This window comes from Leopardus geoffroyi, chromosome B2 (genome assembly GCF_018350155.1).
Source record: "Leopardus geoffroyi isolate Oge1 chromosome B2, O.geoffroyi_Oge1_pat1.0, whole genome shotgun sequence".
In the NCBI taxonomy this organism is placed as follows: domain Eukaryota; kingdom Metazoa; phylum Chordata; class Mammalia; order Carnivora; family Felidae; genus Leopardus; species Leopardus geoffroyi.
Window position 1 is genome coordinate 116,310,190 of NC_059332.1, and position 1,153,433 is coordinate 117,463,622.

The following is a 1,153,433-nucleotide window of genomic DNA, read 5'->3' on the forward strand; positions in this document are numbered from 1 at the left end:
TAAAAACTTACCCAAGATGAAACAGATAATCTGAACACTCCTTTAAATATTTGAGAAATTGATCTGCATTTTGAAATATTCTGTAAAATAAAGTTCCAGGTGGTTTCACTGGGGAATTCTACCATATACTTAAAGAAATTCTACAGGGGCGCCTGGGTGGCTCAGTCGGTTGAGCGTCCGACTTCAGCTCGGGTCATGATCTCACAGTCTGTGAGTTTGAGCCCTGCATCAGGCCCTGTGCTGACAGCTCAGAGCCCGGAGCCTGTTTCCGATTCTGTGTCTCCCTCTCTCTCTGACCCTCCCCCGTTCATGCTCTGTCCCTCTCTGTCTCAAAAATAAATAAACGTTAAAAAAAAAAAAAAAGAAATTCTACAGTTCTACACAATCTCTTCTAGAAAATAGAAAAGGAAGGAGCACTTTCTAACACTTTTTTGGGGGCTAGCATTACCCTAGTACCAAACCAGGTGAAGATTTTACAAAAAAGAAAACTAATTCCTCACGAAAATAGACACAAAAATCCTCAACAAAATATTCGTGAATTGAATCCAGAAGCGTATTGAAAAAAAGTATTCACAGTGATCAAGTAGATTTTATTCCAAATGCAAGGTTAGTTCAACTTTTCAAAATTCATTAATGTATCTATATGCTAAGAATCATAAAACCATTATGAAAGACATAAAGAAGATCTAAATAAATGGAGAGGGTAACTACGTTCATGGATTGGAAAGCTCAACGTAATCAAGATGTCGATTCTGCACAAAATGATCTATAGTTTAAACACAATTCCTGTCAAATTTTAAGCAATGTTTTTTTCTTATAAATATAGACAAATGCATCTTAAAATAAGTATGAAAAGGCAAAGGAACTGGAATAGCCCAAGCAGTTTGAAAAAGAAGACTAAACATAGAGGAATCATACTACCCAATTTTAATATAATGTGTTCTATATATATATATATATATATACACACACACACACACACACACACACACACACACATATATATATATATATATACATATATGTTTAATATGGTCAATCTTTCTATCTTTTGAATATATAAAAAACAATTATAATGATGAGTGTGTTTTCATGTTCTGTCTACTAATTCTAACATATGTTTCAGTTCTGGGTCAGTTACAATTGATTGCTTTTTCTCCAAACATAATTTCTTGCTTCTTTGGATACTTGTTGATTTTTTAAAAAAAATTGAATGACAAGAAATATAAATCTTACTTGGTTGGGTGCTATATACTTCTGCATTTCTAGAAATATCCTTGGCCTTTATTCTCAGTGCAGTTACTTGAAAAGAGTTTGATTCATTCTGGTCTCGTTTTTACAATTTGTTTTTCAGGACAAGAGCAGCATTTAGTCTAGGACTAATTTTACTCCATTACAGTTCTGAGTACTCTATACAATGTGCCTTGAGCTATGAGGGTTCTCTCTCTGGCTAGTGGGAACAGTCAGTATTTCTTGTCCTGGGTGAGCACCAGGGACTACTGTCTCTAACTATTTCAAGTGTTTTTTCCTCAGCGATGGTGGTCTCTTCTCATTCATGTACCAATGAGTGCTTGTCTGTATCCTGGAGGCAAACCCTTGGACAGTTCTAAGGGGTTCGTTCTCTGAAAGGCTATCTTCTCACTGGTGCTCTTTCCTTTGACTCTTGTCACCTTGGTCTTTCTGGATTTTCACTGCTGTTTTCTGTACCCGGTGAATCTGCCAGTCTCTTCCTGTGTAAACCCTCCTTGCACAGAAGCCTGGGCATCCTTTCCAGGCAGTAAGCTGGGGCAGTAGTAGAGTTAACCTCATTTGTGTCCTATCTCTCAGAGATGACTATCCTTCATCTGATGTATTTAAAATATTGTTTTGTATATTTTATTTGCTTTTTTTTTTTTTAATTTTTTTTTCAACGTTTATTTATTTTTGGGACAGAGAGAGACAGAGCATGAACGGGGGAGGGGCAGAGAGAGAGGGAGACACAGAATCGGAAACAGGCTCCAGGCTCTGAGCCATCAGCCCAGAGCCTGACGCGGGGCTCGAACTCACGGACCGCGAGATCATGACCTGGCTGAAGTCGGACGCCCAACTGACTGCACCACCCAGGCGCCCCTTTATTTGCTTTTTTTAGTTGTTTCAAGTAGGAGGGTAAATTCAGTGCTGTCGCTCCTTCTTGGCCAGATGTGAGAATCCTCCCATTCAAATTTAGTTCTCTTAAATTTTCTGGGCATTTTAATTTTCCTGACTTCTCTCCCTTCGTCCATTCTTTAAAATTTTAAAAAATGTTTATTTAGTTTTGAGAAAGAGAAAGAGAGCATGAGCCAGGGGAGGAGCAGAGTGAGAGGGAGACACAGAAGCAGGCTCCAGGCTCTGAGCTGTCAGCACAAAGCCCGATGAGGGGCTCAAACTCATGAACCATGAGATCATGACCCGAGCTGAAGTGGATGCTTAACTGACTGATCTACCCAGGCGCCACTCCCTTCTTCCATTCTAGTAACTTCCTTTTGCTACAACCAGAGTAATTCTTTTAAAATGCATAGTTGGGGGTGCCTGGGTGGTGCAGGTTAAGTCGGTTAAGCGTCTGTCAGCTCAGGTCATGATCTCACGCTCCTGAGTTCAAGCCCTGCATCAGGCTCTGCACTGACAGCTCAGAGCTTGGAGCCTGATTCAGATTCTGTACCTCCCTCTCTTTCTGCCCCCCCCCCCCGCCCCACTCACACTCTGTCTCTCTCTGTTTCTCTCCCTCTGTCTCTCAAAAATAAACATTAAAAAAATTTTTTAAATAAAATAAAATACATAGTTGATCAAATGTTGAAAAACTTCATGGCTTCTCAAAGCATTTAACATGAAGAATAAAATCTAATAAAAACTTAATAAAGTTTAGAGGCCTTCGGCCCAAATCTGGCCTTAAGCCCTCCAGGTCTAACATCTTCCAGTTCTTCCTTTCGGACCCTATATTCCATGCTCAATTTGGAGTTCTTCAAAAGTGTGGATAGTCTTGTATCTTTACATAGTCACACATCCTTGCACTTTTCTCCTAGCTGTTCTCTATTCATCCTTCACTTTTTCATTTAAAGTGTACTGTCTCTAGATTTAGCTCAGTGCCTAGCATATAACAGGCACATAATAAATACTTCCTTTAGTATATTGTTATCTGGGGTTGGTGTGGGGAAGATGGAGTTCAAAATAGAAACAGATCTAGGATATTTGTGACTTTTACAAAATTAAATGGATTCTAATAAAATTAAGTTACTAATGCTTGTATCTCAACATCTTTCTGTTTGTACTGAATAGTTACAAGTATGGCTGTTTTCAACAGCTCAAGTTTTGCAATGGACTTTATCCACCTGCTCCCTTTCCTCATCACTCCTACTGAGTCCTTTGGCCTTTCTCCAGGTCTCTCTTTAGTGCCAGATTTTACCCAATTCAAGGTTGGCATAATCATTCTATTTTATTCCAGGAAAGGCCCTTTTACTCCTTCCCCAGGCCAGCTGGCATCTTCTTAAAATCCTTTCCAATATTCGTGGCCTATCTCATGTTCCAGGTTCCTCTTGCCTTGGCTTTTTCTCATAACACACCAGATTCTCTAATGAGGCAAAGGCTATTTGTCTTGACTGGTGGTGGGCAGAGTTCCTAGTCTTATTATAAGTCACCAAGCAGAAATTATTTAACTAGAAAGAAAAGATGGCATTTAAAATTTTAAAAAAAATGATCAAAGGATAAAAATAAAGAACAAAATTTTTTTCTATACTTTAAGATACAGATCCTCAAAAGAATATTCTCACAAAAAACTACAATTTTAATTATTGACATCTAAAACTGTTCTTTGGAATGTATTTCAAAGGTATTTTTTAATTTGAATTACTTTAAAGTATATGTACAATGACAGTTTTGGAAAAATAATTATTTTTCTCTGCTTTTAATTATTGAGAACTTCTTGAATATAGACTAGGTTAATATTTGAGTTATATATTCACTGTTCATAAAATACTAAGTACAGGTAGTACAAAGCACAATGCTTGATTTGGGGACACATATGGATCAACAATGCACATGTGGTTTCTCCCTTCGAGTACCTATGTGTGAATATATCACTAGATGGCAAGTTATTTGTTCATAGCTGAACAAAAGTTTTAGAACATGTATAACATGTACATGTAGAACATGTATAACACCTAGTAATATTATATAACTATTATATATTTTTGTACTTTGCAGAATGGATATATAAATTAGAATGTGGCTTTCTTTTTATCCTGTTTGCATCCTGTTTTATCCTGTTTCCTTGTTTGCATCCCAGGGGCACAGAATTGGGCTAATATTTATCTTTATCACATACTCTCATTAGTGACTCTCGCATACCTTATTTATTAGTTTGTTTTTGTTTGCAAGCAATGATATGACAGATACCAGTTATCCTAATACCCTAGCAAAAACACCTAATGGTCTGATCCTTGCCATGTCTGCTCCCTACCTGTCCCCACCTTCTAGTTACTATTATCTTGGATTATATGTGGATATTATCTTACTTTTAAAAATATGTCTTAGTCATAGCTAAGTATCTTTACCAAGCAGATTGTTTTGTTTTACATTTTCAGCTTTATAAAAATGTATGATTTTAATTTTTTGGAATTACTTTTCCCACTTAAATTTAGATTGCCTACCTTCGTTAGTATTAGTGTCTGTAATGTTTATTCATTATTTGACATTATTATATTTTTATAATTTAGTCATCCATTTGCCTGTCAATATATTTTGACTATAAAGTTTTGCCCTTCCAAACATTACTGATGTAAACATTCTGCATATAAATCTGATTTACCTTTGCAAGAGGGTCTCTTTGATATAAAATTATCTGAGTTAACTGTAAATTTCCTAAAAGTTATGAGAAAAAATACGACATTTTTAGACTGAATTGTTATTATGTGAACTTATGTATCCCAGACAAATTATATTTATTGTGATGCACATGTGCACAGAAATGTAATAAAAGTAATATATATATATTTAAAGTATTAACTTTTTTGAAAGTTAATTTTGTTAGAAATTTCAAATTTGCTGACTAAGGATTAAATTCAATCTGCAAGTGTTTTTCTTTGTTGTATTATTTAAAAGACACATATACTCTTTTTCCTAATTAATATAAAAAAGCTAAATAATATGTTGTGTCTCACTTGTATATCAGTTAATGTGAACACAGCATCTATTTCTGCATGGGGTAATGATTTCTTGTGTTCAGCTAAAAAAAAGTAGGGTAAAAGTTTGGGCTACATTTGACAAATTGGGAAAAATCAGGAAGCATTGTCCAAATATCATTTTCTCATATGCTAGAACACAGAAGTTTAAACAAGCAATTTGGAATAAATGCATCCACTATATCTGTTCAGTGTTGATATCATTCAACATCACTTTGAATGGTCCGAAAAATGAGATTATCTTTCTGTCCTAAACATTATTATTTCAATCATTTCTCTTGTATCTCCTTTTTACAAAACAAAATTTCACCAAACTTTTTTCCATGACTACGTTAGACAATGGCTGATGCTTCCTGTAAGTACCAGGTGACTCAATCGTTTCCTTTAGGGGTGGCTTTATGTTCTGAATGTTTTAAGGTTGCATTTGTAACTTATTACTTTGCCACAAGGGTGCACTAAGAAGCCCTTATAAACACAAGAATCAGCTATTTAATTTGCTATAATGCATTCATCCAGAAAAGTAAAATGTTTCTATGGTGGATTCACGTGAAGCTGTTCATACTCAGAGACTGTCCTACATTGTTAGAGATACTGTGCAGAGGAACAAAAATGAATTCTCTTCACAAATAAAATACCAATAGATAAGAATTTCTTTATAATAATTTATTATCAGATCTTTAAAACTGTTTCATAAATTGTTTCAGGCATGAAAATGAATTTAGTTAGGGATTTTTTTATTTCTTTGACACTTAAAAATAGATTTATTTAAAAGTTCTAATTAGTAGAAATAGTGATAGGATTTTAGCATATATTCTAATTAACTGTTTTATATATTATATTAGAATTATACCAATTTTTCTTCATTACTTATATTAAATCAAATTGTTTATTATGTTTTTATGAGCCTTACATAAACCAAGAAACACTTTATATACTGCATATACGAACCTGGACTGCCAGAAGTTTTGTTTCATAAAACAAAACAATAAACAAAGAAAAAAAACAATAATAATGCTCCAAACCTAATTATGTCTATGTATTAAAAATGCATCCTATCACCTCTGTCATCTCATTGACAAAAAGTGGCAATCATTTCGCTTTTTTTTTTTTTCAACGTTTATTTATTTTTGGGACAAAGAGAGACAGAGCATGAACGGGGGAGGGGCAGAGAGAGAGGGAGACACAGAATTGGAAACAGGCTCCAGGCTCTGAGCCATCAGCCCAGAGCCTGATGCGGGGCTCGAACTCATGGACCGCGAGATTGTGACCTGGCTGAAGTCGGACGCTTAACCGACTGCGCCACCCAGGCGCCCCTCATTTCGCTTTTAGACACAGCTTTGCAACTGTTGACATATAGATATACCCCACCCTTTACTCTCCAGTGACATTATTAACTGTCTATTGTTTCTCAGGCACTGAGATAGATCTTGGAGAATTGAGGTTAATAATGATAGCAGATACAAAGGCTTCTTTAAGGCATGCTCTGTTTATCAGGATAGTGGTGGAAATGGAGTTATTAGAAAGGAATGTGAAGGGTCAAATCTTTCTTCATATTCTTTGGAGAGTTGGTATTAGCAGCAATCAGAATGAATTTATTTGAAAGGGACACTATCTTATATCATATTTTTAGGTTGGGTAGGAGAACAAGCACTAAGCTGGGAGGCAATTCTGGGTTTTAGCCTCAGCTCCCTCAGTAATACTTAGAGAACTTCAAAAGATCGTTTCCTCATTTGTAAAATACAAGAGTTAGAGTAAATGATCTTTCAATTTTCTTTGAGCTTTAACATATTGTGATTCTACTTATGTGACTGCATAATTAAGAGATTTGTTCTACTAAAATGCAAAAGAAACTAGATTGCAAACTGAACATTTTATAGTAACAGGACAATAAATATACTGTGGACTTTTGATTTTGAACATAAAGACATTATTCATTTTTTATTGTTTAGTTCAGCAGTAGGCATCTTGCCAATGTAATAGGCTCAAACGACCCCTACATACAAAATAATCCTTTGAATACAACATTCCAGTTCACTGCTTTTCATCACTGTAAATTTCTTAGTAGACTAATTGGCTGGATAATTGAAAATATGGAATATCATTCCAAGAAATTATATTTTATAATGAAGATTTAATACGTGGGATTTTACTGAAGAATTCCTTATTTTCTGTCATATATATCATCACCTTTAATTTACATTAGAAGTGTTTGTTTCTTGTGGAAAATATCAAATACATAAAAATGAGAGAATGATATAGTAATTCCCATGTATTCATCATATAGGGTTTTTTTTTTAGTATAGTTGACATACAATGTTACTTTAGTTTCAGGTCTACAACATAGTGTTTCAAGAACTCTATACCTTATGCTATGCTTATCACAAGTTTAGCTACCATCTATTACCATAGGAACGCTATTAAAATACCATTGATTACATTCCCTATGCTGTACATTTTTTTTTTATTTTTTTTTAACGTTTATTTATTTTTGAGACAGAGAGCATGAACGGGGGAGGGTCAGAGAGAGAGGGAGACACAGAATCTGAAGCAGGCTCCAGGCTCTGAACCATCAGCCCAGAGCCCCACGTGGGGCTCGAACTCACGGACCGCGAGATCGTGACCTGAGCTGAAGTCCGACACTTAACCGAGTGAGCCACCCAAGCGCCCCTATGCTGTACATTTTTCACATGACTTATTCATTCTATAATTGGAATCCTGTATCTCCCACTCTAACTCATAGGTCTGATTCTTTTTGTTTCTTTATTCATTTGTTTTGCTTTTCAGATTTCACATATAAGTGAAATCATACGGTATTTTTCTGACTTATTACACTTCGCATAATATACTCTGGATCCATCCATGTTGTTACAAATGGCAAGACCTGATCCTTTTTGTGGCTGAGTAATATTCTATTATGTGTGTGCATGTGTGTGTGTGTGTGTGTGTGTGTGTGTGCATGTGTGTATCACATCTTTTTTTAAAAGTTTTTATTTAAATTCTAGTTAATGTATAGTATAATATTGGTTTTAGGAGTAAAATTTAGTGCACATATATACAGCACCCAATGCTCATCACAGCAAGTGCCCTCCTTAATACTCATCATCCATTTAGCCCATCCTCCTTGCACCTCCCCTCTAGCAATCCTCAGTTCTTTGTAGTTAGGAGTCTCTTATGGTTTGCCTTACTCTCTTTTTTCCCCCTTCCCCTATGTTCATCTGTATTGTTTCTTAAACACCACATGTGAGTGAAACCATATGGTATCTGCCTTTTTCTAACTTATTTCACTTAGCATAATACACTATAGCTCCATCCATGTCATTGAAAGTGGCAAGATTTCATTCTTTTTCATGTCCAAGTAGTATTCCATTGTATAAATACACCACACTCTCTTTATCAATTCATCAGTCATTGGACATTTGGACTTTTCCCATAATTTGGCTATTGTTGATAATGCTGCTGTACACATCAGGGTGCATGTGTCCCATCAAATTGTGTTTTTGTATCCTTTGGGGAAATACCTCATAGTGAAATTGTTAGGTCATAGGGTAGTTCTATTTCTAACTTTTCAAGAAACCTCCTCCATACTGTCCTTCAGAGTGGTAGTAACCAGTTTGCATTCCCAAAACAATGTAAGAGAGTTCCCCTTTCTCCACAGCCTTGCCAACATCTGTTTCCTGTGTTGTTACTTTTAGCCATTCTGATAGGTGTGAGGTGGTATCTCATCATGGTTTTGACTTGTATTTCCCTGATGATGAGTGATGTTGAACATCTTTTCATGTGTCTGTTAGCCATCTGTAAGTCTTCTTTGGAAAAATGTCTATTCATGTGTTCTGCCCATTTCTCACTGGATTATTTGTGTTTTTGGTGTTGAGTTTGATAAGTTCTTTATAGATTTTAGATACTAATCATTTATCAGGCATGTCATTTGCAAATATCTTCTCCCATTCCATTGGTTGCCTTTTAGTTTTGTAGATGGTTTTCTTTGCTATGCAGATTTTTATCTTGATGAAGTCCTAATAGTTCATTTTTGCTTTTGTTTCCCTTGCATCCAGTGATGTGTCTAATAAGCAGTTGCTATGGCTGAGGTCAAAGATATTGATGCCTGTGTTTTCCTCTAGAATTTTGATGGTTTACTGTCTCACATTTAGGTCTTTTATCCATTTTGGATTTATTTTTGTGTATGGTGTAAGAAGCAGTCCAGTTTCATTCTTCTGAATGCTGCTATCTAGTGTTCACAACACCATTTGCTGAAGAGACTGCATATTCTTCCCTGTTTTGTCGAAGATTAGATGACCATATAGTTGTGGGTCCCTATCTGGCTTTTCTATTCTGTCCCATTGATCTGTGTGTCTATCTTGGTTCCAGCACCATACTGTCTTGATGACTACAGCTTTGTAATGTAGCTTGAAGGATTTGTGATACCTCCAGCTTTGCTTTTCTCTTTCAAGATTGCTATGGCTATTTGGGGCCTTTTGGGTTCTATACAAATTTTAGGATTGTTTGTTTTAGCTCTGTGAAAAAGGCTGTTGGTATTTTGATAGAGATTGCATTAAATATGTAGATTGTTTTGGGTAGTATAGACATTTTAACAATATTCTTCTAATCCATGAGCATGAAATGTTTTCTATTTCTTGGCATACTCTTCTATTTCTTTCTTAAGTGTCCTATAGTTTTAGACTACAGATCTTTTACCTCTTTGGTTAGGTTTATTCCTAGGTAATTTATGGATTTTGGTGCAATTGTAAATGATTGATTCCTTGATTTCTCTTTATGCCTTTTCATTATTGGTTTATAGAAATGTAACAGATTTGTGTACATTGGTTTTATATCCTGTGACTGCTGAATCCATGCATCAGTTCCAGCAATCTTTTGGTGGAGTTTTTTTGGGCATTCTGCATAGAGTATCATGTTGCCTATGAATAGTGGAAGTTTCACTTCCTCCTTGATGACTTAGATGCCTTTTATTTCTTCTTATTGTCTGATTGATGACGCTAGGACTTCCAGTACTATCTTAAATACTAATGGTGAGAGTGGATATCCCTGTCTTCTTCCAGACTTTAGAGGAAAAGTTCTGTTTTTCCCCATTGAGGTTGATATTAGCAGTGTGTCTTTCATATATGGCCTTTATAATGTTGAGGTATGTTCTCTTTGTCCCTACTTTGTTGAAGGTTTTTATCAAGAATGGATGCTGTTCTGTCAAATACTTTTTCTGCATCTTTTGAGAGGATCATATGGCTTTTATCCTTTCTTTTATTAATGTGGTGTATCATGTTGAATGATTTGCAAATATCGAATCACTATTGCACTCTAGTAATAAATCCCACTTAATCATGGGGAATAATTCCTTTAATGTTGGATTTGATTTGCTATTATCTTGTTGAGATGTTTATATCTGTGTTTAGCAGGGGTATTGGCCAGTAATTTTCCTTTTTAGTGGGGTCTTTGTCTGGTTTTGGAATCAAAGTAATGCTGGCCTTGTAGAATGAGTCTGGAAGTTTCCCTTCCACTTCTGTTTTTTTGGAACAGTTTGAGAAGACTAGGTATTAACTTTTCTTTAAATGTTTGGTAGAATTCCCTTGGGAAAACATCTAGCCTTGGACTAGCCCACTCACACTCTGTCTCATTTGAATTTTGGTAGTGTGTGAGTTTCTAGGAATTATCCATTTTCTCTAGATTGTACAGTTCGTTGTCATGTAATTTTTCATAATATTATTTTATGAAATTTGTATTTCTGTAGGGTTGGTTGTGATCTCTCCCCTTTCATTAGTGATTTTATTTATTTGGTTCCTTTCTCTTTTCTTTTTGACATGTATGGCTTGGGTTTATCAGTTGTATTAATTCTTTCAGAAAACCAGCTCCTAGTTTAACTGATATGTTCTACTGATCTTTATTTGTTTGTTTCTTTATCATTTATTTCTGTTCTAATCTTTTTTTATTTCCCTTCTTTGCTTGCTTTTGGCTTTATTTGCTGTTGCTTGTCTAGCTCCTTTAGGTGTAAGGTTAGTTCGTGTATTTGAGACTTTTTTTGTTTATTTTGATCTGTATTGCTATGTACTTCCCTCCTATGACCACTTTTCCTGCATCTCAAAGGTTTGGGGCTGTCATCTTTTCATTTTCATTTGCTTCCATTTGCTTTTTAAATTTCTTCTTTAATTTTCTAGTTACCTTATTCATTCTTTAGTAGGCTGATGTTCTTTTACCTCCATGTATTTGTAGTCTTTCCATATTTTTCTTTTGGTTGACTTGAAGTTTCATGGCATTGTTGTCTGAAATTATGCATGGCATGATCTTGATATTTTTGTACTTGTTGAGGACTGGTTTTTGTGACCAGCTATGTGATCTATTCTGAAGAATGTGCCATGTGTACTCGAAAAGAATGTGTATTCTGCTTTAGGATGGAATGTTCTGAATATATCTGTTAAGTCCATCTGGTCTAGTGTGTCATTCAAAGCCATTGTTTCCTTGTTGATTTTCTGCTTAGATGATATGTCTATTGTTGTAGGTGGGGTGCTAAAGTCCCCTACTATGATTGTATTGTTGTCAATACAACATACAATTTACAAAATATTTACAAAAATAAAGAGTTTCTTTATTTTTGTTATTAATTGACATATTTGGGTGCTCTAAACTTTGGTGGCATAAATATTTACAAATGTCATATCTTCTTGTTGGGTAGACCCCCTTTATTATGATATAGTGTCCTTCTTCATCTCTTATTTCAGTCTTTGGTTTAACAATCGAGTTTGTCTGATATAAGTATGGCTACTCCAGCTTTCTTTTGCTGTCCGTTAGCATGATAGATGTTTCTCTATCCCCTCACTTTCAATCTGAAGATGTCTATAGGTCTAAAATGAGTCTCTTGTAGGCAGCATATAGATGGGTCTTGTTTTGTTTTGTTTTTAAATCTATCTGATACCCTATGTCTTTTGATTGGAGTATTTAGTCCATTTAATCCATTTACATCCAAAGTGATTATTGATAGATATTAAATAGATAATGCTATTATATTACCTGTTAATTCAGTGTTTCTGGAGATTTTCTCTGTTCCTTTCTAGATTTTGTTGCTTTTACTCTTTCTTTTCCACGCAAAGGGTCTTCTTTAATATTTCTTGCAGGGATGGTTTACTGGCAATGAACTTTAGTTTTTGTTTGTCTGGAAAACTATTTATCTGTCCTTCCATACTGAATGACAGCCTTGCTGGAACAACTATTCTTGAATGCATATTTTTCCCATTTAGCATGTTGAACGCCAAATTTCTGTGGAGAGATCTGCTGCTAACCTTATTTGTCTTCCCTTGTGGGTTAGAAATTTCTTTTCCTTTGCTGCTTTCAAGATTTTTTTTTTACTTATCTCTGTATTTTGGAAATTTTAGTATGACATGTCTTAGTGTTGGACTGCTTTTGTTGATTTTGATGGGAGTTCTATGTGCTTCCTGGATTTGGATGTCTACTTCCTTCCCCAAATTAAGGAGGTTTTTAGCTATAATTTGCTCAAATAAACCTTTGCCTCCTTTTCCTCCCTTCTTCTTCTGGGACTCCTATGATACAAGTGTTATTACACTTTATGGAGTTGCTGATTTCCTTAAGTCTACAATAGTGATCTCATATTTTTCTTTCCTTCTTTTTTTCAGCTTCATTATTTTCCGTACTTTTATCTTCTATATCACTTATTCATTCCTCTGATTCTTCCATCCTTTGATCATTACATCTTGTTGGTTTTGTATCTTGATTATAGAATTTTTTTTTTTGGCCTGATTAGCTTTTAGATCTTTTATCTCTATGGTAGGGGACTCCCTGATGTCTTCTCTGGCTTTTCTGAAGCCCTGCTAATATCCTTATGATTGCTGTTTTAAATTCTGGTTCAAGCATATTCCTTACATCTGTTTTGATTAGATCCCTGGCTGTGACCTCTTCTTGTTCTGTCTTTCAGGATGAACTCCTCTATCTTGGCATTTTCTTTAGGTCTCTGTCTTTTCTGTATTAGGAAAGTCTGTTACATTTCCCGCTTCTGAGACTAATGGCTTTATTAAGAACAGGTCATATACTGTCCAGGGCTGGATCTTCAGGAAATGTGTCTCATGCATGCTGTGTGAACTCTGCTCTTGTATTTTGGCTGCTCTTTCCCTCAGGTCAGTCCTCTGCAGGGTTTCTCCTTGTCTGCAGTGGGGAGTGTTTGCACAAGTGCAGATCTTGTGTGGCAAGTTTTAACAAGGTGTGTCTTAGTCTGCTTGTTAAAAGAGGCTAGATCCTGGGTTGCCTGGGTGGCTCAGTCACTTGAGCATCTGACTTTGGCTCAGGTTATGATCTTGTGGTTCACGGGTTCAAGCCCAGCATCAGGCTCTGTGCTGACAGCTCAGAGCCTGGAGCCTGCCTCAGATTCTGTGTCTCCCTCTTTCTCTGCTCCTCCCTAGCTCACACTGTCTCTCTCTCAAAAATAAACATTAAAAAATGTTTTTAAGAGACTAGATCCTATTTTCTGTAGAACTGAAGCTTACAGCACTCTATGATCAGTATACTCTGTGTGTGTTGTGGGGGTTGGGGAGGTTTGTGTTGGTCTTCTGGTTTCTGCTGCTGCTCTGACTCTTAGGCACCCTTGCTTTAGTTCACAGCACCTGCAGAGTGAAGGGGGTGGGGTGTAAACAACTTAAGTCTCCATGGCGGGCACTGTGCTGCTCACTGATATCTGTCCGTGCTGATGGGTGGGAGTAAAAATGGCATCAGCCGGCTCTCTCATCCTTGGAGAGGGGAGTTCATGCCTGTTGCTGTTCAGGAAGCCCTCACAGAAGAGCAAAAATCTCCATTTATCCCAGGCATCCCTCAGATCCCTGCATTTACCTGTCTTTGTCTGAGCTCTCTGCCAGCATCATAGTGTTCCTGTGTTTTATCTCAGGTGTGCCAGCTGAGTTTCAAAATTTCAAATTTTTGGAGCACTGGACCAGGTGCTGCATGGACCCACACTGATCATCTGGGGGAGGGTCTCACCGCACTGTGGCTGGTGCCAGTTTGTCTCAGAATGGCAGTTGCATGAGCACGTAGGGCCTGGAGTTTATGGTAAAGTGCAGCAAAAAGCTGTTGGTAGGTAGGTTAGCTGCCTTTTGCAGCTGCTTCTTTTCCTATGCTAATGAAGGGCAGTGGTGCCTGCTGGCTCTTTTGTCCCTGGAGAGATAGTGCCACCTCTCCCATATGTACTCCAAGAAGAACTGTCTCTCCCAGGGTGACCCAGAGAATCCTCAGACCCCATTGCCTGCTCCCGGGCCCCTGCCTGCTTTCTCCAGAGGAGCACCACTATGCTCCCCAGCCTCTGTCTGGCCATGGCATGGAATTTTAAAACTTCAGACTTTCACCTCTGCTGCTTGGAAAAACTTGTGATAATCAGCCCTTCTCATCGTCTTCATCAGTGGTTTTGGGGAAAGTGTTTTTCTTGTGCAATGCCCTGCACTCTGTTCTTTTTCTCTTTCTTTCTTTCTCTCCTCTCTCCCTGATCAGGATTCCCTCTCCTCTGTAGCACCATTGATTCTTTTCTCCCCTAAATCACACCTCTGCACCCCCTAACTTCCTCAATGTGGCCTTTTTTCTTCCTCTAGTTGTACAGTTTGTTCTCTCAGTTCACCATTTTCTACTCCACCCCACACCCAGGATGCAATATTTTCTCTAACTTTCTATTTTATCTAGGAGGTGAGAAGGATGGGGAATAGAGTTTCTAAGTCTTCCTCTTGGTATTCTCTGTTATAATAGCTCTTATCCCAAAGACCAAGGAACCAATGCAAGGGTTACTCCATCTGCTAAAAATACCTATCCTAATTATATATTCAAGGATCATATGGGTCTGTGTGTCTAGTGAACCCATATAAACTAGATATTAGCCAGAATGCCATTTATTACCTACTGTTTCCCCACCTCATTTGCCCCCACCTCTAAACGAGGCCATAACGATTCTTTGTGTCTCTAGAGATCAATGCCAACTTAGATTCTGTATCTCATAGTCCTCACAATGTCTGGTTATTCTTAGTGTACAGAGGGTTTAGACTTGAGAAAATAGTCATAAATCCCTCTAAAGAATGACTGAGGAAGTCATTACCATATATATTTCCCATGGTATTACAGGGTCCTAACTCCTGGTGAATTCACTTGAGTCTTTTCATATATATTTGGTATTGCTTCCTAGCAACCAAATTGGTGGGTCAAATGGTAAGTATATACTATTTGCTAGATTGTTTTAAATTTCCTTCCATAAGAGTTGTATTATTTTCCTTTCCCACAGCAATATTTGAAAGCACCTATTTGCCTATAGCTTTCCCAGAAGTGTGTGCTATATTTGGAATTTTTGCTAATATGATAGGTGAAAAATATCTCAGTATGATTTTAGTTTGCATTTTTTATCATCAGTGAGATTGAGTATTTTTTCATATGGTTAAATGTTATTTGCAGTTCTTTTACTCTGTTAGTGATTCTAGGAAATTATTATCGAGTTTATGGATTTTTCCTTCATAATTTTAGAAACACTTTATATATTTGTGATATTAACTGTTTCTGTGATAAATGTTTGAGATATTTTCCCCACTTTGTCATTTGATTTTTTCTTGTGGCGTTTTTGGTCATGCATGTTTGATGTAATAAATATATCATTTTTTTTTTGTCCTTTAGGCTTTCAGTAGGTTACATTGCAATTTACCCATATTTTATTTATTTGTTTAATATTAATTAATTAATTACTATCTTTGATCTGTTTGGAATTTGCCATGGTATATGGTATGAAGAAATGGGCATAATGTTATTTTCCATTATCCAGTTTTCCCAATACCAATTATTAAGAAGTCTTAATTTTTTCTTAATTATTTCAGATACTATTGCCTTTGTTGTGCAATAATTTTCCATATGTAATTAAGCATACACTCAGACAAATGTATATGTATGTATGTTAAAATTCTGTGCCAGTGTTCTAGCTGCTTAATTTGCACATTAACACCTTAATTATAGAGACTATATAATATATTAATATATGGGAGGGCTAATCTGCTTTTCTAGATATTAATCTTTTTTCAGGGTTTCATGACTATTCTTACATGTTTATTCTTCTAAATCAACTTTATAATAATGTTATCTAGCTCAAGAAAAAACCCTTGATGATAGAGTTTACATTAAATGTATAAATTAACTTAAAGAGTACTGATGTCTTTATGGCACTTAAGTCTTTTTGTCTACATATACTTTTGTGTCTTTGGTGATTTCAGTGTGTAGCTTTTGTATATTTCTTGGTAAGTTTACCTCATTATATCTATATGTATATGCATGTGCACATATAAATTAATACATGTATGAATATAATTTGTCAATCTAAATATGCACATTTACTATTATAGATGGGGTTTTAACCAGGTTTTTGTATATATGAAAGCTGTTTCTTTTATATTGATTCCATAACCTATGTTATCAAATTGTCTAAACATTTATAGTAGCTTCTCCGTTATTTTTTTGTAATATTCAGAGATATAATTATTTGATTTGCAAATAAAAGAATTTACCTCCTTCAGTCTGAGTATTATGCCTTTAATTGCTTCCTTGTGTTTATTTGGCTACAATCTCCAACAAAAATGTTAAATAGTAATGGATATAATGGGTATTTTTGTCTCACTTTTAAATTTACAGGAACAGTTCTAATATTTTCCTATTAGATAAGATACTAGCTTTTGGACTGAGGTGGGTATATTTTTTTTTGAGTTAAAGAAGTATAAATTCTGTTTATTTTTTTAACAAGAGAATGTGTCAAATTTGTAATATATTATTTCTTTATATATGAAAATGACCTTTGTTTTTCTCCTGAGTTCAGAAAATATGGGGGTTATATAAAATGAAATAAACCTAATTTGCTTATGCTATATTATTTTTTAGTGTGTTACATATTTAAAAATTTTTTTGCTAATATTTGGGTGGTTTTGCTTCAGTATTTGTGGGTAAGTTTGAACCATAGTGTGTGTTGTTTGTAATCATTGCCAGGTTTGGGAATCAAAGTTATACTTAGCTCATAATATAATTTAGAAGTTTTCTTTCCTTTTGTATCCTCTAGATTAGCTGTATTGGAATAATCTGATTTTAAAGGGTTAGTAAATTCCTTGTAAAGGGTTAGTAAATTTCCTTCTTTTTTTTTTTTTTTTTTTTTTTTTGGTTGCTGTTTGTTTTTTAATGGTCCCAGGTGAACTCTAACAATTTTCTCTTTTTATTTTTGATGAATGGTATGTTTAATCTTTCTATTTCCACTGGAGTCAACTTTGTTAAGTTGCACTTTTTGGAGAAAATTATTCCTTTCATCTATATCAAATAACCTTTGCATAGACTTGTACAAAGTACTCTTCTTTTTAACATTCCTAGTTTTCATGGTATTTCTTGTCTTACGTATACATCATTTCTTCCACTTTTTTTCCTTTGACTATTTCAGCTCATGTATCTACCTTGTTAACAATTTCAAAGGTCTGGGCTTCTATTTTTCTGATTTCTCATTTATTTTTTCTTTATTAATTTATTTTTATTATTTCATTTCTTCTGCTAACTTTTGGTTTATTTTGTGGTTCTTTCTCTAACTTTTTAAGTTGGAAGTTGAAAATTCAGTTATTTTTATTGATTTAGGTACATAATACTATTAATTGTCCTATGTTCATTGTTTTAATTGTATTTCATATACTTTTATTCTGATTTATCCCAGGTTTGCTATTATTATTTTCAAAAATTTTTTTTTTATATTTCTTTTTGCTCAATGGAGTGTAGTTTTTTTTTTAATTATGACAAAGTAATGATGATTGTATTTCTACATTTTGGAATTCATCGAGATTTTTTGTGGCTTATATCATTCCATATTCTTTCTTATTTTTTCCACTTTATTTGTCTTGAATTGATAGAGGTACATTAAAATTTCTTCTTGGTAGTTTATTTCTATTTCTCCTTAAATCTGTGGTTGCTACTTCATGAAAGTTTTTGTTGTGCTATTGGTTTCATAAATATTAATAATTTGTACTTCTTTATTGTGAATGATAAACATCATAAACTACTTTGTCTCCTTTAGTGGTTTCTTGTTTTTTTGTTTGTTTGTTTGTTTTTGGCTTGAATTCTAACTTGTTAAAAATAAAGATTGAGATCCCATGAATTCTTATTTTCATTTTCCCAATGTAGCTTTGTCTTACTCCCCTCCCCCCTTTTTTTTAAACCTCTCTGAATCTCTTTGTTGTAGATATGACTCCAGACTGTAGCATAATGTTGGATTTTGTTTTGTTAGCAAATTTGAATACTATTCTTTAAATAGGGAAAGTATTTAAGCCCACTTACTTTTATCACTGCAATTAATATGACTGTCTTCAATTCTATAATGTAAGCTTTTGTTATTTTATTTATTTATGTTTTAGTCATTGTCTGTTGGTGTCTAATTATGAGTATTAATAAATTTAGTGTATTTGTTTCCTAGGGCTACTGTTACAAGTTATCATAAACATGGTAGCTTAAAACAACAGAAATTTATTCTCTCACATTTTTGAGACCTGAAGTCCAGATTTAGCAGGGTTATCCTCCCTCCTGGGGCTCCAAAAAAGATCTCTCTTTTTGCTTTTTCCAGATTTTGGTTGCAGTTTTCATTCCTTGGCATTCCTTTGCTGCATAACACTAATCTTGGCCTCCATGACTAATTACCTACAGATATTCTGTCTGTTCTCCTTTGTATGTCTCTTATAAAGTTCTCATCATTGGATTTAGGGCATTTCAGATAATCCAAGGCTATCTCATCTCAAGGTCCATAACTTAATTACATCTGCAGAAAACTTTATTCTAAGTAAGATATAACATTTACAGATTCCAGGGATGTGATGTGGATATATGTTGAGTGCCGTTTTTTTCTTTTACAATTTTTATACGAAAAACTGTCTAATCACCCAACCTGAACAACCATCAACTTTTTGACTTACTTGACTACTGATTATTTTTACTAAAGTATTTCAAAGTGAATCCCAAAGTCATGTCATTTCAACTCCTAAATGTCAATATGCATCTCACAAAACGGGGAGACATTTTCTTACATAACTGTAATCCCATTATCACATCTTGTGTAATTATAAATAATTTTTATTATGACCTAATACCTATTTCATATTCAAATTTCATCAATTATCTAAAAATATATTTTTTTGTAGTTAGCTTTAATTAGAATCCAAAGAAAGGTACTTTCCCTGTACTTGGTCATTATGTTTTTTAGATTATTTGTGATGTTGAGGGGTTTTCTCCTTTACTTTTTTATGTCATTGACTTCCTGAAGATACCAGGTCAGGTGTCCTGAGGAATTCTAGAATTCACACATTTTTTTTTCTTTTTTAAAAAATGTTCATCTACTTATTTTTATTTTATTTTTATTTTTTTTTTCAACGTTTATTATTTATTTTTGGGACAGAGAGAGACAGAGCATGAACGGGGGAGGGGCAGAGAGAGAGGGAGGCACAGAATCGGAAACAAGCTCCAGGCTCTGAGCCATCAGTCCAGAGCCCGACGCAGGGCTCGAACTCACGGACCGCGAGATAGTGACCTGGCTGAAGTCGGACGCTTAACCGACTGCGCCACCCAGGCGCCCCATCTACTTATTTTTAACAGAGAGAGAGAGAGAGAGAGAATCCCAAGCAGAATCCATGCTGTCAGCACAGAGCCTGACGAGGGGCTCAAACCCATGAACCATGAGATCCTGACTTGAGCAGAAATCAACAGTCAGATACCAAACCAACTGAATCACCCAGGTATCCTAGAATTTGCACATTTCTTTCTGTGGTATCATTTAACTTGTTTCTCTATCTGCAGTATTTCTTACGGACTGGAATTTAAATGTAGAAGTTTGTAATTAGGTTCGAAATGCTTTGGGGTGCCATTTTTGGACTACCTAATTGGGTATCTTTTCTTCCTTTCCAGATCCACTATAAAATAACTGTAGTGTATCTATCCTTTTATAGATTGTGACTTTACTTTTTTATTAATAACCATCATTTAGTTTTAGTTCCACAGGTAAATGTATAGTTAAGGGATCTTGCAGACATTATGCTGATGGCTTCTAATTTTTTTAGGTTGCCTGAAATTTGTTCTCTAATAGATACTTTCAGAAGTGCTTCTGTAAGCAATATTCTCTGGGTTCTTGATGTTTCTAATAGTTGGATGCTTTTTTGCTTATATATGCAGTATGTTTGTATGTATGAATGGTAGTTTGCCTGAATATAAAACTCTTTGGCTTTCATTTTCTTTTATTGTGTTTCTCAGATGTTTCTTCATTGTCTTCTGGCATAGAGTGCTGGCTGTCAATAAGTCTAACAGTAATCTGATTCCCTTTCCCTTTAGGTGTTTTGATGTTTTTGTCTAAATGCTTAACTCATCTCTCCCTCACCACTCCCCCCCTCCATCCCTTTTTCTTAAAATTTAATAGTTTGCCTATATGTGTCTGGGTGTTTCCTGTTGTGGATCATTTAGCCATATATACAGTGTACCTTACAGTATACACTTTCAACTTTTCTCTCTTTTTTTTTTTTTCAGGAAAATGTTTTGAATTGTGTTTTTAGTATTTGTTCTGTTTCAAGGTCTTGGTTTTCAAATGTTGGATCTTGCCTATCTGCCAGTGATACCTACCATTGTATTTTGAATCCCCATTTTTCTCCTTTATTTTAAGCATCAGTCCCTCTCCATCACATCTTTCAGATTATTATTCATGGTATGTGTGTACCTTCTAGTTTAGTCTTTATTTCCAAGGTGATTTATTTTCTTTTATTTATAATTCTTTCTGAGTTTTGTCAGCAAGCTTTCAAATAATATTTTTGTCCAGTAATCGCAGTTATAACTTTGTATAATTATTATTTAAGCTGTTAATTCATGGCTTGTAACAACTTCTTAATTTCTTTGGACTAATTTTTAGTGATTAGGTAAGTGTTTGTGGAAATATTTTTCTCATGCAACTTCATTGTCCATAGCAGCATAAACTTTCCCTTTTATCTCAGTTTCATCACAATATTTTTACCTGTTATTTGACTGCAATCATTTCCATTGTTCAAGATTGAGATTACTTTTCTTATATTATTAGGAAAGAAGAGTGGATAATATTATATTTCCTAGCTTTATGGTTCTAGACCTCCCTCTTCTGTTAGTTTAGTGAAGTGTTGAAAAATATGTCTTGATACTTTTTGAGATATTATGGCCTTTCCCCCTCTCCAACATTAGATGGACACTTCTTTTCCTTGCCTCTCCCTCTTCTTTCCCATGTCCTGCTCAATTTGGATTCTACTTCCAAGCAGGGTTTGGAGGCAGTTGTGATTGTTTTATTTGTTTCTTTTTTAAATAGAGTTCAAAGGACTCAGGCTACACCAACACCATATGACCTTACTATATTTTCCTACATGGTACCCACAAACTGGACCCTGTCAAATCTTTTGCCAAATCAGCTTCTGCTCCCACATTTGTTTTACAAGCCTTCCAGAGCTTGGTGATTTGGGGGTTATCTAGCTCTCAAAAGTCCCTCCAGTTTTCCCCTGCTTCCTCCTGCACAGTCATTCAGCAAGACTATTTGGGTTTTGTTCTTGAGGTATGCATTTTCACCTGTTAACATTTTTAGGTCTGAGGGGATAACTTTTCACCCAGTACTGATGTAGGGGTTTTCCATAGTTATTGGTTTTGCTGCTCAGAGTGCCCATCTACTTTAATGAGAACATGAGCAAAAATTCAAAACCTACATGTATTAGTTTCCTAAGCTGGCATAAGAAAGTGTCACAGACTGTGTGGTAGAGTTCTGCAGGCAGGAAGTTCTGAAAGTAAAATCAAAGGGTTAGAAGTGAGAGAATGTGCATGCCTGTCCAAATTGCCCAGATAAGACTGAGAGATTGTAGTAGATCTTGGGAAGTAACTGGGAAATGACTGAAAACTGAGGGTAAACAACGTTTTATAACCTTGAAAGTCAGGCAGAAGAGCTAGACCACCTGAAAAAAGAAATTGAAAGCTGATCAATGCTTTTAAGACATATTTTGTGTTTCAGGAATTTAAGGAGATTAGTCTATCTGCAATATGCTTGATGGATTCAAAATGAAGTTAAAATTGTGGACTAATTTACAGTTTGTAAAATATGTTTACATACATGTTCTTAATGCTGGTGGAAGATAAGAGATGATGATTATTTAGCTTGGATGAGGTTTGCAAAGCTCGAAGGAGGTTTGCACAAACATTACCTCATCTACTCCCTGCAAAAAACAGTTTGATGTATTTGCTGATGCTCATATTTTACAGATAAAGAAATTAAGCCCAGAGAGTTGAAGTGACTTCCTCAAGAACATATATTTCAAAATGTTATACTTAAGATTTGACTTGTGGTCTCCTTGATTTTGAAGTTCATGTCTCACAAGAGGTCACTATATTTTAGAATGTATAAGATATATATTAGAGACTTGGCAATGAGACTGCAGAGGAAGGGACAGGCATGAGAAATCTGGGGAAGGAGGATGAATTAGTGAATAATCATATATTTTTTTGAGGTCAGGGATTACATCTAGTCATTTTCCATCTCCTGAATTCAGCCCAATGTGGCAACATATTGGCCTGTTTTGAAATTTTTATCAGAACGCAGTGCTGAACCTTAGTATTATATAAGTGAAAATAGCATTCTGTAATTTTGTGTTTTCTTCACTAGAGTAAAAGTACAAGGTGAAAAAAAATGTAATAGTATGTAATTAATTGTCTATAGATTTGATTGTCTTATATACTAAAGCGAAACTTATCTCTTTGTCATTTTTCTTTAGTGGTCAGGTATCTTTCACTTTGAGTCTGAGAGAAGTTTAATTAATAGATGAAAGAAAGAAAATTAAAACAAGAAAAAGAGGAGGATTAGTTGCAAACTAAATCTTTCTTTTGAGGGAGATGGAATTTAGCTCACAGCCATTCAACAATGCTATTTTACCTCCACCTTCTCCCAGGTCTGATTTTGGTCTTTTATGTTTAGAGTGATTTTGAGACCTCTTTTAGTTAATCAAGTTATGGATAATGTAAGGGTATTCCTATATTATCTGCACAAAATAGCGAAGATAAATAAGGGATGCTAATGGCAATGAAAACATGGGCAGGGTAAGGAGTTTCTTGTGTATAATATTCCTAATTATGGTTTAAATGATGTTAACAATTAAGGATTTGTGTTAAAGAATTATGTTAAAATTTGTTAAATTATGTTATGTTAAAAATATGGGATCATGTTAAAAAATAAGGCATATGTGTTTTAGCCTCATTAATAGTATTGAATATTATTTTAAAATGCTTTTGATTTATTGTATTATAAAATTAAAAAATTCATAAAGCAAGCTTTAAAATTAGACACAAAATAATAAATGCATTACATTTATAATAATAAATAATAAATTCATAGGAATTATGGGGGGCTGCATTATAAAACTTTTTTTTTTTTTTTTACTGAAATAACATTGATTAGAGTTCCCATTCCAGTAATAGTAAGTTTTATCAAACTGACCCTCCTTTTGATAACAATTCTAACTCTGGATTTAAAAAAAATTTAAAGATATTAAAAGCAACTAAAAGCATCATAAACTGCATGAGACACAATTTTTAAAAGAAAAGAAGCCCACAAGATGATACTCTTATTTATTGGCTTCCTGCCCCCACCCGCTGAATATGCTTCCCAGTTCCTGAGATATGATATGCAGAGCAATAGAATTCAAATACAAATGTACAGCCTTATGAATTGAAAAGACAGAGGTTGAAAAAGACAGTAGTAGATAGATATTGAAGGGAAAAATCATTAAAAAGGAAGAAGCCTCAGAGAAGGGATGTCCACTCCCAAATTCTGCATGTATAGTTATGCATACATATTATCTTCTACTCTTCAGATGCTTCCTTAAATATGCATATGATAAGCAAGCTCCTAAGAACCAAGAGGAAAGCAGAAACTGAGAGGTCTAAGAAATGAGAAGAGATTTCAACAGCTGTCTGGTCAGGAATATGAATTTGCCATTTAAATGTTGCTAAATTCTAGCTTCCAGAACTCTGAGACAATAAATTTCTTTCTTTCTTTAAAAATTTTTTAAAAGTTTTATTTATTTATTTATTTATTTATTTATTTATTTATTTATAGAACACAAGCACAAGCAGGGGAGGGGCAGAGAGAAAGGGAGAGAGAGGATCCCAAGCAGAGTCCATGCTGCCAGTGCAGTGCTCTATGTGGGGCTCAGACTCACGAACCATGAGATCATGACCTGAGCTGAAATCAAGAGTCAGATGCTTAACCAACTGAGCCACCCAGGTGCCCCATAAATTTTTATTTTTTAAACCACTCAGTTTGTGTATTTTGTTATGGCAGTCCAGCAGTGAGGAAATTATATATAGCAATATAACAAAGGCAATAAATCTTGACCAGGTGCATTTTATTCCATAATGTAAGGGTTTAAAGGTTGTAAAGCAAACTTTGAAGTCACTCAACATAATTTCAACACATTAACAGAAAAAAAAAGTAGAAAAAAAATAAAATCACCAAAATTAAACACTGATTCATGATTTAAACAAACAAACAAACAAAAACTCCCAGAAAATGAGGATTATAGAAAGACATCCCCAACCTGATTGAGGACATCTATGGAAACCCTACAATTAACATCATATTTAATGATGAAAGACTAAAGAACTGTCTAAAATGGAGAAGGAGAGACTCTTATCACTTTTTTTTCACCTTTGAAATTTAAATTCTAAGTAGGAAAATAAAGTCAGAAGAAAAAAACCTGTACGATTAGAAAGAAAGAAAGAAAACTTACATTTGAGGATGACATGTTTTATACTTCACAAAAATTGTATGCATTTTACAAAGGAAAACAAAAACAAAGAACAAAACCTAGTAAAACCAGTAAGTAAATTTAGCATGGTTACACAAACTCTTCCAGAATATCGAAGAGCAAGGAATAGTTTCCAATGTACTTTTTGAGGCCAGCATTTTGTCTGATACCAAAACCAGAAAAATGCATTACAAGGAGAGGAAATTGTATACTAATACCCTTTCTGAGCACAGATGTAAATATTATTGACAAAATTTTAGTCAATCAAATATAATACAAATGATAAATATTATGCCCAACTGGAGTTTGTTCTAGTAATATAAATTTGATTTAACATTTGAAAATCAAAAATATGATTCACTACATGAACAAACTAACGTAGAAAAACTATGTAGTCATCTTAATACATGCAGAAAAAATATTTGATAAAATCCAAATTTCTGTTAGAAACACTCAGCCAATTAGGAATGGAATTGTATTAGTTTTCTCTAGAAAAGCAGAACCAATAAGATACCTAACGTATATCTATCTATCTATCTATCTAACATCTATCTATTATCCCTATTTATCTGAGTATGGGGAGGAAAATGAAAATGAGGGGAAGGGGGGGAAGGGAGGAAAAAGACATTTGTTTTAAAATTGGCTCATGTGATTTTAAGGACCGGCAAGTCTGAAATCTGCAGGACAGTCTGGCAGGCTGCAAACCTAAGGAAGAATTGATATTGCAGTCCTGAGTCTGAAGGCAGTTGGGAGGCAGAATTCCTTCTCTGAAGGACTTGTGTCTTTTCTCTTAAGGCCTTCAACTGATTAGATGAGACCCACCCATATTAAAGAAGGCAAAGTCTCTACTCTGATAGCGACGATGTCTACTGATTTAAATATGAGTCACACCTAAAAAATGTCTTCATAATAACTTCTAGGCTGGTGTTTGACCAAAAAACTGGCACCATAGCCACACATCAAATGAACGCATAGAAGGGAATATCCTCAACTTGATAAAAGTTTTCTACAAAAACCCTACAGTGAGCCTCATACTTGATGGTGAAAGACTACATGCTATCCTCAACAGAGAAAAAAAAAAGGAAGGATATTCTATTTAATCAGCATTGTATTTCAAGTTTTAGCCAGGACAATAAGACAAGCAGAAGAAATAAATTCTGATCAAAAAGAAAGTATTTTAGAATCACTAAATTCCACTCCTGAAACAAATACTACACTATATGTTAACTAGCTAGAATTTAAATAAAATATTGGAAAGAAAGAAAATGGAAGTAATTTTATTTGCATAAAATATAATCATCTTGGTAGAATATTGCATGGAACCCATAATAAAGCTATTATAACTAATAAGTGAGTATAGCAATGTTGCAGAATACAAGACCCATATCTAAAAACTGGTTATGTTTCTACATACAAGCAACACAAAACTATTAAATAAAATAATACTATCTATAATGGCATTTAAAATATGAACTAGGGATAAATCTGACAAAAAAGGACAAGATCAAAAAAGAGAAAAAACTAGGACAAATTGCTGATTGAAATGAGAGAACTAAATGCATGAAGAGAAACACTTGTGTTCATGGGTCAGGAGATTAAATATATTTAAGAAGTCCATTTACTACAAATTAATCTGTATATCCGATGAATCACATTGTCTCAGGTTGCTTAGGCTCTGCAATAGGTGAGATAAGAGACTGCATGCCCCCAAAGCCTAGAATATTTATTACCTGGCTCTTTACAGAAAGTTTGTTGACCTCTGTTCTATTCTGTTTTCACTCTGGCCCTGGATATTGTTTTGGCCCCATTTCTGTCACTTTCCATTCTGGTACTCCACCCATGATGAACTTCTTACAGATCATGTAGTATACCATGCCGTCTTTCATCTGTGGCTCTGTATATGTCATACTTGAAATATTTTTTAACCACCATACCTCCTATTTGACTGGGTTACCTCTTTTTTTTTTTTTTTAACCCTCCAAGCCCACATTTAAGACATTGCTTGCTTTAGGAAATACTCACTGAGTTCTGAAATCTTATGGAATTTCCCTCACCAAATCTTCCTATTGAGCTCTGTACATTTTCTAACGTAAGAGTTAACATGCTGTAAATAATTTCTTCTGTCCTCTTTAAAATGTTGTAAGCTGTGCAAAAGGAATTATGTCTACATTTTTTATTGGGAATGAGTACATAATATCTGCTGAGTAAATAATTATTGAATGAACTAATAAATAAATGACAACTTATGACCAAGATAGCTTTGGACCTGGATAGCATAATCAAAGAACGCTTTTATGAATATCACGACACTGATTATTGTTCTCTACCAGAAGAACTCCATGCCATTTTTACTGGCTAGTCTAAAATCTAATTTGAGACACAGGGTTATAGTTTGCTGACTCTAACATTTCAAAAAAAAAAAAAAAAGATCATGGAATCATATTACAAAGAGTTCTATAAACATTTGTGAAATTAACTTTAACTTTGGCATAGTGTTGATAGAATTCTGTCTGGGACATAACTGAAACTAGGCTCTTCCAGTATTATGATTTTATCTTAAGTGAAAATAAAAATTAGTCTATTGACTCATATGCTAACATAGAAGGCAAATTTCCTGGGCTCCTTTCTCAGACCAACCACTAGCTTATTTGTATAAAAAGTGAATACTTTTATTTGTAACCTAGCTCTTTCCTACTTCGAGTATGACAATTGTTTTCCCCGTAATTCCTTCATATGGTTGTTGAGGATTGCCTCCCTTTAACACTTTAAAATAAAATGTTAAGACAGTTTCTGAGAGTTGTTACATGGGGGAAGTAGCACAGCTGTACTTAGCCAGTGGAAATGGTAGGTCACAGCAGCTAGGTAAAGGAGAAGACCGAAAATTCTATTTCTATCATGTAGAAAAATACCATATTAATACTCAAGGTAAATAAATGAAGTGAAGTTGCTTGTAAGTAGAAATGAACTTTGAAACTAGTATGTGATGGAGACAACCTTATGGCATTGACAAATGAGATTCACTGGCCAATGTTTTACCAGTGAAAGTTACAAATGGAATCTCAAATGTAAATTAATAGCTTAAATAGCCAGTTACCAGTCTTAACAATTAGAGAATTTGATCCAGGACAGCTGCATTTTGACTGCATTTTCACTGGGAAAAGATGGCCCAAAGAGTAAATGTTTGGTAGTAAATACAGTGGGAACAATTCCAGGAAGCTAGAAGGTATAGAAAAATGTCTAAACAAGGAAGGGGTGATATTTGATATTTGAGAAGGAGATACAGGCTCTCGATTGAGATTTTAAAAAGTTAAAAAGGAGTGGTAGACAGAAGTGCTTATTAGTTAAGGATTTATGTCATACCCATATATAGAATATAAAGAAATAGTAAACATATATGACAATATAGAGATTGTAAGTTGACTACAAAGAATACAAAGTGACATCAGTTATGTTGTCCCAGAAAAGTAATGTCTTCAAATCTTTCTCTATGTTTTGCACAGTGCTTTTGGCCTCACCTGTGTGAGAGAATATGGGATGAGCAGAAGAAGCTGCTATCATCCCCACAGAACATTTTTAGTTCAGTAGCTGAAAGTGACAGCTTATAGAGAATTGGTGGAGATACAACTGGATAAATAAAAGTCGTTTTTTTCTTTCAGAAGCTAGGGTATGTAAACTAAGAAATAGAAGTTTGCAAAGCCTACATATCCAAACCTTGGAGGAGAGGTGGGCATCAACTGTTGACTTAGAATGAAAAATTAAAAAAAAAAAAAAGAAAGAAACAAGATAAAGAATGAACACATCATAGGATTACTGATGTTCTTTGTTCTCTTTGGGTCATTACCCAGTTTTCAGAGATGAACAGCGGTTGTGTTAGGAAGTAAGCAAAACAGCAACCACGAGTGAAAAACCACCACTAACACCCTCCTTCCAAATCTCCATATGAATATTTATGAAGAAAAACACTTGAGAGGGCGGGCAGAATTGAAGCTATAAAATATAAATTGACAACTCATTTAGCAAAAGGTTTATGATATTTACATAGTTTATACAATATTTTTAGAGGGAATGTCCTTAGAAGAAAAACAATAAGCTCTTTAGTGTTGGGTTTAGGGATTCAATTGTTTATCAATCAGACTTGTTTATCAGTTAAGTTTATACAATATCAAGAGCTGCTTTTCTAAAAAATGCTATCATAAATAGCAACAATAATAATGTTAAAAAGCCTTTTGACATGTGAAAAGGTCAATTTGTTAGGCATGCTTTCACCATCATTGACTGTCGATAGCACTGCCCTTGGGTGTTGAATAGCAGAACTGTGTTCCAGCACTTGGGTAGGCACTAGAGATTCTCAGGTGACAGTCACTGTTTTTAAGTTGCTTATAATATAGTGAGAAAGAGATATAGAAACAAAAAATAAGCCACCATGTACTTTTGGAGATGTGTGCATGGTACATACATGAAATATTGATGAAAGAGCTCTTATGTCTCAAATTCTCAGAATGGATACCCAATTTGGAGGATAGAGAGAGACCTTATGTTTTGTTCAACACTATATTTCCAGTTCCTAAAATAGCGATTGGCAGAGAATAATACTAAAACTTTTTTTAAAGAATGAAAAAAAAGTGCTTTGCAGTGTTCAGCTAAATTTCACGGTGAAGGTAACGCGTAAACTGATTCTTTAGAAAAGACAGGGAAACAGCATACCAATGTGCCCAACGGCACAGAAGGATAAAGCAGCTTGATTGTTTGGTCAGTAGCCAGTAGTGGCTGCCAGCCTTGTTGGAAGAGATGAATTCTCTGAAGGCTGAAGAGCCTGGAGAGATGGGCAGGAGTCATCGCTTTAGATGGATCAGAAATGAGAAGATTTGATATGGAAGTTTGCTGAGATAATAGAAGAGATTCACTTGCCTGAAATTTGCTTTCTGAAGGAAATGAGTTTCAACCCTTTTTAAAATCTGGTTTAGACAGGGTTTGAATGGGTGCCTCAATCAGGGCAGAGAAATATCTGAGCCTTGGAGATGCCAGGAGAGTTTCTAAGGGTGGGGTCTAGGTTGCCTCTGGACACGGGGACGCAGGCCAGGGCAAATAGCTCCTCGGGTTTGGGCTACTTGATATCATAGTATAAGTCACTTACTGTTCAAGAATTCTGTCCCATTATCACTCAGTCTTTAGTGAGAATCATGTCCAAAGTTGTAGCCTGGTCTTGACTGACTGGAATATTAAGATAATACTTTGGGATACTGTCATGGATATCTGGAGGACACTACAATAAAGCCATTGATGCCCAATGCAGTTGTATTTTGAATAAAGACATTTAGCACATTGCTCAGGCACACAAGTCATGCATAAAATTAGTTGCTTTTTTCTTCTCTGCCCTTTATTACTGAGTATTCATTTTTCTCTCACTGCTTTGTATCAGTGAGCCTTTCATTTCATGTTTATATTTTTCTCTTCCTCTGTAGAAAACATTTATTCCTCTCTTTCCTGTATCCTAAAATGTTTATCGCCATGCTCTCCAATAAGCCATATTTATCAATTCTATTAAAAATCGGAGGATTATCTTTAGCAAGATACCTAACGTCATCCTAACCCTATTTATTTCTTATGCTTGAAGTTGTTTTTCCTTTTGTCTCACAAAATCAAGGCCAACCCTTATGGCCCACCACAGACTCTACTTACTCCATAAGGATAACATCAGCCTAGTGAGTTTGTTTGAATTATAACTACTATTATTATCATTAGATTAGTGCCATTCACTAGGTCTTAATGTGTGGTACCAGCATGTTAGCTATGGTGTCATGGGTAGATTGTAAACTCCTTGATCCTCAGGCTTTTGTGTGTATTTGTATCTGATACAGTGCTAAACTCAAAGCCAAGCATATGATAGATATTTATTAAGACCTTGTGTTTGTTGACTTAAAGGCCACGTGTGTGTGGAGGATTCTTCAATATCTGGACAGTACTAATACTTGGACCTTTCTGAACAGTGAGTGGTGAGCTGATTATTCAGTGTGCCCTTCTACTTCCCTTTCATCAGATATCTTTATGACCTTCCATTTGTCATTCTATTTTTCTTCTGCCATCAAGGGTTTGTTGGCTATGCATCTATGGGGTCTTTATGATTAGAAAATGACATGAGGTAAGCATGGAAACAATTTGTTGCTTATCACTGAATAAGAGATGTTGCTCACCACTAGGTAATGTGATATGGCAAGCTCTTAATCACTGAAATGTTCTGGGTATATTACCGAACACAACAAAAATGGAACAGTTACACCATGCACATATGACTTTACAAATTTATTCTCAGAATCGGTGAAGCAGTAACCATAAATAGCTGCTTATATTTTGCTCTGTTATATATAAATGTAATAACTAAGTATAGACTTATCTCCAGTGTCTTGGTTAGTCAACTGGTTATCGGATATCTAAGGATTTTTGCTGTTACATAAATACAGAATGGAATAGTACTTGGTTGAACTTTCCCTTTTATGCTCTACAAAGGTAGAAAAAATAAGCAAAAACACTGGAACATTTATTAGTTCTATCAATATTGCACAAAAAGTCTGTATAATTAATTGGACTGTTATATAATTGTTATCCCTCTCAACATCCATTTTACACAGCTTTCTGAATACGTAATTTTCTAAGTTATTCTAAGCAGCAAAGGAGAGTCATGTACACAACTGACTGTAATGAACTGAAGTATGGTAGTATTTTTCCATTGAGTAACTTAGAATATTAGAAAGGCAAGATGATGTATTTTCTGTATTCGTTTTTCAGCTAGAACTCTGTTTTTGCTTCTAATAACCGTAACAAAAGTTTTCTTTCTGGGTTGTGATAGGGAAGGGGAGACACTCATTTTTCTTTAAGAATATCTGTGATTGTTACCTCCCAGAGAAATTGCCTAAAGGCCCTCTTCTCTATTAAATGCTTTCTCAAAGGCAAAACAAAACAAAACAAAACAAAAAACAACAGCGGCAACAAGACAATCTCTCAAAAACCACAGAGAGCTGTGAGCAAACAATGCCTTTCCCTTGGGCTCTGCCCAGTGCTTCAGGTCTATTGCTTCTGCTTGGGCTATACCCCCTCAATACCTTGCAACTGATTCTTACCTTGAAATTGAATAGAGTTAGAAATTGAAAATACTAGAAAGACTTTGGAACTACTTAGTGAGATCAATTTAAGAGTGACCAGTATGCATTCATATGCTTTCCAAATGCTGTTTAAGTTGCTTAAATCTGATAAAGGCAGGCAGAACTCTAAAAGGAAAAAGATTCCACATGACATATTCAGACATATATGCTACTGGTTTTGACCGTTGGTTTTTTACAACAGCACATGTGATGAAGTGAAACTTACGTGGATGCTTTTTGTATGATGCACTTATACATGCTTTGTAACTGTTAATGGTTAATTCTTTAATTAGCTATGGACCGATCCTCTTTTAGAAGAATTACAATCACATCATCTTTCACGGATGAATTCCCATTTGTGGATGTATTAAAAAAAATGGAAAAGTTCTTTTTGAAATGATGACACAGTCTGTGAGAAATATGTTGCTGCTAATAATTTATTATTGCTTCCTCTGCTTTAGTCTGTCCTCAGGAATTGTGTACTACACCAACCTTGAGGACAAGCCAAGTCTCCAGCAAGAGTAACAGAGGCATCAGAGTATCTAAGCCCCGACACAGCATTGTTTCAGGTCATTCAGCTGACTTATGTACTTACCTTTTGATTTACCCATTCTCTGAGAGTCCATGTAATCTTCTGCTGGGTGACTGTTTTTGCTACCACTGAGAAGTTCCCATAGGACTGTGAGTACATGTCCCCCGTATTTGCCTTTAGGATATTAATTGAAACTTGTTTTTATCGACAGTGTTCACTTTTTTTCCATATCTCCAAATACTACCACAGACAGCTGTAAGAGTTCACAGAGTTGGCAGAGATTTTCTTTTTTGATTTCAGCATGAGTAACCAACAATGTGTTATTTTATTTATCAGTAATTACTGCACTTAATTTTCATCTTTATAGACCTTTCACTGAGGGTACAAAGAAGAGGGGTAATCAAATCTATGAATTAAAAAAAAAAACAAAACTTCTTTTCCAAAATGTACCTTTGGAGGCCATGGAGGTGGGCTGTTTGAATCTCTCTCTCTTTCTCTTTTTTTTTTTTAATGTTTATTTATTTTTGAGAGAGAGAGAACAGGGGAGGGACAGAGAGGGGCGGGGGGAGACACAGAATCTGAAGCAGGCTCCAGGCTCTGAACTGTCAGCACAGAGCCTGATGCAGGGGTTAAACTCACAAACCATGAGATCATGACCTAAGCCAAAGTCAGACGCTTAACCAACTGAGCCACCCTAGTGCCCCTGTCTGAATCTTTCTTTAAGAGGAATTTATTCAACAGCAGTTAGCACAGTTAGCTGATAATCTATAGCTGGGAGGACCTTCAGTCTCTTTCAGCCTTTGAGCCAACTTCATGATATTCTCAGCCAGCTAAGAGACAGAGCTGAGCACAATATTGGTACTGGTCCTGGCATATCTGCCCAATATTCCACTAAGGGACATCTTTGCACCAGATCTCCCTATTGACTAGCTGATATTTTGTCAAATTTGTATGACTGCTAGAAGATCTCCCTGTCTGATACTTCTTATAGTTCCCTTTTCCTTCCATTGTGATCTCCACTTTTTCTCTGTGACATTCTGCTTCCTTCAGCTTTTATCTTTTATAGGCGTTGTTCCATAGAACTTTTCATCTCAGAGTCTGCTTGCCATGGCACCCAAATGACATAGTATTTTAAGTGGTCTGTTTAATGCTGAAAAAGAATATGCCATATTTTATAGTCTTATTTTCCTTTTACTCTGTTGATTTATTCCCAAAGAAGCATAGCTTGAGACAAGCTTATTTTGTTAAGTCATCCCAAGAAACAACAGTAGAAGAGCAGACAGAGTGAAACAGATGATCCAAGGATAGCTGCTATGATCACTATGAGTACCCCTGGGGCTAAGTTCCATTAAAGGCCTGTTGAGGAGTCTGTTCAAACCCTGAAGAATTGTCTCTTGGAGAAGGGAAGAAAAGGAGTAAATTTTCATCAGCTCTCTCCCTTGGGTTGGTTGGCCTTGGGTGTTAACTCCTTTGCATTGCTAGGTTCGCTTGTGTCACAGACTTGCTGAATGTATTCCCGCTGGCAACCCTGCAGTGGGATAGCAGAGAACCATACCCTAGATGGGAAGTAAGAGAGATGAGAAGCAACTGGGTCAGGATGTTGCCACCTACACCTGTGCACAGCTGGTAGCTGCAATAATGGCCACGATAAAAAGGTCAGTTAAATGGATGTGAGGTGTGGCAAAGAGGAGCCAAACACAACCCCTCCAGGAGTTCATTACAAAGTAAGGTAGGTTAAATTTCTCCCATCTTAAAGGCCTCTGGCAGTTTTTCAACCTTGAGCATCTATTTATTAGGGGAAATTCTGAAATTAATAGAGTTATAAGGATGGCATAATGGAACCCCATGTACCCAGCTTTGGCAACGGCCAATATTCTGCCACTCTTCTTTTATCAATCCCTTTCCTCACTTTTTATCCTGGTGTATTTTAAAGTAAATTCAAGGTAACATGTTAATTTCCATCCACAATAACTGCAGTATACATCTCTGCTAGATAAGAATTTGTAAACCTAATCATTATATCATTATTATATTTAGAAAATTAATACCCACTGTCCACTTTTACCTGACAGTTTCCAAATGTGTTCTACATTTGGCTTATTTGAATTGGAATCTTACCATTGCATTTGGTTGAATGACTCCTAAGTTTATCAAAATTTTTTGTGGATTGGGATTTTTTGAAGTAGCTAGATCATCTGGCCTGTGGAATTCTCCAAACTCTGCCTTTGACTGATAATAATTTCATGGTAGTGTATCATATTCTTCCACACCAGAGTTCTGAACCTGTGTGTCCCAGATCCATAGAATTCAGGATGTCTATGAACATGGGCTAGAAAAAAAGGTTGTCTTTATATTCCTAATGAGTATAACAGAAACTCAGCTTTTCCTTCATGTTGAATATAAGAAACATACCACAGATGTATTAGCACTAGTATATAGATATTTATTGCTATTTACCCTAAATAGAAATTTTTATGTCCGTTTAATATGTTTGTTACAGAGACCTTGAAATATTATTTTCCTTCATCATAACTTTTTTTTCCCACTGTGTCAGAGCTCCTGGGTGGTTGAGTTGGTTGAGTGTTGGACTCTTGATTTCGGCTCAGGTCGTGATCCCAGGGTTATGGGATTGAGCCCTACATTGGGCTGGGCACTGAGCATGGAGCCTGCTTAAGATTCTCTCTCTCCCTCTGCACTTCTCCCTTACCTGGACTCTCTCTCTCTTTCCAAAGTAAAAATAATGACAGAAGGGAAGAGGGAGGGAAGGAGAGGGGGAGGAAGGGAGAAAAGAAGGGAGGAAGAAAAGGAAATTATACTGTGGCTATGAGATATTCCTTCAAATTTCAAGTAATCACTGTCTTCTTGTCCACAAATCAGGCTGAACTACTAAGGGGAAAACTTGGGCCTAATAATTATCCAATGTCCACACAGTGACTTCATGTTACCTGGACAGGCTATATGAACATTCCAAATGCTCAGTTTGTGTTCTAAGAAATGGGTAGCCTTTTTGTAACACAAATGGAAGCATAGGCTATGATTATAGACCAAGCAAGTCGAAAACATCTTACCTTTGAGGAAAATACAGTATTTGCTATTTAATATAGTTTATTATGAGCACAAGCAGACTGTGTAGCAGATTGTTCATTGGTTCTAAGTTCTGTGAGTAACAAGATTCTTTTTTTCTTTTTTCTACTACCTTTTGAACACTGTCTATATTATGAAATACAAACATTCACATACTAAAAAATTGTAGTAAAACTTGATTTCAGGGAAGCTGTTTACATATGTGAAAGAATTCTTACAAGTGTTTGTGTTGAAGTGAATACTGATGTATTTCTTTTGACAAATCTAAATCAGTTAAATATCATTGCTCTCAGTCTCTGCCACTTGGAGATGAAGAAAATAAAGAACAATGAAAAAGTATTGCCTGTTAGAGATAATTCCTTTTTACTATTTTATTTGAAGTTTAGGAGGTTCTTAAATCTTTAAGAATGATTCATCAAATTATAGGTGACAAGTAAACATTAGGGGTTCACATGGAGTTTCTTTCTTTCCATGTAATTATTAGGTGAATAATATTGGATGAAGTAGGGCCCGAACTAATTTTTGACGAATGCAACTAATGGTACATTGTATAAATGCATTGTTACCTTATATATTTCTTGAAAAATCACCCTAAATATTTTTAATGTTACTTAAAAAGTAGGTTTTTGAAAAGTTATAATATATTAGTATATTATCAGTATTTAAATACTATAATCTTAATGAATTCCTGTTTACAAGATTGCAAGATTTAGAATCCAAATAATTAATGAAGCACTTTCCATTTTAACAAATATAGATTGTTATTACAATAGTATTTGGAGGAAATAATTCAATTTTTTCTGAGATGAGTAACTCTCCCTACGCACTTTTTCAAGTCATTCATTTCATGTTGAGACACTAGGATTTGTAGTCATGTAAACTAGTGTTTCTTGAACTTTACCCTATATCACAATCACCTGAAGACCTTTAACGTTCAGACTGCCAGGGCCCCAGGGTTCCTTATTCAATAAGTCTGGAGTTGGATTCAGAAATGTGCCTTTCTCAGAAATTCTTAGTTGATGTTGATGCTGATGGCCTAAGAACCAGACTTTAAGAACCATTACTATAAGACCTATGAATTTACTTAATCATCATTTCAACCATTCAATACAAATCTGAATACCAATGCCAAATCTGGAGATGAAAAAGTAGAGAAGCTACATTTTCTTTTGTTTTACATTTTTAATTAATGTATAGTCGGCATTCAGTATTATAGTAATTTCAAGTGCGCAACATAATGAACACAATTACATTATGAAATGTTCACTGTGATCAATGAAGTTACCATCTGTCACTATACAAAGTTATTATGGTATTATTGACTATATTCCTAATACTATACTTTCTATCCTCTGACTTATTTTATAACTGGAAGTTTGTAGTTCTTACTCCCCTTTGCCCATTTTGTCTATGTCCCCCACCCCCACCCCTCTGGCAACCACTAGTTTGTTCTCTGTATTTATGAGACTTTTTCTTTGTTATTATTTACTGTTCATTTGTTTTGTTTGGTAGATTCCACATATAAGTGAAATCATGTGGTATTTGTCTTTCTCTGTCTGGTTTATTTATTTTTTTTAGCATAATATCCCCTAGATATTCTCTTTTAGCAGCTGAGTAAGTTTCTGTTGTGTGTATATACCACAACTTCTTTATCCATTCATCTATTGAAGTACACTTAGATTGCTTCCATATTCGGGCTGCTGTAAGCAAAGCTGTTTTAAATACATGGCTGCATATATATATATTTGAATTAGTGCTTTCATTTTGTTCAGGTCATTATCCAGAAGTGGAATTACTGGATTGTATGCTACTTCTATTTTTAGTTTTTTGAGGAACCTCATTTGCGAAGGTTTTGAGGAAATCCTTTATTTTCCAGAGTAGCTGCACTAATTTACATTTCCACCAACAATTCGTGAGGGTTCCCTTTTTTCCACATCCTTGCCAACTCTCGTTATTTCTTGTCTTTTTGATATTAGCCATTCTGACTGGTGTAAGGTGGTATCTCATTGTGGTTTTGATTTGCATTTTCCTGATGATTAGTGACGTAGAGCACCTTTTCATGTGTCTCTTGGTCAGCTGTATATCTCTTTGGTAAAAAGTCTATTCATGTCCTTTGCCCATTTTTTTTTATCAGATATTTTTTTTTTTCTGGTGTTGAGTTGTATGGGTTCTTAATATACTTTGGATATCATGATATTCATGATATCCATGACTGATCAGATACATCATTTGCAAATATCTTCCCATTCATCTGGTTGCCTTTTTATTTTGTTAATGGTTTCCTTTGCTGTGCGAAACTTTTCAGTTTGGTGTAGTCTCAATTGTTTATTTTTGTTTTGTTTCCCTTTCTTGGGAGACATATCAAGAAAAATATTGACAAGTTTGATGTTCAAGAGATTATTGCCTATGTTCTCTTTTAGGAATTTCATGGTTTCAGGTTTTATACATTTAGGTCTTTAATCCATTTTGAATTTATTTTTGTGTATACTGTAAGAAAGTGGGCTAGTCTCATTCTTTTGCATGTAGCTGTCCAGTTTCCCAGAACAATTACTGAAGAAATTGTCTTTTCCCCATTGTATATCCTTGCCTCCTTTGTCATAGATTAATTGACCATATGAACATGGTTTATTTCTGGGCTTAGAGAAGCTACATTTTCTTCACTGGAGAAAATTATTCTAAGTCAGTGTCTAAGTTAATTTTACATCACAAAGTAATTGACAGTTTTAGCTTCTACTTGCAATTTCACGTTTCTACCTCAATTTTACATCACACATTCCCCCCCCCCCCGCTGGCCCCACAGGAAATGAATCAGTATTTTGTTTATCAAATTAAGATGATTAGACTTAAAATAAAATGTAGTGGATTCAATACAAAGCTACTTCACTAAGTCTGCAAAAGAGTAGGTCTGAAGACCCTATATTTATAAAGAGATTGAAGTATTATATTCATTTTCTCAGGCTGTCATAATAAAATACTACAGATTGGACAGCTTCAACGAAAACATTTGTCACAGTTTTGGAGGTTGGACATCCAAGGCCAAGGTGCTGGCAGGGTTGGTTTGTGGTAAGACCATTCTTTTTGGCTTACAGATGGCTGTCTTCTCACTGTGTCCTGACATGGCCTTTTCTCAGTGCTTGTGCATTCCTGGTGTCTTTTTCTTCTTATAAGGATACCAGTCATATTGGATTAAAGTCTCACCCTATCAGCCTTATTTTAACTAAATCACCTCTGTGAAGGCCTTATTTCCAAATACACTCATGTGAATTGGGGTCCATCCATCTGACCACATTTAACTTTAATTATCTTTTTAAAGGCTCTATCTTCAAATATGGTTACTTTCTGGGGTACTTGGATTTGGGATTTCAACATAGGAATTTTGGGTGAGCACATTTCATCCCACAACAGATATTCACAGATATGAGAAAACATACCTTTAAGGATCAACTTTAAAATTATCCCCTGACTTGTACTTGAAACATAATCTTTTCTTTTTCCTATAATCAGTCCTTCTATAACCATATATTAAGAGGCTACAACATTTTCAAGACTACTATAGGAACAGGGGGAGGAAGTTTATTATGCCTTCAATTTTGAACATTGTTTCCAAATGTTTATGTGTAAATATATCTATTTGGAAATTGTGATGTGTCCTTTGGAAAAAAGTATTTGGTTGAGAGTCAGTTTCCTAGAAGAACTAAAAAAGTCCATTTAATTTATAATGAGGTTAAACTACTATATAACTCAAACACAAACTAATCCAGTTCTAACTGGACTGAGTATAATTCAGATTTTCTTGATGCAAGTGGTAAAATGGAGACAATATTAATCACAGCAGTGAACATTTATTGGACACTTGCTTTGTGTTCAGGATACTGTCTGAGAGCTTAAAATACAGTATTGAGTAAGAAGGAAAAATCTTTGCTAGAATGGAGCTGATGGTCTAGGAGGTGATTGGGAAGTGAAGGTCTAACAACAGAAGGAAATCAAGGTGCCCACAGCAATAATGTGGAGAACAGTTTTGGTGACTAAATGATCCTGTCAGGAAACAGTTCAGCCCACATTACTCAAAGGAAGGTTCTTCCTTTGATGACTCATGGAAGATTCTTCTATGAAAGAACTAGTTAGGATGGTGTGGGGGCAATGTTGAGGAAATAAACAAGGTTATCTTGATTTCTCAGAGCCTAGCCATTATCTATGCATAGATCTGAAAGGCCAAAAGGAAGAATTCCTGGCAAGGGAGCCATTGAGAAATAGAATCATGGACGAAAAGACACACAATGTGAACTATGGGTGGTGGGTGCGTTGGCGGTGGGGGATACTACTTACAGAAACATAACCCAAAGTAAGGAAGCAGTGAAAATAAAACATCTCAATTTCTCTTTCCTTCTCACTATTCTCTTGATGGTGTCTTCCTTTGTCCAAATCCTAAAGCAAGCCAGAAGAAGAAGGAATTTGCAAAGGGTAATACACTGGGATTAGGAGAGAAGGAGAAGAGATGATGGGGGATGTCAAAGGGATAACAGCAAATCACTTGCACAGAGGCTGCTGTAGAGCTGAGATTATTGTTAGAACAGTCATTCAAATGTGTTATTTACATATAAGAACACTTGTATGTTAAGCACTGTTGATATGAAATGAAGTTTATATTTTTCTGATATCAAATCACAGAGAAGATTAAGTAACATATGCAAAAAAGTACAGAGCCATAAAGAATAGTAAACAGTCATGAGCTAAGTAATTTACCAAAAGTGGAGACTCAGGCAGAGAGAGAGAGATTAAGGCATGTGGGCTGTCACAAATATGTATTACAAAAAAACAACTTTGATCAACTGACCAATTTATTTAATGGTGGCCTTTTTTTTTTTTTTTTTTTAATCCTGTGCTCAGCCTCATGGTAATTCCATGGCTGATGTGAGATATTTTTTTTCCAATCTGTAAAATGGATATGCCCTACTGGAATCTGTTTCTTTGAGAAAGCTTTGTCAGTAAGGTCTTGGCAGTATGCCCAGGGTGACAAAGTCTTTCTATCTTTGGAAAGAGTTGTACAGTTTCTGAAACTGTTAAGGTAGCTGGGTGGTACTTGAATTCAATATAATTGGATAGTATTTTTAGGACATTGTGTGAGCATAAATATATGAAGTGATAAGGTAAATGAATCCTTTAAGAATTGTAGAAAATTACTATGTATCTATATGCATAAAACAGCAAAACTATAATGTTTTATAAAATCTTTTTATGTCACTTATCAAGATCATTGGAATAATTACAAATAAAAAATCTACCATCTGATCAATTTGTTCCCATCTCTGCATAGGTTCTTGGCTTTCTAAAATGTAACATTATGATTGACAAGAAAATTCATCTTTTAGTTTCTAAAACTTTATCTTTTCAAATATTTCTAAATTCAATGTATCTGAACATATAAACTCTGTAACTCATTATTTCCTATTATCAGTGGCACAGAATACACATCACTACTGAAAATAATTAGCTTGCTTAATTGCTGGATTTAATTCTATTCATTAATTGATTGTTTATCATCTGTCTCATACATTTGTAGTAATGAAAACATTTTTATTTTGGTAAATTTTAAATTGGAAAAGGTCTGATACTCTGGGAAAAATCATGCAATGATTAATCCCAAAGGCTTGAAGTTAGATTTCATAGATTTTAGCATTGGTTCTCTGCTAGCTGTTTCCTTGAGTAAGTTATTGAATGTCAATAAACCTGAGTTTCTTTATCTGGAAAATGAGGAATAATAGTGGTATCTACCTCCAAGAATTATTATGAAGAATATATTAAAAAGGGACTCCTGATTGGTCAGTAATTTCAAAATTTCAATTATTACTGTTATTAATATATATATATAGCTCATGTTGTAATTATTTAAAATATCTAAATAATGCTAATATTTAGTTTATAAGTATCTAACTTTTTTTTTTAAATTTAAAGCTTTTTTTGGGGGGCGCCTGGGTGGGGCAGTTGGTTAAGCGTCCAACTTCAGCCAGGTCACGATCTCGCGGTCTGTGAGTTCGAGCCCCGCGTCAGGCTCTGGGCTGATGGCTCAGAGCCTGGAGCCTGTTTCTGATTCTGTGTCTCTCTCTCTCTCTGCCCCTCCCCCGTTCATGCTCTGTCTCTCTCTGTCCCAAAAATAAATAAACGTTGGAAAAAAAATTAAAAAAAAAATAAATTTAAAGCTTTTTAAAAAAGGTTTATTTATTTATTTGTGGGGGGGCAGAGAGAGAGAGTAAGAGAGAGAATCCTTAGCAGGCTCCACACTGTCAGAGCATAGCCAGATGTGGGGCTCAAACTTACAAACCAGGAGATCATGGCCTGAGCCGAAATCAACAGTCGGACACTTAACTGACTGAGTTGCTCAGGTGCCCCTATATGTATAACACTTCTTGATGTTTATAGAACTTAATATTATCATCACAATACAATATACAACATTCTCATACTTTAGAATATGGCATGGTTACACAATTAAGTACATAACATCCCTAAGAATAATAGTAAATTAAATACTAAAATTTTTTCAATGTTTGTTTATTTTTGAGAGAGACAAAGCATGAGCTGGGAAGGGGCAGGGAGAGAGGGAGACACAGAATCCAAAGCAGGCTGCAGGCTCTGAACTGTCAGCACAGAACCCAATACAGGGCTTGAACTCGTGAACTGCAAGATCATGACCTGAGCTGAAGTCAGACACTTCTTCAACTGTGCCATCCAGGCACCCCAATAAATTAAATATTTTAAAGACTTATAATTTCTTTTTTTTAAAGAGAGAGACAGAGTGAGCAGGGGTAGTGGCACAGGGGGGGAGAGAGAGAGAACCCCAAACAAGCTCCACGTTCAGCACAGAACCTGATAAGGGCCTTGGTCTTACAACCTGATCACAACCTGATCATGACTTGAGGCAAATCAAGAGTTGGACACTTCGCCAACTGAGCCACCCAGCACCCCACAATTATTGATCTTCTAAAGTAATTTATTATTGATGACTCTGGATAAATAAGGTTTTTATATAAGTAGTCCATCTCTGTATCAAAACATATGATAATTTAATAATTTGAGTGAATTTTTTGAGAAAAAAATCCCTAAATGTGGAAGGAGTTGCTTCTAATAAAATTCTACTATAATTTAACATATTAACATCTCCATTTGTGCTTTCCATCATTCATGAAGCAAGTGGTATATGTAATCTCCAAGATAAAGCAAAAATCATGTGGCCTTTCAATAACTCTAATATGAATTGAAAAGAAACTATTACTATTTTTTATTTATAGAACTATTTCAAAAATGGAAGATAAATTATTACAGTAATTGATATTTTATTTTTTGTCACACAAAAATTTCAGAGAAGTAATACATTTGTACTTAATGTTATATTTTAAAAGTAGAACCTCCAGAACAAGAAATTTCTAGAGATCAGAAATCCATATTTGTAGTTAATGTGCCTTGGCTTATGTGCCACATTATACTGCATTTTTTATTCTTTATGTTATGTGTAAGAAAAAATTTTTTTTGGTGTAAGTGGCTTAAGGGCCCAGTTTATTTTTATTCTCCCTTCCATTGTCAAGTTTATTTTAGAGCTTTCCTCATAGTCACAAAATAGCTGCAGCGGTCCCAGTCTTTGAAACCACACATCATCCAGAAATAGCAGTATTTTTTTTTTCCTGAGGGTTTTAAGCAAAAGTCCTAAAATTTATTTTTTAAAATTTAACTTATGGCTGGATTGGCTAAGGTCACACCTTTTGAACCAGTCACTGTGCAAGAGAATGGAAATATACTCACTGGCTTAGGTCAATTGAATGCTACTTTCTCAAATTTAACTTTCCCCAGAGCACATGGGCTACATGGTGGAATGATAGATACCCAAATTGAAAGTAATGTCTTTATGGGGTGCCTGGGTGGCTCAGTCAGTTAAGCATCTGACATTGGCTCATGTCATGATCTCACGGTCTGTGGGTTCAAGCCCTACGTCAGGTTCTGTGCTGACAGCTCAGAGCCTGGAGCCTGCTTCGGAGTCTGTGTCTCTTTCTCTCTCTGCCCCTCCTCCACTTGCACTCTATCTCTCTCTCCCTCAAAAGTAAATAAACATAAAAAAAAAATTTAAAAAGAAAGAAAGTAATGTCTTTAGGAAAGATAAAGGAACAATGGACGCTGACCAGATGACTAACAAATCCACAACAGTCACTTTTATCAAAATCAGCAAAAAGAATCACAAACATCATAGAAACTAATCTTGGGGATTTTGTAAATATAATTGTACATCTTAAATTATGTTTAGAAATAAATAAAAACACATCCAAGGAACAAACCTACAGATACTATAGTAATTGCTTGACTTCTTTTCCTCCATGGAACCTCTAATCCCCAAAGGTTTTATCTACTCTTCTATGTAGATTTTCTTGAAGTTTATGGATCTGGAGATCTAAGAGTCTTTTTTTTTAAGCTTATTTATTTTGAGAGACAGAGGGAGAGAGTACATGAGTAGGGGAAGGGCAGAGAGAGAGGAGAAAGAGAATCCCAAGCAGGCTCCATGCTACCAGAGTAGAGCCCCACATGGGGCTCAAACCCCACAAACCGTGAGATCGTGACCTGAGCCGAAATCAAGAGTCAGACGCTTAACTGACTGAGCCACCCAGGTGCCCCAGGAGATCTAAGGTCTTAAATGACTCTGGTTGTGTGTATTGGGTAATGTGTCCCAAAGGAGAGCATAATCAGTTATAAGAATTAAACACTGGTTTCAAAAATATACCTCCTGATAACTTAGCTCTTAATGACATCTGGAAGACACTTGTCATGTGGTTCCACTATGCTCAGTTCAGACAAGTTTTCATCTGGAAGCACTAATGATATTATTGCATTTCTAGATCTGACTGAATACTGAATAATTTAAGTATGCCAGAGTATATAGTACATATCAAAGTTGTAGATGGTTTTTATCTCTCCCATTTCTCTGATGCCAGCAAATAACCACACCTCCCTCTTTTTCTTTCTTTCTTTCTTTCTTTCTTTCTTTCTTTCTTTCTTTCTTTCTTTCTTCTTTCTCTTTCTTTCTTTCTTTCTTTCTTTCTTTCTTTCTTTCTTTCTTCTTTGTTTTGATGTTTATTTATTTTTGAGAAAGAGAGAGCACAAGTGGGGGACAGACAGGGAGAAAGGAAGACACAGAAGCCAAAGTAGGCTCCAGGCTCTGAGCTGTCAGCCCAGAGCCTGATGAGGGCTCACCAAACCGTGAGATCATGACCTGAGCTGAAGTCAGATGCTTAACTGACTGAGCTGCCCAGGCTCAGGCACTACCACACCTCCTTCTTTCAAATTGACTTCTAGAACTGACAACTGTGTCTAAAGAGACAAAGAAGAGTTAACAATCCTCTTCTTTTGGTTTTAGCAAATCACCCTGGATGAGCTGAGGCAAAACTCCAGTTAGAATGAGCTTACGTGGCACCTGGGTGGCTCAGTCAGTTGAGCATCTAGCTTTTGATTTTGGTTCAGGTCACTGTCTCGGGTCATGGGATTGAGCGCCGTGTCAGACTCCACGCTGAGTGTGGATTCTCTCTCTCTCTCTCTCTCTCTTCCTCTGCCCTTCTCCCCTGCTTGCACTCGCTCTCTCTCTCAAATTAAAAAAAAATAAATTAAAAAAGAATAAATTTGAGAATAGTAAGCCAGTATTACAATACAAGTTCAGGATGGTTTGTGGTAAAATTCAACAGTTACTTTAAATCCTTCTTTAGGGACAGAAAAACAGCAATTCTGTTTATTGTTCAAATAAATGAAATATAAGAGCTTTCCCCAAAACTTTTAAGGTTTTAGAGCCAAAATTCTTCATTTTTTTTAATACACTTTTATCCACATGTAACAACTACACAGAGCAAATAAACATGGGTTTGTATATGAGTATCTTGGAGGAATAAGAAGAATTAGGAATGAGGAAACACTGTTTAGGTTAGAAAAGATTTCCAGGAAGGACACATCAATAGTGTGCATATATCTTCAGGCCAAACCATGCTTAAATTCTCCAGAAACATTATAGTTCTAATATTTCTTAAAATCCTCCAGAAGAGCAGGCTAAACCAACAATTTGATGGGTGAGATAGTGTATTTGTGGTAAAGGAGTTACTGCTTAGCCAGGCCATTCATGAATTTATTTGTACAAAGGAGAAGAGACTTAGGTGTGGTTTGTACTTGGTTGGAGTGGGAACTTGAAAAGGTGCAGAGACAGACCCGTGGACTCTCTGTAAAGTACTCCATGATCCAAAGGAGACTCCAGCAATGTTGATTCAATACTCTGGTTTGAAATGTGACAGAGAGAGAGAGAGAGAGAGAGAGAGAGAGAGAGAGAGAGAGAGATACACACATTCCACCTGGTTATTTTATCTGAGTAACACAGCATGACCCAGAAACAGTGAAAACTGAAGGATATTCAGTGTCATTTTGTTCTCTAATGGGTTGGTAGCTTTGTAAGCAACAAGAGAAGCTATCCTCATCCTGCAATAGCATTTTCATGGAGGGCACAGACAGCAGTGGCAGTGTGAGGGGCCATTTACAAAGTGCTTTGGTAGATAGCAAACTTCAGGGAAATGTTGAATTAAGGCCAGAAAATTATTTGTGAGCATATATGAAACAACAGGAGTAGGGTATTGGGTGGGGGTGGTGACTATTTTTCATAATGAGAGGGAATCATAATCCAGTAATATTTGAAGAATTGCTGTTATTAATAAGATTATTACATATTGGTAAGAGATGCAGACAATAGCCCAGTTATGAGCTCTATGATACTAAAAACTAAGCAAACAAAAAATGAAGAAAACAAAGATGGTTAATGAATCTCAGGGCAAAGAATGGTATATTCTAGTTATGCTCAGTATTTCAAGAGCTAATTCCCTACATGGTTTTCATGTTAATTTCTTCTAACTTCACTTGTGTAAATGATAGTAGGTTTCTTACTTTAAATTTAGAGATTAGTTTGATCACCTGGGATATGGAGACTTAAATGAGTAAAGAAAGACTCAGAGGTCTTTTTTCTATTGTGGGAGTCTAGCACTACATCTGGAAATCTTTAGAGAGTGATTTCTCAGATTGTTTAAAGTTAATAGATTTCAGAAATGTGTAGTTATGAGGAAAAAATGGGATGTCTTTGATGGCTGGCATGAGTGACTTCTCTGCCATTGCCCGAACTCTGATATTTTTTGATGATTTTAGGTAGCAAAATTTTTGTAAAGTAAATTCCAAGTGTGTAAGCTATACTAGAGCTTTTCACATGTTTCTTGTTCTGTTTATAATAAAAATGTTCGTTTCAGGTATTCAACCAAGAACTTCGTATGGAACAACAGATATAGAAGTAAAATAGATAATATTTTCTATGAAATTGCTAAAAAAACCACATGTAGATTTACCAGTATCATTTTAGGACTGAACTAGGTGTCAGGGTCGGGCTGATTCATCAGGCTCTGCAATTTTTTTTTTTCCTCTCATAATCATTGCCTCCATCAACTCTGTTCTAGAACTGCTTTAAACACAAGGGAAGGAAGAATAAGGATCACTTATGCAGTACATTGAAGCTCAGAATCATCACCATGAGCACTAATCCAGCTCCCACTTATTTTTTATTTCTAAAAACTGGGATTCTGGCTTGCTCCTGTTGGTAGGATGCATGGATTAATTAAATGAATTCATTATTTTTATGGATACTAACATGTTCTTTTTCAATTCCCTATTTTAATAATAGTACTCATATGGATTCAGAAAGTTTGTTATTGCCCTTAACTCTATCCTCTACTTTATGTTCTACATGTAGTTGTTTATCAAATTCTGTCCTTTCACTTCAAAAGCTGGTCTCATCTGTTTATCCCAACTCTTATTTTCCTACTTTGGGAATTCCATTGTCTTTTGTCTGCTCATTTGGTATCGTCTCTTATGGGTTTCCATTGCTTTTGGGTTTCCAATTATAATGTGTCTTTCAAAACACTCTAGACGTGTTGAAGTTAATATGTGCAATGGCAGTCATGACCCAGCCGTCAGCCTACCTGCATTAAAATTCTCTACCTTGTCAGACTAACCTTGGGTGAGTTGCTTAGCTACTCTGTGCTTCAGTTTTCTATTCTATAAAATGGGGACAGCAGTATCTAGTTGTGGGTAATAGGGACAGCACTATCTAGTTGTGAGTAATAGGAGAGAAAATATATGTAAGGCATTTAGAAAATAGCATTCTATAGTGCTGATGAACATAAAACATGATTCTGATCCGCACCCTGTGATGACTCTTCCTTAACCTGCTGAGTATATCTACACCATGACATACAGGAATTTTCACAATGATTCCAGGCTACCTTCCCAGGCTTGTTTCTATGGCCAATAAACATACTCTATCTGCTCTGAAATATATGCTACGTTATAGATGCACACTGTATGTTCCAACTACATATTTTCTCATTTTCTCTTGCTAGAATGATCTTGCATTACTTATTGCCCCCAAAACTTCCATTTGTCTTTCAAGACCATAGTCAAATTTGCCTCTGTTTGTAGCTTTTTCTGGCCCTTGCTTTTTTGTAGTGAACATCATTTATGTTTTGTATATATTCCCTTGGTTTGGGCATTTCTTTCCATGAACAATGACCTGATTTCCAATGATCATTTTTGTCTACTAGCAGCCTTTGGGCTATTGAACTCACTTTGTCATCCTGTTAGTGAATCTGCTTCACAAAATAAGAATTGGGAAAAAGAAATGAGGTATAGAGATGCCTGGGAATTAACATTCATTGGGAGCAGTGCCCAATTACTAAGTATCATACAATGCTATGTAGAGTGGGGATGTGTTTTGCTGGAATAATCTTGAGGTAGGTTTTAATGTTTTTCCTGGAGTTTCTTTTACAGTGATTGCTTAATAATGTACCCTTTGATGTGTTTCCTTCCTGAGAAAAACTGTTTGCATTCTGTTTCTTGGCTCAGGGTCTATTCTTAGAGGAGCTCACAATTATATACTCCTTCATATACTTTCCATTGCACTCTATACATATTCTGTTTCTTAGAGGATTTTATTATAAAACATTTATTAGTTTTTATCTGTTCTGCCACTTCCTCTGGATCATGGGATATTCTAGGGTCACATCACATTTATCTTTGTATTTCTACGATCTTAGGCTGGACTTGGCCCCTGATGGATCTTCAATAAATTATTCGCTATCAACATGAATTGGAATTATCCTTTGTGTTGTCAAAGTATTTTAATCACTCTTTTTATTCTCTGCCTGCTTTAGGCTTGTGGAGTGTTCGACCCTGCCTTGACCTTATGTGTCTCCTTCAGGGACTGAAATTTTGTCCCTAAAACCCAGACTAAGGGCTTTGCCTTCTAATCAATCACTGTTTTTTGTTTGTTTGCTTGTTTGTTTGTTTTCTGATTCTGCTTTCCTGGCTTGTCTTTCCTGAAGAAAAATAAAGGGAGAAAGAAATTAAGAAGGAAGAGGGAGGGAAGTGAGAGAGAGAAAGTAAAAAAAAAAGGGGGGGGAAGCACAGAGCAAAAATGAGAAGTGGGACAGGAGAGAGAGAGAGAAAGAGAGAGAAAAGAAAGAGGAGGGGAGGAAGAAGTAAAGAGAAGGGAAAAATTAAAATGGAGAGGAGTGTTTAAAGTTCGTATTAGGTCCTCTTTCTGTTTTCAGTAAAGTAGAAGAGGAAATCAACAGCTGATATCAAGAGACATGAAAACGTAGGTTTGAGTAGAATGGGAAGGGCTTCCTAGCCTGATGAGAAGCATCATGTAGATGGATAAACAGTGATGAGCCAAAGCACTGGATTTCTTCACTCAACAGACAATTACAGAGCACCGATCATGTACCATATCCCACACTAAGAGGATTGAGACCATTGTAACTGACAAATAGGGCAACTCTATTACCTTCTGTTGGTCCTTTTGTTCTGAATTCTTGGCCAAGCTACCTCAAAATGCATGTAAATAATACCATTGACCTAAAATACGAAAATACTCCTAAAAATTCTGTTAAATAAATTATTTAAGCCTTGAGAATAGCATTGCTTTATAAAATGTAGTTGTTATCAATGTCAGAATCTATCATTTTACTATTTTATGTCCAGTAAAGAGAAAAGTACCTCTGGCAATATCACTTGCTTTATTATCTTTGCTATCCTGAAAGTGGGATATTGAGTCATTGTCCCAAAGCAGAAACAAAAAATGTCTGCTTATTTCTACTCTGAGGTTTACGATATATTCTAAAGTAAAGTGTAATTTTATAACTATAGTCTTCTGACCCAATTTCACAATCCTAAGAAATTTTAGGCCTATGGCAAAAGTCTTAATCTAATGAGTCTGGTTTAAAATTCAATCATAATGTTACATTCTTCTTTCATTTGACATATCCTCAGCACTTTATCAGTTTTCTCAAAAAGATAAGCAATATTCAATGTCAAAATTACTATACACTCTGGACTTGTGAGAAGTTAATTATGCAACTATAAACAATGCCCATAATAGTAAGAGGATGGACTTGGTATCTGACAGACCTGAAATATAATTTTTTCTGCCACTTATTATCTGTGACCTCAGAGAATCTATTTAACCTCATTGTGTTTTAGTTACTTCTCCAAAACTGGGGAAAATATAATATAAGAATTTAATGAATTAAAAGATAGAAAGCTCATAAAACAATGCCTGACATTGACAGGAATTTGACGTTTATATTGAATTTATATTGAGTATTTGCCTTTCTGTTTGTTTGTTTAAGCTATCCATTATACAGACCATTGTCCTCTAAACAGGAAATTCCCTACCTAAAAGCCCTTGGGGGAACAGAGTTGACTTTCCTCTAAAGAAGTTTAAATGGCAGGTATCTGCGATGCCTGCATGTCTCGCCTCTTTTCCGTGCACTTAGGCTTGGAAACCAAATGCATGTAGCCTATACTTTGAGTTTTGGGATAATGATGCAAAGAAATATACAGAAAAGTCAATCTGTTTGGTGGAAGGCAGAGACAACTACAGGAGCAATAACCAGGAGAGGCAGCAGTAGCAGGAGCTTTGACAGTGACCTCCAGAATTGTTAGTGGTGCTTTCTGTGGCTTTGAACATCCAGGAGTGGCAATAGCAGTACAAGTGGCTAACTCGTAGGGTATGATTTGGCTGCTGTTCTGGTTTGTGTGGTCTCTGTCTGGTTCTCCAACCCCCACTGAAATACCTTTTGAAACATTCTTTTATCTTCAGTGTCATTTTGTTGCTTTCAGTGAAGATCCTTGACTAATATAAAATTAGGACCAGAAACTTTTGCAGTCAACAAGCCTAAAGGAAAATGGTCAGGGAGGGGAGGAGCACCTGAGCACAGGTATGTTACAAAGTCTGGGATTTGTTAACTGGCCTAAAGGCAGAAAAAAATCGAGCAAATATTAAAGGATAGAACCTTGGTAGCCAATGGCATGTGGTACTGAACCACTAATTAAATTATCCCCTGGAGTCATCTACCGTAAAGTAACAATTCAAAGCAAGGCTGTGAGAGACCAATGGCTGTTACAGTAGAGTATGAAGGGAATTTCAAGGAGTGTGAGAATTTTTTGTTTTCTAAATGCACGAATCTTAAATCTTAAAAATGGATGGTTTGCTCAAATTTCAAAATTCTTGGCTTAAGCCTGTAAATAAGAGATTTTCTATGTCCATGTTAAAATGAGAAAAAAAGTTATCTTTTGTTTCACAGAGCTTTGGGAGAGTGACAGGGTGTAATAAATATATAATATAAATTAGTCATTATTATTATTATTGCTTATATTGAAATCATCCAGTCTACATTCCTTGTTTTACTTGTTTGTCCATGGAAAATTTGGGTAACTAATTTATGAAACCACACACAAAAAAAAAAAAAGAAAGAAAGAAGGAAAAATGACTATGTCTAGAATAGTTTGAAGTAGAAATGCAAAAAGGAAAACAGATGGGCAATATCCAGAAAGAAAATTTTTCTCAGTATTGCCCATCTGCTACTCTTTGCTCGCATGCTTTGCAGTAATATAAATTTTCAAACAGCCAAGCAATATAATCCTCAATCTAGTTTAATTTATGTTTACAGCTCATTGGCTGCTGGCAAGGGGATGGTTAGATTCAGATTTGATGATAAAGCCATATAGTCCTCATGTTTATCCCATGAGAGGCAAAGCTGTACAAAAGATTAAAATTAGTAGGAGGCAATTATTCTCCTTATTAATCAATTCTAGACACACTTGGCAGCTTGTCTCCAGCAACAGAAGTGCAATTCAAATAAAGGTGGTAGAGACTCTTTTCAACAACGTTAGTTTAATTGAAAGCGTCAAGTTCTTTTTAGTAGGCTGTAACCTTCTTTGCCTAAGAAAATGTTAAGGTTAGTATTTTTCGTATGAAAATGACATAGTTTTCTAAAAGCACCATCAGTATTCATTCTCTTATTAATTTAAAGTATGCTTATTCACACTAAAAGTAAACAGAAGATTATATGATTCAGGAATGAAAAAATAATGTGTTTTTCTCCTAGTGGGGGAAAAGTTGGTACAATTTGGTTTTCTTTTAACAAATGGCCAGTCACCTAAATCCAGATCAGATATCAGATGATAGCTTTTGAAGACTAAAGGCAGGACTGATAAAATTTTCATAGTTAGTGAATAGTTAACAGTTTTTACAGAAATAAAGATGGTAAGGGATAAAGTCTACATATTACTAGAGCAGTGGATCATTTTTCTGTTTTAATCAGTCAATTCACACACTTAGGGATGCATTTTTAGAACGAGTGACTTTTACTTTTAATACAGAAGAGGAAAGTAGACCAAAGACATTTCCTTTCCTCTCTTTTGATGATTCTTGGTATTTGTAGGGATGGGCATGTTCTAACAGAGTCGATAACAACTTTAAACTCCCGAGGTCTTATAACAGCAAATGTTTATATCTCACTTCTACTACACGTCACTCTGAGCCCTAGGTCTATGAGTACTGGCTTATCTGGAACATTGCTGCTAGTCCTCATGACAGAGTGGGCGGAGAGCATGGTGAAGCAAGCAGGGTGACAGATACCCTCTTTCTTATCTCACTGACCAAAGCAAGTCACACAGCAAGCCTGAGCTTAACATAGCGAGGAGGTACAAACCCCCCACTGGCAGGGCCAGCGAATATCCTTTGCAGTGCTTATCACAAATATAACCAAAAGAAGCCTTGTGAAATCCCTGCAGGACCACACTGGAAATGTGCAAGGGGAAAAGAATTTTAGTTGTGTTAAGTTGGTAGTCTCTCTAGTGTGGGAAGCGGGAAAAATGATCAAATAAGAAATAAAAAAGTTAAAATTGATTTTTTAGACCAAGTATCATCTCTAGCTCTTCCCAAACTACTCTGGTTAAGATATTTTGAGGGTGTGTGTCCTGAAAAGAACAGAGGTGCTCGAATTTGGTAAGGGCATTTGTGTACTAACTTAAAATTACAAGAGTCCATCACATTTTGTTTCACGTTATCTTTTTTGATATAAGTGTTCTTTCAGTTGAAAATCTCTATAGTACTACACTAGTTATAATGAATCTGTAAGTACTCTGTCATTCTTTATGTATCCCTTTGTATAATGTTTGCCTGCATGTAGGTCATGGAAACATTTTGATCTCAAATTATGATAGGATATAAGGTAAAATAGGTTGGTGGGAAGTTTGGATTACAAAGGATATTATTTGACACTTAAGATATAAATTCCAACCCTATTTTTCTTCTTCAGAGGAGTACTGACTCAGGGAACATTCTATATTTTTAAAATGGAAGCCAAGGTTAATGGTGCATTTTACATTTCATATAAGGGTGTTAAGTTTATCTGCTGTAGCAGTTATATTTAAAAAAAAAGAAAAACAAAAAACAAAAAGTGAAAAGAACACATTTTCTCCAACATGGTAGAAATGGGGGGCACCTGGGTGGCTCAGTCAGTTAAGCATCTGACTTCGGCTCAGGTCATGATCCTGTGGTTCATGGGTTCAAGGCCTGCATCAGGCTCTGTGCTGACAGTACAGAGCCTGGAGCCTGCTTCAGATTCTGTGTCTCCCTCTTTCTCTGCCCCGTCCCCACTCATACTCTGTCTTTCTCAAAAATAAACATTAAAAAAAATTTTAATGGTAGAAATGGTTTTACAGTATGCTTTATAATTTATGTTATGTATAAATTGTGTGTATATGTACATATATATAAATGTGAATTGATTAGTCTTTGAAAATTTGTCATCTCTTCTGTGGTAGATTTCCCTTAATTATACATTTAAATATCCACTTTCTCTTGGACTCTCTGCAAGAAGGGGTAGACCCCCCCTTTCACTTGCCCTTTTTTAAAAATTTATTTATGTTGAGGGAGACAGAGCACATGCAAGGGAGGGACAAAGAGAGAGAGAGAAGGAGAGAGAGAGAGTCTCAAGAAGGCTCCAGGCCATCAGTGCAGAGCCCGATGCGGGGCTTGAACCCAAAACTGTAAGAGCATGACCTGAGCCTAAATCAAGAGTTGGACACTTAACTGATTGAGCCACCTAGGTGCCCCTCACTTGCCATCTTGTTCCCACATGAGGGACATGGATTACTAACACTCCTGCCACTTCCAGTCCTCACTCCCGCTCCTCCATGGAAGGAGGAGTGAATTATCTGATCGATGAAATGGGGAGAGGAAATCGGGCAACTGAAGCTAAGGCTTTTCTATTCTTGGTACTTGCCTGTCTGTTCAGATTGTTCACCTCATAAATAAATTTGACTTGGGTGGGCTCTGTAGGGCTGGGGGGTGCTTGTAGTTCCTGAGAGTTGACTGTAAGTGGGATAAGTGTCTAGCTCTGGGGTTGGTATTAAGAAGTTGTCACGGTTACATGATTAAGCAACGTTCTCAGCAATGGTGCTGTCATGTATACTGATTTTCCATTTCTCCTCTGACTTCCTTCATCGTTTAATTGATTCGGAACTCAGGCAAGGAAAGCATTTCTCTTCTTCACACCCTGACTGTCTACCCCCCCTTCTCACCACCCCCACACTTGGCTCACTGCTGCAGACTAACTGCTCTTCAACACCTTGTTATTCTATCCAGTCTTCATATTCCTCCTCTCCCTGTTGAAGTGGGGTTTCTGGGGGTGGGACTGTCATCTATATTTTCAGAAAACTACATGGAGTTTTTGGTGTGCTCCCAGGTTAATGAAGATACTGACTTATATCAGTTATATTTATTGCATATATCCTTCAAGTTTGCATTTATAGTTTTATTTTATTTATGAATTTTGCAATTTACTAATAAAGGCTATTCATCTTTTTAATCTTTTCCCATTTTACCTTCGTCTATCCTAAGAGCTGAAAACTATCTTGTTGATTTTAGTGTTTGAATTTTAAAGTATGTCATTTAAAAACCACTACAAAAATGATTGATGAATATTTGCATACTGTTTAAAAAAGTCTTCATTTGTACAGAAACATACATACTAAAACACGAACATTCTCCATTGTTAACTTTGCATCCTTTTATGTAATGATTGGGTTCAATATGGTACAGGTAGATATAAATTTATATTTCTCATTTGAATTTAAAAATACATGTTACATAGTAACTCTTCAAACTTAATACATCTTGGTGAAATTTTCATGTCCAAAGATCTCTTTTTGATAATGGCATAGGATTGTACAGAAAGGACTGATGACATTTTTCTAACCATTTTCTGATGGATAGACTTGAGGTTTCTGATTATGTATCACTGTGTATTAGTCGTGCAATGATCATCCTTGTATCCGTGTCTTGTTGCTAACTCGTGCAAGTATAGGCTTTCTTCTCTAAGACGATCTATGAGCTCCTAAAAAACCAGACGTTCTTTAAGATAGTGAGTGCAGTTAAGATACCAGGACATAAAATAGGGTTCTGGCAGGCCACTCAATAGTTATGCACCTTTGAAACCAGAATGCCAACAAAAACAAATTGCTACCTGGGGAGATTGTGTGGGCTTCCCAGCAGAGACATCTCTGTGTGCCTGGAGGCTGGTACCATGGATGTGAACATTTAAAAAAAAATTTTTTTTTTTACATTCATTTATTTTTGAGAGACAGAGCACAAGCTGGCCATGGGCAGAGGGAGAAGGAGACACAGAATCCAAAGCAGGCTCCAGGCTCTGAGCTGTCAGCACTACGCCCTACAGGGCTCAAACTCACAAACGGGAGATCATGACCTGAGACAAAGTTGGACGCTCAACCGACTGAGCCACCCCGGTGCCCCATGGATGTGAACATTTTTAAATATCATTAAATGGACACGCTGAAGGAACGAGAAGTGTGCGGATGAGGTGGCACTGTGAGCTGGGTGAGTGGCACGAGGGTGGGCTTGGGTTTCAGAACAGCCTGCCATAGGGTGAGTGACAGAGGACTGAGGGCAAACCATCAGGGGAGAGGTAAACCTGGGTGTAGGATGGTTTTTAATTTTCTAGAAATAGCGCTGAATGGAGTCCTGATACTACTGCATCTGTGCAGCTCTGGACTGTTTCTTTTTCTCCTTCAAGTTGTATTTCTACTCATGCTTTCCCTGGAAAAAATAATGTATAAACCTGCACAACTTCTGTGGGCTATTTGCATCTATTCCCTTATTTATGAATCGAGTATGAGTAATTCACATTCAAGAAACATGGGCTGAGGTAAAACAGACTGTGTTTATGAAACACATGTTTCTGCAAGTGGAATAATTGGGTCAAAGGCGATGCATGCTTTGTGCAGATTCTGTCAAATCGTTCCCCTAAAGGATGATAATAATTTACTACCACAGAGTATGTCAGTTTTTCTTGTATTATTTTGTATTTTCACAAGCACTAGGGATGGTTGACTTTAAAATGTATTTTCTTATTTTTTTCATTTTTTTATTAAAAATTTATTTTTATTTTTATTTTTTTTGACAGAGAGAGAGAGAGAGAGAGAGAGACAGAGCATGAGTGGGAGAGGGGCAGAAAGAGAGGGAGACACAGAATCCGAAGCAAGTTCCAGGCTCCGAGCTGTCAGCACAGAGCCTGATGCCAGGTTCCAATTCACGTTAATGAGATCATGACCTGCACTGAAGTCAGGCGCTCAACCGACTGAGCCACCCAGGCGCCCCTGCTTTAAAATTTTTTGATCACCTTTTTTACCCATCAGAATTGAAGCAGATTTCATTACTGCTTTCATTTAGATTTCTGAGATAACTAGTTTAACAATTTTTACATCATTTTTAAAGTTTGAATTTTTATTTTCGTGAATTATTTGTGCATCTTCTTCGCCTAGTTTTATACGGGGTTGTTTGCTTTCTTGTTAGTGGTTCACAGAAACTTTTTGAAAACAATGTATATAAACCATGTACCCATTAAACATTTTGAAAAAAATTTTCTCACAGTCTTTTGCAGATAATTCAACTTTACAAGTGGTTTCTTTCATACAAAAGTTTAACAATTTTCCGTGATCAACTTGGCTAATTTTTCTCTTGTGGTTCTAAGCCTTCTGACTTGTTCAGGAAGAACTTTCAAACCTCTGTACTCTTAACATATTCTCTCATATTTTTTATTTATACTTTTCAAGTGCTTTTGTTCAAGTGCTTTTTTCAAGTGCTTTACTAAAATTTGAATCCATATGGTACTTATTTTTATGTAAGGTATGCAGTACGAACCTAATTGTGTTTTTTTTTCTTAATTGATAGTCAATGGTCACAGTACCATTCTTTCTCCACTAATTCATGAATATAAATCTAAATATACACTATTCAATTGATTTATTTCCTCATTGCTGAAGTGTTAATATCTTTCCTGCTTGTGGTGGTGGTTGTGGTTGTTCTTCTTCATCTTCTTTTCCTCTCCCTTCCCCTTCCCCTTCTCTTTCTTCTTCTTTTCTCCAGTTTCCAAAAGTTTTTATTAAGATTTTATTATTTTTTATAAATTTTTAAAAACATTTATTGATTTATTTTTGAGAGAGAGAGACAGAGTGTGAGTGAGGGAGGGGCCGAGACAGTGGGAGACACAGACTCTGAAGCTGGTTCCAGGCTCTGAGCTGTCGACATGGGGCTTGAACCCACGAAATGTGAGATCGTGACCTGAGCCAAAGTCGTACACTTAACTGAGCCACCTAGGCGCCCCTAATATTTCATTTTCTTAAGTAATCTCTATACCCAACATGTGACTTGAACTCACAACCCTGATATCGAGACTTGCATGCCCCACCAACTGAGCCAGCTAGGAGCCCCCAGCTTCTAAAAGTTTTTAAAGTAAATATGGTTCAGAAAAGGATCATCGATCCTGTTGCCTTCAAGTTAGTGTAATGAAGAGCTGTATCCAGTGGCACATCATATTGTGCCCAAGGAGACAGCTGCTTTGTCTACCTCTTATTTATGGATCCCATCATAAGAACAAGACATGTAGTTGATCAATTCTTAAGGCTTAAACCATAGGCTGATTTCTTCTTCAGGACTTTTTACTGAGTCACTACCATGAATGATGTCCCTGACAACTTAAATACAGAATTTCCCTGACTGAGAATCTGCTACATTAGTCACCCAACTTCATTCCCAGGCCCACCACCACCACGGCCACAACCAAGCTTTAGTTCATGTACTTCACCAGCTCCAGGAAGAATGGGATCAATATAGTACTGCTTCAGATGTTCCTCAGAGACCAAAGGAAAATTATGTTCATGATATGGAATCTCTTTTGCATGAAGACGTTAATGATCTCTCTTATCAGGCCTTAGTGCATCCCGTCTGGCTTGCTTGTGATGAAGGTACATTGGGTGTTAGATAGGATATGAGAAGCTGGTGGAGGCTGGCTGAGAGGTGTGCTGCTGTGCCCGAGCGCAGTCCGAGCGCAGTCCTGGATCTTCTTTTTTTGTTTCAAATCAAATTTTGTTTTGGCTTCTCGTAAGCCATTTTTTTTTCTTCCTTCTGGAAGAATGTTAGAGTGTCAAACACACTTTCCTTGACCAAGATTTGGTCAGGCTCTTCTGAGCCCCCTTTTGGACTAGGCCTTGACCTTGGGCATCTTTCACCATCTCTGCAGAGTTGGGTTTTAGCAAGAATCCTGCTAAGTCAGTGTAGAGAGACCTCATATACTTAGTATCTGATCGCCTGGGATATCTGATCAAATTCTTCACCGCCACCCTTGTCTAACCTCAATATCTCAATCACCCTGGCCTTCAGAAAGAATCCTGTTAAGTCTGTTTAGCCAGAATCTGCCTTCTCTTGATATCTCCTCTTAGTAATTTTCCATCCATTGACTACCTTGCCCCTATAAATCCACTTGTTCTTACGGTATTCAGAGTTGAGACTGAGCTCTCTTAGCTGCTGCAAACCCACCATTACAGTAATCTCCCCTTTTAAAGAATTTTTTAAAAACAATTAACTTATTCTTGAGAGAGAGAATGAGAGAGCGTGTGAGCAGGGGATGGGCAGAAAGAATCCCAAGCAGGTTCTGCACTGTCAGCATGGAACCCAATGTAGGGCTTGAACTCATTAACTGTGAGATCATGATCTGAGCTAAAATCAAGAGTTGAACGCTTAATCGACTGAGCCACCTAGGTGCCCTGCAGTAATTCATCTTGAATAAAGTCTTAATTTCCATCCTTAACACGTGTCAGAATAAATTTTTTCTTTAATAAGACTCAGCTTTTAAGATTTCATAAATAATTCTAGGACTGGGGCACCTGGGTGGCTCAATTGGTTAAACCACCGACTCTTGGTTTCAGCTCAGGTCATGATCTCACTGTTTGTGAGTTCAAGCTTTGTGTCAGGACCTGTGCTGACAGCATAGAGGCTGCTTACAATTCTCTCTGACCCCCTTTCTTTCTGCCCCTCCCCTGCTTGCTCTCTCTGTCTCTCTTTCTCAAAATAAATAAATAAACTATAAACAAATAAATAATTCTAGGATTTTAACTGGCATTGATTAATTTTGAGAAGAATTGGTATATTTACTATTTGATTCTTTCTTCAAGAAACATGGTCTGTATGTCTATTTCAGTAGGTTCTGAGGACTTGCTTTTTCGTTTTTTAAACACCTGTTAGAAGTCTTATTTTCAGGGTCCTGGCTGACTCAGTTAGTAGAGCATGAGACTCTTGATCTAGGGGTGGTGAATTTGAGCCCCACATTGGGTATAGACATTACTTAAAAAATAAAATCTTTAAAAAAAGTCTTTTATTTTATCTATTATAGGTCTAGGATATATGCCTACGCACACATACACAGTTAAGTAGTTTTCTTTTGTTTTGTTTTTTAATATAATTTATTGTCAAGTTGGCCAACATACAGTGTATACAGTGTGCTCTTGGTTTTGGGGGCAGATTCCCATGATTCATCACTTACATACAACACCCAGTGCTCATCCCAAAAGTGCCCTCCTCAATGCCCATTACCCATTTCCACCCATCTCCCATCAACCCTCAGTTTGTTCTCTGTATTTAAGAGTCTCTTGTGGTTTGCCTCCCTCTCTGTTTGAAACTATTTTTTCCCCTTCCCTTCCCCCATGGTTTTCTGTTAAGTTTCTCAAGTTCTACACATGAGTGAAAATATATGATATCTGTCTTTCTCCAACTGACTTATTTCACTTACCATAATACCCTCCAGTTCCATCCATGGTGTTGCAAATGGCAGGATTTCATTCTTTCTCATTGTCACGTAGTATTCCATTGTATATATAAACTACATCTTCTTTATCCATTCATCAGTTGACATTTAGGCTCTTTCCATGACATTTAGGCTCTTTCCATGATTTGGGTATTGTAAGTGCTGCTATAAACATTGGGGTACATGTACCCTTATGAATCAGCACTCTTGTATCCTTTGGATAAATTCCCAGTAGTGCTATTGCTGGGTCATAGGGTGGTTTTCTTTTTAATTTTTTTAAGAAACCTCTACACTGTTTTCCAGAGCAACTGCACCAGTTTGCAGTCCCACCAACCGTGCAAGAAAGTTCCTGTTTCTCCACATCCTCACCAGCATGTGTTGTTTCCTGAGTTGTTAATTTTAGCCACTCTGACTGGTATGAGGTGGTATCCAAATGTGGTTTTGATTTGTATTTCCCTGATGATAAGTGATGTTGAGCATCTTTTCATGTGTCTGTTGGCCATCTGGATGTCTTCTTTGGAAAAGTGTCTATTCATGTCTTCTACCCATTTCTTTAGTGGATTATTTGTTTTTCTGATGTTGAGTTTGGTAAGTTCTTTATGGATTTTGGATATTAACCCTTTATCTGATATGTCATTTGCAAATATCTTCTCCCATTCCATCAGTTGCCTTTTAGTTTTGTTGACTGTTTCCTTTGCAGTGCAGAAGCTTTTTATCTTGATGAGGTCTCAATAGTTCATTTTTGCTTTTATTTCCCTTGCCTTTGGAGACATGTTGAGCAAGAAATTGCTGCAGTTGAGGTCAAAGAGGTTGTTGCCTGTTTTCTTCTAGGGTTTGATGGTTTCCTGTCTCACATTTAGGTCCTTCATCCATTGTGAGTTTATTTTTGTGTATTGTGTAAGAAAGTGGTCCAGTTTCATTCTTCTTCATGCTGCTGTCTAGTTCTCCCAGAACCATTTGCTAAAGAGACTGTCTTGTTTCCATTCGATACTCTTTCCTGTTTTGTCAAAGATTAGTTGGCCATACATTTGTGGGTCCAATTCTGGGTTCTCTTTTCTATTCCACGGGTCTATATGTCTGTTTTTGTGCCAATACCATACTGTCTTGATGATTACAACTTTGTGGAAGAGGCTAAAGTCTGTGACACTTCCCGCTTTGGTATTCTTTTTCAACGTTACTTTGGCTATTTGGGGTCCTTTGTGTTCCCATACAAATATTAGGATTGTTTGTTCTAGCTTTGAGAAGAATGCCGGTCCAATTTTGATTGGGATTGCATTGAATGTGTAGATTGCTTTGGGTAGTATTGACATTTTAACAATATTTGTTCTTCCAATCCATGAGCATGGGATGTTTTTCCATTTCTTTGTGACTTCTTTAATTTCTTTCATAAGTTTTCTATAGTTTTCAGCATACAGATCTTTTACATCTTGGGTTAGGTTTATTTCTAGGTATTTTATGGGTCTTGGTGCAGCTGTAAATGGGATTAATTTCTTGATTTCTCTTTCTGCTGCTACATTATTGGTGTATAGAAATGCAACTGATTTCTATACATTGATTTTGTATATAGGAAAGTAGTTTTAAGCTTTAGTAATATCAGAAGTATTACAAGTTTATAAAACACATCATTTAAAAGTTTAATTATTTGAATTTCTTTACATTTATTTTGTTTGAGAATTTTAATAATAAGTATTAAATTCTTTTTTGTCATTGTTTCCCATCTTTAATGAGAAAGACTAGAATAAAATTAAAAACTTATGATTCACAAAATTACATGCATATACTGTAAATGTAAGTAAATAAACTTTCAAATGTTTTTGGGGGGTAGATTTGTAGAATCTATATATCTGAAGTTATCAAATCTTAAAACTGCACCAAGACATTTGAACACTTTGTCTATGGATTTAGAATAATTTGTACTAAATGTCACGTCGTATAAATTCTTTACAAAACAGACAAGTGTCATTTAGATAGAAGGGAAAGGCATTTCTTGTCATTTTATCTTGAAAATAAGACTAAAATTTAAAAAAATGGAAATTTCTCTGATTTTTATCCAAAAAAGAAGTATCATTTTACCTGCTATTATTTTGGATCTACTAAAGAATGGATTGAGAGTGTTTTCCTATAAGCTTTTACTGACGAAATTATATAAAAACATGATATGAAATCAGTTATTTCACATTTGATTTTTGTAGCAGAGTCTGAAAGCAGAACACTTTTGCTCATGTATGCAATCTCTGTTTGCTAAACATTTTGATCTTAAAACCATTTTGTTTAAAGCCTTCATTTTGTTACTATGGTTCTTCATCTTCTCTTATTAAAAATTGCTAATTTTGAAAAGTCTGGTCTGTGACTTGTACAGTTCCCCAAATCACTTTAATGGACTTCATACAGTGTTACAAATTTTGTATGATTTTCATTTATATATTACAATTGATTTATATTGCATTTTTATTCTCTTATTTGAAGTAGTAGCTAATAATCAGTAAGACACTGACTGACAAATAATTTTGTTTGATATGCAAGGATAGATAGTTCACTTAAGTCCAGGAACTAATTTTTTTTTATTTGTTTAAATTTTAAATTAAACTAAATTATTAAATTAAATTAAATTAAATAATTTTTTAAAACATAATTTATTGTGAAATTGGCTTACATACAGCACCCAGTGCTCATCCCAACAGGTGCCCTCCTCAATGCCCATCATCCATTTTGCCTCTCCCCCAAACCCCCGTCCACCCTCAGTTTGTTCTCTGTATTTAAGAGTCTCTTGTGGTTTGCCTCCTTTCCTCTCTGTTTGTAACTATTTTTTCCCCTTGCCTTCCCCCATGATCTTCATTAAGTTTCTCAAGATCCACATATGAGTGAAAACATATTATATCTGTCCTTCTCTGACTGATTTATTTCACTCAGAATAATACCTTTCAGTTCCATCCACATTGCTGCGAATGGCATGATTTCATTCTTTCTCACTGCCAAGTAGTATTCCATTGTATATATAAACCACATTTTATCCTTTCATCAGTTTTTTTTAATTTTTTTTTCAACGTTTATTTATTTTTGGGACAGAGAGAGACAGAGCATGAATGGGGGAGGGGCAGAGAGAGAGGGAGACACAGAATCGGAAACAGGCTCCAGGCTCTGAGCCATCAGCCCAGAGCCTGACGCGGGGCTCGAACTCCCGGACTGCGAGATCGTGACCTGGCTGAAGTCGGACGCTTAACCGACTGTGCCACCCAGGCGCCCCAATCCTTTCATCAGTTGATGGACATTTAGGGCTCTTTCCATAATTTGGCTATTGTTGAAAGTGCTGCTATAAACATTGGGGTACATATGCTCCTATGCATTAGCACTTCTGTATCCCTTGGGTAAATTCCTAGTAGTGCTATTGCTTGGTCATAGGGTAGTTCTATCTTTAATTTTTTGAGGAACCTCCACACTTTTCCAGAGTGGCTGTACCAGTTTGCATTCCCACCAACAGTGCAAGAGAGTCTGGAACTAATTTTAAAATTGAGCTATTAAAATAGACTATTTTAGGGCACCTGGCTGGCTCAGTCAGTGGCAACTCTTAGTTTGGTTCCGGTCATGATCTCACAGTTTGTGTATTCAAGCCCCGTATCCGGTTCCATGCTGACAGTACAGAGACTGCTTGGGATTCTCTGTCTCCCTCTTTTCTCTCTCTCCCTCCTCCACTCATGCTGTCTGTCTCTCTCAAAATAAATAAATCAAATTAATTTAAAAAATAAAATAAAATAGACTATTTTAATGTCAGAGTTATCTAATAATGACTATATTAGGTAACTAGACCCTCATGGCTGTGGGGACATAGAAAACTTCTACTTAGATTATCATCACACCCTTTTATCATGCAAATGTCATCTTTTATATTTCTCAGTCAACTTCCTTTTTTGTTAAGTTATATATTAGATATATTTCTGTCAGGACATATGGATATATTTTATCCTTTTACTGGTGTATATACTACATGGGTTTATCTAGTCCTTTGTTGGTCACTTTTGTTAGTGAAATGAGAATATTTCCCTAAAATAAGTATCAAGTGGATTTTCTGGGGTGAGATGATAGCTATTTTATACTTTAATATATATTATCAATTTATGCTTCTCAACATATTGGTCAATGACATGCTTTCACGGACAGTGTATGAGCTCCCTATATCATACTTTGTTCAATTCTTGAATGTTTCAACTTCTTTTTTGCCAACCTGATGGAGGAAAACTGGCATGTAATTGTTGTTTCCATACAAGCCGACAAAGTTATATGCCTTTTTATAAGTGTATCCTTATTTGCATTTCCTGTTTTGCCAATATTCTCTGCATATTCTTTGCCTTTTTTTTCTGTTGCATTGTTCACCTTTCTCTTCTTGACTTCTAAATATTTTATAGATTTTAGGTACTAACCTTTTTTCTCATATACGTGAACATGTGTTTTCTACTTTTCTGTTGCTTATCTGTTCATTTTATTTATTTAATGTTGACATTGCTTATGGCTTTTGAATTTGGGGATGTTAAGAATGCTTCCCTACCTCTAACTATGGTTCCTTCTAATGTGTTTGTGACTTTATTTTGAACAGTTTTAACAGCTTCTTAATCCACTGGAAATTTAATTTTGTTAAAGTGTAAAGTGAGGAAACCCTGTGGGATCCATCTTTTAAAAAATTTTTTTTAATCTTTATTTATTTTTGAGAGAGAGAGAGAGAGAGAGAGAGAGAGAGAAAGCAGGGGAGCAACAGAGAGAGAAAGAGACACAGGATCCAAAGCAGGCTCCAGGCTCTGAGCTGTCAGTACAGAGCCTGATGTGGGGCTCGAACTCACGATCCCTGAGTTCATGATCTGAGTTGAAGTCGGACGCTCAACCAACTGAGCCACCCAGGTTCCTCCCTGTAGGCTCCATCTTTAAAATATGTACAGAATCTTTTATTTCTTTTCTCCTCTGCTACTCCTCTGGTTCAAGCCACCATCACAAATTCTGGATTTCTGCAGTGGCCTAAGTGATCACCTTGTACCTACATGTTCTCTTGACCATTTGTTTTCTTTCTTTTAAGTCTGTTTATGTATTTTTGAGAGAGAAGAGAAAGAGAGCATGAGCCTGGGAGGGGCAGAGAGAAAGGGAGAGAGAGAATCCCAAGCAGGCTCCATGCCATCAGTGCCGAGCCCAGATCATGGCCTGAGCTGCAATCAAGTCAGCGCTTAACCAGCTGAGCCACTAGGGTGCCCCTGACAGTCTGTTTTCAGCACAGCAACCAGAGTCATCTTTTAAAAATGTAATATAGCAATAGCTGCCCCTTTAACTCAAAGTGAAACCAATGTCTTAAAATGATCTGGCCCTATCATTACCAACCTGTCTCCTACCACTTTGCCCACCTCTTCTTCAGTCCCTTACCATCTTCAAGAGTTGGCATTGGCTTCCATTTATCCACCATGTTCAGATCACACACACGACCTGCTTTCTACCTATAGTAGTGGCTTGCTCTGCCTGTAGGCATGGAGCCAGTTGTTCTGTGGCAGTTGCTTTGCTTTAGATTGGTGTTCCCACTGTGCCTGCTACTTCTCATCCCTCTTTTTTTTTTAATGTTTATTTATTTTTGAGAGAAAGAGAGAGAGAGAGAGAGAGACAGAGCATGAGTGGGGAGGGGCAGAGAGGGAGACACAGAATCCAAAGCAGGCTCCAGGCTCTGAACTGTCAGCACAGAGCCTGACCTGGTTCGAACTCACGAATGATGAGATCGTGAGCAGAGCTGAAGTTGGACACTCAGTGGACTGAGCCACCCAAACACCCCTCCTCATCTCTCTTTAATGTACAGGTCTAACCTTCCTCTTGCCTCCTGTTTTGAGATTCCCTATTGTAGTTGACCTTCAAGACATTGGCAGTAGTTCTCCATTTTACTTGGCATTCACACATGTGCAACAAAGAAGTGTGAGGGGCTGGTTCCTAAATGATGAAGTTTGACATGACGGGGATGGGAGAGAGTGGACAAATTCTTCTCCCTTCTCCCTCATATTGATGCAGGGTAGTTTCATGTGATGTCTCTGAACATGTCTCATATAACTGAGCACTCATTGTGCCATAAAGCTGTGTCCAGCTCAATAATGCTCTGTCTTAGTTTGTCCTATCTCATCTTCTGTTTTACTCCATTTTCCCAGTGTTCCTTCTTCCCTGGGATTGTATTTCCCAATAAAATGCCAGCAAAAACATGTTTCCTTTACAGTCTGTTTTCTAGAGACATAAGACTAAGACAAATATCTCTTCACATGTCACATTTTCACTGAGGCCCACCCTAGGTGCTCATTCACAGCCCTAGCCCATCTCCTTGCTTTGCTGCATTTACTACCTAATGGATGATATACATAATCATCACGGTTAATATTTTTATCTGCTCTCCTTCCCCAGAATAACAGTCTTAAGGCTATAGAAAAACAAACACCTTAGTCTGTTTTGTTGACAACAGTACCTCCAGCACTTAGAACAATGTCTAACATATAGGAAGGCCCTCGATCAGTATCAGTTGAGTGAACTGAAAGAGTGAGTGCTGGCATTAATGCTATTGACCAAATGTGATGCCCCCATTGCCACCACAATGCATTTGAACTTGTCTTTGCTTCTTTCTATCATTACCTGGAGGTTGGAAGGCCTGATATGGTGGGAGCACCTGGGTGGCAATGCTTAACAGTCTTGCCCACATCAGTTTTCAGAAAGTTGTTTGTCTTCTGTATTGGGCAACAAGGCTCCTCCTACCAAGCATAAAATAATGGCTGGCATCCCCAAACACAAGTTAAAAAAGAGAGAGAGGGGAAAAAAGATAAACATTCCTTACAGAATGGCATTACATTTATAAATTAATTTGGAATGATTCTTTATAATGTTGAATATTCTTCTCCAAGGGCATGCTACGTGCCTGGGTGGTTCGCTGGTGGAATTCTCATCTGCCAAGAGACCAAGCTAAAACCCTTTTGTCTTCTTTTTAGGTTATTCTGAGTTTTGGAAATATTGTTTCACATATGAGTTGTATGCATTTCTTCTTACGTTGATTTCTAGATAGAATTTTTCACAATGAGTTTGAATATATTCTCATTTTCTGGCTGATTGTTTTTGGTATATAACACAACCATGTTTATTTCCACAGTACATTCATATATATCTTCCTTACTGTATCATTTGCCACTTTTTAAAATTGTCAATTTTTTTTACATTTAATCCTTAAATTCATTTGGGATTTTATGTATGGCGTTTAGTGAAGATCTAACTAAATGTTATTTTTTTTCCAAATGCTCAGCCCACTGTCTAGGCCTTATAGCTGAATACTCCTTTTGTCTTCTCATTAATTTATGGTGCAAACGAGCATGTAGTACATTATTTTGTATGCTTACACTTGCTTCTAGGCTATTTATGTCTTATTATTCCCTCCACACCCGTTCCTCAACTGCATGGAGAAATCTATTCCCTTGACCGTGTGGTCTCTACATGAGATAGCTGATGTGCCTTCAGAAGAACTAAAAATAACCAACTGGATATTTCCAAGGGCAATTACCTCAGCATATCTAACTCACACCTGGCGGTCTTCCTGTATCTCTTTTCTCAGTTATGAATACTGCCAGACAGCCAGTTGCTCCAACCTGAAACTCTAGAATAATCCTTAAATCCCCATATCCGGTTGGTTAGCAAGTTTTGCTAATTCACTCTCTCAAACATCTCCAAAACATTTTCTCTCCTCCCTACTGACACTGCATTCATTGGAGTCCTGTGTTCTGTCACATCTCAGCTTAAGTGTCACCTTCTCAGAGAGGGTTTGCTGACATCTATTTAAAGAAAACCTCACCTTGTAGTTACTGTTCTATCACCTTGTTTATTTTCTTCATGAGTGCTGTAACAATTTGTAATGACTCACTTCAAATTTTTTACTAATTTATTATTTGTTTCCCCACTGGAATGTAAGTGCTATGAGAGCAGGACCTTATCTTCGTGTTGTCTGTAGTAGCCAGAGTGTCTAGTTTCCAGCTTACAGCATGCTATCATGATTTATTGTAAGAATGAATAAATGAATGAATGAATGCATGAATGACACTGGTTATAAGGTTCGTTTGCTTCTACTTTCCATATTCATCATACTTACAGCAATCAACCATCCATGCTGATAGAACTGTTTATTAAAAACAGAGATCTGATCATGTTACTTTCCAGCTTAAGAACTTTCAGTGTCGGGGTGCCTGTGGGTGGCTCAGTCTGTTTAGAGACCTACTTCAGCTCAGGTCATGATCTCGCGGTCCCTGAGTTAAAGCCCTACTTTGAGCCCTGTGCTGACAGCTCAGGGCCTGGAGCCTGTTTCAGATTCTGTGTCTCCCTCTCTCTCTCTGCCCCTCCCCTGCTTGTGCTCTGTCTCTCTCCAAAATAAATATTAAAAAAAATTAAAAAAACCTTTCAGTGTCTTTTTTTTTTTTTAACATCTCTTCAGGAACTCTTTATTGTCTTTTTTTAAACTTTTTTTTAATGTTTATTTTTGAGAGAGAGACAGAGCACAAATGGGGGCGGGGCAGAGAGAGAGGGGAGACACAGAATCTGAAGCAGGCTCCAGGGTCTGAGCTGTCAGCACAGAGCGCAATGCGGGGCTCAAACTCACGGACCACGAGATCATGACCTGAGCTGAACTCAGACCCTTAACCGACTGAGCCACCCAGGCGCCCCTCAGTGTCTTCTTAAGTACAGATAGATATCAATTTTCTCAGCCTCTAAAGAGTGGTTGAACTACTTTTAATCTACTTTAAATGAGGTTTTGAGTAGAATTGAATGTCTAATATTAGGTCAAAATTTTAAAATTCATATTTGTTCTAAAATTCTGCATTTGAAAAATCTGATTCCCTGTAGAGTTTTAATTAAAAAAACATAAATTTATATGGATTATAGGAATCCTTTCTTCATAGATGTTTTTGACTTAATTTGTTCCTATATATTAAAAATTTTTTTCCATTTCAATGTTTTTCTATTTTTAAAATTTCAATTGTTATAATTTTTCTACATCTTAAAATCTTAACAACTAAACAATATCCTTTCCTAGGTAGAGCTATAGACATTCCACATAATAGAGTTGTATTTTTTGAGTAGCCCATGGGGTTGGTTTCTCTTATTCCATTCTCTTTTCCACAGATCACATGTTTGTGTGTGGCAATTATCCAGGAATTTACATTTTCATATCTTGTCCTTTTTAAATAGAAATCACTTAAAAATCATACATAATTCTCATTAAAATTATGTAGTCACCATGTAATTCATTTTTAATAGCTTATCTATATTATTTTGCTCCTATAATAGATTGAGAGTTTTTCAAAACTCTGAAGTTTACTTCCATATACTTTAGTGATCTGAATTAATTTTTTCTAAGGTGAACTATAAAACAGTATTTCTAAGTTTCTATCTCTTTTTAGAATAAGTATTAATAATGTTATCATGAATTATACTTTGTTCTTAACAGATCTATGCTGTTGTCACTTACACATTTCTTTTTAGGTCAGTTTTTTAAATTGTATACACAAGATACCCTTTCTTTGGTGGGGTAGGAAATTTTCTGCCTTGCTAATCAACTCTTTAATTTTCTGACCTTTAATACTGCTTTCTAGTATAAAATGCTCCCACATTTATTGCCAATCCAGTATTTTGTGATTACTTAGATAATGCATTTTGGTAAATTTGTCCCTAGTTTGTTCATAAATAGTGCTAGACTTACCCATTATTTGTAATGTCAATAATAAATAATTCAACATAATCTATAGTTTAATAAAAAGATTAATTGGATTAGCCACAATATGTTTTTTTTCTGGTTTTGATTTTGTCATATTTTCTAAAGTACAGCTTGTGAGGAGCTTTTAAAGTATAATTTGAAAAAAAAATTAAACACTGCGATGTATTTTAGTATATGTACTGCTGAAGTGAGTACACCGTGAGGTATTTTAATGGCCATATGATTAATACGAAAAGTAATAGAGTAGTCTCAGGCTGTAATTCTCAAAATTGTTCCAGTTCATTACATTCCTTAAGTCACTATGATGAATTATCATTATATATATGTCTAGTTTTTTTTTTATTATTATTTGAAATTACAACTTTGAGACTGGTACTGATAGCCACGATGGACTAATCCATACTAAACTTACCATATATAAACAACTAGAATGCTGGGGAAATACAAAAATGTTGTTTTAAGATATTAGATGATAGGTAGTATAAATCTATATGCTCTGAGAAAAGAGAACACTATAGATGGTTCCAGTGGTTGACCCAGCTTTCTCTCTGGAGACTGTATCTCAGACTATAGTACAGGGAGAGAAAAACCTAAACAAAGCACAGAAGTTTTATTGAACTGTTGAGACAGAGATCAGAGTTTAGGGAGGCAACTTAAATTTGTGAATCAGAGTGCTGGAGGATGGTAATTTTGAGAGATAAACCTCCAGGAATCTGTGTGGAGGTCCCACATAGACTAAAATGTTGAGGTCCCACATTTTTTACTAAATAGCAAACTTCTTATGCAAAGTTGAAAATCATAGAATTATGAAGGCGTTGAAGTTGAAAAAATATTATTTAATAGATTTATAATTCAGACTGCTAGAGGAGTCATATTTTACTTGGAGAGCTAAAATAAACCTACAGTAAAGGCTACGTTAGTGATTCCCTAACAAAGCTTTAAAAGTAGCACTTAAAAGATCATGCTAATCCAAAAAACACTTGATCTTAGCCACAAGGTTAAGAAGCAATTAATCCATAAAACAAAAATCATTATTATTCAAAGAAAGATAACAAAGTCCAGATACTCGACAGCATAAAATTCATACTTTATAATTTTAACAATTGGCCAAGACTTAGTGGACACACAAAGAAACAGAAAAATATGATCCATAATCAGAAAAAATATGATAACAGAAACAGAAGTGACAGTGATGTATGAATAAGCAGGTAAGAACTTCAAAACTCCCATTGTAAATATTTTCAAAGAGTTAAAATTGGACACATGAAGAAAAGGAAACCATAAAAATTTAAACTAATAGAATTTCTATATTGAAAAAATATATAAAACCTATACTGAATAGGTTTGAAAACAGATTAGATACTGCAGAAGAAAAGATAAATACACATAGTGTTATGGACTGAATGTTTATGTCCCCCCCAAATTTGTATGATGAAACCTAATCCCTAATGTGGTAATATTTGGAAGTGGTGCCTTTGGGAGGTGATTGGGTCATAAGGGTAGAGTCCTCATCAATGAGATTAGTGTCCTTGTAAAAGAGAGTCCAAAGAGCTTTCTTGCCTGTCTGCCATGTAGTCTATGAACCAGGAATTAGATTCTTACCACACACTGAGGCTGCCAGAATCTTGTTCTTAGACTTCTCAGACCCCAGAACTGTGAGAAATAATATGTTGTTTATAAGTCACCCCATCTATAGTAATTTGTTAAATAGAAAACAAATGGAAGAGAGAAAAAATAATTTTTAAAAAATAAATAGAATGAGAACTGATATGAAAAATAGAGGAGGGAAGACAAAAGATTGTTGAAGAAATTAAACTTTCCCCAATTTTAAGAAAACTCTAAGTTGACATGTCCAAGAAACTCAATGATCCTTAAAGCAAGATAAATATCAAAGAAATCTACACAAAAACACATAATAAAATTTATGCAAATGAGGGGTTACACAATAATTTGGGGGGATTTTAAAACATTTGATAAGAAGTCATGATCAAACAGAAATGATTTTATTTAAAAAATAATAAATTTACCTACCACACACAAGCAAGATAGCTGAAACCTTCAAAAATAAAATATGGCCTTGAAACTCCACATGCTTTCATTGCATTTGGGAATCATGAGTCACCTATCTGGGTGTGAACATCTCATGTTACAGTGGACCATCAGGTATGTTGTGGAGTGATTTAAGCTACCACCACTTAATGATTTTTAGGTCAGGGTCCCTTTTGCATATTCTGTTATGAAAAGCATTACACAATAATCTTAAATCAGCCAGAATAGAACTGGAGAAAGATAAGAAAAACTGCGGACTTCTTGTCAGAAATTATGCAATCCAGAAGACAATGAAATGTCTTTAAAATGCTACAGAACAAAACAACCTGGCAAGCTAGATTTCTATATTAAGAATAAAGGCTAAGTAAAAACTTTTAATCAAATAAAAGCTAGGATAATTTCTCACCAAAAGATAATTTATTATTATAGAAAATAAGAACTATTGTGGGGATTATAACATGAAGAAAAATAATATATAAACAATAACAGTAAAAGGGCAGAAGAGGAAAAATAAAACATATTTTAACATTCTTATGTAATATACAAAGTGATACAATGTGAAAGTATGATAATAAGTTAGTCTCATATTATATTCATATAAATACAATACATGTATGTGTATATCATTTATAATGATGTATACTGTGATTTGTTTTAATGTTTATTTTATTTTTGAGGGGGAGAGAGAGAGAGAGAGATACAAAGTGAATGGGAGAGGAGCAGAGAGAAAGAGAGAGGGAGACACAGAATCCAAAGCAGGCTCCAGACTCTGAGCTGTCAGCACAGAGCCTAATGCAGGGCTTGAACCCAAAGAATGTGAGATCCTGACCTGAGCTGAAGTCAGACATTTAACTGACTGAGTCACCCAGGCGCCCCTGTATGTTCTGATTATAATATGTTATTTATAACAATGTATATGTATACAATATATATATGTATACATATTATATATAATGTATGTGTACAATAGTGCAGATAAAAATAGAATACTAAACAGTAATTATTCAAAAATAAAGAAGAAAAAGAAAGAGAATAAAGAACAAATGGAACAAATAGAAAATATGTAAAAGAAGTAGACTTGACCCATTTATATCAATAATTATATTAAGTGTAAAGTGGCTAAACCAGAATTGTATGATAGATCTTTTAGTTACAAGAGAAATGTCCCTTGTCTACATAGAGTCTATATTGTCCACAAGTGGCTTTTGAACACTTGAACTGTGACTATCATGACTGAAGACCTGAATTTTTTATTTTATTTTAATTTATTTAAGTTTAAAAAGCTATATGTGGCTAGTAATTACTGCACTGGACAATGTATTTCTAAACACTCCAAAAAGAAGACAAAAATTATCAGTCTAGATGAAAAAGCAAGATTCGGTTACATGTTGGCTATAAGAGATATCCTGTATACATAAACATTCAGATTGAAAAGTAAAGAGTGGAAAATATTCAAACAAATCTTAATTATCAGACATATGGAATGGACATATGAACAATAGGAAACTGATTTTAGCAGAAAAAAACTTTAATAGAGATAAATAAACATTTAGTAGTGATAAAATATAAGATTTTTAAGAAGACGTAACAATACTAATGCATATATACTAATAGCAGAATTTTATATTACATGAAGAAAAATCTTAAAGAATTATGGTATTGTATGTGACTTATTAGAAATATATTTTGTCATCTCAATGACCAAATATATATTTCTTATATATATAGTTTGTCTTGTCCATGGTTCCTGGCTCACACCTCCTAAAACCCTTTGCATTTCCTATGATAAGGCCAATAAAGGTGTCTTGTTATTCATGAAGGTGACCTTTGGAGCCCACCTAAAGGTGGGGGCTGTTTGCCAGGAGGACCAACCATGTAATTAAATGGGTTGGAAATTTCAGTCCCATTCTCCCTACCTGCAACCTCTGGCTGGAGGTTGAATTAGTCAATAACCAATGACTTAGCCAATCATGACTATGTAATGAAGCCTCTATAAAAAGCCAAAAGGACTGCTTTTGGGTCCTTTTTCAAAGAACTTCCATGCTTGGGGAACCAGAACACCCACTCATGTCACATGTCACATGCTAGCCTGCCACCAAGCCATGCTCCAAGTTCCATGAGGATAGAAGATCTTTTGTTTGGGAACTTGCCCTATCTCTTTATCTGGCTGTGGATTCATATCCTTTATCATATCCTTTAATGAACTGATAAATGTGCATGTTTCCCTGAGTTCTGTGAGCTGCGTTAGCAAGTTAATTTGAAGAGTAGGTCCTTGGAAATTCATTTGTAGCTAGTCATTTAGAAGCACAAGTAACAGCTTGAGGTTTGCACCTGGAATCTGAAGGGTGGTGGGGATTTGAGAGGAAGTCTTGTAGGACTGAACCGTTAACCTCTGGATTCTCATGCTATCTTCATGTAGACAGTGTCAGAATTGAGTTGAATTTTTGCTTGGTGTTGTGCGTGAGGGATCCCCTGCTCACATTGGAATTGGGTCTATGAACTCTAAAAGAGATGGTTTTTAAAATATACCCCCACATTTTGGTATCTCATTTTCAAAAGATGGATACTAATTGTCCATCCTGTGAGTAAGATCTGTACTTATTAACCTGCTTCTAATGAACAAAATTTGTCAGAAGAGATGGTGTGTGACTTCTGCAACTAGGCTATAAATGGTAACGTACGTACCTCCTTATCTCTCTCTCTCTCTCTCTCTCCCTCAGACAACATACTTTAGGGTAAGCCAACTGCCAAATTATAAACAGCCCTATGGTGAAACACTTGAAGCCTGTTGGTAACCATTTTGGAAGTGGATCTTCCAGCCTATTACAGCCTGCAGTTAACGATAGCCTTGACTAATGTCCTGCTGGAAACCTCACAAGAGACCCACCCAAATGAAGAGAACCATCCAAATAAATGGTTCTGAATTCCTGATTCAAAGTAATAAAAGGATAATAAACGTTTAGTATTTTAAACTTCTAAATGTGGGGGTAATTTGTTATGAAGCAATAGAAAACTAATGCAAGATCTGAAACGTGAAACAAATATAAAAAACTATAGTTGAAGATTTCAACATTTATCTCTTAGTAATTGATAGAATAAACAGCTAATGAATAAGTATAAAGAACAATGCTGCTGTCAACCAATTCCATTTAATTTTTATAAAGTATTCTATCTAAGAAGAGCAGAATATCATTATTTCAATTGAATATGGAACTTTCACTAAGATAGATCATGTGATAGAATAAAAAGCAAGTCTCAGTACATTTAATAATATTGAAATAATACATTCTCTGACCCTAAGATAATTAAATTAGAAATTAATAACAATAAGAAACCTATTAAGATCTAAAAAAAATGGATATTAAAAACTATCGATCCATTTGGGCTGCGATAACAAAATAGCATAGAATGGGTGACTTATAGAAAACATAAATTTATATCTCACAGTTTTAGAGACTAACAAGTGCAAGATCAAGGCCCTGGCACATTTAGCAGCTGATGAGAACCCACTTCCTGGTTCACAGGGGTCCTATTTTTGCTGTGTCCTTACATAAAAGAACAGAAACTCTCTGGAGAGTCTCTCTGGAAGTCTCTCTGGAGACTCTCTTTTTTTTTAATTTTTTTTAATCTTTATTTATTTTTGAGAGAGAGAGAGACAGACAGAGACAGAGCATAAGCAGGAGAGGAACAGAGAGAGAAGGAGACACAGAATCCAAAGCAGGCTCCAGGCTCCAAGCTGTCAGCACAGAGCCCGACGCGGAGCTTGAGCCCACGAACTGTGAGATCATGACCTGAGCCGAAGTCAGACACTCAACCTACTGAGCCACCCAGGCGCCCCACTAGAGTCTCTTTTATAAAAGCACTAATTCCATTCATAAGACCCCATCCTCATAACCTAATCTCCTCCTAAAGGCCCCACCTTCTAATATCATCACTTTGGGCATTAGGATTTCATTCAACAAAGAATCTTGGGGAGACACAACCATTGAGACCATAGCAACAAAACACTTCAAAATAACACACAGGTCAAATAAGAAGTCATGCACAAAAGATTTTGAATTAAGTTAATATTTTTAAATTCCAAATTTGTGGGATGCTATAATAGTTACATAAATTATATAAGAAGAGATGTCTACAATCAATGATTTAAGCTTCCACAATTAGAAGCTAAAACAAAGAGTGAAGTAAACCTAAAATGAGTAGAAGGAAGGAAAACTTAAAGATATATGGATAAATCAATAAAAACAGAAAACAAACAATAGAAGAAAATCAATGAAACCGAAAGCTGATTCTTTGAAAGAATGAATATAATTAAAAAGCCTCTGTAAAAAATCCTGATATAAAAAATGGAGGAGACACAAAAACCTAATATTAGGGAAAAGTTGTCATCAGTGTCAATCCTACAGGCATTAAATGGAGAATAAAGAAATATTATGAATAACTATGCCAACAAATCTGACAACTTAGATAAATTCCTTAAAAGTTAAAAATTACCAAATAAAATTTATAACACTGATAAGATACTTATATAATACTGATAAAGGATAGAAAATCTGAATCATTCTATTTTATTCTTAAAAAAAAAAAAAAAACTCTCCCAAAAAGAAAACTATAGGCCCAGATGGTTTCACCAGTCTGTCAAATATTTAGGGAAGAAATTATGCAAATTCTACACACATTCTTTCAGAAGAACCATATTCCAACTGATTATATAAGACTAGCTTTATGAAACCAGATTTAAATATTATTAAAAAAATTACTATAGACTAATATCCCTCATGAGCAGACATAAAAATACTTAACTAAATATTAATAAACATAAACCAGAAATGTATAAAGGGATACATCATGACAAATTGGGGTTTATGCCAGGACTGTGAATTTGCTTAACATTTGAATATCAGTCACTATAATTCACCATATTAGCCAAATAAAGAAATAAATTATGTTTATCTAAATAGATACACAAAAAGCATTGCCCAAATTTAATATGCTTTTGTTACAAAAACTCTTAACAAAAGAAGGGAGCTTCCTGAAACTTCATAATAAGCACGTTTGAAACCTGTAGGCATCATGTTAATGGTCAATGAATGACTGCTTTTCCCTCTGATTGGAAACTAGGCCAAAATGTCTACTCTTACCACTGCTATTCAATTTTATATTGAAGTCATAGCCAGTGCAATATGGCAAGAAAAAATGTAAAAGGCACATAGACTAAAAAGGAAGAAGTAACACTGTATTTGAGGATAACATGATCCTATACATAGAATATACTAAGGAACCTACCTATGGGCTACTTGAAGTGATTTTAACAACTTTGCAGAATCCAGTGTATACAACCAAAATCAATAGTATTACTATTAGCATGAAAAATTAAATTTCAAAATATTGTTTATAATAGCAAAACACAAAACAATGAGAGATACATTTTAGGAAGTATGTTGAAGACATATATTGAAATCTACAGAGCACTGCTTAGAATATCAAAGATGTAAGTAAGTGAAGACATGCTATATTAATGGATTGGAAGGCTCAATATTGCTAAAATATCAATTCCTCCAAAATTTATATATTTCAACCAAACCTCCCTATGACATTATTTTTTAGGGGGTAGAAATTCATGAGCTACTTACAAAGTATATGGAAATGCAAAAGACCTAGAATAGTCAAGAGTTTCATTTTGCACAACAAAATTGTCAGATTTACACTACCTAACTTTACCTACCTAACTACCTAACTTTAAGGCTCCTATAAAGCTACAGTAATAAAACTGTGATATTGGCATATATATATATATATATATATATATACACACACACACACAAACATATATATACATATATATATATATATTTAGAGAATCTAAAAATAGACCTACATATGATCAACTTCTGAAAAAAGTGACAAGGTAATCAGATGCAGAAATTATTTCTTTCTGAACAAATGGTGCTAAAATGAATGGATATCTGCTCAGAAAAAAGAAAGTTCTTACCTTAAGTGTATTACTTCATAGCAAACACCAAAATTTATTGAAATAAATCATATATCCAAATGTAGTAGCTAAGATTACAAAATCTCAAGGAAAAAATAGAGAAGGTCATGTTCACAATTTTGAAGTAAGCTAAGATTTCTGAAAAGGGGCCCAAAAAGTATTAAGCATAAATGGAAAATCTTAATCAATTGGACTTAATCACAATTAAATAATTCTGTTCTTTGAAAGCGGTTGTTGGTTTGCAAACTGGCACCCATACAAAGAGGGCAAGGAGTGGGGCGCCTGGGTGGCACAGTTGGTTAAGCGTCCGACTTCAGCCAGGTCACGATCTCGCAGTCCGTGAGTTCAAGCCCCGCGTCGGGCTCTGGGCTGATGGCTCAGAGCCTGGAGCCTGTTTCTGATTCTGTGTCTCCCTCTCTCTCTGCCCCTCCCCCGTTCGTGCTCTGTCTCTCTATGTCCCAAAAATAAATAAACGTTGAAAAAAAAAATTAAAAAAAAAAAAAAGAGGGCAAGGAGTGACAGAAGAAAGGAAGAGTAATCCATGATCAGAAGGCAGTCAGTTTAATTAGCAAGGGAACTCACATATGAAGCTTGTCTTGGGCAGCCTTAAGTAGATCTCCACATCCACCTGTCAGAATCTTAAATTTGTATAGAGGCTTCACTAGACTCAGGCATGTATACTGTCCAGATGTTCTCAACAACACATTACTCTCTCTAGGCTGTGTCCTTGAGGCAGCTTTAGTGCTGGGAAGGCAGGCAGAATGCACATTGCAAGGACAGGGGAGGAGGTGAGGAGCCTCTGGTTGCGTGGGTCCAGCTCACAGGTCAACTAGCAGTCATGTCCTCTTGATGACCTCCTCCAACATTAGTCAAGAAATTGAAAAGTCAAGCTATGGACTGAGAATAGTAGGCACTGTATTAAGTGTATTAGACAAAGAACTTTTCTCCAGAATATATATTTAAATCTTACAACTTAACAGTAATGTAAAAAATAAAATAATTAGGATAAATGAACAAAAGATCTGATTAGACATTTCACAAAAAAGTAATATAAATGCCAAATAAGCCCATCAAAACATTTTCAGCGTCATCAGAGAAATGCAAATGATGATGTCTTTAAGATACCACTATGCAACCTCTAGAGAAGGTAAAATTAAATGCCATTAGGTGTTGGTACCCATGCAGAGCATCTGGAACTCTCATACATAATTGGGGGAGTTTAAAATGATACAACCGTATTGTAAACCGTTTCATACCCACAAGGAAGCCCAGTAATATCTCTCTTTGGAATTAAGAAATATAAATATATGTCCTTCTAAATGTACTCAAATATTCATAGCAGCTTTATTTTTAATAGCTAAAAACTGGAACAATCCAAATGTACTTCTGGTGAATGTGTAAACAAATTGTGATATATCCATGTAATAGTATTCAGCAATGAAAAGGAATTTATTACTGACATAAATGACAACATCGCTATACCTCCAAAATATTGTGCTAAGTGAAGAAAAGAATGATTTATTATTCCATTTCTATGAAATTTGTGATTAGCTAAAATAATCTATAGTGGCAGAAATCAGATCAGTGACTATCTCTTCTAGGGGTGGAGGTTAGGGAAATTACTGTGAGAGGAAGGAAACTTTGGGGGAGTGATGGACTATACGTTAATGGGGGTAATTGTCAAATGAGAGTTTAAATTTTTTAAACATATAGCATGGGTGCATTTATTTTGTGTAAATAGTACTCAATTAGGTTTCTTTTTTTTTTAATTTTTTTAATGTTTATTTATTTCTGAGACAGAGACAGAGCATGAGTGGGGGAGGGGCAGAGAGAGAGGGAGTCACAGAATCCAAAGCAGGCTCCAGGCTCTGGGCTGTCAGCACAGAGCCCGACTTGGGGCTTGAACTCACGTTCATGAGATCATGACCTGAGTCAAAGTCGGTTGCTCAACTGACTGAGCCACCCAGGCGCCCCTCAATTAGGTTTATTTCTAAAAAATTGCTCTGATAACCCTGGTTCTCTATCTTAATTTTGGTTAAATAATTTTGTATTTTTCCCCTGTGTTGAATCACACAAGGAGTTGACAGCAGAGATCATAGTCTTATTCTCAAGGCTTGGGCCAGACTCTATTTTGCAATTCCACAATAAAGAAAAAAAAAAAACTGTAGAGTTTTTTAGTACTAATATTAACAGAAAGAAGATGGAAAATATTGAGAGTTATCCATTTACTTGGGCACCATTTGGCCAGATGTTCTCAATCAATCCTGGTAGGAACAACACCTCCTTTATTTGATTGAAAGGAAATTCATAAATAATATCACTTAACTTCAACATAGTATTTAAAAAATCAATATAATGGCTTAAGTATAAAATAAAAAAGGAAAAAAGTAATCTATGTAAAAAAATGTACATTTCATTATGTAAATGCTTGGGTAAAACTACATTTAGTAGTTTGCCTAGATTTAGTAGGCAAAATGAAGGCAAAATAGAAGCCTGAACTATTCCCAGAGTCACCATCAATGTGACAGATATGTATTGGTATTGTCCTGGGGACACTACCATATCAGTGATGGGATTTTCTGAGATGGTAAACACATCTTGGTGACATTCAGAAACACAAAGTACATGAGTTCCTCACTTCGTGTAGTAGATGCATCCTGGAAGACAAAAACTGTGCAAAACATTTTATGTGCAGCATACTCTTAAATTAGGCATCAAACATAAGCCAAGGGTTTTCACCTGCATGAATGCCCAGTGGTCCTTCCAGAAGTCCCTGGTTAGCAGGACTGTCCCACCTGGGAGGGGACAAGTGGCACTGTGACCTCAGAGCACACTAATGTCAGCAGTACTCCCAGCCACTGAGTAAGCGGGAAGACATCGTGTGAGTCCCATAAAGACCCAATAAGGAGCTCTCAAACACTGTGAGAACCTCAGACCATAAAACACAGACAGACAGGAGACCAGGAAGGAGCTGTCGTTTGAATCTGGGGGTGGCAGAAAAACTTGCAGAAATTCTGGGTTAAAGAAAAGCAATAGGGACTGGAAGAGATGAAATTTGGAGCCTGAAAGGAAATGGTCCCTAAGGCCTTTATTCAATTTAAATAAATGTCCAGTGACTGAACTGAAAACCTTACTTTTAGCTTTTATATTGGTCATAAGCGTTGCAGTGGAGCAAGGGAGTTTCTTTTTGTCCCACCCCTGTTGCCCTGACAGTTGTCTATTAAGCAATAAGTAAGTCCTCTGGCCTGACCTGCTGAGGCCCAGGACCAACTTCACCCCATGGTAACTTCGCAGCCACCCGGGCCATCGGGAGGGTCCTGTGTCCATCGAGCGTTGGGTCACCTGGATACACGGCGCCCACACACAGCTTTGCCAGGCCTTTCTCTGGAGGTACATTGACTCAGCTTCGGCCAAGTTCCCAGCTGTGCAGATTTCCTCCCAATAATGCCTCCCATGTGTAGAGATTTTACAGATCACAAAGCGCTTTCATATCAATTACCTCCTCTAATTTAAAAGAAGTTCAGCGAACAGCTCAAGCTAAGGAACGGTCCCTCTCCGAGGGAAGGGCGGCTCTGGAAAGGTCTGTTTCACGGAGGACCCTTTAAGGGCCTGTGCCTGGACGGCTGTGGGACGAGGGCCCGGGAAAAGGGGAGGGAGGGGGAGTGTCCTCTTTCTCCCCCCACCCTCTGGCGGCGGCAGAGCCAAAGCCAGGAGGGGGGCTGTCTCCTCCTCTTCCCCAGCAGCTGCTGCTCCTTCAGCTCACAAGCCGGACCCGGGGACTGGGCGGCCGCGACTCCTCGGGCTCCTGAGAAGCGGATCCGCTCCCGGCCACTGCAATGCCCGGAGCCGCCGGGGTCCTCCTGGTCCTGCTGCTCAGCGGGGGCCTCGGGGGCGGCCAGGCCCAGAGGCCACAGCTGCAACAGCGGCCGCGGCAGCCACAGGCACATCAGCAAAGAGGTACAGTCGAGGAACGGGCTCTAGATTCCATCCTTTGCCGGGGCCGCGGCCCCTCACCGGTCCCTTCTTCCGACGACAGTCCGGGACAGGGACCGTTCTCTGGCTTGGCCCCTGGGGAGTGCGCTTTGGGGCGAGAGGGGCTAAGCTTGATGCAAACTCACTTTCAGCGTCCTGAGTACCCTGTCTGGGGGGTTGGGGGGGTTGCCTCCCTCCCCCCAAAGAACGTGAAGCCTTTCTCATTGTTCATTCGTTCTGAGAGAACTTGCTATCGCTTATACATAACTCCCAGCTGGGTTCCGAAGTCTTTCAAAGAGGCAAACTTTTAACCAATTGAACAATAAGTTTTTCCAAATCAGAGTCCATCCCTGCAGAGAAATGTTTCCCAAGCTGAGGTTCATTTTGGAACTTTATGGAGGGCAGCTGATACATCAGCTTTCTTTTTTCTTTTTTTTTTCCTTTTCTTTTCCTTCTTTTTTCTTTCTTTGTTTCTTTGTTTCTTTTCTTTCTTTCTTTTTTTTAAGGACTTTGTTTCTATGTTTGAACAGAGTTTGTAAAGTAGTTAAAGTCAAGTGGTTTTTTTCTTTCTGGCAATGGGACTTCCAGCCTCAATTTTTTCTGACCCACGTTCTATCTCAGGTATCCTTTTTATTATAGTGAAATTTCTTCTCTGGCTTAAATACAGTAAGGACTTCTATGTCATGTGTATGTGAATTAGGACCACAGTGACCACATATACACTTCAGGGGGCTTTGGAAAACAGTGGTATTTGATGTAATCCAAATGATTCTCCTCAGAGCGCTGTGATGTTTACATGCATATAATTTTCTGATACTCTTGGGAGTCTTTGAAGAGTTATTTTAATGTCATGAATTTTAAAAGAAGCACATGTACTGCGTTTTAAAACAGAATTTATAATGAATACATCATTTCAGCAACATTTTTGTGAGTTGGAAAACTTGTATTAAAGTAAAGAATATTTAAGATTTGATTTCAAATATCAAAATATTTACCGCAAGAGTACAAAATCTGGAGGTTAGCAACTTTTGAAAGTTTTGATGAGACCGAATCTGTCAAAGTTTTGAAATATACTTATTCCCTCTTTTAGTTAACTGGAATAAAGCTACATCTAACCATTCTGATAGTTTTTCTTCTTATAATCTAACATTTCTAGCAGTACTATTTTATCTTAAAAGGAGTAAGAAAATACTCTAATCTGCTTGCTACAATAATAGCTCCCCGATTAAAATTCCTAGAATAAAAACGACCTTAAGTTCACTATATAACCTTTTTTCTTCTATTTTTGCTTTTCCTTCTCTGCGAGGTAAAATGGGGTCAACATGGCTTAATTAATAGAATTTATGAGAGTGATTTTGAGAGTATATTTCTGGCAGCTGATTTTTAAAAATGCTACTTTAAAATATTAGCCTTGCTTAGTTATATGATATGTTTTAACAGTACATAGTACTTTAATAATGTCAAGCAGCTGGGAGTACAGAGAGACCAGAAACACCAGTGCTGTTCATTTGGAGTGGGGCAGAAGCTCAAAGCATGCAAAGTAGTCTCAAAGAAATTTCCTAGTGTGCTGCCCACCCTCCTCATTCTTTCTCCTCCCACCCCTCCCCTCCTTCACCCTCTCCTCCCCTTCTCCTCTCCTCCTCCTTCTTCTCCTCTTCCTCCTCCTTCCTCCTCCTCCTCCTCCTCCTTTTCTTCTTCTTCTTCTCCTTTCTCCTTTCTCCTCTCCTTCCTCTTTCCCTCCTCTCCTTTTCTCTTTCTGTCTATCTCTGTTTTATCTGAGATAAAACTGACTCCAATTTCTATGGTCCAGGCATAAAGTAAGGTCAATGCAAAAAGGGAAAGTTTATACTGCCATTCTGTTGAATGCTACACACAATAAGGAATTCTGTGCAAAATAGCTATAAGATGGTGTCTACCTATAGACCACTATTTTCCTTTTTTATTTTAATTTTTTAACTGTTTATTTCTTTTTGGGAGAGGGAGAGAGAGACCCAGAGTGTGAGCAGGAAGGTGCAGAGAGAGAGAGGGAGACACAGAATCCAAAGCAGGCTCCAAGCTCTGAGCTGTCGGCACAGAGCCCGAGGCAGGGCTCAAACTCACAGACCACTAGATCAAGACCTGAGTGGAAGTCAGCAGCCCAACCAACTGAGCCACCCAGGCGCCCCTAGGCTACTATTTTCTGCATTCTAGAATATATTGTGTATTATAGATCATTTGCAATACATTGAAAGATTGGCTCAGGGATAAATTGTTGGAACTTGTTAATATTAAAAGTATATATAAAATCTGTTTTATAATACCTTAAATTCATATATCATTTCATAATTAAATATGCCGTGTATATATATTAACTTATTTCACCTTCAGTTATTCTTACTGGACAAATTTAAAACTGAAGGCTTGGAGTAGTCATGACTTAAATTCATGCAACTGATAGTAACTTAATTTTTAACAACTAAAAACATTTCTAGTATTGTTTATGCTGAAGTTTCCTTTTTGTGATACTAAGATGTCTTTCCATTTATTCTGGGGCCATGTTTTCTTTTTAATGTTCTGTTAAAACATACTTTCAGTGAAGATCATTGGATATGAGTGCGACTGAAGAAGTTTTAGGCTATCATCAACTTCTCCTTTTTGATTATATTAGCATTGACCTTCTAAGCCAAACACTGACTAGAATGAATTCTGTGGTGCCTGGTTGGCTCAGTCAGTTAAGCATCTGACTTTGGCTCAGGTCATGATCTTGCAATTTGTGGGTTCAAACCCCATGTCATGCTCTATACTGACAGCTCAGAACCTGGAGCCTGCTTCAGAATCTGTTTCCCTCTTTCTCTCCCCTCCCCCGCTCATGCATACGCACATGCGTGCTCTTTCTCTCCCTCTCTCAAAAATAAAAAGCAATAAAAAAAATTTAGGAATGGTGTTTAATGGAAGAGAGAATAAAATGTCCTTTTTAAATCCTGAACTCAGATCCATAGAACAATATGACAAAGGGAAAGGTTTGAATTAAATAAGAAGAAACTTCCTCCTTTTCTCTGCTCCTCCTAGTTTAAGCTGTTCAGAAATTACTAGGTTGTGTTGGAGCAACTAGTTTCTGGAAATGTCCATTCATGATCAGATGTGCCACCTGTCAGGGATGATTTAGGATGAAATGCCTTTACAGAGGCACAGTGAGGATTCACCAAGTCTCCAGTTCTTTTCAAAGTCCAAGATTCTAGTATTACGTTCTTTTGTTTTTGGAGTGCATATTTGTATTTGAACTTTTTAATTCTTAAAAATGTCAAGACTATACTAAAGGTATATAAATGTGTTTTTAGATGTCTTATGGGATTTAAAATAAAAACATGTTTGAGATGATCCTCACTCATTTTTGGTATGAATACTTAAAAATTTCATATGAAATATTCACATCACCATCAATTGCACACTTCTAAAACATTCTGTGCTATAAAATATGAGAATGTTTCATAAATTACCTGAGATTTACTGCAGTCATAAAATTGGAATTAATTTTTTTTGTATCACTTTTGCTACATATGTAATTATGTACATATGTTGGCTTGATCACTACATACTGGCCTCACAGTTCAGTAAAAATGATTCATATCAGATAAAATGTAGGGCTGAGAATAAGAACATATTCAACATTGACTATTATAGATGTGGTAGGTTTTTCTAAAAAAAACATAAAATTTATATTTTTATCTTACATGTCAATGTATACAAATTGCTGATCATTCTTGTTCCCAAGAGTTTTCTCTCCTAGGCTATCATGCAGAATAATGATCAGAATCTCCTTCAAGAGTTGCCAGGGATGATGAAAAAAACCTCACGTGCTGTTAGTTCATACTTAATTCGCTCTGAAATATGGGGCACCTGTTCCCTCCACTGTAAAAATCATAGTTTTCACCTTCTTCAGGTATAATTATAAAGTCCAGTAGGTATCTTGAGAGTTAAACCAACTATGCTGTAAGAAAAACATGAGTGTATATTTTTATGGGAGAGGTTTAGTTAAATTAGAAGATTTTCTGAAATAGTAGGACTTAGAATTTTTACACCATTGAATTGTATTGCAGTAGCGATGACTCAAAAAAGTTGACTTTTAGTAGATTTCACATCTCGGTATTTTCTCAGTCCTCATTTATTTAAAGCAGATAATTGTCACAATTTCTTCTGTTCATACATTTAATAAATACAATGACAAAGACGTTTGTGCTTGACTTTTCAAATTGGACCTCTGAGATGGGATTATTTTTCCTTCTTTTAATCCAAACAGATTTAGCATTAAATGATAAAAAAAAAAATTCCCTGAAACTTTTTGTGACGTTTCACATCTTTCATAATCTGCTTTAGCATTATGGGGCCGCAGTTCTGCACCATGAGAAGAAGAAGAAATAGTAGAATAGGGACCGATAACCTCAACCCAGCCTATGCATGGCAAGATTAGTGGGGTGGCTAGTCGTTTAAATTAGAGGTCCAAAGAATGTGTCAAACGCATGCTTGATTCCAGTCAGTATAACTATTCAGTAGGATTCTACTGCATGGGAGGAGCATAGCTGGAAGTTTCCAAGCAGGGTAATAATAAATAATAACAATAACAATAACAATAGATAATAGCTGGAAGTTTTCAAGCAGGGGAAGAAGAAGAAGAAGTAGAAGGAGGAGGAGGAGGAGGAGGAAAGGAAGGAAGGAAGGAAGGAAGAAAAGAAAGTTCAGAGCACCTGACCATTGGGGTTCAGTCCACTGAACCTCCGATTTTGACTTTAGCTCAGGTCATGATCTCATGGTTCATGAGATTGAGCCTCACACTGGGCTCCACACTGACAGTGCAGAGCCTGCTCGGGATTCTCTCCCTTTCTCTCTGCCCATCCCCCACTCACATGCATGTACATGCATGTGTCTTCTCTCTCTCTCCTCTCTAAAAATAAGTAAACACTTAAAAAAATAATAAAGAATGATGACCCCAGGTCATCTCTCCAGTTTGCCGTACGTTCTTATTTAGCAACTGGAGACTGTGAAAAAGATCAGGAAGAAAGTATTGTTAGTGGTCAGACAAACTGTTTATGCTTCTAATATAGAAGATTGGGGTTTATAAGATTTGTGTACAGTCATAGCTTTGAACTGAGCTGATAGGCCGGAATTTAGGAAGAAGCCTAGTTGCAGTAACTGAGAAAACTAAGTAGAGGTTAGAGGAAGACAAAACTAGATTGGCACATGGTTTTCAAGACTCATGCCAGGCTCCGTGTATACCAGTCAGGTAGAAAGAAGACGAATTCTGGACTGTATGGTTGCTAAGACTGCATTCAAAGGCCAGAATTTGTGCAGGAAATTGGTGGTCATCAGACTATGTGTATTGGAATGTGGTTAATGAATGAATGTGTTCAGTAGGTAAAGACAGAAAAAAAATCCTGCCTTTATGGAGTTTGTATTCTACCTAGGGTGGAGAAGGCAGACAGGAATATGATGAATATATAGTGAATAAGTAACATACGGATACCTATATTTTATAGGTATTCATAAATTCATCAATGAGATTCCTGGACAAACAAATTGATGACATTCCTGGACAAACAGATATACCAGGGTAAGAGAAGTCATGAGTTCTAGGAGTGGAGAGAGTTTGGTTGCTATTTTAAATAGAGTGATAAAGGTTGACCTCATTGAGAAGGTCACATCTGAGAAAATCCTTGAAGGTGTTGGGGGAATGATTCACACAGATATCAGGTGAAAGAGTTAATATTCTTAGCACAGGGAAAGGCTTGTGAAGGTCTACAGTTAGATCACAGTGAGAAGGGTCAGGGAAGTAACGGGGAACTAGGATCATTGTAAAGAATTCTGCCTTTTAGTCTGAATGAGATGGGTGGTATTGGAGAGTTTTGAGCAGAGTTAAATGGATGAAAGAATAGGTAATATTTCTTTTCCCAGATAGGCTTTAATCCACTGGACTAGACCAATATGGTACTAATTGAGATCTGTTTCCTTCCCCATACTTCCCATTTTTAGAGCATATATAAGTGACTCCATTCCAGAGTATTCCACTTCAGCAGACTTATCATTGTGAAATTCAAGTGCATTTTTGTAAAATTTCTTTTTTTTTCCTTTTGGCATCTCAATCCTATTACACGATTAAAAGAATTGCAATACCTTAACACAACTGAAGTGCAGGGAACTTCTTCATATCCTTTTAATTTGCCCAGTGTCTTAGAAACATGCCATAGATTTCTTAGAGTAATTTTAATGAATGTTCATGTGAAAAATAAGTTGTTCACAACCCCACATAAATATATGTATACCTTGGAGTTCTCTCTCTTTCTCTTTATCATTCCTTTCAGTACCAGAGCTAAAGTTTAGCTACTGTTGTTAAAAATGACACAATGATGTATTGATCTGATGCCTTCTTTTATAAAATGAACTTTGAAATGTTACCTATTTTTACAATCAGAAGCTTATTCTATGTTCTGTTTCGATTTTTATAACTTCTTTAAGGATCACTGTAAGTCTTGCAGTAACCTTTGGAGTAAAGTAATGCAATTTCAGCCTGACTAAATTATATCATTTAGAAGAAGATTTAGGTGAAGAAAATTACATAACTTTTCTCTTTCCTGCCTTCCCTCCCTGCCTCCCTCCCTTCTGTCCTCTCTTCTTTCCTCTCCTCTCCTCTCCTGCTTGTGAATAAAGTGTGGTTTTCAAGGAGATAATTCTAACAAATGTAATTTTTAAGAAAATACATATGGCAGAACTTCACTTAAATCTTCCTGCTAAAAGCCACTAATAATTATGATCTAAATATAGTTTTGAGGCATAATCTAAGTTTACATGATGAGTTAAAGCTAGACATTTGCTTGTCAAAGATGTAGGGTATGGGTAATAAAGCTGTTTTTTTCCAGTCATCTTGAATGTGGATTTTAAAGTGGAAGCTTGTGCTATTTTGTTTTTATTTGGACATGTGACATTTAGAAAAAGATCATAGAGGTAGTCTGTTAGGGGTTATTGTTCATAACACTGGCTTTCTGTTCATGCCTAATCTAGTTCCAATGGAAAGTTAATCTATGCAAATAACGAATGATGAAGGCCTGAGGAACTATTTAGTGCCTGGCACTTAGGAAAGTCACTTTGCACAAGGTTAACGGAACTTCTCCATGTAAGGTCCTCTTAGTTGACCACCGAGCTGTGCTCCCCTGAAAGGCTCTTTGTAGAACTGCATCTTGAGTGCCAGATGCTTTAGATTGGTTTAATAGTATCTAGCATATTGTGAGCATTAATACATGTATATTCACAGCATCACTGTTTAGTAGGTTAATACAATCCTCCTCATTTTATAGAAGGAAGAGTCGATGCCTTGCAGCTTGTCAAGGATAAACAAATCCCAGTGCGAGTTTTAGGATTAGAAATTAGGATATGTTCCTGCTTCTGATTTTATAGATCCTACATTGCTATCTCTTTTGGACTTTGAGATCCTTAAACAAACAAACAAACAAACAAAAAAAAAACCTTGAAAAAATCCCATATCCATTTCTGAGTTATGTTAGTAGAGTAATTTAAAACAGAGAGTTACTAGGTATTATGAAGGAACAAGAAAATGTGCCATCTTTAAGGATTTTTTTCATTTAAACACACAAAACTATGCATAAATACATACACATTACTTAAAACTGTGCATAAAAGTAAAAATACTCATCAAATTTTAGCCTTTAAATTCTTAGAATTTGGATTACTGGACACTGGACTATAAGCTTGATTATTGGTTTTTCTTAAGTCACCTTACATAAATTACTTCAGTAGGCTAGAAACATACTGGTATTTATTATGTAATGAATTCTATGAAAAAATGGTCTATATATATATATATATATATATATATATATATATATGAATGAAAAGAGCTAGAACCAAACAGACATACCTGATTCAGAGAAGAGTTAATCTCAAAATTCCTTTTGAAAAAATGTAGAACACTGGCATTTCTATAAAAAGATTTATAGAGTTCAGTTTGAAATTGAACTTCTCTGTTAGAACAGGAAATTTTGCAAACCTCCTACATTTTGAGAGGGTGTGTATGTAGGACACCAATCAGTGTGCTGCAGGTAACATTTATAGTTCAGAACTCAGTACCCAATTAGTGTATTTAGTGTATTTATATTAGTGTATTTAATATACTAAGATATTGAGCTTTTGATTTGTTTTCTTAAATCAGAGTTTCAGTTTTATCAAAAAATCTAGAATAAGGGAGTCTAAACATTGAATTTGCAGAAAAGCCTAGTTGCCTTGACAAATGATTACGAGCCACAGAATAAATTGCAAGTGAGATCATTATATTTTTTAGTCCAGTAGCTGTACCATTAAAACTCTAAGGTGTAATAACTTTTAAGTTGCTTGCAACATACAAGGTACTATTCTAAAGGGGAAATGAGGTTAGTAGAGTTTGCCATATCAAATATATTTTTTTCTAAAGCCTGTATAGTCACCATAATTTTCTGGCTTATTGCCTGCTATGCCGTTTTCAATTACTGAATAAGGCTGAAAGTATGAAACAGAACAAGAAGTAGAACAATAGTCATTTCAGGGAGCTACTTTATCTCATTGGTTTGTTGTGAGGAGTATATAAAACAATGAATATAAAACATGGAGCATCTATTAGGACCTCAAAAAGTGTGAGTTTTCAAAATGCTTCAAGAAAACTGAATTAAGTTTAAAAACTGTCTTGGTGTCAGGAAATTCTGGCTTAAAACAGCACTTTTTCTCCAACACTGTGGTATACCAAACTCAGCTGAGGCCGTTTATGAAGGAATTTGCTTATATACTTGAAAACACGAATGTATGGATTCAGCTTTAATTGGAATTTATTTTATAGTGTTTTGCTATTCTGAACTTTATAGCTTAGCCTGCAAAAAATACCCATTAACATATACCTTTGAACCTTCAATTTCCGCATACATTCCCCTGCTTTGGAGAGAACTTTGACTAGTAGAAAAAGTGTCTTTGGGAGATGGTAAGAATGGAATTCATGGCCATGTTACCACTCTTTTATTGGGATCAAAAACCCAAGTCAACAGAATTTAAACTTCCTATTAGTAAAGTAAAATTAAATTAGATAGTACATGTGAAAATACTTGGCAGCTAATTAGTAAATATTTGCTCCTCTTTTTCTTTATTACTCAATCATAAAGTTCAAAAAGGATATTTGCAGTACATATGACATCACTTTTACTTAAGAAGAGCAAAACATTCTAAAAGTTTCTTTGAGTAGACCCTAGGAGATTATAGATGTCAAGCTACGTCATTGAAGAAAGATGGAAGAATTCTACCAAGGTCACACAACACCAAGCAGTAACAGAGATAGGAAGAAACCCAAGGTCCTATAATTAGCTAATAGTTATGTTGGTAGCTCAACGTGAGAAGTGATTGAGATACGTAACAGGATGGAAATTTTAGCAATACTTTGTGGCTATTTATATTTCAAAGATGATATAATAAGCTTTTTTTTTCTACAGATTTCTCATTTTTGGACATGTTTTTATTAGGGATTAATAAACTTTTTTAGAGAAGTCTTAATATATGTGTTAGGCTATAAAAATGCATGGAACATAATGAGTGCTCTATAAAGATTAGTTATCATTTTAGCGTATGAAGCACATGTTCTCACTGACATTTGAGGAGAGATGACAATTCAGTATATTTGACACACAGTGGAAGTTAATTTCAGGATGGTTGTCAGCGGAAAAGCTCTCAGCATAGACCCTCTTTTGGATTCTTTCTATACACTAAGGTTAAAAAAATGGTGTAATAATATATTCCAAGATATATTATTTAATACTATATATTATATATATTATTTAATATAATATATGATTGGAATATATTATTTAATACTAACCTAGATTGGGAACATTTTTAGTGTGTCTTCCTGTATATTAAAGCTAATGGTAAATTTCTACAAAACCAAAACCAAAACCAAAACCAAAACCAAAACCAAAATGTCACTCAGGAAATCCTATAGCCTCAACGGGTCTCTAGGGAGACCTGCTTTTTCTAATCTTGGGAATATCACATTTTGAAATAGTTTCAGACAAAAAACTTTCCATAGGCTCTTTTGCTCTTCAGAAAGTTTCAGTCATGTTTAACAGGTAGTGCAACCATTCAGTTTTTCACTCTGGTACATTAGAAAAATCACTGGATTTGAAGTCAGAACTCCAGGATACAAGTTTTGCCTCCAGCTCTTCCTGAGATGTCATCTTAAACAATACATAAGTCATTCACCTATTCTGAAATTAAATTTCCATTAAAAAAAAGAATATAATGTTCAAATTTGTGTTACTGAGGTGTTATAAAGGATTAATAAAATGTGTGATACAAATAATATTATTAATAATAATACTATTCGTTATTGTAATAAATGACAAGTTTGGCCAAAGGCACTGATGGTTCATGAAGTTCTGCTTCATCCCTTTTCTTTGATTTTTCCTCCCAATGGCTCTTAATGTACTTAGTTTGAGTTCTTCTGGATTGAGAATCATGACACATCTTCCTCCTTCCTTTTTTTTTTTTTCTGTATACCTCCCAGTAACATAGAAAAAGTTAATTCATATGGAAGGGAAGTATTTTAACATGCATATCCTATCTTATTTTGCACATAGCCATAGGTAAATTTATAGGTAGACAATGATACATTTAGAAATTCTTCAAAATATTTTTTCATTCTTTGTAATTATCTTCCTTAAGTTTGTACAAAATATTTTTTGTCAGTTTTTAAAAACTGACTTTATCCATAGGGTTTCTGGCATTGTGCTACCTAAGATGTGCTGAGAAAACAATGCTATCCTACAGTTCATTATTCATCTATGGTCTGACCTCTTTATATATATGTGTGTATATGTGTATGTATGTATATATGTATGATATATGTATGTTACATATGTACATAGGTATATATGCTACATATGTATATATGTGTGTGTTTACATATATGTATATATACATATACATATATATACGTGTGTGTGTGTGTGTATATATATATATATATATATATATATATATATATGTTTTTCTTTTTGTGGACAAAACATTGCCCTCTGAAACTATTTCCAGGTCTATTAAAAAAATTAACCCCTACTGTGTTTGGGCTACTTTGGATTAAGTAAAATGTGTTTCACATATGTAATGAATCTATCCTATTTATGATTTTCAATTATGTAATAAGTTGAAAGACCAATCATATTCAGACAAACTTCAAGAGCTATTGCTATTGCACAAACCTAGAAGGGCATTTCACCGGTTATTCTCTTTTAAGATTTTAAGCCATTTAACAGTTAGAAATTAATAACATAAGTTACACACCAATAGGACTATTTGTCTTTTATTTTTACCTACTTCCTCTATAGTCTCTGGTTTGGCATATGGTAGGCATTTAATTAAAAAAATTGTAAAACGAATGAAGAAGCCACTCTTTGGACAGACCCAAAGGGTGCCTTTTAAAAAATATTACATGTATTATTTTTCTTAATGCCTTTATAGTCTGAATCAATATTTTTATAAGAGATAAATTTCCACAAATACTGAAACACAGTGGCACAGATACAGCATATTGTTATCAATACCACTTAAGAGATAAATATAATATTTTAGAATACTGTATCTTGCTTTTGAGGTATATTTTTTTTCCTAAAGATATTCCAATAAGAGCTGAGCAATTTTTAAAGCTTTGGATGAGGAATGAATATTTCTTGGCTTAGAACTTTTCTATATATGAGGACTTTTTAGACAAGGATTGTAATGCATAAGGTTAAAATGCCTATTAAGATGAAAGTTCTACTTACTGGTCAGCTATGTGCAAAAGAATGAAACTGGAGTTAGTATACATTGAAATAAACTCATAGTGGATTAATGGCCTAAATGTGAGACCTTCTTAAACCTTAAAAATCCTAGAAGAGAATACAGGCGGTAACTTCTTAGACATTGGCTGTAGAGGCCTTTTTCTAGATGTGACTCCTGAGGCAGGGAAAATAAAAGCAAAAGTAAACTATTGGGACTACATCAAAATAACAATCTTCTGCACAGCAAAGAAAACATAAAAGGAAACCTACTGAATGGGAGAAGATATTTGCAAATGACTTGTCCAATAAAGAGTTAGTATCCAAAATATAACAAGAACTGATACAACTCAATGCCCAAAAAATACATGATCCAATTTAAAAATGGGCAGAAGACATGAACACATATTTCTTCAAAGAAGACATGCAGATGGTCAGCAGACACATGAAAAGATGCTCGTTATCACTTAAATCAGGGAAATGCAAATCAAAACTACAATGAGATGTCACCTCACACTTGTCAGAATGGCTAACATCAAAAACACAAGAAACAAAAAGTGTGAAGAGAATGTGGAGAAAATGGAACCCTTTGTACAATTGGGGGCAGGGAATGCAAACTGGTACAGCCACTGTGAAAAACAGTATGGAATTTCCTGAGAAAGTTAAAAATAGAACTACACTATGATTCAATAATTGCACTACTGAATATTTACTCAGAAAATAAAAAAAAAACACACTAATTCAAAGGGATACACATACCCCTATGTTTATAGCAGCATTATTTATAATAGCCAAGTTATGGAAGCAACCCAATTGTCCGTCAATAGATGAATGTGTAAAGAAGGTGTGACGTGTGTGTGTGTACATATACACACACATATGTACACATATACACATACAATGGAATATTATTCAGACATAAAGAATGAAATTTTGCCATTTGCAATGGCATTGACCTAATGAGACACTAAGGCACCCCTTTTATTTTTATTTATTTTTATTCTTATTTTTCTTATTTATTTTATTCTTATTTTTCTTGCTTGATTTATGTGCTTATGTCCTGAGAGTATGGGAGGAGTGGAATTTGTGTTGAAATTATGTTTTCTTCTTTTTAATAACAATTGAATCACCTAGGGATTGAATTCTATGTGAACTTACTAGGTCACAGGAACATTTTCAATTGGGAATTTACTTAAAGAGCATAGGATTTTGGCATGCCCTTTAATTTTTATTCTCTTGGTATGTATTCTTCATGGATAAAGAGACAGTAGGGACACCTGGGTGGTTCAGTTGGTTGAGTGTCCCAACTCTTGATTTCAACTCAGGTCATGATCCTAAGGTCGTAGGATTGAGCCCCGTGTCAGGCTCCATATATGGAACTGGCTTAGGTTCCCACCCCCCCCACCCCCCGCCGCCACCGCCGCCCTTTCCTACAGCCTCTCTCCCCAACTCACACACACACACACTCTCTCTCTCTCTCTCTCTCTCTCTCTCTCTCTCTCAAAAAATAAAGAGGCCGTAAGTGATTGAAAAGATAATACGAATCAAATAATGAAGACATTTTGCACTCAACTATAGAATTATTAGCATACTAGCAAATTTCGTTCAAGTTAAATATTCTGCCTAAACTGGGAATTAATATTAAACACATTTTGTGTTTGGTAATTAGCTAATATAACTTTCAGATAGAAGAGATCCTATAAAGTAAATGTCTAAATGTAAGTAACTGCATAACATAGTTATGGTTTCCACGGTGAGACAAAATCAAATTCTCTCTGATGGTCTTAATTAACAGTCTCCATTTCCACCATGCCACTATCATATGCTTTACATTTGTGTGGTATCTGATATCTAGAGTGTTTTCCTGTTTTACCATCATTTCTATGCCTCTTCTACACAAAGCTTTTGAGTATTGCATTGTATAAATGAATATACCCCGCAGTTAGAGGAAAGGAGAATCAATACTTGAAATGGATGCTTTAGCCTGAAAATATAAGAAAGGAGAAAAATAGAATCCCAGATTTTCTAAATCCCAAATATGAATATCATGTCTCTAATATGAACATAGTAATTTTTTTAAAAAAGGGATAAAGCTAATATGAAAATTGAAGCATTATAATAATATTTATGGATGGTAAGGATGTGATTTTTAAAAATTGAATATGCTATGACATGTTTTTTTTTTCACTTAGCCCAGAAATGATGTTTTCTCATGTTCTCCAGAGGGAAATATGCATTTATTTTATCTACGTATGTAAGATAATACTCCTTCCTCCAGTTAATTGAAGTGTTTAATTCATTTTTGCATTTTATTCATAAATATAACCAGACACAAATTAAAATATGTATATTATATTGTTTTCTTTTAACACACGTGTTTTCTGTCTTCCGTGGTAGCTTTGTGTATTGTTTCATATATTAGGGAATTATAAATTGAAGTTGTTATAATTTGCTTAGTAAAATATCGATGTTAAAATCTAATGTTATTTTGAATATCACGTTGAGGGATATGGGAGACTTACAGTGAAATCATCATTTCACCAAGATTTCTTTCTAATAAGACATCCACCATTACTGGAATTGTATTTTGTGCATTATATTCCATTGACGTAATTTTAGACTTCCATTCTACTTTGCTATAAATGGAATTTCATTATATCTGACTCCACAGTAAGTGGGTTACAGTATCGTTGACATTTAGTAGAATTACAGATCTAGTGTCTTTTTATATTCTGCATTAAAATGCATTGTGTGTGCTTTCAATTCTGTTTCAAAGAGACTACTATTGATTTACATAGTTGTTGTGTAGAAAAGTTCTGTGAAACTCCATTGCTCGATTTCATGGTAGCTTTTTTTTTTCCCTTGTGAAATCATTTGCAAATATTTTTTAATGTGTTTGTGACTATTGGATAAAAATGAGATAAAACTTAGGGATTATACATGTTTGAGTTTTCTGTATTTGCTCACTTCATGAAGACTTTTTGGATCTTAAGCTGTAGCTTTCTCTTGCAACTTTCTTTTATTTCATACTTAATTATGGAAGCTCTTGTAGAAAATTAAGTGTTTTACATAGTGCTTTTAAAGAGTGAAATGAAAATACTTATTTGGTCTCAAACTCAGGGGAAAAAGCATAGTGGGAATAAGCTGTTTTATCTGAAAACTTGTTCAGGGGATTTGATTGGCAGAGCTTGGTGCTGTGGATGTGGGGAAAGGGTTGATGGAGGAGGGCCTGGGTTGAAGAAAGTGACCAAGACAGTGGACTTCCAGTTCTGAGAGGGCACTTGCTGGGATCTCCTCCTCTTTCCCTGGATCTCAGATATAGGCATCAGCTACAGGTAATCTCTTTTTTGGCTCAGAGGGGCCCCTTTGGTTCAGAGGGGCATTTCAAGGGTCTGAGATCCAGGAATGAGCAATGCTTAGGCCACATCAACTCAGTCCACTTTGGTAGTAAGAACATATTAAATTCATCCAGGTCAAGATCACCCCCTAGGTCTGTCCTTGAACCTTACCACTGCTTTCCTTCTTTCCCTTTTCCTGCTCTTTCCTGTTCGGGGAGAAAAGGGTTGCAGAGTTAGTAACTACCTCAAGATACAGCTTTGTATTTCATCATTATGCCACCCACAGTTTTAGTTTTTCAGCTTGGTTTGGAGACATCCTGTTTGTAACATACAGTAACGGATTTGGAATAGAAATGCCCTTGACAACAGTCCTAATGAACATTTTTAATTCCACAATAAAGTAATTCAGAGAATTGTTTTCCTTTGTATCTATCCCCCAAGATAAGAGTATCTGGAGGCCAAATTTCCTGCTGAGTCCTTCAGTGTTATTGCCAGGTCAGAAACTAGGCATATTAACATGAAACATGTTGTTCTGCATCTGGAAGCCAGAATATAATAAGCATTGTTAATTTAGTTAAAGAAAAAGACAGCTGTTTAAGATTAGCCTTCTTGTATATGTGTGGGAGTTAACAGAATAATGTCTCTTTCTCAAGATGGGTATGTTTTTCTTTTGCTTATATGCAAATTTTAATGGATGAAGGAATTAAGGAACTTAATGAATAATAAGCCATTTTATAGTTTCAGTTGGAAATTGGTTGACCAATACTCATCTGAACGGCGATATAAAGTTCCAGTAACCAGATAACTTTGAAAGTCTTCTACACTACGCCTTATATTCTGGGTGATAGTTTCTTATAGTATAAACTACTAAACCAGATATAACAACTCTATTTCTAAAATACACCTTCATGGTAACTATTATTTAAACCCCTGGCCTACCTGATGCCTTGTAGTTAAACCACTGTTGTGTTCTGAAATATGGATTTTGATAATTAGCTAGGTTATGTACATTTATGTAGGTGTGTGTAATAAGAATTTGGGGGGAAATATAGTCTGTATTTGAGTTTAAACCTCTTATTTCCATATAGCTTTCATAAGCTTTAACCATTTTTCTGTTCTATCAAAGTAGTACTAATTTTATGTCAGGCATTTTATTTACTTTATTTCAACAATTCCTGAGATCCCTGAAGACTGGTATTATGCAGATATCATTCTAATAGCTGAGGAAATCAGACCTGTCTGGATTGTAAGATATTTACATTATGATATAATGTCACCTTTTTCTTTTAAAAAAAAAGACCAACTTTTTTGAGGTACAATTTACATACAATAAAATTCACACATAAGTATACAGATTGATAACTTTGACAAATGTATATGCCCATGTAACTACCCCTTTGATCAAGAAATAGAACATTTCCACTTTCTCAGAAACGCTTGCTCTTTGCAATCTCCTTCTATCCCCACAACCTCTTATCTGATTAGTTTCATCTGTTCTAGAAATTCCGTTACGTGAATCACCAACTATGTACTTTTTTGTGTTTGCTTCTTTCAGCCTAATGCCTGCAAAAAATCATATAATTTTTTGTTCATATATTTTGTTCTTTTAAATTGCCAAGAGTTTCTAATGTATGAATGTATCTCAAGTTTTAATTTAATACCTACTGATGACATTCAGCTTCCAGTTTTTATTTTTTTTATTTTATTTTATTAAAAAAAATTTTGTTTAACGTTTATTCACTTTTGAGAGACAGAGAGAGGCAGACCATGAGCGGGGAAGGGGCAGAGAGAGAGGGAGACACAGAATCCAAAGCAGGCTCCAGGCTCTGAGCTGTCAGCACAGAACCTGATGCGGGGCTTGTACTCAACGAACTGTGAGATCATGACCTGAGCCGAAGTCAGATGCTCAACTGACTGAGCCACCCAGGTGCCCCTTAGCTTCCAGTTTTTAGCTATTCTGAATGAGTCTGCTATATGCAAGTTGTGTACATGTCTTTCTATGAATATGTTTTCATTTCTTATATTTATCTAGGAGTGGAATTCATGAGTTGCATGGTACATATACATTTAATTAAAATTTTTTCTAATGTTTATTTATTTTTGAGACAGAGCACGAGCAGGGGAGGGGCAGAGAGAGAGGGAGACACAGAATCCAAAGCTGGCTGCAGGCTCTGAGCTGTCAGCACAAAGCCAGACATATGGCCCGAACTCATGAACCACGAGGTCATGACCTGAGCCAAAGTTGGACACTTAACTGACTGAGCCACTCAGGCGCCCTACATTTGATTTTATAAGTAACAGGAAAGTTGTTCTCCAAAGTAGTTATATTATCTTACTGTCTGAAAACAATGTCATGATCTTGATATAGTGATAACAAACCAAGCATAAATGTTGGGCAAGCTAACTTTGGGATGAGGGATGATACTATAATTGATCATTTTTCTTTCTACTCCTTTATTTCTCTTGTAGAGGCCTACAAAAAAAAAAAAAAAAAAACAAGGATTAAAAAGCTTGGTCTATATAGGAAAATTTTATTCTTTAAGAGACTTTCTGGAAGATTTAAGATTTCCAAAAATTTTTACATAGATATATGAGACAACAAATGTGCTTTGTTCAACTTTTAAAGCAGGATATTAGTTACTTGTTAGCTAATTGTTGTGCAGTATTATGATCATGGGTAAAGCAATAATAATAATTATGTGAAAAGAAAAATCCCAATTTATTCATTAGACAAGAATGTGTTGAACATGTACTATGAATAAGAAAAGGTTTTCTATACTGTACATATAGAGATGAGCAAAACATAATTTTTTCCTATAAGAATTGAGTATGTAGAGAAGAAAATAAATATATATGTACAGGGAGATTAATAAAGGCACTCTGTAGGTGGAAAAGGCCTTAATAAAGTTATTAAAATGTTTTTTAGAGTCTCGGGGAATTAGAAAGATTTCCATTTTATACGAGTAGAGACAATTTCATAGAAGTGGTGAATTTGGCTGAGCCTAACAGAAGGGAAGAATGTTTTCTAATTATGTTGTGTTATTTAATTTTATTTTTTATTGAAGTATAATTGACAAACAATATGTTACTTTCAGGTGTACAAAATAGTGATTTAACAATTCCATAAATTACACAGTGCTCACCGTGGTAAGTGTAGTTACCATCTGTCATCATGCATAGTTATTACAATATTACTGACTATATTCTCTATCCTGTACTTTTTACTCTCCATTACTTATTTATTTTATGCCTGTAAGTTTGTGCTTCTTAACCCCCTTCACCTATGTTGCCCTTCCTGTCACAACCTCCCTCTGGCAACCACCAATGTGTTCTTTGTTTATAGTCTGTTTCTGTGGATTTTTGTTTATTTGTTCATTTATTTGTTTTTTAGATTCCACAAATAGATGAAATGTTATGGTATTTGTCTGACCTATTTCACTTATTAGAATACCCTCTAGGTCCATCTATGTTGTTGAGAATGGCAAGATTTTGTTCTATTTTATGGCTGACTGGCATTTCGTTGCATGTGTATTCATTATATATATGCTACATTTTGTTTATTTACCTATTGATAGACATTTAGGTTGCTTTCTCTGGGCAAATGCCTATCAATGGAATTAGTGGATTATATTTTTTAAATTTTTTTGAGAACTACAATACTGTTAGCCGTAGTAGGTGCACCAATTTACATTCCCACCAATAGTGTACCAGGCTTCCCATATCCACACCAACACTTGTTATTTCTTACCTTTTTGATATTATCCATATTGATAAGCATGAGGTAATATCTCATTGCGGTTTTCATTTGCATCTCCCTGGTGATTCAATAATATTGAGCATCTTTTCATGTGTCGGTGGGCCTTGGTATATCTTCTTTGGAAAAATATCTGTTCAGATTCTTCTCCCACTTTTTAATGGATTTATTGTGTTTTTTGGTGTTGAGTCATGTAAGTTCATTATTTATTTTGGATTTTAATGCCTTATGGGATATATATTTGCACATATCTTTTTACATTTAGTAGGTTGGTTTTTGTATTGATGGTTTCATTCACTGTGGCAAAGCTTTTTATGTTGATGTAGTCCTACTAGTTTATTTTTGCTTCTGTTTCCCTTGCCTAAAGAGACATAGCCAAAAAAAAAAAAAAATATTGCTAAGGCTAATGTCCAAGAGATTACTTTCCTTTTAGGATTTTTATGGCTTCAAGTCTTACATTCAATTTTTAATCCACTTGAGTTTATTTTTGTGTATGGTGAGAAATCAGGCGAGTTCCATACTATTGAATATACATGTCCAGTTTTCCCAGCACCATTTATTGAAGAGACTGCCTTTTACCCATTGTATATCCTTGCCTCCTTTGTCATAGATTAATTGACCATATAGGCATGAGTTTATTTCTGGGCTCTAGATTGTATTCTATTGATCTGTGTGTCTCTTTTGAGCCACTACCATACTATTTTGATAACTTTGTTTTGTAGTATACCTTAAAATCTGGGATTGTATTACCTCTAGTTTTGTTCTTCTTTCTCAAGATTGCATTGACTATATGGGGTCATTTGTGGTTTATATAAATTTTTGGATTTTTTTTTCTATTTCTGTGAAAAGAGCCGTTGTTATTTTAATAGGGATTGCATTGAATCTGTAGATTGCTTTGGGTATTACGGAAATTCTAACAATATTAAATCTTCTAATCCTCTAGTATGTTTCCATTTGTTTGTATCGTCTTCAGTTTCTTTCATCAATGTCTTGCAGTTTTCAGTGCACAGGTCTTTCATGTTGGTTAAATTTATCCTTAGGTATTTTATTCTTTTTGATGAAACTGTAAATGGGATTTAAAAAAATTTGTTTTTCTGTTACTTCATTTTTAATGCACAGATATGCAACAGATTTATTAGTATTTTATATCCTGCTGCTTTACTGAATTGATTTATTGATTAGTTCTAACAATTTTTTGGCAGAGTTTTTAGGGTTTTCTATATATAGTATTATGTCATCTGCAGACAGTGATAGTTTTACCTTTTTTTTTAAATCAATTTGGATGCATTCTGTTTCTTTTTCTTGTCTGATTGCTATGGCTGGGACTTCCAGTACTATGTTGAATAAGAGTGGCAAGAATGGACACTGTTATCTTGTTTCTGATCATAGAGGAAAACATTTCAGTTTTTCACCATCGAGTGAGATCTTAGCTGTGGGTTTGTTATATGTGGCCTTTATTATGTTGCGGTGAGTTTCCTTAAACCCTCTTTTTTGAGTGGAGAAACAAATTTTGATGGGCAGACCTGGAAAAGAGCAGTCAGGAGAACATAGCATGGGCTGTAGGTATGACTGATCAGAGAGGCAGGTAAGTTAAAACAGAGTTGATGAACTGGGAAAAGAAAGAATTACATTTACACTTAACTATTAGTAAGGAAAGAGGTTATTTTATGAGGAGAGAATGGAAGCTCAAAATTAAATTTTGGAAATGTGTCCTCCTGGGGCACCGGAGTGGCTCAGTCTGTTAAGTGTCCAACTTCGGTACAGGTCATGATCCCACGGTTCGTGAGTTCGATCCCTGCACTAGGCTCTGTGCTGACAGCTCAGAGCCTAGAGCCTGTTTTGGATTGTGTGTCTCCCCTCTCTCTGCCCCTCTCCCACTCATGCTCTGTCTTTCTCTCTCTCTCTCAAAAATAAATAAACATTAAAAAATTAAAAAAAAATAAAAGGAAATGTGTCCTCCTGAGAGATTATGAAAACTGAAGCAGGGACGCCGCAAGGAAAGTTCTTGGCTCTGATGAACTTTGGAAGTTGTGAGAAAGGTCATCGCTGGGTTAGCATTTCTCAGTAGCTGGAAATTTCTTAACTTTCAAATTTCATATTTTCAGTAACTTTTCTAATTTGATTACTTCAGCCAAAGAATAAGACACTCTGACATTGATTTAACCAATTATTATAATGATTTATTTCACTCGTATATTTTTACCCCAAATAAGAAAAATTTCTGTGAAAAAAAGCATTAGCTTTCCTCCCCAGAATTCTTATGACTTTTCATATTGGATGAACACCCATATAAACTTAAGCTATCTCTTTACTTGTTTATTTAGATGACACTGATACTTTGGGTTCACTTATTATTAACTAGAGGTATCCTAATATAAAATCCCTGTTTTAAAAATTGATTACTTGTAGCTTACAGCAATATAGTGACTAAAACTACTACTCCCTTTGGAATCTGATTTGTGAGCATTGTCTACACTATATTTTATAACTGCAGTATTAAAGCAATCAGAGCCAAGCCCTCAGAGCAGATTAGAGGTGCTTATTAGCAATAAAATATACTCAAAATATACCAGGCATAACGTTTTTGTATGTAATGGAATTACCTCAGCACATTGTCAATCTAAATTAAATGAGTTTATAACTGAGGTTTGTGTGCAAGAAAAGGGAAATTTTATCTGCTATGTAGACTATCTGTTTTTAATATCGCAGACAATGAGACGCCTGGGTGGCTCAGTCAATTAAGCCTCTGACTTTGGCTCAGGTCATGATCTCCTGGTTCAGGAGTTTGAGTCCCATGTCGGGGTCTATGCTGACAGCTCAGAGCCTGGAGCCTGCTTCAGATTCTGTGTATCCCTCTCTCTCTGCCCCTCCCCAGCTTGTACTCTGTTTCTCTCTCTCTATCAAAAATAAATAAATACTAAAAAAAGTTTTTAATATCACAGGCAAAGTTTTGCATAACTTCTGAGAGTAAGTGTGAATGTCATTAAAGGCAACTGTCCTCTTTCTGTTGTAGGTATGAATATGGCAAACCTAGTCCAAAATTTAGAGAAATAAAAAAAGAGATTGTGGGGAAATGGAAGATAAAAAAATTAGAAGAGAAGAGGAAAGCTAACTTTCTCCTCCTTTTTTTCTCAAGGCTGTTAACCAGAATAATTTCCAACTTTAATAAGTTACAGAAAAATAGGAAATGATTTTATTTTATTTTTTTTATTTCTGAATGTTTATTTTTGAGAGAAAGAGAGAGATAGAGAGAGACAGAATGGGAGCAGGGGAGGGGCAGAGAAATAGGGAGACACAGAATCTGAAGCAGGCTCCAGGCTCTGTCATCACAGTGCCCAATGCGGGGCTTGAACCCATGGACTGTGAGATCATGACCTGAGCCGAAGTCAGACGCTCAACCAACTGAGCCACCCAGGTGCCCCAAGAAAGGATTTTATTTGTATTTAAAAAAAAAAAAAAGTTCTATATGTGTCAAGGTTTGCATCAGTTGTTTAACTATCATGACTCTTAAAAGCCACATGATTTGGGGATATTGTACTAAACTGACATTTCAAGTCAATGGTTTGTGCTCATTGGCTTCCTGGCATAAAAAGGGAGCTAAATACTGTGTGAATAGTTATTAGGCACATTTGATTTTGTACCTTAGAAAATATATACGTGTTTGTTAGAAAAGTGAAAGTTGAAATTAGCAAAAAACAAACAAACAAACATGAAGGGAACAACAAAGAAATACAACTTAGGATAAGAGCTGACCTCTATAATTTAACTGTGCAATACTCCATAAAAATGCCCATAATAGCTGCTTCAGTTCAGTACAGCTCCTGGCCCCAGTGCATCCCAACCCAATCTCCAGGATAGTTTTGACATAGTTGTGCTCACCTCAGAAGAAGAACTTGCTTTATTTCTAATTTACTTCTTTGTTTTAATTTAATTTGATTTAATTTTTTTAATTAGCAATAATCGCGCCTCGGATAAACCTCATTGGCTACGATACTGCCACTGCGCAAAGCTTGATTTAATTTTTTTAAATGTTTAGTTTTGAGAGAGAGAGAGAGAGAGAGAGAACACGAGTGAGGAAGGAACAGAGAAAGGGGGAGACAAAGAATCCAAAGCAGGCTCCAAGCTGTCCCAACATGGGTCTCAAACTCACAAACTATGAGATCATTACCTGAGTCAAAGTTGGACACTTAATTGATTGAGGCACCCAGGAGTCCCATATTTGTTTTAATTTGAAAGATTTTCTACCTAGGTGACAACAAAGTCAGAATTCCTGGACACCTCCATTTAGTTGACTCTTTAAAAAAAATTTTTTTTTCAATGTTTGTTTATTTTTGAGAGAGAGAGCGTGAGTGGGGGAGGGACAGAGAGAGAAGTTGACAGAATCAGAAGCAGGCTGCAGGCTCTCCACTGTCAGCACAGAGCCCAATGCACGGCTCAAACCCAATAATTGTGAGATCATGACCTGAGCCGAATTGGGCCCTTAACCGACTGGGTCACCCAGGAACCTCAATTTAGATGACCCTTAAGATAATTCGTTTGCTTAAGTGTTAAGGCAAAGACAGAAAATTCTCTAAAACAAACAGAATTGAACATGGGCTAGTCATTTCTGAGTTCATTACTACTGAATCTAAATATGTTTTCATTTATAGTGTCTAAAATGTGTTCTTAAGTTTGGCAGGATATTCATATTGTATAGTATTTTATAAATAAATTCCTAAATTCAATACAGTATTCGTAATATGTGGTAATTTTCAAATTAATTTTTTTTTTTTTTACAAACAAAAACATTTTCCCCAAATGTTCCTATACCCTGTGTAAATTACTGATTTTGAGTAAGGGAACACTTGAAACAATTAGACCCATTTATGAATAGCTCTACTTGTAGCAGTTTGTTGCTAGACCCTATTCTGTGATAAAGGTAAGGCTGAGATGGGAGAAGGTTGGTCTCATTTGAAACGTTTTGCTTCACATGGAACTTTGCCTGAATGCCATTGCGATACATTCAATATTTGGTCAAGTGCTGAAAATCAACATCTACTTGCCTTTGTCAAAACATTCTGTAACCATTCCACTCAGGCTCACATGAACAAGACAGAAAGAATAATGGAAAAAAAACACATTGCTTTTCTTAAAAAAATACATACAAAAACACATACGGTACATAACGTACATACGTATTTCCCTTTTTTAACTGCTCATCTGTTTTTTTAGATCAGTCTGTGGTTGACTTTGAAGACTCTATGGGAGTACAGCGTAAGAGCTAAGGAAGAAATTCTACCCAGAGAATTTCTGATTCTTTTAGTATTTTGTGGAACAGCATGAGTGATCTCTTCCAATTGTGTGGGATGAATATAGCCCACCGAACACTGCTTAACAGCAGTTTACCACAAGCCAGTTATAATGTCAGAAACATCGGAACCTTTTCTTTTCTTCTGCATTTGAATAATGATAAATGCCTTCATGCTGTGTGAGAACTATTGAAGTGTGTTTGTCTGTAGGCAAAATTGGCAGTGTCTCATATAACTCCACTCGATGGGAGTATTACTTCAACAGTGGGAAATACATCGTCTGACAAGAATCGTATCACCATTTGGAATGATGTTTATGCAAGTGGATAGTCTTCTAGTTATTTGTAGTTTAAAAAATGGACCTCGGAGGCCACGATAATAAAACCCAAGTCTTTATTTGGGTATTTGTAGTGAAAACTATAATTGTTCCTTGTGGGACAATAATGTAAGCTCAGTGGTTGGGCCATAGTCCGTCCAGTATGTGTGATGAGAGATAACTTCCTTGCTCTTTATTTCTAAAATAAAAGGTATTAAGTAATTGGTAAGTCACTGTTGTTTTCAGGTATCTAAATACAATTTTCATCAAAATTGAAATATTTAATTGCGTACATACCTAATGCCTGATTATCTGCCTTTGGCTGCTGTTATTTATTACCTAATTGCTGTGTCGTTCTTTGCTGCCAGTTTCTCACCATCACCATCTCTTTTGGTGATGATCGTCCTGCTTCTCATGGAAAAATCTCCGTAATGGTTTTTTGGTCCTAGCTGGGCAGCATGGTAGCCAGGTATCCAAAAAGCTTGTTTGGCTAGTGGGAATATGGGAATGGAGGCCAAATGTTTCAAAGTCCTGGGTAAAATTGCAGAAGAACTTAATTCTATTGATTCATATTCTCACTCATTCAGTTTCTAGGCACTTGAGAATAAATGTAATAATCAGAGAGAACACTAAATGGAGATACCAATTTTAGCAACTGAAAAAATTTGTGTTTGAATCACTGGGTTTCTTTTTTTTTTTTTTTTTTTTAATTTTTTTTCAACGTTTTTATTTATTTTTGGGACAGAGAGAGACAGAGCATGAACGGGGGAGGGGCAGAGAGAGAGGGAGACACAGAATCGGAAACAGGCTCCAGGCTCTGAGCCATCAGCCCAGAGCCCGACGCGGGGTTCGAACTCACGGACCGCGAGATCGTGACCTGGCTGAAGTCGGACGCTTAACCGACTGCGCCACCCAGGCGCCCCTGAATCACTGGGTTTCTGACACGTGTGTACTTCATTAGTTATGCGACTGCTTGTAAAATGGATTATGGAATGCTCTTATAACTGGGCATGGCAATTGAGTAAAATCTGAAAAATCTCACCACTCTGATCATGCTTCAGTAAAATAACTGATATTTCAAGTTTTTCTCACTTTGTGATTTCTTTTTTATCCAAAGTTTCCCTTTAAGTTAGAATCTGGTTGCATACAACCCTAAAATCTTTTCTTTATGGGGTGGAGTGTCTCCAGTTGTTTGGACATTGAGTCTAGGAGGTATCCCACTACTTTTCAAAGCTGCTGTGTCCTGTCTGCAGTGGCTATGGGGTCAGGCCATGACTAAGGGACAGGGGTAATTCATAGCTTTCCCACCCAACGTTTTTTCCATCTGAACAGTCAGGTAAAAATGGAAACCCATTTGTCCTCAAGCTGAACATTTTCTCTGTTTTAATAAGAATGATTTCAGTAAGTCACAGTGAAGATGGTAAGATTGGATCTGATGGGGTGGAGTTTTGGAAAGGAGACGTTTTTAAGCATTAGGTTTAAGAGGTGAGGAGTGTTCACCACTCTTCTGCCCTAATTGTCTTTATGTTTGTGTTTACTATTGCCCCTTCTCTACCTCCCCCCACCTGATTCTTGTTCTTTTTATTTCTTCCTTCCTCTTTCTTTCTTTCTTTCTTTCTTTCTTTCTTTCTTTCTTTCTTTCTTTCTTTCTTTCTTTCTTTCTTATTTCTTTCTCTTTCCTTTGGATTTGATTTCCTCTATTCCATGATGTCTCATTCTTTCTCCTTGCTGTTTTCCTTCCAAAAATAGAACATGAAATAAAGTCTTTTCTTTAAAAATAAGCACTGGTAATAGGATAATATATATTTATAACTTATGCAATTATATACTATAAATAAGAAAGAGAGAGAGAGAAAGAGAGTGAGAGATTTCCATCATTCCACCCCAGAAATTTGATCAAGTGATTTGAAGAATTGTAATTATATGGAGAGAAATATATTTTACCTTATATTTCTTAGTTAAGAATTTTTTCTATGTTCTCAATTTAAAAAATCATTTTTGGGGACACCTGGGTGGCTCGTCAGTTAAGCGTCCAATTTCAGCTTAGGTCATGATGTTGCAGTTTGTGAGTTCGAGCCCCGCATCAGACTCTGTGCTGACAGCTCAGAGCATGGAACCTGCTTGGGATTCTGTGTCTCCCTCTCTCTTTGCCCCTCCCCACTCATGCTCAAAAATAAATAAACATTACAATTTTTTTTTCATGAAAAATGTTTTAAGTCATTTTTTTAAATTTTGCCTTCTTCTGTACTCCTTTTCCATGCTGCGAAAGCTAAATTGTATTTTATTGCTTTATATATGGCCTACTAGCTTCTGCAGAGAAACTCCCCTTGCTAGCTTCAGGATTTATATATATTTATATTTGTTTCTGGAGGTAAGGAAAATGAGAGAAGCTTGACATCAACCCTGGTTCTTCCCCATGGAATTTTTATTCCACCACAACCTTTTTGCTGAATGTATACCATTTGGAGTATTATTTACATCTACATTTTTCTTTAGTTTACTCTGTATCTCTGTATCTGTCTCCCCCCTTTCTTTTTTAATTTCAATATCCCTCCTCTGTCCTTCTTAGTCCCTTTCCTTTAATGTCATTGTCACACCCAGTGTGACAGAAAGATTAGTTTTATTATTTTCCTGCATGAAAGCTTTGAAAATAAGCAAAAGTAATTTTTTTCCTCCAACTTGGTGATGTTTCCAAAACAAACTGGTATCATTGCTGTTAATTTTCTAAGCTTATAATTCAATTTGGTGAAGTAGGAATTTTCTACTTGATTCTAGAAATATTGGAAACCTATGCTTTAGGATCTAAGTAAAGTGCTAGAATGAATGTGTGTAAATACACACACACACACACACACACACACATTCCTGTAATAGTTCTGTTTGTCTGAAAATTTAATATATTTGTATAATAAAATAAACATTGGAGTTAATGAAAGACAGAATGTTGGAAGTCAGAATTTTCATGTTTACCATCTGTTCCTTTTCTAGCTCTCCTCTAATAAGCACAATCTAGAAAAGTACTGTTACCCAACCCTTGTTCAGCCAGAAACCTAGTAGTCATCCTAATCTTCATTTCCTTCATACTCTCCATCCCACCCAACATTCTCTTGTAACAGGTGTAATATTCACAGCGTCGTGCAAAAATAGGCAAATTTTGTATTTCTAGTATAGAATTCTAGCGACTCTGAGCCTCCAGTTTGCTTATGGTAAACAAATTAATTAAGAGTTTTCAGGTCATTTCAGTTCAATCTAGTAATTTGGGGGTCATTTTTCCATTGAAAGCTGAGAGTCATTTCAAGGTTCAGCCTCCTGATCTTTCTACTGATATGGAGTCTAAATGCGGAGAGGAACATGATGTGTAACATTGTGAGGTCAGGACAAGGAGGTGTGCGTTTTGGATCTTGATTAAATTGGATCTGCATAGACAGTATATTGTGATTGCTTCAACTAGAGGAGATTAGGAATCCCTCCTGCTAGGACAGATTCAGTTCCTCAGTGTTCCTTCAGTGTGTCAACCATATATGCCATCTGGCCCATGTTTTTCTCCTATGCTGCTCACTTTGCATTGCCTTCTGGGAATCTTTAGCGAATGGGCAGATTTGTACTTTTTTTCCTCATTAATGGACCCATAAGTATGTTGGGAGTCTTCTTCTGCCTCCCCTTTTGAGAAGCATAGAGCACCCATGGGGGTTATTATTCGTGTTGTTTCCCTGCTTTTGCCTACTTGTACATGAGCCATCTACAATAAACTGTTCCCTTGTCATGTGCAGGTAGCAACTGTGAGTATTCTAGGTTTTAAACTTCAATGTAAAACGATGTCAGTCAATCCTGATAATAATACTCGTGTTACTACTACTGTAATCAATTATATAGTGGTTGGTATTTGCCATGTACCATTAAAAGTGCTGGAAATATATTAACTTATTTAATTCTCAGGACAGTACAATGATGTGGATAATATTGTTCTTATTTTATAGACAAGGAACTGGGGCATAATGTTAACTGATTCACCCAGGGTTGTACTTATAAACTGGCAGAACTAGGTGATGTGGCATTAGAGTAGGCCAATCTAATCTCTGAGCTCTGCAGGGGACTCCCATATGCTTGACTTTCCTCTTCTCACCTCTGCTAATTCTTTTGTCCTTTGTGGTCCGGGGGCTGGTCTAGGGGAAGGTGCTGGTGGATTGTGGAGGAACTTGGTTCAGTGGAGAACATGTTCCTTCTGCTCTCAAATACCCCAGTGACTGTTACCCGAGTTCTGACCTCGGGTTCAGAAACCATAGATTTGGGATCTGTAGTTGTTCTCTTTCCTCCATTACCCCAGCCTCAGGCTTCCACAATAAAAGGACATCTTCATAGTCTATGATTCAGCCAGTATTAGTCACATGGGAAAAAAATAGGACACATTAATGTTTCAAATTGTTCATTGTCTACCACACACTTGCCAAATAAATCCGATCAGTCCCATTTCCTACAAATCTCTTAGTTGAGCCTTATGAAACTGCTACTTGTGTGGGTTAAAAAATGGCAAGTAGCAGCAATTTCATATGGTTCAACCCAGTGTTACTTCATCATTTCCTTACAGGCTCACCATCCTTACAACAGTCCAGGCCACCATCATCTCACAACTAGAAATGATCACAGAGTCTTTTAATGGATCTTCCCGCTACCCATTTCACCCTGTCCCATTTGTTTATTAGACTTCAGTGAGAGTGAGCTTTATAAAATACAATGGCTTTGAGCCACTCCTCTATATAAAATGTTATAATGGCATCTGATTGACCTGAGAATAAAATCCAAGCTCCATTAATGTGGCTTATAAGTCTTGTAGCCATCCGTCCCAGTTAGTCTCTGACAACCCTGGTTTATGCCTGCTGCCCCAGCCTAATTGGTGCCCCTTTTTATTCTCAGAAGTGGTCTGCCTGGGGTCATGAATTATACGATCACCTTATTTATAAGGTACCTCGTGATCTGGCTTCTGCTTTTGTGTCCAGCCTCATCTCTCACCACTTTTTAAAATCAGAATCTAAGCTGTAGCCATTCTGAACTCCTTTGATTTATGGAGCATGTCACGCTGTCTGTCTCAGTCTGAACATGGGCCCGTGATGATGTTGCTGTCTACAACGCTCTTCTATTAACCCCGCTAATTCATGCCAATTTATTACAATTGCATTTATAGACTTCATACAAGAAGCACTTCCTGATCTCTAGACCAGCTTGCATTTCCCTGTATATTTGGTGCTTTTATTTGCTCTGTACATCCCCAATCAAATCCTCCTTCCACTTAACCATGTTTGTATATAAATTCTGTGCTCCCTTTCAGAGTGTAAATGCTGGCAAGATAGGACTCTCAGTTTATTCACTACTGTACTCCCAGGGCTTACTAAGTGCTTATTGTTACATAAAATTACTAGGGGCACTGGGTGGCTCGGTCGGTTGAGTGTCAGACTTCGCTCCGGTCATGATCTCATGGTTTGTGAGTTCGAGTCCCGTATCTGGCTGACAGCTCAGAATGTCGAGCCTGCTTCAGGTTCTGTGTCTCCCTCTCTTTCTCTCTGTCCCCCCAGCCTTCCCCGCTTGTTCTGTTTCTCTCTCTCTCACAAAAATAAATAAAAACATTAAAAAATTTAAAAAAAAGAATTACTAAAAATATATATACATGCATTGAATGAGTTTATGAGAGAAAAATAATTTTAGGGCGACCTTGCACTTTGAAATCTGCTCTTGACTTTCTGTGTTAGGAGACAGATGTTGAGAAAGTGTGAAGTATTCTAATGAGGGAGGAGAGAAAGGGAGACCAAAAAATTACCAAGTCTTGAGTATCAAGAAAAGAACAAATGGAAAAACAACCTGAGAGGCTTTCAACTGACAATTTGGATGGACACCTACATTCCATTTCTAATCATGTGATCCTCTTTGCCGTACTTTTGTCACTTATCTTAGCAGGGGCACTTAAAAAGCCCGAAACCCAGGATCTTTCACCTTTAGTGTGAAGACTTCTTAGAATATCTTATATAGTAAAATAATTTTCAGTAAGTGCAAGAAGTAATTATGTTTGAACTTGAGGAAGTATTAGACCAAGAAAATTTCTTCTTTTAAAAGCTGGCAATAGTTATGTTAAACAAAAACCAAACAATTTATGAAATGGTGGCTAAAGGTAAAGTTATTTAAATCCAGTTTATAACATTCACTTGCAGAAAAAGAATGTGGGAAGCTGTTATAAGCTACTATTTGCAAGCTATTGTTGTGGATGCCTTGTGTCCTCCAGAAAGATGTGAAGTCCTAACCTCTAGTACTTATGAATGTGACCTTATTTGGAAGTAGGGTCTCTGCAGATGTAATTAAGTTAAGAGGAGATCATGCTGGGTTAGGGTCGGCCCTATCTAATATGACAGATATCTTTGTAAGCACAGGAGAGACAGATGGGTACAGGGAGAAAGCCATGTGAAGTTGGAAGTAGAGATAGGAGTGATGCATCTATAAGCCAAGCAATGCCAAGGATTACTGGCTGCCACCAGTAGCTAGGAGAGAGGTATGGAATAGATTCTCCCTCATAGCCTCTAGAAGAAACCAACTTTTCTGAGACCTTGACTTTGACCTCTAAGCCTCCAGAACTGTAAGAGAATAAATTTCTGTTGTTTTAAAAAAATGTTTATTTATTTTTTGAGGAGGAAAAGGGCAGAGAGAGAGAGAGAGAGAGAGAGGGAGACAGAGAATCTAAGCAGGTTCTGTGCCCACAACAGAGAGCCTGATGGCGGGGCTCAAACTCACATATGAGGAGATCATGACCTGAGCTGAAGTTGGACGCTAAACCGACTGAGCCACCCAGGTGCCCATAAATTTCTGTTATTCTAAACCACGTGGTTTGTGGTAATTTATATAGTACTAGGAAATGAAATAACTCTAGTTATTTTAGAAATATGGAATTATTACAGAAACTGCATAACTAGAGTTCTTTTAAAAGGAAAATGAAAGAATATCCAAAAATAAATGTATCCAATATATTTGCTATGGAAAGAATGGAGACAGAAATGGTAAAATGATTACAGGAGTAATTATTTAGGATTTAAATTATGTTCCCTGCTTTCTTACTGCTCTCAATCTCACGGCTGATTCTTTTAATAACACAATTACTGATCTGCTGTAGCAGTCTGATCAATGCCTGGCTATGCTGTAGAAGCACATAACTCCCCAAATCTCTTAATAGAGAGTTAAGTTACGGGAGTTAGTTCTCCATCATGCCGTGTCCAATGCGGGTCCATCTGGTGACTTAGGGTCCCCATTCTCTTCTAGTGATGTCTCCAACTCAGTAAATGGCTTTTCGCAGCAGAGAATGAGGGCTGGTGGAACTGTTCCTCTAGTGCTTTGGTGCTCCAGCGAGGAAGTCAGACACATCCCTCTCATTCACGTTTCATTGTCATGAGATAGACATAGGCCCCTCCTAACTACAAGGGGGCTGAGTAGTGTAGAGGACACAAGGAATATTTGGTGAGGACCATCTCTGCTTAATTGTAATGGCAAAAGAAAATATTCTTCACAGTCCACTAAAATCACATGATCTTCTCAATTCTGCCCATTCCTTTATGTCAGTTTCTTTTTATCCTAGTAATAGTCTTTTGAAAGCTTTTTTTTCCCACATATATACGGCTATCACACAAGTCCTGTGTCCACAGTGTTGTTTGTCTACACCAGAACTATTGACATTAATAAAATTCATTTCCATCCAACACCACCGCTTTTTTAAAGGTTATTTTTATTTATTTTGAGAAAGAGAGAGAGAGAGCGAGCAAGCAGGGGAGGGGCAGAGAGAGAGAATCCCAAGCAGAGGTCGAACCCATGAACTGTGAGATCATGATCTGAGGTGAAATCAAGAGTCGGACACTCACCTGAATGAGCCATCCAGGTGCCCCCCAAACAATTTCTTATTTAAATATTCATTAATGTTCAATTCTAACATGTGTGAACAACCTAGGGAGAAGGAAGAGGTAGAGGAGGAGATGAGAAGATGAGGAGAAAATGTGAAGGAAAAGTAGAAAAGGAGGAGAATGGAAAGTGGGAGGGGGAGGCATCCATTGAAGTTTTTAGAGTAAAAGAAACAGCCTGTCATTTTATCTATCAACTGAATTACCAGTTATCAGGATTCAGGAAAATATACCCCAGGAAAACAATTCCCCTTATATAACAGCCTAAAGGTTTACCCAACATTCTTCTTAGTCTCTTATATTAAAGTGTATACTCCTCTGTTAGGTATTTGTATGAGCTTAATGACAGGTGGGTTATTTCCCTGCATAGCGATGTTTATCTGGCTCCACTACAGGACAAGCACCCTTTCACATCAATCTGTTTACAATTGCTCTTTACAGGATTACATCTTTTATTAGAGAAGAAAATCATTTAACCACAGATAGCATCAAAAAGTCTTCTTACAGAATACACATGCTTAAGTCCCCCACATATTCTTAAGATATTTCTATGTGTTTGTGAAAGCAATATATGAATATATTTTGGTTTTAAAAAGGTCAAATGCAACTTAACATGTATTAGGGTGACTACCTTAAAAAAAGAAAGAAAATAAGGGTTGGTGAGGATGTGGAAAAATCAGAACCCTGTACACCGTTGATGGGAATATAAGACAGTGCAGCCGCTATGGCAAACAGTATGGCAGTTTCTCAGAAAATTAAAAAATAGAATTATTATATGATTCAGCAATTCCACTTGTGGATATATACCCCAAAGAACTAAAATCAGGATCTCAAAGAGATTTTGTGCACTCATATTTATAGCAACATCATTCATAATAAATAAAAGGCAGAAGTAATCCATGTGTCCAAGGACAGATGAGAAGATAAACAAAATGTGGCATATATATATAATGGAATATGATATAATTTTAAAAAGGAAGGCCATTCTGGAACATGCTATAACATGCATGGACCTTGAAATTATGCTGAATAAAATAAGCCAATTACAAAAACCAAATACTGCATAATTACACTTACATGAGGTACTTAAAGTAATCAAATGTACAGAGCTAGAAAATAGAATGGGTTGCCAGGGGAGGAGAAAGGGAGGAATAGGCAATTATTGTTTAATGGGTGTAGAATTTCAGTTTTTGAAGATACAAAGAGTTCTGGAGGCGGATAGTGGGGATAGTTGCACAACAATATGAATGTACTCAGTGCTCCTGAACTGTGCATTTCAAAATGGTTAGGATGGTAAATTTTATATTATGTGTGTTAATTTTTCAATGAAAAAAAAATTCAAACATAGCATCCTTACTCCTAGTGTTCCACTTAGAGAAAACCACTGTCTTTATTCTTCAGTTATAACGTCTTTTTAAAATGTTTTTACAGGGGTATCTGGTGGGGGGGCTCAGTTCATTGAGCTTCTGACTCTTGATTTTGGCTCCCGTCATGATGCCAGGGTCATGGGATTGAGCCCCCTGTTCAGCTCCATGCTGAGCTTGGAGCCTGCTTGGGATTCTCCCCCACCCATCTCTCTCTCTCTCCCCCCCTGCCCCTCCCCTCTCCCTTGTTTGTGTGTGCACTATTTCTCTAAAGTAAAAAAATAAATAAATGAAGCGTATTTACAAAAACACATATTGTCATATGGCAGTAAGTGGTTTGTTTCTTGATTACTTTTGTTTTTCACACAGCCCTGTCTTGTTCTGCATCTTGCTCTGGATGTCCAACAGTGTTTAAGTCCTATTATGAGAGCTGGACAGGGGAACTTGCTCAGGTGCAAACTGAAGAGACATCTTGTTCCCTTCTCTACTCTCTTTGTGGTCTTAATTCCTTTGGACTGAGACTCTGCATCAGTCCTTCATTACAGAGCCATTCTGGTGGACTTTTTCATGGTCGTACAGATCTAGAATTTCTACCTACTATTTCTACTATTTCTATATTGCTTATCCTACAATTCTTTTTTATACTGAAGACTGATTATCTATCTTTCTATGTACTGATATGATTGAGTGTTGGACTTCAAAGATAAAATTAGATCTTTTCACAGCTGTTCAGGTGCTTTAGCTTTGAGTCTGTTCTGAGTTTCTTTAAAAAACCTTTTTGGGGGGAATAGGATTGGAGTACAAATATTAGCTCTCTTTTAGGTGTCTAATCTGCAGATATGAGCAGTTTATGGTTTCAAGGATCAGAACATTTCATACCCAAAATTGATAATCCCCAGAGGTTACTCAAATATTTTTTTGTTGTTTATTTATTTATTTTGAGAGAGAAAGAGAGAGACAGAGGGAGAGGGAGAGGGAGAGAGAGAGAAGGGGGAGATGGGGAGGGGCAGAGAAAGAGAGGGAGAGAGAGAATCCCAAGCAGGTTCTGTGCTATAAGTGCAGTGCGTGATCTCATGAAGCATAGGATTGTGATATGAGCCAAAATCAAAAGCTCTTAATCAAGAGTTAAGCTGAAATCAATGCTTAACTGAATGAGCTGCCCAGGTGCCCCTCAAATATTTCTGTTATACTTTAATAATAATATGATTTGTTCTCAGTATTTAGAGTGAACCCAAGATGGCTTTAATAGGCCCCCAAATTCAATTTGACAAGATTCGACAACTCAAATCTTGTGTCTTTGTTCAAGATAAGGAAGCCCAGAATAAAGTGAAGATGCTCCATATCTAACCATTAATTAATACTAATATTGTGTCTTGATTAATAAAAGATATTATAGGCCACATTTTGAATACATATACTCCTTTTAAAAATCAGTAATCCTTTTCTGAGATAAATTCAGGAAGTCTGAACTTTCTTCTGAGTCCCTCCCCTTTTTTTTTTTTAAAAAATGTTTGTTTATTTATTTTGAAAGAGAGAGAGTAGGGGAAGGGCAGAGATAGGGAGAGAGGGTCCCAAACAGGCTCCACAAACTGTGAGGTCATGACCTGAGTCGAAATCAAGAGTCAGACACTCAACTTACTGAGCCACCCAGGCACCCCTGAGTCCCTCCTTTATTTTTTTTCAAGTCATTTAAGACGACTTTGCCAATGAGAAATATTTAGTATAGTAATAAGTTCAGAGTTGATAAACTGTTTTAGTATTCAACAGATATAATGTCAGTCTTAATGGTAAGACTGTGAAACAAATCCCAGTACACTTTAGCTCTGCTAACAAAGATGAAATGGAGAATTAAATATGTATATGCTGAATCTGATTAAGGTTGACATCTAGTTTTAATACATTCATTCTCTACGGTATAGTTTTGGGTATAAATCATCAACCAAGCCTAACATTGGTGAAGTTGAATGCAGTGGACACAAAGACCTGGTGGATTATTAGGGATTGGTAACGTTCTATGGGTACTGGAAATGTTTATACCTTGGTCAACACACCAATGTCCCCCCTCTCTACTTGACTCTTCATGAGAAGTTAGGCCTTTAAACTTTTTTTTTTGGTAAGAAATGGAATTAAATTGTAACTAGTTCTTTTTCTATAATGCATGCACACACACACACACTGATGAAAATGTTATGTCTTCAAACCATATTTATTATGTTCAATGCACACCAATGTTTCTACTCCGTATTCTTTAATTTTTAATACAATTAAATTTTAAATAAAATAATTTTTAATAAAATTATTAATAAAATAAAAAATAAAAGCAGTTTTAAACTGCTAAGTTGATTTCAGTATCCACTCACAGATGATAATAACAATTTGAAATATCCTCCCCAGTGCGTTTCATTTCACATATTTGACTTGGTTATAAGAATAATTGAATGTGTGTTGACTGAGTAATGGATCAGTTCATATTTACCTGCATAGACAAGTAAAATGTTTCTGTGAGCTGGAATCTTTGTTCAGGTTATGTGCCTGAAATCCCACCTAATAGATTCACCTCATAACTTCTTTACTAAAAGTTCATGTCTGTGTTAAGGCAAAGGGAAAGAGAGGCTCTCTTTTTAACAATCACAGGACTGATACAATGTCATACAGAGGATCATTTTTAAGTGTATGCTTATTAATTATCCTAGTGGAGATTCATAGTCCTCACTTTTATTTACATGGTGACCTTCTATGAATAAGATACAAAAGCTATAAGATTGTATTAAGTAAAGACTCCCGAAGGATTCAAATTCATAGCTATCACCAATTTAATAATTAAAATAGTATTATTCCTTCCTGAACAACTTTGCAAATTTTTGTCTGTATTATTTTTATCATCAGTAGTTTAGTTTCTTCCAGGAATAGGAAGCCAGTAAAATAAGGTCAACATTCTCTCTGATTCAGGAATGTGGTAGTCAACCTAATGATGCAAAATTTGTAGTCTTATCTAAGCCTGTAGATTTAGACATTACTTCCATATCAGTGACTCTAAAATCCTTATTCCTATGTCTGAACTCTTCTGTGAACTTCAGCTCCTAATTTTCTACTATCCTTTGGATATCCTCAATCATATATCCCTGCCAGGATTTATAACTTAAGGTAGTCATCACTGAAAAATTAAGCATTCTCTCTTTGAAGTTCCTCATTGTGAGTACATTTCCAGTTCTTTTCAGGAAGAAAATGGTCTTCTTTTACTTCCATATTATTGCAAATTCAATTGTGCAAGCCCTCACAAATATCTTAAAGTTGGATACATGAATGAAATTAAAATTACATTTGGTTTTAAAACTGCCACTTTGCTCTTTAGAAACCATGTGGGTATTGGCAACAACAATGAGACAAATAACACCAATTAATATTTCTTATGTTAAAAATGTAAACATCATAGTACTCATTTTCTTTTAAATGATCTTCTTAAAAATTATTTTTTTCTAAAATACACTTTGACTTTGACTCTTTTATCTGACTTATTTGACTTTCAAGCATTTTTCTGTGACTCCAGTTTATAAGCAATTTAAACAAATAAAAATTAGAGAACTGTATTTTCAAACTGTTACTGTCCAAGTTGTGCACTTGGACTGTTATCCTTACTCTTTTCATTTTAAATATATTACTGTGTGTAAAAAATAGCAATTGTTTATTATAATTTTTTCAAACTGCTTTAAATGCACCAGTAATTCTTTTTTGATTGTAATAGAAGGACTTGAGTTAATGAATAATCTTCTAAATTGTCCTAACTCTTATTATTAAGAGGAAAAAAAACCCTAAGCATTATGTTAGAAAATTATACTTAAATATGCCTCTGTCTTTTACTGTAAAAGTAACCTTCACAGAAGTAGCCAAAAGAACACGATTAGGTCATCCTTCATCACGTATTGTAGGAGTTTTGCCTCTTCTGAATGGGTCCTTGAGCAATATTCTCACAAGGGGAGCTCTGTGTCATTGACTGCATTGTTACTAATGTGACATATTCAGTGGGAGTGGCCAGCCCTTATGCAAATTTCTCTAGTTGTTGTTTCTTCCAGTAGTGATGCCTTGGAGCCCGAGAATCAATCACTCAAGTATTTACTGAGAGCTTACTGAGACTCAGGACTTGAGCTATTTATTACTGAAGAGAATACTAAGTATGGTATATAATCCTTGCCTCAAGAGCTTGCACTCAAGACTTACACCCATTACAGAAAAATGTAAGAATAAATGATTAAATTCTAAATTTCCCTGTACAACCAATGAGTGGAAACAATTGAGAAAAAGGAGAAAGCAGTATGGGACACGATGGTGGAGGAGAGTGGCCCTTAGGCAGGGTTGGAACCTGAGTACTTGGCAACAGCTTGTGGCATCAGGTGAGGATCTCCCGCATCCTCGTGGGAACATCAGAATCTCCTGGAATTAAGGTTTCTGTGTTCACAACCAGGTTGCCTATGTTCTAATTATGGCTTCAGCATTTGCAAGCTACCTGACTCTAGGCAAGCCACTAAAACTATGCCTCCATTCCCTGACCTATAAATATAGGGATGATGGTCATAATGATAATCATATGAGTACCTGTCCCATTGAGTTGTTATGAGGATCAAATGAAATTGTAGGAAGAAAGTAGTTAGAACAAGGTGTAGTATATGGTGTTTGTTGTTATTATTTTTAAAATTTATTTATTTATTTTGAGAGAGAGAGAGAGAGAGAGAAAGAGAGAGAGCGAGCCTGACCAGGGAGGGGCAGAGACAGAGGGAGAGAGAAAGAGAATCCCAAGCAGGCTCCAGGCTGTCAGTGCAGAGCCAGTTGTGGGGCTCAATCTCATGAACTGTGAGATCGTGACCTGAGCCGAGATCAAGAGTTGGACACTTAACTGACTGAGCCACCCAGGCGCCCCCCTGTTATGATTATTTTTAACTGATGTTTTATGAGGTCTTTATAGTGCTAGGAACTGTTTACATGGCATACTTTATTTAATCATCACCGTAATCTTACTAAGAGAGTTTTATTGTCCCATGGATTAAATAAAGAAACACTTAGGTCATGGAAGTTATCACCAGTTAGTACATGGAGGAGCTGGCATGCAGACGTAAGTCTTCTCTGTCCAGCAAAGAAAACTGAGCACTTCACCACCACATCTGCCTTCCCAGGTGTGTATGAATTCAGTGCTTGGATTCACTGGAAATAAAAGATCAAGGTGTTAGACATTAAAGTTTACAACTCAGCTCGTCAGAGTATGTCCTTCTTGGTATTCTTCATCCTACCTACTTGTGTTTTGTTTTCATTTTTTTTTTAAATTTTTTTTTCAACGTTTATTTATTTTTGGGACAGAGAGAGACAGAGCATGAACGGGGGAGGGGCAGAGAGAGAGGGAGACACAGAATCGGAAACAGGCTCCAGGCTCTGAGCCATCAGCCCAGAGCCTGATGCGGGGCTCGAACTCACGGACCGCGAGATCGTGACCTGGCTGAAGTCGGACGCTTAACCGACTGCGCCACCCAGGCGCCCCTGTTTTCATTTTTTGTTTGTGAAAATTACTTTTGGATTTTGTATGTATCACAGAGAAAGCAAGGGAGGTGCTGAGAGTCCCAACGTTTAAGTGTGAGCAAAAAATAGGAGCCAGAAGCAAAAAGAATAGAATTCCATGCTCTTGACTCTCAAACACATTCCACATCTGGCCGTCTTATTCTCGGTTAATGGCCCCTGGTACCTGATCCAGAAACCTCAGAATGATCCCACTCTTCTCTCTCCATCTGTACCATTTGTTACCTTGTCAGGGTCCAGACGTCAGTATTTTCCACATGTACTTTCACTACAGACTCTTGTCTTCTCGCTGCTTAGCCTCTTTTTATTTTAAGGAATCCTCCACTCTATACTACGTCTGGAATTATTTTTCAAAAAAACTAAAGTTTCTTCGACTTTTCATTTCTCTCTCCGCATCAGATTCTTCACATGCTCATTACACCGTCTAAAAAGGCTTTCCTCCACAATTTTGCTTAGTAAACTTTCTTTTGTCTGTTAAGTCTCCATAAAAATGCTGCTTTTCATGAAAATAGGCACTCTTATTAACAGTTTTCTTTTCTGTTCCTGTCTCTGTAATAGCCCTTATCATAATGGGTTACATTTTATCTTCCTCACTAGAGGAAAGTATCAGAAGATCAACCATTTTCTTTGTTTCACAGCTATACCCCTATGCTTAGTACATGAGAGCTATTTTATAAATATGCCTTGAGTGAAAGCATGCATTTACGTATAACATCCTCTTCTTCATAAGACTTTGAGTTCTATGAGGATTGCAACTGTTCCTAATTCATCCACTTTTTTGGTAATTAACAGAATATTTCATACCCAGGATAAAACTTAAACATATGAATAAACAAAAGGTGAAATACGTACATATTTTAAAGGGAGGCAGAAAAAAAAGATTTCAGTTTCCAGGAAGTCCGCCCATCGATAAGAAAGCAAATGGATATCAGGGTTATAGGTAAACCAGCAGAGTCCAAAGTGTGGGGATATCATCAAAAGCGGAGAGGAACAGGAAGATCAGTGAAAAAGGGATGACCAAGCAGGTTGAGTAGAGACTGAAGTACCCATCTCTCCATGATCTTATTGACCAAATCCTACTTCTGTTAAGATAATTACCTCAAGCATCACCTCCTCTGAGAAGCAAGTGTTTCTCCTACACAGATTGAGTTACCCTTCCTGTTTCTTCCTGTGTGCTCTGAGCAAGCCCCATCATTGCCTTCTGAGACTTCTCTTCCCATTCTTGCCCACCTTAATCTCTTCTTTTCATAACAGCCAGACATGTTTGTCACTCCCCTATTTTAAAATTTTTAGTGGTCTCCTATTCTCATAATAAACCCCCAAAGCCTCCACCATTCTGGCCCATGATGTGTTTGGCCACTATTTTTCAAGTGATGTTTTGTCTATACTGGGTTCCTTTGATTTCTTGAATATGTCCCATTCACTCCCCTGCTTTAAAAAGCCCTTAAAAGTGAGGCTTCCTACTGCTTTAGAAGATCACCCCCACCTAGCCTACTCATTTTCAAACTTTAGTTTAAATATCACTTTGAGAATTTTCATTAGACTAACACCTTCCCCCTAACTAGATCACACTTATCCCTTGTTTAGGGTGCTATTGTTTTGTATGCTTTTCCTTTTGAGCATTCATCATGGATTATACCTGTTGACTTTTTGAATGAGTTGATTAATGTTCCCTTTTTCTCTACTGTAAGCTTTAGAGGGCAAGCATATTTCTGTTTTCCTTACCATTTCTCTCTCTAATCCTTAGCACATTGTTTGGCACTGGTAGACACCCAAGAAGTGTTTGTTGGAACGAATGGATATTGAGCAAGGGAATAAATGGATAATGCATTCATAAATGAATAAAACATGTATCACAGTTTTGTGGTAAATGTTGTTTACCTCCATTGCTACAATTAAGAGTGTCCTATCCTGAAATATGACCTTGTAGCCATAGAATGAGAATATATTAGATATGCGGAATATTATATCTACAATATGTAAGTTTAAATATATAAATTATATATAAATATATCTGTACATACTTAAATTTTATACTATTATAAATATTCATGAGATATGTGTAACATTTACAGCAGCACAGAACCTCATATTCTATAAAGGCAGAAGTCAAGAGCAATGGCATGGAATTAGCATGGGGCTTTTAAGATAAGTTGCCTGACCAGAAGGTTTTCTTTGGATGATGCTGGAAAATAAGGCTCGCTGGAGTAGAGACAGGGAATGGAATGCCTTTGGAGTCAGAAGGGACAATTTAGATGAAATGAATGTATCTTAAACTTTCAACAAACACTGACTTAATGTCTCCTAGTTACCAATCATATAATATTAGGTCCTAGGGAAATTGAGGTAATGAGGTGGAAGAGATTTGTGAGCTCTTGAAAAGGAAAGTACATAATCAAAGTTTATGTTAGGAGGATTAATCTGAAAGCTTTTGAAAGTTGGGTCTAAGGAGGTTTGTTGAATGAGTGAATGAATGAATGAAATGAAATGAAAAAGTAACCATGCTTTTCATGAATATTCTGTGCATTCTTATTTAGTTTGGTTCTCTTGACTGTGAAACTTGACTTTATTTTTCACTAATTCTTTGGTTCTCTTAAATAATTTTTTAAAGTTTATTTATTTATTTTGAGATGGAGGGGCAGAGAGAGAGAGAGAGGGAGAGAGAGAATCCCAGGCAGGGTTCACACTGGCAGCTCAGAACCAGACGTGGGACTCGAACTCACAAACTGTGAGATCATCACCTGAGCTGAAGTCAAGAGTTTGACACTTAACTGACTGAGCCATCCAGGCGCCTCTCGTGTGTCTTTTTAAACAGAATTTTCAAATACAGTTTTCAAGATTCAGAAAGAAACAAAAAATAAATGACATGCTGAACAAATAGATGAGTTTAGAAAAACAAAGAAGGAGATGGTAAATATAAAAGTGAGAAACATAATGAGTTTCATTAACAAGATACACCATTAAATGCAAAGGTATCCTTATGTGGCAGATGGTAGTTTTATTCTGTGTGCCTGACATGCTATCATCTCCTGATGGTAATTTTCACATACACTATGCAGCTAGGGGCCAACACTTCATCCACATCTACCTCTGTCACTGAGAAGTGAGTTAGAAGATGAAGGGGGGCAATGTTGGTCTCTGTTAATCTTAGTTTGGAAAGAGCATCTCTAGAGAAAACTCCAAATGTAGCTATGTTTAAAGTGTTCCGCCACACAAGAGGAGCAAAACACAATCTCATTAAAACAAACCCAGAAAACAATTCTAAGGTATATGATTAAAAGCAAACCAAATAATTGAAGCACAAATGGTGTGACCTTCTCTTGACTCCTGCTTGGCTTTTCCAGCTCTATTTATTCAAGATCTGTTTTGGACATTAAGCTTTGCTCATAGCTATAACTTTTGTGGTTATTCACCCATCCCATCTATTATTTTTCTCTTCTATTTTTATTGAATTATCTTAGGAAAAACTTGAAAAAATCTTTATTAACAAAGGTTTTCACTCAGGTGCTTTTAAAACAATAGTATGTCTACAATAGCATTTAAAAGTATCTATACTGTTTTCATTTCAGTTACCGCTTATTGAAACTTCATTGAATTGAAGAAATCTTTTTCTTCAGTTCAGTTTAAAAGGAAAAGTAAAAAAAAATATGGACAGCAGTTAAAAACATTGAATAAATTATTTACCTTTTAACTTAGTTTTTAAAATTATGAATTGACTTATTTAAGTTGATTCTAAAGTTTTGTGTGTGTGTCTGAACACTGTTGGTATGGAGACTGCAATTTCTTTTTTAGTTGTGTATATTGGGAACGGCAGACTTCTTTAGTTGATGCTTTTGCAGAAGAAAAAAGTTAGTTTCTGTACAATTCTGTAGAATAAGTCCTTTAGATGATGCTTTTAAAGAATTAAAAAAAAACTTTAAAGAAGATGTGTCTTAATGGGGTTGTTAAAATTTAGTCCTTTTTTTTGGATGACGTTTAAAAAATCACTTATATTTTTTACCTGCATACTACAGAGCATATTGGGCAATTATATTTTACTAATTCTTTAGTTCTCTTATGGTTTTTTAAGATTCCATTATAACTGCCTTCAGTGTAGTTAAGCCCAGGTACTTACCAAAGGGAACTCATTGGGTGGCAGGGCATTGGGCTGAGGAAATGTCCTGGACACCTGTGGACAGCTGCTGGCTAGACTATACTTGATGAGGAAGAATGACATTTGTAGAAGCTTTCCTCAGATATGCTGTACGGGGCTCTCATTGTCATGCATTTCTATGTACTCTAATGCATATTTTCTTTTTTAAAACATAAACAGTTCATTTTTTAAGGCATCTATGTTTTATTACTGTGTGATCAGAGAATGTGTCTTGGGAAACTTCTGCTTTTTGGAAGTAACTATGATTTTCTTTGAGGGCTTTCATATAATTCATTTTTCCAAATGACCAGGAGACAGTGGAATTTCAAAAGTTTTTTCCTGTCACTAGCTGACCAGAAAAAAACTGGGAGAAATAATATTAAAAAAGAATCACCAAATATGACGTGCGAATGATGTAGAAGAAAACAGAGTGCTGTTTTATGGCATAGATGAAGACGAGAACGAGAAACATGTCTACCTTGTGAGAGCACTTACCATGCAGATGAGAAGCAGAGCTACTCAGCTAGGAGGCATCTTGGGAAGAAAGAGCCAGTGATATTAACAAGGCTTCAGGGAGACCACTTATAAATATATTTATGGTGGCAAACTCATTAGATACACTTATGATTGATGAAATCAAGATCTCAAAAGGTCTTCAAAGGTTAGAGTGATACATCTATTATGACGTAGTTTAGTAGTGATATGTCAAAGTTCTTGTAATTTGTTCCTCAGTACCTGATCACTTCATACTGCATAGGAACTGGCATATATATAATCTTGGGGGGTTCGGTGCGCAGGATGTTCGTTAGGTGTCAGTCTTGTGGTAGAATTACAAAAGAGCTAATGGAATCTTAGATGATTTTAATAGACATGGTTTCTCAAATAGTAGTCTCAAATAGTGGTCTATGGTTCATCCAGACCATCAAGTGTGTTCAATGTGCACATTCAAGAGACTCTACCTAGATTAAATGAAGTAATCACAATCTCTGGATTTGAGTATAGCAGTTTGAATTTTTACCAAAGTCCTTAATGCACCCCAAAATTTGCAAGCCATTGATCTAAAATAAGAAAGATGATAGCCCTGATTTATCTTCGGTTTGCTGAGTTAAATCTGGTAAACATAAACTTCAAGTTCAATACTTCTGAGGGATATGGGAAATCAGGTTACCTTTTAAGGAAAGAGTCGATGTGGTGATAGAGGTGCCTAACGTCATGTCATTTGAGGGATGGCTCGGGGGATGGCAAATATTTATTATGTATCAGAGCAGGCTCAAAAAAGAAGTATAAGTGGTCTTCAGATATCTGAGAGAATATCAGTATCAGAATACCAGATATCAGAATATCAGTTACATATATTCATAAATGTGTCTCAGTTGCCTAAAAGATTTGATTAAAAATGCATTTTAGTAGATTTAATTGTGCCTTTTCCTCTCATGACCATCTGTTAGAATTCTGAATACCCAGACCGATGAAAAGTTTATGTCAGTAAGATCCATGTGTTATAGCAAGCTTCTCACTTCTGGACTTTGTAATCAGCATCACTGCTATTAGCCTGACCAACTAGCTTGCCTGATAATCCATCTGATCCATGTCAACCAAATGCAGCTGCAAGTGGGGGACAGCTGCTGTTCTTACTTCATTCTCCTTCTATCCATCATAACATCCAGGTACCAATAACTGGGGATAGGCATTTAACCAAAAGCAGTTGTTATAAGAGTTTGAGCTTAAATCTCGACTCATTTTCCTCAAAACAAAGTTAAAATTGAGTGTCAATTTCAATGGCAGCACATAGATTAAATATTTAGGGTTGGTAATTTTTAATTGTGGTTGTTTTTTAAGTGACTCATCCGGATTCCTGAGGGCTTTTTGTATATACGATCATATTTGTGGGACAAGCCTGTGATTTAGCATGGTACGCAGGTTCTGAGATGGCCCCCAAGGATCCCAACCCCATGGACACATGTCCTGTATGCAGTTAACAGAGCACCAAGGTTAGAGATGCCTCTCCCAACCACAGTCCGAAATCCACATAAAACTTTCTATTCCTCAAAAACGTGACTACTAATAGCCTACTGTTGACCAACAGTCTTACCGATAACATAACCAATCGATTAATATATATTTTGTATGTTACATGTATTATATACTATATAATAACATAGTAAGCTAGAGCAAACAAACTGTTATTAAGAAAATCATAAGGAAGAGAAAATACATTAACAGTACTGTATATATTTATTGAAAAAAATAGCATATAGGCCAACTGGCCAGGGCAGAGGCTGCTTTAGCAGCAGTATTGGTGGTGGGGGCCTGGCCCTTGGATGGCTGTGTTCTGCAACCTGGTGGCCTTCACTCGGCAGTGGTAGCTTCTGTGCAGCCCATGAGTGGGGACAGCCTGCTGGAGGTGCAGTATAGCTTCCCCATCTACCTGGAGGTGAACAACTGGCCTGTGCCATCAGTAGCTTTGGTTACCTGTGAGTACATTGACCTTCAGGAAGCCATGGGGGCAGGATGCCACCACAGAGAGGGGTCCAGACCTGGCCTGGGAGGAGCAGGCCTGTGGCTATCCTTCTGCACAGGAGCCCAGTGCACAGAGGAATGGTGGGGGTGGGGTGGGGCAGGGGTAAATATGGGCACCTGGGGGCTCCCTGTACAGTGCTGTTTTCCTGGGCACCTTCTTGCACTTCAGCCTAGCTTCCTGCCCCCACTCCGACCTGCCCCCATTTTGACCTGACCACCCTGTTGTCACATGGGGTGACCTGAAGCCCTGTCTCCTTGAAGGGCCTCCAGGGGCTGCTGACCGCCTCGGTGGGCCTTCCTAGTACTCAGAGGGAATCAGGCATGACCTCTGAACTAGTAGCCTTGGATTTGGTCCATGGAGATTACCGTGGGCAGTTGTAAGTAAATGCATTATGGCCTTTGCTGTCAACTCTTAAAACAGAAAGCTTGTAAATGGACCCACGGAGTTCAAATCCGTGTTGTTCAAGGGTCAACTGTAATCACTTCGCCTTGAGTATGTGTGGGACCTTAGAATATGATGGGATATCAATCCTTGGATTAGGTTACACTTTATGAGAAAGTAGAAGGGAAATTTCAGATATAATTCATATCCCTAATTAGATTACTTTGAATTCAAAGGGAGATTATCCTGAGTGGGCCTGACCTAATCAAGTGATCTCTAAAAAGAGCATCTAGAGGTCAGAGGGATTCTCATGCTAGCTGCGAAGAAGCAAATAGCCATGTTGTGAGAGGGTCACATGCTAAGGCACTTTGGGGGCCTCCAGGAGCTGAGAGCAGCCAGCCCTGGCTGATAACCAGTGAGAAAGCATGGCTCGGCCAATGCCTGGATTGCAATCTGAGAGACCCTAAGCAGAGGACCGATCTAAACTATGCCAACGCCTGGCCCACAGAAACTGTAATAATAAATGCGTTTTGTTTTAAGTCACTGAGTTTGTGGTAGTTTGTTATGCAGTAAAAGAAACCAAATATATCGAGATTAAAAAGTAATATCACCACCAATAGCATGTTATTTAACACTGGATTTTTCCTCTCTAAATATATTCAGCTTCTATTTATAAAGTATGTAATTATGCGTTAAAAGAGGATTGGATGATAACAGCTGAAAAATTGGGATGATTATAGTTCTTTTCTTTTTTATTCTTTTTTTTTAACTTTCCCTCCAAAACAGCATACAGCATCTAGTTTGGACATTTGCCCACTTTATGTTTATTTATTTATTGTTTTTAATGTTTATTTTTGAGAGAGAGAGAGAGCAAGAGAGACAGAGTGCAAGTGGGGGAGGGGCAGAGAGACAGGTAGGGACACACAATCTGAAGCAGGCTCTAGGCACTGAGTTGTCAGCACAGAGCCCTACGTGGATCTTGAACCCACGAACCGTGAGATCATGACCCAAGCCAAAATCAAACACTTAACTGACTGAACCACAGGTGCCCCTGGACATTGCCCACTTTTGAGTCTCACATTGTAACTTGCTGAAAATTGAGACCCTCTTGTTGATAATTCTGCCAGCACTTAATAGGTATGTCTCTTTGGGTACCAAAAGTAAACTATTTAGAAGATTGAGAGACATACTTTTTAACAAAGGATAAAAAAGGAAAATAGAAAGATACTTATATTTTCTCCCTAATTTGTGGACATTAAATATTAATTTAATGGCCTGCACCTTCTGTGGCTTATTTAATTATTTGTCCTCTAGCTGGAAAAGTAAACTGTTCTATCATAAATAGCTTTTCTAATTGCAAGACCATCAGTTTGGTTTATTAATTCATTTACCAACTTTTATTAGGTATCCTGTGCCAAACAGAATGCTAGATATGGGAATACAAGATGTACAAGATTCCCGACCTATAGAACTTTTTAGTATAGTGTGGGGGAGAGAAACATTAAGCAATAATTTGACAAAGTATTTTAGCCACAGGGTTTGCATATTTTTTTCCTTATGCTTCATTTGGATTTTCTGGGCTTTCAGTGGTTCCCATTTTTAAAACTTAGCTTGAATTAACTCTTTCTTAATGAAAGAGTTTTATTTTAATAATAAATTTCTTCTCCTTTATGTCTCCATCTTCAAGAAAAGCATTAAGTAAACTAGAATCTAATGAGATAGTGATTTCAATATAATATTGAGTGAAAAAAAAAACTTGTATATTCACTGTGATCCCAATTCTGTACTTCCATACTCCATAGATGTGAAGACGACATATAAAAAAAAGTTCAAAGTAAATAAATTAATCCTGAAGTTAATGAGTTTTATCCCTAATTGTGGGTAATTAAAAATATATATATTTTCCTATACAATAAGCAGGTATTAATTTTATAATAAGAGTAAAAAAAATTTTCAGAAAAGGCGAGTGAAATTAAAGTGAGAAAATGAGACCACGTTTCTTATGTATTTTTCCGTGCAACTTGATTGTGAAGGAAATAAGAGCGAAATTGTGGGAGGTGGAAGATGATGAAGACCCGGCGAGCACTGTTGTGTTATGAAAGGGGAACCTTTAAATATCATTATAATTTGGGCAGAAAGAAGAAATTACAGACAGTGAGAGGCTAAAGTGCAAGGGAGAAAATAAATAGCACAGAAAGATTTTGGGGGAAGCAGGAATGACTCAGATTTGAAGAACAAGTGACAGGATTAGCCTTGAGAAGGAGAGAGAAAACCTTTGAGACTGTAGGAGAGGACGTGAGAGTTGATGTAGTTATAAAAACAGAGATGAGAGGGTAGGAAGTTAAGGGGTCCATGCGTGGAGCCTAAATTCTTGCTTTGGATTAGGAAGCCAGGTCATTAGCTAAAATAGAGAACAGGATGGGAGTGGTCTTGGAGAAATGAAGGCTGGGAAAATCTAGACAAAGTACATAACAGGAAAGGGGGTTGATGACCACCTGGTGACCAGATTTGTGGGAGAATCAGATAGTCACCATTTGGGCTACCATGATCTCATCTTGGGAACTCTATAGGAATACCAATTTCTCTTTCCAAAGGTAGAGATCATATTGGTCCTGTAAAGCTCCTTCGTCATTTTTATACCCTTCTGGGTTATCTTTCTAAAATCCAGATTTATTCAGTTTATTCCTTCACCTGACCCACTCTGCCTGTTTTCATTCCAAGACATGCCACAGCCACTTCTAAACCCTTTTCATACCCACAGTGTGTACGTACTATGCTTCAGTCATTCCAAATTGCATGCCTTTCTCTGAACATTAGTGTGAAATTATGAAATTAGGGAAATTAGATATTTGCTATTTCCTAGGACATTATACCCCAGATCATCCTCCAAATCTGGGATAAATGTAATAGGAATATCTTCATGGTTTTAAGAAGTAATCATTAATCTCATTTGGTATTCACAACAAACCCAGTGAGGTCTGTCTTATTTTAATATCATTAAAAAATGAAGACAGAGCCAAGAGGGGGTTACTTAATTTCTCAAGGTCACATAGTTCCTAGTGTTTTAGCTGGAACTTAAAACTTGGCTTAGGCCAAAGGGTCTTTTTTTTTTTTTTTTCTTCTTTTTCTTCTCTCACTTGTCTCATGGCCAACCTGTTGCTTTGTCAATTACAGTAAAGTGGAGGGAAGAGTGTTTCAAATTGCTTGATGAATTAACCCTGTGGGAGGTCAGAAAAATGCCAGATAACTCACAAGGGCAAAAAGCCACAAGTATCAAAATCAGAAAACATTTTTTGAAGAAGGGTGGAAGGGGAGGGAGGAATGAAGAGGCAGGGAAGAGGAGAAGGAAGGAAGAGAAATTTTTGATGAGCTTGTGAAGGATTTTTTTTTGCCACTGAATGTGTATATATTTAGATTCATTTACTTAAAAAAAATCAACCAGAGGGTCGCCTGGGTGGCTCAGTCAGTTGGGCGGCTGACTTTGGCTCAGGTCATGATCTCGCGGTCTGTGAGTTCGAGCCCTGCGTCAGGCTCTGTGCTGACAGCTCAGAGCCTGGAGCCTGTTTCAGATTCTGTGTCTCCCTCTCTCTGACCCTCCCCCGTTCATGCTCTGTCTCTCAAAAATAAATAAACGTTAAAAAATTAAAATAAATCAACCAGATACATTCAATTGCTGATCTAATTTAAAATAGGGTAATTATTTTTGCTTTCATTTTAAATGGCTCTTATCACTTAGAGTTTAAAAATTTTTGTAGATATAGGTAAAATGCTCAGTTTTCACTAAAACAATTACGTATTTAAATTTGGGGGCATCAATTTTATGTGACAACCTAACATTTACCCCTTAGTGTTGAAGATGAACCAATTTGGAGAAAATTGAAAAAATTCTTTTGATGGATTTAAGGGTTTTTAGGCTGCCAAAAAAATGTGAGTCTTTTTTATTTTTTTCTGTAATATTTTGATCCTAACAAATATATGTGAATGCTACATGGGGAATTTAGGGAATTAAAACTTGAACACAAATATTTCTTAAGTACTTATATCAGGTACTGTGTAGGATGCTAAGAGTACCAAGACATAATGATTGCTGGCCTCAAAGAACATATTTTTAGACAGATGGAAAAGTGAATATCAAAGTATAACATGCTATGAGCTTACTCCTCCAGTGAATGTAGGGTGCACAGAGAAAGGGGTAGGTTGGACTGCAGGAGGAGGGAAGCTCTGGGATTGGCACTCAGGAAGCAGACAGGCAAGGCAGAAGGGGCAAAGGGCAGTGATGGGTCAACAAAAGTTAATGCTTTGGAAGAGGGACACCAGTTTCAAAGCAACTCATCACAAAGGAACCAGGAAAGGAGAACATGTAAAAGCAAGATGGAAGACAGGTGAAGAGTGGGGCAGAGCAGTGCCTCAGTGGAGGCCCTAGGCTCACCTGATCATAATGTTTCTCCATCTATACTCATACTAGAAATACCATAAGTCTTATGGACATTTTGTTTAACTTTTACTGGAAGGTTCTTAGTTTTCCAGTCAGTGACATGTGAAGAACCATTGTTAAAAAGTGATTTAGGTGTGTTCCTGGAACCATATTACCTGGGGTTGAATCCCCATCTCTCACTTATTAGCTGTGTGACCTCAGGCAAGTGATGTAATCTCTCTGAGCCTTGTCTGTAATTTGGGGATCATAACAGAACGTTCCTCGTAGGAGTATTGTGAGGATTACATATGCATATACACAAAAATACATATATATTACTGTATTATATATAAGTGTATATTATTTGTATATGTGTACTATATATACACATAAACACACATGTAGATATGTAGATATATGCATGTGAAGTACTGAGCAGAGTCCCTTACACCAAATAAGCACTGAATAAATATCAGATATTATAATTTAATTTACCTGAACACTCAAGTGATATAGCATTAAGCACTAAGTGAAAATAACATAAACCTCATCTATTGACATTTTGTCAGACTTTCGGGTATCTATGATAAAGAAGGAAAAGAGGGATCTAGTAGGATATCATTTGAGACCCAGCAAACTATCTCCACCATAATGTGACTCTACCTGTATTTTTTTGCCTGTGTGAAGTTTCACTGATGGCCATTTTCATAGAGCCAGTAAAAAGCATTGACTGTGGAATCAGACAGGTATGAATTTGAATGGTACTTTTCTCCCATCTACTAGCTGTTTGACCTTGTGCAAATGCCTTCAACTCTCTCTATTTTTTAAATCTATAAAATAGGGATTCTTGCCTTGCAAGATTGTCAAGGGGATTCGATGTGATACCAGATACAAGTGGCCTAGTAGAGCGCCTGGCCCAGGGAAGTCTTCAATGAATGGTAGCTTTTATTAAAAGGAAGATATTACAGGAGTTATGGCACAGTTTCCAAATAAAAACCCTCGCTCAGTGTTGAGGGGAAAATCCTTGAAAAGGAATATCCTTCCAGCATGATGTCTAAAATTAAAAGTATTCATTTATAACGCATAATAAAGGAGTCATGAAGTTACCAACGTATCAAGCACATCCACTGAAGCGTAGCGTGAATCTGAGTCACAAAGTGATCTACTGTGGTTTGAGGGAGAGGTGCAAGCATCCAGGCAATGATTGTAGGATGAATTCTGCTTGCATTTTCAGTCTAAGGTCATCAAAGTTAGTTCTCCTTTGCAGACAGAAAAGTTTCATATTGTTCCCAAAGCTGAATTTACCATAGCATGCTACAGAAATGCTGTGTATCCATTTTGACTTCCCTGTTTTAAAAAATCCTTTATCCTTTTATTTTATAAACAATAACCAATCCTCAAACCTATTTTAAAAAACACTTCAATTTCTAACAACTATTATTTTCTGAATTGGAATATATAAGACTCTCTTTAAATATACAGAAAAGTAAATCCCTTTCTTATAGTGCATCATATTTTAATAGCTCTTGAAAATTCACCTAAGCGATCTAGTATTTGGAATAGAATAGCATAGGAATAAAAGATTAATTCCATACATTATCAACAACAAATAATTTTTGAGCATCTGCCTTAAATAAGGCACTGTATTAGATGCTCGAGATCTACATATGGGAAGGGATAATTTCAGCCCTTGAGGACCTCAGTTTACAGAGATGAAAGGGCATCATTACAAATAACTGTTGTTGAATTTAACACAATTAAATGCAGAGTATTCAGAGGTCAGTTCATATCTCTTATAAAACCAAGAGGATCACCACTTTGTATTAATGATTATTAACATTGTTGAATACCTTCCACGTACTGTCCTAGATACTTTATTTATGCCTGGAATTAAAACAAAGGTAGTTTTGCTTATGTTAGTCTTCAGTTGCAGGTGATAGAAATCCAAATGTAGCCTCTATTCACCCCACTGTTGATTTGCCCACAGAGTATAGAGAAGGCCAGACTTAGTTGGTGTTGACTAGGGGTTACAATTCCTTCTTCAGGACTCTGTGCTCTCTCTTCTCTTCTCTCCTTTTGTTGTCTTTATGTATTTATTTTTTATTGAAGTACAGTTAACATACAATGTTATATTAGTTTCAGGTATACAACATAGTGATTTAGAAATTCTATACGTTATGCTGCACTCACCACCATAAGTGTGGTTACCATCTGTCACTGTACAATGTTATTACAATATTATTGACTATATTCTCTGTGTTATACTCTTAATCCCCATGTCTCATTTATTTTATAATGAGAAGTTTGTACCTCTTAATTGCCTTCATCTATTTCACTCACCTCAACCCCCGACTCCTCTGGCAACCATCATTTTGTTCTGTATAGTTATGATCCCATTTCTGTTTTTATTCATTTGTTTTGTTTTTTAGATGCAACATATAAGTGAGATCATATGGCATGTGTCTTTCTCTGACTTATTTCACTTAGCATAATACCCTCTGGGTTGATCCATGTTGTCACAAATGGCAAGCTCTCATTGTTTTTCTTTTTTAAGGCTGAGTAATATTCCATTGTAGGTGTGTGTGTGTGTGTGTGTGTGTGTGTGTGTGTGTATACATATACATATACATATACATATACATATACATATACATAGATATATGTATACACACACACACACACACACACACACACACATATATATATATGTATACACACACACATCCACATACATACCACATCTTCTTTATCCATCTATCAACAGATACTTGGGTTGCTTCCGTATCTTAGCTATTTTAAATATTGCTGCTGCGATAAACATAGGGGTGCCTATGTTTTTTGAATTAGTATTTTTGTTTTCTTTGGGTAAATACCCAGTAGTGGAATTACTGGATCATAGAGTATTTCTGCTTTTAATTTTTTGAGGAACCTCCATGCTGTTTTCCACAATGGCTGCACACCTTTGCCTTCCCACCGTGTATGAGGGTTCCTTTTTCTCCACATCCTCCCTAACACTTGTTATTTCTTATCTTTTTGATTCTAGCCATTCTGACAGATGCAAAGTGACACCTCATTGTGGTTTTGACTTGCGTTTCCCTGACGATTAGTGATGTTGAGCACCTTTTCTTGTATCTGTTTGCCGTCTACATGTTTTGTGTGGAAAAAGGTCGATTCAGGTGCTCCGACCATTTTTAATGGAGTTATTTTGTTGTTGTTGAGTTACTGGGTTTTTTGTTGTTGTTTGTTTGTTTTGGTGTTGAGTTGTGTATTCTTTATATATTTTAGATTTTAACCCCTTATCAGATATGTCATTTGCAAATACCTTCTCACATTCAGTAGATTGCCTTTTTGTTTTGTTGATGGTTTTCTTCCTGTGTAAATTTGGGGTTTTGTTTGTTTGTTTGTTTGTTTTTATTTTGTTTTGTTGGTGTAGGCCCAGTAGTTTGTTTTTGCTTTTGTTTCCCTTGCCTTAGGAGACATATTCCAAAAAATGTTGCTAAGGCAGATGTCCAAGAGATTACTGCCTATGTTTTCTTTAAGCAGTTTTATGATTTCAGGTCTTTAATCCATTTGAATTTATTTTTGTTTGTAATATAAGAAAGCTACATTCTTTTGCATTTAGCTGTCCAGTTTTACCAGCACTATTTATTGAAGAGACTGCCTTTATCCCCTCGTATATTCTTACCTCCTTTATCATAAATTGTTGTTTATTTTTGTTAAGGATCTCTCCACAAGGTACCTATGTGGGCCATTAATAGTTACAGGGTTACATGGTCCTCAGCACTTTAAATTTCAGGAGAAAGACCCGGTACTTCTAAAAGGTCACCCTTAATCACTGAAGGCCTTGCACGTGTCATGTGTTCAACCATGTCCAACAGGGGCCAATGTACCTTGAACAGCTTAGGCCACGTTTCCCTATCAGATAGATTAAAATTGCCTGATAGGTGTTCCATAGCTAGTAAGTGACAATCGAGATTGGAATCTGTGCTCCTTCCAAATGATCATCCTTCTCCTTGAAGTACTTTTCAACTGAAACTGCTTCCTGGTTTGTTTCTTAAGTTTTCTGTGAAAACCCATTACCATTTGTAAGTAAAAGCAATTTAAAAAAAAAAAAAGGTCCTATAACATTTTCTTCTCACAAAGAAATTTGCGTAGAATGGATTTCATTAGTGGATTTAATCTTTAGGGAGGAAAAACATACTTTGTATAAAATGCTAGGATGTCCTTTATTATTTCATGTCACCTGGATTCTAACCTGTATGACAGCACTTCCAGCCTCCAGATAGGCCCCTTGTAAAAAACCACAACAAACCCGCGGCTATTGTGCATATGTTGCCACATATGAGTGTGTGTGCACACAGGTGTGTGTGTTTATGTGTGCCATCTGTATGTAAGTGTGGTGTGTGTGTGTGTGTGTGTGTGTGTGTGTGTGTGTGTGAAAGGCAAGGAGAAGAAAGAGAGGATATGATGTGAGCATATCGACATAGTATGATATCTTGTTGAATGTTTCTTTTTCCCTCTTCCCAAATGACACGTGCTTTTTTAAAGGAGATGAACTTTTTCTCTTTTCTGAGGGCAATTTTAAAAGGAGCTCCTCTCTTAGCTGTTTTTAGTCAAAATGACCACTCTCTGAAATACATTTGCATTATTCTAGGTATATTTTATTGGCAGTGTCCTTTAAATGTTTTTAATGTGTATTTATTTTTGAGAGCAAGAGGGACAGATTGAAAGCGGTGGAGGGGCAGGGAGAGAGAGACACACAGAATCTGAAGCCCGCATCGGGCTCGAACTCACCAACTGCGAGATCATGACCTGAGCTGAAGTCGGATGCTTAACCGACTGAGCCACCCGGGCACCCCTGACAGTATCCTTTAAATGCTGAATCTCAGCTGATTTTTCTTGACCTTCAGAAAGTTCAAGGACCCAATTAAATCCTGCAGATTTTGGTGTTATTGTTGTGATAAATTTCATGTTTCATCTCTTCAGCTTCACTTCTACAGGGATGTTAGAAATTGTTTGAAGGTAGAGTTGAATCTTGATGTTTATCTCCTTGACCAGTGTGTGATTTCTTAATTTAAAGCAATGTGGCATGTGCATTGGAGAAGATGCTTATTTTGAGTGTCAGTGTGTTGTCATTATTAGTAGGGGAACACGTCTTTCAAAGAGAGAAAATATGAGCCTCATAACAATGCCTTATAATATTACTCTCAAAGGTGGTTCTTATTTTAGCTGTTATAAAACAGGAAGGAACATCATGGGGCATTAAAATATAATATCTACAGTCACAGTAGCATACTGTTAAATAAAATGAATACATGAATATTTAAATTAGGATTTGTTTTTATACTATATTATTTCAGGAAGAAATTGCAAGCTCTGGAAATTCTTTGTGTCTTAGTGAAAGAAGATTCTGGTTTTTATAGCTCTTTTAAAGGAATATCCACATCAGCAGAAGATTGCCAACAGTCATCATATTTGGTTTTATTTAATATTTCTTAAGCACGTAGCAGTTGTTTTTATGAAGGAGGAGTCTTTTGGCATTTACATTACCGATTCCTTGGTTTTATTTTTACTCCCAGTGCTGACCTGTCATATGGGATAAATCTATACTACAGCAAAGCTCTGTTGTGAACAAATACACAGTCAGATATAACACATTTGAATGAAAAAGTTAACAAAATCATAGAAGGGGATCTATTTAAGAGCTTTTAACACAATCCTTTAGTTTAAGGAGGAGAAATATTCTACCACCAAATATAGATTGCATGAGATAAGTCTGTGAGCATTCCAACTTAATTTTCTTTATCATTCTAAGAACTCTCCACCTGAATTTAAATTTCAGCCATATTAATGTGCATTCTTCAGTGTGTCAGAGGAGGAAGATTATGATTTATGAGCTAGATAAACCTATAAGACACAGGTGGGAGCAAGGAAATTATTAAGAGTAAGAATCACTTCACAAGGAAATACTAAAAAATAAAATTATTATTGAAGAGCTTCACACACATTTCTTTCCCCACAGTAATAACTACTGTCTTGAAAAATAAAAAGTTCAATGCAATAATTATTGGAATTGTTCTACTTAGTGTAGTGATAAATCTTGTGTGTATTGTTCTATTTAAGAGCTGAGGGCTAGTAAAAGCAGAGGCTTACATAGTATATATTCTACACCAGGAAATATTCTGAACTCTGTACGTATAATTAATTAATGTTCTCACCGACTACTAGGAGATAAGAACTGTTGTTATCCCCAGTTTACACACAAAAAAACCAGAGACAGAGGTTAAGTAACACACTGAGCCCACACAGCTAGTAAGGGCAGAACCAGGACTTGGGCGCATAATAAAGCCTTAGAATATGGTTCCTTAACCACTAGCCTATATGGCTGCAGAAAGTGAGTTATAGTAAATGATACAGAGATGACAAATTCTGGTTTCATTAAAACCCCAAAACATGGGTCGACGGGGTGGCTCAGTCAGTTAAGCATCCGACTTGGGTTCAGGTCATGATCTCACAGTTCGTAGGTTCGAGCCCCGTGTCGGGCTCTGTTCTGACAGCTCAGAGCCTGGAGCCTGCTTTGGATTCTGTGTCTCCCTCTCTCTCTCTCTGCCCCACCCCTGCTGGCACTCTGTCTCTCGCTCTCTTTCAAAATAAATAAATATTTTTAAAAATTAAAAAAAAAAACTTCAAAAACAAAAGGTAAAACATATGGAAGTACTCAAAATTAGGAATACTTTTTTCAATAGAATAAAATTAATATAAAAAAACCACATTTAATAGTTTCATCCTTATGCTACTTTTACCACTCCAGTTCTGGGCATTTGGATTCAGTTTGGGTTTCCAGATATGGTTTTTATTAAAATAAATAAATTTATCATCTATTATATTTCTCTTTGGTAATTTTGTCAAATTTGAGGAACAAAAATAGAGCTGCCGATCAAAGACTAAAGAATTTAAAAGTTTTAGCACTGGGGCCCCTGGGTGGCTCAGTCTGTTGAGTGCCCAACTTCGGCACTCATGATCGCAACATGTGCATGGTCAACAGGTCATGATCTCACTGAGCATGAGTTTGAACCCCGTGTTGGGCTTGCTGCTGTCAGCATGGAGCCTGCTTTGGATTTTCTGCCCCCCTTTCTCCCTGCCCCTCCCTCTCCCTGCCCCGCCCTTGCTTGTGCTTTCTCTCTCAACAGTAAAAGTAAAACATTTAAAAATAAATAAATAAAAGTTTTAACATTAAAATGAGCCATTAATTAATTGTCACAGAAACATTTAAAAGGCCTCTGTTTCTTGGAGGAGAGCTGCATAATGAGGATGGGATGTAGGCAGGATGCTTGACCACCATATCTAAATATGTCCTAGTATGTAAAGGTTTCAGTAAAAATTTTAGGCAAAAACTAAAAGTAACAGCTGATCAAAACACATGCATTCATATGATTTGATATATTATAAATTTCACTATCACTTTTATAGAAAAAAATTTCACACAATTTGGAATGCAGGGAGCAACCGCTGTAAAAATACACAGTGATATACCCTGGTGGAAAAAAAGCCACAACAGGAACATGGCACGTCAGTTGTACTCAAGGGCAATTCTAAACACTGTATTTATATTAAATACACATATTATGCAGTAGAGTAAAGCTCGTTTGAATTTTTAAAAGATCCAGTCTGCTTCTTCAAAGAAATTTCAGAGTTGTGGCTGTTAAATTGGGGCTATGCCACTAGACCCCAGGGTATATTCATTTTATTCTTTTTGACCTTTAGGGAAGTTTTGAAAAAAAAAAAAAAGTTTGAGAAGCACTGAGATAATGCAACCCTCTGTAGTTGTTCTATTTGTAGACTGGTGGTAAGTTTTTGATACTTATTATGAGCCCAAGAGTGATGATGCTGGTTATTTTTATATACCTTATATGTACTAGTCTGTGTTAATCAAATAGGATAGATTGATTAATAGTCTGGTTAGTGAAAGAAAATAAAGAGTAATTAATATTAATAAACAAAATTAAAGGGACATGATACTTTACACAGCATAAGATTGAAAAGCATGAATGTCTAGTAAATTTTTTGATCTTGGCACTTATTACTTTCCTTATAGATTTTTGTTCTCTGTCTAAAGATAACACATGTTCTAATATTATCATTTGCTTCCATTTTTTTGTCATGTTACCAAAATTCATGTTCAGTTCCCAAGTAATGTTTCAGAAGGCCACAAAGAAGACTTTTTTTTTTTTTTTAAGGGAACACTGAAATTGAATGATGGCATGAATGGATTTTATGTGTGGCTGAGTGAGTGTGGCCTAAATCCTCTGTAAGATACACTGTATAGAAATATTTTAGCAATGCAACTCTTCTACAAGTTAAAAGTTACTCTTTCATTCTGTTTGTGGCCCCAGTATAATATTTTGGTGTAGACACAATTCCTTGGGCTGCTCTTCTGTTTTGATTATGGCACCAAAAGACCAACCAGTTAGAGAAATGATTTGCCTTCATGGTGTCAGTCTTATTAAATTTGGAATGTTTTTCCAAACATTCATTCAAATTATTGAGTGTTTATATTATGAATATTTATTATATGCAAGGCACAAGGCTAATTACTGGATGAATGTAAAGGTATTTAGCCCTAGTACAGTTCTTGAATAAAATTCTTTGTATTTACTCTGTGTCAATTGATAAACCATTAAATCCTATAGGTTTATTATACTTGGGATTCCTTTTTGTCTTAAATTTACTACACCAGGCTTTAAGGAGTTATTTCAAGTACTTAGCTGGGATTTGATACATTGTATCTGTTGTATTCATGTCATTCTATATATTTCAAATATATATTTCCATTGCATTTTTTCCCCAGGTTGCAATTTTTATCTTTTCAAATCTGTTCTATGGTGGCTTCTCCACTGTAATCATTGTTTTTTTCTGGACCTCCAATTAAAGTCAGTATCTTCTCAAAGATATAGTTATTATAGATGCGTGAGGGGCACTTTTTTTTTCCTCAACAAGCATAGAATAATACTTTTTCTCTTGTTTTTAATACTCTCCTCAATGATGCCCAATGTTTTATTGTTCATACTGACTGTCTCAGGTGGCTTAGATCTGTTGTCTTGAAAGAGTTGTTTACACAGTGTCCATAAGGTTCCTGAGAGCTCCTAGCTTAGTTTCCATTAAGTTCTTCATTCCAATTTTCTATGTTATTGAGTTTTTCCTGAAATGTATTTCTCTCTGTGTATTTGACTATCGAGGAGAGCTATGCCGTCTGCAAATTTGAGGTTTCACTTAAAATTTCTCTTAGCCCATGCAGGGGATAATTCATTTTATCTTGAGTTTTTCTTGTTTTGTTTTGTTTCATTTTTATCCCTTCCCTGTTTCCTTTTTCCAGTCCATTTATTGCTTTTTTCAAAGTTATCACCCATTCCTTTTTCTGATTGCAAAATGTAAAATACCCACATTATAATTTGGAAAATTCATAAGGGCAGAGATAAGGAATGTCACTAGTCAAGAACAATGTCCGCTAGTATTTAGCATATGCTATCTTTGTATTTGCATATATATATATATATATATATGTTTACCTACTTGTGATTGCCCTTTACCTACCATTTTAAGTATGTATTTCTTTCTTTATAGCTTTCAGTCTCCCATCTATATTATTTTATTATCTGAATGTGATATTTATTCCAAGATTATCAAGTGATCTTAAAATTACCAGGTAAATTTAAAAAAAAATCTTTCCAATACTTTATTCATGAACAGATCCCCTTCCAAAACTTCCGGTTTTTCTGATTGTGAAACAGCTGTCAGTAAGTTTCAAAGAGATCATGCTTTTGGATACTTTTGGCTTGGTTAGGTTATTTAATTATATTTGTAAGGAATTCAATTTATTCCAAACTTTAAAAATGCTTACTTGTTAAAAAAATCAATGCTTATTGACAAGGCAGTGTTACCTAATAATTACAGTTATTCATGTATTTTGGTTTTAGTTTTTCAGCATCTGGTCTTCTTGATCTGTATGTAGCACATATTTTTCTATGCCTTCTAAATGATACTGTCAAACTCTTTAGGCTTCTTAAGGCAAAATTCCTAAAACTATCATTTTTATGTTTAATATATTTTTATACACTTATTTTAGAAACAGAAAAAGAATAGATTCCTGGGTACCCATGGTGTTTATTATATTATTGACAAGTAAAATATTATGTGTACAGTTGAAGCCCATTGTGTACCCCCACAATCACATCCCTCCTCCTTCCTGCAGAGGAAACCAGTTTTAATTTATAATTTGTGGTCATGAGTTATTTCAAATAACTTTTATGGTATTTATGTTTATTCTGCATCTCCCCCCCCCCCATCATCATCATCCTTGCAATGGATTTTACTAACTGGAAATATTGATGTGCTTTGAGTTTTATCATTACCTGCCTCTTGCCCCAGCAAGCTCTAGGATGTATTTTATTCATTCATTCATTCATTCGAATATTCATCTTTGTTAATTTTTTTCACATTATTATTATTTTTTTAATTTGAGCATAGCATGGTTGACACATGATGTTGCATTGATTTCAGGTGGACTGGACAATATGGCGATTCAACAACTCGATATGTTTTACTATGATCACTATAAGTGTAAAAGGTTATATGCATTTTCATTCAGTTTAATTGTATCTAAGTATTGCCAGTTAGAACACTAAATAATACTAAAAAGCTCATGAGAAAAAGTTGCAATCCTTTTTCCCTTCCTTCACTCCAAGAGGCATGACTTATCTATCTTGGCTGGTTTTTCTACCATTTATCTCCAGATTTTTAAATAATATAACAGCTATATCTTGATGTTTAAATTTTAGATATTATATTTCTTTTCCTATTATGGAATAAAAAGATAGAGCTCTCTCATGTAGCCCACGTACACACTCCTTCCTTTATCTGCCAACATATATTTACATTTCAAAGTGTTTAATGTTAATTTCATTAAAGTTATATGAATATTACTCACAGCTGAGCTCTGTGGTGCACTACGCCTATGTTTTCTTTCTTGTACATTTTCCTCCCTAGCATGAAAAATTGCCATGTGTTTTTTTTATACTCTTAGTTTGCTATATACATATCTCTAATTCTCAACCATGATCTTTGACAGAATTGTAAAACTCCCATAAATATACTGAATCACATTTGGAAATGTATTAGTTGATTTTTTCTTTTTTTAAAAAATAACTATCATGGAACTCTTTACTCCCACATTTTTGTAGATAACACCTCCCAGTAGCTTCCCTGGAAAAAAATGAATGAAAAGTAAATTTATAACTCACGTGTCTGAAGATGTCTTAATTCTCCCCTCTTTTATTTTTTTCATTTTTATTTTTTAAGTTTATTTGAGAGACACAGATATAGGACAAGTAGGGGAGGGGCAGAGAAGGGGAGAGAGAGAGGATCCCAAGCAGGCTCCCTGCTGCTAGTGCAGAGCCCGATGTAGGGCTTGAACTCACAAATTACAAGATCATGACCTGAGCCGAAACCAAGAGTCAGACGCTTAACCGACTGAGCTACCCAGGTGCCCCGCTTCCCTCCTTTCTGAAATAACATCCAGCTCCAGAATTCTAGATTGAAGAGCATTTCTCCTAAAAATTTTGAAGGTATTGCTTCTAGGCTCCCACATCACTTCAGCCACCCTAGCATTTTTATTATACTTGAACATACAAATTTCAACTTAATTTTCTTTTCACTGACTGGTTTTCTGCCTGGTGTTCTCAATATATCTGCCCTAATAACATCCTTCCCCTCTTTAAAAACTGTAAAAATGTACCATTTTCAATGAGCTTCTCTTTATCCCTTTAATTAAATTTGCTGCTTCTCCTACTTTCTGGTGTTCTTGATTTCCTAAATAAGCTCTGATATCTCTTCTCTTTTTCTTATGATCTTCCAACACAATATTTGCCTAACTAACGTACTGTGTAAGCTTTTTTGTTGCTGGTTTCTGTATCCCCTCACCCTCTGACAAAACGTAGACTCTATGAGGGTATAGATTTTTATCCTACATTAAAAAAAAGAGACATATGTAAGGCAACCAGATATGTCCCTAAACACATGGAAAACATCTGACACATGGTAGGAATGAAAAAAAATTTGTTGAATGTTTTTCTGATTTCTTTAAAAAACATTTTTTTTTACATTTATTTCTGAGAGACAGAGAGAGACAGAGCACGAGCAGGGGAGGGGCAGAGAGAGAGGGAGACACAGAATCTGAAGCAGGCTCCAGGCTCCAAGCTGTCAGCACAGAGCCCAACGTGGGGCTCGAACTCACAGACTGTGAGATCATGACCTGAGCCGAAGTCAGACACTTAACCGACTGAGCCACCCAGGTGCCCCGGTTTTCTGATTTCTTATGTTGAAGCTGAGAAGTCTTGCCAATTTTTTGTATCCTATATTTGTGATTATAGTTTTGCCTCTATAAACTCATATAATCTTCTAATGATCCATAGTTTTCTGCAATTTCACGATGATATGCCTTGTGCAATGACTTTTTTGACTGGATACTCATACCTTTACCCATGGGTTTTAATTTTTATTACTAATTATTTAACAATGTATTATCTATCCATGGGTCTCTTCTTATTTGGATATGGGAGTGATCCTCTAAATTTTTATCTTTCCTCCAATATTTTGATTTCTCTTTTCTTTTTATCATATTTTTTCTACCTAGGAGACTTACCTTACTCTTACAACAATATTTTTGTTACTATAATTTTATTTCTAGTACCTTGGCTGTGCTTTGAATACCCTTTTACATTGATATATTGTCCTTCTCTTGTTACATGTACACCCCATATTTTCTTAGTTTTCTCATGGTGTAGAAGAGTTATTAAAGTTTTTATCTTACCTTTGTCTTTGTTCCCTCTGAGTTCCGTTCCACTTTCCTGATTTGTTTTCTGTCTTTCATGATAGATGTAAAATGTCTGGGGAAACTTGGCTGTCCAATTAGATTTACCTGAGACACTAAAATTGTTAGATCTGTGGGTGTCAGAAAATCTTGTTAGCCCACTCAAGTATGATCAAGTTGTCATTAAAATGAGAGACTTCCAAATAGCTTATGTATAAACTAGTTTTATGGATGTGAATTTTCTAATCTCTTGTCTACTAGGATTCCTATTTGGAATAGAGTAAGGGTTAAGAGAATGACCAGAATCACACTATTCAGTGCGTAGATGTTTGCTTTTCCGTTTTCAATATGGAACCCTACTTTCACCCCTATCTTTTACTGCCTGGAGAATGGAGACTTTCTGGTTCTGTTTCACTGAAGAATAAATATTCTGTCTCCTGCCAGGTCAACAATGGGGTAGCAGCTAGATTTTGGGGGGCTGGTGAGGGCATCCAGTGACCTATTTCATCCTTAAAGACAGATGTTGCAGCTTCAGTTCTTTCTCTTGCCTTATAAATTATTTGATGCCTCAAATTTCAGAGACTTTCTGGGGCTCAGCAGCTCAAACTATCTTTTTTGCTATGGTCTCCTCTTCCCCCTTACAAATATATCCTTGCCTCGGCTTTCTCTACTCTGGGCCAGTACCACCCACTCCATCCACTGTCTTTCCATTCTCTATGAATTAGTTAACATTTCTCTTCTGCTGTCGTTCTCTGTCCACTTATCTAGTGGCTACATATTTTTTTTTATCACTTTACTCTTACTTTAAAGGTTTGTTAATAAGTGGGATTTCAGTGTGTGGGTCTGTGGCCATCTCTAACCCAAGTTGCAGGAATTCACACTTTAATGGGAAGCACAAACTAGAATATATTACTTTTATCTCATTACTTTTGAGGGCCTATGAATCTGAGCCTTATGTTTTCAGGCAACTCACAGACAAATAGTGTTAAACTGTTTAATTCTGTGTGTATTACATTAATACAGAGAAGTATATATGGTGACTTAACAGATTTTTTTTTTTTTTAATTTTTTTTTAACGTTTATTTATTTTTGAGACAGAGAGAGACAGAGCATGAACGGGGGAGGGTCAGAGAGAGAGGGAGACACAGAATCTGAAACAGGCTCCAGGCTCTGAGCGGTCAGCACAGAGCCCGACGCGGGGCTCGAACTCATGGACCATGAGATCATGACCTGAGCCGAAGTCGGACGCTTAACCGACCAAGCCACCCAGGCGCCCCTTAACAGATTTTTCAATCGCATGGCTATTGTGAGGAAGATTCTTACGAGTTATTCTTTATAGAGATAAAGACAACAAAAAGTGGTCTAAGTACATTAGGAGTTTTGTTGGAAATTGAGTCATATTTTTAAAAATTATTTAACAATCAGGTAAAATTTCTCCTTAGCTTGTATGTATAAAGGCAAAAGGTCTTGAGTGATTTAGTCCAGGCCTTCAGATTTATGTGATGTGGACCTCTGGGTCCTGTAGAGGTCTATAAATCCGAATCATACCCAGAATAACTTCTAAAATATGTTGCATTTATTTAACTGATGATAGAGGTAGAATCAATTAAAGATTATTTCAAGGTCAGTGACTCTGTTTCCCTTTAGTTGAAAATGGAATATTCTGAAATGACAAAGAAAAAGCTTGTCATCTACCTCTCTTATTATTGAAAGGGCAACAAACAAATACCTATATTTCTCCTGCCTCCAATAAAATAAACAAATCATGAGAGATTACATTGATCACTTGTGTCTCTTTGTGGTCATTAAATTATTATTCCTTTCCTTGAAAAAAAAATGCATGGTTGTGTTGGGGGAAGATTATTGACCTGAGAAATAGATGGTCTTGTTCTGGTACAGTCCTTCCGCTAACTGGTGTTTTTAGTCTCTGAATTATGATCACAAATAAGTGATCATAAGTGACTAGATAGTTTTTAAAGCCCCCTTCTTCCTATTCTCCCTCTTTCTGTGTTTTTGCCTTTCTTCCCTTCTTGATACTAAGATGCAATTGTTACTTTTAACTGGTTCACATTCTAGGAGTGGAAATGTGGGTGCACATTGTCCACAAATATAAATAATATTGTTTGATCCTATTGCCACTGCTCTAAAAAGGTGTCTAGAAAACATTGAGGTCATGTGGGCTTTTTAATTTTTTATTTACTAAAAAAAAATTTTAATGTTTATTTTAGAGAGAGAAAGTGTGAGAGAGGGAGGGGCAGAGAGAGAGAGGAGAACAGAAGATCTGAAGCAGGCTCTGTGCTGACAGCAGTGAGTCTGATGTGGGGCTCAAACTCATAAACTGTGAGATCTTGGCCTGAGCTGAATCAGAAGCTTAACTGACTAAGCTGTTCATGTGCCCAATGTGGACCATTTTTAAAACAATTTTATTTCTTTTTTTTAAGTTTATTCATTTATTTTGAGAGACAGAGGGAGAGGGGGAGAGAGAGAGGGACACAGAATCCCAAGCAGGCCCTGTACTGTCAGCACAGAGCCTGACATGGGACTCAAAATCACAAACCATGAGATCATGACCTGAGCTGAAGTCAGATGCTCAACCGACAGAACCACCCAGGTGCCCCGAAAACAATTTTATTTCTTACCTAGTAGACACTTCAAATCACGGAAATGTAATTGTAATCGTGTCTCATGTGACTGAGATCCTTCACATCTGGTTATCTTTAGACCTTGTGTTGTGTAAAATTCACTGAGTATTTTCCACTGAGTGCTTTGTTTACTGTTATAAAATCTTAAAATGTTACATCAAAGGAAAACTTTCATCAAAAGAACCTCAGCAAAACCTCAAAACAACCAAATCTTTTCCTCATCTGTTTAATTCATTAGCAAAGACAGCACTGTTATCCCAGCTTATAAACTAACTAGACTCATCATTGTGGCCCTTTTACATATGCTTTTCCCATGGCCAAAATTCTGAAAATTAATAAACACTGGCAAAGAGAGGTTAAAAACAGGCAAGCCATTGCATATTAGCTGACAGAACATTTACAGAAATGCTATCTGTGTGAAGCACTGGGAAATTTATCATCTGAATAGTCTGAATTACAATCTATGAAGAACGTAACCCACTTGGGGGGCAATACCTTCACCATTCCTCTAGGTTAATTTAAACCAACATGCAGATGTTTTATATGCTCCTTGAATGGTATTCCACAAAGTTGTGTTTTTCCATTTGAGTTTTGAATATGCTGATCACCTTTCATAAGCAGTGCCATTCAATTCACTTGAAGAAAATAAACTTTTTCTTTTGAGTAAGTAGTGGGAAAGAGAAGTCAGTAAAGGCAGAGGAGTGTAGAATTGTTGATTGAAAGGGCATCAGGAGAGTTGAACCCCGTATTTTTAAAGTGGGAGTGATCTTTATTATCACTAAAAGAATCTGCAGGTGGTTCGATACCTGACATGGGAAAGGAATGTTTGATGAGTAGCCAATGATGTTGAACTTGTGGTGTTTTCCTACTGACCTGCTTTTCTTAGGAAGGCAGCATTTTTGTGAAATTGTGTTTGTTTTTTGTTTTTTTTTCTGATAGGTTCTAATTGAAGTTTGAAGGTTCATTACACAATTTCTGGGAATGTGTTGTCAAATATAATTCACGTCTCCCCTAGTGGATGTTGGCATCATTTTATAGGACAGGGGACTCCGGACTGCTCAGCTGTCATCAATATTTGGCTCCAATTTCATTCATCATGGACAGAATTTCTACCATGTTTTGAATCTACTTTCAAATGTCAGTCCAAGCAAATATGAAAGAATAGGTTTGAATCTAAGTGGATGAATGCTGGCAGTCAAACAACACATTTAGGCTAAATCTTAGTCTGTTTCAATTATGCAGTCATAAGTGTTTCATAGATGTATCACCTAAAACCCCAAAAACATGTTACTTCGTCAAAGTCATCCTTATTTAAGTTTAATCCAAAAAATTCACATCAGAAATGTTTGCTCTTATTACACACACACTTCTCATGGAGCAAGACGTTTCTGATTTTATTTGGGAAATTGAATATATGTCGGGTAGGTTTGGATTGCTCAGTAAATGACTCTGCTTCAGCATGAGTACTGTTTTTATTAACAGATTTTATAAACTGGCTTGGTAGTCTCTAGTTCTGTAGAAAGAACAATCTATCATAATAAACCTGTAACATAAATGTACAGGATACATTCTTGTTTCAAGAGTCTATAAGAGGAGTCCCCTCATGAACAATTTATATCAGAGGGTCATAAAATGAGCTATTGCAGTAGCACAGGCAGCTGGAGTGAATGGTGTGTTGTTAAGTTCCTTTAAATCATGAAAAAATATACTTTCAAAGATTTATTAATCTTACTCCAAATATATATATTTTGTAAATAACAATTGGAAGGCAGAGGTTATAGTTTTTAGAAGTACTGAGCTGACCATATATTAGAAAACCAGATAAAGGAGGGCAGTGATCTCCATTCCGAAGAAAGTATTTTGCTGTTAGACACTTGAGAGCAATGATGGCTGTACGGGTATCATTTTATTTTTCTCTTGTGCAAGTTTGAGAAAAGTCTTTAAATATTAATTTGCATTTTGGAAAACACAAACTCTTATATTGTATTGTATTTAGAAGAAAATTGCCCTGAAGATATGAATCAGATTTGGTAACATGGTCATCAACCGAACTATGCCTTTATTTAATTATTCAAAATAAGTGACACTGTGAAAGAAAATTGAGATTTGTCAATTTTTATTATACTCTCATCTTATTTCTTGTTTATTTGAATCCATTCACTTTATTCTTCTTTCAGCTCAGCAGGGCTAAGATCTGAAAAGGAAATGAGAGGTAATCTACAGGGTATGGGTTTCAGAGTGTGAGTGTCTGTAAACAAACAAGCATTTATCAATGGCATTAAATCAATTATAGCATTTAGAAATATATGTAAGCAGTTTAAAAATAATTCCTGGCGAGTTCCATTTATTTTAAAATGTTTGAAATGAGTCATTGAAATGTCTCCCACTATTATTCTACCTTTATATAGTAATATTTGAATCCATCTAAAGTCATTCTTCATTTTACGGGCGCCCGGTTGGTTCACTGGGTTAAGCGACCGACTTCGCCTCAGGTCATGATCTCACCGCTTGTGGGTTCAAACCCCACATCAGGCTCTGTGCTGACAGCTCAGAGCCTGGAGACTGCTTCAGATTGTGTGTCTTCCTCTCTCTCTGCCTCTCCCCCACTCATTCTCTCTCTCTGTCAACAACAAACATTAAAAATATTTTTAAAAATGTCATTCTTTATTCCAGTTTTTCCTTCAAGTGTAGGTAACAAATTAAAATTTTGTAAAAATTCTTATACTTCTAGACTCATAGTTCCTCTTTTCTGTTGAAATACAGCTAGCTGTTTTGAAGTTTAGATACACAAACCCATCTTTTTTTTTTAAATGTGTAGAACAACCTGACTATTCTAAAACACTTCTTAGTAGTATTAATCATCATTAAAGAACATTGAGATCCACAGCTAAATTTATAATGAATAGAAAGTTCATTTCAATAAATTTTTGATGTTAAATGGTAGAAATCAGATCTAGATTAAAAAAAAAAAAGGCTTGGGCGCCTGGGTGGCGCAGTCGGTTAAGCGTCCGACTTCAGCCAGGTCACGATCTCGCGGTCCGTGAGTTCGAGCCCCGCGTCGGGCTCTGGGTTGATGGCTCAGAGCCTGGAGCCTGTTTCCGATTCTGTGTCTCCCTCTCTCTCTGACCCTCCCCTGTTCATGCTCTGTCTCTCTCTGTCCCAAAAATAAATAAACATTGAAAAAAAAAATTAAAAAAAAAAAAAAAAAAAAAAAAAAAAAAAGGCTTTTCAATTAGTCGACTTCACATCCGGTTCCACCTGGTATCTGAAATTCAAATGTTTTGATTTACTTTTAGGCTAAGCAATGAATGGTCTAAGCAATTGACCACAGATTTAAAAATGTGACTGTCTTTATGTTCTGTGTTAGTAGAAGCTTCAAGGTTAGACTCTTGTTTAAGAGCAATTGAATATCTGACTTAAATTATTTTTAGAAAATACAAGTTTTGTGTGGACAATTTTTTGAGGTCTCCACTGTTGTTCTTGGTTAACACAGAGACCCCTCAACTTAAAAAAAAATAAGCTAAAACAATCCATAAAGACAAAGGCTAGAAACAAAAGAAAAATAATTTGAACTCCAGGGGTTTTCCTGAGCAAGGTCTTAAGAGTGTGCCAGCTCTTTTTAAGAAAAAATTATATATAAAGGCCACATTCATTTGTCTGAATAGATTGAAAATCCTTATTATTTTGATTGATGATTCGATGGTTATATCAATGCTAAATATTCATTAAAAAGGATCTATTCATTCACATTTTAAGATGAGGTAAATTGAGGGAAGAAGTAGGCCAATGTGCTGAGAAATGAGCTTTTCTTTAACAAATGGTTAATTCTGTATTCTTTAAAAAGACCAAAGATCAGCTTAGCAAATAAGGTACTTGGGATAATGAAAGTACCAGACACAGGAAAACTGACCTTTTGTTTTGAGTCTAGAATTGATTAATTAAATTTCCTTGTGGATGTATTGCATACAACACATTTCAAGGGCAAAATTCCTCCTCATTACATACCTAAGTGAAGGTCCAAATTTCAATGACTAACTCAAATAAGCGTAGGCGGGGAAACGTGTTCACGGACTTTACACACGTCGTTAGAGAAGTGTAGGTAACAAGATGGTTGTGAAAACAGACTAAAGATGTATTCAGGATATTCATTTCAATCCATTTTTGCTGCAACAAGCTTTCAGGCCTGGGCTCTGCACCAAGACACAAAGCAGCCTCAGGGAAGCTTGGTTACCATCTCTGCCCAGGGGGGTTTGTCTGACTGATTGCTCATTAACACATAGGTTCAAGCTCTTTACCATTCCCAAAGACATACAAAATCAAACACTGATAAAACGAGAATATTAATGAAATCAATTTTAAAAGCAAAAGAAAACAAAGAAATGTTTTTTTTTTTTTTCAGGTACAAAAGACAAGCACAAAGAACAGTCAGTATCAAGTGTTCCATTAAATATTCATTGAGTAAAATATCTGTGTGCACTGTTAGATTGACCTCATGTGCTTTCGCCTTGAGCGCCCGCTTGCTACATGTCGGGCTTAGAGGCACACTCCTGACCACTTTTCATGCGACTTATTCTAACTGTGTGATACTGTGCTGATGACACCACTGGAATCTGTACTGACCAAGACTTGATGAGTATATTTGCCTGACATTTTTGAACTCTTCCTGCACAAGAGTGTAGGGGAATCCCTGCCAATCCAGAGCACAAGGTTTGCATGGGCGCCCAGGAGGATGCACGTTTGAGTCTGAACTTTGCAACTCAGGGTATTTCTAAGTTACTCAGTCTCTAAAGACATTATATTCCCAGCCCCAGGTTCATCACTGCTCAAGGACAAGATCCCATCCCTTGTGCCTGCACCTTTTCTTTTCTTTTTTTTTTTTTTTTTGCCGAAACTGTGAGGACCAATTTTGCTACTTAAGGATTTGCATTGAAGATATCATTCATTCTAGTTTCATTCTAAATTTGATATGGGCTTATTGAATCAAACAAAAAGAACTCAGTATAAGACGACTATTTTTTTTAAAGTTTTAGTTTTGACACAGAGGGAGAGAGAGAGCGTGCGCATGAGTGGGGGAGGGGCAGAGAGAGACACAGAATCGGAAGCAGGCTCCAGGCTCTGAGCTGTCAGCACAGAGCCTGACGCGGGGCTCCAACTCACAAACCGCAAAATCGTGACCTGAGCCAAAGTCACGAGCTCAACCGACTGAGCCACCCAGGAGCCCCAATATGGGGCAACTATTAAGGAAAGGCTTTTCCTCCAGTGTGGTAACAAGTGCTGTGTGGCTGATCTGGAAGGTCTTTACAATGACTGAAATAAAGCTGTGGCAGCATTGATGTCTTAGATGTAATTGTCTGCCCTGGGCAAGTATACCTTAGTAGAAATAATAGGGCTTAAAACATATTCACATCGTTCATTCATTCTCTCATTCCTTCAACAAGTATTTCTGAGCTTCTTTTATGTGCCAGCCACTGTTCTAAGCAGTAGAAAAAAAAGAGGGGACAAATCTCTCTGTTCTTGTGATGTTTTCATTTTAGAAGGGATGGGGATAGGGGGATAGGAAACCATGAACAGGAAACAAATCAACAAAACAATTTCAAATAGTGATAAGGAGTGGGAAGAAAATGAAACAGGTATTTTTTTTAAATTTTTAAAAATATTTTTATTTTATTATTTGAGAGACAGAGACAGAGCACTACTTGGGGAGGGGCAGAGAGAGAGGGAAACACAGTATCTGAAGCAGGGTCCAGGCTCTGAGCTGTCATCACAGAGCCTGACGTGGGGCTTGAACCCACGAATGGTGAGATCATGACCTGAGCCAAAGTCGGACGCTTAACTGACTGAGCCACCCAAGCACCCCCGAAACAGGTGTTTCGATCGTTCACGAGGTGGGAGTCACTTGGGGTGGTGAGGGAAGGCCTTGCTGAAAGGGGGAATGTATTACCTAAAGCCCAGTTGGAGGACTTTCCAACTATAAGAGATCTGAGATGCTGGGGCTTCCAAATGGACAGAGAAATTCAGAAGTCCTAAGATGTGAATGAATGTCTCATGTGGGGTTAATCTTCTACTGGTTGAGGAAGAGAAACAAAGTCATGAAGGCTAATACTGTGTGCTAGCCTGTGAGGTAGTCTGAGGTAAAATCAGAAGACATGCAAGGGCCATACTGTGTAGGATCTTGTACATTGTGGGGCTATGTTTGAACTTTATTCTAAGTGCAGGGAAAACCAACAGATGATTTTGAATCTAATACTTTTCTTAATACTTTGTTATTCTGCTATTTGGAAAAGAACAGATTGCAGGAAGAGTTGGAAGCAGGCAATAATTCTAGTGAGACTCCACAAGAGGCTTTTCCCAATTTAGCTTCTATAATTCCCAAACTCTGAAGGAGGCTACCAAGGCTTCTTCCTCAGTTGTTTCTTCTCTGTTATGGGCCAAGACTCCTGATAAAATTTGGGACCAATTACTATCAATTCTGGCTGACACCTTGGCCAATTGAATAGGGTTACTATCACTATAGGACCAGATGACAGAGAGGAAACTATTTTTTTAACTACTTCTTTAGTCTCCACAGGATGACAATACCACTTGGTAAAAATCACATGTATGCAATTTAGCAGACATTTTGAAATCTTACATTACCACTGACATTCCAGTCTCTGAAGGCAATTCACATGAATTCCCAGTTCTTTGAGACTATATTTCAACTGTTACATTACAGCTTCCTGTGTAGTTTTAGACGTGGGTTAATATTTTCTTTATTTTAAAGCAAATTAATATTCTGTATACAGAAACCATAGCAGTGTTACTATTTATATAGAACAAGGAAAATTAAGAGTGCTCTACACACGGAAGACATCATATACTTTGGGAATGACTTTGGTGTTCTCATGGAGATGGGTTCCATGGTGGAATGATGATCAACACCAGAAACAATGATAGCTGATAGTTATTTTGAGTACTAGAAAGAGATAAGTATCTATACTAGAAAATGGAATATGGGTAGATATCAGTGAATAATTTTTATTTCAGTAGTAACTAGATTGAGTGAAATAAAGAATATTGCTATTAGTGAGGGAAATACGATGTTTTCTTCTTTACAATGTATAAATTACAAACTACAAATCACTAGCATTATTGTGATTGCAAATTATCAAGTTTCTTATTAAAATTAAAATAACCTTCTGAACCCCATATCATATTTAGCCACAAGACGTTTTGTTTCAAAACCAATTCTTGAAAGAAAATAAACTTATGATGACTTTTAATTATGCTACAATTAATTTTTAGAATTTCTGCCGGGATAAAATGTCACAGAGTCTGAGTTCAAGACATAAAGGCAGAAATCGAAGTGTGTGAAGATCCTTCATATACACTGTCACTTCTATTAATTCTCATCTATGTCACTTGACCTCCCAATGTTAAGAGTTTTTTCAGCTGCCTTTGAGTTTACCAACCCCTTGTGGGTACAGTTAAAAAGATGACTTATTTGGGGTTTTATAACTGAAATTGGGTAAGGTTCAATGTTTCAACAGATATAAAAACAGTTTAAATATATTTAAAAAATATTTTTAAAAAATTGCTCAATTTTGCTCTAAAACTTATTCCTGAATGTCAGCATATAAACTTGTATTACAGCATAGAAAATTCAGTTGTTGGGAAGTATATTGTATCTAATTCTATTAGTCTTGTTAATCTTGTCAGGATGCTTTTGCTTAAAACATGTTTTAGGATTAATGATAGAATTATTGTCACTAAGTTGATCCTTCCTCCGTTGGTTTGTCTACACAAGCTGTCTTTGGGGAAATGGATTAAGTTCTCATTTGGAATGACTGTAGCCTACAGCATGAACGTTGGTAGCTAAGTGTCTCTAGTGAGAGGTGCTAGGCTTCTTTGGCGTGTCTCTTGAAGCCAGATGCATGTGCATTAGGGCTGGTTTTATTGGTAGCTGTGTGGGAAGATAAGAGTAGGAGCCCAAGCCTCTCCTTTCTGCTCCGGACATGTGGTGTCCTCTTTTCCTTTCCTTTCAGAGGGTTTGTGTGGCTGCGGCTTTGACAGTCAGGAAGAACTCATCTCTTTTGCCTTCCGATGCCTGGCACCAAAAAGGCACAGTGAAGACTGAAGGCAATATGTTTATTTTCTTACATAGAGGAAGCATTTCAAGCGTTTTGTTACCAATGTTTATAATTTAACACGATAGTTATATACATAACAAAAGTTAGCATATTATTTTACGGGTGCAATGTGCTTAGTGTTGTCATAGGTATAAATGCAGTAGGGTGCTTGCCCTCAGGAAAGTATGTAGTCTTATTATGGATAGAATGGTTTCACAGAAAATAAAATTTAGTACTGATAGAGAGAACTTAGGTAAGTAGGGGATATGACAATATAGAAGAGAATGAAAATCATTGCTGGGTGAGTTAACACAGAGAGCATTCTAGGAGGAGTGGCATTTAGAGGACGTGTTGTGATTAGAGAGAAGGCAGCCAGGTCTTCCAGGTGGAGTGCCTAGAAGTAGAGCCTGTAGCAGAGGTTTTAGTGCCTGTGATTTCCTGAGGGGGGTGCGCTCAGGAGACACCTGTGGCAGTGAGGAAGCGGTAGAGGGTAGAGGAAAAAAACTGATAAAGATGTCATATCTTTGACACATGGTGTGGTCTAGAGAGAACAGGGGGATTTCCTCCTTAAGGATCTGGGTGCCAGGATCCGTCAGTCACTGGCTGTGGCCAGAGGTGTGGGGGTAGAATAAGAAATATAACTTGCTCGGTGTCCCAGGGCAATGTGGCTCTCACCCACAGAGGCGATTCTCAAGAGGGGATGGTGTGGCAGGAAGCCTGCTACAGCTGAGCGATGGGTGCTCAGGCCTGATAAAGGGGGCCAGGAATGGCACTAGCAGAATTTCCTCCACTGGGCAAATACACATTAGGTGTGAGAGATGAAACCATCTTGCTGGGAAGTATCCATTAATGCAGAGTTGTCAACACTTCTAGTTGGTTGTACCTTATTAACCATTAGACATTGCTCCTTTGTGTTTTATCAAGCAATGACATGGCTTTAAAAAAAAAACAAACCTCACTTTATAAAATACCCTATCATTCCTTTCCTTACAGATAGGACAGTTTATTCATTAAGAACACTAGGTTTTGAATCAGACAGATCTGGTCTTAGACCCTAGCTCTACCTTGGCTGTGTAATGGGTTTTTTGTGAGTTTCTGAATGTGTCTGAGTCTCAGATTGCATCTGTAGTCTATGAATAATCACGTATGCCTTATGATTGTTGTATTTTATGTAGTAATCCATGTGAGGCATTCATCATAGTGCCTGGCATATAGTAAATGTTCCATGAATGACATTTACTACTTCACTATAAGTAAAACTTTTAGTCTCTCAATACAGAGTATTTGAGGCCATTGTTGATTCTTTTCTGGGAGTATTGACAAGGATGGGATTGGTGTAAGGCAAGTGATATACACTGGGCACACTTGTATTTGTATCTGAGAGTAAGTGAGTTCTTAAATTTTGTGTCCCAGCACACCTGCCCCTCATCACCGCAAAGTAAATCTTCATGCTGAATTAGGAAAAAAAAATGATATTGGAAATGATGGCTTATAGATATATTAGAGCATCCATAAAATCCATTACAAAGGAAAATATATTCATAAGGAAATGGTTTTGGTAATACCTCGAGAATAGCTCTAATCCCCAGTGGTGTCCATGTCTATGCCTCTTGTAACATATTTTCAATATTCTCTGAAAAGTATTGGTGTTTTAGTTATGCTATTGGTTTAGCATAGTTACGCTATGAAAAAAAAATAGTTTCTGACACTAGTAATTCAACAATTACTTCCCTAATAGTTGAACTTATTTTTATGTGGGGAAATCCTAAATCAAAGTCATCATAAGATGCCTCAGACCTCTTATTGGTTTGGCTCACATGCTAATAAGCTCAGGACATTAGAGCTCATTTGAGAGCAGGATTCACAGTCCCTTTACTGTGAAGACTCCTACCTCTGGCTTTGGCTCAAAGACATGGGCACACAAAAAGGACACTGGTAACAGAGTTTGACATTCTTTATAATTTTTCCTCTGCCAGTATCACTTTGTAGTCCTCAAATCAAAAAGAACAAGGAAGGTATTTTAAAATTAGAAGCTTGATTAGAAATATACTATTTTCGGGGCGCCTGGGTGGCGCAGTCGGTTAAGCGTCCGACTTCAGCCAGGTCATGATCTCGCGGTCCGTGAGTTCGAGCCCCACGTCGGGCTCTGGGCTGATGGCTCAGAGCCTGGAGCCTGTTTCCGATTCTGTGTCTCCCTCTCTCTCTGCCCCTCCCCCGTTCATGCTCTGTCTCTCTCTGTCCCAAAAATAAATAAACGTTGAAAAAAAAAAAAGAAATATACTATTTTCTGCCTTTTTCTTTACATTATTTTCTTCAAAATACCTTTGAAAACTCCACTGATAATTAAAATATTGAAATTATAACAGTATTTATGGTATGGTTTGTAAATACTTCTTGTAACTATATACTTCTCTACCTACATGACTTAATATTTGGTTTAATTGCCCTTAGACAATGTTCTTTTTTAAGAGTTTGCAGGACTTCTTCATGGGAATTCGAGTTTGAAGGAAGGAGAAAAAATAGATGGGTAGATAACAATGAAAAACTGATTTTTTTACTGAAGGAGCTTCACAGAGCCCCTTCACATACAGGGAACCATTAAAGTATAGCATTAACCCTATTGTTTTACCTGTCTCCATAAATAAGATTACTCACTGCAGATGGTCAGCAACCATGGGAATGGATGGAGTCCTTGCTTTGTGGTGGAAATTCTGTGGGACCTTACGCTTGACGGTCCCTTCCAGAAGCAGTCCTAGGAATTGCCTTCCAGCACAAGTGCTGGCTCACATTTCAAGTGAATGCATTTTCCTCCTCAATTGCTTTTAAAGCTTTGCACATTAACACTGATCTCATGTACCATTTAAAAGGCCTAAATATATCCCACGGTAGCTAGTCCAGTCAAGGTAAGTAGTCAGACACCAGCATGCTGTGCACAGTATGTCAGCTGGCCTGTCCTGTAATTCAGGGCATTCTATTTATGCCCAGTCAACGAGGTGGCCTTCTAGTTGCTCTATCAAACATAGACTTGACGGTCAAGAAGGTCACAATAGAACAAAAACTATTCCTGCATCCTACTAAAATTGTTGCTTGAAGTCATAGAATATTTGCTGTTAGTTACTAACATCCAATTTCTACCAAAAGACATGTCTCATAACTTGTGAAAAAGTAAATTCTGAATGTACATAGAATCTTAAACTCCAGCATCCATACCTATTGAGGTATATACCAGCATGCCAGGAGATAGCCACAGTTGCAGGATAAACATGGTACCATCTTGTGGAATATAAATTCTACTTAAAGCTTTTGACGGAGCATGTAGTAAGAAAAATGCTGATTTGTATTAAAACATATTAAAAAAATTAATGAGATAGAATTGAAAGTTCACATGCACTTTTAAGATAAATCCACAAAAGTTAAAATATTTTCTGGGGGTACTAATTCATATTCTTTTGCCAGTAGTATTAATGCCTATGAAAAGTTTAAGGAGTACTTCTCTAGATGTCATTGATTTTCAGAGAAATATTTATGAAATAAATCTATTAGAGAAGAATCTATTAGAGAATAAATCTATTAGAGAATAAATCTATTAGAGAAGAAAGTAGAAATGAGCCTGTAGATTCACTGATCCATCCATCCATCCATCCATCCATCTGTCCATCCATCTGTCTGTCCATACAGTGTTTATCAAGTCATTCCTATGAATGAAATATTTTATTAACTTTGAATATCAAATAAGAATTGTATCTACCTTGTGATGCCTATAATCTACTGCAAACAATTTTAAAAGTAAATAACATATGGTGAACTAAGTACAACAATAAATTAAATAGGATATAGGAGCATATGACAGAAAAACAACAGATTCTTAGAAGAATTGGGGAAGACTTTCCAGAGAAAGTCACAACTAATATGAGATTTTTAAGGATGAGCAGAGTAATTAGAATTTGCAGTAGGGCTAGGAATGGGTGGATGGGGCAGAATATTTCAGGGAAATAATTTATTGCTTTAGCTTGTAGGGTAGTTCTAGGTGAGAAAGTGTATAAACTATTCTAGGAACTAAAAGAAATTTGGAATGTTTGGGATTTAAATATGAAGACAATTATGGAGGAGAAGGAGAAAGCAGGGATCAGGACTAAAGAGTGGAGAGGGAGAAGGTTGAGTGATAGGCCAGAATCTGATCATGAGCCACTTTGTAAGCCTTGTTAAAGAGTTTCAGGAAATCCCTCTGAAGACAAGGAAAATGAATTGGGGGTGGGGGGGCGGCACGGTCAGGACAAGAAAATTCACTGAGAGGCTGTTGAGGTAATTGAAGGGATTGATGATAATGACCTGAACTAGGATGGTGGCAGTGGAGATGGATGGGCATGAATGAACTAATGGACTTTTTTAGTAGTCCCACTCAAAAGGACTTGAAAATGGATTAGATGCAGAATGTAAGGAAGAAGGGGTGAGGCATGAAACTCCAATTTTTAAGTTGGTTAAAAGGAACACAGAAAGACCGATTTTGAGAGCAAACAAGAATTTCCACTTGGGTGTTTTTTTGTTTGTTTGTTTTCATTTCCATTGCCTGATAGAAACCCACATTCAGGTGTCTAAGCAGCAGTTGAATCTTTAGAGTCAAAGCTTAGGGGAGAACTCTAGCTGGTGATAATGATTTGGGAAATTTTAGCATAGAAGTAGTCATTGAATCCAAGGGAATAAGTGATACTTCCCAGAACAAGTTTGTAAAGAGGAAAAAAAAAAAAAAAGGTAGTAGGAACACTGTGAAAGCCATCAATAGAAGAGGAAGAGGGCATACCTGGCATTTTTATTTTTCTCTTTGAGAGGTAAATTTTCCCCATGTTTCAGGCTATTTTACAGTGGTGTCTTACTAATGAAGAGTACACAGTGTGAATACTGTTAACATGCATGAGGAATGTATATTGAGATCTTCAACCTATAAATACCATTTTAATACATATGAATCCCAAGAAATTCTGATAAGTTTAGGTTCATGGTTTTGTGTTGCAAGATATTCTTCAAATGCAGGACTTCTTAAACTGATCCATACAGCACTCTTATGACCCAATGGCAATATATGGACATAAATTCTTATTCTTATTCTCCAAACTGGGGTTCCCATATAATAGAGCTACAAAATCAAAGATATAATCCATAACTGACTATTTTCTGCTCTTTGTATATATTCACATATGCATTTATTTTGATGATATCTGTCACGAATATCCTTCCGGCTTATAACCTTTTTCTTTATGATAACCTTTGGTTAGAAAGAACGTCACATGGTCAACTTTTAGCCTCTCAAAAATTTTTTAAAAACAGATATTTAAACTAGGTGAGCTAAATCTTATATATGATAAATCCTGGTTCATTTGCTTCAATACTGTTCTCAGCCTCTGTTGCTTCAGAGGAATGATTATAAATACTTTACCTTTCATTTGAATTAGGTTTCTGTTGAGACAAGTATTTTCTGAATATGTCCTCAGTTCACAAAATTAATTTATTTTCAACCTTCTCTAATTTTACCACTGTTTTGATAGTTTTATAGCAGAGGAAAATGTATTGAAACAATTTCAAGACTCTTTAAAATTTTTCTTATTTGTAAGATATATGGTTGATTCATTCCCTCCCTAGATTGGAACTACTGCAAAATCAACATTTTACTTTTAAATGAATCCAAATGTATATATTCTGGTTAAATACCCTCAGCAGTATCAGTTGACTTTCCTTTAAATGGAACTTCTATTTCAAAAATAAACCATCAAAAATATTATATCCTGAGTTACTCTGTAAGAGGGGATAAGTATGAAGTAGCAAGCCAGCAATAAAATAAGTATTCTGGATGCCCACCAGATTCACTGACTAGCTAACTGACTCACACATTAACCAAACAATTTTGAGATTCAGAGCAGGGCCTGAGGAAAATTACCAATGGATATTTGTAATGAATTATTGGGGTTGCTTGTAAGTGTTTGAAACTTCAATTATTACAGCTGTGTATGCCAAGAATCCAATTATTCTTTCAGCCAATTTTTCCTGACCACCTACTCTGTGCCTTAGTCACAGACACTGAACAAACAATACACTTGTCCTTTCTTTATAGGCACTTTTGGTCTATGGGGGAAACCAATCAAGCAATCAAATGAACATAAGTATAATTTAACATGAGGTAAGGTAAGAAACAAGATTCTCTATAGTGTGTCACCAAAGTACATGGTCTTCAGGACAGACAACAGTCAGGAGTCACTTCTCTGACAAAGTGACTCTTGGAAGGATGAGTAGGAAGTAGGCAGGCAAAGTGGGGTGGGCAGAGGGCTGGGGAAGGTATTTATAGAGAGAGATCCACATAAACCATAGTCTTCTCCTCATGTACTCAGAGAAGGTATGGAGCCCTCAGAGATATAAAAATGTCATTGTGACCGTGGCATAAAGGTGAGGAAAAGAGAGTTTAAACTGAGGAAGGTGTCACATCATACAAGGCTTTAAAGGTTATACTGAGAATTTGGCACATTATGCAAATTAAGTAGTATTGACTATTTAGGTCAGGGTTTTACCAGCTTATTTTGTAAAGGGCCAGATAATAAACATATTTGTTGCAGCTATTCAACTCAACTGTTGTACAGAAGAAGCAACCATAGACAACATGCGTGTGAGTGGGTATGGCTGTGGTTCAATAAAGTTTTATTCAAAAAAACAGCATGGGCAGTACCTTGCATACTCCCTGTAGATAAATCCTAATTTCCAAGTTTCTCCGTTTGAACTGGTGCAAGGATATTTTGGGACTTTAACAGTGCCTAGTCAGCAAGCATCAGTGTACTTTATACATTGAAAACTGGGTTAAGAAAAAAAAATTGGACTCCTTTGATTTCCCTTTGAAGTCATGTCATAAGAAGAAAGCAGCAGGCTGGTTCATCTGCCAAGAGAAAGAGCATAAAAGACAAAATGAAATGCCAGAAACTGGATTACTGGAGGGAATGAGTGCTAAGAAAATGTTAAAAAGCTTTCTTGAAAAGCAAGGATCACTTGGGAAGTGAACTTGTTCAAAGCATGCATTAACTCACCTCTTGCAAGAACAAACTGTATTACAACACTCTGCTCCAGCTTGTCTGATATACAGCAGCACCTGTGGTCTCTGTAGACAACAGACTCTGTACTTGAAAAGGATTGAGTTTAGTGCTCATGCTGTAGAGAATGATGTACTGTCATAAAAGTGTTCAGATGAAATCTGGAAAGCTAAAAGGACTTTTACAAAGTGGATTTGGTTCCATCTTATAATCGTACTAATTTATTTGAGTAATTTCATAAAACTTTTTATGCTGCAGTGACCAGTTGATAAAATTCTTGTCAAAGTCAAATAAGTATATTTAAAAATCTTGGAGTTAAAATGCTGGACACAATTTGAAGAAGATAGTTATCACTCAGGATGGGCTAGGTTATGCTGCATTAACAAGCAACTCCCAAATCTCAGTGTCTGTAAACAACCAATATCTTTTTCCACTCATAATACATGTTCATTGTTGTCAGCAGGGGCCCTACTAATTTTATTCACTGATGGAGCAGTCATCAGTTCAGTGTTGCGGGGGGCCAATGATAGAAGGAAAGAGAGCAATTAAATGCTTGATCTAAAGTGACATATATTAGTTTTTCTCACAATGCATTGGTCAGAACTAGTCAAATAGCCTCCACTTACCTATAGTGGGCCAGGATGTTCAACCTTATCATCCACATGCCAGAAAGAAAAAGTTGGGAATATTTGGCAAACAGCGTTAAAGATTATTGCAGACACTTTTATTTTGTGTGTGTATTTATTTCATTGATGATTATCTTGTCAACCTGATGGAGGACCACATGAGAGAGGGAACTATGATGGTTCTTGTTAATTTTCCTCTACCCAGTGCCTGAAATAGTGCCTGACAGAATGAGAGGCTCAAAAAATATTCAAGCGGATAAAGTGGTCTATCCAATCCAGTTCTTTGAGGATATACTATACAAGGCAGTGTGTTCCTCGTGATCAAACTTGTCAAGAGAAATTATATCCCCCAAATCTCTTGTTAAAATGGACACAGTTTAAAAGGAGCTAGGGCTATTTTTTAAATGGTCACCTAGTTCCTTTTATAACAGAAGCCACTCTTCACATGCTGCATACTTGACCTTGGGGGTTTATTCTATTGGTTGATGCTAATCCAGATTGTCCTGTTGTAATAAACAACTACCCACATCTTGGTGGCCAAATACAACAGGGGTTTGTTTCTCACACCACTTGTCCGATTGGATTATCAGGGAGGTAGAAAAAAGGGCTCTGTTCCTTATAGCCACATAAGGACTGAAATTAATGACTGCTCCACTGTATGGAAAGCTCTTGATCACCTTGACTGAGGTAGGGACACCTGGAGGGTCCCATGAATTTCTTCTATGTTTTGGCCAATATGGCCTATGCCCCTTCTACCTAATGTGTGAAGGTCACTGGCCAGAACTTATCACTTGGCCTCACCTAATGCAAGGTATCTAAGTGATGTTGGAGAGTAGATGGATGTTTGAGGGTTCCACTTTTTCTACCACGGAGACAATATGGACAGAGGTAGTTAAAGGTCTAAATATTTATATGTAGATATGTAGAAGAGCCCCTTTGCAACTGTGGGGGTCTTATCCTGAATATGAAACTCACTAGAAAGCAAAAGGTGGGTTGAGTCAATCAGGCATGGAGTAGCTCATTCATAATATAAGTGATTTGATGATGAAATGATAGGAAGAATATATAGAAAAAAGAAACTGATTGGATTTTTAGAGTCATGTCAGAGCCCAGTAAGTGTAGGTTGTCACTGCTGTTATGGTACAGAACAATGAAGGGACTATCTGCTATTAGGAGCAATATTTAATGAATTGATGTCAACAATGACTTCTGATATCAAGTATTAGGACAATGCAGAAGAAAAATGTTTATTTTACTTTTCTGGATTGGTACTCAGATACACTAACATTTGGTGTATATTTAAAAATATTTTGCTGGTTGTCCTGTAAACACCTTGACTTTGTGTATTAATGCCACTTGAAATAACAATACTCCATACATATGCATAGGTTGCTGATACTAACTTAGCAGGTTCTAGACTTTCATACTAATGGGAAGAGGGTCTCTTCAGGATTTATTTTTCTTTGTGGAAAAAAAGCTCTTTTTTTTATTTGGAGGGACATTTCTCATGGAATAGTGGGTCATATTAGGTTACACTGAGGAAACTTTTGTTTATTGAGTTGTCCACATATCTGTTAAAGGAATTTCACATCTATAAATAAATAAGCTTATTTTTCCATGGTGCCAGAAAGATAATGAGAATTTTATATAAAAATATTTCTACCAGCTGAAATATCATGATTGTTATTCTAATATTCCACAAATACTTAGTGAACTATGTATCTGTTTTTGAATAATGGGGTAGGTGTTTTTAATTTTTTCATCTTGAGAACTACTTACAGCAACAATGGTAGACTTGATTTTAATATGTGTGTTTTCAGATGTCTTTTACCAATACTAACATTTAGACTAATACTAATAAAATGATCACAAATCTGGAACGCCAATCATTGGACAAATGTAGGATTTTAACTTAATTTAAACTTAAATCCGTGCAAGATAGTATTCAAAAAGTCTCAGTACTTCTCTTTCCTACAGTCACGAATGCCTCTTGCCCCAAACCAATCTACATACTACCCTTCTCCATATTTCCTGATGAGGCAAAGGGTGTCCTCATCATCCAGATGGCTAAATCAGAAGCCTGGAGCCATCGTTTCATTCTTTCTGTCCCTCATAGTCTCATGTAATTAGTCCTACAATTTTTAGTCCATAAAGACTTCCCGATTCCCTTCCCCCAGCTCTGTTGTTTGTTCATTATTTCAGGCTAACATTTTCAACCAGCCTATTGCAAGATCAAACTGTTCCATCTCCCTGTGGTGATCTTTCTATAATCTGCAGCTGGTAGTAGTCCCCTAATTAGAAGTCTGAAGTAGCCACCCCACCCCTCATCAGTCAGGATACAGTTCAGACTCCTAAGAGTTGGATCTCATTCCTCTCAGGATCTCACCCTTGCCTGCCTTTCTTATATACCATCTGAACCTGAGATGTTAAAAACAACTTCCGGTTCCTCTAAAATACCAAGTTCTGTCTCGCTGGCTTTCCTTTGTAAGTACTATTTTACTGCCTTCAACACAGAAATATAACCCCCAGCTCTCAGTTCATCAGCTTCTACTCATCTCTTAATTGCTAGTGACTCTTTTCAGAAGCCATTCGGCAGTTCCTGGTCAATGAAGCTGCTGACCTCTGCTCTCAGCACAGTGTAGTCGTGTAACATGGCATTAGTCACATATTACCAAAATTGTTACTTTACTTGTGTTCTTCACTGCCTTGCTCCATGAGGATACCAACTGTGTCTTCTTTGTTTATTCATTTTGTTACACTGAGAAAAATTTTAAATGCAGAAAAAAAATAAATGATAAAATAAATACCCACATTCCTATCTCCTAGAAATAACAACTTTTGGCATGTCGTTTTTTTTCTTACTAATAAATCATAAAGAGCTAACCTCTCTCTCTCTGTCCTAAATCCTAATCCTCTTCTGCCCCTCTTACAGGCAAACAGCATCATGGGTTTCTTGTCATTTTCCTTTCCATTAAAAATACTTGTATATACATATTATCTATCTATAGCCAATATTGTGTCCATTGAATGTTTTTCCAAATAAAATTTTGTTTTATACCTTTTTAAGCTACTGCTTGCAATTTTATTTTATTATTTTATTTTATTTTTTAATGTTTTTTATTTATTTTTGAGAGAGAGAGCGCAAAAGAGTGTGAATATGCCGGGAGAGAGAGGGAGACAGAATCTGAAGCAGGCTTCAGGCTCTGAGCTATCAGCGCAGACCCTGATGTAGGGCTTGAACTTGGGAACAGTGAGATCATGACCTGAGCTGAAGTCAGACAGTTAACTGATTGAGCCACCCAGGTGTCCCCTTACAATTTTATTTTAATATTTTCTTGGCATGGATAGATCTCACAAACATAATATTGAGTGAAAATTGTGTGAATATGCCAGGATGTTCTATCCAGTTTATCTCTGTCAATTTTGAGTGAAATTGATATCTCATTATTGCCTTCATTTGTCTTTGGATTAATGTGATCAAACTTTTTCCCATTGGCCAGTCAGATGTTCCTGACTGAATTTTCTTCAAACTCATCTTTTTCTCCAGAAAATGAAAGGGTGAATTTCCTTGGGCAAATTTCCACAGGTGGTGGGAATATTTTAGGATGTGTAGGCGGGAAACATGGTGAGTGTCCACTTTACTGTGAAAGAGTGGCAGAAGGAAAGGATAAGGAAGGAAGATGATGCTAAGAAGCTTGGAGTTTTTTCTCCAAGGATGGAGATTTATTGATGGGCTTTACTTAGGGGAACAACCGCTTCAGAGCTGTGTTTGAAACAATGAGCTTGTGAAGGATGCTTTGGAGGTCAGGGCCATAGGGATGAGAAGATCTGCAGCAGGAAAACAACTGTGAAAAATATTACAGTTGACCAGACAAGAAATGGAGATGGTCTGAAATGAGCAGAGGGAGTGGAGAGAAGTGGCTGCACTTGCCATTTATTTGGGAAATTGAATGTCAAGGATTTGGGTTGGATCAAGTATAAAGGTCAGTATTTCATACACATAGTGTAAATATGAATTATGATATGTATTTAAGATGTACTGCTGATATTATTTTTCCTTCATTAAACTGAAAAATAAGGCAATCAGATCCTATTAGACATTGTCCCGTGCTCACCATTGTATACCCAGTGCTAGCACATAAAAAGCAAACTATGCATAATAAATACAATGGCCACCTATACACGGCTGCCTGCATTATATGGAGTGTGGTTATTCTTGCAAACTCTACCCTTTCCATTTTTATCTGTCAGTCATCCTCATTTTACCATATCCAGGTGTGATTCAGCCACCATATCTTTTTGTTTTGTTTCCTGCTGTGATGCTGGGGCAATGCAGAGCTACTAACAAATTCTCATGTTTAGTTTGAGGTGATCTCTTCCTATTCATCAGGCACTCATGTTCTTATTTTGGTGTCATCACTAGGTATAACTATTTGATTAATGCCTCCTCTTTCATAGCAGATGTTTGAAAACTTACCTCTCCCCTTAAGGACCTATTCATATGTATTTAAACATGAAGATCATTAAAGGCAAGCATCCAGGTGTGAACTCCCTCTGCTACTCTCCCTTTCCCTAAATTTCTCATTTTTTCTGTTCAAAAGATTGTCATCTTTTAACTTTTTGGACACTTCTAAAGAAAAAAAAAAAACTGAACCTTACAAATTCTGCAGGATCAAATTGTAAGTTTCTCACAGTAAAAGGCAATTTTTCTAAGGAAGAAATGAAGTATCTTTGTAGAGATGAGAATTTAAATGGATTTTTTGCAATGGGAAAGGGAGAGGTTTTTCACCAGTCTTATGGGTTTCCATCTGAATTTTTCTGTAATTTAATCTTGATAGTCAGTTTTGATGGCGACAGATATAGTTTAGCTAAATTTTATTCCATTTCCTCAGTTTTCCTGGGAGAGTACCTATGGCTGAGTTTGTATTAGAAAATAACATACGTGGCCTGTATACACCTTGGGAATCACTTGACTGCATTGGATTAGGATAGAAAATAAAATAAAGATTCATGAATATTTCAAAGTTTACTGGTAACTATCACTTTCTTACTCATCTTTGTAGATCTACAAATTAATTAGCTGGTAGTTCTGAAATACATAGTTTTTATTATGCGTCCAAAGACTGCATTACTTTTTAGTCTCCTTTGATATAAATCATAATATAGTGTCTTGTAAGTACAGCTTTTAAAAAACCCTTGTTCATAGCCTGCCTCATTCTTTTTAGATTTATGTCCATGATGTGCATGGTCCTGAATGTGGAATGGGTCTCTGTGAAGAAAAGTGGGTCAGATGGTTGCTTGTGCAGATTGGGGAGAAACTGATAGCTTCCTAGGCTCTTTTGAAGGGCAAGGTTTTAAAATACGGATTAGTCAAGGTTTACAGTGCTGCGACCAGCCTGCACACTTCAAACCACTATGCAATTTTAAAGTAGTCACTGCTTATGGCAAAATTCTGGTCTTTTGATGTCAGCACAGGAATAGACATTTTGTTGCAAAGTGAGGCAAAAGTAGAGAAAAAGAAGAACATTGGATTTTTTTTTTTTTTTTTTGGAGAGGATTGACTTTCCTTTAATAAGATTTTTTTTCTCTGTTAAGATCTAGAAACATCAACAAAATGGCAAACAAAAACAACAAAACTTCAGATGAGAGCCCACTTAAGGATCTGATATTAACCCTGTAATGTTTAAAACAAAATTTTGTTTGGAAATTTTTCAAATAGAGAATATAGTATGAGGAACCCTCAAGTACACATTACTTACTTCAATAATTACCACTCATCACCTAGTTTGTTTTCATCTGCAACCTTACCAACTCCTTTTTTTCCACATTGGGTTCTTGGAAACAAATCTCAGATATTATATCACATAATCTGTAATCTGCTCATATGTAAGTATGCATCGCTAAAAGACCAGGATTTTTTTATAAAAACATGATTCCAATACCACTGTATTCCAATACACTAAAAAATGAACAATAACTATTTCATATCATCACATAGTGAAGATATAACATTCCTTTTTAATGTATTAACTGAAATACTTTCATGAAGAAGAGCTTTCCGTCATTAACCATTTTTTAGCCTCATGTAGAGTTCATGTAAGTAATTAGATCAATTACTTGATACTTGCTCTTCATTTTACAGGTCTTAGAAACAATGAATTAGTTCCTAGTATTCTTTAGTTGGTGATCAGTTTGCTTTTTGTATCTTTGTAAACTCTTGGATTTTTAGCATACGTGTTTTGATGTATTGCAGTTACTTTTCTTTTCAGTGTTCAAATTGCCCCATCTTTTTTGGTGGGAGAGTCTTCAGTTTGGTTTCTTAGTCTTTTCAAATCAATATTCCTTGATATTCACTGTACTTTCTGGTATATTAAGATATTGCAGGAATGTCTTGCCAATTTCCTGCCCTACTCTTAGAAATGGTCATTTCATTGAGGAACTCTGTTTTTTTTATAGTGGGAAACGATAGAGACTACATTTAGGCCTGTAGGGCTGTTTGCTTTTAATGTATCAGTAGTTTCTATGTATTTCAGGGGACCATATGAGAAATATATATTTTTAATAGAGAAAATCCATAATGAGCTCATGCTGATATAATAAGCCTTGTATTTAACTTCTTTAAATTTTATATTTTTATCTCTTATCCACTGAAAGTTTTTATTCCTAATAACTATTTTCTCTGTCATGCTCTGTGTATATATAGTTTCAGAATAATACCAATATTATCCTGTATAACATAGTTACTGAAATGATTTTAAAATATTTTTAGTTCTTATTTTGTGTTTCTGAAACATCCCACTGGGCACGTACAAATTACTTTTTAAAAAAAAACTTACCTTTAAAATTTTTAATTAATTAATTAATTAATTAATTTTAAGTAGGCTCCATGCCCAACATAGGGCTTGAACTCACGATGTTGAGATCAAGACTCTCATGCTTTTCCAACTGAGCCAGCCAGACGCCTCTGTTACCTTTAAAAAATTACCTTTAAAAAATTCACTTTACTTTACTTCACTTCACTTCACTTTACCTTTCTAAAATTTACTTTGACTTTAGTCAAATTACCTTTAAAACATTCACTTGAAAAAGTCATTCTGTGGTTAGATCACACACTTGAATTACAACTTCATTTCCTGTGATTTTTGCTTTTATATATTTTTTTAACGTTTATTTATTTATTTAGAGAGAGTGAGAGGGTGTGAGTAGGGGAGAAGGGCAGTGAGAGAGGAGAAAGAGAATCCCAAACAGGCTCTGTGCTGTCAATGGAGAGCCTAACACGGGGGCTCTATCTCACCAACCATGAGATTATGACCTGAGCCAAAATCAAGAGTTGGATGTGTAACCAACTGAGCCAGCCAGGGCACCCCTTTAAGATATTTTTAGATGTTCTGTTTTGTTATATAATAATATAAAACTTTTATATAGTTCCAAAGTCAAATCTACAGAATAGGGTATATTCAGAGAAAACTAGATTCCATTTCTGTCTATCCGTTCTGTTTTTTCTCCCTGATGTTTAGCCATTTAAAAAATATTTGGATTATCTTTTCATTTTTTAGGAATATATAAAAATAGTTTATTCAAACAATCCATTTAAGGATTTATTCCCCAAGTCTTCTACTGCTATAAGTATTCTTACAATCAATTGTTTTATGCATGTGTCTTTTATATATTTGTCAGTGTATCTTTAGGATAGATTCCTAAAAGTGTGATTCATCAGAGAAGGGTACACATGGATGTAAATTGGTTAAATATTGTCAAATTCCCTTTGATGTGAAGAGGTATTTTCTAGTTCTAAGATCAGTGTATGAGAGTGTATTTTTCCCCATAGATTCTCCAACAAGTCATGTGTCTAAACTTTATATTCTAAAGCTTCTTTGAGGGCATGTCTGGTAGTTATTGGGGAAGAGGAAAAGGGAAACAGTATGATGGGAAGAGTTCTGGATTGAAATGAAAGGCCCAGGTTCAATTCCTGGACTGTAATTAATACTTAGACAAGTTAGCCAACTTTCTTCATTTGCCCCCATAGATCTGTGATGAGGACTGAATGGAGATGACATTTATGAAATTTATGATAGAAGACCTTACCATACTAGTTACTCAGCATGTAGTTTTAAAAACGTAAACCGATAGAGATTTTAAAGTATTTGGAAATTTCTTTTTCTTTTTTTAATATAGTCATCTCTCTCTCTCTCTTTTTTTCTTTTAAGTTTATTTATTCCAAGTGAGAGAGAGAGAGAGACAGAGAGAAGGAGAGGGAAAATCCCAGGCAGGGTCTGGGCTAACAGCAGGGAGCCTGACGTGGGGCTCCATCTAATGAACCATGAGATCATGACCTGAGCTGAAATCAAGAGTCAGATACTTAACCGACTGAGCCACCCAGGCACCCCTCTTTTTCTTTTTTTTAAAGTCAAAGGCAATTAGTTTTATTTTCAACTTAAAAAAATCATAGAATTATTGTAGCAGGTTTCTCGGACAGAGAGTTGTAACACCCAGGCTTTTCTTTCCAGGAAGCAACTTTATTCATGCTGGCACCATTCAGTTGGGTTCGTACTCACATGGCATAGTTTTTATACATTTTCTGTTTATTTGTTTACCATATATGGTAACACACAAACATGCAGTCTGATTAAGTGGTCTCATGTTACATGGTCATAAGGGACGTTGCATATAGCTAGGTTGCCTTGAGGTCTTTTGTTTTTGTTTTGTTTTGTTTTCTTTCCTTAGGGAGGGGATCCTACCACATTATCAGTATTATTGATTGAATATTTTTGGAAATTTCTAAAAGTCCTTTGGTGAGAACAGATAAGGGGATATTTCTTACTGGCCAATGAGTACTCACTTATCACTTACTTGTATATTACTTCACCCTCTTGTTTCAAAGAAAAATGGAACTGACCAGAACTGGAAACTACCTTTTCAAATAATATAACTACATTTGTTTGTTAAAAGAAAAATCAAGGACCTGGGGCAAATGGTCTATCCACCTAAGTCCTGGGGTAAAGGATCCAGCCACCAAAGTCATTGCTTGGTTTTATTTTGTTTATTTTTATTATTATTATTATTATTTTTGATTTGTGCAAGTACTATTGAGCATTTGATCTGCTAATCAGCCCATGAGATTTTAGTCTATTTAGAGTGTACCTTGGAAGCACAAGTGAAGGGCTTTTAAGAGTGGGCATAACCAGTACAAATTTAATGGAGAAAATAAAAATGTCTGCTTGGTGTTAATAAAATAGTCTTACGAATGCCAAATAAGCACAGAGCCTATGGATATGTGATCTTGAGTAAAACATATTTAATTTTCTCTATAAAATATATTTTCAGTAAAAAATAAAATAAATTAAGTGAAAATATTTGTATGGGTAAATGTTTTATTAAGAGAGTTTTACTTTTTAAGCAAACCCTGCTAGGTCAGTATAAGACAAAGGCATCAGAATAATGTGTGGCCCAAATGCTACCATGCACATGAGAAGGGCTCAAAAGGTAGTGAACTTAACCCTATGTAAGCATAACCTGGACAATTAAATAGTCAGTTATTGGGGTTCTCGTGAGTTCTTAGGATTTAGACTGAATCAAGAACTTTTTTCCTTTTAGAAGTCATAGGATAGGGAAATTTTGTTCCTCACATTTGAGATGAGCCAAATAAATTAAAACTGAAACATTTGATGTAGAAAACTCAGAAATTTCTTCAGGTTAAAATTGTTCATTTCAACAAGTCTATTAGATTCAATTTAAATTAATAGGTTACTGAATAAAAATGAAATTATCATTTCCTAGGCAATTAAATGAAAAAGGGAACAGAATTATTTTATGAAGTAATATACATTGAGTTTCTAGAACAGTGAAGATTATTTGTCATCATGAAAACATTCTATAGAGTATGGTGCTGGTGGTGGTATCTGGATGCAGGTTGCTTAGAAATCATCATTATCTAGAAGATGTTTTGATTGTGTCTGAATGTGGCTTCTCTAATTCTGTAATATGTAGTTTAACATGTTTACGGATATTTCAAATTTAAACATTTAAAAATGACTGAAAATAGGGCTCCATCCTCCAAAGTTCTAACAAATGAAAGTGAAAAACATATATGTGAAACATTGTTAAATTTTAAAAATTATCAAAATCAATATAAAGTATAAGGATGTCGTAATACCTGAAAGAATCGTATGAGCTTTAGTTTTTTTTTTTGTTTTTATTTTTGTTTTTTTTTTTTGAGTAAGTGAAATCAGGCATGATGCTCATTTATGCTTAGTTTATGAAACATCAATTTACAAAATAACATTCAAATAGCCTGCATGAACTATGTAAGCATAAGCCTTTGGATTTGCACTGATATTCTTGAAGTACCTTTCCTAGCTGGGCTACTGGAAGGAAAGACATTTTCTTCTCATGCCTCAGGGGCTCTATCTATTTTTAAAAATTTTTAATGAATGATTATTTATTTTTGAGAAAGAAAAAGAGAGACGGAGCACGAGTGGAGGAGGGGCAGAGAGAGAGGAAGACGCAGAATCTGAAGCAGGCTCCAGGCTCTGAGCTGTCAGCACAGAGCCTGTTGCGGGGCTCGAACCCATGACCTAAGTGTGAGATCATGACCTGAACCGAAGTCTGACGCTTTACCAACAGAGCCACCCAGGTGCCCCTCAGATGCTCTATCTATTAAATCTCTGCCTTGAAAACTTGTCCTAAGGGTTAGAAATAATTTATACTAAGGACATACACATAGTGTAGTGCTTATAAACTGTAGCTATTTTTTACTTCACATCAGGCTTTGTTGATATTTATAAAAACCAGTTTTCTAGATAATTTGATGAATGGAACTAAGACTAGTTATAAATATATGTTATTTTAAAATGTTTTCTATTTATTATGGCGACTGTTAAAACCAAATACAAAGTTCTAGCACCAGCCAGGATATCTTATCTAACTTTGTTTCAGAGTTGTATTTATTAAGTTTCTGCAGCATATGATATGCGCTTAGCTTTTTCTGTTTTTCAGATCCTTGGCCTGTGCTATTTTAGAAAAAAAATATTATTCTCTTCTGTATTTCCTATTGGTTCCCTGAAGGGCGCAATTATTTTAATTATTGATCATTTATGGTTTAATAGGGGACCGTTTTATTCTAACTCCTAGGAATAAAACAACAACAAATGAGATGCATGTGAAATATCTCATAAATGTGTCTAACAAAGAAAACATACATCTTCAAATATGAATATGCATATAGAGCCTGGCTGGCTGCCCGAGCTTCTAACAAGTTGTCCTGTGCTTCAACTTCCTGTTGTAGTGGTTCCTGCAAATGGCAGCCCTTGGTCCATAGCTAGAGGTAATAGCACCCTGTAGAGTTTTGTGTCTAGGAAGAAGTGGACTTCTTTGTGCTACAGTGATTAAATATTTATCAGTTTGCCTTAAGCCTGGCACAAAGTAAGAGACTAGTTTGTATTTTTGTTTTGTTTTCAAGTAGGCCATTTCTACTCTTATTTATCTTGCCTTAATCAGAGAGTTCATTGTTGAAAAGCTTTAAATGGAAATACATCCATTGTGTGTATGCTTATGACCTAAAACAAATGAGGTAAAAATGTTTCTGAGCTGCAAGTGATAACTCGTCAGTATATTCATAAATCACACAATACAGTTTTGTATATATGAAGAGGATATTTCAATCCACATGCACTTGTACATTTAAAAGTTGAAGAAACGGGGCGCCTGGGTGGCGCAGTCGGTTAAGCGTCCGACTTCAGCCAGGTCATGATCTCGCGGTCCGTGAGTTCGAGCCCCGCGTCAGGCTCTGGGCTGATGGCTCAGAGCCTGGAGCCTGCTTCTGATTCTGTGTCTCCCTCTCTCTCTGACCCTCCCCTGTTCATGCTCTGTCTGTCTCTGTCCCAAAAATAAATAAACGTTGAAAAAAAAAATTAAAAAAAGTTGAAGAAACTACACAGAGCTAAGAATGTTGGTATTAATGTCTTTAGCATTATAAAGGAGACCATTCCATTGCCTTTTCTTTGGTGTTGGGCATAAGATTGTGATCCAATCAGTTTAAACAAGTATAAACATAGAGATGATCTTGTAGGTTGGATTTTGATTCAAAGAGTAAATTCTTGGGATTTGGGATATTGCACAATCTGTCCCATAAAAGAGAAAAAAATCCCCTTCTTGTGATTTTTATTATTTTTTCCCTGAGAGCAGCACCCTGCTGGGAAGCTTATTTTATTCTCTTAGATTCCCTTCCTTCTATTTTTTTCTTCCTGACAGTGATGACTGGTTTACAAATAGAAATTTCCATCAACGAACACAGTCCCTTTTCCTTCTACTATTGATCTCAAGATTGTTCTGTGGTCCTGAAATATGAAACACCATTTTTTTTGTGGTAAAACTTGTGCTCCCCCAAATGTAAATGGATGAAACTCCTACCATTTATTATGGAAGCAAAAACATTTTCTTATTTGCTTTACAGATTTTTCAAAGTAAAATACAGTCCTGTTTGTAGCATCACATAAAAACTCATTTTAGAATTCCTCACAATAAATTGAAGAAGATAAAACAATCTGCTTCTTATATTAAACAGTGAAGTAAAAAGCATGATTAAAAAAAACCTCTTCCACTTTTGTTAGGATATAAAAGTCTGTGATAGTTGCTAGCTTCTTTAAAAAATTCTTTAAGTGAAACTTATGGTTGGCTATGAAATTTATTAGAGAATAAAATGAAATGATATTGGAATTACATATCTAAATTAAATGATGAGCTATTTGGGCAAACTGACCAAGTTTTAATTTTTTAAGTATTTCCTATGGGCTCTTGATGTCCATACATGTGTTTAATTTCCAGTGAACTCAAAATCCTGGAATTAGGCTCATTTGAGTATTACCTTGGGAAATACATTCATAGTCTGTCTAGTAATTTCTTTTATGTCCACATTATTTTAAATCAGGGAATAGATTTGCCACTGTGTATTATGGCCAGAGTACATTTATTCAGGCATTTCCTATTCCTAGCTTTTTTTTTGTATATCAGAGCAAATAGCATCAGATAACTGATAGGGTCAACTATTAAAAAATTCCAATTCAGTGATAGAGCCTTGGCATTAATAGATTTAGCATTTATAGTTATATGTCTCTCAGTTTCAGACATTTGTGAGAAATCTCAAAGGTGTGTAATACAGTTTGAAATTTGTAAGGATGTAAATTTGTGCTCTGATTTCAGTCATTGGCAACCAGTAAGTGAGCCCAGCTGACTACCCATTACCAACATCTCAATGTTGCAAATTAGAAATAGTTTGCAATTGGAAAGGCATTCAAATAATTATCATTTTTTATAATTTTTTTTTTTTTATGTTTTGCAATTCTGGATATGTGAGTATGGGGCTCAGGAATTGGCATTTAGAGAGAACTACACACCCATACACAGACACACGTATCATGCTTTCATATTTAAATTTTGATAAAATGTCTGTGTTCTGTAGTATCTAATTACCTTACTGTGTAGGGGAGAAAATGAAGAGTTGAATTCCTGATTAGCTAGGTCAGAGTAGGAAGACACCAACTATGTGTTTATTTTGTGCGATGACATTTCAGTTTTCCCATATGGCTTTGTCCTTTCTGTTTTCACTTCTTATTGATGGTTTTATTGTAGATACTTCACATATGTCATTTCATTGAATATGCTATTATGAAGAAAAAAAACCTATAACTGAAGTTGTGTCCAATTCTCAGTTATGTACAGGGCTATCCAAAAGAAGAATGGAAATTTCATTTAAGATTGCTGAATTTTTTAAGGAAAAATATTTTGTGTATCATCTGCCGGATATATCACAGGTCCTGTTTAATTTCTCTACTTGTCAATGAGAACCGTCCCTGAGATACATCATGAAATCTTTCTGTGGAAGAAATCACTTAACCCCAGCAGTGAGTGCCACGGATTATTTATTTTAAAATCACAACAACCACATTTCTAATGCACATATATTGATCATGCTATAAACATTCTGACAAGAAAGCTGTAAAGAAAATAAAAAAAAAAAGCACTTTCTTTTCCATACGGAAACATGACTGACCAGTGGAAACTAGAAACCTATCCACTAAGAATTTAGATGTAATGTAGATAGGTTTGGACTTAACAATGAGTGAACAGTTATTTCTCACAAATTTCAGTAACATTGTCTTGACAGTGGTTCCTGGTGCCTCTGTGTTGCTAGGCAACTCAAAAGGGGATGGGGAATTTATACTCAAATTTACTTGTATATGTTAGGTTTTATACATATTATATTGAGAACATATTACACACATCATTACAGGCTGGTTGTACATTTGTATTCTGTCTTTTTTGTGGGCTTCTCAATAAATGCATGAAAGACACTCTACCTGCATCTTTTTTCACCCTTTTTTTGAAAATTAATGTAACCCTAATATATGTATTGGGTTTTTTTTTTGAATTTTTAATGTGTATTTATTTCTGAGACAGAGAGAGACAGAACATGAATGGAGGAGGGCCAGAGAGAGAGGGAGACACAGAATCTGAAGCAGGCTCCAGGCTCTGAGCTGTCAGCACAGAGCCCGATACAGGGCTCGAACTCACAAACCGTGAGATCATGACCTGAGCCAAAGTTGGTCACTCAACCGACTGAGCCACCGAGGTGCCCCCCTAATATATGTATTGTTATGCTTAACTGTTGTTGCTATGTGAAAGAAAATTTGTAGCCTTTAAAAAAAACTTTTTTAACAATTATTCATTTTGGAGAGACAGAGACAGATCCTGAGCGGGAGAGGGGCAGAGAGAAAGTGAGATACAGAATCTGAAGCAGGCTCCAGTCTCTGAGCTGTCAGCAGAGAGCCCGATATGGGGCTCGAACCCATGAACCATGAAATCATGACTTGAGCCAAAGTTGGGCGTTTGACAGACTGAGCCACCCAGGCACCCCCAAAGTTTGTGAACTTTTTTGATGGAGGAGGGATAGTTTTTCTTTAATATAAGCTTTACTGTGGGTGTGTATGCAAGAAAGAATGAGAGAGAGAGAGAGAGAGAGAGAGAGAGAGAGAGAGAGAGAGAGAGAAGCAGCGTTTCTAAAACAAGAAATCTATGAAAGAAAGGAATAGTCACTTAGTTCCACCTGATTCTTCTCCTTTAATTACAGTAATTAACAGATGCAGAAGAAAACTTCATAAACCCAGCGAATTAAAGGTCCAAACTGGGGATATTTGAACTAAAGACAAATCAACTTGGACTTTTTGAAAAATATGATGTCTAAGAAAATGGTGACATAATTTCAAGTGGGTCGGGGTATTATATTTGAAAAGGCGAGTGGTTTTGTGAAGCACATTTTAAGAGTTAATGTTATACCAATCCCACAAACCACAGAATGATATACCTATAACAAAAGAACTTTAAGGAATACTGCATAATGGATTGTGGTGGCTGAAACTGCTGAAAATTGATGGTCTATATCAAAAGGATGGATTAGGGATCTTTGTGTGATTACACATCTGTAATATTGTGGGAAGGACCAGTAAGTAGAGCAAGGAATACCAGGGACTTTTATTTCAAGGCAGACTCTGAGGATTTGGGGTATATATCATTTTATTAGCTTAGTCCATTTCCAACTAGACAAATGGTCCAAATTTTTGAATGAAGATAGTTTCAGTGTATCACACCAAGATTATGGAACCACTCCTGGACAGTAGGCCAGAGTTTATATTCTCCATGTTAAAGGAATGCTAGATAGAATTTGATACATTCAGAGTCCAATATACTTTCAGTTCCTTACAGTAATTTGGATCAGTATTTAATTGAGTGCTTTTTGTTTATTTGTTTGTATTATTCCCATTTGATTGAACCTATGTAGTTCATTGTTGAAACTGAAGATTAAACTAAATATGAGTTCTGTATACTTTATGAAGATTATTTGTTTAAATTGCATTTATACTAGGAATCTAATACAGTATCTCATACAATCTTCTCTGTAGAAATTTAGAAATAGTTAAAAAGCATCTTCATGGGTATAGTTTTTTGAGCAGAGAGAATGAAGCGCATGTAAAAGTTTTTCACACTGAATTATATATAGTCAAAAGAAATTATTTAGTGGGTAGGAATTTTCACTGATATCATATGTCAGATTACATATTGTTTAACGTAATTCTATTATACTTAGCATAATATATATGTACTTGGGTACTTAAGATTTCTGTAGGAAGAAGTTGAGAGATATTGATATTAAGTATATATATTAAGTATAGATATTAAGTATAGAAATTAAGTATAGAAGTCCCATGATTCCTCAGATTTGTCAATCTTCAGTGACACATTCAATTACTTAATGATCTGTGAAACCTAGAATTCATTATAATTGTATGGTGTTGCATATTTTTGTTATTTAATAATTTAAATTTGATTCTCTTTTAGATGAGGTTCTGGGCTTTATATTTTTCATGCTACTTTGAAGTTTTAAGTATTGAATGCAAATACCATTTTCCTTATTATATGCTTTTATCCTATTTTATTGTTTTTTTTCTTTTAATTACTCAATTTTATGTCAATTATGACCAGTTTTCACATAAAAAACATTTATATGGTTTAATTTCTCTATATCAAACAAAATAAGAGCACAGTTAATAGACTTGGTATATGGTAATTTTTTTTTGTATGTATGGCTAAATATGAGCTTTTTCTTTACTGGTTTTAGATTTTTGACAGGTATATAGTCAAATCTTGCTTTTCTCTTTTCATTTATTCATTCTATTCATTTGTATATGAATTCACACTTTGCTAATAATATAAAAGTGAACAAAGTAGATAAGGCATTTGTCTTTATGTAGCTTGTAACTCTAACAAAGTAGAGAGCCAGCAAATAATTAATAATTAATTATATATATGGTTAAGTTCTCTGAAGGAAATAAACAGGGCAGTGCAATAGAAGGTGTTGTGTCAGGTTGTTTTAGATGAAATGGTCAGAAAAGGCTGTGGAACTGACCATGCGACTGACACAAGAAGGATGAGGAAGAGACTGGCATGTCAAGAGTTGGGGAAATAAACTCATTGGGAAGAATAATAAACAAGTGGATAGGCACAATGGCAAGAAAGGGTTTGATGAATTCGAGAAATGCCCAGTGCAGCTTGAGTGAAGTAAGGGAGAGGAAAAATAATACGAGTCAAAGTTGAAACTTTAGACATGAGCTGACTCTCCAAGAGTTCATACCTGTGATAGAAAGTTCAGATTTTTCAATGTGTTTTAAGTAAATGAGCGAAGCAACTTTCTTAGAGAAAGAGCTTAAAGGGGTTAGTAAGACAGTGATTTCAGTAATGGCTGATGGAATCATTAAGCCAGGGAGGATGGAATGACAGCAGGGTGGAGGTGATGGAGGAGATCGAAAACCCTGATGTGTCATGGGGCGCAAGAGTGATTTAGCTGAAAAGTTGGGTGATGCAGATTCCAGGTCTAGGAAGGAGCTGTGATAGTTGGTGCCTGAGATAGACAGGCATAGAAGAAGTTGATGAAGAAGTCAACGACCTGAATGCTGGTTATGTCATAGGTATAGATTTTGCAGTTACGCAAGGAGAGGCAGGAAAGAAGCTGGTGAACCAGAAACCACGACTTTAATACATGACTGGAAGTGGTTTTATGAAAGTGTTGGGGGATATAGTAGGTGATATAGCCTGATGATAGAAGCTTCAAATTATCTGAGTTTTAGAAGGGGTGGGAACTTATTTGGTAGTAGCAGAAAAAAGAACAAGGTCAACATGTAACCTGTTGCACATTCTTGAAGGGTTTTAGAAAATTAAGCTTCCATTTCACACTTATGATGATAGTGGCCATTTTTTTGCAAATAAAAACATGTCTCAGCACTCAACTGACTCACACGCATGTGTATTTATGGGCCATTTAGCAAGAACATATTTCTGTGAGAGCAGGGATCATGTTTGTTTTATGGACTGTGGATTTAGCAGGGACTAACATTGTCTGCTCAGTAAGTATAGGTTTACTTAAGTAAATTGACTAAATTGTAAACTCAGTTTCTTATTTCTTGCTTTGATTTTAATTTGCAAATTAAGACCAACGTAATTTTCCTGTTTTCTGGCCTTATTTCTAATTCTTTTTCTTATATGCCATTATAGTATATGCTCATATTTTGAACACTTTCTAATTATTGCCAAGTTATAAATACTATTAATTAATATCCTGCTGATACTTCATAATATTCTATTAATTGGCATTTAACACATTTCTCACTAAACGTATTTCAGGACCTATTTATAGTTAGTGTTTTGTTGACACTATTTCATCCTGGTTTCAATTTGTATGATCTAAATTATCAAGAAAAAATTCATAGAATTATCAGATTTCTCACAAACATTCAAAATCTTTATAAAACATCTGAGTTTTCAGACATTTTTGTTTTGGAAAAAAATATACTGGAAAGAAAATTTTACTTTAGTTGTTTTAATAAAAACTTCTATAGGTTATGATTTTACTGTTCTTTTTATGTAAAAACTGCTAAGGTTTCTTTTCTAGAATTTATTCTCAGTTTTTATGTTGGACCCTGAGGTTAGATTTGTGTAAATTCTTTTTCTCTCCATCCCTTCTTCTGTTTTCCGTATGTCCCTCGCTCCCTTCCTCATTCCTCCCTCTTTCCCTCCTTCCTTCCTTCCTTTTTCTTTTCTATCTTTTCTTCTCCTTCCTTCCTTCCTTCCTTCCTTCCTTCCTTCCTTCCTTCCTTCCTTCCTTCCTTCCTTCCTTAATATATACATCTCACACATTTCATAAGAGAAAAGGTGGGTAATTATTATTACACTATTCTATCTAATCCTTAAAATTAAAAAAATGATTTATTAACATTATCTCTTGTGCTTGGTGTACTAAGATGGTATAAATAAAACTCATTTTGTGGAATTTTAATACTAATATTTTACCAAACTCATGAGTATTGGTGATTTTTTGATTTCTCATTAACTTTCAAATATTTTTAGTAATTTAATAGTAATTATACAATTTTAATCAAATTCCAGCTCCTATGCTAACTATATGGAGACTAACAAATTGTTGTTGAAGGAATAAATTACAGTATTTTTTTTTTGGAAAAGTTTTCCATTTACACTAAAGGTCTGTGTGTGTGTATATATATATATATATATATACACATACATATATATATATATACATGTATGTATATATATATATATGTATGTGTATATATATATGTATATATATATATTCTGTATCTCTGCCTTTTTATATATTTACTTATCTACCTATTAATTCTAGTATTATTTTTTGTTTGGGAAGATATTTTCAGATGTTCCCTCTTTTTATACTTCTTGTTCAGAACTCACTGTTTGACATTTATTGTATTTTTAAAGAAAATGTGTGTAAGTATGATACAATTATCCTAGTTTTGGCAATAAAAAACTTAGAACTCTAAGACTAGAAAGTTCCATCAGTGTCTCTGATGGCAAAGCCTACTGTTAGGCATTCATTGTAAGGGTTAGATCAGTATTAAATAAATCTACAATCAAATAAGTAACATTGGCAGCAAATAGGCTAGATAAGAACCAACTTATAAAATCTTTGAAATGGGATTTCAATTACTGAGAACTAGAAACATGTCATTTGTAGTTATTACCACATACAGGAAATGGGTGTTGTTCTCTGCATTACATTTAAGTAGAATTTTAATGTGATATTTTAAACTGCTTTCCAATAGAGTTTGGTATCTTTTTACCACTTATGTCAATAAATATTTTAAGGAAGAAATGAGTGATAATCTTAACTTTATTGACTTAGACATACTTGTCTGGATCTTAGAGGTCAAGCATTAGGCAGTGAGATCTCTCATGTCTCCTCTGTATTCCTGACCTCGGTGAGTAGTTGCTTTCACCCAGCTACCCACATCACAAGCCACTCCATGCTGTCCCCTTTCAGTTACCGTCCAGATCAGCCACCATGTCCTGTGGGTATTGCCTCTGACATCTTTATTTTTTTTTAATATTTTTATTTATTTTTGAGAGACAGAGAGAGACAGAGCGCGAGCAGCAGAGGCGAGGAGAGAGAGGGCAACACAAGGTCCGAAGCAGGCTCCAGGCTCTGAGCTGTCAGCACAGAGCCTGATGCGGGGCTTGAACTCAGGAACCTCGAGATCATGACTTGAGCCGAAGTCAGACGCCCAACCAACTGAGCCACCCAGGCGCCCCTCTGAACTCTTTTTTAAATCCATCTGCTTCTTTGTAGTCCTGCAGTCAGTACCTTCCTTCAGAATGCATGGCTTCTTCTGTTAGTCACCTGCCACCCTCTCCTTGCTCCTCCCTTTCTCCTATCACTCTTGCTTCATACCCTCCGAGGGATTGCAAGAACTCCAATCTAAAGTTTCTATGGAAACTTCTTTTTTTTTTTTTTTTTTTTCAACATTTATTTATTTTTGGGACAGAGAGAGACAAAGCATGAACGGGGGAGGGGCAGAGAGAGAGGGAGACACAGAATCGGAAACAGGCTCCAGGCTCTGAGCCATCAGCCCAGAGCCCGACGCGGGGCTCGAACTCCCGGACTGCGAGATCGTGACCTGGCTGAAGTCGGACGCTTAACCGACTGCGCCACCCAGGCGCCCCTCTATGGAAACTTCTGATAAGGCATCCCTTTATAATCTGGTGCTTGCTCATCAGGTCAATCTAAGCCTTGACACGTCTCCTGCTGACACCCTGTCCTGGCATGCTGAACTCTTTGCACTTATTGGGCGGTGAACTGGCCATGTGCTTTCTTTGCTGCCTCTCTTCTCCTAAACTTTCTGGTATTTGCTTGCAGAATGTGTCCTCACCTTTTATGAATTTCCTAAAAATTTTACTGAAATTTGAATCCCTCAACAGTCACTACTTTGGACTATAGAGGTCTTTGTATTTCTATCATTTACCACATGATATTGCCACTGAAGGCTTTATGTGTGTGTTTCCCATCATGGCCCTGAGTAGCTGTGCAGAGGGGCTTAGGGGAAGCAATCTGGTGAAAAGGGGCCAAGGAGACTTGTCTATAAGAGCAGGCCAATAATTTATTTTATTTATTTATTTATTTCTATTGGCAGACCAATATTTTACTTAGATTATATTTATTTCTTAGGGTTTTTAGGGAGGCTCAGAGAGATAACTGGGGAAAGGTGGAATATGAGGGATTCTAGGCCCCTCTTCGTACCACTGTTTCTGTTTCTTACACTGTGGAGTGAGCTCCTGGAAATAGGGACATTGTCTATCATCTGTATCCCCTGTGTACCTCGTTGTTTGGCAAATAGATTGTATGCTGGGTACATAGTAGGCTCTTAATAAATATTAACTGAATTGGGATTCTGGATGATATTCATGTACCCATGTTAAACGGCTTCCAAAAAGTGATTCTTCTGTGGCATTGAAATCTATTTAAAATGCAAAGGAAACATTTTCTTTTCCCAAAGGAAGCTTCTGATCCATGGGGTTTGATCGAGACGTGTGGGCTCAGATGGGATTAAACCAAACCATTGCCATGTACACGTAAATATCACAATGCTAGCTCATCTAGCATTCTATTCACTAATGGAGATTTAGTGAAAGGAACCTCTTTGGCCAGTGCTCTTCTGATGAAAGAATAAGTTAGAAATATTAAAAACATGCTTTCTCCATCTTAGGCTGCCATTTTTCCCTCGGAGCTGCTACACATCAGGCATACCTCAACTGCCTTTTTGAAATACGAGAATACAAACGTATTGTCAGTAAAATGGTCTGTGTTGATTAGTTTCTCTTTGGGGTGCAGTTGATTCATCAGCTGAAGGAGATGCTGCTGGTGTTTCATGCAACCTGCTATGGTATGCAGGCTTTATTGGCTTCCTGGCAGCGACTCTGACACGAACTGTCAGATTTTATGGGCGGTTTTAAACCTAGTGAAATACCTCCTCGAGAAACTTCCTTCACCATTTTAGTATCAGTACGGTGTGAATGAAGAGAACAAACATTCACAACACAGGATAGCTCAGGACTGAAATTTGGGAGATGATGACAATATGCTTATTTTGCTTTTGCACATAGTGTCATTAACTGCACCATGGGACACTGATGTTGCCTCAGAGGCTGGTATTAATCTTTGTGCCAAAGCTTGCAGAAACCCTGCATGCATTCACTGATGTAAGTGTTGCTGTCCATCTTTTTGATCTTAAGATTACTCCTTTGGGATGTAAGGTAATGGAAGGCTGCTGAACTTAAAAAAAAAACAAAATACTAAGGTTAGTAAAATTAAGAGATGTTCATTTTCTTCCAGTACTGAAAAGGAAGAGTACAAAGCCACACAGGAGACAAGAGTTCTATCACTGTCGGGTAATTTACATCCATTATCCAATTTAATCATAACCCTGGGAGAGTTGAAATATTGTCAGTCCTATTATACCAATGAAAGACTGAAAGGTTTGCTGGTATTTGATCCCACGTCTACAAGAATCCAAAGATACATCCTTAATTAGTGCTTTAAAGACTCGGCTGTCAAAGCTCTTGTTTTACTAAATTTTAATTCTTTGTTAAACCTAGATGCAAAGAAAACATGCAACAGAACAAAAAAATAACTAAACCCTATTTCCATAAGGAAAGAAATGTTGGCAAAAATGTATGTTGAAGAGTATAATCCTTTCATTTTTTTTTCTACCTCTTTAAATATTCCTGAAATGGTGATATAGTCAGCATCTGTGTATTGGCCAGGAACTTTGGCAGGATGGGAGATTACTTTTTGGATAGAATCACTTGTAGGAATTTTCCAAATGATTCACACAGAATCAACTTAATCTTCTGGAAAACATTTTAGGGACCACAAACACATATTGTACCCAGGATGTAGTGTGTTTATCATAGTGTGGTCTGTGATTTCTCTTTTAGCATGCAAAATCCAAAGACCTAGACAGAAAAGGCTGATTTTAGCACTTTCACTATAAAACAAATACTTTCCTACAAGAGAGTATCTTCATTCATATTAAACATACTAGTATCTGTACCAACTACAGTGAAAATAACATCAAGCCATTGGGGTCTCACTTGGTGGTGATGGGGAACTAATCCTCTACCTTCAGGGTCTTTGGAGAGGATAGATGGTAACTGTTTAGTCCAATAGAGACTCGCTAAGTATAAAAAAAATATTTATAAAATGCTTCAGCCACCTAGAAATGTTAACTATCTTCCCACCCAGACCACAGTGTCTTAAATATTCAGGAATTCTCTCTCTTTTTGTTCTTCCAAACGTTTTGGAATTAGGGCTCGGATTCTTTAAAATCTGACTATTGTGATTATTTTTTCAAAAACCTCAACATTTTGACAAATATTTCACATTTTCTTCTAATTAAACTAGTTATTTTAAAAAAGTGAAAATGTGCTTAAACCAAAAATCTGGGCTGAAAATAGACATTAGAATGAGTCTTCAGAAAATGAAGAAATAATTTTTTGGAAAAAGTGTGAAGTCATTAATTAAATATTTGACCTCTTGTGGCTTCTCAAATGTCCGTTTTCAAAAAGATAGAAGCAGTTAGAAGGAAAAGATATGAAAGTAGATTCAGGGCAAGAGGAGAAAAGTAATTTAAATTGCCTTGATAGATGTTCATAGATTGCAAATGAGCACTTCTTATAATTTAAACCCTTGAATATGATCTCTAGGCACAGAGTGACTCCTTATATATACAACACAATTCTTACTGGCTACCAGCTGTGTTCTTATTTCAGAAGATGCCCTTCCCTATAAGTTTTATATGGAACTCATAAAATGCACGGCTCTGGAGAACGATTATCATGACAGGGAGTGCGCTTTCTTGATTATACGGTGGGGTACTGTTTCCTACCTCTGTTTTTGAAGGATATTAAAGGTAAGATTAAAAAATGGTCCAGTTGTTCTGGTTGCCTGATTGTAACAGTGGAGGAGACAAAATTGATTCCAGCTTATGGCTCAGTGTTTCAGTCATTCAGCAGCACCTGTTGGCCGGCAGCTGTTGGAGATTATTGCAGGTTGCTTTTGTCAGAAACAGTGTGGCAACAATAACAAATCAGATTTAAACTGGTTACTGAAGGGGTTTGTTTAAAAGATTTTTTTAATAGCCAAAGACGTTAATTCTGAGTGGTGAGCCAGAATGAACCTGCATGTATCTTGGTACCAATTCATATTTTCTAAATCCGGGTACTGATCACATAGGCACTGAAGCCAGGACAGTTTTCTTCCAGAAATACAGCAACATTGAGAGCCTCCCTTACCAAACAGGCTTGAAAAGATCGGAAGGGTACAATATTTCTTTAGTTTTTTTTTTTTTTCCTCTCTCTCTGGTTCAGGTAAAATGGAGGCTATAATTCTGATAATTAGAATTTCATATGGCAAATGTTCACATACACAGTGGATTTGAGGAAATCAATTTTCACTAATCTAGAAAATTCTCTTCTCCAGAGAGAAGAGATTTAAAAACTTTCACGATCTATTTAAATTCAACGTGTCTTTCTCTTTTTTTGAATAGGGAAAAGTGACTCTAAGGTCATAATGTGGAATTGATTTCTTTCTGCCTAGTATATTATGATATTTCACATTAAAGCACACTAGATAGAAACATTCACGGGTGAATAGGGAGGAGGGAAATGCAGTTTTTTACTTTATTATTTTTCATGGTAATACATACTTTATACAGTCCATCCTTCCTGATTGTCTAAATATGTGTTTTCCCTGAGGTAAAATCTCAAAAAAATTCAGATGTTTTGGGGTTCTGTTGAGGAGGTGAATGATCTGGAATCAGAGCAAGCATTATGTGACTTTTATTTAATATATTTCTTTCCTGTACCTTTTACCTATACATACATATATATCTGTATCCCTATATATTCAAGTATTCATTTTTCATATTCATATTTTACTTCTGAGAAAAACAGATTTATTCTTAATCTTATTTATCTATGTGGAGAATGGCCCACCTTGCTCATGGTACTTTGTAAACCTCTTTGCTCTTCTTTTTAACTCCCTCTTATTCTTTCTTTTTATCCTTCACTTAATAGAGCCTTCAGCTATTAAGGCATATAGGTCTGCTTACTGAAGAGTAACTGAAATTAGCCACATACATAATTTTGGTGGCATCTTGGTAGGCACAGGTTATTTACAACATCAAGTTCCTGCTCTTATGGTAATGAGAGTAGGAAATGCTACACAAGCTTCTCACGAGAAGTCTCTATTTGGTAGCCTTGAACCAACCTCTATCCCCTTTACACATTTATGAAATTACTGTGACTTGTCTTTTATGTCTTCTCAAGTATTCAAACAATTAGATTAGATTCACCTAATGGAAAAGAGTTGCATTCTGTGCACAGGTGGCTTGTCCATCACTGAGTCTTTCCAAGCATCAAGGGTGTCACTAGTGTGGCTGACATCAAGACTGAGTAAAGAAAAGCCGTTCACAGAGATTATTACTAAAATTTCCTATTCTAAGAGCACCTGTGTCTCCTCGAGCTGCTTACTCTAGGACTTTCAGGGTCAGTAGAAATGCTTTTCAACAAATTCAGTTCCTTTTTAAAATAGGTTTTGGGGGGCACCTAGGTGGCTCAGTCAGTTGAGTGTCTGACTTCGGCTCAAGTCATGATCTTATGGATCGTGAGTTTGAGCCCTGCATTGGGCTCTGTGCTGACAGCTCAGAGCCTGGAGCCTGCTTCGGATTCTGCGTCTCCCTCTCTCTCTGCTCCTCCCCTGCTCGTGCTCTCCCCTCTCTCTCTCTTTCACTCTTTCTCTCTCTCAAAATAAATAAACATTAAATACAATTTTAAATATTTTTTTGGGATTTTTGTTACATGTGCCTGGTAATTTATTTTAAGTGGTAAAGGGAGAAGATGAGTAGATGGAATTCTAAGTGTGCTAAGACTCTTTTACCATTCCACTTTTTTTTCCATAAATTTTATCTGGTAATCTACAACAATTATAAAAACAATAGGTTTAACATTGTTGAATTCACACAATTTATTAAAAGGGGACAAATGAGGCACTAGATTCCTCTACCAATGCTTATATTCTTCACCCTTTGGCCTCTCCTGCCCAGAATCCACTTGTTAACTCTCAAGATTAATTTTAGTCATTTCATGGAATTACATACTGTACCTTGTCTTTCTGCAAAGCAAAGATAATATTGTAGTTCAAAAGCAAGCCTTCCACAGCCCTGAGGGAATATGTTTTTATTATTTTTCAGCAAGAACACTTAAAATTTGTTTAGCTATATTTTGCACTTCCTTGCATTCTTAAACACAGAATATAGATAATAATTTTACCATTTTTGTGACTCATTCACTATTATAGTTTTGATTTGAATACAATGATAACATTACACACCGTTAGTTTATTCAGAATGGTGTGCCTCTATCTACAAATAATCCCAACTCCTTTAGTGTCATCATCTTTGTTTCTTCAAAACTGCTTTAATTTGGAATTAAAACAATTAAAATTGCTGTAAATATGAAGGGAAAAAAAAGGATTCTCCTGTGGATAGATTACACATTTATTTTGGACATTAAGAAGACCCTTTGTTCGTTTGTTTTTGGAATACTTCCTGTTTCTTGACTATTTACTGGAAATAACCAGTTATCATTTGTACATGTCTCTGAGTTACTACAGTTTCATTAGAGATAATGGGTTTTTGTCCTAGTAGAAAGATAAAATGCAAATAATGTTTGCTGACAGAAGGACAAGAATATATTGTAGTGGTTTTGTTGTTATTGGTTATCAAGGTGATAGTTTGCAAAGAATAAGTAAATTTTCCATTGACAAAGTTATGTATTTTACATATTAAATGAATTAAACGACAATGAAAGAAAATCATTTTCAAGCCTGTTGTCCTTGGGCCTCACTATTTTTTTTTTTTTTTTTGCCTATGGAATATAGATTTGGAAAATTTATTTAGAATCAGTGCTACCTACACTATATATGATAAATTATAAAATGTTTCCCTTAAATAGGAAAGTGTTGTAATGTTCCTTTCCCCTTCAATGTAAGCATAGCACACTCATTCTTTAAAGACTGGCTGGGTGGCTGAGTGGCTTGGTCGGTTAAGCGTCCAACTTCAGCTCAGGTCATGATCTCAGGATCTGTGAGTTTGAGCCCCGCATCGGGCTCTGTGCTGTCAGTTCAGAGCCTGGAGCCTTCTTCAGATTCTCTGTCTCCCTCTCTCTCTCTCTCTCTGCCCCTCCCCAACTTACGCTCTCTCAAAATATGAATAAACATTAAAAATTTTTTTTAAAAGACTGGCAAATTCCCATTTCTTCTTGAAGTATTATCTATGGCCATCAAGCTATGGGATGAAATTCACTTTTAAAGATTAAAGCTAATATGGCCAAATGTTACTGGTCTCTCAACTTTTCTCTATGACTGACATTTAATTAAAAAAAAACTTTTAATAAATAGAAAAATATGATAGCAAATGACTAGGTAGCTATTAAGGTAGTCAGGAAAGATTCAGTAAAAGAGCCCAAAATTTCATGTTGTAAAAGCCAAAAGAATGCTGGTATGACAGGAGCATAGAAGGTATGGGTTAGAGAAATAGAATGTCCCTATTCTAGAAAACAAATTTTAAGAAATGTGGACAGGTGCTAGAGCATGTAGGGCTTTGTAAACCAGGAGAGACATTTGGATTTTATTCTAGATAAAGTTTTAAGTAGTGATATGGCATGCTTCTCACTTATATTTTAGAAAAATTTCTTTGACTGTCACATGGATAAGTTATTATTGGGGTACAGGATCGGAGTTAGGAAGAATAAGCTGTAGGAACCCAGGTGTGATGGTGGCTCACACAGAGTGGAATTCATGGAAATGAGAAAAAGCAGACATATATTGAATATTTTAGCAGGTGAAATCATAGCACTTACTGGTGAATTGAAGGGAAGTGATAAGGGAAAGAGGAGAAAGTTAAGGTAGTTAGGGAAGGAGAATTAAGGATAGTTCCTAGATTTTGGTCTTGAGCAGTTATGTGGATGGTGATGTCATTGAATATGCTAGAATAGATTGGGAGAAGAATAAGATTTTTAGGGAGAAAAGGCCAGGAAATGAAGAATTCTGCTTTAGCTATATTGAATTTGAGACAGCTTTTAGGCATCTAAATAGAGCAGAGTCCTTGAAAAGTTGGGAGAAATTGTGATATAGATTTTATAGACCACATGTGTAGAACTTGGCCTTTGATAAGAAGTAGATGGTTTCACCCCTGGAAACTGGAGGGAAAGTAGTGTCTGGGACAGATGCTTATAGGCTGGTCTATTGGTGCTGTGAACATGAGAGAATTTCTGTCTCATTGCTTCTAGTTTCCTGAAAGAGTATGAGGCAAGGCCAATGGAAGGAAGGTAGAGGAGAGGGATATCTTGTACATCTGAAGAAGAAGAAAATGTAGATACCTCCTTTATGTGTTGTCCAGTGGATACTGTGTACTTTGTACACTGGCCTGGACAACCCAGCAAAACCTGGGCTGTATTCATCCCCTGCACTTTACCATTTCGATGGGCAGGCCCAGTTCTAGGTTCGACCTTTTATGGTTCATTATTCGTTAATGCACAAATATTTGTTGAGTGTCAACTTACTGAGTACCAGAGACTCCACTTAATCATTCTGACCTTGAGTTTTTCATCACTCCATCATCCAGATCTCAGCTGCATCAGAAAATCCATATATAATCGCTACCTGCAGATAGCCCATTAGTAATACTGAGATTCTCTAAAGTTATGTTTTCTGAGTGTAAAGCAGAAGAAAAGTGCCCTTAGTCCTGGGCACACTTACTAGGTATTTGGTCACGGAGGAATTATTTAACCTCCCATCTTTAAAAAACAAAGAGCACAGGGGTTCGGTTGGTTAAGTGTCTGACTTCAGCTCAGGTCATGATCTCACGGTTTGTGAGTTTGAGCCCCGCATAGGGCTCTGTGCTGACAGCTCAGAGCCTGGACTCTGCTTTGAATTTTGTGTTTCCCTCTCTCTCTGCCCCACCCTTGCTCACAGTCTGTCTCTGTCTCTCTCAAAACTAAATAAACATTAAAAAATTTTTTTAATTAAAATAAAAAAAAACAAGGAACACAAAACTCTAGCTAATAATGTAGGTCACACAATTATGACAAAGTAAGGATGTAAGGCTTATGAAATAATAAGCATTCAGTATTGTCATTAGACTCTAACCAACCATGAGTTATTTATTATCAGTATTATATTCTGTTGGGGAGAATAATCAAGCCACAGTTGTTTGAAATATAACTCAGGAATCCATTCAAATAAGAAATTAAATAGAATTTACTCCAAAGTAACCAATTAACGCTTTTTACAATAACTGAGATCATCAATACTGAACTCCATATATATCATTTGTAAACATGTAAATATGTAAACATATTAACTAAAGGATACATTCATACATCCCAATTTAGAGTTTAAAAAATGTGTGGGTGATTACAAATCAAAAACACAGATGTTAAGGAGAAGTTACCTTGATCTTATCAAATCTTCAGGGATCCCACTCCCCCCATCCCCCGCCCCCCACCTGCTTAAAAACACATCAAAGTCATGTGCCCAATCTACTAAGAATAACTAGTGATAAATGGGAGCATCATAGGAGAGCCAGAAAAGGGACCTCATTTATGTATCCCCAAAAAAGGAAATAAACAGCACCTAAATTGATATTTGCTTCTTCCCACAGTTTATTTGCGTTCTAGATTGTTAATGTATTTTTAAAAATATATTGCTTAATGTAATAGTATCCAGAAGTATTTTACCATGAAAAGCATTAAACATTTTAAATATGTGGAGCACCTGGGTGGTTCATTTGGTAAGTGTCTGACTTCGACTCAGGTCATGATCTCACAGTTTGTGAGTTTGATGGCCGCGTCAGGCTCTGTGCTGACAGCTCAGAGCTTGGATCCTGCTTTGGATTCTAGGTCTCCCTCTCTCTTTGCCCCTCCCCCGCTCGTGCTCTGTCTTTCTTAAAAGTAAATATTTATTTGAAAAAATAGATACATAATGTTAAAAAACATTTTAAATATATAATATGAAACACATCGTCTTTGATAATTATTTTTATTGCTCATATTCTAGTCAACTCTAATTTTATTAAGAAATTTAATACTATAACATTCTGGAAGTTGAAACTTGTTCTTTATTTTTACATTTTTGGTATAGTTGTCAAAGGAAGGTATTACTTTTAATAAATCCAGTATTCCTTATTGTTTTTAACCAAAGCATTTATTTTAATGTAGTCTGTACAAAGAAATGGAAATAATGCCTAACAATACAGCTTTTTAACATGAAGGGTTGTTTATGCATCTTGGGTTTGCTTAGTTTTGCAATTGTGTGCTTTTAAAAATTGTCATCTGTGTTTCGGATTCTAGCTTTTGACTGCAGTGGAAATTTGCATTGGAGACAATGGGAACTGTGATGTGCAATATATTATAACCTTGCATCCAATGGAGCTGAGAAAACCCACCACTATTGTCTGTGCTGCAGTCAGCAGGACATCTTCTTTTAGTTTGTTTAGAAGAACCAGGTCCTATCATCTGCATGGCATATAGTATTGGACAGAAAAATTTTCTTTTGCTCATGGTAGCTTAAATGCTGAATGCCATGAAACTTTTGTCTAGCTGAAGAACAGTATAAAGTATCATCTATGACAATGGTAACAGCAAAACCAAATAAAATTTAAAATTATTATGCATAATAGGCGAAGAACCATTTTCTGAATACTAAATAGAGCCAAAAATGTCTCTATGATTAGATTACACATAAAAACACTTAAATAACACGTATATAGTATGAACCACTTTGGAAAACACTTTGGCATTATCTTCTGAAGTTAATATATGCATACTCTTTGATGCTGTAATTCAACTTGTAGGCATATACCCAAGACAGATGTATGCACCTGTACACCAAATGCACATCCAAGAATACTCCTAGCAGCACAATTGAATCTAAAGCATGGAACTAACCAATGGCATCAATATTAGCGTGATAAAATATTTTGAGATAAAGTCAGAAAAGGAATACCATAAAGCAGTAAAAATGAAAAACAGCTAGTACACCTGACACCATGAATAAATCCTCAAACATATTATTGAGCAAAAGAAATTTGACGAAAAAGAGTACATACTGCATGATTCTATTTGTAGAACATTAAAAAATAGATACAAGTTAACTATCATGTTAGAAGTCAGGATAATAGTTATCTTTGGGGAAGGTGGAAATAAGAATTGAGAGAGTGGATTCTTGAGTACGGGAAATATTTTCTCTTGACCTGGATAATGGTAATACACGTTTTTATTTATGATAGTACATTAATAACATGATAATATATTAATATTTTATTTGTGATAATTGAAATTATACAAAGATAAATGTATAATTTATTTCTCAGGAAATAAAAAATACTCCATTTCTTCTTCACTAGAGGTAAGTAAATCAATTATGTATGAGTCATGTATGGAGTATTTATGTATATGTTAAAATAAACTATGTTCCATTTAGACTTTGTTATGGATTACAAAACAGAACTTAATTACGTTTTATTTAGTCACTTTAGGAATTAAAATGGAAACTTCTCTTCCTGAAATGTCTTCAAGTGTATTAACTGTAGGCAATTTTAACATAATTTAACATTTATTTTAAGGATTCTATTACTCAGGTCTGTTGAATTTTCCTTTTTTTTTTCATTGAGTTCAACAATTCATTTCAATTTTAAGTTAAATCATTTTATTTTGCTCTTTCTCTGTGTGAGGCACTATGGTTTTTATATAATAAATGATTCTAATATGGCCTCCCAGGTAGAAAATTTTGTACATAAGAGTACGATTGATTGTAGTGAGTGAATACATAGGTAAATCTATAGATTACGTACCTAGCACTCAAAAAGTACATTATGGAAGGTAGAAGACTGGCACCTGGCAACTGAAGTTGGTAATATAAAGTCTAGGAAAATTTTAATATTCAAATATGTAATGCATTACTTTTTAAAGACTATTTTTCATAATTCCTTGGGACACGTTATTTAGGAGGATGATAAAGGTGATACTAATAGCTGCCATTTACTTGGAATATGCCATGTGCCAGCACCTGCTGCCACAGTTGATAATAAATTTGCTACCTATATTTCTAGAAAGAGTTGAAGAATTGTTTTCTGCCTTAAAATGGATGAAACCATTATTTCCCCGATTAAGGAGAAAATCAACCATTTTAGAACACTATCCTTTGATGGCTATTACGTGACATATTTAAAGATGCTCTTAAAAAGTTCACATCAAAGGGAGATGAAAGCAAATAAATACCTTAGATCTTGGAGATCTAAATATATACATGGAAATACCTAATATTCTGAAACTGTAAGTTTTGTTTCTCATGGAATCTCTTTCCATTATGTGATTTGAAAAATTTTAGGGGATTTTCCTGTCCACTTTGTACGGAGAAAAAATAGATTGGGAATATCTATTTGTCAAATCTAGTTACCTTAGAACATGAATGAAAAGGAGGAGATGTGTTGCACATTGTAAAATCTTGTTGCTATTTCAAGTTAGAATTGGTTGTGTAACAATAGTGTCTGAACAAGAGATTTTCTTTTAGGAAACAAAAATGAAGTATCTCAGAAAAGGAATTATTGAAAGCACATGATGATCTTTTACATTGCTTTAAGAAGCATAGGTAGTAACTCTAAGGGAGTTGAAACATGTCAGGAAATTAATCTTAAAATTAAATTAAACAAAAAAGTTAAACAGTATTAAAAAGCTTGAAATGAAATGAAATACATTTATCTACCTATCCTAATTCCCACCCAGTCATGTTCCTTTTAGGTGTGTAATGTTAATATGTTTTACTATTTCTTCTGATATTTTACTGATAGGCTTTTATTCACATTTCTCAATTTGTCAGTTTTAGATACCATCAAATGACACTCTGTTTTTATAAATTACAGTTTAGTTTTCTTACACCTGATCTTCCTTGACTACCCTCCTAATGTAGGTACATCACAATTGTATTTAAAATTGGTATTTACATCTTATGATATAAATATTGTTCAGTGTTAAAATATCTATTCTTGCTGTCTTGAGAGCTATCCATGTCCTAACTTGAGAGATTTTTTTTTTGAGAGATTATTTTTTATTTATATTTCTTGAGTTTCCAATTCTTCTTGTACTTCTTGTACTATTCATCATTGTCATATTGTTCCCCCCAAACATATTTCAGTATATTGGTTGTTCTAAATAGCCCTACTTTTTTTAGATCTCTCTGCCCAAAGTCCTTTGTGTTTTGCCTGAACTTGGAGTATTGTTGACTAGGCTTACTGTACTGTTTACTTACATTTAAATCACACCTTCCTCTTTTTTGGCTTATTTTTTCATTTTGTTGGAGCACATCCTCAAGTATTTTCTTAAGAAGTGTTGCATGGGCAATAAGCTTTCTGAATTTTGTTTTTTTTTTTAAGTTGAAATAATTATATAAAATGGTACTCACTTTTGGTCTATCTACTTATTCAAATTTAGGTAATTTTTCTATGTGTGTGTAGTTTTTAATATACATTCTTCTGTCTCCATTCTGTCTTTTGGAAGGTCCTCTTCATCCAATTTGGCCTTCATGTATTGATGATCTATGTCTTCTTTCCCCTTCTAATTTTAATCTGTTTTTCTTTTGTTTCTCTTTTATAGGCAATGTCTTCAACTCTGTCTTCCAAAAGTTGTATTAAAACTTTATTTCAGAAATATTTGTAATATTAATTTTTTATGTTACTCTATTCTTTTTCTCTTTTTGAATTTCCCCAAAAATAGTAATGAGAGGCTTCTTTCTTTTTTAAAAAAATGTTATTATCAGTCCTTTATATAATCTTTTGTCTTCCAGATTTTTTTCTCGTTTAATCTTGATTCTTCTTTTTTATGAGATACTCTTCACTAAAAAAAAAATCTGCATTGTTTATTCTCTATTCATATTTCACTGTGGGCCTCAAATAACTTGATTAAGGAGCTGGCTGAGATGATTGATGGCCCTGAGTGTGAGGCAGAGAAATAGGTTGACTGAGTAGACAGGCACTTGTTTTGCTAGGGAAGTGTCAAATACAAGAATTGTGGATTTTCCCCCTCTGGGATCATGTAGTTTCTCTAGAGAGGTAACTTCCATACTTTTCCCTCAGGGAGAGATGGTCACAAGTATTTGGGCCACAGCTGTTCTGGGCCACAAATAGAAGAAGTATTCACCTATGTAGAATTTTTTTAATTCTTTTTGTCAAATTATGTCTCTGAATAGAATCACATCTTATGAATAACTTAAAATTTGTTTTAATATTTATTTTTGAGAGAGACCAACAGAGTGCGAGCAGGGAAGGGACAGAGAGAGAGGGAGACACAGAATGTGAAGCAGGCTCCAGGCTCCCAGCTGTCAGCACAGAGCCCAATGTGGGGCTTGAGCCCACAAGCCATGAGATCATGACCTGAGCTGAAGCCAGATGCTTAACTGACTGAGCCACCCTCGGGCCTCATTTTATGAATAACTTTGATTTCACACAAGTGATCCATTGAAGAAAACTTCACAATTTTAATTTCCCAGTAACTCTCTGAGGTTTTGCCATTTGGATTTGCATTTCAATAGATAGTAGGCTTAAATCTCAGAGTTTGAGAAAAATCCCAGTTTTTGAATTATAGACCATGTGATTATGTGGAGTCCTGGTTGCTAAACGGCCATATTTCATAAATCGAACAAAATGTTGAATTGTTGAATGTAGCATGTTATATGACTTATAATTTCATCTATGAATCGACTACTCTTCTATGTTGACTTGCCTTTGTACAAAAGTCAGAACAGTTTTGGAAAGGCAAATTATTCAGATGCTGAAATCACGTTGTCATTGGTTTCAAGTAGATTATAGACTGGTAGAATTAGATATCAGCTTTACTTGACATAGCTTATTTCTTGAACTTATACAGAAAGCACACATAATTCTGGAAATAAATATGTTTGAGTGCTGAGAAACTCTCTTCTGTTATTTTTTTCTCCATTTGGTACAAACACACATATATGTGTATATATATAGTGTAGTTAGTTTTGTACCCACAAGAATTAGCAGCAGCTTTGGAAAGAAAAGGTAAGAGAGAATGCCCTGAGCATCCCTTTGAATAGCTCAGGCAAAAACAGGTGTTATTATCCCAGGAGGAAACTGTAGGTGACTTTTGTGTAATTGGAAGTGTGTCCTGTCCCGATAAGAACTTGTGGATAAGGAAACAAGAGACTAGTAAATAGCCAAAGGGAAGAAAGAAAAGCTTCCTGTGTTCCTCCACTTAAATATATGTCTTTTCTCTAGGGGACTGTAGGTTTTACAAAGAGATGAGGACTAATTTGGGATGCTACTTACCTCTGTTTCCAAAAGAAAAAGTTTCCTCTAGAATGTGGCTTTAAGTAGGCCATGGACCGAAAATAGGCCATAAGGCATGCCAGACAGCGTTATGAACTTCAAGGTTCTAGGAAATTTCATCCATTGGAGAGTTCCTTAGTGCTTTAAACAGTATTAGAAAGGAAACAGCAGTAAAAATTAAACATGCTAGTAAAAATCTCTCCTGCAAGTAATTACGGGGGGTTGAGCCTAAGTAGTTCTGCTATTGTTGTTTTGTTGGGTGGATGGTTTGCTCTGGCTATTTTCTTCTCGATGTTTAGGATATAAATAAAATTTTGTAACGCTGGCAAAGGAAAATAAAGTAAGCTTTCAGGAGGCTGTTAGATAACATCACACATTTTTGAGGTTTTTAAGGCTGAGATTCTATTTTGTTTTACTTAAAAGGAATGTTATAATGTTGCACATTTTTTTGCTTATTCTACATTTTGCTTATTCATGAAACTCAGAAGAAATTCTGTCCATTGACAAACTCTCATTGTGTATTCATCACCACACTAAACCCTCATTTACTCAAAAATTAAGTGTTCAATGATATGCATGTTATAAATTCATTCTCAGTTGCAAAATTTTCTGGGTGCCTAAGAAATTGTACTTTAATCACTTAGCCAGAGTTGAGCAAAAATAGTACTCTGACATACATTGTCAGCATGTTCTTAGATTTTGATAAATGTGGGCAAAATCAATAGCTAGATACATGAGGAGTGCCCAAATAAAATCATCATACTTCAGAAGCTTTTATTAACATAACTCACAGCTGTAGACTTCTCTGTTGAATAATAAGAGGAAATGGCTTTGATAACTGGAAAGCATCAACCCCACTTTCTATGCAACAAAGACTTCTTCGCAGGAAGCAAAATAAGAACTCAACAAAATAAATAGAATTACTAACTTTAAAATGCCATTGTGCCTAAAGGTAATGTGAGTACTAAAATTATTTAGTGTTTCTAGGTTAGACATTTGGGAACAACTGTTTGCATCTACATGCCAATATAGATTGACACTTTGAATTTGAATATTCCCCATAATTGGATCCCTCTCCACCTACTTTCTCCTTCTCTCTTAGTTATGCTTTTAACACAGCACCCTATCAGCTCTTTCCTTTCAGAATTTTTCTTTAATTCTTTCCCTTTTTGAAGATATAACAAAAAAAATGTATACACCACCCTCCTTTGCATCCATGTCCATACTTGCTGCCTCATATCCATTCAGTCCTCAACTAGTGACATTCTGCCTTCAGTTTCCATCTTTATAAAGCTATTCTTATTGGGGCGCCTGGGTGGCGCAGTCGGTTAAGCGTCCGACTTCAGCCAGGTCACGATCTCGCGGTCCGTGAGTTCGAGCCCCGCGTCGGGCTCTGGGCTGATGGCTCAGAGCCTGGAGCCTGTTTCCGATTCTGTGTCTTCCTCTCTCTCTGCCCCTCCCCCGTTCATGCTCTGTCTCTCTCTGTCCCAAAAATAAATAAACGTTGAAAAAAAAATTAAAAAAAAAAAATAAAGCTATTCTTATTAAGTTCACCAGTAGACCCTTAATTTCTGAATCCAGTGAGGATTTTTCTCTATCTTCATTGAATTTGTGGTGGCCTTTAACATGTCTGAGCACTCCCTCTTTTTTTGAGGACTCTTTCCCATTGACTTCTGAGAGGACATTTACTTTGAATTCTCTTCTGCCCTCTTAGGTTGATCACTTCTGGGTAACCTTTATAGGTCCCCCTGTGTAATTCATACATGCCTAGAGGTTCTTCTGAATTCCATACTTCTCGTTTTCAGTTCCCTGGACTTCCTCCGTGTATATGCAAACACTTCCTTGGCATCCGTTCTAAGTGTACATTGGAGATTCCCAGGTCTAGACCTTCAACCTGATCTGTGGCTCTTTCTGTATTCCGAACCTGAGTGCTAGCCAAGAAACCTGGGGATCATCCTTGAGTCTTCCTCATGTTTAGTGAATTACAAATCTCATTGATTTTACCCTCTCATATTTCTTAAATTGTTCCTCTTCTCTCTGTACCTATTGTCAGTACTCTCTAGCCATGGTTATATCTTGCTTGTATTGCTAGACTAGCACTCTGGTTTTATTCTCTTATCTCCAGATTTACCAACCTCACTCAGTCACATCTTTAATCTCCCTCCCTTTTAACATTTATCATATTGTTGTATTTGTATCAATTTGTATTAAATGTTTGATTATACTTACTTATAAGTCATGTACTTTGCTAGCTCATTGGGTACTAACTCTACATCAGTATTATTTTTGTCTTTGTCATTCACTCCATATCATAGTGCTTGATATAAATTCTTAATAGATATTTATTATTTTTTTGGTGAACTGGTACATGAAAAAATACAGTCTGACTGTTCCACAGCCAGATGATCATGACCAAATGAATAGTGGGGCATAGATGAGACCTACTTATTGAGATTGGAAGGGTCTATTAGCAGCTAATTTAGCAACAATCTGTGAGAAGTTCTTTATCTCTTCCTTGCATTTGCAAAGCTGATCTGTATTAAAAGCAGGGTAATTCAGAAATTTACTCTAGAACTAAATACAATCTCAGTGTTGGATCTACGCAAGTACTCTGTTATATAACAAGTACATCATATAAATAAGTTAAATGATGTGTGAAAAATATTTAAGAAGCATGGTAAAATTATTTCTGAATTTCTAGAGGAAATATAGTATGACTAAGGAATAGATTCAACTAAATTGTAGTATAGCTATAGATTTGTCTAACAATTCATACTGTGTCTTGATCGAAATAATATATCCAAATATCTTTCCATATTTTAATTAGGCAGAAATGTGCTTCAAGTCTGTGAAAATAGTCAAGTGCCATGAGAAATATTTTCTTTTGACTTCCGAAAATTTAAAAATTAATTTAGTGCTAAATGGTGTTGGTATTCACGATGTATAGAAATAAATATTGCAATAATGACCACTTCCCATTATACGTAGTAAGTGTCCATATCTGAGTGAACCTGTTGAGGAGTCTAGTTTGAATCATTCAGAAAAGAGAGAATTGACATATGATAAAATGTGAAAAAATAAATGAAATGTGCAACTCTATAAAATGGACCTTTCCCTTCCACTTTTAAAAGTCATTTTTTCCCTCACTCCTGGATTGCTTGTTTATCTGTATTAAGTAAATTTCTGAGAAAAGTGTGAATATTCATACACGTTGTCTTTACATTTGAAATGATATGTAATAGAAGCTTAAAGTATGAATTTTGTTTTTAAGGATTTCTTTTAAAAAACAGAGATCTGAAAACATTATTGTTCTTTCCTAAAGGTAGAGATACCACATTTTGCTATAATATAGCTACAATTACTCTTTTTTATTAATAGCTTTGTTAGTAGGTCAAGGAGAATTCATATCTAACAAGAAGGGTCTGTGGAGAAAAGAGTCTAACGGTATCAGAATTACAATTAAATTGAAAAAATTTAAATCAAGGAAACCGTTTTGCTTCTCTTTGGTATGATGTGCAAATTCATGCATTTTAAATGGGAAATGGGAGATTTCATAGCCACTGAGCAGCAGTGATGTGAGCTCTGTGGTCAGGGTGGGTGCAGGGTACATATGATACACCTGTGGCAGTTTTTGCTCATTTAAGAAAATTACATTTGAAGCCTTCTGACTACATTATAGAGCCACAAGAAAATTTACAGTGATTTCTTTCTAGTGGAACAAAGTACTTGCTCTTTTTCAGCTCCGAACCATTTTCCAATCTTGCTACGCTTCACAGGCAGTGCAGATTCAGTCGTAGAAATGTATTTGCTGTGCACATGCCTGCACACACACTCACACGTGCAAACTTTCACGAACCACCTGTGTATTTCTTTGTGTGTGTCAAACTTACTCATCAACTAGAATTGGTGCTTTAATTTGAATATTAATTTACCTTACTAAGACAATGCCCTGCACGTACTCTGTCTGTATATGTAGTCGGGATTTCATATTTAATGTGATACGGAATAGAATGATAGGTTATGTGAGATTGAAATTATGGTATCAATTATCTTTCTATGATGCAGAATGAAATAGGGGCTTTGAACAGGTAGAAAAAGTATCCACGGTGATTAAATACATTCGCACCGTATCAACTAAATTCGTTGAATATCTATTTCCCTGTTAAATTATATGTAACATTTTAATTAACACAAATACATTATCAAGTTGCAAATAGTACAATGGTAAAATATTTTGCATGAAGACAGTTGCATAAATGTGCACTGAAATTGAGTCTAACAGCAAGGATGAAAGTAGCAGCTACACATTTAGAAACAAACTCCAAGAATAGAGCTGTTTACAAGCAATTAGTATATGTGGCTTTGTTAGAGAAAGGAGAATTTATTGTGAGTGGGGATGCATTAACTCTTTCAGACATAAGGATTCTATTTCCCAAAAAACTCCATTCACATAGACAACACTTTAAGTCAGTTTTCAGCTTCCAGCTGTTTTCTGATATTGGAAAGTGAAACACTAGGGTTTGAAATCGTTCTGGGGACATGGCCTTTCCTGTCAGGGATTCTAGCAGATGCTGATATAATTTAATATTCGTGGAAGACAGAGCAAATATAGAATAGCATCAAATTGATTTTTCAGAGTTTTCAAGCCAGATGTCCCTTGGCATTTACATGGAAGAAGTCTACTCTGTACCACATTGCATATTTTTGTGTTCAAGTTCTCAGCCCATAGTATGTAGTCATTGGTGTTTTGACAGCCATCTGCTTAGGCCTTACTTTCTCTATTCAGCCATAGCTAAAATTGAACATTTTTCAAAGTGGAAAATTCCAGGTAATTTTGATTATAAAAGAAGAGAAAACTAGTACTCAGTATTAAAAATAAAAGTATTTATTTATAAATAAAATACGTATCTCTTGCTTAGTAATAACTCCTTTATTGAAAGAGAATGTCTCTGTAAATAGTTGTACAAAATAAATAAACACTTTAAAAACAGATACCCTAATTCTTTTTTAATGTTTATTTATTTATTTTTGAGAGAGACATAAAGAGAGAGAGATGAGGAGGGGGAGAAGGCAGAGAGAGGGAGAATCACAAGCAGGCTCCATGCTGCCAGCACAGTGGGCCTTGAACCCACAAATTGTGAGATCATGACCTGAGCTGAAACCAAGAGTCAGGTGTTTAACCAACTGAGCTACCCAGACACTCCCAGATACACTAGTTCTTATCAATTGAGTTTATTTTAATTTTGTGGAGGGCTTGAGCTAGACACTGACAGAGGAGTTACAGAAATGAGTAACTCCAGAGTGACCAGCTCAAGTCTGGTCTTATGTTGTACATAACAAGAACTCTATAAATATTTGCTGAATGAATGATAAATTAATATGTTAGAATCCATATGTAATAGTTTGTGAAAACTACAGCTGATAGGCTTTAATATGTGGAGGTGTGTGTGTGTGTGTGTGTGTGTGTGTGTGTGTGTGTGTGATATGTGTGTTTATACCGTGCAAGTGAAATGAAAGAGTTTGATGAGATGAGAACTTTTGAGTACTCACTATGCACTTCTGAATACCACACGATAGGCATTCTGGGTGTTCAAAACTAGCATGTAATATTTTGTTCTAATGTCAGGAGTATATCTATGTAAGACAAAGAATAGTTTTTGAAATGATAAATTATATGATATAGAAAAATTGATGAGTAAAGCAGGATGGGACATTTTTCTAATCAAGAGGATGGATTTTTAACTGATTTTGAAGGAAATATTAAATGAAGAACTATGGATAATAATTCAGATAGGGATATTAACATAAGCTAGGTGTAGTGGGTGATGAGATGGTTTTCTCCCCCAGTTTTATTGAGATATAATTGACATACGGTACTGTATAGGTTTCTGATGTATGGCATAATGATTTGACTTATGTATATTGTAAAGTGATTACCACAATAAGTTTAGCAGATTTTTCAAAAAAAAAAAAAAAAAAAGTAAAATATAGTCTTTTGCTCATGATGAGATGGTTAGGATTTACCCTCTTGGATTTACTCTCTTAACAGCTTTTATATACACCATACAACAGTGTTAACTATACTCATCATCCTCAGAACTAATTTGATCTTATAGAGGTAGTGTTTTCTGATTAAAATAATGAAATCATTTGACTATAGCATGGGATTTTAACTCATAATAATAAGAGATAAATTTAGAATAAAGTTAGGTAGGGAAGGGGATTAGAGTGAAATTATGGAATACTTGAGAATACCTAGGTGAAGCATTTATATTTAATCTAAGAGTCAATTTAGAGTTATCAGAGGATCTGGAGTGGGGCACAAACATAAAGAAAGTGGACTTATGTAGATCTGAATCTGACTATAATGCACAAGAATCTGACAAATAATGATAATTTCTGCTTTAAATAAAAATGGGGCTTGAAGCTACATAAGTACTGATTGAAGATAATGTGAAATTAGAATATAGTTTTGAAACACAAAGCTTAGACCTGATAATTAGAAGTTAAAAGAGAAGGGTTTATGTATGATAGCTCTAAAACAATATGTATACACACACACATACAAAATACCATACTTTACTCATATTTTAAATGATAAACTATTCCTATTGCTCCTTGCAGTGTAATTTTTTTCTGATTCATATTGAAAACCAGACTTTTATGTTGTATGCATACATTAGTTGATCTATTTATCTAATATTTCTTGAACACATTCTTGAGGTTAGCATTACATTAAGCCAGTATATTAATTAAATAAGCTTTCAATTTAGAGAAAGACAATTAACAAATCTTATTATAATGTGTCTAGAAATCCTAAGGCCCTAAATCCATCTATTATTTTCATAAGTGTGATTTACAAGTCTGCTTCATTACTGACAGGGTAGACAAAATATATATCTGTAAAGAATAACACTTTACTTGGCATTCTTGTAGTAGCCAAGAAAATACATAGTATTCTGAAAATGTTCAAATTTCTTGTTTCAACATGCCTGGGACCAGTTAATATTTATAGTTTTGTGAGTGAATAAATCCATATACTGAAAACATTTCATTCAGTAAGTTGACCTTCTTGAATAAATTTTGGAGTCTGAGGGAAAACAATATGGTCCTTAAATTTAATCTATGTGTGTCTAAACTTAAGCTTCTAATGTGATCAACTCTTTATTATTATTGTCATATTTTGAATAAAAGAATTACTTTTGGAATATTTTACTCTGACCTGTAACTTCTATAAACCAATCTGGCAGTTATTACGAGATTCAATATTAATAACAAAAAATGACCAACCTTTGGCTGTCTTGACATAACTGAATCCACCAAATATATATTTCACTTCTGAAATAATGCAGGATATATTATCTAGATATGATTTTAGATGATATAGTTTATTGTTAAATTTACCAGTAGTAAAAAAAAATAGATAAAATATTAGACACAAGGAGAGAACAGTAAGAGAAATGAGCAGACACAAATCAGAAGTTTCATCAGTACAACTGAAGAGCAATTTACTTTGAAAGCAAAAATCTCATGACACTAAAACAAGATGACGAAAAAATTACACTGTGTGCAAGTGTGTAGAAAAAATAGCTTGCGATACTGTAGTGATGTGAGAGCTCATTATACATCAGCAATGAAGAGTTCTAACTACTATGCAATTAACATACTAGAGAGTATAAATAAGAGTGTATCATGTGTGGTGGCATATAAAAACTCAGAAGTGGATGGAATTTTAGTAGAGTGATACTGTTGAAAAAGGAAACTGATTAGGCATATTTAATTAGAGAACAGTTACACAGCCACCTTCCATAACATCTTTTTAAGCAAGACTGTCTCATTTTGGATATCATACTTACAGTAAGACTGATACTCCAAAGACTAGTCAACCCCGGATGCTTACAGAGATGTTTTCCTTCATCCCTAATAATATATCCCGGAGCCTATCAACTTCCTTCTGTCCATTTTGACTGCCAATCAGGATTGGGAACTGAATTAGGTTTTAATGTAAACAACCAGTAACCAACTGCAAATTATAGAGTCATATTGATACCTCTCTTCTCTATTTGTGCCCCAAGCTCATGGATTCCAGTGAGGATAAAACACTTTTTAAAGATCTGGAAATAGTTGCAATGGTATTTATTCTGGGGGAATGCTAATGAAAACTAGAAAATTTAAAGATGACTGAAGTTATTAAAGAACATAAACTTGATGATGATGAGTTCTTTCCTTACTGCCCATTAATAATTGGGGAAAAGAAACATGCTTCCAAATACACAAGTTGTGAGAAAAACTGGGGCAAAAGACCCCATAAAATCAAGGAAATTTTTTGGAAATCTTTTTAGTGACCAGTAGTAAGTGATCTTTGGTCACATGTTGAAAGCAGTTTTTCAGAAATTTTTGAATTTTGAAAACCTAAGTTGATTTTTAGGAATGGCATGGTCACTTTATCCTCAGACCTCTAGGACAACCAACTGTAGATACTTCTTGTCATTACCTATTTTTTTTTTTAATGTTTGCTTTATTTTTTTGAGCGGAAGAGAGACAGAGAGCATGAGCAGGGGAGGGGCAGAGAGAGAGGGAGACACAGAATCTGAAGCAGGCTACAGGCTCTGAGCTGTCAGCATAGAGCCTGACAGAAGGCTCGAACTCATGAACCACAAGATCGTGACCTGAGCTAAAGTCAGATGCCTAACCCACTGAGCCACCCAGATGCCCCTTGTCTCTACCTGTTGATGCAGAGCTGCTTGCCCGCTAAAGTCTACCTCTGACTCTTGACTAGAATACAGAGTTTTTCTTTCTGCAAACAGTTGACTCAGAATCACATCATTTCTCCAGACACTTATCTTTAATTTCTTCATCTCCATATCTAGGTTCCAGGTCTTTGCCTAGGAATGCAAAGTGAAGATTAGTTTAATCTGGTGTCTCTGGACTTCTATCCACCATTATCTTAGCTTACTGTCTGGACTTGATGGCTGGCCACACTTAGTTTGAATATCTTTGAAATTTTCTCATTGCTACCTGCTGTCACCCCTACTTCTGGTCTTGTATTTACTGTATCCAATATGGAAATGTTTCTAATAAAATCTGTGCAGAAATTCTATTATATAATTCTCTTGCACTGGTTTTAAGCTCTGTGAAGAAAGGGGTCATGCCCGTGTTGTTTATTCTTATATAATTACTGCCTAGCTGAGTGCCTGGGCAGTTGGAGGAAAGGAATTCAATGAATATGTGTTACATATAGTTAACGAAGAGCTGGAATTGAGTTTGAAAAACCCAAGTTCCTTATTTAGAGAATTATCTCTCATTACTGATCTCCCATTGTTTTATCTATGAAATTGAGCTAATAATGCCTCCTTTATCTTTTTTTTGAGAATGAATTGATACATGAAAATATTTTGAAATGGTCAGTGCTACACATTTATTATGATCAATGAGTTGCATTGCTTCAACAAACATTAACAGTACATGCCCTGTGAGAAAGGCTCGTGGTTTTTGTTTTTGTTTTTGTTTGTTGTGTTAGATTAGAGGAACTAGAACAAATGTACTTACTCCATGCAGAGTTTTTAAAAAGAAGTTAGAATTGGTATGACTAAATCAATTCATTAATGAGATTCATTAATTTTATGAAAAATGCATGAGCACCCATTTGATGTCAGTGATTCTAGTTGTCTCAGAATAAAAAGATTAATAAATTACACTCTTTGTCTTCAAGGAACTTAGAGTTTGGTGGTCATAGAATGTTGGTAAAATAGCCAAAAAAAAAAAAATTGGCAAAAACCTCATTATATCTGAGAGTTTATATGTGCTCGGTAAATGAAAAGTATTATTAGCAACACTATGCTAAATGACTGTAAAATGCTGATTTTTCGCTTCAAGTATTTACAAGAGCAAACAGAATATTTGTGAGTTTTCCTGCATATTTATGTGTGTGTTCAAACAGCTGCTAGAGAACAAAGTGTTTTGCTATAAACACTGTCAAATCTCACTTCAAAAAAAAATTTGTCTATAAAACAAGTATTTCCGTAGATATACTGAAGCTGCATAGAATTTGCTTTTAAAGCATAAAACAGAATTAGATGCTTGAGTCAGCTGTGAAGTATTTTTTCATGCGACTCTTATTCTAATTCTTCACCCTATGGATCAGACTGAGACCTGGTGCAATTTGAAAGTGATAATGCAGTATAAAAGTTCCAGAAGCAAGCCATCAGTGGGCATAATTTTACATTATATTTATTAGAATCTTACATTTATCTCTTCCAAAATTGTGTGTGTGTGTGCGTGTGTGTGTGTGTGTGTGTGTGTGTTTGGTTTTGGTTTTGTTTTTCTGTGCGATGAGGGTGTTGGTGGGGGTGGGGGGGGTGGAGATAGCCTGGGGCTTTGGGAAATACATCAATCAATCAATCAATATAACTCCTAACCCCAAAATCTTATCAACTGAGCTAACCTAATCCCAGAGAGAATTCAAAGTGACTTACAACAGAACACAAAAGACAGTTTTTTGTTTATTTTCTAAGAATCTGAGAAACTACCGAGAGATAGGGATTTGAGTTTAGGAAGACAATTAACAAAATAAACTTTAAAGGAATATTCGTTTTAGCCCTTGATGCTAACATTACCTCTGTGTTGTCAAGTCACTAAAACAGTAAAATAACTGTATCTGTGTGGTTTTGTTTTGTTTTGTTGTACGTTGTTTGTTATGTTTTGCTTTTTTCATGATTTGTTCTTTTTATATTTTGATAAAAGGAAGTTATCTATTCATCAGAAGAGGCCCTAAATTCTAAGCTACATTTTTCCTTAGAGAGTATTTTTGAGCACCTTATGTGTCCATACCTGGAGAGGCTCTGAGGACGATGGTGAACAAAGTAAAAACAAAACAAAACAAAAAAAAAAAAAACATAGCTTCTTCTATTGGGGAGCTGCTGTTCAGGCAAGATAGATAGATTTTGGGTAAATAATCGTTTTATAAAATTACACATTGTAATCAGTGCGACAGAGGAAAAGTAAGGCATAATTAGGGATTGTAAAGGGGCACTGTTTGGAAAGGGTTAGGAAATATCTCAGAAGAAGAAGGATATCAGGAAGGAAGACTCGTGAAAGGTAGGAGGTATGAAGAGTAGAGGAAAATTAAGGAGCAGGGATTTCTAGACATGGTCCTGAGGAAGGAAAAAGCAGAGCCTTGTTCTGGAAATTGATTAAAGGCAGTCGGTTGAATGTAATGAGAGGGTATGATAAGCAGGGTAATAATTTTTAAACTTAACCTAAGGTATAATCCATTAAAAGATTTGAAGAGGAGTGACTTCATCAGATTTGCACCATAAGAAAATCCAGTTTACTAAAAGTGGATTGATAAAAAGGCAGAAGGTAAACAGGAGTCCATTTAAGAGGCTTTTGCAAAAGTCCAGATGTTAAAAATGCCATAATTTGGCTCCAAGTGTTGGTAGTGGCACTGGAGAAAAGCAAACGGATGTGAAATTAATTTTGGACTTAGAATAGTATTTAGTGGTGGAGTGGGAGCAAAATGACTCCTAGCTTTCTGTAGGAGACACTGGGTAGGAAAAGCAGAATGTGTTGAGCTAGAGAGAATCTAGGAGTAGCTAATTCAGGGTGTGGGGCGGGGGGGGGGGGGGGGGATGGTGGTAGTGCTGGAGCATAGGAAGTCGTGAGCTCTGCTTCCGGTAAACTTTGAGATGCTGGCGAGACATCTGAGTGGAGGAGGTGTTAACCCAGCATTTGGACCAGGAGGCCTGCACTTCAAAGAGATCTTTGGCCTGGAGATATAACTTGGGAGTTTTTGTACTATGCAGATGGTATGTGAATGGCTTTGGAGTGGATGAGATTATTTGGGGAGGAGAATAAACCAGGAAAAGGAGGGGCCCTGGGTGGCTCAGTCGGTTGAGCATCCAACTTCGGCTCAGGTCATGATCTCAGGGTTCATGAGTTTGATCCCCACATCGGGCTCTGTGCTCACAGCTCAGAGCCTGGAGCCTGCTTCGGATTCTGTGTCTCCCTCTCTCTGCCCCTTCCCAGCTCATGCTCTGTCTCTCAGAGATTAATAAAGGTTAAAAAAAAATAAAAAAAACAAACAAACAGGAAGAGGATATAGGATCAAGACCCGAGGAACTTGTATATTTATTAATACAAGCAAATGAAAAAGAAAAAGCAAATGAATGTAACTTTTCATTGTTTTCTTCTCCTCCTTTCACTGCTGCTGCTTCTTCCTCTTCTTCTTCTGTCTTTTAAACCAGAGGAAACATGGTGTAGAACAATGTTTTTTAATACATGTTTCATCATTAGAGATAAGAAATTGTCTAGCAGTCCTTAAAGAGCAGGGCCCATGGGGAACAGCATCTTTCCAGCTGCCATTGTGTGACTCAAAGCTTACATGAGCCCCTTCTGATATTTTTGTGTGAGGGATGTAAATGCAAGCTTATGCTCCTCACATAGCAATCAGCTTAGGGATTTATCATATTTTTATTTTTACATTTTGGATTGTTAACAGCAGATAGACACGAAGTTTTCAATTTGTGTTCTATATTACAAACACCTCTGGTGACGGGGTCATTGCCAATTTACGGCTCTCCATTTCATTTTCAGGGACTTAAAAATGTTTTGCCTTTCCTTTCCTTGCCTTTTTTGCTTCCCGTTTTGAGTTTGCGGGCAGACCTGCCAAAGAGACATCTAGTTTCTAGGCTTGGTTTTGTAAGCCAGGCAGAAGAGAGCAGATACCAAACATATGTTCTGCTGATATTGATGAAGTGAGGTTGGAAGAAGTTGGAAGCAGTCTATTTTCCCCCAACTGCCACCCCCTCAAGGAATATTTTGGGTACCCTTATGCTAGAACATTCTAAATAAGTACCCCAGCTATAATAATTACTTTTATCATATGATTCTGAAAACCTTTAGGATGAATCAGAACTGTTCTACAAGTAGAACATTAAAAAAAAACAAAACAAAACAAAACAAAGTAGTTTGTAGATTCTAATTTTAAATGGATAGAGGATACGATTTCCGTGGAAAGTGGAAGGATCAGAAATTTTGTGATCAGAGCAGTCCACTGAATACTCAACAAGTGGCAGAAGGGAGAGTAGCAGGGACCTGTATTTGGGGGAGGTAAATTTGAAGTTAGATAAAGAATCTATTCAATCTAGCCCTCCTGATGATAGTTTGCTAAATTGGGGGGTTTTGTTCTGCATTTCAAGGAATTTTTATTGATCAGAGGTAGTGTGTTCAACTTCAATTTACCAGGCATAGGATAGTTAGAGTTGGTTTCAAACATACTATTTGGAGGAGTTTGAAGAACTCTGCATACAAATGCCTTGCTTGAAGTCATTGTCATGGAGATGAATTGCCCTGCCCTTCCTGGTATATATCTGTCAGTGAGTATTCTTGCCAGATATCTGGGCTACAATGGCAGTTATTATCTTATGTATGTGTAAGCTTTAGGTCACTGTAAATTCATGATATAATCTTGTTTGAATAAGATAAATGATACCCTTTGTGAGGAATTTAATAAAATTCTATAGTGCTTGTCTGGGCCAAGTGGCTAGATGTCATTTCAGTTCATAATGGCTCTCTTAGTCCTCATTTTAGTAAGAATATCTGCTACATAGAATAGTATTGATATGCCACAAGCACAGCTTGCTTAGGCGCCATTGGAATACAAATGGTTGCATTTGGTTTATTTTGTCTCTGGTGAAAATGAAAATACTTAAATTTTCTTCTTAATCTGTTTGGAAGGAACAGAGTAAAGAATTAAAAAAAAATTTTTGTCATGTTTATTTGTTTTTGAGAGACCGAGAGACAGACTGCTAGCGGGAGAGGGGCAGAGAGAGAGGGAGACACAGAATCTGAAGCAGGCTCCAGGCTCCGAGCTGTCAGCACAGAACCTGATGTGGGGCTCGAACTCACCAACCGTGAGATCATGCCCCTAGCTGACGTCTGACATTTAACCGACTGAGCCACCCAGGTGCCCCAAGAATTTTTAAGATTAATTCCACAGGGAGACATGTACTATGTTTCCTTATGTAAAAAGAAGAAAGGAGACCAGACCAACTCAGAAGTCTCCAAAAATATCCTTTATTTTGGAAGCTGGAAAGGGCAGAACTTAGCAACAGTACAAGACAAATTTGAAAGGCCTATAAATGCGAGTTTGGACTAGAATACATGCTCTCCTTGTTTCTTTTTTTTTCTCCCTGAACAACTAGATTCAGCATTATTATTTTTTTTTTTTTCCAGCTTACAAGCATTGTTGTGTCTGGATGGCTATTAGTTCAAATTGGACTGATTTTCTAGTTCTATAAAACTCTTCATCTGCATCATGTATCAAGAGCATTGAGTTACTTCCTGCAGTGCACAGCTGGAAATCATTCTCTTTGGCAACATTTTGTTTCATCCCATTTTTGTTTTATACCAATGTGTTCCCCCACACCCACATAGCTCAGAATTTCAGCAGACAAGTATCTCCTTTTCTTCCTTGATGCATCTTAGAACATTTTAAATTGGCAGGTTTTCTTTTGTCTTTCAAATGCTGAAGCACTTGCAAACAGCTCTGTTTGCCAGCCTGAATATTTTTTAAAATGCTCCACAGACCTGAAAGACTTAAATGGAAAGTTAGAGACGTTCAAACAGTTTCCTCTTACTCTCTGAGAAGTGATAGGTGCTTGGCATAAACATGCAGGAGAAATATTAGGTACCAAGAGTAAGAGGAATAATTGGAGGTGGGGAGAGGGGAAAGAGACATCTGTGATGTATTGTAAACAATATGGGATGATTTTTTTTTAATTATTAAGAAATTGACTATATTGAAGAGAAGTCACTGACTGGGTGACTTTTCCATAGCAAATATCTATGTGCCATCTGTTATTATATTAGTGATGGTCTTTGGTAGGTTGACTGTAGATGTTAACAAGAACCATGATTTGAGAAATTAAAATATATGTATTGTGTGTACTGATATATGAACATATATATCAATATCTAAGTAGTAATAAAAATTGTATATGTTAGGCACAGGCAATGAAAAACAACTACTCCCACGATATTTACTTAGTTTAAACTGATGAAAACAAGAAATATATACTTAGATATTATTTTTGCCCGATTACATTAGAAAGATTTTCTTTAAAGACATGAGTTAGGTTATCATCATTTTAAAGTGATGGTTTACCAAACTTCACACATTTCAAGGTAATCAAAAAAGAACATAGTGAAGGGGAAAACAACCAAAAAACCTAGAAGGAAATTTTCACTGTGAAACAATTTTTGAAGTGGCCACTTCTTGGGGCATCTGGAGGGCTCAGTCGGCTAAGTGACTCTTGATTTTGGCTCAGGTCATGATCTCACGGTTCTCATGAGTTCGGCCCCATGATGGACTCTGCTGACAGTGCAGAGCCTGCTTGGGATTCTTTCTCTCCCTCTCTCTGCCCCTTCCCTGCTCGCTCTCTCTCTCTCAAAATGAATAAATAAACGTTAAAAGAAAGTGGCCATTTCTGATTGTGATCATTGTATAAGCATTGGGTCTTTGCGTAAATAATTGTGATTGTTGTCACTACTACTGTTCCTTCACATTTTATCTTAAAGATGCTTAAATGAAACAACTACATGTCTATTTATTTATTTTGTTATAATAAAATTACTCTCTTGATCTTTGTGTGTGTGTGCATGTGTGTGTGGGTGGGGAATGTATAAAGATAATGTAGGGTCTTTATATCCTTCTGGCTTCTTGATCAAAAGAAACAGAAGGCACCAATACTGTTTAACTTAAGCAGAAATGTACTTAAAGTTTATCACATAACTTGCAGAATTTTTGGAAAGTTTTGAGCACAAGGCATGGCGCATGGTGCTCATCAAGGGCATTCCCAGGTCTCACTGCTTGAATAGTCTAGTTAGAGTCTTTCTACAGACATTGCCCTTTACCCCTTCTTTTTCCCACCACCACTGATACTTTTATCTCTTTAGCGGTCATCTTTTTTTTCATTATTCCCTAGCCCTGTTCTTTAAGTGCTTAAGATTCACAACCCTAGGCTGACGTCATGGGCACATGCCCAAACTGTTAAAGGAAGGGGAGAGGAAAGATCTTTCCTACTTCTACTTCCCTAGCAGGGGGTGAGGAACTATGTACCCTTTGTACTAAATACAGTGCCAATTACCTAAGAGTAGAAATGGAGGCTGGAGCCAAGAAATGATAAAGGTCCGGCATAGTTTCACATAGCTTGGATTCTTTGAATTATTTCACTGAGCTAGAATGCCCAAACAGGGTTCTACGTTTCTACTAAATCAAGGGTGTGATCAGTTTACTGGCTTTGGTTTGCCAGATTTCTCTCTAGAAAGAATACACAAGTGCATCTATTTCTTCTCATTCAATAAATTTAAATTTGAGTGTTATAACAGGCTAGCTAGTGTTAACTCTATATTCAATGATGTTATAGAGTAGAAATCCACTGTAAAGGGTATTGAAGTTTCAGTGTGATGAGGGTTATAATAAAATATCAACTAAGTATTGTGTGGACACCAAGAAGGAAACAACAGGGACATCTGGGTGGATCAGTTGGTTAAGCATCTGGCTCCTGGTCTTGGCTCAGGTCATGATCTCGCCATTCATGGGCTCGAGCCACTCATCAGGCTCTGCACTGACAGTGTAGACAGGGATTCTGTCTCTCTGCCCCTCCCCCACTTGTGTGTGTGCTCTCTCTCTCTCTCTCTCTCAAAAATAAAGAAAGAAACTTTAAAAAATAAAAAGGAAGGATATAGCATTTTATGTGGCAAAGTCAGAAAATACTTTCACAGAGCTGGGGTATGGGAGCTGGGTCAGGTCATGAAAGGTGAGTAGATGACCACGCACAGAAAAAGAAAAATATTATAGAATGGATAAGATAATTGGCGAGGCAATGCCTGATGTAGAATTTTCAAAACACCTGGTATAGTTTTAAACAGTAAGATGTCAGTACATTTGATGTGTACAGATAACTTTAGAGAGGTAGATAAGGGCCTGATTATAAATGTCCAGGGGACCAAGGAGTGACTATTCTCCTATAGGCAACAGATAAGTCACAGAGGTTGTTAAAAAGAAGTGAAAAAAAAATGATGTGATCGGACTTAATTTTTAGGAAGATCATTTTCATGACACAGTGGCAGATGAACAGAAGTGGAGCCATGCAGAAAGACAAGTGACGGTGCGATTGCAGTAGAGGTAAGACAGGACAGGTTATCCTTATATAAAAGTATAGACAGACAGATAGATGAGGAGAGAGAGAAAGAGGATGTTAAGGTGGAGACAAAAAAAAATTGGAAGCAGAAATCTTAGAATGGTGAGAAGTCAGACGTATTTTTTCTCAAAGAACCATTTAACATTTTCTAGTTTCTGTGGAATAACAGGAAGGCTGGTTGATGTTCACCTATTAGGTGCGAATGGCAGAGATCTGGGGGATAAAGATGACTGACTCAGTAATGTTTTTGTGGATGGACTTCATGAGGTCAGTCAGTAATGGAAATGAGCATGTGTAAAGGGCGGATGATTTCAACTTTTAAAGAAGAATTTATGAGCCACGAGAGGAACTGTTTTGTAAGTAGCAGTTAAAAGCCAGTTAAAAGAAGCTACTTTTCCTTTCCCAGTGGTTCTAGGGATCCACTGGGGAGATCTACAGAGTGTCACTGTCAGAGGAAAGCAAGGATTCAGTTACAATAAGAAGGCTGAAGCAGTGCTTTCTTAAAATGGAGAAATTTGGAAACAGATTTCAAGACTTACAAAATTATGATGGAAATTGGCCTGTGAGTGTGTGTATGGAAGGGAAAAGGAGAACTGGATGGTGGAAAACTGAGGAATGGTGTAGCAGGTGGAAAGAATTTTCATTTAGAGCTGGGAGGGGAGTAAGGCCAGTGAGTCTTCAGTAATACTAACCCATTTGGGATCACAGTAACTGGGTTTGAAAACTAACAGTGCCACTTAGGTTTGGGGAATTATGTTCTTCATTCTTAAATTTCAGATTCTTTCTAGGCTTCTTTGAACTGAATTCTTTTTGCTACCAGAAAACAACCGTCTAGTTCGCCACCTAGAGAAACATCACCTAAAGCCTAAGAAACCAGTCTGAACTGTGCCACACAGCAGATCACTTACGAGGACATTGAATGCATTTCTCGATGACTCACTTGTACTTCTTCAAAAGACAGCACTTATGTATTAAATATGATTCTAAGTCAAAGTTCTTTATTTTTATGAAATCAAAGCTGGAAGGATTGGAAAGCTGTACGAGGAAAATAGAGTTACCTGCTGATTACTGGCCTGCTGGGGTCTTGGGGAGACTTTCATCTGTTTTGCTGATCTAGCACCTGCTTTTGCTTGTTTCCACTGATTCTGACAGAGATTGAAAAGACAGTTTTCCTCTGTAGTATCTAACAAACTGTTCCCCATTTGATTTAAGAAATGTCAATTTAAAGTTCTATTGTTACTTGCATTGACAATTTATAAAAACCAAGAAATGCAAGAAATAATATATATACATATGTATATGCATGTATGCACATGTACATCTACATATATGTGTATGTGGTTATATACACAGACATATACTTACACATATATATACATGTATAATATTTCTATAGATTCTTTGCCAAATTTTATTAAAATTTCCCCACATACAGAAAAATTGAAAGAATCATCCAGTAAACACTCATATACTCAGCATCTCTTGGAAACTTCATGCTTAAACTCTTCAATATGAATATTACTAACTAGAGTTCAATATTGGTTTACTTTCTTTTTTAAGGTAAAATTTACCTACAGTGAAATGCACACGTCCTCCCTGGGTGTAGCATGTGCTCATTGAGTGTGACAGTTAATAAGTTTTAAGAGATGTGCACACTTGTATAATATAAACTCCCATCAGGAATATTATCATTACCCCAGAAATTGTCTTACGACTCTTTCCGGTCAGTCTACCCCTCAAAGCAATCTTTTTTTTCTTTTTTTTCTATTTTCCCAATAGATTAGATTTGTCTGTTCTAAAAAGTCAAATAATAGAACATGCACTCTTTTTTTGTAAAGCTTCTTTAATTTGACATATTGCTTTTGGGAGTCATCTTGTTCTATACTGAATACATTTCCATTGTGTGAATAAATCACCGTTTCTGTATCAGTTCTCCCACTGATTAAAAACTTGAGCTATTTCCAGGTTGGGTTATTATAATAAGAGCTTCCATGTGCATTTTTGTATAGGTCTTTTCATAGACACATACTGTCATTTCTCTTGGGATTTTACCTATGGGTGGAATGTAGGGTCATGAAGTAGATCTAGGTTTAAATTTATTTAAAAAAAAATGCTTGACTTTTTTCTAATGCCGTTGTACTAATTTACACTCCCAACAGCAGTGGAGTAGAGTTCCAGTCCAGTTGCCCACAAACCTTCAAACATTTGGTGCTGTCAATATGTTTAATAATCTACCACTTACTGTAAAGCATAAGAACCTTGGAGATATGTAGGTCTATTTACCATGATCTCTCCACCCACCATTTCTTTCTTATAATTGTCATATGTGTTACATTAACATACACTGTAACCCTCCCTGCCCAACCCCCACCCCCAAAATATTATATATTTTTTCTTTAAACATTCAAATGTATTTAAAGAACTTAAGAGGGGCACCTGTGTGGCTCAGTTGGTTAAGAATCTGTTGATTTTGGCTCAGATCTTTTTTTCCTCAAAAAAAAGAACTTAGGAAAAAGTCTATCAGTTTTTTTTTTCAAGTTTACTTACACTTTTTTTCTCTCATCTCCAATTTTCTATTAATCCCATGCTGTTATTTTTTTTATATTCTAGATACTGCATTTTTCAGTTCTATAATTTATATTTGATATTTTTTGTAGTTTCTATTCATCTACTGAAACTTCTTATTTGTCTTTTCATTGTAAGCATTTTTTTGTGTGTGTCCTTGATTATGGGTATAAAAGCTGCTTAAAAATATTTGTATGCTAACTTCAGTATCTGGGTGATACCAGTGTTGATCTATGCACTGCTGTAAGCATGGGTAGCATTTTATTGTTTCTTCGTATGTTTAATAATTTTTTTAAAAAAGTGCATCCTGCATATTGTGAATGATACATTTATAGAAACTCAGGTTCTGTTATGTTTTTCTGAAGAATAGTCCTCCATTTTTTATTTCTGTGTTATATCAGTTGGTTAATGAATGTGGATTCAAACAGCAAACTGTAGTCTTTCCTGTGGAATGCAGCTACTGTAGATTTATGTGTTGTTCTTTTAGCCCCAGTTTGTATACTTGGCATCTGCCTGGGTCATATTCAGGTCTGGCATCAGTGAGAGATTTGGGAAGAGTTTATACACATACTTTGAGGCTCCTTTTACAGGTTTTTCCCAATATTTTTCCTTCACTTCGTAGCAGCTGTGGCTGTTCATAATTCCGGCCTCTGTTTTTTCAAGATAGTTTAGAAAAAGACAAACAGACAAGAGACACTGTGGAATTCTACTTGACTTTTAGCTACTGTGCCCTGTGCACTCTGAAACGCATCCTGTATCTTCCCCTTTCCAAGCACACACATCCCTCCCAGCTTACCTGTTTGGGGTTGTTCTCCATTGCTTTTAGGTATTTGGGATTTTTTAAAAATATATTTTGTTTAGAATTCATGCCTGTTATCTGTGAGAAGGTTGGTTCACTGGGAGCTACCCCACAATTATTAAGAGTAGAACTTGTATATGCAGGTTTTAAAAACGCTTCTGCTCTTTGAAACCAGAATGTGGAATTTTGAGGTTGCAAATCATCACAATAATGCAAACATCTACAAACATACCATAGTATTTGGATGAGCAAAGATAGTATAAAAACATCCAAATGAAAATTTGGTGAATTTTGTAAATATTAGTCATATTTTGAAAAATTGCTGTTTTTCAATTATAGACTATCCTTTTCTAGATTATTTATTAAATGTATAAATTATGTTATACCATACACAAAAATGAACTCAAAAATGGATGAAAGACCTAAATGTAAGACAGGAAGCCATCAAAATCCTCGAGGAGAAAGCAGGCAATAACCTCTTTGATATTGGCCACAGAAACTTCTTACTCAACGTGTCTCTGGAGGCAAGGGAAACAAAAGCACAATGAAATATCGGACCGTCTTCAAAATAAAAAGCTCTGCATGGCAAAGGAAACAATCAGCAAAACTAAAAGGCAACCAACGGAATGGGAGAAGATATTTGCAAATGACATATCAGATAAATAGTTAATTTCCAAAATCTATAAAGAACTTATCAAAGTCAACACCCAAAAAACAAATAATCCAGTGAAGAAGTGTGCAAAAGACATGAGTAGATACTTCTCCAAAGAAGACATCCAGATGGCCAACCAACACATGAAGAAGTGTTTAACATCTCTCATCATCAGGGAAATACAAATCAAAACTATAAGGAGATACCATCTCATGCCTGTCAGAATGGCTAACATGAACAACTTAGGCAACAAAAAATGTTAATGAGGATGCGGAGAAAGAGGATCTCTTTTGCACTGCTGGTGGGAATGCAAACTGGTGCAGCCACTCTGGAAAACAGTATGGAGGTTCCTCAAAAAACTAAAAATAGAACTACCCTATGACCCAGCAATTGCACCACTAGGTATTTATCCAAGGGATATATGCTGTTTTGAAGGGTCACATACACCCCCATGTTTATAGCAGCACAATCAACAATAGCCAAAGTATGGAAAGAGCCCAAATGTCCATCGATGGATGAATGGATAAAGAAGATGTGGTATGTATATACAACGGAATATTACTCAGCAGTCAAAAAGAATGAAATCTTGCCATTTGCAACTATGTGGATGGAACTAGAGGGTGTTATGCTAAGCAAAATTAGTCAGAGAAAGAAAAAATCATATGACTTCACTCCTATGAGGACTTTAAGAGACAAAACAGATGAACATAAGGGAAGGGAAACAAAAATAATATAAAAACAGGGAGGGGGACAAAACAGAAGAGACTCATAAATATGGAGAACAAACTGAGAGTTACTGGAGGGGATGTGGGGGGGGATGGGCTAAATGGGTAAGGGGCACTAAGGAATCTATTTCTGAAATCATTGTTGTACTGTATGCTAACTAACTTGGATGTAAACTAAAAAATAAATTTTAAAAAATGTATACATTATGTAACAGAATATATTGTTGTTTTCTTTATAGTAATCATATTCTAATCTCCAAAGAAAATATATAGGTAGAAAAAATTTTATCTGGTTTTTTGTTCAGATTTTGTTATCCCACAAATCCAGCTAAATTTATTTAGTCTGCATACTATTCAGAAAAAAAAAAAGTCAATCATAATTGTATGGGTAATGATGACTGGCTTTTATGTCATTAACATTACATGACCTCAAATTGAATTAAAAGGCTGTAAGTCAATACTCTATAAGGGTTCACCAGCTATTTGTAGTTTATTTATATTCACAATGTTTACATAATCTTAACCAAGCAACCCGTATTGAAAGTGGAAATAAATATTACCCTGCTGCTTTTGAATGGGAATAAATAGGTACAGTTTAATAGATTTAACATATAATGGAAGTGGGCTGCAATCTCTAAAACAACCTGCTGAAGATTCAATAAAAGCTCAGATATTGACTGACTCTTCAAACTGGTTGTTAGCAACTAATTGGAGACCTTCCCTGACCAATATAGTTTACTGATTTTTGTAAGAAATAAACAGTAAAATAGCTGATAAAATTTTAAAAGGCAACTGTTTCCTAACCACAAAGCAAGGCAATTAAATTGAAAAGGTTAATTTTGAGCACCTGATCAGTAAGTGTAACAGAAACAAATCAATGGAAAGAACTGAAAGATAATAAATGTAAATTTTATTAATTTCGTTGTTTATGGGTAGAAAACTCTATGAAACAACAAAAGACTGGCAACTGGATAAGTCCTATCCATTACAGTGGGTGTAAATGGATAAGCATTGCTGAGGACCAAATTTTGGCTCTTTTTTATGCCCTGATAGGTATCCAGCTTCGGCTCAGGTTATGACCTCATGGTTCTTGAGTTCAAGCCCCGCATAGGGCTCTGTGCTGACAGCTCAGAGCCTGGAGCCTGCTTCGGATTCTGTGTCTACCCTCTCTCTCTCTGCCCCTCCCCCACTCACACTCTGTCTCTCTCTCTCTCAAAAAATAAATAAACATTAAAAAAAATTAGAATACGTTTTCTTGGTTAAAAAGCTGAATTCAAATCTTAGTTATCAATCTTACTAATTCATAATTTTGTACATATTGCTTTTCTTCTCTGAGCTGCACTGTCTTCATTTGTAAAATGAGACTGATAAATTCTATACAATGGGGTGATGGGGGGATTAAGTCTTATTACTTAATGAATATGAAATAGCTTCTGAATCAGTGTTACTTTTCTACCTATAATTCTTTTATAGCCATGTCATGTCGTTCACATTTTATCCACTTAATTCTGTAGGGAAATTGGGGTGTAATTCAATTCTATGTTTTGGACCACACAATATACAGTAAAGTAGTTTTCGCCAGCCATCTTTCCTTTATGGACCCCTCCCATGATTACTCAGACCTGAGAAAGTGGAGGTTGAGCCTCCTCAAATCAGGTTCCACACAGGACTGCTCCAAAGCCGGGCATAGGGAGACTTACCCATACCTACAAAACAGACTCAAGGCCAGGGTCAAAATCAGAACTAGTCAGAGTTGAAGGAGGAGACAAAGATCACAGAGAAAAACCGACAGTGTCCTGGGGCAGTTTTAGACATGTTGGCCACTGCCTGAGATGCCTTTTGTGTAAGTGAGCTGGCTTTGTTTGGAAGGATAAGAACAGGCTTAACTACCTAAACTCCTACTACAGGCCAGCAAGATAAGAAGTAGAGTTTTGCCCTCCTGAAAACAGCGTTATCTCTTCCTTCTAATTACCAACTTTGTTCTATGCTATACACTAAAATTATAAAGACCTGGGGGAAAAAATCCCACTAAAACAAATCACTAACAGTGACAAGTAAGCAGCAGTTTGTGTTGATGTCTATGTGAACCATTAAGTATCCTCTGTGTGTAATCTATGTATCTAGATCTGTATCCATATCTATATCTATATATCTGTATCTGTATCCATGTCTGTATAATCATATAATCTAATGGGTTAGAATAATTCTAAAGTCAACTACTCAGTCACTCAACATTTGCTTAAGTTTTCCAGAAAAAGTCCATACTCATATGCTATTCCCTCTGCCTGGTGAATTTGTTTTTTTCCTTTTCTCTACCAGATAAACTTCTATTTCTCCTTTGAGATTTAGCTCAAGATCACTTCCACAATAAGCCTATCTCAATGGTATTTTATTCTCAAATCTTTTATGGTACCTGGCATAGTATGTGCTCAATGCATTACAGTTAAATGCAAAATGGGGATGAATGGCAGAAGAGAAAGATGGGCAGACATATCATATTTATTTAATCATGTATCATTTACAAATATAGAGAATAAAGTGTCTAAGGTGGAGAGATAATGTTTTGGGGATGATCAAATTATTTTAAAATTTATAATGTGGTTAACTTCACAAAACTGAGGTAGTTTCCAATAAGCCTGTATACAAGGAAGACTAAAAAAAAGTTAATAACCGTTGTACTTACAGTAATTTACCATTTAGAAAACACTCTATATTTCCTCATGAAATAAGTAACAATAGCTTTATGAATGGCTAATATTTTTCTGATCAACAATCATCTGTGCACGTCTTAACGATAGAATGTCTCATTTAGTGAGGGTCAGAGCAAATAGATGAGGGAAATGAGGGGTTTGGGGAAATAAACTTATCAGGAAGAATGAATGAGATAGTGGCTGCAATTGAGTAAAAAAGTAAGTTTTGACCTTCTGGCAAACAAGGCAAAATTGGAAACCTCAAGTAACTATTCGCTGGAGAAAAGCACAAGGCAGGAGGGCCAGCAGGCTCAGGCCTCGCTAGATTAGAGCATCAGAACTGAGGGATTTTAGAGGCTGGTGAATTATGGAGAGGGAGGGAAGAGAGAGAGAAATAGTCTGAAGGCAACTTTTTGGGAGACCCTGAGAGTGACTGATATGATAATTGTGGTGCTGGTCTTAGGAATTCGCTTACCTCTTCGAAATTGTTGAGAATGATTACAAAAGAGATTAAAATCATTTAAAAATCTTTCTCATTCACTGTACTGTTACTTCCTTCAGTGCAATTCTAAGGTCAACCAGGACCACAAATTAGCACTAGATTCAGGTAGGGTATCATTTGACATTGTAGAGAACAAGCACAAGAGTGATTAAAAGGATAGATTCTGGAACCAGATTCCGTGGTCTCAAATCATGGCTCTGCTATTTGCTATCTGTAATCCTAGGCAAGTTACTGAACGTCGTAATAAAATAAGGGCAATAGTAGCATGCTGCTCATGTGGGTGCCATTTGAAGCAAATTAGCCCATGAAGCCAGAACAATGCCTGGAACATTATAAACATTCAGTAAGGCTGGTGATGAGGATGAGGGTGAAGGTGAAGATGATGCAAAGAACATTTATGTGGCCAATCTTTGGAGTTCCTTCATTTTATAAATATACTGAGTGCTTACTCTGTACCTAGCACGTGCTAAGTTTGTAAGATAAGGAAGAAAACACCTATGAACTCAAAACTCTGGGGATCTCAGGAAAACGTTGGGACATAAGATTTAGTTAATAAAGGTCTTTCTAGCAGAGGTCTAATTAATGTAGACCTACTTGGCGTGTGTATAGAGCAGAGACCACCTAGATGGTTAGCACGTTCTGTATATAAATCGAGTCAAATCGTCAGGAATCGCAGATGTATTTTCTCTGAGACAAGTTTTTCAGTTAAAGAGTGGCTTCTGACAAATGGCTTTACCATATTGTCAGGAAATGAAGTCCATAAAATGCAAATACTAGCAATGTATGAGGCAAAATTGACATGAAGTTTTAGAAAAACCTGAGTTCATATGGAATGAAAGGCCTTCCCAACTATACACTGTCATGGGTCTCTGTGATTTTACCTGAATGAGCTTAAACATCTATTGTATCTAAGAAATAATTGCTGGTATATGATCGTGGACCACTATAACTACTTGTTTCTGATAACTCATTGCTATATAATATGGCTTTGTAGCACAGAAGGCAGTAAAGAATGGTTTTCCAAAATCTTTCATCATTTGCTATTTTCTCCAGTCTGAATAAAATGAATTATAACAACCACTTAATGCTACACAATAATTGGAGAGTAAAAATGGCCACAGAAATCATAAACACTTAGTTACACAAAATCTTTATATACGATTATAGTTTACTACTAAATACAAAAGAGCTGAAGTGGAAGATGGAAGATTCAGTAAGATCTTTTGCCAATGACATGAAGAGAAGATATTTTATAAGTTTATTTTTATTAATTTGGGGGGGGGCGGTGGGAGAGGGGCAGAGAGAGGGAGACAAAATCCCAAGCAAGTTTTGTGCTGTCAGCACAGAGCCAGATGTAGGGCACGAACCCATGCACTGTGAGTTCACAACCTGAGCCTAAATGAAGAGTTGGTCACTTAAGTGACTGCACCACCCAGGCACCCCTGAAGGTCTTTGTTTTTTAAGTGTGTTAGAGACACGGCTTTCTTCCTAATTAAATGTTAGAGGTTAAACATTAAGAAGATAGCTTTAGATTTTATATTTAAGACTGAAGAAGAAATGTTCATTTGAGAACACATGCTATTTATGTAGAGTAGTTAATTAAACCAGATATTCAATTATCACTGATTATTTAATTTTCAATTAATTTAATGCTCTGAAAAATATCCTATCTTAATTTCATCTTAAAATGCAGCAAAATCATACCATGTTGCTTCTGGCCCACACATCTTCATTTATCCTTCTTTTTCAGGTTTATTCCCTGCTGTCCTGAATCTTGCTTCCAATGCTCTCATCACCACAAATGCAACATGTGGAGAAAAAGGACCTGAAATGTATTGCAAATTGGTAGAGCATGTCCCTGGACAGCCTGTGAGGAACCCCCAATGTCGAATCTGCAATCAAAACAGCAGCAATCCAAATCGTATGTATTTTATTTTTTTTAAATATTTTTTAACGTGTATTTATTTTTGAGACAGAGAGAGACAGAGCATGAACAGGGGAGGATCAGAGAGAGAGGGAGACACAGAATCTGAAACAGGCTCCAGGCTCTGAGCGGTCAGCACAGAGCCCGACGCGGGGCTCGAACTCACGGACCGTGAGATCATGACCTGAGCCAAAGTTGGACACTTAACTGACTGAGCCACCCAGGCGCCCCCATATCGTATGTATTTTAATACATGTTTGCATGGCACTGGCTAAGATCTGTAGTTGAGAGACCTTTTTTTTTTTTTAATTTTTAACATTTATTCATTTTTGAGAGAGAGAGAGAGAGAGAAACAGAGCGTGAGTAGGGGAGGGGGAGAGAGAGAGGGAGACATAGAATCTGAAGCAGGCTCCGGGCTCTGAGCTGTCAGCACAGAGCCCGACATGTGGCTCGAACTCACAAACTGTGAAATCATGACCTGAGCCAAAGTCAGTCGCTTAACTGACTGAGCCATCCAGGCACTCCATGTAGTTGAGAGACTTTGAGGTGAAGTTGCATTCAAGTCAAAGGGTTTGTGGTCCCCAAATTCCTAGACCTTTTCTTCCATTGGGTGCTTCTTTATACCTCTTCTGTACCATCTGACAAACATTACTGGAGTTCTCTATGTGTACCAGGTATAGTGCTTGAGAAGAGTTTTCTAGCTGAACACCTGTGGCAGTCATTAGGTTCACTACCTCCAGAATCACATCTGAGGATGTGGTTATTAGTGCAGGCTTTAGTCATTTGTTGGTCACTTACGCGCCAGGTACTCCGGTGAAGATCAACAGGAATAAGGTATGGTCCCTCGCTGCGACCAGTGAAGAAATAGGCAAAAGGTACAAAGTAAAGAATGAGCATAGGGGTCTGAGGGAGAGAGAGGAGGGTTACAAATTAGTCTTGGTGCAAGTGAAGGCTTGCCAGAAGTGCCATCTAAGCTGAGACTCCAGGACAAGTATTAAATATGCAGGTAAAGAAGAGAGAGTGAGAAGAGACGAAGAAATGCCAGAAAGATCAGAATGAGATAGAAAACCTTACTTGCTCAGGGAACTACAAGTAGTTGGAATGGCTAGAACTAAAAGCATCAAAAAGCAGAATGTAGAGATGGGTCTTGTGCAGAGGCTGGAAGTGGATTATGAAGGTTCTTAAATACCACAAGAGGGGAGTTTTAAGGACAGGTGTCGTACAAAGCCCTCTTGCTGGCTTCTATGAACCACACTGACGTCTCAGATTCATATATGTGTTTATTCGGCAAGCATATGAACCCCTGCTGCTAGCAATGCATTGTACTGAAGTATAATGGTAACTCATACATAGTTCTTGACTTGAGCGACTTAGGGGGGGGAATAGGGGAAGCAGAAAAGTAAATTGAGTGTTAAGGGAACATGAGAGAGGCGATTTAACTATTTCTGGGAGAAAGTGACTCATGTACTGCAGAAAGAAGAGTAAGATGAAAAGTATTATAAAAGAAAAAGCATACACAAGTGTTGGAGTTATGGAACAGCGTGATACGTTCAGATAATGATAAGTAATTTGGTTTAATGGGTAAGGAATTTATATGGAGAAGGGGAGAATGGTGTGAGAGGATTCTAGAGATGGAGGTTGATTTAGAGATACACGTTGGGAAGTTATCAAATCTGTTGGGGAGGTTAATAATGTGAATACTTAATGTCAAAGAGGTGAGTTCTAATGGGGATAAAACTTCACAATTATAGCATTTTAAAATTTGCTTAGTTTCCTTCTCTTTTTAAGCTAAAAACCTATAAAATGAAAGAAGTTTTCTCTCACAATTTGCATTTTTTTTTACCTCAAAATAAAGTTGGAAGGCCTTGTGTGTTCTTTATTGGAACTAGTTAAAGGGTAGAATGCATGGTCCCCTCTCTATTATATAATTTAGAGATGCTAAAGACATTATGTTTGGAGAATTGGAACTTTTGTGATTAAAACCGGTGGTCTTGTGTATCACAGAATGTTTAAAAAATCTTAAGATGGCAACTACCAGAATCTTCCATGTCTTTAATGACTCTGATTATTTCTGTGATTCAGATTATTATGATATAGGTATGAGTGAGGAGTAATGGAACACATCTCACCTGTTGGCTTATTTTTTAGAACAATAAGGGCAGAGGACCTGGGTCAAAGCCCCGGGGAAGCATCAGAAGCTAAGGGAGGTAGATTTAGTGGAATCCAGGAAGGCAATAAAGAGAAACAGAATCCAAGGAAGGAAGGCAGAAGATTCAGGTACCATGCTTGTGAGGAAGGAAAGAATTTTCAGGAAGAATGAATAATCAACAATGTTAGCTACTTCAAGATATTGAGTAAGAAAAGTATAAAATAGATTTTCCTTGATTTTGACAATATGGACATCCATTGGTAAACTTGTCAAAGCAGTCAGTGGATGGATGAGGCAAAAGCCACATTCAAGAGTTAGTGAGTGGTAAAAAGGAAAGAAAGAAGTATAGGGGTGTTCTCTCAAATATCCTTGGTGTGAAAGAGAATGGTTGTGGTGTTTTGAAGGTTTTCAGAGATGGGGAATTAGAGCAAGTTTCAGTCGAAAGGAGAGGCCAGGAAACTTGAGGATAAAGTGACAATGGGGGTGTAGTTCTCTAGAGGTAAAAACAGATGAGTCACTGAGCACAGGTAAGAAGGCATCTTTTTAACTCATCAAATCAGAAAGAGGGAGGATGAGTAGAGGTAGATAGAAGGGAGTATTTGGGAGGAAATTCTTATTTAATGCTCTTAATTTTCTTATTAATATGTGTGTCTGGGTGTTCTGTTAAGGAAAGAAGTAAAATTTTGATTAGCCCCTTTAGGTAATAGGAGAATTGCTGAGCCATAGTGAGAATAAAGTGAGAATTCTATATGGGGTGTAATGGAAGAATCAAATGTTTGTGCTGATCCTCATGGAGTTTTACAGAGAAAGTAGAATGGAAGAATAAGGTGGCAAGAAAATTGAAGTCAAGTCTGGAAGATAAATGATGGACTATGAGCTTTAGGTTCATTAGGGAAGAAAATGAAGCCTGATGGGGAGAAACTGCCATTGGTTTAGACTGGTAGCCTTGATGATTTGATAAAGAATGTGAGAAAGGCTAGAGGCATGGAAATGGTGGGGAGGGGGTGGAGACGATGCACTGGGCAGAAAGGGGGAGTTAGGTAAAGTATGTAAAGTTGTGTGTGTGTGTGTGTGTGTGTATACATGCATATATGTGTTTATATATGTATGTATATAAATATAAATACATATATGTGTAGTTCCTGACTACAAGTACAAGGTTAGGATAAATAAGGCTTGAACATGGAAGGCAATTAAGCAAATATTCCAAACAGTAAACTCAGGGCTTATTATCTGGTACATATTATAAATGATGTAGAGTGGCGCCTGGGTGGCTCAGTCCATTAAGCATCTGACTCTTGATTTCAGCTCAGGTCATGATCTCACAGTTGGTGAGACTGAACCCTGCATCCAGCTCTGAGCTGACAGTGCAGAGCCTGCTTCGGATTCTCTCTCTCTCTCTCTCTGTCTCTCTCTCTCTCTCTCCCTTTCTCACTCCCCCCGCCCCATGCTCTCTTTTTCTCCCTCAATAAATAAATAAATAAACTTAAAAAATAAAAAGTGATGCAGGAGTACCTGGGTGGCTCAGTCGGTTGAATGTCTGGCTTCGGCTCAGGTCATGATCTCACAGTGCATGAGTTTGAGCCCCACGTCGGGGTCTGTGCTGACAGCTCAGAGCCTGGGGCCTGCGTCAGATTCTGTGTCTTCCTTCTCTCTGCTCCTCCCCTGCTCATGCTCTGTCTCTCTGTCTCTCTCTCTGTCTCTGTCTCTCTCAGAAAAAAATGAACATTAAAAAAATTTTTTTTTTAAATAAAAAATAAATAAATAAAAAGTGACGTAGAATTTCTGAGAAGGAAAACATTAGTGGGAACTGAAGTATCGAGAGGAAGTTCCAAGAGGCGGTCAGATTCAGCTGAGAATTAAAAAGCTGAATTGCCTGAGATTAGAAGGAAAGGTATTCCAGGAAAGGAGAAAAACAAAGAAATGTGTACAGTCACAAAGGAAGGAAGGAAGGAAGATGGAAAGCTTGGGGTGGAAAATAATTGAGGGGAGACCCTTTTTTAAAATTAAATATATATATATAATTTTATTATGTAAAATAGTATAAATATTTATGTATTATAAATAATAAACTTATTAAATAATTTATTTATTATAAATACTAAATACATAATCATATAATTATTTATTATCAATTATATATATGAATATTTAATTCTTGAGCGAGAAAGAGAGTCCATAAGTGGGGAGAAGCAGAAGGAGAGAATCCCAAGCAGCCTCTGCACTGTCAGCATGGAGCCCAATGCAGGACTTGAACCCACGAGCTCACAAGATCATGACCTGAGCTGAAATCAAGAGTGGAACACCTAACTAAGCGACCCAGGTGCTCCAAGTGGAGACTCTTGGTTGGAAAAATGAATGAGGTGCATTTGCTAAACTGAGTCCATGAGCGATCCTGTCATTTCCCCCTTCAGAGTTATATAGTCAGGGTCTCTTATGTCTCCATGGAAGACGTCCATATTTAAGCAAGCCTGTCCCATAGGTTTATATTGGGACAGAAGTGACAGATTGTTTTAGTAAAGCAAGATACACAGGAAGTATGTCTTATATTTCCTCATTCTTATTTACCTGAGTGTTTTTATTTTTAAACTTTTTTTTAATATTTATTTTTGAGAGAGAGAGAGACAGACAGACAGACAGACAGACAGAGTGTGAGCAGGGGAGGGGCAGAGAGAGAGGGGGAGACCCAGAATGCGAAGCAGGTTCCAGGCTCCGAGCTGTCAGCACAGAGCCTGATGCGGGGCTCAAACTCACCATGACCTGAGATCATGACCTGAGCTAAAGTTGGTTCAGAAGCTCAACCAACTGGGCCACCCAGCTGCCCCTGCCTGAAGTGTTTTTTAACCTATCATAATCTGGATTTACTTTGTGTGATTAATTTTAAGCTACCACCTTCATTACATTTCAAAGTCTTGTTTTGGAACTAGAGATAGGGAAAGAACATACCCCATAAGAATAAAAATCTAGCAATAAACTACATGAAAATGTTTTAGGAAAAGTTGGAGCACCAGATGATAAAATTTTACAAATGCATTGAACTGCTAGAACACATCAGGCAGGTCTGTGCGTAATCACCATGCAAAGAAAAGGAAGCTTGAACTTCCGGTTACTAGATTATGCTTTCCAATTATAAATTAGCAGTTTGAAAGATTTACTTCATCAACGATTCCCTGGCCAGTATTCTGATGCAGTTAGCCCTTGGATTTACTTGTGTAGCTATCCCTGTTGAGGATGTTATAAGTTTCTATCTCATTCTACATAAGGGAAGTATGCCAACAATTAATCAGTATTTGCAAATTAATTATGATTAAACTTTCATAATGGGGATTATGGTTAATTGTTGATTCATCTCCCAGTCCTCATTTTCGTGACTAATTCTCATATCAATTTGACCTGAGGTGGCAGATATAAAACTTTCCAATTAGAAAGCTTCTCCCAGAATTACCTGAGCCACAAATTTGATTTGGAAATATGGTTGTGGGTGTGTTTTTCTATCACATATTAAACCCACAATCTGTAAATAAGATTCCAGAGGATGTTTGGGGAATGTTTGTCGTGGTATTTATTTTCCTTCAGAAGCAATGCCAGTAATATTTCATTTATGGCTGATTCCTGACGTGTCAATTTCAACACGCATTGACACCACAAGGGCATTTGTTTGATATTTAGTTATGCTTATGGTATTTGCTGTCATTATAAAGACCTGACACCTTTGCTATAGCTTCAACAGAACAAGTTCACTAGTGCTAATTATTAAATACGTTCAGCAGTTTTACTTTTCATTAATGAGGTAGGATGCCTCATCTCAGTGGACTGCTAATGTGATAAGACTTGAGACAAAACAAAGTCCATCCAGTTGTTTAGTTGAATTAAATCATTTATCAGTAAAAATAGAACATTTTTGTTCTGTCCTATGCTCTCATGTTCCCATAAGTAAGTCAAGGACATAAACCTTTATGTTTTTAATTAAACAAGTGATAGCAGTCTACTTTAACAAAATTAATCTAAAAATATTCACAATCTAAAGATGGCAAACTTAATGAATATTCAGTTTTGAATAAAATTTTTCTTTTGAAGATGACTTGACGTTATTATCAAATTCCTATTGCATTGAGGACTTCATTTTTCTTTGTTTTGTGACTTTCACATTTTTTACGAAATGCAATTTGCTTGTAATTAAGATTCAGAACAGTATACATTTTGAACAGATGTATAATTTATTTTATATATATGCATAATAATGGTTAGACTATTAATAGCTGTAATGTTCCTCTGGTAACCCTGTAGGATTAGAGTTCTCATCCAGGATATGTTTACTGGCCCCTGGAAAAAAGAGAAACTGAGAAATTCCTAATTTTTTGTGAAAACAAAATGAGTGCATTTTAAAGAATGGTTCTTCATTTTGAAATTATGGTTCTTTAAAACTTTGCCTGATTCAAATGTTCATTACTTTATGAAATAACAGTGATGGTACATTAAATGACAGTAAAAGTTGACTGGAGGTTCCTATGTTTTACATAAATAAAGAGCTAGAACCCCTATATCAGTTCCACAAACCTCTCATACACTTTTTTTTTTACTTTACTTTTTTCTGAAACTTAATCTACTTTTTTCTGAAACTTAATCTGGGAACCACTGCTGTGAGTGGAGTTTTGTTAACCCTAGTTCAAGAATTGCGCACACGGTTTAAGTGAGTTGCCATTGTTGAATACCAAATGGTGGAGCCAGGTGGCATACAGGTGGACTATTTATCCCTCATACTCCCCCCTTCATATTCCAGATCTCATGCTTTTTTCATCACCATTATCATTAGAGTACATGGCTACATGCTACACCTTGTAGGCAAACGGAGGTCCATGATTGCTCCTTGTAGTGATGAGGTTTGTTCATTATTTGAAGTATTCCTTCCATTTACCAAAAAAGATTGTGTTCTAATCTAAAAGGTTACTCTTAGGCTATTTATTTGAAACATCTCCCTGGAGAAGTAGTGTTCAGAAGTTCTCAAGACTGATGCTCCAAAGCATATGTTATCCGTGATGTATAGAAGAGTAGCATGGAATCTAGCCTCCAGTTTATTTACATGTCTATGGGCAAATAGGCTGACTTTCAAGTGAGAATTTAGGAAGTTAAGTACCCTTAGTGCAGCCCTTGGAATAGAAATAGGAACCTCTTGGGGCGCCTGGGTGGCGCAGTCGGTTAGGCGTCCGACTTCAGCCAGGTCACGATCTCGCGGTCCGTGAGTTCGAGCCCCGCGTCGGGCTCTGGGCTGATGGCTCAGAGCCTGGAGCCTGTTTCCGATTCTGTGTCTCCCTCTCTCTCTGCCCCTCCCCCGTTCATGCTCTGTCTCTCTGTCCCAAAAATAAAAAATAAACGTTGAAAAAAAAAAAAAAAAAAAAAAAAGAAATAGGAACCTCTTGGGGCACCTGGGTGGGTTAATTGATTAAGCGTCCGACTTCGGCTCAGGTCATGATATCGAGGTTTGTGAGTTCGAGCCCCGCATCGGGCTCTGTGCTGACAGCTCAGAGCCTGGAGCCTGCTTCGGATTCTGTGTCTCCCTCTCTCTCTGCCCCTCCCCCATTTGCGCGCGCTCTCTCTCTCTCTCTCTTTCTCTCTCAAAAATAAACATTAAAAATTAAAGAAAAGAAGAAATAGGAACCTCTCCATCCACCTCCACTCCTGCCATTCTCACCTGTGAATGAGCTGGGCCTGCTGAGAACAGAACAGAACTTGTGTTACTTGGAAATGAGAACAGATTTCCAATGGCTAAGAACCAAAACAGAATGAGGGCTTTGGCACCTCAGGGGTAATGGCTGCTGTTGTGAGATGCATGGAGCTAAATTGGAGAAGAAATGTGAGGTTTGAGGGGTGTAAGGAGAAAAGGAATGGTAAGAAAGAACATTAGGGGTGGGGAGGGCTGGAGTGAATGTCCACCCCTCCCATCGTCTATCTCCAGTCTTCCTTTTATTTATTTTTAAATTATTTTAAAATTTTATTTATTCATTTTGATAAAGAGAAAGAGCAGGAGAGGGGGAAGGGCAGAGAGAGAGGGAGAGAAGGAGAGAGAGAGAGAGAAAGAGAGAGAGAGAGAGAGAGAGAGAGAATTCCACACAAGATCTAAGCAGTCAGCACAGAACCCGATGCAGGGCTTGAACTCACCCACTGAGAGATCATGGTCTGAACTGAAATCAAGGGTCGGATGCTTAACCAGCTGAGCTACCCAGGAGCCCCTCCAGTACAGAACAGTAGGTTCTGTTCTCACCTATAGGTAGTGAAGGAGAGGGAAGATCCATGTTTTGTTGGTAGGAGAGAGTTTTGTGTGCTGTTGTCTCCCTGCTTGCCATTATTGTGCAGACTCCTCCACTGAGTTAGTGATGATGGGGATGGACAATGCTAAATGAGAGGTTTGGAGTATCTTTCATTATATTTTTATTTTTTATTTTTATTTTTTAACTTTATTTATTTTTGAGAGAGAGCACAAGCAGGGGAGGGGCAGAGAGAAAGGCAGACAGAGGATCCAAAGCAGGCTCTGCACTGACAGCAGCAAGTGCTCAAACTCCACAAACCGAACCATGAGATCACGACCTGATCCAAAGTCTGACACTCAGTTGACTGAGCCACCCAGGCACCCTGCCCCTCATTATATTTGTAAAAACTGGTTGAAAGTTGGCAAGTTAAGGACTGACCATGAAAAGGCTCATAGGATGGATCCGACAGCATTTTGTATTAAGCCCAGGTAACTGGCACCAGGGTGGTACAGTCAATTAAGCATCTGACTCTCAGTTTCAGCTCAGGTGATGATCTCCTGGTCCATGGGTTTAAGCACTGCATTGGGCTCTGTGTTGATGGTGCAAAGCCTACTTGGGATTCTCTCTCTCCCTCTCTTTGCTCCTCCCTCACTCACACTGTCTCTGTCTCTCTCAAAAATAAATTTAAAAAAAAAAATCCCAGGTAACATATTGGGCTGCCCAAGTCTTGGTAATAATGAACATGTCAAAAGGGCAAATCTTCAAGTACCCTTCAACCACAATTCAGAATTTTATGGGTTTTTTCCCACAGTGTGGATGGCATACAAGAGCTGCCTCAAACATTAATTTTTGCATCTTGGAAGGACTGACGTGTTCATCAGATTTCAATATTATTTCTTCACACTTAATTTCTGTGGTAATCTTCAAAGTTGCCTATTTTAATTGATGGCCAGAGTGTTGAACAGCTTCTCCTATAGCCTAAGTATTTAAGCATTTCATATGCCATATAGAGTGGTCTGGAAAAGCTGGCATTAAATAAATTCTCTTGAAGATATGAATTGCTCTCTTTGTATTATTTTGCTGTTTGATATTCACATGATGATGGCTTCAACTTAGTTTTACTTTTTTTCTTTAAAGAAACAGCGATCAATTCATTATATGTTCTTCTTTTGTCCTTTCACCTGCTGCTGATTCAATAGAGAGACACCCGATTACAAATGCTATTGATGGAAAGAACACTTGGTGGCAGAGTCCCAGTATTAAGAATGGAATTGAATACCATTATGTGACGATTACACTGGATTTACAGCAGGTATAGTCCCTCTTTTTTTTTTATTTACCAATTTCTACGTTTAAAATTGTATTTTTGATTTACTATTTGTTTAGTTAGTAGTTCTTGGGTGAATTTTGCATTTATTTCTAAAGCACAATGAAAATGAATTCACATGAAGAGTTTAGAACTGAATTAGCAGCTGACTCTGTTTTGACTAATGAGAGTTAATGATGAAAATATAGATCAAGCACGTTTTACATAAAGAAAATATAATAGTGCCATTTTTTTTAACTTTTAAAATACTACAGCTCTCCCGTTCTGATCATGGTGTGTTCACTGAAAGGTTCTTGGATAACAGGGCTCTTGAGTAAATTGCCTCTCATTACTGAGAGTTGAACAAGCTGTGACAGTTGATTCTTAAATTAAACTTGGGCCGCTAAATGAGGTAACAAGCCTTGTAGTTGTACAAAATTGACGTTCAAGTTCAAGTTTGTGTGGCAGAGGCCCGGGTGCCTTCTACACTTAATCTCTTTCTTCTTTTCATTCACAATATTCAGGTCAGGCTGAAGTTATTACTCAAGGACCACCATCACCCCAAATTATTTAGGCTTGCAGATAGGATGGGATCTGGTAAAGTGTTTCCATATTTTGCCATTATTCCAAATATAAAAACTAATTTAATTGACTGAGCCTGAGACTGGGGGTGTTTTACATAGGTTGCTTCTGTAACTCAACCTCTTTCTGATTCCCTGTAATCTGTGAGGGAAAGGCTCTCAGCCATTCCTCCTGGGCTCAGTAGGGACAGAGAAGCAAAGCATTTTGGGGTTAGTGAAGGCAGAATGACCAAGATAGTTAGTGACAGATACTATATATACACTGTAGAGGTCATATTAACACAGGTAGTCATGGTGGAGGGAAGCACCAGCCAATGGGGATTGGTCACATTCTCAGAGGACCAGATAGATACCAGCCATTTCACATATGGATGCTGTGTATCATCAACAGGAGTACAACCTCCTCTATTCAGAGCTTGGGCCCATTTTTGGCCAGGGTATACACATTGGGGAACTCCAAATTGCTGGCTGGTGGGTCTCACAGGAGATCTTCTTTTTACCCATCTGGGACAATTCAGGACCTAAGCACCTGGGTGACAGCAAGGGCTCAGGGCTGCAACTAAATCACCAGGTGGCATGGATTTATATCCACCCATACTAACAGCTGAATGTCAGCCTTGAGTTAATGGTATTTCCCAGTAAGTCTCCAAGCACTATCAAGGAATGGCAGGGCAAACTATCGCACTGATCAATCATGCTTTAGGTCAATGATCTCTGGTGCGTGAATCCCCTGAGGATCCCACCTTCAAAGTGGACTTCATCCCTCTTCTGATAAAGACAGCTTAGTTCTTTATCAGTCACCGTGTTTCTCTCTCTTCATGTGGTGTTTGAAAGTTGGCCTTCCCAATCAGAAGTGATTTTGCTGTTACCTCGAGTCATTGTCGGGGATAGGGAGTTAATAAATAGTGATGGCTAATTTCTCTAGTTTACTCTCTGCTTATTCTTCAATTTGCACATGGGGCAACTTCAGAGTCAATTCTTTTTTTTTTTTTTAATGTTATTTATTTATGAGAGGCAAAGGGACAGAATGTGAGCAGGAGAGGGGCAGGTAGAGAGGGAGACACACAATTCAAAGCAGGCTCCAGGCTCTAAGCTTTCAGCACAGAGCCTCACTCAGGGCTCAAACTCATGGACCATGAGATCATGACCTGAGCTGAAGTGGGACACTTAACCATCTGAGCCACCCAGGCAGTCTACTCTTAATATAATTTACATAAATCACTTATATTACTCTTTGCTCTCAACCATAATAGTATATATTTAATAAGCATAGCAGCATTTTTCCCTTCCAGTTTAAAACTGGATGGTACTATTACAAGTTTTTATTAAATCATTTCTATCCAACATTCCTATCATTATTAATTCAACAGGTCAGAGTCCACCTGAAAGCCCATTTCTCAATGAAGACATTTCTTTTTTCCTAGGTTTGCTTTGTATCGCCACTCATCTATTCCCGCATGATATCTTAAGACTTATGTGGGTTGTTTTCCTGTTTAGTTTAATAGCCTTAAAATGAGTGAATACTCCAAGACATCTTTTATAGTTGAGTCTTCATAACAAGTTATAAAATTCTATTTATAAGACAGGTCTACCTAACTCCAAAGTCTGGAGTACGCCTAGTGGAAGCCGTACATGGGCCCCTATATTACAGGATGGCACCCACCCATGTCCTTACTTATTTTAACCCCATCCTACTGCCTGCAAATCAACCTATTGTGTGTTCAAGAGAAGGGCAGTGCAATTTGTAAAATGAAATAAATCTTTATTTCTATTTGACTCAAGGTTTTAACTTAGCCAGTGTTTTAGTGATGTAAAAAGTTAAGTAGGTTTTGTAATCTGTTTTTATGATGGAATTCCTCAGGCAAGAAGGGGCTTTAGCCCTCTCCTTTGGTCTTAGGCTTGGAGTAACAAATTCCTGTAACTTGTAACACATTCCTGGAACTTGTTTAGCTAAGGAACAAAGCTGCAGACAGGCATGTTTCAATGCATTGGCAACAGAGACAATGTGGACATCCTTAGAATTTATTTACTTTTCACAAAAATCTTAAAAGGGCAGCTGGAATTATTATCCTTATGTAATTAAAAAAAAAAAACAAAACACTGAGACTTCGAAAAGTCAAGTGACTTGGCCTTCTTTACAAAGCTAATTATGGACAGGGCTAGGATTTCAAGCTAGGTAGTCTGAATCCAGACCAGTATTTCCTAAACTGGGATCTGAAGGCTAGCTTAGGTTGCTCATGAGAAATTTTGGTATTTAATTTTAAGAGCTTCATTTATTGCTTGGATTCTAGAAGTACCACACTGATCTCCTGGCTTCTATGGGAGAATACAACCATCTGTCTTATTGTAAAACAAGAGACTAGATCTCTCATTTTTCTAGTACATTTTAGTATGCCTCTAACATAGCATAACTTCTGTCTTTTTTTAAACCTACATCATGAAGGATTAATAGGTTATTCAGCATAATATGAGCTATTATCCTACTGGGAACCAAGGACAGCAGTTTTATAATGAATAAGTAAATATCACTAAGTGTTTGTTTGTCATTGATTCAGCAAGAGCTTTGACCATTCCTTAGCTCTCCTTTTTATTTTGAGATGTAGGAATTTCAGCCAGTGCCAGTTTTACTTGCTGTTGTTGATATATACTTGGCTCCTCCGTGAAATACTTTTAATAAAATTACTATTTTAAACATAAACAGCCACCATTGAATTTCCTTGATTAAATCTTTATAGATTACACCAGAAAATTCCTTTTTACACTTTAACATTCTAGGTAAGTATGAAAAACAAAGCAATTTACTGAGAAGAGAGTGGCTCCTTATTTTATTAATAGATTGTTTTCAGATTTTTATTACTGAGGAATTATTAACTTTTCCCAATTCTGTTATTTACTCACAGCATATCTTGAGCAAATGACTTCATCATGCTGTGCCCCAATTTCTAGATTAGCATAATAAATATTACAATATCATGGTAAGAAATTTGAAGTGATGATAATAGCAAAATAGCAATTTTGGGTATTATAAGGTCCTGGTATCAGCATAAACTTGAAGAGAAACTTAACTGCACAATGCGTATACAGAAATCCAGTATGATGGCAAAGACAAATATACAGCAATTTAAAAGACAATAATGGGGACTTAAAAGTTAATAGGATATCCAAAATAGTCCCTTTTAACTCCTTTCCAACCAGATTTTTACTATAATATGGGTTATATCTGACCTCAAATCTGGCCATTTTCTCTCTCTTTGATTTATTTAGGAAGAAAGCCAACTGGAGGCAAGTGAGATAAAACATAGGGGGGCAGGCAGCTTTTTGATAGACTTTGTTAATATAAAGTGAGGTCATTTTCATTCCTGCATAATCCAGGTATGCCATGAAATTAGTTATACGCATGTGAAGGAATCTCCTTCATTTTGATAAACAATTCACTTCTCTTCCTGGTCTATCCCCCAAAACTAAAAATGCATTTGTAAAGAAAGATAGTCTTGAAGCTACTGAGATCTTGACCTAAATATTTTATTCATTCACCTTACAGAGACATATTTAGTGAGTTAGGTTAACAGTGTTAAATGAGGTTTGGAAGGAGGTTGAATTAGCATTACTGTGCAAATACTATGGTTTTAAAATCTATGTGAATAGCATGGAAACATTTTTCCTATATCCTTAAACTGTTAGTGAAATGATTGAACATTTTTGTAATAATAAAGTGTGAAATACATTAAAATATTTCAGTATGTTCAATTTTTCCTATATTCAATATTTTCTTGTTTAAACATAATAAGGATGGTCAAATTTTCAATCTCAAAGGAAGATTGTTATCCTTTCATTGCATATTCTTTTCTCACACTCCTCTTACTCATTCCTGTTAAACAAATCCATTGCCCTATAGCTTAGAGAACATTAGCTCCACCTATTAAAGAATGAAAAAGAGAGAGAGAGAGAGAATTTATAAGCATTCAAGAGGTTGGATGGAGTATAAATGATATACATTTAATTAATATCTCATTATCTAAGCAAAAGAGACATACACATGTAATATATTAAAAAGCCATACAAGATTTATTGATTTATTTATTTTTTAAACGTTTATTTATTTTTGAGACAGAGAGAGACAGAACATGAACGGGGGAGGGGCAGAGAGAGAGGGAGACACAGAATCGGAAGCAGGCTCCAGGCTCTGAGCCATCAGCCCAGAGCCTGACACGGGCTCGATCTCATGGACCGCGAGATCGTGACCTGAGCTGAAGTGGATGCTTAACCGACTGAGCCACCCAGGCGCCCCATGCCATACAAGATTTAACTAGTGTTGCTGAATATGCTTCTGTTCAATACAGTCTATTCGATGTAAGGGTTTTCTCCTGGAGACAGATCTCTACAAAGGCATTATTAGCCCATGGTGTGGTGATCAGATGTTTATTTCCCAATAGTCCCACTCTATTTTGAGTCCTTGAAGACAGAGGTTTCCGTTTATTCCATTGTGGAGCTCGGCATTTAGCAAGAACTCAGGAGATTTGATGAAAGAATAGCCCATGGCTGCTCTTCAAATCACTGAATTTTTTTCCTGGTAGTATTTGGGCCACTACTAAATTGATGAATACAAAATCATCAATAGAGGAAATTATGATCTACACATTCAAGATGTCCTACATGGATACATCTTGTTTAGTATAGCAGAATATGATTACAATCACTGTTCTTGCCTTAGTTTTTGTTGTTGTTGTTGTTGTTTGTTGTTCTTTTAAGATCATTGATTGAATGTCATAAGTCGAATCTATGGTTAATTAGAAAATATATTCTTCCTCTAAGTGAATTTATGCTGACCTCTTAATCATTAATGAAGGTGACAACCAGCTTTAGTGTCTACATTGTGTGGAACATTAGTTCTAATTGTCTCCCCTCAGGTCTACATTCAACATTGCAGTCACATGGATCCTATTAGTACAAAATCAGATTATATCACTCCTTCCACTAAAGTTCCCTAATGGCCTTCCATCTCACCCAGTTGGAAAAGCGCAATGACCCAGGAGGATTTACAGGATCTTTTTTCCGCCCCACCCCATCTCATTTCTGGACTCATCTCCCTGTTCATTTGCCCTTCTGGTGTCCTCTTCAGGTCTTAAAAGTCCTGCCTCAGGACCTTTGCACTTACTCTTCTCTGTCTGGAATCATTTCCCCCAATTTACATTTAAGCTGTTTCCTCACTTCCTCTGGGCTTTTATTCAAATGCCACCTTCTTAGAACATCTCTGATAATCCTATTTAAAATTACAAACTCCTCCCCACTTCCTAACCCACTTCCCAATATATTTTCTCCATAAAATATATTGCAACCTCGCTTACTATGCATATTTTACTATTTATGTTGTATGTTGCTTTTACCTCATTGTTCGAAATGCAATTTTCATGGGAGTTGAGATATTTTTCTTTTTTTTAATGTTTATTTTATTTGTGTGTGTGTGTGTGTGAGAGAGAGAGAGAGAGAGAGAGAGAGAGAGAGAGGAAGTAGGGGAGGGGAAGGGAGAGACAGAGAATCCAAAGCAGGCTCCAGGCTCCGAACTATCAGCACAAAGCCCGACACAGGGCTTAAATTCACAGACTGCAAGATCATGACCCAAGTCAAAATCAGATAGTTAACATAGTGAGCCACCCAGGTGCCTCTGTGTTTTTTTTTTTTTTTTAATCACCACATTATAAGCACTTGGACTAGTGACCAGCATATGAAGCACTCAATAAATTTATGCTGAATGAATAAATGATTAAATGAACAGTGCAAAACATTAATCTGTGAGGTAAGCATCTTACTAAAGTTGAGAATTAAACAAAAGATGAAGTAATCTCATTGTGATGTTATAATAAAATATGCTGTACGTTTTAAAATTTGTGACTTTTTCTTTAAGTCTCAGGCTGAATAACACAAAGTAAATTTATTCACTAATCCTCTTTCCAAACATATTCTAAACCTCAGTCATATTTGTCACCCTATATGACTTTACCATGTTTGTAGCTTTTAGGAAAAGCAGGTGTTAATTCATTTAACTCTTCTTTTGTCACAGAGAAGTAAGTAAGACTTTAATTTTTAAAATATATACATATATATTTTTTTAAATGTTTATTTAGTTTTAAGAGACAGAGCGTGAGCAGGGGAGGGGCAGAGAGAGGGAGAGGAATCAGAAGCGGGCTCCACACTGACAGCAGAGAGCCCAACGCGGGGCTTGAACTCACGACTGTGAGACCACGACCCAAGCCTAAGTTGGTCACTTAACTGACTGAGCCACCCAGGCACCCCAAGGCTGTAATTTTTTGAGTTTATATTTTATTATTTCTTAGTGAAAAAGGAAAAGTAGTTGTAAAAGGGGAGGAAAGCCTACCATGATGCTACGTAAATGAGAGTAGACACAGGATGTATGTATTTTGATATAAAATGCTGATAAATTATTGCAGCATCATGATAATGGGAGTGTTTGGAGATACAGATCGTATTTCAGGTGGTCTCAAGACGACTGTCCTGGAAAATGATTCTTGAAACCAGAGAATAAATTAGAGAATTGTTTATTTAAAAACAGAATAATACATAAGGAAGAGATCTGTTAAAAATCTGTGGGAAAGGATCTGTTAAAATTTTAAAATCGTACTGATTCTGTTATGGAAAGTCTGAACAGAACTGCCTAAAATAGACCGAATGTGGGCAGTTTTCACAGCTGTCTGACGACTTCCACACATAAAACACAACTGCATTTCATCATGCTGGTGTATATTGTGTCTTCTCCCATTTTATTCTTGGAGTCTTAAGTTTTATAACATATCCTATATGTTACATATATTATGTCTATGATTACATCTATAGATTACATGCACATCTATTTCTTTAGAGGCTGACTACGTATTTAAGTTATACGATAACATGTGTGTTTTAGTTCGTAGATAATACATGTTCTCATTATGACCCCGAGTCTCTAAAATACTGGCAAAAAAGGATGAGAATGAGGCTAAAAAGAAAGAAGTAAATAACCTTGTGCCCGAGCTCCAGTTCCTGACCTGTCACTTATCAGTTCATTTGCCTTTGGTAAATTGTCCCATTTTTACACCCCTCGATTTGGTCACATAGAGAATGGAGATAATAGTACCACTTCTTTCTGAAGACGATCGTTATAAGGATAAAGTGATGTAAGGTAGGCAAATAGCCTTGCACACTACTGCACATTACTTGATACTCAGTAAAAATTAGTTCCTGGCCTTCTACTGAAAGTAATGCTGAGCAGAGAACAATGGCAATGCTGTAAAAAAGCAAAGCCAAAGCTAGGTTAAGTTCAAAAACAGTTTAATTACTGAGATATTTAAGTAATATTTACAAGTTTCACTTGGCATATAACTTAAGAAAATTATTGTACTTAATAGACGGTAACTTATGAAAATTAATATTTATATAGAAAAAGTCTAAAAAGCGTCACTTTTACATTGAAACTCTTTTATAACACCATCTGTACTATTTTGCTGTGATTATATCCTCTCGGCTACTTAAATTTTTAATCATTAGGAAGTAATCCTATTCATTACTAGTATGCTCTTCAAAACTTTTCTTGCCTGGTATCATTTTACTTATATCAGCTTCATTTTGTTATCATTTATGAGATTTTCAAAAATCTTTTCATTAATTTCCATCTAGCTGCCACCTTCCATTTTATACATGGTTTCTTATAAATGGCATAGAGATGAGTTTTGACATTTTATCTAGTCTGACAATGTCTTTTATTATTTTTTTTAATTTTCTTTTTTTTTTAATGTTTATTTTTGAGAGAGAGAGAGAGAGAGAGAGAGCAAGCAGGGGAGGGGCAGAGAGAGAGGGAGACACAGAATCCGAAGCAGGCTCCAGGCTCTGAGCTGTCAGCACAGAGCCTGAAGCAGGGCTCAAATTCACAAACTGTGAGATCATGACCTGAGCCAAAGTCAGACGCCCAACCGACTGAGCCACTCAGGCGCCCAACAATGTCTTTTAAAAACATTTATTTTCCGTGTATCTTTACCTGTCTAAGGGGTTTATCAAAGTGAAGCATGTATACAAAAAAAAAAAAAAAAAAAAAAGATAAATCATAAGTGAAAAGCTTGGTGAATTTTCACAAAGTGAACCTACCTAAGTACCACCTAGATTAAGATGACCAGCATCTTAGAAACTACCCTCGTGCTTTCTCTAAATCTTTCTCTCCCCTCTTCCCCTAAAGATAACCAGTGTTCTAATTTCCATTCAGCAGTGAAGCCATTTAACCCTAGAAGTTTTCTCTGTGGATAGGATTTTAGGTACAGATCAATAGCTATAAGAAATGTAAGCCTCTTCAGAGTTTTTCTTATTTTCTCTGTTGAGTTGAGCTTTTTAGTGAATTCATCCATTTTCCCTGTATTTCCAAATGTACTGGCACAAAGTTGTGAATGATATACTGTTATTACCTTTTCAATGTATAAATGATTTGTAGTGATGCTCTTTTTTTTTTCATTCCAACATTGTTTTGCAAACTTTTTTGTCCTCAACAGCTTTAATAGGTTTTTATAATTTTGTTAGTCTTTTCAAATAGTTGATTTAAAAAAAAATTTTTTTTTAACGTTTATTTATTTTGAATACAGAGAGAGACAGAGCATGAACGGGGGAGGGTCAGAGAGAGGGAGGCACAGAATCTGAAACAGGCTCCAGGCTCTGAGCTGTCAGCACAGAGCCCGACGCGGGGCTCGAACTCACGGACCCCGAGATCATGACCTGAGCCGAAGTCGGCCGCTTAACCGACTGAGCCACCCAGGCGCCCGTCAAATAGTTGATTTTTGACTTGGCTGATTTTCTCTATTAGATTAAATATTGCATTGAATATTGCATTGAATTCCGCTTTATGTGTCTTTTTTTTTAACTTTTAATTATTTTAGATTTTAGATGACTTTTTTTATCTTCTTGAATAGGTTCCTAAATTATCAATATTTTAGCCTTTCTTTTTTTCACACATATTTTTAAGGGTACATATTTGCCCCCATACATGATTTTAGTTATATAAGATGGATTATGTTGCATTTTTCATTATTATTTATTGAAAAATATCTCTGGAGCACCTGAGTGGCTCAGGTGGGTAAGCATCTGACTCTTGATTTTGGCTCAGGTCATGATCTCATGGTTCGTGAGTTCGAGCCCCACATTGGGCTCTGCGCTGACAGTGTGGAACCTGCTTGGGATTCTCTCTCTCCCTGTCTCTCTGCTCCCCCTTGCCCCCTACTTGCACTCTCTCTCTCAAAATAAATAAACCAAAAAAAAAACTTAAAAATATTTTCAACGTCCCTCGTAATTTCTTTTGTGACTTATGAGTTACCCAGAAGTTAAGTGCTTCATTTCCCAACTATTGAATGTTTTCTCATCTTTTTGTTTCTGTTTTTTTCTCACTTAATTTTACCATGGTCATTCATGTTTTCAATTCTTTGAGACTCAGGTTTTTGAGCCTTGTTTTCATCTAGCATATGGTCAGTAGCATTTGCACACTCCGGAAGAATGTGGATTCTGTACTTGTTGGCTGCAGTGTTTTAAATACATCAGTGAGTTATGTATGTCTTTGTGAATATATATTGAAACTATTTTGTTAGGGGCATACAAACTTAAGATTGGAGCTGTATTAATCTTCTTTCCATACTTTTTCTAGCAATAATTCGGTCCTTAAGGTTTACTTTTGTAGCTTCACTAGCTTCTGTTTTGTTAGTGTTGCATGATACAGTATTTTCCATTCCTCTTGGTGTCCTTATATATAAGGAGTACCTTTTGTGAGCAGTATGTAGTTGAATTGAATTTAACCAGTTAAACAATCTTTGTCTTTAAATTGGATGTTTAATTTGCATTTAATATTACAACTGATATTTGGGTTCAAAGTGCCACATTCCCTTTGTTTTCTATTTGTCTTTTGTAATTTTTTTTTCTGCCTTCTTTTTTTTTTGATATTAAATATTTTCCCCATTTAATCATTTGATTTCTCCTTTCATTAACTTGTGTTCTGTGCAGTCTTTATTACCAATTACCATAAATATTATAGGACTCATCTTTGATTTCTCAAAACTTGCTATAAATTTGTATGTTTATCACTTCCAAGCCAGGCAAGACCTTAAAACACTTCACCACCATATTGTCCACTCACCCCATCCCTTACCCAGTCAGATTTTGTCTTGATGTGTTAATTCCATGTATATATTAAGCTCCATAAGAAGTAAATGTTACTGTCATAAACAGACAGTATTCATTTAATTTTGAACATGTTTAAGTTTTTCTGTTTCTCTGTTTATTCTTTGTGTACTTCCCTCTGAGGTCATTCCTCTCTTGCTTTTTTTTGTAATTTTTTTTTAATGTTTATTTATATTTGAGAGAGAGAAAGAGAGAGGATGAGAGGCAGGGAGAAAAGGAGACACAGAATCTGAAGTAGACTCCAGGTTCCAAGCTGTCAACACAGAGCCTGACATGGGGCTCAAACTCATGAGCAGTGAGATCATGACCTGAAATGAAGTTGGATGCTTAACTGACTGAGCCACCCAGCCACCCCTATTTTTTGTTTAATGGAAGAGTTTCTTGGTGACAAATTCTCTCAATTTTTTTTTCCTGAAAGCCTCTATTTTTCCTTTATTTTTGATTCATATTCTTCATTAGGAATAACATTTTGTTTAAGTTATTTTCTTCTAGCACTTTAAGATTTCATTCCATTATTGCCTGGCTTTCATAATTTTTGCTGAGAAGTCAGTTAATTTTTCTTTTCTTTTTTTTTTTTTTTTTGCTTCTCCTTTGAAGGAAAGGCAACTTTTTCCTTTGTCTCCTTTGAAGATTTTATTTCTTTGACTCTGATGTTCAGGAATTTACCACAGTGTCTAGGAATATGAATACTAGTTGGGATTCAAAACCTTTTGAACTCTGTGGATTGATGTCTTTCACTCATTTGGAAAAATTCCCAGCCAATATTTCCTCAAATGTTGTTACTGTCCACTTTCCCTCTTCTATTTCTGGGACTCCAATTACAAATATGCCAGGCTTTTTGTCAAGTCCATGATGTATTCTGTGCTTTACTTTTTTTTTTCCTTTTCTTCTGCCCTTCTTTTAACATTTTCTGGTGACCTTTTCTAGTATGCTCATCCTTTCTTCTGTTGGGTCTAATCTGTTAAACACTAAACACTAAATTTACTAAATTCTTACTTTCAGCAATTCTGTTTTTCAGTTCTTAAATTTCCATTTGATAGGTTTTAAAAATAGATTTCAAACTCCTTCATTTATTCATCACAAGACATTAATCACCGTTATTTTTAATTACATGTCTGATAACTACTTGTAAACCATCTGTGAGTTTGTTTTCATTGTCTTTTTCTTCTTGGTTTATTCATGGAAAACTTGCTAGTTTTATTATTATTAAATAATGTGCATTGTGTCTGAAAATCTGTAACAGTTCTCTTCAATGGATTTATTTTTATTATGGCAAGAGTTAGAATAGGGCCAGCTTGCCCTGATTCAATCAGCTATTAAGACGTTTTGTGCCTTTATCAGGGATTCTGAGGGCTGTTTCTGATTAGACCTTATTTCTAGAGGTGGCCATTCAGGGATCCCAGCAGACAGCATTTTATTCCCTTCTTGGCTGACTCTGTACTCCAAATTTTGTCTTCTCAGCTCTATGAGATTTCCAAAGATCTGCTTAGCATTTCACTACTTATGAGTTCATTTTTGCATGCTGTTTATCTTCTGGCTCCTTCACCACTTAATTGGTAGATCTGTTGAAGGCAAAAGCTGAACAGAAAGTAGGAATCACTTTCTACAGCTCATGACCCTTCACATGCTAGCTTCACATTTTTTCAATAGCTTGTGACTTCATAGCTGTGAACTTCAGTGTTCATCTTCTCATCCTGTGGGACTGATGAAAGCCCTAGAATGTAGCTTTGTCTTTGAACTTCAATTCAATTCACCTTTTAGTACACCAGTGAATACTCTGAGAGGAAAATGGCCAGCTCATCCTGATCTATATCCTTTTAATCACATCTGACTGCCTTCATTGCTCTCTGATGCCTTCAAACAACTGTTTTTGGTATTTTATTCAGCATTTATAGTGCGTCTCTTTGAGAGAAAGTAGAAAATATGTCTGTGCTAATTGTGGCTTTAAAAACAAAAATCCGAGTGTATTATTTTTTTTAAAAAATGTTTATTTATTTTGAGAGAGGGAGAGAGAGAGAGAGAGAGATCACAACGAGGGGAGGGGCAGAGATAGAAGGAGAGGGAGAGAATCCCAAGCAGACTCTGTGCTGACAGCACAGATGTGACGGCTTGAACTTACTCTGTGATCATGACCTGAGCCAAAATCAAGCTTCGGTGACTTACCTGATTGAACTATCCAGGCACCCCCAGAGTGTATTATCTAATGAGAATTCTTTCTGTGTGTGAATTTAAGGAGCAGTCTCAATTATTGCTTCAGTATTAAAATATACTAATTATTGGGAATTTTTTTGATGGATTATAAAGAAATAAGAAAGAATATTTAAGATTGGGATCATCCTGGAAAATCTGGGATGCATGAGTTTACCAACTAAAGTAGTCCTGAACAAAGTCGGTACAATCCTAAGTAAGAAGCCCTATGCCCTTCATGGTATCTGTCCTGAATAACATATAAATAAAATAACAAGGCTGCATTTGGAAGATATTAATTGAACAACTGCTACTTGACACTAACTGTTCTTAGCCTGAGCATCTGGCCATGAAGGAGACAGAAGTTCTGTTTTTTCAGGATTTTATATTCTAATTGTGGGGGGCTATGGTGGTTTTCTGGGGGTGAGAGAAGAAACATAGAAAATTAGGTAAATAATTACAGTAGTGAAAGTGTCATGGAAAAAAAAACCAGAACAGGATGATACAATAGAAAGTGATAAAAGTAGCTACTTTATTTATGTACTCTGTCTATGCATTTTTCAGAAAGTGATATTTGAACTAAGAATTGAATAACAGAAATTATCAGTCATGGAAAAAGCTGAGCAAAGTGTGTATCAGGCAGGAATACACTTGGTGTGGTGAGGAATGGAAAGAAGTCCCATGTGGCTGGAACATAGTGATCAAGAGCGAAAGTCATGAGATGATGTCCCCATGGAATCCAGATCTAGTTAGTTCCTGTAGGAAGTAGTCAGTCCTGATGAGGAGTTAGATTTAATTCTGAGTATAATAGGAGACATACATTGGGATTTAAGTCAGGAGTAATATGATTTCATTTATTTTGATAAAAATATTAGTCTGCCAGCTAAATGGAGAATGATAGCAGTGAAATAAGCAGGAAACTAACAATTGCAAAAGCAATGAGAAACTCTAATCAAGAGATGTGGGTGACTTGGACCATGGCAATGGTAGCAGAGATGGACAGAAGTAATAGGTTAAGATTAACTGTAGAGGCTGGTGTGACCAGAGTTGATAGTGGAATGGGGGTAGAGAGTGTGGCAGAGATGTTGACTCCTAGGATTTTGGCCTGAAGGAATATATTTTGTAGAGATTGTATGGGCTGAAGGAGGAGCAGGTTGGGGATGCTAAATAGTAGATAAGGACTCTGTTTAACATTCATTGTTTGAAATGTGCACTATCCCTCCAAGTGGAAACATTAAAGAGACAATTCAATTTACAAGTCTGGAGTTTAGTGGAGAAACCAGAGGTAGTGATGTGAATTTGGATATCACTGGCACAGCAATTTCATTTAACACAAAGGCCTCATTGAACATCACCTAGAAAGAAAGTGTAGAGTTAAAAGGATGTCCTAAAATTGAACTGTAGTCATTTCAGATTTAGAGGTGACTGCAGTAGGGAGGAGAGGAAGGCGAAATCAAAGAAGCCAAGTTAAAATCTATCAAAAAAGGAGTGATCAACCATGGTGGTGTAGCTGCTGAGAGGGAGGAGTGAAACCACTCAGCTGATGGAAATATCAGAATGTGGGGGAAAAACATTAAAGTTCAATTAATAACAATGTTTTAAGAGATCCTTAATAAAAGGTGATGGCTCCAAGCACTGAGACTTGATATGGAAACTCCCACCACAGCAATACCTACTAGTGTTCAGTTTATTTGCTTAAATGTACATATGTTCATATAGCCAAATTATGGAATGAGCCTAAATGTCCATCAACTGATGAATGGATAAAGATGTGGTTTATATATACAATGGAATACTACTTGGCAATGAGAAAGAATGAAATCTGGCCATTTGTAGCAATGTGGATGGAACTGGAGGGTATTATGCTAAGTGAAATAAGTCAGTCAGAGATAGACAGATACCATATGTTTTCACTCACATGTAGATCTGGAGAAACTTAAGAGAAGACCATGGGGGAAAGGAAGGGGAAAAAATGCTACAAACAGAGAGGGATGGAGGCAAACCATAAGCGACTCTTAAATACATAGAACAAACTGAGGGTTGTTGGGGGTGGGGGAGAGGGGAAAGTGGGTGATGGGCATTGAGGAGGGCATTTGTTGGGATGAGCACTGGGTGTTGTATGGAAACCAATTTGACAGAAATTATATTAAAAAATAAATGCACATATGTTGATAATTTTTTAACTAAGGTGCCAGCTAATAAAACTGTACAAAAAAAAATTGTAGCATCCTTTACTTATTAGCTAGGTTGTGTCTAAATATTAAAAGTAATCTATTTCCTGTCAAAATACCTCAGTTTTGTTTGCTTTTACAAATATTTTAATGTGGCTTTCCAGCCAAGTGTGCTGTCAGAAGGTTATGGTAGATTAATCTCAAATTAGCTGAAACAATAAAATCAACTAAAAGAAAAATCAGTCTCATAAAGTACTACAACCAAGGAAATCAGCCCAAAACACTAATGAGCAGTTGCCTCTCTGCATTGGGTCATTATGAATATATTAATTTAATAAGTCAGTTTGGGAAGCAGAGATGAATCATCTCCAAAATATAAAGACTTATTTTAGCTGTCTGCCTTCATAGATTTCACTTTCTCTGTCCTAAAATCTTATAGGAGTGGTATGCAATATGTGATTTTCTCTGTAATATGACTTAAATACAATTTTCAGTTTTGCTTCTTCATCAGCCTCGCTGCCACCTACGCTCAATTATTTCATTTCAAACGATAAGCTTTTCCATCCATCAATGTTGAGAATAATGTATTTAATCAATGATTCGGACATTATGGCACTATTTATAAAACGAGATAAAAAAATCAAGGAGTAAGAAAGTAAAAAGATATTGTCCACTGATTTTAGAATATGTTCAAGATCATTAAATCAGCCACAAAATAGGTTCTAATATAAGGCTACCATTTATTTTAATGTAGTATGAGTAAATGAGGCTTCACAGAAATTTTTTTCATGAAGAGCATAACGTGCTGATGTCATGATTAGCATGACTCCACCTGCCATTTGGGGATTTCAAGTGACCCTGCCACCATTTTATATACGTAACCAGATAAAAATGGGTATATACCAGGAAACAGAGGAGAATGTATTGAGTAGGTGTGCGTCTTAGTCCATTTGGACTGTGATAACAAAATATCACAGGTTGGGTTGCTTATAAACAACAGAACTTTATTTCTCACAGTGTTGGTGGCTGGAGGTTTGAGATTCTCATTGTAGCCTCACATGACAGAAGGACTAGGGAGCTCTGGGAAGCCTCTTTGAAATGGGGACGCATCTCAGTCATGTGAGCTCAGACTTCATGGCCTAAACACATCCAAAACCTCCACTTCATAAAGCCGTCACCTTTGGAATTAGGATTTCAGTGTATGAATTTGGTGGAGGGATACGGACACAGACTACAGCAGTGCTACTCTATGTGATGATGTGTTATAGGATACCGGATGTAATATATAGCACTCTATATATCTTTCTTCTAAGAGAACCTCCTAGGACTTCCTAATTCATCCCTGAAAAGTCCCCCCCCCCTTTTTTTTACATTACCTTTTGATATGAAATTGTTTTTTTTTATTTGCATCATTGTTCTCTCTGACAATCAACATAATATTTTTCACTTTCATTGAGAAGAGAGTCAATGCTCCTTAGTTATATTTCATTAAAGATCATCTTTAAAAAAAAACTTAAGCAATATTTAACACTTTGGACCATATTTTCACTTATGATAAACGACTCAGAGTATGCTATGATTCATTCTTTAAAAATTATAGTAAAATCCACATAACATGAAATTTACCATCTTGACCATTTTTAAGTTTATAGTTCAGTGGCATTAAGCTCCTTTACTCTGTTGTGCTAGCATCACCATGATTCACCACTTTTTTCGTCTTACATAACTGAAATTATGACCCAGTAAATGACTTCCCATTTGCCCTTCCTCCCAGCCCCTGGCATCCACTATCCTACTTTTCGTCTCTATGCATTTAACTACATTATGTCACATAAGTGGAATCATACAATATTCAGCTTTTTGTGACTGGCTTATTTCACAGAGCGTAACATTCTCAAATCCATTCATGTTGTAGCAGGTGTCAGAATTTCCTTCCTTTGGGGCTGAATAATATTTCCTTGTTGTATACACCATATATATTTTTTTACCCATTCATCAATCCATGGACACTTTACTTGGGTTGCTTCCATATTTTGACTATTGCAAATGACATTGTTCTGAACATAGGTGTACGAAATTCTATCTGAGCCTCTGCTTTTATTTCTTTAGGGGTATGTACCCAGAATTGGAATTGCTAGATCATACACTAATTTAATCTGTAATTTTTGGAGGAACTGCTATAGTTTTCCACAGCAGTTGCTCCTTTTTACGTGCCTGCCACTAGGGCATAAAGATTCTAATTTTTGCGCACCTTTACCAACACTTGTTATTTTCTGCCTTTTTTTTCTTTGACAGATGACTTCCTAATGGATATGGAGTAGTCATGGTTCAGATTTTATTTTACGGTAACTTTTAGACCATATGCTGTTGGAAAGAATAGCAGTGATGAGTGTCCATGTAAAGTCTGAGAATCTAGAAACATGAAAGTTACAGAAAGTACGTTAAAGGAAGTTAAATCCCGAATAATTTTGCTCAGCTTGCTGAAATGTCTCATCAACAAAAGGACAGTGATAATTCCAAGAGTCTAGAAGTGAACTATTTTATTATTGTTTCATAAATTATGGCTTTTATGATATAAATATATTATAAATAAAATACGTAGAACACTTGTGTCTAGAAGTACAATACAGGGGGTGCCTGGGTGGCTCAGTTGATTAAGCGTCTGACTTTGGCTCAGGTCATGATCTAATGGTTCATGAGTTCAAGTTCTCTGTTGGCCTCTGTGCTGACAGCTCAGAGCCTGGAGCCTGCTTCAGATTCTGTGTCTCACTCTCTCTCTCTGCCCCTCCCCACTCACCTCTGTCTCTCTCTCACTCTTTCAAAAATAAATAAACACTAAAATTTTTTTTAGAAATACAAAACAGGTACTCTTGTCTCTAGGGAGTTAACTACCAGTGCTTTGAGAAAATCTATTTTGTCCTGGGCACTGGGCAAAATGTTGTACATGAATCATCTTACAGAGTTTTTTTCAACTCTGTGAGAACGATACTATTACAGATGAGAGGGTTTTGCATCAAGGAGATTTAGCAACTTGATCTAGCAAGTAATAGAACCAGAGTCCAAATTCAGTTCTTCCTGATTTCAGAGCCTGCTGTCTATACTCCAAACAGACATTCATGCAACTTAACTCCTTACCCAAACCCTGGAGTAATTCAGAGCATCAGGACTTCTCTGTATGCAATATATATATTTTCATGTATCATGGCATGAGTACATGCCAATAATTGTGACAATCTTACTAAAAACAGGAATATATTAATATAAAAGAGGGTTAATTTTTTAAATTCTACCTTTAAATTAAATTTAGGATTTACCAAAAATACTACTATCCTCTGATATATATGCATAGATATAACTTGAAATATTTAGTTGACTATTTAAATGTCTGTATTTTTTTATATTTTCAAAATGTTTTATACAGAGTTACTGCATTATTAAATGTGATTTTTTGGTCAATAAGTACTTTTAATGATCATGCAGAATTTGTGGGTCTTTGACAAGAAAATTCTTTGGGTTAATTGCAATTGCAATAGACTAAACATTCCTCTAGAAGGTTTGAGAAAGGTCATCATTGATCCAATTTGATCAAAGTGATTTCCAGAAGTTTAAACTCTTATTTCTTGTTTTTAGTATGATTCATAGATTTTCCTAAGAAAGGGCTTTAAAATTTTTCTCTAGTAATCACAAAGCCTGCCTAAATGGTCCCATATCAACATAGCTTTTGAAGTCTTTATTACTTATGGACATTAAATAGAATTCTATAACCTAACTTTTACAAAACAAACATTTCTGAAGACATAAATAATAAATACAATATTTTAAATACAAGAAATTACAAATTTTTTATATTGTTCTCAAATGTAGAAAATGAAGATTAAGGTTCTAAAACAACTCGCTGGAAAAAATGATTTATTATAAACTTGTTTACTCTATACATCAAATACCTGGGGTTTTAACAAGTCCTATATTTCAATCCAAATATTCCTAATAACATAGAACTTTGACAAAATAATACCTTATAATTGAAATGAAATTTGTACTGGATGATTGGATTGAAACCCATAATTCCATATTATACTATTTAAGTGTATAAGTATGCAAGAGTTCTTGGTAATTCCTTTCTAAATTTTCATTACTTTTTGAGCACCTATGTGGTGACTGGGATACAATAGGTGCCCAATAAATAGCTGTTGAGTAGATGGACAGCTTTGCTGAATCTTTCTGTTTCTGAGCTTTCTTCTTTGTGTTATTAAAACATTACTTTCTTAATTATATTATTCCTTCCTCTTTAATAGGATCGTGTAAATTATTCCTGTCTCAGGAATAGCATAAATTGCTAAGCCAACCTCCTAGACTTAACTTTTCAGTAATCTAAATCTTATAAACATCCAAAAAACTTTGGATGTAATGCTTTACTTTTCCAGTAGGAGCCTATTTTCAAGTTTCTGAAAAGGTTTAGTTTCAACAAAAAACACTTGTATCTATTGATTACAAAATGTGGGGATTCTTTTTGAAGAATGCAGTTCCAGCAGATGCTATTGTAAATCATAAAAATAAGACTCTTATGTAAAGTCCTAAATTTGGCTATATTCTCAGTTCCCTGAGAATAGTCTTTATACCTGTTGGAATACTGCCTATATTGACTAGTTTTAATTCCTTTAAAATGTTCAGTTCCAAAATAATTTGTGAATAACTTGCTGCTATAAAGGTACAATTCATCGAACATCTTTATATCTTTTTCTTTATCTCCTTAAATCATTACATTTTACTCCTTCCAGTATGGTTTAAAATGACTACTTTTTAATTTAATTCTTGAAACATTTGGTTTTTCCGTTGGTACTTTGTTTTGTTTTCATACACATCATGGGATTTTTACCTAGGTATCATAGCAAGTATAGCTATATTTATCAATTCTTTTCTCATGAACTAACTTTTAGATAGAGACTTTGCTTTATTGTCTTACAAAAGTTTTCTAACAGTGTTAACATTTGGGTTTATTTCTTTCATTTCTCTTCTGTACATACACATGCCAACACCTAAGCACACCTACAAATATACATGCATTTTTTAAAAGTTTTTATTTAAATTCCAGTTAGTTAACATACAGTCTAATATTAGTTTCAGGTGTGCAATACACAGATTCAGCACTTCCGTATAACACCCGGTGCTCATCACAAGTTCACTACTTAATCCCCATCACCGATTTCACCCATCCCCCTACCCATCTCCATTCTGAGAACAATCAGTTTGTTCTCTGTTGTTGAGTCTGGTTTTTTTGGTTTGCCTCTCTCTCTCTCTCTCTCTCTCTCTCTCTCTCTCTGTCTCTGTCTTTCTCTCTCTCTCTCTCTCTCTCTCTCTGTCTCTCTCTCTCTCTCTCTCTCTGCTCATTTGTCTTATTAAATTTCACATATGAGTGAAAACATACGGTATTTGTCTTTCTCTTACTGACGTATTTCACTTAGCAGAATCCTCTCTAGCTCCATCCATGTCATTCCAAAGGGCAAGATTTCATTGTGCGCACGCGCACACACACACACATACACATACACATTCCACATCTTCTTTACCCATTCATTGGTTGATGGACACTTGGGTTGTTTCCATAATTTGTCTATTGTAGATAAAGCTGCTATAAACATCAGGGTGCATGTGTCCCTTTGAATTAGTATTTTTGTATTCTTTGGGTAAATATTTAGTAGTGTAATTGCTGCTTTGTAGCACAGTTCTATTTTTAACTTTTTGTGGAACCTCCATCCTCTTTCCACAGTGACTGCACCACCTTGCATTCACACCAACAGTGCAGGAGGGCTCCCCTTTCTCCACATCCTCACCAACACTGTTGTTTCTTGTGTTATTGATTTTAGCCATTTTACGGATGTGAGGTGATATCTCATTGTAGTTCTTATTTGTATTTCCTTGATGCTGAGTGACGTTGACTATCTTTTCATATGTCTGTTGGCCATCTATATGACTTCTTTGGAAAAGTGTCTATTCATATACTCTGCTTCCTTTTAAATTGGATTATTCAGGTTTTGGGTGTTGAGTTGTTGTTTTTTTTTAATCTTTATTTTTGAGAGAGAGACCAAGTGTGGGTGGGGGAGGAACACAGAGAGAGGGAGACACAGAATCAAAACAGGCTCTAGGCTCTGAGCTGTCAGCACAGAGTCTGATGAGGGGCTCAAACCCATGGACCATGAGATCCTGACCTGAGCTGAAGTCAGACACCCACTGACTGAGCCACCCAGGTGCCCGTGGGTGTTGAATTTTATAAATTCTTTATATATTTTGGATACTACACATGCATTTTAAATTGGTAGCATACTGTAGATAAAGTTGTATGTCCTTTTCAATTGTGTTTTGTTAACTGGATATTATGAACATCTTCATGTAAGTATATAGTCTTTGAAATTTAGTTATTTAAAAATTAAATCTCAAACATCTGGTCTCAGAGATCATGTTCCTGCTTCCAGACCTCCTTGAAGTTGTGGACTCTCTGAAATGCAAGGGTAATAAGTGAGACAGAACACCTAGCAGGATCTCAGGAAATACTATTGACTATATGGTACCTGCCAATATCATGGGAGCAAGCAATGTGATCTTTCAAAACGAGGAACAAATCAATAATTAAATAAACTTAAATATGCATTCTACTATTGCATTATTTGTGCTCCCTTTTCTTCATTATCTTTTCATTACAATAATCCAAACCAAACCAAAGAATCCAAAGTCAAATAAGCTGTTGGCTGGTGAATTATAATGATAGATTGGAGTTAGGACTCAAGTAGCCTTTACTCTCAATGAGAAGATATTTATCGTCTAATCTAATTGTTTTTGTCTGTCTCTCTCTTTCAGTCAAAACTTTCAAAATAGATTCTCTTGCCAACTTGGTAAGCAATATTCTTTCCCTTGAAAAGTAGCAACGTAGATCTTGTGTATCAGCTGGGAAATGGAGGAAAGTGTTGCTACTGATTATAATAACAAATATTTAATGAGTGCTTAACATGGGCTGGACATTTCTCTAGTTCTTCACAGATACTATGTTTTATATTCCTCACAACTTTGTGATGGAAGTGTATTGTTATTTCCATTGTCCAGATGGGGAAAACATGAGGCATAGAAAGGTTATGAAACTTTCCCAAATGGCAAGAGCCTGTTTATCCATATACTGAATCTGTCTCTCAATCAGCAACTCCACTTGAACATCTAATGAAGCATCACACATTTTATAGCTCAAAACAGCAGTCTTAATGATTTCCTACATGCACCTTCTCGGTAAAGCACCACTCTGAATCCAGTTATTGAAGTAAATAAATAAAAATAAACAAAAGCTGTGGGAGTTATCTTTGATTATTCTTTTCCCTTCATATCCCTTATTGAGGTTCCCTAAACTTGACCTACAAAATATATCTTGAACCTGACCACTTACTATCTGCACTTTTCCCACACCATTTATTCTTACCAGGACTGCTAGAATAGTCCCCTGAATAGTCTCTTTGCTTCCATATTCCCTCTTCGTAGCCTACTTACTAAACAGAAGCCACAATAATCTTTTCATTAAATTTTTTTTAAATATTTATTATTTTTGAGAGACAGAGACAGACAGAGACAGAGCATGGGCGGGGGAGGAGAAGAGAAAGAGGGAGACACAGAATCCGAACAGGCTCCAGGCTCCGAGCTGTCCGCACAGAGCCTGATGTGGGGCTCAAACTCATGAACCATGAGATCATGACCTGAACCGAAGTCGGATGTTTAACCAACTGAGCCACCCAGGCACCCTACACAATAATCTTTTAAAAATATACATTTTTAAATCTCTAAGCCTCTTTGCTCAAAATCCTTCAATGGCCTCCTGACATACATAGATGAACATCCATGCTCCTGGCCACTCCTGGCCCTTGTGTGCTTCTCCAACATCCTAGCTCACCACGGTCTCTTGCTCCTATTTTATTCTAGTCACATTGTCCTTCTTGAGATGAACCATGTTTATCTTTGCACCAGGCTCTTTATACTTGCTATTTCCTCTGCCTTAAATGCCCTTTCCCAAGATCTTAACATAGCTTCATCCCTCATGTCACTGAGATCTCGATGCAAATTTCATCTTCTCAGAACACCCTTCCCTGATCACCATCTATTGTAGAAACCGCTACCTAAAATTGTAATATTTATTCACTTACCTTGTTGTTACAATGGGGGACCTGGCAAATATTTAACAACTGCCTCTCGAGAAGATAAAAATAAAAAGCTATGATTTGTAGTCTCAGCCAATTTCCATGCTATAAAAACGTCCATCAGGACTGATTTAAAGCTACCAACATGATGTCATATTGAATCAGGAATTGGGAAGAAATCCATACAATTGGATTTTTTAAATTGAAATGTATTTGAAATGTAACATTGTGAAAATGTAAGGTATACAGCATGTTAATTTGACACATTTATATTTTGCAATATAATTGCCACTGTGGTGACAGGTAATGCCTCTATCACATTACATAATTATTTCTTTTTAGTGGCTAGAATAATTAAATTCTAGTCTCTTAGCAAGTTTGATAATTATAATATATTATTGTCTGAATTTACTGAACTATTCATTAGATCTCTAGGGTTTATTTACTACTCAGTTCAGGTTTGTACCTCAACACATTTGACCCACCATCATCCTCTGGTAACCATCATTTTACTCTCTGTTTTTAGGAGTTTGGCTTTTTTAGATTTTACATATAAGTGATATCATCACTTGTCTTCTCTTTGTCTGTATGACTTATTTCACTTAACATAATTGGTCAAGGTTCATCTGTGTTGTTGCAAATGACTGTATATCCTTATTTCTCATGGCTGAATAATATACAATTGTGTGTGTGTGTGTGTGTGTGTGTGTGTGTGTGTATACATTCATACATTTATGGGCACTTAGGTTGTTTCCATGTTGGCTGTTGTGAATAATCCTATACTGGTAATCCATTTATTTCCTTGATATCTTGTTTTCAATTCCTTTGGGTATATTCCCAGAAGTGGAGTTGCTGGGTCATATGGCAGATCTATTTTAATTTTCTGAGGAACCTCCATACTATTTTTCACTGTCGCTGAACAAATTTACATTCCCACCACTAGTGTCTAAGTGTTCCCTTTTCTCTATATCCTCACCAACAGTTGACTTTTGAAAGCCGATGCAAGCTGGATTCAGCACATCACTGGTGTACTGCCTGTTTTTCAGAATATAATCTCCATGAAAGAGCAATGTTGTTATCTTCACGTCTGTATTTGAACACTTAGTTTAAAGGTTGGCCCAATAAATAATGTGTTACTCAATAAGATATGAAGAATATATGAGTCGACAAACTAATTAGTATAACACTTTGTGGGCCTTTAAAATATGTACATAAGTGCAGAATTGTAGAATCTATAATAGGAGACTTGGGGGAAAAGGTGAGAGTGTTGCTAGTCAAAGCAAATTTGACTGCGGGTACAGCTGTCCTTCCCATCCTTCTTAATCAAGAAACCACCCCAATCCCTGTTTGAATATTGTCTTTCAAACCTTTCTAAAGAGATTACTGAGAATGTAGACATAAATGTATTCTGTTCATATTTAAATAACTTCATTTATGTTTAGTCTGCAAAAATTGATTTGAAGTTATTCCAGTATGTTGTGTACCTTAAGCATTTGATGCATGTCTAAAGTGTTCTTCACGTCAAGAATATCTACGATTCAAATTATGACCTTCTTTTGGTTTCTGTTATCATTTTAAAGTGACCTAGACACACAGAAAATCAGATTCAAGAATTTTCACTTCTCTGATGACACTTGATAGTATATTGTGCCGAGGAGAGCAAGCAATGGAAGAAGGGTCTCCTTCACACAAAACGTGTGTAAAGTTGTTTCCAAAAAGCATCTGTATTTACTACCTGCTGTTTATGGCTACTAATTGCACTACTGTTCTTATATTCAATGCAGTAAGGAAGAAGCCTCCATTCTTCATACCTCTTGTAATGCTTTCCTAATAGCTGCCGCTACTTGGCAACAATCCACAGCATGTTTAGGTTTAACAGAATCTTGGCTTCATAATGAAGCACATCATTAAACTGTTGTTTATAGTGTCTCTTTTTACAGTCATTCATCCGTATATATTTATGGTGTAATTGTATGGATGCTCTGCTGTCATCATTCCCTGCTGTGTAGATCGATTAAATTTATACTGTCAGATTGTACTACTGAAGACCTTGCAGCTTTACCAATTAATGTTGAGTAATGATAGTCAATCAAACTGCTCAAGAAGCCCTATGGGTTATGATGTATGTCTCGAGTGTCACACATGAGATAGAGCTTGATTCCATATTGGTGAAATACCATGTCTGTTTCCCACAGATGTCTTGCTCTTTACGATTCATTTCTAGACATTGTGATTAAATGTTCTATTGGATAGCGACTTTAAAATCAGAATACAATGACAACATTTTGTTATACTTTAAATGGAAGTGTGTGTGGGTTTTTTTCTAGTGGAGGATTTTTATAAATTAATCATGTTAAGAGCTAGTAGACTGTTCCCAGGAGGACATTGGTTCTATACAGTGTCCAAAATTATTTGTTCTTTTTCTGGGCAACTATAACCATGACTTTTTGTGATTTCCATAACCTGTTTAACTGGAAGTATTTCAGTGTTAAAAATTATCCTATGTCACTTCTTAAGTTTTTTGGTGTTGTTGTTTTTTTCCCTCCTATACTATGGGTCCTAATTTGACTAGCCTTGATTTTCTCTGGTGGTAAGGGCTTTTTTATTTTGTTTTGTTTTTCTAAAGAGCTTTTTATTTTGATGCAGCCAATTAACTAGTCCTACATGGAGAGCTTTGGAAAGTCCATAAGCAGTCAAACTTGACTACAGAGCAAAACACTTACTTGTGAAGGCAGCATAAGAGAAGACAGTAAAATTCTCCATGTGTCGTCTGTGTATGCTGTGGATCCTTTTGGAGCTTTAGAAATCCAGCTGTCAGCATTTCTTAAATCATTTTTGACTTGACATCATGAAAGTTATATTATGATTTGGTGTATTTCTAACTCAAAAAGAATCGGCAGAAATCTAGACAGAATAGAAAAAGTGAAGAATTTGCAGGATGGCTCTTGTAAGAACTTTATCATATGTCCTCTTAAAATGGTAGCCTTTCAGACATAGTTATCATAACTTTTTGGCACTCAGTCTTTAGAAAATGTCTGTATAGTTATATGAGTGTCATCTCCTACCCTTAGTTTTAAATCGCAGCCAGAATGACATCAGGCTCTGCAGCTTTCTCATTTTTCATTTCTTTAAACTTCTTCACACTTCACTGGCAAGTGAGGTAACCTCTTTAAAATTTGAGGTAAAGGCCAGCTTGACAAACTTTGGCAGAATCCTCTCTTTTCCAGATTCTCATTTCAGAGGGAGAATATGTGATTCAGACATATTTAAGATAGTTTTCTTGTCAATATCATCTTGTGACACCTCTCTGTAAATGAGGCGGGATGTGTCATCTTCACATACTAATGTCGCATGACAGTTGGGTAGGTTCACCGTGTAGAAATCACCTCCGGGTCTCTTGAATCATTTCAGAGGTGCAATTCTATTTTTGATCACCTATTCAATTGAATTAAAGGAAATTATTAAGAATCTACTACATGTAAGGCATTAAGAGACATTTATAAACTATTCTGTAGTTATTACTATTAGCAACTTGTAACTCAGTTTTAAAATATGGGCAAGGCTTCTTTACAAAGCAAAATTAAATTGTCATAAGAAATAATGAGTTATTTTGAAATATAAAATGGGACTTGAGAGTGTGGGTAGATTAGAAATTGAGATGTGGGAAATATCTATATAAATGAGTTAGTTGAAATATTCTTAGACTAGAAAGTATTATTTTGCAAAAAGCAAAATTAGGCAACCTGGATTTATAAACTTTATAATTTACTACTCATGTAAAGTGGAACAAGTTACTTAGTGTATTGGTTTTCCATTACTGCCATAACACAAAGTTAGTGTCTTAAAACAACACAAATTTATTATCTTACAGTTTAATGGGTTAGAAGTCTGAGATGATCCTTACTGAATTAAAATCTAGATGTTGGCAAGGTTGCATTCATTTCTGGATACTCCAGAGGAAAATCCATTTCCTTGATTTTTTCTAGCTCCCACGGGTCATCTGTATTCCTTGGCTCATGGCCCCTTCCTCCATCTTCAGAGCCAGAATTGGGTTGAGTCCTTCTCAAATCCCATCACTCTGCCTTTCTCTTTTGCTTTCCTTTTCTATTTTTAAGGACCCTTGTGATTACATTGGGCCCACATTGCCATCTCAAGGTCTTTAATTACATTCTATCTGCCATATTTTTTTTTCCATGTTAAGGATTAAAATGTGGACATCTTTGAGAGGCCATTATTCTTTCTACCACATCTGCCACATCTCTCATTTTAATTTTTAAAAATTTTATTTACCTAGGGAGACAGAGGGAGTGAGTGAGAGAGGGGCAAAGAGAGAGGGAGAGACAGAGAATCCCAGGCAGGCTTTGTGCTCTCAGCACAGTGCCCGATGCAGGGCTCAAACTCATGAACCATGAGATCATGACCTGAGCCAAAATCAAGAAATGAAGGATCGAATGCTTAACCAACTGAGCCACCCAGGCACCCCTCTCATTTTAATTTTCTAATTGGTTCCTACCCAGCTCACAGGGTTCTTGTTTGTGGAAACCAGCTTCCGCATGCCGAAGTGCCTGGCAAATGCTGTGCTTTAAATAAAATGTAACTTTCCCCAAGAAAAAGATTTTTCAGAAGTAGAACATTGGAACACCCTTTTGTTAAGGAAACTGGAATTAAAAAGAACCACAGCAGGTGTACCAATACAGGGTTTGGAGAGAAATTCAGGGCATGCTGTCTTCAGAACACACTTTCTGTCTTCATTCCCTCCTGTCCTATTGTTTACTTTCCATTTTAGGTGAAAAGCTGTTTCAGGAAAACATGGTTTTTTATAATCCCTAAATTATAAATAGTGTAAATACCTTTTCTTACCCCAAAGATAAAGAGAGTTTCCAAAAGGGGGGAGAACAGCATAGTCAAAAGCTGTAGAGACTGCAAAGAAGATGAGGATGAGGAAAAAAAATATATGAATTTTTCATCCAGGTTTCTGGTAACTCCTCTGAAAGTGATAAAAGTAGGTGGGATGTAAGGGGTTAAACAGAGAATGGGTGGTAAGGTTATAAACAACAGAGGGTACAGATTGCTCTTGAGAAAGTCCTTAGAGAAAAACAAGAAAGTGGGGCAGTATATAAACATGAAAACAGTTCTTTCTATTTTCATTTGTAATAGCTAAAATTGAATAAGTGTTAAGTGACTCTGATCTGTTGAAAGAATTCATGAACCAAGATCAGAAAGTTTTATTCTGTCTTTGATTTGTTATTCTACACTGTTAACGTTGTATTTCTGACTCTTCTCATCACTACAAATCTTTGCTATTATTCCCCAAATGCTTTGAACTAGTGTGATTCATTCATGTCTGCAATGTCATAAATTGGAGAATGCGTAGGTTCTTCTTACCCTGATAGCGATAGAAGCACAAAAACAAAGACAATGCTGGGTATTTCTCAAGGGTGAATAATTTTTAGAAGGCAAGCTTTAAACTGTCACATTTCTGATTGTCTGTGATTCACACCAATATTGTGCTCTGTGATGGCTTCATTGAAAGGACTGTCATGTTCTATGGGGGACTCAGCCTACCTGCTCTTTTACCAGTAGCTGGTGTGAAAGCCTTGCTGTGCCAATGGCTTGTTCACAGGAGGCAGGTCAATCTTTTGAAACCATAGATTGTTTCAGATAAGAGAAAAATATGTGAGGAGAGAAGCGATGTCAAGGGCAGTGCTGAAGAGCAAGAAAATGCTTGTCTGAGTTTTACCTGCAGCTAACATTGTTAACAATGATAGCAACTTAATGAAGCATGAAGTACTAACAGCATTAATAAGCTTGGGGAGGACCTTATTCATTCCAATTTGCATTCCATTCACTTGTGTTACTAGTTTTCTTAAGACTGAAGTAAAATTTTGATACCTTCTGGGCCACTAATGCCTTTTAAAATTGATAATTAAGCTGAAAGAATTATTAAGATCTACTTATTGAGCTCAGGATGCAGTGTATTCACAGAATGAAGCAGAGTTAACCATTTATCATGATAATAAAGCACATTAAACATTTGATCAGTAAGAGCAAGCACTACATTACCAGTAGTGGTAAGATCAGGATAGGTCCTGCCCTCCAGATCAATTAGAAGCAAATTCTAATCATATCATTTTCTCTGTATAAATATTTTAATATGTATCTCTGAAGGACACAATTCTTTTTTAATTTTTTTTTTTTTTTGCATTTTTATTTATTTTTGAGAGACAGAGCACAAGTGGGGGAGGGGCAGGGAGAGAATGAGACAAAGAATCCAAAGCAGGCTCCAGGCTCTGAGCTGTCAGCACAGAGTCCAATGCGGGGCTCGAACTCACAAACTGTGAGATCGTGACCTGGCCAAAGTCAGATGCTTAACCAACTGAGCCACCCAGGCGCCCCTGGACGCAATTCTTTTGTAAATAAAATCATTGTCACAACTAAAAATTAATACTATTACTACTACTTTAATACTAACAAATATCCAGTCAGTTCAAATTTATCACATTTGCCTCCAAGTTTCTTTTATCAGCTATTTGGTTGAATCAGGGTGCATCTGAAGTCGCATACTGCATTTGATACGTCTCTTAAGTCTCTGTTAATCTGTAACCTCATTATTTTTTATTTCCTTGCAATTTCTTTCTTCCTTTTAAAATTGAAGTGTAATTAACATACAGCGTTATGTTAGTTCCAGGTGTACAAAATAATGGATTCAGCAATTCTATACATTACTCAGTGCTCATCAAAATAAGTATACTCTTGATCACCGTTCTCTATTTCACTTCTACCCCACTCACCTCCCGTCTAGCAACTACCAGTTTGTTCTCTGTATTTAAGGGTCTGTTTCTTTTGTCTCATTTTCTTTGTTTGTCTATTTGTTTCTTAAATTCCACATGAGTGAAATCATATGGTACTTGTTTCTCTTTGACTTATTTCACTTAGCATTATACTTCTAATTCCATCCATGTTGTTGCAAATGGCAAGATCTCATTCTCTTTTGTGGCTGAATAACATTCCGTTGTGTGTGTGTGTGTGTGTGTGTGTGTGTGTGTGTGTGTGTGTGTGTAATCTTCTTTATCATCTTCTTTCATCTATGGATGGATACTTCAGTTGCTTCTATATCTTGGTTATTATAAACAAAGATCTAATAAACATAATGTTTTCATTTTTAAATTATGTTTTTGAATTAGTGTTTTCATTTTTCTTTGGGTAAATACATAGTAATGGTATTCCTGGATCATATAGTAATTTTTTTTTTAATTTTTGAGAAACTTCTATACTGTTTCCTACAGTGGCTGCACCAATTTGCGTTTTCACCAGAAGTGCACAAGGATTCATTTTTCTCTACAGTCTTGTTGACATTTATGATTTCCAATGTTGTTGATTTTAGTCATTCTGACAGATGTGAGGGGATATTTCATTGTGTTTTTGACTTGCATTTCTCTCATTATTAGTGATGTTGAGATCTTTTTCAGTATCAGTTAGCCATCTGTATGTCTGTCTTCTTTGGAAAAATGTCTACTCAGGTCTTCAGCCCATTTTAATTGTATTATTACTATTGTCATATTATTATTATTGGTGTTGAGTTATAGAAGTTCTTTATATTTTGGATACTAACTCCTTATCAGATATGTCATTTACAAATATCTTCTCCTACTCAGTAGGTTACTTTTTGTTTTGTTCACAGTTTCCTTTGCTGACCAAAAGCTTTTAATTTTGGTGAAATCACAATAGTTTAATTTTTCTTTTCCTTTCTTTTCTTTTTTCTTTTCTTTTCTTTTTTCTTTTCTTTTCTTTTCTTTTCTTCTCTTTTCTGTTTCCTTTCCTTTCCTTTCTTTTTCTTTTCTTGAGGAGATATATCTAGAAAAATGTTTCAACAGCTGAGGTCACAGAAATTACTACCTATGTTTTCTTCTAGGAGTTTTATCAGATCTCAGATTTAGGTTTTTAATCCAAATGGAATTTATTTTTGTGTGTGGTATAAGGAGGTTGTCCAGTTTCCCTCTTTTGCATGTAGTTGTTCAGTTTTCCCAAGACCATTTATTAAAGAGACTGTCTTTTCCCCATTGTATATTTTTGCTTCCTTTGTCCTAGACTATTTGACCAAATAGGTGTGGGTATATTTTTAGACTCTCTATTCTATTCTATTCTCTTGATCCATATGTCTATTTTTGTACCATTACCCTACTGTTTCAACTGCTACAGTTTTGTAGTATACCTTGAAATCTGGGATTATAATACCTTCAGTTTGGTTCTTTTTCAAGGTTGCTTTGCTTCTGGGTCTTTTGCGGTTCTGTGTAAATTTTAGGATTATTTATTCCAGTTCTGTGAAAAGTGCTGTTGACATTTTGATAGGGATTGCACTAAATATGTAGATTGCTTTGGGTGGTATGGGCATTTTAACAATATTTATTCTTCCATGGAATATCTTTGTTTTTGTTATCCCTTCATAGTAATAGTAGTAAATAGCAGTATCCTGTATAACTGCAGTTTTCTCCATGTTGCTTTTTTTATTTAACAATATATCCCTCCATTTATTGCTCTTCCATGTCAGGTTTCCTTGGCTATTATTGCTTGTTAATTCTTCCAAATCAACTTTATAATCAACTTGTCCATTTCTAGGAGGAAAAAAAAACAAAAAAAAAAAACAAAAAAAACAAAACAAACAAAACAACAACAAAACCCACACACAAATAAAAAAAAAAACCCTAATTTTTTAATGGCAAAATGGAATTTCTTTACATATATGTATTAACTTAGGAAGAGCTGAAAGGTAACTCTTGTTATTTTCCAGAACTAAACGTTGAGATTTTTCTTTTTGCAGAAAGAGGTAGAGAAGTCCTTCAAATACTTTCCCATGGACTGTTAAGCATTGATTAAAACCCTTTTAAAAAACAATTTCAGCATATAATTGAACATTTTATCTTCAAGGGATTACCATTAATCATTTGGCTAGATTATTATTTCTTAGAAATTTGGAGTGGTTGCATAATTCATTTTCTTTTTTTTTTTTTTTTTTTTTTTTTTTAAATTTTTTTTTTTTTTTCAACGTTTATTCATTTTTGGGACAAAGAGAGACAGAGCATGAACGGGGGAGGGGCAGAGAGAGAGGGAGACACAGAATCGGAAACAGGCTCCAGGCTCTGAGCCATCAGCCCAGAGCCTGATGCGGGGCTCGAACTCACGGACTGCGAGATCGTGACCTGGCTGAAGTCGGACGCTTAACCGACTGCGCCATCCAGGCGCCCCAAGCATAATTCATTTTCAAATGTATAAATTTCTCATGAGTTTAAGGTTAGTATAAAAAAGCCTGTTTTAGTTGAGGGTACAGTGTTTCTGTTTTTCTTACAACACACGAAGCACTTACCCTGAGTTGAAATCACACATTTTCTTACCTGTAACATATTACATTGACGCTCAGCTATTGTAGTATACACTTGGAGTGGGGCATGCCAAGTAGAATAAATGGGCTGCCTAGGACAACTAAGTGACAATTGCAAATCCTTTTAGAATGTAAATGATCATAAATGAACTTGCCTGAAAGGGAGTATAAGCAGACAAGGGGGCAATCCTTCTGGACTTCCTACCACGTTATTCTAGGTTTAGTGAAGTTTGTGCAAATTTATAGGAGACATAAAACCCAGAAAGTAACAATTGGAGGTATTTTTACTAACCTGCAAATAATTGGAGGTTAATTTTTTTTTTTAAGTTAGAGCATCATTTAAATGCTTTTACTGTTGGAATTTGTCTAGTAATAAATAGTATTATCAAAATCTGTAGAAAAATCTCTTCAGAGCATTTTCAAGATTATAATGAGCCACTTCTCTGTGATTGCCCAGAAATTTTTGCTGGAGAATAAGAACTTGGTTATATGTGGTTTGATGAGAGCGGGTCTTTGAGTGAATCTTATGTTGTACTCAGACTTCCGATGAATTCCCTGCATTTGGCCCCTCTTCTCACCCCTGCTTCTCATCTGACCAGCCTCTGTGAGGTCCTCCTGAGCTTCTTCAGGGCTACAGCCACTCTGAGTGCTTAAGGCCATGACCTCTGCTCTCCCTCATCAGCCAACTATCATGGACCTTCCAGATAAAAGATGAACTCTTCTTGGAGCACCTGGGTGGCTCAGTCGGTTAAGCGTCCAACTTCAGCTCAGGTCATGATCTGGTGGTTCATGGTTTCAAGCCCTGTGTCAGGCTCTGTGCTGACAACTCAGAGCCTGAAGTCTGCTTTGGATTCTGTGTCTCCCTCTCTCTCTGCCCCACCCCTGCTCATGCTCTATGTCTCTCTCTGTCTCTCTCCCTCTCAGAAATAAGTAAACAATAAAAAAAAAATAAAAAGAAAAGGTGAACTCTTCTTATCCATGTATTTTGGCTCTTATTGGGTTCTATTTTATTTCTTTTTCTCTCTTTTGAGGTCTCAGGTGAAAGAGCAGATGATCACGTGAACTGTACCCATCAGCTCAAACATATATATTATGTGCATATCTATACAGCTTCCCAGATTATTCCAGTGGATACTGAGCCTGGAAACACCTGGTTCCTAAAGCCCTTTCTGGTTCTCAAAATCTGTAATCTCATTGTTTTCTGAATGCTAATATACCTGTATGGATAAGTGAGAGAATTTGACAAACTTACTAGTAGAACTAAGAATACAGATGAGTTTTTAAAATGTATTAGAGTTGGCATCACACCATGTAGAAATTTTAACATCCATAACATTGGCAAGAGCGGGTGCTATAATAATGCAAAGCCTCCTCATAATTAAGCAGTTTTGCTATATGAACAACTGTTTGCTATAGGAAGTCCACAGACAGCAATGTTGGGAGGGAGGTAGAGCCCAACAGTGAGAAGAATTTAGATGACCACATGTTGTTCTCTTGAGAGATTAGGAAAGTAAAAATGGAAAAGAGTAATTTAAGTCAAGTCCTATGAGAAGGATGAAGTTTCATCTTCCATAGAGAGTAACCTTTGTTAATATTTTTATGGCTTTCATGTGGATCAGGTCTATCGGAAACTAAGGTTCTATGGCTTTGCTACATCATTAAGGAGCCATACTTTGACCTAGCTCTCTTAACTATGTGCCAGTGTCACTCAAAAGTCTCAGTGAAATCCACAAAATTCAGTACTCTTTGGTAGCATTTTCCTAGATCTGTGATGCTTCTGAACACAAAGAAACTGGAATACAGGATTCCTGAGAGTCATAGAAGAGAATAATTTTTAAAAATCCAGACCTAACAATTCATGTGTTAGAAATCTGTAGAATTGACATCTACAGATGTCAGACTTATCTATATAGGTTATAGGTGAGCTAAGATATTCAGCCCAGGGCACGAGCTAGAATAGTGAGGGTTACTAGGTTGCTCACTTTAGGCTGTGAGGTCTCCTCTTTTACCCCAGTACTGTTACAGTATTATCTTCTCTCAGCCATGATGGGCAAAACATCACTGCATATGTTCCTTGTTATTTTGGAACTGAAGGATTCTTCAGAAGATTCTGTTCACCAATTCCAATTCTCTAAATGAGATCAAGTTTTTAATACTATACACATTAAAGAAAGAACATCTAATTTAATGCTGCATCCGTGTAGTAATTACATGATATTTTCCTAGGTGATATCTGAATGGAATATGAAATAGAAAGTTGTCTTTGTTCCAGTAAAATATCCAACATTTGATGTTATTTCAAAAGTTATTTGGATTTTTTGCAAGCCATGAAGTTTGTAAAAAAATGCCCGTGACGGAAAAAAATTGCGGTATTGTGTCTCACTAAGGTTCATCGAAGCCTGGCTGTCACAGAGTTTTTGTACTTCCTCTAATGAGGTGTTTGCTTTCCTTGTTGCACACCACAGATTAGGGTTTTGTTCATCTTAAAAAAAAAAAAAGGTTTTATAATTACTGATTTTGACAAGTCTTTATACTGGAAAACAAGACATAGTTAATAAAAGTGGCATAGGTACATTAGAAAATTATTCTATTAGGGTCATTAAAATGTTGTACTTAGAACATCACTGTTAAAATTTCCACAGTCATTCTCTGATGCCTTCAAAGAATACTACTATTCATTGTGTTTTTCAATAATGCTGTCTACCACATTTTTAAAAGTTTATTCAAAATACTACATGCAAGCTAATTTAATTAATTTTGCATGAAATGTGAAAGAATCCATAGAAAGTAAATGAAAGAGGGATATTGTTTTGAAATGGGACTCCTCTAATGTTCTCTAAGGCAGTGGCTGCTTTTCCATGTCACTAAATGCTGGCTGTTATATTGAATTATAGAAAGAGTCTGTGGGGTTTCTAGTATAACTTTGTTTCATGGATTTCATCTACTATTCCAGAACCAATGCAGAAGCTCCTAAGTCATAAATTCACATTGTTGTGCTAGGAGAATTTGGACTCTTTCCATATTTGCTTGATGGTCTGCTTTCTAAACAAAATTCTTTATCTATAATTTCCATGTATATTTTTCTTATCGGGCACCTATGATCTCTAATTATGCTTTGCTATTCCTCTTTTTGTTTTCCATTTAAAAAAACACATGTGTGCAATTTTTTTTCCTGAATACTAATTTAAAATATTTACATAGATTCTTTTTCCAAAGAACATGCTGTGTTTTGTTTTCATCATTTCATTATGTCTTCCACGGTTTTGACTTTGGAAAATAAACATTGGGGAACAGAGGGTAAAAGAGTTGAAGCAATTTCCTTAGTTCATAGAGGCATAACATAATGAATACCCAAGTAACGTATGTCTTAGTTCTTGCAAGTGAAAAAATACTCTAGTGTTGACTGGGAATCAAGATCTAACAGAAAAAAAAAGTGTTAAGCTAGTAGAAGTAACATGGTAGCATGTTACGGTGACTCTGGTTATACAAATGAAAGTAATTAATATTGAATGCCCACTATTTCAAGAGTTATAAGGATTTTAGCATCTTTCAAGATATAAAAGCTATAGTCTCTGACCTTTCAGAGATCACAATTTAGTTATTTTAATTTTTTTCATCATTTTACAGACCTTGCCGTGAATAGTTTAGCGTTACGAGAAATAAAGATCAGTGCTTTATGCTTATAGTAGAAATAACTATCTCTGTATTATATCAGATTAATCAATTGGTATGTTCCTCAGTGAATTTATTTATAAAAAAATTCCATGTGCATGGATTGTTGAATACAGAATGTCTAAGAGAAATACTTCCTCATGAATAACACCAAAAACAATGCAGAAACCACAAATATCTTGGATAACAATTAATAGAGTATGTTTCTTCTTACTCCTACTCTTATTTTTGTTTTGATACTTTTTGATTAATTGTTCTTTATTTTAAAAATATCTATTAAAGGGGTGCCTGGGTGGCTCAGTTGGTTGGGCGTCCGACTGAATTCATGGGTTCATGAACGGTCCATGGGTTCCAGCCCCACATCGGGCTCTGTGCTGACAGCTCAGAGCCTGAAGCCTGCTTCGGATTCTGTGTCTCCCTCTCTCTCTCTGACCCTCCCCCATTCATGCTCTTTCTCTGTCTCAAAAATAAATAAACAGGGGCGCCTGGGTGGCGCAGTCGGTTAAGCGTCCGACTTCAGCCAGGTCACGATCTCGCGGTCCGTGAGTTCGAGCCCCGCGTCGGGCTCTGGGCTGATGGCTCAGAGCCTGGAGCCTGTTTCCGATTCTGTGTCTCCCTCTCTCTCTGCCCCTCCCCCGTTCATGCTCTGTCTCTCTCTGTCCCAAAAATAAATAAACGTTGAAAAAATAAATAAATAAATAAATAAATAAATAAATAAATAAATAAACATTAAAAAAGTTGAAAATATCTGTTAAAAACTAAGACATTTATGTTAATACAATTAATATAGCAAGATATTGGATGAATAGTAAAATCTCTTCTCCTTCTCGACTCCTTATCCTCAAACCCCAGAGGTGAATAGCTTTAACATGTATATGTATACCTTCCCCAAAATGTCAAAGCACATATGCACATACATGGATATGTGTCTATTTGCACTTATACTTACTTATATACCTTTGTAAATTTATATTTATAAGCTTATATTTATAAATTCATACTATTTATGAATTTATATTTACACATCCATAATATTTCCCACTTGGAGTGATAGTAAAGCAGAACTGCCAAAGCCCTGACCAATGAGAGCAGATGTCTTGGCTGTTCCTTGCTACACTGAGGTTAACGAGATGGTCTCAGGGGAGAGGAGGCATTTGGGAGGCTTGGGCAGCAGCGATTTACCAACCAGTACAGAAGTATTTCAGAATCTTAATAACTAGTTTTTCCACAACTGTGCCTAAAAGACCAATACCAGTCCTATTTTCAATCATTTGATGGCTTGTGTTTCCTCTCCGAGCACACCTGTGCCCATGTTCTCATAAACATCACAAAAGACCAGCATCAGCACTATTCGTGTTGTCCCCTTCTATTTTTAAAACTTTTCATATTTTTAGGTTCATCCCTTTAGAGTTGCCTATGGACATTGTACATGCATTCATGAAGGGCTCATGTCAAAACTATGAAGCAGACGAAGTTTATTTCTAGAACATTTCTTTCAGAATTTCCTCTGTGTTCCCTTTGTGGTCCAGTGGGCCCTTTAGTCACATTTTTGTGGGCCTGTCCCCCCACTTGTACCATTCCAGTGATTCTAATTCCTCAGAGCTTAGAGTTTTCAGTCTCCCCATATACCATAGCATTTAGTAAATAGAAACATATCATGTTGCTTTATTATTAGTATACTTTTTATGTGTCATTATTACAATATATTATCAACCCATGAATGGTAGGACTATAATTTAAACTAACTTATATCTTTCTACCCAGGGCATTGCATATAAATGTCACTCAATAATGTTTGTGCATTTTTCTTTTGGACTTCATTGGTTATGCACCTTCACAAAACATCTAGAATGCTTACTTTTATGCCTTCATACTTTATGTAGATTTCAAAATAAAGGTTTGCCACAATCCCCTCAATTGTCACCCTGTTGATATGTAGTAACTTCATGTCTTTCTTTATCTTCCTTTTTTAAAATACATGTTTACTTCTTGTTCAGAAAGTATAGTCACCCTTTATTTAATTTTATTTCAATCAGTTGTCTGCAGGTCCCAGAATTTCCTCTCCATTATTTTCTCTTTGGGTGTTGTAAAGTAATCGACATTTATTGAGTATTTACAAGTCCTTTTCCAGGTACTTTTTATACATTATCTCATTGAATCCACATTGTCTGTCAGTACTGTGCTTATTATTAACCCTAATTTGTAGGAAAGGAAGCTAAAAGTTGGGAAAGTAAAATCATCTGCCCAAGGTCACATAAATACTGAGAATACAATTTGAACACGTCTATGCCTCTGAAGCTCTTTGTTATTTTTGCTCATCATACTAATTCCACCTACATGGTACTTTTCTGAGGATTAGGTGATATAAGTAAGCATATTTTCTAAACAATCCAACACTTATCCACACATGGAGTTTTGGACTCACACTTTATATCCTCTAATACAGTTGGGTGAGTAAATTGGTGTTTAATGAATGCTTTAGGTGATCATGATTATAATGGAATTTAAAAAATCGGATGAAATGATGTCAATTATTTGTTAGAGAACTAAAATCTAATCTTAACCCATTTCTTTTAAAGTCATGGCTGTCAAGATGAAACACGGTATTTTAGAAAAAGGTATTAAACATGACCATGTAACAGTAAAATCATTTCAGAGAACATAATAGGGTTATAGAATAAAATCTGAAATAAAACTTACTGTAGCATTAAGCTCTATATTTGCAAAACAAATGGTGAGAATACTTTGGAATTCAAAGTTACGTGTTTTTGTGGTCACTCTTCTCCAGGTGTTCCAGATTGCTTATGTGATTGTGAAAGCAGCTAATTCCCCGCGGCCTGGAAACTGGATTTTGGAACGCTCACTTGATGATGTCGAATACAAGCCTTGGCAGTATCATGCTGTGACAGACACGGAGTGTCTAACACTTTACAATATTTATCCCCGCACTGGACCGCCATCATATGCCAAAGACGATGAGGTCATCTGCACTTCATTTTATTCCAAGATACACCCCTTAGAAAATGGAGAGGTAAGATGAGAAAACTCACCATAAGTACATTTCAGAGGGCAAAGCAGGCCTGTCAGAAAGATGTGAACATATCAGTAATTAATGTCAGGGAGATTTTAAAATAGGATGTAGCAGAAGTACATTTAAATGAGTTATTGAATAAAAAGAGAAAACCCAAGGTGATTAGAATTTTAACTACCTTCGTCCAGTGTGTGTGTCCCAACCTCAATAAAGATCAGAGAAGAAGAAAGGGTTTAAGTTGGAAAGTCAGTGATTAATTTTACATATTAAGAGACTTTCTTTTGACAATGAGATTGCTCATAATTGGAGAAAGATTGAGACCCTCAGGGAAGCCTTAGATCTGTGTATATTATGGTCTCAAGAAGGGGACAAAAGAGGGGTGCCTGGGTGGCTTAGTGGGTTAAGCGTCCGACTTTGGCTCAGGTCATGATCTCGCGGTCCGTGAGTTCAAGCCCCGCCTCGGGCTCTGTGCTGACAACTCAGAGCCTGGAGCCTGCTTCGGATTCTGTGTCTCCCTCTCTCCCTGCCCCTCCCCCATTCATGCTCTGTCTCTCTCTGTCTCAAAAATAAATAAACATTAAAAAAAAAAAAAGGGGACAAAAGACCTGAAATTTAGGAAGAAATATAGTTGATATGAAGGACCTAAATCAAAGGGAATTGTGTTGGTTTTTGCATGTTTTTCTGCTCTTGCCACATAGGGAGGGGTACGGTTGGGTTATTTGTGTGTTTTTGGTCAGGATTTGCTTATTTTATGCTTAATTGAAAAGTGTTCAGCTTCTCTGTAGCATCTTTTACCCTTAGTTAAGATTTTACATTTATTCAAATCATGGCTTCACCTGTTACCATCTGTATCATCTTGAGTCAGTGACTTAAGTTCTCTGTGCTTCAGTTTCATCTTCCATGAATTGGTAAAAATACTAATAGCCCTTATGTCATATAATCATTAAGCAGATTAAAAGAATCATTATATTTAAAGTTTTAGAACAGTGCTGACAGACCTGTATTAAGTGTTCTGTAAGCATGAACTATTTTTACTGTTGCTGCTGTAATAATAATAACTATTATTAGTAGTAGTCGTAGTATTGTAGTAGTTAATAGTAGCAGTCTCCTCTCAAATACCCAAACCTTGACTTAGTGATTCTCTTGCATTCTCTCATGGTATTTTCCTAATCTTTCTCTCTTCGGTATATGTGGCCGGGCTACTTTTGTCCTATCTGCTTACATGTATCTCAACTTATACTCATGTCTGATAGTCACTCCTCTCTAGTCCACACACCTGAAGGCAGTATCATTTTTTATAGTCACATTTTCACTGAACCCATATTCATATTCTTTCAGGCCAATCTCAGCCAGTTGAGGGTTATCTTTTGAAACACTTTTGGAGGAAGTTGTATTTTTGATATAAATTGGTCACACTCCCTTTTGGCACTATTATTCTATGAATGTATACTAAAGCCTCACTATATTTCAAATTCCATGTACGGAAATACCAGTTTCGGGCAAGAAAAATTCCAAATGGTGCTCTCAGCAGAGATCTCAATCTGCCAAATGACAAGGAGTCAAATGCAGTAAGTCAAACAGCTGTTCAACCTGCTTTGTGCCCAGAGGCATCCAATTCCTGGCCAGATTGGCCTGAGGATATAGGAGTAGGGAGTGTGTGCAGAGATAATGTATTTGAGTTGAATTTTTATTATTTTTCTCCTGGATCTAGTGCTTACCCAGAACTCATAATTATGTATTTATATTTATACTATTATAGAGCTATTTTTGTACCTGGAAAAAATGGTCCAATTCGGAAATTGGTTGAACAATATAAAAAGTGTCTTGGTAGATACATAACCTATAAGTTTACATGCATATCTTCAAAGCATGCTGTCCCTGCATTCATGGTGGTTCCCCATTATTTCAACCATGTCAGCCTGCCAACAAGGAACAAACAGATATGTTGTTTCTTTGTTTGTTTAACTGGCTATATTGTTTTCACTCCTAGACACTAAAAACTAGTCTTTGATGGTGACTATTAGAAACAACTTACTCAACTTTCTCTGTGGCATTTAGGTCTATTTCTTTCTTATAAGAAAGTGGATGAGGCTAGGAAAAGAAAGTAATTCAAAATATTTGAAATACAATGGTACTATCTAAGAGGAAAAATTAAACTTGGACCTCTCCTAAGATATCTGCTTCATTTTAAATAGCTTACTCTGTGAAACATGTTACTTTTTGGAATAAACTGGTCCAGGGGTGGTAGGTAATATGTATTCTCCAAAACTTCCAAGTCAGTAGTAACAAAACTGAGTTGAGAATGAAGGTCCCTTGACCTCCCAGATTGATGTTTTTTTTTTTTTTTTCCATCCTCTAGTAAAGAATGGAATTTGATTTTTCTTTTTTAAAGTTGGTAATTGATAAACTCAAGAGTTTAGAGGAGACAGAGATACTGGATCCAGTATAAGTAGAAAGAGTCCTAATTCTGGGGTATCACACTATAGAACAATATATAATATGAAGAATATAGAAGAATGTATTTCCCAGACCCATGACTGTGAAATAAATCTTAACTATCGTTAACTTTTAGTTTTGAAATTATACTTTTTGTGTACCACCTGAAATATAATCAGTGCTTATGTTCAAAACTTCCCAGAGAATTGACATAATACTCAAATTAGAGAAACAAATATACAAACCAGCAAATGCAAAAAAAAAAAAAAAAGTATAAAGGCAACAGTAGAAAGGTTTACAGAGACAAATTTCCCCAGCTGAGCCAAAGTAGCCGTATCAGAAGATGACTTCTCAGAATACAGGGAAATCAAAAACAACTCTTAGTATCTCAAAAGTTTTAAGGCCAATATGTAAATTCATCTCTAATATGGGCTATGGGTTAAGCTAGGCATATAACACAATTTACCTTCAATGCTGATGGATAATTTTATTAGGTATAGAATTATAGATTTGCATGTTTTTTTCTTTTGGCATATTTTGTTGTCTTCTGGTTTCCATTGTTTATGTAGAAAAGTTAGCTATTGAATAACTATCTATTGTCTATCTATTTTCTTTGATTTCCTTAAAGATGTTATCTTTGTTTTTGTTTTTCTATAGTTTTACTATGATTATCCAGATCTGTACTATGCAATATAATAATCACTAGCTATATGTGGTTATTTAATTTAGATTTCATTAATGCAAATAAAATTATAATTCAGGTCCTCAGTTGCACAACCACATATCAAGTAGTCAGTAGCCACATGTGACTAGCAGTTACCACTTTGAATTATAAAGAATAGAACATTTCAATCATTGTACAAAGTTCTGAGCAGTGCTGCTATAGATGATTCCTTTTTATTTTCTGTACTAAGATTTATTTGGTTTGTATATTTGCAGAATTATGCCTTTCATCAGTTCAGGGAATAATTTAGCCTATTAACTCTCCAAATACTGCTCCTTCCCATTCTGTCTCCTCTAGAAATATAACTAAAAATAATTTGGAACTTCTCACTATATACACCATGTATCTTACCCTCTTTTGTATATCATCCTTTTGGCCTTCTAGTCTTTATTTTAGATATTTTCTTCTGGCTTACTTCCAGTTCACTAATTCTTTAGCTATGTAAAATCTGCTATTGAAACTATTCATAGGATTCTTCATTTCATTAGTACATTTTTTAGTTCTAGAATTTATCTTTGGTTTATTTTCAAATAGTTTAGTATCTAGTTTTATCTGAAATTTTATATATTTATTTACATATTTAACAAAATTATATTTAATTTTTTAACATTATATCTTTATCTCCTTGAACATAAAGTAGCAATTATTTAAGAGTTTTTATTAGATAATTCAAATATCTGGCCTCTGTGGATACATGTTATCTGTTTCATCTGCTGATTCTTTTTTATGATGTCTTATATCCTCAACAATTCTGATTATTTTTGCATAAAAAAAGTTATATTTAAAAATGTATGTATAGAAACAGTTTGAGGCCTAAGATATTATCTTTACCTTGTGAGGATTTTCTGATGCTTCTGCCGGGCAATGGCAATATGGATCATCTTAATACAATTGTAGGAATTCAAATTTCTGGGTCTTAGATGACTCAAAGCTGTGTTGTAACACAGTCACAGTTGCATTAATTCTGGTTTACTTTAGGCTCCCTGTTTTTTGTTTTTTGTTTTTTGTTTTTTTTTTTTTTTTTTTAGTCTAAACCAAAGTATGCGGGATTTACCATAGTCCTGTCCATACAAGTTTTATGTCTTCCCAGAACATTAAGGCTATCAGAGCACTGCTCAGTCTCTCAACCGTGTCTTCTGGACAGGGAAATACCCATCAGACAAAAGCTGTCACAAAATACTAATTGCCTCTTTAGACATATTTCTTCTCCTTAATATTGAGAAGGTTATTTTTCACCTTTTTGATAACTCTCAGATGGCTTTAAGTAAATGTTTTTACATTTTTCTCCAGTTGCTGTAGTTATCATTGGTAGTATTGACACTAATTATATCAACTACCATAAAAAGAAGCATAGTCTCATACACGTGTTTAAAATTATTTTGGAATCATTTTAAATGCACATACATGTAAGAAGAGTACAGAGAATCCCCATTTCTTCTTTACCTGGCTCTTACTAATGTTAATATCTTACAAAGCCACCATGCATTTAGTAAAATGCAAGAAATTAACATTGTCAAAAACTAGTCAAAACTAAGAAATTAACATTGATACATTATTTTGATACATTGATACAAGATTTCATTCATATTATCATCAGTGTTTGTTTTGCTTTGTTTTCTGGGATCCAGTTTGGGATACTACATTGCATTTAGTCATTGTGTCTTCTTAGTGTCCTCTGATTTATGAAAATTTCCTAGTCTTCCCTTGTTTTTCATGACCCTGATCACTTTTAAGAGCACTGGTCAAGTGTTCTGTGTCATATTACTAATTTTGCCTTCTCTAATGTTTTCTCATTATTAGACTGGGCTTCTGGGTTTTGGGGAAGAGTACTAGGAGGTGAAACTGTTTTCTTACACATCATTTGTATTTCTTTTTATATGCACATCTCTCATCTATTTCCTCTTTTATTGGTTTATAAATCTTATTGTGCTTCTAGATAGATTTTTATTTTGGACAACAGTGTGTAAATATTCACTATGATTTGAAATATATTTTTTTGACTGAGCATTATGATCATTTTCTTCCAGAACTTCACAACAACCTTTAATATAAAGTCAAGTCAAAGAATAGAAGAAATAATAATAAAGTATTTTTTAGGCCCATCCATAAATTCAGGTATTATAAAATAAACATGTCTCAATTTAACCCACTAATTAAGCAATAATGTTTGTATTATAGGTATAGAATATTCATAGAAAATAGTCTTCTGTGACAAATATGAAATCAATTGAGTCTAAGGTTTATTACATTGTTACTTGTCTGGAGAATTTTGGGGACGTGTGTCAAAATGTTTAGAACATTCTAGAATATTATACTTCAGGTGAAAAGTTCATCTGTTTAGACCTGAAAGATATCTTAGGTAAATTCCTCATTGGTCTATTAAAATCCTTTAAAATATCCTTTAACATCATGGCCTCCAACTTCAGCTTCTTCTGTATCCAAATTTTAATACTGCATTTGTCCATATCATTATTAGAAACCATTTGGCTTTTCCTTCTGTTCTTTTGAATTTTAGTAGCATCATCTCTGCTTATATACTTTACTTTGGTTTTTCAGCCACCCCAATCTTTTCCCTACATTCTCTGGCTTGGCCCCTTATCTGACCTCCACCTCACATTTCCTGGAAGAGATCCACAAATATTGATCATGTGGATTCACCAATAGGATACTTTAAGCAGCACATCCAGTCCCCTAGATATCTAGATTTAGCTACTTCCCAGGAAGAGATTAGTCCTGTTGTTCAGCATCCTGGGCTTGTACCCAGAGGAAGAAGAGTTCTCTCTGAGCTATGAGATGATCAAGTCTCAGGGTCCAGCAAAAGAGAAATAATGGAGCATAATGGTGGTATAATACTATGACCCAGTATGTTGTTATCCAAGCTGTAAACAGAAGGAAGCTTTGAACAAAGGGCTTCAAGGATTTCCATTCTAGAAAAATTGTGTATCATCAATGCCATGAAAGGGCTTAGCAGGCAACATGTCTTGCCTTGTTTTGAGAGGATGATACTGAGCTCTGTCTGTAATAGGAGTTGTAGAGTGTGAAGCAACAGAGCACAGGAGTCCTCCCTTACTTTTGAGGCCAGTCAAAGAGAAAAGCTTTGATGGGAACAGCTACATAGGCATAAACCCTTCCAGCATTGCTTCAGGGAGCCAACTCTATCAGCTCAAGTACTGCCTCTGTTGGGAGCAGTTGCCCCAAGATGCTATTGAGAACTTCTAGTAAGAACCACCCCTTAGAGACCACTGAAAATCATGCTTGTAGCACTGGTTCCTCTCAAACTTGGTTTTATTTGGATATCATTGAGGGCATTTGAAAGAGCTATTTGTGGGTTCAGGGCTTATACTTCAGTAGATTTGGGAAGGGTTTAGGAAGTTCTGTGTATATTTAATTTTTTTTTTAATGTTTATTATTTTTGAGAGAGAGACAGAGACAGCAAGCAGGGGAGGGGCAGAGAGAGAGGGAGACACAGAATCGGAAGCAGGCTCCAGGCTCTGAGCTGCCAGCACAGAGCCTGATGCAGGGCTCTAACTCACAGACTGTGAGATCATGACCTGAGATGAATTCGGCTGCTTAACTGACTAAGCCACCCAGGCGCCCCATCTATGTATATTTTAAACAAGTACTCCTGGTAATTTTGATGTCCCTCCTCCTAACTTATAGTTTAGATATTTTCAGCCTTCCCAAACCCTGGAGAAGAACTGATCATCAGTTATTTAAGGAAAGGGGATCAGTCAGTCATTCTAGCCACAATACTTCTAACTAAAGAGACTAATGTTTTTCTGTCAGGAAACATGATTAGCTTTGGTGGACTGAATCTCTGGGTGGGTTTGAGATGAATAAATAAAATTTGAGCTATAACTAGGTTATCATTGGCTGAAGAGATGGCTGAGAGAGAAGAATCACATTCATACTATTGACAAATATGGGGCTGTATAGATGACACTACTTTAGGGGTCCTAGAATTAAAATCATCGTGAATGTTTTTCCCTTATATGAGATTCTCCCCTTTCTCTGGCTGGGATTATTCCTATTAATTTCTTTGGATTGTCACTAGACTGCTAACTAAATATGCATGGTTACCATAGCAATTTTTGCTTCAATTTCCTCATACAGAGGAAAAGATATTTACATATGATTTCCTTTCCTTACCACTCTTCTGGACCGCAACTCAAATGGAACTTAGATTCACTTTGATTCTGCTTTTGAAACATGGCAGGCTTGTATAAAAATCCCTGGAGAAACTACCATTAATTCTTGAAGACACTTTTTTTTCCTGTAAACTGTAAGTAGAGCTTTGATATAATTTTGATTTCCTATGTGACAGAATTTTATATACACAGACAGAATATTTTTTTCTTCCTCTTTTCATCACCTGACATTATGGTGATTTTTAGAACTGCGAATACTGGAGAATGAAGAGACAAACCCAACACTTTATTTAAAAATGTTTCTGAAGTCTTTCTTTGATGTAATATTGTTGAGGGTACAGCATGACTGCACGTGTGAATTTGCGTAGAAATGAGGGACTAGCCTTTTACAATTACCTTGGAGTTGTTCCTTGATGGAAAAGAAGCCAGGTATCACTAATTTGTACCAAGTATGAATAGAGATTTAAGGAAATAATTAGGGTTTCAGATCCTAAAGGAGGGTTAGAGACCTCCTTTCTCTAAAAATAATTTTTGCAGGAGCGCCTGGGTGGCTCAGTTGGTTGAGTGTCCAACTTCGGCTCAGGCCACGATCTCACGGTCCTTGAGGTTGAGCCCCACGTCGGGCTGTGTGCTGTCAGCTCAGAGCCTGGAGCCTGCTTCCGATTCTCCCCCTCTCTCTCTGCCCCTCCCCCACTCATGCTCTGTCTCTCTCTGTCTCAAAAATAAATAAACATTAAAAAAAATTTTTTTTAATAATTTTTGCATTGACAACATAGTGCCAGTTAATACCTTGAACAACAACATGAAAGTACCTCATCATGATAAGCATTACCTGGCATCCTCCAAAACAGCAAGTTTGAACTCAGTTGGAATACACAGAGCATTTGAACTATTTTGGAATTGCACACATAAAAAACATCCATAAGTCACCTAAGAAGCAGACCTTTGTAATGAAGATAACATTAAGAAGATTGTGTTCCTCCTCTCTTTTGATCAGTTTATAGATTCTTCCTAACAATGTTGTCCTCAGAAAATGTCACTAAATCCTTGTCAAATTAATACATTAGTATTGAAAAATCATGAAGACCACAGAAAGCAGATGAGAATGGCCTCTTGAGATGATAGCTTCCAAAGCTTAAGACCTGGTTATCTCAGTGTTGTGGACTAGGATCTATCAGGATCTACTAAAATCAAATAGAAACACAAGCTTCTGTTAAGCTAGGTAAGGAAATGCACGGTTGTAGTAGAAGGCACAAAAGCACAACCTGCTGTCTTTTAGGATGTACCCTAGATTTGGCTTTTAGATGTAGCTTTGCCATTGATTGACCATGGGGCTTGGATGGACAAGTAAACTATCCAACTATGTCCCGGCCAGTTCACCCAACTATAATGAAGATCACAGTAGGTCATTTATGGTACTCCCTCCTTAACTATATGATATGATCACAAATTCTCTAGGCCAATAGCTATCATTGGCTTAAACTCACCCCTAGTTGTGGTGTGACTGAACTGTCTTAGTCTGTGTTGAGACTGGGATGCATGAAAGTGCGCCTGCTGTGTACATTCAACACTAGGGGAGGCAGGAGTGACTGAACAGGATTGAAAGAATAAGCAAAGCAAAACACCATGAAATTCCTAAAGTGTCAAGGAACGGAAGGAATAGATGAAGGTCTCAAGTGCTGATATGGGTGAGTCCAGGGCCTGGAAGACTCTAATAATGTTAGCTAACATTTATCACACACTTGTTTTATGGCAGGAACTACAAGTAGGTTTTACAAGTAGAGACTCAGATGTACTAATACTTGTCTTTTTATAGTTGAGGGAAATGTGGTATAGAGAGGTCAAATAACTTACCCAGAGTTCCAAGCTAGTAACTTCCGAAGCTATGATTTGAATCCAGTGTGTCCTCTGTGCACCAGAAGGCACACGAACAAGTTTTCTTCTGTGTCTTGGGTTTTCTTGGAAAATGTGCTGGGCACTGAAGGTCCAAGAGGCCTCATCTCCTAGCAGACCCTGCTTCTCTCTGCATGAACTTGCACAGACCTGGGATCAGGCTGCTGCCTATTTTTTAGCTTACAGAGATTTTAATGTTCTATATTATGAAAAATTTCTTTACCCTCCTTTTTTAGTTTCTGATAGGTAACTAAACATATAGAGTGTCAAAAAATTATTTTAAAAAGGGGGTGCCTGGGTGTCTCAGTCAATTGAGCATCCGACTCTTGGTTTCAGCTCAGGTCATGATCCCCCAGTCATGGGTTAGAGCCCTGCTTTGGGGTCCATGCTGAACGTGGAAACTGCTTAAAGATTCTCTCTCTCCTTCTGCCCCTCTCCCCCACTTGCACAGTCTCTCTGTTCAATGAAAAAAATAGAGGGTAGCATTTATAAAAGTTTTGCATTCTTATTTTCGTAAACTTTTTATTTATCTTGCTTATTTTTGTTTCCCTTTCTAATGATTTTCTTATTTGTAGTTTTAAGAGTTTTACCTTGGTATATTTACATTTATCATATATTGCTTTTCCTTTTTAAACTTTATTCCAGTAAATGATTTAAATTTCTTTTATATTGTCTCATACACACACACACACACACACACACACACACACACACACACACCCCTGTAATTTTTGTTCTTAGAATTTGATGGTTTCCGATTGTATTATATACTTGTCAGAATTTTTTGTCTTAAAAAATATTTTTTTAATCTGGCTTTTACATCTCAAAGAACTTTTTCTTATAATTTCATCAACTTGGTTATAGTCTATATTTTAAAGTATTTTACATTATCTTCGATCATTTCGTTTTAAGCTGAGTTTGTACTTGTATTATTTAAATGCTATTCTGTATATCTTGTGTTTAGCTGTTTTGATTCATTATAATCATGGCCAACAGGAAATGCCAGTCATACAAACCACAGTAAGAGTAACCACACGAAGAGGGTTCTTATATCTTTTATCCTCCAGTTTAGATCATCAATATCCCTTTTAGCTGTTCTGGAAAGAGTTCCTTTAGAACTTATAGTTTGCCTTCAAAGCTGAATCTCAAAAAACTAATAGTAACACAGAGGATCCATTGACCAACAGATCTTCTCAAGATGATAATATCAATTTATACACACGACTGTGAAAATACTTTTTAAAGTTGTTTTTTTTTTAACTCTCCAGACTCTCAAGACAAGTTACTCTAAAATTTCACTGTACAAAATGGTTAAATAGTGAATGAATATTTTAAACACATAAGGAAGACAGTACAGGTTTTAGTAAGAGAAGAATCCTCGGAACACATACCTGGTTTGATTTTAAGAAGAATCACATTTCAGGAGATGCAATAGAAACTATATTAAGAGGGTTTTAGAAACAATTAATTGTAATTTGCATCCATTATGGCATTAGCTCTTCCATGTATCTTGCATCCAGACATGGTTATAGAATGAGTGTTCTAGTCTGTGGGTGTCCCAGAGACCTAGCCATATTAAAAAGGTCAGTGACAAACAGGATAACGTAAGGTTTCTCACTAGAGCCTCTTAGGGACATAATTCATTGATTCTATATGGGTGTCTTAGTCAGTTTGGGCTGCTATAACAAAAATATCACAGATCGGTTGGCTTAAACAGCAAATGTTTCTCGTAGGTCTGGGGATAAGAAGTTCAAGATCAAAGTGCCAGGATGGTTGGGTCTGGCTGAGGATTCATTTCTGATTTCCTCACATGGTAGAGAAGGCAGAGAAAGAAGCTTTTGTGTCTCTTCTTATAAGGGCACTATTCCCATTATGAGAGCTACACCCCATGACCTAATTACCCTCCAACGGCCCCATCTCCAAATGCCATCACACTAGGATTAAAGTTCTAACATCGAATTTGGGTCGGACACAAATATAGAGTCCACAACAGTGGGTTACTCCCCTAAACAACAACAGACTCCTATTGTATGAGTGTACTTAGAAATCCAGAAATTTTCAAGCAACATATAGTTGTTTAAGTTTTTTATCACATGCTTTAATGCCTCATCAAAAGTCCTCTGAATATAGGAAAATTTTACTTCTTTTTCCTTTTCCATGAGAAAGAACACAATGCTATGTTAGACAGGCTTGAGACCCATCATAATAACATAATTACTTTTTAAAATAAAATTCTCAAATACCCTAATCATAGTAATCCTTTTCTGAAGCCTTTAAAATTGGATCTTAATATCAATAATAAAATTATATTTTTTGAAAATAGTTACACATCTCATCCACATTATAAAAGAGGTAATAGAAAACAGGGTTTTAAATGACTTCAAAGAGATTCATTTCTCCAAAGGATAATTACATCAAATATTACATTTGGCAGGGATACAGTAATTCCCCATCTTATAGTTTAATTGTATTAAAAATATTAAGTAAAGGACCAGGTGAATGATTTTTTTTTGGCTTATCAAAACTTTTAAAATTTGTGTTTCTCTTTTATTTTGGCTCATGCTAATTCTTTAAAATTGTAACTTGTATTATCAATTAGGTAAAATCCTATCTGGGCTGAATTGACATTGTCTATCTCATTGTTAGAAAAGAGAGCCTCCTATACCCCTAAATTTACTAATCTCTTAGTCTTTTGGACATTTCTTTAAAACTTTGTCTGTTTTAATCTGAGTAAATTTCAGGCTTTATTTTTTAGACAAGTGTCTTTTTTTGTTTGAAGAATATTATTTTCACATACTCCACTTTTGGTCAGTGCTAAAACCACTATTATGTAAGGAAATTTGCAAAGGATAGAATAAGATTTAATATTACACAGAATTTTTTTAATTTTTTTTAACGTTTTTATTTATTTTTGAGACAGAGAGAGACAGAGCATGAACAGGGGAGGGGCAGAGAGAGGGAGACACAGAATCGGAAGCAGGCTCCAGGCTCTGAGCCATCAGCCCAGAGCCCGACACGGGGCTCGAACCCACGGACCGTGAGATAGTGACTTGAGCTGAAGTTGGACGCTTAACCAACTGAGCCACCCAGGCGCCCCTACATAGAATTTTTAACTTATATATCCAATAATTCTTTTCTTCCACACAAATATTATAGAGACATAAGTGCATAAGTATTTACTTATGCTAACACATTATAGAAGAATCTCAGAAAAGCTGGGTAAATGAAGTTCTACTTGTATTAATTGCAACTTGTCATAGAAAATGCCCATGTTAAAGTTCTCTGAACTGAGAATTATAAATTGTTGTCAGTTATTTGGGTCTCAATTCTAAAGCATATTGAGATTATAGAGTTATGAAGTAGGAATAATATTTTTTTGTATGCAGAAAGAGGAAAAATAATTATAAGAAGCATTTGAGACCATTGAAACTCATCTTGTGGCTTTTATTTTATATATATATATATATATATATATATATATATATATATATATATATATATTTTTAAATGTTTATTGTTGAGAGAGAGAGAAAAAAACATGAGTGGGGGAGAGGCAGAAGGAGAGGGGGAGACACAATCTGAAGTAGCCTCTGGGCTACTATAAGCACAGAGCCTGATGTGGGGCTCAAACCCATGAACTGGTGACATCATGACCTGAGCCAAAGTCAGATGCTTTAACAGATTGAGCCACCTGGGTGCTCCATTATCTTGTGGCTTTTAAAATCAAGAGTGAAGTCCTGAGCAAATATTCCATAATGGAATAGCAGGTCATTCTAGATTTGATGATGTCTTATTATTTTTTTCACATTACCAAATGGGGACTAAGCCTTTCAGTTAAAATGTTAACTCCATGGAAAGGAAGATGATTAGTGGGTTTACTATTGTTATCATTATCCACAATGTTGGCAGTAATATTTTTTTAAGTTTATTTGAGAGAGAGTGTGCAAGTGGAGGAGGGAAGAGGCAGGGGGAGAGAGAGAGAGAGAGAGAGAGAGAGAGAGAGAGAGAGAGAGAAAGAGAAAATATCCCAAGTAGGTTCCACACTGTCAGTGCAGAGCCTGATGCAGGGCTCAAACTCACAAACTGTGAGATCATGACCTGAGCCAAAGTTGGACACTTAACTGACTGAGCCACCCGGGTGCCCTGGCAGTAATAATTTTGCATATGGTACTTCATTGATTATAAAGCACTTGTCATGCATTGTGCCAAAGCCTTGAGGACACCTGAAACCAAAAGTTTTTTTTCTCCCTTTACAGATGGAAGTTAAATGTTTGTGGTAACATAGTGGTAAATGTTCAACACCAATCTCTAGTCTAGGTCCAGTTCAGATCTTCTTATGGTAAACCTCATAATTGTTTCACTTCATAAACTGAACCCTTAGGTCCAATAAGCCATCTTCTAACTATGTATTTGCCACTGGTCACAAGGGCTGTGTGACACTGTGTGGATAATTAAGTGACACCTTCTTTATCAGGAAGAACCTGAGGGTGTGTCAGAAAACCAGTCTCACGTGGGAAAGATAATGTATTATTATCTTTATTGCAGAAGTATACTTGAGAGTACAACAAAAGATCTTGAAGCTAATAGGATAAGCTTCTGATCCTTAGGGAAACTATTTCCACACTAGAGCCATCATCAAAAGTCCTTGAGACAAGTAACCTAGGAGTGGAATGGTTATGATTACACTTTACAAGCAAACTTAAAAAGATATCAGAAGCTGCTTTACCAGGTCCCCTGCTATGAAGTGAAAACTGGAGAAAAATCTACTACAAAGCGTGCTAGCCCGAGGATGTATACTATTTTGCACTGTGGCAGGCTGACTGTGCCCAAATATGTATTTTCATTGGAAATATGTAAATGAATAACTGCTGAATTCTGCTACCTGGCAATCACGTAAGACATACAATTTAAATTCTAGTCGTGGGTAGCAAAAGTCCTAGGATACTCATTTTGCAAAGGAGAATGGCAACCTTGGCAAGATTACACGTTAGAAAATTATATTCCCCTTGTGTAAATTTGCTCTTCAGCTTCATTCAGTAAGAATTATTTATTTTCTTATTCAAAAGATAAGTGCCTTTTAAAACCAAGCCTACAATTAGGTTGAGCCATATGGAATTGCCAATATTTGACTATTTCTAGTCAATAAATATGTAGTTTCATATGTTTAAACTAATATATGCCAAAGCATGCCTAGAAATATTTGCAGAAACTTAAATTGTCCTCCGCATAACCTCACCTGTACACATTATTGTAGCACAAGTATTAAAGGTAAATCAAGTCTTCTCACCAAAACTCTAGTTTATAAGTATAATAATTTATAGTAGTTATTTTGTGAAGGTTTTCCCTTAGTTAGTAATATGGAGAATATTAAGCTAAAAATGAGTCATACTGCATTTGTTTATTAATTTTTTTGTGGAGTGGAGGGTAACAAATAGCATTTTCATATGAATGATCAGGCATTACTTAGGAGCCATGGGTGTTGGTTGAGGGTATGTTCGTTACAAGTAATAAGTGGGGGAATGTGTTGTTTTGGCTCATAGAATATAAAGCATGTACGCATACAATTGTTTCTACACAAACACATTTCAGTACCTTTATTTGTGCAGCAGAACCCCATGGGCAGATAGATCTTAGTTGTATCAGGAGTGGTGGCAGTCACCTTCTTACAGGCTTTTCAAATATGTTGAAACCTGACCTCCAATTTATAGCAGTTATCCATTCTTTTCTTCAGGACGAACTACCTTATTGCAAGACCCTTGGTGAAAGTTTTTGAAAATTATGTTAAGGGGCAAAAACGTTTTGTTATTTTTTGAAGACAAAGGTCACAGTAATGATTTAATTTTGCTTTCTTTTCTTTGCATTTGTTCTTTTTCAGTGGATAAAAAACATCTTATTCTTCCTTCTTATAATTTGTTATGTTGCATCCATTTATCTTATAGCCAGATGAACCTTGGTGTTGAATTAGGTGTGATACAGCAGCTCACACATTAATCACTGCTAAGCAGATGCCTTACTGAAAAGATAGGACATCAAAACTATGGCTGGGATACAGTTTCAGTTCAACTACCAAATGATTTGCTATTACAAATACATTTTGTGACTTTACATAGCCAATAAGTAGTTCTCAGCTGTTTCTTTTGTTGTTGTTTTTTCCATTAACAAGTACTGAGCACTACCTATGTAGAAACTCTATCTTTGGTGCATTGGACAACAGGCATTATATTTGGAGGGTTAAGATAGATTAAAGAAGTCAGGGAAACATCTGGAAGTCTTGTACAATGTTGTAAAGGTATGCCTAGTACAGAAAAGCCTTGGCTACTGGGGGTGGAATTGGGGAGGGGAGAGAGAGAGGGACAGAGAGAGATGGAGAGAGACTGAGAGAGAGAAAGAAAGAAAATGGCAGGGACCTGGCTAAGGAACGGCACGGTTGCCACCCAGCAAATCTGGAAGGAGGTGATGGGAAATTCATTGTGTTCATAGCACTCGCTTGACTCACCATGATTATTTCAGCTACTGAATATCTGAATAAGTTAAGTAGAGAGGCTGTCTGTACTGAGCTATCAAACAGTTTCAGGATGAGAAAAAAATTGACTTTAAACTTACACTTAGGAAAAGACCCAAACACCTGCCTTGCAGAAACAGGTCACAGCAACAGCTTTTAGGGGAGAAGAACTCCTTTCCTGTATAATAATTATGGCTAAGTTCTTGTTAAAATAAAAGAATAACTAAATAAGGCTGTTTACCAGCATAAGGAGCGAACGCAGTTGGGGTTTTGGGTTTTTTTGTTTTGTTTTTGTTGTTGTTTTGTTTTGTTTTGTTTTGTTTTGCTTTTGTTTGTAAGATGTTTCCTGTTTGAAAATTCTTTTCCAGTAAGGTTCATGTAATGTGAGCTTCACTCTTTAGCGTGAGGGACCACTTACTGGAGTTGAAATGTTTAGTCACTCATTTTTCCCCAGTGTTTTCATCAGTCTTTCCATTGAGAGGTAGATTTGTGATAATTCCTCAAGACAAGACTGGGGTGATGTTTGTCTCTATGCTGCTGGCCCAGATGGAGCAATCTAGCTGGTAGAATGTTCCATGCAAAAGAAAGCACACACATTTTCCTTGGCGATGGCTGGATGAAAGCATCAGAGAATTGATAGAAGGGATAGATAGAAGGAAAGATAGAAAGGGTAGAGCTATAGAAAGAACAGCCCAAAGCAACATAACCCATTTTGTCAGCATTTACATTGTGTTGTCTTGGTGCCATGACAGAGTCTCAACTAGTCAATTCTATTATGTATCTGATGCTTGCTAACAAGGCTAACCTACTGATATGGATGATGTTAAAAATAGTCAGGCAACAAAGAAAAGCACCTCTCAGTGACCACAGAGTGTCTAAACTTGGACAGTGGATGGCAAATGATGTTCTTAGGAACCCAAATCATTAGGACAGTAGCAAAATGAGGGCAAATGGTGTCCTGGGCAACATAATGTGTGTAAACTCATCTTCTCACCCACAGAGCCACTCTGCTGAAATTTGCCAAGGCTCACTAGTGTCTTCCAGGCACCCTGGGGAGGGGACCCCTGGATAGCAATCACCCTCAGCCCTGCCCTGGTTAAGGCCCTATATTAGCACTGAGAAGAGAGATGGTTCAGGGCATTTTATCCCCAACTCTGGGAAAAATAGCACAGTTGGTGCCTGACTTTCATTTCTGAAAATGGCACAGGTAATTTTTCAGCCCAATGAAATTTTTATTAAAAGAGGAAACAAAGGTAGAATGTGGAGAGGAGCTGATGCCAGTGCCTCTGATGATACTAACATTTATTTCTTTTACAATAACAAATGAAACAGCATCACCCGGCACTTAAGGCTCCAAAATTGGAAGCATATCAAATAATGACAAATAAGATATTCATATATATGTGTGTGTGTGTGTGTGTGTGTGTGTGTGTGTGTGTGTGTGTGTAAAGGGAGAGGCTATAAAGCATAAGGTAAATGCAAATCAAGGTTGAAAAAATATAAAATAATCAGGTCAAGAGCAATCAGTAAAATCTACGCCAAACTAAATAATACTTTGATATTCTGTTCTGGGACAAGGATTTGGGGTTATTTTGAAAAATAACGTCACTACGACTCTGTCCAGAACTCACAGCTGCAGCAACAGAAGTAAACAAGTCATTGCATTGGAAGACTGCAAGGTTCAAGAACAACCAAAGGCGCAAAACTCAATGGCATTCTTGTTGGTTCCTAGTGACATGATTACAGCTCATGCAATTCCCTAAAGGAAAACTACAAAGGGAAGTTTCTAGAGAGAGGAAGACAAATACCATTTGCTTGTTTGTTTTCAACTGGGATAACAAGAACAAAGATTAGGTAAAAGAGGTTTTCTGTATTTGCTTTTAAAAAGGTATTTCTATAGAAATATACAGTCATTTAACATAAAATCTTTCCCACTGCATTTTCATAGATCACTGTGTGGCTGAAAGATGCTACTGTTTACTAGGCATTGAAAAAAGGCTATTGGGTTCATTGAGGGAGGGGGCCATGACTTTCTTTTCATTGCAGTTCCCTACTCCTCAGCTTCCATCACATAAACATATGTGTAAGATCTTCCACACCAACGGTCAGAATGGATCATTCTTGCCTGTGAGTAGAAAGTGGGGCTTACATTACCTAGTTTGATTATCCTGATGAATCAACCAGCTAGCTTTGTGACAGGTGTAGGTATTTTCATGTATCATTTGGTTATGCGCTGAAGCTACACCAAACTCCCAGGAACAATCAAAGACAAAAAAGCAATCAATGACTTTGGATTCAAATTTAAATGTCCACATATTTGTCCATCAACAGACAAAAAACATGTGTACCACAGTAATTTTGATGTTGTCTGTCTCATCGTTTGTAGTACCTAAGAGGTCCATACTTTCTCAGCTCAAAAATGACACATAAGTAAAATGCTACAGGGGCCACAGAATATTATCTTGAAGACTGTGCGTTAATTATTCACATCAGGAAACAATTTTGCAACCCTATTCCATCATTTAAGGGAGTGCATTCTTAAAATCAGAGAAATAACCAGTGTCCTGTAACAACGCACAAAACCAAATCGGCGTCTCCACTTTGATTTCTCTTTTGAAATTAATTTCCAGTTTGATTTTCTTTTGCCTCTGGTGTCCTAGATGATCATTTTGTAGCATCTGGATAATTTTATGTTAACATCTGGAATTGAGATTTTTTTTTTTATTTGTCTGATGCACATAGAATACTTCTGTAAGAAATGTATTTTCCCCAGCTGCTGTTTATTCATTTCAAAGAGACATGGTTAAGTGAGTGTAACAGCCTCTAAAATTCCTGAGGAAACACAAAGCATGTTTAATACAAAGTCCTGCCAGTCTATTTTCTCTCCTACCAGCTTTTCCCATGGCAGAGGTGGTTGAGATCTGCACAGAAAGAAGAGTTTTAAATGGTAACAGGTGGTGTCGTTGAGCGCATGGGCCTTTGAAATCAGGCCTGGTTTGGAATCTCACTCTCTCAGTCAATCGCTGTGTAACCTTGGGCAAAATCTAGTTTCCTTTTCTCAAGATGGAGAAGTAAAATTACATGTCTTCCAACATAGGTCATATGTAATGAGACAATTTATATAAAATATCTGGCTTAAGGTGGGGACTCAATAAATGGCGACTTTTATCATTTATTTCTATGTGTTACAGAATGAAATGTAGAATTGCTTCTTTTCCTGACCTCCTAGGGCTTTTATTATGTGCGTAACTGGCAGTTTGGCGATTTGTACAAGGTTTTTCAGAGCCGCAACTGAATCCTGTCTTTTAAAAACTTGCTTTGTGAGTGGAAGGAGACGAAGGAGTCAAGCTGGCTAAAGACATTGTACAGGAAGCCAGAGAATGCTTCCTTTCTGAGCTTCTGTAGCAAAGGTTATGAAGCGTGTGTGCAAAGTAACTTGGTGTAAGCAATCCTTCGGAATTCACAAACTAAAATAAAATCTAAGTTCTAGCTATTGTGGTGGCAGGTATAAAAGAGTTCATTACCATCAGTGAAGTGTCCTTCCAAATGTTTTGAAACTCTGCTCGGAGATTGCTATTGTTATCTTGATGACCTATTAACTAGTCTTGACTCTACATGACTTGTTTTCATCCCTTCTTCTCCCCAATTATTCACTTTCAAAGGTAAACTTTGTAATATTTAGTTAGTCAAAGCAATGTACTGAAGGTTCTGAATACAGCTGTGAACAGTTTCAAAATCTCTTAGGTGTGGTTGGGATATGTTTAGAACCAGTGCAATTAATGTAAAGGATTTTTCATTTACTTAGTTGTACAACTTTTGATGTCTTTGTTAAAAAATTAGGCTCATTTTACAGATTAAAAGGCATTTTTCAAGGGAACGCGAGTTAACAGTTTCAGAGAAATGATCTTAATAACATAGATTTCACATATTGAATCTGAAAACTCAATAATTTTCTTAAAGTATATACTTTCTTAAGTACATACTTTCCTGTGTTCTTATGCTACCTTTAAGAAATTGAGGGTTTGCAGATTGTCTAATTTTTCATTCTTTCCCCAATACTTAGCAGGGTTTGTTCTCAATAGTTCTAGATAATGCTAGATGAGTGAATGAATGAAGAGATGATAAAACAAATGAATTTATTGCCATTATTTATTAAAGAGATGCCCCCTTTTATACCTCCACTTATTCCCAAGGTAAGTATCCAGGTCGCATACAGAACAAAACATTTTAAAATGACAAAAATGAAAATTTAACTGAACAACAGCAAAAAAAAAAAATTAAAGAGAAACGCATATTTACTGCTCATCTGGAATGAGTTATTGCAGTTGAACTCAATTTGGAATTTTAAGATAATTAGGGCAAAAAAAGGAAAATGTCAAATTATGTAGTTTCCTTGTCTAACAAAAGAAGAGCATCCAAATTTGCAAGACAAACATTTCCTTGGCAATGCATTCTCAGAGAAAATTTTAACGTAGTCCTTATGTAAAGACTTCAGATAGCAAAAAGTACAAGATTTTCAAGCATAACTAGTACCGAGGATAATATACTTATTTATTTCTACCACATAAGAAAGCTAAGTATATAAACTTAAAATTTTCATTCAATAACGATATATGAGTCTCTGAGGAAGTAAGATAATATGACTTAATTCCATAATTTTTTGATAGTATATCTCAGCCCAGGAAGGAGCCTGGAGGATGAATGGGTAGTTTGTGCATCTGGATGTCCCCCTCAGATGCCAAATCTGCAGGATTGAATTAGTGACAGGGACTTAAATATCAATATTTCTTGTTGCTAGGTAGTCTTCTGGGTGATTAACATACATAGTAAAGGTCTAACCAAATGAAGAGCTAGCTCATCGCCATGTAGAAGTGCATTGTCAGGTGTCCTGTGATTGGAACCAATATATTTCCCCCAACATACATTGTGAGTGATAATAGATAACATTTATTGATCACTTGACACATGCCAGATACCATTCTAAGTGCTTTGATTCTCTTAACCCATGAAACTTTCATAATAAAAACATGTAAGAGACATGATCAGTGTTCTTGTTTTGTGAATGAGGAAACTGATGGAAAATATTACTTTGCCCAGGATTATATGGTAATAAATGGCAGAGCCAAAATTTTAACCCAGGCTGATGCTACAGTCTGAGTGCTTAGTCATAGTCAGGAACCTTCTTTCAACTTGCCTGTAAATGTGTATCAGTATGTGGGTTCTACACAATGGATGCTTTAGACTGATGTAATACAGAAAGACATGAATATTGATAACAGGAAGAGTAAAATCTGCTTGCCTTAACCACGAAAGATCATCAGTGTGACTTCCGGCCAAGTATCTGATTATGAAGAGAATTGCATTGTGATCAGCAGGCTAAGGTGAAGACACTAATGCAAACTCCAAAGTAGCTGAATGAATGGATTAACCTTTGCATGTAGCATAAGATTAGAAAACAGGGCTCATCTATGGAAGTGGTCTTCGGGAGATTGTTTGATTTGAAGTAAAATCAGGGTTTAATTCCAAATTCTACCTCTCATATTCTCTGTAACTTCCTAGCTTCTACTTTTCTGAGACCTTCGATGTGCCTTCTTGGAAGCTCAATTTTTTAACCTGTAAATTGGTTTAAAATTCTTGCTCTCTCTATGCCCCACCCCCAGCTTTGTCGTGATGCCAAATGAAATCCTGTAAGTGCATACCCTTGTGGATTCTAAAGCAATCTGCAGATGCCCAGTATTCACACATACTTGCTGTGGGTGAAAGGCATGCATCCAATTAATGTACAAGCTGTACCATGTTATTTTAGTTCAATTAAAAAGACAAGTAGCTTATCTATAGGCCAATTTCATGGCATTTTAAGCTAGAATTTTATCTGTTATAAATCTGTTCCTAACTACCCTGATTCAGTCTTTGAGGAAACTTTAATAGACTAGAATATATTCAAGAGTATATAGGGTCAGAATCTCTCTAAGAATCAAAAGCTAATGAGAAACCTTTGAAAGCCATGAGAAGTGCCTTATGTTTTTAACCACTTACCTCAAGAACGGAAGTAAAGCCAAGACCAGTAGTAGTGCTGACGGGTCATTGCTCTTTATGGGTAAATGCATAAGAGTGAATGACCCAGTCTGAAGTTTCTTAAGGGAACAAAAACTCCTATAGAATACTTGAAGTTTTGTTTTAATATTTTCAAATGCCAAATAAAAACAAATGGAATAAAATTATATAAAGTAGTTACATGAGGAGAACTGCACTGTGATCCATAGGCCAAGCCTCTTTCTCCTTCTGTTCTTTCCATTGCTGACAACCATTAATGGTTTAGTAGGTATCTTTTCTTCTAGATATCATTTTTAATGCAGGTATGAAAATGTGTATAAAAGTATATTATGTATTCTTATTTTTTCACAAATAGAATTATTCTCTACATAGTGTTTATGATTTGCTTTTTCACTTATGGTGTTGTGGCTTCTTACCCATGTCAGTATTGGTAGACTTAGATTGTTTTTATTTTAATTGTGATGCAGTTCTTCATGAAAATGTAGATTATCTTACAGTTTATTTCATCATATCTTCACTGATGATCCCTTAAGCTATTTCCAGCCTTTATGATTATAAGCAATGCTATAATGGACATCTTGTATAAATATATTTATGTTCTCTCATGAATATTACTGTAAATAAGTCTGTTAAGATGAATCAGTAGGTCAAAGGACACACACGTTTAAATTATAACTTCTAGTATCTATATACTAATGTCATATAGAAGTTCTATTTATAACCAGAAACTGTCACATTCACAAGAGAAACAAATATGTTGAGAACATTTTTAAAGTCAGAGCAGATTTCAGGATGTTCCAGCCTCAGTCCCTCAGCTACAAATTTTGGTGCATTCAAGAAAAAAAATCACAAGAATTTGTTAAATATCCAAAATTCCATTTGCTCCTCTGTATCCTCAAGAGTCTCTATGTAAGAGTCATGATTGACACAGTAAGGTTACATTGAAAATTGAGTTTTAGAATGTTTTGGGAGTCATGAACATAGTGAAGATCTATAATGCAATCATTTATAAAGTTTTAAAAGTTTACTATTCAAAAAAAGGAAAACAAGGGAAAGTCAAATTCAAATGAAAAAACAAATAAGCTTTGTTCCGTGGAACATTGCCATACATAAACATTGACATGATTGGACTAATGAATTTTTTAACCTGCCAGACTTTAGGAGAATCAAACTGAGTAAAAATGTGTAATTATTTTGTAAGTAAAAATGTATGGGGTTGTAGGTTTAAAAATCTAGAAAAGTGAAATAGCTTTACCGTGTTTTCTAGAAGATAATAATTAGCATATCAGAAAGCATCTGGACTTTGGTATGATTTAATGGGCTTAGAAATCACACCCTTCTTTGCAGGTGACTTCACTTTTGTCTTCAGGGCTATTTTGTTTAAGAGCTTATTTATCCTCCATCAAAGTGATCTTTCTAAAGCTTTTCAGCATGCCTCCTCCAATTTGGTTGGGAAATCTTCAAGGAAATTATTATCCTCCCAGGTCTACAAGGTCTTTTGCTATTGCATTTGCTATGACTTAGACAAAGGGAAAATATACAGGAAAATGTCGAAGTGAGCACTTTAGAATACAAAGGTGCCTAATATCTTCTCACACTACTTCTTTATTGCCCTTAATAAAAAATAGCTTTTAAAGTGCAAGGATATTTTTAAGCCGTATGAATCAGTATGCTCCTTCAGCTGGACTTTTCAAGGAGACTCTTTGAATACCGAAATGATTAACAATATCTCAAGCAAAATTGCACCAAGTGTGTGGTGTGGCAACAGTGGCTGGGGAAATGTGTCAGCCTAGAGGTCCCTGCTGAGTGCAAGACAAAGACCTCCTGCCCCATGGCGGTGGGCCTGGGCTGTATTTCCAGAAATAATTACTTACAGAGCCCCTATAAAAGCACATGAATCATCCTCTTACCCATGTTTGTTCCCTTTTGGGGGAAGTTTGTCTACTAGGCTGTTAAATTGGGAGATTTACCCAGTAAGTAAGAAACATATTTACTACTTCTTTGAAGACCTCGGAATCGTTGGCAAATTCACTTTCAGTTTTTATTACAAGTCCCCTTGACACTACTGTTTACCAGCATTTTTACTTAATTTGAAGTTTAATGTAGCATAAGTCACTGCTGTGGGTTAACAACTTTCTAGTCTGGTTTGATGTTCCAGAGAGTTTCCCTGAACTTTACACCTGAGAACCAGCAAAGCCTCATGATTCCCAGAGTGAAAGCTGGAAGCTCTGGGAGGAGGCACTAAGCCATAACTTCAAATCTGGAAGCGGTTCGCTTTAGAGAAAGTAAAATCATCTTGTTAGTGAAGTCCCAGATTAGATTAGATCCTCTAATAAATACCATTATACGTGGGGTTTAAGAAAATTATATTGGAGCCTCTGCAAACTTTGGAAAAGGCGGCGGATGAAAGAAATTATAAGGCAGTAGCAAATTGTAAATAATATATTTTGAAATTATAATTAAAATTAACCAGAGTCAATTTTCTGAGGCATTGAGCTATTAAAGATTTATGAGTTGCCTGAAATCTCCAATCTTTCCTGAGGTAATCGCTTCAGTAGACATAAAGGAAAGGTATCTTATTTGCTGCCTCACTGCTTAAACCAGCATGAAAAAATCAAATTTGTGATTATTACTCATTATGAGGGTGTTTATTGCAACATACATTTAGCCTTTAAAATTATGTGAGAAAAGATCACTAAATGTTGTTTTAGTCTTTCCTCAAAACTATAATCAGCAGAACTTACAAGTTCCCTAAACCAATTAATTTCTACCTCAACATGTAAGTCAATATCCTACAGGAACTTTAGGCTTAACTCTATGTAAATCTTTCATTGTATCAACTGATAATTTATAAATGATTAGCAGAATATCGAAAGACATCAAAATTTTTAGTGCCATTTCTGCAATCAACATTCAAAATATAGTGTTCGAAAAAAAAATTCTTGTACCAGAGTTTATTCCGTTTGTCAAATGTTCCTGCCTGCAGGGGCACTAAGGTAGACGTCTTAAGTTTCCAGGTTTCATTCTGGGAAGCTTCAGTGTGTGAATGTGCTCATTATCACAAACACGGCTTTATTCATTCTTGTGGAGCAAAGTGAAAATTCAGGAAAAGAGAACCCAGAATCCTTCAGACTATTCTTTGCTTCACGCCTTTGGAAATCTGTGGGAGGCTCGATGGCACTAGACTGAATATTGGGAAACAGAATTTTATATAAAGTTTACCATCAGAGTTTTTCCAAATGGTACTTATGTGAACATTTGTAACTTGTATTTTAAAATTTTTTTTTTCAACGTTTATTTATTTTTGGGACAGAGAGAGACAGAGCATGAACGGGGGAGGGGCAGAGAGAGAGGGAGACACAGAATCGGAAACAGGCTCCAGGCTCTGAGCCATCAGCCCAGAGCCCGACGCGGGGCTCGAACTCACGGACCGCGAGATCGTGACCTGGCTGAAGTCGGACGCTTAACCGACTGCGCCACCCAGGCGCCCCTTGTAACTTGTATTTTTATCAGGATTGAATGATCTCTGGGTCTGCTGGACAGGAGTTGTGCAGAGCAGTTGTCTGTGGCCGAGTACGTTCCCCTGGGTAGACGTGTGCCAGCATCCACATAGCTCTATCACACGTATTTATTGGCGGATTTGAATCGCAGGCTCTCTCACTTTCTACTCATTTGGTCTTGGGCAAGTTCATTAACTCTTTGAGCCTATTTCCTCATCTGCAAATAAGAAGATTAGTAATAGGTTCCTAATAATTATAATTAAATGGCATAAACCTAAGGACAAAATCAGCATGTCAGTGCCTATTGAAAAATCATTACAGCTTAAAGCCATCTCATCCATGTGGTGCTTCTTGAAATGGTCCTTATATTTTGGTTAATGGTAGAGACCCAAAAGCTTAGGCCTGAATTGTCAGGTGACAAATCTGACGTTGTCAGATGACAAACCTTGGCAAATGGGTTTATAGATTGTGAACCCAGAGGCACCGATCACCTTTGTTCTAGATTATCTTTTCAAGGCTGTTTATAGAGTGAACACACAGCCTTAGAAAGTAAAATTAGTGTCTCCCTGTGAATCAAAGGTCAGCTGTAAGCAAACAGCCTTAGAAGATATGGATAGTGTCCCCCTCTAGAGCAGGGGGGCAAGTATACTAACTGCCCAAAGTAAAAATTTGGTTTCTTTACACCGGGGGTTCCTCATCTGTAACACTACACACTGGAGTGTGCATATTAATGGATCCTCATTTTAGCTCTCTGTGGGAAGTGAGGTTCAGAGGCTGGCACCAAATATGCTAATGCCTCTTGTACTGTGAGTAAGACAGTCATTTGACCCTGTTGTAAGAGTCTCGTATGTTTTGCCAGTATCCATGAAATTACGTCAGGCTAAATTTTTATCTTGCAAATAAGGTAAACTTTCAGACACTTCACAATCTTGTTTTAAATAGTTTTATTAAAATATATTTCACATGGCACAAAAGTCAAAAATCTGACATGTACAGTTCAATAACATTTAATATATTCAGAGAGTTGTGCAGCCATCATTGCGATCTAATTTTAGAACCTTTTCAACACCCTCCAAAGAAACCCCTTATGCATTAGCAGTCATTTCCCATTCCTGTCCTCCCCTCCGTCTCCCAGCTGCCTTGGGCTGATGTTAGAGAGTAGGAGGGGTGGGTGGAAGCAGGAATGCAGTGAAGACGCCTTTGCAGCACTTAGGTGAGAGGTGTCTGAATAGAAGATATATTTTAGAAGTAGAGCCAACAGGATTTCCTGACCAATGGGATCTGCCAGAAGGATTTGCTGATGGATTTTCCGTGAGGTGTGAGCGAATGAGTAAAGGATGAGTTGGCCTTTTTTGGCCTCAGCAACTGGAAGGATTAAGTTGCCATTAAGTGAATTTGGGGAAGACTGTGGGTGTAGCAAGTTTTGACAGGGAGGAACAAGAGTTATTGCTTAAATTATATTAAGCTGGAAATGTCTGTTAGACATTGTAGCGAGGGTAAATAGACAGCATGTAGTATTCTAGAGTCCAGATGAGAAATACTGCTTTAAGATATGAATTTGGGAATGTAGTGCCATGAGAATGCATGAGATCACCCAGGAAGTACATGAAGAACGAGAAGAGAAACAGCCCTAGAACTGAGCCCTGAGGCATTTCAACCTGTAGAGGTCAGAGAGATGAGGTAAAACTACTAACATCAAAGAGCAAACACACAGTTTTGGACAGAGATTTCTTGCACGAACATTGCGAGTGTTACATATTCTCTCTGTTGCCGGCTGTGAAAACAATCTTTTGGGAAATGTGCACTCAGACCTCGGTGTGATTTATATAATAAGCAACTTACTATTTGCTAATTCCGTTTTGCTTCCTAATGAAAAGAAAAAAGAAATGGTTTCAGGAGAAACCCATAGAGAAGACCCATAGAGAAGAACTTGACCAGGGTTTTCCAGGCAGGGTGTAGGGAAGCCCAAGCCTTGGTATACATCAAGCAAAAGCAAACAAATTAGCGTATGCTCTTTTATGTCCTTCAAGATTCATATTCCAAATTGTCTTATCAGAATATATCACAATGGTATATTCTGGAAGTAAGATCTGAAGGATAAAGTCAGAACTTAGACACTTTCTCTGAAGACCATTTACAACATTGATTGTATAATTAGATGTTGATTCTGGCTTTTAGTTGTATTTATAAAACTTTGAAAGGCATTTATTTTTAAATAGTTTCATTTATGATATCCTAAAAGGCTTGCCAGTTGAATTTTACATAGTGAGAAGAAAATGAAGTACCCACCACTTCACTCATATTCACTCAAGAAATACTTTATTTTTATGTAAAACTAAGGTGGTGTCTTATGAGATGCCAAACATCTGGGTGAAACTGAAAAAAAATAGTCATCAATGTTTACTACTGTGTGGATATTTGATGTCACGGAAATGATAAATCATAATTAGCATTTCAATTTGTCGAACAGATGTTCATTGAAATACAAACCCAACCTATTCCACAAACTGGAAGGACATTTTAGATGACCCGTAATTGTTCTTCTGCTTCTCAAAGTTAAAGAGAAACACAATTTATTAGCATAATCCATTCAATGATGTGTAAGGACAGGGTATGCTACTTCATAAATTTGAGTGTTTACACTGAAATGGTAATGTGTTGAAATTGATTTCACCTGTTGCGTTTTAATGCTATTAATGGCTAAAAACAGCAGCAGGCAGAATTATAAATTAGACTTAAGTTTCAAGCATATTGCATATTTTCAGCAGGGCTTTTGTGTGTGTATGTGCGTGTGTGTTCCAACTCTAAGTCTTTTTGTATAAGTGACTGACCTAGTAAAATCCTTTCCATGGTGAGTGATTATTTGTCTTCAGTGGGCTGCAAGGATTTGATTTTATAATGAAGAAAAGATTTCTCAGGTAAACTATCTCTGGTTACCAGTTCCTTTTTCAAATTGTTAATATTTCCAAGTACTTCCCTGTGGTTGATTCCTAAGATATGCTGCAGCGAACAAAAGCTCTGGAATTATGGGTAGTGGAGGAAACATGCGGGCAGGCTCTGTGATCTGTGTCCTATTCTATCTCCAGCTTGCCTTTCTTTTTTAAATTTTTTTTTCAACATTTATTTATTTTTGGGACAGAGAGAGACAGAGCATGAACGGGGGAGGGGCAGAGAGAGAGGGAGGCACAGAATCGGAAACAGGCTCCAGGCTCTGAGCCATCAGCCCAGAGCCTGATGCGGGGCTCGAACTCACGGACCGCGAGATCGTGACCTGGCTGAAGTCGGACGCTTAACCGACTGCGCCACCCAGGCGCTCCTGCAGCTTGCCTTTCTATTTCTATTCTGGCTTTTAATATTTGTGACCTGTTTTCTTTTTCCTCATTAATCTCTGTTTTTGAAATAGACTTCCTCCTGCCACTTACAGGAAATTATCAGGACTAATGAAAAGCACAAGAAGTATTACAATGATGAGGGAAAAGGCAATATTGTTATAAGTAGTACACTTCAAAATAATTATTTGGAAAGGACAGCACTCATTTAGAGGTATAAATTCTGGGTTGCTTATTTTTGAGTTGCTCACTAGTGTGTTGACCTACGTATGTTTTACTTGAAGAAGAAACAAGATCGTTGGTGGTGGATGTGTGCTTCTCTACTGATTGTATAATTTGATATGAGGTTTAGGTCTTAAAAGAATGTTTATCGGTACCGTCATGTTGTTTGTTAAATATACCACGGGAAGCAAATAGGAATATATAAATGTCACGGAAGAGATCCAAGTATATACAATGTGTTGAATTGGAATTGAGAATAAGTTAAATATTTAATTTTTTTAAATAACATACTTTAGAGGCTCAGTAAAGGAATTTTAAAGAAACAGTGGTATAGATATAGCAGTTAAGAGGAAGGATTAATTCAGCTAAAGCACATTACCAGAGGATAGGAAGGTCAGGAGATGTATCTGTGAAAGAGCTTAATAATGATAGGGAAGAAAGGGTGAGAAACAGAAAAGGTGAATTATCAGAAATGAAGTTAAAGAGGGGGATGGATATTAATCAGATTTTCAGAAAAAAAACCACAAATACTGGCGTCCATACTGATGCCAGTCATGGGCCCAAGATTTTTCAAAACCAGGTTTTTAGGGATGTACTCTGGTACACTGTGAATAAAAGGGCTTTGCAGCATGGCCCTTGTGGTCTCTGACCCTACCCTGTGGAGTGAGATGATTAGAATTAGAAAAGTCTGTACATCGTCTTCCCGGGAGGTAATCAGCCTCTTGGGGATGCAAATAAATAGAAATTCAGAGAATCTTACTTGTATTTCCCAGAAGACCGCCATACCTAGACCTCATGTAAGGAATGGCATCTCCTATTAATGAGTCGAAGACTTTCGTTCATAGCTTATCGGACTTAGAGATGCTGAAGATGGTGATAGTGGTGGGATATGGGAGGACTAGGGAAAAGATACAGATCAGGGAAGGCTGACATGAACGAGAGAAGGTCGTTCTAGAAGTGGAGAGGTTGGAAGCATTGCATTCTGGCCCAGGAATACTCACTGGTCTTACACTGTACCTTTTTTTCAGGGAACCACATTCACAGCTATAACCACCACAAAGGCCACACAGATAGGCATGACCTACACTCATCTTTAAGTGTATGTGCGTTTTACAGGTGTAATTAGTATAAACTATCTCCAAAAGAGACTGTTAGCTTCTTATTTTGGAAATAAACACAGTGAGAGGGAAGAAGAAATAAAACCATCTTGTTACCATTTTTCATTGGAGCCAGTTTAGAATGAAAACAAACCCAAAACTCTTAAGCCCGGCAGCACTATTTATAACAATTTTGCTAATTTAACTCCTTTTCTTTTTGCTAAGGAGGAACAGTTGTATTTTTGTCATTAATAGAAAAGGGAACAGTGCCTAAACAGCCTATTATAAATTCTTCTGGGAAAGCATATTACAAATAATTGAAAACAAACCTGATTCTGCGAACTTGGCAGCCAATGTATAACAGAAAGCAATTCAGCCCTGGCCCCTGGATGATTGATTAAATGTTTTATTCCCTTTACCTTTCATTCACACTGTGTTTGTCAAGAGGAAAGAGAAAAGGGAATGTTGTGAAACAAAATCCACTTTAGATAAATAACTTAGAGTAATGATCAGTGACCTTGTACCAGCGGTTTCTTCATTTTTCTCAAGTTTTAATGTGTCTAATATTCACAAGTCTGCATGAATTCCTGCAGAAAATGAGGCCCCGAATTTCAGCATGTCCCCACCCCCTGCCAGCTAACCAACATCACGAGCTGTATCAGAGCTTCTTTGAGGGCATGGCCCCGCGGCTTCCTGTGGTCAGTTATTAGTGTGAATCCAGCAAAGGAACAAGAACACTGTGTACTCAGTCAATCTACAGAAAACTTCATCCTCTGGTTGTGTGGGAGGAGAGGTCCCTTGGTGCACTCTGTGTCTTTGAAGGGACTAGAGATCTGTTGGTGCTGTGCAGATGTCAGGGGTATGCAGAGCCAGCAGCCTACAAACCTAGTAAATAAATGATTATGATCCACCTCTGTTACAGAACAATGGGAGGAACCTGAATGTTGGATACTGTTGACATGGTTCGTGTTTGTTATTGCTGTTGTTCCATAAAGCAGGCAAAGTTCACACTAAACCTTCTCAACGAAGCCCTTTTTAAAAACTTTGATATTGCTGAATGCTCGGTGCACATCACGGTGCGTGCTGCAAACCTGGTGACTCCAATGAAATTTTCAGCATGAGGTCAGATGTGTAGAGTCCCTTCTCACATCACATCCGTTTCTTTATCATCTTTGTCTTCTCACCAACTCCTGCCCAGATGTCAGTCGTTGTACAGCCTCCTCTTCCTGCAACCCTAGTGTTGGCACTTGGTCACCTGCTGTGTCGTCAGCCCCGAAGGCCGGCATGTTGGCAGATGGAAATATAGGCCATCCCCAGAGCGACAGCCCAGCACAGAGCTGGAGGAGATTTGAGCCAGGAAGTCCCTCTGATCTTTCTTTGTCTTCGTTACTTGTGCAAAATCGGATATGAATAAGAAGGTAAAATGCAGGCACATGGCCTGCTCTTGATGCATCCGTCTCCCATGGATGTCCAACATTCTTGGCATTTCCAGAATCACCTTTCCATCGTGGGAGGGAACTTTGCCACTGCTATTTATGTTATCTGACGCCGTCCAGGTTGGTAGTAGGTAACTTCTGTAAAGGGTGCAGCATATCCTGCTTAGCAGAGAGACACAAAACCATTTGTATTATTTTTCTGACTTTCTCAAGAGTAACGACAACCACCACCTAATAGTTTTTTGTATGTGCTAGGCATTTTTCTGTTCGGGTATGAATTACCTCTTTTGATTCAGCAAACAGCACGATATGCAGGCATTTTACCTTTTACATGGGAAATTGAGACACGGAGATTAAGGCGCCCAAATTCATACCAGTAGTCAGTGGCCGAGCCAGAATCTGAACTCAAGCAGTCTGTCTCCAACACACATGGTCTTAAACTGTGATTAACTATCTGAAAATACACACAAACGCACATGCACACAATGACACAAAGCATCTGGCACAAGCTTAGCCTAGCCAAAATTAGAAAAGCATACATGTACAGGCATCCTTACCATCATACACACAGACTCATTGGTACTCACGTTTATAAACCCACTGGAATAAAACTCCCTCAGTTATGGAATGGAAAAGTTTTGTTCTGTAAAAAAAAAAAAAAAAACAACACCTTATTTTTTTTCTTGTTTATTATTTTACTCTTTGTGCAGTGAAAAATCTTAAGATTGGAAAGGGGAAACCTATAGTTTCAAAAAACTGGGCTAGAGGCCATAATTAGATAATAGAACATGTGATTTCACTTGAAAGCCTAGAAATTTGACCAACCATGTACAATTTCACCCTACAGATGACATGAAGCAAGATAAGAGTTTTAGAAAGAGAGAGAAAGAAGGATAGAAGAGAGAGAGGGAGAAGTAAAGATATGGATATGGAAACAACAATAAATTAAAAACGTAAACAAAAATAAGAGAGGAGAGGAAGGTGGCAAAGACAGGAACGTTCAGAGAGTGAGCCTGTCCCTACTTTGGTGAGAGCAGGGAGTGAACAGGCAAGGATTCAAGGATGAAGGCATGTGGGCAGTCACCATTTAGGGACACCAGTTAGCATGCAGATATGTTACAGATGTTAGAAATACAGAGGCAGCCCAGGGGGACATGCTCAATCCCGAGAAACATATGTCTGTGTACAAACTCTTCCCTAACCAGAAGTATCACTTCATAATTTAAAGTCTCTCATACCTTGTTTGAGGTAGAACCTTTCTGAACATGAACCTACATGAGAGCATCAACAGCACCCCCCCATGCTGCTTTTATATAAATGGGATAAAAATCAAATTAATGTATTTTTACAGTGTTTCATTTATATATTTACAACACACGAACACAATTGCTCTCTGGAGCCCTTGAGTCAGAGAATAAGAATGGAAGAGAGACTGAATTCTGAATTTCTTTTTCAAGCACTCATCTAGGTTTTGTTCCAATCTAATGACACAGGATCTGGCGCAGTATTTAGACTTCCTGCTCCAAGATTTTATTTTAATTTTAAACAAGTGTTCCCACATGAGGACGGAGAACAAAACAGGAAAATGTTGCTTAAGTTTTCCTTTGTGCTCTTATTGTACTGATTGTTCTGTCCTACCAATGTGGGTCACTTGTACTCTTGGTGGCTTTTTTTCTGTCTGGGACTTTCTCTAACAGCTCTCCACAGTAAGGAAAAGCATGTTAGTTTCACAGATATTTATGTTTGGTATTAGCATATTCTTTTCCCCTTCTTTCTATAATTTAAGGTTTTAGTACTTCCTACTTAGATTTTTCTGTAAGCTGTAAATTAATTCTTCTGCGCACCAGTGAATGCTTAATCCTTAAGTACTAAATGTGTCATAACCCATTTCATTACTGTGATGTTAGTAAGACCTTGGAGGTTGTTAGTTCTTTTCTGGATAACTGATGCTTTAGACTTCAACTCTTAGACATGTTCTGGTTCTGAGCTATGCATCTGTTTACCAGGAGGACCTCTACTGATAAGGATCAATGCCAGGAAGTGTGAATCAGGTCTGAGATTGTTCTTGGCTTAGTGATCCTTTGTCCTTTACTCAACTTCACCCCTGCCCCTTCTCGGGAGGCCGGCCTCCATCTGTTCTAGTGGTGGGTCCTGAGTGGTACCCTGGAGCATAGTAAGCAATCTCCCTCACAAAGTTTAAAGTGGATAAAACCAGTAGGATAAATCTGACTCAAATTAATGAAGAAAAGCCAAGAACTGGGGACATCAAACAATATAGATAATTCCAGAGGAGCAAGAGCAGGGTAATAAAGAGAAAGTGGAATTAAAATACTAGGGTCAGTCATGGATAGGATTGAAATGCAAGGAGGGCAAATGAAAGAATGGAGGGAAGGTGCATGGGAAAGGTTCTCCTCCCAGAGGCGAGCTTCTTGTTGCTAGAAGTCTGCAAATAGTGCCTCGATGACTGACTTTTATTTGTTCAACAAGCACTTATACAACTTCTAGTCTGTGAGGTAGTGTGGTGTCGGGCTGAGGAGCTCAACCAACGAAGTCAGAACTGGAACAAATCTTACCTATATGAACCTAGCCATATTGTTAAAATGCCAATATATGTTTTCTCTTGTTAAAAAAGGACATAACAGGGGTGCCTGGGTGGCTCAGTCAGTTAAGTGGCCAGCGCTTGATTTTGGCTCAGGTCATGATCTCATAGTTTGTGGGATTGAGACCTACTTCAGGCTCTAGGCTGACAGCCCGGAGCCTGCTTGAGATTTTCTCTCTCCCTCCCTGCCCCTCCCCCACTGTGTTCTCTCTCTCTCTCTCTCTCTCTCTCAATCTCAAATTAAATAAACTTAAAAAAGGACATAATAACAACACCAACCTCAAAGGATTGTCGAAAGCTTTAAATAAGTTAATACTCTATGAATTAGTATACACACATCACATGCAAGAAGGTCTGGTATCCAGTAAGTACACAATAGTAACTATTGTTTTTATGTTGCAAAGAAATTTCTGAACTAGCTGTGAAGTTGGAATAGATGACTAACAAAACTATTCTCTAAGTCTGTCTCTGGTGGAGGCACACCCAAAACAAAATTTGGCACAAAGCAAATGTTAGAGGAGAGTGAGAGAACTTTCCTTCTGGTGACTTTCCTTCATGTCCTGCGCTGAAGCAACTCCTCTCAGATTCTTTCCTGGCTATGAATTTCAGAAGATGTCTGGATCCCTATATAGTCTTAGCTTGACAGCACAAAGATTTAGTAATGCCATGTGCATTTGATAAAATTTAAATGAGAAGCTCCCAAAAGAGATCAAGAAAACCTATTTTGACAACTCTTCTTTTTTCCATGCAAATATTATATACTTTAGCTGGAAAAGGAAAAACACAAGTAATAAGGAATTTTTAACTTGGAGTACTCTTTAAAAATTCTTACTTGAGGGGTTTCTGGGTGACTCAATTGGTTAAGTGGCCAACTTCGGCTCAGGTCATAATCTTGCTTTCATGGGTTCGAGTCCCACATCAGGCTCTGTGCTAACAGCTCAGAACCTGGAGCCTGCTTCGGATTCTGCTCCTCTCTCTCTGACCCTCCCCCACTCACTCTCTGTCTCTCTCTCAAAAATAAATAAAAACATTAAAAAAAATAAAAATCATTATTTGAAAATAATCATAAATTTTAAAATAGAGGTACAATGAGCACCCGCCTGTCAAGATTCTTTTAGAGCACACATAAAAGGGTAGGGGGAATTATATTTGCACTTGGTAATAGTTTTCTCTTTTTGAAAATTTGAGGGATTTAGTTGTCATTGTTCCTTGTATACATCATGACCAGTGGGAATGATACTGAGATCTTCCATTCAGTTATGATGGATTATGGTTAACCCATCTGGGCATATTTCGGATGGAACTAACTTAAGCTTCTCTTGAACAAGTGGATTAGAAGTAAATGTTTTGCTGGTTTGGTTTGAGTTGTAGAAAGCAAGAAGACCACCAGAAGCTTTTGGAAAAAAGGACCATACCAGTTTTGAAATTTTGAGAAAATTGAAACTCCTAAACCATCTCAGACTTTGCTTCTATTTTTGATTTTTCTAAAAAATGTTGTCCTTTTGTGTATTGAGTAGTTCCACATGAGTTAGTGCTACCACACGAAATGTGCTGTTGGTAGAAAAAAGAAGTAACTGATATAAAATGAGAGAGAGATAGACAAGACAGAGAGGTGTTCTTTGACCAGTAGAGAAGCTATGCCAACCTTTGGAGTGCAATATTTTAACTAATTTAACTAGGAGAGAAGAAAAGTAAAAACATGACAAATACTCTTTGAAGAGAACTGGTTTTAGTATTATGCTACAATTTATTAATGACTACTATTTTAACAGTGAAGAATCTGTTTAAATAGTTCATGGAAGGTAAAGATTTCATCCAGAAATGAAAATGCAAGAATTATAATTATGAAAAAAAAGAAAAAAGGAAGAAGGAGAAAGAGAAGGAGAAAAACAAGAGAAAAGCAATTTAAATTTCAGGGGCAGTTGGAACCAAGTCAGTGTCAAAAGCAAAATATTGTCTTACAGGATAATGGAAGATCCATTAAGACTAGGCTTAAGGATAGAATAGTCAATGATACAGTCATATTTAAATGGTTCATTAAGACAATGTTTCCCGGTATTGAAATGTGTTAGTTAAGGAAGTTAAAGTCACACACAGTCCTTGACATTTTATATATTAAAATATTACTTTTCATGTAGCTCAGTAGTCACGAACCATGGAAGAGTAGTTTTGGTTAGGCTTGTAAACTTGTAATGATGGTGGGATATTTATTAAGGACCTTCCAAACGAAGTCAGTGCATTGTACTATGTATGAAAAAAATCTTTCTAGTTCTGTTAAGTAAGAATGTTGAGGCATCTGAAGGGAAGTACACCTTTCTACACATATACTCCATTATTTTTCTCTTCAGCAGTGGCTCAGCTTAAGTATTTTTTATTGTTGTTGATTTATCTAAATATTAGGGCTACAGAGATACTCCTATGTCTTTTTAGGAACTTGAACTGTTGCAGTTCTAGTGAGATTTATTCAATTATGGTAAGCGAAATTCATGCTAAAATTCTTGATGTACATCCAATAATTGGATTTAAAAATACAGGTAAAATATGTACAAAATCAATTTAATTTTAATTTAATTTTAATATAATTTATTGTCAAAGTGGTTTCCATACAACACCCAGTACTCATCCCGACAAGTGCCCTCCTCAATGCCCATCACCCACTTTCCCCTCTCCTCCAGCCCCATCAACCCTCAGTTTGTTCTCAGTATCCAAGCATCTCTTATGGTTTGCCTCCCTTCCTCTCTGTAACTTTTTTTTTCCCCTTCACCTTCCCCATGGTCTTCTGTTAAGTTTCTCCAGATACACATATGAGTGAAAACATATGGTATCTGTCTTTCTCTGACTGATTTATTTCACTTAGCATAATACCCTCCAGTTCCATCCGTGTTGCTGCAAATGGCCAGATTTCATTCTTTCTCATTGCCAAGTAGTATTCCATTGTATATATAAACCACATCTTCTTTATCCATTTGTCAGTTGATGGACATTTAGGCTCTTTCCATAATTTGACTATTGTTGAAAGTGCTGCTATAAACATTGGAGTACATATGCCCTTACGCATCACCACTGCTGTATCCCTTGGGTAAATTCCTAGCAGTGCTATTGCTGGGTCATAGGGTGATTCTATTTTTAATTTTACAAAATCAATTTTAAAATGGCATACATAATACATGATTTGTAAATGAGGAAAGGGTTAGCTGGTTGGAGGTTGTATCATAGTCTCTAATTTTGGGCACAGATATTGATTTATTCTTTCAGTAAATAATTATTGAGAATCTACTATGTACTACTCACTATGTTAAGCCCTGGGACTATATTGGAAATAAGACAAAGTTCCCATTCTCATTGAACTTATAGTCTATTAATAGATACAACACAAACAAGTAAGCAGGCTGTGATAATAGGGGAGAGTCACAGGAGCTCAGAGAATTCACAAGAGGAGCTCCTAGACAGGACAGAGAGGTGTTCATGGTAGAAAGAATTGGCATCAGCACTGAGACATGAATGATACATAAAGTATATCTGTACAAACGGGGAGCAGTGGGGCGACAGACAAGGTGTTTGGAAAAGGAGCCCAGAGATGAGATAGACCACGGCACAAAATGAGAAGTGAAAAATGACTCAGTGATTTGGAATATAGTAAGTAGCCAATAAATATTTTTGAATGAATGATTGGCTAAATGAATGAATGAGAAATATTGAAGTGTGAAGAGGTAGACCAGAGATAAAGCTTTGTAAGCATGTGTTTTAAGCCTTCATAGTACTTCATTTCCTGGATGCACAAATGAGCAATGATTGATTTAACAAAAATAATCATTAAAATGCCAGCTATTAGTTGGAACAAATAACAAAATATGGGGAAAAGGAAACTGGAATGAGGACTTCAATAAACTGCGTTTGATATAACTAGAAAAAACGGGCTGAAAAAAGGTTAAATTCATAGTATCGCATTTCCTCATTAAGGCCCTAAAGATTCTTGATAGGAAAATCTCCAATGAAATGTTTAGATATTTTATTAACTGGTGTTATAAATGATATATTATGTCACATTATTCTTTGTTTGGTGTATTTTTATTACCCAGGCCTTAGTTTTCATATATTCATAAATGTTCACATTTTTAAGTCTTTAAAAATAATGCATTGATTTGAAAGGGTTTAACAAATTGCATAAAAAATTTTTTTGATAAGGTAAGGAAGGTTATTGCTTAATAACTATTCAGTTACATCTAACAAAACTAAACAATCCATAAAGATGATTATATATTTTAGCAAAAAAACACTTCTTCTAGAAATAAGGCCCTATGTCACTGTCAATTAACCTTATTGATTGTTCTTGCAAGTCCATAGAGTTTAAGGAATCTGTTCTATAATTTTAATATAATTTATTGTTTTTTATGAACTCTTTTGTAAACAATAGTACTTCAAATTTATGGGTTGGACACTGAGATAGCCAGAATACAATTTGCAGAAAAAACTAACCAGGGACGTCTGGACGATTCAGTTGGTTAAGCCTCCGACTTCAGCTCAGGTCATGTTCTCACGGCGTGTCAGTTCAAGCCCCACCTTGGGCTCTGTGCTGACAGCTCAGAGCCTGGAGCCTGCTTCGGATTTTGTGTCACCCTCTCGCTCTGCCCCTGCCCCGCTTGTGCTCTACCTCTCTCTCTCAAGAATAAATACACATTTTTAAAAAAAAAAATTAAAAAAGAAAAGAAAAGAAAAATCTAAGCAATGGGAAAGGTCCACTTTGCTGACAACATACAGTTGAGTAGATCTTAAGTTCACATACATGTCTCATGACTCAGCAAACATATTTATTAGTTCTTCCCAGCTGAGAATAGCCTGTTAAGTGAAACCTTGGTATAAAAGAGAATAAAGTTAACTAATGTTTAACCAATAAAAATAAATGCAGTAGACTCTGATTTAAGAAAATCATGAATCAAAGCTGTTAATTTCCTAATTTTCTCAAAATCAACTTAACTCAAAATGCTTGGGTAGACCATGATACAGGGGATTACTGACTTTAATTTAATTTTGTGGAAATATTTGCACACTCAAAGATTTACTCATCTAATATTAAGAAAATTTCTTTATGAAATTGCTTTTGAGGTAGAAAGGTAGTTGAATTTGCTAAATACTTAGGATTTACTTAAGTAGCATTTATTCAGAAATTTATACTTAACACTTAAGTTTTGCTAGATGCTGTCCTACATGCTGGGGATTATTTCAGTTAAGTAAACAGATAAAAATTCCTGAACTCTTGGGATTTATGATCCAGAGAGGGGAGAGAAATAATCATTATGGTAAATAAGCAAATCATATTCATGTTATGGTAGAAGAAAAGTACTATGGACAACATTGAAGCAGGTAGCAAGAAGAGTAAATGCCAGGATGAAATTTGCACTGTAATTAGAGAGTCACCGAGAAGACCTCACCTAAGCAAGGTTGGAAAGAGATGAGAAAGTGAGCATTGCAGTATCTGGGAAGAGAACGTTCCAGGCAAGGGGACCCCAAGTACGAAGTTCCAAAGGCCAAATCCTATCTGGCATGTTCTAGCAAAGATGGCAGTCTAGCTGGAGTATTGTGAGTAGAGAAAGAGCAGGAAAGGAGTTCTTGAAGTTACTGTTTTCTTTGTCAGTGTTTGAGGTACAAATGGCATTGGGATCATTTGAGTTCATTGTAAAGATTTTGGCTTTTATTGATGGTGAAATAGAAAGGCATTGGAAGGTTTTAAGGAAAATAATGACAGGAGTGGAGCTATGTTTTCAAAGGAATTTTTAGAGAGCTCCCTGAAACAGATGCAGAGCTCAAGAGAATATTCAAGATAGTTGTTGAAGCGCCAAGCATAGAGGAGAGACTAAGAACTTTTGCTCCCATTCAGGAAATGACAATTTGGGTGCAGTCTGCTCACGATGAATATGATCATGGCACGGGGCTTGCACTGGGAATGGGCCTCTTTTGCTGTGGCTCACCCTCTTTCGGATAGTTGCTGGCCACTTTTCACTTCTTGCATATAATCTGTTGAAGAGGACTCTCTGCAGAAATTCCTGAAGATCATCTGGCCAACAGAAGTAAAGAAATCATGGACTAACATGCAGCATAGTGAGAGTAGGCTTTGGTGTACAGTATTTAAATTTTTTTAAACATTTATTTATTTTTGAGAGAGAGAGAGACAGAGCATGAGCAGGGGAGGGGCAGAGAGAGAGGGAGACACAGAATCCGAAACAGGCTCCAGGCTCCTATCTGTCAGCACAGAGCCCAACGGGAGTCGGACGCTCAACCAACCAAGCCACCCAGGCGCCCCTGGTGTACAGTATTTTAAATCATTAATATTAAACTTGCGATTTTTGTTTTCAGAAGATACAAAGAATAAGTTCATGGACACATTTACTAAAAACTTGAAACAACCATAACAAACAAATAAACAAATAGCTGCTCTGGTTGCAAATGCATTCTAGAGTGGTGAGATTGGTAGGAGATAGCACTGCTGGGAAGTTCCTGCGGTGCCTGAGGGGGAGTCTACACCAAGAGGGCTTTAGGGGAGGTGGTGAGAAGTGCTTGGGTGCTAGATAGATTTTGAGGGTAAAGCTAAGAAGATTGTAGACAAATTGGATGCCGGAACACAGAAAACAAAAGCAGTCAAGCGGGACTCCCAAGTTGTTGGTCCTGGGTAGCTGAAAAGCTGAAATTATTTAGTGAAGTTGGAAAGATTGAGGAATGAAGAGCAGGAGCTCAGTGTGAGATATAAGGTTGAGATACCTATTTGGGAGCCACATCAGTATATCCAGAAGGCAGTTGGATTCTGCATCCTGACCTTCAGAGGAGAGGTTAGGCCTGAAGATACAGGTGTGGGAGACATCAGTATAGATGGTATGTATGTACATATGCACGTGTGTATTTTTTGCCACGGGATGTGTTTTACTTTCATTAATCATACATATAATTATACATATACTATATAGAATTATTATATAATCCTATAATTAGAGATGGCATTTAAATTGGTGAGCTTTGATGGGATCATCACATGAGTAAGTGTGGTTAGAAGAACGGTGGCCAAAGACTGGGCACTGTACTACTCCAATATTAGAAAGTCGGGGAGAAGAGAAGGTAGGAAACGGTGAGGGAGATTGAGAAAGGTAGTGGGAGAAGTAGGAAGAATACCAGGACAGTGTGGTGTCCAAAACATGGGAGTCATCAGTTGTTTTAAAAGCTGCAAACGGATCAAGTATGGTGAGGACTGACGAGTGATCATTTGGGGGTTTCTATTGACCACCTGGAGCCAGAACCAGAGCCTTTGCTCTGTGCCAGAAACACAGTGACAAATTATTGCTATATCCCCTTTTCCTAAGCTTCCCACAGCTTACCCCCTTCCTCCAAATATATGCCTTTTTTTTTCCCTCACAGGACAAAGTTAAAGTGATTAGGCTCATTTTTCAAAGTTATTGAAATCTTATTCTCCCTCTCTAAATTATTATATTAAGCATGATTGGATTTAAGAGGTTCCCCCGAGTCTCAGCCACCCATTTATATACAGATTCTTTGACCACAGCTATAGATAGCTAATCTCATCCAGCACCTATGGATTTTATTGTTCTATCTCCTGGGATCACCTCACTCTCAAGTTGTTATACTTATATCATTGGCACACTTAAAGACTAGTAATAAAAATGGGATTTTAAGGGCACCTGGGTGGCACAGTCGGTTGAGTTTCCAACTCTTGATTTTGGCTCAGGTCATGATCCCAAGGTCATAGGATCAAGCCCTACATTGGGCTCTGTGTTGAGTGTGGAGCTTGCTTAAGATTCTCTCTCTCACCATATGCCCCCTCTCTCCTGCTTGCCCTCTCTCTCTCTCTCTCTCTCTCAAATAAAAAATACGAAAGAAAATGGGATTTTAAAATATATGAAGAGAGTACTACTCATTTCAAAGTTTCTGATAATTATTAATCATCTTTAACAATCATTCTCCCACCTATCCATTCAGTCAATAAACTTGCATCATTGGGGAACATATTAGGATTGTAGTTCTTCCAGAAATCTAAAACAACTGTAGTAATATAAATAGTAAAACATAATAATAAGGGACAAGTATCCATACTAGAATTGATTGATTGCTGCAAAAAACTATTTTTAAGTTATATTCTAATCATAAAGGCAAAAACACTATCAAAGCACAGAGGTCTTATCCATCTGCAAAGGAGATGTGATTTAAAGAGTATGCTTACACTAATAAGAACAGAATTAATTTAGATGGGTAGAGTATAATATTGATTTAGACATTTGGTCATAAACAAAGATATTTCTCATGGTTTTTTAAAAATTTTTATTTATCTGTGCAAACTAATTTCAAAGAAGAGTATAATTTTAAAATCTAGAAAGCCGGCTGTTAATCAGGCTGATATTTTCAGTTGGAATGAATTCCTCTGACAGCATGAACATACACTCTCCACCATGTCTGTAATGGAAATCATTTCAGAAGATACCAGACTGCCACAGGCTTCCCACGGCCTTGCAGCAAGACAGCGGTGGTCTTAAGGACTGACACTTTTCATCTTTTTGAAGATAGACACCCTCCAGTTGTCGCCCCACAGGAGATCAGGAAGTATGCTAAGCTTTCCAGTGGACTTGGAATTATACAGCAAAGTGCCAGTGGAAATATCCTATCTAATATTATGATTTATTTTGAAGGAGAGTGGGAAAAAAAATGATAGAAGGAAGCTGCACACAACATGGCCAAACAGCTGGCTGGTTTCATGTCCCAGAAACAGCTTGGGACTAACTATACTCACAAGATCTCTTGGCAGAGTGGCTTGATGAAAATACCGAAGCTGTGAGGAGAAATGTTCTTTTGCCGAATCCTTTATGTTGCTATCATATGGCTTATTAACCTAAATGAGAGCATGTGCACCATTTTTTAAAGTTCCTGTATGTTTAAATGAGGAACTGACTGATTCCATATACAGTACAAATATGGTTCCCATAGCATTAACACCAAATAAAATTTAATAATTTTAATCCTGGACATGTGGTGATTTTCTCTTTTATTTCAAGGAGCACTTTTAGAAGCAATAAAAAGAGTTTGATAAGATACAAATTTAAGCATGAATTCAAGGGCACTGGTGATTTTTTGGATGCCAAAATCTCTAAGGGTAACTAATTTTCATTGCTTCATGTGTCTATTTATTCATTCTTTACACTTAATTGATAACATTCATAAGTCACATAGACAACTTAATTTTAAACGTATTTCTGGCTCACCTGCTAGGTGCCAGGACTGTGGAATATACAAGACCTACTTAAATCTTTTAGAATTTCCTACATTAGAGGGAGAGTATTCAGTATTTTGAGATTCAGTGTTTTAGAAGATTTTGCATTCTATCAGCCTCAAATGTGTTGATTAAGTGAATTTATTCTCTACTAAGTATCGAAGGTAGACTCAAATAGCTAGGACATTTCATATTTTTCTCATGAGCCATTTTGAATTTATTCTTTGTGGCATCAGAATTAGTTTCTCATCCAGAGTTTGCTATATTTATTTTTCTAGTGATTCGGTAGTTTATTGGCAGTCAGTTTGTAAAAGCTCTCGGGGATTATCTAAATGCAGGATGTTAGGAATGGAAACATATCATTGCCTCTCCTGTCAAAAAACATAATTAACACACATGATTTATCATCTTGCAAAAGTGGATGAAAATTCCTGTGGGTGACCCCAAGTCACAGTTTCCCAGTGTATGTACAGACTGTTGTGTTCTGGGACAACCCTCAGACTAGCACAGACTCTTCTCACATCCCAGTCTTCTTAGCCTCCTGTGTATGTGTGTGTATGTGTGTGTGTGCGCGCGCGTGTGTGTGTGTGTGTGTGTGTTTTCTGTCCAAACCTATGAGCCAATTTCAAGTTTCTTGAATAATTTCTATTTGATTTATTGTATAGGGAATAATAATGCATTTACAAAGTACAGAAAACGTGAAGTACTGTACTTCTTGAGTATATTGAGAGTTTCTTCATTTCTTTGTATGGTGCACATAATTCATTATATAGATGTAGAACTTATTTAACCAGTCGTACATTATTGATGGTAATTAGATTGTTTGCAGTCTTTTGCTATTACAATAAAATGCCATATACATATATATAATATATGTAGGATATTTTCCCATAAGTGGAGTTTCTAGGTCAAAACTCTAGGCTTTTGTAGTGTTGATAGTTATTCCTGAATTCACCTTCATAGTGGTTTGTGCCATTTACACTCACACCTGTAAGTGTTTGAGAATGCCTGTATCTCTTTAGTCTTGCCATCAGAGAGTATTAAACGTATTTTTAGGTTTCAACAACATGAAAAAATGGGAAAAGTTTTTTGTTGTGTTTTAAATTAGCTGCTGTTATTATGAGTGAAGTTCATTGACTCATCGAAAGCTTAACAGCCAGTAATATTTCCTTTTCTTGGAATAGTCCCTTACATCTTTTGGGTTTTTATGTTAGTTGTTGATCTTTCTTTCTTGCTGATTTACAGAAGCTCTTCAGATATTAGGGAAATCATTTTTTTTTTAATCTGTAATAGGAGTACTTTTGGTTTTGTCAGTTTTCCCTCATTAGAATTCTCTATCCCGAGATCCCTGTGAGAGAATGTGAGCTTTGTGCACTTTAGAAGGTATTCTTTGCTAACTTCTCCAATTTTTATATGATTAGATTTTGTTTTTTCTGGTGTCAATTGTGCTAATTGTTTTCCTAAAAAATTTACTGTTCCATCCAGGTTTTAATGTATTTTCATAGAGTGTATTTTTCATAGACTATGTTAAATCTTTGGTAATTTTTTCTCTGTCTGATCTATCAATTTCTAAAAAAAAAATAACAAAAAAACAACCTATTGAAATCTCTCACTGTGACTGTAGATTTGTCTAGTTTCCTTGTAATGTGTCGATTTTCACTGTATATATTTTAAGGCTGTATAATTAGATAGTTTCAATTTTAGAATTACTTTAAGTTCCTGATGGGTTCCTGTTTTATCCAATATTTTGTAACTTTTTTAAATCAAGTTTTCTGGTTTCCTACTATATACCAGATTCTGAAATAATTTTAGCACATAATAAGTTTCAGAAAAAAATGATCGACTTAAGATTTTATGGAAATCCTAGGAAAATCAAGTAGATGCTATGCCTTGGAACAAAAGAAAATGGGGAATCACAGTATATAGAGAACACTTAAAATATAAACAAATGAATTGCTTATACAAGTATTAAAAGGTCCATAAACTTCCTCAATTACTTTACTAGATTCCAGGGAGTAAATATGAACCTGTGTCTGCCTAATTGAGAGAAGTGAAGCTTAATTTTATTCTTCCGAGAAAAATCAGAAAAAGCCAGATATTTTATTTTTGGTAACTTTCCTTGTTAAATCATTTCCCATATTGTGTAGATACACATCTCTTTGATCAATGGGAGACCAAGTGCCGATGACCCTTCTCCTGAACTGCTGGAATTCACCTCTGCTCGCTATATTCGCCTGAGATTTCAGAGAATCCGCACCCTGAATGCCGACTTGATGATGTTTGCTCACAAAGACCCAAGAGAAATTGACCCGATTGTCACACGAAGAGTAAGTTATGAGGAATCATATTGCAGCCTGTAAATGATATATTTTTACTGTTAATCAATTTTTTTTTAATTTTTTTTTCAACGTTTATTTTATTTTTGGGACAGAGAGAGACAGAGCATGAACGGGGGAGGGGCAGAGAGAGAGGGAGACACAGAATCGGAAACAGGCTCCAGGCTCTGAGCCATCAGCCCAGAGCCTGACGCGGGGCTCGAACTCACGGACCGCGAGATCGTGACCTGGCTGAAGTCGGACGCTTAACCGACTGCGCCACCCAGGCGCCCCTGTTAATCAATTTTTAAATAATTTAACAAGATATCTTTAATATTGATTTGTAGGAGTGGTTTGTTGCTAGACTAAAATTCAGCATAACCATCCTTGGTTCAAATCCAAACTCTGTCACTTACTAGATATGTAACATTTATCAAACTCTTAACATTTTTAACCTTTCATTTCCTCATTTGTAAAATGGAGATTATAATACCTAGTTCGTAATCTTATTTTCGAAGACTAAATTAGTTTTGTCACTTTAGGTATCTGTTCTACTATTATAATTGGCCCTGGGGAACTATTGTAGGAAGTGCAGTGGCTTTGAAACATTTTTGGCCACAACCCACACTAAGAATTAAATCTTATATCACAACTCAGTCCGCACACATGCACATGCACATACACATTACAATATATCTGACACATTAATGTGAATAGAATTAGCTGGTGGTATTATGGAAATGCAGATTCTGATTCAGTAGGTCTAGGGCAGAGTTGAGAAAGAATAATTCTAGCAAGTTCTTAGGTGATGTGAGTGTTGCTGTTCTGTGGACCATTTTGCCCATTCAAATAATTTAACTTTTTGTTTCATTGAGTCACAAGCTATAGTTTAAAAAAAACACTACTGTAGGGGAAAACAGATTGTTTACACTGTTTTATTTTCTTTTATAAACAGAACATCAGAAAAAAAACAACAACAGAAATGACGGCATCCCTTTTAATAGCTCTTTGAAAACAGGAGCTCACAGAAAGGCTGTTTTCCAGTGTTAAGCTGGAATGTGTGGATTATGACATACGTGATCAGTCCAGACACTATGAGTAATAATTGTGTTTCCTCCTACCTACTCCTCACCACATTCACTGGTTTATGTCGCACTCCTTATAGGCGGCTACACAACTAGGACATTATTACCAATTCAGCTCTAAGTCCATAAAGAAAATCCATGCTAACAGAATATCTACTATATGACTGGAGGTGAAGGTGGAAATAGGATTGTAGAGGGAAAGTAAGATGGTAAGACACAGCACTTAGTTCTAGAATGATGCACTTAGTTCTAAAAGGCCTGACTATTGCCACAAGTTACAAATTGCTGAACCAGCACACTAAATATTGAACGGCAGCACTTTTCACAGTTCATGAATACCGCTCATATATATTTTCTTCTCATTACTTAACTTACACCTCACCACTCCATCATCACAGAAATAACTTTTAAAGTTTGATTATCCCCATACAACACATGTTGGATGTTTTAGTGCCCTGTACTTTCCAAACCTGAAACAATTTTCCCTTGCATAATATTGCAGCATATTGTAAATTATCTTATGCAGAAGTAATCATTATTTTTCTGCAACGTGTAGATTCTTTGCTTGTTTAAAAAATCATGTTTAATTATAATTTTGGCACGACTTGAAAATATACAGTGAGGAAGACTGAGTAATTCTGAAGTGAAATTTAATCTTTTCCGACAGTATATCTAACAGAGAAAAAAAATCAATGTAAATAAATATGTTCCTTTTATCATCTTTTGCAGAAGGCAGAGTGGGGGTTGGGAGGCACATCTATTATTTATAACTTCATTGTGCAAGAGCCTTTAAAATAGTGCAGTAAAATGCAACATATAAATAAGTCCTTTGAAAGTACTCAAGTTCAGTAAACACTACGTATAAATTTAAATATATAAAAATAGGATATTGAATTTCAGCTCCTCTTCATGACTCAAAAGTGAAGCACTATGCTTTTATATTTAAAAACAGATTTCTTAGTTTTAAAAGCATCTACAAAAGTACTGTATCAGCTTTCTGAGCAAATATCCCTATTCATATCTGTATTATTAAGTGATGAAGTTAGTGAGAAGCAGACTTTTACATTACCTAAACTTCTAGCAAGTTTTATTTCAAGGTCAAGGTCTAGGTATATCAAGTAATAGAAGTAACAAAAATATAAAGGATACTCTATGTAAACAACAAAAACAAAGAGAAAAAGAAAAAAAGAAGTAAATGGAAAAACGGAATTTGTAGTTAGGGAACTCAGATTTGTGTTTACCTACATATCCTTGCTGGGTTCTTTTAATGTGAATGATTGGAATAATAGGACTATCTACCACTGAGATAGTTACCTAGATTCTATAAGATAATGTGAAATACTCTCACAATTATGAAATGTTATATGCATATTAGTTAAAAATTTTAAATAGCCTAGTACTATAGTTATAAATTATCTTTAAAAATAGCCAGGTAGAGGGGTGCCTGGGTGGCGCAGTCGGTTAAGCGTCCGACTTCAGCCAGGTCACTATCTCGCGGTCCGTGAGTTCGAGCCCCGCGTCAGGCTCTGGGCTGATGGCTCAGAGCCTGGAGCCTGTTTCCGATTCTGTGTCTCCCTCTCTCTCTGCCCCTCCCCCGTTCATGCTCTGTCTCTCTCTGTCCCAAAATAAATAAACGTTGAAAAAAAAATTTAAAAAAAAAAGCCAGGTAGATTAAAACAATTAAAAACATAGACCTATATTAATTTCAGATAAGAAAGTAATCACATGGACGTTTTAACATAATAATGAAAAAAGCAAATGTTGCACTCATGGAAATTACTCCTTAAAGTTTGTCAAATCAATCCTGTAGTTCATTACCTTCTATTTCATCTTAATGTGGTTAAGACATATTTTGTTCTGAGCATGATTTCCTCTAAGTATGTTGAGTTTCTTCAAATCCGTCAAGTAAAACAGTCCACATGTGACTAATGATCACTGAGTTTCCTATTATGGCAATAAAGGAGATTTTCTTTCACAAAACTACATAAACCCATTTTTATGAGGAATTATTGTACTTACCACCTCCCCCCCAACCCTGGCATAACAACTTGCTGTCAAATAATAAATACTCCAGCATAGACTTTGTACGTCTGTGGGAAAGAAATTTTAAAAATGGCCGCCAAACATAAATGAGAGGCATTCTTTCTCTGGGCTATGATAACAGTTACTTGATACCTTTTGTGAGCCCTCTGTCCTTCTCTCTTGCTTCCAATGAAAGATAAAAGCAGAAAGTCAAGTTTTTAAGTGAATGTTCCCTTTTGTTACTTACACCTTGCAGTCAGCTTAACAGGATTTCTCCCTGGATTGCTTTTTGCAGTATTACTACTCGGTCAAGGATATTTCGGTCGGAGGGATGTGCATCTGCTACGGTCATGCCAGGGCTTGTCCACTTGATCCAGTGACAAATGTATGTATATTTATAGGATGCTTAGCAAAATGAAACTCTCAACTGTAAAATGCTTCATGAGACACTTTGCCGATAGGGATGCTGTGAATGGGAGTCAGGTCCCCACTTAGGCGGTGTAACAGAGAGTCATGCCAGGGTGAAATAGAGCCGGCAGTTAGGATGATAGACTTTGAAGTCAGCCATCACAGTATCAAAAAACAGATTAGTTTTTTTTCCCAAAAAGTCTCCAAAACTGGTCTATCTATTTTGAAACCTCTCTAGCTATGACAGCCTGCTGTATGATTTAGGTTTAAAGAACGCCTGCCATCAATCAACCAGACCATTTCTTTTAAAGGTTTTCATCAAAAAAATTAATGCAAACATGAAAACTGTGCATGGAAGTAAATATGAATGGCTGTGGAACAGGGGGCTAAGGTGGGGCAGGAGCAATACAGAGAGGGATTGAAGAACGTATTCAAGAGTGTGATGGAACTGCCAGGTCAGAAAATGCTAGAATGCTCTTGGCTTGGATTTTTCATTAATGCCAATGTATTAAATACAACCTCAAAAGATGAGTGAACATCTAGTTTTTCTCAGTCATAAGCTGGCGAAGTGCAAAATCATCTATTATATATTATATGGAAGAAACATAGAGTAGTAAGATCAGTGAACATAGTTACCTATGTATAGTTTTTTTTTTTCTTCTAAAACTGTAATACAAATGGTATTTCTCTCAAAGCTGGTTTTCTACTGCATCATAGTGTTACTTGCTAGGGAAGGTTCAAATGCCCTGGCATATTTTTCTGGCAAGGTTGTGGTACGGCTTTTCTGCAGGTGTGGGTGTTGTCGATCATGTGAACTGATGGGCAGTGTCTCCCAAGCTGTGTGAGCCCACAAGGCAGCCTTACAAGACCAGTTCCAATGATGAATTGAGACTGTACTCAGAACACACACAGGAAGGAGATTCAGTCCTGGGACATTAGATTTCTATGATGCCCTTCGATGCCTATGAACCGATTCTCCTCTTCCCACACCCCCCAAATGTTAACAGTACTTTGCATCCCAAACCAGAAAACCTGTAGATCTCAGGAATCATAGAAGGGGTTTTAGTCTTCAAGACCATTCTCAATTGGGCCTCTCTGCTCTCTTCTAAACCTGAGCCCAGTGATTCCAGTACTAGCCTGAACTCCTTAGGCTGGTGTTGATCAAATATATCCACTCCCAAGTCTGGCACCTCTTTCCAGACTGACAGGAGTTTCACATTTTGGTACATGGTCTCAAAGTTTTCTTTTCTCTTCTTTCTTTTGGGAAAAACCCTTCATTTATGGCTCTCAAAATTATTAAAATTATGCTTTGCCCCCAATTTCTGACCAGAAATCCCGCTGTGAATGTGAGCATAATACATGTGGGGATAGCTGTGATCAGTGCTGTCCAGGATTCCATCAGAAACCTTGGAGAGCTGGCACTTTTCTGACTAAAACTGAATGCGAAGGTATGTTCCTGAGAATTCAGCAATTTATGTGGTTCTTCCTTTTCTGGTATGCAGGTAATATAAACATGTGGTGATTTTAGGTAAGTGCCTGTTTCCAGTTTAGATATTTTATCTAGGGCAATAGCTGGTGGGCTCCTTTACCCTGCTGTTTTAGTTCCTCAGTTTTTGTTTGTTTGTTTGTTTTTTTAATTTGACGAAACTTACCAAATGCTTATGACTTCACCACTGTGTGGACATAATGAGAAATAGATAAAAGCATAGTAAAAGCATAGTGTACACTTACCATCATCAGGATAGATCTCTAGCTTATCCACACACATATACACACCCCTCCATGATTGACCTTGAACAATGTGGAGGTTAGGAAGCTGACACCCCACACAACCAAAAATTTTTGTATAACTGAATCTCCAGAAACTTAATCATGAATAGCCTACTTGATCAGAAACCTTACCAATAACACAATTAACACATATTTGGTATGGTATATGTATTATATACTCCATTCTTACAATATTATCTAACCTGTTCTTAATTTTTTTTTGTATTTCTAGGCTATATGGCTCATTTGTGAATATTTTCAAATTGTCACAAATTTCCAAAAAAAAAAATCATTGATATATTTCACTGAAAAAAATACACATATAAGTAGACCTGTGCAGTTCAAATCCATATTGTTCAAGGGTCAACTATGTACAGACACACACACATACATACATACACACATACACATGCACACACACAAACACACACACACACACACACACACACACACTCCTCAAAATGCAAATAAGCATTCAGCAAAACCTACAGTCTATGGGGACTAGTTTTCTAAATGTGTTTATATGTTTACAAAATGATTCTGGAACCAGTATAGCTCCAGCTTTTTCTGCCTTCTTCCTTTGTAGCTCCCCGCCCTAGTAAATAGCTTTTGAATACCAATCATCTAGTAAATGGAGAAAAGCCAAAGGGGAGAGATTATACCTTACTGTTTAGACCTATATTATTACCTAAAAAAACAAAACAAAACAAACAAAACCACTCTGGTTCATTAGTTACACCTCTTAAAGGGTGATGTTTGGGTGCAGTAGCTGGGAAGAATATGAGAATAAAAGGTAACAGAGAAGACAAGGAAACAAATTCATAGAAATAGAATATTTATTTTAATAGTAATAATAAATATTTTAAATGTATGGTTTCTCATTACTAACAGTATAAAATACTAGAATTAGAAACGGCACCGGTGATAATCATTAGCATAAACTATGCTGTAGCAATTATGGGACAGTGACAACCAAGAAAAAAGCCAGTAATGAAAAATAGTAAAACTGGCTGTGCAAACATGTGTCAACAAATATTCATTAATACTTTAATAGTATCACTTTTGAAGGTAACCCATATGTCTAGGTTTTATTCAGAAGGGAAATACCCAAGAACTGTAACACATGACTTTTAGCCTAATACTGCCAACTGGCCCGTGACAGGGATGCTAGAGAAACCTGTGTTTCTGGAAATCTGCACAGGCCAAGATGGAACCTAAAAACAAAGACTTGTGCTGAGCTATAAATCTAAACCATCCATGAAGCCCAATTCAATTGAATTCAAATATTAATATCTTAGCCCTAACCACATGTTTTCAGTTCCATAGGTATACAACGCCCCCCAAACAGGCTTGGTAGACCTTTAAGCTAATACCAACTTTGTATTTTTATAGAAAAAAAAAACTTTACCATAATGTATCATGTATCAGACATAGTAGGTCCTTAAAACTATTGAATCATAGTAAACTTTAATCATAAAATCCCCTAACCATAAAATTTTAAGATTCTGCATATACTATCCGTGTCTTGAGTCCCTCCATTTTCTGTACTCGCCTTTTTTTGCATTTTGATTTGTGTTGCCCTGCTTGTGAAGATATTTTGGTTTAGAAATCACCCATCTTTACTGAATTATATCTGCAGAAATGTGCCACCACCACTCACTGTGGTAAAAGGGGCATCCTGTGGCCCAGCCATTGTTTACTTCATGTATCCCCTCCCCCATTCCTTGACAATCCCTCGGATTCTCCACATCTTCTCCCAATGAGAGCAGACATTCATCCCTAAGAGTGAATTTAAGTGAAATACCACTCATAGTCTCAAACTTCTTTAAATTTAATCATGTTCCTCTTCTGTTGGTGGAATAAAAGCAATCACAAGAAGGGGTAGCACGGGAGAGGGATTCTTCCTGTTGCCCCTGACATTCTCTTGCACAGTTATAACTACATAATGTTAGATGGTTCTGTAAAATCCTTTACTCCTCCCCACTTGTGTATATATGTTTAAACAAGAAAACAAAAAGTGTAGCTTAAATTTGGTAGCAGCAGGGATGGACAAAGCAACACAAAAGCAGATTGCCACTTGTTACATTTTTTAAATAGTGGCTGTCTGAAACAATAACCTTTTTCTTGTGGGACAGATGGGAGGTGGTATTTCCAAGCTTAAAAAAATGTTTCTCTTTTTTCCCCACAAATTAACAATAGGAGTCCAAATCACAAAACCTCGCATAGATACTGTGTTTTTGGTAAGTGTGCGTTCCTAAAAGCTGATATGAAAAATTTTCTTTTCCAAGTTGAACCGTGCTCCAATTACCTTAATATGCAGAAAAATCCTTCGGTAACATGACAAATCCTTCTAAAAGATGAATAATTACCTACTAATTCATTTGAGTTTGATTTGGATTTTCATCAATCTGGCTCATTTGAAGCAGGATGTATCTTTAGAGAGCAAAGAATATTGCTTCCATTGCTAAGCCTGAACTAAAGACTGTTTCCATCACGTGTCTTTGACGTTCTGTGAAATAGCAAACTGCTGATGGCAGAGTGAAAAATTGCTCTTTGTGAGTAGGTACTATCCGCATTCTCCGAGGCTATAAATGGGGAGCTGCGCCGGTGGGGGGCCATTTAAACAGCAACCAGGGCTGTAGGCAGAGGGCCCTTGCTGCATGGCAGGTGAAAAGCAGGACTCCCAAACATCAGTGTTTTACCTACACTGGCTCATGTTTATAAATGCTAAATCGAAATGAAGTGAGAATGGATTTACATTCCTCCATATCTCCCGCTACTTACACCGGAAGCAGAATCTTGACTGTTTCTTCCAATATATTGTTACAACAGGATTTGTAGGAATTCTTGTGTATTGTCTGAAAGATATAAAACTGCTTATAATGCCTAGTGATTTATATTTATGACTATAGTTTCCCTATAATAAAGTTTGAAAACTTTCCATTAGTATGGCAAGAAAACTCTGTTCTAAATCAAGAGTCAACAGACTGGGGAAGGTATTTGCTACAAATATGAAAAGGATATAATATTCTTACCATATTAAGACAGCTTCTATAGAATAAGAAAGAAGAAAATTCAATACAGCGGTTAAAAATGGGCAAAGATTAGAACAGGGATTCCTCAGGAAAAGAAAAGACTTATAACCCTACAGAGGTTATCCCACTTATTCATAATTAAAGAAGTACCAATTAAAACAATGAAAATACTCTTTTTAACTCATCAAAGTGTTCATTTATTCACTCAACAAATACTCAAATGTTTGCTATGTCCAGGAACTGACCTAAGAGGGTTGATTGTACGTAGTGTTGGTAAGGCTATGGTTAAACAGTTTATCATGTATGTTGAACAGAGAGTAATTTGGCAGCATTTTTGGAGGGACATTTTTCAAGTTAATTGAAGTTAAAATTGGCCTAGAAATGATACTTGTAGGCACTTAGTCTATAGATGTAGCCACTTTGCCATACAGAGAACATCATGATTCTGTCATTAGTACACAATTGCTACTGCTACTAACATTTATGCAGCTGAGTATTTCCTATGGCTCAGGCATTCCAACAGGTGTTTTGCTTTATCACAACAACCCTAAGAGGGAAGCACTAAAATAACACCAAGATTTCAATTTTCTCTTCAGTCACTCAACTGGCAAATGGGAAGCAGTCTGACACTAGAACCCCCCCCACTTCTCCTGACTTCTTTGTTCTCCCAGGATGTACTCAGTGTTACTTATCACAGAGAAATCTGGAAACAGTGTAACTGCCCATTAATAGGGATCTGATAAGCATCCCATTCAAGAAGTATCCTGTGCAGCCTTGGGGAAAACATGCTAATAGAGAAGGAGCTATGGTATTTAGTGTTAGTAAAATTTGGAAATAGTTCAGAACAGTATATAAATGTTTCCCGTGTGGAAAAAAAAATAAAGGATTGAGTTATGTGCCCCACACATGAGCCTGCATACACACATATACTGCCCCCCCCATCCCACCAAACACACATATATGTGGAAATCCATGCAGGAACACCAAAGAAATTCAGGATCTGAGGAAGGAGATTCTGCATAAGATATCTTTTTTCCCTAGTTCACATCCTAAAATAAATTTTACCCATCTTATAAAGCCTTACCCAGTCTTTCTGAGGGAGCGATTTTTTCACGTTTCTGAACTCCTATGTTGAAGATGAGGAGGATCAAAGGGAGGGGGGTGTGCATGAAAATCAATTAAGAACTTATTTACAAGGCATTATGCTAATGATTTGACAGGCATTTTCTCACTTAATGCTTTTAAATATCCCTGTCTGGTATTTACTATTGACCTCTCTGTGTTTATGGAAACTGAGCCATTGTGAAATTAAGAAGTTCCCTACATTACATGAGTACTAAGTACTAGAGATCCAAGACTGGTGCAAGACTGTGTGATCTCAGCCACTAAGCAAACCAGCTCACATTTAGTCCTGATTACTTGGCACTTATCATATATTTTATATCTCTTATCAGATATAAGAAAAGGATTTGTGCCAGTGGTTAGCCCTGTGAACTTGGAGCCTGACTTCAGAGTGGGGTTAACAGGACTGATTGGGTTACCTTTTTTTTTTTTTTTTTTTAAGATTTTATTTTTAAGTAATCTCCACACCCAATGCAGGGCTCAAACTCCCAACCTCTAGATCAAGAGTCACGTGGTCTACCAACTGAACCAGCCAGGCACCCCTGATTTGGTTACCTTTTATAATTATTTCACTTCTCTTTGTCTCAGTTCCTAATAAATGGAAAGTGGTTAATATAAGTCCCTAACTCATAAAGCTATTTTGAGAATTAAAATCAGTGGTAATAAATATAAGACACTTAGAACAGAACATAGCATATAAAACCCCCAAGTTTTAGTTATTATTAGAAGTACAAAAAAGGAACGATAGGAGTCCTAAGTGCCCTTTTTTTTTTTTTTTTCAATGTTTATTTATTTTTGGGACAGAGAGAGACAGAGCATGAACGGGGTAGGGGCAGAGAGAGAGGGAGACACAGAATCGGAAACAGGCTCCAGGCTCTGAGCTGCCAGCACAGGGCCCGACGCGGGGCTCGAACTCCCGGACCGCGAGATCGTGACCTGGCTGAAGTCGGACGCTTAACCGACTGCGCCACCCAGGCGCCCCCTAAGTGCCCTTTTTTACCCATAGGATCTAGCACCTGGAGATTCACATATAATAATTAACCAGTACAGATTACCTGGATATTAACAATTCACTACCACAATTCAATAATTCATTGTTTAACATAGTAGGAAATTGTGAGTTTAACCATATGAAATTTCAGTTTTGTAAGATAAAGTCAGTCAAATATTGGCAGTTTCATATGATTCAGCTTAATTTATATGTTTTAGTTATTTCATGTTCCATTAAAATGTGAATTTATTAATATATTCAGTAAATCCAAAAACTTTCTAGATACTTTTGTACTGATTATATATATATATATATATATATATACACACACAATATAATTTCTCATTGAGAATAAAAATCTATTATGTAACGGCAAATGATTTTTGAATACATCTGAAACCTGAAATTAATGTTTATAAATTTATTTTTCTCTAATGCAGCGTGCAATTGTCATGGGAAAGCTGAAGAATGCTATTATGATGAAAATGTTGCCAGAAGAAATCTGAGTTTAAATATACATGGAAAGTACATTGGAGGGGGTGTGTGCGTGAATTGTACCCAAAATACTGCTGGTATAAACTGTGAGACATGCGTTGATGGCTTCTTCAGACCCAAAGGGGTAAAGCATACTTTTTCTTTCATGAAGTGTTATTTCTGGCTTTTTCATACAGAGGGGTATCATACAGAAAAATAATTTTGAAAACTTCTTTGAACAGTTGGACTGCAAGTTCTAAGAGGTGACTAGGAATGTGTCAAAAGGGAAACCATGATATAAAACATTTCCATCTTTCTGGAAAGTTCCATGGTACCCCATTCCAGTCAATCCTCACTCCTTGGCAAACTCTGTTTTGATTTTTAAAACATAACTTAGTTTTGCCTTGTAGTGAATTTCATAATTTGAAATAAACTACATACTGTCTTGTGTTCCTTCTTTCCCTCAGTGTAACATTTAAAGACTTATCTGTAGTGTGTGTGCATCGATAGTTCTTTTTTAGAAAAAAATCACTGACTCTGATGAGTATTTTTTTGCATGAATGTACTGCAATTTTTAATCCATTCCGTTTGTGGCTGTTAGTGTCATTTTCAGTTTTTGACTAGCCCCTACAAAACACTGCTTATAGGAAATAAAACCTATTCACAAAAAGATATATTTTATGTAAGTCTTTTTTGGTCCTGTTTGATTTACCTTGCTTGCATAAACATTTAGAACTAGAATACTTGCTTTAGAGGATATTTTTATGTTTGATTTTGTCAGAAACTGCTAACATTTTACCAAATTAGTAACAGTATTTTACATGGTCACCAAAAATGTCTGTGAGCTCTAGTTATTCTATATCATCTCTAATATTTGATGTTGACTATCTTTATGAAGTAGCTATTCTAGTGGACACAGTGAGTGTGGCAAGTAGGTATTTGGCAATCGCTAAATCATTCCCATTGATGCTTTGTGCTACCACAGATCTTCTCTTATGAATTTACAGCAGATCCTATTTTGTATTTAATTTTCAGATAAAGTGCTTATTGGCTATTCCTTGATTTTCTGTTACGAAGTATTCCTTCAAGCCAAGATATGTTTGTTTTTGTTTTTGTTTTTTAATTCTAGAAACTTTACAATTTTAGCTTTTAGATCTATGGCCCATCTCAAGCAAATATTTGAGTGTGACATAAAATAATGATTGGGATCTACATGGTTAAACTGTTGTTTCAGAACCTTTATTTTTAAACTTCTTTTTCTCCTTTAAATTGCTTTGAGACATTTGTTGCAAATCATGTGGTTTGATCATGTGAATAAATTACTGTGGGTCAATTTCTAGAGCTCTAGTTCTGTCTCATGGATTTATATGTCCATCCTTGTGTTAATAGCACACTATCTCAATTACTTTAGCTTTAATGAATCTAGAAATCAGAAATGTACATACACCAACTTTATTCTTCCTTTTGAGGATTGTTTTGGACATAATAGTTTCTATATATTCCCGTAAAATTTTTTCCCCATACAATTTTAGAATGAACCTGTCAATACAGAAATGTTAGTTGGGATTGTTGTATAGAATGTAAATACAAATATGGAAGAACTAACAGTAACAATATTGAGTCTTATATTCAATGAATATAGTATATCTTTTGACTTGTTAAAATGTTTTTAAATTATTCACAGCAGTGTTTACAGTGTAGAGAACTTGGATGTATTTTGTTAAATCTCAGTATATTTATGTATTATTATAAAAATAATTATAAAATTATTGAATGTTATTAGCAAGATTTTCAAATATTGGTGTTATATCCTATATCTAAGTTCCTTTATTAGTCTGGTAGTTTAAATCAGATTATTTAAAAGTATACACATAAACAATCATGTTTATGTATATAAATCTCTTCCTTCTTTTGCAATCTTTATGTCAGTGTGTATATTGTGTCTTTAATTCTCTGATTTCAAGGCATTTTCTTTATATTCGCATTTTAGTAGTTAGTTCATGTATTGGCAAACTGTGGACCCTAGATTAAATTTGGCCCATGGCAAATTTTTCCATGTCCTACAAGCAAAGAATGTTTTTTACATTTAAAATGTTTGTTAAGGAGTGACTGGGTGGCTCAGTAGGTTAAGGATCTGGCTCTTAATTTCAGCTCAGGTCATGATCTCAAGGAGCGTGAGTTTGAGCCCCATGTTAGTCTCTACACTGACAGTAGAGAACCTGCTTAGGATTCTCTCTTTCCCTCTTTCTCTGCCCCTCCCCTGTTCGCACACACTCACTCTCTCAAATAAATAAACATTTTTATAAAATAAATGTTTGTTAAAAGAAGGGGAAGGTGGGGTGAAAAAAGGAAGAGAAGGAGAAGGAAAGAAGGGTTTTTGAAAAAGGAGAAGATGAAAAAGAACAAGATTAAGAAAAAGAATAACAAGAATAAGATGTGTAAGAACTAGAAGGAAGAAGGGAGAAGGAGGAGGCAGAGAAGGAGAATGAAAAGAAACAGAGACCTCCTATTTGAGCTCTACTATCTCTTTTCCTTTTGAAACTCCAACTATAACACACATCAGGTTCCCTGACTGTGCCCCATATGTTACTGAGGCTGTGCTAATGAAACAAACAAACAATTCCTTTCTTCATCCTTCAGATTGAATAATTTCTATTTATTTGTACTACTTTACCCCCTGACATCACTAATCTATTGTTAAGTAAACCTGGTTAATTTTTCATTGAGATATTTTACTTCTCAGCTTTCTATCATCTTATTTTTTTATAGTTTCCATTTCTCTGCTGAAATATTCCATGCTTCACTTATTTATAAACATTATTTCCTTTATGTTCTTGGCCATATATATAGTACCTATATAAGTCCTTCCAAACTAATTTCAATACCTCACAGTCTGCTTTTATTGACTGCTTTTTTTCTTGAAAAAACTTTCTTCTTTCTTCTCTTTCTTCTTATGTCTAGGGATTTATGATTTGTACAAGACATTTTGGATGATACAATGTAGAGACCTGATTCTATTATCTTCCTCTGAAGATTTCTGAATTTGGTTCTAATTGGTAGTAAACACACTGACTGATTGCTAAGAAATTGTAGAGACTTACTTTTACACCGTGATATGGCAGATGAACCGAAAGCTCAATGTGGTTATCTAATCTTCCTAACCTGGTTGACAACTCCAATGTCTGTTTCCTTTATGGTATGCAGACCTAAAAACTCATGCACATCATTGAGCTTTCCAGCGGTTACTTTCCACTGGACTTGTTGGAGTCTCTTGAATGGATGTATGATTAAGGGATCACTTAAGCCTTTGAGGAATGTTGGTATGCAGATTTTGCTCCCCATCTCTGAGCATAGATCTCAGCTAATATGTTTTTTTTTTCTTTCAAACCTCAAATTCTTCCAAGTTCTGCCTGCTTTTGATTAATTTCCCAGGACCTCAAATATTTTACTTTTACATTTTGTCCAGAATTAATATTTGTTATCTGAGAATACATTGGACCACACAAGACAGTCTGCCGTTATCAACTGTGGAAACCTCAAGGCTTTTGTTTTTGTTTTTGTTTTTTTAAATATGAAATATAATTTATTGTCAAATTGGTTTCCATACAACACCCAGAGCTCATCCCAGCAGGTGTCCTCCTTGGTGCCCATCACCCACTTTCCCCTCTCCCCCAGCTTCAAGTTTTTATTACAAGTCAGTTAAGTGAATCTGAGCTTAGATTATGGTATTTTAATACTTATAAAAATACTTATGCTACTGCATATGTTAAAAAATTCCATTCTCTAAAAAGCCTAATATTTGGGTAGAAGTCTATTTGTCTTTTATAAAGATATAGGACATAGATTTTTTTTTTTTTGCATGGGTTTTACAGCTAAATAACATCTCTACAATTTTTTTAAAAATTATTGTCCTAAAATCTCATTTAAGGTTTATTTACTAAATACACATATTTAATAGTTAAATATAATGTAATGTTTACTTTGAGAACTAATTAGTAATCTGAATTATTACTTTAATTAAATTAAAAATCACGTGTAAAGTAGATATATTTACAGAATCTCATATGTTGGTAGGATTCCTTGACAGCAATCTGATTCAGGCAGATTTCTCCAATTACCACAGAGGGATAATAAATTAGGAGTCTTTTATTTACTCAAGTTCATCATTAAAATCATAAACCACATTTATAACAGCCAAGATCTTTTTTTTTTTTTTTTTTTTTTTAATTTTTTTTCAACGTTTATTTATTTTTGGGACAGAGAGAGACAGAGCATGAACGGGGGAGGGGCAGAGAGAGAGGGAGACACAGAATCGGAAACAGGCTCCAGGCTCTGAGCCATCAGCCCAGAGCCCGACGCGGGGCTCGAACTCAGGGACCGCGAGATCGTGACCTGGCTGAAGTCAGACGCTTAACCGACTGCGCCACCCAGGCGCCCCCCAAATAACAGCCAAGATCTTATTCAAAAGAAATTTTTTGTCCACAGAGGGTTTTTGTTTTTGTTTTATATTTTGTTTTCATGTCTTAGTGTTTTGTTTTGTTTTGTTTTGTTTTCCTTGGGAAAAAGCCCTTCTCCCAAGTCTACTCTAGAATTTCTACTCATACTTCAAGCTTCAGTCTAAATGTCACTTCTGTGAAACATTGTTGACTTCTTTGTGTTATCGCTCCCTCCTCTTTTATGCCACAATGCTCTGTATGTCTATTTTATCACTTGGCACCTTGTATTTAATCAGTGTCTTCCAAGCCTGTTATTCTTGTAAGCTTGTTTAAGACAAAGACCTGGCCTTACCTGTCTGTGCTTTGCATAGTGCTTACTTCATAATGGGGAATAAATAAATGTGTCCTAAATGATTGATATTTTATCCAGCATGTAAATAACTCTCTAGTTATGACACTTTGATTTATATTAGTAAACAAGTTTACATTTATAAACGAAGCATAGATATATACATATGTAAATGCTATATTTTATGGGTGAAATATATATACCTATATGAATAGACCTATAATATATATAGTGAGACACATATACACAGAGTGCATGTGCACAGTATTTCAGTATATATACCATAGGCAAATAATTGTTATTTTTTTTCTTTATCCTATTGCATCTGGAGAATAAATGCTGTAATTAGAGCATATTATCACAGTCTAGGTTTGTTTAATTAAAATATTTTAGCATTAAAACTAGTTGTATTGAATATTTAACATATCTGAAGAATCTTATGAGATCCTTTATATGTTATTCTTTTTAATTTTAGTTTAATAACATCACTATAGTTGCTATTGTTATCCTCCTATCACAAGAAGTAAATAAGTTGCAAGAGGCCACATAGCCGGTAGAGCCACACTGAGATATGAACTCACATTTCTCAATTGTGGAGGAAAAGAAATTGTTTCCCTTGTGGCTATGCTGCCTCTCCGGGAAACCAAATGTTTAATTTGAGTACTTAATATTGTCCTTTTTGTCAACACCAAATATACATTTCTATTTAATCATATCATGGTCAACATGATAAAAGTTCCTAAAAAATAAATTTGGGGTGAAATTACTAATTATGAAGTATGTTGTAAGAAAAAAACCCACAAGGAAAAAACCCAGAACAAACAAACAAAAAAATCTATCAGAAGGATTTTATTGCAGAATGTATATTAGATACCATCAGTCAAATACTGTTATTTTTGTTTGTTATAATAATGATACTGGGATTGCAAAAGAGATGCAGACTGAAATCTATGGGAATTAAAAGACTGTCTGCAATTTTCTTTAAAAACTTCAGCAAAGAATGAAAACGAACTCCTATGGCAAAATCTCGATAATTGCTGAATTTAGGATATGGATGTTTATTGTACTTCTTTTTACTTTCGTGTATCCATTTAGAAAAAAGGGATTTTAAAAATTGCAAACATATATTAAAGATAATTTCTTATGTTATTTTCTCAATATAATTTATTACTATGTATTATTAAATTTATTTTGTCCTTAAAAATTTGCTGAATTGAAAATTATTGGTGTTTTTGTTACACATGATTAAGAGGCTTTTAATATTCTTCTTAGGTGTCTCCTAATTATCCACGACCATGCCAGCCATGCCATTGTGATCCAATTGGTTCCTTAAATGAAGTCTGTGTGAAGGATGAAAAACATGCTCGGCGAGGTGAGATAGATCTCAGAGGGCCATTTTGATAAAAGGGCAACCATAAGCCAGATATGATAATTTTTAGGGTAACATTTTGCAATAAATTTTATGTGCTTAATAATTTTGTTCTTGGGGCACTTAGGTGGCTCAGTTGGTTAAGTGTCTGACTCTTGATTTCATTTCAGTTCAGGTCATGATCTCATTATTTGTGAGTTCAAGCCTGTGTTGGGCTCTGCGCTGATAGCATGGAGCCTTCTTGGGATTCTCTGTTTCCCTCTTTCTCTGATGCACCCCCACTCACAATCTCTCTTTCTCTCTCTCTTTCTCAAAAATAAATAAACATTTAAAAAGTAATAATAATAATTTTATTCTCGTATCTATCAGTGTTCTCTCCAGGAAACATTTTTTTTTAATTTATCTCAATCATTCTTTTCCTATAAACTAATTATAATTAATTATAATGCTTTAAAAGAAAAAAGTTGAATAATTTATTTTGCATTATATACATATATATGCATTCATATATACATATTTACATGTCTAGGCATATATATCTTCTGGTCAATCAGAAATCTGTGATATATGTAATTTTTAAATGTTGTTTATTGAATTGGTCTGTAGTTTCCATGGTTTTTAGTGTGAAATGACAGCATTTGCTGAGGGATGTGTGTGCTGCAATGGGAGGAGAGAACAGACAGCACATCCTGAGATGTAGTCAATAGTATAGAAAGCAAAGCTAAATATAGGCAGTAGTCATGAGTTAAAGAAGGGAAAGAGGCTGACCCGAATTTAAGCCAAATGCTTTCGTTGAGGATTGAAATTCACGATTAACTCCAAACACTGAAGAATCAAATGTCAAAATAAGTCCTTAATGTGAAATGTTTAGGAGCTATTTCCAAGAGAGTTGTTTGCCAAAGTTTAGTAGAACATTAGGAAATATCTGAAACACTTTCTTTATATTCTTAAGAATGGATTCTTCTCTTCTTAGGAAAGACTGAAATAAATTATGGCTACAATATAGGTCCCCCCCCCCCCCCCGCCCCGCCGACATTGGGTTTCAAGTTCAAAGATTGTCAATGTTTCTTTGGCACAGTTTAGATTACCTGCTCTCTTTATAAAACTGTAGGATTATCAGTGTAAGCCCTACAGTCTTAAAAGATTAAAATACTGATTATTTAAAATCTCAAATGGTGAGCTATTGAGGTCATTTTTCATTTTATGGCCCCTTATCTTTTTGTAGTAACAGCTAAATTATGTTATTTTCAGTAATATCATTTAGCTTTTTTCTATACTTTTTAAAGAAGTATATTATTTGTGGAGAAGTGATAAAAATAGAAAAGTAGAAAAATAAGCGTATAATGCAGTGGTAATTCATCATAAATACTCTTATGAAAATGTTTGTGTTAACTTCACATAATGAGTTTTTCCCCAAACCACTGAGGATTTCTCTGAAATCTGGGTTAAGCACTCGAATAGTATACATCATTATCTTGATAACCATAATTTATTTACCCACTCAACTTTACATAGATATTAAGATTGTTTCTAATTTTGTTTATAGTAACCAATGCTTCAGTGAAGATTTTTGTGTATAAATATTTTTCAATTAGGGGTGCTTGAGTGGCTTAGTCAGTTAAACGTCTGACTCTTGATTTCCACTCACGTCATGATTTCACGGTTTGTGAGTTTGAGCCCTTCATCAGGCTCTGTGCTGATGGCTCAGAGCCTGTTTGGGATTCTCTCTTTCCTCCTTCCTCTCTGTCCCTCCCCTACTTGCACTTTCTCCCTGTCTCTCTCACAAAAATAAATAAACATTAAACAAAATTTTTTTCAATTATTATGAAAACAATACATAGTAAAAATGAGATTTTGATGATAGGGAAGAGAATAAAATAAATAGCAATAGCATCCTCTTCAATTTATTCATCCCCCATCTCGTTTACAAATTTAATCACACTGAGACATTTCTTCTACTAAGTTCTTCTGGAAGAACTTATCTTACAAACAATATCTAAATAATATTCTTAGCATTTTCATCACCATTAAATACTGCCTATTGACTCTCCATCTTAAAAGACAAATGTTTTGGGGCACCTGGTTGACTCAGTTAGTTAAGCGTCCGACTTCAGCTCAGGTCATGAGCTCATGGTTTGTGAAATTGAGCCCCTCATCGGGCTCTGTGCTGACAGCTCAGAGACTGAAGCCTGCTTCGCATTCTGTGTCTCCCTCTCTCTCAGTCCCTTCCGCACTCTCACTCTGTCTTTCTTCCTCTCAAAAATAAATAAACATTAAATTTTTTTTTAATTAAAAGAAAAGACAAATATTTCATTTATGCCACCTCCTTCCTTCTCTCCAGTATTCAGACATTTTTATTATGTATTTCATCTTTGGTATCTTTATCATATTACATAAAAGCTTAAATCACTATTTCATGATCCATTAAATTTAAACTAATCTATTTAATTGTTAGCTGTTATTATGTTTTTTTATGGTTATCTTTGCTAGATTTTGATACCAAGTTTTTACTAGCTTCATAGACTAAATTACATAGCTTTCCACATTTTTAAACTTTGAAAACACTCTGTTAAAACTAACTGGTACCATAACTTTTTGTGGTAATTCTTTGATCATTTGTCCTCTTTTGATATATTTAATTATCTTTAAGGTACTCTTTTTGCCTTATTTTCTTTTTTTTTATTTTTCAAATCTTCCTTCTTTCCTATAGTGGTCATATTGTTTTTTTCTTTTTTTATTATTACATTAATTAAATTTTAATTTGTGTACATTATTTTTCTAAGAATTTAAGTATGTAAGCTTAAAAGTTTAAGCAACTGTTTTTTCTATATCCCATAAACATTGTTAAATTTCTTTCTCACAGCTGTTATATTCTATTTAGAAAATTATTTAGTCTGCAATTGAAGTCTTGATTTTCTCTTTTACCCAAGAGTTATAAGGAGAAATATTTATTTATTAACTTTTAGAGTGATTGAATTTTGATTAAGATTCTATTAACATGTTGATGTTTAGAATTAACGTAATACTAATTTATTATGACATATGTTATGAATGTAGAAGTATTAATTTATGTTAAGAAAACGACTGATAATTTCTGCTTTGGGAAATTGAAATTTTCTATAGATTAATGATAAGCTACAATAGGTATTTATAACCATATAATGTGTAATTCAACAATAGATTATTCACATTTTTCTATGTCTTTTTTTTTTTTTTCTAATCCATCTGCAAATATTTGAAGTGGGTAGGTTAATATTCTTAGCCACTGATTTTTGGCCAGTTTCTTTTTGAGCCCCCAAATCTTCTGTTGTCTATATATTTTTGTACTTAAAATCAGTGCTTGTATGGTGTATAAATATAACTTAATGTGTTTTTTATTGCATCTTCATCAGTGTAAAATGAGAGCTTGTCCTAATGAATCTATTTTAATTGGATTCTACTTTGGCCATTACTAATACTACAACTGTTTTTACATTTCTGTATGCTTTCCTAATGTAGATTAACATTCTTTCACTTTTAATATTTCTTATCATTTTATGTATCCCTTCTGAACATTACACACACGTAGTTTTTATTTTAATTTTTTAACGTTTTTATTTTATTATTTTTGGGAGACACAGAGAGACAGAGCATGAGCAGGGGAGGGGCTGAGAGAGAAGGAGATACAGAATGTAAAGCAGGCTCCAGGCTCTGAGACATGAGCACAGAGCCCAAAGAGGGATTTAAACTCACAAACCGTGAGATTGTGACCTGAGCTGACATCGGCCACTTAACCAACAGAGCCATACAGGCGCCCCCATACACATAATTTTAATAGCAGCAGTAAGACCGTGAAATTTACACATGGTTGGCGTGTGGGTCTGACAGTCTTTCTGTCCTTCTGTGTGCTTTCACATTGTAACATTTCTTTGCTTGTTTTTCCCCTCCTTTCCTTTTTTGAGTGGGCTGTATTTTACTGATTTGCTCTTATATTTTTCCAGATTCTGAAAGTCAGAAACTTGTATTTACTCATCTGTATTTTTCTATTTTCTAATCAAAGACAAGAATAAAAATTGTCTTCTGCATTTCTCTGTTTAAAAAGAAAAAGTAAATTTAAACTGCTTTCATGTCCCTCCTTCCTTACCCTCAAAATGTCTATTCACATGAACCCTCAGTCTTTTTGTTGTTGTTATACTCAGTGATGTCATACTTAGATTATTGTTTTTTTTTAAATTTTTGGTTTAAGTATATTTTTGCTCCCCAGACAGTTTCCATCTCATGGTAGTCTGAGTTATGAACCAACAGGTATCACAAGTCACTGCTTATTCTTCATCGAGTGTCCTCAGTCAGTTATGGAAATTAGTCCTTGATCATTGTGACAGTTTTTCTGTGACATTAGTTTTGGTAGATGCTTTGAGATTTTATCTTTTTTTATTATTATTATTCTTAACATCTTCAATGATACCCCAAAATGCTGTGTTAGCGAATTGTAGCCAGCTTCTAAGTGAGCCTTATGCCTTTTGATTTTCTCTTTTCTTTACTGATATACACCAGTTTTCTAACGTTTGTGTCAAAATAGAATCTAAACGTTACTATAATTAAAACCTCAGGAACAAGATTATGTATTTGTTTTTGAAGTGTTTATATGTGCCTTATCTTCCCTTAGGTCTGGCACCTGGGTCTTGTCCTTGCAAACCTGGCTTCAGAGGCGTGAGTTGTGATCGATGTGCCAGGGGCTACACTGGCTACCCAGACTGCAAACCCTGTAACTGCAGTGGCGCAGGGAGCGCAAATGAGGACCCTTGTTTTGGACCCTGTAACTGCAAGGTGCGTTATACATTCTGGTAATGTCCACTGTCAAGACAGAAGGTCACTTTCCTTTGTTTCTCTGTTCTTCTGTGTCTGTTGGCATTAAGCAAATTGTAACAACTTCTCCTGTAAACCTCCACTACTTTATATTTGGCACTCGTGTGTCTTTACAACCAGGTTCACTGCTGCAAGGCACCTCCCATTTGTCTAAAAACCTACAAACACATGAAGGCCAGGTCACCTTAAGAATAGGTGACATTTTATAGCAAAACCACTTTTCTCCCATTACCCATCTAGTCTTTTGACTTAAAAATAGACAGCACAACAAATAGCAAGCCTGAAAAACTACTGTATATTCAAATATACCATAGCTTTGTATTTAATTTTGAAAATAATTCGTCCAAGGTTGTATTCCAGACTTTTGAGTAATCTTCTGAAGTTTAAACCCAGATTGTCAGCAAATACCATATTCAGATTCTTCTGTTTTATTAGCAAAAATGTAAGAAGCCATAGTGGAATTGATTAAAGCCTCAGTATTTCCTCCCAAGAGTACTTTCAGAAATATGACTTTATTTGTTGTACATACCCCCAGCCTAATAGCTCATCATGTTAATGCCAAGGGATACATTACAGCTACAGCTTATACACATAGAGGAAATGGAGACATGCACAAGTCTAAAATGATAGAATTGATTTCCTTTAGCTATAGCAATCAGTTCCAAAACACTGGAATTAAACAATGTTATCTACATTAGTTTAGAGAATGAAAAATCCATTGAAAACGTTAGAATGTCATACTGATATAAAAATGAATGTTACTCATTTTTTTTTGTTGTTCTCAATCATGGTTGGAACTTTATGAAGAATTTTTATTCATTCATTAGTCTTACCTAGGAAGCTATAAATTATATGCTTACGTTTGTTGTATGTGTGCATGTGCATGCAAACATTAAAGTATAACACAAGGGGTGCCTGGTTCGCTCAGCTGGTTAAGCATGTAACTTCGTTCAGGTGATGATCTCACAGTTCTTGGGTTCGAGCTCCACATTGGGCTCTGTGCTGACAGCTCGGAGCCTGGAGCCTGCTTCAGATTCTTTGCCTGCCTCTCTCTGTCCCTCTCCCGCTCGCACTCTGTCTCTTTCTCTCTCTCTCTTAAAAATAAACAAAAACATTAAAAAAAATGTAAAGTATAACACAAGAAGTAAATATTAATATTAATGTGACATGCATATTTATTGGGACAATAATGTTTGAAATAAGCTAAATATTATAATAGTTGCATAATTGGTATACATCATCGGTAATTTAGGTGCCTTTCTTGACTACTTAGACAGTAAAACTCCTGTCTGTGTAAATTGGTAGGAAGTCCATAATCTATGGTAAAAGTTGTCTTGTACTGGAACATAGTAAATTTTCTAGATACAGTACATTTTATTCCAGTATTATTTGAAATGACAAATTAGTATAGACCAATACCATGTAGCAGTCCATCAGCGATCCCTTGTTTAAGGATACCTCCCTTTTCATCCTGTGTGTCTTTATGGGCAAACCTAAGGGCTTAGTTCATTTTCTCTAACATTTACCAAAATTAAGAAATTTTATTTCTTTCACAAAACTCCACAAAGATCTCTAATTTTTATCACTTGTTCAAATGCAGGACAGGCAAAGCTGAGTTTAAAATGGGAGTGAAACCTCCTGAGTCTCTAGGATATAGGAAATCAAACTGGAAAAAGAGAAAGGGAATGCTTTCATACACCCACCCTGCATACACACACCATAGATGCCTGGTGTTTGCAAGGAGAGAGTAACGAGTGAGTGAGGGATGCAGAACTCCAGAGAGCCCCCGGAGCTGCTGGGGGCCCTCTGCCTGCCCTCTGCCTGCCCTCTGCCTGCCTGTCTTGTAGAGCGATTACAATCCTAGTTAAGAAAAATGCCTCCTACAGAGACACTGGAAGCTTTACACAGACATTAAAATACAACAATAGGAGCACCTGGGTGGCTCAGTCTGTTAATTGTCCTGACTTTGACTCAAGTCATGAACTCACAGTTTTTGAGTTCAAGCTCCGTATTGGGCTCTTCTGCTGTCAGCTCAGATCCCGCTGCAGATCCTCTGTCTCCCTAACTCTCTCTCTCTCCACCCCTCTCTACCCTCCCCTGTCCTCTCTATCTCTCTCTCTCAAAAAAAACAAAAAACAAAAAAAAACATTAAAAAAAAAAAACAACTACTGGGGCGCCTGGGTGGCTCAGTCGGTTAAGTGGCTGACTTCGGCTCAGGTCATGATCTCGCGGTATGGGAGTTCGAGCCCCACGTCGGGCTCTGTGCTGACAGCTGAGCCTGGAGCCTGTTTCAGATTCTGTGGCTCCCTCTCTCTGACCGTGTTCGTGCTCTGTCTCTCCCTGTCTCAAAAATAAATAAAACGTTAAAAAAGAAATTAAAAAAAAAAACCAACCACTATATATAGCAATTAAGAAAACATAAGCGAATGAACAATTAAGTGAATAGCATCATTACACGAGTTGCCTTTCAACTGTGTGGTACTTCAAATGGATGATTATAAGCTCTTATAAACTAAATTTTTTAGGGTAAAAACTTGCAAAAAACAGGTTTTAATAGGTATCTACATAATTAAAAAAATCACTAATTATACGCATATAGAAAATGAATCATATCATAATATGTATGCATGTAGTGTGCTATAATTAATTACCTATAGCCCCTTGTTTATAAAAATAATAAATACCCAGTGTTCCAATAAGATATACATATAATTTAAATAGTGAACAGATATTTGTTAATGTAGAAGGAAATGTGGTAGCTCGTTCTGTTTTACATAAAAATGATTTGATATAGGTGTGTCAGTTGATTAAAACAACATGGATCAATCAAAGTGGCATTTAACAAATAGTACTTTATTGAGCAGCTAAGATACTGGAGACTTAAATTCAAATAGAATTAGAAAGAGATCTATGTAAGGGCTCATTTCCAAAATGCATATTAACCAGTAAACATATGCACATTTATTCCGTTACACTATTACATGTAATAGTTTTTCATAATTTTTATTAGGAAAAAGTATCATACTTAGTGAAGTAGGTAGATCTTTTAAGAAAGCACTTTGTTATAAGGTCTTAAGTCTAAATATATTTCTATTATAACTTTTAAAACTTCTATTTTTTAAGTTTATTTATTTTTGAGAGAGACAGTGAGTGGGGGAGGGGCAGAGAGAAAGGGACAGAGAGAATCCCAAGCAGGCTCTGCACTGTCAGCACAGAGCCAGACACGGGGCTTGATCTCACAACTGTGAGATCATGACCTGAATCTTAATAGAGAGTCAGATGCTTAACTGACTAAGCCACCCAGGCTCCCCTATTTCTATTATAACTTTGAAATTGTTAGCACTCTGGTAAAATATCATACTGAGAAAAATGGGCACCACTTCTGGCACTTTAAATATAAGTATGTTGGATGAAACAAAGAAAATAAATTTGTAATCATGTTGATTCAGGAAAGAGAGGGAAAGCCCTTGATGTTAGGAATTCTAAGTTAAAGGGAGGGAAAGCTCCCCTTTTAAAGGGAAATCTAAGTTAAGCATAAACCCAAGCAAAGCTGAGCAAGGAAGGTCTTAATCCAAAAATGCGGGTTAAAGTTTGGAGTTTGAATGGCCTCTCTGGGAATTGACATTAGGATTTGGAATCACAGAGAGAAATTAAAACAGAATTCACTTAAGCTTGGACTCTGGAATTGTCCCCTGACAGTGAAATAGGCACTAGAAAATTCCACCTGCAAGCTGGAAGTGGCAATGGTCACTTTCTTTTTCCTTTGGGGCTCTAGGTAAAGAAAAATTAGTGTGCGGTGAGGAATCAAACACCTAAACCTGTGTCTTTCATGGGAACAGGGTCAGTTTTATTCTCCCTTTATTCTAAAAATTTTCAACAAGTCAGGTGAGTGGTATCCTCATAGGAAAGCGAGTATAGCCTCAGCTGATATTGAGCTCACCATAAAAGCGTGTACTGCACAAAAGGAAAATAACTACAAAATGAAATCAGAAGCCACAAAAGTTGGAATGTTTGTACACTAAGAACTAGAAAGAATCAGATAATCTGAAAGAATGTATAAACATAAGAATATATGAGCATATTTTTATGATTTTTATCATGATTTTTATCTGATAAAAATCATAAAAATATGTGGAAAATACATAATCATAAAAATATGATTCAAACATAAAACAATAAAAAAGAATAGGAAAAAAAACAATACAAAATAGGCCACTATATTAACATAAAAGAATAAGCAGCTTTGGAAAAGAAGTCAATATTTACTTCTAGAAATAAAAAAGTTGCATATTGTTGAAATTTAAAATTCAGTGAATGGGCTGAGCAAAGGTTTAGAAACTGCTTAATAAAGAATTAGAAATCCAGACCTGAGGAAAGTACCTATAAATTGACATAGAGAGGTAAAGAAATAAAAATATGAGATCCTAAGTGGCATGGCTAATGGAAGGATAAAATTCAACCTAAGTTTAGCAGCAATCACCACAGAAGAGATTATTAGATGAAATAGGGAGAAAGAACATCCAAGACATTATGGAGAGAAGAATTGTCAAGAGTTAAAGAAAATTATACATTTTCTGTTTGAAGAATATAAAAAAGAAATTCACCACCAAAGCTCCTAGTAAAAAACCTGCCCACTGGTCAAGATTGAGCAAAAAAGTGTTAAATATATTAGATATCCTATATTTTTATCATACATATCATATGTACTAGAGACAAATATGTATCTATCCTATATGCTAGAGACAAATATCAGATTATTGCTTGTGTTTACCATTCACAGCCCAGCTTCATTGGAAAAAACTGCTCAATGATGCATATACTATAGAAAGAAGAATATTCAACCCAGAAGAGAGTTCTACTGGCTTGCAGAATGCAAGAATCAACCTATAAAACACAATAGCATTTCTATATATCAGTGATAACTAAATATAAAATGTAATGAAAATATTTAGAAAAGCAGCAAAACCTATATGATACCTAGAAATACGTATTTAAAATGGAAATACTTTTTAAGGAGATTATCAAAGAACATAAGATTAAATCTTTATTTAATTTTTTTTAAGATAAAATTTTAAATGGGGAGGTAGCTAATACTATCCAATCCTGGTGAAAATCTGTAGAAATGGAAATGTTTACTACTGCTGTCATTTGGGGAAATTAGTACTACAACCTTAGGAAGGCAATAGGGCATCTAGTATTGTTAAGATAATGAAGTCCTGTCAGTCACCAACTCCACTGTAGACATTCATGCTAAAGAAACGTGTACAATTTGTAGAAAGAAGCAAATGAAAGATGTTCAACATATACCTCCTTGTTATAATAAAAATTATGGGGTGCCTGGGTGACTCAGTCAGTTAAGCATCCAACTTTGGCTCAGGTCATGATCTCACAGTTCGTGAGTTCAAGCCCTGCGTTGGGCTCTGTACTGACAGCTCAGAGCCTGGAGCCTGCTTCGGATTCTGTGTCTCCCTCTCTTTCTGCCCCTCCCCTGCTCACACTGTCTCACTCTCTCTCAAAAATAAATAAACATTTAATTTTTAAAAAATTTTTAAATAAGTAAAAAATGAATTTAATAAATAATAAATTTAATAAATACAAATAAAAATTAGAAAAAATCTAAATATCCACAAATTAGTAAGAAAAATGAAGTGTAATATATTCATAAAATCTGACACAAGAAACAGTTCAAGTGAGTGAAATAGGTTCACATGTCTAAACATTGATTAATTTCGGAAACTTCGGATAAAGTGAAGAAAACTAATATCATCATGTTATCATTTGTGTAAAGTTGTAAGACGTAAAACAATTTTATGTTGAGTGAAAACACACAAATATAAATTTCAGAAGAGTAGTTAACTCTAGAGAAAATGGAAAGGGAACAGGACAGAAATGAAGTGAGATTCAAATGTGCCTAAGTATTTCTTTAAAAATATATCTGAAGCATACATGAAAAAAATGTTAATATTTTTAACCTCTGGTTGTCATACATACTTTTCTGGTGCTTTAAAATAATTCATAATTTAAAATTTCTTTAAGCAAAAGAAAATAAAATCTAATTAGAAAAGAGGTAAATTAAAATTTTAATATATATCAACTACTATCAATTTTACACATAGATTTTCTGTTATATTCTTGCTTAGACAATGATATTAATGAATACCATCCTCATTATATTTCAAAATAGGAAAACAATGCTAGCTCAAGACATGAAAATAGCTACTAATTTTTATGCATTATTAAAATTTTTGAAATTTCTCTATCTTCTTGTGCATTAAAAGAGGCAAGCATTCTCAGATATATCAGTCACTTGAATGTAAATGCTCTTCGACTTTTGTATTTATTTTAAGTACCACAGGCTAGAAATTGGCTCTTTTGAAGTTTGGTGTCATGTTATCAAAGTCAGTTGGATTTCAGACTCTGATACATAATATAAACTGACCTTGATCTAGGTTGGAACATGTCCTTTTATTTTTATCAAAGTCTTATAATAGAAAGATAAGTAGTGAAGTAAAAGATTAGATATCAAAGTGTGTATTTCATTGTGCTTTGCTTTGGGTTTTTATTGCATTTTCAGTTAAGTCCTTACTGGCCCAAAAGCTTTTGTGATCTGACCTTGGGCTCTCTTCCCAGAATTTTCTTGAGCTTCAGTCACTGTCTCCCAGCCTTGCTTACATTCTTTGAGGCACCAAGCTCTTCCTAACTCTGGAATTTCAGAGTCTATTTAGATGGGTGGGAAAACCTCACACCTGGCCCATCCCTTGGCTTAACTAGGCAATTTTCAAGGCTCGCTTCCCTTTCTTAGCAAAGCTGGGACCCTAGATCTCCCATAGATATCATGCTTCTGCCACAATCACTTGTAACATCTTTGTCTTTCCTTTATGATATCTTCACAACTTGCAATCTATTTAATATCTCACATCTGTTATATATTTTCTTCATCATTCAATAAGCTGACAGTGACTCATACATAAAAAAGAAGGTAGAAAGGAAACTAAACAATTGTGAAGATTTGAAAATCACTTAAATTGGCTGATTCATATTTCTTAATCTAGAAAATGATGATATTAAATCCTTCTTACCTAGCTCTCAGTCGGTGAAATTATAGCAGTGAAGCCTTGTGCAAGTATAAGGGATCATCATAAATACCTACTCATTACTTTTTCTGTTTATTTGTATTTCTTTTTACAAGTAGAGGTAAGTTTTCATTCTTTTCCTCTAATTGGATTTTCGTGGTGTGTGCTAAGATTTTTAATGGTTTTGTATATTGCTTTTTTCCATTTCTATACAGAAATGATCACCTCATTAACTTGTTAGGCTTGAACCCTGGGCATTTCTACAAAAGGCTTTCAATTTATATATTTGATCCTGAATCTAAACTACAGATGTAAATTTTTTAGCATAAAAAGCTCATACAGAAATTTGTCTCTTACAACAGCCACAGTTAAAAAAAATTATGTTAATCAATTTTGTGATATTAAAAGCTGAACTTGTGAAAAGTGAGAATGATTTTTTTTCTTTTCTCTGTCTCCCTAACCTACCCACTATTTATTAGCCACAGAACAATGTACTTAAAGAGTAAGCACTCAACAAATAGTGCTGATTAGCTAATTATCCTTCTTTTGTTAACTTCTCTAAATACTAGGATGCATTAGAATGAAGGGCAAAACAGAGGAAAATCTGTAATTGACTACAAACACCCCCCCAAAACAAGCATGACTGCAACATTCCTGAAGCAATTATCACAAAACATAACTTAAATAGTCACTGGAGATCCTCTTGGTAACTTTGTCAATAGAATTCCCAGTTGACTAACAATCACAGTTAAACATGTACTGCTGAAGTTGTACCTAATTTATAAGAAGGTGGCTTCATGAGAATGGAGGCAGGGAAGCGATTGTGACTCCATTTCTCTAGAGAGACGCTGTGTTGAGGAAACTCTAGCAAAAAGAAAATTGGTGTCAACCCAACAGTATCTGACTTTAAGAAAAAAGAACCTTATAAGGTTTTACTAATTCAACTATGTTTTCAGAGGAAAAGAGTACCAAAGGAAAAAGGGCAGTTATTTATGAATATTTTGTAGGATGGCCACAACATATCTAATTATATACTCGGCTAAATATATTCTGTAGAAATATGTGTCTAAAGCACACTTTTCTCCCTAAAGCGATGAAAATTGGCTCTAAGAGGGGTTGAAGTACCATTTTCATTTTATGTATACGGCAAACATATTCATACAGTGTATTTGTACATAGAGTATATCTGTGGACTTAAGATTTCATGGTAGGGATGATTATGAAAAAAAAAAAAATAATGAAAGATGCTCCTTAGGGGCTTGATAATAAAATCTAGGTTGAGAACCACTGGTCTAAAGTGAAATTGCACTTTTTTTTTATTATCACCATATAAAGAGGATAAAACTATTATATGGATTAATTATTTATCATGGAAAAATAATTGACTATTATTAGTTGTTATTTAATTATTTTAATATAACCAATTAGAATAATGGTTTAGAAAGCAAGAAAGTAGAATATTTGGTTTTAAGACAATATGGTGATATAAGGGAACATTAATCTCTAGGATGGAAGTCTGGAGCATTCTGGAAATTAACTGTGTCATAGGTTTAGATGTAAAAATGATCAATAAATTTGACTCTAAATAAATAATATATTATACATTTACTGGATTGACAAGAGCTGTCCGTTTGAATGAATGCTGAGAAAGGATAGATTAGCCTCCCTTTTGTTTGAACAGAACAACCTTTAAAAATTTTATGAAATTATATGTTAACTCTTTTCGAAGTTGATTAGTACAAAGAAGTGATAGAATAATAGCTAAAGGGGAGAGAAATCTCATAATGACTAAAAGAGCATTTAGGCTGGAAGTTGCAAACTCACCATCATTAGATATTGAAGATCAATTTCTTTCACACCTGTCTCATTTTTACTTCAGAGGCATAGAGGACTGTAGTGATGAGTCCAGTGTCTGACTCAGGGCAAATACTCAGTAACCCTTTTAGGGAAGGGACTTCCTTCTACCTTGTAGTCAACATGTTTCCCCTTACTCTTACTTCCTTTGCTATAATTCTCCTGAAGGCATTTTTCTATTTCCTCTGGCTTCTCATATAATGCTTTATATGCACTAGCTCACCTATGATTTGATAATGAGTGAGTAATAATAGCAAATAAAGGAATAGTGAGAAATAATGGATAGAGGTTTTAATAATGTGACATTGACACCATAGTGAATTAAATTGCTCAAGGAATTTACCCATAAAGCAAATGACTCACTCTCAATCTGAGAATCAAAAATGTAAGTCCTGGACCATTCATATCAAAAGAATCTTCCAAAAATGAATCAAGACTACAATCAGGGCTGCTTCATGGATGGCATTGTTGATGAATAACAAAGAAGTTTTGAAAAAGCAATTATGTACCTGGGAACCCATAAAAAGAATTGAGACCCAAGCGGTCAAGACTGTATATGTTAGCACGCTACCAGAAGGCGGGGAACTTGTCTCTATGAAAGGTTCAATATAAGTCCTGTAACACTATACCTTTGTGTTGGAATTGTGCCCCTTTAAAATATATTAAATATCAAATTGTGATTTCTTCTAGTATCCACTGTTTTGAAGCTTATGTTGTTTTAAAGAAAACTTTGGAAACACAATCCTTAAATAAGACATTACTTAGATATACTCTCTCAAGGGAGATTGGAAGAGGAAAAAGGAAGTAGAACCTAATTAATTCTATACAAGTTGAGACATGACCTGAAAGCAGAGTTCTGATGATCTAAAAATATTTTGTCACCAATACTTCGTCTTCCTGCCAGCCTCAAAACGCCCTTTTAATTAGACCATGAGAACACATATATAAGTAGGTACTATATTCACCATATTTACTATTTCCTTTTGGCTTAATATTTATCTGTTGAAGAACCTGAGAACATTCAGAACCAAGCACTTTTCAATCGAATGAATCAAGCTCCATCTGAATAGGAGCTATCACTCACTAAAGAAAAAAATATGGTGTAGACTCAAGACTAAACAAGTAGGAGTCTAGAAACTTAAAGTTGTGGCAATAAGCTGACATGCTGTGCAATCGTAAAAAAGGTCTATTCAAATCTTATAGAAATGGATAATTACTTGTGAAGAGGGTTGAAGTGAGCATGAGGGTATAGAATAGGATTAGCTTGAGGGCCTGTAAAAAGGTCTAAAATATTTTGGCTTGAAGATTTGTCACAATAAACAAAAGAAACTATTACTTTGGGTAACGTGTTTTTACAGGTATAATCACCCTATTATTTTTTACCACAGTGTGTTGGGGCTTCCCAAGACCACACTCATTTTCAATGATTCACTAGAAGGACTCACAGGATTCTGAAAAGTTGTTACACTCGTGGTAATGGTTTTTTACAATAAAAGAATATTGATTAAAATCAGCAAGGACAAAGGAGTATAGGGAAGAGTCTAGAAGTCACCAAGTGCAAATTTCTAGTTATTCTTCCCAGTTGCATCATACAGAGAGTATTTCTCCCAGCAACAATGTACGACAACACTTAGGAAGTATTCCCAACCAAGGAAACTCACCCAAGTCTTCCTGTTCAGGGTTTTTATTGGGAGGTCAATTACACAGATAATGGAGCACTCATATGACTGACCAGTCTCCAGTACTCCTAGAGATACAGTGTAGCTCATGGCGTCTGGTGGACAAAACTAGGCATTCACCATAAATTGCATTGTGAGCTAATAAATGTGGTGCAGGGTTCCAGGCAAACAACAGAAGACATTCACCATGAATCAATTGTTAGCATAAATTATCTGGTGTGACCCCTGGTCCCGGGTATACAAAGCTATTTTTATCACACAGAATATTACAAGGGCTTATAGGTTGTCTCCCAGGAGCTGGTCAAGGGACAGTCTTTTCAGTTCAGTATCTTCAGGGTTTGAGCACTCCAAATGTGTTGAATTAACCCTTTACTGCACCATGAGAGAGTTCTTTGTACCAGTGTTTCCCATTTCATAGCCATTTTGCCGGTTCTTGCCAACTTAAGTGCCTCAGGTGTAGTTCTGGTAATTTACCTCCTGCTGAATAACTTAATTCCTAAGGGAAAAGATCCCTATCTCTTCAGGAGTAGCCTTAAAAGTTCATTATATGCAGGCAGGGACACTGGAAGCCAAGTCCCCAACCAGTGCTTTGCATCCAGAAATATTCAGTATTTTTTTATGTTTATTTTTGAGAGAGACAGAGTGCGAGTGGGGGAGGGGTAGAGAGGCAGAGACACAGAATCTGAAGTAGGCTCTAGGCTCTGAGCTGTGAGCACAAACAGAACCTGATGTGGGGCTTGATCTCAAGAATTGTGAAATCATGACCCGAGCCACAGTCAGAGGCTTAACCGACTGAACCACCCAGGCACCCCCAGTATGTTTGTTCTGAAAGCATAAATGATGAATGAAACTTCTACTCTTTGAATTATTTATTGTTTCCAATATCATTGCTAACATGGGTCTCTCATTTTATCTCCTCCAATAGGTTGAATTTTTAAACCATGCTTCAAAATTCAGGTCAAATTTCACTCCTGCCACAAAGCGTCCTCAAGCCTTCATAGCACAATTAGTCCCTCCTTCTGTGTTCCCATAATTTAATTGATTAATGAGTTGCATGATCCTATTCTGCCTTGCTTTCTGGTGGATTGTAAATGTATCATTTTACTCAGCTCTAGATGTTGGCCTTTAAAGACACATACATTGGGGAAAAAAAAAGAGAGAGGGCAGGAGCCAAACCATAAGAGACTCTTAAAAACTGAGAATAAACTGAGGGTTGATGGGGGGTGGGAGGGAGGGGAGGGTGGGTGATGGGCATTGAGGAGGGCACCTGTTGGAAGGAACACTGGGTGTTATATGGAAACCAGTTTGGCAATAAATTGCATATTAAAATAAATAAAGACAGATACCTTGACCTATCCATCTTTATAGTCTCTAGAATCCCTACTCTAATGTGTTGCTTCTGGTTATTCATAAATTAATATTGAAACTATTTAATCATATTTTTCAAGGTTATTTTACCAGGTTAAATAGAAATCAGGAATATGTAACTAATGTCTGAAAATTTCAAATTGTTGAACTCAGTCTGAATCTCAGAGAAGTAGTTGTACAAGCTTTCAAATTAGAGTAAACGAAAGTAGATTAGACCAAGTGCACGAGAACACAGTGCACAGAACAGCTGCACTGTGTCCTCAATGGGATAAGCTAAATTATAATTATAGTGATATTTCATCTTTCCTGCCTGTGTACTCTTCTGAAGAGTCTCCCAGCTTCAGGGCTTTGGGGACTTATTTGTCACCACAGGTCTGAAATTCGTTTGATTAGTTTTGCTGACATTTATTATCTCAAAATATCTGAAATCTACCTTAGTAGTAAAAACTGGAAAGAATGTCAGTAGCAATGATTTCAATTTGTGTATATATCAAGACGTTGAAATTTGACATGTAAACACAGGCCATGAGACACCCCTTTGTTTAGGTTCCCAGGAATATAGAAGTGATTGTGGTCCCAAGTGGGTCATAAAAATTAACAGTCAAAAAGTGACTTTCAAATGCATTGTTCTCTTGGATACAAGGAGAACCACTTTATTTGTTTATTCTTACAAAGTTCACTTTTTTCACACTCTTTCTTGTCCTCTCTTCTATTTTTTCTCCTATGTTTTCAGATTTTATCAACCCTATCTTCTGCCAAATTTGGGTTTATTCAAAAATAATTTTATTAAACATCTACTATATGCATAGCACCTTGTGTGAATGAAAAACACAACCACCAAGAGATTCATTTAAGTTTAATAAAATTTTATTTAGTTAGTGCTCCATGTTGTACCATTTTCTGATACTATAAAAATTAGTAGGATAAGGTTTCTACCTCTGAATAGATTATGGTATACAACTGAAGTGAACAATCCTGGAAGATATAGCTATGCTTTTTTGGTGGTTATCATAGAGCAGTGTATAAAGGGCTATGGGAACACAGTTGAGAGAGAAGACCTCTAAGGAGAAGAAGCTTCAGAATTAAGGTAATGAGGGAATTCAAGAAGAGGAAAGATATGGAGCCAATGCAGGTGTAAAGGATACTGAGAATTTGTTTCTTAGAAAGTAAGGAGCCTTTATTTAGAAGTTATTAGTCAAGATTAACTGTTCTTTTAATTGAGAAATTATAGCTTTCCCCGTTTTTCATCAGATAATCAGCTTTCTCTGGCCCGAGTCCACAGTAGAGAGGTCCATCTATACACAAAAAATTTTTCAGGATATTGGGACTAGAATTGATACCAATCTGAGCAGTCACTGAACGAGATTCATTTTTTCCCACAATATTACTATATGATTAACTGGCTACTCCAATGCATTAAGGGAAACACTGTGAAAATTAACCAAGCAAACCTTTCCTCTTTTTCTGCTTAGTCCCATCAAGGGAATCTATGGCCATTCACCCCAGTTTCTCTCCTTGCCAGGTTCTTATGCTTGCCTCAAATATATGAATTTTTACTATGTAACGTAGAAAGGGTTTTGCCATCTGTATAATATCAACAGTCTGTCATACATCCATTAGTTTAATTCTCTAATTTTATCATATATCATGTGTTCTAAGCAGAAGTAGTTCAACAACAGAGAATGGTGAACCAGACTGACTCCATTTTAGTCAGTATGGCTTGCTGTTTGTATTTATCGTGGTATTTACTCCACACTCTTGACATACGTGAAGAACAAAATTGGAGCTTTTACTACAACAGATTAGTATCCAGTATCCCTTCCCATCAGTGTGGTTTGAAAAGATATAGCTTAATAAGGAGCTTTTGAGTAGATTTTTTAAAATATCATTATACTTTAAATTCGGTTGAGAGGTAAAATGAAAAATACACAGTGTATCTTCCCTAAACGGAACTAAATAAAGACAGTCCTTAATCTTGAAGGGCACCTGTGTTTCTATTTATAGGAGAATGTTGAAGGTGGGGACTGCAGTCGCTGTAAATCCGGCTTCTTCAACTTGCAAGAGGATAATCATAAAGGTTGTGACGAGTGTTTCTGTTCAGGGGTTTCAAACAGATGTCAGAGCTCCTACTGGACCTATGGCCATGTAAGCAATAGCCTTTTCATTCTGTACACAGTTCCACAGCCCTCCTTGCTATTGTTCTTTTTGTAAGAAATTAAACAATTTTTTCTGGTAGTAAGTTCCTCTTACAGTTATCACGAAACAGTGATGGAATATTCTTTCAAATGCTATTTGCGTACCTTTGATCAAAGACTTTAAGGTTTTATTTGTAGCAGTGTGTGGCCTGGAATCTCTTAGAAATAACAAACATTAGCCTTTACAGTGTCCATGATTACTGTGTGAGGCAGTAATGGAATTAACGTTGTTATATAGCCCCAGGGGCAGATGATTCAATAGAGAGAAGGAATCAAATTGTGATATGAAGAATTATGTATTCCATTCACCAATATTTTTGATATACAAATTAAGAAAAATTGCTCCCCATTGCTTTTGCAACTCTTCACAGTGGTTTGTGTCTCTATAGAGGAGGTATGAGAGGAAAATGGGACCCCCAGGGAATTTCGAATAGCCTGTGTGGCAGCTCTTAAGACTGCAGAGTGACAGGAAACAAGCTACAAAGAGAGAAGCCTAGAGGAGATTGAGAAAGTCTACCACCTGGGGTTGAGAATGCAAAGCTGGATTCTTATACTTGGAGAGCCACTGGAGGATTTTTATCAGGGGAGTGATTTGACCAGAGTTGTGTTCTACAAAGATCGTTATTTCAAGGAACTACCTTTCAACCACTCCTTCTGCTGTAATATTTTGAATAGTTTCTGACTGTACTCTCATTTCTGAATTTGAATCCATACACCATCAAATATATTGCCTCCAGAGCAGATTGCACAGAACCAACAGCAAATAGACATCTCTAGCCCACTTCCTCCTCTGTTTGTAGAGTTTCACTCCACCCTTTAGACTGCTCCGTTAACGTATCAAAGTTGCGTGGTTAGCGGAAGAGCAGAAGTAGCACTCAGCCTTGGTGTTCAGCATCTAGGTCCACTGACATTTCCATTTCAGTCAGCTTTCTGGTAAGAACTTCCTCTGAATCTCACTGGTCTGTCCTAGAATGCCTGAAGGATGCTGTTGGAAAGGGGGAGAGAAGGAAGTAAGTAGCCTCTATCTGAAGATCTAACTAGCCAGTACGTTTTTATTTGGTCTTTCTCTTTGGACCATGACAGTTCCAGCAACTGCATGGCTTTGGGAGAATCAAATGACCTCTACATGAAAAAAAATTAAAAATACTTCATGCACATATCACCATCACTATTCGGCTCCCCATCACCCACAACACAAAGCCACTCACACACATCTAAGTAGGCCCCTGGTAGCCACAAAGCTCAGTATCTTGTGTTTTGTCCCAGCTAGGTAGGACAGTCTAAATTAGAATTGTAGCTGTATACCCACTCCTGGCCAGAGTCTAAAGATGGAAAAGCAAATCACCGTGTGTTTCCGATTTTTCCTTTAAGGCTCCTTCCTTATCTGGGACAAGGATCTAGGCTATGAGTTTCTGTAGTACTCTGACCCCATGGGAAGGACTAGGTATAGTATTTTGAGCTGTGGCCATAGCAACAGGCTGGTGGATTCAAATGTTCTCAAGCCTCAAAATCGAAATTTAATTAAGGGGAAGGTTGGAAATACTAAATGAAAAGCTACCTTTCATGCACTTGCATGTTGTATTTCTTTTCTTCCTCTGCTTTACAAATATATGTAATACCTTTTGAAATATTATTTTCCATAAGCAACAGGAAATTATTAGTGAAATGGAAAATATGAAATTGAGAATCCAATTGTCTGCTAATTTGTATAACATTATAATCATCATGTAACTTTGAATGAATTTCTATTTTTTAAGAAAGAAGTATTTGGAATCATAATTTCTTAAAAGCATTGGATCGGGACACCTTAGTGGCTCAGTTGGTTGAGCATCTGACCTCAGTTCAGGTCATGATCTCACTGCTTGTGGGTTTAAGCCCCGCGTCAGGCTCTGTGCTGACAGTTCAGACCCTGGAGCCTGCTTCAGTTTCTGTCTTTGCCTCTCTGCCCCTCCCCTGCTCGTGCTCTCTCTCTCTCAAATGTCAAGTAAAACATTTAAAAAAATGTTTTAAAGCATTGGATCAATAAAACTAGATTATTCCGTATTACTATTCAAACTCCTAGAACCATCGAGAAAATAATGAGAATCTATAATGAGTACATATGATAAATTTCATATTTTCCACAACTCTTATATTTTTCTAAACTTTTATAGTTTTAGGGTTTTTTTTTTTATTTCCAAAAAATTGACACTATACGGAATATGGAAGAGAAAGAAAAGGATATGACTTTTACTTTTGTTTTTCCTAAATAACGATGATTGTGTGTTTTCTTGAAGATACAAGACATGAGCGGCTGGTACCTAACTGACCTCTCTGGCCACATTCGAGTGGCTCCCCGGCAGGATGACTCAGAGCCAGCTCAGCAGATCAGCATCAGCAGTGTGGAAGCCCAGCGTTCCCTGCCACAGAGGTACTACTGGAGTGCACCCGCTCTGTATCTGGGAAACAAAGTAAGTCCAGACAGTGCTGGCTTCCTGCCACTTTGCTTTAGCTGATCAATAACGAGTTTCATTAAGTACTTTTTTTAAGAAAAGTCAAAACAAATTGATGGTGTGTTGTGTTGCCAGAAGCAACTAGATCAGTTTTAGTTGGGTATTTCTCCCAGGATCCATGGGAGAGTATGTATACCAAGAGTTAATGGGCTATGGCATCTGTAGGTCACAACTTTACATAGTTGGTGTTCTGTACTCACTTGTTTTTTTGGCAGTTTCCAACTCATTTTTATGCGAACTTTTTGAATGAAAGACTAAACTAATGAAGACTCTAGGATATTTTTGCAAAGCCTCTCAGATGATTTTGCAAAACCAATTATAAATATTGAAAGAAACTGTGTTGCATTTACTTGAAATAGCTGTTTTTCTAGAGTTGCCTATGGTGGGATGCTTACTGGAGTTTTCGTCATCTGTGTCTATTTTATTTCAAAACTGATATTCAAGAGAGCTAATTCTTCTATCTTGCATGAATGTTAATTGAAAATGAAATGTATTACATAACTAACTTAATGCTTGCCATGAAGTCTATGTAAACAACATATTTCCTGGAGCTCAGAGAGAAAACTACCCTAAAAGAAGTGCCAGGTTGAAAGCCCGTTTGTTTTAAAGCCCGCCACACGCATATAAAAACATACACAGATAAACAAATGTAGCAGTCTTGGAAATGCAGGTGTTTTTTTTTTTGTTGTTGTTGTTGTTCTGTTGTAGATTAACTCTATCTAGATAGGTGCCTTGGCTTTTACCATTTTATTTTGCCTAATAATTTGTTGGAAACCAATTTGGTACAGTAATTCTGTGAAAGTTAATACCTTATGGGCTGATGGTTACATCACTAATCATATCAGAAACTGCAGCAGTCACAGAAAAATCCCTTAGCAAATCGATGCTGTGTAAGCCTGTATGTTTTCACCTATAGGATTATTGTGTTACTTTGGAAGAAATTTTCTTTGATTAAACAAACAAAATATATTTACTGTTAGTGGTTTTCTTGCATGGCATGTGACTTATTGAGGAAGAAAAACTTAGTAGTTCACATGTTAGTGAACGCAAACTGGTTGGTGGTTTTAGCTAATTAAAAAAAAAATTAACTAGTGGCCAATTTCTTTCTTTTTTTTTTAAGGTTTTTAATGTTTATTTTTGAGAGAGGGAGACAGAGACAGTGTGAGCGGGGAAGGGGCAAAGAGAGAGGGAGACACAGAATCCAAAGCAGGCTCCAGGCTCTGAGCTGTCAGCACAGAGCCCAATGCGGGGCTTGAACTCAATGCCAGATCATGACCTGAGCCAAAGTCGGACACTTAACCGACTAAGCCACCCAGGTGCCACTCTTTTTTTTTTTTTTAAGTGCTTATTTATTTTTGAGAGAGAAAGTCAGAGTGCAAGCAGGGGAGGGGCAGAGAGAGAGAGGGAGATACAGAATCTGAAGCAGGCTCTAGGCTCTGAGCTGTCAGCACAGAGCCTGATGTAGAGCTGGAACATAAACTGCGAGATGATGACCTGCGCCGAAGTCAGATGCTTAACCCACTAAGGCATCCAGATGCCCCAACTAGTGGCCAGTTTCTTATTTTGAGCAGACTTCTAAATGCTATTATGAAAAATGTGTTAATGAATAAAACCCATTTTTCAATGAATATGTACTTTAAAATAGTGTATATTGCATAAAATTCTACAGCTATAATAAAAAATCCAGTTAAACTTATATTTGCAAGGTCTTTTACAACAAAAAGTCATTCTATCTTGTTCTATTTTGAAACCTCCTGTATTCCCAAAAAGAATAAAATAGCACATAAGTCTTGAATATCCACAGCTTAAAATTGCCAATAAATAAATAAATAAATAAATAAATAAATAAATAAATAAAACATAGATAAACGTCCAAATTTTTTCTGCTCTGAGGAGTTCAGAGAAGAGCCTTAGGTCAAAATTGGATGAGTTTCAAAGGTCTTATTTTTCTTACAATAGTGAAACTTATTTAAGAATAGCTTATCATAGAATATTCTTAACCACAGTTTCCATATTTTTTCTTGGGTCATATGCGTTTTCTTTCTGTTGGCTGAAAAACTGACATAAACATGGAAGCTAATGGGATATTAAATAACACCAGAGCAAAGAATTTGGACATCCTGTTCCTAGATGTTGGTGCCCAAAGATAACTTCCTTTATCCTGGCTGAACTGTTCCTTATAACCACCCACAACGAAGTCCTTCATATTCCTCCACAGATCATTTTCACTTCAAAACACTGTGCTTCCCTCCCTCTCTAACTTTTTTCCCCCTTCCCCTCCCCCATGGTCTTCTGTCAAGTTTCTCAGGATCCACATAAGAGTGAAAACATATGGTATCTGTCTTTCTCTGTATGACTTATTTCACTAACCATAAGAGACTCTTAAAGACAGAATAAACTGAGGGTTGATGGGGGGTGGGAGGGAGGGGAAAGTGGGTGATGGGAATGGAGGAGGGCACCTTTTGGGATGAGCACTGGGTGTTGTATGGAAACCAATTTGACAATAAATCTCATATTAAAAATAAAATAAACAGCCAGAAGGGGGGAAAAAAAACCACTGTGCTTGCCTCTGCTTCAATTTCCACTCAGTGAACAAAATAATGGTAACAGGGTGTGCAAATTGTTTGAATGCAGGAGACATTTTTTAATGTAATGTGGAAGCCCTTGGTGGTTTACTGTCAGATATCTCTGTATGAATGAAACAATTTGCCTTAATAACTGAACCATATAAATCTTTGATACTACAATAATACTGCAAGCTGTCACAAATTACCACTGTACATCTTAACTGCCACGTCACGTCACGTAAATTATAGTCATGGTGACATGCTTAGCTTGGTTGATTTAATATCTTGCTAAGGAAATGGAAAATTGTAGGGCCTTGTTTATAAATTCAATAAAGCCACTTCTCTAAATAGTTGAGGCTAAATTCTTTACCAGTAATTGCTGTTCAGATCAGAGCCATTGCCAGAATCTGACAGAAATAGTCTATCAGGAAACCAGTGCATCTGCTTAGATACTGAATTTCATTTACACCCATGACCAGGAGGCTGTGGGTATATCATCCCACCTCCGCTTTTTTAGTGTTAATTCCAAAGTCAAAAAAAATATTTATGAGATGCTATTAGCTTTGCTAAATATTTGTGTAACCAATTTTCAAACATATTCCAAAGCACTTGGTTAGAAGGCTACTTCTAACAGAAGGGATATGCTATGCTTATTCTGTTATAACGAAGATGCCACATGCCATTCTTCCTTTTTTTTTTCTTCAGGAACCTGACTCCAAATAATAAAACTGCTCTCACATGGGATACACTTTGCTGACTGAGAGGCCCACCTGATTGTGATAAAACTCAAGAACGCTAGCCAGTCTAGCAAAGGAGTATTTTTTATCCTAAGACACATTTTTATTGACTGCATACCCTCTTTGGAGTCATGAGGCACACATAACCAAATACGTGTGTGTGTGTGGGGGGAGGGGGTAGTCATGAGGCCTGGAAAATCTTAGCACATTTTTATACTGCCCGTTCCATTTAAATATTTTCACCATCTCCCTTATGAGTTAATTCTTCAATAGCAATCTTGAAAATGTTTTTTCTCACATGTGAGTGAATATCTAGCACAATTGGCACAATCAAGCGTTGGTTCCCCCTCACTCCTCATTTTAGAGAGTCAAGGAGGATTAAGTCAGCCACCTAGAGGGTTGTATGAGGCAGCATTTCATTTTCAAAATGCTTGGCAAATGTTAATGCTTGGTTGTAGGGCACTGGTTTACGCATGGGACTAGGCAGGAATGGAAAGATCTAGAGGGCAGAATCCTGCTGGTTTGCTACAGGCTACAGCTATTCAGAAACAGTTTGGGTATTTCAGAGTTGGAATAATTTACTGCTTTAGTAAACTAAGTGCTATTGGAACACTGAAATAGTCATTTACTTAAGGTTCCCCTAGTGGTCTGAAATAGTGCGACTTCCAAAAGCAATCCTCTCTGCATCTGTAAAGTTCCCTGAGAATCTGGCTTGGCCTGTCTACTCTTCCCGCATTACCATTCAGGTTTACAATTCTGTCTCTGAGCATTATTAAATTAATCTTATGTGATTTGTTCTTCACACAACAATGCTTGTTTTCTACAACATGATGTTGTCGTTTTCTGTTTCTAGCTCAGAGAAAGAAGCTTTTAAATTGTTTCCTCTAGTTGCCAACAGTACCAATAGGCAAGCTTAAGATGCACATTATAAGTCTGCTGACAAAATAGCATCTGGCTTCTAAAAGAAATCTCTGTACTTCCTTGTTGTGCTTGCTTGACTTTCAGTTCCATCTCTCAGATCTCAAATTGAACCTCTGGATTTGAAGGAGACTGATGTTTGAGATTTACAGGGTAGGGTCCTTCTTGTCACATAAAAGGAGCTCAACTAATACTTTGTGATTAATGCTACATACTTAATAACAACAACAGCAGGCTGTTGTTGTTTTTTTCCAAATAAAAGGATGGAGCTATTATTTATTTGTTTACTTATTTATTTATTTATTTATTTATTTGGGTTTTTTAAAGTATTTAAATTCCAATTAGTTAACATACAGTGTAATATTAGTTTCAGGTGTACAAGATAGTGATTCAATAGATCTATACCACACCCAGGGCTCATCACAAGTGCACCCCTTAATCCCCATCACCTATTTAACCCATCCCCCCATCCACCTCCCCTCTGGGACCCATCAGTTTGTTCTCTATAGTTGACAGTCTGTTTCTTGGTTTGCCTGGCTTTTTTTCCCCCGATGATCGTTTGTTTTGTTTCTTAAATTCCACATATGAGTGAAATCATGACTCTTGACTTAGGATTTATGTCAGGGTTGAAAAATGATTTCAAACATGGTTAAAAAAAATTAAAAACTAATAAACATGATCCAATCTCCTCTCAATTAAGGTATTGTGGGGCTCCTGGGTGGCTCAGTCGGTTAGGCGTCCGACTTCGGCTCAGGTCATGATCTCACAGCTTGTGAGTTCGAGCCCCGCGTTGGACTCTGTGCTGACAGCTCAGAGCCTGGAGCCTGCTTCTCATTCTGTGTCTCCCTCTCTCTCTGCCCCTCCCCTGCTTGTGCTCTGTCTCTCTCTGTCTCTCAAAAATGAATAAATGTAAAAAACAAATTAAAAAAAAAAAGAAGGTATGTGTATTTGGGAGAATGGCATGACCATAAAAGTAAATAGGACAAATCAACGGTGATTGAATTTTTATTCCATGAATCAAATCTCATTAACAATGATTTGATGGGGCGCCTGGGTCACTCAGTCGGTTAAGCGTCCAACTTCAGCTCAGGTCGTGATCTCACTGTTTGCGAGTTCCAGCCCCACATCAGGCTCTGTGCTGACAGCTCAGAGCCTGGAGCCTGCTTCAGATTCTGTGTCTCCCTTTCTCTCTCTCTCTCTCCCTCCCATGCTCATGCTCTGTCTCTCTCTGTCTCTCTCTGTCTCTCAATAATAAATAAATGTTAAAAAAATTACAAAAAAAAAAAGAGAATGATTTGGTAATAGAGTAGTACCAGGAAGATTTACTGCCTAGAACTAATCAAATGAATTGTTAGGGGTACATGAAGAAATATATTTATTAAAAACAAACAAAAAAGCCGAGCACTCACTTGTTGCCCATAGCTATAGTAAAGTCTACTATGCAACATTATTCTACCTACAAGGTCAAACATGCATATCTCCCAATCTTCCCTAACCTTATCATAAGGGTATCTTGATATTTTTTAAATTAACTGTATAAAGCACTAATTTTAGCATTGCAAATTATTACATAGAGGAGCATTTTAATATTCATATGCATCATTCTGTTTGTAGCACCTTATAATGAAGTACAATGAGAACAAAGATCACTGTTTCCAATTGAGCAACTAAACATGCACTCAATAGGAGAGCATTTAGTTTAACAGCAATTTGATGACAAAAATTAAGGAGTTTACTTAGCAGTAATATCAATCTCAGTTAACTTTAGGGTAGTTACCAAAAAGTAGCAAGTGAAACAATTCCTGGAACCAACACAGAGCTGGTAATAGTTCATTTTCCCACCACCTAAAATGAAACATCTTTATAATGGAGAGGACATCAGGTAAAGTACTCACAGAGTATTATCTTAGTAGAGGGGTTAAATTAGTCCTACACTACAGGCTACTCTAAATTCACCCTAACAAATATTAAAAGCAAACCTTAAAAGAAACCAACTTGCTCCAACTAAATTAGCTGCATGCCGGAACAAAGTCCAATACTACTTAATTACAACAAAATCCAACACCCAACACTATAAAATCAGCATGCCTGGCATCAAATCAAAAATGACCAGGCATGTAAACAAGCAGGGGCATATGAACCATAACCAGGAAGAAAATCAGTCAATGAAAACAGTCGCAAAAACGACAAGAAGATCATTCCAAGGCATATCTGAATTGAATTATTTAAAAAAAGAGAGAGAGACAAAGAGAAAATCATAAAAGCAGCCGGAGGGGGAAAAAAAGGCACATCATGTACAGAAGAACAGAGATAAGAAAGATAGAAGATTCTTGTCAGATATGATGCAAACCAGAATACAGTACACGCATCTTTTAAAGTATTGGGGAGGAAAGAAACAACAACATACAAAAAAGCAGTCCAGCATTCTTTAGCAGGCCAAAATATCCGTGAAAAAGGAAAGCAAACCAAGAGTTTTTCAGAGAAATAAAGGCTGAGCTACTTTTTCACCAACAAATTACACTAGGAAAAATGTAGAAAGTTTTTCTGGTGAAACGATTATGATGCCGGACGTTTGTCCCTACAAAAAGAAATTAAGAGTATCCAAAACAGTATAAAATAATGTTTTCTCCACGGATTGCACCTAACACAGGACCTCCGGCTAGTCATCTCTTTAGCCCTGGGGCTTACCACAGTGGTTACTGAATGAATAACAAAACACACAGACTTAAAGTAGAATTTCAAGTATTCTTTGTACACAACTTTTTTGAAACGATGCAAAGGAAGACTATGCCATACGAAGAACGTAAAAGTTTTTCCTTCTTCAACCCCTATCCCTCATCCCAAAACCAAAGAAAGGCAAAATCATCAATTAGAGAATTTCAATCAAATCTTAATGTAAAGCTACATTTTTTTCTATATCTTCTTAAATAAAACTTTATATCATGTTTTATGTGCAGCTCAGTGGAGAACCATAGGGAAGTGATGGATTGTTGCTTCTGGTACACTAGCCCTAGCTCTTGTGGGACAGACTCCCAGGATTCTTTAGTAGGTCAGTGTTATACCATTTTGGAACCTATCATAGCTAGAGTGTTCTTTATATACTGGGGTTTTTTCATCTATTTTTTTTTTTTTTTTTTTTTTTTTTTTGTTAATAGTGGAAAGGGAAAGTGTGAAGGGAAGGATGGGAGACGGATATGTGTAAGGGGAAGATGGCCTAAAGACAAAGAGAGAAGGTGGCCATCTATAAGCCAAGAGAGAAGTCTGGAACAGATTCTTCCTTCACAGCTCTTAGAAGAGACCAGTCCTGCTGACATCTTGATTGTGGACTAACAAACTCACACGTTATTTTCTTTCTTTCTTCGTTTTCGTGAGAATCGATTGAAAGGGATTAATTAAGTAAGGAGAAGTCATGGTCAGTTATTCTTAGCGTTTTCATCCCTATGCCTTTCACAGATCTGATTAAAATTCTGGATATCTACCTTAGTAGTTTTATGATCTTGGACATATCCCGTAATTTAGTTGAGTCTTCCATTATCTGCAAAATGAGAGTTCCAGCCTTAGAATTGTGCAAAGCCCTCTAAAACACCCTTAGCACGCAGAAGCTGTTCAATAAATGTCAGTTTCTTCATGAATTTCTATAGTTGTACACTGTAGGAATTTATATGTATCAGAGATAGTCTTTATATCAATTAAAGATGTTTGTTGCAGAACACTTTGACCCCTATTTATTGCCATCTGACAGAGCATCTGGTGGTGGTAAGGGACAAGATAACATTAAAGATAAAAATGGACAATCAGAGAGTTCATTTTAGCAAGCAAGTAGATTACATGACTTAAGCAGCAGCTTTGCAGATGTGAAAAAAAGAAGAGTTAGCTAGCTTTTTGAGAAACCTGCCGAGCATTTGCACTTTATCTTGAAAGTACCAAAATAAAGCCAACAATCAACAATCATCGCTTCGTGTCTTTCCAGGAAAATAACTTGATAAGTATCTTACCACTCCTGTTTCACTGAAGGCATAGTATATAAAGGAATTTGTAATTTCTACCCATCAGTAACTAATTAGACAAGTAAATTTTATAAGCATAATAAACACAGTCAACACCCTGTAGCTATAATGTCATTAAGGTAGTCATGTAGATAGATCCCAATTCAATACAACTGGTGTCCGTATAAAAAAGGAAAATGTAGAGACAGGGAGAATGTCAGTGGGACGATGAGGACAGCCAGCTACAAACCAGAGAAGGAGGATTAAAACACATCCTTCTCCCACAGCCTCAGAAGAAACCAGTCTTGCCAACATCTGTATTTAGGACTAGTAATCTCCAGAACTCTAAATAATGAATTTCTGTTATTGAAGAGACTCAGTTTGTCTTACTTTCTTATGGCAGCCCTAGCAAATAATACAAATAATACAAATAATAAAATATCAAATAATACAAATAATAAAATATCAATTCTTTTTAAAATCCCACACTTCTTATTGTTTTAATTTGTAGCAAACGGATGGCTAATCTAATATCTAAAGAGGTTATAGAAATTGATGAGAAAGGCCAATGGTCCAACAAAAAAATGGGCAATAGATATGAACAGTTTATAGAAAAGGAAATACTTGCTGTATGCCTTAAACTTATACAGTGACGTATGCCAATTATTTCTCAATGAAGGTGGAAAAATATAAAACAAAGTTCAACCTGAATCGATATGATAACTACATTGAGAAATCATTTGTCATCTATCTTAGGAAAGAGAACAAAATGGACAGTACCGATTACTGAGACTTTAAAAAGACAAAGATCCTTATATATTAGTAGTGGGAATATACATTTATGCAATCCAAGAAAATCAATTTAGAAATCTTGACCAAAGTTACAAATGCACATTTGTTTCTATATTTATCTTCTAAAAATTTACCCTACTGGCATGTATAAACATGAGAAATGCAAAGTCATTCATTCATAAATGTTTGTGATGACCACAAAAATGTGTATCACTGAGAGCTAATTAAATGAGTTTGGGTACATACATGGACTGAAACACTATCAAACTTTAAATAAATAAAGAAAGAAGTTCCTTGTATGCTACTATGGAATGATCCAAAGTACACGTTTCAGTAACTAAACCTGGAAGCAGAATAGTCTGTATGTATGTGTGTGTGTGTATATATGTATATACCACCATTTGTTCAAAAAATAGTGGAGAACAAGAATATATATTTATAACTATAAGGTTACTTATCTATTTAGAGTCCCAACTAGCATTTGAATTGAGGTGAGCTTGCCTCCAGAGACTGTCCATACCCTCTGTGAACAGAGTATTGTCAAAGATGTAAAATGTGATATTTTAACTACAACAGCCTTTCTTTTAATCTATTCTATTACAAACTATTGCTTCAGATTCTAGACTTTATTGTAAAATTTACTGCTTTAATGTGATCACTTAAATAAGTATTAAGTGCCCCAATCCTATAAGTTAAAAATTGGTCGGCATGCTTAATTAACCACGAGGATTTGAATAGCACTCTTCTCTTTCCAGATAGTTTCGGGGAATCCTATTGTTGTCAGCAGTGCCAACTGGAGAAGCATAAAGTTCACACATTTATTCCTGAGGTTTTCTCGTCACTTCCTGCAGTAGTAGTTGAGTTGAAGCAGGTGCTATCTTGCCTAACTTTTCCGGAAGTTATTCTTCCATTCCCTGGGTCTGAGATTCCAAGTAGTTGAAATCTAGCATTTGTCACATGGAAAAAGGGGCTATGTGATAAGACCCCAATCTGAAATGTGATGAATTATTAAACAAGTAGTTTGTTGGGTGATTGAAAATTACCTGCAAAAGAGTGCTTATCTCCTTGAGGCACGTCAAAAGCTAACGGAATTGAGCCAATTAGACTGACTGTCTCTTCAATGAGTTGTGACCTCTCGATGGTAATAGCTTATTATGATGATAAATGAACCCATCTCTCCAACTGAAGCCTGAGTACACACTTCAGCAGTTTCCTTGAATCATGAGGCCATTACCTTTCAACTTCAGATCGACAGCAGTGACAGCCACGGGAGCAGAGAGCATGCATGACTAGACACAGATGATTGTTTTACGCAGATGAATATATTTACAGCTATTTCCAAAGAAATGGGACCTCCTGTATGTTGTGTGTTCACACCTGAAATATTTACCATATGACGTTTCCTTTATTAGGAAGAAGAACTACTTTCTGGCTATATCATCATTCTGAGATAACCAGGTTTTGCTCCCCGCCCCGCCCCAGTTTTTATTTGCTGTTTTCAGTGTTTGAATTCCTTATTCTTGTTGGTCTCCTGTTGGAGTAAAAATTTCAGAATAAAAAGAATATTTTCTTATATGAAAGATACTTGTAATATACACATAAGCATATATGTTTTTTAACTTATGAGCATGTATCTTTAATTAATTAATTAAATTCCGTTAAATTCCACAGCTTATATTTCATGTGGGCTGGGGGAATTACTCGGACTCTTATTTGTGGAGAACTTTTGCCGAGATTGCTGGTTTAAGAATCATGCAAATGTAAATACTTTAATTCTTGTGTTTTTTTTTTTATTTTAAAGAGGTATCAAAAATTCTTTAAGTACTTGCTGAAGCTTGATATCAATGTTCTTATTCTGCTGTAGTGATATTTTGGTTTGAAGAGAATTAAAGTAGAAAGTGTTTTTATTGTATATATAACAAAATACAATCTTCTAATTCCTCATAAATATTAGACAGATGTCAGCTGCCAACTTCCCAAATATAGTCTTAAAAAACCTGTTGACGAAGCAAAATAAGCTTATGAAGTTACTGCAATAAGAGGAACACCAAACATCTTGACTGTGTTAGTAGTGTCACAGAAGGTAAAGATCTGGGGAGGATATTCACTGGTTTTAGGGAAAAGGTTGGGTGATTTCAAGGTGGTTTTTACACTGAAGGCATTTGGGCAGAGTTTATGATGCCATAGCCTTGGTTTTGTCAAAAGTGAGTGAGAGTGAGACCAGCATCTTGAATCAAGTGTTAAAGAGCATGTAATTAGTCTATAAGGAAGCCAGCTTAGATGGATCACAGTCCATGATCCAGGTTTTCTTGGAGCTTGTTTGGAAAAATAGTTTAAAAATAAGGCTTGGAGGGGCACCTGGGTGGCTCAGTTGGCTGAGTGCCCCACTCTTAATTTCAGCTCAGGTCATGATCTCAGGTTGTGGGATTGAACCCCACATTGAGCCCTATGCTGAGTGTGGAGCCTGATTAATATTCTCTCTTTCCCTCTGCCACTCCCCGCTGCTCATACATACTATCTCTCTGAAATAAAAAAAAAATGTGGCACAAAGAAGATAGATTATATGTTGTTTAAACTAAACATGTGAAACCCATTATCATGTGAAGCTCAATCATCATCATGTGATTCTTTTTTGGAGTGAGGACAGAAGTGCTGTTGACCAATGTAGTCTCATGCTCTCTCTTTCCTTCTAAAACAAAAAAGAAAAGAAAGGAGAATAGAACAAAATTAAATTAAATTAAATTATTAAATTACATTAAATTAGGTTGGAAATAATGCTTGTTCCCAACACTAACACAAGAAAGAGAACTGTGTTTAGTTCTCACAGAGTAGCTGTGTGATCATAGCATAGTTTTTCTGTGCCATTGTTTCCTCATGTATAAAGTGGAGATAGTAATACCCTCATCACAGAGTTATTCAAGACAATGCCTTACAACAAATAATAAGCACTCAGTATTAACTATTATTAACTCCAGCTGGGCCTAATTTGGGGTCAGACATTATTCCACTGAAAATTTAGAAGAGCTGTACACACATAGGAAGGAAGAGAAGGAAGGAAGAATGTAAATAAAGAAGAAAGGAAGAAAGGAGAGATGGAAAAAAATAAGGAAAGAAAGAAAGCAGGAAAGGGAAAAGGGTAGAAAGAATCTGTTCCCATTAATTTTTAGTGTATTTTGATTTAGATAGTCACTATTAAGACCTTTCTCTTTTAGTCCAAATTTGTCAAGAGGTGGTCTGGTCATCAAGTAAATGCCTTTTCTCCAGTGTCATCTGGGGCTGGATATGAAGTGATCATCAGCCTTGGTGTTCTAGAAATAAGTCCTTTATGATGAAATAGCACTGGAAATAGCCCACAAGCTAAAAGCTTTGTAGGCCATGGAAGGTCCCTGAGGCCATTTACTGCTTTAAGCTTATTTTTAGTCATCATCACAGGAAACGAAATAAGTAGGGCATTGTTCTTCTTATATGAAATAGTTTTAAATTAAGATGTGATGGTTTTGTATAAAAGTCAAAATGCTTTCCCTGGCTTTTATTTCCAAAACAAATATAGAGATAAAATTTGATTATGTTAATATCCAGCCATGATTGTGCTCGTGATCAGAAATTCCTTTGAAACTTTACACAGGAAGCAATAGAGGGATTTCACGATCTAGCAGATACTTGGAGGATGCTGGGTAGAATAAATGTTTGAAACAAGAAACAATTTTCTGTCATGCCAAATCCATGAACTTTGTGCTTGGTGAACGATGTCTAGGCCAAGGAAAGTACAAACAGTTCTGTGAATGAACCCTGTGCCAGGCCGATCCCGTAAGACTTGGGAGGGACTGGGTTTGATTCAATGTGCCCAACTCGCATAACGCAGTCTTTTGACTTAACGGAGGTACGTCAGGTTAATAGGTTCAGAAAAAACATTAGGTGAGCCTCTTCTTCTAAAATCTAGTTATGGCTACAACAGTATCTCAAGTAAGGTATTCAGGCCCCTGTGCATCAGAGTCACCTGGGGTCTTTATTGAAAGTGGATTACCGACCTCGTTCTGGATTCACTCAGTCAGAAGATCTGGGGGAAATGTGTGGAACTCTGCACGTCTAATAACTTCCTCAAGTGATTCTTTACCCATAAGATTTTGAACACCTCTTTATGATTCCTTTGAAAAATTAGTGATGCTCAATTAAGCATTTGTAGGTGATTCCAGAGACTTAAAACTCCCAACACTTAAAAACAAAAGAATCGTGTAGCATGCCTTAGTCTGAATTCAGAGGTTGACTTTCTTACTCAATAGTTTAGCCTGTGTAAAGAAACCCTAAAATAACCCTATCTTAGCCACCACAAAATACATAAATCCAAATCTATTAATCTCTTTACAAACAGAAACACACACACAATACACACAAATATACATATTCACATAGGAAAAAGTGAATCTTAGAAGCTGTTTTCTTCTGTAATAGGACATCTAAGATGTACTGCCATTAATATTTGGAATGAGGACACTTGGCAGGACCAGGATACAACATGAGGGTTAGGGACACTTTCAGATTCTAGAAGAGGTTCCAGCTCTCCCTGAATATGTGTTAACAGCTTTGTCATTTGAACTCTGCTAAGCCATTAGATAAGTACAAACACAGGCAAGACCCTCATTGGGCCTCAATTCCTCATTGGTGAAGTTGAGGGAGGGAGGGTTATAATATCTTAACAGCATAACTTGTTTTTCAAACGAAATCTAAATTAGAACATGCAGAAATAAGAAAAATGGTTCAGGTGGGTGACAGGCCAGTGCTGATTGCAGTGGGATATAAGAATCATGCCAATTTCAAAGGTTTTGCTGGGAGGACTGGTTCTGGTTGTAGTGAACAAGAGGGTGAGGAACTCTGTCTACATCAACTACATCCCTATGACCTCAACTGCGGTTTCCCCTAAAGAAACCTAGAATTTGGAGAAACGTGGTGTGAAAGCAGGCCAGATGAATTAGAAAGTCTCCTGCAGATTTAAAAGTTTATGATTCGAACACCAAATAGAATCATGCAATCAGCCGACTACTAACAATGAAATAGTAACTCTACAAAGTATAATAAAGTGACTACATGACATTAATTGAAAAGAAACAAATGTTTCTCAGCTGAGCTATCGTCCATATCCAGATGCATTGATGATACATAAGCCCAGCCATAGAAAATGTGAGATGTGTCAGAGCAAAGCAACTAAAATGATTCAAGACAGTGAACAGTCGGTGTTCAGCCTACATCATTTCTTACCTAGATTATAGAAAAAGCCATCGAACTTTCTTTCTACCTCCAGCTTCCCCAATCTAATACTTTACTCACATTCCTGATAGAGGAAGATCTTTATAAAACTCAGATTTGATTGCCTCAGCCCCCTGTTTAAAATCCTTCTCTCTTAAGGATACAGTGAAAACTCTGAGGCCATTCTGGACTTGCAGCTCAGGAAGAAACCTGTGGTACAGCTAATAAAATGTCCATATGTATCCCAGACTCTGTCATTCTTTCCTATTATACAGTTTTTCATTTTTGTCTGAAATTCCCTTCTTCCATTTTTCTGAGTGACTAACTTCTATTCATCCTTCAAAATGCAGTCCAAGCATTGACTTCTGTAAGAAACTTCTCTAACTACTGTTTCCCCCAGCATTGGCTGAATTAGGCCTCTCCTGTGCTCTTCCCCTGAGATCTCCTACCACCCAGCATGAGAAATACTCCTCCCTAAACCATGAGTTCCTAGGTGCAACTAGGTTCTGTTCACTTTTGTACCTGTAACACCCACCAGGTTTCTCTGGACAGTGTAGGAGCTTAGAACTTTTCTGTTGGGTGAATGAGTGAATGCTCTGTATGAATGGCAATTATTTCTGTATCTATAGAAGATGAACAAGAGGAAATGTAGGTAGAAATTGCCTAAATAAAAAAGAAACGAAACCTCAGGGAAAGTACTTGGTTGGATTTTTTTCAAAATTGCCTGTCTGGATTTTCTAACTATTTAACAAAATAATTCTGGGATCATGTAAGGCCACGTCCATTCAGAACCAGGCAGAGGGCCCAAATAGTCTGCCAAATTCTTTTCCAGCCCTCGAATTTTATGAGCCTGAGCAGCATTGTTTGGGTAAAAGTCTTGTTCTTTGTGGATTAGGAGGAAGATAAGATGTTTGGGATATTTACATAGAAACAAAGAATTTCAGAACTGGAAAGAACTTGAACGATATTCTATTAAGTGATTTTCACACTGTGTTCTGTGTGGTCCTTCTGTGCTAGGGCAGGAGGTATAAAAGAACAGATAAGGAGACCCTTTTCCTCTTGAACCAGACTGCCTTTATCTGTTTTGCATGTTGAAAGTACATGGAATGGAATGTGGAAACTGAGACCTTGAGAGATTAAGTCGCTTAGACAAAGACGTATAGCTTCTCCAGAGACCAGGCTGACTGAGTTTATGAACCCCTGACTTCTACTGTAGATTTTTTTTTTTCTTTCTTTCTTTCTTTCTTTCTTTCTTTCTTTCTTTCTTTCTTTTTTTTTTGTGCAAGGCATACAAAGAGTAGGCTATTTAATTTGTGGTCAAGGTGAGTGGAAATCATGACACTTGTTTTCAAATATCAGTTTAGAGTTCATGCCATCAAATTAAAGAAGTTTGTTAACTAAGTTTAATTTGCTTTCACTAGGGAAGTAGCTGCCTTTTAAGATAATAAAATAAACACATATGATAATATTTGGTCAGCTGTGGCTTTTAATTTAAATGTTTGACTTAGTGCAGTTTAGTATGCTGGATTCCAAAATATTCTCTGCAAGAGAAGTGTACAACATGTTAAAGCTTTTCAAATGTTTATTGTGATGTTGTAGGTCTGGCTGTCTTTCTATTGCTCTGTATCCCCTGAGAAGACATGACTCTGCTTTGGCAGCATGTATTTTCCAGTAGACTTGTTCCTTTCATAACCTAAAAACTTTTTAAAGAAATGAAAAACATGGGGCAGGCCACTTTCTTCTTCACTGTCTCCATAGTTTTGCCTTTTCCAGAATGTCATGTAGTTGGAAGCACATAGTATGTAGCCTTTTCAGATTGGTTTCTTTCACTTAGTAATACACAGTCAGGATTTCTTCATGTCTGTTTCATGGCTCAATAGCTCATTTCTTCGCAGAGCTGAATAACATTCTGTTTTCTGGATGTACTATGATGTATTCATGTATTTACCTACTGAAGAGCCTCTTGGTTGCTTCCAAGGTTGGGCGATGATACATATTTGTGTGCAGGTTTTTGTGTGAATGTATATTTTAGTGGGGACCTGAGTTTTCTTTTTTTTTTTTTTAACTTTTTTTTTTCAACGTTTATTTATTTTTGGGACAGAGAGAGACAGAGCATGAACGGGGGAGGGGCAGAGAGAGAGGGAGACACAGAATCGGAAACAGGCTCCAGGCTCTGAGCCATCAGCCCAGAGCCCGACGCGGGGCTCGAACTCACGGACCGCGAGATCGTGACCTGGCTGAAGTCGGACGCTTAACCGACTGCGCCACCCAGGCGCCCCGGGGACCTGAGTTTTCAATTCCTTTGAGTCATTTGGAAAGAGAACGTTTAATTATGTAAGAAACTGCCAAAGTGTCCTTCCAATATGGTAGTACCATTTTGCATTCTCACCAACGATGAAGAGAGTTCCTAATGCTCCATATCTTGACTGGTATTGGGTGTCAGTGTTTTGGACTTTGGCCATTCTTAGAGGGGTGTAGTAGTAATTCCTTGTTTTAAGTTGTGATTCCCTAATGATGTATGATGTTGAACATATTCTTATATGCTTATTTGCTATCTGCGTACAATCTTGGGGGAAGTGTCTATTCATATTTGACCCATTTTAAAAACTAGATTATTATTGTAGGGATTTAAGAGCTCTTTGTATATTTCAATTACAAGTTCTCTGTAAGATACATTTTTTTGCAAATATCCTCTCCCAAACTGTGGCACATTTTGTCATTCTCTTAACAGTTTATTTTGCAGAGAAAATTATTGTTAATTTTAACAAGGTATAACTCATCAAATTTACTTTCATGGATCATACCTTTGGTATTATATCTAAAAATCATCACCAAATCTAATGTCATCTCGATTTTCTCCTATGCTATGTTCCAGTATTTTCATAATTTTGAATTTTACATGATCCATTTTGGGGTCTATCATGTATTTTTAGTTAGGGTTTCTGAAGGGTGTAAGGTCTACATCTGGATTCTTTTATTTATTTATTTTTACATGTGAATGTCCAATTGGTCCAACTCCATTTGTTGAAAAGACTTTCCTTTATCCATTGAACTTTCTTTGCTTCTTCACTAAAAATCGAATGGCTTTATTTGTGCAGGTCTATTTCTGAGGTTTCTGTTTTCTTCTATTGATCTATTTGTCTCCTCTTTGGTTGGGACTACACTGCCTGCATTAATGTAGCTTTATAAAAAGTCTTGAAGATGGGTAATGTCAGCCCTTCATCTCTGTTGTCCTCCAATATTATATTGGCCTATTCTGGGTCTTTGACTCTCTATATGAGAGAGTCAAAAGATTCTCCATTTAGTTAATATGTTGATATGCACAAAATCACTTGCTGGGATTCTGATTTGGGGTTACATTGAAAATATAGATCAAATTAAGAACAGCTGTTATCATGATGATATTAAATATTTCTATGCATGAACATGGAATATCTTTTTTACTTAATTCTTTGATTTCTTTCATCAGAGTTGCATAGCTTTTCTTGTAAATCTTGTACATATTTTGTTACCTTTGTCCCTAAGCATTTTGAATTTTTGTGTGTGTGTTGATGTAAATGATAATGTGTTTTAAACTTCAAATTCAAATTTTCATTGCTAGTGCAGAAGAAAACAATTGACTTTTGTAACATTTTCTTCTTTAGACAGATGGGATCAAATGACTTAGAAATTAAATATGTTGCTCGAGATGTGATGAGTATCTTGAAAATTCTCTACATCCTACTGAGAAACATAACCTGCATATCTCAAGGTTATGAGTAAAATGCTGCCTATGAAATCCTTACAAGGGTTGCCATCTAAAAGACTGAATAGGGCCCCAAGAGATTATTCAAGTTAGTTTTTAACTCCCTGAATTCATAAAGGGTTATGGACAATGTGTTAGCTATAAATCTATTCTATCAAAACTTCAGACTTAGACAACTTCTCTACATCTAGAAGTTTTGTTTTCAAACCCAGTAAGAAGAAATTAGAAGTAATGTTTATACACTCCACGACACATGAATTTCAATGCTGAAGGATATATCTTCAGCCCAGCCCAAATATATTTCTGAGGGCTGTGTGGTATAATAGCAAAAATGATGGAGTCATTGTAGATAATGCTGCCATAAAATTAGGGTGCATGTATCCCTTTGAATTAGTGTTTTTGTATTACTTGGGTAAATACCTAGTAGTGCAATTGCTGCATCATAGAGTGATTCTATTTTTAACTTTTTGAGGAACCTCCATACTGTTTTCCACAGTGGCTCCCACTGTGGCTGCACATCCTCACCAACACCTGTTATTTCTTGTGTTGTTGCTTTGAGCCAACCTGACAGTATGAATATGGTAATATCTCACTGTAGTTTTGCCTTATATTTCCCTGATGATCAGTGATGTTGAGCATATTTTCATGTGTCTGTTAGCCATCTGCATGTCTCCTTTGAAAAAAATATCTCTTTATGTCTTCTGCCCATTTTATTTGGATTATTCATTCTTTGAGTGTTGAGTTTGATCAGTTCTTTATATATTTTGAGTACTAATCCTTTCCTGAGTGTGTCATTTGCAAGTAGCTTCTCCCATTCTGAAAGTTGTCTTAGTTTCATTGATTGTTTCCTTTGCTGTCTAAAAGCTTACATTTTGATGAAGTCCCAATAGCCAAATATGGAAACAGCACAAGTGTCCATTAACTGATGAATGGATAAAGAAGATATGCAACGTAGGGGCACCTGGGTGGCTCAGTCAGTTAAGCATCTGACTTCGACTTAGGTCATGATCTTGTGGTTTGTGAGTTCAAGCCCCGCGTCAGACTCTGTACTGACATCTTGGAGCCTGGAGCCTGCTTCGGATTCTGTGTCTCCTTCTCTCTCTGCCCCTCCCCCACTTGTGCTCTGTCTCTCTCTGATTTATATTTATCAAAAATTAATAAATGTATAAAAAATTAAAAAGAACAAAGAAGATATGCAATGGAATATTACTCAGCCATAAAAAAGAGTGGAATCCTGTCATTTGCTGTGCCATGGATGGAGCTAGAGAGTATTATGTTAAGTGAAATTTTTAGAATCTAACATTTTAGAACCTACCATTTGCTAGCTGTAAGATCTTAGAGAAATTCTTTCACCTTATATCCTTTGTCACTTTAGCAGTAAAACGGAGATTGTAAATGCTACTTCATAGAATTATCATGATGACTTCATTTAATAATACGCAAAATGTCTGGTATATAATAGGAGCTGGATAATTATTTACCTTCTTGTCTTCCCCTGATATTTCCAGAAAAAACAAATCATTTGATTCAGTACCCAAAATTATATAATAGATTTCAGTTGACTAAATCTAGAAGAAGTTTTGTCACTTTCCACTCTCCCCCTTTGAATTTTAAAAAGTACCCGTAGAAGAAATGGAACCAGCGACTATAAGCAAATTGCTGCCTACTGATTTAGTATGAACAAGGACAATGATAGTTGACTATGCACTGTGCATGGCAACAATGAACTCAGTGTATAACAGAAATCATGAATCAGAAAGCAAATTCTATTTTACAAATAATGAATAATCACAAAATAACTAGGAAACAGTTTCTGGTTAGACAACTAGTGTAATCTTCAGCTGCATTCTGTGGAATAAGCACCACTGATTGTAGAGATGGCAACTTTATTGTTTATATTTCATGAAATCTATTCTCCTTTGTTGTCATGTCAGTTTGAGGATAGAAGAATATCCTTGAGGGCAAAACATGCCTTTCATATATTAGGGTTGCCTAGAGCATATTCTGGCACATTATATAAATATTAAGTAATCCCCACAATTAAAGTGATGTTCCTTGGAAGGAGGATGGAGACACATGGTTATCTGAATAGCCTTAAGCTACTTTTGCAATAAGTACATTTTTACTTTTCTAGAATATGTAATGAAGAATGCTATGTTACAAGTAAGTATTAATTAATGGTTGAAATACAAAAGACATTTTGTGGGGATTATGTAATAATCTACATTACAACTAGAGGTATTTATCATGATAAATATTTCCTGGGGTTGAATCATGGAGGGATATATGAGGCTCGTTTATATTCTTAATGCATATTATTATGTTATTAATATAGTGAATATTAATTTAACAAAGAGAACACTAATATAAAGTGTAATTCTTAATATTTGATTTATGATGCCTGATTTTTGTTGAACAATTAGAAAATACTTTAAAGTTATTGAAAACTTGGAGGAGGTCGTAATTATCAGAAACACATAATACACCTAAACATGAATTAAGGCCTTTGTTTTAAAATTAGATTTTGGAGCAAGAAAATAAGCTAAATAATTATGTTCTTGAAATATAGGTAAGTACAAAAAGTGTGCCCTGAATACAAAATATATATTTTTAGAATCTTAAATCCATGAGTTACTTCTTTTCACATACAAATCCCAACATCTTGTTTCTGTAATCAGTTCATGTCTATTAGGTTCGTAGTTATGTCAATTGTGTGAATGCTCATGAACACCAAATCATTTGGTCAATCTTAGGAGTATTTTGGCACTTGTATGCTCTCTTTGGGGTTAAACACAGCCTCCTTTAAGTTAGAGAAGTAAATGCCAATTAACTACCTTCGGTAAGACTATCATAGTAATACAGGGAGCTGTACGTTACATTAACCAAGAATCTTTCTCCTGTAAAATGTGCCTACAGTGTTTTCCATGGAGATCATCTGTTACCAAGTTGTGAGTAAATTCAAACCTGTCCTCTTTTAAAATACTCCGTTCATATTAAAACATGAGATGTTTCCTCCTTTGAAGCCAGACTGTGAAAAGATCTGATTGAGACTCTTTCGAATGTTTTTCATAGAGAAAATTAAGACAAATTTAAACAAATGTCAGTTTCTGAGAAATTGCAGGGTGTAATCTATTCTAGAGTGTCATTCACGAACAAGACAGTTTCCTACTTACGGGTTTGGGCAGTTCAGCCTGTATAACTTACAGAGGTAAGTTCTGAAGTTCAGGCATAAATGGATCCTGTGAATTTTCACAAAATATTTCTGCAAGTCCCTTGAGAAAAATAAACTCCGGCTAGTAGCCAGCAGTTTGTGCTCCAGAAGACTCCATATAAACCTGGTATAGTCAAGAAGTGTCTTTCTTACTTTGCTTCTGAGAAGTATAAAAAAGGAGGAGATAATTGTCCCTCATAGGCCAACCAACACCATCCCAAAGCCAAATGTTCTTGGTTCATATCACCAGAATTGTAGTGGTTTTTTTTTTCAAAAATTAGAAATACCAAAATTTTAATCCAAGGGGTCATGATATTTTTTTTAAACATTTATTTATTTTTGAGAGAAAGAGACAGAGCATGAGTGGGAGAGGGACAGAGAGAGAGGGAGACACAGAATTGGAAGCAAGCTCTGGGCTCTGAGCTGCAGCACAGAGCCTGATGCGGGGCTTGAAGTCACAAGCAGTGAGATCATGACCTGAGCTAAAGTCAGACGCTTAACTGACTGAGCCACCCAGGCACCCCTGGGTCATGATATATTTTCATGTAAGTGCAGAAACTATGAGTAATGAATCAAGGCTTAAAGCACAGAAACATAAAGTGTAAACTAGATTAAGACAGATAATATTCCTAAATTCATTATTGCAGATGACATTAAGAACAGCCTTGCTGTTACCACAGATGGCATAGCAATTAACTCAGTGTATCAAAACACAGCTATACTCTTATAAGTAATGTAATAATGACATTTGAAATGTTTTCTTTTTCGTGAAAAAGATTCATTTGGGCAGTGTTTTCCTCCTCTCAACTTTAAACTTCTTGATGAGAAGAACAGTATTTCATTCATCTTGTGGTAAACCTCCCTTACTATGCTGCCTTAGACAATAGCTATTCACCCATATTTACTATATTCAGTTGAATTGTATAAATCTGAGTTTAAAATGTTTGATATATATTCAAACATTTCTATATTCAGCATACTAGTACAAATTATAAAGGCTTTCTTGAAAACTGGCTAAAGCATATTTAGCTGTTAAGATTCTAGGGGAAAATGGGATTAGATGTGAGCCTCCTCCACAATATAGAATAGCTATAGGCTCCAAGATAAAATAATGATTTTCTCATTTTACAGTACATTTATGAAATGCCTATTACAATTATGTACTTTCTGAAAATTGGTTATAATAAAGAGATCCTGGCCATTATAAAATTTTCACATAGTCATAGGCAAAATAAATGAGAGAATTACAGTGATTCAAATATAGAAAGCATTTAAATTGGAAAAAAGGGGAATTTGTACTTTTAAAACATCATAGTGTTCATTTCTCATATTCTGTGTGGAATAATATGGAAAGATAATATTTTCATTTGCAGATGCTTAAGTTTAGATACATGTTTAGGATTGTAATCATCTTTGTTAAGTACCAGTTAACATTTATTGTTGAATATTTATAGGTAACGCCACTAATTTATATATGCCTTAAGAGTAGTGATAAACTGTGTAGAGTAGTGATTTACCAATTATCCCTTCAAGAATTTCTGATAATTTGCTAGTTTTCACAAGTTTGGGTTAAGATACCCTAATGATGCCTTAAAATCTGTATGTCAAAATATATGGGTTAAAAATAAAAAAGCACCGTTAAGTCAGCAGTGTTCAGGAATCCAAGAAGTATGTAATCATGGAAGTGTTTGTAGTAAGAACATTAGGATTGCTATATACATATTTTATTTAATGTAAAAAAAAAAAGAAGAAAGAATAAAAGCATTTTAAATATTCAAGTGTAGGGGCGCCTGGGTGGCTCAGTCGATTGGGCGTCCGACTTCGGCTCAGGTCATGATCTTGCAGTTTGTGAGTTAGAGCCCCGCGTCAGGCCCTGTGTTGACAGCTCGGAGCCTGGCTCCTGCTTCAGACTCTGTGTCTCCGTCTCTCTCTGCCCCTCCCCCACTTGTGCTCTGTCTCTCTCTATCAAAAATAAATAAAATGTAAAAAAGAAAAAAATTTTAAATATTCAAGCATAGATTGTCACTAACCCCTTCACTTGGTGAGGTACCATTCTCCAGCTGCCCTGAGAGAATAAATTAGCATTTACAAGGTGGGAGGATTTATAGTAATAACCTCACTTGTTCATTAACTAACATATTATGAAATATTTTACTATAATTTTGCTCAGCTAAGCTGGTTTATGAGTTATATTTCCTATTTTTTAACTAATGAAGATTCACCAAACAAATACACGGGTTTAATATGCATCCCTCCAAGAAAACAACTATAGTGAAGATAGTGTTGACAATGAATGTATAAGCAAAAAACAAGAAAAAACCCAACGCTTACCATAACTGTATGTAAGAGCTGTTTCCACATTCACAGAATGAAGTGCAGGTAATGACAACATCAAACCTGACATAAGGTTGGTCAATGAGTGGGAAATCGTCTTGCAAAATCAGCTTTTATTATACAGAAACAATTTTGAAATCAATTGTTCCGAAAGCATCTATCATTTTGTGGCTCAAATTAATGTTAATTTATCAACCACAAATATACTTTTCTGCACTTTTGATCTAGAGAACAGAATTATCTAACCTATTTTTAAAGTCTGAATGCAGTGTCAGTGAGTTTTGAACCTTTTTGTTAAACATATTAAAATGCCACATTATTTCAAATAATTTTCAAGTACAACATAAGAACAATCATAAGAAATGTTATTATTCATATTTCAACCAGAACCTAAGATAATTGGTGGAGAGGATTGAAAATGAGTATCATTATCTAGTTTACTCCACGAATGATGTAAATCTTCCAATGGGAACCGTGTATTTTGTGTATGTGTTATATCTTTTTAAATTTTTTTTTATGTTTATTCATTTTTGAAGCACAGAGAGAGACAGAGCACAAGCAGGGGTGGGGCAGAGAGAGAAGGGGACACAGAATCCGAAGCTGTCAGCACAGAGCCCAACGCAGGGCTTGAACTCATGAACTGTGAGATCATGACCTGAGCCAAAGTCGGATGCTCAACAGACTGAGCCACCCAGGTGCCCCATGTTATATCTTTTTTAAGCTGTGAAAACCATTAATACTAAGTATTAAAATAAATGGGACCTAGAAATAGACCTTAATATTTCAATACTCAGTAATATCTCTAGTAAGCCAACATTTTTGAAAATATAAAGGCATATTAATTATGTTGCTCTTTCTAAAAAAGAGTATTACATTGTTGAGTAAAGAACAGTTTTATATAAATAATTAAATTTAAGTATCTAAAATAGTGTTTCATTTATTTCTCATACTTTTTTTTTAATTTTTTTTTAACGTTTATTTATTTTTGAGACAGAGACAGAGCGTGAATGGGGGAGGGTCAGAGAGAGAGGGAGACACAGAAGTGGAAACAGGCTCCAGGCTCTGAGCTGTCAGCACAGAGCCCGATGTGGGGCTCGAACTCACGGACCGCGAGATCATGACCTGAGCTGAAGTCAGACCCTTAACCGACTGAGCCACCCAGGCGCCCCTATTTCTCATACTTTTAGCTATCTTTGCTTTTAACAAATATCTGTTAATGTAATAGCACATTATGTAATATATAAATATATAGATATAAGTATAGATACGAGCATTTACTGTATATATGCACTCTCATATATAAAAATTTACTGATAAAATTGTAAAATCGGAAGTCTGGCAACCCCTGCTCTCGGTAACTGAGTGGTGCAGTAAAGCCAGCCCTAAGAAAAATCTATGAAATAGATGACGTTTCTCTTTCATGCATAATTAACATCATTCCAGCTGTGGCTCCTATTCTCCAGGTGGTTATCTAGGATTCTTCTAATTGCTCTTAATTATACCATTATATAGTCTTAAGTGCTCAAAATAGACACTTAAGGGAATTATCATTGTAAATTACCATTTCATGACTGATTTATGTATTCATTGACATCTACTATTTGTCAGGAACATTCTAGTCTGTGAGCAGTGAATACAACAGACAAAAACTCTGCCCTCCTAGAGCTTATATTCAAGTTAGAAAAGAGAAAAATTGATTAGGAAAGTACATGAAATGTAGTATGTTAGATGGTTATAAATGCTAAGGAGAAAAATAGAGCTTGGAGGGGAAAAGAAAGAGTGATGGCAAGTGGATGGTACTATAACTTTAGGTAAAATATTCTGAGAACTGAACATAATATAGGAACAAAGCATGTGGATATCTTGGGCAAAAGGGTTAGGGCAAGAAAAAACAGCTACAAATGTCCTAAAACATGAGGATGCCTAGTATGTCAAAGAAACATTCGGGATGGGATGTGTGAGGGGGAGAGTAGAAGGAGATGGGGAGGTCAAAGATACTGTAGAACTTTAGGCCACTGTAATTTCTTTGTATTTTTCCACAGTGAAATGGGAGGCCATTGGGGTGTTTTGAGCACAAAAGTATAATTATCTGACTTGTATTTTAGGAAGATGCTTGTGATCATTACATTGATCCCAGATTAGAAGGGGACAAGGGCAGAAATAAGGAGACCAAAGGCTTTGCGATCATTGGGTCAGCAGATAGATGGCTTAGACTAGAGTGGCAGAAGTGGAGGTAATGACAGGTGATTTGGTTCTGGATATATGTATACAAAAAGCCAAAAAATATGTGTTAGTAGGGGCACCTGGGTGGCTCAGTCGGTAAGCGTTTGACTTCAGCTCAGGTCATGATCTCACGGTTTGTGAGTTCAAGCCCCACGTCAGGCTCTGTGCTGACAGCTCAGAGCCTGGAGCCTGCTTCGGACTCTATGTCTCCCTCTCTCTGTGCCCTTCGCCCACTCACACTCTGTCTCTGTCTCTCAAAAAAAGATAAGCATTAATAAATAAATAAAATAAATAAATAAAAGATAAATATGTGTTGGTAGTTTGGCTGTGGAATATTAAAAAAAAAAAAAAAAAAAAAAAGGAGACCAAGGATAGCTTCCAAGTTATGGGCCTAAACAACTGAAAGAACAGTGTTACCATTTCCTTAGATGGAGAAGACTGAGAAGAGAAAATTTTGGATGAAGACCAAGAGTTCAGCCTTGCTGATTTATTAAGTTAAAAATGCCTTTTAGACATCCAAGGGATATTAAAATGATAATGCCACATGAGTCTGAGGTTCAGAAACTGGTGGGAGGGCGGCATCTGAACTGAAGTTTAAAAAAAATGTTGGGGCGCCTGGGTGGCTCAGTCGGTTGAGCGTCTGACTTCGGCTCAGGTCATGATCTTGCGGTTTGTGAGTTCGAGCCCCACATTGGGCTCTGTGCTGACAGCTCAGAACCTGGAGCCTGCTTCGGATTCTGTGTCTCCCTCTCTCTCTGCCCCTCCCCTGCTCACGCTCTGTCTCTCTCTGTCTCAAAAATAAATAAAACATTAAAAAAATTTAAAAAAAGTTTTAATTATGAATATAGATGTCATTTAAGCCACAAGAGTAGATATGATAATGAAGAAAATGCATAAAGAGAGAGAAGATAGAGGTCTGGGAATTAAGTCCTGTGGCCCTCCAACACTTACAGGTTAGGGTAGTGAGGAGGAATCAGAAAGCAGACTAAGAGGAACTGGCCAGAAAGATAGAAGGAAAACCAAGAGAGTGGTGTATTGAAAACCAATTAATTAAGAGGGCTCAACTTTGTCAAATACCGTAGATGGGTCAAATAAGGTAAGGAATGAGAACTGACCATTGCATCTAGCAATGAATGCAGTTGGTGAATTTTAAAAGTGTATTTTCAGGGCGCCTGGGTGGCGCAGTTGGTTAAGCTTCCGACTTCAGCCAGGTCACGATCTCGCGGTCCGTGAGTTCGAGCCCCGCGTCAGGCTATGGGCTGATGGCTCAGAGCCTGGAGCCTGTTTCCGATTCTGTGTCTCCCTCTCTCTCTGCCCCTCCCCCGTTCATGCTTTGTCTCTCTCTGTCCCAAAAATAAATAAACGTTGAAAAAAATTTTTTTTTAAAAGTGTATTTTCAGTAGAGGAGGGGGACAAAAAGTTGATTGGCGTGTTTTTATGAGAGAACAAGGAGAAAGATTTGGAGACAGCAAGCACAGAACCCTGTTTCTAGGGAGAAAATAAGGACAAATATGCTTGTAAATGAATTGAAGTGGTGCTAGAAAGCACTAAAGTTTTCTGTTGGCCTTTATATTCTTAAAAAAATATAGAAGAGAGTTGAACTTGAAGCTGTCAGAGGAGTTTTAGAGTTTAGAGAAGAAAAAAGAAAGTATGAAATAGCATCCAGGAACATAGGAGAGAAAATGGACCAAGGAGCATTTTTTTTCCAATATGTCCAGCTCAGCAGATGCAGGTACAAAGAAGGTGGAGAAATGGATTTAACAGGGGTGTGGATTCGCCAAGAGAGTACAATAAAACCGGAGAGGGGCAAGGGGGTTGAGACTGTACACAAAAGAGAGATTAAAATTATTAACCATGGACTTCAATGTGGTGATGGAAAAGCCTAGGACCATAACAATTTCCCATTTTTCCCTTCTTCCAAAATGCTGTTAACATTTTAGGTATTTGTTTAATGACACTATACAAGGTATTAGAAAATATTTGGTATCCTTCAGCTCCAGATCCTAAATATCAGTAGCACTTCACCAAAATTAAAGGAACTGGGTGTAACCTTTGACTGTTTTTTTAACTACATCATGTTTCCTTCTTCTTTGAAAGAGACTTTATTCTATATGCCACCCAAAGAAAAGCTACCTTATATAATTTTAAAATACTTATGCAAACACAAAAAACAGACCAATCGTATAATTACTTGCTATCTCCAGTACAAAATATGTGAGCAAGGGAAATATAGATTAATGTTTTGAAATTATACTTTATTGGACACAGAAGAATTCTTACCAGTCAATTAAATAGTTATCTTGTTTCTTAGGTGTATTAATAATAGTAATAACTGACCAACAATGAAATTGATTCAATATTCAAAAAACACCCAATGAACAAAAGTCCGAGACCAGATGGCTTCACAGGTGATTTCTACCAAATATTTGTTTAATTAAAAAAAAATTAATGTTTATTTATATGAGAGAGAGAGAGAGTGAGATCAGGGGAAGGGCAGAGAGACAGAGACAGAATCTGAAGCAGGCTCCAGACTCTGAGCTGCAAGCTGTCAACACAGAGCCTGACAGGGGCTTGAACTCATGAGCAGTGAGACCATGATCTGAGCTGATGTTGGACACTCAACCGACCGAGCTACCTAGGCACCCCCACATTTTTTCTTTTAAATTTATTTATTAAAATTCAAGTTAGTTAGCATACAGTGTAGTTTTGGCATCAGAAGTAGAACCCAGTGATTCATCACTTAACTTATAACACACAATGCTTATCCCAAAAAGTACCTTCCTTAATGTCCATCACCCATTTAGCCCATCTCCCCACCCACCTACCCTCTAGCAATCCCCAGCATAATCTCTGTATGTAAGAGTCTCTTATGGTTTGCTTCCCTCTCTGTTTTTATCTAATTTCCCTTCCCTTCCCATGTTCATCTGTTGTGTTTCTTAAATTCCACATATGAGTGAAATCATATATTTGACTTTCTCTCCCTGACTTACTTCGCTTAGCACGATACAGTCCAGTTCCATCCACATTATTGCAAATGACAAGATTTCATTATTTTTGATCGCTGAGTAGTAGTCCATTGTATAGATATTTCCTCTTCTTCTTTATCCATTCATCAGTCAATGGACATTTGGGCTTTTTTCCATAATTTGGCTATTGTTGATAGGGCTACTATAAACATTGGGGTGCACGTGTATGCCCCGTCAAATCAGCATTTTTGTATTCTTTGGATAAATACCTAGTAGTTCAATTGCTGGGTTGTTGGGTAGTTCTATTTTTAATTTTTTGAGGAACCTCCATATTATTTTCCAGAGTGGCTATACCAGTTTGCATTCCCACCAACAGTGCAAAGGGTTCCCATTTCTCTGCATCCTTGCCAACATCTGTTGTTTCCTAAGTTATTAATTTTACCCATTCTAACAAGTGTGAGGTGATATCTCATTGTGGTTTTGATTTGTATTTCCGTGATGATGAGTGGATGTTGAGCATTTTTTCATGTGTCTGTTAGTCATGCGGATGTCTTCTTTGGAAAACTCTTTTCATGTCTTCTGTGCATTTCTTCACTGGATTATTTGTTTTTTGGTTGTTGAGCTTGATAAGTTCCTTATATATTTTGGATACTAACCTTTCACCCAATATGTCATTTATAAATATCTTCTCCCACTATGTCAGTTGCCTTTTAGTTTTATTGATTGTTTCCTTTGCTGGGAAGAAGTTGTTTTTTTGTTTTTGTTTTTGTTTTGTTTTGTTTATCTTGATGAGGTCCCAATAGTTCACTTTTGCTTTTGTTTCGCTTGCCTCCAGAGACATGTCTAATAAGAAGTTGCTGTGGCTGAGGTCAAAGAGGTTGTTGCCTGTTTCTCCTGTAGGCTTTTGATGGTTTCCCGTCTCTCACACTTAGGTCTTTCATCCATTTTGAATTTATTTTTGTGTATGGTGTAAGAAAGTGGTTCAGTTTTATTCTTCTGTTCTGCATGTCACTGTCCAGTTTTCCCAGCACCATTTGCTAAAGAGACTGTCTTTTTTCTATTGGATACTCTTTCTTGCTTTGTCTACCAAACATTTAAAGAAGAGTTAATACCTATTCTACTCAAACTATTCCAAAGAATAGAAGAGGAAAAAAACCTTCCAATTTCACTCTAGGAGGTCAGCATTACCCTAATACCAAAAGCAGATCAAGACACACACACACACACACACACACACACACACACACACACGAAGAAATGCAGGCCAATATCTCTGATAAACATAGGCATAAAAATCCTCAACAAAACATTAGCAAACTGAATCCAACAACACATTAAAAAAAACATTCACCATGATCAAGTGGGATTTATTCCTGGGACGCAAAGGTGGTTGGATATTTGTAAATTAACCGATATATATCAATCCAAAAGGGAAAGGATAAAAACCATATGGTCACTTGAATAAACTCAAAAAAAGCATTTTACAAAGCACAACATACATTCATAATAAAAATTCTCAACAAAGTAGGTTTTGAGGGAGCATACCTCAACCTAATAAGGTCATATATGAAAACCCACCACTAACATCATAGTCAATGGTAAAAAACTGAGAACATTTCCCCTAAGGTCAGGAACAAGACAAGGGTGTCTACTCTCACCACTTATATTCAACATACTACTGGAAGTCCTAGCCACCACAGAGAAAAAAAAGAAATAAAAGGCATCCAAATTGGTAAGGAAGAAGCAAAATGTTTACTATTTGCCAATGATATGATACCATATATAGAAAACCCTAAAGACTCCACAAAGAAACTACTAGAACTGATAAATGAATTCAGGAAGGTAACAAGATGTAAAATCAGTAAACAGAAATCCATTGCATTCCTATACACTTATAATAAAATAGCAGAAAGAGAAATTAATAACCCCATTTACAATTGTACTAAAAATAATAAAGTACCTAGGAATAAACCTAACCAAGGAGGTGAAAGACCTGTGCTGTGAAAACTGTAAAATGTTGGTGAAAGAAATTGAAGACGACATGATCAAATGGAAAGCTATTCATGCCCATGGATTGGAAGAAGTATTTTGTTAACATGTGCATACTATCCAAAGCAATCTACAGATTTAATGCAATTCCTATCAAAATAGCATTTTTCACAGAAATAGAACAAATAATCCTAAAATTTTATGGAACCACAAATCTGAATAGCCAAAGCAATGTTGGAGGTATCCCAATCCCAGATTTCAAGATATACTACAAAACTGTAGTAATCCAAACAGTATGGTACTGGAACAAAAATAGACACATAGATCAATGGAACAGAATAGAAAGCCCAGAAATAAACCCATGCTTATATGGTAAACTGATCTTTGACAAAGAGGCAAGAATATCCAATGGGAAAAAGTCTCTTTGACAAATATGCTGGGAAAACTGGACAGCTACGTTCAAAAGAATAAAACTGGACCACTTGCTTAAACCACACACAAAAGTAAACTAAAAGTGAATTAAAGACATAAATGTGAGAACTGGAGCAATAAAAATTCTACAAGAGAACACAAGTAGTAATTTCTCTAAATTGGCTAAACATCATTTTCCTGAGGCAAGGGAAACAAAAGCCAAAACAAAAACAAAAACAAAAACAAAAACACCTTGAGACTCCATCAAAATAAAAATCTGTGCGACAAAGGAAACAATCAACAAAACTTAAAGTCAACCTACTGAATGCAGCAGATACTTGCAAATGACACACCCAATAAAGGGTTAGAATCCAAAATATATAAAGAGCTCATACAACTCAACACCAAAAAATTCCCAAATAATCCAATTGAAAAATGGGCAGAAGACATGAACAAACATTTCTCCAATGAAGATTTACAGACAGACAGCAGACACATGAAAAGATGTTCAACATCACTAATCATCAGGGAAATGCAAGTGAAAACCACAATGAGATATCACCACATACCTGCCAGATGGCTAAAATTAAAAACACAAGAACCAACAAGTGTTGGCAAGAATGTGGATAAAAAGGAACCCTTGTGCATGGTTGGTGGGAATGCAGACTGGTGCAGCCACTGTAGAAAACAATATGGAGGTTCCTCAAAATATTAAAAATAGAATTATCATGTGCTCCACTAATTCCACTACTGAGCATTTATTTACCCAAATAACATAAAATACTAATTTGAAATAATATATGGATTCTTATGTTTATTGCAGCATTCTCTACAATAGCCAAGATATGGCAGCAACTCAGATATCCATTGATAGATGAATGGATAAAGAAGATATGGTGTATGTGTACAATGGAATATTACTCAGCCCTAAAAAAGGATGGAATCTTGCCATTTGCAGCGACATAGAACTAGAGAGTATAATTCTAAATGAAATATGTCAGAGAAAAAAATACTACATGATTTCACTCAAATGTGGAATATAAGAAACAAAAGAGAAAAAAAGAGACAAACCAAGAAACAGACTTTAACTATGAAGAACAAACTGTCATCAGAGGGGACATCAGTAGGAGGATGGGTGAGATGGGGGAAGGGGGTTAAGAGTACGTTTATCACAATGAGCACAGAATAACGTATAGAATTTTTGAATTACAGTATTGTATACCCAAAACTAACATAACAGTATTAACTCTACTGGAATTAAAATAAAATTTAAAGTAAATAAAATGGTAAAATATTAATAATAGTAATAACTGAAGTGTATTGAGCATTGATATGTACATCTGGAATATATTAAGTATTCACATATATACCTGGAGCAGTGGTAATTGCTTTACTTGAACTATCTGATTTGATCTTCACACAGTGCTCTGAAGTATGTATTACCTTTATTCCTATTATATAGCAAAGTGCAAAAGTGTGCTTAGTAGTGGGAGAATGGAGGGATATTTTGCAGTATAATAGTATGGCTGTATACTTTTTATCTGTGTATGTTGACATTGAATACTTTCACGCTGCTAAGGCAACACTGTAGAACGCACCTTTTATTTCCAGGCATAAACACACTTTATTCCTTTGTCCCATAGTTCTTGAAACTGCTCATGCACTTCCTTCCTCTTTCCTTTTACACTGATGATTAAAAATGAGAGCTTAGACTTTTCCTTTTTGTTTTTTTAACAAAAAGCAAGCCAATGGAAGATATGCCCTCTAAAATGTTGTTTAGTGCATCTTACACATAAAATGATTCAGTTGGTTAAGGAATATTTTCAGATTCTGAAGTGCCATGTTATTAGGTATTAGCGACATTTACTTATATATGAATAGATACCATCTGCCTCTATTATAGTTACCATCGCTATATCAATACAATATATGTGGAGTTCCAAATACATTGTACAAAAATGATATAGAAGGAACAGTGGTCATCAAGATCCCCTTGATTGAAACTGCATCATACAACGTTCTTTCCTTTCAGCTCAATAACCTGAGAAATATAGCTGTCTATTTAAAGAAGACATTTTCTTGTTTGGCAGAATATTATGATCTCAGAGCATATGTACAATATGGTCTTAATTTGTGTCTATCTGTGCTAGGCTTAGAAAAGTCACTCTAAGTTTTACTTAATTTATTTTGGAGTTTAACTCTTACTTTTGACATGATTTATATTCTAAGGAGAGCTCAGCTTCTTCCTGCTTGAAATTCAGCAAAATGACACTGGATACGTAGACCAAGTATATGCTCCTATTATAGCTGTGTCTGCTATAGGGCCACAGTTCTTTTGTTTGAACTGCCAAAGTTTTCAGTGTAAGTCTTCCTTTTCTGGCTGTTATGATTTAATCCGCTAACTTCTATCACTCCATTAAAAACTGTGCAGTCATCCTGTATCTTAGAACAAAATCTGCAAGTTCCTTTTTCTTTTCCCCTACTTCCCCTAGCTGAAATATTTTGTTTTTATTATTTCAAAATTATTATCACAGCAACTGATTACAAATTGCAAATCTGGGTCTGTTTGCAGAGCGGGTAGGTAGTGACCCCTTAGGAATTCCTTTACATTGGCATATGTGGGAGGCTGAATACTGATACCTGTAAGTATGTCCACATCCTAATCTCCAGAACCTGTAAATAGTTGCTTTACATAGCAAAAAAGGACTTTGCAAATATAATTAGTTTTAAGGACATGGAGATGGGGAGAGTATCTTGGACTGTCCAGGTGGACCCAATCAAATCACATAAGGCCTTAAAAGGAGAAGAGGAAGGCAGAAAAGGGGATCAGAGTGATGTGACAGTGGAGGAAGAAGAAACTTGAAGCATGAGAGGGACTCTCTCCATCATCATTGTCTTTGAAGATGGAGAGGCCCATGAGCCAAGAAATGATGAGCTCTAGAATCTAGGAATGGGAATTGGCCAATAGCCAGCAAAGAAATGGGACCATCCGTTCTACACCTGTTAAGAACTGAATATGCCCACAATCTGAGAGAGCCAGGAAATGGATTCTCCCCTAGAGCCTCCAGAAACAAGTGTAGCCCTGCTGATACCAGGAATTTAGACATTGTACCCCAGTGAGGCCCGTGTTGGAGTCTCCCCCACAGAACTGTGAGATAATAATTTTGTGTTGCTTCCAGCTGCTAAGGGTGTTATGAAACCAATAAGAAACTAATACAGTATAGATGGATACTCGTATCTATGGACAGAAGGAAGTGGGAGTTATGTTTGACAAGAACAGGAGGAAATAATGGGATGAAAAAGATCAATAGAGAAGATGTCATGGGGTTTGTCCCCTTTCTCCTGTCGCTTTCTTGTAGGATCTTGAGAAACTCGTTTGAAGCCTTACTTCAATAGAGAAAAAGGTGGAGGGCTAGAAGTGAGGGAGATATTTTTATGAAAGACGTTATGAGACAGATTGTGGCACAGGGTGGAGGAAAGCCCACTCTCTCTCATCTGACTGAGGGCCAAAGGCAGCTTTGCATGAAGCTGGGTTCTCACTCTGGGTACTGGCAGTCAAGTAATGAAAAGATCAATAGCGATATCGATATATATGTATATTTTTTTAAAGAGAGAGAGAAAGTAGGGGAGGGGTGCAGGGAGAGGGAAAGAGAGACTCTTAAGCAGGCTCCATGCTCAGTGCAGAGCCGACGTGGGGCTCAACTTCATGATTGTGAGAACATGACCTGAGTCGAAATCAAGAGTCAGACGCTTAACTGACTGAGCCACCCAGGCACCCCTGAAGAGATGTATTAATGAAGGACTAAAACAGAATTGCTTTGGAGATGTAAAGGGGCCTAATAACTATCCTTATTGGACATCGGTGTCAGGGAGATTTCATTTCTATCCACAGACTTGTGAGGCCTGGGAGTATGTGCATGATGTTAAAAAGACTATCAATAGAATAGCCTCAAAATATGTCCAAATATTCAGCCATTTTGAATGATGTATACATAAGGCTACAAATAAAAACCCAAAAAGTGAATCATTCATCATAATAATTCTACCAGTCCAGCTATTTGTTATATAGAAGGCCCTTAGCGGACTCCTGGTCTTGCTGACTTTTATGAGTTTTTCATTTATATCACAGAGTCAGTATGTTCAAAGTATAACAAAAAGTAAGTTGAAAGAAGAATGTATAGTGGTATTTCTTCTTCATGCACACGTTATACAGATCTTCCTCGACTTAGGATGGGCATATATCCCAGAAACCCATTGTGAATTGAACATATCTTAGGTCAAATATGCACTGAATACTCCTAACCTATGGAATATGGTAGCTTAGCCTAGCCTCCATAAAACATGTTTAGAACACTTCCATTAGCCTACCGTTAGGCAAAATAATCTAACACAAAGCCTACTTTATACTGAAGTGTTGAATATGTTATGAAATTTACTGAATAAAAATGAAAGTGAAAACCAGAATGGCTGCATGAGTACAACATGGTTGTAAGTGTCTTGGTCGTTCACCCTTGTGATCATGTGGCTTACTGGGATCTGTGACTCACTGTTGTTGCCCAGCATCATGAGACGGGATCGTACCACATATCACTAGCCCAGAAAAAGATCGAAATTCGAACGGTGAAGTGCAGTTTCTACTGAATACATAGCCCTTTTGCATCATCATAAAGTCAAAAAACTGTTATGTCGAACCATCACAAATTGGAGAACATCTGTGCTGGAGCTATTTTTTGTAGTAGGCACTCCATTGACATGGATATAGTTTAAATTGGATAAGAAGACTTTAGTAAGGCAGCAAACTGTTTATTTAAGAGGGTAAATTTAGAAAAGAATTAGGAAATCAAAACTACATATTTAAAATTAAGCCATATTGGGGCACCTAGGTGGCTCAGTCAGTTAAGTGTCCAACTTCGGCTCAGGTCATGATCTCAATAGTTCATGGGTTCAAGTCCCGTGTCGGGCTCTGTGCTGGCAGCTCAGAACCTGGAGCCTGCTTCGGATTCTGTGCCTCCCTCTTTCTCTGCCCCTCCCCTGCTTGTGCTCTGTCTCTGTCTGTCAAAAATAGACATTAAAAATAAAAATAAAAATAAAAATAAAATAAGCCATATTGATGTGAATAAATCAAAATTCTTATGCTTATTGTTAATTGTATGTACTTTCATGGTATTTAAGAAACTCAATTGCATGGAATATATTTTACACATTCAATCATTAAACCATCTAGGTCGTATACTAGGAAGCATAAAACTAATCAGTGACTCTGAATCTTTATGAAACTATTCGCACATAGGAAAAAACTTGTCAATGGACTCAACTGAATTCATCTCAGTAGCATACTACAAATTGTGACCTATGTATTTGAGTTAATTAAATGCAGTAAATTAAGTGAGTCTTACCTTACTCTAGTTTATTTTAGGTATAAATGTATAATATGAAAGGACTGGAACGTAAAATCTTAAACGTATCTCTGAAATGTTAAAATGATAATTTCCTGATTTTTACCTTTACAAAAACTTATTAACTCACCTCAGAATGTTTTATAGTCACTATGGAATGCTCACATTGACATGAATGACAAGCAAGAAAATTCCAGGGACTGGGAAGTTTAGAACCAACTGAACTAGAATGAAACAATAGACGTTTCGGTGTATTGAGTTTGTCGACAAAAAGAATGGGTTCTTCCCAATTATTATGGTAGTAGTGCATTCATAGTTTTGGGCTGTTTCACTTTGCTTTTATCAAGCTCCAGTGAGGTAGGGGCCAATGAGCTTTAACCAGATGACTCGAAGATCCTTTGTGTTCTTGCTTTCTCCACTGACTTGCTGTGTATGTGAGCGCCTCTCCAAAAGAGCAAGCTTTGCTTCTTCTTCTTCTTTTTCATCTATTGACAAAGCTACCAGGCTTTACTATCTTCATCTTCAAAAAAAAAAAAAAAAGCATTTATATTTTTGTAATAGAAATACATGATTTTCTTTGCTATATCCTTAGATTTGTACCTGCTTTTAACAGGGCCAAGCTTGACACCAGGCCGTATATAAAAATATACTTATTGAATTACCTAATAATAAAATCATAACAGAATTTTATTTGGTCAAGAAAAATGATCACATTTTCTTGAATGTCAGATGTATAACAGTAAGATATTAGAAAAAGTTAATAAGTGATGAATGTGTTTGCCTGATGATTATGATACACATTAACATTTCTTCAATTCTCATTAGCTAAATATAATGTAATTCCAAAAATGTCTATTGTGGCATTAATTTGTTAAAAATTTATTAGGCAAATTACCTTGCAGAAAGAATACTTTCCTTGGATATTCTTCCTCATTTTAAACCTTTAATATATTTAAAATATATTGCCGGATTTGATCACTTTTTAGAAAAATAGTGAAACTCCTTGATTGTTTGGGTTAAGTATTTGATTCTTTTGAAAACTTACTTGATTCTTAATTTATTATTTTAAATAAGTACATCACATGATTAAACAGGGAGGGAATCTTATTAGTGTATTTTCTTAGAATTAGTTGCTAAGTAGAAAAGCTCCTAAATTTGTCTTATAGCTACAAAACTATTCATATCATTAGTTTTCCCCAGTGCTTCTTTGTTATAATTGAAAATTATGATAGTATATCATGAATTTCTTCTGGCATTTGAATATTTATATTACTTGTTACTTCTTTACTGATATGCAAGCAAGCAACTGTAGTAGTAATAGACTTTAATACATTACTCAATCTCTGAAATGTTAAGGAAAAAGCAGGTAAACATTTAACAAATAAATTGCACCAAAGATTAAAAAATAAATAATAGTACTCTCTTGATTTTATATTTATAAACAGGACCTATGCCAATGGAATAGTTTCAAAATTAGTGTCTTGAGAGGCCAGATATACACACTCAGGCACATACACACTTTTCAAAAATTCTAAAACCAGAAAATATTCAGTTTTCATTACGTGACCATGGTGTGCTCAGTTATAAATTAAAAATAATAAATTAAAAGAGCACTTAAAACCTTAACAACATGCTATAAAATAACTATTCTGGCCCCAAGAAATTAAAGTCACAATTTTAATTCTGAAAACAAAGTATCATAAAATAAACCTGATGTAAAGCAAAAGCAGTATTCAAGAGTAAATCTAAAGTCCTAAATGCTTTCATTATAAAGTGAAAAGAGGAGGAAAAGGAAAAATAAATTAAGTAGCAATATTCTGTCTCCCCCTACACCCTGCCTGAGGAAAATTATTTTATTCTATTCATCTCTAGATCTTTGAAATCTAACCATTTTTAGAATACGGATTATATATTCAATAAAGGTTTAGTGAACGAATGAATGAATGAATGAATGAAACCAAAAAAGAAATTTGACTCAGGAAAGCATAATGCAGATCGTTTGAGAAAAGCAAAGCTATAGAACAACATAGCCTTTGACTGGAAGTGGCTGAACTTATTAAACTAACCAAGGTATTTAACCCAATTGGAGAAAATTAAGATCTAAGAATTTTCTGGTTACCTATTGCTGAGTGACAGACCACCTCAAACTAAATAGTGTGTGTCAACTATTTTAATGCCTACCAATGTTGTGATAAGGAATTGGGACAGGGCACTGCAGGATAGGTACTCTTTACTCCATGATATCTTGGGGCCTAGCAGAGCACACTTGAGTAGTTGTGGGGAGTTGAATGACTGGAGGCTTCTTCATGTATGTGTTCAGTGCCTGGAATATAATAACCCAAAGGTTGGACTTCCCTGAGACAGACAACCAGTTTTCCCATGCATGAACAATACAAGTAGTTTGGGCTTCCTGTAAGCATGGTGGCCTCCGGGTATTTTGACTTCCATCAAGGCTGTATGGGACCCCACTAGAAAATGTACCTGGAAAACAAGGCAAAAGCTCAATCTTTTTTTATGACCTCACCTCAGAAGTTGCAGGTTAAAGCAGTCACAAACCTACCCAGATTTAAGAGAGGGGACAAAGACCCCAGATAATCTGTCACCTTGTTTTAAAACCATTATAACAAAATAAAATAGAACAGAAAACATGTTGTTCCAAACAATAGTATCCACAAACCTATGAAGAGACATGGGAGTGAAAGCCAACACTCAGAATCTCTGCCATTATTTGCAATTTGGGCTTGGGCAGATCGTAGGTATTCTCTGGCCCTATGTTTTCTTAATGATAAAATAAGTGCTTTGGGTCTAAAGGAAAGTTTAAGTCTTTTGACAAGTGAGGAAATAAATGAAGTTAGTAAGATTTTCTGTCCATTTCTTTATACATGACTGCTTTCAGAAATACTGCTGTAGATTCTAAAGTGATGGAAGGTTGTTTATATTATCGAACTACTGCTTATTTATTGAATAAATGACTACTCAACATCAGATGGTGATGCAGGTAGGTTTTTTATTACACACTTTTAGTGAATTTCTAAGAAATAGCTAATATTTGAAAACGTATCATTTCTAAGCATTACATGAGTAGCCTAAATGATTTGATTAAGGAGATAAAGGTCAATATTTTTATGTCTCAGCAGTTCGAGCATGGATTAACTCACAGAAATGGTTTTCTTCTGCCTCAGTGGAAGGAAAAGTTGCTGGTGTATGGACCCAAAAGCTTTTGAAGTTTTGCTATTGTCATTACAAAGTACACAAGCTACTACCCACTTAATTGGAAATATTTTACATTAGTTTAATAGCTGGAGATAGCCTTCTGTTTTAACTGATAACACAAGTTTTATGCTTTTCCACATACCAAGACATAAATGGCAGCTCAATGAGAAAAATTGATGAAGAGCTTGAAAATTAATGAGACATAAAGCTTTTGACTCTGACCTTGAGATGCAGTTTGGTATTTATGATGTTAAATTACTTGCCTTCTTCTTAAATAGAGAAACAGCTGGTTTGTGTGGGAGGGATGTTCAGTTATGACTGAGAAGAAAAAGAAACAGAAATCTAAAAACCTTCAGAAATAGTATATAAATTATATACGTACTACAAAATTCAATGCAATATGTTAAAGTTCACAGAATGCATAGATGTTGCCCCTCCCCTATCCCACCAAGAAGTATACAATTGTGTTGATGTAAAGTCCATGAAGAAAATAAGTGGCCAAAGCTGCATAAATATTTCACCCCCATGAGAGTGTGAGAAAGTGTGCATTTCATGTTGTGATTGATAGGATTGCTTTTATGCCCCTTTTTGAACTCTTAGCAGGAACTTTGGAGTGTCCTGAGGGTCTGTCTGCCTTTATATGGCAGGAACTCTGTTTTCTTAGAAAATAGTAAAGAATACTGTTTGTACTCCCTTTTTTAATAAAAGGGTACCTACAGTTTATGGGAATAGAGGAACTTAGTAGAAAAATTGCAAACTTTCTTATATAGATTATAAGAAATTCTCAGGTTTATTTTGAAATTTTCACCATTGGTTTTCTTTGACTTATAGTTTTATTTTCATTCTTTTTTTTTTTTTTTTTGCTTTTTAGTTTTATTGTTTTTAGTTAGGGAAACCATAATCTGACCTGCTTTTCATAACTGTCTGATGAAAGTTGTAGATGTTGGTGAGGATATTTTATTCTAATGATATATCTACTGAAAACAAAAAGGAGAAAAGGGAAGGCAAATCTAAAATACCATGTAATAAAATTACTTCAGCCTAATAATTTCTGTATATTAGAGAGTTTTCCAACTGAAGCAGGAAGTCTGGAACTTTTAGTTGAAATTGTATGATCTGACAGGCACCAGATTTCTATTGTCATTAAAGTTAAGGAATTTTAGAACTAAAGGTATCAGATAATAAAAGTGTGAGTATATGTAGTCTCCAAAATGTGTTAATAAATGTTACATTGTATAAATCTCAGAATAACACAGTAAAATAAGGAGGAAAATTTCCACAGTAGAGATGATGATTTTTAAAACTTAGATAAATATTTGCTCAAAGTCAGACTTCCATGAGATTTGCATGAACTGAGACATCATGTCAGCTCTCTTTACTTCCACATTCTATACTCTGGTTTTGGCTTCACTCTTAAGAAACAAATACTTTTAAAATTACACATGTGGTTTGTGCAAGGCGGGCTAGCACTCAGGTCTGACTCCCTTTTTCACTGTATTTTACCAATATCACTCATCCAGAGACCCCTAATAAATATATTTTAAAGCATTCTTCATAAAACACACTTTCTAATTGGTTACCAGAAACATTTTGCAGGTGCTTAAATCACAAATATTTTACTTCACTTGTATATTCCAGATAACAATGCAGATGCTATTAGTCATTCCATCTGATAAAATTGATTTAAGAATAAATACTATCAGGGCATCTGGACTGCTCAGTTGATTAAGCTTCTGAGTCTTGATTTCAGCTCAAGTCATGATCCCAGAGTGATGAACTCAACACCTGTATGGGTGGAGCCTGCTTAGAATCCTCTCTCTCTCTCTTTCTCTCTCTCTCTCTCTCTCCCCCTCTCTCTCTCTCTCCCCCTCTCCCTCTCCCTCTCCTTCTCCCTCCCCCCTTCATGTGCTCATATGCACCATCTCAAATAAAAAAAAATAATAAATAATATCAAAATCATAGCTATCATGTATTTTGGGGCTCTTATTTTCTCTATTTCTACATTTCTGTCTTAGTAGAATATATACACACACACATATGTATCTGACTCATTTTACACAAATGGTAGATACACAAATGGTAATGGATAAAGATTTTATTTAGGTGGGTGGGTGGGTGGGTATGGTGTAGGTTTGCTTTGTTTGATTGGTTGGTTAATTGTTTTGTGTTGAATGGATGCACCCAAGTTTGTTCAGGTGTCATAAAAGAGATTAAAGATTGACTTTGGTGCTAGACTTTGAGGTTCAAATTCTGGTTTCACTACTTAACAGCTTTACAACCCCACAAAAGTAATGAAATCACTCAATGCTTGAGTTTTTCAGCTTTAAAATTAATGTAATGATCATAATAATGTGTTACCCTTATTAATATGTCTGTTAGTAATCACTATTGATGAGCATTAGTCTATTTTTAATATTTCTCTACAACCACTGTTGCAGTGAATAATCATTTACCTACTATATCATATATGAGCAAGTTTGGCTGTTAGATAAATTTCCAGAGGTAAAATTGTTATATTGAAATGGATATGCATTTGTAATTTAAGTACACATTGCCAAACTGACCCCACAGATTTTGTACATACTACCATAAAGACATGAAAGTTCTTGTTTCCCTAATTCCCTCACTCATAGAGTATGTTATCAAACTTTTAGATATTTACAACTCTGATGAGGGAAAATAGTACTTCAGAAAAGTTTACTTTGTTTTATTATTATTAGTGAATAGAGTATGTTTTCATCTTTCAGGAACGATAGTATTCTCTTTTCTACACAAGTACTTAGACTCAAATTAGCAAACCTATTTTGAACTTGCTTCCAGAATAATTAGGAGGGAATATGAAATAATGTTTCAAGAAATTCTGAATGCCTGGTATAGAACCTGGAGAATAGGTTTTACATAGTTCCCCCCCTGAATTTTTTTATAAAAACCCTTCAAGGTAGGTATTTTCATTCTCTTTTGACATAATACAATGTAAACTTCAGAATTAAATTACTTTGTCCAAAGTCACACAGTAAATATATGGACTAAGATTAGAGAATAGGTCAGTCTTATTCTGAAGCACATGATCTTTGCATTCTAGAGAATGCACAATGAGAATGTGTGTATGTGTATGTGTATGTGTGTGTGTGTGTGTGTGTGTGTGTGTGCATGCGTGCATGTGTACATGTTTGAGAAACAGAAAGAGTCTTGAGGGGGAATATTTTAAAAATTAAACATAAATCAAGAATGAATCTTAATATCACTAAAGTGACAATGTGGTTGTGGGCAACTTAACCTCTTAGAGCCTCAGCTTCCTCATGTCTACAATATAATAACAATAATCATAAATCTACATGCTAAGATTTTTTGAGATTAAATAAAATGATGCAAGAAGTGCTATTTAAATTCTAAAGTTCCAGATAAATAGTAACTCAATTATGTATGGCTCAGTAACTGGATCCCCTTAATTTTTGAGATGTACCGTATTTATATATTATCTATATCTTGCTAAAAAAAAAGTGCAAATGTTTTTATTTTCAAATGTAAAAAATCCAGATCATACTGATGTGTCACCATAGTATGGTGGTAGTGGGAAAATCTTGCTCCGAATAGTTACAAAATTTTGGAGATTGTTTTCCATAATCATGACAATAACAAAACAATGATAGCAGCTAACCTTTATTAAGCATTTATAAAGTGTCGAGCGCTATTCTAGATTATTCACTTGAGCTCTCACAATGACCCTATGAGGCATTTATTGCTTCATCCTTTACATTTTCCAGATGCAGGCTTGATAAAAAGAGAGATTAAGTAATCTGCTATAGTTCACACAGCTAATAAGTAATAATATTCCCTGCTACCTCAAGAAGTCTAGTTCTAGAACCCATATACTCTTTTCCACTATGCCATTGCAAATCTCTAATGATGTCTATACAAGTAGTTTTCTCTTAATGAAATGTGTTGTTTGCCCTCTAAATGTATTATTTCTAAAATCACACAGAAAGGAGCTGGTGTATATAAAAGTAATTACTATTCTGATATTCTACAATACAAATTGAGAAGGGTTACCATGATATTTAATTAACCAACTGTTAGTAAATTAGCTGTAAAATTTCTCATGGTGGAATTGCAAATTGCCCATTGATATCAGATCTAGTCCAACCTCTTGGCAGATGTGGCCACTCCTTCTTTATCATCCCAGGCAGATGGACCTCTATTCATATGTCTTTAAGGATATGGACACTCTACAAAACTCATTCCATTTTCAACAGTTCTAGATATCAGAAGTTAATTTTTATGCTGGATCAAGAAATACCCCCTACTTCCTTTAGGTAGACTCCATTTTTATGCAACAAAGAGAGCAAAGTTTCTTTTTATTATACATGATAGACCTTTAGATATTTGAATAAAATAATCATGTTTTTCCTATGGCTTTTATTCTTTAAGGTTAAATATCCCCATTACCTTTCTGAACCTCTTGTTGTGCTTTTAGAGCCGTCAGCATCCTGGTCACACCTCCCCGCTGACCTCTAATTTGTTAACTCTTCTCTTAAATAGTGGTGTCAAGGATGTGCTCTGACTAGCGATGATTGCGGTGGGATCATTGCTCCCTTTAATCTGTATGCTACGTGTCTTTTTAACACAGAGAGTACATTGTTTGCCAATATATCAGAACATATTGAAAATGTATTTGTAACTTATAAAATATGTATTAGTGGCTGCTGGAATTTACACTATTATCTTAGCATATAGAATCTGGTGAAAAGCGATGACATATGGTTGCTTTATGTGTGTAAATGTCGAAATGACTTAAATATTGATTTTTCCTTTCAGCTGCAGATCAAACTTCCCACATGCTAAAGGGCCTTATTTTAAAATAAATGCACTTATAGTTTGCCAGTCAGCAGTACAGTAAGTTGTTGCAGTAAGCTCAAATCACCAAAAAACTCAAATAGACATATTTCCCTTGGTCTGTTTTTAGTACTGACAAAGATAAGAATAGAGAAACCAATAAAGGCCTATTCTAATAACAACTACAAGCTATCTCATGGGGGTAGTACAAATTTTTTGTACCAGTTTTTTATATCTTCTCCAACTATAATACATTGAAATGATATATGGTGTTGAATTTGATGAAAGTTCAGCACATATTTACACAATATCTACTATCTGTAAGATACTTATGCAAAGTACCATAGGGAAACATTAAAACATGGACAAGATCTGCCAACACTGTGGTCTCTTCCAGAAATGCTATGATTTTAAAGTGCATTTAGAATCATGAAATAAATATCATTATGGTTAAGTTTTTAGAGTGTAGTGTGTATGTATTAATTTGGAAGTTATTTTTATTAAAATAGTACAATTTACAACATTCATTGAATATATACTATGTGCTAGGTATCAACTGAAGACTTTTATAAATATTTACTCATTTCACCTTCATAACAAACTGCTGAAGTAGGTGTAATTCAGTGCATTTTAGTGAAAATTAATTGAGATTCTGCAAGCATAGATAACTTTCCCAAAGGCCGTACAACATTTAAAGGCAGAACCAGAATCCAAAACCAGGTCTGGAAAATCTCTGGGAATGAGCTTAATCTTTTGTGTGATTTATACATGGTTCCCATGTTAACAGACATGTCAGAAACTCATGCAAATCTTTATCTGTTCATTCTAGAAGGAGGCACTAGAATGTATTTTATTAGCCTGTTGGTCCTCCTCTGGGGTGTGACTTAGTTCCCACTGCATCTTTGGGAATCTTTTCTTCTAAAATTCATAACCAGCTTCTACTGCTATAATAAAGAATCACCTGCAGAGTTCATGAATAAGGGAAAAGAGAAAAAGGAAGAGAGGTAGATCAATTTTGAATCAAATCAAGATAGTATTCCAAGACTGGTGTTCTGGCATCTACCTTTGTGAGAAATAAGTTGTCTGATAGTTCAATATAACCTCTATTTAAATAATGTAGCCTGGAATTGATTGAGCTCATTTAAGCATACAGCCCTTCCAGCCATAGTTAGTGTTGTTGAGGCAAGAACATTGAAAATTACCTATAGGAAAGATAAGAATTCTGTTTATTATACTTTTATTCCTGCTTTTGTAATAAGAGGGGAAAGCTATAAAATAGCTATATACGATCCAGAGTAAAGAATATCCTTATAAGGCAAAACGCTTAAGCAGTAAAATGTTAGCTAAAATTCTTATTCAGATAGAAAAGAGCATTATTGATATCTCCTTTTTACAATGTTCTCCTAACTTTTTTTCAAGGATTTATGTATGCATAAATATATAAAAAATATATATTCATTTGTCAATTATATAAAAATAGTAAGCCTGTTTCTCTTTAACTTGATGGAACTTGGATTAAAATGTATGTTGTTATTTTAATCAACATCCATGTTGTATATCATGAGAATGCAGTTTTCTGTGTTCTTGGCAGAGAACTTGAAAAACGTTTAAGCCCTGGTCAATAAGAAAGTTATGTATACATAAAACCATAATTTACAGTTCATTTGATGAGATCAATGTTTAATTCTGTATTGCATGCACTTTTTTGTACTGAATATTTACACATAAATTAATCCAAACTACAACAAGGGTACCAATGGAGCATTCCATCCAAACCTAAGTAAGTAAACAGAAGACAAACAGCTGTTGCAAAGATCCTGTTTTTGAGTCAGGGCTTGATAACAAAAGGCAGTTTGGAGAATTTGGCTGCTACCATTTACTCACATCTGTGGAGACTGCATTATTTCAACCCAGTACTTGATCCGTGCAAGTCACAAAGTGATAAGTGGTTCTCTCAGTCACAACACTTAGAGGAAACACTAAATCTTAATTTATGTATGGGATATTGTACTTGTAAACACTTCATCATCTTATTATGATGTTTAGCAAATCTGTTTATGGGGTGTTTATATTTTTAAGTGTCCCCAAATGGATCTAAGTAAGTGTTTGTAGAAAATACGTGAAATGGTGTGGGAGGTGGTGAGTGGGAAATAACCTGTTGGTTGTATTTTAAAATTTGATGTGTTTTCTTCTGCACCTCTTGTTATATAAGAATCATTAATTGTCTGGTTTTCAGTTACAGCCAAAAACATTCTTACCTGATCGAAACTGCATAATTCCATTTGCTTTGAATCATAAGAGCGTATAGAGAAAGTACAATTGGGCTTACTTTGTTACACGAGAGACCTCATGCTGAAATAGGTTGGTGTTATTCAAGTGAATAAACCACTAATTTTATAGAAACTCATATAAGTTCATACTTAATTTCTCAATTAAGCAGTTGGATGACTGGACTCCAAGGACACTGATTGGTCAGTTGTTGTTTCACTGAGAGAGTATCTCTGAGGGGCTGCCAGAAGATTCTGTCCTTGGTTCGGTCGCTTTGTAATTTTCACCCCTACTTTGGATACTTATGAAATTCTGATGATACAAAATACAAAGGAATGCAACATTATCAGGTTGGAAGTGGCCATGTCTAAAGGATAAAAAATCAGAAGGAGAAGATGAAACTAGTGGGGGCAGGGAAGAGTAGAAGAGGTGGGGGAAGAGGGGGAAAGGAAGAAAAAAGGAGGAGATGGATAAAAGGAAGGAAAGAGGCAGAGCAGGTAGAGAGGAAGAAAAGAAGGGAAGAATGGAAGCAGGCATGCAAGAAAATCCTGAAGATTTTCCTCTTTGTATCTCCTGGACTACATAATGTAGCCTCTTGCCTTCCAGCCTAGTGTTTCCAGAATGTATTGTTTCTGTTTGATGATCACAACTCCTACTTCTTTTTCTCTGAGTTAAGGTGATGTAACTTTAAGACCTCCTCTGTAAATTCTGCCTGTTCTCTAATTCAACATCCCCTTAGACTTGTTCTATTCTAACTATCAAACTTGGAAGGAAGAGAAACATGTTCTTATCTCAATGTTATAAATGTACCAAAAAGCATGACAAAACGTGAAGTTCTGTTTCTATGTTAATATAGAGCTCCATGAATAGATGCATCAGTAAACACTTCTGTGAGAGGGATACTTTTTCACAGTTTAAGGCATTGGAGCTTCAAAATCTAGAAAGATGAACCACTCACCATGTTTGTGATGCTAAACTGAAATTAACATATATGTTTCATTTATCCTGCTCCATATTACACTTTTCTTCATTTGATTTTAGTACATCCCTTCTGAAATATTTGCTCTGGTAAGCAAAAGTCAATATTAGATTTTACACCCATTTAGTGGAAGAAGAGACACGATGTTCTGACATCAGACAACCAAATATTCCAGGCTTGTTTTATGAAAGAACTTCCCCCCGAGTGTATTGTCCCCCATAGATCATCCATCCTTCACCTTTCAATTCATTTTTCTTGAGATTGGGAGTGGGGAAGGCTAGAACACAAGTAGCCTAATACTAAATACTGTTGTAAAGCTTGGTTTTATGAATTACCTTTAGCCTTTTCCACTCATGAGGGAGAACTTTCCTGCCTCATTAAATCTGTAATGCAATGTGCTGCATGCACAGTACATTATTATGTGTGACATTAGGTTATATATTGCATAGTAACTGTAATGTTACTTGCAAACAAGCTGTTTCTTTCCCCTGAAGGTAGAATTAAAACAGGAACTCATGGGAAACAGCTACTTGTGTTGCTCTTTTCTTAATGGGGTGAATTTGAAGATCAGGAAGGGCTTAGACCTGAACCAGCAATGAATGGGCCCTGTTTCTTTTCCTTGCCTCTCGATTTGATATCTGAATCTTTCTGAAGAGAATGTTGCTTAATAGATATGAAGAAAGGTAAAAAACAAACAAACAAACAACAACAACAACAAAAACTAGGTCTTTGGGGACCCTGATGAAATGAACTGTTCCCATTAAATTCACTTTCTCTTTGTATTGAAAAGGAATACAACTTTCATCTCTGCTAAATATAGTCTAATCTACCCAGCAAATGTAAGAATTGCCTCAATGTGAGCTGGAATTGAACTTAATTCTTCCTGTGGAAAACCATACTTCTCTGGCCAATAGAATAGTGACAGTTTTGTTTGTCAATAGCCGGAGAAAATGAAATGTTCTGCTGGAAGTACTTTTAGTGCTCTGCAAAATTACAGTAACCAGTGTTGTCCCCAAAATGGATGAGTTTGAAAGTCTCAAAGATAAAATTAATAAATTGAGTCTACATAGCCCCAAATTGTGGAAAATTAAAGCTATGCACAGTACGTGTAACTTATCAATGTCATGGGATGTATTGTTAGAATGCATTCTTCAGTGTTAATGGATGAGATGGTTTATGCAGACCTCTACCTGTTCTAAAGTCCGTTAGCTCTCTTATCTGTTGTGGTTGCCCCTGAGTCTTCGGGAATATCACTAAAAAAACCCCTTTTCCCTCTTCAGTCTTCTGACCAGTGGGACACTAGCCAAGCAAAGAAAGAAAAGCAGATCTGAATAGTCAGAGAGCTGTAGGAGTGAGAATTTCAGCAGGAAAATGAGTTGAAGCAAATCTAAGTAGTAGAATGGGTAGATATGCACAGAGGCTAAATCTGAAATTCCCAAACTTCTTCAATTTGTGGTATTCTGAATGTCTTTGTATTTTTTTTCCACAGTGTCTCCTAGACCAACTGAAACATGCCACTGTAGTTACAGCCCAACAGCTTCATAAATATTTACATTTTAACAATTTAGCAACCATTGAAAAAGATAAGGCACGTAAGTTCAGGCCACATAATAATCTCTTTTTTTTTTTTCATAACAACAATGACTTACTAGAGGAGATTTGTGTGCCTGTAATAACACAACTGTTCAAACCTAGAAACAGAGTGCACACGGCTACCTTTAATTCCTGTTTCACATTGATTTTTGTGCAATAAGTGGTTTTTATCATAGCACACACTGAAAACTTTGCTTACCAAAGACATGACATTGCTGAAAGTGCAAGGACCCAAAAAACACAGTTCAACATTTTGAGAATATCTGTGAAAGGAATATGACATTAATGTTAAAACTGTGAAGTACCTCAAGCTAGTTGTTTGCCTGGCGTCCAACAGATACACAGTGTTGCTTGTGTTTCCTTTAAATGTTTACACTATCCTACGGTGCCTTTGTGAGTTTACTGCAGGGCCCTGGAGCGCCTGTGCAGAGTTTGTGAAAAGGGCGCTAAATAGATCCTAGACTTATTGAAACTGCGTAGAAACTCAAATGATATTATAGATCCCAGGGCCACTGTAGGCTCTTCATGACAGAGGCAACAACAGAAGTAACAGTTGATAAAATCCGCCCCCCCCCCCCCCCCGCCAAAAAAATGACTGAAGTCAGGGAATTGAATTCAAATGCTTGGTGAGGACCTAGTAAGGGTGATGCAGCAATGAAAATGGAAAGCTAGGAAAAGCATTTCAAGAGAATAAGATTGAGACTAATTTGATATAAATAATACAGTGAAAACAATATTGTATGACACCTACAGTTTCTCATTTGAAACAGAGAAGTAAAGCAACTGACCTGACCCAATCATGGGAGTTGGGAAAATAATCAAGTGTGTTTCCTGGGAAGATCCAGATAATGAGATTAACTGGGAATGTGGAGTGTTTGAGACATTATTAAACAATCAGTACAAGGGCGCCTGGGTGGCTCAGTCAGTTGAGCGCCCTACTTCGGCTCAGGTCATGATCTCTCAGTCTGTGGGTTCAAGCCCCACGTCGGACTCTGTGCTGACAGCTCAGAGCCTGGAGCCTGTTTCGGATTCCATGTCTCCCTCTCTCTCTGCCCCTCCCCTACTCATGCTCTGTCTCTGTCTCTCAAAAATGAATAAATGTTAAAAAAATTAAAAAAAAAAAGAACAATCAGTACAAGACTGCGATAGGCTGAATTGTATCCCTCCCCCCAAATTCTAATGATGAAGTCCTAACCCCCAGAATCTTAGGATGTGACACTATTTGGAGAAAGGATTTTTAAAGCGATAATTAAGTTAAAGTGAGGGAATTAGGGTGGGCCCAATCTAGTATGACCGGAGTCCTTGTAAGAAGAAGGCCAATAGAATAGTGTGTTCTGACAAACACAGAAGGAAGGACCAGGTGAGGACACAGGGTGAGGGTGGCCATCTATAAGCCAAGATGACAGCCTGCAGAGGAAACCAGTTCTTCCTACACCTTGATCTGATTTCTGTTGTTTAAGCACCAGTCTTTGGTATTTTGTTATGGCATCCTGAGCTAACTAATACATGGCTACAGCACACGGTGGAAGATACAGATGAGGAACCAGGCGCAAACATAATTAAATCCATGAGAGAGGAATGGGGAGACAATAAGAAAGGATAACCAAAGGGAATAAGAATTTTGCAGACATCCATACACATAGTATAGAATAAGAAAGAAAAATGTTTCTACAAATGAGATAGTGGTATGACCCAGGCAGAGGAAGGAGTATTATGAAAGTTTGGTACGACAGGAGACAAAGGAGTCGAGAATTTTAAGAACTATTACATGCTACATACAGATTTAACAATAAAACTGAACAGAAGCAGAAGGTCCATTAGTGGTTGCCAGGTAGAGTTCATAAATGAACTTTCAAGAACACTTTTTTTTTTTTAATGTTTATTCATTTATGAGAGACAGAGACACAGAGCATGAGCAGGGGAAGGGCAGAGAGAGCGGGAGACATAGAATCTGAAGCAGCTCCAGGCTCTGGCTGTCGGCATAGAACCCAACACAGGGCTCAAATCCACAAGCCCTGAGATCATGACCTGAGCCAAAGTCGGTGGCTTAACCAACTGGGCTACCCAGGTGCCCCTCAAGAAACATTTTTTTTTAATTTTTTTCTTTAATGATTATTTATTTTTGAGACAGAGAGGGACAGAGCATGAACGAGGGAGGGTCAGAGAGAGAGGGAGACACAGAATCTGAAGCAGGCTCCAGGCTCTGAGATGTCAGCACAGAGCCCGACGCGGGGCTCGAACTCACAAACGGTGAGATCATGACCTGAACCGAAGTCGATCACTCAACCGACTGAGTCACCCAGGTGCCCCCTCAAGAAACATTTTTAGTGGAGTACCAAGGGTTAAGACAGGATGCAATAGATAAAATAAGAAAGGCTGAATGGGTAAGAATAAAGAAAATGCGTGTAGTGTCCTGTATCTGAGAGTTCGGCAGTGAAAGTAATAACCATACATGATGGCTAGAGGAGACAGTCAAGTCAGCTGATGATTGGCAGTCCAGTGCACACTGGATTTGACGGAGAGCGTGGAGACTGGGATACTTAAGGGAATATAGGAGAGTGGGGATGCAAGGACTTGAAAGAGGCACATAAGAGCCATTTGGGATACGGAGCGACAGGTAGAAGAGGCAGAGACTTCTTCATCCAAAGCTATAGGAAAGGACAGTTTGTACTCTGAATATTGCTATAGGTTTTTCCCAAAAAACGAGATCCCTCAGAAAAGAAGATGCTGTCGTATAATTGACTCATCACAGAGACTTTCATATGATGGTATGTACTTGTCAGGAAAGACACATTAGCTGGCAACATCAGGAAATGCTTGGCTTTATTGCTTATGAAGAGATAATGGAGGTCAAGGAAAAATAGAGGGAAAGGAATTTAACAGAGATTAAGTGATTATTCCTAAGGATATGACCTCTAAACTGTGGGATGGTACCTTAAATAATCCTTTTTCAAAATTACTCAAAGTACTTGACTAAGTACCAATATAGAAATGGCCATAAATATACACCTTTACAGTGAGTGAAAAAGGTAGTGATTCTAATATTCTAGAAATGGGTACTTGATTTGGAGGAAAAAACAAATCTGGTAACTTAACATACACCTTTTTAAAATGGTCTGTTTTTCACATAACTTAGGTAGAAGTAAAATGGATTCACTCATGAAAATTGTTAGTGGATTCCAAAAATTAGTTCCAATAATACTGACGTATAGGTATGGAAGATCCACGAAAAGAGTTGGGGACAGTTGCTTTATGAAATGTGAGTGAAGGGCAAATTTTCATTTTTATTACTATAATAGTAATGATAAGCCCTCAGAAGAATAGGTTGAATTAATTTCACTCCTTCATTCATGTTTTATATATGATCACTGACCTGCAGAAGAGCCCTTTCTTTTTCTGTATTTGTTTCTTGTTTGTTTTCTCCATTTCCACCCTCATTTGTCTCTCAAAGTGTTTTACATGCTAGATGATTTCATAATTATTATGAGTAGGTGTGGAAATGGCATAAACAAATGAAATATTGTAACAAATCAAACATTTTTCTATTTTATCTCAAGTCTGAAAACCTTGGATATTCAAATTGCACTCACTTTGACTCTTTTTATTAGCAAAATAGGCATTAGCTTTATCTCTGAGGTCCGCACATTTGTATAATTTTTAAATTAAGAAACTATGAATTAAAATGGAGTGTTTTTCTTTCTTTTTTTTTGAGAAACATATTCCAAAGAAAATAAAAACACATAGTCCAAATTTTACATGATCAAAATATAATTGGAAGCTCAAAAGTTTTGCAACATGATAGACCTATATCCTTGTGTTTTCCCCAAACTCCATCCCTACGTCCTGCTAAATATTTTTATTAATGTAGAAAATTAGTTCAGTCTTCTTTGAAATATATAAAGCCTTCTTTCCTGCTGCCATTCTGGACTCTTCTCATTGAGAAAAATGTCTGGCTGATTTTGAACACGTATGCAAGGTGATATTTTGGATGCTTATCTTAATAGAACCAAAAACCTTTTACATTGATCCACCCTTTGTTACTCACAATGATGCCAAGCCCTATAGTCCAGGCAGATATTTATTATTTTATATATGAGAAGACATTAGAGTAGGGCTATTTCTCAGGGGAACAGGGGAATAAAAGTTTTCTGAATTCTAGTTCCTTGTAGAGCTCCATATAATGAGCTCGTAGAAGACATTGCGGAGCTGCAAGTTGAAAACCCTATTTCATCAGCCATGGAGAGCTATGTGCCATTCCCCATGGAACGACTCTGCAAAGAATCCGGGCTCCTCCTTCTCCATCCAGTGCATCGCCCAGAATTGCTTTGTGGTCAGGGTCTGCAGTAAGAGGCCACAGAGAGCTGATGGCTGTGAAGCTGGGTCTCTGTTTGTCAGCACGGAGGAAACAGCAGAATACAAATCATCAGCTTTGTTTTATGAATGTCTTTATTTACAATGCCAGAGTGGAATTTTTAAAAATGGACTGCCGTATTTGCATTGAATCTGTCACTCAAGCCCCATTGTTGATTCCTGTCCTATAAATGATCTTGCTTTCCTATTTTTTTTCCTTTCTACAAGGTTACTGTCAATGTCAGAAGATGTAAACCTCAAACATCCATTAACACAGGGCTTGACGTGCATATTGGAAGGAAGGAGGTTTATTTAATGAAAAGGAATAATAGCATTCATTCCAACTAAGCATATTTGATTGCATGGGGAAAAGTGTATCTTCTTTGGGAGTTTTGGTTGAATTGTATCATAATATAAAATTTGCCGCTATTCCTTTATTTTTCTTTGACCGACATTTCCCAGCTTAGCTTATAGTTTATGTAACGTTGCTGTCAAATGGAATGATGTCTTTGTTCAAAGTGTTCAGACCAACAGAAAGTGAGTGACCCTCGGGGATGGGTAGAAATCTCCCAATTTTGACAAAGATCCTTTTCTGCTTGGGAATTGTAAAGCTCAAGCTATAGACGAGGAAACTGACAGGAGGGGCTGTGTTTGGTTTCACAGAACTTAACCTATTTCAGCAAGCCTGCAATCCTGGGGAAAATAATACATGAATTTATATTTATGTCAGGCTTGCTGTTGATGGGTAAGGTTCGTATAAAGGTTACTGCTAAAGAAATGTCTATCATTCTCACTCTGCACTCTTGTGATTTCTGTTTCTTCCAAATCCTACCCTCTAGAACAATAAAATGATTTTAAAATAATAAGTAAAATATGATTTAACAGCCCATCTCCTGTCTTGTAATGATTACGCATCTCTTCTCTTGTAGCTTACAGCAGCTGGAGGACAGTTGACATTTACCATCTCATATGACTTTGAAGAAGAGGAAGAAGATACAGAACACGTTCTCCAGATTATGGTTATTTTAGAGGTAAAGTATGGAGTGGATCACTTATGTTCAACTGTTTTACATTCTTAGATTATTCCTTACCTGATTGGCTTGAGATTAATTTAATATACAACTATAGAAAATACCGTATCCTGGGAAACGTTCTTATGCCAGCCTTATGTTTCACACTAAGATATATCTAAAAGACTGAACATATTCGTTAGGTTGCAATGATAAAGAAGACCTTTAGACCAGACCTGGAATTTAAATTAAAAGTATAATGACCATGTACCCAAGAATATAAGAGTGATCAAGTGTTTGTGCAAATGATGATTTACATTGTTTAATTTTTTCCATCTCCCCTTTCTTCCAAGTAGATTTTATTGTCTACTTCTTTGTTGATATTAGGCCGACACAAATGAAAAGGGAAGCTTGTTTATTTAGGTGTAGTTAAATCTTGACTTCCAAACTCCTCATTTAAGTAGGAAAGATATAGGAGAAATTACTTTCAGGATTTGGAGGGCCATAGGCAATTCTACAATGTGGGAAGCCTAAAGATATCTTAGAGGCCCTCCCCCACCCTTTCTCATACTGTTCCTTTCACATAATGCATACCCTTCCTACAACTCTCACATAGCCTCAGAGCACACACTTGCATGTACATTTGTGGTTCCAGTGGGCTGATGTTGATTTAGCACCAGGCTTTGTTGTTCTTCTTCTTGAAACTTTCATGCATCTGAATCAATGACAAAATTCTTCCCCTAAAATAAATATTTCCAGTATTAGAGGAAGTGATCTGGATGATATATATTATTAAATATATATGCATGTGTGTGTATCTATAAAACTAGAAGTATGTCTTGGAATTCCTTTGAGATAAAAGGGGTTCTTTAAATGTAAAATGTGAAGTTCTATATTATTAATATAAATGAACTCAGTTAAGAAGGATAACCTTAAGGTCAGTCAATACATTCCCTATTATGATGCCATTATCTTACTGTGAATGCTAGACGGCAGGACTTTTCTTGTTGGTTTCTGTTTGTTTTCCCATGTAGAAAAGTCCTTTAAAACCATAGCTTAATACAATACACTGTTGTAACTTTTCTTCCCTATTTTTCTATACAACCTACATTCACCATAAACTAATATATTTGAATTATGCCAATTATTATGCACTTGCATTAAATAGGTATTTGTAATCACATGGCATGCATGAGTTGCCAAGTATCTATTATTTAGTTAACGGTGGAAACAAGGTTACGTATAACAAAGCTTATGCTTAGCAATGCATCTGGTTAAGGCTAATATTTAAATTGCCTTCTCTTCCTCTCGTATATACCAGAAATATACTAAACGGCAAGGAAAGCCAACCTGGAATTAAAAATCTGAGGATAATTCACAATGTGGCAAATCCAAATATGGATACTTTTTACCCTTTTATACCTTCTTTTCACACTTTTATCCTTTTTCCCCCCCTTTAGGGAAGTGACTTGAGGATCAGCACGGTCCAAGACGAGGTGTATCTGCAACCATATGAAGAACATATCCATTCATTGTCACTTAAAGAAGAATTCTTTACCATACATGGCACAAATTTCCCTGTCAGTAGAAGAGAGTTTATGACAGTGCTCGCGAATGTAAAGAGAGTCCTCATACAAATCACCTACAGCCTTGGGATGGATGCCACCTTCAGGTAAACTCAAGAACTGCATCTCCCAGTGTTCACACACTTCTTTGGAGCAAGCACGCGTTACGTAGAGCAGTGACTTTAAAGATATGCAGGTTTTCTGCAAATAGTAGTTAAGAATCAAACGCTAGTTTTCTGAAAAGCGTTTCTATTAAAACTTTAAAATTTAAACACCCAAAAGAAATGTGTCTTAGCTCTTTTCTAGTATCGATGATTCCTTCACAATTCAGCTAGAACATGTGATAAAAAAGGATCCATATCTGAAAAACTCTATACTGGAGAATAAAGTCTCATTTATGACGACTCAGACACTGGGAAACTAAAGAGGTATAATTCCAGGGTATCCATATTCGGAAAGTGGTTTGTAAACTGTTTTCTTCCATTAATTAATTAACCAGTTTCTAACTTAATAGCATGTGGTTTGTAATAAGAAACCTAAGCACCTTCATTGAAATAATCACAAGTCTCTTCATAGAAGACTATAAGGCTGTGTGTTGTAGAGGAAAGAGCATAAGCTTGGAGCCAAACTAACTAGGAATTCAGTGAGTTCAACTGCTTATTTTATGTGTGACTTTGGCAAGTGATTGGTCCTTGTGGAAACTTACTTTCTTCAAGTGTGAAGTGGAGATTATAGTGTCTACCTTTCAGGGGTCATTGTGAAAATTATATGTGGCAATTATGCAAAGTGCCTGTTACATAGAATTAGTTGTTTTCCTTTCTTTTTCTTTAAAGAGGGAATTTTTCTTTTTAGTGTTTTATTTATTTTTGAGAGGGAGAAGGGGCAGAGAGAGAGGGAAACACAGAAACCTAAGTAGGCTCCATGCTCTGAGCTGTCAGCACAGAGCCTGACAAGGGGGTAGAACTCACGAGCCATGAGATCATGACCTGAGCTGAAGTTGGACGCTTAACTGACTGAGCCACCCAGGTGCCCCTAAAGACAGAACTTTTGACTGGAATCAAACCTGCTCATATCTGACTGATTATAAGCTTTCCATTTTAAAAACAGTGATGTGTTTGTCCAAGAAAATTCAAACGTCAGCTATGTCTGAATGAGCTTTCTCCCCCCACCCCTTTCCCTTTTATGCCCTAATAATAAGCACAAGGTAGTATGGTAACTTTCCCCTAATTGAGATTAAGTTAGATGAAGAAATATGACCCAAAACTTGACTCTGTGACATACTCAGAATCAAAGCATTGTCTCCAGTACTGGTTTATCTACAAGAGGTGGGTTTTTGTTTGTTTGTTTGTTTGTTTGTTGTTGTTGTTGTTGCTGTTTTGTTTTTAATGCTGATGCTCCTCCACCCCCATCATTTGCTTTGCAGCCTAGTTTGTCTTTCACTTGTACCATTTCAACTAAATGTAATCATCATTACCATCTCCCAAAGGGGGACGCTACAGATTCATAAACAGAACCATTGTCAAACAGCGTACCTCTTTTGCATAGGCAATTCTGTTAGGAGCTGGGTTAAAATGCCATGAAGATGTGAAGCAGCACTTAGGAATTAATTATCTTTTCTCCCGTTTAGTAAATAGAGATTGTCATGATGTTTAAACAGTACAGAGAGATGAGTCCTCTGGCTTTCGATATGAATGACAACCAAATTGACAAAAAGTGGCTAGGGGGTTTATTTATTTTTGTCAGCATTGCTTCTCAGACTAGTTAATCCAAAGGCATTTCCCCCTGATTTATGTCAGATAAGTTCAGTGTCTACCCGTCAAAATCATCAGTTTCTTTTGAAGCCTTCTGAACTTTTCCCGTGTACGAGTGACGTGTTCACAGAGCAAGGTTATGTGAACCGACACAGGAGCTAATCCAAGTAGGTGGCTGCCTTCTGCAGCCTACATTCCCTAAAGCACTATGGTTCAAGAAGGAAAAGGCGATGGCAGATCTGAAACTCCTACCCCCTTCAGGTAAGCAGAAAGTCAGCCTAAATCCTGACTCACTGAACTTGTTTTATCGTATTTATTTCTGATCTACCGGTGGATTGAGTCATATTTGTAAAACATCACTTGAATCGATTTCAGCTTGTCTTAAACAGTACGCTTCTGACTTGGTATCCGGTTTGTGTGTAAGCACAAGTAAACGGAGGCTGTCTCAACAAAAGTTCGTGTTTACGTGTATTTAAGGAAGATTTACTTACGTGGTGGTTCTCAGCATGTGCACTTCATGGACTTGGCTTCCTCCAGCTCTGTGGTGAGATGGAGAGGAATAGTTGAAGGAGAACTAGCCTGCGGGTCAGGATTTTGACTTCTGTTTTCAATTCAGCTATTTAATAGTTGTAAACATAAGTGTAGCTTTGACCTCTCTGAATTTCAATCACCCTGTCTGTGAAATACAGAGAAGGACAATTGCCTTGCCAGCTTCAAAAGGTCACCGTGAGAATAGAATTAGAGGGCTGCAAAAGCATTTTGCTAATGGCAAATAGGCAGAGAAATCGGAAGCATTTCTATCCAACCTCGGTCACTGCAAGCAGTAACATTTTCTACCAAGTACTATTAAGACTTTGGAGACCATCTAGGATAAAGCACATAGTGATAATTCCAAAATTGTGACAGTGTTTGCTGTCATTCTTTTCCAGAATGATGAGATGTCAATGCAATAAAATTAATTGATTTCTTTCTCATTTGCCCACATTGGTAAGATGAATAGAAAAATAGAAAAATTGCAGAAAAATTACATTTCTTTTAGAAATGTAAGAGAAATCAACTTAACCAAATCGTACATCTTTCTCCTTTAAATTCCCCAAACCCTAGTTTTAGTAGCACTCTTGATATTTAATTCAAGCAAGGAGTCTATTCAGCTTTTCTTAAACGTTTATTCAGCATAAAACTCTGCAAAAAATTGTTTTCTTTTACCTTGTAGCAGACGTTAGTATCTTTCATCAATCTCTGATCTCATCCTTTTTTATTTTATTTTATTTTATTTTATTTTATTTTATTTTATTTTATTTTATTTTATTTTATTTATTTTATTTATTTTATTTATTTTATTTATTTTATTTATTTTATTTTATTTTTAATTATTTTTAAAATCCTTATTGAAGTTAGTTGACATATATTATTATTAGTTTCACTGTAAAACATACTAATTTGACAATTATATACATCACAAAATGCTGACCTCAATATGTGTATCACCTCTCATCAAACCCCTGTCACAATATTAATGAGCATATTTCTGATGCTGTACCTTCATCCCCATGACTAATTTATTTTGTAACTGGAAGTTTGTACCTCTTAATTCCCTTCACTTGTTTTGCCTATTCCCTGGTCACCTCCACTCTGGGAATCACCTATTTGTCCTCTATATTTATGACCCAGTTTCTATCTTGGTTGTTGTTTATTTGTTTGTCCATTTGCTTTGTGTTACAGATTCCACGTATAAGTGAAGTTATTTGGTATTTATCGTTCTCTGTCTGACTTATTTCACTTAGCACAATACCCTCTAGGTTCTTCCATGTTATCACAAAAGGCAAGATCTCATTCTTTTTTATGGCTGAGTAGTATTCCATTGTCTATATATACCATATCTTTTTTATTCATTCATCTATTGTTAGACACTAGGCTGTTTGCCTGTGTTGGCTGTTGTAAATAATGCTGCAATAAACATAGGGGTGCATATATCTTTTTGGATTAGTGTTTTTATTTTCTTTGGGAAAATACCTAGATCCAAACTTCCCCTTTTGTAATATTACATTTCCCTAACCTTTGACGATAGATGTGGTCATATGACTTGGTTTAGCCAGTAAAACGTGAATAGAAGTGATTATGATTCCCCTACATGCATGCACATGCTCTCACACACACACGCGCGCGCACACACACACACACACACACACACACACGCACACTCACAAACAGCACCGAAATGCCAGCATGAGACTTTCTGGAGCTTATCCACCTACAAGAAGATACAAATAGCCTGAAACATTGCCCTGAACAGTCACCCAGACCTGTGAAGGATTTTTACATGAGTAAACATTTTGTTTTCTGTTAAGCCACTAAGAATTTGGAGTTGTTTGTTAACACAAACAACTCAGTGTAACTGAGCCCTCATCATGACTTTATCCTGATATACCCCATGTGTCTTTATTGCTTAAAAAGGAACACAGAATCATTTCAAGGCAAGACATGTTCATATGACTTTTTCGAGTAAATGTGTGTTGGGGGGGATGTATCAAAAATATTACATAGAATTTATGTAATAATCTAGTAAAACCCTTATAAATAAAGGCGTATCTTGATGATTATAGTAGCATTGTTGATAGATGCATACCATGCATGTATCTTTGGAAATTAGTGGTACAGATAACCATGTTTTGAAGAAATTATACTGAAAAGGCCTGTAAAACTTAAAAGACTTATGCAACTCACTAGGCATTCGGCTCTTCATAAGAGGTTTAAACCCACATATGTTTCCTCCACATTATCTTTGACTACCTGCCAAATAAATTCTGTAAATATTGGATTCATTCAGTCTGCCAGCATTTATTGCCTTTCATGTATACCTTTCTAAGTCTCAGTTTCCTCTTCTGCGAAATGGCAGAAACACTATCTAAATTTTAAGATTGAATGCTATGTGAGAAAATGATGTACCAAAAACATTAGCCATGCTATCCAGCAATATGTTGGGAGGCAGTGTAGGGTAACAAGATGATCGTTGATTTTGGAGTCATGCTTGGGTTTGAATCTGTGCTGCACTGTTTGCGAACTGTATTATATTGGACACAGCACTTCTCTGAGTCATAGGTTCTTCATTTGTAAATGGAGACAATAACATGATTACCCATTGTGTTCACTCAGAGTTAAATGAGATGTCTGTCAAGCCCCCATTACAGTACACAGAAGATAGCAGACACTTAGTAAGTAGTAATTATTATGATGTAGTTCTAGGCTAAGCAAAAAGAATGCGATAATGGATAAATGATCATTGAATTAAAAAAGGCATAGTCGAGGATGGAAGGCAGACACATACATTTATGGTAGTGTAATAAATAATGCATTAGAAATGTGCACAGTACATACTGGTAGGTCTAAGAAGGATGAGATAAACAATCCTATTAGCATTTAATATAATGTTTATGAATGGCTGAAATAGTATCCGATTCTTTCAGTTATTTCCCTTACTTGATGGGGGATTAAAAAGCGATTGATGAAAACATCTAGTTCTTTTTCAGATGAACCACTCAGACATTGCCTGGGCCACTAAATGATTCTTTGCCTTTTTAGGAGTGGAATAAAAGGTATCAGTCCCCCCTAACATGGTGGGACTTCCACAAGGTAGAGACTGCAGGAAGTTCGGAGTTTTGACAGAACGAAATAGAACAAAGCAACTGAATAGCAATAAACTCTTCATCTATGGTGGCTGATCCAAAGTAACATTGGTTTAAGTAGAATTAAGTGGATACTTTCAATAGAAAAAAAAAAAGATGGATAGAAAAAATAATTATATAAAAGTTTTATGATCAAAGTTCTTATTGTTTCTAAGGATAATTTATGTGTTATTGTTATTATTATTTTAGTAAAGCTTAACCTATCTAACTCTGGTAGAAATATAATGAAACAAAAGTATTGAGGACAATCTTTCCGTACCAGGACAATGTTTCTCATATGATTCTAATATTTTCAATACTACCTTACACAATTATGTCTTTTCTCTTCATCATCTCATCTGTATTTCCAAGTCACAAAAATAAGAGGAAATAGCCAGCTAAAACATGTGATTTAGTTGACAAATCTTTGCTAGTTCGTGCACTTCTAAAATTTAGTACTTTATTACCACTACCTTTATATATTTAAAAGAATGCAGCCTCGTATCAAGAAAAGAAAATGTCCATATTGAAGGGAAAAAAAAAACTGCAGCCTTCTTTATGAGTAATACTTAAAACCGTTAAACACATTAAAATCCCATTTACCAACAGCAGAACCTGATGAACATTGGGTCTGCTCAGTGAATGCTAATGTGGAATATTGCTGGGAAAGATTTTTGAATGTTGAAATTTCTTACAGCTCAAAATGGTTACACAGATTAAGGAAAGGAACATCTGTTGTTGTAAAGACAAATGAAATTTGGCAATTCATAGAAAATATTTTTGTTTTTGTTTTGTTATATTTTAAATTGTTCCTTAAAGTAGTCAATTACTCATTTTTCTATTTTGAAACATTCCAATACTCAATTTTACATTAAAAATCCGGGGACTGTGTACACAATTGACCAGTCTACTGTTTAGTAAATTGTGACAGTCTTTTATAGGATAACCAACTAGTATAGCAATCATGAAATCATCTAATTCTGAAAGCAAAGTGATCAGAAAGATAAGTTAATCTTGGGACAGTTCATTAAGTGCAGACAGTAAGATGTCACAATTAATTCAGATGAGTTCTGACCTCAAGTTCTAACTCTAATAGCTTTCTATTTATTTATTTATTTATTTATTTATTTATTTATTTATTTATTTATTTATCTGATCAAACAAGTAATTTGTCTCCTGCTTATCTGACTTTATTCATCTGAATGTGGATACTAGGCTTTATTTTAGCATTTATCTGGGAGTATGTTAGTCATTGTCTAAAATATAACTATGTTCCATTCACCTGTTCATTTACCTATCCACTCATCTACTAATACATGTATGTTTGTTTATATGTAGTTTTGTATCCATTCATTCATCTATCCATCTATCCAAATACCTACTATCCATCTATCCATCCATTCATCCATCCAACGAAAGTGTATTGAGCTTGTATTGAGATGATCTGGCTAGGTATATAGATGACACAACAAAGTCTTTGTGAGAAGTTGCTCATAAGCTCATGTTGACACAAGCAAGTACTGTCTTTCAAACTCTATGTTGTGATATATTCATACAATAGAATATTACTCAGTCATAACAAGGATATACTGATACATGCTACAACATGGATGAACTTTGAAAACATTATACTAACAGAAGCCAGACACAAAAGGTCTGATTATATGATTCCATTTATGTGAAATATCCAGAATTATCCATGATAAATCCATAGAGACAGAAAGCAGATTCATGATTTACCAGGGGCTAAATAAGGCCAGAATAGGCAGTGACTGCTTAATAGGTACAGGGTTTTCACATGGGCTGACGATAATGCTTGGAACCAAATAAAGGTTGTAGTTGCACAACCTTGTTAATGTACTAAATGAACACATTAAAATGGTTACTTTTATGTTATGTGAATTTCACCCCAATTTAAAAAACGAAAAAATCTCCACTTATACATCTTATACAGGTTGATTTGGTGGGGGAAAAATGACAACTTAGAGATTTCTCTGAAAATCTCTATGTAACCTAAACACTATGAAAGAGTGATTTTTAACACTTACCAGTTTAGGACCTTTTACTAGGTTGTCCAGACTGTTCTCCCAGAGAAGAAATCATTCAAGAAATGGTTGTGGATGAACTACTCTGTAGCTAAAGATAAATGGCTTGTCTTTAGAAGATGCCAGTTAGCACACAGCCCCTAAGATGATCCCACCCAATTGCTTTGGTTTTTCTTTTCAACTTTTTGGTTATGTATGCGGTCATACACATGCAAGGTACTATCAAGTGTCTAGGATTAGTAAAGTGGGAGTGAAAAAGGTTTTAAAGCTTTTAAAATTTCCTTTTTAAAAAAAATTGAAAAATCCAATAAGACACCAATGTTTATTTAAATTGTTAATTCATATTAAGTTTGCATATTTTTGGAAGGAAATATATATATAGGAAATATGGAAATATATAGGAAATACACACACACACACATACACATAATATACACATATACCACTTATATTAACAGTGTTTTCAGTTTAGACAAACCAGCTTTTCCCCAAAATAATGAGTGATACCAAATCACTCTGCTAAAATCACCAGATTGTACAGAAGTACTAATAAAATGAAACCCATGGATACATAGAACAATGCATTTAATTCAGGTCAAAACAAATTAAGAAAATAGTTCTAATTCAACTGAGTATTTGAAAAAGTCTCACTTTTACCTCCCAATGTGCAGATTTGTTTCTGATGAAAAGAAATGAAAATCACTTTTTTCTTTCTTTCTCTCTTTTTCTGTTTCTCTCTTTCCTTCCTTCTTTGCTTCCTTCCTTCCTTCCTTCTTCTCTCTTTTTGCTTTCATCTTTCCTTTCAATTTAAAAGCTTGAGCTGGATATTAATATTGTCTTCTTTGATTTTCTAGTTTAACGTTAAAATGAGTCAGTCATGTGATGTTTTCTGTTTTAAAAATACCTTCAACTACATTATTTTAAACTATCTCCAAAAAATTAATAATAATAATAATAATAATAATAATAATAATAATGAAATCGAAACAAATAGCCAAAACCCAAGAACTGGGCAAGAATATTCTCATACCTTTTCAGCATTTGATGTGGTCATGGTTGTGAGCACCTGGATATATTTTACCTAATAGAAGGAATGAGCAGGGCTTCAAGTTGTAGATATTCGTTGGCCTTCCCTCTCACCACAAAGAGTTTACCTATATTACCAACCTGATTACTATTCCTCAAACTCTATAGTACCTAAGAGTTGGTTTACCTAGTCACCATCTCTTTTTCTTTCCACTGCAGGCTGGGCTCTGTTGGCCTTGAATCCGCAGTCCCCTATCCTACTGATGGAACCATTGCAACCGCCGTGGAGATTTGCCAGTGTCCACCTGGGTATTCTGGCTCCTCTTGTGAGGCAAGTTTGCAAGAATAAATCCTTGACGCCTCCCAAGTTCCTTCAACATTGCTTTCAGTAAACCGTCCTCCATCAATGATGGCGCAAATAAATGATAGTGTTTTACTTAAAGAAGACGCTGAGTGCCCAAAATCATGGCTTTCTAATAGAGCACCGCTCATATTATGTCATCTTGAAGTTATGTTTCTCTTTTGGATATTTTACCTTGCTACAGATGAAAATCTGAGGTTTCCCTAAGTGTTTATTTCCTATTTCATTGGTTGATAAGATCAGAGGAATGATAGCAGAGTAATATTTAATATTTCAAAATAATTTCCCTTCATTTCTACCTCAGCGCTTACCAGGAATTAGCACTGTTTTCCCCTTTCCCTCTAGTTTCTAATCTTACGTACCATACTCTTGCTCTGCTTTATTTCTAAGAATGCCAAACCGCAAGCCTCTGAAGGATAGAATCTTTAAAACATCAAGATATAATACATGGAAGAAATACCATGATCTGGAAAATTCCCTACATGCCTTTGATTCATTTATTTGAGATATTCCTTGTTACCCCAGTATTCTAGATTTCTAATAAGATTAACATTTCTTACTTAATACCACAGTGTGTCGTTTTAAGGTAATAACTTTTATTTACTTCTACGTACTTTTTCTTAGGTGGTTTGAAATTGGTTTCACTTGAAACCCAGTCATATAATGTAAACACAATTTTCCTGATAGAGGACATGGCTTGCAGATAAATAGGAGCTTAAATTCTTTAAAAATGGTGCCTTTAAGGAATCGTTTGAGTGTACCAAGATGTTCTACTTCAGCACACTATCCCATTATGCCATTTATAGAAATACTCTGGGCATTGCTTCGTCAGCTCTGTTGTACTCTGAAATAATGCATGCTTTTAGAAGATACATAGGATTCAGAGTCATCTTCATGACAAATGTGTTTTCTTTAGCCAGGCTCAGATTCACCTATCTAGAAATAAAATGAAATGAAATTCATTGATGTCCTTGCTTTTCCAAAATTCATCTCAAGAAGAGAAAAATAATTGTGGCAATAAATTAGCTCTGTCAACATTAATTTGATTTTTACATATAAAATACATGCTGTATTTGATGAAGCACATACTTTATGAAGAGCCCAGCAGTTTTTATTTCAAACCAGAAAGCTTTCTTTGAACCTTTAAGTTCCTATTTCAATTGGAAGAATGAACACCTTGATTCTATGCTTTTGTTTTCCCTAGTACTCTTCATCGTCTTTATGGAAGTTCCAAATTTGTTTTCCCTAGTACTCTTCATCGTCTTTATGGAAGTTCCAAATACCCGTCGATACAAAATTAAATATCAGAATTGCTCAGTTGGCTAGGTTTTTTGTTTCTTCTTTCCTTTCTTCAAAAATATTTATTGTGAATCTTTGGTAAATTCTGCACTAGGTGCTGAAGGGATTATCAAGAAGATTACCTCAAAATCCCCATCCTTAAAGAGCTCACAATCTGTTTAGGGAGACAGAACAAATACCTATGAAAAATTGGATCACAGCACTATATAATTAAGGGATGGGTGAGTGGTACAGATCATAAGTGCAATAATCATTCAAAGAGGTGAACAGAGACAGGTGTCACTGAAAGTACCCTGCAGTGGAAAAACCTCAAATTGGAGGCTAACTAATGGTAACAATTAGGTGGGAAGAGAGAAGCACACGAGTATGAAAGAATCCAAACAAAACATCAGATGTTTAGACTTGCTCGCATTCATTCCTGTCCTTTCCTGATTTCATCTGCTTTTTACTGAGTTCATAAGGCCAGTCACATCAGCTTTGCTATCCCTAATATGCACAGACCTCTGCAACGCTGAGTAACCTACAAAGACCAGAATGTCTTCATGCTAAGTTGCCAAAAACCAGGTCAAACCACTCACTATAATATCATTCTCTTTTACTCTATTTAGTGCCACAGTGTTGATTCAAACCTTTTTTTTTTTTCTTCATTTCTACCTGACTTCTTATAAATCCCTCTGCAGTTTATCTTTCCAATTTTTCTTACACTCTTAGTACCATCATAATTCATTTCACTTCACAAGTGGGACAGGTGAAGAAGTGTAAGCAACATCTGGTACTGAAAAAATGTGTTTTAATTCAAATCTCAGTTTTTGCTTCTTTCTATATGATCAAAATAAAATTAACCACCTCATAGGAGTGTTCATACTTTTGTTTAGCTAATAGATGTTGATAATCATGCATTTTGACACAATCAAGACCCTTGGCATGGCTGATTAGGTGATCAACAACACAGGTATAGTCCCTACCCTCAAGGACATTACATTTGGTTGTAGGCTAGACAGTATGCCGGAGAACATATTTAAATACATGTAATAAACATCATGAAAAAAATGAACAAGGTGTCTCGATACAGCTACTAAGAATGGGCACAAGAAGAATAGATAAGAGGGACTACTTTATAAAAGGTTTTGGGAAAGGCTGTGTTGAAGAGTGAGAAGGGTCAGCTATGCAGAGAAAGCTGGAAGTGGCTTAGGAGGAAGTGGAAAGGATCTTGGAGTCTGCAAGGACCTGAAAGAGGGCAAGGACGACTAGAACATACTAAGCAAGGGAGAGAATAGCACGTGATGTGACTGGAGGAGCCAAACCATCCAGAGCTTTGTATGTATTATAATAATTTGGGATTCTATCCTAAGCATAATAGAAAATCATTAGAATGCTTTAAGGAGGGTAGTGCCTTGATCTTAGTTTTCTTATTCGAAAAACTCTTTATGGCTACAGAGTGAAGAACATAATATAGGAAGGCAAGAATAAGAGGAAGAGTGGCTCATAGGCTACTGTGGTAGGAGACACTATTATGGTTTATGTTAGGATAATGGCAGGGAATGTAAAAATATATGGGTTTACTCTATATTTTGATAGTATAACCAATAGGATTTATTGTAGATTACATACCAGAGCAGAGTTTAAAGAAGTAAGGAATTTAAGAATGAGTCATAGAGGTGCCTGGGTGGCTCAGTCAGTTAAGCGTCTGACTCCTGATTTCAGCTCGGGTCATGATCTCATGGTTTGTGGGGTCGACCCCCACATTGGGCACTGCACTGACAGTGCAGAGCCTGCTTGGGATTCTCTCTCTCTCTCTCTCCCTCCCTCCCTCCCTCCCTCCCCTGATCATGCTCACTCTCTCTCTTCTTCTCAAAATAAATAAATAAAACTTAAAAAAAAGAAAGAAATGAGTCATAGATTACCAGTTGGAGCAATTGTATGCAAAGCCATTTACTAAGCTGAGGAAGATTGGGGAGGATTAGCAGTGGGCAGAAGATGGAATCAACAATCCATTTTAGAAATATTAGGTGTGAAAAGTGTCAACTTTACAGTTGAATATGCAGGTCCTGAACCTGGAATATCTGTCTGGTCTACAGATAAGCATTTGGAAGAGGTCATCAACTATGGGGCTGAATAAAATTACCTAGGAGACAGTGTGAAGAGAAGGAGGAAAGCGATCAAGCCCCTAGGAGTTCTTGCCAATGAGAAGTTGGGTCAAAGCAGAGGAGAAAGCAAAAAGCTAATGTGGAAACATGGAGTTGTGATGGCATGGAAATTGAGAGCAGAGGGCATTTGAGGGAGAGAGGAGTCAACTAAGCCACATGTTGATGAGAGGTCAGATAAAATGCAGTCACAGAATGGTCTACCAGCTTTGGCTACCTGGAATATGGTGGCATAGCCAAGGTCAGTTGTAATTGAGTGGTGATGGCACAAGACAGAGTAGAATGGAATGAAGCATGACAGGGAAGTGAAAAAGAGAAGACTTTTTAGAGTAGTTTTACTGAGAAAGAAAAACAGGTAGGTAACTGGAAAGCTCTGAGATATTAAGGAAGTAATTTTGTCATATTTGTTAACTTTTTTTTTCTTTTTTAAAAAAAATTTTTTTTCAACGTTTATTTATTTTTTTGGGACAGAGAGAGACAGAGCATGAACGGGGGAGGGGCAGAGAGAGAGGGAGACACAGAATCGGAAACAGGCTCCAGGCTCTGAGCCATCAGCCCAGAGCCCAACGCGGGGCTCGAACTCACGGACCGCAAGATCGTGACCTGGCTGAAGTCGGACGCTTAACCGACTGCGCCACCCAGGCGCCCCCATATTTGTTAACTTTTAATGGGGATAGCAAATCATATTTTTGAGCTGATAGTAATGATCCAGTGGAAAAGGAAGGTATTACTGGTAGAGCCCAGAGAAAGAGTATTGGAAAGATAACAGATAATGGAATGCAGATTATGAGCGTAGTGACTTCTCTCAGGAGAGGAAGAATTCTGCATGCCCCGCTCCACTGTTCCAGAAAAGAATATGGCAAATGGAGATATCGCTGATACTTACAGATTTGATGAGGCTGTGGTATGAGTAGGACATTTGCAGAGTATTAAAAGAAAAAAAAGCTCATTAACGACAATTCTATGAATATTTGTCCTGAAAACAGTAAGTCAGTTCTCTCTCTGTTATCAACACCCTTGGTTTCTACCCTCTTCTGGGTATAAGACTTCACCAGTTTTTAAAAATACGTATTGGAGAAGGAAATCTCTTCTACACTGAATCTAAGGTGGCAAAAAATTTAATGAGGAGAAATTATTAGAAAGGGGCAAAAAAATCAACACCTTTCTTGTACTGCCCAAATTAAGAGGAAAGTCATTTTTGTTTCCTTTCAGATGTGAAGTATCAGCAGACCCTTTTTTATGTGTTTGTTATTGATGTTCGAATTTAAGAACCTTCACACCCTGAGGCAGAAGGAACATTTCTAGCAGTACACAACACAATTCTATAAACTTTATTACTTCAGTGGTTTCTCTCTTGTTTCCATTTTCAACTGGAAAAAAGGCCTTTTCATGATATATTACGTTGTAGTAAACCAGCCAGAAATATAATAAATCACCCACAAAATGAAATTAGAACTTGAGACAGAACACAAGCTTCCAGAGGGCAGCAGTGTTTGCCCTCCCCCCGCTCAGTTGTGCGTCCCATACAGTTTGTAGTAACCCCCATGGAAGGGAAACTTAATTAAGAGTGACAGTGAACCTAGAGCTGATGGTGACATAAAGTTATTCTAAGGCCTGAATATTTTTAATCAGAATTCCATTTTTGTATAATAAAGTGTTCCACACTTTTAAAAGGAATGATGAACGTAAGTAGACTTCTAGTAGAATAATGCAATAAAAATAAAATATCAAGGGAATATATGGTAAATGAATCATGTGCAAGTTTGAGAAAATGTAATAGGATGAGAATGAAAGATATGGACTCTTTATGTGTAGACATCAGCTGTGTATGTGGGTCAAATGTAAGAGTGGGACACTACCTTTCTTCTGAATGATTGTAAAGTGACAGAATTAAGGGCAGTTCTGTGTGGGCGAGGGAATGTATTCCAGAAAATCGACATTCCTTTGGATGATATTAGGTGCTCTCTTAGGCTAAGGTTCTCTGAAAGTCTTTTTATGTCTGCTGCTTTTTTTTCAATACTTTTCCTTCTATTTTCCTGTCTGTGCTTTTTACTTTGAGACTGTCACATTTCAATTCTTTTTATCTCTTCTTTATTTTACCATTTCAGAAGAGACACCAAGCTAATGCTTCCTCTAATCTCATACCTGCCAATAATGCTAAGGTCAGTACAAAAGTCCCAAATGTCAGGAGGAATAGCTCTGTAGCGATGTTTCAATAGTAGCAACACTTTGATGAGCATGTTTGCTGAATTTGCTACCTAAATATTTCCCTTGAACAAACAAAAAACAAACAAAAAACAAAACAAAACAAAACAAAAAAAACCTTAAGAAAAAAATCCCTGAGACTTGAAACCTTATCTTTCTTTCAGTCTTGTTGGCCTCGGCACAGACGAGTCAATGGCACTATTTTGGGTGGCATCTGTGAACCATGTCAATGCTTTGGCCATGCAGAATCTTGTGATGACATCACTGGAGAATGCCTGGTAAGTGCTTTCTCCTTTGGGGATGCTGATTGACAAGGCTGAAATCAGCTCAATAGGTCTGCAGGTCAATTACCACCTCTGGGACAAACACTTGAGTCAAGACGTGATTTGACAGAGATCTTTATATTGAATGGAGTTGGAAGCTGAGAATGCTCTTTCATATGTGGTTTTCTGGACTAACAAGTATTAGGAGATGTTTATACATATCTAATTGAGTGTAAGACCTCAATTAGAATTAGATACATCATCATAAAATATAACTAGTGACTGAGATACATATCTACCCTGAATGTATGTGGTTTCAATCCCTTCCATAAATCTACCAAAAATAGGCTGTATTTCCATAACAGAAAATGGTTTGTATCCCCATGATATGAAAAGTATAAAATATAACTTTTATAATAGACATAATTCAGTTTCTTCCACATTGAAAAAATGAGGGCATACTACACGATTTTTATTTTAAAATTTCAACGTGTAAGTAAAAAAAAGTGTCATATATAGGGATGCCTGGGTGGCTCAGTTGGTTAAATGTCCAACTCTGGATTTTGGTTCATGTCGTGATCTCACAGTTTGTGAGTTTGAGCCCCGTATTGGACTGCATGCTGACAGTGTGGAGCCTGCTTGGGATTCTCTCTCTCTCCCTCTTTTTACCCCTCCCCAGCTCTCTCTTTATCCCTTTCAAAGTAAATAAACTTTTTAAAAATAAATGTCATATGTAGATTAAAAAATAATAAATACATGCACCACATATTCATCAAAGCTGCTTCTTCCAGCTACAAGGAAAGCCAAACTTTGAAGGAGAAGAAAAGCTCTCTGCAAAGGCCAGCACTTTCTACCTGCTAAGAAGCCTCTAGATTGCAGAATATACACCACATAGACCATCCTGATGAACTCAAGGGCATGTTAGTTTGATGTTCTCTGACATGGCATGAAGCTTGAAACAACACTTCTCATTTCATTAGTCCTGCAGAAACACAATTTGAAACAGTGCCAATTTAGGAGGATATCATATTCTCATTTCCCTGTAGAATTTAAGGCAGACTCTGCTATCTTTATTTCTTAATGTTCTTTCTTCCTCTTGCTCAATGTTTCCCCCCTTTTCTTCCACTTAAAAGCTTCTGGGACAAACCCAAAATGAAAATTCAGGGCTTTGTCTCAATGTAATTTGGCATTTAGGTTTATTGATGCTCTTTCTGTTTTCTCTGTATAAGATTTGTTTAATTGCATTGCAGTATAAAGCACGATAGCCTTAATTTGTGGATCCGTAGATTTTTCCAATGGCATTTTCATGAATAGAAAGACTAAGCGATTTTCATTTTAATTATACCATGAGTCATTTAAAATGTACCTTGGGAAAAATATTGAGTTACCTTTAAACACTTTGCTAACATGCTCTAGGAACTATTCAGCGCAAAGCTGATATGGAGTTGCTTTCTTTAAACCTGAAAAGACAAAATAAATATATCACAATGCCAGGCTTATAATGTTTCTAATAGTAATATTTCATGTTAAATTCATTATGATTAAATCAGATAATGCTGTTGGTCCATTTGGTTGTGTGACATAAGAATCAGAGCCCTACTTTAGAATAAAATGTTTTCAGCATAATTTGGGGAGGAAGAAGGGAGGAAACAGTGATTATCTGAGAGCTTCTACTGATGAAACCTAGTTTATTGACTCTGTTTTATGGACAGAAAAACAGGAATCCACCTTTAAATAACAGAAGGAGTCTTAGGGAAACAATAGAGATTGTGTCAATAGAAACAGAATCTGGTGTTTTCTGCATTTTCCATTATAGCTGGTTAATACTGGATCATGTAAGATATTTTCTGGAGACATTCAGATGCCTTTTATCTGAAATGATATTGATAACTAAGTGCTAATATCCCATTTTGAGCATATTGGTTCTGATTTGATCCATGAAGAGAAAAATATTTAAATGTTACACATTAAGGACATTTTTAAGGTTTACTTAACCCACATTTTATCTTCTTTATCAATTATGTATGCTTTTCCCACTAGCATTACACAGAGAATTTATGAAATTTACAGATAAACTGCTTTTCAGTTAGCTTGGTTTGAAATATGATTAGAAATTAACTGAAATGGGGCGCCTGGGTGGCTCAGTTGGTTAAGCGTCCAACTTCGGCTCAGGTCGTGATCTCACGGTTTGCGACTTCCAGCCCCACATCAGGCTCTGTGCTGACAGCTCAGAGCCTGGAGCCTGCTTCAGATTCTGTCTCTCTCTGTCTCCCTCTCTCTCTGCCCCTCCCCCCACTCTCACTGTCTCTCTCTCTCTCTCTCAAAAGTAAATAAACATTTAAATTTTTTTTTAAAGAAAGAAATTACTTGAAATATATTTTTGATAGCAGATCAAAATCCAGACCTCTTTTATAGTGTAGGTCTATCTAAAAGGTCATTTTAACTCAAAGTACATTTGAAGTGACCCAGGAAACATTTAAAGCCACATGGAAAGATTGTATCCTTGACCTTCCTCACTGTTATTGTCCAATGTGCTATGAATGGACATTCAGAAATCACTTTATAGCAGGACACCTGTAAAAATAACCAGCCTGTCAGAGTGCACCTCTCATGTTTTCAGTTCTGATTTCCACTGTGTTGTTGCTTCATGCTGTTTTATAGTTTCAGTTGCAAAAACACTTGAGTGTTAGATTAATGTTGTGATTTCCACAAAATGAAATACGACATTAGTAAAAGTAAGCAACTTCTATATGTTCTTTTTCTTTTAGATCAGGAGTCAAGGAAAAACAGCATGTCTAGGTTATGCAAGATCCCCAGTGGAGTTTTAGAAATACCATTTTAAACGTGGTTAAGATGATCAATTTTCTGATCTTATTTTTAAAACCCCTAAGTCTTTGAAAGAGATGATTTGATCATGTCAATATGACAATATGCAAAGAATATTGCAAAAACAATGTAAGTTTTTAGTAACAGCCAACCTTAGTTAAATTTGAGGACTTGAAAGGAATTAGTATGAAGATGAAATCAAAGAGGAGCCTTCCTTCATGATCCATGCTTTATGCATTCCATCTTAATATGCTGTTGTTTGCACAACTGTTAATAGTAAAGGTAGTCTCTGTGCTCTCTTTGGAAAGGCTTGCTAAATGGATTTGAGAGACAATTTAAAGTACCTTGGAGAAAAACCTATTTTCAAGTATCGCGAGATTAACTGAAGAATTATCTATTCGCTTGTAGTTGATGAGACTGCCATGGGATTTCAGAGCTTGAAAACTTCATAATTCATAGGCTTGAACTTTCTCATTTTATAGAATGTGAGAAATGCAGAGTGTTAAATGATTGGTTTTAATTTCATATCTTCTATTCAATAAAGAATCTATTCCTCTCTCCAAGGTATTTAACAGGTTTTGTTTAAAACCATGTATTTATGGGGCCCCTGGGTGGCTCAGTCGGTTCAGCGTCCAGCTTTGGCTCAGGTCATGATCTCGCAGTCCGTGAGTTCGAGCCCCGCGTCGGGCTCTGTGCTGACAGCTCAGAGCCTGGAGCCTGCTTCGGATTCTATGTCTCCCTCTCTCTCTGCCCTCCCCCACTTGCAATCTGTATCTCTTTCTCTCTCTCTCTCAAAAATAAAGATTAAAATTGTTTAATTAAATAAATAAGCATTTAAAAATTTAAAAGAAATAAATAAAATAAAACCATATATTTATTTGCGTTTCTATTAAATCAATTTACTACATGTAATTAAAATGAGCTTCTTTAAAAATATACTGATATAGGGGCACCTGGGTGGATCAGTTGGTTAAGCGGCTGACTTCGGCTCAGGTCATGATCTTGTAGTCCGTGAGTTCAAGGCCCGCGTCGGGCTCTGTGCTGACAGCTCAGAGTCTGGAGCCTGTTTCAGATTCTGTGTCTCCCTCTCTCTCTCTGTCTCAAAAATAAATAAACGTTAAAAAAAAAAATATATATATATTTATATATACACTGATATAATATTTCAGACCTTTCATTAAATTAGGCTGGCCATTCCAAAAGTCAACCAGATTTGATAAATACTTACTTTATCTTTAAAATGAGTGTATATTTTAGTGATTTCTTATACATATTTAATTACTGATCATAAAAATAAGGATTTTGCACCCCTAAGCTCTGATGAACTTTTTTCAACATGAGAAAAATAGAATTTCATATAGTTGTGAAAATAAAAATGTATTTCAGTCATAATGAATCCATACTGGATGGTTTTTTAAAAGGAATTAGGTATATTTTATTGAAGAAGTTAGGTTTACACGATGCCAAAGCATTAAAATTTATCAAATTGTGCTATTGAAAGATTTATAGACAATCCCAGTGTTTGGTTCACTGAATTGTTCATCTTTTGTGAACACAGTCTGAGTTGATAAGTGTACTTTAATATGAAGAAATCAAGATACAAATTATTTTATTTTGATTTTTTATCTTTGAAGAGGACATAACCAAGCATTACTACTTTGAGGAAAAATGCAGTTTCATTAAAAATAAAAAATGTTGGAGAGATTGTTAGGCGCCTTGTGGTTTCATTATATATTGGAATACATTTAAGCATGTCTCAATATTCTCATTGTTTAATTATGAGCCAGGCAGGCCCCTCACAGATGTAATACATTAGAGCATTGTCCCAATCATCAGAGCCCACTGGGGTCCAAATTAATCTCTGAGGTAAGAGGGTCATCGTTCCAGAGCACCCGTATGAGTAGCCACTATCCTCATTAAATCACCAATTTTAAGCTGAGCAATGGACTTTTACCTAGAAGCAGCTACGATTTCCATGAGACATATACTATTAGGACTCTGTGACTATGCACATGTACACATGCATGCATGATCACATGTATTTCCTTATGAAAAACATCAAAAAGTAAAGAAAAAGGAAATAAGATTTATATAATGAAAAAAAGGTATAATGAATTTCAGTTGTTTTTTGTTAAGCATGCATATGCTGAGACTGGCGTGTAGTTCATAAGCTACATATTAATTATCAATGCTATTTCCCAGCTGTAAAATTGACCATTTAATGTGGAAAATTATTCTTCCTGGCAGGGAATAGACTAATAGCTCTGTAGAACAATTTTGGGTAATATATTGATGCTTGAGACCAACATAATAAACTCTGATGTGTGTTTCTTCCTCAGAACTGTAAGGATCACACAGGTGGCCCATACTGCAATAAATGTCTTCCTGGTTTCTATGGTGATCCTAGTAAAGGAACCTCTGAAGACTGTCAGCCCTGCGCCTGTCCACTCAATATCCCATCCAATAAGTGAGTCACAAACTTACCTCTAATGATTTGGGCATCCAGTTCCGCAAGTGCACTTATGATATAAAATGTTTCTTTCTCTTACCACATGTAAATAAGTAACGAATAAATGCAGTGACTTTCTCTGGAAGGTAATACCAGTTTTTCTAGATATAAAATATTTAAAGTTGTGGCTATTTATTCTACAGAATTTTTAATATCTGAGTTCTAGTCCTGTGATTTAATGTACGAGATAGAACTAAAATATAATGTCTAAAGCAACTATAAAGGACAGACATATTTTATACAAATATATATACGTGCCCACATGTACACACACATACATGCATGCATGTCTTCATGCTGTAATAAAAAAAGCCAATAACACTGGGGTGCCTGGCTGGCTCAGTGGGAGAGCAGGTGACTCTTGATCTTGGGTTTGTGAGTTCAAGCCCCACATTGGGTATAGAGTTTACTTTAAATAAATAATGTATACATATATTTTTAAAAGATCACTAACACAAATATTGCTCATTTGGATCCCAGTCTCACACTATTTATTTATGAATCTTGGGCAAGTCACAAACTCCTAGAAAAGGTAAAGTAAGAGATCAGTCTAGCTGATCTTTAAGCACCCGTCCTATCCTTTGGTTATCACACAGTTTATCATATTATCATATGATATATATCAGTTTATCTTTCTTTTTTAATATATTTTTTAATGTTTTATTTTATTTTGGCGAGACAGAGAGACAAGAGTGCAAGCAGGGGAGGGGCAGAGAGAGAGGGAGACACAGAATCTGAAGCAGGCTCCAGGCTCTGAGCTGTCAGCACAGAGCCCGACGTGGGGCTTCACCCACAAAGTGCAGGATCATGACCTGGGCTGAAGTCAGTACTTAACCGACTGAGCCACCCAGGTGCCCCTATCAGTTTATCTTTCTAAAATAGTTACAGCAGTAAGAACTATATTTAAACTATATGAATATTGAAATATGGGTGATAATAAGCACTTTATTTCATATAAACTAAATATTTTAAAAGTTTAATGAAAACTTGGTTCAGTTTTTCCAGTCATCTAGTTTTTATTCTTTATGTTTAAATTTCTTTCTAATGGGGCACCTGAGTGGCTCAGTTGGTTAAGTGCCTGACTCTTGATTTCAGCTCAGGTCATCATCTCACAGTTCATGAGATTGAGGCCCATGTCGGACTCCATGCTGAGGGCGCAGAGCCTGCTTGGGATTCTCTCCCTCTTTCTCTGCCCCTCCTCAATTTGCTTATACATGTGTTTTCTCTGTCTCTCAAAAATAAATAAATAAACTTTAAAAAAATAAATAAAAATTAAAAAATAAAAATGTTCTAATTTCATCTAGAAAAATAACCTTGCAATCTTGGAGAAGACTTTTATTTTTTACATTTTTTCCGTGTTTATTTATTTTGAGAGAGACAGAGAGACCGAGAGAGAGAGAGAGAGAGAGAGAGAGAGAGAGAGAGGAGAGAGAAAGAGCTGGGGAGGGGCAGAGAGAAAGGGAGAGAGAGAATCCTAGGCAGGCTCCAGGCCCAGAGTAGAGGCTGAGGCGGGGCTCCATCTCATGAACCCTGAGATCATGACCTGAGCTGAAATCAAGAGTCAGACACTTCACCAACTGAGCCACCCCGATGCCCCAGGAAAAGACTTTGAAAAGTATATATTTTGTCTGCCTCTTCCCCTTCCCTGTTAGGGGAATACTCTATTCCCGCTGCTCTAATGCTCATTCTGTCCAAGTGGCCCTCCTTAAGCAAATACCTAAGCAAAACCTTGAATCATAAATTTTTTTTATCTTAATGGGGGCATACTACATTGAGCCAAAACCAATGTTTTTGTACTAGTAAAAATTGTAAATAATGAGTTTACAAGTTTAAATGAGTTTAAACTCATTGTAAATAATGAGTTTAAGCGAAAGGGATTTTTTTTGGAGACTTCTTAAAGGTAAGTTTAGTGCTTAATAATGTTCACATTATATTAGGCACTTTCCAGCTATTTCTAAATGCTGTGATAATGCCTGAAGAGCTTAAATTTTTAGTGATTTTTAAAAAATTCTGTCAGCTGTAGTCTTTTAACCTAAAGGTGTTATCAAGTTGATCATATTTTGAGTGAGGTCTTATCCAACACACTGCTAATGGAAATAGTCTTTTGTTAGAGTCAATGAATACTATGAGCTAAAGACGTTGAGAATAATGCTGCCATTAAGTTTAAAATCCTCATTGGAACTGCGATTTCTACTTTTCAGCCCACATGAAATCCTCTTCCTTCTCTCCAACAGTCCACCTCCTTCAGAATTTTACACCTTAGTCATTGGAATAAAAAAAGAGAAAGCATTAATATTTAATAAAAGCAGACTAATTAGGTATAGCACTACACATTCCAATAAAGTAAATATTAGTCCCATTTTAGAGATTAAGAAAAAATGCTCCAAGTGGGAAAATAGCATTATGGAACCAATTCTGGAACTACATTTCCTTGATTTAAATGCTAAGTTCTAAACTTTCTAGCTGTGTGACTCAGACAACATTACTTAAACTCTCTGTGTCTCAGTTATTTCATCATTAGTTGTGATAATAGGACTTTCTTATAGGATTGTGAGAATTTTGTAAATTAAAATACACTAAGCATTTAAAATAATGATTTGACATGCTATGTCCAAGACAAGTACTGATTATTATTAAATAACTTGCTTAGAGTCATATATTAAAGAAAGTATCAGGGGTTCCTGGGTGGCTCAGTTAGTTAAGCATCTGACTCTTGATTTTGGCTCAAGTCATGATCCCAGGGTCCTGGGATCAAGCCCTGTGTCATGCTCTGTGCTGACAGTGCAGAGCCTGCTTAAGATTCTCTCTTTCTCCCTCTGTACTGCTCGTGTGCACATTCCCAATCTCTCTCTCTCTCTCTCTCTCTCTCTCTCTCTAAAATATAATAAAATAAAGTATCAGAGTTGGAATTTTAAGTTTAAAGTCAGTGTACTTTCCAATCCTCTGCAATCTACATTGAGGATTTCTTTTAAAATCACACTGCATTCAGTTTTAGTGATAACATTAAAAACAATTAAATGAGCAGTTGGGTTAATGTATATTAGTGATAAAAACCTTTCCAGAGTTTAGGGTGCAAGCTTGGGTGGACACAAAACTAAAGATCCTTTGGCATCCAAAGGGTGTCAGTGAAGTGGAAAAAGGCAAAAGGGAAATCTACCGGAAAATAATAAATATAGGAGAACAAATTAAATTCCTTCATAATCAATGGTGAGTCCTCCCTATGTTGGCTGTAATATAACATGATCCTTGCTCACTGGTGTACTTGTGAAGGGTTAGAGGACCGACCTGCTCATTCACTGTGGCTGAGTGAAATTCTCCTGGACTATCCAATATACTAGAAACTCATTGCTCATTACTCACTTTCACTGAGGAAAATGGAGGGATTATATTTCGTCACTCATTTATGTGCGCTCCTTCTCAGGCAAAATGTCATAGGTGTTAGCCAACCTATCAATCCAGCAATCCTGCCACTGATTGTATAGTGTGAATCTTAGTCTAATACATTTTGAGAATTATGTCATTGATTGGACATGGGTTTATCCTCCAGTCTGACCAACATTACTATAAATGCAGAGGAGGCATTCATGGCCCATCCTTCTCTGTTTACTGTACTTCTACTTTAATTTTAATAATAGGTTCTAATTGTGTTATTGAAAGAAAAAAGAAAGTCAGTGTCACCATCCATCAGTGACAAAAGGATTGCGTCCCCGTTACAAGGATGGTACTTCCTCAAGTATGTGTATTCCAATTTGGTATAATTATGCAGATCTTGACTTAAAAAAATAATAAAGACAACTCAGTAACATCAGCGACACCAAGTATTTAAAGATCCTTCAATTTCTGAGATACCTTTACTTACATTAAATAATTATTAAATTATTAAATAATAATTTTATCATTAGAAGTAGAACTGAGAATAGACCTGTCGTAAATTTTAGCTTTAAATACAGAATTTTTATAAATAGAAAGAGGAGAGAGTGATAGTCCACTTACTTCAAAAATACTAGTTCTGTGTTTAGAGTTATAAAGACTTAAATTTAGGGGTGCTTGGGTGGCTCAGTTGGTTAAGTGACTTCAGCTCAGGTCATGATCTTGCAGTCCATGGGTTTGAGCCCCGCACTGACAGCACTGGAGATTCCGTGTCTCCTACTCTCTCTGCCCCTCTCCTGCTCACACTCTACCATTCTCTCCCTCAAAAATAAACATTAAAAAAAAAATTAAAGACTTTCAGATTTAAAACAGCGTGGAAAATTAACATAGTTTAGCTGTGCAATTGTGAATAGAAAAATCCATTGTAATCTAATAACCTGAAATGTTTTATTTTTAAATCACTAAATAATGGGACAGTTAGGGAAACTCTTCATTTAAAAAAATTTTTCAAACGTCATTACTATTATAATCTGACTTGAAAACTCTGATGAATAAATTCAATATTCACAAATAAGCCAGAAGATGGGATTGAAATTCTCACAGGTTATTCAGAAAAAAAAAATTCAGCTAAAGGTTGCTGCAACCTTCATCTAGAAGTATAAAGCTTGGTGATAGTTTTGTTTTGGTGATTTATCTGTTTAATCCTTGATCATAAATCTTATAGATCACAAGCATTTTGGCTCCAAATTTCTTAGATAATATTGCTAAATAAATCAAATATGTAGGGAGATAGAGATCGATTGGTATAATTATTATGATATATGAATACAGACAAGCATATAATATTTAAATTATACATATATATCAACTTCATCAACTACTTAGTGTCCACTTTTGCTCAGGCTTCTCATCTTGGTGATGTATATATTTTAGCTATAGATCGTAACTAGGTAGTAAAATTTATCTCTAGAGAAGCAAATAAAAGTGTAAATATTTCAAATGTTTTATATTCATTAATTTCTGGCATCATGTAGCTTATGAATTAAATATAATATGAAAGAGACACATGAATGCCTACCTTTGAACACTTAGAATGTGTTTGAATAGATAATATTATTGAAACCATTTATATCATAAAATTCATATCATTTTGAATGCTACTTCTTTGTATGCATCAGGAATGCTAAAATTCAAAGTTTTAAAAGAATGGAACACTTCTAGAACTGACGTTGGGGCTCACTGAAAAGACTATATTGAATTATGGCTGTTAAAATTAATAGTTTTAATAGAGAATTGTAAATATTCCAAGACAAGAGGTAAATTTAAGGGAATATTTAGCAACATCATGTAGAAATTTTATAGTGTGTTAAATGTTCTAGAGCACTTTTGTACACATTGTTTTATGTCTACATGAGCAGCTATGATGTATTTTACTCGTCCCTTACACCAGAAGGAAGAACTGAACTCTAGAGAAATTAAAAGGCCTCAATCGTGGTCATTACAGCTTGCTTGTGGCAGAACCAGTGTTAGAATCCATATATTCCGATTCACCTCTCTGTGCTTCTTCCGATGGGGCTATAGAAATCAAAACAATTACTGGGGCACCTGGGTTAAGTTGGTTAAGCATCCGACTTCAGCTCAGGTCACGATCTCACAGTTCGTGAGTTCGAGCCCCACATCAGGTTCTGTGCTAACAGCTTGGAACCTGGAGCCTGCCTCAGGTTCTGTGTGTGTCTCACTCTCTGTCTCTACAACCATCCCCCAGCTTGCTCTCTATCTCTCTCTCAAACAATTAATTCGTTTTTTCATTAAAAAAAAAAGAAATCAAAACAATTACAAAGACATTGAAGAGAAGCAAGAAAAAAAGAAAGAAAAGAAAATTAACAAACCTTCATGTTAGACAAACTGCAAATGTTCATCATAAATGATTCTAGGGTTTGGCGACAGTTATGCAAACATTTGGGATTAGAACGTGTTGAGAAAGTGCAGGTTTAATGAACAAGTAATTAAATACCTTAAAATTGAAACAAATCAACATATTTTGGCAGAAACTTCTAAGGCGTTATTAAATTGCAGCTACAACTTAATGTGACACTTTACAGAGAACTTGCTCTCATACTTTATCAGTACGAAAGGCTTTACTAGGTAGAACGTAGTCTCTCATTTGGCTGCATGAGAAAGTCAAGTTAAAGAAAAAAATTGCATCCAAAGACACAGAGAATAACCCAAAATCTAATTACAAAATCCAGTTGTAGACATTAAATAAGATTTCATACTATTTGAAGGTAATTAAAGAAATATGTGTTTGCTTAATGGTTCTCCTAAGAATAAAAACAGAGATCATTGACCTGAAAGGAGGAAACCTTACAAGGACACTTCAGAATTTCATGTGGCCCAAACCACACCCAGGAAGTAAATGAGTTTTCCCTTTGTTTTTCTCCCTTCCTCTCAAAGCTCTGCTCCATGGCCCGTGGTGACGGGGTCTTCTCATGGCCCTTTCCGCAGTAGCTTCCTCTCTGACACACACATCTTGTCCTCTGGTTTCTCTTTCCTGACCTAAATGTTCCAGGTTACAGTTCGTTAGTGGGAGTCCTGCTCCCCTATTGTGTATGCAAACATAGAGCATGCCCTGATTTTGTGGCCCTGATTTTATAATGATGGAGATTTCATGCCAGTGGCAAAAGGAGTGGTTATTTCATATCACATCACAGACCGGAGAGACAATGCAGTTCCCTCTTGCGTCAGCTGTAAGAAAGCTCAAAGCCATATGCTGACTGCCACTTTCAAATAAACATACCTTACGATACGAATTTTGTGTTCTAAATACACCCTTCATTTTATCTTATGTTTAAGTGGCTTTTTTCTCTTTAACCTTTATTGCATCATTTTATCTTAATGTATATATTCTGATAGGTAGAATTAAATTCTTCTTGGAACAAGGCCAATTGTATCTTTCTGTTCATATGCACGTATGCTAGCACAAACACATCTATTCACATACATATTCATACATATACACATATACATACACATATTACATACTTATAAATGGATCCTTATAAATATAAGAATCTATTCAACCAACCATTAAGAAAGACTATTTCAGGGCACCCTGCTGGCTCAGTGGTTAAGCACCTGACTTCGGCTCAGATCATGAACTCATGGCTCACATGTTTGAGCCCTGTGTCAGGCTCTGTGCTGACAGCTCAGAGCCTGGAGCCTGCTTTGGATTCTGTGTCTCCCTCTCTCTCTCTCCCTCCCCCCTCTCATGCTCTGTCTCTCTCTGTCTCTCTCAAAAATAAATAAACGTTAAAAAAAAAAAAAATATATATATATATATATATATATATAGAGAGAGAGAGAGAGAGAGAGAGAGAGAGAGAGAGAGAGAGAAAGAAAGACTATTTCCAGGGGCACCTGGGTGGCTCAGTCAGTTGAGCAGCAATGTGGTTTCTGCTCAGGTCATGATCTCATGGTTCATGGGTTCAAGCCCTGCATGGAACTTCATGCTCACAGCATGGAGCCTGCTTGGAATTCTCTCTCTCTGCAACTCCCGTGCCTGCTTGCCGTCTCTCTCAAAATAAAGAAAGAAACATTAAAAAGAAAAGAAAAAAGAAAAGAAAGACTATTTCCATGTGCAGACCCTTACTATCTAGTCCACTGGTAGCTTCTCATCTTCCTCCTATTTGTGGAGAATGCCCGCTGTTCTTGGATTGCCTGTGTCTTCCGCGGCATGAAGTGGATAATTCAGGAAGCAGAACACTCTCTCTGCTGGTGTAGAGCCAGCCAACTAGTGCTAAATGACATAATCTTGGAATCACTTAAAGGCAACAATGATCTCACAGTTCCCTCTTTCTGTCACAGAAGAGTTAGCTTCATTTTTTGGCCAAAATCAGTGTCAAGTTGCTTGCTGCCGTTGCCAAAACAAATTTCGTATGCGTTTTTGTTGTACGTATTCCTTTCTCCTTCTCATTTTAGTTTTGTTGTCGAAAGTCCTCTTCTCCATAGTGTAACTGTAATAACAGCAGTAAGGGATTGAGCCCTCAGTTTAGACTGTTTAAAGAATATTGAGTTCTGTTTCATTTAAAATTGTTTAATGTTTATTTATTTTTGGGAGACAGAGAGACAGAGTGCAAGCAGAGGAGGGGCAGAGAGAGGGGGAGACACAGAATCTGAAGCAGGCTCCGGGCTGAGCTGTCAGCATCTAGAGCCTGGAGCAGATCTTGAACCCACGAAACGTGGGATGATGACCTGGGCTGAACTTGGACCCTTAACTGACTGAGCCACCAGGCGCCCCTGAAATCCGTTTTATTTAGATGCATCATGTCAAGTACGTATATTACCAAAAGTTTCAACATATTTAATTCTTATCAGTAGAATGATGCTGTCTGGTTAGAGAGAGAAGAGAATGTCAGATTAGGAATGAGAAGTCCTGGGTCCGATGCTCAAGTCTCCTGGATACCAGCAATGACCTTGGGCAAGACAAATGATGCCTGCTGCAACCCATTTATAAGATTTTGTGAAAATGTGATAAAATTGTTTGTAAAAGCACTCTGAAAATGCAAAGAGCTAGTCAAATCTAATATATCGTTATTCCTTAAGATTTTTCCTGAAGAGGTGTTGATTTTTGTCAGTGGGTACATTTTACTTTACTTCTGTTGGTTTTAACTGACACATGAATATATTTAAGAATTTGAAATCTATTTTATGGTTTTACAGTGTCAGAAACCCTGTCAAGCACCTTTGACATGACTTATGGTAAACTAATTTAGGATTTTAAAAAATAGTTGGCATGATTTTCTTTCAATCACTGTAGTCCCACATGAGTGGGAAACCTAGGGCTTCTCGTTAGAGTCACTTTGTCCCTAGATGATGAGACAGTTATGGAATGCCAATTTTAAAATAAGACATACATGTGTTCTAGAGATTTGTCAAAATCCAGTCCTCCCTTTTCTGTCTGAAAACAATAGCAAATCACGAGGTGAGGAAGGAAAAAAAAATCTGTTTCTTTCCATTTTTACATGTGCCTGTTTTCTTTAATGCAGTCACTCGCCTGCCAAGAAAATCACTCCTGGTGAGGTCCTTTTAGGTCACGGGTGACAAGTGCCAGGCTGCTCTCTAAAAGATGGCCCTCCTCTTACAGAACACAGGCTGGCTGTGACTTGGTTCCACTCTTTCTGGCAGTCACCACAACCCCCTCATGTGGAGTCTTTTATCTGGGTAATATTTATAAACTCAAGGTACCCCAAACCAGGCGTTGCCCCCCCCCTTGCCTCAACACATTCATTTTGACTCTCCACTGAGTTGAAATATTTTAAATGCTAGAACTACTCAGTTCTAATAGCTTCCTACTATAAAAAAAATTAAATCTTTGCAGGACTGCTATGAGTTAAGCCAGAGTAATATTATTCAGAAGTAGTACCTGTGATCTGACCTGCACAAAAGTTAAGAAAGTAGTCCAAAGTCATTCAAGTGTCAGGAACAGAACAAGATCGAGACTTGCACTGTTTAATTTGTTGTTCACTCCTTAATTCATTTAGCCATCAAGCAAGCCTCTATTGAATCGTCCTGTCATATATAATAGAAAAATAAATCTATTTAGGGAAAACATAATGGGAGAAAGATTAATTGGGGGCATTTTGTTTTAAAATGGCAGAGCAGCAGAAATCACAGAATTCAGAATGCTTCATAGGTCTTCAGAGAGTGATTGTGTGAATCTTGGGGTAAGGGTTCCTGCCTGAGAGATGTCTCTCACAAGGCAGAGAAGTATGCCGTAGTTGTACCTGCTGTTGAAGGCTAAAGCTGGCATGTAACTCTGTAATTACTGTGCTGGTTCCTAATTTGGTGTTCCATTCTGTTACTTCAGATCCAAACTGGAAATATGTACAAAAAGAGAGATAAACCTTGGAACATGCCAGAAGATGTAGAATGGCAAGGCTTTTTTGTTTTTGTTTTTTGGGTTTTTTTTTTTTTTGATTGCTTGGTTTTATTGTAAATTTCAGCAGACTATGCATGCTTTATCTCTTCTGAAAACTTTTTGGAGGATTTTATCTGTGTAAACAGCAGACCTATGGGTCCACATGGACAGCAGCTCGCACACATGCATGCACTCATGCACACACACACACACACACACACACACACACACACCCATGGAACCAATGCTGAAAGTAGAAAACCACCATTATTTCCAAGATCCAATACTGAGTTTTCCAAAATCTCTAACAGATTTTTCTGGGCTGCTTCAAATTCAGAAGGATTTGGCTAGAAAGCATATGATGCTGCGTCTTGCCGGGCCTGGGGTAACCCTGAAAGGCAACTGTGTGGTGTCACTTGTTACTGATGATCACAGACCCGCAACAGTCAAAAGTCAGTTAATAACATGCCACAAGGCTACTGCTCTCCACTGGGCTACATCCACGTCTGCAGAAATAGTAATGTCATTTCATCCTCGACTGGCCAGACCCTCATCTCCATCTGTGAGACGAGAATGACCAGCTTGTACCCTTTTGTCACAGCAGTTCTGGAGAAAGAGAAATGAAAATATGCTGCTAATGACATTGTGTATGTGCTTCTTCCTTGTCTCTGTTGTTTCCCAACAACATCCACATAGCTTTAGCCCGACGTGCCATTTAGACCGAAGTCTCGGATTGATCTGTGACGCATGCCCTGTCGGGTACACAGGACCACGCTGTGAGAGGTAAGCCTGTACCACACTGTCTTTCAACATGATTTCTACCTTGGGAGCTATAAAACCAGAGGCATTATCATCCTTTGTACTAGTTCAGAAAAGCCGCCACACTTGGTGAGGTGAAATCAAGTTTCTCACTGCATGTGTCAAACCAATGCATTTTGTTTTTATAGTTTATTTATTCTCTAGAAATTGCTCTATAAATCTCCATTCACTCAGAGAATGTTTGATTAATGTTTTAATCTTAAAGGGTAAGCATTAACCTACAGTCTTCCTAGAAAGTATTGCTCAAGTGGAAAGTCATGCACTTTAAGATTTATCTTACTGTCTATGGTGGCACCATTTATTTTTCATAATTAGATTTTTGTTCTTAAAATGTGGCTTAAATGTGTGGTTCATAGTTCAGCAAGTGGCCTATAATTTACCTTAAATATAGTTGAAAATAGAAATAAAATGTGATTTATTATTGTGATTTATAGCCTCCTCTAAGTACTTCTAAGCCAGTATTTTAATTCCTGGTGATTTTATCGGGTTCCTTTGCAGTGGAACCTATAGATAGCATTTTATGTAATTTGTGTGATTATTTTTCTCCTGAAACACTTGTGAAGGAAAGATTCTTCTGTATTTCAGTCTCATTATAAAAACGGTAGAAAATTCTCCCTTGACATCATTGACAAGTACACCAACATCTCTCTGGTTTTAGCACTGAAAATAGTCCCCTTTGCTGCCATCACTGGGGTGTGGGGACAGCAGAGGAAGTGACCTGCTTTCACCAAGGCGAACACCACAGAGGGCTATTTCCGCCTATCCTTTTCTGTCCTTTCGTCCCCCTATTTCAACCAGGCTGCATAAAGTTAATGAAGCAGGAGCCAATCACCCAGAGAGGATTTAGTCAACAGCTAGCAGTCTGAGGACAAAGTGCCCGTGACAGTTCCCAGCAGCAACAAGTACTATTTGTGAGCATGGCAACATCTGTAAATTAGTAATGGAAGAATAGAACTGAAATAAGGATGATTTATTTGCAACTGAGAAACTGGAGACCTTTGTGTTAAGAAAAAAAAAAAAAAGAAGGGCACATGTATATTAATTACTATAATAGCAGAACGTGTCATTGCCAAGACAGATTTACATCAAATGCCTAACCCCGCCTTGGGTCACTACAGGCAACCTTTTTTTTTTTTTTTTTAGCAACTGGAAAATGACAGCTACTCTTTCATAAAATTCCATTAAATCCCACTTATCTAGGTGACCATAGTCCCTGATGTATTTGTATTACTTCGCTTCATGCTCTGTGTTTTCCATACATAGCAGACGATAATTTTTGAATCACCTACAATTTGAAATTCTACATTTTATTTAACAAACGTCAGTTCAGCAACTGCCATGTGCCAGACACGGGACTAGACATAGGATCTAAACAGATGCATTATGCCACCCTCACCTTCAAGCAGCTCACATATTTCATGTGGATAAGAATGGTTGTATTCTGGAGACAGTTCTAATCTGAATCATAAAAACTACCAAGGAAGGAAATACCTCACAGTAAGCATGATTTTCTGTTTAAAAAGAAAATGGAAATGGGCATACATAGCTTATCAAATGGCATATCTTATCTCCAAGTTTTTCAGCCAAAATAATGTTAAATTGTTATTATACGGAAGATGGAATATTATATTTCTCTAGCCAGAATTTGGGTTAGGGTTTTTCAGGAATATTTAGGGTTTCTCATTTCTCTGTATTTATATGAGCTTAAAAGTCCATTATTAGATGGATCCAAAATATTAGGAGAAACATTTTTGGGGATGTTCAGGCTGAAGTAGAAGGAGGGGAGAATAAGGGTCAGAGTAAAAAGGAGATACTGGTTGCATTGAAAATCTTGTAATCAAACCCATTCTGTAACTGATTGGTGTAATCAGTTTGTGCACATCATCTACATAAAATCAGCTTTGGAGAACTGGAGCAGTGTTTCCCAAACCGTAGATGTTTTTGGAATAGAGTTCTGTGATCACACAAGTAAAAGTGCCTATTAGCATGCTGAAAGTTCTGACATGTCCTGGATGGAAGAAATCTGTGTAATGTGTTTAAATCAACCTTTTCTTTTCCTTTCTTGAAGTGTATCTGATGAACATCTTTACATTAGTTTCACGTATACAACATAGTGATTCAACAAGTCTATATATTATGCTCTAACTCAGCATTTTCTAATGTTGTATTCCCATAAATTCCTGATTTTTTAAATCTATAGTAAGAATGTATCTCAGGTGGACAGGAATTATAATTTTATATTCTTTATCTCAATTTAATTTCTATTTTGAGACCAAATCTCCATATGTGAGAGCTGTGAGAGCTTGGAAACATAATCTCAGTCACATAAACTTTAAATTTTCTCAGTTATATACCAATTATTTCTCAATTGTAAAAATTTGTCTTTCCTCTCTTCTCCCCATCTCCCAGGCTTGAACCAAAGTTCTAACAAGTATACTTAGTATCAAGAAGCTTGAATGCTTGAGTGAATGAGTGTGGGTGTGGCTTGTGTGTGGGTGTCCCTGAGTGTTTGGCTATGAGTTTGTATGTGTCTGTGTGTGTGTGTGTGTGTGTGTGTGTCTGTGTGTGCATGTGTTTGGCTATGAGTTTATGTGTGTCTCTGTGTGTGTATCTCTGTGTGTGTTGGCTATAAGTGTGTGTGTGTGTTTGGGGCAAAGGACAGATGGTGAGCCAATCAGTCCTGAGTAGTTCACCAAAGCATATTTCTTCTGACTTCTTCCTTTTTCCTGTCCTCCTGACCACTTTTCCCTTTGGCACCACTGTACCACTTGTGTGGGTACAGAACTCACTCTGCTGCTTTCACTCCACCCTAGGACCCACCAACTCTATTCTCATCCTTTCTCCTCCATCTGCCTTTCCCACTTCATCCCATTTTCTGTTGGGGGATGAACTACAGCAGGAAGGGCCACATTCATAGAAATGGTGACTTTTAGAGCCCAAAGTCCAGAAGATTCCTGTGTTTCTGCTTTGGTCCTTGTCAGACCTCTTCACTCAGTCATGTAGCACAATGGTCTTGCTGATAGAATTGAGGGAATGAAAACAATCATGAACAAGAGGACGGCAAAACAGGATATGACAAAATACTGACTAGTCTCTTTTTTTGAGTTGACACACAATGTTACATTAGTTTCAGGTGTACAACACAGTGATTCAACAACTCTATACATTATGCTATGCTCACCGCCAGTGTACCTACCATCTGTCACCATACAACACTATGGCGGTACCATTGGCTATATTCCCTACGCTGTACATTTCGTCCTCATGACTTATTCCGTAACCGCAAGTCTGTATCTCTCACTCCCCTTCACTATTTTGTCTGTCTCCCCACCTACCTCCCCAGTGGAAACCATCAGTGTGTCCTCCGTATTTATAGGTCTGATTCTGCCTTTGCAAGTTTTTATTCACTTAAAATATCGACTGATATTCTATAACATGTAGAACACTGGTTACACTTTTCAGAAACTTGCTTGGAGTCACAGCACCTGTACTTTCAAGTATTAGTTCTTTCCTCTAGAGAATGTTTTAAACAAAAGGGAGGTTAAGGGAATGAGGTATTCACCATGGCACCTTGCTAAGATTCTGGATATCTATCATCTGGTCATGGGGAGGAAAAAAATAGAAAAAAATAAGAGAAAGTATCTATAAGGGCAAAAAGGGATGAATGTTGGAGCATCAAGAGGAATTTAAAAGAACATGGAGAAAAAGTGAGCTAAATGCTGATGACACCTTCTCTCCTGGGCACCAAGCTACTTTCAGAATAAGTTTGTAGCCTCAGCAACATATCCTGCTTAATGGAAAGACACTTAAAAAGACTGTGGCAAGTTGGCCCAGTGGGATACATAGAACCACATGAAAGTTAATGAGCTATGTGGACCCTTTTAACCCTGTCCCCTCCCTAGCTGCCCAGATTTTAACAACTCCTCCGCAAGTGAGGGGAGAGAGGTCAATGTCAAGACTAATTTCACAATGGCCACTGAGAATACAAAGGATATTACAACCTAATATCTTAAAATTTGGAAAATACACCTACAGTTTTATCCACATGATTCATATTCTAGGTCAGAAAAGTTTATTTTTCCTTTTAAAATTTCAATTCCCAAATCTTATTTAGATATTCTCTGCTTCATAAATTCCTGACTCTGAATTGAGTCTAACTGCCCTATTACCACTATGCTGATGAGAATTTCTACTCATGCCTGAATCTCCTTGAACCCTTGAGGTTCAGATGGAGCATGTGGAGGTACAGAAATTTAAAAAAGCAAGACAGTCATAGTTAACATGGTAACACCATTAGGAAAATTATGACTCCAAGGAAGGTTCCAAAGTCTGCTCCTATGTGGTTGGGCAATTTGTATACTGCACAAAAGTCCTCAGCCAAGGGGGAAATTGGGAGCTAGAGTCCAGGGTGCTCAGTATGTCTACTCTCTCTTCACTTTTCTGCACATGACAGAAAGAACCCTTTTTTTCTAATTTTCAGTGAGGAACCACGTATGTTGGCAAACTCATTGGGTCCTTAGCTGATTCAATCACCTGGGAGGTATTAAGAATCCAGTGTTACTGCACAAGCCCTGCCGTTTATACCCCAGCCACTCTCCCTCTGTGCCTTTGCCAACACTGTTCCCTCTGACCACAGGACTGCAGTCCTTCCACTCCTCCACCTGAGACTTACCCTGCTCAACTTTTAAAATTCAACTCTAGGGGCACCTGGGTGGCTCAGTCGATTAAGCGGCTGACTCTTTTTTTCTTTTTTCTTTTTTCCTGAAAGAGAAAGAGTGTGAGTAGGGGAGGGGCAGAGAGAGGGAGACACAGAATCTGAAGCAGGTTCCAGGCTCTGAGCTGTCAGCACAGAGTCTGACGTGGGGCTCAAACTCACGAACCATGAGATTGTGCCCCAAGCCGAAGTCTGATGCTTAACCAACTGAGCCACCCAGGTGCCCCTTAAGCGACTGACTCTTGATTTCAGGTCAGGTTCCTGAGAATGAGCCCTGTATTGTGCAGAGCCTGCTTGGGATTGTCTCTCTCTCTCTCTCTCTCTCTCTCTCTCTCTCTCTCTCTCTTCCCCTTTCCTTGCTCTCTCTCTCTCTCTCTTAAAATAAATAAACATTAAAAAAAAGAATTCAACTCTATCACCCCAAAAGTGTCCTTGATGAATCCTAATCTGAGTTGGTTGCCCTTTTCTGTGTTTTCACAAGAACATTGGCTTCTCTCTAGTAGCTCCCTGCCACATTTTTAAGCTCATCTTTCTTCTCTACAGACTGCCGTGTAAAGGCTGTGCCGTGTTTATGTTCATGATGAAGTGCTCAGTAGGTGTTTGAGGGGGGGCAGGAGGGGAAAAGAGCAAGAGCCTTTCTATTTTGCTCAGAGAAATTGAAGCACTGTTTTCAGTATATAGATAATGGGAACAGAGGCCGCATATTTTAGGGAAAAGTTACTGTAAAAATGATGGAGCAGAGCAAGAGAACTCTTGCCAGTGTTGCTCTGGCTTCTCATTGTCATTTCACTCTTGCTGTCCTCTCTCTCCCTCTCCCATCTCTTGCTCTAATACTGTTCCTAAGTCATCAGTGGAGAGAACCATTTTACATAATTGCCTGTGGTATCTAGAATCTCATTACATTAGAGAGTCTTTTTGTAAAATATTGCAATTGGATATGAAAAAAGTTAGCAGATGTGGAAAGGAACAGTGACTTTGTATTGTCAGGATATCTAACTGTAGCAAGGAATCCAATAAACTGCTAAAAAAATATCCTCATTTTGCCTTGCGTATGAAAATCAGACAATCTGAGATTTCAAATTACAGTTCGTTTGTGTAGAGTGAAAATCCGAGAGACTGGCAAGGTCTAAAGGGCTGTCGTTCACACTAATTTTAATTAAGTGAATCCAACTTGATCAGTCTATAAAACATTATTATTATTAACAAAAGTTATATAATTAGCAGTATAATATTCGCTGACCCTAGAATTACTTTTTAATCTCTACTGAAACATTTTTATGTCTCTAGAGCTACTACTATTCTATGTATGGAAACACACACATATATACACTGGTAATAGAACCTGGCATATGATTATGTGTCATGTATATTCAATAAGCTTTCTTTCATGTCCTACAACAAAAAAATAAAGGCTGCTTCTTCAGTTATTCTACTTAATTGCAATTATTTTCTCATGAACTAAAGGTTCTCTTCATTGTGGGAAAATTTTGGACTTATTAATTGGTATCTATGTTAAGAAAAGTTCCCAGATCTTGTTATATAATACCGTCTCTCCTGAGGGCAGTAAGTCATTTTGAGGAAAGTGAGCTGAAAATAATGGGTTTTCGTTGGCTGTGATAATGATCATTGTATATTGTTATTCTAGTGGAGCAAAGCCACTCTTTTAATGGTAAACAAAATGAGATGTGAGTATATGTGGATGTGATCATAAACTCTGAATATCAAGTAAGGCAAGGAGAATTGGGTTAAAATTCAAAAGTACCTTCTTATTAGCTTTATGGAAAACCACTTCTGAAGGGATTGTGGGGAAATTTTATACACTAAAACGTAGTTCAGATTTTACAATAGATAATTAATAAGCAATTACATTTGTGGGTGACAGAATTCTTCCAAGCAATATTAACACCATGACTTTCGCAATTTATACAATATTTTGTGGATATAATTAAACCTAGCAATTTAATTTAAAAAATTATGATAAAAGGTTAATTCTCTATAAAGCAAGACTATTATGGCACCTACACATGTTCTAGAAAATGTAAAGTGATTAATGACTTTGCCCCATAATTGCGATGTTATTAAAATATCCTCATATGATGTAATGGATTTAAATCATTTCTATTTTGAATGGTAGAGAGCATTTCTCTACACAGTGACTTTTATGTCCGTGAGTAGATGAGCATAAAAGTAGTGGACTATTGAAATTATATTCCCCCACATTGTTTTTGTTCCCCTTCAGTTTTGATCCTTGCTGTACAAGACAGATGACAGAGCTAGCCTGACTGTAAGCCTATAGATGCACTGTTTTGTTTCTCCTTTCACAAGTGTGGCTTAATATGAAGCATGAGCAAATGTAACTGAAAGAGAAGGCAGAGCAGAATAGAAATCGATGCCTCCTAAAAGCGTGTATCTGTGCATCTGTGACATTGAGTAGCATTTTGAAACAACATATGGATAAAGGGAATTTTGATAATATAATTTAAAAAATCTCCTCTGCTATGCCTCATAAATAAACAAACTTGTTTTTCCAATATATTGTAGAGTAGCATCTAGTCCTTAAGACAAGAGACCTACAGTTTGCTAATATGAGTTGTGGGCACAATTAAGCATCACCTTACGGCACGTACATAGGATGCCCACATACCTGCTTCTCGCTAAAGGTTCTTCCGTGAAAATCTGCCTCTGTATGCATATGCAAATATATACAAACCCATTAGTAATGCAGTGATACCCACAGCCCCCACCTGAATAATAATGAGAATCTTTTGAGTCGCAATTTTCTATTTAATAAATTCTGAATTCTCACTGCTGAATTTCCTTGTACGCCTGTTTCCTCATAACAAGCTTTTGCTACAACAACAAAAAGTGTGAACCTTACATATTTGTACAGAAAACAACCAATTGGAGTAGATACATATGATGTGTTGCACTACAAAGGCTTTCCAACACGGACCTGGATTCCTCTAGAGTGCCAGCAGCAGATTTCTTATTATGCTTTGGTCTCGTCTTCAGTGCCAGTGACAAGATTTTTTTTTTTTTCCTGGCTGAAATCTAATTACTAGTGGGGCTGGCAGGATTTCATCTTGTATCTACACTGCAGTTATAGAAAAACATTTTTAATCACCTTGCATTTGAGAAAAGGAACACTTAAAAGGAAAACATATCATCCTGGGAGAGGGTAGTATGAAAAGTATATAAACATTGCTTCCGATGGGCTTTATGAGTTCCTCCCAAATACTCACTGATGAAATTTTACCCCTTAGGTGTGCAGAAGGCTATTTTGGACAACCTTCTGTACCTGGAGGATCATGTCAGCCATGCCAATGCAATGACAACCTTGACTTCTCCATCCCTGGCAGCTGTGACAGCTTGTCTGGCTCCTGTCTGATATGTAAGCCAGGTACAACAGGCCGGTACTGTGAGCTCTGTGCTGATGGATATTTTGGAGACGCAGTTGATGCAAAGAACTGTCAGCGTAAGTCCTGAACTATTGACGCCTGTGACAGAATTGATGCATTGCACCTCAAAGCAGCTGATGAGTTCTTGAGTGGGGATTGGAGGGTAGGAAATTATGTGCAATACATGTGTGATAGATGCACAGCCTATACACAGAGTCTGCATATTCTAAAATATTTCTTTGTACTAATAGAGTAAATCCTTTGAAAATAGCTGCATTGTCAGAGTGTTGTTTTTCAAAGGATGCACATATCTTTATTTACATGTGGAAGGAAGATTTTAAAATCACCTTGTGTCCATGGTAGGAGAGAAGAATTTAGAAAAACTAGGTAAGTCCCATTTATCCTTATTATTTGTTTCAATTGTAGTCATTTTCTTCAAATGAATTTTTGTCCATATTATTTCTTTAGTACCTGTCTGGAGGTGTTAATCTGTTATGCTTTCATATGTGAACTCTACATTCTTGCATTTCATAATAGGTGCCCATATTTCCACACTGGCATTTATAATTCTTGAATGATTGACCTTCACCGTGGGACTATTCACAGAATGATATTTCTGTGTTTCCTTTCACAAAATTAGCTCTTGTAGGGCTTCGTCTGTGTTCATTAGTGCACATCTCCTGTTTCTTCCACTTCCCTGGCCTCATTATTCAGTATTGCGTAAAATCAAATAATGCTTTGTATTCGCAGTAGTGCAATATGCAAGGGAAATCTTGTGGTGCAGAGTCCAGTGGAATGTGAATCCGTGTCAGCACCCAAGTATTTTATGTGCCATCCTTGACTTCACCTGCCACCATCATCTTTAGGTAGAGCCAGTTATGATGCCAACACTTCACTCTGTCAAGTTCATTACGTAAGAAGGGGCCCTTCCAGTCACTCAGTTGGGACCTACGACCTGCAAAATTATAGAGACCGCTAGAAATGTAGTCTTTTCACTGTCTCTGCTGTAAACACCAAAGACCTGGTGGGACACCCCACTTCAATAACCAACCTCATAGGGCTGGAAGATGCGTGCCAGATTCTTGTCATTTGCAAATCACAGTTGGTTAAACAAAAAACAAATCACTCTCTAGGACAATAAGCATCTGTTGATATCGCCTGTAAATTGGTATTTTTAAAAGTTTTTTTTTTTAAGTTTATTTATTTGTTTTAGAGAGAAAACACAAGCAGGGGAGGGGCAGAGAGAGAGGGAGACACAGAATCCGAAGCAGGCTCCAGGCTCTAGCCTCTGAGCTGTCAGCACAGAGCCCAACACGGGGCTCGAACTCACGAACCATGCTATCAAGACCTGAGCTAAAGTCAGACGCTCAACTGACTGAGCCATCCAGGTGCCCCAGTATTTTTTTTAAAGGCAAGATTTCCAATAGGCACAGAAGCACACTTTACCTGTATAAAATCATAAGGGGCTTAAGAAGTTCTCCCATTCAAAGACATCATCTAAGATCAACACTTTCTGGCCATGTGACCCTGGACAAGACAGTTGACCTCACTGGGATTCAGTTTCCTCATTTACATAAAGGGTCATGATTTTCTGTGAGGTTTCAAGGATCCAGCCCAGAGAGAGTGTCCAGTGTGCCGCTTGGACCTGGGATGCTCACAGAGAGGAGTGCCTTTGGTAGCAGTGTTCATAGTAGTTGTATCTGTGGGTCACTCATTTTAGAGCTGTGTTCATTGTTTAGTGACCTCCTTTTCCGTCTTCCATTAAGCCCCTCCATAAAGTTGAGGAGACATTGTTCCACTCATTTTATTGTGATAAATTGGGGATCTGTGGCATAAGAACACATAGGAGAATATGGTATAGAAACATTTTGAACCATTACATTTTTATACCACTTGCTATGAAGCACATATAGAAAAGATTAGAGTTTTTAATGATCTTCAACATATAAAAATATAAGAAATATACTTATTTTGATAATTTTCTTACATATATTAGTTTATCTATGCATAGGTAGTAAACCTCAAGAAAAGAAAATTCATGATAAACCATTATTTTAGTTGCCTCTAGGTTTGCTCATGAAAAGTACACCACTACAAAGAAATGTATTTTGCTTTTGAAATTTATGTTATTGTTTGTGTCCTACATTTCATTTTAAAATGCCACTTAAAACTTTATATTGCCTTTGTGGGTTCTTTTTTCAAGTTTTTATTTTAATTCCAGTTAGTGAATATATAATGTAATATTAGTTTTGGGAGTAGAATTCATCACCTACATAAAACACCCGGTGCTCATCACAAGTGTCCTCCTTGACACCCATCTCCCATTTAACCCATCCCTCTGTTCACCTCCCTCCATCAACCCTCAGTTTGATCTCTATAGTTAAGAGTCTATTATTATGGTTTTCCCCTCTCCTTTCCCTGCTACGTTCATCTGTTTTGTTTCTTAACTTCCACTTATGAGTGAAATCATATATGTGTCTTCCTCTTACTGACTTGCTTTGCTTAGCATAATACATGTCATTGCAAACAGCAAGATTTCGTTCTTTTTATGTCTAAGTAATATTCCACTGTATATACATACCACATCTTCTTTATCCATTCATCAGTTGATAGACATTTTGTCTCTTTCCATACTTTGGCTATTGTTGATGATGCTGCTATGGACATTGGGGTGCATGTGTCCCTTTGAATCATTATTTTTGTATATTCTGGATAAATACCTAGTAGTGCAATTGCTAGATAATAGGGAAGTTCTATTTTTAACTTTTTTTTGAGAGAGAGAGAGGTGAAGGGGAGGGGCAGAGGAAGAGGGGGAGAGAGAATCCTAAGCAGACCCCACGCTCAGCACAGAGCCCAATATGGGGCTCCATCTCACCACCATAATACCATGACCTGAGCCAAAATCAAGAGTTGGATGCTCAACTGACTGAACCACCAGGCACCCCTATTTTTAACTTTTTGAGAAACCTTCATACTGTTTTCCAAAGTGGCTACATCAGTTTGCATTCCCACCAACATTGGTTTAAGAGAGTTCCTTCTTCACACCTTCACCAACTTTTTTCCTATGTTGTTAATTTTACCCATTCTGATAGGTGTGAGGTGGTATCTTATCGTGGTTTTGACTTGTATTTCCCTGAGGATGAGTGATGTTGAACATCTTTTTGTGTGTCTGTTACCCATCTGTATGTCTTCTTTGGAAAACTGTCTATTCATTCTCCCCATCTCTTCACTGGCTTATTTGTTTTTTGGGTGTTGAGTTTGTAAGTTCTTTATAGATTTTAGATAGTAACCTTTTCTCAGGTATGTCATTTGCAAATATCTTCTCCCATTTCAAAGATTTCCTTTTAGTTTTGTTGAATGTTTCCTTCACTCTGCAGAAAGTTTTTTTTTTCTTGATGAAGTCCTAATAGTTTGAGTTTTCTTTAGTTCCCCTTGCTTCTAGAGATGTGTCTAAGAAGAAGTTGCTATGGCCGATGCCAAAGAGGTTGCTACCTATATTCTTCTCTAGGATTTTGATGGGTTTAGGTCTCACATTTATATCTTTCATCCATTTTAAATTTATTTCTGTGTATGGTGTAAGAAAATGGTCCAGTTCCATTCTTCTGCATGTTGCTGTCCAGTTTTCCCAACACCCTTTGTTGAAGAGACTTTCTTCCTTGGATATCCTTTTCTGCTTTGTCAAAGATTAGTTAACCATATAGTTGTGGGTCCATTTGTGAATTTTCTATTCTGTTCCATTGACCTATGTGTCTGTTTTGTGCCAGTTCCATACTGTCTTGATGACTACAGCTTTATGATATAGCTTGAAGTCTGGAATCATGATGCCTCCAGATTTGCTCTTCTTTTTCAAGATTGCTTTGGTTATTCATAGTCTTTTGTGGTTCCATACAAATTTTAGAATTGTTTGTTCTAGCTCTCTGCAAAATGCTGTTGGTATTTTGATAGGGATTGCATTAAATGTGTAGATTGCTTTGGGTAGTAGAGACATCTTAACAATATTTGCTCTTCCATCCATGAGCATGGAACATTTTTCCATTTCTGTGTGTCTTCTTCAATTTCTTTCATAAGTGTCCTGTAGTTTTCAGAATACAGATCTTTTGCCTCTTTGGTTAGGTTTATTCCTAGGTATCCTATGGTTTTTGGTGCAATTGTAAATAGGATCGATTCCTTGATTTCTCTTCCTGAGGCTTCATTATTGGTGTACAGAAATACAGAAGATTTTTGTATGTTGATTTTGTATCCTGTCACTGCTTTTGTTATTTTTAAGATTACGTTAAGTTATGGTAAATTTAATCCTATATTCCTCATCCTGAGAAAAAAGGACTTATAAATTCTAAATTATTTGGGGTTTAAAAAATTGAAGTATAATATATATGAGACTCACATAAAGAAAGTGAAAGTATATTGTAATAGGGATGTGAGGACAGATGGTAGCTGCACTTGTGATGAACATAATATAATGTATAATTGAATCACTACATTGTTCACCTGAAACTAATGTAACATTATATGTTAACTATACTCAATTAAAAAAACATTAATAAAAATTAATTTTAAAAAGAAATTGAAAGCATATATAACAATTCTAGTGGCAAGTGAAGTAGACATTTACAAAAAGTATTTCTCTTAGTCTTTTCTCACACCCCTGCTATGGAGTATGCTTACTTAGGCTATTGTCTGAGGAATCGGAGACTGCAGCTAAGGTCAATTCTTCAATGGCCACCAAACATGTATCCACTTAGCAGACACAAAAGGTCAAATCCCTGGAAGGAAAATCAGCCAGTTTTTGGGAAAGCAGTAGAACTAAGTAGAACCTTGAGCCAGGAGAACAGGAAAATAGCATAGGCTGATGGAAGAGCTATTTACGATGTAGTTATAAGTTGTGCTCAAACAAAGTATCCAAAGACATGAGGTATTGGATAAAATTTACCAAAACCATCTATGAATGTTCTAAATTTTTCTGTCATCTCCTCCTCACATATTTATTCTGGTGTCAATGCAATTATATGTACCATTAAAGTATACCTGTAGGGTGCGTCATTAATTACGTTCTATTTGTGAAAAGTCCCTTTAATTGTTAGACTGATTTATTATGTTTCAGGATAGTATCAAACAGCTTCATCACGTAAAAATGATAAAAGATTACTTAAACCAAATATATTGGAAACAGTATACAAATTGTAAAACAAAGTGATTTTTAAAAATTATAATGCTATATTCCTAATACGCTTGAAACAGCATCTTCATTTTATGTATTTTTAATTGAAAATATTTGACATATGACATTGTGTAAATATAAGGTGCACAGCATCTTACTTTGATATACTTATATATTGCAATATGATGATCATTGTAGAGATATTTATTCCCTTGCACAATATAGTACAATATTGTCTATATTTTTATACTGTGTAATAGAGCACCGTAGCTCATTTACCATTCACCATTTACTACTTGCAAGTGTGTACCCTAAACAACAACAATTTTACCCCCCAACCCTCCATCCCCTAGTAACTACCATTTTACTGTCTGTTTTATTATGAGTTTAATTTTTTTAGATTCTGCATCTAGATGAAATCATGCAGTAGTTAGCTTTCTTTATATGACATCTTCCATTTAGCGTAATGTGGTCAAGGTCCATCTGTATTGTTGCAAATGGTAGGATATTCTCCTTTCTCATGGCTGAATAATATTCCATTGTGTATATATACCATATCTTTTTTATCCATTCATCTTTGATGGACATTGACATTTTTCCGTATCTTGGCTACTGAGAAAAATGCTGCAGTGAACATAGGAGTGTACATATCTCTTCAAAATACTGTTTTCATTTCCTTTAAGTATATACTCAGTAGTAGAATTGCTGGGTTATATGCTAGTTCTATTTTCAAGTTGTTTGAGGGACCTCCACCTTGTTTTCCAAAGTGGTTGGATCAATTTACATTCCCACTAACAGTGTATAAGAGTAAGTCTTCAAGACATTCTTCAGCATCTGTTCTTTCTTGTCTTCTTGATAATAGCCATTCTAACAGGTATAAGGTAATATCTCATTGTGGTTTTGATTTGCATTTCTTTGAGGATTAGTGATGTTTAACATCTTTTCACATGCCTGTTGGCCGTTTTGATATCCTTGTTGGAAAAAATGTCTACTTAACTCTTCTGTCTTACATACTTTTCTAATCTTAAAGGTGTGTGTCTAGGTACAATATATAATATTCACTCTCAAAATCAAAATAACAATGACTACATTAATGTTTTAATAGCATCTGCTGTGCCAAGCACTGTGGTATAGCTTTACGTGAATCATCTCCACAGCTTGTAAAGTTGTAAGGATCAAAGGATATAATGCCTAATGGAACACCTAGCAAATCAGAAAACACTCTTTTTTTTTTTTTTAAGTTTACTTATTTATTTTGAGAGAGACTGAGACAGCATGAATTGGGGAAGGACGGAGAGAGAGATGGATACAGAGAAACCCAAGTAGGATCTGTACCAGTGGTGCAGAGCCTGACGTGGAGCTTGAACTCATGAAACCACAAGATCATGACCTGAGCCAAAACCAAGAGTCGGACACTTAACCAACTGAGCCACCCAGCCACCATAAAAACATTGTGTTCTAAAACTTAGTTGCCAATGTTACCATCTGGGGGATATTATTATTTAACAAGCCTATTAAGACTGTTGGAAATGTTTTCCCAACCAAAGATGTCTTTTCTCTTTGCAGCTTGTCGCTGTAATGTCAACAGCTCCTTGTCCGAGAGTTGCCATGCTAGGACAGGACAGTGTGAATGCAAACCTAATGTGCAAGGACTGCGGTGTGATGAGTGTAAGGTAAGGAGTAGGAGCTGGCCATGAGTTACTTCCTCCTTGAAAATGTTCATTAGCTTTCAACGACATACATATGAGTATATTGAAAGAGGAGTTCAGGATTATACAATCCTACATGTACAATCACTGTGATCATTGGAGAGTTTTTCCAAAATAGAACAAAATTTGCTGTGCACTAGCATTTGGCCTTCAACCTATATTTCCTTGGCAGCAAATTTGTATAATATTTACTGTAATTCAGATGTTTCTGAAACAAAGAAGCTATAAATTTAATCTCAATCTGCAGTGAGTAAAATACTCTTTGCTTTTATATTGTTGGCAGAATGAAATGTGTCACACCCTTTGTTTTTAGCAAACACTTTGTTCTGGTTCTATCGTTGACAAGTTAGTTACAGGGAGCATTCTACTTCAGAAAAGTTTTCAGTAGAGAAGCTAATCAACATAGTTTTATATACACCATTTTTGTAAAATGAAACAAAATTCACAACATGTTGCTGTCCGTTCCTGAACGTTTTGCCCTGCCTTCAGTATGGCAAACCCCTTGAGATTCCTCCACGAGAGTGATGGATTTGCACTACCTACTTCTTATAAAAATGTATTTTGGGTTATAAAGACTTAAACCGAACGAGCATTTCTCAGATGGCAAACTGGCCTTTCTGTACTAAGTTTGGAAATACCTTCTGCCTCTATCTCTTGAATAATACCAAATGCTCTTTTGTTTCTTTGTTTTCTTTGTTTTCTTTTTCTGTTGGCTTTTAAAGCCCGATATGTGGTGGGATCCAGAGAAGCACTTCTGTGTGTTATGTGACTGCAGTCTCGTTGGTTCTGTGACACCACAGTGTGATATTACAGGAAGATGTGCATGTAAATCTGGCTTCGTAGGGAGACACTGCAACCTCAGCAGGCAGGTGCACCGACAGGAGGAGCAGTCACAGAGAGTGCACCGGGTGCTGGGGCCTCCTCAGAGGTGGGGTTTCAGCAGCTCCAGCGGGTGCCCTCGGGGAGCCTATCGGCCCCCAGCTCCGGTAATCCCAGAGGCGCTGCATGGCTCATGCCTCCGCATGCTGTGTTCCGTGTGCTGCCGCTGACCTTTCCCGATGGCATTTTTACCAAATAACGGTTGCTCGGTGTGCACAATTGCAAATGTAAACACTAGACCATTCCTGCTTAAAGCTTTGCCTTTTGAAAATAGCTGTCCGTGTATTTTTTTTAATTTTTTAAAATATTTTTTTTAACATTTATTCACTTTCTGAGAGCCAGAGACAGAGTACAAGCAGGGGAGGGGCAGAGAGAGAGGGAGACACAGAATCCAAGATGCGCTCCAGGCTCTGAGCTGTCAGCACAGAACCCCACGTGGGGTTCGGACTCACAAACCCTTGAGATCATGACCTGAACTGAAGTTGGGCGCTTAACCAACTGAGCACCCCCCAGGTGTCCCCTGTTTGTGTATTTTTAAAAGTATGTTCAAGTTCATAGATTCATAAAAGTTTCAGTTGCCCATGGATATGTAGAAGTTTATTTGTAGAAAGCTGTGATCTTACAGGTGGAAGGAATTTCAGACCTCCGAACAGACTCACTTCTGTGAATGAACAAATCTAGCAAAGAAAGTGGCTTTCCCAAGAAAATCCAGCCCATTGATCTGACGTGTTGTTCACATTTCATCAAAATGGATGGCTTTGTTACTTTGCCACATCATAAGCTTGCCCGTATATACAAGTCACACACTCTCACACTGCATGTATACCACATACACTAAGTAAGGAAGCATGTTTTCTACTACAGAAGTTTAGTCCCCCATCTTAGTAGACAAAAGAAAAATACTGGCAGTAAGAGCAAAAGGGAGGAAGGGAAGAGAGAGGAGGAGGAAAGAGAGAAGAATAGGTGCTGGGCCATGTTGCAGACTGACAGGAAATAAGACTTACCAGTGTGGAATCACAGCCTGGTGGGGAGGAGCAGGGAAGGGATAGAAGAAAGTGAGAGTAAAGTAAAAAGTAACAGAGTAGAAAAGAAAAAAAAGAAAGAATGCATTATTCTAGGCTCTTTATTGGCATTTTTGAAAACAATTTTTAATGTTTATTTTATTTTTGAGACAGAGAGAGACAGATCATGGTTGGCGGAAGGGCAGAGAGAGGGAGACACAGAATCTGAAGCAGGCTCCAGGCTCTGAGCTGTCAGCACAGAGCCCGACGTGGGGCTCGAGCCCATCAACCACGAGATCATGACCTGAGCCGAAGTTAGACGCTCAACCAACTGAGCCACTCAGGCGTCCCTCTTTATTGGCATTTTAAGAAAATTAGTTCTGGGGTACCTGGGTGGCTCAGAGGATTAAGCATCCAGCTGGCTCAAGTCATAATCATCTTGTGGTTCATGAGTTTGAGCCCCGCATCGGGCTCTATGCTGATGGCTCAGAGGCTGGAGCCTGCTTCAGATTCTGTGTCTCCCTCTCTCTCTGCACCTTCCCCACTTGCAGTCTGTCTCTGTCTCTTTCTCAAAAATAAATAAACATTAAAAAAATTTATAGTGAAAAAAAAAGAAAATTAGTTCTGGTATTGGTCTGCCTCGGGTCAAATCCCAGCCTCACCACTTCCTAGCTATGACAGTTCCTTAAGTCTTTCTGTAATACACCTTCTTCATCTGTCAGAGGACCCGCTTCATAGGGTATCTAACAGCCTGGATCCTCCAAGAAGCAAATATGAAGAGATTGACTGGGGGAAATGCCTATGAAAGTTGAAGGAGAAGAGAGCATAGTATACAGGGAGCCTCCTGCCGTAGTGCAGGCCTGACTGATGTGAAAGGGGAAAGGGAAGGAAAGATCGAGCAGAAAAGCCTCATTCTGTGCATTTTGCCAAAATGCCAAATGCTTGTCAGGCCAAACGGAAGTGCCCGAGCACCAGTTTTCCGTTTGAGGAATCCTGGATTGGGCAGAAAGAATGTTGGACTTTATTGTAATCAGTCTTTGACCTGGAGAAGCATGACCTGGTGTGGGTTCCTCCGGTGGATCCACAAGAGTGGAAACCGGAGGATGTCAATCAGCCAACTTGCTGCAGATTCCCTCTCTCGCAGGGAGACCTGCCCGGGCACCTCCGTGGCGGGCTCTGGATTGTCATGGGAACAGTACATAAGGCACGCATCTGGAGAGTTCTTAGCAAATTCTAGGTATCATTACTGTTGTTGCCATTGTTGTTATTAGATGAAGAAACCTTTAAAGATTGTTTTTCAAAAACAGATACGTATATTTAAAGTAAAAGAAAGGGATAAAGACTGATCAAAATGTCTCCAAAATATAAATTTAGCAGAAATTCTCTCATTCATGGCCTTTTCCTACATACCCTACAGCACTGTTGTACAAGGTGGTGTTTTGTCCTGAGACCATTTTTCCCCTGAGACAGTATGTGTGAGAGTAGAGAGCTCAGACTCTGGAGCCAGGCTGCCTGACTTGGAACCCTGACTCTACAGTTGGGTAGCTGGTGACCTTAGGCAAATTGCTTGACCTTTCTGTCCTTTGGTTTCCCACTCAGTATAAAGGTGATGGTAATAGCTATCTCCCAGGATTGTCTTGAAGATTCAATGAATTCATATTTGTAAAGAGCTTTAAAACAGTGCTTAGCACGCAGCAAGCACAATACATAAGTGCTGTTGTTATTATCATCCCAAGTGAAAATAATTTACAGATTATCAAGCTTTCCAGCGACACTGGATAAGGACTGTCTCCCATGTTTGTTTTACCTCATTAATCTTGATTACAGACTGGGAACATCTCCTTCTTGAATTTGCTTACCACAGAGATTTTCCCTAGCCTCTGAAATAAAATTTTGTACATCAAATTTAGTAAAATTTTGTTAGTGAAGTTTGTTACTATTTGTTTTGGTATTACTCAATTCTTTAAAACTACATTATTTAAATATTTGAAATGTATGACAGAGAGATTTTTTTTGTACATATTTTTTTACATAATGAACTTTGGAATTTTCTTACTAACTATGATTTGGAAGTTCATGTAATACTATATCGATATATCCATTAAAGATATACATATGCCAAGTGAAGAAAAATTTAGGAAATAAAGATGAATTTGAAGTACTGTCTCTGATTCATATTTCTAAGTCAAGAAAATTTAGGAAATAAATGCAAAATACTTTGCATAAGAAATTCAAATACATCTATGATTCAGACTTTCAAAAACTAATATAGTTTGTTCTAGTCTTTTTTCTATGTATACATGTTTCTATTTGTGTCTGAGGGGCAGTATGTGTGTCATTATAGGTATATAATTGGGGTCATAGTGTATATATGATTTTGTATCCTGATTTTTGAAATTTTGCATAATGCTATATCTTAAGTATATTCCTATCATTAAAACTGCTTCAAAACAGGATTTTAATGATTGAATATTATTTCATAGCATGAATGTATCCTAATTTGATTTATTCAACTTTTTTTTTCTAACATTAAACATTTAAGTACCTCTGCAGTTACTCTCATAAATAATACTGTAATGGGCATGCTCATACTTTAATCATTTTCCGAATTTCTGTTTATTTCTTTAGGTCAGGTATCTAGAATTTTATAGCTAATTTTTTATGAATAAAAATATCATATGTTTTAATCTTCCCTTCCTCCTTTTTTGTTTTATTTATTGTATTTTTTATTTTATATTGATTGCAGTGTTGTTAACATACAGTGTTATATTAGTTTCAGGTGTACAATAAACACAAGACACTTTCTTCTTTAATAATATGGTCAAATCTGAATTTGAACCAGAAATAAAAATAAAGTCAGCAGTAAATCCAAAGATTAAATGATTATCGAACTCAATCGACCCCTTTTATATTTAAAAACCAACACTGTTCTTAGCTATAGTCATATTAAGAGATTAATTTTCAGTGTGATTTTGTTTTCTAGAACTATTTTTCATACTGTTAACAATGGTGAAAATATGTAATAAGCCTTATTCATTTCTCTTTGTGTGGCTTGTATTAAATAGCAAGATTTATTCCTACCAGAAAGTAACGATTAAGTCTAATATTCTAAAATAGGAATTATTTTTACAAAGAAGTAATTACTGAGACTAATTTTTCAGATTAAAATATCATAATAATGTGACATACTTCATATTTTAAAATACAACCTTGATGTGCTTTAAGTAGGATATGCGCTTTTCATTTTTCTAGTAGAGGTAATTTTTAATTTATCCACACTTTCTAAAATAGGCCCTCTTAGGTCATATAACGTGTATTTCAAACCAAAGATAGTAATGAAAACCGATCATAGAAAGTTATTTGTTGTAAACAGATGAAAGATATGCCTAGGAATAACTCATCAGAGAATAAAAGTTTCCCTTCATCTATCTAATCTGGTGCTTTGATGTGTGTTCTCGCGAATCAATTTCAGTTGTTAAAATGAAACCCAAGAAACTATATGTTTGTAAACCAATTATTTTGTCAGCATAGGCATAAACCTGTAAGTTAAATTTATAATGTGAGCCCTAGAATAATGATCAGAAGTATTTATGGAGAGATGACAAAAATTAGATCAAATATTAAAGGAAAAACATCTATTTTAACTGTAGGCATCTGGTCAATAACATTGAAAACATGTTTAACAAGTAGAAGGAGTTCATAAGATTTCAAAGCAATCAATTCAAATTATTAGGAATGAAGCAAGTAAATTTTTAAATTAAAATATTAGTAACACCCATAGCTTAGTTCCACATCACTGTTAAAATCTTGGGAAGCATAGGAACAGGCTGGTGAATATAAAACAGACAAAAGGATCATGCCCTAGTTCTACCATTAATTCTGATAAAATTTTAAAGTAATTGAACTCTTCTTTTTGGATATCGTAGAAAAGGTCCATTAGATGAAGTTACAACCTCATTGTCATAACATCAGTGATGAACCTTGATAACCCATTGGTTTCTCTTTCCTGCCTCCTCTTTTGGCATTGTGCATCTTGTTTCATAATGAATTAATTGATTTAAATTTAATTTTTCTCTTTCTTTTTCTATGCCAGCCTGAAACCTTCGGCCTACAATCCGGAAGGGGGTGTGTTCCCTGCAATTGCAATTCCTTCGGGTCTAAGTCATTTGACTGTGAAGAGAGTGGTCAATGTTGGTGCCAACCTGGAGTAGCAGGAAAGAAATGTGACCGCTGTGCTCACGGCTATTTCAACTTCCAAGAAGGAGGCTGCACAGGTCTGTAAATAAGACTAAGCCCTACACATTCATTCTCTGGTTTTAGCATTTTTGCAGCGGTAGGAGTTCATTCTTGCAGGTTCCCGGAGATTTAAAGGAAGGGCACCTTGACAACAAATATATGATCCAAAATATTTAACTGAGTAAGTAAAGTATGCTTATTTTAAATAAACTAACAAATGGAATACATTGCAGGGTGAAACACTGCACTGTAAATAACTGCTTGCAAATACTCCATAAAAAATCCATCAGCAGATCTCAATTCTGCTGTGTCCCTTCCTGTCTGTGACCGCCAGTCAGCCCGTCAGTCACTCAAGGGCTCCTGTAGCTTGAAAGTCAAATGTTCAATTTTTCTTTTGCCAGTGTTCTCTAAGCTTAAACTTCACTCCCAAGTTAATACAGTTCAACTTTCTCTTTTCCTAGTGCAAAATTGGTACAAGGATCAGAGAAGTTAATATCTTTTTCTAGTACAAAAAATATCTTTTCATCTACTTTCATGTGCCTCGAAAACTATGATGTTCCCAGAAAGAAACAGATTAGCACTAGGTATTTGCTAGTTCTTGGGGAAATACAAGAAGGTTTCTAGCCATGATTTCTCTCAAGCAATATTCTCATATTCTTCCCACAAATCATGAAGTAAGAAAATAGGAATTAGCATACTACAAATGAAAATGAAGATTGAACATTACCTTGATTTATATGCTACTAATTTGGAATTGACCCTTATCCCAACATTCACTAGGTTGAGTATCACCTTTGCTTATTAAATTCACTTATTTAACACTGATGATACTCCTTTACTCTTGGTACCATGATAAATATGTGATAAGATTTTAAGACATTATTATTGACTATTGTTGCAAATGTATGTAAGTAGTGGCAGGAGTAATATTTCCAATTATTTTAAAAATGAGTATCTTATAGATATTCTCAACCAATTTCAATATATACTTTTTATTGCAAAGATAAGCCATTCTGTTATTCTGAATGTTATTGTACATCTTCTAAGAATCTGTATGTGATCCCTGAGTCATCATCTATATACACTAAAACATGTAAAGCTGGATTTTAAAATATACTGTTCTTTAAATCCAATTCTTACTAACAGTTCACTTAATGTGAATTAATAAAATGGTGCTATACACTCAAGTATATTCACTACCGGAAACTATAAATAAGACAAACAACATTATTTAAAATTATGCAATGATGATAACATTAGAAATGCAGACTTAGTAGCATTCAAATCCAGAGAAACAGACAAAAATCAGTCCCAAACAGGCAGGATAGCATTATGGTTGAGGGTATAACTTCACCAAATAGCTTGGATCAGTTTAGTGGCTCCACGGGCAACTAGTTATATGACCTGGTCTTGCTGTCTCTCTGCAAAATTTGTCTATTAACTTAAGAATGGTATCTGTCTCACTGGGTTTTTGTAAGAATTAGTTGAGTTAATGGCTCTAAAATATTTAGAATACTGCCTGGCACATAGACACCAGGTAAGTGTTTATCATTGTTATTATTATTAGCAATGTTTATTAGTATTCTGAATTGTGGTAAACATTCCGTTTGGGTAGGGGAAAACTAGCTAATTATTCAGGTCTTCTCCCTACTCAGTTTTATGATCCCATGGAAGAACTGCTTAGAGAATTTCTATCTGCAAGTAACAATTTGAACTGTCCCAAGACATTTTTTTAGCACATAAATTTGAACATAATATGAACTGTTTCTCTTCTTAATGAAGGTATGTATAAAATAAATCCTTTGACTTCAAATTATCAACGGCAATAAAAACAAAAACAACAGGTAAAATTTATTTGGCATTGATGTCAAATATTATGCTAAACGTTCTTCACAGCTGGTATGCTGTAGGCAATGATAATTGCAATCCCTTAAAAACTGAACTTAATCAAATATTCTAAATATATTTCATTTAAAGATTTCATCATCATATTACCAATTGAAAGATTTCTTGTAACATTAGTCTTCTGTTTGAATCTGAATACTTGGTGGTGTTTCTTCCTTGCTTACACTTCAGCTGGAAACACTCCACTGAAATATACTCAGTGCTGAGTCAGTAGCTGAGTCAACTATAGCTAATCAGTAGTGGACAGTCCTCATCTTAGATGACTTTGAAGCTCTTCTGAAGTCTCTTTTTTTTTTCTTTTTCAAATCTTATTTTTGTATTCTTTGAGAAAGTGCAGTGGATAGAGATATTTTCATTCTTCATATATCATATCATAGCTAAGAAAATGAAAAATCTATTGAAAAGAACAAAGCAGGTGGTAAAGAAACCTCAAAAATACCTTCATACACACACGTATGTGCACACACACACAGGGTCACATAAGTCAGTTATTTTTAATTTTTGCAAAACTGAAATGTCCTGATGTGTGACTATTAAACTACATACATGATATACTGAATTTAAGAAGCCTGTTAATTACTGGTTTTTATTATAAATCACAGTCATCAACAGGAAAGAAATATTAATCTACACAGGATAGAAAATTTAGTTATGCACTTGAAATAACTATAGAAACAAAATTTTAAACTTTATAGTATCTAGATATGGTTAGCATAGAATCTGATATACCACTTGTTTCTTTAAACTTAGTTGAAAACTAAAAATATTTTACCTTTTGAAATCATTAAATGAAATACAACATAAATTTATTGATCATCTCTGTGAGAAACACTTTTCTGTGATATAAAAGATGAATGAGGTCAGTTTTCACTTTCAAGGATCTTTAACCATAATATGGAAAATAAAACAAGAGAAATAAACTCAGCACTTCCTATCAAATTTTTACTGTTTTACTATTTTTTTTCCCTTTTACTTGTGAAGCTTGTGATTGTTCCCATCTGGGTAATAATTGTGACCCAAAGACTGGTCAGTGCATTTGCCCTCCCAATACCATTGGAGAAAAATGTTCTAAATGTGCACCTAACACCTGGGGCCACAGCATCACCACTGGTTGTAAGGTGAGTTAATTGCTTAATTTTCTCTGGTAATGAATGTTTCAAAACTTTTTTTTATTTTGTGAAAGCTTTATAGTTGGGAATTTCAAAAGCCAATATTACCTTATAAAACAATATAGAACTAACAGTATAGAGTGATTGCAGATACTGATCAGTATCTTACATTTCATTTTACTTCTGGGAAATATGAAGTAAGTACACATTTATGTATCTTTATTCATTATACCTACAAAAAAAAAAAGGAAAACGTAAAACCAGAAACAGGCAATAACTTCATACCTAGACACAATGAAATATTATCTGCAAAATACAAAAAATTAGGAACTAATTAAAGGAATTTGCCAAAAATCTATAGGAATTGCCCCTAAATTAGGACTAGGTTTCAGTTTTCAAGAAGCATTTGAAAGGATTCTGGGGAGTCATATTGACAACCTTTAGCTTGAAAAAATCCTCATTTTTCCCACGAGTGTACCTTAGAACGTGGCATGACTAGATTTACATTTCAAGAAATCTATCCAGCATCAGAGTTAAAGGTAACAGATACAGCTGTTGCAGAAATATTGACGAGAGAGAACAGAAGCTTGGACCCAGCCAATGAGCCTCCACGAAGATGCAGGGAGTAGGCTATGTTACAGAATTCTCACTGCTGTATGGCTTGGTGCACTCATAGTTTTGGAGGATAAGAGAGAAGTCTTAAGGATGAGTCCTGGGTTTTGCTTTGTAGGAAATTAAATGAGAGTATTTACTGCTAGAGGGATTATAGGTGACTCAAATTCAAGTAGGAAAGGTGATAAGTCCACAGGGTTTTTTGCGGGTTTTTTTTTTTTCAGCTTTTTGTGAGGTATTAACTAAATAAAATGCAATTACTCTATCTAAAGTGTTGAGTTTTGGGTGCCTGAAAGGCTCAGTCGGTTAAGTGTCTGACTTCAGCTGGTCATGTTCCCATGGCTCATGGGTTCAAACCCCGAGTTGGGCTCTGTGCTGACAGGTCAGAGCCTGGAGCCTGACTCAGATTCTGGGTCTCCCTCTCTCTCTGCCCCACCTCTGCTGGTGTTCTCTCTCTCTCTCTCTCTCTCTCTCTCTCTCTCTCAAAAATAAACATTAAACAAATTTAAACAAAATAAAATAAAGTGTTGAGTTTTGACCAATGATTACAGTTGTATAACCACCCTGATGCCTTCTTGTAGTTGGCTTCCCTTCCCCCACTTAGTCGCACCAGGAAACTATTGTTTCTCCTTCTATCACTATAGTAATGTCAGTTCCACAAATTCATAGAAATCAATTCATACTACATGTTATTGTTTGGGTTTTGTTTGTTTATTTGTTTGGGGGAATTATTCTTGGCCCAGCTTCCTTTATGCAGTATAATGCTTTTGTGATTCAACCACACTGTTGTATATGAGTAGTTTGTTATTTTTAATTGTTTAATAATTTTACATTGGATGATGTGCAATGACTTTTCAATTTATTTACTATTTAATGGGCATTGGGGTTACTTCTAGTGTGGTGCTATTATGAATAATTTTGCTATGAACATTAGTCTATAAGTCAAAAGCATGGGTGTAGACCTATGTTTTCATTTTTCATCACAAGAATACTCCACATCCTTACCAACATTTGGGATTTTGACTCTTTAATTTTAAGCATTCAGTTGGATGTTTATTTATATCCTTGCCTTTCTTTAATGTCCAGTGATATTGGGAATAATCTTATTTATTTATTTCCCATTTGTATATCTTCTTGCAAAGTGTCTGTACGAATCTTTTCTATTTGGGGTTGTTAATTTTCTCAGTAATGTGTTGTAAGAGTTCTTTATGTATTCTAGATAACAGTCCTTTAATATATTTATGTTCTGTAACCATTTTCTCCCAGTATACAGCTTGTGTTTTACTTCTGCTGTGGTATCTTCACCTAATTTTTATAAAGACTAGTTTATTATCCTTTTGTTTCATGGGTCATGCTTTTTATTTTCTAAGAAATGCACATTGGCTTAAGTCAAGATCTAGAGACATCTCTCCTATGTTTTCCTCAAGAAGTTTTATAGTTTTGGATTTTACATTTAGGTCCACATTGCATTTTCAATATTAATTTTTCTATATGGTTTGAGGTAAGGGTCAAAGTTCACCTTTTAATGGATATCCAATTTTTCCAACATCTTTTCTGAAAAGATTATTCTTCTTCCTCATTGAATTACTTTAGTTCCTTTGTCAAAATAACCTGGCACTATATGTGCACATACATTTCTGAACTCTATTCTGTTTCATTGGTCTATCTGTCCTTGTACTGACACTGTACTGTCTTGATCACTGTAGCTTTCTAGCAGAGCATGAAATTGGGTGGTATAAACTCTCCAACTGTCGTTCATTTCGAATACCTTTTGCACACGTTAGATCCTTTGCATTTTCATATAAATTTTTAAATCAGCTTCTCAATTTCTTTACCAAAAGCCTTCTAGACTTTGATGGGGATTATACTGAATCTACAGGTCAATTTGGGGAAAATTGACATTTTAAGAATATTAGATCTTCCAGTGTATCAATATGACATAAGTTTTCATTTACTTTTCTTTGTAATTTTTTTTTCTCAACAGCATTTTATAGTTTTTGGTGGGCAAGTCTTGTACATTTTATTACATTTATCATTGTGTTCTATATTTTTTTACACAAATGTTATTATTTATTTCACTTCAGTTTCCAACTGTTGCCAGAACAGAAAATGCAATTATTTTTATACAATTACTTTTATTTTTTTAATAGACTATATTTCTATATATTTTTTAGTAGCCTCTATGCCCAACTTGGAGCTTGAACTCACAACCCCACAATCAAGTGTTGCATGCTCTACCGACTAAGCCAGCCATGCACCCCATTCATTAACTTTCTATATTGACACCCTGCTAGAAGTTTATTCTAGCTATTTTTTGGTAACTTCACTAGGATTTTCTATGTAGACAATAATACCATCTGCAAATTGAGTTTTACTTCTTCTCTTCCAGCCCATGTAACTTTTATTTCATTTTCTTTGCCTATTGCAGTAAAATGTTGATTTGTAGTGGTGGGAGCAAATATCCCTGCCTTATTCCTTATGTTAAGTAGAAAGGATTAAGTCTTTTACAATTAAGAATAATGTTTACAAGGGGCGCCTGGGTGGCGCAGTCGGTTAAGCGGCCGACTTCAGCCAGGTCACGATCTCGCGGTCCGGGAGTTCGAGCCCCGCGTCGGGCTCTGGGCTGACGGCTCAGAGCCTGGAGCCTGTTTCCGATTCTGTGTCTCCCTCTCTCTCTGCCCCTCCCCCGTTCATGCTCTGTCTCTCTCTGTCCCAAAAATAAAATAAAAACATTGAAAAAAAAAATTAAAAAAAAAAAAAAAGAATAATGTTTACAAAAGTTCTTCATCAAACGCTCTTTATCAGTTTAAAGATGTTCCTCATATTCCTAGTTTATTAAGAACTTTTATCAAGAATATACGTCCAGTTTTGTCAAAAGCATTTTCTGCATCTATGGAGATGGTAATATAATTTTTCATTTTCAGCTGCTAATGTGGTGAATCATATTAATTGATTTTCAAATGTTGGTCCACCTTCACAATCCTTAGATAAATCCTGCTTGATCATGAGCGATTATCTACTTTAAATTATTTTAGATTATGTTTGTTAGCATTTTGTTAATGATCTCTGGGTCTGTTCATAAGGACTGTTAGTTCATAGTTTGTTTTTTCTTACAGTGTTATTGTCTGGTTTTGTTATTGGGGTACTGCTACCCTCATGAAATAGATTGGGAAGTATTCCTTTCTCATAGTTTCTGAGGAGTTTGCATAATCAATGAAATATAAAATAAAAATAGAGAAAAGCCAATGATGTCAGAAACTGGTTTTCTGCAATTATTAATAAAGTTGATGATACTCTAAGAAGACTGATCAAGAAAAAAAAAGATGAAAGAAATAATCAAAGTCAAGAATAAAGGAAGGGACATCATGAAGATCCTGCATACACTAAAATAATAATATGAAATAATATGAGCAACTGTAACCAATAAATTTGATAACTGTACGAAATAAACATTCTTTTGTTTACTTTGAGTTTAGTTTTCTCTTGTTTTCCAAGTTTCTTAAACTGAAAACTTAGGTCATTGACTTGAGATCTCTCTTCTTTACTAATATAAGCATTTTATTTTAAATTAAAATTTATTCCAGTTACTTTTTGGTAGCTTCAATATATATTCAACAAATATATTAAGTTTCCTTCCAGGCACTAATTTAGTTGCATACCTCACATTTTGATATATTGTTTAAATTTTCACCCTTAAAATATTCTTATTTATTTTACTACTTATTTTTACTCACTGTTCAGAAATATGTTGTATGATCATCATATATTTGGGGGTTTTAAAGATATCTTTCTGCTATTGACATCTAATTTAGTTCTGTATTGGTCTCAGAACATAATGCGTTTTATTTCAGTCCTTTTGAATTTATAGAGATTGGAATTATGTCTCGTAACAGTGTGCATTTGATTAATGTACATGAAAGCATCTTGTATTCTATTATTATTGGGTGAAATCTATACAAGCCAGTTATCCTTAGTGATTTTTATGTGTGCATATTCTATCAATAACTGAGGGTGTTTAACTATAATTATGATTTATCTATTTCTCTTTCAGTTCTCTCAGGTTTTGATTCATGTATTTTGAAGTGCTAATATTAGGCATATACTCATTTAGGATGATTATGTCTTTTTGAAAAGTTGATGCCCTTATCAATATGAAGCGTCCCTTTTATCCTGGGTAATATTTCTTGTGAAAAAAGAATACTTTTTCTGATAATCATATAGCCAGAGTTCCATCCTTCTTTTGATTGGTATTTATGTGGTATACATTTCTCCACACTGTCATTTATTCCATCTTTTTTTAAATATTTTAATGTGTCTCTTTTAGATAGCATATATTTAAATCTTTGTTATTGATATAATCTTAATTGGAACATTTCCATTTAATGTAATTATCCATATGATGGAGTTAAGTCTACATTTTCCTGTTTGCTTTGCCCCACCTGTTCTTGCTTTCTTTTTTCTTCTTGTCTTATTTTGGATTGAGTAATTTTTATAATTACATTTTATCTTCACTTTTGACTTATTAACTATATTTTATGTTTTTTGTCATCGCCTAGAGATAGATATTAACTTAATATTTTAATAGCTCAACATCTTAACTTTTCATAATGTATCTTAAAATAATATTATATACTTTAAATTTAGTGTAGAAACCTTACAAGAGTAAACCTCTAATTCCTGCTTACCCTTTTTGTTACTTCTTTTCTTGTCCTTTAAATTATTGTTGTCATACACCTTACTTCTATGTATTATATATCCTACAATATAATCTTATGATTCTGATTTAAATTTTTTTAATGTTTATTTTATTTTGGGGGGGGGGGATAAGGGAGGTACAACAGAGGGGGAGACACAGAATCTGAAGCAGGTTCCAGGCTCTGAGATGTCAGCATAGAGCCTAACACAGAGCTCATGACCTGAGCCAAAGTTGGATGCTCAACCTAGTGAGCCACCCAGGCGCCCTATGGTGATTTTGATTTAAATAGTTAATGGGGGCACCTGGGCGGCTCAGTAGGTTGAGTGTTCAACTTTGGCTCAAGCCACACTCTCTCATTTCATGAGTTCGAGCCTCACATCAGGCTGGCTGCTGTCAGCCTGTAGCACAGAGCCCACTTCATAACCTCTGTCCCCCTCTGTCTGCCCCTTCCCCACTTGTATTCTCTCAAAAATAAACATAAAAAAACCCTCAAAAATACATACATACATACATACATACATACATACATACATACATAGTCAATTTTCTTTTTAAAAGGCAAAAATGCTGCTTTTCTGTTTTCTATACATGTGTCAATTCCTGTGCTCTCTGTTACTTTGTGTACAGCCAAATTCTGTTTCATATCATGTTAGTGCTTCCATTAACTACATCCCTAATTATGACTATTATTATTTCTGGTAAGGTCTGCTCTCAATGATTCTTTCAATTTTATATGTTCAAAAACTGCGTTTTTCCTTCATTTTTCAAAGATATTTTTTCTAGATATAAAAGTCCTGGTTTTCAGGGGCGCCTGGGTGGCTCAGGCGGTTGAGTGACCAACTTCAGCTCTGGTCATGATCTCATGGTCCGTGAGTTCGAGTCCCGCATCGGACTCTGTGCTAACAGCTCAGAGCCTGGAGCCTGCTTCTGATTCTGTGTCTCCCTCTCTCTCTACCCCTCCCCCACTCATGCTCTGTCTCTCTCTCAGAAATAAATAAACATTAAACAATTTTTTTTAAGTCCTGGTTTTCAGCAATTTGATTATGCTGTCTTTTTGTGGTTTTCTTGTTTACTTCTCATATGGTAAGTTGGACCTGTTAGATCTGTGGGACCAGAGTTTTTATTAAATTTGGAAATCTTCCAGCCAGTATATCTTCAAATATTTTTCTCTTCTTTATCCTCATTGTCTCCTCATGGAACTCATGTATATGTTGGTCTGCTTGATATTTTTCCACAGTTGACTGAGATTCTGTTTGTTCTTTCATTCTTATTTTTTCTCTATTCTTTATTTTTGATAGTTTCTATTATTAAGTGTCTAAATTTACTGATTTTTTTTCTACAGTGTCTAATCTATTCTTAATCCAGTTGGTTACATAATAATTTTTCATTTCAAATTTTTCATCTTTTCATCTTTAAAATTTCTGGTTGGATTTTTTTATAGCTGTCATTTCTCTCCTCATTATATTCACATTTCCATTTATTCTTGAGAATATTTATAATATAAATATTAGCTTTTGCAGTGTAATTGTCTGCTAATTCCACCATTTCTTTTATTTCAATAGTATTCTTAATGGTTGACTTTTCTCCTGGTTATGTTTCTCTCCATGCCTGATCATTTCGATGTGGATGCCAGATCATTGTTGTACATTTTTCATTTTTTCACGTTGGTTTTGTTGTATTCTTTTAAGGAATATTAATCTTTATCTTGGCAAACAGGTTAATTACTCACTAATCACTTGGATCTGTTTGATACTTGTTTTTAAGTGTTTGGGGTTTTTGTTGTTTTGTTGTTTCGTTTTGTTTTTAGGGAGGATCTAGAGCACCCTTTAATCCAGGGATCATTTAGCGTCACTACTAAAGGGCTAAGTGCATTGAGAACGCTACCTGGTGCATTACTGTGTATTTCCACTCTGGCTGTTGGGGGTATGAATTATTTCAAGCTTTATGTGAATTTAGGAATTTTTAAGCTCATGCCTTTTCAGTGTTTTTTTTTTCTTTTTTTTTTTTCCTCAGCCACACAGAATTTTATCCCATGCATACACAGATCAGTACTCAGCCAAAGACTCAAGGGGACACTTCTGCAGATTTCTAGAATTCTCTCTGTATATAACTTTCTCATTTTTAAATTTTTTAAATTTTTTTTATATTTATTTTTGAGCGACAGAGGCAGAGCATGTGCAGGGAAGGGCAGGGGCAGAGAGAGAGACACTCACAGAATCTGAAGCAGGCTCCAAGCTCTGAGATAGCAGCACAGAGTCCCACACGGGGCGTGAACTTGTGAACTATTAGACCGTGACTTGAGCCAAAGTCAGATGCTTAACCTACTGAGCCACCCAGGTGCCCATAAATTTATTTTTTTAAGTTGTTTTTTTTTTTTTTTTGAGAGAGAGGCAGAGAGAGTGTGTGCATGGGGAAGAGGAAGAGAGAGAGGGAGAGAGAATCCCAAGCAGGATCTGTGTTGTTAGTGCAGAGCCCCATGTGGGGGCCTCAATCTTGTGAACCATGAGATCATGACCTGAGCTGACATCAAGAATCAGATGCTTAAACAACTGAGCCACCCAGGCACCCCGACTTTCTCATTCTTTAGACACGTATTTTATTGGCCCAATAAATTCTGTCTCAGCATCTCTATACTCTATGTTTCTCAACCCAGTTATAGTGCAGGGCTTCATTTGGGTTCTTCTTTTATGGGTTGCAGCCTAGAAACTTCCTTTATATACTTCTTTGCTTTTCTTCTCTCAGAAATCACAGTACTGTGCTTCCTGGCATTCGGTCTAAAAATAGTTGTTTCTTATTTTTCATTTTTTAGTTTTTGGTTTTGTCGGTTAGCAGCTTAAAAGACAGAAGATAAACCAAGTGAGTGCTTTAAAAACTAAGAGACTGGGGTCTCCTGGGTGGCTCAGTCAGTTGGGCGTCTGACTTTGGCTCAGGTCATGATCTCGTGATTCATGGGTTAGAGCCCCGCATTGGGTTCTGTGCTGACAGCTCGGAGCCTGGAGCCTGCTTTGGATTCTGTGTCTCCCTCTCTCTCTGACCCTCCCCTGTTCATGCTCTGTCTCTCTCTATCTTTCAATAATGAATAAATGTCAAAAAAAAATTTAAAAACAACTAAGAGACTGTTTAAAGAGAAGAAATATTTTTTGTGTGTCAAATGTAACACAGGTCAAATAGGATTAGGGCTGGCCTGTGTCCATTAAGAGCGGCAAATAAGGGCATTTTTTATGTTAATGAGAGTTGTTCTAATTGGTCACATTGGGTTGGAGATTATTGGAACGTCATGACCAAGTGTGACCTGTTTGACTCCATGGTGGTATACTATAGTGATGTAAACTGTTTTTTTCCACTGATTTAGCACACATGCAAGGTCTAATCATCTCTACATATATGATAAAACATTTGAATACACTGGTCCAGAATACATAATCTAGAGGCAAACAGGAGTATTGGTGATTGTTCAAGGAAATATAGATACATGACTTCAATTACCTATATTATTAGATTAAATTAAATTTTAATTTAAATTAAATTAAATTTTAAATTAAATTAAAAACTAGACAGGACACTCATTTTTCTATTGCCAATGGCACTATTAAGTTTGAACTACATTTTTAGAAACAAAACAAAATTTCTCAAGAGTTCCAAAGTTTTTTGTAAGTATGAACAGTGTTATAAGTTTTGGTGACTGACTTTTTCATTTTCACCTTTAATCCAAGCATCTGCCCCATCCCTTGGACTCATGAATAAGCCATAAGTAAACTTAAGAGGGTTCTATTCTATTCACAAAATACTGCAATGTGGCCAAGCTCTAATAATCTTCCGAAATTAAAGCTGATGCCTAATGTGGATACAAATCAGGATGGAATATAAACCAAGTTTCCTTAGAAAAAAAATTGTAGTTCTATGTTTGATACTGTTATTTTTACTGGTTGTTGGATAAACATTATGTTTATTGGAGTTGGTTGAAAATGTTTTATTACTTTGAACCACTGTTAAAAATCTACATTTCTGAATAGCTACACACTTCATCATTATGAACAATCACAAAAAAATACATAGAGTCCTCACAAATATTTATGAGCATGTATTCTACCACCGAAAAACTTTGGATGATTATAATCTAAATGAACAGTGATTTGAGATTTACGGCTTCCCTTTCTTTGTGTCATGCATAATTTCTCTGTGTTGAGGTGTGAGGACACACATCATTTGAGCTTTCAGTGAAGTAGAATACAAAGCCAGCCATCTTTCACTAGCAGGGGAATAGTGCATAAATCCTCTATTGCTAAATAAACATTACATCTAATTATGATTTAAGTGTGATGTTGGCCATAGTACTATCCAAACATATGGTTAATGGTCCCTTTTAGTCTCCACTATAACTTCCGGAATAAACTTCCTGATTTGGAAAGGCCCCGTGTCTGCTTGTGTAGTCATCTAATCTTTAAGAATTAGTGCTTTGGTATTATATAACAAATGGGGTAGCAGACACTTCATGTTTTAGTTAAAGGATAAGAATGTCTCATAAGACCTTTTAAAATTTATTACATGACTGCAGTTTCCATAACGTATCATAATTTTCTGTTTCTAATTATGGCCCATTTTATTAAGTGAGCCAAAAAAAATCATTGAAGTCAAAGTTAATTATCCTTGTTTTGAAATCACATTCTAAATCTGATGTTCTATAAAGATGACTTCGGTGGAGTGACAGCAGTGGGTTTATTCTATTCTTAGGAAACTATGTCTACATTTATTATATAATAAATAATCGCATTTTGGATCTTTAGGCTTCAAATAACTTTTAGTAGGATTTTTTTTTCTGGATAACAAAGAAGTCAGAAAAAAACTTAATCACAGAGATTAACCCCAAAGGAGGCCTGGTGATTATTTCAGTGTCAGAATCTGCAAAGATACTTCACCAAACATTTGGACAGGAAAGATGATTGAAGAAGCTGGTGATTATATATCACATCCTAGAAAGAGTCGTCTCCTAAGTAAACTGCTACGGGCAGGAGCAGGGGCAGGAGTGTCCCCAGTAGTGGTGGACATAAGAATTAAGCTGAGCAATGAAAGTGTAGGAAACGCAAAGGAATATCCACCTAGACTTGGATCTGGGAATTTGGCAAGTTGCAATGCGTATAAGTCTGCATAGAGCTACAGATCTAAGAAGGATAATAAAACAGCACCAAAAAGAATCGGGTCATCGATGACGTACAAACACTGTGTGAGGGAAGACTCAGACACAACGAGAGGTGGCACCCACATGGGTACCAAGTCAGGACCCGCTTATAAGACAGAAACCACAAGTTATTTCAACAGGGAAAATAGAATATAAAGAATTGTTAACTGGTAATAGGTCATTAGTTCCTAAAAAAGGATAAGAAGAGATATATGGGGTCCTGAAGTAGCAGGTACAAAAGTGAAGCTACTATTTCTAGGCTGAGTGAGGGTGAACAGAGTTTGCGGGTAAGTACTGGTCTATAGAAGCTGTCCACCGCTGTTGCAGGTAGTGAGCAGGCCGGAGCTATTGGTCACATTCAGAGCATATGTGCAGACTAAAGCTACTCAGAAAGTTGCCTATGGGGAGAAAGTCCCTTTTGGGCCTGAAGGCCCAAATGAAGTTCTTTCTGGGCTACCGGGCTCCGATGCCAAATAGTAAAATAGTAATCATGACAATAGTGATGAAGAACCAGAACCCAGGACAGAAGTGTCTTCCCTCCACTGGGGCCTTATTAGGTCTCTCTCGGGCCCACTGTTGACTAGGCCTAAACTTCTGCTACCTAACCACGGAGAAATGTCTACAGGGTCTAACTACAGTATCATAAAGCAGGGTAAGGAAGAGGGAACTGAGAGCTCAGAGACGGTACTTTGGTCATTGGCACTGCTGATCTCTGAAAATGACTTATTCCAAGCTCCTAATGGCATTTTAGAAGCCTGCTTGGCTTTTTCATTAAATTGCAATGAGATATGAGCTCTGTAAATCAAGAGCAGAAAGCCTGAAAAGAATGTAAGACGAAAAGACACATGGATGAGTAGAAATTGAAGGTGAGTGAGATGAAATAAATTATGGAAACTCAGCTAAAAAAGCAATAGTGTAATTAAAAATGCATTGGTGGCATATACATAGGAGAGAATTTTCACTATGTAAAATGGGCACTATAAAATGGTCAACAAATTTGAGAGGCAAATAGAAAACTACAGAAAATATTAGGTCCTAATATTACAGATTTTGCAAACAGACACAAGTGGTATACTTTAAGAATTGCAGGTGATTCTGAAGAAGAAAATTGGTAAATTAGAACAGAACTAGGGGCACCTGGATGGCTCGGTCGGTTTAGCTTCCGACTTCAGCTCAGGTCATGATCTCACTGCTCATGAGTTTGAGCCCCATGTCAGGCTCTGTGCTGACAGCTTGGAGCCTGAAACCTGCTTCAGATTCTAATCTCTCTCTCTCTCTCTCCCTCTCTCTCTCTCTCTCTCTCTCTCTCTCTCTCTCTCTCTCTCTCTCAAAAATAAATAAATAAACTTAAAAAAAATAGAACAGAACTAAAAATTTCAATCAAAAATAATTTTGTTCTCAAACTAAAAGAACTTTAACAGATTCCAGTAAATTAATAAAAAAGACTCAAACTTTTAAAAATTCTAGCAAAACTTTGAATTACCTAAATAAAGAGAACAAGCTTATGCATGCCAAGGAAGAAGAAAATAGGTTAGCAGCAAAGCCCCTCAAATCAGGCTCATTTGCAAAACTAAATGTCAGAAAAGTGCATTCTAGATGTCACTTGCCTGAGTCCTCTCAGCTTCCCCAAATCTGGTTTGGGAGTCTGTATGTTCTCAGAGACTTCTGCACTTCTATTATGTAATTCTTATTTCATGCTGTTATATATATACTCACTTGTCTCCTTCTGTTAGACTGTGAGATAAGTCTCTTTACAACTTTAATTCTGTAAAAATGAGATGATAAGGTAGAATGACTTTGTCTAAACTTCACTCTTTGAAACAGAAAGCGGTTGAAGGAAACCCATACCTAACTCCTCTTCCTTGCCACAAAAAAAAAGACAGAAACAAACACATTTTATTTCTTATTCGATAGGATTATGTTTTCTGAACAGTCATCTGTTTTAGTAAATGCAGGAAACGATTTTAATGTTATGTTCACTGATGTTTCCCAAGTGACTAAACTAGAACAGTACAAAGCATATAACAGACACATGATTAATATGTATTTAATGGAAGCAGAGAAACATTCGAATTAAAATTTTAAGATATTTCCCATGAAATGGTGTTAATGGTTGCTGTTTTTATCTCCTCCATAGGCTTGTAACTGCAGCGCAGTAGGATCCTTGGATTTCCAATGCAATACAAACACAGGCCAATGCAACTGTCATCCCAAATTCTCTGGTGCAAAATGTACAGAGTGCAATCGAGGTCACTGGAACTTCCCTCACTGCAGCCCCTGCGAGTGCTTCCTGCCGGGTACTGATGAAAGGACCTGCGATTCAGAGACTAAAAAGTGCTCCTGTATGGATCAGACAGGGCAATGCACCTGTAAGGTATGTGCTGCTGACATACGGTAAGGAAAGATTTCCCTGGATTCTATTTCCATTGCTTAATTTTAACTTCAGTCTCCGTTATTCATGGACTTCACGGCATTAAACAAATAAACAAAAATTCATTACTAGGCACAGTTTTTATTCATATATGTTCATTGGCATACACATACACATATTGGCATAATAAGTTCTCTTTAAGAACTTCTTTTTAGGGGCACCTGGGTGGCGCAGTCGGTTAAGCGTCCGACTTCAGCCAGGTCACGATCTCGCGGTCCATGAGTTCGAGCCCCGCGTCAGGCTCTGGGCTGATGGCTCAGAGCCTGGAGCCTGTTTCCGATTCTGTGTCTCCCTCTCTCTCTGCCCCTCCCCCGTTCATGCTCTGTCTCTCTCTGTCCCAAAAATAAATAAACGTTGGAAAAAAAAATTTAAAGAACTTCTTTTCAACCAAAACCCAACTTCTATTCTAGTTGATAGAGACGATATATTTTTAATGGTAAAGTTCAATTTTTCTTTACATATTTGCTTTGCTTAAAAAGGAGTAATTTGGGAAGGAAAAAAAAATGACAGTTCTCTTAAGCATCATCAGAGAAAAATCACAGCTAGATAATAGGGCTTATAAAAAACCATTTCTCTTCAAATTAACCCACAATCACTGTACACTGAAAAGATATATTTACTGCTATGGAAGTTCGGTAAAATTTCATCACATAAAAACACTGACATAACAAACAGCGACTGCATGCAAGATTCAGCTCTCATTAATATTGTTAAATGATGTAGAAAAACAGCCAATTAAAAAGGATAAGAGGGATTTTTTTCCCCCTTAGACAGATCTGAAAAATCAATCCCAGGGTAAATACAGTTAAGACTGTGTCAGAGGTATCTTTTCAAGAAAAAGTCTATGCAAAGAGGAACAGAGGAAATAGGAAAATAAAATCCAGGGTGTGATTATTAAAATAGTCTCCAGAATTTCAGAAAGTGGCAGACCATTTTGCCCCAGACAAAACACAAAGTCCAATGCTACATTATTACGTGTTATGATTATATACTATATTTAATATGCATTGTATGTGTGTATATACATCATATCATGATAATTATATGAACCTATATTGTAACACCCTGCCTGTGTTTTACAACTTTGTGTCACACCCCTGTCTAGGAATCAGTGTTTCTATTTTGCTTTTGAAATTTTCATGACTCTTTTGTATTGTTCACAGTGGATATTAGGAAATGTGCTACTTAGGTTTTAAAAACCATATATGGTATCCTTTGCAATGCATTTGTGTATAAATAGAGCCTGTTTTAGACTTAGGAAATCCTAACAATGAAATTAACCACAACTGCCATTTGCGATGTGAGTCTAACACTCAGCGTTCCTTTTTGCTCAATTAAAAAGAAGCATTATTCATTCTCAAGTGCATTTCTCTCACAACTTCATTATGGACCCTGAGGAACTCTCCTCCTCTTCAGGTGCATGTAGAAGGTGTGCGCTGTGACAGGTGCCAGCCAGGCAAGTTTGGACTAGATGCCAAGAACCCACTTGGCTGCAGCAGCTGCTATTGCTTCGGCGCCACTACCCAGTGCTCTGAAGCCAAAGGGCTGATCCGTACGCAGGTGAGTAAGAAACCGCTGAGCCACGTAATGGTTTACTGTTAGTTCTTGCTGGTGTCTTTCAGCCAGGCACGAGGGATAGGAGGCAATGGTAAAGCATTTAAGTAACCTTTTCCCCTGCGCGCATTTAGAACTGGGGCCGTGTGGCCTTCGACAGTTGGAGTAAATGCTTTTTTATCTTCCAAAAAAATAGTTCATTTATTGTTGATAAGGAAATAGATGCCAAGTAAGAAAGGGAAACGTTGTAAAAGAAGCATTATGTTTTGGGATGGAAGGAAGCCGCATTCCGAGTGAGGGCACCGGAGCATGAATGTGGGTATGCGCTAAGGCAGTGATGGAAACCAGAACTTGCTGCACATTCACGCTACCTGGCCTTAGAGGATCATTGACTTTTAGGGTGGCAGCATTTTCATGTTTACCCTATTTTTTCCTTAATGCCTCCCACTTTTAAGTTCTACTTCTTATTAGTGTAAATGACCAATTCTCACAGATGTTGTAGTTTTCCCTATGCAAACAAGGCTGAAAGATTCACCCCCATCCTGCTGGCTCGCTCTGCACGAGTTTAGTTTGGGGTCGGAACACCTCCTCGGAAGGAGAAAGGGGCTGTAGGTAGACACGCAAGTCCATTACCTAGTCTTACAGGAGTGCCCACGAGATGTGAACTCAGCCCCCCGCTGTGTTTCAATTCCCGTGCAGGTGACTCTGAAGCCTGAGCAGACCATCCTGCCCCTGGTGGACGAGGCTCTGCAGCATACTACCACCAAAGGCATCGTTTTTCAACATCCGGAGACTGTTGCACATATGGATCTGGTGAGACAGGAGCTCCACCTGGAACCCTTTTACTGGAAACTTCCAGAACAATTTGAAGGCAAGAAGGTAAACGACAAGAACCTCAAAGGCATATGAGAACAAAAGAAAATATACTTTTGGAATCATGCCATGGGGGGCATCATCTAACTCATCATTCCTTATTTTATTCCATCAGTTGACGGCCTATGGAGGCAAACTCAAGTATGCGATCTATTTTGAGGCTCGGGAAGAGACAGGTTTCTCCACCTATAATCCTCAAGTTATAATTCGAGGTGGGACTCCTACTCATGCTAGAATTATCATCAGGCATATGGCTGCTCCTCTAATTGGCCAATTGACAAGGCACGAGATTGAAATGACAGAGGTAAGGTTATTAGTTTGGTGCAAGGATGCCAGTGGTTTCGCATTTAGTTTCATCAAAGTGGTTTCTCTTCTTATTAACAGAAAGAATGGAAATATTATGGTGATGACCCTCGAATCAGTAGAACCGTGACCCGTGAAGACTTCTTGGATATTCTATATGATATTCATTATATTCTTATCAAAGCAACTTATGGAAATATCATGAGACAAAGCAGGTAAACCCTAATGGAATAAAAGCTAAATTCTTATTTTAGAGTCTATAGGTAAGATCAGTAAGACACAGACAAGAAAGATTTCAAAGTGTTTGGGAGTGTGATGATAGAAGACAAAAGTCAAGGACGGTATCCAGGTCATATGGTGGAGGATATTACCATTCCCCCCAAAAGAATAATAGGATGAGAAGCAAGTTTAAGGGGAAAATATATATATATATCAAGTTGACCCTTGACCTGGTGAGTTTTAGATGTCAGAAATTCAAGAGTAGCCACATAGGGTAGAGATAGATAACTGTTATGTTGTAAATAGACTACAAGATTGCTGAAAAAGTGACCTTTGACCTTCAGGGGAGTCAGAGAGGGCCTAGTTGTTCCCATCTTTTCCAACCATGGGCATTCTCATATGTTCATCCCAGTGTGCCCTACAGCATCGTCCCTTTCCCTGTGCATCATGATGTGAAAGATTAGGAATCACACTGAAGGGAAAAGAACAGAAGAATAGTAAGAGTAAATGTGGTGTCCTGAAAGCCGAAGGGTGAGAATCCTATAAGGGAGTATAGCCTTTTCATATCACCCAAAGAGGCCAATTAAAATGAGGCTTTTGAGACTGACACTTAGGATCACACTGTGCCATTCATAACACCAGCTTTAGTAGAATCCTGGGGCAGATATCAAAGTTTTGAGCAATGAAAGGGATACAGTGGGTGTAGACTAATAATATGGGTGTATGGGTATGGGTGTAGACTCTTGTTTTTCATGAACATAAATGTGAAAGGGAGGAATGGGACAGTGTCAAAGGCCAAGGGGTGACGGTTTAATCTGAAAGAGAAGTAAACTTGTTTAGAAACCATGAAGGAAAGGAGTTTGTAGCAAGTTAGACATTTAAAATGACAGGATAAAGAAAAAATAATGGAGAAGCCAGATTTCAAAATGACAACATGTGGTCATGTTCCTAGAGTGCAAGGGACAACTTATCCAGGGAGATAAACTGAGGAATTGCACGGATGTAGCTAAGGTTCCTACCATGGAGGCGGAAAGTTGCATGGAGTTCATACACATAGTCTCAATTTCTGTGGCATGTCAGTTTCTCTGTTATTTCCTGTAAAAATATGGACTCAGTAGATGTTTGAAATAGTCTTGTATAATAAATTAGTAGTAGATCAGTTTAGGAAAACAAAACAAAACAGTTATGAAGCCTTTTATTGGCAAAGCAATGAATATATAAACAGCAACTTTCAGATGTGTAAAGTATACTAAACATGGAAGAACATCTTTTTGCTTTGTTGGAGAAGATCCGTATTTCTTTTCTGAAGGTACCGTAAGTAGGGCCTTTGGGTTAGAGAATAAATCAAGGACCAAAATTCACTTTCATATCTGTATCCCTATGGTGTTCTCTTTACATTTCTCATGTCTAAGATGATTTTCTGTGAAATGATAAAAAAAGCATGTACTAAAAATATACTGTCAGTGATATCATTAATTATTTTAGAATACCAAGTGTAAATCAGAGATGGCAGAAGCCAGGCCACATTTCCGTCTCATGGAAGACAGCGGGTAACTTTGTGAGTGTGGAAATTAATCGTTACTTTGCAAATGGCTCCATGCTGCAGTGAGAACAGAACGTTTTGTCAGTGGAACTGACAGAAGCAGCGTTTTCATGCATCTTTCATTATACTTTCTTTGCTTCCCTCACACCATTTCTACCTTTTATGGTGGAAAAGACCACTTTGTTGTTGTTGTTGTTGTTTGGTCTTTTCCCCTCACAAGTCTCTTTCTCTTGTCACGTTATTCACAGATCTCCCTAAATAAAATGCTTTGGTTTAAAAGATGATTTTCTGAAACTTAAGGATAAATAAATAAATACATCACTTTTTCTAGGCTCAATAAAAACTAAAGCTATTGTGTATCAACAATAAGAACAAATAAAGCAAAGGACCTGCCCTTACGTTTCTAATACAGTGGAGTTGTGACAAAGGTGAAAAATACATTTGAACCTTCCCGCCCCCAAAGCCCCCGCTAAAATAGTTAGGACATAATCCTGCGTCTTTATTCAGTTACAAATTTAAAGTAGTCTCAGAAGCAGCAAGTTTAAGAGTTTTACATGTAGCTTGAGACTTTGTACATAATGTCAGTGCTGACGTTGTTGTTTTCATTTCTTTGCTTTTGTCTTCTACATTTATATGAAGGATATAACAACTTTGCATTTCGGTATTCACTTAAATAGAAGCTTGAGTTTGGCCAAATCCCTGATTCAAGCAAAACAGTTCCTCTCTCATCTCCTGAGAAAAACTAGGTGTATTGCACAAATATCTGTTGTTGACACGCAATTCAAGTTTTACTTGGTTTTTAATTTTTCTAATGTTTATTTATTTTTGAGAGAGAGAGAGAGAGCGAGAGAGAGAGCACACAGGTGCACGAGCAAGCGGGGGAGGGGCAGAGAGAGAACACAGAATCGGAAGCAGGCTCCAGGCTCCAAACTGTCAGCACAGAGCCCGATGTGTGGCTCGAATCCATCGCTGCAAGATCATGACCTGAGCTGAAGTCAAGACACTTAACCGACTGAGCCACTCAGACACCCCAAGTTTTTCTTGGTTTTTAAATACTCACTAGCCTGTTACGTGCATGCATAGATAAGAGAAGGGAAGAGGATGCTAGGAACTCATGTTATAAAATATCATAAAATGCCGAAGTAACTGACTTGTGAACAAACACCATGTTACCTTCTTACTCCCACAGAGAATCCAGGGGGACATAAAGGTAGACTCTTTCTTACAGGACGGGATTGGTTTGTTTACAGATCTAAAGGCTCTGTCTACTAAAAGGAGGGGAGAGGAAAATCTGAATTTTAATTGAACATGTGCCTCGTAAAGGCTGGCTGATCTTCAGGGTGCAGATTACAATCTAGCAAAGTCAGAGTGTGCATTCCTAATTCAGTGTCAATAAAACCTACCTATGCTTGTTACAAAGTTTATGATTCAAGCTCCTTAAGCTATTGGAGGTGACTTTTAGTGAAGCAAAACTATTCGTTTTCTCATTTAAAAGTTTATTTGCAGAACATTTCATGTTACCAGTTAGTCAGTCATGAAATAGTCTGAGTTTATGGACTGCATATATTTTTAATGCATAATTTCAAATTAATGTAAAGGGTATAGACATTTTCACTAGGAATATTGTTTTCAATTATAAGGACCTTTCTACCAATAGGAAAGGTGAGTTAAGATACTTGAAAGATTTATTTAATAAAATTAACAAAATAACTAATTTGAAAGGTACTCTATCTCAGAAAGAGATCAGCGTTTAATTAGAGTATGCTCAATCGTTGTTTTCTAGATGGTTTTCTAAAGTTCTTGAAAGGACATTCAGAGAGACTCAAGAGGAAGAAATCGGGCTAGTTGTAAATTAAAAGCTATTTCACTAGTGACTACGGGAGATATTCTAATGGGGAATGACCTTGGTTTGTCTGTTTGAAGGAATATAAATGTCTAATTAATTGGCCATGTCTACCTGAAGCCACTCACATTTTAAAATGTGGAGAAAAAATCTTCATAATAACTTCTCAACAGGACATCAGACATCTAATTTACTAAACTCCTTATGATTTATGTGAATATTTTACTAATGTGTAATCTCAGCCTTTGAGGAAGCAAAGATACAGGAATAAGTCGAATAGAGGCAGCTTTCAAACAACAGGACAGGGGCGCCTGCATGGCTCAGAGTAGGGAAGTGCCCTACTCTTGATTTCAGCTGAGGTCATGATCTCACAGTTCAAGGGTTCAAGCCCCGCATCGGGCTCCGTGCTGACGGTGCGGAGCCTGCTTGGGATTCTGTGTCCATCTCTCTCTTCTCCTCTCCTGCTCACTCTCTATCCCTCTCTCTCAAAAAAAATAAATAAACATTTAAATTTTTTTTTTAAATAAATAAAACAATAGGACAAGCTCAAGGTTATTGACAAAAACCTGAGAAGACTGTAGGATTGGGTGTTTGCTAGGTGAGTTTAATGTACTGCTGTGGTGATCCAAGCACACACTCACTGTTTCTAGGATTTCTGAAATCTCGATGGAGGTAGCTGAACAAGGACGCATAACAGCGGTGACTCCTCCAGCTCGTTTGATAGAAAGATGTGATTGTCCCCCAGGCTATTCCGGTTTGTCCTGTGAGGTAAGTTGGCTCCCACTAACCTACATTAGCTCAACTCACTTAACCAGCCAAATGGAAATACTTCCAGAACTGTCTTTGCTGCAGTCAGGTTTACTTCTTCATGCATACCCGTAAACTATTCTTTTGTTTTGTTTTGTTTTACTCTCCGCTCACAGCGTGAGACACGGTAAGATCAGGGTAGTGTTATTGTTACGTAGAAACAGGAATCACATGTGGAGGGAAATATTTGATGAAAATTAAGATTTGTAAAACTACGGAATAGTCAGGAAACAAGAATGTTTTCATAAGGCACATTTAGTATATCTGATCTATTTTCTTGGCATCTCTTCTACATGGCTAAAGACATTTTTTAAGCTGCAGTGATTATGAGACAGGATTATGTTGGGCTTGGAAAAACTGTTTTTATGTAGAACGTGACAAAACTTAGGCACTGAATAGCAGACTGTTCCCTTTCACATAGGCTTCTCAGTAGGACATATACTGTTCCAATAGTGACACTATCATTCAGTCATTATATTTCTAAAAGTGCCTATTTTACTCTCTGGGATTTTCCTTTGATTATCTTTAGAGTTGGCCTATTTTCTATATCTTTATCCTCTGGAAGTCTATTTCATTTTTGTGAATATTAAATATTAATAGGAAGAGTATAATGTGGGAAGAGGTGGAATGGATGAGAAACTGGCCTGGGTTTGAATCTCGACGTCACCATATACTTGGACTGAGACCTTGCACCATTTACTAGTCCCCTTTAATCTTCGCCTGGTAAATCCCTAAGCCCCTCACTAACTGCCTCCACACTCACCCTCTCCTGCCTCCCCACAGTGCAACCAGCGAAAGCTGGCATGAGAGGGCTGTTCCAGACCTGCTCCGGCCCTACAGCCCACGTTCCCTCCTGGGGAGGGAGGCAGATTGGTTGGCCCCCACAGCATACCTCGTTGGATATTTTTAATAGCTGAGCCTCCTATGAAGGTGAAATGAGCTAAGAACCTAAAGTATTTCTTACACTACCTGGCAGTAGTCAATGTGGGTTGATGCTAATAGTATTATTATGGAATAATTCATTGTATGTCCACATACTGGTTTCTTTGAAAAAACTTCATGCATCTTTTGTAAATAGGATTTGAGAAATCCTAAAGCAGGTGATGGCACCAGGTCAAAACTAAAGTAACTTAAAAATAATGAATATAAATATCTTGAGATGTAGCCTATTATAATGAAAAGGGGTTTGGTCTCAATGAAGCCTCCCTAGTTTCACCACTTGGACAGGGCATTTGCTTGCCTGTTGCTGGACCTGAGGATTTTTACCTATAGAATTATCATGAGGATTGATTTAAATGAAAATATGCGTGTGAAAGCCCTATTGTAAACTGCAGTGTCATTCAACTTAATTACCATTATATAAATTCCACATTGTTCAGAGAAGAATTTCATAAGAATAACTGCAAATATCTGTGAAACATCCTTAGAATAATAGCTTTGTGATCGTTTTAAAAGACAATAGTCATATGAATGTGTCTATTTTGATCATAAATAATCAAATAATCCACCTCATTATTAAATCATAACTCCTACATAGACATATATGCACTTGTACACATACCAGTAAGTATATGTATTGTACTTATATGCACAACCAACCAAAATACACATATGCACACACAGTGTAGATGTGAACAATGAGACAGTGAATGTGGCACATATACAACATGCTACCTTTCCAATGAGCATAAAAGATTCAAAGATACAAGACAGAAAGAACTTGAGACTTTTCTAGAATTTTGTCCCAAGAAATGTTTGATTATAACATTACTATGTGACTTTGGTCAATTCTTTAATTGCTATAGGAGTTGTTACATAGTTATCCAATCTATAAAAGAACACATTGGGTTTTGAAGTTGTAGAATTCTCTGATTCTGCAATATGATTTTGCTATAAAAAGTATGGAGCAAGTAGGCAAGATTGACCTTTACTTGTCCTGAAGAGAAATCTACTACAGCTTTATTTTTTCTGCATTTATTTAAAATAATGCTGTTCACTTACAAATAAAAATGCTAGTAGAGTAGCAAATTATTTTAATTCATTCTACCTTCCACTCCAGATTTTAAATGTTAAAAATTCTTCTTCTTGGGGCGCCTGGGTGGCTCAGTCGGTTAAGCGTCCGACTTCGGCTCAGGTCATGATCTCACAGTTTGTGAGTTCAAGCCCCACATCAGGCTCTGTGCTGACAGCTCAGAGCCTGGAGCCTGTTTCGGATTCTGTGTCTCCCTCTCTCTCTGACCCTCCCCCATTCATGCTCTGTCTCTCCCTGTCTCAAAAACAAATAATCATTACAAAAAAAATTAAAAAAAAATTCTTCTTGTTATTGGTAGGCTTTTTAAATAGCATATTCTAAAACATACTTTCCCATTAATCTTAGCAATTTTCCATCATTATATGAAAATATTTATTAGCACAAATGAGGAAAATGATAAATGAAAAAGATTAAGAAAACTAGGAACACATACAAACTAGCATCTTCGTTGGGCTTCACCTATGTCCTGTGAATTTCACTTAAGCTCCTATTTACAGACAATAATTACAGTAATACCTTAGTATTGAGATTATGGGGATAAAGGCCTATCTCTCATAATAAGGTGCCCGAGGTGTTCTCCGCATCCCATTGCCTCTAATCCATTATACATCTTATTTATAATTCATCTTGATTCTAAAGTGTAATTACCCAAGCATAAAATCTAATCATCAAAGCAAGAGCTAAGGACAGTTTTGAAATAATACTTCCCATTCCAGTAACATATGCTTTGGGTCATGAATACACAAAGCAATTCCTTTACAATATTTTTGCCAAATGTATGGTATTCTAGAGACATTTGCATTTGCAAGCTATTCATTTCATGTTTTTACCCAAAATGTGGTTGCAAATAAATAAAATTAAGTGTTAGTTACTGCTGAAAATATAGCCAATTGCGAAGACACTTCACCTTTATCTGTTACTTGTAGTCTTATGATGCTACAGCCCTGTTCATTGAAAATGTTAGTTCTAGACATACCTACTTACTACAATTTATGATTTGAAGTAAAAGACCAGATTACCTTTAGAAGTGAAGACCCAATTTCCTTACCACATTTGTTGATGTGACAGCTGTTGGCTTTACTATCTTTATTGAAGCTGTTTCTCACCATTGTCTCAGTTAATATTATTGCCCAACTGACCAAAACAGACCTAAACTCAGGTTATATGCAGAAATGGAAAATAGTCAGCACTGAGTATGTGGTTCTCTGCAAGAAGACCATGGTAATCAAATATTTGCAGATGATCTCTGGATCATATGTTGTTCATTTCAGCATCTATCTCCTCACTCTCATGGTAAAATAAGGCTTCTGGCTCACAGTTGAATGGCTGGTGTCCACTGAGTCACCATTCATAAGTTGTTACTTTGGCTACTAAAAATAATTTTTTAAATCCCCCAAAATATATACCTATTATCAACTCACAAAACTCAAGACAAAATAGCGAAAATAGACTTTGCTTCTTCCATACGCACATCTCTTGGGATGCCCTGCACCACTTTTGTTGTATGTGGAAGATCCAAAGACTGTTTTCATGTGCATCCAATTATTGAGGAATATGGTATGGGTAAGTGGTATACACTGATATTCTGTGATCCGATGCGGTGTAGAACAATTACTGTTATTTTTATTTTTAGTCTGTCTTCAATGACTATGTTTAACAAATTATCTGGAATAGAGGCATCTACGTTGATATAGTATATGTCAAGCACTAAACATACATCATCTTATTTAATCCTCCCGACAACCTTATAAAAGAAAAAAAAAAAAAACTTACCATTTGCTGCATGGATCCTGTACAATACCAAGCACATTTCCTGGTATACTTACATCAACATTGAGTATATATTGTGATCCCCATTTTGTGGATGGGAAAATGGAAGCCCAGCCCAGAATCACACAGCTAGAAAGCAGCAAAACTGTGATTTGAGCCTGGATAAGTCTGTTTCAAAAAACCTAGATGCACCTGCATACTCAACTAGGATGTTATCCAGATCCTTACGTTTGAGGTGAGGAAACTGCAGCCACAGTGTTCAAAACCTGCGTGAAATTATATGTAGTAAGCGGTGAACAAGAATTAAACTAAGGACTGCCTGGTTGCAAAACCCATCTAAGACAGAAGATAGTGTTTCCACTGGCAACAGCACAAGTGTCTGTTTTTCTTGTTAAAGTCTGAGGAGAGAGATGGGGATGTTGTGTAACCCTGCACCTGGAGATTCTCTGTTCTCTTTGTCTTCATTTCCTTGTTTCCTTCCTCCCACGTTTTTGTGCAAATGTGATTCATACATTTTGATGAGATGCCATATTATAAAAATAAAAATGGAAGGACAGCAGAAGATGATTGAGCTATGAATAATTTTTGCACATGGAAAGAAAGCTTTGGAAAAGTTTGAGTTAGAAAGAAGGAGATACTATTAGGACAGTGTTTACTTATTTGCTTTTTTAAAATTCTCCATTTTGTTTCAGAAAGGATTTTAGACAGGACTTGAAAAAGTAGCTATTATCTTCCCTCTTTTATTCCGACTCAAGCATAATCATTCTCATGAATTTTACCCCCGTTCACTGAGAAGAGAAAATATCTGATATGGAAAAACTCCCTCAAAAATATCAAAAAGTGGAAAGAATAAATACAAAAAAATATCCAAGAAAGGAGGGGACTATGATGGAATAAATAACATCCAGTTCCTTGAAAAAGTGTTCTAAGTTTCTAACTCTTGCATAGTCTCTTTTGCTTTGCTAACTCTTAGAAATTTAATCTGTCAGGACATAAAATTTGCCTCAAGTGTTAGCACTGAAAGAAAAATCAGAAATCATCTGAGTTAATACACCTGCTCATTTGTGGGAGGGGGAAAGCATGTCTCAGTGACACCAGGCGACTTGCCTGTATTCCTCAGACAAAACTATCGTGTAAAATTAAGGCTTTCATAATCATCTGTGCCACAGTGCCAGAGTCTGAACGCCTTTAAAAGGCAAACATTAGCAGCAGAGAATGATGATCACATCAATGATTCTCAATTCTGGCTGCTTATTAGACCCAGTTCGGAGTTTAAAACCCTGGCCCTACTCTCCACCAATTAAATTAAACAAGAATTTCTGTAGGTGGAGCCAGGTGTCAGTATATAAAACTCCTCAGATGATTCTATGTGCAGCCAGGATTGGAAACCACAAAGATCGGCCTAGAAGGTTCAACACAGAGCTCCACGTGGAGCTCAGGCTCAAACTCCTACTATGGGTGGTTTTCCTTTTTGTCCTGCTATGTTTCCTGGGAAGAGCCACAGTAACAGGAAAAACTGGGTGTGCGTTATGGTAAACTTCACCTGTGGTGCTCACCTTCAGCTTTCAGTTTATACCACTGAATTTCATATAATTCCTCAATGAAAACTCCTGTTTCTGACTTTTATTCTTCCTCTGAGATTTCTTTTAAACTTTTCTTTGAGGGCTAAAGTGGAGCTAGGAGATCTCAATTTGTGTGATTTTCACACTGACACACACACCACTTACACCCTAAGCAAATACACCAGTAAAATAACAATAATTACATAGGTGTCCAAGGGTGAAATTCATGTAAAGAAAATCCAGTTTTATTCTATAGTCCACATGTGAAAGAATTGGAACAACTCATGCTGTGAAATATTTTTCAATACACCTTGACTTGTTTCTTCAGTTTCTTAAATGAATTACTCAGCCATAATTCCTAGACTTTATTTGGTAACAATGGCAATATGAACCTTGATTTTAAATAATATGAATAAATACAATGCATTATATTTAAATTTTAAAATGTAATATGTATTAAAATATATTATTAAGTCCACCACAAGACAAACGAGACTCAAAATATTTTGAATACTGTTCCCGATTTTCTTTACTGGATTGCTCGAAGCTGGGACATTATTTAATCTTCTTGGAATTTCTTATAGGCTGGGATAAAAGCAAAGAGACTCTTAATTAAATGCTTAATGGAGGTACTTTTGCTGTATCCAAATCAAAGTAACCAAGGAGAGTGCTGACTATTGATCTTTTTCTTTTTCCAAGGAAGCTTTTTGTATATTTCACTCTGGATGACCTAGTCCAGAACCAAAAGAATGCAGAGGCATTAGAGAGTCCTTCATGCATATTTTTTTCCTGCTTATTCAGCAATTACTTTTCTTTCATCAATGGGAACAAGATATCCTGTGACGAAAAAAAATCATACATAGCCAAGGTGGTAAAACAGTCCCTTTATAACCTTCACTGTGATCTGAAAAACCAACTCTTACCTTTTACTCCTAAATCAAACAACATCTGATAAATGCAGTAGCTTTGCATACCAAGAGGACTGAGTCTGGAACACAAGACTATTCTCATTACCTCTTCAGAGCTGTGGGCTTCCTTCCAGAAAGCCAGAGATGTTTTTGAGACATTTGCATAATAAACCCGAATGAAGATAGAAGTCTTGATTTTGCATATGTCAGCTTTGCGAGCAGTTTTCTGTTTGCTCTCAGATTTTTATTGCAAAATGAAAAAAAAAATGGATCAGGGAAAGATAAATTTTATTGGTGGCCTAATATTCCCAAGACAGGAGAATTTTGAATTTCTAGCTTTTATCGTCTTTAAATTATATCGATATAAATAATGCAACCATGACACTTTTCTATTTAATATTTCCCTGAGTCTCATTGGACATTTGCTAGTTATCCATCAGGCACAGCAGAAGCAGATTTTAGGTTGTCAAAGACATTGGAATTCTCTCTTTAGTCCAAATGACAATTTCATTTAAAAATAAACCTATTTTTCAAAAAAAATAAAAAACAAAAAATGACTACTTGAAGTTGTTTCAGACTGAGTGGTATATGCAAATGCCAGCTTTCCTTTCCAAGGCCTGATGTCTCGGATGCTCCCGGTACACTTGAAGGACCACACAAAAGTACACATTAGGAATCAAAACTGGCACTTGTGTTTATAAGTGATGTTGCCTTTAATGCAGGGAGGGGAAAAGTAGTCCTTTTTAACCACTGAAGAACCCAAGTATTGCTAAATGAAGATTTATAACTTGGCTGCCCTAATTGGTTTCCTTTTCTTTCAGACATGCATGCCAGGATTTTATCGACTACGGTCTGAGCCAGGCAGCCACACTCCTAGACCAACCCTGGGTACCTGCGTTCCATGTCAGTGTAATGGACACAGCAGCCTGTGTGACCCTGAAACTTCTATATGCCAGGTACTTACCTGAGCCTTCCGTGAAGAAGGCCCATGTGCTCCTTTATCTTTACACATGCTCAGATACCATTTGCAGAGGCGAGAGAAATTGCAGGGAACTTAATTGTGTATGTGTGTGAAATAAAACATGCAGGAAAAAAAAACCATTTACCCATATTATGCATTTTTTAAAGTAATTAAAAATTGATAATTGGAAAAGCCACTGCTCTTGTCAAGAAATAAAATATCAACAGCATTTTAGAAGAACACCTGGGAGCACTACTATTTATTTAAAAATACATGAGGACTTTTTTTTCTGATTACACCTGCAAATAAACTTATTAAAATTTGGAAATGATAAAAAATATTTTAAAAAGGTAAAAATCATCTAAGATTTAACATAAACATTTAAATTTTTAGGTATTTTCTACCATTTTTATGCATGCATTTATAAATAAGATTTATATAATACCATGTGTGCCATTTTATGTTCTGCTTTTTAAATGTAGCTATTTTGAGCATGTTGTGTTGCTGGATGTTCCTTGAAATCTTTAGTCTTGATTGGATATCCCATATTTTAACCATTTTCCTTAGAATTCCAGCTACTCGTTGTTGTTGTTGTTGCTGCTGTTGTCCTGTTCATGCTAACACCCTGCTCTCTACCATTGCCATCTACCTTGGAACAATCAGGACTCAAGAAATTCAAGTTTGCCGTGTCACCACTTAGAGTTCCCCAGACTCTAATCCTCACACAGCTCTGGACATCAGATTTGCTACACCCATTTCCCACTTCTCATCTTTGGAAACCCCTTCAGTGAGCCTTCTGGAACTCGAGATCGGAACTCAGCAAAATCTCCCACATATTCTCCCTGTTCACTTAGTATTCTCTTCATTGAGCTCTCCCTGACATACTCCTCCTCCCTGACATACGCCCCCAAGGAGTAACTATCACTTTCTCTCACGCTTTTCATTTGCCTGAGCATGAAGGTAGGCAGGCGTCCTTGCTCCTCATGGCCACTTTCATATCATCCTCCTTTCTCCTTCATAACAACACCCAGCTATGAATCTCATGCCCCCATCTATTTGCCCACTACACCTGCTCATTGATGTTCTCTATTAATCCTCAGATCACCCACCTCCTTCCTTGAAGATTTTTCCTCTGTATCATTGTTCTACCATTATTCCTAATAATTCTTGGTGATTTTAATGTCCATGAAATTAACTTTTCCATACCCTTAACTATGTTTCTTGTTCTTACTCCATGGTGCTATTCTAGAACTTGTCATTAGGAGTAACTGCAGTGACTCCACAGTCTCAAGGTCAACTATACTCTTTTTGACTACCATCTCTTTACTGTCCAGTTCACTTTTTTTTTTTTTTTCAACGTTTATTTATTTTTTGGGGACAGAGAGAGACAGAGCATGAATGGGGGAGGGGCAGAGACAGAGGGAGACACAGAATCGGAAACAGGCTCCAGGCTCTGAGCCATCAGCCCAGAGCCCGACGCGGGGCTCGAACTCACGGACCGCGAGATCGTGACCTGGCTGAAGTCGGACGCTTAACCGACTGCGCCACCCAGGCGCCCCTCCAGTTCACTTTTTAATACATCATCTTCAACCTTTTTAGTCTCACCATTGATGCTCACACCTATTCATTGTTCCTTACCTCTTTCATGCCCTCACTTTCTCAACCAGCTTAATATTCAACATTCCATAGATATCACTGCTTTGTAATGTTCATTTCTCGTGCTGCTCCTTTACTTATTTTCACTCCATGAATTCTAACACTGGGTAAATTCTACTCCTTCTAAGCTGAATGTGGCTGATGAAAAACAGACAAGTATGCTGTCTAATCTCACCATAAATTCATTATCACTCACTTCAAATGGACCCTTCGTGTTGCTCTGCGGTCGTGCCATTTTTCTTTAGTCCATTTCCCTTCCCACATTTCTGGATGCTTATCGCACACCTTCCTCTTCTCTTCAAGCCCTCAGCCCCTTCCCCCAACCTTTTTCCAGCCTCACTCTTAGTTGATAGTCATGCTCCTTATTATTTCATTGAGAGATTAGAAGCAGTCAGAAGAGAACTAACATGATCTTCCACTACCATTTGCACCCACTTTTTCTGCATCTGTGTGCAATTATCTGAGTCTTCCATCATTTTGGATGAACTTTTCTTATTTCTAGAAAAGACCAAGTCTGCACTTATGCTTTAAATCCCAGCCTTTTTTTTTTAAGCTTATTTATTTATTCTGAGAGAGAGAGAGAGTATGAGTGGAGGAGGGGGAGAGAGAGAGAGAGGGAGAAAGAGAATCCCAAGCAGACTCCACACTATCAGCCCAGAGCCTGATGTGGGCATTGAACTCACAAACCGTGAGATCATGACCTGAGCCGAAATCAAGAGCTGGCTGCGTAACAGGCTGAGCCACCAAGGTTCCCCTGATCCCAGCCCTTTCTCCTGCTCGAGGGCATTACTCCGCCCATCCCTGTTTCCCCCTCCCTCTTGTATCATCACTTTTTGGTTCTTCTTCTCTCTTCCAAATAATAATAATAATAATAATAATAATAATAATAATAATAACAAAAATAAAAACAAATTCTCTTGCCTTCACGTTCCCTCTTGACTTCTACCACTTCATTCCTCTCCTATACAGTGAAGAGCCATTTATACTCTCTCCACAATTTCTCTCCCACCATTCCCTCTTGAATTACTAAAATCAGGCTTTTACCTCTACCAGCATACTGAACCCTGCGACTAGTGTTCATCTATCAGTCTTCATCTTTCTTGATTGCTCAGCAGCATTTGCTACTCTGAGTTATCCATTCATCTTAGAAGTTTTTGTTCAGTTTGCTTCCTTGGACATGCTGTTCCAGGGATTTCCAACCTGGGTGACCACACCTTCTGTCTTCTTGGCTATGTTTAGCTCCTTGCCTGATATCTACACACTGGGGTTCCCATAGTCCTTGGAACAGTTTGCTTCTCTAACTACACTCATTTTCCTGGTGATCTTACGCAGGCACATGTCTTTCAATACCTACACTGAGACACTATGATATTTACCATTGTTTCTATGATTCAATTTGAGATCCAATTCTAATATTTCTAGAACTTATTGTGGTATGAGGAGGTATCTTTCTCCAAATATATATTACTTTAAAGAAACATTTATTTATTAACATTTCCTTTTCTCTTTGATAAAGTAAGGTGTCCGAATACATATAAATTTGTTTTATCCATATTAAGATATGTTTGAAGGATCATCTATTCTGTTCTCTTTATCTTCTAGTTCTTATTACAGTACTCTGACTACCTTTATTTTATATTAAGTTATGGTACCTGGCAAAGCAAGGCCCTTTTTTTCTTCTTCTTTTCTAATTTCTTGACTGGATGTAATGATATATTCTTCCAAAGGACAGAATTTGATTCACAATTTCAATCTCTTCACCAAAAAACATTATTGGAATTTTTATTGGAATGGTATTAAATCTATGTGTAAAGAATTGCTGTCTTTACACTATTCAATTAGCTTCCCTCAACCCAGGAAAATAATACTCTTCTCTATTCAAAACATTTTGTGTCTCACAGTAAACTGTTTTTGTTATTATCTGTATAGGTTGTGCATTTCTCATACTAAACTTATTTCTATGTATCCTACACTTTTACTTCAATGGTGAACATTACATTTTTTTCTGTTTCAGTGTATTTCCTAATTTCTTGTTACTGATAAACATTAACAGAATAGAGTTTTTACGTGTGTTTGATATACAACCACTGTTTTTTAGTTCTAGAAGTTTCTCAGTTGCTTCTTTCAATTATTTTTATATTTATAATATTATTTGCAAATAATTATAATTGTGATTATTCTTGCCAGAAGCTGTATCTAGTATAATAATTTTATGTTTTTGCATTAAGTCTTCTAAAAATGTTAAATACAAGGATAGTCAGCTTCCTATCTTACTCCTAATTTTAATGTTAGTGTCTCAAATCTTTGACCCCAAAGTATGACGCTGGTGGTTAGCTTAGGATAAATATTCTTTACCATGTTGAGAAAACTTCTTTTCATTCCTGGCCTCTTAAAGATATCTTCTTTTAGTCAAGACAGGATATTAAAATTGGTCATATGCTTATTTGTGAGGAGTGAAGTAAAGGTAGAGATACATTTAAGATATGAGAATATATTTCTTTTTACCTTGAACTGAATGATGAACACTTTTATTGACTAGATGAATAACTGAATAATATTAACCATCCTTGAATTCCTGATATAATTACTATTTGTTCAGTCTGGTACTCTTTCACCAATCTGCTGGCCTGTAAAATTCAATAAATAATTTCAGGAGGGGGGATTAATTTATACATTCTTCAGTGAGAATTAAATGCATTTTTCTTTCTTATGCAATCTTCACTGGTATTTTTTAGCAAGGCTTTGTTTAACTCATATGATTAATTTAAAACCATTCATAAAGGATACAGTTTATTTTCATTGTTTTAGGATAAAAATTGTCGTCTTTGAATCGTCCTCTTTTGAGTAATTGGCTATTATAGCTTTTTTGTGCCACAAGTCTATTTTTTGAGATATCCCCAGATGAAGTGAAAAATAAATACATGTGCACATCAAATATGCACAGCTAGTATTAGTTACCATACTCTAAATTTTTATATTTTCCTCAGGGAACATACAACTTTTGAATTTAGGCAACTTTTTTCATTTTTGAAATAGCCCCAGGAGGCAAATAGGAAATACCTATTATTACCCTGATGGTGTGACTGAGGAAACTTGAAGCATACTGATTTCTTTTCTGTGTGGATCTCAATTTAATATCAGCTCCATTACACAGAGCAATGCCCTCTACTTGGGTAGAGTGGTCATAAGCATGACTCTGGGGTCCGACTGCTTTGATTCCAATCCTGGCTTCATCGCTTGTAGGCTGTGGAAGCCCAGTCATTTTATCTCATGCTAACAGGGTCTTAGTCTCCTCATTTACAAAATGAAGATAATAGTAGTACCTACTCATAGCGCTTTTGTAAGGGTTCGATGAAGTACATTATAAAGGGTTTAGAACACTACTTACTTAGTACATGATAAGCTCCATAGAAGTGATAGTGATGATGATGTTGATAAAGGTAATAATGACCATACATGTTATCCACTGTTTAGAGTCTAAGAATCAATGAGATGATAATTAATCAAAACATGTAAACATCATTATCTCTAGCACTATGCTAGATTTCCTCACTTTTATTTTCTTTATATCTTTCTTTAAAAAAGAACAAAAAACACTATAGAAAGCTTTACAGTCTAAGCATTTCAACCTTTATTAAAACCCACATCACTTTGCAACTATTCTCTTCATAATTCCTAATGATACTTACCAGAAAGCTGTTGCTTTACTTTAGACATTAATATATCCTACACAGAGACATGTTGCTACCAATAGCTCAGTGACTATTGTCCCTTAATGAAAATTTTCTTCAAAATGGAAGGACAAAACCTATATGATATTGAACCCCAAACCCAGGGGGAAGAGGAGGTGAGTGAACAAACACTAATCAGTACACGCACCTACACCCACAGACACTCTTAAGTAGGTAAGTAGATAGGTAGGTAGGTTGATAGATAGAGTTGGAACATAGATAGATAGATAGATAGATAGATAGATAGATAGATAGATAGATGATAGAAAGATAAATGACAGAGTTTTCAACTTTATATAACACACACATCACTATCTATATCTTTACCTGTATCTATATCTATATCTATCTATACATTTTTATATCATCACTACACCCCACCCCCAGTCAGTATTACTTTTCCATTTTTTTTTTAAGGGAATAGTGAATTCTCAGCTAGCTCAAATAACTTTTTCAACACCAAATAACTTGTGGAAATATTATTTTCACTCTATCACTATTCTTATTTTAAAATGAAAAGAAAAAACAGAAATCTCCGTTATTGATCTGCTTCGTTGCCTGAAACCACCAGAATCTGTGATTAACCAATTAACCTTATATTTTGTAAACAGACTCATAACACAAATCTACTGCATTTAAGCTGTTTTGTAAACCTTATTTTATTGAATTTATCTAACAATATTACCAAAGTAGAATTGTTAGCATTTTTTTTACAACTCTAAATTAACACTTAGAAAATTTAAGTAACCTACAGAGCATTGGATAAAATGTATTAGAATCAGTTTCCAAATATACTACAAAATGCTACCTACAGACTGTGAGAGAGAGTAAACACACTGTTATCTGATTAAATGAGTTTCATTTTGAAGGCCCAGGTGAATTACATCCTAGAATACTGATAGAATCTGCGGATATGATTAAAAGCCATGTATGAAAAATATTTGCAAAATCATGAAAATATGAAATTTGCCATAGTATGGAAAGCAGTGAATTGTCACTCCTGGTTTGTAAAGGAAAGTAAATGTATCAAACATTGATTTTGATCTCCAGTAAAACTTAAGGATTTCTTACTTAACTGTCAAGCATAGAAAAAATAAACAGTGCTCATTAGAAATCAGTATAATTTCACTCAAAATAAAACATATCAGAATAACTGCTATGGTTACTATATGTATAATATCTGAGACCTTTCCTGAATACCATTACAATATCAAATTTATCAGAAAGTATGATACATCATATCTGAAAATCAGCAAAAATAATGACAGTACCATATATCCAACCTTAAAGACTGGTCTCTGTAGATAGATTTTTTTCACATTTATTCTTACACTAAGCTTATGAGGTAGATAGAATTGTTTCTCCTTTTAAAGGTGATGAACTAATGCTGACAGAAATTAAATACTTTGATTAAATCATAAGCCAGTAAAGGCTAGCTCTATGATCCCAACTGTAGTTTGTTTAAATAGGCATTTGACAGAATGTTTCATGATGTTTTTACAAACAAACTTGAAAATATAGGCTCAATGGTAATCAGTTAACAAGTTTTATGGGTGTGGTTGCTGAACTGTGTGCTATAAGTTCTCGGTTCATGCGTCCAATGATGAGATCTAGGCTTTCACCCCATCCTGTTTGAAATCGTTATCAGTGATCCAGATGAGATCTATCAAATAGATGACATAAAGCTGGAAATGTTATGTAATGTATCAGATGGTGGTCAAGGAGCTAAAAGAGCTTGACGTGTGGAAGTATGAGTGACAATTAACAAGATGAAATTAATATAAAAGATTTTGAACTTAGACTCATTTCTTTTTTCATTCTTGTGGCATTTGATAAACATTCCAATGTGAAGGTATTGTGGTAGGTGATGAAAAGATATCAAGGTGGGGAGCGCATGGATGGGCCTTGCCCTCTAGGAGCTTATATTCTAGTGTTTAAGAGCAGAGGAAATGATACAGCACAGCAATGCCTATGAAATAGGGCAACACATAATATCACTCTTGAGAATACAATTAACCTCTTATTAGCCATCTAAAATATAGAAAATTTTCCTAAAGATTAATTTCTATACAAGAGAAAAATTATGTCCACTGTTTCAAAGCAGACAGAAGAGTCATATGAAATGTCTATGTCGAAAAGTTTCAAAAACAGCATCATGATTTATGTGTTGTTTTTGTGGACCTAACCAGAACATTTGATTTTGTTAACCAAGTTTAGTATGTCAGCAACCCTGTGAAGGATTGACTGTCCAGAGAGGGTAAAGATATTTTCTTGATCTGTATATAGAGTTGTAGGTATAATAGCAGCAACTATATTTTTGAATCTCTGTATTTCTAACAAAGATCAACATTATCTGTGTTTTGAGCCAATTATTAATGTTATATTAGGTTACATAAAATAATTCAGTATGTAGTCAGTTTATTTTTACAAAAGCAAAGTGTGGATAATTGTTCAAGATCCTATGTGTTTTGTGGCACATGTTTATTTCAACAACTGTAAAATATGTTCTTAAAACATTCCCCCAGTTAATTCTTATTTACCATTTGACACCTTGCTGAAAGATTTAGACTGTAATTCATAGAAAATTATTTTATCTTCAAACCACTTTCTCTTTCCGTGCTGCTCTTAAAAATGGAATGGATATTTTATTGTTAAATTACTGGTTTCTTTGAATGGCTGAATAGAAGACGATCATGGTAGTTTTACAACAAATCCTAATACAAAATGTGCAACAAAGCATCTAGCTCTGCTAACCACATTTCTATGAAGTCATTAGGCTTGAAACTTGGCCTTTTTCATCAAGGAGACTGGCCAGTTTCATCTATACTTCCTATAATGTGCATTCATTCATGCAGTCATTCAAAATAGTCATCAAATGTCTACCATGTTTTAATCATTGTGTTGAACTAGAAGGAGCAGTCAGCCCTGACTTCAGACATAAGAGAATGTTTATCAGAGAAAGCAACATTTAAAATGAGAGCTGAAATGAATGGTTGCTAGCCAGGTGAGAAGATGGAAAAGCATTCCCTAACAAGGGATTTGCATATAAGAAGTCCCAAAGGAAAGAGCATGGCATAATTTGAGAATTTCAGATGGTCCTAAATGATTTTAGCATAGCATACAAAGGTTGCAGTGGCTGGAGGTAGGGCTGGAGGTAAACAGATGATAAAGGTCTTTCTTGCCATGATAGAGTGTTTTAAATTCATCCTGAGGATAATGGAGAACTAACTCAGGCTTTCCAGCAAGGGAATGGCATGGATTGATAAATTCTGTAGGATAACCACTCTGATTGCAGTGTGGGGAAATCACTGGGTAAAAAAATTTAGAAGCAGTATCTTTAGCTAAATTCTGTCCTAGTAAACCAGGTAAAAGATGAGAGCAGCCAAATAAAAATAGTAGCAACAAGGAAGTAAAGAAGCAGAGAGTAATAGAATCATGGAACATGACGATCAAACAGGCTCTCTGGAATGAGAGAGGCCTCTAGATTCCTGGCCTGTGTAATTAAGCAGATGATAGTGACTCCAGATGAAATGGGCAATTAGCCCGTTTAAAGAGAGATGAGCTTAATTTTTGACATTCAAATTGAAGGTGCTTTTGTGTTATGTAATAAGATCTATCCAGGGAACATTTGGAAATGTAAACCCAAAATTCATTAGAGATATCTTTCTAGGCTGAATATATACGATTTAAAGGTTTTGGCAAAGAGATGATAACTAAAGTCATAGTAATGGATGAAATCACCAAGGTAGAATGTGTAGGGAAAAGAAGACAAAAGAGAGATGAGAATCTTTAGAATCAAGGACCAATCTTATTAAACAGAAAGGGAAAAAAAGTCCATGAAACAGTAACCGTAGAGTTAGGAGAAAAACCAGCAGACTAGACCATTAAAGAAACCATAGAAAGAGAATAGTTCAAAGAGTGGCCAGAAATATTAGCTGCTGCAGAAAATTCATGTATCATGAGTACCTATTATTGTCAGTAAATTTTGACTTTATTTACTTATCAAGATTTAAATCTTGATTTATCAAGAAAAATCTTATGAATGAGCCTGGAGTTACAATAATCAGAATTTTTTTTTATTTTTTTATTTAAAAAAATTTTTTTAATGTTTATTTATTTTTGAGACAGAGAGAGACAGAGCATGAATGGGGGAGGGTCAGAGAGAGAGGGAGACACAGAATCTGAAACAGGCTCCAGGCTCTGAGCAGTCAGCACAGAGCCCGACGTGGGGCTCGAGCTCACATACCGCAAGATCGTGACCTGAGCCGAAGTCGGACACTTAACCGACTGAGCCACCCAGGCGCCCCAGAATTTTTTTTTAATCAGGGAGAGTTAAAGAGGATAAGGAAATAGAAATCAAGAATGGAAACAATGCTTTTAAAATGTATAGGGGTGCCTGGGTGGCTCAGTTGGTCAAGCCTCTGACTCTTGGTTTCAGCTCAGGTCATAGTCTCACAATTCATGGGTTTGAGCCCCACCATCAGGCTCTGTGCTGACAGTATGGAGACTGCTTGGGATTCTCTCTCTCTCCCTCTCTGTCTGTCTCTGTCTCTCTGCCCCTCCCCCACTCGCACTTGCACTCTCTCTCACTCTCAAAATACATAAATAAACTTTAAATACAATAAAATGCTTATCAGAGATAGTCTCTAGCCTCCAAAGACTAGAGGCCCCAGAGATATTTTTGAGCTAGGAAAGTCTTGGAACAACATCAAATGCTAATGAGAAAAATGAGCAAAAAAAAAAAAAAAAAAAAAAAAAAAGAAAGAAAGAAAAAAATGCAGAGGCTGGAAAAAACAGAAGGCAGGAAAGTAAGAAATCCAGTTTAGGATGAGAGTAGCTTTAGACAAAAGACAAAACACTACTTCCCATGGACAGCAATAAATTTTAAAGGGATGGAAAATAGTACAGGACTGATGCCAAGTCTTTCACAGGAAGCTGAGAGAACACTCAAGTGAGTTCTTCCTTTTCTCTGAAAATCTGGAGTTATCATCTTCTGAGAGGTGGAGAATTAGAGTATTTGAGATTTGTATTCTATGATATAAGAAACTGGATCCATTTTACATTGTTATTAAATGCATCTATAGGGGCGCCTGGGTGGCTCAGTCGGTTAAGCGTCCGACTTCAGCTCAGGTCACGATCTCACGGTTCGTGAGTTCGAGCCCCGCATCAGGCTCTGGGCTGATGGCTCAGAGCCTGGAGCCTGCTTCCAATTCTGTGTCTCCCTCTCTCTCTGCCCCTCCCCCGTTCATGCTCTGTCTCTCTCTGTCTCAAAAATAAATAAACATTAAAAAAAAATTTTTTTTAAATGCATCTATAAGTGGCATAATGTGTTTTCAAATGTAACCCCCAGCTGTAACAACCAAAACAAACAATGGCCTAAAATTCATCATGGTGACATTGTGATTTCACCCTAGGGAATAGCAGAAACTCTGAAAAAAAGAGTCTATAGAAGTTCTAAAAAAGTTTTCCATGGTAATGTCTATAGAGGAAGTGACTTCAATTACTGTTTGTTGTAAGTGACCACACATACCATACCAAATATTTTCTGGCCATTAGAAGACACATGAAAAATAAATATGTGCTTCTTGATTGACTGAATAGAGCCAAGAGCCAAGCATATGAGATCTCGGCCAAGTTCAATATGGAGCCCACAGGTGTCTCTGTAACTCCAGCTAAGTTGGTCAGATCAGTTCACTAACATATACAGCTATTAGTGACCATTTTTGCTTCTCAACTTTTCTTTTGATATTGTTTGTAAGACATCATTCTTCTGGTCAAGCCAAAATGCAGCTCCTTATTCCTCCTATTTCCTCCTTTTTCTCAACTCCCAAAGTCAAATATCACGTTTCCACTAAACAGCATTCAATATTGCATTCCTGCTGCTATGTTTCTTATTTGCCACTTTTAAATTATCTTCCCAAAGTAGAAATAAATTAGTATAGGTTTGGATGTTATTTTACCTTTTCCCTCACTTGATTTCTCTCAGTGCCTGGGATGTAGCTCTTTCTAAGTCCTTATTGCATGAATGATTGCAGTGCGTTAAATAATTCTACTTTATGAGAATTTTTTTTTTAATTTTTTTTTTCAACGTTTTTTTTTTTTTTTTTTTTTTTTATTTTTGGGACAGAGAGAGAAAGAGCATGAACGGGGGAGGGGCAGAGAGAGAGGGAGACACAGAATCGGAAACAGGCTCCAGGCCCTGAGCCATCAGCCCAGAGCCTGACGCGGGGCTCGAACTCACGGACTGCGAGATCGTGACCTGGCTGAAGTCGGACGCTTAACCGACTGCGCCACCCAGGCGCCCCAAGAGAATTTTAATTACAAAGCTGCATACTATTCTGAAACTATTCTCATTTCCTTATGGAAATGTCTTAAAGCATATTACTTGAATGCCTCTTATTATGCAAGCATGAAAAAGAAAATATTGACCTGAGATTCCTGGTTTCAGATTGGGTCCTCCAATTTATAAAGAATTATTAACATTTGGCAAGAATTAGATGAATAACATTCTTTTTTTTTTTTTTTTTAATTTTTTTTTTCAACGTTTATTTATTTTGGGGACAGAGAGAGACAGAGCATGAACGGGGGAGGGGCAGAGAGAGAGGGAGACACAGAATCCGAAACAGGCTCCAGGCTCTGAGCCATCAGCCCAGAGCCTGACGCGGGGCTCGAACTCACGGACCGCGAGATCGTGACCTGGTTGAAGTCGGACGCTTAACCGACTGCGCCACCCAGGCGCCCCGATGAATAACATTCTTAGGAGAGTAACTAGGCTGACCTTTTTTCTTTAATTTTTTTTCCATTGTTGCATCTTAAGGCATTTATGCTTTCTACCTTGGTTTAGTTTTAGAAAGTCCACTGACAGGCATGCACCAAGTTCCCAGGATTTTTAGTACTTTTCTAGCACCTTGTAGAGAAGGCACATAAATGGCCAGATGATATAATAAATTTTAGAAATTTGTGAGGTATGTTCCCCAGATTATAATAAGAGAAAATTTTTTTTTCCAGAGATTGATGTAGGAAAAAGAGAGAAGAAATTCTTATCGTCAGTATAGCTACAACAGCCTGATACTAGTTTCTCTTACGAAAGAACATCTTTAAAAATATATATATTAAGGAGGCACCTGGGTGGCTCAATTGGTTAAGCGTCCAGCTTCAGCTCTGGTCATGATCTTGAGGTCCGTGAGTTTGAGCCCTGTGTCAGGCTCTGTGCTAATAGCTCAGAGCCTGGAGCCTGCTTCAGATTCTATGTCTCCCTCTCTGTCTTCCCCTCCCCTGTTCATGCTCTGTCTCTCTCTGTCTCTCAAAAATGGATAAATGTTAAAAAAATTAAATATATATATATACACACACACCCACACATATATCAAGAACTCTTTCAGTGGTGTGTGTGTGTGTGTGTGTGTGTGTGTGTGTATGTGTGTGTGTTTTCACAAGAGCATATGTATTCATAGGTGGGGAGCTGTATGGTAAATTACATTCTACTCTCATTAAATGAAAAACAAACTTTCCCCTTTCCTTTGCAGAATTGTCAACATCACACTGCTGGTGACTTCTGTGAACGATGTACTCTTGGATATTATGGAATTGTCAGGGGATTGCCAGATGACTGTCAGCAATGTGCTTGCCCTCTGATTTCTTCCAGCAACAAGTAAGATTGAGAAACATTACCAGATTTCCCAATCAGTAGCACCATCTGTGTGGCAAACGGGCTTTCTATGATTTCATTTTTTTTTTCCATGTAGACAAAATCTCAGTTTAAGATAGAGAATATTTGGGGGGTACCTGGGTGGTTCAGTCGGTTGAGTGTCTAACTTCAGCTCAGGTCATGACCTTATGGTTCGTGAGTTTGAGCCCTGCATCAGGCTCTGTGCTGACAGTTCAGAGCCTGGAGCCTGCTTCAGAATCTGGGTCTCTCTGTCTCTACTCCTCCCCTGCTCATGTGTGTTCTCTCTCTCTCTCTCTCTCTCTCTTTCTCAAAAAACTGAATATAACATTAAAAAAATTTTAAAGGAAGAGAATTTTTGCAAACAGTATAAAACCATGACAAAAGTGAGCACATAGCATTCCATGGTTTATTTTTCCATTAAAACCCTATCCCAAGTAAATATTACTTATTAATTAAAATATAAATACTAATACTGACATAAGTTATGTTAATGACATAAATGATATATGTAGACACATGCATAATTTTATACACTTTTATAAGGGTCTTGTATTTGCATGTAGTTCTGCCATAAACTCAGCTATGACGAAGTGTTTCACTGCAGATCATATCCCTTTTGTGACCCCTTCCACCCATTTGATGTGTTTAATTTGCAATTTGCAGAGAAGTATTAAGAAAATAATTGAAAAAAGTAGTTAAAGGAGGGTGACTTATTTTTATACTCCCAGAATCACAGCCCCTTTCTCTTAAGATGGTCTGAGCTTGGTACCATGGAAACATAGCCAAAAGGGGAAACAAAAGCTAGAATATTTTATTTCAGTGCTGTCTGCACATTCTGCATTGGTTTATATATTGATGAAAAATCCTTTTTGCAAAGGCTGTCTGTATTTTCTGCTAAGTGATTTATAGATTTCAATCTCTACATGGTAGAGCAATGTTTTCTCTAAGAACTTGCTTTTGAAAAGAATGTATGGCGGTTTGTTTAGAATTAGAATCCTGGGCTCCTTATCTTGACTATAGAAGAACCACAAAGCAACTTAGATAAAGAGAGGATTGCCCCTGTGCTGACTCAGTTTTTTCTTCATCCTTGGCTTTATATACATTCTGAAACATTTTCAGGTAAATTGTCTCTCTTCTGCAAGCTCCTCTTTTTTTGTTTAAAAGAATTACAGGTCTTTAGTCAAATGTAAATTTTTAGGTGAGTAGGATATGAATAAGGATAAAACACATTCTTTTTGTTCACCCGAGCACCAATTGGTAGGTGTGTGAAAAATAATATTATTTCTATTTCCCTTTCCCTAATCTCCCTCTGACGACCAGATTTAAACAAAGAGAATGTTATTTATTTTATCGTTCATTAAAATGTGAGCCATTGGATTAGAAAAATTCAGTAATTAATTGATAACTTCTTTGATAACAATCAAGCATAACATGTATTGAAAAGTCTCACAATAAAATGTGTGCCTTAAGAGAAGTCAAGTTAAATGTAAAGAGAATTCAAAGGCACAAGATACCACACTTGGTTTTGGAAGCTTCAAGAACATATTGGAAGAAGTAGGAGTATTTATAATAGGTCACAAACGGCAGATTGAGAGGTTTTTACTGGTGGAATTAGCAGGAGATTATATTAACAAAAACTTAGAAAACAGAAAACAAAGACATGTTTAAGAACTAATAAGTAAGAGTTTGGAGCATGGAGTTCAAATAGAATTCATAACTGCAGATGAAAATGAGTGGGAGAATGGAGGCTATATTATAGAAATCCTTGAACACCAGGCTAAGAAATTACTATTCAATTTTCTATATAATGAGGAAACATTGCAGACTTTTAGTTAAAACAAACAAAAAAACGTTAATGCCATCAGCGCTACCCTTTAGAAAGCCTGTTACGAGAGAGCTAAGTAAAATGAATTGAAACAGGAGAAGAAAAAAAGTAAAGAGAGCGATTAATAAGCTACTGCACTAACTTAGCAAAAGATAATTAGAACCTGAAGGTAGGTAATCGTAACGAGGAGGGAAATGAGGGAATGGATGGGATCTTTGTTGAATGCAGTTCTACAGAACCGATAACTAATTAGATATGAGGGGTTCGGGCCAGGCAAGAGTTGAAGCCAAAGGTTTTGAGCCAGGTTGACCTCAAAAATGGTAGTGCAATTAACTGAAATAGGGAAACCAGGAGAGAGCTACTGCAGAGGAAAGACAATTTATGTTCCAAATAGGTTAACATTGATGTGAAAGATCTGTCCGAATGGAAATATGCAAATAGCTGCAGGAAATAGAAATACGAGAATTGGAAGGGCAGAGGGAAGAGATATGTTAATAAATGAATTAAAATTGGATAAGATTTCCCGGGGTTATGTGACCCAAGGGGGAGCATGTGGAATGAAGGAAAGACAGAATTACCTACATTAGAGAAACCAGAAGGGAAAGCAGAACCAAGACAGGGGGTGCCAGGGAGGCAAGAGAAGTAAGAGCACACTGCAGGGGGCACCATGAGAGAGAAGAGAAGCAGCTGTCCATGGAGACTGAGTACATATGGTAGCCATGAACTGTGAGGATCACCAAGGAGTTTTGACAATCCATGGTGGAAACAGATATTATGTTCCAAGGAGATCAGTTTATCTTTAGAAAATGTCAAGAAGGAAAAGAAAGAGTCCTACCTTGATGGGTTCACGGGATCAATAAAAAGGTGTGTTTTCATTGCTGTTTTCTATGGTTTATGTAATTCAAGCATATTTTTATGGGAAGGATCTTACAAGAATCAGAAAGCTGAAGCAAAGTGGCTAGTTCAGTGACTGTCAAACTTTATTAATTGCAGCCACTGTAAGAAATCATTTTTTTTTTTTTTTACATCAGACCTTGGGACACAAAAAACTTGTGTGTATATAATATATATTTGCAAACATATATATCCTATAACTTTTCTCAGTTTTATTCTGCATTTTTAGAAGAAATTTTAGTCAAAACCCACTAACGTGATTTCATGACCCACTAATATCACTACCTAAAGCTTGGAACATTAATTAACAAAGCAAAGATCTGTGTATGGTAAGAAGGGAAGTGTTAAAATGCAGAGCAAAGAAACGAGCCAGGGCAAAGAAGAAAGGCACTTCTTCCTGAGATATAAAAGTAGATTCTGAAATATAGATGGAGGACGCTGAGACACCTCTCTTTAATGACCCCCACTGTGCCCCAAAGAAAAGTAAAGGGTGTGGCATGGTGAGTGGTTACTAACTCACTTCCATGCATTAGTTTTTTCAATATTTCTTACCAAAACGCATATGACAAACTGTCAACCATTGTGACAGTGCAGTGTTGCTGAGGGGTTTTTCACTGCCTGCTTAAGGAAAGGTCAGGTATTTTTGCAACAGAGTAGAAGGAACCCTTTACCCTCTGCAATCTGACCACCTTTCTAGGTCAATGCCCTCTCCTCCCTTCTACAATGATGCTACATTTGAGTCCCTTGCTCTTTGCCAAACACACCAACAATTTTTGCCAGACAGAGAAAGAAAAAAGTGGTATTGTTTCATGTATAATATGTGGGATTTAAAAAAAGAAAATAACTCCTACAGTGTGGAACAGTGGTTACCAGGGGTTGGGAAGTGTGGGAGAGCTGGTAAAAGTATACGAACTTTCAGTTATAAGATAAATGAGGTCTAAGGATCTAACGTATAACATGGTAGTGATAGTTGGTAATACTTTATTGTATAATTGAAACTTGCCAAGTAAATAGAACCTGTGTTCTCACTGACAAAAAAAGTAGATATGTGAGGTGATAGATGTATTAATTAATTTGTACATATATGTATATCAAATCATCACATGCACACTTTAATTACATTATAATTTTTTTTATTTGCCAGTTATACTACAATAAAGCTGAACAAAACACAAGTAGATGTATAATGCAATATCAGACAGTGGAAGTGCTACCAGGGAAAATAAAGCAGCCTCATTGAATTGAGATACTTGCATGGTATTGAGACAGAAAAGGCTGGGGTCCCCTTTTCGATAGGGTGCTCATTGAAGATCTTCATGAACAAATGAGGCTTGTGCAGAGACTTGAATGAAGCAATGGGGGGAGCCACACGACTCCCTGGAGGAAGAGAAGTCCAGCCAGAAGAAAAAGCGGATACACTGGCCTGGAGACTGGCCCATGCTTGTCAGACAGCAAGGATCCAGGGCAGCTGGAGCAGACTAACTGGTGTTAGGGGAAGGGTGACAAAGGATGAGTCAGGGAAGCTCCGGTAGCTAATGAAATGTCCTAATGGCTAAAAGTCTTCCAACGTCAAGAGGCAGCTTGGAACAGGGTAATGCAGTGATGTTAGCGACGGTAGCAGCAGTTTCAGGTAGAACGTGTGTGGAATGTGAGAGAAAGGAGGTAACATTGACTCCGTGGTTTCTGGCAGGACAAATGGAAGCACAGAGTGACCATGGATGAGATGGGGGAGAATTACAGAAAGACCAGTGGTATATTTTGGAGGGGGAAACTCAGTTTTAGATCTGTTAGTGTAGATGCAAAGGTTTTAAGATGGAATGAGATCATTTAGGGGAGAGAGGACAGGACAGGATAGAAGAAATCTGAAGACTGAACTGGGAGACCCATGAAGAGGTCAAGGACATGATGTATAGGAGCCTGCAGCAGAGGAGACTGTTAAAGAACCAATGATGAACATAGAAAAAAGGAGAAGGGGGTGGTACCCGGGAAGCCAATTCATCTCTGTAGTATCCACAAGAACAACATAGACTGGCAAACTCTACATCTTAAAAACCCTAATGAGACAAATTTGGAATTAGCAAACATAGGGAAATATAAAAGGTGGCCCCCAAGACAAAAGCACAAGGATTTCAGAGTGACCCCGCAGACAGTGTGAGGATTGAGTGTAGATGAGGGAGTTGGGAGCAGAAAGAATAACTCTAACTTCAGTAAGTTATGATTCCTACACCCTCCTTCATTAAGTCCTTACACATGATATAGGAAAAGACTTCATTCAATCCACCATAGTATCATAACTCAAAAAAGTTTATATCAACTATTCAAGGAGAATTATAACATCCTTGCATAGTAATTGAGATAGATATATTACTGTAAATGAATATAATTTAATTATGTTGGCTCTCTAGAGTTTCACTTGAAATGTCTAAAATTTTGTTTCCAAGTATCTATCTATTGGTAGATAGATAGATGATAGATGGATAGATAGATAGATAGATAGATAGATAAGCAGTTTGAAATGTGACATAGGAGTTTGTGTGTGTGTGTGTGTGTGTGTGTGTGTGTACAGATGCACTCAGCATCAAGCTTTAGCTTGAAGAGCTAAAAGCTTGCCAGAATGTGTCAATTATGTGTTTGTGGATCTATTTTGTGAAGGATAGACTTTGTGAGTAGTAGATCAATTTGCTCACCTCTTTCGCAAAGGTTAGAGTTTATTACTCATTCATGTACTATTGATTCAGTGTGCTAGAAGATAGTTAAAATAGGGTCCAAATGGCACCTGACCAAAAGGAGTTGTGGCCCTGGTGTATACATCATATATCTTTTTCAGCATAAACTTCTTTAGCGGACTAAGAAAAAGAATGGAGTTTGCAGCATTACCATTTTGTAACAAATACATATATATTTTTCCTTCTAAGTTTCCAGTGCACCATGCAGTGTTACCTAGTGGGAATCCTCGACTTATATTTGAAAGAAGTTTGTAACAACCTAAAATTACATGTTAGTGCAGGTTAGTTTTCAAGTCTTGTTAAGTATTTCTTTTGTAGGGTAAGATGATCAGAAACCCTGGCAAAGCCTGATAGGCTGTGGTCTACCAGTCAGTAGTGAGAACAGGGCAAATTATATAAGACCTACTTAATAGAAAAGATCATAAAATTATCGGAAATTCTTACTCATTTTCATGGAGAGCACCTTCCTTTCTTACGTTAACTCACATTACTTTGTGTTTAAAATAAACTTAGTTTGAAATCCGTTTGTAAATTAGAAAAGGCATTCTCATTTTAAGTGAAATATTTATTCACACTTTATGTGTTCAAAGGCTAGTGGCAATTTAGGTTGAGCTTTCAGAAAAAAAAATATATGGTTTTAGGACCATTTTTTTTACTTGGAAAATATTCAGTAATATTCTATCAGACAAACGTGCACTAATTCTAGTCATACTTTTCTTTCAATTCATGAGAAATAGGACACTTTTGCTGGATGTTTAATATTTTTATGCTTGTCATAGAATTATTAAAATTTCAAAATGTTTACACAGTGCGAGGCACTGCAAATTCATTGAAAGCCAACCATACTTACTTGTTGACTATTATTGGCATTATTTAGTTGTGACATCCTACCTTTGAATAAAAATTTATATTATAAAATACAGCACTTATAACCACCCCAAGTTAAGTTTCACTTGTCTATATAATGGATAGAATTACTTAAATCTATAAAATAAATAGGTTAAAAGATTTTTTACAATCTTTTTTTTTCCCCTTTCTGGTTCAGTTTCAGCCCTTCTTGTGTCATGGAAGGCCTCGATGATTACCGGTGCACAGCTTGCCCACAAGGATACGAAGGCCAGTACTGTGAACGGTACGAACAGTCATGAAACATAGAGATCATACAGTAACAGATCACAATAGAAAAGTGTTCATTATTTTCATAACTTGTTTTCATTTTCCTTAGTAGTTCATACGCCTTCAAAACTATCTTTACTTTTATATCTATATGCTATCTCCGAAGAAAGTTGTTTATTTCCATCTTCGACTTTCTCAAAGTTTCCAAATTATTTCACAATTACATAGTTTAGGTTTTAGTGTATACATATCTACATAGCTATATTTAATGTACGTGTATATGTTGAGTGTGCACATATCTGTATATGTGCATATTATCAGTAGTTAATAAAAAGCTAGTTACACATAATTCTCATCTTAACGCACTGGAAAATACTGGCTGAATCTATCTGTGTGCATGTCGCTGTTCTGAGCACTATGGTACTATACCACCAAGTATATACATAACTCAGAATGTAAATGTGTCAAGCATTCTTAATTTGAACACAAACAATAAAGTGTTTGTTATTGGGTGCTCCTTTCCAATGAGCAAACAATATTATTTAAATGCTTCCTCTCACCATATTTTTTTTTCCAGGTAATTAACCTACAGTAATTAGTGATCCAGTACTTACATAACAACACCCGTTGCTCATCACAAGTGGCCTCCTTAATCCCCATCACCTATTTAACCCATCCCCTCACCCACCTCCCCTCTGGTTCACCATATTTTTTGTTTACAGAATCTGATAATGTATTTATGTATCTATTAAATTGAATACTGACTGTAATACAAATGGTAAATTAAGAAGCACAATTTCAGACTGTCTAGTTAGGTTGTAATTAGTATCTTCTGGGTCCATATTTTCCATAAGATCAGTATTCTGGATATTGAAGCACATCACTACCACTTTTAGTATGTTTTAGGTATTATCTCTAAAGTAACTAATATTAACTATATTATACACACATGATAGCTTTAGCATTAATTGATAACAATATAAAGTTTTTATCCATGGACATAGTCTAGCTTTACCAACTTAGCTAGGACCCGTTTTTCTCACCTGTAGTATCAGAATAGCTTATGGTCTACTTACTTTACACTAAAATTGTGAAGATCAAATGTGTAGAGGATACTGTTGGTACCCTGCCTACATGCCTACATGGAAACCTCATCTCCCATAAGAGGGGCAAAAATGATTGAGAATTTACCCCACGTTCCTCCAATGTGGGAGTACAAAAGTCCACATGCTTATGCTTATGCTTATAATTACTCCAGGCTTTCCATGGAATTAGGCCAAGACTGGGACATCACCTGAAATCATACCATTGTTTCCTTTCTTTTCCATGTCCTGCTTTACCCACTCCTTTGCAGGTTCTTCTAGGAGCACTTCCTTAAATTATTGATCTCTTTGCAAACATAAACAAATATTAATTTATTGAATCATCACCCATTTCAAAGTCTTCTTTTGGAGGTGCCTGGTTGGCTCAGTGGGTTGAGCATCCGACTCTTGATTTTGGCTTGGGTCATGATCCCAGGGTTGTGGGATTGAGCCCTGCATTGGACTCTGTGCTGAGCGTAGAGTCTGCTTAAGATTCTCTCTCCCTCCCTCTGCTCCTCTCCCCTGCTCATGCTCTCTATTACAAAAAAATATATATATATATATATATATGTGTGTGTGTATGTACATATATATATATATATATATATATATATATATATATATATATGGCACCTATGTGGCTATATGAGCCACATGAGCACCACTGAGCACCTATGTGGCTCAGTGGCTCAGTTGGTTAAGCGTCTGACTCATGGTTTTGGCTCAGGTCATGATCTCATAGTTCATGAGCTTGAGCCCCATGTAGGCCTCTGGGCTGACAGTGGAGCCTGAATTGTCTCTCTCCTCTCTCTCTCTGCCCCTCCCCTGCTCATGCTCACTCTCTCAAAAATAAATAAACTTAAAAATTTTTTTAATTAAAAAATAATAATAATTAAAAAATAAAAGTTTTCTTTTATATAACCAGGAATGGTTGTGTTAATAATGGAAATAAGCAGATAACTAAATAATTAAATTTTATAAATTCTGATGAAGTTTCTACAAGGTTGCAAAATATATTTCCAAATAATTCTATATATGGAAAATCTAAACAGAGTATCCACTACTTTATATATATAAAGTGTATATATATATATATATGACAATGCATTCACAATTTCTGTGCCAATAGAAATTGATAATTAAAGAGTTCAAAGCAATACAAAATCCAAAAATATTTCTATTTGTTTTGGAGATGTGTACAACTTTTGACTATATATATTTATAATGTCCAAATTTGAATATTTGGTATTCACGGTTAGGGTAATATTCATTTCATGCCCTTGTAAATATGAGTAGGATGATGACTGGAAGCATCCATGGACACCAAGGGTATTATCTGCAGTAATTTATGAAAAAAAATGTTCCGTAGTATACTACATTTATAAATTGAAGTTACCACTATCTATGAAAGCAAGTATATAGAAAAGACTGCAAGGGTGCCCTGAAATGACAATTACTGTCTTAAGGCAAAGTGATTATAGAAAATTTACTTTTTTAATATCCATTAATGTTTAATCAATAGGAGTTGACAGTTCATATAGTATATAGACAAACAGTATCGCACACTATCAAAAGCGAATGGCTTGAATTGTTTTTGCAGTCTCAAATGTTGTTACAGCTTTTCATTCTTCATCTCTAACATAAATGATGAAGTTATATTTCCCTGAAAAATTGCTTTTATTCAGCTAAATTAAACCAAAGGTCTTGGTTAAATTTTTATTGTAACTTTCCAAATAAATTTGTTCCGCTTCTGAGAGCTTCTTAAATCATCTGAATCACCTTACGACCTGCCTAAGTTCATCAGCTCAGGTCTAAAATTGCTTACATGTCTTGAATGCTCCTGTAATGTAGAAACCTCTCCCCATGTTTTATCTTTGGTACTTTTGTAATAAACTCTTTGAGCATTTAATCAATCTCAACCTGGTTAGAGAATTCTTACACCTGCAAATGTTAAGAAATCATTTAAGTGGACTCACTTAAATGGTACTTTTATGGAGTGTTTATAATCTTACATTGGAAATAAAATAGCAATTAAAACTACAAATGTATAAAAGCCTACTTATAGATAACTTTTGTTTGTTTGTTTTGCCTTTTCTAACCAGCAGAAGATAAATTAACACTCACAATCAACTGTGCAAATTTCCACACTCCCAGGCTACTGAAGATAGTTCTGGATTATCTGCCTAATGTTCATAATGTTTGGCTTCAACCTCCTCCTGTCTCTCAACTTCCTCCCATGCTTGTCTCTGGAACAAAAACTCTGGGTGTTGATTATATTTAGCTGCTGAGATACACACACACAGACACACACACACACACACACAGTCCAAACACACACACATACACACACACACACACACACACACACACAGTCCAAACCGGGAGACTTTTAGGAAAGATAGGAAGTGCTTTAATAATTAAATCAGAACCAACAGTTATGTGTTACCCTTACTGGGTAACCCAGAGCATATGATCTTACTAGCATCTTATACTTAAGTGAATGGATGTATGAATGGGTGGAATAGTCAATGAAGTGATTTCATTTGGGTTCATCCAGTTGGATTTTCTTTCTAATTTCTGAAATTAATGTTATGTATTTTGTCTGCATAACATTAACCTGCTTCCTTGGGTATTATAATGAAAATTCCATCTTGAGGAAGATGTGATAGAAAGACCAGTAAAATTAAATAGAAAATACAGTTTATAGTCACTTGACTTACTTCTTTTTGCTCATAAATAAAATGAGTTGAATTATTTGGTCATTTTGATTTTAAATACATGAGTCTAGGAAAGTTCAGGTGTCAATATTTCTAATTTAAAAAAAAAGACTTCAAAACAATATTTATAATCTACAGTAATGGTTGGCAAACTCACCCACAAAATTTGGCCCATTGCCTAATTCTGTTTGGCACTATAAGCTAAGAATGTTGTTACAGGCAAACATTTACAATTAATATGAAGATAGGAAGCACTAAATTTGAGCCCTAGTTAGGTAAATTTGATACCTTAACAAGAGCTTCCTTTTTCTCATTGGTAGATTGATTTTACATTAATATATTATTATTACAAAATAATTTATACTCTATTATGATGATGATGATTTTGTTTTGAATTCCATCAACCCCCCCCCCAAAAAAAAAAAAAAGGTTTGCAAATGTATTTCTCTCACTGAATGATTTTGATTTTCTATTTTGATCTGTAAAAGCCTAAACTATGTACTATCTGGTTCTTTACAGGAAAAGTTTGCTGGCTCCTCATCTATTGACTCGTTGTATCAGTTTTGTTCAACCAGAGACAGGACTTACTATTAATCTCTTCTGCTTTCTCACTATTTAAATCCAGGTGTGCCCCTGGCTATACTGGCAGCCCCAGCAGCCCTGGAGGTTCCTGCCAAGAATGTGAGTGTGACCCCTATGGCTCGCTGCCTGTCCCCTGTGACCCTATCACGGGGCTCTGCACGTGCCGACCTGGAGCCACAGGGCGGAAGTGTGACGGCTGCAAGCACTGGCATGCGCGCGAGAGCACGGAGTGCGTGTGTACGTATACTAACTCTGCCGTTAGTTCTGGGGCCCTTGGTTCCATTTCTGTCTCCTTTCCAATGAGAAAGACTGACCCTTTTTTCTTTCTTTCTCTGCAGTACCTAATGCTATTCTTCATTCTTTCTGACGCTATCTACCTTATGCTGTTTGCCTGCTGTTTTTGTCTGTATCCCACTGAGCCAAGAGAGGTGAGAAAATCCTCAGCAGGCTCTAGTCAGTTACCGGAAGACGTACAACAAAGCTGTTGGAGGCGTAATTTATTTTATTTTGTCCATCCGAGAGTTTGCAGTTTTACATAGGGTTGGCTTAGCCTTTGTGACAGATTAAAGATCTGGGTTCATTCCATTTTTCAGAATCCTCCTGGATTTGTAATAGGCTGGACAGACACATTAGGCCTTGAATTACTACTGCCTTTTCTTTCCTAGCTTGCAGAGAAATCCACGGGCATACTGTTTCAAAACTTTCTCTTGAACTGCAGATCCTGGAAGCAGTGACAGTGAATGAGTATTTTCACTCATAGGTATAATAAATGGAGAACAGTTTGCTCTTTCTTCTTTTTTATAACTGCTACTGGATTCAGCAATGCCATACAGAAAGTACACTGAATATCAGTGTTAAATATAATAGGTGATACAAGTTATAATCTAAAATTAGGTTATTTATAAATTTAAGGAGGGGCTATTATGCAATTCTTTGCCTTGAGGGCATTTACATTAGTGGTCTCAATTTTTTTTTAAAAAATAGAAATGTTTGGGGCGCCTGGGTGGCTCAGTCGGTTGGGTGTCCGACTTCGGCTCAGGTCATGATTCATGAGTTCGAGCCCTGCGTCAGGCTCTGTGCTGCCAGCTCAGAGCCTGGAGCCTGCTTCAGATTCTGTCTCCCTCTCTCTCTCTGCTCCTCCCCTGCTCACATGCTGTCTCTCTCTCTCAAAAATAAAGATTTAAAAAAAATTTTTAAAAATAGAAATGTAAAATTTTGGAGTAGCTTTTGTTTCAATACTTACCTATTTTAGTGTAATTTATGCATGCCAGTATTTCTGGTTTTAACATCTTATGTGTATCTAAATCTTAATAGCATTTTAATTAGAATTTTTGTTCATGCTCCAGTCTTATGAGAGTTATCTTAAAAGCTAAGGCTGGCTAGCATGTATGTATGAATGTATGTTTTTGAAGTATAATTAACATACAATGTTATATTGGTTTCAAGTGAAAAACATATTGATTCAACAATTCTGTACATTTCTCAATGGTCACCATAAGTGTAGTCACCATCTGTCACCAAAGGACATTGTTACAATATTATTAACTATATTTCCTATGCTATACTTTTCATCCCCATGACTTATTTATTTTATAACTAGAAATGTGTACCTCTTAATCCCCTTAATCTATTTCATACATCCTCCTATGACCTTTCTGCCAATTATCAGTTTATTCTCTGTATTTAAGAGTCTGTTTTTTTGCTACATTTTTTAGATTATACTTATAAGTGAAATCTTAACAGTATTTGTCTTTCTCTATCTGACATATTTCATTTAGTCCAGTACCCTCTAGTTCCATGCATAATGTCACAAATGGCAAGATTTCATTCTTCTTTATGGCTGAGTAGTGTTCCACTGTGTATATATACCACACCTTCTTTACACATTTATCTATCAATGGATATGGAGGTGCGTATATCTTTTTGAATCATTTTCTTTGGCCAAAACCCAGTAGTAGAATTACTAGATCATATGGTATCTCTATTTTTAACTTTTTGAGGAACCTCCATACTGTTTTCCACAGTGACTACAACGATTTACATTCCCACCAACAGTGAACAATGATTCCTCTGCATCCTCCCCAACACTTGTTATTTTTTGTCTTTTTGATTCTAGCCATTCTGACAGCTGTAAGGTGATAGATATCTCATCATGGTTTTGATTTGAATTTCCCTGGTGATTAGTATGTTGAGCATCCTTTCATGTGTCTGTTCGCCATCTGTAGGTTTTCTTTGGGAAATATCTGCTCAGGTCCTATGTCGATTTTTAATTGGATTATTTGGTTTTTTACTGTTGAGTTGTAAAAGTTTTTTGTATATTTTGGATATTAGATCCTTACCAGATATATCAATTGCAAATATATTCTCCTATTCAGTAGGTTGTCTTTTAGTTTGGTTAGTTGTTTCCTTTGATGTGCAAAAGCTTTTTATTTTGGTGTAATCCCAACAGTTTATTTTTGCTTTTGTTTCCCTTGCCTGAAAAAAACATATCTAGAAAAATGTTGCTAAGGCCAATGTCAAAGAAGCAATGCCTATGTCTTCCCCAAGAATTTTTACGGTTTCAGATCTCACATATAGGTCTTTAATCCATTTTGAGTTTATTTTTCTGTACGATACAAGAAAGTGGTTCAGTTTTATTATTTTGCTTGCAGCTGTCCAGTTTTACCAACACCATTTGTTGAATATACTATCTTCTCCCCATCGTGTAGCTTTGCCTCCTTTGTTGTTGATTAATTCACCATATAAGCCTGGCATTTTCTTTGGACACTTTATTCTGTTCCATTGATCTATGTGTCTGTTGTATCAAACAATACTGTTTTGATTACTACAGCTTTGTGGTATATACTGAAATCTAAAATTGTGATTCTTCTAGTTTTGTTCTTCCTTCTAAAGATTGCTTGGTATATTTGAAGTCTTTTATGGTCTCATGAAGATTTTAGTATAATTTGTTCTATTTCTATGAAAAATGCTATTGGTATTTTGATATGGATTTTACCAAATCTGATTGTTTTCGGTAGTACAGACATTTTAACAATATTAATTTTTCCAATCCATGAGCATGCGGTGTCTTTCAATTTGTTTGTGTCCTCTTAAATTTCTTTCATCAATGTTTTACAGTTTTTAGAGTACAGGTCTTTCACCTCCTCAAGTTTATTCCCATATATTTTATTATTTTTGCTGAAATTGTAAATGAGATTGATTTCTTTCTTACTTTCTCTTTGTATTACTTCATTATTAGTGCATAGAAACCTAACAGATTTCTATATGTTAATTTTGTACCCTGCAACTTTACTGAGTTCATTTGTCAGTACTAACAGTTTTTTGGTGGAGCCTTTAGAGTTTTCTATGCATAGTATCATGTCATCTGCAAATAATGACATTTTTACTTCCTTCTTACCAATGGCTGCCTTTTGTCTTTTTCTTGTCTGATTGCTATAGCTAGGACTTCCAACACTATGTTGAATGAAAGTGGTGTGTGTGGACATCCTTGTTTGTTCCTGATATTAAGGGAAAGCTCTCAGTTTTCACCACTGAGTATGAATAACTGTTGGTTTTTCATATATAGCTTTTATTATGTTGGGGAATATTCTCACTAAATGTACTTTGTTGAGAGTTTTCATTATGAATGGACATTGTATTTTGTCAAATGGTTTTTCTGCATATATTGGAATGATCATGTTTTTTCCCCTTTATTTTGTAATGTGATGTATTATACTGATTTTTACATAATTTTTGATGTTTGTTTATTTATTTATTTGTGGGGGAAGAGGGACAGAGGGAGAGGGAGAGTATCCCAAGCAGGCTCCCTGATGTCAGCACCCAGCCCAACATGGGGCTTGATCTCACAAACCATGATATCAGGACCTGAGCCAAAATCAAGAGTTAAATGCTTAACCAACTGAGCCACCCGGGTGCCCCTATACTGATTGATTTTTGAATATTGCATCCCTGGAATAAATCCCACTTGATTCTGGTGAATTACTTTTTATTATTAAAAAAAATTTGTTTAATGTTTATTTATTTTTGAGAGAGACAGAGACAATGTGAGCAGGGGAGGGGCAGAGAGAAAGGGAGACAGAATCCAGAACAGGCTCCAGGCTCCGAGCTGTCAGCACAGAGCCCGACATGGGGCTGGAACCCACAAACTGTAAGATCATGACCTGAGCCTTAGTCAGACGCTCAACCTACTGAGCCACCCAGGCGCCCCATCTGGTGAATTATTTTTTAATGTGTTGTTGATTTCAGTTTGCTAATATTTTGTTGAGAATTTTTGCATCTGTTATCATCAGAGATATTGACCTGTTTTTCTCTTTTCCTTGTAGTACCTTTGTCTGGTTTTGATATCAAGTTAATTTAAAACTGACCTCATAGAATAAATATGGAAGTTTTTCTTTCTCTTCTATTTTTTGGAATAGTGTGAGGAGAATAGGTATTAATTCTTCTTTAAATGTTTGGTAGAATTCATCTGTGAAGCCATCTGGTCTTGGATTTTTGTTTTGGGGGGAGTTTTTTATTACCGATTCAATTTCATTACTTGGAATTGGTGTATTCAAATTTCCTATATCTTCCTGATTTAGTTTTGGAAGATTATAGGTTCCTAGGAATGTATCCATTTCTTTTACATTGTCTCAATTTGTTGACATATACTTTTTCATAATATTCTCCTATAATTTCTCTGGAGTCAGTTGTTATTTATCCTCCTTCATTTCTGATTTTATTTATTTGAATCCTTTTTCTTTTCTTGATGAATCTGCCTAAAGATTTATCAGTTTTGTTTATCTTTTCAAAGAACAAGCTCCTAATTGGTTTGGTCATTTCTATTGTTGTTTTTAGTCTCTACTTCATTTATTTCTGTTTTAATCTTTATTATTTCCTTTCTTCTACTAGCTCTGGGTTTTGTTTTTTTCTTCTTTTTCTAGCTCTTTTCAGTGTAAGGTTATGTCATTAATTTAAGATTTCTCTTGTTTCCTGAGGTAGGCCTGTATTGCTATAAACTTCCTTCTTAGAACTTTTTTTTGCTGCATTCCAAGGATTTTTTACCATGTGTTTTATTTTTATGTGTTTTCGTCTATTTTTTTATTTCTTCTTTGATTTCCTGGTTAACCAATTCATCGTTTAGTCTCCATGTATTAAAGCTGGCTTTTAAAATATGCCAAAAAAAAGGTAAAGACTGGGTATCTTTGGGGACATAGGTTCTTAAATTGTTTCTTCAATGCATTTCAATCATGAAATTGTATTAAATTTAAAATAAAAATAAATTTCAAGGCTGAAGGGAGGGAAAGATAAAGTGTAACATATAATATACATACACATTATCATATTCAGTTATTGATCATATATGTATATACTCTTTTCAAGTATAATAACATATTTTAATGATAATTGGAGTGGACCTCTAATGTAATTGCATTACTTTCAATATTGTTTTCAAATTAGATTATTAACATTGATATATTTAACTAGATACTATATAGATGCTCCAAATATAAACTCTAATGTAAACAGTCCTTGAATTTTAAATTATCAATTTTCTTTTATTTCAGAAAAATTTTTAACTTATTTATTTATGTTGAGAGAGAGGGAAAGTGTGCATGCACACACAAGCAAGTGGGGGAGGGGCAAAGAGAAAGAAAGAATCCCCAGCGGTCTCTGTGCTGTCAGTGTGGAACCCAACATGAGGCTCCAACCCACAAGCCGTGAGATCATGACCTGAGCTGAAATCAAGAGTCAGACACTTAACTGACTAAGTCACCCACTTATCCCTAAATCGTCTATTTTCTTAATTATCCAGAAGTAAACTTGAAGTATAAAGATCACATTTGATGTTAAGCACAAAAATTGCAATAATACATTAAAGTCTGTAAGAGATAAAATAATGGGATTATTTTCTGAACATTTGTCATTCTGCCCATCAACAACAGTGGCTCTATGTTCTTATTCTGTTGGTGATTAATACTTTATATGCATTTACATAAATTTATAAGAAAATTCAACTCACTTTTTTTCTCTTTCATATTGGTACATTTTAAATCTCCCAGGGTCCCATGTGGTAACAAAAGTGCCAATACGTCAGTTAGAGTTACATTAGCCTTATAATGTTCATTTGCATTATTCTTGTCCCCCAGAGAAATGTATTTCCCATTGCTCTACATGGTATTCAGTTCAATTGCTATGTCCAGGGAATTTTAATATTTTTCTGGAGGATTAACTAATAGTGATGTTTTTCTTGTACCAAAGAAGTGTTAAGTTATGGAGGTTTTTTTTTATGGGTAGACACTTTTTCTTATGTGTTTATAATTATTTTATAAATAAATATTTCTTTTACATTTTAAGATATTTATAAGACATATTCCTATTTTATAAATGCTGTGTAGATTTTCCTTATGTTGCTGTTAAATATTAGTGATTTTGATTTCTAGAAATGTTATTCCTTACCCTTTATTAGGTTAACTGTAAGAATTGTTGCATAGAATATATTTAGACTTTTCTTCTTTTCTCATATTTAAAAATTTTTCCTGTTGTGAAAAAATATACCATGCTTCTATTATGTTGGCCTTTTCCAGGACTCAGTTTCTACTACTAGTTTTGAAATGAGATAATTAATCAAGACACAAATAAGGACATAACTGACTTACCTTCAAATCTCTTTTTAGTATCTTTCTATATCCTTAAGCTAAATCAGAACAAGAAACCAAAGAATGATTCACCTGGCATGTTTGATCTGCAGAGCTGTTTATCACATGTGATTACAGTGGAATTTTATAAGGCCTGTGAGTGGGAGAGGATGAAGGTAGCCTGGTTTGGGTAAGAGAATATGGATGTAGTAAGAGAAATGTCTTCTGAGAAAAACCTCTTCTGAGCTTAGAGCCCATGCTGTCTTGATTAAGAAAGGAGATAAAGTGGTGCTTGTTGTTAAGATGGTACTGATTATAAAAAATAACTTGTTTTTCCTATTAGATAATACGCACTCAGGTGAGTAGTGTGCATTAAATAGTTAATTTTTCTCTCTTTGGTTAATTTTCTAGAAAACATAATTTAATTTGGCCCTATTGTGGACTTGTATATTTAAAAAAAAAAAATAGACAAAAGCACAATAAATGACCTGGGCATGATTATTGCATTATCTCAAGAGAGCTGCATATTGGTGGAAAGAGTCTATATACTCACTCTAAGGTTAGTTACACAATTAATTTATTTAACAAAGGATATAAAATTGTGCTGTAGAGATTGTGTAACACAGCACATTCAGAAAGCATGGACGAGCTTCTCTGGAGCACCTAAGTCCCTAAAATAGACTTGTAGCTGCCATAGACAATTGCCAGTGAGCAAGCTAGAATCTTATGGGATCCAAATGGTGAATTTCTTGTAGGACGTAAGCCTTTTATAGATGGAATTTCCATTACTGTCATGAGGAATTTAAACAAGTAATCTATGTCCTTAATAGTAAATATTTAGAGAGCAGAGTCTCTCATTGTGAGCCAAATTCAACCCACCAACGTAGTCAACCTCACCAATCAGAGTCTGTGCCTGGTCATAGTTAACCAATATATATGCCTTCAGATTCTAGGTGTCCTCCAAAGCCCCCTTCACCACACATGGTTCATCATAATAGTAATTCCTTAAAGGTTCACCTGTATTGGGAGTTTACCATCTGCGAGACGCTATATTAAGCACTATTTGCTTTTCTTTTAATTATTGCAGCATCCCTGTATTATGATAACAAAACTGAATTTAGGTGATTTAAGTGATTTTTCCAAGTTTCACAGTGACTTTTCAACAGAGCAATGATTTGAAACTAGGTCTGTCTTGGAAATCTTACTTTCCTCTATGCTGACTACCAATGCAAAACACTGAAAGCAAACATGGGTTTCCCAGTATATTCAACATTAATTAACTCAGTCCTTTATTCATTTACTTCTTGAGCCTAGAGCCGGTGTTAGTGCAACAAAGAATAAAGATAAAATGTGCTAACAATGAAAAATTTTAAATATATAGGTACATATATAAATATACATATATGTCAATGTGTACATAGATTTTTTTTCCTGCTAACTGTTGAGACCCTCTTCTCTAACATTTAACAAAGAATTATTTTTTTTTTTCAACGTTTATTTATTTTTGGGACAGAGAGAGACAGAGTATGAACGGGGGAGGGGCAGAGAGAGAGAGGGAGACACAGAATCGGAAACAGGCTCCAGGCTCTGAGCCATCAGCCCAGAGCCTGACGCGGGGCTCGAACTCACGGACCGCGAGATTGTGACCTGGCTGAAGTCGGACGCTTAACCGACTGCGCCACCCAGGCGCCCCATCTAACATTTAAAACATTATGATAGTTATGTGGCAGTTACAATGGATTTTTATTTATCAGAAATTGTCATGTGGAGTCCTGCCGTCTATGCAAGTGAAAAACAAACTAGCTGCATGCTCAGATAACTTTCAGAACCTTTTTATTTTTTTCTAATAGGAATAATATGGGATGACACTACAGTATGTTCTTCCCTTACCCATGTAGGTGAGTTCTGAACACACATTTTGTTGGACTTTCCAAATCAGGATGGACTTCTTAGTACGTTGGGTTACTACAAATCCAACCTCCTCTTCCATCCCTCATTTACAATTTACACATCATTTTATAAAATGAGAACAACTGCCTGCCTTTCTGAAATTTGAGAATGAGCAAGAAAGACATTATTTAATAGTAAAGTTTTGTACTGTGAATCACAAGACTTGGATTTGTTCACGTCCTATTTTCTACAGATCAGTAGTTAACACAGAACAACTCATGTGATGTTTAAAATAGATTATGAGTCGCATAGTAAAATATATTACTCTTATAGAGAACAGAAATTAAAATTAGGAGCTGTTGGCAAGATGTTATTCCATCAAAAATGCCTGAAATAGGATTTTACAAATATGAAATTGATGCTTCCTATGTTTATTCATTACATATGAGATATTAGGATTATAAGACCTTTGTTATTTGAAATAAATTAAAATGTATTTAAACTATAACATTTAAGATGAGGTTATGCTTGCCGGTTTTGCAAAAGCAATCATAAAGTGTGTTTTTTATCCGCAAACTAAGGTGTAAACCTAGCTAAATGTGATAAGCACACCTTAATTCTGTAAAATATACATCTTTCAGCCACTTGGTGAAAGCTGAGGTCTGAGTTTTCATCCTACATTGACACTGATCTGCAGAGATGATCAAGATTATTTTTTTTTAATATCCAGTTGTCAGTAAGGATCTTATCACAATAATGCAGAGGCCCGTATATTGTCACTACAACACGGCTGCACTCCTGTAATCAGAGATGATTGCTAATGGCAATTATTGCTCCCTGTAAATGAGAGTAGGAAGAAGATAGTGAAATGGGGTAGATCACTGTAAAGAAAATGAGACATTCCCTAATAAAAGATGTTGAGAAAACATCCGTTGACCTCCTGATGCTGTTTAATGAGTTATGGCTTTGCTTGTGGGACATGTGATCACCCTCCATCCTAGCCCTTTAAACGCCATCCTCTTTCTGCTCCCACTTAATCCCTAGTGGGACTCAAAAGCCAGTATGTATACTGTAGTTTTCTACATCTCTGAGCTGCCGTAGGTTGTTCAAATCAAGAAATCATGAAATCTATAAAAGCAACTTCTGTTCATCCTGTTTGTACTTTATCGGCACCTGTTTTGTTAGTAAAAGATGCTTTGAGACTTTTGTCAACCTTCTTAGCATAGGTCTGGGATTATGAGATTGTAGAACAGCAACTATCACTCTGATTCTAGGTAGTTTTCCCAGTTACTGGTGCTCAGTCTCAGTGGTTTGCAGATCACATTGAGAAAGCTGTGCTATTAATGGGAGGAGTTTTGCCGTTGAACTTTCATATCCAGGATCAGTCTTAATTTTCTGTCAGGCTTTATTTTAAGAATAAACTCCATTTGGTTACAGTTTTCACTGTTCTAGATCCAAGCAGTTCAATGACCTCGAAGAACAATAGAATCATATGATCTTCAAGTTAGAGGAAGTCTTATAAGTAAGATAGTCAGATTGTCTTTTCTGTGGTGTCCCTGTAACAGACCATCTCCTGATGCCAGGAAGTATATGCTGTCATGGTATGGCTCTAGAACGTTTGAATCTTGGCTGGCCACGTACAAGTTGTGTGACATCATTTCTAGATCTTTTCTAAACCTCATTTCATCATCTGTAAAATGGAAACAAAATACTACATGCATATATGTGAAGAACCTACTCACAAGAGGTGCTCAATAAATTCTAAGCATATTGTCATCCTGGTTATTATTTGACCATTTTTTTTTTCAAAAACATGATGTTTTGTGCAGTTTATCAGTTTCTGATGAAATATTTAGGTTGGCTGATTTCTGGTTGTCTATAATTATCTCTAATTCTAGGCTCTTCAAGTCACTGAAAATGCCCTTTATGACCACCTTATATTTTCTCCTTTAAGTTTTCAAATGGCAATATTTATAGACTCATAAATGTGATGATTATGACTATTCTCATCTTTTAAATGAGAATATTAATAGTATTTATTTCACAGAATTGCTGTGAACATTAAATGAGATAACGGTGGCAAGAAAGAACATATTGCCTGCTATGTAGTGAATATTATATAAATAAAAGTTACTATCCCATATTATTATAGAGCTTGCAAAAAAGTTTCCTCTTTTTTTGGAAAATATACGCCATTCTTGAGCCATTTTGAACTTGTGTTCTATATATACACACATATACATGTATATATATATACATACACATACACATACATATACATATAAATATATATAAATACATATACACACATTTATATATGTACACACATATATATGCACTTCTGTACAGAATTTTTTGAACATATATATAAGTATTAAAAATTAAGTTAAAATTAATATGTAAAAATTTATATAATATATCAAATATATAAATAATATACAATATATAAAATAACTTGGTACATGAACAAATTCATCAGCCTCATCTAAAGCCTACAGAACCTTTTCCTTTATTCAAAGAAATAACAGGCAAAACAACCCCTTCTCAATCAGTTTAAAATCAAATTTTAGAAGATATTATTTCTACATAATAATAAGTTCTAGGTATATGCCATTCTAAAAGTTTCTTCTTGAAGGGGAAAGGGAAAAGAGAGAAATATAAAACCCATATCCTAGGAACTATCAAGGGCCTTGATGTAAAAGAGTTAAATTAAACCATGAGTATAAGTACTCAAATTGTATCTTTTGTTAGCAATGTATATTTATTTATTCATTTATCCCTATTTTATCAGAGCAGGCAATTTATGTCTCTTTACCTAAAATTGGTTAATGGGTTTGGCCTTTTCAAAAATACTCCATGCACTCATTTCAGCTTTAGCTTCTTTGGTGTGGATGTAGTGTGTGAATTTTTTGTGACAGTAAGCCAGTAGTTATTATGCATGGGGGACTCTGGTAGAAATGCAGTATTTTGTACTAATTGCTAGCAGAACGATCTGTAATATCAGCTGTATGATTTGTCCCTTACATGTGCCCAGCTATAACGATCTGAATTTAGTACCACATTTGTTAATATTAGACACAAATTTATCCTGACACTTTTATAGGCAAAGCCTCAGAAACATTTAGTCATGCAAAATATAATCATAGTCTTGAAATATTTGCTTTTGCTTCCATGCAGTTTAGGCAGGATCTCACATTATAACCTTATCTCTTACTGAATAAAATGGTTTGAAGAGGTTCTTTTGGGGTCCTGATTATAAGATAGGTGTTTAATTTACATTGAGTTGTTACTGCACCCTTATCAAGGAACAATTGTTTACATAACGTGAGTATTCCATGTCTCTATACACTCTTCAAAGCTTCGCTCTCATAGTGAATTAAATGTGGTTTTAATTTGCATCCCACTTTTAGTGTTTGTTGCCAGACATTTCAGACTTTTTGAGGGCAAATAAAAGTAACTTGTGGTATAAGTAAAATATATTGTGTCAAAATAAAATAGCCAACCATTATGTAAAAGGCACATTTCCGTATGTGTTTATCTTATGACTGCATGAACTAGACTTATATAGAAGCTTTGAAAAAATCCCCATGGCTGTCATATCCATAAGTCTTTCTGACCCATTTGGACAGATGTTACTATATTACTTGGAGCATACTATAAAACTTCCCTCTCACTTATGGAAATGTGCTCATACTTTGTTCCCCAAAAAGCAAATGCAGAGACCATAACACATGAGATAATAATAGACCTTTGGACACAGAGACATAAAATGGAATGTATGAATCCTTGGAAGAGCAATTAAATACATTTTCATTTCAACAACTGAAGATGAGGAACCAAAACAGATGGGCAGGGGGTAGAATAAATGAGAGAAAAATCAGTATTTATCATGCCTCTTGGCATTGTAGCTCACCAATTTACTCCGCAGTGTATTACAGTAAATCAGATCTAGTTCTGCATTCCAGTGCTTGATTTATTCTTGTATGAAGTAAACACTGAGAAAACTCTTCCCTGGAAATTTCTGGAGCCATCAGTGAGGAGCCTCTAGCCACACTATTATCAGTGAATTGACTCAATTTCTCCTTGGAAATAGGTAGGTTATCAATTATAAATACATTAGAGAAAGGGTTAGCAAAGGATTCCTGAAGAACACACTGCCCTAAAAAGCATGGCGAGACATCCTATTGTGAAGTATCTTTCAAGATCGTGAAAGTGAAAAAGAGCGTATTGCTTGCTTACATCCTGGGAACATCTGCCCAAAATCCATCTTCACTAGAAGTTGGATGGAACTTTCTTACAATGATGAACTTGGCCTCAATGGGAAAGGAACGTCTGTTACCTTCCTAACTTTTAATAAAATTAATCATCTTTACTAGTATTTGTTTTTAGCCTGTGAATTTCAACTCGTAAATCCCTGATCTGAATTTGAACTCTAAATCACACTTGACAAAACTTGGGACAGAGTACCAGTTGTGTATCGCTGCCACTCCAAAATCCAATAGCTTAAAACAACAACTGTATATATCCTCGGGTTTCTGTAGATTGGCAATTTGGGCTGAGCTCCAGTGGACAGTTCTTTTGTTGTCATGCCAGGGGGGCCTTATTCACACAATGGGGCCACAGCTGGAATGGTGGGGCCTGCCTTTCTCTTGCTCACAGCTGCCTCTCTTCCTCAAGAAGGCTCATCTGGGATTATTCATAAGGCTGCGGGGTTCCAAGAATGTGAAAGCAGAAAATGCTGAACCCCTTGAAGCTGTGGCTCAAGAGTCCCACGGTATTCCTCTGACACGCTCTGTGGGTCAGAGTGTGTCATAAATTCAACCCAGATTCAAGAGGAGAGAAATAGACCCTACCTCATACTGGGAGAACAGGAAAGAAGTGGTGACCATTTTTAATCCACTCCAGAATCAAGCATTGCCTTTATCTGGTCTGTAACCCATCTGTGTTGTTTCTTTCTTGATAAGATTTTATATCTTTTTTTCTTGCCCTTCCTCCAGCCCAATAACTCTTTCCTGGGTCAAAATTGAATTACCTCAAAAGAAAAAGAACCTGAATTACTTTATGCGGGCATAGTAACAACCATCTCCCGACATTCGTGGTCTCTGCCTCTCTAATCACAAGCCAGTTTTCTTTTACCATTGTTTTTATTGTGTTCTCCTGTTCCTCACCTATCTGTGTGGCTCTCTCTCATTCCCATCTCATTATCATTTTCTTCCATTTAGATAATTCCTGTTTGACCACTCTGTTTCTTCCTCTCTCCCTCCTTCCCTCCATTTCCCTCTCTTCTTCTAACACTTTGATCTTCTCCAAAATACTTTTTGCTCTTCTTTACAAAGATAGTAGTAAGCAAATATATTTCACTATGTCTGCTATGTGCAAGGCACCATTCCTAAACACTGTGACCAAAGGTGATTGAGGTCCCTTCTCTGGTGTGGAAGAAGCCATAAAGTAATAAGATAGTCATACACGAAATTAGTAAGATACCAAGACAAAGGGAATGCCAGGGTGATTGGGGGAGACGGTAATTTCAGAGTCATCATGGCCTTCCCGTCTGAGGAAGTAACCCTTGAGCACTTGACCTGAACATCCAGGAGCCACATAGGGGAAGATGGAGGGAGAAGTGTCCTAGGCAGAGGAGACAACACGCAAAATGCTATCTTGCTTCTCTAGACTAAGCATCCCTGAAGCTTATCATCTCGAACAGTGGTTCTAACCCTGGCTGCATGATAGGATCATCTGTAATCTCTTAAAAATCCTGATTCCTGGGCCTTACCCCAGACCCAAGAAATCAGATGCTCTGACGTTGGAGGTGCGAAGAACGTGGATATCTGTATTTTATAAATCCCCACATGGCTTTAATGTGCAGCCAAAATGGAGACCAACGAGCCTGCAGCACTGCTTTTCAAACACTAACATGTATAGATCACATGGGAATCTTTCTAAAATGCAGATTCTGATCCACTGGATCTAGAGTGGCCCAAGATTGTGCATGTCCAATAAACTCCCAGGTGATGTCACTGCTGCCAATCTGGTTACCACTAGACCAGAAGTATCAGTATTTACCTGAGAGCTTGTTAGGAAAGCACGTTCTCGGTCAGAGAATCAGAAGCCAGAACATTCTTCAGATGATTTTGACACCCACTAACATTTGAGAAGCAGACTGTGTCTTGATGTTTAGGCATAGCCAGTTCGGCACCTAATTATGTTGCAGGTTGTGTTTTCTGTGAGTGTTTCATGTAGACAAGCGTGTTAAAGCTTCTGCAGGACTCGCTTTGAACTGGGAGCGGGAAGGTGCGATGCTGTGTTCTTTACACTGAGTTTCCATGCAGAGCAAGTTCCCTTTCATTCTGGTTAGCAGAAGAGGAAGAGAACACAGCTCTAGTCCCACACTTCGGCTCCTGCGTCCAAAGCCTCTTTGTTCACTCCCTGGAGAAGCCCAGGCAGGTGCAGCTGTATGGTTGCAGGTATCACCTGTAAGGAGCTGATTTATTAAAAGCCCTGCTGGGGCAGTTTAATCCCGGTGAGGGGATATTGTAACTCACCTCTAACTGCTGTCCTATCAGAAAAATCACCCTCTGTACTACTTCTCTTTAGTTACAAGCTTCAGTTAATAGTTTTCTCTCCATTAGGCAGCTCAGGGGAGTGCTGTGAAGAGACCTAATTGAATTCTTGCCAATTTGGGGCATGGTCCAAACCTGCTCCAGGCTTGGTATCTTCCATGTTATGTATTTACCTCTCTTCTAATATGCATAGTTTTGATACCTTCTTCTGTTGCATATATGCTGGAAATTATAACCATATCCATAAATGCGTATCATCAACACGGTAGGACATGCTCCTTGGCACGAAGAAGCCGCATCTCACTGCTCTGATGCAAAGGGTAGAGAAAAAAAAATTGAACTGAAAAGTTCGAACTGACTACGGATATATTTAAAATCCTACAAAAGAATTCATGTCTTTTCATTGTAGAAATCCTACTGCTTATGAAACGAAACTAATAATGAAAAGGCAATCCTTTTTTTTTCTAATGACTCTACCACCAGCCCCCATCTACTACACCAAATTTGAATAGTCCTCTTTCTAACTGTTGGAAATATTATACATAGAACATTAACACTTTGGGCTGCTTAAGGAATAACATTTTCCTGGCCCTTCTCAATAATTTAGCCACAAGACTGGATGGGGTTAATTAGCAAAGCAGGAATTTGTGAGAGCGCGTGGAATGACGGGTGCTCACGGGCTGAAAGCCTAAAGAGGAGAAGTTGGCAAGTACGTAGGTAAGTAAGTAAGTAAATCAATACATTATCACAAGCAAAAGACCACAAATTATAAAAAGCAAAGTTCTTTCCCTTTTCTTTTTTTTTTTTAAATAATTCTTTTCAGTAGCTGTCAAGCTGAAACGTACAGTTTGGGGATATGCGGTGTACCCCGGTACTCAAAGTGTGTAGAGACCCAGTTGCTACAGATACTCCACATGCATTTTTAGACACTGGAGCATGTTTTATTCCCTAGTTCCAGATGTCCTCTAGATTGCTTATGCGGAAATTCTGGAACATTTATAATGTTGTGTTGCACGCCTTACCTCTCGTACTTCTGCAATATGCTTGCTTCCCTCAAAATCCGTTTGCTCCTCCTCTTTGGTTCCTCAGCTTATGTCGCTGTCCATATTTCAGCTTTCTGGGCAACAGGCATGTCTGCTCTTCTGTTGTTCTTTTCGTTTTGTTTTTTTTTTTTCAACTGTCATCCATCTGAAAGCGTTAATTATCTAAGATGAGCAGCAGCATCTCTAGCAGAATTATACTTGGGCCATAAAATATTTCATAGCTGAAATCTCTGAACATCTGCCTGGAATACTTAACAGAAGTAAATATTCTGTGTTGTTTCCCTCTCACAGTTTGTGGAGATGAATGCACAGGCCTTCTTCTCGGTGACTTGGCTCGCCTGGAGCAGATGGCCATGAGCATCAACCTCACTGGCCCGCTGCCTGCCCCATATACGATGCTGTATGGCCTTGAAAATAGGACTCAAGAACTAAAGGTAGGTTGGAGCAGTGACAGCAAGAGCCAGGCAAAATATGACGGAAGCTTCCCAAGGGGCCATCATTGAGAAATTTTTCTTCCCATCGCCGTAAATCAAGGAAAGCAGCCAGTGAGGAAATTCAGAGACTTTCTAAAGCAGTACTTTTCAAATTTGAGCACTATAATATACAGGTTGCTATAAAGGGAAAAAGGCTTACGTACCCCCAGTGCTTGGCCTAAATCAGCTTTATTATGTTATTTAAATATGTACAAACATAAAATCAGGTATGAATTCCCTATACTCAGAGCTCTATAAAATCAAAACACATTAATCCTTACAAAAGCCTAAAAAAAACAGTAAAATTAAAATTAAAAACATTAATATAAAATAACAGATGATTTTTGCTGAAAGCAAATTGCAACAAGAATCCTGACTACTTCCACACGGGTTCTTTGATCAGTATGTTGCATGTAACTTGTACTATTCCACAATATGAACTACAGAGCCCCTTGCAAGGGGCCCTAAAATGACATTTGGCATCACTTGACAAGTTCAATGATTTATGCGCTCGATCTGCCATATGATCAAACATGCATGCAAAGATAGGTTTTGAGATCATGTGGTCCTATCCGTCTCTCAGGTGCCCAGCCTGAGTTCCAGAAATGCTTACATTAACATTTAAGTTTCCTGTCAAAGTGAAAGCACAAGATTAAAATTTGGAACTGGAGAGCTAGCAGACCTTTGAAAATACTTCAACAAGAACTAATTTGAGTAACACTAATCTAAAACCTTGTGGAACCTTGTGGTAGTTGGTGGGATAGGAGGAAACGTTAAGGAAATTAGGGTTTCATCTAATGACAAAATGAAAAGTAACTACTTTATATACTATCAGTCAATGGTCAGGTGTTTTTTGTTTTGGTTTGTTTTTGTTTTGTTTTGTTTTGTTTTGTTTTGTTTTTGAGAAATTCTGGATGATTTCAGTATTGTTCTTGGTCCCCTGGGGGTTTCATGACTCCTATCCTGTGGTCACTACCCTCAGGAAGCTTACAGTCTATGTACTTAAAACAATAATTAAACAATCAGCACAATCACCATGTGCTTTATAAAAATTTGATTTACAATAGATTACAAAGATTGGAGAAATGGGTAATATTCAGAATAACCAAGGAATGCATTATTAATGAGAGCATCATTTGTGTTGGAACTTGAAGGATAGACACAGTTTTAATAGGCAGAGAAATATTGGCAAGGACTGGAGGAAAAACCTAAGATTTATTCACTAGGCACTGGCAGATATTCTTCTAGGGGAATATATTCTGTAATCTGGATCATGGCCTTTAAGGTAAGCATTATTATTCCTCTTTTCCAGAAGAAGAAACCAATAGTGATGACAGTGAGACTAACTAACACTTACTGATGATTATCTCTGTGCTAAGCAATTAAGTGACTAAAGTCTTACATAAATAATCACACATAAATCTTACAGAAACTCCAAGAAGTAGGAAAGAAATACTGTATCTTTTATGTTTTGGTTTTGGTTTTGGTTTGTTTGTTTGTTTGTTTTCAGGTAGGGAAACTAAAGCACAGAAAAGTTAGAGACACAAGATCACATAGCTACTAAATGCAGAGCCAGGATTTGTAGAGGCCACTGTAATTTTAGGGCTGATGAGGATGAAACCACCTTTGTAAAGCTCAGAGAGAGAAAATGACTTCCCTGGAAGGGCCCAGCCTGCCAGTGATGTGGCCCTCCTGGCCCTGGGCTCATACATGCTCTTGTCATGGAGGCTAAGAGAGCAGGTGAGCAGAGGCGGAGCTGGGAATTCACAAGGCCTGTCTGTTCGATATCAGAAGGCAGCATGCTAGTAAAACATAAAGCTAGAAACTGGAGTGGAGCAGGGTGATATGAAGGACAACCTTGAAAGCTAGACAGCGGAATCTGAGTTTACCTTGTAGGCCTGGCATTCAGGAATGTAAAGAGTTTTATAAGGAAGACGCTGGTCATTTATTTCCCTTATTCCCCCTTATCCATGGTTTCAGTTACCCACAGTCAACCATGGTTCACAAGCAGATGAGACTCCTTCTGACTTCTCACCAGGTCAGTAAGTAGCCTAATGCTCCATGACAGTGCCTGTGTCATTCACCTCACTTCATCTCATTATGTAGGCATTTTATCATCTCACATCATCACAAGAAGGGTGAGTACAGTCCAGCAAGATATTTTGAGAAAGAGAGAGAGAGAGACTACATTCACATATCTTTAATTACAGTATGTCTTTATAACTGTTCTATTTTATTATTGTTGTAAATTTCTTACTGTGCCTAATTTATAAATTAAACTTTATCGTAGGTACATAGACATAAGGAAAAAATGGTATATACAGAGTTCCTTATTATCAGCAGTTTCAGGCATCCACTGAGAATCTTTGGATGTGTCCCCTGTGGATGAGGGGGACCTACTGTACATGGAAGGAATACAAAGAAAGGAAACTAAACTAGGAAAGCCAATACTTCAGGAGGACATAAGCAATTTTTAAAATAATACATAAGCACCAGATAAAGGAGTAAAGGCCCTATGGGAAGAGGTTCCAATCTGTGGCTGTCACCTAAGCCAGGCGACACAGTACTTCCCGAGGGCTGACTGAGTGCTGGTCAACACAACCTTGATTTTCCTTAAAGCCCAGCCTTTCTTGATTCTGTGTTTTTGTTCTTCTTCTACAATTTATTTAATACCCAAATGCTTGGTATCCTATTTCGATATTTTTAGATGGTAATATTTTACCTCTTTGTTCAGTCCCTTTCCTGTGTCACTGCTCTGGTTGCAGCCAGAGACCACAGAGAACAGAGCCTTTATTGACTCATGGCAACTAGGGACACCGAACACCTTGGGGAATTGGGGCATGTCTCAATAAGAGGGTAGTAGAAATGACTTAGAGTATTTGGGTTTGTGCTCGGTGTTCCGGGGCAGGTTTCAGGATGCAGGGATTTGGGCTGGGTTAGGAATTGGGGGTGATTGATTCTTCTAATGAATCTTATCTAGAAGGAGGGAAGAACAAGGGAGGCGAACGCTATGTTTTCTTAAGAGGCAGTGGTCACTCAGATTTGACAGCAAATGAATTTTTGGTATTTTTGTGGTCTGCACAAAAGACCATGGATTTTTGTCTGTGTGTAGACAAGATTATGGAACGGTCTCCTGTTTTCTTTCATGCATCACTGTCAGAAAGTGACCCTGTCTAACGTTAGTGTTCTGTGAGATTGATTATGTTCAACAGGAGAAGAAAACAGCATTGCTATGAGTGGCAGACCAGCTCCTCCAATATTGAGGCCAGACCAGTTAGTTAGTGCCCGGCCAGGTCCCTCTGTCAAAGGCTCCCGTTCTCTTTCTTTCTTGTAAACAGTATCTCTGTTTGGTTGAAGTGGGAGCCTGAAACAATCATGCATGGTTCATCTTGACTATCCCCCTTACTGGCCATGTGGTCTTGTGTAAGTTTTAACTTTCTTGGAGCCATAGTTTGCTCAGACACAAGACAAAATAGCATTTACCTCATACAACTGTTGTAGGAATTACGTGAAAAAACAAAACAAAACAAAAAAGCCTAGCACAGAGTAATATCTCAATACATGACTGCAATTTGTATTACTTGCCAGGATATTCTTCTGCATAGCACTTTGTAGATATGTGCCCAATTGAAATGGTTTCTTTATCTTTTCTTTGAAGGTGAGAAGGCTAAATACCTCGGATATAAAGGGAAACTGTTCTGTTAAATGTTCAACCCCATGATCACTACAAAACCATTTACTAAAATGTTTATGGAAATGTTTTTCAGCATTTGCTCTCACCTCAGCGAGCCCCAGAGAGGCTCATTCAATTGGCAGAAGGCAATCTGAACACACTCGTGATGGAAATGAATGAGCTTCTGACCAGGGTAAGTTGGGAAGACCACGAATCTTCTTAAAGCAGATAGACCCTATATGTTAATGAAAATTACATCACATTTCTGAAATGCAAATCTCGTCTCTAATTCCCAATTTGGTGCACGAAGTAAATGTATTTTGATCTGCCACTGCTTCCTCAAAGAAAAACTTAGCGTCAAAGAAGTTTGTGAAACTTGGACAGTGTCAAGGACAAAGGCTAAAAATACCAGAGTGACAGCGTATTTTGAAAACTCAACCCAGTCGCATGTAAAGTCTTTATCAATTCTGAATTCCAACAGCACTGTCTTTGACTATGTAAGGGAAAAGAAAAACAAATGAAAATACTTACAGACGCTTTGATCTCATCACGGGATATTTGCATTTGTATAGAAATAGTCTAAATCAGTATTCCCACACAAAAGAGGAAATCTTTATTGTGAAAATCCAAAGCATTTAAGACCCTTTTAAAAGTTAGAATGTAAAGTCCGTGTTACATTTATCAGACTTTTTAAGGAATTGGGTGTTTTCAACTTTCAAAACTGCAAAAGGGTAAAATTTCTTTTTTGCTGTTAGAGAATAAAGAAAACAACAAAATTTCGCCATCTTGTGGCCAGAAAACTGCATGAACAGAAAACTGACCTGTAATTTAGGCATCCAGTCGGATTATCTAAGAGCTTTAAATGGCAAAGAATATTGGAGCTAGAAGCTCTTACATATTATCTAGTTCATTTCTTCTTTATTTGTTTAAGAACAGATACCTCACGTTGTGACAGTGAAATGAATTACTGATGGCTACATAATTCACTAGACTCAGGAACCTAAGTGGAACCTAGGCTCCAGATTCCCATTGGCCTAGTACGGTTTCCACCACACAAGCATGCTGCAGGGTTTAGGAAAATTTCTGTAGGGAAATCAAATCAGTTTCTGAGCACAGAACGCTAAACAATGGCCTTGATATCACAAATAGCATATTAAACACTTTTTCAGAATCTTGTACCAGCAAGATACAGAATAGGGTTTCTTGCCAGATGTAGTTAGTATTAATTAGATTAATGTACATTTATCTCCTATTAATTTAATAGTTAATACTTTTGTATTTGTTATGTAAATACAAATAACTAAGAAATTTTAAAAACATCACAGCAAAGTAAACTCAATTCAACAAGCACTTCTGAATGTTCGCCCAAGCTGGGTGTTTACAGACAAAAGATACAAATGAAGCTGTCTTTGTCTTCAATGAACTTGAATCTAGTTTGTGTGTGTGTGCCTGTGTGTATATGCGTGTGTATACATATGTATTTAAATGTATGGAGAGTAATATGGGACAACTGCATGCAAATATATAATAAAACATTAAATAAAAAGAGGAACAAGAAATGCACCTGAGAAACACATGCAAATGAAGTAAGTTAATCTTGTTATGTTAATTAGGGAATATTCCATGGAACAGGGGACACTTCATTTATTCATTCATTTTATCAATACTTATTGGGCATCTACCATGTTCTAGGTACTCTGTCAGAATGACAGACACTGGGGATAGAGGTATAAACAAGCCTGACACAATTATTATCTCAATGATCTGATTACAGCCTAATGATCTAAGCCTGGAAACATAAATATTTTACTAGGAAAGTCATACCTTTATTGTGTGTTAGCCTACATCATTTCATCTCTTCAGCAGACTCTCCAATAGTGAATAAAATTTTAAAAATAGACCTTATATGTTAGAAAAGTTTAAGGTTAAAAGCAAAGCTGAGGGGCACCTGGGTGGCTCAGTCACTTAAGCCTCTGACTTCGGCTCAGGTCATGATCTTACCATTTGTGTGTTCGAGCCCCACATCAGGCTCTCTGCTGAGCCCATTCCAGATCCTGTGTCCTCTTCTCTCTCTCTGCCCCTCCCCTGATCATGCTGTCTCTTTTTCTCTCTCTCTCTCTCTCTCAAAATAAATAAGCGTAAAATAAAGTCAAAGTTGATTGAAAGTACAGAGTATTACCATATACCCCCAATCCTACACATACATATCCTCCCCCATTATTAACACCCCCCACTCCCAGAGGGGTACATTTGTTACAATAAATGAAGCTACACTGACACATCATTATCACTAAAAGTTCATAGTTGACTTTTGGGTTCCCTCATGGTGTACATTCTATGGGTTTTGACAAATGTTTAATGACCTGTCTCCACCATTATAGGATCATACAGAATAGTTTCACTGCCCTAAAAACACTCTGTGCTCCAACTACTCACGACCCCTCCTCTCAAACCACTGCAAAACTGATCTTTTTACTGTCTCTATAGTTTCGTCTTTTGCAGAGTATCGTATAGTTGGAATCATACAGTATGTAGCCTTTTCACACTGGCTTCTTGCACTTAGTAGGATCCATTTAAGTTTCCTCCGTCTCTTTTCATGGCTTGATTGCTCATTTCTTTTTTAGCGCTGAATAATATTTTGCATTGTCTGATTGTACCACAGTTTATTTAGCCATTCAGCTACTAAAGGACATCTGGGTTGCTTCCAAGTTTTGGCAATACGAATAAAGCTACTATATACATTTGCATACATAAGTTTTCAATACATTTTTGTAAATACCAAGGAGCTGAATTGGTAGACCATATAGTAAAGTGTGTTTCATTTTGTAAGAAATCACCAAACTATCCTCCAAATTGGCGGCACCATTTTGCATCTCACCGGCAATGAAGAAGAGTTCCAATTGTTCCACATTCTCCCCAGAATTTGGTGGTGTCAGTGTTTTGAATTTTGGCCATTCTAATAGGTGTAGAGCTGTATCTCCTTGTTTTAATTTCTAGTTCCCTAATGATATATGATGCCAACCATTTTTTTCATATGTTTATTTGCTATCTGTATGTTCATCATCTTTGGTGAGATGTCTGTTCAGATCTTCACTATGGTCTGAGTGTTTCGTCACTTCCAAAATTCCTATGTTGACATTCTAACTGCCAGGATGATGATAATAGGAGGTGAAGCCTTTGAGAAGTGATTAGTTCATGAATGTGGAGCCCTCATGAATGGAATCAGTGCTCTTACTAAAGGAACTCCTATAAAAGAGAGATCCTTTTTCCCCTCCTTGCCATATGAAGACACAGTGAAAAATGACACCAGGAAGTGTGTCCTCACCAGACACCGAATCTGCTGGGGACTTGATCTTGTACTTCCCAATCTCTAGAACAATGAGAAATAAACTTTGGTTGTTTATAAGCCACCTAGTGCATCGTATTTTGTTATGACAACCCAGATGGACTAAGTCTTTTCTCATTTTTTTTTTTTAGTTGTGTTGTTTTCTTATTATTGAGCTTTAAGAGGTCTTTGTATATTTTGGATCATAGCCCTTTTTCAGATATGTCTTTTGCAAATATTTCCCCCCAGTCTGTGGTTTGCCTTCTCATTCTCTTGACAGCATCTTTCACAGTACAGAAGTTTTTAATTTTAATGAAGTCTAACTTATCAATTATTTCTTTCATGGATTACAACACCTTTGGTGTTGTATCTAAAATGTTGTCACCATATTCAAGGTCACCTGTATTTTCTCCTATGATATTGTCTAGGTGCTTTATAGTTTTCTATTTTACAATTAGGTCTATGATCCAATTTCAGTTACTTCCAATACCATTCTTAAATAAACTTGTTATTTTAGAATAGCTTTAGATTTATAGAAAAGTTACAAAGATAAGACAGAGATTTCCTCCAGGACCCATACCTGGTTTCCCCTACTGTTACTTTCTTTGTATGGTATGTCTATCACAACTAATGAACTAGTATTGAGCCATTATTATTAACCAAAAACTGTACTTTACTCAGATTTCTTCAGTTTTCACTTAATGTCTTTATATTATTCCAAAATCCCATCCAAGATACTGCATTACATTTAGTCATGTCTTCTTAGACTATACACTGAGATTTAGACTTTCCTCATTTTTGATGATTTTGATAGTTTTGACAAGTACATATAATTTGTGGGGTGTCCCTCAGTTGGATTTTGCCTCATGTTTTTGTGATCAAAATATGGAGTTATGGGTTTTTGTGGGAAAGACCAAAGAGGTAAAGTAGCATTCGTATCACATCAAATTAAGAACACATGCAATCAATATGTCTTATTATATTGATGGTGATCTTGATCACATGGCTGAGGTAATGTTTGCCAGATTTGTCTTCTGTAAAGTTATTCCTTTTCCTCTTACCACACTGCAAGACCATTTTTATCTGTGAATTCTTTAGATTTTATAACACAAAAAGCCTAGAAATAAGACTGCTGACAGCAAAGATCTCCTTGATAATGTGAGGATGAGGAGAAAAATGGAAATCCTCATTTATGAATTAATCTTATCTCTATCACATTTATAATTAGAAACATAACTCTCATGGAGACCTTAGATACTCAAGTCTTCATGATCAGTTCGTTCCCCATGGTCAAGCTGCTTAATAATCCGAAGGTGAATTGATACACATGGCATCATTTCTATAAGATACGATACTGGATATTGGAAATATCCAATAGTATCAGCCTAAGACCACCAGTACCTTCATCTTACAGCCTTATCACCCAGCCAGCGTTTGGGACCAGAATCTGAGAAGTGCAGTAGCCATGATTTCCATTGCCTACATTAAAGGAGACAGTGCTTTAAACCAGGGGCCCACACTGGAGTTACCTGGGGCCGAGTCTCACCCCCAAAGGGGCTGTGATATAATTGGCCTGAGGTGCAGTAAGTGCACTGGGATTTTCAAGAACTCTTTGGATGATTCTGATGTCAGCCAAGATTGAAAACTACTGTGGGCTTATAATTACCTGATAGTTCCAGTTCCCTTTCCTGTGGAAAGTTCTTTCACTTGTATAGCCGATGTTTTTGATGCTTCTTTTCTTCTGCTTTGGTAGCCAACCAGGCACTATAGGACTAACATATTCTTTAGATTTCTTAAAGCATTTGGTCAGTCTCATCCTACATAGCTGGTGTGTGTGTTGCCCTCTCTCCTTCAAGTGCTTATATGTGTTGTGCTCATTTTTCCATGGAGCAATCTAGTTTTATAATGACCTTGGTAAAGAGAATCATATTCTTCCCCAAACTAACACTTATCATGTATTTTATATCATTTTGTGAGTGTGCAAATACTACATAGGCAAAATATTACATAATCCTCTATCTCTTGCAGTGTATTTTGACTTATTGCCATGTGATTTCCCTCTTGGAATATAAGTTCCTTGAGCACAGGAATCATATTTGAACTGCCCTACAATGTGTGTGGAATACTGAGATGTTTTTTGATAACAACTCCAAATACCTCTATAGCAGCTGCTCTTAGCTCCCTCTTCTGTTTCACAGCAAAATTTTTTTGAAAACTTGGGAACAAGTCTTCCCTAACTTCTCACTCCACTGAAAATTAGATTTCCTCTCTCTGCCTGCTACTGAACTATTTCTACAAGATAACCAATGACAAATTGGTCACTGAATTCAATGAAAACTTTAATTTACTTGAACCTCCTGTAGCAATTGCCACTCTTGACCTTTCCTTCCTTCTTGACATATCCTCCTCTTTCTTTTAATTCTCTGTTCTTTTATTCTGTCTCTTACTCTGTCCATCCCTTAAAAGTTGGTTTCCTTGGGGTCCAGTCATCAATCCACATCTCTTCTCATGTGTAAATTCTTTCTTTGGCCTTTAATTGCCATGTGTATGCTGATGATTCAAAAATCGATATTTTGGGGCACCTGGGTAGCTCAGTCAGTTGTGCATCCAACTGTTGATTTTGGCTCAGGTCATGATTCCAGGGCCATGGAATCAGGCCCCACGTCAGACTCTGCATTCTGTGTGGATTCTCTCTCTTCCTCCTTCTCCTCTTTCCCACTCCCCCGCACTCATGGGTGTGTTTTCTCTCAAAAAAAAAAAAAAAAAAAGAAATTTATATTTTCAAGACAGACTTTATTTTCCTGCTTCAGTCCTAGAAACCTAACTGCCAACAGGACATTTCAACTTAAACTTACCATCTTCCTCTTAAAACACATACTTCCTCCTGTTTAGAGCATCTCAGCGATTTTTCCTCCAATATTAGGCAGTCCCCCACAAAATGAATGAGTTACCTTTTACTCTGTCTTCATTTTCTTTTTTTAATATGAAATTTATTGTCAAGTTGGTTTCCATACAACACCCAGTGCTTATCCCACCAGGTGCCCTCCTCAATCCCCATCACCCACCCTCCCCTCCCACCCCCCATCAACCCTCAGTTTGTTCTCAGTTTTTAAGAGTCTCATGTTTTGGCTCCCTCCCTCTCTAACTTTTTTTTTTTTTTTCCCTTCCCCTCCCCCATGGTCTTCTGTTAAGTTTCTCAGGATCCACATAAGAGTGAAAACATATGGTATCTGTCTTTCTCTGTATGACTTATTTCACTTAGCATAACACTTTCCAGTTCCATCCACGTTGCTACAAAAGGCCATATTTCATTCTTTCTCATTGCCACATAGTATTCCATTGTGTATATAAACCATTTTCAACCCAATCCAATTCAGTTTCCTTGTATGACCTCACTCTCTGTAAGCCATATTTGACTGCAATTATTATTCATATGACAGAGTAAACTCTCTGAATCACGGATCTGATCATGTCACTTTCCTTCAAATTCTACAACAGCTCTGCATTTTGTTCAATATGACATATCATGCTCTCCCGTTGTGATGTGATGTGATTCTTGCTTAACTCCCCAGCCTCATCTCTCCCCCAGCTCACAGTCTGGTTATCTAATGCACTGAACATATAAGCCAGAAAGCTAGGAATTTTTCTTGGTCCTTTTTCTTCCTCACTGTACCCCCACTTATTCAACTCATTACCAAATGCAGGAGGTTCCCCTTCTTGTATGGATTTCATCTCCGCTAACCAGCTCTCATTCCATCTCTGTAACCTTTAGTTTGGAATTAACATATTGGCTTTCTACCTATTCCTTTTGCTTTTACTCCTGTTTTCCTTCCACTCTATTCTCTACAGTGTAACCAGAATGCACTTTTGCTATTCCAAATTTGACTATGTCACCCTAGTGCTTAAACTCATCCTCCCAACTTCTCATTGCTCTTTGGTTAAAGCCCCAAATCCTATCTTTGGCTGCATCTCCCACTACTTGTGCTTCTGGACATCTGCACTCCAGCCATACTGCCCTTCAGTTACCTCATCCCACCACCATAGAGCCTTTCCATATATGTTTTCTTTAGCCTTTGAAGTAAGTCACCTTCTCCTATATGTTGTTAACTTCTTTTAATTCCAATGAACCCTTCAAACCTCAGCTCATGGAACCCTGTCTTATGAGTTACATTTAAGGTGTGGTGAGACTCCTCCTATAACTGGCTTATACTACTGTGTTTTTTCTTCAGTTTGTAATTATATAAATTTATTTTCATGATCACTCAGCAAATACTTTTCTACTCCTCCAGACTATGAGTTTCAAAAAGGTAGAAAGTATGTCTTCTAAATATTTTTTCTCACCATGCTATCACCAATATCATGCACATAGTTCAGTAATATTTAGTTAATTGTGAATAATTTAAATAATAGCATTTGAACAACTGGCTGACAGGTATAAAAACTCAAAATAAGCATTGATTTTTAATATGTGTAAAACACACTAAAATCAGGCATATATGTATATTTATATTGAGTTGGATATTTTACTTCCTTTGAAAAACATCTCCTAAATGTTTATCTACAAGGGGAGAATGCTAATAGACTGAATTATATAAAATATCAAAACTTAGCTTTATTTGCATTGTCTTTTACTGCCTATTTTTAAATCAAATTTAAAGAAAAATTGTTTCTAAAATAATGAAACTAGTTTTTAAATTTTTTAAGTGCCAACAATTTTGTATGTTTACCTTGTTTATATTTTTAAAAGGTTTAAGTTGACAACAGTGTTTTTTTTTTAATTTCTGCTATTATATTTTAAAAGAGAGAGAAAGTGTATAACACATGATACTTGTTTGGTTTGGAACTTTCAAAATTGACACCTGAAATATTTAGGGAGAAATTACATAGAACTCACTTATTACCATTCCACAGGGTCACTTGGCTTTTCCCTGTTTCCTCTTGTGTTGTGTAATAGCTTGCCTGAGGAGTACTTCACCAACACTTAGACATACAAAACCGGTAGTTTTTGAAAATGACCCTTGAGAATAGCATATAAATGATTAGATCTGAAATTTAATTTTAGCAGGAAGCCATGTAAGTCTACAAATGCAAAAGTGGATGGCATCTAAGCAATGTTGTCTTTTCGCTAGTCAGATTTGCCCCATTAGATTCTAGCTTTAACATAAAGAAGGCAGAAAATGAAAGACACTAGTAATATCCAACCAAGAAAATTATGTGCAGATTTCAAGAGGCACAGTGAAAACTGCTTGAGCTAAGGCGAGAAAGTAACAGGTACGTTGTTCAGAAGTAAATTAATGCGTGCCTAATGGTAATGCATGCTGCTTAATATAAATACTCTTTAAAAAAAAAGAAAAAGGAAAAAAAGAAGAAGAAAAATAGAAGGGAAAAAAATACCCAGTTTAGTGAACTTGAATGTAAAAAAAGGTAATCAAAAGTAAGAGAGAAACACAAGGTATTGCTTAAGGCATCATTTAGAAATGAATACTGGAAAGATTGTAGAACTGAGGTAAGAGGATGTAAAAATGAGAAAATCACAGACAGAGAATGAAAGGAAGATTGTACAACATAGTAGGATAAATGAGAAGACATTTGTCAAATATTCAAAGGACAAGATAACAGTGCATATCAGGGAAGATGATGAGGGAATGGAATGGTAATTTAATAAAATACAAGAAGAACCAAACTGAATCAGATAGATAGCTCCTATCATGTAGTATTTAGCATTCATCTGTAACATTATCAATAGCCTGTCCTGGGTGAAACTTTTGTGAATTTAGCTTTTACAAGGATACCGCCATCTATCACCACTCCCCATAGCTGATAGTGCATTTGTCATAAGCTTCCTTTATGGAGTCTCTCATGGGTGGTTTTGACAAGGGTGACTCTTCAGCCTAATTACTGTGTAATAAGACATGACTTTTAAAAATATGTCTCTATGATGTTCTGATATAGATTCTTAAATATGTTAATCTACTAAACCCTAGAGATTATACATTTAAAGTACTACCTAAACGTAAGGAGTGCCCCTCCTCCAACCCAGAATACTCAACTTTTTTCATATATTTTCCTAACCTTCCTGGATGTTAGCCAAATATAAGTTAGGGTTTGATACAGACAAAATATAAAGCTGTGAGATGGAAAATTTGTGTTTTGCCCCCAATTCTCTGTATGTACAAGTTCAGATATGCCCCTTAACCTTTCCATACCTTCATTTTCACCAGTATAAAAAGAGGAATCACGTCCTTTGTGTATCTTTAAAGGCAGGAAGAGTAAATGAGACACAAGAGAGTATTATAAGCCCTTCTGAACACACATATCAATCCAAGATACAGTTGAGCCTGAGTAACTCCTCTTTTAGAGTGGTAATACTGTAAGTCAATGCCTTTTTTTTTTTTTTTTTTTTGGCCAAGAACCTCACATTTCCTCCTCTCCTGGAGCACAGCCAAGAGAGGCAGCTCTTCTAGACTCTGCAAGGGAAGGCCGTCTTCTTCCTCAGTAAGCACTGTGCTGGCCCTAAAGAGTTCTCCCTGCTCCCAATCCCAACACTGCCCTCACCAGTGTAGTACTTGATGTGTGATCGCAGGCCACTGTTTAATGATCATGGGCCCAGTACAAGGATGTAGTGTGGTTGGGACTGGAGGCTCTCCTGCCTGGCTCTCCTCCTCAGCACTCAGCTGCAGCTCTTGAGCACAAGCTTCCTATTAGGCTCTGAAAAATGCCCAGAAACTGGCCAGCCATTCACATTTGCTGGCAAGCATAGCACCTGGCAGATGTCCAGTTTGAGTGGTAATGGGAAGGCATAGAGAGAGAGATTCTTTCCCCTCCAACAGGCTTTAGAACGTCCAAGGAATTTGTAGTTGGTTTGATTATTATTATATTAGCTAATCACCCAATATCTACTCTGCCTGAAACTCTAAGAAATAAAAAGAGGTAAGACATAGCCTTAGCCCCAAAGAGCTTAGATAGATAAGGCAAAACACCTAGCAAAATAATTACCCTATGGGGCACCTGGGTGGCTCAGTCGGTTGAGCGGCCAACCTTGGCTCAGGTCATGATCTCACGGTTCGTGAGTTCGAGCCCCGCGTGGGGCTCTGTGCTGACAGCTCAGAGCCTGGAGCCTGCTTCGGATTCTGTGTCTCCCTCTCTCTGCCCCACCCCTGCTTGCGCTCTGTCTCTGTCTTTCAAAAAATGAATAAACATTAAAAAAAATCAAAATTTTTACGCTAAATAGTCATGAATGGTGATCATGATAGTTGTGTTTGAAAATCTGAAAGAGGGTTCCGCCAAGTAGCCAGCACCCAGAGCAGGCTGGGTGCAGAGCTGCCCGGCAGCACCATGTGGGTCACCCGGAAGACCCTCCGGCAGCAGGATTGATGTCAATGCAGGGGAGACTGGAAGCACTGGAGGAGGAGATTGAGTCAGAAAAGGGGAACGAAGTCTTTCCCATAGGAATAATTATTCAGGCAAGGTCCTTCCTGATGATACTGCTATAAAAGAAAATGAAGTTGATGGAAAAACCTTGTGGTAGTTATGGTGGCAAAACCCAAAGCAGTGACGGCACCAGCACCAGCCACAGCCCAGCAGTCACATCCTGCCACCTCGCCACAATTAGCTCCTCCACAGCACTGGCTGGGGCTCAGGTCCCCACCCCCACCCCCACCCTACTTTGGCTCCCACTCCCACACCTGAACTCCTCATGCCAGCATTAACAAGCATCTTCTGAGCCCGAAACCTTCCAGCAATGAAACAAGAAACACCTGCAGAAAAGCCGGCAGAAACACCAGTGGCTACTAGCCCAACATCGACTGGATGGTACATCAGGAGATTCTTCTTGGCCAAACATTCTTTTAAGTTTATTTTATTTTGAGAGAGAGAGAGAGAGAGAGAGAGAGAGAGAGAGAGAGAGCGAGAGAGCACTAGAGTGGGGAAGGGGCAGAGAGAGAATCTCAAGCAGGCTCCATGCTGTCAGCGCAGAGCCCCACGTGGGGCTCAAACTCACCAATCATGAGATCATGACCTGAGCCGGAATAGAATTGGGCACTTAACCGACTGAGCCACCCAGGCGCCCCTTGGTCAAACCTCTGTGAAAATGCAACCAGTGCACGTGTGAGGGTCAGTCTTGTGAGACCGTGATAACTGAGGTCATGTCTATGGGCTGTGGTAACTGAGGTCATGTTCATAGGCTGTGGAGGCCAGCAAATAATTGCGGCCCTGAGAGCCAGTCTCCACCACCCTGACAGAGCAGTGGAACACCTTTTTATGGGAATCCCGGAGGTAGAGGAAGTCAGGCTGTGGTTGCTCCCCCTCTGGTGGCTAGTCCTGGGGCTCCTCAATGTTCAATGGCTGCACCTGCAGCAATGCCTACACGTTCTGGAGGACATCCCCTTGAAGTTTTGCAGATAAGCCTTAGTTTCAACAGCTGAGGCAAATTATTCAAGAAACTTCTTCCCTGTTTCTAGCACCGCTACAATAGGTCAAGAAAATTCTCAACTACCGCAGCAAATTAGCCAACACCAGGAGCATTTTATTCAGGTGGTCGGTGAACCAGTTCAAGTAGCAGGTAGTTGAGGAGGAGGGGGTGGAGGTGTCCGGAAGGAGTTGCAGAAGGTGGAAGTGGTCCTGTGAACTACATTCAGGTAAAACTCAAGAATAAGAAGGTGTAGAAAGATTACAGGGACTAGGATCTCCCAAAGGACTTGTGATGTGAGCATATTTTGCTTGGGAGAAGAATAAGAACTTGGAGGTCAGTTTCCTTCTACAGCAAAACTTTGATGAAGATTGAAAGGGACTTGGGCTGATCGCCACAATACTTGGTGTAAGGTATAGAGATTGTTGGGGGTGGGGATATAGGGCAGATATATATACAGTACATGTCTGCTTTAATTAGCAGATGCCACAAATCCGTATAGTGTGTAAACTATTACACAACCAGAAATCAGATTTTTTACAGGTCATTATTTCTTCTATAAAAAAACTAGGTAACTTTTTCTGGGTGTCACCTTTTTTAGTGTATTGGATCCAAAAATTTAGTGTAATGCCCTGCTTTATATGTCTTTGACTTAACATTGATTTCTGAAAGAATCTTTGCTACCTAGAACCTACGGTCTCTATTTTGTGGGAGCCCTTGATAATGGCTTTGTGAAATTGAAAGAAATTGGATCAGCTGTAAACAGAAATGTCAAGTTATTGATAGTTATCGTTGCTTCTTCAAATATGTATAAAGTTAATGTGTAAGAAAGCCCATTCTTTCAAGTTAAATAGTTGGTGGGGTTGGGGGGAAAGGAGAGAAGAGGAACTTCTTAAAATGTAAATAATTACTGACATATAATTTTTTTTTTGATCATTGAATGTGAGGATCTGTGCAAGAATAGGCAGAATTATCTCTCTGTTTACGTGCTTTTTTGGTTTGTTTTAGGAAACAAATTGGGAGGTGTCTACTGTTTACTTCATTGTTGTGTTGCAATAAAAGTTTTAAAAATCACCATTGCATATTTGCTTTGGATGTATCCCTTCGTGAAATTTAGCACTTTGAGGCCAACGGAAAAATGCCACATTCACTCCCCTTCCCTTTCCCTCACCAGAAATGTGTTCATCAGCAAGTCACAAGCTTAAAACTGCTGCCTTTCTTTAAAGCCAGAAAATGCCAATTCAGTTCAGAAGTAATACAGATGTTTCAGAACTGTGTTTCTGATGTTTGTAAATATTTTTCCTAATTAGATAAGAATGTATGACCATTGATGTCATTAGGATTGTATTGCTTTCAAAAAGAGGAGGACAGAAGTATAATGCAGCATCTTGTATTACATTGGATAGACTGGTAAAATCTTTTGGAAGAATTGAAAGATGCAGCTGGAAAAGTATCTTGGAAAATATATAATCAAGATATCTCATGGCATATTAAAAGAAAACATTTAAGAGCAAAAAAAAAAGAAAAGGAAATGTAAGAAAGGAAAGCATGAGCCAAAACAGTTAGGGATGGCTTCATAGAGAAGGTTAGGTAGGAACTGACTCTTAGAGGCTGGATTTATTTTAGATAGAGGTTAAGGAACAATAAAACAAAAGCTCTTTCTGGAAGTGTTTATAGAAAAACAGGCAATAAGAATGGTAACAAGGTTGGCAAGACGTGTTGGGTAATTGTTTAATCATTTATTGAACATTCATTCAATATTTGCTAGTAGTTAGGCATCGTTCTAAGAGCTGGATATAAAGTGAAGAGCAAAACAGACCAAGTTCCTGCTCTCTTACAGCTTGACTTTTAGTCAAGGAGGTAACCCATAAATAGGGAAGCCTTAAAGTAATTCTTTTTAAAAAAAAATTTTTTTAATGTTTTATTTATTTTTGAGACAGGGAGAGACAGAGCATGAACAGGGGAGGGTCAGAGAGAGGGAGACACAGAATCTGAAACAGGCTCCAGGCTCTGAGCCATCAGCACAGAGCCCGACATGGGGCTCGAACTCCCGGACCGCGAGATCATGACCTGCGCCGAAGTCAGCCGCTCAACCGACTGAGCCACCCAGGCGCCCCTAAAAGTAATTCTAAAATGTTTGGTACTATGAAGAAAATGTTCTGCAGAAATTTGAAAACCTGGCTAGGTGCCCTGGGAATGGCCACACCAGGAAGGGCCACTGAAGCTGAAAAATGACACAAGACAAGGATCCAGTCTCTGAAAAGATAAGAGAGAAGTTCATTCCAGGCAGAGACAGCAGGATCCCAGAAGGCCCTAAGAAGGAAAGAGTTTGGCATATTTCACATGCTAAATAGAAGCTGGGGAGTTTAATTTCATAGGGTCTTAATGCCAATTTTTTTCACTTCTTTCTTACCATAGGTCATGTTGAATTCATGACATCTTACTATTGGAATGCTCATATAATCAATCAGTACCACGTGTGTAAATGATGACTCTTACACATTATTGTATAAATTAATTAGGAAAGTAGAAATCAAGGCAGGGGATGCTATCTTGATCATCCAGAATTTAAAAGAGACAGTGTATCAATATACATTTCTTTTAAAAAAATTAGATACTCTCAGCTATTAACCAGAATTGGTAGCCTTCATGGTGTCAATATGAAAGTCATGATCTTTTAGTAATATAGATAAGATATTGATAATAATTTTTAAGTTTATTTTTTGTTTTTGTTTTTAATGTTTATTTATTTTGAGGGGGAGAGAGAGAGAGTGCATGAACCAGGGAGGGGCAGAGAGAGAGAGAGAGAGAGAATCCCAAGCAGGCTCCATGTTGTCAGCACAGAGCCCAATGTGGGCTCAATCCCACAAACTGTGAGATCATGACCTGATCTAAAATCAAGAGTCAGACTCTTAACCATCTGAGCCACCCACGTGCCCCAGATTTTAAGTTTAAATTATAATGTACATTTTCTGTGTGGTAACAGATACTAGTGCTGGTGATACATTAATTCTTAAGATACTTAAACATTACCAAAATGTAGATCAAGTCCCTTATTATATTCTGTGCAATCTGAAAATAGGAGTGATATCATAGAGTACAGTCAAGTCCAGCCTAGACAAACATCTACAACAGTTTAGAAGGCCAAGATCTTAAGCAGTTGACATTAGCAATTCAAAAGTAACGTTTAAAAAATTACATGTGTGAGTATATGCATGTGGTGTGTATATGTAAAAAGTAACTTGACCTATTGATGAGAACCCTCCAAATAATTTTGTATATTTACTGCAAACTGTAAAGAGAAACTTTTAAAACTTCCAATGCATCTTTTCATCCTTCTGCTTGTGGTGGTAACATAGGTTGAGGAATTAGATGATAACTAGACTTTAAATTCTTTTATGCAAAACCTTGAAGACTGGTCATGAATTAAAACTCTCACTGCCCCTGGGAAATCACAAAATGCAGTATAATTTCTATAACATCTCTTACCATGTTCTGTATTGGCCAAGCATTTAGTTCTATTTTAATTTCTATTTAAAATCCACTTATGTATAAAAAAATGTAGAATCTCTGGGCATGTCTAGAATGCAAGTACTATGGTACAGGATTATAGACTATTAATACTCTGCCAATTTGGACCTTAGTCAAGTTATTTTAAGACAGTTTGTGATTCGTTAATTCATTATCTGTAGTTAGATTATCCCTGTCTTTTTAGTAAAAAAAAAAAGGCATATTTATTAGCATATGCATATGCATAGAATTATGAAATGTAACCCTATTTCAAGGTGCTCTAAACCCTATAGTATCTTTTAAGAAACTTTGAATATTACACATGCCATTTTTATTTGACTAAATATAGTGTATCTCAACTATGAACACATTAAATGGATTCCTTTGTGTCAAGTGGCATGTTCATTGTGAATGAAGGTGAAAATGTACCAGGATAACCTTTGGGAAGTGAGGCTGTTTGTGAAGTTGTTTTATTTTGTTGATGATGATGTATGGTTTTGCGATTCACAGTCATCTTTTCTGGGGATGACATGGGTGAAGTTAACACTTATTCTTCTTTAACGTTTTACTGGCATCTTTAGAGTGTTATAAAACATGCATTTACTACTTGGTAGCTAAGCATTTCTACCTCTTTGTTTCTTTAATTAACGTATTGATCTAAACTGCATCTATAGGATCAAGCTTATTGAGACAGACTGCCTGTGTCTCCACAAGAGATCATTGCTGGACTCCACGCTTTTTCAGTAAATAAAATATGGGCAAAACTGCAACATGTGGAGGTTGAAGAATCCATTAAAGATTTTTGGCAACTGTACCTTAAAGATACTTCAAAAATAATTGTGTTTTATCGCTTCCTTTGTCATTGCATACAGCAAGGGTTTTAAAAAGACCAAATACGGCTCTCTGATTTCCATTTAATGGAAGAAGTAATAAAGTTTAATTGTGTACTTGAGCACAGGGTGTCATTTCCAGTATATCTGATCAATAATTTATCGATTGCCTTTGGCTCGGAGTAATATTTGAAAGAAAATGTAGCCAGTGGGCGCTTATCTGGCTGGAGCTTCATCATCTCAATTAATTATGCTTTTCCTGAATTTGGATCATTAGGCGACCAAAGTGACAGCAGATGGCGAGCAAACTGGACAGGATGCTGAGAGGACCAACAGGAGAGCAGACTCCTTAGGAGAATTCATTAAGGAGCTTGCCCAGGATGCAGAAGGTATTAGAATCATTTAATTTAATCATTATGTCTCCCAACAGAAAAATAGAAAAAGGGATTACACAGGACTGGAATTTCTCCAGTAACAGATAACATTTATCAGTCTGAGGGTCAGGTTTAAAAAGTATTTTGGTTGATATATTCAAGGGCGTTGTCTGCCGAGAGTCTGCAATCTACAGTGTTAAATTAGGGACAACAGCGAATTAGTAATCATGAGTGCAGAGTCATGGAAAATTAAATGTGGTCCCTTAAGAATGCTTTAATTTTTGAGGAATGGCTATTCTGATTAAAGAACGAATAGATAACTTATGCCTTGCTATTGTTTGTATTCAAAACCAAGAGATTGTTAACTTTTTTAAAAAGCTAATTTTAACATTCTACTCAGTACATTAAAGCAGCACTTTAATTTCTCAAAATGGCTTTTAAACTACTTGGTGCTGTTTTTAATGAACATCTGGTGCTTGGTGTTTGGATTTGCTACCTTACCAGAAGCTACACTGCATTTAGTCCATAATTCTCTAGGAGCTGGTTCTTGGCATCTACCAATCTGACTGAAGATCAAAGTGGAAGCCATTTGGGGGCTAAAGCCCAGATGAGAAAAAGAGATTTAACAAAAAAACTAGATCTTCAGTATATATTAATATAAAATAAACATGCATGCATATTTAGAAAGGAGGAAACATTTTTTTTTCTTCAAAAAAAACATTTTTATTGCTCTACAGTGTATTTTAGATATTTTGCTTTGTAATATAGCCAAATAAATCAGGACACGGGATAAACTTTAAGGCAGATGCTGACAGGTAGTTCTTAGGAATCACTGGCTAAGAAGAGACCGAAACTCCCAAAGATTTCCCACTGCAGGAAGCAACAGAGTTTTAGTCTGAGGCAAATAATCTGAGGCAAAACATGTCAGGATCTGGAACATTCTACTGGAAAACTCTTAATTAACTCATTATGGTTTATCCTCTGCTAGATGGAGTTATTGTGCTTTCCCTGATTTTATTTTCCATTAATGCTGCTTAAAGTGTTCTCCATCCAGCACTCCCTACCCCCTTCCCTAGCACACACACAAAATTCCTTCTGCTTGGATTCATGAAGGCAATGGTCAATACCCCAGTAACTTTCCTTTTCCTTATACCTCAATCTCAACCACTCAATACTTAGCAGCCTATCCTGGAAACTTATTTTGAAATCATTTCAATCAAATATTCATACCTAAGAGTAAATGCTAGTACATGTTTTCAATAGACTCCAACCAACATTAGCACTGCTAATTCATTTTCCCTGCGTTGCACCCACCAGCCAGTTTGTGCACGGGACAAAGGCACCAACAGGGGGCAGAGTGGAGACGATATTTAGTCCAGGTTTTGCTCATCACCCACAATCTATCCGTTAGAGAAAAGGGTTATGTATCCTCATAGGTGTCTCCCATTCTCTCCAGTGTGCGTCAGTCAGGCACTCAGGTCGTGTCTGTCCAGACAGGACACATTTTTTTCTAATTCATGTGAAGTGCCAGGTGGGATAGCTGTGATCTGTACCTGAGAGAAGTGTGGACATTGCTCCCTTCTTCTAGTGGGTGCTAATGTAAATGATAACAAAAATAATAACCACAGCCCCTCATAAAAAAACTTTGGCAAAATTAATCCAACTGTTAAAATTTTATGAAAATTAAAATTTGAATATGCCAGAGGTAAACTAAATCCTGAGATGTTTATATGTACTGTTAAGTCTTAGCAGTTCAGGAATTTTTTTAAAAAAAGGAAACTCATCAAAAGCCTTAAGTAAGTTATACAATATATCCACACTCATTTTTCCTCTTAGAATTACACTAATTGTGGATAATAACAGTACTTTTAGGCTTTATTAGTGACAGTAAATTGCTGTGGGAAAAGCAAATGTTTTAGCCTGGCATTTGTCTACTTCAGTTTTATTTTTAGATAGATAGAATACCTTACTCACCCTATCTTCCATTATAAGTCCTGGCCTCTTCATAGATAATCAGAGTCCATTCATCTAAGGCATTCTTATCTCACCATAGTTTAAAATCTACTTTGCTAGGACTCCTGATTATATCACAAATATACTATATGTTATTCCATATTATTCCATTATTAGAATAATAAGTGATATATATATGTACATATACACATGTTATATATATGCTCTGACATATTAGGACTTAAGAAATGCTAGACACCTTCTTTCCTATTTCACAGGTCACAATTGTATTTGTCATTCATGATAAATTTACCCATCAGAAGATTTTTCTTTTTTAGGCTCAGTGTGAAAAACAACTTTGTTTCTCCTGAAGAATTAATCTATTTGTATGTTGCAGATACTGTTTACTTCTTAAGTTATCCTTTATAATCCCTTGCTACTTTGGCTACTAAGATACTGTTAATATGTCTTCTGATTTACATTATTTTTTTATCTTTACCCCATTTCCTTTTATGAGAATTTTGTCTTGTTTTAAAGATACTTCAAAACTACTTAAAATTCCCTTTGAAATAAAGTAGAAATAAGTAAATAAATTTGAGATATATTAATGTTACAGTTATTTTCAATTCTGTTGAAAATGTACTAAACTGAGAGTGCATACCTTTGAAAAAGAGACTGAATAACATCTTCATCTTTAGCTTAAAAATATTCAGAGAATTTCCAAATTCCACATGTAAAAGCAGTGAAGCAATCATATCTCTTCTATTAAAATGATGCTTCCTTTCTTAATACAGTATCATTTTGCTAAAGCAGCTGCTAGGCCTTAATAATTTCTTCTAGTTGCTTACATATTACTTTCACTTAAAAGAAATGATTCATGGTTCCAAAAGGTACAGCAATCTTTGTCTTTTCCTTTTCTCTCTCATTTTTCCAGCAAGTTCTTCCCTGGAGAAGTTTAACTTTGAGAATAGACCACAAGTGAGGCGTATCTCATATTTAATCCTTTACAGCCACCTAAGTCCAGAAGCTAAATTCAATCAAATTCCAAAAATATCTCGAATCAAAGCTCACTTATATATTCACTTAATAAAAGAAAAACAAAAACCTTTGTCCAGTTGAAAAGTGGAATTTATCTCTTTCATTAAAATAAAAAAAATTGAATGCAAATGAGTCAGTGTTTAGTTACATAATGTAATTAGTTAAAATCAACATACAGACAGACCTGCACTCAGACCAAAGGAGGAGATGCGCCATAGGGAAAGCTCAATCTACTGTTTTCCTTGAAATGTAAGAAGTATAAACCTTACATTTAATCATTGGCATTCTGGCATATTTCTCACAAAGCCTGCTGGATGAAGCAGCTTTCCGATTAATCAGTCCATGTTCACTGTGGTTCCTTCACAAACGCAATAAAGCCTAGGTGATAACTTAGCAACAGTAGTGGTGGAATCTTGAGAAGTTTCCTTGGTGTATTTCAAAGTATGACTGTTAAGTAGTTGACCAAGAAAGAGCCACCCTCACTAACTTCTAGGAAAACAGCACATGTGCAATAATTTCTACCACAAGGCTAGGAATGACCATATTTGTTCTTTAAAGCACCTGACTTAAATTGTTCTACAGATTAAATCATGGCTATCAGAATAAGGAGTTGACTGCAGCAACTTTCTAACCAAATCCATTTATCATGAAAAGAGAATTTGGGGTGCCTGGGTGCCTCAATCAGTTAAGTGTCTGACTCTTAGTTTCAGCTCAGGTCATGATCTCACAGTTTGGTTCATGAGATCCAGCCTAGCGTCGGGCTCCACACGAATAGCACAGAGCTTGCTTGGGATTTTCTCTCTCACTACCTTTCTCTCTGCCCCTCCCCACCTCACATGCACACACACTCTCTCTTTCTCTCTCTCAAAATAAATAAAAAATAAAAGAGAATTCAAAAGATGCATTTTGGAAGGATAAATAAAAGGTTAAAACTCAATTCCTTCTGCTAAACCATGATTTTCAAACTCTAGCATACATCTGAAGCTCCTAGAGGGCTTGTTAGAACATGGATTGCTGGTCCCTACCCTCAGAATTTTTAACTCCGTAGATATGGAACAGGGCCTGAGAATCTCTATTTCTAGTAAGTTCCCAGGTGAGGCTGATGATGCTTGTTTGGGGACCACATTTCAGAACCACTGTCACACCCTTCATGGCTCATGTCACACCCTTCACGGCTGCTCTATTTGGCCTATGTGTACCTGTTTCAGGAACTCTGAATACTATCGTTGGAACTCTGAATACAGCTCCAACCAGTTTCAATAAGAAACATTTCTCCAAGAATATAAATGAATTTTCAGAATTCTTTATGTCCTAAATGCATCTTAAGATAGAGCATTGATTGAATAGTAGAAAATGTCTCTTAGCCAACCCAGAACCTCATTCTAGGGATGTTCACAGGTAATATTATAGAAATAAGGTTTGGCACACAAGAGTTTGAGAAAACCTCTCCTCTCAACTTGTTAAGTTAATGTGCCATAAAACACACTTCAAGAGAAGTTGGCCTAAAACTAACGGGTAGAACTGCATAAATGTTTCAATGCACTGGTTTTTCAAACTTTTATTCGACATACATAGAATTCTTTTTTTCAAATGAAATCTTGCCCAGAACACCAACCTATAAAATAGACACTTGACAGAATAGACATCATGTGTAGAATACCTGGAACACCTAGGGAATCCTAAGATTCTGAACAGCACGGTTTGAACTTTATCTAAAGCTTAGTAAACACAGACGCTTACAGTGGATGTTATTGCTAGAAGGTAGCTTTGAGCCCTAATCCGTAGCCCTTGTCCCAAGACCAGTGCTTCCTCCCTCATTCCTTCTGCCAAATGAGCACAGAACTGTGCAGAAGTACAAGGGCAGGTTTGTTTTCGGAGATCTCCTCACTGATAGTTTTTCCCTACTCAGGATTTTAAAATGGACTGAATGTGATTGTGTCTTCTCGGCCGTGCAGATTCTGTGCTTTCCTCTTCCAAAGGGAATGCTACATGTATCATTGCTTACCTCTTCCCTGGAAAGGGTTGGAACCATTTTTTTGTTTGCATTTTCTTCCTTGGGAACTAGAGACACCCTCCTTTAACGACTGTGCCCCCCAAAAGAAATATAAAATGGAGAAATATGTCACCTTTCCCTTATTGGTATGGATTGTTATTAACTACCTCCCTGTTACCAGCAGGAACACTCATGGCAAACTATATTTCATTTGGAGATCGTGGGGAAGAGCAGACTCTTGGTGCCATTTTTGCATGTGGCATTTTTGTTTACTAATTTACAAAATTTGTTTTACCCCCTGCAGCTGTAAATGAAAAAGCTGTGAGACTAAATGAAACTCTAGGAATTCAAGACAAGGACTTTGAGAGAAATTTGCAAGGGCTTCAGAAAGAGATTGATCAGATGATGACAGAACTGAGGAGGAAAAATCTTGATAAACAAAAGGAAGTTGCCGAAGATGAGTTAGTGTGAGTAGATACTCTGTTATTTTTTTACTTGATAAACTGAATTTTTCAAATGGTTGTTTACAATTTTCTAAAATTTTCATCACACTTATAAGTAGAAGAAGATGCTATTTTGTTTTCCACTTAGTAATAATTTGTCTTGCTCTAAAATTGATTAAAAGTATGTTTTTGCCTATGTTTAAATAATCAAATAAATGATCTTTTTTGGGTTGCTGTCCCTTCCACAATTAGGCTAATGGACTTGCTTTATTAATTGCCTGTATTAGGGATTTCTAAACCATCAAAAGGGTTTTTTTTTTGCGTGTGTTAATAAAAATATCTTTGGATAATTATGAATTTAGCAGCCCATTCTATACATTTTATCATTTTAGGAAATGCTGAATAGAAGGGTCGTCAAATAATAAATGCCTAATACCTTGAAATAAGGGCTGAAAATTTGAGGTTGGAAATAGCAATAGTGATTTTGCTAATGCAAATGAACTCTGTGACCACACACTCAGGAAAAAAAAAAATCATTGTTACATTTATAGTCAGCTAACTTCAAAGTGATGGTGTTATTAATATTTAATATATACTAAGCCAACAATATCAGCAACACCTGAGAACTTGTTAGACATACAAAGTATTAAACCCCACTGCAGACCTACTGAATCCAGAGATCTGGGGATGGGGGCCAGCAATCAGTTTTGACAGGCACTCCAGGAGATTATAATGGCTGTTAGTTTGAGAACTACTGTTTTCCAAGTAGTTTGCCTTTCATAAGGGCAATATTATCACTTTAGGAAAACCATTAAGTTAAATTCAGGAAACTCCCAGATCACTCAGTTGAAAGAAAAAGAAAAGTAGGTCAACATCATGATGCCATATTAGCATGTCAATAACACAGTTCTGCTAACAGTTTTTAACCAAATATATCAATGTTCATACCTTATATCCAAAGTAACAGAGAAAATGTACCACTGTGGTGAATCAGGTGACTTTTTTTTTTGTATGTGAAGCAAACCATAAAACTTACTTCATCAGTCAGATTATGAAAATAACATGAGACTCTTTCCAGTTGAAAATGCTATATTACTAATACATTTTAAATGCGTGTATGTTGTGTGCTTTCATATTAATTATCAATGGCCTTGCCACTTTTCAGGTACCCATTTTCACCTTGATTTAGTACACAGTCAATCTGCTTTAAATATCGTCTTATTTTCCATTGATTTAATACTAGCATTGCTATTTAATACCAATAAACCATGAGGCAGTGACAAGGGCTTATTGTCTGTTACTGGGCGGGGCGACTGCAGGGCTGCAGAAGGCCTTCTGAAGAAGGTGAAGAAGTTCTTTGGAGAGTCCCGAGAGAAGAATGAAAAAGCAGAGAAGGATATCCGGGCGATACTGGCAGACAACAAAGATAAAGTGGATGCTGCTTGGGACCTGTTGAGAGAAGCCACCGATAAAATCAGAGAGGCTAATCGCTTATCTGCAGCAAATCAGAAAGACATGACTGCTTTGGAGGTGGGTCTTAGGGATTCTCATTTGAATCTATAGGGCTGGTTTGGATGGGGCGGGGATTGAACATAGCTGGAAAAGTCAAGTTGATGCACATTTACACAAATCGAGAACAGCTCTGAAAGGAGACTTCTAAGAAGCAGATCAGGAAATAATCCTTTTAAAAAAATTAATGACTATATTTTTGAGAGAGAGACAGTGTGCGCACACACAAGAACAAAGGTGAGCAGGGGAGGGACAGAGAGGGAAACAGAATCTGAAGCAGACTCCAGGCTCTGGGCTGTCAGCACAGACCCCAACATGGGACTCGAACTCAGGAACCATGAGATGATGACCTGAGCCAAAGTCAGACACTTAACTGACTGAGCCACCCAGGCACACCAGAAATGATCCTTAAAAAAAAAAAAATCAAGGACCATTGCCATAGACTCAAATAAAATTAGATAACAAAGTATTGAAGATTTTAAGGACAGTGTGATATAGTGGAAGGAACTCTTTCCCGGGAGTCAGGGGACCTTGATCTTAATGATGACTGTGTCACTAACTAGAAATACGCCTTGGACAAGTCAGTTAAAGTCTCTAAGCCTCAGTCTTCAAACTACACAATAAGTGCATTTTATGTGATTTCATCCAAGGTATCTTTGAGTACCAATCTCATATGGTTTTGTAACCCATGCAATCTAATCCACAAACCATTGTTTAGGCATCTAACTACCGAGGGTCACAAAAGTGCCAACTTATTTCCTAATGGAATCTGGGCACACTGAGAGTCCAGTGCTTGGGAGAGATTTTGGTTCCCTTTTCCTTTGCAATGTGTTCCATGCAAATGATATTTTAACAGGGACTAACATGAACATATCACGTCTGAGTTATATTTTTCCCTCTTTTTCCTCACCGACAAGAGATAATTCTCTCCTCAAGAAATGATGGGCACCTTCTGCCTTTTTTAGAGAGGTTATGAGGCTAGAACCAAAATAGATTTTTCCTTTTCTTCCTCCCTCCGTCGCTCAATGCCTTCCTTTTTCTTCCTTCCCTCCTCCCTTCTGTTCCTTCTTTCTCTTTCTTAATACTTACCATGACAACTTGATCACTTTTCCCAATAGTAAATTCAGCACATATGATGGTGCAACTGTATTAGGTATTTAAACAACAGCTTCTCCCCAGAAACAAAACTTCCTTTGCTGTTTTCAAAGTATTTGACCCCAACAGATCTGAAAACAGCGGCAGATCTCTTTCTCTTCTAGTGTATAATCTCACCTTCGTTATAACTGAACACTCTCTGGCATATATGATGCTTTCAAAAATGTTTGTGGGATGGCAGTTGAATAAAACAAATCTGGATATTTTTTTCCATCTCATTTCTTTCCATTTTCCTTTAGAGTAAGAAGTAAGAGGATGAATTAATTTTTTGAAGGTTTTTTTTTTTTCTGGGATTCACCCTTGTCATGTTGATGGAAGATGGAGAATGCTCACTTTTTTCCTAACTGAGGTATCTAATCCTAACCAATTTGGAGTCTACTGACATGCTGGAAATATTAAAGAAAAAGTGCCATCTTGTGAGGCAGGATGTCGGGCTATCGTCCTATCCCCAGTGCTGACATGATTCATCCTGCTCAGGGACACACCAGTGGTGTAACTTACCCGGAGGTGCACCTCTCCATTTTATGGCAACAGTTTAAGAAATTAAAATTACCTGTGTGGAAAGCATAATAAGCATTTGGGAAGTATTTCAAGAAGAGTTATAGTGGTGCAGTAAATGATCCTTTCAGCTACTCCTTCCTTTTAGTGATGTTTAAAACCAGGAGCCATCATTCTTGGGCACCCCTAGAGATGCCTGGAGCTTATGTAGTCAGTATTGCGATTCTAAGTGGTCCTTTTTGTATTTTCATTTTATGTGTCATGCTTAACTAAAGCCTTGTTAAAAACTTACTGGAGTAAATAGATAAACTGATGAAATTAACATGAGTAAGGCACAGCTTACTTAAGATTGCCAGGGCTCATTAGGTTAATTACCAAGCTTCCTTCTACACCAACTGACTGAGAATCAACTGAACAGTTTGTTAAAAACGGGGTCCCTGAGCTCCTACCCAGAGTCTGAGTTGGTTAGTCTGGACTTGGCTTGGAGTTCATATTTTAAAACTCTCCCCAGATTAATCCGATGTGTATACTGGTTTGAGAACAACTGACACATTGTATCCATTCAATTGAATAACGAGCTGTGTTTTATTTTATTTTTTTTAAATGCTTATTTATTTTTGAGAGAGAGAGACAGAGTATGAGCAGGGGAGGAGCAGAGAGAGAGAGAGGGAGACACAGAATCTGAAGCAGGCTCCAGACTCTGAGTTGTCAGCACAGAGCCTGATGCGGGGCCGAACTCACGAACCATGAGATCATGACCTGAGCCAAGTCAGAGGCTTAACCGACTGAGCCACCCAGGTGCCCCATGAGCTGTGTTTTAAATAGACAAATTGTGCCTGTGCTCACAAAGAAGGTGCTATAATTAAGACACAACTCAATGTTATTTGTTTATTTTAAGGAGATAAGCATGTATTGTTTGTTAAAAACACTTACTAAGCCCCTACTAATTTCAAGAAATGTTCCAAACAAATGTCGATTAGATCAAACACCGGTCCTTATGGTGTGGTCCTTGGAACAGCAACATCAGCATCAACTAGAAACTTGTTAAAAATACAAATTCTTGAGGTCCGCCCCAAATCTGTCAACTCAGAAACTTGGAGTGGCACCCAGCCACCTGTGTTTTAAAAATGCCTCCAGTGATTCAGATGTAGCCTTAGGTTTGAGAACCATTGAAGTAAAGAATAAAACACCATCTCTGATGATTTCAGGTGACTTGTGTTTAGTGGGAAGTACACACAAGTAAGTCACTTCATGTACTGCAGTAACATCATGGAACTAAACAAAGAAAGGGCATCTAAATCACCCCCTGGGTTAAGGAGGACTTCATAGAGGACATGATATGTGTGCTGAGTCCTGCATGATAAGCACAAGTGAGTCGAAGCAGAAAAGGAAGAATATTCCAGAAATAGGGAAAACCACAAGCAAAGACATGGAGAGGAAAAAGAAAATATAAAACATTTGGGAGAAAATTCAGTGGTTTGATAGGATTGGAATGACGACTTCATGGGGACAAACGGGATGGAAAGCCAGAGAAGACAGGCTAGGTCCAGAACTTGAGTAATAAAAGACCAAGTACATTATGATCAAGTTAAGGAATTTGGTGTTTATCCTGGAAACTATCAGAAGCCACTGTAACATTGGAGTCATGGATTAAAGTTACATTTGGGGAAATTTGTGAGTGGTTCATATAAACTGGAGAGTTCATTTGGTATTAGGAAATCATGTAGTATAAGGCTTGGAAAATAGGCAGTGGTGATCTACAATGCCTGTCAGGCACCTACCTCAGCAAGGTGCTGTTGGTAACAGAGGTGTTTGAAACTGAATAGGAATGATTCCTGGCCTTGTAGAACTTAACATTCAGGCAGCTTCACAGTATATAATTCTGAGATTAATATAGGCTAGGAATATCAGCAAAAGAGTCACACGCACAAAAAATGATGGCATCCTAGCTGAGACTAAGAAATGATGGGGTCACGTGAGCCCCAACACAGAGCTCTGGAAGTGCACGGTGGTGTTGGGAAATGTCAGAACAGTGAAGCTCACTGCCAAGCTACAGAAGTGTGTAGTAGAAGACAGCTCTGGAAACGGCATTTGGAGCTAGATCAGAGGGGCTCTGAATGCAAATTTCTGGAGGAGCACGGGATCAGAGGGCACTTGCAGCAATTGAGAGAAGGCGGAGAGGACTGTGTGCCTGGGTCGCATCAAGAATGTGAGCAATTCAGTTACGCGAGGGAACATGTATTGAACAGTCTGTCCCTAAATCGACCATTAGGAAACTGCAAAAGGAAGGATTGCAAAGAAAGTAGTTAGTTGCTAGACAGAGAGGACGATAGCTTTTGCAGGCTCTTAAGCCTTCCACCTCACCCAAAAAGGTTTTAAATTTACAGAGCTCTGGAATGAATTAAGATCTAATTAGAAGTTAAAAGTAGAGATGCAATCAACTTTGATACATATAGACTGTTTTTATGGAATTTATATTATAGCGAGGGAGATAATCCCTAAGCCAATAAACAAGTATGTAATATAGATACAAAGTCTGGAGCATGGACTAGTATACATAATAAGTGATATGTTCAGCGATATCGCACCTGTAGTCAATATGTTGTGCTTCCTCAGTTGTACATAGTTCAACAGGCTGTTCATTTCTACTACTTCCTGTATTGTACATGCATCTTATGAGGGCGTGGCGTCACCAATTTGCACTAAGTAACAGTGCTTTTTGCAACTCTCAGGAGGGGCAATCAAGATGGTTCAATCTATACAAAAAATACCATTATCTATGATTCTATGGTTTGTGGCCACCCTGTAGAATATAATTCAGATAAATGAGTGCTAAGAGGAGGACCAAAATGAAGTAATTATAATAGTTAACGATTACATTGTGTCTGCTGTGTGCCAGGCAGTGTTGTAAGTCAGTTCCTCTCAAATTTTACTGTGTAGGTCACCTGGAGTTCTTGTTAAAGTACAGTTTCTGAGTTGGTAGTTCTTGAAAAGGCAATGAGATTATCTATTTCTAATACCTTTCCGGGTGATGCTGATGCTGCTGGTTAATGGCCCACATTTTGAGAAGCAAGGGACTAAGCCTTTTACCTGGGGCTACATAAATCACTCGCCCCTGTTTTTCATAGCTTGTGAGTGGGCAGAGCTAGGATCCTGACCCAGGCAGGCTATTCCCTGAACCTGGTTTGTAATTGCTGTGGTATGTAGATAATAACTGGGATGAAGATGGCGGCTGTTTTAGATAGGTGATCAGAGAAGTGACCAGAAACAGCGTGGGGGAGGAAACAAGGCAAAGAACTGAGCGAGAACACATCACGGAGGGAACTACAGCAGCAGAGAATTGGAACAAGACATAGGGACTGGCAGTGGATTTATGTGGTTGGTGAAGAGAAGGGGGGGAGAAAGGTATGAAATCAGTGCTATCCCAGTGCAAATAAGGCAAATGATTTCTATAATAGGAGTGACAGTCCTTTCATAGCTCAAGACCTAGGCTTCTTCATCAGGTAGACCAGGTTCAAACCTTAACTGCACAGGTAGTGTGACCTTGAGTAAATCACTTGTTCAAGTTCCTATTCTTTTAAAAGGTGATAAACACAGGACCTGTAGGGTTAGTGTAGAATTTACTGAGAAAATCCTATAAACTACCTGGCACATATTGAGACATAAATTAATATAAAACTAGCATTATTATCTATATAACAACATAAATGGCAGAGGTTTAAAATTGATGCAGTTAAATGCACAAGTGTTTGGGAGAATGAGTGAGATGTGTAAAGAAAAACATATACAGGGGCGCCTGGGTGGCGCAGTCGGTTAAGCGTCCGACTTCAGCCAGGTCACGATCTCGCGGTCCGTGAGTTCGAGCCCCGCGTCGGGCTCTGGGCTGATGGCTCAGAGCCTGGAGCCTGTTTCCGATTCTGTGTCTCCCCCTCTCTCTGCCCCTCCCCCGTTCATGCTCTGTCTCTCTCTGTCCCAAAAATAAATAAACGTTGAAAAAAAAAAAAAAAAAAAAAAAGAAAAACATATACACAAATGTTTGCTCCAAATAGAAAAATAACAATAGGTCTCTCTCGTCAATTTTATCCTTCTAGGCTAGGAATCAGTTTCATGTAGTTTTAAGACAAGCTATCAGTATCAAGGAAAAATGAGAGCTTGCTCTCTTTTCATGGAACAGCCCATTAAGTTTATTCTTCCATGTGTTCATTTCTCTTTTTTTGAAAAACACTTTCCCTAAGTCCCCTTAAAAATCTCACTTCTTCCAATTTTTACAGAACTCCCATAGAATAAATCTGCTTATGTCTATGCTCACAGAAGACTCCTTTGGCCCTGCATTCTGGAATGTAACGTCTAGTTCCAATGTAATTCAGGGTACTACCACATGTTCGGTAATACATATTCAGCACTTGCACTTACACAAGTTTAAAATGGGTATTGATCTTGCTTTATAAATAGTTTCTAGGGACGGCGCCTGGGTGGCTCAGTCGGTTAAGCCTCTGACTTCGGCTTGGGTCATGATCTCACAGCTTGTGAGTTCGAGCCCCACATGGGGCTCTGTGCTGACAGCTCAGAGCGTGGAGCCTGCTTCAGATTCTGTGTCTCCCTCTCTCTCTCTGCCCCTCCCCTGCTCACATTCTGTCTCTCAAAAAATAAATAAATAAACATTGAAAAAAAATTTTTTAAATAAATATTAAAAACAAGTTAATAGTTTTTAGGGGCACCTGAGTAGCTCAGTTGGTTGACTGTCCAACTCTTGGTTTTGGCACAGGTTAGGATCCGAGGGTTGTGGGGTAGGATCCATGTTCAGCATGAAGCCTGCTTAAGATTCTCTCTCTCTTGGGGTGCCTGGGTGGCGCAGTCGGTTAAGCGTCCGACTTCAGCCAGGTCACGATCTTGCGGTCCGTGAGTTCGAGCCCCGTGTCGGGCTCTGGGCTGATGGCTCAGAGACTGGAGCCTGTTTCTGATTCTGTGTCTCTCTGTCTCTCTCTGCCCCTCCCCCGTTCATGCTCTGTCTCTCTCTGTCCCAAAAATAAATAAACATTGAAGATTCTCTCTCTCTTTCTCTCTCTGCCCCTCTCCCCCACTCATGCTCTCTCTCTCTTTCTCTCCCTCTAAAATAAAAAATAATCAAAAATTTTAAAATGTAGTCTTTAATTCCTCAGCTAACATCACATAACTTTTCTTCTCTTGGGTGACTTTCTCACACTGAGAGGAAGAAAGTACTTATATAGGGATTTAAATAAAATAACTCTCAAAGGACTGGCCAGGTAGTTTGTAGCATTCCCATCTGTTCTCATTGTCAACACGACGTGCCTTGTTCACAAAGCCTATGTTCAGGCAGCTCGAGGAAGTCGAGAAAGAATACAGGGTCGGATAGGGTTTCCTCCGAAGGGCATTTTGATGTTTTGTTCCTACTGTGCTACAGAAAAAGAAGGAAGCTATCGAAAATGGCAAACAACAAACTGAGAACACTTTAAAAGAAGGCAATGACATACTCAGTGAAGCCAACCGTCTTGCAGATGAAATCAACTCCGTCATAGATGTGAGTACTTGATAAAACCCAAAGGGAAAAGAAAATAATAATGATACAGGCTTTCATAAATAGGACACAATCAAAAAATCTCAGTAACATAAGCAAATCCTAATTTTTTTTCTTGTGGGTATCAAATTGTTTTTGGACTCTTCCATTATGCTTGTGCCTAGCTCTTGGCAACAGTTAAAACTTCACACTGTTCTCCCAACAGACATGAGAGGGTACTCATAAACACTCACGCAAACCTGTATTTTTTCCCACAGTGGTGAAGGGTATTTCTTATTCCTAGGATAGCCCTTCAAATCTGCTTCAATATTTATATAATGTTAGTTGAAAGAGAAATGTAAACTATTAGCAGACTTTTAATATCCTAATGCAGTAGACACTGTGGTATATGGGAATAGAAACACAGATGATCTAAAAGATCCTAATGATGACCACTTATGCATTTATACCTACAAAGTAGCATTTTCTTAGAAAAATATAGTTAGGTTCTTCTTGGTGTAAATTGGCTTCATATATTTCCTAATCCCTCTCATTAAATAACAGCTTTTATTCTGTCCTCTCTTTTGGCTGTGTTAGTAAAATTGAAATTTCTTTTTAAAAAGTAAGTGTGTGGAATTGTATCTCCTAGAGAAATTAGTAACCGATTGGAGGCTTGTAGTCACATACTTAAAATGCCCTCTCTTCTCTACACATCAGTACGTTGAAGATATTCAAACTAAGTTGCCACCCATGTCTGAGGAGCTGAAAGATAAAATAGATGACCTCTCCCAGGAAATACAGGACAGAAACCTTGCTGAGAAGGTGTCCCAGGCTGAGAGCCATGCAGCTCAGTTGAATGACTCATCTGCTGTCCTTGATGGGTATGTCATTTGTTGTCGCAAATGCCTTTGTATCTTGACGCTTGTCCAAAAGTTGTGACTCGCAGAAATGGTAGAGAATCTCTTTGAAATCTTGATTTCTCTAATTATGAGCATACGAGCTACTCGGTCTTTCTGTGGAAAAGCCTAATTAGGAGGGTCTGGGCAAAGTTCCACTGAAGCAGCTTCAAAAGTCTGAGTTAAAAGTGGATTCAAATATGGCTTGGTAGGGAGTGAACATAGCCCTAGGCTATGCTAAGAAAAAATATTTTTTATTCTTTATTAGAGAGCACAGTGGTTGCCTTATTAGCATTTTAAATAATAATATGTAAATACACATTCCATTTCAAATTCTAGTTTTATATTTTTAATTAAATCAAAACTATTGTTAAAAGACTGGCTTTTGAAAATGTGGCCCCATACATAGTCTTTAAGTCTTTTTTTTTTTTTTCTTTTCTGTTTCAAATTCCAGGGAGACACTACATAGTTCCCTTGTGTAATAGGCTAGGACTCTTATTTGGGTCAGAGGAGGGAGGGGCAAGTGACAAGGTGTGTTTGACCTATAAATAGCCTTCTACATGTAAGTGGTATGTTCCCCTACAATTTTGGAGTCATCATAATATAAATATAGGTCCTATAAACCCCAAGAAGAATTTTCTCGAATAAATCTGTTATTTAATATATAACATGTGTAAGGTTCTATTCCAATACTGAATATGCATGACACAAAGGAAAATATCCATGTTTGAAGACCCTGGACACAATTCACACTCAATTCATTTTACAGTAAACTATTACCAATTTTGCATGGAGGGTAGTGAATGGAGCAGTAAGTTAGAGGTCCACAGATACAAGCTCCAAGTTTTTAATTAGTGATGTGTCGGTCATGTAACCTGACACAAGCTATCTAACCTTCATTTATATCCATCTGGGAAGTACATCTATCCTAAAGAGATTTTGTGAAATTCATTCCAGTAATATGGTACAAGTGCTCTGAAACGTATAGCGTGCCTTACAAATGATATTAAGGATCATCTCACTGCTCACAGTTTGCATGGTGCATGAGGTTGCAGAAATGTTTGAGTGGGTATTAAAAAATATGTTGGTAGTATTTCATAGCTGAATTGTTTAGGAATATGAATTTAAATTGACAACTACAATATAATACAATAAGCAGATATTTCATGATGACTTGGAAATATAATTGTCCTGGCTGGGATCATTTGGAAGCTATATTTGTTATAAGTAGAATGTTCTTCATTTGGGTACCAACTGCTCTGATGTTCTTTTTTGGGGGTAATCCCAACAGAATCCTTGACGAAGCTAAAAACATCTCCTTCAATGCCACTGCAGCCTTCAATGCTTACAGCAATATTAAGGACTCTATTGATGAAGCTGAGAAAATTGCCCAAGAAGCCAAAGATCTTGCACATGAAGCTACAAAACTGGTAAGAACCAAATAGTGCTTCGTACTAAGAATGTGGGTCAATCTGTTTGAGTAAGTACCTAGACTAAATTTCTCAAATTGAAATGAGCTCTGGAAAATCCTAGTAAGTTAGAATATTTATTTTGAATTATTTTCAAAGGCTCCTTTTAAATCATATCCAAAATAAACATTCAGTGTTCTGTAATCATAACACAATTCTTTTCTCAGTCTCTCACTACTTGCCACTACTGATAAGGGCCTTGAAATTATTGCAGATGCCAAGCGGCTTTGTGCCACCAACTCACAGAAGAAAAACAGTCAAACATAAGACTCTGGAGAGGGAAATGTATTACTATTATTCCAAATATCATCAGTAAGAAAATGCCCAGAAAATTAACACCGCTGCTTATGGCTACCCACAAATTTGGTATATGGGAAGTTTGACTATAAAGTGTCCATTTTGCAAAACACATGAGATCATATGCTTCTAAACTCCTTATACTGTTTTTAGCACAATGGAAACCTTTGCTTTCAAAGCAACCTTTGACTGCTGTCATTGTTCAAAATAAATTTGGAATTAATATTTCAGAATTTGGGGGTTCCAATTATAGCACGTTATCTTGTGTATTTTTAATACTGACAAATCTCCATTCTTTATACATCAACATTTTTTAAATAAGTTATGTGATACAGCTTCATAATATTATTGTAGGTTATTGAAGGTTAGAAAACACTTCATAGGAAGCACATGGTGAGTTAAAATGTTCTGAATTAAATGTTCTGAATCCCTTTGGTCTTCACATCAAAATTTTGAGGAAAAAAAAAGCTTGATTGGACATTTGACTGTGAATGAAATACACATAAATATTTAGTGTTAGAGAAACAGATCAATATTTGTTGTGATTTAATATTGGGCACATAGGTATCTAGGATCTCAGGGATATTAAATGCATTTACTACACTCTTAGAATGTTTATTTAGTGATGGTAGTGAAAACATCATATTCCGTCAACAATTGCTACTGTTTCTGTTCCTCTGGAATAAGCTCTAATACCATATGTTCTGAGTATTTCTTATTCAAAATTGTGATACGACTATTGCAGAAACTTCCCTATGGCAGTTATCCTTTCAAAATGAACCTTTTTTTTTTTTTTAATCTAAACTATTTATCCATCTTCTCGTAATCTTCTATTTTAAAGACCCAAATTTCCAAGGTCACCATTTTCATTTGACCTATGCTTTATCGCAGGACCATTTTAAGCGTCTAACACAGTACCTGGCAAATAATAGGCACTCAGGAATGAATGAATGAATGTCATTCTAACTAATATCTTTCAAGTCTATTTACATTCATTTGTACCAATAAAAATCTCACTATTGTCATTACTTCATCTTTATAAACTTCTAACTATTATTTTATTAAAGAGCTGTTTTATTTCACCCAATTTTAATACTATCACCTTATGTCTAGAAGACTGACATTTTTATGCAGACACAAAATATTCACTTTCCTCAACACTGATGCTTATACGTGATAATCTAGACAGCCTCAAACACAGAGCTGGGATGAGTTGTAATGCTTTACAACATGTCTTCTTGTTATCATCATTCTTTCTCTCCTTCCATATCCCACATAAAAATAGTTAAATGTCTAAAAAAGTACAAAATAAATGCTAGGGGCACCTGGGTGGCTAAGTTGGTTAAGCGTCCAACCTCAGCTCAGATCATGATCTCACAGTTCATGGGTTCAGCACATTGGGCTTTGTGCTGACAGCCCGGAGCCTGCAGCGTGCTTTGGATTCTGTGTCTCCCTCTCTCTCTGCCCCTTCCCCACTTGTGCTCTGTCTGTCTGTCTCTCTCTGTCTCTGTCTCTGTCTCAAAAATAAATAAACATTAAAAAAATTTTTAAATAAATAAATTCTAAAGAGAATAGTTTATTAAATGGTTCTTAGCAAACTCAGAGAAGGCAGATTTGTCCCAGGAAGTTTATTGGACTAAACAGAAAGTTTGATTCATGAACAGAATAAATGAAGCTTTCATTTTAATGTCATGATAACATAGTTGTATTTTACTAGAAATTAAACATATTTGCCAATCATTACATTGCACAATTACGTAGATAGGACTAGAATGCCAGAAATGTAAGAGTCAGTATTATTGCTGGAGTGATAGATACATACAGAAGAGTGTGATTGTTATTTATGTATGAAAGAATTCAAGAGTAACAAATCAGAAGAGTCCTTTACACATTTGAGTCCAGCCCTAAAAAGAAGGAAAAATGTTCTCAATGAATCAGAAAGGAAGGACAAAGAAACAAAGCAGGAATTTATATGAGGAGAAAAATGGCCTGTTAGACAAGCAATAAAACAACCAATTACGACTGTGAAGAGATGGACATGAGATAATATGAGAAGAAAAAAGCCATAAGAACAGAAACAAATGAATGGTAGAAAAAACGACAAAGCATAACTGACAGCATTTTTAAAGTAACTTCGCTTTTTTAAAAACTACTTAAAGCTACCTGTTTATAAATACACACATTGTCATTGGAAGGAAAATATGAGAGAAATGTTTATCACTTAACTAAATAATAAGCAAGTGGAGTTTGTATACATTTAAAGATGATAGTGGAATATCCCTAAGCAATGATTAACAGCTACTTGTCTTGTATATATCATTTATTTAAATATTGAAATGAGGTATTTGGGGAAAGTAGACATTATGAAAAAATAGGTATGATTTTTCTGCTAGTGTTGGGTGGGAAAAATACTATAAAGCATTTGTTTTCCTACACATAATCTCCAAGATAACATTTCATGTAGTACCTCTCATTGGTGGGTGCAAGGAAAGAAGGGAAATACATCATAGGTCAGAAAAGAGAATATGATGATCCAATTATTTTGTTTTAATCCTAATTGTTTTGGTGCTATAAAAAGTCCTCAGATGCTAAAAGAACAGAGAATCAAACTTTTTAAAAAACTTTCCAGATGATAGATGAACTTAAAACCTATGTTATGAACCAAATCAGGTTTTAGAAGTAGGTGAACAAATAGATTTCACAGAAAGCTGGATCCTTGGAATGACCACCAGAGAGGCAACAGGCATGGCTTCAGTGGCCCTGAAATAGGAGGCCCTCTGCCCTTTCCACTGGAAAGGTCGTAGATGCTATGCATTTGAATCTGGTGCATTCCAATAACAACAAAAACAATTGAAAAGAAGGGTAATGTAGAATAAATCCCATAGTTCTGGTTCTTACACATCATGAGGAATCATCACACAGCAATAATCGCACAGTCTCACCTATTCTGAAATGTCATCTTCCTTCCTTTCCTGTCTCACTCCCTTGGTCTAAGTCAGTGCAGTGTGCTGTGTCATATATACTCCCATGTAGGCAGTCATCACCTTCCATTGGTATCTTGCATTTATAAATTTTTTTTTCAACGTTTATTTATTTTTGGGACAGAGAGAGACAGAGCATGAACAGGGGAGGGGAAGAGAGAGAGGGAGACACAGAATTGGAAACAGGCTACAGGCTCCGAGCCATCAGCCCAGAGCCCGACGCGGGGCTCAAACTCACGGACCGCGAGATTGTGACCTGGCTGCAGTCGGACGCTTAACCAACTGCGCCACCCAGGTGCCCCGGTATCTTGCATTTAAAAAAATGAATCACTCTTTCATTTCCTCTGGCAACAGAAAGTTTCCTCTCTTCAGTCCCCTCTTGTCACCCTGCAGTCATTGTCTGAAACTTCCTCTTTCCCTCTGCCTGTGTCTGTCTCTCTCATACACACATACCAACAATATTCATTAATACCCTCTAGCCCAGGATCCCCTTTCTCAATTAGTCTCAGCATTCAGTCTGAGCTTCACTAGAATGAGCATTAGGAATAGAAGAATTTATACTGGGCTTCAACCCCAGTATACTGTGTGTTTTTTATTCTCCAAGTTCAAGTTCTGTTTCTTGCTAAAATTATACATCATTCAAGGGAGTCATAATTCTAAAAATATTTAGCATGGTCTTTTCCAGGCATTTCTGGGAAAAAAAATAGTATAAAATACAGAAGAAAATAAAAGCAGTTTGTAAGTAATGCATTTTTCCCCCACAGAGACAAGGATAGTGAAATAGTAAAGAACAGTGCTGTATAATCAAGATGTAGGCTTTAGATAAACTACAGAGATGAGGGGAATGTCTAATATATATTTTAGGAGTGCCTGAGTGGCTCAGTCGGTTCAGCATTGACTCCTGAGCTCAGCTCAGGTCATGATCCCACTATTTGTGAGACTGAGCTCAGTGTCAGGCTCTGCACTGATAGCGGGATTATTTTCGGATTTCTCTCTCTCCCTTTGCCTCTCCCTCACTCTTGCATGTGTGAGCTCTCTTTCTCTGTCTCTGTCGCTCTCTCAAAAATAAATAAATAAAATAAATGCATCTATTTTATAGCAAGAAATATACCTAAAAATTAATTAAGTTTAAAGTTTTAACCTTGATTCTAATAAATACATAAACTGATAAACTGCTGTTGCAAGTGACTTTCCAGTATTTGTTCCTTAACATGTGGAAAATAGATACCCATAGAAACCTCAAAAGGAGCTTTCTCTTGCTTTAGGGTCAAGAGTCTAAGGAATAAACTAAATTTTTGTAAATTTTCTCTTATGTGGCAGATCAGTAGGGAGAAAAACGCTGATAGAAATTAAGGACACTAGAAAGGAAAGCCAAAGATTTCTGACAACATGCAGCCTGAGTTAATTCAGATCCATCCTGATGTTAGAAATTCATAGAAATGCTAAATAAATTATAACTCCCAAAATTTAATACATACTTCACTTTAGAAAGAAGCAGCAAAAGGAAATCTAGGGGCACCTGGGTGGCTCAGTCAGTTAAGCATCTGACTTTGGCTCAGGTTATGATCTCATGGTTCGTGAGTTCGAGCCCCACGTTGGGCTCTGTGCTGACAGTTCGGAGACTGGAGTCTGTTTCAGATTCTGTCTCTGTCTCTCTACCCCTCCCCTACTCTCTCTCTCTGTCTCTGTCTCAAATATAAAAAATACAACATAAAAAAATTTTTTTAATCTAAAAATACAGAGAGAGGTTAAAAAAGAATGGCACACTCTAGAGCTGGCACCTTGGTAGCTCAAAGAATTTGGAACATAAATATAGTTCCTAATGTCTAGGGGCTGGGATTTTAAAGACCAGGCAGGGAGAGATGACATCCCAGCCATCACCTTGAACCTACAAGAGGAGAAGTCTCTGACTGAAAGTACGTAAAAACGTGAGACTCTGGAACAATTGTCTTCATCAGTGAACACTCATGCCTTCCAGTTCAGGAACATTCCGAGAAGCCTTGTTTCTTTTCATGCCCTCATTGTGAAAAATGTCTCTCATAAGATGCTAAAATCACAAGCCTATGGATTGAAGTCCAAATTTATACCATTCATATGGTACAAGACTTTCCAAGCTGAGACATTAATGGAGGGGGTACTAGTCCTGGCTATTGAAACCTCTAGAGCATCTAGGAAGATGCAGAAAACTAGTCTTTAGATACAATATAAATAATCAAGTAGGAGTGAGGATAGGTAGGTAAAGTCCTTAACACGACCCTGAGATTATCAAAAAATCTAAAAGTGAATATAAAATGAAAGCGTTTAAATTATTAAAATTTTAGGAGAATGAATTGAAAAGATTGATGGAAGAGGAACTAAAGACTATGGAAATTTGTAAAAGAGACAGATAAAATTTCTAAAACTGAAAAATATAGTAATTAAAATTAAAAATTGAATGGGAGGACCAGACAACATATTAGTAGCAGATGAAAAGAGAATTAGTTAATTGAAAGAGTTGAAAACATTTCCCAGAATGCGACCAACATGGTAAAATATAAAAGGCACTTAAGAGACAGAGAATGCAGATTGTGAAAATGTAAGTCTGTGAGGAGTTCCAGAAGTTGAAAAGAGTGAGAATGAGGAGGAGTAATGGTCAAGAGATACTGAAAATTCTCCAGTATTGGTGAAAGATAGGAATTCACAAATTAAGGAAAATAATCATGATAAAATAAGTCCACACATGGAAAGATCCGTGTTAAACTTATAGAGACCAAATAGAAAAAGAAAACAAAATCTTAAAATAATCTAGAGAGCAAATGCAGATTATCTCCAAAGGAATAAGATTTGTCAGTTAGCATATATCCCATTGAAGTCACGATAGCAATCAAAAAAGAAAGGACTAGTATCCTCATGGTGCTGATATAATATGCTGGTCAACTCAAATTCCTATACCCTGCTAAACCTCATTTAGAGGGGAGGACAACATAATGGCATCTTCAGAGAAAAACTGAGGGTTTACCAATCATAGACTTTCACCAAGCTGCTATAAAACACACTTCAAAAGGAATGCCAATAAAATCAAGGAAATTGGGGATTAAAGAGAAAAGTGAACAGAAAAAGTAAATGTATACAATCTAAGCATTATGAAAATCATGATGATAATTACTAAATGTATGGAATTATTTTAAAAAGCATAACAAAAACATGAGAATAATAACATGATAATGGGGCAGATGGTCAGGGTTAGAAGTTTTTTAAAGTCCTTAAAATTTTGGGAGGACAGTAAAAAATTGGTTAGATTTAATCTTTTTTAAGTATATGTATTAAGCATTGAGGATAATTATAGAAGAATAAAAATAGTAGTAGTAATCAGAGTTCTCCAGAGAAACAGAAGCAGTAGGATGTAGATAGCTAGATGGATGGACAGATGGACAGATGGATGGATGGATGGATGGATGGATAGAAAGAAAGAAAGAAAGAAAGAAAGAAAGAAAGATAGATTTGAAATTTGTCTTTTTTTTTTTTTTTTTTTTTTTGTCTTAAGGGGAGGGACTGTCAAGTCTGAATTCTTCAAGACAAGCCAGTAGGATGGGGACTCACAGAAGAGTTGATGTAGTCTCAAGTCCAGAGATAGTCTGGAGGCAGAATTCTTTATTTTTGAGGGATGCCAGTCTTTTCTTTTAAGACAATTAACTGATTAGATGAGGTTTACCTACCTTTGATAGAGAGTATTCTGCCTTACTCAAAGTCTACTGATTTAAGTGTTAATTACATCTAAGAGAGACTTTCACAGCAAGGTGTAGACTGACCAAAAACTGGATACCATAGCCTAGCCAAATTGACACATAAATTTAACCATAACAAACAGCTATACTTTCCAAATAAATGAAGAGGAAAAAAAAATGTGGAGAGCGAAATTTTCAATCAATTCTATAAAAGGCAAAAAAAAAACGAGAAAGAAAACAAGCAAAAATAAATGGTAAATATAAAGCATAAAATGTGATAGAATTAAATCAAGATACATATAGGCCAGGGTAATTATTACTAACTACCTCAAGAAATAACCCCTGAAAATTCAGTTGCTTACATCGCAATCTAAATTGATTTCTCATATCATACTCAATGTGTTTCAGAACACCCTACTCCATCTTGTAGCTACACCATACTACATAGCCTCCAAGGTTGTCCTGGCAGGGAAAGAGAGAGACAAAAGAGACATGCCTACTCTTCCCTCCCTTGGCCTGGACGATATCTGCTCTATTGATCAGGAATAGTCACATGCCTCAATCGAACTATAAGAGAGGCTAGGAAAAATGGGCACATAGAACTTTTGATGAGCATTAAATGTCTCAGTTTCAAGTTATCTTCATAATAAATATAGGTTAAAATTACTAGTTTTATGACAATATTATATTGGATTCAAAGTGTTTAACAAACACAGCCATCTGTATATGACATACACAAAATAACATTAACTCTTAGGGTACAGAAGACTGAAAAAGAAGGGATGCAAAAAATATACACCAGGGTAACTCTAATCATAAGAAAGCTGGTATATTAATATTAATAAACAAAATAGGCTCTACATTTTAAAAAAGTTATGAGAGATAAAGAAAACCTCTCAATATAATAAAAGAATCAAATTAGCGGGAAGATTAAAAAAATTTTGAACCCAAAGAGTAAGAATGAATAAAGGCAAAAGTCAGAATGAGGAAATCAACATATCCACAATAATAGTGGGAAGTTTTACCATTTCTCTCTTAAAACTTCATACGTCAAGCAAGGAGATGTAAGGATGAAGGAGATTTGAAAAGTACAATAAACAAGCTTGATTTAATGGTCTTATAGAACTCTACATCAGTTAGATAATTAATTCTATATGCCCCATTATATAAAGCATACATGAACCTTAAAAAAAAAAAAAAAAGACCATGAACTAGATGACAAAACAAGTATAAGCAAATCCTTTTTTTTTTTTAATTTTTTCATGTTTGTTTATTTTTGAAGGAGAGAGAGACCGAGGGTGAGTGGGGGAGGGGCAGAGAGAGACGGAGACACAGAATCTGAAACAGGCTCCAGGATCCGAGCTGTCCACACAGAGCCCGACGCGGGGCTGGAACTCACGAACCACGAGATCATGACCTGAGCCAAAGTCAGACGCTTAACCGACTGAGCCACCCAGGCGCCCCAGGCAAATCCTAATGAGCCAGCAGCATCTAGACTGTATTCTCTGATCATGGTGCAATAAAATTAAGAAATTATGCAGAAAGATTGCTCCCCAAAAATGTTTTAAAGAAAAATCACACTTCAAAGTAATTCATGGGTCAAAGAAAAATGGAGTTTGAAATTACAACTATGAAATATTTAATAGCTAAATGCAAATAAAACTTCTACACATCAAAATTTGTGAAGTACAAATAAAGTGTCACTAAAGTGGCAAGTGAAGTTTGAAATGCAGATATTAGGAAAAAACAAGAACTGAAACGAATTATCTAAAGTTTCTGTTCAAGAAATTAAAAATAATATATAAACGAAAAAAAAGAAAAGCAGAAATTAATGACCTAGAAAAAATATTAGGATTGACAAAATGGAAAGCTGATTCTTGCAGTAAACAGGCAAAACAAGAATAATTAAGCAGAGCTGACACCTATAGACAGGATTAGGAATGAAGACAGGGAAATGACTCTAGAGATAGTATAGATTTAATAAATATGGATGTACTTGAGTACATGAGCAACATTATTCAAATAAATTTGAGTGTTTGATGAAGTGGACAATAAATCTAAATTTACTAAAAAGAAATAGTAAACCTGAGTAGAAATCTAGTCATTAAATGAGTTGAGTCAGTAGTTAATAGTCTACCTATAACAAAATGATAATGTCTACCAAAATTTCAAGGACTCAATATCCAAAACATTTTAAAGACTAGAAAAACAATGACAGAGTCCCTGGCTTATTTTATGAGGCTGGTATGGTCTTGATGGAGAACACTGTACAAGACAGTATTTTTTTTTTTAATTTTTTTTTTCAACGTTTATTTATTTTTGGGACAGAGAGAGACAGAGCATGAACAGGGGAGGGGCAGAGAGAGAGGGAGACACAGAATCGGAAACAGGCTGCAGGCTCTGAGCCATCAGCCCAGAGCCTGACGCGGGGCTCGAACTCCCGGACCGCGAGATCGTGACCTGGCTGAAGTCGGACGCTTAACCGACTGCGCCACCCAGGCGCCCCTGTACAAGATAGTATTAAAAGAAAAACCAGGGGGACCTGGATGGCTCAGTCAGTTAAGCATCTGACTTTTGCTCAGGTCATGATCTAGTGGTTCATGATTTTGGGCCAGGTGTCGAGATCTGTGCTGACAGTTCAGAGCCTGGAGCCTGCTTTGGATTCTGTGTCTCCCTTTCTCTCTGCCCCTCATCTGCTCATTCATTCTTTCTTTCTTTCTCTCTCTCTCTCTCTCTCTCAAAATAAAAAATATTTTAAAAGTTTTTATAAGGAAAGAAAAACTATAGGTCAATCATAAATAGAGATGTAAAACTTAAAATATTATCAAACCAAATCCAAATATATATATATTTAGAGATCTAGACAAATACAATAAAAAGTTAATAGTAGTCAAATATGGTTGATGAGAGTACAGGTATCTATATTAATTTCTGTTCTTATCAATATACTTAAATTATAAGTGTTTTAACTGAAATGAAAGTAAGAGGAAATTGAAAATCAGTTCTGAGGAATATCTGCCCTGAAAAATATAAGGAAAGTGGTTCTTAAGTCTCCTGAAAATGAAGCAGCCGTCCCCATCCTTCACACCAATAAGAGGCCCTAAATTTCTTTCTTTTAAAATTCATGATGCATGCATATTTTATTTGCTTTTAAATTGAAAAGAGAAGCAGGTAATTTCAAGCAACAGCTCCCTGACCTAACTTTTCTCACCTTTAAACTCACACCCCCAGGTACAATCATTGCTAAGTCTTCCAACAATTTCTTCTCCTTAAATATCTCTTGATAATATTATGATCATGCTATCAGGTGACTCATCACTTTAGGTTATGATCTGTTTAGTTACTGCCGTGATAAATGGCCTGAAGTTCACTTCGATTGTATCACATCACATCTCCTTCCCACATATCTCCCAATGTGTGTACCTTACTGTGTCTAGATCCTTTAGTGTTTTCTTTTTAAACTTAAATTTTTTAAACTTAGAGCTTTATACGGGGCGCCTGGGTGGCGCAGTCGGTTAAGCGTCCGACTTCAGCCAGGTCACGATCTCGCAGTCCGTGAGTTCCAGCCCCGCGTCGGGCTCTGGGCTGATGGCTCAGAGCCTGGAGCCTGTTTCCGATTCTGTGTCTCCCTCTCTCTCTGCCCCTCCCCCGTTCATGCTCTGTCTCTCTCTGTCCCAAAAAAAATAAATAAACGTTGAAAAAAAATTTTTTTTTTAAACTTAGAGCTTTATTTCTTGTTCCATCAATGATGGACCCCCCACTCTGTAAAGTACAGATCTTTGTGCCCTCATCCTTTTTCTAGTTCTGTTTCTCCCTGTCCTCCTTCTAACTTCTACCGTTTTAACTTCCATATCGTCCTGCTAATAACATTCATATTTTGTCTATAACTATAACTTTGATTAATTAGAAGCATTTCCTTAAAAGACCCCCTCAGATTAGCGGGCACCTGGGTAGCTCAGTCAGTTAAGCATCTGACTCTTGATTTCGGCTCCAGTAATCTCATGTTTCCTGGATCGAACCCTGCTGTCAGTGCAGAGCCTGCTTGGGATCCTCTCCCACTCTCTCTCTCTCCCTCCCTTGCTCAAGCTCCCTACCTCTCAAAATAAACAAACAACCTTTAAAAAAACAAAGGGGCGCCTAGGTGGCTCAGTCAGTAAAGTGTCTGACTTTGGCTCAGATCATAATCTCACAGTTGTGGTGTCGAGCCCTGCTTTGGGCTCTGTGCTGACAACTTGGAGCCTGGAGCCTGCTTCAGATTCTGTATCTTCCTCTCTCTCTGCCCCTCCCTTGTTTGCACTCTGTCTCTCTCCCTCTAAAAACTACATAAACATTAAAAAAGACCTTGGATTGTTTTCAGTGGGGGAACCCTGGGGGCACTTGATGTCTGGTTGCTGTTTGCTCTGCGCAACCGCAACCGTGAAGGGGTGAGAGGCACTCCACTCTGCAAAAGGACTTGCAGGGAATTATCTATTCCTATTCTCATGACTGATTCTCCTCCTTTACCCTCACCTGTTGTTTCTGAGGCCTGGCCTTCTTCAGATTCTGTGGGCCCCCAACCTGGCTTATACCCTCCTGAGCAAGATGAGGGTACAGTAACTGCAGTGGATTGACGGGGAGGAAGTATCTGAAGACCCCTGCTGATGTGGTTAGAGAAGTACATTGGCTCTGCTAAAGTGAAGATTCCTCTGCTGAAGTAACACACTTTCTCTTACCTCCTTTTCTTCATATCATCTTAATTCCTACCATCTTCCCTGCACAGTTACTCCATTTTATTTAGTCTCTTGGTACTGTTTCCTGAAAACAGTGTTTTCTTGCTCAAGATTCAGATTTTAAATTAGGTAATCCAGAGGAGTCTTTTGCTTTCTTCCTATATTTTACTTCCTCATGGGAAAGGTAGTCAAGGGTCCCCACTAACCGACGGAGTGGTTGGATGAGTCAGAAAAAGGTGTATCACTGGGTGAGATGCACCGGGCACACGGTGTGGTGAGCAGTAAGGTGGCCAGTTTCAGTGCCCCTTTGAGCAAACCTTTGGGTCAGATACGGACTTCACAGCCCCGAGATCCCTGGGCTTTAGAAAATGCTGAGTCTCTCTGCTTGCTCCCTGCTATGCACAGTGGGGGCGGGGGAGCATGCCCTTTCACTGTGGTGACTGTGGTGTTTTGTTTTCTTCCTACTTTTTCCAGAAGACGATATCCCCAGAATTAAAATGTAAGCTGATAATAGACCCCTAGTGGACGGAAACATGGATCACCACAATGGACCCCCTGAATATTCCACTCTTTCTCACACAGTGTGCCATGATTTTCATATGGGCAATGCCTGATGTACAAGAGCTGATCACTAAATGTAGATAGCCCCCTCCCATCTCCAAACACTAATGCCAGAAATCTAGAATGGCCAGGGTGCTTCAGATTTTCACAGTTGACAAGATAGTTATATTGCTACAAGATATAGGAAAGTTGAAGAGGAAGGCAATTTGAAAGGAAAAATAAAATTACTTTCTTTCCCTATTTAGTTTGAGATAGTGTCTGAATATCTGTTTCAATGTAGATGTCATGTGGGATTTTCTTTTTAATGTGTCAGAATTAGGTTCTAGTGGTATACTGGAATTTCTAAATTTCGTTGGAGAAAGTTGACAGCAAGACAGAATTTGGGGATTAGAAGATCTGCTTTCAAATTAAGTGCGTTGTGTAGTCTATTCTGATTCATCCTTTGACTTGACTCATATGGTAAATATAGTCCCTAGAGCCCAAATCTTTTTAACTGATTTCATATTTGATCTCCAACTGCGTGAGATGATTTCTTACTCTTCATTGGCCTAGTTATAATACTTACAAGAGGTGCTCATGAATTATTTATTAAGTGTGTGGTATTAAGCATGTCCACATTATAATTTTTTACTTCAAATTTTTAAAAACTGTAACCATATATTTATTTATTTATTTATTTTTACTTTTTTGACGTTTATTTATTTTTGAGACAGAGAGAGACAGAGCATGAACGGGGGAGGGTCAGAGAGAGGGAGACACAGAATCTGAAACAGGCTCCAGGCTCCGAGCTGTCAGCACAGAGCCCGACGCGGGGCTTGAACTCACGGACCGTGAGATCATGACCTGAGCCGAAGTCGGCCGCTCAACCGACTGAGCCACCCAGGCGCCCCTGTAACCATATATTTAATGTACTTAATGTGTAAATAGCATTATGAAAAACAGCACAAAGGGTAATCAGATAATCAGAATTCTAACCAGTCCTCAAACCAGCAATAATTATATGTTTTCATTTGTCCTACTAATAAAAATAATGCTTTTCAACTTTTTCCTGGTTTATTCTTTTCCTTTATTATGTTTTCTTTCCTATTATTATTCTTTCCTTTAATATTAATATTCCTAATAATTTCTTCTTATTTATTAGTTTTTGAGTCCTTATAATAGCAAGATTCTTTTGACATCATTGCTATTGGTCTATGAACCATAAAGTTAAACACTGTGAATCTTGCAATAGTATGATTAAACATTAAGGCATTTCTAATGAGTGTTTGTTTGGAAGTATGGTCATATCTTCTCTTCAGTCTGTCCTATTTAGTATTTGCTTTGTATAATTGGATGAACCAAAATACATAAAGAATACTTGCAAGGTCATTTTTGAGTTTTTATTTCCTACATAAAGGACCATGCAAATATTAGCAGAGTACATATTGAATTCAAAAGGCTCAATAAAATATGGTGTTAGTCAAGTTGTACATTTTAACTCACACAAAACTTGTATTTTATTCTGTCAACCACTGCTTTAGAAGTCAAACAGTAGTTTTGACTTCTTATTAATATCTATAATCATTGGAATTTAAATTTTATAGCAGTGTAATATTAATGAGAACATGGTATAAATCCATAATTGATATGACAATTAAATCTGCCAATAAAACTGGTGAGCATCTTTTTCCTCCATCAGCAGTTCAGCAACTTATCTAAGAACTAAGTGATTCACACAATAGCAAACATGAAAAAGTCAGTGAGTATCTAAGCCACCTAGAAAAATTTGAATCTGTATGTAAGAATAGTGTTCATTAAGCCACCCTGATTGTAGTGATTTTCTCTGTATGTGATATGTTCATTTGAGTCAATAATGTGAAAAAACTCTAGTGGAAACAAAGAAGCAAAGTGTGATTTTATGATCTAGCATTAAACATGTTTAAAAATTCAGGGTATGAATGCTAAAAACCAAAGGGTTTATGTCATCAGTCCGAAACATAGCAACTCTTTGGGGTGATGGTAAAATGCAACATAGGTGAGAACTAATTTCATTCAACGCAGCTGTACTCTCAGAACTATTTAGGATTTCAAAATATAAGTGTAATAGTCAAGAGGTGAAATTACCATGCTGGGTTTGACTTTACATTAATTGGAAAAAAAATCTTATGCCCTCTGAGAATGTTCTCCAACCCCATAGACACTGCTCCATTGCCTTGACTCAAAATCAAGATTCCCTGTAGTTTGTGCCGATCCTGCCTTCAACAGCTTGTGCAGTTCCTGCCTCACTGCAGCAAGCTAGTGCCACCCATAGGTGCTGGAGCAGTGGCCGTCATGCTGTAATTGGTGAAAACCTATTCTCACTTAGCTATGTGCTTTAAATCCTCTCTTGATTGTCCTTCTTGGTGTTCTCATCAAGCTGAAAGTTGACGGTCGCAAATTCTAAATGTGCACTGTGGAGGATTCCTGTTTCATCCAGGTCTCCTGTGTATGCTCACTTGCTTTCGGTCTTCCACAGAGATTCATCTAATCCCTCATCCCATTTCAGGGCAGTGTGCAAGGCCAGGATCTACAGCCTTTCAACAGATTTCTGATTGAGGCCATCTCTCTGGGTTGTTCATGCTCACTTTTTATTTACTATTTGTTTTAATATCCTGTAGTATTTTTTAGAATATAGGTTATATTAAAACACTTTTAAAATCAGCACATAGTGATTTCCTTATTTTAAAATTCTCTATTATATTTTTAATTATTACAAAAGCAGTTCATATCTGTTATAGAAAAGTAGAAAATACAGACAAGCAAGGGGGAGAAAATATAAAACTTTTATAATGTTGTTTATCTGTCTATACCTTTTCCTATGCAAGTAGCTTTTCTGGGAATGGGTGATTTTACATAACTGTTTTGTAGCTTAATGGATAATTATATTTATCTTTTTTTTTTCAATATATGAAATTTATTGTCACATTGGTTTCCATACAACACCCAGTGCTCATCCCAAAAGGTGCCCTCCTCAATACCCATCACCCACCCTCCCCTCCCTCCCACCCCCCATCAACCCTCAGTTTGTTCTCAGTTTTTAAGAGTCTCTTATGCTTTGGCTCTCTCCCACTCTAACCTCTTTTTTTTTTCTTCCCCTCCCTCCATGGGTTTCTGTTAAGTTTCTCAGGATCCACATAAAAGTGAAAACATGATATCTGTCTTTCTCTGTATGGCTTATTTCACTTAGCATCCCACTCTCCAGTTCCATCCACGTTGCTACAAAGGGCCATATTTCATTCTTTCTCATTGCCATGTAGTACTCCATTGTGTATATAAACCACAATTTCTTTATCCATTCATCAGTTGATGGACATTTAGGTTCTTTCCACAATTTGGCTATTGTTGAGAGTGCTGCTATAAACATTGGGGTACAAGTGCCCCTATGCATCAGTACTCCTGTATCCCTTGGGTAAATTCCTAGCAGTGCTATTGCTGGGTCATAGGGTAGGTCTATTTTTAATTTTCTGAGGAATCTCCACACTGTTTTCCAGGGTGGCTGCACCAATTTGCATTCCCACCAACAGTGCAAGAGGGTTCCCGTTTCTCCACATCCTCTCCAGCATCTATAGTCTCCTGATTTGTTCATTTTGGCCACTCTGACTGGCGTGAGGTGATATCTGAGTGTGGTTTTGATTTGTATTTCCCTGATGAGGAGCGACGTTGAGCATCTTTTCATGTGCCTGTTGGCCATCCAGATGTCTTCTTAAATTTTTTTTTTTTTCAACGTTTATTTATTTTTGGGACAGAGAGAGACAGAGCATGAACGGGGGAGGGGCAGAGAGAGAAGGAGACACAGAATCAGAAACAGGCTCCAGGCTCTGAGCCATCAGCCCAGAGCCTGACGCGGGGCTCGAACTCAGGGACCGCAAGATCGTGACCTGGCTGAAGTCGGACGCTTAACCGACTGCGCCACCCAGGCGCCCCTGGATGTCTTCTTTAGAGAAGCGTCTATTCATGTTTTCTGCCCATTTCTTCACTGGGTTATTTGTTTTTCGGGTGTGGAGTTTGGTGAGCTCTTTATAGATTTTGGATACTAGCCCTTTGTCCGATATGTCATTTGCAAATATCTTTTCCCATTCCGTTGGTTGCCTTTTAGTTTTGTTGGTTGTTTCCTTTGCTGTGCAGAAGCTTTTTATCTTCATAAGGTCCCAGTAGTTCATTTTTGCTTTTAATTCCCTTGCCTTTGGGGATGTGTCGAGTAAGAGATTGACCTACGGCTGAGGTCAGAGAGGTCTTTTCCTACTTTCTCCTCTAGGGTTTTGATGGTTTCCTGTCTCCCATTCAGGTCCTTTATCCATTTTCAGTTTATTTTTGTGAATGGTGTGAGAAAGTGGTCTAGATTCAACCTTCTGCATGTTGCTGTCCAGTTCTCCCAGCACCATTTGTTAAAGAGACTGTCTTTTTTCCATTGGATGTTCTTTCCTGCTTTGTCAAAGATGAGTTGGCCATACATTTGTGGGTCTAGTTCTGGGGTTTCTATTCTATTCCCTTGGTCTATGTGTCTGTTGTTATGCCAATACCATGCTGTCTTGATGATTACAGTTTTGTAGTAGATGCTAAAGTCTGGGATTGTGATGCCTCTTGCTTTGGTCTTCTTCTTCAAAATTACTTTGGCTATTCGGGGCCTTTTGTGGTTCCATATGAATTTTAGAATTGCTTGTTCTAGTTTCGAGAAGAATGCTGTGCAATTTTGATTGGGATTGCATTGAATGTGTAGATAGCTTTGGGTAGTATTGATATTTTGACAATATTTATTCTTCCAATCCATGATCAGGGAATGTCTTTCCATTTCTTTATATCTTCTTCAATTACCTTCATAAGCTTTCTATAGTTTTCAGCATACAGATCTTTTACATCTTTGGTTAGATTTATTCCTAGGTATTTTATGCTTCTTGGTGCAATTGTGAATGGGATCAGTTTCTTTATTTGTCTTTCTGTTGCTTCATTGTTAGTGTATAAGAATGCAACTGATTTCTGTACATTGATTTTGTATCCTGCAACTTTGCTGAATTCATGTATCAGTTCTAGCAGACTTTTGGTGGAGTCTATCGGATTTTCCATGTACAGTATCATGTCATCTGCAAAAAGCGAAAGCTTGACTTCATCTTTGCCAATTTTGATGCCTTTGATTTCCTTTTGTTGTCTGATTGCTGATGCTAGCACTTCCAACACTATGTTAAACAACAGCGGTGAGAGTGGACATCCCTGTCGTGTTCCTGATCTCAGGGAAAAAGCTCTCAGTTTTTCCCCGTTGAGGATGATGTTAGCTGTGGGCTTTTCATAAATGGCTTTTATGATGTTTAAGTATGTTCCTTCTATCCCGACTTTCTCAAGGGTTTTTATTAAGAAAGGGTGCTGGATTTTGTCAAAGGCCTTTTCCGCATTGATTGTCAGGATCATATGGTTCTTATCTTTTCTTTTATTAATGTGATGTATCACGTTGATTGATATGCGAATGTTGAACCAGCCCTGCATCCCAGGAATGAATCCCACTTGATCATGGCGAATAATTCTTTTTATATGCTGTTGAATTCAATTTGCTAGTATCTTATTGAGAATTTTTGCAGTGGATAATTATATTTAATTAACATCACATGCACATTTTTCAACATTCTCAAAAATTGTATCTTTCACAATGTATATAGGTTTAGATTCCACCATTCCTTCTGAGAATGATTTTACCATAGTAAAAAATTTCTCCCCAATTTTTAACAACAGTCTGAATATAAGTTTCTCCTGATATGTACTTCGTATAAATACATTACAGCTAATCATCAGCATGTACATGTATCCCTGCACATTCTGAACAGTTTTCTTTATTAAAAAGATTTTAAACTTAAAATCATCTAGGTTATGTAATATCTTTGCCCATTATCCCCTTTGGAAATATGCAAGACTTAGCTTCTAAAATAAATTATTGTGTACAAAGCAGTGGAATAATTCACAAACCATGCTGATGAATTTTAATACTTTTTTAAAATGTTTTTATTTATTTTTGAGACAGAGAGAGACAGAGCATGAACGGGGGAGGGTCAGAGAGAGGGAGACACAGAATCTGAAATAGGCTCCAGGCTCTGAGCTGTCAGCACAGAGCCCGACGCGGGGCTCGAACTCACGGACCACGAGATCATGACCTGAGCCAAAGTCGGCCGCTTAACCGACTGAGCCACCCAGGCGCCCCTTTGCTGATGAATTTTAAATTACTACTTTCTCTAACAAATAAAAACAAAAAGAAATATCCTACATCTGTCTTTAGAGCCAACTCTTTCAATGAATTCAGAGAGAGAGAGAGAGAGAGAGAGAGAGAAATAAAATTATTTGAGAACCATTTAGAAAAATAATAAAAGTATAACATAGAAGGTAATATAAACAATAACTTTCAAATTTGCCTTTGAAATAATACATCACTGGGATGCAGGTATACCATCCTGATAAGCTTAACTTCAGGTCCCATACTCACATCTTCTTCTCCTAATAGAGCCTCTTCTGACAACAAAACATTGTGATATTTCCATGCTCCATTATGGTAAGAATCACTTTCTTTATAAGGGATTTTTTGTTTGTTCTCCACTACAGTTCCAGTAAGCAAGGCAGTCTCTCCATATTTGAATAAACAGAGCTTATTCAGGTGTTTGAGACAGCTAAAAACTTTCTTTTGGTAAATCAATCAGTTCCTTCATCTATTAATCAGTGACATGATACTTCATCAAGAGTCACTATGAATATTTAGCAGTTAATAGGAAGAAGAAAACTAACATGTATCAAAAGCCAATTAAGTGCAAAATCCTTTGTAAAATCTTTGTAGACATTATTGTTTCTTTTTTCCCTGTATCTTTCCTTCTCTAATAATCTCTTAAATTAGCTCATGTTTTCTATAAATACTTATTAATAAAAACATACAGCAACCTACACATATTTTATTGTGTATATTATAATAAACATTTTATATAATATATATATGCACACACAGAGAAAGAACTTATTTATAAAAATACAGTTTCTAAAAAGCAAGAAACACATATCGTGCAACTCTAAGAACCTCATTTATACTTCACATATGCCGTAGACACAGCTCAGAAACTCAGATGCAATGCTTATGAATATGTATGAAGTATAATTAGCTTGGAAAATGCTGCCTCATCACCTGTCCTGATATTGTCGATGTGCTTCGGTGACTTACTAAGCAATGTTGGAAAAGGAACTCTTCAAATTCCAATGAGTTGAAACAATTCCATTCATCCATAACATGTTAGTATTTTTCATTCTGTTATCATATGGAAGGCTTGTCTCTTAAACCTGGGTGGTATACTGTTTATAACTGACAGTTGTATGCCATCAGTCCTCTACTTTAATATTTTGGAGTGCTTCTTGAAACACTGAAACCTATCTTATTCCTCCACATCCCTTGAACCCAAACTCTCATTTCCACTGCCCTTGCCTCAGGTTACAATTCCCTTTTCTCTAGCCTATACTATCATAGCCAACCGGTGTCTCTTTTTTCTCCCACAAACCTTCCCAGTTCACCTTCTGGGACTAAGGCTCTGACCATACACTCTACTCAGAAACTTTCAATGACTCCACGTTGCTTATTGCTCAGTGTTTTTAGCCTGATATTCAAGCTTTCCAGAAATGGACCCTAACCTAACAGCGTTACTTCTTCATACTGCCCTTCATAAACTCTCCAGGCCTTTGCAAATGAAATACTTTTCCAGCTCTCCACACATCAAAATGTCCTGCCTCCTTGCCTTTCTTTTCCTTCCCTGAGCAAGGAGTGGTTGACAGAAAACCCAGGAAGAAATCATTGGCTTCCTGAAAAGCAGGAAAGACAAGATGCTTTGGAGCAAAAGGGAGGTCATATTCATTAATGCAAGAAGATAAGAAATTAGTAGCAGGGAAGTCTATCAACAGATGGACTTCAGTCAGGTTGCAGTCGTGTTGCTGGCCAAAGGTACCAGGGTTCAGTGGAAGATAAATGCGTTGATAATCAGACTGATCAGAAAAAAAAATCAGTATCCGATATCAGGAATAAAGAGGTAAAATCATTAAAACTTCTTCAGACAGTAATACACAACTTTATGCCAGAAATTCAACAGTTTGAATGAAATGGACAGATTCCATGAAAATTACAAACCACCAAAATTCATTTACAAATAAATAACTTGAAAGTCCATTAAAGAATTGAATTTGTACTTAAAAACCTTACACACACACATACACACACACACACACACACACACACACACAATTCAGCTCCAAATGACTTCACTAGTGAATTCCATGAAGCATTTAAGGAAGAAGTAATAAATTTTTCAGAGAATTGAAGAGAATAAACCATGTCCCACCTCATTCCATGAGGCCAGTATCACTGTAGTACAAATGAGACAAAGACATTACCAAATATAATCAATACCAATATATTGATATATATATATATATCAATATCCCTTATAAATATAGATGTAAAAATTCTTGACAAAATTATTACAATTCAAATCTAAGCATGTGTTAAGATACAAACTAAGGAAATATATATTTGCAAATTATATTATCTGATAAAGGATTTGTATTCAAACTATGCATTGATATCTTTCAAAACTCAGTAACAACAAATAACCCAATAAAAAAAAATGGGCAAAAGATTTAAACAGATGGAATAAGTATATTAAAAGGTGTTCAACATTATTAGTCACAAGGAAAATGCAAATTAAAACCAAAATGATATACACATCCATAGCATGTCTAAAACTTAAAATGACTGACTACATCAAGTATTATTAGCAAGGATGTAGATAAATTTAACTCTGCTGGTGGGAATTTAAAGTAGCACGAATAATTTGGAAAACAGGGTAGTAGTTTCTCAAAAACTGAAACATACCACCATATCATCTAACTACTCCACTTCTAGGTATTCATTCCAGGAGAAATGAAGGCATATGTTTATGTAAAGACTTGTACACAAATACTTCTAGAAACTCAATTTAGAATGGCCAATGTTGGAGATAGCCCAAATGTCCAACAAGAGGTGAATGAATAGATTAGGGCATATCCACTTAATTTTTAAAAGGATCACATATTGATACACAGCATGGACAAATGTTAAAATAATTATGCTCAGTGAAAGAAGCCAAACAAAAAAGAACAAGCTAGATGAGTCCACTTATGTAATATTTTCTTAAATGCAAACGAACAGTGATGGAAAGGAGAAGCAGTGTTTGTGTAGAGTTGAGAGGAAGTCAAGGAGGGGTGCGAGGGATAAATCAAGAGGAAATGGATGGTTTCTCTACCTTGATTGTCCTGATGGTTTCATGGGTGTATATATGTCAAAACTTATCAAACTGTAAATTTTAAATATGTGAAGTTTATCCCTTAATAAAACTGTTGAAATCTGTAAAAGGGTAGAAAAAAATGAAGACTGGTCACCACTATCCATAGTCCCTCACAGCTCAAACTTTAGCCTCTTTCCATGTTGTCTGATTCTTCCCCTCTTTTCTCTTACCTCATTTCATTAATTTTCTTATGTGCAGCAAATCAACTTTCTCTCCTTCCTTTACCCCCATGCCTCACTTTGCATATCCAAGATTAGCTTTAAAATTTTGGTTGTTAAATGCTTGCCAGATTATATTCTTGTAGAAAGACATTCACATCTCAAGGCTGCAGGGAAAGCTGTTTCCTTCTTTCCTTCCTTCCTTTCTATCTTGGTCTATTTTTGTCTAGTGCTATGAGTGACCCATATGATCTGGATGACTCAGGATCATCATTATCAACATTGGTTATTTTACTGCAATTACACGGGCAGCTACTGAAACCTGCTTTATCCCTATCCAAATTGATTTGGACTTCGGAGCCTTTCATTTTTTTCTCTACTTGATAACTTCTCCTTCCTATTGTCAGACAGATTGTCAGCTGTCACTTCTGCTGTTTTCATGTGCCTATTTAGAGAATCTTCATCCTTCTTTTTTTGTAATTTCCTTTCTCTGATCTGTTTTGATCCAGAAAACCTGTAACCAAGGGAGTAAGAATGGAATGTAAGTTTGGAACAAATATAGGACCTTAGTAAAGAACTAAGACTTATTTTTTTTTTTTTTTTGAGTAAAGTACACTGGACTTGTGCCACTTATATTGAGGCGCTTACCTTTTTTATTTTTTTTTTAATAAATGAAACTATATGACGCTACTGTATCTAATTCCCAAGAGAAATTATAGGCCTAAGAATTTCTGTGTTCTCAGTTGAAGAGACTGTCCATTTTTCATTGAATAATTTTCTGGGGTTATCAGAAATCTCTTTATGCAAGTGCTAGATATATATGCGCCATTTCCCTTTTTATTTATATAGATGTATCCAATATGTCCTTTTGTAGATACCTGTTCTGTGAACAGATTATTTTTTTTTTTTTATCAATGTTTCAAGTTTGGGTTTTTAAATTTTTTATATATATATTTTTTTATTTTAGAGAGAGAAGGAGTGCTAGCAGGGGAGAAGGGTAGAGGGAGAGAAAGAGAAAATCTTAAGCAAGCTCCACACTGAGCCCCGATACCGAGCTTGATCCCACAACCCTGAAATCATGACCTGAGACAAAATTAAGAGTCAAATACTCAACCAACTGAGCTACGCAGGTGCCCCTCAAGTTTTTATTTAAATTTTAGTTAACTTAATAGTGTAATATTATTTTCAGGAGTAGAATTTAGTGATTCATCACAATGAAGTGCTCTCCTTAATACCCATTGTCCATTTAGCCCATCCCCTGCTAACCTCCCTCCATCAACCCTCAATTTGTTCTCCGTAGTTAAGAGTTTCTTATGGTTTGCCGCCCTCTCTTCTTTTTTCCTTTCCCTATGTTCATCTGTTCTGTTTCTTAAATTCCACATATGAATGAAATCATAATGGCATTTCTCTTTCTCTGACTGATTCATTTAGATTAAATTAAAGTTTGTTAGGAGAATACCTGAAAGTAAATTTTACCACAACAGTATCAAGTTCTGTGATCTTTCCTAGTTTAATGCTCAAATAATGTGACTGATTTAAAAACAAACAAACAAAAACACGTTACTGAGGCACTTGCAGGTATCTTTTAAGAGTGTTAGGTCTGGGATAACCTGAATTAGTTTTATAACTTCAACAGTAAGTATATTTAGCATTCTCTAGCTCTTCTGCTTCCTGAAATACTTTTCCAATTTAAACTTTACACATAAGATCCTATTTGATTTATCTCTTGGTATAAATGTATTATGTGATGATATATGTGTATTATGTGATGATTGCTAAGGAACAAACACTATTAAGACAGATAACTAGACATTAGGTTAAACGATCCTTTTCCCATATCATGCTGCTATCTTTTTGTCATCTCTTTTAAGTCAAGCCTCAACAAATACATCTTTGCTAGGAGATGATTTTAGCTCAGAGATTGTTATTTAGAAGACTTTGTTTTGCTGTAGAACTTGGAGATGTGTTTTTAAAGGGAGTGGTGTTCTTCCTCATTTGAAGGAGATAAGAACTGCCCCCCACCCCTTACCACACAACTCAAGTAAAATGTGATTAGGGATTAAGTCAATAGATGTGTTCAGTTATTCATCTGCTCAACTATTGTATAGCATTTAATTCTGACCAATTATATCCTTGCAACACCGCCAACCATCATGCTTTGAGCCACCTCTGCATCTCTTGACTTCCATAGTATCATGCTCTCCTGGCTTCTCTTTTCGCTCTGGTATCCCAGGTACCTTGCCAGCTCCACTTTCTGAACCTGCCCCTCACATGTTAGGATTCCTGAGGGTTCTGTTCTAGCTCTTCTTCTCCTCTCCCAATAGATAGCCTCCTGACTTTAATCACCAATATGTGCTAATTTATAATTCTGTAGCCCAGAAGGCCTCCCTGGAAGTAAATCTGTATACTGCTGCCAGCCAGATATGTCTACTCCATAATTCTGTGGTTGTTGATATGTGACACTCTTTCTCTGTCCACAGGCAACAGGTCCTCAGGGTTCATTAAAGGAAGGTGCCAAAGGTTCTCTTCAGAAAAGCTTTGGGGTTCTTAATGAAGCCAAGAAGTTAGCCAACAATGTCAAAGGTTAGTATGACCTCTCTTTATTATTATTTTCAGATTAATTGTAGTTTTTTTTTAATGTTTATTTTGAGAGAGAGAGAGCACGCACGCACACACGTGTGAGTGGGAGGAGGGGACACAGAGAGAGAGAGAGGGAGAGAGAATCCCAAACAGGCTCTATGCTGTCAGCACAGAGCACAATGCCAGGTTCTACCTCAAAAACCATGAGATCATGACCTGAACCAAAATCAAGAGTCAGCCGCTTAACTCACTGAGCCAACCCAAGAGCCAACCCAAGAAATAATTATATTTCTAATTGGTAGGATATTTTGTCACACTATTGGAAAAGTGAAATTATTTCACCATGATTTTTATGATTATTTTTATTATCTGGATTTAATGCAGCTTTTCAGTATTTTGACATCATATCTCATTTTGCACTGGGCAGTATTTCATAATTTTTAACCTAATTTATATAACATATTGCCTAGATCTAAAGTATAGTAACTTTTTTAAAATTAATTTATCATTTTTTAGAGAGAGAGAAAGGAAAGAAAGAGTGTGTGAGCAAGAGAGGGGCAGAGGGAGAGGGAGGGAAGGAGAGAGAAAGAGAGAGAGAAAATTCCAAGCAGGCTCCACACTCAGCACAGAGCCCCACATGGGACTCGATCTCATGACTATGAGATCATGACCTGAGCTGAGATCAAGAGCCAGACGCTTAACTGACTGAGCTACCCAGACGCCCCAGAGTAGTGACTTTTAAATTAAAGCATAACAAGTGTTTAAGAGTACTAAATCCCACTTGTTTGGCTTCAGAAATAATAGTCACAAAGGAATGAATTAGACATCATACGAATGTCCTTATGAAACTTTCAATTTGATAGTGGTCACATTTCCCGAAAATTTTTATGCTTTTTAAGTACATTTTTCTTGTGTTTTATTCCTAATTCAGTCATCAAAGTACATAAAATATCTACTTCAGTACATTATGGGCTTTGCATTAAAAATGTATTACTCAATATAGCTGCTCTCTAGGTAAGCTATTATATTTATTATTTCATTCAAATATCTCCTGTTTTTTTTTTTTTTTTATTTCAATTGCCTCCCGTTTCTCTCTGCCATCTCATTCCTTACCATTTTCTGGCTTGCATGTATGTCCCCAACCTTACTGAAATACTCACAGTCCTTCCAAAATATACTACCATTCCAAGCCTCCATATTTCAGAGTATCGATCCTTCTCTTTGGAATGCTTCACCACCTTTCGTTCTTTTTCATTTAATTACCTTCCACCAGAGCTTCAAAATTAAGCTCAAATGTCATCATTTCCAGGCAACCAGACACTCCATCTGAACTACATGCCCCTTCTCACTGCCTACCTTTCTTATAGACTTGTCAGCCCACAGCAACCTTGTACTTATATCCCATCTTCTTGAGGACAGACACACTCTCTTCTTCTTAACTTTGCATTTCTGGTGTATAATATCACTGTGACTAGCTCAAATCAGGAAATAAACATATATTAGAAAAAAATGTTTAAAAAGAATGGTACTCGTCTTTACTAACCTTCGAAACAAAAGAGGTTTTATAAGCATTTACATTTGTCATGCTTTAAACTAATTGTCCATTGTCTCTAATAGAGGCCAGTAGGAAATTACAACTCCTGCCTGCATTATACGTGGTACTGTATAATTTAGACTATGTGTCACAGGTGAAAGAAACCTCTATAAACATAGTTCTATGTAGTTCTATGTAGGACTTGCTCTTATCCTAACCTGAAGAGTAACAATAGAATCCAAACCTATTTTCCTTTTGGACAAGTTGAATTGACCTCATTACTTTGTGGCCACTCTTTCCCATCCAATACCTTTGCTCAGAGCTAGGATTAAGGTGAAGTGAGTGAGGTTAGATCGTGCAAGTGGGGGGTCAGATCCTTTTTGATTTCAAAGTTTAATATTTTGTGTATCATAGATCTTCTCTGAATTAGTTTTAATTTTTAAAATATCACATCAAAATATTTTTCATTTGACTAAAGTGCCCCTTTAAATTTTACTCCTGAGATGAATGCCTGAGTCACCGCACCTCACTCCCAACCCTGCCCTTCCCTCTGTTTTCCTAAAAATACTGGTGTTATAAAAATGAAGAAATAATTCAATCTTTAGAGTATTTTTTTTTCCTAAAAACAGAAAAGAAGTCTAAAGACAGGCATAGTAGAAAGGGCTAGGAGACAGAAATGTTCATTAGTTTAAATGTCTTTTTTTGTACTTCAGGTAGTACATTATTTAAAGTAATGAAAACCCACAAACTACTCCTGTAATAATTTCTCCAAAAATCCAAGCCAAGGCTCTGACGGAGATGGGAATGTTTTCTTGCTACATTATGACATTTCCCTGATTTGTGGCCAATTACACAAGTTATAAAATGGCTGTTAATCAGAGAAATGCCATATATTACCACCAGGAACTGCTGAAATAGGCCCTACAGAGCAAAACTCTTGACAGCAGCTATTAAAATCGAGATTTAGTCATTTCCCTTTCTCTGGTGCCTGGAGTGAGAAGGAATAAAAATGGGGAGGCCAGTATACCCTCTGTATTTCTAATTTGTTACTTGGTTCAATTTGGTACAATCCGGTTAGTTCGTGCTTTAGTCACAAATGACTTAGTGCTTCTCCCTGCCACTTTCATGCTGCCCTTGCCTGGAGGGAGTCTGAACTTGCCAGGAGCAATTTGTTTTGCTTTTAAATTTTTGAATATACATTTGTTAAAAGTAAATTTGCCCTTGTACACAGTTGAAATTGGAAACCAGTCTACACTGACTGAATGTCTATGGAGGTAAAAATCATTTCCTTGATGGATATGGAACTTGGGACATATTGATGATCGAGAAGAGTTAGAAGATGAATTAATAACAGCAGGTGAATTAACACTACTTTGCAGATTGACAAGAGATTTTGTCAATAAAATAGCCAGTTAAGTTCTCATGGAATGTGTGTAAGGCAAGGAATGAAGTCAAGGATGGTATATTACAAGGTTGAGAGTACCAATATTTTACAATTATGTACCTTATCTTACATAGAGTAAGTTTTCAATATTATTTACTTCTTAATTTATCCTTAATTTTTGTATTCATACAAATAAGTGACATCAATCATTTATGAGTGAATAGATAACATTTCTATAAACTGGATGACACTCATATGAAATAAAAAGATCTATTCCCAAACGCAGACATATTGATTTGGTGAATTGCATGACGCATAGTACTGTCCAGCACAAAGAACAGTAACAAAATTATCCCAAACATGAACTTTTATCAAATTAATCAATATTTTTCTTCTACGCTCTGATCCTCCTAACACTTGGGCTTTCCGTCCAGACAAGTATATCAGAAAAGTTCTCCCTTCATGAATGTAATACAGTTGTAATTACTAACCTGGTAAGATTCTACAATGTTATTTTAGATTAGAAAAAAAAAAAAGAATAAACAGAAATGCTGTGGTGCTGTTAAACCAAAGTATGATGCAGGAGTTAAATTTTGTCCAAAGCATTCTTTCATTACTAAACATGTACTGCCTTTGAATTCACATACTACCATTTGCCAAAGTCAGCCTTTCTAAAGATAGGCATATGAAAGACAAAATCTGTTCCATTGACACAAAAACCAATTCTTGGATTAAATCGATGAAATTGAGCCTGGATCCCCTAGTCTCCCATAGTCTGAAGAACAAAACAACCTTTTCCCATAGAAATTGTTGAGTTTTCATACAGAGCTGTAGTTCCTCCTTGGGAGTGTGAATAGAGAAAATCAAGATAATGAAATCAGGTTGAACTTGGTGTAGAAGTTCAAATGTAAAGTGACAAAGTAGTGGCAGATATGGACAAGTAGGAATTGTTGGACCAGACAGTACTTACTTACTTGAAGGTATTCTAATTCAATTTCTTCTAGAATACCTTGCTGGCCAAAACAAAATGAGCAGGCTCACAGTCGGGCTTCAGAACTTATCCTAGAGGTACCATAAGTGTGTTTTAATGTCTGGTCATTTTGGTTTCTTGTTACACTGGCTGAAGAGAGGATTTGCCTCTATTTTGGTATCTTAAGTCTTTGGATATCCTGCCACCACACAAGGACCCCTTCCCTCCTCTCCTCAGATTTCCTATTATAGCCCTTTCTCTAGTGGGAGGAAGGGCATATTCAGTTGCACCTGAAATTTACTGAGGACCTTTCAAGCACTGTGCCCATGATGAACAAGACCTCATTTGGCCCTTTGAGTTAAGGGCAAGGTTTCTCAGTAATATGCTTCCCTGTAGACCCGCCCATTAAGTGACCTCAGAGGTTCCCATGAACGGGAACTCTAATATACATGTATGGGCAAAATAGGCAATCAGAGATCGGACATATCTCAAAGTTGTGACAGCATCTGGGGAAAGGAAACATAGGAATAACATCATGAAGGAGGGATAGAAGTACAAAATGTGGGAAGACTGGCATAGCAACCTCATTTTGATGAGGCCAGTGACAGGAGGCCAGGGACAGGAAGCAGGGTCTCACTTTTGCCCAGCTTTCTTCCTTATGCAGCTGCCCATCCTTCTGCAAGGCCTCAGCTTCCTGCCCTGGGTTGTGAGGTTGACCTAGAGGGCAGACTTTTTGGAAATCTCAATATTAAGAAGACAAAGGACTATGTATAGGTGGGTGAAAAACTAAGAGTAAAGTGATTTGAGGAAAATTGTACCTCCAATGTTCTTAAAATGTTCATAGAAGAAAATATGTCATGTAATATAATAAAATTTAAAAATTGTGTAACACAATCATATATTATGTAATTTAGTAAGGCTGGCCACCTCTCATATATAAAACAAAATCATTTGATTTGAATAAACACCAGCAATTTGAATTATACCACATTTGTACAGTGGGACCAACACATTAGCCCACAATTAGTCTGGCTCCAAAGCCTATGCTTTTACGCATAGCTGGATAAAAACACTGAGCTTCTTCCATAGTTAAGAAGGTGACACAGTGACACTTAATGATTCTAACAAATGCTTGATAAATGAATAAGTGTATGAATACCCAAGGTAGCAGAAATCTCTCATTACCAGGAAGGTCAAAATCAAGATATTTTACATGACTTCATGCCGATCCCTTGACTATTTCAAACTTTCTGCTTCAGAACCACACATAAAAATGCTGCAAATATTATTAATCTGTTCTCTAGCTTAGAAGGTGCCTTCACAAGAAAACATAAAGCACATTTGTGACAAGTGAAAGTGACATGGATTTTTTTTTACAAGGAAATCCTAAAGAGAGGATATTCCTTCATTTTTGTTTAAAGAAGCAAATCAGAAGTGATAAGGATCCATCAAAGTAGTAGTTCATAATAAGACAAATATCATGGTAATCAGGTTCATTGCAAAATGTTATCTGGATGGCAGTTTGGCAGGAGAGATTCCATTTAACCAGACCCCTTGAAAATTAATAGTCATTCTGTGAATTTCATCCTTATGAACGAGAGATTCTCTCAAGGCATTTGCTTGTGCATAAATAAAAACTAAAAATTGCATTTGAAGAACGTAATGAGTTTGGATAGTCAAATAGAATATTTCATTAAAATCTGTTTAAAAACATTATTATATTTAGCTGAAACCTATTTCAACATTATTGAAAACTGGTAAATACATCAAAGCAATTATCAAGCCAATGTGAATTATTTTGATACCATTTACTGCCTGTCATAAAGCCAATACTTTCTCATATATCCTCAGATTTATTTCTCATATCAGTCATTCAAAGAAACGTGCTGTCCTCATTTATACATGTAAAAAGGGATAGAATTGGCATTTGAACCCAAAACTTCCATCTCTAAGTCTTATAAGGATTTCACTGCACCACATGACATTTTTAATGACTAGAATTTTGTAAAAGATCATTATTGATGATGAAAGAAATCACATTTACAGCTTTAAGATATGGCATAGCATTGTTCAAAGTCACCAGTTCTAATCTAAACTCTAAACCCTATTCAGCACAGCTTCAGAGACACGAGCAAATGTGTTCTCTTAGTGGAACTGACTGACAACTCTGTCTTGTGATTTTCATTTTGAATATGTCTGCCTCACAATGTCGGCTGACAGGCAACAAAGGGAAATGACATCGTCCGGAATGTTCGCAGTCTACCCTTACTGTTCTGCTTCTTCCCCTCACTTTATGACCTCTGCCTCTGCCAAACCCATTTCTGGACATTTGTCTTCTCATGTGTGAGGACAGGATGAGAAAGGGGGAACCAGAGCTGAAAGCATGTGTGTATGGCCTTTGAGGTTTGGTGAGTGTGGTGTCTAGAGAGAAAATAGAAGGAATGACTTGATTACAGCTACGGGGTTCAAGAGCCGAGGAAATGAGAGGAAATCCTCTAAATGTCGCTAGGAATCACAAATCTGACCCTTTCTTGTTCTTCAGAAATGACAACTAAAGAATTGGGTTAGGTGTTCTTTTAACTATTAATAATTCCATTTCTGTGGTCATGTTACAGTACAAACTGGGCCAAATGTAATCTTCCTTGCATGTCACCTATGGAGCCACTCTGCCTCATATGTGTTTTCATTTAAAGCCAACCTTGGAGTGCTTATTTTTCGAGCTTTTCATCGCTATAATTTCTCAAGTTTTCCATTTTGAAATCTGCACTACTTTTCTGTACACAGCTTCTATTCACCTAATTCTATTGACGAAGCTATAAAGTATTTAGATTGGGTTTGAGAAATTCCAGAAACTACTTCAGGAAAAAAAAAAAAACAACGATCAGAATGTAAGAAAGGATACATCAAGAAGGAATCCGAATCAAGTAGGTGAAACATAGAATTCAGAGTGGGGTCAGAATATTCACATTTTTATTTTCTAGTACAGAAAGCAGAGGAGCAAAATTACTGCTTTGGAACTTGAGGGACAGCAGCAACAATGGACTTCGGATCAGTCTTTCTTTGGAATAATTAGCCTGCTTGTTCAGCCAGCATTTGCTCTCCGAATGCACAAAATAGTATAAACCAAGTGATGCCCTTTAAACTAATGTGTTTTTTTGTCACTGTACATGAAGATCTTGCTTTCCAGAACATTTTGAATGCTTCATTATTTAAAAAATCAAATCCAATCAAGAAGCTAAGAAATAAAATTTGTACTGTTCCATTTCCTTAATTGATGAAGACTTACAAGTTAATATCAAAAGAGCAGCCCTTTATTTGTAAGGGGTTCATATAGCTATCACAGTCATAATCAGACTGGCTTTCTTTCTGAAAGTAGGCTTTCAATGACCTATCCAAAGATTTTATTTTAGTACAAACAGTGAAAATAACCGAAGTATTAAAAGAAAGATGAATCATGATTGACAGAGGAGAAAATCTAATTACTTGGAAAGTATACTTTGAGGCACTGGAATTGAAAATAATAACATCTTAGTGACTGAGATGGACACATTGATGTTTTAGAACCATGCTTTGCTGGGATATTTTATGCTTTGTTTTTCAGTGATGTCAGGTCTTTGGCTTGGAGCTTGAAAGCAGATGCATTAAGCTGTAGCCTGTGCTTACCTTAGTATTGTATAACAGTGGTTTAATCTATCTGCCTATAAAGCCCTTACATGAAATGAAGTGGGTCATTAATTAATATGTTCAGTCCTCTTTTTCACATTCAGAGCACTGATCATTAAGAATCCTTGATTCATCTTCCTTTCCCTTTGCTATCCTTCCCAGATGAAGGCCAGTAAAGGCCAAGGTTGTTCTCCAGCTGACAGGGGCCTGCTCGGTTCCTCTGAGAAGTCAGGTGCACTGCCTCTACGAGGGGTATGCATACAACCAAATCAAGGCCATTACGGCACAGTTGTGTGAGACCTAGTCTGGCCTGGCCTGGCCTGCCCACGCTAGGTACCAGGAAAACGATGAAAACAACAGTTTTGGTGTTGGCAATAGCGATCTGCCATAGTTCAGGTTGCTGTAGTCATTTTTCATTGTTTTTTTTTAATTCTTTTAAATAAAAGAATAGAGATATCTGCACCAAGAAAGCAATATGATCAGGATGACCAGGTACAAAATGAAAGGTTTTAGTACACCACTTCCCACACCACCATCAACTCCCTTGCTGCTGTAAGTACTGTCAGGGTTCTCTGGTATGTTCTGTGCCACCTACCCACCACCAGACCCCACCCTGACAAGTTTTTATATCCATGTGTTGGTATGTATATGGTATGTCTTGCTCGTTTTCATGAGAAAGATCTTAAGGATCTTTTTTTTTCTTTCATATCTGCACCCACTCACCTAATTCTTTTTAAAGACTACGTATGTACCATTGCCATAGTGATAGAAACGTTCCTTAATACAGAGCATTTTTGCTATTTCTCCTGTTTTGCTATTACAAATAAAGATCTAACGAACATTCTGGAAGATACACATTAATATGGTTTCATAAGTATATCTGCAGGCTAAATTTCTGGCAGTGCAATTGCTGGGACAAATACAGGTCTATTTAAAATCCTAAGAAATGTATTAAATTGTTCTTCAGAAAATAACATCGATTTGAATTTCCACCAACACTCTTGCAACCACTTGGTATTATCAGACATTTAACTTTTCCCAACCTGATAAATGAGAAATGATATCTTACTCTTCCTTTGTATGCGCTAATCTTAGGTGCTTTACTTTAATTTGGTAATTATTTCTATTTGTAAAAATGTGGAACACTTTGTACATCTGCCTGTCATTTCGCACGTAGGCATGGCTAATCTTCTCTGATATTCCAAGTTGATTCTGTACATAGTGTTTGTGTGAGGCTCATGAGATTTCTTTAACTGGGGCCAATTGTTTAAGGCAACAAAGGAGAAAATGAGAAGAGAGCTGAGGTGAAAGGAAGGGAGGCCAGTGTGGGTGGGGAAGAACGCCACCACCTAGCATGCCCTGCGGATCCCGGCTTTGATTACCAATCCCTAGCACACTGTGGCCATGAAGAGCACAATTTCTGGAATAAGACCACGTGGATTTGAATTCCCTGCCATTTACTAATCATGCAAATTTAGGAAATTTACATAAATTCTCTAAGCCTCCATTTCCTCATTTGTAAGTCGGAGATGGTAATAGCACATATATCTTGAAGTTGCTGTATCATATACACATACACACAGACTGCCGGTCATTACTGTCACTGAATGTCTCTGCCAGTCCAGGCCAGGAGGGGACTCCCTCTTCCCTGGTCCTTTCTCAGTGTTCCTCTTTAAGTGAGGACTCTGCCTTTTATTTACATTTTGCATTTCTGTAGAGCTATTTGAAACGATTAGCATGCATCTGGCCAGGGAAAAAAATTATGGCATAAAAAACTATTTAAAAAAAATTTTTAAGAAATGATCTGCTTTGTCCATTCAGAGAGGAAAAAAGTGTTAGAGGAAGCCCAGAATTTCATATCGTTCATTTATTCAATTACACTGTTCACTAATAAATGATGCTTAGAGAAAAAACAAGACAGATTCAGTCTTTTTTTTTCCATTTTTTAAATTTTTTTTAGATTCAGTCTTAAGATATATTTGCAAATTGATGTGTATTTAAGCAAAGCTTCAAAACTTATGTTGTTCTATCAGCAAATTGGATCTTTATTTTCTTTTTCCTAAAAGATTCCATAACTTTATCCTTTATATTGTTACACTCAAACTCTGAACCTCTTAATTGCTCTTATAATGCAAACTAAGCCAAAGTTTGGACAATGTTAAAAACTAGTGGAAAGAAGCTGAAAAATGTACATTTGTAATATTAAATTATCTCCAATAAGTGGGGGTTTTTTTGTTTAATGTTAAAGCAATCATGCTAAGGTAGCAAGAAAAAAACCTATAGAAAGCCTATTTGAGAGCAGTTTATAAAATATTATTTTCCTTATGAGAAATGCCAATTTATCAGAAATGTACTAGAAGTTTTTTCATTCCTATGATTTGTATTTCTCTTTCAAATAAATATTAATGTGATATTTACTGAAGTTGGGAGATTCTACTTAACAATCATAACTATTTGAGATTTTTAAAAGCCAATCCAAATGATCCATTTTGGTAATGAAATTTTGAAAATAATTATATTCATGGGAATGATGTCAAGAGGGCATCATTATGAATGCAATAAAAGATTGATTCTTTTGAAGTTTTTTCTCCATAGAAAACCATCAAATTAAGTCAGAGAAAGATCAGATACCAAGAAAAAAACATGGTTGTAAAACATGTTGGAGAGTGAAATGGTTATTTCATAAACACATTCTTTTATATAATGATCTGAAATATATGTATTGATAGATGCCAATTAATTAAAAGAATTAAGTTAATTCTCCTGCCTTTTATAAGCTTTATATTAAAATAATTTGAAATGATATATCCAGATCAGAGATGTATAAACTCAAAGATGATTAAAATTATTTCATCGTTTTTGTTGTTTTCTACCCACAGAAAATGATGATTATCTGAATGGCTTAATAACCCGATTAGAAAATGCAGATGTTAAAAATGGAGATCTCCTGAGAGCTTTGAATGACACTTTGGCAAAGTCGTCAGCCATTCCTGACGGTAAGCATTCCATACACCTCACTCAGTGTCAGTTGACCTGAACTTCTTTTTTAATTTTTTTTAAGTTTATTTGTTTATGAGAGATAGAGACAGCATGAGCAAGGGAAGGGCAGAGAGAGAGAGGGAGACACAGAATCCGAAGCGGGCTCCAGGCTCTGATCTGTCAGCACAGAGCCCAACACGGGGCTGGAACTCACAAACCGTGAGATCATGGCCTGAGCCGAAGTCAGACGCTCAACCGACTGAGCCACCCAGGCGCCCTTCAGTTGACCTGAACTTTTAAAGAATGTTCTAACGTTTACCATTTTTTCTGACACTGCACTTGGACTGTTGTCAGGAACTTAGATATTGGTTTTCTTACTTATGAATTCTTCTTTGCGAGAATGAGAGATTAAAGTATACTTCACACTGTGGTATGTCCTATGCTCTGTTACCCTGGCTGACAGCCATAGGTATATGTTGCAAAAAAAGAAAATAGAGCCATGTTGTGATTATACTGTTCTTCCATGTGTCAGCCCGGGAAATCTTATTCCTAATAAGACTATTATTATTAGAAATAATATTATTTGTAATCTTATATTAATGAGAAAAAATAAAACCACACGAGTACTGTTCTTGAAAAGCTGCAGCAGATAATTATAATACCTATAGTAGATAATTATAGTACCTACAGTAACAGGTGAGAGCCTTTCTGCACATCATTTTTTTTTTTGAGTATAGTTGATGCATATCATTACATTATTTTCAAGTGTACAACATACTGATTCAACTCCTCTATAGGTTATGCTATAGGTTATGCTACCACAAGTGTAGCTACTGTCTTTTCTGATACAATGCTGTTACAGTAGCATTGACTATATCCCTTATACTGTGTATTTATTTCTATGACTTATTCATGACATAAGGGGAGACCTCCCACTACCCTTCACCCATTTTGCTCATCCTCCCCACCATCTTCCCCTCTGGCAACCATCAGCACATCTGTCTTCGCGAAGTTCAGTCCTTAAATGTTTCAGCTTTCAAACATTAATGATGGAACCCTGTCTGTAATATCTTCCTACCTATTGTAAGTACTTGAAGTTTCTGTTTGGTATTAGTTCCTAAAAGCACTCTCCTTTATATTTTTCATATCATGAAAGAACAATAACAAAGTGTGCTAAGATTTCTTGGGTGCTTATCCAATACGCTTGTTAAGTGTACGCGATCCTCATACTAATCCTATAAAGTGAACAGTATTATCCACACTTTTTAGGTGACAAACTGACAAACGTATTATGCTAAGCAGATATGTCAGAGAAAGACAAATATCGTATGATTTCACTCATATGTGGAACTTAAGAAACAAATAAGCTACTGAAGGCCCTTGTTAAAAGTGGTATATATGAGATTTGAACCCCACAGCTTAACTTCAGAGCCTGTAGTCTTTTTTTTTTCTTTTTCCTTTAAAGTTTATTTATTTATTTTGAGAGAGAGAGAGAGAGTACACACAAGTGGGGGAGGGGTAGAGAGAGGGAGAGAGAGAGAATCCCAAGCAGGCTCTGCACTGCCAGTACAGAGCCTGGCGTGGGGCTTGAACTCACGAACCATGAGATTATGACCTGAGCTGAGATCAAGAGCTGGATGCTTAACCAACTTAGTCACCCAGGGGCTCTTGGAGCCTGTGATCTTAACCACTAATCTACACATACTAGTTGTCATCTATTTCTTCGGTGTATGTTTTTCACACAAATTATGATCAAGGAAACTAATGCATACGTTTATATAATACAGGAAATATTCATTGTTTTTACTTTTTTAACATTAAAAAAACGTAACTTTCCAGGATTGCATGTCGTGTCCTTCAGTAGCAAGGACACTTATAGAAAATTTCCGATGCTAAAAATAAATGTAAATACATAAACACATGGTCTAAAAGAACTGAGAAGGTCTCTCTACCTTTAAGTTGAAGTACATTCACCATTCCCCCTTCTGAATGTGCAGATGAAACTATGGCTCATGGATAAATTTCTCTGTCTAATAAGTTCAGCAGCAAATCACAATGTACCCTTAGACGATGAACATTTAGAATAATAACTCTGCTATCGGAAGAGCTAATCAAATATGCGTAGCAAAGGTCCCTGAGAAAATTTAATTTAGCTAAAAATTTATTTCATTTGCTATAACCTAATGAGACAGAGTTCAGCCTTTCCCTTTATGTGTGTGTCCCTGAGGTCGGCAAGCCACCTTCTCCTTTGACAAGCATGGAGTAAGCCACCAACCCCACACCCTTTGTTTTGCTCCTTACACCTTCTTCTGCTGGCAGACACAGCCGCTAAACTGCAAGGTGTTAAGGACAAAGCGAGACAAGCCAACGACACAGCAAAACATGTGCTGGCACGGATTAAAGATCTCCACCAGGACCTTGACGGCCTGAAGAAAAATTACAATCAACTGGCAGACAGCATAGCCAAAACAAATGCTGTGGTAAAAGATCCTTCGAAGAACAGTAAGATCTCCTTTTTCACTTTGATCATATCATTTGTTTCTTCACGCTATAAAAGTACCCTAGCCTCATAACTCTTAGAGCTGGAGGAGACCCCACGGTGATGTTGTCTGCTCTCCTCATAGACTGGGCTCCAGAATGGAGCATCTGTGGCTCCAGAACTAGAACCCAAGTCCCCAGGCTCTGCATAGTGCTTTCTTCATCCACATTTTGCCCAGTCCAGAGGAAATTAAACTTCTCAAAGTCTGCATGATTTTTGGTATAGGGATGCCAAATACTTTTTTGTTCTTTTTTTGGCCAAATACATTTTTAATCCTTCAGTGTAACTGAAAACACAGTTGTGCTTGGGAAATAATATCCCCCAAGTCAGTGAAGTTCCTTGGAACATAGAGGCCAAGGACTACACTTACTAGCAGACCTGTATAACAGGATATTAAAATGATATCGGCCTGAAATGCACTAAAATTACAAAATATTAATATTTCATTATTTAAATTCTGTTAATATTTTCAGGAAATTTAAGTATTTGTGTACTGTATCAAGAATATTTCTTCACATCTTTTGTGTATTGCATTAAATTATGTCAAGTTCATAAGGATTTTGCTGAGAAAATGTGGTAGAACTTAATATAATGATAATTTAAATTATTAAACTGTAGTCAATAAACATTAGGATATTTTTATATTCTTTTTTCCATTCTGTGAAGTGATAGAACATTATCTCACTCTGTGATTTCACCAAAAGAGATGCCTGGTTTTTTGTACTTGATACTCTCAAGAGACAAGCCCTCTATTTATACACCAACATTTTCACTGGGTGTCAAAATGTTTAATCCGTGCAATAACAAAAACACTGTTACTGATGTTACATGTTCTCTAATTCGGGTGCTGTTTTTTAACATCATTGCCAGCTGAATAAATGGTTCTAATGCATACCAAATCACAATATCCCTGCACACACACACTCAAAAAAGAATGAAAATTAGTTTTAAAGTAAATATCATTCTCTTTTACTCATTTTAAAATTTAAGAGATCATTTCATTCCACTTCAGATTGATTCTTATCTGATATGGCCTTTTCATAATATTTATCTCTAACTCTTTGATCCTACCCTCTATCTAGAGATAGTTATCTGTGATATTAATTAAACTGGGTCTGTTTTCTATCTTTCAGAACAATAGCCTGCTAACTGACACGTATCTGTGGATTTTTATTTCATAACACTTGTTTGACTTAAAATAGGGTGCATTTGTTATTAGGACGACTTGTGACAAGTACCATTTTTTGATCATCACTGCTTTGTAGTATCTCTAAAAATATTTCCTCATGAATTTTCTAATTTCTTTTTGTTTTGCTTCCATATGAAATTACCTGCAGAAATCAGTATGTATATGTTTACTTGCATGCTTTTAACAACTTCATGCTTGATTGCCTATTGCAAAAGCTTCAGCTTTGCGTGTTAGTGTGTTTGGGTATTGCTTTAACATGACATGGCTATGCTTTCCAGTGTCACAGCATTGACGCTAGATACATTAAAAAAAGGACATATTCCTTTACAAATAGTTAGCATGTGGATGTATTTGATATTAAGTATTTTCAATTGTGTTATAGAAATTAGTGAAATATCTGTATGATACCAACAGAAAGGTGGAAAACAGAATTCTTCCACAAATTGAGCTAAATTGTGATGCTTCTCATGACACAGATTCCACCACTGAAGTTCAAATGACTTCCTTGCAGCAGGATTAAAATAGATCAGATATATGTTGTTGTCATTGCTTTTCTCCCCTGGAGCTCACATTCCCCCTCCTAATGAATAATTATTCTCAACTTCTAGAGAATTATCCTTGGAGAAGCCCCTAATAAAATTAATAGAATTAGATCTTATTAAATGAGAAATTATTGGGATATAATAATATTCTCTCTTAAACATCTCATAGCTTAAACGCAAAGTCAGAAATAAAACCGCAGAATAGGAAATAACATACAATCCAACACATCAAAACCTGGGAAATATGACCAAGGCTGTCCTCAGTGGAAAATGAGTGTGATCAACTCACTAAACAAGCAGTGAAATGAACATTTTAGGTAATCAACCCTATAAATTAGACAAAATAAAATTAAAAGAAAGAAGATGAAAAAAATGGTGAATTAAAAGAGAAAAATAATATACTTGATAAATACAAGAGGTAGATCTTTAGGAATGTAAAGATAAAACATTTTAAATTGTTGGCAGGCTTAATCAAGAATGATAAAGCACAGATAGGCAAAGTTCTAAAGGAACTATAACAAAGTACGGGGTGGGGGGAATTTAACACATAAGAGAGTACTTGTCAAAACTCTATGATGATGAATTTTAGAGCCTAATAGAGATAGATAATTTTCTAGAAAAACATAATCATAATCTATCTTCAAAGGTGATTTTAAAATCTATATGCTGAAATAATTATGGAAGAAAGTCAGAAGTTTTTAAAAACTATACAAGAAAGTATCAGACTCACTATTACAGATTATTTATTTTTAAAACCATCAAGAAGATAATTTCCAAAAGACTTAATCTGCTTCAGAAGATGGGGTGAGGGGAATGAGAGAGGTGGGGAAATTCAAATTTCATTTAGAAACATTTGATTAGAATCTGGAAGCTTCAAAGAAAAGAATCATTTCTTGGATGAACCTTAAGTATCCTTTGCTTTACCCTTTTCCTTTTTCCCATGAATCCAAATCTAAGCCATTTTTCTCAATTCTAGAATAATTTGTAGAAAATCAGAGTAATATTGGAGAATTAAAGGAAAGAAAACATGGGCAAATGGCTTATTAAAAGTATACAATACAAAGTAGTTACTGTGCCTCTGTTGAATATGCAATTATATAACAAGGGCTTTGATGCCAGTAACCTGCATTTCAGGCTTTGATGTAGCAACTCTATTAAAATTAATAACAGGCCTATGTCCTTTTTAAACATCAGTCACAATATTGTTCATATTTATGAATGAGTTCAAAATACTTAATTCAAAACCTAGTTAAGAAAATAATAATTTCCTTCCTTTTGAGCACGTTTGATTCATTCCTGAGGATTAGCTCTCAGTGGTCCATTGGCCACCAGAGAGTACATCGTTCATAGCCGAGCAGGGTGCACAGCCTTGGTCCTTAAGTAGTTTCACTTTTTCATCATGGTCACAATGACAGAAAGCAGAACAATACGTGCTCAATCAGATAATAAGTGACATGGTTTGGGTAAGACTGCCAGCATCCTAGAAATTGACTAATTGGTTTCCATGGGTCATTTACCCTCCTACAAAAAGCACATGCAGAAAGTCTCTGGATCAGTGATAAACTTCAATTATTTGAGGGTTAAAACCCCTTTTCAAATTGTCAATATTCAACCTTTTTTAACCTATCAAAATGACAGTTTAATATGGTTCAACCTAATACAGAGATTAGGGTAATCAATTATTCTTCAAAATGAAAATGAACTGCAGCATGAAAGATTTAATTAAAGTTTAACATAGGCCTTCAGTCTGAGGGTTGTTGAACATTGCAATGTTTTCAGAAGACATTTTGATAGCTTCTCTCTTTAAGATGTACAAAGAATGACAGAGAGAAAAAGAAAGAAAACCAATTTTGTGTGAGAACTCTGATTTAAATACAGTTCTGGCTTGGACAGATGAGATGACATTTTAAAACACTTTTATTTCCTTGATTCCGTAACTGAAATTCTATTCCATAAAGGTTAGATTTTTGGCTGACGCTAGAAATTAATCATCGAATTGAGTTCCTCGTATTCTCTACCTTCAATGCTAACTTTCACCTTGATCACAAAGCCAAAGCATTGGTCCTCTATCTCTAACATTTCTGCTTTGACCTGCTTGAGCTCCAACTGGAATATTCCTATTTGCCATCACAAACTGTGCTTCAACAGTCATGGCCCTGCTTTGTCATGTGGATAAGATGAAATCCTTTCAATTATTTAATTGAGCATACTACTATTTTCATTTCTGTGTGTGTGTGTGTGTGTGTGTGTGTGTGTGTGGTGTGCACGAATCTTGGTCTATGCAGTTGCAGATGCAGACGCCACTGTGAAAAATCTAGAACAAGAAGCTGATCGTCTAATAGATAAACTCAAACCCATCAAGGAACTTGAGGATAACCTAAAGAAAAACATCTCTGAGATAAAGGAACTGATAAACCAAGCCCGGAAACAAGCCAATTCTGTAAGCTTTTTACTTTCAATATCAGTAATTGATTGTAATTTTTTTTGTATTATTCCCAGAGTGAATAACTTCTCCCAGTGTATCCTGTTGAATAATCTGTTTGTTTTCCTTTAACTTGACGCTGTTTTAAGGGTAGGGGAGGAGGATAAAAGGTTAGATTTTTTTCCATGGATTTCAAAATCCATCTCATAGGATGAATAACCGCTACTTACTGTTTTAGAAATGGGAATTTTGTGGGGCACCTGAGTTGCTCAGTGGGTTAAGTGTTTGACTTTGGCTCAGGTCATGATCTCGCAGTTTGTGAGTTTGAGCCCCACATCAGGCTTGTACTAATGATGCAGAGCCTGCGTGGGATTCTCTCTCTCTCTTCTCTCTCTCTGCCCCTCCCCCACTTGTGCTTGCGCTGTCTCTCTCTCCCTCTCAGATAGATAAACTTAAATTTTTTTTAAAGAAATGGGAATTTTGTTATATTTTATCAGTATTTGAATAGAGTAGCACAAATAGCAAGATTGTATGTTAAAAAGACATGAATGAGAGTTCCTTGCTTTTGATGAAAGCAAAAAAGGCCAATCAGTGGGGCTGTATCAGGAAGGAATGAACAAGAGTACATAGAATAATAGCAATGAAGAACCACTATTTTCTATATTTTTTGTCTGAGTACAAGTGACAACAAAAATTATTTTGGTTATAATTTCTGCAGGTTTTTTTGAATTAAAAATGGAGAATACCTCAGTTGTATCAAAATTTTGCTCTTTATTAATCTAATTAGTAAACTATTAGGAAAAAGAAAACAGAACTTTCTAGAAGATAGTAATCTGTTGAACCAGGGTAGAATTGTTAAGTGCCAATGTGAAACTTTATCTAGACTAGTAAATTCATCCCATGACAACTCTAGAGATGCAAGCAAAAAATAACAGTTTTTGTGTTGTCATGTTTATACTCATCTTTTTAGATACCTAAGTCTTCCATCTGGAAAGTTCCATTTTTCTGAACAACTTTGAAGCTAGAAGGACCAGAAAATGCCTTTTCTTAACTCATCAATTTATATATTTTTTAGTAGTGGACCAATAATATGATGCCCAAGTAACAGTATATCATTTTACATTGCTGATACCTCTAAACAAGGCTAAGATAATAAGTTCAAGGTGCACTTTAAAAAGGGATTCATGCTGACTAAAGAGAAATTTAGGGGTGCCTGGGGGACTCAGTCGGTTAAGTGGCCAACTTCGGCTCAGGTCATGATCTCACAGTTTGTGGGTTCGAGCACCACGCCGGGCTCTTTGCTAACAGCTCAGAGCCTGGAACCTGCTTCAGATTCTGTGTTTCCCTCTCTCTCTGCCCCTCCCACACGCATGGGCTCTCTCTCAAAAATAAATAAACGTTAAAAAATTTAAAGAGAAATTTAGAAAATGACAAAAAATTCATCAAGATGATGCACATAAGCTCAAAGTGAAAGTAGCAGCCAGGGTTGAAAAGATACATATTGAGCTACAATATGAAAACCGTGTAGGCAGTATGATGACACATGAGTATGATATATATGAAGCACAAAGTGAAAAGAAGTCAGATGATAGTCTGAGGTTTGTGGTTTTAACTAAGATTAAGCCAAGGTAGAAAAAGCATCTCCTATGCTCAAGGCTACTTTTATGTACAAAGTTTATAACACCATAGAAAAAATAAGATGTATACGTAAATAACTCTAAGATAATGCCAAATAGTGTGCTACCGTACGTGAGCAATGGGAAGGGGGATAAAGTTCTGGAAAGGAAGATCCCCTCTGGTAGGGACCAGATTTTCCAAAGAAAAGAATTTGAGCCAGGCCTTGAGTGGGGTAGTGCTGGATGAGGGAGGGGAGGGTAAGGAAGCAGAGCATTCTGAGAATGAGCAAGGCAGAGAGAGAAGGAAGTTTCAGGGTCATTTCATGAAAGAGTGGTCTCGTTTGCCAGGATTATTAGTAGAGTGAACATTAAACAGGAAAGGTCAGTGGAGACCAGCTCTTGTTGGCCTTGGCTGGTAAGGAGAGAAGTTTTGTTTAGACACAGTTATACCTGAGATAAACCTCATTGGTGAGGAAAAGCTGAAAGTTCTCGAACATGAAATGTAATATTATCAGAGCTGTGCTTTTTTGAATATGAATCTGGAAGTAGCTTGGGGTGTAAATGAGAGAATATTAGAAAGAAGGTCACTTTAATAAGAGTCTCAACTGTAGCAGGTGGTAGTAACAAGGGAAACAGAGAGATTGAGATATCACTCCTGTATTTTGCAATGTTAATTTAAAGAAACAAAAATAGCAAATATTCTCTTGTGAATCACACACTTAGCCACATTTTTTAAGTCATCATGTGGGCAAATCCAGACATTTTTATTATTTCTTCTTATAAAGAAATCTAAAAATATGCCATATAGTCATCAGTTGTGTTTTCTCCTACCCTCCCCACCCCCCCCCGCCAGGGGAAAAAGATTAAATTGTGACATGTTAAGTATATAAAACCTGTCTCAAGATACAAATTGAAAGTTATAAATAAATGCTACAAGAATTAACCATTGTCCATGCCTTTCAAGGAAACTTTCAGTCACGTTTGGAAATGGAAGTTATAGCAAAGTGTCTTATTTTTTTTTAATAAGATGTTAGAAATACAGAAGCAAGCCAAATTTTTTTCAAGTGAGTTTTGTGCTTATTGAAGATGACATCTGCTTGATTTATCAATATATTTGTAACCTGGCACAAGTGTCTGAATGTGGCCCTGATACGTACTCAACATGACCAAGAAATTAAAGACATGTATTTTAAAGTAGGTTTCTCGGGGCACCTGGGTGGCTCAGTCGGTTAAGTGTTCGATTTCAGCTCAGGTTAGGATCTCACAGTTTGTGAGTTCCAGCCTGCGTAGGGCTCTGTGCTGACACCTCAGAGCTTAGAGCCCACTTCAGATTCTGTGTCTCCCTCTCTCTATCCCTCCCCCGCTTGTGCTCTCTCACTCTCAAAAGTAAATAAATAAACATTTTTAAAATTTTTAGATAAAAATAGAGTATCTTTCTTTAGTTTGTTGGCTCTGAAATTGAGTAGCTGATACTCTTTTTAAATGAATGACCTAGTTACTGGATTAACATAATGCAGTGAAAATCCAATAGATATAATAATGGGATCCTCAATAATGTTTAATTGAGTTCATAATGATTCATTAGTAATGGTGTATGAGAAATGCCTTGGAGGTACCTAATGTTTAGTGGTTTTTGTTTAGAAGTCTTAGGAAGGGTTCATATTAGAAAGAAGAATAATTGATAGACCCGAACATTCTAAGAAATGTTTGTGTTTCAGAAACTTCTCCCTTCTTATGAAAGGCATATGTCCTAGCAACTTCTAGAGAAATTTATAAATACTGTATTTTGATTTACTTTGTTTAGATTTGTTAAAGAGGTCTCTATTACTGGAAATCAAAACACAACAAAGTTAAAAGGAGAGATTAGTAGCTATGGACTGGTTACCAACTGTTTGAGCTGCCTGAATTTTTCAGATACTGAGGATATATTCGAAACCATAAGGCAGAAAACAGAAAATCCAGAGGGATTTTTATATAAATGTGCAAGAGTTGAGCAATAGATTACTTTATGAGATCAATTGCTGGCATCTGGGGCATAATACCATCATTTTGTTCGGAGAACCATATTTTTAGATATGTATACTATGGCATAAAGGAGATTAACTGTAACTCCTAGCAACAGTAAATACCCTGAGTTTTAAAATGGCTACTCCCTTAGACTCTCCGTTCTCAGAATTTCCACAGTTCACTTAGGCTTCAGCACTGGTGCTCTATAGTCTACACTTTGATAATCCCCTTTTCAACACACCAGTCATGCAATCCCCTATCATTTCCCCCAGGTATACCTAACCAAGCACAGAAGCCAATCCTGTGACCAAACTGTCGTGTATTCCACCCACATTCAGGCATTTCTTCTCTAAACAGCAACCAAGTAGTATGATTACATTGGATTCTGTGAACAAAAATAAGTTACTTGTGATTAAACTAGCCATAATGTGGCTCAGTGGCCCAAACTAGAAAGCATTTGTGAAATAAAGGTAAGACAGACCACACACCCAGTTACTTTTGATTACTAATCCAGCCCCACTAGGAATTTGGTTATGATTTCCTGCCGAAGATCATTCAATCTGCTGTTCAGCTCCACTCACGAATTCCCGGTAGACCTTGATTTCTTCTCTTTGACTATCTTATTATGTCAGTGATGTGTATACCCTGCTTTAGATATTGGATTTGCTTGGTGCCAGGGTCTTCTCTGATGATGGTCTTGGTTCACTTGCTGCAAATTCCTAAATACTCATGATATCCTGCACCTTTTCCTAAGCATTAAAAACATCTGAAGGCTGCATTTCTCCTGCCTGCCCTCTACCGTATTATCCTTCTCATGCTTTACTTTATACTTTTTCTCTCTAAGCCCTTGGATAACCCTTGGTATAGCTGCTACTCCACCAGGTAGCACCCTCTGCCAACCTTCACGGCATGTCTGCTCCGTAGTATTAACATCCAGAGTAAAAGTTGCATGTTTCCTAGTTCTGTTTTTCTCAAGTCATTTTCATTTACCTACTCTTCGCACGTTATGTAGAAGGAAAATCCCATCATTTGTGGAGCAAAGAACAAACTTCCTGATAGGAAACTACACTTAGCAGGAAGACTATATCTCCCCCCAGAACACAGAGCAAACATTCTGGGTGCCAGTGTTGCAGACTACCCCCTCCCCTTAGGAGGAAGGCAAGGACAAGGAAAACCATCTAAGCAACAGGCTTCGAGGTTATTCAAGCCCCGGGTCACCACGCAGAGCTCCATTAGGCTGAGCCCTGTACCTTTCCAGCACTTGATTTCTCTGCAGATGTGCAGATGATGCAATGTGGTTATCAGATTAGGCGAGGAAACAATAATATACAAATACATGACTTACACGGAGTCTATAGGAAATGCAACGGGTTTGCTATGTCCCCAGAAGTTCTCAAACACATATGAATTTACATATTCATCAGAACCAAAAAATCTCTGCTTGGCTTTCTTTTGAAAACGTACCCAGTTTTTCATCCAGCACCTCTTCAGTGTTGTCTATACCACACTTGGGGAGGGGTCCTGGTGCTGCCTCTGCCCATTCTCTAGACTTTTGGAGCTGCTTCCTGTGTCACCATAACATGGAGACTGGCATTTGTGAGGGGAACAATAAAGCTAGCTGGTTTTCTCCCAAGTGCAAAAACTGTTTGAGTAGCACCCAGTGCTAGAAGGAATGAGAAAATTCACTGCTAGTGAGAACCAAGAGGCTTCTGGAAGCTGAGCATTTAAATCAGTGGCAAGGAAAGGTCTGCACCCTTCCTTGTCTCCGCTTCCTACTTGGAGCACTGCCATGGAGCAAAGTTGCAGTTTCTTCCCGAGTCCCTGCAACTCCATTGCCATCCTGAAAATGCCATTTGAGGGTACACCCAAACCGAAGGAAATTAAGTCACATAATCAACTAGTGTTATTTGTGACTGAAGAAAGGCTCCCTAAATGTGAGTAAGAATCGGCCTGAACAGTTTCAGTTCCGTTCATGTAGGAATTCCTTTCTTAGCAATTTATAGTAATTTTTAAAGTACTTGTCAAAAGAAAAAGGAGCTGTTAAATACATTAGTAGGAATAGCCATTGAAAATGATTTCCGTTTCATTTCCTGGCAAATTATTCATTTCCTGGAAAATTATTTCCGTTTCATTTACTTAATAAAAAGGTATAATTTATTCTCAAATGTATGTTCTGAGTGGCATGATTAATATTCTTCGTATTGTTAGAACATCTAGAACAAAATCTAGTTGGCCTCTTCCAACTGTAAGAACAGGAGAGGGTAGGTAATTTCCTCTCGAAAACTAAAAGAAAAATGATGTCCTACTAAAGTGATATGAAAATCACTGAAATTTGAACTGTAGAATTTCACTCAACAACCCTAATGAAGATCATTATCATTAGCTTCATATAAAATCACCTCTGGAAAATGTCCCCACATTCATAAAGGAGAAAGGTATGAAGGTAAGAATTTGTTACTTGGATGCTTCAAAAAACAGTAGCACACTAACATGATATGGGCTGTGAACAGCTCATTGTCCAAATCTCCCCGGGAAGCTGGCTTCCGCGCCCTCATTAATGAGTACAATGGTGTCCACATATGGGCATTTAATGATTCTATTTGATGGTAGAAAAATAACTTCAAAGAAGGGATGATGATGGTTTTGTAGTCGCTTGGGAGGTACTTCACACTTTCTGAGAGATTTAGTCTTGGTTCTTTGTGCCTGTTTTTCTTGAAGATCAAAGTATCTGTGTCTTCCGGGGGTGACTGCATTCGAACATACAAGCCAGAAATCAAGAAGGGAAGCTACAATAATATCGTTGTCAACGTAAAGACAGCTGTGGCCGACAACCTCCTTTTTTATCTTGGAAGTGCCAAATTTGTAAGTTCAATATCCAGCTTCTTCAGTCTCCTGTATGTGTGAATAGGCAGAGGTTAATCCCGGTAGTAAGGAAAATGTATAGGATCTCATAATATGCTCCCAAAATTGTGTTAGGTTTTCAGATTTGAAAACCTCAGAATCTTATGTCATGAAAGTTCTGAAGTATCAAATTAAGTTAGAAGGAAAATGAAATGAAGAAAACTTTTTACAGGGTTTAGGTACATCTGCTTTCATTTGTGAGTATGCCAGCATTTATTTAGAATGATATTTTCAGATCTGCCTATTTAAGAAGAAGGACTAATAGGAATAAACCTTTAAAAACAAGTCTCTAATGGGCGCGCCTGGGTGGCTCAGCCTGTTGAGTGTCTGACTTCAGCTCAGGTCATGATCCGGTGGTTTGTGGGTTTGAGCCCCACATCGGGTTCGGTGCTGACAGTTTGGATTCTGCTTCAGAATTCTGGGTCTCCCTCTCTCTCTTTGCCCCTCCCTGCTCATGCTCTGTCTCTCTCTCCTTCAAAATTAAATAAACATTTAAAAAAATTTTAAAACAAGTCTCTAAGAAATTACAATGAGCTTTCATGTTAAATGAAAATGACAAATTGTGGGGGCGCCTGGGTGGCTCAGTCGGTTGAGCGTCCGACTTCGGCTCAGGTCATGATCTTGCGGTTCATGAGTTCAAGCTCCGTGTCGGGCTCAGTGCTGACAGCTCAGAGCCTGGAGCCTGCTTCGAATTCTGTGTCTCCCTCTCTCTCTCTGACCCTCCCCCGTTCATGTTCTGTCTCTCTCTGTCTCAAAAATAAATAAACGTTAAAAAGAAAAAATTAAAAAAAAAAAAAAGAAAATGACAAATTGTGTATGCATTTCCTACCAATGAAAACTCTTTTGATTCATGTTGAATTTATAACTGAACCTGAATAAACAGAAGTCATATCTACAAATCTCATCTGAAAAGTTTTCATTCCTTTCATTTGGACATTAACTTTGTATGCATGGGGATCTTCCAAAATGAATAAAATTTTCAACAAATCAGTCATTGCATAAGTCAATACTTGTCATTCAGGTGAGAACTTTTACGTCACCTTAGGTGAAAAATCATAGTTAGCTCCTTAAAAATGTCAGTGTCTGGGGCACCAGGGTGGCTCAGTCAGTTAAGTGTCCAGCTCTTGATTTCAGCTCATGTCATGATCTCATGGTTTCTGAGTTTGAGCCCCACACTGAGCTCCATGCTGGCAGCACAGAGCCTGTTTGGGATTCTCTCTCTCCCTCTCTCTGCCACTCCCTCGCTCCTAAAATAAATAAATAAACTTAGAAAAATATATATGTCAGTATCCTTGGTGAAAACAATGAATTCTGCATCCAAATATTTTCTTTTGTCTCTACCAAAAGAATCAGAAGGAGAAAAGACTTGTTTGAAAAGTAGAATTAGTTAAATTAACACATATGCCTCAGCAGTAAGGACACACGTGTTGCCTTAAAGATACAATAATAAATATTACTTAATCATGCATAATAATAGATCATATCATTTGAGAATTTTTATTGTGAGACTTATAATTATTTCACATATCTGTAAATACCACCTGTTGAAAAGAACGCTGTTGGCCTCCTCAGATGTCTGATTTGTATCGTTTTTGTGTTTCTCTGGACTAGATTGATTTTCTGGCTATAGAAATGCGTAAAGGCAAAGTAAGCTTTCTCTGGGATGTTGGATCCGGAGTTGGACGCGTAGAGTATCCAGATTTGACCATTGATGACTCATACTGGTACCGTATTGAGGCATCAAGGTAACTACCTCAATAAGGATTAAGACAATTAAATGACAGAATTTTGAAGTAGGTTCCCAGTTTAAAAGAAAACTCCTTTTTCCATTTCAAGAGGTAGCTATGTATGCATGTATACAAATTTTATGTAGTAAATGTAGATGTCTATATGTGTGTGAACGGGTCTCTTGTAGTCCCTGTTAGCAACTGACAAACCTTCAAGGTACTAACCAGAGTGACCAGTCCATTCTGGACCATGCATCTGGTTGTCTCATAGCCATACCATCATACTATCAGTCATACTCTCTCCCCTGAAGAAGAAGTACCCTGGGACTTGCCCTCGTTCAGCACAAACCAGAGCATGAAAGCTGCCAGTGGCGCCTGTCTTCGAGTGCTCAGCTCCTCTTCTACTCTACGCAGCAGTGTTGCCTACAGGCAGGTGCAGTTTCTAAATGCTGGCACAAATATATAGTATGTCAGGCCCATACTACTTAAAATGGAAAGTAACAAGATATTGATTCATTCTGTATTTGAAGCTTTAATTCAGTTAACTTCTGGCAGTGTATAGATAACATAGAGAACCCATTGTTGTCCTCAATCCTTTTCCCTCATGTCCTCATCTTTTCCTTATTCCCAACACCTACTGAACCCAGAGCAGCTAGTAGTTGAGAGGTAGAGTGAAGGGCCTGGGGCTAGAGTTGCGTAAAGCAACCCTGGAATGTAGATGATGAATACAAAGAGTTTTACTCTGGGTTTGCATATGCTTAAATGTTTCCATCTTAAAGCTTAAAACCTAATAAGAAGAAATATTTTTAGTTCCTTTTTAGATCTTTGGTAAAAGAATGTATTGTGTTGTGTGTGTGTGTGTGTGTGTGTGTGTGTGTGTGTGTGTGTGTGAGAGAGAGAGAGAGAGAGAGAGAGAGACAGACAGACAGTATGTTTGTGTGTGTGTGTGTGTGTGTGAGAGAGAGAGACAGACAGACAGTATGGTGTGTGTGTGTGTGTGTGTGTGTGTGTGTGTGTGTGTGTGTGTGTGTAGAGAGAGAGAGAAAGCAGATAGTACGCTTGCATGTGTGATGGTTGGGGAGAGATAAAGTACTATCAGTTTAAGAATACTTATATTCACAGAGGTCAATTTTTCAATCAGAAGGGATACTGGTAAGATCTGGCAAGAGGAAGAAGAACCTTATTTGATAAATTCATTCTGTTGTTTCCAGGTACTTCAGTTAACACTGCACCCTCAGAGAGAAAAAGATTTCCCTGAGACAGCAGGGAGAGACAGAGACACTCAAGTTCTGTTGTGGCCGCTTATCTCAGAAGAGAGAGCGGTGTTTCATATTTAACAAGTCATAGACATCAATCACTTGAGAAAATGAAATAAAATAATAATAGCTTTCAGAATTCTATTAATGGAACTTAAAAGCACAGTTCTTCTATGCAATTTGTATACACAACTCTGAAGAGCAGACATTATGCTGTATGCGTTAAGATGGTATATGCCAAACAATAAAAGATGCACAATTCCAGGAAGACTCTACTTCAGCAAGTTTGGATCCAAGATATAATAAGGGATTTTAGGAGAAACGATGGAGCTTATAATGCAGAAGGGTGGCTCATTTGGGGTTCACTTGCTGAATTAAATTAGACAAAATGCTAAATAAAGTAGTATGAACTTGTTGAAATAGCATGTGTTGGTAGATAGTGAAGTGTTTGGGAAAGCAACAGGAAAAAGGTTTTCCATTTAACCACTGGCAGTTCCATCAGCTAATTGCTACTGCGTTGTTTCATATCAACTACCAGGTGCAGAGTCAGGGTATGTTGCTTACTGGTCCCTGGCTGAATCTGACAGTCAGCATCCAGCAAAGATCAGACTCTTGGTTTTGACTTGCAGTGTAATGAATCCGGATCTTTTGAAGCTCAGCACCCAGTTATCTCTTGAAAATTCCAAAACAAGTCCTATGTTTCATACCTTTTAAAACTGAAGTTCCTGTAAATGTGATGCATATTCCATTTTCCGTATTTTCTTTCACTTCCTTTCAACGCGGACCCCTCAAGAACTGGGAGGAACGGGACCATTTCTGTGAGAGCCCTGGATGGACCCAAAGCCAGCATTGTGCCCAGTACATACCACGCGGTGTCTCCTCCAGGGTATACTATTCTTGATGTGGATGCAAACGCGATGCTCTTCGTTGGTGGCTTGACTGGGAAACTGAAGGTGGCGTTCTCTTTCCCATTCTGTTGATCTCATCTCTGTACATAAGACCTGACGTGATGGCTCTAGGGGAAGGCATGATGAAGCTTTGCAAAAACTTGACTATCTTTTCCTTCATGTGTGTATGAAAACATAAATATATTTTGAGTAGGAATTTCTTCTTCTCTGACTATTCAGTCTGGAAACACAATGTTTTTAAGCCTACGCGTATTTACTTAAACGGTTCTTTTGCCCTTATCGGTGGCACCTGTTTTCTTTACAGTCTTGTTTCAGTTGCCTCAAGAGCAAAGTGTGTTTTCAATATACCCCTTTTTCTGAATCAGCTTATGATTTATTGATACGAAGTGCTATAAAGTTCAAACTTCCATCTAATTAAAAGATTTATGAATACCTTGGGAAATATCACAGGAGTCATAAGCTTCCAAATCATGGTCGGATTTTTAAAGTTTTCAAGTTGCTCTTCCCCTCATTCTTATAGAGCACTGCACTTAATATTCATAATTGCTTCATGACAGGTCCTTGTGCATTTGAAATTGCAAAGCGCCTGCATTTTAAAAGAAGCTCATGTTGATTAAATGGAAAAACGACGTGTCGGTGACATGCAAGAACACAACCAAATACAATGGATAACCCTGGGCTTGTCAGAATAGTCCCGGGATGGGATTAGTCAGAAAATGTGAAAAGCCAGGGTGACCCCAAATTTATGAGAGCTCAACCTTCATAGAGAGCGAGGTTGTTTTATTTGCTTCGTGGATGAGATGTGACTCGAAAGTATTGGAATGGATTCCAGAGCTACACACTAAAACCATCCTCATTTCTTAGAACAGCATATAAATATATATAGCACATAGTAATATATAGTCATGTTGCCAACTTTCTCTCCTCCCCAGAAAGATAAATATAGGGGGAGCACAGAGTAGTATAAAAACCATGCATTTTGAAATCAAATCCAAGTTGGATTCTCCGCCTCTAACAGGCAAGTCACTTGGCCCCTTGGCCTTCAGTTTTCTCAACTAGAAAAAGGGAGCTAAAATATCTACCTTGCTTGCATATTGAAAGGTATGACAATAAATTTTTATAACATTTTAAAGTCCTGTTGTGCTAAGTAATATTATAAGGAACTTACGTGAATTAACTTATTTAATTGTCACAGCAACCCCAAAAGGTAGATAATATCCTCCTCATTTTATATTTAAGGAATCGGAGTCAGAGAGGAGTTCAATGACTCGACCAAGGTCACACAGCAGTTAGAGGCAGAGCTGGGATTGGAACACAGGTTAGCAGCCACAGAAGCCCCCATCCTTAGGCACCACGTTTCACTGCCACAGTGAATAGTGAGAGATTATGTGCATGAAATTTACAACAAATGCCTAAGGTGTGGTAGTCACACATTAAATTGCATCCTAAATAATTCTTATTGTTATTCAGATGTCACTAGGCATAAATAAATTTTCTTATGCCAGTTTCAGGGAAAAAGAAAACAGACAAATGAAACCTGCAGAAAATCTTAATCATTTGGCCAAGAGTTTCAAGGCTCCTAACACATCCGAATATGAACCAAAAGCTGGAAACAAGTAACTAAATCAACATGCTAATGAAAATTCAAAGGAGCAGGAAAATATCCCAAGTCTAGTTTTTAGGATGCAAGAAGGGAAAGCAAAAAGCAAATAGAATCCACAAGTAGGATAATCAACCTCCGGAAAATTAAAAGAGACTCCAACTGATAACAGAGAATTCCAAGGGCCGCTCTGACTTGTAAATGTCAGTGGCTGTGATAAACATTCTTTCTACATGGCAGTGCACCACTGAGTCACAGCAAGAGAAAGATGTACATGTTGAGTTTCACCCAAAATTGTAACTACAAACGTTATCTATTCAGGGATCATCTTCCTACATATGTTCTAAAACCCAAACACGTCCATTCACTTTTTAACCCTAGACTACTCAGATAATTGTGGGTCAGCTTTGGCAAAGCATTTCTAAAGTTATAGGTACCAGAATATAGAATTTATTTGTAATGTGTCCATGCCAAAAGAGATCGTTGTTTAAATTACAGCCAAGTTTCATTAGAGTAGACCAGGTCATTCCCCTCCTTTGTGATTGTGTTACATATCAAGCTTAAGACCTTTCCCTGTGAAAATGACACCAGGGTTGTCATTTAACAAATATTTACTGAGCCCTAATAGGCTTTATGCTGTGTATACTAGCAGAGAATCACAATATGGTCCCTTCTCTTACAAATTCACTCTTTCCCTTCATTCTCCGGAGTTGGAAGCCTGCTTGGGTATAGGAGGAAATGAAAAATTGGGGGCAGCACTATCACTAAGTGATCTCTATGTGAGTTGTTTCTTCCCCTTCCATGTAGTCAGTGAGTGCCCCTTCTCAAGATCTTTAGAGAGATGTCTCCTTAGTGGTGTACGAATGCTCTCATTAATTAAATACCTCCTCTGTGTCAGGCACTGAAGGTGGTACCATGAATAAATTACCCAATTGAATTCTAAGAATCCCATCTTAGAGACAAAAAATGGAATCTCAAAGCAGAGAAGTAGCTCACCTGAAGCCGGAAGCTAGGAAGTGTTTATTTACTAATGGTGATAAAATGGCTTCGCACAAAATAACCAGGATCTGTGAGGATATAATAGGGTTAAAGATGAATATGTACAAGCCAAGACTATCACAAAGAGCGGATAATAAGTACTCCAGATTTTGCTGCCAATGCCTCTCGTGGGTACTCTAAGACTTCTTGTGAAATTCTAACTCTAACAAATATAATACTTCTCTCTGCAGAAGGCCGATGCTGTACGTGTGGTTACATTCACTGGCTGTATGGGAGAAACATACTTTGACAGCAAACCTATAGGGTTATGGAATTTCCGAGAAAAAGAAGGTGACTGCAAAGGATGTACTGTCAGGTTAGTTGAGATGAGGACTCCCCTAAGGTCTGGTCTGTGCTTTACAAAAACTTAATTTTATTGTGCGATATTCTGTTATCACGTGGATGATATGGAGCGGGTTGGAAGGGATCGTGACCAGAGGTGACTTACCATGAAGCTGATAAAAGGTCAAATCCTTTCACCCATTTGGGCGAATGGGAGGTGCCTTGGTGGTACTTTAACTGGTCATGTGTGTTTGTAAAATCTACAGGGCAAGGTATTTTAACCTCAGTCAGTTAAGACTACTGTCTCTTTCCACTCCAACCACCCTTCATGTCTGGCACCAGGAGGTTTTGCATATCTGTAGCTATGCTGTCATCATAATTTCTTTTTTCTTAAAGAAAGCTTTCCCTGAACTTGTTAAGCTTCAGGCTTCACAGAGCTTGGACACACTCCACTTACGTTTACAACAAAATGGAGAACCCTGGTACAAATTGATCTCCGACAGGATTTTCCAAATGACACATAGGGTCCTCTGTGTGTTTCGAGTGGAAACCCATTGGACTTGAAGATTCTGCTTAAGTGGAGATGGATAAGAAGGGGCCAAGACAGGATAGGAGAAAGTGCCATAATACACATCACCAATTACAACATAGACGTTAGGGTGTAGGAATTTATTTATTTATTTACTTATTTACTTACTTATTTATTTTAATGCCTATTTATTTATTTATTTTAATGTTTATTATTTTTGAGAGACAGAGAGGAAAATAGAGAGAAAAAGAGACAAGGAGGGAGAAAGAATCCCAAGCAGGCTCCATGCTGTCAGCACAGAGCCTGATGTAGGTCTCGATCCCACAAACCCATGAGATGGTGACCTGAGCCGAAATCAAGAGTAGGACCTCAACTGACTGAGCCACCCAAGTGCCCCAGAGTGTAGGAATTTTAAATTTTTAACAAGCATACAAAAGCATGTATAGAGAATAGATATTCTTATATATACCTGAATAGAGGATATAAAACAATGAGCTAAAAGTGGAGGATTTCTCAGCATAAATAACTTAGAGCCCGACAATCAAGTGAGCCTATTAAAACTATAAAATTTAAGTTAAATACCTAGAAGCTTAATATACACACATAGCAGCTCAATATCACTAGGTGCTAAGTGGTTCATACTTTTAATTTCCAATTGGAAGGGAACATGCACATTGCCAGGACCCAGATTCCCCATCAGAATAGCAGACTACCATTTTCGTCTTAACATCATGCACTTGTCAATGCAGAACTGAGGGTAGTTTAAAACCCTAACCCATTCATAGTTTAAAGTGGCTGGGTGAATAATCTTCAACAAAATCTAACATGTAATGTTTTCTGTAAAATGTTTTTAATACAACAAAGACAATGAGGCTCACATTAACATTCCTCTACTCACAAATTAACACCAACTTTTCCCTAAACATTTTTTTGTTAAATTTGTAAAAAGGATTCTCAAAAGCCTATCATCAACAATTGTCCATTCAATGCAGTACATATAATGTGTTAAGATTATAACATGCAAATTATAAATTCTGCAAAGATCTTGTGCCTTTAGTATATAAAATATTATATGAATTTATATAATTATAATAGTGTGTTAGACTTCTTCATGGAGGAGGTAACATTTGAGGTGGGCCTTGCCCTGGAGTAAGAGTCCGAAGGAGGAGCTGGCAGATAGTAGGTAAAGAGCATTCTAGTTCCAGGGACCAGGGACAGCAAAGGCTGGAAAGCCAGAGTGTTCTTAGGAAGGGACAAGTAGGGGCGCCTGGGTGGCTCAGTCAGTTGAGCGTCCGACTTCGGCTCAGGTCATGATCTCATGATCTGTGAGTTCGAGCCCCGCCTTGGGCTCTGTGCTGACAGCTCAGAGCCTGGAGCCTGCTTCAGATTCTGTGTCTCCCTCTCTCTCTGACCCTCCCCCATTCACGCTGTCTCTCCCTGTCTCAAAAATAAAATAAATGTTAAAAAAATTATTTTAAATAAAAAAATAAAAAAATAAAAAAAAAAGGAAGGGACAAGTAAACTCTGTTCTGCTTTACAAGTATGAATTTACTCAGGCAAGATTGGCAAATGGGAGAATGATATCAGTAAGGTGTGGAAGTCATATAAGTTTTGGACAGAGTTCTTTCCAGGGCCACCTGGGTGGCTCAGAGTCCGACTCTTGGTTTTGGCTCAGGTCATGATCTCACAGTGTGTGATTTTGACCCCTGTGTCAGGCTTCGTGCTGACAGTGCAGAGCCTGCGTGGCATTCTCTCTCTTTTCCTCTCTCTCTGCCCTCCTCCCCTGCTTATGCTCTCTCTCTCTCAAAAGAATAAATAAACTTTAAAACAAAAAGTTCTTCCCAGCATGTAAAGGTTTTGCACGACTGAGTAAAGGCAGCTGAATGTTAAGTCTACCCATGAACTTGCCCTTGGTTTGGCCAAGCACTCTGTCTTGGAAGTTCTCCCCCTCCAGCATTGTGCCTTTTTGCCCCGTCTGTCACTCAGCACCGTCAACCCTTCCTTACGTTCCTCCTTGCCATCAAATGACTTTCACCTATTCCTTTTAAGGTATAGTTTTATATTTACTGAAATAATTCTTCATTTTAAGTATTATAACATAGCTTTTTGAACTAGGCTAATATTTTGATCAATATTGTTATTTTTGTGAGCACTCTGATTATAAAGTTGCATAAGTTTTGAGTGACCCTGCACCAACCCTATTTTTCTGTAAGTCTTGGTATTTGTAGGAATAATTTTTATAGAACTCCCAGTGCCTGGTAGTGTTTTATTTTCAAGAGAACACATATATTTTAACATAAATACCAATCATTCCAGATTTAGACCAGAAACGATTATATGTGGGAGATGTAAAAGCTGAGGCTGTGAGACGTAGACTGAGAACATTTTATAGATCTTAGAATGTCCATTTTAGGAATGTTCATTTATTCAGTAGTCAGTAAAAGGATACAATTGTTATGCTTTAGAAAGAATTATCAAAAAGAAAAGAAAAGAGAAAAGAAAAGAAAGAGTCTGCCAGGACTATTAAAAAAAAAGTATCTTATTTTTCTTAAACTTCTAAAAATCACATTAAAATTAAAATAGAAAAAAAACTGTTACAAATATAATATATTAACTGAATATTGAAACAATGATGAAATGTTAATGTCCTAAACCCCAATATACTTGTAGTTTTATAGTTAACAAGTTACATGTGGAAGAGTGTGTCTGTTCCAAATAGAATAAATAATTAGTCCTTAATAAATTGACCAGACATCAAAGTTCAAAAGAGAAACAAAAGGCAAGTTAAGAAGCTTAACCTATGTTAATTATAAGAAAAAAAATAGTTACTTTTCCTGGTAAATATTCAATGAGTAAGAACACTCCAGTATAATGTTAGTTGTTGAAGTATTATAGACTACACCTGGAAGGATTCGTTTTTCCCCCATCTCAAAGTCACCAATCTAAAGCCAGGCTTACCTAGGTTTGGCCAATAAGTTCCGGGCTGATCTACATCTGTAGGTTTAGAGGTTCTCAGCACAAAACCCTCCCCTGCAGAGTTGCCTTTTACTTGAATAGGGGAATCCTCTAAAGGAATGGAGTAGTAATAGGCCTTAGAAATCATTCACTGATCTAACCCTTTTATCTCAAGGTGACACCTGAAGGGTTAGGGGACTTGTAGCAGGTCCTCACATCAGATTCAAAGGTACCTGCCATTTACTTTGCTATTTTTTTAATTGATATTGAAGGAATTAATAGATTAAGGACATAAGGGTATGAGAGTATAAATATCCCAGAGTTCTTAAACAGCAACAAAAAAAATGTGATATATTTTTTCTTCTAATACTTGTTCTGTGTAGTGAGGCTTTATGTTTTTGTTTATTTGTTTAAATTATAAGTGCCAGGGCATTGGCTCAAAGCATCCAGAAAACTGTCAACAGTGACCCACCCACCCCCCCACCCCCCCACCGCCAACACTTTTCAGGACTGTCAATGGTAGCATGGCAGCTTTATTTTTTTTTTTTAATTTTTTTTTCAACGTTTATTTATTTTTGGGACAGAGAGAGACAGAGCATGAACGGGGGAGGGGCAGAGAGAGAGGGAGACACAGAATCGGAAACAGGCTCCAGGCTCTGAGCCATCAGCCAGCATGGCAGCTTTAATGCAAAACCCTAGGCTTCAAGAACTCAAGGAACTTCTCCTTACTAGATTCTACACAACAGTCTCTTATCTCTAATGCAGGGCTCCAGAAATTAGCAGGCTTGTTGTAATGATGAAGAAAGGCCCAATCATAGCCAATTTATTCACTACCAATTATACTGTTTATTAATAGACTAATTTAGCTCCTCATACTTTTAGTTAACACTTTGCTGGAGTATTGAAAAGCATCTTTTAAGTTTACATTAGGAAAAAAATGTATGACATCATCTGTCTTATTCTAAATTAGATATAACTTATAATTACAAAGGCCTGACCATGCAAGACACAGTAAAGACTCTTCCCTTCTTTTTTGCCTTCATTTTTATTTCTCTCTGGTCCAGGAACAGAGAGAAAGCCACCTCAACTAAAATATGTAACAGTTCTTCTTTCACAAGCCAATTAATGTTTGTACACTGCTGGTTTTATCATTAGCCAAGATTTCGTGCAAATAATATTCTAGACTCTGGTTATTTTACAATGACATTGCTATAATATTTCTCAATATCTCCCCTCTATCCTCAAGTTAATACAGCACTCCAATTTCAGAGATTCAAGCAGATGCTAATATGCCAATATTTAAAGTTTTAAAAAATCTCCACAATTTGAGACTTAATCTGTAACACCACCATTAGGTTGATTGATAGATGATAAATAACTTTGCATTTGAAAAAGAAATGATTCCAAGTGTCATATTTGCAAGGATTATCTTAGATATTTCTTAATGATTCAACCAATATTGATAGAATATATACTCTCTGTGAGGCAATTTGCTATACTAAAATCTCTTTCGTTGCACATATGAGATTCTACTTTGAGCTGTGTCATACTAGGTGCCAAGTTTGTGACTGACATAAAGCCTGGCCCATAATCTCTAGCTGGTCTCATATAGCTTGCATTCTAGTGAAGAACACAGAAAAACACACACTGAAATAGATCGAGGCATCCCTTATTGTCTGAATCTAATTTGTCCCAGAAAAACCTATTGGATAGCAATAATTTAGAGAGTAGAGACATTCCATTATGTTTTGTTTTTCTTATAACTGTAAGTTTGTATTTCTGACCACCTTCACCCATTGCGCCCAACCCCCCCATTATGTTATGTATATGAGATATGTAATAACACATTCTCAGTCTATCCAAAACCCCTCCTGTTCACACCACTAAGATACACTTAAATGCCACCATAACTTTCCACCAAGTATTTCAGTAAAACATAAAGCATTTAAAACATCAATAACTTAGTTATTGAACACCAGATAAAGTCCAGGTAAGAGGTGATTGCTACTTGGTCTAGAATGGTGGCAGTAGAGGTGGAGAGAAATAGAAGGATTGAAGACTTATTTGGGATGGTTTCTGTCCTAGAACAGCTCACAATTGAGTCTCAGAAGACAATTTGATGTATTGAATACTGATGGATGAAACAGATATTGATTCATGCGAAATGTCTCTCTTCAGTCCTCAGGTAGAAGATAGTGAGGGGACTATTCAGTTTGATGGAGAAGGGTACGCATTGGTCAGCCGCCCCATTCGTTGGTACCCCAACATCTCAACTGTCATGTTCAAGTTCAGGACATTTTCTTCAAGTGCTCTCCTGATGTACCTTGCCACACAAGACCTGGTAAAGACATGCACAGCTGATTTTCCATGATTGATCATTTGTTTGCCTCTTTCCGTAGGATTCCAATACAATTATCAGTTATTGTTAAATTATCAATTATTATTCAAAGAATTCAGGGATGGCTGTGTGACAGCCAAGAGTGGGTGATGCAGATAGAACTTATATTTTTTCATTGATAAATTCAATTGCAGATGCAATATAATTATTACTTATTTTCAATATAGTTCCCTATATAATCCTTTAAGAGAAGCACCCAGTAAAGATTCTTGCAGTATGGAATCATGCAGCAGCAAAACTACTGCTTTAGTCTTCTAAACACCTAAGCTGAAAGGTGATACTAAATGTCCTCCTTGTTTTTCTAAGTTAATATCTCTTAGTAAATTCTTCCAGGGAACATATCTTTTAGTTGGCTTAATATGTTTTCATAGGAACCTCCTTTATTCTTCTGTCATAAAAGGATATGCCCTAGTAATTGGTTGTCACCATTGACACCATGATACCACACCCACCAACATTCACATAATACTAGTACCAGTTCTGATTCTAAAATGGATGTCACTTACCGATCAACACATTTAGTGACTTAGCCATAAGGCCCTATTATAAACCCCACAAAGAAAGTGAATACTCATGTTTCGCTGTGTATCTAATCACTGCTGTATTTTTACTTCATCATAGAAAGATTTCATGAGTGTAGAACTCACTGATGGGCATGTAAAAGTCAGCTATGATCTGGGTTCAGGAATGGCTTCCGTTGTCAGCAATCAAAACCATAATGATGGGAAATGGAAATCCTTCACCCTGTCAAGAATTCAGAAACAAGGTGAGTTTCTATGGTAATAATGCACTGTGAGCCTTAATCATGCTATCCAACGTTCCCATGTATCTAATCATGAGGAAGACCCTGTCTGTAATTTTAGGTACTCACAAATTCTGTGAAAATCGGATACACTCATCTCTTTGGCTTAGATGATAGGTGACTTGAGTTACACATGACTGATTGAAGAGGCAAATGGTTCTCTGTCATTTTCTTTGAACATTGAAAGCTTAATTTGAAAACATCAAACTATCTTACAACTTGTAAAATTATATCCTGTAGTAGGTTTGAAAAGGTTGTGTGCTTGTCTTTCCTTCTTATTTTACCAAGATGTTTCCTTTAGAGCAACTCACATGTGCAATTTGTAGGGGTGGTCGCACAGTTACCAGTTCTTTGCTTTTTAGAAAGGCCAAATATTTGTATGTGTGCAAGTAAATAATCAAATAACAATAATGTAACCTCTTTATAGTTCAGGAACTCTTTCAACATTTTTTTCATTTGCTGATTTGAGCGGGTATTTTGTTCTGGTGTTAGAGAAAGGGAAACATAGGCTCAAACTTACATGTGGTCAGAGACGTATATATGTAAGATCTCATAAGCAAGATAGAAATCCAAGTCTCTTAGGTCTTAGTGTGCTGCTACTATTATTTAAGTATAATTCCCCTCACTCTGTGTACTATAGCATTACCAATATCTGCAAATGGAACTTTGATACTTCTGTTTATAAAATTAAACCTAATTAGTTTTCATTGTGCCAATGTGATATGTCATGAGAATTTCGGTTTAACTTTGCACCATTCTTCATTCCTGTGTTTAACAAATATCTGGCAAGCACACACCGCGTAAGAACTGCATAAGAATTGCGTAAGAACTGAGTGAGGTCTGTCACAAGTCCCTGCCTTCAAGGAACTTGCACTCTAATGGGGGAGATAGGCAAGTAAATCAATGGTGAGAAAAGCTAATTGCTGTGTCAAAATAGGTATAGTAGATGGAGGTGCCTGGGTGGCTCAGTCGGCTAAGCGTCCAGCTCTTGATTTTGGCCAAGGTCATGATCTCAAGGTTCATGATTTCAACCTGGGAGTCAGGCTCCGCGCGGACAGTGAGGAGCCTGCTTGTATTCTTTTCTTTCTCTGCGCCTCCCCCGCTTGCATGTTCTCTCTCGCTCTCTCAAAAATAAATAAATGAACTTAAAAAAAAAAAAAGTATAGTAGGCAAGGAATCTCAGGAGAGAGATGTTTAAGTCACACAGAGAGGTTGGCGAATGCCCTGAGGCACAAGCAGGAGTTGAGAACTTCACTGGATGGACAGCACCTTTGGACACTTCAGAGAGGTGAATGTTGTGTGAGAGCCTAGAGGCCTCAGAGAGCATCATACGTCATCAGACATCAGTTTCCAGTTGCTCTTCCTTGTAATATGGAGGTCTGGAGAAACTCCTCAGTCGGAACAAAACCTGGCTTGTGCTTATATAAGTTGGAGTACTGCCGTATACATTTTTCCAGCATAAAAGAGGCACAGGGCACATTTGCATGGGGGAGGCTCTGCATAATACTTAAGAAGAGTGTTTTACTCTGTTTGACCCAACATTTCCCAAACTTCTACGATCACTAAAATCTTTCCATTCATGCAAGACTAGCATTCTGCTGAACACGCTTTGGGAAAGGCTTTAGTTAATGTCGAGGAGCAAGAATTTCCCATCCCTTTCTGGGTCCTTCTAGCTGGACCTAAGAATCAAATTGACATGAGACAGATTAACAGGACAAAATCCGATTTGACCGTGTACATGCAGGGAATCCACACACACATGGAAATTCCAAAGACAGGCAAAATGAGGTATATGTGTCATTGTGAACTGAGAAGAAGGTAGGGGTCTGGGACTTCAAAAGGAAGAATGCAATTTACAGGAAGATAAAAAGAAAGGGCGGGGGAGGGGGTAAATGTTTCCTGAATAAATGTTTGTTGAGCCACTCAGAAACAATGCCACACAGAGGACTTTGATCAGACAGGCCTTGCTAGGTTCCTCTCTCTGTCAACTACACCTAGTTCACAGTGCAATGTCATTATCTGTGGTGATAGTGCCCTTCCGGGAGCAGGTCCTCTATCTAAATTCTTCTAGGCAGTTGTGGGGGAGGGAAAGGGCTTTTCCTGAATCAACCGGGTTTTGGTTGCTTTTTTCCTACAAGTATTGATTTAAATTCCAGCTAGATAACATACAGTACAACATTAGTTTCAGGTATAGAACTTAGTCATCACTTACATCCAATACCTGGATGTGAGTACTTGTGCTTATCACAAGTACCTTCCTTAATACCCATCATATAGTTAACCCATTCCCCAACCCACCTCCCTTCCAGTAACCCTCAGTTCTCTACAGTTAAGAGTCTGTTTTATGGTTTATCTTTTTCCCCTTTGTTCCTTTGTTTCTTAAATTCCACATATGAATGAAATCATATGGTATTTGTCTCTCTCATATGGTATTTGACTGACTTATTTCACTTCGCATAATACACTCTAGCTCCATCCACATCACTGCGAATGGTTTTGATTGTTTAAAAAAAAATTAAATGTGTTTATTTTTGAGAGAGACAGAGAGAGGAAGAGAGAGAGCGTGTGCACCAGCGTAGGAGGGGCAGAGAGAAAGAGGCAAAGAGAGAAACCCAAGCGGGCTCTGTGCTGACAGCACAAAGCCTGACATGAGGCTTACTCCCACGAACTATGAGATCATTCCCTGAGTCAAACTCAAGATTCAGACATTTAACCAACTGAGCCACCCAGGAGCCCTGGTTTTGATTGCTTTTTAGCTCACACTAGTCTTCGTATATAAGTGGCTCATCTTGGAGTAGCCTGCTATAGTTACTATAGCTACTATAGTTATAGTATACAGTTGGCCACTATAGTTGCTACAAGTAAATCCATAGCCTAACAGGATGTATGTTGCCAAAAAATTCATGAAATGAGGCTAGAGAGATAACAGATCCAGTTCATAAAAGGCCTTATGAATTTCAACTTTATCCTAAAAGCTGTAGGGAACTACTAAGAGTTTTAATCGAAAATGTGACACCATCAGATGTGTGCTTTAGTAAAGTTCCCACGGAAAACTTTAAAGGGTAGATATCTGACAGTTTCAGGGGCTGCTGCAGTCCGCAGTAAACCAGGTGAACAGTGAGGAGAATGAAAGCATAAGAATGGAGAGGAAAGAGTAGAAATGAAAGATGTCAAGCATTTTAAAATCAAGGAGCTTTATTTATGATATACTCAACATGGAGGCTAAATATTTTAAAAAGGGACATCAAGAATAATTCCTTTCTTTTTCTTAAACAACAAAACATATTTTAGTGCCATGTACCAAGCTATTGGATACAAAAAAAAAAAAAAAAAGGATAGGTTTTCTAGAAAAGGTGCTGGGTTCTATTTTGGACATATTGTATGAAAGGTACTCTTAATATCTTGAGTAGCCTAGGGAAGCTGTGTAATTGGCAGGCAATCAGTTATGTGTACCTGAGGTTTCGCAGAGCTCTAGGAGAGATGGGCAGCTTGGAGTCATTATCATGTCATTAATAGTTGTAGCTGAATAGAGATGAGAAAAACCACGCAGTCATTTCTAGAGTGAGAGGATCCAAAGCCCTGAAGCAAACAGCAGTGTCGAAGGGATATAATAAAGGCAGACTCCACAAAGGAGGCTGTAAAGAAATAATCCGAGAAAGGAGAAATAAGGAAGAGAAATTTTCAGAAGATCAAACTGAAGGCAGAGTGACCAATTAGGTTCAATAATAGTCCAGGCAGGAGATGTATGATGGCTTGAAATAAGAGCTACAGTGGAATTTGACACTAGAGAAATGCAAAATAAATCCACAGTGTGATACCATCGTATAGTTATTAGAATGCCTACAGTTACAAAGGCTGAACATACCCAGGGCTGGCAGGAATGGAGAGTAACTGGAGCTCCTATACCCTGCTGAAGAGGATGGAAAATGGGCAGCCGCATTGGTAACTGGGTTGGCAGTTTCTTAATAGGTTAAATATATACCTACTATATGAACCAGCCATTCCACTCCTAAGTATCCACGCAAGACGCATGAGCATATTTCCATACAAAGACCTTTACCAGAATGTCCATAGCGTCTTTCTTTGTGGGCCTCAAAAAACAGAACACTAAATCAGCTGTTAACAGGTTAATAGATATACAAATTGTTATATAGCCCACACAATGGAATACTATTTAGCAATAAAAATAGTGAGCTAGTAATCTGCACACAAAATGGATGGATATCAAAATATTCCTAGTGAAAGAAGGCATACATAAAAAAAGTTATGTCAAATATATAGAAAACACAAATGAACCTACAGTCTCAGAAAACAGATAGAGGCTACATGAGAATTAGGTTGGGTAGGGAGGCACAGGAAGGAAGGATAACAAAGAGGCATAAGGAAACTTTTGGGGTGATGGATATGTTCACTTTTTTTTTGTTTTTAGCCTGGTGATGGTTTCCCAGATGTATACATGTCTAAAAACCTGTTAAAATGTACACTTCAACCATAAGCAACTTCTATTGTGTCAATTATAGTTTGGTAAAACTTTAAAAAAAATAGGGTAGATATTAGAGTTATTTAGGAGATGAAATTAGCAGGGCTCTTGGTTGATTAGATGTGGAATAGCAAGGAGACCGTCAGGATGAGTCTCTAATTTAGGAGATTGGGTGGGGGTCATAGTGCCACCAAATAAATAATAAGGATTTTTGGGTAAAAAGATAATCATTTTGATTTGGAATGTGTTTAGTTTGAAGTACTGATAAGATATACAGATGATTACGTCTCATCTGTTGAATGTGGATTTCTAGGCAAAATCAGGTCCAGACATATATATTTTTGAGTTGTCAACATAAAGTAAGTAGATATAAACTGAGGTTACCTGGATAACTAAAACCCAAGAAGCGGCCAGATGGAGACTCATTAGGGAACATAACACTTCAGAAATATTCAAAGAAATAAGTCCCAAAGAAGGAAATCATGAATGAGGTTTGAAAGGTACAAGAACCTGGAGAAAGGTTGTCTGTCACTAGGAAAGCTAAAAGAGGCAATTTCCTAGAAGGAAGGAAATGTTAACATCAAAAACTGCATAGACGTGGATTAAGATAAGGACCAAAAGACCCTACTGAGTTTGGATGTAGGGAGGTCCCTGCAGATCTGAGAACAACTGAAATCCAAGGAGTAGTGGGATCAGAATTGAAATAAGCCTTCAGCAATGTGGGTCATCCCTCCTTTTCAGTGACCAGATTAGTTGTTTATGTGAATTATTCTCAACTAGTTTATAAATGCACCCTCCCTTGAAATAGAGACACACTCTTTCAGGTGGCATTCCCCACCTTGCCTTGACAGTCACTTAGTAGAACCACAGTCACCACTAGAAGTGTGTCATGTCCCTGAAGTACACTGATATAAACACAAGATTGAGAACAATCATTTCGATTTCAACCTAAGAGAGAGAAGAGAGGAATTGCCAAAGTAACAATTCATTTGCCACAACTCAGCATTGATTATAAAATACTTGCTAAGCCCCTACTCTTTGTCTCGTATTTAATAAAACCCTTATTTCCCTGCTTACCCATAAATGATGTCTGGACTCATCAACTCTGAAATTTTATGTTAATAGCTATTCTGTAAGGGAAAGAAATAGGGCAGGACATGAAAGCAAGTGTTAGCATTTCATAGCGGAACCCACTTCATTGCTATCACTCATGAAGGAGAGAGTAAAGCTCTTCCTTTAACTCAGTAAAAATGTGCTGCCCTATGCCTCTCTGCTGGAGTTAACACTTGGGCCAGTGAGTTTCAATTCAATGTCTTTCTGCTCTTTAATCAGTTTTTCTTAGAATGGTTTCTAAAAATGCATATATTCATTCAGGGATACGGAGGAAAACTACCTCCAGTCAGTGGCTTGCCTGTGATAGAGAGGGAGAATTTCATTTTCACAGACACCATTAAAATATGCACCCGATCTGTGGAAAGAGGCTATTTTCATGTTCCAGTCAACAGCTCCATATGAAAACTTCTTTGCTGATCTGGATAAAAAGGAATGTGCATGGAAAGTCTTAAAAATGGTTTTATATATATATATTTTTTTATTTTAGCCACCAGTCTGGTCAAAAAGTTATATGTGTATAAAATTAATATGGTATATGAAAGTAATTCAGTTTTTATATTTTGACTTGCTGAATATTTTTAATAGGACAGTTAGTATTTTTTATTGTCTGTTTATTTTGAAAAAACTCTGCTTTAAGGATTAGAGGTATTAATAGGTTTGGTATTTCTTTTGATCATGTTTTAAATTTTATTTATTTATTTTGAGAGAGAGAAAGAGAGAGGGAGAGAGAGAATCCCAAGTAGGCTCTATACAGGGCTCGAACTCTCAAACCCTGAAACCATGACCTGAGCCAAAGCCAAGAGTCGGAGACCCAACTGACTGAGCCACCTAGTATCTCTGTCATTATTTAATAGGGCAATTATGTTTGTTTTTATTGAAGATACTTCCTTTTGGAATGGAAGGGCTACAGATGACAATGGAATTTTAGAGTTTGGTATTTTTCTTTGTTTTTCAAAAAAGTACTGTTCTAAAAGTGATGAGTTCAGGGAAAATAAGAATGTTCCATGGTCAAATACATTTGAGAAATACTTCTTGCTCTATGTCCCCCAGTTGGAGCATCACATTGAACATTAGTATGTCAGAAGATCTGGGCAGTCGTAAAATTAAAATATATGTTTAATTTGCTTAACCCAATGTTTGTCATATTTATTTGAGCCAGGAACATCCAGGAAACTAGCGTTCCAAAGAATAAACATTTAGAAATGCCCTTATAATCCACTGGTTTCAATAGCCATTTTCAGACCCTTGCTAATTCAGATCCAATATCAGGCGAAGATTTAGAGGCTGAATCTTTCATGTTAATGAACTGATGCCTCAGTATGCATCAAGGGTCCCAAATATATGAAGCAGTTAAAGGCTAGGCCTAAGCAAATATTATGGTGAGAAAGCACATAATTCAGAAAGAGCCTAGCCTCGTCGTCAGAATGAAGGGGAGAAAATCAATGAGATAAGGGGTTCCCATCTGCTTTCTGAACAAAACAGACTAAACAGAGAAGTCCCTCTCTTCTTTCCTTTGTCAGGCTATTATTTTTAAGCCCTCTTTGTGGATAGTTTAATACTTTATTTTATTGATGTCATTGCTTCTGCAATTATTCAATAGATATACGTGGTCCAAATGCTTGGGAAAGTCGATGTTAATTTGAGAATTAAAGTAAATTTATCTTGAAGTAACAGTGATAATACAGACATGGTTCGTCTCGCTCAAGTAAGACTTTCTCTCTCCTTTACAGCCAACATATCAATTGTAGATATAGATACTAACCAGGAGGAGAACCTAGCAACTTTATCTTCTGGAAACAACTTTGGTCTTGACTTGAAAGCAGATGACAAAATATATTTTGGTGGTCTGCCAACACTGAGAAACTTGAGGTAATGTAGTGTATATTTAGAGCTAAGGATTAAGTTTTAATTAAATGGCCACCCTGATCACTGGAGTTCTGCAGTTTAATTACAACAGGAATGTCGCATAACCTTTAGTTGCAGAAAGGCTTAATTAAAAAAAAAATCATGTTACATGTTAGAACAACACCAGGATTTAGACGCCCAAGGATTAATTGGATATCTTTGTTGAAGAGATGGATGGAAATCACTATTTCCCTCATATTCACCTGATGAAAAGAATTGTAAAAGTAATTAAAGGTGGAAACTAGAGTTGAATGTGCGTCTTGTAATTGCTCTTCTCCTCGCACATTCACTGCAGATCATGGGACACTGAGATTGCTTAGTGTTCTAAAAATCAGTCAGTGTTCCAGAATACTGTGAGTATAACCTATTTTGTTGCTAAGCATTAGCATACTAATGCTATGTTGGAGCTTTCCCATATGTCTAATGCTAAAGCTGTATTAGTTTTTCTTGTGTCCTTGCCAACGTTTTTTTTAATTTCACACATGTTTTTTAGATAGCAGGATGGAGAGATATAATTAACTCATAGTTTAGTTCAAAAAATAAACTCAAGAAACTAAAAAAATCTCAGGAAATATTTCATGTGTATTTAATTAATTTACTGCTTGTTATAAAACATCTCATAAGAAAAAAGTTATAAAGCACTTGGTGCTCAATAAATGTTAATTGAGTTTAATTAGAACGGAATGAATTGACTTGGTTAAACCGTAAGAACTTACTATAAATACAGACTACCTCGTTTTTAATTTTTGTTTTGTTTAGTTGGCTTGTTAGTTTTTAATGGTTATAAAAGTCCTATCTCGGTGTTTCTTCTCTTATTTTTTTTTAAGTTTATTTATTTTGGAGAGAGAGACAGTGTGAGTGAGGGAGAAGTGGAGAGAAAGGGAGAGAGAGAGAGAGAGAGAGAGAGAGAGAGAGAGAATCCCAAGCAGGCTCTGCACTGACAGTGTGGTGGCTTGAACTCGTGAACCATGAGATCATGACCTGAGCCAAAACCAGGAGTCAGACACTTAACTGACTGAGCCACCCAGGCACCCCTTGGTGTGTCTTCTCTTAAAAGACGCATTGTGATTGGAGGGATTCTCAGAATAACTGAGAAATATGGTAGTCAGTTGTTTTTGAATTTCCCAAATGAGCAGTGCAATTTCAATCTCGTTTTATGATAGCTAGCATACAGACTGAGTTTTACTCTTCTCCCTGTACCTAAATTCATGGACCAAGCAACTAAATACCAGCCTTTCAAGAGTATACGTTGATAAGCTTCATGGGGCTTCATTCTGCATTCATCCACATTACGATATACTTGTGTTAAGCATGTACACTTACAGTGTCTGGTCAGAAAAACTCATTGCAGATCAAATGCGTTTGGACTGTGACATAGTCATTACTCAAATATCTGTTATTGTCAAGTGTTTGCTGAGATTCTGCTATGTGCCAGGCACTGTATAAATACAGATCCGACAGTCGCTTCAGGCTAAGACTTATTTTGCAAGATCATTAACTAAATTCCCTATGAGTGAATTAAATATAGCCAAAATAAGGCTATCAAGATGTAGCTTTATGTATTCTAGGGATGACTTGGTTTTAATTACCATAAAGTGATTTTAGGAATTATCTATAAAGGTATATTTGTTAGCTATATTGAGATAGGTTTATACATTTGCTTTCAGACTGCATATTTAATAAATCTGTGTCACTAAAATGTTTTTACTTGCTCAGTACAGCATTTTATAATTATGGTATTTCTATGGTAAGGTACATTATTCCCATACAATCTTTAGACATATATCTGTGAGTAAGCAAGGAGCTTTGCATTCTTAGTTTGCTGTTACTTTGCCCACAGACAGGATCTTAATATGGTAAAGTTCAAAAGATGAGGTAAACATAAATTATTTTTACATATATTAAGTTCAAGCTCATCGAGAGGCAATATTTATCAACAACTCATGAATACTACAGCATAGCAATGTTTGCGCATTTTCTCATTCATCAGATAGATTAAAATTAGTATTTTAAATTTGTATTTCAAAATAAACGTTAAAAAAAATTGAAAAAAAAAAGAAAAAGGGGTGCCTGGGTGACTCAGTTGGTTAAGCATCTGACTTCGGTCCAGGTCATGATCTCGCAGTTTGTGAGTTTGAGCCCCACAGCGGGCTCTGTGCTGATGGCTCAGAGTGTGGAGCCTGCTTCGGATTCTGTCTCCCTCTCTCTCTTCCCCTCCCCCACTCATGATCTGTCTCTCTCCCTCAAAAATAAACGTTAAAAATTTTTTTTTGAAAAAAAAAACATTTGTACTTCAAAATAAAAATTTCCCATAGAATAGTGTGGAAAGAAAATGATCATCTTTGGATTCGAATTTCACAGGGGTCAAGGGCATATGTCTGTTTTCTGTTCTGTTGGTTTTTCACATTCCCTTCTTTTTAAGATTGCCATGTGATACTTTTTAAAAAGACTTATGATTAAAGTTTATTGTTTTACTAAATGAAAATGCAATTGCAAGTAAATCGTGTTTGTTTGTTTTTTTTTTTCTCTTCCCTTTGACCTAGTATGAAAGCAAGGTAAAACTTAAATTATGCATGCCTTCTTCAAGTGCATGGGTTGGGTAAATGTGGCTTCTTAGACACAGCAGTGGTGCAGAAGCAGAGCAATACCTATGCAGCTTAATTTGTAGTACATTTCATGAGCAAGTAATACATTCTGAGAGTTTTCGTGCTGCCCTTTACTTACTGAGATGCTGCTGCTCACCCACCGTGAATCGGGCTGCAATTTCACTTATTTCACCAGCTATGAGGACAGATTTGCTCTGCTTCCTTCCTGAACTGCCCACGCACAGTGCCCCCTGGTGCACATATGCAGGAGCACACATGCAAAGGTCAGCTGGTCAGGTTGATGGGCACGAAGTAGCTCTGGGGACAGAGCAGAACGGTCTGTTGGGTTGAACCCTGGACTCCCATCTGTCAAGTACCATGCTGTCTGCTGAACAATCAGCCTGTGCTCCCAAATGCTCACCACTGCCTCGCTGCTTTTTGCAAGCCTGCAAATATGCAAATGTTTACAGGGCCCTTGCACCTCTTTGCAAAGCTGTTTATTTATTGTCATGTTTATTTAGAATTAGCCATGAAGCCAGATAAAAGGAATCTCGGGAAATAATATATTTTAAACCAGTATTTGCCTTAATGGTGACGAAGTTTGTGGACGGTCCCCATAGTTTCCCAGGAGCATTTTAATTCCTGTTTGCAGAAAGACATTAGCATGAAAGCTATGAGCAGCAGGCCTCCGTAAGTGGCTGATCAAACCCCAGCAATGTGCATGGCTGGCACACTCTGGCTAGTGCCTGGTGTTTTGATATTTCAGAGCCTAGCTATGCCACATTTCTGGAAAGGAGATAATATGGCCTAACTTAGCCAAGACATTTTTAAAACAAAGTGTAGACTTCTAACACCAGACACTAGAATGTATAGAAATGAAAGTATATACAAAAAAAATTATCCAAGTTGTTTTATCACAATATAGTTATGAGCCTAGTCATGGTTTTTGCTGGGATGGCTAAAAGGCAAAGGCTGGCTTTCAATGGAAATATATAAAACTCTGGAGTGACACTGTGTAGCTTTGTAATGCTGCCTTTGAGGCAAACAGAGGAAAAGAGGCCTGTGGTTACCATTAGGAATCTGATCACATGTGATTGCTTATCCCCCGTGCTTTTCATAGCATTGAGCCTACTAAATCATCGTGTTTTGAAATAGTTCATTGTGTGTCCATGAAACAGTGAACTATATAACTTGTAGAAGAGACTTACTTTATTGATAGGACCTCTGAAAAATTTGTGATAGAGCAGTCATCCTTTAAAAGAAAATATGGAAGCAAATGAACACTGGGAATAAAATTCACCCATTCCCTATGCTTTATAAACAAGAATATAAGCAAGATCCTTACCCTCCAGTTGGGCATGTTCTTCATAATAACAAATCGACTGAGCAGAAGGAGGAGACCTTGGGAATAATGGGAAATGACCAAAGAAAATGAAGCAGTTCCAGAGAGAGAAAAGACAGAACAAATACGTGGCATGACATAAATCACCTGATACACATGCCAGGGTCTGATTTTCTTTCCCACCTGTTTTTCTGCATGCTCTATGTTTTTTATTGAGGCAAAAAAGGGAAACCTGGCATCATGAGACAATGAGAGAATTAATCATTATCCTAATAATATTTTGGTGTTGATTGGGCAGGTTTTACAGATCCTTATTAACACCAAAAAAAATGTATTATTATTTTTTATCCCGACAGACCTGTATTATTCAATATGGTAGCCATTAGCCACAGTGACTACTTAACTTTAAATTAGATAAAATTAAATAACAACGTCCAGTTTCTCATTGGCATAAGCTTCATTTCAAGTGCCAATAGCTACATGGGACCAGAAACTACTGATTTGGACAATGCAGAACAGAATATTTCCATCATCACAGAAAGTTCTATTGGACAGTGTTGCTATCGACTAAATAAAGAAGGATCATCACTGACATCCTACTAACTGCTATCCATTGAGCACTTCACATGTGCTAGCATGTTGGGTTTTTTCTAAGCAATAATGAATAAAAAGTAAACATGCAAGTGTTATTTGGGTATAGAAGACATTTTCAACCTTACGGAAGATGGGTTTGGTGCCTTTGGTTGCTTGATTTTGTTATTGCCCCATTATAAAATAAGGACTTTGGGGTCAATCTATAAATCCAATGTTTAAGTATGTTTTTTAGACTATGTAATCCAAAAGAATGTTTCTTAGGCTTTGTTTTAGTTAAACCTTTAAAGAGAAATATAATATTATCTTAATCTTCAGCTGCCCCTTCTCTCCCCCCAAAAAAACTCAATGACAAAATTTTTTTTTTCAAAATAAATGTTTCCCATGTTTTCCCTAAATTTTTCCCCTAAATTTTAACTTTTTTGGTTCATAGTTTTATTACTCTGCCTACTCAATTATCTACTCTTTGGTACAAAAAAGAAAACCATTTTGTTACACATATGAAGCACTTAAGGAATCAGTAATTCCTGTAATTTAAGTGCTGTGGGTAAGATTATTTTTAAAAGAGAGGAAGAACTACATAAAGATTCTTTCTGCAGGATGGGGTAACATCCATTTCATCCAACCAGTGGATAATGGAAGCGTGGTTTGCTGGGTACACGTGTGCACATATGCACAATTTGAGAAACACGTGCCTGCCCGTGTGTCAGTTCGCGCCATATGGCTCATGTCCGGTAGTCGCAAACACCATACTGCCATGTCCCTAATGACGTTGCTTTTGTCTTCCGTATAACTTTTCAACAGACCAGAAGTAAATTTGAAGAAATATTCGGGCTGCCTCAAAGATATTGAAATTTCGAGAACTCCATATAATATACTCAGTAGCCCTGACTACGTTGGCGTTACCAAAGGATGTTCACTGGAGGTTGGTTTGTTTTTAATGGCTTCCTAAATGCTTTCATATCTGACTAAATTGACTTAGTTTGGGTGCTCTTACGGGGAGCAATCCCTTGTTAATATATTTTAAATTCTTAGCTATACGTAAATAACGAAGCAAGATTGCAGCACTTCTACAAATTACCATAATCACATAAATGCAGGAAATGGTGTGATGAAGACCCCAAATTGTGAACCAATTTCCCACATGGATAATACTTCATAACATCTATTTTTAATGTTAACCTCTTTTGTGATTCTCTCTCCTTTTCAAATACTACTTTTCCCTTTCCTCATTTTTGTTAATCTATGTCAGATTTATTTTATCTCCCTGTGTCATATGTAGCTTTATTAGCAGCCTTAAATTTTTTTCTGGAATGTACTAGGAATTTACACAAATAACAAGTAATCGTTTATACCGTAATCATTAGTGCATCACATCATGTCTACAGCTTGAGAGTCAAGCCTGCTTTTCTTTGGAAATGGCACAGACTAGGAACTGTCTGCAAAGACCATCTTTGACAGGACTGCAAAGTCCTTTGCTGTTAGGTATCTTCAGTATCTTTTCTTTGTACCCAAAGCTACCCCTAGTTCCATTTACCTAGTCTGCTCTGACTCTTCGATAGGGGCCGACTCATAGGAGAGAGAAATAATAGACCCAGCTCTGCTCTCTTAAACTATCTCTGACCAAGAGTCAACAGTCATTAGGAAATATTAGTAAGAAGTTTATGGGAATCCTGAAAGCAATGAGTTTGTTTCTTAAAAAATGTTAAAAATATCATACTTACAAAATTTGATTGCCTTGATATGACACAACTATTCATTTCACTGCTTTCTCCACCTGAAATTATTTTAAAGCATGGCTATAGAGCTCAGGGAAATCATGGAAGAATAGGAGAAAGGAGAAGTGAATCCATCTGTGAGACCAGAACTTTCGGGGTCTTCATGGTTCATAGTTGGAGGCTCTAGTTTGGAATTGGCCATAGATATCCATTATGAGAAGCTCAGGAGTAAGGACTAGGGAAATACAGAATTGAACTCTAAGGACCCATGCTGGCTTCTTTAAGGAAGTTTTACTAAGAGCTTTAATGTTGCAAAGGCTACTCTCATCCACATCCCAAAGATATATACAGAAGGATGGCAAACTGTCCAGAAAATTAATAGCCTGTATGTGTGAAAATGATAATTCTATAAAGGCAATTTTCCGTCACCAGGAATTATTTTACAACTGAAATATGAGGCAGAAACGATGTGGATAAATATTGAAAAGTCTGCACAGTAGTTTTATCAGAACTATCCAAAAGTCTATCATTTGAAAATTGGAAACAAAAATAGAGGATATATTTTACAATACTTCTGTCACTTACCTGGGCCTGAAACCCTGTGGGGGAAAATATTCTGTGCTAGAGGATGCCATGATTTTACTCCAGCAAAATCCAGAGCTTTGAAAATGACCGTTTTAAGCACTCAAAATGCCCAACTACATGGGCTTGCTTAAATAAATCCTAGCACATTTATACAATGGAACGTCTTTCTGCCATTAAAAGTGATGATGAAATTTATGTTTCCTGAGAGAGGTATCTCCCACATACATAAATTTAAAAAGGAATTTACAAAGTAATGTGCCTATCAAGATTCAGTGTAAATATAAAAAGGAGGAGAGAGCAAGGTTGTGAAAGATGAATGAATGAATGAATGAATGCATGCATGCATGATGAACACACGAATGAATGAATAAACGCGATATGCTTCTGAACAGCTTTGAGATGGAGTGAGTTTTGCTTTCTCTCTTTTACACTTTGCTACTATCTGAAATGTTACTGCTTTAATTTTATCATTAAGGACAATTACTATTTTCATTTTGAGAAGTAAAGTGGACTACGAAATGTTTGGTGTGCTTATTTTTAAGATTCAGGTTTTACCTGATTTTTTAAATTTTTCTAGAATATATTTATACATTTGATAGCAATGGACATCTTACCTTGGGCTTATCACTGAGGAAAATGCAGACATAAACCATGGTCGTACTCATCTATAAAATATAAACAATTAGTTGACAGAGGGTATTTAAGGGATTCTGAGACTGTTTTCAAGAGAGATTTAGCAAGATAGAACTAAACCAAAAGAAAATGTTACGATCAGTGATAATCATCTGTATTTTAAATCAAAAGTGCTCAAATAAAACAGATGCCAGAATTTTTATTTTAACCAAAACTGCTTAGAAAGTTTGGTCATGCCTGGAGATAGTATTTCTTCAGTTGCTCCTAAGTTTTCCATGTAACTCTTGAGTTTCATGCTTTCTGAAACAATGTATTTTATGGTGCCACTGAGTGCTTGAAGGAGAGTGAGATGGAGAAATTAATTTAAATTTTTATTTCTGATGTTTTCTTCTCTTTTTCCCTTTTACCCACAGAACGTTTACACAGTCAGCTTCCCAAAGCCTGGTTTCGTAGAGCTGTCCCCTGTACCGATTGATGTAGGCACAGAAATCAACCTGTCCTTCAGCACCAAGAATGAGTCTGGGATCATTCTCTTGGGAAGTGGAGGGACGCCAGTACAACCTCGTAGGAAACGAAGGCAAACTGGACAGGTACTCTCAGACCTAGTTAACAATGCATTTTCCCTAGTTCTTACATAAAACAGTTATTTTATAAGGAGATGGGTGAGACATTTAGGTTTTGGAATGGTCTTTATTTAATTTTTAATTATTAAAAAAAACCTTTTAACATTTATTTTTGAGAGACAGAGAGACAGATCATGAGCATGAGAGGGGCAGAAAGAAAGGAAGACACAGAATCTGAGGCAGGCTTCAGGCTCTGAGCTGTCAGCACAGAGCCTGACACAGGGCTCAAACTCACAAACCATGAGATCGTGACCTGGGCCGAAGTCCAACGCTTAACCGACTGAGCCACCCAGGTGCCCCTATAAATTGTCTTTATACATTTAGATTTGCACTGTTTATTTCTCCTATCATCTTTCTTAGGACAGTTATCTCCATTATGATTTTCCTTGTGGGTCAGTCCTAGGTGCAGTCACGCTTGTATTTGCACCTATATTCTGTATGGGTTTAGCATATGACTATTTAAAGAGAGAAAGCTTAAAATATATTCTAATTACAATCATATTCTCTTGTCTCAAAATCCAATTCCTTATCTGGATATCTGTAGATATCCAGCTAGGATACCTTAAATTCAAATTTAAATTGCTTCTAGGATCAATTTCCCAGTTTGACTAGCCAACATGATGCAGTCTGTTGAAGCCTAACCCACTCCACCCTCTCTGGACACAGAGAAGGCAGGGAATGGACCTGGGATAGGGAATGTTAATAGAGCACAACCAACACAAGCATGGACAGTAGTCTATACTCAATTTCACTCATGACATGAGCTTAAAGCCTACATAGTGTCTGCATTATAAGGTGTGAACTTCAATTTTCATAGCCCATAGCCATTTGATTGTTAAAAGCTGTCTCTTAGGCACCATAACTCTTTACTGCCTTGATATTTCTCCAGTACTTTCAATCTAATGTTTTTAAATATATATATTTTTTCCACACGACCTTGTTTTCCTCAGTGAAAGAGTTCATAGGAATTACCTAGTCTGCCATCACCAAAGAATGGAATGCTTTACAAATATGTCCTTAAATATGCATGCATCCTTATAAACCAGGTTGTGTTGTTTGTGATTTTATGTTTTTTGTAATCAGTAATATGGTGGGCCCTTGAACAAAATGGGAGGTCGGGACATTGCTCCCCTCCACACAATCAAAAATCCACATATAACTCCTGATTGCCCAACAACTTAACTACAAATATCCTACCATTGGCCAGAAGCCTTACCCATAACATAATCATTCGACTAACACATACTGTATATTATATGTATTATGCAATGTATTATATACACTGTATTCTGAAAGTAAGATAGAGAAAAGAAAATGTTATTAACATCATAAGGAAGAGAAATACATGTATAGTACTGTATTGCATTTATCTAAAAAAATCTGCATATAAGTGGATCCACAGAGTTGAAACCCATGTTATCCAAAATACTATATAATAAATCTTATTCTTCTCCCTAAGAAAAATAAATACCAAACAAAATAAATTCAAAGATGTATAACCATGAGTAACTTCAGTTATCTCAGGAATACAAGAGTATTTTAATATCAGAAAATCTAAAAATTATATAATCATCTCAATAGATGCAGTGAAATCATTTGGTAACATTTAATACCTATTCCTGATTTAAAAAAAAATAATAATATAGATGAATATTAGAAACTGAAGAGAAATGAAAAAAAAATGCACTACATACTGTATGATGCCATTTTTATAGATTTCTAATATAAGTAACACTAAACAGGCAACTGGCTGGCTCAGTTGGTAGAGCGTGCAACTCTTGACCTTGGGATTGTCAGTTAGAGCTCCACATTGGATATAGAAATTACTTAAATATAAAATCTCAAAAAAAAAAAAAAGTGGGGCACCTTGGTGGCTCTGTCAGTTAAGCATCCTACTTCGGCTCAGGTCATGGTCTCACAGTTCATGAGTTCGAGCCCCACATCGAGATCTGTGCTGTCAGTGCAGAGCCGGCTTCAGATCCTTTGTCCCCCTCTCTCTTTGCCCCTTGCCTGTCCACACACAACAAAAATAAATAAAATACACATAAAACCACATACTGTTTACAGATATATATGTGAATTTTCAAAGATAAGTTTTAAAAAGCAAGGGAATGATAAACATGAATTCCATGTTGTGGTTACCTCTAAGATAGTGAACCTGGGGGATGGTGTTGGGAGGAAACTCACAGAAGATGCGATCGTACTGTTTCTTAAATTGGGTGTAGATTTACAAGTATCCATTTAATTGTACAGTTGTGAACATAGCTTCATTATCTACATGTCTCTTATGTTGTGGGTAATGTACCAAATAGTCATAATAAAAATATTTTTTAAAGAATATAGAGGGGAAAGAGCGTTATTTTCTCTCATTTCTTACTGCACATAAGCACTTATATAAATTTCCTCTTAAATTCCTTATCTTTTAATCTTGAAAAATAAAATTATTTTCTTACTATCATGAACGATAAGCTAGTTATAATAAGAGGACCAGATGAAACATTGTGAAGTAGGTTTTTACTAAAGTATATATCTTTCCCAGGTCATTGTCAGATAATTAAGCACCACCTACTGGCTCCAAATTTCTCCCCTTCAAGACTAAATAAATGGACTTAAATCACCAGCTTTCAGGATAGTTCCTAAAATAGAACATGTGCCCATTAGAACAATTAAAATGAGAACATATTAAGTACTATACTACAAAGTAAAGTGGAAATAATATGTTAACATTTCAACATTTTAATGATAATGAATATTCATTTTTTTTAATCTCATCGAAGTGCTATTTGAAAGAGGAGACAATGTTAAATAGTTCACATCTGTTGTAGAACCAATGCTGATTACACTGACATATTTTATTTTCCAAAGCTAACGTTTTGATGCTATAGGGTTATTTGTGATTCTGTTCTGCTAAAGGAGTTTGAGACATCGAACCGTCATTCACCTGAGAAAATTTTAATTGAGCGAGTGGTTTGCAGTTGCCTCTTTGATGGATGGTGAGCACGAGTCCAGGCCCTCTGGACATTGTGCTTTGGACATACAGCTGCCTAGACGATTTAGTAAATCATCAAAAGCATTATGATAGGTGATTGAAACCCTCTCCACCACCGCAGGTGACTCACAGCGGACCAAGTGATCATGGTGCCCTCATGCTCTACAAGAAAGGGAGCACACGTGGCATCAGCTTTGGGGACAAGGAATGCATTCAAGCTCCCTGGGGTTCATAATCTGATCTCAAAACCACACTGGTTGCTATAGTAACAGTAGCAAGAAGAAAGCAGTCATGTTTGTGGATGAAAAATTGTCTTCCTTCTTTCTAAGTGTGGGAGACAAGTTACGTGTTGGTGATAGCAATCTATTCCAGCAGCTCAGAGAACAAATTGCAGTCTAAACACTCAAAATGCCATGAGATTGGGAGTCGGATCTGATTTCCAGAAGCTAGCTGTCCACTTGTGAAGAGGAAGGAGGGAGAGGGATTGACACCCTTTGTTTCCTGACGCGTTTTGTGAGTTAGAGACCCGGTGCAAACACAGCTGTTACCTTCAGCATGGCAAATTTGGTTTGCAGAGGGTCCTGTATTCCTACATCTGCTTTCCACATCATCTAACGAGCAAAAGTGGCCAATGATTAAAAAGCTTTTGTCAGCCACTTTAAATACTCTAAGAAAATATTGAGCCTTAAATTCTCAGGTAAGATCTCAGAGCCAATGAATCTGCAGTTCTGTCAGGGAACCTTTAACGCTGTTGTAGTGGAGACCCCTCTTTAATCTTCAACCACCCCTTGATATTGCAGGCCTATTATGCGATATTCCTGAACAAGGGCCGTCTGGAAGTGCATCTCTCCATGGGGACAAGAACAATGAGGAAAATTGTCGTCAAACCAGAGCCGAGTCTGTTTCACGACGGGAGAGAACATTCCGTTCATGTCGAGAGGACTAAAGGGTAACAATAGCCCTAGAGAACTTGTAACTAACATAAACTCCTTGGCTCACATTAGTCTCTGACTGGACCTTTGTATGTGTGGTCATACAAAGCATTGTGAAACTATCAACTCGCTTAATTTCATCTTCTTTACGTTTCATACTTCGGGAACCTCATTTACCTTGGCCCCTAGGAATTCTCTTAGCATTTTTTATTCTGTGCAGTTCTCCGCTCCAGCTTTGGAAAAACCAAATACATCTTCTGAAGCTATAGATAAGAAAAATCCCTCCCTCCGCACCTCTCAAATATTCTCTTCTCAAATAAGGTATGCGCATAGCGAAACACACAGAACAGCTCAGCCGGAACCAGCAGCCTTTGGCAGCTGCTATTTCATTCAGGTTCCAAAGCAGTTATGGCAGCTGCTTAGAAACCTGTCACAGATCCGGACTGTGCAGCAGCTGCAGGACCTACTGAGAGCTGCTAAGTGCACGCCTCATCCCTGTCCCCCACTAAGATGCCCGGGGTCCCTGCAGAGTGGCTCCATGAGGGAACAGAGCTGAGGGAGAGAAGGGAGAAGGCTGCTGTCCAGCCATCAGTGCGTGGAGGCTGCCTCTCTAAGGATCCATGAGAGCACTGCTTCCCAGCCCTGAGTCACAAAATCGGCAGTAATAGTGTTGTAAACTCATCTTTCATTTCTCCACGACGCTGCGGCACTTGATATTTCCTTTATTGGGAAAGTCATCTGTAGTTTTCATCAAAATGTTGTATGACAACTCCGGTAATCAGTTTAGAAGGACAATTAGAGAAAAAGAAAACAGAAGCCCAGAGATTTCAGACCTCCAAACCAGCAAGCCATTTAATTAGACTGAAAACACAGAAAAGAACTGGAAATCAAATGTGAGAAAACCTCAAGACACAGGGAATATTTGTAAATACGACAACAGTGTGAAGGTCTAACAAGAGTTCAAGTGAACAGATGCTGTTCTATACAGACCCATATTTTCTAATTATCCTCTTGTGTGGATAACAGTTTAGATACGTAATAAAAATGTCGTATCTTCTAAGTAAATGATAAAGCTTTCCTTGGCTTATTTTTTTTTTTTTATTATATAGAGCATTGGTTTGTGGCTATGTTGATACTAAGCATTCTTGCAGAATATCTACTAACTGAGATGTTTAGAAACCATGATTAAGACAAATGAGGGATCAATATTCAGAAAAACTAAGAACTTTTACTAGCCTAATAGCCAGATATGTCGGTCATGGTCTCTGAGGAGGAATGCAAACTGAATTTTCTCATTTGAATCTCAGCAACCGCTCTGAAATACTATTTTACATGTCTTCTAGACCAGATTTCAGGTTCTTTGCCAAATGCTAGTCCTTCTCATTGTGAGAAGGACTTTGTAACGTCTTTAAACTTTAAAAATTTTCAGCGAAACAAGTGCAGACTTGAGAAATACAGCTGACAAAAAATAATCACCCAGAATATGTTATTCTGTACAGAAAGGATTCTCACATTCCCAAGTGCATTACAATCTTGTGCTAAGGTGTCCTTTTAACAGATGTCTCTTCAAGAAGGGCATTTTATGATGCCAACTTCACAGCTGTTGGCCATTAATCCAACCTTTATTTGATTAAGTTCGGTGTATAGTACATCTCTGAAAACTGGTCATTCGGTTAATTGGCCATATAAACAAACAGTTTTGCCATTCGCTGTTAATTAAAGGATAATGTATTAGACATATTAGTGAGTAGTCACTGAACTCTGTGGCAAAGAAAGAACACATCTGCTACCATAATGTCTCATTCAGCACTCTAAGGTCAAAACATAAGCATCGCCTATCCTTTAAGTAAGTGCTCCAATTAACTGATTAACCAGAGATCACTAATGACCCTAACAACTTCACCCAGAAACATTCTTTAATGCTTCATACTCATTCTGTGACACGCTCTGTGTCAAATACGAGACACAGATTATTTCCTTTGATTGTGCTAAGCGTATGTGAAATCTGCATTAATATCCTTCCATCACAGATGAAGAAATATTAACTAACTTGCCCCAAATCACGTAACTAGTAAATAACAGAGCCAGGATTTGAACCCAGGTGTATATGATTTTCACACCTCTACCTCTGCTTGCCAACTATTTATTCTTACCCTTTTTTGTGACCTCAAAGATTGTATTACTTCATGTTGATTATGATACTCTCATTAATTTGGAAATGCTTGCTTTCTCCTAACGCCATCCAGATCATAAATGTCAATTATGACATTTTCTTTCTTAAATGAAAAGCCCCGGATAAAATGTTAATTTTCATACGACCTCACAAAATCATTGGATTTTTACCAAACTGAGAGGCAGTCTTTTCAAGATTGTCCTGGCCCTCTTCTCTCTCCCCTGTTATCTCTCTTTATCCTTCCTCTTTCACTCTCTCTCTCCTTTTCTACCCCTTCCTCTGCAAAAATCTCATTTGAGTTACTTTGGTGTCTAATTCCATGGTACTCCAGAGATCTCTACCTCCTGTAAGGGCTTTGCCCTCTTAACCTTCTCTTGGACTCCACTTACATGGCCAGTAGTCCTTCCTAAAGCCCTAAGAGCCTGGAGTAGATGCATAAGCAAGTGGTTTTCTCCTTTGTGAGAGCATTCTTCAATACAGGTATAGAATTGGGCTAAAGGCCACAAAAGTTAGACCAGATACTTCAGGAATAATCTGGATTTCCAGAATGGGCTCATGATTTGGACACTGCAAGCCAAATATTTCTTACCATCCAAAATACGTTCAATCAAAATAAAATTGCAGATTTTGTTTTTCACGTAGATTACAATGTCAGGGTACTTCCCTTAATATCTTCTATAACCCATTTGGCAGATTGAAAATTGGTATAAGATTGAAAACAAAATCTTATACCAATACTCCAAACAAACAAGAAACAGAATGTAAGTAATAAAATATTCAGTTATGAAACTCCAAGAATCAACTGTTGAACTTGTAAGAAAATACAGCTAACTTATCATAATACGAATAATAATGTTTATTGTAGCGCTTTTTGCACATTGTAGGTCCTTGGTAAAGAGTTATTGAATAAATACTTAAACAACAGGAAAGACACCAGAATCCTAATGGACATATTGGTAATGTTCCCCTTTAAAAAAGAGCTAAATAAATAATCTAGATTTGATGCTCCTAGAATGTAAAATACAAGCAGGATTTAGCTATAGTCTTCTAGCAATGCCCTTATTAAGTAATACAGCTTCAGTGCAATCCCTTAATTAATGTTTTCCATGATTTAAAGCAGGTATTTTTATCCTCATTTTATAAATGAATGAAATGAGATTGAGCAAGATTAAATAACTGGCCCAGGTCACACAGTAAGCTTCTGCACTAATACTTAATTCCAGTCTGTTCCTCCCGAAAGCTCGTGTTCATTCTGTATCTCTACCCTGCGATCTACTAAGAAAGGACCACTATAATGGTCGTGGGGACAGAACCAGATTAGACAGTCTACATCAGAAACATGAGGGCCTCTGGCTTTTTAAAAATTCTAATCAAGAACAGAGATTTGCTCTCTTAGACAATCTTTAATAGTGGCTTAAACCCCTCATTAAAATTCTTAGGAGCATTGCTATGTCATGTTAGTAAGAGGTTGCTTTTAGCAAAAGGAAAAAAAAAGGTGTGTGTGGAAGGGGACTTCTCGGTAAGTCACACATGCCCAGAAGTGAGTGCTTTTCTAAGTCTCATAAAACACCAGCATTCTTAGCAATAATGTTGAACCTCCTGATTTTTGCCAACACACTCTTCCAGAGTCTGGTAAAAAACCAATATGTCATTTCCCCTTATGTTTCCTTTGAAAATAAATCCAACCTGCTCCCTCTACACCCCCTGAACAATGACATTTTGAGCACCAATGAAATCAATTTTTTTTTTTCATTCTCTTACATCTGAACTGTCTCAAAGTGGACCAATAGCTCAGGGCTATTTCAGAGTGTCTTTGCCCTGGTTTATTATTTCTAGCTCTACATGTGGTTTTTATTCTTTATAAAATCAAGCAAGATGGCCTTTTAGGACTGAGTTTTCCAACTAAGTACTTTGGTTTTCTCCCCAGATATGTAGTAAGTTTTCAGTAATCCATTCATGATCCTCGGGCTAGTGACTAATACTTATGACTAATAGCTCATGCCAACTGTTTGGGACTGAAATTCAAAACCTGCATCTAGAACAAAAGAAAAAAATGCCTTTGGTCTTTGTCATCATCAGAATTTTTTGTCTCCTTTGATTCTTTGCCCCAGGATCCAAGGATGGTGAATAAGTAACATGAGGTTCTCAATTAGTAATGTGTGAGTTATCTCTCATAAGCAAATTAGGGAAATTAATGAAACAGTCACTAAGGAAAATTATGGCAAGGAACAATTAGCATGATGTTCTTGCCTGCCTCTTCTATTCAAAAGCTAGCAGCTATGTTCTTTATAAAATGCCCTGTAAGTGTTTGCTGTTGAGTCCTGCAATCCAAACTCTCATGAGCACAGTTTGTCCCCCAGCAAGAAGATAATAGCTAGCACGAACCAAGAAATAAAGAACCAAACAAAATGTGACCCCACGCTGTGCTAAACCCACTGAGCCTTATACGATTAGATATAACGGCACTGTACAGAAGCCTCAGCTCTATGGGTTTGTGTGTTTGGGGCCAGTGTTGCCAAAGCCAAGGCTAACGTTACAGCTCCACTATTACCTTCTTTCAATCAACTCTCCGAGAGAGCTAATGGAGCAGGGGGAGGCAGAGGGACAGAGCCTGAGAAAAAATATTGTTAGCTTAGTGTAGAATTCCTAATTATCGAATTTTGGCTCACTTAAAAGCTACTGGAGGAAGGGGTGAGGGGTAGCGGGAAAGAGTTTGATTTCCAATTATACGGGATGTTTTGTGTTTTATACTGTGTATTTTCAATGTTTTATCAGCATGTTTACTGTTCAAGTCGATGAAGACAGAAGGCATATGCAAAATCTGACAGTAGAACAGGCAATTGAAGTTAAAAAGCTTTTCGTTGGGGGTGCTCCACCTGAATTTCAACCTCCCCCGCTCAGAAATATTCCTCCTTTTGAAGGCTGTGTATGGAACCTTGTTATAAACTCTGTGTAAGTACTTCTTCTGTTTGTTTGGTTTTTTTAATATGAGGATCCCTGTTGCATCTACACTACACAAAACCATGGCGTGGTGGGGGGAGGGGCGTCCAGAGAAGACCTTCTCATTAGATTTTAAAAATTGCACTGCTGGCCTTTAAAAGGGGGAGGAAAAATTCAATGGTAAGGAAGCAAGACGATAAAAACTAATAGAAAGTATTTAATTTTAATCCTATTCCATTAGCCCCATGGACTTTGCACAGCCTGTCTCCTTCAAAAATGCAGACATCGGTCGTTGTGCCCATCAGAAACCCCGTGAGGATGAAGGTAGAGAAATTCCAGCTGAAATAGTTACCCAGCCAGAGCCAGTGCCCACCCCAGCCTTCCCTACACCCACCCCAGTTGTGGCACAGGTGAGTGTTTTTATGCTATTGCTTTCTAATTTTAACCTGTATTCTGGTTGTTTTCAGAGAGAAGATAATTCAGGATATCTCATATGCTCTACTTCTAGAATTAGAGGAAGGGAAGCTGGTCTATGAAAACCCGTTCTCCTTACATCTTTCTTGGATTACTTTGATTTATATATCGTTCTCCTTAAATTTTCCTCCTCGTAAAATGGCATGCGTTTTCAGCTGAAAGGTTAGCGTAGTGCAGAAATGTCTACAGAATCAAAATAAGATCCACCTATAATACCTCCACACAGAGACAACCGTAACAATTTCCAGCCCTTTTTATTTGCATTTTAAGTAGTAAATCTTATATCATATGTACAATTTGGTATTGTTTTTTTTTTTTGAAACAGGTAATAATAATTAAATGTCATACAAGTGTATAGGTCTGATTGTGACGCTGACAGGCTAGCTCTGGGGACCCAGAAAGGGACCCAAAGGACCAGCCAAGAGGGCCCGTGGCTTCTCGAAGGATGGAAATCAAACGTCAGCCAGTAGGAAGTCAAAGCAGAGTTTCTTGAAGATATGGACAGAGCAGACACATTCAGGGCATCTGGGAGACTCGGAAAGGAGAGGACTATGAGCCTCATCTTTGTTTGGAGTCTGGGGGTTTTCACTAAGAATTGTGGTCCAGTGTACATGCCTCTCAGACATCCAGGAACAAGTTAGAACAGAGGCCAGGGCCCAGGTATTATTCCTTGGAGCTAGGGAACGTTGGCTTCCATATGTCCAGGCTGGGGATCTGGAATGCGCATATAATACCTTCCTCTGGTCATTCTCACCGGGTCCTTCCTTAAATGTTATCTATTCTAAAGAAATCTTGAACTCCTTGTCCCTTACAAATAGGACATACACTCTTTGCATTCTGAACCATGTGTAAAGTGGGGTGGGAATGCAGGTCCTAGCAAGAATAGAAGCAGGAAAGGGAACAGAAAGATGTTTATGGGGTCCTTCAGTTTCCCTGTTTCAGTTACATACATGTGTGTGGGTGCGACATGCAAAGAGACACAAAAAATATTTCATTTTATGGAGCTGATCATTTCATTGATTACAGTGTGGGTTTCAATCCTGTATTCCAGTCTACTATGTGTATGAATTTGAGAAAGCTGCTCAGCCATTCTATTCCTCAGTCTTCTCGTCTGTACAATGAGTATATTAAGGACACATACGTCTCAGAGTGACTAGGAGGATTAAAAAATAATAATGTTTGTTAAATGTCTCGTATATACGAAACGTTTGATAAATGGCATAATTACTAGACAGTAATGATCGTAATGATTGTTCCTCAGTGCTCACAATGTGCCAGCCACTGCCTAAACAAATTCCATCCAGCATTATACGTGGTCTTCATCATGGCTCTGTAAACGATATATCATCCCATTTGTAGCTGAGTTGATAGGAATGACCTAGCCTCAGTAACCCACCCGCTGACACAGCCAGTAAATGGCAGGATAGGAATTTTAATCCAGTAGGTCTGACGGTACAGTCTGGCTCTTCATCACTGCAACACGCTGTCTTTCTAATTCTACTTTGTACTCATTGTGGGCCATTTAGAGTGCTTCCAGTTTTTCGCTATTGGAAACTATATTCTGATGAGTGCCACCGTATGCCAAACTTTCTCATTTATTTTTCTTAAAATAGATTCTTAGATGAATAATTATAAGGTCGAGTGATGAATGTATCTAAGGTTCTCAACACATATCTGAGTTGCTTTTTACAAAGGTTCCACCAGTTTACATTCGCATCAACAACGTATCCAAGAGGGTGGATCTCACTGTGCTCTTGACAGCGTGTGCATCGTATTTATAGTGCTTGCCAGTTGATGGGTGGAACATGCTGTGTTGAGCACAGATTTTGAAAACTCTTGAACATTTTCTTTTCTTCCTTAGTTTCCATGATGGAACTGGTTGTTTTCGAAACCAGTCTGCTCCTTGTCACTAGAAATATTTTGAGCTTGTATCTTCTCTAACATCCCTTCCAGGATTTGAAAACAGTGAAGTCATTTCCTCGTGGTGAGCATAGCATAAGGTGTTGACTTGGCAAATCACTACCCTGTACACCTGAAACTAATGTAATGTTGTGTGTCAATGATACTTCAATTAAAAAAGAAAAAGAGGGGCGCCTGGGTGGCGCAGTCGGTTGAGCATCCGACTTCAGCCAGGTCACGATCTCGCGGTCCGTGAGTTCGAGCCCCGCGTCGGGCTCTGGGCTGATGGCTCGGAGCCTGGAGCCTGTTTCTGATTCTGTGTCTCCCTCTCTCTCTGCCCCTCCCCCGTTCATGCTCTGTCTCTCTCTGTCCCAAAAATAAATAAACATTGAAAAAAAAATTTAAAAAAAAAAAAAAGAAAGAAAGAAAGAAAAAGAAAAAAACTAGCAAAGTCCTTTTCCCCTAGGGTAAATATTCCATAATCTCAAGCATTCTTCATATGACCTAATTTCTGATTCCCATATTTCCGCTGATCAATTTCTTGACTTTGAAATATCCCTTTCAAAATATGTCACTTAGAATGGACCATATTACTCAAAATGGAATGCCCAGTTGAGGCGACAGCAGTACCTTTCCTTCCTGTGGCCCGTTATCAGATTTTATTAAGGATGCGCCTGAGAATACTTCAATGTTTTAAACCAATGGATCATGCTATTCGTTCATCATCAGGTACCATATTCAGTCAACCACAGTCTTGAGGGTCTTTGTACCACTCATTCTGTTGTGTCAGGTCTCTCAGCCAGCCCATCTTGACTTGGTATGGTTTATTGGTGTAGAAGCCTGCTGGTCCCCAATGATCAACTTCCTTTTCCTTTCCTTTCCTTTCCTTTCCTTTCCTTTCCTTTCCTTTCCTTTCCTTTCCTTTCCTTTCCTTTCCTTTCCCTTCCTTTCCTTTCCTTTCCTTTCTTTTCTTTTCTTTTTTTAAAGTTTATTTATTTATTTTGAGAGAGTTGGTGAGCACGAGCAGGAGAGAGGGAGAGAGAGAGAGGATCCCAAGCAGCCTCCACACTGCAAGCACAGAGCCCGACATGGGGCTTGAACCCATGATCGTGAGACCATAACCTGAGCCTAAATCAAGAGTTGGATGCTCAACCAACTGAGCCAGTCAGGCTCCCCTCACCTTTCTTTTCTAAATGCCCATGCAGACTTTATTTTTTAGGGAGTCTGAAGCATTTCCCTCTGTGGTTTCCAGAGATCACGTTTTTTCCCTTTTTCTGAAAATAAAGATACTTTCCCATCTGGGACTAGAGATTTTAACTCATTTAAGTTTTCTTATAACCTTCTGTTCTAATTCCAATTTCCATTTTCTCTCAGCAGTGTATGTTTTAACTTTTCCAAAACAGAACATTCCACTTAGACAAGACAAAAGCAAAAGAGAAGTTGAATGGCAGTCCTGTGGGCTGGCATACAAAGGCTCACAGAATATCAGAGTTGGAAGGGACCTTAAAGATTCTGACTCTTAATTTCCATATGGGGAAACAAAGCCCTAGACCTTACAGGATGGCCTGTGATCACACGCGTTATAGACAGTTGCCACTAAAACCCAGATATCTAAATTCTAACAGCTATTGTCCCTTCTCTTGCACGTTAGAATTATTTATACTGTGGGGTGGTAATTGCATTTTTTAGAATTTCTATCCCTATTGAGTTTTATTTTTATAGTTTCAGATTATGGAACCATGTATATCTTCTAATTTGATTTCTTTCTCTCTTTCTCATTCTTTGTGTGTGTGTGTGTGTGTGTGTGTGTGGAGAAGAAGGTCTGCTTTTTAAAGGCTACTAAAAGTTTGACATTTATAACAAATTTATAACAAATATTTGTTAAGAGCCTACTAATGCAAAAAATGAATAAGATATCATCATTGCTGGCCAGGGAGAGGGAGAAGGGGAGGGAGAAATACAGAGACAGAGAGGCAGATTTGAGAAATTGGACATTAATATAAATGACAAAGTGAGCAAGTATGTGTGGAGATCAGTCTGGATAAGTGCGGAATGTGGGCTACAAGCACAACCCACTAGCTCTCAAGATTGAAAATTGGAAGCATGGCAGGGGACACCATTAAACTCCATCCAAACAAAATGACTAGTGGTACCCAGAAGTGTAAAAACAGGTCTATAAAATGCAAATGTTAATATGTCATCACAGTCTTAATACATAAAATCTTTCAATTGAAACAACATAAAATGATGATGACATACTTATGACATTGTGTTAAGTGGGGAAAACAGGATATAAAGCCATATATACTGCATAATCACATCTATATCGAAAGATAGAAAAACTCGTTAAAAAAACCCTTGCAAGAAATATATCAGAATGCTAACAGCAGATGTATTATGGACTAGAGATGATTTTCATCATTTAAACAAACTATTCTTACCCGTGTTTTGTTTTCATAACTCTTTTTAAAAGATAAATTGAAAGCATTGGTTTTCAACGTTGATTCCTGTTCAGTATCCCGTTAGATAGCTGATTTCTCGTCCGGGAAAGAGGGATGTGGTGAGTGGGTCTCTCTAAACCCCTCCACTTTGGGGGTCACTGAAGAAGCAAACTGGCCCTTACTCCAGTGATTGGGAACTGGCCACGTCTCCCTTCCCCGCCATAGCCCACCCACTTTTACGCAGTGGACTCTGGTGGGTTACTTGTCCTTTCTGAATGTAAGCTGACCCATTGAAAAATAAGAAGGATAATATCTACCTGCATGGATCCCGAGACAATAAATTATACACTGTATGCAAAGCACCTAGCACAATGCCTGGCTCATAGTAACACTCCATCGTTCTTCTCCGGGAAGAGTTACCCTTTCACACTTTTAGGCAGAGAGCAAGTGCCAGGAAACAAAGTGGGGCGAGTGTTCCATGTTTCAACAATTATAGACTCCAGTAGAAGTTCTCTTATATCTCAAGTCTCACCTCATTTTCCACTTTCACCATCTTCTTTCCTTTTTTAATCAGGAGTTAGATTGTAAGAACGTGTTTAACAATTAAGGCTTGCAACTTAAATCCTGACGTGGGAACTGTCCCCTATTCGTTCTAGCAGAGCCAACAGGAACCATCCCCTATCTTCAGGCCCCTTTTCTTTTTCTTCTTTACACCATCTCACCCCTCCCCACCAACACCTCACATCACGAGGATGACGTTCACTCTACTCCAGGGAAGTTTCGGAGTATCCTAAGAAAGCCCTACCCTGTGAAATGGATTATGTCAGTCCCATCAGTAACGCATGCTAGAACATCATACATAGATCAGAGAGCATTACATGTGTATTATCCCATTTGATAGTGTGGGAGCCCATCTTCCCTTTGTTCTTCTCTCTCATTCTTTGGCTCATTTAGAGCTGGATAAAACATTTCTACATATTATATTTGTAGAGATTTCTCATGGAAGATGGTGGAGGGTGGGGTTAGCTAAGACAGTAGACTTCTGTTACCACCTACAGATATATATGGTATTTATACCAAGTCTTTATACCAAGCCTGTGTGGATTTGTATACAATGACTGGCTGTATTTTTTCCTTGAAGCTTATTGGAATGTGGAACTTGAAGTTTGAAATGTGAACACTGAGAAGAGTGGTATAAATAGCCGTGAAGAGTCCTGTGTTGTTAAGGGCTCTTGGGGTGTTGGGGGAAAGAAGCGGGCAGAGAAGGAAAGAATAGACCAAAAGAAAACTATTTATCAAGCAGCTTTAATACTACAACTTTAAAAGCTAAGTACAGTCTATGCCAAATGATGAATCAGTTGGATACTGGTATGTCTTTAAAGGGAAAACACACATTATCCGTACTACAAGAAATCTCTATTCGGGTGTTAGTGTATAAATATTACTGCAAATGCCCAATACTTTACCAAAAAATCTCATGTGCTGGGTAGTAACATAATTCACCTTCTCAAACAGCTTGAGTAAGGATTTTATATTTCAGAACATTAAAGTCAGTGCCGTTAAAAAGTATCTTCCACTTAGTATTCATCCATAAAAAAAAGCATCACAAAGAAACATCCAACTTCTCAGATGTGATTCTAGCCCACATTTGTTAGAGGGATTACTGACTCATGAAGGGAGAAAATGATGTAGTTTTTATGATCATTCATCATTCGATGCTTTCAAGAACAAAGATGCCAGTTTTGATAAATGCAATTTAAATCTCTGCTCTGCACCAATCTAAAGTCGAGGAATCCTTGCCTACCAATCACATGCTACCCTGAATGCAATAACTCATTTCCAAATGTCAGCCAACAAACAGCAGTTGGAAATGACCACTGATTTATTCTGACCTGAAATGGAGTAACTGTGAGGTGAAAAAGTTTTCGCTGTTACTAATCTGCTGCATTGTCCATTGGCCGATGCCCGGCTTTAAGAAACATGGCTTCCTTCAGAATCCTCTCCAACTATGCCACTGCCCTAATCAGCAGGTACGCCACATTTAGACTCCTCACTTAAGTCTTGTCTGCCCACAACTTGTCACCTGCCAAGCAGACACCAGCAAGCAGGCTGCATCCTCCAGATCACATTTTTTCCCCATATGCACATGCAGTACTTTAAAGAGTTCCCACAAGGTGGCAGGATTGTAACATGTTAAGATTGATGAGCCTGTGATTTTTTTTTTTCTTTTTATTATTATTGTTGCTTTAATAGATTTCAAAGATAAGTGTTTCCAAAATAATACAGGTAAAGTATCACATCCATAAAGATGATGCCCTCCCTGAAACTCACATTAGCTTGGAGAAGGAAGATTTGTCTTGCAACCATCATTCTTTAAATTTCCTTAGAATTGCCTCCTTAGAGGACCCTTTCTCTTACCTGTTCTCCTTAGCTTAGATTTCTGTGGGAAGCAGGTTGAAAAATAGAAGCATCTTACTCTTGTGCAAACCACGGGGCACTCTTTGTTCCATCTCACATATTGCCTTTAAAATGTTAGAATTAGGGGTGCCTGGGTGGCTCAGTCGGTTAAGCCTCTCCCTTAGGCTCAGGTTATGATCTCACAGTTCATAAATTCAAGTCCTGCATGGGAGTCTCTGCTGTCAGCTCAGAGCCTGGTTCAGATCCTCTGCCCCTCCCCTCTCTGCTCCTCCCCTGCTTATGCTCATGCTCATTCTTTCTCTCTCTCTCTCTCTCTCAAAAATAAATAAAACGTTTAAAAATAATAATAACGTTAGAAGGGAACAAAAAGACGTTTGAGCAGCCAGAGGAACTGCTCAACCCTCCGAGGGGCATCAGGAAGTAGGGGAGGGAGAGTAGCCACAGGCAAACCACTAGGGTCTGCCCCCTCCTGTACGTGCACATCCCACGTTGGGCCTGGTTTCAGACTCGCCCTGGGGAAAGTGAAGCACAGCAGACAAGACCCAGTCCTATTTGTCTTTAACCAAGTGAGATTATAGAGGTCTACACTTGCACCAAAAACATTCCCAGAGTACAGGCTGGAAAATTGTCTTCCAAATGTACATACGTGTAAAAACTTTCCTATACTGCATTTCTCAGTCCTCTCCTAACTGCCGTTTTATAAAGGAACGTGACACAAGTTTTAGTAAAGAAGTATTCATAGTGTCCATCCTATTGCAAACTGATGATAGAAAACATCAATTTGAGTGTCCCCAACATACAGTGAACTTAGCATATGGTTTTCTACTTGGAGATTATGTAGTAGAGTGACCCGTTATCACTGTCTACTAGAACATTGGCCGGTCTGAGGAATCTGCCTGTTGCAAAAGTCAAGCCAGAGCCCCTCTGGCTTCACTCTTCCTAAATGTCCAGCGGATGTAACATGTAATGCTTCTTAAAAGAACTCTTAAAAAGTCCCTATCCTTTTTGAGTCAAAGGTTTTCCTAAAATAATGTAAGCATGGTCGTTTGCACCTAGAAAATCTGATAGCATGTGAGAGAAAACTGGTCAGCTTAGGACCAGTGTTGGAAAGATCTGTCCAGTTTACCAGCAAGCACGCTTATTGTGGTGTTTGGGCCTCGATGCCCAAAATACATAAAGACAAAAGCTCTCTGTGACCTGTAGCTGCTACCAATGAACACCTAACCTTTAGAATTGCCACTTTGGTCATTTAAAAAATTATATTATTAAAGTTATGTTATATTGACATTTATATATATAGCTACTAGATGAGTAACCACAATGATTAAGAATAACATAGAAATAACCTGCTGGTGATTTTCTTTACAGCCACACTCATTGTTCCCTAATTCCTCAGCATCCATTAACCTTTTCAGTTTCTCAGTTTTCAGAGCTGAGGAGTTAGAGATGTTTTAGCCAGATTTTGCCCCTAATGGACTCACAGCAGGTAGGATTCGCTTAAGAGATTTCAGGGGATGACTGCAGACTACTAACGTTTGTGGCATGGGGCCTCTGTGTAGGAAATCTCGCGAGAGGTTAATAAATGATCCCAATTCTATTAATAGCATCATTGCAGGCAGAGACATTAAGCTACCAGAGCCTTTCCATTTGGGCTCTTTTTACAGGCAGTGTAACCAGAAAGGGGCCACATGTTGATTCCAAGAGAGGCCATTCAGCTGTGTGAATAAATAGCATTTTCCTGTTCTACCCACTGGGTTTTTGCATATCTGTGTGAATTTCTGCCACAGTCTGCTCTTTGTAACTGACCATCTCCTGGGAAGCAAGAAGGGAAATACTTCCATGAAGACCAATTTTATAGCATTTCAAACACTTAAAGCCTTTTACCTGCTGCGGCGGAGTGCTCCGTTTGAGGAAGCTCAAGAGAAAAGAGAGCAAGGCTTTTCCTCATCAAGTAAAAATGTCCTGTGCGCTGATGAGTCATCTCATCTTCTATTTGAGAAGAACATTCTGCATCAAAAGCCTGCCTTGGGCTGTTTGAGAACCTCTGCTGAGTCAGCGCTCACTGGGGCAGTGGCCCATCCAGAGCTATTAAGTGCAGATCTTAAAAACAGATGTGTTGTTTGAGAGCGTGCAGGCTATTTTCCCATGTACTGTGTGTTCTAAAGGACCTCTTAAGCAGCCTGTACTTCAAGCTATTTTGTGCAAATAGAGAACAGAGAAAGGAATTATGACTCAAGTAATTTGAGGAGCCTTGATTATCTATTGAGCTACGGGTTACACTGGCCAAATACGGTCCACTCAGCCAGGACTGGCTGTATAGTTTCCAGCGCCCAGAGCAAAATGAAAATGCAGGGCCCCTTTTTCAAAAAGTATTAAGAATTTCAAGATGGTGACAGCAGAGCATTAAACCAAGTAAGCCCGCCCTGCACGGAGCTCTCCCTCGTAAGAACTGTAAGAAGTGGGTCTTTGCACAGTGACAGTTGAAATGGTATATGGTGGGATACATTAAAAAATGTACTGGGTTGCCTAGCAACTGGCTCAGGGCCTGAATGGCCTGACTTGCAAGTTTAGATACACCATCTTGAAAGTCCAAATTCATGGAAACCTTCCAGTAGACTGATAATTTTCAAGAAAAAGTAATACAGTGGGAGATAGAAAATGGGGAGGGCAAGAAGGAACACATTTTTCTCCTCTTATAACTTGGTGGCTAGCTTGTCATTTTCCCTGTCCAATCTTCGAAGAATATAACTCTTCATAAGTGAGGTAAAAGTGAAAAGGAAATTCCAGTTTTCTCAGAAACATAAACAATTTTTTTTCCTTGGAGGGTAATGAAAACATGAATTGATCAATAAATATTTTTGAGCACATTGATTTGGTGATTCAAGGGTGCAGGACAAGAAAACAGATTCCCATTCACTGAACATTTCATAGTTAACTGCCTACCATGTAGTAGAAAACAGACATTAGTAAATTTTCTTCTTAAGGAACCTCAGTAAGATTATACAGGAATATTAAGCTAAAATAGAAGAAACAAGTAGATAATAGGATCAAATTTTGCAAAAACAGAGTCTATAATCTCTTCTTTCTCTCCTGGGTATTTTACAGGGTCCTTGTGCTGCGGAAGCAGAACCAGCTCTTTTGATAGGGAGCAAGCAGTTTGGGCTTTCGAAAAACAGTCACATTGCGATTGCCTTCGATGACACCAAAGTTAAAAACCGGTATGTATTATTCTGAGATACTGAGAAAGAGCTGACAAATGGAAATACTGAGTATCTGCCCTGATTCAAGTTTAATCAACTACATTTATTCATTAATGAGGTGAGTGTTTTAAATTCACTGAGTAGGATAGAGAATAGAATGATACTTGCCTGCGCCTGAGGAGCTCAGTTTAGGAAATCAGCAGACCTGGAAAGTCCTCATTTCAGAGGTGGTTTTACTGTCCTGTGTGAAAATCACCCCCCGGGAGCAGAGGCAACTTTAGCTTAGAATAAGAACGCTTTTACTATTGTTTTATTTTGCGTGCTTTCACAGCCTCACAATCGAGTTTGAAGTGCGAACGGAAGCTGAATCAGGCCTGCTTTTTTACATGGCTCGGATCAATCATGCTGATTTTGCTACCGTTCAGTTGAGAAATGGATTGCCCTACTTCAGTTATGACTTGGGAAGTGGTGACACCAACACCATGATCCCCACCAAGATCAACGATGGTCAGTGGCACAAGGTAATAGTCCATGAGATGTTGGCAGCGGCCTACGAGGGGAATACGAAGTGGCAGCCGTTGGCATTCCCCTGGTGCAGGTGCTGTTTTGCCAGGGCATATGCCGACTCTGGTGCTACTGGAATGTGGCTGAGGCTAAAAATAAAGCAAGTGCCACATACAACTGGGAAATGTCATCAGACCTGGGTAGGTGTGTATTTGATCACTTACGTGCTTCATCATGGTAGCACAGGACTCCATTATTGCTATACAGCTGTGGTTCCCAAACATCTGTCTGAACACCAGGGCCAATAGTTGAAGACAGTTTCACTACTGTAAGTGAGAAATGTAGGACAATGGAGTATGTTAACCTCCAAGCTCTATGTATTCAACTTAGAGGAATAATAAATATTCTGAGATTATATTTTCATGTTTTAAGGTGATAGCATGGCCTCTCTTTTATGAGATAATATTTGACAAACTTAAAAGGTGGTAAACTAAAATGAGCCCTAATACCACCCCTCCTCATCACACCCCGTACTGTGAAAACCAAGAGTTTGGGAATCTGCTGTATCATGTTTAAAGGGCCCAAGGGCCACATTTCCACCAACAGTCATTTGGAACAACTTTTAAAACATTGGCCTTACACCCAGAAACTGGCACTATTACGGGCACAGAAGGCTCATTTGCCAGCTTACTGTCCTCTTTGGCAAGACTGCAAATAGATAATATACTGCCTTATTAAAATGAAAACTCAGAATTTGTTTCTGCACCTGTGATCGCCTATTCAGTAAAGCTTCCCTAGGTAGACCAATAAAATGCTTAATTTTTAGAGTTTGATATTATTAGGTGTTGGATTTTATATATTAACACACTTTGGCTTGTCATAAACATATATATATATAGAGAGAGAGAGACAGAGAGAGAGAGAGAGAGAGAGAGATGACAAGCCAAAGAACCTGAGACAAATATAATAAAAATGCAAAGTCTGTCAATTCGTTATCTTGGAAATAAGAAATGGAATTTTCATATTTGCTTGGGAGCTTATGACTAGCAAATACTGAGCTTCATGAAGGAACTCTCATTAAGGCTAATTCTCCTCTCTGGCTAACAGAATAAACATTACACTTAAAAAACTGGTACATTGTTGGTCCACAGTGCATCTGGGATTAAGAAAGAAAGTTTCAATACTATAAGCAGCCAAATTAAGGAGGGATTTTATTTTTGAAGATTTTTTTAAATTGTTTCCCAAACCAAGATAAGTGTAAAAATGAGGTTTTGATTATTCTAATCCTAACATAGATTCATTTTAAACCATCATTGTGCTCCAGCATTCGACAGGGTCACCCACTCCGTTTCCTGAACTCAGACTCAAATTTTTTTGTGCCCAAGCCAATCTTGACACTCCTTATTTCCCTCTGTCCCCAACAGATAATTCACCCCCCTGCTGTAATTTCAGCATCAGGTAGCTTTCCATCTTCCTCCTGCCTTTGAACTAATCAGCTGCTGTGGAAACTGCCTTGCAGCCTTGATGTGCTGCCCTTCCTTCAATTCTGCACAAAAAGTGCCTATTAGGCAGAGGGATGTAGCATATCTGAAATTGTGTTGGGGAGACCAGGCTTAGCTCAAACTAATGCATGTTTAAAACTGGACATGAATTTTGCAGCCCACTTAATTCATGATGGGGCTCTTAATCTGCAAGGTTCCTGACAACATGCGTACCTCTTGATACATGTGCTCACTTGGCAATCTATAGAAAAGTCTTTAATCTAAAACTCATCTAGGAAGATTTTGGACTCTTGGAGACGGTAGTAATGGAAAAGAGGGAGTTTGAGATATTGTGTAAAATGAGTTCAGTTTCACTCATGGGCTTAGCACATATTAGGCACTCAGTAAATTATTTTGCTTTTTCCTAAGGAATAGCCAGAAAGTTCTTACATCTTACACTCTGCACATTTGAAATGTATCCTTGATTGGCTTTAATGACTCCTCTTCTTTTTGTAGATTAGGATTATGCGAATTAAGCAAGAAGGAATTATTTATGTAGATGATGCTTCCAACAGAACCATCAGTCCCAAGAAAGCTGATATCCTAGATGTTGTGGGGATGCTGTATGTTGGCGGACTGCCCATCAACTATACCACCCGAAGAATTGGTCCAGTAAGGGTTTAATTAATTATTTTTTTTGTGTCTTAAATAACTGCCTGGGTCATGTACATATGTTGAATTATTAGGTCATATTGACCTATGACCACTTGTAAGTGAACAGGAAATCATCTTTTCTGAGAAGTGACAGAAGACTTTCTAGACTGATTTGACTATGAGGGATAATACCACAAAACAGCACATGGACCCTAGAGCCAGACTCTCCCCGTTTGGGTACCTACTTAACTAGTGTGGTCTGGAGCAAATTACTTAATGTTTCTTTGACAAAGTTCCCTCTTTTGTAAAATAGGATAATAATACCAAAGAAACAAGGTTATTGCAAAAATTAAATGAGGTAATATATTTAAAGTCCTTGGAAGAGTACTAAGCATATAGAAAGCACTGGAAAACAAGGAAGATAATAGTGACGACATTGTTTCAGGACTAGAGACTTTGCAAATATGGAGAGATTGCAATATTTACGGTATAGTTGTCCAGTACTGAACTACAGTATATAGAGTACACTATAGGATTCCAAATTTAAAGTCCTCACAATTTTATAAGTCAGTAATCACAAAATAATTTTTTGTCAGACCATGTGTCCTCATTTCCTTTGGAAAGCACTATTGTAAGAACTATAGGGGATCCATGTTTTTAGAGAATGTATCACAAAGAAATGTGTTACATTTCTATACTCAAATTAGAACACATGATAACGCAGAGCTATTCTTCATCAAACACAACTGTTCATCATCATTGTTTAATTCTCAGCCTTTGGTTCCTCTTGTGGGTGATCAGTATTACGTTCCTTTCATAGCTATCAGATATGATACCTAAACCTATCACAATGAGAGTCTCTGGAAAATGACAAGAGTGATTAACTTGTGTCCCTAAAACCAGATGAAATATAAGGGAGCAGAGTATGATTGAATTACGTGTACAGTCCCTAAATTCTAAACGCATCATGCAAACTTTCAAGTGTATGTACATTTTCTTGGGAACGAGTCCAAAGCTTCCATTAGATTTTCATAAGGAAGAAACGCTAAGCCAAACTTAATTATCTTTTCAAATAGAACTTAAAATTAGATTATGATGGAATGTATATAGAGATAGTAAGGTTAATAAACTATTAAACTAATAAACTATTAATAGAAACATGAAATAAAAACATAAGGGACTAATTAAGTTATTTTTTTAATTATACAGTTGACACAATGTCACATTAGTTTCAAGTATACATAGTAATTCGTCAAATTTATACATTATGTTGTGCTCACTGCAAGTGTAGCTACACCTGTCACTATACAATGCTGTTACAATACTACGGACTGTATTCCCTATGCTATAGCTTTTATTCGCATGACTTATTCCATACCTGGATGTCTATACCTTCCACTCCCCTTCACCCATTTTGCCCATCCCCCCACCTCCACCCCTCTGGCAACCATCAACTTGTTGTCTGTAATTATGAGTCTGTTTCTGGTTTTTGTTCATTCATTTTTGGTTTTGTTTTGTTGTGTTGTGTGTGTGTGTGTGTGTGTGTGCGTGTGTGTGTTTTAGATTCTACATATAAGTGAAATCATATAGTATTTGTCTTCTCTACCTTACTTCATTTGGCATAACACCCTCTATGTCCATCCATGTTGTTACAAATGGCAAGATCTCACTATTTTATGGCTCAGTAATATTCCATTGCATATAAATACCGTGTTCTTTACCCATTCGTCCATTTGGATATTTACTTTGCTTCCTTATCTTGGCAGTTGTAAATCATTCTGCATTAAACATAGAGGAACATGTATCTTTTCAAATTAGTGTTTTCATTTTCTTTGGGTAAATACCCAGCAGTGGAATTATTGAATCATATGGTAGTTCTATTTTTAATTTTTTTGAGGAACCTCCATACTGTTTTCCACAGTGGCTGTATCAGTTTTCATTCCCCTTGTTCACAGTAGTGTATAAAGTTTCCTTTTTCTTCATCTTCTCACAGAAATTGTTATTTCTTGTCTTTTTGATTCTAGCCTTTCTGAGAATGTAAGAAGATATCTCATTGTGGTTTTGATTTATATTGCCCTAATGATTAATGATGTTCAGCGTCGTTTCATGTGTCTGTTAGCCATCTGTATGTCTTCCTTGGAAAATGTCTATTCATATACTCTGCCCGTTTTTTAGTTGGGTTATTTTTGGTGTTGAGTTGTATAAGTTCTTTATACATTTTGGATGTAAACCCCTCATTGGATATGTCATTTGCAAATATCTTCTCCCATTCAGTAGGTTGCCTTGTTTTCTTGATAGTTTCCTTTGCTGTGCAGAAACTTTTTATGTTGTCCCAATAGTTTATTTTTGCTTTTGTTTCCCTGCTTGGGGAGACATGTCTAGAACAATGTTGTTAAGGCCAGGGTCAAAGGAATTACTGCTGATGTTTTCTTCTAGGAGTTTTATGGTTTCATGTATCACATTTAGGTCTTTTTTTTTTTTTTTTTAATATTTATTTGAGAGAAAGAGGCAGAGAGAGGGGGCAGAAAGAATCCAAGGCAGGTTCCACACTGTCAGCGCAGAGCTGGATGTGGTGCTCGAACTCATGACCTGAACCGAAATCAAGAGTCGGACACAACCAACTGAGCCATGCAGGCGCCCCCCACATTTAGGTCTTTAATCCATTTTGAGTTTATTTTCGTGTATGGTGGTAAGAAAGTGGTCCAGTGTCGTTCTTTTACATGTAGTTGTCCAGCTTTCCCAGCATCATATGTTAAAAAAAGTCTTTTCTGCATTGTATATTCTTACCTTGTTTGTTGTAGATTAAATGACCATATAAGTGTGGGTTTATTTCTGGGATCTCTATTTTTTCCATTGATCTGTGTGTCTGTGTTTGAGCTAGTATCATAATTTTGATTATTAAGGCTTTATAGTATCCTTGAAATCTAGAATTGTGTTACCTCCAGCTTCTTCCTTCTTAAGAACACTTTGGCTATTTCAGTAAATTTTAGTATTATTTGTCCTAGTTTTGTGAAAAATGCTTTTGGTATTTTGACAGGGATTGCATTGAATCTGTAAATTGCTTTAACAATATTTATGTAACAATATTAATTGTTCAAATCCATGAACATGGAATATCTTTCCATTTATGTCATCTTCAGTTTCTTTCATCGGATTATTACAGTTTTCTGAGTATAGGTCTTTCACCTCCTTGGTTAAGTTTATTTCTAGGGATTTTATTCTTTTCAGTACAATTGTAAATGGAATTGTTTTCTAAATTTCCCTTTCTGCTACTTTGTTATTAGTATATAGAAATTCTATCAATTACTGGGTATTAATTTTGTATCCTGCAATTTTACTGAATTCATTCTTTCTTCTAGTAGTTTTTTGGTGGAGTCTTTAAGGTTTTTCTGTGTATTATCATGTTATTTGCAAATAGTGACCGTTTAACTTCTTCCTTACCAATTTGGACACCTTTTATTTCTTGCTCGATTGCGGCAGCTAGGATTTTCACTACTATGTTGAATAAAAGTATCAAGAATAGACTTCCTCATCTTGTTCTGGATCTTAGAGGAAAGCTCTGTTTTTCACCTTCTGTATAATGTTAGCTCTGGCTTTTTCACATATTGCCTTTACTATGTTGAGGTATGTTCCCTCTAAACCCACCTTGTTGGATGGTTTTATCAACAGATGTTGAGCTTTATCGAATGTTTTTTCTGCATCTATTGAGATGATTTTTGTATGATTTTTGCTCTCCATTGTGTTCAATGCGATGTATCTTGTTGATTTTTGAATATTGAACTATTTTGCATCCCCAGAATAAGTCCTACTTGATCACATTTTTAATATATTGTGGAATGTGGTTTAATATTTTGTTAAGGATTTTGCATTTATATTCATCAGACATATTGGCCTGTAGTTTTCTTATTTTGTGGCATCTTTGTCCAGTTTAGGTATCATAGTAATGCTGGCTTCATAGAATGTATTTGAAAGCTTTCCTTCCTCTTCTACTTTTTAGACTAGTTTAAAGGAAATAAGTATTAACTCTTCTGTAAATGTTTGGTAGAATTTGACTATGAAGCCACCTGGTTTAAGACTTTAGTTTGTTGGTAGTTTTTGATTGCCCATTCAATTTTGTTACTAGCAATTTATGTGTCCAGACTTTCTATTTCTTCTTGATTCAGTTTTGGAAGATTGTAGGTTTCTAGGAATGAATCATTTCTCTAGATTGCGCAATTTGTTGGCATATAATTTTTCATAGTAGTCTCTCATAATACTTTGTATTTCTGTGGTGGTGGTGGTTATCTTCCATCTTTGATTTTATTTATTTGGGTCTTTTTTTCCCCTGATGAATCCGGCTAAAGGTTTATCAATTTTGTTTATCTTTCAAAAAACCAGTTCTTGGTTTCATTGATCTTTTCTATTGTTTTGTCTCTTTCATTTATTTCTGCTCTGATCTTTATTATTTCCTTCCTTCTACTCACATTTGGTTTTGTCTGTTCTTTTCTAGTTCCTTTATGTGTAAAGTTAGATTATTTATTTGAGATTGTTCTGGTTTCTTGAGGTATGCCTATAAGTTAATATAAATTTCCCTTTTAGAACTGATTTCACCTTGTCTGTTTTCATTTTCATTTGTCCCCATGTATTTTTTTTTTTTTATTTCTTCAATGACTTATTGGTTGTTTACTATCATTGCTTAGCATCCACATGTTTGTGTTTTTCCAGTTTTTTGTTGTTGTTATGACTGATTTTTAGTTTCATACCATGTGACCAGAAAAGATACACGATGTCAGTCTTCTTCAATTTATTGAGTCGTATTTTGTGGTCTAACCTGTGATCTATCCTAGAGAATATTCTATGTGTGCTTAAAAAGAATGTGTATTCTGTTAACTTGAGATGGAATGTTCTGTATATATCTGTTATGTCCATCTCTCTAGTGTGTCGTTCAAAGACGCTATTTCCACGGGGTGCCTGGGTGGCGCAGTCGGTTAAGCGTCCGACTTCAGCCAGGTTATGATCTCGCGGTCCGTGAGTTCAAGCCCCATGTCAGGCTCTGGGCTGATGGCTCAGAGCCTGGAGCCTGTTTCCGATTCTGTGTCTCCCTCTCTCTCTCTCTGCCCCTCCCCCGTTCATGCTCTGTCTCTCTCTGTCCCAAAAATAAATAAACGTTGAAAAAAAAAATTTTTTTTAATAAAAAAAATAAAAAAATAAAAAATAAATAAAAAAAAGAAACAAAGACGCTATTTCCTTATTGATTTTCATCCCGGATGATGCATTTATTGATGGAACCGGAGTGTTAAAGTCTCCTACTATTATTGTGTGGCTGTCAATTTCTCCTTTTATGTCTGTTAATATCTTCTTTATGTACTTTATGTGCGTATTTATAATTGTTATATCCTTTTGTTGGGTTCATCCCTTATTGTTTAATGCCTTTGTCTCTGTTGCACTCCTTGTTTTAAAGTCTTTTTTGTCTGATATAGGTACTGCTACACTGGCTTTTTTTTCTCGCTGCCATTTGCATGGAATATCTCTTACTATCCCTTTACTTTCAGCCTGTGTCTTTAGGTCTGAGGTGAGTCACTTTTATATAACAGATAGATGGATCTTGCTTTTTTTTAATCCATTCTACCATTTTGTCTTTTGATTGGAGCATTTAGATCATTTATGTTTAATGTAATTATTGATAAGTTTGTACTTACTACTATTTTGTTAATTGCTTTCTGGTTGTTTTTGTAGTTCTTCTCTGAACCTTTATTCTTTTGCTCCCTTGTGATTGATGACTCTGTAGTGTTATGTATAGCTTTCTTTCTCTTTATTGTTTTGTATCTATTAAATGTTTGGAGTTGTGGTTACCATGAGGCTCACATATAACATCCTAAGGATATAGCAGTCTACACTGATGGTCATTTAAATTCAAACACATACTGAAAAATATTTTCACTCCCCTCTCCACATTTTATGTATGTGTTGTCATATTTTACATCTTTTTATTTTCTGACATCTAATCATGGCCTTACCTATTTAAAGAAGTCTTTTTAACATTTCTTGTAAGGCCACTTCAGTGGTGATGATCTCCTTCAACTTTTTTTGGTCTGAGAAACTCTCTCTCCTTCATTTCTGAATGATAATCTCGCTGGGTACAGTATTATTGGTTGTGAGTTTTATTTTTCTTTCAATACTTTGAATATGTGAGGCTACTCTCTTCTAACCTGTAAAGTTTTCACTAAAAAATCAATGGCTAGCCTGATGGGATTTCCCTCTTACATAACTGTTTGCTTGTCTCTTGCTGCTTTTAAAATTCTCTATATTTAATCTTTGGCATTTCAATTATTATATGTCATTGTCTAGACTTCCATGGGCTCATTTTGTTTGAAACTATCTGTGCTTCTAGAATCTGGAAGTCTATTTTCTTTTCTAGGTTATGGAAGTTTTTTGCCACCCCCATAATGTAAATGTTTGTTTCTTAATGTTGTCGAAAAGATCCTTTAACCTATCCTCATTTTTTAAAAAAAATTATTTTTTTCTTAAGGTGCCTCGGTGTCTAAGTTGGTTAAAAGTCCAACTCTTGATTTCAGCTCAGGTCATGATCTCACAGTTTATGAGATCAAGCCCTATATCAGGCTCTGTGCTCACAACCTGTAGCTATTTGGGATTCTCTCCCTCTGCCCCTCCCCTTCTCACATGCTCACTCTCTCACTTTTTAAAAAATTATTTTTTTTTCTTTTTGCTGTTCAGCTTGGGTGCTTTCCATTATTATCTTCCAGATTACTGATCTGTTTTTCTACATCTGATAATCTGTTCCCTCTCATACATTTTTCATTTCAGTTATATTCTTCAAATTTGATTAGTTCCTTTTTATATTTTCTATCTCTCTGTTGAAGTTTTCACTGAATTCTTCCACTCTTCTCTCTAGTCCAGTGAATATCTTTACAATCATTTATTTTTAACTCCTTACTAGGCATATTGCTTATCTCTGTTTCATTTAGTTCTTTTTCTGAAGTTTTGCCTTTTGTTTGGGATATATTTCTCTGTCTCTCCATTTTGCTTGATTTTGTGTTTGTTTCTATGAATTAAGTGGAAAAGCTACTTCTCCTAAACTTTAAGGAACAGTCTTGTGGTATGGTCATCCCCTGTGCAGGCTATGTGTGCCTGGTGACTTCCTGGCTGGGGGTCACAGGGCACTCTGTGCTGGAGCTTGCCTGGTAGATTGGCTGGAACTGAACTGGGCATGTGCTGGGGCTCTCTGCATAGAGGGTGCCTTGTCAGGACAGCTAAAACTGAAGTGTGTGCAAGTCAGGGGTTCCTAATGCCGTCCATGCAGAGGGCACCCTGGCAGGACAGAAGTGGGTATAAGCTGGGGTATTTGGGGACTCCTCTGCAGAGGATGCCCTTCTGGGGTGGCTAGAGCTGAAGTGGGATGTGGGCTGGGGCATCCTGGGGTGCTCCCTGCAAGGGGTACCCTGGTAATAACTGAAACTGAGGCATGTATGGCCTGGAGGTTCATGGGGCACTCAGTGCAGGGAGCCCCCTGCTGGGGCTGCTGGAGCCAAAACAGGCATCAGTCAGGAGGTCCTGGAGTGCTCTGTGCCAGGGTTGCCACAGAATGCCATCTGGAGCTGAGGTACTATGAGTCTAGAGTGTTCCAGCATTCATTGTTCCTGTGTCACCTTGGTGTCATGGCTGGAGTTGTAGGGAGAACTGAACAGGAGTGCCCCAGTGTGCACCATTCTGGGGTTGCCTTGCTGGGACAGCTGGCGCTGGTATAAGCTACGGGGCTGGGGCTCACAAGGCAATAGGCCAGCTGGGGTGCCTGGACCCTGGCGTGGTCCATGCTATCAAGGTGGAGGAAGTACATAAACCATTGCTCTCACCAGCCTGTCTGACCCAGAGAGTTCCAGCAGCTCCCTCACCATTTGGCAGTGTTCTGGGGCTGAGCCTTTTATATACTAGTTGCTCTTTTTCTGTGCCCCAGGTCAGATGAATCTCCTCTCAGTCCCTCAGTACTATCCCTTCCCATTGCGGTTCATTGGGTCAGGGGTTGCCATTTTGCTGTGCAGAAGCTATTCAGTCGGCCCTCAATTCTTCTAAAGGAGGAATTGCTTTATCAATAGGTACAGATTTGGTGTGTCCATGGTAGTAAGTTCAGGTTCTTTCTACATCACCATCCTGGACCAGAACCAGCATAAGGAACTAATGAAAAGTTATGATATTCATATGGGGGCACATAGGTCTGCCAAACCAGTGGTCCCATGAGAGTCACAATGTACACTATTTAGAATATCAGAACAATCTAGATATAGGCTAGATATATCCTAGTTGAGGAGCCCAACAGAAGATTCTGTGGGCCCATTTTGTGAAGCCTGGAATGATGGTACAGATTTAGGTAGTTTGGGGCTGTCTTAAGGAAACTGGGTGATGATTACAAGCACAGAGCATCCCCACAAATTACTGAATTCCATATAAAGGCAAAGTTTCTGCTAAAACCTGCTATTTGTTTTTGTCTGACCTGAATATTTAGGTGACCTACAGCATTGATGGCTGCATCAGGAATTTTCAGATGGCAGAGGCCCCAGTAGATCTTGAACAACCAACCTCCAGTTTCCACGTTGGAACGTGTTTTGCTAATGCTCAGAAAGGAACATATTTTGATGGAACAGGTTTTGCCAAAGCAGGTGAGGCACTTCCATTTTCTTCCTGTTGAATATTAAATAGGTCCAAATATTAACTTCTGGCTTGTATGGAAGAATAAAAGTCCTGGATTTCCTAAATTAGTACACTTAAACCAGAAATAAAAACGGATAGTAGTAATAACAAAAAGTCTCTTAAAGATTAATGTGTCTTATTGTGAGAAGATTTAATAGAAAAAATAAGTGTAATTCTACAAGAAGGGCCATATGTTTATACATGTAATTTATCTACTTTTCAGTTTTCCCTGTCTACCTTTCTGAAGACGAGGTAGCATTTTTCTTTCTTCCTCTCTTCAACTTCTTTTAATACTCCATGTCATGAGCTCCCACTCATACCCATGACAGACGCATACTGGTACCCATTTCTCATCGATGGTGATGACGATTGGCACTTTTCCCTGACTTTAGGCATCTGTCCCTTACTAATGAGCACTTCCTGAACAGGTCTGGATCACTGATAGTAAATGTACAATTTGGAAAGAAAAATATAAAGTATATAACAACAAAAAAGACCTTAACATACTTTAAGATGGACTGTTCAGTCCTAGAGTTAGAAAAAAATTAATGAGCACATAATGTATAGAAGTTATCATGGGGAACAGAAGTAAATGTTTCTTTTTTCAAAAAATATACTATTAATAGGTAAGATTCAGTGCGCTCAGAAATCACAAGTCAAGTACATATGATTTAAAACTACAGAAGATATATAAGCAAGGTTCTGTGGATATTTAGAAGAAACATTAATTTTGGTTGGGGAAATCAGGAAAGCCTTTATGGGAAAATTGACATTTGAGCTAGGATTTAAAAGGTGAGATAAATGCTCACATACAAAGGTTTTCAGAGATGGAAGGCCAGAGCCCTCAGACAAAGCGTAATTTGGAAACTTCACCTATAGCTGAGGCAGAAAACAGATAAACACAGGTTTTGTTAAACATTAAAATATTGGTGGTTATGATGAGCCCTACATTCCATGTGCAGAGAAAACCCAAAGCCTTCCCCAAGATTTCTTCAAATTCACAGATGGCTAGCATTCTCTTGGTCAAATTTGATGGCAAGCTTCAGCGTCTGCAGTTAATTTATTGACTTGCTATTCTGCTTGGGCTTTTTTCATTCTGGATCAAACTGGACCAGAAAATTAGCCACTTCCCCAATTTCCAACAACTCCTCCCATCCCCTCAACAGACAGTGTAATGCAATCTTTATAAGACTTGGATGATTAGAGAAGGTTTCATCATTGTAAAACATACAGCTTCAATTAAACCTTTGACATCTTTGTCCTTAAAACCTTTCCAGCCACCTGATCACTGTGGTTTTTACTGGCCAATTCACTCTGTCTTCCGCTGAACTGTTTCATGTTGTGCCTTTCTTCTCCTCACTTCTCCCTTTCAGGGACAAAAACAAGCACTTTGTTTTATTTTGCAGGACAATTCAGCTTCTTTTTCTCTTAAAATCTGCTCTAAACCCACCTTTGCACATCCCAACCCATCAAGGTTCTCAGTAGAACAATACGTTTTTCACATAATAGACACTACCCTACATTGGAGGCAACTGTGATTACAAATAGCATTTATTTCTTAATAAATAGAAGACATGCATAAAATTTCTGTAGTTCTTCTCTAATACTCCATGCAGTTGATATTTTCTAGGTCTGTTCATATTGAATGGCTTTGTTTCTAAGAGGCATGTCTTAAATACTTTCTAAAAGATTAAATAAATCAATGAATCAAATATAGGAAATTATAGAAAAAACTTACTTGGATAAACTGGAAAAATCTAGTTATGTCCCAGAATCTTCTCTTTCAAAATCATGCTTACAGTTCCTTTATTTATTAAAAAAAAAAAAAAAATGGAAACAGTAATCTTAGAGCAGCCTAGTAAAATCTTACTGAATAATCATTGAAATGCTTGACCTAATCCAACAGTAAGACTTCCAAAAGAACCATGCATTGCTATGGGATTCTTTGAGCCAATCTCCGTGTGTGTTCATCCATTTAATTATTCAACAACTATGTATTAAACTTCCCTGCATGCCAGATACCTTGGTAGGCACAGTAATAAAATTGCCCTCACAGAATTTACATGCTAGGAGGGAAGACAACCAAGAAAATAAGCAATCACTTTAAAGTGTTACATGATACGATGGTGGAAATATAGGCCATAGGAGAGTCTGGAACTTATTATAATTGACGGATATCTGAATTGAGATCCAAACCATTGCATTGTACAAACTTGAATCAACAATCCCTAAACTCTAATCTTCATTTTACAGTTGATGGGTTCAAAGTGGGATTGGACCTTCTTGTAGAATTTGAATTCCGCACAACTAGAACCACTGGAGTTCTTCTAGGAATCAGCAGCCAGAAAATGGATGGAATGGGTGTCGAAATGATTGATGAAAAGGTGAGTGTCAGCTGTCTACCTATTTCTGATTTCCTCATGATATTGTTGTTCGTATGTAGAACATCTACATTGTGAAGCCTTGCTGTATTCTTTGTTGGGAGAAAGCTAGATTGTATCTTTCCATCTATCTAGATTATCTCTAATGTGTGTTTTCAACACACTTATTCTGTAGACCAGTGTAAGCTTTAAGTGTGCTAATTCTACAGTAAGCCAATTGTGTTGACACATAGTGGGCCAAATAGTTTTAGATCTCAAGCTCTTACTTGTTGCTAAAAGTACACTGATATCCTCTTTGTGAATACACTGTATGTAAAACTGTAGATTCCAATGGGAAAAAGAGGAGGGGGCCTGGATTGTCTAAAATCAGTGTTTGCCTCTTATACCACAGTAGGCACATCTCAGAAGTCAAGATGGCCAACTGACACATCAGTTTCTCAATTTCTATTTAAAAATCATCTAGATACCATTTCAAAAAAGTACTGATTTATACTGAATTTATATCAACATAATCTCTTTTGCCAATTTGCTTACAATGGATAAGCTAATTCCAAATACCTCTCCCGTCCCTCCCTATGAACAGCAACCTGCCGCAAGATGACCTGTGTATATACTTTGTACTGCAGGCAGCAGGTGAAGAGAGGCAGGCAAAGCAAGGAGTCGCCCAAGTTTTCTATCTGGCTCTTAAATAGGACTCATGCTTCACCTCTGTTCATATGTCCACTCGTATACTGCTGCCGCCTCCCAAGAAGAAAGACCACAGAGTGACCTCAAGACTCTCCCTCCTATCTTCAAACCATCCTCAAAGGCAATAAAGCAAAAAGATCCAGGAGTACAGAGGCAGGAAAGGGGGAACAGACAAGCAACAACTCATGGCTTTGCCAGATTTTCAAGCACGTTCACTACATCTTGTTGGAGTTCGCTTCATTTCATCGCCTGCTTTTAACCAGTTACTATCAATTTGTCAGAGTATCAAGTTCCATTACAATGTATGTGTATTTCTCACCAAGTCCTGCTCTTACAAACTCCACCCAATAGAGTAAAACCTTAAGGTTTTGTTTTGTTTTTACATCCCTGTTCAGTTTACAAACTTTTCACCTATTGCAGTTTTTCATCTTTTTAAAAACCCCGTGTCTTTTCTTTTACCTTGTCAAACGTGTTGCAAGACTGACTGTTTTCAATGTTTCAATATGTTTCTTTTCTTCGTCAGCTTCAAAAGAATTCTGTCATCTCAAATTTCAGGGACTGTTCCATGTTACTGAAAACAGGTTTTTCTCATTTAGACATGAACTTCCAATCTAAGTTCTACATTGTTAAGAATTTAACTGGCCTTCTGGCTGAAAGTCTCTGGCACCTGTGACATGAAGCTTGCCCAAAAAAGTAATTTATGTTATTCGCAATCCTGCATATAAAATGGAATCCATGAAAGAAAAAAAAGAATACATACAATTAAAACCTCAAAAGCTTACATTTTGCAAAACCAATAATCCTCTAAAATGAATTTGTAAATCAAATTAATGAATTACTCTAAACATCTTTTAAGAAATTTTATAAAGGTTCACTAAGAACTCTCATACTCTATAAAGATCTATGGTAGAATTTGTCCCTGTGTATATGAGGTTCTTTTTTTTTATCACTTAGACTCATATATCACATTTTCTGAAAGCAGAATTATTACTAGTCTCACACATCTTGCTCCAAACAAAGAACATATTTTGTGATTCCTGGCCATTAAATCTGTGTTTTAATTTCTGTCAAGATTTTTTAATTTTTAAAATGTCTCAGATATATTCATTTCTAACTATTCCAGCTGATACCTTTTTCCTAGAGACATAACAATTTTTGCTATGCAAACCATCATGAAACCTTTCTAATGAAACCATCTGTGACTGTTCAATTTCCTATTTTCTAGCTTATGTTTCATGTGGACAATGGTGCCGGCCGATTCACTGCTGTCTATGATGCTGGGATCCCTGGGCATTTGTGTGATGGACAATGGCATAAAGTCACAGCCAACAAGATCAAACACCGCATTGAGCTGACGGTAGATGGGAACCAGGTGGTAGCCCAGAGCCCCAACCAGGCATCTACATCAGCTGATACAAATGACCCCGTGTTTGTTGGAGGATTCCCAGGTGAGCCTTATCTACCCCAGCAAGAATTTGTTAGTGGATTTAAAATATTTATATATTTCTATAAATATGTCCAAGAGCGTGTGCTTAAGTATACTTCCTAGCTTTAGAATCTACTCCCATAAATAACACCTGAAATTTCCAGTGTGTAAAATGAGCATAGTACTTATATAAACCACATGGGGCTGAACTTTACATGATAGCCCCCAAAGTTTCATTCATGAGGAGATGGGGGCTAGAGGAAATGAATTTGCTTATAAAAGATATGAGGCATTTAACAGTCAGAGTTGGTGTTCTTTCTGATTTTTTGAAAATCAATATACCAGAGGAATCATAAATTGTTATGGAACTTATTTCCTCAAGTTCTGGAAATCATTGGGTTAAACACAGCTAATTTCCCCCTTAGGTTATTATAGCATTTATATTTATATTACAAAGAAACCTAAGCAATAAATCTGCATTCAAAACCCCTGTCCAGCACATTAAGTAGAGCACATAAACCACAGAGTTACCTAAAGTGCCCATAAACAAGAGTGCCCAACTTGATGAGAAATAACCCAACCACTTCTTTTTAAATACTATAATAACACAGACTCTTGGAATGGTCTTTCAGCATGTTGGCAAGAGAAACTGCCGTTCCCATGTAAAGTTCCTCTGCTTAATAAAACAAGCAAAATATATATTCAGCAGTGGTTAATGGAGGGAAAGATTTAGGAGAAATGGGGACCAATTCAGAGCTCCTTTTTCCAAAGTTGCTTCTGGGTTTGAAAAGGGCCTACCTCTGCTTCAATCGGGATACCCTCCAAGATACTTTGAAGGAGATAATGTATTTCTCCACTTAGAGTCTATGAAATGGGATCCTAGTTAGCACTTACTAGGCCTACTGAAAGAATGGAGTGTCTCCTCAGCAAAGAAAATACTTTGTGTGAGTTTTCAACCTACTTAACCTTTTGGGGTGTATTTTTACAATGAAGAAAGTAATAAAGTCACCATTGAAAGCCCATATCCTAATTCAGTAAAATATTTGATCAATTGATTTGTTTCACTAAATAAAATTCCATAATATATCAGAGTTGTAAACTCATTCATTCCAAATCAAACTCTTTGCTATCTTAAAATGTACAATTCTACATGTCTCCAAATTTCAGCGTACATAACCATAGAAACTTTACAAGTTTAGCTGTTAGCGAAGCTAAGCACAAAATCACTAACTTTACTTAAAACAGGCTTCCAATTTAATCTCAAGCTAACAGCTGACTAAAACAGGCCCTTAAAAAACTTTCAGCAAAGATGGCAGAGAGGACTCTAAGCTCACCTCATCCAACAGATACAACTAGATAACACATGTTATCATTATAAATAATCCAGAAATGAACTGAAAAGACTGGAAGAAAAAATTCCACAACAAAATGTAGAGAAGAAGCCACAGGGAAGAAGGTAGGAAGGGCAGAGACTCAGTGAGAAGTTAAAGGACCACAGGCCCTTGGTGGAAGTGAGGGAGCCACGGGTATGCAGAGGGGAGAGAAACAGAGTCACACTGGGGAGTCTACATGGGGAAGACAATTCCGGGAACGTCTGGCTTTGAAAACAGGAGGGGCCAAATTTTGTGAGCTTTTACAACCAGCAAGACTTAAAGCCTGGAACCTTAAAAATCAACAGACTTCTCTCTGGGGGAGCCAGAAGGGTGGTAAGAGACTGAGTTCCCACCCTTCAAGAGACAGCACAAAGAACAGCCCACAGAGATAACAGCAGAGCAGCAGCAGTTTGCAAAACACCTGGGGCATAAGGGAGGGGAGTTATTTACTGTCCCAGAGGGACAGAGATTGCTGGGAGGCTCCCCCAGGAATACAGAAGCCAGAAAGCACCATTTCCCTCCCCTGCCCCCCAGCACAAACACACAGCCACCTGCAGGAAGCAGTTCAGACAGACGGAACTGTTCCCTACTTAACTTGCTTACACCAAGCCCCACCCCCTCCAGCCCAGCCTGCTTGGATGTTGGCGCTGTGGATCCCCTCCCTCAGAAAACCAGGCTCAAACCTTGCTAATACTGCATCTCCCTACCTCATGTTTTACAGGGCCTCTGTCCCATCTCCCAGAGAGGGCATGCACACCTTGCTAAAACTACGCACCTTGCTCATGTGCGTTTTGTGGATTGGCCTGGTCTCAGCAGCAGAGACATGTTGTCTCAGGGCAGATGACCAGCTCGACCTTGTTAAAAGTGCATGCCTACCCACTACTTTCAAGGGCATTAGACTTAGCTGACTTTCCTAACACACAGAAACAGACAAAATGAGGAGACAGAGGAAAATGTCCTAAATGAAAGAACAAGACAAAATTACAGCAAGAGACCTAAGTGAAACGTAAATAAGTCATATCCATAAAAGAGAATTTGAAGTAATTATCATAAAGATACAGCACTTGAAAAAAAGAGTGGAGAACATGTTGAGACCCTTAACAAAGAGAGAAAAAACAAAATCAGAGATGAAGAATACAATAATTGAAATTAAGAATACACTAGATAGAATAAATAGCAAACTAGAGGAAGCAGAAGAACAAATCAGCAACCTGGAGAACAGAGTAATGGCAAGTAATCAACCTGAGCAGGTGACAGGAAAAAATATGCAAAATGACAATAGACGTAGAGAACTCAGTGACTCCGTCAAAAGTAATGACATTCACATTATAGGGATCCCAGAAGAAGAGAGAGAAAAGGGGGCAGAGCATTTACTTGAAGACTTAATAACTGAAAACTTCTCAAACCTGGGAAAGGAAACAGAAATTCAGATCCAGGAGGCACAAAAATCCCCCAACAAAATGAACACAAGGAGGTCCACACCAAAACACATAGTAATTAAAATGACAGCACAAAAGCAGCAAAAATCAGTGTATCTATAAAAAATACCAGCCAATGGGCTCATAAAATAAAAGGATGTAAAGTATGACACCATATACCTAAAATGTAGTTTTTTTGGGGGGTGTGGGGCGGGGAGAGGTAAAAAATTGGTTTAAACTTAAGCGACCATCAACTTAATACAAACTGCCATATGCAGATGATGTTATATACAAACCTACTGGTAACCCCAAATCAAAAACCAGTAACAGATATGCAAAATATTAAGAGAAAGGAATCCAGTGTATCACTAAGGAAAGCCAACTTATGGTGAGAGAACTTATGGTGGCAAGAGAAGAAAGGAACAGAGAAGCTCTACAAAAGCAACCACAAAAAAAATAACAAAATGGCAATAAATTCATGCCTATCAATACATACTTTGAATGTAAATGGACTACATGCTCCATTCAAAAGACATAGGATATCTGAATGGTTAAAAAAGCAAAACCCATCTATATTCTGCCTACAAGAGACTCTTTTGAGACCAACAGACATCTGCAGATTGAAAGTGGGGGATGGAGAAATATTTATCATGCAAATAGACATGAAAATTATTGCCAGGGTGGCAATACTTATATCAGGGAAAATAGACTTTGAAACAAAGACTTTAACAAGAGGCAAAAAAGGACACTACATAATAATAAAGGGAAAAATCCAACAAAACGATGTAACAGTGGTGAATATCTATGCACCCAATATGGAAGCACCCAAATAACAAAAATTTAAAAAGCTAATAACAAGTATAAAGAAACTAATAGTACAGTAACACCCCTTTTTAACACCCCATTTTCATCAATAGACAGATTATCTAAACAGAAAATCAATAAGGAAAGTGTGACTTTGAATGACATACTGGACCAGAGGCATTTAACAGATAGATCCAGAACATTCCTTCTTAAAACAGCAGAATACCATTTTTTTAAGTGCACATGGAACATTCTCCACAGTATGTCACATATTAGGCCACAAAACAAGTCTCAACAAATTTAAAAAGGTCACAGACATACTTTTCTGACCCAAATACAATGGAACTAGGAATCAACCACAAGAAAAAATTTGGAAAAAACACAAATACATGGAGATTAAATAATACACTACTAAACAATAAATCTGTCAACCAAGAAATCAAATAAAAAATTTAAAAAATACATGGTAACAAATGAAAACTCAATGGTCCAAAATCTTTGGGATGCAGCAAGTTGGTTGTGAGAGGGAAGTTTACAGCAATACAGACCTACATCAAAAAGCAAACAAAACAAAACAAAACAAAAAACTCAAATAAACAATGTAACCTTACACCTAAAGGAACTAGAAAAAGAACAACAAACCTAAAAACAGCAGAAGAAATAATAAAAATTAACACAGAAATAAATGAAATAGAAACAACAAACCAAAAAAAAAAAAAAAAGATCAATGAAAGCAGGAGCTAGTTCTTTGAAAAGATCAACGAAATTGATAAACATCTAGCTAGACTCAAAGAAAAAAGAGGGAGAGAGAACTCAAAGCCAGAAATGAAAGAGGAGAAATAACAATCCACACCACACAAATACCAAGGATTATAAAATAATACTAAGATTATATGAAAACAAATTGGATAACCTAGAGGAAATGGATAAATTCCTAGAAACATATAACCTCCCAAAAGTGAGTCAGGAAGAAAGAGAAAATTTGAACAGACTAATTACTAGAAATGAAATTGAATCAATAATCAAAAAACTCCCAACAAACACAAGTCCAGGACCAGATAGCTTCACAAGTGAAGTCTACCAAATATTTATTTTTTTATTATTATTTTTTTTTTATTTTTTTTATTTTTTTTTAATTTTTTTTTTCTCAACGTTTATTTATTTTTTTAATAAAGAGACAGAGCATGAACGGGGGAGGGGCAGAGAGAGAGGGAAACACAGAATCGGAAACAGGCTCCAGGCTCTGAGCCATCAGCCCAGAGCCTGACGCGGGGCTCGAACTCACGGACCGCGAGATCGCGACCTGGCTGAAGTCGGACGCTTAACCGACTGTGCCACCCAGGCGCCCCCCAAATATTTAAAGAAGAATCAATACATGGTCTTCTCAAACTTAAAAAATAGAAGAGGAAGGAAAGCTTCCAATTTAATTCTATGAGGCCAGCATTACCAAAACCAGAATAAGATTCTACAAAAGAGAGAAAAAACTGCAGGCCAGTATATCTGATGAAATTAGATGCAAAAATTCTCAACAAAATACTAGCAAACTGAATCCAAGAATACATTTTAAAAAATCATTCACCACAATCAAGTAGGAAAGGGTAAAAACTATATGATCATTTCAACAGATGCAGAAAAAGCATTTGACAAAGTACAATATTCATTCATGATAAAAAGCCTCAACAAAGTAGGTTTAGAGGAACATACCACAAAAGTAGGTTCATAGAGACCATGTATGAAAACCCCACAGTTAACATCGTACTCAATGGTGAAAAACTGAGAGATTTTCCACTAAGGTCAAAAACAAGACTAAATTGTCCACTCTCACTACTTTTCTTCAATATAGTACTGGAAGTCCTAGCCATTGCAATTAGATTTGAAAAAAAAAAAAAAAAAAAAGAATAAAATTCATCCAAATTGATAAGGAAGAAGTAAAATTTTCACTATTTGATGACATGATACCTATATATAGAAAATCCTAAATTCCACCAAAAAAAAAAAAAAAAAGAAAAAGAAATCCTACTATAACTGATAAAGGAATTCAGTAAGGTCGCAATACAAAATCAATGTACAGATATCTGTTGCATTTCAATACACAATTAATGAGCAGCAGAAAGAGAAATTAAGAAAACAACCCCATGTACAAGCACCAAGAAAATATATACCTAGGAATAAACATAACCAAGGAGGAGAAAGACCTATACTCTGAAAACTATAAAACACTGATGAAAGAAATTGAAGATGACACAAACTAATGGACATTCCATGCTCATGGATTGTAAGGTCAAGTAGTGTTAAAATGTCCATACTACCCAAAGCAATCATCAGATTGAAACAATCCCTATCAAAATGCTAACTGCATTTTCCACAGAACTAGAACAAACCATCCTAATTTTTTTTTAAAAAAGATTTTATTTGTCAGTAATCTCCACACCCAGTGTGGGGCTCAAACTCACAACCCTGAGATCAAGAGTCACATGCCCCACCAGCCACTGCAACAATCCTAAAATTTGTGTGAAAGCATAAAAGACTCCAAATAGCCAAAACAATCTTAAAAAAGACACACAAAACTGGAGGTATCACAATTTCAGATTTCAAGTAATATTACAAACCTGTAATAAACCAGTATGCTACTGGCACAGAAACATGTAGAAAAATAGAACAGAATAGAAAGCCTAGAAATAAACCCACAATTAATATTTGACAAAAGAGGCAAGAATATGCAGTAGCAAAAAGTCTCTTCAACAAATAGTATTAAGAAAACTGGGCAGCTACATGCAAAAGAGTCAAACTGGACCACTTTCTTACACCATGCACACATGCAAAAAAAAAAAAAAAAAAAAAAAAAAAACTCAAAATGGACTAAGGACTTAAATATAAGATCTGAAACATTAAAATCCTAGAAGAGAGCACAGACAGTAATTTCTCTGACATGGGCCATAACAACATCTTTCTAGATGTGTCTCCTGAGGCAAGGGAAACAACAGCAAAAATAAACTATTAGGATTACATGAAAATAAAAATCTTCTGCACAGCAAAGGAAACAACCAACAGAACTAAAAGGCAGCCTACTGAATGGGAGAAGGTATTTGCAAATGATATATCTGATACAAAGTTAGTATTTAAAATATATAAAGAACCAATATAACTCAACACCCAAAAATCAAATAATCCAATAAAAAATGGGCAGAAGACATGAACAGACATTTCTCTAAACAAGACATACAGATGGCCAACAGACACATGAAAAGATGCTTAATATCACTCATCACCAGAGTAAGGCAAATCAAAACCACAATGAGATATCACCTCACACTGTCAGAATGGCTAAAATTAAAAAACAAGAAACAACAAGAGTTGGACAAGATGTGAAATAAAAGAAACCTTCGTGTACTGTTGGTGGGAATGCAAACTGGTGTGGCCACTGTGGAAAATTATGAAGGTTCTTCAAAAAATTAAAAATGGAATTACCTTATAATCCAATAATCACACTCCTGGGTATATACTCAAATACAAAAAATACTAATTGGAAGGGATATATGCACCCCTATGTTTATTGCAGCATTATTTACAATAGCCAAACTATGGAAGCAGGTAAATGGCTATCAATAGATGAATAAAGAAGATGTGGTATGTATGTGTGTGTGTATATGTGTGTATACACACACATATACATACATACATACAATGGAATATTATTCAGCCATAAAAAAGAATAAAATCCTGTCATTTGCAACAGATAGATCAGACGGTATAATGCTAAGTGAAATGAGCCAGTCAGAGAAAGACAAATAGCATATGATTTCACTTATATGTGGAATTTAAGAAATAAAACAAATGAACAAAGGGGGGAAAAGAAAGAAAGACAAACCAAAAAACAAAAACCAAAAACCAGAAATACCGATTCTTAACTATAGAGAGCAGATGGTTCCCAGAGAGGAGGTGGGTGGGAGGATGGATGAAGCAGGTAAACGGGACTGAGAGCACACCTGTCTTGATGAGCGCTGAGTTGTAGATGGAATTCTTGAATCACTGTATTTTACACCTGAAAATAATGTAATACAGTGTGTTAATTACACTGGAATTAAACTTTAAAAATACCTTTAACATGGAAGCCACATTTCAAAACTGAGTCTTTTTTGCTTTCTTTTTCAGATGGCCTCAATCAGTTTGGCCTGACAACCAACATTAGGTTCCGAGGTTGCATCCGATCTCTGAGGCTCACGAAAGGCACAGGCAAGCCGCTGGAGGTCAATTTTGCCAAGGCCCTGGAACTATGGGGCGTTCAACCTGTATCATGCCCAGCCAACTAAAAGGTTTAACTCCAAGAAAGGCCCTTCAAAATAAGTATATCAAGTAAAAGAAATATATCTTACCTACCTATATATATGTTATTAAAACTAATTTGTGCATGTATGTTGAATTATTTCTGTACTCAGATGGCGCTGATTCAGAGCCCAGACCGACTTTAAATTCAACTTAAGTCCATGAATATTAAACCAATTATTTCATTCTAAATAATTGCTTGTTTTGTGTGATTTTAAAGATGAAAGGCAACTGACCATAAATTATTGAATTTGCAACATGCCTTGAAGTCATCTCAAGAAAAGCTGAGATGTAATTTGTGAATGCAACTTTTTGATTGTTTTTATTAACTCCTATTAAAACTTTTTTCATCCTTTTCCATGTACATCATCTTTGGCTTTCTGTTCAGGCCACTGAAAACAACAATGGATTTGGCATGTTTGGGAGGAAATCAGCTCCTTATTCCCTATGTTTGAGAAAGCATTAGCAAATCATTTCCCTGATGTAGGTTTATTATTAGAGAGTTTAACTAGCCATATGAATGAATACTTTTTTTGTGCTGAGCATGTATTTAGAGAGTATAGATCAGATTCTGGCAAGAGAGCTTAATTACTTGATTTTCTTGTTTGATAATGATTTATAGGCTTTGGGGAGACACCAGAACCAAGCTCCAGAATGACAATTAAGCACACATTTGATACTGTATTACTGAGACTATGGGCTCCTTAAATTTTCAGTGAATATCACAGTATACATAATCACAGAGGAATAATGCTGAAATGCATTTTTACTTACCAGGAAACAATAAACCAGAAACTTAATAGAAGTACATTGCTGAGTCTTTTTGAGTGATAATTTGACTTAACAAATTAATTTCCTTAAAAAAAGTCTGTGTTTAGTTCTTCTTTTATCCACTCTTTCAATCATCTTCAAAGGGGTCTTTGAGAAGACTGACCTAGATTTTATTCATCAATTTAAGAAGGAAGTGTTTCATTTGCCATCATCAGTAGAAATAGTTGTAGTCTAATAATGCCGAACATATAAAAGAACAGACTTCCTTCACATGGTAATTTTAACAAAAGAAAAATAATCCTTTTTGACAGTGCTATCCACAAGGGGAAAGAAGGTGCTGTTTCTAATCAAGGAGATGGCTAATACACTCAGCATTTCACCATTAGCCAGTTGCTTGATATCATTTGCCTATACAACCTCATTCTAGATCAAGCAATTCTCAATCACGGCTCCATTTTGGAATTTCTGGGGAAGCTTGATTTAGTCTAGGATGTAGCCTGGGCATATTTTTAAAAAGCTTCCCAGGCAACTCTAAAGTTCCATCAGGAATGAGAACCACTGTTCTAAAGAGAGAAACTATCCACTATGTCATAGAGTTGTAGAGTCCTCTAACAATCTATTGTTGTTAACTTTGTCTTGGCCATTTCCTCACACATAAAAAAAAATAATATTAAATCAAGTTAATGCCTTTTGAGGTATCTTTAAGTCATAAAACTCTCTGAGAACCAATGTGTTTTAAAAATGAGGATGTTCCTTCTCCACTGAACACTGACAAGATTTGTGCTTACCTGGAAAATAAGTGAATAAACAGAAATAAAGATGCTAAGTTCCTAAATTAAAAGTTAATGCCTTTCTTTCCTGAAGCCTCAACAGAAAGAAATATAACAAATTTGAAAGCAAAGGTACTCAATTAATAATCCTATCAGAGTCAAGTCCTGTTGAGGTCGATTTGTAGGTGAATGCCTTAGAATGGTAGAATTGGAAGGGCCCTTTGAAATCAATAAGTACAGTGATTCTCATCTCTTGCTAGACATTAAAATTGCCTTGGGTACGTATAAAAAGAAAAGATTCTTATATCTGTATATCACCCCAGACCTTAAATAGTCTCTGAGTAAGGCCCTGGCATTGGCATTTTCTAAACATCTCCAGTTGATTCTAATGTGTGATTAAGGCTAAGAACTTGGGTTTCTACTGCCTCCCTATTTTATGGGGGAGGAACTGGAACAAACCCAGAGAGAGTTGATGTGCTTCAAGCCCCACATTAGTTAAGTTTTCCAAAATATTCCCAAGAAAGCTGATCTGGACCCAAGCAGAATTCACTGAATGAGGTATTGGCTAAATTTGTCCCAGACAAAATCCATATTCAAAAGTGGATCATGAATTTGTATGGACAAAACTTGTCCAAATTCTAAGATGAGAAATAAGGAAATTTTATGAACAGGAAAAGTTTCTCTGGCATATTTTAATTTTCTACCTCAATAATCAGATTTTTATCCCAAAGCAAAACATTTCCTTCACCCAATCTTAATCCCCTCAATAATTTCCTCACCTCCTTCCACCCACAGCAATCACGAAGAAGACAGAATACTTTTCATTTATTTTTCAAACACCCACTCCTACCAGGTTGTCAACCTTCTTTAAGAAGGTGCTTTGCACTTCAGAAGAAAAACATTTATGAAGGGAGTTTTATTGAAGTTACCATGGTGAGCACAGCTGACAATGGAATATAAGAAACTGAGCAGATTTCAGACCCAAAGCACTAGAACACTGGCAAAGTTTCAATTAGTGGTTTTAAAAATCATAACTATTTTCTCCTTCTTTGATTTAGCCTATTGTCTCCAACTACAGAATTCTTCTAGATTTTCTGCTTAACAACAGAGGAAAAGACTACTTTGACAAATTAAAAATCTCAATTTTATGTGAAATATTTACTGAATTATTAGGGAATATAATTGGTATCTACAATTATTATGGAAACAAAATACAGTAGTTTTCCCAAGTACAGAGCATAGTCTTTCACTACCACTTGCAAAAGATATGACTTCCTGCTAATGCAGGATTGCAAAAGCATTTTCAATGTCTTTTAATCTCTGTTGAATCAAGAGAGAAATACAAACCTGTTGTACTGTACTCATCTGTTTGACTGAAATTAGTACATACTTCAGACCCAAGGGGCACTTGAAGGGAGAGGATCTTCCAGGCTGTGCCTGAAATTCTCTTATTTGGAATCTTGATATGCAGGTTAGTGACTCAGGCTCACTCTTGGGCATTTGTGCCAGAAACCTAAGTGCCATGAAATGTGTGCCCATTGTCAAAATGAGAGTGTTATGACATGAACTGTGCTCCCCCCCCCCCTCCTCCAAATTCATGTGTTGAAGTTTTAGCCCCCAATACCTTAAAATGTGACTGTAGTTGCAGAAGGGGATCTAAAAGAGGTAATTAAGGAAAAATGAAGTCATGTGGGTGAGCCCTAATCCAACGTGACAGATGTCCTTATAAGGAAGGAGTAAGACACAGACAGGGAAAAGACCTTGTGAAGACACAGAGAGAAGATGGCCATCTACCAGCCCAGGAGAGAGGCCTCTAGAAGAAACCAACCCTGCCAACATCTTGAAATCTAGTCTCCAGCATTGTGAGAAAGCAAATCTCCACTGTGTAAGCCACCTAGTCTGTGGTACGTTGCCATGGAAGTCCCAGCAAAATAACGCAGAGCCTTTCTGCATAAATACACAAATACATACATACGTAGAACATCAACATATTTCAGATTCCTTTAGAGTGACATGTACTTCAGAGAAATCCATTATTTTGAACAGTGACCATTATCACTTACATAAATGAACACAAAAAATTGAGACTAAAAAAATGAAAGAATACTCACAACATACTTAAAGAGAGGAAGTTGTTTTTATATGTGCTTGGGGATATTAGGAATAGCTACATAGTAATTATAAATCAAAGAAATAGTGCTCTTCTTAATACCACCACTTACTGAACTTTTCGGCAGAATGGACTCTCTGGAGAGCTTTCCTGGTTTGTATTTTCATGTTTGGAGAACTACTAATTTATCCTTGGACAAATCAAAGTCCTGCTTTATTTGGGAAGGTTGTCTCTCTGGAGCTCAGCCCTCTTCAGGGACATACCTAATAATATAAAATGTGATAGCATGGGAGGTGGTGAAAAGTAATTAGATTCTGATATATTTTGAAGATAGATTAGTGTTTCTATCAAAGTGAGAGTGTTATGACATAAACTGTGCTCCCCCTCTCCGAATTCATGTGTTGATTTTTAGCCCCCAACCTTAAAATGTGACTGAAGGGGATCAAAAGAGGTAATTAAGGCAAAATGAAGATGGCCTATGGAGTATGAGAAAATAAAGTACTGATAACTTCTAAGCATCTGAAAGAATAGAGTAGGCATTATTTGGAGATGGGGGGTTGTAGTCAAAGTGGGCCTTTACAGATAGGAAAACCAGGTCATTGGTTTTAGATATTAATTTTAAACTTATCCATTAGATCCTTAAGACCACTGTACCATAGGCAATTGGATAATGAGTCTGGAGTTATAAGCATAAATATGGGAATCATCAGAACATTGATGTTATTTGTAGCCACAAGACTGATGAGATCAAGTGAGTGTAGATAGAGGACTATGGACACACCAAAATTAAGAGTATTAGGGTATGGATATCAAAAAAAAAAATTCAGAATTTAGACAAAAGAAATCACTGGGTGTTCTTTCAGTGCAGTACTGGGTTTGAATTTCTGTTGACTGGCCTATTTTATAACTCTATAATGTCAAAGGTATCTTGTAGATTTTTGTCACACAGAAATATAAATAAATTTTGTCTGGTTGAAGGTAACAATTTTTTATCGAACTGAGAAATCTTAATATTCCTTTATGTATATGTCTGTGTGTGTATAGATTCTCAAATGCTCTTTAGACCAGTTCATCATCTTATTTCTTCCCTCATTGAGTTAAATAAAATCTTTGACGTGTATTCACAACATATTTGCCTGCGAGTCATAAATATTTAACCTTTTGACAACTATACTTTAGCAGGGCAGAAGGCAACGAACAAGGAGGAATGAATCTGACCAGCTTAAATCAAAACCAAAAGCCAAGTCACACAATGAGTTCATTTATGAATGAATTTTCTCAATTCCCTAAGCGTATGTTTTCATTGCCGCATTTCTTGTGAAGTAAATATTATTTTAGAAATTTAAAATAATGTTAAGATGAAAAAAAGCTTAAGAATTACAGCTTTTTATTTCACTTTTTCTTCGTAATTTCTCTCCCTGGCTACTCCAGCCTCCACTTTTACACACAACACACACACACACACACACACACACACACACACACACACACAGTCTTAGGGATGTGGTAATGTTGGAACTGGGAGATTATTTGTGGCCAAATAAACTATTGACTTTTAAATTCCTTTACAGAAGTGTGGTCTAAACTTTTGACACTCAAACTCTTGTGTATAACATCTAATCATAAAGACATGGCATACACTCTTTTAATCATTTTGTTACTTTTGAAATACATAAGTCAAAGACTTAAAAACAATTAGATCCACATATTAAGATTTTGTATAATTATATAATATTTCTTAATAAAGCCATTATCTTCCATATAACAGAAATCAAATTGACTGCTAAAACACACAAAAGACATATCTGAATAGATTGACCAAATTTGGAGAGTATATTTTGGATTGGCTTACTTGAAATGCATAGAAGCTATGCAGCATACACAGAATTCATCAGAAGTACCCTGATGGGCACTTCAGAGAAATGGGCAATCATCCCTAAAACTGAAATATCAACATTAGAGACTGCTGACTGCAGATGGAGAAAGACATGCCATACATACTAAGACAGGATGACCAGGAAAAAACACACAAGATCAAGTATGAGCCCCAAAACAAAATTCACTGAAAAGATACTACAAATTTTAGGTGACAATGTTTCATTGAGATGTATTTTGCATTCAAAACTCTATAGTATGTTCCAGGGTTAAAACTGTCAGAATTTATTTAATTAAGTAAGTGACAGTTCATGAGTCTTCTCAGAGGTGTAGAATAAGCCAGCCAAACTTTTTCTATATTAACAGTTAGAGATGGAAGAGAGAGAGAGAGAGAGAGAGAGAGAGAGAAATAGATTGTTACTTTTCTCATTTTAAAGGCAATGCTTACTTTTAAAAAATAAAAAATAAAAGCAATGCCCACTTTAAATATATAGTAAAAGCAAATTTATTGATAAATTCTTTTTGTTTGATCCTAATATATAGAATTTATATTAATATTTTGATTAAAATTTTAGCAATGTGTTGTAGCATCAAAAATGAATCAAAACTATGTAATATGATGTTAGCAATTTTTATACAACAAATAAAAGTGGTTAATTTTAATATTTTTCATTTTTTATTTCTCAATGACAATTAAAAGGGGAATTTTCCACTACTATATGCAAGCACTTCTCAAAACTAACGTATTATTACTGTGAATAATTTAGTGCATTAAATAGTTAACTGGATATAATTTAACAATTTATTTTATCTTATAAATTGGTTTCTAGGGGCACCTGGGTGGCTCAGTAGGTTGAGTGTCTGACTCTTAATTTTGGCTCAGGTCATGATCCCTGGGTTGTGGGACCGAGCCCCATGTTGAGATCTGTGCTGAGCATGGAGCCTGCTTAACATTCATTCATTCATTCATTCATTCATTCATTTATTCATTCTCTTTCTCTCTCCCCACACCCCTCTCCCCTGCTCACTCTCTCTAAAATAAAAAAATTGGGGCGCCTGGGTGGTTCAGTCGGTTGAGCGTCTGACTTCAGCTCAGGTCATGATCTCACCATTCGTAAGTTCAAGCTCCACGTTGGGCTCTGTGCTGATAGCTCAGGGCCTAGAGCCTGCTTCTAATTCTGTGTCTCCCTCTCTCTCTGCTCTTCCCCTGCTCACACTCTGTCTCCCTCTCAAAAATAAGTAAAGATTTTTTAAAAATTAAAAAAAATAATTGATTTCTGTATTAGAGATAATTATGATGCATCATATACAATTTTTTATCATCATATACAATTTCTTAAATTAAGGATCTGATGAGGAAAATTTGCAGAAATTAACTTTAAAACAGTCACAATGTCAAGGTGCCCAGCATCCCTCTGTTGGGTAGTAAACCTACTGAATAACTGAAAACTTGATATAGGGATTATCAGAAACAATAATATGAGGGGGAGGGGGAAGAAAGGGGATTAATAAGGATTTTTTTTCAGGGAGACTGGAATAACAAACTTATTTCAAAATTACATAATAATCCAAATAATATTGGCTTAAACCAATGTAATGCATATAATTCAATTGAATTCCTAAACTATGCTAGAATATTATATTTAAAAGTATAGATTAATAAATAGTTTTCCAAATGTTTTTGTTTGACTCTACCAAGTACCAATGGGTTCAAGTGTGTCCAGAAGCTCATCTCTGAAAAAGTACAGTAATTATAAAGCAGAGTAATGGGAGAACAAAGTTCTTGAATGAATAATTGAACAGAAATACAACAGGAACTTGAGGACACAAGATCCAGACATTGAAATCAAGAGTCCTCTTTGAATTAAAGCATTGCCAAAATCCCTCTTCCTTAAAAGACTATGAAGAGTAAAACTGCTATCAAAAGAAAAAGAAAAAGAAAGAGAAAGAACTATTTATTTAAATCAACCTTTCAATTAAGAATAAATTATTTCCATGCTCATGGATTGGGAGAAATAATATTGTTAAAATGTCTATACTAAACAAAGCAACCTACAGATTTAATGCAATCCCTATGAAATTACCAACAGCATTTTTCATAGAACTAGAATAAACAACTCTAAAATTTACTGTATGGAACCACAAAAGGCCTTGAATAGCCGAGGCAATCTTGACAAAGAAGAATAAAGCTGAAGGTATCACAAACCCAGATTTCAAGATATACCTACAAAGCTGTAGTAATCAAAACAATGTAGTAGCAGCACAAAAATAGACATAGATCAATAGAGAATAGAAAACCCAGAAATAAATTCACCCTTTATGGTCAATTAATCTATGACAAAGGAGGCAAGAATATACATGGGGAAAAGATAATCTCTTATTAATGGTGCTGGGAAAACTAGACAGCTAAATGCAAAAGAATCAAACATGACCATTTTTTTTACACCATACATAAAAATAAAACTCAAAATTTATTAAAGATCTAAAGATAGGACCTGAAACCATAAAACCCCTAGAAGAAAACATAAGCAGTAATTTCTTTGCCATCGGCAACATTTTTCTAGATATGTTTCCCCAGGTAAGGGAAACAAAAGCCAAAAACTACTGGGACTACACCAAAATAAGAAGCTTTTGTACACTGAAGGAAACCATCAAGAAAACAAAAAGTCAACCTGCTGAATGGGAGAAGATATTTGCAGATGATATGTCCAATAAGGGGTTACTATCCAAAATATATAAAGAACTTCTACAACTCAACCCCCAAATACAAACACAAATAACCCAATTTAAAAATGGGCAAGGAACCCAAATAGACAGTCTTCCAAAAAAGACATACAGATGGCAAACAGACACTCGAGAAGATGCTCAACATTACTAATCGTCAGGGGAATCAAAATCAAAATCACAATACTACTTTACATTTATCAGAATGGCTATAATCAAAAAGGCAGAAATAACAAGTGTTGGCAAGGATGCGGAGAAAAAGGAATTCTTGTGCACTGTTGTTGGTGAGAATGTAAATTGGTGCAGCCACTGTGGAAAATAGTATGGAGGTTCCTCGAAAAATTAAAATAGAACTACCATCCAGTAATTCCATTACTGAGTACTTACCCAAAGTTTTTTTTTTTTCAGCAAACACTAATTAGAAAAGATATACGCACTTCTATATTTACTGCAGTATTTACAATAGCCAAGATATTGAAGCAGCCTGAGTGTCCATCTGATAGAGGGAGGAATGGATAAAGAAGATGTGCGATAGATGGATGGATGGATGGATAGATAGATAGATAGATAGATAGATAGATAGATATGGCAGAATATTAACTCAGCCATAAAATAGAATGAGATCTTCCCATAGGTGACATCATGGATGGACCTAGAGGGTATTATGTTAAGTGAAATAAGTCAGAGAAAGACAAATACTATGTGATTTCATTGTGTGTAGAATCTAAAAAACAAATGAATAAGCAAACAAAAAGCAGAAACAGATCCATAAACACAGAGAACAAACTGATGGTTGTCAGAGAGGAGGAGGATGGTGGGATGGGCAAAATAGGTGAAGGGGAGTGGGAGATACAAGCTTCTACTTATGGAATGACTAAGTCATGGGGATAAAAGGCACAGCAAAGAGAATGTAGCCAATGGTATTGTAATAGCATTGTATGGTGACAGACGGTAGCTACAGCTGCAGAGAACACAGAGAGTTGTCGAATCGTGTTGTATACCTGACGCTAACGTAACATGTATCAGCTCTACTTTTCTAAAAAAGAAAAGTTAAAGAATAAATTATTTCTTCGCATCCATTTCTAAAAACCACATTGAGACAAACTAATGAAAGTTTATGCAACAATTTTAAGAGCTCATACATAATAGTAGGAAAAATCATATACACTATTTTGCGTAGGTTTTTAAAATCCTTTTGAGCATAAAAGAAAAGTACACTTAATGAATTTATTGAGCTGTAAAAGCTGCATTTCCTTTGGGGACCTATCCCTTCCACTATTCTTACATCAGAAATGGGTGCTGACAATTCAATCAGTAAACCCCATCCCATCTTCTGACCTACAGTGACTGGCATAATAAGGGATCCAATTAGAACCAATGAGTTTTCTGTGAGGCCTGTTCAAAAAGATACACCCCTCTTCTAAGCTAATGCATAATGTGCATAAAGATATGACAGCTGGGATGGTTGAGTCCAGTTTGCTTCTAAGTGGGCAGAGCCCAGGTCTGCCAAGAGACCTCAGGATGGGACCCAAGGATAAAGCTGATATTGCAAAAGGCAGGGTGGAGAAGTCGTATCTTCAGTGAGTTAACTTCAGCTGAATGCTGTCATAATTCTTGCCTATTCAGTTACGTGCACGAGGAAAATTTTTTTCTTTTTCTTTTTTTATCATTAAAGCCAATATTAGAGTTTTCTCTTGCTTGTAACATTCAATTCTTACTGACAAACATGCTAAATACATGTTATCCTATATACACTCTCCAAGTTAATCCTCTCAACAGCCCTCCTGGGAGCACTGTTATCATTCCCGTTTTAGATATGAAAAAACAATGGCTTTAAACAATTAAGTGAGTTCCCCAAAGTCACCCAGCCAGGAAGTCCTGGGACCATGAATTTAAAATTGAAAACATTTACATTAGGGTCAATACCTTCTGCAAGAAAAGTCCTGTATTATTATTTTTCTTACACTTGTTTTTTTAATATAATTTATTGTCAAGTTAGCTAACATACAGTGGATGCAGTGTGCTCTTGGCTTTGGGAGTAGATTCCCATGACTCATCACTTACATACAACACCCAGTGCTCATCCCAACAAGTGCCTGCCTCAATGCCCATCACCCACTTTCCCCTCTCCCCGCCCTCACCCCCCCCATCAATCCTCAGTTTGTTCTCTGTATTTAAGAGTCTCTTGTGGCTTGCCTCACTTTCTGTTTGAAACTATTTTTTCACCCTTCCCTTCCCCCATGGTCTTCTGTTAAGTTTTTCAAATTCCACATGAGTGAAAACATGTTATCTTTCTCTGCCTGATTTATTTCACTTAGCATACCCTCCAGTTCCATCCACATTGCTGCAAAGATTTCACTCTTTCTCATTGCCAAGTAGTATTCCATTGTATATATAAACCACATCTTCTTTATCCATTCATCAGTTGATGGACATTTGGGCTCTTTCCATAATTTGGCTATTGTTGATAGTGCTGCTATAAACATTGGGGTACATGTACCCCTATGAATCAGCGCTCCTCTATCCTTTGGATAAATTCATAGTAGTGCTATTTCTGAGTCACAGGGCAGTTCTATTATTTTGAGGAACCTCCACACTGTTTTCCAAACAGCTGCACCAGTTTGCATTCCCACCAACAGTGCAAGAGGGTTCCCGTTACTCCACATCCTCACCAACATCTGTTGTTTCCTGAGATGTTAATTTGAGCCACTCTGACTGGTGTGAGGTGATATCTCAATGTGGTTTTGATTTGTATGTCCCTGATAATGAGTGCCATTGAGCATCATTTCACGTGTCTGTTGACCATCTGGATGTCTTCTTTGGACTAGTGTCTATTCATGTCTTCTTCCCATTTCTTCACTGGATCATTTTTTGGATGTTGAGTTTGCTAAGTTACACTTATATTATTTTTAATAAATGGAATTTGCAGATTAAGTTTAAGAAGTAGTTCTTGTGAACCCAGTGCCATTCTCATGGAGTGAAAGGTAAAGCTACCATTCTTGACCTTTCTTTCCACAACTATTTTTAAGTCCTAGAATATACAGTCACTGTTGAGATGAGAAACATGTATCTTATCCAGCTTTCTTTAGTGTATTAAGACCATCAAAGCAACGTAAGAGTATTTATTATCATATCAGGGTTTTTCATGGAACCCAAGGAAAGAACAAAAGACTGGCCTCATAAAGACATGTGGTCAAGAACTGACAACCATCAGGTTCTCCCACAGCTATTCCACAGTCACCTCTGTTTTCTACCATGTTGCTTCTCCAGTCTTCTCTCTCCAGATGGGATCCCCTGCTATGACTGTATGTAAATAGACAATTTCCAATTACAAAGTTATTTTCAAGGAACCCACAGAGAAGGACTAGCTGTTCTCTATCCAAATTTAAAATGCCTAAAAAGAAAGAATCATTGGCTGGGCATGAATTGAATGTGGACCTCTTGTGATAAAATCAATATGGCCATGGGAAGAATCAAGTAGTACAAACATACCTGAATAGTAACACTCCCTAGTGGCCCAGAGGTGGGAGCAGTCCTGAAGAGTAGGATTACACAGAAACCAAAAAGTCTGTCCTACTACAACACAGAAGATGCAATGAGAAAAAGTACTAAATTTCGGAGGCATAAAAGTTCAGGAGAGAATAGGCTTTGTGGGGCCATCAGGAGAGGATTTGAGTCTTTGGTGGGACTTTAAGATACTGACTCTCATCCCATTTCTGGTCACCAACTACTACTTTGCATCCAATCTGTGTGGGTTTTTCCCCCCACACCAGCAAGCAATTCTCAGTCACAAACTGGCTGTACTACAATTTAGTGCAATTTTGTCATTGTCAACCTGGAGATGGCATCAGATCCCACAGGTTAAGAGCTCAGTCCTTAAATAGCTACCTGTTCCTCCAACTTCAGATGCCAATCACAAGTCCAGAGTGAGTGTCACCTGTGCTTCCAACCAACTGGCTATAGACCAAAGATTCCAACGACCCTCTCCTTGGGTTTTGTTAATTTGCTAGAGTTACTCAGAGAATTCAGAGAGATATTTTTGCTTACTAGATTACTGGCTTATTATAAAAAGATGTAACTCAGGAATATCTAGATGGAAGAGATGCCTAAGGCAAAGTACTGTGAAAGGTTGTGGAGCTTCTATGTGCGTTCTAAGCAGGCCACTCTCCCTCAATCTTCAAGTCATCACCAACCTGGAAGTTCTCTGAACATGTCATTATATACACATGATTGATTGAAACATCAGTCTTCGGTTGAGTGATCCAACCTCCAGCCCCTTACTCCTTCCAGGAAGTCCACGGATGACAACGGTGAGGGACTGAAAGTTCTAATCTTCTAATCACATGGTTGGGTCTCCTGGCAAACAACCCTCATCCTCAGGTTACCTAGAAGTTTTCCAAAACTCACCTCATTAACATAATAAAAGACACGTTTACTGTTCTTATCACTTAAGAAACTCCAGTGGTTTTAGTTCTGTGCCAGAAATTGGAGAAGACCAAATATATATATTTTTATTACAGATCACAATATTATAGATTTGAACTTGACTATAGGGATTTGGGAAGGAGGAGGAAAGATAACACTAATAGGAAAACTTGAGGTCTGTATCATATTTTAATAAAATATTTATCAACAGAAACATACATTGAAAACAAATGAACTGACATGTTGAAACTAGAGCTTTTTTGATACTCCCAAAGAGATTTTGAGAATTATGTGGTGTCTCTTAGAACCCTTCCAAAAAGACAGCTGATAAATGAATTTCTAAAGTAGGGACTGGTTTTGAAATGAAAGTTTTATCACCGCAACTTAAAAATATTTTGTCATTGATTAAATGATAATGAGTTTTTAAAATCCTTCTCCTTTCTGTTCCTGCCACTAAACAACCTCATCTGCCTGATAATCAATCTAAATTGCTCCCTAATTTAAAGGTCTAGTGTCTACTCAAAATGTTTGGTTTGTGTGTTTATTGCAGTCCACATAGTGCAAATATGAAATCTAATTTTCTTAATGAAAGGGCTATAATGGATTCAATCTAATGTATTTCTGAAAGATTAATAAAGCTACCTTTCTTCATGGCAATAAGACAGACATTAAATAAAAATGTCTCTCAAGAGTGAATGGTAATCCCAGTGACCTCTTATTATCTGCAAACCCTTTATAAACTCACACAAGTGGAATATGGTCACTGGATTCACAGTCATCTCTACTGAACTAGACTGTTTTCCCACTGAAATGGAATAAAAATTGTAAAACTTACATAATGACCTTTATTTATGCTCTCTAAATCAAACATCTCAGAAGAATTTTCAAATTATAAAATGAGATACTAATATTCATAGCATGATAAATTATAAAATGCTTCTACTTCTTTTTTTTTTAACTCTGTTTTCTCCCCTTTCTTTTGCCTTTCCACTATGTCACTGAGCAGGGGAGGGGCAGAGAGGGAGGGAGACACAGAATCCAAAGCAGGCTCCCGGCTCTGTACTGACAGCTCAAAGCCAGATGTGGGGCTGGAATCCACAAACTGTGAGATCATGACCCGAGCTGAAGCCAGAGGGTTAACCTACTGAGCCACCCAGGAGCCCTGTGTCACTTTCTTGTTTTAAAAAAAAAATCTTGGAGTGCCTGGGTGATTCAGTTGGTTAAGCATCCAATTCTTATTCAAAATCAAGATCAGGTCATGATCTTGTGGTTCGTGGGTTCAAGCCCCGTGTTGGGCTCTGTGCTGACAGTGCAGAGCCTGCTTGGGATTCTGTCTCCCTCTCTCTTTGCCCCTTCCACACACGCACTCTTTCTCTCAAAATAAATGTTAAAAAAATAATATCTTGATGAATGCCAGATTAAGATCAATAAATATGGCTATTAAAAATAAGGAAAATAAATGAACAACAAAAGAGACAAAAAACCAGACTCATAAAGGACAAACTGATGGTTACCAGATGGGAAGTAGGGGAAATGGGTTAAACAGATGAAGGGTATTACAAATATAGTGATGAGCACTGAGTAATGTACAGAATTGTTGAATCACTATGTTGTACACTTGCAACTAATATGACATTGTATGTTAATTATTCTGGAATTAAATAAAAGTTTGTTACTCCTCTTTAATCCAGCACCTAATACTGAATGCCTTTTATATGTAATGCATTGGCTAGGTGCTGGAGACACTATGTTAAAAAAGACAAGGGGAATCCTTTGTCTTTTCCATTCTTGGGGGAGAGACAGAGAAGTAGAGCAGTAAAATAAACAAATAGACCTCGCAATAAGTGCTTAAAAGGAATCAAAGGAAGAAAACCAGAGAGAAACAATGGAAACCAACTTTAGAATAGGTATTCAGGGAAGGTTCTTTTGAGCAGGTGATCCTTATAATGACACCTAAAAATGAGAAGAGATGGTTCTGTGAAGCATATGTGCATGTGTGTAAAAGAGGTAGGGCATCATGTTGGAAGACAGTCCAAGCAGGAACAGAAAGTACAAAGACCCTGAGTCAGGTTAGATGGGATGGGAAACATATCAGTGTAGCCAGAGGATAGCAAGTCACTAGAAGGGTAGTATGAACTAAGTTTGGACAGAGTGGCAGAGCCACATCACGTGGGGTGTTACAGGGCATGGGGGTGAATTTGGATATTGCCTTAGGAACAATGAGAAACCACTGAAGGACTTTAGGGTGTGATGCTATTTCTGTTGCTGCTCTCTGGAGACAGGATTGGAGGAACACTAGAGTGGAAGAGAGACGATCCTGCAGTAATTCTGGCGCGCGCACACACACACACACACACACACACACACACACACACACAGACAATGGTGGCTTGGAAGAAGATGTGTTTGTAGAAAAAGAGAAAAGAGGATAAATTACAGAAAATTTTGAAGAAGCAGTTGGACTTAACAGATGGGTTGGGTCCATGGGAGGTGCCTGAGGGAATAGAAGGGGAGGGAGAATCTAAAGGCAGCTTTTAGATTTCTGATTTGAATGACCATGTAGATGATAATGATGTCATTTACGGGAATAAAGAAGACTAGGCAGGTGAGTGGAGGGTAATAATTGGATTGCTGTTGGCTAACAGAAAAGCCAGTTTATTTGCTTTAAATCTTATGAAAATGTGTTGTCTGACATAACCAGGAAGTAAGCAGGACAGGATCTAGGTGCTGTCCTTTAGGGCTCTGTTTACTTCTCTTGTCATCCTCTTAGCTCTGGCCTGTTCCTTATAGAGGGTCTAGCCTCAGACACAATAGCAGCAGCAGTTTCAGGCATCAGCACTTCTAGAGAAGGGAGTGGTCATCCCAACCACTGTCTCCTTCCTTGGAGCCAAGAAAGATTTTCTAGAAGTCTTTCAGAAGCCCTACTCAGGTCTTATCAGCAGAATATGACCCCCTTAATCAGATGCGTGTAAGGAGCAAGTGACCTCCGTATTGTTCTGTATCAATCAGGATATCTTCTTGAGACTGAACACAGAATCCTGTCTCCAAATTAGGTGAGGAAACTGCAAATGAGAAAATGAGAAACCTAATAATTTACCCAAGTGTGTTGAAAATGTATGTTCACCCAGAAATCTACATAAGAATGTTTATAGCAGCTTTCTTCATACGTGACAAAAATCAGAAAGCACTCAACATATCTTCTGATAGATACATGGATCAACAAACTGTGGCATAGCCATAATGAAATATTATTCATCAATAAAAGAAATGAGCTCTCAAGCTATGAAAATACACGAAGGAACTTTAAATGCTTAATATTTCTTAGTGAAAGAAGCCAATCTGAAAAGATTACAAAGTATATGATTCTAACTATGTGACATTCTGGGAAAGGTAAAATTGTATAGACATTAAAAAGATTAGTGGTTCTATTTTCAAATTTTTAAGAAACCCTCATACTGTCTTCCACAGTGGCTGCACCAGTTTGCATTCCCACCAACAGTGTCAAATGCTTACCAACAACTGTTGTTTCTTGTATTGTTGATTTTAGCCATTCTGACAGGTGGGAGGTGATGTCTCACTGTAGTTATGATTTGTATTTCCCTGATGATCAGTGATGTTGACCATCTTTTCCTGCGTCTATTGGCCATCTGTATGTCTTCTTTGGCAAAATGTCTATTTATGTCTTCTGCCCTTTAATAGGATTATTCGTTGTTTGAGTGTTGAGTTTTATAAGTTCTTTGTATACTTTGGATACTAACCCTTTATCAGACATGTCATTTGCAAATGTCTTCTCCAGCTCCATGCGCTGCCTTTTAGTTGTGTTGGTTGTCTCCTTTACTGTGCAGAAGATTTTTATTTTGAAGTCCCAAGAGTGAGTTTGTTTTAATTTATTTATTCAAATTCAAGTTAGTTAACATAACGTGTAGTATTGGTTTCAGGAGTAGAACCCAATGATTCATCGCTTACATACGACACCCAGTGCTCATCCCAACAAGTGCGCTCAATGCCCATCCCCCATTTAGCCCATCCCCCCACCCACCTCCTCTCCAACAATCCTCAGTTTGCTCTCTGTATTTGTCTCTTATGATGTGCTTCCATTATCCTATTTTTTATCTTATTTTTTCCTTCCCTTCCCCTATGTTCATCTCTTTTGTCTCTTAAATTCCACATGAGTGAGACCATATGAATGGATAAAGAAGATGTGGTATATATATATATATATATATATATATACAACGGAATATCCTTCAGCAATCACAAAGAATGAAATCTTTCCATTTGCAACAGCATGAATGGTACTAGAGTGTATTATGCTAAGTGAAATAAGTCAGTCAGAGAAAGACCAATAGTTTATTTTTACTTTTGTTTCCCTTGCCTCAGGAGATATATCCGGAAAGAAATTGCTATGTTTGATGTCCAAAAAGTTACTGCCTTTGTTCTTTTCTAGGTTTTTTTTTTTTTATGGTTTCAGGTTTCACATTTAGGTCTTTAATCTATTTTGAACTTATTTTTGTGTATGATGTAAGAAAGTGGGCCAGTTTCATTCTTTTACATGTTGCTGTCCAGTTTTCCAAGCATCATTGGTGGAAGAGATGGTCTTTTTCCCATTGGATATTCTGTCTTGCTTTGTCAAAGATTAGTTGGCCATATAGTTGTAGATTCATTTCTGGGTTTTCTATTCTGTTCCAATGATCTATGCATCTGTTTTTGTGTCAGTACCATATTGCTTTGATCACTAAAGCTTTGTAATACAACTTGAAATCTGGAATTATATCGCCTCCAGATTTTTTCTTTTTCAAGTCTGCTTTGGCTATTTGGAGTCTTCTCTGGTTCCATACAAATTTCAGGATCCAGCAATCACACTTCTAGGTATTCACCCAATGAATACAAAAATACTAATTCAAAGGCATACATACACCCTGATGTTTATAGCAGCATTATCTATAATAGCCAAATTATGGTAATAGCCCAAATGTCCATTGACTGATGAATGTGAGATGTGAGATATATATAAACAATGGAATACTACTCAGCCATAAAAAAAGAATGAAATGTTGCCATTTGCAAAGACATGGATGAAGCTAGAAAGTATTATCCTAATTGAAATAAGTCAGTCAGAGACAAATACCATATGATTTCACTCATATGTAAAATTTAAGAAACAAATTAACAAAGGGGGAAAAAAAGAGAGAGGCAAACCAAGAAATAGACTCCTAACTACAGAGAACAAACTGATGGTAACCAGAGGGGAGGTAGGTGTGGGGGAGGGAAGTTAAATAGGTAATGGGGATTAAGGATACACTTGTGATGAGCATTGAGTGGCATATTGAAGTGTTGAATCACTATATAATTCACCTGAAACTAATATTACACTGTTTGTTAACTCACTGGAATTTAAATAAAAACTAAAAAAAATCAGTGGCTTCCAGAGGGTCAGGAAGGGAAAGATGAATAGGTCGAATGCCGGGGATTTTTAGGGCAGTAAAGCTGTTTTGTCTGATACTATAATGGTGGATACATGACATTATCCATTGGTCAAAGCCAACACTGTACAAACATAAACATTAATGCAAACTATAGACTTTAGTTAATAACTTATCAATGTTGGTCCAATTATAAATGTTATAAATGTACCACACTAAAGATATTAATACTAGGGAAAATGGTGTGTAAGTTGGGGGCTAGAGAGGGACTATATGGGAACTCCCTATACTTTCCACCTAATCTTTCTGTAAACCTAAAATTACTTGAAAAATTGTCTATTAAACTAAAGTCAGGGTTTTGCCAGCAACAAATGTAAGATAAGCAGAGTTGCACAGGTGGCTAATAGTGTCTACAATGGATGAGGGAAAGAATTCATGTTCCTTTTCAAGTATATGGAATTTGCTATGTGAAGCATCATGTGGATATGTTAAGTAGACAGTTGAATGTGTGAATCTGACAAAGGAGAGATCTGGGAGAGATCTATGAACCTGGGAGGCAAGGACTCAAGAATCCATGGAGATTAGTAAGATCTAGGAAGAGAGAGTAGTGACAGAGAGAGAGAAGGGGATCCCAGGATCAGGTCTGAAGAGCCACCACATTTAGAGGTTGGATGTAAAGGAGCTGATGTCAACAAAGGAGAAAGAGAAGAAGCAGAAAATGCGACTTCAGGAAAATGTGATGTTACAAAAGACGAGAGTGGAGAGTGTTTCAAGATACAGGTATCATTGATGTGTTTTTCAAAAGATAAACTGAGTAGATGGCATGGTAACCTTGACAAGAGGTGTTTCTGTAGATTCGTGAAGAAAGAATAAGTTTGAACAGTGAATGGAAAACAAGAAATTAAAGACAGAATTATAGAATTAATTTTTTCCTATTTTTCTGTCAAGGGATTATTTTGTGGCAGCCCAGTGTCTTTCATATAAATTTGCCCCACTCGCCAAAGGAGAAAAGTGAAATAAGAACATTAAATAATGTGAATATATGTATGCCAACCCAGTTCTTATGAAAGATTCTGATGCACTGAATAAATTTATCCTCTCCATAAAAGGTATTGGTTCTTAGAGAGGTACAGCCCCAGTAACTGAGGTCACTAACAAATCAGATCACTAAGCCTTCTTACCCAGGTACTCTTAGCCAGATTCCTACTTAGGATTTTAAGGAAGGAAGAATGCTTCCAGATTTCTAGAACTTAAATAATTCAGTTAAAATAAATCACTCTCTGCCCATCAATAAACAATAGAACCTTATACACTTAATAAAGGAAACAAGCAAGATAAAACATCACAATAAGACATAAAAATAGAGAGAATCTTATAGAATATAGCAGACAAAAAGAGTTGAATGAAGTGCACACACCAGCACTGCTAACCACAGCAACCCCTGTCTTCTCTCTCCCCCCTCCCTACCACACACACCGTGAGCAAAGCCCTTTTAAGGCAAGGTGGTTGCACAAAGTGAGCAACTACTTACTGTTTTGCAAGCTGAGCTTCTACTGGAAAAATCATCTGACGGTTAAGGTTTGGGAGGGGCTCTGTTCTTAGGAAACTCCAATGTGACCACAAAATCTAACAAAAATCTTTTTGATGAACTTCAAAAGGCATAAATAAAATAGATGCTATAAGCAGGGGCATTTCTTGACATGATTTCAATTCCTTCTTGTTTTACATCAATGGCAAGGTGTCGTACCAAGGTCAGGCTAGGAGCGTGGATGTATGTATTTGGGTGGTTAGGATACAAAGAAATTGACAAAGTTCCTGCTTCATGGGCAGCACCGAAGTTTGCATCAACTAGAACCAAGGAGTCTGGGATTAGATGACGGGGTAGAAATAAAATATTTAGATGCAAATATTGCATCCAAATATTGCAAAAATTGCTATGTGGGATCTTTTGGAAGTATTCAAATATAACCATGTGTCAGAGAGATTTCAAAGTGTTCCTTTTAGAAGTGAATAGAAAGACCAGAGTTTGCTTTCCACCACTTACATGCCTGATTTTAAGTAAATCATTTAAACTCTTTGAACCTCATTTGCTTCATTTGTAAATAATAATGATACCCCTCTGCTGTTCCTGACACAAAGGCTTTTTTTCTTTGTTTCCCTCTTTTTTTTTCTCCTATATAATATTGAACAAATAATTCTCCCTTTTTTTCCTACTGGTTCTGCAGCTATATTTCCTATTTGTATTCTCTTATTTTTTAATGTAAGATTAATTCTTTAACCTTAAATATTTTCAGCTTAAAGTCTAAATTTGATTTGATTAAAAAAAAAACTCTAAATGAAATTAGAATGCCCTATTTTTACACTTTCCACCTTGTATGTTATTGTTATGTAGTGTTTTAGTTCTACTTTGCTTCCAGACTCAACAAAATTGTTTTCTTGTTGTTGTTGTTGTTTGTGGTTGTTTTGGGTTTGTTTGTTTTTTTCAAAAATAGTTTCTTTTGGTTAAAAACTTTTCTTTGTTTGCCATTTCTTCATGCATTCTACCTCTTCCTTTTGATTTCTTTTGTTTTTCTTGCTGAAGAATATTATTTTAGTAGCTCATTTAGTGAGAGTCATCCTTTTTTTTTTTAAGTTTACTTATTTATTGTGAAAGAGAGAGTGCACACGTGTGTGAGCAGGAGAGGGACAGAGACAGGGGAGGAGAGGGGGGGTAAGAAGGGGGAGAGAAAGGGAGAAGAGGGGTAAGAGAGGGGTGGGGGGGGAGAGAGGGGGGAAAGAGGGGGAAGAGGGTAAGGGAGGGAGGGAGGGAGGGAGAGACAGAGACAGAGACAGAGAGAGAGAGAGAATATCCCAAGCAGGCTCCACATCAGTGGCACAGAGTCTGACATGGGGCTCAAACTCATGAATCGTGAATTGTGAGATCATGACCTGAGCTAAAACCAAGAGTCAAATGCGTAACCAATTGAGCTACTCAGACGCCTCTCAACCTTTTTGTTTTTAAACATCTGGGAATGTGTTGGTTTTCCTCTTAATACTGAATGCTAGAAGTCTAGGTTAACATTTTTCCTCAACACTTTGGAGATACAATTTCACTACTCCTGTATCAACTGTCACAGTCTCCAAGTCTACTTTTATTCTGATTGACGTCTTTGTAAGTTTTCTTTCTTTTTTCTTTGGTAGGTTTTAAGATTGTTTCTTTGTCTCTGATAATCTGTAGTTTCACTACTATGTGTTTCATAAAGGTTTGGTTTGTTTTGTGCTGTTCAGAACTCAAAGTACTTTTAAAATACGGGACAAGTTTTCTTGCAGGTGGGGAAAATTCTCTAACATATATCTTTAAATACTGCCTCTTCCAAATTCTATTCTTTCCATTTTAATTTTACTTGTTAAACTGGAATTTCTCATTTTATTTTCCATAGCTCAACCTGTCTTTCATACTTCTATGGACATATCCAGGCTTTTGAGAACCTACGACTTACACAACCTGGGAGGTTTTCTTAAATGAAGAATACAAAATATGAATAGAAAACTAGACATGAAGTGAATATTTCTTTAAGATGAGAGAGATAAGTCACAAATTATAAATTGAAACAAATTTGTTGCAACAAATGCTATACACGTAATAAACTCTAAAAAGAATATAATTTGTAACTTAACTGCTGGAGTACTTCCAGCATATCTTTCTTCCCCTTAATTTTTGGGTGCATATTCTTCTATGACAACAAGTATCTTTTTCAGTTGAGAAAATAGATATTTTTGTCTTGAAGGAGAACCATGGATGTCGCCCCAAAATATGCCACTTTGGCATATCCATTATTTTGAATTAAAGTCATTTAAGAAACAGCCAGTGTAAAGACATCCTGACTCGCCTTTATCTCCCTGAAAGGAGAAAATAAAGCCCCCTATACCAGAAGGGTAGAAGGCATTCTTATCACCAGAGATGGGGAATCCAGGGTGAGAAAGCTGTATAAAACAAACCTGTTACTGCTTCACTAATTTGCTACACTAAACTTAAACAGCATTTTTTAAAGCAATTTTGCACAAATGTATTGTTTCCTTGTCTAAAACGTATAAAGGCTATCTGCTTTGGTCATTTTGGGGAGTCTCCTATTTTTAGGGGCTCCCATATGTATGAAATTAAATGTTGTTTTCCTCCTGTTGACTCTGTCTTTATGTCGATTTAATTATTAGACCAGCCAAAGAACCTAGAAGAAAAGAAGGGAAGATTTTGTTTCTACAGTTTGTTCTCTAGTTTGGTTCTTATTACTGATAACTTGTCTTTACAATGGTGTCTTTTAGTTTCACAACTCATCGTTAGTAATATCTGTGTTTAAGATTATGTAAAATATGGGAAAAACCTTTAGAAAGTTACTTTCATGTATAAATTGTAAGACCGCCTTCTGACTCCAGCTGTATAAAAACCTTGTTTCTTAGCTTGGGGCCTGGGAAGATGCTGGAATAGGAGGATCCTAAGTGCAACTCATCTCATGGATACACCTTAATAACAGCCACAGCAGTGCAACTGACCCAGAAAACCACCAAAAATGGCAGAAGAGACTCTACAGTTAACCCTAGAGAGGAGGCCACACGGAAAATGGTAGGAGAGGCAGAGACTCAATCAGGAATCAACCTCCCTGTAAGACTAGGTGGCTTAGTGAGTTAAGCATCTCACTTCGGCTTAGGTTGTGATCTTGTAGTTCATGGGTTTGAGCCCCATGTGGGGCTCTGTATTGACAGCTCGGAGCCTGGAGCCTGGAACTTGCTTTGGATCCTGTGTCTTCCTCTCTCTCTTTCCCCCTCCCCTGCTCATGCTCTGTCTCACTCTCCTCAAAAATAGACAAACATTAAAAAAAAAATGTGAGAGAAGGCTAATGGGAGGAACACCACACCATGAAGAAGGAAGAGGAGCAGACCCCATCCCAGACCCCTAGACACTGGAAACCTGCACTGAGAAGACAAGTACCCATAACGTTGGCTTTGAAAACCAATGGGGCTTGACTTCATCTGTGTTTACAGTCAGTGGGACTTAATTCTGGGTACTTTAAAAATCATCAGAATGGGCTCTAGGAGAGCCAGAGGGCAATAGAAAACTGAGTCCTTGCTATTAAAGGGATAGCATTACAAACAACCTCACTGAGATACAACATAGAAGCAGCAGTTTGAAAAGTCCTGGTGTATGCTGCATGGAGATTTATTTACTCATCTCAGCATGTACACTGAAGGAATGATGATTTTTAGCAGACTTCTCCAAGAACAACAGAGCTGATAGGCACCATCCCCCCCACTCCCACCCCCACCCTAGATACCACCTGCAGAAACTAGCACAAACACTAGCCACCAAGCTTACTACATCCCTGTTCAAACATTCTCCTGTGGACTCACTCCATCCAACCCACCTCACCCCGCAGGAGTACCTCCAAAGCGGTACCTGATGTGCCTCATTCTGTAAGCAGCCCCCACATGGCCAGCACCACTCCAGAGTGACTTCTGCCTTGGGGATAGGGGAAGACAACCACACACTGGCTCAACTACAGCCCTAGTAATGGGCTGGAGGCAGACATCTGACTTGATTGCCAGCCCCACCCCTCAACAAAAACCTCACAGTGGGGCAGAATAAAGAGCCCTATAGTTTGGAGTCACTGCAACTCCAACAGACTGGGGATAGACATCTGGTCTAACTACAGGCCTGGCCCACAAATGAAAGCTTCTCAGGGGACAACACAGGAAGAGTGTCCTGCAGTTCAGTGCAACTGCATTTCCAGCAAACGGACTGAGGGCAGGCATCTGGTCTGACCCAACTACAAGCCCAACGTGGCCCCAGACTGGCCCTTTAACAGCACAGAGACAAACCCTGCCCACAAGAGGCAAAGAGAACCATTGCAGCTGACTGGACTAAAGGCAAATTGCAGCTCAATAGGGCACGTGTAACACACATAGGAGACACCCTGAAAGCTCCAGGTCCTGGATCAGGACACAGAGCTGAAAGCTGAATTTCCTAATACATGGAAACAAACAGTGAATTAGACAAAATAAGAAAACAGAGGAATTAGTCCTGGTGGAAAAAACAAGACAAAGTCCCAACAATAGAGCTAAATGAAGTGGAGATAAGCAATATACCTGATAGAGAATTCGAAGTCATAGTCATAAAGACACTTACTGGACTTGAGGAAAGACTGGGGGACCTCCAGTGTAACCTTCAATAAAGAGAAAATATTTTTTTTAAAAAATGAGAGACGGGGCGCCTGGGTGGCGCAGTCGGTTAAGCGTCTGACTTCAGCCAGGTCACGATCTCGCGGTCCGTGAGTTCGAGCCCCGCGTCGGGCTCTGGGCTGATGGCTCAGAGCCTGGAGCCTGTTTCCGATTCTGTGTCTCCCTCTCTCTCTGCCCCTCCCCCGTTCATGCTCTGTCTCTCTCTGTCCCAAAAATAAATAAACGTCGAAAAAAAAAATTAAAAAAAAAAAAATGAGAGATGAAGAATTCAATAAATGAAATTAAAAATATACCAGAGAACATAAATAGACTAGAGGAAGCAGAAGAGTAGATGAATGACCTGGAAGACAGAGAATGGAAGGCAACCAAAATGAACAGCAAAAAGAAAAAAAGAATAATAAAAAATAAGAATAGGTTAAAGGAACTCAGAGACATCATCAAACATAATAACATTTGCATTACAGGGATCACAGAAGGAGAAGAGAGAGAAACAGGGACAAAAAAAAAATATTTGAAGAAGTAATAGCTGAAAACATCCTTAACTTGGGAGAAGGAAGCAAACACTCAAGTCCAGGAATGACAGAAAGCCCCCAAACAAAATAAACCCAAGGAGATCCACACCAAGACACATAGTAATTTAAATGACAAAATGTAGTGACAAAGAGAGAATCTTAAAAGTAGTAGGAGAAAACAGTTACATACAACAGAAACCCCATAGGCTATCAGCTGACTTTCAGCAGAAACTTTGCAGGCCAGAAGGGACCAGCATGGTATATTCAAAGTGCTGAAAGGAGAAAACCTGCAACCAAAAATGCTCTATCCAGCAAGGTTCTCATTCAGAATAGAAGAAATAGTTTTCCAGACAAACAAAAGTTAAAGGAATTTATCCTACTAAGGCAGCCTTACAAGAAACATTAAAGGAAATTCTTTGAGTGGAAATAAAAGGCCATAATCCAAAGTTAAAAAAAAAAAAAAAAAAGGAAAGCAGGGGCACCTTGGTGGCTCAGTTGATTAAGTGTCCAAACTCTTGATTTCAGCTCAGGTGGTGATCTCATGGTTGGTGAGCTTGAGCCCCTTGTCAGGCTCTGCACTGACAGCCAGGAGCCTGCTTGGGATTCTCAGTCTCCCTCACTCACACACACACTCTCTCTCTCACACACTCTCTCTTTCTATCTCTCAAAAATAAATATAAAAACATTGAAAAATATTTTAAAAAGGGGCACCCGGGTGGCTCAGTTGGTTAAGCATCCAACTTCAGCTCAGGTCATGATCTCATGGTTCGTGGGTTCAGGCCCTGTGTTGGGCTCTGTGCTGACAGCTCAGAGCCCGGAACCTGCTTCAGATTTTGTGTCTCCCTCTCTCTCTTCTCCTCACCTGCTCACACTCTCTCAGTGTCTCTCAAAAATAAATGTTCAAAAAAATTTTAATAAAAAAATATTTTAAAAAATTAGGAAAGGAAAAAATTTCACAAGTACATACAAACATAGTAAAGTGGTAGATTAATCACTTATGAAACCATTATGGAGGTTAAAGTACAAAAGCAGTAAAATCAATTACATCCATAAAAGTCATTCAAGGCATTCACAAAATAAATGAATATAAAGTATGACACTATATACATACAGTATGGTGGGGGGAGTAAATATTTAGTGCTTTTGGAATGGGTTCAAATTGAAGAGCCACCATCCCTAATATAGACTGCTATATGCATAGGGTGTTACATATAAACCTAATGTTAACTACAAATCAAAAACCTATAATAGATATGCAAACAATAAAGAGAAAGGAATCCAAGCACATAGCTAAAGAAAGACATCAAACCACAAAAGAAGAGAGCAAGAGAAGAAATTAACAGAAAAGAACTATCCAAAAAACCCCACAAAAAATAAAACAATAAATAAGCAACAAAATGGTCACAACTACATACCTTTGAACGTAAGTGGACTAAATCCACCAATCAAAAGACACATGGTGACTGAATGGCTAAAAAGCAAGACCCACTTATATGCTGCCTACAAGAGACTCATTTCAGACCCAAAGACAACTGCAGATTGAAAGTAAAGGGTTGGAGAAACATTTATTATGCAGATGGAAATGAAAAGAAAGCTGGGATAGCAATACTTAACATTGGAAAAAATAGGTTCTAAAACAAAGATTATTAACAAGAGACAAAGAAGTAAACTACACTATCAAAAGGGAACAATCCAACAAGAAAATATAATAATTATAAATATTTATGCACCCAGCATATAAACACCCAAATACATAAAGCAACTATTAACAGACACAAAGGAAGAAATCAGTACTGACACAAAAATACTAGGGGGCTTTAACAACCCACTTACATCAATGGATAGGTCATCTACATAGAAAATCAACAAGGAAACAGTGACTTTGAATGACACATTGGACCAGATGGATCTAACAAATATATTCAGAACATTCCATCCCCAAACAGAAGAATACACATTCTTTTCAAGTGCACATGGAACATTCTCCAAAACAGATTCTGTTAGGCCACAAAACAAGTCTCAACAAATTCAAACAGATTGAAATTATGGCATGCACCTTTTCCATCCACAATGGTATAAAACTAGAGATCAATCACAAGAAAAAATCTGGAAAGAGCACAAATATATGCCGGTTAAATGCCATGCTACTAAACCATGAATAGGTCAAACAAGATATCAAAGAAGAAATAAAAAATTACATGGAAAGAAAAAAAATTACATGGAGAGAAATGAAAATTAGCACACAACAGTTCAAAATCTTTAGATGCAACAAAGAAGTTCTAAAAGAAATGTTTATAGCAATACAGGCCTACTTCAAGAAATGAGAAAAATCTCAAAGAAACAACCTAAACTTACATCTAAAGGAGCTAGAAAAAGAATAAACAAAACCCCAAAACAGTAGAAGAAAGTAAATAATAAAGATTAGAGCAGAAATAAATGATATGGAAACAAACAAAAACAACAATATAACAGATCAACAAAATGAGGAACTGATTCTTTGAAAGCAACAAAATTGATCAACTTATAGTCATACTCATAAAAAAGAGAGATGACTCGAATAAAATCATAAATGAAAGAAGATAAATAACAACCAACACCAAAGAAATAAACAGGATTGTAAGAGGATATTAGGAAAAATTATATGCCAATAAATTTTGGCATAAATTCCTAGAAATGGATAAATTCCTAGAAACATATAGTCTACCAAAACTGAAGCAGGAAGAAAAAGAAAATTTAAACAGACTGATTACCAGCAACAAAATTGAATCAGTAATCAAAAACCTCCCAACAAAACAAAAGTCCAGGACTAGATGGCTTCACATGTGAATTCTACCAAACATTTAAAAAAGAGTTAATACCTATATTTCCCAAATGATTCCAAAAATAGAAGAGGAAGGAAAACTTCCAACTTCATTCTATGAGTTCAGCTTTAGCCTGATCCTAGAACTGGATAAAAACACCACAAAAAAAGGGAAACTACAGGCCAATATCTCTGATGAACATAGATACAAAAATCCTCAACAAAATATTAACAAACAAAAGCCAACAATACATTAAAAAAGTAATTCACCACAATCAAGAGGGATTTTATTCCTGGGATGTAGAGTTGTTCAATATTCACAAATCAAGCAATGTGATACAAAACATCAAAGCAAAAGAATAAAAGCCACAGATGCAGAAAGACCATTTGACAAAGTACAACATCATTCATGATAAAAGCCTTAACAAAATAGGTTTAGAGGGAATATATCTCAACATAATAAAGGCAATATATGAAAACCCACACCTAACATCATACTCAATGGGGAAAAACTAAGAGCTTTTCCACTAAATTCAGGAAGAAGATAAGGGTGTCCATTCTCACCAGTTTTATTCAGCATACTACTGGAAGTCCTAGCCACAGCAATAAGTCAAGAAAAATGAATAAAATACATCCAAATTGATAAAGAAGAAGTAAAACTTACACTATATATAGATGACATGATACTTTACAGAGAAAGTCCTGGGGCACCTGGGTGGCTTAGTCAGTTAAGCAGCTGACTTTGACTTAGGTCATGATCTCACAGTTCACGAGTTCAAGCCCTGCATCAGACTCTCTGCTGTCAGTGCAGAGCCCACTTTGGATCCTCTCTCTCTGCTCATCCCCTATGTGCACACCTGCACATTTGTTCTCTCTTTCTCTCTCTAATATAAATAAACATTTAAAAAAAAAGACAATCCTAAAGACAACCTAAAGACTGCTAGAACTGACAAGGAATCCAGTAATGTCACAGGATACAAAATCAATGTAGAGAAATCCATTGTATTTCTATGCACTAATAATTAAGCAGCCAAAAGAGAAATAAAGAAAATAATGTATTTACAATTGCACCAAAAATAATCAAATACCTAGGAATAAATTTAACCCATGGAGATGAAAGACCTGTGCTTCAAAAACTATAAACACTGATGAAAGAAATTAAAGATGACACAAAGAAATGGAAAGATATTCCTTGCTCATGGATTGGGAAATCATAAGCAATAATCTCTTTGACATCAGCCACATTTTTCTAGATGTGTCTCCTTTGGCCAGGGAAAGAGCAAAAATAAACTACTGGGATTACATCAAAATGAGAAGTTTTTGCATAGAGGTGCCTAGGTGGCTCAGTCAGTCGAATATCTGACTCTTGGTTTCGGCTCAGGTCATGATCTCATGGTTCCTGAGATCACGCCCATGTTGGGTTCTGCCCTGAGTGTGGAGCCTGCTGAAGATTCTTTCCCTCTCCTTCTGCCCCTCCCCCACTTGCTCTGTCACACAAGCTCTCTCTCTCAAAATAAATAAGCTTTTTTTTTTTAAAAAAAAGCTTTTGCATAGCAAATGAAACCATCAAGAAAACAAAAAGACAACTTACTGAATGGGAGAAAATATTTTGTAAATGGCATATCTAATAATGCGTTTATATTCAAAATATATGAATAACTTATACAATTGAACACCAAAAAAAACCATATAATCCAATTAAAACGTGGGCAGAGGATATGAATAGACAGTCTTCTAAAGAAGACATACAGATGACCAACACGTGGAAAGTTTCTTTACATACTAATCATCAGGGAAATGCAAATCAAAACCACAATGCCTGACAGAATGGCAATGATGTGGAGAAAAAGGAACCCTGTGTACCATTGGTAGAAATGTAAATTGGAGGAGCCACTGTAGAAAATAGTATGGAGGTTCTTCAAAAAGTTAAAAATTACCATATGATCCAATTCTACTACTGGGTATTCATGCAAAGAAAACAAAAACACTAATTCAGAAAGGTATATGGACCCCATGTTTTTTGTAGCATTATTTACAATAGTTAAGATGTGGAAGCAACCCAAGTGTGCATCCAAAGATGAATGGATGAAGAAGGTGTGGTGTGTGTGTGTGTATACAATGGATACATATATATATGTGTGTGTGTGTATATATATACACACACACACACATATACAATTGAATATTACTCAGAAATAAAAGAATGAAATTTTGCCATTTGCAACAGCATGGATAGATCTAGAGGATCTAATACTAAGTAAAATAAGTCAGAGAAAGACGAATATCATATGATTTTACTCATGTGTGGAATTTAAAAAACTATCAAAGAAAAGAGAGAACCCCCCCCCAAAAAAAAACCCCAGACTCTCAAATACAGAGAAATGGTTGTCAGAGGGGAGGTGGGTGGGGGGATGATGAAGTAGGTGAAGGGAGTTAAGAGTACACTTATCACAATAAGCACTAGGTAATGTATAGAATCGTTGAATCATACTATACACTTGAAAGTAATAAAACACTGTAATTATGCTTGAATAAGAATATACAAACAAACAAACAAACAAAACCCTTGTCTTACTGCCTCAGTGGCAGGCGCTATAGGACATTTTCCTTTTATGAAACAGTCTCTGGCCTTGCCTTTCTGGGACATGGTGCCAGCTATTTCGTCACAGTGGTGGGAAAGTATTCCTGCAAGCTATTCCTACACTAGATCTCTACAGTAACTTAGCTACACAGAGAAGTTATTGCAAACTACACAAATACACCCAAGCAAACATAAACCAAAATATCTGCAAGCCAACTTTCCCAAGGATATACGTAGCCATTCCAGTGCTATCCAACGTGAGGAATATACGACGAAGGCCAAGTAGAATGGAAAAATTGAGTAGTCTGAACCAACTGTGGTTTAAAATCCCATTTTTTGCAAATTCTATAGAAATATATAACAATAAAAATACATTGCTAAGGAGAGACATATTGCTCCCGTGCAAGGAAAGGACCTAGAGCATCATTATTTCATTATAAACCTGAATAAGCCTGGTAAATTTGAGTCTACATATTTCCTGTTTCTTTATCTCCTCCCCACTGTATTCTGATTTCTTCTCTTCTATTTTGCATTTCATCAGTTTTCTTTTCATTCAGGTTAGGGTATCATTTATCCTCTCTCTTCACTTTTTTGTTTCAATATTTTTTTTCATTTCTAAAATGTCCATTTTGTTCTTACACCTTCACCTAATTTTTAAAAATATCCTCTTCTTGTCTTATCCATTCTGTATCTCTAGGCATTTAAAGATATTTTTATTTTAATCTATTTTACGTTGTTCTCTTATCTATAATTCCTCGGCTGGGAATGCTCCCAATTTTTATGCCACCTAACAATCTCAGGATGGTAGAGGGCCTTGTGTGTTTTGTAGAGTTTGACTGTGTGCCTATCACAAGAGTCTTCTGTGCCCTGGCTTATGGAGGTATTACCATGAGGCAGTTGTGTTTCCCTTTGTGAATAGAACCCAGGACTAGCACTCAATCACATATGGGGCCTGAAACCTCAACACCATCTGTGTGCTGGTATTAAAACCCCATCCCCTTGTTGCAAATGGATGTGGCACAATTTGATCATTTCAGCAAATAGCAGATTTGGGGGATAAATGTTATCTTCCTCTGGATTGAGGTGGGTAGCAGCTGATACCCCACATAAACACAAATACACATAGACCACATGTATGTAACCTCAATAATGATGGTATAGCACAAAGAAAGCAATTCTTGAACCAAAGTCTGCTCATGAGCCCCCCTCCCCCCCCCCCCCCCCACACACACAAAGAAGGCAAACATTTATTAGCAAGCAAGTACAAAAATAGTTCCATGCTTGTGGTCTTTACCTTACAGCACCTTGCATGAAAAGCTTACTTCAATACAGAAACAATACTTTCATGGGAGAACTACCTAGACTTACAGTCAGGTGAGATGACTGAATCTCCATGAACTGGAAGCACTTAGGACTGATGGGCTGCAGACCTCAAGCATTATAATTGTAGAAATCTAAGCTTTCTGGATTTTTATACTTCATACCTGCACGATGTTCCTAACCAAACACGTCTGTCTTGAACATGACTCATTTTGCCAATTAAAAAAATTGTTTCTAGGGGCACCTGGGCATCTCAGTCAGTTGAGTGTCTGACTTTTGACCTTGGCTCAGGTCACGATCTCGAGGTTCATGGGTTCGAACCCCATGGTGGGCTCAGTGCTAACGGTCTGGAGCCTGCTTGGGTCCTCTCTCTGCCCCTCCCCTCTTCTTGCTTTCTCTTAAAATAAATAAACTTAAAAAGAAAGAAAGAAATTGTTTCTAACATCTGTTAAACTAATAACCCTTCTGGTGAAGATTTTGATAATATTTGAAATGCTAAGCACCCACCTATAACAGTGTGGATTCTTGGTGAAGTTACTTCATATACTGACGAACCATATCTGTCTCTGTGTTTGTTGGCTTTAGTCTTCATATTGCAGAAAATTACCTGGAAAGATGGCCATTAGTAGTTCCCAGTATCACATTCCAGCAGCATTCTGACCAATTTCGGCCTGAGAATTCCAAAGTACAATGCTCCTCTTACATGTGGTGTGTAGAACCAAATGGCCTGATGCAAGGCAAACATAATCAAGGAAAACACAACTCTTAAACCACTGAGATAGACATTCTAATTCTGTTTACATGACTGCAAATATTTTAAGCAGCTATTTGGCTGGCTGGTGTTGACGTTTTAATCACCTATTGTGTTTCTACACATGCACACGTGTTCAAGGTAGGCTTCCTCCATGCTGTGCTTGTATGATTAATTTTTTATAACTAAATTTCAGGTTTATATGTATTCTTTTTACATTTAATCTTACAACTTTCCCTACATAATATCCGAGGGTTTTTTTTTTTTTTTTTTTTAGAATATTCATTCTGCCATCTGGGTGAACAGATGGATGGATGGATAAAACATCTAACATTACTCCACTCAGTAGACCATATTTTACAGTCAGCAATGCTGTCCTAAAATTATTTCAAGCTCTGGATCCCGCTTCTATTATTTCCCTATCATTGCCCCACTTTCTCTCTTTTTTGGATATTAAAAGTAGTCACCACTAGTAGCCAAGGAAATTGCAACTGAAGAGAAAAGCTTAGCAGGAAGAAATAGCAATTTATGAAGTGGTACCCTGGTGGCCTGGATTATTACAGGCTCCCAGTGAGCCTACCTCCCTTTGGGGGAGCAGCTTATATGCAGTAGGAGAAGCTGATTCAATGCATTTCTGATTCTGCATCCTCTTCTGGTACTGGGTGTGCTATAACCAACTCTGCTAAGGGATCAAGTTTCATGGAACATGTAATGATATCACAGCAGGACTTCAGCAAACAACAAAAATTAGAGGTAGCTAGGGAAAGCAAACAATTACGGAAAAGTTAAGGATCAGAGAGAGGCAGCTCCTAAGGCAGAAAATTCTTCCTGTTTCAGGCTTGAGTCCAGGGAAACATAAATACAATGGTCTATTGTACAACTGTCCAATAGTAATGGACTTTGGTCACTACCAGCCTGGGAATATGTGTACCAGGCAATCTTAAAAGCAATTCAGCTGATTATTAGTCCCTAGAGCCATCCTGTCATTCTATGCTAAATAATAATTGTAATAATAATAATAATTTCAAGTCTTGCATACAGTGAGCTTTTAAAAAACCAGCACACTCTAATTCCTAGCCAAATAAAATGTGATAAGGAATACAGTATCAGATTACTGATCATTCAAAAGCTCTTGAGGGATTAGTGTTATCCCGTTGGATATCTGAGACTAGAGTTTCTGTTAAATGAATTATCTCCCTAGAGATGAGTTTAACAGGTGCTAAAGACTTCATTTTTTTTATTCAATGACTTTTTCTTTAAACTTTAAGGACTCCTGTGTATTTAAACTCTAGAATTAGTTGTATTTCTCTTTATATAATTGCCCTACATTAAAAACATAGCTATAAAACCTACTAGAGTTCTTTCTCTTTTGTTGTCTTCACTTCTATGGATGTTCCTTCCAAGCGTACAAAACCTCCCCCATTCCAAACTTTCCTTTCTTTTTTATTTCCATTTCATGTTCATTTATTCATATAAGGAAAATCTGTTTGTTGGTTTTCTCGTGATGTTTATTCCATACTTTCTCTTAATAAAGTGAACATTCAGAATGAGAAATCATTACAGGTTTTAAAAAGGCTCATAAAACCACAAACCTCAGAAAATAACATTATTATTAACTGGCAACAAGGTCACTTTTTTTTTTTTTTAGTTTTCTTCATTTGATTGCCTTTTTTCCATCAAATCTATATATACCAAAAGTCGCCACGCTTTTAGATGCTAAAGACCACCACCACTTGTCCATTGTTGTGTGTTGATTATTTTGAACAACTCCTTTACGGGTCCTAGTTCATGCTTGAAAGATACTAGTCAAATTATCTTCTAAGGAAAAAGGAAATTACTTCTTCTGCCTTCATTCTGGATTATCTTCTTCATCCTGTTCAGGAGCAGTGAAAGCAAAGAGGCTGAACAAGTCCATCATTTGTGTGCAGACCAGAGGATCCCAATTCATAAGGAACTAGCAGCTCCATTTCTGACAGTGTCCTTGTTATCCTTCTGGGGTACTGCGTTACCTAATGCCTGGGCGTTGGGGCCTCCTTCTATACCAAACATCTGCACGTAGAGGTTTCTCATCAGAGTAGTAACTACTACAGCTGTACAGTTTCGTGGGCATGCGAATATGTTGGAGCAGGGTGCAGAAAGGAGGGGGCCAGAAAATGACAAATCAGCAAATCTCTCACATCTGTCAAAGAGCTGCCCTCTCCCCACGTCAATGAAGAAGGTCTGGGTTTGATTTCAATCAACTAGAGTGCTATGAAAAATACTGTATTTCAGGGGTTTTGTGTGTGTGTTAAGACTAAGTACCTTTTTCTTTTGGGTTGTTTGTTAAGAAATATACAGAGAAAACAAATAAATACAAAAACTGTGCTGACCTAAATAACTACTTGCCTCGTCTTCTACAGATGTAATTTGAAGGAGCTGATAAAGAAACTCAGATGCCTTAGAGGCCTCTGTGTAATTACAAAGGAAACACTCCAGAAAGCTAAAATGGCAAATATATTTAAGGTAATTCCCTGTGAATAGACTTTGGCCGCCACCATCCATTTTATTATTGCTTTTCTAAATTGCTTTCTTGCTGTTCTCCAGCAGAGCCTCAGATCAATCTCTAGGTATTGTTGTGAGGGCTTGTCCAAAGTAATGACACCTGGCACCGAGCTGTAATTGTTTTATGTGCAGGGCATGTTATGCTGTGCACAAAGTCTTTTTCTTCATTAAGAGAGTTTGAATCTCATAGTAGGCTCTAAGCACAAAAGAGGGCACCTTGAAGCAAATGTCTTAGTTTAAATAGAATTTTCTCCAGAAAGCAAGGAGCACAGGGTCACCCTCATTCAGCGAGTTAGAGGTGATGTAGAGACATCTAGAGCACGTTGTGAGTTATCCATTTATTACCTCTCAGCTCCAAATCCACCTTTCCTTCAATGCTCTGCAATCACGGAGCTGAATTCTGTAAATCTCTCTCCATTGTCAGCTGGCCCAGCGTTTGACTGTCAGGGGATGGATGCTGGACAAGGGGGAGGTTTCTCTGCCTGATCTGCAGTACTCAGCTTGTTGGGTTCTTGCTATAACCTTCTCAGCAATGCCTGTTGGCCAGCAGCCAGTGACCTCTTCTGGGCACACTCCCTTCAGGAGATATCACAGTGGAGTGTCCATGATAGTGGTCTTACTGGGGCTGGATTCTCAGCAACTGCCTCCCTCCGGGCAATTTCCTCAAGGAGAGCCACTGTTCAGCACCTCTTCATGAACAGTTTCCTTCCACAGCCCCCAGTTGACTTCATAGCAGGGTGCTGGTAGATAATGCTTCTCCCCTTAAACAGCTTCCCCAGACCACTGCAACATGTAGAGTTCTGAGGCACTGCACCTCTGAGGCAGTCCTCCATGAGGACTGTTTCTCCCAGCACTCCAGAGGGAATATTGCCAGTGAACTTGACATTCCCAGGGATCCACAACTGTGCCCTCTCCAAGGAAGTTATGTGTCTCCATCCTGGGAAAGATGGCAGCCTCCTGGGGTGCTCCACATCAATGCCAGGGCTGATGGCTACTCCTATATCTGCTATTCTCGTATTTGCTAGCATTCTCTTGGCTCAGATTTGCCAATCCCCCAATTACTGAAATCCCCTGTTAATTTTTTATGTTGAACTTTCTCTGTTCTATTTTTTCTGTTTTCTGTTTCCTGTTGGACACTGATTAATACAATCCCTGAGTAGGAGGGAAGAAAGGGGTTCTTAGTGCTTCACAGAAGGAAGAGCTGCTTCACCTCTGACATTTCTGCCCCATGTTTCCCTTTTTCCTAACAACACCCTTGCCCCCATTTGGCTACTCTCAGCAAATCGTGTTAACTGGCTTAACCCCTAAAGGTGCCTAGCTCCCTCACTCCCAAATTTCCCCACATCTCTGTCCATCTTAGACATGTCTAAAGCTGGTGAGTAAGAAGAATCACTTTAATTTTGATATGAAATGTACTAAAGTAAAACCTGTACATTGACCTTTAAAAAAATTCACAACTCGATATTTTGTAGCAGATTCTTGAAAAGAACTCTGACTTGATCAATATTGCAAATTGCCAAGTTAGTGAAAGTCCTGGCAAATCATGCTGAGAAACAGCAGAAATTTGTTCATAATGTGAAGGTCAGTCAGGAATTTCTGAATTGCATTGGACAGTATCACAACCACAGTAGCCTGACTTTGACACTATAAACCATCTCCACCCTTGCACACAGAAAGTCTGTGCTCATTATGTAATTTTCCACTGCATGACCGGAGTAGTGACAAATTGACTTCCCGTGATATCTATAAATAAAAGCAATGCACTCTAAGACTCTAGTCTAATAGACTACAGATAAGTAAGACATTAAAGTTAGAGGTTGGGAAATTAATACTACAATTAGATCTTTGATCTGATTTCCCTAGTGGCCTTTATCTTCTTGGCCCAAATAAAAATATTCTGTAATTATTCCCCTAGTTGTAGGTAACTTTTTATTTATTTATTTTTTGTTCAGCTTCAGGCGTACATCACAGTGATTTGATATTTTTATACATTACAAAGTGATTCCCACAATAAGTCTTGTTACCATCTGTCACCATACAAAGTTACTACAATATTATTGACTAGATCCCCAATGCTATATACTACATCCTCATGACTTATTTTATAACTGGAAGTTTGTACCTTTTAATCTCCTTCATCTATTTTGCCTGCCTTCCAACCCCCCCCCCCCCACCTGGGCAACCAACAGTTTATATCTATGAGTCTGTTTCTGTTTTATCTTTTTACTTTTTGAGATTTCATATTTAAGTCAAATAATACAGTATTTGCCTTTCTCTGTCTCAGTTATTTCACTTAGAATAATACCCTCTAGGCCCAGTTATGTTGTCACAAATGGCAAGATTTCACTCTTTTTTTGTGGCCAAGTAGTATTCCATTGTATATAATATACCACATCTTTCTCCATTCATCCTCTGATGTATACTTAGGTTACTCCCATATCTTGGCCACTGTAAATAATGCTGCAATAAACATGGGGGTGCATATATCTCTTTTTATTTGTGTCGGGTAACTTTGATCTTGGCTAAAAAAGAGTGATTCATCTGAAAAATTAAAATCTAAGCATTAAATATGAAGTAAACAATGGACTGCTGTCCAATACTAGAAAGGCACTACTGGATTCTGTTTCACAAGCATGCCACAAAAAGTGCAGAGCAGAGCTGTGTTTTTAAATTTGAAATTCATTCGAGAGGATGGCACAAAATCTGGTTCCTGAATGCAACACAAATACTGTACTGAGGCTTGGCCTTAACAGTGCTTAGAAATCAAATTTTATTTTTTGTCCACTATATTCTTGTTGACCTCCAGTTAAATTCACCTCAGGCACATCAGGCTCTTTATGTTTCTCTGTCTGTCCATGAACCCACAGGGAAGCATCTCACCTGATCCAATGCCAAAGGCACCACTTATATAAGACACACGTGAGTGCCCCTGGAACAGAAGAGGGACTAAAATAGTCTCACAGAGGGGATGATGGTAACTGAAAGCGAAGAATAACAATATGGAAATTACTCCAATTTTAGACTAGGGACCTGGGAGAGAAGAGCTGCTGTTGCCTGCTATGGGGGAAATAATAAGAAAAACCTGCTCTTTCTGCAAAAGGACAACAGGAGATGAGGTTCTGCCCTTCACTTCATCAACTTCTGACGGGTTATTCCCCCATTTGGGGCCCTCTGAATAATCCCATTCGGACTCATACTTCCATGGATGGGGATAGGTTCCTCTTTCTATTAACTATCCAGTTCCCTATACCCAAGACTTCATTTCTACAAGTCCCTTTGAACAGGGTTGTTCAGTTAGCTAATCTAATCCTCTCACCCCGCCGGGGAGAGTTAGAGAAAGCAGCCATTCTGTTGTCCTCCTGGCAGAAACCATTTCCACCAGAATGGAGAAGAGAAAGCTGTGTGAACAGGTGTAGAAGCTCACAAAGATTCCAGCCCCTCATCAAAGGGGCACTTCTTCCTGTGGTAGTTTCTTCTCCCTGCTTTCTCAAAAGTCCCCTGTTCTTCATAGCACAGCTTGCCAGTTCTCTGTTCCAACTGACCTAGTATTGGTACCTCTTAAATAATAACTTCTCATTTCCTTCTCTCCCCAGCCCCTGACAACTACCATTCTACTTTGTCTCTATACATGTGACTATTCTAGGGCTCTTTATTTTAGAGCCACCTCATACAGGTGGAATCAGTTAGTGCTCATATTCTTGTGGCTCAGTGTCTTCAGGCTCATCCAGGTTGTAGTATGTGTCAGAGTCTCCATTTTTAAGGCTGAATAATATTCCATTTCATGTATGTACCACATTTGGTTCATCCATTCATCTATCCATGGACACTTGGGTTGCTTCCACCTTTCGACTATTGTGAATAATGCCACTGTGAACATGGGTGTACAAATATCTCTTCAAGACTCTGTTTTGATTCTTTGGGGTATATACATAGAAGTGGAATTGGGGGTTTATAGTGTTTGTCGTATTCTTTGGCAAAACTATGATTATAATGAAATCTCAGTCTTCCTTCACTTCCTAATTTAACCCTGTACTCATGCAGCTATTCATGGCTGCAGAAAAATAACCCTACCAACTTCTCTCAGTTCATGACAAAGAACTACCACCACCACCTACCTACTTGCCAGCATCTGCACTCACATCCATTGAATTCCCTCCTACTACTACCAAGGAACACTTGCTTCTCTATCCATGTACATATATCCATGGACCTCTCCAAAGCCACTTCCTCATTTTGTGAACTACATCCCATTCCTTCCCATCTAGCCATTTTGTGAACTACAATCCATTCTTTCTGTTAGAAGATGAGCTGAGGCACATTAAAATTTTTAGGAGTTTATTTGAACAAACATCAACTCCACTTGAATAGTGGCACACTGGAAATGGACGAGCACTCCCAAGCAGAGCTACAGGCAAGGATTTTATTATAGAGAACACAGGCGAAGCAAGGAAATTATTTGGCTGACTATAGCACAAGTGTCTGCATTATTTGGGAAAGCGAAGTTAGCTGTTTGTGAGTGGTTGTTCTTAACCCTGAGGCATTTACAGGAACTGGCTCCGGCTTAGGTTTTGGCTTGCTTACATAGTAGAGTTGTCTGGGTCTTAGGCCCTCCTCATTTGATGACTGTAACACTTTTCAATTCATTGCTAGAGAATAGGTGTCCAATAACCCCCCACACACACACCTGCAACATCAACTTCCCCTTTACTTGGCCATTTCTTTTGTTACTTCTCCCATTTAAGAGAGAGAGAGAGAGAGAGAGAGAGAGAGAGAGAGACTTTCCCTTGGCCCCACTGCTCTTGTCAGCTGTCACCCATATCTCTTACCTTCTTTATATGCAAAGCTCCCTGAAAGTGTTTTCACATATCTCCTCTAATTCTCCTCCTCCTTATCTTTCTTAAACCCTCTTCGATCCAGCTTTTCTCCCTGCCATTCTATGGAATCCCCTGTTGTCAAGATCATCAATGATCTTCATGTTGCTAAATTCAGAGTCAATTGTCAGTCCTCCCCTTGTTAACAACATTTGATAGGTTACATCTGATAGGGTAACACAGTTGTTACACTTTTCCGTATGGTTTTAGGGTGTCATTCTCTGGATTTCCTTCCTATCTTTTGGTTTCATTTCCCTTGACTTCTTAAAAGCTGGAATGCTCTGGGTCTATTTCTGGCTGGAATCGCTTTTCAATCCATACTCATATGGCTATAAAGATGCTGATGACTCAAATTTACACCTTCAATCCAGACCTCTCCCCTGAATTTCAGATTCACATGTCTTAACTGCCTCACTAATCTCCACTTGGAAGATAACAGACATCTCAAATATAGCTTATTCCAAACTGAAACATATGATCTCTACCACTCTATTCCCCACCTTCTCTCCTTGAAGGCTTCCCTGTGTTAAATGATGGCAAACATATCCTCCTAGATTCCCAAGCCAAAATCTTTGGAACCATTCTTAAATCTTTTATTTCTCTCACACTTGGTATTGAACCCACCAGAAAAATCCTATTTGTTCTACCTTCAAAATATACCCACAGTTGCATTTTGCTTGTGAATTTCTGCCATTCTGTATGTGGCAGCTGTAACACTTGCCTGGCACTTCCTTCTGGCAGAGTCTCTCCTTGCACTTCAGTATTTTCAAAACAATAGAAAAAGAAAGAAAGCTAATAAATAAAAGGGCATGTTGTGGGTGTGAAATTCTAATTGCTTCTTAGAATGTCTTTGTTTTCAAGGAAGTTAGGCTTAGAAATGCAAACATTTAACAGAAAGAAAAACTAGAAGCAAAGTAAGACTACAGCTCTCATGCAATGGTTTAATACTATGTTCTGTACAAGGCCTATCATGTTCAGCGCTTCATGAGTGTTCACTGACACAAATAATACTATCTTACATTTATATAGTGCCTTACCATGTGCATACAGTTGTTATATGCATCTCATAAACCTAGTTACTCCTTACAACAATCCTATCATTCAGTCAACCCTGAAGTCCTTGTGGGCAGAGACTACTCTGTACCCTCAAAGGCTAGCACAGGGCCTGGGTATACAGTGTGGTTGCCCAGGAAATGTCTGTTGAATGGGTGGACTCATGGATACAGTGTTATTAGCCCCATCTTACAGATGAACAAAATAAGATCCAATGACTTGCTCAGTATCATCAAACTAATGAGCAGGAATAAGCTGTCCTCTAATTCCTAAATTAGTGTTCTCCCAAAATATTAGATTTCAAGCTTCTTAAAATGTTGGTTTCCTGTTCCTTACAAGAGAATAAACTTTTAATACAAATGTGAATTGCCTACTATTATCTTCTTCCACTACCTTCCAACTTAACCTAAGTAAATATCAGTTTTCTATCATTTTCAGTCATAGATAAACCTAGGAAAAACAATAAAACCAGTGTGGGCTCCTTGGTGACTGTAAATGGGCTCCATAAAGCGCCCATTTAATGCTTTCAGGAATATCCTACTTTATTTAGATTTAGCATATTTATTATGCTAAACCAATGGTATTCTCTGAAAACATATAGACATTGTGTGTGGGGGGGGGAGGAGTAGGAGTTGGAACAGGTTATCAGGTAACACTCAATCTTAACTCTCTCTGAGCTCCTCCCTCCTCCACCTCACTTCTACCAAATTGTTCTCTTTAATGGTCATTCCTGAATCACATTGTCACCAAACTCTGACATCTTATTTCTTTCGTATGGAAGCATTTAACTAAATATATCTAGATGCTGCCATTTGGGGTGTGTATTTCATCTCCACTGACATGTGTACCTTATTAGTAAGCATCATTTTCATATTCCCACCTCCTTCTGGAGTTATTCTTTGATGCTTTCCACATATTGGATTCCCAGTCACCAGGCCTCTCTATGTCTGTCCTGTCCTTTTGTTACCCAAAGCCTCCCCTTTCTTTCAGTATTCTAAGGCAGTCCCTCTCTTTGTTCTCATCAAGCCAAACTTTCATCAGTGCAGCAAATAATCAGGTTAGAAGCCTACCTCCAGGCCAACTTGTTTATAACAATAAAGGTATCACCCACTTCTAGTTCTATCACCTCTCCTTCTCACAGTACTCATTACAATCTATCTAAGAATTCCTAAGATACTGCTTTTGAATCCATAGTTACATAGTACAAACTTTGGAAAACATAGGAGAGAAGAGTGATAGGAACTTTCAGCCAAAATGGAATAAAGGAGATGATTTGCAAGCCCCATTTTAGTGAGGCAGGGCACACAGCTAGTCTTCAATAGCCATTACATGATACTTCCCGATTATGACCAATCTCAGGGCAGCTTTGGAACAATCAAGCAACGTTTATGTCCTATAGGTCGAGTAATCTTTGCAAAGAGAGAAGCATGCAAGAATTAAGAAGAGTAATTTCTTATAAGAAACTTATAATACGCTAATCTTCTTTAGACTTTATACAACCTTACACAGCTTTTTAATAGCTAGTAGACCATTTCTAACAAACCCAAACGATGCCTTTACCTTCCTTCTTACCCTCAGCTGACATTCCAAAACAAAACAAAAAAACACCTTACAAAATAAAGATTCTTCTGCATCTTAATGAAGTAGGAAAAGAACTAGTGGTTCTAAGTTTGAGTCAAGTCCAAAATTTGCTAGTGACCTTGGATAAATCGTTTTGCCTCTTTGGGCCTAAGGTTCTTTATCTATAAATGAGAACAACATTATCTGCTTCCTAAGATTATTGTGAGGAATAAATGAGATCATATATGAAAGGATTTCAAAAAATATAAAGTAGAAAACACCTGATAAGTGCTAACATCCAACTCCAGCAAAAGAGCAGAGTAGACCAACCTGTCAGATGAGGGGGGAGACTACACCACATGCATTTGGGAATCCCATTTCCCAAACCACAATGTTATTCCTGTTTCTAGACATCATACTGATTTTTCACTTTTTTTTTTTTTTTAAAGTACATTCTACAACCGACATGGGGCTTGAACTCAATACCTTGAGATCAAGAGTCCCATCCTCTATTGACTGAGCCAGCCAGGCGTCCCTGATTTTTCATTTCTTAAGGAAGAGATATCTTTCATGATAATGTATGGAGATTTATGGGGCTCTGGAAAATGATATTACTGTTGTAAGCATAAGAAAAATAAATGCAAGTATTGATACTTAAGTGGACTTGCTGCATTTGGTTAGACTTAACTAGAAAAAGAACCAGAAGATTTGATGTAAAAATATGGTTTTTTTATAGAAAATTAATACCTCCCTGTATGTAGAAATAGACAGCTAGTTTTCTAAGGTCACCTATATTATTTTTTCTTACACAAGTTGCAATCATTTCTAATTTAGACTCTCCAATCACCTCTCATTTCTTATTTATTTTTTTAGAGAAAGAAGAGAGCACGAGCAAGGGAGAGGGGCTGAGGAGGAGAGAGAGAATCTTAAGCAGGCTCCTCACTCAATGCAGAGCCCAACATGGGGCTCGATCCCATGGCTCTGCAATCACGACCTGAGCGAAAATCAGGAGTCAGACGCTCAACTGACTGAGCCGCCAAGGTGTCCCAGCCCTCATTTCTTGTACTCTAATCTGCATGGGCTAGCCTCTGCACATCCCCTAGCCTGCCTCCATCACCTTTGCCTCTCATTCGCTTCATTGTTGAAATGCCATCTACATGCTGTCAATTCCCAAATAAATATCCCCTGTCCACACCTCTCTTGAAGGACAGAATTTAACATCCAAGTGCCACTCCTGACCTCCACTTGGATGTCTAACTGGACTCAAACTTAGCCTGCCTCAAACTGAACTCCTGATCTCTGCCTTCAGGCCCACCCATTCAGTTTCCCCATTCTTGCTAATGGGGAAGGGATATGCCTGGCATGTTTGTGGAATAATAAAAAGCCAGTGTGGCTGAGGCAAAGTGAGCCAGAGTGGAGTAGTATTTCATTCCCCCTTTGATTAGACAAGAAATATTGGAATTACATTTCCATATCCATTCTGCCAGGAAATCTTATTGGCCCCACCTTTGAAAGTACATCTAGAACCTTACCATTTCTCCGTGATCCCACAGGTAACACAGCCAACAGTATCTCTTGCCCAGGTTATTACCATAGCCCTTCCCCTCGTGTCTCTGCTTTCATCCTTGTTATCTCCATCCCCCACCCCCAACTCTGATTTACTTTCAAAACAGCCACAGAGTGTTTCTTTCAAAAACCTGTTTTAGTGCATCTTATGGCTCCGTCCAAAATGCTTCAGTACTAACCCACTTTATCCAAAGAAATACTTTCTATGAACCGGCTACACTATTATTATCTCTCTGACCTCATTAACCTACTACTCCACTCTGGCTCACTTTGCCTCAGCCACGCTGGCTTTTTATCATTCCACAAGCATGCCAGGCATATCCCTTTTCCTGGTCTTTGTTCTGGCTTTTGACTATCTGCCTGGAGAATGCCCTTCCATATGTCCCTATATCTAACTTCTTCACATAACTCATTTCTTTAATGAGTCCCACACTGACCACCTCATTTACAATTACAATTCTCCTCCTGTTCCTTTTTCTTTCTCTAAATACATAGCACTTTTGATTCCAACATGGTATGGATTGTTTATTTTCTGTCTCCCTCTATTATTATATAAAGACCACGAGGGCAACATCCAAAGCAGAGTGTCTGGTACTTAGTAGCTATTTGTTGGATGAATGCCTTCAGTTTCTCAGTTAGGAAGACCCTGGAAAGTTGTGTGTGTGTGGTGTGTTAGTTTCCTACTGCTACTCCAACAAATTACCATAAATTTAGTACCACAAGACAACACGAATTTATTCTCTTACTGCACTGGAGATCAAATGTCTAAGACCAAGGTGCTAGCACTGCTGTGTTCCTTCTGGAGGGTTCAGGGAGAAGCAGTTTCCTTGCCTTTTCTGGCTTCTAGAGGTTGCTTGTATTCTTTGGCTCTTAGCCCCTTCGTCCTCGCTCCAACCTCTTGCTTCTGTTGTCACATCTACCACTTGCTTCCATTTCCTGCCGCTTACAAAAGACCCTGTGATACATCAGGCCAATCCAGATAATCCAGGATAATCTCCCCATCTCAACTTAAGCACATCTGCAAAGGCTTTTTTGCTGTATGAAGTGACATTCACAAGTCCTGAGGATTACAATGTGGACATCTTTGGGAGGCCATACCTCAGCCTACCACACGTGGAAAATGGTTTTCTGGGTTCGTTTGTGAAGCACAGCATAACTGGGCAAAAGCTGAAGAGCTGTGATAAAACTAGTATATTTGCCAGTGCATCAGCGTATTGGGCACAATAAGGGATAGGCAGGCGCACGCTCTCTCTCGCTCTCTCTCTTTTTTTCCAGATAACTTGAAAGAGAAACAATACAATTTCTACTTGAATAGGCATATAGTGGAGTTCGGAAAGAAACCCAACAGAAGTGGGTTAGAGAAGTTTTGAGTAAAGACGTAAGATAGGAGGCTGAGAATTTGATCAGAGGTGAGAGATGACAACTCTCCTAAGCCACGTTAAGGATTCCGGGACCTGGTTCCAAGGGAAGTTGGAAACCACTGAGGGGACTTACACAGGGCAGTGGCCTGATGAGATTTACATTTTAAAGCCTATCACTCTTGCAATAACGTGGAAAAAGAAAGCGAGAGCAAGAGGACATGTGAAAAGATCACTTGGAAGAATGTGCAGTCATCTAGGGGCCAGTGGCTGGCTGTTACACTGATCTGAGATTCCTTCTCTGAAAACAAAGATCATATTCTGATCAACCTCATGTGCCTGTTGCGATGATCCAACGAAAACACATCTAAAGCAGTAAGTTGGGCGTATAGGCTGTGCTGGCTACCAGCGCTGCGACACTGAATCCGACTCTAGCTATCCATTCCTACAAAATTACAGATACTGCTTGAAAGGAAACAAGGTATCGATTACACGTGACACAAGCTATTTAAAAACCCTTGTGACATAAGCACAGTGGGACAGTAGCTAGCCTCTGCACAATCTTATTAGGTCCAGAAGACAGGTCTGTACACACCTCTTGCTAAAGGAGATAGGAGATGATTACCAGTTCAGAGAGAATGTTGGATCCCGGATTTCAGTAACAGCGAAACAAGTGGAAACAAATCGCCCCTGGGACTTCCGGCTGCCAAAGACCAAATATTATGAAAATGAACAATGTGGAGCGTTCTCGGAAGTGTTTTTCTTAGTGTAACCAAGCAATGAGTCCTTCCAGCATTGTGTGCAGAAGCATCGAGTGGGCGTGACACGTAGGCTTAGCTCATATCTCTGTCACTTCAGAGGTTTACCAATGGGAAAGTCATGTGAACTCTGAGCCTCAGCTACCCTTTCTGAAAATTGAGATAATTAGAGAAATACCTCACCATGGTTCTTTGTCAGAATTTAAGGAGAAAATGCTTACAAAGTGCTACCACAGTGGATGATACAGAGTAAGTACCCACATGGTTACTGTTATTATTAAGGTTCCTAACTGTTGTCGCTTTTCCTTTCTTATATGTTTATCAATTCAATAGCTTTAGAGGAATTGCAAAGAGCATCCTGAAAGGTTAGGGAGGCAGCAAAGAGGCTAGCAAGGAAGCAGCACAGGGAATGTTAGGGTCAATACCAAGTTGTCTTTACCAGAGACCGAACATAGTTGCCTATGACTCAAGGAAGAATGGAGGCATTGTGTTCCAGTCAAAGTGCGTCAGCAAAGAACAAAGAGCAAGCAAGGGAAGAAGGAAGCAGGAGCCAAGGGGAGAATGACAGTATGGAAGGGCCCAGAGAAACTCATCTCCTAGAGCGTGTGGCTCACTGTCCCCAGGAATCTGACAGCACACGAGGAGAAGGATAAATGGGAACACTGGCAGTACTCTCACAGCTGCAGCTGCCCTCTCTGTGAAAACACAGGCACAGGAACCCTCCGTAAAGGAAACATGGTAAGAAGCTGTTTGCAGCCTTCTCTGGAGGGCATTGTTGCAGTATGAAAAAGAACCACTTAAAAATAACAAGACTGCTATTGTCAATAAATGAAATTCTGAACACAATCTCATTAGATACTAAGACTAAGAGAGCTCATGTTTCTGAGTTTCCCAACAGATTGGGACTGCCACAGCTTATAAACTGCATGGGATTAGAACAAAAAATAAAAGATAATCTAAGTCACCAAAAGCCAAGGGGTAAATGTAAGTCAAGGATAAGAAAAAGAAAAATGTCTACGTGGCCAAGCCTCCTCAGAAAGGAAAATTGAGGAGTCACTTAGCTGACACTTTTCCCTTTTGATGCCCCATAAACTCAGGCTGACTCAAGTGCATTTAATACTATGGAAAAGAAGTACTTTGGTTTCATCTCAGCAAAGCACATGACGGCAGGCACTTGGAATGGCTGTCGTAAGCTGAATTTAACAATTTTCAGAACTAAGAATGATTGGATGCCTTTGGTAGACTAGATATGATTGATTACGTGTCACCCTCATATGAAAAAGATTTTGGCTCCTCACTGCCTACCCGGATTTTGAAAAGCCTTCCCTTTCTCTGCTCAGTCCCCATGAAGGGATAAGGAAACCCTAAGTGTCCCAAATTCAATCCCAACTAGGTACAGAGGCTAACCAGAGGATGCTTGGTCGAAATTCTAAATTCCCAAGAAAAACTGTCCTGGTCCAATGACACATGGCAAGTCTTACACCACAAACATGCCTCAGGGAAGGAAAAGTTCAGATTCAGGAGGGGTCCTAAAGTGTGCCCCACTTACCTTTCCCCTCTCTTTCTCTCCTCTTCCCTGCACACAACCACATCACGTTTTGCCATTCCTTCCACCTCCTTTCTCTGGGGTTTCTCATGATTTCCTCAGGGTGGAATGCCCTGTTTCTAAGATCTACCTGTTGGGAAACAAATCAGACACAGCCTTCAAGATCGCACTTGGGGAACTGGTCAGGATACGTGCTCAGATTCATAGATTTTAAATGATATTGTGCTACGGTAAGCTTAAGAGACACGGATCTTAGTAAACCGATAAGATGAACCTAGTTGGAGATGTTCAGAGCGGGCCTTCCCTGGTATGTGCTGATTCCTTACCAGGAAACATATGAGGATATTGGCATATTTGTCACGGCACCGTGGTGTGAGGTGTTTTGAGTCTCTTTAAATCCCGGCCAGGCCTTTTGAAATCATAGCATTATTACCTTAAAAAAGATCAGCAGTGCTCTATGGTCGAATCAGTCCCAGTTGACATATCAACTCATAAATACAGAATGACAGCTAGCCACGAGCAATCACTCATCTGCAGAGCTCCAGGCCCTTGGAGGTACTGAGCGTGACACTCTTGGCCTCCCATACACCAACTCAAGAGGATGCCTCTTCTTTATCCCCTCAAGTCACCCACTACTTGAGCACTTTGGTTTTACTTCCTGGATTACGTTGTTGACATCATGGCCCATTGTGAATGGTATGTGTTTTGCCGTCAGTTGAATCCTGATGTGGCCACTTAGCTTTGTTGGAGAAGGTTCCTCACTGGCAAAACAGGAGATAAAAATATCATCTTCTTAGATGTAGTGTGAAAATTAAACGGCAATGTATACAAAACACATGACACATTGCCTGGTACAAAGTAAGTACCCAATAAATGCTAATAACAGCATTATTATTTGTTGCGGGAACAGTCTGTATCTTATTGATATTTGAGTACATTGCCTATACCTAAGGGCAAAAACAATAAATGAATTTAATAGCAAAATGGCCACTTGAGGACAATGCCTCCCATCACCTGACCCAGAGTCCTGCCAAATGCCTAATAGGGTGACAGGGACATCTTCCCTGATGACAGCGTTAAATAAGACAAAGATACCAGCTTCCTTAGGCTAATTAAGCCTCTGTTGTGACTAAACCTGCCAGTCTTCTTTGAATTCTTTTCAGAATCCTACCTATATTACACATGCATAAGCTCTAGGTGCTTATGAGACACAAACATTCACTGAGCACCTACCATTTGCCAATTAATGCATTAAACACTGCAGACACCAGACGAGAGAAAAACGCCTCTGCTCTAATGTGCTGACAATCTCATTCCGGGATGCCTTATCTACTTTAACACTTAGCTTAATGCTCACTTCACGTTCACCAATCCACAGTTCACACAACTTAACGATTTGTAATGCTTTCACCCCTTGGTCTTCACATCCTGGAGCTGGAGAATCATGATCTTTTCCATGGAGGATGCTGTCACTACAAGCCCCAGTGTAGACCTGCTCTGGTTACATCAAAATGGCATCATCACCACTGCCATCATCATAGCTAATATTCACTACACAATGTATACAATTTACAAAGCACATTCCAATAATGGTACGGCTGTATCCAGACTTCACATAGGAGTTCGTTTACCATAGTTCCGTGGAATATGGTCTCTGCTGGGTTTTTTTGTATTTTGTATTTTTTTCAAAGTTTTTTGATGTTTATTCACTTTAGAGAAGGAGAGACAGAGCATGAGTGGGGGAGGGACAGAGAGAAAGAGAGGGAGACACAGAATCTGAAGCAGACTCCAGGCTCTGAGCTATCAGCACAGAGTCTGATGTGGAGCTCGAACCCATGAACCATGAGATCATGACCAGAGCTAAAGTCGGAAGCTTAACCAACTGAGCCACCCAGGTACCCCATGTTTTTTGTTTTTGTTTTTTTTGTTTTGTTTTTTACTTTTTTTGATAAGCCTAGCTCCTCAGTGTTTTTTGGCCACAACAGGTCACTGGGTCTTTGTCTCCATGGAACAATCTACACAGTGTCCGCCAAGTTTCTACTTTAGGTTCAGACCCAGAATAATACACTTTACATTTTAAATTTGAATTAACGTTTCTTCCAAATCTTTGTTTTTGTACTTACCATCCTTGGAGGTCATCTGCTACCTCTGCATCCACCCGGAGATTTGCAAGTTCTCCTTACAGTGTGAGATCAGATGCTAAAGGATCCTCATTCCTAAACAATCATCTGTGTCCTGGGACTGAAAGTTCATTTGGTGTTTATTTGTTTTGTTATATTTTTATTCACTAACGACGTACCTCTGGAATCCTAGTCATTGTACTTCTCTACCTAGAAAAGCTCATTTTCCTTAATCTTTATTATTGCCTCCATATGTTCCCTAACCCAATGACTGACAATTCCATAAAAATTGCACTTAGATATACCTTGTACTTAAACACATGTTGGCATAAAAGTTTGAGAAACCACTTTTACATCACAAATATATATGCCAGTTTCCCAATACTCAAATGCCTCTTAACCCTTATTTACCATAATTTCCATTTGCTATAAACTGGACCAGTGCAAACCAGGTCCACAGTGAAATACCATGTCCATTCCGATGGGTCAGTGCCCGCACCACACCAGTGATTAAACTTTGAGTTTCACTCCTATGAATGAGCTTACTTATATATATTTTGATATAGGATGCCCCGTTTTAAATACTGTCTAACTTTGTACAAAACAACCGAGAGTCAGGAAACCTCAAATTGAATGAAAAATGACTGAAGTCCCTTTTCTCTAGCAACTCCTACACTTAAGTCAACAAATTAAAGGAGATGATGAGAATAAGTATTATTCTAAACACAAGCCTTCCTTATTAAATAATGGTCTCCCAGTTCAAAAGAACTCTGGAATACCTAAATAAAAAATATGGAAAAAATCAAGTTTCATATTTAAAAAAATCAAATCATTTAAAAACTAAGAAAAACATTTTCCACTTATGATAATGATGATGCCATTGTTGAATGACATTTGTGTGACTAACTACGGGCCAGGTGCTCTTTTATAACATTTATATTAAATATTTGCTATACATTTATACTCATTCAATACACAAATATGATAAAGCTAAGTATCCTAATATGTTAAATATCAAATATATTATATACATAACTATTTCTGTAATAGAGAAACAAAGACTATAGAGATTCCTTTTCTGGTTTTATGAATTCACTAATAAACTTATGAAATATAATCAGGGGCATAATTACCCACAAAATGCAAATTAAAGCAGTGAAATGTAATTTCTTCACCCATCAAATTAATGAATGTTAAGAGAAAATAGTAATAGTGAGAAGACATTATCACTTGACTGCCATTGATAGAAGTATTTCCTAAGAAGCTATTTGACAATATACACAATAAGAACTTTAGATATTGTCATACTCTTTGAGTAAGTAATCATTTTCTGGCATACTTCTCAGAAACTGACAAAATGAATTACTGTAACAGCTGAGTAACAAATCTGTATATGAGTCAAATTGTTTCAAATTGTTTGTTTTCAACAATTATGAAGAAGGACCTATTAGCTGATAGATCACAAATAATTTTGACAATAGATTACAGTGATTTTGGGCATGTAATGAACTTTGAGAGTTTCTAAAAATTGAATAACTGCTATAACTAAGCTTTAAAATTCTGATTTACATTTGTATGCTAAGTTTCTCAATGACCATATATTTATATATGTCATATATATATATATATATACATAAGTAACATTGAAAAATAGAAGAAGAATTGAGGCTAAATTTATTAGGAATAAGTAATTCTACCCATTGATAATTGAGAAAGAATGAAAAACCCCATTTCATTAAGGACCCCACTTTTAATAAAGTTGAAATTTTATATTTATTAACTTTATCAAAATTTATATTTTTGTGGTTTGATCAACTATGACTTCAATACATACTTATTGTGCTGCAGAGAAATGGAGTTTATCTATGCCATTGACTTTATTAGGATAAATTTCTAAAGAGGAAGTACAATGGAAATAGGAAAAAAGGACCAATGTAAAATTTCATATTACTAATGAAGAGCTTTTATGCATTAAAATAAATAAATAAATAACAGTATCAAATCACTATGGTGTTAAATTTCACTTGAAACATCTGAAAGTATTAGAATTCCTTTGCAGTTAAACTTATAAAAATTTTAGATTTCTACTTAAAATATGCAATAGTTACGAAAATTATTTTAGAGGGTGAGTAAAAAACTTGAAGAACAGAGTTATATAGTGCTTCAACACATTACTTACCTCTGGAAAATTAAGATTTGGAAATGAAGCTACTAGCTAAATGAAGCTTTCTAAATGAAGCTATCTTAATCTTGTTCTATATAGCATCGTATTTTCCGATTTATCTAATACATGTTGCTCAGGTTTTGCTGCATAGATTATAGTGGGCAGAGCAATGGCTCTTATTACATGTGGCAATGCAGACAAGCAGTGAGAGACAGAACGATATCTCCCAACCAAGGATATTTTCAAAGAGGTGCTAGTATGGGACAAACTTCAATGTATGAAATTATCAGCCTCTTCAACAGCAGCTTCCAAACAAGCTTGTTTCAAAATAATTGGCTTTACAGAATCAGACTTATAAATGCAGAGAACAAACTGATGGCTGTCAGAGGGGAGGTGGATGATGGACAAAAAGGATAAAGGGTAGTGGGAGATACAGGCTTCTGGTTTGGAAATAACTCTTGGGAATAAAAGGTCCAGCATATGGAATAGAGCCAATGATATTATAACAGCATTCTATGGTGACAGATGTTAACTACAGGTGCGGTGAGTATAGCACAAGGTATAGAGATGTTGAATCACCATGTTGTATACCTGAAACTAATGTAACGCTGTGTATCAACTATACTGAAAAAAAATGAAATAAACTAAACAAAAACATTTCCTTCAGTTAGGAGTCTTAAATTTAAAAATGACACAAAAAAAATTAATGATACCTCTGAAGCACAAACAACATTCTTAGGAATATTTTTCAAATTTATGATGGTCAGTTTTCTTCAAAAGCTACTCAATTATTGGGGTGCCTCAGTCAGTTGAGTTTCTGACTTTGGCTCAGGTCATGATCTCAGGATTTATGAGTTTTAGCCCCATGTGGGGCTCTGTGCTGACAACTTAGAGCCTGGACCCTGCTTGGATTCTGTCTCCTTTCTTTGCATACCCCACGCCCCCACCACTCATGCTCTGTCTCAAAAACAAACATTTAAAAAAATCTGTTTACTCAATTATTTTGAGTACTATTGTAGATAACAGGAGCCAAGATGCTCTTGAATTAACCAATTAAAGAAATACAGATAATATCAGGTATTAGGAATTATGTGTGAAAACTATCTTATGATCAAGTTCCCCCCCCTCACCCCTTGTAAGATATCAAAGAGAGGAAAAAAAAAAAAAAAGGAAAACCGCGATAGACCTCATTCCTTCTGCCTCTCCTCAACACTTCCAACTAAATTCACAGCTTCTAGTTCCTATGTACATCTTGGCCTGCCACAGTAGGCCTCGGTTCCCATCACTCCAAAACAACTTGCTCTCTAGAAGGTCAGCCCTGAACGTGTAAACTTCAGCTTCAATGGTTACTACTCAGCCTTCGTCTGGTTCACTTCTCTCAATTATTTGACAGAGGTGACCATTTCTTACTTGCCAAATCTGTGGTCTTCCCAGACACGTATGACTTTTACTCTTCTGGTCTGAACTGCTCCTTCCAAAGCATCTCTTCTTTTATGCATCCCTTAAGTAGCAGGCTACCACAAAGTTGTTCTGAGCCTTCTCTTGCCTGCACATGCTCGGGGATGATTCTTTCTGTTCCAGTGGCTTTAACCATCACCTCCAAGCAAATATTTTCTAAATATCCACCTTTCAAAGAAATCTTTCTTAAAGGAGATCTCATTTCTTTTAAATTTTTTTTTTAACCATTTATTCATTTTTTGAGAGACAGACACGGAGCGTGAATAGCAGAGGGGCAGAGAGAGAGGGAGACACAGAATCCGAAGCAGGCTCCAGGCTCTGAACTGATAGCACAGAGCCCAACATGGGGCTCGAACCCACGGAATGTGGGATCATGACCTGAGCTGAAGTCGGACGCTTAACCGACTGAGCCACCCAGGTGCCCCAAAAGAAATCTCATTTCTAACTGTTCAGGCTTTTCATACATCTCAAGTTCAACAAATCCTCATTGTCTCTCCCTACCAGACTCATAGCACTCCCTTCTCACTTCCCCCAATCTCTTCATCCTAAACCAGTACTTCCCATTCTGGGGTGCAATGGAAAACATCATGATCTTCTCCCAGGAGTCTTTAACACCTCCCTCAGTCCTCTCCATCCAAAAGAATCATCAAGTCCTCTGGACCCCAATGCTGGAACGGCAATATAACTCATGGTCACTTATTTTCATTCTGAGTCTCATCCTTTCTGGCCTGGTCTAGTCTGTGGTATCCTAACTGGGCTTCCAGCTTAAATACCACAGCCTCCTTTAACAATTACCCTATCAACAGCCTCTTCCTCTAGACTCCCACTAAATTGTAATCTATCATTAGCTGCACCCATTTCTGTCTCCCTCCAATCACAGTCCATTTGCTGAGAATACATTCCCCATCACCAGCCCATATTAATGGTATTCGCAAATCTAAATCTAGTGTTCTGTGGAAATGTATCAGATGATTGATTTTTACATCACCAAAATATAAACCACAGTTTGTGGTTTGCAGCACTCAGCAAGCACTAAAATGTTTGGAAAGGAGGAAACAAGGAACAAACAGATAGCCATGTTTTTTTCCTGAACCTTTAAAAAAATTTTTTTTAATGCTTATTTTTAAGAGAGACAGAGCATGAGTGGGGGAAGGGCAAAGAGAGAGGGAGAGAGGCAGGGAGAGGAGGAGAGAGAGGAGAGAGAGAGAGAGAGAGAGAGATAGAGAGAGAGAGAGAGAGAACACAGAATCCGAAACAGGCTCTAGGTTCTGTCAGCACAGAGCCCAACACGGGCCTTGAACTCAGGAACAGCGAGATCATGACCTAGGCCAAAGTCAGACACTTAACCGACTGAGCCACCCAGGTGCCCCATTTTGTGAACCTTCAAAGTATTCCTTATAACAACAATTTCTAAGGAACTCACAGTATGTTGTAAGGCATTATTTAATAATGTCTCAATAATTTCTTAATAAAGAATTATCCCTTCCCCATTTTTAACATGAAGACAAGCTTAAGGATGAACAAGTCATGTCCTAGAATGCGTTTCCAGATTCTTGGACAAAAGGTGATATATAATCTCTCAACAGTTAATTCTTCTTGTCCTCAGAATTTTCTCTTGCCTAATACAACTGGGTGATATAAACAACCAAAGCTAAGATGCCTCAGGAGTTCTCACATTGAAATGAAGAGTTTTAAAGTCACACACACACAATGATCAAATCACTTCCTTTTTGTAACAAGACTACGGTCAGGTGAAAGAAAGAAAAATTTAACTGATCTACTATTCAGAACTGGGCCACTCTCTTTGACTTCCTGTCCAAGGTAACTACCTTCTTCACTTTGGCCCTGGCTGGAGGGGAATGTGACTGAAGGCAGAGAGCACACGAAGGCCACCATTTTGTAAAGATCATAGGAGATACAACAAGAGAAGAACTGAGCTGCTCAGGTGCAAGGAAGGGTGAACATCAAAAAAGGAGCAAAGACAGTGAAGAGTGGACTGCTTTCTCTGAAGCTTACCTGAGTTCCTTTGGTTGAGAAATCAAGGCTTGAAATCTCAAGATAAAAAGCTTACTTTTGACAAAATCAGTGCATATTGGTTTTAGTTGGAAATACCATAGAAGCAGCTTTTCTGGCAACCAATCTGTTTCCCTTATACAGTATGCAACTATGTGTGAAAATAGCTCATGAAACCCTTCAAAGAAATCTTCAGGAGTTTAAGAAATAACTATATGGAGTGAGGGGGATTCTAATGTTTCATATGAAACCCTTTCTACCAGAGTCAAGTTACCCCATGTAGTACTTAGGTTAGAAGTGAAAAAGAAGCTAGATGCCAAGTCCAAGTTCTAAGATGTGAGGCCAACTGAAACGGAAGGAAAATTACTATTGCCGTACTTGTTAAATGTAAGATTTGAGAAATCAAAAAACTCGGAAAAAACAAGACAATGGAGTGGGACCTTCATCAGCCAGAGCAGCTAACACCAACTGAAGAGGCTTAGGATTATCCTTCGAGCAAACAATGCATCAGGCAGGAAAAGGAACTAGGTCGGAGTTTGTTTTCTCCCTGGACCTCCTGGTCTGAGTTGCAGAAGAGAATTCCATCACTTACTATAAATGAAACAAATCATATTTAAAATGGAGTTGACTTTGAAGTAGAGAAAACGTGGAATGGAATGAGTTCTGTGCCCTTTACAGTGCCACAGATCCCCTAAGGAAGAGTTACAGTCAGTGATTTCCAGGTAGAAAAGTAATAGGGCATTGAAACCAACAACCCTGAATGAGATAGAGAGAATACTGTATCTGATAATACTGCTCAGGATACTCCTAATAACAGTCAAGTTTATTGAATATTATCAGGCAGATACACTGCTGAGTCCTTTTATAAATTGATTCTAGTAGACTGCCAAGAAGCATTCCTGATATTCTCATTATACAAAGTAGAAAATGAGGCCTAAGTGGTTTGTCTTAGGTCACATTAGGTAAGCCGGGTAGTCGGGCTCCAGCACCCATCTCACCTCTTAATATATTACATAATTGCATAAATTCCAAAAACTAGTTAGCCCAGTATTCAAGGCTAAGGCTCTCTGTACTCCTCCTCCTTCTGCTAGCTGAAACCTCATTTATTTGTTCCCTTGCACAGCAGAATTTCTAGGAGTCACCGAATACTCACACTTGGATTTTTCTCTCACTCTCTCTTAACCTGGCAATAATCTGTCTTCGATCCCTGTCACTTTACCTAAAAGTCAGCAATGACCTCCACATAGTAAACCCAGGGGTCAATTCCTGGCCTTGAGCTCATGTGAGCTGTAAGTAGGATCGGACATGACAGTTACTCTCTTCTCTTTGATTGCCTTTCTTCACTTGACTTCTGGCACCTCACAATGTCATTATCCCAAAGGTCACTTCTCTTCAATCTCTTTTGCTGGTTCCTTCTCTTCATCCTAACCTCTAACATCAGGCATCTCCAAAGCTCATCTCTTGGTGATTTTCTGTACCAGATCCACATTTACTCCTTTGGTGATCTCATGCAAGCTCATGGTTAAAGTTAAAAGTCACGTATGTGCCACTGATCACAGCCCAGACCGCTCTCCCGAACATCTGCACAGATAGCTGCCTATTTGATATTGTCACATGGATGTCCAATAGGCACTTGAAATCAACACACTCACAATGGAGCTCCTGAATTCCTAACTACTCAGAATACCTGATTTACCTTCACCTTTCCAATTTCTGGTGTTGGAAGATTCATACTTCCAATTAGTCAAGTCAAAAATCAAGTCTTATTTTTTTTAATGTTTATTTTTTGAGAGAGAGAGAGAGAGAGAGATTGAGATTAAGCATGAGAGGCGGAGGGACAGAGACAGAGGGAGACACAGAACTTGAAGCAGGCTCCAGGCTCTGAGCTGTCAGCACAGAGCCTGACGCGGGGCTCAAACTCCCGGACTGTGAGATCATGATCTGAGCCAAAGTCAGACACTTACCTGACTGAGCCACCCAGGCGCCCTGTGATTAGTCTTCACAAAAAATGCATTCTCCTTCTCTCATACCAGAAACGCTATAGGCTCGAACTTGAAAACTATATCCAGAATCTGACCACGTCTTATCACTCCACAGTTACCGCTCACACCAACAGTGCCCTGTTTCTCTCTCAAAGATGTCTTAAACAATGAATTATAGTTGTCCTAGTACAAGGCCATGATCTCATTCCCCATCCCTGTCCCAGTGTTGGATTCCACCTATTAGTTTTACCTGTTTCACTCCACTCCAGCCCTGCTGGTACCCTTGCTAACCTTTGGTAAACCAAATGCACCACTGCTTTGGGGACTTTGTTCTAATTATTCCCTCTGTCCAGAATGCTCTTCTCCCAGATACATACATGGCAAGTTTCTGACTTCCTTCAAGCTTTTGTTCAGTTATTAGATATTCAATGAAAGCCTATTTACTACTACAGTGAACCTATCACTTCACCTTTCATCCCACTTACCCTGTTCATCTCTTTTCTGGGTCCGTTGCACTTAAATCCTTTCAAAATATTAGAAAATTATACTTATTTTTATTTAATTTATTATTTTGTCCACTGATGTATCTCAAGGGTAGAACATGCCAGGCACATATGTAGATGCCCAATACATATTTATTGAATGAAAAAACAAACCACATATATGCTAAAGACAGAAATCATTAGGCCTCCTTAGACTTCCTTTTTATTTTCATGGTTCACGATCTTTCCTCTTGTCCTGATCCTTCTGCTTGAAACAGACATTGTCAAAAGGTCTCACCTTGGTTCAGAAAACCCCCCTCCCCCTCACCTCTCTCTCTCCCTACTCAACAGGTTAAGAATAAAACAGACTAATAAGTGGAACACAGAAACTCTGAAATTAATTATTATTTATAATTTTCCAAAATCAGTGATTAAAGTGAAAGATCCATGGTGTTCTCACCCAATTGCCTTGTAAATGCCTGGCACTGAGTCTTAACCACTTACCTATAACTCAGGTTCACTTTTAAAACTGCCCATTGTTTAGATGCAAAGGAATCCCTGACCAATACTGCCACCTACTGATCAAGAAGGAGAGAAATCAGTACAAGGAGGCAGAAAATGAGATCCAGTTTAACAAAAATTAGGAAAAGACAATAATGAAAACTTCCATGAAGTCAGTAAAATAAACTGGTTTTCCCAAAGAGCGATAGCAAGGAGTTTACATTGAATTCTATAGAGCAATAAGCAAAGACTGTGTACTTGTAAAAAAAAAAAAAATGACAATGATCTACTTCAGAAAACAGGAAACCTCTTTGAAATATTAACAGGGCAACAAGTCTATAAACACCAGATCTTCAACTTTTCAACCGCAACTAAGAATTAAGATGTTTGAGATTCATAAAAAATATATTTGCTGTTTTTATTGTCCCTCACATACAAACAAAAACTAATGTACCACAAGACTTAAAGTTCACTAGGGGGAAAAAAAAAACACTATAGAAAAAATATCTGGGTTAATTCCAGGGCATTTATATTTGAGGCTCTATACTAAGTTTCTCATCTTTAGAAGTATAGACAGACATCTTTCTTGGTCAATATCTTAAAGGATGTTGTTCAATACCAATGAACACGTACCATGAGTTCCAAGGACTCGAAATGAAATGGCATCTTCATATACACTTACCAAGTTCTGGTATTCTTTTCCTTACCAAAAGCCTCTTGTGTTTCCCTCCCCGCCCCCACATATACCAGGGGAATAGTAAATGTGGTAAAAAGTTAGCTGACATAGGCTTTAAGCAGCCATTTACCTAATCACTATATTCACTCTTTTTTTTTTTTGAAGTTGTGCACTCCCTAAAATGTCTTAAACACTTATTTGAGTTTATATCATCAATTTCTTTCAATAACTTAAACTCTATTAATAAGACGTTTTGAGAAATTGATATATACTGTCAAAATCAGAAACAGAATAAATATAACATGGTTTTAAAAAATCCCAAAGAACGCAAGTTTGCTCAAGGAAAAAAGGCAGGAAACCATTTTAGATCTTCCGCATGTCTTCCCACTTAAAAAATGACGCAGGAGAAAGAGGAGCATAAAAGAAGTGGCTTTTAGCAAAAATAAAAATATAAACAACAATACGGCACATTCATAAACATACAGGATTAAAATAATGCCAAGAGAAGATAATTTAGAAAAATGCATTTAATTATAAAAATCTTTTAAATAAAAAAGCAATGGCACAAAAATCACCACAGTGTTATTGAAGTGATCAGATCCACAGGCTTATGTTCTTATAACAACATGCTAAAAATTTATGACCGTTCTCATTAACAGCATTTTCCCTCCTAATTGGAGTGACATCAAGAGCTTCTGAGAATGTGTAATTGCCCCTAAAATACTACTAAAAGTATCATAAACACAGTCTGTGCAACACTCATGTACATCACCTTTTATTTACTACACTCTAAACTCATAAAATATTGAACATCTCTCACTTCGTTCCTCTTATTTACAGTTCAGAGGCTCATCTACTGTCACAATATGGTTTGTGCACTAAAATCCCTGGGAACAGTACTTTCCACAGCATTTTTAATAAATTTACTCTGATTATCTAAAGTGAGTACACAAACAAGAGCTTGTTCTTATGACTGTGTCATACTCAAAAAAAATAATTCTTCCTGCAGCCTTATTTATGAGTTAGAAAAATCCCTCTTTCAGTAGAATATATTCTCAACCATTACTGGATTATACTATCATGCATATTTATACTAATATGACAATAGGTAAAGCCAGCTAGAACTTCATAAATTTCAGTTAGAAGAATACAGCATACATGAGGTGATCTGGCTTTCGCTGTTATCCATAATCCAGTTATTCGACATGGATAGATTTTAATCATTCTTAGTATATAAACATTGAATAGTTCAGTAGTAATTGGCAGTTTCTGACAGGCTTATTTTCTTGATAGTGGATACGGTTCTGTGCACATACGTCAGATGAACTGAAAACCACGCAAATCACTTCATGTGATACAGCAGGAAGAAGTGGGATGTTATTGTTTGAACAAATGATTCAGAGAGCGGAATATTAACATGGGATAGTGACAGAAATCCTGTTGAAGTCTGTCTCTTTTAAGATGTATTGTCTTCACGACTTGCCAGATATCTGGTATTTGTGATCTTTTTGGTTAAAAAGCAAACCGGAGTTGAGGGAAGGCAGACAAGAGGAGGAGAAAAAGGAGAAAAGAGCACAGATTACTAGGTGTATGATTTTAGGAGAAAACAAGTGAGAGGGAGGACAGGATGGTTTCACATAAAACAAGTGGTCACATCTGGGCGCCTTTCACACAGCAGAATGGTCTCCAAGCTAATTAACTCCCCTTCCTCTCACTCCAGAGATACTTGGGTGCCCATCATATTATTAATAATGAACATAATTCCGGCGGCAGCACAAATCTCTAACTTCTTAAGGCTTCAGAGTGTCATCATTCAGTAGTCAGGTACATTTGAACAAAGAGTCGTGCCATTTCTTTTATTTCCACTCTTGACCCAGCAAGTATACCAAGGAAGTCCTCGTGGGTATTTGCAGCTTCAGTCTCCTATGATGGCTTTGACTTTATAACCCACTCTGCGTTGGGGTTGAGCTGATACAGGTCCTTCATGTAAGTGTCCTCATCGAGGCAGCGTTCTCCTAGCAAAGAGACTTTATTGTATCAGTTGAATACGGTACAGAAGCTGGGGTGCCATTTTAAACTTCTTCCTCGTGGTTTAACTCTAAAATCTTAGACTTCAAAATATCACTCATCCTTTCCCATCTCCCATAATATTGTAAGACTTGGCCAAAATATTGAAACAGTCAACATAGTAGTCTTTCTCTAAAGGAAAGTTTTTCAAATTAATTTAGGAAGTTGAAAATACTTTGTGTGAGGGGCTTTGGTTCACCAAAAGCTAATTCACCGTTATTAAGAGTGGCAATAGTTTGCGATCTACCGAAGAAACAACACTTCATTCTCAATATCGAATAGTAAAAAGCAAGATTAAATATATAAATATTTAAATAATCCTTGCTAATAGAGTTAACAGTTCCAGGCTTCTGACAGAGTTGCTGTTTATTTAAATTTTAAGAGTGAGTCTCCATACTCCCACATTAAATTTTCAATATTGACCAACATTTTTACGTCCCAGAAAAAAATTCCACAAAACTTATCTTAAAATATTTTCAATTATTATTTTGAATTAAACACCATTTCATTTAGTATTTGTTAACAGTTTCACCTGTATCATTTTCAAGGGCTAAAATAAAGAGAAAAAAAAAAGGATATTTTACATCTTCATAGAGAGGAGTACAACCCACTGATAACTGAAAAGGAGCATATAAAATATAAAGCACAGTCAAAATTAATCCACTTATTCTATTTTGATTTCCTAAATTACCAGCCTGTCTGTATTCGTATGTGTATATATCTGCGTATGTGCGTTTGTGCGTGTATTATTTAGTAGGCAATCAAAAATGGCAAAAATAACTTGTGCTTTCACCAAAAATATCCAGGACTGAGCCATAACAAAAATGTAATCCTGGCTTTAAACAAGCACAGCTACTTCCTTTATTAAGATGTGATGTAAGCATATAAAAAGGAAAGAAGTTCTGAAAAACTTCATTATCATTCTAGAAGTTGCTACTATTTTAAGGGAATTTGTCCTTGCTGAGGTTCAACATTAGATGGGCATTTGCACACAGAAGCTCAAATAGAGCCTGTAGAGAAGAGTCAGACCACTGAAAAAATCCACACTATTCATCAGCTATCTACGGTGCACTATATTTAACTTCTAATTTCTTTTTTTCCCCCAAAGATATGAATAAGAAGCATGGGCAATGTCGAATCCGCATATGCGATACAAAGAGAAACAAAATGTGCTTACCAATATTTCCTCCGATTTCATACAAAAAAACTTCCCCTTTCTTAAGAGTCTGGGCAATCCCACTATTAGGGACAAAACAAACTGATTAGTTGTATCATCAAACAGCTTGCAAGTAAATCACTTTAATGTGCTTGGGGAATTCTAGCTTGTGTGGAAAATTCATAACTTAGACACACTGTAATTATCTAACATTTGTATTTTCCCATCTGTTAAGTGTGCCAAGTAGGTAATAAAAATGTCACACCTGTAAATTAAAACAAACAAATGGACTCATACATCTGAAGACAAAATAATAAATCAGCATCTAAATTTGTAAAATTAAAAAGAAAGGGAACATAACACTTTAGCTACCAATACAATTATTAACATGATCAACTACTTTGCATGGGGGCCCAAAAAGTCCTCATCAAACCATAAAAAGAAATGTTTCCATCTTAGTTTTCACACTGCACTTATTCAACCAGTATTTGTCATGTGTTTGCTTTGCTTTGCTGACAACTCCAACACTATGCAAGATGAATGTAAAGAATAGGGCAGGGTTCATAGCCCTCCCTGTGCTGGCCATCCAAGTACAGGACTCACATATACTCCAAGTAGAAGCAAATATTCATTATGAAGACTTCACAAGTAAGAGATGCATTCACAGACTCATGCTCTTCAAAGAATACACTCTTCCAGAACATCAGGTTCAAATAATAAAAGTTGGTAAGATTCAGTGGTTTTCAAAACTCTATGAATTACCGAAGAAGCCAGCTAAAAATTCAGACCTGGAGTTCTAGAAACTCTGGTGTTTGTATGCCTACAACAAGTCCAAGAATCTGCTTTCCAAATGCTCTCTAGCGGGCTGTGGTGCCCGGAAAGGTTTGTGAACCGCTCTTGCAAGGCCCCAAACACACACTCCCTGGAATTGCAGGGAAAAGCAGATCTGACTTTTACTGAAACCATTATGAAAACTACGGTACAGCAGAAGCTGTCCTAACCAACCATCCAATGACTCATCTTGGTTATCCAACTCCAACCACTCTGTTGTCTGTGACATGCTAGACACTTAGGGCTTCATACGCGCTCACATTTAAGACCCTAACCGAGAGACAACTCACTTTTTTTCGAAACTGGTATATGCTGGTTTTTAAAATTAAATAATTATTTACAATATGGTATGTAACCCAATACACTAGGAGTCTACTGAAAGAGTCATTATTTCTATGGAGACCAAGCTGAATGTTTTGGGAGACTTGATAAGAAAACCAAAAAACCAAAAACCGAAAACAACCTAGTCAGGCATTGTTCCACTTTAAAGAAACCTCAACTGGATTTCCTGGTAAATCTGAAGTTTTGCATAATGCTAACCAACAAATCCATAATTAGAGAAAAGGCAACAGTCTTTACCAAGACTGGCGAGTAAATGTGAAATTTACTGTATATTTACTTTATGTCATTCATGTGTTGTTGTCTTTGGCGGAGAAAGTAGGGGTGGAAAAAGGAGGAAGGTAAGGTTCCCAACTGCCCCTACACTGGTGGAATCCAGGTGGTAGAAGAGGGGAATGTGGTGCAAGAGAAAATACATATAAACCCCTACTGAGAATTTCACTTGTATGACCCAAACAGACAGTGCTGTGTGCTTCACGGCCATTCTCCTAGTTCGTTATCACAGGACTGTAATCCGGGTCCTATTACGGTCTACTTTTACACATGAAAAACTTGAGACTTAAAAGAGATTACAAAACTAGCTTAAAATGAAACAGAAAAGTTGGCACTCGGATCCAGATCATCTCCCTCCAGTATCCCCAAGCATAAAGAAAGGAGCTGAGGAATGGTTGGGGGTTTGAGGGTGGGCAATGGATAGAGAAGTTTACCAGACTTTCCTCTGAGTGCAGCAGGATGGCAAGAAGGGAGGAGGTAGAAAAATGGACCCCACTTGAGGGGGGCAACAAATTATTATTTAATAAAAGCATCCCAACCGGAAACTCCAAATAGGCAGAGGACAACTGCCACAAATCCGGTGTCTTCTATAACAGTATGCCTACCACTACCATGCTATCCTTTAAATAGTAAAGTCACGGTTCAATATATTGTGCAACTTCATGGTCATGTATTGCATCATCTGCAAGCACAGCAACAAAAGTACAGACTAAATTGAACACTTGGATCCTAAAAGTAATTGCTGTATAAATTAACTCTATCTAGCCTGAAAGAGCGGCTTCTGTCTGCAGTGTGGCCAGATCTTCAGGTACCCACTCCGGGAGAAGATGGGCAGAGGAAGGGGATTGATTTCATGAAGCAGATGCCCCCTTTAGGGAGCAAAGACATCTGAAAAATTCCAACTGCTCCACGCCTTCATCCCCTAAAACTCCATCTACTCCCAGACTCTGCACCAATGGCCCCAGATCCGTGATGGTTTCTAGATCCTGGTGAGTATGGAGAGTGTCTCAAGGGAAACCTTTGGAGACGAAAACACACCTTCAGAATTCAGCACCATCACCTATGAAATGCGTGACCTCACAAAGTCTCGGTTTTCTTATCAGTGAAACAGAAGTAACATTCGTGCTTACTTCACAGTACTGTTGAGAGGGGAGTTTGTGCCGGCTTACCAAAAGCCCAGATATTACCAATAAGCCTCTCTTCTAGTTCATCACCATCTGTTACTGCACAGGCTCATCTCTTCTCCCAATTTATAAGCCCTGAGGGAAGATACTTTAAAATATATCTTTATACCTCTTCCAACATCTAGCAGAGGGCCCTAAACAGAGCCCAGACATATTGAATACTTGTGGTATTGCATTAACATTGGAGAGGTTTTGGCAGAAGACTTCACTGATGCCCTTGAACAGTAGAATGCAGAGATGAAATTCTATGGAAGGCTAAAACAGAAAATTCATAAGCTGAGATGCCAGTATCCCGGATTTCCCTGAATTGTAAAAAAAAAAAAAAAAAAAAAAAAAAAATTAATTTTCAGTGAGTGGAGATGAGGGGGACACGGAAAGCCCAATACACTTGTTAAACCTCCAAAAACATAAAAAGGGGTATTGTAAAATGTTTCAGAGAGTGTATGCTCTAAAATCAGCAGAGGGGGACAATAGCTTTCAAAGGACTCCTCCTACTCCATCAGCCCCAGAACAAAGGAGGCTGGGTCGTCCCTAAAGGGAAGGTGTGCTCTATGTCCTGGAGACTCCAGAGTTCAAAGAGCTGGTTATCCTCTCTCAATTCTTATACCTTGTTTTTTTTGTTTGTTTTGTTTTCTGTTTTTGAATTTAAGCATTTCTTTTTGTTACAGTTCATAGAAAAAGTTGTATTTTTTTTTTTATTTGTTTGTTTTAAACCCACTGTATCCTACTTAGTGATTTTCCTAATGGCCCACACACAGTAATTAACCTCCAGTCAACATATTCTGGAAAGAATATTGAGGGGTCTCACGTGCCAAGGCCACGGCAGGCACAGGCGCGCTCAGATATCCTGCCTGAGACGGCTCCCCTTGCGCATAAACTACCTCAAATGAACTCAAGTCATTCCAACGGTCTCGTTATCAAGTCTGTTCTTTTCTGCTGGGAAGATGAAATTTTGAAGCACTTCACATCACCCATAGTTTTTTTTTTTTTTTCTTCTTCTTTTTTTAACAGGAGGGAGAGAAAGAGCGCGCGCGTGCGAGTTATATCGTGGAATGATTAAAACAAAACAGGCCTCTACCTTTCTTGGCTGAGAAACCTGGCAAGGACATCACTGGCTTTTAGTTCTTCAGTTAGCTGTATTGCCATGGAAACTTTCGAAAGATGGGGAGCTTGCACTCGAATCACTCCCTGAGGAATGTCAGCCTGCAAAGCAATAATGACACTGGAACAAAGCTGGCGGCAGCTGGAACATGTAACTCTGTACAATGCATTATATGGGAAGTGTGCTTAACTACTACGCATTTTACTTCACTACATAAAAACCTTAACTACTGTATAATGTAATTTGCTAAATTACATCAAACCTCAAATATCCTCTTAATGGTGATAGGGGAACTTTATAATGCCTATGCAGTAATGCTTAATTATTTTTAAAGATGTAAAGAATGACAGCAATAACCATTACTGCCATATTAAGTGCTGATTTCTGAGTATTATCTACTAGAGAGTGCTTCTTCATGCAGCAATTTATGAAATTGAATCAGAAAGAAGTTACTTTGTGTGCTATTGCAATGCATGCGTTTAAAAAAAAATCTTCCTGTGCATTGACAAAATTTCACAGAAATGTTTGTGCCTGGGAGTATTTTTTAAAAATGGCACACACGTTCCTATACATTTGGATTGTGTCTGCTCCTCTCTTGGCTAGTAAGCTTCCACTGTGACCACACACTCTGAACTGATGATGACCAATTCTAATTCCTTTGCCTATAGATGTTAAGAACTGTATGTTTAGTGAGATAATGAAAGATTGTGAGGACTGTCATATCAAAGTATCAGCTATGACATCCGACATATTAGGCTTAATTAATTTCTAATGGTTCCACTACAATAAACAATTTATTATTTATAACTATATGCCATGAACAGGCCTGAGAACAAACAGCATGCATAAATTATGTTTAAAGATAACGCTTTAAATGTTACAAAACCTTGTTTCATTAAACTAAAATTTACTGGGGCACCTGAGGGGCTTGGTCAATTGAGCACCCCATTTCAGCTTAGGTCATGATCTTGCGGTTCATGAGTTCAAACGCCACATTGGGCTCTCTGCTGTCAGCACAGAGCCTGCTTTGGATCCCCTGTCCCCCTCTCTCTGCCCCCCTCTTGCTTGTGCTCTTTCAAAAATAAACAAACATTTGGGGCGCCTGGGTGGCGCAGTCGGTTAAGCGTCCGACTTCAGCCAGGTCACGATCTCGCGGTCCGTGAGTTCGAGCCCCGCGTCGGGGTCTGGGCTGATGGCTCAGAGCCTGGAGCCTGTTTCCGATTCTGTGTCTCCCTGTCTCTCTGCCCCTCCCCCGTTCATGCTCTGTCTCTCTCTGTCCCAAAAATAAATAAACGTTGAAAAAAAAATAAATAAACAAACATTTAAAACAAAACACTAAAATTTCCTAAGTATTGATTGAGTACCAGGCACTGTGCTAGGTCTACTTACTTAGTAGATAAATAAGACACAAATCTTGTAGCAGACAGTATTTTCTGTGCTCACAAAATGATTTCGTTACGGTACATGGTCTTGAATTGCTTCCCCCCAACCCCCGCCAACATAAAGCATGGAAATACCACACATGGAACCAATGTGACTTCTTTTAAAGTTCAACAAAAATAACATGGCTTTAGAATTAGGCTACAACAAAATGTAGGTATCCCCCAAAAGATTTACACTTGCTTTGCGGTAACAAGTGAAATGTAGCACCAGAATAACAAAGAAAAGAAGCAATACTCCTAAAACCGAAAAAGGAGCGTGGGATTATGTAAGACCATGGCTTTGCTCCCCAAAGGGCTGCAAACACCTGTTACATCTGCGGAGACACCACAGGGGGCCTCATGCCAACCTGCGAAACCCTGCTGCCCTCACCTGACCACTCAGTGAGGGGCCACGGGAGCACTCCCTCCCACGGAAGACAGTGCGTTCCAGGGCTGCCCACTGGCCAATCTGCTAGGAGAGGGACTGTGTTCCTAGTGTCCTTTAACTGGTCTTGCTGGGGAAATGTGCTCAGCCCCATCCTTGAAGGATGTCCCAATCCCAACCCACGCCCAGACCTCTCAACGCCTGCTTCTCTCCCATCCAGCCTCGCCCCTTGGCTTGGTCTGTTGACTTCCAATTTCTGGGGCACATTTTTGGCCTGATAACTTCGTCTAGTTTCTGACCTCCACCTCACCCGTAGGGCGCAAATCTAAGTTACCTTTTTCCTTGATTCTGTGACAATTTACTTTCACTTGTAACTTGTGGAAAATGAGCTGCTTCTTGCAATGGATGGGGCATTTAATGGGCTAGTGTGCCTTTTTTTTTTTTTTTTTCCAAGGCAGATATTAAATCAGTGGTGTATCTTCTAACTCAGGGATTATGCTACATGAACTTTTGCCTTGGGTTTCATCTCTAGGCTGTATCCTGCTCTGGTCATTCTACCTGCTGGCCTGGCCTTCCCTATTACCTCACAGGAGGCAGAAAACAAGAAGCTGACAGACAACATGAATGTTGGAGTGAAATTGTAATAGCAACAGTTGAAGCACAGAGTCTGTGTCCATAAAACCCTAATCCACCTTGTCCACTCAAGTGAGAAACAAATACTGGCATTTTGGTTGGATTCCATTATTATTACGATGATGATGATGATGATGATGGGCCTTGAGTGGCAGGCTAGGGTTTGCAGATACCCAGATACTTTATGCTGATTTAGCAAAGTTAGGAAATCTGCTTGACTCATTATGTCAGATATCCTTACATACAGGTTTTCTTTGGCAAAAATAATAGTGAAAAAAACTTCCGAGAATTACATCTTATCCAACCCTAAAATATCAAAAAGGCAGGCAAATCTGTGCTGATATTTAAAGTGAAGATGATAATAATTAAGTTTTTATATATAGAAGGTCTACAATGAATGAGTTATGAAAGCAAAAGGATCCAGAAAAATACATTGCCATTGAGAGTTCAGAGATATGACAAGCTCCCTCCGCTGACTGCCTTTCCCCCCACTATGGTCCCACTATGGGACCCACAATGGTCCTGTGGCACCATTCTATTGTTTGGATTAAAAAGGCCAAATTGGCTACAAACACCCAGGCTTTCCTGTCTTCATGCACGTTTTACTCTTCTGCAATATCTTCTGCTACCAATTTCTTAAGGCCCAACTCAAATATATCAAACTCCATAGAACCTTCCATGATCTACAGGGTCAAAAAGAATCCCCTCTTTCCACTGAAATTGTTTTGTAATGGAATTCTAATATATGACACCTGTGTTCTAGTTACACGCCACATATCTGAGTCACATCTGTATATCTGTAGCCAACTATCAAGTGTTTATTGATTAAATGAATCACTCAAAAACAGTTCTGAGAATGCTATACTAACATTATAGCATTTCTCTAGAATAAAATAACATATACCAATGTGTATTGCCTTGATAGCAAAAAAAAAAAAAAAAAAAGCGTTTAGGAACATTTTCTTTAAAAAAAAAAAAAAGTTGCCTCCATGTACCACATGGTATTTCCTCTACAGAGAAGAGACAGGAAGGGAAAGAGAGGAAGGAAGGAATTAAGTGTCATAAGGAATACTTCAGTCAGTTACTCCTGCAGGGAGTCACCAACATTTGCACGCATTTGCCTGAGGATTCCACCACTTTTCCCATAAGGCACCTCATGAAAAACTGAAGGCCTCGAATACTGTGGCTGTGGCCTACGCTTTCTACTTGAGTTCAGAGACCGTGCTTTAGAGAGTACAGCCAGGCTTCCTTATAAATCACAGCACTGGGGTCAGTGTGGTATTGGGGGGTCACACCCCAGAGCAGCACATCTGACACAGGAATCCAGCGTCTCTCCCATAGAGTTAGGAAGGAAGAGGACCCCAGACTAGCTTCTCAGGCACTTGAGAAGTCTCATGTGTAGGTGAAATGTTAGGTAATCTCCGTATTATGGCTTTGCCAGCAGATGGGGAGTGGCATGCATACAGACTCCTTATCACTGTGAAACTACACTTTCTCACACCTTTCCCTGAGTGAGCAGGGGATGAAGCTAGGCCAGTTTTGGATCAGCTTGAATGCTGCCCGAACTACCAACTCATTTCACATAGAAGTCGAGTATCAGTGCCTGGGAAAACCTTTCCATTGGGCCAACGATGGCACATAGCACCTTCCTAGGTTGACTGGCCACACTCCCTGACGACTACGGAAACTTCTAGCAGGGAAGGTGTGTGTCTGTCTATGTGTATTTATGTGTGCTTGCATGAGTGTGTAGGACAGAAACACTTCAGTGTTTGTTTCTATAGTAAGACATCGCATCCAAATTCTCACAATGATATACAGATTCAGAGTCTGACTCACTTTGAATCTGCCATGCCCTTCACCCTTGGAGAAAAAAAAAGTGTTTAACCGGTAGATATAATGGTTAAACATGAAGAGTTTAGAAGTTGTTTCTGGAAACTTTTTCTTTTTTTCCAGATATCTTGACAAGTGTGGTCAAATGATACTTACTAAAGATGGTAAACAATAAATGATGCCAAAGCTCTAGTGTATGACAATTACTATTAAGCTCCAGAATCATGCTGTATCAAATACTCAAGCCATTAGTATACTAATTACATTGAGCTGCCAAGCTTTGAATAGACACAACATGCCTGATCATTAGAGCAAACAGTCTGTTCTTAACTTGAGCCATAATAACTGAATCTGTGAATAGTATAATCTTTGTAATTTTCCTGTTTCACATTTTTTGGTCTTAACAGCTGTGACTCTTATTTTTTTTTTTAATGTATTTATTTTTGGTGTTCTGGTGAGCTGAAGTTATCTGATGTAGAGCAAGACCGAGGAAGAGCAGTATTTCACTAACACACCATTAAAATTTTGTCACAAAGGATTTTACAACTTACAAAATAATAATTTCTTATGCATGCAAAAACTGTTATAATGGAAAACAATTATCTCATATATGGTCCTCACATGTTTTATATATGGAACTAAAGTTTATTTTAAAAAACATGATTTTATTATTTGGTTAAATAAAAAATGATTTCAATATTTCTTCATAACATGTTGATAAACACTGCATTGCTCTTAGTTTTCTACCCTAGATTAGAAATTCAACGTCAAATCTTTAAAATGGATATTTCTTTTCTTTTTTTTTTTTTTTTTTTTTTTGCGTTAAAAACTAAGCGAAATGTAAAGCTGACATTTTAATGCTACAGAAAACCCTTTTATCTTCAAAGGGGCAAACTGGAAATATAGCTTTCTTAAGAAAAAGGCCAGATCGGGGCGCCTGGGTGGCGCAGTCGGTTAAGCGTCCGACTTCAGCCAGGTCACGATCTCGCGGTCCATGAGTTCGAGCCCCACGTCGGGCTCTGGGCTGATGGCTCAGAGCCTGGAGCCTGTTTCCGATTCTGTGTCTCCCTCTCTCTCTGCCCCTCCCCCGTTCATGCTCTGTCTCTCTCTGTCCCAAAAATAAATAAACGTTGAAAAAAAAAAAAAAGGCCAGATATAACACATATTTTAGAAAATTAAAGACATTTTAGCAAGGTATCTTAAACTAAAATGGCATATTCATCACCTTACTCTAACTGGAGGTAGAAATATGGAAGCCATTCTCTGCGATCTTGAACTGCCTCAGTCCTGATTATAATTGGGCCTTTATTATCCAAATGTTTAAACTTTTATCCAACTCACAGATTCAGAGAACTGTAAAGAAGGATCTGAAATAACTTCCGAAGTAATAAGCATTTAATTTACAACAAAATTAAGTTCTGATATTTTTCTCTTCTAATATAGTATTTTTATGCACTATAAAATCAAAAAACATCTTAGAACAACAAGATTTTGTGCTTCATATTGTAATTTGATTTTTCACATGGGTCCCCAAGTAGATCCAGACACTGTTTCCAGACCTGAAGCAAAGGCTTAAACCAATATCTGCAATGATGCTCTGGGTCAGAGCTGTTAAATGAAACCAGAAATGGAATTATAAACAGACTTGTGACCAAAGACGGGCGGCCCATGATACAAACAGCCCAGAATCTACATCACACTGCTGCCAACTCCAAGATTCTTCTGAAAAGAATGGCAGAAAGTGCAGCAACAGATTTCTTTTCCATGTCCGAAATCCTAAACATTAAAAGGTTACCAGATCATCTTGGACTTTTAGCAAGTCACGTAAGCTCTCTAAAACTTGAGTCCCTCAACTGTAACTTACGGGTGTGACACAAGATCATCCAGAGTTAACACTGAAGTTAAACCACAGAAGGAACATTCCCTCTACCAACGACGGGAGACGTGAGCAAGCTCACCTTATTTCATGGAATCTCTTTCTCATAAACATGCAGCTTCTGTTTACTTTGAAAGGTGAGCTTGAATGACAGTAGAAAAAAATCATACAAATCTAAGTCCACAATGAACTTGAAACCTACACAATTCAGCAGTTCATAACAAGACGCTCATCAAAGCAAGCTGTCCTAGACCCTTATCAGGCAGAGATGCAATCTGAGATAATTATGAGTGAAATGATGGAATGCCTATGATTTCCTTAAAAAAACAAAAAGGAGAAGTGTGACAGACAGGATGGAATGATTAGAAAAATAGGTTTGATCACTGGAGATGGGTTTATGGCTGTTTTCATGAACAGGTAAGAAAAATTCCATAACAAACAATTAAATATACGTTTACACACATATAAATACCAAATGGGGGGAAAAATCACACTTAACAGTTTTTGTACAATACATATGCCAAAGTCCTGCTCTGGGAGATTCTGATTCAGTGAGTCCAGGGAGTGACCCAGTCAGGTTTTGTAAAAAATGATACTACAAATGCTCTTATTACATACTTTGGATGAGATACTATGAGTCTGGTCTTACCCTTCATTTTATAGAAGAAATTAAGACCCAGAGAGAGAAAATGATTTGTCATTAATGTCTCACTGCTGGCAGAACTAGAGCTATATCCTCAAGACACAAGTTCGAGAATGTGATGTGGTTGGTGCATGTGTGCATGCATTTGTGTGAGACATCAGTTACAACTGCAAGTTGAAGGCTATCAGAAAGTGATGATTTTTAATGGCCTACAAAGTCAGAACTGACTTTTCAAATGCAAAACGCTCTGGACCTCCATCCAATGTTAACCTTACTCGGCCTCTATTGCACTACTAACCACATCCTTTTACCTACTTGACTCTTCCTCGTGGGGCTTCTAAGATGCTATAATCTTAACTTTCTCTGGCTTCCTATCATCTCTTGGTCTCTTTTACCAGCTCCTCTTCCATGGCCCACCACTAAAATACTGGATCCTTTGGCTTTAATGGCAATCTCTCTGCTAATCCCAAAAGCACACCTCCAGCTCTGGCTGCCCTCTGAGCTTCCAGCCCATGTAGCCAAAGTACTGTCACACCGGCAAGTCAACTACAAATGTCAAAAACTGACTACCTCATCAAAAGTGTGCTCCTTTTGCTTAATGCTTTAACTCAGTGATATAATTACCCAAAGTAAAATCAGTTGAGCCTTTCTAGATTCCTCCTCATTCTACACTCCTCATATCCAATTAGTTTCTACATCTTGTGGGTCATTCTGGCTCACATTTAATACTTCCTTCCAATCCTTCTGCTGGGTGTTGGCATTGACCAGGAGGACTATGATAAAAGCTATATGTTAAACATATGTTAATAGTGGCTGTATAGGGGTGGCTGGGTGGCTTCATTGGTTAAGCCTCTGACTTTTGATCTCAGTTCAGGTCGTGGTTTCACAGTTCATGAGATTGAGGCCCACACTGGGCTCTGCCCTGACAGCACAGAGCTGCCTTGGGATTCTCTTTCTCCTTCTCTCTCTCTCTCTGCTCCTCCCCCACATGTGCTCCCTCTGTCTCAAAATAAACAAACTTAAAAAAATAAATAATGGCACTATTACATTTTCATTGTATTACTACACATTAGCCCTAGACTAGGATATATATCCTTCTCAGAATTTTTCTGTGATATTAAAGAAATAGAGAATAAGAGTAAAGACACCCAGATTTAAGGATATATAGATTTGGATTCAAATTCCAGCCCTACCATTTCCTTTTTAGATAAGCTTAAGTTATTTAAGATCCCTGATCCTCACTTTGTAAAAAATGAGACAACTGCACCTCATACTTCAATGAAACTGCACCATGCCTGATCTCTGGCAAGCATTCAAAATTATGATACTACCCCTTAAAAATATGGCAATATTCACGAATTTGTAACTTTTCTTCAACATATTATGAGTATCTTCTGATGTCATATATATACACTTGTATTTCCATGGTATTTCATTACACAGATATGCCGTAACTCATGTAACCAATCATCTCCCCCCTTGTGGATTACTTCTAATTCTCGTCAGTATACGGAATATGGCAATGAACTTAAGCATAACTATTTACATGGCTATGTTATTATTCCCTTTAAAGGAATTTCTGAATACAATGAAGAGCATGGTTTTCAGGCCTCTGCCACATGCTAACAGCTCTCCAGAGGAATTCTACCAATTTATGTACTCCTATCAGCAATGAAATTAGCTGGCATCTCTTGCCTAACCTATTTTTCACTGCTCCAATCTTTCCTTCACCTGACATCGCAGCAACTATTTATTTTTACCTTAGAGAGAGAAAGTGCACATGAGTGGGGTGGAGAGGGGCAGAAGGAGAGGGAGGGAGAGAGAGGGAGGGGAGGGGAGGGGAGGGAATCCTAAGGAGGCTCCATGCTCAGCACACAGCCTGACACGGGGCTCAATCCCATGACTCTGGGATCATGATCTGAGCTGAAATCAAGAGTCGGACGCTCAACCAACTGAGCCACCCAGGCACCCTTACAGCAACTATTTTAAAATTTACACATAATCATGTAACTCCTGTGGTCACAGCTTTCCTCAGAATAGAAGCAGGCTCCCCCTAGTGACAGATCCTGGCCTTCCTTCTGCCCCTGCTCTCCATGCACCTCACTGGCCAGTATGCCCTAACCTTCCCACGAAACACACCCAAACATTCCTCCTTATTTATCTAATACACACCTTACACTCAACACACCCAGACTGAAAACTGTGATCCCCCCATCAAGAGGACAATTCCAGCCTTCCAATTTCTCAAGCCAAAACCTTGCAGTCATCTTTTACTTCCTTTTCCTACAACTCTTATCATTTCAACTTGAAGAAATTCCAATGGATCTAACTTCAAAAAACACAGAATCTGACCACTTCCTCTCCAGGACTAATATCCTGGTCTCTCACTTGGATTAAGATGTGATCCTCTCCCCATCTCTGTTGACTCTCCTATAGTCTATTCTCAACACAATCATCCAAGGGAACATTTATTTTTTAGTTATTATTTTTAAAATAGATTTTTTCTTAATTTGAAAAAGAGAGAGAGGGAAAGTGTACAAGCAGGTGTGGGACAGAGGGAGGCAGAGAGAGAGAGAGAGAGAGAGAGAGAGAGAGAGAGGGGGGGAGAGAGAGAGAATGTCAAGGAGGCTCCACACTCAAAACATAGCCCAACCCGGGGCTCAATCCTAGGACCCCAGGATCATGACCTGAGCCAAAATCAAGGGTTGGACGCTCAACTGACTGAGCCACCCATGCACCGCCCCCCACCAAGGGAACATTTTAAAACATAGATTTTCAAGCCTTTGCTCAAACCCTGCAATGACCCCATTTCACTCAGGATAAATTCAAATTCCTAAAGATGTAAACCACTTCCTTGGTACGAAGGAGGCATTTTATTAGAAGAACCACTGAATTTCTCAGAAAACAAAAACTCAGAAAGACTAACAGCTAATACATGATAAAACGAAGATTTAAATCCTAAGTCTTAAAATGACAATATGGCTTCTAACGAGTACAGAGATAATTCTCAGACCAACTCTCAACTAATTAACTCAACGTACAAATTAAAGAAATCCAAGTTAACACAATCCTTTGTAAATAACAAAATCATGTAAACGTTTCATCTCCAAAACACAACTTTTAAATTTTTATCTAAAGATTTAGTTTTTTTTTTTAATATTTATGTTTGGGAAAGCGCAAGTTTTAGGAGGGGCAGAGAGAAGGGGACAGAGGATCTGAAGCGGGCTCTGCACTGACAGTCTGACAGCAGTGAGTCCAGTGTGGGGCTCAAATTCACAACTTGCAAGATCATGACCTGAGCTGAAGTCGGATGCTCAACTGACTGAGCCACACAGGTGCCCCTAAAGATTATTTAAAAGGTACAGCATAAATGCTTTCTTGGATATATAACATACCTCAGAGAATCATGTTATAACCACCTTACAAAAAAGACAGGGCTATGAAGTCACCTGAGTTAATATGAATAAGCAGAGCTACAAAGCAAAATGATATTCACATATTTGTAATAGTGTTAGAGTAAATATTCTCAAACAAAAATGTCAAAAACCCTTTCTAATCTATACGATCAAGCCTCCCCCCAAAAAAAATTGAACACTGTTTACAATTCCCCTTAATTAAATTTTATGTTCTTAAAGATATTTTAAAATTTGACCAAAAATGCTTAATGCCAAAAATTGTTATTTCATAGTGGTGAGAGCTATAAATATAGAATATATATATATACACATACATACGTACATATATTTTTTCACAATTACTAGATCCCTAAGTAGGCCAAAGCCAAAAAAAAAAAATCAAAGGCTGATAATTGCATTTCCACATTATTCCACAAGATGTCAGCATGTAACTGAGTAACCTCAGTGGTGGTAATGGTTGTGCAGGGTGTCTCCACCTTAAACAGAACAATAGAAACCCTTTCACATCATGATCTTAAGTTAAAGCTTTGATAACTCACTTCTCCAATCTGTTTTCATGTAGTATATTTTCTTATCTTAAACCCAATTCTTAATACATTCTTACAGCGGTTTATAAATGCTCGTATTTAGAAATTTCTTTTGTGAACATTTTAATTTTCTTCATTCCAACATAAATCTCACCAAATTCTTCCAGGGATCCAATTAAGAGCCTTTAAGTACTTACTGAAGTCCAGGAAGGATCCTGGTCATAACCAACCATTGGTCTGTTTGTCTGGGTTATTTTCCCCCATTTTACAGATGAGGAAATTGAAGACAAAAGATCAGTGATTCACAACAGGGACTCTTCCCTCAGTAGAGATTACACATTCAGTGGGCAACTGGAGTCTGCAGAGTCCTTTGTGTGGGTGGGTGGGTGTTGAGACATTCTCGCCTTGCTCTTTTCCTTTGTTTCCCATTAACAGATCATATGCTGAGTCACCAACACCTGAGCAACTGTTAATACTGATCATTACTAGAAACACAGTTGCCATTATTGAGGCCTTTACCTTCTAAGTAGTACCAAGGCCCCGGAAGCAGGTAGAAAGTCATACTACAGAAACATATGAAACACTTTTCTTGTATGATAAGTAAAAACAATACTGAAATCTGCATAAATACACATCTTCAAGTTTTTCTTACATCGTTTGTACTCTTATCTTGCTTTTCATATTTTTCTCGGTCATAAGCCATTTTCTTCAGCAGTTTCTTCATGGCTTTTTTATCTTTTTTATGATTTTCAGTATTTTGCTTTCTCACTTGGTTGACAATAAACTTGGGAATCTATGGAGAAATAAAATCAAGTTTGGGAAGGAGAAAGAAATGGCACAATTTTGAACTATGGAAATAATTATTTTTTAAATTTAGAGAGAAGTAAAGGTTTTGTCTATTTGATAAGACTATGCCATTTTACACTTACTCTTCATGAAATATGCAAAAATGCATCTCTTTCTCAGTCACTATGAGGACACAGCATCCACATGAAATAATTTACCTCCCATTTTGTAAGTAAGGTTCAGAAAGAGGCTTGGTAAAGTTCAAGGTCATAGTGGCTATCTTCTATGCCTCATATGCCAAAATTAGAGACTGCCTGACATGAGGTGACTGGCGTTAAGGGCCACCACCTTGATGGTTGGTCCCTTTAGCAGCCACCTGTCAACAACCTAGCCCTTAGCTAACCTGCAGTCCCTTCTAATAACTCGCCAGCCTCACTTGTTAAAAGGGAAAGAAAAACTCACCAATAAATGCTGAGCGTTATCTAGCAACAATCTAGGAACAAATGATTCTCAGAAATTACAATAGCAAAAAGAAAATATTTTAGAAGTTACCAAATTGAAATAACGAACCAATCCTGGCATTTTAAAAACGGAGATTCGGTAAGTGGACATTTTTTTTAAAATTTCAGTGTAGTTAACTTACAGTGTTCTATTAATTTCAGGTATAGACATTTTTTTTAATTGCACTTGAAATCACCTCTGTTGGTTAGCTTTTTAAGGAAAATACAATCATAAAAAGTCTTTAGAATCTAGATATCATCACTCATTATCAGAACTTAAAGAGATATACTTACTGTCCACAGAAGTTTTTGATACTTAATCAATAAGTGCATGATATTAGCTGTCCCAGCTGCCATTACAAATTCTCGCTGTTCGCTGCACTTCAAACCCAGTGCGTGACACATGAAGAGATTTGGGGCCATGACCATTGCTATATTCATAGTTGTCATCTTATTTTTGTCTCTATTGTCTATAACTCTTTGGAGAAATTCAAGCAGGGCCTAAAACAGAAATAGCTCTTTGAGATTTGTGTTCTCATGAAGATAAGAGATTAAAGCACTGTAGCATATGGGATTTTTACTTAGTTAAAAAATAACAAGTTGTGCATAACCACAGTCAACTAGCTACATCCAATGGGCCTTGTCATCAACAGTTCCCCATTTGGGTAACGAACCCCAGGATGGTCCGAGGTGGTGCTTTGTTTCTGCCAAGGGCTGTGGCCCTGGGGAATGAGGCAGGCAGGACACACATCTGAACTAGGCAGCTGGGAGAGGAATGGAGGCAGATGTATCAGACCTAGAACCTACCAGAGCCACGGAGCACTGAAAAGCAATTTAAAATATCATAGTAAGATGCACTTGCTTCAGGAAGAGCTTCGCTTTTATCTTTAGGAATTCAATATATATATGTATATATTCAATATATTCAATATATATATATATTCAATATAATATATGTTCAATATAATATATATTCAATATAATATATATTCAATATAATATATATTCAATATATTCAATATATATATGTATGTGTGTGTATATATATGTGTGTATATATATATATATATATATATATATACATACATACATATATATATATATATATATATATATATTCCCTTAGAATGTCTTTAAGGTACTCAATAGCTAGCTGACATGAAATCTGAAAAGAATGGAGACTGTCACATGGAAGAAGGGGGGATGGAGAGACAAAAAGAGAAGAGAGTTTTGAAAAACTGAATGTGTAAATTAAAAGGAACTTCTCACCCCAACGGGTTGGTGATGCCACCCACTTCCCACCTCTGTTGGCAACACTCCTGTGTCCTCTGAGCCTACCCTCCATAAAGGCCACAGGAGCTTACTTCACCCTCCTCCTTTCAGTTCTTCTTTTCCCTTTATCCTTGATTTTGGTCTCAAACAATCACAATAATAACTACACAAGTATTCAATGTTTTCTGAGTGAGGGAGAGGTTGCTTTAAGCACATCGCCGATATCACCTCACTTACTCCTTACTGGAGACAGAGGCTGTAATTATCCCCATTTTACAGATGAGCAAACAAAGTGTAAGAGAATGTAAGTAATGTGCTAGAGGTCATAGAGCTAGCCAATGCTGGAGAAGGTCCGTTTGGCTTTCCTTTCGGAACTCTTAAGTACTAAAAGACTCATGTTTTCATATTTAGCTTAAAGTCCCTATCTGTAAAGGGTCAAATAAACTGTACCAAAGTGGAAAAAGAATAATAAAACTGTGTTCATCTCTCACAGGATTTGGGCGGGGGTGGGGGGGAAAGCCTGTGTTAACAGATGGATCTTAAATCAAGTAAAGCTGCTATATAGACCTCAAAATTTTGAAACAAACTAAAGGCACAGCCTCAATACCTAACAATAAGATTTATGTATCTAATTTCTGGTATAGTGCTCAGAAAGTTAAATTGTAATCCAAGCATAAGGCTATATAGAAACAATACCTTCTCAAATGAGAACAAAAGATTAATTGGTGAGGTTTGGGGAAAAAAAATTTAATTTTGTTCCAGAGACCAGAATAATTATTCAGGTACCAGTGTATCTCTTTCTTTACAAAGCATAAATTATAGAGATTAGGTAATAAACCACTTTAATTGTAGCGCACATATGCAATAAGATTATTCAAACTATTACTATTAGAATACTAGAATGTTGTGTTTCTGGGTATGTAGATATGAAATTAATAAAATGTTAGCCTCGCCTTTGTTGAAAGCACTTCATCTTCAGATATATTTTCTCTTTCTCTGAAAGAGAACTGTCCTTTTTATTTTTTTATTATTATTTTTTAAAGTTTATTTATTTTGAGAGAGAGAGGGAGAAAGGGAGACAGCACTCAGCCACAGAAGAGAAGGAGCACAAGCAGGGGAGGGACAGAGAGAGAGGAAGAGGGAATGGCAAGTAGGCTCCGTGTGAAACTCGCCAATCGTGAGATCATGAGCTGAGCCAGTCACTTAACTGACTGAGCCACTCAGGCAGCCCAAGAACCGCCCTTTTTAAAAAAGTATCTGTCACCAGTCTGGTATTACACAAGTATCACTGGACCTACTCCTTGAAAACCCAGCTTGAGTCCCAGCACAGTTAGCTATTAGCCATATGTGATTTTGGGGTAAACTTTTGCTCTCTCTGCCCTTTAAAGTCTTATTTGTAAAACTGGAATACAAATTCCCCAGCCTACCAGGAGTGGGCAAGACGATGTATATAGGTAACTTCAAACTAACTAAATGACTAAATAACTAAATAAACTCCAATGATTATATTAACATGGATGCCCTGTTGATAACATCAGTTTTCATTATTCCTCCAAAAGTAGTTATGATCAATGATTCAAATGAACAATAATTCAAGGCAAAAAAAGCAGTTTGCCCAAAGACACCTCTTTCGGCTTAAAGTAGGACGTGGTGTTGGGACACAGTAATGCCTCCAAACCACTCCATGTGCTATAGTAATAGTCCACAAAGGTCATACACAGGATCCCATCTCTCTGAATGGCAACAGAAGGAGCAGCCCGAGGCTCATGAAAATTGGGGAAGTTTGCATTAAGCTTCTGGAAATTACCTTGTTATAGAGCTTTCCTTTACTTAGAACTAAATGTAAGTGGTTTATTTTCTTGTACATATAGCATATTTGTTTCAGTGTTTCTATTATTTGAATCTGTGTTTTAAACATTCATCAAGGCTAATTAAGCTCTTAAATAAAGCTTAATTACTAAATTTACTGGGTTTGTTTTCATTTTACAATTTTTTTTAACATTTATTCATTTTTGAGAGACAGAGAGAACAGAGTGTGAGCTGGGGAGGGGAAGAGAGAGAGAGAGAGAGACAGACAGAAACTGAAGCAGGCTCCAGGCTCTCAGCTGTCAGCACAGAGCCCGATGTGGGGCTCAAACTCACTAACCGCGAGATCATGACCTGAGCCGAAGCTGGATTCTTAACCGACTGAGACACCCAGGTGCCCCTTCATTGTCCAACTTTTTATCCCCCCAAAAGTATTTCCCACCTTATTTACAAAACTGTACTCCCATAACATTATATGCAAAAATTAAACATATTCTAAAATTTTAAAAAGAAAAAATTTTTTTTCAAACAATTTTCAAGAGTGTGCCTGGGAGTCCAAAGGCGAATTCTAAACTTGAGTTGAAGACCAGCCTTGCCCGATAGCAACCATACCGGAATAAGTGTTTGCTCTCACAATGATTTGAACTCATTTGAATGCAGACATATTTTAAGTAAATCATGTCTTTTTTTTTTAATTTTCCTGTTTATTTATTTTTGAAAGAGAGAGAGAGAGAGAGAGAGAGAGCGAGCGCAGTGGAGGGGCAGAGAGATGGAGGCACAGAATCCGAAGCAGGCTCCAGGCTCTGAGCACAGGGCTTGACACAGGGCTCAAACCCACAAACCATGAGATCATAACCTGAGCTGAAGTCGGATGCTTAACTGACGGAGCCACCCAGGTGCCCTAAATCACGTCTTTTCAATTCCCGCCTTATACTGGTCATTCACAGAGCCATCACAGATAGGTACCTCTATGTGAATAAGAAAAAAGATGGGTTCAGTTTCTCTTTCTGGGCGGTTGAAGCCCTGTGTCAGGCCAAGGCCTACAAGCAGACTGGAACTCAGTCCCCGCTCTGTCCTGAGCCAGATATCCCCATCTCAGCAACAGTCTACCTGTACACGGTAAGCCTGGTTTAAATGTTTAAATGTAACCCTTACTGGAGTCGGCCCCTGTCTCCAAAACCCCACCCATTGCTGCCTTCTCAGTTATGCATGTAACAGTCAGTGAAGAAGATTTTTTTCCCCCGAGTTAGTAAAGGGAGTAACTCTTTGGAAGCTCTCCTGTAGAAGAGGCAGGGTTTTTACCCCAGTAATCCTCATAAACTCTTCCATCCAGAAAAGTTGAGTATTAACATCCATGCCATGGGCACGAAAGAACTATCATTCACCTAGTTTCTGTTCAAGGAGTCTCAATGAGGTCCAGGAAAACTTCCAACATTTACTTACTGGTTTTGTTTTCTTGACATGAAATTTCTTGGCACGATTTTGCAACTTTAAGTAGAAAGAAATGTAGGAGATAAAGGGGCATGGGTTCTACCCTCATCTACATAAGTTTCTTTTTTTTAATAGATCTTATCCCCATTCTACTTTTTTTTTTAAGTTTATTTATTCTTGAGAGAGACAGAGAGAGAGAGAGAGAGAGAGAGAGAGAGAGAGAGAGTGAGCAGGGGAGGGGCAGGGACAAGGAGACAGAGAATCCCAAGCAGGCTCTGTACTGTGAGTTCAGAACCTAACGCGGGGCTCCAACCCATGAACCGCGAGATAAGACCCAAGCTGAAACCAAGAGTCAGACACTCAACCAACTAAGCCACCCAGGTGCCCCCTCCCCAAAAATTTTAAGACAATGGCAAAACTTGGGGTACATACTCTTTCTAAAATATTTTAAAATTTTTCTTTCTTCTGTAAGTTTATAATTAAACCTTTACAAATGCTCTACAAAATTTTGCTGTTACAAAAATAAGTCAATGTGGAACAATCCACTGATTATAAAAGCCCCTGATAATGTTTATAACAAATGGTATTAAATCATATAGACCAAATCAATTTGAAATGATGATGTAAATCAGAAACTCAGGGTAAGTCCTTAGAAGAATAACTAGAATTGGTTTGAGTTGGTCTATCTTTTGGCTAAGCAAACATTTCAAAATCATTATGCCTTATTTCAAACTCTATTGAAATATAACATCTTTAGGCAACAGGTTATGCTTGATGAGTCTTACTTTCTTTTTAAACATTCATTTTTCAAATTACTGTACACTCGTTAAATAAAATTTAGAAAATGTAGAAAAATAAAAAGGAAAAACCCCAAGGCACCCATGTTTCTATTTAAAAAAATGAAACCTCACTCATTGGTTTTGTAGAAGGGTTAGAGCAAAAATTAAACACCTGATAATACTGTTAATATGACTAACTTACTAAATACATTAATAAAGAGTTAAAAACTTCCACCACCTATCCTTAAAAAATCGGTCTTTTCTTCATAGACTACTAGGAATGTTTCCATGAAAACATCACATTGTTTTGCTATAAATAATGAGAAATTACTTTGCTTAGTTCTGAGGGATATTAATTTTAATATTTGAAGTGGGGAGAGAGGGGGAGGAAGAGGGGAGAGAGACAGAGAATGTGCCAGCGGGGCAGGGGCAGAGGGAGGGAAACACAGAATCCGAAGCAGGCTCCAGGCTCCAAACTGTCAGCACAGAGCCCAAAGCGGGACTCGAACTCACGAATGGAATCGTGAGATCGTGACCTGAGCTAAAGTCGGACGCTTAGCCAACTGAGCCATCCAGGTGCCCAGTTCTGAGGGGTATTTAATGTAAACGAATCTGCTGACCTTCAGGGTGTCTCTGTTTGCATCGGGCAGGAGGATGACAAGAAGGTTCAAAGCCTGTAGTTGTTGCCTCTTGGTTGGAAGATCTGCAAACAGATTAAATAAATCTAAACTCTTTTCTTTACCCAACATTTTTTTTACTTCCTTTTTTGCATTTTGTAAGAAAAAAGTTATTTGGCATAAACATCACTGTGAAATGTAAGACACAACAACTGAGCAGCGAGCATTCTTGAGAGTGTGTTTGAGAGAGATCAGAAGAAACAGCTGCTGCTTTAGAGTTTCCCTCTCCCTCGGAATGCTCACTTCCAACTGTGATCGTATGATGAGCGGCCTTATGTTTGCAGACATACAACAGCGCTTTGGAAATCATCTTAACTTCTGCGTGATAATCACTCCCCAACGAAGAGACACAGAAAGTGGGACCTTCCGTGGTAAGGTGTCAAGATGCATCTGTAACACTGAAGTTTGTTTCTTTACTGGTGAGTGAACACATTACATGGGAAGAGTCCATCAATTCCAAAAGGAATATGAAAAACTGAGCCCGAGACACAGTAAGTGGTCACCATACATCCATGGAACGAATGAGAAAACCAATCAGCAATGACCAAGTTGAAGCGGTACCTTATTAGCATTGATATTTATCACTTTTTATTAGCCCTTAACCCATATAAGTAATACTCAGGGATATTTGGAGTCATTTTGGTATTTTGTTCCTCAGGAATAAATTTGTGCTTGAATCCATTTCCAAAGAATATATGCAAAATAGTATAACTTAACCATTACAAATATTTTAAACAGATGAGGATTTCGGTCATGGCTCCCCCTAGAAATTCTGAAGAAATGTTATGAAATGACACATGAGAATCATCTCAATATTATACACTTGAGGAATAGCCTGGAAAATAACAGAATTATTCAGCCATAAAATAAAAAGAACAATATCTTGCCACCTGTGACAACATGAGCAGACCTTCAGGACATTATATGAAGTAAAATACGACAAAGATAGATACCATATGATTTCACTTATAGGTGGAATCTTAGAAGAACAAACAAAACAAAAACAAAAAAATAAGCTCATAGAAACCAAGAACAATTGGTGCAAGCCAGAGGCGGGGGTGCTGAGGGGGCAAAACAGGTGAAGGGTGTCAGTAGGCACAAACTTGCGATGTAAGGTACAGCATGGCGACTACAGTTAATAACAATGTATTGCATATTTGAAAGTTGCTAAGAGAGTAGGTCTTAAAAGTTCTCCTGACAAGAAAAAAAAATACTGTGACTATGCGTGGTGATGAATGTTCATCAGACTTACGGTAATGACCATTTTACGATATATACAAATGCCAAACCATTATGTTGTGTCTAATGTTATAGGTCAATTATATCTCCATTAAAAAAAAAAAAGTTGGAATCCTCCCCCGAACAGGTCTGGTGGAGCTCACCATAGTCCTCAACAGTGGCCCCCGTTCACTCTCGAAAGTGTCCCAATTTGGAAGTTAAAGATATGGCCATTAGAACGTAGTGGTGGCTTCTTTCCTTTACAGATGGCTTCTAGGACTAAATGGAATAATTATGCCAGTACATAAACCTTAAAAGATCCCTGTATTCACTGCAAAAGAATCAACAACTATTTGAGACGTTAATTTGGAGCTTGCCCAAGACCACGAAACAGCAAGATAGGAGGTGTTTGCAGCCCTCCATCAGGGAGGCAGCCAAATAATTTGTTCCATGTTTCTGCGTGACAATTTCAGAACTTAATTTTTCAGGAAATAATCACAGACTCTGCCGCATCTCCCTGTGCTTTTATGATAACTAGTAATCCACAGCTTCTCCAGTAAGTGTTGCTTTTAACACTTGGCAAGAAAAAAAAAATGTATCAGATTTTACGTGACTCGTTCTATTATAAAAGAAATGTGAAGTTCCAGGTTTTAATGAGAAAATATGTTGTATTGCTTGATGGGCATGCAATTAATCTGTACCTGAAGAGAACATTCTGTTAACCGTTTACTCAGAGACGCGTATTTCTAAAGGAAAAGGAAAACAATGTGTGGCATTCAAGCATCCGTTGACAGTGAGTCAATTTGTCTACCCAAATATATCTGGTTACATCCTTTGGGATGCAAAGTGTCATTAAAACAATTAATATGGACAGCGGCAGGACAAGGACTGCTCCAGAGAGAGATGGCACTTACTCTGGACAGCTTGAAAGGCTTTCAGATACTCTACACTCAGCAGCGGCTGGGGCAGCTCCCGGATGAACAGCTTCAGCAGGCTGGCCGCGTCATGCTGCTTGACACTTTCCCAATTAAACGTCCCTTCATAAAACTTTGCTTCTAGTTCTTGGCAAAGATTCTGAAAGGCAGAAGAAGAAGAAGAAAAAAAAGCTACAGTAAGTGTATTTTTTTTTCCTGCTGAAAGTGTGATCCACTTCCCACTTTACAAGAGATTGTACTCTCTCGAAAGAATCTGAAAGTACTTCTCTGTCACTCAGAAAAATACTACTCCGCCAAACATACTTTTCCAATGAAAAATTATACCCATGGCCCCCGAAATCCAAAAATTGTATACATTCTCCTGGATATGCAACAGACCCTAAGCAGTAAGGGTTTAATTAAAAGATTAGTTAAGGGGTGCCTGGGTGGCTCAGGTCATGATCCCAAGTTTGGGAGTTCGAGCCCCCCCATGGGCTCTCTGCTGTCAGCGTGGAGCTCACTTCGGATCCTCTGTTATCTCTGCCGCTCCCATTCATATGAACTCTCTTTTTCCCAAAAATAAACATTAAAAATTTTTTTTATTAAAAAAAAAGATTAGTGGAAATAGTCTTTCCATCTGGGGGGCTTTATGTTAATTTTTCACTCAATTTTTAAAAACTCATTTTTATCAAGTCTGTTTTAAATTATTTAGAAGTACATTACATAACAAAATACATAATCAATCTTGGGGCTGTAAGCAGAAGGCTACCTCTGATTAGTCACCTCTGGGAAATGGAAAACCAAATTCTACAGCAAATGAGGCCTGAAAATACATCAATATACCTGTCTTGGTATATTGGCTTACTTATGGTAAGCCGTAAGTGACACAGCCATCCTGCTGTTAGCTGGATGGAGTCGGAGTCCATGCAAAATTAGAAATACCAAGTTCATTTACCTCAAGGACTCCATAAGATTTGCCAAATTATTAGTAATCAATTTAGTTTCATAATCACTATTTTCTACATGCATTTCACTGTGGCATAAATCTTATTATGTTGGAAATCCTTCCAAGTTTCTGTCACGTCCTTGATTATTTTAAACTGTTCTCCCAAGGAATATTCTTCATTTTTCTTGCAAGGTGAATTTAGTCCGCTTTCTCTTCCCAACACAACTCTGCCCTCTACTTATTTTTGTAATTGGTGAAATACATAAAGGTGAGCCCAGAAATGGGGAGGAAGGGAAAGAGAGGCAAAGGGAGAGAGGAACGGAAGGAGGGAAGGAGAGAAGAAGTAAGGAAGAGGGAGAGGGAAGTAGGAGAGGGGGAGGGGGAAGGGAGAGGAAAAAGGAGAGGGGGAGGACTGAGAGGGAGGGGGAAGGGCTGGGGGGAGTAGGCAGAAGAGTATAAAGAATTTGGTGGGGCTGGGGAGAAAGACAACCAAAAACTTTGCATATTATCTTTAAATTATTTATAATGGACCAGCTGCTGCATAATTTGGGATGTGACAATAGGCTGGGTTGAAGAGTTGAGCCAAATGAATCCACTTAATTGACCTTCTTAGAAATTACATTTCTAAGAGCTGGTCTGCCAGCCCTCCAGTCAAAAATGTAAAACATGCATTCTGTTCACTACTCTATACTCAAGGAAATGTGTTTACAACTCTTAGGAGTTGGCCATCACATTGTGCTAATGAGTGAACTGAGAAGCGGTATTCTTGCTGATGTGGATAATCTGAAGTCACGCTACCTGTTTCTGAGGGATTCTTTCTCTGTAAGAGGACGTGCTTCTCAACAGAACTTATCTCAGAATCACACACACTATCCATGTTTGACTGTTGGTTAAAAAAAAAACAACAAAAAAACAAAAAAACAAAACAAAAACAAAAAAAACCAATGGCACCTAATCAAACTTACACGGACCCCAAAGCAGTTTCAGGGACCTCTGTGAACCAGACACCAAACCCACGGGACACAAGCTGAATGAAATTTGTGAGCAGGGTATATATATCAGGTTACTCGAATCTGATTAAACTGAGATCACCCTATGCAGTAAGAGCCAAGTAGGCCGAAACTAGCATCCTACATTGAGGAAGCTTATCAAAATAAGCAGATGATGTGAACCGTGCAAGGTATGAATACTAATTCCAGTCCTGGCAGTCCCACAGCCTCAGTCACAGGCAAAGAGCACGTGCGCCCACCAAGAGTCGTTTCTCCCTGATTTAGTTCTAAAAATGTCCGATAGAATAGGTCTTGAGGAAATGAAGAGAAAATCTCTCTTCTCCCTATCCTGTTTTCTCTTGGATTTGCAAATTCTGGAAGACTTGTGCTCTTCTCAGGTGAGAGCCAAAGCTGACTTTGGAGGCGAGGGAGAGGAGACTGTTAGTGGCTGCTAACCAAAACCTCTTCCTAGACACGTTTCCCAGATAGAGCCACAATTTCAAGCATGAGGCCCCTGTAAAATGCAATTCCCCTGGGACGCTGATGCACTATGCCTCATCTGCAGGGTGAGTCCATCTTTACATGCATTTATTGGATGCTTTATCCCCAGAGCAGGAGCTGGGGGACAGGGAGAAAGGCGGAAGATACACAGCATCCCAAGAGAGTGGGAACAAAATGCCATCTTGCCAGAAAAGGTGACAGGGGGAGGGAGGAAGGGCAAGTCTGGGAATCACCTCATCTCTTTCACAAGCCAGGCTTGGGCTACCTGGCATCCAGTGAGACAGGAAGTATGAAAGTCAGGATAGCAGTGGGGCAGAGTCTCATTCTGTCAGCTCCCAAAGACTCCTGTATGGGGACTATTATCATGTCTCCTACTCTGCCCCCCTGCTGGAGTTTATCATCCTGACTTTTTAATCTTTTTTTTATGTTTATTTTATTTTTGAGAGAGAGAGAGAGAGAGCGTGCACACGTTGGGGAGGGGGACAGAGAGCACAAGGAGGAAAGGAGAGAGAGAGGGAGACACAGAACCTGAGCTGTTAGCAAGGAGCCTGACTCAGGGCTCGAACCCACGAACCATGAGATCATGACCTGAGCCGAAGTGGGACGCTTAAACCGACTGGGCCACTCAGGCGCCCATCCTGACTTTTTTCAATTGCTATTACTCATGCTGACTAAATCCACCACCAGTCCCCCTATTGATACTTTGACTCATCATGTTCTCTTTTCCTGAGAAGGATGAAACTACTCGTGTCTTTTTGCTTGTTATGCTTTTGTGCCTATTCTAGGCTTGCACAGCAAAGACATTAAAATTATTTGCTTCTTTATTTGTCATGGTATTATTACAGCTAATGTGATTCTGAAGAGAAATCAAAACCTATAAAATCAGCAGAGACTACATAAAACCAAATATAAACTGAATGTTAAGAAAACAGAAAACTAAATACAAACTGAATGTGAAGGGTCACCTGGGTGGCTCAGTCAGTTAAGCATCCTACCCCTGGTTTCAGCTTAGGTCCCGATCTTACGGTTTGTGGGATCGAGTCCCAAGTCAGGCTCTGCGCTGACAGCGTGGAGCCTGCTTGGGATTCTCTGTCTCCCTTCCTTTTTGTCCCTCCGCTGCTCAAGCTCTCTCTCTCTCAATATAAATAAATAAACTTAAAAAAATTAAGCGGTTTTATCATTATACACGAGAAGAAGGGGTGGGGAAGACAAGTTACCTTTTAAATTTTTTTTTTTCAACGTTTTATTTATTTTTGGGACAGAGAGAGACAGAGCATGAACGGGGGAGGGGCAGAGAGAGAGGGAGACACAGAATCGGAAACAGGCTCCAGGATCTGAGCCATCAGCCCAGAGCCTGATGCGGGGCTCGAACTCACGGACCGCGAGATCGTGACCTGGCTGAAGTCGGACGCTTAACCGACTGCGCCACCCAGGCGCCCCCCTTTTAAAAGGTCAAAGCTGTCTGTGCTGACAGCTTACAGCCCGGAGCCTGCTTTGGATTCTGGGTCTCCCTCTTTCTCTGCTCCTCCCCGCCCCCCTCAAAAATAAACATACATTTAAAGCATTTAAAAATAAAATGGCAAAGCAGAATTAAACAACATTGGTGGAACTCAGAGATCACCTTGATCCTAATGGCAGCTCCGGGTATTCTTAAGAGACCTTCAGTTTCCAAGCCTCCCTCTTCAATCCGAGAAATCAGCTGCGTAGAAACAGAAGAACATTCTGACTTGGGTATTCTTGAGAGGTACAATTCCAAATTCAAGATCTGCTTCACATATAAATACACGCAAGCTGACGTGTAAACTGGGTTTCACCAAGTTTCAAATGCTATGGCGCTAGCCCTACCCTGCAAACCAGTGAAGCCCCGAAACTTTACTCACAAATTAGAAAAAGTTGGGTTTTATTCTCCTTTATTACAGAAGTGTATAATTTCACACAACAGCTGTCATACTCTAAACAAATGGAGACTGAAGATGTTCATTGTTTAAAAGCCACTGAGACCATCCATTTCTTCCGCTTTTCCAGAAATGTATGTTCTGCAATCAAATAAATCTAGGAAATTCCAGTACTTGCACATTTACATCTCATTTTTGGTTTGTTTGAAATAATTATTTATGGTATGAAGAAAAAAAACGGTTTGCGAATATTCATTTTTAAGCTTTTAAGCTTTTGGTGGTAAACCTAAGTAAAAAACAGTTCTTGTATAGGGTTTTTAAATCGTACCTGATACCCAATGAATACATATAGGTCTGTCTCCAGAACCGCATTAAAGTAACAAAGATTTTTTTTTTTTTTAAATAATGCCAAAACCTACAAGATTAAGGCAAATGGAGAAATTACAATGGCATACTGTTGGAAGCTTAGGAAGATAATTAAAAAAAAAGTGCTTAGTTTCTTGGCAGAGTGATCTTCCAATTGAAATACGTATTCCCTGGGCAGTGCCCAAAGGCTTTATAGGGGGTACTCTGCTATTTTAAGGAAATCCATTTCCTTGTCCTCAGGTTAAATATAAGGCAATTACTAGTATCAGATAGGTTTTCCTTCCTACCACCCACCCCTTTTCACAAGTCTTATCACTTCACAAAAGACAGACCTACTCTACACTCATCCCCAAACTTACTAAAATCTCTCTGCACACCCTAAGACATAAATAAAATCTTCCAGAGTGCCAAAGAATGTAAATTTTTATCTTTTTTTTCCCCAGAGAAATCTCCTTTAATGATTTACCAAGGCTCTATAAACTGCACGAAGCTTACTGCTTCTCCCTTGCTTATACAAGTGTCTACTAGGAGCAAAGCATGGTATCGTAAAATGAGGTCTCCTGACCTTTGTCTAGATGTCCTGAAATCAGATATATTGTACTGTGTAGACACTGGAAGAGAGAGAATTTTTCTTTAATGACCTCACTTCTTCTATCCCTGGATTATGGCCAAAGAATGCACTGATCTTGGGGGAGTCAGGTAAGAATAAAGCAAAGAGTAGTCTCGAAATTCTCCTAAGGATTTATTATCAGCTGAAGAAAGAACCATCCTTGACCAGTCAAAGCAGTACATGGTTTTTAAAAATTCAACTGGAATCTTTTCCAAGATCACATTTTTCAATTACGTTAGATAGTAAACCCACAGCAAACCTTTACATGAATTATCTCAGATGAGAAGGGCATTATTCAATAAAGGATTTAAAACCAAATTTATCAAATAAGACCATGCAAAATTTATTCACTGTTCAAGCAATTTTCATTTTTATTTCATCTTCTAAAATGTTTAAAATGTTCTAGTGGCAAAAAATAAAATTCTGTGCTAGCTGCTACAGCAAATTAGTTCCTAGCAGTAATATATGCCTTCCGTTTTCATTAAATACACAGGAAAAATGGATAATTTCTAAATAATTGACAATAAGTCTTGAATTTTTATATTTAAGTTCTTTTCATTATTCTCTAATGTGAAAGAGCAGCATTCAATAGAGATATGCATATATATGCCTCAAAGACTGCCATGTGTTTTTTTTTCATATTTCTCTCTTTAAAAGTAACATTTTTATGGGGCACCTGGGTGCTCAGTCAGTTAAGCATCCGACTTCAGCTCAGGTCATGATCTCACACTTTGTGAGCTCAAGCCCCGTGTCGGGCTCTGTGCTGACAGCTCAGGGCTTGCAGCCTGCTTAGAATTCTGTGTCTTCTTCTCTCTCTGCCCCTTTCCTGCTTACGCTCTCTCAAAAATAAACATTAAACATTTTTTAAAAAATAACTTTTTAGCTACCACATTATATAGCATTATCAAAATATAAATAATATTCTATAGCACTTTTACTTTCAAGACTTAAAAATGAAAAATAACTATATTGATCTATATTTTAATCAGGCTGCTTTTTAGTAATTTATCCTACAAGAGACATTACATAATTTATCAATAATGTTCATACTATTTCCCAAGAGAGATTACATACTTACACAAATTTATGAATTGAAAACGAAGTCAGAAGTTTTTGACACAAAGTATCTTTGATTTGGCAGATTCCTGTGACAGTGAGAATTTGCCAGTTTGTCAGAATTTTTCTATAGATAAAAATTAAGAATATTTCTATTTCCCTAACTCTTTCCGAGACTACAGTTTAAACAATGTGTCTCTGAGCAAAAACAAAACAAAACTAACAAGAAAACAACAGATATGATTCACAGATATTAGCTAAGCTTTGTTAAAGCCCTTTTTGGGGTATAATTCTTTTTTTTTTTTTTTTTTTAATTTTTTTTTCAACGTTTTTATTTATTTTTGGGACAGAGAGAGACAGAGCATGAACGGGGGAGGGGCAGAGAGAGAGGGAGACACAGAATCAGAAACAGGCTCCAGGCTCTGAGCTATCAGCCCAGAGCCCGACGCGGGGCTCGAACTCACGGACCGCGAGATCGTGACCTGGCTGAAGTCGGACGCTTAACCGACTGCGCCACCCAGGCGCCCCAGGGGTATAATTCTTAATAAATAAAAAAGTATAATCCTCTAAAAATTGGTAATAAATCTTTTTTTGCAAATCAGTGACTTCCAATTCTTTCCTTTGTACAAAATGGAGGAAATACCTAATTGGGGTGAGAGTTGATCACTCAAAAAATATCTTTCAGTGACAGATGACTGTATTTTTTGTGCTTATAATTCAGAGGGGACGCAAGTAGAGGAGTTTTATCTAAGAGTAAACTCTTTATACCCTTATTTTTTATGTGAACAAAAAGACTTTAAGGCTATTATCTAACAACTTCAAACTGGTTGGAAGCCTGAGTCTTCAGAATGTTGAAATGAGTGACAGAAATGTAAAATAATAAATGAGAAAACAATTCCAAGAGAAAATCACAGGGGACTGCATTTAATCCTCAGCCTGATCAGGAGACAATTTCCAAATTTCTGTGGGAACCAAAGCTTACTCTTCACTAGTATGATGGTGAATTTGATAAAAGTCCAGTGTGACTCATCATTGGTTATTTGGTCAAACACCAGCCTAGATGTTACTGTGAAGGTATTTTTTACGATGTAATTAACACTTAAATCAGTACATTCTGAGTAAAGCAAATGACTCTACATAACGTGGGTGGGCTTCATCCAGTCAGTTGGCAGCCTCAGCAGTAAAGACTGAGGTTTCCCAAAGAAGAGGCAATCCTGCCTCAAGACTAAAACATGGAAAGCCTACAGGAGTTTCCAACCTGCAGGTTTTGGGCTCAATGCTGCCATTATCACCTCTGGCCAAGTTTCCAGACTCTGGACTGCTCTATTTCAGATGTGCCGTTCCCACAATGGCATAAGCCAATTCTTTAAAAGAAATCTCTCTGTACAAACATGCATACACACACAACATCGTATCTGTTCTGTTTCTCTGGAGAACCCATATCCACTTGGAAAGGATGCTGGTGAGATCCTTGCTCCATACAGTCATCTGTGGTGGTAACGTGCACCTTTTACTTAAACTGATGTGAATACATGGCCCACATTTGTTAGCATCTCCAGCTAATCACAGGCACGGTTGACAACTATCCACACAGATACAAGGTCTACAGGCAGGGACTGGCAGAGGCTGATGAGTAGAACACACGGCGTGGAGCAAAGATCATTAGGAGAAACAATGAGATACAGGTTTGGGTGTAATGGTGAACATGAGGAATAATGCAATCAGAGGTTACTAGCTAAGACAGCTAATGACTGGTTTGGAAGAGCAGAAGAATCCGTGCCAAGGAGACTAAGCTTTACTACTGAATGAGTTTGTTGAGCCAGCCAATTGTGAAAGTTCCCACTGCCACTCTTGCTCTCCCCAGAGCTTTCAGAAATTGTGATGTGCTGAAAAAAATCTACAGCTTGGGTAGTCCATAACTGATCTGACCTACCTTCCTCGCTGTAGCATTCCTGGCTTTTATCACCTAGAATCTGGGTTTCTGAACAATGATGGCTCAGAGATTAGACTGAAATTTTTATATTGCCATAGATCCTCCCCTTATGAATAACTGAGCGTGGATCACACCAGTGACTTGATAGTTTAGCAATCACTTTCTAATTCTACTTTATGGTTTCTTTGCCTACTTTGGAAGTAGGCACTAGTAAATTAAATTGGACATCCTCACTGTAAATAGGAAAGCTTGGGAAATACATACAGGCATGAAATATTCATGAGGATACAATTCCCTAGAAACTTATAAGCAGTTCCCACTCCTGTGTATTATAGAATTGAAATCTCAATTATACCAAGCTAGCTAATATAAGACAGGAAAATGATGCCAGGTAATCACAGTTATAGTAATAACACAGAAAACATCACCATGAAATAAAAATTATGAGCCCTTGAAACAAATTTGTTTCCTGAATAGAAAAATCAAAGTACAAAATAAAAGAGCACATCAATTGGAAAATGAGATTATAATATTATGAATGCCAAGGAAAAAAACTTCTATTAGTTCAAGTATGTTCTCTCTATGCTGACCCATCTAGGCTTACTTACTTTTTGAAATATCAAGGGTATTCGAGTTCCTGGTACTTTCCTCTGATCTTGTTCTAACAATACTGTCAATGGAACACAAAAAAGACCAGAATCTGCAACAAAAAATAAAATTTCTTAATTTCCATCAATCTACAAAATATTAATGCAAAAATATTACGTCAACAGACTTCTGATGTAGTCATTCAAACACACAACTATTTATTGAGGACTTCTAAGTGAATGACAGTACCTAGCCATTATGTATACACATCTCAATAAGAAAATCTTGACCCTGTCTTATATACAAGGAAAGACAACTAAGCAAATGATTGCAAATAATCATCAACATAATTAGAAAGCTATAGGGATGCCTGGGTGGGTCAGTCCGTTAAGCATCCGACTCTTGATTTCGGCTCAGGTTATGATCTCGCGGTTCAGGAGATTGAGCCCTGTGACAGCCTCACACTGACAGCACGCAGCCTGCTTGGGACTCTCTCCCTCTCTTTCCACCCCTCCCCTACTCGGGCACGCATGTGCACACGTGTTCGCTTTCTCTCTCAAAATACATAAACATTAAAAAAATAATAATTAGAAAAGTGTAAACTGCCAGATAAGAGAAATAGTGCTATAGGAGTATGTAAAATATGCAAATAATTTACTAAAGGTAATCAAAAGTTCTGGTTAAAGCAAACGTTACTCATCTCTTTCATACTTAATTGACATCTAACATCCTACAATACAGAAAAATATAAATTCTTGCTTTTTGAGAAATCAGCCAACATTATGATCTTGTTCTACAAATGTTTTTCTTTGGAAAATATAGATATTTGGTAATCTTAAATTGAAATTCATAGTTTTATATATTTGGGAATAACTCCCCACGAAATGAAAGGCAACAATTTATAATTTTTCTAAATTAAAATCATATGCATTCAGTCTGGTGTGAGCATAACTTCTGCCTAGCACCTCCTACCCCACCCCCATCACTGAATGTACAGTTAGCACAGAAGTGTGACACACATCATCAGGGGAGATATAAATCATTTGTGAACAAGGGGGTGGGGGTTGTACTGTGGAATGAGGACACTGAAAACTGACTCTCTATAGAGATGCCACTCAAAAGAATACCAGTAACCCAAAAAATAATTTCTAGTTTAGGAATTAAGAAAAAATGTAATATTCAAAAATGTCAGGAGTCCAGTTTGGGAGATAAATCTATTAGATAAGATACAAAAATATTTAAGAAACAGAAAGAAAATCTATTCTGTTAATAGTTAACGCTCTTAATGAGAATGGCTTATTATTTCTCTCTGTTAGAAAGCAATTCTCAAACATAAAAAAGCCTCTCTAAGCCATTTTAAAAGTCCTGAGTACTGAGTCACAGCTATTTAAATTATATTTCTATTTTATAGTTGGAAAAGGCTTTGTGACAAGTTTCTGAAAAAACATCTAAAGTCTTTCATTATCTATAATGGACTTGTGGAAAATCAGAAGCACCATTTAACTCAGAAATTCACCATCTCAAGCCTTAAGCTAAAACACTCAGAGGAACTGAGCACAGAATGAGGTCTTCTGGGGCCCAGCATGGGAGAAAGGACCTTGAGGGTAGATATACTTCATTCCTACAGAGAAACTGCCTCTAAAACTTAAATCAGGGAAATACGTGTCTTTATTAATGTTACCATAGTAACTCAATAATCCTAATTCTTGGTATCTCTTTAAGGGAGCACTTAAAGAAGAGGTCAGATTCCTAAACAGTTAAACTTTGTCAATAGAGAATTATCTGGATTTCCAGACCAAGAATTGAGAAGATGTCTGTTCTCTATCATATCATAAAAAATAAAGTCTGCTTATATAATGGATAAAGCAAGTTGCTTACAAAAGAAAAACACATATCCACGATGAGTATAGTTTGGTGGTGTTATGGCCACAATGGCATTATTTTCTTAATATTAAGTGAAGAATGTTTTTTGCAAAATAGTTAAAAGTAGAATGTAAATGAGCAAAGAGGCTACTAACCACCCTATGTATCCCATCAAATAAGTAAGCAAAAGCAATCGATCAACTACCTTCAAGTTATTTTTCAAGATCTGATTTTGGAAATAAAGTAGTTTATGTACCCAATGTACTTTTTAAACATACTATTTTCAAAGGAAAGAACATTTGTGGAAAGATTCCTTAACTTAGGATTTCCTTCAAAGGTAATTAAGTATTTTATTACCTCTTTATTTTCTATAGTCCAGGAGAATGGTGTATGTTTATCAAGTTTCAAGATTTTTGAAAACAACGTTTTAGAATCTGAACTTCAGATGTTTTTAAGTGTCAGTTTACTTTGTAGGTGTTTCCCCCTCTAAGAATACCACTCAAAAGCTCATCTTTGCTACTTCTGAAGTAAATCTAACTGTTCTTTATTTCAAAATTACCTTTTGTTTTGATTTTCACAGCTTTTTGTTGCTTCAGTTCAACACCCAATACATCGTAGAGGGCAGTCAGCTCAATTAGGGCTAAATGGCAAACCTTCTTCATATCCTGGGGTGCCAGGTCACCAATCTTGGTGGTACCCGTTTTGTCTTTTGGCAGTCTGAAATTCTAAAATAAGTACCATTAATAAAGGTTTATAATATCTAACCCTTTTAGTCAAAGACGACTAAACTGTAACTATACAAAGAAGCTATACTCAAAGTAGTGACAATGAAAGCTATGGCAGAATTTCTATAGTCAGGATGAACCGCCATCTTGTCATGAGGATGGTCCTCAAACCTATAGCGAGTCAGTATGTGAGGTACAACAGACGATGCGACCAGACTATGTACTAGTAGTACTAATCCTCGTGGCAAAGAGGACAAAAGAGATGGTAAAACTGAAAAAGAATTCTAGTTATTGACTTTTAAGAACCAAGGAAGATTAGAAGACCAACCATGAGTAGGAGGAGGAGGAAGAAAAAGAGGATAGAGCCATGAGTGAGTGCTTACAATGTACGAGGTACCCTTTACCTACATTCTGTAATGTGTATTATAGGTATAATGATGTGAAATAAATAATATTTATAATACATATTAAAATATTGTCATAAAAACCCAGATAAGATAGGTACAGAAGGGCTGTAGAGCACTGGGGTGACAGGGAGAGCAGAAGAGATACTAACAGCATGGACGTTAAAGCCAGAATGACTACCACTCATCTAGCTACTGACTGGCCACTAACAATCTGGCAACTGCTTAACCACGGTTTCTGAAAACGGCAGAAGGGGAGGACAGTGGGGAGGAGGAGGGGAGAGGAGGCAGGACGAAGGAGGAGGACATAGGTAGAGGGGAGAGGAAGAAAAAGAGAACAGGTAGAGGGGAAAAGGAGAGAAGGAGGGGAAGAAGGCCACCTAGTTCAGTGGGCTGTAGTGACGTTTAAATGCCTGGCACTTCCCAAGCACCTTTATATTGTCCCTATCATTATTACCTTCACCACAGAATAAATCAACTGGGACTTAGAGATACTACTATCACAGGCAAGTAAGTGGTGTTTTGTTGTTTCCTGCCTTTCCCAAATATTATCTACGACCTATTCAGCCGCTTTTAATATTAAATGCATTAAACATAAGAAAGCACAAAGTAAAAACATGAATCTTGCTAACATATTTAAGACAAATTTTATTCCTACTGCATTTACGGATTACTAAAAACTATGATCATTCTTTGATGGTTTGATAAAAAAAGGTTATATAGGTTATATCTTTAGGGTTTATTCTTCACTTCCTCATTTAACGGACAAGGATGTTCAACTGTTCCCTTTTATTCCCTTTACTTTGCTCATTTTTGTACCATGTTATTAACACTTCAGTGCAAAACTAGTCTAAAAACTAGTGCAAAAGACAGGTCTTAAAGCAGCAGTTCTCAAAGTAAGGTCCAGGGAACCAGGAAGTTACCGAATACTCTTTCAAGGCACCTATGAGGTCAAAACTATTTAATGCGTAATACTAAGGCATTACTTGCCTTTTTCATTCCCATTCCCTTATGATTATTCAGTGGAGTTTGCCAAAGGTGTAAGACAGGTGTTGGTGCAACAGACTGAACACAGATATAGAGGTGAGGACCCAAATGACTTCTACTACAGTGAAACACTGGAGTGGATAAAATGTAAAACCATGGCACACTTCTTAATAATTTGTTTCAGGGGGTGACTGGGTGGCTCAGTACAGTAAGCATCCCACTTCAGCTCAGGCCATGATCTTGTGGTTTGTGAGTTCGAGCCCCACATCAAGCTCTGCACTAACAGTGCAGAACCTGCTTGAGATATTCTCTCTCTCTCTCTCTCTCTCTCTCTTCCCCCCCCCTTCTCTCTGCCCCTCCCACACTTGCACACGTGTGCTCTCTCTCAAAATAAACTTTAAAGAAAATCTTTTAAAAAATAATTTGTTTTAGAAAATATGACGATTTTTCATAAAAATGTTATTTATAGTAACTGTAATACTGTAAAGTGGATTAATAATTTCCAAATGTCTCAATTTTAATTTCTAATTTGGCAAATATCCATAGGTATAATAACTGATATAGACAAAATCACTACTCTCATAGTATTTGTTGTTTACTGATCAAGAAAAACGATTCCTTAGTCTATGTATTCATGTTTCATAGGCCAAGAACAGAGGTTAGCGACAAACTTCCATGGAACTCAATCCAAAGAAATTCTTCACATTCCAAAATCACTTACGGCCATCCTCATCTCCTCAAAATCTTTCATGAAACCATAATTTCTGTAGAACTATGTGTATGCCTTCTGTCTTGGTTCAGCCACAGCAGACTTCTAAGTAGCTGCAAAGTTCAGGGAGCCAACAAATGCTCCAACAATAGGAAATCACAGATTCTTAGCCAGAAGGCCACGTATCTGAGGTTTTGTCAAAGCGCTGGAAGCCATGGTAGTTATTGTCCTCAATACCAACATCCTTCCTGACTAGTGAAACAAAAGCTTTTTGAAGTCCCTCAGTACTTTTTAAGAGCCTAAAAAGGTTATAAGACCAAAATGTTGACGTTTCACTGTCTTAAAGCATTTCCTCAAGCCTACAACTTTTGGAATTGAGCAGCTAATTCCTTTCAAGCAAACTCAACTCCAAGAGAGAACTTTCTATAGTTCTTTATGAGAATATGAAATAAAACAGCAGTAGACATCATTAAATATATAGTCTAAGTGAATTTCCAGCATAAGTGTTAACGGTGCAGTGCATGGGGGCTGAGAACGTGGGGCCAAACCACAGGTGGACAATCTTGTCTCCATCACTTACTAGCTATGTGACCTCTGGCAAATTACATCACCTCTGTGTCACCTCAGCCACTTCATCTGTAAGATGGGAACAACAGAACCTACCTTACAAGGCTGTGGTGAGGATCAAATGGCCCAAGTAAAGACTCAAAAAGTGTTGCGTTATCACTACATTTCTTTCCTACAGCTTTTTCAATAAATTCAAGATTTCGTGCCTTTCCTTTTTGCCTAACTATTACTGTAAGGTAAGAGAAAACATGATAAGGCTAATACTCTTATTTGATAAATGGTTTTTTGATCCTATTCTGCAAAAAGTCCCAATAGGTAGGAATTATTACAGCATATTCTAGGTGGGGACTTGAGACTAAATATGGCCACAAAGCCCATGCAAAAGAAGGATGCAAATTCAGATCTTCTAGATTCTAAATGCAGTAATAACCATTCTGTTCTGCTCCATTTTCTCTGTCCACCAGAGCATGTGGGGAGGAATCTAGGTGGATCGGTACTGGTATAGGACTGTGAGCCCCTCAAGGGCTCATACAGACTCATTTCCGTATCCCTACTCTACCATAGGCCTGGCACACTGCAGGGGTCCTGTCCCAGTCTGTTCAATGAATTAAGACACACACCCTACAGGGAGAAAAGCACAAAATCAAGGTCAGTGAGGTACAGGGCCACTGGCTGGATGCTCCCTCACTGTCCTGTGATTTGTACTGAGCTTCACAAAATCACACAAAACTTGTCACATTTTCTTCAGGCCTGGCCCCAGAGTTCTGCTAATTGCATTGTTTTCTGAAGGGCTGAAACAATCTGATCTACCAACCATTTATTCTTTTTATTCAGTTCTAAACGTTTCCTTTAAATCAGTAGCTATTGATCTAATAAGCCAAACACATGTAATTTAATTATTTAAAGACCTAGCTAAGGTAAATGTTTAGAGAAACCTGAAATATTATTAGTTCAAACATTTGATTTACCAAGCAATATATGTCATGAACTTGCTTTTATTTATTTATTTATGTATTTATTTATTTATTTATCATTGTGCTTTAATGAAAGGAGTTAGTTCTTCATCCCAATGTTTAATTCATAGCAACAGCTTTAAATATTTATGAAGTCCTCTGTCATTTTTGTTTAGTTAATAGACTGGATGGTTCAGTTCGCTGGCTAAGAGAAGGCAATGCAATTTCAGCAAAAGAAAAGCTCTTTGCCTTTTGAAAAATGTGCTTCAAGAATGAAGTGAAATAAAATTTCTCAAAAATTATAAGGTCACTGGTTCTCATGTGTTACTATAAATTAATCGGGTAGCTCTCCCCGACCGCACCCCTCTTTTGCAGACCTCACAATACAAAGGGCTCCTTAGGCACTCCATCAGTAAAGATGGACTTTGATGGACTTGACTTTAATACATCAAGTCACTTCTACCTTCAACTTGGAAAGCAAGAGAATCTATTCTTACCTGGTCAATTTCCACAGATGACTTTTTTTTTTCCTGGTCTGCTAGGAAAGACATTTCTTAACTAAGATTTTTCCATGTATAAAATGTGATTTTATGACAGCATTTCATTGTCATTTTCAGAGGATGAATATTTTTCTAGACAAATGAACTTTCAAATTTAGTTTTTTATATTTCCTCAATTTTTCAATTTTTTTTAATGTTTTTTTTGCGAGCGCGCGCGCGCGAGAGAGAGAGAGAGAGAGAGAGAGAGGCAGGCAGAGTGTGAGCAGGGGAAGGGCAGAGAGAGAGGGGGACACAGAATTCAAAGCAGGCTCCAGGCTCCGCGCAGTCAGCACAGAGCCCAACACAGAGTTTTAACTCACAAACTGTGAGACCATGATCCAAGCCAAAATCAGACTGAGCCACCCAGGCATTCCAATATTTCTTCAATTTTTTTAAATGGAGACCAAATAGCTGTAATTTAACCTTTTCTTGACAATTCAGGACTATAACCCTAAACACCTATTTTTGCATTGTGGACAAGTGTGTCTGCTTTGGCTTTCAGTGTCCTCATTCAATCCTGAAACAACACCTCTTCAATGTCCTCCAGAGTTGTTCCATTCTCCAGCAAACTGCCAAGGTGGGCCTCCATGCCTAGTTTTTGGTATTTAGTATGCATGGAGCTGTGTTACCAGACAATCAAGGTCATAATTCAATAAGAATCCATAGGACACTGAATAAAGACCTAAGAACTAAATATAGGCATGCATTTAGAATAGAGGCTTTACCACAGTTACACTTTTTTTTTTTTTTAATTTTTTTTTTCAACGTTTATTTATTTTTGGGACAGAGAGAGACAGAGCATGAACGGGGGAGGGGCAGAGAGAGAGGGAGACACAGAATCGGAAACAGGCTCCAGGCTCTGAGCCATCAGCCCAGACCCCGACGCGGGGCTCGAACTCACGGACCGCGAGATCGTGACCTGGCTGAAGTCGGACGCTTAACCGACTGCACCACCCAGGCGCCCCCAGTTACACTTTTAAAATTATGGATCTTCAAAATTTCAGAATCCTTAATGTTTAGTCTCCAAAGTATGCTGAAGGAGTATTATTAAATTTCTATTGTACATGATGGACCCCACAAGCCCAGAATCTTATTGATAAAATATCCCAAGCTACCCTGAACAAGTTGTCACCAGCACCAATACAGAGCCACTTAAACTCACGCCTAAATTAAATACACATAGACCTTCAGGGCACATAAAGTGGAGTCGACATGGTCCTTCCAGGAAAAACTTGAGCTTCCAAAATTGAGTCCCTGAAGCCAAGCCTTTGCTTGTATGAAAAACAGGAATTGTTTCCTTGTTTCCTTGTATGAAAAACAGGAATTGTAACATCTACATCATGAGATCATTTGATAAATTACAGAGCATATTTTCTGAGATACAGTGGGTACACAAAACAAAGTAGTAGCTACATTTTCAAACTGAACCCCATGAGAGGTTATAAAACCTGATCTACAAATTTAAGAGGAGAAATCTGAATCTGCTGTGAGAGATCATAAAGAATTAACAAAGACTATACCCAACGTTGTAAGAAAAAAGAAATGAATTAAAAAATGGAAGTCAACACAGAACAATGTATTACATAAAGCTTACTGCTTATTTACAGAAGCAGGGGAGCATGGAGTAGAAATGGTATTTAAGGTTTATCTGCTTAGACACCTGCCTCAGAGTGATGAATATAAATATTCATTCCATCAACCATGCTGAGGACTCGTGAAAGGCTTACATGCCCATGCCTTCTATAAGACATATGGATAAATGGGTATAGAGATGAACAGATGCATATATGCATAGATAAATACCAGATTACATTGACAATAATTATCAAAAGCATGGCATCTTAACAGCTTAAAGGATTATTTTATACAGTGTACCTAATGTAAATTCACAACCAGAGAGGACTTAATAATAAAGTTAGAGACCGAACTAGACCCCAAAGGATGAGTTAAGACTTTCTTGGTAAACAGGGAACAACAAGGAGGCCCAAATAGGAAGGTCATTTTAAGCTTGGGGCACAACATGAATAAAATCAAGAGGGTAGGTAAGCAGAAATGTTAAGCAGAGAATGAAACAAGAAAGGAAGTTTTGTTTTTAAGTCTCTAAAGTAGCTATTAATTTATATTCTATTCTACTTCTGAATGAACAGCTTAGAAGTCAACAGTGTCTTCATTTTTTTTTTTTTTAAATTAGACTCTACGGTGTTTCACTTAAAACCCCTTCCATCTGTTGAGATATGGACTGCCCACTACACTGACAGTCTGGGAGTATAGGTCATCTCTTTAAGCCAAAGGATACGTACTCCTTTACTTTTCCCATCAGGTATAAAAACAGATTCTTACAAATATATGATAAAGCCTGGAAACAACTTAGATGTCCACCATTAGGGAAAAGGTTGAATAAATTTTGATGCATCTTCACAATGGAGTAGGATATAGCTATAAAAAAAAGAATGAGAAACATTTCTCTATGTTACTATGGAGTGATTTCCAGAATATAATGCTAAGTCAAAAATAACAAAAATTCAGGGTTGAGAAAAGTGTGTATAGTGGGCTACCATTTATCTGAGAACAGAAGGTTAAACCATAAAGTTAAAATAAAAAAGAATTTACTTAGAAGGTAAATTTACCTGTAAGGGGACAGAGAGAATAGAATGATGGCTCAGAGACAGAAGCCAGACTTTTAATACAACTTGTTTTTAAATTTGACTTCTGGACCATGTAAATATTTTACATGCTTACAAAACAAAATTACATTTCAAAAAAGCAATCCCTAAAAATTGAAAATAAAATGAAACCATTTACTCAACCAAGTGTGCAGTTGGTGGCTTACCCATATGGAGAATAACTATCCTTTGTAACCTAAAGCACAGTAATTTTATCATTACAGTCCTTTTGGGATATATCTCAAGGATACAAACAACTGAAGAGAAGAAAAACAAGTTTAAACTGTTTCCTAGTAATCATATTGTTAATAGCAGCGTTACCATTGTTATTCTGAGAACGCTGTGCATTAACTGAGGATAAAACAAACAAGTAATTATATGTGTTCTAATTATATCACCTGCTGTATCCTGAGAACGACTATTCTCGGCATGGAAGAAAGAAGATCCACATGCACTTCTGGCCTCTGAACAGGCTTGAAGCAATGACCAACCCACAGAAAGGAACGGTCCTGGTGTCCTGATCATAGTACACAAAAAGTACTTCATAGTACACAAAAGTGTACTTCTACTAAACAGACCCAGGGTTTCTTGCAGGTAACAGAAAATTCTAGGCCTAAAGCAGAAAATATGTCACATACGCAGGGGAAATTTTGTCCAGGGTCATGTCATATAGGACTACATCTAGGAGTTAAATTCTATTTTTTAGAAGAAAATTAAAATACAACACATTAATTGGTCACTATTGAAAGATGCTAAGGAACCAAAAAAATGACAATTGGTCAATTAAAAGGAAACATTTTAGAAAGTTTTTCTTAAAAAAGTATTCAAGTTAATAAATGAATAAAAGAAGAAATGAAAACATCATCCCGTAACCATTAATAAACTAATGGATCCAAGCACTGGTTAGCTGCAGCTGCTGATTTCACAAAATGAGAAAGACTTGATATTTTGTCTCTTGATATATGATCACATATGAAGTAATCTTGATCAAAAAAAAAAAAAACCCTGAATCTGTTAAATCTATCATCAAATAATTTACAAGAACAAGAAGAACATGAGAAATTGGAGGGGGAAAATTCTCTGTAACTTAATAACCAGGTTTCTTCAACAAATAAATTTTGAGGGAGAAAGGGAAGGAAGAAAGGATAGTGAGAAAGAAGGAGAATAATGAATGGAGAGAGAGGGAGGGATTAAAAATCTTAAAAGACATATCAACCAACTGCAATGCATAAACCTTAACTGGATCCGGAATCAAATACATTTGAAAAAACAATCATGAAATGGCTGATACAATTTGAAATTTGAACACTTACTGGATATTTGAAATTAAGAACTGTTAGCATTTTTTAGGTACAGTAATGGTAATATGGACATGTTTATAAAAACCCTGCGATTTTTTAGAACTACATATTGAAATATTTATTGATGACAAAATATTAAGAGATGTGTTTCAAAATAACACAGACGGAGCATTGGTGGGGGGTATGGATAGGTCAGGATTAGCCATGGGTTAATGAACGTTGGGGCTAGTAGGGAAGTAATGGGAAGTTCATCGTATTTTTTTTTTTAACTTTTGCAGGTGTGAATTTCTACAAAATAAATAACGACATTTATTTTTAAAAATATAAGACATTCAGTAACAACAAGAACACTCAATACATGAAGCTTAATTTCTAAATACTATCTGCTACTAAAAGAAACCAGGGCTCCTTGAAGAAATGGAGTCTTTCAAGTCTGAGGGAAGGAAAGTACAAAGTAAGCCTGGAACATCTATCTCATCCTAGAAAGCAAAGAAGTAAAAGAAATGAGGGCATGTTAAAATGACATAGGAACCACCCTGAAGGGTTCCCACTGGTCAAATTTAGGTATATTTGAACATTAAAGGAAAAAACACAATGATTATTTAACAATGAATTAAAAAAAAAAAAAGGAAGCCATCAGTCCACAGTGATATTCAAAAACAAAGAGAGAAAAGGGAGAGAAAGTGTTACACAAGATTGCCAATCAATCAATATGGAATTAAAAAATTAGAAAATCACCATTTCTCAAACGCTAGTTTAATTATTGTTTCAGGCAAGGATTACAAATGCATGGGGAAACTGGTGGGCAACTGGTTGTTACTGACAAATGGGATACTCACCCAGTCCCAAGTATAACAAATTAGTACTAATTGCATACAGGAAAAGGTATCTTAATACGGAGATCTGGTGAACATCTTCTTAACTAGGTGATCAAACTTCCATCACCAATAAAGGGGCCGTGTGACAGCATGCCCCTCTTTTGCTGATGCAATCAGAGACATAAACCTCATCTTTGCAGTAGTTTGGCCAAAAATGTTTAACTTGAATCCAGTCATGAGGAACAGACAAAGTCAGAAATTTGATTTGGACTCTTCAAAAATATTAAAGAAAAAGCAGGGGATGTGATCTACATTCAAGGAAACCAAATGATATGATATCAAATGTAATGTACAACTCTTACTCAAATTCCAGATGGGGGTAGGGAAGGAAGAAGCTATAAAGGACAATATTATGGCAACTGGGAACATTTTAATATGACTGGTATGAAATACAATTATAGCTTTAGTGTTCAACTTAAGTATTATAGCTGTGTTGTTTTGTAGGTCTTTGTTAAGCTAAAACAAAGTGGGTGGGTGGTGCCTAGCTGGGTCAGTGGGCCAAGCATGCAACTCTTGATCTCGGGGTCATGAGTTCAAGTCCCACGTTGGGCACAGAGCTTACTTTAAAAAAAAAAAAAAAAAAAAAAAAAAAAAAAAGCAAGCGCACAGCCCATAGCACAACATATAAATAGATAATGTAGAAAGAGGAAAAGCAAAGTTTGTGAAATGTTAACCGTCAAATGGATCTACATGAATCCTGTAGGGCTGTTTGCTGTACTATTCTTCCAACTTCTCTATGGGTCTGAAATTTCCAAAATAAAAATCTGGTGAAAAATATACTCTTCTATTTAGTGAAATCTGAATAGTGCACTACGTACAAGTAACGGAGCGTCATCGCCTCTGCTCTTCTGGGGCTTCTCCTTGGAACTCTCCTTCTGATTGACTGCTTGCTCTGCAAATGATACCTCCAGGTTGATGTCTGTTTCAGAGGCAGGTGCCTCCTCAGGGACCAGTGGGATCAGCTCTTTTTCACCAACAACTAGACTAGATGCCTGGTCTGGGAAAAGAATGACTCAATTAATGTATTTTCTTTATTTCTTTTTTTACGTCTTTATATCAACTGTATACAAACCTCTGGAGGAAGTACTATTTACTATAGTCAGTAATTAATGGATATTTTAAAGGCAAAACGTATATGCAAAGAATCCTACCAATGGTGCATGGAGGGTATAGGGAAGGTGAAGACTAGAGTCCATAGTTCAATTGTGGAATCTTTGTTGGAGGTCACAATTCTTAGACCAGGTCAAATTCCAAAACTGATGGATGATCTCAAACTCTGAATGAAAAGCCTCACAAAAATTCAGTAGACTTGAATGGTTTTTTGTTGTTGTTGTTTTTTACACTGGGAGATTAAAAGCAAAAACAAAAAGTGGGGAGGGGGTGGAAAGAAGTTACTTTTACTCTCTCTTAGAACTAGTGATACACCATTTCACTTTCTAACAGTGGAATAGATTCCTGGAAGAAATCTCTTCAACACCCCTCCTTTCCTTTCTGGAATGTTACCTACCTATCAGAGTAAGAATTCCAGAATAAGAGTTGGTACCAAAAACTTACCACAGTGGGAGTCAGCTCTAGAATGGTACATGAACTAACAGATTTTTCACCCAATTATATCAAAGACTAGGAAGGTTCTCACAACTATAAACCCTGTCAAAAAAAAATCTGGATATTTGTATCAACATTTCAAGGGTGTATAATAGTTTAACAATTTTTTGCCCGTTGTTAATCCTCTAGGAAAGAATTTACATTCGAAAACCTCTTTGCTGAAAACACCAGCTTCAAAGCTTTGGGGAAGATAGTTCTAAATTAGACTATTTGCTAAGTTTTTGGTTTAAACACAACTCACATTATAAAAACCTTGGAACCAATGACAGGATTACTGTTATTTTTTTCATTGCAGACTTTTAATTCATAGCAGACAGCTCTGAATTACAAAATAAACTTACACGCTGCATTTACATGCTTATATATTAACACCACAAGGCAACAGAAGGTAAAGTTGATTTAAAATTTTAACAAAGGCATGCCACTTACATATTATGCCTGTTATTAAAACTACTGCCTTCAGAAAACTCTATTTGTAGTCATTTAAATTAAAAAAAAAAGTTTGCTTCACCCAATGGAAAATTAGGAATAAACACGAATCTAGCCTCATTACTTCTGTTTGATTAGCAGGGGAGGCTTCTAGGAGTGTGATCCGCAGTCACGGGACTCTGTGTTCAGACGCGCCCCCTGCTGGGTTTAATGCTCTACCCTTACGGCCTTGGAATCTGAACAAGAAGTCACATCTTCAGTTTGCACTGGGCCTTGCAAACTACAGAGGTGAACGTGGTAGCATTTCCCAGTTAAAAAAAGGCAGTAAACACTGCCCTAGGCCAATTCCAAAACTAAGAATAAATTTGAAGCTCTTCGATGGTAATTATCTGCTGCTACCTATGGCACATTTACGTATTATTTGTGTTGTCGTTCCAACAGCTTGTGACAATTTTTTAATTAGAATAACTAGACCTTTTTACAATTAATTTTTAAAGTATTAACTGAAATGGCCAAAGCACAATTTTAGTTTTCTTCTCTGCTGGTTTACACTGTTATATGTTTTACTGTGAATATGTATATTGGTTTCCTAGGAAACCATTCGGAGAGGGGGGAAAAAAAAATGAGTAGCCATTTTCTTAAATTAGAAGCTACCTTTCCAGAAGCAGAGTGTGTACAGACAAGAATTTTAAAGCTACCCCCCCTTTTTTTTCTCCTCACCACCCCCATGTAAGAGTTACAATGAACACCACTGCCTCATACACACACACACACACACACACACACACACACACAATGTTCTCTGATTTCAAAACTGAGGGGAGAAATTATAATTAAATTGCAATATATTCAAACTATATGAATTTGCTCCAAAACGTGGCAAAAATAAAAGAAATGAATATAAAAGCCTAAGAGATCAAACGGTAGATCAAGTTATGGTAGACAGTAGAAGAAACAGTTTCAGGGGTGACAGAGACATCGCTACAAGAAATGGATAGTTAACCAGCTAGTTAAAAGCATCTATGAATCAATGACTTACTCTTAGAAAAGTTAACAGAGAATTCAGAGATAAACGTTTTGACTCTTAAAGTCCTAAAGTGTAAACAGTATAATTTCCTTATTCTCCTTTGGTTGTTAAAGTGAACAATAGCACTGGCTTATAAATATTTGACAAAACTCCTTCAAGTTTTTCAATTGTTCAAAATATCCCAAAGTGCCTTTATTTTTAAAGAGACTTTTCCTTCCTGCATGGTCATCAAGAGAAAATAAGTAAATATGCATATTAACATGAAAGTTTTAAAGTTATTTGGATATTATTAAAATTTCTAAGTGTATGTATAAAAACAATGGGCCTTGTATAATTTGATGAAAAGAATAATAATTAGCAGATTCATTGGAAATGGGACAACTCTTGCAACATTAAGACTTTATGACTTTTTCATTTAGGATAAATATCTTTTGTTGAACATCAAGAAAAGCCTAAGTATGGGAAAACATTTAAAATAGAAAATGTCACTCACACCTTCAGATTTCAAACAGAAAGAGGTCCACTTTCACACTCCAGACAATGTTTTCCATGCATTTCATTCTGAACCTTTCAAGGTTTACATAAAACTGGTTAATTTACTGTCTATCGAAAGAATGTGGCATTGCTCACAACAGGTGGAGTGGTACATACTCAGTGACACGGTGCTACACGTATGACATTACACATATAGTCTCATTATTCTGATCAGAGGCTCTATTCCAGCAAAAATAGTTGTAATTCAGGCAAGTTGGTCACATTTTACTCAGCTGCTGCAAGCAAGGTGGGAAGTACTCATATAATGAACTTGCCCTCCAGAACTTCTGTTTATATAGCCTACATCACCACCTCTGGTGACGGGGGAACCCATCAAGAAAAGACAATGTTTTCCTCAGTGTTCACTGAGCAACGGCCAGTCCCCCTTCCCCAAAGCATCCTCAGCATTGGCCTAAAAGGTTCATCTGTCTCTCTCAATGATCTAGCGCCCTGACAGGCCAGCACCAGCTATTTCTAGCTTGCTTGCCCCTTCAGTGTTTACTGGTACACAGACTTGGGGAAACACTCGGTAATATCATTCTGATATTTAAAAAAAATAGAAGCAAAGAAATTTCCACGTAACAGCAAGTGCTTTTACAGATACAAATATATAGACATGTATGTGTCCATCCACACTCACATGTACACACTTATTTACCTATTCATTTGTTTTGAAAGGCAGGGGCACAGGACAGAAGTTCTGAGAAAAGTACGGAAAGAAAAATGGAGATACTGGCTGTTCCAAGACTCCAAAATATCCCTTATAATCTGGGACTGACCTGATTGTGATGAGGTCGGGAACACTTCCCAGTCCTCCACAGTCTACCTGATACTCCTCCCTACTGCTTCCAGTCCAAATACAATACTATTAGTGGCATTAACACTCTTAAAAACATAAACAAAACAAAAGGGTAAGTCCCTGGGCTGGAATCTGGCAGCCACAGACCACCTCTGTTAAAGTTTCTAAACAACACAGTAAGGATTAAATTTTTAAGCTTAATTTAGAGTATTTTTTTTCTTTTTGCAAATAAGTGAAAAAAGCTATAAATTCTTCCCTGATTAAGTGCCAGTGAAGCTTACCATTTATTTTCATCCATGCCATGGAATTCTAATCTATTTCTGAAATAACAGGTATAGAAGAGAAAAAGTAGGAATAGGAGAGAATTATAATGAATTGCCCCCCAAAATCCTAACTTTTAAGTCTTTATGAACTTTCTGAAAAGGAATCCATTTATGAATTGAGAATTTATGATTTCAGAACAGGACCCCAAGTTCATTGGCTCCACTGACTAGCCGTATGGCCTTGGGAAAGTGACTTCACATTTGCAAACATCAGTTATGTCATCTGTAAAACGGGTCAAGAACAGTACCCACTACACAAAGTTCTTGAGAATAATAAATTAGGTAAACATCTTCACAAGGTACCTGGCACATGGTAAGCATTCAGGAAAACGGATTATGCACAGAGATATAGAACAGAGATACACTAACATTTAAAAAAAAAAAAAAATCAATGGGTGCTATATTCTCAGCCTTATGTAATTATGTACTTGGGCACTTTATATATTAGCATTTTAATAAAATTTGTTTACTAGAATTTGAAGGTGAATATTTTAAAAGGTTATATCTGTTTGTTATGCTAATCAATAGGAAAATACAAGAGAACAGGTCCAACATACCATCTTTTCCTTGATATTTGTTTTCATTTGTTCTGACTGACTGTGATTCAGTGCCATCTGGAGCCTAAAGATAGAAAGTGGGCCATTTAGTCATCTCCAACTCACAACCAGAGAAATGGTATTGTAAATAATTCCATTACTAACCTTTAGAGTATAGGAAACATACTCAGAACTACAACAACCACAGAAAAAAAGTCCTGCGGTTACAATCAACAAGCAATCATCCAACAAATATTTGATTACCCACTTACCAACTTGTAAGACACAATACTAAACCCCATAGGGAATATGAAAAACACGAAGAGTGTCCTTGTCATCAAGCACACCACTACTCAGTTGAAGGGAAAAGGCAAACTCATAACGAAAAAAAAAAAAAAAAAGCTGATAATATCCAGTGACAGAGGAGTAGATAAAGAATGTGTGATCCATCCACACAATGAAATATAATTCAGCAATAAAAGGAACTTGAGTACTGATACAGGCTACAACGTGAATGAACCCTGAAAAAGTAAAAGGAACCAGTTACAAGCTATGATTCCTTACCTAAGAAATGTCCAGAAAAGGCAAATCATAGAGACACAAGTAGATTAGTGGTTACTTAGGGGTAAGGAGGGGAATATAGGAATGATTGTTAAATGGGCTTTCTTTGGGGGATAATGAAAATGTGTTATAAATGACTGCGGTGATGGTTGTAAATCTGTGAATATCCCAAAAATCACTGAATTGTAGACTTTAAAAGGATGAATTAGATGGTGTATGAATTATATTCTGATAACGCTGTTAGAAAACAAAATTACAAGTTGACATGTAGGTAACAATAGAAATTCTTCAAATTAAAAAAAAAAGAAAGCTAGTAATAAATGTGAGGTAAATTAAAACTAAATTACCGAAACTAAATATAATACGAGCTCAGATAGTCAAAGGAATGGTTTTTCGTAGGGATTATTAGGGCAGTGACGCCAGAAGGCTGTAGTCCTCCGAGGGTTTATAGACACCGTCGGACATGGCTGGCTCCCTTCACCAGGAAGTGTGGCCAGGGAGTACTACTTCTTCCTTCCAATTAAAGCTTCAGAAGGAATTCAGGAATCAGGAGGGGAGTCTAGATCAATCATACACAAAGGTGTATCTGAACGAATCATTTTTAAAATAACCATTCTGTTGGATTTGCATCTCTGTTCAGATAAGGTAGCCTTTGTAGTCCTCTCAAACACATTTCGCCTCAGGCTGATAGCCACGAAGATCTTCTCCCCTTCACCTGCTATCTAAGAAGAGTCTAGAAAAGCGCTAGGGCAGATACGCAGCAGCCACTGGTACACCTCTTAGAGGTCAGAGGTACTCAGGACAGTGTATAGTGAGTGACTAGCGCACAAGGGCTAGAAGGGTCACGAGGCTACTCCAGTCCCCCTCAGGATAGAGCAAATACCATCCTCCTTTCTTCGCCGACAAGCCTACAGAAGGTTAGCCCTCCACAGCACAATGAACACAGCGAATAATTCTAATCTTACATATGAACACATATTTTGGAGCATGTGGTCAGAATTGTTTTCCTTAGCAAGTGAAGATAACAGTGCAGATGGTATTCATTTCTGTATTCTATTTCCTAGTGTCAGCAAGGGCTTCATGAGGAAGCATTTAAAATGGAAGGGCTGAATTTGTACTTCTATGAGAACAGAAGAATTGCAAGTGAAGATGGCTGGGCCATGTTTCCTTGAGGAAGGGGGGACATATTTCTAATGGGTGGCAGTGTTCCAATTAAAGGCATGCCGTGTAAGCAAGTTAACATTATTTTAATTTACTTGTGCTATTTCTCTCTTAATGATGCCATCAGATGATACAACCCACCAATTACTATGGACTCAAACCATGTGGCTTCGATATTACCAGGAATTTGCTGGGAAAATGCTGCTTCCAGCACCAAGTAGCAACATCCTCTTGGAGACTGGCAGGAATCCCACAGTACATATATTTTGCTTAGAACCCATTCTTTCCCCCTCCCCCTTTTTATTTCCTCTTAACTCCCCTAGGGAGGGTTCTTTAATTGGGAAGGAAATATCATAATACCATATTTCCTTACCACTCATTTTCCTACAGCTGGAAACCTAGTCCAGTCCTTCAACTCCAGTGGCTGTCCCAAATAACCAGTGGGTGGTAAGCAAGTGTTTAACTGCCTCACAGCAGCAAGGGACCTGCCTGGAACAATCCAGTGCCCCCCAAATTCCTACCAAACAGACTGGATTTGATCCACAATTGTCCAGGCAAATCGAGTAACAATCTGAACTGTTAAGGATGTCTTGGGAGAATAAAATGTCTACAAAAAGCTAAACAAAAAAACAAAACAAAACAAACAAAAAAACCTCTCTACGTGACAGAAAGATACCATAACTACAAGGTACCTGTTTTTGTTTAGAATCGTAGGATTTTTTTTTTTTTTTTTTACCCTTTATTTGTAGTATAAATAGAATCTCATGTTCGGGTTACTTGATAACAGAATCATATACGGAAACCCAAATACAGCAGGATACGTAGCGGTTAAAAGCACATACTTCGAAGCCACACCAATTTGGGTTTACTATCTACGGGACATTGAGCAAGTTACTTAAAGCCTATGAGCCTCAGCCACGGAATGGAAATGGTAGTACCTCACTCACAGGACAGCTGTAAGGATTAAATGAAAGAAGGAAAGTAGTTAGCACAGTAAGTGTTCAGCAGTGGTGGCAGCAATTATTACTATTATCGTCAGTGTTCGAGATTCCTTTCGTGTGTCTTCATTCCGACAACCCCCCTGGGTCTTCTAAGACCAGGACTATTCGGTGACACCTAAAAATAATCCAGAGTGTAAATCAACTTTAACCCTAAGAACATCATTTAGCTCAGGTGACTTTTTTTCTTTTTGAAAGCAAGATTTTCCTGATTAAGGAATAGATGATATTAATTTGTCACTTGTGCAAGCTCCTTAGGTCCTCCTGGATGAGTGAAAAACAGCCCCCCAATGGGCTGCTGCTCGAGGCCACAGAGGTCTCTCATGGTCTCTCATGGTCCCCATGCCTCCCCTGATAGCTCTTCATTCATCAGTCCCACATTCTCACCCAGATTCCAACAGCTTCCATAATAAATTCATCAGCTTGACAGACATTTACTCAAATCTTCTGTGTGCTGGGCGTTGTGTTAAGCACTAGATACAAAGAGGAAGTTATTTCATGTTTCAGGGGTCCTGCTTTCTAATCACACTGCAGTTAGCTCCCTCACCCTCCACTTCAATTCATCCCCAAATAAGGCTGGGGAAAAGCACATATTCCTGCAAGAGTTAATAGATAAGGAAGAATCCCTTACCTCCTGCTTTTCTGTAAGTAACAATTGGCAGTCACATTGTCTGAGGGGTCAGGGCTATTCCTGATGCTGCAAGGACACCTAACACAAGGATTTTCGCACTGAATGTTAACTTGTTTACAATTTTCTGCCCCAGCAGTATGACTCCTAGAAGGACAAGGACCAGGTCTCTCTTGATCACTGCCAGCACAGAGCCTTCATGCCTAGCATATACGCACTCCCTAAGTTTTTAGTGATTTGAATGAAACTGGATTGGGTCAGTCAATTCAAAGCAATTATTCCTTTGTTTTAACATCAAAAAAGAAAACCTACTTTTTCTTTGGACTCTGTCTGTTGAGCAAATATGTCTCTGACGTCAGGAATCTGGTACTGTTTGTTTTTTTTCCTCAAGGTCTGGGAGACCGTCTCTACCCGTTTTTGAACAGCTGCTGCCTGGGTCCGGGTCAGTGTTGACAAAAACACCATGCTTTCTTGGGGATCTCCAGCCGACTCTCCAAAGAGATTGGATAAACCAGCCTCCTTAAGCCACTCTTCTTCCAGTTCTCCCTCTAAGACGGTAGAGAAAAATGGCATTTAAGGTCACAAAATATGATAACTTTTACATTTTTTAAGCTCCTCAAACACGCTTACTGACATTCTTCCACCGAAATCAAACCACAGCACTAAGAATCATTATCTGAAACTTGGACAACTGCCATCAACTTCAGCCACAAAGATATCACATTTTAGATCCATTTCATATATACTCAATTAAAAATTTTAAATGACTTCACATGTGATTAACCTCTATCACTTCTCTGCAGATTAACCAGAGGAGGATAATACTGTTCTCTTTCCAGAGATGAGCAAGCAATGAAAAGATAACTTACTTCCATCAAGTTACAGAAGGAAGGCAATGCTGGGGATATCCATTAAAGCCCGTTTCTTGGCTTAAATTCAGCACTGCCCCAGAGTCCAACACTAATTGATGGAAAGGCTGGTTTTTTTCTGTTCGCTGTAGCTGACATGGAGTATAGCAAAGAAGGAGAGCATCCAGACATCAGGAACTAAGCAATTTTAAACTTAAGGTTTTAATCCCCCTAGTAAGCACATCAGATTTTTTTTTCCACAAATTAAAAAAGAAACACTATTTTAAGGGGAAAAAAAGATGATAGGAAACTAATTACCTAATAATCCAAAACGCTGAAAGCAGAAAGTAAACAGTATTAAGATATATAAAAATTACAAAAAAAGAAAACAGAAAGAGAAGTAGAATAGATTCCCTCCCAGGGCTAAGTTTATAGAGGAAAATGAAAGACCAATGACTTGAGAGATGAAAGACCTTCATCTACACTCCATTTCTCCACCTTGGTAGCCACGTCCCTTTGGACAAGTCACATAGCTTCAAGTCAACTCTGTTTTCTCATCTGTCACCTAAAGCACAGCAGTCCTGGCTGCCTCATAACCAAATGAGAGAATGCTAGCTACATGGGAAGAGCTTTGCAAAGCTCTATGATAGCCCATCTACCCTTCTACATCCTATGAACTCCTTGAGGGCAGAAATCAAGTGTCAACATCCTTGGTTTCAAGAAACAGAATGTAGTGCCAGGTATTCCGTATTGCCAGGCAATAAAAACTGTTCACTGACATAAAAAGCCAGCCATTATTATTAATGCCATTAATGCAGAACTCAGTATACATGTATAAAAACAATTTGGCAGGGGAAAAAAGCTGGTCTCGACATGATAAGTAAACAAGATTCAAATACAGTGTCACTTGGTCCATTAAAAGTTAGAGGTAAAAGTCAAAACAATTTAAAGTTAAAGAAAAGGCACGGGCATGTAGAAACATTCTCAATTCTTCTTCATGATGACCTTATGAACAACTACCTGCAAATTCATTTTCATCTTGGAAATTTACGAAATAGATAATGACACACAGCTACATATCAGGCTTGACTACTATTTTCTGTGGAATATTTTCTCCTTATTCAGCAGACCACTGGTATGCTGCTTCCATCTTGAAACACGGAGACAGAAAGGTTGGGGGACCCACTGATTATCACAAATAAGCTCAACCTTACTGGTGAAGTGAGAAAGGATGAGAGTAAAATGAAAGAGAGCTCAAACAAAAACACAAAAACAAAAATGAGTTATCATTTTACAAATCTGAGAAATGTTAAATTAAGAAAAATCTCCAGGGGCGCCTGGGTGGCTCAGTCAGTTAAGCGTCCAACTTTAGCTCAGTTCATGATCTCTCGGTCTGTGAGTTTGAGCCCTGCCTTGGGCTCTGTTCTGACAGCTCAGAGCCTGGAGACTGCTTCAGATTCTGTGTCTCCCTCTCTTCCCCTGCACATGCTCTGTGCCTCTTTCCTTCAAAAATAAACTAACATTAAAAAAACAAAAGAAAAATCTCCAATTTTTCTTTTTGAAGTATTTTTGGTAGGTTTTCCAAGCAATGTTATAGCAAAGGGGAAAGAAAAACCTCTGTAGGTAGATTCAGCTGCTTAAACAACTCAGTGCTAAGTCACTGACTTAAGAAATCCTATTGAAAAGGAGATCATTGTGAGTGGGTCAGAAGGCACTAACTCTTACTTTTTTGGCACCCACCCGCATCAACTAACACCCCAAAAACAAACTTAGAAACTTATGGATGGCACAAGGCATAGAAAGAGAGCTATTATAAAAGATGCCAGACCTGGTCATCAAAACCTTGGTGACTGCTTGATTCCATGAGATTGAAAGTAACAGCATGAATTTTAAGAGGAAAAAAAAGTATATGTTTCTTCTAGAATATCAAATATAGGAGTGGAGATTATGGGAAACATGGCTGGAAAGAAAGTGGAGAGAAATTACAAACCAACAAAAGAAAGAAGTCAATATGGAAGCTAAAAACACCAATGCCATCATACATTGTCCAAACCCATACCCTCAGGTTAGTTGGCTAAGCCTGCAGCATTATATCCAATCGGGTGTACTATACTTTGAAAGATAAGATGACCGACACAGAGAAAGGTCTGAAAACCACCTGAAGGACTGGTGTATGTAAATCTTTTTTTTTTTTTTTTTCCTTCTAGAAGGACTTGGTGAGGTACAAGATAATCATCCTCAATTATTTGAAAGGCTATCCTGTAAAAACAGAATAGGCTCGTTCTGCTCTTCCAAAAGGCAAAACTAGGTAGAATATGGAAAACTGTGAATCAATAAAATAAAGAACATCAAAATAACTCAAGCTGACTGACCAATGGAAAAACAGGATCACTGCAAATAGTGAGCTTTCCACAAGCATCTAATCTCACTAGAGAAAAAAGGACCGTGTAGCTAAAATATCAGAGAAAGGAAGTTTAGATCCTTTCAAAGATCAAGTCTAACCCCAGGAATGTCTGATGCCGAAAGCCTAGTCAACAAGATTCCAGCCATATCTCAGACTAAGTGAATGTGCTCTGGCCATTTAAATTTGGCAGCTGCATCCATAAATCTGCTACAAACAAGTAATTTTTCAAGTTGAAAGGCCAACTGGCATTATCTTATTTTGGCTGTCCTACCTTTAATTTTTGTTGCTGTTGTTATTCTCCTCTACATTCTCCTGTATCCATCTCTCATAAATACATATACAAACAAGAGTTTTATTCAGTTAGTCATTACCATCAGGCTCTTTGACGACCACCACCTCTTGATCTTGTCTGTTCTCACTAGATTTCTTGATATTTTCTAGTTCGGTCCAATAGTCCTCCATAGATAGTTCATCCAAAGAATCCTGAGAACTTGATCGGTCATATGGAGGTTTTTCCGAAACTTTGGTGACTTCCTGGTTCATAGTGTACTGGCCATATTTGCGACTATAAATTCAAAAGAAAACATGGTTCATTTTAACAGATGAGGAAGTAGTATAATTTCTAAAACATCAGAGCACTGACTGAAGAATTTTGAAACTAAGTTCCCCTTAGTAAAACCAAAGAGATATATATTTTGAAGCTATTTACCTTGAGATTCCAATAATCTTAATATGCCTGTAGAGCAAACAGTTTCATTCTCTATGAAAAAGTATGCAAAGAACAAACAACGATAGAATAAACCATTTTTCCATTTCCATTTCATGTAAATTATTTTAAGACTCCTTTCTAACCTAAAACTTTTTTCTCAGAAAACAACAGGTTGAATCTTGACTACAGGCTATTGAGATTCAATTCTATACAGTATTTCATATTTGTTATTTATATCTGCAAACAAAACTCAGCCATTATAGAGCAAGTATCTGTAATACATGACATACCATATGAATTTCCTTTTTTATTTTTGAAACCAAAGCCAACAGATGAATGACATATTAAGTTTGCTGGTTACATTCTACTATAGAAAGCCACTTTCAAATTTCACTTATAAATGTACCTTTGGCCAATCTGTGGTTTAAAATACACTGAAACTTTATTTGTTGGGGGAAAAATCATTTATTGGCAATGCTGAATAGCTAGGAGTTATCTCTTCAACATTTATCTCTAATATTATCTACCAAGAAAAGGATAAATTGACTAAACGTATTTTTATAACTTCCAAGTTAACTACATTTTTTTCATTATAAGTCACATCCCACCTGATACTAAAAGTGAATTAAAAGACCTGATAATAAGTAAGTATATATATCCCATATATAATAGAAATACTAACTTTTGTTTTATAATTTTTTATATCGAGCTACAGGGGGGGGAAACTCTAATTACTTTAAAAAGGAAGTTTTTAAAGGTATGGTGCTTCCTCTTTATATTCAAAAATTTTTTGAAGATATAATTTACGTGGGAACAATAATTGGTGAACTAGCGTTTTGTTATTCTAATTTCAAATTGCTCCTTTAGCTCCCAAGAGAATGTTAGGAAGTAATACTTTGCTACATTGGTTTTCTTACTTCACCTATGAAATTAAAAGGAACGATAAAACAAAATTATTTAATAGTAGGTGAATATTTTCACATTTAAAGTGGCCTTTCCCGTAATTATTTACAACAGTAGGATTTAATAGTACATAAGGGAGACGGTCACTAAACTCTGATCAGTTCTACCTAGCAGTTTAATTCCAACTGGTTTCTTAAAAAGTCAAAACACTTAATTTCCTGTTGCTACAAACAAATACAATAGAACTGACTACTTAACTGTAATATGCTAACAGGCCAGTTTTATGCCTTTGAAGATGGTTCTGACTTGATTATGCATTTTAATAATGCCAGTAATGAATGAACAATCACTCGAGTATCTCCCCAGTATCAAGTCTGGAGCGGTGATGGGTGGGCATTAGGACTAGGGCCAACAGGAGGAAGTCTGGACATAGTTGTGTGAACCTCTTTCCTCCAGTCTCCATTGTCCATTGTTTGCCTCCCCCACTCCTTAATTCAAGGGGCACTTCCTCCCTCCCTGCCCTAATCGTCCTGTTTACATCCCTGCATCCCATCCTCGTCCCCTTTCCTTGCCCCAGTGGCCATACCTTCAGTGTTCTCATTTTAGAGTCTCCACTCCTGATTCTTTAATTAAAATGTGAACGTGAAAGCTAGCTCTCTCTTAAAAACAAACAAAATAAATTTTTACTTCCGTGATCAGCAGCTCAACCTATCCCCAAGTCCTGTTCTATAATCCTGATTTACCAGGATAGTTAAAAATCATTTACAGGATGTCTGCCAAATTCATGTTTGGTTTGTTTCATGTCAAATATGTAGATGCCCTATCCTTGTTTTTGTTTTCTCTCTCATTATAATATGAGATCCGCTACCTTATTCCTATCTCCTGCACCACTTAGTTCCACGGGAGACTACAATACATACTGTGGAATGTGTGAAGTGTAATGACTAATGCCAAATAATTTGGTTTATCTGCTCACAGAAAAGAGGTGCAGTTGAACTAAAAGTACATTAAGCTTTTCACTTCTGAAAGAATGTATTTATTCTGGCAAGAATTTTCCAGTAAATTTCCATTAAGATAGCATGGGCAGAAAAACGCAAGGGCATTGAGCAACAGCATTGTTACGTAAATATACCTTCTGTATCAAGCCCTGCTTTCAAAACATGCATAAAGCAAAAATCTAATCACCTAGTGCTAATGAATAGACTCAGTATTTTCACTTTAATAAGATTCAAAGCTGAATATGTTTTTTACCACAACTCGGCAATGTGGAGTCCTATGAAATGGAGAGTTTTTTTGTTTTTTTGTTTTTTTTTCCTTTTTCGAATCATTGGTAAATGTTAGAAGAAAACATTTTCTTTTTTAAACATTAGAGGATGGGGAGGAGAAGGAGGAAACCATTCAGTGGTAGACTACCCTTCTTAGCATGCCAGGTAGGTTACATTTTCTCTAAAAATGTAGGGGAACATTTTTAAGTTACAGTTTATGTCAATAAATGCGTCATGGCACTTCTTTTCTTAGTACACTCTACATTTGAACTCCATACAGACAATGGCTGAAAGTATGGCCCTTCTTAAAACTGTCCTGGTAAGAGGCCAGGTAACTAGTTTCCTCTCTTTGGTTTTCAGGACTATGTTATCTGATACCATCTTCATTGTGCAAACTGGGTTCAAGAACATAAAGTAACATCTGCTAGACATAATGAAGTGCAGAGCAGAAATATTTTATATTTCCAAAAGACCCAAGGTAACACATGGTGCTAAAATCAAAGGAACACACGGTTTGTACCACAGGCAACTACCCATCACTTCCACCTGACTTACTGGCAACAACTGTTCTTCCTCACTTACCCTCCAGAATCCTATGTGTCAATCATCCCAGGGCCACTCTTCAAAAATGCTCACATTCCTCACTTTTTCCAGCTAAAGCCACCAACAGATCTAGACAGTGTCCTCTGATAATGAGAGGCTAAGAGAAAAATTACCAGGTGTACTCACAACTGCAAAGAAAAGATCTTTCCCCTCCCCCCGCCGTTCCCGAATCCAGCCAGGGCACGCCCTGTTGTAGTCTGACATAAAGGCGGGAACCAATCAAGTTCTGCTGAATGGTTTGAAATAAAGGCAGGAACCAATCGAGTTCTGCTGAGTGTTCAAATTTAAATGTCAACCAATAACAGCTCTGTAACCTCAAAAAAATCCCTAACTTGTTTGTGCCTGTCTATAAAAGAAGCTGTAAGATCCTTGCTCGGGGCCTCTTAGCGTCACCGGCAACGAGTGCGCGGAGGACCGGGTTCGAACCTGCAATAAACGACCCTTGCCGCTTGGCTTTGACTCTGGACTCTGGTGGTTTGTTTTCGGGGGGGGGTCTTTCAAATCGGGGCATATCAATAGAAGTGGCTTCCAGCTGGTTGCAAACTCATGCTCTCGCACGTGTCGCACGTGTCACAGCATCGTCGCCATGTCTTTTTTTCATGGGCGCTAACATGATCAGCAAATAGTAACTTAACAGACCCTTACGGGCCTTTATGGAATGTCCTTTCTTTCCCTCTTGCTAGCATGTTCTTATGCTGTGTTTCTAAGAAAGAAAAAAAAAAAAGCGGGGCTTTGTTTCATTCTATTTTTCCCAGGTATATTTTATCCTATGTTTCTGTGATGTTTTTTCCCCTGGTCAGTGAATTTCAAATGTAATTACATCATTCAGGCCTCTTATTTACTTTGTCATAAAGAACGTTAAATTGGTCTGACACAACTTGTTCTTCACAGGGAGGTGGATGGTGCCATGCGTTTAGGCTGTGGTCTGCTAGACGAATAAAAGCAAGTTGACTGATGACTCATTCTAGTACCAATGCAGTCAGAGAAATGACATGCAAATATATAGAACTGGGGGTAATAACTACCTCTAGGATTCTGGAAAATCACATGACTTATCTAGCCCTAACATTTCCTACCTACAAAATGGGAGGAATACCAATAACCTTGAATGTTTTGTTGTGAGTTATCAAGGGAGAATTCTCCTCCTGAAATCCCTCCTGGGTAACCATGAAGAGGGTGTGGAACTTAGTATCACTGGTCACTGTAAAACTGCTGACTATAAATAACTGCCCCTCCCATAGTTTAATAAGGTCACCTTTGCCCTCTTCTAATGTTTAGAAAAATTACTTATCCTCTCGGAGGGCCGTTCTTGAGCATTCTGGTCTCAGTACTCCTTTATACACTTAAAAACTTTCAAGGACCCCCAAAGAGCTTTTGCCTATATAGGTTATATCTATTGATATACCTATTAGCTACTAAAATTGGGAAAAAATACGAATTCATTTAATGAGAATAATTGACAACATAAATAACTCTGGGGGAGGGGAAGCCCTATTGTCCATACCAAAAAAAAAAAAAAAAAAAAAAGTAGATGAGTAGCATTGTTTTACATTTTCTGAAACTGTCTTTAATGTCTGGCTTAAAAGAAGACATCTGGATTTTCACATCTGCTTCTGCATTCAATCTTTTGTGATATTGCACATCATGTAGTCTCTGGGAAACTTCACTGTGTTCTCATGAGAGAATGAGATTGAAAAAGGCCAATAGCATCTTTGTGTTATTACGAAAACAATTACGATCTCCGAGACCCCTAAAAGGGTCTTGGGACCCCACCCTGCCCCCACCGGGTGTTCCAGGACCACACTCTGAAAACCGCTGTTCCAGTATTTCTCAAAAACACCACCTAATGGGTCTCAAAATGCACTTTTCAATTCTGCGGGCAACGCTCCAGAAAGCCTTTCTGAAAGAAACAGCCATGCTTTCCTAGTGACTCTTGACCTACTTCTTTGTTTATTTTAGTTTAGTTTCACAGCCTTTCATCAAAACTGGGACTCATTCCAGTGATATACCCATATTTAATTTATATTTCAATGACAAAGAATAGAACGTCATTTAAAATCCTCTACCTTGCCAATGTCTTTCATCATTTGCTTTTATTTATCATGGACAAAGGGGCAGGAATTCTAAGCTTTCCTTTGGGCCAGTGTATTTGAAAATGTGTATTTTCCTTATCACTCCTTGGTCATCCTTACCTCTCCTCTCCCTCAACCATCTCAGGGCAAATTTATTTGCAACTAGGATGTTTCTTTGAACTCATATTTAACTACCTGGTCCGATCTCTACTTTCTGTCCACTTCCCCCCCCCCCCCAACCCACATCAATACTCCTGTTGTTGCACTCATCAGTCTGTTTGCTGTTCTGCCCCTTCCAAGAGGCACTTCTGTGGCCCAAAGTCTGCTTTCTTGAAGTCTTCTGATGCTAGGATTCAGATTTGTTTGTTTTCTTACAATATCCTCTCCAAAAGAGTTATACTTTCTTTCATGTTCCTTATCCCAACGTTCATTTCAATGCGCAGAAAGAAGTGACTAGGTTGGGGAGAGCCTGGGGGAGCTCAGTCGGTTAAGAGTCAGACTCCTGATTTCTGCTCAGGTCATGATCTCACGGTTCATGAGTTCAAGCCCCGCATTGGGCTCCGCTCTGGCAGTGTGGAGCCTGCTCAGGATTCTCTCTCTCCCCTCTTTCTCTCTCCCTACCCCTCCCCCCCACTCTCTATCAAAATAAATAAATTTTTTAAAAAGAAGTGACTAGTTTGGGAGATACAAAACAGAGGAATATGGTTTATTTTTGTTTCGCTTCTTGTTCTGTTTTTAATGCACCCCCCCCCAAGAAAAGGTTCTTACAGCATAACTTACCATCAAACATAATGACCAAGTATATTTTAGATAAAGCCATAGTTATTGAAGCATGAACTTCAGAACAGTATTGGATCCTAGGTATTTAAATCTATCCCATCATTTTCTAAATGAGGTAATGAGGCCCCAGGGTTAAATTCTCCCTCAAGTCACCCAGCAAAGTGATGGTAGAACCAAGATTAGTGCCCTCTTTTCTTCTGCAGTCGTCTTATTACACCAAATAGACTAGAAAGGTTAGAATTTACTTTTTTTTCCTTTGCATCAGACACTCTTTCTCAGTTTGTACCACACGTAGCAAAACCCAAAGTGATCATGTTGACACAGCCTATAATTAACGTTTTTAAATGACCAGTATACTTATCTAGAGAAAAATACCTTTTAACAATCAAACCATCTCTCTTTAAAATGCATGAGGCATTTTCTAAAATATTCTTTGTGTCACTCTGAGACATGACTTCACATGTACCTGTTTTTGAAACACTTTCTTTGAAGAAGTTGGAAATTTTCAAAAATGGTTTTAACTCACTCTGCTTCTCCCCATATATTATCTCTGTGTTAAAAAAAAAAACAAAAACAAAAACCAAAAACAGAAAACGTGTTTTCTGCTGTGTGGATTTTTCTTTCACTTGGGCAGTGACATTAAAGAAGTAATCACTGCCATCATGAGATGGTGCCACTATTAATGCTCTGTAATGGCCCGTCCATCAGAATACACTGAATTTGAATGAGTATGAAGAGCACAGACTACGAAGGACCCAAGTCATTTTTTTCCCCTCGGAAGCCTATTGTTTAGCTGAAAGCAGTAATTATTAGAAGCGGTGCTGACATCCAGGAAGAACGAACAGGGACAATGCCGAAGGCAGCAAGAAGTAGATGAGAAAGCAACACCACACCGGCCTCTCCCCACATCCAGGCAGCTTTGAGAACCCAGGAAAAGGGATCCCTTATCTCTTCTGTTTGACCCAACTGCTACAGTTTTTGGTTGTTTTTTTTTTTTTTTTTTTTTTTTTTAACGTTTATTTATTTTTGAGAGACAGAGCATGAGTCGGGGAGGGACAAAGAGAGAGGGAGACAAAGAATCCAAAGCAGGCTCCAGGCCCTGAGCTGTCAGCACAGAGCCCGATGCGGGGCTTGAGCCCACGAACCATGAGATCGTGACCTGAACCAAAGTCAGACACTCATCCAACTGAGTCACCCGTGCGCCCCTAACAGTTTTAAAAATATATGAAGCGCTACAGTTTTAAAAATATATGAAGTTATATTTCACATTTCAAGTAAATTTACTTTTCCTCTTCGTATACACTGTCCCTTTCATTGGGGGGGGGGGGGCGGATAAAATTGGGCATTATTTCTTTCAGCATTTTATCTCTTTAAAAATAAAAGCCAGGGGCATCTGGGTGGCGCAGTCGGTTAAGTGTCCGACTTCAGCCAGGTCACGATCTCGCGGTCCGTGAGTTCGAGCCCCACGTCGGCTCTGGGCTGATGGCTCAGAGCCTGGAGCCTGTTTCCGATTCTGTGTTTCCCTCTCTCTCTGCCCCTCCCCCGTTCATGCTCTGTGTCTCTCTGTCCCAAAAATAAATAAATGTTGAAAAAAATAAATAAATAAATAAAAGCCAGTATTTGCACAGCACATTAGTCTTCACTGAACTTCCGTCCCATTTTGACATACAGCAAATCAATGAGCAACTGAACGGATGATCTTCCACTTACACAACACTGCCTAAGCGATACTGAGAGGAGCAGCTCCCTCAGTGACACTGTCAGGAGTTGGTTTTGAAAACCCGGCTTTATCACTTTTACAGAAAACTATGGCAAAGCAACTTACATGCGAATAACACTGAAAGAGCAGGGATAGAGGCAGCTAACACCAGCAGGTCTGACAGAAAGTAGGGAAGGCACCGGACAAAAACATGTGGGAAAGTCAGGAGGCAACCAAGGTATACTGGAAAAAAAAAGGTCCTTTGTTTCTATCTACAGACACAGGCAGGTACACACAGGGAAAATTATGGGCTAGGGTTACAGCCTTTCCACTTTTAGACCCTCGTTCTGAGTAGAAGTGAGATTCTCTTGGTTCCTGAGCTCCCCAAACTTCTCTCGGGAGGCCCTGCTTCCCCCTCACTTAGAGGCACAAGTAACCAAAAGGGAGCCGCAGGGCCTCAAAGCCAAAATCGTCTTCCAAACACAAGGGTAGAGGGATTTGCTGTGGGGCTTTGACATAAAATGTCAAGATCTCGGAACAATGGCCCAAAGCATATCAAACTGAGCTTTGCATATTCATTTCATTCAATTATCCATCCCCTTGGCTCACATCCACCTGACACGTGTTTCCGTTGGACACATTTCTACTTAGGGACTCTTTCCTTTCCTTGTTCCGGTTAGCTGTAGAGCCACCTGGAGATTAGACACCAGCAGCTTCTTTGCACTCTGGCCATAGGCTCTCCAGTTGGATCTGTTTTCTAGTTGTTGTTACTCAATTTCATATCTTGATACCTCTCTCGTGGGGGGTGGAATAAAAGCATTCCCCTGCTTCTTCAGGTTCCCCACAGCCCTTACCACATCCTGCACTATGATGCTACCTTTTGTGTCCCTTAAGGCAATATCCTGTGTTTTGTTTTTTTCATCTGGGTATCCTTGAGTTCAGCAAACTGCTTGCCATAGCAGATGCTTGTAAATTCTTCAATTATTAATTTAAAATTGTTCAATTATTGTTGCCTCCACAACAACTTCCTTTTAATTCCTAAGGTGATTTTTATTTAACTGCACAAAACTTACAAAGGAGTAAGACAGGAACATGAAAAGTAGACAGTAAAGAAATTAGTCATCAGGAAACCTTAAAAAGGCAATTACTAAGTAATTATTGTATGCCTCTCACTCTTGAGTGTAGTCTGAGAGTAGGCTTCCTTGTGAGGAAATAGAGGTTACAAAACAAAGAGCTGATTTCATGTTAGATTACACCTAATATCAAGTCATAAACAAACACTGGCTTAGGTTTTGTTAAGCTCACATTCCCTGCTTCCGTCCTGTCAACTCAATCTCTCAAATGAATTTTAAAATATTTGTTCAGTGCCTACTATATGTTGGGCACCTTCTCAGAGATGTCTGTTCAACCAAGCTGCTCAAACATTCATCATGAGATAGATTATAAATGCCACCAACACCAGGTACGGGTGGAATTTTCCAGTTCCTCACTAAACTTGTGGCCCAGACAGCCCTGCAGCATAGGCCTCGGGCCTCTGCGTTAGCCCAAATGTGCTTCAGGCCGTGTGGGGTTCACCAATGCTTTCTCACAAAGAACTTCACTTCCTCTCTACCACTTGGATCTGCTCACCTCCGCTCATGTCTCCCCCTCCCTGCCCCCACCACTCCCTAAACATTTCTGTAGATGCAAACATAATTTGAGGTCACCTCCACAGCCCATCCTGGGATCCCTCCCTTTCACCTGCTCTGTCTCTCACAGTCTTCATGGGTTTGGCTGAAACCCATTCACCGGCCCATTAGTAAGGCTGCTCTTTCCAGAGATGAAGTCCAGCTTCCTCACCACTGCTAACACCTGGTTCTTACTTCACAGCAGTCACGTGGTTTCAACAGTAGTTATCAGCCTCCCAGGTGTTCACCAACCTTTTCTCCATTATACTTTTATTGCTCTTAACAAATCAATGGTTTTGCCTGTTTCAAAGCTGTGCTCCTCTCAAGGTATCTACGCATTTCCAGAGGTGAAGTGAAGAAGATTCACTAATGAAAACCAAAAGTCTTCCCATCTTCCCTGATGATCTTGGACTTGTCATTCAGAAGCTCCCTATCAAGCCTTCTATTAGACCAGAATTTCATCGTTACAGTTTACCAGAGTGCCTTAAACATACGTTAACACAAACACATAAATTTACACCAACGTACAACCCTCCATATAAAATTTAACAATATACTTCAGAATCTGTGATCCAGGAGAGATTTCATTCTGACTATAAGGTAATAAATTACAACTTTTCCAAAATCCTCCTTCAGTTCACAGAGTATTGATTCATAATGCCTGCCATCATATAGCTACTAACAAAACATTTGTTGATATAATACCAAACTATGAACATTAATTTTTTTTGAGAGAGAAAGAGAGAGAGAGAGCGAGCATGAGCCAGGAGGGAAGAGGGAAGTGGGGGGTTGGGGTAGAGAGAATCTTAGGCTCCAGAGTGAGTGCAGAGCCTGACACAGGGCTCAAGCCCACAACCCTGGGATCATGACCTGAGCTGAGATCAAGAGTCGGTAGCTCAACTGAGTCATTCATGCGCCCCTGAATATTAATATTTTTTTGAAAAAATTTTTAATGTTTATTTTTATTTTTGAGAGACTGAGTGTGAGTGGGGGAGGGATGGAGAGAGAGGAAGACACTGAATCCAAAGGAGGCTCCAGGCTCTGAGCTCTCAGCACAGAACCCAACGCAGGGCTTGAACTCACGAACCGTGAGATCATGACCCGAGCTGAACTCAGACACTTAACCAACTCAGCCACCCAGGTGCCTCAACATTAATATTTTTTAATTTAACATTGGAATAGTACTGAATATAATACTGGTTTTACTTATTGCCTATGGGCAAACCTCTTGCCCTTCATAAAACTTTTATATACATATTAGCATCAGCTTTCCTATGTTAATAAAAACATGGACACAAGGCATAGTCGGAAAAAAAAAACCTTTTGATAATAACTAAAGACAAAGACATGGGCATATTCTGGAAGAGATGTGGGCATTATTATTAAACTCTTCTTTGGGACTATTTATTGAAATAAGATGGAGAAATCATCTCAGTGGGGCTGTAGAAGTAGAAAACCAGCCTTCACCAGCCAGCAAAAGAAAGCCGACAAACATTGGAAGAAAATATTAAAAGGGAAAAGATACCTGTGTTGATGCTACATAAATAGGCAGAGGATATTTACACATTATTTCAAAATAATACTGAAGAATATTAATAAAACAACTGAAAACAGTAGCAACAAAATGACAACTACTTGGCTAAGAAAAAAGAAATCTGCTTCACTTAGGCTACAAAGTAGAATTTTATGGATAGCTCCAAATGACCCTCAAATACCATAATTTTCCACCTGTAATACTGAAGGCCAGGAAGTATTTTTATAAGCCAGGTGCTAAAAGTCAGCTCTGCTGAGTAGATTGGGGGGGGGGGGGGATAATTTCCACCTAATCAAATAATTTAGCCGAGCTCAGAAACAATTCATCCATGTTTTCACCACATGTCTTCGGCAATCAGTTACAAAGTAGGATATGTGAATATTACAGGGCCATTTTTTCCTCTTTAAATGAGATTATCTAAGGCTCCTTTTGTCTTAGTATGCTTTAAAATCTCAGCTGACCCAACCCAAGACACGGGAGTGCAGGTAGCCTGAAAGATACACGAGAAATAACATGGGCGACTAAAGACCATTTCTAATCGTTAAATACTGCTTGGAGTGGGTACTTTAAGTCTAACATTGGAAGGAAAACAAAAGAAAACAAAAATCCCACGAAAATAAATGTTTTCAGTAAAAGCCACTGAGCTCTGTTTAGAATTCAGGAACAGGGTGCAGGGGGCAGTGAGACCTAATGTGACCATGAGGGATGATGGGTAAGGGTTTTATGGAACCTTCAGGGGCTGAGCAGAGGAAATGCAGGAGGTAAAGAAAAAACTAATTTAGTAAGAAAACATAACTAAAGCTATTCATTAGCATTACCACATCATCTAGCAGTATTGCGGGCACACTGAGCTCTGGTAAATGCCACCCACAGGCACATAAAATTCTGGGAAGATTAAATCTGCCAAACTGGAAGAATATGAACCTGCCCTAGTTTAATTCCTGTCTTAAGAAGAATCCTGAGTCTCCCACTCATCACCAGGCTTATGCTAGCCTACTGCTCACTTGTTGCATACGCAGAGCAGCCAAATTCCCACTTAACTGAAAGCAATATGGCATCTGGGTCCCCAATGCCATTCCCTGTGGGAATCTGAAACAGACCAAGAAGTTCACAAGTTAATGCCCTTGAGAGTTCCTTCCCTAGCCACGACCAAGGCTATTGGCACTCTGTAGAAAGTTGATACTAAATCGATGTTCAGCTCAAGGACTGCCACCTCTACTCTTCCATTGCCGTCCCTCTCGCTCTCCTCTACTTTCCCCATTGCTCTAGACTTGGGTTCTCCTTTCTGCACATTCCCTACAAAGAAACAGCCCAGACTGATTGATTTCTATTTTTTCCCAAAAGGTCACCTGCCTGGATCACCTCCATGAGCTCTGCGTTCTGCCCTGGCCAAGGCTCCCAGGACCTCACATCCCAGCCAGGTCTGGTGCCAATGATACTCCCGCCAGAAAAGAGAGGTACAAGAAAGAACTATGGTCTCACGAAGCTAACACTGTGGAAGAGATTAGCCAATGGGCTACTGAACGCAGAACAGAGCCTCCAGAGACCACGACAGAGTATGAGTAAGCTCTACGAGGAGGATATGAAAGGATTAAGAGGGTGTTGTGCCCACTAGGGCAGAAAGCAGTATTTGTTCGGCATACACCAAAACCATCAGGATGAATGATGGCATCAAAGATTAACTTCCCTTCCTATCTTGCCAGGGTAAGTCTTCGGAAAGACCTATGTGGTCAGATACTTTACAGTAAAGATCCAAGACTGGGAACTGTTTTCTGTTCTTTGTTTCCTTTTCATTTTTTTTTAATTCAGATGTTGGAGGGCCAACTATTAAGGGTTCCCACCTCATAAAAGACTCCAGTTATTTGCTGAAGCAGGGTTTATAAAATAACATGCATAACTTTTATAAGAAATACTTGCAAAACTCTGAGCATATGCCAACCACTCTCATACAAGAATGTGAATTTCTTCATCCAATAACTTTATGAATAAAAAGTCTCACTGAACAACAATGCCTACATTTATTCATTGGTCTTCCTTCATTACAGATGTCAGTCAGTATCAGAGTTCTGTATTTTAAGTTTTATTTTTAAAAATAACTGTGATTGTGACAATAATGAAATTAATCCACATAATGAAGTCTATTTTCCATTTCAAGTAGTAGAGCAGATAACTTAAAAAAAAAAGTGGAAGTGACATGAAGTCAATACTTCAATGTTTTGTTTTTAATATTTTTTAATGTTTATTTTGGAGAGAGAGAGGGAGAGAAAGAGGGAGGGAATGCGGGGGAGGGGTAGAGATGGCTGGAGACAACAGAATCCAAAGCAGGCTGCAGGCTCCGAGCTGTCGGCACAGAGCCCAACGCAGGGCTTGAACTCACAAACCATGATATCATGACCTGAGCCCAAGTCGGACGGTCGACGGACTGAGCCACCCGGGTGCACTATACTCCACCGTTTTGGTGGAGCGATGCTCCAGAGCTTGGGCCTTGCTTAACAATAAACAGATCACAACGCTGTGATCCACACATCCATTCAACAAATACTCTTCATTAACTGCAAGGCACTATATATATTGCTGTCTAAAGAAACATAGGACTTCACCTCTGATCCCTTCTAACAGCGGAGGTAAGGCCTACAGAAAACGAACAATACAAGGCAGCACTGGCCTCATGCTATGAGTGGTTCGGCAAGGAGGTGTCGCAGAGCTCACTTCCAGTTAAACAAAGGCCAACACAGACGCCAGAAACCGTAAGAAACATTTGCAGCACAGTAAGAGTAGGTAAGCAGGGAGATTCCAGTCTCTTGCTATACCTCATTCTAATTTTATAAAGTTCTCCCCAGAGCCAACCATGTCTTCCTGTTATTTGATTCAACTTTACTTCCCTCTAATGTAAGCCCATTTCCTCTGAGCAAATAAAGAATTAATCAGTGTCCTCTTTATATTAACCCCTTTGTTGGGAATGGTTTTCAGTCCTTTACTGTATACACTGAAGTGGCCAATGAGTATCATTCCTTTACTTTTTCCGCCTATAGTTTACAAAGCAATGGCTTAGAAATATACCATATAGCACACATGCTTAAGAGCACCTGAGTCATCATGAACTACCCACAGGTAACTGCATATCACCTTCTGAAATTTTCCCTTTGGGCCTTTTTCAGTTGGCTTTTGCCCTGCAGCTGACACCTCCGAGCTGATGTTGATTTTAGAAACAAGAACCTTTTTAGGCTCATGTGGGTGGTCCTTGGCATAGATACCAAAGTTAGAAACCTAATCATAAATGTTTTTTCCTTCCTCACTGAGGCAAGTGAGCACTGTTATTAATTGCTTTCCATGGTTCTGCTTTCTTTTTGAAAAAGCCTTGCTGATCATTTGCATTAATATTATGCTAATAAAAGTAAGGGAATGCTAACTAATTCAGTCTCTTTAGTAGTAACTAAGGATCAGAGAGAGAGAGAGAGAGAGAGAGAGAAAGGTAATTTGCATATTTTCATGATTGGAGCAAATTGGCATTTAAATACTCGCAACCATTTTTGAAGAGAAATAATAATACATGTTGGGCCAGCCTGAGCAGAAGTAATTTCTCCAGTGGAACCATCTAAAACCCAAGTATTTCAGGACACATTCTGCTTCTAAGCATGAATATCAGATGACAAGGATGAGCATTCAAACACAGGGCAACCATCTGCATCATAAATACATTTCAGTTCCTCTCTGCAGAAGGAATTCATTTACTGTTGAAGGCCATTCACTTCCACTTCTGACTGCTTATTCCTCAAAAAGCTTCCAAGTATTGTGAGAACAATGATTAAAGGAAGATCTTCCATCTGTGCTGCATTAGGCTGCAAGACAGCCCCTCCTGCAGAAACAGCTTTTGCATAATTCATTGTGCCATTTTAAACCCTAATCAGTGAATTGCAATAAGCTATGAAGAGAGTAGAGAAGAGGAACACATTCATTGGCTACCTCCTAAGCATTCACCCAACCCTTGCTTTGGGCTACGGCTCCATGAATCGTAGTGTGCATGTGTGAGTGTGTGAAGAGAGATACACATATATATACATATCTCCCTCTCTACACACACACACACACACACACACACACACACACACACACACACACACCCCTTCGCCTTATGTCCATCCAACAGGTTCTTAACTCTCCCCTGAAGTGCTGTCATCACTCCTAGGCCATATTAATGTCCCAAGAAAGAGTATTTCTCAGGTTATTATCACAGGGTGGTTTGGTAAAGAAGATTCTACTGGAAGACAGAAGTTGGGATCTCCAGCTCTGTTGTTCTTTGTGTAAACATGACAGATAATTCACTCTACAATATGAATAAGAACACCTCAAGTCTCTTCCAATTTTAAAAATTATATAACCCTAATCTGTTCGCACTGATTTTTCACATATAATGCTTTAACGGAACCTGCCACTTTGACTTAGTGTTTCATTTTCCAAAGAAGGGGAAACTACGGTGGTGGGGGATTTCTTGGTGCCCCACTTACCCCTCAACCATAGCAGCTTCACTTGATTTAATTTGGGACCCACCTAAGGATGCACTGGAGGCAGGGGTGACTGGATGGCTCAGCTGGTTAAGTGTCCAACTTCGGCTTAGGTCACGATCTCACGGTTTGCGAATTCGAGCCCATGTCATTGGGCCCTGTGCTGACAGTTCAGAGCCTGGAGCCTGCTTCAGACTCTGTGTCTCTCTGCCTGACCTTCTCTCCCTCCCTCCCTCCCTCTCAAAAATAAAACATTTTTTAAAAATGTGCTAGGGCACCTGGGTGGCTCAGTCGGTTAAGCGTCCAACTTCAGCTCAGGTCACGATCTCATAGTTCGTGGTTTCAAGCGCCACGTCAAGCTCTGTGCCGAGAGCTCAGAGCCTGGAGCCTGCTTCGGATTCCCTGCCTCCCCCTCTCTCTGCCCCTCCCCTGCTCACGCTCTCACTCTCTCTCCCTCTCAAAAATAAAACATTATTTTTTTGTTTGTTTTTTAAAAGCACTGGAGGGGGGTGCCCGGGTGGCTCAGTTGGCGAGCATCCAACTCTCGATTTCAGCTCAGGTCATGATTTCATGTTCATGGGATTAAGTCCTATGAAGGGCCCCACGCTTCAGCACAGAGCCTGCTTGAAACTCTTTCCCTCCTTCTCTCTCTCTTGAAATAAACTTAATGACTACAGAAAATTAGAAAAACAACTGCCTTAGGCATCTCAAGTTTTAAAAAATCTTGTATAGAATCCTTAAGCTTTAAACACTGAAAAATTAATTAGGCAGAAGGGTTTAATGATGGTAGGCAATGTATATGATTTTGATCCAGCTGAGTAGTGAGAAACTATGCAGGCAGTAGAGTTGAAGACATGGATTGCAAATTGTATAATAGAATTTATCACTTTCCATTTCTCATCACTCCATGGACAATGGGTTTAAAAAAAAAGTTAGCATTTTGAGTTTTTATGGATAGGTGACATTAATATATAGATGAATTATAGTAAAGTCCCTAAGATTTAGTTTGGTGGTTCAGTAAAGAATCAAAAAAAAAAAAACCCACAAAAAAACAAAAAACAAAACACTCTTGAAAGACTACAACTTGAAAATGTGAATTTAGTGGTAGTATTTTCAAATAAATGATTTTATTTTTTTTAAAGTAAGTTCTATGCCCAATGTGGGGCTTGAACTCACGACCCCAAGATCCAGAGTCACATGCTCTACCAACTGAGCCAGCCAGGTGCCCCTAAGTGATTTTATTTTTAACTAAATAACTCGTAATGATTGAAAACCTGCCCCTAAACATTAAATACTTGTCTGAATCTTAGAAAGCACAATTGGAGGGTGGTAGGAAACCTTTCTGTATTATTTTGAATACGACAACATTGCTATCCAACTGAAATAAAAGGCAAGCCACAAAAGTATTTTAAGATTTTCTAGAGGCCCCATTAGAAAAGTAAAAAGAACAAGGTAAGTGTAATAGTATACTTTATTTAACCTAATATACCCAAAATATTATCACCACAACAGGTAATCAATATTAAAATTATTCATGAGACCTTTTACTCTTTTTTCATTCTAAGTCTTTAAAATCCCGTAACTTCCATTTTGCATTCATCCTTGGACTCACCACATTTCAAGTGCTCAGTAGTCTAGGGTGGCTGGTGGCTACCTTACTGACAGGGCAGCTACTGAATGAATGAGGCAGTAGGCAGGTCCTCTTTGTACAGCTCAATGTATACAAATCACGTCACTCCCTCCTACTTCCAACATGCTAGTGCCTGTTTGTCTACAGAATATTCACCTTGTCCTGGACTTAGAAAAAATTTAGTGAAAAACTACTTTACTCCACGCTATGCGAACCTATAGAATTCAGACGTATTTCAGAAAGGCAGATCTCAAATTTAGCAGGCAACAAAGACTCCAGCAATGGGAACTGCGAAACGACTGAAAGTGCTATGGAAGCACAGATTGGGGAAGTCACAAGCTCCAGGTTGGTGACTTGGTAAAGGCTTCACAGGAAAGTGATGGGAGCTGGATCTTTTTTTTTTTAATTTTTTTTTTTCAACGTTTATTTATTTTTGGGACAGAGAGAGACAGAGCATGAACGGGGGAGGGGCAGAGAGAGAGGGAGACACAGAATCAGAAACAGGCTCCAGGCTCTGAGCCATCAGCCCAGAGCCTGACGCGGGGCTCGAACTCACGGACCGCGAGATCGTGACCTGGCTGAAGTCGGACGCTTAACCGACTGCGCCACCGAGGCGCCCCGGGAGCTGGATCTTAAAGGCTACATGGTACTCTGCAAGCCAGATGATGACAAGAAAGGCATTCAAGGCAGTGGCAACCATATGAACAAAGCAATAGAAGTGAACTTGGGAAATGGAGTAGACGGATGTGGACAGACTGCACTGACTTCCAGGGAGGTGCAACCAGTTGGAGGTGGGGGTGGCGTGTTAGGCGTTGGGGGAGGGGAAGCAAAAAGGGCACAGCCAAATTGTGCTGGACCTTGCTTGCCGTATTGAGACACGTGGAATGCAATAGTGGAAGGTGTCTAAATAAGCAAATGTCACTACCAAATCAGTAGGAAATGAAGTTTAAGAACTAAACTACAGAGACGGGCACCTGGGTGGCTCAGTTGGTCGAGCATCCGACTTCAGCTCAGGTCATGATCTCGCGGTTCTTGAGTTCGAGCCCCGCATCAGGCTCTTTGTTGTCAGTGCAGAACTCACTTCGGATCCTTCCCTCCCCCTCCGTCTCTGTCTCTCCCTCACGCTTTCTCTCTCTCAAAAATAAATTTAAAAAATAAATAAGTACACTACAGAGACAGCCGGGTGCCATGATGCTCTAGAGTCAGGGGATCCCTGAGAGACGGTAAGGACCTGAATCCAGAAGGCATGGGTAGAAACAGAAGTGAAAGGAAAAAGTTGGGAAGCTCTCCCCCAAACAGACTCCCAAGTTATATAAAGTGGATGACGGAAACAGAAGAAACCAAGATAACTGCATCGTTTGTTCTTCGATAGGCAGGTGGAAGGTTGACACTCACCGGCAGAGGGATTACAGGGCAAAGGGCAGGCTTGACAGAGAATGTGAGCAGTTCCGTTTGGACATACTAAATCTGAAATATCTTAGAGACCCTTGGGCGACCCCCATCTTCTAGGAGATTCACCTGTCTTTGCCTCCATACGTTCATGCCCTTTGGGTACAAAGCATGTTCCCTGAGCCAGCAGCACCAGCATCAAGCTTCTCAGGAAGGCGGAATTTCAGACCCCGCTCCAGACTTGCTGAATCCCAACCTGCAGTTCAGCCAAATGCCCAGGTGATGTCTGTGCACAATCGAGTTAGACAAGAACTGCAGGAACATCTGAAAACATAGATCAGGAGCTCACGAAAGAGGTGTTGACCACTGACCGAAGGGAGTTTGATTTTAGAAGTCAGCACGGTATACGCGACTTAAAACGACAGGGGTGAAAGAGAGCTTACAGAAAGCAGACCACTTTAAATAGGATAAAAGAAGCTGCGGGCTGAGGAGGTCACATGTTCGGAATTAAAATAATCATAAAGGCAAACATGGTTCTCTCTTAAGGCCATTTAATAAAAACTGAACCTTCACGAAGAAGAAAAAGGAAACAAAACCTTTAAAAATAATGAAAGAACCACAATGGTGAATCCCCACTAAAGCTATGAAGAACTACTTATGATTAAGCAAAAGTCATATTAATGTCCCCTAGTATTCTAAAATGTTGAACAAATTTGTTCACCAATACATCTGATGTGAGTGGAGGCAGAATCAAATAGAAACTCTGGGGCCATGATTGCCTGCCGAGGCAGAGGTAACCAGAGTGAGGTCAGACACTCAGGAGGCTGGGAAGCCAGGCTGGCCTCCCCAGGCCCCACCACACCAGGCCAGGCCTGTCCCCTCGGCTGGAAAATGAGCGGGCTTGAGAACAAGACATTCTCCTCTCAGGAGATCTCCACCTGTGACCTGCCTACGGTTTAAACTGGTGGGAAGGTGAAACTCATTTGTTGCCTCCAAACACTCCCTGACACCAGTGTGAAGAATGTTCCGTTCCCCACCCTCAGCCCATCCCAACTACCTCATCCCACCATCTTACCCAGAAAACAACTTTCCTGAAGTTTTGTGCAGATTCCAACAGCTGGGCAGAGCTGATTTCTAGTCCACCAAGCTGTCTTCTGTGTCCTCTGTTGCCCAGGTGACACTGACGTTGCTGCCTGGTGTTGCCACACACACACCCAGAATGCCAAGGCCTTGCAACCAAGAGCTCCTCCCAAGACCCGTGCGAGCTGCTGCTCCCTGAGGCCTCGGCCCCCCCTGAATGCTTCTTGTGAATGCCAAAATGATTAAAAGCCACTGCATGCAATTACCATCCTATGTCAAAGCCTTAAAAAAATTTTTTTTTGTTTTTTTAATTTGGCTTTACTGCAGGTCACAGAAGCCAAGCCGGGAATAGCAAGCTGTGCCTTCACGTGGGTGACAGTGCCCATGGATACAAACGTGGCAGAAGATGAAAGTGTGGCAGACAAGGACAGGCTACTCTTTCAAGTGGCAACAGCAGCCCAGCCTGAAGGGCCCAGGAGGGCACAACGCCTGCTTCTCGGATCCTCGGAACAAACACTCCATGTGCACCAGACTCTTCCCTTTGAAGTGGGAGGAATTTATCTATTGTCATCCTCTTGCTTTAAATTATGTTCCAGTATGGATCTGAAGAGGTGTTGTGTTCTTCCAGGGCAAACGTCCTTCACGTTCGTACAGGAAGGCCACCCGAGCATCTTCTCATATAGTAAACTCTTCTCTCCACAGTCGAATTGCATCAGATGGTCTCCTTCAGGTAATACCAAATCCACATGTAGAGCCTTTTGTTTCACGGTGCAAGGGTTCACACAGGCACACCTACCCAGGCACATAGCCAAAAGGTAGCTCTTTAGTTAACATCAGCACACCTACAACGGACATCCATGTTTATAGAAGATCCACTGGTCTTGACCGCTGGCACCTTCATCAGTTGGGACCATTTAAGTACCAGTGGCACACTAACCCTGCCAACTTTCAATTCCAACACACTCACTTCCTAAAAAGAAACTGAAAAGGCCCAAATCTGCGAAGGAAAGGGAGAAAATTCTCATGCTGTATTTTAAAGGTAAATGTTAATTAAATTTTCACTATCCGCATTGCAGTCGCTCCATTAGAAGAAGAAAAGCAGTGTTGGATAATTTGCCAGGAACAGTGATCACAACGGTAAGACTATGAGGGGGCACTATGATTGTTCCCATTTTATAGATGAGGAAAGTGAAACTCAGAGAAATAAATCAACGTGACCAAGAAAGCCAGGATGCACTCCAAGCCATGTGGTCCCAGGACCCATGTTCTTGGGCTCTTAGTCTCTATGTGATAAAAGCCTTTGAAATCTGTCCTCAAAAATGGTAATTCAAACCGAGTGGAATTTGGAGCTGGAATGACCCTAGAGATCACTAGGTCAAATAATTCTCAACTCTCTGAGTTTCACAGATGGCACATGAGAGGAACAGTAGCAAATCTACTGTAATTATCGATGTGCTTAAAGACACAGATGATACGTTCAAACAATCCAACCCCTAACACAGGTTTCTTGTTTTGTTTTGTTTTTAAAGAGACAGAGATAAAGAACCTAGTTGAACTTCTGCATGAAATCCTCTGCATCCTTTCTTTCCTAGGCCCTGCATGAAATCCAGCCCTTAAGTTTCCAAACATGAATATGGCAGAGCAGAGAAAAACTGGGTGATTTGCCCGATTACATACAGGTAGTTAATAGCTGTGCCAAACTCTAAGAAGGCTTCCTGATCCTCAGTCAGTAAATAGCATAACCAAGTGCCTTCCATTAGGACAGATGGTATTATGACAGAGAAAACACATTACTCTTCAACTTTATCACCAGGGCAATAAAGAGAGGCAATAAATACCCTTTTATTGATACTTATTTTCCCTCTGTGAACTTTGACAGCCCAACCCACTGATCCTTTGGCTGGTCTAAAGAACAACTAACCACTTCACATATTCTCCAACGTATTCCCGCTTATTGAAACTTACTCCTTTGGAAAGAAAAAAAGCTCTTAATGCTAAAACTTCAGCAATCACAAACTGGGAGGCTTCAGGCTCTAGCTAGCTGGCAGAAATATTCTGTTTGGTCAGCAGGGTGTTTCGAACATTTTTAGATTCGTTCACTACATCTCTCTCTTGTAACGTGTTTCTCTGGGCAGGGCATCGGGTGCTGTGGGGCTGGCCCCTTTGATCAAGGGATATCCTGCCCCCTTGCCATAGTTCCCACCCATGTTCCCACCCTGAATGTTATGCTATCTGCTGGTCCCTGTGGGCATCTGATTTTCGGCCTCTGCTTTACTGCATTAATATTAAGGCACTGATATAACATGACTCCACTCTTTCAAAGCCATCACTGATGACTGATGTATGAATTCTGCATCAAAATAGGGTTCATTCATTCTATCAACAAGAAAGTGAATCCAACAGGGTCAGGTGGAGATGAACTGGGAGATTGGTTATCGTGATTCTGGTCCTTCCTCCATCAGTAAAGAGCAGTATTGCTTTGATCAAGTCACCTAACCTCAATGAATCATGGTTATTTCCTCATTTGTAAAATAGGAAAGTTGGACTGACTACTTAAGACTCCCCTCCCCCCAACTAAAAAAATCCTGGGAGAGATGTCTTTACTCTAATCGTGTACAAATGTATGAATTTTCCCAGACAGAGGGACATCAGTAAAGGGGAAGGGGGGGGAGCGGGGAACATGAGAGATTTTAAGGGTCACCTACAGTTTAATACCTGATTCCATCATTTTCCATGATATCTCAGGCAAGTTATCTAAATTCTCAGAACCTCAATCTCCTCCCATTTGTTCATTCACTCAAAATGATTTATTGATCATCAACTATGTAGTAGGAGCCTTCTGAGAGCTGAAAATTCCACAGAGAAGAAAACAAAGTCCATGCTTCACAAAGCTTACATTCTAGTAGTAAGGAAACAGAAAAGAAACAATATTTATAACCTGTCAGGTGGTGGGAAATGCTATACAAATAAATTAAGCGGGTTAAGAGGGAAGGGGAGGAGAGGTCGAATCCAACGGGAAGAGACAGGAATAGAAGACCTCTCTGATGAGATGCCTGAGCAGAGACCTGAATGGAGTCAGGGGTAGGGGAGGTTTAGCTGTGATGGTATTTGGGGACAGGTTGTTCCAGACAAAATACCCAGGAGTTATTGAAATTTAACAAGGTGACAAGCAGAACTCCTGACAGAGCAATGATAAGCTCCTTTCCTCCCCCATTTCTTCCCCCTCTAAAAAAGGCATAGTCTTCAGGATCTGCTGTCTGCCTTTGTATCAGCGCCAAACATATTAAAGCAAAGCAGGCCAAGGGTGAGAAAGTCTCACTTCTAATTCCATGTTTAACCAATGACAATCTATTAAATCCTACTTTACGATAGCCAAATAAAAGAGCCAAATCGTTCCTCAACTGTGTTTTCAGAAAAATCCTTTCATAATAAAGTACATTCCCAAATACATACAGGTAGTGAATATTTATGATCTGCTCTCCTTGGAGGGTAGGTGGTGGAGTGTAGAGGTTAAGATCACAGTCTCCTTATCAGAAAAGCCTGGACCACATCCCAGCTGTTTGCTACCTGTATGACCTTGGGCACGCGACTTAGCCTCCCTGAATCCCAATTTCTTTTCACCTGTGGATTGAGGCCCAACAGCAAACACTACCTCTTCACAGAGTCAGAGTGAGAGTCAAATGAGCTTATGTCCACAAAATGCACAAAACTTTCTTGGCTTCAAGAACAGGGCTCAAAAGGGGCGCCTGGGTGGCGCAGTCGGTTAAGCATCCGACTTCAGCCAGGTCACGATCTCACGGTCCGTGAGTTCGAGCCCCGCATCAGGCTCTGGGTTGATGGCTCAGAGCCTGGAGCCTGTTTCCGATTCTGTGTCTCCCTCTCTCTCTGACCCTCCCCTGTTCATGCTCTGTCTCTCTCTGTCCCAAAAATAAATAAACATTGAAAAAAAAATTAAAAAAAAAAAAAAAAGAACAGGGCTCAATAACGTGTATTTATTTCTATTGGAGTTTTTGATTGCAAGTTACAGACATCAACTCTAAGTAGAAGAGAATTTTATGAAAACCCTACGGGAAAGGGCTCTCAGATTGTCCAGCAGACATGAACAATGCCTCAGTGGCCACGGAGTGGCCAAGGGACAGTGTGGAACAGGAGGCGATGCAGCTCACACCAGCAGTGCCTGCTGCATGAGACCCTGTCCTATTTTTTAGTGACAGGAGAGCCCAGCTTCCCAGCAAAGCTCAGAAAGGAATTCCCCAAATCAGAATGGATGCTCTAATGTTGAGAAGCCAAAAGAATGCCAGGTGTTCAAGTCACACCCCGCTATTATATTCTCACTGAACCCCCTTTTGAGCATCCACTGGTTTGCTCATGCTTCTTCTCTCCCTAAGAAAGCCCCCTGCACTCCCCATGCGTTTCAATCCCATCCCGGAGGCTCACTGCTCTGGGAAGCCTTCCAACCTGATTTCGGTACCTGCTTCTTCCCTCCCCCAGCTAATTCTCTTACAAGGTACCTCATTATAAACTGATTTACACCCTGGCTATAAATACTCATATATAAACAGACACAAATCCTTTCGGGAATACACAAGGTAGAGATTAGAAACAAATGTACATGTGGTTATAAATAACACTAGCTGGTTCACTAGTCATTTCGTGTGTGTATATCTCAACACACAAATGAGGTTATAACTCCTTGTTGACAGGGAACACCATCATTTTCTCCCATACCTGTTAGAAGTCTATTTCCTGTTCGTTGCCATGCTTAATACCTCCTCCCTTAAATCTGGGGTGAACGGGGCCCCTGGGTGTCTCAGCTGGTTAAGCATCTGCCTTCAGCTCAGGTCATGATCTCCAGGCTCATGAGTTCGAGCCCTACATCGGGCTCTGTGCTGAGAGCGTGGAGCCTCCCTGGGATTCTCTCTCTTCTCTCCTCTCTCTGCCCCTACCCTGGCTTACGTGCATGCACTTGCTCTCTCTCTCCCTCTCTCTCTCTCTCTCTCTCTCAAAAGAAATAAACTTAAAACAAATTTTGAGATGAAGCATAGTTTTTATATTGAGGGTCAAATACCCAATTCATATACAAATATTCTTAAGAACAATAGATTCAAACTCCCATATAGAATGGAGAAAGTAATCAGAGTCAGTCAATTTCACAAAATATTGAAGCACTCACAAATTGTAATCATTTTATAAAATAATTTTTACTCATTTTCAGATTTTAAAAAACCACTATCTTCCCACTCTAAAAAAAGTGGGGAATCCCACATTGCCCCAATTTTACCAAGAAAAAACAATTTTTTTTCTTTCCTTCCCATGGAATAACATCCCCATCTTGTGGGCACTATTGTTCAATGTTTGCAAAAATCATGGTGACATCTTCAGAACTGTGACATCTCTTAATACTTTACAGGGCTAAATAAAATTGAACTACAACCCCTATTTGGCCCTTAAGCCAGATGGACCCTATGTCTTTTATAAATGCCTTCTGCACAGAGCACTTACAAACTTAAAATAACCAAAACCTACTATACTGAGTCAGGCATCAACCAGGAGCCTACAGAAAAAAAGTATATATATTTGGATCCACAGATACCTAAAGAGGAAGTCTTGCCATGAAAGGGTTCCCTTCTCCCAGTGAGTAATAAACTCATTCAGGAAACATTTATTGAGATCCAGAGTGGCTTGCACAGTATTGGCTATTATCCTCAGGTCAGGATCTGCCAAGCAGAAGGCAATATATACGTGAAGGGCAAAGAGAAACTGACAAGAACCTCCGTGGTTCCCAGCAGGCTCCTGGCCAAGGACTGGAGGCTGATAATGTCTGACTGGGCTCCCGGCCAAGAGGAGGAAGGTTACCAGGCATCCTGAAATATGTGTGCTCAAAAGAGTTGAAAAACAAGAAGCCAGAAGGGTGGGGAGACAATGGAACAATGGAAAAGCAAGAGAAGCATCGTTGGTATCCTTTTCATCAAGGGGAAAAAAGGACATGCACATCTATCAAAAAGAAGGACAAACAGAAAATGAGGAAAGAGGCTAAGAACAGTTTCCATTTCTCTTCTCCCTCAGTCTTTCAACCCCCACCCCCCCACGGGAATTCGAGCAAGGTTGCAACTTATAGATACCACAGACATTTAAAGGCCCCTAGTCACCACCTACTACCCTTTTGAAATTATATAACAAGTTTATTTGGTATTGCTTCATTTTTCTTCATTCAAATAGCCCCTTTCTAGAGGTAGGGGCTGGCTTTTTCCAGCCAGCACATTGTAGCAACCCACTGCTTTGAGCCATCATTTATTTCAGAACAACCTTTTGTTACTGAACAAAGTCATCACTGCATGATAGATCATGTGTGCAGTATCAGTGTAGTATTCTCAACCATTCACCCTCAAAACATTGGTTTCTCCAAACAGTCACCAAAAAAATACGTAAAAACATTTTAGTTTCAACAAGTCTCAGCATCTCCAAATTCTCTTTGTAAACTCAGAGAACAAGTCAGTACAGGAGCCATCTGGCTCATTCAGTCTCCAGACCCTTTGGTCTGCTGTTCAAGACCCTGGGAGCCCTGCCCTGCTTTTTTCCCCATCTGGACTCCACCTACTTCTGCCTTCAAAGACCCTACTCTGTCCAAAAGCACTTGCCGAGCCCGTCTGACCCAGGCACATTCCCTTCCCCAAGCGCCTCATCTGCACAGTCCCCATCCTGTTCCACACCCTCCTTGCTTTCCCTGACGTCCACCATGAGTGTATGATACAATCCCAGATCCTGACGGGATCCCTGTCCTGACAGTCTGGTCCTACAGGGACAGGTGCAGGCTTCAGTCCCAACAACACTGTCACTCACTGCATAGAGTGCCTTGGGCAAACTGTCTAACTTCTTGGAGCATCTCTTTCCTTATTTGTAAAATTAAATAAAAATACCCACCGGGGAGCCTGGGTGGCTCAGTGGGTTAAACCCCCAACTCTATTAGGCTCAGGTCAGGATCTCAGGGTTGTGGGATGGAGTGCAGAGCTTGCTTGGAATTCGCGCTCCCTCTCTGCATCTCCCTCACTCGCGCGCACACTCTCTCTCAAAATAAACATCTTTTTTTTTTTTTTTAATTTTGAGAAAAGAAAAAAGAAAAATATCTATTGTGCATGGCTTATGAGGACTGGAAATAAAATTTGCAAAGGGCCAAATACCACAGAATAGATACCCAATAAACCAAGGTCACGATTCAAAAAGGAAACAATAGTGTGAGCATCTCAAGTCCAGAGAAATAAAGCCATCACGAGAGGGGCTATCTATGGTTAAAGTCGTCTGCTCCTAGAGAGCAGAGTCAGTGCCTTACTCTCCTTTGTGAACTTAGTACGCCATCCACAGTGCTTTACATTTAACCAGCTCTTTTTGTAAAGAGAAACAGAAAAAAAAAGTGATTAAATAATATGCACCAAAATGTTAATATAACTATCTTCAGTCACTGGCATTATAGGCAATTTACTGTTTTATTTTTTTTACTTTGTGTTTTCAATTTAACTCAATTTTCTAGAGTGAGCAATGTTATAAAAGCTATGCTCAGTGTATGCAATATCTCACCATAATTTTGGGGCCCCAGCCCCATTACACAATGCAAACAGAAGTTATATTAACAATTGCTTCCTTTTCATTTGATTTTAAATCTATCCATCCTTTCAAACTTTGTCCAATTTTTCTCAAGCACTTATGCTTACATAAAACAACTTTTTCTGGACTGAAACGGTTTTTGTTAGAATCTCCTTAAATCCACTACAATCCAGCATTGGGCCACTGGGTATGGATCCATAGAATAAGAGAACACTAACTCCAAAGGATATATGTACTCCTATGTTTACTGCAGCATTATTTATAATAGCCAAACTATGGAAGCAGCCCAAGTTTCCATTGGTAGATAAATGGATAAAGATGTGGTATGTGTACATGTATGTATATATGTATATGTGCATATATACGTATATATGCATGTGTGTATATATGTATATATATGCATATATGTATACATGTATATATATGTACATGTGTGTGTGTGTGTGTATATATATATATATATATATATATATATATATATATATATATATATACATTTAGGAATATGATTCAGCCATAAGAACAAAATCCTGCCATTTGCAACAACAAGGAGAATTGCAAGCAAAAAAAGTATAATACTAAGCAAAATACGCCATCAGAGAAGGATAAATTACTATATGATTTCACGCATATGTGGAATTTAAGAAACAAAAGGGGGAAAAAGACAAACCAAAAAAAACAAAACAAAACAAAACAAAACCCCAGACTCTTAACTACAGAGAACTAATGGTTACCAGAGAAGAGGAGGGGAGGGGCTTGGGGGGGGCGGTTGGAGTGTGGACGAAATATGTGAAGGGGGTTAAGAGCACACTTATCTTGATGAGCAACGAGTAATATAAAGCATTCCTGAATCACTATATTGCACACCTGAGAATAATATAACAACACAGGTTAATGATACTGGAATCAAACTTTAAAAAATAAATTAAGGGGCACCTGGATGGCTCTGTCAGTTAAGGCATCTGACTTTGGCTCAGGTCATGATCTCGCAGTTTTTGAGTTCGAGCCCTATGCTGGGCTCTTTGCTGATAGCTCAGGGCCTACAGCCTGCTTCAGATTCTGTGTCTCCCTCTCTCTCTCTGCCCCTCCCCTGCTCATGTTCATGTTCTCTCTCAAAAATAAATATTAAAAAAAAATTTAATAAAAAGATAAAATAAAAATAAAATAAAAAGTAAATAAACCTAAGAAAATCCCACACTGTATTTTAAAGGATGTTTCATTATTTTGACATTTATACTTTTTCTTATGGCAGGTATCTATAGTCACTTGTAGTTTTAATATTTTAGGTTTTCTTTAATATATTATACCAACTTACAAGCAGAAGATAGAGAAAGTCTCCAATTTAAAACTCAAGTGGCAAGAGTGGGCTTATTGAAACAGAAAGGAAAATCGCGTATCATGGGTAACTTTCTTCCTGCACTCTGGTAGAGGACCTTCACGCTAATGATGACTGATGGTACCCTGTCATAAATGTATAAAAAATAAACTTCCAGAAGAAAGGGATACACATTGGCGGGTAGCTAAATTATTTGAAAAACTTCTTAAACTACCTACTTCATATCAAAAGGAGAATCATCCAGACGCAGATAAAAAAAAAAAAAAAATGAGTGTGAAGTCGTAACTCCTAGTTTTTAATGCCGTCCCCACTCTGCTCTCCTCCTCCATGGGCTGCCAAACCCACACTCTTCTCCCTCTCACCCCATCTGCCTACATCAGCAGGAAACATGCTCTCCCCAAGGACCCATCATGTGTTTCCCCTCCAGATAGATCTCAGCCTCTTCAGGCCTTCCTGGATTCACAAGGAGTGGCTGCTTTCCACTCAATTCCCATCCTGATGCAGTCAGTTTTCAACATTTCCCAGTATAGAAAACTTACCTCTTCAAACAATAACATTCACAGAGCTGCAGTATTTTAAGAGATGTCAGAAGTTAGAAACCTTGAAGATTCTCTGGTTAAGTGGTTCTTGACCTTAACACACTTGCTATGAAGAGAACATATATTTTATCATCTCCACCTTTACCATGCTGAAGTGAAATTCTGATCATTTATCTCTATATCATTTTAATAAGATATGTGTTTATAGGCATACACATATCATAATATTCAGGAAAATAATTCAAAATATTATGCATTTCAGTATGTGGATGTTTGCATACTAAAACACATAAGGAAGTATCAACTGCTAATATCTACATATAAAGAATGAGTTTAGATTTGGGGAAAAAAACCAAGATCAGAAAACATTCCTCATAAGAAAATACAAAATAAGAGGTCGCAGGGATCGGTAGTGCATGGAATTAAAACCCTGAATTAAGATAAGCAGAAAGGAAACATTTTCACAGGACATTCTACAGGAATGCCAAATGGGTCATTCTAAAGTCGTGAAGGACCCCAGACAATTCTTAGTTTGGCAGGACTGTCGTGGAACTGTAGGATGTCCCACACAAGTGCAGCCTGCCCTGCAAACAATGAATGAGATGCCATAAAACAGCCCCACAAATTTCCAAAATGCCCTTTAGAGGGCAATACCGCCCCCACTGAGAAGTACAGACACAGTTCAACTCTGTTCACCCTCATTTTGCCTTTTAGCACACAGAGGCCCTGCGAGGATAAGTGATTACACTCACAGCAGGTTACTGACAATGACACAGCTGGTTTCAGAAACAAGTCTCATAATCAACACACACACACACACACACACACACACTTCTTCCCCTCCCCTCTTTCTTTCTCCTGCTCCTGGCTCAGATTTTTCACCCCTGCCCTCTGCAATCATCGCCCTTGGAATTTAAACATCTGTGTCATCCTGCCCCCACACCTCACGCATTCTCCCCTAATTGTGTATGCTGACTTGTCCCCATTGCACATCAAGTCTCATTAACATGGTCACAGCCTGAGCCTTATTAACTCAAATCACAAAGATTTCTAATTCAGTGTTCCCCATCTTGAAGCACAGCCAACCTTCTTACAGTCTCTGGGACCTTCCAGTTCTCAGCCAGCTCATTATGTCAGTTTCTGTCCGCCCTCCTCACCTCTCAGCACCCAGGAGAACTCATTCAACACAGCTCCCTCTGCACAGCCCATCAGATGTGCCCTGAGTCTTACTTCAATGCTCCACTGCCGGCTTCTTCCTTAGTCCCTACTTCACAAAAATGTAAAGCATGTTAAAGTCCGTGCCTAAGCAGACCTGTGATACTTCACATTCATCAGCTTCAATACCACTCTATTCAAAGTAGTTCCTCCTGGCTGCCTGAAAATTTCTTTCAATGGCTGCCCCAAATCTACTGAAGTAATAATCCCTGACTTCATCCACGTACAGAGTCAACAACTTTGCTTTTACAATAATCAGGCAATAAGTTATGAGGATGCCCCTGCCAATAATGTCTCTCTGTTCAAGCTCTATGTCCAAGTGAAATGCCCCTTTCTGAAAAAGCAAGTTTCAGATTTCCTTCAAAATCTGGTTCCTGTTAATATCCTCGATGAAGCTTTCAAGCTCTTGACCCATACTGATCTCTGAATTCTCAAATTATTAATGACAGATTTACAGAGATGAAAGAAATCTTTAGATGACCTAGTCAAATCATTGTATTTTTCAGATGAAGGAATGAGGATCCAGGGAGGTGAAGAAACAAGTCTCTCGTGGTTTTCAAAAAGGCTGTAACTCCATTCTCTCTGCCTTCCTGCCCAGTTTGTTTCAAATATACCAATGAGTAATTCCATAACATACATAGGCCTTCCAAAAAAAAATAAATAAATCAGAAAAAACTTTTTGTTTAAAAACATGCCTTTGGATAAATTTTAGAAAGATAATTCTACTACGCTTCATACTGTCATTCATTGGATACTTAAAATGGAAAGGTTTTTATTTGCTACATATTTTCATACTACATGGAAATTTAATGCAAATATCCAGTTCCTATCTTCCTTCATTTCAATGTTTTAAGTCGAAAACCACCCCCAGTTTGCTTTCAAAGATAATATAGCCATGCCAAAAAACCCTAAATGGAGTAACCAAATGAATATCCCAAGTGAAGCTTTTTTTTTTTTTTTTTGGTTTTATAGCATTTTGTTTCAAACCAGGTTTATTTTACATTTGTTTCTCCTCTTTATTTTATAACTACATAGGAAGGATGAAGTAAAGAAAATCACAATATTTAATCCGAAATCGTTTCTTAAAGTTCTGCAGTGTGGTTTGCATGCCTCAACTACTGTTAATTAGTCAGCAATGATTCACAAGCTTTAAGCACATGGGTCCTGCCTCCTTGGAATTTCTCAGCCCGCAACCATTTAGGTTGATAAATGCCTCTAATGACTAGATTATTTCCATTTTTTTCAAAAGCTTCTTACACTATTTGCTTTTTTAAAACTGACGTACCATAAGTTCACTCTTTTTACTGGTATCTGAAGAACAGCACAGCCAAATCCCAGAATACCAACTCATTTCAGACCTGCAGGCAAATATTACTATACTAGGTGCATTTCATCAGCCTTAAATATCTGATGTTTCTATCCTTTGAAGAACTTCTATCCTTTGAAGTTATTTTATGCTCTATTGTAAACACAATCAAAACGTGGAAAGGGAAAGTGATATTCTCCCAAAGCCACTCAACTGAATGACAAAACAGGGAAAGGTTTCAAAGACATTGGCTCACATTTCATTTTCTTAATCTCTAGACCCACAGAGTAATTCATACACACACACATCCACCCCTCTCTCTCAAAGAGGTTTCAGTCACTGATCTGCTTTTAGCTTCTTCCCAACTCTGCTTCAAGCTTTTAATCTCTCCATCACTAAGGAAATACACCCTACTGAAGTATTTTATACACTGTCTAAAAATTTCAACTAACCATTTTTATCTGCATGAAAAGTGTTCAGTGAAACTCTCATTATTACAACCATCCAATATTGAAGCAAACTAATGTCAGATGTTGGCCAGGTAGGTGATACTCGTGAAAATCTGTAACACAGGTCTGTGACACAAAGGAGTGAGGCCACAGGCTGCCTGCCTGGCTCTATTATTAACTAGGTAATCTTGAATACATCACTTACCTCTCTGGCCTACTTCTTTCCTTGTAAATCAAGGGAGTGGCAAATATGAAACATAGTATTTACTTAAGTTTCAAAACCCTATGGTTCTAGAAAATTACAAAATAGACATGTTTCTGTTTCATGCCTCAATGAAGAAAATATATTTTTCTTAAATCCATACATACAGAGTTGGCCTCTCATGAGAGCTGAACTCTGACTCTTATTTGTAACATCAGCGCATCATCTCCTATTAAGTGTGGCCAAGTGAACCTATAAATAATGCGTAAGTTTTATTCTCATAAGGTGTCACTTCTACTTTTCATTTTTTAAATGTTGACAAAATTGCTGGTAAAAGAGCAAGAGAACCAGGAGGGAGTAACAATAATAGTGATACCAGTAGCTTGCCCTTACTGAGCTCTTATCATCCTCCAGGAACCCAGTTAAACATTTGCATGGGTGTCTTTGCATTTCCTCCTCACAGGGAGGAGAACCTGACTCTTCTGATGTGCCAGGTGAGAAACAGAAGGACAAGGTGGTTAAATAACTTGACAAGGTTGCACCCTAAGTAGGAGATCTGGATTTGGCACAGCACCTTTGGCTCCTTCAGGTGGCTAACCCCTTCGCATCACAACCTCTAATTAAAAGGGCTGAGTGGCAATGTGAAGGTTAGTTCAGTCTACCACTAACTGGCTACATAACCCGAGAACTCATTTTCTACATCCACAATGACGGTGGATTTTGGAGCAGCTTCAGTGTTCCACTAACTGGTGCCATAATGTGGAAAATCCATGCACATATTTACCATAGACATCTAAGATGACTGGCCTTTCTCTCAGGGGCATCTCTGACATCACAGCCACCTGCTCTTTGCCTTGCTTTGTATAAATGGATCTATAAACCAAGGATGCAGTGTTGGTTCCTAGCCCTAAGAGACAGAGAAAGTATTTCAGAAGGAATAAGAAACAGAGACTTGTATTTTCCCCACCCCTTGTTCCTTGTACGATACTGGTAATCAATCCCCCTCCCCATGTCCCTAGGACTCCCTGTGCTGCCAATCAGATAGCTCCCAAAGCCAGACCAACTCTCACTCCAAGTTCAACCAACAGCTGCCCACACCACCCTCCTCCACTCCACTCTGCTTGCGCTTGCCCACCACCGAAGGCCCAATTGTATTCCATCTAAAGACTGACCAATAAGTGGCCAGAGATCATGTTAAATGGCAGCTCTCATTTCTGCAAAGAGTATAAAGCAGATCCATGCAAAAAACAAACAAACAAACAAACAAAAAACCCCGGTTAGTATCACTGAGGTCCAGCACTTGATGCAGTACGGCAAGCATCAGACTCCGATTCTTTCCTGGCTCCAGAAGAGGCTGTTGAATGGTAAGAAGAGTGGGAGAGAATGGGGAGAGCAGATGAGGCCAAGCTGCCTCACATCTGACACAGCCCGTCATCATTCCTGCGGTAGACGGGAAAGAAATAAAGCTGTGGCAAGTACAGTCAAGGTCTTCTTCCATATGAAGGTGGTAAGGACGGATGTTTTTGCTTCCTGACCACTTGTAAATGCTAAATGTCCCCCCCGCCATGAGCTGCAGAGGGGCCAACAGGTCAAATACCACCACTAGAACCTTCATCATTGGGTAATCCATCAAATATGGCTTACGGTGCCCACTGAATCTTCCCAAGTATGTGAAACCACCAAACTATCCCAAATCAACCAGTGACTCTCTAGAAAGGGGTGTGTATGCCATAAACCTGCTCATCACACCCCATTGGTAGCTTATGAGCTCTCATACCCTTCGCATCTCCAAAGCCAGAGTTCATGCTAAAAACATTCCTTTGCCACTTTTTATGAAGATGGAACAGTAACACTCTACCCATCTATGGAGTTCAGCATAACGACTACACTTTGCAGGATCTCAGTATTAGAGTGTTGCAGTAATACTTGTTAAAATGCCTGGAAAATAAGATGCATGCAGCAGACACTTCACTGAACAACATTCATCAGGGATTCCAGGTTCCGTTCTTTCCATCACCAGCTGTGTGTGAGCAACCTTGAACAGCCATAAAGTATTTATCAGCAAGTGTAGGTTCTGTTCCTGGTTCCATAACCAGCTGGCTGTGGGTGACCTTCAACAGCCATTTTACCTCTCCCAACCTGCCTCCTCATGTATGAAAGAAAGAGTTAAGGGAAACGACAGTCGCCATGATTACAAGGTAAAAGTATTATCCTTGAAAACTATTTAAGAAACAGTGATTTACCCGAAAACAAATGAAGAACCACTTGTGCATTTAAAAAAAAAAGGAAAATCCCATATTCAGGGACAATACCGTTGAAATTTTATATCGCTGAACCTAGATAAGCAAATCACAAGGCCAGATCTGAAACTGTAAAGAGATTGTCAGGGTCCTAGGGCAAAGGTCCAGTTTCATTACTGGTACATTCTTCACCACGTATTTTTGTTGTTCATAAAAAAAAAAAATCACACTCACTCAAGATTATGAGTAGCTAGTTTCGGCCAGTTTGGTGAACTCTTACTTTCATGAATCATAACCACTTAAAATTCTGGCTCTAAAAGGAATAAGACACTGTCTCAAAGTATATAGAGCCTGCTGCTTCATAAGATCAGACTTACCTATGCTATTCCTCAAACTCCTAAAGCTGTCCTAAAATTGAATGAATGTTTGGAGAACACTCGATGACAAACAAAAAATAACAATGGTTAAAATATTTTTCAGAATTTTGTCACTAATAAGAGTACCCTGAAAGGCTCACTGGCTCTTTCCCAGGACACACATTCCCAACCTTCTGTTGTCTTACCAAGGCCATTCACGAGTTGCTTCTTCTATGGCCATGGTTTCCTTGTCCTTGTAAAAACCTTTGCTCCCCACCTCACCACCTCCACCATCAGCCAGGATTGAAGCTTCACACATAGAAATACTACCACCATCAAAGCTAGAAGTAATTTTAATGTGTGAAGGGAAAAGGGAATACAAGATAGCAGTAACTTAGGGGTGCCTGGGTGGCTCAGTTGGTTAGGCATCCAACTCTTGATTTCGGCTCAGGTCATGATCTCATGTTCCTGGGTTCCAGCCCCGTGTCCGGCTCTGCACTGACAGTTGGGAGCCTGCTGGGGGTTCTCTATCCCTCTCTGCACCTCCTCCCACTCGTGCTCATTCTCTCTCTCTCAAAATAAATAATAAAATAAACTTTAAAAAGAAGATAGCAGTCACTTAAAATTTGTGTATGAGTAACATCCATATTTTGTTTACCCATTATGTTTCACAATTCCATAAAGTAGAATCAAGTCTGTGGTTGTAAGAAAATGATGAAAGGGCAATTATGTGCCTAGGAGAACACTAGGCTCACCATGGGGGAGGGGTATCAAACTGGGCCCCACTGAACCCCAGGGATCCATATGAGTAGGCTCTTTTCAGTCTCCCAGCAACGTTTACACAAAACATGAAATAAAATTCCACCTTACTTCTCTGAACACATTTTTGAACCTAAAGTTGTCATCGCCTAGAAAGTTGCAGTTCTCCATTCAGTTTTTTCTAAATCCAGGATGACACATTTGTGCTCAAGAAAAATTGTATAGGTAAAGACACTGCTCAGACATATCCAATGCACTCGGCAAAATGCAAGGGCCACTGATTAAGCTCATGCAATCTACAAATGTTTCTTGATTACCTCCTCTGCACTAGTCTCTCTTCCAGGCACTAGAGATACTGCAGCGAACAGAACAGACAAAACTCTGTCTTTGTGTATCAAATACACTGTAGTTTAGAAAACAAAACAGCTATAAAAGGCACCCAGGGAAACACTGGAAATTTCTTTAACCTGTATTGCATATTAGACCGTAATTATCTTTGGTGTGACAATGGTATGGTACAATGGTTTTCAAATTGGTCTGCACATTGGAATCACAGAGGGAGCTTCCAAAAAAAAAAAAAAAAAAAAAACAAAAGCAAAAAAACAAAAACAAAACAAAACAAAACTTCTGATGCCACTGACCTATCCAGGAATTGAGATTTAATTAGTTTGGAGTATGGCTTGAGTTTTGGAATTTTAAACTTATTTACATTAAAACTTCGAATCCAGCTGTAAGATTCATGTGTATTCATTTCCCATTTTAAAACATTCCTAAGTGCTCAAATTTTTCACAAGTTGGGGAAATGAAATCAATCATCATGTTCACTAGGGTTGTCTTAGGATATTGTCCTGAGTACAAAATTCAGCAACTCATAAGCAGAAAACTGCTTTTAGATGGAAGGAATTGTTTCCGATTCACCAATTCTTTTTTTGTTTGTTTTTTGGAGAGAGATGGTGTGCACATAAGCGGGAGAGGGGCAGCACAGGGTGGTGGGGGAGAGGGGAAGGGGAAAAGGGTGGAGGGAGAGAGGGAGGGGGGAGAGGGAGAGAGGGAGAGAGGGAGAGAGAGAGAGGGAGAGAGGGAGAGAGGGAGAGGGAGGGAGAGGGAGAGAGTGAGAGGGGGGGAGAGGGAGAGAGGGGGAGAGGGAGAGGGAGAGGGAGGGAGAGAGAGAGAGAGAATGAATATGAATGAATGAATGAATGAATATCTTAAGCAGACTCCATGCCCAGCGTGGAGTCCAACTTGGGGCTCGATCTCACAACCATGAGATCCTGACCTGAGCTGAAATCAAGAGTGGGATGCTCAACTGACTGAGCCACCCCAGCATCCCACCAAGTGAATTCTTAATTTCAACCTACTACAATCGTTTTAATATACACTCCTTTGGTTTCAGTGCTTTTTTTTTAAATGTTTTAAAAAGTTTTCATTCAAACCCATCCTACTTTGAAAGAACAGTGCCTCACTGACATTATTCTGAGTATCAACTGCTTCTGTAGAATGCTGCAGGCATAGAATACATTTGGATTTTATCTATACTAATCCTAAAGACACACTTTAAAGTACATTTAAAAGTAAATCTTTAATATAGATTTGATTTGTCCTAATTTGCCTCTTTCTTCTAAAGATGTAACAAAATGTTCCAATTAATACTATACAATCAGTCTGCTCCAGTGCCATCTGTCATCTGGACAGTTATTATTCATAGGGAAAACTCTAGTTATCATTCATTATTTATATTTCACCAACTTGATTCTTTTATTCCCAGCAAGAACATAAAAAGGAATAGTGAGAAATATAGCTGGAAAAGCAGACTGGAGCCCTGATGAGGGAGATACTCATATGTAAGCATGTACTCATCTGGAATATATTTACTAAGAACCTACTATGCACCAAGCAATGTGGATCCAATTAGGAACAAGCCCAAGAGGATCCCAAATTTATAGTCACATTGGGAATACAGAAAAGCATGAGTGACACAGTCACAGTGTTGCTTTTGAAAAGTTAATGTGATGGGGTGCCTGGGTGGCGCAGTCGGTTAAGCGTCCGACTTCAGCCAGGTCACAATCTCGCGGTCCGGGAGTTCGAGCCCCGCGTCGGGCTCTGGGCTGATGGCTCAGAGCCTGGAGCCTGTTTCCGATTCTGTGTCTCCCTCTCTCTCTGCCCCTCCCCCGTTCATGCTCTGTCTCTCTCTGTCCCAAAAATAAATAAACGTTGAAAAGTTAATGTGACGATCAGAATTAAAAAATGAGACCAGGCTTGCATTATGAGTGTTGAGCACAAGTAAATAAAAGGAGATTCTTTCTGGAAACTAAATTGAATGGTATATAGTCCTCCTGACCGAGTTGCTTTCCATTTCATTTTTATTTCTTTTCCCTGCGGTATTAGTTCCACGTGGCTGCACATTACTACAAACTTGGTGGCTTAAAATTTATTCTCTCATAATTCTAGAGAAGAGACAAACTCAAAATCACTGGTATCCAGACCCTCTACGGGGAGCCTCTGGATCTGTTGGTACCAGAATCCCCTAGCTCTAGACGCACACGCGGCATGACTTCATTTTCTGCTTCCATTTTCACATGCCTTCTGCGTGGGTCTGCAAAGTCTCCCTCTGTCTTTCATAAGGATAATCGTGATTGCATCTGGGGCCCAACTGGATAATCCAGGGTAATCTTCCATCGCAAAATCCTTAAATTAATTGCATCTCCAAAGACCTTTTTTTCCTAATAAGATAACATTCACAGATTCTGCGAATTAGGGCCTTAAATCTTCAGCAGCCATTATCAGACTGCCACACCCACACAGAAAGACGAAGAGAGAAAATGGATAATGGGGGGGAAAAGCCAACTTGACTAAACCAGAGCATTTACAGTGAGTGTTCTGCTCCAAACACATCTGAAGAGTTTACCTACTTCGACATAGATCCCCAAAAGCAAGGCTGTCTGCTCCTCTGCTACATTCATGTGTTTATGGGAATTTAATTAAATGAGATGGGAAAGAGCCATACAAACTAAAAGTAATATTTACTATTTTTCTCTTTCCTCCCTCCTTAGTCATAGCCTCAAGTATCTTTGCAAAACAGCTCTTATAACCCATTTCAGGACTCTGGCTGGTTTTTTCACTCTATTAATTTTTGGGGAGAAAGAGCCCAAAAAAAGTTTAGCAACGCAGCCCAACACAGGCCTGGTTCTCCAGAGTCTCTCGGACCATAGGGAAACCTGTTCCTGAGGAACTCTGCAGCTAGAACTTTTCCAGTCTCTGGAATTGGAAAACTGACATGACATTCACACTGGAGGCATTCCAGTTATAGTCACTTTTCTAGAATTACAAAAGTCTTGGGTACAGATCCTTAAGAGGTCTAAGACCAGGGGTGCCCGGCTCAGTGGGCAGAGCATGCAACTCTTCATCTCAGGGTCATGAGTTTGAGTCCCATGCTGGGGGTAGAGATTACTTTAAAAAGAAAAAGAAAAGTCAAAGGTCAAAATCATATGGACAAGAAGAGTGGTAGAGAGAAACCTCAAGATTTCCAGGAGAAAAAAAAAAATTAAGATTTCCAGTCAAATCACTGAGGAGCCATTATGCCTTTGGTACTTCAGCAGTTACAATTCAGCTAGGTCACATCTTTGCTTTCCTGACCAAACCATTTGACTAGAACCATAACATAGACCATTTTATTCCCACTTTGCCTCATTATCTCATCACCCAGATATGGAGAAATGCTGCTATTCTAGAATCCACTAAGCCAGCGATCCTTAGCTAAAATTCTTGTTCAGAATTCCTTAATATTATTAAGTATTCCTTAATACTGTTAATACGCAAGGTTGTCCCCTAAAAATGAGAACATTCCAGTATAAAATATTCAGCATGAATCAATGATTGCCTGTATACAAGCTCCATCTACTTTCTCCCTTCTCCAGACCTGTACCAGTATACAAATACAATTCTTAGCCTCTCAAGCAAGAATAAAAATACCACCTCAGATGTTATGATGCCATTACAAATATATTTCCATCTTACTGAAACTATTAACATTTTTTGCTTTCATAAACAGAACAACATTTCATTGTTGCATTGGCTTAGAATACAGCAAGAAGAAAGCAAATGCAAAATGAATAGTAAACTAAAATCCACACATTACTCAAAGGTTATCTGATGTAGGGCAAGCACTATGGGACAGTCCAAAGACAAAAAACATTAGATTTCACTTTCGTGGTTCCAAGAATATGGTGAACAGTCTCATGGGTTACATAATCTTCCCTTGTCCTCATGCATGGGCTTGCCCCAGGTAGCAGATGTTGCCGACAGCTACCTAACGTGTACTGTCTCCCCTCCGCTATCCCACCACGTGATACCCTTCTGCTGCAGCGAACAAGCTATATTCTCTCACAGAACTGTGACTTACTCAATTTAAGATGCAACAACTGTGCCAACAGTATACACTGTAATTACAGAATCATACAATTTTTTTTTTCAATGTTTATTTATTTTTGGGACAGAGAGAGACAGAGCATGAACGGGGGAGGGGCAGAGAGAGAGGGAGACACAGAATCGGAAACAGGCTCCAGGCTCTGAGCCATCAGCCCAGAGCCCGACGCGGGGCTCGAACCCACGGACCGCGAGATCGTGACCTGGCTGAAGTCGGACGCTTAACCGACTGCGCCACCCAGGCGCCCCCAGAATCATACAATTTTTAAGAGGAAGGATCACTGGAGTCCTTCTTTCCCTCCCCACTCCTCCCCAGTTTTGGTTGAACCAAGGCAAGGACAACGTGGGTGTAAATACAAAGGCACGCCAGGGCCACCCAAGAGAGAACTCCAGCTTGGGAATATAAAACAACCTGTACAATTTCTCTTTACCAGGCCAGTATCCTGATGCCCACTGAAGGACCCTTGTCTCACTTCCACATGGCCTTGGGCTACTTCCCTTTCTGGCCCAGAGGGCAAGGCAAAAGATGAAGTCTTAGAGCCAAGCAGCAGCACAAGAGGAATCAACCATATCTGCACCAACACAGGGTGCACGTGAAATCTCCTGGACAATCGGGTGCCATTATCCATGGATGGTTGTTGAAACACAGATTGCTGACATTAGTGTTAGAGAGTCAAATTCTTTCACATTTGGTAATACATTAAATGCTCTAGAGACACGAAGAAAGATGATTATGCCCCAAAACACTGTCATATAATCAGCAATCATTTATTGATTGTACAAAAGATGCCTCACATTAGGAGATTCAGGGATGAGTAAAGAAAACAACGTGTTCAATGCTTTCATGGTTAATACTCTAGACGGACACAAGAAATGTACACAGGTAGCTCAGAAGAAACAAGGGACTGCACCATAAAACACAAAAGAAAATGTGGCTTTTTGAAAAACTCACTCAAATAATGCATTTTTATCAAAGAAAAACATACTCATTATATCCCATTTTTATCAAAGGACATAGCTTGATAGTATTATTATTTCCTATTGGCTGTTGTGTCTCTCTCTCCTGCCTCTGTCTCTCCTTTCCTTTTCTACTTCTATGGTTTAAAGTAGTTATTCCCAGACTTACATACTCCAGAAAGAAATTAATTTGAGGTGGAGGAAATCAATGAAGAGTTGCAAATGTTTTCTTTGCTAAATAGCAGCATTTTTTAAAATAAAAAGCTATAGGGGCGCCTGGGTGGCGCAGTCGGTTAAGCGTCCGACTTCAGCCAGGTCACGATCTCGCGGTCCGTGGGTTCGAGCCCCGCGTCGGGCTCTGGGCTGATGGCTCAGAGCCTGGAGCCTGTTTCCGATTCTGTGTCTCCCTCTCTCTCTGCCCCTCCCCCGTTCATGCTCTGTCTCTCTCTGTCCCAAAAATAAATAAACGTTGAAAAAAAAATTTAAAATAAAAAGCTATATATCTATTTGCACTAGCTTCGTTTCAGCAGACACTCGATCACATAAAAGAATGTGATTGCAATTCATTTAAGTATAAGCCACCAATATCAGAGCCTTTCAGATTTGATTAGAAGTATGAATTAGAGGGGCATCTGCAGGGTTCAGTCGGTTAAGTGCTGACACTTGGTTTCAGCTCAGGTCATGACTTCACAGTTCGTGAGATCGAGTACCAGGTCGGGTTCCGTGCTGACAGTGCAGAACCTGCTTGGGATTCTCTCTCCCTCACTCTATCTGCCCCTCCCCCGCTTGTTCTCTCTCTCTCTCTGCCCTTCCCCTTCTCGTTCTCTCTTTCTCTCTCAGAATAAATAAACTTAAAAAAAAAAGAAGAAGAAGAAGAAAAAAAAGAAGTGTGAATCATAGAGCCAGAAAGATACCGAATAGCAAACGGGAAGAGAGAAGAATCCTGAGGGCTCACAAACTTAATGAAGAACAGAGTCCGTGGATGACAAAGACTTTCCCTACTTCACCATTTTCGCTAGGGCCAGCCCAGTTCACCTTTGACAACTCACTAACATGGAACCAAGGTGTACCTCTGCCTGCGGCACATGAGGTAAAGGAGGACACCAGCAAGAATCTTAAACAGGACGCAGGGAGAACTGGAGAGTAATACCATGGGAGGGGTTTTGCTCAGAATGGGATGCTGAGGAAACACTTGCGAGAAAACGATTTTTTTTTTTTTGAGAGAGAGCGCGCATGCATGCCCACATGGGTGGGGTAGGGGTAGGGGGGGTAGGTAGAGAGAGAATCCCAAGCAAGTTCTGTGCTGTCAGAGCACAGCCTGATGCAGGGCTTGAACCCAATAACAGTGAGATCATGACCTGAGCAGAAGTCGGATGCTCAACCGACAGAGCCATCCAGGTGCCCCAAGAAAATGCCTCTTTAAAGTGTGGAATGAGAAGTGAAAAAGCTAGAGGCCAAGAAACAGACATTGACAGCATGAGACAGTTGAAGTACAGATTCGGGTTGGAGCAGCTGAAAAATAAAGTACAGATCTGAGAAATTTGAGGGTTTTGAAAAAAATAACAAAGCTCACTAGCGGGCTCCTTGAGCAGGCCTGGGGACAGAGATGTCAGTGATGACTCAGATGTCACGAGCAGAGAAAAGGCAGGCCACAGGACTGCCAGTGGCACAGAGGAAGTAAGAGAGGAAATGATGCATAAGATAGCTAAGAACCACTATAAATAGTTCACGTCTGTGGTTTCTCCAGCAAGAACGCATGTGTGAAATAGTCTGCATTCTACACCCTGGTTAAAATTTAACTGGGAGAACAATCATGTATTAATGATACAAACTGTTGCTTTGAGACAGATGTCTAGGAATGTGCCTATAAGAAAAAAAATACGGAGGGAAAGTTAAATTCAACAGTGCCTAGCTCAAGAGTACTGGTATAAGTGACCTTTATGCTGTTCATTGCACTTTTATTTTTCCAAATTTTCTCTAAAGAAAATGCTATTTTGTCGGTAGAATTTTTGGAATTTCATAACTAAAAATATTAGAAGGCTGGGCCGCCTGAGTGGCTCAGTCAATTAAGCATCTGACTTCCTCAGGTCATGATCTCAGGGATCGTAAGTTCAAGCGTGGCCCACATCAGGCTCTCTGCTGTCAGCACAGAGCCTGTTTCTGATCTTCTGTCTCCCTCTCTCTCTGCCTTTCCCCTGGCATGCTTGCTCACAATCTCTCTCAAAAATAGACATTTAAATAAATAAATAAGTAAATAAGTAAAATAGATAGATAGATAGATAAATAAATAAATAAATAAATAAATAAATAAATAAGTAAATAAAATAGGTTAGAAGGTTTTGTGTTAGTTTGCAAGTTTCATGGGCCCACATACATACATACACACAACGTGTCCACCTACTTTAAGTTTAATTATAGGGCTCTTAGCACACTGGGAGCAATCCAAAACACCACTAACACATCCATAGACGTTCATAGTGGATCACCACGGTCTGCCATCAATCATATTTCACATAAATCAGAGGTACATGGATTGACCATACTTCAGCCACCTTAATCATAAAATCCAAGAAATTTCAGCTCAATACATAAATTATTTAACCTAAAGCCTGACACTATCAAGGACCAATATCACAAAGAGTATTTCATGGAGATCTGTTGGAAAGGAAGGGGAAGGGGAAGGGGAAGGGGGAGGGGAAGGGGGAGGGGGAGGGGGAGGAAAGGAAAACACGTTTTTTTTTTTTTTTTTTTTTTTTTTCAACGTTTATTTATTTTTGGGACAGAGAGAGACAGAGCATGAACCGGGGAGGGGCAGAGAGAGAGGGAGACACAGAATCAGAAACAGGCTCCAGGCTCTGAGCCATCAGCCCAGAGCCTGACGCGGGGCTCGAACTCACGGACCGCGAGATCGTGACCTGGCTGAAGTCGGACGCTTAACCGACTGCGCCACCCAGGCGCCCCAAAACACGTTTTTTATAAGCACATGGTTTCACCACTTCAAGATGTCAACCGGCTGCAAGTGCTATGGAGGTAACATGCTCACTTTTAGAGACTAGCTTCTACATTCCACGCCTGCAGGACACTTGCAACTCTAGTGCATGGGACTCAGCAAAATCGTCAACCACCACGGTTTCCCACCTTCCAAATCACTGCAAATGGTAGAAACTACAAATGTTAACCCTGGACATGGAAAGGTCTGAGGGTCTACTGACTGAGCTTGTGGCTGAAACCTCACTTCCATAGAGTCCAGAAAGTGTTGCCCTGCCACCTGGCACTAACAAGGCACAATCTCTTTCCTCTCCTCAGGTACTTAATAGTAGTCATCAAGACACCCCAAGGACAGGCTCAGAGCTCACCAGAGTAGGCCTGGCCTGAGGACCCTTCTTTCATTCTCTAAGCATGGGAAGGCGGTAGACAAGCGTCTTTGTTCTAGGAAAGCAGTCTTCACTACAGGAAATGAACTTATAGGCACCTACTTACATTTCATACCAAAAAGAAAAAGAGAAAGAGAAAAAAAAAAAAGCCATCCTTTCTTCTAACCTGCATCTTTACCTGTGTTGACCATCTCTCTATCTCATCACATTTGGTGTAGATCTGATTCTTTCACAGATATATTGTGAGCTATATTCATACTAGGACAGATGTGGGAGACGATCTCAGCATAAAAGTTCAGCAGGGACCAAGCATGTTCCTTCTCTCATTTGCAAGGAGCTCAATGTGCTTTACCTAATTTAATCTTCATACAACTGCTGAGGCAGAGAAGTCAGCAACGTGTCCAAAGTCACATTAGTAGTAAGCGATGGATTCCAGATGGGAAGCCAGGTTGTCTCACGATCCCGAGCTCCCACTTTTCACCACAATGCCATTACATTAACTCTGTCTTAGAGCAGTAGATCCAAGGATCCATGACAAGGCACTTGGGTATTCTGAAAAGTGGGAAGGCTATGAGCAAACCCTGAATGAAAGAAAATCCAATTCTCCAGTCAAGGTTGAGCTTTAAGGCTTGCCACAGTTGGCCTCAACGTCCCCTTCCAGCTTTCCATTCTTCCTCTCTCCAGCATCCTGTTCTCTAAACAAATTAGAATCCTTATAGAATTAACCTCCATCTGAACGTCGCAGAGGAAGATGGACTTCCTCTGTCCTGTGAACTTAGAATCCAGCTGAACTTAGAATCAAACTGACATGAGACAGATTAACAGGAGAAAATCAAATTTAATAGGTGCATAGGGAATCCACACAGGCATGTAATTCTGAAGCCAATGAGGCAACTGAAAGCTTGTAAGAGCTAGGGAGAGGAGTAGGAGGCTGAGGATACAAAAGGAGAAAGCTCATTAGCAGGAAGGTAAAAGGAGATGTTTGGAAAAACAAGGTAGTCCTATTATGCAGATGGTTCCTGAGGTAAGGGGGAGCCTCTGTTAATAGCTCTCTTCCAGGTACAGACTCTCCTTTCCTATGTAAATTTAGGCTGTTGAAGGGGAAGGCCAGAGAGCTATTCTGGCATCTGCCGGGTTTGGATTATGCCAAAGTGGCCCATCTTGGGGCAGTCTGCCCTCGGCCTACATGAAACCTCCCTCTCCTCAGAATGCATTTACCTTCTCTCCCCCGCCACCCCCCGAAACCAAATCCAACCTAAACCACTCTAACAAGATGAAACTTGAAACTTGCTCTGATCCTCTTAGATGAATGTAAGATGTCCTTCCTCTGAAAATACCCCTAACAGGGTTGGGTTGTTTTTTTGTTTGTTTTTTAACCTCTATAATAGCGATCGTAACTTGTCCTGTCACAGATATGTGATACAGCTCAATCATCCTTAGTAGAAACAGGGGTTTACCTCTAAATATCACAGCATATATGTAGCCTAAGACAGAACACAAAGCACCTGTTCAACAAACCAAGGAGTTACGATACCACCATTTTTGTGTTTGCTTTTTTTTTTTTAATTTTTTTTTTTAACGTTTATTTATTTTTGAGACAGAGAGAGACAGAGCATGAACGGGGGAGGGGCAGAGAGAGAGGGAGACACAGAATCTGAAACAGGCTCCAGGCCCTGAGCAGTCAGCCCAGAGCCCGACGCGGGGCTCGAACTCACGGACCGCGAGATCATGACCTGAGCCGAAGTCGGACTTTCAACCGACTGAGCCACCCAGGCGCCCCTGTGTTTGCTTTTTAAAGATGCCCATCATTAACAACTGCTACACTGGGTAATGAAAACAAATGTAGCCACTGCCAATGATGATGATTCCATCTTTTGGGGATTCAGTAGATAGATTCTAAGTGCATTGCTTCTAAATATTGTCTAGGGGCACCTGGGTGGCTCAGTCAGTTAGGTGTCCAACTCTTGGTTTTAGCTCAGGTCATGAACTCACGGGTCATGAGTTCAAGCTCCACATTGAGCTCTGTGGTGATAGCGTGGAACCTGCTTGGGATTCTCTCTCACTGCCAGGCCTCTGAGGCCTCCTTAGCAGCACGGGAACAAAACTTCTCCATCTCTGGCCTGAAAGACAAGAAGGAGAAACCTGACAGGGGCCAGGGAAGGAGTCTCCTCTCAGATGAGGATGGGAGACACCCCCCCCGCCACCCTCCCCAAGGAAGGAGAAATGGGCAGATGATGTTTGTGCATTTGAAAACTTCACCAGAGGACTTCCGGGAAAGATGCGCAGGAAGGATACTCCACGTGCACATTATTTTGCAATAGATATCCTTTTGGGATAGTTTCAGAAATCACTGCAAGGGTGAAGGCAAAACACAAACGTATAGACATCTTCCTAGTCCTCTCTCACAACACTTGGAAAAATCACACATCTTTCCTTTGCCTTCTCATGGGGACTTGTGAAAACAGAATCACTGGAAAACCAATTCTTTCTATACATCCTTCACCCCCCGCATCCAAGCCTTCAAATTTCCATTTTGAATTCTGAAACTACAAAGAGGTTTGGCCATTTAAGTCAACTTGTCATTTAATTTTCAAAGAAGTTTAGTTGGGGTGCCTGGGTGGCTCAGTCAGTTGAGTGTCCGACGTTGGCTCAGGTCATGATCTCACGATTCGTGGGCTCGAGCCCCGTATCAGGCTCTGTGCTAACAGCTCGGAGCCTGGAGCCTGCTTTGGATTCTGTGTCTCCCTCTCTCACTTTGCCCCTCCCCCACTCGTGCACGTGCTCTCTCTCAAAAATAAACATTAAATAAAAGACAACTAGTTAATTTCTGTTTTTTTAAATAATTACAGAAACTGATTGGCTTAGTCTGGTAAAGCATGTGACTCTTGATCTCAGGGTCATGAGTTCAAGTCCCACATTGGGTCTAGAGCTTACAATCAGTCAATCCATACAAAAATTTAAATTATGAAACTAATGCTGATAACCAGAAAACATGATTGCTTTGGCTCAACAGTTCACTTGTAACATTTTATTCATCAAGATATCAATACAAATCTCCTGTCCATGTAAATCCATATGTATGTGTATATATGAAATGATCTGCCTGGAAATTATAAGTGAAAATAAGCCCTATGACTTATTCATAGAGTACGAATATTATCATCACATATGTGCAACGTCTAAAGTGGTACATGCCATTGAAATGAATAAAACACTCCTCATCTCAATTCAGGCTTATCACACATATTCCTACAAAGGCTGTACATACTTAAAATAGAAAAGTCTTAAAAATCTGGCTTAAGCCAAAATGGCAAATTTTTATCCGAGTCTCAAGTCCTCTATCCCTATATACATCATAAAAATTCCCTAAATATATAATGATTCATGTTCCAAATATAATAAAACATCATGACATTTCAGGTAGTGAAAAAACACTTGGTTATTTACATTACAAGTACAATTTTAGAATCTATAGATAAGGTTCATTGTCAAACAAATAATATTACTGTCCTTGGTTACTTTTTATCTGAGATATAATGCAAATAAAACATGAAATAGTGTAAATTCACTTTGAAAATATTGATTCACGGGAAAAAAGGATACATATCTATAGCTCAGCATTACCGTAGGTTTGTAGCATTTACTATTCCTCTCAAAAAGGAGGAAGACATTTCCTACTATGATTTCATGGACTTCACACATGTCACAGTTTAGAAGATTCATTAGGGATCGAATCAATCTTCTATGCTTTCACAACATTTGGAAGTTTCCTTAAAATCTCTGAAACTGTAATTCACTTCAGTGCTACCATCATTTGTTCAATATAAACTACTTTTGAGCTATTGAAAAAAGAGGCCAGTGGTATGCAAAAACACAGTGTAACAATCGTTTCTGCATTTTTATCATCTGTGTGTTGGGCTCCATTTAAGCTGTTCTTGGACAAATAATGTAAGGCATGTTATAGGACTGCACAAAATCTTCCCAATCTAAAGGCTATTCAATCATTACATTAGTCCACTAATGAAAAGTGGGATGGGGGGAGAAGCAGTGAGAGGGAGGGAAGGCAGCGAATGACCCAGAAACGGTCACCTGCAGCACAAATACGCTAACACTTTCCCTACCCCAGTTGATAAAGGGCTACACAGACTTTGGCCCCAGCTCTTATCAGCTTGAGGCCCTCAGAAGCCTGAGGACTTCACTTAAAGAGCCAGGCGATAGGGATGGGGGGCAGGGAGACGTTGAATCAGGCAGCCCCTTTGCTTTAGCTACCTCCATGAGACCACCTCTCTCAGATCTACAATGAATTCTATGAACTTTAACATTTTGCTCAGTAAGCTAGTTGCTCCTAATGAAATTCACTCTTTCAATAATTCCTTCAAGGTGCTTAGATTATTGGGATTTCAGGTGGAAATCTGAAGACTGGCTTTCTCCAAGCTTTAAAACTCACTGGCCAAGGTCTCACAGAACAAAATCTTATAAGAGCCGTTTTTCGTTTTAGTGCTATTAATTAAAAAGTAAAAGAATGTATACTCCCCAACAGGTGTTTCCCTGGCCACATATCCCGGAAGCCTAATTGAGGGGATGTGAACTACCCCACAATGGCAGCAAGCAAATGGTCATTGGCAAATAGCTCATCCATATCATGTCCCGCCCACACTCTGTTTTCAGGCCCCCAAAGGGCTGCCTCCCTGTAGCCAAGAGCTCCAGTAACTACTATGCCCCCCAGCCTGATGCTTCCACTGCTGGGCAGTCCACAGTGGCCTTCCTGGGTTCTGGGTCCTTGGACACTCCTACAGGCCACCTCCACTGCCAGAGGGACCCCGGCACAGCCTCCTCTCACAGCCACCTGGACCTGGCCACAGGCCGTCTCAGTGCGGACACTACCTGACACTCTGTGGTGACAGCAGCCACTGTCCCTCACTTGCACAACTGCTCTCCTCTTCCAGGCCTCTGCCTAGTTTTTTGTTTTCGGCCCTAAAGCCTAGGGCCTACCCCTCTTCCCTAGACTGAGACCACTGGACCCACTGGCCACACAGGGGGGCTGGGCCGCCAAGACTTTTTTTGTTGTTAATTCTGTACATCATGAAACGTTTTACTCTTTACAAAACGCATGCTTGCTTCTTCCTTCCTCATCCCCAGGGAGGCAAGTTAATCCAGGGAGCTAAGCTTGCCCCAGAAGGCCTCCTTCTCAAGGCTGCTCCACCGTGCAGACACGACTGACATCTTTCTCACCCCACCCTGTCCTTCCTGCACTGGGTCTGCACACTGGCAGTTATGGAAGACCATTTCATGCAACCCATTCGGCTGGGTACAGAGAAAGGATATGATGCCAAGGAGCTTAAAAAGGCACAGAGCATTAGGAGACAAATAGGAAAGCACGCAGACATCCCCCAAAGAACTCTCCGTGGTAAAGTGACACAGGGACGGCATCCTAGGACAGCAAGAGCATTCCGAGTGAACACAGAATTCTGTTTTTGTGAAGATTAGCAATTTGTGGCAGCGGGACATTTATGGGAACCTGTCATACAGGGACACCTTGGCCTGGAAATCAGCTATTTATAAAACAGGTCTAGGTTTAGGACCAAGAATAAGGCAGTCCCCAACCTTCTGCTTTCTGACAAATTCCAAATTACTCGGCCTACAAGTGAGAAGCTCCAGAAAGAGCTGTGGTGAGGTGATTGTTTGATTACTAGTTATAAATTAAGAAAATCTATTTGCTATGAAAAATGTCCATGGTTAAAAGAGACTTACAAGCATATACTCCCCAGACAACCAACCCTCACTCACCACCTTCTTAAATATCTTCAGTAATTGAATCAAAAGTGCTCTTGAAACACCAAATAGGACATTTTATTTTGAGACTTTTCAGTCTGTGGTAGGTCCAGGCTTTAATGTCCTTGCAGCCCCTTGAAGTATTTGAGTGATTTGGGTAAGTGAAAATGAGTCGTTTCTTAGCAACTGTGCAAATTCCACATTTTCACAGCTAAAGAGAATGCTCATTTGGATTTCAGTGGAAAGTTCTCATGCAACAGAAAGGGTACTAAGACGATCTAGATGGTTGGGGAAGGCCTACAGACAAGAGAGACTCACAGCTGTCTTACTGTCCCATATGCAGGGCTAAGGAAAACTGATTATTCAGCTTCTGTAGAAAAATTCAACCACCTAATGGCAATGACAGTGGCGATGGTCGTGGTGGTGGTGGTGTTTTAAAGGCCTATCTTGTTACCGTGTCCTGCTGCTTCCGGGAGATTTTCAATGCATTTGAAGACAGTTTGAAGTTTATAAATGCCTACTGACGAAGAGAGAAAAGAAGCCCTACGTCGGGACTTTCTCCTCTACTCTATCTACAGGAACCTTCCCTTCCCCATCAGCTCCTGTGCCCCCCACCGCGTCTCTGGCATGCCCAGACTGCTGCTTTGAAAGATCCAGATCAAGGTCTATCACAGAACGCATCCTTCCTGTGAATGGAGGTCTCACTGCCATTCAGACACACATGCCTTAAAGGAAGAAAAATGATAACTGCACTTACTGTATGCCTTTCAGTAGAAAGACAATGACAAAGCTTCACATCAGAATTGGTCTATATTATAAGCTGTGTGATCTGAGACTAGTTATTCCACGTACATGAGCTTTTTCTTTTTTAAGGCAAGGATAATAATTCTCACCTTATGAGGATTAAGCCAATTCTGTTTTGAAGGGCTTTGCACGTAGAGAGTACTCAATAAATATTTGTTTTTCTTTTCCTCTGTGATTTAATTTGCCCCAGTTACATGAATAGCCGACCACAAAATGCCAGGAGACACCTCAAGGCCACACAAAATTATTTACTAAATGGAAGAATTTAGTGAAACTATTTACTTCTTCATTGCGGTAAAGGCTATCTTAGGGCCAGAAAGTATTTCAAATGATCTCCCAAAGTGCCTATTTTATTACCAGCGAATTGCTTAGAATCCAGGTTGGTATAACCTCATCTCGATACCAACAAGAGAAGAGTTTTTATTCTAAACATGCACAAAACTACTAATCTAGTATTCTACTAGAATGTATATACTTCTAGAAACCACATTCAGTTTGCAAAAGTTGGAAACAAATCATTTCTATGGATGGACTTGTGGTGAAGACCTGGACAGCAGACTGCCCAGGTCCAAATCCCAACGCCTCCACTTACCGGCTATAGGACCTCAACTACGTGACTTCACTACTCCGTGCCTTGATCTCCTCACGTGTGAACTGGGGCTGATACCACAGACTGCTTGGTTGTCATGAGGATTAAATGAATTAAGACAGCTTCTCTAACTCAACGGTAGGAACCTTTACCCAAAAGCCAACGTTCCGCAAGAAAACACTGAGATTGTCCTCATATTTTGAGTGGAAAGCAACACATGAGGGTCTATCCAGGACCCTCAATGGGTTTTCTAAAACGTAATACACAGCAAAACTCTAATATGTAATTGACAAACTATCATGTTAAATGCAAAACGCTGTTCAACAAAGATCAAATGACCAGTAAGATGAAGTGTTGTTCCCAGGCAGTGACATCACACATATCCTCTTAGCTGACACTGGGTGTGTGTTTCAAGATATCCACATCATACTAAAATTGTAACTAGAGGGAAGCCTGGGTGGCTCAGTAGGTTAAGCATCTGACTGCAGCTCAGATCATGATCTAAAGGTTCATGAGTTCAAGCCCCGCGTCGGGCTCTGTGCTGACAACTCAGAGCCTGGAGCCTGCTTCAGATTCTGTGTCTCCCTCTCTCTGACCCTTCCCCGCTCATGCTCTGTCTCTCTCTGTCTCTCAAAGATGAATAAACGTTAAAAAAATTATTTTTAATACTCTTAAAAAATATTTTTTAATGTAACTCGAAATATTTCCCTGACATTTGTGTTTAAAATGTCATAATGAGTTTGGAGGCATACATACAAATTGTCCCTATAAAAATATAAACTAGGGGTGCTTGGGTGGCTCAGCTGGTTGAGTGTCTGACTCTTGATTTTGGCTCAGGTCATGATTTCAATCTTTCTTGGGTTCGAGCCTCGAATCAGGCTCTGTGCTGACAGTGCTGAGCCTGTTTGGGATTCTCTGTCTCTCTGCCCTGCTCCTGGCTCACACACTCTCTCTCTCTCTCTCTCTCAAAATAAATTAAAAAAATAAAAAATAAAAAACTAAAAATGTAATATTGAAAGACTTGTATTCCGTGAAGCTCAGGTATTAAAAAACAAGAAACATTTTTACTGTGGAAACATGTTCACCAAGGGCAGAGTCTCCAGGACAGGACTGTGGTAATAAAATAAACTGTGGCCAGCAGAAGAAGGGTGATTTAAAAAAAAAAAAAAAAAAAACCCTCTCCTCCTACTACTACAGAAAAGCCCAAAATATGTTACTAATTCCAAAGTGGACAATTTTTAACATTTTCCACATATAATGAGTTAGCAATATTTTGAAATTTCACAAACCGTGTTCCCTGGATCACTGGTGTTAACTGTTGTGCAAAAGGGAGCTCCTAGGTCAAATAAATTTGGAATATACTTCTTGCTAAAACTTTTTTAGGAAATCATAATACATGCTAAGACATTATATGCTACAGGATGTCCTATGGTAAACTTTGCTTACACCAAATATTATTACCACAAACCCTTTTTAATTGGAACATCTAAAGGTGCCTGGGTGGCTCAGTCAGTTGGGCGCTCTACTCTTGATTTCGTGCCCCTCACTCGTATGCTGGTGCTCGAAAGAAAGGGAAGGAAGGGAAGGAAGAAAAAGAAGAAAAAAATGGAACACCTAATGTCAGTATTCCATACACAATTTGGGAAACAGAGAGAGATCTAACACTTTGGCTTTTTTCATTGAAGAAATTTTGCTTTAAGAAGATTAACAAAGTATTAGTCTCTACTGAAATGTGTAAAAAAAATAAAAAAAAAAACTATTCGAACAGGCTTTTCGTTTTAAAGACACCTAACATGGACTCTGTTTGCAAGTTCCAAGCTGCAAAATAAGCTGAAAAGGGATTAGTCTCTTTCTTTTGCCTGAAAAATGGAGATGATATAATTTCGATCTACACTATAGGGACAGAAAAATTGGTGAAAATGTATTTCTCCAAAGGATCCTAAAATCTTAGGAATTTGGTGATCTGAAAAATAAAACATTACCATCATTTCCATAGACAAATCATTTAAATTTATGCAATAAGTTCTCACAAAAACAATAGTAGCCCTGAGTTGTAAAAATACAAAGTATTTCACAAGGAACATCTGGCTGGCTCAAGAGCATGTGACTCTTGATTTCAGGTTCATAAGTTCGAGCCCCATGTTGGGTGTAGAGATTACTTACATAAATTAATGAATATATATGTATGTAACATAGTCTAGTCTTAAAGTATGTTTAAAAAAAAATTCCTTCTGTTAGAGAAAAAACACTCCCACACCCTCCAGAGCTCAGAGGGTGCCCTAGCCACTTTATCTTCCTCCTTGCTTTGAAAAAAGTACGGCAAGAGCAAAGACTGTTTAGTGATACACAGAATAAAGCAAAAGTTTCTCAACAGGGAAGGGAATCCGACAGTGATGCTGCTTTGGTATGTTAAGGCTCAATGATAGGAGTTATTGGATGGCTAAATGTAACATACTGAGAGGAGAAAAAAACAAGTGTCTCGAACACTAGCAATTAATTTCTATATAGCCTCTGGGATGCTTTCCATAGGTACTCTGTGGTCTCAAAAATATCGTGTACTCCAAAATACTACACCTGTGCCCAACAGTCCCTCAGAGAACACACCACAGGATGTAACCAAACTGGCAGCTTTGGTGCTATGAAAGGGAGAACATGTTCTTTACAAGGGGCTGCCCTTTTCTCAGCACTGTGTTCTTCTCAAGTTCAAATCCACTTGTGCCTAAAATCCAGCTCGAATTTAGATCCTTTTTTGGAAATCATTTTTGAGAATCAAGAATTTTCTTTTGGTGGAAAGAAGAAAAGGCCCTATAATCAACTGTCCTGCACACGATAAAATCTGACCCTTCCCAAGTACCAAAAATCAATCAGTTCACAAATATAGCTGAATTCCTATATATATGGTGCCACATCCATCTAGTGTTTGGTAGAGTGGAAAATTAAGGCCCCGCTTAAAGGCCGTCGCAGTCTGTATGAATAGAAAATATTCTCTAAAATAAACTTACCTAACAGAGCAAGGCACAGGGATAAGTGCACAGAGAATGTGTATATGCTAGTGTAGAATGTTAAAGTCAAGTTCCAGGGAACAGAGATTTCCAGAAGAGCAGCAGGCAAGAAGACCAGAAAGGCAGGTAGGGCCAGATAGAGACTGGAATGATAACAGAGTAGTTTAGTGCCAAAGACGGCCTCACTGTGTGCAAGCCATTCCCTCCACTGAGAATAGGGGGAATAAATCTGAGCTGGCCTAGGATTAGCCGGTCAGTATATGGTCATGTGGCACTAAGTAATTTCTGAGGTTAGGTCCTAAGAAGCTGGCAGGTTCCACTTGACTTCCTGGAAGGCTCACTCCAGGTAAACCAGCAAGAGCATGAGAAGTCTATCTTGCTACGACCACACCAGGAGGAAGCCCACGCTAGTCATGTAGGGAAGCTGCATGAAAAGAGATGACCCACCAGGCCAGGTGCCAAACCTGTTGGAGAAGCCTCTGGTGACCCCCACCCTCGGCCCATCTCACTGGATAGACCCCAAGAAAGAACTTGATTATGATGTTCCAGGATCATGAAAGAAAAGTATCATTTTAAGCCACTACAATTTGGAGTGGTACATTACAGAGCAAGCGATCATTGAAACGACCACCTTGACCTTCAGGATTGAGGTCACAAACCAGTGGTGCCTGAGTCAGATCCAACCTACAGGCAGGATTTTAGGGGGACTCACTCAGTATTTTTTAAATTCTAGTTAAATTCTCTACAGAAAACCACATTTTTCTGAGACCTGCACTTTCCAGTCATTCCCTTCATTTATTATATAACCTGCCATCTCTCTATCAAGTAGATAAACCTTTATCTAAAAACTGGGGAGCAAAGGATTAACACTTATATAATTACCTAAATACATCCAGTGTGACAATATCATATGATTACTATAATAGAGAATGACTCAAAAGTGCTATAATTCAAAATAATTTTAGCAAATACTAAAACATACATATACTCATTTTCAATAAGAAATTAAAAAAATTAACAGGAATTTGCTTCAAAAAAATAAAACACTATATAAATTTACTTCTACCTCGACCCCAGTAACTTCTATCAGCTGATGAGCTGCAACTTTTAGTGTATTATTTGGATCAGAGAGAAATAACAGACACACGCTTCGTAACTCTAGTAAAAACATTAATTATAGAATAAGTCGATCGAGTTACATGTTTCTAGACCACCTATAAATAGCCAAAGTTCCTTACGACCTGCAGTTGCCAATTTACCCTTTCTTACTCAAACCAAATCTCAATTATTCAACGATAAATTATTTTAAATTTTATGCCTCAGGCCATGACTTCCTCCTAAATATGATACTGAAAGAAAATTGTTTTAGAACCCATTTGAAGAATACGGCAAGCTCTTTCAAAGCAGAAATTCTTATACTTATTCTAGGCTTATCATTTAGATCCCCTCCCCACCAAAAAAAGACCTTCACAGTTTTAGTTAAAATACCTATTAAGATTTTTTAAATAATTTAAAATTTAAGATATATATTCCACATTAACATATCCTAATGCCTTTATTCACCCAATTCTTTCTATGTAAACTTTCAATTTTATGCTGCTCATCAGTAACCTATAATTCCTATTATTTTCCTCAAAATATGGATGGTATCTGACAGATACTAGCATTCAGAGAGAAACTAGATGTCTACAGCCAAACCACCCAAATCAAAACCACTTGCTAATGAGAGTTCAATAACCTTCCACGAAGTTCCAGTTGCTCCGCAGCATGACGTGAAACCATTTCCCACTTAATTCATGACATTTTCTTCTCATCTGACTCAACGAGGATCACAAGAACATGTATCAATTTCTATCTTCCCAACTCTTACAAAAGAAATGACAAATCTAAACAAGTGCATAATCCGTAATGGAAGGCAGGCACATGACTAGGGGATGTGGAAAGGACACGGTTGCCGGGATGTGCACAGCTCCTGTGTGCTTTGGGAGCCACACTGTACAGCAGGGTAAAACTACAGGCAGGAAACAAACAAACAAACAAGAAAGAAACACTGAACAATAACCTCCAACTTACTTGAAGATTTTGAGCTTGAAAAACGTATTTGGGAACCTGTTGTTGGGAACGCAGAACACGTTTACCCATAGCAACAGTACTGCAAATAAACAGTGCTTTGAGTTGTGTGGCTAGTGAAAAGACGCCTATTAAACCATAAAATGGCACAATTGGAAAATTTGTAGCTGTATGGAATGTAAACACCATTTATGCTATAGTTTTCCCAATGGAAAACAGCTTCTGCCTTTCTATATGGCAACCATTCGTCCCCCGCACCACCCCCCACCCACGCCAGTTCACCACCTCATCTCTTCCTCTAGGACTTCTTCCACCAAAAAGTCCAAGGTCCTTAGAGGTGGAAGTAAAACAGCCTGCTCTTGTGAGCTTTTTGCAAGCAGGAGCTGCAGAGTGTTTGGCAAATTGAAATGCAGGTGCAGAGAGGGGTTTGAGAACTGCCTAAGAGGACAGACTCTCTAGCCTGGGGCCCAGGACCCAGGAGGCATTTATAGGATACAGATTTAGAGAAAAATCAGCAGTACGGTTTTCAAACCGGTTTTCAAACGTGTGCACTAAACGAGACAGGGCACAGAGCTCAGGAGGAATTGGGTGAGGGAACACAGCCCCCCAGATCTGTCCCTGGATATCTTACCCTCGAGAGAGCTCTGCTCCATGAAACATCACTTCTTGGTTATGAAATCAAAAGTTGTTCATAAAGTACATACATATATTTTAAGGGGAAAGAAAAGGAGAAAGTATTCTTTCCTCAAATACGTTAATAGTCATATAGCAATCAAGCTGCTCTTCAAGCAACATGAGCAAGACTTCCTTGCCCTACATGAAATGGTTTCACATATTAAGAGTAACAAATGATTTAGAAATTTCCATCTCCCCAAACTATAAAAAAACTACTGAAAACAGAGACGCCTGGGTGGTTCAGTCAGTTAAGCTTCTGACTTCAGCTAATGTCATGATCTTATGGTCTGTGAGTTCAAGCCCCATGGCGGGCTCTGTGCTGAAAGCTCAGAGCCTGAAGCCTGCTTCTGATTCTGTGTCTTCCTCTGTCTCTCTGCCGTCCCCTATTCACTCTCTGTCTCTTTCTTTCTCTCTCTCAAAAATGAGGAAACACTAAAAAAAAAAAAAAAAAAAAAAAAGAAAAGAAAAGAAAAAAAAACCCTACTCAAAACAGTTACCAGAGCCTAACAAGGGTTCGGTACCTTTAAATCCTTTTTTAATTTTTTTGGTATTCTTAGTAGTTATTAAAATTAATATAATTGGAGATATTTTTATAATTTATTCCACAACTATTTTTAAAATCAATAAGTTATACTGCCTGTGTATTAAAGCAAATATTCCTTTTTGCCAAGCCACTTACAAATCAATCTCAAAAATGCTTTCAGAGCACCTGGGTGGCTCAGTCAGTTAAGCATCTGACTCTTGGTTTCGGCTCAGGTCATGATCTCAGGGTTCATGGGTTGGAGCCATGCATCAGGCTCTGCATTGGCAGTGGAGAGCCTACTTGGAATTTTCTCTCTCATTCTCCCTCTCTCTCTGACCTTCTCCTGCTCACATTCTCTCTCAAAATAAATAAAAATTAAAAATTAAAAAAAAAAGTACTTCCAAATTAATTCACCAACAGGTGAAACTTCGACTACCTACATCATCACAGAAAACTTGTGTTTTTAGTCAAACACCCTTCTAAATACGTCACATGTATTAACTGAGTCAATCCTCCTAACAACCCTTGAGTTAGGTATTTTTTCCCCCTGTTTGCAGAAGGAAAAGAAAAAAACTGAGGCCCTTTGACCTTGGCCCTTGCTCAAGGTCACAGAGCTATTAAATGACAGAGCCAGGATTCTGACCCGGATAGTGTAGCTCCAAAGTCTGTGTGTGTAATCACTACACCCTATTCCCTCTCACACTCATTCATTCATTAAAACTTTCATTACCTGCCTGAGATACTTTAAGGCCTAGGTGTAAGAAACCAAAAAAAAAAAAAAAAAAAAAAAAGGCAAGGTCTCAAAGTTCAAAAAACTTACATTTTAGTACACAGCAAAAAAAGGAAAATGCAAATTCAACCAAAAGCTCAAGCTGACAATTCTACTTAAGTGAAATGTCTAAGGAAAGTTTAAGATACTGTACTGAAAAGGCTTTATAATACTCATCTGTATATTTTTTTTAAACTCTCAAAAGCCATATATTTCGTCTTTACAATTAACCTTGTGAAGCACACAGAGCATGATTACACCCATTTCATAGATGATGAAACAGATAAAGGTGGGATGTACTCAACAGCTTAAAAAGATGCCACATCCCTTTGAGGGGTCTGCCCTACCCACAGAATCTGCTTCACTAAAAAGACCCCAAGAGGTCAAATCATAGGCTTCCTGGGGCAGCTCAAGATTAACTGGGTAAATCAGATCCCCTTTGAAAACTCTGAAATTAGGAAACAGAGAGATGGGTCAGTTTCCTACAAGATACAAGGGGATAGAGGGCAACAAGGCTGGGGCATCCATTAAGAGCCAAGCTTGAGCTTACTTTTTATTGTGGAGATTTTTTTTAATGTCTTTTATTTATTTCTGAGAGAGAGTGCACACACACATGCGCTCACGCACGAGCCGGGGAAGGGCAGATGATCCGAAGCAGGCTCCACCCTGACAGCACAGAGCCCCATATGGGACTTGAACCCACCAACTGTGAGATCATGACCTGAGCCAAAGTCAAAGTCAGATACTCAACTGACTGAGCCACCCAGGTTCCCTGAGAGCCAAGCTCCAGCTTAAAATGATAAGATTATAAAGCCAGCCAACAGAAAAGAATAAAGAGTGTCAGTAGAGGGAGAGTAGATTGCTGTATGACCCATCACCGAGGGGAAAAAGACCAGCAATGCCTCTTCTCCCCAGGACCCAGCTGCCTGCAATAAACCTCATCTTCCCTAAGGACACTGAAGCCTTCTCTGCCAAAACCACCCCCAAACAGCATGAGTAAAGGAGACGGCTTTTCACACACTTTCAGCAGAGAAATTCAGACACTTAGTGCACATGAGTTTGGAAGAGACTCCAGATGTGGTAATTGGCCACACCAGGCTCCATGGTTTCTGTTTACTTCTTGCAAAAAAGGGATAAGCTCGGCCTGCTCACACGACAAACACAGAAGTCAAAAGAATGTGTCTTCCAGATTATCCAGACAGGATCTCTTGTGCCCCATCTACCCTAATCCACTCCCAACACTTTTATCCATTCCTGCTCCCTTCAGGTGAAGAGTCTCATTCTCTCTCTTATCAAGAGCAAAGAAGTCATTAAATACCAACAGCAACTAAAACTTCACAGCAATTTCATCTCAGGGTATTTGAAATGAAAGATTTAGGTCAGGACAGAAATCATCCAGAGGAGAGAGTACAGGAGAGGAATGGCATCACACTAACCCTACACACCTTTTTCCCCAAACCAAGCATGGAGATCAAGCTGCTACCCTCCCCCCTCCCCACCGCCAACACCACCAAGCAACAGTCTGAAGCCTCAAGCGACTGACAAGTAGACAAGTAGAAAGTCTTTTCAGGACCCTTGGACAGACCTGAATGAAGAGGCAGGGGAGAGAAGAGAGAGAAGGCAGACAAAGGAAGTGAGACCTCATAATTCCAGGACCATTCTGGACAAATTGTCCATTCCGGACAAATGCAGGCTCAGCCTCTAGGACGTGGGTGTTTTCTCTAATTTGTCAATGATATTAGGCGTGCGACTAACAAAGAATTTAAAAATAAGAGAAAAAAATAATTCAATTTGGAGGTCCAGTTATCAAAAACTACTAATGCCTAATTGGCATGCAATCTGGTAGCAATCAAGTGTATCCTTAAATGCATAAATTTTGTGAGTTCATTTCGGAGCAACGCTCTTAAAATTGCAACAAAAAGCAAGAACTTAAAACATAAAAAGAACATAAACCTTTAAACAAGCACAAGCCCCACTTAGAAAAGAGACAAAAGTCAGCAGGCACAGGTGGATAGTATCATCGAAAACAAAAGGTTTTTTATAGCAGGCTTCAGAGGTTTGTTTGTTTTGTTTTGCGTTTTGCAAGTGGTGGAGGGAGCAGTTCCTGAGATTTATATATTCCCATATTTGAGAAGCATAAACCTAATATTAGTTGCATGAAGGTAACTCGAAACAGGCCCACAGAAATCACCAACTTCTCAGATGAGGGCAGTTAAAAGGCAAGTATCACACAACTCTAAATAAAGGCGAGACTTGCCCAGTTGGAGTACTGGGTGTGTCTTTTAACGACTCAACAGAAAATTGTGGATAAGGCTTCTAAACTACACGGTAAAGAAGTTTTCAGAAAGGACTCATGTCCTGAAATGGAGGACTAGATTGATCTAGAAGAAGTTATCCATTTAGATAGGTTAAAAATGCATTTGGTCCAGGGGCACCTGGGTGGCTCAGTTAGTTAAGCATCAGACTCAACTTTGGCTCAGGTCATGGTCTCATGGTCTCATGGCTCATGGGACTGAGCCCTGCATCAGGCTCTGTGCTGACAGTGTGGGGCCTGCTTGGGATTCTCTCTCTCCTTCTCTCTGCTCCCCACCCCCCAAGCACACACATATCTCCCTCCCTCCTTTTTCTCCCTCTCTCTCTCTCTCTCAAAATAAACACACATTTAAAAAGAATGCATTCATTTATCCCTAAATCCTGCAAATTTAGAATGTCTTTAAAGCAAAGGTTGGGAATAATAAGAAGAAATGTTACTTCACTTATTACATAACTGCATTATTAAAAACTCTTTACTATCCTTTTCTTCACCAAAAAATACACATAATCTCAGCTAATACACAAATTCAGAGGGAAAAATTTCTATTCATGATAATAGTACATAATTTTTTTTTAATGTCATGGACTTACATAAAAATTCTGAACTCATCGAGAAAGCCACCATGTCCTTCCCTTAATGCTTCTTTGAAAAAGACACTTCCAAGTTCTACGTCCAAAACTGAGTATCGGATCTTGCCCGGCCGATCCTTCTTTCACTCTGGAAGCCTTCCCCAACTAAATAAATGGAGTTGCATAGGCCAAATCTTGCAACCATCTTTATACACCCAAACCCTCAGGAAATCCAAAAATTCCTACCTTCAAAATATTTCACCACTCTCCACCCCCACTACCCAAACAACTGAGACCTCGGCCAAAGCCACCATTACCTTACCCTCCTGCGTAGTGTGCTTACTTCCGTAGTCCAACATGTATACAACAGCCAGAGAGGCTCTTTGAAACCAAAATATGCTCTGTTCCTCCAGTGTACAAAATCCTCCTTACTCGCTGGCTTCCCCCAAGTTAAATTCCTCAAGTGGGCTACAAAACAATCCGATCTACCAGTCCTGTCTTGTTTTCTTCTCCTCATCTCTACTCATTCCCAAGCACTCCAGCCACACAGAGCTCACTCTTTGCCCCTCTGGTGCTTGCTCTAGGGCTTACTCTAGGCTTATGGCTCCCATACTCCCCACCCTGCTCTGCCTTGAAAGCTCTTCCTCTAATTCTTGTCCCCAGATATCAGCAAGGCTCCTGCTCAGGCCTTCACTTTCTACCCTGTGCACCCTCCCTGCACCCCATCCCCTCAGGCAGGTGCTTATCTGTCTTCCTCTCCACTGTAGCCCGGCTCCTGAACACCTGCCTGACATACAGTGAGCTTAGTAATTACACGCAGAATGACTGAGTGACCAAATGGTTATGCTTTTGACATAACTTTATAGAGCCAAGAGATGGGTAGGATTTGAAAATGTTTAGGATTAAACAAAGCATATAAAGATGGCCACCCCCTTCCATTTGGCACACTGGGCAGTTCTTAAAGGAGGAGGGGGGATGTTAGGGACTGCAAGGAGTCCAGCTGCCAAAAGACGACCCACCCACATTCCATCTTGCCACAAAGGTCCGCTTTTTTGCAGACCTCAGTGTGGCCCATCAATGCCCCAAGGCAGGTTCACTAAAAGCAGCTGTCACTAGCTCAAATCGTAAATGTTGCTCCAGATCAAAAGGACATTTCCAAGGTCTTTCAGACGTCAGAGGCCTAAACTTTTCACATTACGGTTCATTTTCAGTTATGCCAATTTTAGTTAATCACATAAATCACATCCAGGTTTCTTAACACATGACGAAATGTGAGCTTTACAGGCATCAGCCCACTTAATCCTCCCAATGAAGTGAGTACCATTAAATTTAATTTACAAGTAGAGAGTTAAACAACCCCTCCCAGGGCCACACTGCTAACGAGTGGGAGAGTCGGGATGCAAACCCAGGCAAGTTGTTCCGAGAGCCCAGAGTTTCAGAGTCTCTGTCACCATGACATAGTGCCCCTTGGTTCCACTTGCCCAACACCAATGGCCTGCAAATGGTGTCAACAAAACAAGACCTTCCATGATGAGTGCCATACATCTGCTCAAGGAAGACATAAACATATCTCAAAAGTCAACTAGAGTTAAAAGTTCCAATAAAGAAAATACCATTTGACACTAACATTTACCTAATATTGACAAAAACTGATATAAAACAAACAGAAGCTTTTCTTAAAAAGCCACTCCCTGGGTGGCCCAGTTGGTTGAACATCTGACTTTGGCTCAGGTCATGATATTCCAGCTGGCGAGTTGGAGCCCCACGTCAGGCTTGCTACTGTCAGCAGAGGGCCCACTTCAGATCCTCTGTCCCCTCCCCCCGCCCCTCCCCCACTTGTCCTGTCTCAAAAATAAACATAAAAAAAAAAAGAAAAAAAATCAAGGGAGAATAGTAAAAATAGACAAAATGCAGTATTCTTTGAAAAATTTGCTTTGCTAAAGCAAACATTACGAAACCTGCTTGAAAATTAACAAGTAAATACTCATAAACATAGCTAGTCCTAAAAAGCGGTTTCCTTTGGAAATATTTGTGTATAAGTCAGTCAGCACAACTAACGTTCGCGTGTCTCTTCAAATCCCAATGTTTTAAGGAAGACGTAGTTCAAAAAATTGAAATCAGGATTCTGTAAATATTTGAGAGACTCTAACCAGAAGGAGGAGGAACTCCTTAATGAGTCATCCAGTGAATGAGTTCTGATAAAGAAGGATAATGGAATGGAATGGAAGGAATTTTACACTAACAGATCACTTACAAAAATATTAATTCCCTACTACCGTAGCTTCTCCAAAGACCAAAATAAAAGTAAAAAAAAGGACTTAAGCAAAACTAAAAATCAAACACGTTCTATAAATATTCTAAATCATATACGTTGCCCTTTATACTTTTCAAACAACATAGGAGTTCATCTTATTGGACATTTGATTAAACAGTTGAAAGTGCGTATTATTTGGAAAAGACATAACCTTGCAATAAGCCAAGTTAGACTTCAGTGCTCCAGCCACCAATTGTTAAATGGGTGGGAGAGAACAGAGCCTAACTTTTCCCCTTTTTAAGTTCTGTTTTAGTTTGGTTTGCATTTGAACAGCTTTTTAAAATAAGCATCAACCATCAGCCTTGCACTGAGAGCAGCTTCCCAGTGCTTAAAGCACCAGGTGACCAACCCAACCAAAGCAAACACCCTTTGTACCTCCTCCCCCACCACCATCTTTAGGGGGTCTCTCCTGACCCCATCACACCTCCCTCCATCCAACCCTCTGCCACCCCACCTGTAGTATCTCAACCCTTCTAGGCTAAAGAGGGTGGCTCCCAAAGTAACACTAAGTTAAATTATTCCATACTTAATGATAAAATCCATTAAGGACTGTCCTTTCTCCCTCCTTCCTGCCTTTCTTCCCAGCCCTCAAATCAGGGCTCCCATCTTCCCCAATCAATATAAAGAACCACCCGGCACAGTCAGTAAAGCATGAGACTCTTGATGTCAGGGTCATGAGTTCAAGCCCCACACTGGGCATGGAGCCTACTTAAAAAAAGAAAAAAAAAAAAAAACTGTCTCTAGGACTCTAACTTAGTGGTGAGAAAGAACTTGGAACCAGTATGGGCAATATGGCAGCCAGCAGGGGAAGCACGTGGGGGAAAGACCTGGTCCCCTGGCAACCTACTGTCTTAGCACCTTTTGATCCTGCTCTGGCATAGATTGGGAGTGATCTGTCCTCTCTTTTATTCTCTCAACCCACTCAAGTACAGGCCACCAACAACAGGCTGCAAAACTGCAAATATAGAATAAAGTCTCCAAATCAGAATATGCCGCCCCCTGGCCAAGGTCTGGAACCACAGGTCTTGCAACACCCTAATAATTCCTGGGGTTTGAGTCCTCAACGTGAAAATGAGAGGTTTGGACTCAATGTCCCTAAGGTTCTTTCCACTCTCACGATCAAGATCCAAGATTCAGTTCAGATCCCCAGGTCACCCCAGAGTAGTCACTGGAGAACTTCCCAGGTTTGCACAACCCTGATGTGTACTCCCAAGTTAAGGACAACATGAGGCTAGTGTGTTACAGGCTGCTTACTGCTAAAAGGTTACCAATACATCAGTGAACTACAGTCAAATCGAAAATGTTTAATGATAGGTCACAGAATATACTTAAAATAATATAATAACACATCTAAAACACAAGTAGCAATTCCCTTTTATCTCTGGAAATGAATTTATTCAATAGAATACTACATAGTGCAGTTGCTATGTGAGGAAAAGTTCTGGTCAGCTTCAGAATTGAATAGAGTACTACAGCCATTCCTTTGATTTTTATTCCCCTCCTCCACATTTGAGGATTTTTAAAACAAATGAAAGAAGGCATTATTTCAGCTTAAGGCATAAGCATAAGTCATATAAGAACAAAGAAGGTTTTATTGTCACATTAAACATGAAGGAGGAAATATGCTTCCTGATAACTAATTTACATTATGCTACTAATTTAGGTTAAGCATTTGCTTTTTGCAAGCTTCTAAGCCAATATTTACAATTTATATCTATGACTAGAGGTAAAAATGTTTGGCTAGTAAGAAGGTCATTAAGGGAAAGAAGATTTAAAAAAAAAAAAAAAAAAGCCCTTGAAAAATCAGAACAAAGTACACAGAGAGAAAGGTACTCTGTGCCTCAGTGGTCTATAGAACATTTGCCCTTTCTGCCTATAAAGTGATTTAACATTAACCACATTTCACTCTGGCCCCAGAGTACTAACCTCCTGATAAGGACTCCTGTTTGAAAGCTCTACCCCATGCACACGCATACACAAAAGAATGGGAAACATACTGCCACAGGCCAGTGTCTGGCTTTTTGCCTAAGAAGTTTGCTTTCTGCGAGGAGCTGGGAAGGGGCGGGGCGGGGGGGGGGGGGGGAGCTCTAACAACAACAGACTGTACAATGAACAGCCTCCCTGCTTCTTGGCACACTTTCCAACTAGCAGTTCCAGCGGCTGTGCCCTGCGCCCATTCAAGAATTTCATCTCATAGGAAGTGTTACAAATATAGTCATTTGATCTTTCCACATTTGCAAATGCACCTGCTAAGCAACAAGCCTGACAGCCATATCCCCATGTTCCTTCCCATCCATCTTTACCAGTAATGGTGGGGGCTATCTCAGACGCGGAATAGTTGAAATAAACGCAAAGTAACAAAACCCCTGCCAAACACTTTTGCGGGTGCAGGAGGTTAGGTTCGACGTGTGTGCGACGCCGTTCCTACCCGCCCCCCCCCCCCCAACTTCCCTGTCACTTTTTTTTTTCTTTTTTCCTGGAGCAGGTAAGGGGTTTTTGTTTTGCTCTCGGGCTTTCGAATGCCAGGGGCTTACCTTGGGGTGGCTTCCTCACCAACCTTGCCATGGTTCCCCCCCACGGCCTGGTCCTTGCCGCTGGGGTGGTAGGCAGTTAGGACAACTCCCTGGGAACTGGACAGCCAGCTCATGGTGACAGAAGGGGCATAATTTCTCGGATCCTGACAAGGAGAAGGGGAATGAAGTTCCTCTGGGCAGCTCTGCTCATTAGCATTGGCCGGCTCCTCCTCTCGAGGCCCGGCCGGGGCTGGTGATTCACACGGGAGGGGCGGGGCCTCGCCAGTGAAGCGCTGGCTGGCTCTCCAATGAGAAGAGCCGTGACTCAGAGTATTGTTCCAACCCCGGGCAATTCCAGTTCGAGTGGCTTTAGTTAAGGAAGGGCAGAGGGGCTACGCTTTAACTTTTACTGCTCCCTTCCCTGAATTATTCTGATCTGATTAAACTACCAGGTTGTGGACTTTTCTCATCCATGTAAGTACAAGCCGTCAGAAAACAATGTGTTACTACAGAGCTTTTTTTTTTTCCTTTCCTTCCCAATTCCTGTTTCCATCTGATAATTTCTGCTGCTTCATGTAACATGAGTAAGGGCATTTCTTAACCCCTTCACGTTCAACGTTGAAATTAACCATAGCAAAACCCAATGCACCTGGAGCAAAAGTGTGCAATACCGGTAACAAGAAAACCTCTATCTCATGTGTCTGGCTTAAAAAGTCCTCATAAAATGTGTATCCCAGAATGCCATCTTCTTTCAACGTAAAAGCCAATGCCAAATTTACCTCTTGCTTTTGTCAAACCACCCTTCGGTACTAGAAAGAGATCTATCAATACTCAGTTACATGTTACTGCTGAGAATAAAAGAAGTACTTACCATTTGTTGAGCACCTACCATATGCCAGACCCTCTCTGTGACAACTGTTTCACATGTATTCTCTCTTCAATTCATTTCAATTCTTACACACACACACACACACACACACACACACCCTACAAAACAGGCATCATTATCACCTGCATTTTACAAAATTTAAGAGAAGTAAAGTTGAGGGGTTGGGGTAAGTTCTCTTGGCTCAGAGAACACATGTGTTCTGTGCCAGAAGCTGCATTTGAACAGAATTCTAGACTAAATTGTGTTCTTTTCAACCAGCATGCTGCTTTTTATCTTGTAGATTAGGAAACGAGCTCAAAAGTTCTGAAAATTACAAAGGATGTTTCTGTGTTCTTTCTCCCCCTCCAAAAAGGATTTCTACTCTCTTCTATATACTTAGTAGTCCAAATTGAAGTGGTTTTTGTTGATTGTGATGATCTGTTTATGTATCTAAAATATCTAAAATTCCTCATAAGTTTTTTTGTTTGTTTTTTTTTTGTTTGTTTGTTTGTTTTTTTTTACTTCATTGCTCTATAAACAGACTGCTTACACTTTTTCATTATTTAAAGTGATCATGAGGGGCACCTGGGTGGCTCAGATGGTTAAGTGACTGACTTGATTTCCGATCGGGTCATGATCTCAGAGTTCATGCGTTCGAGACCCACATCAGGATCTGCGCTGACAACAGGAAGTCTGCTTGGGATGGTCTTTCTCCTCTCTCTGACCCTCCCCCACTCTTGTGTCTCTCCCTCTCCCTCAAAAAAAAATCATTTAAAATTTTTATTTTAAAAATCGTATAAAAATCATATTAAAAAATGTATAAAAATTTATTTAAAAAATAAAATGATCATGAAAAATAAGTACTTTATTCATGCTTACACACTCTTAAAGTGTTCTACATTTTTCAATCCTCTCTTCTGTGTCTACAGCGAACTCTCATTTACAGAAGTCTTCCCCAAAAAAGAGATAATAGGGGTACCTGGGTAGTTCAGTCTGTTAAGTGTCTGACTTTAGATTTCAGCTTAGGTCACGATCTCATGGTTTGTAGGTTCGAGCCCTGCATTGGGCTCCAGGCTGACAATTTGGAGCGTGTTTGGGATTCTCTCTCCCTCTCTCTGATCCTCCCCACTTGTTTGTTCTCTAAGTAAATCAATAAACTTTAAAGAGAGAGAGAGATTATAGCTGCACCCCTCGCCCTCCACAAGTATTTGTTCAACCTCTGCATTTCTACCTCCATAGGCTCTACCTGCTGTCGTCTTTCTAGACGTTGCCAGAGTCCCTTTCAGACCCTATACTTAGGTCTTAGTTCCAATATTACAACAGCCCTTTCAGCTCCTTCTTTGCCTTCTCTTCTAAATCATTTTGCACATTACAGTTGACCCTTGAACAACACAGGTTTGAACTGCACGGGTCCACTTGCCAGGTTATTTTTTTTTTTTTAAATAAATACAGTAAATATTTTCTCTTCCTTACGGTGTTTTTAGTCTTTTTTATTGTAGTTGACTCTTCCTTATGATTTCCTTCATTTTATTTTCCCTAGCTTACTTTATTGTAAGAATAGAATAACATAATACATAGAACATATAAAATATATATTAACTATGTTATTGGTGAGGCTTCCAGTCAACAGTAGGCCGGCAGAAGTTTTAGAGGAGTCAAAGTTATGCATGGATTTCTAACTGCAAGAGTGGGGGTGGGGGCTCATTGCCCCTAAACACACACCCCTGCGGAGTTGTTCAAGGCTTAACTGAAAAATCACAGCCAAGCACATGCCTGATAATGTCTCTCCTTGCTTTAAAACGTCCATTGGCTCTCCACGGCTAATAGAACCAGTTCCAAAGTCCTGAATGGACCGCTAAACTGTCTCGCTACCTTACCCAAACAAGCCTTTCTCTCTCACCTCCCAGACCCCCCTTCCCTCTGGCCCCACCATCATTCCTTTCTCTTTCTTCCACATCTAACTGGATCCTTCCACATAGTGGGCCTTTAATTTCATGTGTCCTTAGAAAGATTAAAATTACCACGTTTGATTAAAGCTTTAGTAAACAGTTGATTCCAATGCACATAGCAGTGTGAACGTATGATGACCCATTCACCGTGTCAGGGAAAATGAAAAATACAGGAAAAGAGGCAAAAGGTAAGTCAACTGGAATATAGAAGTTTTGTCTTTGTAATGTCCTTATGTATATAAAGTATAAGCTAAGAATATAGTACATAATCTAAAAATGATGAATGCTCCCCACAGTCACCCCCTTTTTTTAATGTGTCTGCTCCCAAATGCAAAAATACAGAAATCACTACCTTCTACAATTACTGGTGGTAAGGGCACCTGGGTGGCTCAGTGGGTTAAGCATCCTACTCTTGATTTCAGCTCAGGTCATGATCTCACAGTCCGTGGGATCGAGCCCCATGTGGGGCTAGGCACTGACAGTGCAGAGCCTGCTTGGGATTCTCTCTCTCTCCCCTCCCCTACTCCCACTTGCTCTCCTTCTCTTTCAAAATAAATAAATAAACTTAAAAAATGTATATTGGTGGTAGAGCATCCACTCTATTTTTTAGAAATGCTCTTCTTCTGTTTTCCTTGCCATCCCACTCCTCCTTTGCCCTTAATTTTTTGGACCTCCTTTTTATCTTCTTCGCTTTTCTATCTTTTCTTTCTTCCTTTGCTGTATCCTCCAGCTGTGTCACACATACCCACCGATGGCCATGAACACTGACAACTCTCGTGAGATAATTCACGATGGAAACTTTGCCCGGTTTTAACCGAAATGATGATTAAGTTGTATCTTTGCCTAATTATACTCTCTTCCCTTGTTTAATTACAAATAAAATTACAGTATGCAGATTAAAATATAATTATTTTTTAAGTTCGGCATAATCTTTGGGTTCACAACAACCAGGCCTTCTGAAATTTTTGTGAGGCAGGAAATGTGGCACAAATTGATGTACACACAACTTGAATCCTGTTAATTTCACGTCCAGGTACATGGAAATCCTCTCGGCTCCTCCTTTTCTGTCACTAAGCCACTAAGCCCTGTGGTTACCAATGTGACGACGTTGCTTGTCACGGGCAGAGAGTGGTACAACTGTGCGCCGCCTCAAGTAGAGGCTCAAGTAGGTAAAAAATTATTTCCACAATTTTCTTATGACCATCACAGAAACAAATCTTACTCCTGATATGCTCCCTTGAAATGCTGTTCTTATTTCACACCCTAAATCTTACCAAGATTTAACTACAGTCCTCCCTTATACCACATCACCCTTCCTGCTAGAGAGACAGTTTATGAAAAAAAAAAAAAATACTGTTTTACTCCCTTCCGCCATCACTTTAAACAAACGCTGAGAACCTAATGTCCTTGAAGATGTTAATATTCCAGGCTATTGACTGCATGCCAAACAACTTCCTGTTATGAAACATCTTACCAAGTAATTAATAACATCAAGACAGTTTAGACACTCATTTGATTCACTCCCTTAAATGGGACACACTAGATGACAGAGGGAGAAAAAGGAAGCTATAATTTATGTACCCAAATAGGTTAAAAATAGGGTGGAGACAGTACTGCAGCCTGTGGCAATTTGACAATCATGTTCAGAAATAATGAAAAAAAATTATATTCAGTGTTTGTAACATCAGAGGATTTACTGACTCGTTTTTATATTTGACTTAAGAGCCTATTTTGTAGTACGGAATTAAAACTGAAAGAGATTCCATACATTTATCGATTTTTTCTCAATCAGTGTCTATTGCTCTAAATGGACTTAACGAAGGAGAAATGTGTGTACTCAAATCCTGCAGGAGTGCAGAAAACCTGTATTCAGACACAAGGTCATGTGAAAACTGACCTTTCAATTGGCCAAGTAAAATGCAATTTACAATAATATAATAAGAACTTGAATAAATTAACCTCCTGTGAAGTTGAAGTTTCACAGAAGTGATAAAAACTAGATTTACATCGGTAGCATCAATGAGGAGAGTGTACCAATCTCCCCTAGCTGATATTTGACCAAAGTTGTGTATGAATCATTCTTGTGAGCTTGTAAGCAAGGGAGTTCTGTACGGGGGAATCGTTACAGAAAATTCCTGCCTGTGCAGAATCTAAACCTACTTCCTTAAAAATTGCATTTGTTTTTATTAATTCTGCCTCTCGGGCGAGGAGGGGTGGGGATGGGGGGCGCTGGCAAGCCTTGTGCCTCTCTCTGGACAGCTCTAAAACACTCTATATTCTCAAAGTTATTCTACACTGCTCTTCCAGGGAGAAAATATTAGCCACCCCTGGGATAATTTGTAACTGCTATTGCCAGAGGCTAATTTAGGCTTCTTGGTAAACATCTACAGAGAAAAGCTCTCACAGTTAACGAGTTTATTACCAATACGTATTAATAGCTAATGTTTGAGCGCTCACTCTTGGCAAGACACGATATACCCCATCTCATTTAATGGTCTCAAAAACTATGAGAGATGGATATTATAATTATGCCCACTTTAGAGAAAAGGAACATGAGGTCACACAGCCAGGAGGCAGCAGAACAGAACATGTAAACCTGGCTTCATATAACCGCTGAGACTGAGCTCTTAAACACTGTAAAGGTCACACCTGTCCTAGAACCGACTCTCTCTTGTTTATGAAAACACCCCCGTGAGTAAGTAATGAGGTAAAAGAAGCTATGGCAAATCTCAACTGTTTAACCCAACGGAATATTGATGTAACTGCAATGCTACAGAAGTTCAGACAGGCACAAACTCAATAGTTTTCTTTTCTGGCACTCTGAAACTTTTCTGTGTCAGATTACTGGGGGAGCATGGCTTAGTATACATAGGACTATGAGGTCACGGGTATAATACCATCTTATCTAAAATTGTTTCTACTGATAGAAATCAAAGAAAAGTACTCTAGTCATTGTGATTACAAACATCTTTTTTTTTTTTTTTCTTTTAATATTAGGCAAAGACAGATCTAAGTTTACAGACCTGGCACTCACAGAATTTGTTAGATGCAGGGCTTTGGAAGGGGCCTTGCAAGAACAAGACTCAGAAAGCTTAACTTCATTTGGCTGCACGATAAAGCCACTTCATTTCAAAACTAGCCAGAAGTGGAAATTAGCCAAGAAAGGGTAATGAACCTAACTTTTCTTTTGCTTTTCTCTTTGTGGCTGAATACAATGAGACCCATGTTGCAAATACCTCCAACTGAAAGTATGAAGTTGGGGAGACTGAAGTGCACTCTCTGGCGGGAGGAGGGATGTTCTAGAAAGGTGGTCTTTTGATTATGAATAAAGACTCCATTTGAAATATCTGGAACTGCATCAATACCCAGATTTGCTTTAACACAAAAGCCCTCCTGAAGTAAATTATGAAGAACACTTATTTCCTCGTAAAGTAAAAAAACTGCGGAAGACTTGATGAAGCTGAAAATCTAAGGGAAGGGCTGACTTGATTTGTGGCTTGGAGAAAAACAAGGAAATGGCAGCTGTAGTTGTATTGGGGGGAAAAATGGTGGTTATCCACTCCAGAATGAAGGTGGTTCTTCTAATGTTTTAGAGTAGTTCCTGGAATAGTTAAACTATTTTTCTTGACCAAAATACTTGATAAAACAGCACAAAGAAATGTCATCAAAGAAGAATTTCTGTTTTATGAGTCCTTTGGGAAATTGCTAATGCTAGAAATGACTTCAAGAATGACGAAGCATAATTTTACTGGAAAAACCAACCAACCGGCCCTGTACCCTACTTCCAGATGGAGCGCCTAGGATGTTCAAGCAACACCCCTGGGTTTTGCTTCTGTGGTGAAACAATTAGATTCACATGTCACGATAGAAATTAGATTTACATGCTCTCTGCAAATGCGCACACTGGTGGTAAAAACAACCACTCTAGAAGCATGCAAGTTTCATCGTGATGCGAGTTTGGGCCTCAGTCACTAACTTTTCAGAAAGGGGTGCAAAGCAAGAATAGAAAAATATCAGTATGTTTTTGGTTACAGAGCTTGCCCAGTTTTCCAGAGGATGTCGACATATGTCTAATTCTATTTTCTGGAGAAGTTTTACTTTTTAAGAGAAAAAAATAACCCTCAAAATAATTTCAAAGGGGCATTTAATCAGGGAGTTTGCCTCATTTAATAATAATTATACCTGGTCAGTTAAAGGAGTAGATCTTCTCATTTTTTTTAAAGTTTATTTATTTTGAGACACAGCACAAGCAGGGGAGGGGGAGAGAGGGCAGGGGGAGAGAGAATCCCAAGCAGGCTCCACACTGTCAGTGCAGAGCCTGATGTGGGGCTGGAACCCATGAAGCCCTAAGATCATGACCTGGGCTAAAACCAAGAGTCAAACACTTAACCGACTGAGCCACACCAACACCCCTAAATCTTTTCATTTTTTTCAAATTTTTTTAAAGGTTTATTTTTGAGAGACAGAGCACGAGTCGGGAGGGGCAGAGACACACACACACACACACACACACACACACACACACACTCCAAAGCAGGCTCCAGGCTCTGAGCTATCAGCACAGAGCCCGATGCGGGGCTCGAACTCATGGACTGTGAGATCATGACCTGAAGTTGGACACTTAATCAACTGAGCCACCCAGGCACCCCTAAATCTTTTCACTTTTAAAGATGAATAAGCAGAGTTGTTTTAGACAAGCAGCCATCATGCTAGAAGAGCTTGGAAAATTAAAAAAACTAGACAGATTTTTGAATGCCGTTAATTGAATGCTTGTGCAGAGAGGGTCTACAGCTTTTCACTTGCATGCAAAATCTCAGCAGAATCCTTTTTCAAGTCTGCTTCTACTCAGATAATGGGAGAGTGACAGTCCTTGACTTCCTAACATGACTTCAACTGAGGGTCTTAGAAGATTCCAGATAGGCCTGTGTCTAGGAAGTTACATGAATTCTAAAATTCTCCACAGCTACCACTACATACCTCTAGGAATCAGCATTTTCAGGAATTTCAAAATGAAATAAAAATAATTATAACAAAAGAAAATATGAACATTGGTGTGTGGAAAAACAGCCTTTTAGGGGCGCCTGGGTGGCGCAGTCGGTTGGGCGTCCGACTTCAGCCAGGTCACGATCTCGTGATCCGTGAGTTCGAGCCCTGCGTCGGGCTCTGGGCTGATGGCTCAGAGCCTGGAGCCTGTTTCCGATTCTGTGTCTCCCTCTCTCTCTGCCCCTCCCCCGTTCATGCTCTGTCTCTCTCTGTCCCAAAAATAAATAAACGTTGAAAAAAAAAAAAAAAAAGAAAAACAGCCTTTTATTAAATTTATCTTGGGAGGAATTTATTATGTTTCCTGTTTGACCATGTGGGGTTTCATTTTTGGATTCTTTTTGGGAAGTAATCGTTAATATTTTTTTTCAAATAAGTCACAGTTCCTGGTTTAAAAAAATGTGCACTGTTATTTCCTCAGTTTGAGACATGGATTTTTAACATTTTTGAAAATCAATCCGAGTATTTGACATGGTGGCAACACTTTTATTTCCCAAAATTCTATTAACTTCACTTGTTTTACAATAAAGAATCATGAAAATAAAATGTTCAGTCTCTGCAAAATTTTAGTATAATAATATACTCACTCCATTGGGTATAATCTATTTGCTTCACTGGTTACAATTTACTGTTTTCATTAGAAATTTCTCTATGAAAGAATAAATTTCCAGTGAAATAAGTAAATTTTATTGAAAATTTTGAGTATAATTGTTTGTTTTTTTTTAACATTTGAGAGAGGGAGAGTGCACGCAAACAGGGTAGGGGCAGAAAGAGGTGGGAAGGGGTGGAAGAGAGAGAGAGCAAGAGAGAGCGAGAGAGAATCCCAAGCAGGTTCTGTGCTGATAGAGCAGAGCCCCACATGGGGCTCAAACTCAAGAACTGTGAGATCATGAACTGAGATGAAATCAAAAGTCAGATGCTTAACCAACCGAGCCACCTGGGTGCACCGGGTATAATTGTTTATCCTGTTTATTCTGAACTAGAGTAAGTTTCCACAGATTTTCAATATGTGTCCAGAAAAAAAAATGGAGAACCATTACTATAAAGGATTTTCACCCCAATGACCCATACCTCACTCTAATTGACAAAGATCTCCTTACATAATATCCTAGGTCCACACTGTGCTCCTGAAATATTTCCTTATTGCTTCCAGGAGTTTGTTTGTCTTCATTTGATTTAACAATTTGGCTAGCTGGCTTGTTACAAAAGCTCAAAGAACAGAACTATAGTCATGAGAACCATGGTCTCCTGAAATTTTAAAACTCCAAATTATAAGGTTGATAGGGTCTAAAGGTTATCTGTATCTCATCCAAAGGACTTCTTTAACAGAAGCAGCTGTTCTAAGGAAAGAAAGGTTATGCAAAAGCTGGTCAGGCAGATGCCAGGACTCCAAGATTTGAGGAAATCACTGCGCCCTGGCACCAGAATACTTCCTTGTGGTTCACATTGCTCAAGTTCAGAGGCTGCCTCAGCACACAGTCACTGGCTCAAAGTGTCTACTGTAAGAATGTCTTCAAAATTTCTTTCCTATACTCCACTCCACCCTACCTCCCAGGAAAAAAAAAAAAAAAAAAAAAAAAAAAAGATTCTCTACGATTCAAATAGTGAAAAAATTCGAATTTCACTACTTAGGGTAGAAAATATATTATTTTCCATCAACCAGTCTCCCCACTAACTATATTTTTGTATTTTTCTTTAAAAGTCTGGGAGATACATATTTTCCTTTCCCAATAATAAAATTGTATGTTTCATAGCAGATGTCACATTCCTGTAGGTAAGGATAAGTAACCATGGGCATAATACAAGTTCTTACAACCATCACCCCTCCACATCAAATACCCATAAACACTGTAGACTAGAAATCTCCGTGAAGAATGGCCTTTTTTTTTTTTAATCAGAAATTGGCACGAGAGAGAAGAACAGAAAGAAAAGCACCTCAGAGTGACAAAGGTAGAGGACGCTTTCAGAATTTCCACATACACGTTCGATCACATTGCCTCTTCCTCTTAAACGAAATTAGGTTTTTAAAAATGTTGCCAGAAGGGGAATAGAACTTTCCGAGTCTTGGGTTTAAATCACACGCTGATGTTCTGGAAATGTATCTCACTAGAAATTAGCAAGGATTCAAATCCAGGCAGTAGAGCCACATTTTTTGGTCGTGAAAATGAGACCTACACCGGAATTTTCCTTACTGTGAGTCTGCCCCTGTGAAAAGTAGTACGTGTCTTACCTGCAAAGATCATCAAAATAAAGCTGTGTGAACACATGAATAAATCACTGACAGAAAACAAAGAGAAATGGGCAGAGCCCTCTAGGAATGGATTTCTTTCAAGAGAGACGGCCTTTTCAGTACTGCATGCATTATGAGCATTCACATGGTAGAGGGATAGAGAGAGAAACTTGATAGAGTCGCCAAACGTAACAAAAATACTTGCAAGGATTGTCATCCAGACCAAACATTCTACCACCTTGATGTGACCTACAGGCACAAAATGAGCCCTTTGGAGATTCCTCGAATGTCCAAAAGGCAGGTACAAAGCACCAGGAGAGGCCTGCTGGGTACTCTGAAGAACATGAGGAGGCCTGCCTCTAAACCAGCAATATTCTCTCCAACAGCCCGTGGTTTCACCGCTGAAGTCACACGCGGGGTTATATTGCATGGCCACTGGCTCACTTCAAACAGATAACCTGAGGGAGGTGCAGGTAGGTGAGTCAGATCCAACCCAACCCCAGGAGGTTATTTTTAGTTAGGATGAACAAATATATGTGTATTTATAATATGAAGCATTATATAATAAATGCGAAAGTAAACACACACACACAAATGCTAAGGGAACAACCGGGACAATGAAAAGGAGGTAGAGAATTCCAAGATCTATTAAGATTTCAAGTAAGAGGGTGCAGCCAAAGTAACGCGCATGTGTGATTTTCCCCCAAGCTTTCTGCATGAAACGTTTATTATTTCACAATTAGAGAAGATGCTAGCAAATATACATCAAGTAGTAACAACCCATTAGGCCTTGAATCAGGGCGGGGAGAGCGGGACTTTCCACAAGCATGAAGACCAAAGCAGGTGAGACTCCAACTGCTTCCACCAAGTCAAAGCGCGTGCACAGCCAAAGCGCTATGCGGAATGCAAAATAGGGAGGGGGAGACAGGATAGGGAGAACCAACCTAAACACACGGAAATCCGTGCCAGGTGTTTAAGGACTCCTAGTGCCTTGTAAGTAGTTAGTCTATATTCCACAAACAGCAAGGAATAATCCAACTACTGAGCAAGAGAGGAGCATAATCAGCTCTACTAGGAGAAAGAACACTGCGGTGGCTCTAAATAGCAGGGATGGCAGGGAAAAGATGGAGAAGGGAGGTCTGTGTTTAGACCGTATCAACGAGGAGGTGCTGTAATATTCCTGTAAAATCACAGCGGCGGCAGCCCTGGGTGATCTTCATCTATGCTTGCAACCCGCGCAGCAGGGGCCGTGCGCACAGACACTGCACAATAGAATCTTTTTTTTTTTTTTTTTAACGTTTATTTATTTTTGAGACAGAGAGAGAGACAGAGCATGAACGGGGGAGGAGCAGAGAGAGAGAGGGAGACACAGAATCGGAAGCAGGCTCCAGGCTCTGAGCCATCAGCCCAGAGCCCGACGCAGGGCTCGAACTCACGGACCTCGAGATCGCGAGATCGTGACCTGAGCTGAAGTCGGACACTTGACCGCTTAACCGACTGAGCCACCCAGGTGCCCCCACAATAGAATCATTAAAGGCCTGGTAGACGTGTGGAGGCGGGAACAGAGGATGGAGGAGTCCGATGTTACCCCGCCATCTCTAATCCGGATGAACGAAGAGGTCTACCACGTAGTTGAAAACAACCCAAGGACAGGCACTGATGTGTTCCCACGGTGGGACGGCCTCAAGCGTTATTCAGTGGGTCGTGAAGCACCGGGAGAGGAGGGTAGGTTAAGAAAGAGTTTGGGATTCCTAGCCAGCCCTCCCCAAGAGAATTGGTAGTCCCAGGAGGCTCTTCCTGCACCTGCCTCGCTGATGAGTGTGCCATTTACTCCTTTCTCGGGGATCCTGATCTCCCACCCCAGGAGTCCACTTAGATCCAGTAAGCTCAAAACCGTTTCAGACAGTAAATATTTGTAACCAGGATAAAAGGCATGAAAAGGAAGGGAAGAAGGAAGATGAGAAAGGTGAATTTATGGAGCACCTATCAAGTTTAAACTCCATTTCTCTCAATCCACCCCCCCCACCCCCACCCCCATCTTCCATACAGGGACCCTAAGCTTTGAGATGCCTCAGAGCACTGAGCCAGCCAGCCCTGCTCAGTCTGGAGGCAGACCACGCTCATTCAGAAACCTGACTGCAGTTTCAAACAACAGGCACCCAGTCATCCCCTCTACATTTGAGTTTGATGTTTTATTACTGAAATAAGCCTGTTTGCCTGTTATTTGATCCATTTGCAACCTAATTAAAAATGGGAACACCAAATAGGAAAAAGAAATGCCGAGGCAAAGGAAAAAAAAAATCCCATAAATGAAAATTTTCAGGCAAAATCGAGAAAATACAAAAGCAATTTCCAGAGCTCCTCTGTGACTCCACCCTGGATTAGGCCTGGATGCCTAATATCCACTAGAGGTTGGTCTATCACAGGACAGAAATGATAGGTTGCTTTTTTGGTTTTGCACCTAGCCCTGAGGTTTTAGGATTGATCCTTAATTTCAATCCATCTGCATCATTTTGTTCTACCCAAACAAAAGAATACTATGAATTGATTCATGAATCACAGTATTTTTGAACATTTGGTTTATGCCATCTTGAATTTTCTGTGAACAATGAGACAAGGAAAACATCTGCTCCCAAAAATGCTAGGCCAGGTGATATAATATCCTTTTCCCTCTTCCTTTTCCTCTTCCTTAAATAGAGACCCATCCTTGTTTACAGGATAAGGGCAAGAGGTAAATTCCTTTCCAAAAAGGATGTCGTGTGCGACATTGTTATTAAGGTGTTGTGTAAAATTGTTACACAGGCTGCCTACAGAAATTTATCAACAAAAGAGTAGCTAAGCTCTCACCTATGTCAGTCACTACCTGTGAGAAGCCTTAATAGAGCGAGGGGAATAATGGAAAATCAAAGGCTCTGGGGAGGTCTTTCTCTTAACTCACTCATGCTGCTAAGCCTCTGTTTCTAAACCTGGAAAATGGAAATTACATATATCCCTACCTGATAGAGCTGTTCTAAGGTACAAATAGGCTGATGGAAGAGGGAGAGGGGGAAAAAAAAAAAAGGGAAAGGCATTCAATTAAATGTGTTCATTGAATATCTTTAGTGTAGAACCCTAATATGAAGGCTTTATTCCTGTCATCCAAATGAGAACATTGCAACCCAAACATGAATGTTAGGCCAAGCTCTTTGCTCAGATTAAGAAAAAAAAAAAAAAAAAAAAAAAGGCAGAGCCAGGATGGACAATAAAATTCCTCTGATGTAAAAGCCATGCTTTCCCCATTATCCTATCCTTATATAAAGCAGCATATGCATTATGAAGGTGAGATACATATATATTATAGTTTACCATATATTATAGTTTACCAACCCCTTTTTACACTCACCATCCATTAGTTTGCAAACCACTGGTTAATAAAAATGCTGCTAATAATGTTATTTATAAGTTGCATCCCAGTTTCAGAGATGTTTGAATGTTAATGAAATAAATATACATCTCAGAATGAATGAAATATAGAAATATAATAATCAAGTAGAACCAATTTTTTTAATTTCACTAAAAGGTCACAAATTTGGTTCATTAAAGATTTGCCAGGTATTTCAAATCTTTAATAAGCGATACTGGTATATTCGTTTATTCAGCCATTAATTTATATATTTATTTAACTACTGTGTGCTGAGCACTCAGTAGGGCTCAACCCTCAAAGACATGTCACCAAAAAGTAACAAATTACCAAACATGTTACCAGAAAATAGTAATGTTATCAAAAAATAGCAATCAACTGGGGCGCCTGGGTGGCTCAGTCAGTTGAGCGTCAGACTTCAACTCAGGTCATGATCTCGTGGTTCGTGAGTTCCAGCCCCACACTGGGCTCACTGCTGTCAGCCTGTCAGCGCAGTCTGCTTCGGATCCTCTATACCCCTCTCCGTGTCCCTCCCCCACTGGCTCTCTCTCAAAATTAAATATTTATTTAAAAAAATTAGCAATCAAGGGGCGCCTGGGTGGCGCAGTCGGTTGAGCGTCCGACTTCAGCCAGGTCACGATCTCGCGGTCCGTGAGTTCGAGCCCCACGTCGGGCTCTGGGCTGATGGCTCAGAGCCTGGAGCCTGTTTCCGATTCTGTGTCTCCCTCTCTCTCTGCCCCTCCCCCGTTCATGCTCTGTCTCTCTCTGTCCCAAAAATAAATAAACGTTGAAAAAAAAAAATTAGCAATCAAGCAAGTGCTCAGGGTATGGCGATAGAAGATGGTAAATGCAGGCCAGAACCCAAAGCATGGGAAGTCTGCTCTTTCAGGGACGAAAAAAGTCCTCAGGTTCTTCATGGAGAACACAAAGGCTAAGTTACTTGCAAGTAGTTACCTTCTCACCTCTCTGAAAATAGCCAATTTGAGATGCAAAGCTCCCAACTTTAATATGGAAACCCCTCTCTAGGTTTATGTGGTTATCTGTTTATCTTTAAAAAGGCTCATGGCCTTCTAGAGTGACAGAAAAGTCCTTACAATGGGGCATCTTCCAAGACTTCACACATCCACACCTATACCCATCACATTCCCTGGCTTGGCTTTGGGGGTCTTGGAAAGACTTTGGGACTGTCCTTCAGCTGACTACTATTTCTGCATTTCTGCTGAGTCAATCCTACTGGATGAGATTCTGGGTTCTCTAGGAGTACACAGGAGCCCCCCCCCCCCCCCCACCCACCCAAGGAAGTCCCAGAAACCATCTGGGGTCACTTGGTAAGGACATGGCTTACTTCCTTTCGTAGTTCTGTTTCACACCAGCCAGCGAACTTATTATAGTCTGATAGATTTCAGATACAAACATGCATTGGTCAACACCAAAGCCACCTACCTGTCCCGTTAATTGATATGGTAAATTTTAAATGTATTAATAAAAGAGAAATTCCTAAATACCTTTTGATAGTTGTGAAATTCTCTCTTAATTCTTCATTTCCTGGATTAATGTGAGGGTCACGAGATTGGCTCTAGAATACCACTCATGGCATAAATGTCAGTTCATTTGTTTATTGTTCTAGGAGGATGTATTCCTTGGCCACTCATCAGTTTATTCATTCAGCAAATACTTTTGACATGCACTTATTTGTCCCAGGCACTGTAATCCTTGGTAGTCATAAACTGAAGAATGAAATAATGAACTCACAAAAAGCTAATGGGCCCAAATTCTTAGATCCTCAATTGAAAAAAAAATGCATTTATTAAATGCCAATTATATGCTGCTCTGTGCTATTTCATTTGTATACTCTCAGATATCCTCAGTTCTTTGCTTCTATTTGACAAATGAGAAAACAGAAAGATTAGTCAGAAAGATTAAGCAATTTATGAGAGACAGAATCAATGGGGCTCACATTTGAACCCGGGTCTCCTACTTCAGATCAATCATTACAGCCTTTTTACTAAGGCATGTTGCTCATGGCATCTGTCAAAAGGAATATTTGGGTGCAGTTAGAAGTTCTAATCTCAAGAAGATTTGTGTTTCGTTGGTTTGAGCATTGCTGCGTCATTAAGGGAAACTGGGAGCACAAGTTACTAGAAGCTGAACATAGTATTACAGGTATAATATTCCTAACACGATTAAGTCTTCCAACCCTCATACTTATTTTCATTTGACAAAAGAAATACCATGGATCCATAGTTTAATCACACAAGTGCTCCACACATTCTCTCTGCAGTGAGCTAGTCTTATCCTTTCAAGGGAAAGTTAAGCTATTAATATTTCTCAACTTCACATGGGTAACGTTATAACAGAGTCACTGGAACCTCATAATAATGAATCCTGGGCTCATAACAAAGGACTGCTCCCAAGGTGACTTGCTCTTACAGAGGTAATAGTTGGTCCCAATAACTGAATGCCCTTGGATTAGGGTCAGCTATGCAGCAGAGCACTTGCTACTTGCTTGCCTTCTTTTTCTCTCTGCACCCTGTCCCCCTCGAACAGGGATTTGAGGCTGTTCTTGCAGACATTTTAGTTAAACGTATACTGCTAAGACATATATGTAGCCTAGCATTTTACATTACTTTTTAAAATATTTTATTATTTATTTTGAGAGAGAGAGAGACCACAGGTGCAAGCAGGGGAGGAGTAGAGGGGTGGGGGGGAGAGAATCCCAAGCAGGCCCCACACTCAGCATGGAGCCTGACCTCACAATCCATCAGATCATGACCTGAGTGGAAATCAAAAGTCTCTCAACTGATTGAGCCACTCAGGTACCCCTTACAGCCTAGTATTTTAAGAAGCAAAAGCCTTGGGGCTCCTGGGTGGCTCAGTCGGTTGAGCATCTGGCTTTGGCTCCCAAAAAGATGGCTGGCCCTAAAGTCTACTACTCACCCTGTTCCACCAAAGTTATTTATATTCCTGACAAGTCCCTGCCCTTCTCTCATTCATACATACACACACACACACACACACACACACACACACACACACACACACACACCCTGTATGATTATATGGTTCTTGAGGTTCTCTCAATATTTGGACATAGTCACTCATTAGTATTTACTGACTGGATAAGCTGAAGTACCCATGTTAAAGCCACTGATCTGGCCAAGTTCACGAGTAAAAGCCTCAAGAGTCTGGCTTCCCCACAGATGGGTGGATACATCAGTGCGAACCTTGAGAATAGCATAATAGAGAAATGCTGTAGATTTGGATCCCTGCTAGAAGTTTCTTGGCTGATAAGATAAATGCCGGAAGTTGGTGGTAAGAATAGGCTCTTCTACTGAACTGTGTTAACACAACCCTGTATCACCTGTGAAGCAACACCGACCATGCACTGTGACACAGGAGGGACAAACCCTCATTTTCACTCTATCCTTCACCATCTTTTTACCTTCCCTCTCCTAAGAAACCAGAATCACTATCACACTACAATTGACTAATTTGTCAATAGTCTCAACTGGTCTTTATCTTCCTGAGCTTCAGGAAACATGATAAAAATGCATGGAGAGAACACAAAGTCTGTAATTCCCCACAGCACAGCGTTAAACTACTACCGGCATCACTAATCAACAACTATAATTAAACCTAATTATAAATTACAAGTATCTAATTTTAGAAGACCTTTGCTTTATAAATCCTAGACATTAGAGTTGTTATTAACTTAGCTACTTGAAATTATTCCAGGGCCAGAAACCCTTCATGCATCCTTGCCTCATGCGTCTGGCTGAGAAACAGTCCTGTAATCAGGATCCTTTCCTCGGGCTTACAGGGGTGAGAGGCAGCGACCACTTGGTATGAGCGGAGCATCGCTGAGGAGGTTACTGTATGCTACGACCCAAATTTCTCTTCTACTTAGACTTGAAACATCCCTTTAGGTTTTAGATTTTCTTTTACTTGACCCTGATCCCCTGGTGGTCTTGGTGTGATTTTCGGTCCCAGGAAATGTGATAGATCCAAGCCCCATTAGTTTAACAGAGACCTGACTGCAGGAGAACCTTGAGATGGGAAAGGGATCAGAAAAGGAGGCAACAGGCCTGCTGCTGACTACACACAAGTGCATGGCAGAGCACAGCATACGTAAACCCCTTGCTTTCAGCTTTGAACCACTATCATTTATAGTTCGGTTGGGTTTGAACATTTCCAGCTAGAACGGGGACAACTAACGTATTATTTTGCCATGTGTAAAGTGCTGGCATAAGAAAGGACGGAGGAACCATTGCAGGTATTTGGGATGTGAAAGCCCCGTCATGTCTCGCTGAGTTTTCTGACTTGTGAAATGAAGGGTTCCGTGGCACATGGGGACCCTCTGTTCTCCTTCCAGCCCCAACCTGACAGGTCTGTGGCCTATCACTGCATGATGGTATGATGGCTCACACTCCCACACTGGCAGGTTACGCAGATGTGATGGTGACTGTTCCCAACAGATTCAAGGCAGCGTCCAAAACTCCCTGACCTCTCGGGGCTCCTGGGTGGCTCCGTTGGTTAAGCGTCTGACTTCAGCTCAGGTCATGATCTCACGGCCCAGGAGTCGGAGCTCCGCATCGGGCTCTGTGCTGACAGCTCAGAGCCTGGAGTCTGCTTGGGATTCTGTGTCTCCCTCTCTCTCTGTCCCTCCCCTGCTCATGCTCTGTCTCTCTCTGTCTCTCAAGGACAAAAACCTCCCTGACCTCTAGAGACACTGGCTGGCCAAGACTGATGCAGGCAAAATGGGGGGGGGGGTTTGCTCCTCTAGCCTCCTGCTCCTTGAAAGGCCTTTGTAAGAAAATGCAGATCATTCAAGGGAGCCAGCTGTAGGATAGCAGCTTTAGCAAAGTGAGTGCCACTAACTCTTTTGTCTGAAACATGGGCAGGTGGTGGTGGTGGTGACTATTAGCCATTCCTGACAACAGGATGCTGAACACATACCAAATACAATGCCTAGATGGTCTTGCTGTTGAGAGAAAGGTAGCATAGCAGGGACCTGATTTGAAGGAAAAAAAAGCGAGTATTAGGGTTCATCTTACTACATAGAGTTAATTTTATCTCCGAGCACAGCAGCAGCACGTATCAGGAGACCGTGGTTTGATCCTGACCTCTCCTATAAATGCAACTATCACAGCATCCACCATTCCCACTACGCTGCCCACAGTCCCTAGAAAAGGGGCAGCCAATCCTCGACGGCCATGTTCTATACCAGCCAGAGCGAATGATTAATCCAAGGGGATCAGTGTTAAAAAGAACAGTGGCTTCAGGGGATCTAGTATAATGAAGGGGTTAGGGAACATAGGCTCTCAGGTCCCTCCCACCTTTAGAGATTCTGGGAGAATATAAATCCTCTAAATAGTACCATTTATTCTGTTTGCTTACTGTGTGCCACGACATACTAAGTGCTTTTCATACATCATCTACTTAATTTTTTACAACAGTACATGAGATTATCCCCACTTTATGGATTAAAAAAAAAAGAACCTTAAGACTCAAGGCGTTTACAAAGGATTCTGTCTTCCTTATACCTTTTAAGGTCTTTTTAGTTAAAAAGGGTACTTGTTTAAAAATCACAAATCCACAGAGGTCAAACCAAACAAAATCACATACAACCTGACTGAAGAGAAAATGAAATGGTATTTTTGTAACCACTCTATTTCATCAGCCGATGACTTTTTTCACTCTGCTTTTTAAACTGCCAAATCAAGTGAATAGATTCATTATTTTAAACACAATGTTACATAAATCTCAATGATTCCTCTGACAAACGTCTAAAAAGATGTATGGCCATGATACGCTGGTACTGAAATGAAAGCAGCCTTAAAGAAACTAATCTGTATCTGGGTCCTAGTGTTAAAAATGCCTTCGCCAGGGGTGATTCCACTTCGGAGCTAAAGGTTTTTCATCCACCTGTCATTTCCATCAGGCATTAGCATGATAAGGCACTATTTTTACCAGTTACCATCATGAGGTGAACTGTTAGCTTTAATTTGGTTGCCACCTGCTGGCTGAAAGACAAAATCTTCCCTCTGCAGCAAAACCAGCTTGGTAACCCTGGACAAATGTAAACAAATTCTCCATCATTAACAAAGCAAATTTGGACGACATCAGGTTATCTTCTACAGGGGAAGGGAACGAATATTTAGTGTGCCCATTTTGTGCAAGATGCTTTAGATATATTATTACATTTAATGAGCCCCCAACCATGTGGCTGATCTAAGTATCAACACCACGACTGTAAGACAAACAACTGACTTCAGATTCCACGGCTCAGTCATCAGCTTTTCCTCCCACTATTCCATGTTTCTTCTCCGCGGTGGTATACATCCAAGTGATCTCCTACTATATAGCAAATTCGGAGGAGTTGAGGCTTAAGAAACAGTTACAACTCAATGCCTAGAGTCACAAAGCCTTCATGATACTTCACAAGTTGAGAAGAGACAAGCCAGATAAACACGCTATGAATTTGGGAGACCCACCAATGATTAGTCAAAGTAAGGCATTAGAATAACCATACTGTGAGAGTCATCAATAAAAGCAATTCCAGGAAATCGGGGGAAAAAATGAAATTTTACTTAGAATTTCACTTAGTCCTTTAGTAAGAAAATTGAAATAAGGAGGGTTGGGTAAATTATCTGGTCCATTTAGGAAACACTCACCTGCGTATCCATCTACTCATGGCCACCTTGCACTGTAGGACACATGCAGCCTGGCTCCCAGCCTCAAGGAGCTCACTATCTAGTTGCCAAGCGCCAAAATAAAGTTTCTGTATGCAGAGCCCCTTTCTCATCTACCATCTCATCTGTCTCCGAGAGGGATTATCTTTGAAAATAACAATGCACAGAGTGTTTGAGTGCTGCATTCCAGGCAATGGTCTAACTTCACATATGTGAATCAACTTAATCTTCATATAATGGTCTGAGATAACTGGTATCTTTAATCTCTCTTCTGAGGCGGGGAACAATTTGCCTAAAATCACACAGATCTCTTAAGTAACAGAACAGCGTTCAAACCCAGGCACTTTGACCCACAGTAATATATTTAAAGACTAGGCTATGCAGCCTCTAAGGGAAGTACAGTCGTCCCGGGTTCAAGAACAGGAGAATAAAGTTCAGATGGCTTATCAGATGTTGCACAGTTAAGCCACCAGAAGTGGTACTTGCTCTCCAACCATCAGTCCAGAAGAATAATGATACAACAAAGCATCAAGAATATTCACCCACATCGCCTCAAGTAGTTCAAGGTCAGATTTGGGAAACAAAATCTATAAGCAGTGAGGACTATCGAGTGGGCCTATTCCAAATGAGGCTGTTTGGAGGCTATGAGTTACTTCCCATCAGGCTGTGAACTCCTCCTCTATCTTGGAAGCCCAGAAGGGCCCGGCCCAAAGTAACATCATAGGGAGAAATGATTAACTGGACACCTCAGAGAGACCATATGCTCTGAGGAAGCATGTGAACTCCCATCTACATGGTTTATCATTACTACAGTGATCACCATCTTTGGGGGACAAATTTAAGGGGCAGCTTTATGTTCTGGAGTCAAATGGAAAAATGAGAATTACAATCTCCAAACACCACTCTGAAAGTACACAAAATCATGCCTACATAAAATCGTTATCCTCAGATGAAATTTTGCTTAGAAGTTTTGGGAGGAATCACATTATTTAATAACCATTTTGCACATTCATTTAATACTGCTATAATTGGAAGATATAGTTATAACTAGTATTTACCACCAATCAAAATATTGACACTGAAAGCAGTGCATATAATGAGATATACAGACAAATCTGGAAAGTAACCTGTACAGAATTAGAAAGCAAATCATGACTAACGGTTTTACCAATAAGTACACCTAAAGGAATTTGACAAATGTTTCTTCTATGATTTTTTTAATGTTTTTTTTTTTTTTAAGTAGACTCCATACCCAACGTGGGGCTTGAACTCATGACCCTGAGATCAAGAGTCACATGCTCTACCAAATGAGCCAGCCAGACACCCCTCTTGATTCTTTTTATTCAATTTCTCAGGGCATTAATGCTTGCATGGCTGTATGTTTTCTTCTCTCCATCCCTGCCACCACCATAGAATGATGTGTTTGTTTTCCTTTATGAGGGCTCTGGGAAGAAGGCAAAGAGAAAGGCAAATAGGGGAATAACATACACTAGTAAATGTAGGTGATTCCATTGAGAATTTTACAAGTGAGCTACAATTTTCATTGTTCAAAAAATCTTTATGATCATTGCCAATAGCTTGAAGATAGATATATCATGCTATGTCCCCAAGCTAAATAAACTGTATTTTTTTTAAGTCCTAAAACCACATTTCAAGAAAAATGTGTATCTAGAGATGATGATAGGGATAGTATAAAAATCCCAAAATGACATAAGAAAAAGGAAGTAGACATGTTTGTTCTCAAAAGGAAAAAATATTCAGAAATAATAATAGCAAACACTTATTGAATATATATTATAGACCAGGCATTGTGCTAAATAGTTTATATGCATTATCTCATTTAATCCTTACAGCTACCATATGAGGTACTCCATTTTACAAAGAAACGGATGATTAGAAATTCTCACCCGTGGGACACCTGGGTGGCTCAGTCAGTTAAGTGTCCTACTTTGGCTGAGGCAGGATCTCATGGTCGACGGGTTCAAGCCCCGTGTCGGGCTCTGTGCTGATAGCTCAGAACCTGGAGCCTGCTTCAGATTCTGTGTCTCCCTCTTTCTCTGCCCCTCCCCTGCTCATGCTCTGTCTGTCTGTCTGTCTGTCTCTCTCTCTCTCTCTCTCTCTCTCTCTCTCAAAAATAAACCAAACATTGAAAAAAATTAGAAATACCCCAAATCACAAACTGACAAACGGGGAAAGTAAAACCTCTCTGTAGGTCTGTCCTACATGAAAGTCTAACACCTCTTGCAGGTTGCTATGGTGACTGTAGTGTAAGAGACAGGGACCCAATCACTCTGGTGGAGGATGTGGCTCTGGTGCCCCTGCAGCCACCACCTGGGAATATGACTTTACGTAAATATCACTTCACTACATGACTGTCATCTACAAGAGTTGGGATGGTTGCTAAAGTTTCTTATACTCAAATTCTGTAACTCCAAATATTTGAAAGTATATTGAACAGAGAGTGAATTTTGTGTTGATCTAAATGGCAGAACTAGAATAAATGGGATTACACAAAGACTGTCTAGAAAGTATGGACTTTTCTGGCACTGTTCCAGAATAAAACGGAATGGAGAATCTCAGAATTAGAGAATATGTAAATGGAAATACAGATCTCAAACTAATTCAATGTTGAATACATCTACATTTTAGCAATAGTCTTTTATTTCCTAAAAATGGTAAAATAGAACCAAAAGTAGAGACTGAATTCAGCTATTATAATATACAACTCTAAAATTACCTTTTAACTGTGTACCTTTTAACTGTTATTTTTCCCCCCAAATTCAAGGCAGTATCTTTTTTTAAATTTTATTTTTAAGTAATCTTTACACCTGAAGTGGGGCTTGAACTCACAACCCCAACATCAAGAGTCACATGTGCCATGGACTGAGCCAGCCAGATGCCCCAACGCAGTGTCTTTCAAAAAAAAAAAAAAAAAAAAAAAAGAGGGGTACCTGGGTGGCGCAGTCGGTTAAGCATCCGACTTCAGCCAGGTCACGATCTCGCGGTCCGTGAGTTCGAGCCCCGCGTCGGGCTCTGGGCTGATGGCTCAGAGCCTGGAGCTTGTTTCCGATTCTGTGTCTCCCTCTCTCTCTGCCCCTCCCCCGTTCATGCTCTGTCTCTCTCTGTCCCAAAAATGAATAAACGTTGAAAAAAAAAATTAAAAAAAAAAAAAAGAAAAAAAAGAAAAGAAAGTTCAATGTCAAATTCCGAATCCCCTAAATGGTAAAATATTTCAGTAATTTAATTAGTTTAGGTATAATTTGATAGTGCTAATGAAAAATGTTTTAAAACATTCATAATCAACAAAAAATCTTCATGTCGATAGAATTTATTGAAACAATTCATTCTCCAAAGTTTTAGATGACAAATTTATTTTCCTATCAAGCTGAGGTTATGGCTTAAAAAAAAATTAAGAGACTGATAGAAAATCCATGTTATATAGCCATTCTCTACTCTAAAAATTAAATTATCACTTCTATGGAAATGATTTGCAGTCTTGATTTCTATTCTCAGTCTCTCCATTTAAATATGCCTGTCTTGAATTCTGCTACCTGCTGGATGTCTCTCATTGGGCATCTCTTCAACATCTGAATTTTAAATATGCCCATGTTGTCAGTCTATGGAGAATACGGAGAAGTATCCCCAAAGAACTTTTTTTTTTTCAGGTGGGTTCCATACCCAATGTGGGGCTTGAACTCAGGACCCTGAGATCAAGAGTCACATGTTCTATGGACTGAACCAACCAGGTGTCCCTCCCAAAGAACTTTTAAAAATAAGTGCAATGAGCAGTCCTGGGTCTACTAAACCAAAGTAATCTGAAAGACTGATCGATTCTCAGGATGCTAGCATCATGCCAGTGAAATAAGTTTATAATCTTACTGAATGAACATATGTAAAGAAAGATCAAAAGGGTGAGGGAGGAGAGGCTTGGGCAAGGCAGGGCAGACAGATGCATGAAAATGGCAGTAAACTGCACGAAAGGCACTATCTCTCCAAAAGACATCCAGGAAGGCAAGAGGCTTACCAACTGGATGCGGAAGCTTGCTAGACCTCGTTGTTGAGAGAAACCTGTCAAGTCTAATGCATCTAGTACCTTTTGTTCTTATGCCATGACTTCTCACGTTGGTCTACTTAGGAGACACTGTACTAATCAAAACAAATTCTTAAGAATTTCTCATTTGTGCTAAATAGTGTATATCCCATATCTATGTCACTACTGGTCCCTAGTAACATGTCAGTAACATGGTTTCTAACTGACCTTGCTTTACAGTTATCGATTGGCCACATCTAAATACTCTATCCTTGTGACAAGGCAAATATAATACACATAAAAAATTCACAAACAGAAATAGAGGGATCCCTGGGGGGGGGCTCAGTCAGTTGAGCCTCAGCTTAGGTCATGATCCCACCTCAGCTTAGGTCATGATCTTGAGGTTGGTGGGTTCGAGCCCACATGTCAGTGTGGAGCCTGCTTGTGATTCCCTCTCTTTCCCTCTCTCTGTACCTCCCCTGCTCACACTTTCTCTCTCTCAAAAATAAATAAACTTTGAGAAAAAGAAATATATACCTCTGGGATTTGTCACAATACGAACACTCAAGTAACCACTACCCCAGTTAAGAAACCACTACCCCAAGGGTGCCTGGGTGGCTCAGTCAGTTAAGCGTCCGACTTCAGCTCATGTCATGATCTCAAGGCTCATGAGTTCAAGCCCCACATCGAGCTCTGTGCTGACAGTTCACAGCCTGAAGCCTACTTCAGATTCTGTGTCTCCCTCTCTCTCTGCCCCTCCCCTGCTCATGCTCTCTTTCTCTCTCAAAAATAAACATTTAAAAAAATTAAAAAAAATAGGACACACCCAGCCCCTAGAAACCTTGTGCCCTTTCTAGGTCTCTTCTTTTCTTCACTACCCCCTGCTATGAATTTCTATGATAATGTTTTTCTTGAGAATTACCACCTAAGCATACATCCTAAAACCATGATTCAGTTTTACCTCTTTTTTGAACTATTTAGGAGTATAAAGATACATTTATTCTTTACTGCCTAGTTTTGTTTATAATTTATGCTCATAAGATTCATTCACATTTTCCTTTTTTTTTTTTTAATGTTTATTTATTTTTGAGAGAGAGCGTCAGTCCCAAGCAAGCTCTGTGCTATCAGCACAGAGCCCAACTTGGGGTTCAAACTCACGAACTGTGACATCATGACCTGAGCTGAAATAAAGAGTCAGATGCTCAACTGACTAAGTCACTCAGGTACCCTTCATTCACAGTTTTCAAGTAACTATAGCTTATTCGTTTTCACTGATGTATAGTATTCCATGGCATGGATAGAACAAGCTTTATCCAGTCTACTGTGAATAGAAATTAAGGCTGTTTCCAGTTTTTACCCATACAAATAATGTGCTATGAAAATACTTGTATGTCTCTTGGTACACTTGTGAACACATTTCAGTTGAGGTATTTACCCAGGAGTAGAACTAAGTGATAGGTATGCATACCTTCAACATTAGCAGATCATGCCAAACAGTTCTCCAAAAGGGGCATACCCATACATTCTCTCGGCAGTCTAGCAGAGTTCCTACTGTTCACATCATTGCCAACACCTGGTGTTGCCTTTTGAATCTTAGTTTCTTAGGTGGAAAAGCTTTTATAATCATAAAAGAGTTGAATCAGAACAAACAAATAATTTTCTCCTTTTATCTGTTAATGTAAATTATAATGATTTAATTTTTTAATGTTAAACCAATGTTACCATTCTAGAATAAGCCCAATTTTGTTTTTACAAATTATCCTCTTCATAGGTCGCCAAATTTGGTGTGCTAGCATTTCATTAAGGACTTTTGTATCTAGTATCACAAGTAAGATAGCAATATATGATGTGATAGGCAGAATAATGCCCTCCCCTCAAAGATGTCCCAAGTCTAATCCTTGAAATCTATGAATACGCTACATTACATAGCCAAGAAAAATTAAGGCTACAAGTGGAATTAAACGTTGCTAATCAGTTGACCTTAAAAATAGGGAATGCTTCCTAAATTGTCTAGGTTGGCCCACTGTAATTAGAAAGGTCCATAGAAGTGGAAGGAGGAGACATAACAGGAGGTCAGAATGACACAATAGGATAAGAATTCAACTGCTATTTTTGGCTCTAAAGATGGGGGAAGGGGGCCAAGAGCCAAGGAGCGCAGGCAGACCTCTAGAAGCTAGAAAAAGCAAAGATTCTCCCCAGAACTTCCAAAAAGAAATGCAGCCCTACTAACACAATGATTTTTAGCCCAGTGAGAACAGTATTGGCTTTTTTTTTTCCCAATAAGTAGGCTCCACACCAAACACGGGGCTTGAGCTCATGACCCTGAGATCAAGAGTCACATGCTCCATCGACTGAGCCAGACAGATGCTCCCAGTATTGGATTTCTAACCTTAAAACTATAACATAATTCATTTGTTTTAAGCTGCTAAGTTTACTGTAATGTGTTACAGCTGCAGAATACTATTACATGAACTTAAGTGGAATTTCACAAAAACAGCAAATAACTGATTATCATATTAGTTTTTTTATAATAACCTTCTAAGCGTTTATTATCAAAGTTCTTCTGATCCCATAAAAAAACGTTGAACATTCCTTTTCCTCTACTATCTCAAAGAGTTTGAAAACTATTCATCTTTCTTAAGTGTTTTTGTAAAATTCTCACTGAAGCTATCTGGGCCAAGGGTGTTCTTTGAGTGAAGGTTTTTGTTTTGTTTATTTAAGTAAGCTTTATGCTCATCATGGGGCTCAGACTTGCAACCCCAAGATCAAGAGTCACCTGTTCTACTGACTCAGCCAGCCTGGCATCCCTTGTGTGAAGGTTTTAATCACAAATTCAACCTACCTAATAGTTATAGGGAGACTCTAGGGGTCTATTTCTTCTTAGGTTCCTTTTCTTACGTTAAACTTATCAGAAATTCATTCCAACTACATTTTCAAGTATATTTATATAAAGTTGTTCAGATATCCCTTTATGGAATGTTGTTCACAATATCCCCTTACCTAATGTCTTCAAGATATATCATTATATCATGTTTTTTCCTAGATATTGGTTTTTGTGCCATCTTTTTTCTTAATCTGAGTATCGCAAAGAAGTTATACATTTCATCTGTCCTTTCAAAAAATCGACTTTAGGACATAAGATTGCTCTTTATTTTACCTTATTTTTGTGTAGTTAATTTATATTATTTTTATTTTTTCTTCTATGTCTTTAGACTAAATTTGCTAGTCTTTTTCTATTTTCTCACATTAGATACTTAGCTCACTGATTTTCAGAATTTCTTCTAACATAATGCATATCAAGCTATACATTTCCTTCTAAACAGGGCTTAGGTTTAACTGCAACTCACAAATAAACAATACATAGTATTTTCTATCATTCAGTGCAAAATATTATCTAATTTTAGATTAGATCCGAGAATTATTTAGTGTATTTATTTCCAATCATAAGGAGTTTTTCCAGTATTTGTGCTGTTGTTGTTGTTGATTTCCAGCTTATTTATACCGTGATCAGAGAACATACAGTGCAGGATTTTAATCCTCTGAAATTTTAGGGAGTTGTGCTTGACCCAACATAGAGTCAATTTTAATGTTTTGCATATCCTGAAAGAGTCTATGCTGCTGTTGCTGGGATCTATATATTAAATCAGGTTTGCTAGCCATACTGTTCAAATTTTCTACATGTTTACTGTTTTTATGTGTTTCTTTTTTTAAAATCTCACTGCTTGTTCTATTAGTTACAGAGATATGTTAAAATCCCCACTATGGCTATAGACTTGTGCATTTCTCATTATAGTTCTGTAAATTTTATGTGGCAGTTATTTCTTATTGCAAATTAATGAGCTGGCATTCTGATCCTTACTTCAGCCTTCCATGAGTGTTACTCAGATAGAGTAAATCAGGCTCTTAAATAGCCTGATATATAATATAAATAATAATATAATATATTTATATAATATAAATAGATAAATAAATAAATAAATAAAATAAGAAAGGCCAATGAAACCAAGAGCTGGTTCTATGAAAAGATAAAATTCATAAGCCTTTAGCCAGAAATCGGAAAAAAATAAAGGACTATAAGATACTACCACAAAAAATTATATGCCAACAAAATGGACAACATAGAGGAAATAAATTCCTAGACACATATAACCTACCAAAACTAAAACAGGAAGAAATAGAAACTTGAACAGACTAATTACCAGCAATGAAACTGAATCAGTAATCCAAAAACTCCCAAAAAACAAAAGTCCAGGACCCGATGGTTTCACAGATCAATTATACCAAATTTTTAAAGAAGAGTTAGTACCTATTCTTTTCAAATCATTCCAAAACATAGAAAAGGAAGGAAAACTTCCAAATTCATTCTATGAGGCCAGCATTACTCTGATATCAAAATCTGATAAAGACACTACAAAAAAGAAAACTATGGGCCAATATCCCTGATGAAATAGATACAAAAAGTTTCAACACAATATTAGCAAGTTGAATTCAACAATATATTAAAAGGATCATTCACCATGATCAAGTGGAATTTATTCCAAGGATGCAAGGATCTACAAAATCAATGTGATTCATCACATTAACAAATTACAAGAACCAAAATATCATCTCAATAGATGCAGAAAACACATAAAACAGAATTCTAAATCCATTCATGATTAAAAAAAAAAAAACCAAACCCTCAACACAGTACATTTAGAGGGAACATAGCTAAACATAATAAAGATCATATATGAAAAACCCAAACAAACATCACACTCAATGGCAAAAAACTGAGAGCTTTTCCTCTAAGATCAGGAACAAACAAGGATGTCCACTCTCACCATTTATATTCAACACAGTACTGGAGTTCTTACCCACAGCAATCAGACAAGACATAAGAGGCATTCAAATTGGTAAGGAAGGAGTAAAGCTGTCACTATTTTCAGATGACATACTGAATAAATATGGAAAACCCTAAAAACTCTATAAAAATTTTTGAGTAAAGGAAAACAGACATCTAGATCCAGGAGGCACAGAGAGCCCCCAGTACAATCAACCCAAGGAAGTCCACACCAAGATACACGGTAATTAAAATGGCAAAAAGACAGGGCACCTGGGTGGCTCAAGCAGTTAAGCATCCAACTTCGGCTCAGGTCATAATCTCATGGTTCAGAAATTTGAGCCTCGCACTCTCTGCTGTTAGCACAGAGCCTGCTTTGGATCCTCTGTCTCCTCTCTCTCTCTCTCTCTGCCCTTCTCCCACTCTTTCTCTCTCAAAAATAAACATTATTTGTTTATATTCAAATAAAATTCAATTTTTATTCAAGATAAGAAAACAAACAAAAAATGGCAAAAAGTAGTGATAAAGACAGAATTTAAAAAGTAGCATGAGAAAACAGTTACATACAAGAGAAATCTCACAAGGCTATTGGCATATTTTTCATCAGAAACTTTGCAGGCCAGGGGAGAGTGGCAGGATCTATTCAAAGTGCTGAGAGGAAAAAAAAAAAAAAACTGCAATCAAAAATATTCTATCCAGAAAGAATATCATTCATAATAGAGAAATAAAGAGTTTCCCAAACAAATAAAAGTCATCACTACTAAATGAAACTTAAAGAAATGTTAAAAGGGACTTTTTGAGTGGAAAGACCATAAGCAAAAGTAAGAAAAGTAGGAAGCAAGCACAAAAGCAATAAAGCATATCTACAGAAATCAATCAAGGGATTCACACACACACACACACACACACACACACACACACACACACACGTAAAGCATAATATCATATACCTAAAATATGGGGGAGGGAGGAGTGAGTAGAAATTAAATGCTTTTAGAATGGGTTCAAACTTAAGCGACCATCAACTTAATATAGACTGCTACCTGCATACGATGGTACATATAAACCTAACAGTAACCACAATTCAAAAACCAGTAATAAATATGCAAAAAATAAAGAGAAAGGAACCCATGTATATCATTCAAGAAAACCAGCAAACTGTGAGAGAAGAGAGCAAGAGAAGAAAGTAACAACCATGAAAGTAGTCACAAAATGATATGAAGTACATACCTACCAATAATCCCTTTGAATGTAAATGGACTAAACATTCCCATCAAAGACAGAGGGTGATGGAATAGATAAAAAAGCAAGACCCCACCTATGTGCTACCTATAAGAGACTCACTTCAGACCTAAAGACACATGCAGACTTAAAGTAAAGACAGGGAAAAGCATTTATCATGCAAATAGCAGTGAAAAGAAAGCCTGGGTAGCAATACTTAATCAGGTAAAAGAGACTGTTAAAATAACTGTAACAAGAGACAAAGAAGGACACACATATTAAAGGAAATAATACAACAAGAAGATATAACAATTCTAAATATTCATGCACCAAACATGAAAACACCCAAATACATAAAGTAGCTAATAACCAACATAAAGGAAGTATTCAATAGTAATACAATAATGGTACGGGACCTTAACGCCCCCCATGTACCTCAATGGATAGATCATCCACACAGAAAATCAATAAGGAAACAATGGCTTTGAATAACACATTGGACCAGATGGATCTAACAGATATATTCAAAACATTCCATCATAAAACAGCAGAATATACATTCTTTTCAAGTGCACATGGAACGTTCTCCAGAATAGATTATATATTAGGCCACAAAAATAAGTCTCAACAAATTCAAACATTGAAGCCATGCATCTTTTCCAACCACAAACTCTGAACAAGAAAAAATCGAGAAAGAGCACAAATGCATGGAGGTTAATTAACATGCTACTAGAAAACAAATGGGTCAACCAAGAAATCAACCAGGAAATCAAAAAATACACAGAGACAAATGAAACTAAAAACCCAATGGTCCAAAATCTTTGTGATGCAGCAAAAGCAATTCTTAGAAGGAAGTTTATAGCAATATGGGGCTACTCAAGAAGCAAAAAAAAAAAAAAAAATCTCAAACAACCTAACCTTACTCCTAAAGAAGGGAAAAACAAAAACAAAAACCCAGAGCCAGTAGAAGGAAAGAAATAATGAAGATTAGAGCAGAAATAATCAAAATAGAAACTAAAAAAAAAAAAAAACAGATCAGTGAAACCAGGAGCTGGTTCTTTGAAAACGTTAACAAAATGGATAAACCTTTAGCCAGCTCATTAAAAGAGAGACAGAGACAGAGACAGAAAAAGGACTCAAACAAAATCAGAAATGAAAGAGGAGGGGAGCCTGGGTAGCTCAGTTGATTAAGCCTCCAACTCTTGGTCATGATCTCATGGTTCATGAGTTCAAGCCCTGCACTGGGCTCAGTGCTGACAGTGCAGAGCCTGCTTGGAATATTTTCTTTCTCTCTCTCTCTCTCTCTCTCTCTCTCTCTCTCTCTCTGCCTCTTCCCTACTCACTCTGTCTCTGAAAATAAATAAACTTAAAAAATAAATAGATTGGCAATTCTGACAGGTGTGAGGTGGTATCTCATCATGGTTTGGGTTTGTGTTTCCCTGATGAGTGATGTTGAACAACAGAGGAAACAACAGATGTTAGCAATAATGTGTAGAAAGGGGACCCCTCTTGTACTGCTGTTGGGAATGCAAACTGGTACAGCCACTCTGGAAAACAGTATGGAGAGGTTCCTCAAAAATAGAACTACCCTATGACCCAGCAACTGCGCTACTAGGTATTTACCCAAAGGATACAAAACTACTGATTCGAAGAGGCACATGCACCCCAATATTTATAGCAGCATTATCAACAATAGCCAAATTATGGAAAAAGTACAAATGTCCATCAACTGAAGAATGGATAAAGATATGTGTGTGTGTGTGTGTGTGCGCGCGCGCACACACAATGCAATATTACTCAACTATCAAAAAAATGAAATCTTCCCATTTGCAACAACATGGATGGAGCTAGAGTGTATTATGCTAAGCAAAATAAGTCACTCAAGGACAAATACCACATGATTTCACTCATATGTGGAAATTAAGAAACAAAACAGATGAACATAGGGAAAGGAGGGAGAAAAAAGAGATAAACCATAAAAGACTCTTAAAATACAGAGAACAGGGGCTCCTGGGTGGCTCAGTCGGTTAAGTGTCTGACTTCGCCTCAGGTCATGATCTCGCCACAGTTCATGAGTTCGAGCCCCGTGTCAGGCTTTGTGCCGATGCCTCGGAGCCTGGAGCCTCCTTTGGATTCTGTGTGTGTCTCTCTCTCTGCCGCTCCCCTGCTCATGCTCTGTCTCTAAAAAATATATAAATGTTAAAAAAAATAAATAAAAATAAAAAAAATATAGAGAACAAACCGAGGGCTGCTGGAAGAGAGTTGGGCAGGGGATGGGCTGCGTGGGCGATGTGTATTAAGGAGGGCATATTGTGATGAGCACTGGATATTTTATGTAAATGACGAATCACTAAATTCTACTCCTGAAACCAACATTATACATTTTAACTAGAACTTAAATAAAAACTTAAAAAAAATGCATTAACTCTCAATCATATTTTCTCTAATTGATTATTGTTTCATAAACAAGGAAATATTTGTTTCATAAACAAGGAAATATTTCATTACAATTTGCAATAAAGAAAGTAATTTAACATACACCAAAAAATTATGTGCCACAAATTTATCAAAGAATTTGAGAATTTGGGGTGCCCAGATAGCTCAGTTGGTTAAGCATCCAACCCTTGATTTCAGCTCAGGTCACAGTTGTGGGATTGAGCCTCACACTGGGCTCTGCACCAACAGCACAGGGCCTGCTTGGGATTCTCTTTCTTCCTCTCTCTCTGCCCCCACCCTGCTCACTCTCATTCTGTCTCTCTCTCTCTGAAAATAACTTAAAAAAAAAAAAAGAATTAGAGAATTTTCCACCAAAAAAAGGAGAGGGGGGAGTAACATCACAGCAATACAAAAGATTATGAGAATATTATGAAAAATTATATGCCAAAAAATTGAACAAACTAGAATAGATGGATAAATCCCCAAAAACATATAACCTCTGAAATGAACCAGGAAGAAACAGAAAATTTGAACAGACCAATTACCAAATTCAATCAGTAATCAAAAAACTCCCAAAAAACAAAAGTCCAAGACCAGATGGTAAAGTCCACCAAACATTTAAAACATTAATACCTATTCTTCTCTAACTATTCCAAGAAAAATAGAAGAGGAAAGAAAGCTTCCAAATTCATTCTGTGAGGCCAGCATTACCCTGATACCAAAATCAGATAAAGACACTACAAAAAAGATAGCTACAGGTCAGTATCTCTGATGAACCTATGCAAAAATCCTCAGCAAAATATTAGTAAACCAAAGCCAACAATATGTTGAAAAAAATCATTAACCACAACCAAGTGGGATTTATTCCTGGGGCACAAGGGTGGTTCAATATTTGCAAATCAATGTGATATATCACATCAACAAGAGAAAGGATACAAACCATATGATCATTTCAATAGATGCAGAAAAAGCATTTGACAAAGTACAACATCCATTCACGATAATAACCCTCAACCAATCAGATTTAGAAGAAACATGCCTCAACATAATAAAGGCCACATATGGATGGGTAGCCTGGGTGGCTCAGTTGGTTGAGTGCCAAACTCTTGGTTTTGGCTCAGGTCATGATCTCATGGTTCATGAGCATGGTTCAAGCTGACAGCATGGAGCCTACCTGGGATTCTCTCTCCCCTTTTGCCCCTCATCTGCTCACTCATGCTCTCTCTCTGTCAAAATAAGTAAATAAACTTATATAGAAAAACTACCAGCTAACATCATACCCAATGGAGAAAAACTGAGAGCTTTTCCCCTAAGATCAGGAACAAGATGAGGGTGTCCACTCTCGCTTTTTTTTTTTAAAAAAAAATTTTTTTTTCAACGTTTATTTATTTTTGGGACAGAGAGAGACAGAGCATGAACGGGGGAGGGGCAGAGAGAGAAGGAGACACAGAATCGGAAACAGGCTCCAGGCTCTGAGCCATCAGCCCAGAGCCCGACGCGGGGCTCGAACTCACGGACCGCGAGATCGTGACCTGGCTGAAGTCGGACACTTAACCGACTGCGCCACCCAGGCGCCCCTCCACTCTCGCTTTTATTCAACATAGTACTGGATGTCTTAGCTACGGCAATCAGACAAGAAAAAAAAAAGGCATCCAAATTGGTAAGGAAAAAGTTAAACTTTTACTATTTGCAGATGACATGGTACTATATACAGAAAACAGTAAAGACTCCACAAAAAAACTACTAGAACTGATAAAGGAATTCAGTAAGGTTGGAGGATGTAAAATCAATATACAGAAATCTGCTGCATTCCTATACACTAATAATGAAGTAACAGAGAGGGATATTAAAAATAAAAAATAATCTCAAATGCACCAAAAATACCTAGGAATAAACTTAACCAAGGAGGTGAGAGACCTGTACTCTGAAAACTATAAAACACTGATGAAAGAAACTGAAGATGACATAAATGGAAAGATAATCTATGCTCATAGATTGGGAGAATAAATATTGTTAAAATGTTGACACTACCCAATGCATTCTACAGATTTAATGCAATCTATCAAAATAAATACCAACGGCATTTTTCATTTTTCACATAAATCGAACATATTATCATAAATTCCATATGGAAACACAAAAGACCCTGAATAGCAAAAGCAATCTTAAAAAAAGAGCAAAACGGGAGGTATCACAATCCCGGATTTCAAGATATACCACAAAGCTGTAGTAATCAAAACAGTATGCTACTGGAACAAAAATAGGCACATAGATCAATAGAACAGAATAGAGAGCCCAGAAATAAACCCATGCCTATATGGTCAGTTAATCTTTGACAACGGAAGAAAGAATATGCAATGGGAATGGGGCGTCTGGGTAGCTCAGTCAGTTAAGCATCTGACTTCAGCTCAGGTCAGAATCTTTCAGTTTGTGGGTTCAAGCCCTGTGTCAGGCTCTGTGTTGACAGCTCTCCCTTTCTCTCTGCCCCTCCCCCACTCACGCTCGCGCTCTCACTCTTTCTCAAAAATAAGCATTAAAAAATTTTTTAATAAAAAAAGAATATGCAATGGGCAAGAGTCTCTTCAACAAATGGTGCTGGGAAAACTGGACAGCAAAAGAATGAAACTGGACCACTTTCTTACACACAAAAATAAATTCAAAATGGATTAGAGACCTAAATGTGAGACCTGAAACCATAAAAATCCTAGAAGAGAGCAGAAGTAATTTCTCTGACATCGGCCATAGCAACTTTTTTCTAGAAATGCCTCCTGAGGCAAGAGAAACAAAACCAAAAATAAACTATTGAGACTGCATCAAAATTAAAACCTTCTGCACAGCAAAGGAAATAATTAAAAAAAAAAAAAGGCACAAGACAACCTACTGAATGGGAGAAGATATTTAAATGACCTATTTGAGAAAGGGTTAATATCCACAATTTATAAAGACCTTATGCAAGTCAACACCAAAACAAATAACAAAAACAAATAATCCAATTAAAAATGGGCAAAAGACATGAACAGACATTTCTCCAAAGACAGACACATGAAAAGATGTTCAACATCATTCATCATCAGGGAAATGCAAATCAAAGCCACAATGAGATATCACCTCACACCTATCAGAATGGCTAAAATCAAAAACACAAGAAATAACTGTTGGAGAGGATGTGGAGAAAAGGTATCCCTCATGCTTTGTTGGTGGGAATGCAAAATGGTACAGCCACTGTGGAAGAGTATGGAGATACCTCAATAAATTAAAAATGGAGTCACTATACGATCCATTAATTTCACTACTGGGTACTACCTAATATTTCACTACTGGGTATTACTTAATATTTCATATTACCTAAAGAATATGAAAGCACTAATTCAAAAAGATATATGCACCACTATGTTTATTACAGCATTATTTACAATAGCCAAAATATGAAAACAACCCAAATATCCATTGATAGATGAATGGATAAAAAGATGTGTACACACACACACACACACACACACACACACACACACACACACAGGAATATTATTTATCCATAAAAAAGAATGAAACATTCTTTGCAACAACATGGATGGATCTAGAGAATATAAAGCTAAGTGAAACAAGTCAGAGAAAGACAAATACCATATGATTTCACTCACATGTCAAATTTAAGAAGCAAAACAAATGAAGAAAAAAAAGAGATAAAAACGATCTTAAATATAGAAAACAAACTGGTGATTACCAGAGGGGAGGTGAGTGGTAGGATGGGTGAAATAGGTGAAGGGGATTAAAAGTACACTTACTGTAATGAGCACTGAGTAATGTATAGAATTGCTGAGTCACTATATTGTGAACCTAAAATATAATACTGTATGTTAATTATACTGGAAATTGAAAAATAAATGAATACATAGCAAAAAAGAAAGAAATTTGTTGTTTCTATATACTAATAGCAAAGTACCAGAAAGAAAATCAAAAACAATCCCAGTTACAATTACACCCCAAAGAATAAAATGCCTAGAAATAAATTTAACCAAGGAGGTGAAAGATCTATACTCCGAAAACTATAAGACCCTGATGAAGACAACACAAACAAATGGAAAGATAGACAATGCTTGTTAATTGGAAGAATTAACACTGTTAAAATGTCCATACTACCCAAAACAATCTACAGATTCAATGCAATTCCTAAAAAAATACCATTAGTACTGGGGCATGGCTCAGTCAGTTAAGTGTCTGACTCTTGATTTCAACTCAGGTCACGATTTCATGGTATGTGAGTCCAGCCACCTGCCCCCACTGCCAGGTCAGGCTCCATACTGAGCTTGCAGCCTGCTTAAGATTCTCCTTCTCCCTGTGTCTCTCTGCCCGCCCCCCCCCCCAACTCATGCTTGCTCTCACACGCTCTCTCTCAAAATAAATATTTTGAAAAAGAAATACCACTAGTATTATTTACAGAACAAGAAGAAATAATCCTAAAATGTGTACAGAACCACAGGAGACTCCAAATAGTCAAAGCAATCTTGAGAAAAAAAGAACAAAACTGGACATACCACAATCCCAGATTTTAAGATTTACTACAAAGCTGTAGTAATCAAAACACTGTGGTCCTAGCACAGAAATAGACTGATCAATGAAACAGGGTAGAGAGCCCAGATATAAACCCATGCTTATATGGTCACTTAAGCTATGACAAAGAAGGCAGAATATGCAACGGAGAAAAGACAAACTAGTCAGCTACATGAAAAAAAAAAAAAAAAAGAAGCTGGAACACTTACCCCACACACAAAAATTACCCCAAAATGGTTTAATGATCCAAATGTCACACCTGAAACCATAAAATTCCACTAAGAAAACATAAGCAGTAATCTCTTGGACATTGGTCTTAGCAACATTTTTTACAGACAGGTCTCCTCAGGCAAAGAAAATAAAAGCAAAAATAAAGTATTGGGACTATCCCAGAATAAAAAGCTTTTGCACAGCAAAGTAAACAATAAACAAAATGAAAAGGCAACCTATTGAATGGAAGAAGATATTTGCAAATGACATATCCAATCAGGTGTTAATATAAAGAACTTCCGTAATTCAACGACAAAAACAATCTGGTTTAAAAACGAGGAGAGGACCTGAACAGACATTTGTCCAAAGAAGACATCCAGATGGCCAACAGACGCATGCAAAGATGCTCAACATAACTCATCATCAAGGAAATGCAAATCAAAACCACAACATTACCTCATAGTAGTTAGAAAGGCTAGTGTCGAAAAGACGGGAAATAACAAGTGTTGAGAATGTAAACTGGTGCACCCACTGTGGAAAACAGTGCAGAGGTTCCTCAAAAACTTAAAAATTCTGGGGTACCTGGGTGGCTCAGTCAGTTAAGTGTCTGACTCTTGGTTTTGGCTCAGGTCATGATTTCACAGTTCATGGGTTTGAGCCCTGCATCAGGCTCTGTGCTGACTGTGCTGACAGTGCAGAGCCTGCTTGGGATTTTCTGTCTCCCTCTTTCTCTGCTCTCCCCCCTACCCATTCATAAATAAATACATACATACATACAAACTTCAAAATATTTTTAAGAATGTTTTAAATTCCACTACTGGATATTTACCACTCTCCTCAAAAACAAAAAAACCCACTAATTCCAAAAGACATATACACACTTATGCTTAACACAGCATTATTTAAAATTGCTGAAATCCACTGAGAGATGAAGGGATAAAGATATGGTGTACACACACACACACACACACACACACAGAGGAAAATTACTCAGCCATAAAAAAAACAATGAGGCTTGCCATTTGCAACAACATGGATGGACCTAGCAGGTAATGTGCTAATAAGTGAAATAAGTCAGACAGAGGAATAAATATACCATACGATTTCACTTACATATGGAATCTAAAAAACAAAACAAAACAAAACGAACAAAACGGAAATTCATAAATACAGAGAACAAGTTGGTGGCTGCTGGGGGTTGGGGGTAGGAATGGGCCAAGGAGATTAAGAGGTACAACCTTTCAGTTATAAAATAAGCAAGTCACAGGAATGAAAAGTACAGTATAGGGAATAAAGTCAATAACATTGTAATGACGTATGGTAACTAAGCTTATCATGATGAACATCACATAATATATAAAACTGTCCAACTATTCTGTCATACACCTGAAACTAACATTGTATGTCAACAATACTTTAATGATAATTTTTCTAAGTTTATTTATTTTGAGAGAGAGAGAGAGAGAGAGAGAACAAGAACACACAAGCATGAGCAGGGAAGGGGCAGAGAGAGAGAATCCCAAGCAGGCTCCATGCTGCTTTAAATGAATTTAAAATTCATTCACTTTTAAATTACATAATTTAAAAATTTAACATTAATTTTCAATCTTAAAAAGTACTTGTGATATTGTAACACAATTGTTTCGGTATTAGTGCCTTCAATAACAAGATGTCTTGGTGGTTTTTATAACCTCCATAATTTCCAACTAGTGACAAGCACAAATAACTCTTCAAGATCCTCTGCACCAACCGTTAGATGAGATGAAAATATCTGTGGTATCTATTAGTGACAAAGTAAAGTTCTGTTAATACTTGTGATTCATTGCCTACATTCTTATTTAAAGGCAATGCTCGGGGTGCCTGGGTGGCTCAGTACATTAAGCCTCCGACTTCCAATCAGGTCATAATCTCACGGTTCGGGAGTTCAAACTCTACATCGGGTTCTGTGCTCAGAGCCTGGAGCCTGCTTCAGATTCTGTGTCTCCCTCTCTCTCCACCCTCCCCCACTTGCTCTCTTTCTCAAAAATAAACAAACATTTTAAAAATCACAAAAAAAAAATAAAAATAAAAATAAAGGCAATGCTCAAAGAGACATTAGTAAAAAAGTAAACTTGTAATTTTTTTCTGTCCAAATTCACAGGCACCTTGAATTCTGTACATGAAGAGGTTCATGTTTCTGGACCATATTATGCTAAGAACCTCTGTTTCAAATGGTCGTATCTTCCAGAAGGTGCTACAATGGTGTTCTCATTCCTAGCTCATTAACTCCTGCTTATTCAATTCTCGTTTTCTCTTCTCCCCCCTCCTCACTTTTGCTGTTTCTCATTCTTCAGTTTATAATAAAAACAAATGCATAATCTTCCCCCATCTCTCAAGCATCGTTTTTACCCTAACTTCACTATTTTAGTAAATGATATACTCATTTTTTTAAGAAATAGGACTGTTTCCCTCCCTCAATCTTATACCAATATATATCTAGTACTGCATTTATCATATTATGTTTGGCATTATGAATATTGGTATACTACCCTTATCTATATTACTAGATAATAAATTTATATAAAGCTTTACTCATTTTTGTATTACATGCAGTATGAATAAATGCTGCAATTATATAATTAGTGATGTATCCAAAAAGCCTTACCTTCTAAAAGTTTTTCATTCTTTTTTTCCAAAAAAATTTGTTAATGTTTATTTATTTTTGAGAGAGAGAGAGAGAGAGACAGAGCATGAGTGGAAAAGGGGCAGAGAAAGAGGGAGACACAGAATCTGAAACAGACTCCAGGTTCTGAGCTGTCAGCACAGAGCCCGACGCAGGGCTCTAACTCAAGAACTGCGAGATCATGACCTGAGCTGAAGTCAGATGCTTAACCAACTGAGCCACTCAGGCGCCCCTAAAAGTTCTTCTTTCTTTAGAGATCAATTGAGTAAATGAAAAAAAATTGCCTCTGATATTTCCTTTTTATTGTCCTATTGCTTTCATGAATTATCTAAATCTCAAGGAGTTCCTGATTTTATTTATATTATACAAAACCTAGAAACCATCCAAATGCCTACTTACAGGAAAATGGACAAACTGGTATTTTCATACAATCATTTTTTTTAATTAGCTTTTGAAACATGAAACAATACAGGTGAATCTCAAAAGCCAGACCAAAAAAAAAAAGGACAAAGGCATGCATGTATTTCATTTTGAATGAAGTTCATAAAGAGACAAAAATAATCTGTGGTGATTGAAATCAGAATAGCGGGGGTGTGGGCAGGATTTGACTGAAAAGAGCATAGGGCACATTTTGTGATGAAGCGTTTATCTTGATCTGGGTTGATGGTTACACAGGTGTATGTATTGGTATACATTCATCAATATATGATGACTTAACATGCTTACATTTTGCCATTGGCAAATTACACCTCAAAAGTGAAAGGAAACAAATCTGCAGCATTTACAAGAAAATCTACCAGGCACTAGTCTATGCACTGAAGATAGAGCAGTAAACCAAACTATGTGATAAAGAAAAATGAATAATACATTGTGATTTTAAACTTCTTGTGACCAGACTAAAATACACAGCTAGTCATGTAACTTGAATGGCAATCTTTCAGAGGCACTTCTTGTTGATTTCCTATTTTTATTACAGCTTAATGTCATTATTAGTACATTTCCTTAATACACAAGCAGTAAATGTTCATTGTAGAAAATATTAGAAATTCCAAATAAGCATAAAGAAAATTAATTATCCTTAATCCTACCACAGAGATTATTTTCTTTTTATGTTGGCTAAATAAATTATTTGTTCTGCCATGGGCTATGTGCAAGTTAACAAGGAATTTCTAACCATAAATTCCGGGATCCCTTTCACACTGAAAATATTCCATTCTGATCAATTCATCTCTCATTAAAAAACCAAACAAAACAAGAAACGCAATTGGAACAGGATTTATGCAGAGCTTTTCACAATAAATAAAGGGAATAAGGATCTTGGAGACATTTACAAAATAAATTTCAATCACATTTTTAAAAATACACTAAATTGGGGCACGTGGGTGCTCAGTCAGTTAAACGTCTGATTCTTGATTTCAGCTCAGGTCATGATCTCATGGTTCAGGAGTTCAAGCCCCGTGTCAGGCTCTTGGCTGACAATGTGGAGCCTGCTTCGGATTCTCTCTCTCCCTCTCTCTCTCCGGCCCTCCCCTCTCATACTCTCTACCTCTCTCTCAAAAGAAATAAAACTTAAAAAAAAGAAACATAAAAAATACACTAAGTGGGATGAGACTTTTTTGGTTTTGAGGATCCTTGATTTTAGTCACGGTTTTGGAAATTTTCACTATGTAAAGAGTCCATAACCAACCTTACAGAGAAAGTGGGGTGCAAACAGACTCAGTCTTAAGAAGAGAGTGTTTTCATGGGTCCCATTGGCCCCCAGCTGCAGCAGCAGCATTTCCCAGTCAGGGGTGGGAGAGAGGTCAGGCATTCTGTGGTCCGTGTATTTGGGAAACAGGCTACGCCATGTCTTACCCTACGAAAATCAGGATTCGCAGAGTAGAGTGACACTCTCAGAACTCCTACAGTGGAAAACAAAAACCTTTTTTACTAAACATTTCCTAAACTCATTGGGCTACCTAAGACGCTCTCCTCCACTCTCAACTCAGGTAACATCTAAGAGCATCTCAAACTGAAGCCACACCTTGGGAACACCAGCGTTATTGGCTCAATCACGACGATCCCCATCAGCCTTCTATACCATCACTTCCATGTTCTTCCAGACACCCCAGCCTGCACTACAGCAAGGCCACTGCACTCCCTGCAGACACATTCCTTGGTACACGCCATTTTCACAGAATGGACACACTACCTTCCTTCAACCCCGTTAGCTGGTGAACACCTATTCAGCTTTCACATTAAAGGAAAATCTGAATTGCTCAGCAACCTGCCCCACCAGGAAGGCAAGGGCAAAGCTTCCTCCGGGCTTCCATCATACAGTGCAATTTGCATCATTGCAGACCCTTCCGCAATAGATTATAACTGCTTTTCTTCACAAGGCTAAGTGAGATCCCTCCGTAGCAGGACCTTTCCCTGTTTGTCTTTTACTAAGGGAGACTGGCAGATAAGAGGTCCTTAACAAATATTAGTTGAATGAATGGTAACTGAATAGTAAATGATGATACAATGTCTTTTCACAGACAGCAATCAAAATGAAACAGCTCTTAGATCGATGTACCCATATTCTTAGTTCATCAACTAATTGGTGGCAGAATTCCTACCAAAAGTATATTTCTGAATGGCTCTAGATCCCACTGTTATCCACTCAGAATGCAAATGGTCTTAATGCCACTAAACTATATGCTTAAAAATGGTTTAAAAAAAGGCCATCAATTTTATAGTCTATGTAATTTGTCAAAATTTTCAAAAAGCAAATGGAAACGAAGTATTTAAAAGTTGTTTTTTTTTTTTTTCCTGATTGTTGGAAGGGGAGAGAAACACAGTAATACCATAGCTACATTAAAAAAAAAAAAAAAAAAAACAATTTTTTGGATAGACCAGCAATATTAAAATCTGCTGAGCTGAAATTGAAAACAAAACTGAGAGTAACGACAACAAACAAAACCACAAGTGAAAAAGTTACACAAAGATATGTGCTTCCATATGCAATTAAAACACAAAGAGCCCCTAAGTAGAGAAAATAAAGGAGCACCACTACGAATGACAACCCCATTAGTACCATGTAAATTGCAAGGGACAGCGTACAGCTCACATGTGATTATAAAGTTAACTAGTTTTACAATAAAACACATTCTAATACTGCATACGAACTGTCTATGCAAGAGATTTTTATGTGGCTCATAAGTCTATTCCAAAAGATCTTCCAGTAGAGGGGTTCCTAGACTACTTTGATCCATGACATGCTTGTAATAACAGGTCCCAAGGCATTTCCTCATAAATTTTCTTCAAAGGAGACAACACTTCTGGTTTGTTTTAGAATAATCTGTAGTAACTTTATAGGCAAGCTGCTTCTTTATTTCAGAGCCTTAATCAAAAGCTCCAGTATTTATAAGATATGTGGAAAAATCAACTACATTGAAACTTTAATCCATCATTCATAGGACTTGGAAATACACAGATCAGACCCATCTGGTACTTTTACTTTTGCCATCCTTAAAAATAAAGCACTTTGTAAATTGGCTAAACTAAGATTTTCCAGGCTTCCCTTATAAGTAAGGTAACATGTATATAATGAAAAGTGATCGATGAAGAAATACAATTAAGCTCATAAAATGTGCCAACACTAGACACTTTCCTCGAAACGGTTAAAGCATAGCAGGTAAATAGCATTAACAACTTTGTCTTTTTTTAAATTTTTTTTGATGTTTATTTTTGAGAGACAGACAGACAGACAGAGCCTGAGCCAGGGAGGGACAGACAGAGGGGGAGACACAGAATCCGAAGCAGACTCCAGGCTCTGAGCTGTCAGTCAGCACAGAGCCTGACACGGGGCTCGAACCCACCAACCGTGAGATGCGTGACATAGCTGAAGCCAGATGCCCAACCAAACGACTGAGCCACCCAGGCACCCCTGCAATGAACAACTTTGTAAAACACAAACAATTCTAACATTTTCTCTGTTCATACTTTGTTGCTATCATTCTCTTAATCAAATGTGAAAGGGCACAGAAAAATAAAGAGTATTATCCATTTACTTTCATGATTTGGCAGGAGACAATAAGATTAGTATATTCTGTCACTTTATTTTTATTGAAACTAAGGTCAAGAATTACTGTACTTTGAGTCTTTATCCCCACAATCTGCTATAGGCTACCCTGATTTCACGAATTGTTTCCCCCTAACTTTTTGTAGATTGATAATCCAGAATCATAAATTGGAAGAAACCAGTTCATGTAGAAGGAGTATAGCCAAGTGGCCATCAGCTTCTTCCCCTTCATGCCACTGAGCAACTAACGTTAACAAACAGTTGAGTTCCACAAACACTAACCAAACATCATCATCACCTCTCATTTCCGCTTGTTGCTTCTGAGTACTTTTAAGGCTGGACCAAAAAGGTACTTAAGGAACCAATGAGAGGAACATTTGTTAATGCTGCATGGCCTTTCATGCCCTTTCACTCATTATGGGGACAAAGGTTTCCGCAAACGACTCAAGTACCGAATGCCATTATATCGCTGCTACTTGATCTACGGCTAAGGCCTCGGGTTTAGATGCTGACCACAGGGACTCTCCTTAAACACATCTTCTATCCTTCTCCCTTTGCATTTCTTTGTCAGGTGCCATGACCCTCTCTCTATATATAGGTTTCTAAACCTGATTTGTTGACTCACCTGTTGATTTCTCGGAGCTGACAGTTTGTCGGCCTGGGCTATGGTCCTTAGCCTGTCCCTCACAACTTGGTCAACTTCCCCCAAACATTGACTGCTGCCAGACTCACGATAGTAAATCAGCCTACCTTCTGGATGACCCAATTCAAGACACTGGGACCCCTGGCCTACCACTCTAACTGTAACTTCTAGACCAGATGACCGGTAAAATAACGAGAGTGAAGTTGTTTTGCAGTAATGCCCCAACCCACTTTGGCAGGTGGGAGAAGAGACATATTTGCACAGCCAGAGACTCAGGCTTGTCTCTAAGGACTCCTATTCTGGAAGTGGCATATACCAGGGGAAAGACTATACCGTCTTAGCAAAATGTGAAGCGTGTAGGAGATTCAATAGGACTATAATGTGTGACATACTGAATAAGGCTTATCATCAAAATATCAAGGAAGACAAACTGGGAACTGGTATCAGAACAGTGTGTATTAATATACTAATTAATATATAATTAATACATAATTACTATAATTAATATATAATTATTAATTATATATAGTTTATATATAATTGCTAATTATATATAATTTATATATAATTGCTAATTATATATAATTTATATATAATTGCTAATTATATATAATTTATATGATTAATATATTTAATTAACAGTGTGTATTAATTAAAGTATACAAAATTAGTGAATAGAAGTTTGGTCATTCCCAACAAAGCTTTTAGCTTTCTTCATATAATCACAAACGTAAAAGAGCCTCTGAATAATATCACAGGGGTGACAGCAGAGAGCTCACAGAACATGTATAATCTCTACCATCTTAACAGATGCCAAAAATGTATGCGATACTTCTCCCAACCCCACGTACAGCCTACTGGCAAAAGCAGAATGCTAGAAACCTGCAGGCTTCTGTCTGAGTTGGTGAAGCTCTCCTCTACTATTTGAGTTATATATGATTACCAAGAGTTAGTAAGCTATTCAGACTACTTTGACCTGTTATTTTAATTAAGGAATCTAATTATATATCATTCAAACTGATGAAGGGTAGGTTCAGAAAGAATTGTTTTTATGAAAACCAAGTTGAATACCTTGGGAATCCTGTACAAAGGCAGGATGCCAAGAAAAATGCTATTGAAATAGGGGAGAGTGAAACAAGTATAGAAAATTAGAGGGAAGGGGTACCTAGGTGGCTCAGTCGGTTGAGCGACCGACTTCAGCTCAGGTCATGATCTCGCGGTCTGTGAGTTCGAGCCCCACGTTGGGCTCTGTGCTGACAGCCTGGAGCCTGCTTCCGATTCTGTGTCTCCCTCTCTCTCTGCCCCTCCCCCACTCATTCTCTGTCTCAGAAATACACATTAAAAATTTTTTTTTTCATAAAATTAGAGGGAAATGTATAAAAAATCTAGAATTCTATAATCAGAAGAGCTTTTAAGCTCTACTGTTATAAGATCCTTATTCCTATAAAATATACCTCACAATACATCTTGCCCATTTGTTTCTATATGACCGCATACCAGGTTGTAAATATGGATTTCCTGTTTTTGCATTGTTTTGAAAGCAGTCATGGGAGAGAGATGGTGGGGAAAAAAGACTGAGCAAAACTTATACAATAAATAACAATCATATATAAAAAGAATCATGAAAGGACGGTCCTTAAACTACTAATGGTAGTTATCCTGGGGTAATGTTAGCTTTCAAACATTTCTTTATGTTTAAACATTTTTATAATGAGCATTTTACATAATCACAAGAAAACTTTTCATTTTGTTTTTTTTTTTTTTTTTTAACCATTACAAAAAGAGAGAAGAGATCGTAAGACTAATTTTAGGGAAGAAAATCAATAACTACACATTGAATGAAAATTGCCTTTGGTCCTTGCTAACCTACTCTTACACAAGAGGGGAAAAACTACAGTGAACAACCTCTATCGTCCTGTTCCCATAACCGAAAACTTCATTCTTCCAGGAACCAAGGGACCTGTGGTTTCAAATCTCTTACATTCCAGCCAGCAACACTCAGTCTTATTAGCTCCACACTTTCTGACATTGACTATATATTATACATACATACATACATATATATATGTGTGTGTGTGTGTATACACACACATATATATACACACACACACACATACATATCTGTGTTTGTGTGTATATCTCTCATAGGCCTGCTTATACTTTCCATGCTGGCTTGCCTTTTGGTGGATTTTCAGTATTTAACTCTGAGCCATTTTGCTTCACTCAAGCAAAATGTGTGTTACGCATTACAGTTTATTTCTAAGAGTAATGCATTAGCCTCTGGCATCCCGACAGATAGGCAACCACAGAGAGGAATATGTTAATTGCAAGGGCTTTAAATTCCAATGGTACATTCCCAAATACACAGGAGAAAAAAAATTCTAGGCAAACCTTAATTTTTTTTTCAAGTTCACTTAAAAGAAAAAAAATGAAATAAGGAATGAATTCTAAAAGAGACATTATAACTTTGTAGAGGAAGACAAATACTGTATGATTTCACTCATAGGTAGAAGAAATAAATGAACAAAGAAAAAAAAAGAGACAAACCAAAAAAACAGGTTCTTTAAATATAGAGAACTGGTGATTGCCAGCGGGGAAGGGGGAGAGCCAAGGAGGAAATAGATAAAGGGAATGAAAAGTACACTTATCCTGATGAGCACTGAGAAATGTATAGAATTTTTAATCATGACATTGTATACCTGAAGCTAATAACACTATGGTAATTAACATGGATTAAAATAACTAATAGGAACAAGATCTGGGACGAGAGAGAAGAATCCAGCTCTTCTTACTCTGTCATATTCTAGCAATTCTTCGGAGTTCTTGGGAAGTGAACATTCATGTACTCTTGAACGCTGTTTTTCTAACATATTTTCCCTTTTCCAATAAATCTCGATCGTTAAATTCCAGTGCTGCTTAAAAAAAAAAAAAAAGCCACCTTCCTCATAGTATTTTTTCTTTTCTATTTATTAGACCGGTTAAATAGCAACTACCATTTTACATGCGTGGAGTGAATCGGGTACTTTACTTAAGGTTAACATATATAGGGGGAATTCGGGTTCGCAGGAAAGTATCACACTTGTGGGTCTACAGATATAAGTGGTAAAACTGGAACTTGGACAGATCTGGAACCCCCTGGATTCCAGATGAGAGCAGTACAGTGCGTCCAAGACAGGGAGATAAATCCCCCAATCCTCTATTTTTACTAATAGCTCAGTTAATCAAAATCTAACTTAGGAGTAGATTCCACATAAGGTTTAATTTGCATCACGTTGGCCCTGATCCAGAGCTGTTTGTCCCTAAATTTTCCCAAGAGAAGTAAAAATAGAATACGCTTGAGCTACTGCAGGCTGGCACGGGTTTTCAGGTCCACTGCAAAAACACATCTACCCACTCTGAGCTAAAAGGATCATGACCCAGAAGAAACCTTCCCAACATCGTTCTTTCGTTCATACCAGACTATAACGGAAGCTGTTTCATTAAGAGGTTCCTGGCGGTAGAAATCAGAGTGCTTCTCTGTGCAGCTATCTTCGGCTTATGCAAGAGTCTTGACAGACACTGATGAGGCATGTCTTGCTTCATGGATGTCTTCATCCTGTCTTCATAATCCATTTAGTTTTACTTTCATTTACACCACACAAATGTATCATTAGAAGCTATTGCTACATTTAATATTGGTGTCAAAAGTATGTATCCTAAGCATGCCTGGCTGGCTCAGTCGGAAGGGTGCAGGAGTTCAAGCTGCATGTTGGGTGCAGAGATCAGTAAAAAATAAATAAATGAATAAATGAACTTTAAAAAAAACAAGTATGGGGGCGCCTGGGTGGCTCAGTCGGTTGAATGTCCGACTTCGGCTCAGGTCATGATCTCGCGGTCCATGAGTTCGAGCCGCACCTCGGGCTCTGAGCAGGCTCTGTGCTGACAGCTCAGAGCCTGGAGCCTGTTTCAGATTCTGTGTCTCCCTCTCTCGCTGACCCTCCCCCGTTCATGCTGTCTCTGTCTGTCTCAAAAACAAATAAACGTTAAAAAAAAATATTAAAATAAAAACCAAGTATGTACTCTAAGCCCATCTAACAATACAATTATTTCTCACCAGGAAGAAAATATGGCTAATTCCACATACCTTTTCTCCTGAAATAGATTATTTAGATGCTATATACACTCTGTAATGCACAAAACCAGAACTTTTGAGTGTCAGTGCCAAATGAAGTCAAACACAAAAATCAACTCGTTCAGTAGGCTTAGTTTGCAAATTATCTGCTTTCCATTTTTCTTCTCTATATCAAATTACTGTAGAGGCACCTGGCTAGTTCAGTTGGTAGAGCATGCAACTCTTGACCTTGGGGTTTGAGTTCGAGCCCCATGTTGGGTATAGAGATTACTTAAAAATAAAATCTTAAAAAAAATTACTGCAAAAACAGGCAATGTGATGTGGAGGAGGAATTCTGAAGTTGGGGGCCATGAGTCCTAGATTCTAGTCCCGGCTCTAATACTAACGTGTCATATGAGCATGGACCCATCCCTGAACTTCTCTCCTTAGTTCCCTTACATGTGGAAAGGAAGAAGGATGAACAAAGAACTTCTAAGATCTCTTCCGGTCTAATAATCTCTTCCAATTCTACTTTCTACTTTGGAGCCCACTGACCCAACCTATAACAATGCTTCTTCTCTACTTTAAACTTTTTTTTTTTTTCCTACTCTAAACTTCTATTGGAACTAATTATGAATTTTTGTTCTCATTCTCCGGCATCCCCATTAGGAAAAAAAGACCACTCTGCTACAAGACTAACCAAACATCTGCTCTTTTTCTCCCATTTCACTGAGATGTAATCGATATATTATGTTGCATTGGTTTAAGGTACACAATATGATTTGATATATGTATATATTGTGAAGTCGTTACCACAAATATAGTTAACATTCATCACCTTGCATAGTTATGATTTTTTTTTTCTTGTGATAAGAACTTTAAAGATTGACTCTTAGCAACTTTCAACTGGGCATGCGGTATTATTAACTATAGTCACCATGCTGTAAACTACATCCCAAGATTTATCTTATTTATCTTATACCTGGATGTTTATACATTTTGTACCCATTTCCCCCACCCTCCAGGAACGCCCATCTGTTCTGTTTCTATGAATTCCTTTTTTTTTTTTTTTTTAAGAATTCTCCTATGAGTGAGATCCTACAGGTACGGTAAAGAAATATAGAACTGAGGAAGGAGGAGATCTGAAGTACGACACCAACTTCTATGCAAAATGAAATTTGTGGCTTGTTGATTCTGTTGGCAAAGGATGTTATTAGACTACTCAGAATCACAAACAAGGTTGGAAGCACTCTTAGATATTAAGCAGATTCTATTTCACAATAATTAACAAGGAGAGAAAACGAAGCATGCTAAATCACATCAGAAATTTCCTTTGGCTCTTTGAGGCATGCCAGGAAGAATCTAAGTCGTTTTTACTGCTTCTGCTATTCCTGTGCTCGTGAAGCAGGGGGAAGAGCCTCAGTCATTTCCAATTAATTACTCATTGAATTTTCTAACCCATGATCATCTTTCCTTTTGAGCTTTCATCTAAGTATCTCTAAGAACTTTTGAATATTAATTATAACAACACCGTCCTGAAATAATTTGGGGCTGTGATTAAAATTCCATGCCCTACATTCGGTTACTCTCTTTATGTGTGAAACCTAAAAAAAAATAATAATAATAAATCCTAGAAGGTTAGAGCTTGGACAGATGTCAGTGCTCATCAAGGTCCACTTCACATCTTACAGACGGAGGTTCTGAGGCTACCAAGCTTAAGGGACATAGTGGATTTCACCTGGCTAGCCGCAAACAGACTTAGCATACAATAACCACATCCTGTTCTCGGGGCCTCACTTGAGCTTGTGCCAAAATAACATATTTCATAATAATCTTTTACCCATTCGCCTAAGTTACTAAAAAAATAAAAATTAGCTTATGAATAACTTTCTTAGAGACAAGGCCAACACGTAGGTGGGAACGCCTGCCGCCATTCACTGGATGGCCCGAGAGCCTAAACAAAACACCTTTTCCTTCCCGAAATTTTTGACATTTGTCGCACCCTCTCAAAATGAGGGTAATTAAGATTAGCTCAATCATCTCTAGGTGATGAGTTGCATTCAACTTTGGAGTTGGATGAGGTAAAGTGTGCTCAAGTCCAAGAAAGCAGCCTCCAAACACCAAAAGTCTACTTTATCTGGCCAGTAACACTAGAACCTGGGTTCAAATACTAGGTTACCGGTTAGAGGTCACAATACGATGAAGTTGGTTTGGTTTGTTATAAAGTGACCTATAGAGCCCAAGGTTCTCTGAGAAAGAGTGGGCCACTAAGGTGGGAGGTAAGGACACTGGAGTATAACAGAGGAAGAAATAGGACAGCATTGAGAGAATGTCTAAAAAATATTCCAATTAATCCACAACACGGCCTAAGTCTGGCACTCAAATGATACAAATCTCCAAGAAGACCATATCAACATGGTTTAAAGTTGGACATTAAGAATCAGATAGACCTGCTTCCTCCAATTCTGTAGCCATGTGACCCCGGGCTTGATACTTTACCCCCCTTAAGCCTCAGTTTTCTCATCTATAAAGTGGGTATAATAACCGAATCTCCCTCATGGAACTGTTGGGAAAATTAAAGGAGATAATACAACTAAACAGTAGCAAACATTAGGCACATAATAAGTACTCAATAAGTTAACTCTTGTAAAAAAATTTTTTTTAATGTTTATTTTTGAGACAGAGAGAGACCGACCAAGTGAAAATGGGGGAGGGGCAGAGGGAGAGAGAGAGAGGGACACAGAATCTGAAGCAGGATCCAGGCTCTGAGGTGACAGCACAGAGCCCAATGCAGGGCTCGAATCCATGAACTGTGAGATCATGACCTGAGCCGAAGTTTGACACTTAACCGACTGAGCCACCCAGGCGCCCCAGTAAATTAACTCTTAAACATGCTTCAGAATAACTGGACCAACCTTACTCCGAGTGCTTAGCCCTTAATGGTCCATGCAGTGTGAAAAGCAAAGACACTCTTGAAGCACTCCCTTGAGGCTATTTTTCTTCTTTCCAGGAAAGCTATTTTTAGAATTAACATAGGCTAGTGTATCCCTTCCATATGATTTTTGTTTTGTTTTATTTTAGAGAGAAAGAGAGCACGCAAGCAGGGAGTGGGGGGAGGAAGAGAGACAGAGAATCTTAAGCAGGCTCTATGCTCAGCCTGAAGCCCAATGTGGGGCTCGATCCCACAACCCTGGGATCATGACCTGAACTGAAATTAAGAGCCAAAAGCTCAACTGTCTGAGCCACTCAGGCACCCCCCAGATGTTTTATTTGAAGGTACAAGGCTTAAGCTAATCCTTCTGTCCACCATTATTTTTCATTTCTTCAGAGACATTCAGAAAATGTGGTGAAATCATATTGACCTGGATTGCATTACAGCATCTAACCTGAATACTTCATTGTCCTTACCCTTGCAGTCTCTTTCCTGTTTTCTCCCTTTTGTTTTATTCTGCCTTAGGAGGCTCTGTAACTCCTCAAAGAAAGCACGGATGATCGAAAGAGAAATGAAAAAACTCGGTAATAGTAGTTTAATATCCAGACTAATAATTTAGTAATAGTTGAAAATACAAATAAATTGAGTTAATAGGGCCCAAAGTCTAGAAGTTTCATGACCTAAGAAATATCTCTAGAAATAATTATGTACCCTTTTAATTTTCTTTGTGCCTTACACAATGTCACAAGCCTGTGTTTCTGATAACATACATTATAATTTCCAAAATAGCATAGAAATTCATTTTATAGAGCTCATAGGAGTGTTCCTTGACTATACCACCCTTTTCAGATATTCAGTTTAATTTTGCTACAGTAGGGGTAGAGTTAATCAAAATTATGCCAGATGGGTTTGGTAATATTCTGCCAAAAATAAAGAATGGCTTTCTATTAGACTTACCAAAATTCTACTCCAAACTGGAGATAAGGCACAGTTTTATTCTGGCAAAATATCAGGCCAGGTGTTCCTGTTAGTTATCAGTAGCCTGAAATCCGCCACGATCCACTTCATAAAATAAATTCTACCGCAATTACAAATAAGGGTTGCATGTGTCCTATAAATGTCTTCTCTCTCTTTTGTTCTCATGCGCCATCTAGTGTTACGTAAGGGAATATTCAGCTACATTCTCATCCTTGCGGAGATGAAAGCCTTAGTATGGATACAGACCACATGTCCAAAGCCTTTGCCCTCATTTTTTGTATGAAGCACTCACTGCTTTATGGAGGTGAAACACAGATAATTGCTGATACACATGGGATTCGATTCTATTCTAGACTAGTGACGGACATTCTCCATAATGCTCCGTTGACTTCCTTTATTTACTGTTCATCATCACATTTATTAACAGTTTCCGTGTCACAGAACTGAGATAGACACATTATTCAGTATAGAAACTTGAGTATCACAGTGGCTTTGGAGTGAGACAAGTAAGTCTGATTGGGGAAGGTTATACCCTTCACTCAGTTCCATCATCTGTAAAATGTACATCATCCTACCCATCACCGCCATCGTCATCATATCTATCTCAGAGAGCTATTATGGAGAAAGAAAAACGGGTGAAGTCTCTAGTAGAGTCTGTGATTCACGGGAGTAGTCCATTAGTGGCAGCCATTTTTAATATGGCAGGAATATCCCTATAAAACGGGGTTCTCAGAAGCCAGTATTTGGTTGGCTCAGCACCCATCTGGGCAAATCAAATAAGGATCTGTACAGTAACTGGAGTATCCTTCCTCTCGACTAGCAATCCTCCTCCTGTGGTGTACTCAGTATGGTGTAACGAGTAAGAAGGGGATCTCGCGCTCAGGTAGATGTCACACTCCACCCTCGCCTATCAGCCACACGACCTCAGACTTTCCCCTTGACCTCTCTGCAGTGAGGTTTCAACATCTGTCATATAGGGATGATGATCATACCTAGCACATTGGCTTCTTGTGAGGATTAAATGTGTTGCCACATGTACCAGGCACACAGCAAATACTATAGAATTTCTGTTAAGAATTTCTGTTAAGTCTAAAGCAGCAATTTAAAGCGAAACAAAACAAGTCATTTACTTGGTACAAGTGCTAATAATTGTTGTAGAACTGATATTGAACTAAACCTAAATTCTCAAGAAAGAGATTCCTACAGTATAGAGGTCGATTTCCTTCATCTGAAATAAGTAGGAAAAGTTCTATATTTTAGGGGTTTCTAATTTATAACGTTTAAAAATGTCATCTTCTTAGAAGGATTTTAGTTTCACAATAATTTTCCCTGATTTCTTTCTCTCTGCTCAATACCACACTAAGTGCTCGTGGTTCTTTTCTCACTTAATCCCTGGGACCACGCTTTCAGGGGGAAGGGCATAACCATTTTCCAGACTGCACTGATGAGGAACTAAAGCCTTAGAGAAATTAAGTAATTTACACACATTTACAGAGCTAGTATGTATGAAAAACAAGACAAAAAAAAAAAAAAAAAAGACAACCAGAATCCCAATCCAGGAATGTTTAGTATGTAAAACAGCCTTTCCACTAAAATGGTTGAAACCACTCCCTGCAAGTACTTCAAAGTGAAATAATCTCCAGATCTTAAAGCAAATTGTTTAGTTTCTCTACAGAAGCTATTTTCCTTACATATAAAATGAGAGTGATTAGATCCAAGATCCTGAAAATACTAGAATTTAAAGCCAATATTTTTACTTTATAAATCTGGCTGGTAAATCTAGAAATTTATTCATTTAAAATTTAAAAATACATCCACTCATGATTTTTTCTTTTACATTTATTTGATGGGGGAGAGATAGAGAGCGGGAGAGAGGCATAGAGAGACAGAGAGAGAGAGAGAGAGAATAAGAGAGAGAGACAAAGAGACAGAATATCCCAAACAGGCTCCATTCTGTCAGCGTGGAGCCCAATGTGGGGCTTGATCTCAGGAACTCTGAGATCATGACCTGAGCCGAAATCAAGAATCCCACACTTAACCACCTGAGCCACCCTGGCGTCCCTACTCATATTTCTGTTGCATCCTCTAATTAATTGCTGCTCTAAAAGTTATAAATTATCTTTATCAGTACAGCAACAGTTTAAATTTGGTATTATCTCATTCAGAATTCAAAAGGTATAAGGATACCTGTTCTTATGCATATAGCATATTAACTCTGTACTTGGTCATTTTAATAATGTACAAATTTTCTACAAGCCTAGAATTAAAAAAACACCAATCATCTCACATGGTCTAACTTGTTAAAATCTACAATGTATTACATCTGTCAGGAAAATACAGGGGCATCAGCGCGGCTCAGTCAATTAAGCGTCCGACTCTTGATTCTGGCTCAAGTCATGATCTCACAGTTCACTGGGATCAAGCCCCCAAATAGGGTTCTGCACTGACAGCATGGAGCCTGCTTGGAATTCTCTCTCTCTCCCTTTCTCTCTATGTCCCTCCCCCACTTGCTTCCCCCTTCAAAATAAATGAATAAAAAAAATTATATATATATAAAATTTTTACATATATATAATATCCTAATACATAATATCCTAAAACTTGATGGTTGACTTACCCCACATATTTTTATTTTATAATATTTAAATATTTAATGTTAACAATGTCACCTCTTCAATTGTTTACTCATCAGCCAATCTCAATTTCTTTATTTAGGTAAACACAAAACAATGGGGAAATCTGCCACAAGTCAACCTGAACATTAGCAGAAGAAAACATTACCTGTGGCCATTTTGTTTTTACTTTTGTCAAGTCAGCCAAACATTTATAATAAAAAGAAAGCAATATTTATTAGTGAAACTTTGCATTCTCTTTTGAAGGACGCTCTACACCCAACGTGAGGCTTGAACTCACAACCCCAAGATCAAGAGTCACATGCTCTACCTATTGAGTCAGCCAGGAGCCCTGAAACCATACGCTCTTTAACACTCAGTGAATACATATTCAATAACTGGAAAGGGGCTACTTGCTATGATAGTACTGATGTAACTATAGACAGTGCCAAACTCACTCTCATCCCCCAGAAATCAGCCTATACAGCAACCTCTGTTCAATGGCCTGGCCAAACATGTGAAATTGGTGGTGGTTTCCAAGAGAAGGGAACTGAGCCCATGACAAATTAACATGTTACTGTAGCAATCGTATTTATATAAAGGAAGAAGACTCCTCCCCATCCCTGAGCAACCGCTGTGAGCTCTATTATCTGTCAGAGAAGGCTGTTTGCAACCTCTTCACAGCACTCATAACCCTGACATGTTCATTCATTGTGCCTCTTTCCCATCAAAATTCAGGTTCCCCACCCCCAATCAGGAATTATGCTGTCTTCTCACTCCTGTATCCTGGTGCCTACTAGTGCCTGACACATTAAAGATTATCAAAACATAGTTACTGAGTAATGAATGAAATCAAGCGAGTGGTTAAACAATGACCTTCTGCTTCTAAATATTTTTCTTATCCCTAACGCTTTGCTGTTAGGTGTGTTTTTAAAAATGTTTATTTATTTTGAGAGAGCATGCTGCATGCGTGTGCAAGAGTTGGGGAGGGACAGAGAGGGAAGGAGGGAGGAGGGAGGAGGGAGGAGGGAGGAAGGAGGAAGGAGGAGGGAGGAGGGAGAGGGAGAGACAGAGACTGGGCGTGGGGGGGTGGGAGGGAAAGAGACAGGGAGTGAGGGAGAGGGAATCCCAAGCAGGCTCTATGCTCAGCACCAGGCCTGATGCAGGGTTCGATCCCACACATCATGAGATCGTGACCTGAACTAAAATCAAGAGTCAGACGCTCAACTGACAGAGTCACCCAGGCGCCCCAGTTGTTGTCCTTTCTATAGCTCCACCCCCTAGAAGCAATCTCCTGCCTTGGTTAACAAGTATGTCTTAATCTGAAAACTCTTCATAGCCAAGGACAGCCAGGAATGATTTAGTAGTGAGCTGTTAGCCGCCTGCTCCTGAGCTCTGAGGACACTTACACATGAGGGACAAAGCTTTCCTTCCGGTCAAAAGACACTTCCAGATGGTTCCACCTCTCCTCTGGAAACTTCTTTCTGAGGTGTTTCTTATAGGCTAGATGCTCTCATTCAGCAACATGAACTTTGTTCATTTCCACCATGTTTAGAGTTACAAAGTTCTTTACGGGATGACAGACTTGCATCTTAGAAGCACCATCTTTCATTAAGGGATACATATAATCTCCACCATTCTGACATATGGCTTGGGTAAGATATACTCCCACACTGAATCACTGCTTTCTAAATGACAAGCCTATATCCAATAGACAGCCTACATCCAATCCACAGCTACCTTTAGACCTTCTCTGTTCCACCCCGAACCCCCTCAAATCTGTAGTAGAAGGCCCACAACCAAATCGCACACAAAGGCACTAGGCTGACCATTGGGCCTCTCCGTATTCCATTGCCTTCTAGTTACTTCCACTTGGAAGTAGATCTCATGTTGCTAAGCCCAAGGAGAGGGCAGTGACTACAGGCACTTTATGCTATGGCATGGTTTATAAGGCCAACCTTCACCTCTTGCTTTGGGAGTTGGTGAGCATAAGCTGCACAAAGTATCAGATCCCCTCCAATGAAGGCATAAACAATCAGACAAATGGTAGCCTTGTTGGTTATCCTTAAGTATCATTAGAGACCTGGGTGTGTGGTGCTAATTCTTAGCCTGGCTATGCCCTGTTGTCTCCTAAATTTCACTTGATGTCACTTGAATCAGGCCCTTTTTTATTTTGACAACCTAGACAAACCAGAAACCCACGTCCATGGCAGAACAGACCTACAGACCTTCCAGAGCTCGACAGGAGAAGACCATAGTCCGTGCACAGGCACAAGAGTACCTAAGGAGCTTTTTAAGTCACAGATTCCTAATCTCTAGTCTCAGAAAATTTTCATTCAGGAAAATTGAAGTGAAGAGAGAGAAACTGTATTCTTTAAAACTTTGCTCACTACTGCTTCCACTCAAGCATCCACTTCACTGTATCTGAAGAATATTCATTTTGGGAACCCACTAACTGACCTAAACCACACTCCTACGAGCAATTCAAAAAGCAACAATAACTATGTCATTTTGCTCTCAGAACAACGGGAGCTCTTATTCATTCACTCATCTGTGAGTCAGGCACCATGCTACGAATCTGTAGGGAACTAAAAATGAGTAAGATTGTAGTTCCTGAGGGCAGGACTGATGACAGTCCTATGGGGTCTGGTACAAAATGAAAATGCAGGGCCCCTGGTTCAAAAAGTATTAAGCATTTCAAGACAGTGACAGAAGAGCATTAAACCCAGCATAGGTCCCATCTGAACACGGGCAAAACATATTCACTTTGGAAACCCACGGACCTAAAAAGAGCATTCGTAAGAGCAATGCAAAAACCAACAGGAAGTACTTCGTTTTTGCTCTCAAAAGAAGGAGAGCCCGCAGCTATGCCTAGGACACTGGGCTTGCCCGTGTATAAGGGAGTAATTTAGAACATTCCCACCTGAGAAATGAAGTTCAAACAGGCAAAAAGTGACAAGGTAACCAAAAGATACTGATCATTAAGAAAGTGTCTCCATTTCAATTGATTCTTCTAGTTGAATAACCAGTCCTAACACTGCCAACGAAGGAGCTTAAAATAATAACAATCCCAGAATAATGAATTACTCTTCTCCATTACTTTGGGGGTTTCCTGGGTGCTACTGCTTTCTAGAAGGTATAAAAATTAATCCTTAGGAATAAAAGCTCTTCTTTGTAGAGATGACAGAGGCATAAGCAAGGTATATCCATGAGTTCATGAAAAGGAAAGGAGTCTTCATTTCCACTTAACTCACAATAGCTTGCTAATATCCTTTCTAATCTTCTAAAGAAATGCAATAAATAAATAAACAAATACATGTGAAAATTTTCACTCAAGACAGTCAGCTTGAAACTTGGATTAATCCAAATGCACTAAATAAATGAGCTCTTCCATACTTTAGAACATTATTCTTCTTAAGCCATTTGTCAAACTCATGTTCTGACATTTTCATGTTAGCAATCCTCATGATTTCATAATATAGAATTATGTAGTTTAAGACATTGATGACTGTTTTGTTTATGGGTCTGGGGGTCTATAAACCCAAATGTTGGTATTTATTCCTATCTTTTGAAGGCCAAGGTTGGGGGTGGGGGGTGGGACGGGAAGTACAGACCAAAACAGGACCAAAATGCTTGCCCTTCATAAACACAGAGTGTAAGAGTTCTTTGTGTAGCTAATGATGGTTGAGGTTACTACATTAGCTGCCAAAGTGCCAATGATTTGGTTCTTCTGCATTTACTATTTCACGGTTGCTTTGCCTTATTTGCATTCTGACAGAATACTCAGCTTCAGAACATTACAAATAGCAATCAACAAAATTAAAATGAACAGCTTTATAGCCTGCTGAAATTATGGAAGAAAGGAGACAAGTTCTCCAAGCAAAAGCACATACAGAGCAACAGGGCCTTGTATTGCTTTAAAACCACCTACCCACGTTAAGGAATGTCTTCTCCCTGCACGCAGGGAGGAAGAACCAGGCAAGAAGACCTCTCTTGTGCCATTTCTGGCAGGCACTCATACATTTAAACTTGCTATCGTGAAACCACGGAAGGGGGATGGAGTAGGAGCTATTCACGCTGTTCAAAAGGAAACCTCACTTTCAAGAAAAGAAGAAAGGGAACTCATCAAGGACGGATTTCAAATTAATTTTACACAGTGGGGAAAAAAGTGTACAAACTAACATGTCAAGTTTGCTAAGGAAAAGAAAAAAATTTCCGCCAAATTGAACACAGTGTACTTTTTGGACTGGTTTTTTTGTTTTTTTTTTGTTTTTTTTTTTTTTTTTAAGTCCGCTGAGAAATGTAACATACGTGCACTGAACAAGATTCCAGCTTAGAGTTTTCCTGAAAACCGAGAATGTAATGCAATCTGTATCTAATGATTATTTCAAACTTATTAGTCAAAACATCTTCTACATACCTCACTCAGCAAAGCCCATATGATAGTTTCAAAAGCATGACAACTAAGTGAGTTTTCTTCAGAATCATTCTTTTTAAGTTACAGACCAATGCTGGGGATTCTGACTTGGCAAGTCCAGGGCAAGACCCAAGCATTTTTTTTTTAATAAATTGTTTTTAAACTTACGAGGTGATGCTGAGACACAGCCAAGTCTCAGAGCCATCGTTCTAAACTAATGGTTCTCAAACTGTGGCCCCCAGACCAGCATCAGGAGCAAAATCTGGGAAGCTGTTTGGATTGCAGCTTCTGGATCACCCCGCAGACCCACCAAATTCGAACCTCAGTGGAGGAGGGGCAGCAGGCTGCACTTTAACGAGCCCTCCAGGTGATTCTGATTTGTGTTAAAGTTGGAGAATAGCTGTTTAATTCAAAAATGAGTAAGGTCAAATTCATTTGTCTTGTAATTACCAAAACAAAGCAACCAGACCTTTCACCAGATTTTCTTTTATAGTTTCTGTATTCAACACGCAAATCAAAATAAACCTTAGAAATTTATTTCTCCCTGAAAGGACCTAACAGCTGCTACTTTGGACACGTTTCTGTAAGCAATCACTTTGGCCACCTTGAGCTCAGTCTCTGGCTCCTTCCCTGGGTTAGGACAGAGGTCAGCAAACGGTTGCTATAAAGGCCCAGAGAGTAAATGTTTTCAGTCCAGCAGGCCATATGGTCTCTGTCATGGCCACCCAACTCTGCCATTTACAATGCATAAATGATGGGTGTGGCTGTGTTCCAATGAAACTTTATTTACGAAAACAGGTGTCAGGCCAAATTTGGCCCAAGGGCTATAGTTTGCTGACCTCGGAGTTTAAGAACCAATGGCAGACTAGTTGGGGAGGGTAGGGGAGAGGAATGAAACATGCCATCCCAACCCATGAATGTACATTCTCCCATGAGCACAAACTTATCCAGTCTGGAAGCTGCTTCCAGGTGAAGGACAGCAAACTATAAAGAAGAAAAAGAAAAAGCATTGTGTCTCATTTATTCCCTTAGGACTTATTCACAGAGTTAGTGCATTCCATGTGCCTGGAACCAAACATCAAAGCCCTACCCCCATAAACCCAAGTCCGACAGAAGAAAAAATGAAAATTAGAAACAATGCACTGTGATACAGCCAGACAATGAAATGTTATTCAGCATTCCAAAGAATGAGCTATTATGTCATGAAAAGGCAAAGGGAAAACAAATGCATGTTACTAAATGAATGAAACCAATCTGAAAAGACTATACACTGTGGGATTCTAACTGTAAGACATTCTGGAAAAGGCAGCACGATGGAGACAGTAAAAAGATCAGTGTTGTCAGGGGTTAGGGGAAAAGGTAGATAAATTAATAGAGCACACATAGAGGATTTTTAGGGAAGTAAAACTACTCCGTATGATACTATAATGGGGGATAGATGCATTATGTATTTGTCCAAACCCACAGAACGTACAAAACTAAGAGTGAACACTGAAGTAAACTACGGACTCTGGGTGATGACGATGTGTCAGTGTTAGGTTCAACAACTGTAATAAATTTACTTCTTTGGTGAGGGATGCTGATAAAGGGGGAGGCTGTGCATGTGCGGGGGCAGGGAGTACAGGAGAAATGTCTATAACAACCTTCTCAGTGTTGTCTTGAATTTAAAAGTGATAAAAAGAGGGGCACCTGAGTGGCTCAGTCAGCTGATCGTCTGACTTTGGCTCATGATCTTGCAGTTCACGAGTTCAAACCCCACATCGGGCTCTGTGCTGACAGCTCAGAGCCTGAAGCCTGCTTCAGATTCTATGTGTCTCTCTCTCTCCTGCTTGTACTCTGTCTCTGTCTCTCTCTAAAATAAACATTTAAAAAAATGTTTTTAAATGATAAAAAGAAAAGCCCATTAAAAAAAAAATTCCCAATGCATAGAGTGAAAAAAGTTATCTGATAGGATTATCAGTAGAGGGATATTAGAATGTAAAAATAACATCAGTGAGACATCTGATACTATATTGTTGTTCCAATCATGATGGTTTTATTCCAATAAATTATACCAACTGACCCATTAATTCATGGACCTCAGCTCATGGTTTCAGGATTAAGCAAACTAATTGCTTAAGAGAGCCCATAGGGCTGAGGAAAGAAGCCTGGTCCAAAGACAGGCCAAACTCTGTAACAACAGTAACAATGACCCCAAACAGCCCATCATGGCTTCTCTCTTTGTAGGGTTCTGTTTAGGCTGTACATTCATAGAGGGCAAGTCTATATTTTATTCATCCTTGTATCTTCAGGAACTAATACAGTATGAGGCACATGGAAGGCACATAATAAATAGTGTACAATGCCCCATGAAAAGAATAAGTTGCCATTATTTGAGTGGTCACTAAAAAAATGCTTTCAAATGGATCAAACTGTTCTGGGAATATAGAAGGGATGACTGGCACTCCCTGAAGAAGCTAAGAAATAAATAACACTAGATCTGGATCTCCAGGAATGAATAAGACTATGCCACTTGGAGAACAAGGAGAAAGATATTCCAGGTAGAGAAAACAGCAGGTGTAGAGGCATAAAGTTCAAGGCTAACACTTTCAGGAAACAAAGATCAACAAAGCTGAACCATAGGGTGAAACAGTGAGAAAAAAAAGGAGGGGGGGGGGATAAAAAAAATGAAGGCAAAGGAGATGTACCTTACATCTGAGAAATTCAGAGATTATCCAAACATATGGCATTGTATCCTACAACCTGGAAACGGTCATGATCAAACACTTAAAAAGCCCCAATGGATCACTCTGGCTATAGCCCAAATAGAGAAGTATTGCAGGAGGATGCTTAACAGACCCGATGAAAGAAGTTGACTGAACCTAAACAGTGACCAGTAGAATAGATGGGAGAAAAAAAATTGAGAGGCTTTTCTGAACTTGCATGGATATTCTTTCCTAATTAGATAAGGAAGAAAAAGCTAAGGTAAGGTTCTCCCCTTTCTCATTTAGGAGACATCAGACCAGGTAAGACTCTTGGGGCATCTGGATGGCTCAGTCTGTTAAGCTTTTTTGATTTAGGCTCAGGTCATGATCTCATGGTTCATGGAGATCGAGCCCTACAATGGAGCTCTGTGTTGATAGCATGGAGCCTGCTTGGGATTCTCTCTCTCTCTCTCTCTCTCTCTCTCTCTTTCTCTCTCTCTTAAAATAAACAAAACAACCAACAACAGTTAAGACTCTTACCTGAGTCAGGGGATAAAGCAGGAGAAGCAAGCAAGTTTGGAATACAAAGACAGACCCTATTCTGTTGTGAATAAGTTGAACTTCAGACAGTTGGGGAAAGATACAGTCTCAAATGTTTAATAGAGTAGCTTATATGAAACCACTCTGAAAGCATGAGAACAGTGCAAACTGGTAATACATTTAATGTTTTATTTATCTATTTCCAGAGAGAGACAGAGTGTGAACGGAGGAGGGACAGAGAGAGACACACACACAGAATCCGGGCTCCAGGCTCTGAGCGACCGGTCAGCACAGAGCCTGATGCAGGCTCGAACCCCAAAACCCTGAGATCATGACCTGAGCCGGTCACACACTCAACCAGCTGAGCCACCCAGCTGCCCCATAATGCTAAAATTTTTAACAGTAATCAAGAGAGGACACACCTGTAAAATGTAATGCATTTTGAACCCAGAGTAAGAGGTGAAATGGTCACATTTTTAGGAAGCACCCGATTTCTCCCTTACCAATAAGTACCTCTGGAAGGTGAAGGCCTCGGAGCAAAAACCTAGAAAAAAAAATAAATCTTTGGTCCTCTCCGCTCCAAATAACCCTTGGTTCAGGCCAGGGCAGACCAGCCCTACAAGCTTAGTTTCTTACTGGGCTACCTCGAGTGAAAAGATTCCAGAAACAGCCAAAGAGTTCTAGCTCCCATGTTTTCTCAAAAGCGGGGACAGCGAATGGCACAATTTACATCTAGGTCAAAAGGTCAAATTCGGCTTTCCTAACCCCAAGGAATGTCTGTGGTATTGATTTGGGATACAGGAAGGGATGGTTTATGAAGACAGCATTCACCACAGATCACTGAGTCCCAGTGTCTGGGGTACAGTAAAATATTTAATGAATAAAGAAGGGAGTGATTCTATGGCACATAAACTAATTTTGTCAACCAGACTTAGGGCAGACATTTTCTAGTTTATTTAAGGCAAAAGAGGTTTTATCAGAACATCCAGAATAAACTAGTTTCCTAAAAATAATATACTGGCTTCAAGAAGGATTCACACGATAGATAACAAAAACATTATACGTAAAATTGAAATGGTAAGATTGTGGCATATTTCATGTCTTTGGGGAAGAGGTCCCTGTATTTTCTAAGTTTTCTATAAGACAGATACCAAAAATATTACAGTGATTACGTCTAGGTGGTAAGATTAGGATTCAATATCTTTGGGGACTTATCAAGGGTATAGGTTTTCTGTAACAGAAATATATTACTTCTGTAATATGAAATATAATTTGAAGAAAGTCTATACATGCCAGCTTCCACAGCCTCCACACCTCCTTAGTTCAAGTTAGAGACATCTTCCGTCTGCAACACATCTCCCAGCTTTCTCTCTGGCCCTATGGTGCCTTCTCCATTGAGCAGCCATGATGCTCCTTTAAACCATAAAGTGCTCCAGTAGGTTCATTGCATTTAAAAAATTTAGTCTCGGGGCGCCTGGGTGGCGCAGTCGGTTAAGCGTCCGACTTCAGCCAGGTCACGATCTCGCGGTCCGGGAGTTCGAGCCCCGCGTCGGGCTCTGGGCTGATGGCTCAGAGCCTGGAGCCTGTTTCCGATTCTGTGTCTCCCTCTCTCTCTGCCCCTCCCCTGTTCATGCTCTGTCTCTCTCTGTCCCAAAAATAAATAAACGTTGAAAAAAAAATTAAAAAAAAAAAATTTAGTCTCAGAGCACCTGGGTGGCACAGTCAGTGGAGCTCAGGTCATGGGATCTGGCCTCTAGGCAGAGTCTGAATGGAGAGCCTGCTTGAGATTCTCTCTCTCCCTCTGCCCTTCCCCGTGCTCTTGTGCTTGGGCCTGTCCATACATTCTCTATCTCAGTCTCTACAAGACCCAAAGAACAGAGCCTGGCCTGTCTCTCTGATCTTATCTCCTAATTTACCCCTCCCCCTACACCGGTCTCTAAATCCCTACCCAATCCCCCCCCCCCAACCTTCTCCACCCAGCCACACTGCTTTATATCTGCCTCTAGAACAAACCAAGCAACCAGGAACAGGTCCCCAGACTTCAATCCCATACTGATCCCAGATCAAATGTTATCTCTTCAGAGAGAGGGCTTCCCTGAGTGCCCCACCAGAAGTCACACTCCATACAATTTCTTGGTCTGCTGTTCACAACACTTACAAGGACCTGCTGTTATTTCACTCATGGGCTCCTTCCCCATTTGAACCACCAATCTCTCCCATGCTATAAGCCCCTTGAGAGCAGGAACCTTATTTCAAAGGTCCATCCTGAGGATCACAACAGAGCTTGTCATACAGATGCACAATGGAACTTTTGGCAGGTGGTGGGGGTGATCAGCTGGCAACATTTTACCTGAACGTTGCCTTCCAGTTTATTTTATGTCGTGTTTGAGGAAGTGATAAAGACGGTGCATGTTCTTTCGCAGCACACGAGGGCATCACCATTACCAGACTGTGTGATACACTGAAGTAGAAGCAGAAAATGAGAATTTAATGAGGGCTGTTCCTTTGTATGCTTTTACTGAAGGACTCCTTGGAACTGAAGGTCTCTTAGAGATTCACCAGGTTAATCCTACAACAGCTTACTTTTTTTTTTTTTTTTACATGTCATATAACCAAGACATTCAAACACAAATAACATGAGAAAATTAAAGATGGAGGAGGGAGTGGAAAATACACACTGGTATGTTTCAAACCATGCAGAGATTCAGATTCAACCTTGATTTGTTCTCTTATCCTCCCATTGCTGAGGTATTCAGCAGAAAACAAGGTCACAGAAAAACAACATGGGGCTTATCCTCAAACCTGAGGATGGGTTTGTATTCCCAAGTTAAATTCCTAGCAGTGACAATCTGAAAGTTGCTGGTTGGAGTAAAAGCTGACTATGCCCTTGAAGAAGACCCAGAATCCCTGGAATTCTGGACATAAATATATCAACTCTGGAGCTAGTCTGATGTCTGGCTTCTTGCCTAGACTCCAGTTAATACTCGAGAATTTCTAGTTCTGTACGGTTACAGTTATCCTTTGCTTGAATTGCTGAAACCAAAGCTAAGAGTTGTCCTAAATAATGAAAAACTCAATTATTAAATCAAAAGCAATCAGTGACTAAGACTAACACCTTTCATGCTATACAAAGAGAGTTGATTAGCTCTTTTTAGACTGCTACAAAAAAATCTGATGAGAAGGACAGCTGAGAAAGTTCTATACAATTATTAGAATGAAAACATCTCTGATTATGTGGCTCCTCTATTGAAAATATGTGGGATTTATCCTCGTCTAAACATACTGCAGCTGAACTGGGTTCAAATCTTAAACGCTACTTGAGCCTATCTCCAAAACAGTGGCAGAAACAAAGAAGCAGACATAAGTTCTTCTTTAATGAAGCAAAAGACAGGAAATACATACATATTAGGACTGAACTTCTAGTACTATTTGATTAAGAGGAAAAATGAAATTCGCTATATTTCAAGTGTTTGCTTCACAAACCATAAGGGAGTTTGTGACATCTCACCAATTCTCTGTCTGATACGGAAGAGACACTTAACAATAACAGCGGGTACGAGTTAGTGATGGACATGAAAGGATGAGGTGGCCACACCCCCGTTCTCACCTCCTCAAACGGGAAACATCATGACTTTCACTGGACTCATCATGTGTCATAAGTGGATATTGGGGGAGAGGAGAAGGAGAAGGAAACAGAAGGGCTACCTACTACCTAACATCCACATATGCGATAACTTTTTCTCCTGTTTTCTTCTTCCAACTGATAATTAAGACACCATTCTGGGCGATTGCTGACAGCAGCTCTTAGTATTAGAACAAATTCTACGTCCAACTAGAACAGAAATGATCACTACTAATTAGCTAAGAAAAAAAAAAAAAAGCACCTCTCAGAAACCATTCCAAGAGCCTCTGGTGGGCTCAGTCGGTAGAGCGTGCGGACTCTTGATCTCGCGGCTGTGAGTTCGAGCTCCCGTTAGGTGAAGAGATTAAAAATAACATCTTAAAAAAAAGAAAGAAAGAAACCATTCCACAGAAAGAGTTCAAGAACAAGAAGCAGAGGCAGGCCTCAGAAGACGGTTTTTCTCAGTAAAATTCTGGGTCTTTGGGAGCTTCTGAAAAGGGTGTCTCTTATGTTAATTCCACTGAGGGACACCTGGGTTGGTGTCAGCTAGGGTGAACAGGTAAAGGTCAGAGGCCAGACTGTTAACCTCTGAGCCCAGGGTGGCGGGGGGTGGGTGGGGGGGCGTGGTTTGGAAAGGCAGCTTTTGTCTTGCCACAGATCGGCTGAGAGTTCAGAACTTGGGGTGCTCTGAATGTAAACAGCCAGGATATTTACACCAGAAAAGGGAGGAAAGGAATGGATTTCTCCCAGTTCCCAGGCTAGTAATCCAACTTTAAAGAACTTTGTCCCTTCTGTAGAACAAAGCCTGCTGAACTCAAGACTGTTGGTTCTAGCCCCTGCAAAATACATTAGAAATAGGAATTTTTACCTTTGGGCAAACTTGATCCCTCACCCTTTCTTACTAGATGCTGTTCACTTGTTCATAGTTAATGGATCCCCAAGGGAATGCATCACAACACCTATTACATTAAAGAGAAGCCTTTGGGGAGGGGTGGGGGGGGAGGGGTGAAATAGGTGAAGGGGATGAAGAGTTCACTTATTGTGATGACCAACCGATGTATAGAAGTGTTGAGTCATTATACTGTACACCTGAAACTAATATAACACTATGTTAATCATACTGGAATGTACAAATTAATGACTAAACATCAAACCCTCCCAAAATAAAGAAAATAAAAAGAAGGCCTTAGCAATGATCTGTCCTGGAATTTTAACTTTTTTTCAGTCAAGTGTTCACATGAAGTATTTCCTTGTCTATTTTTTCCTCGATCGCTGCAAGATGTGTATTTTTTTTTGTTTCAGTTTTGATAAGAAAAAAGTCCTATGCTGTCTTAGAGAAATAATATGCTGTTTTAAATGAATTGTTACTAATAAACTTATCTTTAAAGAGGAAATAAAGAAATCTAATGTCAGACAAGAAAACATTTTTCTGCCCCGTTTGATTACAATCGCTAAACGTTAGGGAATACTTATAGACCTACTATTGCTTATTAAGTTGGGGTTTACTTGGAAAAGTGATCCCTTCTCTCAAAACCTCCAGCAGAATTAATAGTAATTGAATCTGTTTATGTTCTGAAAGCCTCTTTTTTCTTTTACATGAAAATCCATCTGAAGATGGTGAGTCCAGTTTTCGTCAAAAATAATTCATTTGCAGCCGCAAAGTTAATTTATGTGTTTCTTTACTTTATAACTGATGCCTCTGTGAAGAAGTTAGCCTGATCAATACCCACAGGATATGAAGGGTGTTAATTTTTTTTTATTTTTCTTTAAATTTGTGGACTCCTGTTGATTTCTCAGGAGTAAACCCTGAACATTTTTTTTACAAATAACCAGATAACTATAGTATGAATGTTTCCTTTCTAGTCAGCTGAAGTTCAATGCTGAGCAAGGTTGTGGTGAATTTTAATATTATTCTCCCTTGGCCGTAAGTGAAATCATAATCATTTTTGAAAAAGCTGCCAATTATATCCATTTGCCTATATGGCATAAAGTACCTTTCCCTAGAATATGCAAAGAATCTTTTTTTTTTTTTTTTTAAACCTCATCTTGTAAATAGAGACCTAAATTTTACCAAGCAAGTCAGGGTCACGGCTAAGAATAACAGAGGTAATAAAGAACACCAATTCTTATTTCAACGTCCTCCTGCAAGGCTTTTTAAAATCACACAGAAAGTCCTGTTTCTCAGTCTTCGTTAAAAGCAAACTTGCAGTGTGAGAACAAGGCTAATAATTACAAGATCTTTCCTAGCTGTGGATTTCAGAGCTAGCAAAAGCACGGAAAAGAGAAAAGCATGCAAATGGGGTTTTCTTTACCTGAAGTGAAAGCGGTGCACCAGCTTCGTGACTACCGTAACCATCCTTCCCAGGTCAAGAGCCGGGAATGCCAGAGTGGCAAGAAGTGAAGAAGGAAGCGAAGGTTGGAGCCGCTGCAAGAATCTTCCCAGGGCCCTTTCTCCCGTGACACACCTCCTCTCTCTGGCTCCGAAGGCAAGTGGCTCCCGCTCGCCCTTCACGGTTACCCACAAGCCTGTCATTTCTGCTCCATCATCCGGCAGCTGCCAGAAGCACCCGGCAGAAGCGTGCACACCGGGCGGCTGAGCACGAGCCCGGCGCGGAGCAGGCGGAGTGCCTCCCGGGGAGCCCGGGGCTGCGCGGCCACAGCTGACGATCTTAAAGCCGCACGTTACAGGGCGGAGCGGAGCTTTCCAGGAACGAGGACCAGCTGCGGCACAGCCCGGCGCTTCCCGGAGCCTAGTGCAAGCCCAAGCTCGCGGGGAGCTCCGGAAGCGGCCCCAGCTACTGAGCATGCTCGGCTTCCCTCGGCTCCACGAGGGCCTTCCGACCGGTGACTTCTCTTGATTTGAGAAAAGGGGTAGAATGGAGAAGGGTGCGGAGGGTCAGATCCAGTGGAGGTGATTTTTTGAGCGTGGAGATGACCTTCTCCCGATACCCTCCCCCGCCCCCCAACCAAAAAAGAAAAAGAAGAGAAGAAAGAAGACGAGAGGATGCATTGCATTGCAGTGAACAAATATTATTGATAGGTTGATAGACATGTTTGGAAGCTATCGATTGTTGTTTAGTCTTTAACACTCCCTGCACAATTAAGTTGTCTGCGGGGTCAAGTATGTAGTGTAAGCTGCGAAAGGATGCTAATCCTAGAAAGTTACTAGCACTCAAGATTCGGTATGGAATTTCCTATATTTGAAAGTCTAAGCAATGTGTCATGAATCAATCAGTTGATATCTACATAAGTGAAATCTGCCTAAAGACAATGACTTTTAGTTAAACGTACTTTATAAAGTGTGAAATTTTTGAGATTTAAACGTTAATTTATATTATAACTTACATTTTGGTGTTTAAATCTTTCAGATGGCAAGATTCAGCAGGGAATGTTGTTTATTCATGACTGTAAACCCAAATCTTTTATCAGGGCTTGGTAAATGACAAGTGCTCCATAAATGCTGGAGTAAGAATGAATTGTGGGTTAGATAATCTGTAAAATCTGTAAATAACACGGGAAGGCTGAAGTTCTTGAACTTGATATGAACTCTTGACCTTATCAGCTTTGTGTTTTAGGCTAGCCAAGTATTTGAAAATAGGAGTACACTAAATTTTTGTCATATAGGTGTCCAATGCATAAGCAAATTTTTTTTTTAATATGATTTTCATTTTCGTGTTGTTTTGTGTGTGTGTCCCTCTTTCTTCTCTTTCCAGCCCTCTAAGATACTCTTTGGCAAGCTGAGCCAAACTCAGGGCATGTTCTCTCTGCTACTGTTGAAACCAGGGACACCGACTACATGGCTTGCAGATCACAAAATTGTTTTGAAAAACATCTAGCCAGTCATTTCTGCCAAGTCTGTGAAGGGTGAATCCAAGACGCATTCATGGCTGAAAGCTGGCCTGTGAAAATCCATACAGAAAACATGAGTGAGCTGGGAGTCCGGTGTTTCTTGAATCCTCAGCCAGGTGTTGCCTTGGCCCATTGATCCAATCACATAAGCAGGAAAATCCTCTCTCTCCTCCCCGGATTTTCCATCCCCTGACCTTCTATTCTCCAGTTAAGACTCTTGTGCCTATGAGTGCCTCTGGAGTCCAGAACCTTTCCTGGCTCCCCTCTGCTGGGCCTCACCAGTGCATCCTCTTTAACCATACTTTCTGAATTGCTAAATCATGCCTCAACTACCACCAGCTGTGAATTCTTTAAGACCCGAGACAATGCTGGCTTTTGCATCTATACAACTGTATAGGTTTGCACAATCACTGGTTTTCATATGTTTTCATATTAATTGAGGCACCGTAGGGAGTCCTTCTAATTGAAGTGGTCAATTACAAAAGTGGTGGGGTTAATTTAGGGACATTTCCTAGCAGTGATTCCAGAAGGAAAAATAATTGTTTTCAATTAAATCAAAGATTTCATAGCTGGAAGGAAGAAGTAGGCCTGTTTGTGCAGACCTGATAAATACAGATAACTAGGGTCAAGCTGTCTGGACTGTTTCTCTACCCCAAATAGGAATGGAGGTAGGGGCACGTCTACCATTACCATGGGTTCTATGGACACACACATTTTATTTCGTAGCAAAGATTCTTTCTATCATCTCCCTCATTAACCTCCTACATTTTTTTTTTCTTTTTGCTCTTCATCATAGTGCAGTGAATCTGGTTCTCAAAAGTTTTCCAACTGGCGCCTCTATTTTCATCTCTTTCTCTCTTTTTTTCTTTCTCTCTTCTTTTTTTCTTTCTCTCTTCTTTTTCCAAACTGCCCCTGGAATTTGAAGTCTCTTCCTAAAATTTCTTTATCGTTAACAGTGAACTTTGTTGCTTGCCTTGGGAGAGTCCTCCCAACTTTCTCCTAGCAGATGCCCAATGATGATTATTCATTCATCAAATAGTCCATTTGCTCAAATAATATGTTGACTGGTCCAATCGGTCTAATTTTCCACAACTTGACCATTCTTTGGTTAAGGGATGGGTATGTGACTCAATTTTAACTCATGAAGAGCCTTGGCAAGTTTGCAACAGACATCAGGAAGGTTCTTCTTTTCTCATAAGTGAGAATTATGGAAATCCACTAATATCTCCTTTTTATTTATTATTATTATTTTTTTAATGTTTATTTATTTTTGAGAGAGAGAGTGAGACAGAGCGTGAGCGGGGGAGGGCCAGAGAGAGGGAGACACAGAATCCGAAGCAGGCTCCATGCCCTGAACCGTCAGCACAGAGCCCGATGCAGGGCTCCAACTACGAACCTTGAGAACATGACCTGAGCCAAAGCCGGACATCCAACCGAATGAGTCACCCAGGCGCCCCTAATATCTCCTTTTTAAACAGGTAAGCACCCAGCCCCTAATGCTATGAGGAACCATCTTTCTACCTTGAAAAGATCAGCCTTGTCAAGAAGCCAACATTGCACAAAGTGAAAAGCAGATGGAAAAACCCAAGTCTTTGATGAATGTCATTAAATTAATCCACCTACCCAAATGCCTACCTTACCTCACCTCTTGGAATGGGAGCCAATAAAATCTGTTTAAAGGCGCTTTACACTGGGTTTTCCTGGCAGTCGAAAGCCTCCGGTCTGAGATAAGCTTTTATTTCAATTTCCTATTCAAAATGCTAAAGTGATTAAGAAATAGCTAAATTTCTTAGCATAGCATTTGAGAACTTTCTCCTGGCCCCTCTGTGTTTGTACATTTGTTTCCCATTATATTCTGCTATGCATTTTACATTTTGGCCATGCTGGGCTACTTGCTCTAATCATGTCATTTGCTCTCTCATAGCCCAGTCTGCTTTCATCCTGCATTTTCTGCTACTAAAATCCAACTCTTCCTTCCAGGTCCAGATTAAAAGATACTTTTCTCTGAAATGAATGTTCAGAATTAATATTTTCATACATGTTGTGTGTACCTCTGTGTGTAAGCTTGGATCCTCCCAGCAGCTGAGCCAAGGTGGGATTAAATGTGCAACAACTTTATTTAAAAAAATATCTGGGAAAAAAAGGGGGAGGGAGCTGGGTAAGGCTGGGAGCCTTCAGATTACAATCAAGTCTGACCCAGAGTGAAGGAGAGAGAAGTGAGGAAGGAAGCTGGATGGGTGCAGTTCTAAGGAAAGTTCAGTGAGGCCCGTTGATGAATCCTAAAGCCAAAGTCGTCCATTAGAGGAGTCCAGCTTCTCCCAGAAATGAGATGCTTTAGTATCAATGCCACCATCAGTTTTTGCCTAGGAGAAGCCTGTGGGATGTGTGGCTTCACCAAAAAATGCTGTACGACTATCCAGGGCTATGGTCTTCATCATCTATGCTTTGTGCAGCGGAGGGTAGGAGGCACTTTCCCATGGCTGCCATGCTTCTCATTGATCACTCATTCGGTCTTGTCCTGCATTCCATTTGTCATCTATATGAGTCTCTACTAGATTAGAAACTCCTTAAGGGTAGCAAATGGGTCCATCTTTGTCCCATAATACGTTTCACATAGTAGGGCCCCAGCTGAATGTTACTGTGTTACTCAAGCTGAATTCTAGAATATGTGGCCTCAAGCTTCTGTATTCATAACTCCCTACAAAACTATAGGGACAATGCCCCCCCAAAAGTCCATGAGAACTTGCTTCCAGAAGCTATAAAATACTATTCCATGATTAATATTTTTTAAAAGGAATTAACGGTCTCACTCCACTGGCTACTAAACTCCTATTGGTTTCTGAGTCTCCCCACAGAAGTTCTGTTCAGAACCTTCAGTGTCCATGAGGCAGTGAAGTTGAGTATGGGCTGATTAATACCCCCATTTTTCACAAACTCAATCCTCAAGGCCAGTAGATTACTGAACTTTTGGGTTAAATTTATAACGCATTTCGCTTCTTGACTAGGAAAATAAATTTCTCTAGTATGCTACACTTTGTACTATTTCCTCAGCATTCATTTTTAGATGATATGAGAATGGATCTTTCAGGTAAACTTTTCAGATAAAAATAAGTTAGAAGTGATTCTCTGGGAAAAAGAGGTTAGAAAAATAGTGATTACTTAAGGTGTACCTTATTACGCAAAGAGGGAAAACATGTAAATATGGGTATATTGGCATATCATTATACTCCATATAAATAGTGTTCTATGTATCATTGTTAATTTAGGGACAACCAATTTATGGTTAAGATGATGATGATAATAATTAATAATAGTGCTTATTAAGTCAGGTTCCAGTAAGGAGACAAAAACCTCACAGTGATTTGAAAAGAGACGGCTTAATATGAAAAATTATTTTGTATTTCCAAAGAAAACTATTAAAAGGGAATAAAGAGAACTATAAAGAATACCCTGCGGGGACCCAGGGCAGGCTACCCCAAGATGGGTCACTTTGACATAAAGATTATTTTGAGTTAAGCTGCACCTGAGTGGCTCAGTTGGTTAAGCATCTGACTCTTGAGTTCAGCTTAGTTCATGATCTCAGGGTCTGTGAGATTACTGATAGCACAGAGCCTGCTTAGAGTTCTCTCTTTCCCTCTCTCTCTCTCTGCCCCTTCCTTGCTAGCATGCTTGCTTGCTCTCTCTCTTAAAATAAATAAATAAACTTAAAAAAAATACGATTATTTTGAGTTAAAAGTAATCAAAACCCAGCAAATGCAAGAAAAGCCCTCTGCTTCCCCATCAATTGCCTACATTTACTTAGGACCCGAGAGCCTGTACCCGGAAGAGAGCTATTAACAGAGGCTCCTCCTTACCTAAGGGACTTATCTGCATAATAGGACAACCTTGTTTTTCCAAACATCGCCTTTCACCTTCTTGTTGATGAGTTTGTCCCCTTTGTATTCCCAGATCTCTACGCCTCTCCTTATCTCATATAAGCTTCCTTTTGCCTCATTGTCTTTGGAATTTCATGTGTGTGTGGATTCTACATATGTACGCCTATTAAATTTGATTTTCTCCCGTTTATCTGTCTCATGTCAATTTGATTCTGAGTCCAGCTAGAAGGGGGACGCCTGGGTGGCTCAGTCGGTTGAGTGTCCGACTTCAGCTAAGGTCATGATCTCGCGGTTCATGAGTTCAAGTCCCTTATCGGGCTCTGTGCTGACAGCTCAGAGCCTGGAGCCTGCTTCAGATTCTGTGTCTTCTTCTCTCTCTGCCCCTCCCCTGCCCATGCTCAGTCTCTCACTCTCTCAAAAATAAAATAAACATTACTAAGTCCAGCCAGAAGGGTAAAGGAAGGTCTCCTTCCCTTCAACCCCAAGGCTGAGGGGGGTACTCAAGGAAGGAAGCCTTCCCCAGGCCTGGGATCCAGCCCTCTTTGGGATAGCTGCTGCCCACTGGATGCTGGAGAGGTTTGCTGGGTTTCCCAGGCCAGAGTCTGTCCACAATCCGCAAGCTGAGGCTGGTGGGAATGAACTGTAGGGGCCGGGACTCACAAACTGGAAGTTTCCTGCAGCAGTGCCAATGGGCTAAGGCTAGTTACCAGGACATTGCCCACTGTGCTACTGATGAGTTTTGCTGAGAGGCTGCCTCCAGAGGCTGCTGTTGAACTGGTTGCAAAGCCAAGCAGATACCGGCTGGACTTACCAGAAAACCGCCAGGAAGTCACCTTCAAGAAGTACTGTTGAAGTCTCTGAGCACCCACAGAGCCTGCCTGAATCCACCGGTGAGGGTGTGCCATTGAACTTGCTGATGTGAGGCCAGCTGGAGAGACTGCAGAACTCATCCAGAAGCTGATGCCTGGAGACGGGGAGATGCCACTGAACTGCCCTGCCCCCCTGGAAAGCCTGCAGAACTACCTGCCACCTGCCTGGGAGGTACTGCCGTTCTTACTGCTGGAAAGTCTATGGAAGTACTTTGGGAACTTACTACAAAGATATTTACGGCGATGCTGTTGAAACTCTCTAGAAGTGAGCTCCACTGAGTGTCCTACGTGCCAGCCCAACACGGCAAGCACAAGAATGCTGGAATGCACACTTGAACCAGGAAGGGACCTCTCTCCCTCTTGCAGTGTCCCTCCAGCACCCTCTACTGACAAAGCATAACAGCTAGCAAGAGACCAATGTTTCCGTGTCACAAGCAGGCAATGAAGGATGGATTGGGAGCACAAAGGCAATAAATTAATAACTGACTGGTACTGTGCTTTTATCAAAATCACTGCTTTACATTGAAATTATCTCTTTATTTGTTTATCTCTTCTACAAACAGCTGATAGGTAAGTGTCTCAAGGTAAGGATAATTTTTATAATTTATGTGTGGCATAGTACCTGGCTAATGCTATGTGTTTAACAAACATTTGTGAAAATGTGGTGCTGCATATAGAAATACTGCACCCTGAAGTAAAAGACTCACTTGGTCTGACAAGCACTAGGCCTGCCCAAATTTGGTTGGCATGAAGGGAGACCATTACTTTCGTTGTTTGGAAACTGGATATGGTGGTAATTGACACAATACACACCTGTAAAGTCACTATTTTCTAAAAATGGGATTTTTGTAGTCCCTAAGAATTTTGGTCAGAGTTGACTGTCTGGAAATCTTCCGTGATTCACTAGAGGGAAAGAAACCTCTTTCTTCTTTTTACAGGCAAATTATTCTATGTGCAAATTTACTGAGAAAATGATAAAAGCAATTATACTAGTAAGCTAAATGATGTCCACCTTACATAGACTCTAGTAACATGGAAAAATATAATTAAAACTATTCGCATATATAACAAAAGTTCATTGTACAGAAGTATGCGTCAGCAAGATCCATTTTTTGTGATGATCTAATTAAAAGACTGAATTTTGTCTTACATTGAAGATATCTGCACTCGATGAGTTTGGGAATTGAATAAAGAGATGAATTTATTTAGTCAATATCAAAGTATTAAATCAGTGACTCCTATAGAATAGGAACCAAAGTATAACTAAGGTATAGACTTAGCTACTACAATAATGGAAGCCCAAAATACAATGGCTCAAAAAAGATATCAATCAGTTTCTTTCTCATGGGGTAGACCCTGCTCCATAAAGTCTTCCAGGATTCAGATTCCTTCTTTCTTGTTGCTTGACCATTCCCTCGGGCACCGTCTTGTCCCATGTAGAAGGTGACTCATTGGCAAAAGTCAGACCATGCTCTGCTGTCACACTAGCTTAGGGAAAATTGAGAGAAACAGCAACTGTTTTTCATTAGTCAATCCAAAAGGGCACCTTTTTATAAATCATCTTAGGAAGAGTGTTTTTAATCAATTCAATGGCAAAGCAAGGGCATCTTTACTTTCCCAGAGCAGTCATTTTTTAAAAAAATCTGAACAAAGATGCATTGTGCTCATATTGTTTTGAGCAGCACCTCTTGGTTCTAGGACACATAAAGGAAGAAGGAAGGAAAGTAGAGGATAAATAATTCCCTTGGAGAGAGAGAATGTTGATGTTGCACTTCCACTGACTTCCATTGGCTAGAACATAGTTATGTGGTCACGACTCTCTACAAAGTAGGATGGGAAATGTAGCCTCTAACTGGAGGGAGGTTTGTTTTCCAAGGGAAGGTGAGAGAGAAAGAAAGTTAACAGTCTCTACTACACAAAGATCTTTATTGTGATATCATTAAAACTGTTGCTTGGTTTTAAATACTTCTCAGTTTAGGGGCACCTGGGTGGCTCGTCGGTTAAGCGTCCGACTTCAGCTCAGGTCATGATCTCACGGTCCGTGAGTTCGAGCCCCGCGTCGGGCTCTGTGCTGACAGCTCAGAGCCTGGAGCCTGTTTCAGATTCTGTGTCTCCCTCTCTCTCTGCCCCTCCCCTGTTCATGCTCTGTCTCTCTCTGTCTCAAAAATAAATAAACGTTAAAAAAAATTTTTTAATAATAAAATAAATAAATACTTCTCAGTTTAGAAACATGTTGAATACTTAAATTCTATATTATTAGCTTATTAACTAAAAAATAATGTTAACTATTCTAAATATGTTTAATGGTTAGACAGAGAATTGAGTCCAGCCTTTACAGTTCCTGTTACCATGTTCCATTAAATTAATATATAGGCCACTAAAAAAATATAAACCGTTCACCTTTACAAAATAAATTGGTAGTAATGTGCCAAGAAATAAATAAGCACATTAAAAAAATAAATTTAAAAAATCAGAAATGTCTAAAGAAATAGACCAAGAGCAGAGGTACAAAATGTAAGTCGAAAGACAAAAGTTAATTAACAACAACGAAAAGTACACCAATATGGGGGAGGGATGCTGTAATGTCATTCATTAATATTTGAAAAATGTTACCCAAGGGTAAACCAAAGGTATTAACTATTAGGGACAGAGATGCAATTTGAAATTGTTTTGAAGTCTCACTCTGATACATTCAGTTTGAAGGAAAAAGACAGAAATAACCACAATTGAAAAAAGAAGCATAAGATATTATATGGCAAATAGTTTACACTATGCAAACAAATGTGAAAACTTGAAGTAGATGATTTTTTAGAAATATTAAAAAATAATAATTGATCCCAGAAAGATAGAAAACCTAACAGATGAACAGCTACATAAGAAACTCAGCAATCAGATAACTTTCAGAGTACAAAGAATTTCAATGTTATTTAAATTGTCTCAGAGCATAGGGAAAGAAGGAAGTTTTCTGCATTTGTCAGGGTTCTCCAGAGAAATACAATCAATAGGATGTATATTGATCAGCTCAGGCTACTATAACAAAGTACCATAGACTGGATGGTTTAACCAACTGGAAGCTGGAAGTCAGAGATCAGGGTACCAGCATGGTCAGGTTCTGGGGAGACCCCTCTTGCTAACTTGCAGATAGCCACCTTCTTGCTGTGTTGTCATACGGTGGAGACAGATGGTGGAGAGAGTAAGTTCTTTGGTGTCCCTTCTGGTAAGGCCACCAATCTCATTATGAGGGCCCCACCCTCATGACCTCATTTAAACCCACTTACTTCCCAAAAGCTCTATCTCCAAATACCATCATATTGGGGGTTAGAACTTCAACATATGAATGGGGGGGCATACAATTCAGCCCACAGCAATGTGTGTGGAGGGGGAAGAGAGAGAGAGAGAGAGAGAGAGAAAGAAAGAAAGAAAGAAAGAAAGAAAGAAAGAAAGTGCAAAAATCCTATAGAAAATATTAACATACAGAATTTAACAGAACATTAGTGGTGTAACATAACCAAGTGGAATTCATTGAATGCATGCAAAAAGCGGTCAATAACAGAAAATATGTTTCATCCCATTAGTAGGTTAAAAGATAAAAAGAAAAACAAACAGGATTATCTTAGTAAAAGCTTGGACCATTTTTTTTTTTCTGGCCAGAAGAACTGAGAAAAGGGGGTCTTAGATGCTGAGAAGGCAGGGGAATCCCTGAAATGAGAGCGCTGGGAAATGGGACTTCCTAATTATGTGTGTAATTTGACACAAACCAAACTCACACCTGATCTGTCTATATACAAAACAGATAAAAAGAAGCACAGCAAAGTCTCAGAGAACTGAACTGTGATACAAAACAGTGCCCAATTTCCAGGCTGGACCATGAGTGCTTTGTGCATAGAGCAGACCCCATAGTATAGCATATGTCTGAAAATTGAACTAACAGCACAACCACAGCCCACAGATTGCAACAGAGCTTTCGATCTAATATTGACCAATTCCAGTCAACATTGCCCACAGGATTTTAAGAGAACCCACGCTCTCACAGCATAATATTCCAAATGCCCATAATCCAATACAAATTTTATAAAAGACACCAGGAAAAGATACATAAAGGATAATACATAAAGGATACATAAAGGAAAAATACATAAGAGAGAATCGTTGGATGCCACCCTGAGAGGATGAGATATTGGAATTGTTGGACAGACTACTACTCAGGAATAAAACAGATGAGAATTGTGAGGTATGCAACCCTGTGGATGAAGTTCAACTGCACATGTTAAGTGAAATAAGCCAGACCCAGCAGAGTGCATTCTGCATGATCCCATGTGTATGGTCGTCTGGAAAGGGCAAAACTACAGGGATGGTGAACAGATCAGTGGTTGTCAGCAGTTAGGAGTAGGGAGAGGGATTATCTACAAAGGAGGTGCTCAATGCAATTTTTTGAGACATGGAGCTGTTCTGTATCTTGATGGCGGTGTCACTAAATGACACTATGCATTTGTCAAAGCTCAGAACTGTACAGCAAATAGAGTGAATTTACATCTTGTAAATTAAAAAATAAAGCTTAAAAATATTTTTAAATATTACTCTGCTTTCTCTTCCTAAAGAATAATTTAACTTTAATGGTCCACCACCTGTCTTACCTGCTAATATTGTCCAGGATGTTCATATCACCTTGTTTTTATAGCCACGAATAATTGGTCATCAAATTCCATTTTTGTTTTATATATTCAATCCCCTCTTTTTAAGATTTACCCATATGTAAAAAAGTTATTTTCTTCCTTCTTGCATCTCATTGCGTTCTGCAATTACCGTTCTTTCTGCAGCACTTTCCTTAATAATTCATTCAGCAACTTTTGTTAACAGTAAATTCTCTTGGGTTTTATTTATCTTAATAGTCCTTCATTTTGACCTCCATTTGAATAATAGATTAAATCTAGCGTCTCAGTTATTTTTCTCTGAACATTTTGAATATATTATTCCATTTTTTGCTTCTGTTGATGCTGCTTATATGTCTGGTTTTTGTGCTTCATTGCCTAAAATCTTCTTTTTGTTTCTGACATGTAGGAGTTTGTGTTAAGTATGTAGTGATGTTATCTTACTGATTACTTGTTTGAGTTACAAACCATGGATTCCTATCTACATTAAATTTGGAAAACTTCTACACATATATTATTCAAAAATTTGCCTATCTTTTATTCTCTATACTGTCTTCTAATGGAATACCGGTTACACAGATGTTACATTTTCTCCTTCTATCTTTTGTGTGTTCACTGCTCTTTCACATTATCTCTTTAACTGTGTTGCTTTTGGGATAGTTTTCTCAGAATCTACCAATTTGCTAAATCTCTTTCTATATTCATAAATCTTATGTTTAATACGTTTAGTAATTGTTCAATTCTAGTGACTATTTCTTTTCTACAAACCCCTTTTTTTCTATATAAAATTTGCCAGGCAATTTTCAGTGACTTCTAGTTTTCTCATGTTCTTATTTGTTTAGTTTATAATATCTTAATCATTTAAATATACTTACTAAAAATTTTTTTTAAACATTTATTTATTATTGAGAGACAGAGAGAGACAGAGCATGAGCATGGGAGGGACAGAGAGAGGGGGAGACACAGAATCTGAAGCAGGCTCCAGGCTCTGAGCTGTCAGCACAGAGCCTGACACAGGGCTCGAACTCACAAACTGCGAGATCATGATCTGAGCTGAAGTCGGATGCTTAACCAACTGAGCCACCCAGGTGCCCCTTTACTACCCTAATTTTCAGGAAGTCTTTTTTTACATGATATTAAAATACATTGATTTGCTCACATCTTTCAAACTCTTCAAAATATCCTGATATTAATTTTGAAGATATTTTTAATAACTTCAGATCAGGACAAAATTATACAATATGGCTAATAAATGGTTCATGTTAAAAGACTAAAATGCTGATATTAGGTTAATAAACATAATAGTAATCTAGAATTTTGCTGCTGATATCTTTGAAATAAAACTGTGAATACAGAAATGATTGACAAGGGATAATTGTGTAAATAACTTGAAAAACTCTTCTCAGGCAAAATTTTGTATTAAGAGATCCTAATTCTAGGAAGAAAATTGGCATAGACGTTTGAAGGTCTAGTGTGCAAATTAATGGTTCTGGATGTTTGCTGTTCATCAGTTCTTAGAAACATAAAAATGATTTAGCTACATGTTGGCAGACCTGCAAAAAAATGAGTAAATGCTTTTATGACTGATGGTAATATAAATGGCTGCCATTTTTTCAAAGAGCAAAAGAGCAATATGTAACAAGATCTTAAAAATGTATTTATATTATTTGAAAAAGAATCCTATCTCTGATTATATATTCTTCCATTTTCATCCATTCATTCCTTTCTTCCTTTGCTCATTGGCCAATAGTGTTGGGGAGCCAATTATTTGCAAAGTATTATTATTACTCTGTGAACAGAAAGATAATCCAGTAATGATTCTTTCCCTTGAGAAACCATAGGCACAATTATATGACAGACTTCACCTCCTACCTTCACACTCATATCCTGCCCCCGAGGAGATGCATTATATACAAAGATATTAAAAGCTTGATAATTTATAGCAGCAAAGTTTTTTCTGCATCAGCTCCTCCAACATCAATACAAAAGAATACAATAATAATATGAATAATGAATATGTGGAATTCTGTTTCTTCCATGAGGGAGTAATATAGTCAAAAATAACTTCCAGCCATAAGTATCTAAATAGTCAAAAATTATAAGGAAAACTATTTGCAAACATTGGAAAACTGCCAACACAGGACTGTAAATTCTGAAGTGAAAAAATTGATGTTAAATCTACCATCATCTATACTTTCTGCCCAGAGGTAATTCTCTGCAGCATAGGTAGGGGAAACCTAATAAAGTCTGACAATTATTCTGTGTTGGGTAGACCAAGGTTGATGGTCTAAGAGGATGAATCAAATAGAATTCATGGGACAGATTACCCGAAAAAGGGAGGTACACAGAGAGAAATCTTCAGAAATCTACAATAAGGAACCCTTGAATCTTTCTTTGAATACCAAAATGTTCATACATAGGGGGAATTCTCCATAAGGCCAGACAAAAATAGCTTTCAAGAAAAGAGTGATTACTGAGAATTTGAAAGACAGACAATTCTCAGAGCTCACATACAGTCTAAATCAGAGTGGAGAGAGTGCATTAAAAACATGAGACTAGAAGGGCCACGTCTTTGAAGTAGAGCAAAATTGTTCCTAATAGTAAAGACTACTCTAGACCCAACTTAAAAGAGCTTAAAAATAAATCCCACAAGGAATAAACTAATCTAAGGGAAACTTGACTGCTTTCCAGAAACTAATCAAATAGTATTTTAAAAATACAAGAAAATCCAGCAGCCAACAATATAAAATTCATAACATTCAGCATTCTCTCAAATGTCAGTGAGGAAAGAAGGAAAAAGTGAAGACTGAGAAAAGTCAGTCACCAGAAATAGAAAATAAATGACAGAGATGACAGAATTTGCAGAAAATATTGAGGCATTGTTACAAACATGATACAAATGCTCAAATATGTAAAAGAAAGTATGATCATGCTGAAAAGGGAAATTGAAAGTGTTAAAAGAATGATATTCCTAAAGATGAAAAACACAATCTCTGAATTAAAAATACAGTGGAGGGAATGAACAGCATACTTGACTTTGCAAAGATAAAAGATTAGTGAAGTAGAAGACCTAGTTACAGAATCTATCCAAAATGAAGTACTGGATGTCCATCAACTGATGAATGGGTAAAGAAATTGTGGTTTATATACACAATGGAGTACTACGTGGCAATGAGAAAGAATGAAATATGGCCCTTTGTAGCAACGTGGATGGAACTGGAGAGTGTGATGCTAAGTGAAATAAGCCATACAGAGAAAGACAGATACCATATGTTTTCACTCTTATGTGGATCCTGAGAAACAACAGAACCCCATGGGGGAGGGGAAGGAAAAAAAAAAAAGAGGTTAGAGTGGGAGAGAGCCAAAGCATAAGAGACTCTTAAAAACTGAGAACAAACTGAGGGTTGATGGGGGGTGGGAGGGAGGGGAGGATGGGTGATGGGTATTGAGGAGGGCACCTTTTGGGATGAGCACTGGGTGTTGTATGGAAACCAATTTGACAATAAATTTCATATATTGAAAAAAATAAAAATAAATAAAATGTTCTGTGCAAAAAAAAATGAAAAAATAAAATAAAGACTCATCCTAAACCAGGAAAAAAAAAATGAAGTACTGGGGAAGGGGGGAGGGTGAGTAGAATGAAGTACAGAGATAAAAGACAGAAAATAATAAACAGAGCACAGTGACATGAAGAAAATTATCAGTCTACCATATACATAATTGGAGTCCCAGAAAGAGCAAGAGAAACAAACAAAAAAAGGCAACAAAAATTTCCAAATTTGATGAAAACTATAAATCTGCAAATCTAAGAAATCTAACAAACTCCAAGTAGAAAAAACAAACAAAAATTACATGTCGTATTATAGTCAAATTGCTGAGAACCAGTGAGAAAATCTTAAAAGCAGCCAGAGGAAAAAAGTCATCTTCCATACAAAGGAATGACAGTTAGCAATTTTCCAGACTTCTTGTCTGAAAACAATGTAAACCAGAAGATGATGAAGGGACATCTTGAAGTGCAGAGGGAAAAAATTATACTGTCACCCTAGAATTCTTTATTCAAAGAATATAGCAGTCAGGGGACCCTGGGTGGCTGTCGGGTAAGCATCTGATTCTTGATTTTGGCTCAGATCATAATCTCGTGGTCATGAGATGGAGCCCCACATCAGACACTGTGCTGACAGTGAGGGGCCTACTTGGGATTCTCTCTTACCCTCTCTCTGCCCCTCCCCCACTTGCTCTCTCTTTCCTTCTCTCTCTCAAAATAAGTAAATAAATATTTTTAAAAAACCAAAACAATACCATTCAAAAATAAGGTAATGTCTATTTTAGACAAGCAAAAGCTAAGAGAAGTTGCCTGTGGAACTTCACTACAAAAAAAAAAAAAAAAAAAAAAAAAAAAAAAAAAAAATGTTAAAGGACGTTCTTCAGGTAGAAGGAGAATAAGACCAGATAGAAATTTGGATCTATACAAAGAAATGAAGAGCACCAGAAATTGTAAAAGTGTGGGTAAATATAAAACATATTTCGCCATTAAAAATAAATCTGAAAGGTAATTAATGGTCTAAAGCAAAAGATAGCATATTGTGGGATTAATAATATATGTAGAAGTAAAATGTATGCAACAGTTTCCAACAAAGGCTAATAAGGCAAGATGGAAGGATACTATAATAAAGTGTTATTTGGCGGTATACTGGGACAAATTGAATCCTTATGTTGTAAACTCTAGAATAAAGACTTTAAAATATTTTAGTGCTAATAAATAGAAAAGATAAAATGAAATCTTGAAAATTATTAAATTAAACAATAAGGCAGGAAAAGAGGTAAAAAGAAACAAAGATCAGATAAGACAAATAGAAAATGAATGACAATATGGTAGATTTAAACCAACGTATTGACAATTTCATTAAATGTAAATGGCCTAACACTCCGTTAAAAAGCAGAGATTATTTAAATGAAAAACGGGACAATTAGATGCTGAGTTCAAGAAAAATTTGCTTTAAATATAAAGACAAATGACACTTCTAACAGGTGAAAAGTTAATTGATGAAGAGGAATATATCAGACTAACATTATTCAGAAAAATGTTAGAATAGATACTTTTCTCCTAGATAGATTTCAGAACATGGAATATTACCAAGGATAAAGAAGGACATTTCTTATTGATAAAGATAAACATTTATATGCCCATTAAGAACATATAAAAAGTCTTGATACATTCATCTAAATACAGAACTTTAAATTAAATTACATAAAACAAAAATTGATAAACCTCAAAGAAAAAATAGACAAAACAAAGACTATACTTCTCTTTCCATAATTGATAGAGTACATAGATAGTCATAAGGATACAGAACACTCGAACAATGCTATCAGCCCACTAAACCCAACAAATAGAATACACATTCTTTTCTTTTCTTTTTTTTTTTTTTTTCAACGTTTATTTATTTTTGGGACAGGGAGAGACAGAGCATGAACGGGGGAGGGGCAGAGAGAGAGGGAGACACAGAATCGGAAACAGGCTCCAGGCTCTGAGCCATCAGCCTAGAGCCTGATGCGGGGCTCGAACTCACGGACCGCGAGATCGTGACCTGGCTGAAGTCGGACGCTCAACCGACTGCGCCACCCAGGCGCCCCTACACATTCTTTTCAAGGGCAAATGGGACAGTCACCAAAATAGACCACATTCTGGACCAAATAACAAATTTCAATACACTTTAAAAGATTGAAATTATACAAATTATGGTGTCAAAACTCAGAGGTGTTAAACTGGAAATCGATAACTAAAAAGACACTGGTAGAATTTAAAAACACACTTCTAAAATTCTAGTAATCCATGGTACAAAAAAGACATCACAAGAAAAATAATAAAATATTTTGAACAGAGTAAAAATTAAAATCAACATCAACATTTATACAATGTAGCAAAAGGAGTGCTTAGAAGAAACCTCAGAACATTACATGTTTATAGGAGAAGAAAAGAAAGATCTCAAACCAATTACTTAAACTTCCACCTTAAGAAACTAGAAACAGAAAAACAAATTAAACCTAAAATAAAAAAAGTAAACAAGTAATATAGATAAAAGCAGAAACCAATATAATAAAAATGAAGATGATACAGGAAATCAATGAAACCATCATGTTTAAAAAGATCAGTAGAATTGATAAACTTGTAGATGCATTGTTTAGGAAAATAGAGATGACACAAATTACCATATTAAGAATGAGAGAGAAGACACCATTACACATGCTACAGATATTAAAAAGGCAATAAGTTCTCTCTCTCAAAAATAAACATTAAAAAAAATTTTTAAAGGAAAAAAAGGGGGTGCCTGGGTGACTCAGTCAGTTGGGTATCCAACCTCAGCTCAGATCATGATCTCATGATTCATGGGTTCCCCTGAGTCCCTCACTGGGTTCAGAGCTGACAGTTCAGAGCCTGGAGCCTGCTTCAGATTCTGTGTCTTCCTCTCTCTCTGCCCCTTCCCAACTCATGCTCTGTCTGTCTGTCTGTCTGTCTCTCTGTCAAAAATAAACATTAAAAATGTTTTTAAAAAAAGGGAGTAGGGAAATATTATGGAAAATAGACTGCCAATAAATTTGACAACCAAGATGAAGTTCTTTGTTCTTTGAAATGTGTTCTTTGAAAGACACAAGCTAACAAAACCTACTCAAGAAAACATGAATTAAATTACCTGAAAAGCCTTAATAGGTGTTGAAGAAATAAAATTCATAGTTGAAAATGTCCCCATAAAGAAAACTCCAAGCTCAGAGGTTTCTTTGATGAGTTTCATCAGGCATTTAAGATAGAAATAATGTCAATTATACACAAACACTTCAAGAATTAAAAGAGGGGGAATGCTTTCCAACTCATTTTATGGTACCATCATTATCCTCATACTAAATTAGACAAAGACACTACTAAAAAAGAAGACTACATTCTAATATTCCTTATGAATGTAGACTCAGGAACATTACCAGAATACTTGCTAAAAGAATCCAGCAATATTTAAAAAAGCCATCATGACCCAAGTTGAGTTCATCCCTGAAATGCAAATTTGGTTTATTATTCAAAACTCAATGTCACCACATTACCAAACTAAAAACAAACAAAACAGAATAAAAGTGTCAATTTCTTCCTCTGACATTTCTGGTATAAGTAATAAGTATTTTACTATCACTTACATTATCACATTCTATAAAGAATATCATTTATTTTTGTTTGTTTTTGTTTGTTTGTTGTCATTTATATACACCAAAAAATTCTTCATTTTAAGCCACTGCTGTTTCTTTTATTTTCTGATGAAATAGAATGTTCTGGGAAAATCTGGCAGACTTCAGCATGGTATTAAATGTCCACTGGTAGGGGAGCCTGGGTGGCTCAGTTGGTTGAGCATCCGACTTTGGCTCAGGTCAGGATCTCACAGTTTGTGAGTTCAAGCCCCATGTCGGGCTCTGTGCTGACAGTGCGAGGTCTGCTTCTGATCCCCTGTCCCTGCCCTTCCTGCCCCTCCCTGACTTTCATGCTCTCTCTCTCTCTCTCAAAAAAATAAAAATAAAAAAACATTTATAAAAAAGTCTACTGATGTTTGTATAAAAACCAGAAATGTATAATAAATGCATTAAGTACTCATAAAATTCAGTAGAACACAATTATTTTCATCAATAAAATTGAATTAATTTTTAAATTAGTAGAACTTAAACATAGATGAATAGCTCAGTCAAGAAAGGATATAATATACTGGCCCTCAACATCACCATGACCTGTTTTTATTTCTTTTTGTTTCATAAGTATGTAATCTGGTTTCTTTTCCATCATTTTTGTTTGGCTGAAATGAGAACATAAGTATTGTAACTGATTTCTTAACACTTACAAAATTAGCAAATTTCTCTATTCATTAACAGATTTTTTTAAAAAACTTCTCCAAGTGAAGAGATAATTATTTCAATAAAGTGGTATCTACTAAAATATATAGGGTATTGGACTGTCATGATAGAGTTGTAAAAAAAATAACAACCTATGCTTTTATTACTATGATTCCAAAGACAAATTGCCCTCAAAACTGGAGTAGCCTAAGGTCCTCAGTCAAGAATTTCCCTGCACTGAGGCAGAGACTTCAGAGATGGGGGTTATGCATAGCTTACAAAACAATTTAGGGTGTCTTTATTCCATCTAATATCACTGTAATGTCAGAGGAGCGTGAATTTCACAAAGGCATTTGAGGCACGTTCATTTCAGTCCCTTGAGAACTCTTCCCTAGAATGCGGCTTGTAAAGAAAGCACTAAAACGCTGACATGAGATGACTCAATTTCCAGTAATTAAAAGGATTACCATTTAAGAAAAAGCCCCACAGTTATAGCATTTTGGGGTACATTTTATTGACGTTACCTTCTTTAGGTGTGAATCTATGTATGGAACATTGAGTTGTACATTATTATCAATATTTTATTATTATCATGTAAGGAACTACCCTTTTAAGTTGGGTACCAAGAGCCAAGCTAACTAGACTTTCCCTAGTGGGTGTCTGAATCTGCAGTGGAGATACAGCAGGTAGGAAAGAAAGCACCATGAGTCATTTCAGATACAGATGACCATGGGTTCCTGCTAAAATGTTTTACTGGTATCTATTTGCAGGAGCATATATCTCCCTTCCTAAATACTTTCCAGATGGTTCTTCTTGGTTGTAATCTAAAAATATACCTGTTTTTTTTTTTTAATGTGAATGGGGTAATATCTTAACTAAAAATGATATAATACTACCATTTATTAAAAACCTAAAATGAAAAACAGGCTACATATACAATCTATAACTGTCACAACACCCCCTACAAAGGTGATATATGACCCTCCTTCAGCAGAATGCAAATACTTCATCCATTCTGCATCTTCGGTTTTATTACATTCTGTGCCTCCATAGTTACCATGCCGTTCATTCTGTAATTTGCCCCTGTGTTTCTCAGTCAGTTTCATCTCTCTCTACTCAGAATGTTGGCACCTTTACATGTCGGTGCCACGATTTTGTCTTGACTCATTTGTAGGCTCTCCTCAGGGTTGCCTCTCCCAGTTGGGGCTAGCCCTTTGAGGATTTTTCCTAATCACAAGCAGCATTTGCTCATTAAGCACACTGGAGGACCCTTGTGTCCTCTGTTTATGAAGCAGTCAGACCACTCCTTGGGATCAAGGCTGGGCGCCTGTCTCTGATCACCGCCACCCCCACCCCGGGAGAAAGAGTGGAGGCTTGTTCCCTGGAGAGGTTTCTGGACTGGAGACACCTAGGCACAGCTGAGGATAAGGGGTGACTGGCTACAAACCAGCCAATCGGAAAATGTCAGGAGGGGCGCCTGGGTGGCTCAGTCGGTTGAGCGTCCACTTCGGCTCAGGTCACGATATCGCGTTCAGTGAGTTCGAGCCCCGCGTCGTGCTCTGTGCTGACAGCTCAGAGCCTGGAGCCTGCTTTGGTTTCTGTGTCTCCCTCTCTCTCTACCCGTCCCCCACTCATGCCCTATCTCTCTGTCCTTCAAATATAAATAAACGTTAAAAAATTTTTAAAAAAAAAAGGAAGAAAGAAAGAAAGAAAATGTTAAGGAGGCTGCATCCTGAGATCTGGTGACATTATTCTCCACTCCGAAGTGCTGAAATCGAGGCCATTGTTCACAAGGCAGGAGGTGCAACGGTGTCCTTCAGGAAAGCTTCCTGGTCCCAGGATAAGTCCCCAAAATACCATCACCAGAGGCTCCACCACTAAATGGCGTGGTCAGATCACAGGCCAGTGAAGCTCTCCTTTCCCAAGCTCTGCGCATGGACACAGAGGTTCTAATCATTCTTCTCTCAGCAATACATACAGAAGAGCAAGTGTTAGCATATCTGATATGAAAGATACAGACAACAGAAGTAAGAAAGAAAAGAAAGGGGCGCTTGGGTGGCTCAGTCAGTTAAGCCTCCGACTTCAGCTCAGGTCATGATTTCACAGTTCGTGAATTCGAGCCCCACATTGGGCTCTGTGCTGACACCTTAGAGCCTGGAGTCTGCTTTGGATTCTGTGTCTCCCTCTCTCTCTGTCCCTCCCCTGCTCATGCTCTGTCTCTCTCAAAAATAAACATTAAAAAAATTTTTTAAGAAAAAAACAGAAATGGGGCGCCTGGGTGGCGCAGTCGGTTAAGCGTCCGACTTCAGCCAGGTCACGATCTCGCGACCCGTGAGTTCGAGCCCCGCGTCAGGCTCTGGGCTGATGGCTCAGAGCCTGGAGCCTGTTTCCAATTCTGTGTCTCCCTCTCTCTCTGCCCCTCCCCTGTTCATGCTCTGTCTCTCTCTGTCCCAAAAATAAATAAACGTTGAAAAAAAAAATTTAAAAAAAAAAAAAAAAAGAAAAAAACAGAAATTGAGGCAGGAAAATTACTGACAAAAAATGATAAATGAGGACATGGATGTGTATTTTGTTTTCTTGACCAGCATCTCTTTCCCTTACTCAGAAGACCTGTGGGGACACTCAGGTGTCCTGGCTGGGATTCACTCTGCCCTACTCCTACCTCAGGGGTGGGACCCAGACTGACTCTCTATGTACCCCATCACTCTGGCCACAGTGCTTGGTTCAGGGTGAGCATGTGAACCAAAGTGAGTGTATCAGACCTTCTTGGGAAGAGTGGGAACAAATACCAGAAGAATGTTGGTCTCTTACCTTCTAGAATCCTGGGCCATGCAAATCTGGAGCTGCCAGTGGCTCTCTCGGCTGTTAAGGGAGAAAGCCTGGCTAAGAATGAAGACAACATTGTGGAAACAGGGATAAAGGACAGAGAAAATAGGACAGTTTCTTATGATCACTAGTCGCCGTCCTGAACAGAGCTACGTTTCATCCTTTGAATTTCCCATGTTTGTGAGCTGATAATTTTTCTTCCTATGATGGTTTGGGTTGCCCCTGACAGTGTCTTGCCGTGGGGCAATTGCTGTGTGAGAATAGGAGGAGTAGGTAGAAACAGTATCTAGAAGATCACCCTGCAAGCCTTGGAGCCAAGTAGAGGAGGAGCTCTCAGGAGCAACAGAGAAGACACTGCTGGGTAAATAGATAAACAAAAAAAAAGGAAAGGTCATTCCATGAGAGTCACAAGAAGACAGTGTTTTGAGAAGCAGAGAGGGATCGATGGTATTAAATGCTGCCCAGGTCAATCAACATGTTGAAAAATTGGTTTTGGGCACCATGGGCTGACATTGAAGGCGATATTGGTGAGAGCAGTTTGGGTAAAGTGGAACCTGCTGGAAATGGCTTGAGGAATGTGTCCAAGATGGAGACATTCAGACAATGAACAGGACAACTCATTCAAGTAGTAGATTTGTAAAAGAGAGTTAACATAGATGCTAACGGTGACAGGTCTATGGAGTATTTCTTTTTGTTGTTGTTTTTGGTTTTAAGAAAAGAGAAGAATGAATATAATTATATACTGATGGGAAAGACCTAATGAAAAGAGAGAAATTGAAGTAAAGGAATCTAATAATTTAGGAGGAGAGATCCATGAGCATCAGGGGAAGCATGGTCAGGAGCACAAGTAGAAAGCGGCACTGAGGTAAGAAGTGAGAAGGTGGAGACATGGATGGGTACAATGAAGTTGATTCTATAGGTTTGGTTGGGAGAGTTCCTATCTTATGGTTTATTTTCTCTGTTACATAAGGCAGGGTTAGCTGCTGAGAATAAGGAGGGGTGGAATATTAGACCCAGGTAGACAAGATCTAAAATAGTTACTGGGCTAACAAGACCAGTTGGCAGGATCATTGGGTGGGTTTGGGCCTAGATAGATTGCATCCATGAATTTAAAGAAGTAGGCTCTGCAGGTTGAAGAAGTTGCTCCAGCAGTAGTGGGGGGGGGGGGGGGAAGGGGGGAGGGGGAGAGGGGGGAGGGCAGCAAAGATGGGGGCAGGGAGAGGGGGAAAGCTGTTGTCCAGTGTTGACCTAGAATGTCAGTCACTGTTTCCTATAGTTTGGGGGAAGCAGAGTGACTTTCTTGGGCATGCATTTTTTCTTTAGAAAACAACTTATCTATTTTTTCATCTGAGGGTATGTCAGAAAGAACTGATGGAGCTTATTTGGTTAAACAGTGGGCTAGACAGTGGAGGGGTAAATTTTACACCAGGAACAATGAAAATAGCTATGGATTAGGCAATGAACAATTTATTTTATGATTCGTCAACTCATTTAATCTTTATAACAACTCTAGAAAGTAGTTTTCTTGAACCCATTTTGTGGCTGAAGAAATCAAGAGTCAGAGAATTGCTAGCTTGCCCAAGGTCTCTCAGCAGAAAATGGCAGACAGCCTGTTGCATCATAATAGAAAAGCACGATGTCTGGGATCAGAGACATATGTAAATCCAGTTACTTCAGGCTCTTTTCATCATGGAAGAGCTACACTCGTCATTGCATTTCGTCCTAAAAACTGGGTGACTAATTAGTATACCTCTGGGGAAAGCAGTCTGACGAAATCATTGGGGAAACACAGCCATGACTGGGTCACACCATGAGAACAGGATTCCCAACCAATCTCCCCTGGAACTTGAACTTCACACCTCAGAGGGCCCCTCATATCACGAACTTCTGTGAAAGAGGGCACGGTCACTTCTGGCACTTGGGATCGGAGCAGCACTCAGTGCTGACAATGGCAGAACGCAGAATCCTAAACATCTGCTCTGGGGACTAACACTTTCCATCCTCGGGTAAACACTTCGCATCTCTCTTTTTTTTTTTATATATGTCCTCTAGACAAATGTTGAGGCCACTGAATGCCATCAAAGTTTGTGCGTTGTGTCGCTGGCACTGCTTCTGAGCACGAGATTTGGGATGTGGAAGCACTTAGGAAACAGAAAAGACAAATTAACCCGTTTGTTCAATCCTTCCTCTCAGATAAAAGAAGTGGTATGAAAACTCCACGTTCTTCCTTTCCTGGTCTTCCACGTTCATTACGTTTATCTGCAATTCATTACTGCACACGGCACCAAGGCAACATTTTGTGATGTTAAACAGTTTGTATCACTCTTATATTTGTGAGTGTATACATCTACGTCTACTTATGAGTAAAACATAATCTAAACTTTTTTTAATTAAAAAAAATTTTTTTAAACATTTATTCATTTTTCTGAGACAGAGACAGACAGAGCATGAGTAGGGGAGGGGCCGAGAGGGAGACACAGAATCCGAAGCAGGCTCCAGGCTCTGAGCTGTCAGCACGGAGCCTGATGCGGGGCTCAAACTCACAGATAGCGAGATCATGACCTGAGCTGAAGTCAGACACTTAACTGACTGAGCCACCCAGGTGCCCCTAAATTTTCTAAATGATGACTAGATGGGTGTTAAATGCTGGAATTGCAAAAAAAAAAAAATTGTTTTTGTGAAAGTGTTTAATGAGAGTTTATTAATTTTCCCAAATATAAATCACTTCAGATGCATTTAAATAATTTACACTAAAATGTGTATCAATGTTATGGTTTGTTCTGCATTTTAATTTTTATATAAATAAATAAATACATAAATAAATATTTCTAAATGTTCTAAATATTTTAGAACATAACATTTTTGAAAACAGATAAAATTTTATTTTACACTTTTAATGAAAATACATTGAAATTAAGTTCACTTTGAATATAATTGCATTTTATTTCTTAATCCTTTAAGTTAGTGAGAATGAGTTCATGCTGAGATCATAGTAGAAATATAAAATACAAAAGTAGAGCTCAGGGGGAAAAGCTGAAAAGCACAAAGAAACAGAAAATGTTCAAAGAGACAGCTTGCTTAAGTTTTTAAAAACTGGAAACAACAAAAATGAACTTTATATTGAAGATGACCCACATAAAATTTGCAAACAGGACATCATAAATTCTTTATTAAAGACAGGTTTAATTATTGAACAAAACAATATGAATGAGCTAAAATTATTTTATTAGATAAACAACTTGAACAAATCAAATGACATGCCTGCAATTTTATGAGATAGTAAATATCACTACTTAATTGAGATACTTCTGTGATAAAAATAAAATACGTCCTAAAAGTTTCTTTAATAATATTTAAATTTTGTAAAATTTGCATTTCATTCCCAAACATATAGATTGCACATTTCATTAATAATTTTATATGCTATTACTCAGCTGAGAAATTTGATTAAAAATGGTGTCAGAGTACAGTGACCTGATATGACATTGCTGTTAATAGAACACAAATTATGATAAAATCCTAATTTTAATAACCATAAGTATTTTTTCCTGCGATGAAAGCAACAAGTAAATTATATAGAATACTTATATAATAATTTATGAATAATCAAGTGTCTTCATTTTGTTACTCAAACATCACCAGCAGTCAACAAAGTATCCAAACTTGTACAATAATAAAATTACATTTTCTTGAAAGTTTGCTCTCCTTTATTATATAAAAGTCATGTTTTACATATTAAAAATTTTTTGATGTTTATTTTTGAGAGAGAGAGAGAGAGACAGAGTGTGAGCGGGGGAGGAACAGAGAAAGAGGGAGACACATCATCAGACAGCCCGACGCGGGGCTGGAACTCAGGAGCCTTGAGATCATGACCTGAGCAGAAGTCAGACACTTAACCTACCCAGCCACCCAGGCACCCCCATGTTTTACGTATTTTAAAGAACTTCATTGTTAAGACATTTTTGTCAAGATAGGGAATAAACATATTGTGTTTAACAGTTTGATAGCTTGGTTTTAATGTTTAAATGTTTATGGGTCTCCATTTGCATTATTTCCACAGACAGTTTAGTAATTAGCCTTGGACTAGAGACTGGTCAACAGTTATTAAATCAGAATCCGTTAACTTAACCACATTAATTTAACCGAGGGATTCAAGAAAACTACCTGATAACCACCCTTAAAACCACACTGGGAGCATTTTGAAAGCAACAATGCAAGCAAATTAACCTGAGAGATTCAGCTAGGGTAAAAGGAATCGGAAAGGAACGATGCATGTAAAATGATCTCAGAATCACGGGCTCACATCAGAACCTTCACGAAACGCTGAATAAAGTTGACAAGGACTCATTACAGTTTTCACCTGGAAAAGGTTTGGGCAAATTAGTTTTAGATTATATGCAAATTTGGAGTGGCAATGAGTTGCTTATTTATTTTTGTTATTATTTTCCCTAAAAAAGAAAAAGTATGTGGGAAGCAATTGCAACAGAGCATGCTAGATGTGACTTAGTGGTATCATCCGCTCATTGAAAAATACCCCAACCTCAGCCTATCTGTAATGGAAATAGAGTATTTCTTTAGTGCCAATAATGGAAAAAAATTACAGCTGTCAGAAATGATAGCCTAGACTACTTTTGTAAAGCATTTTCTTAAAGCCGTAAATCACCAGAGTTAGCACAATCTCATAAATTTTCTTCTCATTCCTTCCCTTCTTCTCCCTGTTTACATTTCCCCTCCCCTTTATTTCTTTTTATTGTTCTCCTTATGAATGTTTATCTGTGCTGTCATTTTGAGTAATACTCCTCATTAAAAATTTAAAAATATTCTTCACATCTTGAACACATTAAGCCTCAAAAATTTGGGGTCTTTGTGATATAGTGATTTCTGTTTGGATTTACAACATGTTCAGGGAAAGGATGCTTTTGGTTTTGACAAGTGAGAACATTTTTACCAGTATTAAAACATGTGTGATAATATTTATTAGGATTTTTAGTTTAACATGAAAGAATAGAAGCAAGAAAACAAAAGAGCAGCAACAGTTGAGAGTACTGGTTGATGGTCCAACAGACCTCAATTTGTGTGACATTGAACATTAGCTTAACCTTCATAGGCCTGAATTTGCTCATCTGCAAGTGGGTATAATAATGTTTCTCTCGGGGCGCCTGGGTGGCGCAGTCGATTAAGCGTCCGACTTCAGCCAGGTCACGATCTCGCGGTCCGTGAGTTCAAGCCCCGCGTCAGGCTCTGGGCTGATGGCTCAGAGCCTGGAGCCTGTTTCCGATTCTGTGTCTCCCTCTCTCTCTGCCCCTCCCCCGTTCATGCTCTGTCTCTCTCTGTCCCAAAAATAAATAAACATTGAAAAAAAAAATTAAAAGAAAAAATAATGTTTCTCTCTCATACAGGCTTGAGAATTAAATAAAATGATCTGTGTAAAGTGCTTAGAACTCTGTGAACTGCGTCTGACCTTCTTTTATAAAATAAAGTAGTATAGGGCGCTTGGGTGGCTCAGTCGATTAAGCATCTGACTCTTGGTTTCGGCTCCGGTCATGGGATCTCATGATTGGTGAGATGGAGTCTCATGTTGGGCTCTGCGCTGATAGTGGAGAGGCTGCTTGGGATTCTCTCTCTCCCTCTCTCTGTGCCCCTCTCCCACTTGCACCTGCTCGCACTAACATGCTCTCTCTCTAAAAATAAATATTTACAAAGTAAATAAATAAAATAAAAGTCGTATCTACTCACAATAGAAAATGTACATGGTAGAGAAGCATAAAACAATCTTCCCTTGCCTCTGCCGCCCCCCACTCCATTAATAGTTTCTCATGTGTCCTGCCCCCAAATTGGTTTGGGAACCAGCCTATATACCGTCCTTTCTAAAACTACACAGAGAGATCAGACTTTAAACCCTATCTTGTACTTTTATCACTTAATATTTTATCTTGAATGTCTTTCTCCTCACACACCTATACATCACCCTCATTCTCTATAATAACTGTGTCATGTTCCAGTCTATAAATGAACTCTTAAGTCATATAACTGATCTTCTTTTGCAGTTTTTTTTTTTGTTTTTGCAATTATGTCTGTAAGGAAAAGTCCTAGCAGTGGAATTTCTGAATTAGTCTATGTGTGTTTTGTACTTAAATGTCTTTTGCTGAACTACCTTTCCAAAAAGTTTGCACTAATTTACTTTGTTGGTATTTTACGCATTTGGATATGGTCCTGAAAACGTGTATGTAAAAAAGTTGTTAAAATAGACCCTTTAAAATTAAATATACTGGGGATATGGTTTATGTTTTAGCAGGGTTCATGACCCTTTTTGGTCATTTTGGAAAAACGTGGACTTCTGTCTTTCTGATGTGCTTTCAAGAAAATGTAGATGTATGCACATGTTAGGAGGAAGCCTATCTATGGTAAGCAGAACAGTAGTTCCCAACATGACAGCACCCTCATCATTGACTTTAGCCCAATGAGACTTGCCTCAGACTTTTGATATCCCCAATGAATTTGTGTTGTGTGAAACCACTGTTTATGGTAATTTGTTACAGTGACAATAGGAAACTAATACACCATTCATGTATCCCAGATGAAGATTCAGCTATGTGGGAACTTGCCGTGTTGGAATATATGAAAGCTTTAGAAAACAGAGGAAAATCCTTTAGTACACAAAGCAGTAGAAACTTGGGCTGGCCACTCCACTTTGCCTGTCCTCCCACTGGCATAACCCCTAAGCATCTCCATGATATCCCCAGTGTTCCAAGAAGCAGATTAAAAACTACTCCCTTAGAAAATTAAACAAGCTGGGGTGTCTGGGTAGCTCAGTTGGTTAAGTGTCTGACTTCGGCTCAGGTCATGATCTCGTGCTTCGTGGGTTCAAGCCCCACGTCAGGCTCTGTGCTGATAGCGCAGAGCCTGGAGCCTGTTTTGGATTCTGTGTCTCCCTCTCTCTGCTCCTCCCCAGCTCACTGTCTCTCTCAAAAATAAACATTAAAATAAAAAAAAATTAAACAAGATTTTCTTTGTGAGTCCAGAATGTATATATAAATCATGTATTTTTTAAAAAAAACATGTAGTTTTGAATGAGTAAGTATGTATTGACATGTATTTTAGAGTAGCTACTGTGCTGGACTCTAGGACACAGCACTAAATAAGAGACTTATTCCTGCCCTCACAGGGTATAGGATAGTAATGAAAGTAGCCAATTCTAATGTATTGTGACAAATGCTTTGATGAGGAAAGACTAGGGTGCTGTGTGCATGCATAGAAGAGGTACTGTCAGTAGCCTGATATAAGGAAGCTATACATTCAAGTTAAGACCAAGCAGTGTTACCCAGGCAAAGGATAAGCCTGTATTGTTGCAGAGGAAGAGGTGGGGTAAAGACAAGAGACATGGCATGTGGAGAATCATTATGGTAGAAGGAACAGCAATTTTTTTTCAACATTTATTTATTTTTGGGACAGAGAGAGACAGAGCATGAACGGGGGAGGGGCAGAGAGAGAGGGAGACACAGAATCGGAAACAGGCTCCAGGCTCTGAGCCATCAGCCCAGAGCCTGACGCAGGGCTCGAACTCATGGACCGCGAGATCGTGACCTGGCTGAAGTCGGACACTTAACCGACTGCGCCACCCAGGCGCCCCTAAGGAACAGCAATTTTGAAAGACACAGAAGTGAAAGAGTAGGGTAACTTTGGAAAACTAGAGGAATTTTAGCATAGAATGCCATGGAAAAATGGAAGGAAATGAGGTTGAAACTCTTGAGGAGCCTTGCTGTTCCTCGAGAGGTATGTCCATGTGCAGGCAGAGCCACCCTAGTAGGTCTAGGATGGAAATCTATTTGAATTTAAAAGAGTTACTCTGGGCCAGAATGTGGGGGAGAGACGAGAAGGAGTAATATTGGAGGCTATTGCAGGCATCAAGGCAAGAGCCATAATGGTGGTGGACGTAGACCTACGAGAATGACCTGAGATATTTAGATCACATGCTTGACAGGGCCTGGTGATGAGTGGATATGTGGAGAACATGACAAGAAGAGAGAGAATTCCAAGAAGAAACCCAGATTCCTGGCTTGTGAAGGAACACAGGAGACTTCTATCCTACAAGTGCTGAATTTGAGGACCAGTAAGGTTTTCTCTTGGAGGGCTCTAGCAAACAGGTGCATAAATAGATCCAGAACACCAGAAAGTAATTTGGGAGAGACAGAGAGATTTATGACTTACTTACTAGCTTATTCTTGTTAAGTGTTAAACAAAGTGAAGAGAATGAATAAAATCTCAGAGTGAGAACGTATGGAATGGGAAGAACGTTTAGGGCAGGACCCTGAGGAAAGCAAATCTTAAGCAAGGAATGGAGGAAGAGGAGCCCACCAAGAGGCTAAGAGGAGCTGCCAGGGAGGGGGAAGGAAAGTCAGCCAAGCGTGGGGAAGTGGTCAGCTGTGCCAGTGCAATGCCATGCAGGGCTTAAGCAAAATCGTTGCTAAAACTGTCTCTTGATTGTACTACTGGAGAAGGTCTTAGGCGTCATGAGAATAGTTCCAGTAGGATGATGATTGCAATAGGCTGAAAAGTGACTGGGAGCTCAGTGCTGATGGGTAGAGATGAAATGCAGAACACAGATGGGAGGAGGAATCTCACGGTAAGAGAAAGACAGGAAGAAAAGATGGGTGCATTTACGTGTTCAGAAAGAGAAAATATAGGCATATCTTCAAATATTAGAGAATGATTTCCGCGTACCTAAATTATAAGAAAGAACAATTAGAACTCTTGAGTTGTCTCCTAGGACCAAACAGGACTAATGAAAACACTAAGGAGTGACTTGCCAATAATGATCAATACTCAAAATGGAATACTTGCATTAGACATTGTATTTTGAACAGCTAGACATGCTCTTGTGGCCAAAGTAAGCTTCCAAGACTGTCTCTGGCACTGGCCACACTCCTGCCCCCTGTGCCAGATGCCTTAGAATCCCAGTATGACTCACAGGGTGTTCAAGCAAGTTCTCTAGGAATTAATCCAGCTGCTAGCCCAGATCATTCCTTCTCCCAAACGTGACACTACAGTACAGAAATATCATCCCAGAGACACAGAGACAAGTATGGTGGAAAGTGCAAGAGTCTGAGCCCCAGACAACCTCTCTGCTGCTTTTGCGTGACCTTAGACAAGTCACTTAAATTCCGATTCTCCATCTCTCTTTCCTTTTTTTATTTTTATCTATATTTTTTAAAGATTTTATTGTTAAGTGATCTTTACACCCAACGTGGGGCTCGAATTCACAGCCTTGAGATCAAGAGTCACACGCTCCACTAACTGAGCCAGCCAGGTGCCCCATATTTTTCTCTATTTTAACATATCAGATTCACAGAAAAGCTGCAAAAATAGTACAAAGCATTTCCATATACCCTTCATCTAGATTCCCCAAACGTTAACAGTTTCCAGTTGCTTTATTTTTTTTCTCAATCTCTGTGCATACTTGAGTATGCACACACCATACATATCAATTTTTTTCCTGAAACATTTAAGAATAAGTGGCAGATACAATGTCCTCTTTCCCATAAATTATTCAGTGAATATTTTCTAGAAACAAGAAGTTCTTTTGTTTTATTTGTTTGTTTTCAAACAAGGACTTCTTTAATTATGGCACAATGATCAAAATCAGGAAATTAACATTGAAACAATAGTATTGTGTACTGTATAGACTTTATTGAGATTTTGTTAATTGTCCCAATAATGTTCTTGATAGCAAAAGAAAATCCTATATCATGTCTTTTATTTATTTAAACAAAATATTTTTGAAATGTAACATGATAGTAGTTTTGCGTGTACAACATAGTGATTCAACATTTGTATATATTGTGAGATGTTCACCACATTAACTCTCTCATCTGTTACCACACACATTTACAACATTTCTACTTGTGATGAGATCTGTTAAGATTTATTTACTTAGAAACTTTCAATATTATTGTTTTTTAATGTGTATTATTTACAATATTATTATTATTATTATTATTTAGATGTTTATTATTTATGCTTGAGGGAGAGAAAGATAGGGACAAAGCATGAGTGGGGGAGGGGCAGAGAGTGAGGGAGACACAGAATTCTAAACAGACTCCAGGCTCCAAGCTGTCAGCACAGAGCCAGACATGGGGCTCGAACTCACAAACTGTGAGATCATGGCCTGAGCTGAAGTCGGACGCTTAACCGACTGAGCCACTCAGGTGCCCCTGTGATACAATATTATTGACTATAGTTCCATGTTGTACATTACATCTCCATGACTTATTTTATAACTGGAAGTTTGTACCTCTTGATCTCCTTCACCCCTCAACTCTCCTCCCTTCTAGCAAAAACCAATCTGCTCTCTGTATGTATAGGTTTTGTTTTGTTTGCTCATTTGTCTTGTTTTCTAGATTCTAGATATAAGTGAAGTCATACAGTATTTGTCCTTCTTTGACTTATGTAACTTAGCATAGTAACCTCAAGTCCATCCATACTGTCATACGTGGAAAGATCTCATTCTTTTTTATAGTTGAGTAATATTTTATCGTATACATCTTCCATGTCTTTCCTCATTCATCTGCCAATGGACACTTGGATTGCTTGGCTATTGTAAATGATGCTGCAATAAACACAGAGTGCATAAATTTCTCAAATTAGTATTTTATTTTTTTTCAGATAAATACTCCAGAAGTAGATATTGCTGGACCATATGTTATTTCTATTTTTAATTTTTTGAGGAGCCTCCATACTGTTTTACATAGTGGCCACATTAATTTACATTCGTATATTACACAATACGCAAAAGTTCCCTTTTCTCCACAACCTTGCCAACACTTTTTTACTTCTTGTCTTTTTGATAATAGCCATTCTAGGTGTGAGGTGATGTCTCACGGTGGTTTTGATTTGCATTTCCCTAACGATTCGTGATATTGAGCATTTTTTCATGTGTTTCTTGGCTGTCTCTACGTCTTCTTTGGAAAAATGTCTGTCCAAATCCTCTTCCCATTTTTTTTTTAAAAACAGACTGTTGTTGTTGTTGTTGTTTTAATATTGAATTGTATGAGTTCTTCATATAGTTTGGTTATTAACCCTTTGTTGAATATGTGATTTACAGATATCTTTTCCCATTCAGTAGGTTGCCTTTTTATTTTGTATATGGTTTCCTTTTTCTGTGAAGAAGCTTTTTAGTTTGATGTAGTCCATTTGTTTATTCTCACTTTTGTTGCCATTGCTTCTGGAGTTAGATCCAACAAAATATCACTAAGACCAATGTCAATGAGATTACCACCTATGTTTTCTTCTAGGAGTTTTATGGTTTTAGGTCTTACATTCAAGTCTTTAACCCATTTTGAGTTAATTTTTGTGTATAGTGTAAGATAGTGGCCCAGTTTCATTCTTTTGCGTGTGGCTGTCCAGTTTTCCCAAAAGCATTTGTTAAAGAGACAGTCCTTTTCCTGTTGTGTATTCTTGGCTCCTTTGTGGTACATTAACTGACCGTATATGCATGGGTTTATTTCTGGGCTCTCTATTCTGTTCCATGAATCTATGTGTCTATTTTTATGCCAATACAATACTGTTTAAATTACTACAGCTTTTTAGTATAGTTTTAAACTGGAGAGCGTGATGCTTTGTTCTTTTTTCTCAGGATTGCTTTGGATATCTGAGATCTGTGGTTCCATAAAAATTTACGTTGTTATATTTCCCTGAAAATACAATTGGAATTTTGATAGGAATTACATTGAATCTGTAGATTTCTTTGGGTAATATCGACATTTTAATAATATTAATTCTTTCAAATTATAAGAATGGTATGTCTTTCCATTTATGTATGTCTTCTTCAAATTCTTTCATCATTGTCTTGTAGTGTACTGGTCTTTCCATGTACAGGTCTTTCACCAACTTGGTTAAGTTTATTCCTAGGTATTTTTGCTTTTTTTTTAAGTTCATTTATTTATTTTGAGAGAGAAAAAGCATGAGCAGGGGAAAGGCAGACAAAGAAGGACAGAGAGGATCCCAAGCAGGCTCCGCACTGCCAGTGCAGCCTGACCCAGGACTCCATCTCATTAACCGTGAGATCATGACCTGAGCCAAAACCAAGAGTTGGATGCTTACCAGACAGAGCCACCCAAACACCCCAGGTATTTTATCCTTTTTGATACAATTATAAAGGAAATTGTTTTCTTAATTTTTCTTTCTGATGGTTTATTATTAGTGTCTAAAAATACAACAGGGTTTTGTACCTTGCAACTTTACTGAATTCACTAATTAGTTCTAACATTTTTTTGTGTGAAATCTTTAGGGTTTTCTAGATTTACAATCATGTCTCCAGAAATAGTAACAATTTCACTTGTCCCTTTCCAATTTATATCCCTTTTGTTTCTTTTTCTGACAAATTGCCCACATCATGTCTTTTAAATCTCCTTTAACCTGGAAATTTTTTGAGTGTTTCTTTGAATGTTATGAAATTGGCATTTTTGAAAACTACAGCCCTGTTATTTTGTAGCATGTACCTGAACTTTGGGGTTGTCTCGTGTACCCTTAAAATATAATCCTTAAGATTAGATCCAGATTATTCATTTGTGGCAGGAATGTCACAGAAATGATGCTGGGTTCTTCCTAGTGCATCATAAAGAAGGTACATGCTGTTGATTAGTCCCATTACTAGCAGCGTTAACTGGGATCATTTGTCTAATGTGGTATCTGCCAGTTTTCTCTACTGTGATATTTTGCCTTTTGCAATTAAAGATCTTGTGGGAATATCTATTACTCCTTAAACTACATGAATCAATTATTATAATGGCTGGAAAATGACAATTAAAAATTCCATCAATCTTTCTAGATTTATGAGGTGGTTTTCTCCTGTAGGAAGAGTTTACCCTTTTTCCCAGTTTCTTGCTTGTTCATTTGTTGATTTTACTCATGAAATCTTATTTTGTTAATAGTGTATAATCCTTAAATTTACTATCTTTATTTTGATAGTCATATTGTCCTGGATTTTGACAGTGGGAGCCCCTTCAGTTTGGCTCCTGTGTCTTTTTTATTTAAAAAAAATTTTCTTTTAATGTTTATTTATTTTCGAGAGACAGAGACAGCATGAGTGGGGGAGGGGCAGAGAGAGAAGAAGACACAGAATCCAAAGCAGGCTCCAGGCTCCGAGCTGTCAGCACAGAGCCCAACGCGGGGCTCGAACTCACGAGCTGTGAGATCATGACCTGAGCCAAAGTCAGATGCTTAACCAACTGAGCCACCCAGGCACCCTGGCTCTTGTGTCTTTTTGATGTCCCCATCCTCTTTTGGTTACTTTCTTACATTTTGGCACTACAAAATATTTCAGACTTATCTGTTCTTTCCCTGATCCAGTCCTTAATCAACCATTTTCCCAAGGAATATTCTTTTCTTTAGTGAAGAATGGTATTTAGAAAACAAAATCCAGTGCTAAGTGTCCTCATTGCTATTGTAGTTTTATTGCTTCTAGTCATCTTAGAGGACAGATCTGGGAGATACACACACACACACACACACACACACACACATACACGTGCATGCTAGGATATGTATATCAGATATACATACAATGTGCATTTATATGACATATACATATACAGATGCATACATAGCTATATCAATTTATATCTGTCTCTTCATGTCCCCATGAGTTCACACTGATATCTACAGTTCCAGTCCCACACATCAGGGTTTATTCTATCATTTCCTTTCTATGTTTATTATTATCTTCTATAACAGGGAGAAATCTGGCTTTCATTATATATATGTATATATATATATATATATATATATATATATACACATACATATACATATATACACGTATATATACATATATACATATATATATATATATATATATATATTCAAACAATAGAATATATAAAAAGTAATTTCAGAATTACTAACCTGTGTTTCTGGGGGAGTGGGAAAGCAAATCTGAAACAATTCCGGTCACTAATTAGTTTAATATCTTGCAGGGTTCTGTTTATACATGAAGTTTACTGATATATTTTATTGACATTAAGCTCAATTTATAAATTTGCATAGGGGACTGACATTTCCATGATGGTTAGCTTTCCTATCCAAGAATAGGAATGTTTTCCACTTGTTTAAGTCTACATTTGTGTTTTTCAGGAGTGTTTAAAGTTTTGCTCATGCAGGTTTTGAACATGTACTGTTATATCTATTCCAATGTGCTTTATCTTCTTGTTGTTAATGTGAATGAGATTTTCTCTAACAATGTGTTCTCTAGCTGATTATCATTTTTATAAATAATTGTTATTGATTTCTATATGTTAATTTTATAGCCTGCTACATTACTAAGTTCTTTGATTATCTGAGTTTATCATTAGGTGTTTAGGATTTTCTGGTATAAGATCATAACATCTGCAAATAGAGAAAGTTTTATTTCTTCTCCAATTCTTATGCTTCTGATTATTTTCATCTAATTGCTTGACTAACAATGCTGGCACAGTGTTGATGGAAGTGTTTATTTTGTTCCTCTTCTTTAGTGTTTCCCATTAAGTAAGATGCTGGCTTTGGGAGGAAGGAATGTATATTTTGTCATCTTAAGAAAGTATTTATGAATTCCTATACTTTGACTATTTTTCTCAGGAAAAGATGATGTTTTTCAAGAGCTCTTTTTTCTAATAACTTTGGAGATAATGATACAATTTTTTCTTCTTAAACATTTTTAAATGGCATATTCTACTAATAAATTCTCTAATTTGAAATAGCCTTATATTCTCGAGATAAGTTTTACTTGGTTGTGTTGAATTTTTTTAATGTGGCATTGAATTCTTTTTGCTAATATTTACAACTTTTGCATCAATATTCATAAGTCTTATTAGGTTACAATTTTCTCTTTCTGTACTGTCCCTCTCAGGGTTAATTGTTAATGTTATACTTGCTTCATAAAAAATTGGAATGTTTTCCTTCATTTTCAATGCTCAGTAACGTATAACAGTGGAGCATTGGGACTATGTGATCTCTGAAGGTTTAGTAGTGATTTTCAGCTCTCTAGCACAAAATGAGATCCATTATAATATTTCCTTCCAAGGAGTTATGAAATCAGTTCAGTTGATGAACTTGGATATGCTTTACAAATAGCACATCACTAGCCATATGATAATTATTACATGGGTAAGAATAAAGTGTAATGCAGAATGGGTAAATTGAATCTGCCTCCGTTGGGAAAGAGATAGATACTTAAGAAGATCTCATAGCAAGTATCTCTTAGTTAGGTTTTGAATGAGAAATAGGATTTTGTTGAACTAAGAAGTAAATATTCCAGGTGAAAGAAAGAGCATAAGTAAAGGCATCGAAGCTTATGATTGTAAAATTTACTGACTTTATGATATATAGTAGAGATATAACAGTTGACACTTTTACCTATATTAGTTTCTTTGATTCTAAGTGGGAGGTGGTGTGGGTGTTATCTCAGTCTTAAGGTCAGAGAAGGCAATAACTTTATGAGTAAGTGACAGAGTCTAGCACAGGTCCTGGCACAGAGTGGGTGTTTGATAAATATTTGGGGCATTTTCTGATCAATCAAAACCAGAGTAGAACTTTGTGTGTTTTTTGGTACTTCCTTCTGTTACTCTATTATTGTGCATTTTGTAATTAAACAAGTATTGCCAATGTGTAGTATTGTTTTATAGGATACCATATAGTCCATTCATTGTTTCATTTATGTTTCTCTTATATTTACAGTGAAACTGTAGCTCCTTTTGATAGGTAGGCTACACATTTGATGTTTATACTTCTTATTTACAGAAACCAATCTTCGTTCTTGTATTCAATTTCCATCAAGCAGCTCATGGGTTTCAAGAGAAGCTGACATCCCCTACTCTCCAGACAAAGGTGAGCTCAGAGTGTCTTATGCCAACAACACATCCCATTATTCTGGTCACAGTGACTGGCTCAGGACTCAATGTGAACCAAGAAGACCAGAGACTTCTGGGAAAGAAACATCCTTGCTTTTTCCCCATTGTGTCTAACAAGGAAGAGAAGCAACCAAATAGGAAACATGAGGTGGAATGTGTCAAGAATGGAGCATCTACAAGGAAGCAGATTAGAAAACAGAGAAAAATAAAGGAAATCTTGAGCTATGATTTTAAACCTTACCTAAAGCCAGCATAGTTTTAGACTTTTCAAACATGTAAGTCAATAAAGGACAATTTCCTTTGTGACCAGGAGGACTCATTTGCAGGAAAAGTATCAGTTGATAACCATGAAAATGAATTCACATTCCAGTCCAAACGACAAAGCCAAAACTTTGCACCACTTATCCAACTTTTTCTTTATTTTTAAGTTTATTTATTTATTTTGAGACAGAGAGAGGGAGAGCTGAGGAGGGGCAGAGAGAGGGAGAAACAAAATCCCAAGCAGGTTCTGCATTGTAAGCACAGAGCCTGATGCAGGGCTCAAACCCACAAACCATGAGATCATGACCTGAGCCAAGATCAAGAGTCGGCCACTTAATGAGCCATCCAGGCACCCCTAGCTCTTTTTACTGTATAAATAGGAGCAGAGAAAAGGAAAATGAACATTTTAATTTAAGCTTTCATAAAATTATCAATTTGGATTCAGTTTGGATTTTATAAATGATAAAAAAAAAAATACCCAAGTCTTTAAACATCATATTTCATTTATACAAATACATCCTGTAAAAACTGTAATATGTTAAGGCCTGACTTCATAACACCAAGTACATTGGTCAACAGCACATTCGTCCTCAAAGCAAAAAAAAAAAAAAATCACATAATGATGATAATGAATTTCACCTATGTTTATCTTAAACAATATGATATATAATCTATCTCTTTTGTGCCATAATATATTTTGAAGCTACACTTGGAACGGAAATTCCTAAGGATTAGAATCTTCAGTGAGTTTATAACATTAGTAAGTTTTCAAATTTTGACAGACCTCTGCAAATTGCCTTTTTATTGTAATAGTTTGATCAGTCATTATTAACTTTAGATTCACAGGCAACATTAGAAATGCTCTTTGAAATGGACTGCCTGAGACTTAGGTTCATATGTCCAGTCACCAAGTATTTCCTTTTGAAAATCCTATTTTCATCAACCTTATAAATTTAGTCATTAAAGAACTTCAATTAAACCTGTGTGATGTCTTGTGCAGGCCCTCAGCGTCATTCTCCATGGGGTACAATTAACAGGAAAATGGAGAGGAAAAAGTGTTGGCCAGGATGTGGGGGCACAGTCACTCTTATGTATTGCTAATGGAAGTGCTAATTGACTTTGATGTTCCATTTGGCCACGTCAAGTAAAATTGCAAATATACCTTGATTGTGTCAACTTTTTCTTTTAGGCACTTATTCATTTAGTAAAAAGTTATGTTTTGTAACTTTTAAATTAATTTTTCTTGATTTCTAATGTGGTTGGACATCTTCTCAAAGGTATATTGGCTTTCTTTTCTTTTTCTTGATTTCCAGCTTACATTCTCTGTTCATTTTTCTGTTGAGTTACTTGTATTTTCTTCCTCAAATGTACAAATGCTTTCTATATTCAGTATAGTATTCCTTTGTATTTATATGCAAGTAACTTCACAATGTATTTTTTTATCTTTTAACTTTGGTTGTGATGCCTTTGTTCTTTTTGGTCTTGATTTTTCTTCTTATTATAAAGTATTATTTAATTTTTTGAAACTTTAGGTATCTAACTCACTTGGATTTTTTTTATGATTTAAAGAAGAAGCCTAGTTTATGTATTTTTCTATATGGAAAATCATGCATGGAATGGTATGTATTTCTTCCACTAATTTATCGTTTATTTCTCTTCTATAGTAAGTCCAGAACTTGCTTGAGTTTATACATAATTTACTTTGTCTCATTGATCTATTTAAGTGTTCCAAACCCAAAATGACAGTTTTGGTTACTATAGCCTAATAGCGAATTTTGGTATCAGGTGTAGCAATTCCTTTTCTTTTTTTTTTCAAGCTCCTTTCAAATGTGTTTTATTTTCTAAGCCTCCAATTAAGTTTTTTTAATTTAATTATTCTTATTTTTTAATTTACATCCAAATTAGTTAGAATATAGTGAAACAATGATTTCAGGAGTAGATTCCTTAATGCCCTTTACGCATTTAGCCCATCCCCCCCCCCACAACCCCTCCAGTAACCCTCAGTTTGTTCTCCATATTTATGAGTCTCTTCTGTTTTGTCCCCCTCCCTGTTTTTATATTATTTTTGTTTCCCTTCCCTTATGTTCATCTGTTTTGTCTCTTAAAGTCCTCATATGAGTGAAGTCATATGATTTTTGTCTTTCTCTGACTGACTAATTTCACTTAGCATAATACCCTCCAGTTCCATCCATGTAGTTGCAAATGGCAAGATTTCATTCTTTTTGATGGCTGAGGAATATTCCGTTGTGTGTGTGTGTGTGTGTGTGTGTGTGTGTGTGTGTATACCACATTATCCGTTCATCCATCGATGGACGTTTGGGCTCTTTCCATACTTTGTTGATAGTGCTGCTATAAACATGGGGTTTCATGTGTCCCTTTGAAACAGCACACCTGTATCCCATGGATAAATGCCTACTAGTTCAATTGCTGGGTCATAGGGTAGTTCTAGTTTTAATTTTTTGAGGAACCTCCATACTGTTTTCCAGAGTGGCTGCACCAGCTTGCATTGCCACCAACAATGCGAAAGAGATCCTCTTTCTCCGCATCCTCGCCAACATCTGTTGTTGCCTGAGTTGTTAATGTGAGCCATTCTGACAGGTGTAAGGTGGTATCTCATTGTGGTTTTGATTTGTATTTCCCTGATGATGAGTGATGTTGAGCGTTTTATCATGTGTCGGTTGGCCATCTGGATGTCTTCCTCAGAGAAGTGTCTATTCATGTCTTTTGCCCATTTCTTCACTGGATTATTTGTTTTTTGGGTGTTGAGTTTGATATATTCTTTATAGATTTTGGATACTAACCATTTATCTGATATGTCATTTGCAAATATTTTCTCCCATTCTGTCAGTTGCCTTTTAGTTTTGCTGATTGTTTCCTTCACTGTGCAGAAGCTTTTTATTTTGATGAGGTCCCAGTAGTTCATTTTTGCTTTTGTTTCCCTTGCCTCCAGAGATGTGTTAAGAAGCTGCTGCGGCCAACATCAAAGAGGTTTTTGCCTGCTTTCTCCTCGAGGATTTTGATGGCTTCTTGTCTTACATTGAGGTCTTTCATCCATTTTGAGTTTATTTTTGTGTATGGTGTAAAAAATTGGTCCAGGTTCATTCTTCTGCATGTTGCTGTCCAGTTTTCCCAGCACCATTTGCTGAAGAGACTGTCTTTATACCATTGGATATTCTTTCCTGCTTGGTCAAAGATTAGTTGGCCATACGTTTGTAGGTCCATTTCTGGGTTCTCTATTCTGTTCCATTGATCTGAGTGTCTGTTCTTGTACCAGTACCATACTGTCTTGATGATTACAGCTTTGTAGTATAGCTTAAAGTCTGGGATTGTGATGCCTCCTGCTTTGGTTTTCTTTTTCCAGATTGCTTTGGCTATTCAAGGTCTTTTCTGGTTCCACACAAATTTTAGGATTGTATGTTCTAACTCTGTGAAGAATGCTGGTGTTATTTTGATACGGATTGCATTGAATATGTAGACTGCTTTGGGTAGTATTGACATTTTAACAATATTTGTTCTTCGTATCCAGGAGCATGGAATATTTTTCCATTTTTGGGGGGGTCTTCTTCAATTTCTTTCATAAGCTTTCTATGGTTTTCAGTGTATAGATTTTTCACCTTTTTGGTTAGATATATTCCTAGGTATTTTATGGTTTTTGGTACAACTGTAAATGGGATCGATTCCTTGATTTCTCTTTCTGCTGCTTCATTATTGGTATATAGGAATGCAACCGATTTCTGTGCATTGATTTTATATCCTGCAACTTTGCTGAATTCATGGATCAGTTCTAGCAGTTTTTTGGTGGAATCTTTTGGATTTTCTCAAAAGTATCATGTCATCTGCAAAGAGTGAACGTTTGATCTCCTCCTGGCCAATTTGGACGCCTGTGTGTGTGTGTGTGTGTGTGTGTGTGTGTTGTCTGATTGCTGAGGCTAAGACTTCCAATACAATGTTGAATAACAGTAGCAAGAGTGGACATCCCTGTCTTCTTCCTGACCTTAGGGGGAAAGCTCTCAGTGTTTCCCCATTGAGGATGATATTAGCATTGGGTTGTTCATATATGGCTTTTATGATCTTGAGGTATATTCCTTCTATCCCTACTTTCTTGAGGGTTTTTATGAAGAAAGGATGCTGTATTTTGTCAAATGCTTTCTCTGCATGTATTGAGAGGATCATATGGTTCTTGTCCTTTCTTTTATTGATGTGATGAATCACGTCAATTGTTTTTTGGATATTGAACCAGCCCTGCATCCCAGGCATAAATCTCACTTGGTTGGAGATAGGTTGTTGGAGCCGGTTGGCTAATATCTTGTTGAGGATTTTTGAATCCATGTTCATCAGGGAAATCGGTCTATAGTTCTCATATTTTGTCGGGCCTCTGTCTGGTTTTGGAATCAAGGTAATGCTGGCTTCATAGAAAGAGTTTGGAAGTTTTCCTTCCATTTCTATTTTTTGGAACACCTTCAAGAGAATAGGTGTTAACTCTTTCTTAAATGTTCGGTAGAATTCCCCTGGAAAGCCATCTGGCCCTGGACTCTTGTTTTTTGGCAGATTTTTGATTACTAATTAGATTTCCTTACTGGTTATGGGTCTGTTCAAATTTTCTATTTCTTCCCGTTTCAGTTTTGGTAGTGTATATGTTTCTAGGAATTTGTCCATTTCTTCCAGATTACCCATTTTATTGGCATATAATTGCTCATAATATTCTGTTATTATTGTTTTTATTTCTGTTGTGTTGGTTGTGATCCCTTCTCTTTCATTCTTGATTTTATTTATTTGGGTCCTTTCTTTTTTCTTTTTGATCAAACTGGCTAGTGGTTTATCAATTTTGTTAATTGTTTCAAAGAACCAGCTTCTGGTTTCATTGATCTGTTCTACTGTTTTTTGGTTTCGATAGCACTAATTTCTGCTCTAATCTTTGTTATTTCCTGTCTTCTGCTGGTTTTGGGTTTTATTTGCTGTTCTTTTTCCAGCTCCTTAAGATGTAAGGTTAGGTTGTGTATCTGAGATCTTTCTTCCTTCTTTAGGAAGGCCTGAATTGCTATATACTTTCCTCTTATGATTGCCTTTGCTGCGTCCCAGAGGTTTTGGGTTGTGGTGTTATCATTTTCATTGACTTCCATATGCTTTTTAATTTCCTCTTTAACTGCTTGGTTAGTCCATTCATTCTTTACTAGGATGTTCTGTAGTCTCCAAGTATTTGTTACCTTTCCAAATTTTTTCTTGTGGTTGATTTCGAGTTTCATAGCTTTGTGGTCTGAAAATATGCATGGTATGATCTCGATCTTTTTGTACTTACTTAGGGCTGACTTGTGTCCAAGTATATCTATTCTGGAGAATGTTCCATGTGCGCTGGAGAAGAATGTATATTCTGCTGCTTTAGGATGAAATGTTCTGAATATATCTGTTAAGTTCATCTGGTTCAGTGTGTCATTCAAAGCCATTGTTTCCTTGTTGATTTTTTGATTAGATGATCTGTCCATTGTTGTGAGTGGGGTGTTGAAGTCTCTTACTATTATGGTATTTACTATTGACGAGTTTCTTTATATTTGTGATTAATTGATTTATATATTTGGGTTCTTCCACATTTGGCACATAAATGTTTACAATTGTTAGGTCTTCTTGGTCTATAGACCCCTTGATTATGATATAATGCCCTTCTGCATCTCTTGATACAGTCTTTATTTTAAAGTCTAGATTGTCTGATATAAGTATGGCTACGCTGGCTTTCTTTTGTTGACCATTAGCATGAGAGATGGTTCTCCATCCCCTTATTTTCAATCTGAAGGTGTCTTTTTTTTTTAATTTTTAAAAAATGTTTATTTATTTTTGAGAGACAGAGTGTGAGTGGGGAAGGAGCAGAGAGAGAGGGAGACACAGAATCTGAAGCAGACTCCAGGCTCTGAGCTGTTAGCACAGAGCCCGATGCAGGGCTTGAACTCATGAACCGTGAGATCATGACCTGAGCTGAAGTTGGACGTTTGCCGACTGAGCCACCCAGGCGCCCCTGAAGGTGTCTTTAGGTCTAAAGGGGGTCTCTTGTAAACAGCATATAGATGGATCTTGTTTTCTTATCCATTCTGTTAGCCTATGTCTTTTGATTGGAGCACTGAGTCCATTGACATTTAGAGTGAGTACTGAAAGATATGAATTTATTATGATGCTTGTAGAGTTGGAGTTTCTGGTGGTGTTCTCTGGTCCTTTCTAATCTTTTGTTGTTTTGGTATTTATTTATTTATATATATATTTTTTCATCTTTTCTCCCCTCAGAGAGTCCCCCTTAAAATTTCTTGCAGGGCTGGTTTAGTGGTCACAAACCCCTTTAATTTTTGTTTGTCTGGGAAACTTTTTATCTCTCCTTCTATTTTGAAGGACAGCTTTTCTGGATAAAGAATTCTTGGCTGCATATTTTTCTGATTCAGCACACTGAATATATCCCACCCCTCCTTTCTGGCCTGCCAAGTTTCTGTGGATAGGTCTGCTGCAAAACTGATCTGTGTTCCCTTGTAGGTTAAGGACTTTTTTTCCCTTGCTGCTTTCATGATTCTCTCCTTGCCTGAGTATTTGGTGAATTTGACTATGATATGCTTTGTTGATGGTCGGTTTTTGTTGAGTCTAATGGGGGTCCTCTGTGATTCCTGGATTTTGATGTCTGTGTCTTTCCCCAGGTTAGAAAAATTCTGCTATGATTTGCTCACATAACCCTTCTACTCCTATTTCTCTCTCTTCCTCCTCTGGGACCCCTGTGATTCTGATGTTGTTCCTTTTTAATGAGTCATTGATTTCTCTAATTCTTAAATCATGCTCTTTTGCCTTAATCTCCCTCTTTTTTTCTGCTTCGTTATTCTCTATAAGTTTGTCCTCTATATCACTGATTCTCTGTTCTGCCTCGTCCATCCTTGCCACTGCTGCATCCATCCATGATTGCAGCTCAGTTATAACATTTTTAATTTCATTCTATTTTTTACTTCTTTTATCTCTGCAGAAAGGGATTCTAATCTATTTTCAACTCCAGCTAGTATTCTTATTATCATGATTCTAAATTCTGGTTCAGACATCTTTCTTGTATCTGTGTTGGTTAAATCCCTGGCTGTCATTTCTTCATGCTCTTTCTTTTAGGGTGAATTCCTTTGTTTTGTCATTTTAAACGGAGAAAAGGAATTAATGAGGTAGAAAAATTGAAATTAAAAAAAATTAAGATTAAAAAAATATTAAAATTAAAAATTAAAAACACACACACCCAAAAGTCAAATAGATGATGCTAGATCCTAGGTGTATTTTGGTCTGGGTGTTGAAAATGGTTTGACAGATTAGAGAAAAAAAAGGCGGGGGGGGGGGGAAATCGTTTGAAAATTTGAAAGAATGAATACATTGATGTAGACTAAAATGAAATGATGGGGGTAAAATAGAATTTGGAAAAATATTCAAAAAAGTAAATAATATAGTGGAAAAAATTAAAGAAAAATATTTTAATAAAAATTAAAAATAATTGAGTTTTTTCATTTTCTGTATTTAAGAAAAAAGAAAAGAAATGAAAAAGATAAAAAGGGGCGCCTGGGTGGCGCAGTCGGTTAGGCGTCTGACTTCAGCCAGGTCACGATCTCGCGGTCCGTGAGTTCGAGCCCCGCGTCAGGCTCTGGGCTGATGGCTCAGAGCCTGGAGCCTGTTTCCAGTTCTGTGTCTCCCTCTCTCTCTGCCCCTCCCCCATTCATGCTCTGTCTCTCTCTGTCCCAAAAATAAATTAACGTTGAAAAAAAAAAATTAAAAAAAAAAAAAAAAAAGATTAAAAAAGAAAGAAAAAAGAAAAAAGAAATCATTTGAAAATTTGAAAAAGTGAATATACTGTAATGGACTAAAATAAAATGATGGGAGTAAGATAGAATTTGAAAAAAATTACATAAAAGTAAATAATATAGTAGAAAAAATTAAATAAAAATATTTTAAAAAGATATTGAAAGTAAAAATGAAGTTTTTCTCTTTCTGCATTCAAGAAAAAGAAATGAAAAAGAGACAAAAATAGAAAGAAAGAAAAAAAAGGAAATTGTTTGAAAAGGTGAGTACACTGAAGTAGGCTAAAATAAAATGATGGAAGTAAAGTTGAATTTGAAAAAATTTACACAGAAGTAAAAAATATAGTAATAAAAATTAAAGAGATATTTTTAATAAAAATTTAAAACAAAAATTTTTCTTTCTGTATTCAAGAAAAAGAATTGTAAAAGAGAAAAAGGAAAAAGAAAAAAAAAGCAAAAAAATTGAATAGATGAACCTGCTAATAGATTGAAGTAGGACTGAAATTGTTTCATTTTCCCCTAGAAGTCAGTCTATGTAGCTCTTTATAGTCCATAAATTAAGCCGGTGGTGAGGCTTGTGTTCTTGAAGAGCGAAGTTGGCCCAGATGGGCGGGGCTCAGTGTAACAGCTCTGCTCTCCACTAGATGGCGCTGCTAGCCTATTGGGGTGTATTGTTGCAGCGCTCCTAGGTGCTTATGCGCATGCGCGGGACTGGTTAGCATGGCGCCACCCAGCTCTCCCAGTCTCTTCTCCTGGATCAGCAATCGCGCACCCATCCTCTGTCTTCAGCTTTCGTCCACTCCCTGCTCTTTCACTCTCCGTGACCAGGCCCCAGGCAGTACCTCTCTCTCGAGTTTTGTCTCAGATGCGGCTGTTTTCCCTGGCCCCTTACTTTTGACGGACTGCGGTTTTGACCCATTACACCCCTCTGTGGGAGGGTCTCACCAAGCAATGGCCGTATGAGCAATGGCCGAATGTCGGCTGCACCCAGGAACGCTTGCTGGACCCTGTTGCTGCAGGTGCCCTGAGACTGCGGCCAGGTGCCAGCCTGTCCCAGAAAAACTTCACTAGATAGTGTAGGAGCAGCGCTCCAGGGATTATGGAAAATCACAACACACATCTGGCACCAGGCCCCACCCTCAACGACCCTGTTCCAGCACCAGCGAGTGTGCCCGTCCCCTGGGGTCGGCTGAGACCAGGTGGCTTCAACAGTCTCTACCAAATTTCCTTCCTGCAGTGGAACCGCTTTCTCCATGTGGCCCGAGAACCTCCCGGACCCTACTCTGTTCCTGGGGATTCGCCCTTCCCACCAGAGCACCGCCAGGTATTGAGCTTTGGAGTTGCAGACTGCGCTCCCCTTGTTTACAGTCTTAATGGAATTTAAACTTTCTCCTTTTTCCTTTCTCCCTTGTTAGTTTAGTCCCTGCAGCTGTTTCCAATTTTCTACTTTCTCTCCAGCTGCTTTTGGGGAGGGGTGGTTTTCCCGTATTCTCCCCCTACCCCATCTCCACCCTCTCTCTGCTCACAAAAGCACCTCCCTTCCTGCACCTTCTTGCTCCCCAAGTTCACTTCTCCGCGTTGCGTACCTGCTGAATTCTGTGATTCAGTTTGTGCAGATGATTGTGTTAATCCTCCGGTCAGTTTTCTAGGTGTGTAGGATGGTTTAGTGTTGGGCTGCCTGTATTTCATGGATGCGAGACCCACAAAAAACTTACATGCTGTTCTGCCATCTTGGCTCCTCCCCTGCCCAGCAATTGCTTTTCTTGAACTTCCTTTCAAAATTATCTAGGTGATTCTTGGACTTCTGCTCTTTTATGTGAATTTTAGAATCAGTTTGGTCAATTTCATTGAAAATCTCACTGGCAATATTATTTGAAAAAAAAAGAAAAACCTTGGTTTTAGAAATTAACTTGGAGAAAATTGACTTCTTTATGATATTACATCTCCCAGTTCATGGACACCTGTTCAACTATTCAGTGCCTTTTTAATGTGCTTCAACATAGTTTTAAAAGTTTTCCACACATAATTCTTTAGTTTTATTCCTGATAACTTAAGATTTTATTGCTATTTTAAATAAGATCTTTATTTGAGATATTTTCTACTTGGCTATTGGAGAGAGATACTGTAAATTTTTGTATGTTTATCTTGTTTCCCACAACCTTGCTATATTCTTTCAATGGTTCTAATGGAGCTCGTGGCTCCTAAAAATGAAAAGCTTTTCACTCAATTCTTGGGGTCATTACTTCACTTCAAATAATATCCAGGGCTAAGACCTAGGGTGATCTGAAGGGGGGAGTTAGATTATCTCTTTTATGGTACTGAGACAGAGAGGCAAGCCAAGGCCTTCAGGAGGCCTTATACCTGCAGAAACACTTAGGATGACTGCCCATTCTAGGTAAAGTGAAGGCATTGATCTGAAAGACAATTGGATTTGTGTCAAATCTTCCCACGATCTTTGTCAACCTGGACTGTCAAAGGCAGCTGGTTCGAAGCCCTGCTCTTGATGCTAATATCTTCCTTTATGACTGGAAGTTTTCCTGGTGGCTGAGATCTGCTGGCTTTGGCACAAAACTTCCTGGCACTTGCCAAGACCTGAAGCAGGCAATAATCTTGCAAAGGAATTATCTCGCCCAAAAACTTGGTACAGAAGGATGGGAAAAAGAAGAGGAGAGCAGTGGTCAACTCACTGGATCAAATAAATATAACAATTCCACAATGGAAGGATAACAGAAAGGTCAGAAATGCCACTTTGGTCTTTGTATCTGTCTATAAACAAGTACCTGTGTCAAGTGCACCAACAACAGTGATATGTTGTTTGCAGTGCTTAACATATTGTACCAAACTTTGGTAATCAGAAAAAGCTCAGTGTTTTTGAGAAGTTTTTAAAGGCACCAAATACTAATTGTTCTGCCTAATACCAGCCCTCATTCTATAGCTTCTTAGTCCTCTTATTATAGCGGTATCTGAGAAAGGGCTGCCTATAATTTACAACCAGGTACCACTGGCACCCTCATTAGAAGACCTGCTGACTATTTTGAATTGCTAGAAAATAAATCGCAAATCCAACTTGATAGGTCACATATAAGTCATAATTGGCTAAAATTATTTTCAGTGTCCAGCAAAAGACTGAAAATATCAACTCTAAAGAAAATGAAGAGCAGCAAATTAAGAAAATGTTATAAAACATTTTTGGAGAAAGCCAAGAGGGTAGTTATTACAATGAGATCAAATATATTTGACATTCTCTTTTGGAAACCACCAGTTAAAACCTAAATTGTTCTCAAAGCTAACTTAGGTTCTTAATCCATTCGAGATACAGAATGATACACAGTGGTGAAAGCCATAATAGGTACATACAGTTACATAATAGGATACTCGCCCCCTCATCCAATTCCTATGCAGCTTTTTTCCTTGACTCCATTAATCCAACTGGAAGCTGATAGTTTGTAATACACTACCACTGAAGTGCTCCTCACAATCTGAAACATGGTATTAGTTATCCAGGGCAAGATCAAGAGGACTTTAAAATTTTATTTTTTTGTTTATTCTGAGATGGGGGAGGGGCAGGGAGAGAGAGAGAGAGGGAGAGAGAGAGAATTCCAAGCAGGCTCCACAAGGACGCTGCAGAGCCTGATGTGGGGCTCAAACTCACGAACCGTGAAACCATGACCCAAGCCAAAATCAAGAATCAGACGTTTACCTGAGCCACCCAGGTGCCCCTACATCAAGAGGACTTTAAAGGGAAGGGAAAGAGAAGCTAGGTTTCCAGATTATAAATTTCTGTGATTTTTTTTTTAAAAAGCATGGCCAGCTGAGTTCCACATTTAAGAATTGTTGATACGAGACATATGAAAGAATAAAAAATAAATTTCATTCATAGCTCCAAGATAGAAGTTACATTTTTAATATGAAAGAAAATAAAGACACCAATACATTATACATTACTGAACAATGTACACACGGTCTTTGTGCCTACTGGCCTGGATGACAATCTCTGGGTTTTCTATACACTTTTTCGTTTGGTTCATCCTGAGTTTCAGGAAACCGGACTGGGCTCCATTCCTATTCCTGCTTAGGCGTTGCTCCTTTGACAGTCCTCGAAGAATGTAGTATACGGTGGAAAATGACTGTTTCGTAAGCCACTTCAAGATTGTTCAGGTGCTGGTGTGTTCATGCCAGGCCGTGGCAGAGAACAAAATCTCCCCCCACACCAAGACAGTGTCCAGTTTGTACATCTCCATCTGTTACTATGCAACTGATGGCCTTTTAAATCCTCTGGTTTCCCAGGGCAGTCAAACAGCTGATTTTCAAAGAATCGAGGGTATCCCATCTAGTGATGACCATGGAGGGAAGCGTGTCTTTTATCTTTAATGGTCTTTTTGTGAATGGGTCTTTCTACCCTTCATAGTAGCCTAAAACTCAACGTGACTGGGAGATATAGTATCTGCAAATGGGAAGGTGAGCCTCTACATCTACATTGCCCAGTACAGCAACCACTAGTTTACTTTTAAAATAATTAAAATTAGGGGCGCCTGGGTGGCGCAGTCGGTTAAGCGTCCGACTTCAGCCAGGTCACGATCTCACGGTCCGTGAGTTCGAGCCCCGCGTCAGGCTCTGGGCTGATGGCTCAGAGCCTGGAGCCTGTTTCCGATTCTGTGTCTCCTTCTCTCTCTGCCCCTCCCCCGTTCATGCTCTGTCTCTCTCTGTCCCAAAAATAAATAAACGTTGAAAAAATAAAAAATAAAAAAAAATAAAATAATTAAAATTAAATCAACAATTCAATTCTTAAATTGCTATAAATATAGCAATAGCCACATGTAGCTAGTGGCTACTGTGCAGGACAGCGCAGATCTAGAAATGTTCATAGAACATGGAAATGGAAATGTTTGCCATTGCAGAAATTTGTTAGGCAGAACAACTCTAAGACATACAAGGAGCATTTCCTTTCCAGAGGCAAAATTTGGCCCTGAGAAGAGCTTAGATGTCTTTTGATGAGGTGAATATTCTGCAAAGTCATTTGGGATAGTTTAGGTAGTAACTTGTAGGGACATGTCAGGAGAACAAAGAACAGTTGTTCTTTAAGTAACAATACAGAATTTATTGTGATATATATTAGCTGTGTTCAGAACCTGATCGGCTTGGAACATACAGAACCTTTTTAGAGCCTTTGGGGAGACAAGGTGAGGAAGAAAATAGAGACCTGGTCATTGGCAGCAGGTAGGGAGGAAAGCCAGGATGTCTAACAAGGAGATGAGTTAAGTGTGCTGTGATGAGCGCAAAACAACCCTCTTCTCCATCTTCCCCCAAAATCTTGTGTAAAATAAACGTTACTCACCAATACCTTGGGAGTTGAAAATGTTTGTTCTGAGTCTGTTCTAACATTGGTGAAGGTACAATGTGTCCAATTATGTTCAGCTTAAACACTTTATTTCCTTGCTACTGGATATCTTCTTTCTCCAAGGGCAATCTGTACATGTATTTTCCCTTTGACACTAAAGACTTTGGCTGGGTCAGTACAACAATCAATCCCTCCCCGGGTGTGCCAGTGTTTGACACGTTCCCAGAGTCTTCCAACATGCAACTAATTTGATGGACTGTAGTCGACTACTTCTAAGCAAGGAAAAAGGAACTTGTTTTTTCTCCTCATTTAACAAATATTTATGTGCACATGATATGCCTGCCATGGTCCAAACACTGTTCTACGAGCTGGCTCTATGACATCGGACAAACCACATCCCTGCCATCAAATAGCTTAAATCTCTTCTCCTTTTATGTCCTATCATCTACCCAACGACAGTCAAAGATACAACAAGTGCAAAGTAGGTTGCTTTACCTGTGATGCATTTGAACATTTCTAGTGCCAAGCGTGATCGTTTCAGAACGTAGCAAAACATTTGTTGACTGGTTGAATGAAAGGATCGATGGCTGGGCAACTGGTGTCCTGTACGCGGTAGGCACTTGATCTATGTTTGTTGTTAAAGGGCTACTCCAGAAATAGGATGAAATTAAATTCTCTAAATTAGACAGTCTTAATTTAGGTCTCAATTATATAAATCATTTTGTTGTAATAACTGAGGAGTTATATGCATTGTAAATATATCATGCATATTAATAGTGTAAAAGTGACAATTTTTATGTTGGAGGAGTATAGTAAAATAGGGACTTTCAGACTTTTAGTGGAAGAATGAATAGGTTCAAGCTTTCTGAAAGGCAATTTGGAAATATTTTCCAATAATTCAAAGACATTCATACCATATGACCAAATAATATCACTGCTAGTGGTCTTTTTTTTTTTTTTAAATTTTTAAATGTTTATTGACTTTTTTGAGAGAGAGACAGAGTCAGAGTATGAGTGTGGGGAGAGCAGAGAGAGAGAGACACACACACACAGAATCTGAAGCAGGCTCCAGACTCTGAGTTGTCAGCACAAAGCCCTATGTGGGGCTTGAATGCATGAACTGTGAGATCATGACCTGAGCCGAAGTCAAATGCTTAACTGACCCAGGCGCCCCAAGTGGCCCATTTTAAAGAAATATCTGTGAATGCAAGTGAAGTCTATCTATTTACATAATATGAGAAAGAATTACAAGGGACTTAAGCAACAATAATAAAGAAATGACTATATAAGTTTTTATTCACTTGCATTTTCACACACATAGCTCACATACAAACACACAAATACTGTATCGAAATTATGAATTATCTTTATTTTCTTCTTCAAACCTTTTATATTTTCCTATTTTGAATGATGAATAATCTATTACTCTGATGATTTTTATGAGTGTTAATATATAAGAGATATACAGGAGGGGCGCCTGGGTGGCGCAGTCGGTTAAGCGTCCGACTTCAGCCAGGTCACGATCTCACGGTCCGTGAGTTCGAGCCCCGCGTCGGGCTCTGGGCTGATGGCTCAGAGCCTGGAGCCTGTTTCTGATTCTGTGTCTCCCTCTCTCTCTGCCCCTCCCCCGTTCATGCTCTGTCTCTCTCTGTCCCAAAAATAAATAAACGTTGAGAAAAAAAAAAAAAAAGAGATATACAGGAATAGTAAGCGGTATGGGCTCAGTTTTAAATAACTATGATGCCAGCTTTGAAAATACTGGCTAAATTAACAAACTGATACTTTGTGCAGAGTTCATTTAAGATAATTATTGGGGTAATATTTTTAATTCCTCCTTGTTTGAATTATTGGGCATGTAGGAGAGAGTGACTATTCTTCATCATGAAGAGTCAGTTGGTAATTAACTCTTTTTATTTTTTTTTAATGTTTCTTTATTTACTTTGAAAGAGAGTGAGAAAGAGCATGAGCAGGGGAGGAGCAGGGAGAGTGGAAGAGAGAGAGAATCCCAAGCAGGCTCTGCACTCTCAGTGCAGAGTCGGAAGCAGGGCTTGATCTCCTGAACCAGGAGATCATGACCTGAGCCGAAATTGAGTTTGACGCTTAACCAACTGAGCCATCCAGGCACCCCAATGATTAACTCTGTTTTTAAAGATGATTTGGTCCTGTTGTTACCGAACTACCAGCATCTAAATGGATCCTAAATGGATTTTCTAAAAGAAAATCTAAAAGAAACTGCTAAGGTAAGTAAGGCATAACACTTGGGAAAGTTTTAACTTTATTGTCCTCTATTAAAAATGTGAAACATTCTCAAATTTTTACATCTTTTATGTGGCCATTTTCTGCAGTAGAAAATTTCTGTAGATGAATTACATTGTTTTCATTTGAACTAAATTTGTATTCCCTCCCTTTTCAGAGATTTTTACCACAACTATATCTACAGATACTGTTGTTATAGATTTATTTACCTAGTATTCAGGTTTCTGAAGTTTGTGGAACAACAGCTTTAGGAAATGCCTTTGTTTTTCCTCAGGATGTTTGCCATAAAATTCTCTATCTCATAGTGTATATGTTCACATTTCTTTCTTTTTTTAAAAAAAAGTTCTTTTTTTTTTAACATTTATTTATTTTTGAGACAGAAAGAGACAGAGCATGAGTGGGGGAGGGGCAGAGAGAGAGAGAGGGAGCCACAGAATCTCAAGTAGGCTCCAGGCTCTGAGCTGTCAGCACAGAGCCCGATGTGGGGCTCGAACTCACGATCTGAGAGATCATGACCTGAGCTGAAGTCAGACACTTAACCGACTAAGCCACCCAGGCACTCCTATTTGTTCACATTTCTGTAGAATAATCCCTACAATGTTACAGTGATACCAAACAGCTTTTGAAATGATCAATTCAGCGACTGTGGTACATTGGCTTAATAAAGCCCATTAAATTTTATATAGGTGTCTAATCTTTATACTAGAGGTATGAAAGTAGTCTATATATATATATATATATATATATATATATATATATATTTGAGATCATTGTCAGTACAAGTAAAGATATTATTCATTCATTTGGGAAAAAATTATTTTAAGTAAAACATTATTAAAGGAATATGCAAATTGATTTGCATTATGTCACAATGGTATAATAACTTAAGAGGACATTTATGGAGGGCCTTCTGGGTGGCTCAGTTGGACACTTGATTTTGGCTCAGGGCATGATCTCACAGTTTGTGAGATTGAGCCCCATGTAGGGCTCTATGCTGGGTGTGGAGACTGCTTAAGATTGTCTCTCTCCTTCTCCCTCTGCCCCACCCATGCTCTCGCTTTTGCTCTCAAAAAAAAAAAAACAAAACCAAAACAAAACCTGAAAAAAATAAATAAAGGCCATTTATGGAAAGGTCATGATGTAAAAATATTAGTGTTTTTTTTTTTAAATGTGTACATAATTTCAGTCCTGAAAAATATGCACCCAAATACTGGATAGGGTTCCATCTTCTTATGATTCTGTAAGGGACACTGGAAAAGTACATTAAGTGGGCACAATTCTTGGTCTTTCAGTTTATATGCAATTCAAAGCAATACAAGTTAAAGTAACTATTTAGTTGATATATCTGATATATAATATTTTAAGCTAAAATATGTACTGTAATTGTATTTTTAATTTTTGTGTGTCAAGTGGTGTCATCAAATAGATAATGATAATCATTTTAATGAGTAAGAGAAGAAAATCACAGATTATTCTTGTGATCAGGAGAAAAAAATAAAGAGGATTCACACAATAGTAATTACCTGAGCAGATGGATTCCTAATCCTAGAAATAAACATGCTAATTAAGCTACACTACAGAATGATAAGATATTATGGTCTTGAGTCTGGAGAGATTGTTATTCTAATTTACTAGTGTAACTTAATTCTCAATATATTAAAAAGTACTTAATCAACCAAATCTTTTTTTAATTATCAAATTTATTTAGGCAGCTTTAATGTTTCTGTAAATTTCTTCCATGTGTGAGTTTCTATAGGGGCAGACTTTCTCATTCACGGTTTGTTTGATATTTGTATTTTTCGTAGAGCAGAATTGAGTTTTGTTATATATATAACCAAACACTCTTTTCTGGGTGCTTCAGTAGGGTTTTATTTGGAGAATCAAAGATGATAATGCTGACCCGTTCATAGCTACCTTATGCTGACTTCCTTTAAAGATGAAAGAAAAATCTTTATTAATAATTGGAATTCACAATCCTTTGACTGATTTAGATGAATTACATATTTTGCTAATTCCATGATGAAATATTTTGGAGGAAATTAATGGAAAGATTGAGAATAATGGATGGAAGGCAAAAGTTCGTGGAAATAAGTAAATGTGAGAAGCAAGGAAGAAAGTAGGAATACTTTTGTGCTTGTATGTGCATGAGAAGCTTGAATTATCTAACCAGTAACTGATCAACACAGTGTAGTTTTTGTGTATGTATGAATACATATAATTAGCATGACATTTCTTAGTGGTTAAATGCAAACCTTTATGGAAGAATTAGATTTTTAGAGTAAAAAAGAGTCATCTAGGAAACAATTCTAGAGCTGGTTTAACTTAGTTTCTAATTGTTGCCCAAAATGTTTGTGTGTGGGAATACGTGGATGGAGGGGAAGTGGTATATGTTACTTTCCTATCCTTTTCCCTATATTTATATTTTAGCTGTAACCATGGTGTGCACTTATTTTATATCAAAAGAGACTTTAATCTACATTTACAAGTGGTAAATATTTAAGACAATTATATAAATTTAACTAGTCTCAGTATTAATCCAATTCAACAAACATTGCATAACAATGATATAAAAAAAAAACAACAACATAGGACTGGCAGTGCAGAGCTATATAACCTCTAAAAATATCTGCTCCCAACCACTTGTACCTTGCTACTCAAACTGTGGCCCATGAACCAACAGCACAGTCATTTTCTCGGAATTGTTAGAAATACAGAATTTTAGGCTCCATCGCAGCCCTTCCAAACCCAAATCTGCATTGTGATAAGATTTCCAGGTGTTTCAAATGCATACAAAATTTTGAGGAGCACTATATTAAAAGAACATAGTCTAAGGAAAGAAATAGACACTGATATTTTTTAAAAGGCAATAATTTTACAAGAAATGCTCTATCACAAAAACAAATACTGTGGGACAGTAATAGAATTTAATTCAGCTTATAGGGATTTGTAGTAGTTTTAACTCCACTCTCTTCTATATTATAATTTCCACACCCACACGATACATCAGTGTTTTCTAGTGTGTCCCCAGGGTGCCTGGGTGACTCAGTCAGTTAAGCCTCCGACTTCAGCTCAGGTCATGATCTCACGGTTCATGGGTTCAAGCCCCCCATCGGGCTCTGTGCTGACAGCTCAGAGCCTGGAGCCTGCTTCGGATTCTGTGTCTCCCTCTTTCTCTCCCCCTCCCCCACTTGTGCTCTGTCTTTCTCTCTGTGTCTCAGAAATAAAGTGTGTCCCTAGTCAAATATGTCTGAGAAACAGTGCATAATGTATACTACTACTTAGACACGTCTTGTTCTCAATAGTATGTTAAAGATTCTGAGAAGTCCTAAAATAAACATATTTTACATAAACCCAAGATTCTACAAATATACTTAAACATGCAACTTTTTTTCCTTGCATGGCACTATTAACATATTTTGAAACTAGTGTCCACTCTTTGGTAAATACTGCATTTTATGAATTTGCAACATTCTGCTCATGAATATCTTACTAGGATTCTTCTGCTCTCCATTAACTTCTCCTTTTCTTTTCATAGTTATAAAGTATCTAGAATACATTCAACCTTGAATATAAGGTGTGAACCAGAAAACTACAATTTAGCTCTGACACAATGTATGTAATAATACAGAAAGTCTGAGGCGAATTAATTCAGCTGTTTTGTTAAAACTCATCCAGATCTGGATAGATAAAGTTGTCTTTGAACAAACAGTATGCGAAAGCCTGGCCTCCACATATCATTGAAATTAAGCCGGATCCTGCAAGTAATGAAAGGGAAGTTTTGGTTAACTACCAATAATGAATAATTCATTGGTGAGATTATGAATAAGAACAATTGTCATGACTAAAATAATGTTCCTGAAACTGACATAGCATTTGAAATAGGGTAGTTTATAGATTCAGCTAAGAGACAGTAGGTATATATTCTGTGCTGATAAATTGTTGAAATTCAAAACTTCCTTCAGGGAATAGATGTGTGGTTGTGTCAAATTAATAGTAAGGAGCTCTTAAAACTCAGAAATTCAAAGACAGTGAAGTCAAAGCACATGCCAGGGATTTCACGATTCTCAATTCTTGTAGCTCTTCAGACCTGCCATTTGTTTGTGTTGTTGTTATTTAAAAATATTTTATAAGGTATTTCCTCTCTAATTATAAATGGAAGATATGCTCTCTTCTAACTTGGAAAATATTTCTTAGCATAGAAGAGATTTTGAAAACAGAAGTCTACCTACCTCCGCTATTCGGTTATATGAAAATGCCTTTAGCTCTGATTTCATTGGCCCAGCAATTCTTGTGTTTTGTTTTGTTTTGTTTTAATATTAATCCAGCCTAACACGGCTTCCATAAATCTGTGATTCCTTGGATGCCGGTAACAGTGTAACTCCCATGAAAGGTAAAGTTCCCAGAGGTGAGAGCCCTTAGGGGATCAGAGGCTCAGCAGGACTGGACAACTTCCTCACTCAGACACACATCTAGTGCGGGACCATGAGATAGAATTTCCAAGCTGTGTAGCCACATTTCATTTATATCTAAATTTTTTAACTCAACGCAAACAGAAGAAGGTTACCTCAAACGTCATTTGGCCACCATTCTCTGAGTAAAGCAACCCTAGTTCTTAAAACTGAAATAGTGACCCAACTATTTTAGCAATTCTATTGGCCATTCCAGTTCACCAACAGACTTCCTCTGTCATCAGGTGGCATTTGCTATGTGACTGAAATGCCTAGGGCTTTAAATAAAGTAAATTTTGTGGTATTGCAAATAAAATCCAAGAGATAAGTTCTTGTTTTTCATGGAGAGATAAGAGCATTTCTAATTATAGCATGTCTTTCAGGATTTTCTTTCTGATTTATTAAAAATGTGCATTTTTTGGGGCGCCTGGGTGGCGCAGTCGGTTGGGCGTCCGACTTCAGCCAGGTCACGATCTCGCGGTCCGTGAGTTCGAGCCCCGCGTCGAGCTCTGGGCTGATGGCTCAGAGCCTGGAGCCTGTTTCCGATTCTGTGTCTCCCTCTCTCTCTGCCCCTCCCCCGTTCATGCTCTGTCTCTAACTGTCCCAAAAATAAATAAACGTTGAAAAAAAAAATTAAAAAAAAATGTGCATTTTTTGAAAGCCTCATGCAAAATAAAATTTCAGTACTTTCTCATGTGTGTTCTGTATGTACTGAACAATATTAGAGAAGAATACACACTAAGGCTTATGGAGATGTAAGGGAAGTGGAAAATTAAATTCTAGTGAAGGGAGCTAATGAGTAATATAAATAATACTGATACTATAAACAGATAACTTGGCTTTGGGGAAAACAATGTAGTAAAATGCTGCATTTCTATTTTCCACTATTAAGCATGACAATATTTAGATAAAACTATTGCCAAACTTACTGAAAAGAGGAAAGGTAAAAATTTTTGTGGTCCATACATGGCTTAAGCTAAAGGAAAAGCTTTAGAGAAGTCCACTGTAAATTGGCTAATTTTCTTACTAGATACACAACTGATTAATTCAGTTGTTCGATTTGTGGGAAGAAAAAAAATAGATGAAATAATGCTACTATGAAAACAGCAATGTCACTCATATTGAAAGAGAACCAAAAGAATATGTCATAAATCTATATCCAGTGTTTTACCCTATGTAATTTTAGAAAGATGGAGACTCAGGTCAGCAGACCTGACCCACACAAAAAATATTTTGATGCCCCACTGTATATAAAAATATTTATGTTGTACCTAATACATACACACATGTGTATAACATATGGTATCATATGTATATACCTAAAGCAGCCCACCAATGTGATGTCAAGGGGAATTCCAACATAACTGCAAAAGAAAGAAAAAAAAGGATGTTGTTAATTTTTAAAATATATGTTATTTTTCTTTTTAGTCAACGAAGAAATACTTGTTTGGTCAGATCATATCCACATAACAAAGAGAAGTTTTATCCACATTCATAAAATTGGGTATCCCCAAAGCTGTATTTAATTCGTAGTCTAGAAAGTCATTTGTGAAATCAGATACCTGAAACTCCTCTTCTAGGAATGATGTTTTGAATTGATTGAGTGTTGATTTGATTATGAGTTGATTCGAGTGTTATGCAACAGAGATGATCCTAAGACCATCCTTAAAACCTGACTTACCCTGGAGTTCTGAGCCACTTCGCTCTGAGCTCAATTCTACTCAGCAATATTTGTTAAGCACTTTCTTTGTGCCATGTGTCAGACAATTAACTTGTAACTTTTCTGGGTCTAAAACCTGTTGCCTATCTCAGCCTTGAAGATTGAGCCACCCTATGCTCCAGAGCCCGTTTGCAAATATCCTATGACTGTCTTCCATTTGAACTTAGTCCCCAAAGTAAAACAGAGAATTTGAGTTATGGGGTTCAGGGGTTCCAAAAGTTACTAAGGGAGGGTGTGTGCCAGGGGACTAGGATATTGATATACCAGCATTCTCTAATAATAGTGATGCTGGGATGTAGCAATTCATTTGGAAATTGTTTAAGATGGAGATTGATTAAACCATTAATAGACCACAGCACTGAAAATATAAGAGTGATTTAAGTTGCTAATAAATAATAACTTTGAGTTATAACTTGTGGTTGATTACCACGCATACCTTGACTAGTATTTTTTTTTCAATGGAAGACAGGAAGGGAGAAAAGTTACAATAGAAGAGTACATTTTGAATGGCTAGAGGAAAGAGTGTTTGAACTGTCATTTACTGAATAAATATATGCTTAGACACTAGTCAGAAAATTTCTCATTCTCATTGACATGTCACTGGGTCTCCCCCATCTACACAGGAGACAACTAATGTGAATGATGTTGTGACTTTCCTTAAGACCATGCACTTCTTAAAAAGGTAGGATTGGAATTTAATCCATTTTCTTTTGACTCCAAAGATCACAGGTAGAAATAAAACCCTTTAGTTTAAGAACCTAGTATTCTTGGTAAATTAACTACTGTTGGGAAGTTTGCCAGCCTACCAGTATGAGTTTCCTCAGGTCCCAGGTCCCAGGATTTGGTCAATTTCTGCCTCAAGGGAGGGTTTTGGAGCAAAAGTATTCCAAACAGAGGCAAAGCCTGTACAAGCTGTTGGCAAGTTGAATATGAGAGGAGAATAGGACACATCTATCTACATTTCAGTACCATTTTGAATTAGAAGGTGTAGCCAATCAAAATCTTCCCCAGGAAGTGGTAAGAGAACTTGGTGGGGAGGAGTAGTGTGGGAAGGAATAAAGAACTCTAACCAGTTTTATTAGCCATCAGAGGGCAATATGCATATAACAAAGTTCTACTCTTATGAATCAATTTAGGTACAACATCAGATTTAACATACTTTGTTTCCTTTATTTTATCTTGCTTACCAGTTGAAGTGATGGCAACATGAAGAATGGTTACTGAAATAGCATAATCCCAGACCCATTCTTCTACAACCAGAACGAAAAGCAATCCACACACCAAGTAGGTAACCTGTGTTGAGATTAAAAGGACTGCAAATGGAATGGAGAATATAATTATTTGGAACTAGAGGAACTAACAACTCTGAAACACAATTAGTATTAGGACCATTACAACAATGTCTGTGAAGACATTTTGGCAAGAATTTTTAAAATATCCCATCTTTTAACAATCCTCAACTTTGGATAAGAACTTGTTAACATATTCTATTTCTTAATAATCCTCAGACTTAATAGAAAAATAACAGTATCTCTTTTGTACTTCTTTGTACTTACCATTTTAAAAGGTAAAATACAATAAAGGAAGGTTACAATGGAATCAATACCTGCTGATCTACAGTTGGATTGCAAATCTCGATTTAAGATATATTAGAAACTAATGAGAAATTCAGTTCTCAGTTTTAGGAAATGAAAAAAAGAAACATAAGAGTTCATTGATTTATAACATTTCTTTGGTACCAATCATTGCCTAACTTGGAAATGAATTCCTTTGTGTCTTTATAATAAAATGGCATGCCCAGATAGTCATTTGGGACACATAACTGATAACCATGGATGAAAGGAAGCCTCATAAATGGCTCATGTGGATGGAGGCACTCTTCTAAATCCCCCCAATTGTCTTGGAGTGCTTTCCCTGAACATGTATAAAGAGCTCATTATTTATAGGTCAGGACCACAAATCTCTAAGAGCCTTGAATGTGTGAAGGGTCAACCTTTGCCTTTTGTCTTTGGTATGGATCTTTAAAGTGGTTTCAAAGGAGAGATCCATCAAATGCATGTGACAAATATACGTGACACACGTCAAGGTCCCTTTGCAATGGTATCACTTTCCATAAAAATTACCTTTCTATTTTTGAAAACAAAACAAGACAAAACAAAACACAGCAATTGATTATACGTTCTTATAATTCAGGAATCAATGAATCCAGACAGGCAAACTCTCTATTTTTCAAAACAAAGGGTTAAATAATCACATGATATGCTATCATGCAGAAGTCATTTATTAACCAACGAGCCAGTGAGTGTTTCATGGGCAAGCAAAACACCAACCAAGTAAGCAGGTCCCAATTGCCATCCTTTTTAAAGGCCTTCCACTTATTCCTCTTCGATTTTATTTAATTTAACTTAACAGGTTTCAGAAGTTGAATGGAGAATTCACACCAGCTCCTTTTTATCATAAGGGAATGAGGTTCAGTTCAGTATGTCCTATTCCCTACAATCAAGGTTGTGGAAGGAAGTGCATTGCTGTGTCATAGTGACTCCACGTCTTTCTACCACATTTCCACAGCTGCCTCTGTCAGTGGCTCACAGAGCCCCCAGATTATTATAGGGAAATAGAGATGCCTCCGTTATCAGCATTTACAGATTTTATAGGTTAACTTGCAGCTGCTTGGAGACATTGATTTTTGTCTTGAACAAGCTATATTTGCATATGTTGATAAAAAAGGCTTATGCTTTGTTTATGAAATGAAAGAAAGCATGATGTAAAAGAAGCAGTACACAATTTAAAGTCAGGATACCAATGTTACAGTCTTGCCTCATAAGCTTAGTTATAAAACCTTGAGCACAATTTTAACCTCTGGGTCAGTCTTTCTCTATAATTGGGAAATGGAGTGCTATCTTATCTACCTCAAAAAAAAAAAAATGTTGGGAGGATGTTAACTTAAAATGAAAGCAATTTGCAACCTATTCTCTGCTATGTAAAGGAAAGCTATTAGTAATCAAAATGTTTTAACTAGACTTAAACTTTCCAGTGTCCTTGCTAAACCGACTCTCCTGGGTGACAAAATCATTGAAACAGACAAGAAACTTGACCCTAGATACATGCCCAAGGCTCTGAGATTACTCTTACACTTTATCTCTGAGATTAGTCTAAATTCTCAAAGTAACAACTTTGAAGAGTTATGGCAGTTATCTGCCCAAGCCCAAAATTAAAGATCTAATAGGCTAAGGTTTTATTGATATCTTTGTACAAATGTTAGTGTTTTGTGAGGGGAAAGAGCGATATAAACCGTGCCAGGCATCCTGGGGATTTTCACTAATCTCTGCTATGTAAAAACACAGCCTTTCCAATAAGCTGTGTCATTCCTATCTTTCATTGACTGACCCAAAGGCAAGAATTAAATAGTAACAGTTGAGTTTTAAATCCCCTCCCCAAAACACATACACAGCCCCTACTTAACTCTTTACTGTGACGATATCAACTGTGGACAGTTTTGATAGAAAACAAGTGAATTCTGTGTTCAATAGGGAAGTGCATAAAGAGAAGGTTAAAATAGAATGTTAGACCTCTTGTGTCTCATTAGAATGAAAGCCTCTTTTTCCTAACTTATTCTTTGTCTATCCAAACTTGAATCCATAATAGCACCAAACAAGGTTACCCATTTGAGGAAGTTGTTCTAAAGCTTTTCTTCTTGAATGCAGTAATTTTAACTGACCAAGTTTCCTGTACAAGTCATATTCAAAACCGGGTTTCTTTGGCTTCAGGCAATTTTTGTATATTTGCATATTTGTTCCAAACAAACCACGTCCAGTGGTTTTCTAAAGAATTGTAATGTTTAAAGAATCCATAATTCACTTAAAAAAAAAAAGTCGGAAGAAATTTAACAGAATGTTAAGAATGATTATATTTTGAATGTAAGTTTGTGATTGAATTTCTGTTTTTCTCCTTGCTACTTGTAGGTATTTTATAAGCTTTCATTAATTTATGTGTATTATTTTATAGTGGAAATAACATTAAAATCTTCTTTTTCTAAAGATGAGACAAACTTACCTTGAATACCCACCAAATAAGTATGTTTGACATAGATTCAATATAAATAGCTGTTATTATTAACATATATATGGGTGATGAGTATAGCAGGTATTAATTAATAATTACTTTTTCAATAAAAATGATTAATTTAAAAAGATAAATTTTTCCTTAGTATACTCTTTCATATCATCTCCCCCCCCCCCTTTTTTTCCTATCTTGGAAAGAAAAATCAAACTAAGCAGAAATGTACAAAGCAGAAAATGAAAGTCCTCTGTCATCCCAGCTGGGAGATAACAGTTTGTTGCATAATTCTCCAGATTTCTTACCACTGACACCATGTATTTTACTCTGTTCTACAAAAATGAATAATTACACTACACAAACACTATTGTCTTCATTTTCCATGCCACATCTCATGAGCATTTTTACATCAACATATTAAATCATTCTTCCTTTCCTTTGAAAAATATTTAATGCACAAAAAATTTACCTATAAAATTACCAAATAGAAATTCATATAGTAATTCTTTTCAATTATTCCACCATTCCATCCCATCCCATCTTTAAGGAATAGCCACTTTAAAATTTGTGATGGCATTTTTTCTACATTAATTTCTTAAGTCAGATATAAGATACAGATGGCTGAGAGGAAAGCCTGATATTTTATAAATTTTTATGAAACAACAACTATTTTTGATTTTTGGAGGCATTTGATTCGCTAATTGACAAAGATTGGAAATTAAAACCAATTACCTTTATAATTTGTGTTGAGCCATGAGGGGTTCGTTTTGAAATCAAATGGTGCCAGGACATCCAACTCATACACCCTGAAGATGTTACAAATGAAAATAGTTTACCCTGGAGGAGGCAGTTCACAGCTTCGTACATCAAGGCCTTGAATATCGCTCTTCACATACAACATAATGCATTAGCTTTACCATGTGTGAGACATTTAGAAGCTGGCTGACCTGCATGGCAACCAAATAATCTTTTTATCCATATTGTCTTATTTGTCCAATTAAGTCCACTTTGTCCACCAAGTGGACTTCATTGTATTTTGGGTCTTCGCTGTAATCTTGGCGGTCTTTGACATCAAATATGGGAGGAGAATCTAATTCTGTGTCAAAAGCATAGGCATGGAAACAAACAAGACCCGGGTTCTAATCCTGATGGTGCTGTGAAACTGTGAATCTGGGCAAGTCAGTTCCATTTGGAGCCAAACGTCAGTGTCTCATCTGTAAACCGAAAAGGTTAATCTCTGAGACCTCTTCCTGTTGTAAAATTGGAGTCTATAAATATACCCCCTCTACTGTGCCTGTTTGTAGTTGTGTGCAGCTGGCCAATCAGTTAGCCGCCTCCTGGAGCTTTAAGGCCCAAGAACTTAAAATTCCTGTCCTCTGACTCACATTAACTACAAATCCTTGAAATGAGGCTCAGAGAGCCCTAAAGATTCTCAGCTCCTGCCTGCTCCAGGCATGGCCTCACCATCTCCAGTCCCAGCAACAGCTGAGACCCTGTTAGAGCAGCAGATGCTTCCTCGGTGGGTTTGCCTGCAAGCATGCTGAATAACATTATTCCCATTGCAGAAGTTGGTATAATTATTTTTGGGTACTCATTTGCATATTGAAATCAAAGGGTCCTAACTCCTTGCTTGCACAATAAAATTAAATTGTATAAACACTCAGCTTCTTAGAAATTATTTGTAAATCTACGTAATGTATTTCAAGGCAGTCAATGTATTGGCAACCTAAATCTGTAGAGACAAAATTAAATCACAGCGAGACTAAAAAAATTACCTGAAAAAATTGCCTCCCACTTACATAGAAATAGCATTAAAAATACACGTTTTACTTTGTCCTCATAATAACCTTCTTTTGATCAATTACTTCCACTTGACAAATGAAGACAATTAAAATAAGAGAAGTTCTATGGCTTAGTTAATATGTTTCAGAAAGTTAGTAAGAACCTGGGCCAGAATTTAGGTCTCCTGACTTGAGTCCAAGAGATATTTCAGTATATATCAGAATATTTAAATTTGATGTAGATTATCTCTAAATTCCCTTCTCATTCAAACTGCTCTGATTCAATACCAGCCCAGGGAGTAATAGCTTCATTTTCTTTCCATGACCATCTTCCAAAGAAGTAAGGGGGACAGTCCTGTCTGGCCCTATCTATCCATATCATTTCAAGATTGTGCTTTGATCATTTTGGAAGACGGCACATTTGCTTATTTTTGCTTAAGAATGGCATGAAAATACACCATATTTAAGTTGTATCCTCTCTTCCATAAAGACATGTCAAGAATTAAATATAAACTCCTTTCATATTCAATCTCAGCTTTTTCATTCTGTTTGAAGGAAACGCACTACTTACTTGAGCATCATGCAGCACATGCCCAGAACCGCGTAGTACACAGTGTAGAAGAGAATGACACATATAAGGAGATTCTGCAAAACAACCTGCGGAGAACAGAGGCGTGAGGTTCAAGAGCCTGGGCTTTTTCACACGGTTGTCGGTAACGAGTCTGACAAACAAAAGACGATGAATGACCACTAGATAGTGTTGGCTACCTTTGTTTTGCTTGGAGACCCACGGGTGGGAAGGACTTCAAAGTCCACAATGAAAGTTTTTCGGACTGGAAAGGCTGACATGGTCCACATTTGCCCCAAGGTTTAATGCAGTACAAAAAAATCCATAGCACTTACCTTCCATCTACCATAACATACTTCCTTCATGCCAACATTCATAGTTTCATTTGACAAAATGATTTTATTTTTTTAATTTTTTAATGTTTATTTTTGAGAGAGAGAGAGAGAGAGAGAGAGAGAGAGAGAGAGAGGAGGAGGGGCAGAGATTGAGGGAGACACAGAATCCGAAGCAGGCTCCAGGCTCTGAGCTGTCAGCACAGAGCCCCGTGCGGGGCTTAAACTTATAAGCCGTGAGATCATGACCTGAGCTGAAGTCGGAGGCTTAACTGATTGAGCCACCCAGAAGCCCCTGACAAAATGATTTTAAATCTCAGCTATCATAATAGTCACAATATGAGAACAGCTAAGAAAATTTGAAAAGTGTGAACAAAAAGGTACATAATCTCACAATAATAATTAAGCCTGTGTGCAAGAATTTACAAAGCAATTGACTAAACACCAGAGAGGGGCCTGAAATGGCCTCTACCACATATGAGACTTACCAAGGAAGCATTGCAGATTAATGGGGACCAGATGGATTATTCAACAGTGTTGTGAAAATTGTCTAACTTCTAGACAGAAAAATCCCATTAGATCCCAGTCTCGTACCAGACACCAAAATAAACTGGAAATGGACTAAAGGCTTAAATGCCAAGAAATAAAATGGAAGAAAATATCTGCAATATATATTAAGAGCAAAAAAATGATACCCATAATACATAAACACACACAAATTAAAAAAAAGACAAACAAACCAAGAGAAAAATGGACAACGAATATAAATAGGCAGTTCACATGAATAAACATTTAAAAAGCCAATAAACAATTGAAAATGTCTGAACCTCCCTATTAATCTTTTGAAATATATTCTTGTGAATATAATAAAAATGTCAGCATTTCACATGGAAATTTTCTAGTTTGTCTTTTTCCCTTTTGAATCTTTTTAAAAGTCTTCTTGTTTGGTCAACTCTTATAACACTTGAGCATTATTCATCTTCTCTGAATCACCAATTCACCAAATCTACCAAATCTTTTAATTGGCCTGGGCACAGAGGAGCCCTCTGCTAGAGACAAGAAGAGAAGAGAGTTAGCGCCCAGCACACCACAACCAATTTGCTAACTGGACCAACTTTATGGGCTTACCAAGAACTTCCTTCTTTCAACTACCTAAAAATGGGTGGATTGTCTGGCCTAAGAGAACCACAAGAAATCAGTACTTAAGGGTTCTATCACCTTCAGGGTCCCATGCCCTCCGCCCGCCCACACTCATACCATGCCTAGCATTTCCCCCCTACTCTTTCCCTGTCGACTTCCCCTAGCCCAAGTCTCTTCTCCCTCTGCCCATCATTCTCCTCCCTTTTTGCCCTTCAGTATCTCCCACTCCTTGTTGCCTAATCTCCCCTCCCTCATGATCCTTAATCTCCTCCTATCCCCATTCTTTTATTTATTCATTTATTTTTGGATTTTATTATTTTTAACTGAAATATGTTTGGTACATTTGTAAATTTAAGTTGTACAGCATGTTGATTTGATACATTTGTATATTGTACTATAAAGTGGCATTGCAGCTATAGTTAGCATTTCATCATGTCACGTAATTATCATTTCTTTTTTGTGGTTGGAACATTTAAGATCTAGTCTGTCAGCAAGTTGGTGATTGTAATACAATATTGTTGTCTATACTCTCTATTCTGTGCATTAGAGTTCTAGGACTCACGATTAGCTGCAAGTTTGTACCCTTAGCACCTCAATTTTCTTTAAGACCTGCATGGCTTTGTGGTTTCATGTAAGCTGACACAATCCTTTATAAGGGAATAATGAAAAGGATGAGACCTTCTTCTCATAGCTCTCTTTATTCTTTATTTTATTAGGGAATAAAAATATTTTCTAGAAACCCCCATCAGATGTCCCATTATGTCTCTCTCATTAACCACCACTTGGGGTCATGTGGTCACTTCCTGAACGAGCACAGGCAAAGAGTAAAGGGGTTTACCATGGTAGGTTTAGAACACTGAGACTTTGCCTCTGGGGACTGGCACCTACTGCTATAATAAAATAAAAATTATTAGCAATTATTAACAAAGAAGGAAAAAAGGGGAGTGGGGTCTGCTACAATGTAGGCAGCTAGTAGTGTCTTCCAAGTGGTAGAATAAATATGGAAGTAGTAAAAAGCCCTCATTTGTAGAGATTATTTAGCGGTTATGAGAACATGTGAAAACTTTGCCTGAGTCGAAGATCCAAATAATGTGTCCACATTTAAGTTGGTTGGATTCTTTCCCAAATGTTGAGGTAAGAATCTGCTGATGTGGTAGGCAACAACATTGATGCTTCTGCAGCCTTGTAATTTTCTTAAGGGTCATGTGTCTTTGAGTTTGCTTTACTCTTTATTCTATATATTAATATCAATTTGTTTGTCTTTTAATTTGAGCATTAATAGCCTCTAGTTGAAATATTTCTAGATGATTGCTTTGTTTCAATTCAATCCAAAATAAGATAAATAACATATGGTCCCTGGGGCACCTGGGTGGCTCGGTCGGTTGAGCATCTGACTTTGGCTCAGGTCATGATCTCGCGGTTTGTGAGCTCGAGCTCCGTGTCGGGCTCTGTGCTGACAGCTCAGAGCCTGGAGCCTGCTTTGGATTCTGTGTCTCCCTCTCTCTCTGCCCCTCCCCTGCTCATGTTCTGTCTCTATCTGTCTCAAAAATAAATAAAACATTTAAAAAAATTAAAGAAAATAATATATGGTCCCTATACTAATATACAAACACAAAACTATTATTTCTATGTTAATATTAAAATTTAAATAATTTTTATTTAGTTAGTTTATTTTTTTAATGTTTATTTATTTTGGGGAGAGAGAGAGAGGCAGAGCACGAGTGGAGAAGGGGCAGAAGGAGAGAGGGAGACACAGAAGCTGAAGCAGGTTCCAGGCTCTGAGCTGTCAGCACAGAGCCTGACGAGGGGCTCGAACTCACGAACTATGAGATCATGACCAGAGCAGAAGTTGGACACTTAACCAACTTAGCCCCCAGGCGCCCCTTTTCTACTCTTTAAAAAAACATATTTGGATCCTGAACCAAATAGAGTGTGAAAAAAATGTGACATTTATGACATTTGGCTATTTGAACTTGACTGGATATTTGATGATGTTAAAGCATTATTGTTAATATTTCACAGTGTTATAATGATTAGAGGTTTATCATATGCAAATACAAGATCATTATAAATGCAATTTCTTTATTAAAAAGCTCCCATGTTGTTTTATTTGTGCATAATTGCAGGACTATTTTGAGAGTAGAATATATCTGCACAAGTCTGGAACATGTGCAAATTTAGGATATGGCAAATACTTTATAAGTTGCTTTCAAAAAAACCGTCTGCTAAACGTGACCTTCACAATTATCTTTTTTGATGAAAAGCATTGTGATGCCAGTTTTCCTTCTACTGCCCTAAACAACAAAGCCTTTCTTAATGCGTTGAATTTAAGGAACAACTATACCTTCTAGAAAGGAATAAAATTATTTTAGTTTGAGATTTCAGAATCCCCCAGACCAGAACTACTATATGCAGGTGTGTCTCTGAGATCTCAGAGCTTTAGTGCAGACTGAGTGCTCCAGCTACATAACTCATTCAACCTTCTTTCCAGTTTCCAAACTGGTTTGACTGGGTCCAGGAGTGTTAACAATACTGACTCCATCTTTGGTCCTGCATCTTGTTCGTGCCCTCCCCTGGGGCTATGTGTTCCAGGCTCCTTGGAGGTTAATGTATGCTCTGACCAGAATGCGGGAAGGCTTGTTGGATCTGCCCACTTTAGATAACTATACCCTTTCCTCTACAAAATCTGTGGGTTAAGGTTTGGACTTGGCTGCATAGCGTGTGGATCATTACCCACCTGATCCCCACGGTCAGTAAGTTACCCTGAGTAAAACTCTGTGAAAATGGTATGGAGTGGCTTGCTTCGTTTGGCAGTCTCAAAGTGCCTTCTCAGTCTGGAGGATACTTTTACCGTCCTTCCTCCACCTTCTAACTCTGGGCATAATTCAAAAAGGAGAAGTTCATATTCATTCCATCCTTCTGGAGTCAGTAGCCACCTTTCATCCTAGTCTTCATTCATCCTTTGAATTTTCTTGTACCATTTCATAACAGCCCCAGAAGGATACTTTCCACATATTTTGTGGTATTTCTTCAAGCAATTGGCTAAAAGATATGGGGTCTAACTGTTCTATGACACCCCATTTTACCTAGAGGAGGATTGGGACATGTCCTTTATGCTCAATAAGGTATTCACAGTGGCTGGCCTGGTTCCTGCCACAGGTGGGCTCTCAGTGAATATGAGTTGACTCACTCATTACAGTTTTAGGAGTGAGAGAATCATGGCTGATTTTCAACCTGCACATGTGTTAAGGAGTAACCATTATGACAGATCAGAGCCCAGGCCACATGGAACACCACCTCATATAAAAGTAATCTTCGCTGAACGATAAGATAATAATCACCAGATAGTTATTGAGTGTTGACACTGTGCCCAAAGCTATTTCAGACTTCTTGGGATGACAAAGGAAGTGACACAAACAAAAGTATCACACAGTAAACAATTAGAACAAGTAAATATATCTAATATTTACACAATCATTTAAAGTATACCTGTAAAGATTATCTCATACTTCAAAATAAGCACTATAATTGAGTTAAGATTGTAATCACCTCTTTTCAAATGAAGAAACAGAGGTTGGGAGAAATGAAGTGATATGCACAAAGCTGATCAATGGAAAAGTTGCAATTTGATATCAAGTTTATTAACTCCAAGTCAAAACATAAACTTTGCAGTTCTGATTATGAGGGCAAGACTACCTCAGAAGGGAGATAACCCAGGATTCACAATGATAGAGGGCTGTTGTTAGTGAGAATCATAATGGTCCACACTCTTCATATTCAGTGTCAGCCCACGTGCCCTTTAAATGCTATTCAAATTTTATTATTCTTAAGAAATACCAAGTGTTTGCATGTGGTCATACTCCATATCTAGATATTAAGGTTCTCTAGATATTGGGTAGAGCCTGGGTATCTGCATTTTAACAAACCTCTCAGATGATTGCAATGCAAAGATCTACTGAGGACACAGGAACAAGTCCATGTGATAAACAGAAGGTAGGTTTCTCCTATAGTTTCCTCCTCGGGTAGAATGTCTAAATGGGAATTAGATGGACAGCTGGGAAAACTGGATTCCTGAGCAAAATGGACAAGATGGATGAGAGACAGAATTCCAACTAGAATGAACAAATATAATCTTTTACTTCACTCATAATAAAGAAATGCACACTGAAACAACAGTAAGATACCATTGTTCTCCTATAGGCAAGATATATATATATACATATACGTATATGTGTACATGTATACGTATATATGTACACACACACACACACACACATATATATATATATATATATATATATATATATATATATATATCTTTAGAAGATTTATTTGTTCTGGTGAACATAAAAGACATTGTTCTAGACTGCTGGTGTGAGTAGAATTTAGTACAAGTGTAATAGGAAGCAATAAATCAATATGTAGTTTTCAAAAGTGTGATCTGAACCTAAATTCTGGTAGGAAATAGAAAAGTCTTAAAGGTGTCTATCTTTACATGGTGCAATCATTGGTGATTTCTCCCCCTTTTTTTCTGTATTTTATAAATTTGTAATGAAAGAGAGAGACCTAGTTTCTAGCTATCACATCTTGTATGATTGTAGGCAAGTTACTCTGAGTAATGTTTTTATGTGTAAAATAAAACAATGGTGTTTTTAACCCTTAGGGGCTCATTATTTTGTTGAATGTCTAATGCGAAGTATGGACTATGCAGAAAAATAGACATGCTCACAAATACACAAGGCATTGTGTGCGATGTCAGGGTTTTCACAGGACTGCTAAAATCCATGCATGGATCCCTGGCTAAGAATCTCTGATCTTGAAGGATATTTCCAAGTCTAACTATGAGCACATAGAATCCTATGGGGGAGATAGTGTCCCCATCCCCTTTATAAGAACTAAAGAAACCATCAACCTAGTCATCATATCTACAGCAATGGCAGATGCTACAAGTGATAAAAAAATATTATTTGTAGAATTAGTACTCTAAATTATATCTCAAACTTCAATATGTCCATTAGGCTCTTTCTCTAGTTGAAGGGAACAGAAAAACTTCATAATGATGATTATTGGAATAATGTCTGAATTAATTAGAAAATGGACTCAGCAGCTATTTAGCTCTTTAGCCACCATTCAGGAGCCACAACTCAGTAGTTAAGTACACGGTGGCACTGGAGACCCAACAACACTGCGACAATCTTCCACGTGATGACTAACCTCTTCTGGTCTCTGTTTCTCTCTTTGTTTCTTCTTTCAAGTCTTCTCCCAATTAATGAACTCTCTCACACACAAAAAGAGAACCTGGTTCGATAAACCAGTCACTACCTGTTATATGGCCTCCAGGGTGGATACAGTGCTATTAACAGGGGCTGGTAGACAGCTGACTGGACCATAGGTGGCTGTCTTTCAGTCAAATGAACTTTTCTAAAGCGCCAGGATGTCTAATGATAGAATTCGCCTCACACAAAGCATGGTGACCTATGTAAAAGGCACCCCACAAATAGGGTTGAGGTAAGGGTCAGTACCCAGAATACTTCTTAGAAAGAGAAGGCTTCTGGCTTATTTCCTGCTGTTAAACTAAGACTGTTTGTAAGACAAACATGTAGAAAACAAGTTCAGATACTTGTCTCTATTACAATTAATATGATAGCGTAGGTTATGAGGATGAGGGTGGTTCTGGGAGGTGGGAGAAGATGAGACAGATTCTCTTGTTTTCAGGTAGTGGTTAACAGTTTTTGGTCAGTTCAGGTCTCCACTCTTTCTTCTCCAGTCTCTAACGTTCAAAAGGGTCTAAAATACTCTAGGACCCCAGTTGGCTCTTTGATTTTCTAAATTCCAGCTTTTATTAAAATAATGCAGAGTCATTAATTCAGTCCCCAAAGTATTCAGTACAAAAGATAAAAGTATACACAAATCTGTGAACTGAATCGTCATTGAGGAAATTTTGGAAAACGTAAAAACATGAAGCACAAAAAAAGTGAAATCATCCACAATCCATTATTCTCACAAATGTAAGTTAAACTGCTATCCAGAGCTGTAGGTTCTTTTTGTCAGCCCCTGTAGTTTCCAGAGACGAGAAGTAAGTGGGGGCTTTCCATCTCTCTCCCATACCCTTAATGCAGTATCTAAAAACTATAAATCTGAAAGGAAACATAAATGTCTTAAGAGTGTTTGTCTTTAGATGCTAAGATCATGGCATTTCCTTCTACTTTTTCTGTGTTTTATAAATTTCTAATGAAAGAGAAAAGACCAGGTTTCTATGTCATATGCTAGAATCATAGTAAGTCATTCTTAACCCCACGCCAAATATACAAAAATGTATTAGCAGACAAACACCAAAACACTTATACAACCTGTTTTTGAAAACATAGGGAGTTTGCACTCTCTGTCTCCCAGCACTTTGACAAATACTTTGTGTTTGCCAGGTTTACTCTGAGGATGTCACAATGATATCCTCAAGGCAGGGTCAGCCATCTTGGCCAGATCAGTTGACAGATTTCTTCATGAAGTGTGTGTGTGTTGGGGGTGTGGTGGGGTGCGGGTAGAGTTGTGAGACTGGGGGCAACACAAGAATATGGGCTCTAGGTATTGGGCGCTCCTGTGATGGTATTTAGGTGGTTGACCTTCCCAGATTCTGATATCTCATTCATGTAAGGATAGTGAGGCCTGTTCAATTTTGCCTATTTTGAACAATACTCATTTCATCAGTAAAAACTATAATTTCTTTCTTATGCTCATTGACAAAGTCTCTGGCGTAGGTTTCACTAATAGCTTTTCAACTGCCTGAGAACCTTTTCAACTGTAGACTCCTGACAAGGATACTCCAGATGCTAACCAGCAGCTACTGGAGTGTAGATTAAGCTTAATCTATGCACATGTATCTCACACTACATTATACCAGAGTATTTTGTATTTTACATAAAATATATACTTTCAAAAGAGATCTTTGTATGTTAGGTTTTGCCCCATTTAAATGACTTAAACTTTAACTACAGCCTTTGCAAGAAAAAGTCAAGCAGGTAAACCGTGAAAAGGCAATGTGAAAATTGTAACATATTTCTCAAGCACAGAAAGTGGAAACAAAATTGTCAGTGAATTTAGGTATTTTTTTCCCTGAACTCTCAAAACAGTAGGGACATTTCCTATATAATTACACAATTATTATCATACACGAGAAAGTTTAATGGATACACAATATTATTTATACAGAATTCATATTCAAATTTCTCCAGTTGTCCCCAAAACTTAGAATCAATTAAATTTTCACATTCTAGGGGCACCTGGGTGGCTTGGTTGGTTAAGTGTCCAATTCTTGATTTCAGCTCAGGGTATGATCTCATGATCATAAGATCAAGTCTTGTGTCCGGCTCCATGCTGAGTATGGAGTCTGCTTGGGATTTTCTCTCTCTCTCTCTCTCTCTCTCTCTCTCTCTCTCTCTCTCTGTGCACTCCCCTGCTTGCATATCCACGCACACTTGCTCTCTCTCTCTCTCAAAATAAATAAATGAACAATTAAAAACAAACAAATACATTTTCACATTACATTTGGTTGTCATACTTCTTCCGTGCCATACCCTAGATTGGTCTGATGGTTTCCTTCTGATTAGAATCTTTGGGGAAGAATTCTACATATGTAATATTGTATATTTCCATTGTACCTCATGAGGAGACACATTATACTATTTTGTCTCATCAGTTTGATCACTTGGTAAAGATGATGCCTGCTGATGTCTCTGTTTTAATTGTAGTCTTTATCCTTTATAACTAATAAGTAATCTGTGGAGTGATGCTTGAGATTATGTGAATGTTCTGTTCCCCTAAAACTTTGTATTTATTGGCTTTAGCATCCAGCGATATACCTTGTCTGAATCAATTACTTACATTGGTGTTGTAAAATAGTAATTTTCTCATTTTATTTTTTCTTCTCCATATTAGTGCACATTCTTTCATAGAGCTCTCCCTTCTTTTTAAACATTTTTTTAATGTTTATTTATATTTGAGAGAGAGAGAGACAGAGCACAAACAGGGGGGAGAGAGAGGGAGACACAGAATTGGAAGCAGGCTCTAGTCTCTGAGCTGTCAGCACAGAACCCCACGTGGGGCTTGAACTCACAAACCCTGGGATCATGACCTGAGCCGAAGTCAGACGCCTAACCAACTGAGCCATCCAGGCGCCCCTAGAGATCTCCCTTCTTACCTTGAACTTATGTATATATCATTTATTCATCTATTTTTGGTAACTTGTAGTGTTTTTTATTTTCCATATGTTACAACACATTAATAATCATGATTCTTGTTGATGCTAAAATTGTCCCAAATTTGACCGATTTGAGCACCTACACTATACCTCCTGTGTTCTTTTTACATATCGTCATCATTTTCTTCGTACATCCTTGCTTTCTGTCACAGCCTGACATGCCAGTGAGACACTCGCTTTTTTTATACTATATTTCTATATGCATTTTTGTCTATTTGTGAGCTTTCTATTCACTTCCATTGATTTCCCTGTCTTTCTGTCTATTCATAGATAAATGTAACACTGTTTTAATTATAGAAGCTTTATAGTATGTTTTAATATAGGCACCCCTCATTGTTCTTTGTTAGAGGTCTCATAACTATGTTTTATGTTTGTTTCTAAATAAACTTCAAAATCTACTTAAATAGCTCTATAAAACAACTTTATATTATTTTTATTGGGATAATATTAAATTTATTATTAAGATGGGAATAAATGGTGGCTTTATAATGTTTACTCCTGCTATCCAAAAACCAAAACAAAAAAGTTTCCAAATTCATTCAAATTTGCTTTTGTATCTTTCAAAAGTATTTTAATTTTTCCTCATAACACATTTTACACAGTTCCTGTTGCAATGTTTATTTTATTTTTGAGAGAGAGAAAGAGACAGAGCATGAACGGGGAAGAAGCAGAGAGAGAGGAAGACACAGAATCTGAAGTGGGTTCCAGGCTCCGATCTGTCAGCACAGAGCCTGACAAGGGGCTCAAACTCACCAACCGTGAGATTGTGACCTGAGCCAACATCAGATGCTTAACCGACTGAGCCACCCAAGTGCCCCTTTTAAATTTATTTATTTTTTTAATGTTTATTTATTTTTGACAGACAAGAGAGACAGAGCATGAGCAGGGGAGGGGCAGAGAGAGAGAGAGAGACAGAGACATAGAATCCGAAGCAGGCTCCAGACTCTGAGCGGTCAGCACAGAGCCCGAGGCGGGACTCGAACTCACAAGCCGCGAGATCATGACCTGAGCCGAAGTCAGACGCCTAAGTGACTGAGCCACCTGGGCACCCCGAAATTTATTCTTAAAATAATCCTGCTTTTGCCACTAATGTTACCAAAGATTTATCTTATGGTACCATCTAAGTGGTATTGTTTATGTACATAAAGATTTCTGGGTTTTGTTTTTAATTTAACATTCTATCACTTTACAGACTCTTTTTTTTTAAACACTTATTTATTATTGAGAGACAGAGAGACACAGAGTGTGAGCAGGGTAGGGGCAGAGAGAGGGGGAGACATAGAATCCGAAGTAGGCTCCAGGCTCTGAGCTGTCAGCACAGAGTGCAATGCGTGCTCAAACTCACAAACTGCAAGATCATGACCTGAGCCGAAGTCACTGGTCCAACCAACTGAGCCACCCAGGGGCCCCCAGAATCGTTTTTAAAAATTATGTTAGTGTTTTTATTGATTCTCTTGGTTTGCCCAAATACACAATAATATCACCTGTAAATATAGTTTCACTTCTTCTACTCCAATTCTTTTTTTTTTTAATTTTTTTTTAACCTTTATTTATTTTTGAGACAGAGAGAGACAGAGCATAAACAGGGGAGGGTCAGAGAGAGGGAGACACAGAATCTGAAACATGCTCCAGGCTCTGAGCTGTCAGCACAGAGCCCAACGCGGGGCTCGAACTCATGGACCGTGAGAACATGACCTGAGCTGAAGTCGTATGCTTAACCGACTGAGCCACCCAGGCGCCCCTCTTCTACTCCAATTCTTATGGCTTCATTGTTTATTGTAGTCTGATTGCATTGGCTAGTACCTCTAATTTATTTTCAAATAATGGTGGAGTTGGTGAGTATACTTGCCTTGTTCTTGGCCTTATTGTGAATGCTTCTAACATTCTCTATCAAGAAATATACGGGCTTGGGGGTGCCTGGGTGGCTCATTCTGTTAAGCATCTGACTTCAGCTCAGGTCATGATCTCGCAGTCCATGAGTTCGGGTTTGCTTCAGATTCTGTGTCTCCCTCTCTCTCTCTGCCCCTCCCCTACTCATGCTCTGTCTCTCAAAAATGAATAAATGTTTAAAAAAATTTTTAAAAGAAAGAAATATACTGGATTTAGGATTGCAATGTTTGTGTTTGTGTGTATGTTGTTATAGATATATATTATCACTAAAGAAATAATCACTTCCTATTTTATTCAATGTTTTAATCAGGAATCATTGTTAACTTTTGTCAAAGGCCATTTCAGCATCTATGAAGATGATTCTACAATTTCCTACTTAGTTTTATAAACAAGATAAATTATGTTAGTAGATTACCCAATATTGAACCACCCTCACATTTTTAGAATAAATATTATTTGGTCTTAATGTATCTTATTTTGCTTTTCACTTTTATTTCCATAAGTAAGATTGAGCTGTAGTTTATTTCTTTTGCTCTCTTTATAAGGTTTAGATGACAATGTAATTATTATTTCATAAAAATATCTGTGGCTTTTCTTTTTTTTCTCTACTCAGAAATATCTTAAGTAGCATTAGGAATGTATGATCTTTGGAGTATAGAAGTCCCCTATGGGAATTCTGGGTCTAGTCCATTTATAATAACTTGCTCTATTTATTCTATGAAAACTGGGAGCCCTTATGTGATTTTGCAAAGCAGAATGCTCCCATTAACTAGAAGAGCTTTACTCTTTGACTACAGAGAAAATATATGTGTATTCTTCAAGGTCTGGCTCAAGTATCATTATTACCACTCCATCTCCTACTGTAGGACAGAATCAATCCTTTCTTATTTCTTCTGCATCCATAGCCTTGTGTGTATGTCTTACAGATCCGATCACATTGTTTGTAGCATACTTATTTATAGAGGTTCCCTTTTCTCCAGACTTTCCAGGAGAGAGACACGGATTTAATCATGTTTAATTCTCCAGCCACAAAGCTATTGCTTAGTTTGTGGTAAGTGCGCAATAAATATATTTTGAATAATGATGAGTGAAGAGCAGTAAAAATAATAACAAAATTTCACTTCAGTATGAACCATAGTCTATTCGTAAAACATGCAGGCTCCAGGGTGAGAGACACTAGGGTTTCTTTTCCAGTTTCTCACTGGCAAGTCTATGACATTGGCCAATTACTCTGTGTTTGGTTTTACTCATCTATAAAATATAGGTAAAATCTCATAGGGGTTTTGTATTCAGAACACGTGTACAACTCCTAGCATTAAGTACTATATGTGCTCCACAGATAATACCTTGCCCTATTCCTCCCCACATGAAAGCTTACTTCTTAGTTCTTTGGGCAATTCCAGAGCAATCATGAAATACATCTCTCTAGCCTGTAGTACCACGGAGCACAGTCCAGCCTTCAGATAGTGGTTCCCTCTGAAAGTGTCTGCATGGATGAAATTCTCTAGGTCATGTCAATAACCACACACAGGAATGTGGTGTGTCCCTGAGATTTTTAAATTCAGTGTTTGTTTTACGATTGTAACTTTACATTAGTTCAGTGTAGTTATGAAATGTGTATCCTACTGGAGTTCTGAATAACAATACATTGTATTCTGAACAACAATTTAGCAGTCCTCATACCTGGGCTTTCTTCCCAGTTCCTGTGCTAGTTCCCCAGACAGCAAATTAATTAAATGGCCTTTGGCCATGGCTCTTTCCCTTGAGTCAGCTTTTCTCTCATTTAAAGTATAGAGACAGGGGGGATTTAATTAGCCCAATGGCTGGCACATTGCATACACTCAATAAATGTTTGTTAAGTCTTGAAATTCTCTTCGGATAAAGGTCACTTTTGCCATTAGTATTAATTTATGAGTATTTGAATAGTTCCTGTGATGATGATATTGACAATGAACAAGGACTTAAGGAAAGTTAACTCATAACTTACAGGCATGTATCATGAGACCAGATTTTCAACAACTCACCTATTTTGAATGTATTCACTGTTGGCCTAATGTTCTATAGCTGGGATTCTAACACCTAAAGCTCTGGGATTATAAAAAAGGAAGACCTGTAGCAATTACCTGAATATTTACCCTGGAAGGAGTGTGTGTGTGTGTGTGTGTGTGTGTGTGTGTGTGTGTGTAAGCCCAGACTAAATATAGAGTCCCCATTCTTTATGTAAGCTACTTAAGGAAAAGGATATTACCTTTTAATTTTTTTCTCTCCAGTAAAAGTTATTATTGCTTGTTCAATCCCCAAACTATATATAAATTATGAATAGTTTGAAATGCTCTTAAAAATAAGTTTTAAAAAAATATTTTCCCTGAGATAATATTTTCACTGACCTAGAAAATTTTTCTTAGCTGTTGCCATACTTAACATTTCTAACTGATGATGTACGTTGTGATGATGGCAGTGAGCAGAAAAAGCTTGAGGAAATACACACAGTGCTGATATTTTACTAAAACGAATGTAGCACTAATTCATAAAACATAATTTAATTTTTAAGTAAAAATCTGACTTTCCAGAGTGTCATTCCCTTAAGACTAGATCTTTATAGGCCCAAAGCCTGTGTGAATTTACACAGCTGCTTTGAGGCTTTGCATATTTCCTTGTTTTAGGTGCTTTGATTTTTTTAAAGGGGTATTTTTATACTGAAATAAAACACAACTATTAACACTAGCCTCAAGGGAAAAAGAAACTAACAAACCTAGAGCTTAAAATGTTTCAATACTTTTCCTTTAAAATCTTGCACATCTTTTAGAAGTGGGAGGAATGAAAGCCATCCCCTGCCAAAAACAGAGTGAGGCCAAACTGTCATGATTTCAGAAACCGATAGCAGAGGTGCAGGTGTTAATACTAGAAGGTGAAACGGTCTCTCCTAAACAACCATTCTCTGAATGGTTTAGAATCTTCTCTTGGGCATGGGTGTCTCCAGATTGCCACCATTACCACAGGACGCAAGCATTGCCGCAGAATGTTTTCTGCATAGTTCCCAGCCAAAAGTGAAACAAGTTGCCTGCTGACAGAGAGGCCATTTATAGAACATATTTGCTTACACCCGTGCTAGGCAGTAACTGAAAGCCAATGCGAAGAAGTCATTCCTCTTTACCTTGCTTGCAGCAACTCTGGTCTGGAGAGCCATGGACACATCCTAGTCAGAGCGGTGGTGACAGACACTCTCTTTCTATTGACAACATCTGGAAGGAGAGACAATTGTCGCTGCGAGCTTCCCAATTACTCCTGAAGACTAAGTGTGAGACACAGTAGTGCAGGATGATTGGATTACACAGAATGAGACAGAAGCCATCTGTGAGCCACACGTAAGCTGCTGAGCGCCGGGATGAACAACCTTATTAGACGACCGAGTTCTCATTCCATTTGTAGTTTGGTCAAGTTTGAAAGATGAGTTGATTGTTTTTAGGCAGCACGGCAAATGGGCAGGGATTTGAAACTCTCCCTGGCTGTATGAGTAATTATGGGCTCATACTTAAATTACAAACATGGATTTTCAGTTAGGAGGTCCTGAGACTGTCTCCAAAGGATGCTACTGGCATTCATGTTGAAGCATGGCCTGTTCTTTCTTCCCCCCGCAGGAGCTTCCGCCTGCCGAGGAAAGAAATCATTAGACCCTTCACATCACGGCAAAGCAATATAAAAATTCTGATTTGGGGTTGGGAAGGAGAGTGATCCTCATGCTCTAAAATAAAGGCCTTTACACAGAGAGTGAAATGTTTCCACGAATTGCCAGGATGCATTCAGTACCAGAACTCTGTATCTCTCTGTGCCCCAGGGCTCCAGAACCAGTCCTTCACTTACCACACTTCATCACATCTTTTGATTGGCACCAACTTCCAACGTGTAGATGGCAATTCACTTGTTTCTGTAGTCCTTTTGCTAGTACAGCACCTTCATAACCTCTTATTGATCACATTCTGTAATGCATACCCCCATACATCAGAGCACAGCTCTGGGAAAGGGGGAAAAGATCATCTTTAGCAAACCCAGGGTTCGGGAGTTTTTTTATGGAAATGTCTTAAAATTTGACTCTCATGATGGTTATTGATAATATTATCAATGCTCTTGTATTAATAGGACTTTGATAATCCTTTTAGTAGGCAGCTGCCCTGCATCTCTGTTTCCATTGTGAGTTCTTGTAGAGACAGACCCTCCTGCCTGCTAGTAACTTTGTAACAGCTCGCCCCTCCGCTACCCACGGGGAACCCTCAGTAAATGTTGGACTATTTGAATCCTGAGCCTTGCCCTGTTTGTGACAGCAGTGAGCCAGCCTTTCTCCCCCACTCCCCCACACCCTGCAAAAAAAAAAAAAAAAAATCCAGGGAGAGCTCTCTGGGAGTCACAGCCCAGTGCAGAGCAAAGGACCTGTGCTTTCCAACACGTTTCCCAACACGTACCCAAAAGACAAGTTTTGTGTACAATACATACTCTGTCATAATTATTCAGCTCTGTAGTCACAACAAACCGATCCTCTTGGGAAGCTGGCATCACACCTGGGGAGCCAACACGAATTTCATGATAACCACTCCACTGGATAAAATATCGAAAAGCACTAGTTTTCTATACTTACGCTGGAAAACTTAGGGGGCCAGTGAAGTATATCGTGTGGAGACTGTGTGTATGTGTGGGTAGCTGCTTCTACAACAATAAATATCTTTTATTTTAGCTACAACTATAATCTCTTGTGAGAGTAGAGTATGACAGACACACACCCAGGCGATAGCCAAGTTCGCCATTAGATTGATACAATATATGCCCATGTACCTATTGTAGGTGTACGTGTGTATACCTTTCATTCAGCACATCCATATGGAAGTTAAGGAATGAAATGTGGAAATCTCTTCACATTCCTGCATTCTGACTTGTGCCCCTTGGCGTTTTATCATGTTTTAAAGTATTTTCAGTCCCTTCGTGTAACTTGTACTCAGAGTTTTTTTCTCGAAACCCAGCTTAGCTATTTGTTTCATGGTAGAGACATTCAGAAACTTCAGGGTATTAAATAGATATTTTCAAGACAATAGTACATAATTCAGAACTGCTTCCTGATAAAGTCAGAGGAGAAAATGAGTTCAGGTCCACGATCCTAAATCTTCCAGGCCAGATATGTTTCCAAATTCAGGAAATTTTAAATTTTAAACAGATAATAGGATCCATATAATATGTTGCGTCATACGTCCGAGGGGTCTGGGACTTCACTCTGTATTCACACATTTTGTTTGAACAGCTAAAGGTATGAAAATTCACCCCAAGTGGGATAAACAAAAACCGTAAATAATTTTATGTTGGTTTATGTAAGGTTTTGACACCAAATTGATTCAGGGCAGGTAATATTCTACCACCTTAAGAGTTTTAAAAATAGTTTTCAGAGCTTTTAGATTTAGGGTTCATAGATAACAAATTCTGGACGTGTACCAATTTAATAATAAGAAGCTGAAGATTGAGGGGCGCCTGGCTGGCTCATTCAGTATGAAATGTGACTCTTGATTCACGTTTGTGAGTTCGAGCCCCACATTTGGTGTAGAGACGACTTAAAAATAAAAATTTTTTTTAAAATTTTTTTTTCCCACGTTTATTTATTTTTGGGACAGAGAGAGACGGAGCATGAACGGGGGAGGGGCAGAGAGAGAGGGAGACACAGAATCGGAAACAGGCTCCAGGCTCCGACCCATCAGCCCAGAGCCCGACGCGGGCTCGAACTCACGGACCGCGAGATCGTGACCTGGCTGAAGTCGAACGCTTAACCGACTGCGCCACCCAGGCGCCCCAAAAATAAAATATTTTTAAAAAATCTGAAGATTGCTATTGATGATAGAACTCCACATATAATATTAAATGAAATTATAAAGATGAATATGCTGTGTTAACGTAGTCTGATTATCCATAAGAAGTAAAAAAATAAAATTCCTTTGCTCTCAGTGCCCGAATGAAATGAAACTGGTTCCCATTAATGCTTTCTGTTCCTTCCATTACAGCCGGCTTTGCTCTGGAAGCCTGGTGCTGTGTATTTTTAGTTCGACTGATTTTCTCTAACCCATTTCTCCCTTTCATGGCCTTCTACCACATCTGTTGTTCAGTGCCTTTTTGAAATTAAAATACTCTATAGGATATCACTAAATCAGAAAAAAAAATATTAGGAACAAAAAGACTCTATTTCAGGGAGCCGAAATACCAATCAGATTGAGGTAAATTTTTTTTCTGTTTATAGCCTTAATGGAGTTTCCTTTAGGTTTGGGTGTATGTTAAAGAGAAGATATATGTATGTACGTATAAGTACACACTGATTTCATTGTTTCAGATTTACTGGGTAATAAACTATGTCTTGAAAGGTAAAGTCACAATAAGGGACAGCACCTCTAAATGGTTACAGCACAGAATAAAAAAATAGTTGGCATGGGCGAGTAGTTATGTATATCCAAACCCCAATCAGACAGTAATTTTCATACTCTCTCACATAAACCTAAGCCAGGGCTACTAGTAACTGTAAATGTGGACACTAGAGTCTCAGTATGTCACTTGACCTACTTTTAAGTCAGTTGACCACAGATCTGGCCTGAAATGGCATTACAGAGTGGAAGGACATTAGGAAGATACAGGTGGAAAAAAAAAAAATCTATAGAGTCGATACATTGTATCAACTTGAAATAAAGCCTTGGAAAGAAACCTAGGACTTAAAGCAAACTCAGTACAGTGATCACAGAGTTAATATAAATACTGAAGGATAAAGTTAGAGTCTTGAGTCGGAGAATGTGAATTGGGCTTTCAATCGGAAGAGGCTATAGAAGGAGAGGGAGGGCATTCCAACCAAGAGAAACAGAAAATATGGAGGAAATGAAAGTGAGCCAATGAGAACTGCTTCGTTAAAGAAGGAGGAATGAGCCCGAGGCAGCAGAGAAATGCTGATCCCTGGAGGCTACAAAGGACAAGGCAGAGAATTGGATTTGGGTTCAAAATAAAATAGTGCTGTTTTTGAGCAGCAGCAAGACAGGCAAAAACTAGCATCGAAGGAAAATTATTCTAATGGTAGTATGGCATGAAACACTACGGAGAGGATAACAGTTGGCTTATTGGAAAAGGCTTGGGACTTGAGTTTCTGTGGACCTAGTGTGAATGAGGAGGATTTGATGTTTAAAAACACCTCGGTGACAAAATGGGCCAGTCTTCTTGCAAGGCGCTGAGGAAGAAGGCAAAATGATGAAGAGGAAAAATGGCCTCCAGATTTTGACAACAAACTAAGGTGTTTGCCAAGCTGTTGATAAGAATAGTGAGGTTAGAGGCGCCTGGGTGGCTCAGCTGGTTGAGTGTCAGACTCTTGATTTCTGCTCAGGTCATGATCTCATGGTTTGTGAGTTTGAGCTGCATTGGGCTCAGAGCTAACAGAGCAGAGCCTATTTGGGATGCTCTGTCCGCCCCTCTCTCTGCCCCTCTCCCACTTGGGCTGTTTCTGTCTTTCTCAAAATAAATAAATTGATTTAAAAAAAATTAAAAGAAGGGTAAGGTTAAAGAAAATTGGAAATAAGAAGCAAACTGGCAGAGTGAACACATTACGTTTGGGGCCAGGGCAAATTTCAGGGAGCGTGGGAATCCCCTGAAGGCTTTGTTGCAGTACAGATTGAAGGAGTTTCTGATTCAGTAGGTCTGGGACAGACTCAGCCCTTGCATTTCTGGTAACCACATTTGGAGAACCATGGCCTTAAATCATGTACTCAACGACAGTGACGATGAAGGTGAGGATGGGGGGTCTGGGGCCAATGGCGTAAATATGGGAATTATCCACACCCAGGCCATTGGTGAAACTATGTTGGGGGAATTTCTGATTTACAGCCCCTTCCATCATTTTTATGCTCTCTATCATCTGTTTCCTTAATTATATCGCTAGCATTAAAGTGAAATAAGTGTTCAGTCTCTGGCAGCTGGAATAAAAGGGACCGAAAGTTTAAGAAATAAAAACACTCATTCTGAAAATAGACAATGAATGTAGAAGGGAAGAGCCACACATAACTTTTGAAGGATGCGACGGAAAGAGATTCAGCGGCAAATTGCAGTCAGGCATTTTGTGGAGGTAGGAAAAAGGACCTCTACGTACTTGACAATCTACCTTAGAAATGTCCTCTCCCTCCCTGTGAAGAAGCCAAAGGGTAGAAAGTTTGAAAGGAAAGTTAATAAGTCTACTTTGTGTTTTAATTATTGTCAAGTACCCAGGTGCTCCAGTGAAGAGTTTCATGTACGTATAAATTACTTCTGTGCCCTAGCATATTTGCAGAAATCTAAATGAGATGTTGTTCCATTTAAAATTTAAATAACTCCCTTGAGAAAATGCCAACCAGATTGCTTCAACTAGAAGCCAATGCATAAACATGTATTTGTTATTTACTTGTTAATGTGTTCAGCATCTTTACGTATTTTTGTCTTTTTGCAAGAAATCTGAAATCCTCTGTAATGTGATTTGATGACCCTAAAATGATGTATAAAAGAGTAGACAAACAATATTATGGTAGATGCAGGGAACTATAGACAGGCTCCCCACCTCCTTTCAAAGCTAATGGTTACGAAGTGTGATACTCCATTGCCCCAAAACAGTTCAGAAGTGCATCAGCCTGTACTTTTTGCACAATGGCAGATTCAGATCCACAAGTGCAACTTTTTTTAACGGTGACTCAGCGGAGGGAAGTTTGCCTGAGACCTGAGAGCGCTGAGGGCGATTAAGGGGCGCACTTGGCTTTGTTCAGCAGGCTCGGGCTGAGTCAGCCTCGGTCCTGGCAAGGCAGCTGCTGGCAGAAATGTGCAGGCATTTCACATTCTCCATATTCTGACTGGAACTTACCTCTTACGTGAATAATTTGAAGTTAAAATGGGGGTGGGAGGAAGTTAAAGTTCAATGCTTAATACTTGAAAATGCACAACTTCCATCTTCCAACTGGGGAAAAATTTGACTAAGAACAGCTTATATTAAAAACTGCCCCTAGGGTTTCTTGGATATAAAATTGTTTTTTGAAAACAACAATATGATGAGTTAAGAGTGAATGAATCAGAAACATACGGATTAAATTTTCCCTGAATTTGCATGGATTTGGAAGTCATGGAGAAAAGGGCACTTGGCAAGATGCGTTTGAGATTTTACCCAACCAAAAACACTTGAGAAATAATCTGAGGTGCTTTGGTGTATGCAAAACTGTTCCAAATTCTTTCATTTTTATAAACTGCACTCCAAAAAAAAAAAAAAAAAAAAGGAATAAAAATGACCTAATTGTAATTTAATGAAGATACGGAATACTGTCCGTAAAGCAGCTAGCAAGTTCTACAGAGAAGCGCCGGCTTTCCAAGGGATCAGGGAAGGGTGTTCAAGAGCAAGTCTAAATCGAATGGGGACAGTAGTTCTGAGACTACAAATGCTCCGTGCCATGGGTACGAGGTGGGTACACACCTGATGCTGAGAGGGTGTTTTATTTGCTGGCCATTTTTCCCTCTCACCTAAACGAAATTAAAATCAGTGGGGACGATAACTAAAGCATGATTTTAAGAAAAACACATGGTAGTGCTTATCTGTACGCCTTACCAGCTTTGTCATTTTTTTTAGTACACAGCATGTCAGTAAGCTGACACTCGGGCTGAGATTGCCGTAAAGGCCGTCTGGTGCATCTAATATCAGGTAAGACAGAGCCAGATTTATACAAAACTTTGGCACTTTAGCAAGTCACAATAAGCTTCAAGTTGCTTTAGAAGCATTTACACAGTCATTTACAAATGATTTATGAGAAAAATATGTTTTCTAAAAAAAACTCAGTTCTATTGTCTTCATTGTGCTAAACATTTTTCAGCCTTACAAGAGTTGTCAGTGTAAGATTTTTTTCCCCAATGCCTTTTTCTGGTGGATCTAATACTAATAGGAGAGTCTTATAAGATCCTATTCTATGACTTTTCATGTAATAACTTAGAAAGTGGCTATCCAGAGAAAGACATTTTCCAAATATTCACCGTTTGCTTGAAAAAAGAGGTAAAGAGGAATGGAATACATAGTGAGAGCTTTCACAGAGATGGAGACAAGAAAGTATGACGATCTTTGTAGTATTTAATCCACTGACCTAAAATTTAGACTTCTACTATGGACACAAGCGAGGATATCAGAAACATGGACTTGCCCCAGTTTCACGCTTGAACCCAGGTGAGTGGATTCACTATTTCCTTACTTTGCAGATGGGCTCTAGCTCCCTAGAAGGAAGTTTCCCATGATCATCAGATCTGTCAAAAGCACTTCACCTTTTGACTAATAAGCTAGTAATAAGGGCAATTTTTAAGTGAAACCCAAGATGAACCGGGAGCTATTTATAGAGCAGATCCCACTGGGGGTATACATTATTACTTGAATAAACTGAATTGGTTATATAAATAATATTTGAAATAGGGGAGAGTCAATCCTTCTGGCTTCTTAACTCGGGCAGCATCATATGCAGGGAAGGGGAACTTTGAGAAGGGCCAGCAGCAATGCAGAAATAGGTGGATATATTCAGAAGATGTTAAGAAAGACCCAAGATGCAAGTGTTGGGTTTGTATTCGTCTCTTTTAGGGAAAAACTCATATCCATCCAAAGGGGATAGAGACCTCTATGTTTCCAGAGAGGGGTCCTGAACCCTTTGTGCGTGTCCAAATTTGTGAATTCCACCATAATATATGCTTTTCCCACAAAACAAAATAAAAACACAAGTGAACACCTATGTACTTCTTCAGACACATAATGATTTATCGTTCTCAGTGAGCATACTTTTACTATTTCTGGTACTTTCTGAATTACTTTTACAATTTGCTTTGACTTGTTTCCACATAGAACCCACAGGGAAACTTCCATTGCCTCACAGAGCAAAGCCATTGTGAACCCCAATATACCACCTCTCCATATATCAGAGATGTCTGTTTTTCTGGCTAAAAGTCATTAATTTCTTTTATCAGCTAACTTCATCTTCACTTCCATCACTGGCCTTTAACAATTAACTTTTTTCTTCCAGGTCCTTTTTTTTAAAGAAGCAGACACAATTTAAAGAAAAAAAAATTTTTTTTAATGTTTATTTATTTTTGAGAGAGAGAGAGAGAGAGAGAGAGAGAGAGAGAGAGAGAGTGCACAGCGGGGAAGGGGCAGAGAACAAGGGACACAAAGAATCCAAAGCAGGCTCCAGGCTCTGAGCTGTCAGCACAGAGCCCGACACGGAGCTCGAGCTCACAAACCACGAGATCATGACCTGAGCCAAAGTCAGACGCTTAACCACCTGAGCCACCCAGGTGCCCCAAAACAGACATGATTTTTTATCTTTTTACCAAACTTCCCACATGTGCCATGTTAGAGAAAGAAAAGGTGCTACACTGAGGTGTGGCTGTGGAATGAATGGCTGGCTGACACCTTAGCAAGGTGGCCAGTGCTTACAACTGAGCCCCAGAGTGCTGCCACTTAAATTGGGGCCTCCGCCTGGAGGTCACCTCTTCCAGGGGTGACCTGGACTACTCTTCCTGCAGTACTATCTCCTACCTTAAGTGACCTACCTTCTTAGTTAGTACTTCTACCTGTGTGTTTCTGTGGTACCCTGACCATTGCCCATGATAGCTCTTGTCTTTCCATTGTGATTACCTGTGTACTTATTTTTATACCCATTAGATTGTAATCCCTACAAAGGCAAGTGCTGTATCTGACCTTGTTCGTTCATGTCTGTAACCAAGGCACGTAGAAAAGTGCACAGGACATAGCAGTCCATAATACATACTGATTTACATTCAAACATATATAGTCTTTCAATAAAATGTGATATTTGCTAAAGGACTATATACATTGGAAAGCATGAAACCTTGAAGAATATCAAGACTGTGCAAAAGTTGAACAATAGACCTGAACGTGATGCAAAGGTTTCCAGACTAAAGACGTTAAAAAAAGTTTTTTTCAGTGTATCTTTTCCTTTAGAAACAGTTCTCAACCATACAGTAATCTATTCCACACAGTCTTTTTTTTTTTTTTTAATATTTATTTATTTTTGAGACAGGGAGAGACAGAGCATGAATGGGGGAGGGTCAGAGAGAGAGGGAGACACAGAATCGGAAACAGGCTCCAGGCTCTGAGCTGTCAGCACAGAGCCTGACGCGGGGCTCGAACTCACGGACCGAGAGATCATGACCTGAGCCGAAGTCGGACGCTTAACGGACTGAGCCACCCAGGTGCCCCTATTCCACACAGTCTTTAATGTTCTTCTGTTCCCCCTGTTGACCGCTTTAGATTTCATTGACAAAACAGCGGACACTAAAACTTGTGGCTTTCACGTTGCCATCTTGGTCTTCAGATATCACCGTTGAGAGACCCATGCTTTTTATCATTGACGCTGACATTTTCACTTTTCCATTTTTATTGTTTTCTAAAATAAGAAGGGATAGGCAGGTGAAGATGAAAATGACTGTTGAAACAGTGCTGTATGAGCCAGAAGAGTGACAGACCCCTGCCTGCCATCTGTCAGCCAAAGCACGCCTTGCCTAAACCAGCTTCCCTCACTCTGTGTTACCACCTCTGCAGCCAGGCCTCCCTCACCCCTCCCACTCCCACTCCCACGGTACCCATCTCCGAACAACTGCCTGCTCTTACTTTTGCCCCTGAGGGTACCCCATTTTTCACAGAGCAGCAGGAAGGATCCTTTAGAAATAGAAGTCAAATAACTGGTTTAAAATCCTCATTGGCTTCTCCTTGCTTTTAGAAGAAGATTCTGATTTCTTATGCTGTTGCACAAAGGCCTCCCCGACTGGGCTGGTCTCTCTCTCTTGACCTCATCTTGTACCACCCTGTGTACTCTCTTCCTGCCCACTGGCCTTCATCTCCTCTTAAATACACCAAGCTCTGTCCCACCTCGTGGCCTCTATGCTCTGCTCCTTCTGCCCGGGTTGCCTTTCATCCTGGCCCTTTTTTCAGATCTCTGGCTACCTGTCCTTTAAAGCAGCCATCTGACGACTCTCACGTATGATCTTATTTTGCATCTCTCTGTAGAAGCCACTGCTCTGTAGTAATTTTCTTTCTTTTTTTTCTTTTCTTTTCTTTTTTTTTCCTTTTTTGGTGATGTCAGTTTCCTCTCAAGAATGAAGATCTTTGAGAGCAAGAGGCCTCTGTCTTCTGGGGAAGTTGAAGCTATTGGTTAATGGATAGTTCTCAGATTTTCTTTCCACAAACCAAAAGCTGATTATCACTTTAAAAAGAAAATCATGCCAGGAAGATTCTCAATACTAACGAACTCCCTTTGTCCATGAGATTCCTTTCTTCCTGAGTACAATGGATTCTTGGGAAGATTAAATGCACGTGAATGAAGTGCTACCAAACGCACCACACACATACAAGCTAATGGAAATGGAAGCACGGAACGTAATCCGAAAACATTTCACACGGTACCTGACACATATTAGGCACCAAAAGTTGTTCGTTGGTTCATATATTTTCCAACCACTATTCACTTATCCCTTTATTGATTCACTCACCGGATCTGGTTCACCACCCCCAGAGGGCACCAGCAGATGTTGATTGCAAAGAGGGCATGTTTTTCAAGAGGGAGAACAAGTAAATTCACCAAAGCAGTTAAAACGTAGAAAAACTGCAAGGCACCCGCGTGGCTCGGTTGAGTGTCCGACTTCAGCTCAGGTCATGACCTCACGGTTTGTGAGTTTGAGCCCCACATTGGACTCTGTGCTGACAGCTCAGACCTTGGGGCCTGCTTCAGATTCTGTGTCTCCCTCTCTCTCTGCTCCTCCCCCACTCATGCTCTGTCTCTCTCTCTCTGAAAAAAAATGAACAAACATTAAAAAAAAATTTTTTTAAAGGTAGAATAATTGGGCTTGGAACTGGCTGCTTTGCAGCTTTCAGTATTACATAATATCAAAGGCATCAGGGAACTTAATGGCCCAGAATTGAATACATCCAACAGAGAAACTTTCCTAAGAAGATAAATTTGATAGAAGATTGTTGGAGGATCTAAGTGTCTACTTGATCTTAGAATCACTATGGATTTTCATATCCTTCAAAGTGAGAGTTGAATCTATAAATTTGCTGCATACATATACAGTTGGATATCACTTTACTTACTATGTGTAATGAATAACTCCAAAAATGAATACCATAAAATAACAAGTTATGCTTACAAATTCTGAGTAATTCAAAAAGGGAACTGTTTGTTAGCTCTCGCTTAGGACTTTCATGTAGTTACAGTCAGATTTTGGTTGGAGTGACAGTCATTGAAGGCTTGGCTGGGGATTGAGAATCCACTTCCAAGGGGATTCCCCCACTTGTGTGGCAAACCGGTGCCCCAGTTCCTCTCCATTTGGGCCTCTCCCAAGGTATGCTTTAGTGTCCCTACAGTATGGTGGCCAGCTTCCTCTAGCATGAGCAATCCAAGAGATCAGGGTGGAAGGTATAATGGCTTTCACAACCTTGACTATCACACTTCTGTACTCCATTGGTCACACAGGGTCAGCCTGGATTCACCATGGGAGGGGACAACACAAGGGTGTAGATACCAGGGGTGTGGATGATATAGGGCCACTTTGGAAGCCAGCCAATGCACACATCATGAAATATTAACATTTGGGGTAAATAATATGATTACAGAATGCCCAAGGACCAAAAAAGGATTTTTCCATGACAAAAGTTAAGAAAAATCAATTAATTGTAGCATTTAGAAATATAATTTTTCAAATATTTTGCATATTTTTTAATTTTAACATAGAAAAAATTTAAATAGAATTTTATTTTTAGGGGTACCTGGGTGGCTGTCGGTTAAGCGTCTGACTTTGGCTCAGGTCATGCCCTCATGGTTCGTGGATTCGAGCCCTGAGTTGGGATGGTCTTTCCCTCTCTCTCTGCTCCTCACCAACTCATGCTTTCTCTCTTTCAAAATAAACTAAAAAAAAAAAAAAAAAAAAGAATTTTATTTTTAAAATAAAACCACATAGTTGTATATGAGAATATAAAATTGTACTAATTGTGGAAAATTTCAAACATCTTTGTAGACAAAATCATTAGTCACTCATTTATCCAAACATTCATTTTACTAAAATTTATTGAATAACTGCTATATATATATATATATATATATATATATATATACACACACACACACACATACATAGTCCCGTGAAAGCAGTGATGAAAGAATGATTTTTTTAAAGCAACTTAGGCCAACAAAGGTATTGGTGTTTTGACCAAGAAATTACAGAAAGGAATGATTCTCTGCATAGATTGCTGCCTTAAAAAAATAATTCCAAAAAAAGTTTTGGAACATTTAGATCCATTTCCTAATAGTTTTCCACTATTCCTTCCAGTGCAAACCCACAGTCAGTGTGGGGAGGTGAGGTGGGAGCCTTAAAACTTGATTGGAATAATCCTTAGGTTTAATGTATAGTTTGTTTTTTATTTAAAGACACATGCTCACATGTACATACCTGGAAGTGCACACACACAGGTACCCCACATGCACATCCCCACAAAGTATTGGACTGACATTAAATTGTAGAGCTGAATTTCAACCTTCAGGTTCTCCCTTCTGAAAATCAAGTCCAGATGACTCTAAAAAAGAGCTGACCGTAAGAGTGAGAGAACAGGTTTTACCAAACTTAGAACCACTCAGCGCCTCATGGAATCCACATTTAAATAAACCAAGTTGTCCAAATCTCTTGGGGTTTTGCTTTGCCTCTCACTGAGGAGTGTGTCTGTCCAGCAACTTACAAGAAGGAGAGGAGGAGAAACGGCAGCGGTGGTTCATAAAGTCAGTTCTGCAATTTCTTGAGAAATTAAACAGTGAAAATAAAACAACACCCCGACAACTTGATTGCTAATTTGGCATGCATATGCGGAAGGATTCATTTGCTCTTTAAAGTGTGAATAGTTCCAAACAGGTGCGGGAGGTAGAGGAGGTTTTGTTTGAGTTTTACCAAACCCAAAGCATTTGAAAACAACCTAGAAATAAATGAGCCCAAACCACCATTGGATTTATGATAGATGCTATATTACAGAGTTGAGCATATTCAAAATTCATGAAAAGAACCATTCAAAAACACCATTTGAGACTGTCATGTTGCAGACAGGTGTTCCATAAATAAGTCCATAAGCTCTGTATTTACATTTCTTGCCTGGTGTTCTTGTGAAATTCGACCATAATGGCTCTTGAGTCCAGCAACTCAGCGGAGCATAGTTGAATATATACAAATTTACATAGAAAGTTTTGTGCCAACATGGGATATTTATGTTTGTAGGTATTGATGGCATTCCTGGAAAATACGAGGTTTTGCATAAAAACCTCAGGTGAGATAACACTTGATAAACTAATTACATTAAGCTAGCTCGAACGAACTGCTATGTTATAAACTCACATAGCTACTTCATCATGGGGTAAAAAAAAATAATGATCTATTCCAGGAAGTGAAACCTGATTGCATGAAACTGAACCCACACAAAACCGAAGCTATTCAGATAAACAAAATTTCCTCCAAGAAAACTCTACCATGCCCTTCTCTAAGACATTAAATGCTTAGTACTACATATGAGATTTCAGCTTACCAAACAGAAAACTTAAAAATAAATGCTTAGCCCCTTAAGAGGCTTTTTGTTCCTTCTCCTTTCAATTGCAAGGTCATATTTTGTTCTTTATGCCTGCTCATTTGGGAGAACATGTTTATCATGTAAGAAAGAGAGAGTCTTATTATTATACACACCAGTCTCTTTGTCATTGTTTATGTTCATTCACGGGACTGGTCATCCCCCTGCCATAATGTTCCCTGACATACATAGCATTAGTAAAAATGATTTGAGATGTCCTCTTTTCAGTTACTCCAAAGTTTTGGTTTGAATAAATTATTAATTACTCCCCACACAGAGAGGAGTAAGATGCTCCAGGATTACTGGAAAGGAAAATGACTTTTGTCAGGACTTCCCCTTGACTTTACCAACAGAAAATTGATGAAACAACAGAAAACAAAACCAAACCCAAACAAAACAGGTCAAACCGAGAGCAGGAAAGAGAGGGATGGGTCACCATTGCCTACGACAGATGTAATGGTGGCAGCAGCTGGCTGGGGCGGGAATCCAGATGAGATAGAAACCAAATTTAATGGTAACTCAGAGTGAGTACTTAGAAAGAGGTAAGACTAGGAAATGTGTCCCATTCATTTAGAAAATTAGGGGAATGTGGAATATGGAAGTTCATAAAGAAGAATGTAAAATCTACACAAAAGTTTCATGCCTCAGATATACTCTTGGTTAAATTTCAGGATGTTAATATAATGGTTTTTGTTGTTGTCTTAAAAATAGATATCATATTTTGTAACCTTTCTTTTATTAAGGTATAAGTGACATATAACAGTAGTTTCAGGTGTACAACATGAGTTAATATTTGTATATATTGTGAAATGATCACGACAATACAGTAAGTCTATTAACGTCCATCACGCACATAGTTACAAAAAATATTTTTGTGTGAGATGAAGACTTTTAAGATCTACCCTCTTAGAAATTTTCCAATTTGCAATACAGTGCTATTAACATATAGTTATCATGAATGTACATTACACCCCCATGAGTTATTTATTTTATAAGAAGATATACCTGAACCCAAATTCTGTAAACTTCTTATTGACATTTCCATGAGCCAAGAACTAATGGCTAGATGGCTATGAAATACTCATGGTCTGGAAGTCTCCTTGTCCTTAACAAATCCCTTACTGCTGGATTTACCATGTACAGATGTGGTTGGAATTTTTGCTCTTAGACTATTTTAAATGATGCCGTGATGTGGATTCTGATTATGAGTAAATTGTTGTATGTGGTAGATAACTAAAAGTGGAATTTCTGGGCCTATGGGTTTGCATATTTTCCAGGCCTCTGTGGAGTATTGAGTGTTTCTCTAGAAAGATTATATAACTGATACCCAGCAGTATAGGCAAGATGGGACTCTTTTTAAGCCTTCAGACCCAGTTTTTGCAAGTGTGCCTTAGTAGGTCTTGGAGGGACAGTACCTGGGGCCTAGGTTTCAAGAAGAGGAGAAAGCCCAGTTAAACATGGGCTCAACCAAGTTTTGTCAGCTTTCTCTGCTTATTTCATATCATCTTATGAGGAGAAAACATTACACATAGGAGCACTGTTGGGCAGTGCTAAGTGGCAGAAAGCAGGATAAAATTAAGCTTCATAATTTTTATCTTAAGACTGGGGGAGATTTATGGACTTTCTGAAGGTTATACAAGCAACTCAAGGTGTGACCTAAGAATAAAGCACAGACTAGTGACTATTCAGATAATTATCAAAGCAATTTTTTTCCTAATAAAAGTGACTCAGTTTAATTTCTAGGTTAATTTAAAATTAATAAAAGATGTCAGATGAATAGCTCAGAAGGTTCCTACCTTCTTAATCTATGATCCAAACAATAGCATGCTTCTAATAACATCATTCACAAGTGAGCTAAAACTGTGTCCTCTCCTTGGCCATAACTCAGAACGAAGGCAGAATTATGTGTGTCTAAGAAATTTAGTAAAGTCAATATCCTGAGACTTTTTTAAAAGCCCTGATGAATAGAAAGCCAGAGGGGGAGGAGGGAGCGGCACGGAAGCACTCACACTGGCAATGTAAATTGAATGATTAAATCAATTTGGTCATGTTTAATTATTCTGTGGTCATCTTGCCACAGATTATCTTTTCAATTTACTTTCTGGCTTTCTTCATTTATCATAGAACTGGGAGGCAGCACAGTTTTGAGAGGCACACTGGACAGGAAACCTGGAGTCTCGGCTTTGCTACTAACTAACCAAAGACTTGGGATAATTCCCTTAACCTTTCTGGTCCGCAGTTCCTTATTTGTCATGCAGTAACATTTATAATCAGCAAAGACCACTAATGAATGTAGACATGAGCCAGTTTAGCCTATATGGTGATTAAGGTATTTGACTATGATGCCTAATCACAGGTTCAAACCCTGGCTGTATACCACTTAATAGCCTCAGGACTTTGGGAGATTTGCTTGACCTCTCTGTGTCTGTGCCTTCATCTGTAAAACGTGAATAATAATAACACCTACCTCTGACAGTTCCTGTAAGAACTCAATAACATGGTTCTTGCCTGTCTATGGTTAAGCACCCACTAACTGTTCGCAGTCAATAATACATACTTCTCATAATGTGGCAGACATTTATTACATAAGACCCTTCCACTCACTTAGTTTAGGAATCCTTGGATTAATATTTTTATTGCATCTATTTGAGCACTTTTTAGTCTAGCTCAGTATCTTTCCAGCAGCGATGGTTTGTTTTCATCATGACTCAATCTCCCTCATTTTCGAAATAAGTTTTTTTTTCTACTTATAGAGGCCTTCATTTCCTCTTCATCTTCCTGTGTTGGACCTGCTTTTAGAAAAAACACTGAAAGAGTTGCTTATATTGACGATTTAATGGTATTCAGTTGGCTTTTAAAATACGCTTCAAATGTCATGAAAGCTTAAAACCTCGGTTTTTAGAAGTTATTTTGAGTCACATCAGTTATTCTGTTGAATAAAAATGTACTAGACTAGGCAACCGACTACAGTTGATTGTGTATCTTCATTTGGGTCTTCCTCCTCTAAGGTAGGTTAGTTATTAGAGAGGCAGAAAAACCTCATTGCAACACAATTTACCCTGAAGCGGACTTTCAGCTGTTCCCAGAGGGCAATTAGACTAACCGGCAAGGCTTTAGGTAAAAAGAATTGTTATTACTGTAGAAAGAATTTTTCTTAGTATTCAGAACTTAATACCACATATTAAATTAGTTTTGTTCTCATGTGATAAAAGCGAAATTAAATAAGCTATCAGCATACGGTCATATATGACTTTGCACAGGCTAGAGTATTTGGACAGTAGATTCCATGTCAAAAGCAAATATGTTAAAACATGCAAGATGTTAAAAGGCTCCATTATTTGAGGTCATGAAAGGGGGGCAAGTAATAAAATAGATGCAAAAGCAATCTATGTTCTCTGTCTGTCTATCATCTGTATCTATCGTCTATCTATCTTACCAGAGATAAAAAGATAAATCTGTGTCTACCTCAAATTTGTGACATTTTAAAAAGTTGTAGTTTTTCCTAGATTTATATCAACAAGATAAAGAAACAAAAGCACTCTCGAAAAAAAATCAACCCTGCTTGCTCCCACTTTTTAGAGAAGATTAGATTTTTCTTCGAAGTATTGTAATGCTCATTTTTAAGATGAATTATTGAAGTGGTTGTAATTTATGATTATTTGGTTCTATCCAAAAGTAAAAAGAGATGACTTTGTGTTAGCTCCCTTTTTAACATATCTAAGTAAACGTGGGGATTATTTTAAATTTCAGATTGAAAACACACAATGTAGGGAAATCAGAGAAATAACTGAATTTTAACATCAAACATTCTGATGAGGATAGCACCTCATCAATTTGAAGTGTTTTCTAAATATGCAAAGTAATTGGAAGCCATAAATTAAACCAACATTCAATCCCAATTTTTGAGAGTAAAGTGTTTCTGAATTTCCTGCAATAAATGGGATCCTTTGAAGAACAAGCAATGTCTCCATTTCACTATATATTCTAATTCTAATCATGTCTGATCATCCTAAAGCCATGTGCTTGGGCCGTGTTATTTTCCTGACCCACAATTTGTCTTACCTGGGTTTTATTATTACCTTGCTTTTCACTGATAGACATTTCCAGAACTACTGGTAGGAAACACCATTGCTGAAAGTGCTGCTGGCTTTATCTCCTACTGCCTGCTCGGATAGGGAAAGCTCTTCTCCCTGGGGCACCTTTTCTTGTTCCTTGCTCTTGGTGAAAATGAGATCTTCATTTCTTTTTTTCTTTTGTCTTCTTGGAAGCTCAGAGCCAAAGTTGTTCTCAAAATGTTAACAGCTCTGTTGGATCTTAGGACATGCTTACATGTGTTTTCACATGGTGTTCTCTCTTTTCATCCCCTGGACCCGTTTTTACTTTAGTATTTGTAATTCCTAATTTTCTCTAAATATTTTCTGTATGCTGTTTTAAACTCTTTGAGGAAAAAGGTCATGGCTGGATAGCTAGCTAGCTAGCTAGCTAGCTATGATTGATCGATCTGAGGAGCACGAGAGGAATCCTAGTTGGCTGAGATTTATAAACAAGGTCTACTGGGAGGGAACGGGTTATTAAAAGTAATATTTTATGCAGATGGTAAAAGTATACAGTCATTAAAGAAAATGTAGACAAATTTAAAAAAAAGAAAAGAGAATTCCCACAGCGTCACCTGCTCGAGACATCTGCTGTTCATATTTTGGGGTAGTTCTTCTTGGTATTCGGTGTCCACACAGGCTATGCATCAGATGGACCCTCACTATGTGCAAGCTCTTGACCTAGGCAGTTCACGTACAATATCACATCACCCTCACACCTAGGAGTAGGTACTACCCTTCTCCCACCAACCATGAGTGAAAAAACTGAGACACAGAGAGACCATATCATTGGCTGAGAGCTAATTATATTAACATTCTTGTTTGGGTCCAGGCAGACTAACTTGAAAGTGTGTGCCTTACCACTGCTCGGTGCTACATTGAGAACAAGTGTCACATTTATGAGAAATCTTTCTAGATTCAGTGTACCGAGCCTCCTTCGATGCACTTGATTAGTTGGAAGTTCAGTTTCTCCCTGAGGTGCATCTCATGACATCGTCCCTCTGGGAAGATTTGGTATGATACGTTTTTTGCACATATTCAGAGCCTCTGTCTTCAGCTCTGTTCTATACTCTACGGCTACCATGACTTGCTTCCTCATTATGTATTACTGCTCATATTGATGCCCAGTTGCTAAAGTTTCTAGACTACTGATTCTACAATGCTCACTTAGCTGACACTGACTTCTTCCAGTGTGGGGAAATACATATTTGCTACATATGACAGACAAGGACTAATAGCCTTAAAAAACAAAAAGCACTCAATAATCAACAAGAAAAATCACTAGACAAATTGGCAAAGGATAAAGGCATAAAAGCCAGTTCTTAGAAAATGTTACTATTTGATAAACATGCAAAAAAAGTAAAAAAAAATTAAAAAAAATTAAAAAAAAAAAAAGGGGCGCCTGGGTGGCGCAGTCGGTTAAGCGTCCGACTTCAGCCAGGTCACAATCTCGCGGCCCGTGAGTTCAAGCCCCGCGTCAGGCTCTGGGCTGATGGCTCAGAGCCTGGAGCCTGTTTCCGATTCTGTGTCTCCCTCTCTCTCTGCCCCTCCCCCATTCATGCTCTGTCTCTCTCTGTCCCAAAAATAAATAAACGTTGAAAAAAAAAAATTTTTTTTTAAATAAAAAATAAAAAAAAAAAACATGCAAAAATATGCTCAATCTTGCTTTTAGTTTTTAAAATGTAAGTTCAAATAGCAAGAAACCAATCTCAGCTTCCTCCCTCCCCTGTTGATAAATTGGCAAGCAAAAGCATTTGGGTGTAAGGGAATTAAACATTCTCATAAACTGATTTTTTTTCTTTTAGAGAGAAAAAGAGAGAGCATGCGCACACATGCATGAGCTAGGGAGAGGGGCAGAAGGGTTGATGGGGGGGGGGGAGAGAGAGAGAGTGAGAGAGAGAATCCTAAGCAGATGCAGAGCCCAACATGGGGCTCGATCGCACAATCCTGGGATCATGACATGAGCCGAAATCAAGAGTTAGATTCTCAACTGAGTCACCCAGGCGCTCCTGTCATAAACCGCTAACAAGAGAAACATTGGTGCAAATATTTTGTGAAATAATTTGGCATTATTGATCAAATATTTAAAGGATTTGCCTTTTGATCTTGCAACGTCACTGCTAAGCAGTTATCCTGAGGCTATGTTGCACATTTACAAAGAGATAGATGATAAATGATTTTTGTAACAATTTTTATAATAATGAAAATCTGCAAACAGCCTACCAACTTATAAACAGGAGGTTAGATTTATAGAGTGTGGTCATTCATACAATGAAATATTGCTCAGTTGTTAAGAAGGATGACATCTGTATATATACGAAGATTCATATACACTATGCATACCAGGCAGCAGCTTGGTGATTAGGAATAGCTTTCAGAGCCTTAGTGCAGACTTGGGAACCACCCCTGAGTTTGAGTTCTGGCCCCACCACTTACAGCTGGGGTTTTCTATAGCAAGATATCGTAATCTCTGTATGACTCACTTTGCTTATCTGCAAGGTGAACGCAAGAACAATAGCCATCTCATAGGTTGTTGTGAGGATTAAACGCAGTGTTTGCAAAGTGCTTGGAGGTGGGCTTGGCCCCAAGAGAGCATTGCATACTTTTTAAAAAATCAAATAAATACAGATATGGAAAGTTGATTATAATACCTGAGGTAGAAGGTGAACTGATGCAGAACAGTATAATTCCATATATCTACAAAAATGGTGGGGGTGGGTTACAGGTTGGCACGAGAATACAGCATTTCTGGAACCACAACAAGAAATGTTGAGTTTACTTCTGTGATATGGACAGGAAGTAGATGATCTCAGGGCCCTTGCATTTTCACCCTTCTGCACACTTTGAAGTGCTTCTGTTTCTATTTCACGAGGAAATAAAAGGAGACTGTGGCAACAGCTCCTGGAAGATTTTATGACAGGCAGAATCCTGGTTTGCCCTGAGCTCACGAAGGACCTCTGCAGGGCGTAGGTTGAACGCCACAAACCACACTCACACATCATCTTGCCTCTGACTCAGCCAAACTACTGTCTCTGTCTCTGTATCTCCATCTCTGTCTCTGTCTCTCTCTCTCTCACACACACACACACACCAAACACACATACACACGTGTGTGCGTGCATACACACACACACACACACACACACACAGCCTTGACCAAAATGCTGTCTCTTTCTCTCTCACACATGCATTCACACGCACTCACATGCATAAACTCACACATATGCACGCATATGCCCATGTGTTACAAAATCAGGGTCATGAAATAAATACAATTTTTGTTCCTATTTTTAAGTAATGATGTTAAATTTTCTTGAAAAACATTACTTTAACAACTGCCCAATGTTCTATCATGTACATGTACCACATCTTTTCCTGAATGGTTTTAAGGGACTAAATGAGCCTCGTTGAGCAGAGAATCAAGTCAGGGTGTCCTGTGACCTGTACGATGTATCCACATAACCTTCTTTTTTATTTTTTTACTGTCCTGTGACATTCCTTCCTCGTCATTATAAACATGCAGCAAGGATCTGTCAAAACTACTTCACTTTAAGGCAAATTACTAGTTGTTGGAAAAAAACCTGATAGTGATAGAAAAAAAAAAAACAACCCTGCGTTTTAACAAGGAACAAACAATTAATCCAAAGATTTCGTTTCAGTGGTAGATTTTCAGTCATCAGGAAGAAGAGTAAGGGAAGGATTGAGTGGAGTGGGGGAAACATTTAGAATTGCCATTTGCAGTTTGGACTCAGTAAATGTTGGTTGGATTGAAATATTCGGAGCCTGGCACGATTAGGCCTTCAATATGTCTTCCCTTTATTGTTGCAAATCACTACAGCATAAAAACCATAGGAAGTCAAACAAGGCACAACAGTAAGAGGAAACAAGAGACTTCTGGGATATAAAATACCACTTTTCCAATTTTGTCCACTCTCGTTTTTTAGCTTTGCTATAACCCAGGACGGGTTTATTCAACTTCTCTGTGCCTCCCTTTTATCATCTGCACAAAACGTTCGAACCTACGGAGATGTCGCCAGAACTCATTTCCCACAATATGCAATTCGGTGCTTCTAGCTTTCATCCTTTCCTCCCCTCGAGTCACAGGGAAGGTTGGATGTCCAAGTAGACAGCACTTCAAACCCTTGACGATGAACGTGAATTCAAGTCTTGTCTTGAACACATAAAACCTAGGTGGGCAACTTAACTTCACTCTGCTAATCAATAGATATAGGCTAAAATATATAAATCTATGGTTTAAGTTGAATGTTAATCCCTCTTGTGCCTTTTGCCTGACACTTTCACCATCACTGGGAAGAGAGACAGAAAGATAAAAAATATCAAGCATTTCTGAGAACATGATGAGTTAGTTTCTTTGGTTGATTACCTCCTTTAATCCTCCAAATAGCTATTTAAGTTAGATACTTTATACAGAAAGATTAGAGTTTAGAGCTTGCCCAAAGGCACAAACCTCAAGAGGAGCACAGCTGGAATTAAAATTCTAAGGCTCCTATCTGCTGCTCCAGACTTCAGAGGTCTGAAGAGGCACATGCAGATTAAGCATTACTATTATCATATTACTGAAAAGGTTATAAAACCAAACTAGCATGAGTCACCAAAACGGGGTGACTCACCAACATCTCTATTGTGAGAACTTTTTGTTCTGGAAATCTTCCCTCAATATGGAAAGGACTAATTTATGATGAAGTGTTTCATAAAATAAAACCATGATATGTCAATGACTATAACTGTATATGCCAGCAATAGCTGGATTTTTGACATAGATAATTAAGCTTCTTAGAGGCATACAAAGTACATTTCATGTAGATATTTATATCTGGATATTACATATACAGGATGATATGTATACATATATACATATACATATTTGTAAATACATGTATACATATGCATATATATAAAGGGTATACAGTTGGACTCTTACTCTGATCTATACCTGATATAATGATAACTAAGATTTTTGTAAAGTGAGCTCTCCATCTTCCAGCTCCTTTCCTGGAGAATCATGTTAGCATTATAACCATTCACATGACTGTGCCTTCCCAATCCTGTTATCCCCGTGGAAACCAAGGAAGTACATCCGACACACTTGTCTCCTCTTCCCTCTTGAATGTGGTCAAATGTCTTACCGTCCACCCAACAAACATCTCTGAGCTCCATCGTCATGCCAGTCGCTGTGCCAGTGGAGCAAGGTGAAGCAGTGCACGTGCAGGCATGAAGTCACTGTCTGCTTCAGGCAGTCACAGTTTAATGAGATGAGACATGTTTGGGGTGGGGCGTTGGTACAGCAGAAAGAATGGCAATGGTGGGGAAGTGAAGAAAAGAAAGCCCTTTCTTTATATATATATATCTCTCTTTTTAAATTTTTGTTTATTTGTTTATTTTGAAAGAGAGAGCGAGAGAGAGAACAGGGGAGGGACAGAGAGAGAAAGGGAGAGAGAATCCCAAGCAGGCTCCACACCGTCAGCACAGAGCCCAGTATGGGGCTTGAACTCACAAACCGTGAGATTATGATCTGAGCTGAAACCAAGAGTTGGAGGCTTAGCCGACTGAGCCCCCAGGCACCCCCAGAAAGTCCTTTCTGAAGACAGTGTCAGCGGGGAAGGTCAGTGATTAATTTTTGAGAAAGTATGAGAAAGCTATTCAGGAAGTGTTGAGATGATACCAGAAGAATGTAAGGGTCTCAGGCCACGTGGCTTTGTGACTTTCCTCGGTGGGCTTTAGCAGGACAGAGATTAGAAAACAACCCTCACCTTCAGGTAGAGAAGCCAAAGGGCTTGGAGGCATCTTTCCGATCTTGACAGTGACGTCCCCCCATTGCCATGCTGCCACAAAAATCTGTCAACATGCATAAATGGCTTGTCCCCAGCCATGTAGTCAGGTGTGTCAGGTAAGAATCATCACAAAGCCTTTTTATTTGCCTCGTGTGTGCACTGGGCCCTTAGCTGTGTGGTGATAAGGGGGTGGGAGGGCTGTTGTTCAAGCCAGGTGGATGGGGAAGTCAACTCTGTCTGCCATGTGTTAGCGGTGGTGATCTCTGCCAGTTTGCTCGCATTGTCTAGTCTTTGCTTTTTGCACAAGTATACTGAAGATACTAATATCAATTTTACAGGCCTTTTGTGCATGTGCAGTGAAAATTAAAGAAAAAAATACATGTAAAGCGTTTAGCCTTGTGTCCGGTGCATGGCAAACGTTCAAAAACGTATTTAATGTTGTTGTGCTTCTACACACGTCATCATTTTCCTCCCTGATATTTTCCTGATATCCATGGCTTATTCTGTTTCCTTTTCTAGAGCCTTACCGTCACCCTACCCGTGTTTAAAACTGCCTCTTGATTCCCTCACACAGGCCAGGTACCTACACCCCTTAGCATGCTTCTTACCGTAATGGGCTATCTGTGAGGGCTGAGTGTGCCCTGTTCCCCCGACCTAGTACTAAAGCCTGCCCTCAGGCCCCATGTATATCCCTCCTCTGGAATACTCGGTGGATTTTTGAAAAAACACAACATATGTAATGCAAATATACTGAGGAGGGTGGGGTGTCTAAGATCTATTACTGAATGGAAAAAGTGAGGTACAGTGCCGGATGCATGGTGGGATCTCAGCTTTGAAACAAAACCTGCTTGTCTATCATTCGAAACGTTTTCGTAAGCATGTACTACTTTGGCCATTGTGTATGTGTATTTTGAAAGAAATTGGTATGTTACCGGCATGACAGAGACTGCTGAAATGAAGAATACAGGTTAAAATAGAGTGATGATGGTAGGGAGTCAGCTGAACTACTATTTTCCCAACTGGCTGTGGAAGGCATACTTGGTGGATGTTGAGGGCTTTCTTTTATAGACACAAAAACGTCCCTAGTCAAGGGAGTCTGAGAAATACTGAGGTAGGGGAAGTCAACAGATTTATTTGTTTGGCGTAGGAAACCTCTGAGGCTGTAATGCGCTCATGTTCCCGATGAGTCTGCGCAGTGACGAGGAGGTGATGTCCTGACAGCAACATCTTTTTCTAGGGAGTGAGCCCAGCATGGGTTTTCTAGGGGAGAGGGAACTCACCAAATTTGAGAAATGCTGACCTCAACGATTTCTCTCCTTAAATATCTCTATTTTTATCTTTGTTCTCTTTTACTCTCTTCCCACTAATACCCTGCCAAGGATTTGTATCACACTGTTACACTGAAGCTCAAAACTTTGTCCATTTCACAACTATAGTCAAAATCTCAAAGCCCAGTGAGCCTGAAACATAAATAACTTCAGGGTGTTTACAGTGAGCACCACACAAAAGTCATCCAGCTAAAGTGTGTATCTCCTTTCTCTGGGAGAAATATCTCCTTTGCTTAGGAAAAAAGTTTTTGTGTTAAAAAAAATACTTTTATATTTGATTCTTAAATTTGGCACAGTTGTCATTGTTATTTGGGCCTCGTGTTCAGAGACTGAGCTGATCTTTGTCAGCAGTGAGCCCTCCGTTTAAAGTACATTATCTTCATTGAACCCCACAAGGTCCTTTCTCCTTAGGTTGGTTATCAATTCCTTCTTTCACTTGTTCGCTTCTATATCCATTTCCCAATTTCATTTCCCGTGTCCAACCATTCTGAAGTATTCAAATACATTAAACAAATTTGGGGAATTTTACATTTGTGTAAGTTGTGGATTGGATTGTTTTATATCGACTATTTTAATTTACAAAACAGTTTCTGTTGCATAATTTCTTTCTGTCTTAACTTGTCCCCTCCACACTGTTTTTAAGATTCATTATGTTGCTGAATAAACTTAGCTGTTACTTTTAACTGCTGTGTAGCAGTTCATGGTGAAAATTCATTCATTTTTTGCCTCTTCACTCGCCCGGTGAGAGACATCTAGAAATCATCCAGGTTCCTATCTGTACAAACAGCACTGTGATGATCGTCTTCTTGTACGTCCCTATGGATCTGTGTGATAGATTTGTTGTCAGATAGCTGGTCTCAATGACTACCCACTACTCTACGTTTCCACAAGTGATTCATGAGACTTTATATGATACCATACTCTCTCTTTTTTAAGTTTCTATTAATTTATTTAGTTTTAGTAATCTCTACACCCAACATGGGACTTGAACTCACAACCCAGAAATCAAGAGTCACATGTTCTTCTGACTGAGCCAGACAGGCATCCCTGATACCACATTCTGGCCAAAAATTTTTTTTTCATTATTCATGTTTTTAATATTTCTTTTTTTTTAGTCTACATCAAAATTAGCATATAGTGCAACAGTGATTTCAGGAGTAGATTCTTTAATGCCCCTTACCCATTTAGCTCATCCCCCCTCCTACAACCCCTCCAGTAACAATCTGTTTGTTCTCTATATTTAAGAGTCTCTTATGTTTTGTCCCCCTTCCTATTTTGATATTATTTTTTCTTCCCTTCCCTTGTGTTCATCTGTTCTGTGTCTTAAAGTCCTCATATGAATGAAGTCATATGATATTTGTCTTTTCTGACTAATTTCGCTTAGCATAATACCCTCTAGTTCCATCCACATAGTTGCAAATGGCAAGATTTCATTCTTTTTGACTGCCGAGTAATACTCCAGTGTGTGTGTGTGTGTGTGTGTGTGTGTGTGTGTGTGTGTGTGTGTACTATATCTTCTTTATCCATTCATCCATTGATGGTCATTTGGGCTCTTTCCATTCTTTGGCTATTATTGATTGTGCTGCTATAAACATTGGGGTACATGTGCCCCTTCGAAACAACATACCTGTATTCCTTGGATAAACACCTAGTAGTGTAATTGTTGGGTCGTAGGGTAGTTCTATTTTTAATTTTTTGAGGAAACTCCATACTGTTTTCCAGAGTGGCTACACCAGCTTGCATTCCCACCAGCAGTGCAAAAGAGATCCTCTTTCTCCACATCCTCGCCAACAACTGTTGTTGCCTGAGTTGTTAATGTTAGCCATTCTGACAGGTATGAGGTGGTATTGTGGTTTTGAGTTGTAATCCCTGATGATGAGTGATGTTGAGCATTTTTTCATGTGTCTGTTGGCCATCTGTATGTCTTCTTTGGAAGAATGTCTATTCATGTCTTTTGCCCATTTCTTCACTGGATTATTTATTTTTTGGATGTTGAGTTGGATAAGTTCTTTATAGATTTTGGATACTAACCACTTATCTGATATGTCATTTGCAAATATCTTCTCCCATTCTGTCAGTTGCCTTTTAGTTCTGCTGATTGTTTCCTTCGCTGTGCAGAAGATTTTATTTTGATGAGGTCCCAGTAGTTCATTTTTCCTTTTGTTTCTGTTGCCTCTGGAGACATGTTGAGTAAGAAGTTCCTGAGGCCAAGGTCAAAGGGGTTATTGTCTGCTTTCTTCTCGAGGATTTTGATAGCTTCCTGTCTTACATTTAGGTCTTTCAGCCATTTTGAGTTTGTTTATGTGTATGGTCCAGGTTCATTTTTCTGCATGTTGCTGTCCTGTTTTCTCAGGACCACTTGCTGACAAGACTGTCTTTATTCCATTGGATATTCTTTCCTGCTTGGTCAAAAATTAGTTGGCCATACATTTGTGAGTCCATTTCTGGGTTCTCTATTCTGTTCCATTGATCTGAGTGTCTGCTTTTGTGCCAGTACCATACTGTCTTGATGATTATAGCTTTGCGATACATCTTGAAGTCCAGGATTATGATGCCTCCAGCTTTGGTTTTCTGTTTCAGGATTGCTCTGGCTATTTGGGGTCTTTTTTGGTTCCATACAAAAATTTTAGGATTGTTTGTCCTAGCTCTGTGAAGAATGCTGGTGATATTTTGATAGGGATTGCACTAAACATGTAGATTGCTTTGGGTAGTATCGACATTTTAATAATATTTGTTCTTCCAATCCATGAGCATGGAATATTTTTCCATTTTTTGTGTCTTCTTACGTTTCTTTCATAAGCTTTCTATAGTTTTCAGTGTATAGATTTTTCACCTCTTTGGTTAGATTTATTCCTAGGTATTTTATAGGTTTTGGTGCAATTGTAAATGGGATCGATTCCTTGATTTCTTCCTGTTGTTTCATTGTTGGTGTATAGGAATGTAATTGATTTCTGTGCATTGATTTTATATCCTGCAACTTTGCTGAATTCATGGATCAGTTCTAGCAGGTTTTTGGTAGAATCTTTTGGGTTTTCCATATAGAGTATCTTGGCATATGCGAAGAGTGAAAGTTTGACCTCCTCCTGGCTGAATTGGATGCCTTTTGTTTCTTTGTGTTGTCTGATTGCTGAGGATAAGACTTCCAATACTATGTTGAATAGCAGTGGTGAGAGTGGACACACCTATCGTGTCCCTGACCTTAGGGGGAAATCTCAGTTTTTCCCCATTGAGGATGATATTAGCATTGGGTCTTTCATATATGGCTCTTATGATCTCGAGGTATGTTCCTTCTATCCCTACTTTCTTGAGGGTTTTTATCAAGAAAGGATGCTGTATTTTGTCAAATTCTGTCTCTGCATCTATTGAGAAGATCATGTGGTTCTTGTCCTTTCTTTTATTGATGTGATGAATCACATTGATTGTTTTGCAGATATCGAATCAGCCCTGCATCCCAGGCATAAATCCCACTTGGTCGTAGTGAATAATTTTTTTAATGTATTGTTACATCCAGTTGGCTAATATCTTGTTGAGGACTTTTGCATCCATGTTCATCAGGGAAATTGGTCTATAGTTCTCATATTTAGTGGGGCCTCTGTCTGGTTTTGGAATGAAGGTAATGCTGGCTTCATAGAAAGAGTTTGGAAGTTTTCCTTCCATTTGTATTTTTCTGGAACAGCTTCAAGAGAATAGGTGTTAACTCTTCCTTAAATGTTTGGTAGAATTCCCCTGGAAAGCCATGTGGCCCTGGACTCTTGTTTTTTGGGAGTTTTTTTTTTTTTTTTTTACTAATTCGATTTCCTTACTGGTTACGGGTCTATTCAAACTTTCTATTTCTTTCTGTTTCAGTTTTGGTAGTGTATATGTTTCCAGGAATTTGTCCATTTCTTCCAGATTGCCCATTTTATTGGCATATAATTGCTCATAATATTCTATTATTATTGTTTTTATTTCTGCTGTGTTGGTTGTAATCTTTCCTCTTTCATTCTTGATTTTATGTATTTGGGCCCTTTCCTTTTTTTTTTTTTATTAAACTGGCTAGTGGTTTATCAATTTTGTTAATTGTTTCAAAGAACCAGCTTCTGGTTTCATTGATCTGTTCTACTGTTTTGTTTTGTTTTGTCTTGTTTTGTTTTGTTTTGTTTTCGGTTTTGATAGCATTGATTTCTGCCCTAATCTTTATTATCCTGTCTTCTGCTGGTTTTGGGTTTTATTTGCTGTTCTTTTTCCAGCTCCTTAAGATGTAAGGTTAGGTTGTGTATCTGAGACCTTTCTTCCTTCTTTAGGAAAGCCTGGATTGCTATATACTTCCCTCTTATGACTGCCTTTGCTGTGTCCCAGAGGTTTTGGGCTGTGGTGTTATCATTTTCATTGGCTTCCATGTACTTTTTAATTTCCTCTTTAACTTCTTGGTTAGCCCATTCATTCTTTAGTAGGATGTTCTTTAGTCTCCAAGTATTTGTTATCTTTCCACATTTTTTCTTGTAGTTGATTTCGAGTTTCATAGTGTTATGGTCTGAAAGTATGCACAATATGATCTTGATCTTTTTGGACTTGTTGAGGGCTGATTTGTGTCCCAGTATGTGATCTATTCTGGAGAATGTTCCATGTGCACTGGAGAAGAATGTATAGTCTGCTGCTTTGGGATGAAATGTTCTGAATATATCTGTGAAGTCCATCTGGTCCAGTGTGTCATTCAAAGTCATTGTTTCCTTGTTGATTTTATGATTAAATGATCTATCCATTGTTGTAAGTGGGGTGTTGAAGTCCCCTGCTATTATGGTATTGTTATCAATGAGTTTCTTTATGTTTGCAATTAATTGATTTATATATTTGGATGTTTCACATTTGGAGCATAAATGTTTACAATTGTTAGGTCCTCTTGGTGGATAGACCCCTTAATTATGATATAATGCCCTTCTTCATCTCTCGTTAGAGTCTTTATTTTAAAGTCTAGGTTGTCTGATATAAGTATGGCTACTCCAGCTTTCTTTTGTTGACCATTAGCATGATACACGGTTCTCCATCTCTTTACTTTCTATCTGAAGGTGTCTTTAGGTCTAAAGTGGGTCTCTTGTAAACAGCATATAGATGGATCTTGTTTTCTTATCCATTCTGTTACCCTGGGTCTTTTGATTGGAGCATTTAGTCCATTGATGTTAGAGTGAGTACTGAAACATATGAATTTATTGCCATTATGTTTCTTGTAAAGTTGGAGTGTCTGTTGGTTTTCTCTGGGCCTTTCTAGTCTTTGTTGCTTTGGGTCTTTATTTATTTACTTGCTTACTTATTTTCATCTTTTCTCCCCTCAGAGTCCCTCTTAAAATTTCTTGCAGGGCTGGTTTAGTGGTTACAAACTCCTTTAATTTTTGTTTGTCTGGGAAACTTTTAATCTCCCCTTCTATTTTGAATGACAGCCTTGTTGGATAAAGAATTCTTGGCAGCATATTTTTCTGATTCAGCGCATTGAATATATCCTGCCACTCCTTTCTGTCCTGCCAAGTTTCTGTGGATAGGTCTGCTGCAAACCTGATCTGTGTTCCCTTGTAGGTTAAGGACTTTTTTTCCCTTGCTGATTTCATGATTCTTTCCTTGCTTGAGTATTTTGTGGATTTGACTATGATACGCCTTGTTGATGGTCGGTTTTTGTTGAATCTGTTGGCAGTCCTCTGTGCTTCCTGGATTTTGATGTCTGTGTCTTTCTCCAGGTTAGGAAACTTTTCTGCTATGATTTGTTTATATATTAGCACATATAACCCTCCTACCCCTTTTTCTCTCTCTTCATCTTCTGGGACCTCTATGATTCTGATGTTGTTCCTTTTTAATGAGTCACTGATTTCTCTGATTCTCAAATCGTGCTCTTTTGCCTTAGTCTCCCTCTTTTTTTTCTGCTTCATTATTCTCCATAAGTTTGTCCTCTATAATGCTGATTCTCTGCTCTGCCTCATCCATCCTTGACACCGTGCATCCATTCGAAATTGCAGCTCAGTTGTAGCATTTTTTATTTCATCCTAACTAGCTTTTACTTCTTTTATCTCCACAGAAACAGATTCTAATCTATTTTTGATCCCAGCTAGTATTCTTATTTTCGTGATTCTAAATTCTTGTTCAGACATCTTGCTTGTATCGGTGTTGGTTAAGTACCTGGCTCTCATTACTTCCTGCTCTTTCTTTTGGGGTGAATTCCTTTGTTTCATCATTTTGAAGGAAAAAAAGGAATTAATGTGGTAAAAGCAATTAAAATTAAAAAAAATAAGAAACTAAAAACAGCACACACACACACACACACACACACAAATCAAATAAATGATGCTAGATCCTAGGTGTGTTTTGGTCTGGGTGTTGAAAGGGGCTTGAGAGATTAGAGGAAAAAGGGGGAAAAAAAGGAAAACATTTGAAAATTTGAAATAATGAATACAATGAAATAGAATAAAATGCTATGATGGAAGTGAAATAGAATTTAAAAATTTACAAAAAAGTAAAAAATATAGTAGATAAAAAATTAAAGAAAAATCTTTTTAATAAAAATGGAAAATAAAAATATTTTTTTCTCTTTCTGTATTCAAGAAAAAGAAAAGAAACAAAAAAGAAAAAAAGGAATATGGAATAGATGGACCAGTGAACATATTGAAATATGATTGAATTTACATTATTTTCCCCTAGAAGTCAACCTATTAAGCACTTTATAGTCTGTAAACTAAGCAGGCAGAGAAACTTGTGGTGTTCCTGAAGAGCAAGGGTTTGCCCATTTGAGCAGGGCTTAGTGTAACAGCTCCGTTCTCCACTAGATGGCACAGCTTAGCTTACTGGGGTGGATTGTTGTGGCGCTTGTAGGTATGTATGTGCATGTGCGGGAGGGATGAAAATGCCGTTACCCACCTACCCAGTCTCTAGTGTCGGAGCTCTGTTCTCCCCGATCAGCAATCGCCCACCCGTCCTTTGTCTCCAGCATCCATCCACCTCCCACTTTTATACTGTCCATGACCAAGCCGTCAGGTTGCCAGCACCTCGCTCCTGAGTTTTATCTTATATGTGGCTGTTTTTCCTGACCCCTTACTTCTGAGTGATTGTGGCTTTGACCCGTTCTGACCCTCTGTGGGAGGGTTTCACCAAGCAATGTCCAGGTGCCAGCCGCACCCAGCAACGTTTGCAGGACTGTGCTGCTGCCAATGCCCAGAGACTGTGGCTGGATGCCAGTCCATCCCAGAAAAAGTTCACACAATCGTGTAGCAGCAGCGTTTCAGGCATTATGGAAAATCACAACACACATCTGGCACCAGGCTTCACCCTTAACCTTGTTCCAGCACGAGCGAATGTGGCTGTTCTCCCAGGTCCACTGATGCCTTTGCCTGTGGGGAGTCCTCCCAGCAGGGGAACTGCCTCTTCCCGTGTGGCCCGAAGACCCTGGACTTCACTCTACTCCTGGGGATTCGCCCTTCACACCAGAGCACCGCCAGGTATCAAGCTGCAGATTCTCAGACTCTGTGCTCCCCTTTTTATAGCCTTAATGGAATTTAAACCCTCCCCTTTCCCCTTTCTCCTTTCTCCCTTTTTAGTTCAGTCCCTGCGGCTATTTCCACTTTTCTACTTTCTCTACAGCAGCTTTTGGGGGTGTGCTTTTCTCATACTCCCCTTCCCGCTCCCCCACCCCCATCTCTGTCTTCTCTCCACACACAAAAACAGTTCCCTGCCCTCCACAGATTCTCTCTCCCCCCATTCACCTCTCCACACCGCGTACCTGCTGAGTTCTGTGGTTCAGGTTGTGCAAATTATGTCTTAATCCTCAAATCAGTTTTCTAGGTGTGCAGGATGGTTTAGTGTTGATCTGGCTGTATTTCACGGGTGCGAGACACACAAAAAACTTCCATGCTGTTCCACCATCTTGGCTCCTCCCCCTTGCCAAATATTCATCAGCCAGATTCTAATTTTTGCGTCTAATTGATATGAATTAATACTTCACTTTTATTTGCAATTTTGTGAGAATTTTTCCAACTCTGCTGCCCAGAGTTTTATGAGATTTTGACTGCATTACACAGTCAAATAGGAACAACCATGAAATTTGAGTCACACAGGACAAAATGTGCATATGATAAATCAATGAGTGTTGCAACTGAGTGTGTACATTTTGCTAAGTAATATTGAGTGAAAAACAGAACATCCAAGGAATATCATAGCATTATTTGCTAAAAATTTAAATGTTCATTTTATCATTCTCTACATTCTTCTTGTAACAGGAAATGGCTTCTGAATACATGGCCTCATCTGTCATTGTCAAGGATTAAATATGAACCAAATTTGCAAGGTATTTTTTTAAAGTTTGCTAGAGCAGAATAGTGTCATTGTCAACAGTTTTAAACATTTTATGACTTTGGAATATTTCCTTAAAAAAAAACAACACACTGTAAAACTAATTAAAATTGGTCATGAATATTAATGTTTGAGTTGAAAACATCTGCCACTAGGTGGCAAACAATCTACACATAGAATTATACAAAAGAGAAAATTATAAATACACTATCATATATGCATATTATACTAGACAGTGAAAAAATATACAGTTAATACAGTATCCTCTATGCATTGTTAATAACATCTTCCTGGAAACATAAGCATAATGGTGCAAAGAGTAACAAATGTACTTTGTGAAAAATTGAGTGAAAAAAAATTTTTAGGAGAATGAGGGTAACATATACTTCACCTTGCATCTAACGTTTGTCCTTACTGTGGAACTAGCACATGGGCATTTACTATTTATCTCATCTGTGCTCTCCAGGTAAGGCATCTCCCTGTGGTTGAAGACACATTGGTGATGGAACACTATAGCCCTGAATGACCTTGAGGTGTCCTAGGGCTTCTTGTCTGACTTCATGGATTCTATGTAGTTCTCAGTTTTTATACCATGTTGGATATAGGAGAGGAGTCCTGTTGGGATTTTTCTTCCACCATTTGATTCAACCCTCTTGGAAATAGGAAAAATAGGATGTTATGTTGAATAATGTAGACATTGGTGCTAGACTGCCGTGTTTGAATATTAGCACAACTACTAACAAGTTGTATAATTGTGGTAGATTATATAATTGCTCCCAAATATTTTTCCTTTCTTATAAGACAGTGATTTGTTTCCATCTTACTGATCTTAAGCTTGACCATGTGTGTGCTCTGGCCACTGGTATGAGATGAGAACTTCTGAGATCTACTCTTCTAGCAGCTTTCAAATATACAATGTAGCGTTATTAACTATAATCATCATACTGTACATTATCCTTTCAAATGTTTTAAAATTGTTTTTATTATATTGGATATTGTACGTTTTTTAAAGTGCAGAGAATAGGGGTGCCTGGGTGACTGAGTCAATTGGGCGTCCGACTTCGGCTCAGATCGTGATCTTGTGGTTCATGAATTTGAGCCCCACGTTGGACTCCGTGCTGACAGCTCGGAGCCTGGAGTCTGCTTCTGATTCTGTCTCCCTCTCTCTCTCTGTTCCTTTCCCACTCACACTCTGTCTCTCTCTTTCTCTCAAAAATAAATAAAGATTAAGAAAAAACTTAAAGGGCAGACAGTATAATACCTGTAGGTTGAGAACATTCGCATTTTAAAATAAGTTACTTTGCTCTTTTAATTGTATTCAATATAATTTTTTTCATCAAAGCAATTTCATCTACCCATATAAATGTAAAGAAATATAAACAAGGTCTTCCTTCAAATATGAGGCATTGTATTTTAATTTTTTAAAGAAATGATTTTATTTTATTTTTATTATTTTTTAGTAGGCTCCACACCCAATATGGGTCTTGAACTCAAGACCCTGCTACCCAGAGTCACATGCCTGCCACTCTGGAAAACAGTATGGAGGTTCCTCAAAAGTTAAAATAGAACACCCTACATCCAGTAATTGTACTACTAGATATTTACTCAAAGGATACAAAAATACTGATTCAAAGGTACACATTCACCCTGATGTTTATAGCAGCATTATCTACAGTAGCCAAATTATAGAAGGAGCCCAAATGTCCACCAAGTGATGAATGGATAAAGAAGATGTGGTATATACAGTAAAACCTTGGATTGTGAATAATTTGTTCTGTGAGTGTTCCATAAGATGAGGAAACCTTTCTAATAAAGTTTAACTTGTTAAATTAGTGATGTCTTGAATATGAGTATTGCATGATGCCGAATGTCACATGATCACAACTGAGTCAATGTTTCTTCTCTTTCTTTCTCTCTGCAGGATTGTGGGTGACCATCTCCCACACTCAGATGCTCTGTCTCAGGCCACGGTGTTTGGCAGAAATCAATGATTTTTCAGAATGTTGGAAGGTGCCCACAACTGGCACGAATGTATTTTTGTCACTTCAAAGCACCTATGGACAGTCTCTTGCTTTTCCATATACAAATAAGCTTAGGAATGCTTTGTGTCATTCTAGGTCAGGCTAGACCCTTTTCTCTGCTGCCTTATTGCTGGTTACATTAAATACGGTATATGACAAGAGTTTATTAATAATGTACTATAGTTAACATTCGTGCAGCATATGCAATGGCCCCCATGCAGAAAAAAGGTTGAAAAGAAAGGCAGTAAGAAGGAGATGATTATGGTGGAAGTTAAGTAGGAAATCATTGAGAAGTACAAACTGATAGATCTACATCACGAGCAACAGCAAGAGGCTATGGAGGAGATCTCATCTGCAGAAGAGGAGGAGAAAAGGGCAGAAGAATCCCTCACTTCAAATGAGATTAGGGAGATGTGTAAAATGTGGGAAACAATGCAAAATTTTGCAGCACCCAAATAAGGCCATAGCAGTGCAAGTGATGAATCTGTTTAATGACAATCCAACATCACATTTCCATGAAATCTTCAAAAGGAGGCAAAGCAAGTGGCATTGGGTAAGTTACTTGTTGAAGTTTCACAAAAAGAAAGATTCCATTGAGCAGTAGATAGCAGTGATTCATTAGTGATAGTAAAAGTCATCCTACACAATTACCCTCTTCTCTCTCATCTCCCTCACATCAGCCACGAAGGTTTTCAAAGGTGAGTGCAGGTTAATTGCTTATTTTCCTTTATATTTTGTATTTTATTATTTTGTATTATTTTACAGTATTGTAATAATTTTTATATGAATATTTTGGGGTTGTGAAACGAGTCATCTGAGTTTCCACTATTTCTTATGGGGAAATTCAATTTGATAAACAAGTGCTTTGGATTATAAGCATGTTTTGGGAATGAATTATACTTGCAAACCAAGGTTTTACTCTATACAATGCAATATTACTCAGCGACCAAAAAGAATGAAATCTTGCCATTGGCAACAATGTGGATGGAACTAGAATGTATTATGCTAAGCGAAGTAAGTCAGTCAGAGAAAGGCAAATATCATATGATTTTACTCATATGTGGAACTTAAGAAACAAAACAGATGAACATAGGGGAAGGGAAGGAAAAATAATATAAAAACAGAGGGAGGCAAATCATAAGAGACTCTTAAATATAGAGAATAACCTGAGGGTTGCTGGAGGGGAGGTGGGCAGGGGGATGGGCTAAATGGTGATGGGTATTAAGGAGGGCACTTGTTGGGATGAGCACTGGGTGCTGTATGAAAGTGATGAATCACTGGGTTCTACTCCTGAAACCAATATCACACTAGATGTTAACTAACTTGAATTTAAATGAAAACTTGAAACTAACTAACTAAAATCATTCAGTTCTTAAAAAAAAAAAAGTCACATGCTCTACCAACTAAGCTAGCCAGGCATCCCTCAAATGTAAGACATTTTAAATCTTTCTTTTCTTTTTCAAAACATATTTCTAATTCTTTCATGAGAATTTTAACATATATATTTATGATGCATATTTATGCTTGAAAGTCTTGTATTATTCTCTAACACTTTATGTACATAATTTGAATTTTAAAATTCTGTGAACAGAGACTCCGTTAAAAATTTCACATGGATTGAGTTAGCATTATGATTTTTAGCGTACAACTGACCCACACAGCATTTATTATAAACCTTGATAAATATGCATTAAGTGTAAAAAAAAATTTTGGAAATACATCTTTTAATGAGATAAGTGAGGCTATATCTATGTATGACTATTACTTATTATTAAAATAAAAAATTATATTTCCAAGTTTCATTATTATAGATGTAAGCACTGAGAAACACAGCTCATCTAAATAAGTTGATGGAACTGGAAGGAATTTGTTATGGCCCTGTTATTCAATTCTTTGAACTCCTTTTGAGTTACATAACAAAAATCGATAGCGATCTATCATCAAAAATTAATTTTTAATCATCTATTGGTTAAGAACTCAGACTCTCATTGAATTTTAATTTAAAAAAGTTAAAAGAGAACTTCTCATTTAGAACCAATCATTTGAATTACTCACTCTCTCAACACCATCACCAATATTTGGAATTGTTCTCATTCTTTTTTGTCAGTGAAGTTTGTTCAACCAAGGCAAATATAATACAGTACAATTCAGCTCAGGAAAGTGGTTCATGGGGGATTATAAAAGGAGACGTAGAAAATGGAAAAACACAGAGGACAATGTTAGCAGTTTTAAGGGAGCATACATATGGAAGTTGAAGATCAGGAAATTGATTTCCTTAGAATCACAGGATTTTATATAGGCCTTGGGAAGTTTCCAGGTGCTCCCAGGTGTACACAAACCTCAATTTGAAGGTTACTGCTCTATTGTCAGGAGAGTGTTCTTTCCTGAGATAGATGAAGGGGGCTTTGCTTTACAAGTTTATCAAAGTCCACTTCCCAGTCAATAGACTTAATATCATTATTTTACAAGTTGCCCTTTTGAGACAGAATGGACAACTCATTAGTTATTGTGTGTAAAAAGAAAGCTCTTGGCTAAATTAAGTTATAAATGATCATGGGCTCTCCAAAGGACAAAGTCATCCTTAGTTCTAAAAGTACCTTTCAACACGCTAGATTCTAGGGACCCTAAACTGCACAGAGCCAGGTGGAAAGGTATTGAGAAAGCCTTCCCTGAAATCTCAGGCTTGACTGGGTTCTCCTCTTCTGGGCATCCATAACTCTCTCTGCAGACCTTTATGTAGTAAAAAGATATCAAAATCATTTTCTTATCATCTGTGTTCCCCACCTAATTGTGAAGTCCTTGAGATGAAAGGATTATGTCATATTCATTTTTGAACCTCCAGTTTCTGCCAGTACTTGTTATATAGAGTTCTCAATAAATATGCATTGAAAAGAACTGCACCAAACGAAGTAGAAATAATCATATTTGCATGGTGTGATGTGAGAAATACAGAAAAAAAAGTTTCTGCCCTGAAATATTAACTCTACCAGTTATTCTTAATTCCTTTGATAAAGCATTTCATATCTCCTGGAATCCTAATATTAAAAAATGAAATATTATGACAAAGATTTAGCTGGGGGAATCACAACAGAGAGGACAGAAATAATTCCCTACAGTGGGAACAATCCCTGCAATAACATCACAGGGAGAGAATGTTCCAGGAGAACAAAGAGCTAGACACACGCATGATCACCAGGGTCGGCTGTGAGATTTGAGATTTGATCCTAAGGATAATAAATGGCCATTAGAGAATATTAAGCAGGATATTGACATGATCAGATTTGGTTATTAGAAGATTACTCTGGCAGATATCTTTTCCTGGTACAAAGCCAAGCTGGGTGAATTATACAACTCTCCTACTAAAAACCATCAAAACTTCTGGAAAAACTATTTTTAAAACATTTCTTTAAAACACTGAAAAGACAATAAATGAATAAGGAACGTCCAGGAAAAAAAAACAAACAAAAAAGGGGAACCCTGGATGTTCAAGGAACCCAATGAATTCCAAGCAGGATAAGTCAAAAGAAGCCCATAGTTAGATATATCACAGTGAAGCTATAGAACACCAAAGACAAGGAAAAACAATCGTTAAAGCAATCAGAAGGCTGAAATCAAAGTGTTGGTAGGGTTGATTCTTTCCAGAAGCACCAAGGGAGAATCTGTTTCATGCCTCTCTCCTAGCTTCAGGTGCTTGTTGGCAACCTTTGGCATTCCTTGGCTTGCAGTGGCATCACTCCAATCTTTGCCTTCTGCTTCACATGACGTCTTCCTGTCTGTGTCTCTGTGTGTCCTCTCCTCTTCTTTTAACGACAAACCTCAGTAGATGTAGGGCCTACCCTAAATCCTGGATGATTCTGTTTTGAGATTCTGAATGTATTACATCTGCAAAGACCATGTTCCCAAATGAGGTCACATTCTGAGGTTCTGGGTAGACATGATCTTTTGAGGGCCACTAGGTTACCTCCAAAGAAAAATAGTAGACTATTTTCTAACAGTAATAGTAGAAGCTAAAAACTAAGAAATTATATTTTCAATATGCTGAAAGAAAGTAATTTTTAGCCTAAGCCCAGTGAAAATATATTTTAAGAACAAAGGCAAAATAGAGTCATTTTCATACAAATGCTGGGTCAGTTTGCTACCAGTAGACATTTGCTAAAAAAAAAAAAATTCTTCAGGCAGCGGGAAAATAGACCCAGATACTAAAAAGAATAAAGAAGGGCACCTGGATGGCTCAGTTGGTTAAGCATCTGGCTTCCACTCAGGTCATGATCTCATGGTTCGTGAATTCAAGCCCTGCGTTGGGCTCTGTGCTGACAGCTCACAGCTCAGAGCCTGGAGCCTGCTTCAGATTCTGGGTCTCCTCTCTCTCTGACCCTCCCCCACTTGCTCTCTCTCTCTCTCTCTCTCTCAAAAAATAAGTAAACATTAAAAATTTTTTTCAAAGAATAAAGAATGTAGATAAAGGTAAATATGTAAGTCCATGTAAACATTGACAGTATAAAATAATAATGATAATAGTAACAGTGGAATTTTTAAAAGGTAAAAGTAAAAAACGATAACTAAAATGCATGGATCAGGATGGCATGAACTGAGTTAGCATGTTCTAAAGATTGTGGATTGTCTGAAAGGAAGGTAAAAGCAGTGATCACCTTTTTTGTCAATTTTAACCACACAGTTTAAAATTTCTGGGCAGCCATTAAAGAAAGAGGAAAATAGGGAATAAATTTCAAACACGTAATTTAAAAGTGAGTGGTTTAGACACTTTCGCACAACCAGTCCCAACGCAAACAGGGAAAGAGAAAAAGTAAATGGAATAGGGGGGACAGGCACATCTGGAGGGCTCAGTCAGTTAAGTGTGGGGCTCTTGATTTTGGCTCAGGTCCAGATCTCACGGTTTGTGGGTTTGAACCCCGTGTGGGGCTCTGTGCTGACAATGCCAAGCCTGCTTGGGATACTCCCTCTCTCTCTGTCCCTCCCCTATTTGCTCGTGCTCTCTCTGTCTCTCTCAAAATAAATAAATAAACTAAAAAAAAAAAAATAGGTGAGGCAAATAGGAAGTACAAAATAAGATGCTAGGTTTACACCAGGTATATCAGCAGTAATTATATTAAACATAACTGGACTAAATGGGCCAAAGGACAAAGATTGTCAGAAAAACAAAAAATACAACCGCATGATGTTTGTAATGAACGTAACTCAAATATATATACACAAAATATTGAAAAAGAAGAGATACAAAAAAGAAATCATGGAAGTGCTTATACTATAAATCTTAAGGCAAAATGCATTACTGGAGAAAAGATGATTACTTCATATTTATTATGAAGTTTCACTTGCCAGGATGGTATAACAATTTTGTATTGGCCTTCAACTTATAATAGAACTTCAGACTCCATTATTCTAAACAAAAATTAAATGAAATACAAAGAGAAATCAATAATTATAGTGCATGATTTTAATTCACTTCTTAGCAACTGATAAAAGAAACAAGTAAGATTATATAAGATTTGAAAAATAAGATTAGTAAAATTGACCTAAGGAACAAATTCAACCACTTAAATACGCAGTCTTTTTAAGCACAAATGAATCATTTTCAAAAATTGATCATATATGAAGCCATAAACAAATTTCATCACATTTTAAAGGGCTGAAATAATAGCATATTTTCTGATCACACACAATTGAACTAAACATCATTTTTTTAAAAAGTATATGTAAAATATTTCCATGATTATAAATTAAGAAATATACTTCAAGTTAACCCATGGATCACTTGTAACTAATTCTTGTAAAATGTAATTAAAGTTGTTCTTAGGGGCGTCTGGGTGGTTCAGTCCATTAAGCATCTTACTTCTGCTCAGGTCATGATCTCATGGTTTGTGAGTTCGAGCCCTGTGTCGGGCTCTGTGCAGACAGCTCAGAGGCTGGAGCCTGCTTTGGATTCTGTGTCTCCTTCTATCTCAGCCTCTCCCCAACTCACACTCTGTCTGTCTGTCTGTCTCTCTGTCTCAAAAATAAATATTAAAAAAATTTTTTTAAGTTGTTCTTAGAAGAAAATTTATAACCTTAAGTGTGAATATTAGAAAAAAAGGGGGGCTGAAGTTTAACACCTTACAAGATGTTAGACATAATCCAGCAAAATAAATTCAAAAAATGGAGGACAAGTATAATAAAGATAAGAACAGAAATTAATTAAATATAAAACATAAAGAGGGCCAATTTAACCAAAAATTGGTTCTTCAAAAAGTTTAAACAGTCAAAACTCTGATACCACTGAATGTGAATGTGAATGTGTGTGTGTGTGTGAGAGAGAGAGAGAGAGAGAGAATTAAGAAATTATTACTATCAGGAATGAAGAGGGAAACATTACTAGATACATCAAAAAGTTAATGAGAAAATATTATAAACAAATTATGCCAATGCACTTAACATGTTAGACAAATGCATCTTATTAAAATTGACTAGAGAAGAAATTGAAAACTTAAATAGTTCTCATATACAGTTCGTCTAACAAATGTGAAGCAATAAAGACCTTTCCACATACACACACAAAAATCCCCCAGCTACATATGACTTTTATTATGAGTTCTATCAAGTGTTCAAAGAAGAAATCATTTTCATCTTCACACATTTTTGTATATGAAAGAGATTCCCCAAAGCAGTTTAGTAGGCTTACATAAACTTCATATAAAAACCTGACCAGCACACTACCAGAAAGGAAAATTAAAGGTCAGTTCAACTCATGAACATAGTTAGAAAAATCTTTAAAAAGATAATAGATCATAAATAAGTGAAGTTTAACCTATAAAAGTTATATTTTTTTAGCACTAGGAAGTAAATACAATTTATCAGAAATAACAGATTGAAGACTAATCATGAGTATTTTAATAGATTTAAAAATATTTAATTATATCCAGCATTCATTTATATTTATATATGTATATATACATGTATATACACATATATATACATATATATGTATATATGTATATTAATGCCACTTGACAAACTTTTAATAAAAGTGAAATTCATTAATACAGTAGAAGGCATCAATCAAAGCCTACAGCAGAAATGTCTAATGATGAAATATTAATATCTTTCTCTTCGAAACTGGGGATAAGATGAAAATTCCTGCTGACACTACGTCTATTTAACATCTTATTGGATGTTTTAACCAGTACAAGTAGACAAAAATGAAGATAATATACAAGTATTAGAAAGAACTAACACCAGTGTCATTATTTTCATACAATATAGTTGAGTAAACAGAAAGCCCAAAATAATCTAGATATAATTTATTAAAATTAATGAGAATGTAACAAGATTAATGAATACAAACTAAATATACAAAACTTATGCTATATAACTACATATCTGCAATAATCATATTAAAGTGAAATTTAAAGATATAATTTAAATAATAAAAAACATAAGAATTTAGAATTAAATATGTTAAAAGATGCATACACTCTCTTCAGGAAATTTGTAGAATATTAGTGAACACAATGACTCATTTTTTTTTAAATTTTTTTTTTTAACGTTTTATTTACTTTTGAGACAGGGAGAGACAGAGCATGAACAGGGGAGGGTCAGAGAGAGGGAGACACAGAATCTGAAACAGGCTCCAGGCTCTGAGCTGTCAGCACAGAGCCCGACGCGGGGCTCGAACTCACGGACCGCGAGATCATGACCTGAGCCAAAGTCAGCCGCTTAACCGACTGAGGCACCCAGGCGCCCCACAATGACTCATTTAAAGGATCACCTTCTGGTTACAGTTTCAACAATTTTGAACACAAGATGAAAAAATGACGGATAATAATGGAGGGCATTAAAAAAAAATCTTTAACTCCAGGCTGATAGCAAAAATATTTAAAAATAAGGGTGAGAATGGAAAGCTCTTCTTTACAAAAGAATGCCAAATTAGAATTCTAATTTTTTTAAATGATAGAATTTGAAGTCACTCTTTTGTAACCTCCACAGTAGTAAGTGATCACCAATGGATACCAACATCATTAGGTGAAAGATTACCAGAGAACAGGATGTGCATACAATTTTATAATGTTATCCAGTAGGTTATTTATTAATTTCAAAGGGAAAAGTTACCTTTTCAAAGGTGAAATCTGGCAGACATCACCTTAATGAAGAGATCAAACCTGACATCTACAATAATGAGACACTGAATCAAGTGTGTTCTGAGGTGAACACTGAGGAGAAAACATCACCTCTCCTACAGTATTCCTGCCAAAAACCTTAACCTAATTACGAGGAAACAATAACCTATCCACACTGAGGATTTATAAAACAGTTGGTCCAGGTTCTTCAAAAGGTCAAGTTCAAAAATGTCAATGTCATGAAAGAGGAGGAGGACAACGGCGACCAGGATTGAAGAACTACTTTAAATTTATGAGACTAAAGATACATGACAACCAAACGTGTTACATGAACCTAGATTGTTTCTGGGTTTTTCAAAAAAAATGCCCAGACATACAGGATACACAGTTCTGGGCTTGACCAGAGAAGCAGAGCCATTATGAGTGATTTATTATGGAGATTAGATCCTATGCAATATGGAAGCTGATGGAGTGGTCTAAGCAGGCCAGTGTCTCTGGGTCTAGCGTTAAGCCAAAAAATTGTTTTGGGTTGGCCAGCCTAGCTGTCAGGAAGGAAAGATGGATGCGGACGACAGCAAAGACAAACCAGAATCTGAGTCTGTTCCTCACCATGCGCGACCTCTGTGTAGTGGAAGACCTGCAAGAGAAGCTAGCCCCTTCACCATAGAGCTACACATGCACTTGGAAAAACTGAAGGAGGCGATCTGGCAGGGGCTGGAGGGGCAACGGGTTTAGGTGTTGTCCCACACAAAGTGAGCTAGCGGAGCAGTGACGATGTGTGTGAATTGCCACAGTGCCTGGTGCTCAACACTGACCTTCAGAGAGATACAAAATGGCCGCAGCTCCATATCTATCTTCTAAATCTCCCGCAAGTTTCTCTTCTGAACAATGCTAAATCAGAACCACACAGAAAAGGGAATTCTGAGAAATTCTAGTTCCATCTTAACTAAGTTAAAGTATACAAAGCTACCACGATCTACTTTTTACCAAGGTGGCATCCATACGTCCCTTGTTTGGTCATGGTCATCTTACAAATAAAACCATGCTTCTACCTAACCTAATGCAAATATTCCCTATGCAACAAAAAGACACATGGATTCTCTTCCCAAAAGGTAATGCAAAGCCCTTTTTCTACCTTTGGGTAATACCTCTTCCAGCTAAGCCCCACTCTTCCTTTGATATCTTATCATTTAATACTGGGATGCAAGGTTAATTACTATCAATACATTTTATTTTAGGTGGTAGAGGAATGGTAAAGGGGAAAAAATTAAAACAAGGAAAGAGTACTTAAAACTATTACAGTCCTTGTTTCTGCAACTGAGCACATGGTCATAGCAGGTATGTATAACTACCTTCTTCCAGTCCCCATTCTCTCTTCTTTCTGCCCTCATCAAGCACTTCATGGTTCCTTGCCTGTTGGGTGACTCAAACCTTCATTTCTAAAGGGTCTGGCCCATCAGAAATCCTGCCTGTATTGGGTTGATTTAATTTTCCATTGACTTGATCACAGGATATGGGAGTACTCAGAGGTGCCCTTAGAGGATCGCCTGCATCCCAGACGTACTTGTTCCACCCCTTGTGGTGTAGTAGCAATCCTTGATAGTTAAGATCAGTCACCACAGCCATCCAATAATCCAAAACCCTAAAATTAATCTGTGTCCTCTGCATTAGTGGCACAAAGATATTAGCAAAGAGAATGTTGATCAATCATCATGCGTGCAAGCATTAAGAGGAGACAAAGGGAATGGAACCAGTGGATATAGAAAACATGTTTTAAGAAGTTGAATGGGAAGGAGCAAAAGGAGACAGCCATAACTATAGAGATGTGAGCCGAGGGATATTGGAATGTGTGTTTATGTCTGTGTAGACGTTTCTAAGTGGGGACTCTTGATACCTCTCCCAGCTCAGTAAGTGCAGAGTCCTGCACTGATTTATTCAAACCAAAAGCTTAGGACTAATTCAAGTGTACTTCCATTCTTTTGCCCCTTATATCCAATCTATAATCCAATCCAATCTATAATTCTGATGTCTTTCCCTCCAAAATAAACCCAAATACAATCACAGTTTATTACTTCCACTTACCATTCTCCACAAGGACTCCTGTAATAGCTTCCTAACTTGTCCCCTTGCTTCCAGTCTTGCCGCTCTTCTCCCCACCTTCTTGTCCTCCCCCCAGTCCATTCTCCACAGAGCAGATGGAGACATCTCTTAGGATCTAAATCAGAACATGCCCCTATGATACAATATGCCTCCTAGTAGCTTTGCTTTGCGTTTACCTACCATGGCCTACAAAGCATTCCTTGATTTGGCCCCTGCCTCCCTCATAACGGTAAATTCTACTTTTGTGCTCCAGCTAGTGTCTTCTTCTCTGATCCTTGAACATATCAAACTTACCCCACCTTCCTCAGTCTTTGCACTTGCTCTTCACTCTGCCTGGAATGTTTTTCCCTCTGTGGCTCCTTACGTGGCCCTTTTTTATCATCTAGTCTCAGCTCAAATGACCCCTTCTCTGAGACATGCCCTCCCCCACATCTAAAGCATCATTTCACTCCCAGTGCATCATCTGTTGCCTTCCTAGCACCCATCACCATCTAAAATTATTTTATATATATTGTTTTATTATTTGTTCATTTTCTTTCTCTCTTCCACTGTATAATAAACTCTCATAACTCTAAGACCCTGCTTGTCTTTTTCATATTCTATCTCTAAGAGCTAAGAAGAGTGGCTGGCACATAATAGGTACTCAGCGAATATTTTTTCAGTACAAGTGAATGAATAATTTCCAAAGAAAAGAAGAGATAGATGATACAATAGAGGGAATAATTTATATTATCGGAGTGTTGTGTTAATTGTTCTTCCTCAGTTGCATTTCCCAACCTTCCTGGCATTGCTCTGTGTCTTGGGAAGCTGACCCCTGTGGGACTTTTTTTTTTACATGCTGGTCCCTTCCTGGTTGGTTTCTGGTTGGGCTGGGTCAGTGGGGGGCACTGGCAAGAGACTCGAGAATAGGAGAGACCAGAGTATTCCTTCTCTACTTCCTGGTTGCTTCAGGGCCACATCCTTGACAAGGACTGAATTTTCCTAAGATGATGGTTTACCCCTTCCCTAAATACAATGACTACAATACTCACTGAGCTCCAATAACACTATTTCCACTTCATGTTCCACACTCTACCATCTCTTCTGTCTCTTAACCTCACTAAAATTTCTCTAAGTGGTCTCATTAAAAATCTCTTCATTAGAACCATTTGGGATATGCTGGATATCTTCTGCCTGACCTTCGAGACCCACTCTCCACCTTTCCCCACCATGTTTTGTGCCCCAGAAAGTTGAATCATACAGACTTTACCAATGGAGTCCCTTTGGAGTCCTTTGGAGTCCTTTGGAGTCTTTGACCAAAGGCTTCCAGCTAAGTTCAGCTAAAGGGAGATACCAGCAGGAAATCAAGTGTGGGAGAGAAAGGAAGTCAGGGTATTTATACCCCCTCTCTAGCTGTCAGGTTGTGTCAAAATGAAGGCCTTCCCTCCACCCGCCTCCACCAAAAGGACTTAGCTCCTGTCAGAAGGTTCATTCTTACACCCAGAATGTACATTCTCCCTTGTCCCTTGAGACTTAGATGTGTGGAAGGCTCTGTGCTGCTACAAGTTGCAGGGTGTTGTTCTATCCCTCCTTGTTTTTCCTAAACCTTGCCCACATCTTTGCATATAGTCCCTTTATTAAACTCTCTTCAAATTACTCAATTATAGTGCCATATGTTACCTGCCAGGACCCTGACTGGTAAATGATGAGAGGCTCCCCCATGACCACATCAGATGATGCCTCTTCCGTTGAGCTGTCTCCATATATTAACTTATTCAGTAGAAAGGATTGTGCTTGTTATTCTCATTCTTTTCTCTCTTGCTAAGCAATAGTGACTCAAAGAACACATACCTGTGGGAAGAAGGGAGAGATGGAGCAGCTCTGACTTGCATGAGATTTCTCCTAATGTAGGTTCTGGTCTTTCAATAGCCACTGGTCTCTGGAACCCTGTTGGGACATCTTAGTGCTCTACTTGCTGTGCTGTGCTGAAGGCAGGGTCATTGTAGCCTACGTGTCTGTGTTGGGTGGCCATTTCCTGTTGTTATGCTGAGAATCCTCCATTCTTATCTATAACTGCTTAGGGTTTACGCTGAATATAGTCATCAGTTAAAGAAGAATGAGACCATTTGGTGTAGTGGTGGGACCATGGGAGTCAGATACACCTGGGTGTAAGCCCTGACTCTCTCACCACAATATGCTAACAACAGCCTCCCACCAGGTCTAATGCTAACTCTTCTGAAACAGAAGGACATCCACCCTGTGACAGGCAGATCACAGTTACCTTATATTCAGGAATATCTTCTCTCTTTTGAGATTTTCTTTGTGCTATAGCTGTTCTGCTGTAATGATGGGAGGGGTTTTATAGGGCAGTCTGAGTTTGGGGCTGGGGAGCAGGGGGAGAAAACAGCTTCCAGGTAGGATATTCTTTGAAAGTGTATCCTCCCATTGGCAGAAATCACTGACTGTTATTTCTTGTGTGTAACCCTGTGGAACAACATCTTCTGCCTGAAGCAACCCAAGTCATAGCCAATTAACATTCATACACACGATCCAAGGGCTATATTTAGGCAAAGACTCAGGGTGTTACAGAATGTATGTCACATATGGGCCTTTTTAATATATACTTTTCCACATTAAAAAAGATGTCACAAGTGCAGTGGGTCGTGGGTAACATTCCAGAACAGAGCCCACAGAGCTAAACACAGCTAGCAGCTAAAAGGCGGCATAGGGAATAAGTGGAGTCAGGGTGACCTGTTTCAGTTCTCTTCTGAACTCTGACTCTGCCTGTTGTAAGCCAAGGTTCAAAAGAGGAAGTCTTTCCCTCTGATCAGCTTTCGGCACTACGGGAACTTCTTGTGTATCAGTATTTGTTTGCATGTCCCCTAACAAAAGGACTGGTCCAGGAAGGTGCAGCTACTTGACGAACCTGGCAGGGACCCAGACTCATACATTTCTGTCGTGCCATGCTTAGCTTTTAACTTCAATAAACACAACTGCAAAATGACTGCTATGACCAGGCAACATACCTGTATTCCCGGCAGGAAGGAGGAAGGGGCAGAAAGCCAAAAGAGCAGACAACCTGCTTTTCCCCAAGTGGTTTCTGACTATGCTTCATCGGCTAGAACTGTGCCATGTGGCCAGCCCTAGCTGCAAAGGAATCTAGGCAGGTATTTGGAACAGAGCACATGGCTATCATGACATAATTGGGGTTCATAATTAAGCTACTAAAGAACAGAAGACTGGGAAAGCAACTAGCAGTATCTGACACATAGTAGCAATTTTCATCTTTCTCCCTATTGTGCATCTTCTCCCTTCTCCTCATGTAGTCACTTTCTTCCCCTAGAAGCACATCTTATGTCCCCAAAGCTGGAGCATTTACTCTTGGTTGCAGTGGTGTAATGCAGGGTATTTGTGTGTTGGGAATGGGGTGGGGCTAGACTCTCAATTATAGTCTGAATCAAGGTAGTTTATTATTTCTGGCCATTTATTTTCTTTATTTCTGCCCCCAGCCTAATGTGTTCTATTATCTTTACTGTCATAAAATTACAAAGTCTAAACAAAAAACATTTAGGAGAAGAAAAGGATGATCACTAATAGTTCTGCCACTCGAATACCTCCACTGTGAATATGCTTGTATATTTCTCGCTGTTATTTTACCAGAGATTTTTTTTTTATCAGAGTATCCATTGAATTTTATGTCACGGTTTTACAATTAACAAATCACAGGCATTCTTCTATGTTGTTACAACAAGAATGCCATGTCATAAATTACATATGCAGTCATATGCATATGACTAAATATTAATCACCAATACATTCAATCTTATAAGATTGTTGATATTCAAGTAAGATTGAAATAATAGCCAGGGGCACCTGGGTGGCCTCGGTTGAGCTTCTGACTTTGGCTCAGATCATGATCTCACAGTTCATGAGTTTAAGCCCTGCATCGGCCTTGCTGCTGTCAGCACAGAGCCCCCTTTGGATCCTCTGTCTCCCTCTGTCTCTGCCCCTCCCCTGCTCTGGCTCTCTCAAAAATAAACCTGAAAGAAAAAGAAAGAAAGAAAGAAAGAAAGAAAGAAAGAAAGAAAGAAAGAAAGAAAGAAAGAGAGAGAAAGAAAGAAAAGAGAGAAAGGAAGGAAGGAAGGAAGGAAGGAAGGAAGGAAGGAAGGAGAGAAAGAAAGAGAAAGAAAGGAATGAAAGGAAAAGAAAAGAAGAGAAAAAAGAAAAGAAATAATAGCCACTACTTAGTGAACACTGTGCTCACTGAGGCATGATTTGAGCACACTTTCAAATACATTCTCTCATTTATTCCTTACAACAATCCTATATACAAGGTATTATTATCACTCCCATGAAAAAGGAAACTGAGGCACAGATATGGTTAAGTAAGGGGGTTTATAAAACCCCACAGCTGGTGTTCATTTCATTTTTAAAAATAATAATGTATATGCAAAGTTTATCTCCAAATCTAACATCTTTGTGTTTCTCTGCCTCACCTTTTTTATAGCAATCCTATTTTGAAGTAGGACTCATAATTCTACTGGAGACATATTTTTGTGAGAGGCAAAATGTGTCCATGTGGTCACATTTAAAATGACGATTCGAAAATTATCCTGTAAAGTTACTGAATTATGTCTGTTTCATCCAATTGGACCATCTATTGTAATCAAATTGCTACATTACTCTGATGCATAAAATGTTTTTAAAAATTCCTACTTATTTGATAATTCTTTGTATCTCAGCTTAATTGTGTCATTTTCCTGTTCTACTTTGTAGTATTTATTAAAATAATGATCACTTACATCAAGGTTCAGATAGAGATGTATTGAATCACCAATACATTCAATCTTATAAGATTGTTGATATTCAAGTAAGATTGAAATATCTTCTCATATTTATCAAGAGATTTCTCAATATCAAGAGATTGCCATCTCTTTTTAAGACATAACATAAATGTATTTGGAGTATGGAGGGTTTGACTACTACCACTCTTTTCAGAAAATGCAGAGTCAAAAAAGTGAGAAAGTCAGCAAATTCAGTGTTGCTTGGGACAGTCTAGGATCCATAAAGTGGCAAATTACTAAATGATCATCATGGGAATTTATCAGTACATTACTTTAATATTTTTTTCATATTTTTCTTATAACAAGAAAGCTCATCTAGAAGATACCTCAATGTTCTTATTCAAAGTTATTAAACCAGAAAGGATTAGGGCACTGTTCCCGATCTTTCACTGAACTAAAACAATGAAACTAAAATGTGGTTCTTCTCAAAATTTATTTAGTTTGTATTTTTAATAGGTAATACATTCAAATGATTTTTTTGCAACTAAGAAAACAAGGCTTAAGTATACATTGAGAGGATTTATTACCACCTTGCCATTTTCTACCTCACTCTCAACTCCCCCTATGGTTAGCCACTTGTATGCATTGCTGCTTTCATTTCCTCTGTTTCTTATATAAAATGTGACATATCAATTGTCCTTCTTTGCACCTTGGGTTTCACACTTAACAATTTAGCCCAGAGATCTTTCCTTACCAGTGGATCTCATGCTTCCTCATTGTTTTTTTTTTACAGCTACCTAATATTCCGTTGTGTGCATGTACCATAGTTGAATTAGCCACACCTCTGCTGATAGGTACTTGGGTTGTTTCCTGTCTTTTGCTTTGACAAGCAAAGCAATAGTGAATAACCTTGGACATAAATCATTTTGATGTGTGCGGATGTGTCAGTTAGATATATTTCCAGAAGTTAGATTGCCGGGTCAAAGAGTAAATACACTTGTAACTCTTACAAATATTGCCAAAATGTCCTTCGTGGAGGTCATATCATTGTGTCCTCCAGCTAGCAGTGTATGAGAGTACCTACTACCCATTAGCCTTGGAAGCAGAATGTTGTTCAGCTTTGTGATTGTTGCCAAGATGATGATTGAAAAAGTGATGTTGGTTAGTTTAGTCTGGTTTTATCGAATTCACAGAGAACACGTGCTATTTTGAGTCATGCAAAAGAGGTTTATTGTTGGGTTGTTGTTGTTTTCTAAGTGCAATCTGTGTCTTTGCCACAGAGTCCTCAGTGCTACACATGGGGCTGTGTTAATGAGGGGTTCCAGGATTTATATCGTTAGCCCTTTGGTATAAGGTAATCTGTATGGTGGAAAGAGCCCTTGAACTTAGGCCAGGGGAAAATATAGGAGCAAAAAGTCAAGCCCCGGATCTGCCAATAACTGATGATGTGTTTTGAGCCAGTCATTGAATCACTAGGACTTTAAAAAAATTTTTTTTTCAACGTTTATTTATTTTTGGGACAGAGAGAGACAGAGCATGAACGGGGAAGGGGCAGAGAGAGAGGGAGACACAGAATCGGAAACAGGCTCCAGGCTCTGAGCCATCAGCCCAGAGCCTGACGCGGGGCTCGAACTCACGGACCGGACCGCGAGATCGTGACCTGGCTGAAGTCGGACGCTTAACCGACTGCGCCACCCAGGTGCCCCAATCACTAGGACTTTAATAGGCACATATGGTAGGAGTATCAGTAAGAAGCATAACAGAAAAGTAGAGAAACAAAGATTTGGGGTTTTAAAAGAGCTTTTATTTAAATTCCAATCAGTTAACTTAGTGTAATATTAGTTTCAGATGTATAATATATAGTGATTCGACACTTCCATATGACCCCTGGTGCTCATCACCAGTGCACTCCTTAATCCCCATCCCCCCACCCGCTCCCCCCTGGTCACCATCAGTGTCTTCTCTATAGTTAAAAGTCTGTAGGGGCCCTGGCCAGCTCACTCAGTATAGCATGTGACTCTTGATCTCAGGGTTGTGAGTTCAAGTCCCACATTGGAGGAGTCTATTTCTTGCTTTGCCCCCCTCTCTCTTTCTTTTCACCTTTGCTGGTATGTTTTAAAATAAAAAACAGTCTTTTTTTAAAAAAAGTTTTAAATATTTATTTATTTTTGAGACAGAAGGAGACAGAGCATGAACGGGGGAGGGTCAGAGAGAGAGAGGGAGACACAGAATCTGAAGCAGGCTCCAGGCTCTGAGCTGTCAGCACAGAGCCCGACGCAGGGCTCGAACTCACGGACCGTGAGATCATGACCTGAGCCGAAGTTGGACGCTCAAGGGACTGAGCCACCCAGGCGCCCCTAAAAGAAAAACAGTCTTAATGACTGTTGCTAAGGACGGAGCAGTATGGGAAAAGACATCAATTTGAGACAGCGGAAATATCCTGTGTGATGGCAACTGGAAAATCTCGACTAGTGATGACCTGTTGGAAGGAAATAGACATATTCTGAAGTCCATTTGGGTTCCAATGTGGCGAGATGCTCAGATGAACTCATGTGATACCAAATTCTGCCTATAATGAGGCCAAGGCAGTTTTGAAGTTAAAAAGGGGCTGGCGTTTGTAAACACTGAACTTCAAAACCTATGATCACATACAAATGAAATGTATTTCGTTTACAGATCATGCACATTTTACGACTATAATTGCAGTTAAATTTAAGTTCCAAGATAGTTGACTTAAAATTACATGTTAGATTTCTGGCTATTGATAGTTTTTAAGTAATGATTCCCTGGTTGTCAAATATTTAACTAATAATCTACAAGGGACTCATTTCTGAAACATTTAGCTGAATGTAGAGAATAATTCTATTTTATTTGAACCTTTATTTGTTTATTGGTATACATTTGTATGGAATAATATTGGAGAGACTATACTCTAAAAAGTATAGCCTTCCAGACCTGCCCTATCTAAGTTGTAGAATTACAAGTTATTCTATTTTTGCTTATATGCATTTCTATAATATTTCTACAATGAATATTTATTATCTTTGACAATAATTTTCTACAATCAAGAAAAAAATGCTTTTGAGGTTAAAAATAGAGCCAGGGGAGACTTTTATTGTTAAAACTTGAGTCAAAGAAGCTTTCATATCTAGTCAATGCTCTTAAACCAATCAAAGGCATTTTAGATGAAGTAGGGTAACAATTGCTAAGTGCTTTTTTCCTTTATTAGGGAGCTAGCTGAACGCTTTCTGCAGTATCATTCTGTCCTTGTTTTACATTTTTTATTTGAACACAAAATAGAAGAAATCATAGAGCTTGAAGGTGAAAAAGCCTCTCTGTATGCCTATTTGGTACGTAAACATAATTTTTCAACCACTTTGTTTTATGCCTCTCATGATTTCCGACAGATATAATAGGTCTTAGTTCCATTTTCTATTCTATTATAATGGTTATTTTCACAGGACACTGTTCTCAGTATCTTTTTAACTGGTTTCTGGGCAATCCATATGACATACAGCCAGATTAATATATTCCTGAAACACCACTTACATTATGTAACTTTCCTGCTCAAAAATCTTCAATACTTTCTGTTATTTATAGTCACAATTTTCAAGCTTTTGAACAGGAGAAGACCTTTTCCCCAAAGGAAACTTTATGTGGAATCCCCATGTAAACAAACCAGTGAAACTAGTATTTTACGAGAACTTATGATAAAGTCAATCAATAAAAACCATGAGGCTATTTTGATGCACACAAAAGGAAAGGGAATGGAGTATTACGGCTGACACTGGACATCTTCAGTTTTCAAAATATTCCTGTATCTTATTTTGGTTTCATAGATCTGAGAAAAATCCCAATTTATAAAAGTCTTTTTTAGGGGCACCTGGGTGGCTCAGTCAGTTAAGCCTCCGACTTCGACTCAGGTCATCGATGATCTTGCGGTCTGTGAGTTCGAGCCTGTATTGGGCTCTGGGCTCTCAGAGCCTGGAGCCTACTTTGGATTCTGTGTGTGTGTTTCTGTCTCTGTCCCACCCCCTCTCATGTTCTGTCTCTCTGTCTCTCTCTCTCAAAAATAAATAAACATCAAAAAAATTTTTTTAAAGAGTGTTTTTAATAGTCGAGTTTACAATCACAATGAATCACAAATTGCATCAAAAGTTTACTCCATGCTTTGCAATGAAAGTTAATGTGTTGGTGGGAGTCACTGGGTTGAAAGTGATATATCACACATTTGAGAGTGGGGGTTGTATTGCTTGTCTCTTTCCTTATTTCTTTCAACTACAGGACTCAAAATTCAGAAAATAGATTTAATTTTTTTAAATTTTAATATTTATTTAGTTTTGAGAGAGAGAGAGAGAGAGAGAGAGAGCAGTGGAGGGGCAGAGCGAGAGGGAGACACAGAGTCTGAGGCAGATGCCAGGCTCTGAGCTGTCAGCACAGACAGGGCTCAAGCTCATGAACTGTGCCGAACCTGAGCCAAAGTTGGATGCTTAACTGACTGAGCCACCCAGGCACCCCAGAAAATATATTTTTAAAATATTGGAGATCAGATTTGTTTTGAAAACCTTCTTAGTTCATGAAAGGACTTACACCAAATGAGAGTCGATTGGTTCTTTGCAGCTTGGAAGTAGGCATTTTTTTTCCCCTCCTTGGTCCCACGTATCCTGTCGCACATCATTTTCCACCCCCCAAAAAAGACCAGTTTTGTCTACTCTGAAAGTCTGCTGAGGTGGGAAACTTTCTTCCTTGTTGATATCTGCAAATGTAGGGAATTATTTTTGTGGTATTCACACTCTGCTCACTTCAATACTGTGAAGATTTCAGTGGGGTCTTGCACCTCTGGGAGTATACCTTTCTTCTATCACAAGTTGTTAAGACCATCCTTTTCACTCTGCTTACTTGGCCTTCGGATTTGCAAACTCTGGTAATTGTCTCCTGGTCAGATGTTAGAACAACAGATAGAAGGCGCTGAGATTGCTCCTTTAGCTTCACATATGTTTTGTCAATGTGTCATTTTTACACTTTGCCTGCTAATTATTGTCAGTCACAGAAGCAAAGCACTTTTCCTATGTTGCATGATTCACTTATACTTCCTCAGAATTGACCCCCCTTTTTAATGTTTATTATATTTCTGAGAGAGAAAGAGCACGCGCGCGAGTTGGGGAGGGACAGAGAGTGGGGAGGGGACAGAAGATTCTCGAAGCAGGCTCCAAATTGATAGCAGTGAGCCGGATGCAGGGCTCGAACCTCTGAACCATGAGATCATGACTTGAGCTGAAATCAGTTGCTTAACCTATTGAGCAACCCAGGAGCCCCCAGAATTGACCCTTCTTATGACTTATTCTATATACACAAATAGCAAGTATATTTTCACATCATTTTCACTTTTTAAAATTATTTTTCCTTTTTGTCATAAAACATGCCACCTTTTGTAACTGACACTTCTAACACATTAATTGCTTTTTTGTACTTCTTGGTCACGATAGGGTAACTACTAATTGAAAACACTTTAAAACTAAACATGCATTCAGCAAACACACAGTAAACACACAAGGACAGTAGTTAAGGCTAAAGTGAACAGCACAACTATTGACATCATCTGTTGGTGACAGGCAAAACTGACTTACTACTGCTCCAGAGAGTAGCTCTGTGTGCACCTATAGCAATGTGGAAATGGCACGTTTGTAAGTTAAACTTTCCTAGGGAGTTTCAGAAGTTAACAAGTATACTTTTAAAAAGCAATTCAAATCAAGTATTAGCAGAACATAATTACATATTAAAGCAAGAATTAGCAAATTTATCCTATAAAGGACCGGATAATAAATACTTTAGATTGTTCAAGTATCAGGTTGTAGTACAAAAACTGCCACAGGCAATATGTAAGCAAATGGCTATAGCTATGTTTCAATAAAGCTTTATTTACCAAAACAAGCAGTGGGCCAGATTTGGCCCTCAGACTGTAGTTTGCCAAGTCCTGTGTAGAAGTATAAGCAATTCTAGTTTGTATTACTCAGTGTATATTGAAAAATTTAAAATTCACTGTGATAGATTAAAGATGGCAGTAAATTCTTTGCTACTTCTTCCTTTGAAAGGTAGAGTCTAATTCCCCTCCCTTTGGCTTGGAATTGTTTTTAGTGATTTCTTTGACGAACAGAATGTATTTGAGGGTCATTCTGGGAATTCTGAGGATAGTTCATAAGAAGCCTCCTGGGCTTCTTGGAATGCTGGTTTTAGGGAGGCCAGTCACCATGTAATAAGACTGACAGCTCTGAGATTGCCAACTGACAACCCTGAGAAGTCCAAGCCACGGGGCAAGGCCCTGAACGAGAGACACCATGTGGAGAGAGAGGGAAGTGCAAGAGCACGGGAATTGAGAAGCCATCTTGGAAGGGGATCTCTGGTTGAGTGTCTTTACCTGGTGCCACGTAGATGAGAGACAAGCTTCCCCAAACTGCAAATTGCAAATTGACACAAATAAATGCTCTTATTTCTTTTAAGCCATTATGTTTGGGGTGGTGTGGTGAGTTTGAAAATTTCAGGACTCATCAAGGAAAAAAACCAAGATCATGTGAAGGCAATAGCACACCACGAGCTTTATTTGGGTGGAGCTTTGACAAGTTGAGGGGCAAGTGCCTTATGGTAGGAGACCTTTCAAGAAACAGCTGGTGTGGGGCCACCGCCCAGAAGCGGAAGAGAACACAGGAGTTTTCAGGAGACAGGGGATTGGAGAGCATTTAGGTGATATTTATAACTGGTACAAAGGGCAATCATTGCTTGGGGTGTTTTAAAACCCCAGGATTTGTCTTATATGTGGCAAGAAGATATTTGGTATACTTTATGGGTTGTGCAAAACAAGCAGGCTCTAAATGACTAAAAATGTGTTCATTTGGGCTATATTTAAAAAAAATTTATGTGTAAAATTTGAGTTTAGTGCCAGTGGGCTTTGAGCTAACATACTGTAAAGAAGCAAACAGAAGGGCCAATATTCAGGGGCCATCTTTGGCTTATTTATACAACAGGTGGTTTATTATGTCATAATAGATAAGTAAAACAATCATACAGCTATGCTATATTACATTCTTTTCAGGTATCTATATTTTGTTTGTATAATTAGATTCCACATTTCTTCAGCACACAGCAGATATCTCGAATGTTTTGTATTCTACACAGGATCTAACTCAATGCTTTGTAAACAGTTGCTAGGTAATAAATATTTCTTAAAGAATGCAAGTTTACAGACATTTCTATTGCAAAGTATCACCATCCTGATTGGTAAGCACAAAAGAAAGGAATCTATTGGCATGCAAAATGCAAATATTCTGGAGTCAGTGAAAGAGACCATGTAAAGCAAAGGTTTGAGAGGAAATGTGGAATTTATCTTTAGCTCTGTTGATCAGATCATATTCTTTGGAATCTACTTTTATTTTCTGACAGTTACACACACTTTGAAGGATACAATTAAAATGCACTGATAAGCCAAATAATTTTTCTCGTTACCATTTCAAGTCTTAGTCATATTGGCTGCCTCCTTGGTGGAGCATGTGACTCTTGATCTCTGGGTTGTCGGTTTGGGTCCTATGTTGGGTGTAGAGATTACTTACAAAAAAAATCTGTAAAAATAAAAAAGAAAGCTCTGTGCTATAACTGACCTTAGACCTGCTATTAAGATTTAATTTTTTTTAATGTTTATTTATTTTTGAGAGAGAGAGAGAGAGAGAGAGACAGAGTGTGAGTAAGGAAAGGACAGAGAGAGAGGGAAACACAGAATTGGAAGCAGACTGCAGGCTCTGAGCTGTCAGCACAGAGCCTGACGCGCGGCTGGAACCCATGAACCGTGAGATCATGACCCGAGCCGAAGTCAAACGCTTAACTGAATCCTCCAGGAGCTCCATTAAGTAAGATTTTAATTCCCAGAGATGTAGATGCATCAATTTTGTTAACTAGCAATATACAACTCAATCTCATATCAATTTGATCAATTTGAGTCTAAAAAATTAAGTGAAGGGGCGCCTGGGTGGCTCAGTCGCTTGAGCGTCCGGCTTCAGCTCAGGTGATGATCTCACGGTTCATGAGTTCGAGCCCCGTGTTGGGCTCTGTGCTGACAGCTCAGAGCCTGGAGCCTGCTTCTCATTCTGTGTCTCCCTCTCCCTCTGCTCCTCCCCCACTCTTGCTCTGTCTCTCTCTCTCTCTCTCTCTCTCAAAAATAAATAAACTTAAAAATTTTTTTTTAGGGGCGCCTGGGTGGCGCAGTCGGTTAAGCGTCCGACTTCAGCCAGGTCACGATCTCGCGGTCCGTGAGTTCGAGCCCCGCGTCAGGCTCCGGGCTGATGGCTCAGAGCCTGGAGCCTGTTTCCGATTCTGTGTCTCCCTCTCTCTCTGCCCCTCCCCCGTTCATACTCTGTCTCTCTCTGTCCCAAAAATAAATAAACGTTGAAAAAAAAAAAAATTAAAAAAAAAAAAAATTTTTTTTAAATTAAGTGTAAAACATTTATTGAACTACTTTTATGGACAGAGAATTATGTTAGGTACTTCAGGGGCCATCAGTGGGAATAAAACAAAAAACTTCCCTTCAAAGGGGTTATAATCTATGAGGAGAGCTAGGATACCTGTGAAAACATGCATGTGGTAAGGAAGAATAAAATAACTGTTGTAGGAGAAAAAGAAACATGGGGATTTAGCAGATAGAGAAATCAGAGCTGAATTCATGAATTGGGAAAGTCTCAAGGAAAAGGCAAATTTTAGGATGGATTTTACAGGTAGATAACTTTCAAATAGCTAATTTGATTTAGGCTTTATTTTTTTAAGTATTACTTAAAGATTTGGGGCACTTCTCTCTAAGGGTAATGACTGAGAGGAAAGATCTATAAATATTTTTATGCCATTTGAAATAATGGAGTATGTCACTATACTTATGGAGTATGTCACTATACTTACAGAAAATGAAGTATAATGTGAGAGGCTTCTGTAAGCAGTGGAGCATATGTATATCCTACAAAGTGGAACAGACCCACAATAATGTACTTTGACAATTATCCACATAGCAAAAATATAACAAAATATATATACATATATATATATACAGAGAGAGAGAGTATTTACAAGTAGTGGAAGACAAAACTGCAGATATGACAATGAATGACAGTATTTTGTGCTTTATTTGCTAGACAATAGGGAAGAAGTTTCTGACCAAGGGAATGATGTGATTTTAGTTGAGTTTTCTGAAGATCTGTTTGGAGGTGGCGAGGAGGGAAATGGTTACATGGATGTTTATAGTCTTTGGGAGAATCCTGTTGACATTATCGTAATACCTTCAGTGAGGTGAAAGTTCATGATGGCTTAAACTAGGGTGCTGGCCACCAACAGGGAATGTTGGGGATAGCTGGGAAAGATACTGTTTTAATGAGGACTTTGTGTTATAAGGAGGGACGAGCCATTCAAGCTAGCTAAAACAAAAGTGGGTGGGAGTGTTTTAAGGCATAAGAACCTTTGGTGAGATTTCAAGGGAGCTGTAATTCAGGTGGGCCTTCTAGAAATTGGAGTTAGAAACCCCAATTCTGTCCCACAGCTGCTCGCATGAGTCTGAGGAGATGCCCCATTGCTTGCCTCTCTGTGTCTGTCTGCAGGCCTGCAGACAGCTCTTTTGATCATCTTCCTGTAGGTGCCCAGAAGTTTCCAGTCCATAACTTTACTTGCGTGTTTGCCCCGGAGTCCTTTGGGCCTGACACAGCCATATAAGCCCTCAGCTGCAACTTCCTGACTAATTGTCAATAGTGTCTCAGCTTTCCAGTTCTAACCTTCCTGACAGTGACAGCTGATTGGTCTTTCCTCCCCCAGATCACTGGCCAATCTCTGGACGGGCTGTGCTTGATGACGGTGGGCCACGTGTCTCTGAACAGCTGAGGTCAGTGTCAGGGTAGTTTCCGGGATGAGTAACAGGTACGTGATATGGAGCATGGATAGCACAGGCCTGCCCCTTTCTTCAGAGATTGTGATAGATTGGGGGGGAAAGGGTCAGATACCTCCAAATATATCTTATCCTTTAGGGTTTATTGTCAGCTTGACAGCTGACTATATGGAAGTTCAGAATTAAAGCCTAGCTATCTGGAAGAAAAGTGGTATCATTAGCCCAAATAAGGAAAGTACAGGGGGGAGTCAGTTTTGGAAGATGTGGGGAATTCATTTATTGATCATTAGAGAATAATGTGAAGATATTCTATGCATGTATTTTCTTGTAGATAAATAGAATTCCTGAGGCAAGACTAAGCTATAAATGTGGATCTTTGGGACATTCTTCCTTTTTGAATTAAACAGTAGATTAAAAAGTTGCTTATTAAATAAATTTCAACTGTGAATAAATAAAATCCCTTTCAGTGCTAAATAACTTTTGATAAATGATGTCCTGTCTTCTAAGCCCATTAACCTCAGAATGTTTGGTCATAGCACAAAAATGACAAATAGCGTCGGCCATATCTCTGAACTTCTGGAGTGTCAATAATAACATTATCCAGGCATCTTTTAGGTCAAAGGAGTAAATTAAATTTACAAGAGAGAAACATTTGCTCCATTGCTGAGCTGTCATAATTCTGGATACCTTGACCTGGAAGATGAGATAATAGAATAAGAAACTTTGGGCAGGAGTGGACTTTATTTTTAAAGGTTTGCCAAAGGCACACCCATATTGTGGACTGATGATTCTTTTAATAGTGCATGACTATTTCTTGCTATAATGTGGTTTGATTGAGCATTTCTGGAGAGGGAACACTCCAATAATAAAAGAGCCCAGTAAGTTTTCAAGTTGTTATCATCACTGGAAGTGTCTCTCTTACAGTAAGTCTTTCTGCTTCCTATAACGAGATTCACCGATCTTTGTTCTCTCCTCTAAAGCTATACAGAATAAAAGTAAGTTTTTCAATCATTTCTCATCTGACATGATGTTTAGAGGCCCCACCATCTTCTTGCCCTTCTGAATATACGGGTTACTGGTTTTGCTGATTTCTTAGTGTGATCTGAAGAAGATTCAAATAGCATTTACAAAACACGATGGCCTAGAATTAGACAACTCAAGAGTTAAGAAAACTTAGAAACAGGTCTTCTTTTTAAAAGTTTTATAATAAAAACCATAAGATATTTTATCAAAGAATTATAATGGTGATAATGACAACTAACATATGTGTTGTAGGTCTCCAGAATTTCCAAAGCTCTGTCTTGCTTGATATTTCTTTCCAATCCCTATTTGTATTAGCAATACTAGTTTTACTCCAGATATGAACTCAGGATCCAAAGAAAAGTAGACAGTAACTGTGTGTGCTTTGATATAAGGAGAACAGAAAATAACCTTCTATGTAACAATACTAATCTGATGTGCTCTTGAATATTAAAAAAAATCTACTGTTAGTTAAGTTTTGAATATGTAATCCATACACATAGTGCAAAATTCAGAAGATACCAAATAATATATAATAGACAGTAATTCTCCCTCTGGCCTCAACCCCCAACCTCCCAGGATCCCCTGAAAGGCTTTGACTGATACCAGTTTCTTTTATAGACTTCCAGAGATATTCTATGAATATGCGATTGCATATGCAAGTTTATTTGCATATGTGAAACTTTTCTCGGTACACAAATTTTAACAATATATTTTGGAGACCATTTGTGACAGAACATAGAATTGCCTGGTTCTGTTAAAATATCCATTGCACTCTGACACCACAATTCATTTAACAGTTCACTCTTTTTTTTTTTTTTTTTCAACGTTTATTTTTATTTTTGGGACAGAGAGAGACAGAGCATGAAGGGGGAGGGGCAGAGAGAGAGGAAGACACAGAATCGGAAACAGGCTCCAGGCTCTGAGCCATCAGCCCAGAGCCTGACGCGGGGCTCGAACTCACGGACCGCGAGATCGTGACCTGGCTGAAGTCGGACGCCTAACCGACTGCGCCACCCAGGCGCCCCTTAACAGTTCACTCTTATTCCAATATGTCTATTGGATGTTTCCAGCCTTTTGCTAGTAAAAACAATGCTGCAATAAACATCTTCATACCTATATTTTTGTCCACCTGTGCAAGTATACCTGCAAAACTAATTACTGGAAATGAAAATTATGTGCCAGAGTTTGCACATGTTTTATTTTACTGGATTCCAGAAACTCCAGAGGATCCGTACTCCACACCCTTGCCAAAACCCATATACCAAATCTGTTGATCTTAGACAGAATAAGGGTGAGATATGGTGAGAGGCACTTTAACTGGCAATTTTCTTAGAGTAATGTTGAACATATTTTCAAATGTTTGATAGTTGTGTTTTCCTTTTCATTACTGGACTATTTGTGTCTGTTTCCTTTTGTGCTTTATGGTCTTACTTTTTACTTTTTTTTTTTGAAGTTTGTCCATTTATTTGGAGACAGAGAGAGCACATGAGCAGGGGAGGGACAGAGAGAGAAGGACAGAGAGAATCCCAAGCAGGCTCCACACTGTCAGTGCAGAGTCCAATGTGGGACTCCATCTCACAGGAGATCAGGACCTAAGCTGAAATCAAGAGTCTTCGCTTAACCAACTGAGCCACTTAGGCACCCCTGGTCTTAATTTTTAAACATTCTTTTGTAGCAACTTTAACATTCAGTCTGTAACATGACACAGATTTTTTTCTCTCAGTTTGGATATACCCTTGAATTTTGGCTAAAAATTTTTTGACATGCATATTTTAAAAATATATTTAAAGTTAGAAAAGTTTTCTCCTCCTTGAGTTTACATAAAAGGCCTCACATTTTCTTATAATAATGTTACAGTTTTATTTTAATTTATGAATATTTGATCCATCTGGAAATTATGTTGATGTAAGGGTTGGGTGAAAATTCAATTTTATTTTTTTTTTATTTTTATTTTTAAAAAAAATTTTTTTTCAACATTTATTTATTTTTGGGACAGAGAGAGACAGAGCATGAACGGGGAGGGGCAGAGAGAGAGGGAGACACAGAATCGGAAACAGGCTCCAGGCTCTGAGCCATCAGCCCAGAGCCCGACGCGGGGCTCAAACCCACGGACCGCGCGAGATTGTGACCTGGCTGAAGTCGGACGCTTAACCGACTGCGCCACCCAGGCGCCCCTAATTTTATTTTTTTAAATATTCAATTATCCCAGAATTATTGAACATTCTATTTTCCTCCAATGATGTGAAATTCCAACTTCAGCATTGCTAAATTTTATTTGGGGATTCTATTTATAAACCCAATCTGGGGGCACCTGGGTGGCTCAGTTGGTTAAACATCCAACTTGAACTCAGGTCATGATCTGCTGGTTTGTGAGTTTGAGCCCCCTAAGGGCTCACTGCTGTCAGCACTGAGCCCACTTTGGATCCTCTGTCCTTCTCTCTCTGTTCTCTTTCTCTAAAATAAAAGAATTTTTTTAAAAATAAATAACTAGGGGTGCCTGGGTGGCTCAGTCGGTTGGGCGTCCAACTTCAGCTCAGGTCATGATCTCGCAGTCCGTGAGTTCGAGCCCCGCGTCAGGCTCTGTGCTGACAGCTCAGAGCCTGGAGCCTGTTTCAGATTCTGTGTCTCCCTCTCTCTCTGACCTTCCCCCATTCATGCTCTGTGTCTCTCTGTCTCAAAAATGAATAAACGTTAAAAAAAATTTTTAAATAAATAACTAAACCCATTCTGCTATTTCATTGGTCTGTTTGTATGTACATGTGCTAGTACAACGCTATTTCAATTACCTTAATTAAACCATTTAAAAGAAAAAGATAAGTGATTCAGCCAGCAAATTCGAGTTTATTCCAGAATAGTAGAACCATATGATGAACCACAGGCAAGTCCAGAGAACAAAGAAGGAGAGTATCCTTTTATACAGGAAAGAAGGTGCTGGGAGGGGTTGTTTTGAACAAAAGTTCACTGGACAAAAATGAGAATTCAAAATGGCAGTACTGTCTCACTGGCAGCAGGCAGGGGCAACTTGTCCTGGTCAGGTGCCTAGGGCTGGTTGTTGCTGTATGAAGAAGAAATCTTCCTTCTTCTTGCTGGAAGAAGCTGCAATGAGTGGTACATTTGTGAGACCTCTCCCTTCATGGCTTTCTGACTCCAATTTTGAGTTAAGTTTCCTTATTTCACAATAAGGCTAATCTTTCCCCATGGCTGAATTTTTTTCCCACAAAATTTTCCTAATTATTTTTTTTAATGATTACTTATTTATATTGAGAGAGAGAGAGAGCATGTGCCTGTGAGCTGGGGAGAAACAGAGAGAGGAGAGAGAGAGAATCCCAAGCAGGCTCCATGCTGTCATCACAGAGCCTCATGTGGGACTTGATATCATGAACTGTGGGATCGTGAGCTGAGATGAGATCAAGAGTCGGAGACTTAACCCACTGAATGACCCTAAGTGCCCTCTAACTATTCTTGTATGCTTATCTTCACATGTGAAATTTACAATCTTATTTAGTGAAAAAGATCTATTCATATATTATTTGGACCATAAAAAAATGATAGATTACTTTAGGCACAATAGAGATATTTAAACTGTACATTTCCCTAAGACTAGGGTATACCTTGTGCATATTTATGTCTCTTTTGTCCTTTAGTAGGAATTTAAAGTTGGCCTCCTAGAGTTTTGTACATTTTTTTACTAAGTTTGTCCTCAGATATTCTTTTTGTTGCTATTACCTTTTTCTTTTTCATTTAAAATTTTACATCTGGTTATTCTTTGTTAATAGAAAGGATATATCCTAATGACTACTGAGTTATCTTATTACTAAGTAAAAATTTTTTAATGGTCCTAGTCTTATTTTATTAAGAACTTTTATCACAAGTAAATGTTAGTATTTTATCAAATATTTTTTCAGCATTTGTGAAGATGATTATATTACTTTCTTATCTGATTTATTAATATAGTGAACTATATTATTAGGTTTGCTAATACAGAAACACTCTTGAATTTCTGATATGATCCTTATGTAGTCAAGATCTATTATTATTTTAAAATATGATCAATTTTACTTACTATTTTTTTAATTAAAAAAAATCAATTCTTATAAGTGAAATAAATCTGTTTTCTGCTTTTATAATATCTCTGTCAGTGGGTGCCTGGGTGGCTCAGTCAGTTAGGCAACCAACTTTGGCTCAGGTCATGATCTCATGGTTTGTGAGGTTGAGCCCCTCACTGGGCTCTATGCTGATACCTCAGAGCCTGGAGACTGGAGCCTGCTTTGGATCCTCTCTCTCTCTCTCTCTCTCTCTGCCTGTCTGCTGCTTACTCTCTGTCTCTCAGAAATGAATAAACATTTTAAAGAAAATTTTTAAAATAATATCTCTGTCAGATTTGGTCATGATATTTATTCTAGCTCCTTAAAAAGAATTTTGAAATTTTATTTACTTCTCTATGTTCTGGAACAGTTTAATTAGATTGGACTTCTCTGCTCTTTAACGTTTCAGAAAATACCCTGGTAAAATGCCTGGGCCTTGGACAGGAGAAAGAACAAGGTGGCTTTTTGTACATTTCCCTGTTTTTATTTGTATTTTCTACCTCATTGGTGGTTGGTTTTGACAATTTATATTTTCCTATAATTTGTTCTATCTCAAAGAGGTTTTCGAATTATTTTTTATACGGTTGAGCAAAATAACCCCTTACAACTACTTAAATCACTCTGTATTGAGTTACATTCCCATTTTCTTTCCTAATTGGAATATTTCTCTCCTCTTACCTTGGTTGTTTCAGCTAATTTCTTCTCTATTTTATTGTTTTCAAATAATCAACTTTTAGGTTTGCTTAGTGTATCTATTATTTCTTACCATTTCCTACTGCACTTATTTCTAAATCTTTATCCTTTTTATCTTAAAACTATAATTCTCACTAATGTGAATAATAGTTGGGGGGGGGTACCTGGCTGTCTAGTCAGTAAAACATAAGACTCCTGATCTTGGGGTTATGAGTTCAAGCCCTATGTTGGGCAGAGAGCTTACTTTAAAAAATATTTTTGGAGTCCTATTTAAACTTTAAATAATTATTTCCTAGAATAAGTGAGTTTCAGACTTTTTTTTTCTGAAGCTAGGAAAAGGGAAGGGAGAGTTTCAATCAAGCAGTTACTTGAGTCCTAAAGAAGGAGTGTGACAACAAGTATGCATAGTTTCAGGGAATATGGGAAGATATATACCGTCCATGTCACAAAGTGTGTCCCATACACATACATCAGAATATGTCCTTCTAACATCATCACATAATGGCTTGATGTCCCAGGGGGGAAAAATAAATTAGTACTTACTTATTAGGAAAGTGCTTACATAAACAACATAGAATCAAATTAGTTACATAAATTATGAAACGTAAGTCATGATACTTTTTGTTTCTTAATAGTATAAAGAAAGCAAAACCAAGCAAATCGCTTCATGGAGAGGCCCATACCTAGCTGCTGAAACTCTCAGTCAGGCCATTTTTTTCACCCAGAGGTGACCACCCATGAGAGCCCAAGGCTGCTTAAAGTAACAGTCGAGTCCTGCTTATCACTGCACTGCATTACATCCTCCCGATGTGTGACCACCATCTTGCATTAAAAACTTTGTTATGTACTTTTCTTTATTTGATCCTTATAACAATTCTATATTAGACTTCTCCTACATCCAACTAGACACAAGCCTGCTCATTCTGAATTCAAAATGCTTCTCACATCTTTCTCATCTTGTTATTTCGCAGGGCCTCCTTCTGAGTTAGGACTTCAGCATCTCATGTCCAGATTCCTGTAGTAGTCTACTATCACCCGTCCTGCCTTCAGCAGGATAACTTGTTGTAAAACAACTTCCAAATCTCAGAAGTGTAACACAATAAAGGTTTATTTCTTCATATCACAGTTTAATGCAGGGTATGGGTTGAAGGAGGGGCAGGGTAGAAAATGTTCCATGTAGCCTTTTAGAGACCCAGGTTCCGTATAGCTATGGCTCCACCATCCCTTTAAGCATAAAGATATAGGTACATTTAAAATTTAAAAATGGTACAGTGAACCTTAAGTAAATAGTGCAAGGAAATAACAACAAGCCCAAATCAACAAAACCGAAAACAAACAGAGAAAATCAAGAAAGGTAAAATGTAGCGCTTTAAAAAGACAAGTAAAATTGAGAAAGCTGTAGCCATAGTACTAAAAGAATAAAGAAAGAGAGGGGCATCTGGGTGACTCAGTTGGTTGGACATCTGACTTCAGCTCAAGGCATGATCTCACAGTTCATGAGTTCTTCTAGCCTTGCATCTGGATAGCTGCTCTTAGCTCAGAGCTCACTTAGGATCCTCTGTCTCCCTCTCTCTTTGCCCCTCCCTGCTCACGCTCTCTCTCAAAACTAAATAAAACATTAAAAAAAAAAAAAAAGAAAGAGAGAAGAGATATCACCAGTATTGGTAATTAAAGAAGTGATATTTTAGTTCCACAAATGTCAAGGATGACAAAGTAATGGTATGAACAACCTTATGCCAATAAGTTCAACAATTTAGATGGAATGGATAAATACCTTAAAGAAAATAAAAAGCTTACCAAAACCGCCACAAGATGAAATAGAATCTTTTACAAAACACTACAAACTAACATTAATAAACCAACATATATATATAATGATAAATATGAATGTTACAATAATTGTAAACACAAAATCGGAATAGTCCTGTATCTGTTAAAATTTCTAATTATCAGAAACAAATTTGATATGTCTACACCTCTAGGGATTAAAATCTGTAACTTAATACAATGAACATACCAATTAAAGCACAGAGCTTTATCAATATGGCTAAGACTTCAAATAGTACAAAGAAAAATTATTTGATTATCAGTGCATCTAATCACAAAGCCTGGAAAATTTTATTGGTGAATTATATCCAACATTTAAGGAAGAAATAACAACACTTACACAAACCATTTAAGAAAATAAAGGAAGAGGGAATACTTTCCAACTTGTTTTATGAGGCTACCAAAATATTTTTTAATATTTTAAAAGTTTATTTATTTATTTATTTTTAAGTAATCTTGATGCCTAATGTGGGGCTTGAATTCATGACACCAAGGTCAAGAGTCACATGCTCTTCCGAATGAGCCAGCCAGAGGTACTGAGGCTACCAAAATCTTGATATTAAAATCTGACAGAGTTTGAAAGAGAATGAAATAAGGAAAGATGGAATGAAGGGAGGGAGGGAGAACTATAAAGAAAAAGAAAGAGATTACAGATGAATATTCCTCACGTACATAGACACAACATTCTTAAACAAAATATCGGTAAACCAAATACAAGTGATCACCAAATACAGTGATCACCAAGTACAGATCACTTGCTGGGCCAAATGTGATTACCAGATAAGTGTCCTTTCCTCACTTTTCCCCCCTCCTTACTATCCTAAGCACGATTCCTTATCAGTTTATACAGTAGTAGCTCATTCTTTTTCATCTCCTGCATAATATCCATTGTATAGAAGAATCGTTTCTTTCTAACCAGCCCCTTCTGAAGGTGGTGCTGGGTTGTTCCTCATCATTTGCTATCATAGATAATGTGACAATGAATAATTGTGTATATGTGTCCTTGTGTACTTGCTGGAGAATATCTAAAGACTACATCCCTAAAAGTGATATGTATATGCATTAAATGTAAGTTAATGTGTATGTATAAGTGTATACATGCATTGAATTTTGCTAACCCTTGCAAATGTTTCCACAGACTTCTACAAATGTACTCTCCCAGCAATTCCTGAAAGTACATTTGCCCCTACATCCAGAACATATACTATCAAAATGTTTATCTTTACTGTTGTGATGGGCGAGAAATAGTTTCTCACTGTCATCTCAATTAAGTACTCTTTTTTAAAAAAGTTTATTTATTATTTATTTTGAGAGAGGGAGAGAGCATGAGCAGGGGAGGGGCAGAGAAAGAAGGAGAGAGAGAATCCCAAGCAGGCTCTACATGGCAGGCACAGAGCCCGAGGCGGGGCTTAATCTCATGAACTCCGAGATCCTGACCTGATCTGAAATCAAGAGTTGGAGGCTTAACCGACTGAGCCACCCAGGTGCCCCTTAATAAGTACTCCTCTTATGAGGGAGTTGAGTTTCTTTGTAGAGAATACTATAAAATAATATTAGTAAATAAAGTGAATGTATAATAAGTATAGTATTATAATAATTATAAACAAAAATACATTTTAAAATGTAATGATAATAAAAAATAACATAAGCACACACCACTTGGCTTACAAAGCACATAATCAGATGAAGACCACTGCATACTGATTTCTGGTTGAATTTTCCCATTTCTTCTTTCAGAAGTATTTACTCCCTTAAATTTAATATTTATCACTCCCAGGCATCTTTGTTTTCGTTTTAAAATGTAGTATAGTTGACGTATAATATTATACTGGTTTCAGGCGTACAACGTAGTGATTTGACAATTATATATATTATGAAATGCTCACCCACAGTACTGTAGTTATCATTAGACACCCTACAAAGTCATTACGATATTATTGACTATATAATGTCATATGTTTTTTGCTGTACTTTTTCATCCTTGTGACTTATTCATAACTGGAAATTTGTACCTCTTAACGCCCTTCACATATTTTGCCTGTTTTCCCATCCCCTTGTCCTCCGGCAACTCTGTATTTAGGAGTTTGTTTCTATTTTCTTGTTAGTGTTGTTTGTTCATTTTCTTTGTTTTTCAGATGCCAAATACAAGTGAAATCGTATGGTATTGCCCTTTCTCTGTCTGACTTATTTCACTCAGCATAATACCTTCTAGGTGCATCCATGTTGTTGTGAATGGTAAGATTTCATTCTTTTTTAAGGTTAAGCAATGTTCCATCGTATATGAAACACTTCTTCTTTATCCAGTCATTTGTGGATGGACACTTGGACTGCTTCCATATCTTGGCTGTTGTAAATAATTCTGCAATAAACATGGGGGTGCGTGAATCTTTTGGAGTCAGTATTTTCATTCTATTCAGGTAAATACCCAGAAGTAGAATTACCAGATCACATGGTACTTCTATCGTTCATTTTTTTGAAGAGCCTCCCCATTGTTTTCCATAGGGGCTGCGCCAATTTATAAGAGACATATGTATTCCCAAGTGATATGTATGTGCGTATAATTAATTTGTATGTTTTAAAACTTCATGTAAATAGTGTCATTTGCCTGTATTCCTCTGCAGTGTGCTCTTTATTCTCAACATCATTTTGTGAAAATTTATTCATGATCTATATTAGTTCAAATATATATGATACATATATATGTATATATTTACCTTACTGTTTATACCCCACTGAATAAATATATCACAGTTTATACTATTTTTGTCCATTTAGTTTTTTTCCAATTGTTGCTCTTTTAGACAATGCTGTTGTGATCATTCTTGTAAATGTCTCTTCATCAATATACAGGTGGGCATAAACCTTAGAGGAGATCTACCATAGGGATTGGACATCTTCAACTTTACTTCATATTGCTAAGTTGCTTTTGAAAGTGATTGTGCCAAAACTTGGTTTTAGGATATATTAATTTTTTGCCAATATTATGAATTTTAAATAGAATTTCATTGTGATTTTAATTTTCATTTTCCTGATTACAAATGGGAACAAGTGTCTTTATGTAGAAGTATTTATATTTTTCTTTTATGTAAATGGCCCATTGGTGGTCTTAGCTTTTAGGCTGTTACCTTTTCTATTAGGCTATTATTCATGTTTCATTTTTAATTGCTTTGTAGGGGGATTATTTTGTTTTTTTTTAAGTTTTTTTTTTTTTAATGTTTATTTATTTTTGAGAGAGATAGACAGAGAGCAGGCAGGGAAGGGGCAGAGAGAGAAGGAGACACAGAATCTAAAGCAGGCTCTAGGCTCTTTGCTGACAGCTCAGACTTGAACTCTAGACTTGAACTCACAAACCACGAGATCATGGCCTGAGCCGAAGTTGGACACTCAACCAAATGAGCCACCCAGGTGCCCCTTTCCTTATTTTTTTAAGGAAATTAGCTATCTCTGCTGTCATTTTTATCACAAATAATTTTTGTAGATTTTTCTTTTCCTTTTCTCTTGATTTGTGGTAAATTTTATTTGTCCTTATAGTAAATTTTATTTTGTAAAACAAAGTATTTAAATGTATCTATACATATATTCATATAAATAAAATTTTACATAAATGCCTAAATGTGACCATAGATAGGAATTTTGTGTGTGTGCAATTCTTTTCCTGTTTTGTTTGGCTTTCTCCTCATTCTCTTCTACTGTTCTTCTTATGTGAATCTCTTTCCTTTCCCTGCAAAAGTAACATATATTAAAGAATTTATATATCATCCATATTTCTTACTGTATTTAAATAATTCTAGAGGCACCTGGGTGGCTCAGTTGGTTAAGCATCTGACTTTGGCTCAGGTCATGATCTCATGGTCTGTGCGTTCGAGCCTTGCGTCGGGCTCTGTGCTGACAGCTCAGAGCCTGGAGCCTGCTTCGGATTCTGTGTCTCCATCTCTCTCCCGGCCCTTTCCGCGCTCATGCTCTGTCTCTCTCAAAAATAAACATTAAAAAATTTTTTAAAATTATTCTATATAGATATAGATATACAGACATTTACATTTGTATGCATACTATCCAGAGTGTTGTAATTTTTATTATTATTCGGTTTATAAACATGGGATTAAGATAATATAATCCTTTTTCACTTATTATATTTTCATTTAACAATACTTTCTGAAAAATTTAAGTCATTTTATATGGTTCTAATTCAATGGTTCCTAAATTGTCTTGCATCAGGAAAAATTTTGCAAAGCAAAAACCAAAGTATTGAAACTTTCAGGGACCTAAGGAAAGAAAATAGACTTAATTGATATTTTAATATATTTTGGACATTTACTTATGTGCATGAATTTTAAAATGACAGTAAGAAGTCTATTCCCCCCCCCCCCCCATAAAATGATGTTGTAGAAATGTATACATATTATGGCACAGAACCAAGTAAATGGAAGCATATTCTATTCTATTCCTGGCTCAGTAGTAGACCCTTGTGTAGACTTGGGAGAATCATTCAGCTCTCTGGACTCCAGTTACTCCATTTGTAAAATGAAGGATAGAATTCGAACATAGGCGGAGCTCCGGATAAAGTCACGTAATCCACAAGTCAGTCAATTCAAGACTCATCCAAGGTTTGCCAAGGCTTGACATTCACCAGCTGATGTGGTGCCACCATGTGGTAGTAAACAGTTTTAAAATGCATTGTACCGTCAGCTTTCAGATTATGATTCTTCATCAGTTTTTAATTTGAAGAATTAACAATATTTCCAATTTTATACTAAACTTGGACTTTACTAACATACTTATTTTGCACTATTCCAGGTTTGCATAAAATATGACCACATTCTACAATCAGAATGATTTTGACCTCTCACATTGTTTCTATACCATATGGTAGTCAATCACATGAGAAAATGGGAAAACAGACAATAATCAGAGAAAATTACTCAAACTTTGAAAGTGTATTTTCAATAAAAACATACAGCAGCTTTATCAGTCAAATGGCTAGAAAATTTTTGAAAATGTCTACAGTCCCTAGAATCATGAGATGAGGGGAACCAAAGAAACTGGGAGCAGAGTTAGGTACAAAGGTACAAGGCAGTGTATTAGAATTCTGTATTACCTTTTAGTCTTCAAAATTTTGGACATACACTAAACTGAAGCACACTACACAATCCCATAATGAGATGGCAGATAGCATTAAAGTATAATCTCAATTTTTATTCTTTATTCTAGCATTTGTAAATCTATTATTTATGAAAATAATTGTGTCAGGTCTTTATTGGTTTTAGGTATTTTATTTCTGCTTTTTTTTTTTTTTAATTTTAACCATGTTTATTTTTTTAAAAATTTACATCCAAATTAGTTAGCATATAGTGTAACAATGATTTCAGGGGTAGATTCTTTAATGCCCCTTACCCATTTAGCCCATCCCCCCTCCCACAACCCCTCCAGTAACCCTCTGTTTGTTCTCTGTATTTAAGAGTCTCTTATGTTTTGTCCCCCTCCCTGTTTTTATATTATTCTTGCTTCCCTTCACTTATGTTCATCTTTTTTGTATCTTAAAGTCCTCATATGAATGAAGTCATACGATATTTGTCTTTCTCTGACTAGCTAATTTCACTTAGCATAATACCCTCCAGTTCCATCCACGTAGTTGCATATGGCAAGATTTTATTCTCTTTGATCGCCATATTTCTGCTTATTTTTAAGTAGTTTTAAATTTTATAAAAGTTTTAGATTCGCAGAAAAATTGCAAAGATTGAAGACACGAGATTTCCCATGCGCTCTGTACTCAGTTTCTTCCATTAGTATCTCACATTGCTATGGGACATTTGTCAGAACTGAAAAACAAATATTGGTGCATTATTATTAACTTAAGTCCATATTTTGCTCAAATTGCCTTAGTTATCACCGGATATCCTTTTGTTGTTGTTGTTCCAGGATCCCATTCAGGATACCATATTGCATTTAGTCATTATGTCTCCTTATGACCCTCTTGGCTGTGACAGTTTCTCCGATCTCCCTTGTTTTTGAAGACTTTGACAATTTTGAAGAGTAGTGGCCAGGGATTTTGTAAACTGTTTTCTCAATTTGTGTTTGTCCGATGTTTTTCTCATGATTAGACTGAGGTTATAGTTTTTTGTTTGTTTGTTTGTTTGTTTTGAGGAGACCACAAGTGGTAAGTGCCATTCTTCTCACTTATCAGTATTATCAAGCGTACTTATCAGTATTATCAAGGGTAATACTATCTATGTGATTTATCACTGTTGATGTTAATCTTGATCATCTGGCCAAGGTGGCGTTTGCCAGGTTTCTCCAGTTTTTCTTTTCTGTCTACATTGTACTCTTCGGAAGGAAGAGACTATGCAAAGTCCACACTTAAGGGGTCAGGAGTTATACTTACCTCCTCAAGTGGGAATTATTCACATGAATTATTTGGAATTCTTCTGTATGAGAAATTTGTCTCTTCTCCCTCGTTTGTTTATTTATAAGTCATTTATTTATATCATATGGACTCATGGATATTTATTTTATACTTTTGCTCATAATCGCATACTATGTTATTTATTCTGATGTTCAAATTCTTCTAGTTTGGGCCCTTAGGATCTCCTTCACGTTGGCTTCCGCATCCCTTTGACGCACTCCGCCATTTTGTTTTGGGAACACTCTTACTTTCTGAAGCTACTATGCGCTCCAAGCTCATCTTGTGTATTTCCTGCCGAAGCCTTAGATTCCACCATTTCTGCAAGGAGCTCTGGTTCCTTTCATTGGAGAATGGTGTTAGAAACCAAGATTTGGGCACTAGGTGTGATTTTTGGTTACTTTGAATCTTTCCTCTGTAGGTGTTTGAAAAATGTTTTCCTCTCCATGTTTTCATCATCTCAAAGCTGAGATGGTTTTTAAATAGCTTTGAAAATTTAAGGAATGGTTTGGTTAGCAAGATTTGATTCACTCTTCTTAACTATTGTTTTTTATTATTGCTACTATTAACACTACTCCATCACTATTTGTAAAGTTTGTCACTCTCATGTATGGATTCAGGATAAAAGCTTTTTGGAGGGAAATCATAAATTATGTATGCACTTTTTTTCACTACCTTTTCACTAAATCAGCAGCCAACAAATACGTTTCCGTAGTGAATAAACAGAGCTACGTGTATATATGCATACAGGTGTTTCCCTTTAGGCTTCTTATTGGATCACATTTCTAGAAGAAATGTGCCAAAATTACTAGACTGTGATTCACTTGAAAGCACCACCTGTGTGTTCTCTCCATCATCTTTACATTTTCAGGGCTTAGCCTTGCTTGACACAATCCAGGGTTTTCCTAAACATTTGCTGAATAAATTGCAGAGACTCCTAGAACATGGTGAAGCTTACCATCAATAATTTAAATGTGTTTACTTTTTTTTTTTTTTTTACTTTTTATTTGCTTTGGTTGTTCTTTATGTGCTTGCTTTTGTTTGTTTGTTTGTTTGTGAGGGCTTCAGTGCCACGAATTAAAAGAATAGTGGTCACTCTTACAGTTATTTGGTGGAAACAATTTTATCCCCACTTTTAATGTTTCATCATGAGCCATGGTAAATTAATCAGGTTTAGGCTTCTTTTCCACTTACGACATAAAGCCCAAACTGTTCAGTTAAGAGAAAATGCTTGCCCATAGAAAGCCTATAAAACCGGAGTGTGTTTTTCCTTGATTCACAGTAAAACATGAACTCTTTATTTGAGCTCTCTATTACATGGCAAAGCATTGCTATGCATCGTGTTGAATAAGCTATTCTTCCACTGGATGGTATTGAATTTAATTAGAAGAAAATATCTTCATGAAAATAAGGCTTTAATGATATACGGTTTCATTTTCAGACCATAAGTCATCATATCCTCTAAATGGTGGGATAACGATGCCAAAACAAAAACCTATAGAAGAAAAAGCATTCATTTGGTGTTCAGCCTTTCTGTGGAAAACATGTGCATTTTTATTCTTTATCTTTCCTACATTCTTACTTCCAATTTCCTATTTAAAAGATGGTTCTCTTGTATGTTTTATTTTAATTCTACTCTAGACTCAGTACAATTTTTGTGAAGTGAAATTCATTCAAATATAATTCAGGAACCAAGCAGTCTTGAATGGAAGTATTTGAGATAAATACCACTACGTCCATCCATTCATTCATTCATTCATTCATCCACTTATCAAAACTGCTATGTGTTCACTCCCATCACAGTGCTGGCAACACATGGAAAGGAAAGACGAATTCATGCTTTCAGGGAATAGCAGGGGAGGAATAAAAAGAAACTGAATAATGTAGCAGGATGGTCCTGGCTGAGCAACGGAGAGCATAAGACCTGCATTTGGCTCGATGTCTGGTTATGTAAGCGTTTATATAAGGGAACCTGTCAGGACAACGTGTTGTGCGCGGGTTCACAACGAATGGGGTAAGTGAGAGCTGGGACATCCTGGTGTCTTGTCCCCGGCCACGAGCCTTTTTTCTCTTTTTCTTTTTAAGCAATAATTAACATTGATCAAGTGTTGGCCTGAGTCCGGACACTGTTCTAGGGACTTTGTCTTTCATTCACTTTTCATAAGAGCCCATCCCAACAAGGAGCACCGGAGTGGGCACTGTAACTCCCATTCCATTTTGCAGATGAGGAAACAGAAGCACAGTTTAATGAATTTAATGAAGATCACATAGCCCTAAGTGTCATAGCCAGGATGTAGGTCCAGGCGGTATGCTCCAGAGACCCCTTCCACTGTGATGATTTCCTGCACTAATTGTTGAGTTACAGAGAAAGGAGCCTCAGAAGCTGAAGAAACTGTTTTTCTAAAGGGCTCTATGAGACAAGTAGAAACAGTGAAGAGGGAAGGAGTAGGGGAGCAAACAGAGCTACCTAGGCACTTCTAAAGGCAAAAGTTGACCTAGACTCTGGGAGGGGGAACACAGCACTGCTCCTTGAGACTAATGGAGTCAAGAGCCGTGAAAGGTGGTCATCCCAACATGCACACCATTGTTCTCAGGTAGGACACCAGCTGCCCTGAGACATCCTCAGAAGCTGAGGATGAAGGGAAAAGGTGTCGGGGGAGGAGAGGGATGAGTGGAGTGGAGCAAGAGAAAAAGTGGAACCTCTGTGCCTGATGGGGACTGTTCATGAAGCTGAACAGGATATGGCTGAAATGTTGTTTCAATGCAGGGGACACTTTGTGGCCCCGTGAAAACCGTCAAATCTGTTTTGTTTCTTGTAGTTTGTTTTCCCCAGCAGTGCATAGAACATCCCTGAACCTTACTCTGCTTGCCAGGCACACCAAGATTATAAGAGATTTATGTTTCCTACCTCATCAAGTGTGGTTTGAATGTTTTGGGGTTTGTATTACTTTTTGAAACAGGGGAAAAAGATTTCTTTCTCTAATTTGATAGAATTGGGTGAACTTCTAAGAAATAATCATGACGTCCCCCAATGCATTACTAATAATGAAGTTCTGCAATGGTAATCATGCTTTCTTAATTTTACTGAGAGAAATGTCAGAAATTGAATTGATCATTATTGTGTAGTCTGGTCTTAAGAACAAGAGATCATATATGTGGACCAAACATTCTGCTCCCCGGTGTCTTTAACTTTAGGGAAGAGATGAGGAAATCATATGCAGCTCATTCAAAATGCAAGTGAATTCTCAGAGATGAGCAAATGCATTGCCTAGAACGAATGATTGATGGCCTTTCCTGAGATGGGCAAGGACGGAAACAGAAGGTTTTGTGATCATGTTTCTGCCAGAATGTCTGCATCTTAGAGTGCCCCCTGTTCGTAGAGGGGAGAAAATGGGATGAGTTTTCCCACGGATGGGGTAAAATGGTTTGCTTTTACCACTACCTGGTAATATAAGTTGCTGAAAAGAAAAAACTGAGTGAAAACTTGGTCCAAATACCTCATCAAAATGCCCCTGCCTTGGGAAATGTGCCAAAGTGACTGTTTCAAAGACTCTGAAATCACAACCGCTGCATCATTGTGCTGTGGCTGCCTCAAAAATGGCTGCATCAGAATGACTGTGGGAACTGCCCCGTCAAAATGTCATGAGAGATGCTCTCTATCCTCCCAGGCATGATGGGACCAAGACCTCATGGTATGTTCCCCTGCGTGCCCACAGTCCCCTGAGGCTTTGAAATGTCTGTATTAAAAGTCTCACACAATCTAGTTGTCAGGGGGAAAAGTAAGCATAGGGTTTTAAAGAGAGAATCTCCAGAAGGAGAAGGCTTCCTGAAGGGGAAAGAAGTGGTCTAGGGGACTGGAGAGAAGGGAGTGAGGGAGTGCCCTGGAGGAGTGGAGGAGGGGCAAGAAGGAGGGAGAAGATATTCCAGGTAGAAGGGACAGCTTGAACATAGATACAGGGACAAGAAACTGCACGGATGATGGCCCCAACCTACAGGAATTGTAGGGTGCTCTCCATCCAGCCTTTATTGAGCACCTACTGTGTGCTTCACCATGTTGCCCTCGTCATTTTGAAGAGGACGTACTTGATCTAGTACATGATTCAATCTTTTTTTTCCCTTTTTCTCAACAACAACAAAATACATACGCTTCCTAAACCAATTTCAAAAATCTAGTTTGATTTTTGTGCTTCATGGTTTCCCTCAAATTTGTTCTGCTTAGTTTTTTAAAAATATTTTTAATGTTTATTTATTTTGGAGAGAGAGACAGAGCACAAGCAAGGGAGGAGCAGAGAGAGGGAGCAGGGGAGGGGCAGACACAGAATCCGTAGCAAACCCCAGCTCCCAGCACAGAACCCGATGCGGGGCTCGAACTTGCGAACCATAAGATCATGACCTGAGCCAAAGTCAGGCGAACCATAAGATCATGACCTGAGCCAAAGTCAGATGCTTAACCAACTGAGCCACCCAGGCTCATGTTCTGCTTAATTTTTAAACTACCATTATCTGAATTGAATAATCCAGATAAAAATTAATTTGTTCTGTTAATTTCTTAAATCGCCTTAATATGAATTAAATACAATAAAGTACCTGTTTTATTTTGAAAAACACATTTGCATTAAAAATACAAATACCAAAAATTGCTGACCAATTAAGTTGTTAAGCATTCATTTGGTATGCCATAACTTCTGAAAGTACCAGCTAATTACTCAATTTTAATAATAATAGTTTGTACTCTATAGAATAGAAAAGTATGCTGAAACATTTTAAACACTGTATGTTAATCATCTTAAAAAATGAATCTTACATGTGGATTAAGTACAGATTATTTTTCTGTAACATTACTATTAACCTGAATGTTCCCATGGCAACAAGAGACATCTAACAAAATATAAAAAGATAATGTTCAATATTTAATTCACAATTCATAAATAAAAACATATTTGTAGTTCTGTGAAAGTTAAACATTAATGCCACCTATCAGGGATTCATAAATTGCCCTTGGACTCATATTTTCAAAATTTTTATATTAACATTTTGGAATTAATTTCTGATTACAATATTAATACATATTTTCTTTAAAAAATTGAAAAAGGGGCACCTGGGTGGCGCAGTGGGTTAAGCGTCCGACTTCAGCCAGGTCACGATCTCGCGGTCCGTGAGTTCGAGCCCCGCGTCGGGCTCTGGGCTGATGGCTCAGAGCCTGGAGCCTGTTTCCGATTTTGTGTCTCCCTCTCTCTCTGCCCCTCCCCCGTTCATGCTCTGTCTCTCTCTGTCCCAAAAATAAATAAATAAACGTTGAAAAATATATTTAAAAAAAATTGAAAAATAGATCAAAGGAAGAATTAAGTAAACTCCAAGAAGAGAAACATTAATATTTGTTTACCAAATTTTATGTTGTTTTATTTGTAAGTTTTAAAAATTTAGTTCAGATTATAAATTTAGTCTTGTGCCCTTTATTTTTTACTTCTTCCCATGTCATTAAGTGCTTTTTAAAATCTCGTTTGTATGCAGTAAATCTGTGATGGTCTCCACAATGTAACTACCCACTTCCTGTGTAAGTGATTTTAGTCTTCCCACCCTAATTTAACACTTGCAGTTGTGAAGTCCTACTCCACCCTATCAAAAAATAATGACTAAAATGGTGTTAAATTTCTTTATGTCGTTTTTTACTGATTTTACCAGGTGCTTTCTAAAAGCACTCAAAATTGATTGAGGATGTTTCAGACTAATTAGCCCTCACCAAACACATTTGTGTGTGTGTGTGTGTGTGTGTGTGTGTGTGTGTCTAAAATAGAGTAATTGAGTTCTTGTAGGAACTCAATTATAAAACAACTAACTTCTAAAAGAGAATCGGTCGGTTGGGGGGGGGGGGTGGCAGTGGTGGCTTATACTTTGGGAAGTGGGAATTATAGTGTGACATTTTAAATATTGTTTACTACTTTGGCACATGAGGGAAAACTGATAGCCAGAAAGTGCCTGAACATAGACATTATTCATTTTAAATACATCCATAATTCCATTATTTTAACTTTGAAATAGTATCAAGTAGCAGATGCTATCTACATAGGATAGATATAGTACAGGGACCATAAAATCTGACAAACCCAATTTACAGGAATATATCTTCATGGTCACACAGGGAAATGCTGACATCGCCTTTGGTTGCAAGAAGCAGCAAGGAAGAGAAATTTACAATAGGTTAGAGAAGGTCCCAGCCCAAGAGGAGAATGCAGTTAATACCAGGAACGTTGGAAACCAAGATTACCAAAGATTTGGGAAAATCTAGAAAGTTCATTTCTCTCTCAGAAGCCTCATTTCAGCGTGTCTCTGCCACCTAATTCGTGCTTCCTTCTCCATGGAGTTACCTTCTTTGCTCCTCAGCCCCCAGGGTGACGAAAGATGGATGATGTCCACAGCAGCAAGACTTACAGAAGGTATATTCACGTCCAACCACATACAGAAATGGATTCTCTCTCACTCCCATTCATAAGGTACTATGGACACAGTACTAAGATACTATGGAATATTTGTGTTCCCTTGAAATTCAAATGTTGATACCCCAATTCCTAATGTGATAGAACTTGGAGGTGGGAACTTCAGGAGGTGATTAGATCAAGAGAGTGAAGCTCACCTGTGGAGATTAGTGCCCTTCTAAGAAGAGATGCTGGAGGGCTAGCCTCCTCTCTGCTTTTCACCTCAAAAGAATACAGGCAGAAGACAACCATCTACAAACCAGGAAGTGGGCTCATCTGCACTATCTATCAACAATGGCTGAATTATGAAAAAAGCCCAAATGTCCAACTGATGAATGGCTAAAAAAGATGTGGTGTATACATTTATATATATATATATATATATATATATATATATATATATATATATATATAATGGGATATTACTTGGTGATCAAAAAGAATAAAGTCTTGCAATTTGTAACAACATGGATGGAGCTAGAATGTATTATGCTAAGCAAAATAAGTCAGTCAGAGAAAGACAGATATTATATGATTTCACCATATGTGGAATTTCAGAAACAAAACAGATGAACATAGGGGAAGGGAAGGAAAGATAAGGTAAAAACAGAGAGGAAGGCAAACCCTATGAGACTCTCAAATACAAAGAACAAACTGAGGGTTGCTGGAGGGGTGTTAGGTTGGGGGGATGGGCTAAATGGGTGATGGGTACTAAGGAGGGCACATCTTGGGATGAACACTGGGTGTTATATGTAAGTGATGAATTCCTAAATTCTATTCCTGAAACCATAATTACACTATAGGTTAACTAATTTGGATTTAAATAAATTTATTTTAAAAATAATAAAGAAATAAAATCACAATAACAAACCCTCTACACATGAATATAGATTAAACATAAAGAATGTGTGGTTTTTTGAGACATAACTCTATTTCCAAAGGAATTAGTGGGTGCAGTGGCATTGTTTTGCATTCTGTAGATCTCTTTGCTATGCATCTTAGTAGAACACAACTGGATTTTCACAAACAAATAAAAAAAAGGAAGTGGGCTCTTACTAGGCATTGAATCTTCTGGCACCTTGATCGTGGACTTCCTGGGCTCCACAACTGAGAGAAATAAATTATTTGTTGTTTAAGCCACCTAGCCCATGATGTTTTATTATAGCAGGCCAAACTAAGACACCAGAGAACTATCTCACCTTGTCCCGGGTACCCAACTGTGTGCCCTTCAGCTGTGACCAGGGTGCAGTCACCTTGGAAATACCTGGGCACTCTTAATACCCCTAATTACTAGGGCAGGGATCAGTCGATGCTTATAATTTTTCCCACTGCAACCAGGTAGCTGAATGGTAGGTTCTGAATTCATACAAAATATGATTTTCTTTTTACTCATTTTTTTTCTGTGAATTATATTAAAAGTACATGAATACATTTTCCTTGTATCAGGTGTGTAAAACTTCCACACCTTATTCTTTAGGAGATCTTACTATAAGTATTGTTCTACAACTGGTTTTTGTTTTGTCACTTAACAATGTCTTGTATGTTAAAGCTATATACTTTCAATGAATTAATTTTTAAGTTATATAAGTAATACATTACTGCATTTTTATTGTAAAAAATCTAGTGATACTGTTCATATGGATGAAAAACTTAGTTCTGTTTCCACACAAATGAATTTTTTTACTTACTAGGATCATGGTTTATATATATCACTCTACAACTTTATTTAATGTGTAATTATATATTCATTATTTTTTAAACTTTATTTAAAAATACATATGCACAGGGGCACCTAGGCGGATCAGTCGGTTGAATGTCCAACTCTTGGTTTTGGCTCTGGTCATGATCTCGTGGTTCGTGGGTTCAAGCCCCACATGGAGCTTTGCAGATAGAGTGGAGCCTGCCTGGGATTCTCTCTCTCTCTCTCTCTCTCTCTCTCTCTCTCTCTGTCCCTACCCCACTCATGCATGCATCTGTCTTTCCCTCAAAAACAAATAAATAAACTTAAAAAAATACATATACACCATTAAAAAAAAAAGAATCCCTTTTTAGCAGCCTCCTCCTACAACAATCCAACCTGCTTTCTCAAAATTACCATCAACAATGTGTTATGTATACTTCTGGTGTATATATATATATATATATATATATATATATATAGCTTCTGGTATATATATATATATATATATATACATATATATATATATATATATACTTCTGGATACTTTTCTATGTATTTACACATACACATTTATATAAAAATATATAATTTGGTTTTATTTCTTTTAACATAATTCTGATCAAAGCATAATGATTAAAGAAAACTTTGCCATTTTAAATTTACTGATATGTATTGTACATGGTTCTACATCACTACATAGAGATGTCTTATTAAGTTCTACATAGCATTTCATATTACAGAGGTATCATAATTAAAATATTCCACTGTTAGTGGATATTTATTGTTTCAATTTTTCCCTATGAAAATATTGGGATGAATATATTTGTACATATTTCTTCATGCTTATATGAGGATATTTCTTCTGTATCAAAAAAGAAAACATAAATATTACAAAAGGGTCCTCAAGAAAAAGCTGTAATAACTTCATTCCCACCAATAGTGTATGAGAATGTCCATTTCCATACAACCTTGCCAACCCTGGATATCAATAATCCATTTTAATTTTTGCCAATTTGAAGAACAATAAAAAAATAACCTTTTTCTTGTTATATATAATTGTTGTTTCCTGTATCATTGATGAGAATGGGCATCTCTTTAGATTTCATTGGTTATTTGTATTTCTTCTTTAAATTTTCTATTCATATATGTTCTTTTTTTTTCTCTTGGAATTTTTGCCCAATTTTTAAAAATCATTTGCAGGAACAATTTATTCATTTGTCCTTATATATTTTGCAAATATTCCCCAGATTTAACTTTGTTCATGGTGTTTAGTCATATGAAATTTTAATTTTTTTAAGCAATCAACCCTATTAATTTTTCCTTTATGGTTTCTAGACATTGTATATTGCTTAGAAAGTCTTTACCACAAGACCATAAAAGTTCTCTAATTTATAAATATATATTGATATATTTTTAAAGGTTTAACTTTTAAAACAATCTAGAATTATTTGTGTATGTCTATGCTGTAAGTTGAGAGCAATATTTATTTTTTTCTAAGTTCATAACCAGTTGCTTTATCAATTATGGAACTGATTAAGAATTACCCACTGATTTGAAAACCTACCCTTCCTACAAATTAAATTCTCCTATGTAATTGGTCTGTTTCCAAATCTTATTTCCTACTTACTCTTTTATATTCTGTTCACAATGTTACACTATTTCAGTTATATAACTTTCTGTTGTGATATTCACTTGTTCTTCTTTTTTCAACTTTTCCTGGTGTTTTTATACATCTCCTTTTTTAGATGAACTTAAGTATTTTCCCATCAATTTCCTTCCAGGCATCTTTTTGGATGCCTTTCCAATTTTCTTACAACGTTCTGTAGAAATTTTTAATGGAATTATATTGAATATAGAGACAAATATGGAAAAATTTCTATAGAAGGGTTGGAAAAACTCACCTGTAAAACCATCTAGGACTGGTGCCTTTTTAAAGTTGATCTTTGACTCCTTCCAGTCTCTTCTAAGGTTATTGGTCTATCCAGGTTTTTGATTTCCTCTTTAGTCAAACACAACAAATTGTATTTTCTAGAAATCCTTCCCTTTCATTCTAGATTTTCCATTTTTTAAAATATAAAACAGTAAACTTATTTTTAATATTGGTAATTTTGTCTTTTCACGTTTTTTCTTAATCATAGATGACAAACATTAGTTGACCAGTATCTAGGCAGCTGGCTAAGGTGTCCTCTGAATTGTGTTGTTTTGCTTCCCCAACTAGCTCCTTCTCAAAAGGGAGACTTATTTGTGTTCTATGTGAAATTGGCAGGGTATTCTGACTGCCACATTTCATTCTAGACAGGAAGAAATCAGGAAGGCTGGCAACCTCTCCCAAGTTGTTGCCAACATTTGGAGTGGATCCCATTAGTGTCTTTAGATACATGTTCTTTTTTCTTCTTTCTGTATCCGCCGTGGAGTTCCAGAGGAGTCCCCCCAGCTCTGCCCAGCTTCTCTAAGGCAGAGAAGCCTTCATCTTCCTATAACAGGTCTTTCACCCTTCAGAGAGGGTTTTTCTGACTTTATCCAGGGCCAAACACTGCTAATCCCCGACACTCAGAATGAGTGGGAAGAGAGAGAGAGGAAGAAGGTGCCCAACTGGCCTAGCTATTTCAAGAATGCGTTGACTGTGAGCTTGGAAAAAAATCACTGAAATTCTTTCAACACTGTAAAATTTTCTCTTCCCCGTGTTTTAGCCTGAGGTTTTCTCTAACCTTGTTTCTTCATCAACCTGATTCCATTTTGTTTCTATTTATCTTCCTTGAAACTTTAATTTTCTGGGCATCTTTTCTCATTTTCCAGCACTGATATACTTTTATTCTAGAGAAGCAAACAAATAAAATCTTCCTGTCTTTTCCCTTAAGAGATTGGAAGTGAGGAAGAATGCATCCATGTGCACTCTTCCACCACTTTTAGCCCGTCTCTCTTTTAAATCTGTTTACGCTGAACTAAGGAAGATAGTGCAAAGAAGTAAATAACTTGATGAACAAAACAGAGACTGAACTAGTCACCTTCGTTATGCTCTCACACCACTCTGTATTTTCTCTATTGTTTCAGTAGTTAAATCTGCATTACATTCATTTGAGTCACTATTTGTAAAAGCAAGCGTGGTGTCCCTCTTATGTGCTATTTGTATTCTTAGCGCACACGCATTGCCTGAATCACATAAACATTCCATAAATATTGGTTAAATGGGTACAGAAATACATTATTTTGCATACAAACTAAAAATGTGGAAATTCAGTAACAGGATCTCTGGAGGATTTGGTGCAGATTTACATAGGCAAGGCTAACACTAGGACCAGATTGATTTCTCCTGGACTGCTCTTTCCACTGACTTTCTCAGGCTGTTTGCTTTCTTAACTCCTTTCTTCCAATCATCATTTAGACAAAGACAAGTGAAAAGCAGTCTGACTTCAGTTGGCAATGGCAGAAGTTGCCATCCTGCGTAACAAGTGACATAAACAACACTTCTTACATTAACACTTCAGGACATCAGCCTGAATAGCTTCACCCCTTCTTCCTTTACTATTGTGTCCTTTATTAGAGTAATACACCAAACTCATATCACCTCTCTGATTATGTTGCAAACTTTATTAGCATTTCTGGCCTTTAGTGCCTTTGCAAAGGAAGCAGTGTTGGGCAGACTCTGTGTGTGGGTGTGTGGATTGGTTGAGTAGGTTGTGTGTATAGGGCTTATTTATTTGTTTCATAATTTAGCATCAGAGTTAGGGGGAACTATGAATTAGCAAGCCATTGGTTTCTGAGAATAAGATTGTTTCTTTCCAGAGAAGGGTAAAATGGTCCTTTTCTATTTTGTTCCAGATACATAATAACCATGGGTCTTTGAACCTAATAACAAAATTGTGGTGATCACAGAAGACCTTTCTAAAATACACTTTGATATTAATCCATTTGCTCACCAACATCTCACCATAGGTAAATACATGTTATTTTTCTTGCCAGTGATTATGCTGCTTACATGCCTAATGTGGATAATAGGCTAGACTTAACAAAAATATTTGTTTGTTTTTGTCGTAATTTATGTCTTCTTACTTTCTTATAATGTAAACCATAGACTTAAATTTGTGAGTTAGAAGTTCATGCTTACATGTTTTTCTACAGATTAATATGAAGGTGATTATTATCACAGAATGATAATTAATGGATTCTTACCATATCACATGATATAGATAAGGCCCTCCTGAGAATTTCATGAAAAAGCATATTATCTTATGAATAAAATTTTAACTGAGATATACAGTAATTTCCTCTTACTGTTCTAAGAAATCTGCAATGTTTTTAGGTTGCAGGTTCTGATCAAGTTGAATGTATCTACCTCATCTTAAGTAAATAGATGCCAATAAAATTTTTAAATTATTTTAAGAATTGGCTTTCACCAGTCTCTAGAGAGTTGTATGTGAAGAATCAAACTTTTTTTTTTTTTTAATAGGGTATGTAATTCTAGTTTAACCAGGAAATACTTCTGCAGAAAACAGGATAACCTAGTACAATACCTCAGGACAGGCTCATCAGAGCCTTAGAATATTATGAAATCATAGGATGTCTACAATTGGAAATAACCTTAAAGTCTTTTAGTCCCATTTTATATCTATGTCTGTTGTGGATTTACCCTATGACCCTTGGACACAAGAAAAAATGGTACTTCTTAATTTTTCCAAGTGAAATCTTGCTAGGCCCTCAACCCGTAGGGTTGCTGAAAATCTATTCTTTATTGTTTTGGAGTATGGCCCCTTCCTTGATTCAGGTTCACACACAAACTGGAGACCATTGGGAGAGGTCTTCTGGACTTCTATCTGGTCTTCCATCAAGGTTTCTGTGATGGTTAGTATGTCAGCCTTGCTAAGCTGTGGTTCCCAGTTGTTTGGTCAAGCACCAGATAGATGTTGCTGTGAAAGTAATTTTTAGATGTGATTAATACATAAACTAATAGATTTGATTAAGCAGATTACTGTCCACAATGTGAGTGGGCCTCATCAAATTAGTTGAAGGCCATAAAAGCGAAAAAACAAGGTTTCCCACAGAAGCAGCAATCTGCCTGAAGACTGCAGCATAGAAATCCTACCTGAGTTTCCAATTTGACAATTTCTGACTCAAGACTAGAGTATCAACTCTTCCCTGAAATCCCAGGCTGCTAGTCTGCTCTACAAATTTCAAACTTACCAGCCTCTATAATATGAGCACATATGCACATATATGTATCTGTTTCTCTGGAGGCCCTGATTAATACTGATTAATAAATCCTTGAAATGTAGCTACCCATGTGTTGCATTTGAAGTTATACCATTCTGCTTCTCTTGGCATCCTCTCCCTCTGCACTGTTCTCAACCACTGTCATGCTTGCTTTGGTCCTCAAAGCACAGCCCTTAGTGTTCAGTCCCAGGAAGCCACACGCTGACAAGTTAGAGGTTGTGCTACAACCTGGGCCATATGGTGGTAGAATACTGGTCTGTGCCCCAATGGGGTCTCACTACACTCCTCTACTTTCTAAGCATCTGGGAATCCAGCTCTGCCCCAGAGTTAAGTCATCCTCCAAACTACTGCCTTCACGTCCAAGTATTAGAACCTGTCCTTTGCCACCCACCCCAGTTCTCACACATTTGGCAAATCCAACTACTTCCCACCTGAGATCTGAATGGCGATATATTTGAGAAGGCTTCTAAAACCCAGAAAAGCTATTTATTTGTCCTTGGACAAGAAACTCAGAACACAAAAGTTTGGTATTAAGTACTAGGAAACTACCTTTTAATTCCTTTGATGATTCTACATCAGTGAGAACAGACATGAACTAATGTCTCATTAAACTATCTTGCTTTGTGTGTTAGAAGCCAAGACCCAGAGGAGTTAAGCGGCTTCCTCAAATTTCCCAGAACACTCATAAAAAGAATAAGATGCTATCTGATGCCATATTTCTCCCCCTCTCACTGTCACCTTGTATCTGGCTGTAAGCTGCTGCATATTTTTGCACAAATTCATGAAGGTACCTGTACTGAAATAGCTTTGTTCCTTTCAGTATGAAATGGCAGGTTGGAATCTGATGCTTAAATGGATCGTGGTCTCTGTGGCTACTGGTGGCCACAGCTTCCTGCAGATAACTCAGCCACAGGCTTTGGAGAGAAGAGGGTTCCTTCTGAAATGTGTAACATAGTCCAAGCTTGAAATCCAGTGGGCATAATCTGGCATTAGTGGTTAGAAAGTCCTACAAAGTATAACTCCTTTTTTCTCCCCTCTTGATGAGTAATCTTTCTGTAATTTCTTTTTTAGGTTTATCAGCTCAGTGGAGGGGCAAGGCAAAATGGGACTTCAGGCTGCAGCATTGTAACTTGGAGTCTTCCCTATCGATCTCATGGGCTCATTATGTAAGCTTATTTCTTCTGCTGATATAGGAGCAAAAAAGGCTGACTTGTGACTTTTTTCTATTGCACTCAGTTGTCCAAACATACTCAGACATTCAACAGTACAGAAGTAGCCAGCCATTTGGTCTTTCAGCCAAGAAGGCTGTGGCCGGGGATTGTTTGAGAAAATATCTGCTTTTGATCAAAATAAAATTTGAACTGTAAACCAATATAGTTCATTGCCTATAATAAGCCTTGTCCCTTAGGGCCATAATAAAACTGTCAGCTTCATGTGTCACTAGCTCTCCATCCTCTCTCTCTTTCTCTCTTGCTCTCATTATTTACCTACTTTTATAGATAATGGTTTCTATATTCTAATTGTTTTCTTTAGAGATCTGCTTTCTATGAAGGTTATTATACTGTGTCATTGAAATAAATAAATATGTATGTGTATATATATGTATATATATATATACGCATATAATTTTAAGAGAGAACCATGTGTGTGTAGACAGGCAGCTGGAGGACCTAGAATTGTTTAAAATCAGAATATCTCCCCCTGGCCTGTTACCATAAAATACATCTGACAGATGTGGAGAACTCAAGATTGCTCCAAAACCTATTTCTGCCAGATTAGCACCTGTGACCACTGCCTTGGAGCCACATATTACAATTACTATAAGAAGCAGCTTGTGCAGACTCTATAATCAGGATGCCAAAGTTCAAATCCCAGCCCTACTGCTTGCAATGTGTAACAAAACTTGTGTAAATTACTTATTTTCTCTCTGCCTCAGTTTCCTCACCTGCAACTTAGAGATTTAAAAGAAAGAACCTGTATCACAGTGCTATTGCAAGGCTTTGGTGAATTAGTGCATGCAAAGCCCTCAGAATAGTACTTGGCACATTGTAAGCGTTGAATTAGGATCCGATTTGTTGACCAGGTTTTAGAGAGACTTTTGTTCTGTTTCACTGAAGACTAGAACAGAGTTTATAAGAAAACAAGTTACGTGTTTTATATTTGGCTCTATTGTAGCCACTGGTCTACAACACAGTGATATTTGATCTGTTTTCTGGATAAAAACTCTATACCTATTCTGGAAAATAATCTTTTATTCTAGGCTGGTGTACTTGGGCAAATGATGTTTGAGATCACAGCTAGGAAATTATTCAGATCATTGAGATCCTCACCCATTTATTTATGGTTTGGAAAGAAAAATGAGAGGAGGTAAGAGCAATGAACTTGGGCTAATAAGGATGATGTTTAAATTCTAGACTTTATTTGACTGAGCAAAAAAACCAAAAAAACAGAAAACAAAAAACCCTCTGAGATTTGTTTCCTCATCTGAAAATTGAAGGTGTCCCTGCAAAGGAGCTATTTTGGGATTAATTCTGTTGGAACATTAATTCATAACATACATAATTCTGAGTTCTAGACATAGGAAGAATTAAGTATAAAAACAACTATTAGAATATCGGCACAAAGCATAGATGGATATCTGATATTGGGGTGAAAAGGATCCTCCTAAAATATCTCAAGAAAGGAGACGTTGAGTTGGCTTTTAAAGTTTTGAAAATAACTTCTGTAAATCAAAAACTTAAGAAAATGTAAAGACAAATAGCGCAATAGTATCTTAACAGTATAATAGGAACATAGATGCAAAAGTTCTTAGCAAAATATTAGCAAAGTACATACAACAATACATCAAAAAGAACATCTACTATGATCAGGTGGGATTTGTTCTCGGGATGCAAGGATCGTTCAATACTTGCATATCAATCAACATCATACACCACGTCAATAAAATGAAGGATAGGGGCACCTGAGTGGCTTGGTTGGTTGAGCATCTGACTTCGGCTCAGGTCATGATCTCATGGTCTGAGTTCGAGCCCCACGTCGGGCTTTGTGCTGACAGCCCAAAGCCTGGAGCCTGTTTCAGATTCTGTGTCTCCCTCTCTCTCTCTGCCCCTCCCCGACTCGTGCTCTGTCTCTTTCTGTCTCAAAAATAAATAAATGCTAAAAAAAATAAAATAAAATAATAAAATGAAGGATAAAAATTATATGGTTATTTCAATAGAGGCAGAAAAAGCATTATAAGATTCTTTTTTTTCAAAATATGAAGTTTATTGTCAAATTGGTTTCCATACAACACCCAGTGTTCATCCCAAAAGGTGCCCTCCTCAATACCCATCACCCACCCCCCATCAACCCTCAGTTTGTTCTCAGTTTTGGTTTTTTTTTTTTTGAAAATTCTTTTTTTTTTTTTTCAACGTTTATTTATTTTTGGGACAGAGAGAGACAGAGCATGAACGGGGGAGGGGCAGAGAGAGAGGGAGACACAGAATCGGAAACAGGCTCCAGGCTCTGAGCCATCAGCCCAGAGCCCGACGCGGGGCTCGAACTCACGGACCGCGAGATCGTGACCTGGCTGAAGTCGGACGCTTAACCGACTGTGCCACCCAGGCGCCCCTGTTCTCAGTTTTTAAGAGTCTCTTATGCTTTGGCTCTCTTCCACTCTAACCTCTTTTTTTTTTCCTTCCCCTCCCCCATGGATTTCTGTTAAGTTTCTCAGGATCCACATAAGAGTGAAACCATATGGTATCTGTCTTTCTCTGTATGACTTATTTCACTTAGCATCACACTCTCCAGTTCCATCCATGTTGCTACAAAGGGCCATATTTCATTCTTCCTCATTGCCACGTAGTACTCCATTGTGTATATAAACCACAATTTTTTTATCCATTCATCAGTTGATGGACATCCAGGCTCTTTCCATAATTTGGCTATTGTTGAGAGTGCTGCTATAAACATTGGGGTACAAGTGCCCCTATGCATCAGTACTCCTGTATCCCTTGGGTAAATTCCTAGCAGTGCTATTGCTGGGTCATAAGGTAGGTCTATTTTTAATTTTCTGAGGAACCTCCACACTGCTTTCCAGAGAGGCTGCACCAATTTGCATTCCCACCAACAGTGCAAGAGGGTTCCCGTTTCTCCACATCCTCGCCAGCATCTATAGTCTCCTGATTTGTTCATTTTGGCCACTCTGACTGGCATGAGGTGATATCTGAGTGTGGTTTTGATTTGTATTTCCCTGATGAGGAGCGACATTGAGCATGTTTTCATGTGCCTGTTGGCCATCTGGATGTCTTCTTTAGAGAAGTGGCATTATGACAAGATTCAACATGCATTTATAATAAAAACTCTACAAAGTGGCGTTTAGGAGAACATACTTCAACATAACAAAGGCCATATATGAAAAACCCACAGCTAACATCATACTCAATGGTGAAATGCAATGTACCATTTGAGACAACATGGGTACACCTAGAGGGTACCAGGCTAAGTGAAATAGGTCAGACCGAGACAAATATTCTGTGGTTCTATGCATAAGTGGAATAAAAAAAACATAAAAAACATAAGTTTTATTCATAAGTGGATTAAAAAAAATGAATAAGCAAACAAAAAGCAGAACCAGACCTATAAATACAGAGAAACTGCTGGTAACTAGATGATGGGGGGTTGGGAAAAATGGGCGAAGGGGAGAGTGAGATACAGATTTTCCATTATGGAATGAATAAACCATGGGAATAAAAGGCACGGCATAAAGTACAGAGTCAGTGATATTATATTACTGATATAATGGAACAGATGTAGCTACATTGTGGTGAACATAATATAAGGTATAAACTTTTCAAGTCACTAAGTTGTATGGCTGAAACTAATGTAACATTGTGTGTCAAATATACTCAGATAAAAAACTAATTAAGATGATAAGTATTTAAACATATTCACATGGATATATGAATGTATTAACTTTGTGGATGTGTGCACATGTGTGTGTGTGCACTCATGGGCATGTGCAAATAAAGCTTCTCTCTGGAGAAGAGAGAAGGAGAAGAGTGGGAAGGAATTCATGGGGACATCAACTCTACTGTTAATTTTTATTTCTTAGACTGTATACAGCGTAAAGTGGTGATTGAGACATTGTTGATTTAATTTTCTACATCTTTGTTTTCCCTTATATGTGTTAAATTTTTTTTAAGTATATTTATTTATTTTGAGAGCAAGAGAGAGAGAGAGAGAGGGCACAAGCAGGGGAGGGGCAGAGAGAGAGGATCCCAAGCAGCCTTGCACTGTCAGCACAGAGCCTGCTGTGGGGCTCGATCCCACAAATTGTGAGATCATGACTTGAGCTGAAATTGAGTCAGAGGCTTAACAGACTGAGCCACCCAGGTACCCCTTAATTTTCTTAAGAAAATTTAAGAAAATTAAGAAATTTTCTTAAGAAAATTTAAGAAAATTAAGAAATTTTCTTAAGAAAATTTAAGAAAATTAAGAAATTTTCTTAAGAAAATTTAAGAAAATTAAGAAATTTTCTTAAGAAAATTAAGAAATTTTCTTAAGAAAATTAAGAAATTTTCTTAAGAAAATTAAGAAATTTTCTTAAGAAAATTAAGAAATTTTCTTAAATTTCTTAAGAAAATTAAGCACTTTTCTTAACAAAATTAAGAAATTTTCTTAAACTGTTCTGTCTCCATTGTTTTTTTTAAACATGCAAGCACGTGTTTTTTAACAAAAGAAAAAATAAAGCTGACCAATATTTATAGGGAAAAATATTAAAATTTGTTTTTGTTAAAAGAAATATACATTTAGATAACATAATTTTTATAGCAAATTGGAAAACATTAAAACATTACAGTAATCCCTGGCTAAAGTAGAAAAATTAGACATTCGTACAGTGCTAGAAATAAAAATTATTTGAGACTTTCTGGAGAGCAACTCGATGCACAGACCAAGGCAAAGTAATTCAATTTCCAGCTATTTATTCTGTAGAAATAACCACAGAGAAACCCAAAGTTGTGTTTTTTTTTTTAATTAAAGGATGTTCATTGCAATTATGTTTTACAGGAAAATTGGAAATTTCCGTGCCTAACAATAGGAATCTAGTTAAATACATGATGACTTCTTCGTAAGACAGTATTTTTTTGTAGGAAGGAAAAAATCATGTTTTAAGCGGTAAGGAAAGCACGTGTGACACGGCATTAAACGTAAGGAAGCAGGATGAAGACTGCGGACAGCACCACCCCTCTTCCATGAACAGCAAAGCGATCTGTGTAGGAGGGCTTCTCAGTTTGCCTTGTGTGTCACCTTCCTTCTGAGAGGTAAGCAAGTCTGAGCAGGCCTAAGGAACTGGCGGCTGGCCTTCTGGGCTGCTTTCAATTCGCTTGTGGGAACGAAGGAACCTCCTAGAAAATAACTCATTCTAGGTGTAAAGGGAAAACAAAGTTGGCTAGGCGAAGACGCCCAGGATGAGTGTGTGCCCCTGCACCCGCCCTGGTTCGGTCTCCAGGGACTTGGAGCTGGTGTGGGAAAGCAGAGGACTTTATGCAAAAAGGGAAGAGCTGCTTAAAGGAAAGCCTTGCAAAATGCTCTTGCCTATATCAGCCAGCAGCCCTGTTTTAGCATGTACATGGCAGGATGTAAGACACGATGTGAAGGAAAAAAAAAAAAAAAAAAAAAGGTTAGAGTGGGAGAGAGACAAAGCATAGGAGACTCTTAAAAACTGAGAACTGGGGCGCCTGGGTGGCGCAGTCGGTTAAGCGTCCGACTTCAGCCAGGTCACGATCTCGCGGTCCGTGAGTTCGAGCCCCGCGTCGGGCTCTGGGCTGATGGCTCAGAGCCTGGAGCCTGTTTCCGATTCTGTGTCTCCCTCTCTCTCTGCCCCTCCCCCATTCATGCTCTGTCTCTCTCTGTCCCAAAAATAAATAAACGTTGAAAAAAAAAAAAAAAAACAACTGAGAACAAACTGAGGGTTGACGGGGGTGGGAGGGAGGGGAGGGGAGATGATGGGCATTGAAGAGGGCATCTTTTGGGATGAGCACTGGGTGTTGTATGGAAACAATTTGACAATAAATTTCATATATTAAAAAAAAAAAGACACGATGTGAAGGGAGGCTTTCTTTCCTGCTTGTCTGGGGTCCTGCCCCTGGCTTGGAGCTTTGAAGGCTTCAGAGGGTTAGGGCAGGGCAGTTCTCAGCAGTAAAGAGCAACAGACCCTGCAGAAACAGCCCTGGGGTCTGGGGGCAACCACCTGGCCTGGCATCTGGGCACCTGTAGGGACACCCTCTGGAAACCATACCAACACATTGGGAGCAGGGCAAGATTTTCCAGGGGTTCTGTGGCCTGGTGCTTTCCCAAGGCAGCAAAACAGAGGTGACTTTGTTGAAGCGGTCCTATGTTTAACTTCACAGTGGGGTGGCTTGAGGAATCATACATACACAGAAAAAATGACCAAAGAAAATAAAATGTCTGTTATGAGAAGGGCTTTCAATTTTCCTTTTTTGTGTTTGGGTTGTGGTAGTGTTGGTATAAGGTTAAATATTTCTGTCACTAAGATTTAGATAGGGTTCTAGCTCAGTGAAAGCATCGGAATTCCTCTAAGAAACTTTACTTCAGAGAGATAGCATATTTCATTTTTCTCTCCTAAAGTTATGAGGAAAATATTGAATATGATATGTCCATTCCCTTTTAGGTCAAATATTCTATACGATTTTATTATGTGGTGAAAAGACTTGTAGATGCATGTGGGATGCCTGGGTGGCTCAGTCAGCTAAGCATCTGACTTGGGCTCAGGTCATGATCTCATGGTTCATGGGTTCAAGTCCCCTGTCGGGCTCTGTGGTGACAGCTCAGAGCCCGGAGCCTGCTTCGGATTCTGTGTCTCCCTCTCTCTCTGCCCCTCCCTGGCTGATACTCTGTCTCTCTCTCTCTGTCTCAAAAGTAAATAAAAAACATTAAAAATAGAAAAAAAAAGACTTGTAGGTGCATGATTAAATATCTGACTCATCTAGGAGTATGAATGTATCATATGAACTATTTTACTTCTATTGTAATGTTGTACTTTGGTCACAAAATTTCATTTATGTCCTGGTGGAATTCACAAAAACAGTCGTAGAGACCATTGGCTTAAATTCAGCAAGAGATCCAGCAGCTACAAATGTCTATAGCTAAAAGAATTCACTTAAATTGTGTTTTTGTTTGTGCTGGTCTTTTCGATCCTTTGTATATATGATAGAGGTTCTGTCTTTAGCTGTTAACGCATTAAACTGTTTTCTATTTCTCAAGCTATAATATGAAACTAACGCTTTTGCATAGATCAGTAACCAAGTCTGACTCAACGAGCAGCTTCATGTGACGACATCTAATAAATGTATAAAGGTCCCACGGGAAGGAGAAGATTGACCTTATCATAAGTTAGGAAATTTAAAAAAGGCAATTTGAAAGGGATACTAATACCATATATTTGAAAGCCGTCAAAGGAATACATTCAGGCTATATAAAGTACTCACGGTCTTGCTCCAGAGGAGTACCACATGAAGAATCTTTACGAAGTGAGGTTTTTAAGTTTTAGAATAGCTATTGATTACAGAGGGACTTGGCCTTTTCACTTCATTAAGCTTATTCTGGCAGTATTCTTAATATTGATTAATATGATAATTGTGCTTGTTTTGGTAAATAGCCTGTATCATATTTCAGTAATATTTTAAATTCCTATTTTACATTTAGCATTAGGAGGTTCTTTATCAAAATATTTTTAGCATCTATGATACATTCATGGCTTTCTCCCTTAATTTATTGATGTAGTGATTATATTGAAAGATTCCCTGGATTTGAATCATTCACACATTCCTAGAACAAACTACTTGGTTATGTAGCATTCTTTTGACGCACCGCTATTCCATTTATTAATAATTTATTTAGAAAATCTGCATCTGTAGATATTCCTCAACTTATGATGGAGTTACATTCCAATAAACCCATCGCAAGTTGAAAACGTACTTAGTCAAAATGCGTTTAATGCCCTTGACCTACTGAGCATCATGGCTTAGCCTAGCCCACCTGAAATGTGCTCAGAGCGTTTCCATGAGCTCCCAGTTGGGCAAGATCATCTAACACAAAGCCTACTTTATAAAAAAGTGTTGAGTATTTTATGTAATTTATTGAGTTCAGTACTAAAAGTGAAAAAAAGAATGGTTCTAATCATATCGGTTGTTTATCTCATGATTGCACGGCTGAATGGCAGCGTTAGCTCCTTGCCACGGCCAAGAGAGCATGGTCCTTCACATCACTAGCCTGGGAAAAGATTAGAATTCAAAACCCCAGGTATGGTTTCTGCTGAATGCATATTGCTTTGGCACCATCCTAAAGTAAAAAAATTGTAAGTCCAACCATACTAAGTCAAGGACCACTGATATATCTGTTAGTAAATTCGGCATATACGATTTTCGTTCTAGCTGCTTTATGCTCTGTAATGGGTGCTGGTTTAAGTTTAAATCAGTTTCGTAAAGAAACGGAGGAGCTTGGTTTTTTTCCCTATGAGTTGGCATAGTTAAAATTAGTATTTATGAATACTAATACTAGAATAAGTACTAAGTGTGTGAAATAATATTAATACTAAGATAAGTATTAGCATAAAATAAGATTCATCTTATCTATTTTTTAAATGTTACTATCAGTTGAAAATCACTATGGACTCAGTGCATTCTCAAATGGTTAAGTTTGATCATCTTTCCAAATGCTTGCAGAGGTTTTCATTTATTTACTTATTTGTGTGCTTTTTTGTTTGTTTTTATTTTAGAGAGAGAGAGAGAGAGCACGTGCGAGCGAGCAGGGGGCGGGAGAAAAGGGCAGAGGGAGAGAAAGAGATTCTTAAGCAGGCTCCACACCCAGCACATGTGTTCATGTGTTTACACAGGTTTTGATATTATGAGTCCTCAGTTTTGTTTCTTTTTAGATCGTTTTTTTCCTTTGGTTTTGATTTCCTCTTTGATTTAGGATTTAAAAAAATAGCATATTTTCATTTCCAAAGAGTTAATTTTTTCAAGGATTATTTATTTTTTTATCTCTAACTTTGTTGAATTATTATCAGAAAATGAAGTCTGTAAAATCTCTACTTTTTAAAATTTATGGTTTTCTTTGTAGCCAAGAACATGATTAATTTTTATTCATGGAGCTAAGCAGAAAATATATGTTCTCTGATGTAAGACATAGTTTTTTATAGCTTGTTGATTGTATTATTAAAATAATCTATGTCCTTACTTATTATTTGTCTACTTGAGCTATCAAGTTCTGGAAAAGGTATATTAAATTCTTCCACTATATTTCTTTTAAGATCTAGCTGTACTTATAGAGCCTTTTTATGTATTTGATGGCTCTGTTGTTCTGTGCATAAAATGTAGTGCATAAATTATGGGAGCACACTTTCCTAAGTCTAGGTGAATGGTATGTGTCACCATTAAATAATGTCTCAGTTCTGTTTAATATTCTTGACCAAGTTTCTTATTGGTATTTTCACACCTGCATTCTGTTTGTATTTACCTGGCATGTATTTGTCAATATCTCATTTTTGACATATCTTTGCAAACTTGTTGCAAGTGAGTTTCATTTTAAAATTGTTTTTTAGGGGCGCCTGGGTGGCTCAGTTGGCTAAGCTTCTGACTTCAGCTCAGGTCATGATCTCGCGGTTTGTGAGTTCGAGCCCCGTGTCGGGCTCTGTGCTGACAGCTCAGAGCCTGGAGCCTGTTTCAGATTCTGTGTCTCCCTCTCTGTCTCTGACCCTTCCCCGTTCATGCTCTGTCTCTCTCTGTCTCAAAAGTAAATAAATGTTAAAAAAAAAATGTTAAAAAATAAATAAATAAAATTGTTTTTTAATATGGCCATGATAAGAAATTTAGTGAGAATTGATATTCTTCATTTTATTCCGCCATCATGTCATATGCTTTCTTTATATTTTACTATCTTATTACTATTTTCTCTTTATTACCTATTCTGCCTATGCAGAATTTTTCTTCATTGCTTTTTCAAACTTGGGAATTTAGAATTTTGTCTCTCTTTTAAATTATGCTGGTAATTAAAGCTATAGTTAAGTCCATACTTATCTATTATAATATCAGAATATATGAACAACTGTATCGAATCCTACCCACTTTCTGAGTTCATTTCTCTCCTCCCCACATCTGAGAACAAGAATGTTTTTACTTCCTCGATCTCCCACATGCCCTGTCCTCTCTGTTTTGTAATTTTTTTTATTCTTAAATTTTAGGAATTTCAATATGATATTCAAACTGTTCTAGGCAGTAAGTGAGGACATTCACAGAGCTCACCTCATTTATTTCCTTTTTCTCAGTGATTCCTATTATGATGTATATGTCGTCAGGTGTTGTAGTTACTCAATGTGGGAAGGTAAATCCAATTCCTCTAATTCCAGCATGGCTAGAAGTGAAAGTTGTGTCTTTTTTTTTTTTTTAAAGTAATCTTCCCTAAAGTTTGGTAAACCCTGTTCATTCATACACTCATGTTTCTTGCTACTCAGGGAAATTTCATCTTATTATTTAAATTGTTACTCCCAATTTGCCTTCTTCTGAGTTCCAGGAGGAGTCCCACATGTTGAACTCATCCCTTGTTGGGTTTCCTGGATCTGTCTCCTCTTTTCTTTTCCCTCATTAATTCCTCCTCTTTGTATTTTGCTCTGTGTTCTGACACATTTTCCCAGTAGATTTTCCGCACTACTAATTTGCTTCTCAACAGTAAATGTATCCTACGGTGAGTTGTTTGCCTGATTGCAGTGTTGGGTTTCCTCAGCACCTATGCAGGTCAGGCTGTAGGATCTAAGGAGCAGTGAAAAACCATCAAATGGTGTGAGGCAGAACAGAATCTTTCTGTTATAGGAAAGTAGCAAACAACTCCTTTCCAGACAAGGAAGAATAAAGAGAAACTTTGGATGGCTGTCATTTTAGACGCACTAACTTCCTTCTGAAATCCCATGGTGTACAGTCTTGTGGGAAAAGAAAGACTTTCGATTTTGTACTCTGGATGAGGACAGAAAACATTATAAGATTTTGAGTTAAGAACAAGTAAGTGTGGTGTGGTGATTCCATATTCCATAGTGAGCCCACAGCCAGCCCAGTAATAAGGACAGCAAGGGATGAGAGGGTTAGGGAAGGTTTTATTTCAGAGAAAGTCATCAGGGGAAGACTCCCAATTTGAGTGACAGTATTTATTCACAATAGCCAAACGGTGGAAACAACCCAAATGTCCATCATTAGATGAATAGATACACAAAATGTGGTATATACGCCAATGGAATGTTATTCAGCCTTTAAAACAAAGGAACTCTTGACGCATGCGACAACTAACAACCTTGAAAACATTATGCTAAGTGAAAAGGCCAGATCCAAAGGACAAGTATTGTCTGATTCCACTTACCTGAGGTACCTCGAGTAGTCAACTTAATCGAGACAAAAAGTAGAATGGTGGTTGCCAGGGCTAGGGGGAGGAAGAATGGAGAATTATTGTTTCATGGGTACAATTGCAGTTTAAGGATGATGAAAAATTTTGGAGATTGATGATGGGGATAGTTGCACCACGGTATGAATGCACTTAAAACCCCTGACTGCACACCTAAAAATGTTAAAATGATAAATTTTATTGTGTATATTTTACCACCATCATACATATGTATGTGTATATTATATATGTATACACCATACATACATACTTATATATTATATATTATATAATTTCCAGGGAGTATATGGGAAGTCTCTGTATCTTCTGCTCAATTTTGCTTGGAACGTAAAACTGCTCTAAAAAATAAAGTCCATTTTTTTAAAAAACAAAATTTATCTACATTTTAGGTTGCAGCGGCAAACAGTATGCAGATGAGGACCACAAAGACAGAACTATGTGTAGAAAAGAGCCTGGACATTCTAAAACAATTAACTGGAGAAAAGAGCAAAGAGAAGTCATTATACACTTATATAGTCATTCAAGGCTATTTGACATTGTTTCAAGGAGCTCGTGTCCTATCCCTGGTATGAATGGGAATTAGAGTAGGATTAGAACATGTTTTCCTATTTGTCTGCAGAGTTCACTCTAAGTATGTCTCATTCTTCAAAATTAGCTTTATTGAGGCAATTGACATCCAAAACAACTGTGCATATTTAAGGTATTCAACTTGATACGTTTAGATGTCCACGTACACCACAAGAAGGGTCAATCCATCACCTGCAAAATTCCCTCCACCTCTCCACCCTCATGTGTGGGTGTGTTAAGAATACTTAGCAAATGTTTAAGTGCACAATACAGTATTGTTAACTAAAGACATTATGTTGCACTGCAGATCTCTAGAACCTATTCATCTTGCATATCTGAAACATTAGAACCGTTGAACAGCAACTCCTATTTCCCTTCTCCCTCAGGTCCTCACCATATTACTCTGCTTCTGTAAGTTTGACTGTTTTAGATTCCTCACAAAAGTGGAATCATGCAATATTTATCCTTCTATCCTTGGCTTATTTTACTTAGCATGATGTTAGGATGGCTGTTATTAAAAAAAAAAAAAAAACAGACAACAAGTATCGGCGAGGATGTGGAGAAATTGCAACCCTCTTACACTGTTGGGAATGTAAAATAGTGCAGCAGCTATGGGACGCCTGGGCAGCTCAGTTGATTAAGCGTCCGACTCTAGATTTCAGCTCCGGTCATGATCTCACAGTTCATGAGTTTAAGCCCCACATAGGGGCTTAGGATTCTCTTTCTCCTCCCGCCCCCTCCCCAGAACTTTCTCTCTCTTTCTCAAAGTAAATAAAATAAAAATTAAAAAAAAAATAGTGCAGTAGCTATGCAAACAGTAGGGAGATTCCTCAAAAATAACTTCAATAAGTTTATGCCCTCAGGTGGGTAATGACATAAGGGTTTAAATAATTGGGTTTTATAGGGGTGGTCTAGCACCTCCCCTCAGAACACAGGGATTTTGGAAATCACTGTTTTATTGTTGGTCTTTGTTACTTCAGCCAACACTAAGACTGTTAAAAATAAAGCTGTTAACACCAATTTTCTCCACATGAAGTAGAATATTTTAGTTTATATTGTTTTAAAAATGTTTGGCCAGGTAATATATTTGAAATCATGCTATTGACATTTCCTGCCTCCCTTCTCTCCCCGTCGTTTTTATGGCTAGTAAATGTCTGAAACTTTAGAAAAGTAACAGGAGAATGCCAATTATCTCATGGCAAAAGAACAAAAACAAAAACAAAACCTCTTTCTGTCCAGCTTGACAAATCATTCAAGAGCTCTCTCTACTATATAAGTAAGAACAAATGCTGCATTAGTAAATACAAACATAAAGCATAATTAAATCTCACTTAACTGGAACATTCTGAATGAACCACTCTGCTAAATTGAATTTTCAGGTTAGGCAGCAAGCCCTTTCCCTTTCAGTGTTTGTCATTAAATATCTTCCTTACATTCCTTAGCTGCTTCACATTCCTTTTGGAATCAGTGTATGAATGAAATCAAATTAAACTATATGTCATTCTTCCACCTTAATGTGGGTTATAGGAAACATGATATTAGATAACTATACAAAATATCAGATAATCCTTAGACCTCCGACCTTCCTCCTTTGACTTTATTACATACCTTTGGGCCTGGGGATACCTATACTGCATAGAAGCATAAAGCAGCAGGACAAGGGAGGCATCTTACTTGAGCAGCTAGGAATAAAGTCAAACACTTAGTCTCAAACCAGGTGCTGCTTCGTATGTGAAAATGTGGAAAACCCAATTTGGAACAGAGACTAGGTTCCACTCTTTTGGGGGACACCTGGATGAAGAAACTATGAGAAGAATGATAATTTCTGGTTCCCCTATAGTCTTCTTTTTACCCTACTTCATGTAAGTAGCCAGGCGTTTTAATCCCTCAATCAGAGGTTTCGGCAGAAGATGGCTGAAGTCAACCATATTTTGGTAATACTCACTGAAGAGATTTTGCAGTGTGACTGCAGGGGTGAAGGAGAGGGATTTTGAGGGACTGACAAGAAGGGCAGCAAATTCTACAGACTGTGAAGGAGAAAGGGGCCCGTGAGTTTGTGGCAGTTTCTCAGGAGAGGTGAAAGTCTGAAGAAGGTGTGGCTACATGACGTGTCTAGGGAAGAAGGATACCAGTCATGGGTTTGTAGCTTAGGCAAGATGCTGCTACTTCCTTCGTGATAAAAGAGGAACTTTCTGACAGAATGGAACTATATGTACAAAGGTAATGAATATCTTGAACAAAAACCAATATAATCTGAGGACTGGAAGGGCTTCCAAATGCTTTGGTGTCACCTTAGACTCTAACACCTGCGGCCAGCTTAGGGTCTGAATGTGTGTAGTCAGGAAGAGAGACACTGAAGTGACTAAGCCTCATAAGATAAATGCTTACAGTCAGAAGTAAGTATATTTAGAGAACCATATTTGGATGCACGTTGAATATGTGGACTAAGATTCCTTTGATCACTGTCTCAAAATTCAGTGAGCTCAGGATTAATGGTTGCTTTTGTTCACCACTGAATCACCTGGCCCTGTGCTTGGCACCTGGAAAATGCATAGTAAAGTAGAAATACACAAATCTCCATTAAAATCTGCCATTATGTGGCGTTGACTAAGAGATGTATTAATTTTCTTGATTTAATTTTCTTATCTCTAAAGTATTGAAAAGACTTTCTACCTCAAAAGGTTGTCATGGGGATTAAATAAAAACAAAACCAAAAACAAATGGCTGTTAGGCTGACCAGGGGAGTTCCTTCCAGTTTCTCTATACTTTTTTTTTTTTTTTTTTTTGAGGCTTTGAAGTGCTTGCCTTGTCCATGGCTTTCTTTGAGGGTTTCACAGGTAATTGTAATAAAAGTCTCACAAATTTCTGAGAGCTGTGTTTGCCTGTCTTTCTCTAGGTTTTCCCCAGAAGTCATGATTACTGCAGGCAAGGCTGTGAGGTGGGTGCTGATGTCAAAGGTGGTCGTCTACAGGTGTGAATGACTAGATGGCTAATTAGGAGTCTATCAGGTGCCTGGAAATAGATCTTCCCCCCAGAGCAGGGGTGCCTTTTACTGGATGGTGACTAAACCAATTGAATTCTCTGTCTTAGGGTTTAATTATGAAGTATTGGAGTCCACTGTTAGTAACGGAGGCAGAAATTTATACATTCATTTATTCAACAAACACTTCTTGAGCTTCTATTATTTTCCAAATATTTTTCTAGATGGTGAGAATATAGCCAGTGAACAAAACGATCCAATTCCCTGCTAACATTCACATTCTGGTGGGAGGGACAAATACATTATTGTATTTAATTGATTTGAAGATATGCATTTTTTTCCCCACAGTTTTAGATTCCTGAAAATGGAATACATCTTACAGTCACTGACACCTTATACATACAGTTAGGTAGACTGCCATCACAGAGTTGTTTCCCTCCATGATCTTAGTTATATCTGTTTATTACTATAAGCATGATTGAATTGTGTGTACTGATGGAACTGTCTAAGAGGACTTTAGACACTGCTTAAAATGTCTTCAAAAGATGGTATTCTTATATGGCTGAAAAAGAAGTTACTGTGTAGACAGCCTGGCCCAGAAATAGAGAAATGAGATGTAAATTTGATATTGGGGGAGCAAGTAAGATCGTTTAAAGAATGACCACAATTCCATATTTCTTGCTCTACGGGTTTGAAAAAAGGAAGGCACCCACAAGTAGATGAAGCTATGTTACATTTTATTAGTGAGATACTGTGTGGAAAGTCGCTGACATTGAGTATGAGTTGAAGACTATATCAGAATATTAAATTCTGAATATAAAGATGTCTTAGATATAATTTAACTGATTTATTTTGCTTATAGTTTTCTTTTTGTGTGTGAAGGATATATGATTTTTTTTTTAAAAAAATAAGCCTAAATAAGTCTGAAAGTGTTTTTTCAATGAATCTAAAATAAAAATTCTAAGTGATAAGAAAGATGATGTGAATTTTATTTGTCAGAGTTTCTCTTTCTTGATGGGCGTATAAAATAATGGCCCATCTTTCAACGGATAAAATCTCAGAGTTGCTGAAACTCAGTAGCTATATAATGTCAGTGCTAAGTGCCATAAAGAAAAATAAAGCAGATAAGGGGATAGAGAGTAATGGCCAGATTATGCTATTTTTGGATGTGGTGTTCAAGGAAGGCCTTTCTACTGAAGAGACATTTGAGCAGAAATCTGAAAGAAGTGAGAAAGTGAGCCGTGCAGTTATCTAGGGAAGGGCTTTTCCACATGAAACTGCAAAAGCAAAGGTTCTGTGGAGAGAGCAGGTGCAAAGTGTTTGAGGCCTCAAAGAAAGTTTCTGTGGCTGGAGCATAGTGAGGAAAGGGGAGAGCGAAGTCAGAGAGGTAGTGGGAGGTGCACATTATGGAAGACCTTGTAGAACATGGCAAGGACCTTGGATTTTTATTTTAAGTGTGACAAAAGTCATTGAGGATTTTTAACACTCTGAACACTGCATGGAGAATAGAGGGCAAGTTAGGAGACTATTACAATAATCCAAGGAAAACGTGATGGCAGCTTGTGATAGAATATTTGTGGTGGAGGTAGTGATTGGAGTTTGAGTACATTTAGGAAGTGAAATTCATAGGATTTGCTGGTGGGTTAAATATGGGGATGTGAGAGAAAGAAGGAATCAGAGATGGCTCCAAGGTTTTTGTCTTGAACACCTTGTTAATGGTGGTGACCTTGTTGAATTAGGCAAGACTGTAGGAGAAACAAAATCTTTGGAGTGTGTCGAAGAGGGAATTAGTAGATTGAGACTTTGATTTTGGACTTATTACATTTAAACATCTGAGAGGAGAAGGTAAGTACACAATCACATATAGGAATCCTTGGTCGGGGAGAAGCTGATACATTTAGGAATCATCAGAATATGGATAATATTTAAAGTCATTAGATAGAATGAGGTCACCATAGGAGTGAGTAAAGGAGACTGCAGAAAGGCAGGCAGCCAGTGACTCGGGAGGAAAATAAGGAGGATCTGGAAGCCAAATGGAGACAGTGTTTTGAGGAGACTAATTAACTGTGTCAAAATTGCTGAAAGGTCAGTCAAGATGAGGACTTGAGAATTGACCATTGAATTCACCAATGTGAAGGTCATCAATGCCATTGATGAGAACAGTTGCAGTGGAGAGGTGAGAGTACAATCCGACCAGAGTAGATTCTTTTTTTTTTATTATATGAAATTTATTGTCAAACTGGTTTCCATACAACACCCAGTGCTCATCCCAAAAGATGCCCTCTTCAATGCCCATCACCTACCCTCCACCCCCCATCAACCCTCAGTTTGTTCTCAGTTTTTAAGAGTCTCTATACTTTGGCTTTCTCTCCCACTCTAACCTCTTTTTTTCTTTTTTTTCCTTCCCCTTCCCCATGGGTTTCTGTTAAGTTTCTCAGGATCCACATTAGAGTGAAAACATATGGTATCTGTATTTCTCTGTATGGCTTGTTTCACTTAGCATAACACTCTCCAGTTCCATCCACGTTGCTACAAAGGGCCATATTTCATTCTTTCTCATTGCCACATAGTACTCCATTGTGTATATAAACCAAAATTTTTTTTATCCATTCATCAATTGATGGACATTTAGGCTTTTTACACAATTTGGCTATTGTTGAGAGTGCTGCTATAAACATTGGGGTACAAGTATCCCTATGCATCAGTACTCCTGAATCCCTTGGGTAAATTCCTAGCAGGGCTACTGCTGGGTCATAGGGTAGGTCTATTTTTAACTTTTTGAGGAACCTCCACACTGTTTTCCAGAGTGGCTGTACCAGTTTGCATTCCCACCAACAGTGCAAGAGGGTTCCCGTTTCTCCACATCCTCGCCAGCATCTAGTCTCCTGATTTGTTCATTTTGCCACTCTGACTGGCGTGAGGTGATATCTGAGTGTGGTTTTGATTTGTATTTCCCTGATGAGGAGTGACGTTGAGCATCTTTTCATGTGCCTGTTAGCCATCTGGATGTCTTCTTTAGAGAAGTGTCTATTCATGTGTTCTGCCCATTTCTTCACTAGATTATTTGTTTTTCGGGTGTGGAGTTTGGTGAGCTCTTTATAGATTTTGGATACTAGCCCTTTGTCTGATATGTCATTTACAAATATCTTTTCCCATTCTGTTGGTTGCCTTTTAGTTTTGTTGATTGTTTCCTTTGCTGTGCAGAAGCTTTTTATCTTCATGAGGTCCCAATAGTTCATTTTTGCTTTTAATTCCCTTGCCTTTGGGGATGTGTCAAGTAAGAAATTGCCGCGGCTGAGGTCAGAGAGGTCTTTTCCTGCTTTCTCCTCCAGTGTTTTGATGGTTTCCTGTCTCACATTCAAGTCCTTTATCCATTTTGAGTTTATTTTTGTGAATGGTGTAAGAAAGTGGTCTAGTTTCATTCTTCTGCATGTTGCTGTCCAGTTCTCCCAGCACCATTTGTTAAAAGAGACTGTCTTTTTTCCATTGGATATTCTTTCCTGCTTTGTCAAAGATGAGTTGGCCATACGTTTATGGGTCTAATTTGGCGGTTTCTATTCTATTCCATTGGTCTATGTGTCTGTTTTTGTGCCAATACCATGCTATCTTGATGATTACAGCTTTGTAGTAGAGGCTAAAGTCTGGGATTGTGATGCCTCCTGCTTTGGTCTTCTTCTTCAAACTTACTTTGGCTATACGGGGCCTTTTGTGGTTCCATATGAATTTTAGGATTGCTTGTTCTAGCTTCGAGAAGAGTGCTGGTTCAATTTTGATTGGGATTGCATTGAATGTGTAGATAGCTTTGGGTAGTATTGACATTTTAACAATATTTATTCTTCCAACCCATGAGCATGGAATGTTTTTCCATTTCTTTATATCTTCTTCAATTTCCTTCCTAAGCTTTCTATAGTTTTCAGCATACAGATCTTTTACATCTTTGGTTAGATTTATCCCTAGGTATTTTATGCTTCTTGGTGCAATTGTGAATGGGATCAGTTTCTTTATTTGTCTTTCTGTTGCTTCATTATTAGTGTATAAGAATGCAACTGATTTCTGTACATTGATTTTGTATCCTGCAACTTTGCCGAATTCATGTATCAGTTCTAGCAGACTTTTGGTGGAGTCTATCGGATTTTCCATGTATAATATCATGTCATCTGCAAAAAGTGAAAGCTTGACTTCATCTTTGCCAATTTTGATGCCTTTGATTTTCCTTTTGTTGTCTGATTGCTGATGCTAGCACTTCCAACACTATGTTAAACAACAGTGGTGAGAGTGGACATCCCTGTCGTGTTCCTGATATCAGGGGGAAAGCTCTCAGTTTTTCCCCATTGAGGATGATATTAGCTGTGGGCTTTTCATAAATGGCTTTTATGATGTTTAAGTATGTTCCTTCTACCCCGACTTTCTCGAGGGTTTTTATTAAGAAAGGATGCTGAATTTTGTCAAATGCTTTTTCTGCATCGATTGACAGGATCATAGTTCTTATCTTTTCTTTTATTAATGTGATGTATCACATTGATTGATTTGCGAATGTTGAACCAGCCCTGCATCCCAGGAATGAATCCCACTTGATCATGGTGAATAATTCTTTTTATATGCTGTTGAATTCGATTCGCTAGTATCTTATTGAGAATTTTTGCATCCATATTCATCAGGGATATTGGCCTGTAGTTCTCTTTTTTTACTGGGTCTCTATCTGGTTTAGGAATCAAAGTAATACTGGCTTCATAGAATGAGTCTGGAAGTTTTCCTTCCCTTTCTATTTTTTGGAATAGCTTGAGAAGGATAGGTATTATCTCTGCTTTAAATGTCTTGACCAGAGTAGATTCAAGAGAAAATGAGAGGTGGGAGGTGAAGAAAATTTTCTCTATTTCTCTGCTTACCTTATTCTTTCTATATATAATGCATGCTGGTCTTTGCTATTCAATTCTATTCTGGTACTGAAAATACCTGCACTCCTCGGGGACCCCTAAAGATGGTCAGGAGTTGAGAAAGTAGGAATTCTGAGCAAGCAGAAACCAAAGGGTGGAGTAGGAGAGGGAGTAGCGGAGGCTTAAACATCACATCCATCTACAACAGCTTCTAGGGACCAGTAGGGCTACTTTCAGATCTCCAAACTAGGATAAATGCCTCCCACAGACCTTCATGAGGCCAGCTGAGACAGTATCTCGATCTTCCTTCCCTCCTCAATATCCTTACAATAAAGTTCTATTATCCAGGTTAGGTTTAACATACCTGCGACTTTGGAAAATAGAAAGAACCTAATGAACAATGACTATGAAGCGTATTGTCTCACTCATATTGGCAGCGGGTAAATGGTAATAAACACAGGAATAAAATAAGCCCCGCTAAATTTATCTTGTCTAAAGCTGTGCGTCTCTGACTTTTCATGTGCATGTGAATCACTTGGGAATCCTGTAATACTGTAGACTCTGAGTCAGTAGATAAGGAGTGGGGCCTGTGTGCTGGTATACACACCATACTTTGAGTAGAAATACTCTAGAGTAGGAGGAAAGAATACGGAAATTTTTCCATGAAGGGTCAAATTGCAAATATTTTAGCCCATGGGAACCATACAGCCTGTGTCATAACTACACAATTCTGCCGTCGTAGCATGAGAACACAAAGCCATAGACAATATCTAAAGAAGTGTACCTCTGTTCCAATAAAACTTTATTTGTGGGCATTAAAATTTAAATTTTATATCATTTTCATATGTCATCAAATATTATTTTTCTTTTGTTTGCTTCCAACCATTAAAAATGTAGAAACTGTTCTTACTGCACAGGCCATACAAAAATATGTGGCAAGGCAGATTTGGCCCATAGGCTTGTATTTTGCAGGTCCCCTGTTCTAAAGGCATCTGTTAGCTTTTCTACCCGGCATCTATGACACTTACCCATAACTGCCCCCTCCATGTTAGGGGAGGCAGAGGAGGGAAATCGCTCTGGTCTCCATTTATTGCAGTCTTAGTGGGGCCATGAACACCATGATACCCTGACAAAGGATGAACCAAGCTGGGTCATCTTCTCCCAGAAATTTGGCTCTTGAGTGAAGTGACCAAAGGACTTAGAATACCTATGCCTCCGTGGTGGTCCCAAAAGAGATCATCCAACAGTCCCTGCTACTTAGACCCAGGAAGCAGGTAAGATCATTCGTTTCTGGAGCATTACCTCCCAATAGTATGAGATACACATCGTAAGCTTTTCTGTGCCAGCTTGTTTATTATCACAGAAGTCCAAATTCATAATTTTTGCCTGCACTATGAAAATGGATCTTTAAATATTTTCCTTTGCCAGATGGTACTGGCAGAAGTATTGGTACTTCATGTTAATTAAGTTCCATCGGTAGACAGCAAGAGAGAGGCATAGCAGGGGGGAAGGATCTTGCTTCCTGGTTCTGGTGTGCCTGTTTGGCAACTGCTGCAGTGTAGACAGCTTCCCCAACACCAAGCTCCTAATGCACAGGCAACCTCTCCAGCGTCTGGCTTCTGCAGCACGGGCAGCTTCTCCAGCACCAGACTCCTGTGGTGCATTGCAGCCTGCAGCACTTAGTAGCCAGAAGCTTCCCCTGCAAAACCCCTCAGGTGGTTTTGACTCTGGCAAGACATCTCTCCCTGTGAACAGCTTTCCTCAGCACTCTCAAGGGTGGATTCCTGGCAGGTTCCAGAGGGCAAATTTCTGGCAAGTTCCACTGGTGTGGCATCAGAATGAATTCTCTGCCATCCAGTTAGCCACACTGTGTCCTCTCCAACATGGTCTGGATCTCTGGTCTGAAGGGTGTGAGCTCTTCCTTGGGCATCTATCTCAGCCCTAAGGGTAGTGGCTGCTCCTATATCTGCCCTTCCTTTAGAGTTCACTCTTACTACCAATCCCTTATTGATTCTGAGGATGGGAGTAACGACTCTTTATATTACACTTGCCTCGTTCAAGTAACTGTGAGGTTTCTGTAGCCTGCTTAAACTCAGACTGATTCATAACTAACTGAATCTCCAAAATGATTGCACGAATTTACCACTTCACACCAGCAGTGTATGAGAATTTCCATTTCTTCAACTCTTTGAATTGGAAGATTTTTAATAATTGCCCATTTGATGAGTTTAAATTGTATTTCCTTGAATCTTTAATATCTTTATTTCTAACCAGAAGTCCCTTTGGACCAATTCCTAAAGTAGTATCTGCACCATGTTTTTGGTATACCAGCCAGAGGTCTGTCTCCTCTGGGCTTTAGTTAATCATCTTCTAGACAATATAGTACACAAAGTACATCAAAGCACTAAGGCATGTTCTTCATAAATTAAAGATTCTAGGCCCAAATCTGATTTCCATGCCAGACTCAGATTGCTATGGCTTACATTTTAAAAACCTCAAATTTACCACTGTTAACATTTTTGCACACTTGCTTTAGCACACACACTCTTTCCATATATGTCTGTAGGTATGCTTACATATGTATTATATAAATATAGACATACATATTATACATATTTTATTACCTTAGAATCATTTGAGCGTGAGCTCCAGTCATCATACCTCTTAGAACTAAATATTTCAGTGTGTATAACTTAAACACAAGGACATAACTTCTGTGATTATAGTACAGTTCATTTATAAAATTGAGGAAATTTAACAAGAGTAAATTTTGTTACGCAATATATAGTCAATATTTAAACAGTCTCCAGTGGGGCGCCTGGGTGGCTCAGTCGGTTGAGCAGCTGACTTCAGCTCAGGGCATGATCTCACAGTCCATGAGTTCAAGTCCTGCATCAGGCTCTGTGCTGACAGCTCGGAGCCTGGAGCCCGTTTCAGATTCTGTGTCTCCTTCTCTCTGACCTTCCCCCATTCATGCTCTGTCTCTCTCTGTCTCAAAAATAACTAAACGTTAAAAAAAAATTGTTTAAAACAGTCTCCTGTGTTTCCCCTTTCCACGATCCGATATAGGGTCATGAACTGCACCCAGTGGTCATGTCTCTTCAATGAGCTTTTATCTGGAACAGTCCGTCAGCCTCTCTCTGTATTTCACAACATTGATATTTTTGAAGAAGACACGGCAGTTGTTTCATACATTATTTCTCAACTTGTGTATGTCTGATGTTTCCTTATTATTAGATGCAGGTTATTCATTTTTGATAGAAATAGTACAGAAATTATGGTATGTTCTTTTCAGTGCCTTGTATCTTATATAAGGCCCCTGATATTAGTTTGTTCTAATATTGGTAATGTTGACTTTTTAAAATTTTTTTAATCTTTATTTTTGAGAGAGACAGAGAGACAGAGTACGAGCTGTGGAGGAACAGAGAGAGAGGGAGACAGAATCTGAAGCAGGCTCCAGGCTCTGAGCTGTCAGCACAGAGCTTGACGTGGGGCTCGAACTCACAAACTGCGAGTTCCTGACCTGAGCTGAAGTCAGACACTTAACTGACTTAGCTACCCAGGCACCCCAGTAATGTTGATTTTAATCTCTTAAATTGGTGTTTGTCAGTTTCTCCATATAAAGTTAACATTTCTCTTCTTTGTAATTAGTAAGTATCTGGGGAAATACTCTGGGACTCTGTACTTTTCCTGTTTCTCCCCTTCCCCAATATCATGTTTTCTATCTCCCTTCTCCCACAGTGAAAACCCTGCCCCCAACAGAATCAACATGTTTACTTATCTGCTCTATTGTATAAATACATGCAATGGTTACAATTAACACACTGATGCCACAAAGAGCAACAAAGTTGTTACTGAATAAAGTTTTAAAATTCTTTATGTTTATTTAATAGACTATTGAAGATATATAAAGGACTGTGTTCAAAGTTCCTTGAATTATGTTTTTTCTGAGTGATTATTTTATTATTTTGACATATATTTAGGTTTTTTTTCTGTTTCATACGAGTTAGTGATTTACATTTTGGTCTTTTAACTTTAATGTTTTGAATACTTAAAATATTATATGGTTCATCCAGTTCCCATCAATCTCTAAAGGAAACCAATTTTACAAGTTTGTTCGTCCTGTGTTCCTCGTCACAAAAATAAACACATATGTGTGTATGTCTTATTTTTCTTCTTATACAAAAGGTAGCACACTATACAAACTTTTTTGTACCTTGCATTTTCCATTTAACTATGTTCCATAGAAATCTATATAGGTTCATAGGGATACTTCTCACTCTTGACAGATTAATAGTTCACCATTGCATGAATATATGATAGTTTATTTAAACAATTTCTAATGTATGGGCATTTAGGTCATTTCAATATTTTCCAATTACACACAATGCTGCAATAAATAATATTGCATGTATTTTTTATTTCTTGAGGTGTAAATTCGAGATAAATTCTTATAAGTGGTATTTCTGCAAAAAAGCGTAAGTGCATACATAGTTTTTTAAAGATATAGTTGAACTCTCCTCTATAAAGCATACACTGTTTTGCATTCCCACGAGCAATTTATGAGATTGTCCTAGTCCAACATTTGAGACGAGTACTTTCCTATCACCTGAAAAATCTAGTTTATTGGTTAGTGAAAACCAAGAAAAGGAGTTGGGATAGGCAGGCTTCCTGTGGTGGTGTCTACTGGGAATAATGAGAAATGAATGCAATAGAGAAAAGGGTCAGAAACAGACCAATGCATTTGCTGAGTAAAACATAAATATGTTATTTGAAACCTGTGTGAAAAAGATGCATTTTTTCAACAAGTGTTGTTGACTAAGTGGTTAAACATTTGGGGGGAAAAACTGGTCAGACAGCAATTGCAGACTGTGCTATTCAGACGAACTCTGAATAGATCAACTCTTGATGGAAATAACTAAAAAGCCTAGATAAAATGTAAAAAATAGCTTTCTCAACGCATAGAAGATATGATGAGACAGTGAAAATTTCTAGGCCCAAACTGAAAGAAAATAAGAACCAAGATAATTTCATTAACTCAAAAATGCCTTTGCTCTTAGAGCATATTCTGATCCTTGAAATGTAGCTTAGTTTTGACAACTGATAGGGTGAGGGGAAAGGAAACCAAAACCTATAACTCATCCTAGAGAGGAGTTTCCTATTGGGAAGCTGGTACTCCTGTTGGGCTATACCATCAGGGTAAGGGTGAACCAGAAGTTAAAACTCCCAAGTATAATTAAAGCCCAAGTTCAAATTACTTGAAGTGGTTTAATATAGCCATAGGCTGGCAGTGCCCCCAAGTGTTTGACAGAAGCAAATATAAATCCTGTCTGGAAGAAGGTAGCCTCATCATAAGTCTCAGGCTATTTCCACAAAAATTTTGCAAATATAATATTCCATACATGATAAATGCTAAAGGGGCAAATAAGGAAATGAAACTCTATGAATGAGAACCAACAGAAACAACGAACAACAGAAACAGATGCACAAAGACTTCAGATATTAGAATTATCAAACACAAAATCTAAAACAACACTCACTATGTTTAAAGAAATAAAAAAAAATACTTGAAGATATCTGTAAAGAGAGAAATTTATAAGTGAAAGTGCAGATTTGAAAAGATGATATAGACTGTCCACAACTTGAAAAAAGCAAAATTAAAACTAAATATATACCTATCTCACACCCTATACAAAAATTAGCTCAAGATGGATCATAGAATATACACAAAAATCAAATCCATGTGTTTGTAGAAGAAAAATATGACAATTATTTTTTTTGAGAGAGAGAGAGAGAGAGAGAGAGAGAGACAGAGTACAAGTGGGGGAGGGGCAGAGGGAGAGGGAGACAGAGAATCTGAAGCAGGCTCCAGGCTTTGAGCTGTCAGCACAGAGCCAGATGCAGGGCTCAAACTTGTGAACCATGAGATGATGACGTCAGCCAAAGTCGGCTGCTTAACCGACTGAGCCACCCAGGTGCCCCCAAAATATGACAATATCTTTGTAATCTGATGGTAGGCAAAGCTTTCTGAGGTCATAGAAAGCAATAAGCATAAAAAAATATGTTGACCAAATTTTAAAAATAACTGTTTATCAAAAGACATTATTAAAATAGATAGGCAAAGCCACAAACTGGAGGGAAATGTTTGCAAAGCATACAAGACATTGGTAATCATCATCTATAAATAACTCCTACAACTAATAATAAAAGGATAGTAAGCTCAATTCTTAAAATGAACAAAGGGTTTGAAAAAAAGACAGCTAACAAAAAAAGAGATAGATGACTTACTAACAATTAGAATTCTACATCCAGCAAAAATATTAAACAGTAAAGGAAACATATCTATACAAAGGAATGAAGAATGATAAAAATTATAAATATGTCAGTAAATATAAAAGACTTTTTTCTCATGTGTTAATATTATCAAATGATAATCAACTAGTTAAAAAATAACGTATTATAACATATCTAGTTAGGCAAAAATGAAATTATGAAAATAATAAAAAGACAGAGAGAGAAATGGAAGTGTACCATTCTTACATTAAAGGTGGAGTGTTATAATATTATATGAAAGAAGACTGTGAAAAAATAAAGATGTATATGGTAATTCATAGAACAACCACTTAAAAATAAATAAAGAGGTGTAGATAAAGAAAACCAAACATGGGGATAAAACAAAATAGGGAAAATGCAAAAGAAGACAGGAAAAGAAAAAAACAAGACAAAGAACAGACGGAACAAAGAGTCAAAGGAATCGGATCATTGTAGAATGAAATCCAATTGTTGCAATGATCACATTAAATGTAAATGGTCTAAGCACTGCAATTAAAAGGCAGACACTGTCGGACTGGATAGAAAGAAGACCCAGTTATGTGGTGTCTATGAATAAAAGCACTTTAAATATAAAGATACAGATAGGTTGAAAGTAAAAAAGTATAACATGCAAACACTAATCATAAGAAAGCTGGAGTAGCAATACTAATATCAGAACAAATACTTCATGGAATAAAGAATATTGACAAAGATAGAAGGACATTTCAAAATGATAAAAGAAGCAAACTGTCAAAATATATACAAATCTTAAATATGAATGTACATATAAATGAACTTAAAATATATGAAGCCAAAACTGACAGATGTAAAATAAGAAATAGCTGAAACACACGAAAGTTGAAGGCTTTAATACTATTGTCTCAGGAATTGATAAATTCAATAGGAAAACACTCTGCAGGAATACAGAAAAGCTGAACATCACTATCGATCAACTTGACCTAATTGATATTTAGAGAATGCTATATTAAACATATACAGAATGTATATTCTTTTCCACTGTACAAACAATACTAATTAAAATAAATGATATGCTGAGCCATAAGAGAAGGCTCTGAGATGTAAGTAGATTAAAAATATACATAATATGTTAGCTAATGCTGCAGTGGTAATCATCTTCAATATACATTTATCAAATAAACATGTTACATACCTTAAAGTTACACAGTGTTATATGTCAATCATATCTCAATGAAGTAGAACAAAAACAACAAAACACATATGTAGTATATTCTTTAACAACAATGAGATTAAATTAGAAATCAGTAACAGGAATATGTGGAAAACTTCAAGTTATTTGGAAATAAACAACACAGAAATACCTCATAGTCAAAAAGAAACCACGAGAGAAATTACAATATATTTTAACTGAATAAAAAATGTAAATACAACAAACAAGATTTATATGATGCAGCTAAATCAATGCTTAGAAAAAAATAACTTTAAATGCTTATGCTAGAAAAGAAAAAAGCTCTAAAATCAATCATCTCTGCTTTTACCCTAAGAAACTAGTAAAAGAAATCAAGACTAAATTTGAAGGAAGGGAATAGTAACAATAAGAAAAGACAGCAGCAATGAAATAGGAAAGGGCCAAACAATAAAAAAATAAAAAATTGTGAAACAAAAGCTAGTCCTTTGAAAAAAAAATCAATAAAATGTACAAACCACTATTTGGCTGAGCAAGAAAAAAAGAAATCACAACAGAAATTAAAATCGCCAATATCAGAAATATCAGGAGTAAAAGAAAATGACTGTAGATTAAAAAAAAAAAAAGACAAAAGGAAATCTAACGAGCAAGTTTAGGAGAAGAAATTTGATAATTAAATGAACAGGGGTGCCTGGGTCGCTCAGTGGGTTGAACATCTGACTTCCACCTAGCCATGATCTCATGGTTCGTGAGTTAGAGCCCTACATTGGTCTCACTGCTGTCAGTATGAGCCCGCTTCTGATCCTTTGTCCCCCTCTCTCTTTGCCCCTCCCCCACTCATGTGTGCATGCACACACACACTCTCTCAAAAATGAATAAACACAGGGGCACCTGGGTGGCTCATCAGTGAAGTATCTGACTCTTGTTTTCAGCTCAGGTCATGATCTCACAGTTTCATGGGTTCAAGCCCTGCATCAGGCTCCATGCTGACAGCATGGGATTCTCTGTCTCCTGCTCTCTCTGCCTTCCCCCCACTCCCACTGTCTCTCTCTCTGAAAATAAATAAACTTTTAAAAACTGAATAAACATTTGTTTTAAAATATATATATAGTAAACAAGTACCATGAAAGAGGCAAATTACCAAATGTGACTCAAGAAGAAATAGAAATTCTAAATAGCTCTATATTTGTTACAGATATTAAACATGTAATTTAAACTTTTTCCACAAAAACTCTGGGCTAGATGATTTCACCGATGAATTACATCAAACATTTAAAAAGAAATAATACAATTCTAGACAAAATCATTCAAAAAAACAGAAGAGGAAAGAACACATCTTAAATCATATTATGAAGAAAGTATTCTTCTGATATTGAACCAGACATTACCAGATAAGAAAATTACACATTGATATTCCTTGTAAACATAACTTCCCCCAAATTAAAAATCTTTTACAAAAATATTAGCAAATCAAAAGTGGTAATACATAGGATAAAGATCTATCATGGCAAATTAGTGTTTATCTCAGGAACGTAATGTTGATATAATATTCAAAACTCAGTCAAGAGAATTTACCATATTCACAGAATAAAAAAGAAGACATCATATGATCATCTCAACATATGCAGAAAAAGCATTGGACAAAATTCAACACTTATTTTATTAGGGAAATAAAAACTCTTAGCAAATTAGCAGCAAGAAGGAATTTCTTTAAATTAATAAAGGTTTTCTATAAAACTCTACAACTAATATCATATATCTTGCTGATATATGCCTCCCTTCTAGGATCAGGGACAGGGCAAAACTGTGCACTCTCACCATTACTATTTAATAATGTATTATTACATTTATTGGCAAGTTCAGTAAGACAAGAAAAAAAAAGTATACAGAAAAAAAGGCAAAGTTGTCTTAATTCACAGATGACACAATTATATGCTCATGTATGCAAAAATTCTTAAATAACCCACCAAAAAAATTATTAGTAATAATAGTTTAATGTAACCATATTGCAGGATACAAGGTCAATATGCAAAACTCAATAAAATATCTATTAGCAATAACATTTGAAAACAAAAGTTTTTTAAATACAGTCTACAATAGTGTCAAAAAATGAGAAATACTTGGGGTGCCTGGGTGCTCACTTGGTTCAGCATTTAACTTCGGCTCAGGTCATGATCTCATGGTTCATGAGTTCAAGCCTTGCTTCATGCTCTGTGCTGACAGCTCGGAGCCTGGAGCCTGCTTCGGATTCTGTCTCTCTCTCTCTCTTTCTCTCTCTCTCTCTCTGCCCCTCCCCTGCTGGACCTCTGTTTCTCTCTCTGTCTTAAAAATAAATAAACATTAAAAAAATAATTTAAAAAGTAAAATACTTAGTGGTATATTTAATCAAATATGTGCCAAACCTACATACTAAAATCTGTGTAACATTACTGAAAGAAATTTAAAAGACCTAAATTTGGGTAAAGATAAACCATGTTAATGGACTGGGAAACCAAATATTATTATTATGTTAATTGTCCCCAAATTGATCTATGGATTTAATGCAGCCCCACTAAATGCTTTGAAAGATTTAAAAAAGAATTTGATAAGCTCATTCTAAAATTTCTATGGAGATATAAAAGACCTAGAATAGCCTGAAATAATTTTGAAAAGGAAAGGAAAATTGGAGGGCATCCACTTCCTAGTTTCAAGATTTAATAATAGTTAAATGAATCAAAATGGAAGGAATTTGTGTAAAGATAGACATACAGAGTAATGGAACAGAATAGAGTCCAGAAGGAGATCCATACATATACAATCAGTTAGGTTCCCAAAGTAGCTCCAAAAATAGTTTAATGAAGAATGAAAAGTCTTTTTAACAACTTATGTTAGAAAAATGGAATATCTGGGGTGCTTGGGTGGCTCAGTTGGTTAAGTGTCCCATTCTTGATTTCAGCAGCACGGAGCCTGCTTGGGATTCTCTGTCTGTTTCCCTCTCCCTCTGCCCCCCCACCCCGCTCGCTCTCGCTCACTCTCTCAAAATAAATAAATAAATAAATATTTTAAAATAAAAAAAAAAAAGAAAAATTGATTACCCATGTGGTGGGAAAAAATGAACCTTGATCCTGAGCCTGAACCACACATAGATAGCAACTTGAAACAGATCACAAGAAAACCCCAGAACATAAATCTTCTGAAGGAAATCTAAATGCAAGCCTTCACGATATTTTGGGTAGGCAAAGATAACACAAGATATAGAACCCGCCAAACATAAAATTTAAAAATAATAATAATTTAGAATTCATAAAAATTAAAATCTTCTGATCTTCAAAAAACATCATTCAAATCAGTTCCAGTTTTACCAAGACAATGTAAATCCCTTAAAAACCCATTCCTCACATTGATAGCAATGATAAACTATAAACAAAATATTTAAAACAACTACCTGAGAGCTCTGAATAGTAAGAGAAAAACAAACAGAATGAAGAGGAATTAAACTTCGATAAGTACCTGGCACAGGGACCAGTTTACTGTGATGGTTGTTGTTGTTGTTGTTGTTGTTGTTGTTTGCAGCTTTCCCAAGATAGAGCCACAGTCATGAAACAGTGTGAGCAGCTAAATTTCCCAGAGAAACCCTGATATAGTTCTTGAAAGAAAAGATGGAAAATAACCTAAGCAGGCTAGTGAGTGAAGAAGAATCTTGAGAAGGAAAGAGTTGGAAAAGAGAATTACCTAGTTTTGCCTATGAATACATGAAGACTCTGCCAATCCCCATATGCATGAAACAGACCCAAGACAGCATCAAAAAAGCTCAAAGAAATAAATTGAGATTTGGACTACCATTCAAAGAAGGTAAGAAGAGGTTACCATCTGAACCCAACTTGGTTAATTGTCTGCTAAAATAAAACTATCAATATTCTCCAGAGGACTATAACAGAACCCAAAATCTACACATCATATGAGTAATGATGTCCAGGATACAATCCAAAATTACTTGCTATAAAAATAATCAGAAAAATATGATACATTCTCAGGAGAAAAGACAATCAACAGAGACCAACTCTGAGATTATCAAGATATCAGAGTCATCAGATAAGGCTTTTATAGTAGTACACATAACTTTCAATGAAATCAAAATGAACACATCTGAAGTTAATGAAATAAAGGAAATCTCAATGAGAAATATATTACAAAAAATAACCAAATGGAAAGTTTAGAAGTAAAACATAATAGAAGTAAAAATTTCACTGGATAAGCTCAATAGCAGAAAATAGATGACAAAAATTTTTTGAACTCTAGATCAATAGAAATGTTCCAATATGAAGAACAGAGAGAAGAAAAGATTAAAAAAAAAAAAGATGCTCAGGGATCTAAGTGTGGAAAAACATCAAAAGGTTAAATGTACATATAATTGGAATCCAAGGAGGATAAGAAAAAGAGATTGGGAAAGAAAAAATAATTGAAGCAATTATGGTCAAAAACTTCCTAAATTGTGTAAAACATGTACATAAACAGATTCAAGGTGTTCAGGGAACTTCAAACAGGATGTATTCAAAGAAAACCATGCTTAGAAACATCATAATCAAACTCCATAAACACTAAAGACTTTGCTTCTTAAATCTAAAAAGTAGTGATTTAAAAATGATATATTCAGGGGTCCCTGGGGGGTCTCAGTCAGTTAAGCATCTGACTCTTGGTTTAGACTCAGGTCATGATCTTGCAGTTTGTGAGTTCAAGCCCTGCATTGGACTCCTCACTAACAGTGTGGAGCCTGCTTGGGATTCTCTCTCTCCCTCTCTCTTTGTCCCTCCCCTGCTCACTCTCACTGTCTCTCTCTCTCTCAAAATAAATAAATAAACTTAAAAAATTGTTTTAAAAAGACATATTCATAAGGAGTATCACTGATTTAAAAGACTGCAGATTTATTATCTTCATGGTTTCCATGGAGGGCAGATGACATGGAACAACATCTGCAAAGAGCTGAAAGGAAAAAAAAAAAAATCAACCCAGAATTCTATACCCAGCCAAAATATCCCTCAGGATTAAGGCAAGATGAAAACATTTTCATATAAAGGAAAACAAAAAATTTGTTGCAAACCAGCCCTGCACTATAAAACATGCTAAAAAGCCCTCCAGCCTGAATGAGTGATGCTAGAGGGAAATTTGAATTTCAGATCAAATAGTAAATATTAGAAATGATAAATATCTGAGTGAATATAAAAGTCTATTTTTTCTCTTGAGTGTTTTAAAATATATATGACTTTTTAAAGAAAAAATATATAATATTGTCATGTGTTGTTTTCAATGTATGTAAATATAATACAAATAATATCTATAACATACAAAATGGAGGGGGGAGGTAAGCAATCTATATTGTTGAAAGTTTTCTATATTTTACATGATGTTGTTAGTACAATATTAACTTTAATCAGACTGTGAACAATGATGATAGATAGATAGATAGATATCCCTAGATCAACCCTAAAAAATATTCAAAGTATATCTAAAAAAAACCAATAGATAAATTAAAATGGGATACTGAAAAGTATTGAAATGACCCAAAATTAGGCAGAAAAGGAGGAATAGAGGAATAAAAAAAGAGAGTATAAAAAAGCCCAGAAATCAATAAATTGGCTGACTAAATCCATCTATATCAGTAATTATATGAGATATTAATTGAAGCCTAAACACTTCCAATTAAAAGAAAGATATTATCAGATTGGACCAAAAAAAAAAAAATCTAACTAGCTCCTACCTATAAAAGACACATTTAAAATATAAAAGCATACGATATAAATATAAAATTAGGTTGAAAGTAAGTAGAAAAGACATACTGTGCAAAGAATAAGCATAAGAAGACTGGAATGATTATGTTAATAACATAAGTAGACTTTAGAACAAAGTTTATTACCAGATATAAAGAGAAATATTTCATAATGGTGAAAAGGACATTTGGTTAGGAAGAAACATATGTGTACACACCCAATAACTGAACCTCAAAATATATGAATGTACAAAATCTATGGTGTGTTCATGCAATGTAATACTACGTAAGAATAAAAAGATGTACAGATGGCAAACATAGGAAGATTCTCACCACCATTAAGCATTAGGGAAATGCAAACTAAATCATAGGGTAATAGTACTACACACACATGCCCTGGAATAGCTAAAGTGATAAAGATTGACCACAGCAAGCATTTAGAAAGATATGAAACAAATACAGCTCTCAGGAAAAATTGTACAACTGCACTGGAAAACAGTGTGATAATTTCATGATCTCACGGCTGGTGGGTTCAAGCCCCACATCAGGCTCTGTGCTGACAGCTCAGAGCCTGGATCCTGTTTTGGATTCTGTTTTCCCCCCACCTCTCTTTGCCCCTTCCCCACTCACACTCTGTCTCTGTCTCTTAAAAAATGAATAAACATTAAAAAAATATTTAAAGTACGTGGCACAGAGAGGAAATGAAAGAAATGATTGCCTCCTGTTTTAGAAGAACCAGATTTTCAAAACCAAGCTTGATTCCCCATGTCCCATGAAACCTATACAGGTTTACCTTGGAGATATTGCAGGTTCAATTCCAGACCACCATAATACAGTAAATATCACAATGAAGACAGTCAAGTGAATTTTTTGGTTTCCTGGTACATAGAAAAGTTATGTTTATACTATCCTGTATACTATTAAGTAAACTATTCTGTATACTATATAATAATAGCATTATGCCTGAAAAAAGAAAGCAACACACACACCTTAATTAAATGATACTTTATTGCTGAAAAGCACTAACCATCAACTGAGCTTTCAGCAAGTCATCTTTGCTTGGGGATGGTCTTACCTTGATGCTGATGGCTGCTGACTGATCACCAAAGGTTGATGTAGCTGTAGCAATTTCTTAAAATAAGACAACAATGACATTTGCTGCATCAATTGACTCTTCCTTTCAGGAATGATTTTTCTGTTTGATAGCATTTTGCCCACAGTAGAAGGTCTTTCAAACTGGAGTCAATCCCCTCAACCACTGCCACTGCTTTATCAGCTTAATTTATGTAATATTCTAAATTCTTTTTTTAAAATTTACTTATTTATTTTGAGAGTGAGTGAGGAGGGCAAGAGAAGGGAGGGAGGGAGAGAGAGAGAGAATCTCAAGCACGCTCCACACTGTCAGCACAGAAAATGATATGGGACTCGATGTGAAGCTCAATGTGAGGCTCGAACCCATGAACCATGAGATCACGACCTGAGCCTAAGTCAAGAGTCAGACATTTAACCTACTGAGCCACCCAGGTGCTCCCTAAATTCTTTTGTTGTCATTTCAAAAATTTTCACAGTATCTTCACCAGCAGTAGATGCCATCTCAAGAAACTACTTTCTTTGCTCAACCATCAAAAGCAACTCCTCATCTATTTAAGTTTGGTCATGAGAGTGCAGCAATTCAGTTGTATCTTCAAACTCCACTTCTAATTCTAGTTCTCTTGCTATGTGACCTCACCTGCAGTTACTTCCTCTGCTGAAGTCTTGAACGCCTTAAAGTCATCCATGAAGGTTAGAATCAACTTCTTCCAGGGGCGCCTGGGTGGCTCTGTTGGTTGAGCATCCGACTTCAGCTCAGGTCATGATCTCATGGTTCATGAGTTCGAGCCCAGCATCGGGCTCTGTGCTGACAGCTTGGAGCCTGGAGCCTGCTTTGGATTCTTTGTCTCCCTCTCTCTCTCTCTCTGCCCCTCTCTGGCTTGCACTCTGTCTCTCTCAAAAATAAATAAACGTTAAAAAACATTTTTAAAAAAGAATCAACTTCTTTAAAACTCTTGTTAATGTTGATATTTTGACTTCTGCCCATGAATCACAAATGTTC

The 1,153,433-nt window shown here is 37.4% G+C and overlaps 3 protein-coding genes, 2 long non-coding RNA genes, 1 other non-coding gene and 3 pseudogenes across 19 annotated transcripts; 3 read left to right on the top strand and 6 right to left on the bottom strand.

Annotated features, from left to right (window-relative positions):
* Window positions 1-58,085: 58,085 nt before the first annotated feature.
* Window positions 58,086-58,747, bottom strand: LOC123609949 (annotated as a pseudogene).
* Window positions 58,748-81,646: 22,899 nt separating this feature from the next.
* LAMA2 (laminin subunit alpha 2) lies at window positions 81,647-696,474 on the top strand. 8 transcript variants are annotated; one of them, XM_045499528.1, is made up of 67 exons: window positions 81,647-82,058; window positions 226,386-226,556; window positions 236,153-236,265; window positions 275,400-275,642; window positions 320,992-321,171; window positions 324,562-324,651; window positions 326,005-326,122; window positions 332,033-332,211; window positions 338,124-338,223; window positions 342,866-343,026; window positions 357,044-357,184; window positions 359,511-359,684; window positions 414,408-414,509; window positions 415,949-416,160; window positions 424,757-424,868; window positions 430,450-430,503; window positions 430,711-430,824; window positions 435,975-436,102; window positions 446,628-446,714; window positions 454,728-454,939; window positions 461,587-461,693; window positions 462,452-462,715; window positions 467,703-467,883; window positions 470,732-470,868; window positions 483,481-483,717; window positions 485,191-485,334; window positions 486,028-486,207; window positions 486,317-486,505; window positions 486,586-486,719; window positions 490,760-490,877; window positions 498,010-498,144; window positions 511,063-511,187; window positions 517,696-517,782; window positions 522,191-522,384; window positions 538,546-538,688; window positions 542,495-542,593; window positions 558,750-558,861; window positions 564,135-564,297; window positions 565,593-565,803; window positions 572,858-572,974; window positions 573,668-573,831; window positions 575,138-575,276; window positions 599,550-599,652; window positions 610,080-610,196; window positions 612,499-612,681; window positions 614,056-614,061; window positions 616,735-616,889; window positions 623,213-623,356; window positions 625,007-625,140; window positions 627,172-627,331; window positions 630,116-630,240; window positions 635,869-636,031; window positions 636,710-636,854; window positions 644,214-644,352; window positions 646,932-646,943; window positions 649,711-649,831; window positions 652,256-652,432; window positions 656,255-656,403; window positions 661,335-661,511; window positions 661,741-661,909; window positions 671,837-671,949; window positions 672,263-672,452; window positions 674,433-674,588; window positions 683,068-683,221; window positions 685,506-685,636; window positions 687,546-687,768; window positions 695,494-696,474. In XM_045499528.1, the coding sequence occupies exons 1-67, from the start codon at window positions 81,938-81,940 to the stop codon at window positions 695,649-695,651; spliced, it is 9,696 nt and encodes a 3,231-aa protein (XP_045355484.1). In that variant the 5' UTR covers window positions 81,647-81,937; the 3' UTR covers window positions 695,652-696,474. The 8 variants fall into 8 exon arrangements, with proteins under 8 accessions (XP_045355484.1, XP_045355489.1, XP_045355487.1 ...); XM_045499533.1 differs by having other exon boundaries at window positions 522,191-522,246; XM_045499531.1 differs by lacking the exon at window positions 646,932-646,943.
* Window positions 104,864-104,986, bottom strand: LOC123610100 (annotated as a pseudogene).
* On the top strand, window positions 552,896-556,010 carry LOC123609368 (annotated as a pseudogene).
* On the bottom strand, window positions 683,228-687,532 carry LOC123608998. Its single transcript, XR_006717565.1, has 3 exons — window positions 686,780-687,532; window positions 684,991-685,056; window positions 683,228-684,618 (listed from the first exon to the last, which is right to left on the bottom strand). It is a non-coding gene; the product is annotated as an uncharacterized LOC123608998 (long non-coding RNA).
* A 58,620-nt stretch (window positions 696,475-755,094) lies between the features above and the next one.
* ARHGAP18 (Rho GTPase activating protein 18) lies at window positions 755,095-950,025 on the bottom strand. Of its 7 annotated transcripts, none has more exons than XM_045499537.1 (15): window positions 949,465-950,025; window positions 814,349-814,542; window positions 811,038-811,273; window positions 807,399-807,462; window positions 802,943-803,121; window positions 792,958-793,123; window positions 790,556-790,647; window positions 785,709-785,786; window positions 781,652-781,811; window positions 779,463-779,545; window positions 773,849-774,055; window positions 772,921-773,061; window positions 761,514-761,638; window positions 757,830-757,891; window positions 755,095-756,600 (listed from the first exon to the last, which is right to left on the bottom strand). In XM_045499537.1, the coding sequence occupies exons 1-15, from the start codon at window positions 949,956-949,958 to the stop codon at window positions 756,509-756,511; spliced, it is 2,373 nt and encodes a 790-aa protein (XP_045355493.1). In that variant the 5' UTR covers window positions 949,959-950,025; the 3' UTR covers window positions 755,095-756,508. The 7 variants fall into 7 exon arrangements, with proteins under 7 accessions (XP_045355493.1, XP_045355497.1, XP_045355498.1 ...); XM_045499541.1 differs by lacking the exon at window positions 949,465-950,025 and adding an exon at window positions 880,500-880,735; XM_045499542.1 differs by lacking the exon at window positions 949,465-950,025 and adding an exon at window positions 833,806-834,807.
* TRNAQ-CUG lies at window positions 830,863-830,935 on the bottom strand. Its single transcript has one exon. It is a non-coding gene; the product is annotated as a tRNA-Gln (tRNA).
* A 54,382-nt stretch (window positions 950,026-1,004,407) lies between the features above and the next one.
* On the bottom strand, window positions 1,004,408-1,030,231 carry TMEM244 (transmembrane protein 244). Its single transcript, XM_045499545.1, has 6 exons — window positions 1,029,950-1,030,231; window positions 1,015,183-1,015,268; window positions 1,013,563-1,013,636; window positions 1,009,962-1,010,087; window positions 1,008,374-1,008,418; window positions 1,004,408-1,006,361 (listed from the first exon to the last, which is right to left on the bottom strand). The coding sequence occupies exons 1-6, from the start codon at window positions 1,029,980-1,029,982 to the stop codon at window positions 1,006,267-1,006,269; spliced, it is 459 nt and encodes a 152-aa protein (XP_045355501.1). The 5' UTR covers window positions 1,029,983-1,030,231; the 3' UTR covers window positions 1,004,408-1,006,266.
* Window positions 1,030,232-1,062,002: 31,771 nt separating this feature from the next.
* On the top strand, window positions 1,062,003-1,074,432 carry LOC123609001. The gene is made up of 3 exons (XR_006717566.1): window positions 1,062,003-1,062,117; window positions 1,064,967-1,064,969; window positions 1,074,422-1,074,432. It is a non-coding gene; the product is annotated as an uncharacterized LOC123609001 (long non-coding RNA).
* Window positions 1,074,433-1,153,433: the final 79,001 nt, after the last annotated feature.

What these genes read in the sequence shown, in the direction of transcription:
- LAMA2 (XM_045499528.1), top strand. Translation starts at nt 81,938, where the DNA reads ATGCCCGGAGCCGCCGGGGTCCTCCTGGTCCTGCTGCTCAGCGGGGGC. An exon ending in GCTTGACTGGGAAACTGAAG is followed by an intron (nt 627,332 to 630,115) that starts GTGGCGTTCTCT and finishes TTCTCTCTGCAG; the next exon opens with AAGGCCGATGCTGTACGTGT. An exon ending in GTCAAGAATTCAGAAACAAG is followed by an intron (nt 636,855 to 644,213) that starts GTGAGTTTCTAT and finishes TCTCCTTTACAG; the next exon opens with CCAACATATCAATTGTAGAT.
- ARHGAP18 (XM_045499537.1), bottom strand. Translation starts at nt 949,958, where the DNA reads ATGCTCAGTAGCTGGGGCCGCTTCCGGAGCTCCCCGCGAGCTTGGGCT. An exon ending in AGGTTTCTCAGCCAAGAAAG is followed by an intron (nt 757,892 to 761,513) that starts GTAGAGGCCTGT and finishes TGTCCCTAATAG; the next exon opens with TGGGATTGCCCAGACTCTTA. An exon ending in TGAAATCGGAGGAAATATTG is followed by an intron (nt 756,601 to 757,829) that starts GTAAGCACATTT and finishes TCTCTTTGCTAG; the next exon opens with GAGAACGCTGCCTCGATGAG.
- TMEM244 (XM_045499545.1), bottom strand. Translation starts at nt 1,029,982, where the DNA reads ATGGCTCTCCAGACCAGAGTTGCTGCAAGCAAG. An exon ending in ATGTGCTGCATGATGCTCAA is followed by an intron (nt 1,013,637 to 1,015,182) that starts GTAAGTAGTGCG and finishes TAACATCTTCAG; the next exon opens with GGTGTATGAGTTGGATGTCC. An exon ending in TGTTGCCATCACTTCAACTG is followed by an intron (nt 1,008,419 to 1,009,961) that starts GTAAGCAAGATA and finishes TTTCTTTTGCAG; the next exon opens with TTATGTTGGAATTCCCCTTG.